Source organism: Podarcis tiliguerta (genome assembly GCF_965153285.1).
Source record: "Podarcis tiliguerta genome assembly, chromosome: 2".
NCBI lineage: Eukaryota > Metazoa > Chordata > Lepidosauria > Squamata > Lacertidae > Podarcis > Podarcis tiliguerta.
The window spans coordinates 45,480,925-46,509,372 of NC_139535.1; the positions used below are offsets into that span (position 1 = coordinate 45,480,925).

At 41.4% G+C, this 1,028,448-nt stretch overlaps 12 protein-coding genes and 7 long non-coding RNA genes across 71 annotated transcripts; 9 read left to right on the forward strand and 10 right to left on the reverse strand.

Annotated features, from left to right (window-relative positions):
• Positions 1–3,794: 3,794 nt before the first annotated feature.
• On the reverse strand, positions 3,795–125,808 carry FBLN2 (fibulin 2). The gene is given in 22 exon segments (XM_083420707.1): positions 3,795–7,115; positions 8,583–8,706; positions 11,718–11,846; positions 11,946–12,062; positions 14,746–14,871; positions 15,920–16,048; positions 19,629–19,772; positions 20,098–20,235; positions 22,455–22,589; positions 31,925–32,065; positions 39,824–39,925; positions 40,385–40,495; positions 43,752–43,958; positions 54,982–55,168; positions 60,620–60,749; positions 63,255–63,366; positions 104,422–105,794; positions 105,796–105,865; positions 105,868–105,903; positions 111,934–112,014; positions 113,793–113,826; positions 125,725–125,808. Coding segments are annotated over 20 exon segments (3,903 nt in total). The 5' UTR covers positions 111,968–112,014; positions 113,793–113,826; positions 125,725–125,808; the 3' UTR covers positions 3,795–6,757.
• A 138,823-nt stretch (positions 125,809–264,631) lies between these two features.
• NUP210 (nucleoporin 210) lies at positions 264,632–350,524 on the forward strand. The gene is made up of 40 exons (XM_083420569.1): positions 264,632–265,282; positions 272,778–272,914; positions 273,076–273,207; positions 276,850–276,946; positions 281,310–281,460; positions 287,738–287,870; positions 288,410–288,566; positions 291,709–291,779; positions 292,834–292,940; positions 293,466–293,606; positions 296,331–296,468; positions 298,779–298,934; positions 304,134–304,332; positions 305,087–305,232; positions 306,150–306,371; positions 307,871–308,044; positions 308,371–308,557; positions 308,854–308,960; positions 310,066–310,170; positions 310,257–310,358; positions 311,936–312,064; positions 313,431–313,558; positions 314,632–314,767; positions 315,821–315,883; positions 316,399–316,578; positions 321,306–321,386; positions 321,593–321,724; positions 322,771–322,929; positions 326,040–326,125; positions 328,744–328,918; positions 332,509–332,684; positions 334,305–334,522; positions 338,231–338,367; positions 339,201–339,324; positions 340,611–340,757; positions 341,540–341,787; positions 342,883–343,099; positions 343,822–343,917; positions 344,025–344,105; positions 347,328–350,524. The coding sequence occupies exons 1-40, from the start codon at positions 265,122–265,124 to the stop codon at positions 347,426–347,428; spliced, it is 5,637 nt and encodes a 1,878-aa protein (XP_083276695.1). The 5' UTR covers positions 264,632–265,121; the 3' UTR covers positions 347,429–350,524.
• Positions 350,464–407,977, reverse strand: LOC310668579. 2 transcript variants are annotated; one of them, XR_014506706.1, is made up of 5 exons: positions 407,535–407,977; positions 406,362–406,484; positions 360,832–361,136; positions 356,440–360,552; positions 350,464–355,831 (listed from the first exon to the last, which is right to left on the reverse strand). It is a non-coding gene; the product is annotated as an uncharacterized lncRNA (long non-coding RNA). The 2 variants fall into 2 exon arrangements; XR_014506707.1 differs by lacking the exon at positions 406,362–406,484 and having other exon boundaries at positions 407,535–407,857.
• On the forward strand, positions 407,682–713,682 carry IQSEC1 (IQ motif and Sec7 domain ArfGEF 1). 25 transcript variants are annotated; one of them, XM_083420786.1, is made up of 17 exons: positions 407,906–409,029; positions 464,497–464,526; positions 520,327–520,413; positions 549,428–549,472; positions 662,609–662,891; positions 666,791–668,052; positions 685,983–686,144; positions 688,865–688,987; positions 690,366–690,532; positions 692,086–692,225; positions 692,995–693,024; positions 695,825–695,950; positions 696,319–696,418; positions 699,134–699,295; positions 700,137–700,313; positions 707,782–707,831; positions 709,233–713,682. In XM_083420786.1, the coding sequence occupies exons 1-17, from the start codon at positions 408,752–408,754 to the stop codon at positions 709,821–709,823; spliced, it is 3,813 nt and encodes a 1,270-aa protein (XP_083276912.1). In that variant the 5' UTR covers positions 407,906–408,751; the 3' UTR covers positions 709,824–713,682. The 25 variants fall into 25 exon arrangements, with proteins under 25 accessions (XP_083276917.1, XP_083276912.1, XP_083276930.1 ...); XM_083420790.1 differs by having other exon boundaries at positions 407,969–409,029; positions 711,340–713,682; XM_083420791.1 differs by lacking the exon at positions 707,782–707,831 and having other exon boundaries at positions 407,682–409,029.
• LOC310668678 lies at positions 460,764–464,263 on the reverse strand. The gene is made up of 2 exons (XR_014506786.1): positions 464,023–464,263; positions 460,764–461,049 (listed from the first exon to the last, which is right to left on the reverse strand). It is a non-coding gene; the product is annotated as an uncharacterized lncRNA (long non-coding RNA).
• A 7,863-nt stretch (positions 713,683–721,545) lies between the features above and the next one.
• Positions 721,546–744,323, forward strand: ACAD9 (acyl-CoA dehydrogenase family member 9). Of its 3 annotated transcripts, XM_083421272.1 has the most exons (20): positions 721,549–721,709; positions 722,207–722,241; positions 722,741–722,822; positions 723,424–723,517; positions 724,114–724,215; positions 726,421–726,527; positions 727,580–727,680; positions 728,201–728,279; positions 728,668–728,842; positions 729,536–729,609; positions 730,543–730,618; positions 732,643–732,713; positions 733,004–733,123; positions 734,603–734,731; positions 738,374–738,453; positions 739,328–739,454; positions 740,899–740,976; positions 741,543–741,671; positions 742,954–743,026; positions 744,083–744,323. In XM_083421272.1, the coding sequence occupies exons 5-20, from the start codon at positions 724,194–724,196 to the stop codon at positions 744,181–744,183; spliced, it is 1,542 nt and encodes a 513-aa protein (XP_083277398.1). In that variant the 5' UTR covers positions 721,549–721,709; positions 722,207–722,241; positions 722,741–722,822; positions 723,424–723,517; positions 724,114–724,193; the 3' UTR covers positions 744,184–744,323. The 3 variants fall into 3 exon arrangements, with proteins under 3 accessions (XP_083277397.1, XP_083277398.1, XP_083277396.1); XM_083421271.1 differs by lacking the exon at positions 722,207–722,241 and having other exon boundaries at positions 721,546–721,709; XM_083421270.1 differs by lacking the exons at positions 722,207–722,241; positions 722,741–722,822 and having other exon boundaries at positions 721,550–721,709.
• LOC310668734 lies at positions 739,882–740,892 on the reverse strand. The gene is made up of 2 exons (XR_014506820.1): positions 740,599–740,892; positions 739,882–740,558 (listed from the first exon to the last, which is right to left on the reverse strand). It is a non-coding gene; the product is annotated as an uncharacterized lncRNA (long non-coding RNA).
• CFAP92 (cilia and flagella associated protein 92 (putative)) lies at positions 740,999–794,295 on the reverse strand. 9 transcript variants are annotated; one of them, XM_083420718.1, is made up of 20 exons: positions 794,190–794,280; positions 790,297–790,556; positions 789,171–789,364; positions 786,909–786,971; positions 784,442–784,649; positions 783,361–783,486; positions 782,001–782,103; positions 768,432–768,607; positions 764,438–764,602; positions 760,224–760,408; positions 758,197–759,080; positions 754,977–755,171; positions 753,456–753,738; positions 751,288–751,452; positions 750,136–750,348; positions 748,273–748,417; positions 747,186–747,343; positions 745,825–745,991; positions 745,000–745,100; positions 740,999–742,744 (listed from the first exon to the last, which is right to left on the reverse strand). In XM_083420718.1, exons 2-20 carry the CDS (start codon positions 790,553–790,555, stop codon positions 742,716–742,718), a joined length of 3,819 nt encoding a protein of 1,272 aa, XP_083276844.1. In that variant the 5' UTR covers position 790,556; positions 794,190–794,280; the 3' UTR covers positions 740,999–742,715. The 9 variants fall into 9 exon arrangements, 7 of the variants coding, with proteins under 7 accessions (XP_083276844.1, XP_083276843.1, XP_083276847.1 ...); XM_083420717.1 differs by having other exon boundaries at positions 794,094–794,256; XM_083420721.1 differs by having other exon boundaries at positions 790,293–790,556; positions 794,094–794,254.
• Positions 794,296–805,167: 10,872 nt separating this feature from the next.
• EFCC1 (EF-hand and coiled-coil domain containing 1) lies at positions 805,168–867,022 on the forward strand. Of its 8 annotated transcripts, none has more exons than XM_083421203.1 (9): positions 805,168–806,496; positions 809,117–809,526; positions 843,654–843,793; positions 850,542–850,677; positions 851,629–851,794; positions 858,157–858,315; positions 862,800–862,869; positions 864,501–864,550; positions 865,950–867,022. In XM_083421203.1, the coding sequence occupies exons 1-8, from the start codon at positions 805,681–805,683 to the stop codon at positions 864,512–864,514; spliced, it is 1,911 nt and encodes a 636-aa protein (XP_083277329.1). In that variant the 5' UTR covers positions 805,168–805,680; the 3' UTR covers positions 864,515–864,550; positions 865,950–867,022. The 8 variants fall into 8 exon arrangements, with proteins under 8 accessions (XP_083277329.1, XP_083277332.1, XP_083277331.1 ...); XM_083421206.1 differs by having other exon boundaries at positions 805,170–806,496; positions 858,157–858,246; XM_083421201.1 differs by lacking the exon at positions 864,501–864,550 and having other exon boundaries at positions 805,413–806,496.
• Positions 831,961–870,866, reverse strand: LOC310668633. The gene is made up of 5 exons (XR_014506731.1): positions 870,762–870,866; positions 870,551–870,657; positions 835,171–835,374; positions 833,296–833,403; positions 831,961–832,110 (listed from the first exon to the last, which is right to left on the reverse strand). It is a non-coding gene; the product is annotated as an uncharacterized lncRNA (long non-coding RNA).
• Positions 870,867–894,374: 23,508 nt separating this feature from the next.
• On the reverse strand, positions 894,375–927,561 carry LOC310668600. Of its 2 annotated transcripts, XR_014506711.1 has the most exons (6): positions 926,933–927,561; positions 926,654–926,752; positions 925,336–925,412; positions 902,513–903,265; positions 899,715–899,838; positions 894,375–894,522 (listed from the first exon to the last, which is right to left on the reverse strand). It is a non-coding gene; the product is annotated as an uncharacterized lncRNA (long non-coding RNA). The 2 variants fall into 2 exon arrangements; XR_014506712.1 differs by having other exon boundaries at positions 926,654–927,551.
• LOC310668446 (platelet glycoprotein IX-like) lies at positions 896,420–901,817 on the forward strand. 3 transcript variants are annotated; one of them, XM_083421755.1, is made up of 2 exons: positions 896,420–896,452; positions 899,437–901,817. In XM_083421755.1, exon 2 carries the CDS (start codon positions 899,445–899,447, stop codon positions 900,090–900,092), a length of 648 nt encoding a protein of 215 aa, XP_083277881.1. In that variant the 5' UTR covers positions 896,420–896,452; positions 899,437–899,444; the 3' UTR covers positions 900,093–901,817. The 3 variants fall into 3 exon arrangements, with proteins under 3 accessions (XP_083277881.1, XP_083277880.1, XP_083277882.1); XM_083421754.1 differs by lacking the exon at positions 896,420–896,452 and adding an exon at positions 896,463–896,584; XM_083421756.1 differs by lacking the exon at positions 896,420–896,452 and adding an exon at positions 898,166–898,172.
• Positions 903,270–906,684, forward strand: LOC310668473 (platelet glycoprotein IX-like). Its single transcript, XM_083421810.1, has 3 exons — positions 903,270–903,508; positions 905,179–905,302; positions 905,959–906,684. Exon 3 carries the CDS (start codon positions 905,960–905,962, stop codon positions 906,578–906,580), a length of 621 nt encoding a protein of 206 aa, XP_083277936.1. The 5' UTR covers positions 903,270–903,508; positions 905,179–905,302; position 905,959; the 3' UTR covers positions 906,581–906,684.
• A 15-nt stretch (positions 927,562–927,576) lies between the features above and the next one.
• RAB43 (RAB43, member RAS oncogene family) lies at positions 927,577–946,277 on the forward strand. The gene is made up of 3 exons (XM_083421798.1): positions 927,577–927,994; positions 935,952–936,135; positions 937,655–946,277. Exons 1-3 carry the CDS (start codon positions 927,779–927,781, stop codon positions 937,900–937,902), a joined length of 648 nt encoding a protein of 215 aa, XP_083277924.1. The 5' UTR covers positions 927,577–927,778; the 3' UTR covers positions 937,903–946,277.
• A 5,572-nt stretch (positions 946,278–951,849) lies between these two features.
• Positions 951,850–969,613, reverse strand: LOC310672241 (haloacid dehalogenase-like hydrolase domain-containing 5). Its single transcript, XM_083429075.1, has 8 exons — positions 969,291–969,613; positions 961,389–961,598; positions 960,724–960,836; positions 959,784–959,877; positions 958,136–958,169; positions 956,487–956,661; positions 955,128–955,316; positions 951,850–953,420 (listed from the first exon to the last, which is right to left on the reverse strand). The coding sequence occupies exons 1-8, from the start codon at positions 969,429–969,431 to the stop codon at positions 953,003–953,005; spliced, it is 1,374 nt and encodes a 457-aa protein (XP_083285201.1). The 5' UTR covers positions 969,432–969,613; the 3' UTR covers positions 951,850–953,002.
• Positions 969,614–971,795: 2,182 nt separating this feature from the next.
• On the reverse strand, positions 971,796–988,790 carry ISY1 (ISY1 splicing factor homolog). The gene is made up of 11 exons (XM_083429224.1): positions 988,581–988,790; positions 987,080–987,102; positions 986,671–986,722; positions 984,537–984,602; positions 983,626–983,668; positions 982,757–982,869; positions 981,915–982,032; positions 980,507–980,629; positions 974,500–974,612; positions 973,353–973,439; positions 971,796–972,542 (listed from the first exon to the last, which is right to left on the reverse strand). Exons 1-11 carry the CDS (start codon positions 988,773–988,775, stop codon positions 972,435–972,437), a joined length of 1,041 nt encoding a protein of 346 aa, XP_083285350.1. The 5' UTR covers positions 988,776–988,790; the 3' UTR covers positions 971,796–972,434.
• On the forward strand, positions 988,757–995,566 carry LOC310672296. Its single transcript, XR_014508502.1, has 4 exons — positions 988,757–988,829; positions 989,874–989,960; positions 991,531–991,624; positions 992,424–995,566. It is a non-coding gene; the product is annotated as an uncharacterized lncRNA (long non-coding RNA).
• Positions 995,557–1,002,427, reverse strand: CNBP (CCHC-type zinc finger nucleic acid binding protein). Of its 8 annotated transcripts, none has more exons than XM_083429257.1 (5): positions 1,002,121–1,002,427; positions 997,882–998,001; positions 997,309–997,401; positions 996,975–997,173; positions 995,557–996,527 (listed from the first exon to the last, which is right to left on the reverse strand). In XM_083429257.1, the coding sequence occupies exons 2-5, from the start codon at positions 997,982–997,984 to the stop codon at positions 996,410–996,412; spliced, it is 513 nt and encodes a 170-aa protein (XP_083285383.1). In that variant the 5' UTR covers positions 997,985–998,001; positions 1,002,121–1,002,427; the 3' UTR covers positions 995,557–996,409. The 8 variants fall into 8 exon arrangements, with proteins under 8 accessions (XP_083285383.1, XP_083285382.1, XP_083285384.1 ...); XM_083429256.1 differs by having other exon boundaries at positions 1,002,106–1,002,381; XM_083429258.1 differs by having other exon boundaries at positions 996,975–997,214; positions 1,002,106–1,002,329.
• Positions 1,002,428–1,002,531: 104 nt separating this feature from the next.
• LOC310672291 lies at positions 1,002,532–1,026,189 on the forward strand. Its single transcript, XR_014508496.1, has 5 exons — positions 1,002,532–1,003,194; positions 1,009,858–1,010,017; positions 1,017,529–1,017,643; positions 1,018,446–1,018,527; positions 1,021,439–1,026,189. It is a non-coding gene; the product is annotated as an uncharacterized lncRNA (long non-coding RNA).
• Positions 1,026,190–1,028,448: the final 2,259 nt, after the last annotated feature.

Here is a 1,028,448-nt window from a genome sequence, read left to right on the forward strand (position 1 = left end):
AAGCAGTTTAGTCATCCTGGCCACATGACCCGGAAAGCTGTCTCTGTGGACAAAAGCCAGCTCCCTCGGCCTGAAAACAAGATGAGTGCCATACCCTATAGTCACCTTTAACTGGACTTAACCGTCCAGGGGTCCCTTACCTTTACGTTTTACGTACATCAAGAAGCAACAACAAGCAACAAGACTCGAAGCAGCCAAAATAACTAGGATTGCTCAAAAAGCCCAAGGTGAACTATGTGCATAACTGAGACTATTTCCCAGAATCTTTTGCAACAAGAAGCAGTCTTGTGATAGATGCTGAGGGCTTACTTGGTAAATATGTCTATGTGGAGAATTTTCTTTTCTGAAGGTAAAAAGTTTGCAAGTTATTCTTCTAATTTATTTGGTGTTGCAGTAATTGTTCTGTATTTAAAACTAGGTTAAACTAGGTTAACTAGATTAATTTTAAAAACTAGGTTAAAACTAACATATATTTTTCTGCCTTGCTTTTGAACTGTACAGTCTCCCAAAGCATCTTAAATGAGATCAATAAAAATGTGAGGAAATGAAACAAAAAGAATTAAAGGAGGGGGGCTGCAGAGGGGGGAGGGAAGCAAACTCAGGCACCCTTTATTCCAGTCACAGGATTTTCATAATAACCAGCTGGGGTGGAAGCAGTTCAGGGGAAAGAGGAGCTACAAGGAGCTGGTGTTTCAGCAGAACTGGTAGAGTGGGCCTGCTTTCCTTAGCTTCTCTTCTCTCCCTCTGTTGCAATGGCACTAATATGATGCAAATAAAATATCATTTCCTTAGCTTTGAAGCTGCTTTCATCAAAAAGCCAACTGGTACACCTAGACAATATGAACCTGAGGTTTACTTTACTTTTGAGACCCATCAGCTACGCTCACCTGGTTTAGCCAGTCAGTCAAAGCTGCTTCCAGAATGTGGCTGCTGACACATGCTAACCAGCTTCTAGGAGTCACAAGTGAGAGCCGAGTGCAGGGTGGGGACCAAAAGTGAGCAAACTACCCCAGAAAGAGTATGATATGTCCCCCACCAGAGGTACTACCCATCTCCTAACACCTCATACCTCCAATATGTGGATATTGGAGGTGAGGACAGCTTCTTCAGCATCCTCAGTTTAAGCTCCCTCACATTCTTTTGAGCATTTGAATAGTTCTGAGAAGACGGATAGGGAAGTGAGCCTTAAACATTTTCTTAGGTTGTCCAAATTTATTAAAAGCTTTCATCATTGATGGAGTGCAACCATTGCCCGTTTATCACTTTGGCAGTAGCTTCCTTCAAAGCAACTTAATCTGGGATTATTTTAAGGTAAAGCTAAAGCCAATTTCAAACTTCCTTAAAGCTTTTGAGTATCTAGCAAGACTAGTGAGTCAAATTCACATTTACACTCTCATGTGGCTCTATGAAAGAGCTTTGAAATTGGCATAAATTACATTATACTGACTTCAAGGATACATCACACACCACCGTCAGAGGAACTGTCTAACTATAAAATGGCTGTCAGCTGCTGATAATCATTCATTCATTCATTCAGTTAATCAATTAAACCCATTTGGTTACAGCATAAAACAAAGGCTCCTAAAGTGAGCAAGATCCTCAGTTTGCAATCCTACATACAGTTCCTTGGATGTCAGACCTATAGAATTTACTTCAGTGTAGACATGTATAGGATTGCATTGTTAAGGTGGCTAGAGTAAAGACGCTTGATCCCTTTGTTAAACCAATGTTGACATTGGAATTTTAGCTGTAAAATAACATTTAAGCCGAACCATTCTGATCTGCCCACTGGGATATCAAGGTTACATTGTAATCTTGGGACTCTCTTCAGCCGACAACAGTAGCCATGTCTACAGAGATTCCTGTTCAATTAGAGGAGAAAATGCACTAGCATTTCAACCAAAGCTAAAATGTTGCTTTCAGTGTTGGGAAAAGGAGAGTGGGTATGTCAAAGAAATTCTTTGCAGAAGAGTCTGTTTGGGACCCCCCTCTCACACTGGACTTTATCAATTACCTCTGTTAGAAAATGAAGAGTCGTCATTGGAAACTGCCTGCCAGTGACTTAACAAAATGATTGACTGAGGTTGCTTCTAGTCAGCGGAAGGTCTCTACATTACAAATTGCTTGTCCATTATTTCTCTGACAGGACAGACCAGTGGAGCTTGAATGGCATTTATACTCAATCAAATGCTAATGTTGATTGAAAATGCTGGGTTTCATGGTTTCTTGATGTGCCCTGCCGGGGCAAGGAGAACTCCACCGCTCCATCATGTGTTTATTGCACAGAGCTTTTTAAAAAAGCTTTCAGGTCTCATAACTGCATACTGCCCTGCTCCTCTTCTCTGCAGAAAGATGTGCTTAATTGTACTGCATATGCCTTGGAGATGGGCAGACCATTCCACATTACTTATGGAATTCATGTCATAGTTTGGGACACTTGGCTTTTGGCTTTTAATTTACTGGACTCTGGGACCATAACTGAATCAAATAGGCTCCCAGTCTGTTCCAATGTGATTCCTTTGCAGTTGAAGCTACAGCCCTACCCTGCCATCTCTGGTGGAATTTGAGAACTTCTCTAGTAAACCTATTTCCAGCTGCTCTTTTATTGCTCATTTCTAAAGATGCTCTGTAGTAGGAAATGTGTAGTTGTTAGGTATGAGGCTGTTTATACCCAAGACACATTTTCTGTAGTTAATCTGCTTGTATCACATGATCTTCTGCAACTCTGCTATGATATATGATACAGTAGAATCTTGGTTTTCGAACGTAATCTGTTCCAGAAGACTGTTCGACTTCTGAAACGTTCAAAAACCAAAAACTGAAAGTGGAAGCTTCCATACCATAGCGAAACTGGAAACAGAAGCCATGTGGCATGTCCGGCTTACGAAAGTCGTTCAGAAACCAGAGCAGCTACTTCCGGGTTTTTGGCGTTCGAAAGCCGAAACGTTTGTCAACAGAGACATTTGAAAACCAAGGTTCAGCTGTATATGGATAGCCTTTGAGTGGTATAGTGAGGTGCCTTTCTGGGGGAAAGGCTGTAATTCAGTGGTAGAACATCTGTTTTACATGCAGAAGGGTTTCAGGTTCAACTCCTGGCATCTCCTGTGGTGCAGTGGTTAAGAGCGATAGACTTGTAATCTGGGGAACCGGGTTCACGTCTAGGCTCCTCTACATGCAGCTGCTGGGTGACCTTGGGCCAGTCACACTTCTTTGAAGTCTCTCAGACCCACTCACCTCACAGAGTGTTTGTTGTGGGGGAGGAAGGGAAAGGAAATTGTTAGCCGCTTTGAGACTCCTTTGTGTTGTGATAAAGCAGGATATCAAATCCAAACTCCTTCTCTAAGTAGGGCTGGGAGACACTCTGCCAGTCAGGGTGGACAATACTGAACTAGACGGATCAATGATCTGGCTCAGGATAATGCCAGCTTCCTATGTTCCTATACCCTTCTAAGTAAGGTTTCCTAGTTCCTAGTAATTAGAGTTCCTGGACACTCTCTCCTTCCCCATGTGTCCAGTGATCCCTTTCCTATTGCTCTGTGAAGGAAAAATCTAGTTTCAGGAACCAACAGGTGATTCACTGAGACAGATGGACGAAGAAATGACCAGAAAATTGTGGTGGGAGACATTCCTGCTGCATTTTCTCTTGTTGCCAATAAGCTATTTGGAGTGACAGCAAAAGTCTCCAGGTTAGTACCTAGTAATTCCACTTTCAGCTCTAAGAGTCTATTTATTAGAATGGAAGCAAATATGCACTAAGAGACCAAGAAAAGAGTTTATAGAAGCACAACTATGTATAACATTAGCTAAAACCATACTTATGCTTTACTATGGACTGAAATCTTGACAGAAATAGCAGGGAAGACAACATTCAATGAATCTGATGACAGCACATCTTTCCCCTCTTCCCTCGCTCCCGTTAAACATAAAAAGCATTTACATGTTTAATCCACAGTACAAATTAGTATTTTACATTTCATAATACTGCAGCATTTTATAATACTTTTTATACTATTGTATAAAAAGGCCCTAAGGCTTGGCTTCTTCCTTGTTTTATATACAAAATAAGATCGACTACAATATAAGGAAAGGATTAAACCATATCACAAAAAAATTATATGTTGCAGTTATGGTTTTGATCAACAACATATCATATGTTATTTATGTATAGCTGTGCTAAAAAAAGTAAGTAAAAGTTTTGCACTAGACTGTTCTATCTTTTTTAAAAAAAAAACACCACACCATATTTATTTTAAAATTCTGCTATTCACTTGCAAAAAAATTTAAAAACATTATTTTGATTAAACTACTCATCAGTACACATGGCTGCTTGATTTGGGCCTTATCCAGTTTTCTATAAAATAAGAGAACTTGAAAAGAATTTAAACCTTGCATTGTCCTATTAGTATAGTATATGGTTTATTCAAGCTGCCAAATTAACTAGATTCCTACTTCTGCCATGTCATTTAGGCCAGAAAAGCAGAAAATAAATCTGATCTATTTCAAGTTTTATCTTAACATTCTAATTGGATAGCCATGACATTCAATAAGGTGTTAACAACGGTTTTGCATCTTTGGTCTGTCATGCTTCATCTTTGGCATTTCCATAAAAAATATAATACATCTTGTATGTACCCCAAAAAGAATGGGCACCTTTGTACTGAATTTAAATACAAAACCAGGCAAGTAATGCAAACTGCAATGTCAATTTCAGCAAGAAAGCACAACACAGCCCTCTCTTCCATTGGATCTGAAAATTATTCAGCTTTGTTTAAGTATAAGCATGGATTAACTGCCACCCAAATTGTGTTCTTTCGTTATAAGGGATCTGTGTTTGCAGATAAGTAAACATAAATTATGAGGACAAAAAAGAAAAGACATCTAATAGTAAGTGACTAACAGCACTATGCATGTCTAATAAGACGTAAATCCCATTGATTCCAGGCAATTGTGGATATGATTTCAGCCTGAATGTTACCTAATATAGAAGTGTGGAATCCTTGGCCCTCCAGATGATGCTGAACTACAGCTCCCATGATCTCTGGCCACTGACAATGCTTGCTAGGGCTAATGGGAGCTGCAGCCCAGGAACATCTGGGAGGCCAGAGGTTCCCCACTCCTAGCACCACACTCTCTAGCACCACAGCTTGCACATTTAAAAACTGCCCCACATAGCAAACGTGATTGCTGCATATCCTCAGACATGTAAACACTGGCTCCAGGTTTCAGCGGGCAATCCCAGCAATCCCACATCCCAGCAATCCTGATGCAGCCAAGATCGCTATCCCCATGCTGTAAATAGCAGTGCAGCAACAGCAATCTTTTCTCCACTGCAGAGGCTGCTCACCTGTGGATTGAAAGGATGTCTCCCTTGCTGATTTGCTGTGGCTGTATGGCACGCAGGACCAAGGAGAAGAAAAATTCATACCCAGCCCAACGAAGAGGCAGAGATCAGAAGCAACAGGCCTGCAGCATTTGCCTGTGAATACAGTGTGCTGACACTGGCTATATGTATTTCCCATGATGGGTACAGTGGGTGGTATGCCCTCAGCAATTGCAATTCCCATGTAAAGTGTGACAATGATCTGGCACTACTGGTGTAGTACCTCGGATATACCAGAAGGTGTAATTCCATGGCACCATAAGAGAATGCATGTAAGCATTGCCTGGGAGCAATCCCCATTTAATTCAATAGGATTTATTTCTGAGTAGACGTGGTTACAATTTTGCTGGTTGTCACATTCAGCGCACATCCAATGAAATCAATGGACTTAGGGTTAAGTTCATTGATTTCAGTGGGTTATTCTGAGTATGATGAACATTGGATTTGACCCGGTCCCCCCTCCCCAAAAAAATTGTTCAAGCTTCCTGGACACTGGACAAGACCCAAGTGCCTAAGGAGGCTGGATTTCATCCAACCCTTTGGATTTCCACCTCTTGTCCTCCAAAGCTGAAAATACATGTAACTCTATAAGGAGAGCTTGCTGTGCTGTGCATTAGTTCTCATATTAACCTTTTGTCTTCCTCCTGCCTGGAGGAAGAGAACAAGGCAGCTAAAGTTACTGAGCAGGCAATTGCATAAGGAGGGGCGAGACTAACATGTCCCCATCTGATTTGCTGGCATGTCAGAACGCAGCATTTTTTTGCAAGGCAGTCCAAGCATAGTGAACTCTCTTTGTATATTACATGTAAATAAGTGTAAATATATTAAAGAGACTTTAAGGACTTCGGGTCTTTTTAAAAGCTGCACTGGAAGAAGCTCGGCAGGTGGAAAGAGATCACTTCCATCAGACATTGCCATGGGCAGGGACTGATGTCCTGCCTGCCAACCAGCCCAATCCAACGGTACTTAAGCACAAAGTCAAACTTATTTCAGTGGCCGCATGATTAATTCTCTGGGAAATCAACAGGACCTTTAAGTGCTTAAGTTTGGATAGATTGTCTCCCCCCAGCAACTCATTCTGAAGTTGTCACAATAGAATATACCAATAGAAGATTTTAGAGAATCATGTAAATACTGTACATATATATTTGCTTTAAACCACAATGCCTTCTTCTGCTCAGTTAAAAATCCAGAGTTACAAGAGAAACGGGTAATTTGTTTTAAGTTAATTTTACAAAAAACAAAGATGTTTTTAGAAAAATAATAAGGGAGGAAATGATTATTATTTTAGAAATCTATAACTAGGCATCATAATAAGCTTTGGTAGAAAACACAAAGGCGATAGCACCAATAAACTCCCATGAGAGTCCATATGCCTCAGTAGGCATGAGAAGAGATAAAGATGTAAATTTTAGCCAGGAAGGTTGTGTAGGTTCCTTGACGCCAAAGCTTCATTTCGACATCTAACAAAAAGTCTTTGGGTTCCTTCACTTGCCGCTGAAGGTAGACAATGCCTGTGTAGGAATTAAGCTTCCTGGTGCTGAAGTAGTTCTCTTCGTTTCCTTTGTTGATTGTGAGGATTATGTTGTCTCCAGCATAAGCAGGCGAGGGACCAATTCGGAAAATATGCGCTGGGATGACAATGTTAGTTTGGAAGTTAAGCTGATAGTAAGTAATTCGCAAAGGAGTGTTTTGGCAGTCCACATAGTTAAAGCAGTTGATACGCTCGCATCTCCTAGGAGAGAGGGGAGAAAAGGGAAATAGTTAGCGCTGCAGAAACTGTGATTCGAAAAGATACACATCTGGGCAATTTACAAAGTCCCAGAAAAACCTCTCTCATGTGTTAGGCAGATGCACCACAGAGCCGCAAACTTTGTGCAATTAACAGCTGCTCACTCTTCTTTTACAACACTCTTTACACTGATGCAATTGTCAGCATCACAGCCAAGTATCAAAAGATCATGAACCCTGAAAGCCCCCTCTGGAAGCACCACAATGAGCACATAGAGGAAAACAGACAAAATCGTACTGTGCCGTTTGCCTGCAAAAGGAATCTGTGAACCATCAAAGTGCAGTGCTCTGATCAGGCTATATACAAAATCCCAGAGAGTCATGCTTACAAAGGCAGCCCAGGAGTGCCTTTTCTGCTTTCATTTAAAACAGTACAGATCGAGGATAAAGAGCTGCCTTATGCTAAGTCACCTCAAATGTCCCAGGACCCACAAGCCTGACAGCTCTGCAAATTCTCAAGCAGAACCTCCAGATGACTGTAGTGGATGCACTTCTGCCAGGGAAACACCTTGACATTATGCTGCTGTTATGTCCTGCATTCAGGCTTCCCATAGGCATTGGGTTAGCCTCTGCAAGAACAGCATTCTGGACTAGATCTAACAGGCCTCTTCCTATATAGTTATGACATGGTTTTTGAACTCTGTGCTGTTGTAGAAAATCTAGTGGTGGCAGAGAGGGAGAGATCATGATTGCCCATTCTCCCTTCCGTTGCAGCACCCCCCACTCCAGAGAGATGAGGGACTAGGCCTGCCTTGATTGTCAGAGTTCATAATTTGGGTGTGGGGTATACGCTTTACTGTTTTTGGTGATTTTCATTTTTTGTTTTAATAATATTGGTATGTTCTGATGGATGTTTAATGCAATTTATGTTTGTATATTTTAGTGTTGTAAGCCACTTTGATGGTTTTTTTTGGGGGGGGGGAGAGAATTCAGGATATACAGTTTTTTTAAAAAAGAAACCAAACTACCAGCAAACCACTGAGCTGTTGAAAAAAATTGCAATTAAGAGAAATTGGTCCAGTAAAAACTAATTTTATTATCTTATTATCTGCAGTTAATGGTGATTTTCCTTTTGAAAGGAGGCTCTGGAATCCCCTTTTTAAAAAGTCATTACTTTCTTCTGTTTCCATTCTTGTGTCTACTAGTGCCAATTACCACACTTCTGCATGCTGTAAAAGTAATTAAAATTAAATTAGGTCAGGATGAAATGTTTGTAGGCAAACATTTTGGTATGAGAGCTTTCAAGAGGAGGGTCCAAAGTATACCCCAAACTCGCTCATTCATATCTTTTTGCATCTGTTTTATGCTTTTTGCCAGGGACAGTAAGGGTTCAACAAGCTCTCTAAGAGATAGCTACTGAGGATAACTTTATAAATATCATCTGATTTAATGGCTTTTTTATTGGACTTACATTTCAGACACTTTTCTGTAGTTCGCTGGGCACTCAAACAAAAGACACCGGAAGCTGCCCTGAACATTGTAGCAAGATTCGGTTGAGGAACAATTGTGGGTTCCCATTGCACATTCATCAATATCTGGGAATGAAGCACATAAGAAAGATCACATAACATATTCACAAAACAGTGTAGTTGCAGCCTTATTCCAAATCACAAGATGCAGCTTTATTCCAAAACTATGCAAGAAATATCACTCACATGAGCAGAGTAGGTATGGGAACTATTGCTGTGCTACTTTATACTAAGAGCAGCAGAGAGTGCATTAAATTTGCTTTGATGTAACCACTTTTAAGGTTCAAGTACATCTGCTTCTTTGGAAAATACTAACCGCCAGTAGGGAAACCTGTCATGCTTACAGAGAAGTCTAATTGATCTAAACAGGCTTGATCCCAAGTAATTGAGCATACAACTGCAGCTTTAGAGTGTTGACTCAGGCATCTGAATGCTGTGCATGTTTATAGTGGTAAGACCTCCTGAGATCAGTAAGGCTTAAGACCAAGTGAGCATGCACAGGACCTCAGCCTTAGACTCAAAGCTTTGCTTCTTCCACACAACAGTACAACAGTTATGGACAGTACAACAGTTATGTGGTGGGGAATCGATGCCAACCTCTCCACTTCTGCACACAAATAGCCTCCAGGGTGACACTCTGGGTGCTACACTTTTGTATGTTTTGCAATAGGAATATGAGAAAAGCCCAGTTGGATCACACAAAGCTTGGGTTCATCTAAAATCTAGCAACCTGATTCCAGCAGTGGCCAGCTGGAAGACCCCAGGGAGCTCACAAGCACAGCATGAAGCCAATAGCCCTCTCTCATTGGTTGGCCCTTAGCAAGGCTATGCAAATGGTGTGTGATAGTATTTCTCTATCACTCAGTAGGCATCTGCTCTGATACATATATTTAAGTTGATATTTGGCCTGTACACCTGTGTACTCTGTGTACTCTGCATACTCTGCAATAACAATGGAAAGAGAGAACCAATAATCAGTATTTTTTCATACAAGTAGGAAGATAAAATGTTAAATTAACATATGCAGATTTGAACTTGATTATCATCTTATTAGGACACGTTACTAAAAAAACAAAACCAGCAACAGAACCCTCTTCTGCACTTATAGTTGCATTAAGCTTAAAAAAAGATTGCAGACTTCCTGTATTTCCCCTGCATTCAGGGAAGTTTATTTCCACAAAATGTGCTTAAGATCAGAATGAAAGACTCCTTTTGTTACTGAGCACAATAACGGTTTTTTGAACAATAAGATGACAAAATGTTCAATTGCGGTTCCGAAGATATGGGATACCAGATGCGATGGATCCAGTTCAAGGAGGGAGGGGGGAAACTGGCTGAGGACTGTGTGTAGCCACACAGAAAACTCTCAGATGTCTAGACAGCATTCAGAGGTTTGCAAATAAAATAAATGTTAACAGACAAACCATGTGGCAAAATCCTGTGGTGAAATTTGCCCGTTGTCATGCAGGAGGCAGGCTCTTAAAGAAATACCATAGCCTTCCCGGAGGGTCAAAAATTGCTCTTGCGTGGAGTGTGGCTTGGTTTAAAAGCCCAAAGGGCAAAAATTTTAATAGGAAGTCAAAGAAAATTAAAGTAAATTAAGCCCCCTCCTCGCTGTTTCTTAAAACTAGGTGAAAAGGTTAAATTGTTTCCATATGGAACCCAATGTTGCAAAAAGATTTACTTCTCCATCTTGGCTGTCTGAAGCTTTACCACATAGCTTTAAAAACAATGATCCATAACATAAAACTCCAGCATGCCAGTTCAAACAGATCAGCTTGAATTCACTCAACTATAAAAAGGCCATGAATGAAATGGAAGGAAGGGGGGGTGGAATGACTCATAGGCGAATATGTCCCCGATACAAAAATATTTTTTTCCTACATTCTCCCCATGGTGTGGAAGTGAGCTCACCCATCTCATGTCTAAGATCTCTAGAGTCCACAACTGGGCTTATTGTTTAAATAGGCTTCCTGTGCTGAAAATCCAACATTGATAAATCATGTAGCCAGTATCTCCCCAAAATCTGGGAAGCAGCTACATGACTCAGGTTCATGACCATCGGGTGTCCTGCTCGGTTTTTATGCCCATGCATGGGCTTCAAAAGGCAGAATGATGATGATCTTACTCTGCCTTCAAAAGTAGGATAATTTGGGGTTAAGATATCATCCTGGTGACTGGGCCAGTAATCCATCCAAGGATCCTCAGCTAGGCTGCTTTCGACTTGTACCAGTTTTGTGCTGTAATCTCAAAAGCACTGATATGCTACCACTGTTATCAAATTGTATTAGGAAAATCAAATAAAAATGCTGGTGTTTCATTTCAGAGACAGCAGAATATTATTTACATGGCCTATGATATCACTCCTGGGACATGAGAATAAGGCCAGTGGTATGTGTCTATGCAACCATTAGGACTTGGTTACCACTGCTATTTTCTTATCACCTGTATAAATTCCTGTAATTCAAGATTACTGTGAAACAAAAAATAAACTAGCTGCTCATTCTATTCATTTATAAATACCAGCACTGTAGATCTACTAAGTCTATAGATTTCATAGTTCTATAGGCTGGGGCACTGCAGTTTGGATAATTAAACATGGTCGGCAGTCATCATGGGTGGAAGCCAAGCTTGGCTCATATTCGAAAGGGACACCAACTCTGAAATGGCTCTGGGAGCTTGGTGAGGAGGGTGGCGTGGTGGCCCAGGAGGAGTGGAAGTGGTGCTGGGCATGGCAGCAAACAGGGCAGCTATCCTATCCCACTATGAAGGCGTCCAAAATTATCTCTCCCCCCTGCCAAACTCTCTCTACCTGGTGGAGTATTGTGATGAGAGCCCTGCTTGCACTTGAAAAACAAGCAAAAGAGCCTTCTGCATTTTTGCCCCAAACAAACCACATAAGAGAAATAGAGCTTGCCCTTCAAATGCTATCTTTCCTTCCCCCTTGTGCAACCTCAGTAATAACTGGACTAACTGTGATTTTTATTGCAATCGTAATAACAGCAAACAGTGCGATAAGAATGTTTGACATGATGGCTGAGCAGGTAGAATCTGAAGCCCTTCCATCTCCTTCTTACCTCGACAAGTCCTTCCATTTGTTGCCATGGTATATCCTTGATCAGGACAAGCACACTGATAGCTTCCAGGCACATTCATGCAGCGGAAAGTACACAGAATACCTGCACTTTGTGCACATTCATCAATATCTGAGGAAAAAGAAGAATTTATAGACATGTGAGGACAACACAGTTGCTGTCCAGTAGGAACGTGCAATAGTAATCCCAATGGAAAGTTAAAAAACATACCTTTGCAAGAATGGCCGTCTTCTGCTAATTGATAGCCTTGCCTGCAGTAACACTGATAGGAACCATATATATTAGCACATTCTTGACTGCATGGATTGTTGTCACATTCATTGATATCTGTATAAGAAGTATAGAAATAATATTTAATCAGTCCAGCCACTGCCATGTCAGTCATTGTCTGTTATCAAATGAAGAACAGAAAGGTTAAAGAAAAGCCCCATTTTTGACAGTCATTGAATATGTATTGACTGTTGCAGAAATGTCTTTCTTGTGTCTTGAAGCATGATGATATATTTGATTCATCAGCTAAAATTTTTGTTGATTGAGCTGGTTGGAGTCTCTTTTTTTATATATTTCACTCACAATGACACGTAACAATGAGCACATGGAAATGCTTGATGAAAAAATGTTTCATAATTAACAAAACAAGGGAAAGTAAAGTCATATTGAGCTGACTGTGTCTAAAACAGTAGAAGTTGTTTCATTATGTATCTAGCTAAGAAGATCAACACATACATAATGCAACAAAATCACTTGCTTGATCAGCAGCACAAATAAAACCTAGATTTGGTTGCATATCTGAATGTATATCCAAGGGAGGATATAGAGTATTGCTTTGAATGGGATGCACTTTCAGATATACATTTGCATTGCCTTCATAGGTTTTTACACAACAAACTGCCTAACCTCCCCATTCAATATCAAGTTTGGTGTCATCAGTATTTGTTCATGCAACCATCTGCTCATCAACACAGATAAAAATAATTTATTAATCTCAGTCAAGAACATGTGAATCGGTGGATTTTTTTGTGGCTTCAGGACATACAAAACCTAGGCATGTTTAGATTTAGATGTTTAGCCAAATACCCCTGTGAATCCTCACATTATCATATATCAGGTATCCATGCCACCCATATTGGTTATTGTGGCCTTCTAGATCTAACACATCTGTGTTGGTTAGTGTTAGGGGTTTTCTAAATCATATAATTAGAAAGTCATTATATAAGATCTGGGCTAAATTTAAGGGAATTTTAGAGTCAAAAATAGCCCTGTGGACCTCACCCATAGAAGCCATGGCTGTTAAAAAAAAAGAAAATGGAAGGTGAATGGGCCACATATAGAATATTACTAGAGGAAAACCAAGACAAGACAATATGAGGAAATTAAAAAATATATGACAAGCTGGCTCCAATATTTTCAGATAAATCAAAGACTAAATTTGGATAGGAAAGAAGGTACAGTGGTACATCGGGTTACATACGCTTCAGGTTACAGACTCCGCTAACCCAGAAATAGTACCTCGGGTTAAGAACTTTGCTTCAGGATGAGAACAGAAATTGTGTTCCAGCGACGCGGCGGCAGCAGGAGGCCCCATTAGCTAAAGTGGTGCTTCAGGTTAAGAACAGACCTCCAGAACGAATTAAGTACTTAACCCGAGGTACCACTGTATTGCTAAAGAAACATCTATATTTGAAAGAGATCTAATTAAAAATAAATGAAAATATGTCTCACGAATATACAAATGGGAAGTGAAATAAGAGCAAGTTAAGTCAGTAATGGTGAGATGGGCGCAAGATCTTGGGTATAATAGTTATATGGAACAATGGGAACAATGGGAAAGACTATGGTGTGCTATAATCTCAGGGAAAATATTATGGTGGTTTTTTAAAAAATAAATTTTTATTAATTTCCAATACATTTGTACATTTTTAACCAAATTATAACAAAACATCTCTTTTGGAATTCCTTCAGCTTCTCTGGCAATCATCCATGTTAATATCTTAATTATGCATTTCCTTTATACATATTGCCATTTGTCTTCCCTCTCCCTTTTATTTCTTTTTTGACAATATTTCTCAGTTTTTTACAGCGCCTCTCGAAACCCCACTAACGTTGTTTGTATATCGCATACATTTTTCAGATACTCTACAAACTTTTCCTCAGGGAAAATATTATGAAGATGATATATAGATGGCACCTTACTCCAGCAAGATTGGAAAAAATGTACAAAAATAGATCACCTATCTGCCGGAGATGTAAAAAAGAAATAGGGTCTCATTTGCATATGTGGTGGAACTGCATAGTTATCTGAGACTTCTGGAACAATATTTATGAAGAACTTAAAAAGATATTTAAACTTAATTTTTAAAAAAGACCAGAAAACCTCCTTCTAGGCATATTGCCAATAGAAATAGGGAAAAAATATAAAAAATTGTTCATGTATCCAACAACTGCAGCCAGAATATTAGTGGCAAGAAATTGGAAAAATGAAGCAATACCTACAATAGCAGAGTGGAAAGCCCTAATGATAGAATATCTACAGCTAGCAAAGATGACAGGGAGAGTAAGAGATCAATCGAAACAGAATGTATATAAAGAATGGAGAATATTTAAAGAATATCTAAAAAAATATTGTAAGAATAAGAATCTCCTGGCAGAACTAGAGTGATTCTTGTAAATAAAAGGTGGAAATGATATTATGTTTGGAAGTACGAAAATAATTAAGTTAATTTGAGACTGTAAATTATAAAGGAAAGAATAGATATAGTAAATGAAAATATTTGGAAGCCTTTTTTAGCTATTTCATAGTAAATGTTTTTGTTCTTTTTTGTGAGTTTGTAAATAAATATGGCATTTACATATATGAAACTTATAGTATTATTTTTTCCCCTTCTCTTTTTTCTCTTTTTATTTTCTTTCTTCATTTTCTCGCTTTGTGTCTGTATTAAATGTCGTTGCGTTTTGATATTTTAAAATTCAAATTAATAAAGATTTAACAAATAGATGTTTAGCCCAATACCTTCACAATGCTTCCCATCATATGCCAAGCGAAAGCCAGTAGAACAGGAACAATGATAGGATCCAGGAGTATTTTCACATGAGTGCTGACAGAGTCGGCCAGGATAATTCCAGCATTCATTTATGTCTGCCACAAATGCACAGTAAACAAAAATATAAATCGAGAGAGAAAGAGAGAACAGGAAAAATGTTGAGGACTGCATTGATTAATTGCTTTGATCTCATTTTTTATTTTCCTAACTTTGTATGCTACTTTGTATTAACATATGATGTAAAAGAAGCTCTACATTTAAAGCAGTGTTATGTCACTTTAAACAATCATGACTTCCCTCAGAGAATCTTCATAACAGTAACTTGTTAAGAGTGCTGGGAATTATTAGGAGACTCCCCTATTCGCACCACAGAGCTACAGTTCTTGGAGTTTCTTGGGATTGATGGTTAGGAACTCTTCCAATATCAGAAGATATTGCACATTTGCACTTTCAAAATACTGTGCACAAGCTTTAGAGTATCCACTGTCCCCCTGCCCCCCTGACTAGCATGCACACATTTTCATATCCAGCTGCCAAACATTTTCCTCCCAATGAAAATTAAATTGGATAGAATTTGACATGAGGAGGGTCCAGAATATATACATGATATATTGTATTTTTGTATGTTATTTATGTGCACACTTAACCCCAGTATATTCATTTTTGTACTCCTCAATTGGCTGGAGAACTGCATTGCAAAATTCAGAGAAGTGCCAGAAGGATGGCTGTATTTCAGTTCATATGCTGTTTCAGAAAGTGTGACTTGAGTAGATTTCCTTTTAAATGGGAAATGAATAGAATTTCTCCTCCAACCACACTTGTGTCAGAAACTGAACTACTCTCTGGTCCACAATATATTTACAGCAGAAGGGTTTTTCACCTATGGAATCCTCCCGATTCAGTTCTTATCCAATCAATTGCTTATACTTGAAATAAAATTAGAACATATTCTCACTAGTGCTTCTGATTAAGAGACAAGCGGGTCACTGCGAGTGAAGGTGGTTTCAGAAGCAATTCTATTATCTTGTTTGAGTTCTAGTGCTATGGAATTAATAATTGTGCTGGAAACGGCAGCACTGCGCACTGGCCTGAGGTCCATGTTTCATCAATCAGCAATATCATCTCCTCCTGTGCCACACATACCAATGCAGGTCCTGCTGAATGAATCATACTGATATCCCGTCTTGCAATCACAGCGGTAAGCTCCAGGTAGATTGTGACAAATCTGTCCCTCGCCACAGCGGTGTACGCCGGTTTGACATTCATCAACATCTGCAGAAGCAAAAGGTAGCAATTACTCTCACCGCAGAGGGCCAAGCTGATGGTCATTCTCCAAATATCACAGTTTGCAGGCAGCTGTACTGAATGAAGAGGCTTGCATCATGAGAGTCAACCTGGAGCAGAAGCACGGTTAACTTTTCCCTGACACTGCAGGAAAAGTGATTAGCGATCAGCAATCCCCGTCTCCCAAAGCTGGTTTCATGCAGGTCTATGCTTCCAGAGGCCAGTGTTTCAAAATGAAAATGAAGATGCAGCTGGCAAGGTCTTAGAATGCACTCTGTGGTTGGTTCCAAACAAAAAGATTATCAAAATAAAAAGAGATGTGCCCTTGACATTGTAATAACATCTACATTTATCTGACATTCTCCTGTCTGGTTTGTGATGCTTTGATTCATTAAAACAGGATTTCCTGAGAATGGATGAGTTAGGCAAACAATAATAGTTTGACTTAATCACAATTGATATCTGGTTTCTCCCCTTCTCACCTATTAAAAAACAACAACACACAGGATTTGAGGATTTGATCGCACAGAGGGTTGTAGCCTTTTGATACAATCCACCGTAAATTTCCTATACTCACACATTTCCCATGATGTATGGAATCTACAAAGTGCTGGAGTCCCAACTCTGTAAGATGAGGGAGTGATGGTGGAATGGCACATGCATAGCTTTCCTATAAAATGGACTAAGGGATTTACCTGCAAACAAATATAGTTGGGTACAGTGGTACCTCGTTTTGAGTCCGCCCCCATTTAGGGTCCATTTCGTCCAACGTCCGGAGCAAACCCGGAAGTAGCAGAACGGGTTACTTCCGGGTTTGCCGCTCACGTACACGCAGAAGCATTGCTTCGCGCATGCGCAGAGCAGCTCTTTGTTGAGCGTCCCTTTCGTCGAGTGTCCGTGGCTCCGGAATGGATCCCGGATGCAAAAGGAGGTACGACTGTATATGGAAATCATAACCAGAGCATCAAATAACAACCCTCAGTGATAGACATCAGTCATGTACTTAGCACTCAGAATTAAGAAGCAACCAAGACCATCACATTTTAGTTGGAATCTCTGGTGAATGATAATTGTATATTAATGTTGACTGTAAGGCCTCACACTGTGAGGCCTTCTGTACCCAGAGGTCTGCCAGACTGCTTTCCTTCTTTAAGATTGTTTTCTAGTTTCCACACCCCCTTAACTTGGATGCTACACAGACATCTTTTTGGACCATTTATGCAGTGATAACTAATATCACATGCTTCTGGACAACTTACCATCTTTCCCCTTTCTTTTTTCCTCAGCTAAAATAGGTCCTTGTCCAATCACTGTTGTGCTAGGCATAAGTTTAGGCTTAGCCTCCCAGGCTGCATGAAACTTCCTGATCTAAAAAGCCCCAACTCATGATGTCTTTCCCTGGGTTTAAATTGAAATGCAGAAAGCCAGGGTAGCAGGTTCAAAACACATGAGATAGATGCAGAACCAGAGGTGGTTTTGAGAACCGCCGCCCCCCCCCCCATTGTTAAGACTGAATACAGGCCCTGCAATGTACTTTGGGAGATGGCACCTCTGCTGTTAGGCACACAATAGGAACTACCTAAGATGTCATGGGGTTTTCAGGAGGTGTTGCATCCAGAAAGGCTGGACATCACAGACCGTTGAAGAGATTATTTGGAGAATGAATGAAAGGATGCTCAGAAACACCCCTTGGCAACATCAAAAGAAGAAGAAGAAGAAGGAGGAGGAGGAGGAGGAGGAGGAGGAGGAGGAGGAGGAGGAGGAGAGTTTGGATTTGATATCCCGCCTTTCACTCCCTTTAAGGAGTCTCAAAGCGGCTAACATTTTCCTTTCCCTTCCCTTCTCCCACAACAAACACTCTGTGAGGTGAGTGGGGCTGAGAGACTTGACTAGCCCAAGGTCACCCAGCAGCTGCATGTGGAGGAACGGAGACACAAACCCGGTTCCCCAGATTACGAGACTACCACTCTTAACCACTACACCACACTGGCTCTCAGTAGGCAAGTACAACAAGAACCAGCAGGCCAGCTGAAAAAATTCTGATGTAAAATGGTTTTAAAAAATCCAGGACAAATTTTAGGCACAATAGCCACAATACCTATATGTCTTTTGTGCAAAGTTCACTAAAAGGCTTCATCTAATTTTGCATGGAAGCATGACTAGAAACTGTTCCAAATAATAAATGATATAAATAAAATATCTCTAGTGTAGAAATCCATAGGGAAACTTGGGTACAGTTAGAAATATTTCCTGTTTTATCCATTATCTAATCAGTTGTGTTTTAAATAAATATATGAATCAATATTGGAAAGGATGGATATTTTTCATTAAAGCACTGTCCCTTTGGTTCTGTCTTTGTATCGCAGCAAGCATGAAAAGTTAATTTTAATATAGATTTAAATCTGCAAATTAGCAACTTTAGTTGCCATTAATTCATTGGTCCAGCCCTTTGATTAGCTTCTGTGAAATTGTGTGTTCCAGTGCATTCAGCTTTAATTATGTCCAGAACATTATTCAGTCAGAAGTGCACCATATTTCACGATAGCTACAGTATTTTTCAATTAAATATAGGATAAAGGTGCTGCTAACCAATCTACTGAATTAGAGAGAACGAACATCACTGAGAAGATGAATTTTCTAAACAAAAGAAAGCGACCACACAGACTCAGTTTTGCTGCGGAGGCTTGTCCAGATGATCTATTTATATTACCATATGTTAATCCAATCTGAAAGCTAATTATCCAGAAAGATGCCTCTTATGAAAAAAGGAGAGAAAAGTCGAACCACAAAATCTCCTGGTTCTGTTGTTTATGCTCCTCCCTTTTAAAAAAAGAACACACAGTAGAACATTTAGACTCTAAGCAGAGGTGCATCACTTACCTGTCTCTAGAGAGAGGCGCAGTGCTTTCACTGAGTGTGCCACAAGGCTGACCTCTGTACTTGCCAAATTTCTAAAAGAATTGCAGTTGGGCAGAGGCAGGAAAGAACAGACACCACTGAGCAATAGTCTGGATTGACAGGATTGAGTAGCGTGCTTGGCAGTGGAGGTGGAAATGTCTACAAGAGCAATGTGCAGGGATGGCTTGCACATGAGGCAGAATGAGACAACTGCTGTAGGCAGTGAGTATGGCAAAACTGACACCCCCCAGGGCCTTTGCTTCATTATTGTTCAGTCCTCTTGCTGCTGCTGCACCAACAACAACCACCACCCAGCATGGCTACAGTCTCCACTGTTACTTCCACTTGCCTTGTTCTGAAGAAAGGCAAAGGAGGTTCTTCCTCAGAACAAGGCCTTGTGGGGAAAGTAGCCAGGAGAGAGCCTGCACCACCTCCGCGGTTTGGAGGGGGGAAATGGTTTAAACTTAAAAAAAGTGTTTAAATAAGTCATCACCAGCTTTAAACATTGTTTGCAACAAATGCTTCTATGTCTTATGGGAATCTGAGATGTGAATATGTATAGAAAACTGTCCAAAAAACCCCCAAACCCAACCCTATTTGAATGTAATTATTGACATTTAAGGATGGGGGATATCCAGCAAAATTAGCCAGGTTACTTAGTCTGTCTTACCAACACATCTGGCTCCATCTTCACTTGAATGATACCCTCTGCTACATATTAAGAGGTTCCTCTGACAAGTATAAGATCCAACAGTATTGATGCAGTTGAATCCAGCCTTACACGGCTCCGTAAGTGATGTACATTCATTAATATCTGTGGACGAGAATATACATTAAGCTTTCAGCTAGTAAATTAATCAGGGAGCCATCTTCCAGCTGTCATTTCTTTCCTATTCATTTGGTTTTGATTTATTATTCAAGAAATTCTAGGTTGCTGGAACTCTATGAAGCCAATGTTTATATATTTAACGCTATGGAAATCTAATCCTTTTTTAATAAAAAACATTTTAAAATAGTGAGATAGGTTTTAGGGGGAGAACAGTAAAATTTGAAAGACCATTAAACTTGAACAATTATGGGTAATATAACAGTATGTGGAGCTCATTCATCTACAACTCTATTGTTCGAGTTGAACTCACCAACACAATTACTCTCTGGATCTTGTAAAAATCCATCCATGCACCGCTGCTTTGATTCACAATAAAATGATCCTTTTGTATTTTGACATACAAAGTTTATCTTGCAGCTGTGAGTTCCTCGTTCACATTCATCAATGTCTTAAAGGAAATTAAAAAGTAAAAGTGGATTAATCTAGTGATAGCTTTCCTAATTTTGTTGCCTTGGCTTCTCTGATGTCTTCCATTTGTTCGTTAATGTAGATTAGCTCAAAAGAAGTTTTCAGAGGGTGACTCTACAATGCGAAGCTGCAATAATGTACAGCATCACAATTTAATCTAAGATCATTTATGGCATTCCTTTATTAACTAATCCAACTTAACCGGAGAATGTATTACTCTGTGTATTACGGACGTGTAACGGCAGAGCAAAATTCACACAGCCTATATGGTGGCTAACCTTTTCTTATTAAATATTCTAAAACACAACATGCATCTTCATTTCATGTCAGATAGGCCATCTGAAGAATATTTACGGAAAGAAAACCAACTCGGGCTGCCAACAATTCCAATCTGTAGCAAAATTCATGGATGAAGAAATCCAAAGACAGATGTCTCCTGCTGTTAAGTATCAGACTCATATGTTACACTCTTTCAAATGTTGCCCACATTGCCTAGTCATTCTGCCAAGAAAACAGGATGAAGCATCTTAAAAATAATAAAGATGCATCTACACCACATGCAAACGCATGGAAATGACAGCAAGTAATCAGGCATTACTTATTATAGGGGCACTTGAATTATAGGCCTAGAGGCCGGTCATCCATCTGAGGGCCACTTAGGCACCTGCTTTGTAATTTTTAATACATTAGCTTTCAAATGAACTAGCATATTAAATTTGGCATAAGATGCTACATAGACTATGTGTGGAGAGATGTTTCTCAGCAGGTCACACTGCAAGCCATTTCCCATGATGCAGCAGGTCCAGCCGCCTACCAAATTAAAGAAAATTTCACAGCCAAGTTCGTAATTAAAATTAATTTATTCATCACATCAATTTCCTGCTCAAGGTAGCATGTACAGGGGGTAGTCTTCCATGTCAGTCTTACTCAGAGTAGATCCATTGAAGTTAATGGACACGATTAACTTAAGATTCATTCATTTCAATGAGTCTACTCTGAGTAGGGCTTAGTTGAATGCAACTCAGTGTTCCTAGATTGTCTCCCATTCAATTTTATGGCAACAATTTCATGTATCAGTTTGCTAAAATCAGGGGCTTCACCCCACCCCTAACATTCTTAAATTCATAAGCATCTGTAAATGGTAATGATGACAAATATTTGAAACTAGCTAACATAAACTGGAGTGTCTGTAAGCAATTCAAAGTTAGAGAGTTTCCTTGACAATTATTATCATGCTCCCCTTCATGTATCCAATAAACGCATGGAGAGAAGAGAGATTGTAACTGCTGGACCCACAGTGTTCAACTGATGGTCCTGCTCCAGCCCTGAGCAGAATGTAAGTAAATCAGGGAAGTAAATTACTGCCTGGTGCTTGGATTTCTTCCATATGAACACCTTTTCTAGGCACTGGCAGGGCAATCAGAGCTGGTGTAGCGGGACTGGATTAGATCCAATGACACCAAGTGACAGCAATGAGCCTAATGTGGTATTAACACAGGCAACTGGGAAACACTGGCCTGCGAGTGCTCCAATTGGAGAACAGCCTTTACCAAAGGTGTCATGGGTTTTGAAGATGCCGGAACTCAGGATGGAAGGGTGAAATGCGCTAAGAGGAAGGCACGCTTGGCAAACCATCACCACGATCAACTCCCGCCCGGAAACCTATGTCCCCACTGTGGAAGGACGTGTGGATCCAGAATTGGCCTCCACAGTCACTTACAGACTCACTGTTAAAACCGTGTTTATGGAAGACAATCATACTTGGCCATGAGTGGTTACCAAACCAGCAGCAGCAGTGGATCCCATGCTAGCTCAGTCCATCCCTGCCCATAGAACACCCTGCACTTTCAGCAGGTAGAAGAGACCTTGTAACCTGATGGAATGGTGCTAGCACCACTTTATAGGCATCTGTTCTGGGCTGGGTGGCAGGAGATCTCTACCACATCCAATCCTTCCCCAGTGTAGCATATTTAAGATTTGAGTTGCACTCTGATTCATGTACTAGGTACATCTGCTTCTACTAGGAGGCTTTCTCCTTTTCTAAAGTATTAACTGCAACCCAAGATTCTTTTGGAATACCCATCTCATTGCACTTAGGTTGTTGTTATTAGTGTGTTGTGCTTATATTTATTTTGAAAATTAAAAATATACTACCCCCAGCACACAAATCACCACTCATACTAAAATAAGTAAACTCACCAACACATTCACCATCCTTCAGCTCATAACCTGATTCACAGTTGAGTTGCTGAAGACATGTAAAGGATCCAATTGTGTTAACACAGTGCTCCCCTCTCTTGCAGGTATGAGCGTCTGTTATACATTCATTAATATCTATGAGAGGAAACAGATGTCAGTATAGCACACACCAAAGAACTTACCTCTTTTAAGTTCACTACAGGAAACCAAACATCTTAAAAGATTTAGTAGAAGTTATTTTGTCCAAAAGGAAAGGTTTACATGGTGCTATTTCCAGAGTTTCCTGCCAAGGTAGAGGAGCTTAAAACACTTTCATTTTATAGGTAGAGTTATGAGACATATTCCTTCTTTTGATTTTGCACTGAATGATGCATTCATCAAGGTCACAGTGGAAAGAATTGATTAGACACAGAAGTTAGGAAGGCTTTGATGGGAGGCTTTACATCTCATGCGCAGGATGACCCCAGTTAAGACAGCACATATAATTTAGATTTCATGTTCATTAAAACATTTTCAGAGAGATTAAACCACTTAGGTGCAACAGGGCACAAAGGACAAACATGAGTAGAACAGCAATGCAACCAGGAGTAAGAACCACAAAGAAGGACAGGTATCTTTGCCAGCATTTAAGTAAGACTAGTTCATGCTATACAATAGGAGTTTGCTCTAGGGCTGTAAAGAGGACCTATGGTTGACAGTTGGGCTGTGGAGGTCCAAGGATTTAAGCCAGAAGCTGATTCTTGCCATTTCCAATTCAACTGTGACAGTAATACAGATATAGTCCGTAACAGATGTTGTGGTGGAGCTGTGTTCATCTGACCTCCCTCTGGCTGAGTTACTGCTGCAAATTAGGACAGAGAGGGGGAGGAGTGAGGAAGCAGCAGGGCTGGGGTACAGCAGATGTTCTGGCAAGAGCACTAGTTTGGTTCCACTGGTGCATTTGCACCATGCTGACCACAACACTAGTTCACTTCTTCTTTTCTTCATCCTGGTATGCAGCAGCATCTCAGCCAGAGGGAAGGCACTGTATGCTACTGGGTATAGTAATGGTGACAGGGACATACATAGCAAGAGGCTGTAGCAGAGTGAAATCCCTTCACTTGTTTTGTGAGAAGGTCCAGGAATTCCTAATATAGCCATATCCTCAATCAGTTGTATATCGACTTATTCACCAGATCTTACGGAAGGCAGTGTTCGCTAGGAGTGTTCACAGGTCCCAAGATTTCCTGTGTGGGTGTCCATGCTCTCTCCATTTTGATCTGTGATTCAGCTTCTGAGCTGAATTAAAATGAAGTTCTGTGTCCCCCATTTGCTATAATAGAGAATCTTAAAAATATGCATAGCTTTCTCCCTTTTTGGCCAAAGTGGATGAAATTTACAGGTACATGAGCCTCCCTCCTTCACAAATGAATTAAGCCTGCCCAGTGCAGGCTGAGTATATCTGGAGAGTTTCATGCAGGACACGTTTTTTAAAAAAATCTTTAAACAAAGGAAAATCTGTAACTTTTTTGTTTTCTATCCAAATTGGTGCAGTTTGCAGGCATGGCCATCCCTTCTGAGGCTGTCAAATTCAGAATGATAATTGCAGTGGTTCTCCCAGCAGCGAAGAACATTTTGGTGTGGATACAACAGAATTTGGGACAGGTGGGGTAGTATTGGTGGTGAGGAAAGAACATGGAAAGACTGGGATGGGGAAAATGTCACCACCCAGCTGGGACCCTGTTACTCCATGGTTTGGTGGTGGTGGGTGGTCTGCTGCCTCTCGTGGATTTTGGGAAATACAGCATCTTTTCCCTGGAAGAAATATAATTCCATATTTATTTCCACAGGAGAAGCAAGTGGTGAAAAAAATATTGCTGAATGTCTGGGGTGGGGAAATGTAACTCTAGCAGCATGGACCATTACCCCAGCTTGGTTTTGTTTCTCAGAAACAATATGGCCATGCATTCTTCAGACAGCTGAAGCCACAGATCCACCCAAAAGCTTAGGTGGTCCCTGATTTACCTTGAAATGTCTTGAAATGTCTGGCAACCCAGCCAGATTGGTGGGGTATAAATAATAAAATTGTTGTTGTTGTTGTTGTTGTTGTTAATGGCACAATCCAACTCAGAAATATGAGACCTTTCCCTGAATCACCCCAATTCACCTCATCGTTTGAGGTACACCCCACTAAATCCAGTCCTCTTGGGAAAAGAGCAACTACACTAGCAATGTGTTCAGATAAAATAAATCCTGAAATAAATAAATCCTCAACCAGACAGTCCATCCGTAATATACAGGCTTTATTTGATAGAAATACAACCAACAAGCCACTTATGTCTCATAAGCAAGAATGATGCATCTCAAGAATAAATCAGGGGATTTTTTTTTAAAATGTCAAAGGCAGAAAGGGTGTAGAAATCCTACTGGGAGGCACAGAATAAGCCAGGCTGACAGCCTTTATAAAAACAGACAAATACTGAGTCAGACCAATGGCCCATCTAGATTAAAATTGCCTTCACTGACTGGCAGTGGCTCTCTATGACATCAGGCAGGAGTCTCTTCTAGCTCTACCTGGAGATGCCAGGGATTGAACCCGGGGCCTTCTGCATACAAGACAGATGTTCTACAGTACATTGTATTACAGTAAAGTAATATAATGGAAGAATACCTGACTCGGCAGTACTGCATGTGAAAATGATCTGAGGATTGCAGTTAATCACTAGCTGAGGGATGAATCAACAGTGTGATGATGATAATGACCTGATCTAGAGGTTCTCAGACCCCCTTAGACAGTTTGGGGAAGGGCAAGGTGTGGGAGGAGAAGAGGGGGCAAAAGTACCGTTGAACTAACAGAAGACCTTGCATGGGCTTCTGCTACCAGGACTAAGTTAGCTGAATCCTGTCCAATGAAGTTGGTTGGTGGTATGGGAAATAAGTCATATGAGAGAAGTCTGAAGGTCCTGGGTTTGTTTAGTCTGGTGAAGAAAAGGCTGAGGGAGAATACCTGAAGGGCCTTCATATAGAAGAGGACAAAGACTCCAGACACTGTTCCAGCACTTTCACAACGTCTCCTGATGAAGATGGAAAGGAGAGGTCGAACTGAGTGTCGTCTGCACAGATGTGACACCACACTCCAACTCTCCAGATGACTCCTCAAGGAACAGGAAAGTGGATTTCAGCTGTACATTAGGAGAAACTTCTCAGTTATGAGAGCTGTTTTTCAACAAAACAAATTGCCTCTCTCTCACTATCAGGGACAGGAAGGGAGCCAAAGGGTGGGAAGAGGAACAGGAGGATGATCCAGGGGAAGGGGCCAGTGATTTGTGGGTTTCTACGCCACCCGTGAGGCAGGGTTCGGGTGGTCAGAGATGGGAGAAGAGGAGGCAGGAGAAGAAGTACAGGAATGCATAGAGGTGGAAGACATAGCCTCAAAGAGAACTGGGCTGTTAGAATTTCCTCTGTCCTCTCCCCTGCTGTCATCCAAAGATGAGGAGGGTTTAAAGCGACAGGAGCAGCTGGTGCTGCTGCACAGGAGAAGCCACCAGTTGCTTGCACACACTACATCAGAAGGTGGGGTTTAAATGTGCTGATGGAGGCATGATGCACATTTGCTCCAGGTCTGAAGAAGGAGATGCCTAGCTAGCTTTTTAACAGGAGCTGTGCATGTGATTCTTGCACCTTAGGAGCTGCTGTAATAGAGCGCTGTGCCTCTAAATTTCCAATCCCATGTCCTCACTGGGGCAAGGTGCTTGGGACACTCACTAAAGTTTCCAAGGTGAGGTTGGGAAGTCATCTGTTGGGAGAGGAGCAGGGTATGCTCTTACTCTCTCCATTTCCTGTATCAAGCAAAGGGGCTGAGAGAAGGTGTACAAGGCCTCTTCCAACTCTCGATGGTTCTCAAAAAGCTGCCAGAGATTAAAGATGGAAGGAAACAGAATGTAATTGGAATCCCTAAGTGACCTTGAACATTTAATTAAAACTAGAATGATATGGAAACATGAAAACAGAGAAGACTCCAATTATTTTCACCATCTCCAAGATGTATAAATAGCTCCCTCCCTGGAATTTATACCAGTGAAATAAATTTCACAGGTTTGACTTGCATGCTGATTGATTTCAGTTGAATGTGAAGACTTAGTTGAGAGAAGAAAATGCAATCTATATTCTTTGGGAAATACTGACCTGTCAGGAAGCAAACTGAATCACACTGCGAAACAAATATTTTCAACATTGTCTTATTTGTAATGTGAAATCATGAAATTTGATGAATGCCAACAAAAATTAAATAACTCACCGAGTCTATGAAAACATTCACAGAAAAGTTTACTTGTGGCCCAATTCTATTGATGTTTACTCTATGAGACTTACTTCCAAGTTAGCATATCTCAGAATACAAAGGCTGTAATCCTCAAGATACTTACTTGGGAGTGAGCCCAAAGAAACTCAATGGGGAGTGCTTCTGAATATATCTTCTGCATAGCATATCTTCAACACTCCTAAAATATGTGGCCGAAAAATCTCCTTGAAGTATCCTCCTAGTTATCACGGAAATGTTCAGCTGATCCTGCCTTTTGTTTGTTTTTTTTACAAGCAACAACGTTAACAAGTCCTCTCATGTTCAGTTCAGAGTCAGCTTTCTAAATATGTACAGCATATGGTTGCATTAATATACTGAAACCTGAGTGGGGATTTTAATGCAATCTTTCATGCTTTTTACATGAATTACTTTTCTAATATCTGCTACATTTCATTATTGCCTTCTGTGAATATTTGGGTAGCTTTAGAAAAAGTTGCTGCAATGACATGAGTCAAAGACTTTCTGAGAGCTTGCAAGACTCCCACTGTAAACTGCTTGCTTTTACTCTAATGGCCATCCTTCAAGGGGGGAACTCCTAGCCAGTCTATCCATCACAAAACGATTGTCTGCAGTCATTTCTTGGCAAGTATCCATGTACGCAAACTTGCAGAAGCGGCTTGGCAGATGGAGGTGGAGCCGCTATGGTAGTTTCCTGGCAGGCCGGCCACTGTTGCTTACCCAGAGAGAAAGGGAAGGGGTGAGACCACAGGAAGGTCAGTGCTGTGCAAACTCGTAAGCAGGAGCAATGGAATGGCAACACTAGCACCATGCCTACCTCCCCACCACCTTGCCTCTCTCCCTCCCGGCAAGTAATAGCTACCCACCTGCCAGGAAGCTAGCACGGTCACTCTGCCCCACCCAATGAGTCACTTCTGCACACTTGTGATGCGATGCATCAGCCTCTGCTGTTCCTGCCAGCTTCTCAGTCATTGGAGGCTCTGCAGAGCACAGAGCTGAGTACCGCCAGTAAACAAAGAGTAGTTTGGGGAGGGCCTGATATTCCTCAGGTGTTCATGACTGCACTCAGCATTCCCATCCAGGAACACAGGGAATCTGCCACCCCACACAAAAATACCCATGACACTAAAACTCAAGGTTGATTAATGAAACTGATCAGCGGTTAAGGAGTATAAAAGGGAAGTGTAGACCTGTATAGAAAAACAGGCTCAGTCACAACTAAGTCTGTAAGTTGAAACATTGCTGAGCCGAATGCTAAACACAGAGGTTTGCTAACCTTTGCAGTAAAGATCCCTTCCTGCGATCCCCTTTGGTAGAAGTCACCCCCTTTGGTGTAAGTCCTTCCTGCCTGAAACTACTACTAGGATGAGAGGTTTGCAAGCCACACTTGTAGCTGGGATCTTGCTTACACTTCCTCTTGGCTAAAGTGGCAGAGACCAAAAGGATCTACAGCAGCCTTTTTGCTGCCACCTGTTGGTTAAAAGAATTTGTAAGAACATAAACTGGTGGACAGTTTATGTTGCAACCTATTACATTTTTGCATCTTGATGTAGCACAAAAGGAACACCACCTTACCGGCTGCATCTTCAAATTAACTATAAGTACAGCCAAATGATTTTCATTAACACATCTAGACCTTGGGAGGAATTTGGGTTTTGTTTGCTACCAGTCTCTTGTTGCTGTTGCTCTTTAGCTTAAATAGATGCTGTTGTTTGGCCATATCCGAGGGTCGGGGGAGTCTTTGAAGGGTGCTACCTAAAGATTGCTGCCTAGACATCCAAACTGGGTCACCAGGTTTTCCTTGGGATAAAAATGCAGAGCTAAAGTTCCCAATGTTTGTAGAAGAACTGACTATTAAACCACTCTGAGAATTGTTGCTCTGTTAGGGAAATAGGGGTCTCCTAACAACTCTCAAATCAAACGCATCCATTCTTAAGGAAATTAGCCCTGAGTGCTCACTGGAAGGACATATCCTGAAGCTGAGGCTCCAATACTTTGGCCGCCTCATGAGAAGAGAAGACTCCCTGGAAAATAGCTTGATGTTGGGAAAGATGGAGGGCACAAGGAGAAGGGGACGACAGAGGACGAGATGGTTGGACAGTGTTCTTCACATCACATTGTTCAAATCACATTAATTCCAAATTATACAGCCAAATTTTAAAATTTTGGGGGGTACCCATACATCAAGCTCCGCACGAGTCCAAAATTCCAGATGACTCCAGACATCACTTATTTGCTGCTTTTATTAAACAGTTCCATCCAGTTCGATTCGGATAGATCTTTATTACTTTCTTTCTCTTCTTGTTGTTATCATTTATTCCTTTCTTTGCGATCTCTGATGATTTTCACAAACAGATTGAAGATTTGGCGTCTCTGTGTGGGTTTTGTGCTCTTCCAAGCTCATATTATTCAGGAACGACCTCTGTTAATCTTTGGTCGGTCCATTATTTTTCCTCAGGCTAGCCCAATAAATCAGACATTATCAGGGGCTCTGTCAGGTCAAACTTGCATTCCAACCTTCTTTCTTTTTCAAATAGTCCTGAATCTCCTCCCCCTCCTGTCTGTTCTCCTGCCAGCCTGTCTTGGCGAGACGCCATGTTTTTTTAACTGCGTCATAGGAATTTTCCTTCTTCTCGCCTTTCGATCTTCTCGTATTGTAATCATTTCCCCCACACAGTTTTAAAGTTCTGTTTATGTTTTTTTAAAACGCGACGATCTTATTTCTTTCTAGGGTGGAGGATTATTATAGTCATATCATGTAAAGGAAATAAAGAGAGTTTTTTTCCTCCACCCCCCCCCTTCGTTCCAGCCTTACATTCTCATGGTGGTAATTCATCAAGAGATTTACTTATCCATCCGTCACTCCCGATCACAGAGATGCATTAATCAGCAGTCCTTATCGTCGAGCCTCACTTGATATATGTGCTTCAGCCTTCTTCCGATCCGTTATTTCCAATTAGTTCCAATTATAATTCCAGGCTGAAGCAACCAGCACGCGCTGATTGGAATCGGCGTCGGGAAGATCTGATTCCATCGAGGGCTTTTGCCAAGTGTTCCACACCCCCGTCTCTCGGATCAGGGGGTGCATTATGAACACCGCTGGCAGGGCAGCCCCCCCCATACCCTTGGGGGGGGGGGTAGGAAGGCTGCCTACTTCCCATAGCAGCCCCTTAATACCTCGTATGGGTCAGAGAGATGTTATTGTCGGCCATCTTCCAACGCGCCACCTAGTGGCCCCCAGGTTGGACAGTGTTCTCGAAGCTACCAGCATGAGTTTGACCAAAGTGCGGGAGGCAGTGGAAGACAGGAGTGCCTGGCGTGCTCTGGTCCATGGGGTCACGAAGAGTCGGACACGACTAAATGACTAAACAACAACAACTCTCAGCACCTTTAACAAACTACAGTTTCCAGGATACTTTGGGTAAAGCCCAGAACCCCTTAAAGTGGTCTTCTACTATCGTATATGTATAGTGCAGCTAGGATGTATGGCTTTCCAGGATTGTGCAAATGTGCAGGACCTCAGAGGCAGGCTCACAGCTGCTTTGCTCTTCCCATCCTCTATATTCCAACTGCACAGTGAGCTAAAACAAAGTTTGGCTTAGTGTGTTGTCCAAACCTACGTTCACTCCTCACCACAAGTTGTGACCAAGGAGTGGGAATAAAAAATGCTGGAGAGAAGCTTACTGTGTTGTGTGAACTAGGGCAGTTTTGTGGTAAACATGAAACTTTTGGGAGAGAGAAAAATGCAGTTCTTATTCATGGAACAACACAGAAGAGGTGTCTCTATGCTGCATTAATAGACAGTGACTTTTACAGCATGTCTGACTATCAGGAATTCTGGAAACCCACTTAGGAATGCAGCTGGAATTTCAATCTTTCATTATTTAACTACAGGAAATTCAAGAGACAATATTCTTCTTAAGTGATCCATTTTGGAACCAGAGAAGATGGCTCCCTTACTGGTAAGTTTACACATACTGATGTTATTAACAACTTCAGACATTAGAAATGCATAATTTGCAGACATTAAGTTCAAAATCGTTTATATTTCCCCCCAAAATAGTTCAAGACGGAGCACGAAAGCAGTTGAGCTGGCCAAGGATTCTTTATGGTTCTTTCGAGGGACAGCAACTCAATAAATTAGAAACCATCCTATATCTGTGGTTTTCCCTGCCTCCTTAAAAAGTCAAGAAAATGTTAATAATGGCAAATGAGTACTCCGTGTACCACACGTACAGCAAAGTCAAATGCAAAGACAGGAAACACGTGCATATGGAATATGTGTCAGAAACAACATTTATCTAGAACCATTTGTGCTGCAGTATAGCTCAGACAAAACTTAACCAGGAGGGGCATGTCTCGTTGTGAAAGAACAGCCGCCTTTTGGTATGTGTTAAAAGTGTATGCATTACATCTCACACTAGTAAGGAATATTGGCATCAGTTACAACCAGTGCTATTTTTATATATAAAAAAGAGGTGCCAGAACTCACCATGAACGCCTATTATAATGGTATTATAATGGTAATGGCGCCCACCTTAGAGGTGTCGTAACTGAGTTCTGGCTGGAAAAAAGCTCTGGTTTCAACTGTGTTCAAATGTAGGCTTGGAGTGGAACCAGCTGAGGGTAACGGGGAATTTTCAGGATGCTATCAAAGTGGCATAAAGGACAGCAACGCAGCCCAGGTTTGGCAAATCCTTCCACTGGCTCACTGGCCCACCATGGACCATGCAGCTCCATGGCTTCCTATTAGGGATGGGTAAAATATAACCATTTCAGTTCCTCCCAGTTCCTTCTTCTCTCCCCACAGTCCTTCCTGGATGCACTGTCTTTCACTGTGGTCATGAGACAAATACATGAAGCTGATATAAGAAGACAAAAGCCACAGATGTTATGATGGTTCATACAAAGGTAGGTGATTGAAATGGTCACCTCTCCTCTACCAGAATGGAGCCATCACAGCTATGGATGTTTAGGACTATATAGAGATTTTGCTTGGGCAAAAGCCACGCAACAGAAAATGGACAATGTTAAACACAATCCAGATAACAGGACATGCCTTTTCGTAGACTTAAATACAGAGAGGGAAGGGGGGATTATAGCACCCAAGATATGAAGCTGAGCACATTGCGTAGCATGAAGAATTATGGTGCCACCTATCATATCCTCTTACCAACACATTTTCTATGCATGTTGAGTACAAAGCCCTCTGCACAGATAACACTGTGGTTGACACAGTAGAATGATCCCCATGTGTTCACACATAATTGTCTTCTGGAGCAACTGTGAATACCTGTAAGGCACTCATCCAGGTCTTTATCAACACATTGCAGTCAAAAGGGAGGGGAAAAACAAAATTGTATTAGAATTACTCCGGGGAGGAAATAACATTTGTTCCACACTGAAACTATCTAATTAACAATGTGCCTGAGTTATGGTGCTATAATTTCCTTGTGCTAAATTTTCAAGTCGTTGAACTCGTTCAAGAATTGAAGGTCTCTGGATCTTCAGCTGGGCCCTTTTGCGCTGTTGACTTCAATCTCTTTTTTTTTTTTTTTTTTTTTTTTTTAAATACTTTATTTTTTTCATTGCAAAATCATGACAAAAATTACGAACTTTGAATCCAAAAAAATACTATACAAACAAACAAAACGGAACATACAAAAAAAAACCAGAAAAAAGGGGAACAAAACAAAACCAAACAAAAACGAAAAAGCACACATTTACAAGAAAAAAAAAAAACATATCATTACATACATTTACACATATTGACTTCCTTTCTTTGTTCTAAAACCTCAGTAAATTTACTCTTACTGTATTGTTGTGTCTGGTTAAATTACTGTCATCTTTATACTATACATATACATATACATATATATATATATATATATATATATATTTGCTTTCGTAGATTTTCACGGGTACAGGAATGCAGGTTTTGGTGTCCTCGGGTGTCTTCCCGTGTAAAAGTTGGGGTGTCTAGGCGACGTTTCGACGAGGTCTCACTCGTCATCTTCAGGCTGGTGCTTTCGGCTTCTTGTTACTGGAACAGAGCAGGATCTCAGTGTTTGAGTTCCTATAAATACTGTTGAGGAGGTGTGGTGTATAGCCTCCAATGTTCTGGGCAGAGAGGAGGTTCCCAGGCTAGTGTGCCTTTTCTTCTTTTGTTCCTTAATTACTTGAGGGATATCTTGAGTGATTTCTTGAGTGATTTCCTGAATCCCACTTAGGTGGGTCATTAGGTGTGGATTAGTTTATATTAGTTTATATTAGTTTATATTAGTTTATATTAGTTTATATTAGTTTATATTAGTTGTGGATAAGGCTTTAGCAACTAATCCACACCTAATGACCCACCTAAGTGGGATTCAGGAAATCACTCAAGAAATCACTCAAGATATCCCTCAAGTAATTAAGGAACAAAAGAAGAAAAGGCACACTAGCCTGGGAACCTCCTCTCTGCCCAGAACATTGGAGGCTATACACCACACCTCCTCAACAGTATTTATAGGAACTCAAACACTGAGATCCTGCTCTGTTCCAGTAACAAGAAGCCGAAAGCACCAGCCTGAAGATGACGAGTGAGACCTCGTCGAAACGTCGCCTAGACACCCCAACTTTTACACGGGAAGACACCCGAGGACACCAAAACCTGCATATATATATATATGTATATATATACACCATTTTTTTTTCCCTTTAACCCTGTAAAGCATCATTCATTACATACCAATACACTTACTCCAGAACAATGTTTTTTCATATACTCTTTTGCACAACCCCATTCTTTTAATAATTTCTGGTCCGATTGTCCCCTTATAAATGCTGTGAGTCTTGCCAGATTTATGTATTCACAAAATTTAATTTGCCAATCTTTCACTGATGGAATTTTCCTCCCTTTCCAGTTTTTTGCTATAAGCATCCTGGCAGCTGTTGTTGCATAAAGGAATACTTTCCTTTGATTTTCGGGAATATCGTTTGTAATTAATCCTAAAAGGAATGCCTCTGGTTTTTTACTGAAAGATATTTTAAACATCTTTTTGAGTTCTTCGTAAATTTCGTTCCAGAATTGTTTAATAGGTCGGCATTCCCACCACATGTGAAACATTGTTCCTGTTTCGTTTTTGCATCTCCAACAGGTATTCGAATTTAGTTTATAAATTTTAGCCAGTTTTACCGGAGTTAAGTACCATTGGTACACCATTTTCATAAAGTTTTCTCTTATTGTGTAACATGCTGTGAACTTAATATCATATTTCCATAATTTCTCCCACTGTTCTAGCCGAATCGCATATCCTATATCCCATGCCCATTTGATCATAACTTCTTTTACTTCTTCATCCTTTAATTCCCATTCTAATAAAAAATTATACATTTTGGATATATTTTTTTTGGAGTTTTGTAATAATACTTTTTGTAAATTTGATTCATCTTTCTCAAATCCTATTATTTTATCCTGATTGAATATTTGTGCAATTTGGTGATATTGAAACCATGTAGTACAGTATTGGGTCACCTCTTCATATGGTCTTAATTTTATTTGACCCTGTTCTTCCTTTAGGAGTTGCTGGTATGTCGCCATTTTCCCTATAGTATTTTTCTTTTTAACAGATGTTACTTCTAATGGTGAGACCCACCATGGGGTTTTCGGTTCTAACAACCTTTTATATCTCACCCAGACCTTGTACAATGCATTTCTAATTACGTGGTTTAGGAAATCTTTATGTACTGCCACTTTGTTATAAATTAGATATGCATGCCAACCATATCTATTGTTCCATCCCTCCAAATCCAAAATGTCACTGTTATCCAATTTGATCCAATCCTTGATCCAAGTAAAGCATGCCGCATCGTGATATAGTCTCAGGTCTGGGAGTCCAAAACCTCCCCTATCTTTTATGTCGGTTAGTAATTTGTATTTGATCCGTGGCTTTTTGCCTTGCCATATAAACTTTGTTAGGTCCGTTTTCCATTTTTTGAAACAATCATCTTTACCTATTATGGGAATCATTTGAAAAAGGAACAAGAACTTTGGTAAAATATTCATTTTAATAGCCGAAATTCTACCCCAGAGTGTTAAATTCAATCTTGTCCAAGTTTCCATTTCTCTTTTTGTTTCTTCCCAGTTTTTTTTATAATTATCTTCAAACAAATTTATATTTTTCATTGTTATTTGTATCCCTAGATATTTCACTTTTTTTACAATTTGTAATCCAAATTTTTCTACCAGTTCCTTTTTCTCTTGATCTCCCATGTTTTTTACCATTAGTTTCGTTTTTTCTTTATTCAAAGCAAAACCTGAGACCCTTCCAAAGTTTCCCATTTTTTCTAGAGCTTTTGCTATGCTTTCCTTTGGGTTTTCCACCATTAAGACTAAATCATCTGCAAATGCCCTTATTTTGTATATTTTCTCTCCTAGGGATATTCCATTTATTTCTTGATCCAGTCTGATTTCTTGATTTAATATTTCCAAAACCAAAATGAATAATAACGGTGAGAGTGGGCACCCTTGTCTGGTGCCCTTCTGTATTTTAAAATAATCAGTTGTGTCATTATTTATTATTATATTTGCTTCTTGTTGTTCATAAATTGCTTTTAGCCCTCTTGTAATTTGGTCCCCCATGTCCATCTGGTCTAATAATATTTTTAGAAATTTCCATGATACTTTATCAAACGCCTTTTCCGCGTCCACAAAGACAAAGGCTACCTTCTTACTCGGTTTCATGTCTAAATACTCGATCATATCAATCACTGTTCTTATATTATCACTCATTTTCCTGCCTGGCAAGAACCCTGCCTGCTCTTTATTTATGCAATCCTGCAAAACTGTCTTTAATCTTGTTGCCAATATTTGTGCATAGATCTTATAATCATTATTTAGTAATGATATTGGTCTATAATTGGTTATAAACTCTTTATTTCGTCCTTGTTTTGGGATTACTACTATGTGAGCCTGTTTCCAGGTGTTGGGAATCTTCCCGTCTTCTAGTATTCTATTTAAGAGTGTCTTCATAGGTGATAATAATGGTTCCTCTAGTTTTTTGTAATGTATTGCGGTAAGACCATCTGGACCTGGGGATTTTCCCAGTTTCATCTTAATTATCGCTTGATGAAGCTCTGTCGTGGTTATTGGGGAGTTTAGATCTTGAATCTTTTCTTTCTTAATTTTAGGTATATCCTTTCCATATAAATACTCTTTTATTTCATCCTCTGTCTCATTTCCTGCTTTATATAGCTTGTTATAATATTTTATAAAGCACTTTTTGACTTCTTCAGGATTATCTAAAGTTCTCCCTTCTTCCACTATTTTATCAATCAGTTTTTCCTTTTGTCTTTTTTTCAATTGCCAGGCTAGCATCTTTCCGGGTTTATTTGCAAATTCGAACGACCTTTGTTTCATCCATTTAATATTATCCTCAATTTCACTATTTAATATTGCTGAAGCCTGGGTTTGTAATATTTTTAGTTTTTGGTTTATTAGTTCATTTTTTGGTTGTTTTGTTAATAATTTTTCATTTATTCCTATTTCTTTCCTTATTTGTTCTAGTTTTTGCTCTCTGATTCTTTTCCTTATTGCACTTTGTTGTATGTAAAAGCCTCTTATGAAAGCTTTACTTGCATCCCATATTGTCCTGATGTCTGTATCCTGTTCTTTATTTAATTCAAAAAATTCTTTCATTAGTTCTTGCGCTTTTTTCACAATCTTTTCATCATTTAATATTCTTTCATTAAGTCTCCATCTTTTATTAGTTTTCTTGTATTCCTTTAATTCTAATGTGACTGGGTTGTGGTCTGTAATAATTTTGGTCTGTATTTCTGCTTTTTTAATTTTAGTTGTTAAATTATTTGATACCCATATGCTGTCAATTCTGCCGGCTGATTTTTTAACTTCCGAGAAATGTGTATACTGTCTTTCTCCTGGGTTTTTATATCTCCATGTGTCAATCAAATTTAAGTTTTCTACCATCTGAAAGAAGGTATCTGGGAGTCTGCCTTTTTTTGATTTTCTTTCCCTCTCTGTCCTATCTAATTCTATTGATGTGACACCATTTAGGTCTCCCATCAGAATAATTTCCTCTTCTATAAATTCCAGTAAATTAGCTTCTACTTTCCTGAAGAATTCTGTTTTGTTACCATTCGGTGCATAAACTCCTACTATAATTAAATGTTCTTTACCCTTTGTTATTTTTACCCCTAATAATCTACCTTCATCATCCTTAAAGATTTTTTTTGCGTCTAGTTTAGGGTTCACATAGATCACAATTCCCCTTTTCTTTTTCACATCTGAGGATATAAATTCTTGACCCAATCTCTTGTTTTCTAAAACCCTTCTGTGATTTCTAGTCACATGGGTCTCCTGCAAGCATATGATATCCCATTGTTCTTTCCTCAATACATGTCCTATTTTATTTCTCTTCCTCTTATCATTTAAACCGTTAACATTCCAAGATATAATTTTTAGGTTCATTAATCTTTATTATCTACAAAGGTTTCATTGAGTAAATAAAAGAAAAGAAAAGAAAAAGAAAAAGACTCACAAATTTTTAGAATTTTGATATTATGTTTCTTCCAATCTCTCTCCCCCCCCCCGATATCCGCTTGACTCTCTATGCTTCTTATGGTGTCTGCGTTGCCTCCTCTCGGTCCAATGTCGGATCTCCAGTTAGTTCTTTTTTATACTTCCTCCAGAATTTTCCCAGCTCGTCTACTGATCTAAAAGTTTTTCTTCTGTCCTTGTATGTGAAGGTGATGCCCTCAGGGAATTCCCACCGGAATCTAATCGAATTCTTCTTGAGTGCTTCTGTTACTGTCTTATAATTCTGCCTTTTCTTCAAAATTCTTTTTGGAATTTCTTTGAATATTTTGATAGGCCTATCTTCTATTATTAACTTTGCTTGTCCTTTTTGATGTAATATTTTGTCCTTTAAAAGTCTTGAGTTGAAAAAGATTAAGCAATCTCCTGGCCCTTTATAAGTGTCCGATCTTTCTGATTTGATCCTGAAAATTTTATCAATATCCAATAGCATCTCTTCTACTTCTACTCCCAACCAGTTTGCAATCTCCTGTGATAGTTTCTCTTGAATTTGTTCATCGTAAGTTTGTGGTACGCCTCGGAAGCGGAGGACCATCTCCTTCTGGCGCATCTCCATCAATGATAAATCATCTAACAGCTCTTCATGAGCTCTCTTTAAGTCGTTAATTTCTTCCTTCGTTGATTCTTGTGACTTTTTAATGTCCTTATTTTCAATTTGCAATTTCTTCGTCATTTCCTCTTGTTTGGTGGATTTACTCTTAAGTTCTTGTACAGATTTATCCAGTTCTTTATTTTTAAGTGAGAGGTCACTTATTTGTGTTGTTAAGTCTATTATTAGCTTTGAGTTTTGTTGGATGTTACCAGCTAATATGTCCAGCTTATCATTCAGGCTTTTTTCCATCCCCATTATAAGATCTTTTATGTCAGCATTGGGGTCTGTTTCAGCTGTTGATTGTCTTCTCACTTGTAGACCCGACCCAGATGTCAGTATAGTTTGGTATTTTTTAGAAGCCATAATTGTCTTCTTCCTTTCGGCTCTGGTCTAGATGTCTTTATTTCAGTCAAGAATATATATATTCCTAAAACTTTGAAAATGCTCTGTTTATAGTCTATGATTTGGTCCTTTTATTCCATCTGTTGGGATTGAAAGTCAGTTAAGATTCCAGTGGTTTCCACTATATCATTACCAGTTCATCTCAAATATTTAAAAAAAAATCAAAAAAAAATAAAATATCAAAGTTTTAATATAAATTTAGTTAAATATTTTGTTTTATTTTAATTATTTTGGCAGTTGACTTCAATCTCTATGGATTGCTTCTGCAAACTTCTCCTTCAGCTTCCTTGGATTTAGTGGTGCTTTCTCTTACTTCTTACATGCCAAAGAGGCAGAAGGTGAAATACTGAAGTCATCAGGGTGAGGAAGGTCCTTCCCAACAGAAACATATTTGCTTCTGCTATTAGTTCTAGCAGACTAGTCACACAATACACATGTGAGGTCGCTTTGCACAATACTATCTTTGACATATTGAACTGAATGGCAAAGTCATTGCCCAAGAGGAGCACATATGACAGTCTTTAAGTGACTCTCATTGGCCCTCAGCCAGAGTGGTTTCCTATTCAGTTTGCCGTGAGAAACAGAACATTTTCTCCTTACTATCAAATCGCTCGCTCGCTCTCTTTTAGTTTGCGGTGGCATGAAGGAAATGCCCCAATTCCTGTGGTATGCTCTTGCTTAAGCAAGACCTTCTTGCGTACAAGAAGCAACCACAGGAGGCTTTCAATGCAGTTTTCACACTGTGGGTCATACACCAGCACTTAAGTAATGGGCAAAAATGAGAGCTTTGGTCTGATCATGAGGAAGGCAATGAAGGAGGTGCTTGACTCTTAATTGGCACTTAAATTAATTTATTTTCCACCCAGCGATATGTATCTCTAAGACAGAAAATTAACTTAGGTGCATGACAACATCAGTGGGAGTGCAGGCTTCATAGGGCACTGAAAATAATGAATGGCAGTTTTATACATCAGATTTTAAAGCAGGCCTGTGGCCTCACATATGGGGTTCACCCTAATTTCACAGAGGGGAGAAAAGGTGGGGAAAAGATGGCACAGAAAGAGAAAACTGGGGAGGGGAAAATACACACACATACACATTGTACTAACGTTTGGCCTTCAGCCCAGTCATGAGAAGCGTCAGCCCTGTTGACACGTGGCTCTCAACAGAAACCCCAGAAGGGAATGTGACCCTAGACACATTCTCCCTGTTTTTGAGACAGCAAATGCTGTTCAAGATCATCCACAACCCTTTACCCGACAGCTATTTAGCATGATGTATAAAACAGGCCATCCATGTTTGCGACTTGCCTCCAACAACATCAATGAACTGAGCAACTGGGCTGCCCAACACCTCTTGTGTCATGGCCTGCACCAGTTAGCTAATGTTCTCATGAACCACTCTTGCAAACAAGCTGCTAGGAAGCTTCCCTGATACATTTCCATGTATGAAATGGAGTAAATAGAATTTCAGCATTCACGTACCTTCACACGAAACCCCATCTGACATCAGAGCATATCCAGGTGAGCAAGAGCACACAACTGCCCCTTCCAAAGTATTACATATGTGCTTGCAGGGACCATTATCTAGGAAACACAGTGTTTGAAAAATGCATGAAATTCCTGTGCAAAACAAAATTCCTTCCAAGTTCCAAGAATTCCTTCCTCTAATTATAACCCCTGTCATTGCACCAGGATGTAAAATGTGGAAACAAACAATCTATTCTCGTAACCTTAATCACTATGTACAAGCCTTCTTTTATAGGCAAACACACCTGTGTCATTCATTCTCATCTGTGCATTTGAAATTACCATGTACAGCTGTGTTGCCTCAACAGCCCTAAATAGATAGCATGAAATAACCTTGAATTCAGAAGCTAACCTCGAATTACCTCAGCACGTTACCTTCTGAGATTCTGTCCGTCTCTCGCTCTCTTCAGGCTAATACTGGAGGCAAGCAATGTGTGGACGTGTGTTGAAATCAAAAAATGTATTGCAGACTTGTAAAAACCATCTCATGTCTCCGCCTTGCCTATTTAGACATACCTTTACACTTCTCTTCCTCTTCGTTGATGGTTGCGGGCTGGATATTCAAGGCTTCTGGAGCAATAGTGGCTTTGTCCTGTAAGGCAGTATTTGGTCCATCTTCTTCAAAATCTATACATTTATATTATACAAAAATGGAGGAAATCAACTTTAATTTGCTTCATATATCTCAGTAGCCACAGGGACATGAACAGTAACTAAACTATTATTTGTGGCTTCTAAGGAAACACAGAATGCTTCCAGACAGAGAGCTGATATCATAAACGGATTGTTTAGGTCCAATTTCGCTTTGTTTGGTATGTAAAGTCCCACACACTCCTGCTTTTTCAGTAATCATATTCACAGTTGTTCCATTGCTTGCAATCCACACCAGTGGGTGAAGCTTCAGCCGTTCCTCACCTGCTTATTGAAAATTGGCTAAAGACAACTACAGTCGTATTTGAGAAGAGAGGGATAAACAATTCTCTGTAAGGATACAAAGATAAAATGTAAGGATACACTTGTGACCGTGTAATGATATTTTGAAGATATTTGTCATTATGGATGCTGACAAATTTGTTTTCTGATCAAATGATGGGTATGGTCCATTCGAAGGGGAGCACTGGAAAGCCCCATTGAGTTATTTGGAGTTATCCAGGAAGTGTTTAAACCTCTTCCATTTACAACTGTGTTAATCAAGGTTCTTAACTTTGGGTGGATGCTACCCATGTTTTAGCATCTCAAAAGTGTATTTTTCTTCTATTTGAAAGCATACATATATATTAGACACAGATGAATATGAATGGCTAGTCATCACTAAGAGAAGGAAATACAGTGTAAGTCCACAAGAATAACTGATATGATTTTGTATAAATCAAGTTGTCCTATTTGATATTTAAAGGGCAGTTTACAAGTATGAAAACTGTATTTGATACATTGGATCTCTTGCTGCAATTTAGTTTTGTTTGCAAAACAGTAAGAACAGCATCTGCTTAAAAGATAACAAGAGGTGGTTGTGGGGCAGGGGTTGGATGAGTTTCATATTTTGATTTAGTTACTTCTGTTTCACTTTAAGTGTGTGTCTGGCTTCATACAGAATACGACTCTGCTCCCTGCTATAGATTTAAAGCTGTGACTTACTTCCATCCATGGATATGATCTATATGTCTGATTGTGAAAATGTGGGGCTGTCGTTACTATAAGAGGATTTTCAATCACGTTTGCCAAGTAGTTAAGAAGTCCCAAAGCTCTAGTGAGGATGAAGCACAATGAAAAGGAAGGATAACATGACTCAGTCCTAGCCAAAGAGAATGCCCACATCCCACAAGGAGGGAGAGAGGTTCATATAGTCATGGTTTCCTAATTAGGACTGTCTATACAAATTGAACAAATTGAAAGTTAATTGTACATCTCTGCCCAACCCCATTCTTATTTTTGGTGATGGGTGAGGAAATTACACACCGCAAACATTTGAATGAAAAAATTGTTTCCCAACAGTGGACAGAGTAAGCACAAAAATCCGAACCACCATGCTGCAACACATGTTTTTTATGAATGCAGCATCACTGCTGGAGGGACTGCACCTAAATCCTGCTGGTTATACTCCTGAAAAGCTAATGAAACATGATTTTTTTCTAAGAAAAATCACGACTTTTTTGTAGTGATTCTGTTGGAGTTTTCCAAAGGGAAAATAAGAAAGAGAAAGGGAGGGTGGAGAGGAAAACATAAAGGTTTTTTGGCAGGAAGAAAATAAATGACTGGAATAACTTTTGAAAAAGAAAATGTAAGGCTGGAAGCCGTACAAGTGAAAAGATTTTTGAATCAACCTGAGTTGTAATCAAGAACTGTTGTGGCACCAAGTATTCTAGAACCCTGGATGAGGAAATCTTATTGGCCTCCCATTCCCGCAGAAGCCCCTGGAGTTATGCTTGCCGAGGAATTTAATCCTCTGGAGCCTGGAGCACCTCCATGCATACTACTGCAGGTAAACAAGCCACCACCATTGCCAAATTCACACCGCCAATGAAGAAGCCTCTGATAAGGCCAAATATACCTCCAATGCATATTGGATGTCTCATGAGACCTTAGTCATTTGCCAACGATCCCTCCTCTCGAGTGATTCTCATGTGCCACCATACCCAAGGAAACCATACTCTCTTCAGCCAGCCCAAGAGCTGTTTGCTGTGCTGGATGAGCACCTTTTCTGTTGGGGTTGGAAGACACTGGATGTGCAGGGCATCCCCACACACCTTTCATGTGATGACCGGCACATGTGAAAGAGCCATCACATATCAGCCTGCACAGATAAAGGTTTCATAGTACCTCACACACAAGACTCTTTAATGGACGCATTTCATACATTTGGTTGAAGATCATCAAGTGATTACAGTAGGCCTCTTTCCACCTGCCTTACCCCACCCCCTGGCCCTGGGACTCCTCATAAGGAAGCTGTGCCTGGAGGAAGAACTGTGAGGGGAGAGACTTCATCAGGCAAGGCTTTCTTCCACCTGCCTTGCTCCACCCTCCAGTCTCTGCTTCTCAATTTCTATTGTATTATTTTATGTACTGTGGCTAGCTGTTGTTTTATTGATTATAGTTTAGAAATTATTTATTGTAACTGTTAAGGGTGAATTTCTGTTTAACTTTTATATGCTGATATTATTACTTTATACTATTCTAATGATTGTTGAATGTTACTTTTTTGATGTACGTTGCTTATTTTAAAGTTATGTTTTATTATCACATTTTTGTATTGCATTAGATTGTTATAAGATGTACATTTTTTGTTTCTTCAGCTTGCAAACCACCTTGAGTATTGAAAGATAGAAAGACGGTATATAAATTAAAAATGATGATGTTGTTATTGTTGATGATGATTAAAGTAACAGCTGATGCATATGTACACATGTGCTGGCAAATTAAAAGGTAAAGGACCCCTGGCAGTTAAATCTAATCGCAGACAACTCTGGGGTTGTGGCACTCATCTCACTTTACAGGCCGAGGGAGCCAGTGTTTGTCCGCAGACAGATTTTCCGAGTCATGTGGCCAGCATGACTAAGCCGCTTCTGGCGCAATGGAACATCGAAACCAGAGCAGCACACGGAAACACTGTTTACCTTCCTGCCGGAGTGGTACCTATTTATCTACTTGCACTTTTTTGGCGTGCTTTCGAACTGCTAGTTTGGCAGGAGCTGGGACCGAACAACAGGTATCACCCCATCATTGGGATTCAAGCCGCCGACCTTCTGACCGGCAAGCCCAAAAGGCTCAGTGGTTTAGACCACAGCACCACCCACATCCCAGCTGGCAAATTATGAGAGCTAAATATGAGATCAAACCTATTGTAGTCAGACCCAATACACAATTTCTCAGTGTTTCTTCTTCTCACCTGGATTGCAGCTGAGTCCATCATCCTGCAGAGTAAATCTTGGGAAACATGAGCACTTGTAGGATCCCACTGTGTTGATGCAAAGGTGTTGGCAGAGCTCTCCAGGATAGGCAAGACACTCGTCCAGGTCATCTCCAGGTAAACTGTTTGACAATTCAGCTTCATTACTGATCGACAAGGCTTCATGGTGATCCTCAAACTCTGAAACTGTCAACATGCCCAAGCCATTAGTAAGGAAAAGATGCATGTTCTTTATATGCAGATTACATGACTTTGAGCACTGCTATATATTAGTGAAAAACCCATCAGTCTGACAGGCTGTAACTGGGTGAGCAGGAATAGCTTTACTCCCATAGCTTGACTTGTCTCTGAATGACGGTGGTAGCAGTAATTCAACTGACAGGTAGACTTTGGGGGATGCATACCTCTTCGCCAGGGTTCCTTTCACTAAGTGCCATGGTGGCAGAAAGGGGACAATTTCTCCTGACAAGAGCCCTGTAGACACATCATAATAGGCTTCCTACGCTTTGATCACACAGAGCCTTCTAGTTAGCCCTGCAGATGTCAGGGAATGGTCTGAAGACAAGGCCTGGGGAATGCATTCTATGGCAGAACAGCTTCTTTCAGATGGAGAGCTGAAGGGGGAAGAGTCGCCCGCCTCCTTGTCCACAGCATGTTCAGAAGCAGAGAGAGAGAAGCTGAACAGCTTAGGGAGGAGTTACCCAGTTTTGAGATAATGACAAGAGAACCAGAAGGGAGGGGGCAGCTAGTTGAGAAGCTGCTTGAGAGTGTGGGGGACCTCCCCTCCCCACGGACTCAGAGGTCCAAACGTACCAGAGGGAGGAAGGAACTTCCCACTGGTGCCCAATATGCTGTCAGAAGGAAGGCTTAGAGTAGCCAACTGCCCTCCTTGCGGAGAGCTGTGTACTTGTGCTTGCAACATGATGCTGTAATAAAAAGCCTATAACTCTATCAACCACTCATTAATTCTTATCTGTGAAGTTACTGAAGGGAGGGGAGGACTCTCCACACCTGACAGTAGAGGACAGAAGGGTGCAGGCCTCTGGGAAGCCATATTTAAATGTGTAACGCTGCAGAAAAGTGCAAAGAGATGGAACGACACTAAGAAGAGTGGGGTATGGATGGAAATAAAAGTAATACATTTCCTGAGCTTCAGAGATTTTGTGAATGCACAGTACCGTCTTCAAGATGACAAGAGCGTACAGAAGCAGCAGATGGTGGCTTACAAAGGCTGAAGAAGGACATGTGCCCTGAACGAGGCAAATCCAGAGGATTTCCCTCATTCACAGTGCATGCATGCAAAGTCCACAGAATGAAGATGAGGAACATATTAAAACCCAGGAGAGGGGATCTGTTTTTAATGGTGAACATCTTGTTTCAAGTTCTATCTAGAGCCTTGCCTCTGGGCAAGCTCTAAGCATACTTCCACATTAGCATATTGGACAACTTAGCCCTCCTCCGCTCTGCTCTCCCTGCCACGAGGAGGAGGGGAGGAGGCTGGGCAGAAAGGAAGCCTAAAGGTTAAATGCAATTGATCACAAACCTGGGAGGAGGGAGAGCTCTGAGAGAGGGAGAATTGAACTTTAAAATGGCCATTGATTAAAAGGAATTGCTTTAGCTCTTAGTGCACAGCTCATTTGGTCAGCAAATGTGGAGGGCAAACAGAGGAAATAAAGGAAAACCTATTTGCCGGAGGTCATGCAGAATAGGCAGTGGCTGGTGTAAACTTTAGTTGTCTAGAGACAGATGCCATTGAGCTGTGCCATTTATCAAGAAATGGACTTTATAATGCATAACAGATGATGATGCAAAATGCAACCATTTCCAGAGGGTTAGCCATGTTGGTCTCTTGCAGCAAAAACAACAAAGAACCTTGTGGCACCTTAAAAACTAAAAAATCAATTTTGGCATGAGTTTGGATGAAATACGGTCCCCTTCGTCAGATGCCTGTGATTAACATATATTTATTCCACAGAGATCGTCAGCTTCTAGTACTACTAGTAGCATTGGGGAAGGAGGGGTGCTTTTTCCTTATGCTTCTGTATTGTTAGTGACTATGATCTAAGAGAATAATCCTGGAGCATGATGGATGTAGCCAGAGCTGATTAAATTCTGACCTGGTTCTTTGATCATTAAATAGGAAACGCCAAGTGAAAACGGATGACCAAAAAAGAATCACGATCATTCTACTGGTGTTCAAAAGTCATTCTTTTAGATTCATGACTAAAGTTTATATATCTATATCTATACAGTGCTTTTTTATGGGGGGACGCAGGGGTACGCAAACCCCTAAACATTTTGTGAATCTTTGTACTTTTGTCCATTTACTGTATTTATTTTCCCCGATTTGAACTATAAAATGGTGATTTTCTGGAGTCAAAATGAGAGTACCCCTAAGTTTAAGGGAGAGATAAGCAGAATACAAGATAATATAAAACTAACTTGGCACCCAGCTCACCTACTACCTTTGAGCAAGGTACAAAGTTCAACTGTTATGCTTGGCATATAAATAAATCTTCAAGATGCTCTAATAAAAACTTGTAAAAACCACCATCCCTATATTTGAGGTGGCAGATGAGTGGATGGAGGAGGCCCAACCAAAGGGGAGAGGACCTGGGGGAACATGAGGCCGGTCACCTGTGCAGGTAACCTTCAAAGATGGGTGCTTTGGGGGAGTGATTACTTTGCCCAGAAAGGGGGACGGGGTACAGTCTGGAAAGCTCTCCTCTTGGGATGCTGCTATCAAAACACAAGTCACTCCGTTCACATTTTAATCAGAAGCACAGGGTGGGCAAATATTTCCTTTGCACCACTTCTGCTGAAGTGCACAGCATCTGATCTCATTGTTCCTCTCCCCCTCTTCTTTCCCTTCTCTCCTTTGTCTAAATTTAGATTAGTTCCCCAGGCAGGGAATTGCCTTTCTTGCGTCATTCAGGGGAAGTGCCATGTACGCTGATGTTCCTTTATACACAAGAAATAAAACAACAACAACAGAGCTGGACTCACATCTGCCGTTCTATAAATCAGTGGTTTCTCTGGACCACACTTTCAGAATAAAAAATTACTCGCACCACACCATATATTTTTATGGATAAGAAATACATTGGAAAACACTCCTAGCAGTGATTGATTCATAACAGAGAACAAAACTACTTCATAATATGATCATGGGACACCCAGAAAATATAAAACAATGCAGCACCACAGGAACATGAACCATTCCCAAAATGTAATGTTGGGTGTCCTTTAATCTGCCTACAACACTTGCCATCCTCTCCTGCCACAGCCTTTGAGAACTACTGCTATAAATGGAAGGGCTCCTCCCATTCATGGAAGGGAGCTGGATCCAGCAGAGGTTCCTGCTCCACAAACTGGATGTTCTCATAGGTGGAACTTGCCAACTCTGCTTCTGGGGAGCCAGTGTGGTGTAGTGGTTAAGAGCGGTAGTCTCGTAATCTGGGGAACCGGGTTCGCGTCTCCGCTCCTCCACATGCAGCTGCTGGGTGACCTTGGGCCAGTCATACTTCTTTGAAGTCTCTCAGCCCCACTCACCTCACAGAGTGTTTGTTGTGGGGGAGGAAGGGAAAGGAGAATGTTAGCCGCTTTGAGACTCCTTAAAGGGAGTGAAAGGCGGGATATCAAATCCAAACTCTTCTTCTTCTTCTTCCCTAAAACCCCCAGCAATTCCTCCCTTGCTATTCCAGATGGCCCTTCAACTCCTGGAGAAGGCTTTCATGGACACGGGGTTAAGGAGGAGGAGGGATTGGAGAAAACTGCATCCCCGCTTCTACCAGTAGAAGCCTCCATTTCATGGAGTGCCACTGCACACAACTGAGGAGCCAAGCAATAATCTTCAACTTTACACTGCAATCTAAACCTCCCCAATGCTGGCTAAACTAGCCTCCCACCAGCCGTTACCATTAGAGCAATGCAAGTGCTACTCTATTGGCACTGCACTCCCCCTTTGGCCCACCATATGTGCAGTTGGGGTGGTGGTGGTGAGTTCCACTGGCAGGTTCCCTGCTGATGGGAGCCAACACAAAGCCCTGAAACAGGGCGGAGCTGAGCCAGCTCACGTCAGTCTCACTGCCTTCTCGTGTCAGCATCAGGCCTGATCATCCTGCACCCCACCTTCCACCACTTGGGTAGCAGGGTTACAGATGTCGTGATGTTCTCATTTCTTACCAAGTTTCCACTTGTGGTGGCACTGAGATTACGACTGCCCATTAGCTATTGAACACTAGTGAGAAGACTTTGACGTTCCCTAACATTTTACTGCATTTCCCATAAATATTTCAATGCATTTCTACGTGACTGGAGAGCCTTTCCTTTGCCACTGGTCCAGCAAAGAAGCACAGTAGCTCTTTCAAGCGTGAGTCACCTTCATGGTTTTGTTTTCAGTGCAATGTTTGAAAATCCATTAATATTTCTAAGTTTTTGAAAATGGCTTTTTAAAGGAAACAGACAGAAACAAGAAGCTAAGAACATGTTAATAAAGGAAAAAATGGGGGAGCAGTAACAACAGACATTGTACAAGTTGCTAATAATAAATAAATAAATATCAGCCTCTGAAGGGTAATGATATATTAGGCAGAAATTGTTCGCATTTCCCCAAAGCAGCTACAATCCAGGAGGGAGGAATGTGTTTGCTTCTGATAAGCTCAGCATTGCCAGTGTAAGTGGCTAATCAGTGTTTTGTTACCTTTTTCCTATTCAATTCTTTTTTGTGGCTTACCAGCGGTTTGAAGTTGAGCAGAGAAATAGCAAGAATAAAGAGGCAGGTATCAATTTACATTTTGACCTGGAGAGTTAAGGCAGGTCTCAGCTGATTTGAGATTTCTTTTATTCCTGTGGACTCTGCCTGAGTACAATGGACAAAAATGTTGTATTATAATAAAAGATGGGTCAGGCTGTGCAGCTGCACAAGAAGCATCTCTTTTAGAAAAAGCACGTAGCTCCATAACACACGGAAGTGTGTGAACATTAGCAAATAAAAAATATTGTTATCTGCTCAGGAAATGCCATCAGCTTACCAAATATCAGCTCTGCATTCACCTGCACCATCATTCATATAAATATAACCCACCCCAAAAAAGGTTTTAAAAATGCTTCCTTCTCTTCTCTTCCTACTCACAGTCTTTGTCTATAATTTTTTTGAGAATTTCTGGAGAACAGGTGAGGTCCCTGTAGACTAGAGGTGGGCAAATGTTGTCCCCATCTTCAACAAGGAGAAAAAAAGAATACCCAAGTAACTAACAGCTGGTGAACTTGACTCTAGGAAAGGTTCCAGAACAGATAATTAAAGTCAGTCTGTGAGCACTTGGGAAATGATGCTGTGATTCCAAAAACCAGCATGGGTTTTTCCACAAACAAGTCATGCCAGATGAATCTCTTTTCTTATTTTGATAAAGTTGAAAAGTTGGTAGATCAGGGGAATGCCGTGGACATAGTATATCAGTAATGTTGTTGACAAAGTTCCTTGTTCAGACCACACCTGAAATACTGTTTCCAGTTCTGGGCACCACAGTTTAAGAAAATTATTGATAAGCTGGAACATGTGCAGAGGAACATGCCACATGGAGGATGGAACAAGCATGTTTTGTCCTGTGGACCTCAACCAATGGATTCAAGTTACAAGAAATGAGTTTCTGGCTAAACACCAGGAAGAACTTTCTGATGGTAAAAGCTGATTGACAATAGAACAGATTCCCGCAAGAGATGGTAGACGCTCCTTCCTTGGAGGTTTTTACGCCATTACTTATATTATATCTTTTACCACCACATATCCAATTCAAATCTATTAGCTGGTTATCCTTTATATTCTATTTAGGTTATTCTCATTGTGCACTTTTATGTCAGTCCTGCTAATGATTTAAGGTGTTTACAAAAATTCTTCATATAATCTAAAAAATTTCCCTGTTCTACATTAAAACATCTCTCTTCTTGGTCTCTTAATCTTCTGGTAAGTTTCACCTTTTCTGCACACACCATCAGTTTTTGTTGCCAATCTTCCTTGATTGGAACTGTTTCTTCTTTCCATCTCTGTGAGTGGTCGTATTCTTGATAATCTCCCACTGCCAGCTTCTGGGATCATTTTTAAGATATCTGTTGATGCCCCTATGTATTGTTTCATATGGTTGTGGAAAATATTCCACAGACTTAAGCATTAGGAAGTTATTTGCTGCTATGATAGTTTTGAGTTCAGCATCGAAAAAGACCTGCATCTGCTTTGGTCAAAGAATGTGTGATTAAAATTCTGGGGGTTGCTGAAATGGAGAGCCGCAATTCACGGAAGAATTGGATTGATGCCATCAGGCAACTTCATTCCAATGGACTCCATTCATTTGTTATTGGCACCCACAAAGGAATTATAAGATGTTATAAAAGAATCTATTTTTGTAACTTTGACAGTATTTTTTCCAGAAAATTAAAAGAAGCAAGTAGCTTGTTTATCTCTTTTTTTGTATGTGTATACAATATAGCAGAAGACCCAATAATTGATGTCTCAAAGGCTATGTACAGCCCTCTAAAATCTTGATCTACATCACCTTATGGTGAAGCTATAAACCCTCAGTGGTGACCATAGAGGCACAACATCTCACTGAGAGTCAAGCAAAGCAACTGGCAAGAAATATTATTTTACATACAAATATTCATTCCACCCTCTAAAAGGTCCTATGAAAAACTTCACAGTTAAATGCAAATCAGATGCTTTTACTCCTGGCCAGTTAACTTAATCTCCATGGCCACTGAGATGAGGAATTGAGATTGACTGACTGGCGGTTAAAGGGCAAAAAGTCATTAGTTGCGGAAAATAATCAAGTATCCTGTTGCCCAACTCAGACCAATATACCAGCTGTGCACATTCCTGGTATGGTCAGTCCTGGCCATGATCTGACATGTATTATTTAGATCTCATAAAATCATAGAATTGTAGAGTCGGAAGGGACCCTGAGGGTAGTCCAAGACCCTGCAATGCAGGAATCTCAGCTAAAGCATCCATGGCAGATGGCCATCCAACCTCTGCTTAAAAACCTCCAAGGAAGGACAGTCCACAACCTCCCGAGGGAGTCCATTCCACTCTCGAACAGCTGAACTATTATCTTCGCTGGACTATTATCCTATGCTCTATAAGGGGTTGCTTTTGAAAACTTCAATCGGTGCCGATTACTGCTGCTAGACTCTTGATTAGGACCATGTGTTGGGATCATGTGACCCCTTTATTTTATCAGCTGACTGGCTGCTGGTTCATTTCTATGTGCAATTCAAGGTGCTGGCTGTATCCTTTGAAGCCCCAAATAGCTTAGGACCAAGTTTCCCAAAGAATGACCTCTTTCCATGTGAATCTGCTGGTCCTTTAAGATCAGTTGATGTGGCCCTCTTAAGCATGCCATTGGCTTCTGGTGGCAATTTGTGAGAGGGCTTTCTATGGAGCACCACTCCACATATGGAACTCCCTGAACCAGGAAGTCAGGCCAACCTTCATCTTTATCTGTGTCCTGTGGGCATCTGAAGACTCCCATCATCCCCAGCGAACATGAGCAATGGTAAGGGATCATGAGAGTTGTAGTTCTCCAGCATATGGAGGGCCACAGGTTCCCCACGCCCATTCTGTAAACCCATGTTTCCAAAATTGGGTCTCCAGCTGTATTGGACTACAGTTCCCATTATCTATGACCACTGGTCCTGCAACTAGGGATGGTGGGAGTTGTAGTCCCAAAATAACTGGCGACCCAAGTTTGGGAAACACTGTAGACTAATCTGCTTTTATTGAAGACTTATTTTCCCTAATAGGTGTGACTGCAATAAAACTGCATTACACACTTAAGAAAGGTTTTATTATGAATCTATGTGAGTTCCAATCTGCTAACCTCCCTCTCTTACAAAAAAAAAAAAGGTTCATTAAATATTATTCTCTCTTTACTGCATTCCTCCCTGACATGAATTTTGCTGTAATATATTACTGTGCTCTGTTTTATGTAAAACCTAATTAAACATCAAAAATAATAGTGTGCTGCATTAATTACTTTATGGTCTCCAAAAACATAATTTATGAAACATTAAAGCAAAATAATTCAGTTACACCCATAAAGTAACTGAATTTACACCCTGAAGGTAAAAAGAGCAGGAAAGGGAAAGGGTACAGAATCTCCATAGTGACAGCTGGAAAAATGGCATCTGCAAATGACTGGAGGAGACATAATTTCACCTGGGATGAAGAAACCTTTCAGCTCATCAACCCCAGGTTTTAACAAGGCCCAACCTACTCATAAGGCAAATCTCCTCTTGCCCTCCCGCCCTCCCCCCCACCCCAGGCACTGGGCACTTGGAAGGACCCATGCCACCAGCTGCCTTGTGCAAATGCTTCTGTTTCTCAGCTAGCTCTCTTGCTACTTCCAGCCAAGAATGAAATTGCTTACAATTACTAGCAATTACAGGGAGCACTCTCAACAGAAGTTGGAGAAGAAGAAAGGGGGTGCGTGCACACAGTCCAGGAGGATCTGCTCGAAATGATTGTTTGGGCAGATCAATGGACTAATTTCTTTTATAATAGCTTTTATGCTGTAACCAAGTAGCAAATGTTATTGATTTTGTGGAGTGCCTGTCATTTAGGCAGGCAGAGGATGGGAGCAAAGAGGGATTGCGGATCACAGAGTCCCTAAAAAAGGGCAGAAAGGAATAATGCAATTCTATGTGGGTGGTACACAGAGATGCAAATCCACCCCGCTCCCTGCGTCCACACAATAGGATCATTGTCCACAGAGGATGGGCTGTGTCCCAGAAGCATCCATCTTTCCCCTCTATCTGTGCCAAGGAGAGAATTGGAAAAACAACAACAATGAAAACTAGTGTTTATATGAATTCCTACATTTCACCAAGCCTTTTTTTGAGCTGTGAGATTATTTGGATTCAGGGTATTCTCCAGATACCTCTGAATTCCCCGGACACCCCCTTCCCTGACACCAGCTTGTTAGATGGAGCACTGTCACTTCATTAGTTCATGAAGCTCCATTTCTCTCCGCTCTTGATACTTCTTTTCTGGAATGAACAAGGCAAGAGTTCCAAATCCAACAGCTGCAATTCAGGTTCCCTCCCTACAATAATTCTGTTTGTGTTCCGAATGAAGTTGCCTTCCACCCGATCATGTGAAAAATTAATAAATATATCAGTTGAAGGACCGGAACTGCAGGACACATGAGAAGTAACTGGAGATGAATGAATTACACCCAAGAAGTTGATTAAATGAGTTGTGCAAAATTAACAATGAGAAAACAGGATGGATGTGATGCAGCTGATTTTAAAGCTTGATCTAATTATTATTATTTTCTTATTAAGTTTTATTTCTTATAATCGCCCCTTTCTCATACAGAGCCCAGGGTGGCTTACATCATCCAAAAAACCATAGGCTTAAACAACATAATTAAAACTATAACCTAAAAAAAAAAAAAAAAAAAGTAATCGAAGTGTAGAACAACCAGTGATACAGTTACAGCAAATGGGTCTCTCTTACTATGTCACAAAGGCCTGCAAAAATAAATAGATCTGGAAGTGATTCCTGAATGAAAATAGCAGGGAGACAACAGGAAGTTCCACAGAGGATGCCACCACTGAAAAGGCCTTGCGTTACATTCACCAGGGGATCCACATCCAGCACCAGCACCCCCACTATGGAACTCAAAACTTTGTTTGGCTGGTACTAGGGCAAGCTTGTTCAGGACTGTGCATGTTAGTACTAACAACTTGAAATGATCTAATAAAATGGTATTATCATGAAACATATTTTAGTTTCTGCATGTAGCCTGAATCCACATTTGCCAGGCGTGAAGCATCTCACCTCTCAGTCTTTACCTCCCAGGAAATTCGAATAAATCCCAATTTGAGCTCATTGCTAAGATTTTTGTCCAAGGGGTTGTTTTGTGTCCTTTCATCTGCTGCAGGAAGTAAGATTCCTTGGATGTGAATTTTGTATTTTGTCTAGAGGTTCCCTTGGCAACTCTTGCAACAATTTATTTTATCTTATTTCAACATTCATAGACCTCTGATTATCCACTTCTTCTGGGCATTTATCAAGCAACAGGGTTATCACTTGGTAACATTATTTCTCATGTATATGTGTAGTAATTGCATTGTAAGAAACATCTGTTGATATTAGCTAATCTTTGATAGCCATTTCCCACTCAAACAATGTAGTTTGATAACTGAAATTCCCATACCATATCATAAGTATGGTTGCATGATTGGTGCAGATTCTCTTACATCTGAGTATACAGTGGTACCTCGGGTTACATACGCTTCAGGTTACATACGCTTCAGGTTACATACACTGCTAACCCAGAAATAATACTTCAGGTTAAGAACTTTGCTTCAGGATGAGAACCGAAATCGTGCTCCGGCAGTGCAGCGGTAGCAGGAGGCCCCATTAGCTAAAGTGGTGCTTCAGGTTAAGAACAGTTTCAGTTTAAGAACAAACCTCCGGAACGAATTAAGTACTTAACCTGAGGTACCACTGGATTGGGGATAAATTTCATAGTGTCTTGTTTCATAATGGTAGCTTAATGTATCTTGTTCCAATATGTGTTTATTTTGTTGATGGTGTTTGTTTAATATTAAAGGCTGCTGATCGAGAAAGCAAGGGGAGGCAGACAGACAACAGACAGATCCTCAGCTATGCTTTTGAAGAACATAGACTCAAGGGATGGGAAAATACCAGGAAATACATATTATGTTATTGAAGCACACATTCCAAATGCCTCTCTAGTAGTTGTAAAATTATGTCCCATAGCACCTATATATTGATATGGTTTATGAAAACTTTGATTCCAGAAATGTACTACTGCAGCAAGGAGATTTCATGTCCTTCAATATGTGTGGATCGCATAAACTCTATGCTAATAACCTCCATCTCTGTAAGCTGGAAAAACAGGTATACATACATTCTCCTTAACAACCCCTTATAAAACCTGCTAGGCCTCATGGTAAAATGTGGCACTTCTCACAAATACTGCAACAAGCAATAAACAGAAGAGAGAGGAGCAGAACCAAGCATTGTGCAGAGGCAAGTAATTGCTATTACAGTTGAGAGTCACCTAAATTTCTTGGAAATGGTTTGCCAAGAGAATGCAAGTTACCTCCAGCTTGATGGTTTTTACGGAGTGTGAAGAAGATGCCTCACATATCTGCTTCCTGTAGCTAACAATGCAGCACTTACGTTTCTCTGGTGTCACTGTTGGCAGTGGTTCAGGGTGCCTCTTTAGCTCTGGAGGGATGAGGTGGTCTTCTCCTTCGCAGCAGGAAAGCATTACATGGCTGCAAGGGTAGCCAAGATTGGGGTTGGACTCGCAGCTTTGACCTTCACTTTTCACTCGTAGGCCCAACGCACAGCAATCGCAGCATTGCTGCAAGAGAAGGGGACCGTTAGCACGGCAACTGTGGCAGTGTCACCAAATAACTACTATATATTATTCTTATTTACTAATTTATATATCACTTCTATGCCAAAATGGCTTCTAGCATGATGATCGTCACTGGTGGGCAGAAATGTGAGAGGAATTCAGTTCAATTCATATTGAAAGTGAACTTACTAACTTCCCCCAATAATACATGAACTGAAGCATGGCCATCCTAAGAAATGTGTACTTCCTAGTGCTTTTTTTCCGGTCGGAGTGTGCCAGAGTGCAGTCCCAGCACCTCTCTGGTGGGCACCATTGCTGGTTGGCACTCCCCCCACACACACACACTTCTTGCCTTTATGTACTTCTGAGAAGCCCAAAACAAACAATGCATGTCAAAATGGAAGCTGCCCAGCGTGCGTGAGTCTACACTTTTTAAAGATCTATGACTCCACCCACCTTCTAGCTGCAGTTGGTCTAGCTAAGGGGTGGGGTAGTTCACATTTTCTTCAATCTGTCTCCCCTGTAGTGGCAGCAGGCTTTAAGCTTTCCAGCTAGGCCTCTACCATTGCACACACACACACTTGCACGAGGGCCCTTCTGAGCATAGCTGTCAACTTTCAGATTTGAAAATAAGGGATCAGCAGCCTTGAAAATAAGGGGTCAGCAGCCTCATCTATCCCAGGGACAGTCTACAGTATATCTAACAATCCGGGATAGCAGCAGGAAGCAGCAGAAACGGTGCCAAAATAAGGGAATTTTTTCCCGCAAAAAAAGGGAAGGTTGACAGCTATGCTTCTGAGCTGCCCTAGCCATCAGCCCGAATCTAAGAAAATTAGGGAGGCAGGGGTGCATTTGTTTCACCTGCACCAGAATCAGGGGCACTGGAATCTGTGCAGGGCTGCCCTGAGTCACCCAGTGACTAACTGTAACAAATTCATGTCATATTTAATATATCAGGCTCACGTGTGAACCAGCTTTTCAATATAGCTGCACAAGACCTATTGTGCTTGGGCTTCAGCAGCTAAAATGGCATCTTTATGGTGGACTTCATCATTCTGCAAATCCCTGTTTTCAGCACAAAGGTTTCAGGATCATATATCAGATTTTCCCCCCCAATATGTTTCTTTATGATTTGTGACAAAATTCACATTAACGAACACAACAGTCGATCCGTACCTACTAGTAAATGTTGCAATCACCCACAACAAGAAGTTTCAAAGCTGAAAATTCAAGTATAATAGACCTGTTCTTTCTTACTGAGAAACTTAATTTATCGCAGCAGGTAATTATAATTACCCCTACGGCATCCAATTTATGATTCCATTTTCAAACTGTTAAATCAAGCCACAACAAACAATAAAACTGCACATAATTTTCCAACAAACAAAAACAACTAAAAAGAGCTGGGTTTTCCACCCCACAGCTCTTTCTTTCCTAGGTGCAATACAGAGAAGACAACTGAAAGAGACATTTTAATGTGTTTTTATGTTAATTTAATGCTGTAACAAAGTGCTCATGTGTATTTTGAGCTGATGCCAAAATACCTCCCCCTATTCCTTCATTGGCAGGCTGGCTGATTGACAGTATAAGCAGCCAGTCACAAGAAATGTATTATTTTAATCTCAGGCCCATTTCTCTCTGGGCCTCATAATGTCTGCAGCAAAATTGGCCCCATAGCATATGAGGGAAGTGGTGAAGGGGATAGTGCTCCTGAGTTCAAAGAGGAAATAGCACCAAAGGCTAGGCATCTTCACAACTGCCCTGCAGAGTTCATACCCATTTTCTGAAAATTTCACTGGTTGCTGTTTTGATTACAGGCTGCTTTCAAGGTATCGATTTTTAACTTTAAAGCTGCAACCCTATAAGAATTTGCCTGGGAATAAATAAATCAGGTGCAAACTAAAAATAATCTATTTTCCAGGTAAAGTAACCCCCTCTGATTACAAGCCTGGCTTGTCAAGCACAATGGACCTTTTGCATTGCTTTCTCCCCACTGTGGTGTTTAGAGACAGTATTTTTGCTTTTAATAGATGCCTGTCTGAAGCATTTTTTAAAAATCTGGATTGCCTTGGAGCCATGAAGCACTTCAGAGGTGCTTCAACACACACTGCCTTGAAGATCTCTCAGTTCACCTTTGGCAAGCTCTAAACCTTTCAAAAGCAGTCTTCTTCAGCTTGGGATTTAGAATTTATCTGAATCTGATGCACACCTCTAATATATATGTCTCCGTGGAGCAAAGGTGATGTTTTATCAAACTTCTGAGATAAAATTAGCCTCTACCTGAAACATAGCAGGACCTGCACTGTGAGTTTGCTCCCTAAAGGTACTGACCAGACCCTTCCCACTGCGGTTTTTGTGAGATCTGTCAGGATGGCTTTATTCCACTGAGGCGTCTAAGAAGTAGGGCTACTTACTTTGACTTCTTAAGAAGAGAGGATTGGTTCATTTGTGTTTAAGAAGATGGAATATTGTTAACATCTTGCATCTGTGTTGTTCTTATGAACTGATTTTATAATGTTTTGCATTGTTGATGTTTTATTTTTCTTATAATCTGCTACTTTGAGGACCCTAGTCGTCAAAATGTAGTAAACAAATTCAAATGTACATAAATACATTTTATATTCCTCCTAGAGTCTTCCGTAGACTAGAGTGTCATTATGGACTAAACTTGGAATCTTTAATGAGCAGAGTGTCCTGCAGCATTTTTATGTTTTCCACGCCTGCTTTTATTCTTTTCTTCTAACTTCCTTCTTCTCTTACAGATGTCATCTTTATTGTACTTCCCTCCATCTGGGCTTGAGGTTTTATCTTTTCAGTGTGTCGGATGCTTTCATATTCATATCTCTGTAGCCTGCCACAGAATACTAAATGATGTTTAAGAGCACGCATGCTTTTAAACCAACATTAATTGGCTCAATAAAAGGAATCTGTTATTTTATTTCTTTTTTTATAGGTACACTACCCTTAATCAAAGGAATGAGAAGCAGAATTACAGAATTGTACGAAGCTTATCAAGCACAATTAAGGCTGTAAGGCTGATTGGGTTGTCTCAGAAAAAAACAGAATGCCCTCAGGACTAAGTGTTACACCAGTCTTAGTGACATTCACCACAACCCAATCCAGTAATACAGATATGATAATATGCTTCCCTTTCCCATTCATCTTGTTTGCTCATTCTTGCCAATACCCCACAGTGCACATTTGTAGTTGGGAAACCCAATCCCATTTTCTCTATGCCTCAAAAATACTCTTTGAAGTCTTATTATTAAATGTTCTTTTGAAGGCATCTTCCTTGAACCATCAGCCAGTGAAGGCTGGCCCATTAGGGCAAATTAAGCCCTGGACTGCCAACATCAGCCTGCCCCCCAGCTGGCCCCCAGGTGCCTGCCTTCTTAGTGACAACCAGCCCCAGTGCTGGCCCTGGCCCTCAACTTCCTCCTTCTCCTTAGTCTGACAGAGTTGTAGAGTTGGAAGGGACCACAAGAACCATCTACCTGAAGGAGCGTCTCCACCCCCATCGTTCAGTCCAGACACTGAGGTCCAGCACCGAGAGCCTTCTGGTGGTTCCCTCCATGCGAGAAGTGAGGTTACAGGGAACCAGGCAGAGGGCCTTCTCAGTAGTGGCACCCGCCCTGTGGAACGCCCTCCCATCAGATGTCAAGAAAATTAAAAACTATCTGACTTTTAGAAGACATCTGAAGGCAGCCCTGCTTAGGGAAGTTTTTAATGTTTAATGTTTTATCTTGTTTTTAATATTCTGTTGGGAGCCGCCCAGAGTGGCTGAGGAAACCCAGCCAGGTGGGCAGGGTATAAATATTAAATTATTATTATTATTATTATTATTATTATTATTATTATTACTACTACTACTACTACTACTACTACTACTGCAGTACAGGAATCTTTTGCTCAATGTGTGGCTAGAACCTACAACCCTGGAATTAAGAATCTCATGCTCTACTGATTGAGCTATCATCTCAATGCCACACTTGTTGAACAAAGCAAGCAGGAGGATGGGGACAAGTGATGTCATTGGCTTTACCTGCCATTGGCTCTGGCTCCACCTCCTCCACCCCCAGTCCCAATGGGCACTAGCCACCACTGCCAAGAGCAGGAGGCTGAATGCTAGCAAACACAGCATGCATTTCCTATTTCAAACAGCTCACCATTCAACATTATTTAATAGGTGACCAGGTGTAGTTGCACCAGTAACACCACCCTGACTTACAATGCTGCTTACAATGCAATTGGGTGCATCTCTTCTCATAAGCAAGTCCCATCAAACCTTTTTATGGGACTTGCTCCCAGGTAAGCATGCATGAAATCACAACCCCGTTCTCTGAAATAATGAGCATGGAACAAGACTTCACTGCACAAAGAAGTAATTCCCGAAATTTTGAGGCGTCCTTGACAAGCAGTTCTGCCTGTTCCCTCACTAGGAATTTTATGGCAACTGGGCTGTACAGTTTATATCATAGCAACATCCTTTGCAGATAAATGATCCATAACACAAATCTCAGCATAGCATTTTTACTCATTTTCAGAAATAATCAAATACTGTAATAATGTCCTGAAAATTAGATTATTCAGTAGGAATAATAAGCCTCACCAACCAATTAACCCCTGTGTTGCACCAAGAATGACCTTACATTTTTCATACTAACAGAAGTTATTCATAAGACACTTTGATATTACAAGACTTGGCAGGATTAATGCATTTCCTGCTGAGGCAATGGAAAATTACACTCGGGAGTATCAAACAACTTTGTAAATGGTGATCAATGTTTAATGAATTCTGAAACCTTCAGTTTGGCTACAATCTGGAAGAAAGGACATAATAAATAAGGAGTCAGATCCTAAGCAGGCAGAAACTGGCAAGGCTCCATTGTATGGGAATCAATGAGGTGAATGAAGCTGTGCAATATTTTTTTTTGCCAGGGCAAATCCCCCTCCCCCTCCCCCTAATTTAGCATCTGCATCAATCTTTATTTATGAGCTAAAGTTTCTGGAGTCAAACATTTCTTCCTCTAAGTCAAGTGTTCTGTTCAACTGCTCAGTTCAGCTTCAATCCAATAAGTGGTTAAGGGCTGATGTAATCTACTTCCCTATCTATAATATGATTTTTAAAAAGCAAGTAACATGCTGTTAAGTATAATACTGGAGATAGACTTCTTAAGCTATGCACTAATGAAATTCTTATCTATTAGATATATGGAAAAGCAAATTAAAATGAAGGCCCTGAAATTCAAGATTGTGCATCTGCTTGAAGCAGAGAAATAAATATGAGCAGTCAAAATGCTTAGCTAAGTGAAATTTTCATTCTTGGTCCATGATGCTTTGCAATTAAGGAGAGAGAGAGAGAGAGAGAACAAATGCCAAACCCTTAAAAGTGCCAAAGCTTAACCTGATTTGAATTAGTAATGGTACCACAAAGGTTTCAGCATTGTGCCTTGCCTTATAAAACGATCCTCCGCAGGTCTCACTTTCATCCGGGCCACACAATTCACCTTCTCTGGCAGCAATCATGCCAGCAATGCAGCTGTTTTCCTTTAAATACGAGACACAACACTGCTTCTGAGCAATTCTACAACAAATAAAACACATGTTGCTCACAAAAGGCAGGTTTCTACTTGCAAATGCCATTATTCAGTAAGAACTGACACCACTGGACACGCCAAAGAGATTGGCAGCACTATTTTGCAACTCAAAATGCTGAATCAAGAGGTCAGCAGGGGCAAAGGTGTGTGTGTGTGTGTGTGTGTGTGTGTGTGTGTGTGTAGAGGCAGGACTGTGTTTGCCGCAACAGGAAGGTTGTGGAATGATGTTAGTGGAGCTCTAGGTTCATGGCACTGTTGCCCTGCAGGGATCAATCCTGCAGGCTTCTTTGCCAGCATGTTTCCCACAGGATTGCACTTCTCCACTCAATCCTGCTGGCTGCAGGGGGCTGCTTTGTGCTGGCAAAGCAGCACCCAGCAGGTTTAAACCATCTGCTTGCCAGCTGGTTCAGTGCTGACGACTTTAGTGGTTTGCTTCACCACACCCAGCAGCACCAAACCCGGAGATTCCCCCCGTCCCTCCAGCACTTTACATTTGGCTTGGGAATGCATTGGCAACTAGCGCAACTGATGCAATCTTGGTCTTGCATGATCCAACTGCCTAGAGTTGACCGTGATTTTAGCAACCGTGATTCAGAAGGATCTAGGGGCCAAGTGGTGGGTCTCAAATTAGTTTCTCCATGTCCTTAAAATGCATCCATAACAACATGACTATTAGCACTGTCCATCTCGGGGGGGGGGTCTGCAAGATGCCCAGCAATCCACTGGATGCTTACTTGTGAGTAAGTCTCTGTTCTGAAATCCTGGAAAGTTCTGTTCTAGATGGACCAACAAGTCTGATTTAATATAAGGCACTTTCCTATGGTCCCTATGCAGGAACATACATTCCAGGTCTTGATCAACATAGAAATATTATATATTGCGGGGTGCCAACTTGAATAAAATATTGGGGGGCAGGTAAGCCATGCCCCAATGTAATAGATCACATGACACAGTGCGCACACACTCTTTGAATGGCAATGCTCATCAACCTTGGGAAGGACCAGCCCCCTCAAATATTTTATTCAGGGAGCCAAAGGGAACTTGGCCCCTAGAGGTTGGCTCCTATGTTATATTATCCTGCCAGAGACAAGCATTACCATTCCATCCATGGCAAACATGGATTCAGTTATTCTCATTCTTTATTTATTGGCTCAGTATGCATATATCCAGTCCACACCTTCCATTAGCTCAGGCCATGAGAAGAGGCGGAATTGTGCAGTTGCTATAAAAGCATAAAATGAGGTGGTTTGACAAGCTCCTCTTTGTATAAATACATACCAAATATCATGCTTCTATCACCAAGTGCACTTTTTTCTCCTCGCTAAGCTCCTGTACTCCACCAATATCAGATCTACTTTGGTTATTTGTAAACTTGCTATAGAAAGTTGCAGTGAAATGAGTATAATCTTTTGAGCAGGAGTTCAGTCTGATATTTACATATGGAATGAGAAGAAAGACCCATTAATTAAATTCTAAATCCCTTTGTAAGGAGCTCATTTACTTAAAATTTGATCTTTTTTATTTAGTTTCCATTTGTGCTAGACATTTCCCCCCACAAATGAGAGAGAAACTGACTCACATTTTCTTAATTGCAGTATTCCTGCTATTTTAGACCAAGAGTCTTGATTCCTTTATGTAACTATAATAGTGCACTTCTTAGCAAATGGGTCATATCCAATTCTGTGAGATTACGCTGGGGAAACAGACTTTGTAAAGGCCGAGATTCAGGTGGCAGTGACGGAAAGTAAGCATCCCATTAACTCAGTTCCATATGCACAGTCCTTTGCATAGTGCACTTTATGTGTGCCGTTTATGAGAAACAGACTTTTGCACTTAGCACAGATTCTCAGCAGGGAGCTTGATTTTTATCAGGCAAAATTAAAGGCCTTATCTTATTCATCTATAGCATTAAAAAAATCATCGTATGATCTGCGATAAGCCAAAATAATTGTTCTCCTGTAATTGGAGGAATGTGCATATTAAAAGGTTCAAGTTCATTAAGGCTCTATATTTTGGGAGAGAAATGTTCCTTATATATATGTCAGGCCGTCTTGCCACACTTCAGTAAGTTTATGCAGCATGTGCGCAGATGGGCTTATCCATATCTTTCTTCTGCACTTTCCATGCATGTTCCACAATTTAAAGCTCTGTGACTGGGTGCATCCCTCCTCCCACCCCTCCAGAGCTTTCCTGGTGAAAACTAGCTCTTTATAGCTCAATCAGAACAAACGTCAGTCTGCAGAAAACCTGAATTGATGTTTGGTCTGATTTAAGTTTTAAAGAACAGGTTTTTGTGAGAAAAGCTTGGGGCCAAAAAAGAGAGAAAAGGCACGCTTGGACATGGAGTGTTAAAGCATGGAGCTCTGGGTGGAAAGAGCAGGGCAAATGGTAAGTGTGGATAATCCCTGTATGTGTGTAACATGGATCATATGTCAGATTATAAAATGCAGGCTGTTTGTCATTTTTCAGCTTCTTAACTTTAGTTTACATACCTGCAAATATCGCCATCAGCTCCACTTACAGGGATTTCTGTGCATTCATTGTTGTCAATAGCCCACTGTTGTCCAGCAGCACAGCAAGTTTCAATTAAATCTTTTGTTGAACCTGAAAAATAGCAGATATACAACTATATAAAATACGCTTTGGGAAAACAGATTTTTGTATGCTAGGATGAGTTCTGCAACCTGGTCTCCTGATTTTGTACAAAGGGACACACCTGGGTATATCTGTGAAAATTCCATTGTGCAGAAGCTTACAATTACAGCACAGTCGTACCTTGGAAGTCGAATGGAATCCGTTCTGGAAGTCTGTCCGATTTCCAAAACATTCAGAAACCAAAGTACAGCTTCTGATTGTCTTCAGGAAGCCCCGTTGGACGTTCGGCTTACAAAAATAGTTCGCAAACCAGAACAGTTACTTCTGGGTTTGCAGCATTCAGGAGCCAAAATGTTCGAGAACTAAGCTGTTTGAAAACCAAGGTACAACTGTACTGCTTCTTACACTTCTGTCTACTTAGAAGTAAGCCCAACTGAGTCCAATGGGAGTTACTGCCAGGTAAGTGTACATGGGATTGCAGCCTTCAAGCTTCTCTTGGACAGATGCTTCAGCTGAGGGATACAGATCCTGTCCGAATATTTACTACTAACAACATATAAACCTATGAATAGCTTCACCCACCTTGTCTTCCATCCTATAAAGTGAGCTCATTGTCTTCATAATTGATCCTTATATAGCCAAATGACACCTTCCACAGACAAGGTGGATGTATCAGCAGGCTTAGGGGAATACCAAGGTTTTCAGAAGTACCAAAACGTTAAGGGGATTTTTAAAAAATATGCCCAAAATAGCCCTATGGGGACTGAGCATACTCCGTGGCCACAGAATGCTGGCTGATTATTGGAAGGGAGAGCAATGGAAAGCAAGGAAGGGGTGGGGGTGGGGTGGAATGGAGTATCCTGTAAAAGGGCATGGATGTCTGCCACACCTTACTGCAACATTTTTTATACAGGGACCACTTGCATTTTCAGTACTGCAATGCATTTTTCTTCAAGGTGGTTTCACAACACATCCCAGCAAGTGTTAGTTAAGATCAGTTAACCAGATTTTACTTCTCGAAAACGAGCCTGCTTCCCAAGAGCCCCTTCCAGCTTTTGAGGGCACAGGAACCCGTGCAACGCCATTGCTTCGAATACTACTTGGTATAATTGGAGAGCCAAGGTTGTATAGAAGGAGCTTTCTCTGCGGCTCCTACCACACCAGAGCAGAAGCAACACAATCATGGAAATGAGCTGTGGTGTGACTTCAACTCTCCAAGATGACAGAATGATGAGGAACAGCTTCCATACCACTAAAACCAATGCCAGAAGGTACCAAAACTCAGATATGCATTGGAAACTTAAATTCCAGAATTTGGTATTTTATCTTTCCTAGCAGCCATATGGATTATTTTCTTTTTGTTGTGTCACTCACAAAATACATGTTTGATTGTGGTGTTTCTACATAAAACCAATTTTGATTAATCTTCTATATTGCTGATGGCAGAAGCAACAATGTAGCATACAAGAGGAATAACTATCTAGCAAGGAGTTAACAAATGTTACTGGTTTTGATCAATATTCATGTGAGTAATATTGCATTAAAAGGCCATGTCTTTTATTGAATTATCATTAGTCAAGTATTGACCATATTCAGTGAAGAACAGACTCCTCAGGGCCTTAAGGCCTCCAAGAAAAAGAAGCTGAACTTTGCTTGTCGAGAGACCCTCAGTGCTCAGGTTCAGTACAGAAGGTCAATGGGATGACTCCAAAATGAGTGGTTTGTGGCCAGTAGCTTTAGGCATACTCAATTACCAGCCCAATTTACAAGACAGATGCAGCTGGCAAACCATTTAAGAATCCAGTGCTGTCAGCAAACAAGGCATATGACAGACAGGCTGAACACTATCCGCTTTCATTGGTCATGTATTTTTAAACTCTCACAGGTAATAGCTTGTTCCGCAAGCTAAAAGAAAGAAAGAAAACCAGTTTCTTCTGTTGTTCACAGTGCAGCTTCTGGAAACAATTGAATGTTACCTCAGGGTTGGGGTTGGAGGCAGAATGATGCTCATAGCCTAGGCAAGCAGAATAAGCATGCTTCCCATACTGTAGGATTTCAGGAATAGGGTTAGTAAATCCAAGGAATGGTGTCTGTCTAGGCATACACACTGGGGTGAGGACAAGCGTCAGTTCATCATCATCATCGTCATCATTTATACCCCGCCAATCTGGCTGGGTTTCCCCAGCCACTCTGGGCAGCTCCCAACAGAATATTAAAAACATGATAAAACATCAAACATTAAAAACTTCCCTAAACCAGGCTGCCTTCAGATGTCTTCTAAAAGTCAGATAGTTGTTTATTTCCTTGACATCTGGTGGGAGGGTATTTCACAGGGTGGGCGCTGCTACCATGAAGGCCCTCTGCCTGGTTCCCTGTAACCTAACTTCTCGAGGTGAGGAAACCACCAGAAGGCCCTCGGAGCTGGACCTCAGTGTCCAGGCTGAACAATGGGGGTAGAGACGCTCCTTCAGGTATACTGGGCCGAGGCCGTTTAGGGCTTTCAGGCTCAGCACCAACACTTTAAATTGTGTTCAGAAATGTACTGGGAGCCAACCCTGATGTCTCCCAGGCTGGGGACTGGGAAGGATAAATGCCCAATGCCTGAGCCAAGGTCTCCCTACATCTGAATAAAGTTGTGGCCAATTTTAATCCCATAGCACGTTGTCTTGAGTCATTATTCTGCTTGGGGGTCACCTGGGGTTGGGGGGACTCCGCCTGTCCACTGTTGCTCTTTGGGGGCAATATGGTATTTTTTCAGCCTCTATCTCAAGTGTAGGTTGCAAGCACATAGGCAATTATAGAAAATGTTTGGTCCTACATGCCCTTTGAACTTTTTTTCTGCAGGAATATCCAAAAGGGACTCAAAGATCAGCTATCACAGTGAAAATAATGGAAGAGTAAAAATACTTGCTGATGTTGGAAATATATATATATATATGGATGGTTTTAACATCTTTGCTTGATTTGGCTGGGCAGTGTTTGCAAATGAAGTAGCCAGATGAATTCTGATTTCACACAAATTACAGATAATTTGTGGTAATATGAACTTTTGCAGGAGGGTTTGAAGTTCAGGAGGAATTTTTTTGTAGGAAACTTATAAATCTCAGTGTCAGAAACAGCATCTAAATTACAGGAAATTTCTCATTTACTAGTACATATTATGAAAATATAAAACTGCAGCCCTTCTACCGCCACAGTGTGTATTTGGTATTGGAATTAGAGAAAGACCTGTGCTATGGAACATGTATTCTATAAGGTATAATCTAGCGGACACCAGATGACTCAGTCAAATTTGGAGGTGGATTACTGGTCCTTGCCTCAAGAATCCTACAACTTCAAGCTGGCCTCAGATGCAATCTAAGGAAGAGCACTACGCAGGAGACCAGAGTTAGAGGATTCATCACTTGGCTGTTCCCCAAACCCAGGAATTCTGACTTCAATCAAAGAATCAAATTCTCCAGTTTCTCATCATCTTCTTGCCCTCCCTCCTTCGTAAGCTCTAACAAGTAGCAGAGAACACGATGATAATGGAAGCTGCCTAGTTACCACGTTAATTGCTCAGTTAAGCTCAGACCCTTACCAAAGCTAATTCCATTGCTCCTGGGAGTTAACACAAAGGGTCAAGTTGCCTCCAAAATTGAGGGGGCCCTGCATGCAGCTCACATGTGTGACATCACATTTTCTGAAGGCTGAGCCCTCTGGAGCAGCCAGCCACTGAAACTGTGCTGCACTGAGCTCCACACTTGGCCTCCTCTGTTCCCTCCACATTGAGGAGGCCCTGCCTGCTTCCAACAAATATTAAGGGGGCCGAAGACACCTCTCCACCTTAGAGTAGGCACACCTGCTAGGGGCTATCCCAGATCCTGCCCTGCTTGAAGTGGCCTGCATCCTTTTTGGATCAGATTAGTGTCTAGATCAGTTCTGAGTAGCCTCTCCAGAAATATATGGACTACTAATACAGATCTACTTTTCTATCTAGACAAAAAACTCCAAGGACAGTAAGACAGTTGCATTAGTGAACTGAGGCTGTTAGTATCCTTGCCAACTCATAGTTTTTATCTGTATTATGTCTCATGTCAGCCTCCATGCAATCAAATGGAGGTTCTGAAACAGAATCAGGTAAAGTGGATTTCACCTACATACTGTATACATACACACAGAGAGACACGCACTTTCAGGCATTTGAAACTAAATATTTATATGCAGAACCAAGAAACTAAAATTATCAGGTTCTGACAATTTATTTGATTATGAACCTATCATAGTCCTGGAATTTTTCTAAATATACTGTACCTATATTTATATACTGTATCTGATTTCAGTGGATCAACTTTGTGTATCACTTAGTCAAAAATAATTACACCCAGAATAATTACAATGTTTCTAACATGAATTGGAATGACAGTAACACAAATTTGTTCCTCAGTATTGCATTAGTGCATATATATCCACACACAAACAGACAGACATACATACTGTGGTTGATATGACAAAGATGGTCAAAACACAAGAATAAAACAATATTGAAACACTAATAATAATACCATCATTCCATTGAACCCACTGTGAATATGGAATAATTATTTGATTTCAAATAATAATAGATTGAATTGTGAAGGAAACTATATTGTGTGGAAAGTGTAATAATGGAGATTAGGTGGCTGTTTCTGGGTGGAGTCAAGAGTTTCCCATTACTATCTATTTTTCTTTATTAGTGACAAGAAAGTTCTTGTCTAGCTTCTTGCCTTGTGTGTAATCTAAGGCTTGTAAAACAGAGGAAAACAAGTTCATTGCCTTAAACCAGAAGTCAGCAAACTTTTTCAGCAGGGGGCTGGTTCACTGTCCCTCAGACCTTGTGGGGGGCCCAACTATATTTTTTGTGGGGGGTGGGGGTGGGGGGAGAGTGAATTCCTATGCCCCACAAATAACCCAGAGATGCATTTTAAATAAAAGCACACATTCTACTCATGTAAAAACACGCTGGTTCCTGGACCGTCCGTGGGCCGGATTTAGAAGGCGATTAGGCCAGATCTGGCCCCTGGGCCTTAGTTTGCCTACCCATACCTTAAACTGTAAGGACAGCATTGTGAACAGTGTCTCATATTTCTGAATCACATAACTTGCATTACTAAGGCAGGCAAGTAATTTCTCTGTCCTGAGAGCACCTCTGCTCACGTATACAAAATTATCTATAAGATATCTTATATAGAGAAATGGTTTGTTTTTAAATTAATTTTTCCTTCTAAAGCTATTGCCATATCTGCTTCCAAAGTCATGCTTTCATAAATTGCTTGTTCATTTTTAATTTTTTTAAAATTTGGGTCTTTGATATGATTCCAATAATGCCCTCTTTGTTCATAGCTTACACTTTGCTGCATAAATGTTCTTTGGCTTGATTTCTCAGGTTAAAAATCCAGTTAGTCTGAAAAAAAGACAACTAGAAAAAGCAGATAAATAGAGCTATCTCCTCACCCCATGAGCATATGCACATAACCATAAGCCTGAATGATTTGGTTGACTTTGCTCCTAATGCAAATGAACAGGCAAGTTAATATTCCCTCTGGCCAGAGTGTAGGATAATCCTCCTACTTTGAACTTTGAACCATCTGAGACAGAGGTCAACTAATTTAGCATGCTTAATCTATAGCGTTTCCATGAAAGCATAATTTATTAGCTCCGGGTTTTCATGGGGAAAAGGTAAAGGCTCTCTTTTGATACTCTAAGATCCTTTAAACTTGAAAGTTCTATTCAAATAAATTACATCCTGTCTTCAGGATCAGTTCCTCAACTTGGTAGCTTAATATATCCATTACTACTTCACACAATACTAACAGTGGTGCCAGGAAAATAAGAGGCCCTTCTCTTGCTTCCACCATCCTCAAAGGCACACTTGATGGGGATGTGGGAGAGGATCTTCTTGGTGGCTGCTCTCAGACTTTGGAACTCCCTCCCTAGAGACGTTAGATTGGTTCACTCCTTGTTGTCCTTCCACTGCAGATGAATACTTTTTTATTCCAGCAGGCTTTGGGATCTGACTGTTTTGAATAAGGAGGCTGGCTGCCGAAAAAGTGAAATCTGGAGACAAAAGTTGTTGAGCTTTCTTTGGTCAAAGGTGTGTGTGTGCATTTGCAAAATCTCAAAAAACAAAGAAACCCCACAACCAATGAAGTTTTTGAGCTATTTTTAAGGATATTCACCAAAATTCACACATCCAACATGAGTTGCCATATGGTCGGATTTTCCCAAACATTAAAGCGTTTTCTGCCCAGGGTGATGTTTCCAACGGCCGAATCCCAGCTATGTCTGGGAAATTCCGGATGTATGGCTGCCCTAATACAGTTGGTCTCTAAGGTGCTACTGGACAATATATCGACTGCATCAGACCAACACAGAGTATATATATGATTGAGCAGTGCTTACTGCACACTGTGTAGAGAAAAATGAGGGCAGATGAGGCTCATCAACCTGGGAGAAGGAAACTCTAATCCTAAACCTACACTACCTTGCAGCTATGCTCATTCATGAGAAAGACTTCAGGACTAAACCCCAAGGAAAAATCCATACCTGTCCTGCTCTGTGGGACATCTTCTGGAGAAGAAAAGGCTATGGAGTAAATGGCACACAAATCTGGAGTGTTGTCCCTAAGAAGGTTGGGTGGCTCCTTGTACACCTCCTTCTGTCAACACCTGCAGCCAAGCTGGTGCCAAATGTATTGCTCTGCTTTCCTTTGGAACACAACAACGAGACCAAGAGTGGGGTCTTATTGTCTGGGCAACCCAGGACCTCCATAAACCCTACTCAAAAGCTTGTGACTCAGAGAGGTCACTTCAGTGCAGTTAATGCAGCAAAAACAACATAGGAGGCAGCAGTTATGAGTTAGCTGTCTCTGCAGCCAACAGATGGCATCCATTGGCTGCAGGCTTCTGTTGTTGGCATCCATCTGTCTCGAGAGATAGTGGAATGTGCCTCAGGGGGTGAAATCAAAATGTTGTATACTTTTGTAATATTTTGTTTTAAGTTATCTGTTGTTGCTTCTTTTTTGTACACCACTTAGATTTTTTTAATATAATAATAATCATCATCATCATCATCACCTCAAACTTTTTTCTTGGGCAGCAAAATGTTTGAGGCTGGCCATGCTAGGCAGCACAGTGGAAGAACCCAGGCTAGGAGCCCCCATTTTCCCTTGGCAACTGGACAAGGCTCAGTCACCTACTCCAGTGGATTGCAACTTCAGAGGCTGCATTACTTAGGACAGCACCAGTACATTGCTTAGATCTGCTCTCCTGCTGCCTCTCAGCATGGTGCTGGAGACTGCTTTGCATCAAGACAACAGGGCTCAGAGCAGGGCCACCACCAGCAGTCATCATGGCTGCCAAATGCTGGGGCGCATGAGGCCAGGTAGGCTCACCAAGGCTGACACCAGTTGTCAACATCCATTTTATCCCCTCTCCTCTGCCTTTAACCTGATTTTAGGTGAGGTGCAGGTACACTGCAAATCACCATCCAAGGCTGCCACCTCCTGCCACCTTTATCTGCCCAGAATGCCTTAGGGCATCAATGTAGATGAACAAGCAGAGCATGTGAAGGAATATGGCAGAAAGTGTAGCATCTTTTCTTGCTGCCTTGAAAATAGCCAAGGTGTGGGCAGGATCTGTGGGTTGCAATTTGGGCGCCCTATCTCAGCTGTCATGATCTGCACTGATGAGAGCCAGAGCCAAAGGCAAGATAATGTGGTGTTGTGAGTCGAGCATTTGCTTTCAAATCCCAAACACCTCAAAAGCCCAGTTCCTTCTAGATAAGAGAGGTTTTGACAGGGCGTTTGGCCAGAGGCCACTGGCTATTAATAGGAAGGAAATGCTTCAGATTCTCAATAGACATGAAGATGTCAAAACCTCTTTTTGGGGGTGGGGGGAGGGACACATGCTCAAAGGCTTAGGATAGACATCTACCAGTCTGTAGAACCATCTTTACAATTACAGATGATGGTGTATGCTTACTATGTGCTGGGCCAAAAAAACATAACATTTACAAAAGGTCAAGCACCGTTGCTCCTTATGGCTTCCTACCTTTGTCGCTTTATTAGCTGTCATAATCAGAGCTTGCAGAAGAATGTCAGCAGTTAAGATTGCAGTCCAAGGTATTTCCTGGATTAGGGAAAAAGTTGATAGTCCAAAGCTATGCCTTGATCCATTAAACTTGGCCAGCTCTGAAGTCCCTAGGAAATGCCTGCACTTGGAGCTATAATTGCTGTTAAAATTCATTGTGAGAGAGGTGGTCGGGAGAGATGGGATTAGTCAACATTCCCCTGCCTCCCAATATTGAAATACTTTTGTATGTGTTTGTAGGATGACTGGGAAATATCATCTGAAATGACTCTCTGCTTATGTTATGAGCAAGTCGAGGAAATCACCAGGAACTATCAGAACCATAGTCATAAATGTTATCTTTATATTCAGTCATGAACTTTGCATGATTGTGTAAGAAAAGCTGACTTTTCCAGTTTTAATCACCTAAGCATGATAGCTTCATGATTTCTGTTTTCCAACCCCCAAATGGTAAAGTCTGTTATTGCAGCAGAACCACTCCACCTATCTTTCAGGCTTCATTCCCACAGGAGAGACCATAGGAGCCAACTCCTAGGGGCCATGGGGGCTTCACCTCCCCAATAAAGCATTTGTGGGGGCTGAGCCCCCCAAAGTTGATGGGCACTGCCATTCAAATGGTGTGTGTTTACCGCGTCATGTGATTGATTATGCTGGGTGTGGGATGTCGGAAATCAAGCCTATATCGGGAGTAACTGGCAACACTCCCAGGCACCCGGCTTGGTCTCCTGTTGACCTCCCTGGCTGCATTCCCCAGCAAGATCCAGGCTAGGTCTCGATAGGCGATTCTTCTCAGCGTGGGAAGAACACACCCCTCCCTCCTGCACTCCCGGCAGGGAAAAGGAGATAGACAGAAACGTATTTACATGCTTTTATTCCTGTCTTTGCAGCATTACAGAAAACATGACTGCTCTCTTCAAGCTCCAGCAGTCAAGAGAAAAACACCTCCTGTACTTCCTGTACAGGAACAAGAAGAAGAGCTCATATTACACTCTGAGCTAATTCCGGTGCGTTGCCCTGTGAGCTGACTGTCCCTCTGTTTCCCACGGACAGTCACAACATTCCCATCATGTTTACTTTTCAAGCTAGCAGTTTGCAGCTGCATTGCTTCTATATCGTAACAGGGCATACCTCGGCCCCCACAATAATTTATTCAAATTGGCACCCCAGGAAAGACAACCACACCTGCCATCTGCATCTAATTCTAGCAGGTTTTTTTGTTTTGTTTTTCAGAAGAGAAAAGAGAGCTCAGATTGAACAATTTGAATCAGAATGACACAAAGTGGGTTGCAAACAGAAGGGGCTGCTTCCAAATTTTACAAAGGTGCATCTTGTGGTCACTTCCATGCCAGAACTCCTCCCTCCTGATCTCTAGAGCTAAACCGCTAGAGCACCCAGTTTGGGGGCTATCTTCAACATAAAACCACAGTTACTTTATTTCATGTGAATTGGCTAAGATATTCTTTTAATGCACCAAATCTCTTGTATTATTTTAAAAATTATCTTGAAGTGGTTTACTCACACAAGAGGGGATGCAGGAATTTTAAAGGGGGAAAGTTTGTTTTTGGACATATTTAAAACATGTGGGATATAGCAAAGATGTCTGGCTAAGTCATAAATATGTTTTCTTCCAAAATAACGACTGCTTTCCCTACAGTACACTTTGCAAAAATAAATTGGAATCGCTCCATATATGTAATTTGCAGTTCAAGAACACATCCCTAAAAATACCCAGTGTATATGCTGTGATTTCATAACAAAACCCTCCACCGAATGAGGTACTAGACACAGAATCTCAGCTTTTGAAAGTTTTTTCATACTTATGACTGCAAAGATACAAATTGTGTGGGCAATGCCTGGTAAAATATAATCATCCAGGGGAGCTGTCGGATAAATTGTGCAAAATAGTAACATTTCTGGCATGTAACATCTTGCCTCCAAAGCACTGATTCTAACATTGTTTACATTTCGGGAGCAGGGCCACCACAACACACAGTGTGACATGATGCTCAGTAGTAGACCTTAAGTCATTAAAATAAAATAAATTGGTGCTGCATAAGTATTTCCCCCTACAAAATAGTAATTTCCACATCATTAAAAACTAATGCGTTCTCAGAATGATCAACTCATGCCCTCTTTAGACACTGCTGGGAGTATTAAAAAGTGGACAGTAAAGGACACAATCAAATCACAATCAAGGACCCATTAAGTCCATTTTATTTCAATGGGAGAGAGTGATGGAGATGCTCAGTGCTGCAATTCTATACCCAAGGGATAGCTAAGGTGGCACATTTCAGTTGCTTTGGACTACAACTCCCAACATCCCCATTCAGCAAGGCCATTGGTCAGCACTGATGGGAGTTGTAGCTAAGCAACCTTTAGAAGGTGCCATGTTGGTGACCCCTGCTATAACCAATTACCTGTGAGTTCAATGAGTTCAATGGCAGTTACTTCTGAGTAGATATGGATATGACTGCACTGTTACTATCCATTAGGAAGTATTGGGAATTAAATGTTCTCAACTTTGGCTGGGTCATGTCCCAAATATTTGCAGCTGGATTTATGGTCCTTGCCTTCATTTTTTTAGAAAAGGATCGCCCCCAACCATAGCTGTCAACTTTCAGATTTGAAAATAAGGGATCAGCAGCCTCGAAAATAAGGGATCAGCAGCCTCACCTGTCCCGGGGACAGTCTACGGGATATCTAACAATCCGGGATAGCAGCTGGAAGCAGTGGGAAATGGTGCTGGAATAAGGGAATTTCCTGCAAAAAAAGGGAAGGTTGGCAGCTATGCCCCCAACCAGTAAGCGGATTGTGTCCAAAGGCACGGGGGGGAATTTAAAAGGAACCACACTAAGGAATGCTTATTTATGCTCCAGCTCTACACATCAAGAACTAAAAACATGTGGAGCGATAACTGATGGCAACGACTTACATATACTAACGCAAAGAGATTGTGGATGTCATGGTGGCATGCAATGCTAGTCCTACTCAGAACAGTTCATGAATTTCAGTGGTTCTACTCCAAGTAGGACTTGGCTGAATACTTACAAGTCACTTTAGAAAACACATTTCTCAGTGGTTTCTTTTTCTCATCCCCCAACCCTAGCAAAAGGAGGCCACTTTTTGTGTTTTCACTAGATATCCACCAACATGTTTTGTGGCGAACTGCTGCTTTCCCCCTACAATGTAGCAGTGCATTGCAAAGATGCAAAATGGCAGGCTGCCGACACAGTTGCCGCTGTAGCTGCTTGCAACGACAGCAGAAAACAAAACAAAATGAACACTTTAAAAAAGAAAAAGAAAAAGTGGGCCTCACTCCTGAGAAACCATTTCTCCCAGGGAAATTTGGTGAAGCATCATCATCATCATCATTTAATTATATCCCATCCATCTGGCTGGGTTTCCCCAGCCACTCTGGGTGGCTCCCAACAGAATATTAAAAACACGATCAAACATTAAATACTTCCCTAAGCACAGCTGCTTTCAGATGTCTTCTAAAAGTCAGCTAGTTGTTTATTTCCTTGACATCTGATGGAAAGGTGTTCCACAGGGCGGGCGCCACTACCAAGAAGGCCCTCTGCCTGGTTCCCTGTAACCTCACTTTTCGCAGCAAGGGAAATGCCAGAAGGCCCTCGGAGCTGTGTCCGGGCTGAATGATGGGGGTGGAGATGTTGTTTAGGGCTTTAAAGGTCAGCACCAACACTTTGAATTGTGCTTGGAAACGTACTGGGAGCCAATGTAGGTCTTTCTGGACTGGTGTTGTATGGTTTCAGTGGCAACTCCTAGTCTCCAGTCTAGCTGCAATATTTTGTTCTGTATACTCAGTAGTATGCTAGGGCTAATTTGCTGTTCTCGAAAAGTGGTGCCAGGAGAACTCCTTCAACTGGTGCCCTGTTAATTTCTCATTAGGGAAGTTTTGCCAGACTTTAATAACAGTGGAGCTTTCTTGCAGCAATCTGCTAAAAAGTAAGGATAGATATTATAGACCTTATTCATCCAAAATTTAAGCTCTTTTAAGCACTAATTATTTACAGCAGGAGAGTTGCTGCTGAACTTTCTCCATTTGAAATCCGTGACACTTCAGGTGTTTATCTTTGGGGAAATTCTGCCCTTAATTTGCAGAAATGGGTAAAGAAATAACGAACCAGATAGTTATCTAGAGAAACGTGGATCATAGTTGTACATCAAAGCAAGTAAAGAAGGGATAGGAAACTGGTGGCTCTTCAGATGTTTTTGGACTCCATCAACAGGGTCAACAGTCGGGGATAATGGAACTGCAGTCTAGGAACATCTGTAGAGCTACAGTTCTGTACTAAAGAAATACATCTAAGGCTGCAATTCTATATCCACTTACATAGTAGTAAGCCCTATTGAACTCAGTGGAACTTATTTCTAAGTGGGTGTGTATAAGATTGCACTAGTCAATCAAGTTTCTAGGTAAATATTGCAAAGGGAATCTTGGTAGACTCGCAGACCCTTCGTTCCTTGATTGTATGTATAATAAATACCAGACATCTGAAGTAATACAATAACCTAATGATTCATTTTTTTGGCCACATGAAGAGGAGGATATTTTAAAATTGTATTCCCCACAAGAGGCAAGCAATTGATGGTAACCACTTCAAATGACAAATTAGCCTGAGGATCAGCCATATCAAGAATTCCAAAACCCCAACCATAGTCTGCAAGACATAAAACAACACTTGGGAACATACTTAACATATAAAACACACCTCTGATTTACAGTTTAGTCTCAAATTTACTATTTGTGGAAAAACATAAAGATAATAGAAACACATAAAATTTATTTAAACAGTTGATGTTTAGCGCAACAGAGTCTGGGATCGAATCTACACACATAAAAAAAAAACATTGTGAAAATGCTTTTTAAAAAAGTTTTGAAAAATATATTGAATTTGCCATAGCTCACAACCGCCATCTAGTGCCACATTTGTATAATACACTTTACAGCACACTGAAAATGTTTTATTTGCAGCTCTATAGCTGAGTCCTCAATGTGTAATGGAAGTTGTGACATTTGGGAGGCACTGTAGCAGTGAGGGAACCTGAGGCACTGCATTCAGAAGCATTGCTGCCTCCTGGGTCCTAAGCGTATGAGAGAAGAAAAACTTATCCCCATCAGGTTTCATGACACCATGCATGATTTTCTACCCCTTTATTTTGTTCCCTCTTTACTTGCTTTTCTCCTAAGCTACAAAGCTTCAAACATTACAACCTTTCCTCATGGAAGTAGCTCCTGCCCACCAATTACTTTGGTTGCTCTCTTCTGCCCTTTCCCCATTTCTGAAATGCTGTACACATTATTCCAGGTGGAATAAATACAGAGATTTGTATAAAAGCCTTATGACAGTAGCAGTTTTATTTCTGATCCATTTCCTATTGACTAACATTTCCATGACTCCCCACCCCCACCCCCAGTTCATTTTCCTGGTCAGTCACTGCCAGTTGAGACCCAATTAGTGTGTATGAGAAGTGACTGTCCTAGGAAACCAATAATGTGCTAGATTTCTCTCTCTCTCTCAGAAGCAATTCTAAAGAATGACAGCTCCAAGTGGCTTCAAGTGGAATGACTATGAAGATAATCCTGTCCATTTCCCAAGGCTCTTTCATATAATCCTTGCCATCTTCTTCATGCTCCCCCCACCCCGCCTGTACAAATATATCACAGAGTTAGAATATATCACAGAATTAGAGGAGATCGAAACACCATCCAGCCTTGCCACAATTCTACTGCCACCCATTGATCAGCTTTCCACAAGTCCACCCACTCCAGCCAAACTACAATGCACTGCGAGCAAGAGAGCAGATGTACAGCGTCAAAGAAAGGGAAAGGAAACAGCTCCAGCTGATCCCAGAAAACAAGATAAAACGATTTTTATTTATTTCAAAAGTATTTCAAAACTGCTTCAAACGTCTAAGCAGGGTAGAAAAATGTAAATGATAACAGAACCTTGGTTCCTGAATGGCTTAGTTGTTGGACAAATCGGCTCCCAAACGCCGCAAACCCAGTGTTCCGGTTTGCGAACGTTTTTCAGAAGCTGAATGTCCGACGTGGCTTCCATGGCTTCTGCTTGAGTTCAGGAAGCTCCTGCAGCCCATTGGAAGCTGCATCTTGGTTTTTGAATGGTTTCGGGAGTCAAACAGACTCCTGGAATGGATTAAGTTTGAGAACCAAGGTACCACTGTACCATTAAAAAAACAGATAAAACCAGAAATCTAGTAGTAACAGAATCCAACCTTAAGAACATAAGAAGAGCCTGCTGGATCAATCCACTGGTAACCCATGTATTCTTAGCATCCTGTTCTCACAGTGGCCCACCAGCTGCCTGTGGGAAACCTGCAATCAGGATTCGAACACAAGAGCACTCTCCCCTCACGTGTTTTCCAGCAACTGGTTTTCAACTTCGGTGAGTGCAACAGGACTTCCCCTCCCTCTCTTCCTCCTTGCATGCCACCCTACACCATCCCCAAGTTTGCTGTGGGGAGTTGTGGGGAAACCTGGAGCAGATGCCAAGGAGTGTGGTGGAGTCTCCTTCCTTGGAGGTCTTTAAGCAGAGGCTTGACAAACATATGTCAGGAGTGCTCTGATGGTGTTTCCTGCTTGGCAGGGGGTTGGACTCGATGGCCCTTGTGGTCTCTTCCAACTCTATGATTCTATGATTCTATGATTCTATGAGATTGGGAAGGCGGAGAGAGTAATTATGTTGTGCTTGCCAAAGTCATTCCTCACACAAAATGATTTTGCCCACGTAACGATGGCAGCAATAGCCAATGGTGACAAAAGCAGAGATTGTTTTTTTTAAAAAATACAGTGGTACCTCGGGTTACATACGCTTCAGGTTACATATGCTTCAGGTTACAGACTCCGCTAACCCAGAAATACTGCTTCAGGTTAAGAACTTTGCTTCAGGATGAGAACAGAAATCGTGCTCCGGTGACGCGGCAGCAGCAGGAGGCCCCATTAGCTAAAGTGGTGCTTCAGGTTAAGGACAGTTTCAGGTTAAGTATGGACCTCCAGAATGAATTAAGTACTTAACCCGAGGTACCACTGTATCGTATATGACTTCAGAATGGGAACAAGTTTTGAGGAGGGAAATTGAAATGCAGGTTAGTTGGTTCTTTGTGATGTAGTCATTGCTGGAAAAGAGATTGGACCAAGTAACTGAAGCAACATGCTTAGCGGCTACTGTTCCCTTCTCTTCCCCCAAAGTGGGTCTTTTAACTGCTTGTTGAATTGCTTTCTTGCTTTCCTTGTTTGCTTTTGCTTTGAGTTTTTGTATTTGTATTATTCCTGCTTTCAAAAAAATCAATCAGTGGCAAGAGTTCTAGCCTGCTTTGTCCCCAAAGCCTTGGAATCACTGTGGGTTGTAGCCAATGCTGGTCCTACTCAGAGTAGACCCCTTGAAGTTATTGGGCATAGCTAACAGGTTTGTTAATCTCAACGGGTCTCCTCTGTGTAGGACAAACAGTGGTGACTCAGGTTAAGAACTTAATTCGTTCTGGAGGTCCGTTCTTAACCTGAAACTGTTCTTAACCTGAAGCACCACTTTAGCTAATGGGGCCTCCCGCTGCCATCGCACTGCCACCGTGTGATTTCTGTTCTCAGCCTGAAGCAAAGTTCTTAACCCAAGGTACTATTTCTGGGTTAGTGGAGTCTGTAACCTGAAGCGTCTGTAACCTGAAGAGTCTGTAAGCCGAAGTACACTGTAGTTGGATAAAACTGAGAATATTTATTATGACACAAATATTCCCACCTTTGCCAGCTTAACATGAGGCACCAAAAGCTAAGCCAAATAATAATAAAAAAACTTTATTTTGACATGTCTCAAGAAAAAGTCATTGGATCCAATGTAGTTTATGTAAACCAGATGGTTACAAAATGTACATAGTACACATTTTTGCCATAAAGGAGTCCCTTTGCTCTGAAATGCTATCCGTGATCCAGAGCAAGTTATTCCTACATCATATATTATTATTATTATTATTATTATTATTATTATTATTTTACAGATTTCATAGTTAGCTATGATTAGTTTGAGAGTCTACATTTCCCTGGTTTAAGGATGAGGTCTATTTACTTTGTGTAGACTCATAGAATTGGAAGGGACCTCATTGGTCATCTAGTCCAACCCCAGGAATCTCAGTTAAAGCATCCAGGACAGATGGCCATCCAACCTCTGCTTAAAGACCTCCAAGGAAGGAGACAACCTCCCAAGATTGTACTGCTGGTTAAACTTAACTACAAGACTTAGCCACAAGCTGTTAGCCAGGCGCTTTGCCCCAGTGACTCATCAGACAGAAACAAGTAAGCTGCTCCATCCATATTACTAAGGACTCAGCTTGATTGGGAAGGACAGATCGTGAAGCTGAGGCTCCAATACTTTGGCCACCTCATGAGAAGAGAAGACTCCCTGGAAAAGACCCTGATGTTGGGAAAGATGGAGGGCACAAGGAGAAGGGGATGACAGAGGATGAGATGGTTGGACAGTGTTCTCGAAGCTACAAACATGAATCTGACCAAACTGCAGGTGGCAGTGGAAGACAGGAGTGCCTGGCGTGCTCTGGTCCATGGGGTCACGAAGAGTCGGACACGACTGAACGACTAAACAACAACAGCTAGATTGACGAAAAAGTTTAATATTTGCATTATAACACTGTGACACCAGAGGGCGCTACGGAGTTCCATTTTTACCAACACAATTTCTCATACAAAAACACGTTGAACTGAAATGCTTCTTTGATGTGCCTAGATCCAGCCTAAGTGTACTTGGAGAACCAGGTACAGCATCCTAAGCTATTCGGAGAAGTAAATTTAAAAAAATTACATAAACATCCAGTCCCCAAATCTGAGAACAGCTGACTTTTTAACTTATTTATTGCATTTAGATCCCACATTTTTCTCCAAAGAGCTCAGGATGGTATACAGGTTTCTCCCCGTCTTATATAATCTCCACAACAACCCTGTGAGTTAGGTTAGGCTGAGAGAGAATGATTGGCCCAGTGAGCTTTAGGACCAAGGGCAGATTGGAGTCCTGGTCTCCTAGGTCCTAGTCTGACACTCTAACCACTATACCACACTGTCTCTGAAATGGTCAGGATATACCTTGCCTCTGCGCATCATAGTTTTTCCATTCCTAGCACCCAGGGCAAGCACATGCAGCAATGCACCCCCTGGCTGGCACTGCACACTAATTGTGGTAAGGAGAGAGCAAGGGAGACCTCTCACAGCTACACGCAGGAAACTGTATCATGTCAAAGATTTTTATTACCATAAAATTAGCAAGATATGCAGTCAAGTCTATTATTTGGAACGAAATTCCCTTTTTCTCAGTACAGTAGAAAAGATTGCTATCGTCTCATAAATACAAACTGTAATGTGGGCCTATGGAGACTCCAAATATATTCAACCACAGAGCACATTCCAGAAAGAGTCTGGTTCAGAAATGTAAACAATGTGAGGGGGTTGGTTGTCATTTGCAGCCTGCAACTAATTAAATGCCTATTCCATACCACCTACCAAGGGGCGGAGGGACTGGAAAGGAAATAAAACACAAAAGGCAGACTATACAATCCAAGGACCAGCCTTTTGACTTGTGTAAATTGGCAGAGCTACATCCACAGCAGCGAGAGACACTGAAATTCTGTTTTGACTTATGCCAGCTGAGAAACTGGCCACGGATTGTGAATGTGTGCAAAGATATATAGATTTAAAAATATTTACATCCTGCCTTTCCACTAGAATGTACCCATGATCGCCAACAGCATTATAGCTATGTGTGCTTAGTCAGAAGCAACACTCCCTGAATACCGTGGTCTCCATTCTGACCAAACCACACACACACACACACACACACAGTTTATCACAAAAGAGCAAACAATTAATGCTGATAAAGAATGCTGTCAGTCAACACAGATAGGTTCTATCCAACTAAAGAGTTGCCTGCCCAGAATCACTTCTGAGAGTGCGATGGAACTTCCTCTCCTTCTGCACTGTGTCCCCAAATCTCCTCTGGGTGCTCCCCCAAACCTCTGGAGCAGATTTGGGGTGTAAATGGGGGACATGACAGGAGAAGAGAAAGGGGAAGTTCCACTGTGTCTGCAGATGTCATTCCATCCTTGTAATGATTTAGAAGACAGGAGTGCCTGGCGTGCTTTGGTCCATGGGGTCAAGAAGAGTCGGACACGACTAAACGACTAAACAACGACAATGATTTAGCTGGATTCAACCCAGTGCCAGGAGAACAAAGAAACATTTGATCTCCTTTCTCCTTCAAAGTGGGTATTTCTTTCACTTATCATCTAAACAGGAGGGAGGTGGCCAAGAAGACTTTTCTGTGGAGGACATTCTAGGCCCCCCCATGTCTCTTTTGACAATTTGGTACACAGTACAAGGTCTCCAGTGATCAGGCAGCATACATGCATGTTGATTTTTTTAAAAAAATGGGGGCAGCACGGAAATCTTCTAAATAAATTTGAGATAAGGCAATTCAGATATCATGCTCAAAATCAATTTATAGTGTAGGGTTTCAAAGGGCACAGTCAGCAGCCTGAGTTGTGCTTGATGATATAAATCATATACAATCGAAGTTACTTAAATGACTGGTCTCAAATGCCTTGTGAGGATCAGAACATCAGCTGCCACACTTGGATGAGATCAGGCATAGGCCAACTCGGCCCTCCAGATGTTTTGGGACTACAACTCCCATCATCCCTAGCTAACAGGACCAGTGGTCAAGGATGATGGGAGTTGTAGTCCCAAAACATCTGGAGGGCCGAGTTGGCCTATGCCTGGATGAGATAAAGAAGAGAAACAGAGCTAAGTGCCATCAGCATGTTGATAGCACTTTTGTCTCAAACAAACAGGTGACTAAGTTAAATAGCAGGGGAAATCTTTAAGCACTCCATGTCATTGGGATACAGTGAACAAATAAACATAAATCCCAGCATTAGATTCTAGAACGTCCAGTGTGATGTCTCTAAATTCTTCTCCATACAGATTGCCAGAAAGAATACTCTCATTCAACAGTGAGGAACCAGCAGATCCTCCCCATTTGACGCATGAGGTCATTTTGGTCAAGCTACACCCACCTACTTACAAAGCCTCTTGCTCAGTGCTTTGCAAGCCTTGACAATCAGCTGATCAAAAGCAACCAAGGTGCCCAGAAGAATCAACATAGGCATATTCTCAGTCTATATAGATGCAAGCCAACATCATACTACATCCTCTGCAACAGACCCAATGCGGAAAAGCCATTACTTTGCTTTTCTCAGGATGAGCCAGAGATCACTGAGAATGTCATCATACCACAAAAGCATTCACATGTGAACGACTCAAAGCATATAGGGTAACAGTTGAATATTTCCAAGTCCCCAGAGCTAAATTCATTTGTGGCAACCAAAACTTTTGGAAAAGCTTCCCGCGCACAAAGCCAAACCATTTTCATGTTTTCTTTGCACATTCTGGAAGGGGATGAAGGCAAAGTTGGCATGATTTCTAACATTGGAAATATTCTTAAGGAAATAAATTATTTGAGAAGAATGCCTCTTTTCAGCATTAATAATCTAATGCCCTTTGGCTGAAAAAAAACACACCCTTTAAATCTGAGAGTCAGGGCCCCCACCCATTTTTTGTAAGGAAGCAGCACACCACAGGGATACTGGAGCTTGACAGACCTCCTGGGGTAAGAGACAAGAAAGCCCTTGAAGTGTGAAGATTATTGTTTTTTCTTTCTTTCCAGAGACTCTGCCAGTGTGAACTCTTTCTGCAGTAGCTGCAGAATGACATCAGCAAGCCTTATCTACTCTTTCCACAACAAAGCTGAATCCCTGACCGTGATAAAACAGGCTTCAGCATGACTTCATGCCTCCTGAGATGTCAATAATCTGGCTTGCAATATGTTTGAGAGCCCCATTCAGAATCCTGTTTTCACAATTTCTTTAAGATGGTGCATGTGTAACTCAAACACATAAAAGGTTGTGTGTGCTGCCATTAACACCTCTTTTATACTTTGAGCGCTGGGATCACTTTGTACCTTCTCTTCCTAATGGGACAAGGAATGTTGCTTTTTTTTTTGCACCTATATTAAAATACAAGGAAAGCTCTGCCTGTATTTAGCCAAGGCCTGAATAGTTCAGTTGGTTAGAGCATGGTGCTGATAATGCCAAGGTTGGAGGTTCAGTCTGACAGCTGCGCATTTCTGCATTGCTAGATGATCCTCAGAGTCCCTTTCAACTCTACAGTTCTATGATTCTATAATTCTATGAAGTTTTAATCTAGTCCATCCACTTTCCAACGATGGACCACCAGATGCCTTTGGAAACCCCCTCAGTTGGGGGTCAGAACTCCCCACTGATCTTTGCAACCTTCCAGAAACTTGAATCTGGAGGTTGCAATGACTTATCATGGCTAAAAACCACTAACTCCCTGGCCAATGATATTAGACTTCATTGGATTATTTTTAGTGCCTGCGAAGACTTTTTTTGTTGTTGTTGTTCCAGTAAGGCGTGTAATTTTAGTCACATGGTTATAGTATGTTTTAAAATTACTTATTTAATATTAGTAATTTCTTTAGTATTTATTTATTTCATAAAAGTTATTGTTAAAAAAAAACCAAACACCTCAGAACAGTTTACAGAGGATAAAACAGGAAAGTGACTACCATATAGTCATGCAAAACCTTTGCAGCAGGGACTTTACTGTCCTCTTGTAATTTAGAACTCTGCACAGCCAATGACTGCAGCAGACTCCTGTGAGGGTGGGAATTACATGTGAGAGAACAACTGAAAAGGACTTCTGTCATGGGATGTGTGAGAAATGCTCTGTTTTCCAAAGCAAAGTTTGGTTCATTAAATTCAGCCCGTGTTCGCACTCTGAAAGAGTGACCACAGGATTAATTTCTTGTCATTGCTTTATGCATCTTCATTTAAATTATTTCTGCCCAGAAGACAGAAATTCCCTTATGAAATTTGCAAAGCCAAGGTAAATAGCTACAGCAACATTTGAGAATAATTATTGTACATTTCTATGAGGTATGTTTTAAATAAATTAAGTATAAGGACTTGGAAGGCAGAATTTGATTATTTGATTGTGCTCTGTCTCGGATGTGCATATCTGAAGAAGTACAGTGGTACCTCTAGTTATGAACTTAATTCATTCTGGAGGTCCATTCTTAACCTGAAACTGTTCTTAACTAGAGGCATGCTTTCGCTAATGGGGCCTCCCGCTGCTGCCGCGCCACCGGAGCACAATTTCTGTTCTCATCCTGGGGCAAAGTTCTCAACTCAAGGTAACTCTTCCAGGTTAGTGGAGTTTGTAACCTGAATCATTTGTAACCTGAGGCGTTTGTAACTTGAGGCACCACTGTAAAAGCAACATCAGCAGCAACAGCATGAAATGGATGCTGAAGAGCAGAAGTTGGAGATCTCCTGGCTAGATGTCACACAGGCAGAAAGATGGGGAGCAGATTGTGATCACCAGAGACAAGGCAAGGGAACCAAGAAGCAAAGAGGTTTCTCTAGCAACAGCTGCAAGACAACTGAAGTATTGCAGCAAGCATTGCAACTATACACTGAGTCCACCATGTGACAAAATGCTTGGCACTTCAGGCCCAGGAACCAAATACAGCTCTCTAGGCATCTCTAGCCAGTCCTCAGGGCTTTACCCTCACTGGCTCTGTGCCACACAGCCCTTCAGTTCTTTTGTCGGGATGGAACTACAGTGGTGCCCCGCAAGACGAATGCCTCGCAAGACAGAAAACCCGCTAGACGAAAGGGTTTTCCGTTTTGGAGGTGCTTCGCAAAACGAATTTGCTATGGGCTTGCTTCGCAAGACGAAAATGTCTTGCGATTCCTGGGGTTTTTTTCCCCCTCCCCCCCTTTTTCCCAAGCCCCTAAGCCACTTAACAGCTGTTCGCTAAGCCGCTTAACAGCTGATCTAAGCCGCTTATCAGCTGATCTAAGCCGCTAATAGCCTTTTAGCAGCTAATCCGCTAATCCCTTAAGCCTTTAATAGCCGCTAATAGCCGCTAAACCGCTAATAGCGCTAATCCGCTAATGGGCTTGCTTCGCAAGATGAAAAAAACCGCAAGACGAAGAGACTCACGGAATGGATTCTTTTCGTCTTGCAAGGCACCACTGTATAATAATGCCTCTTGCTTGCCTAGATTGTAAGATGTACATGGTTTTGTACAGCTGGATATAGCCTCCTGTCAAAGATACGTCAAAGCCATCACCCTGTGGCCCTCAGAAGGGACTCCACTAGGGAATGCAGCCCTTGGACTCCAGAAGAGTCTCATTCTCTGTTCTAGACAGTTCACACAGCCATTTCCCCACTACGTAAGAGCAGCTAAGTCTCTCTTTCAGCAGGAACATGTGAGCATGTTCGTGCGACCCATGCTATGCATTAATATAGCTATTTCCTAAAATGCAGCCATGAGGAGTATAAGAGGGTCTGCAGATCTACTACACCTTCTTGTTTCCTGACATGATCAAGCTTCCCTGCTTGCATGCAGGGAAATGTAACTGTGGAAATTGCTCTGTTGATTGACCTATCCCACCTACATATCTGCTTATAGAGTAAACATGTCCTCTCAGAAACTGTTTGCTCTCAGAAACTGTTTGAGCACACCAGGACTTTAAGGCCAGCTTCAGAAACCAATCTCTTTCTGTCACTCACAGGACACGAAGGAACAAGAGAGAGTGATTTCTCAGTGGTGGTGCTGTGATTTATTTATTTAAATTATTTATATCCCACTTAATCACCAAAAATTTAAGCAGCAAACTCAATCCTGGTTATGATTCTCTTTCCATCCATAGACAGTTGGTAAAGTCTTTTTAATCCCATCTGGTTTTTAATCTGATCTACAGTACTTGCTTTACAATTTTAATCTTGTCATTTGGTAGAAGCTTTAGTTCTGCTCTCTTACTGATGTATTAAATTCTTGTTGTTTTACTGTTTCGATGGGTGGGGTATAAATAAGTTGTTGTTGTTGTTGTTGTTGTTGTTGTTGTTTAAATTGCCTTTACTTTATTTTTTAATATTGTAAGCAACTTTTATTATTGTAATAGAGAAAAGGGGACACAAATAATGAACTAAGTAAAGGTAAAGGGCCCCCTGACCATTAGGTCCAGTCACGGCCGACTCTGGGGTTGCGGTACTCATCTCGCTTTATTGGCCGAGGGAGCTGGCATACAGCTTCCGGGTCATGTGGCCAGCATGACTAAGCTGCTTCTGGCAAACCAGAGCAGCACACGGAAACACCGTTTACCTTCCCACCGGAGCAGTACCTATTTATCTACTTGCACTTTGACGTGCTTTCGAACTGCTAGGTTGGCAGGAGCAGGGACCAAGCAGTGGGAGCTCACCCCGTTGCAGGGATTTGAACCGCCGACCTTCTGACCAGCAAGTCCTAGGCTCTGTGGTTTAACCCACAACGCCACCCACGTCCCAATAATGAACTAAACTGAGTAACTAAAAACAACAACCCGGTCCTTATAAATGTGGCTTTATTGTGTACTAATAAATTTATTGCACTAAACATACCTTACAGGAGATGTTTGAACTAGCAAGAGATTGATACCTTTAGCCTCTACTTGAAGGTATGCTGATGAAATAATGGATCGTATCTCCCTGATTACGGTCCATGATAAATGACTGGATGATGAAGCCTTGATAATGTTGTCTTTAAATGAAAAATGAGCTTGTGAAACTGTTATTATAGACCAAGTACTGACCTGAACTAATCCACACTGATAACAGCATGTTCACTTGTTACTGTAATTGATGGCTTTAGAAACTTGGCAGTCTCCCACATCTGTAATGCCTCATTTTTAAAAAATAAAACTACCATAAATTGCATAAAGGGACTATTTCTAGGCTTTGATTCAGAACCAAGGAAAGAGCAAATGTTGTTATCTGCAGGATCGGGCATTACCTGCCATTCAAGTGATTTCAATGGGAAATCATTCCATATTGGGTACACAGTATCAACATTTTACAATAATAATCATCCATGGAGCTTTGATGTTTTTGAAACAGGAGGTGGAAGCCACTAAATATTTGGTCCAAGATGCAGTCTAAATAAGTTGGAAATGACTAAAGAACTGACAAAATCTGAAAGGCTCATTAACCTGGCTAAATTCACAGCAATGTGGCGCCTGAACTCTGATTGCAAAATTCAGTAATAAAGCTAAGTTTCCAATGAGAGAGCATTTGATAATTCACTCCGGTTGAGCAGATAGCCCACCTTACCTGTCACTCAGTATCATGCCTCAGCAAATAAAGATCTCAATTTCGATCTAGCATCTTAACCAAATAATGGGTTTAGACAGAGCTCTGTTCTTGATGTATCTGATTTGACTGAGAATCTAGAATTATAAGGAGCTTCTCTGATGACATCATTATGCCTTCTCTTAGACAGCATTTGCTTCTTGTTTCAATATTAAATTTAAGTGGATCAGGGTGCTCATACTCTTAATATGCTATATATTTCAGATTAACAAAGGTTTTCTTCTTCTTCCATTCAAAATTTCCAAAGCTCAATAAAGGTTGCTCTTTTTCTTACAACTTTAGTTCAAGATCTCCCCCAAAACAAGGGACAAATGTGGTGTGTTTCTAAATCAGCCCACTGATTCCACACGTGCTTAGCAAGCAAACAATGCTGGTTCACAGACATGGGAAGAATTAAAAATTACTTGATATGGAGATTGAAGAATGGAACTCAAGGGGCCCCAATGTGGTGCCTTCCAGATGATATTGGACTCCAACTCCCATCAGTCCAACATCATCCAACAGTCAAGAATGGTGGTAATTGGAGGACACAATGTTGACTACCACCACTCTAGTAATTAGACAAACTGAGCTTCAAGGAAACATTGCAGGAGCCCCCAACATTTCTATGTATCTCTAATACAATATCTCCTCCCATTTCTCAAACCTAAGAAGCATGCTCACCAACTCTGCAACAAACCCAGCTCTCTTATTCCTTGCCATTCCCAGCATCACATCCCAAAGCTGAGAAACTCAGTTCCCATGGTTTACTCACATCTGTTTTCTGCCTCTGTTTCAAAATATGACAGAGATAAAAGAGGACATGGATTCCTGGCTTTCAGAATCCTTGAGGAAATAAGGTTTTCCTACCTAGGGATGGCTCTGACATCTAAGGTTAAGAACATAACTGGATCAGACCAGTCCAGTGAGTTCAGCATCTGTTTCCCACAGCATACTGCTGGGAAGTCCACAAGCAGGAAATGAAGGCAACAGCCCTCTCCTGCTGCTGCTCCTTTCCAAGCAAAGACAAACCACTGGTAGCCCTATCCGTGGACTGTCCTATCCATCACACACATCAATACCCTTTTTTGTTATCTGAGATAGTGGGTATTAAGGTTGCCATACGTCTGGAATTTCCCAGACAAGCAGTGTCTGGGTAGAAATCGCTGAAATGTCCAAGAAAATCTGGACGTATGGCAACCCATGTCGGCAGTGTTGATAAATCTTGTGATAGCAAATTCCAGAATCTAACCCAGGTGTCTGGGGGGTAAACTTCCACACCACTGCACTTTTTGTTGCAGAATTTGCACAGAGGTAGACTTGCAACAAACTTTCAATGACATTGTCACCTGCACAGTAGGAAACATTATCTTCAGGGTTCAGCCATTTCCCATTGACAATTTTCTTTCTATACACAAAAAGTGTCTGGGGCACAAAATATCCCCAACTTAACTTTACAGGTAGGTGTGTTTTGCTTTTGACACCAGCCAAGGTAATGCATTTGGGGCTATTCCCCCTACACCAAATAAAAATGATCCAGTGATGCAATTTAAGTGATCAGAAAGTCTTTTCTGAAGAAATTTGTTTGTTTGTTGTTGTCTTTACCACTGGAGTGTCTGTTCGCCCAGCCAAAATATTAATATGATGAGATTTAAAGAATGCCGCAAGGCTTTTTGAGCCAAAAACTGGCCCAAGGAAGCCTACTTCTTCTGACACTACATCCTTGTGGTTTTACTACCACATTTTACTACCCCAAGAAACATCCAACTGCAGTTTGGTGGTTGCAATATAGCCACACCTGCTTTTCCAGGCCTGGGTTCCAAGAGGCTAACTCACTGCTGCCTACCCAGGCCCCAGCCTGACCACTAATCAGCTGCCTAGTCATGTGGTCAGGAGCCACTGGAGCACATGACAACCAGGAAGGGCAGCAGCTGCAACTTCAGTTTGCTCAAGGGATAAATGGTCTCCGGGATAGGGGCCCCACCCTCACTTCCCGGTGGGAGTCATCTTTCATCAATCATCCACTCCCTGGGGAGCTCTGCAGTACTCTGTACTGCTCCCCTGTCCACACACACCCTCCCTTCCCTTGTCGCTTGCCTTCGTCTGGCATGCCCAGAAATAGAGACAGCTTGCCACTGGAACTGGAAATGCCACTATGCAATGCTCTGACCTGCTGATGGGCTTGCTGCTGTTTTTGTGTGCCGCTTTTATTTGAAGAGACATATTATTGCAACAAGATCAAATGAGATGAGATGGTGATGTTGCTGGGAAATTAAAGGCTGTCTGCGGTGATTTATTAGCAATTTGGGCCAATGGAGAAGTGGGGAGAGGGTGGAATGTTGCTTGGCATTTTAAAGACTTGGGGGTGGGGAGCAGTGGAATTAATCTTATTGAATTTCTCATCTTTCATCCCCTCTGCACTCTTAGCAAAAATAATATGTGTCATGAGAAATAAACATTTTAAAGGAAGGGGGCTAGAAAGGAGGAAAGATGGCCTAAATACAGTTTAATATTTTGAGATGTTTTAACTGGGATCTGTTCAAGTGCATGGGTAAGATTATCCATTCCTCAACCTTTAGCCTTAATTTAGACTACAGCCACTTACCTGGGAGTGAGCCCCATTGAACTCAATGGGACTTACTTCTGATTTTATGCTAATGTGATACAAAATTGTGCCCTATAAGTTTGTGCCCATAGGAGCCAACTCCTAGAGGCTGACGGCCCCCCTATAAAATATTTGACATCCCCCAAGTTGATGAGCATTGTCATTCAAATGGTGTGCGTGCACTGCATCATGTGATCAATTATGCGGGAAGGGGCTTACCTGCCCCCCCCCTATTTCATTCAACTTGGCAACCCTGTTTTTGCCCCTTAGTATTTTAAGTACCTAGCAACAATCTTGGTGCGGCTTGTCTATACATGTGGGTGGTGTCTATAGAGGTTTAAATCACCAGTAGGGAATTTCAGATCCAGGGACCTCATATGGTCCTCCAGCCCTCTCAATCTGGCCCTTGGGACTCTCAACAGACCATAATAACTCTCAAACCACATCCATCACCAACCGGACCAAAACCCTCTAGGAGGACTTTTGCCTAGCCTAGAGTGTGTCTTAAAACTAAGATAATGCCTTTTGCCTGCCTGAATAGAGAGACTGGGATGTTCGTAGAAACCTCTAACATTCACATGGCTGGAATTTAGCCTACTGTGTAGAGGTACAGGCTACATCCATTGCTCTGCAAAACTTTGCCTGTGGCCCTTCCATCAATGGTCTATGGTCTCAGAAGACTATCTGCAAGCAAATGGGGCCCTAGAGATGAAAAAAAATATTCCCTATCACTGATTTAGATTAATGTATGGGGCTAGACACAGAGCCAACAGATATGACGCATCCCACCTCATTTTCCTAGATTACAACATGTAAAGTTTAAACTAGGAAACCAGACCCTATTCGAACAAGTCTGCACAATTTTATACATGACAATGGTTTATTAACATGGCACCCACACAAAGTCCTGGCCATTGTTCGTACAAAGAGTAACAGTCGCTTTTAATGTTGAAGGAGCCTCAAACCATCACTGGCTTCCACTTCAGAAACTCTCTTTTTTTTGGATCTTAAGGACTTCAAATTATCACTCTCAAATTAGCTTGCTGCACAAATTAAAGTAATTTACAAAAAAAAAAAAAAAAAGTTCCTAAGCATTATACAACTAAATATACCACTTAAAGTCATGCTTGGGGGCAGAAAGTTTCCCTCCAACCTAATTAAGTTTCAAGTTTCAATTTGAAAAAGAAAATAGGAAAAGCCTTAAAACATGGAAATTCTTTGTCATTCCTGTTTGTGGTTTCTGCAGTCACAATGCAAAATACACAGCCAAGTTTTAGCTCTTGAGTCTTTGCCATTTTATATGTAACATAATTCAATAACGAAAGGCTCAAAGCATTGCACTCCACAATCAACGATCAAAAAAATGCCCTACAAACAATGGTTCCTCGGGAGTTCTTGACAAAGGCAGGAAGGGGTCAACATGCTATAGAGGTTTGCTGTTTGGAATGATAACGTAATGACTTCTATCTCTCCAAAGAGCATTGGCTAAGCGCCATACGTGGCGACAACTCATCTTGGAGAAAGCAGACAGTCTGGTGATAGTCAATGAAATACAAAGCCTTTCCCCCACCTGAAAGCCTTTGTAAAACCATCAGATACTTTTGGCTTGCCATTTAAGAATCCCTCAAGAGGTAAGAGATATTGTCTGTGGCAAGATCCAGCCTATTTTGTTCAGGAATGAGCATGTGTTACACAGTTCCTGGCCTGAGCTATGTGCACTCAAATCTCATTTGTTCGATGAAACACAACCATGCATTATTGGCTACACAACTGCAGCTGTGGAACTGCATTTCCCAGTGTTTGGGGGAAGAAATAATAACAGGTCAGCTCTCTCCCAGTATGGGTTTAAAAGCTGAAGGTGCAGTCCTGCTATTGGTTTGGCACAATTCCACAAATTCCTAGGCACAGGATTTCAGCCTTGGTATAGATGTGGTGTGGCTTTTATCTACCACATGAATAAGCAGTGAATCGATTAAAAAAAAAAATCAAAACCACGCGGGAGTAAATATTTTACATAATGTCTTCCTGCCAGTATTATGTTTGGTTTTGCTGGAAGAATTTTTGACAGCGGGTGGTTAATTAAATTAAACATCTCCTTTACTGAGGGATTGTCTATGTTCCATCTCTAAATTGATTGCCATCCACAAACAAAACAAAAGGCACCCAGGAAGGCATTTTCCGCATTCATAGTATATTCTTTTCCCATATAGCCTATCCAAGTCTCATACTGAACATATTTCAGGAGTAATGGAAGACGTGTCTGTCGTGCTGTGTGGGTACTCTATACCAGCACAGGGAGTGGGATGGTCAGAGATATGCAAGGACTGCTTTTCAACTCTTGCAGGCATTTGTGGGAATCAATTTTTATTTTATTTTTCATTTTCACTCTTTCTGATACAGGGGAAATATACTGATGAAATGTGTGGATGAGCTCTGTGAACCATGGAACACATTCACGCATCCCAATATGCCTTACATACATGCACCATGGCTTTCTGTGAATGGACAGCATGCTAGTTAATGCTGGTGAATCAACTCCATCCTTTTGCTCCTGGAGCCAGTAGCAACTAACCACAGACTTTGGCTTACTGCAACATGCAAACCAGTGCTTGCACTTTGTTTGGTGATGGGGAAGAGTTTTGCTTTGCACTTTCAAAGTGCAGATTGGGATAAACAACAAGTCCTGGTTTGCACATCGAGGCTCTCAGTTTGTTGTGTGCAGCTCCAGAAAGGAAGGAGTAAAACAGGGGTGATTTAGCAGAGGTTTTGCATGCTGCTCATCCATGGTAGACCATTCCTTTATGGCTCACCATGATGTGCAAACAGTATTTTCTTCCATTGTCATGAATGCAATTCAAGCAAAATTAGTTGGTTGCTTTTAAGATTGCTCCAAGTACATGCAATCCTAAATTAAAGCAGCGTAACCAAGCAGAGTAAACAAGTTCTGCTGATCAAAACAAACAAACAAACAAACAAACACCCATTGTCTTGTGGGAAAACATATAGGAAATGATGGGAAAGCTGTAATAAAACTTGAGAACAATTCTTCTAAGCTGTTCTATCTTCTCAACTTTGTTCATGACTTTTTTAGGATGAAGAAAGAGGACATACTGCATGGCAATAACTACCCCTTTTTGTTACTCTTGTGACACTTACAAGGTTGGAGCAATATTAATGCACCAAGCAAGGAACTGAATAAAGCCAAAGTCAGTCTTGCCTCCCACCCGTTTGGTTGTAAAAGTGCTCAAGTAATTAATTTATGCCTTCTGAGCTGAGTAGCTACTTGTACTTCACTCTGAATGTTCCCAACAAATCCTCATGGAATGTACTAATTAGCACTTTTTCCTTCTGGGAACGGCAGAAAGGCTAATGTATTGCTGGGGTGGAAAGGATGGCTCTGAATATAGGCAAAACAGAAGTATTTAAAACGTTTCCACGAGTGATACAGCAACACAGACAAGAATTTGAAGAAAGAAAGAAAGAAAGAAAGAAAGAAAGAACGTTCTCTTAGAAGGTAGAGCAGTAGAAAACAAAATAATCAAACTGTCAGGATATATGATGGCAGCCCCATGCTCTAAGCAATGCCCTTTCTAGGTAGACATATCTTCCAGGAATGTAACACAGCAAAGCTCACCTGCCCAAACATGGCCACCAAGGCATGGAGGTGAAACTGGGCACAGCTTGGAAGAAAAGAGGGAGATGGAAATATTGGGAGGAGTAGAAATAAGATCAGCTGGAGGAAGCGGATGGAGTGTTTTGTTTTTTCCTTTGTTTTAAAAATTGTAGCATTGATGGGGAGCGTTCTTTCTAACCCAGGACTTTGGAGCTAAATGTGCCCCTCATGCACACATTGGTTTCCTTTCTACTTTTCCCATAAAAGTCAATGATCTTGTATTTACTGGATGGATCTGTATGGAGAAAGTGAGAGGGCCTGCCAATTACAAGGACCATAGCTATAGGAATTCATACCTACAACAAATCACACATGTTCTCTGCTTACATCTATGGCCATAGCTAAAGAAGATTTTGAAAACCTAGAGGTACACCATGTCATAAGGATCTGCAAGCAAAGAGTAGTTGATTTAAGCAATCTGCAAGGTTCATGTGAACCTGGCCAAATACCAATCCAAGAACACTACCAAATGGGGGGGAAAATATTTTGTTGGCAAATAGGTCAAAATCAACTAGATCCTTGGTTCTAAAAAGTCAATCCATTCACCTTCCTCAAGAACAAGACATAGTTTTCCTCATCTAACATTACTTTCTGTTTCTAGCTGTATGTTCATGTCCTTTTTACACTGAGAACTAGTGACAAAGTTTTGCAATAGTTAGGCTCCTAATATGAATGTTGTTGGTTTGCAAAGTTGGCCTTCAGTATAAGGGTGAGCAGTTCTGTCCTGAACCCAGTTCCTTTTTACCTAAGCCACAAAAGAACTCTCCACCTCTCTCCCACATAAAGGACTTTGTGTTGCTTTCTCTCTCTTGCTGTCTTTCTCACACCCTTCCTGGATGATACCCAGCTCTACCTCTCTTTCAAATCAGAACCAGTGAAGGCGGTGAAGGTCCTGTGTGAGTGCCTGGAGGCGGTTGGAGGATGGATGGCGGCTAATGGATTGAAGTTGAATCCTGACAAGACAGAAGTACTGTTTTGGGGGGACAGGGGGCGGGCTGGTGTGGAGGACTCCCTGGTCCTGAATAGGGTAACTGTGCCCCTGAAGGACCAGGTGCGCAGCCTGGGAGTCATTTTGGACTCACAGCTGTCCATGGAGGCGCAGGTCAATTCTGTATCCAGGGCAGCTGTCTACCAACTCCACCTGGTACACAGGCTGAGACCCTACCTGCCCGCGGACTGTCTCGCCAGAGTGGTGCATGCTCTGGTTATCTCCCGCTTGGACTACTGCAATGCGCTCTACGTGGGGCTACCTTTGAAGGTGACTCGGAAACTACAACTAATCCAGAATGCGGCAGCCAGACTGGTGACTGGGAGCGGCCGCCGAAACCATATAACACCGGTCTTGAAAGACCTACATTGGCTCCCAGTACGTTTCCGAGCACAATTCAAAGTGCTGGTGTTGACCTTTAAAGCCCTAAACGGCTTCGGCCCAGTATACCTGAAGGAGCGTCTCCACCCCCATCATTCTGCCCGGACGCTGAGGTCCAGTGCCGAGGGCCTTCTGGCAGTTCCCTCATTGCGAGAAGCAAAGCTACAGGGAACCAGGCAGAGGGCCTTCTCGGTAGTGGCGCCCGCCCTGTGGAACGCCCTCCCATCAGATGTCAAAGCGATAAATAACTACCTGACATTTAGAAGACATCTTAAGGCAGCCCTGTTCAGGGAAGTTTTTAATCTGTGATATTTTACTGTATTTTTGTTTCTATGGAAGCCGCCCAGAGTGGCTGGGGAGGCCCAGCCAGATGGGCGGGGTACAAATAATAATTTATTATTATTATTATTATTATTATTATTATTATTATTATTATTATTATCTTCTCATCCCTAGGGTGAGAAACATCATTAATGAAGAGATGCATGCTCTAGCAAATGTAGCTTTCACATGGTTCTTAAAATATGTCAGGCATCCTGCAAAGACCACATTTCCCAGAAAAGTACCACACCATCCTACTGGCGTTTAAAAAAAAATCACAGCAGTGGGATAGGGACTGAAACCTTTGCCCCTTAAGCTCAGGGGGGATAGGGAGATCAGGAGATGTATTGGGAGGAAAATGAAGAAGGGAGCTACAGGAAGCACTGAGCAGCCACCACTGGATGCTACTACCTACAGTTGCAGGGTAAGACAGTCGGGGTGGGCAGGATGGTTGGAGGAAAATGCATTCAAAACTCATGCAAAAGTAAAACAATTCAGGCATGTTGGAGTGCCTGCCTAACCACTCCCCCCCCCCCCTCCCGACTGACAGCCCTGGGAGGCAATACTTATTTTTAGACAGTCTTTATAAAGCCACTGTGGGGTGTCTCTTCTCAGCTCCTTAAGTCATGCCACAGGCTCTTGTCATCCTGCTTCCTTTTCTGACTTGCCTGCCTCCTAGAATAAGAGAGATCAGGTGTATTTGTTTTGGAGCAGCCAACTCCTTGAGATGAGGAGGTTTGTAGAGGTCACCAGGAAACTTTGCTGTCACTTATAATGTTGCCCAAATCTACTTTGCATGTGTATTTAAGAGTCTAAATGTATATTTTATGGAAAACAACCTTTGGTACTTTTTGTCATCTATGGGTTTTGGTGGGGCAGGATGTTATCTTTGGCTAATGTGTGAGTGTGACATAAAACATGAGTTTTATGTTGAGAACTTGCATTTCCTTTCATCGCTGGTACCTGGCCTAAGGGAAGAGTTGTAGCTCAGGGACAGAGCATCCACTTTGCAATCAGATGGTCCCTAGTTCAATCCCAGCCCCAAACCCTGGAGAACTATTGTCAGTCATACTGTATTGATAATACTGCACTAGATGGACCACTGATTTGACTCAGTAATAGGCAACCTCCAGGGCTCCTTTTTCCAAGGGCAAAGGGGCCATCCTTTGGCTAGGATGTGGCAGGTGGTCACCAGGTTCTTTCGCCAGTCCTTGCTACAAGCGTTGGCACTGATTCCATTGGGTGTCATCCATCAATGGCAGCTTTGCCACTGACTTCGCTGGAATGCAGATCATCCCCATTATCTTCAGAACTTCTTGCTTTGATTTGTCTCTATTGTCTCAGATCAGCCCACCTGAACAAACAAAGGGCAATTTGCATTCACTGGTTTCGGTGATTAGCTTCCTGCATTGCTTCAAAGTTTGCATTGTGTTTGCCTTTTCTGAGTGTTACTTCAATCATTATCTCTTAACTTATTCCGTGCCCATCAGTGTTATTCTTTCCAAAGAGATAATACAGTGTGCTTTTACCATACTAAAATACCAAATTAAAAGAAAAATGGAAATTGAGGAAACAAAAAGAGGGAGGGGAAACCCAAGCTACATTATGTTATGGTGTGACACTCTACAGGTTAAAAGCTCACATGATTCAGAAGATGAAAACTGAATACCAAGCGGAGACATTAAAAAAACCGAAAACTTAAGTAGTAAAGCCAGATGTTCAACCAAAGGCATGAAGGAATCAACCACATCTGAATTATTATTATCATTATTTGCCAGGAAACTTAATAATAAGAACAGAAAGATCAGCATTGCTTCCCACTTTAGGAGAAATATAATCATCTGTTTGAACCTTTGCAAAGTTTCTGCTGTGAAAAGAGTCTCCTCATGCATGCATACTTATAAAGCTTATCTTTATATATTTATGTAGATTAGCTCTTCTGTAAACTTTCAATACATGCATGGATTTTTCAAGCTCTATAAACAAGAATAAAATTACAGAGACAGATAAGTGTGTGCAGAGACCAGCCATGCAACATTTAAAACTCTGCCAAGGGCAATCCTAGCCATGTCTACTCAAAAGCAAGTCGTACTCCATTAAATAACCCTTAAAAGTGGTATACTGTATATGCATAACCAACACAACTTGATGTATACATGACAAATCATACTGGGTTGCACAGAACTGCAGCTAGGGCAAATGGCAGATCCTGATGTCCTCTCATAGAATCAAAAGCAGGAAGGGACCAGCAGGGTCATCTAGTCCAACCCCCACAATACAAGAGTCTTTTGCCCAATGTGGGGCTCAAATATGTGATCCTCTTAAGAATCTCAGACTCTACCGATTGAACTATCCCATACTGATACAGATTATACTCATGATATTCATAAGATTTAACAGAAGTTCAGTTATTAGGTGATTTAAATTTATATTTACATTCATACATCCTACCTTTTCTCCAAGGTGGCAGGCGTCCTTCTCTCTCACCTGCCCCACTCCAACCTCCATTTTACTTTCACAACAACCCTGTGAGATAGTTTAGGCTGAGAGACAGTGGGTGGATCCAGACATGTCAACGAAGCAATTCAGTTAAAAGCATTGTAAACTCATACAGGGAAATCCGGTAGAGAAAGATGGGACTCCACAGCGCTATCTGGTGTCACAGTGTTGTATCGCATATACAACACATATAAAATGCTTTTTCTTTACCAATCTAGCGGAGTCCAGTGACTGGCCCTAGGTCACCCAGTGAACTTCTTGTCTGAGTGGGGATATGACCCCTGATTTCTCAGAACCTTCTCTGACACTAATGACCACACCACACTGTGGTTGCTAATACATTTCCATCGCAAACCTTTGAGCTGAAAAATGTATTCACCCATTAAACGTCTGTGAACCTGAGAAATTTCAAAGCCCCCTGCATGGTTGTATTGTCATCAGAATTATTAAACAGACTACCTTTTTCACTGACTTTAGAAACCATTAATTTAGAAGTGGCTAATTAATTTCACCTTGCTTAAACCAACAGAGAGAAAGAGAGAGCTTAACAACTGCCCTCTTTAAAACAATTATTTCATTGCTTTTTGTCGGTGAGTAACTGTGGGTTTCTGGAAGGCACTGGAAGGCAATTCCAGCATCTGCACTAACTTTTGCATTAGATGTGGTCTTAACAATCCCATTTCCCCCCCATTCCCAGCTTGTCAATTTTCTTTCAAACTCTCCGCTCATACTAGCTCAAGGAGTTACCAAGGCAAAAACCCTCAACATGTGTGTTTAATCATGAAACACATATGGATGTACTCATATGAGTCACTACTACCCCCAATTAAAGTGACTATCATTACCAGGCAGTAATTTGGTCCCACTCCCAACAATGACAGAAGACATTCCTAATTATGAGATGCTTTTTTAGATCCTTTGCAATCTGCTTGTTTTAAAAGTGTGTAAATATCACCTATTTTCAAAATGGAAAACAAATGCCTTGATTCCTGTCATTTGTGCAGCTCTGATCATCGGTCTTTTGCAGCTGCTGCACTCGTTTCATGTCTATCTGAGTAAGAAGGGTTACATACAAAGTCTAGCCATAGCTATCCATGCTCTGCTAGTGGCCCATTTAGACTACGGTATGGGGCTGCCTTTGAAGATTGCCCAGAATTTTCAAGATTGCTGCTGTTGATACAATTTTAACTGGAATGGGATGGTGAGAGCATATCTCACCAGTTTTGCTGGCTGCTGGTTCACTACTAAGCATGGTTCAAAGTGCTGGTGTTCAAATATAACTGGTGTTCTCTGGCTAAAGGCCAAACCTGGATCCTGTATTCCATGGTTTTGAAGAAGTGTTGCCATATTTCAAAAAGTTGAGATTTTTAAAAAACAACCAAAAACCCCCACTGAATTCTGAAAATTCCGCCTCTACACTATTTTCAATGGGCGAATCCTGATATGTCTGGGAAATTCTGGATGTATGGCAGCCCTACACTTGTCTCCACACAGTACACTGTAGGTCAGCCAAACGTATAGGAATAAAGAAAGCTGCCTTATATCTAGGCCTCAGGTGGCACAATTGGCTTGTGCATCTGGCTGGTAGCCAGAAGGCTGGTGGTTCAAGCCCAACCAGGGAAGGCTGTGAGTAGGATTCCTTCATTCCAGGGGATTGGACTAGATGACCCTCAGTGTCCCTTCAAACTCTACAGTTCTATGATTCTAACCACCAGTCCATCTAGCTCAATATTATCTATTCCAATCCGAAATTCCAAGGATTTCAGACAGGGGACATTCCTAGCCCCAGGATTTGAACCTGGAGCCTTCTGTAAGCAAGGCTGATGTTCTACCACAAGCTTTTGTCCTCCTACCTTCGTTTACAAAACTTTAAAATGGGGTGATGGTCCTCCACTGTTGTGTTTTCAATATTCTATTTAGCTATCATGGCTGGCAAGACCCATGTAAGTAGAATACAGATGAAGGATAGCTTTATGACTAAGTTTGAGTGTATAGAACTGACAGAAAGCATGATAGCTTGATAGGTTAGGTGGGACTTACAGAACTCCCACTTTCTGAGGCACTGGCAACCTCCGCCTTCCTCTTAAAAAACATATGGTTCAAGTCTATGGTTTAGAAAATTTGCTGGTGCTGTCACAAAACCTATCCAGTCTGTGTCAGCAAAAGTAATATCCACAAAACATCACCAGATACTTTTCAAATGATGCCAAAATTAGTCATCGCGGCTACCTTGGAGCCATGATTGTAATATAATGGAGGAAACTGAAAGAGTTGAATGACTTAGTTCTAGCGCTCAGAGCTATTTCAAGATCCTGTAAATGTGAGAGTGGTAATGGATGTTTTCAGTGCCAGAAAGTGCATCCATTTCTTCCTAATGTACCAATTTATATTTCTCGGTGAACTTCAGATTCACTGAGATTTGCTAACACTTTATACCCAACTACATTTGCTGTTTTCCTTTCATGCTATCCAGAAAAATAACCATGTGTTTACCTTGGTTAATGCAGTCACTCCACTACTATGTCTAAGTGGAAAAGCCATGTGTGTATCTTACACCCACCATGAACGTCTATGAGACCCTCTATGACAGGGGTCTGCAACCTTTAAGACAAAAAGAGCCACTTGGACCCGTTTCCGAATAAAAAAAACTGGGAGCCGCAAAACCATTGCAACATTTAAAACAAATATAACACTGCATATATTGTTTCTTACCTTAATGTCCGATCTGACAGCGGGCGGGAAGGTGACGTCGGGACGGTGCGTGACTAACGCATGCACCGCCCCCATGCAATGTCACAGCCAGTACAGCGCCCGCCACAGTGGGGAGTGTCGGGGCGCCCAATGCGCCTCCTCCCCTCACTACTATCCGCCCCAGAGCCGCGGCAAAGGTGTAAAAGAGCCACATGTGGCTCCGGAGCCGCGGGTTGCAGACTCTATGAGATACCCATCAGGCAGAGGCCTAGTTCACATAAATCCCCCCACATTTTTGAGGGTCAAGAATAACATGAACCAGGCCCCTTGCACACTTTGCTATAGGTGACTGTAGGCAGGCTGCTTCACTTGGGGGGCTCTGTGGCAGCAGGGAGGGCTTTACACTGTTCATCACATGGCAGTGTTGCTTAAGATTGAGTATATACATACTGTGCGTATGAAAGAAACACCTTTTTAACATGCTGATGATGAAACAGTGCTGTAGCAGAAGTTTTCATGGTAAAGACTAAACAAAATTACCCCCAAAATTAAGTCAGATGCTGACATGCAGTTCTATACACAGCTGCCCTGTGTGGTGAGCCAGAAGGGTTACAGACCAGAGAGTGTTTCCCTGGAACAGGAGTAGCCAATTTGGTGCCCTCCAGTTGTCCATGGAGTACAGCTCCCATCATCCTTGACCATGTTGGCTGAGGTTGATGAGAGTTGCAGACCAACAAAACATCTGAAGGGCAGCAGGTTGGCTACACCTAGCCAAGGAGGAAGCATCTCAAGGTGCTGGAGTAACAGGCTTGCCACTGATTTCTTTGCCAGGAAGAGGCTATAAAGCAGGGGTCAGCAAACTTTTTCAGCAGGGGGCTGGTCCACTGTCCCTCAGACCTTGTGGGGGGCCGGACTATATATTTGGGGGGGGATGAACAAATTCCTATGCCCCACAAATAACCCAGAGATGCATTTTAAATAAAAGGACACATTCTACTCATGTAAAAACATGCTGATTCCCAGACCGCCCGCAGGCCAAATTTAGAAGGCGATTGGGCCAGATCCGGCCCCCGGGCCTTAGTTTGCCTACCCATGCTATAGAGACTTCCTGTTTAGCCTGGGGCTTTGTGTAGACAACAGTAGTCTATATTATGCCTGTCTAGTTCTGACTCTCAACTTGTTCTACTGCTCTGAATTCTCAGCTCTGATCTTCTGCTTGACTCTTGGTTCCTGACCTCTACTCAGTGGCCAACTATGCCTCAGCCCTGATGATTTCCTTCTCCGTGTCTCCTCCTGCTCCTCACCTCCCCTGGAAACATCAAAGTAATGTCTGACATGATGTCATCATGCTATACTCCATCCCTTCATGCTACATTGGATGCTGCTTGCAGGGGTAGGGACACTCACAGTGTTGTGGCATGCCATCATGTCTTTTATAATAGCACAGGTTCTTGAGGGGAATGAGAAGTACAGGACAAACAAGGCTGCTGGTTTGGTGGCAATACTATGTTCCAAACTATATCTAGTTCCAACCTTAGTTGGATACAAACCTGAATCTTTACTTTCCTTTATTTGCGTGTGTTGATTTCCAGTAAGTCATTAAGTGGCAACTTCCCAACTTTAACACCAGCCAGAAATACAGCCCATTTACTGTACAAATGAATGCATTTTATCTTTTTGGCACTAGGCTATTTGACCTAGTTCAGGATATTATTTTACCACAGTTTGGAATAAGGTCTCCGTCTGATTAGGGTGGCAATTGTGACTGATTAAGTCAGCATTGGCAACAAAACAAATGAGAAACACAAGCATGGGGACTCTCAGATTGGCAGGAAAGGGAGAGGCAGACGTCCCAATCTTTAGATCATGGATATGGTTTATTTTGGACAAGAGCCATTGTGATCTGATCTCAGTTCTCATCTTATCAGAGTGGGAACAGGAAGGGATCACTTTATGGCTTATTGTTACTGTGAAGAAATGCAACGCAAAGTCAAGCCTCCAAAATAATCAGGGCTTCCTGGACGTTTTTCAGATATTAAATGTGGGTACAAATAAACATGGTAGTGTGCTTATTAAGAAATACGTTAATGACATGATAAAGGTGACATAAAGTCTGACAGAAAATGAACCTGAACTGTGTCACATCTTGGTCACTATTCACATCAGTGGCCTCAGCTTTCACTACTCTAAGGAAAATTAGATGACCGTGGATTACCACTGATAAATTATTTTTGCAGTTCCACAAAGTATTCTAGAGGGTTCTGTCGCTGGTTTTATTTTTTTTAGTAACGTGTCCTAATAAGATGATAAAAAAGGTAAAGGTACCCCTGCCCATACGGGCCAGTCTTGACAGACTCTAGGGTTGTGCGCCCATCTCACTTAAGAGGCCGGGGGCCAGCGCTGTCCGGAGACACTTCCGGGTCACGTGGCCAGCGTGACAAAGCTGCATCTGGCGAGCCAGCGCAGCACATGGAAACGCCGTTTACCTTCCCGCCAGTAAGTGGTCCCTATTTATCTACTTGCACCCGGAGGTGCTTTCGAACTGCTAGGTTGGCAGGCGCTGGGACCGAGCAACGGGAGCGCACCCCGCCACGGGGATTCGAACCGCTGACCTTTCGATTGGCAAGCCCTAGGCGCTGAGGCTTTTACCCGCATCACCACCCGCGTCCCTCTGGGTGGAGGTTACCTACAGCCATATCAGTAACAGATTGTCATCAGTGCACAGTCATGTAGTAATAAGGGAACCTTTACCTCTTTTCTACTTTGCCACACTTCATATCGCTAACAAAAGGAAATACCCACCAGCTCATGGCTAGATGCTACAGATAACAGGGAGTTTTGTGTGTACTATGGTAAGGCACTACGGCAAATGGTCATTTTGATTGACACACTGTAGAGGCTAATCACAAAACATTGTAACCGCTTAGAATTGTAACCATTTAGCAAACATTAATTAACAAACAGCTCATGAACAGATCTGCATATCTGTCAGATAGATACTCCCTCTACACAGTTCATTAGACAATTGTGTTATATATTGAGAGGATATCCCATAATGCATAGAACTGTCACAACAGATAGTATGTTCCAAATTCAACAGTATGTGGAGATTGACTTAACTTTCTATAAGCATTGTGCTTGTCACTAGGTTTACTAGCAACATTATTTTAAAAAGGTCATCATTTAGCATTTTGACCAGATATTTATAACCAGGTGAATAGTTTCTCAGACTGAACATTTCTAATGAAGATGCATAACTATAGATAGCACTGGCCAGATTCCATACAACAGTATGGCTAACCTATGGCCCTACAGATGTTGGTGGCTCCAACTCCCATCTGGGACTGATGGGAGCATAAGCAGTGGTCAAGGGTAGATGGGACTTGTAGTCAAACCTCCAACCTCTGGAGGGCCACATACTAGCCACCTCTAGGGTAAGACATAAGCCATGGTTTACTGTACATCATGCCCAGGGACCAAATGTCCCTGGTTTTGAATACAAAATCTTACCTTCTGATAACTTGGGGGAAGTCTGAACAGAGTTGGGATCTATGTCCTCTTCAGATGTGTAATGATAAAGAGTCTGAGGCTGTTTTAAGGATATCCTATTGTTGTCTTCTTTCAGTGCAATGGGAGATGGTTGTGTTGGATTGAACTTGACCTTGGGGAACTTAATTTCCTCATTTTTCTCCTGCAAAGAGTTTAGCCCATGCGATTGAGTCATATTGGACTCTTGTAGGACCAACAACCTGTTTTCTTTCTGTTTGTTGTCTTTCTTCATGTTTAGCTTGATTTTGAAGCGGGCATTTTCTTCTTGCTCATTCCTCTCCCTGTTGGCTGGCTTTCTCCTCTCCACATCTGCCATATTTCTGGGCCTCTCAGTTGTAACCGCAGCTTGTTCCTTCCTAACGCTGTTAGCAATGGTTGTTCGATGATGCCTTTGCCGTGCTTTGGGGGTTGATACCGTGCTTGTCGTAGAAATCCTTTCCTCACTCTTTTCAGTGGCGCGACTAGTTTCAGGGTAGTGCAGAACACGAGCAACTGTGGTCGTGGGTGGCAGAGCTTCTGTCGTTGAAGCAGGGTGAGTTAATGACGGAGGAGTAACACTGCTGCTTGCAAGGTAATCATAATCCTCACTTTGCTCTTGGCCCATGCTCTCTTGCTCTGTATGAGCCGAATAACTGTAGAACTTCTTAGGTGGCTCTACCTGAGTGGTGTCTCCTTCTGGTGCCTCCTGGTCATAACTATAGGAATCATCATAGTGCCGTTCTGGTTCGGTGTCCCCGGTATCGGATGGGCTATGAGGGTTTAAAGTGGATTCATTACAGTCTGGGAGCATGTAGCACATGAGATCCCCTCCAGAATTGGGGCAGTGGCAAACCTTGCACGGAGGCATGTGGAACGTGTGTCCTGCTGCGTATTTCTGCTCTTCATGGAGGCAGCCGATTCTCCCGCACTGAGGGCACCCGTCCGCGGGCAGCACGGCATCGATGCAGTTGGGTGGAAGGTCTGGGCAGAGCATAAACTGGCAGCTGATTTTGCCGCCCCCTTTGGGACAGGAGCATTCTGTGCTTCCAAAGTCGACATAGTAAGACTGCCCTTCGGGGACCTTGCCGTTGATAAAACCGACATTCACACAGTCATAGTACTGATAGCCTTCACAGGTGCAGCCATGCTGGAGACAAGAGGCGCAGCACTCGTCCGGCTCAAGCACTTCCTCAATGCAATTTTCCAGCTGCTTACACTCCACACCTGTGCAATCCTTCTGAGCTTTGGAGATGCCAATCCAAATAAGCACCAAGAGGGCTGTGTTCAGCGAGCAGAAATGTAGCACTCGGTGCCTATCCATAATCTTCCAAAACAAGTGCGGCAAAAATCCAGCCTTTTATTGGGTTCGTTCTTTCTCTCTCGTGCGTTTCCCCCCTTTGGAATTTCTGCTCACTCAGCTCCTGGTCAGAAATATTTCCCTGGATTCTGTTTTGCAACTAGAGCCTAGGTTTATGAAAGAGAACTTTGTTAAAGGCTATACTCTGCACATATCCTGTTAGACATTAGAGATAGTTTTAAAATGGGATAAAATTCCAACATCTGGAAAGCTACATATAAAATTAATCATAATATCGTCCAAGCGCTATAGACACCCAACTCCAAGATGCATGTTTTTCATTTCTCTGTCTTTTGCCTCCCCTCTCTACCCCTTAAAAAAAAGAAACAAGAAAGTAGCCTTTTTATCTATTCATAAAATATACACATAGTAAAATAAAAAGCAATATTTTGAAAACATTTGGTATTTATTTATTTATTTATTTATTTATTTTAGAAGCCTTGGTTTTTAAAAGAATAATAGTTGGCAGACAAATACACAGTTCTTTCTTCTTCAGATTTAACTTTCTATATTTGATCATGGAATGTATTTATGGTGTCTGTAATTTTGCTTTTGTATATTGTATTTTACTTTGTGGAAACTGCCTTGTGTGTGAAGGCTTTTGCCCTGGAAGGCTGCCTGTGTGTGTGTGTGTGTGTGTGTATCAATTTGAAGCAGTTTCCCAAGTTGATACACATTAAATTTCAAATTAAACTTCAGATGAGGCATTAAACTTCAGGTGGGGGAGGGGTGAACATACTGTATTTTGATCCCTTTGGAATCTGAATTTGACAGTCAAAATGGTCTCAGTTTGGCAATTCTGGCATGAGTCCGTGATCCAAACAAACAAGATGGCAGCAACTCCTCACAACTAGACCTTCACTAGGCCCTAAATGCTGCAACAGACATGAACTAGAAGGCCCTAGGGACACCAGGAGGCACAGAAAATGTAGAGAATCTGGGAATCTGACCAGCCATTTCCCCATGATTTCCTGGGGCCCTGACCTCAACTGTGTACACCCCTCACGAACATAGTCCTTGTCCCCAATACTGTTATGATGGAAGAAAATATAGGAGGAGTCCCTCAGGCCCATCGTTCTTATATTAATTGACAACAAAGGCCTTAACAACTTGGGTTCCAGGATACCTTAAGTTCCCTATTAATAGCCACCCCACCCCCATGGCACAGACATGCAACTCATATCCACCAGGAACCATGCATTCAATATTATGGGTGCAGTGCTGAGGAACTTCTTCCTGGCTGAGTTAAGATAGACCACCTCTTAGTTGAAATTCTGCCACTTGGTGGAGACCTTTGTATTTCAAAAGGCACCTCAGGTAAGTTTTTATGGTTTATTTTAACTGATTTTATCTCTATTGCATCTTTTGCAAACTTACTGTATACTGCTTATAGAGTATGGAATTAAGCTGCATATTAACTGTTGAAATGAAATCAATACGGTAATAATTCTCCCAGTGGCATCACTGAGAGCACAGTGAACTCCAGTCCTAGAAAGGGATTATTGCAGTGTGTGAGGTGGGGTGCCACTGCTGCACTGGAGCTCAACAGGAAAGGTATTAAATAGAGAAATGCAGTAGCAAAGATGTGAAAGCATCTGCCACGACCCAGGAATAGTGCCCCACTTCCCATACCACAACTGTAATGGGCTCACCCCAAAAATGATGTTTTCCACCGTGAAAACTAATCATTTTTCTTGAGTCTATTCAGAATCTTACTGGGAGAGGTTTAGCAACCATACTTTGTGTTTATAAATATATTTGATATGAGTTCCTGCACTAATGGGAAAGGAAAGTAACTACAGCCCTTGAAATGAAACAACAGTGTCACAATGTGTTCCCAGAGCAGCTCAAAACAAGGAGAAACAAGGAGACGAGGGTTGTCCGTGCGGACTATGAATTCCAAACAAGAGCTCCTGGAGCTCACAACATCTGCAACTCAGCTACAAGAAAAGCCAGCCTCCTTTAGGTGTCACAGTCTCACCACAGACAGCAGAAGGAGGAGTTAACTGCACAACTGCTTCCTCCGATTCGCCATAAATGTTGAACTACTTCTTCAAGCAGTTTGCATGAGTCATTTATCTATTTATTTACCTTAAGAATACTGAATTCACCACATCAGTATTCATCATTCGACGAAATGTGCCCAGGTTGCATTAATCATTTCAAACCCTGCTCCATCTTATTGCCAGAAAGAGCTGTTGTCTTTTTCAGCAACTTGACCAGCAATACAACATTATGAAATAATGTTTCGGGCACACAATGCATTTAATAGAATCATAGAATTGTAGAGTTGGAAGGGTCATCTAGCCCAACTGCAGGAATCTCAACAAAAGCATCCACGGCAGTTGGCCATCCCGCCTCTGCTTTTAAACCTCCAAGAGGTGTTATGTGTTGCAAGTCTTGAGACCTGGGTGACCTCTTCTGGACGGGGTTGTACACCCAATGGAAAGGGCCAGTCTGTAGCTTGTAGGGTGCTCACGGGGTGTTTGGACATGGAGGTGAGTCAGGGTGGGAAGATTAGGAGTTGCCTGTATGCTGCTTCTTGCACATAATTCTTCTCTCTGCTATACACATCCCTCTATCTTTTTTAAACCATCCTGCTTCTCCCTACAGAATCCATGCAGCCTCTCCATCCTGGCCTGTGCCCTTCCCCAATCCTATCACACCACACACCCCAAAAGCCACCCATCCCTGCATCCTGTTTCCCAAAGTGCCTAGCCAGATCCCTCTGGGGAACTCCAGAAGACACATAGGCAAGAAGACGTAGAACGTAAGAACCATGCTGGTCTACAGGGCTGATTCCCCTCCCCCTGCTTTTCTTTCTTTTAATATGTGTTTCTAATCGGATTTTTATTTTTAATTAGCTGCAGATTTTTTGTATATATTCATTCTTTGGTTTTATTGTTACATTGTTTTCTTGTTAATTATATGTGGATTTTCTTGGTGTCAACCTCATCACTTTACAGAAAGGGTGGAGTAGGAATGTAATAAGTAGATCTGGAACTTATTCCAAGGGTTTGACTCAAATAAAACAAAGAAGAAAATAAAAATGGAAACGCCAAAACCTTGTAACAATACGTTGTAATTTTGCTATGAGCCATGTTTTCCACTATTGTATAGAAAGGCAACAGCTGAAAGTATGCTTGGAATTAAAATACAATGTGTTTGAGAAAGAAAGTAGGCACACTGACCACTTGGGCTGCCTCAACATGTTCATCCAACATCAGTGCAAAGAATGATGCTTCCCCTTTCACTATCAGTTTTTGCTTCTGTTTATCTGAACGTGCAAGATATCTTGGGGAAGGTCATTACTCCACTGCAACATTGGAGCCAGAACTGAACAGACTTACAAATTCTTACAGTATTTCCTGCTTTTCTCATTTTCAACAATCCATAATAGGAGTCAGTAATTCTGAATCTGATTTGTACAGACTCTTTTGTGCAAGTGCCCATATTCCAATGGCCATCTTATTTAATTATTCAAATGATACTGGTGAACAAAAACTGTTCCATGAAGCCTAAGGGCAAGAGGATTCCCCTCTTCATAAACATTTCCTGAGTTGTTGAATATAGGGTGATTATATGAAACATGTCTTTAGGATTTAAATGATGTCAATTTATGACTTCACACTATGCTTGCTATTCCTGTTTAGAATCTTCTGCTGTCTTTGGTTTCAGGAGTCTAATTCTGATCCATCTCAAGCAAGCAGTTTATCCTCTACATTATATAGGATAATTACTGCATAATTATTGCAGTTGCCAGTTGTTCGTTCATGTTCTGAAAAGCACTTCAGTTACCTCTGACAGTGTGGTTTGGTAAAAATGCCAAGAATATTCTCACACTAATTTTTGACGAGCTCACACATTTCCGGATTGTGAGGGTGTGAAAGGAAGCACTTATCTAATGGTAGGAACAGACTTTCTGAAGTTGTAGGTTATATATATTTTGAACATGATTCCCGTTACTTCTTTTTGTTCAAAACATGTTTTTAGACTGATCTGGCCCACCTCAATTCCCTTTGTGCTTTGAAATTTTGAGGTTGCTTTTTGTACCAAAGTCAAATGAAACTAGCAGGTTTTGGCAATTCTATGGTGGTAAAAACAGAGAATATAATACTTGTGCTATACACTATATATTTTTCAAATAATTATATGTTGTAGAACACTTTCTATTCTATGTATTTATTGACCTGGGTTCACACTTAACACTGAGATATTGTGAAGGTGTGATTTGTTTGAATATCTGAACCCTGTCTGACAGACAAACCACAGTTTGTTTCCAGCAATAAACCATGATGTGAAGCCATAGTTTCCTGTTGGCTCATGAACCATGGCTTATTTTAACTATGGTTCAGCATTACATCCCAACCCAGGAAGCTTGTTAACAATGGTCTGTTTGGGTACCCCACTGCACATACAGTGGTACCTCGGGTTAAGTACTTAGTTCGTTCCAGAGATCCGTTCTTAACCTGAAACTGTTCTTAACCTGAAGCACCACTTTAGCTAATGGGGTCTCCTGCTGCCGCCAGGCCGCCGGAGCACGATTTCTGTTCTCATCCTGAAGCAAAGTTCTTAAACTGAGGTACTATTTCTGGGTTGGCGGAGTCTGTAACCTGAAGCGTATGTAACCTGAAGTGTATGTAACCCGAGGTACCATTGTATTTGCAAATCTACAGAGGCATGAGGCAAGAACAGCTGGAAAACAAAGTAACTTTGAAGAAACAAACTATGGCTTGTTTGATCATCTGTGAGACAGTTCTGAGGTTTATTCAATAAACCATGAGTTAAACAAAACATGGCTTAGAACTATATGTGAACTCACTCATTATCTTGTCAGCCTAACTTTGTGACTATGCTAACAGTGAACAGAGACCTCTGTTTCCATGCCCACTTAAAAATTGTATAGCCCATCACAATAAAACAGAACATTCATAGTGATAAGGAAATCTGAAAAACAAAAGCAACCACCAGCTGTGGGGAAAACATTCTTTTGAAGCGAGGAACATTGATTGGTGAGCAAAACAGAAAAGTATAGCAATATAAAAGAAGGAGGGAAAGGAAGGCTGAAAAACAATGGAAGAAATTGGCATATGGGCTTGCTGTCCTAGACAGTAGAAACAAAACTGCTTTCATGGCAGTAATAATTTTTAAAGCACACACAATAGGGGCTGATTCTGCATCTTTTGTTTATGCGTCTGCTGTGATTATGTGGCTTACAAATATGTTCACTTTAATTTTATAATTGGGGTTTATACGAGAATGGTAAATAGGTGTTTGCTTGTCTAGATGGACATGCAAATTAATGTGAAAGAGTTTTAAGGAAGTATGCTGATAATCCTGTTAGGTTTCCAGTTTTCCAGAAATACACACACACACACACACACACACACACGTACGTTTGATATCAGGATATATACACAAACACACAACCCCCCCCCCCAGTGTTTCCATGTGCTCTGGCACTCATCATGGTGTTCCATGCACCAGAAGCAGTTATCATGCTGGCCACATGACCTAGAAAAGCTGTCTGTGGACAAACACCAGCCCCCTCAGCCTGAAAGCAGAGATGAGTGCCAGTGGCGTAGTGTGGGGGGTGTAGGGAGGGCCGGCCGCCCCAGGCGCAACATCTGGGGGGGGCGCTCGCACTCGCAGCTCTCTGCCCCTACCTGGCTCACTCACTCTCTCTCACTGCAGTGCTGGCTGTGTGAATCCAATCCGAGCCGCCGGGTCGCCGCCCACTGTGGAGGGGAGGGTGCCAGGCGTGCGGTGCAGAGAGAGAGCAAGGGACTATCTGGGGGAGGGACAGTGCAGCGGGACGGCGCAAATTACTTGCCTTGCCCCGGGTGCTGACAACCCACGCTACGCCACTGATGAGTGCTGCAGCCCATAGTCAAATTTGACTGGACTTAACTGTCCAGAGGTCCCTTTGCCTTTTACCTTTTTACCTGCATATATAGAAAAGATAAATATCATGGACAACTTGAATATGCAGGGGAGTATGAATGTGCTTAGTTCCAGTATTTCAGGCTTATGTGGCAAACTCAGAGTAGAAAAATGAAGCCATTTAGTAATTTTGACCTTAAAATAAAATGTTCATCTAATTTCATTATCCTCGTTATTTCTCCTTCAGGACTTACACGCCTGCTTGCTATCTGTGAACTTGCCTGCCATGCCTTCAGTTCAGAGTGCGGCCTACATTCTTTTTCTGCTGGGAACTTCTGAAGAGAATGGAAAACGTAAATGTAAAATAAATAGCATTCTTCTGCCACTAGAAATATTATCTTTAGAGCCGGCTTTTAAATAAATCTCCCCCCCCCTTTCTTTTAGTGCTTAACTTGGTAATATATTATTTGAATGTTACTCCAGCATCTATGAATAGCCAGTTGTTATACCAGGGTTGGTTGGGGGAATGTGTCACTGGAAAGATCATACACCTGGGCTATTCTCATGAGACCTTCCTTTTCCTCTCCCTTGCACTATTCTAATTAAACACATATTTTCAGCCACAGAAAAATCAAGTTTGTGTTTTGACTGGGCCTCTCGCACTCATGTGGACATGCTGTTATCCTTAGCACTGTTCTGTTAGGATTTTACCTGGTGGGTTCTTACTGAAATGAATAAAACTTCATGGAAGATAGATATAGCTATATAGATATTGATATAGATGCTATAGATATTCACTGCTAAGTTTTGAAAAGCCACAAATTAGTCAATGGATTGTGAAGGTAAGAGATGTAGAAACAGAAGGGCTGAGTTGTAGTCCTGCCAAACTGCATATAAATTTCCTTGTGCAGTGTGCAGGATACCCTACAACTGCAGATAATAAGACCTGGATTTCCAGTCTAAATCCAATATTTCATGGCATTCTCTCACTGGAAACAGACAAAATCTTGGATGTACAAATCTGGATTAAGAACAACTGTTAAACAGGCCCATTGAAACCTGCCATTTTCAAAGGAGCTTGCTCAGAATTTGACTTTTGAAGTAAAATATTTCTGTTTTTTCTTTCTGTTTCGATGTCAGCATTTCTAGTTGGTTCTAAAATGACATGCAGATCATGCCGGGGGGAGGAGGGGGAGACAGGTTATAGGGGTGGTGTTGAGGGACGATTCTGGAAAATGTTTTAGCTCACATAGCACAAAGCCATGGTTTAGAATTATGAGGATAAGGCTAGGCTAGCCTGAGGTGCCATGAATTTCCCTTTCTGCCTCTGGTACAGCCACAAAAAGGAGTATAGGAATTTCTGCATTGCATCAGAACCCTGAACAGTGGCTAATCAAGTTAACCATATTTTGGCTTTCTTTTAAGTTTTTGCCTAGCACCTTTGCCAATTCAAGGAGAACCTAGAGTCCTGTTTATAGAGGAACTTCCACCTATCAAGGAACAGCCAGTTCTTGAGTTGTTGGAGATGGGGACTCAACCATCATTAATCCTCTTTTTCGAATCAAGTTTTGCTTAAACCTGATTCCTGTATATTCCCTAAAGGACATTTTTGGATTCCACATTCCACATGGTGACCAAGTGCAAACTCAATGGCTTCAACACCAGCAGCCCTTCCATTGCTGTTTACCATCAGCCTGATCAAAAAACAAAACCTCTGGAACTAATGCTAATCCGTTACATTATTAGTTGCAAATGATGACGATATTAGTGATCAGTCAATGAGCCATGGGAAATCTCAGTTTCGATCCCAATTATCCTGGCTCCCCAAGCTGCCCAGGCTGAATGCTAGGAATATGTCAGAGCTGTAGGACGCCTCCCCCAAGCCTATCTGATCTCTTTAAACCACTTTTTTTTTTTTTTGTTACCAAGATTCCCCCTGGCCAGGACATGGCAAATTTCGATGGGGACGAATAAACAGAAGCCTTCATCATTATGAACTGAGGCCATGATGGATTACGAACTAATTAAAATTCCTTCAATATCCCGATTGTATATATTAGCATATCATATGCTGAAACAAATCAGCATACAGCCTGGGAACTTATTTACTTACTTAAAATCTCCAAGTTCATTATTCATCTTTGTAACTGAAACAAAAAACAAATTATGTAGTTCAGCATATTCCTGGTGCCCATAATTACATAAAAATACATCACATGCAACATTTAAAAGGGTGGGACAGAAAATTCTACAATATGCATAGGAAGATGCAGCCAGCATAGAGATCTCCATGCTCACAACTGGCACAATTTTTCAACAATTTTACATGCTGAACCAAGTAAAAAATTCGTGGGGCATAGGAATTTGTTCATTTTTCCCCCAAAATATCATCCGGCCCCCCACAAGGTCTGAGGGACAGTGGTCCGACCCCCTGCTGAAAAAGTTTGCTGACCTCTGTACTAGGGAATATTGGCTGGGAATAGGAGTAAGCGGGTTGGGCAGGGAGGGGACAAGAGTAGCAGGATAGAGGCTGTGGCAAGGACACGGGATTATATTTTGCTTGCATTTTCCTCCATTTTTGTCGGCTGTATATATTATATATGATGTTATCCACCTTTGGGATAAGACAGGCCACAAGCCAGAATGAATAAATGCATTCACATATACATACACTGACCTTCCCTTCTGCATGTATAAAAGGTTACTTGTGTCTTTTCCACAGGCTGCCTCTCATACTTTCCTTTCCCACTCTGTTCTCCAAGGCATACACAGGTTATCCCTCAGAAATACAAGAACTACCCAAAGTTTAATGTTTCTTTGCATGTTTTCCAAAGGGGCTTGGGTATTTAAAATATTAAGCAGAATGTGAATTTATGAAGGCTCAATTCACTGCAGGCAATTTTGCTGTTGAATTTTCCCCAGATAAATTGCAAGTATCTGTTGTAACCAAGCTCACACGTTACACAGAAACATGCATGCAAACACGTCACCACAGAGACATGTATTTCTCAAGATTTTGGTTCTAGAGTCATGGTATACCACAGAGATGTTGCCTTCCACTTCAGGTAAAAGTAGGAACATAGAAATATGTTTATCAGCTGTTTTCAGCAAGCCAAGACTGTTCCTGAAACTGTTGAATTTCATGCTGGAAAATATCAACATCAAAGCCCAGCATCCAGAAATCTTCCATAGTATGTCAGTCTTGGTAGTGCACCCTGAATTGTCAATTATACTTAGTGGTTTCACCTTCTGCTATAGCCATATCTCCAAAATAACAGATAAGATTTGGTTCAAGTCTGATAATGAACTCTGAAAAAATCATGGGCCATTTATATCACAATAAATCTCACTACAAGAGTATTTGCTATTTATTGTAATAAATTGTCCATCAAAGTTGTCTAGACAATGCCATTTCCATGATTAACAGTCAATTTTGATTGCAATATACAGTAACATGTTAATTGCACCATATTTTGCTTTCTCCATATCAATCTCCAGCATGTTTTGGTTGCAGCCTTTCTATGATTTTCCACACTCTGACAGCAAGAGACTGATTGCTGCAGATAAAACTGGAGTCTGTTAATGTGCTTATGCTTTGATCTTCAAAATACTAAGAACTCTGGTTCTCCAGAGGATAAGATGCCAGTCATACCATTTTTCTAGCCTGGCTGGTGGTCTTGTAATGTGGGCATATACACATCAGGCTTTTTTTTTTTACTTTTTTTTTTATAAAAAAAAATCTTTTTTGTGTTTCACAAAGAATGACCCCTGGTGCTTTTCAAATAACACTTTTCAGAGCAATTTAAATGTTTTAAACTGGTTCCTATTCTGTCCTGCACTCACATACCTGTTACACTTCCTTAGATAAAAGGTCGCATTTAACAACCAATTAACTACTCTCCTTGTGTAAAGTCATCCTTAAAAAGATGAAATCTTCAACCTGTTATTTCTTTTTAGAGAAAAGATGCATTTGCCTTCTGAATGACAAATATAGATATAGTACAACTCCTAGACTTCACATCTCTGCTTACCCTTATAGCTGGGACCTGCCCTACCACTGAGGCAGCCACCCCTAAGGCATCTGATTTGAGATGTCATGAAATAGTAAATTAAATAACCAGCGATTTGCTGCTAAGTGGAATGATCTGTCTCAGGAGCCAAAATGACTTGGCTGGCCTTGGGCATTATGCACCATGACTTGCAGATGGGGAGACTGTTGCTGCTCTGCTTCAAGGAGCAAGTAACTTGAGCTGCGCACCTTCCAGCCTACTTTCCTTGACAGTATCTGTTCTCCATTAGACAGCGAGCTCTGGCACTAAACATAGATACTGAGCCTTTACTTAATAACGCAAGAAGGATCCTTCGAAGTCCTGCATTCTAGTCTCACAGTAAGCAAGCAGGACACAACCGCAATAACCCTTTCCTACTCATGATCCCCAGCAACTGATGTTTCGAAGCATTCTGCCTCTGATACTGGAGGTAGCACAAAGTCATCATGGCTAGTAGCCACTGACAGTCTTATCCTCCATGAATTTATCTAATCTCCTTTTAAAGTGATCCAAGTTGGTGGCCATCTTGTGGAACCCAATACATAGTTAAATTCCACAGTTTAACTGCATTGGGTAAGTTGGCATAACAGCTGAATGGGTTAAATTGTTTCTTGGAAATTAAGATGTGGCATAAATGCATCTGGCTTTTCCACTCACACCAGCAGCTTGTTTAGTTTACTATGAAACTCAATTGACAAAACAAACTTTCCTAATAATAATATATAAATACCAATTAATGTCATTTAGCTGGAGGCGAAAAATTATTGTTTTAATGCAGGACAAGCTGAAGCACGTCTTTGAAATACTCAGACTGAAATGTTAATCACTACCACAGATTTCAAACAAATTGAATTCAGACAAATGTTTCAGGAAGAGGGGAGTTTTTAATGACACAAAACCCAAACATGCTGAGAAACAGTACTTTCTAGTTTTCCACCAGGAATGGAAGCAAAATCTTTGAAACTGAAGCTTAAATCTGTCATGCTGTTAATGAGTCTGCAACCATTAACCATCAGTCAAAAGCTTGTACAAAATCTCTCCATAAAAGATAATGAAATTAATTTGATTCGTTAAGATACATAGATGCATGCCTTTCTCTTTGATGTAAAATGCTGCCATTCAGAAATAACAATATCACCAGCTGTAGATTCTCCCATGTAACTCATGTTTGCTTTTCAGTGTGCTGTACTTTGAATAAAGAACTGTGTGAAGCTGTCATGAGGGATTTAAACTACGGTGTCAACAATATGCAAACATCTCCCAGTTCTCTTTCTCTTTTCCATCAGATGCCAATGAAACCTTAACAAGGGTTTAGAAGCTGAGGCGAGGGAGGCTGAATGCGGGCTAACAAATGAAGGTCTAAGTCCTGCTCAGAGTAGACCTACCATAATTAATAGACCCAAAATTAATGGCATACCTTCCATCACTGGAGTGAGGAAAATTGGGACACAACCTTGACGGGCATCCCTCCTCTCACTCTAGCTCCCTCCCTTGCATCTTTATGCACTGCCTTCAGCCACCACTGCCATGGTCACTGCCACCAGTGTAGCCAGTGTGGTGCTGGCTTCTGGAAGTATGTTGACTGGAAAGGCACGGTGGAAGGAGGAAGAACACTGGTGACGGGGGGGGATGGGCAGGGTAAGTTTTGCTTCTGTCTTTTGGTCCTGCACTCTGGTGTGAGCCAATTTACTTGCGCCACAGCACAGGGTGAAAAATGGGACACCTGGGATTGGGGTCAGAAGCCAGGGTGGCTTCTGTAAATCTGGAATGTCCCAATTTAAATGGGACAGTTGTGCAGTATGTGATGGGCCCAAGAAGGATTCTTTGCTACACTATCCATTCGTTACAGTAGAATCCTACACTACAATTCGGAAATTTCCCATTATGAGAACTGATCTGAATTCTAAACACTCTGGACTCTGCCCCTTTCATTTATTCTCCTCAATGTTTCTAATGTACATGGAGAATACCAGCTAGCTACATCCCAGACGTTTTATGCTGTGAACCACCTTGAGATCGTCAGATGAAGGGCAGTATACAAATTAAACAGAGGAGGAGAAGAAGAGGAAGAAGAAGAGGAGGAGAAGGAAGAAGAAGTTGTTGTTGTTACTATTGTTACTATTATTTGTGCTCTGGACATAGTCCCAGATATCGGCACATTTTGATGAATGTATGAAAAAGGCTGGCACACAGGGAACATCTGGAGAGAATCTTGTGAAATGGTCTTCTCTCCATGAAGTAATGGAAGTAGTATGGTGGGCACAACATTGTAATATTTATTCAGGAATTGTGGAGACATGTGTGACCACTGGGTCAATCTTTGTGGGTCTGTTGCTCTCCATTCTTCCCCACTTTGAAGATTCTTCCCAGTTCTTTAACAGACATTTTCTACCATAACAGAACAACTTTAGAAGTGCTTAAGGGTTTGGATATACCAAACAGGGTTTTTTAAAACAAACAAACAAACAAACTTTCCCCCTTTGAAGTGGGACTTTCTTCCTAATCATGTTTATTTAGCGATTGAAGGGTGCAGTTGTTTCTTCAACTTTTGTAGGGTGGAAACCTTCTACACAATCATGTTCACTTTTCTTTCCTTCATCTCACATGCTTTCTGAGGGTAAGACTGATGAAAGGAGTGCCTTAACTGAAGATATACAGGTAGAAAAGATCAAAATGTTATGTGCTTTCTAGTGGGAGTACCTCTCCTTGGAAAGCAACCAATTGAAGAACCTTTGGAAGCATTCTACAACTTACAACCATTCTACAACCAACTTGCTTCTGGGATGGGAAGTGCAGGGCAAGATTGAGTGGGCAGATCTTGGTGACAAAATTTATTTTTAAGCTGCTTAACTTTACTGGAATTTAAAATATTGTTTTCCCCCTATATTCAGGATCACCCAATCCAAAACATTTATAAATATACATGCTTTGGGGAAAGGGTTTTAATGGAAGTGTTAGAAACTCAGATATATAAGCTAATCACCAAATGGCTCCTTAAACCTAGGCTATGGTCGCCACAACAGAATGTCTAGGTGCCTTTTTCTGCTGTGGAATTTATTATTACTATTACTATTAATTTCATTTCTATACCACTTTGTATTCTAAAGAAAAAACCTAAAAGCGGTTTACAGCACATTAAATAAAATAAAGCAATAAATAAATAAATAAAGCAATAAACAAACAAAACCGTCCAGAATAAATCAAATTCAAGCTTCAAGGAAAATATATAGATCCTTCTCTAAGTAACATTTTTCTTTTCCTATATTTATTTACCTACAATGATAAAGCTGCCCCATAACAGATGTACTCTAGGAAGCCAGGGTGGTGTAGTGGTTAGAGCGTTGGCCTATGGCCTGGGAGATTGGGCTCAAATCCCCACTCAGTCATGAAGCTCACTGGGTGACCTTGAGCCGCTCATAGTCTCTTAAACTACCTCATAGGGTCATTCTAGGGATTAACTGAGGAGTGGGGCGAACCATGTACACCTTGGAGAAAAAGGTAGTATATTAAATACATTAAATAAGCTCTTCTGCTTACCTGCTTAAGAAAGCTGGAGGGCTCAGCCAGTTGGAGATGTCAGTCACCAATCTGGCATTCAGAGATCTCCAAGTAGTTGAAATTGGACCAGCACCAGCGACAAAATGAGAATTTATTGAAAATCTATGTTATGCACCAGGTCTATCTTACATGGGGCTATTGCAGACCAGGACACATGTTGGGAACTAGTATGCTATTTTAGATGGGCTTAGAGATGCCTAGGAGATTTACTATTCACAGAACATCAGGCTTCAATCACTTACAATAAACTGCTTTTGAAAGTTAGTCTTCAAAGCGGGGTGCCACGTGACACATGGGGGTAAGGAAGTAATGCTTGTGAATTACAAGCTACAAAATTGTGGGTTTGTCTGGTGGCTAAGACTGTAATTCTAACCCCAGTTTCCTGGGAGTAAGCCCCATTGACTTCAATAGGACTTACTTCTGGGTAGACAGGTTAGGTATGCATTGTAACTAACCTTTGGAAAAGAGCCAATATATATAGGTTGCTTCATTATCTTAATTCAATTTGCAAACCCTTGAGGTCTGCGTTTTTGTATACTACATGGAATCTATGCACAGTAATTGCAAAGGCCAGTCTTTCTGGGAATTTGGGGAAAATACTTACAGTCACATTATGCCCTTGATGTATTTGTGTGGTTCTCAGGATCTTAATGAGCTTGGAGCTTCATACCAGATTTCCCCCATAAACCAGAATCACATTAGAATATCTGTTTTGGTTTCTTTTGTAAATTATATATTATGTTCCCTTATTACCACAGGAAGTTATTGTGGTCTTTCCCATAAGTAACATGTGGCTTGCAAACCAGTCCTGTACCAAATGGGTTGTGCTGTACTTTATTAACAAATAAAAAGAAAAGGCTAAAGTGAAGGCCCTTGTCCATCAAATGTTGTATTACTGTGGCTAGTCTCATTGCCCCAAGTTGTATTATTTCCTGCTCAAACATAAATACCAGATGAAACAGACTGAAAGGAAGGAACGGGCACTTAAGCACAAGTCTGAGCATGGGTCCAAATGTTCTGTGCAATACCTATTTCTAGAACCTAACTGCAGAGCAATTCTTAAACATTTCACTACATGAAGAAATATGACTCATATCCAACACCCATTTCTTAATCACTTGGTCTGTACTGCCCAAAAAGCTTTACCTTCTATATTTATCCTTATTTCTTCTCTTGGAGCCAGAAAAGTGGTCCCAAGCACCCCCTAATATCACAAAATCTTTTTTAAGATGAAATTGGCTGTTTTAGGAATCTTGCACTATCTTGTATGCCCTTATAGCCAGGAATATTCTCATAGATGCCTTCCTTATCCTACTAAAATTGTCCAGTAGCACCTTAGAGACCAACTAAGTTTGTTCTGGATATAAGCTTTCATGTGCATGCACACTTCTTCAAGCTTATACCCAGAACAAACTTAGTTGGTCTCTACGGTGCTACTGGACAATTTTTTAAATTTTTAAATTTATTCCGACTGCGTCAAACCAACATGGCTACCTACCTGAATCGTTATCCTACAGTTGTTGCTTTTCTGGGGCAGGACCATTGTGCCTAAGTCCGCATCTAGCTTGACGCTTGTTGACTTTACGGATCCGAACAGTCCACAGAGAACTGTGTATCAAAAAGCCATCTTCCAACAACAGTTAGCTCCAACAGATTTTAATTCCTCACCAAGGAACCTTCATGTCATTTTGTCAAAGCTTAAACTCAAGGTTGGTCCTAAGTGACAGGCCTACACAGCAAATCCACAGCGGTAACATTCAACCAGGGGTCAGTTGGCCGAGATGAGCCTCACATACCTCAGTCAACTGTGGGTAGGCTGACCCATTAATATCATAGGGTTTGGGTGTGGTCAGGGGACAGAGATGGACAAGAGAGAAACTCCTGTGTAAAATCTGTCATGGGCCAGTAAGGTTTTCCAAGTCTGACTGCTAGCATCCATTCAGGATAGAAGGGAGATGCAGTTATTGGTCATTCCGAGGCCCTTTACTACACAGCTGCCAGGAAAGTTATGAGGCATACGAGCAACCTCCATACATGCATTTTACTGTCCTATTTAGTTACAGTCTCCTAGACAAGTACAAGCCCAAATGTATGATACAATATCCCTACCACTTGGCATAAATGGGTGAAGGCAAGTCATCTGAGCATGGTAGCCACTGCGTGAAATGTTCTACTTTTGTCAATTCTTCATTCCTTTGAAAACAAGCAACTTCTTATTCATTTTCCAGTAAAGGAAAATTATAAACGCAAGCGGGATTAAGCAAGGGAATATAACTCATTATTACAAGGAAGCAAGAAAATGAGCTAATGCTCAAGCAATCCACTCACGTTGCCCACAGTCCGTAGACAACAGATAACAGAGCCAGTAAAAATTAATGCAACAGAAGGAAACATGAAGAAACAACTGACATGAAAAGAAAGGCCTTCAAGAAGATGCAGTTTTCAATCTGATAGAAAGCACCATATGTTATCAATAAAATTAATACTCTATATATGTCTGCAACACATCTTCTTCCCCAGTGATAAGAATCAAACATTTGTTCTAGATTACATTTTGATTTATTAGAATCACAGTATAGACAATGATTACTGACAGGGAGGGAGGGAGCCCAGGGCGGGCCCAATATATATAACTCAGAGTTTGCTGCCCTTCCACATCACCTCAAAGCACTCTAGCTAATGGTAGCACAAGCCCTCTGAGGACCTGATGTAGCTCTTTAGTGGAAGTGGAAGGCCTAAGTGGACACTTTCACATATTACATAAATATATAAATTGTTTGATGGGGTCCATGCATAGCCTGGGGTACACAGACCCGGGGAGGGCGGGTCATGCTTGCCTATAAAATGTTAAATATTACATATTTTGAACCCTTAGCTGCACTACCATTCTTGCCCAATGTAGCATTTCTGGAATACAAATGTACAAAAAGCCGAAGACCAAATTGGGATAGACCTACTGACAAGCTGCTAACTAGATGTTGAGGAAATGTCAACACCCAGTAAGACCCTAGTTTATGAGCACCCACCAGGCAGCAGTAGCTCTCCCAATGAAGCTCTCCCAATGTGATTGGACTCCATCCCCCGCCAGCCTGGCCAGTGTTGAGGGAAAATGGGAGCTGTAGTTCAGTAACATCTGGAGGTCAGCTTCTACACAAGAGAGTAAACAGATGGCCCTTATTCCTATGTTTGAACAAACCAACCTCCTAAGTCTTTGGTCCAATCTAGTAGGGCACTTCTTATATTTTTGCATATTTTTAACTCAGCTGATATATATTGCGCTGGCTAAGGCTAAACTCTAGCCAGTTGGGTCAACAAATGCAACAATTAGCCTCATATACAGATGTATTTTTATAAATAAAGAACATCTGGTTTTTTGGCTGTTTGTAATAGATCATTAGTTTCTGAGCTTATTATCCTGGGCAGTGACCACTGTTCTCCACTGTTCTATGGGTTCTTGGTGTTTTGCGCCTTGCTGTTTGTGCCTATCTGACAAAAATAGCACATTTAAGTGTACATAATGCCTTTGGACTGGGTAATGCTTGAGGTACAGAACCACAAACAGCCCTTTTTCAAGACAGAATTTAAATTCTTTGAATTTATCTTGTTTACTTTACACAAACCCTGTTTCTTCCATACAGATGGATACGATCTGTCAAAGACTTGGAACATTTTATCCCATAGCAGAACTTGTTTAAACTACCATCTGTTCTTTCTAGATGGGCACAATAGGACCAGGAACTATTTACCATTCCATAAATTAAGAACAGAATTTGGACAGCTTCTTACAAAAATGAGGTAAGAATGAATCGGATGACTTCTGCTAGCACATCCTTCATAATAAACCAACATCAGGAGTTGTCTTTTTGTCTCTTGGTTAAGAATTCATATAAAGGTAAAGGTAAAGGTACCCCTGCCCGTACGGGCCAGTCTTGACAGACTCTAGGGTTGTGCGCCCATCTCACTCAAAGAGGCCGGGGGCCAGCGCTGTCCGAAGACACATCCGGGTCACGTGGCCAGCGTGACATCGCTGCTCTGGCGAGCCAGAGCCGCACACGGAAACGCCGTTTACCTTCCCGCTAGTAAGCGGTCCCTATTTATCTACTTGCACCCGAGAGTGCTTTCGAACTGCTAGGTTGACAGGCGCTGGGACCGAACAGCGGGAGCGCACCCCGCCGCGGGGATTCGAACCGCCGACCTTTCAGTCGGCAAGCCCTAGGCGCTGAGGCTTTAACCCACAGCGCCACCCGCGTCCCTAAGAATTCATATACTGTACTGCTTAAGATGCACAGGGATGGCTACTGTGACTTCAGTGGAGATACAAATTGGCCAGTTCTCTAGCTGACCCTCAATCTGTTATGCATTATGGTAGTATATTGTAGGTAGAGATTTATTAGTATGTAACACTACAGTTTAGATCAGCCTTCCTCAACCTTGGCCCTCCAGATGTTTTGAGACTACAATTCCCATCATTCCTGACCACTGGTCCTGGTAGCTAGGGATCATGGGAGTTGTAGGCCAAAAACATCTGGAGGGCTGAGGTTGAGGAACCCTGGTTTAGATCTTTGGTTAAATACTGGAGTCAAAGAGCTGAACACCTATTTAAGATCAGTATGTGAACTTTGGCCTGTCTCACCTTTTCTCATGAATTGGCTGCATAGTCCTATCTTCAGTGTCCATTCTCTTACAGATTTTCTCCCATCTGATTCGTCTAGCTCTGACCTTCTTTTTCCTCATTCTTTTATGTTTCTTAGCATCCCAACTATCTTATTCAACTCCATCCTGGATATGCTGCTTTATGAACCCACTGCCTCCTTCTTTCTTAGGGTCTCCTTTGAAACCCCCTTTCCCCAGACCCTGATTTCCTTTGCCCTTCTGTAGGATTAGGGCAGCTGCTGTCTGCCCAACACACATTTAATACAAGGACAGCTCAGGCAATTGCTGACAAAGCTTCACTTCCCCTATAAAACTCTTTAATGCCTTATAATATAGATGATTAATTCTCTTATATTCTGATGCATCTGTTATATTGTATGCAAGAAACACGTGTGAATGCACAAAAATTCTCCTTTTTCTGCTTCTCACTAGCATACACACACACACACACACACACACATCAATATCCTCCATTCACAATCGGCTCTAACATTGTCTCAGCTCCTGGAGGATTATGTGAAGTTTAACAGAAAAAAATGTGCTCAGACACATTGTATCAAGAGACCTCTTGCAAAACAATGTCTTTCATTTGTCTTCTACATAATGAAGACAATTACTCCATTCTAAAAAAGAAATATCAGATTGGAAGAGAATCTATTCATCAAAGGATTGCAAATACACACACTCTCTCTTTGCTAAAAAGCAAAAGGGAGGCAGCAAATCGATTCATTGTTATGGTCTTTTTAGGGACAACTGTTCATCAGAGTGAACATGCAATTTCTGTAAGCAGTGTTAATGAGAGTCGTGCGAGTTACATTTCATCACATGCCACAGTGAAAATGTAATCCTTATTAAGAGAAGACTGGTGCTTGGAGTATGCTGTGTCTCATAGCATGTTTCCTAATGCAGAAAAAAAAAAAACCTAAACATAGCTAATTTTGATTGATCTGAAGTGATTCAGCTATGATCATCAACTGAAAATACTACCCCTTGCTTACTCTGCACTCTTTGTAGCTGTTGTGATTCCTTAAGAATTCACATCACAAGAAATTCTGCAAAGAAATGACTGCTCCCAAGCATTTTTCATCACACGAGCCAATGGAATGAGGAAAGGAAAAAAGCTCTTGAAGCACTCAACACTGTCAGAATCTAAATTATTCTCTGATATTTTGTAACACAGGCAATCAGCTTTTATAAGGGCCTGACCCTGTCAGTCTCATATGGCTCACATTCAATCTGTCACACTGAATCACAACTCCTCCTTTTTGTACCAACAAAAGCAAACTTAACTTTCTCTAAGAATGTAAAGTTTAAAAGACATTGCTTAATTCAGCCCAAAGCCCAGACGTAGCATCTAAAGCAATTGCTTCTCATTAAAAAGAATGAATAAACCAATTTAAAATATAATTAATAATACAAATACTTCTTTCTGCATCTGAGATACCTTGCAGAAAAGTAGAATGCAAAGACTGTATGCAACCTTCACCATAGTTTTTACAGTCAATAGCTAAAAATACCCACTAAATCATTTTACATCTGCTAAAAGTTTTCAAACCTTGTCAGACAGAACAAACTTAACAATAACTTTAAATGCTGAGATGTAAATCTTAAGAACAAAGCCTAGGAATAAAGACGACAGCAATATATACTTTTAGAACCAGCAAATCACAATATGTAGCAAAACCAAAGCTAAACCAAGAGATTTTTAAAATTCTTATGCAATAATAAACCTAATAGATGCATTTAGTTAACTATTACAATGCACATGTGGGTAGATTTACAGACCTGTGGCTACAGTTACAGTTTCTTATAACCTTTTGTCTCCAGTCATATTACTGGTCCTCTGTTTCCAAGTGCTGCTTTCAACTCACATCCATTCCAAAGGAACTGCCTAGATTTTGTGGTGTAATCTGAGCAGGGAAGTACCATGTGCCTATGATACGGTTAATTCACTTTTTACCTCCCTCTGATGTGCAACGGGGTGAGGGGAGAGCATAAAAATGGAAATACTGTTTTTCTGTTCAGCAGGATTTAGAAATTAACAGCAGCATATTTATATGTGGCCATTTTGGATTTTTTTTGTGTTTTATTGTGCATTTAAATAGATTCACTGCCTTGAAATACCACCACTTGGCTTTCATGCAGACCAGCTCTAATCCTGCCTGCTTGGTACAGATCTTTTTGCTCACTTTTTCTAGAGGCTCTGAAGGGAGTTGAGAGGACTGAGGAGATCAATCATACTCAAAGTAACAGTCACACATTGTGCAGAAGCACAGACTTGCCAGCACCGCCTGTGCGAAGAATAGACTGAAAATATAATGGCTAGTTTCTCCTACAATTTAATCTTTACGACTGCATGCTAGTTGGGTTATGTGCTGCTTAAAGTCATCTGGAGATGTATGGAATTTATTTCTTCACTAAAAGTTCCTAATTGGCTATCAATGTAAGCAATAATAATGGGCATTCTGCCCTCATATCTTGATTTGCTTTTTCTTTTCTGAACCCTTTTCTTTCCCATGAACTCTCATCCGCATCATGGGATGCTGCAGATTCCCAACTCTTTGTGGCCCCCCCCCCGTTGCCCCCCATATCTACAGTTGAATCATAGAATCATAGAGTTGGAAGAGACCACAAGGGCCATCGAGTCCAACCCCCTGCCAAGCAGGAAACACCATCAGAGCACTCCTGACATATGGTTGTCAAGCCTCTGCTTAAAGACCTCCAAAGAAGGAGACTCCACCACACTCCTTGGCAGCAAATTCCACTGTCGAACAGCTCTTACTGTCAGGAAGTTCTTCCTAATGTTTAGGTGGAATCTTCTTTCTTGTACTTTGGATCCATTGTTCCGTGTCCACTTCTCTGGAGCAGCAGAAAACAACCTTTCTCCCTCCTCTATGTGACATCCTTTTATATATTTGAACATGGCTATCATATCATTCCAGTTGAGTCTGGAATGAAAATGTAAGTGAAACAGAATTTGATGAAGACACTTCCGTTGTCTTCCCAGATAGCCTAGAGAAACACCTGGAAGGGAAAGCGACACGACAAACAGCTGCAAGAGGAGATTAAAGATAAGCAACAGCAAGGCAATTCAGAATAAGAGGAAATAGATATAAAACTAGAGCACACAGGAAACACAAATAGTTTCGTTAAAATTCGTGTGCTTAGTTAAGCTGGACTCCTTAGAAGTAAGCAATTTTTCTTTAACTGGCTTGCGGAATGGGATATTTAAAGACATTGCACTTCTAGGTCATGCTAGAATTCATGGTTTCCCCCCCTACTTCTGTTATCGCAAGACAGCTGGAGTGAGACTCAATCAACCTTCTCCCACATAAACAGCACACATCCCTTCCGGTCCCTGTATTTTGAATGTGTGTTGTATTTTTTAAGAGTCCCGTAGACCTACCCCTGTCTGCTTCCCTCAGAGGATTTCCACTGAGTCATCATAATGTTTGTGTATATTCCATGACATTACAGCAGCTTGGCCAATAGCTAGGCAGACACAGGGTATGGGAACTCAGTTCTTAGTCCATTGTGAAGATTCATGGAAAATAAGGTTTAACGGATAAGTAATTGTGGAAGTGCAGACTCTGCTAATATATGTCCCGGATAAAAGAAATGGAAAGAGTCCATCCTTCCTTCCATAGCTCTCAACTTTTCCCTAACCCTAACCCTATTCAGAATAAGGGAATTTCCCTTAAAAAAAGGGAAAAGTTGCCAGCAATGCTTCCTTCACAGGTGTCCATGCTGTCTCCCCAACAGGATCATACAGTGGTACCTCTGGTTACGTACTTAATTCATTCCGGAGGTCCGTTCTTAACCTGAAACTGTTCTTAACCTGAAGCACCACTTTAGCTAATGGGGCCTCCCGCTGCTGCCACACGATTTCTGTTCTCATCCTGAAGCAAAGTTCTTAACCCAAGGTACTACTTCCGGGTTAGTCGCATCTGTAACCTGAAGCATATGTAACCAGAGGTACCACTGTACACAATTCTGAAAGGTCTTGAATTGAGTTAGCATCCTCCAAAGAGTTCAGCAGGGTTGTTTTTGAGCCCTCATTTCTTCTGGCGTTTTTTACTGAAATGTGGCTCTCTATGTGTATAGAGAGAAACAATCACTCTGCTAATCCATTTTTGTTTTTCAAACCTTCAGTCATTCAGTCTATACTAGCTAGGCCAGGCATAGGTAAACTCCAGCCCTCCAGATGTTTTGGGACTACAATTCCCTCATCCCTGACGACTGGTCCTGTTAGCTAGGGATAAGCACGTTCACATCCACAGAGCTCTGTTCTTGTGCTCTATATTATTTTATAAATATAAACTATTTCCCTTTTAAAAGAAAGAAAGGACAGTTTTCCTTTTCTTTTTAACCAGTGTGAAACTATTTATAAAAAAATAGTAGTCTTGACCTTGCTATGTTCCTTGGTTGGTCACTGTTGAGGGGCCTGGTAGGAATTTTTCCACTTGGCAAATTGGCACCAGCCACTTGGTTTTCGCCTACCTCGTAGCAAATCGTCACAACTTTCTTGGTATTGGCGGTTAGACATTGGTATTGTTCTGTAGTTGAAAGAGGGGAGGAAGCGCCATCACCTTCCCCGCTTATTGAAGGGTAGTCCGATAAAGAATTCCGGGGGGCGTGGCCCTGTCCGAAGCCTATGGAGGTGAGGGCCTAAGGCACACCCCCGAGCAGTGACCCCGGGGGCGGGTTCCTAGTTGATGTGCATCAACAGGACTCCCCCTAGTGGTGCTTAACCCTTCCCAGACGGGCTGAAGTTGGATATAGTCAGTTAGGACGAATGCCTAAGCCAATACCGCTCATCACCTGTAACCAATAAAGTTGTGGCCTTATTTAGCCCATTAACCTTAATAACTGTGTCATGTGTCTTTATTTCCACGGGGGGGGGGGGCATTCGCCACGCAACAGCAAGAAGCCAAGACTTTAGTGCCATCAGTGGAATATAGATTCAGCAGACACCTTCTGTTTCAACTTTCAAACACCTGCTTTTCTATTCCATCAGCTTTATTCAGGCAATTAAGAATACATCTTTCCATAACAGTTAATATATTTCTGACTAACATTTTTTGTGGTTTTTATAGTATAGTTTATTCTTGATTGTTGTGATTTATTTATTTTTAAGAATATAAATGCTCTGGTGTTTTTCTAAGAACATAAATATTGTTTAAATCAAATAAATAAAACTTAACTATTAATTGCATTATTTCTGACCAAAATATTTTATCTTATGGTACACCTTTCTTGAGCATTTAAAAGCACTGTGCAATTTGTAGACTACAGGCATCCTGATGAAATTAAAATAAACATTCCAGCCTATTAATCTAGTTCATAAATCCATTAATGGAGTGTTTCTGAAATTATTCCTTTAAACATTCTTGGTCCCAAATTGTTCCAATTAACCTCATGCTCCCGGACGCCAAGCTACAGAAGTATGTTAGCCAATTAGTAAGCCAGAGACTTCCAACTCAAATAGAACTGGTAGACTCGCTTCAGGAGGTACATAATGGGTGCAGCTCAATTCTATTGAAATAAATGGCAGAAAAATAATAATAAGCGGGATAAAAGCAGCATTATACCACCCCAATCCAAAGACCAAATGAGTCAAAGTGCTAGCAGATGGGCTAATGGATAATCTAGGTAAATTCTCTTCTGCCTACTTGCCTGCTTCAGAACTACACACCTAGCGCATCCTGGAAAAATAAAAGGAAGGACATCAGGAACAGCCACCCAAATGTGCTCTGTGGCTCCTCTGTCCCCAAATGAATGAGAGGTGGGCACACCTGGTACAAAATAACAAACTCATCCATTGGGATTCATTACTTGTGACATTAATTTCAGAACAAATAGAACTTGCACCAAGCAAGCTCCAATTGGTTAATTCTTATCATTCATTTTCAAATCAATTCAACCCCCACTCAGCTGTTAAAGGAAAGCTACCTACAGTATCGTGCATTTTTGGCAATGGCCCTATGTCTATTACTCACTACAGTGGTACCTTGGTTCTCAAACGCCTTGGTACTCAAACAACTTGGAACCTAAACACTGCAAACCCGGAAATAAGTGTTCCAGTTTGCGAACGTTTTCGGAAGCCGAACATGCTCTGTTTTGAGTGTTACACTTCTGATTTGAGTGCTACACTACTGTTTTGAGTGTTATGCTGAGTTCTGTCTGTTTTTGCTATTTATTTTGCGTTTTTGTTTTTGTGGCTCTTTTTGTTTTGTTTTTGTGACTGTGTGGAACCCAGTTCAGCTACTGATTGATTGTGTGACTGCAGTACATTGTTTATTGCTTTCATTTTATGGATCAATGGTCTCATTAGATAGTAAAATTCATGTTAAATTGCTGTTTTAGGGGTTGTTTTTAAAAGTTGGATTAATCCATTTTGCATTACTTTCTATGGGAAAGGGCACCTTGGTTTTGGAACGCTTTGGTTTTGGAACAGACTCCCGGTATGGATTAAGTTTGAGAACCAAGGTACCACTGTATTTGCAAAAGAGGTGAGGGGGGGTTACAAGCAAGATGTCCAAAGATACTTTCTTACCAAGGCAAACATAGTGACCAGTGTATCTTTTTGAAACTTTCTTCACTTCAGGTCCTCAGTGAACTAACTAACCTTTACCTTACAAATTATTCCAAACTTCACAAGAGGAAATCAGCAACCTTAGTGGAAATAACCCCTTTTTACATTGGTTAAGAAGAAAAGGGAAAGTAAAGGAAACAACATCCTTTGTTTTAAAGGGGAAATGGTAAAGAATAGGAAAAACCACTAAATGCTCAAACTAAACCTTTAAAATTTGATTTTCCATCTCTGTTGCCAGCAGTGAGAGATGTCTCTCTGCTCTCATATAATTTTCAACAGCCAGAAGAAAAGCAGGTTTTCCTAACTGTGGTTGCTCTTTCCATTCAAAATCCTTGATAACCAATGAAAGCTATAATAGCAATCTGCTTGTGAGAAAATATACATAATATAAAATGAATCTAGATAATTAATGTATAATGTTTTGGGGGAGCAGACTATGCATGCCCACTCATACCACAAAGAACTCATAACCCACCTACTCTCAGCAGCCAGAAACATCATAACCAGAACACTGGAAAGACCTGTCAAGAGAAAGCATGGACCAATGGTACCAAATAGTATGGGAAACAGCCTTACTAGTAAAATTAACCAATAAACTGAAACTAACATGAGGACAAATAGAAGAAGACGCCTTCACCCCGGTATGGCTCCCCTTTATCACATACACAGCCCAACAAGACACCGACAAGAATCCACCAACAACATATGAATCAATACAGCTAACCTGATACAAAAACACCCACCTACCCCACTCACACATGAAAACAAAGTTCACCACAGCCAACAACAAACAAACAACCACACCCTAGGCCAACCCCAACCTCTCTCACCACCAAAGCAACACAAGCAAATAGTAAAGAGAACCCGCACAAGCGACGCTGACACAAAACCCCACACATACACTAAGTAAAATAGAAACATCACCACCCGACCCTAGCCCCATTCACCATGCCCCCCTCCACCTCTTCCCCCCTTTTCTTCCTAATGTAACACTAATGTCTCAACACATGAAACTGATCTGTAGAAAATGTAACTTGAAAAAAGAAACATAGCACATACTTTTGTAAACCAAGAAATCTTTAATAATAAAAATTAAAGAATGTGAACTTTGAAAAACTGCTACAGAAAAGTTTGCATTTATTAATTTTAATAAAGTTGCATTTTTTTATTTACCAAGCTGATATCAGACATTCTACAGTGGGCACATGCATGCTCCAGTTGCTTCCGTAGAAAGTTTTAATATGTACAAAAGGCAGTTTTCTCTCTCTGACTCTCTCACACTTACTTGTCACTCATTCAGTGATGAGGAAGCAGCATAACCCCCCTTTGACCACAGCAAATGAACTGATTTCAGTGGCCATCCGTGATGCTTGTCCATTTTATGTTCCCTGAATGCCTCCGGGGCATTTACACTGGGGACAGCACAAAAGTGGAGAACACGCTTTTAATCCCCAGTATCTGCAGATGGAGCTTCTTGGGGAAATAAAGAATCGTGAAAGAGCTGCTGTTGAGATTGCTGTTTGAGGGGTCTCAAACAAAGATGTGCTCTCCCATGCCCACATTCCCAGCATGTTCAGACTCTTGTCTCAGCAATGTTTACACTGGCTTGGTCATGTACACAGAATGGAAGATGGCAGGATCCCCAAGGACATGCTCTATGGGGAGCTGGCTTCAGGCACCAGGCTTGTTGGTGGACCAACTCTGCATTATAAAGGTGTCTGCATATGTGACATGAAGGCTGACAACATTAATCCCACTGTGTGGGAATCCCTTGCAGATGACCCACAGTGCCTGGAGACAGTCAGTCAGGGTATATATCAGTGACCAGAGGAGAAATGACAACTGAGAGGAGTGCAGAGAGAAGAAACATCATGGTGCATCTATAATAATGAAACTGGATGCTTTCATCAGCCCCAGTTGCAATAAAACATGTCTGTCCCATATTGGCCTCTACTGCCACAGCAGGCGCTGTAACCTTCCAAAAGTTTGACTTCACCCCTGAAGGTGCACTCCTCCATTGTCTCCCAAGACAGAAGGATGCCAGTCAGGGAACCCCTTCCAACTTCCAACTCTATAGTTCTATGATTCTGAGTGTTGGTAACAGGTAAAGGACATCTGGTTGGTTAAGTCCAGTCAAAGGAAACTATGGGGTTGCGGCACTCATCTCGCTTTCAGGCCAAGGGATCCAGCGTTTGTCCATAGACAGCTTTCCAGGTCATGTGGCCAGAATGACAAAACCACTTCTGGCACAACAGAACCCATGACGGAAACCAGAGTGCACGGAAACGCCATTTACCTTCCTGCCACAGCAGTACCTATTTATTTACTTGAACTGGCGTGCTTTCAAACTGCTAGGTTGGCAGGAGCTGGGACAGAGGAATGGGAGCTCACTCCGTCATGGGGATTTGAACCACCAGCCTTCAGATCGGCAAGCCCAAGAGGCTCAGTGGTTTAGACCACAGCACCACCCGTATCCCTTCAGAGTGTGAGCCATACTGAGGTATATAGACCAATAGTCTACCTCAGTATAGGCTAGTTTCCCATGTCTCACTCATATAAAAGCACACACTAATCCACATTCACATTGACAGAAGAGGCAACTGGGTCCACATACGCAATGGGATGCATTCACAGAGTAGCCCTCATATTTATATTCAATTTTTCCACCAAGAAGCTCAAGGAGGCATCCATTGTTCTCTCCCATCTCCATTTAATCCTCACAACAGCAATGTGATGTAGCTTAGACTGGGAAAGAGGCACATGGGGAACAGAAGTCACGTACAGAGAACCCTCAAGTGTGTTCTCTACATCCAAGGTATAGGTGGGAACCATTTTGCGTGGGGGTTCCATTTCTGGCCCTCACATCCGTTGGTGGAGCGAGCAAAAGCTGCACATCAATTAGATGCACCTAAAATATTTTTAATATTTTTCAGTAGTCTCCATTCATCATTTGCCCAAATTAAATCTTAGTATGGTGGAAACCATGGCTTGAACTGCATAGCTAAACCTGGCAAGGAGAGCAAACAAATGCCTCTACCTGCTTGACTTTGCCAAGCAACTCTGAGGTTGCTTGGTATGCTGAGAACACTGTTATGGGTTTTGAATGGAAGGACAAAGCAGCAATACTTTTGAGATTCAATAAGAACACATTCCTATCTTGCCAGAAAACATTAGCACATCAATTCTGCTGATAACGTTGGATTGATCATCATAGGCAGGAAGCCTGTTCTGTATTTTCTGATACTTACATTAAACCAAAAACATACAAAGTAAAGAGCAGATAAAGAACATTAAAGGCAGAAAAGCCTATTTGGTATCAAATATAAAATCCCTTCCACATGCAAAAATAAGGAGAAAAGAAATCCCTGCAGATTTCAAAGGAAGTTACACAAGTAATCTGGAATGGGCGGCATTACATCTGAGAGCAGAGCAAAAGCAAAGCTTGTATCAATATTCTAAATATTCTGAAGCATAGTCATTTGTCATGCCTCTGCAAATAGACAAGATTCTTAAAGTATCAGAGCATTTCATCTTTTTAAAACACATCCAGTCATTTTTTTCTTATTTCTTAGCTGCACACCTTCAAATGCAGAGTATTTATTGCCATTCTTTAAATACATTTCTTTCCTGTGTTGCAACAACATAGTAGATGTTCCGTATTTATTATGTTTCACATAGATCCATATTGAATGCACTTAGGATATAAGGAAATGGCTCGGTTTATTGCCAGCCCTGTAAACTCAGCCTGGCATTTGAGGTGTGCCTTACACAAATGAGTGCAAAGTGCTTCCAGACTCTTCACAACCTCTTCAAAAAATACCTGTAGGCTTTGATCATTTGGTTTTCATGTAGAAATATACAGATTACATTTTGTTATAAGCAAAAGGCCATCACACAAGTCACATTGCCTCATTTGTCAGGTATACTTATATGCATATCAACACCCGCCAGTGAATTAGGCAAATACGCTACCAAGCTTATTCAGGCAATTAAGAAATACCCTACTAGAATCATTTATTTCTGATCTTAAGGATCTCTGGGCTCTTTGGGGAGAAGGCCAGGATAGATATTTAATAAATACTAAATATGTATGGAGAGAATCCATCAATAGGCTATAAGCCACAGTTTTCTAGGAAATGGTGGTTTAAATTCTGGGTGACTATCCCACAGTTCAGAGACCTGATCTGCACACAAGATCACAATGAATTTGGAACAAGCAGCAAAAAAAGGGGGCGTGAAATAGTGCTAGGATCAGTATAGTGCAGTGGCCTGATGGGGTTGAAAATTGCCCTCTTCCTGATTTTCAAACTGATCATTTGATGAGCAGATTGGCTGATGAGAGGAGAGAGTATGATAGGTGTCTCCACCCACTTTTGCTGGTGTGTGTGGTCCTAGGAGAGTTGGCCAAAGATTAATGCACCCATGGATAAAAAGACTAAGCCACCCCTCAGTTAAACTAACCATGGTTTTTGTAAGCTTGAGTTCCTGATTCTGGGGGGAAAGGCAGGGTATAGGATCATAGAAATGTAGAGTAGGAAGTGCCTGTGAGGGTCATCAATTCCAACCCTCTGCAATGCAGGAATCTTTTTGTCCAACTTGGGGCTCAAAACCATGACCCTGAGATTAAGAGTCTCATGCTCTATTGGCTGAGCTATCAAATACAATGATGATGGTGGTGGTTATAGAAGCGCCAAAGAGGAGGAGTGAGGGAGAAACACACAGGGCCCCTTGCTCATTCTTAATAAACTATGGTTTATTAATAAACATGGCTTTGTTAAATAAACTATGGTTTATGAAGTCAATGTTGTTACTTATGAGAGTGAATGAGAAAAAGGCAAGACAGAAATACTCAGATATCCTAAACACATGACTGCAACTTTCATGTATGGATATGGATACCTTGCTCTGACACCTAAACCTGAACCTGAACCAAAAGCACTGCAACGTCGCCTCCAACATTTCTCTAATGAAAATAGAGACTCCTATTCAATATAATAATAATAATTTTATTTATATGCCACCCATTAAACATTTAAACACATCCCTATATAGGGATGTCTTCAGATGTCTTCTAAAGGTTATATCGTTACTTATATTCTTGACTCAGGGGTTGCATAACTTCATACCCTCCAACAATTATTTGATGAAAATACAGACATCCTAAGGAAAAGCGGGACATTCTGTGATCAAATCAGAAACTGGAATGGCTTCTGTAACTCTGGGACTGTCCCTGAAAAAGAAAGAAACTTTGAGGGGCTGCTACAGAAAGCAACATGAATGACCAAGCACCGATTCATTTATATACTTTATGACACAAAATGTAACCACTTGGGGGGGAAATTGCAACCTCACATGGCAAGCCATTTGTATGAAGCTGTTTCACAGGCAGTTTGCTGTGATTTCAGTCATTCTGGGAGAACTGCTCCCCCTTCTTGCTACTCCGCTTTCCCCACTTCCCAGAAAAGAGGAAGGTGAACATGATGAAGAACAGTGAATGGGGACCTTCTTGCATCAACCTTCTTCCAGGGATCGCTTACCAATTGTGGGTTGTAGCAAAAGGTGTGGCCAGAAACACACTACTCTCCATCTTCCATCCAGGCAAGCAAGGTTACAGTGCAGGCAGGTAAGGTCACTAGAGGATGGTGCACAGCAGGGCCAGTGAGGGGTATGACCTGGGCAGGGTTCCAAAAGCCAGACACATTTGGTTGCCAGGCCAAAGGCTCCCCACTCCTCCTAAGAGTATGAATTATGTCTGGAGGCGCTTGGAGGATGGATGGCAGCTAACAGATTGAGGTTGAATCCTGACAAGACAGAAGTACTGTTTTTGGGGGACAGGAGGCGGGCAGGTGTGAATGGGGTAACTGTGCCCCTGAAGGACCAGGTACGCAGCCTGGGAGTCATTCTGGACTCACAGCTGCCCATGGAGGCGCAGGTCAATTCTGTGTCCAGGGCAGCTGCTTATCAGCTCCATCTGGTACACAGGCTGAGACCCTATCTGCTCGCGGACTGTCTTGCCAGAGTGGTGCATGCTCTGGTTATCTCTTGCTTGGACTACTGCAATGAGCTCTACGTGGGGCTACCTTTGAAGGTGACCCAGAAACTACAACTAATCCAGAATGCGGCAGCTAGACTGGTGACTGGGGGCGGCCGACGAGACCATATAACATCGGCCTTGAAAGACCTACACTCGCTCCCAGTACGTTTCCGAGCACAATTCAAAGTGTTGGTGCTGACCTTTAAAGCCCTAAATGACTTCGGTCCAGTATATCTGAAGGAGCGTCTCCACCCTCATCGTTCTGCCCGGACACTGCAGTCCAGCACCAAGGGCCTTCTGGCGGTTCCCTTGTGCGAGAAGCCAAGTTACAGGGAACTAGACAGAGGGTCTTCTCGGTAGTGACGCCTCAGAACTCACTGTGTTCATGGGGACAGGGACCCCTCTAGCTCTGGTGATGGGTCCTGCTGCTCTGGTTCCTGTGCACTGACCCCCACCCCCCTCAACATCCTCAGTCACCCTGTGAGTACTTCCTACACCAACATCACCTTCCCCAGCTATACCCCTTGCTGGGATCCTCTTCCTCCTCCTCCTCCTCCTGCCAGTTCATGACATATAAGAGAACAAAGGAGGCATTCATGGTGAGTTCTGGCAGCCTTTTTTCCAGAAAAATAACACTGATCCTGACCTATATTATGATTGCATCAAAAGGCATCTTGCTTCAACTTATGTGAAGTATTCTGAGCACCTGGGCAAAACTGAGATAAAAATACAATTATTATTATTATTAATTTATGTTCCTATGTACATTGGGTCGAACTTAAAGCTTAACAAAGCTTCAAAAGTAATTGGGTAGATTTGAATGACCTCTGTGTGGGTGTAATGACCATTCAAACTTTATGGCCATTGTGATCAAAGAGGGCTGAAAGAGTTAAAGGTTCTCCACAGGTTCAGGAGGTAATCAGCAAAAGAGCTGCCTGGGGCCTCACACAGTACAAGATGTCTCAAAAGCAACAGTACTTAATCCTGTGCAACTCAGCACTGGTGCACTTTGTCATCAAACTACAGGGACACCCGTCTCGTGATAGATTATTCTCATCTCGGCCAAAAGGAAAATATCAGCTCTTTTTCTCTGCTTGGTATTACTGCTGGGAGTTTTGGGCTATACGGTTGGTGTCTAGAACTCATTCAACCATCCATCTCAAGGTTACAGTTCAGTACATGTCCTTCTGTTACTTGCCACTAATGGGACCCGCACAGCTTCTGATACCTACTTTCATTCATAAAAATTAAAGTTTGTTCAGAAGTAGGGTGTTTCTTTGAACAATTCTTCCCAATATCAATTAAATTCTTCTAGTCACATTTCATCACTAGCAGCATGTAATCAGGGCTGTTTATATTTTCGCTGTGCTTCTGGATTCAATCCAGGAACAGCAATCATTAGCAAGCAGATTATTTTTTTTAAAAAAAGGAAATGTTCAAGCCCTCTAAAACAGGAGATTACTGTAAATTGGAACAGCTTCATGTTAGAGAACACAAAAGGCTGCATGTAACACAGGTAACCAAAGGATAAATACAACTCAGAAAAACATTTCTTCCTCCCAGCACCCTCAGCACAAGGCTAATGGATCAAGAAAAGGGCCATCGTCTCTTTCAAATTTTTATACTTTTGTATAAATTAGTTCATTGAGCAACCATCTCCTGAAAAACATAAATGCACTCACAATATAGTCTAGCCAAATATCTAGGTAAAGGTAAAGGGACCCCTGACCATTAGGTCCAGTCGTGGCCGACTCTGGGGTTGCGGTGGTCATCTCGCTTTACTGGCTGAGGGAGTACAGCTTCCGGGTCATGTGGCCAGCATGACTAAGCCACTTCTGGCGAATCAGAGCAGTGCACGGAAACGCCGTTTACCTTCCCGCCAGAGCGGTAGCTATTTATCTACTTGCACTTTGATGTGCTTTTGAACTACTAGGTTGGCAGGAGCAGGGACCGAGCAACGGGAGCTCACCCTGTCGCGGGGATTCGAACCGCCGACCTTCTGATCGGCAAGTCCTAGGCCACCCGCGTCCCTGTCAAATATCTAGTGTTGTGCAACTGAGCAGGCAGGCAATTCAGAAGATTATCAGTATCAGGGGAAAGAGGGAAGAAAATCATATTATAATATTTTGAACCAATTTTACATTAGATATCTGGCAACAGTTTGTTTATTTATTAAAAACTCATATGGACCCCTCAAAAGGTTCCTGCATACATAGCAGAGCGCTTGGCCTTTTCTCATTCTGAGCACAGATCCTCTTAGAGCCAACTTCCGGATGTGTCACAAGTCATCTGGTAGCACAGAAACTCTAAAATGATGTTCACTAACAATGTTCTTTGTACCGTGATCCTAGCTGGGGAAATGTAGTTTACAATACTGATAAGATATTAGTGGAGCTACACATATGCCCATAGCCTAGTGTTAATTAATTAAGCATATTTATAGCCTGCCTTTCTTTCATTAGGGATGCTTCAGTTATCTCCATCTTCAAATGAGATGAATTTTTAAAGATAAATATGCTCTTGATTCCTGATCACATTTCATTCTTCATTGCTCGCTCTCTCTTACACACACACACACACACACTAATTTCTTTTTAGCATTAAAATAACAAAAATATTATTTTTCCTTCTGTTTCTTTTAAATCGGCAAAGAGCCAAAGCTTAGTAGAATGTGTGCTTTAGATTCAGAAACTCCTCCCCCCCCCCTCTGGTTGTGGTTCCCTCTATAGCCAAATGCGAACCAATTGCATGCCAATCGCATACATCCTTCTGCACTTAGAATAAAATAGCCACACTTACAGACATTCATTTGGTTCAAATTAGGCCACAACTTTATTGATTATAAATGGGAGTGGATAAATGGGTACAACCATTATCAACCAACCCACTTGAAGCTCGGTTTTCTCAAGTGTCATCAAACACGTATTGAGGGAGTCTATAACATTCATCGCTCACTGGAAGGACAGATCCTGAAGCTGAGGCTCCAATACTTTGGTCACATCATGAAAAGAGAAGACTCCCTGGGAAAGACCCTGATGTTGGGAAAGATGGAGGGCACAAGGAGAAGGGGACAACAGAGGACGAGATGGTTGGACAGTGTTCTTGAAACTACTAACATGAGTTTGACCAAACTGCAGGGGGCAGTGGAAGACAGGAGTGCCTGGCGTGTTCTGGTCCATGGGGTCACGAAAAGCCGGACACGACTAAACAACAACATAACATACATCAAATAGGTGCAACCCCACAGAGATTGTCTTGAGGAGTGCTACAGCCCTAGCCACCACCTAGACATCCAGAGAGAAACACCTCCTCCTGGATCCCTTTAATGGGATACCCCAATCCTTGGAGGAGCAGGCAAGGCATACAACCTCCAGCCATGACAATGGCTTTTACCCAGTGCCACCAGCTGGGGCCTTAAGTCTTTCCTGTGTAGCAAATTCTGGCTGCTATGTTGAGTTGCTGTTCTGTTGCTTATCAATAAATGCAACTACTGCAATTCTCTCCACTCCTGTGGCTTCCTAGAATTAGGGAAGACTCCTTGCAATGCTTCTGCTAGATACTACACAGGGAGCCATAGTAATGTGAAGCAACGGGGAACCCCTTCACAATGAAGGGGAAGTTCTTCATAGGAACTGGCATTTATCTCTATCATCCAGTTTTGTCAACCCTGACTGGTAAGGGCTCTTCAGGGTTTCAGAGGGGGGCAAGCCCTACCTGGATGTAGCAGAATGAACCTAGGGCCTTTTACATACAAAGCATGTGCTCTACTGCTGAGCTGCAACCTTTCCCCCCTTCATTCTGCATATGTTCTCAGGATCCATGTCTACATATTGATGCTCGGTTTGTTGCACATTCACCAGACATAAGAAAAGCCTAGGAGAGGAAGGAGCACAAAGTACATTTCTGGTTCACAGGAACTAAAATTAGCACCAGCTAAAGACAAAAGAACCACACCAGGAGAATTGCAGTGGTTTTTATTACACTTGGTTATAATAAAATAAATTAAAGATACCTGGGGGAACTCTGGACCAGCAATTACTAGCTCCATTGTGTTCCAGGCCAGCCCAATTTGCAGTGGTTGGAAAGCTTCATAGATTTCTCAGCAAAATCTTAACTTTGGAGTATCTGATACAGTTCAAAGAAGTCCACTCTCATGAAATGGCTTTGAGTTTGCTCATTCGTTTTTATACCCCTAAATCGATGTGGGATCTATATATATGGGTGGGTGGGTACCATGTTCACAGCAGAGGTGGGACAGAAACACTACGACACAGAATGATCATGTTTGCACACCTAACATCATTAACCAGAGGAATGAAGATCACCAGCTGGGATGTGCAGGGAGATTAGGGGGTGAAGCCATGGAGGGCCGTGAAGGGAATCACATTAGTCTTAGAGTAGATGAGAAGCCAGTGTAGGGGCATCACATGATAAGAGTGATAAGAAAGGGTTTTATTTTGCCTGTATGAGGAGATGAGGCTGACCCTGCAGAGGACTAGAAAGGAAAATACTGTAGAGGTCTAGGTGAGAGATAACTAGAGCATGGTCCCGAAGAACAACAAGGAAAGGATATATTAAGGGCAAATGGCAACATTGTCAAAGAAAAAGCCAAGAATACATGAAGAAGGTGGCTTGAGAGGAAAGACCAGACATTTGATCTTTGACATATTGAGTATTCCAGCAATAAGATCAGAGAGGCACTTCAAGATGTGGGGTGAGGAGGGTGGTTCAGAGGGGGAGAGGGTTGATTGTCATCAGTGTTGTAGGGGTTTCTGGGATCTGATGAGGTCATCCAGGGACAGCGTGCAGAGAGAGAAGAGAATAACAGAGAGGGAAAGCAGAGAAAGAGTTTCCACCTGTGGAGACATTGAAAGAATGATTAGACAGGTAGGAGGAGAACCAGATAAGGACAGAGTCACAGACACCCAAAAGGAATCAAGTAGGAGAGAGTAGTTAACTATATCAAAGGCAGTGTAAAGGTCAGGAATGTGGGTCCAATACAGGCTTTCAGCAAGGAGGACATTGTCAATAATTTGTGACATACAGTACTGTACAATGCTAGTTTCAGTGTAACCAGCTCTTGATACACACACAAACTTTTGTATATAGCTGAATTTCTGTTATTTTCCCTTGCTCACCATGATCTGTTGTCTTTTTTTTATGGTTCTCATATTCACTCATCTTGGCTTTGGGGCGACTGTAACTTTTAAACAGACCATATAGCACCTCTCTTTAAATATTATGTGTGTTTGTGTATGCATTACAAGTGCTACTTACACCATGTTTGTCTTTTTCAATGACTGTCTTTCATGTCTCTGTGTTTGTTGTCAGCTTCTATCCTGTCTCCGAGGTGCACATCTAGAACCTAATGCCTAAGGGGTGACTCATCCCAACCCAGGGCTTTCTCAGCATCTGTTGGATTCCCCCAGGTGAATTCCTCAGCCCCAAATGCTAGGTAAGGTGTCTTTTGCGATGTATTATTTCAGGAAGGACTTCTGAGAAGTAGCAAGCTATATTGGCGGTAGAAGAAGTGGCCTTCTGTTAATTGGGCACTAGTCTCTTGCACATGGTTTGGAGAACCACTGCCTATACTGATTCTACCTGTGTATAGCAAAACACACACACTTGAACTATCACAACACCACCCTATTTTGAGGCAGAGCCAGCTCTATATCAAAGGCCAAAATGTAAGAATTGGCCAGAAAGTCAACAACTGAGATCAAACTGGTATCCTTTGCTTTCTCTCCTCAGATTTCCCTGATATGCCTGCCAGAAGAAGTTCTGGTTAAAAGAATACTTTTTATGACAGTAAGGGAGAGACAAGAAGCTTCTTGGAAGAGTAACAAAGCTAGAGGAAGGTAGAAAATATCATCTTTTTGTCTTCACAGTGGTCCATGCTCCTGTGTAATACTGCTACAGAGAATTACCTGGTGCTTCCTGGATATTATCTTGTAATCCTTACAACAACCCTGTTAGGTAGGCCAGTGGCATTATCACTTATATCACAAATGGGAGGGGTTATATCACAAAGTGGGATTCTCAAGCATACCTTTTGCCCTTGTCTTCCCTGCTCTGCTCAGAAGAATAGTAGGAAAAGATTATAGATTCATATCTCAACACACCTGACCTTGAGCTCCTTGCAGGAAAAGCAGAATATAAAGTAAGTAAGTAAGTAAGTAAGTAAAGAAAAGAGAGGTCATCTCCAGGGTCTCTGGGTCACTTCTGTGTTGGAGACCACTCACCAGTGACATGGATAGCACACAGTATACATTACAGGATGAGGAACCCTGCAGCTGACTGGTCGCCATGCCATTTTCCCCAGGTTCAGGGGTGAGTCCCCTTCCCCCTTTAGTTTTCCACCCTAACCTCTAATCAGGCTAGAAACAAAGAAGGGAGCTTTATTTTCCCCCCAACCCTGCCCTGCCCCCAGCTCTGAAGCATCGCTCGATTTACAAATACCATATCCACCAATCTGTCTCCACCCAGGGAATTGTTTGCAGCAAAGCAACAGCTCAGAAACATTTTGAAGTGCTCTTGTTTTGTTTTGTTTTGTTTCCTTCTTTCTCCCCGCCCTTTTCTTGTCCATGTATTTCCTAAATAACGTCAGGGAATATTGTTGCACATCCTCCCCTCCCCCGGTTTAGAACCCTCAAACAATCTTTTCCTGGCTCGTGTAATTTCATACATTCTGCCGCTCTGCAGCAGACTTTATACGTGCCAATGGGGTTTCCATCACTTCAGGGAGGGCCAATCGCTTTAACGGTGCTACAAGTTATGAGGCTCAGAGCCTTGGCTTGGGAGAGTTCAGAGCGTGCTATGTTAGGCACCTCTTTAAAGGGTTACAAAGGAGAGCCCAGTTTCGCACCCGAGGCGCCACAATGAGGATTTTTGGTGTTCCAATTCTGTTCGTTACACCTGGGTTGGGGAAAAAAATAAAACCAGTAACTTTACAGGGAGAAGCCGAGTAAAGGAGCTCTGAGACACAGTGCCAGGGAGTGTGTTTCCAGCCTGGGATAGGAGGCGGAGAGGAGGAATGGAGAACAGCAGGGCGATCAGGAGACATAGATTTGGGTCTGGAATTGATCTTTGCTCTAAAGCCTGCGCGGATCTGCAGAAGGTCCATCTGTCCCTCATCAGGGGCTCCCACCACCCTGGCCGCCCCCTCTCTCGTCAATTACACAAACTGGTCTCTCCCCACGCCCACCTCTTTGGTCGCTTAGCTGCTTCACGAAAAAAGACTTACCCCCCAATGCAGGCGCAATCGGCGTGTGCTGTTGCCGCCACCTCCACTGCCTTGTAAAAGGGGGATTTTTTGGAAACCAGGAGGAGGAGGAGGAGGGGAGGAGGAGGAGGAGGGACTTTTAACACCAAAAAAAAGAAAAAAAAAGTTACAGGGAAGTTGACCAACTGCACGAATTGTTTATTTAACCTGAAACCCGGAGGCAGTGGCCCATCAATCATCGGTAATTACACCCTGATGCCAAAGCCTTCGGAGACCCCTTGATCTCTCCACACACACCCCGCCCTCCTCCGCCCCATCACCTTTCCACGAAAAGCCAGCCTTGCTGTATTGGTTGAGTTATCAGGGGATAACGCCTCGCTCCTATTCTGTTTCGCTGGATAAGTTTTATGGGGACGGAGACGTACACAGGACTTATATATATGAACCCCCTGTCAATTTCCCCAGCAGACCGATTCCACCCACGCCCCCGCATTGATTGTTCGGCGGGGGGGGGGGGCGGTCAGAAAAGTGGGGAAAGTGAAAGCAAAGTGCGGGGGGGGGGGGCGCGGATCTGGAACTGTTTCAGTCTGGCATGAAAGGGAAAGAGGTGGGTCAGGTCTGTCGCTCTTTCCGCTCTCAGCCTGCATCTTCTCCCAAGAGAGGCTACAGCACCTTCCTCGCAAGGAACAGACCAGAAAGGCTCATTCCTTTCAGAGATGGGACGCACACACTGGAACAATAACACTGTTGTGCTTTGCAGTACTAAGAGAGCCGGCTGTGCTGAACATCCTAGTTGTTTTCTTAAAGGAGCCCAAGTTATTTGTTTATTATATGGTTTCTATCCTCCAAAGAGCTCAAGGTGACTGCCGTGGGTCTCTTCCTCCCTGTTTTATCGTCCCAGCAACCCTCCGAGGAAGGCTAGGCCTAAAGTGGCCCAGAGTTCACCCAGTGAGTTTTATGGCTGAGTGGGGACAAGAAACCTGGTCTCCCAGGTCCTAGTCTGACACACTAACCACTACACCACACTAGGAGGCTAACCATGCCATGCAAAAGTGCCTGGGTCAATTTGATTTAATTTTGATTTTTAAAATCATCATAATTAACCTGCCCTGCACCCCAACTATTGAAAAGACAATTGAAAAGGAAGGAAAGTAATACTATTGACAGGGAAGCTCTATTAGCGATACAGGAGAATTTATCACATTTGTGTGGCTGTTTGCTTGAGAGCCTGTTTATAGAAATTCCACTTGGTCATAACTGTTGTATGACTGCATATTATAGAGCTCAATCAATGTCCATAAGACTTTACACAAAGCAAGAGAACGGGCCCCTGCCCCTGGGAGCTTACAATCTAAAATTCAGCATGCTGAAAGGGAGGTGGGAGTGGAGGCAATAGTGAATGAGGATGAATATGCAGAGCTGGACATTGTACTTCAGGTGATGTCTGATGCTCCTCTAGTCAGTGTTTGGAGTGCTGTGTGCACATTTTCAGGAGGATACAAACCAGGTGTGGGCTAGGTCCTGAAGTCCCAAACGAGCAGAAAATACTATTTATGTACGCGGCCACGGTTGCACAGATGTTACTGGCCCAGAGATGGTAAGAAGGTAAAGTTCCTACCAGAGAAGAATGGCAGATGAAGTTAATGGACTATGGTGAAATGGTGAAAATGACCGGAAGAGTCAGAAATCAGGAAGACCAAAATTTAAATAAGGAATGGGGAAAATTTATAACTTATCTTAAATACCATTGTAAACAGTTAAAATCATTCGTAGGATTGGAATATCACCTGTAGTTTAAGGTTGAATTCTGGACATAATGGAAGAGGTAAAGGATTTGGATTATCATAAAAGTTGCGTGAGGAAACGATTAATAATAGGACCCACAAATGGGAGGATGGAAGTCCAGAAGTTTCATTGGAATCTTGTTTTTATTATTTATGTTTGATATATCTCTGTGAAATTTCAATTTGAAAAACCAAATAAATGAATTTTCAAAAAAATAAAACAAAATCAGGTGTGGGCAATCTGTCTGCAAAACATAACAGAGTAACTCCAAGTAAAGACAGCCCTTGACAGGGGTAGGTGGGGAGATTCTCCACTCCTGACATAGAAATTGGAACAGCAGTGTGGAAAGCACGTTCTATTAGGAAAGGTAGAAGGAACCAGGTGTCTTTAGCCTGGAGAAAGAAAAGACTCAGGGAGGAAATGAAAACAGCACTCTTCAAATTCCTGAAGGACTGTTATCTGGAAGATGACAAAGACTTCTTATCTGGTGCTCCAGACAGTAGGATTAGATTGAATGGGGTTAAATTACAAGAGGGTGGATTTTGGTTGAACATTAGCCATCTTGACCATAGGAGCATTTGCAACCAGTTGCCTCAAGGGATTTTCAGGAAGAACTTGGACAGCTGTCTCTTGTAGATGCTCTGCATCCAGGTTTTCTGCACTGAGCAGGGAGTTGAGCTACATGGCCTCTACAACCCTATGGCCCTGTTGTTGTTTTTCAGTTACAAGTTACACTACAGCTAGCCAGGCATTCATGCAAAGTAAGGCTTAAGCTACCAGCATGAGTTTGACCAAACTGCAGGAGGCAGTGGAAGACAGGGGTGCCTGGCATGCTCTGGTCCATGGGGTCACGAAGAGTCGGACACGACTAAACGACTAAACAACAACAAGGCTTAAGCAAATGACACAAAGTGGAGCAGAGCTGCGTCCTGTTAAGGAAATATATTTGAAAGCCATGTTCTTCCCACTCTTGGAAAAAAGACAGCTTGTAAGCCAATACCCATCTTCAGCTGACTTTACCCAAAAGAGGCTGTCTCCTGTGCTTCGTCTGTTGGTAATTACCGCTTTATTAAATAAGGCAGTGGTTTTAAGCAGAGCTTGAATAGTTTGTGAATGTGAATCCTCTGGCAGCAGAGCTCCGAGATGAAGGGAAATGTGGGAAGGAAGCCAAATAGAGTGACACATAATTTGTCACCTAGAGGGCTTTACAGGTGATGCCCAACAGCCAAGCATTAGGCTCTGCACTCACATAAGGAAGGATTTCGGGACAATTGCAATGATACACACTTACTACTGCCTTTGCCCCATGGGCTCACCAAGAGAGGAGAGGAGCCTGTGATGGAACTGCGAGAGTTACTTGAGAGAAATAATGTTGGTAACAAAATTCCCTTAGGGGGAAGTTCGCAGCTCAGCAGAAGACTATCCTCCTGGCATGCAGATGGTCCAAGCTCAGGTTCTGGAATCTCCAGATAGGGCTAAGAGAGATGCTAGTCTGAAATCTTGGACAGCTGCTGGCAGTTAGTGTAGGCAATACTGAGCTCAATGGACTAATGGTCTGACTCAGAATGACGCAGTCGCTACAAAGAGCAAACTGCACAGCACCTACTCAAACAATCCAGCTATCAATCACTCTGAATAAGCGGCACATCTCACCAGATTTTGAAAAATGCCCAGTAGCTCCCATTATTACCTTTTCTTGACAGCATTTCTGATGACCTTAGCCCTCCAGTATGTTGTCATTTGATAAACGGGCCCCAGCCATTGCTGAGCTCATAAGCAAAATGTGCATGCAATTATGAAAGACCAGAGATGTAAGAGTTTCCACATTTCAGTAATATTATATCCTCTTTCCCATGCTGTCAAGGCTATTTTAAAAAAACAACAACTATAAAATGTTACATTGTCATACAAATTTCACTCTTATTCCTCTGATCAACCTTTCTTTTGTCATGGTGCCCCCCCCCTCCTTAATTGTACAAGGCCACTGTAAAACTCTAATCTGAAGGAAATGATTGCTATCAGATGGAATTTTCCTGGGTGTAAAGGATTAAAAGCAGTTTGGTGTTTTTTTTTGGAGGGGGGATCAATTTTTGTAAGCTGAGGCATTTGAGGTGCATTCTGTTTAGAAAGCAACACAACCAAAGGTCAAATGAGAGTGCAGTATTTATCTCCTGCTAATCAGTAGTTTTATGGTGCAGCATTAAATGTTAAGTGTTGCAACTGTCTGTGCACATAATACAGAAGAAACAGCACAAAGAAAAAGGAAAGGAAAGAAAGCACACAGTGCTATCATGTCTGATGGGGGCAGAACGGCAAGATTGAAAACATTTGTTCTAGCATGTTACAGACTGCACAATGGGGGGGGGGGACAAAATAAACTGTCAGCAATTTGTAATAGCAAAAACCTCAGCCCTGCGATGAATTGCATTTTAACAAATAGGTGAGATGAAAGGAGGGCAGTTAGCCACTCAGATTTCTTGACCCCTGTGGTTATTTGAAGGAAAGGTACTTTCCAGACACAAACAGTAACTCAATCGTAATGCCAAATTAAAATACATCTGCAGTTCTATGCTTATATGAAAGTAAACTCAATAAGTCACCAAGATGCCCTTCAGAGAAAGTATGTTTAGGATCATAGACCTGTAGAGTTGGGACCATGAGGGTCATCCAGTCCAACCCCCTGCAATGCAGGAATCTTTTGCCCAACATGGAGCTCAAGCTCATGACCCTGAGGTTAAGAGGTTCCTGCTCTACCAGCTGAGCTATCCCCCATCTAGATGGAAGGGCTAATGTGAAACATATCATTATTTCTCTTTCAGAACCAACCTTGATCCGCCACTTCCTGAAATATAGCTTGTCCTCTGCCACCCTCCACTACATTTTTCTGGTACCACCACCCAACTAAATGGTGATTGAATTTGATGTTGTAACGCCTTTGGGGTGGGGGTGGGATTGATGCAACAACAATGGCACCTAATTCCCCTTTTCTTGTTGTGTTCTTCTGCAGCGTTGGGGGGGGGGGGGATGTCCCGCCATCACTACCTGCCCTCTTGCCCATCTACTGCAGTAAGAGCACAACATTCATCAATAGCAGGCAGGAGAGACATGTGGTTCCTGTCGCATAAGCACAACTACTCCATGTAATGTCCCATTAATCCAAACTGTTTTAAGAAATGGATGCGGTCTCTAGTTCAGGAAGTGAGGATCCTCTACACCTAACAGCTGGAAATAGTTAATAAAGCTGATGTTTAGCACACCTGAGTCTGGGGTGGAATCTACAAACATATTAAAAATGTTGTGAAAATGTTTTTTAAAAATAAAAAAGTTTTGAAAAATATATTTAATATGCCATAGCTCACTATCACCATCCAGTGTCACATTTGTATATTGCACTTTACAACACTTTTAAAACGTTTAATTTGCAGCTGTATAGCTGAGTCCATATGCACACACACACCTGCTAATCCTTTTAGATTTTGATGTTGGATATACAGAAGATGTTTGCCATCAATATTTGATACCCTGCAATATCCAGTAGCAATATTAGCAATCTGTAATGAGAATGAGAAGTAATTTAACATGATGTATATAGAAACATCAGATTTGTCATATGGTAATATATGTGAGCCCAATCATCAGTGTGCTAAAAGAGCTGGAGGTAAATAGAATGGCATAATCAATATTTATGTCCCTGAAAGCATTGTTTTGCAAGATGCTACCTTGGGTGGTATTTTATTTCTGAAGACAGCTGTGCACATGGCAGATAAGGATGCAGGTGCAATTCGTTTCAACTAACATTTAAAAGTGAAACTACCTAGTTTGCAGTTTCCAAAACAAGATGTGGAATGAAACACCATCATTCATTAAAATTCACATTTCTCTGAAATTTGCAATGCAGTTCCCCAAAATTTTATTACAAAAAATGCATGCATAAAATGCATATATTTGTTCAAATAGTATACAAAAATGCATTCAATTGGGAAAACTGCTTTGCAAAAATGTGCATATTAGGCAGAATTGCATACAAAATGTGTATACAATAAATGCTGGTGTGAACATTTTTTAAAAATGTGAACTGATACAGAAATGTGAGCTGCATTTAAGATTGGGGGAAAATGAGAAACAGTGAGAAATCACAATTGACATAATCCACTGTCACCTAGTGGTCCCATCCAACTCTACAATTCTATGATTATTAAAATATAGCATAGTTTAAAAAAATAAAATACAGTGGTACCTCGCATTACAGATGCTTCAGGTTACAGACGCTTCAGGTTACAGACTCCAGAAATAGTACCTCAGGTTAAGAACTTTGCTTTAGGATGAGAACAGAAATTGTGTTCTGGCAGTGTGGCGGCAGCGGGAGGCCCCATTAGCGAAAGTGGTACCTCAGGTTAAGAACAGTTTCAGGTTAAGAACGGACCTCCAGAACGAATTAAGTTCTTAACCTGAGGTACCACTGTAGTGTTTGCTAGTTACAAAAAAACCCTGACTCCTTGCAGTTCCTCACTGACACCTCAGTGCAGTTTAACACAGGTGATGTCCTTTCCACACATTACCGTGTGAGCCATTGAGCCTACATCTAAAACATAATGTGTGATGGCAACAAAAAAACTTGTTTCAAATGGGTGCCTTCCATGGAGAACTGTGATTGGCTCCCTGTAGACCATGTAAAGGTAAAGGTACCCCTGCCCATACGGGCCAGTCTTGACAGACTCTAGGGTTGTGCGCCCATCTCACTCAAAGAGGCCGGGGGCCAGCGCTGTCCGGAGACACTTCCGGGTCATGTGGCCAGCGTGACGAAGCTGCTCTGGCGAGCCAGAGCCGCACACGGAAACGCTGTTTACCTTCCCGCTAGTAAGCGGTCCCTATTTATCTACTTGCACCCGGGAGTGCTTTCGAACTGCTAGGTTGGCAGGCGCTGGGACCGAACAGCGGGAGCGCACCCCGCTGCGGGGATTCGAACCGCCAACCTTTTGATCGGCAAGCCCTAGGCACTGAGGCTTTAACCCACAGTGGCAAATGTGCTTTGTGTGAAAAACAGTCTTAAATCATCTCACAGAGCTACCTAAAGCATCTACCACATTTACATCCGTAATAGTGAAGATTAGAACCATAGAATTGTTGAGTTGGGGGGGGGTGACCCCGAGGGTTATTTCGTCCAACCCCCTGCAATGCAAGAATGTCAACACATGGTTTCTCCCCCCCCCCCAACTGTTTTGAAACCATACAGGACCCTCCTTAGCTTTGGAAATGTGCTAGCAGTTTTATTGCTGTTGTTTACTGGTAAATTAATTTGGTTCAGTGCTAGCCATTTCTTCTGTACTTTATGACTTTTTAATTTTATGATGTTTTAATGATTTATTGTACATCAGGGTTATGTATTTTAAATAAATAAATAAAAATTAACTGGTGGTTTATAAATGCCAGACACACATTTCTTAACCCCTTTGTTGGAAATAATTTTGTGACTAGAAATGTTGCCCTGGGTTTTCCATTGTCCTTTCTGGCAGAAGTCTCAGGTTTAGGTTCCTACTGCTTCATAGGGACAGATTCCAGTAGAGTAGCCCAGCCTGGTTCCTTAGGGGCAAATGGAACAAAAGCAAACTGGAGTTTACTGGCTGATTTGCCCATTTCCTTTGGCTTGACTAGAAGCTCAGGTTGGTTAAGTAAGCACCCCTTTTTGCAGGGCAAATGTCTAAGCAATGATTTCAGTTGAAACAAAGTATGGAATTCCATTTGTCAAATTATCTGTTTGATGTCAGGAAAAGGGGGTTATTGTGAAGTTTAAGAGTGCTGATCCTGCTGAGGTAATGATTCTTAGGAGGTCAGCAGTCTCCCTTTCACTTCCTTAATCTCATCTGCTGATGTTTCATGGCCCATCTGCAGGTAGCTTGCCTAATACTTAGCATCTGTGAACCAACTTTCCAAGGAAATGGCTCGCCTGGATGGGGTGCACATGTCAAATGTCAGTTGAGAAGAGGCTGCTCATTAGGGAACAGGCAGCTTAAACCTGACACTGATACAAATGGTCAGATGTTAGTTACAGTTTGATTTTTCCAGCAGCCCTGGCTTGGAATTTCCGCTCACCTCTTTGTAATCATATTCCCTCTCTCAGAGGAACCAGGATCTGTAAATTAGGTCAAGCGAAGTCAGATACAAAGCCTGAGCAATAAGCTACCTTTCTTTTTAGGCCTTCACAGTTGGCAGGGAGATGAAATTTTCTACTCTGGAGAAAAACTAAGCAAACCCTGAAAATCTGCTGTATGTTGAAAGGTAGGCAGACCCTAGCTCAGTGGCAGAGGATTTGGTCTGCACGTTTAGTCAAAATCTCCTTTCTTGCAACTTGAAGCCATTGGTTCGGGTCCTACCCTCCGGAGCAGGAGAAAACAAGTTGGCTTTGGTGAAGAAGATTCCACTTTACCAGATGCACAAAATGTCATTGTCAGATGGCAAAAATAAAAGAGTGGGGACCAATGGCAATGAAATTCAAGAAGCCCAGTCTGAGACAGCTTAACTCGATTAAAGATGACACTCCCCTCTCAATTCCATATACAGATGCCAGCTGGAATAGCAATTGAATCTCATTTCAAACTTGACAACAAATCACCATCCTCTTCTGCATGTCAAAGCAGAAAGCTAGCTTAGGTCAAGAACAGCACACACTATTCTGTCCTCCCAACACCTCAGCACTGCCTCCCATCCCAGGATCTGCTGCCTGAGTGATGGTAATGGTAGAGGTTTGACCATGTTCTTTAAAAAGAAAGTGTTACATTGTGGGTGAACATATCAGACGACACAGCAATTCTTCAAACAGCTCTTGTTTATTCATAGGCCGGAACAGAACTGAGCTAAAGGGTTCAGCCAGACTGCTTATATAGAGCTCCACTAGAACGCAACAGTATCCACTTTCTGTAACTATCCAATCACTGAACGTCACTTTCAATCCCTTATTTGCATATGTGGACCTGAGTGAAAACTATCTACAGTATCCCCCTGCTGGCCCAGGGTGAGAACTTCAGTACATAACAGAAAGAAAGAAAGAAAGAAAGAAAGAAAGAAAGAAAGAAAGAAAGAACAAGCCATTTCTACATTCTGCTCCATGTGAGGCTAGTTAAGAAACTGCAACACAGCACTATGATATTCAGTCATTCTCTGCTGCCTTTAGTACATTGATGTCTAGCATTAATTTACTAGGAAAGTCTTTCCCAATCATTGTATCTTCGCATTAAGCTCCAATTGACTTTTTTTTAAAAAAAAACTTGTCATGTTGCTGTTAAAATCACAGGAACCCTCCCAAACCAATCCTGCTTCTCATCCCAGATGTGTATGTGTGGCAGCTGGATGTGGTGTAGGAAAAACACTTTGCACATTTTAAGAAACATCCTCTAATCTTCTTTCTTTTAACTTCTGCCAGACTGAGGAGTACATGCACTATGCATTAATCCAATGTCTGCAGCTAGGTTGAGAGGAACCTTGTCATCACAGGGAGTAATAAAGTGCAGAAAGGCTGGTCTTTACAGACCAGTGCAAGGGAAGGCAGAAGAGCAGAAAGTTCGGCCACAGAAGGTATGGCGCTAGTTTCTGGAGAGCCCACCAGAGGCTGGTTGTTTGCATTGCTTTATCTTTTATTTTTAATTCTGGTATATTCAATAGTGACCCAGCGCTAGGAGAATGCAGGAAATTATAAAATCCTGAGTCAAGCTGGCTGGTGCAGGCGGGCTATATAATGCATCATTCTGATGCAGTAGAACAGACACTTAATAATATGGGCAGAGGCGCCATCTTGGACTGAAGATTGGAGGGGTCCAGAGGCACACTGGGCACCTGTGACATCACAAGCATGACGTGAGCACATCATTGGGAAGAGGCCTTGCCCAGCACCATGCAGCTTCAATTCAGCTTTACTAGCAACCTGGCGGTTAAACTAAGCCCTTTCCAGCCCCAGGAGGAGCGTGGGGAATGTTTGCATGACAGAGCTACACACTGTCGTGGCACACAGTTTGGAAAGCTCTGGTGTAGACAGGATTGAGCTAGATGGACCAATGTTCTGATTCAGCATAAGGCAGCTTCCTATCTTCCTAGGTTGATTGTTCCAACTAGACTGAAGCTCAGCTGCATAATATTGAAAGTAAACCCTTTACAGAAATGGCATCACTTGGGTTAAGTAAAGGAAACGGGTTCATTTTCAAGCCACCTATTGCTGCAGAAAGAATAAGGAGGCATATTTTAAATGAAATACAGTTGCAAAAATCTCACCCCACTCCACATGGTCCCCCTCCAAACTGAGAATAACTTTTGGGCTGGAATGCACTTCACCAGCAACCTATATGGAAATTCATCCCCCTGGTGCTGACATTTACGCCTAACCACATAAGGAAGTAGCATGGCTGTTACTCTTACGTTTCCTGGGTTGGATCCTACTTAAAAGCCAAGCGTGCAGAAACAGGTACCACTGCCCTGAACACAGTTCTCAGATTTCTGTAAAAGGGGATGCATGACCCTCACAAAAGAATAGTTTTTGAGGCAAGGCCTCCTTTGCAGCTGCCTGCAATTTTATTCCTACTGTTTGGGCAGATAGTTCCTTGTAGGTCCACATCACAAGCATACATGGAAATTGGGGGCTAGGGCAGAGGAAAAGTGAGAGGCAGAGCACATTCCATTTTCTTTGTAATGGCACTAGAGAAGACAAAAAGCAGCCCCATGTTTTATTGCTCTGTTAAAAACACCACTGTGAAGATTCCAATTACAGCAACGCAGCCTATTCATTCTTCAGCTCTTTGCTATTTTGCAGGGAGGTGGTAGGTTATAAGAAAGGAATGATAGTCCCTTACAAATGGCTATTTGTTCATAGGTGGCCTCCTACATTGTAAGTAATTGATTGATTGATTGATTGATTGATGGCTTGCTTTTCACATATATCTCAAGACAATCTACAGACATAACCATAAAACAGCTCAAGTTGTTTTAAAAACAGTGTAAAAAAATAAAAAATAAAGATAGAAAGCAACAGAAAATAAACACCTATGGCAGGAGTGAGGAGACTCAGGGCCAGGGGACAAATGTGACCCACACACTCAGGACTTCCCATCTGGCCCTTGGACCAATGAACAGCATGGTAGGTGGTGACTGTTGTTTTTTAAGAGCTGCAACTTGGTATTTTCTGAATAATAAAATAGCCCATGTTGGAAGAATCCCTGGAACTGTAGTGGGTTTGTGGGGATAGAAGCAGCATATGAGAAATCGAAGATCCCAAGAAAAGAGGGCGGAGAATTAATCATGAAAGAAACACATTGCATGTTGACCTTCAACATGACCTTTACTAGGTAGCAAAGCGTGAAAAGGCAGCATTAATTTTAAAAGTTTAATAAACATGCTGCACGTAATTAGCACATTCCACAAGGAGCCACAACACTTGAACTTTATTACAAGTTAGATTGCAATTTAAAATGTAATAGAAGCAAGGTTTTCAATTTAATGTGTGCACAGAGCAGATCTTAATTTACTGCATTTATATTCTCCAGTAAGGGCACTTCTAGCCACACACCTTTTGTGAATGACAGCAGGCATTTGATACCTGCACTCCAGGTGGGTACAGTGGTACCTCGGTTTTTGAACGCAATCCCTTCCGGAAGACCGTTCGACTTCCGAAACGTTCAAAAACTGAGGCGCAAAGGGCGGTCTGCAAATGCAATGGAGAAAATTTGGGGGGGGGGGGACTCAGTGGAAGCCGTTCGACCTCCAAGGCACGATTGAAAACGGAAGCATTTACTTCCAGGTTTTTGGCATTCGAAAACCAAAACGTTTGGCTTCTGAGATGTTCAAAAACTAAGGTACCACTGTATCAGTGATAGCAGCAGAGCAACTCTATGCATGAAAACAGAGAATAAAGTCATCTGCATTCAATGGGACGTACTCCTAGGTCAGCACACATCAGATTTCAATGTTGGTGCATGCCTATACTAAAAACCTTAACTGATTTCATACCAGTTTATCTGACATGGCCTCTTCTGCAAGAATCCTAAGGCTGCAATGCTGTTGGAAATTATGCCAGAGATATCTCTCTCACAAAATTATAACTCCCAGAGTTATCGAAAGGGAAGAACCAAGACAGATAAAGTGATAAAAATGTACCATAGAAACCCAGCTGAAATTCAAGCACTTTGGGTTAAACTTTGCAGAGCAAGTTTCAAGAATATCCAGTTTGGTGTGTGTGTGTGTGTGTGTGTGTGTTTAAAAAGCGGAAATCTTGGCTTTATGTAGATTTTATAATGGAGCTATTCAGTTCCATTTCCTTTACAGAAACAGTCTTTTATTGTGAGTCACAATCTTTCTGCAATTTGAAATGATTCTGGTAGTTATTTTACTCAAATCAATTTAGTTTCATTACTTTTGAGAATGTGCTCAAAGGCAGTAAGACATTCTCTCCCGCCAGATGCTTTACTTACAGGTGATTTACATGAGAAAAAAAGTGCAAGGAATAATCAACACTTACATTTTTAACATTATTTGAAGACGTCTGCTCATTCATTTTTTTCTTTCTTTTTTTCAATATATTTAGAAAGCTCATTTTGATTTTAGTATACGAACATATGAGTCTCATTAGCTTAATGATGTACTTAGTTATTCTTCATCAAAATGCTGGCATAGGAGTTTCTTTAACTTCAGCAAAAGGCTAGATGAACTGCTTTAAAACATATACACACACATGCAAAACTACTGGATTTGTAATTGACATAAGAAATGACCTTAAAAAATTAGATACCAATAACTGGATCTATAATTTTGTCCTCGATAGTTATTTCTCTTTTGGACCAAGGAACTGAAACTTCAGCAATAGGATGGTTAAAAACCATTTTTAAAATAGGCTGAGCCCAATCATCCGATATTTCTACAATATTTTATAATCCATTCTCATCCCACCTACTCACTCCCAGTAGCACCATGTGCTTGGCAGGTGTAAACCTAGAACACAGAATGGCTCCCATTCAAGAACAATCTTGGCTGTGAATCCTAGAAGACCTGTTCCTTGCCCTGTTCCTTGTCCTGGCCTGGGAGAGTGGGGGGGGGGTCTTACTGACTCTAACTTTGGCTCTGACTCTGGTTTTTTGTTTCTTCATTTTAGATCTTGTAATTTAGATCTTGAAAATTGTTCAGTTGGGTTGCAGTTGGGTGGTGGTAGGGCCAGCCCTGCAGACAAGTATTGCGTATGTAATGTCAAAGGGAATGCATGTGAGTTTGTAGGGGTATAGACCTAGATAATGTAATATGCACACAATGTCATTCCTTGCCCCAAAGCTGAAAAGTGCAATGCTAAAATTAACGGCTATCAAATATGACTCAGTAGCATACAGCATCTATATCCTATGATGGGGCAGTACATGAAATAAGTCTATTAGGAAGAGGATATGTAACAGGAAACACCTTGCTAGTCAGCGATACAGGAAATTTTAAGAGACTAATTGCTGTGTGTCAAATAGTACATTACCGTTTTGTGTATTTAACTCCATATACAGTATAGAAACAGGGAGCATATAATCCATGTGCTATACAGACACTATGAGACAATTTTGATGTCTCTGAGATTCTCAAAAACATACAGTGGTACCTCAGGTTAAGAACTTAATTCATTCTGGAGGTCTGTTCTTAACATGAAACTGTTCTTAACCTGAAGCACCACTTTAGCCTCCTGCTGCCGCTGCACGATTTCTGTTCTCATCCTGAAGCAAAGTTCATAACCCGAGGTAATATTTCTGGGTTAGCAGTGTATGTAACCTGAAGCATATGTAACCTGACGTGTATGTAACCCAAGGTACCACTGTACCAGAATTCATTCTCTCTCTCTCTCTCTCTCTCTCTCTCTCTCTCTCTGTGTGTGTGTGTGTGTGTGTGTTTTAAAATGTTTCGTTCTGATACTTGGAGGCCAGCTTAGGAAACCATAAGGCTTTCTGGGCTAATACACTCCTTCTTGAAGAATTGAAAGGAGGCTGGAGAAGAGGGCTGGGGGGGGGGGGACCTGTGACCACCCAGATGATGTTGTAGCCCAACTCCCATCACCTCCAACAGCATGGTCCATGGGGATTCTAGCTCAACAACATCTGACTTAAAGGCTTAGAATACCACAAGTAGCTAGTGTTTGGAATATGGGAACCACCTTAAGATAACTATCATTACTGCCTGAGCACAGTATGCTCCCCCCACCCCCACCGTCCTCAACCACCTTCATTACTGCTGCATCTGGTTTTTGTTTTTATTGACAAGGAGCAGTGAAGGAACTGGAGTAGAAATAGGGCAGATTAAGAGCTAGGTGCTTGAAAGCAAAGGGAAAGGGAAAGGTTTAAGAGGCAGAGCGTACAAGGTTGTTGCAAAGCTAGAGCGGCATGGTGGAATGTAGAAGACACAAAACAGAAGAAAGAAAACTATAAGGGTGACTGACCAGGGGTTGGGGAAAAGAGGAGGCCAGGCCATAGCCTATGCTGTAGGAGTAGCTGCATAAAAACACCGCCACTAGAAGGCAGCTCCTCATGGCAAATTATACACATGACCCAGGTTCCCCCACTGACTGATGAAAAAATGACCCATCCAAGACTGCACAGACATTACTCAAGACTGCTTGCATCCATTAAAATCACAACCTCACAATAAAATCACAACATCAGTAAAATACAATAGAGAAATGTATGGTAGGTTGTTTTTTTTACACACACACACTCTCAAATCTGGGCATTATGTACCTGAAAATAATAATAGTTTAATAATACTTTATTACTTGTACCCTGCCCATCTGACTGGCTTGCCCCAGCCACTTTGGGAGGCTTACAACAGAATATAAAACACTAGACATTAAAAGCTTCCTGATGCAAAGCTGCTTTCAAATGACAATGGAAGATCATATAATTGTTTTCTCTTTGTCAATTGACGGGAGGGCATTCCACAGGGCAGGTGCCACCACTGAGAAGGCCCTCTGCCTGGTTCCTTGTAGCTTCACTTCTTAGAGTGTGGGAACCGGCACAAGGCCCATGGAGGTGGCTGAACAATGGGGATGGAGGCGCGTAAAAGCCTGCTGGAACAGAAAAGTCTTCACTAGCCAATGGAAAACAGTGAGAGATGACTCACCAAAACCTTATAGTGCAAAGTGTTTGTATAATGTGGGTACAGTTTTAAATATCATTACCCCATAAACACAAACTACCCAAAAGAGTGACAATGAAAATCATGGCAGTGCACATGGTGAACACCACTCTCTTGGGCAGATGAATCACCCACTTATAGTATCTCCATCTTGCCTGGACTGAGCTTCAGTTTACTGGCTTCACTGAGTTCATTACTGTGGTCAGGCAATGACGTAGCACGTCTACCATTTCACCTTAATTTGACAGAAAGGAAAAGTTGGGTGCCACCTGTACACTGATGACATCTCACCCCAAGGCTCAGGAAGATTTCATGCAGTGATCTCATGCAAGTGTTAGATACCATGAGGAAAAGAACTGAAGCCCACAAGTCGCCCTAGCATAAATGCCAAGAAGTCAAGCAGTGGTCCCCTTGAACCCTTTCTGGAATCAGCCATTTGGGTGCTCCAGCTAACCAGGGCATGCACTGGAGCACTGCATTGCAGTGGTTGCATCAATGCTTGCCCCAGTCAGCTTATGCAGAAGAATACCATGGTTTATGGTACTGAAAGCCACTGAGAGGTCTAGGATAATCAACAAGATCACACTTGCCCTTCCTTTGCCCTGGCGTAGGCCATCCGTCAGAGCAGCCATAGCAGCCCCAGTGCCAAGATCAGTTGAAATAGATCTAGAAACTCAGTTTCATCTCAGAGTGCTTGGAATTGTATAGCAATTGCCTCCTTTTTGTATCCCCCTTTCTTTCATTAGTCATCCTTAAATATCTTGTTACTGGCACTGTGTGCAGAAGTCAATATTCCTGTTTACTTTTAGTCTGGGAAACTCATCTCATAGAGAACACTCATTAAGCATGTTAACAGAACCTTGTCTTGAATGTTACTTGAGACTGTTAGAGATTAAAGGCGACCAGTCATAATGGTCTGAAATCTTTCACTCTGCCAGCAGAAGCCAATCCTTCTGGGAAAAGGAGGTTTTGTGGATTCACTGGGATATGGATCAAACAAGGCATTTCCTGGAGGTAATTTACAGGTTTTGTTTTTTTAATACCAATGTATAAAAAGGTTTTAGTCGTCAGGTCAAAGTGAAGACCATAAACTTTTACATCTAACAGTGTCATACTTAAATAATGAAAGATAAATCATAAGACGAGAGCTTGTGCCCAATCATCCACTTTATTTTTTGCCTCACCTACACGTTTATGTGTCCATCCAAAAACCAAAAGGGAAGGGAGTCTGGAAAGATTTTTCTGAATACCCTTTTTTGCTAGGAACTGCATTTGAGAACACCTTTCTCCTGCTATGAGGAGGAAGTGCTTTTGTGGTATTAACAGACATTGTACAAATCTACTCTCCAATCTATTTGCACCAGATTCACTTGAATCCCATATCAAATCAGACCAGTTCAGCGGGATCAGGGCTTTGATCAAATTGGGCAGAGACAGCCCTGAATCACTGCAAGTTGGACTGGGCTGTGTGTGTCTGGCTCATATTGTTGCAGAAGGTGCCTTTTCAATGTTTGGTTGCTGCTGTCTTTCCATGTTTGTGAGATTTTTTTATTGTTTTTTTCAACATTCGCTTTCTGACACCTCCCTTCACATAGGAACAGAAATTTATTGCTGTCATCCCAGTGACTCGCCCTTTTAAGGCAAGGACCTTTCCCATCCCAAACAACTAGCTTGCTGCCTGACTCCCCTGTTGGATGGTTCCCTGCAAAAATGTTCATCCAATCGTAAAGCTCTTTGCTCTTTCTGTGCTCTCCCCTATACATATTTCTGGTACCAGCACTGTTTTTAAGTGCAAATATATACTAGCTTCACTGAAAACTAGCAGCTCGGCATTTGTACAAATAAGTGGGCATTTTGCACAGATTAAAAGTGCACTCATACATTTTGATTTGGAAGTGAAAAAAGAGAAACAAATAAAAAGTTAAGAAAAGCTTTAATACAGAATTGGCAGTTGAACTGTGTTTTATTGGTCCTTTGTGACTCACTGATTAAGATATTTCCTCTGCACTGGGAGCTGTGATTGAGATAAAGATCACCTGTTGCTGAGTAGGAGCATGGCCTTTCCTCTTCATTTGTTGACATTAGATAAACCAGAGAGAAGTGACCTGATGATAAGCTAGCCATTGTGCCTGCTCTCCTTTAAAAAATTGCTATTTGATATTCCTGAGACACCTACCGGGGCTCAAAATAGCTTCCCTTTTCCCTCAGAATGCCACTGAGTGAAAGCTTCCACACAATGATTGGATTAATTTCCTCTATATCTAATGAAATGTTAGAAAGAGCAAAACAAATTACCCAGTCTAACCTATTAAGATGATAACAAATAGAATCTCATTAGTATGTTTCAATGGTGATTTAAAAGCCCAAAATGAATTAAATGGCATTTAAGAATTAGACAGCAATTAGGTTCAATATCCTCCACATCTGTTTTATCACACATGTGGTGACACAGCACAATGAAATATTCATTCAAGTCACAGCTCTTTAGTTGATGGAGAATGGTAGCTATCATCATTTCAATATCTACTCCCAGGCTACTTCATTTGCAGCTAAGAGTCAGTGAGTTCTTCAGCGAATTGTGTCTTTTCCAGCTGTATGGAGATACGGTTGACAACTGATGAGAAACTATGTCACGCTATAGCATTTAATAATGGGTCTTCTCATATTCCATTGAGATGTAATGTGCCCTAGCGAAGGGTACAGAAGCTTCCAGCCATGCTTTGGCCTAGTCTTCTAGAACAAAGATGGGGAAGTTGTAGATCTCCCAAAGTTGCTGGCTGGGCCTAACAGGAGTCGAAGTCCAACATCTAGAGAGCTACAGATTCCTCACCCCTGTTCTGGAGGAACAGGCCACTGCTTCCTTCACAGATTCTGCACCCCTTCTACTTGTAGGTGGCAGCAGCACTCACTGCCACTTGGACTCTTCTCAAGGTGCTGGTGTTTCCCTTTGAACCCTTCCATGGTGTGCAACCGCCTGCACATCCTTAGGAATAGCAAGCCAGGTCCTGCTTACTGAAACTTACCTTGATCTTCAAGCAAGTACCAAATGACGCACAACTACACAGCCAAAAAATGCACTCTCCTGCCTCTAAGCCCACTGTGCTGCCTGCCCCTTTCAATTCCAGTTGTGTGGTTCCTGCAATTGTGGCCTTTCACAGTTTTGCCCATCACTGTTCCCCCCCCCCACACACACACCCTAATTGTCTTTATTTTTCTGAATATACTGTTGCAGTGTTTTGTGTTTGTATACTTTTTACTGAGTTGTTATTTTGTTGTTTTAGGAAGTTGTGGATATATGGAACTTTTTGAAAGCCCTCCTGGGATATGAATAGGCAAAATAAATAACAAACTTGTCTTTCCTGCACAAATCCTGGTTCCTTTCCATCTTACTCTGGCCATTTTTAATATCATCAACATCAACTTATTATTTATTCCCCAGCCACTCTGGGTGGCTTCCAACAAAAGATTAAAAATACATTAAAACATCAGTCATTAAAAACTTCCCTGAACAGGGCTGCCTTCAGATGTCTTCTAAACATCAGATAGTTGTTTATTTCTTTGACATCTCATGGGAGGGTGTTCCACAGGGCAGACGCCACTACCGAGAAGGCCCTCTACCTGGTTCCCTGTAACTTCACTTCTCGCAATGAGGGAACCGCCAGAAGGCCCTCGGAGCTGGACCTCAGGGTCCGGACTGAACGATGGGGGTGGAGATGCTCCTTCAGGTATACTGGACTGAGGCCGTTTAGAGCTTTAAAGGTCGGCACCAACACTTTGAATTGTGTCTGGAAACATACTGGGAGCCAACGTAGGTTTTTTAAGACCGGTGTTATGTGGTCTCAGCGGCCGCTCCCAATCACCAGTCTAGCTGCCGCATTCTGGATTAATACACTATTTCACTCCTATTGTTCCAAGTGACTGCAGTGGATTTCCTTTTATTATCACACATTCACATATATGTGTAGAACAGCCAGCTTTGCACAGTACCAAGCATCATAATAATAATAATAATAATAATAATAATAATAATAATAATAATAAAAAGATATTATTTATATTCTGCCCATCTGGGTATAAATTATACCCATTATGCTATATTTATACTTTCAAGTTATCTGCAATGACACCCATCAGTCTGCTTTTGTTATCTACAGTACACCTGTCTTGCACTGCAATCCTCTACCACTTACCACCAGGCAGTAAGCTCCATTGAATTCAGCTGAGCTAACTCCTGAGTAGAAATGTATAGGGTTGTATTGTTAACTACTCCCTTGGTGAAGGATTGGGAGTGAAAGGGGGCAACCTCTTAGATCTTATCTGTATTTCTTTTTTAGAGTTATTCTGAATCATCGGACTGCATGCAGTATAAATTATTCAGTACCATATTGTTCAGTGACAGATGAAGAATTAGTGAATCATTTATATGTGATCTAGAAACTGATTTAATAATAGAGACATTTGTTCAATTAATTGATTCAGCATAAATGGAGGAAATATTCATTGGATCCATTATTTGTCATTAGTATCAAAGTGTACCTAATTATTTTAATCCATGCTTTGGTATGGAAAGAACATAGCAAACTACCAAGTAGAGCTGCAGCTTTTTATTCAGGGCACACTGAATATCAAACCATCATCTTGAGAACAAACAAACAAAAATGCAGTTAGAACCAATACATCTTGATTTTTACATCGTCATCCCTCACCCCTTATTATGGTAGTCAAGAGAACTCAATGAAGAGGTTTGGAGGCTTTGACCAGTAGCAGTGCATGAGTGAAGCTCAGTGGTCATTGAAGTGTAGGTGGGTTCCCACAAGGCAAGACACAGTGAAAACAGCAAGAACCTTTATTGAACTGGACAACGGGGGCAAAGCAACTGCTTATACACATTTCTGAAGGCCTAGGCCACTCCCACTCCCAATGTTATTGGCTGTCTCAACTTCCAAGCTGCGAATCATGGCTCAGTGTTTAAGGGCCAATGGCAGAGGCCCAAATCCTGAAATGTTCTGTCATTGGATATCATGTATCAAATCAGAACACAGGGGCTCAGAATCCTTAGTCCAAACTCAAGCTCAGGCAAACACAGACTACTGAATACACAACAGTCACCAAACCACAGTTTCTCCAACAGTCCCCCAAGAAACAGGACTCAAAGGACGGAGCAGGCACACAATTTAAAGCATATTTATGGACTGCTATTGTCCATTCCTAGACAGCATCTTAAAAAGCAAAGACATCACCTTGCCAACAAAGGTCCGTATAGCTAAAGCTATGGTTTTCCCAGTAGTGATGTATGGAAGTGAGAGCTGGACCATAAAGAAGGTTGATCGCCAAAGAATTGATGCTTTTGAATTATGGTGCTGGAGGAGACTCTTGAGAGTCCCATGGACTGCAAGAAGATCAAACCTGTCCACTCTTAAGGAAATCAGCCCTGAGTGCTCACTGGAAGGACAGATCGTGAAGCTGAAGCTCCAATACTTTGGCCACCTCATGAGAAGAGAAGACTCCCTGGAAAAGACCCTGAGGTTGGGAAAGATGGGGGGCACAAGGAGAAGGGGATGACAGAGAACGAGATGGTTGGACAGTGTTCTCGAAGCTACCAGCATGAGTTTGACCAAACTGCGGGAGGCAGTGGTGCCTGGCATGCTCTGGTCCATGGGGTCACAAAGAGTCGGTCACGACTAAATGACTAAACAACAACAACAAATTGTCCATTCCGCAGTTACTCATGTTGATGATCCTTCCTTATACCTCCTCCATGAAGAACAGTGCCTGGAATCTGTGCATTGCTGTGCTATCAGCTGTGGAACACAGAAATGTAGGAGTGTTCATTATACTGTGTCAGGCCACTGGCTCATCTAGCTCAGTATTGTCTACATGGACTGGCAGCAGTTTTCTAGGATTTCGTACAGACCTTCTTAGTCTTACGTGGAGGTGCTGGGGGTTGAACCCAGGACCTTTTGCATGAAAGGCAGATGCTGTACCACTGAGATATATCCCTCCCCCATAAATATACTTACTGCAAGGCTGTGTATACATTACCAGTGTAAATCACAGCTAGGTAATTCCTTTTCACAATTTGAATCTAAGCTGGTTGGGGGTGGGGATGCATCGAAATGCAATATTTCATAAGGAATGACAGGAAAGTCCATGTGACTGGTAAGAGCCTCATTCTAGTCCTGCTGCCAACTCAGCCTACAGTCACATGGGATGGAGGTGAGTTAAAGATAATATATAAGTATACCAAGGAACTCTGCCAGCCTGAGCTTTTGCTTTCTCACAGATTGCACCATTTCCTTGGGCTCAAATCCTGAGAGCTTCTCTGGGTTTTGTCCTTTGTCAGTCCCTAGAGCCCTTTTTAAAAAGAAGCAGCCTTTGATGCTTGTGTACTTTAAATCCTCAGGAAAACTATCACCAACTTTTTGCAAGTTTTCTGTTATTTTTAAATATTTAACAGAGTGCACAAAAGTGTTTGGTTTTTTCCAAGACTGATTCTGCGGCATGTTAACATGCACTTTCTTCCTGAACGTACACTTCTTTTGAGATCTCTCACTCTGTGTGTGTGCATGTTTTAAACGACCTTTAAAAAGCATCTTCCTGCATTGGCTCATCAGAAATAAATGTTCCCTGGGCATTACAAAGCTTGGCCTGTGTGGTATACACAAAAATGAAAAGAACAGCAGAGTTCACCTTGCAAACTCTTTGTTGTTTGCAGGGGGACTTGAACGCAACCTGTGACCAGAGAAGAGTGTGTTTGCCCTTCCACAGTGTTCTTGACAAAACTAGACAAGGGTTAACTGTGCAAGCCACTCAGGATAAATGTAACAAATCAGGTGTAAGGGCCTGTGTCTCGAGGACCATCTCAATGCTCATTCTTCCACAATCTGCATTGGGTGGTCATAAAATCCTACTTACTATTTGGCAGGATGCTGCTGATGGCCAAGCTCCAAGGGAGCTTGCTTCCCTCTCCCTGCCATAAAGCATGCTCTGCTCCAACTGCCAGTTGCCCTGGGACACCAGAGCTAAGGGAATTTTGCTCTGGCTCCAGGCAAGGAAAGACTAACCAGGCCACATCTATCGGCCAGTGAAGGGACAGCTGCAAACAGCTTGCCCTGCTCCCCCAGAACACTTGGCTCCACTGCATGCTTTGCTCTCCCCTCCCTCATTCCCTTTTCCTTTTGTGTTCTGTCTATTAGGAGGAGGAAGAGGAAAGGCTTCAAAATGGCACTGTGAATGTACTTGTAAAATTATAATAGAATGTCCTTATAGTGAAATATCCAACTTGTTTCAGTAGGAGCTCGTCCACAGTCCCCTTGTCCTGTACCTAGAAAGCATGGGTCTGGCTGGTTTTCCGTGTGTTCCAGGCCTTCCAGACTGAGTGCCCGACTGCTTTCCCCCTGAAAAACCATTCTTTAGCACTAGGTTTTTCCCGGGTGTGGGGACACAATGGGTAAAGCAGAAGTATGGATGAGTCATCGTAGGCCATTATCGAGGGGCACTTTCCAAGGATACCATTTTCCTATTAAGGCAACATCTGAATAGGGTGTTGCCTGGAATGTATTTGTCAGAGCTGGCTCCTGGTCCCAGCTCACAGAGGACCAACGCTAGCCGGTAGTAATGTAACAAAGTCTTTATTGAAGTATAGTTTCCATTTCCAAGCCTCAGCGCCCCAGCTCTACGTCTAGGGTCTAGACCGGCGAAGCTCCATCTGAATCTCCGCCCCCTGTACACCAGTTTAAGACTCTAGCCTTACTCCACCTCTTCCGTCTCTCCTTTCTCCTCTGGGTCCTGCTACCCCCCGGGGTCCCTTCCTTCCTGGATTCCTCCGACGCAGACGTGGACCCCCCTGACTCCTCCCTCTCTCTTCGGCGGGCTTTAGGACCTGGCTCCCTATCCGGGCTGCCAACTGCTGCCCCCTCCTGTACATTTGAACTTGGCGCGCGCGCGCAGCCTTCCACCTTCCTCTCGACCGTTTCCTCGCTCTCCGATGGAGGCGTGGCCACTCCTGCCTCATGTCCTCCCGCTGTCAGCGCGCTGCCTGATCCCGATGCCTGGGACTCCTCCCCTCTACTCCACTCTGGTGTGGACGCTGGTCCAGATTTCCAACTGCTGCTCTCTGAGTCCCCCCTGGCCCCTTCTTCCTGGGGTGTCCCCCTCGGCACCCCCCTTGCCCTGACCATGGGGGCCTCTTTCTGTGAATCTTCCGATTCACTGGAAAGACTCAGAGACCTCGGATTGCTGTCATCGCTGACATTTCCTTCGGACTCCTCCCCCTCGCTCTCTATTTCCTCCCTCTCCTGTGCCTCTGCTCCTGAACCCCTGACAGTATTGTTTACTACAAATAGCAGCTACAGAATCAAAGAGGAGGTGGGGTTTCTTTTCATCAGGGAAACATTGTGGACAGGAAAAGTAAACCCCCTTGCCCCACATGGCACAGACCTGATCTGGATCAGAGCCCCAAGTAGCGGCTTTCTGTGGGGAAAGTGGCAAATATATTCCCTTCACCACATATTGGGGGGAGGGGAGAGGGAGAAGGAGAGGGAGAGAGGGAAAGAGGGAAAGAGAGAGAGAGAGAGAGAGAGAGAGAGAGAGAGAGAGAGAGTATCAGAGCATGGAATGCAGTTTAAACAATACAGAAATCCCAGCGTCTCAGTTCCTTCCACATTTTAGCAATACTTCCACCTGTCAAACCACCACTTGACATCTCTTTTAACTAGCCTCTTAACTGAAATGCTATTATACTCCAATTTAGTATTACTTTAGCAATTAAGATGTAAAAAGCAGCACAAATCCAGGTCACTGCTGCTAAGCCCATCTATACACCAAATGCCAAGGAAAGGGAAAATACCAGCGAGATTACTGAGAGAAAAATCCTTCAAAGTGCTTGAGGAAAAGGATTGTAATCTAAGGTCTGGACATTCTGCCAAAAAGCAACAACAATAACTCCAAAAAGAGCTGATTTCAGTGTGACTACACACCAGCTCTAAGATGGAATACAGAGATTCTGTTAACTTAAAATGCCACTTTTAAAATACATTTTGACATCATTGGGACCTTTCTATATTCTGTTCCAGACTCAGTTCTGTAAGTGCCCTTTCTAAAAGTAGCCACCGCCCCAAGAGGTTGGTATCAGCAGACTTGAGGCAACCCTGATGTTTGACGAAGTACAGAAGAATTTTTATGTTGTGAAGGGCCCTGTGATCTGTGGATGAAGAATGATATACAAATTTAATCAGTAACATTTATTATTAATAAAGAAGGAAACCTTTAGAACCCTCTTCCTCCACCACAAAAAAGGTAGCCCAACGTGTACTGAATTTGCTTCGTTAGTATGGGATGGTGGCTGATTTTGGGGGGCAGGAAATGGAGATGCTGGGAAAGGAGGTCAAAGGAAGGGACTTTTAGATTCATTCACTCTTGCCAGTGAGCACCCACCATTCCCTGGCTCTCTCAACAGCTGACACCCCTCCATTCACTCACCCTGGACAGATTCCTGCATGTAAAGGGAAAGTATTGAAGGAATCTCCCAAACACGCTTGCAACATTTTGTTGTGGGGCCCCACTTGTTGAATTATTATTACGAGAGAATTCCAAAGTTATCTAAGTTCTAGCAAGTCAGGATAGTGGAGCTTCCAGCAGTTGTCCATTGGAACTTGACCTTCATTCTACAAGCTGGGGAGGTAGGTGGGGGAATTCAAAAGAGAAATCCAGAGAGGCAGGGTTTGTGCTATAATATGGTTGCAGTGATGAATTAATGCACCATAGAGAATATTGTTCTAGGTGTTTGGGGAGGGGGCAGAGAGAAAAAAGAAATAATGATGATCACTTTAATGCTCATTTTTTCTTTGCAAAATTGCCTACAGGCTAATTCCATTATTAAACATGACTGAGTAGCTTTAATATGTTAATGATAGATTCATGTCACAGCAACCTATTTCAATAATTGGGTTTCTTTCAGCTCTCTATTGACTAATGGCACACTTATAGCAATTTTTAAAATCTGTCAGAGAAGGAGGGTAACGTTCTCTCACCTCCCCATTGTTCTGACCACGTCTCTCTGTTCCCAGCTCATTGCTTGCATCCGAATGGGAATGGAGCATAGTGCTTAGGAACAGAGGAAGCTGCCTTATACAGTGGTACCTCGGGTTACAGACGCTTCAGGTTACAGACGCTTCAGGTTACAGACTCCGCTAACCCAGAAATATTACCTCAGGTTAAGACCTTTGCTTCAGGATGAGAACAGAAATCGTGTGGCGGCAGCAAGGCAGCAGCAGGAGGCCCCATTAGCCAAAGTGGTGCTTCAGGTTAAGAACAGTTTCAGGTTAAGAATGGACCTCCGGAACGATTAAGTTCTTAAGCTGAGGTACCACTGTACAGAGTCAGACCATTGCTCCATCTACACTGACCAGCACGTGTGCTCTGCCTCAAATGTTCACACAATTCTTAAGTACAAAGTGAACATGGCTTAGATTTTCTAGTCAGGTTGAAGATAGCGTGATAAAAAATGCATCAAGCAGTAATATTTGTCAAGAAATTACATTCTTGATATGGATTGTGGCTAACGTCGTGTGAATGTGACTTTGAAAACTAGCAGTGGGAGCACACTGGATCCAGAGTAATGATATTGTGAACATACCCTTAATTAAACATCCTGGGGTGCTAATCCATTATTTAGATTTGAGCACTATAGACTGCCTGACTCCAAAGCAGAATGGCCAAAGTCATTAATCCTATTTCCTGTTTCTCATTCAGGGGAAATTGTCTATTGACTATGTCTTTTTGACAAGACAAAGCCCTGCTTTTCACTTAATTCCTATACTTCCTTTTTATAAGATCAGAAATGACAGTTACAAGTTGCAAGTGATAAACATCTCCAAGTTTCAGAGTATATATTGGAAACCGATAAGGCTATGAACTACTTAACTCCTATGAGCTACTTAATTGTTATCAGCATAAGTGTAGCAGAAGGCGATAGATATTAAGGTTGCAAACTGTAATTAATTTGATCAGTAGATCAATCAACTGGAGCCTGGATGTCAGATTAAAATTTGGTCCCCGTTTAATCAGTGGGGTTGAGATTAAAGGTCAGAGAGTCATTCAGGCTGCACAGTTGCACCAGCACCTCCTCCTCATAGTAAATTTGATTAAACAGAAGCATAAAAGCTAGATATGAAAGATAAAAAAATTCAGAAGAAGCAGAAAGGAAAACACTGAAAGTGGAATTGTACATATGGCTCGTTTGCTTTTTATAAAAGAGTTCGTTATTAAACCACTCTAGAAACTATAAACATGAATCTACAAACATGAATCTGACCAAACTGCGGGTGGCAGTGGAAGACAGAAGTGCCTGGCGTGCTCTGGTCCATGGGGTCACGAAGAGTCGGACACGACTGAACGAATAAACAACAAAGAAACTATAGCTCTGTCAACTCCTAACAACTCTCAGGACCCTTAACAAACTACATTTCCCATAATTCTTTGGGGGGAGCCATGGCTGTCAAAGTGGTGTAACAGGGCTTTAAATGTATGTTGTGGATGTGGTCCTAGCACTAACAACCACAGAAGTAGCTGAAGGTGACCATTTTCAGAATGGTGGCCATGTTAGTTTTTTTGCAGTAAAAATAACAGTCTTTCCTTGTGGCACCTTAACAAATACACTGTGCCATATGGAGAAGTGTTGCTTTTATGGTAAAGTTTTTATTGTAAGACTGTTACAAAGGTTTTGGTACTAAGTTGGATGCAAAGGGTTAACCCTAATGTAAAGTGATGTGGTGTCTGCTGGGAGCTATATGTGTCAGCAGGAGGCCAGAAGGTCACCTGAGTGACGGCTAAATTGACATTTGTAATAGTGTGTCAAATGCAAGTTGGCTGTGGGAGTGAGGTTTTATGTCTATATATATGGAAGTAATGCATTAAACTGTAATGAGTAGATGGACTGATGGCCAGCTTCCTACCATATACCTATGAAATGAATTTTTGAAATGCAAAGCATGTGTTACACCACTGAGTAATGGTCCTTGTCTGAGATGCTAATCGGGTTTCACATGTGAGCTTCATCTCGGATAGCTGCAGGATAGCTCTGTTGGTAGAGCATGAGTTGCTCTGTCCCAGCTCCTGCCAACCAAGCAGTTTGAAAGCACGCCAGTGCAAGTAGATAAATAGGTACCGCTGTGGCGGGAAGATAAATGGTGTTTCCGTGCGTTCTGGCTTCCGTCATGGCATTCCATTGTGCCAGAAGCGGTTTAGTCATGCTGGCCACATGACCCGGAAAGCTGTCTGTGGACAAACGCTGGCTCCCTTGGCCTGAAAGCAAGATGAGCGCTGCAACCCCATAGTTGCCTTTGACTGGACTTAACCGTCCAGAGGTCCTTTACCTTTTTTGCCATTAGAGCATGAGAATCTTTGTATTGGACAAAAAGATTCTTGCATTGCAGGGGATTGGACCCTAGTCATCCTTTTAAACTCTACAATTCTATGATTCTAATTCTATGATTCTAATATCTGAGCTCCAAATAGGCTGGCCAAAATTTAGGGACAGGTGATTTCTAGAGGCGTGTGTGTGTGTGTGTGTACACGCGCCTGTTTTTTTTATCATGAACCCTTTCTGTGAAGAGCCAAGTTTAGACAGGAAAATATCCTTTTATTGTGTCTAATGTTTATTTTTGTATTAGCACTCATTATTTTGTTAAACATTTTTTGGTCTCTTGGGTTAGCTGCTGAATAAAATATTATTAAGCAAAACAGGCTATGTTTTGGAACACAAGAGAATTTATTATTCAGAACATCTAAAATTACACTGCAGTTGTTTGCATAGTTATCTGAAATGAGCTTCTGTGGGGAAAAGGTCCTGTAGTCTGTGTAAAATTAATCTAAAATGAAGCATATTTAATATGAAAAGTATTCCCAGTTTGTTGTTTCCCATTATAAAAAATTAAGTTTTCAAAATAATATAATTGTATTTAAGATTATATCTAGCTGCAGAACACGTGAAACAATGAAAATTACCTGTATGAAAAGTTTTGTTGGAAGCAATTAATGGTAGCATTGGCATACGCTAAGATCAGGTTTAGGTCCAGTTATCTAATTGTCTTTATTTACAGCCATTAGAAATACTTCAAAACAAAGACTGAAGCCTTAGGAGTTGATGCACACATTATGACTTAGGTGTACACATAAGGTGACTTAGGCACAAGTCCTACGTGTCATAAATGTTTTCTTCAAAGTATTGGTATCTTGTGAATATAGAAAGCACAAGTATCAGAACAGCCACTATCATGACTGGTTGCAGCTCACATTTCAAGTGGAAAATCTCATTTGCCCTGAATTATATGCGCATATGTCCGAAGCCTTTGTTCTTTGAGAGAAGTTAGTCTGGCTCAAGTCTCTGTTTCAAATCCTGGACCACTTTTTTGTGTGGGGAGAAATTCCAAGAGCATAACAGTAAAAAGTCTGGTATTCCATAAGAATTACGGTAGCCCTTTTCACAGCTGCCATACCCTGGGTCAGCATCTTCACTGAGCTATCCACTTCAAGGTCTCATTTCACATATACATTCAGACCCCATGAAAGTATATGTGAAATTGGGATTGTTGTTGTTGTTTAGTCGGTTAGTCGTGTCCGACTCTTCGTGACCCCATTGACCAGAGCACGCCAGGCACTTCTGTCTTCCACTGCCTTCCGCAGTTTAGTCAAACTAATGCTGGTAGCTTTGAGAACACTACCCAGCTATCTCATCCTCTGTCGTCCCCTTCTCCTTGTGCCCTCCAGCTTTCCCAACATCAGGGTCTTTTCCAGGGAGTCTTCTCTTCTCATGAGGTGGCCAAAGTATTGGAGCCTCAGCTTCAGGATCTGTCCTTCCAGTGAGCACTCAGGGCTGATTTCCTTTAGAATGGATAGGTTTGATCTTCTTGCAGTCCATGGGACTCTCAAGAGTCTCCTCCAGCACCATAATTCAAAAGCATCTATTGTTCAGCAATCAGCCTCCTTTATGGTCCAGCTCTCACTTCCATACATCACTACTGGGAAAACCATAGCTTTAACTATACGGACCTTACTTTTGTTTAATGACTTAGGCTGTTTAATGCCTTAGGCTGGCCCGGGCACTCCATATGTAGTACTGGACAGGGGAGCAAAACTCAGTCCAAAGGCTCCCCTCTTCTGCAGCAAGTAATTGATGCTGATTATGGATTCAGCATGTTAAGGCATAAGAGAGGGAAAACCTGTGAACATACAGCACACAGGGTATAAACCAGATGACTACAAAGTAAACACAATATGCCATCAATAACAGAGTTGGATCCTGTTTCTGACTTAACATAAGGCTATGCAATGGATTGCCAAAGCACTGTAGGCCAGATATCTAATCAACTTCTGTAATGAATGATAAGATCATGACTGTACTAAAACGAAAAGCAAAATAAAAAGATGAAACAATTGGTGCAGGTCCATGAAGTAAAAAATATACAGTCATACCTTGGGTTACAGACGCTTCAGGTTGCGCATTTTCGGGTTGCACACCACTCTGAACCCAGAAGTACCGGAACGGGTTACATCCGGGTTTCAGTGCTCACGCATGTGCAGAACCACAAAATCACGACCCGCATGTGCGCAGACATGGTGCTGCGGGTTGTGAACGTTGCGGGTTGTGAACGTGCCTCCCACATGGATCACGTTCGCAACCTGAGCGCCAACTGTATATGGAAAAGCCAGCTATAGGAGACGAGAAACCTACAATTCCAGACATTTTGGATCCAAGAACACACTTCTGAGACTATCTGTTACTATATATCCCATTCTGTTTTCATTTTCACCACTTGCCAACTGGCAACAGTTAATTAAATGGGAGCTTATCCTGTCCTTTTATCTCCTTTTTCTGGCATTGGTTTGCAGGTGCTGCTCTTTCCCTAAATTGCAAACTCATCCCTGATATAATTCATTTCTTTCTGATACACACCCTGTTCTTTCCATTTCCTAGTAAGCAAATTAGTGCTTACAGTGGTTGAAATGCAATGCTGGGGTTGAAATGTGAATTGTCTCTAGGTCAACAGCTGTAATGACTGTTTGGAACTTCCTAGTAACTCGCTCCTTCGCTTCACCATGCTACACAGATAAAGTATTTCCCCTTTGCCCTTTCTCCTAAAGAAAACTTTGACTTCACTCTTCAGCCTGTGGCTACCTCTGGTGCTTCATCACTGCCGTGAAGAAGAAGAAGTCTGAACAGCAGCAGCAGCAGAACACCAAAACCATTCCTCCCTTTCCCTTGGGAGCAGGGTGAGTTAACAGAGTTGCAGTTAAAGATGATAAATGGCCAGGAAAAGCGTCTCTTCTAAATAAACAAATAGATACCTTCAAACCCTCCTCTTCCACGCATCTAAAATGGCTTGCAAAATATACTTATGGGAGCAGCAGTACCACAGATCGAATGTGCTAGAAACATAGGACGCGATCTCATGTGGAGTCAAACCATTGATCCCTCTAGCTCAGCACTGTCCATACTGATGGTCAAATCTGTCACTTGAACGAAAAGGGTTGTTAACAGTAGGAGCTCTTTTTATTTCCAGCTATTTTCTCTCGGGTATTTTCATAGGCTTTCCACACAAGTATACTGTATATCTCTGACTAATATTCCATTGAATGGGTTTAATCGTTTTTATGTTTCCTTATGGGAAAGACAAACACCACATGTGCAATGTACAGGCAAGCTGATTCAATTTATCTCGCTACCAATCAATACCTAGGGAGACACCACAGCTCATGCTCATTTGGCCTCATCCACTGATGCTTAGATACAATAAATCAGATAGCTGTACACCACATATTTATTCCATTAATACACAGTTCATGGTGACCAAGCCAGAAACCATCCATTGATTGATTTCAGGCTCTGCTGGATGTCACAACATATCTGCACACCTCATAAAAAGCCCTATAAAGCCATTGTATTAAAGTGGTACATTTCCATTGCCATAAAGCGATGTCATTTCTTCCTTAATAAAAAGAAAGGAAGAAACCCTAATTCAGCAGGTTATAACTCAGGTGTAAAAATTCTCTCTGGGCTAAAACTTGGCATGACATGATTTCAAGGAGAAAGCTGGGCATAAATTTTGAAATGTTCCATCTGTTGCATATAAGGTTCTGCTGCTGTTGTTCTTGTTGCACATCCTACTATCATAGTGGAACCAACCTCGGAAAGCTTTCGGCAAAGCTTTATTTTATTTTATTTTTTGTAGAACTGACTTTAGATTGGTGTTACTCTGTTGTAGCAAAAAAACACACAAAAACTAGCACACAGGGAGTCTTAAGATTAACCATAACACAGTAATTGTAGCATAGGTTTTCATGAACCACTTTATGAGATCCATGAAGTGTTATCCCAAACTGGCAGGTTTTCACATAGTTCAGAAGAAAGTGAAGTGGTGTGTGGTAAGAGGAATCCAAAAGAAAACAAGAATAAAAAGTGATAATGACATAAAAACAAAGATGTTACCGTGACAATTGACATGGCATTATTGGTGACAGCACTGACATCCTGCCACCGGTCAACTAATTAACACATACAATGTGATAAAAAATCATAATCACAATTTAAGTCACAGATGGTAGAACTGAATTTCCTGATAAAATGTAACTCAGCAGTTTTGTGCTGGACTCTCCCTTTGAGGTTCATTTGTTCAACAATAGCCACTGTAGAATCAGCAACAGCGTGTTCTGGAAAGTTGCAACTGGCTTCTGAATGTTGCCATTTCTGGTGACAGATTTGTGTCCATTTGTGAGCCCAAAAAAGAGACAAGCACAGGGTTGGGTTTAAATTACCCACAACTTTATTAAACAGTTAAATTTATTTAAAGGCAACCTTAATAAATCCAAACCAGTGATGGATGGAAGACCTAAAGTGCGAACAACCTGGAATCTGTCATGGCTTTCTTGGTATATGGTGTCCAGTTTTCAAGTCAGAGTTGAATGGCCATGAGGTTGGGAAGCCACCATCCCTAGTCAGGAGTGTCATTCCTCAGGTTGCCACATGACCAAATCATGGGACCAGCACCTCTCCCATGACCTAACCTGTTGACAGGTTACAGAAGTGTTCCTGTGCTTTCTAAAAGCTGTTGACCCTCTAGTTTAAACCCCAGACTCTGAACCCTTCACCACCAATTCACCGGCTGACTTGTGATAACAGGTACAAAATTATCAATGCACTCTTCTCCTCCACCACCCCAGCTTATATAGTTGCTGTATATAGTTTGCTTATATAGTTTGACAATTCTGCTTTGTCAATTGTCCTTGAAACTTCTTCACTTTTTATGTAATTAGCACTCTATCATTTTTTAACTTTGTTTCCTTTTGACCTTTTTATTCCCCAATGGCCAATTTAGTCTTTACACTTTATGCATCTAATGAAGTGGGATCTGGTTCATGAAAGTTTATGCCATATTAAGTGTATCAGAATGCCACAACACTCTTGGTTGTTTTTCCAAGAGCTACTTTCAAAAAAATATATTGAAAACTACATTAAAGTGTTAATAATTACCTCTCACAAATCAGACTTATTCTCTGAGTTCCTAAAATTTCAAAGTTTCATTATTTGAGGCACAAATGATTTGAGCCCAAAGAGCAATTTCTTGCTTTGTCCACTATAACTTATTATGCTAATACAATAGGTTCACAATGTTCCAGGTTTGGGGAAGTTTCCATTAAGTGCACTGGAAATTGTGACTCTTCTGAACTAAGTCTCACCCAGTTCTTCATATTATTCCGTTAACAGAATACAAACCACAAGTTAGCGTTTGTAGGGGCAGAGCTTCATATGATGCCTAAAGGGATCATTGGTTTGGTATACTTTGTAGAATAATATTATGGATGTTTCTTTATGAGCTTCACAGCCTGCAGAATATTTAACAAATGTGCCGAAACCAGCAGCCGCAACTTCGTATGTTGTGTTTTTGCTGAACATCCCCCAAATTTCACATTGCTATAAATCTAATGTCATTCTTCCTGCAGGTTGAAAATCCAAGTGTAGCCCCTGGGAGGTGAGTCATTTCCCCAAACTCTTCCACTCTGCTCCAGCTGCAACCCTCCCAACCTTTGGTTGCACTTAGTGAAAGAGAGAGATTCATTTAAACAGCTTTAATCACACTCTCCGGGTAATTGAAAAAAATGCAATATAGGAGAAGTTAAATATTCTTATTCAGTCTCATATGGCAGTTAAATAATGGCATTAGTGATGTAAATATTAATAGCTGGGGAGCAGCTTGAGCAATCTCTACTGCATAAATCGCTTAGGTTCGGAAACGGATCGCTATGACCTCTTTTAAGTGACAGAGAGGTAATTTAGAATCTCACCAATTAATCGCGCACTCATCTAAATAGTCTACCGCCATGCAAAATTTGCACCAATCCTGAGCACAGGACAAATTCCAGATGAATATTTCTTTCTTTTAAAAAGTTACATAAACGCGACATACATTTGTAACATGAGAAAGCAACCTCACATCTGCTGTGTTTATAACGAGCCAGCTTTCAAGTACTTCAGGGATGTGATTCATTATATTTTTTAAAAGGCACGCCCCTGTACTTTTACTACTGAAAGTCTGTATTCCAAGGAAGTTGATTTCCAAACTGGAAGGGCACAAAAGATAGATAGCTCAGAAACGTCATTACTCAATTATTCCATAAAAAGTCAGCGTCTTCTCAGCCTTGGTGAACCAAAGAGTACACTTGCTCCGAACTCAGTGACTGTGAATGTAGTGGTACAGTGGTATCTCAGGTGATATACGCTTCAGGTTACATACACTTCAGGTTACAAACTCTGCTAACCCAGAAATAGTGCTTCAGGTTCAGAACTTTGCTTCAGGATGAGAACAGAAATCGGGCTCCGGCAGTGCGGTGGCAGCAGGAGGCCCCATTAGCTAAAGTGGTGCTTCAGGTTAAGAACAGTTTTAGGTTAAGAACAGACCTCTGGAACGAATTAAGTACTTAACCCGAGGTACCACTGTATTTACTCCTGAGTGAACTAAACATAGGTTTGGATTTCAAGCAGTGCTCTTTTTCCAGAAAAAGAAGTTCTGGAACTCCTCATGAACACTCCCTTTGTTCTCTTAGAATGGCAATGGGACCTACCTGAGAGGTACTGGAACTGAGTTCTGGCAAGTTCCGGCTGAAAAAAAGCCCTGACTTCAAGTATGATGTTGTTATTATACCTAGTGATGAGGGGGAAATGAGAGGTTCAGTTTATTTGGGGCACCTTCAGAGGAAATAATTTGATTGTTACAGTACAGGAAAAGCTGTACATGTTTCCTTTTATTCTGCACATTCATAGAATAGGAATACGTATTCCATATTAAGCCACTGGCTTTGCTCTCTTGAACCATGATGCAAAAATCAAAATTGGTTCAGCGAAAAGGGCTGTGCATGCTATCCGTGTTTGCGTGTGACTGTGCTGTTCCAAATTCATATTGCTACACTGCCCAGCTGAAATAACATGCTGACCAGTGTGAACCAAATGTTCACAGTGGGCACATTTTTCCTCCTTCTGTTTGCAAATAAGAATCAAATGCAAATAGCAGCACCAGAATCCATCTCTGCCGAAAGGCAGCGTGAGAACATCAGCAAAGCCTTGACCAAGGTCGTGGATAAGCTTGCACTGAAATTATTATGGAGTGCAGCAAAAAACAAAAACAAAAAACCTTTGCACTTAAAAAAAGTTTACGTTTTCATGCACACTCTTCCAAGCAGATGAAGTCAGCATAACACTATTTTTTTATAAAACTTTATGGAGTTACAGCCAATAAATAATACATTGCATATCGTCTCAGCTTCAGTACATTATTATACATTTATTTTCACATAACTGTTTTGGGTCTTTGACTTCCCTGTTCTAAAATATTAACTCCAGGCATATACTGTATAAGTGATTGCTTTAAGACCCTGGGGATTAATCAGGCTAATATCAGCGTGAAGTTATGAGAATCTGAAATCACATTTCATACTACTGAATGTGTGTGTGTGTGTGTGTGTGTGTGCATGCTTGTTATTCATCTCAGAATTAGTTTATTTCTGGAGTGGGTTACTCTTTCTCCCAACTTGCCACAGCAAGGAAAATCTGTCACAGCTGATGTGTGCAGTGACTGTTTAAAATTGTGCTATTTATCATTGAGGAACAAACAGTATTATAAAACAAATAATTCTATTTAAACAAGCTTACTATTTGACTCTCTTGCCATTTCTCTATTCTTTCTTTGCTGCGTCACTTCCTGGTAGCTGGTCCCTTAATCTGTGCCTTCCTAATTGCTGGCCTAGTCCTCTTACTTAGTTCCACATATGATGATGCATCTTTCCTTTTATAACCAAAGAAATTACAGTTAACTATATTGTTTCAAAAGTCCATATACACTTGAATTTAGACAGTCTTTTAGGCAATGGAGTTTCTGCACTAGTCAACCTGCCCCGGGTCATAGGGTTGCCATACATCTGGGAAAACCCAGACATGTCCTCTTTTGTGGGGCCAACACGCCCATCCAGATGGATTTTTACATTTTAAAGGAAATGTCTAGGTTTCGTGGGGCTCAGGCTGCTCTGCACACCATGGAAGCTGCCAGCCCAAGCTGGGGAAAGAGGTATGCAGGCACACCAGTGGCAGCCTTATACTCCCAGACTCACATGCCTCTTTCCCCAGCTCAGGCTGGCAACAGCTAGGGCTGTCCTCTTTTTTGCTCTTCAAAATATGGCAAGCCAGAGGGCGAGCTCTCGTTTAACTGTGCAGGAGAAGCTGGGCATTCTCCAGGCTGTAGGTCTAAACTACTGCACTGGCATCTTCTGGCTCCTGAAATTGCCTCTCTTTTGTGAGTCCTACTAGTTGGTTGCTGCTCTGCAAATGTCTTCGATTCCTTCTCAGAACTTGGCCCTCTTGAGTTACCACCTCAAACAAGTGTATGCCCACTTGACTTTGGACCTGAGGACGCTGAGGTCCAGCTCCAAAGGCCTTCTGGCAGTTCCCTCACTGTGAGAATCAGACAGAGGGCCTTCTCAGTAGTGGCGCCTGCCCTGTGGAATGCCCTCCCATCAGATGTCAAAGAAATAAACAACTATGTGACTTTTAGAAGACATCTGAAGGCAGCCCTGTTTAGGGAAGTTTTTAAAGTTTGATGATTTATCGCCTTTTTATTACTATTAATATCAGGGACGCGGGTGGCGCTGTGGGTAAAACCTCAGTGCCTAGGACTTGCCGATCGTATGGTCGGCGGTTTGAATCCCCGTTGCGGGGTGAGCTCCCGTCTTTCGGTCCCAGCTCCTGCCCACCTAGCAGTTCGAAAGCACTCTTAAGTGCAAGTAGCTAAATAGGTACCGCTTTCTAGCAGGAAGGTAAACGGCGTTTCTGTGTGCTGCGCTGGTGCTGGCTCACCAGCTGCAGCTTCGTCACGCTGGCCACGTGACCTGGAAGTGTCTCTGGACAGCGCCGGCTCATGGCCTCTAGAGCGAGATGAGCACGCAACCCCAGAGTCGGACACGACTGGCCCGTACGGGCAGGGGTACCTTAACCTTTACCTTTATTACTATTAATATTCTGTTGGGAGCCGCCCAGAGTGGCTGGGGAAACCCAGGCAGGGTCTAAATAAATTATTATCATCATCATCATCATCATCATCATCTGAACCTCAGCTTTCTTCTACTTATTATTGTGTTACTCTGTTGTCTGTATCCAAACCTGCTGACCCGCATGTAGTATGTGGTCCTTCATTGGTAACACAATATTTGTCCTTCAACCCATCAATCCTTGTGCTGGGATTCCATCCACACTTTGTGAAGGTGTATTCCGCATCAGTCCCTGCTTTTCTGCCTTCCTCTTAGCCATTTTGACGGCTGATTCAGCTTTCCCGTTGCTCGGGGGATAGGCAGGTGAAGATGTTGGATGCTCAAATTCCCGCTGCCTTTGGAACGCTCTGAAATGTTCTGACACAAAATGCTCCATGCCTAGCGTGCAAAGAGATCTCTCGGATATTTAAATTGTTTGCCTTTGAGCATCGCCCTTCACAGCATTATGTCAATTGGTTGTTCTTTTCAATGCAGCAGGATCCTGCTCAAGATTTATGCTCTTTGCTGGGTTCCATTATAAACCTCTGAACCCAGGACACAAAAGTAGCCTTGACATTTTCCAAAATGTTCTCTTCCTGTCTCACGAGAGAGATCTATAAGGAGCAAGGCATGAGAAATTGCTTCCCCAACGTCTTCATTGATGAGGGAAGAAAAAGAGCACAAGGCAGATAGAGCAACAGTGAGGATGTGCAGTATATCTTCTCCCTTCTACAAAGCGGGGGGGGGGAGCTAACTCTGAGCTAGCACACAGGGGCATGCAAATGGAGTACAAAGAAAACCATCTGTTAGTAGGAGAGGAGGAAGGGCTGCATGCCCTCATGCGCCTCAGCTGCCAAGTGCCATTAAAGAGAGAGAGAGAGCGCAAATAGCATTGCAGTGGAATATTTCCCTTTTCATTAAAAAGACAGCAAGGTTGCAATCTGTTGCTTACATATATAAATGTCAGTACAGAGAAGGGTGAGTAAAATCATGGCAACAACAGCTCTCCAAACCTACATGCACAATAACCTTGGAAATCAGCAAGCGGCAATTGTGTAATGGGGGCAAGAGCTCTGCAGCAGGAACCTGAGTTTGGATAAGCAAACTTATCCAAGTTTTATAGTTGTACACTGTACTGTAGTTCAGGTGGTCCATGTGCTGTGCGCACAGTGCTGTGGAAAAGCTGTGACAACAAGTTATATGTATACAAGGTTCGCATACAGTGTCGGACACAGCTTTACATGAAGTTGTGCAGATACATGCAGTTCAATTTCCAGTTGCTAGTTTAGTATCTTGAGTTGACCAGCATGGTCACTTTCATGGTAGACATGCCAAATAAGGGAGCATATTATCATAAGGGAGCATTTATCGGCAGGGCCGTCTTTACCCGGGGGTGCAAGGGGTGCGGGGCACCCGGGCACAGAATTCTTGGGGGCACCAGGCACCCGCCGCTGAAGCCACCTAAGCTCTTAACTACCTATCTGTTATGAAATAATAAATAATTTTGATCAAGCTAGAAAAACAAAATACAAATATTCTTAGGTATTACCAAAATATATACCTACTGTTTCACTAAAGGACTTTCAACTTTCTGCGCTAATTTACCAAAGATGTGCCATGCCAGCAGTGGTGCTTGTCATTTGCAATGGTGGCGCTTGTCATTCTCAACGGCGCTGTGCACGCGGAATTAACTCTTACATCAAAATACGTGGTGTCTGACATAAGCATAATAAAAGTTAATTTGGGGGCTAAACTAAATTTGGGGGCGCTGGGCGGATCTTTGCACCCCGGCACCACATATGCTAAAGACTGCGCTGTTTATCAGAAATAAAGGTGGAATCGACACACATATAAAAAACGCTGTGAAAATGCTTTTTTAAAAAAACAAAAGTTTTGAAAAATACATCGAATTTGCCACGGCTCACTGTTGCCATCTAGTGTCAAATTTGTATATTGCACTTTATAACACACTTAGGACGTTTTATTTGCAGCTGTAGAGCTGAGTCCAAAGTCACACACCTTTCCATTATTCCTTCCTCACCCCCTTGTAGGAGGAAGGGAAAGAGGCATGGGCACCTAAGAGAATGCTTGAAAATACTCAGTAGATTAGGCTATGCACTTACAACCATCCACTACTTCAGGCAACTGTATCCACTCCGTAGCTAATGCTCAATTTGAGGGTAGGCAGGAGCTGAGTCCCTATTGGCTCAGCTGCACAGCTTGCAACTACCAGTGTAGTGGTCCCAAGTCTGTGGAACTTCCTCCCAACTGGGATTGGAGAGATACCCTCCTTGCTGAGGGAAGGTTGTATATAACTTAATACAATTAGCCCATGCAATATGTAGGCATTCAATGGGGGTGATATTTTCCACACCCAGCAACCTGTGCAAAAAGGTGCGCCTTTGAAATGTTGAAATGTATATAGTAACAAGGAGAGGTGTACCTTGGTGAGCAGAGCATTCCACAAACAAAGAAAAGATCCTCTCAAGTTCCACCACCCCACAAGCTTCCCCTGCAGGTCTATAATGGAAATCTACACGACTTGCAGATTCCAAACCTTCCTCAAAGGCAGCCTCACTCTTGTATCAAACACTGAAGCATTGCTGCTGTTTTTTGGCAGTGTCCCCATCCTCTGAGATGGTCAACTGAGACGGCTGTTCTTTGGGAGCTGTAGCCATTTGAAGTGCGGCAAGCAGAGCCGCAAGAGGCAAAGAGAGCCTTTTCAGTGGTGGCCCCTTGGCCTTCAAATACACCACCACCGCCAGGCCTATTGTTGTTTCCTGGCATCCTTATTACCAAGGCTGGCTCTACCATTAGGCAGAGAGAGGTGGGAGCCTCAGGCAGTTATTTTTGGGTATCAGCAAACATTTAGCTAGTTTATTTGTGACTGTATTTTTAGTGCCAAGGAGAGGGAGGGATGTTCTGACTCCATTGCCAAAATAACTTGGCTAGTCTTGGGTACGATGCACCTTGACTAGGTGAGGGAGGTGAGTGTGCCATTTGCCACTTCACTTCAGGCAGCAAAATGTTTCCTCCTATCATTTAAGCACCATGCAAAGGTACAGTGGTACCTCAGGTTAAGAACTTAATTCATTCTGGAGGTCCGTTCTTAACCTGAAACTGTTCTTAACCTGAGGTACCACTTTAGCTAATGGGGCCTCCCAATGCTGCCGCACGAGTTCTGTTCTCATCCTGAAGCAAAGTTCTTAACCCGAGGTACTATTTCTGGGTTAGCGGAGTCTGTAACCTGAAGCATCTGTAACCTGAAGCGCCTGTAACCCGAGGTACCACCGTATACCTATTTTCCCCCAGGCTTTTCAGAACTGCTACTGTTAGCATTTTTAAAACATATAGCACTTTTGATTTTATTACCTAAAGAGTCCGATGAGCTGTAGCTGTTTTTACTTTGCATGCTCTGTTGTATCATATGCCGTATTTATGGCACTTTTATTGCTTCTTCCTACTTTGCTAGCTGCTTTGGGAACACAAATTTATGTTGAAGGTGCGGGATATAAATTATGCAAATACATAAATAAGTTATCAATCCTGCAGTGCCTTCCGTGGCCTGATATTTAAACAAAATTCCATCAGCTGCCTTTTCTGAACGTCTAGACAGCCTTCTGTCATGAACTCATTGGAATGGATTGCTCTGATTTAAGATATTTTGTGAAAGTAGATCAGGCTTCCCCAACATGGTGCTCTCCTGTTGTTAAACTTCAGCTTCCACCACCCTTGACCATTGGCTATGCTAGCTGCAGATGATGAGAACTATAGGGTCAGATTGAGCTACCCTGCTAGTGGAAGCCAGCACAAAGACTCCTATTATTATTATTATTATTATTATTATTATTATTATTATTACTACTACTACCTCACCCATCTGGCTGGGTTGCCCCAGCCACTCTGGGTGGCTTCCAACACACATAAAAAGTAAAGGTAAAGGTACCCCTGCCCGTACGGGCCAGTCTTGACAGACTCTAGGGTTGTGCGCCCATCTCACTCAAGAGGCCGGGGGCCAGCGCTGTCCGGAGACACTTCCGGGTCACGTGGCCAGCGTGACATTGCTGCTCTGGCAAGCCAGAGCCGCACACGGAAACGCCGTTTACCTTCCCGCTAGTAAGCGGTCCCTATTTATCTACTTGCACCCGGGAGTGCTGGTGCTGGGACCGAACAACGGGAGTGCACCCCGCCGCGGGGATTCGAACCGCCGACCTTTCGATCAGCAAGCCCTAGGCGCTGAGGCTTTTACCCACAGCGCCACCTGCGTCCCTTAACACACATACAAATGCCATAAAACATCAAACATTAAAAACTTTGCCGTACAGGACTGCCTTCAGGTGTCTTCTAAAAGTTGTACTATATCTCCTTCACATCTGATGGCGTTCCACAGCAGTGTTGGATTTACGTATAAGCTAAGCAAGCGATAGCTTAGGGCCCCACTCTCTTGAGGGTCCCCCAAAAAATTAAAGGGGGGGGATTGGATGTACATTTCTGAAATATAGGATAAAAACAAATAAAATAAAACCTACATACAGTTAGAGCTTAATAATTTTTTCATGATTAATATACTTCTTAATTGTATTTCAGTTCAACAATTACTTTGATAAAATACATATTTTTTTATGTGCAAATCGCTTTAGATACCTAGTAGGTCCATCAATTACCATATAGCATATGTTCAACAAAAAACAGCGACAGTCTGTTGTTGACAAAGGACAGCTGGGCCCCATTACCTTTAGTAGCTTAGGGTCTCCTCAAACCTAAATCTGGCCCTGTCCCACAGGGAGGACACCACTGCCGAGAAGGCCCTCTGCCTGGTTCCCTGTAACCTCACTTCTTGCAGTGAGGGAACCACCAGAAGACCTCAGTGTTTGGGCTGAACATATACCGGTATGTGGAGACACTCCTTCAGGTGTACTGCAATGGGGATTCTGCCCACCAAATCCACTCTGGAGAATCAGGGGAATCCCTCTTCTCAGAACAGCATGCAGGGGGAGGAGAGAGGAGTTTGTTCCATCTGCTTGCCTGACTGAAGGATCTGCTTAGTGCTACATAGAATTCAACTCAGAGCCCAAAATGCTTGGAGGGTGCAGGGTTTGTAAGGTGTATCATTTCACATTTTGAAAGATTTATTCCTCCCTTTCTAACTCTGATTTGGGTAGTCTTATCTCTAAGAAATATGGCTTCTGTGCAATCCATAAATTCAGCTGCTCCCCATACAGCAGACTTCAGATACATCAAAACCAGACATGGTAGCATCGGCGTTGACAAAACCCAGGTTTTCACCACTTCCCCTTCTTTTAACAAGCTGTCTCACCCTTTTCTCTTAAAAAAAGAAATACAGAGCCATAATCCATGGGTTTTCCAAGTTATCTGCCTGGTACACCTCTGTTCTGTTCAGACTTGGAGCATATTTGTCTTTTTCGTGTAAAATCTGGCAGTGGATTTTTAATGCAAATGAAAAGAAAATGAACGGAATGTTTAATGTCTTTTTAAAGAGGTTGCTAGCTATATGACCCAGACATTAATCTATTACATTTACCAAGGACTTTTAAATACAGATATTAACTCTGAAATGCAGAATGAAATATGTTTCTTAAAAGATGACTATGCTGCTCACTAATGAACTGCAGATGGTAACATGAATTTCGAGAGACTTTGAAAAATATTAGAAAAATTTCTTAAATGCCACAGTGCATTGCTCTGTCTGAACTGGCATAGTATCAGTTACAAACATTTAATATTACATGTGTTGGTACTTTTGTTTAATTTGAGCTTAAAGTCTCAATGAGTTGATGCATGTATAATATAGACATAAATATTCGTCTTCCACAAAGCGTGTTCTCCAATAAATGAGAGCACGTGTTGCGGTGTGGGCCACCGGGCCAGGCCTCTTGTTGCCAGGCTGTTAATAGTTATTGCCTGGCATCTGTGATTGGATAACCGGGTTGCTGGGGCAAATTGTATGTTGCAAATTGAGTGGGTGGGACCATAGTCTTTAAATATTGGTGCACTCTGGTTTCTCTTTCTCTTTGCAGAGTGCATCGGATCAGGAGCAATCTTCTCATTGTCTGGTTACATTTCTTTATTTCCCCCCTTCTTTTTAATCCTCTCTAGTCCCTTAATTAATTTAATTCCCCTCTCTAGTCCCTTAATTAATTTAATTCCCCTTTTTTCCTGTTTGATTTCCCACCCCACCCCTTTCCCTGCCCTGTGGGAAGATTCTCCCTGTACCTGTGAGCACTGCCTGTGCATAATCCTCCTGGGCTTGCCTTTCCCAATAGGGAGAGAGCCCCCATTAGGGGCTTTCTTTGCAAAGAGGTTTCCCCCATTTGTGCCTGTTTAATTGTGGGGCTAGTCAGGGCTGTTCTCAGCCTAGCTAGAATCACTTCGTTTATAGTATCCCCAAAGGTTGGCTTTATTTTGGTTGCATGCAGTGCTGTTGGCCGAGTTTTAATTTAGCCTTGGGCAGGAGCACTATATTGAGTTCCTTTAATATTGCAATGAGACAAAAAAGGCAGAGAGCAGAAGCATGGAGGCCTTCACGGCCTTCTCGGCCTGCACATATCATTCAAGCCTAAGCCTGCTACAGTTAGCAGTACAGTAAATTCCCAGCTTACCTGGAATCACTTTTGTTTATAGTATCCTCATAGGTTGGCTTTATTTTGGGTGATTGCAGTGCTGTTGGCCGAGTTTTAATTTAGCCTTGGGCAGGAGCACTATATTGAGTTCCTTTAATATTGCAATGAGACAAAAAAGGCAGAGAGCAGAAGCATGGAGGCCTTCACGGCCTTCTCGGCCTGCACATATCATTCAAGCCTAAGCCTGCTACAGTTAGCAGTACAGCAATTGTTAGTCTCTGTGGCATGTGACTCACTTTCTCTATAAGAATTTATCTGTTTGCAGGCTCACTTGTGGCTAATGTATATCTTAGGCAGACAGAGTGGAGCCAGAGGCTCTCCATGCCTCCAGTGAGCACTCTGTGTATGCTCTTTAACTATGCTGTTTCTGAACAAGTTTATTTTCTTCAAGTTTGTTTGCCCTTATAGCGGCAACTGCCATTTTAGAGACGAGCCATTGTGGCTTAGTGGCTAGAGCGCAGGACTAGGACCTGGGAGACAGGGTTCATATGCCCCACTTAGCCATTCTTATCTCATAACATAACAAGCTGCTCCTTTTGGACTATTCTGTTGCTTGGTAGTTCGGCCCACTTGTGATATTGCTCCCAAAAAGAAGTTCGGGTTTCTTGAGGGCGTGCTTCCCTCTAAAGGGCAAGCAGGGGTACCTGGACAGGCGGTGGGCTGCCTCGAGTTTGTTAACTCATTGGAAACATTTATGTCTGGCCTAGCAGGTGATCTTAGGGCTTGGCCCGCTTGGCCCTAGAATTTGTTGGCCTCTGGCAGCGTTTCCGGCCTGAATAGCTTCCCCATGTGGTGCACAAAGCATTGGTTTCACCAGTTCCTCACATTTAGTTTTTTGCAGACTATGACAGAGCCTTTGCAGATGCCTCCAGAGATTGCTTCTCCTGCAGAGGTTGACTTGCTGATGCCCTAGGTGCCTTCTTCCAGAAGGAAGCGTCTTCAGAGGTGGCGATCCAGGAGCAGGGAAAAGGGGAGCAGGGATGATGCTTACACCTCCTTGCAGGTATGTCAAACCTGGGTCTCTAGGGACCATCCTGGATAGCTCAGCTGGTCAGTGTATGGTGCCGGTAATCCATTAGATGTCTACTACCAGACTTTTAGAAGACATCTAAGGCAGCCCTGTTTAGGGAAACCTTTAATGTTTGCTGCATTACTGTATTTTAATCTTTTGTTGGAAGCTGCCCAGAGTGGCTGAGCAAGCCCAGCCAGATGGGCGGGGTACAAATAGATAATCATCACCATTATTATTATTATTATTATTATTATTATTATTATTATTATTTTGTGGGAGAGTGGACTAGATCATCCTCAGGGTCCCTTCCACCCCACTATTCTTTAAGTTGCAATTCACTATGGGAACGTTAGATGCAGGGCTGCCATTATCCCCTCAGCTTGCTAGGATCGCAGGGACGGGGACATGTGGACCACTTGCGCAGCTCCACATTTCAAATGGAAATTCCCTGAGCAATAGAACCTTAAGCTGTATGCAGGAAGCTGGCCCGGCAGCAGCTTTGTTGGGACTTTTTAGGGTTTCTGGCTGGCGTTGGCCCTGTAAATCTACACATCATGGTGGCAACTTAAGGCAGGGCATTCTGCCCAAGTGGGGGCTGGCGACTAGCAAGCAATAACTCGATACCTCTCACCCATATTTCCATAAAAATATCTTCCTTGAAAGCCTGGCTAAAAGGTTATCTAGATGGGTCAGTGGTTTTGTTCTTGTGGGAAGGGTTTTCCCAAGGTTTGGGATTCCTCTGGCTTTTCAGCCAGTGGCTCAGAACACAGCAACTCTAAGCCAGTCAGAGAGCTACCTGTGGTAGCAAGTAAGAAGGTTGGAAGCAGCTTTCATTGGGACGCATGGAGGTATCCCCTTGATTCTCCTGCTATTCCTATTTTCATTTATCCCCTTTAGGGATCGTCCCTAAGAAAGCCCCATATAATCCCCCTTATAATTTATCGCATCCCATAGGCACCTCAGTGAATGACTCTCTGGAATTGTTCCGTGAAATATGCATCTTTGGATCAGGCAGTTGAGCTTACCAACAAATTGGATGAGGGCCTGGTTGACATTATGCGATATTGAATTGGCTGTTAGGCTGCTGCCAGTCCACCCTCTAGATTATAAGTAGTTGGGCTTTAATTGGATGGTCCTTACATTTATAAGGTGATGCCAATGGGTTGCGCTATAGGCTGTGCAGCACTCAAGTCCTTTAGCGTCTTTCTGGATTGAACATTGCGAGTCAAGACTCGTTTAACTGGGGGTACCATTATTTGGATTATCTTACTGGCTGGTTCATGTGACATCAGCCTCTGCTAAGGCTTACTGTACGCCCCTTTTATTTCCTGAGGAGCTGGGTGTGCCCAGTGGATAGGTCAGTGGCTCCACTGCCCCTTTAACGTATTTGGGGGCTAGCTGGATACCGTTGCTCATACCTCTGCTTGCCTGTGGAAAAGCTGTTTGCTGTGAAGGACGTTATTCTTGTAATACTTCCTCTGATAGCAAATGTTGCTTTGTCAGATTCTATCATTGCTAGGTCAGTTTAAAAAATAAAATAAAAAAAATAAAATTGGCATGCAGGGTGGTTGTTCCAGGCTGCCCCTTCCATTCCTGCTTGGCCGGGTGGTCTCATGGCCCAGGGTCCCTTCATCTTCCTGTACAGTGGCTCTGAGCCTGGCAGGGCAAGGCAATCACATGTGACCTAACTTTTCTTGAGTTTTCCCCATTGTAGTGTCAGCGCACATCTGGACTGAGGAGTACAGGGACCGTCAGGTCTGTCTTGGTCTGATAACCAGGCAGTGTGAGGGTCCTGGCAAAATGGTCCTCATGCTTCGGCAGTCTCCGCCCCCCTTTTATGTGCTTTCCAGCTGCACTGCTTAAGGTTTAATATTGTGTTTCTGCTCGTTTTATTACGGGATCATCTATTGTTCTCACTGTCACTGTATCCCGTTTTCAGTTGGAGAGCTTCAGATCCTGGGCTCTGGACGCCCAGCTATAGCCGGATTTTCTGGAGCTCCTGTGGCGCTTTGGCAACAATTGATAATTAAGAGGAGGAGTAGCTTACATTTCCCCTTCTGCTTTCAGGTCTTATGAGGAGGCCTGGACTGATTTCTTATCGTTTAGCTGGCAGTCCTCGGCCATTCAGAGGAACTTGCCTCCATTCTCTGAGCAGGACCTGCATAATTCGCCCACCTGCTGCAGATCGGATGCACTGTTAAAACTATCAGAATTCAGTCCGCTGCAATGCCTGCTGGAGTAAAGCTTTAATTTTTCAGAGACTCTTCTAAAAGTGTGTCGTGCGCAGGGTCTCGGAAGGTTGGTAAAGGCTCCAGCCTTCACAGGACTGCACTTTTCGTTCCCCTGGGGGCTGGCTCGATTCTAGAAGTTGCTGGTTCTCGTGGGTTGCTCCTTCGGAATATATGTGTTTCCCTTTGGGAGTTGAGACTTGTAGTGCGCAACTCCACAAACTGACCAGCTGGGTCGGGGGGAGGTTGTCCACCTCCCAGTGACTGGGGAGGTGGGCCCGTTCCCGGTCAAGGATGCAAGGAAGTACTTGGCCTTGAGACCTCCTGAGGACAGCCCCCTACTCATGCAATAAAATGGTCACCCTTTGGCGCGACACCAGTTCACATAAGTCATACGTAAGGCCATCTCTGCTTGTGGGATCTCGGCCTCTGGTTTCGCTCCTCATTCCTTTCGCATAGGTACAGCGACTATGGCAGCTCATTGGGGCTTCTCAGCCACCAGGATCAAGGATTTGGGGAGATGGAAATCGTATGCTTTCAAGGGTTATGTGCGAAACAAAATGCTGAGTTTGGTACTAATGCTTGTTGTTTCAACCCTTGTAGATCCCACGCTGGTCCGTGTCTGGATAGTGGGACACAGCATCGTTCATTGGGCTGGCAGCAGAGCGAGGCAGTCTGCAAGGGGAGCGTGTCTCGGCCTCCCACAGCACGTGCAAGTGTCATGGTTTTCCAGACGCGGAATGTCATGGGGAGAGTTTATGCCGATGATTGGTCACCGGCTGCTCTCAGACCTCCCCACCCTATGGCCATAGTGGTGCAGCTGGGGAAAAATGATGTGGCAACTATTGATTGCCTTGCTTTGCACACCTCAATCCAAAAGGGATTTGTAGGCATTGGCAGCCTTATTACCTTCAGTGAGAATAATTTGGTCTCACTGGTTGCAGAGGCAAACCTGGCGCGGTGTTCCCGCCCGGAGGCCGCTGAAAGGGCCAGGAAGCGCATTAACTCTGCTGTTTGCGTGAAGGTATTGGAGCTGGGTGGTTTGGTGATTTCGCACCCAGACATTAATTTTAAGGCTGAGGCCCTTTACCGGGCAGATATAGTGCACCTCTCCGATTTGGGGAATGATGTTTGGCTGGATGTGGTGGCTACTAAATTGGGTTCCTGGTTGGGTTTGTGAGTGGTTGGCGGCGAGCGTTAGAGCTCTTGTGGCGGTTAGGCATTGGTTATAATATGCTGGTGGTGGAGGGGGCTGAACAGGCGGTGCCTGCCCCTCCTATTGCGATGAAGGGAATTCCGTTAAAGGAATCCTGGGGCTTGCCTGATTTCGTCCAATCCCTGTTATGGGACCAGGGCCGCCCAATCCCTGTTATGGGAATCCCTGTTATGGGACCTAGGGCCGCCCAATCCCTGTTATGGGAATCCCTGTTATGGGACCAGGGCCGCCCAATCCCTGTTATGGGAATCCTTGTTATAGGACCGGGCAGGCAAGCTTTCGGGGAGCTGCTGGGGAGAGCGGCGTGGGTCCGACGCTTAGCTCAGGTGACCCCCCAGTTTGACTTTCACTTCTACTGGCTACCGATCGGACCTCGGGATGCCAGTTCTGTCCCAGGCGGGGGGACAGATAGTCATAACCAATGTCTAAACAACCACTCACTGATTTTGTATTTTAATAAAGTTGTGGCCAAAATAGTGCCCAAAAACCAAAACTAAATTACGTGTTATGTGTGAAGTTATTTGAGGGGTGGCCTGGGGACCTACACACGCAAAGCGTGTTCTCCAATAAATGAGAGCACGTGTTGCGGTGTGGGCCACCGGGCCAGGCCTCTTGTTGCCAGGCTGTTAATAGTTATTGCCTGGCATCTGTGATTGGATAACCGGGTTGCTGGGGCAAATTGTATGTTGCAAATTGAGTGGGTGGGACCATAGTCTTTAAATATTGGTGCACTCTGGTTTCTCTTTCTCTTTGCAGAGTGCATCGGATCACCCGCCCACCCGCCCTCTTTTCCGGTTGACCTTGCTTTGCCTGTCATGGGGGTCGTCTGCCTTGGCGCAGGGGCCTAGTAGGAATTTTGCCATTTGGTGATTGGCTGTGCCATTTGGTTTTTGCCTACTACTCTGCAATTCGTCACAACTTGTAAGGTTGCGGTTAGGCATTGGTTATAATATGCTGGTGGTGGAGGGGGCTGAACAGGCGGTGCCTGCCCCTCCTATTGCGATGAAGGGAATTCCGTTAAAGGAATCCTGGGGCTTGCCTGATTTCGTCCAATCCCTGTTATGGGACCAGGGCCGCCCAATCCCTGTTATGGGAATCCCTGTTATGGGACCTAGGGCCGCCCAATCCCTGTTATGGGAATCCCTGTTATGGGACCAGGGCCGCCCAATCCCTGTTATGGGAATCCTTGTTATAGGACCGGGCAGGCAAGCTTTCGGGGAGCTGCTGGGGAGAGCGGCGTGGGTCCGACGCTTAGCTCAGGTGACCCCCCAGTTTGACTTTCTCTTCTACTGGCTACCGATCGGACCTCGGGATGCCAGTTCTGTCCCAGGCGGGGGGACAGATAGTCATAACCAATGTCTAAACAACCACTCACTGATTTTGTATTTTAATAAAGTTGTGGCCAAAATAGTGCCCAAAAACCAAAACTAAATTACGTGTTATGTGTGAAGTTATTTGAGGGGTGGCCTGGGGACCTACACACGCAATACACACATGTCAGTAATAGTTAAGCTCTTCAGAGGACCAGGAAATCCCTGTCAGTGCAATTAGCCATATAAATAAGCAGGCCCTTTCAGAGGAAGAAATAACAAATCTGTTGTGATGTGAATCTTTTCTTCATTAAGATAATAATAATAAAAAAATATATACCAGGAGAAAAAAATACATTCTTATTAAACCAAGAAAGGCCAAAGGGTGTGTGAGGGTGTGGGTGTGGGTGTGTCTGTCTGACTTTCTATCTATCATCTGTCTATCTATCATCTACGTATCCATCTATCTATATCTATCTATCATCTATCTATCTATCTATCTATCTATCTATCTATCTATCATCTATCTATCTCTATCTATATCTATCTATCTATATATCTATCATCTATCATCTATCTATCTATCTATCATCTATCTATCTATCTAATCTACCTATCTATCTATGCTGCATAGAGTCTAGTATAGGTTTTTACATAATGTGACCTGGACAAGTCACTCCAGGGTTGTGCACTTCATAGAACCCAACAATCAGCAGATTGTCAGGTCTTGAGAAGCAATGGCTTTCTAGACACTGCTGATCAGCTGTTTGGCAATGCCTGAAGACTACTTCCAACTGATTCAGGTCTGATGCCATATATGCCATATATGATGTCGGGTGCAAGGAAGATAAACATGAGTTAGCCAAAATGGTCCTGCAGGCCAAATGGGGAGGTCAGGTAGCCTAATGAAACCTGTGGGCTGGAGGTTCCCTGCCCCTCTGCCTTCTTTTGCTCTCTGTCTCAACTGGCTTTGCTTTCCCTCAGCTATAGCATCACATAGTCCAAACTGCAACTATAACTTATGCCATTTTTATAAGATTGTTACCTGCCCCAAATGAATGGGCTGAGAAAATGAATGATGACACACACATCCAAAAAAACTTTACTTACTGCAAGTAAGGCTGATCATACTGAAGGACAATTTCCAGTTCATAAAGTAAAGCTCATCTGCTCATCTGACAGACCTTCTGGAATAAAGCCATAGATGTTAACAAGGAAAATCTGCTAGGTTTTGTGACTAGTGCATGCACAGTGTGAGGGATTAGTACCCGACAGGGAAAAAATGTAATTTTTTTGACAAACTGATCTTTTTACTCCCAGAACCAGACTGATGTTTGAAATGGTGTTTGGCACCTTCTGGGCACTGACATCAGAAAGTATCACTCAATATTCCAACATGAAGCACAGCAGAAAATATAATCCCATGCATGAAGCTGAACGGTGTGTGTGTGTGTGTGTGTGTACACTCGCGCACACAAGTGCGCATAGCCATTTGGTTCTCATTCATGAACTCTGTAGAGGAAAAATCCAAGAAGGAAACCTAACCCCACCCCCAGTTCTTTGTTCAATAGCTCTTGATTCATTTATACCCAGTCATGTGTAAGGCAGCAATGTTCCGATTTCTGAAATTCATTAAAATTAATGCTTGCTAGGGGGAAAATGTGAATCAAACCTCAGTGAAAAATGTGTGTCTTGAAAAGTTTCATGGGCATATTTCCTGTAGCTTTAACACAAAATGTCATGCTTCCATATAAACATACAACTTTTTATGAAATAAGTAACTATCACAGTTGCTGGAAATGGCAGGTTGGGGAGACTGCTGCTGACTCGGATTCTGCTTTTGGGGTTCCCATGGGCATCTGCTTGGCCACTGCAAGAACAGAGTGCTGAGCTATATGGAACCTGATCCTGCAAGGCTCTTTTTCATGTTCTTCTTTTTCCACACCTTTAATTTGTTGGTCCTTTTTGACATAGCGAGTCTGCCTTCTCCCTATCCTTCCTATACTGAGTTTGCATCCAGAGTTCCTGTTAAGCCCACTAAGACCAAGCCCACCCTTGGCTCAGTTTATTAACAAATAAACACTTACATATTGTGTATCCCACCACACACCCACGGCGCAGGTGTTTTACAGCGCTTTGGCCTCTTTGAATTGCCATTAAGTGCCACCGTGCTCTCGGTTCCTAGTTCTCCACTGCGCTCCACTTTCCACACTTTAATCCCTTGGATGGTAAGCTAAGCACAATGTCCTGTTGTTATATTACTTCAGCAGCAAGGAAGTCTGGGGCTAGACTCCTATGGCTGTCAGTTTAATATGGTACCTGGAACTACTGCCAGCAGCGATACCGCAGAAAAGAAAACGCGACCATAATGCAAGTGACCAAATTTCATTAAAAGACAGGAAGTAAGTTTGCAGATAGCCCCTTTGCTGGAGCTACCGACGTCTCAGCAATTGCAGTGTCAGCATACAGGGAAAGAGAATTTCAGAACCTGCTTTGAAATGGCCTTTATTACTAGCAGTAGTAGTTATTCTCCATGGAATGTTGCAGGTTTCGCTGAGAGAGGCTTAAGCAAATCAATGTAACACAAACCTGAATTATTCATCCACCGTTCGGTCAACTCTTCTACTCAGAGAACCGTTAGGGACTTCAACCTGTGTAAAAGGTAACTGTTCACATCAATGGATTCCAAAGGAATAATTGCTATGCTTGGAACTTGTCTATGTATATGACAGTGTGGTGTAGGGGTTAGAGTGTTGGGCTAGGACCTAGAGACCATACTACGAATCCCCACTCAGCCATGAAGCTCATGTGGGCCAGTCACCGTTGCCAACTTACCTGCTGTGAGAATTAAATGAGGAGGGGGAGAACCATGTGTGACACCTGAGGCCTTAGGCGAAAAAGGTGGGATATAAATGCAATACACAAATCAATAATATATAGTACAGCCGTTGACTTCAATGGCTACTAAGTATAGGAGCTCACTCTGCCCCCACCCCCAAAATAACTTGAAAGGTACTAAATGTAACAAAATCCACGGTTGCAAAATGTTAATAGAGAAGTTCACTGATCTGAAAAATGCTTAATAAAAGTTATGCATTTGGAATAAATTACTATTTCACTAGTCAGAGTTTTAATTACCCCAATTATTCATTAGTCAGCATTCCCATTCTTATGGCTGACTTCAGCAAATAATGGAAATGCAAAAGTTTTGGGGAAGCTCTAAAAGTAAATTTTGCATTTTAGGGGAATGATAGTACTACTATCCCAATGGCGGTGCATTATGCCAAATACTGTGACTTCATCCATTCAGCATTTCCACATATAGGACAGTTTCCAAAACATGCTCTGGCCTCTCTGGTTGTGAAGATAAGCCTTTGTATAGCTGGGCCTGTGGGGAGATCAGATTGCAATGATAAAGGTGATCAGGACGGTGATGCCAAAGAGCAGCACCAGGATCCTATGAGGAGAGTTCAATGCTCAGTGGCAGAGCATTTCCTTTTTGTACAAAGTACAATCCTGGCATCTCCAGATAGGGATGGAAACGACTCCTGTCTGAGCACCTGCCAGTCAGACAGACAATACTGAGCAAGAAGGACCAACATTCCAACTCGGATGATGCCTTCCTTGAGCAGATTACCAAGCATTCAAAAAGGAGAGATACAGGGAGGAACTGATCTGTGAAATGAAAGTACTCAGAAACTTGGGAGGAAGTGATCACGTCTTCCTGGGTTTTATGATACAGAGGCAAGGGAAACCTGAGTGCGCTCTGGACTTTAAGAAGGTCAATTTCAAAAAACTGAAGGAGCTACTGGGTGAGATCCCATGGTCAGAAATACTCAAAGAGAAGGGAGTTCAAGATGGATGGGGGTTTCTGAAAGGAGAAATATTGAAGACCCAAATGCAGACAATTCCAACAAGAAAGAAAAGTGAGAGGCATCTAAGGAAACCAGTGTAGTTTTCTGATCAAAAGTACTATTCACACTTCAAAATCAAATCCATGTGACATGGGGACAAATCACACACAAACAGAAAGACTCCACATAGTCACACTGGGAAAAGCAGACAAAATTCATATCTGGGCATTTTGTTTAATTTGGGGGTTTGGGGGGGTAATTTTTTTTGTAAATCCACTCACAGGCAATTCGGAACAAAGGAAAGCTATTAAAGCCACAAAATAATTGATAATTTATTACTCTGAGTCTAGTCAAGACAGGAGAAACATGATAAATCTCCCTGTGGTGAACATACCTTGGAAAAAATGCCTTGGATACGTACAAGCAAATTCCCTGTGCAGTCATAACGAATTATGGATATAGCACTTATTCGCACATTTGAAGATGCCAGCAATTCAGTTGTAGAAACATGAATATAAGAGAGCAGATTACACAGAAATACATTACTGCAAACAAACTCAGCATTTTGGCAAGGAGAGCAGAAAGTAATAATGGAAAAGATAGACTTTGTAAAATGTACCACCTATACGCCCTGGAATTTCAACGTAATGTGTTGGCTGCAATTCTCAGACTGCTTGTTCTAGAATAGTCCCACAGGGTTCAAAGATCACTTGCTCAAAGTGGCTTGAGGAATAGGTTCCCCAGGGGTGACAGCAGATGGGTAGAAGGGGCAATTGCCAGTCTCCTTGGGTCAGTTCTCAATGGCTGGCAGGAGACCTCACATCCTCTCCCACCAGCTGTGAGGATTTGAATTTGGCCCACCTGCAAATTAGCCAATCACTGGCAGGCCTGAAGGCAGGCTTTGGTGGGTCAGAGCTGACTGGGACTCCTGCTGGAGTAGAGCTCTACTCAGGTCCATTTCTTGGACTTAAATAAGGCCCGCCTCCAGCGGCAGAGCAAGCTGATTGGGCGCCTGGGGCGGTACACGTATCCTGCGCCCAGGGGCAGGGCCAGCCTCCCACAGGGTAGGGCGAGCCGGACAGGGCGTTCCACGGGGCCTCCGAGGAGTCTTCCTACCTCCTCCCACTCAGCCGCCCTACAGCTGAGGGGGAGGCGGCAGGTGGGCCATTTGGGGCAGCATGGAGGCTGCGGGCGTCCAAGCCACTGCATCACTCCCAGGAGAGATGCATGGCTCGGGCGCTCTGCAGACCCTGGGGTGAGTGCCGCCGTCCAATTTGTCACTCCCCTCAGTGGTGACACCCGCTGTGAACCCTGGCACCACAGTCGCCTTTGGATCTCTCAGCAACTGGTATTCAGAGGCATATTGTCTCTGGCAGGGCAGGTAGAACATAGATATCATGGAACTTCACATACATCCTAACCCCCTGCACCCCCCTTAAAAAAAAAAAAAAAAAAACCTAGGGAGAAATTCAGCATCACACTCTTCTAATTTTTCTGTCAGTGCAAGCATTTCAGCTTTGGAGAGAGCAACCTGTGATTCCCCTGAAATGGATTTCGTTCAGGGAAAGCTGTTAGCTGCACACAGCATGCAAAAAGTTCTACTTTCAAGCCATGACATCTCCAGGCAGAGCTAAGAAAGATTCCTGTCCCAGACCCTGGAAAGACACTGCCAGTCAGTGTAGACAATATGACGCTAGATGCAACAGGGCATCTGACTTCGTATAAAGCTTCTTCCTGTGTCCTTAAGTGAAAGTATGGCAAAGATATTTTAGGCTGTAGGGCTTTGCAGTTTAATGTAATTCTGATTCTAGTAAAAAAAATCTTTGCAGCACATGAATAGAACCTTATTTTTCCGCCCAAGGGCAAAGCTTTGATTAATCAGCCAATCATATAAATTAGAATTTCATGGTATATTCTTTTTGATAATTCCCTTTGGCAGGACTGTGGTGTTTTTCCTCCCCACACACCACAGTGTTACACATCCAATACTTTCCAAACACTGCGCTCCTCTTCCATTGTTTTGACCTTAGATACTGTAGCAGTGCCTCAAATCTCATGCATCTGTCTGTCAAAAATACGTTTCCCATCTGGATGTCTTTCAGTCAAGAGCAAACCTCCAGAGATCTCTGTATTAAATGACTCTCAATTGACAGAAGCGCTTTTTCATCTTTTGTAAGAATGGATCTCACCGTTATTGCACAAAAAAAGAAAAAGGTGACATTCTCACATATTGCTTCTTTAGCGCACTGCTCCCTAAATGGGGAGATCTTAGATTTAAACTCAAAGATGATACCTACCATATATTATCTTCAGAGCCAATTTACCTTCAAGGCATAACTTCTCTTGGCCGTTTTCCATTGAGATCATACTTTCTGGATTACATAAGTTCTTCTGTCTCGAGAGGACCTTATTGTTTTCCCTCCTTTGTCAAAATTTCAGACATTATTTGGCTATGGTTTGCAAGCACAGCCATAGCAGATTTTTCATATTAAATGGTTTTTCTTTCTTTAAAAAAAGAAATCACAGCACTGTATATTTTATGGCGAGCCAAGGGTATTCTGATTATTAAAGCTATATTCCAAGGGGAAGCTGCTGCACATCAACAGCGAAGGATGTTATAGAAAAACATAAAAGTACACTTGATGCAATGCACATGGCTGTCCCCATGCAAGGCAGGGGCTGCATCTGTACTGACGACCGAAACCCTTTGAGGGATTGTGTTTCCCCATGACCATACCATCACTTATTGGAGCTGGCTTCCATCCTAAATACCCTCTCGGCAACTCCCAAGGACTGAATAAAGGCCAGCTCTGTAATTCAGACCAGGGAATGGCCTGTTTCTGTCCAACAGTGTGCAGCAGACAGTATCAGTAGCCACCACTTTGGAGGAAAAAGAATGTGTGTGATTCATAACTAAGAAAAGGTTTCCAGCTCCTTTGGAGTTGTATATTACCGTATGATTAATTTGGGAGGTTTAAGTAAGTGGCTTTATGATTAGCAAGTCCAGTGTCTCTGGCTCGGAAGGTACTTGAGGGCCATACTGGGCAACACACTAAATCTATGCATGCATTTGCATGCACCTGGTTTTTATTTAAAATCCAGGTTTTGCATGTGGCATATCAAAATCACCTAGGATAGCTTGGTCAAGCTGTGGTAGAGCATGAGACTCTTGATCCCAGTGTGGTGGGGTCAAGCCCCGCATTGGGCAAAAGATTCATGCATTGCAGAAGGTTGTGGTCCCTTTCTAACTCTTCTGCTTACCCTTTTAACCAGAGACCCCAAGGGATTCAACCTGTGATCCTCTGTCACAAAGCTATGGGAACTCTGAGCTGAAGCTAAGCAGCTGCCTAAGAATGCCTTCAAACACAAGGTACACAGTTATGTGCCCTACCATACTAGCTCATTGGATCCCTCTTCATGCATTCTTCAAATGGATGGGCGTCACATGAGTGAAGGGGCTGTGGGGATATGCCTGTGACAGTGACACCCTCCCAATGATGCACAACTCCTCTCAGCCCTGTCCCCACCATCCATGCATTGGCATAGATCTCTTTGTTGGAAAAACTTATGCTTAAACCCTGCATTAATCAGGGTTCCAAAATCAAAGGACACCTGAATGCTTAGAGGGAAATCTACTTGCACATAGGCTTCCCTGCCTCCAGTGTCCATGGAAGATGGGACCAGAAGAAGTCATGAGCCACTGAGGGTAGGTCCAGAGGTTCAGACCTTGCATTCACACCAGTAATGCATTAAAGGGGTAAAATCAGTGCTTTTTTTTCTTGGAGGACACAGGGGGACGCATACCCCTAAACATTTTGTGAATCTAACAGGAGAAGAAACAATTTTTAAAAAAACAATTAGTTTCTTCTCTAGCACGGTGAATCACTTGTTCCGTTGCTACCCCAATGGCGGCCTCATTTCCTGCCACGGTGTTTCCTGACTCTCAGGCGGAGGTGAGCGTTTAATGTGTGAAGCAGTGTGGAATGTGGATATGCGGTGTTTTACTGATGAAGGTTTGGCCTTATTGAGGGGCAGCATTTCAACATGAATAGGAAGATGTTAGTGCTCACAACCTCATGCCAATGTGGAAGTTACTGTGAACTGTCAGCTGTGTAATATGAGGTAATGCATGTTCTTTGTCCATTTTTGTCCATTTACAGTATTTATTTTCCCCAATTTGAACTATAAAATGGTGGTTCGCTTGAGTCAAAATGAGAGTACCCCTATACATTTTTGGGGGGGGGGAGCACTGGATAAAATAGATCATAGTTTTTGAGCCATAATGCAAAAATCCTCTCTAACTATTATTAAGAACTAACCCACCCAGTCCAGCTGCTTGGCTACTTCACTTCCTTTGCCACAAGTCAAGAGCAGTTCTTAAGTAAAGGGTGAGATGTCTCACCTTGAACCAAAGACACAATTATCAACAGATGCTGAGCATCACGGCCCCAATCTAGAATGCTCTTTGAAAGACTGCCAAAAATGCACGTATATTCCCAGCTGCAGCTGTACTCTTTTCATACAGCGGCCCCTCACCCTGCACCACCACATCATAAAGGCTTTTGAAACCTTTCTGCTCCCCCCATGAGTGCCAAAGAAGATTGTCACGTGGTGTCAGAAGCTGTTCTTTCCAAGGGGAGCAAAACTTTCTCTTGTTTTTGTGATGCCTCCTAGCCCCGTGATTTTGCGAACATGCAAAACTATTTCAAGCAGAAGAACACAGTCAGCAACCATATTTTTATCATTTTATTAGTATCTTGAAAGCCTGTTGATTATAAACTTGTTGAAACCCAACACAGTCTGCAAATCAGCAAGCGCGCTCAGGCTAATAGGGGATAACAAAGAGTCTTGTGCTTCTTCCTGTGTGTGCTTCTGATACATCTTACAACTCCAGAATTTACCGCCATAGAACACCATGTTTCGTTGTCATCACAATTTATTATAAACTAATCAAATTGTTCAGCAGAATGCTTCAGCCAAGGGAACTGAATTCTCTCCCTGTTTTATTTCTGTGCAGGAGCTGCATTTTTAATACCTCCATCTCCACACTTACTTTAGTAATACTCCTTTCAGTTCCCATGCTTGACGTTAGTACAATAACTAAGAGGTTCACTTACTAGTTTCTAAATCACTTTACACCTTGTATTCTGTTTTTAGGTGGAGCCCACCTCTCTGGTTTTAAATCACTGAACTTCTCTTAACCAGCTACGCTGTAGTCCTTGAGCTTGAAATGAAATATCACATTTTTATTCTTCCCTGTGTAGACACAACAATCTGTTTTGTTTTTATTTAAAGGGGGGGCGGGAGAGAAACCATCAGGAAGTAAGAGTTGCCGTAAACTAAGGTCAAATATGCCTGAGTGACAATAAATCACAAGCAAACCTAAACTTGTTTCCGTTGTTATTGGTTGATAAACTCAAGGATTTTTCATAAGTCCCTTGTAAATAAACTGTTTCAAATTGTGCCAGATTATCAAACTCAGCCTAGGCTTAAAATAGGCAAGTCTTGGAGCTCAGATCTGCAGAGTTACTTCCAATATAGTTAATGAAGGAGAACTGAATTCCTTTAAATAAGTGGAGTCAGTCTCCACATGGTTAATGGTATTTTTTAAAAAAAGAAAAGAAAAGAAAGAAACACCCTTTAACACCGGAGGAAGCTCACAGCATGAAACTGGAGAAGGTGAAACTGGACCCAGTTCAATATTGTCTATACTCAGAATACCATATAACATATGTACTTGTAATTAATATTCTAACTCATTGTAAAATTGGTGGTTTTCCAAATTTTAATCAGTTTGCTGCACTGGAAACATATTACTGTGGAATTCGACAAGAGGCAATAGTCCAGAGATTTTATTTTATTTTATTTTTCAAACATGGTGGGAGTCCTGGAATTTTTCAGACCATGGCACATATTTCCACATCTCGACTTCAGCCAAAATCAGCAGGCTTAGTTCATTGTTAAATGGTTCTCTTGGGCATTTGCAGTGGAGACAGGAGTTCTAATCTCTTTTCAATTGCGCCAAATCTGCCTTCCAAATTCCACACAGATTCAAGAGAGCTTTCCTTCAGCACAAATACCAGTTTACAGGATCTCTAACACAGTTGTTTAGAAAGCACCATTTCAGTAAGGCCAGGATCAAAACATACCATTATATTGGCATCATGGGAAAGGATTCTGGGATTATCGGCTGCCAGAGCAAATGTTTGAGACATAAGAGATAACTTGAAGCTAGTGGGATTTATTATTGTCAGCATTCATTATGTTCCAGCAAATAATGCCACTCTGGGTCAAGGACAGCTGGCGGAGCATGGCGGAATATCAGCAAAATTCCACCATATGGTCTGAAGGCACATGAGGCTACCATGTTGCTGAAGCTAAGCAATTCTGGGGCTGGTCAGCACCTGGATGAGAACATCATGTATCCTGCTGTGGGTTCCAGGATGGAAAAAATGCAGAATGCAAATAACAAGAAACAAATAAAATTAACCCCACTCACGATTTCACTACTAGCCTTAGACAAGACACTTGTATCTCAAGGGCAGCACCCCCCCCCAGCTGCATTATGGGAAAAAGAATAGTGTCTACTTCGTAGGACTGAATGAGATTACAAATGCGAATTACTCAGAATATTTAAAATGCACTTAAAATTCACATTCCAACTGCACAGTGATGGCACAATCAGGGTTTTAACCATGGTACACATAGTCCTAATAAAAATCTCCCCTCAAAACAGCTGTTGGCTTCAGAGAACAACCTTCCATTAGCACCAGCAGAAGATTCCGTTCCAGAGATAATAGAAACTTCAGTGAGGACTGTGGGATGAAAGGGTTCGCTACATACTGTGGGTGTGATATCATTCATGACCCCCGGCAGCTTCCCTTTAAACTGAAAAAAGCAAGGGCATTAATTGCATGCACGCAAGTAATATACAGTAATGTAACATGTAGTTTGGTCCTAAGTCCCACTGATTTTACTGGCAATGTTATGTGTGCACTTAACTGTTTCCATCTGAAATCTACATGTCCACCAAATCCTTAGTTTTAACTGGATTGTGCCCATTGTGCTTTTGAATTGGACCAACCATCAAACATTTGCAACCCAAGAGTTAAAAACAAGCTTAACAATAAATGATTGAATTCTATTAAGTAATTTATTTGGTGATCTTTTGTGATTTTGATATTCTTGGAAAATATCTCTCTGTCTATATAAATTATGTAGATGCATTTGAAATGATATACAGGCACTGAAGGGATAGACTTTTCTTTGGTCTAATTTTCATAGTATGTGCTTGGAAATGCAATAGAAAAGAATCAGATTTCTCTCCTATTTTAGAAAATGAAAGTCAGCTGATTAAGAACTTGGAAGAGCTATAACAAAGGACCTTGTTGGCCTCCGTTTGACAAAGAAGTAACTGGCTAAGAACTGCAAACCCACAGCTAAGTAACTAAAACATTTCACAAAGAGATGTCCCAAAATGTCTAATCTTGCTCATCAAGGTCTCTGTGTTCTAGCATCTGTCCATAAGACATATTCAGCTATTGTATAATTCTCCTTCTACTCCAGTGATAAATTATCCAGAATTTTGTTGATGTTATTCTTTGGGTTCATTTTCTACCCAAACTCTGGATTATAAAAATTAGATGATATTATTATTATTATTATTATTATTATTATTATTATTATTATTATTATTATTATTATTATACCACCCTATACCTGGAGGCAAATACAATAAAAGCATACGTGTGCATTTAGACTGATGTTGTGACTGCTGAGTTCATGTAAAGGGAGTTCTTTCCCACATTATTCCATAATCCTATACCAGTTGAAAAACTAGATTGCTACAACTTGGTTGTAGCCGGGTAAGCAGAAGTAGAACAGGAGACAGCTAAGAGAGGTCAGGAGGATGGAAACATGAGAACGGGAAGAAGAAGAAGAAGAAGAAGAAGAAGAAGAAGAAGAAGAAGAAGAAGAAGAAGAAGAAGAAGAAGAAATAATGCCTGACTTTAGCAGCAAAACAAACTGTTGCAATTGGATTCAGGGAACAGTGTCTGCCTAATACAAGAACTGAGGTTTGAGATGACTGGAAGATGACCACCTTGCCATTTCTCAGGTCTCCATCAGTCATCTCTTCTGAGTCATTGAAGTTTCTGCAGTTGCAGTGCAATCATGGTTCCCTGTTCTGCCTGAACCAAAGCCATTGTGGTCATTTTCCAGCCCTGGTGAAAGCACAATGGAAGCTCAGTATGATGTTCCCTGAACAAAGCTACAATCCTGTGCATACTTAAAGGTATAGGTAAAGGGACCCCTGACCATTAGGTCCAGTTGTGACTGACTCTGGGCTTGCGGCGCTCATCTCGCTTTATTGGCCGAGGGAGCCGGTGTACAGCTTCCGGGTCATGTGGCCAGCATGACTAAAACGCTTCTGGCGAACCAGAGCAGTGCACGGAAACACGGTTTACCTTCCCACCAGAGCGGTACGTATTTATCTACTTGCACTTTGACCTGCTTTGAAACTGCTAGGTGGGCAGGAGCAGGGACCGAGCAACGGGAGCTCACCCCGTCGCGGGATTCGAACCGCTGACCTTCTGATCGGCAATTCCTAGGCTCTGTGGTTAGAGACATTGTCTTTTTACTGAATCTAGCGCTGCCAATCTGCACATGCAGTAAACCTATTGTTGGCTATTGAATGGAATCTAACCCCATGAGTTTGTGTGCCTATTTCTCCCAAAGACAAAGAATGCAGAGCATAGTGACAATCCTGCACAAAGTTTATGCTCTTGAGTCCAAGGGTTGTATCCATCTTTCAATATTGTTGTGTTAGAACAAAGGTGTCTGTCTGCACAAGGGGACTTCCTCTCCCTCTCCTGTTCCCATGCACCCCACCCAATCTGCTTTGCAGGGTTAGGGGGAAACCCAACAGAGATATTATGTTTTTTAAAATAATAATAATAATTTGTTATTGGTTTTTACACATATTTTCCAGCATATCATCCTTTTAAACATCATTTCAAATTTCTTTGGCTATCACAGCCCAAGACTTCCTTCAACCTTAACTGATGGTTTTCTAAAATCCTTTCTAATTATGCATTTAGTTACTACAGTTATTGCTATAAATTCAAATCTTAATGTTGTTGTTGTTGTTTAGTCGTTCAGTCGTGTCCGACTCTTCGTGACCCCATGGACCAGAGCACGCCAAGCACTCCTGTCTTCCACTGCCACCCGCAGTTTGGTCAGATTCATGTTTGTAGCTTCGAGAACACTGTCTAACCATCTCGTCCTCTGTCGTCCCCTTCTCCTTGTGCCCTCCATCTTTCCCAACATCAGGGTCTTTTCCAGGGAGTCTTCTCTTCTCATGAGGTGGCCAAAGTATTGGAGCCTCAGCTTCACGATCTGCCCTTCCAGTGAGCACTCAGGGCTGATTTCCTTCAGAATGGATGCGTTTGATCTTCTTGCAGTCCATGGGACTCTCAAGAGTCTCCTCCAGCACTCCTTACAAAACTTCTTTTAACCCTACAAGCGATGCCAATTGGTCAGAATAGATATTATGATTACACAACACTGAGTGATTTCAGCACAATACAATCAGCACACATCACAGACTTGCAGGTTAGAGTTTTTTGTATTCTGTTCACGTGCTTTGGGGTAGCATATACAGAGTTCTTTTGTTTGTTATTATGGTTGTAAAAGTATCCTAACCTGTGCCAGAATATACTGAGGTTACATGCATACTATACCTTTAAAGCACATTCAAAGCACATTTCCCCCCACAAAGAATTCTGGGCACTACAGTTTCTTAAGGAAATTGTAACTCTGTGAGGGATAAACCACAGTGCCAAGAATTCTTTGAGGGGTGAAATGCACTTCAAATGTTCTTTAAAGCTATAGCATGTACTCAGTCGGAGTCAAGCACAATGAATACTATCAGGATCTAGCTCCTGAATAAGGAGCAGAGACAAAACAGTTGTAAAACACTCACCACACTCTGGAACAAGGGCTTGCTTGATCTGCAAGCACCAATGATGAGCAATGCTGGCTATCGTGTCCTTTGACTAGCTAAACTTTCACATTAGATGACTGGAATGGAGAAGCATCTGTTTGCCCACAGATTTTCATATTGAAAAAATGTGAGATGCTAAAAGTAGACCAAATCCTGACATTAACTTTGATACATATTTTCTATTCTGGGGGTTATTTTAATCTATCTAATCTTCTCATTCATCCTTTATCCACCTCAGAGGAGTAAATCATAACATGAATGTATCATTTGGGTCAAGCAATATATTGCCATTTCCTCTTGGAAAATGGAAACACTAAATCATACATTTTTCCCTCTGCCAACATTTTGAAAGGTCTGCATTCTTTCTTGTTTCAGACTCAAGTCTTCCCACAGCTAAAAAGTTATTACGAAGCCATTCAGGTTCACAGGGCATTCCCGCTCTAGCTAGCCAATTAATCCCAACGCAAAGCTGTTTAACATGCAGACTCGGTAATAGCACACTTATCCAAAACAAATAACTGTGCCTTCTCACTTGAGATTTATTATCATAATGCACTTGGCTGCACCTTGGCCTTGGACTAGAGGTCTAGGGGTTCTTTAAAAAAGTGAAAGTGAAAAAAGGAAGATCCTAAAACCCCTAAAGTTACAAAATTCTATTAGGAAGCAGATGGCGAAGATAATTATCCTGCAGCTCAACCATACTACTAATTAGGTATACTCTTTGCATTACATTTGCTTTATGAGATTGCAAAAAGTGTGTGTGTGTGTGTGTGTGTGTGTGAACCTTAGCTCTTATGAACTGCTCAATAAGAGTCAGAAATTAAATTAAGCTTCTTGCAATCCAGTTTTTCTCTAGCATTTGTTCTCCTAAATGATACTAATAGGGCCACTTAAGAAGAAATCAGCCAAGAGGCATCAGCTGGTCCATAAGCAGAAGTGTGGTTTTATGTATTTGGGGCTTTTTGTTCATCAGGTTTGTGTAACACCTTTTGAAAAATGCCTGTGGCAATGAAAGCTCCTGTCTCATCCTCCATCAGTGCACCACCATGTGTACAAGACTGTGAAGGAGAAAGATTTGAGTTAGCAGACCCAGCTAGGAGCCGCAACAACTCATTTGAGTCATTGCCTTCATTTTCATTTTATAAATTAAAATCTAACTCCAGGGCTCATTCTCAGTGAGCTAGCAAATTGAAATATGGTATCTGGTGTAATAATTAAACCCATACAATTTTTGGAAATTGAACACTTAGTGATATACTGTTTGCCCGTGATACAACACACAAGTGCACGTATCAGCAGTCCATCATAAAAAAAAAAAATATGTGGCCTGATTCACACATAACATGATTTCTGCTCGTGGTCTGTTTGGAGAGAACCAAACCAAGTGTCTCAACAAGCAGTGTCCCAGCAGCATAGCAGCAGCAGAAGGGTGGTTTAGAGCAAATCAAGAACTTTTACCAACCTGATGCATGATGTTCACATACCAAAGTTTGTTCTTAACTATAGTTCAATCCAGGGGTCAGCAATTTTTTTTCAGCAGGGGGCCGGTCCACTGTCCCTCAGACCTTGTGGGGGGCTGGAATATATATTTGGGGGGGGGGGATGAACGAATTCCTATGCCCCACAAATAACCCAGAGATGCATTTTAAATAAAAGCACACATTCTACTCATGTAAAAACACGCTGATTCCCGGACCATCCACAGGCTGGATTTAGAAGGTGATGGGGCCGGATCCGGCCCCCAGGCCTTGGTTTGCCTACCTATGGTTTAATGTGACGTGTAAAACAGGCTGTGTGTGTTGAAATATGGAAAAAAACAGATACCGTAAAAGATGTGTTTGTCTTTCACAACTCACAATATTTGTATTTCATGACTCACATTTCCACAAATTGAAACTACATGGCAGGATCATTTTCTGCAATATTGCGTGAAGTGTTTGTATTCTAATCACCACCCAAACAGGCAAAAATATTCCTTCATTATTGCACCTTACGTTCCACCCAGGTTGATATTTTTACCTCTAAATCTCTAAGTGGCCTGGACTTTTCACATTTCTATATGTGCTCCTCAGTTTTCCACAGCAAAGCTGCACAAGCTGAGATCAAAAAGAGAAATGTTCTTCCTGGCACTTTACCAGCTTTAAAATGTCCTCCCAGGGCTTAAGCCTGACAATTCTGAAGCAATATTTGGCTTTTTTCTCTCAACAAGATTTACTTGGCTGAGGATATTTGAAGTATACTTATCATTAAGATAATTAAATACCTGTTCATAAATTGTTATATGTTCCTTAGCATAACATGAACTTAAGCTGTAACCCATGTGGCAAAGATCTTACTTACAAAGTTATCTCTTTCGGCCCCCGAAAAGCTTTTTACTGTTAACCTTCCAAATTACAAAATACATAAGAGATGCTGTAGGATATGGCTAGTGATGCCCACTAGTGTACAACGGTGTCGGTGTGGTTCTGCAATAATGCATTTGTTAGTTGCTTTTTGTATATTTTAGAAGTCTCAAAGCAACTTAACAGCAACTTTAACAAACAGTTAAAATCAATTAAGAGCCAAATTAAAAACAACATACCATCCAAAAATCCTAAAATGCTCCCCCAGCAAATTGTCTTGGCATATTTCCTACCAAATAAAGACATATGCCTTGGTTGGTATAACTATTCTGGATTTACCACAGATCCAGAACAGCCTTATTGCACATATCAATTATATTCTCCCTAGCGAGAGGCCAATGACTCAATTTCCAGGAAGGTAAATAACATCCACATTTGAAAACATGGTTCTTGCTGAAGACTTGTGCAATGAATCACTTACACTGCATTGGCAATACCTGTTAACAATGCTCATTAGGTGCCATGTTCTCCTTCAATCATTTTAGCAGCAATGCAATCTATTTTTTGAACTTTTGTAAGGTTTAAGTATTTGAAAAGGGCTTCGGTCCTCCCTGATTATCAATGGAAAACATCTCATTATATTCACACACACTGTAGGATCTACCAGTGAGGCCCTGTTGGAGATTCTGTCTTATGTGTAGATGAGAGTGGCCACCACAAGAAGAGGCCTTTTTCTGTTGCATCACCAGAACTCTAGAATGTCTTCTGCTGGAAATCATAGGAGGCTTCTTTTTGTCTATATTTCTGCTACCAAGTATGGTGTGCAGTCTTCTTCCATTCAGTAGAAAATCTGCTCAGGATGTTGCTGATTTGCTGTCTTATAACTATGTTGTTGTTGTTGATTTACCTTTTCATATTGTTTGGTTTTTACATTTCTACAGAGTTTTGAATGCTAAAGAGATACAGTTTTTAAAACTTACTTTTTTTAAGAATCTGGAAAAATAAAACTGACAATTCCTGAATTTTGTATTATTGTCATTTTCCTTAAAAACTGGCTGCCTGATCACAGAAATATAGAAACTGCATATTACAGGAAATACAGCATGGACTGCAATAAGGACCTAATACTTAAAAATAATAAGATTGTTCATGGTTGTGTGTCATGTCATAATATGGAGACCCAGAGTATGTGTGAGGGGGTCCACAGCCCCCGTGCATGACAGCAGGATGTTCAAATGAAAGCTACTCGTTTGCAGAGAGTGGAAGCAGGGTCATGCCTATCAATCTGGCTTCCTCCTACTCCTGCCAGTCATCACACACATGCACACGCATTAGCAGCAGATTTAGGGCTGTGCAATTGGTGCGCACGCATGATGTGCTGAGCTGAGAGGGTGCTATCTCAGAGCCCGGTGAGCTAGGCACTGAGCTTTGGAAAGGAGGTGTGCGGCTCTAACAGGGTCCTAGAGTCCTCACACCTCCTTCCCAAAGCCCAGCGTCTGCTTACCTGCCTTTGGGAAGGCAACGCGATGACTTGGGTGGGCACCAAATTTTGGCCTCTCACAGGGTGCCATAGTACCCAAATCTACCACTCCATGCACATGTGCGCACACAGAAGCATCCTAGTCACACTAACACCAGGTGTGTTTGGTAAGTGTGAGAAGAAACTCTATGCATGTACCAATGTACATGGAGTTTCTCCACACAAGAGGAATTCTGGCCCTATCAGGATCTCACTTGTGCAGAAATGAGCATCTGAGTAGAATCTATTTTCATGTTTGCATGGGGTTGTTGCTGGCACAAGAGCAGGAACAGGACCCTCCCAATGCATTTTCAATGGAACATTCTTACTGTCAGTATCTGTTAAAGGAATCATGGTTTTAAAGCCAAAATTCCCCCAAACTATTTATTTCTCCATAAAGCTCCTTTAGGCAAGATTTAATAGTAAAAATTCCCCAGGTTCTCATGCTACATCGCCAGTGTGTGTGTGTGTGTGTGTGTAGTATAGTAGTAGTAGATCTCTATATCAATTAAAATCTTTGTCAAGCAAAAATTAAACATATTCATACCAAAGGACAACAGCAAGACAGGTTATTGGATATTCTTCATCTAGACAACAGTGCTTTTTGCTAGCTATTCACACATCTCAAGTTTAGGCAGAAGCAAAGCAATTCATGAAAGGACTGCATAACACAGACTCAATCATGTTTTCAGCTGTTTCTGGTCCAAACCAGTATGAATGTAATGGGAAAGCTGCAAGTTGCAGCCCAAAACTTATTCTAGAAAAAAACGAACACAAGGGATATAGAATTATAATTACAAACTAAATTTATGTGCAGATTTATTCAGAATGCAACAAATTGAACACTGCTTCTTTCTTTACATATACTTCCCATTGGAATTCAGCACCAGCTGAAATGGGAGTTTGTAGCTGACAATGGATTTTATTCATTCATTTAAAAAAAATACATTTGATTTTATGACCTTTGAGATTAACCTTGTTGATACTAATATCTCTGTTGTTACAGTTATATGAAATTTGAAGTGTAACTATTTAATAGTCTCTCCAGCTCCAAGACAGAGGCACAGAAATAATAAGGCAAAGGAAAGGAAACTATTAATAATTGTTTCCTAAAGAGTGCCTAGTGTAGATAAATCAAATGAGCATATGGTTTCATAAACCTAAAGCTTTGCATTCCGACAATCAAACTGCGACCAAATATTAAAACTGGAAAGGTGATAAAATGATTTTAAGAAAAGTGTTGGCATGGTAGACAGACTGACAAAGTGTACGCAGTGACAAGAACTCACTTTAATTTGTATTTTACCATTTTGTTATTCAACTTCACTGATTGAACTGCCAGTGTGTCTAATATACATGAGTTGGACCATGTGAGTTGGGCTTATTTATAAAATGAATGAAAATAAAAATGAATGCACCCTCATTTGTTTCCATGGGAAACAAATGAAAATACAGAAATGAATGAGAAAACAAATGAATTTTAGTTTTGTTTCATTTCCCCCATTAATTTTTCATCAAAGAGATTCCTGACACTGTTAAGAGGCATTGCATTGCATGATAGAGATAGAGCATCCTTACATATACTGATATAGCCAGGGGACATTCTGTATGGAGCAGCAATCCTAAAAGTGGCCCCAAAGTGACAAGACATGAAAACAGTGCATTCTGAAGAATAAAACAGAGGGAAGCTTAAAGGATGACACTCCTTTAACTGCTTAGAACAGGGGTCAGCAAACTTTTTCAGCAGGGGGCCGGCCCACTGTCCCTCAGACCTTGGGGGGGGGAGGACTATATTTTGAAGGGGGGGAATGAATTCCTATGCCCCACAAATAACCCAGAGATGCATTTTTAATAAAAGAACACATTCTACTCATGTTAAAACACGCTGATTCCTGGACCGTCTGCAGGCCAGATTTAGAAGGCGATTAGGCTGGATCCGGCCCCCGGGCCTTAGTTTGCCTACCCATGGCTTAAAACATGGGATCTCCAACCTCTCCGACACTTGGCAGGGCCAATGTAGCAGGGAAGACCTCTAAAAATAAAAATCACGCCATTTGGATAAAAAACAATAGCATTATAACATTATAGATTTTTAAGTATTATTTAGAGAGAGAGGAGCATTCAGCTATAATATGAACCCCATGCCCAGTTTGAGGTGGTGTAGCTTAGACATAAGTTTCCCACCTCTATTATAACTAGGCCTTCAATGGTGAATGTTTACTGCACTTCTCAGATGTACTTACTTACTTACTGGAAGTACAACAGCAGAGATCATTCTATGATGGGTATTGATATGAAGATATATTACTGATATTTCAACACACCCACATATGTGGGTTAACGAACAAAACAAAAAAACACACCGGCTAGTGTCTGTTTTTAAAACCACAGGGCTCGCACATAAAAGCCTCAGTAGCATAGGTTATTAAACCTTCTTTTAACAGAAGACCAAAACCTATCTGGGTTTTTTTAATCCTCTCATTAGGTACTCTTTTAGTTCAGTTTACCCAGTAAAGTATTACTAGCTTATTTTCTGCTTATTATTTGTTACTCTGGTAACACTACTTAAATTGTGAATGTTTGGGGATCAGTGGATTCCATGTGGACTCAAATGTCAACAATATCTTTGTTTTCTATACAAGTTTATAGCAAAATGACTGCAGCTGGACTGAGATTTTAAAAAATACTGCTCAACTATTTTTGTTGCTGAGTATTGTTTGCTAATTTTGTGCTTATATTTTGCTGTTATCTTTTACTCCCTGATTCCTAGAGCAGCAACGGGGGGGGGGAGCCTTTTTGTGGCTCCTTTTTCTATGTCTTTGCTTTGGGGTTTACTGCCATATGTATGATCAGCTAAACGTCTTGTAAATTGATGGGGATAAGCTCTGGAATCCATCTCGGAGGAACCGCAGTATTTTTAGGGCAAGAACTGCCAAATACATTAATTTCTAAGACATCTGCAAAAACAGTTCACTGTCTACCAAAGCTTATTTGTTGGAATCATCTCCTCCCACTACCACCACCAAATAAAGATAAAAATGGATATTAATGCAAAAGTTATGCAGTGCACACTTGGAAGCACTGAATCCCATAGACATTCCTATCAAGATTTGCTCTGTAAAATTGCAGTGTGGAGTATTTAAGAGCATACAAACTCAGCCAGCGATTTATCTGCCCGTTTATGTGTGATAAGTCATGCGCTGGCAGGGAAACTGCTAGTTGCATCGCAGGCTCTGCAGGGGAGATGGTGCAAGATCAGTGCACAAGTGGCTTATCATAAGAAACAGAAACATATTACAGATACAGAATATAATAAGATGGTTTCTCCCACCACCAGAGGATTCAGTACAGTGCTGCATAAATATTTGCCTCACATACAGAATTGATCTCGTCATCCTCCTGGAGGTGTTTGCGCATTAGAAGATGCTGAAGGAATACCAGAAGAGCACTCCTGAGGCCCTTCCTATATGCACCTAGACATTCAGGGTGGCCCATAACTTACAAAATGTTATTGAAAATGGGTAGGTAGTAGGGATGTAGCAGGTATCAGAAACTAGATATTAATACATTCATGTAAATAAACCAGAATTTGGTATCTGAGAGTATCCTAGCATCTGTTTCTACTTCTAGGTGGAATGGCTTATTCAGCAAATACAGAAATATTGAAAGGAGGAAATGATTTTGTAGGAAGAACAAAAGGAAGAGAGAGGGTAGAGCGTGTGAGGTGTTGATGGAGACAAGGTGGTGGCCAAAAAGAAGCTATCGCAGAGCAAATATAATCTGATTGTAACATCTGCAATAGTCAGTTTCAGATCAGGAAAACATTAGAAGTTGCTGTGCAACAATTGTGGAGACACATCTCTAGGCCTACATGCATTAAATGTGTGAAATGACACAATTAATGCCCTACATCTGCATTGATGCTAATTAATAAAATGAAACAAGCAAAGAGTAAAATTCCTATGAAATGTATTTTCTATGGATTGCGAATTAGCTATGGACTATAATTCTAAAAGCAAATTATTATTATTATTGCACTTTCTGTATCATTATGAGGCATCTTAAATTTCCCACGAATCGTGATGCATTTGAAATAATTGTTGCAGTTTCATAGAAGTTGCAACCAACCCTATGCAGATCAGACACTTTACTGTATTTGCACTTGGGTGAAGAGTGGATTATAACTACTTTAAATAAATACTGATGGTGAGTGATAAACTGGATTGCACTAGAAATGACAGCCCTTGTGGAGGCCAGTAGGCACTCAACAATGACCACAATACCTCAAGGACCGCCTCTCCCCATAAGAACCTGGAACCATGTGATGATCATCTGAGACCCTTCTTTGTGTGCTTCCTCCACAAGAGGTCTGGAGAATGTCAACACAAGAACGTGCCTTTTCTGCAATGGCTCCCTGTTTGTGGAATGCTCTCCCCAGGAAGGCTTGCTTGGCACCTTCGTTAAGCAATTTTAGATGCCAGGCAAAAACATTCCTCTTCAACCAGGCCTTTGGTGATTAACATTCTATGTCCTTTTAAAGGTGTTTGTGGAGGAAGAGTTATGGGTTTGATTTTGTTCTTGTTGAGTATTTTGTGTTTCTATTGTATTTTTTTATGCTGTGAACCACCCTGAGATCTTCGGATGAAAGGCATTATACACATTTAATAAATAAACAAACAAACATAATTATGTGTCAGTGCAGATACAAAGACAAAATCACAGGCGGGATTTTGCTGAAGCAGTTGGATTTTCTGTAGGGACCTGCTGCCCATAGCAGACTAGATCACATCCAATTTGTTGGAATTCTTTGAGGGCAAGAATATACTTATTCATCTGGAGATTGTCAAAGATGCTTCAAGATTTTATTTCAGTTTGAGGTGATAGCTTGTGTTAATTGATCCTTTGCTAAGGTTTAACAGGTTGCCTTGAATGAAGTCTCTGAGCCTTACATAAGTTAATTCTGGTAGCTAGGTTTCATTATCACATTTGTCATTCAAGTGAGACAATAGAACAACTAATCGCAAGAAGCAGAAAATATTTGGTGCAGGGCTGCAGCGGAGGAGAAGTGGCATTGTCAAATGTCTACCACACTTTGGCACAAAGCCACAACATTATTTCCACTTGGTGCCTCAGATAGGAATTAAAGCATGCATGCACACAGAGAAACATCTCACACTTGCCTCCTTTCAGCACATCTTTGTTGCTATGGCATGTCTATGAAAGTCTTGAATCCAAACAAGAGCAGAGAAGTAAGAAACAGCAGTATCCATTCTCTAACACATTACCCTGGCAACTTCTGCCTCTGAACAGCTGCAAGAGTCTAAGCAGAGCCATTTGCTTTGTCCTACTTCATCCTATGCCAAGGCTCAAAGAGGAGTCCTTTCTCCTTTATGAACTTGACTGTACATGAGGCACGGATAGGACATCTATAAAGGAAGTTTTTCCAGTGAAAAAACCAACTGGAAAACAACTGTTTCCTGTCTATATCTTTTCCGCAACATGCCTGCCATATTACATATTATTTCAATAGACTAAAATAGAGGCCTTAACTGACAGTCATTGGGGTCTTTGTTTCCTTTCAGGACGTGGGTGGCGCTGTGGGTTAAACCACAGAGCCTAGGACTTGTGATCAGAAGGTCAGCGGTTCGAATCCCCGCAACGGGGTGAGCTCCCGTTGCTTGGTCCCAGCTCCTGCCCACCTAGCAGTTCGAAAGCACATCAAAGTGCAAGTAGATAAATAGGTACCGTTCCAGCGGGAAGGTAAACGGCGTTTCTGTGTGCTTCTCTGGTTCGCCAGAAGCGACTTAATCATGCTGGCCACATGACCCGGAAGCCGTATGCCGGCTCCCTCGGCCTGTAAAGCGAGATGAGTGCTGCAACCCCAGAGTCGGCCACGACTGGACCTAATGGTCAGGGGTCCCTTTACCTTTTTATGTTTCCTTTAACAATGTAACCTTGCAATCCTATACATGTCTGCTGAAAACTAGGTCCTATTGGGTTCAATAGTCCTGTTCCCAGTTAAAATAGGATTGTAGTTTAAGTGCCCCATGGCATGCTTCTTGTTTGGGAGTGCTAAATAGCATTAAAAACAGTTTTAAATAATTCTATAAGCCAGAGATGGAGGAACGCCCCATATGAACCAACCTGGACCCTGTGATAATAATCTGAAGCCTGAATAGATTTAGGATTATAAAACTAATCCTAAACATTAAGGCTAATAAAAAAGATGCAAGCTTCTAAAGATATCCTAAGCTTTTACGTTGGTCTAGTGGCAGTGCCAAAGACTGCTGTACAAATCCATCTGAAAATCTAGACTCTGACAATAGCTTCCGGTCCAGCAGGTTGCAATCCAATCTGGAAATTTGGAGCAGCCTCACCTTCAAGAAAAAGGGATTCCCACTTCAACTTGCTTTGTGACATGCTGAATATTTTTTTTAAAAAAAAATCTTCCCTTCATGGGATCACTTCTCCAAGTGCAAAGAATCTGCCCACAGGTCATGCACCTGGGCATTCTACTACCTGCAGATGAGCCAGGGAGGTGGCTAGTACAGGAGAAAGAACCTTAGATAGATGGAAGAGTGTGAAGGTTTTAGATGCAGGTAGGGTGCTTTCTTACGCTTCACCCCATCAAATTGCATGATAAATGATATGGCGATCTACGCATGAAATTGCTCCACAGTCTTGGTCTGCTGTTAGTTGAGGGGAAGGTCTCATGCAAGCAGGTTGCTGTGCCAGACCACTTTCTCCATCTCTGACAGCCAGGCAGAGCAACTCTGATGGGGGCCAGGAAAGATCAGATTGGCGGAGCCACCGTTGCATCTAAAGCCCTCTCTCATAATACCAGAATTCAGGGTCATTCAATGAAGAGAAAAGTTGAAAGGTTCAGGACAGGGAAAAGAAAGTACTGTACTTCTTAACACAGTGCATAGCTGCACTGTGGAATTCACTCTGACAGGATGCCATGACGAGCACCATCTTGGATCGCTTTAAAAGAGGACTGGACCAATTCGTGGAGAAAAAGGCTATGTTCTGCCTTTATTGTTGGAGGCAGTATGCCTCTAAATACTAGTTGCTGGGTGTAACAAGTGCAGAGATCACTGTTGAGCTCAGGGCCTGATTGTAGGCTTGCCATGAACATGTGAACATGTGAGAGGTCACTGTGAGAAGATGTGTTAGATGGACCTGTAGCCTGATCCAGCGGGGATTTTCTTATGCACTACTGGCAGTTGCTTTCTGCCTGACATGGTCCAGCTGAACTCCCAGAGAGGCATGCATGTGTCAGGGAGTGGACTAAGGAGGAATGGTGTAGACCACCTCCCGTTCCTCCTGAGGAAGACAGTATAGATTTACAATGGTGGTTTGCAGAAGGTCACGGCTCAGAGATAGAAGAGGGGCAAAGGTGGGAAATAATGGGAGAATGGAGAGGGGAGAAGCACAGCTGGAGCAGCTGGCTCACTAGAAAGCATTCCAGACCCCCTTCTACCAGAACCCAGCAAGCAGTGAAAGTAGGAGAGCAAAGAGCTAAGAGGCAATTGGCCTTAAGCAGCCCCCATAAGGGTGGTGGTGCTGTTGATGGCTGAGAAGGGAAGGGGGGGTGGAGATTACTCAGAGCAACGCCATTAGCCCAGGAGGCAGCATTTCTAAGCCTCTCTCTGTGAATATTGAATAAAAGACATTGGTAAGAGCTTCTTGCCTATCTATTACTGGCAGCCTGCGGGGGGGGGGGGGGCACAGATCAGATTCCCTGAAGTCTGACAGTATGCACCATCCTAGCCCACAAACAAGAGCAGGGTGGGGAGGTCAGAATTGTAGCCTAAGATGCAACTGTGTCAACTCAGCATGGCTTGCTTCTTCCTCCCTCAAATGCCTGGCACAAGGAGGTGGGATTCAGTCATTTGAAAACTCTGAACACATTTTTATGCTGTCATATTAGCTTCCCAAATTATGCAACTCAAGCTTCATAACAAAAGTTGTTCTGCCCTTTTTGTTTCGGTAATTACACCCAAAGTGTTAGAAGGTAAGCATAAATTTAAGATAATAGTGGCAGTGTATACTATAAACATCCTTGATGCATGGAGCGCTTGGGGTAGTACTGCAATATTAATCGAACTTAATTTTTTTAATAATAAAAAAAACCATTGATTTCCCACCACCTAATGACCCATTTTTCTTACTTTGCCGGTGACGACATTGCCTGAGTTATTATTATATTACAAAAATCTGTATTTAATAAAAGATGCATCAGTACTTATTGCACTGAAAAGAGACTCCGGCAGTCAAAAATGAACAAATTCTCTCAGTCAATTGCACTATTTTGGCCTCAAGCTGAATATTCACCATTAAACCTCCATATAGCCATTTGTTGCTATCTACAAAATGTTTCTCTTGAAATATGGAAGACCCTTTGGGAAGAGCCGATGCATGTCCATGATTCATAAAAGGCTCCTGAATACCAGTTGCTGGAAGCCACAGGAAGGGAAAGTGTTCCCATGCTCTGCTCCTGTTGCAAATCTCCCACAGGCATCTGGTTGGCCACTGGGAGAACAGAATGCATATAGCCATTGGCATCTTTGCACTAATAGAAAGCACCTCTGCTTGTACAAAGTGGTGCTCCCAATTTCCATACCCATAGCAGCCCCGTCCAAAAAAATCTGGATCTGGAGTTGCAGCTACATTACAGATCAGAGTGACTGGTGAGAATCAGGTGCCTTTCCTTACATGAGGTTTTCTTGGGATTTTCAGTTTTATTCCCATATAAATGTGCTCTGAGAATCCCAGAAAAACAGCAGTACTCAGACACTGTCTTTATATCAGTATTCAGGACCAGCCCACCCCTGAGGAATTGCCCACTGTTGCTGCCATTGCCAGAGGGGCAGTAATGGCTGTGGCCCACCCCATCTGTCTCTACAGCGGCCTTTTTGAAAAGAGGAAGCACTGCTGGTCTCCCCCTGCCCCCGGGAGGAAATGGTAAGGGCTGCCTTCTGGGATTTCCCAGGCTCTGCACCCTCCCAGCATGATTCAAAGCAGGACCCCCCCCCTGCACAACAGCCTTTGATTTCCACTTCAACCATTGGTTAAGGTTTATTTGATTCCACCCTTGTTCCCGATGTAGTTTTTCACTCTCCCCTTCTTCCCTGGTGGTGAGGAGGCATCACTTTGTGGTTCCCCTCAGGTTCCAAAATGTCTTGGACCAGCCTGGTATTCTTATCTAACCCAAGAAAAGCATTGGTTTTGAGCCATGGTTCAGAAGCATAATCTGCTTTGAATCTTATGGCTCAGTCACAGAAATATAGCCTCTGAGCATGGGCAAAGCACCTCTCTTGTACGTGCCAGCCCCCTTGGTCACACGTCTGCTCTGTCCATAAGCAACAAACAAAGAAAAAGTACAAAAGCACATAGGACAGAAGTACAGTGTCTAGTTCCATTCCTACACTCCTATCACAAAGGATTGTAAACAGTGGATCACGAGATCCAACAGCAATGGAGAATGAAAATACTGACATCTGTTTCATCACCGGATAACTATAGGACAAGTCACGCAGAAGAGCTCGGAGAGTGTCGAGACTGGACTAACAAAAAAGTGAGGCAAGACAAAGAAAGATGGCACACACGCACGCACACACACACACACACACACACACTCCCCAAAAAGAATGCTAGAGACTGTTCTAATCATTATTCATCAATTCTATATTTCCTTCACTAAAAAGTTTGCTGATCTTCTTTATATTCTCTAATCATCATTTCTACCTTCGGGTTTTCAGCTTCACCATCACATGAATGCTTTTTGTCAATAAGCCCTAGATTGTGCAAATTGAGAAGAGAATCTGCAATTATCCGTGCCTTCCTCTTCTGATCACCTCCAGATGTCGCCATCAAGATCAGGATGTATGTTTTCTAGCAGCTCCAAATACAATTTCATCTCTTTTTAAAAAGCAAAGCATCAGAAGAAACTGACATAATGTGAATATTGAATTTCATTGTAGTTTGTAAACCCTCAGTCTATAACTTGTATTTCATAAACTGGAGAAAAGAAAACCACATTTCTTTTGTTAAATGGAAATTAAAACAGGCATTAGCATAAAGCTTATAAAGTATCTACATGTTCCATGTTGAGCTTTTGATGAGCCTAAGTGTTACAAGACTAAGGCAATTAATATCTTATCCCTTATTCATTAGAATCAATGAAGTGGATGTCACTTTACCTTGGTACAAGGCTGGGTTACCTGTGTCACTAGGCATAGGAGGCAGCCTATCTATCACCAAGTCAGACCATTGGTCCATCTAGCTCAGAATTGTCTGGAAATAACTTTCCATGGTTTCAGGCAGGGGACATTCCTAGTCCCACCAGGAGATGCCAGAGTTTGAACCTGGGACTTTCTGCATGCTCATGTGCTCCACCACGGAGCTACAGCTCATCTTAGAAATCAGAAGCTGAGGCCGCCATCCTAAACACACTTTTTAGAAGGCAAGACTCATAAAACTCAGTGGGAGATACTCCTGAGTGAACCAGTTTAGAATTACTTGTCAGTCCTTCATCTGTAGCATACAGTGCCTCAGACAAGACCTCCCAAATGAAGCCACAGCACATGAAATCTGTAGTATACTGTTCTACAGTATGATGCTGTTCACTGGCGTTTTGCTCTAGGAGGCTTAGGTTGGTCCGAATCATGCTCATGTGCCTGCCTCTCTCTCCGCCAAGCGGTGGCAAGAGCCCATGGGGTCCCAGGCACACACACATAGAAGACATGGTGGAGACTGTCATGCTTTAAGAAATCTGGTTTATTTGCCTATTTACACCTTCAGTCTGTGTGGAGGGAGTTCAGATAGTTACGGCATAGTTATTCCACTAGGCAGCAGCATAAGTTGCCTGGATCTCAGTCCTCCTTCCTCCTTCTCTCTCCCAAAATCCCATGTTTGAAAACTTCCTTTTCCTGTTCCCTCTAACATACATCCCATCACCTTGATAACATTTCACCCCCTAAGGCCCATCAACACCTTTTGTCATGTTAGGTTTGCTCTTCACTAAGCCAGTCAGACTGGTTGAATAAAACAGCCTAGGAATTCCTTTGCAGCTTGCATTCTCCTTTCATATGACAAATAACCCAAACCCTAGCATTTATTAATTTCTAGGTTTACCCCATATCTATAACACCGTATGTATATCATGTTATGCATTAGTTAGACTTACAGATAAACCTAGGTTAATAGTTCTCATATGCAGGCATGTAAAATGTTCATTTTTATATGTTGAGATGCCCATTAAAAAACAAAACATGCATAGTTTTGTCTAAATGCATGCATAGTTTTGTTCTTGAAGCCATTTCCAATGTCTAAGGCTGTAACCCTAAGGACATTTTCCAGAGGTGGGGACAGGGAATCCATGACTTTGGATAGAGATACCTAGAATTGCTCTGTAAATGGGTAATTAACAATGCCTTCACAATTACAATTTAGCTCAGATGGACACTAAAGCCAAGTGAAAAGCCCTTCTTGGTATAAAACTGTCTAGAACAGAGTTGAAGAAACTCAGTCCCTATTGCAGCCTACCTGGCCTCACTATGTGGTCCCCAGGTTCCCCCCACCCAGCCAGCCAATGACACTTCCTTCTCAGTCATACCCCTGGTGCCATGTTCAAGTGAATGGCACCTTCCTCCTCTTTCAAGTGCCGTACTAGCAGAGCAGCTGCAAGTTAACAGGGGCAGACCCAGAATCAGAGTCTTACAACAGTCTGTTTAATCACAGGCTATGAAGACTAAATTCCCCACTCCCAGTTACCCCCAACCATTTAAGAGGGAGAAGACCCCAGGGAACATTAGAAAGAAAAGCTGGCTAGTGCGGAGGAGGAGTCAAGTAAGGAAGAGGAATTAAACATCCCCCTGTGTCACTTGTATTCATGGGTGCCTTAAAGCACAGAAATATAAAGCGCCTTCAACTTACATTTTAGTGTGCATTTATAATTGCAAATAAATATGTTCTCGAGGTCTATTTCCCCGCTCTGCTCCATCCTTGTTCTCATTCTACAGTGAAGACTCCAGGCTCAATGAGAAGAAATTTCCCTGTTTTGATTTTCAAAAGCTGGCAAGTATGATCATAATTATTTGCAATCAATCAAGTTAGCAAACATTATGCAAATACTTCCTCCAACAGTCTGCTGAATATTCCAACGCTCAAATGTTTGCTATGACCTTCAGAGTTTTCATCTGATGTTTAGATAGAACTTCAAATGACTGAATCTTTCTGGCAGAACTCAATTTTCTCCAAGGATCTGTATATTTCAGTCAGTTTAGGAATCTATCCATTTTTATTTCTTTCAGTTTCTCATTTCTCCAATTCTGAGTTCAGTTGTATGCATTTCCACAACAATCTATGAATTCTTTTTTAAAAAACTCACGAAAATTTATCAGCAGTTTAGGACAAATTTTCGCCAATATGCACACTTTTGTATGCAGCTTTGCCTTATATACATATTTCTGCAAGCAATTTCCCATTATATAGTGCCTTTTGTATGTTATATTATCCAATATATACACACTTTTCATGCGCACGCTACCCCAGTATGTGGATTTTTGTACACATTACTTGGCTGGAGAACTGCTTTGCAAAATTCAGAAAACTGAATTTTAATAGATTGCTGTGTTTCAGGAAGTGTGTATTAGGTACAGTTCACTTTAAATGCAAACTAAATCAAATTTCTCCCCACCCCCTAGCTATCATGCATTGCTGATGCAAAGTGCAGCTATAAACAGGGACATGCCAGGTCAGACATGACTTTTGTCAACACTGGCAGCCAGGAAGCAGACCTGTGGTTCAGTCAGCTCAGACAAAGCTTCAAGGCAGCCTGTAGCTAGAAAACAAATGAAACTGCTCAGGCTGCGTAGCTGGACCAGAGCCCATAGTTATATAGGGCCCTATGTGAATTCCTTAGCTTCTTAGCGGCCCTAATTCTGTCATACTGAAAGCTGCAGTACTCCTGCTGGCCATTTAGAGGATGGTGCTGCAGAGCAGCAAAACAGACCAGCAGTTCCCTCTACAAGCCATCTTAGTGGAACAGGAAGTAGATGGTGCCAGATTCCTGGTACAAGGCTCAGGGCACCTTACACTTTCTCTGTACCAATTAACCCCATTCACTGATCTTCATCAGAAGTTCTTTCTTAGCGGTGCCCATCATTTGAGGCAAGGCAGGTTTTAGCTGGAAAGAGAACTATTTCAGTAGTGATGGCCTGCTGATGGAATGCCCTCCCCAATGTTTCCTGACACCCATTCTGCTGTCATCCTAACAGCTGGCAAAGGCACTTTTTATTTTTCCTAACTTTAAAAAAAAACACCTTTTAAGCTGTTCTGTATCATAGAATCATAGAGTTGGAAGAGACCACAAGGGCCATCGAGTCCAACCCCCTGCCAAGCAGGAAACACCATCAGAGCACTCCTGACATATGGTTGTCAAGCCTCTGCGTAAAGACCTCCAAAGAAGGAGACTCCACCACTGACTTCTTGTTTCAGCTAATCATTCTGTTCCACATTGAGTTATTTTGAGTTCTTGCTATTATATTGTTGTTCTCTTCCGTTCTTCTTTGAATCTTTGCAGTTTGTCTAGAGATTGTGAACTGCCTTGGGAATGCCAATATGCGCTGAAGACGTGGAGAATAATTTATAAAAAATAAATAAATACATAAATGAACAAATAAACAAACAGATTCCCTTCACACGGCTATGCCCCTGGGGGGGGGGCACACAGTGATGTTAAGCAGCCGAGCAGAGTGATAGGGAAAATATAGTACAATATTCTCAAGAGCAATTTTTCAACAATGTGAATGGCAACACCATAATTAGGAAATGTGTTTTAAAGTCATTCTAAATGGCTTTACAAAGTCATATCAATTATAACATCATCTCCTAATGCTTAGCAATCCCATCTCCTAGATAGATATACCCGTTGTAAACATTTATAAATTACAGTCTTCTGTTCTCTATAAAAGTACTTTTAATGGTTATCCTCACCGTTATAAGAGAATTGCAACCATTTAACACAAACCCAAAGCATGTTACTGATGATCAACACAATGCATTGTTTCCTGTGAATATCGCTCCAAAGAATCCACAGGTTGCAACACTCATTGCAATGCAAAATTACAGTAGGTGAATATATTTACACATACACACTTTCTCTAGTGTATATTAAAGGGTCTTCTTTAACCACAATATTTGCACTTCTGAGAATATTCCAGTGAAATGTGCATCCAAATGAAACCTTTGAAATACAGATTGTTTTTCTTCGCTTTTGGTCCGGTGGGGGGGGGGGGGCAAGGGGAATAGAGAAACCAATTCTGACTATGGTACAAAATAAATCTGTGTGCATTCTAGAGCTGAAGTGATATGTCCTAAAATCTCCAGAACACTTTATCTATACTTCTCAGAAGTTTTCTATAATGGTGAATATTTCAAGCTTGGTCTGCGCTTTTCTCCTGTCCCAAAAATTCTGAAAGTGTAAATTTCCAGGAGGAAAGCAGGAAAATTGTGTGTTTCTGTTCCATTTGTAGTACTGAAAGCAAAATAGAAGAGTTGGATTAAAAATCCTATGTTAACATCATTTTGCATTGTAGGGGTTTTTTCATCATTGTAATGATTCATACATAGACTCACTTAGCCTACATAGTATAAGTTATTACACCTTTTAATCACAAACTATTAGGAAAGTATTTTAATTACAGATGATTTGATAACTTGTAAAAGGCAATCCTGTACCCAAGGCTCAAACAAAAAGCCTGAAAAACCACATTGATTCGTATGCTGTTGGTGGATTCTTGTCGTTATCTTGTTGGGCTGTGTATGTGATAAAGGGGAGCCATACCGGGGTGGAGGTGTCTTCTTCTATTTGTCCCTGTGTCAGTTTCAGTTTATTGGTTAATTTTTCTAGTAAGGCTAACACCTACCCACCCCACTCACACATGAAAACAAAGTTCACCACAACCAATCACAAACTAGCAACCACACCCTAGGCCAACCCCAACTTCTCTCACCACCAAAGAAACACAAGCGAATAGCAAAGAAAACTACACAAACAACGCTGACACAAAACCGCACACATACACATACATTAAGTAAAATAGAAACATCGCCACCTGACCCCACCCCCACCCACCATGGCTCCCTCCACCTCTTCCAGTATCAGCAATTAGTGACACGAGCTCCAGAAATAGCTTGCCACATTCCAGAGCCGATGCACACTCTATCAGCAGATAATGCACAGCAAAAGATGCACTCAGGAGAGCATTATTTACAAGTTTATTTCTGCGTTGATCAGAACAAAGAAAAACATGACTGCCTGCTTCAGTGTTCCGACACCGAGAGAGAGAAACGAAAGCAAAGACACAACAGAAACATCCTGTGAAACAGGAAATACGCAGGCTGTGACACAAACATCCTGCTCCCTTTTAAGGTGGAACGGAAATATCCTAACAGCACATACTTTTGTAAACCAAGAAATCTTTAATAAAAAGTACTTTTTTAAAAAAAAAGTCTGAAAAACCGGACTCAAAGCATATTTTTGAATTGCTTTTATTCCTTCAATGCTTTAATTTGTGCCTGAGAAATGGCATAGATTGGATGGTTTAACTTTTGTTTTTTTGCCAACTCTGTTTCATTTAAGCAATACAAATGCTTCAAAATAGTTTCATACAAAATAAATTTTCAAATAGCTAATTGAATCAGTGTATCTATTGGTTTCTTTTCCAAATCTTCTCTTTGAAAATAGAGCAGCAAAGAAAGCAATTATCCATCAATATGGCCAAATTAGACTTGTATAGCAAATTCACGCAGCACTCTTTCAACCCTTTTATAAAATTTAAATTTTTATTTGACATAATACATAATGAAAAGACAGAGTTGCTATTAATCCTTTAGCCCTGTGCCTGCTCTCTGGTTCCAGTACTGAAGGTCAAACTCATCCATTTTAGAAAATGCTGCAGTGATTATGCCTGGTGAGCTGATTATAATTCTGTTTAAGATCTTCCAGTGTCTTAGATTATACCAAGTAAGCCCAAAGAATTCATCTGTTTCTGTAGTAAATCAGAACACAGTTTTTACATTCCAGCCACACGATGGAGCCACAGATCAGACTAAATATATAGCACACAGTATTTTGTTTAATTAATTGCATCCCCACAGTCAAAGATCATCAAATGTGTCTCTCAAGATGAGGTTGAGTAATTAATAATCAAACCCAATAACTGATTATATGATGATTTTATATGACCAATTAATTATACGACTGTTTTAAGTTTTGTAGCAAACAAGCCTAGAAACATGAGGCTCAATTTATTTATTTTAGGCATATGAGAGCCCTACTGCACCAGAAGAAAGGTCTATCTGGCCTAGCATTCTGCACCCTGCGATGGCAAGAGTCCTCTCCTGCAATTGCTGCCCACAACTGATATTCAGAGGTATCTTGCCTCTGATGCAAGAGGCAGCATACAGTCATCGTGACAAGTAGCCACTGATACTGTCCTTGAATTTGTTTTTAAGCCACCTGTTTGGCTGCCAACACTACAATTTCTAGCAGTGAATTCTATAATTTAACTCTGTTCTGCATGAAAAGTAGCTCCTTTTGTCCGTCCTTGTGATGGCCTGGGACTCGGGCTCGGACTCGGAACCGGAGGAGTCTTGCTCCGCACCGGATCCTCTGCCTCAGGTGGCATCTGAACTGAGTCTGGGGCCTGATTCTGAAGAGCCCCAGTCTGCACAGGTGCCCCTGCAACAAGCACCAGCTGAGCCGAGTCAGGGGCCTGAGCCTGGCCTGGCTCCAGATGCAGGGATGAGCTCATTGCCATCTGCTGGGCAATCACATGCAGCTGCTCCACTACCAGTTGGGTCAGGAGAGGCTGAGGCGGCCCCTGGGTCTAGTAACCCACCGACATCTCCTGAGCTGCAGAGACTCAGGTCTGTCCTGAACTTCCCACTACGCACCCCAAATGCTGTAACCTTTCCTCAGTGTAGAACTGATGCAGCCCCCCCCCACACCTTTTGGCAGCCTTTTTCTGTGCTTTTCACCAGCTCTTACATTCTTTCTTTCACTTTCTTAGAAAGAGCCAGCGTGGTGTAGTGGTTAGTAAGACCTGGGAGACCAGGGTTTGAATTCCCATTCAGCCATGAATCCCACTGGGTGACTTTGGGCCAGACATTGTCTCTCAGTCTAGCCTACTTCAAAGGGTTTTTGTGGGGATAAAATGGAGGGGGGACAAGTGCATGGCACCTTGAGCTCTTTGAATAAAAGATGGGATCATAGAATCATATAAATGTAGAGTCCAAACTCATGAAGTGCAGGATTTTTTTGCCCAACCCATGACCCTGAGGTTGAGTCTCAGGCTCTACCTACTAACATAACAATAAATAAATTCTTTCCAGCTGCAATTGTCAGAACACAATATTCAAAGTGTGATCACCCCAGAGATTTGCATGAACGAATTATGATATTGGCAGTTATATTTTCGGTCCCTTTCCTAATGGTCCCTAGCATGGAATCTCCCATTTCCCCAGCTGTCTGACACTGGGTTGATGTCACCATGGGCCCAAGATCTCTTTTCTGGTCGGTCGCCACCAGTTGAGGCCCCCATCAGTGCATATGTTTTGCCCCACTGTGCGTTGATCCACACACTAACAGGGAACGGCATTTGCCATCCACCCATTTTGAAACTATCTTTTTTGGCAGGAGTGGCCTGCAGCAAGGGGTGCTGTTGCAACCCTGGTCTCCCAGCAGGAGCATTGATACAGAATACCAAGATGAGGTGGGTGGCAGGGCAATGACAAGGCTGGGGCAGTGGGGGCACACAGGCTGAGCTGTTTGAATACTCCTGCTACATTGGCAGGACTCCGGACTTCTGCTTTGAATTAAATTGCTTAATTCCCACACCTGATGCCCATCCAGATCTTTAACACATCCCTTCAGAAACACATTCTCTACTTTCAAATAAGAGCTGGAATAAGATTATTTTTTCTAAAAAAGTAAAGGTAAAAGACAGTTGGGGAAAGGTGTGAGCCATTTAAAATGTAATGTTTCATCCTTGCGTAGAAAATTCCATTTCTGAGTGAATTACAGTACATATAATTTGAAAACCTTTTTAATATCAGATAAAGTAAGTGCATTCATTTTGAAACAGTTTCCTTAGCTGGATGCTTGTTAAATCTGCATTAAGTTTTTTTTATACTAGATTATTCAAATGTACTTTCTTCCATCCATGAAACACAGACAATACAGATCTCAATGTATCCATTTATCACTTTTGTGATAAATTTTCAGTTATCCATACAGTGCCTATGTTTCCTGTACAGAGAATTGGCATCGCCACCCTCGTTCAAATCCCACCATCTTCTTAAAGAATATTGTTGTGGGTTTGGGGAGTCAAACTAGATGATGCCATGATGAGTCCCCTCCAAATCTTGGGATCCTACATCTATGGAGAGTAGAATGTATACAAGCAATTTTGTCAAACCAGTCCCTAAGTATTGGCTTCAGCTGACTGGTTAAGTACCACCATTAACATAACCAAAAGAGTTGCTCTGTGCCATAGGATACCTAATTGCTAGGTAGGAGAATCATTGCCAGGGGCGTGCGAGAGCTGAACTGGAAGTAGGCTAGAAAGAAGTTGGACACAGAGATATGTATGTGCTGGATACAAAGCTGTGAATACAGTGGTACCTCGGGTTAAGCACTTAATTCATTCTGGAGGTCTGTTCTTAACCTGAAACTGTTCTTAACCTGAAGCACCACTTTAGCTGATGGGGCCTCCCGCTGCCGCCACCGCGCGATTTCTGTTCTCATCCTGAAGCAAAGTTCTTAACCCAAAGTACTATTTCTGGGTTAGCGGAGTCTGCAACCTGAAGCGCATTCAACCTGAAGTGTATGTAACCCGAGGTACCACTGTAATGGAGAAGCAAGGTATTTTGGAGTGTTCATAGTGTGAGACCCTCCATCTTGTGCTCAGGTTGCATATATGCGTATATAAAACCAAACATCCTCAATCACTATTTCTGCTGACCTTCATTCTAAGAGAATTCTGGGCAAGTGCTGCAACCTCTTGAATCTTTCACCACTGGAAGGTTGGCATGGCTTATAGCAATATGGCTTTTATGGCAAAAATCAAACAGAAAAATCCCAGAATGTAGGGGAAGAAGTGATTGTATTACTACCCTTTAGGCAGCTATCAAGGAATCAAGAAGCCACAGTAATACCAGAAAAATGCTAATATAGATTGGACCCAGTTTGGTCTTTGGTATTGCCTAAATGGGTGTGTGCCTGGGAAGAGCTCAACAAAGTACTTGTGTTCTGACATTCAAATGCTTTGGCTTCATAGGTATCTCTGACTATGTTGGACTTGTGATAGGCATTATAATGTTGTACGGCCCTTTGATAATTTTGGCTGTAATTAAAACAGCTTTAGCAGACAGAGGGCCTTCTCGGTAGTGGCGCCCACCCTGTGGAACACCCTCCCTTCAGATGTGAAGGAAATAAGCAGTTATCCTATCTTTAGAAGACATCTGAAGGCAGCCCTGTTCAGGGAAGTTTTTAATATTTAATGCTGTACTGTTTTTAACATTTGATTGGGAGCTGCCCAGAGTGGCTGGGGAAACTCGTCCAGATGGGCGGGGTATAAATAATAAATTATTATTATTATTATTATTATTATTATTATTATTAGCATAGTCAGTTATTTTTCCTTAAGAGTATACACGGTAAAAACAAATCTAAATTAGTGGTTACCCATTAATTTTAATGGACCTTCTCTGAGAAAAAGCTAACAAATAACAAAAATAGTTGGGTAGGGCATCTGCACAACATCCTACACCTTTATCACTTGAAGAGAGTTGTTTTATTCTAATGATATCTGCCCTGGGTTAATATGAGAAAAGGCAGGCTAGACGTGATCTCAGAAATAAAACAGTGGTTAAAAAAAACAAAACACCTAAGGAAAAAAATGATATATTCAAATACATTTAGTTTAAATGCCAGCTGTTGTGGAAGATATCATTGTCACTATGAATATGAGGCTACTGAACAGATTGCTTCATCAGCCATGCTCCATTAGCCAGACCCATAATATCTTAATGAACAGAGTCTCTCGTTGTCTTTCTTGTATCCTATCACAGCAATGCTGCTCCTGAACATTCCTCATTCTTTACCCATCGAACCCAAAGAGGGCCCAGCTGTCACCAGGGTTAACCTCCACCTTTCAAAAAGGAAATATGGGGCATGCTAAGCCCAAGAAACGTCAACCCACATGCATAAAGAAAGCAGGGTAGCTACTGGAGTTAGGCTCCAGGGTTAAAAATCAAATTGGTTTCATTTCATTAATCAGCTTTAGATGTCACTGAAGAGCAGATGCAAACATGACCATCTTTGTTCATTATTTATTTTAAAATATTTTTAAATGCCTATTCATTCTTATGGGTATCCAGGTGGTATACAACTAGCCATACCAAAATAAAAAGCCATAATACAAGAGCAAGTGGACAAAGGGCAGCTAACGTATCAACCTTTAACAGTGCAATATGACACACATCTCAGGGAATTGAGTAAAGCAAGTGTAGGGAACCTTTGGCCCTTCAGAGGCTGCAAGAACTCCCATCAACCCTGGCCACTGGCCTTGCTTGCTGGGGCTGTTGGGAGTCGTAGTTCAGCAACATCTGGAGGGTAAAATATTCCCACACCTGATGTTAAGGAATGCAGCCTTAAATCAATGTTTTAATTGCCTAGATAACTCTAAGATTTTTAACATGGCCCAAAAGATTAGTGTATCTGCCATTTGTGCCCCTATAGAAAGGGTATTTCACAGTTGGGGTGCCACCACAGAAAAGATCCCGGCAAAGGTAGGCAAAGAAAAGATGCTCTGCCACAACTGCAGATCTCAAGGCAATGGCACCTTGGTATAGGGAGAAGTATATCAGGTCTTTGTTTCCTAAGCTTTTAGATCATTAATGGCAAGCACCAGCACCTTGACTAGTGAACCAACACAGCTGTTTTAGAAATGTAATGTAATTCCACCTGTCTGCACCAGTGAAAATTCAGGCATCTGGATTATGCAATAGTTGGAGCTTCCAAGTCATCTTCAAGGACTTCCAAGTCATCTTCAAGGACAGTCCTACAATGCAATGTGGTACAGTAGTCCAATTGGGCTGTTGCTAGAGCATGGAGGACCTATAGCATGGAGGACTGCACTACTGATATTCAGGAATGGTCATAACTGGTGAATGAGTGAGAGTGCTGGATCAAGGAATATCCCCAAGTTACATACCTGCTCTTTCAGGGGTAGTTCAACCCTCTTGCACACCCACTTGAACACATCTGATGCACCCCGGGGTTTGCAACTTATCTAGGTAAAGGTAAAGGGACCCCTGACCATTAGGACCAGTCGTGACCGACTCTGGGGTTGCGGCGCTCATCTCGCTTTACTGGCCGTGGGAGCCGGTGTACAGCTTCCGGGTCATGTGGCCAGCATGACTAAGCCGCTTCTGGCGAACCAGAGCAGCACACAGAAATGCTGTTTACCTTCCCGCTGGAGTGGTACTTATTTATCTACTTGCACTTTGACGTGCTTTCGAACTGCTAGGTTGGCGGGAGCAGGGACTGAGCAATGGGAGCTCACCCCGTCGCAGGGATTCGAACTGCCGACCTTCTGATCGGCAAGTCCTAGGCTCTGTGGTTTAACCCACAGCGCCACCCGCATCAGGTAACAAGATTCTTCTTCTTCACAACAACAACAACAACAAAGATATTCAATAACTGTTTCATTCTTATGCACCCCCAAACTTGTTGACACAGCTCTTTACTTCTAACTTTCCCATGTCATTTCTATAATAAGCCTGCAAGAGTTATTAGGAATTTATTTGTTTTTTGCATTGCTATATAAAAATTACTCCAAAACCACTAGTCCTCGAACATAATGAAATGCACCCCATTTTTCTTTTCAGTTGCGCAAGAAAAATGGTATGGAAGCATGTTGTAAGGGGGAAAAGATCCTGTATCATTTTATACGATCAGGCTAATCTCTTTAAAAGCATCATTTACGTGAATATTAAACATCAATAATGTACAGGTTGAAACACTCTGTATATCAAAATGAAAGCAATTTCCCCGAAGCTTTATGCTATTAATCCATAAAAGCTGAATGCTTCAGAAATGCTGCACAGAAGAGAAAATATTAAAAAGAAATCCTGAATTTGTTATTTCAGCTTCCTGCCTCAGTTTAAAGCAAAATCCAAAGAAGCTTTCGTAAAAGTGGTCAATAACTGTACACAGAGGCAAATCTTTCAAGGTTTCGCCATAGTAGTCATCACTATATGTTATCCCATAAAATCCCACAGTGCTCAGGATGGTAAAAATATAAAATGGGATTGCAAAGGATTATTGAGGGATCTGTCCAAACTGGTGAAAGGGAAATAAAATGATACATGTGGTTCGATGAAAGCAAGTGTGGTATATCGGGGCAAAAAGTCCGTACTAGCCCCCTATTGTTCTCATCCATCAGAAAGATCACTCCCACTTTGCACCAATGGTACATCACCCCATCACCCCAAGCGACATGTTGGACATGCCATGTCCCAAGGGTCGAAATTGTGCCTCCAGAGATGGATCCAAGCCCACAAATCCATAGCTGATTGGAGGACCCAGAGGCTATACGCCTCTAAAGACCAATGGCTGGGAATCCCCTGTTGTTGGGATTCTCAAATTGTTGCACTCAGATCCTGCTTTGGCATCTGGCTGGCCACTGTGAAAACAGGATGCTGAATGGCATTCACCTTTGGTCTAATCCAGTAGGATTGTCTTCCCCTGTCAAACCCCTCCCCTGATTCTTCAGGCTTAAAAATTGGGGTTGTGCACTATGAACATTTGTCATCTATTGAGCGCAATAGGTGATCCTTGCAAGTCAAGCCTGAGATTCCTTTCTAAGGCTGTGTTAAATTTTATTATTCAGAGATTCACGTGTAGTTGGAGGAAGAGGTTTATCCCCCTCATCCCCAACCCAAATCAAAGAAGCTGGTCTTGATGATTGTGTGCATTTGACAGCCTAAGGAGCTTCCCCCTCCACACCAGATGATGCTTTCATGCTACATGCTGTCACTCATGAGACATAAGAGAAAAATAGATCAAAATTGTTCAACAGTGACTGGTAGTTCTCCCGCTGGCCCCAGCCTGCCCTAAGAGAGGGATGGTGGAATGTGGCCCTGCTCATTCTCCTGGGCCATTCTCTCAGCCCCTCCCAATACCATCAACCACTGTCTCCATTCCGATAAGCTGAATAGATTGGGAACTGGGTGCTCTGTACTTTAATGATCCTGTTCCTGTTTGGAAGGCTGCTTCCAGAATGTAATACTGAATAATTATGCTGTATATCCACATCAAATGTAATGAGGTTATTAAATCATTCCTGATGCAGAGATGCAGTACTATTATTCAACTTCAAAAAAGGCATGCCCTGATGAGTGATTCTTACAGAGAGCACAGCACATGAGCTCCACAAGAGACAGGCAATTCTCACACCCACTCTAAAAGCAAACCTTGGGAGGGAGTGAAGCATGGCTCCAATTTTGATCCCGAAAAGAAGTGTGGTAGGAAACACTGCACATAACCTCCTTGGTGCAGAGACTTGGCTTTTTGCATACGTATTGTTACACACCATCCCAATCTCTGAGTGGTGCAAGTTTCCAAGAGGTCCAGGCACTTACCCAGGGTTCAGTTTCCTTGGAATTAAGGACAGTGGAGATGGTGGTTTATTTACACATATATAAATAAACCTAAGCCTGCGATGGAGGGCTCATAGCATTAACACCCCAGAAGGTCTTGTTTCTCCCATAGCCACAGCAATGAATTCCAACAGATATCAAACATTGCTCTTATTTTCTTGCATTTGCCTGCTTCTAGCCCAGCGCTCTATCTCACACACTCTGACTTTCCTTCTTCTCACAACAAGACTGGTGAGGGATGGAGCCCACTCATTTGCAGCTTCCTTTGTTACGCTAAGGCAGGCATAGGCAAACTCAGCCCTTCAGATGTTTTGGGACTTCAACTCCCATGATCCCTAGCTAACAGGACCAGTGGTCAGGGATGATGGGAATTGTAGTCCCAAAATATCTGAAGGGCCGAGTTTGCCTATGTCTGCACTAAGGAGCATACTTAGGCCCATGACCAAGAAGCTGGCCTGGCTACTTCAGCAATTCAATCCTCCATTAGATTTTAACCCTTGCTGGATACAGGGGATTAAAAGGGACTTAACCATAATTTTAGGGAAAGGATAGGAATGTATTGCTACTTACCAACATTAATTGTCCTCCCACTATCAGTGACCACTTTCCCTACTTAAAAAAAAAATGGAGTGGGGAGATTTTGCATGAATATTATGGGAGGTGTTCAGTATGTTCTCAATCTAGGTATTTCTATTTATCCTAAACTGTATCCAAAGCCCAATAAATGGAACCACTTAATACATAGCAAAGTAAAGTATAGCTTTTCAGCATAGTGCACGTGAAACCCTAACTGTAATTAATACACTTTGCATGTTTCAACCATAATTTGGTTATTTCACAATTAATATTAATTTTGCTATGTAAGGTGGAACACTGACCCCTAGTAGCCAAACTGAAAAATGCGTAATATATTGTCTTTAAAAGATCTGCAAACGGCTATTACAAGATTGTTTCAGTTCTTAAGGAATGTAACAAAGAATTCCTAACTTCCCCTACAGTATAATTTGTAGTGGAGGATTATTTCCTTTTCAACATCAGTGCAAATTATTTCTGTACTCTAAAAATTTACATAAACATCATTGACCATTTTGAAAGCAGAATTGAAGAGCAGTGATGGGTGATTACAATTATTTTAGTGTGATGTGTAGTTTAGTCAAGCTGCTGTGTCACTGGTCATCAGCAAAACTGTACAGTGACAAGGACAACACAACTAAGTTTCATCCATGGGTGGTTGGTGGTCATTGGGGTCAGCAGGGTGGAGGGCAGAACAGCCAACCAAGAGTCATCATTGGACAGAGCCAGAGCCAATGGTTGTTGTTTAGTCGTTTAGTCGTGCCCGACTCTTCGTGACCCCATGGACCAGAGCACGCCAGGCACTTCTGTCTTCCACTGCCTCCCGCAGTTTAGTCAAATTCATGCTGGTAGCTTCGAGAACACTGTCCAACCATCTTGTCCTCTGTCGTCCCCTTCTCCTTGTGCCCTCCATCTTTCCCAACATCAGGATCTTTTGCAGGGAGTCTTCTCTTCTCATGAGGTGGCCAAAGTATTGGAGCCTCAGCTTCACGATCTGTCCTTCCAGTGAGCACTCAGGGTTGATTTCCTTCAGAATGGAGAGGTTTGATCTTCTTGCAGTCCATGGGACTCTCAATGGTCTCCTTCAGCACCATAATTCAAAAGCATCTATTCTTCGGCGATCAGCCTTCTTTATGGTCCAGCTCTCACTTCCATACATCACTACTGGGAAAACCATAGCTTTAACTATATGGACCTTTGTTGGCAAGGTGATGTCTCTACTTTTTAAAATGCAGAGCCAATGGTAGATAGGACCAACTAATTCTGGTTTAATTCCCAGCCTCTTCCTTTGTGTTGACACTAAGATCACTTAAGCACTGCATTGCAATTCCTTGCTATCTTACTGAACGTAAGAATAGTAAGTTTGTTTGCTGTCATCTTTGAATCTCTCTACTTGCTTCTACCATGCTTGTTAATCTGGGTGCTTCTGTCTGCTTCTAGTTCCACAGTAGTTAAAGTGAAAGTTAGAACTACCTGACCTTTTCTTAATGTACCATACCTGAGCAAGTACAGCAACATAGGATAAAAAAGCATTTAAGGATAAGGGTGCAGTGCTTCTGAAAATGATGCTTAAACAGCAGCGGTGGCATAGACAGAATAGCTTCTTCTGAATTACAAACCAGCAGATCAATATGACTTTCCAATAACCCTTTCTCAGTTTCCAAATACAGGTAGAAAGCATCCAAATTCAGTTCTTAAAGGAATCGTCTTCTGCATTAATCCACAGTTGCATCAACAGATTTAATTTGCCATGTAATATTATATTTCAACAAGAATAAGCCTCTCCAATTAAAAGTATTCCGCTAATGTGCTGTGTGCAGCTTTAATATGGAGATCTATCAGCTGGTTTGTCAAGCTTTCAGATACAGATGGCGATGCAAGATTGTAATTAAGGCCTGACGCACCCTTGGGCACTCACTTTAGTCTTTCTGTTGTTTTGTATTCTGTTGCTGCTTGTGTGTCTTGAAGTATAAAGCCTCTCCTTTCAAGGCACAGGCACAAAGTAATCCCGAAACAAATGTCCTTCTAAAATTACATAAGAATTGCTTAATGGTTTCGGGTTTTTTATTTATAGAAAAGCATCATGGGACTATGTTCTATTTTTAAACCTATATTCTATATTCTCTTCCCCACTCCGACACACCACAACGCATCATCCTCACTGTAATCCTATGTTGCCAAGCCAAGACTTTAAAAGTTACCCATGGATAATAGAATCCTGAAGCTAGCGAGGAAATTTTCTGTACCGTAGACATTGCTGCTTGGTGCACTTAAATTTGCTGGAGGGAATCTCCCACCCTCTCTCTGCTCCTTTCTGAGAGGGAGAGATATATAAGAATAAGAATTTATTTATACCCTGTTCATCTGGCTGAGTTGCCCCAGCCACTCTGGGCAGCTTCCAACACACATAAAAATAATTTTTAAAAAACATTAATAGTAATAATCTGATGCAATATAAAAAAATCACAATAACTTTAAAATAAACAACTTTTATCAAATAAAGCAATATTCCAAAATCCATTAGAATCCAATAGTGAACAATAAAATTAAACATCAGCAAATAATCATTAATCTATAATCAATAAAAATAACAGCAAATCACAATGCATAAAAACATACAAAGCCATGTAAAAGGGTCAAATTGAGAAACAAGGACACACAATTTATAAAATTATTTTTAAAAAATATCCCCGAACTCCTCTCTTCCCGGCTGCTTCTACTGTCCTCAAAGTCATGGGCTGGGAGGGGCTGGAGGGTGGGGCAAGGCAGGTGGAGAAACCATTGCCTGCAGGAAGTCTCTCTCCCCTCCTACAATAAGGAGAAATATATGAGGCCTCTTTGAAAAGCAAAATATTTAACCAAGTCAAGTAGCATCTTGTGGGTACAAAGACACAGTCTTGAGACTGAGATATGTAATGTGAGAAGGATCCAGCAGGATCCAGGATGTTCCTGGATGTTATTCTGAAGGGTGGCAACCTATTTGCTCCTGGGCAGTTGCTTAATCCTTGCAAGCTCCATGAAAAACACTTGTGCGACAGGTGAAGGTATTGCTAACCTGAAGTTGGTTCTCTAGAAAACAATGCACCTGCTACCCTGCCACTATGTGAAGTACAGGGTGACCAATTGCCAAGTCTGCACACATAAACACACACACACACTTCCATGTACAGAACCTCTTCCATCCCAAAAGCTGTTCTACAAAGCAACTTTGCCACTTGTCTGTTGCTAGGGAATGGCCAATAGGGGGCACTCCCATGCTGTCACTATTTTGCAGGTGGGATTCAGTTGCAAGCTGGAAAACTCAGATCACACAATTAAAGTGTATTTGGCAACCTTGTGCAACCAATCTGCTTCAAACAAAAAGGATGAGGAAATGCACCGGGAAGTGGGAGATAAGAATTGCTTGGTAGTGCATCACCTGGCAAACAAATCAGAACGAATACTACAAACTTTTGTGCAAGCAAATCAGGATTAAGTAAACAGTGTATCTTGAGGACGGATGGAATCCCTGTTCCATAGCCTAGCTTGATTTGGCTTCAGGATGGGACACTGAAGTGGATAGGGGAGCTTGATGGACTCAAATTCCTTGAGGCAAGGAACACAAGAGGGATAAGTGCTGCTGCCGCAATCTATGAGGCAGTCAGTTAAAGTGGAAAGAAGGGAGAGGATTGAAAGAGGAATGTCAATGATGAAGGGGGAATGGGAGAGCTGAGAAATTATAATAATAATAATAATAATTTATTATTTATTTATCACCATTCAAGGATCACAGAGTACTTTACAATATAAAAACACAAAAATGCATAACATAGTAAAAAAACAGAAGGAATCTCCCCCCCCCCCCAAAAAATAAACAGCTTGTTTAATTATTCAAAGAAGTGAGAGACCTGGATTGTTCAATTACACCTCAGATATCCGAATGTATTTGTCAGAGTGTTTTGTATAGTGTAATCACAGATGAGCATTTTAGGAATTTTGTAGTGTACATCATTTAATTGTTGTTTTTAATTTGTATTTTATTTCATTTTTAAGACACTTTGAGACATTTATTTTGGTGTGAAGTGACTAACAAATGCAATTAATAGAGATGATAATGATAATAAAAATAAAAATATGGGATGGTGACCTGAATTTTGCATTTTTAAAGGGAAGGACAAGATCCACCGGTCCCACCCCCATTTCATGTACAGAAACTGACTGGACTGAGATTTAAAGCTTCCTTCATCAATGACAACAAGTGAGCATTTTCCACTGAGCACAGCCGGCTACTTTAGAGGGTGAATGTCAACCCATGTGGCACACAGAGGAGAATAGTAGGGACATCGGGAAGAACGGTGAGGAGGCTACTGCTACCACCTGCACACCTCAGAGCACCCACAGCCTGAGATAGCCACCTCAATCTGCATAATGGTTGGCTCAGCCCTGGTAGGTCCAAATCAGTCCTGGTAGGACATGTAGGTCCAAATCAGTGCTTGTCCTGATTCGGCCAGATATGCCTGAATGTTCCTCCCCTCTTTCCTATGGTTCGGTTGACCCCTGGTCAATATAAAATGTTTATCTGAAGTAGGAAGCCTGCATCACCTGTCCTTCTGCAACCTTTAGGGTGTTTTGTCTCCCCGTCAACCCAAGTCCCATATCCAGTGCTTGGGGGGGGGGCATATCCCTAAGCATTTTGTGAATCTTTGTACTTTTGTCCATTGACTGTATTTATTTTTCCCGATTTGAACTATAAAATGGTGATTTTCTTGAGTCAAAATGAGATTGCCCCTAAACATTTTTTTAAGGGAAAAAAGCACTGCCCATATCCCATGACATGTGTGCTTGATGTCTGCTGCTGTTGCTGAGTAGTTAGGAAGCCACTCTGTGGTGCTGGAAATGTGGATTCATGTCCCAGTTACCTTAGCTTGAGTCTTTCAAAAAAAAGAAAAAGAGATGGTGAATAGGGTTATTCTATAACTTTTTCTCCTGCTGGTCCTCCAACCTCTTGCCCCCAGTTTCCCAGCCATATATGCCATAGCCATTATTGGGAGTGATGCTACTGCAGTGTCACTGTGTCTGAGTATTATGTTGATGAAGCATAGCAACATTGTTGGCTGCCTCCTGTCTATACTTGTCATACGAGCACCATTTTGGCTCCATCTCTGATTGATGGACTGTTTCATAGTTTTGAGCTACACTGTGTCTACCAGATTTCCACAGTTTTTGTTCTTTCTTTTTGCAATGAGTGCTGAGTGGGCATAGGTAAAGGTAAAAAGTAAAGGATCCCTGGATCAAAGGCGACGATGGGGTTGCGGCGCTCATCTCGCTTTCAGACTCAGGGAGCTGGTGTTTGTCCAGACAGCTTTCCGTGTCATGTGGCCAGCAGGACTAAACCGCTTCTGGCCACAGCAGTACCTATTTATCTACTTGCACTGGTGCGTGTTCGAACTGCTAGGTAGCCAGGAGCTGGGAAAGAGCAACGGGAGCTCACCCCATCGCAGGGATTCGAACCTTCCGATCGGCAAGTCCAAGAGGCTCAGCTGTTTAGACCACAGTACCATACAAGGGATGTCCCACCAGGATAATGGTGGCATCTCTTCCTCTACACACTCCCTCAGCATATTTGCAACCATAGGATTACTTAGTAAAAGGCCTTCTTTTACTTTCTACAAATAAACTCACACAATTAAGTCCTTTGCAATTTCTTCGTCTTCTTAATTAAAGGAAGCGATTGAAATATGCAAATAAGATTCACCTTCCAATACTACAAATACCAGGGCTTTTATTTTCCTTTAAACATAACTGCATATTAAACAGATAGCTATAATATTTTATATGGGTACAAGGAAAGGTATCATATATGTCAATACTAAAAATGTTTATAAAATGTTATAAATGCTCCTTTTTGTACAATTCAAAGCAATATTATTAAATGTTAAAGAACAAAGAGAAGATATGAGGTTAGGGAAAGAAAAATATATCAAAGGGTATTTGTGTACCAAACACAAATAGCTAGAAGATTCAAGCCTCATTCCATTAATTATTTACCTCAGTTCTTTACTGTCCTTTCCTGGAAAATCCACAGCCAAGTATGAGTGTTTAATTCACTAAATCATTAGAGCAGAAAATGCCAAAATTCAAAGAACAATAATGACTTAGGGAGGTGTGATAATAAATGAACATTTAGGATTAATTGGAACATTTAGCATTGTCAACCCCCTATTGATATTTAATTTGCAAAAGCTGGGGCAAAACAACCCTCTAGCATAGTGCTTTTCAAACTTTTTTCTCTGGGCCACACTTTCAGAATAAAAATTTGCTAATGCCACACAATTTTTTTATTGATAAGAAATACATTGGAAAACAAAGAGAAGGAACTCCTAGCAGTGCTTGATTTATAACACAGAACACAACTACTTTAAAATGCCATCATGGACATCCAGTAAGTAATGAAACAATGCAGCTACATGAGAACATGATTCATTCCCAAAATATAATAAAAAATGTACAGCCTGCTACATATGTACCAGATATATACAAACTCAGTGTGGGTTTGCTTTTGCGTGGTATTCTCAGTTATAATAGGTCTAACTGGAGACAAACAAACTGTCATCTCCTCAACAACATAAAGAAGCTTTTCTCTTTTCTGATCTTTCATATTTGTCAAAGTTGAAAATCCCTGTTCGCAACAATAGATTGAGGAGAACTGTAGAACATGGGTAGGCAAACTAAGGCCCGGGGGTCAGATCCAGCCCAATCGCCTTCTAAATCCAGCCTGCGGACGGTCCGGGAATCAGCGTGTTTTTACATGAGTAGAATGTGTGCTTTTATTAAAAATGCATCTCTGGGTTATTTGTGGGGCATAGGAATTCATTCATCCCCCCCCCCCATAATAGTCCAGTCCCCCACAAGGTCTGAGGGACAGTGGACCGGCTCCCTGATGAAAAGGTTTGCTGACCCCTGTTGTAGAAGAATATCCAATGTGCTTGAAGCCCTCAGCCACTAAACAACAGGGGTGGGTAAGGGGCATGGGATGTATCGAGATGTATGGGGGAGGTACTGGATTCCAAATTCTTGCATTCCCTGAACACTGTCCCACCCACGCACCTACCCTGCCAAAGTGGAAAAAACTATGCCAGCCTTGAAACTGGTGTCATTCTTTTCCCTCCCATTGAAACCAAGGGAAGGAGATTTTTAACAGCAAAGGGGAAGGAAATGACCCTTAAACTTCTCTCCTGGCTGATGCAAGCCAAGCAGCGAATGGTAGATCCTCTTCCATGGACTCTTCCCTCCTCCTGCATCAGATTGCTCTGTCCACCATTGTTCTTATTTATTTCCTAAAATTTGTATGCTGCTTGATTGTAGAAAACCTGAAGGTGTTTTACAAAAAAAGGATAATGGTCACTAAATATTTTACAACCACAGTTGAAAACATACAGGAAGTTATGTGGTGTAGTGTGGTTAAGAGTGGTGTAGTGGTTAAGAGTGGTAGTCTTGTAATCTGGGGAACCGGGTTCACGTCTCTGCTCCTCCAAATGCAGCTGCTGGGTGACCTTGGGCCAGTCACACTTCTTTGAAGTCTCTCAGCCCCACTCACCTCACAGAGTGTTTGTTGTGGGGGAGGAAGGGAAAGGAGAATGTTAGCCGCTTTGAGACTCCTGAAGGGGAGTGAAAGGCGGGATATCAAATCCAAACTCCTCTTCTTCTTCTTCTTAAAAACACAATAGAAAAGACTGAAACAATTCAAAAAGTAAACAGACTTTCTAAACTTCTGGGTAGGCTTGTCTAAATAAAAATGTCTTCAGCAGGTACCAAAATGAATATAGTGAAGGTGATTGCCTGACATCAATAGGCAGGGGCTCCAAAGTGTTGGTGCCACCACGTTAAATGATGAAGTTCTTATAGCTGCATTATTGCAACTTCCACTATTTATAAACCGCTGTATAGCAATAATTTCCTTGGTGGCATACAAGCTAAAAACAATAAGAATGTTAGAAATCACATTTACATAGAATTTGAGTCAATCAAAACAGTTGTAAAATAAAAACATGAGCAAAAATAAAAACTCCCTAGCACTATGCAACTATTAGAACAGGAAGAAAAGAAGCACATCAAATCAGAGAGCTAAAACAAATAAAACCACACCATGTTAAAAGTTTAAAAGGCCAGGGAAAAGAAAGAGGTTTTTGCTGCAGCCAAAAAGACAGTGCCTGGCGGGCCTCTTTATTTTAGTAAAAGCAATTGGGACTACTTTTAATTAGAGAATTCTACTTTAAAAACAACAGGAAAATGGTCTGGGAAGAGGGGGAACGAGAGGCCCTGACTGTTGCAGGTCCCTCTTCAGTTCTGTGAGGAAGAGCAGTTATGGGGACTCGGTCTACAGATTTGTCTGGCAACGAGTTCCTGCTGCCAAGCACAGCTGTATATCAATTCTGCTTCATCCAAAATACCGTGGGTGTCAATACAACACAAATATAAAATGCAGCATCCGCCGTGGTTCACCCTCCCTAGAGTTAGCTTGATATATGAAACAACTGGATGGAACTGGGATTTGACAATTAACATTGTAATGGTCAATGCAAATGATTTCCTCTCACTGATGATTTAATGGAACAGTAGTCTGAAATGTGCAAGTACAATTAATAAACATTGTATCCCACAGCTGATACCTTCAGTTCTCCTGCAACGAAATATTTCTTTTCCTCTTGAGTTTAGCAGATTACCATATTCTGTTAATTACACTGGTGTAGTTAATTAACTCTTCTGCCAACCTAGCAATTTGAAAGCAAGTCAAAGTGCAAGTAGATAAATAGGTACCGCTCCGGCGGGGAGGTAAACGGCGTTTCCGTGCGCTGCTCTGGTTTGCCAGAAGCGACATAGTCATGCCGGCCACATGACCCGGAAGATGTACACCGGCTCCCTCGGCCAGTAAAGCGAGTTAAGCACCGCAACTCCAGAGTCGGTCACGACTGGACCTAATGGTCAGGGGTCCCTTTAGTTAATTAACTGCCATTCCTTTTGTTTATGATGGGGTCCTTAAACAGATCTCTGATTACTAGGTTTAAAATGTGACTTAGGGTGCTTTCAGATATCAGTGGTGGTGGGGGTATTCCCCCCAAAGTTATAGAAATGCCATGATTCCTTATACTTGATGCAGACTTTCTGCTATGTAAATGCAACTGGCATACTGGACTTTTGAGATTATCAAAGTGTTACAGTGAATACAGGGTAACTATTGTGCTGGCTTTTTGGACCACTGTTACTGATTCCACCTATTTGTCGGAACCGGGGATGGAAAGCCAGCTAGCTTGGCCGCAGCCGGAGTGTCTCCCTTCTCAGCCTTGCTGCTGCAGAGATCCATCAGTCATCCTCCTCTGATGTGCGTCCGCTACTCAAGCTGTTTAGCAGGAGCACACATTACTCAGCAGTGTAAACTGCACAACCAATCAGGCTTGAGGCGTGGATACTATCCTAATCTGTACATTTATTATACATAAATCAGGACAAAGAAAAACATGGCCTCTCTCCTTTCCGTTCTTCTCAGAGAGAGAGAAAACAAAAGCAACACGTAACGGATGTTACAAAGCTGCAACAATCTCTGCTGGAAAGTAAACAGACATGTGACATGCAATAATCCTGCACATCTGCAGCATGGGAGGAGTGTAATCCCAACACTATTGTCCCTTTGCTTCTTTCCGCAGCACCAGTGACCTAGGCTGGAAGTGTGTGCCGGCAAATAGTGCAATAGAGTATTAGGGGCTGACCATAAATGAGGACAACAGTTTGTATACTTCATCACTGAATTTTGGTTTTATTCCCCCCCCCCCCATGTAAATGAATTCATACAAAAGGAAGGGAAAAAATGAAGGTGAAACAAAGCCATTCTACAGTAGTTATCAGAATCTGTTGTTCCATAATGTTAACGTAATAAGTATAAGTAGTAAGGAAGGGAGAAATAGTAGTCTGCAAACATGCCTTTGTAGCAAAAATTGAAAACCTACTTATACACTTTTATGCAAAAAGCAAAAAGTGATCCACAGCAGTGTTCTACAATGGCATCAGAAAAACCAAATCCATCACCTCCACTCCAGCTGGAAGGGTTCTTTAAATGGATTGTGGAGAAAAGCGTTCAGTCCAGTGCTGATTTGTCTTGATCAATAGGATTGACAGTAGGGAAAACACCTGCTAAAGTGAAACCCTGGCTGGACCGAGCGGCTCTGTTGGAGCCCAGGCTTTGCTTTATTACATCCTAGGCAGAAAATAGACACATTACTGAAATAGCTCTCAGTATAGACTTATGGTTTCTTTTCAGTCTCACAGCTATTGGCAATCAAGTTGTAGTGCCTACTGCTAGGTCTTTCAAATAGTTGTCCTGAGCTCACAGGGAACATCTAATGCTTCTTGTTTTGCCAAATGTTCTTCGTTGTACACACCTTAGAGAAAGTAATCTCTTTTGAAACTTTCTTCCTCAATTTTTAAGAACACAGCTGTGGGGTTGTGACGTACTAAGTCATGCTCAGAGCAAACTGGAACCAATAGCCAGAATTTACCATTGCCTTTTGCATTCCAGAATATATAAATAAGACTATTGAAATGTTCTCCTTCTGTCTCTGGAGCAGTGATCTCATACTCTTCTGGCACAACATCTCAGATTGTTGAGATTTTGCCGTTTTCCATCAGATAGATCACAATGTTTTACATGTAGCAGAATTTTGATAATATCAAAGTCTCGGATTTCTCAATATATATCTGATATAGTTTTGAGAGGCCAGTGGGTATATCCTCAGACTTATTTGCAAAGTGAAAAAAAGAAATTTCCTTATTGAATAATCTTTTATGCTTCTACCAAGGCTATAAAGGTAAAGGGAACCCTAACCGTTAGGGCCAGTCTCAGACAACTCTGGGGTTGCGGCACTCATCTCACTTTACTGGCTGAGGGAGCTGGCGTACAGCTTCTGGGTCATGTGGCCAGCATGACTAAGCCGCTTCTAGTGAACCAGAGCAGTGCATGGAAACACCGTTTACCTTCCCACCTATTTATCTACTTGCACTTTGACGTGCTTTTGAACTGCTAGGTTGGCAGGAGCTGAGACTGAGCAACGGGAGCTCACCCCATTGTGGGGATTCAAACCTCCGACCTTCTGATCGGCAAGCCCTAAGCCAGGCATCCCCAAACTCGGCCCTCCATATGTTTTGGGAATACAACTCCCATCATCCCTAGCTGACAGGACCAGTGGTCAGGGATGATTGGAATTGCAGTCCCAAAACAGCTGGAGGGCCGAGTTTGGGGATGCCTGCCCTAGGTTTTGTGGTTTAGACCACAGCACCACCTGCATCCCTACCAAGGCTATAGAGAAGTGTTATCAAAGGCAGATGTCGACTTGCTGCCAAATAGCTGGTTAGCCAATTTACCTCCTCCAAATCAGATAAACTAGATCAGGGAAAACAAAAAATGAATGCCCTCCAGATATGGTTGGATTGCAGTTCCCATCAGCCAAGACAGTGTGACCAATTCTGAGGGAAGATGGACATTGTAATCCAACGTCATCTAGGGCACTACATTGGCTACCACTGAATCAGACAAAATATAAAGATAAATGGGGGCTCCAGTCTTTCAAATCTCTTTTGATTCTGACTGTGATAGTTCAACTAAACTATTAAGGTGTTATTGGTGCTTTTTTCTTTAAAAATGTTTAGGGGTACTCTCATTTTAACTCAAGAAAATCACCATTTTATAGTTCAAATCAGGAAAAATAAATACAGTGAATGGGCAAAAGTACAAAGATTCAGAAAATGTTTAAGGATATGCGTACCCCTGTGTAACCCCAGAAAAAAGCACAGGGTGTTATAAAATGTTTTATAAGCATTCCGTTGTTTAGAAATATAAAAACCAGTAAGCCCACTGGCCCTCAAGTCAGCACTCTCAGAGCCCTAGCTGACTTGGTGCCATACACAGAACTACTGCATATTTGCCAGAGCTCTCAGGTCTGACTGCGCCAGAACTTTGTAGAAAGAGGGCTAATTCCAGTTCCCCTCTTCTCTCCCAGCTTCTCTTATTTAAGAAATGGCCCTTACACTCGCTTCTCAGATTATTTATATCTGCCCATTGTGGTTTCGTTTGTCTCTGGGCTCACAGAATAATTTACTCTTCATGGACTTATCTTTCAGTTAGAATATAGAATGGTACATTTTGAAATATTAGAAAGCTGCAGCCAAGTATAGGATTATACTTAAATTGCCAATACAGCATTCTCTTATTCTTTACTTTAAAAGTGCCATGTAATGCTAGTGAAACCTTTAAAGAGCTACTACATCCCATTCTGCTGAAAGGTTAATCCCCCCCACTATAGAGTAGCTAGGATATGAAGTACTTCAGGATGATAGATGGTCCATATCTCCATGCAGAGGCGAGAGCTAATGTGGCTGTTACTTGGCCGTTTGCTGGCATCATTCACATTCTTCCGAAGGAGGCTGCATTCGCTGCTGATGGAGGGTGGAATCATGAACACAAGATATATAAACACTGATCTAGAGATACTCTGTTAATTATATCTAAATGTACTTACGTTCTGTCGTATTGGAGGGTCATATTTCATGATGAGCAATGATTTCACTTTTCAAACCTAAACACATTTATTTATGTTTCATTGGCTTCAATGAAGCTTGCATTCAGGTAAGAGTGCTTAATCTTAGCTAACTATGTACTTAACGTAGCTACAAGTTGTGACGGAAAAGTTTGTTTTTGCTGGGGCAAGTTGGGTCCCCAAGTATTTTCTTTTTCCCATGCCAGAAAAAGGGTTAATGTATGGCAGCCTCTGATTGGCCGAGGTTCCAGGAGGGGGATTTTAAAAGGAGAGGATTTGGAGAGACAGTGACACAGTTAAAGCTGATTTGGAGCCCTTTCACAACCCACTTCTCCAAAAGGCTAGAATTCCTGTGACAAAGAAAATGAAGGAGAAATGCAGTGGAAAGGGTGGGATAAAAGTAGCTTTGACACAACATCGCCAAAACTGCCCACAAACAAATCCTTGACACCCATAAATTTATTAACACTAGGGAGCACTAAAGCTATTGGGCAGGATGCAATGTTCTGTGAGTTGGGCAATGGGAGTTCACCTTCTTTTCTCTGTTCCCTAGCAGCCCTCCACATGCTCCTAAAATCTGCTCTAGACTGCCCTTCACCCAGTTGGCTAGAGCAGATTTTGAAGACCCAAAGGCTGTGTGGAATGCAAGTTCTTTCCACTCACACAAGGACAGCACTAGATGCAATTGTATATGCACTAGGCAACATTTGGTTAATGTGAAGAGTGCCTTGCACAGATATATTTATGGCATTCTGCTTATTTAGCTTTATTACAATGCCTTTTGAGTAACTCCTCCCTACCTTCCTTAAGGTGGGCAGTCTGATTATATTTCCAGAAGTACTTAGCAAGGTGCAAACATGTAAATTAGAGCTTTCCAATCTGTGTGTTGCAACACGTTAGTGTGTCAGCTTCAGTGTGTACCTGTGCCATGCGAACGCTCTTATAAGGGCTAGTTTAACCTCTGGTTTGCTAGTACAACTGAATTACTGTGTCGCGAAATGATGCATGTCTAAAAAGTGTGTCACCAACATGGGAAAGTTTGGAAAGCTCTGGTGTAAATAATGCTTTGAGTGCTATAAGAGCAGAGGCCTCTATGGAACGGTATGGTCCTCTGCACTCCATCTAATTGCCATCATGAACCTACTCAAGCATTAGGTGGTTCAAGCTGTTCTCCATTGCTCGCTGGGTTCCATTATTAGGCCTGCCAAGGGCTGGTGTCACCTTTTGTACTGACCCTGCAGAAATGAACAAGTGAAGCTTTAATGGTACGCCGATAAAGTGAGGTGGAAATCTTCAGTTGTTTGTTTTCCACATAAATAAACATCTTGTTAGCAGGTACATATATATATATATATATATATATATATATATATATATATATATAAAAGTAAAGGGACCCCAACCATTAGGTCCAGTTGTGACCGACTCTGGTGTTGCGGCGCTCATCTTGCTTTATTGGCCGAGGGAGCTGGCGTATAGCTTCCAGGTCATGTGGCCAGCATGACTAATCTGCTTCTGGAGAACCAGAGCAGCACATGGAAACGCTGTTTGCCTTCCTGCCAGAGTGTTACCTATTTATCTACTTGCACTTTGACATGCTTTCCAACTGCTAGGTTGGCGGGAGCTGGGACCGAGCAACGGGAGCTCACCCCATCGCGGGGATTCAAACTGCTGACCTTCTGATCGGCAAGCCCTAGGCTCTGTGGTTTAACCCACAGCACCACCCGCATCCCTCTAGTATATATCTACCAATGAATTTAAAGGAACAGATACACAGAGAAAATGATAGGTGCAAAACATAAAATTAGCTGCTTCACTATGAAATTCAAGACTTGATATTAGGATATTTACAACAGTTTCAAATAGCCACAGCTTTGATGCCTTAGAGGAGATTGTGGGAGATTAGCATCCCAAACTAACAACTGCATATTCTTGCTAGTTAGCATGAGAAGGAGCTAACTCCACAGAGCTGTATTGCTGATAGGCAGATATGCAGACAATAGAAATAGAATTGGTAGAGAGGGCTCTGTGTGATGTCATTTCCCCTCCTCTCATGGGAGGGAAGGAGCATATTTACCTTCCTGTTGCCTCCCCCCTTTCTTCAACCAGCCAGTTGCCTGAAGATGCCTGAAGCTGATTATACTGTAAATTTAAGCATTTTCTCTGCATAGATTTGCTGCTGCCTTTGCTGTGCACTAATACATGATTATAAAGTAAGCAAATCTTATTTTTAAAGTTACTTTACAAGTTGTTGTCTGATACTTTCTTAAGCGGGGTAAGAAGGGGGAAGTCAGATTACTTCATAGCTGGACTATGAAGGTTTTACAGCCTAATATTCCTATGCTTTTATTTTTGCTGCCAAGGATGGGATTATGAAACTCTCTTCAACCCACACGTGTGGGCGCCTGGAGAGGTAAATTGCAATTAATCTATCCTCTTCTACCTACCCATCTAAACTTATCCCACAGAGATGATCCAAAAAACAGGCAGCAAACTAGACTTTTATGACCAGCTGTCCTGTTCTCTACATCAGAACAATTGTATCAGGCATGACTGGATAACCATTATTTTTTTTATTTAATTATTAAAACATTTATATCCTGTGCTTCTGGTGCAAAAGCAGCACTAAGGGTGGTCTGTACAACATCTATAATTGCAGTTTCATTAAATGCTAACCAAGGAGGTTGTCCCTGTTATGTTGTGGGTGAACATATCAGACGACACAGCGATTCTTCAAACAGCTCTTCTTTATTCAGATGCCAGAACAGAACTGAGCTGAAGGCCTCAGTCAGCCTGCTTATATAGAGCTCCAGTACCTTGTTACTGTAACAACTTTCTAAAACTATCCAATCACTGAACGTCACTTTCGATCCTTCATTTGCATACAAACTATCCAATCACTGAATTTCACTTTCGATCCTTCATTTGCATAACTATCTACAGTACCCCCTACTGGCCCAGGGTGAGAACTTCAGTACATAACAGCCCCCTCACACTTGGAGGTTGTCAGGCATTGGCTGGATGATGAAGAGTGGTGGGCGGCTCCAGCTGAGGAATCTCCTCGGGAAGACACAGAGGAAGAAGGCTTAGACCCAGGGATGTGGTGGCGGGAGACAGAAAACAGATCAGAGGAGGGGAGAGGCTGGGAGGTGGAAGATACAGGAGGCTTGAGTGAACAAGAAGTGGCAAGAAGAGGCAGGGAGCCCTCCAAGGACAGGGCTAGATGTAATGGGACACACTTTGAGCTCAGGATCTGAAGGAGAGGACAGGGAGGGACCAGATGCTGGAACAGCTTCACAGCAGCTGCCTAGGCCCTCTGCCTTGAGCTCCCCTCCCCTTTGACTCCAAGGTCACTGAGCTTTACACATAGCTGAACAGAAAGCTTAAAAAAACCACAGGGGGCCCTCCTCCCCACTAGAGTTTAGGAGATTTAAAAGTGGGGTGAGGTGCCAAGAGCCAGTCTTGGCGACATCTTCACCGAGGCAGCTGTGCCTGAGTGATCTCTCTTGTATACTTTTCCTGAATAGAACAGTTGACTTTACTTTGAGTCTCTGAGTCTCCCTTCTGACTTGTTGATGTATCTGCTCCCCTGACAGCCCCGACAGTTTGAATATTAGATGGTTTGTTTTAGTTTGCTAGTTTGTTCGTATTTTGAAACTTTAAATGTATTTGTTTAACCCTATCCCTCATGTACTAAAGAAGAAACTTATCTTCTCCAAGCACAGCTAATCAATAAAAGTCTACCAGAAACAACTGTCAGTGACAGTATCCATCAAACCAGCGATTGGAAAGCTTTATCATTTTCTTTGAGAAATAGAAATAACGTCATGCCATGACAGCCCCAGATGAATGGTTTCCAATTTAAAACCCCTTTCTTTTGTGTTAATGTTTCGTTTTGATGGATGCCTGGACTTCACCTTGGCATTTATTTAACAATAGGGATGAATTTCTGACTATATTCTGTTCTTTTGACTCTATCTTTTAATAAACATGTCCTTTTATGGTGGCCTTTTATGCCAATATTTCAGATCAGTTGTTAATTGCTAATGACTGTCTTTTTACTGCTACTACTTAATTCTCTGTGCTAATTGGAGTTTAAAGTTATTTATTTTACTGTATGTAATTAATATGTGGCTGTTATTGCATAAGTATTATATCTATCTATCTATCATCTATCTATCTATGTTGTTGTTTTAATTCCCATTTGTTTCTGATTTTATTATTTTGGTTTTAAAGCACTTTCGCTTAATACAGTAATCATAGAATTGTATATTCACCTGAACCAGAGTCACTAACTACGTTAAACCAGCCTTGCTGGACCCTCTCCCTGCTTCCTGAACTTGGAGGACATTCCATTCGAGCCTCTGAAATGACAAGTTCTGGAGGCTTACTATCCAGGACTGCCACTTTCCCCCTGAATGGGCTCCCGTGCCTTTAACAACTGTGTGAGAGGCAAAAGTTCAGAGGCAAATAACCCTGTTACTGTCACTCTAGGAACTGCATCACCTGTTGAATACCTTCCTCTCAGGGAGCTGTGTTTTTAGCAACCTCAGTCCGTACAACCTCAGAAATTCTTGTCATCATATTTTCAAGCCTATCTCTGTTTAATAGGGGCTAGAAATGTACCCAAGCAAGTAAGCAAAAAAATAAGTACATAATTGGAGAGTGCAGGCCCATCCCTAATGTACACAATGTATCTAAGACAATTTTAAAAACTGAGATAATGGAAGTTAATGTGTTTCTCAAGGTCACTCAGCAAAATCATTGCAGTCGCAAATAAGATTTTCCTCTCTCATTCTTTAAACACTGTATGCTCTTATCTCACTGCACTGAGAGAGCTGCAATCATTTCGGAGCCTTTTATGTACATATAAACCACAGCCTTGTGTATGGAGGAACAGTTCAATATCTGGATAGTGAAAGCACTAGAGAGATGATGAATAGGGGGCACAATGCTGAGTGGGGTTGTGGCAAAATGCAGTCAGCAAAGGATCCAGATTCTACTGCCACAGATTCCTGCATTGTGCAATGCCAAGTCATGCACCTGAGAATTTATGAGAAATTTGAAGCAGCTTTGCATTGCATTGATGCATTATCAATTAAAGGTGATTCCAAGCATGTTTCTTCAATTGTTCAAGTTCACATTCCAGACAATAAGGCAGCACAGCATTTAAATAAACAGGCAGGATATGTCTTGGTGGTGTACAAAGAAATCTTCTTCCCCCTCTTTGTTGCCCTATAGAGCTTCATTACATGAATCTCTGAGGAATCTTTAATTACTACTTTTAGTGGAAAACATTTTGAGGACCTGTTCTGCTTAAATCTCTTTGATCCTCGGTGCCTTTATCGCTTACAAGGTGGCATGATTGAGATCAGAAACCCGTTTCCACAGTGTGCGGGAAATGTACAACTATTGATTTCTATAATCCAGCCGTGCAGAAAAAAGAGCTGTTCTTTTTATAGCACAGAAGCAGCTTTAGTTTTCATATCTTAGGGATGTTTCCAGATGCTGGGCATGCAAGGCTTAGATGCTTCCGGAATACATCATTTTGCCATTCTCACAGTCTCATTTTTAACCACATGTAGCTCAGGTTCACATCACTGGATTGTTGTTCCTGTTGCTGTTTGAAGTTCGTGTATCTAAAATTCACCTTTTAAAAAAGTATCAGTTTTATCTTCCATTTTCTTAAGGACTGAAAATAAGGCTTTGTTTGTTTGCTGCGTTTATATCCCACCTTTTCCTCCAAGGAGCTCAAGGTGGCATATTGTATATATTTTTTTCCTCAGTGAATTCCCACAACAACCCTAGAATCATGGAACTGTAGAGTTGGAAGGGACACCAAAGGTCATCTAGTGTCACATTCCTCCCTGTGAAATAGGTTAGGCTGAGAGGCAGTGACTGGCCAAAGGTCAGCCAGTGAGCTGAGTGGCTGAGTGGCTTTCTTCCTAAACCAACAGGTGTGTATTTATAAATCAACAGACATTACAAATCATTCCCTAGAGTTCTCTTTCTGCCATCTAAGGGAAGCTCAACCCTGTACACTTACTCCTGGTCTACTCCCCACTTAGGGAAATGAGAGAATTGTGTAACACTTACATACTGTTTCTACTGATTGAGAGAGACTGCTAAATATAGCTGCTTGTACTATAAAGGCTGTTAAAACTTCCCATTTTAATCCAGCCTTTGAGCCTTCCTGAGTGTTTCGGCTGCTGTGAGTTTTGTTGTGATTTCTTCCTATTGGCTTTACTGTTTTTAAGGTGCACTGATCTGATCCCCTTAGGAATGAAGAGTAGGACAGAAAGATTGCTTCCAGCCAATATTTGGTACCCCCAACAGCAGCAGGACAGAGCAATAGCCAGGTCTACTGCAAAGCTGGTAATTTTTTTTGTTACCATCTTCCAGCTCCCCTGAAGGGAGAGGAGAGATGCTGGACCCTCCCTGAGGACACTGGACCCACCCACCACAGGCCTGGACACCAGACCTCTCCGTGGAATGGGGAAAACATTGGTTTGATGTGAATGATTTTTGGACTAGAGGGAGGTTGAGGTTTTGTTTGTTTGCTAATTAGCGGTTCAGATTGTCACTTTGCTTATTCTTTGAGGTTCAATAATGTTGTTTGCTACTATTTATATGGCTGGCATTTGTTTTTTTTCCCCATGGATGCTATGTTAGATGAAATATTAATGTATTATATGATTTTTCCCCTTTCCCCCCCGATGGCATTATGTGCTGTATATTTTTCTTTGCTGTAAGTCACTTGGAGACCTTTTGGTGACAAGCAACTAACAAGTTTAATTAATAATAATAAATAATAATGTGAGAGATCGTAATGACTTTAGGAGAGCTGTATTCAGGAACTCACACAATAACTTCATGTTGAAAAGTTCGTGGACTTTACAGATTCGACTCCCCATTGTGGAGATGCATACCTAAGCACTTTAGGCTACAACTAAACGAGAAAGCGCAGAAAACTAACATGGACTAGTCTATGTTTGTTTAAATATTCTCAACAGGATCATCAAAATACTATGAAATCTCAGAGTGCAACCCTGCATGCCAGGAGGTGGTTGGGTCATTAAAGGGTTCTTAAAGGGAATAAGAAAACTTGGCTCATCTCTGAAGTAGCAATAAAACTGTTGTTTCCCCTAGATTTTTCTAATGACAGTGGCACATTCATTTCATCATTAACCCCTTCTTTCTAGACGCGAGCGCCCCCTTGTGCCAATAAATGTGCCCTGCAGTACTCTAGTGGCTGCTTTCTGTTCCTCTGGACAGCAAGGGCTGCCCGCTGGCTTGGTATGCTCAGAAGAGGATAGGCACCTTGTGCCAGTTCTTTCCTTCCTTGCTGCACTCTCCTCTCTCTCCTGCAGTTTGAATGGCAGCTAAGTGAGGGGAGGGGAATGCTGGGACACTGGCACTGACTGACCTCCCAGTTTTTCAGCCTGACCATGTTTATATCTGATCAATGTACAGCAGATGCCATTCTCAGCTACCACCCCAGCACTCCAGAGATACAACATTTTAATACTTGCTATGATTGCTAGCTTTCTTTAAGTTTATGTATAAAGATAGATGCAGAGCTATATACATTTGTGTTCAACTCAAAACTTCATAATTAGGAAGTAAAATTATACAGCTTAGGACATGCTACTGAATGTTTCATTCCTATATTTTGCTGCTGGACATTTATGTTAATTAGTTTTAGTCCAGAGGCAGAACAAATAATTTCTAAAAAAGAATCAAAGGCCCTTTGCTGTTGGAGCTGTGAATTATGAACAAAGTGACTCTGTCAATGAGAAACCTACATTTTTTTTCATAAACCTAAAATATTCCACAAAATCAGACCTATATAGAACACATTTTCCACTGGGAGCCCTCCACGTGGTTCCGTTTTACAAATGCAGAGCTAAAACTAGCATCTTGTAATTAATTTTGTGAAATTAATGCATAAAGGACATGAAGAAAAAAATCACAAAGAGAAACCACATGCTGCCAAGTAACTTTGAAACCTTATTCCCGCTCTCCATGAATTAGCATTTCAGATCTCCATTTATATAGAGCGACACTGCAATTATCTTTTAATCGGAATAATTTAAAATAAATTATATTGCTTGCCTAGCATGTGATTGGAATTGTTGTGGTAAACTGAGTAAAAAGGATGAAATTTACTTTTTGAATTATATAACATCAGGTGAAAATAGAAACGTTTAATTACAGATGCTCTGGCTTTTCTATAAATTGGAAAGCTTTGTTAAAACAATGGCAGGAGGAGCTAAGTAAATGTATTTGGGAAGTTGGGCTGTTCTGTAATTTAACTGCTCTATGATTAAAAATTTCCTTGTAACCTTGAGATCCACCAACCGAGGAGCTATGGGAATCGGCAGAAGTGCCACTATGCCAGCAGAACTCAAGATACAGAGATATGCTGGCAGAACTTTCTCCAAAAGCCAGGAGGACACTTGCCAGTGACGAACCAGCTGGAAGCATTGACTCTGATACATAGGCTTATCCTCATTGACAGCAAAACTTTACACAAACCCCAGATTAGTCTCAGAAATTTCTTCTATCTTTGCATGCTCCATGGCTAACCGATATGCAAGAACTAAAGGTGTTGCTAAAGATGGAGCTGGTGTCCTAAAAGCCACTGAGCCTGATACATTGCTGTCTATCAAACTACTGCCCAAGGCACAGGAGTCCTGTCGCCTAGTTGGCAAGTCCACACTTGTCATTCCCTTTAAGGATCTCCTCCATCCCAGATGCTGTTCAGTGAAGGCTTTGACATTGTCACCTGCATTGCTTCCTTGTTGCTAGGAAGTGATAGAAAAAGACCCGTTCTCCCAGCCTAGCATGATATGGCTTCAGCTAACAACAGCTGGTGGGACTCAGGGGGATAGAGAGCTTTGTGGGTGCCATGTTGTGTTGTGTGCTGCACTCCAAAATGGTGTTTTTGAGCAGTGTAAGGAGATGTAAACTTCTCGCAGTAGGAATGTGCACCAGTGTAGGCCATAGTGCACCATTGCTATCAGCTTTGAGGGAAATGTACACAAGATGTCCTCTTTTGGGGGGAAGGACACCACTTTCTCTCTCTGCCCACCATAACTCACCATTCTACCATCACTTACCACTGTCACTTACCATTCAGTCATCAGAAAGAAAACGAGACTTGTTCATTACACACTTACACACACACACTTACTTCTTACCAAGCAATGGGGAAAAGATCTTTCACCTTTTCTAACCTTTTTTCGAAACCTCTTCAGGAATGTGTCAGGAAGCTGCTTCCGACAAGCTCTGTATGAAGAATCCACCACTCTCTGGTCCCACATGACCAACCTCCCTAGCTCCATTTCACCAGCCACGATGAGGGGAGCACATAGTTGAATGCATCCTTGCAAGTCCACATCATCAGACCTGATAAACTGAAACTGATCCCACAAAGAGAATGTGTAGTAGCAGGCACCTCAGCTGGAACTGTAACCATAATGGCGGCATCTAAATCGCTATGTAATCAAGCTATTTTATCCTCAAAGCAATGGGCCAAATGGTCACTACAGGCCTCCATTGCCTCCAGAGAATCATTGCCTTCAAAGACCCATTGCCTCCAGAAACCCATCCCCACAGTGTGTGAGACCCGATTCCAGACAACTCAGAAAAGCTCTGCTAGACAATTACTTGCGGACACAGTAGATAACACCAAGTCATCTATCTCTACCCTTAGTGCTAGCATAATGCGCTCTCACCAGTGCTTGGTTGGTCTTGCAACATTTTGAAAGGGCATAGGATGTAGATGGGTACAACCAAAGGCCTGGTTAAAATGGAATGTTTTTGCCTGGCTCCTAAAGGCGTATAATGAAGGAGCCGGGTGAACTTTGCTGGTGAGAGCATTCCACAGACGCGGAGCCATTGCAGAGAAGGCCTGTTCTCATGTTGCCACCCTCTGGACCTCTTGAGGAGGAGGCACATGAAGGAGGGCCTCAGAAGATGATCTCAGGGACTGGGTAGGTTCGTATGGGAGGAGGCGGTCCTTGAGGTATTGCGGTCCTGAGCCGTTTACAGTATACAGTGCAGTATATAAAGGTAAAATGGGGTTGAAGAAACTGCTATTCTTTGGGGTACCATTGATGGCAGGGAGGGGTGCAGATCTGTGACCATGTGGTCTGGTCCTCGCAGTGTCCCTGGCCAAAGGGACTGATGGAGTAGGTGTGCTCTGGTGCCATTGTGTGTGCTGGAGGTGAGTTCATTGGCTGCCTTTGTGTGCAGTCATCCTGCAAACATTGTCCTCAATCGAGAGTTGCTGTGACCATTTCTGTCATTTCCTGCTGTTTGGGGATTTTATTCTTGTGTGTTTTCCCTCTCTTGGACTGAGCACAAATAGGATTTGGCAGCTGTTCCACCTGTGTGGTGGCGGCTGCGTATGTCCGGAGCCAGTGTAAGGTAAATAGAGGATTATTCAGCCTCAACCCAACCATTTACAAAAGACAAGGATGAAAATAAAATTAGAAGATTCACAGCGATGGTCCCTCAGTTGCAATAATAAAAGGATATTTATGGAGCGATGGTATCTTGCAGAGAGCTGAACGTTTTACTGATAACTCAGCAGAAATGCATCTGGGACCATATCAATAAATGGAATCAGGTATAAATAATAGAAGACAAGTTATAAGCCTCAATTTAAACATAATACAGAGAGAGGCGAGACATGAGGGTTTCAGACCAGAACAGTTTCCCCCTGAAGTGACATTACAACAGCAGATTACAACAGACTATAATAATCCAACATAAGAGAAATGGTTTAAGTAAAGCACTGGAAATAATAAAAACTATTGAATCATGAAAGTCCGTGTGGTTAATATAGCATTTCAAATGTCAATCTGATCATGAATCGCTCTCTTTCCCTGATGTAGTAGGATCAAAATGCTGCATTCAAATAAAATGGGCACCAGCAGTATATTAAAAAAGGAACTAACTTTTCAGACTTGATTGAACATAAGTAACAATAATTATTTCAGCAGCAGCTTTGTCTGGGGGAACCTGCAGCTATCCTAGTAATGAACAGAGAAATTATGTACCATACAAAGAATCTAAAATATTAATTTAAGATAATCAGTTTCTCCAATCCTTGCAAAGATGCTTGGGTGGATTTCACTGATCACAGAAGTAGCTCACCTGTGGTCCACCAATATTGCCAATGATCCAGGGATTATGTAAACTGTAGATCAACAAGGTGTGCAGGACCACTGGTTAGCCACTATCATCTATGGTTACTTATAAAAGAAGTTATTGGTTGGTTCACTTATATGTGGCCAGAGCCTAAGGGAAGTTGAAGAATCATGGAAAGAAACATGGGCCCCTTTCAATAAATACTAGGACAATTAATATGTCTGAACACGCCCAGATCTACAAATTCTGCTGTAGAGGGCAAGAGTCTGCACTATCACCTTCTTCTCCGTAAAGATAATTTAAAATGAACAAACAAACAGGCTTGAATTAAATTAGTGGGTGGCAAAGGGGGCTTTGAAAATGAGTGAGAAGTCCATTTTCTTTACACTTTCCCATTAGATTAAAATTTCCATTAAAGGCAAAATTTTAAAATCACTTTATAGCTTGGTAGCCAGAATACTGCACTGTATTGCAGGTTGGTGGTGAAGATAACCCAAGACCATTAAGTGCAGGAAATTAAGGCATATTCAACAACAACACCAAAAACACACACACATGTCTTCTTGGATGTATACAGTTGACAACATTCCTTACCTGTCCACCCATGTGGGTAACTAACTATAAAGCAAAGACAAGGTACAGAGTGTAGGGAAGCACCTGCAAGGGGGTTGTTCTCCCAGTTTGCTCTTCTCATTGCCCACCTGCCCACCTTGCCCAGTGCAGTGGCTCCTAGGAAGGAAGAGATGACAGCTGGCAAGTGAAGGAATCTGTGTTGGAGAGGCTTATCTGAGCCCTTCTTCCATAGTGGGCTGGGAACCTTGATGTCATTTGCAGAAAGCTGAATTTGGGGGGATGGGAAAGAGGAGGAGGAGCCTGATCCTGGTGCTGCTGTGAACACTAACCTGGGCATTTCCAGCAAGCAAGACTGGGGGTGTGGTACAGTGGTGGCTGTATTGGTGATGGAGAAGGAGATGAAGGAATGATGGAGATGTTGCCTGCACATTGGAAAAATGGCGCCTGGGCATTGGTAAGTCTGGGCAAGGCAGAAGAGGGCAAGAGAGGATTAGGCCAGTGGTCAGAACTGAGCTTTACAGCTGCTGTCACAACTGCTCCTGCACTGTCTGGGCCCTGCTTGCCTCGCTGCCACAAGCCCAAACTAGCATTGGAGCCAGCAACAGACTGAAATAAGAGTCTGCTTCCAGACCATTTGGCTGCTTTTAGAAATAGGATGTATGTTGAAGCAGGTAATTTTGCCACCCTCCTTAATTTGCCTCCTGGGACATAAGCCCCCTTACACACATGCACACTGACCCAGCACTATGTCAAAATATTTATTGTAGAATTACACAAAAGTAGCAGCCTACTATCGTCAGATACAAAAGGTCCCAAGATATTACACACACACACAAACACATATATTACACAGTCTATTTAAAAAGATCAAAATCTCCCTAAGATTGTATCAGACAAATTGGTCTGCTGAGTTAACGGTAACATTACCAGAACACAATGGCGAACCAATAATGTACTGTTTTATTGTAGCTGCGTTTGTAATATCAGCATTTCCCAGGAGCAGTATTGAAACTTGCATCTCCTGCTTCCCACAGAAGTTGTGTTACCCCACTGAGCTGTAGCCTCTTCTATATATGATATTGTTAATGCTGCAAAATTAAAAGAATGAGTTTAGGGGGGGGAATGATATTGTTCTTTCTATTGCACTAAAAAAGCAATATAGAATGGAATTGCTATCAAGTAGTACATATAAGTGTGTTTTACAGTGTTCCAGTTATCCTGTTGTTGTTAATATTTACTGTTATGGAAACCACATTGGGATAAGTATGGGAAAAAGTGGCATATAAAAACCTCATGATCACTATAATTTCTGGAGAGTTGCTTGCTCTTTGTGTGTTTGAACACTTCTTAAGACAGTGTAACTTAATACATCGTGGTTCCTCAGATCAAGGAGGTTTCATCTGTGTTCAGATATAATTGGACACCATTCTGAACCTTTCAAAACTGCACTGATTTTTTGTTTGTTTGTTTGTTTCTTAGAATCCCCAAGCAATGTTGGATAGGAGCCTTCTAGTAAGTAACTAAAAATACTATATCCATTATATCCATCTTATGTTGATTGTCATTTTGCTGCAAAACTAGCATCTCCATGATGTGGCTGCCTAAGCATAGTGTATTGAGGATACAACAGACAGGTGTTGGTGCTGCTATAAGTGGGCACTAGAATGCCTATCATGGGACTTTGAACTCATTTCCAAGTTCCTCATGCCTCTGTAACCACTGAAGGAACCAATGGGTTAGAATAGGCTATAGTTATTTGATGATGAGAGTAAGAAATGTTTCAAAGAACATTATAGGTGTTGCCCTTGGGTATCTGTTGGGTAAGGTACCTGGCCATTTGCCCCATTTGACACCTCAAAGCTACACAATTCCATTTCTTAAAATGTTAGATGAATTCCATCTATTTCCATTTGGCTTCTCTTTTATACAGCAAAAGTTTTCTTTGTGCTGTTTGCTTTATGTTTCCCAGTGAAGTATTAGAGTCCCTCGCCTGCAATCAGGTTCTGTAAAAGTCAATAGTTTGCTGTTCATTCTGCTGACACTTTTCAATGCTGATATAATGAAGCTTAAAGTTTTTAAAAACATCTGCAGTACACTTTTCTGAATTCTCAGGATGGGCATCACAAATGCAAACTTTGTCATGAGGCCCTCCTCCAGACTTCCTCACAGACCCAATAGATTGTGGTCATAAACTGGTAAAGGCTGAAACAGTCTGTGGAAGAACATAGGTAAAGTTAAAGGAACCCCTGACTGTTAGGTCCAGTCGCAGACGACTCTGGGGTTGAGGCGCTCATCTCGCTTTACTGGCATTTGTCCACAGACAGCTTCCGGGTCATGTGGCCAGCAGTACAAAGCTGCTTCTGGCGAACCAGAGCAGCGCACAGAAATCCCATTTACCTTCCTGCTGGAGCGGTACCTATTTATCCACTTGCATTTGACATGCTTTCAAACTGCTAGGCTGGCAGGAGCTGGGACTGAGCAATGGGAGCTCACCCCATCGCGGGGATTCGAACCGCCTACCTTCTGATAGACAAGCCCTAGGCTCTGTGGTTTAGACCACAGCGCCACCCACATCACATAAACTAGTAAAGGCTGAAACAGTCCATGGAAGAACATAGTGGTAACTTAACAACTTCCTCTCTACTCCAATGCCAACACTGATAAACAACAACAGCCCAGTGGTCAACAACATCTGCACCTCGTTTTCAAAGGTCTGTCTGTCTCCCTCCCAGCATAAAGATAACAAGGAGGGAGCCAATCTAACCTCTCTTGGGAGAGAATTCCACAATATGGAAGCAGCCAAGGAAAAGTATCTCTCTTATGTCACCACCAACCATACCTCTGATGTTAAGGGGACTGAGAGAAGGTGCTCAGCTGAAGATCTTAGCACCCAACCAGGTTCATAAAGGGAGATATGATCTTTCAGGTAACCTTTGAATTGTGCCTGGAAATGGACCAGTAGCCAGTGAAGTTGTTTTAACAGGGCAGCAACATGCTTCCTGTAAGCAGTATGGCCACAATATTCTTGACCAGCTGAAGCTTCTGAACATTTTTTTAAAGGCAATCCCACAGAGCATGCTACAGTAATACAATAGCACACATACCCCGCTTAGTGCTATGTTGGGATTCCACAGGATTGTATTCATCTAAGTCTTACTCAGAGTAGACCCCACTAAAATTAATGCGCCTAAGTTAGTTGTGCTGATTAACTTCAATGGGTCTTCTCCAAGTAGGACTAGCACTACCCATTGTTATCACTGACACAAGGTAACTTGCTCCACTTACATTGTAAAGGATGCATTTATAGGTAATAGAGGCAGGTGCCAATTTTACCAGTGACACTGATATTAATATCTTGAGGATCAGATAGCCAGACTTCACTAAATCCATAATGGCATGAATATGTGGTAGTTAAAGGTACATAAAGTAAAATTGTTTCTTTTCAATTACCACTTCATCATTTCAACAACTGATTTTCTGTCCATAAAAATTGTATGACTTCACCATCAGAATCTGGCTGCTGAACAGCCTCTATGTACATTATCTCAAGTTAACACATATTTCTCTGACGAACGAAGAGACTGATGGGAGCAATAAAACCAATACCTCCCCCACTCTCTCTGAATCTGCCTTCCTCTTCTAATATTTTCTACATATTTTAATATTAGTGATAGAGTAGAATCCGAGTTTAAAGCAGCAATCTTCAAGCCACTGAGGAGTTTGGTGCAAACCCACTCAAGAGTAAACAGAAAAGGAAAGGAAGAATAATGAAAAGTTTCTCATCAATACAGTTTTGTTATTAAATTCTTATAAACGTAGGAGTAAATATTACTATTTTCCAATAGGTATATAATACTACTACTAGTAACTTGTATAGTGTGGCCAAATATCCAGAGAACTTTACATAAGTACTTGTCCTTCAGTGTGACATGTTTGGGTGTACCCTTATTCAGACTAGGGTCCATTCTTACCTTATTTGTGTATGTGTTTTAGGGTCCATTCTTTCCTTGTGTTTTTAAATATGTTATCAGCATGCAGTGTAGCTATACTGGTTTCACTGGATTTTGAAGGGTCTTATAAGGAATGTAAACCACTAGCTTTAAAAAAAACCCAAAGGATTTGACATGTTTACAAAAAAGAGTTGTTCTGTTCTGCGGTGTCTGGATGAAAGTACAGCTCCTGCCGTCATTAATGTCCTGTTCCAATATTATCTTTTGCACTTCTATCCCTGGGCAAAGTGGTGTCACAACTGGAATGATAACTTCAATACCCAGTGAAATTTTTGTTTTCCATTTTACCCTGGGCACCCAGAGGCATTCGGAGTCTAATAAAGATAGTGGCAGCTGCTTCACACAACACTAGTCAGCCCACTGGGTAAAATGTAAAATAAATATATAAAGATATGATGCCATGATGTCCACATAGACATTTTCCTCGCCATGCCAGATACCGATGCCTGAAAGGCATCCTTGGTCATGGTTGTCACCTGAGCACTGAGGGTCAAAATCAGTTCTAGAAGAACCCCTAAAGTATGACCCTGTGTTTTCAAAGGAGTGCTATCCATCCAGCACAGGCTGGGCCCCTATTTCTAGAATGGCCATTCTACTAATTTCTGCTTGTCTGGATCAAGTTCCAATTAGTTGGTTGTCATCCACATTGTTACTGATTTCATACGCTATTACAGAACTTCCATGGAATGTGGTGGAAAGGAGACAGAACTGGGCATCATCTGCATATTGGGGGTACCAAACTCTGAAACCGCTATGATTTCTTTCAGCAGTTGCATACAGATAACAATGGTGCATATTCTTCATACAATTTAATATATTCATATATAACACACACCTGCAATTTAAAGTTTCAATGGTGAAGGCAGTTTTCATCCCATTACTACCACAAGAACTGCTGTGACTGAGAATTAAGCTATAGCATTAGCAACAAAGTATTCTGAGATCAACGGACACGGGTGGTGCTGTGGTCTAAACCACTGGCCCTCTTGGGCTTGCAGTTTAGAAGGTTGGCAGTTCGAATCCTCGTGATGGAGTGAGCTCTCGTTGCTCTGTCCCAGCTCGTGCCAACCTAGCAGTTTGAAAGTATACTGGCACAAGTAGATAAATAGGTACTGCTGTGGAGGGAAGGTAAAACAGCGTTTCCGTGCACTCCGGTTTCTGTCACGGTGTTCTGTTGTGTCAGAAACATTTTAGTCCTGCTGGCCACATGACCCGGAAAGCTGTCTGTGGACAAATGCCGTTTCCCTTGGCCTGAAAGTGAGATGAGCGCTACAACCCCATAGTCACCTTTGGCTGGACTTAACCATCCAGGCGTCCTTTACCTTTAACCTATTCTGAGATCTAAATGAGATGAACTAAAAGAGACAGTGGTGCATTTTTTTTTATTAGACCAATGCATGAAAAAGTGCCATGAGTTTTGACTAAGCCTATTACTGACATCTATTGCAAGATCTGCCGGACTCCGAGGCTGCCCTGTTACTTATAGTATGATAGCGGGCTCCAAACTCCTCCTTGTTAATTCGTGGTAGTGCCTTGGCATCAATTTGCCACCAAAACATCTGGCTAGGAGAAAGAGGCACGTGGAAGCAGGAAGGGGAAAGAGGGGCAGTAGCTCCTTCCTTCTACTTCCCTCGGGGATCAGGCCCCTGCGGAAGCGCCCTCGGCGGCGAGCCGCGCTGGAAACAAACAAACACCCCAGCTGCCTCCCCAGCGGGTCAGGAAGCAGCAGCCTGCAGTGTCCCCAGCGGCCAGCAGGTGAGAGCAGCCTGGCGGCACCTGCTGCCGCTTCTCTCTCCGCTGACGGCTCCAGGCCTTCCTTCCCCGCCTCCGGCGCCTGGCCCTCAGCGCGGGGTCTCTGCCTCGGCTTGGCCCGCTGCGCCGTGACGTCCCTCGAATAGCAGCTCGAGGCGGGCGATTCCTGTGAGGAGGTTGGTTCGAGACAGTGCTGCCGCCACCGCCGCAGAAGCAGCCGCTTCCTTTTCCCTTCGGCTCAGGAAGGGCTTCGAGCGGGTCAGCGGCAGGGCGCGCGCTCCCCCGAAGAAGAGCTTGCGGAGAGCAGCGGCGGCACCCATTTGGCTTGGCGGGAGGCGGCCACAAGTCCAGGCGCGATGGCACCCGCAACATCCCGTGCGCCGCTCGGGCTCCTTCTCCTCCTCCTCCCCGTCGCCGTGGTGCCTTCCAAGCTGAACATTCCCAAAGTGCTGCTGCCCTTCAGCCGAAGCAGCAGGATCAACTTCACTCTGGAGGCAAGCGAGGGCTGCTACCGCTGGTGAGTGAGCGCGCGCGAGAGAGAGAGGCGCAGGACGGGGTCGAGCGCGCGGGGCCCCGCCGAGTTGAGGCACATGGCGCACGTGTGGCGCTCAACTTTGCTGCTGAAACTGCAACACGTGAGGGTTGGGGAGCGAGAGAAGAGAGAACTGAGAGAAGTGAGGCTGCAGCTCCCCGCAAAGAAGCCTTTGCCTGCGACAGACAGTTTGAGTTAGCGAGGTATTATTCCTAGGGCGGGGAGCGTCTTAGCCGGGACCGTTTTACTCAACTCATAAAACTGCGCAGCTGTTGAGTCTCCAGGACGCTTGCGCCGCGCGAGGGGACTGCTTTTTAAAAAAAAGTTTACAAGAAACTTGAGTGTTGTGGAGAGTTTGGCGCAGTTTCATTGCAAAAGATCCGATCAGGCGGTTTTATGCACCTTCTCACCCTCCTTGGTTCTGAGACAGGGGAAACTACACATTTAAAAAAACCCACTGAAAATGTGTGTGTTTTTTAAAAAAAAGTTTTGAAAAATAAGTTGAATTTTGCCAAGCTCCCTGTCCCCATCTAGTGTCACATTTCTAGATTGCACTTTACAACACATTTAAAACGTTTTTATAGCTGACTCCCCAGTGTGCTTTCCAAGTGTCGCCGGGTGTGAGAGAGTCAGAAGTTTATCCATGCTGTCTGGGCTGACTTTGTCACCGTGAGGCATAGGCGACAGTGTGCCAAACCTAAGAAGCTTGAAGTGGTACAGTGATCGTGGCAGAAATCCAACCAGTACCAGAACAATACTGTGGATGCGTAAAAGCCCTGAAGTTTGGAATATAGTAGCAACATGAAGTTACAAACTGTTTCTCAAAATGAGAGCAGACATTTTAATGTGCTTTGTTAAGATAGGGCAGGGGCATGGCTATTGCCAAGGTTCAAGGACTGGCATCTGACCCCCCCCTTCCATGTATAATAGGTGGATGCTCAACAAGTTTTTAAGCATTTTAAAAGTGAACCTTTATCCAACACAGATACAGTGTAACAAAGAAAGCTTCTTTCAGTGACACATCATTTTTTCGATTGTAGCCTGCCTCAATGGTGGCAAAAGTAGAAGTGAGCAGTACTGTACTGTGTTTTTCATATGGTAGAAATTCTTTTAAAAAGTTAGCTCTATCTCACAACCTCTTTCCTGTACTGTCTTAACAGATTTCAGTATAGAAGAAAAGGGGAAATGGTTCTTTTTAAAGTCTGCATTGTGCATTGTGCACGTGGCAATAATCTACTATACTAAACAAGTATAAAGGAAAACATCTTTCAATATTGTAGACCAAAACTACTTGCTCATGAAAAATGAAGGAGTGTTTGATTTCCAAATAACTATGCTGTCCTATTCTAACCAAACAAACTATTAGGCTTGCTAATTATTGAGCTTTCCACAAAGCCATAAGAAAGAGAAGTAGAACATCTCTAGAGTGGCACTCCAAATGTCCTCACCCAGCACCTTCATATTGATGTTAAACAGATGCGACATCAACATCTGGGTTGCACAGAAATTCCCCAGTAGCATATTCTGAAGCTGGCTTTGTAGATAGGAGTGGACCCTGCATAACATCATGTCTCCAACCTTCAGTGCACATAGCTGGTCAAGTAAATACCATATCTGATAGTAGTATCAAAAGCCACTGATGGAGATCGAAGAGCAGCAACAAGATCACCCCCCCCCCCAGTTCCTCTCTTGCTACAGGTCTTGCAGGGCAACCAAGGTTGGTTCACTTCCAAAGCCAGACATGAATCCAAGCTGAAATGGGTCAAGATAATCTGCTTCCTGCAAGGTTATCTGCAGCTGCATGTCCACCAGCTTCTCAATACTTTTCAATGCCTGTGTGGCCACCACGCAATACCTTTATGAAGGGGTATTTGCAATTGAACAGCAGCTGTCATGAACCTCCTAGTACTTGGGTGGACTTTTTCCAGAAGTAGCCTCACCACTTCCTGTATGAGGGTGACAGGCACCACTCACTCTCACAGAGACCTACGCAGTCAGCCCATGTGTAGCTACAAAAAGCTAAAGAAAACAGGTAGTAGTCCAGGCAAATCTAATCATCTAGTGCACATCCTCAGGTTGTAAAAGAAAGTTGTAATTGAACCTCTAACACGTGGTAAGATATAGTTCTGGACACTCCCACAATAATGGAGGTCAATAATGTGTTTTGACCTTATAAGTAAGACCATAGCAAAGTGTGTAAAAAATAGATAATTTCCCTCCAAAAAGAGTCATCAACTGATCATGTTTAAAATGTACAGGAAACTGATGTTAAACTGGCCTAGCATGTGTATTTAACTGGGATCTCAGTTTTGATTACTGAGGGGAAGTTGTCATTCTAAAGTTTTCCCTTTGGACATTATTTTGATTTCTACATATATTAATTTTTTACATTTTATATCCCATCAACATAGTTCAGCAGAGCCTTCAGGATGCATTGCTCTAAGACATGGGAATAAATGGGGAAAATATCCAAATAACTACATTGACCTTGGTCCAACACCTGTTCAGACAATCTAATACCACTAATAGGTTTAAACATTTAACTACCCATGACTGACTGATGTTTGCTCAGCACAGCAATACTCATGAGATATTAACAATTATCTTTGTGTTAGAGCTTCCCTCTTTTAAACCTGCTGTACAGACAGCTTGTGACATGTGTTTGGGAGCAACTGTATGTAGCCCTGTCACCGATTTCTGGCATCCATCAGCCAAGAAGCACAAGTGACCACAGGCTTCTTTGCCATTCATTCTGAGTGTGTAGCTGGGCCTCACGCAATGAACATGCTTATATGACTTGACCAATTCCTTCTGAAAGACAACACAGTAGAATTTCTTATGAATTGTCCTTAACAGAACCATATACACATAGATCAAGGTATTTATGTTCATAAGTCTATAACACATAGACTTGACCAATTAGGAGGAATGAATATTAAATCTCATATATTAAGAGCAATTGTGATTTCTCATGATTCTTGATCCAGCCAGTGTTAAGTAGCCCGTTGATTCAACTGGCATGTACTTAACTCTCGCGGCATTCACCACATGATAACATTTAGTGAATGCAATAAGTATAATTAGTCCCAGCAAAACTAACAAACTCCTAAAATGTGGACAGATGTTAGTATTAATTCTGTCTGCCAGAATCTTCATAGCAGACAAATATTCCCTGTGTGTTTGTGAGGGGGGAGGTTAAATTTCTAATTTGTATAGCCATGAACAGATAATTTAAATATGTATGCAAATTCTACCCAGAAAGTCCTGAACTGAAAAGATTGTAATAAATTATGCAAATCATGTATGTTTATATGTATCTACTTCATTTGCTTGCCTTTCATCTGTCTCAGAATTTTGAGTTTTCTAAATTTTTTATAGATCCAGGGAGAAGGGCATGGGGTTTAAGGAGTACAAACAGGGTAAGGCATGTGGGAAGCAGAGGGATGGATGAAACTGGAGCTAATAAGTTTTATAGTCCATATATATATGGACTATACAGTTAAAGATATTGTTGAGTATGTGTTTCTGGAACTGAGTACAGTGGTACCTCAGGTTAACTACTAAATTTGTTCCGGAGGTCCGTACTTAACCTGAAACTGTTCTTAACCTGAAGCACCACTTTAGCTAATGGGGCCTCCTGCTGCTGCCTCACCGCCGGAGCCCGATTTCTGTTCTCATCCTGAAGCAAAGTTCTTAACCTGAAGCACTATTTCTGGGTTAGCGGAGTCTTTAACCTGAAGCATATGTAACCTGAAGCGTATGTAACCTGAGGTAACACTGTATATAAAGCACATTCCTACATATGTGCATTAGACCTTTTGATTTTTTACTGTCTTTATAGCAGTTCCTCAGTATTCCAAACTGTCTGTGAAAATAGGTTGGCTGGATCAAGAATTGTCATCCCATGAATGGAAAAGCTTCTTCCATTTGCAGTAAGGACTCAATCCCAGCAGAGGCTTTGACAAAAGAAAGCAGGAGGGCAGGGAGAGAGAATTTGCATGGATTCCTCCTTCCCTCCGTAGTCTCCAGCAGCAGTAGTCTGGAGGGTCACTCAACTGTCCAGACCAGATTTGGGGGGGGGGGTTGTTATAGGGGCAACGAGGGAAAAGGTGGCAGTGTCTTGTGAGCAGAGCTGTGCTGATCCAACCAGCTGTTGATATTTATGGCCGTTTCTGATTTGTCGTTTGAGTTATTAATGTTCTTTGGAAATGAAGGAAATAACCCAGAGGGATTTCATTTCCGCCTTGATATTTCTCTCTCTCTCCTTCATTTGGTATTTTGCTTATAACAGTAGGCCTGTGTTAAATGACTTTCCCCCTTTTTGCTGCACTTAAAAAAAAACAGGAAGTAGAGTTTCATCTAAAGTATGCTTATATTCTCTGTGTGGGCAACAAAACGGAAGTAAAATTTTATATGTGGTTTTAAAAGTAAAAAAATAAATAAATTGTTGATAGATGATATTTTACATTTTTACCTGGAGCTGTTAACTAGGAATTATTCATGGAGTATTTTTTAAAAATCATTAATGTTTTCTAGAATCTCACAACAATCTGTTTTGCTAATTGCTTGTGGGAGGATTTGCAGATGCATGACGGATATCATTGCACACACTATTCTTTTCCTCCCTATGCTGGTCCTGCAAAGGGGTATATGATCTTGAGGAGTAATGATTGCACAGGCTAGGCTTAAGCGGGTTGAACTCCAGTCACATAAATCTTAGTTAATGTATTTTCAGTGTTGCGTGGACAAATACAAGGTGAACCTTAGGCTGAAGTAACTGTGGGGCAAGAATGCAGAGGGACTGAGTGTGATTCTGCTTTCTCCCTGCATACACAATCTATACATGTTAAAGGTTGGAAGGTGCGCTCAATATCAGCCACTGAATAAAAATATTCACAATTATGCTGGATATTCACTAGAAAAGGGAAACTGACTGAATCAGGCACTACAGTTAGAGACCCTAACTCTAACTGTAGAGACATTAACCTGTAATGCTAGTAAGTGTTACAGTTTATCACCAAAATTTAGCAGTTAGGTTATGTAGATAGCTAGATTAGACAACAGCTGTTTAATACTTTTGCTTGCTTGTGCACAGCAATGGACCATATAACGTACTATAGCAGTCTAGAGATGTCTGTTGACCACAAGAATAATATAGAGGCAGTCTGAGCTGTGTTTGTGGTCAGAAGAGTCTAGATGGCATCACTGTCCACTAAAACCAGTAAATGCAACCAAGAGTGAGAAAAAGGCACATTTCCCCAAAGGTTAAATTGTGGTTGGCTCTTTATAATTTGTTTTGGCAAGCTGTTTATTCCACAATGTTTAAGAGAGTTGTAGTTATTAGTGGCACCACCACCATCAGCAGTGAGCCTATTTGCTTTATCTTTGTTTATTTAGCTCTTCAAATCAAGCTCATTTTAGCACTTTGAAGTTAAGTCTTTAGATGATTCTTTCAAACACAATATATGTATTCTTTTTCTGCTTTAGGGTTGCTCTCTACAGCACAACAGACAGGATGTGTGGGTGATATGCTATATTTGAAAGAATACGTGGAGGAAGTTGCAACACTAATAGTGAAATCCTTACTCAGAAGCACAGTATGTGCATACAGCGTTGTTGCCCAAGTCGATTTGCAAGACTACATTTTTTTAGTCCTACTTTTGACTAAAATATAAGATAAAATCAAGTTAATTTGGCAGTTTTGCAAATTAAGCTAGGGCATGAGTGAATCCTTCAGAGGATATCCTTCAAAGGATATAGATCATGGGTAAGCAACCTAAGGCCCAGGGGCCAGATGCTGCCCAATCGCATTCTCAATCCGGACCGCGGATTGTCCTGGAATCAGCTTGTTTTTACATGAGTAGAATGTGTCCTTTTATTTAAAACGCATCTCTGGGTTATTTTTGGGGCATAGGAATTCGTTCATATATTTTTTTCAAAATATAGTCCAGCCCACCACATGGTCTGAGGGACGGTGGACCAGCCCATGGCTGAAAAAGGTTGCTGACCCCTGATATTGTTGGTTAATGAATGAGTTCACATAAATACACAACAAACTTAAGCCTGTGCTGCTGCTGGTGGTGGTGCTACTGCTGCTGTTAGATTTATCTACCACCCTTCATCTGAAGATCTCAGGGCAATATGAAGCATTAAAATACAAGGTAAAAACAGAAAATGCATAATAACAAGAAGAACAAAACAACCCAATAACCCCACCCTACCCTTCCCATGAAGTTTAACTTCCAGGGGGCCAGACAGATGGATGCGGCAGTCTAGGGATTCCCTATTCCTGTCTTAAAGTGCAGTGAAAGCAATTTCAGCACACACTGTTGTATCAGAAGATCTTTTGTACCTGGGACAAAGACAGTGGATCTGTGTTCGCCTTATCTCCACACTTAGCTTTTTTTTTTTAAAAAAAGACACAGTAGTATTCTCTTTAAATTGCCAAATATAAAAGTGTTTTATATAGGATAGCAACCTCATTTTTCTCCAGTTTTGTCAGGAAGTAGAAAGCTGCAGCCTGCAGGGCAGTGAGCTCTTCAGGAATCCTGAATCTCTGGTTGTTGTCAGGCCCACCAATTAACTGGACAAAAATATTATTCTCTGATTAAAGGAGTAGCTGAACATTCTTCTACCAATTAGATAGAGCAGAGCTTGAAATCCAAACTTCTACATGCCGCCTTGGAGGTGGACAATAAGATTTCTGCTCTGTCTTGAATCCTCAGGGTTGCCATTCTTAGCCACCTTGAAAGAATTAGTACTAAGTCTGATTTTTGTTCAGTGGACTGCTTCAGTGAGTCGTAGAATTATTTGCTGTAATGGGAGCCCCCCACCCACCCACCATAGGCTTATTTTCTACTTGGCAGGGTAGCTAATCAAAAGAAACTAAAAGTGCTGCAAGATTCAACATAGAACCAATGTGTTTGTAATAAGTAATAAGTGAAGCCGTAATTTAAAAAATGATTGGCTTGAAGATGTATTAGTAGGTTTTTCATTTGAAACTGACATTGCTGAAAAGGCAAGAACTATTTATATATTATACATAACATGAATGAGAAAGTGAGAACAAAAGGTTTTCAATGGGTTTCTACATCTTCCAGACCTGCGGCAGAATTCAGCTGAGAATGTGAACAATAAATAATTTCAAACTAGTAAGTAAATGACAGTGGGTTGTCCTCCCCTCCCCTCCCCCCCCCCGGCCAAGCCATTAGGGGAAAGCTTTTCAGAACTTTATCTCCATAGAAAGAGGTAGAATGAGCTGGCCGTGATGCCATTGCTTTCTCTGAACACCTAGATGTATATTCAAATATACCTATACCGATTTTGCAGCCAGTTATACAGTACTTAAAACTGATAGGAACTGCTGGTAATACAAAGTTAAATAAAGCATGACTTTACTTAAATGGTAAAGAAAACTTTAATGGGCATCGACATTTATCAGTAAGTCTCACTCCAGTAATTTTTGTTTGTTTGTTTTAAGGTCTTCTACCAGACCAGAAGTTGCTAGCATAGAAGCTATAGAGCAAGACAACCAACAATGTTCACAGAAGGCTATTGTGCAGGCCCGTTCATCGCAGGTGACACGCCTTACAAGTATTATTTTGGCTGAAGATATTTGTAAGTAGAGCAATATTCTTCCCATCTTATTTGGAGATGTGTATGTTTTAGATGACTTTGTTGTAAGTTAATTCTACGCTATTCTTTGGTTGGAATGTGGTGTGGTGGTTTTTGAGGTTGAACCTATCTTGTAACTAGATATTTTCCTGTATCTCATCAAGTAACTGGCCAAGTCCTTCGCTGCGATGCCATAGTTGACCTTATTCATGATGTTCACATTGTGTCCACCACAAAAGAACTGTATCTAGAGGATTCACCATTGCAACTGAAAATTCAAGCTTTAGATTCTGAAGGTAAGACTGTATCTCTTTTTACATAAAATATTCATCCAGACAAAGAGCTCTTCTTGATGTTATGTTGGCCAGGGCCATACATTTTCCTTCCTAAATCTACTGCTGTGTATCAGTAGTCTCAGCTTGAAATTCCTATCTGCATAAATGGGCTTCTAAATTTGCATTTTAATCATATTGGTATTTCTCTTTAAATTCAAAAACCTCCATCAACAGGGGGGGAAATCACTGTCTCGGTCTAATTTTGCGGTCAAGTGTCTCCTAAGAAAGCCATACAGATAAAATACCTGGCAGAAGGTATAACACACCCTAACTCAATGCCATGCTGGATCATGTGCCTCCTGCTCCCTTCATAGGCTGGTGTGGTGTGATGTGAAGGTAGAGCCATCCTGTTTAGTGCACCAAAGAGCTGTCTCCAGGATACCCAATAAAACAGCTCTGTAGCTCACCTGGACCAAGTGAGGTTATTCTCTCTTTGCATCAGCCTATGGTGGGTGGCGATCCTGCTTAGCCCTAGGCTTGGGTTCTCTGAAGGGAGCTGTCTTGTGCACCCAAACTCAGCAGTAAGCAGCCTTGCTTCTCCCATCCCTGTCAAGTAGTGAGGAGGAGGGAAGCAAAGCTAACTTTTGCAAGTAGAAGCAGCAAACTGGAAATGTCCCGCTTGTTACTGTTGCTTGCAAACTCCAGCCTTGTTTCTCCCATCCCATCAGGTGTCAGGAAAGGGATAAGCAAATTGATGTTTTGCAAGCAAAAGCAGCCTGTCAATCATGTGGCATTATGAACATATCATGTTTGGGCAGCCCTGTGTCTTTGGCCCGTGGGCCTGATCCTGCTAAGGATGTGGCTCATGGAACCAAAAGGATTCCCCAGCCCTGCAGTCAAGCAGTATACTTGCAGAGATGTCATTGGGATCAACAATACCCAACAATATTGGGATAAATAATATAAAGTACATAAAACTGCAAGACCTACGTGTGGGGCCTAAACATAAAACAAAATACTGTGACAGTAACAGAACATATGAAATAACTATTACAGTTGTATTAGGACTGCGAAGGTCACGACTTGTGAATTACTTATAACAACAAATCATACAGGCCTTGCAATCATAGCTGACAGTATTTGAGTAGCCTTAGAACTGCTGCTGATATGCAGGTAAAATGTGGTGGGAGGCATTCCTTTCTGTATTCAGAAGCTCTAAAGATGAGAGTAAAAAAGAAATGAAGGAAGTATAGCATTTCCATGTCTAGTCAATAATATCAATATTTGCACTGGATAGCAGAGATTCTGTTTCATGAATTGGACTAATAGACATATGCTGGTATCAGTTCAAGTAAACCTAAATTTTTGAGGGGAGTTGAACTGTCTCCCGGGCCTATTGTGCTTGCAATACATGTACTGTAGGGGTGCTGTGGCCAATGTCACAGCAAGCATTTCTCATCTCTTAGTGTCTGCTGCAGATTTGCAGCTTCAGCACTGTTCCGTTTCTCCCTGCTAAAGAAAAAAGCACACTATTTTATTTGTTTTTACTTTACATTTCAGCAATATTGAGGGAAGATTTACCTTAGCTCCGCAAAGTTCAACCAAGTGTTATGAAAACAACCAATTATGATTGTACATCTTGTATAAAATACCCTTGGGCACTTAGAATTCTATTTTCTGTGGTAGATTGCCTTTTTTAAATAGAAATTTTAGGATGGAATGCCAACCCACAGCACTCTACTCTGTACTAGGAACCCATGATTGAAAGGTATTTGTAGTCTCTGATACACTCAGATGCACTTTGAGGTGGAGAATGGTCATAGAGTGCATGTGTGACTGCAACAACATTTTCTACTGATTTTGCAGTAAAATCACGCTATTGATTATGCACCGACAGTGAACACAACTGCAAATTCATTTTTAATTAATCAAAATAATTTGAAAATAGAGAGAAGTGAAGGATCAAGTCCCAGATTTGTCAGATTAACCTCTTAGGTTTCTGAATTTGTGTTATCCCTTAATTGTAAAAACAACCTTATTTAAGGCTTAGTTTTTGGTAAGGAAGGAAGGGTTGGTTATTTATTTATTTATTAAAATTGATATGTCACTTGATTGTAAAAGAAAACTCAGACTGGTTTGCAGAAAAAAGATGCAGGAATCGTTAAAATAGAAAAATAGAGAGAAATTAACAGAAAATCACTTCAGCTGCATCGGCCATAAAGTTTTTATTGTAGGACATTTCCATTCTTTTTAATTGCTTTAATTCTGGTCACATTGTTAGATAGACAACATTTGAGACATAGAATCTTTATTTATTTCCATTTCCAAATGATAGTTTGATAAGCTAAAAAAAATTGGCGCTTTTTTCTTTTTTAAAAAGAAAGTTAATTGCAGGTAAGCAAACAATAATTTTTATTAAAGTGATGTCTTTGAATTGATGCTATTGGGAGATGAAGACTGATATCATGACTGAGGAGTTAGCCTTGAATAATGATTTTAATTCCATTTCTTCATTGATGTAATAGCTTTTAATGAATGTGTATTCAATCGTAACAATATACCTGAAGCAGCGTCTCCTCCCCATTGTTCAGCCCGGACACTGAGGTCCAGCTCCGAGGGCCTTGCTTTTTTGTATACACAACTATGCAAATGTTCTGCTTGCTTGAGCAGTATGAAATTGAGCATGCATGTTTTTATTGTATGATATCTTATTTGTTTTAGATATCACATAAGTAGCTAGGAAAATGGGGTCATCTTGAAATATTTATAGCCTTATCTACCCACTTACCTATAGCAGGAATAATGCAAATTTTAAAATTTCAGACTGCATTTGCACATTATGCTTCTGTGGATTGTGGAACGCTTTGCACTGTTTAAGTAGCATTAAATTAAAAACAAACCGCTATTTGTGAAATAGTAAAGCTGCAACTCTGTGCCTGTGTTGTCAGAAGTAGAGACCCATTAAATTCAATGGGACTTGCTCTCACGTAACCATGAATAGGATTGCAGCCTGATTGGAATTTCATATCCTATAGTTATGAACTGATGACATTAACGAAGGCAGCCTTAATTTAGGCAGTTTCCACATTACTTCTAGTTTTCAGTAGTTGCCATTTGTATTAAACTTGCGTCCAACATGTATGTAATCTTGGCTTCACCGATCATAGAATGTTTTATACAAATTCCTTGTTTCTGTTTGATAAATGAATGGTGACTCAATCGCTTTCCCCCCATTACAAGAAACTTAATAATAAGAATAAAATTCTAAGCTTCTGAAATAGGTCTAATTCATGCCATATTGTTTTGTAATATATGATTCTGGTTCCTTTCATTTTCTTCTGCTGCTGCTTATTGTAATTTCCAAACATTTGGATTTCCGGGCAGAAAAGTTATTGATTGAGCTTTTTTTATTTTTACTAAAGTTGTTGAGCTTAAAAAATTGACATATTTGAGCTATTTTTAAGGAAAATCGGTGAAAACGACACTGCCATGCATCTGGGTTTTCCCGGACATATAGCCAATTGCCTTCCAGACACTGCTACCAACTGCAGTATTCTAGACGTACGGTAATCCTAGATGTAGTTTTATGGCTGATTACCAAAATGTGGAAAGATTCTATAGCTGTTCTCACATTTGATACTTATTTTCTTGAATTATTTTAAGGAAACACCTTTAGCACTTTGGCGGGACTTGCTTTCGAGTGGACAATTATGAAAGACCCAGAAACTAATGGATTCTCAGATTCCCACAATGCACTGCGGTAAGCATCGTTAAAATTGTTTCATTTGTTACTTTATGCATAAAGGACAATGGGCAGGGAAATAGCAAGCACCAGCTTTGATCTCCTGTTCCTGTTGGCATTGCCCCCCCCCTTGGGTCTTTATTTATTGTGTTATGAAGACTTTCTTGGGGGGGGGGAGTCAAGGCAACTCGTGATATAACATTTAAAGCAATAAACTAACAAAAAACATACAGTGGTAACTCGGCTTAGTACTTAATTCGTTCCGGAGGTCCGTTCTTAACCTGAAGCACCACTTTAGCTAATGGGGCCTCCCGCTGCCGCTACGCCGCTGGAGCACAATTTCTGTTCTCATCCTGAAGCAAAGTTCTTAACCTGAAGCACTATTTCTGGGTTAATGGAGTCTGTAACCTGAAGCGTATGTAACCTAAAGCGTATGTAACATGAGGTACCACTGTACTGAAAACGAAACATTTCTCAAAAAGTTAGAGATAGCAGATAAAGTTTCATAGAAAACATCATTGATAGGCCAACTGGCAGCAAAAGAGCATCAAAGGTGGCTCAGTTCAGGCTTCTTTAGGCAGTGGGGTCCACAACCAAGAATTCATAGAATTGGGGACCATGTGGTCCAACCTCCTGAAAAGGACATTTCATCCATGTTTTTAATAGAACAGTAAAAAAGAACTGCAGGAGTCTTTTGCCCAGCATGTGGCTTGAACCCATGACCCTGAGATTAAGAGTCTGAGCTATCCCAAAATCCCAACTCTCAAGGTCCATGGGATGGAGGCAGTACTCCCTCGGGTGAAAAATTGCTCTCTCACAGTATCCCTGCTCAACTCCTCCAACAAAGTAATCCAGAGGGGAGAGATGGAATTGCATGCAAAAATTATAGATAGATAGCCCAGGTCTAGTGCACCCGACCCACTGTGTTTTTCAGTCCTTGGCATGACACAAAATACAGGAAATTCATTGCATCTCTTGCTGCTGACTGGCTGTCTTCAACTTACTGTATCACAAGTTGTGCAGGCTTGAATGCTCATGTTCTTATAAGTACGTAGTCTTTTATCTTGCTGATTTGCAGTTAAAAACTGAACTGAACTAAAGTACTGAACGTGAGTTAATTAACTTAGATTTATAACAGTTGCATGTTCCAGTTGGTACTCTCAGCACACTCGTATGCCATTAAAAATTACTCATAATTAAAACAGAATCGGCTCAATAATACATGCTCCATGGATTTAATCCACAGAGTAGCAATAAACTAAGGATAATGGTTTGCCTCAAATTGTGCCCCCTTCCTCTGACAGAAGCCTCTTCAATCCAGCAGAGGATTCTGCCTGCTGAAAGGGGGACAGGTGGGATCTTCACAAATTCCGTTGTTCTTCTGCAGCCCCCCCTTCTGCCCCCCACCTGTTTCTAAGGACTCAGCGATAGATCTGCAAATAAAACGATTAAAGTATCGTTTTAAGTGCAGTATACACACTAGATGACAATGGTGAGCCTTAATAAAAATTCAATGTATTTTTAAAAACTCTTTTTTTAAAAAAAAAAAAAAGCATTTTCAGAACATTTTTTATATAGATTCCATCAAAGGGTCCCTTATTCCTCTGGAAAATGTCTGGGACATGAAGGGGGCTGCAGGGAGAAGAGGGGCAGTTGCTTTCAAAAATTCTTAACTTCCCGTAGCATAGAAAAAGACTACATGTTTGGTAAGTTAAAAATGGTTTACTCTTCAAAGGCTAGCTTCATGTGCTTTTCCATACAGCAGCAAGAAAATATAGCCAGTATAACTTAGGTTCCAAAATGGTAAGTGTTTTTAAATTATTTGTAAAGAAACACAAAGATGGCTTGCTTAGGCCATGCAGCTTGGAGCATCCATCTTAGACATCCTTACTGGTCATGTTCAGGTGGTAGAAAGAGAGAATTTAGTAACTCTTCCTCCCAAGATGAGGGGGAGTGACCTATCTAAGCCTTGCAGCACAACTTACTCTGTGGTCTTAACCCTTTCATGCATTAGATTTAAACATGTTGGCTATATGATACTACATACGCTGTGCAAAATTGTGGAAAGCAGTACACATATGTTGCATTTTTGCTTTCCCTAGTGTTTACAACACTTCATTGCTTTCAGACAGATCTTTTGAGTTTGAGTTTCCATTTTGGTTAAAATGCCTCAGTTTTAAATCCTATCCAAGAGCACTGTCTCTTTGGATATTTTTCATTTCATTCAATGTTGCAGTTCCGCTATTGATACTGACTCTTTGAAAATGGGTCTTCAATGAAGCTGAATCACTTTGTATATCCCAATTTGGTTACAATCCATCATAATAAATGAAACAACAGGCATTCCATTTGTTTAATTTTCTTGGAGCCTCCAAAGTACTTTTCTGTTATTTTGGAGTTTCTGACCATATTCAAGAAGTACGCAGAATACTAAATCAATTTTTCCTCATATAATTTTGCGTATTAGAGCCAAGTAGAACATTAAACTGATAATCAGCAGCAAAAGGAGCTGTAAATTTAAACTGCGGGTGGCGGGTGGCGCTGTGGGTAAAAGCCTCAGTGCCTAGGGCTTGCCGATCGAAAGGTCGGCGGTTCGAATCCCCGCGGCGGGGTGCGCTCCCGTTGTTCGGTCCCAGCGCCTGCCAACCTAGCAGTTCGAAAGCACTCTCAGGTGCAAGTAGATAAATAGGGACCGCTTACTAGCGGGAAGGTAAACGGCGTTCCATGTGCAGCTCTGGCTCGCCAGAGCAGCGATGTCACGCTGGCCACGTGACCCGGAAGTGTCTCCAGACAGCGCTGGCCCCCGGCCGCTTGAGTGAGATGGGCGCACAACCATAGAGTCTGTCAAGACTGGCCCGTACGGGCAGGGGTACCTTTACCTTTACCTTTAGAACATTAAACTGATAATCAGCAGCAAAAGGAGCTGTAAATTTAAACTGCACTTCAAGGCCCTAATTTTAAGGAGTGAGGCGCAACCACAATTAAATACCAAGGGTTGAATTCAGCATGGTGCTAAGGAGATTGTTCCTTTTGTTTGTTTGTTTGTTTGTTTGTTTTCTTGTCTAACAGAGCGATCTTCCTTTTCCTTCCCCCTGTGTGCTGTTCTAGGGTTTCTCCTGGCCCTCTAGAGAGGATCTGGAGGAGTCACAGGAGAAGCAGGGGAAGCCCCATTGCACTAATGGGATTCAGCTAATGGAACTGTGTAGTTGAATCCAACCCTAAGGTTAAAGATGTGCTGAACTCTCTTGCATTGAAATCATGACGACAACAAGAAACAACAACAACAATTAATAATAATAGTTTTATTCTGCACTTCCACCAAAGTTCAGTTTTCAGGATAGTTCATTAACAAGTATAGTATTTAAAAGAATAAAATAATATATGATTAATTACTAAAATAAATATGCAAATTTAAAAAGCAGTAGCTCTATTAAACTTCAGGGGGGAATGAAATGCATAGGCATTCACATCATATGCTACCAAAGCCTTGGGAGCATAAAAATGTTATCAGCTGGTGACGAAAGAATAGTAAATAAGGGAAAATATATACAGAATGGATTACTCTGTGACTGGGTGCCATAAGAGAAAAGGCTGTGTCTCTGGTAGCCAACCTGTAAGGAGCTAAAAGTGGTTGCCATTCTGTATGTTAGCTCTTTTATGGGCCACTTGAGAACAAGATTAAGAAAGCATCGTTCAAATATATGTCACAGCAACTTCATTGGAGCAAAAGAAATTATTGTCCTTTGCCAGCATGCAATACAGGAATTTATGGGGGATTAGCAATAAATGCAATGACTCCTGGGGCTAGCTCGTGCTTTTAAAAGAGGGGAAGGAAAGCTACCAGTCAGTATTCTATTATGAAATAAACGAATTAGAATAGGACTGATAGCATCTAATCAGCTGACTTGAAAAGAGAGAGTTAATACTGTATTATTTCTGTTTATCCAGATTGCTTCTTTGCTGTGTACAGAAGTGCCCCTTTTAGTAGGCAAGCATCAGTGCCTTGTGCTATCTTTCAATATAAAAATGTTCTATGGTCAGCGCAGTGGTTTCCATTTCTTAACTTGGCCACCATATTCTGAAAGAGTTAGGAAATTTTCAGATATGCATAATAGGCAGTCCCGTGAATAACACATGACTGAAGTTTAACCTGGACATTATCAAGGCAGCTGCTAAGTAATGGAAGATGGAACAACAGATGTCACTTGAGCATTCATAGGTCAGACTGGATCTGTAGACTTTATAACTAAGGAGGACCTGCAATCCCATCTAAAGTAAACCTAATACACTGCCAGTCCTTTGCATTTTTTAGGTGACATTCCCCCTTCTTCATAAAAAATACAGGTATATGAATATCTAAAGTTATTAACTCTTTTTACAGCATCCTGAAGTTCTCAGAATCAACGTATACACCGCCTTCCTATATATTAGAGATGGAAAAAGTTGCCAGACAAGGTGACATTGTTTTAGTATCGGGCATGAAAACAGGGAGTTCGAAATTAAAAGCAAGGATACAAGAAAGCGTTTATCAGGTAAGGTCCTTTTCTGCAGTACATTTATTATAGCAGTCTTCCAACAGGATGCTTTTTCTCCTCTTGCAGCTATTGCCCAGTGCTGGAAATAAGGTGATACTGATAAGCGAAACATATATACTGATCACAAAGCACAATTCAAAAAATGTTCTGCAGAACTAACAAATGTTACTGTGGCATAAGCTGCTGTAGGCAAGATACATGAAGCAGACAAATGCATGTATAATGTGGATGAAGGAATCTTTTACTGCTTTGTGTAGTGAGACTGAAAGGTGACATACCATTGAATGTTGACAGTCACCTAAATGGGTTTCTGCATTCATTTCATTCCGCATGTCCCAAAACTGCAAAAAAAATATACAACCTGTTTTCTGGTACTTTCAAAATTTACCTGGGATTTTTGTCAACATATACATATGAATGTCAACATTCACCAGATAATTGCTAGAAATTAGAACAGACATCTCATTATTCCTCTGCCCCTTCCCCCCTTTTTATTGTCATTGTTTGTATGGTTGTGAACAGTCCAGGTTTCTTTTCACTACTTCAGAAATGTCTGTACATAAACATTCGGGAGCTGCTGCTGATATATAATTTTATTAATCTAGATTTTCAAGATAGCCTACAAAAGAAAACCATAAAACAAATATAAAACATCAGAAACAAAAGCAATTATCGTAGCAACACTAAAAATACAAAAACCAACAACACAGTAGATAAAAAACAGTTAAAATCCTGGGCAGTCTTTTTTTTTTTTTAATGTCTAAAATGTGGTTATCTGGTTAACCCAGTCACATGGCGCCTTATAAATAATAGTAATTTTTATTAAGAAAGCCTACAGATGGCTTTTGAATGGTAAGAGCAGTTCAACAATGCAGCCAATTACATATAGAAGGAGCTATCCTCTGCTATAGATCTTCAAGCAGAGGATGCTGGAGAGGTTAGATTTCTGAAATCCCAGTATCAAGCAGGGACATAGCGTTTGATGGCTTGTAAGGTCTCTGCTGACTCTACTCGCCACTTATCATTGCTATAGGCTGCGAGAACTTTGGAAGTAGGGACTGACACACACCAGGACTGTTGAGCCTGTTGTTTTCCAGTATTCTTTGGGAGCTATTGCCAACATTATTTTGCTGGTTTTGCTCAGTAAATGATGTTGTAAGTGGAACATTGAAGAAGCAGTTAACAGGACTCCTAAGCCTCTGGGGGTTTTTTTTTCAGGGATTAAAAACTGCAAAATGATGCATTGTTTTCTGCATATTACAGTTCTTCAGGGTATTCAGATGCCTGACAGATAAAAATAGGTATCCATTACAAGTATGGATTTTGCAGCACCAACACCACTGTGGCAAAGTCAGCAAGATGCTACTCAGCAAGATTATTTTCATATCAGCAGAAATGTATGAGTTTAGGGTATATGCCATTTTAAAAATAAAGAAAATTAACTAGGACTCAAGTGGAAAAAATATGAAACACTTGGGTATTTGTATACCAATCTGAAAATACCTTTTGCTTTTCTTTTGCTTTTTCTTATTACTATTACTTTCTGCTGAAAATAGATTTAAAGGGAAAAAGCACAGACTCTGAAGCTCCCCCTCTTTTAGACCCTCACCGTGCTATCTGGGAATATCTAGACCAGTTTTTTGCACAATCAGCCACTTGATATTCAAAGGTTACAGTCTAAACCAAGTTGCTTAATGTGTTGCTGAATAATGTTCCGCCGTAGCCTTATATTTTTTATTAAGAAGGTAAAGACCTCTGTGCATCTCTTTCAAGGTGCCCACCCTTTAAAAAAAGTTTATGTATATGCATACAGTTGTACAAACAATATTCATTAAGTAGGTGGGAAAACTAAACTAATGGTGAATGGTTGTGTACAGGAAATACACGACAAGTGAGACACCATGTACTGGCAGTGTAGCCTGCATGTCCCATTCAGGATTCCAGATAGCTGTAAGCTAACCTAGCCTGCCACGCATCAGCCTGGGCTAGTGGCAAGATTTTAGTCTGAAAATTATTCACCTGTATTGCATCATTTTATGAGCATAAGCCAACAGGTGTTTAAAAAAATCTCATGAAAATGAATATATTCACTCATACTTCCATGTGTTACAGCCTCTACTATCCACATTTACTGTGCATTTTGTTGCAGTTGCAAAGCAAAGCAGTTTGGGAGTTGTTCTGTAATAAAATAGATTAAAGAGGAACCAGATATGACCTTTTATGAGACATTTAAAGTGTTGAGGTGTTCAACCATCAGGGTGGAAAAACTGGTGTGAGATCTGTACACAAGATGATATGGGAGTCCAGTGCTGTTATTTTAGTCTAAGACCAGTGGAATCTTCAAAGAGAAGGAAGTGGTGGAATGAAAATCACTTTCTGTTCACATTTTCCCAGTTTGTTTAATGGCCTATTTTAGCAGTTTTTCTTCAGAATGGCTAGTTCAGCGGGACAGTGCTGCAGAATTGCCCTCCTGACACACCAGTGTTGCTACTGATTACCTGGGGGTGGGATAGGGCAGAAATAAGATTGCGCTGTACAGGCCCACCAGTAGCAGTTCCCGATTGACCTGACCTCGCTCTCATTCTGTTTTGCACACTTGTGTCGAGAGAATAACTCTACAGCAGGCATAGGCAAACTCGGCCCCCCAGATGTTTTGGGACTACAACTCCCATCATCCCTAGCTAACAGGACCAGTGGTCAGGGATGGTGGGAGTTGTAGTCCCAAAACATCTGGAGGGACGAGTTTGCCTGTGCCTGCTCTATAGTATCATCCAGGCGTGGCGCACCCATAAGGCAAGGTGAGCCAACCGCCTCAGGCAGCAGGTTTCTCCTGATATAGTCTTGTCCCCTTGTTCCTGACCCCTTCTTTACTGACCCCTTCTTTACTGGCGGGGAGGAGGGTGCCATTTTGGAGTCTTGGGCCAGCCCTGATCTTAACAGATTCCATCATTTGCAGTTCCTTTTTCTTAGCTGTCCATAAGACCTCCAGTTAGGCTTGGCTTTTAAGTTTGCATTCCAGAATGAGAATTCTAGCTGAAAGAATGTGTCATATTAATTGCTTGCTTGTTAACACTGGATTTACCTCATTCACTGATTGCTTGAGTGCACATACATTTTCAGTGCTTGTAAAATTTAAAAGGCAATCATGCAGATTTGTGTATGGCAATATAACTAACCGTAGTATAACAGAATAAACAAACAGAATGTGATCTGATAAGGGCTTGACTGCTCTGTCAATACGTATTGATAGATGCTTACTACCACGCTAAGGTCCTTGTCTTAACTTTGTGCATAAATTAGCACAAAGAATATGTTCATTGCATGACGTTCCTATTTTCCAGTAATCCAGAGTATGGCCTTAGAAAACGTTAACACAACAAAGTCGTATTCATGTGAGAGTAGGCTGTCCTTCAGGTACCCACAACCCCAGCTGCTTAAGTCTTTAAAAATAAAACTCATTACTTTTGACATGTACCTTGAAAGAAACTAAAAGCCCCTGCAAATCTTTAAATGCTGGCAATGTTAAACCTGCTCCATAGGTCTCAATTAATTACCTGGCCATCACTGAACTAGTCAACGTTTCTGAATACTCCATGTTAGTTATCTCTGCAGTAGCACTGCCCCAGCGAAGATAAATGTAAAAAAACCTTCACTGGGGACATCAACCAAAAATATGCTTTTCCCTTCTGTGACCTCGCAAGGAAAGGACTGAAAAGACACATACACATAAAGGCTGTGTGCACATTCTGCCTTTAAAACTCATTCTTTCCCTCAAAGAATTTTGGGCAATGTTGTTTTTTAAGGGTCCTGGAAATTGTAACTCTGTGAGGAATAAGCTACAACTGCCAGAATTCTTTGAGGGAAAGAATGTGTTTAAAAGGTAGAATGTGTACACAGTCATTATGTGTGTGTCTTCTCAACCTTTTTTTTTCCAAAAAAAGGAAAATTAACTTTTGAAATTACATAAAATGTAATTTATCTTTTTTTGCAAATCAACTCTTTGTTGTCATTTAAAGTTGGCATGTATCTTTCTCTTTTTCAAATAATTCTCCAGCATTTTTCTCCACACTTCTTCCTCTGTTTTCCTGGCTGAGCTGACTTGAGCGAGTAGAACATTTGCACTAGAGATGTTAAGGAATCCCTTCTCACTGTGTTCTTTATAACCCACATGTGAGCTCAGAGAAAATTGAAAACCATACTTCATTCATCCACATGGCACTGCAGAATACCCACATGGCAGTACAAAATACAGTTGCTTAAGTTAACTTGCTGCATTCAGTTTTCTCTGACAAGTTGACATTCATTTCTTCCCCCCAAAGCACCAAGAAAATACTTTCAAGAAAAAGTAATTATAACCACAGAATTGAATAATGTACATCTATTCTCAAAGGCAAAAACTAGACTTGGTACAAGAGATTTTTTCAACAGTTCAGGTAGATAACTTTTTCTATTTTTTTAAAAAACTAATGTTTTAAAAGACCACTGTACTGGGAAAAACACCACAACATGCGGCGTCTCTGTTCCTCAGGCAGCAAGAAGTTCCTGGGGCAATGCTTACCCTGACTTGCCTTCCTTTGAAATGGAGATCAATGGAGACATAAGAGTTTATGTGCAAATATAGAAGTTGAGCAAAGGCGGAGACAGACAGCGAAGCACTTGTCTATAGCAACAGATCCCCCAAAGAGGGAGCTGTAGAAGTTGCTTTTCAGAACTCAAAACTGCACATGCTTCATTAGATTACATTATTCTTGGAGCGGGGGTGAGGGGGAGAGTTACCTGACTCCATCGGAACCCTCAAGGAAGATAAGACAGGTCAGCTATTCAGGCCCATTAGCCAAGCCATTTGCCTGAAAAAGGATGCAGCTGGCATACCTGTCCTCTGACTCTTGAGGATGTTAAGCCCTGTTAAAACTCCGCTGTCCAAACCCCCAAATTTAACGCCAAGACATATAATAGAGGGGTGCCCAACTATTGAAGTTTTTTAAAAAAACCAAGAGAACTTATTCTTCAGCAGACTCCAGTAGAAATTTATACATTTTGCTATCTATAGAGATTTTCTTATCTATAAATGACGAAATTATGTGCTTATGTGAGAAGATACTATAAGCTTTAAAAAAAAAGTTTGGGAGTAAGTTATTCTTACAAACAGGTCACATTCTGTATTTTACACAGTAGTGTATTGTACGGTCTTATGTTTCCTGGTATGCAATAAAAGGGACTTGTGGAAACTGGATTTTCTCAATTCTTACCAAGAACCTCAGTTAAGTTGGAACTTTGTGCTTGCTCCAAAGTGTGGGAGATGAGAAAAATAGATGATAGACAGATGATAGATAGATGATAGATAGATGATGATTAGATAGATAGATAGATAGATAGATAGATATCCTCTGCTCACCAAGAAGGTGGTATCCACACAGTGGAAGCAGCATGGATGGTTATTATTGCTTAATTCCACAACAAGCCAGGTAATATGTACATTTTGCAAGGCCAACTGGACTCAGATGTAGCCAGCTCCTGGGACCCCTGAAATCTTGCACCTTACAAGCATTGGCAGAGCTATTAATTTGGGGATCTTTACTGGAAACAATTGTGTGCTTGATCACAACGGGTTGTACCTAAGTCCTACTCAAGCAGACCCAATAAAACTCCTGAACCTGAATTGGCCTAGGGCTTGCCAATCAGAAGGTCGGCGATTCGAATCCGCATGACTGGGTGAGCTTCCGTTGCTCGGTCCCTGCTCCTGCCAACCTAGCAATTCAAAAGCATGTCAAAGTGCAAGTAGATAAATATGCAGGAAGGTAAACGGTGTTTCCGTGTCCTGCTCTGGTTCGCCAGAAGCAGCTTAGTCATGCTGGCCACATGACCCGGAAGCTGTACACCGGCTCCCTCAGTCAGTAAAGCGAGATGAGCGCTGCAACCCCAGAGTCACCCGCGACTGGACCTAACGGTCAGGGGTCTCTTTTCCTTTACCTTTATTAACTTCATAGGTCTACTCTAAGTAGCATTAGAAGGGTCTCTGCATACAGCCCACAAGCTCATAACACTACTTTAATTTGCTCATATCCCTTCTGAAAGGGCAATGCAACCAGCTGTTATTTCAAAACAAAATGAGTGCTTTTCTTGCTTTACATTTTCCAAGCTTGTTTTTCAGTGAATGAAATTAAAACTTTACCATGAACCTAACTGTTTCTTTGGAAATCCCATTTGTGTGAGAGTTTTTAAACCTATATTCTCTCCCCCCCCCCCCCGCCTCCTTTTCTTTTTTAACCTACAGAATGTACCTGCTGCTGAAGTCAGGTTGTTTATTTTGGAAAACATCATTCTGAATCCAGCGTATGATATCTACCTACTTGTAGGAATGTCAGTACAGTATAAAGTTCAGAAAATAAGACAGGGGAAGATTACAGGTTTGTCTTTTCGTTTTTTCAAATGTTGATATTTTGTATTCAGCCATTTTCTGAATGCAGATCTACCTGACAGAAATGATTACCACCTTTTATGTGTATCTATAGACCTGTACATATCCTCATTTAAGTCAAGAAGGTGAAACAGAGACTGAGTTGCAGTTCACTGAGCCAAATTTTGACACGTCATTTTAATATGCCATCTGGCAGACATTTCCTCCAAACTCTTGTGACAGGAAGGTTTCAGTTAGACCACATCATATCAACCTGAGTGTATTCCTACAAATACTATCCTCTGTGTGTGTCTATACAAAAGAACTCTCCTTAGTAGTATATGGATTTATACGTTTATCTGTTGTGTAAACCAGTTTTGTGAGTATAAGGTATTTCCTTCACTTGATTTGAGTTGCTGCTTCAATCCATTTTTCTTTTTATTTATCATAATAAATTTATTGATGACTCGATATTTTACACTGACAGGACTCCAAGGGTGACACCTTTATGCTCTCATTATTTCTTGTGTATTCTTCCTATATGTACAGAATTAATAATGCCTTCCGATCAGTATGAACTGCAGCTTCAGAACAAAACACTCAGCCCTGGGGGAGATCCAGCCTGGGCTGTTGCCAAGTTGGATCAGGCAACATCCAGAGTTACTGCATTGCAGCGGGGACAGATGAACGTTGTACTTTGCCACAAAAATATCCTTTTTGAGTAGCGTCCTACTTGTTAGCCTTAAAGCTTGATGAAATTATAGATTTTGGCTCATGCAGCAGTTGGAGAACTAGCCACTATGACCTAGTTCGCATGTCGCACTGGGTTAAACCTTGGATTAGCACGAATGCTGGAACATACAGGCTCCCAGATAGAAGCTCATAGCTGTGTCATGATGAACTAATTTAAGTTTTGGCTTAGTATGTGGTCTGAACCAAGGTTTGTGGCTAAGCAGTTTCCAGACTAACCACACTATAACCAAGGTTAGTTCAGTGTGGTGCCTTCCATAGTTACAGGTATCTGTAGAAGAAGAAGTATCTGAAGAAGTGTGCATGCACACAAAAGCTCATACCAATAACAAACTTAGTTGGTCTCTAAGGTGCTACTGGAAGGATTTTTTTTTTGTTTTGTTTTGTCAAGGTTAGTTCAAACATTGGCTTAGCTCAGTGCTTACAGCAGCATTTGGAATACATAGGGGGGTATCTTGTGCTTCTGTACAGTTGTGGCAGCTGCAGCTGCAATGGCCTAGAACCCTTTAAAAACATGGTAACTGAAACGGAAGCTGTGTGAGCTAGACTTTTTTTGGGGGGGGGATTTCATGCATTGGTTGCTTCAAGACTGGATTACTGCAATGCATTCTGTGTGGGATGTTCCTTGCACTTGATTTGGGTGCTGCAGTTGTGGAATTCTGTAGCACCATTGCTGTCAGAAGTGAGACCCTGATTTGTTACTGGGCCAAGTTCAAGATGTTACTGTTATTATATAAAGCCTTTAACAGCTTGGGACCAGTTTACTTGTGAGATTTCTTTTCTCTGTATATGCCTTCCTTACTGCTTCAATCTGCAAAACTGGCACTGTTACAGGTGGCATGTAATACTCGTTCTGCACTTGTAAGAAATTGATATTTTAATGTGGCAGCATTTCACTTTGGAATTCCTTGCCTGTTGACATCAGGCAGGTGCCTTCACTATACTCTTTTCGGCACCTCCTAAATCATTTTTGTTTAGGCAAGCCTATCCAGAAATGCAGAACGTTGACATATGCTTATCATTGATTATAATTTTTGAATGTTTTAAAAAGTAGCATTTTTAGTGATGATTTTATTTGTTTTATTACAATCAAGTGATATATATACCTTACAAAATAAATAAATCTTTTTTTTACAGTGGTTAGGCAAAATCCAACATAGTGTATGGAACCATACAATCTTAAGTTGTTGCAAGTTGAGTATCACAAGTCCCTCTCTGTTTGGTGTTTGTCCGCCTTAATTGCAGTTCATCTTGTGCCAAACATAAATATAATTATAAAAGGTATTAGTTTGATTCAGGTGGAACAGGAAACCATGATTTCTCATTACAAGAGGAAGGCATGTCAAGCATCAGGCTTCTGCACTCACCCGTCCCCCTACAGCAGCTGTGAGAAGCATCTACTTACGCTTTTGCCCATACTACAGTTGCCTGCTGCATCCAGACTCCAGGAACTGTTTATTAAAACTCTCGTTAGGAAGATTATACGAGTATCAAGTCACCGGCTGCAGTAACATATAATGCTAAATCATGGTTTAGTCTACAGGCATCCCCAACCTGCAGCCCTCCAAATGTTTTGGCATACAACTCCCATGATCCCTAGCTAACAGGACCAGTGATCAGGGATGATGGGAATTGTAGTCCAAAACATCTGGAGGGTCGAAGGTTGGGGGTGCCTGGTTTAGTACTTTGTGCATGTACTGTAGTGAGCTCATTTAAAGCACACAGAATGATTGAATTGCAGAGTTGGAAGCAACCCCAAGGGTCTTCTAGTCCAACCCCCTGCAATGCAAGAATCTTTTTGCCCAACATGGGGCTCGAACCCATGACCATGACATTAAGAGTTTCGTGTTCTACCAACTGAGCTATCCCATGAACTCCCTCTTCCTTCTCCTTGTCCTGTGCAGCCAGGAGGATTTCATTGAAGATTAGTTTCATTTTTATGCAGGACAGTATATCATGTTCTATGCAGTGCTTTTTTTCTGAAAAAAATAAAATGTTTAGGGGTACTCTCATTTTGACTCAAGAAAATTGCCATTTTATAGTACAAATTGGGGAAAACAAATACAGTAAATGGACAAAAGGCCACCACTGTGGGTAGCAAAAGAACTGACGATTCACCGTGCTAGAGAAGAAAAAAAAAATTTAAATTTCTTCTCCGTCAGAGTCACAAAATGTTTAGGGGTATGCAAACCCATGCGTCCCCCCTATAAAAAGCACTGGTTCTATGAACTAGGAAACTGGTAAATTGCAAAGCAAACTAACTTCATACTACGGGTTATGAAGCTGACTTGTTTATCTAATAAGAGTTTGACCCAGGAATCTGAGTTTACCACAAGGCATGGGTAGGCAAACTAAAGCCCAGGGGCCAGATCCAGCCTGATTGCCTTCTGGATCTGGCCCACAGACAGTCTGGGAATTGCTGCGTGGATCTGCTTCTGATCGTTCAGGCTGCACCATTCCCCCCCCACACACATACACCGCAGCAGCACCTCCTCCCTCCCTCCTTCTGGCTTCTCCCCGCCTTCCTAGAGGAGGAAGGGGGCTGGGCTTTGTTGGTGCCAGCCCCTCTCCAGAGCCCTTTCACATGCTGCTCATCATTCCTCCACCACCGCCACCAGCCCCTGTCACTCACAAGACACAGGAGCCACAGTTGGCTGAGCGCCCCTCTCAAATGGCCGCCATTTAAAGCAGCCCGACTCCGGAGCCCCTTTGCACGCCGCTCATCATCCCTTGTTCATTCCCCCCCACAAAATATAGTCCGGCCCCCCACAAGGTCTGAGGGACAGTGGACCGGCCCCCTGCTGAATAGAATTGCCAACCCCTACAACACGGCAACAAAGTGAAACTAAACTCCAACTAAATATTTTTCATGGCTGCCTAGGAGGAAGAAGGATTCCTGAGCCTGATGCTTTGTTCAGGCTCACTGCAGCTCATGCATGCAGCATTAGATCACTGTGTAGTGTCATATGCAAAGATAGCCCACTGTGAGTTCTTTATGATGGCATTATTCTCCTCATTGGTTCAGTTAAAGAAGAAAATGCTTGTAACTTACTGTGCTGCTAAACTGTATCAGAATCTCTTGACCTTGACCAGTTTCCAAGCATTTCTATGAAAGGTGCTTCCAAATTACCAAATGGCACCATTTACGTTGTAGACCCTGGATACTTAGGTTAGTACTAGATGTTCAATCAAATGAATCTGTCAGTTTTGTCTTGTTAACTTTGGGGGGAAATAAATAACTTCTTTCTTCTAGCTATAATAACTTAATGTGTCCATTTATATTACAGTATGTTGATGTGTTTTTAATATAATTCATATCTGTGGGTGACTGATGGGTGGCCTTTAAATTTGAATGGCCATAATTACAGCCTACTAGTTCAAATTTTCAAATATCTCATTTTCATTAGATTTGCAAATGTGTGAATGGTTAAACATTGTGCTTATCATATGCAAAGCCATGAGCTTACATGCCTCTTATTAATCTGTGGTTCTAAGCCCTTTCTCCACTTTCCTTCAAATGTTCATTTTCTTTTTCCAAGCATTTCTCTGGGCCACAGAAAGTACTCTTGCCTATTATCTTTGCTTGAAGCTCTTATGTTTCTAGCTATAATACACACACACACACACACACACACACGAGAGAGAGAGAGAGAGAGAGAGAGAGAGAGAGATTACAGTTACAGGGAACCAGGCAGAGGGCCTTCTAGTGGCACCCGCCCTGTGGAACGCTCTCCCACCAGATGTCAAAGAGAAAAACAACTACCAGACTTTTAGAAGACGTCTGAAGGCATCCCTGCTTAGGGAAGCTTTTAATGTTTAATAGGTTATTGTATTTTAGTGCTTTGTTGGAAGCCACCCAGAGTGGCTGGGGAAACCCGGCCAGATGGGCGGGGTATGTATGTATGTATGTATGTATGTATGAATGAATGAATGAATAAATAAATAAATAAATAAATAAATAAATATTAATAGATAGTTGCAGATCAGGGAGCCCTTTGGGACTGACAAGTAAAGTAATAAATATTTACTTAATTATTTTTCTACAGTCACAGAATGTGATTGTTGCTTAATTTTTATTGTGTCAAACTCTAGTGTCCTGGCTGAATATTAGAAGCCTCTTATCAACAAAATAAGAGTATTTTATTGAGAATATGATTCTGATAACCCTTTATCAAATATGTGTTTCTGTAAAGTATGATTTTCATTGCTTTTCTACTTTGTAGGATTTTCAATTCATCCTGCTGATAGGTGGGTCTTGGAAACAGAGAGGCTCTATGAAATCACTGTTGATGTGTATGATAAATCAAGTAATAAGGTGCACTTATCGGATGTAAGTGAAATATGGGCATACATTTTCTCTTAAATGTGTTTGAATACCTGAATAAGAATACGCACAGAGAGAGTGGGCTCATAGAGGTTAATGGCGAGGGCTAACTTAGGTCTCTTAATTTCATTGAGTCTACTTGTGAGTAGAATTTAGCTGAGTAGAACAAAATTGGAAATACCATATATTGGTTTGGATCTGGAAATTTCTTGCATAGGCAGAAAAACTCTTCAACTTTCACAAGATAACTCTAAGAAATTGCTCTGATTTCCCTGTCCTGCAGCTGCTGCTGCTGCTACTTCCCATGCCCCAGCCCACAGCATTGCCAGAGATCCCCAGGATTGTGCAGAGAGGGCACAGTGAGCTATAATCAGCCGAAGGTGTTAGGAAAGCCTTGCTTTGTGAATGAAGTTCAGCTCAATCTTTCCTAGATCTATTATAGTACTTCTATGTCATATATTCATTTGTGTTTTATTCAGAGTACATCCTCTTATGTCCAAGTAATTACACTCATCCTTTTTTAAATTTCAGAATCTCAGAATTGATATTTCCTGGCCAAAAGCATACTTCAAGGTTCTTCAGTCCTCTCCAAATGGTTCATATCATCATGTGAAAGCGATAAAGGAGGGACACACCATTATAAGTGCTTCTTTAACATCTGTTGTAGATCAGGTATGTCTGTTGAAAGAGGAACATTTTGTCTTGCATTTGTTTAAAGCTGAAGCCTTGAACCTGAAAGGTATCTTAAGAGCAAATATGATATGTTGAAGTTCAACAAAGTCAAGGGGGAGTGGGAATTAACTTGTTTTAATAGAAACAGAGGACTCCTTACAACTATAAGCACATCTGTTTGAAAATAAGTTCCATTGATTCCAGTAGAATTTCATTTCAAGTAATTGTCTTCACAATCGCAAACTAACTACATATCCCTAAATAAATTAATTTGAAGCAACTCAGTTGGACATTTTCGATCACTGGGGCTTTTTTCTAAGTAGTGTATTCAAGTAGTAAAGCTTTTTCTGAACTGTACTGTTTCATGCTATAGATATGAGTTAACCTGACTCTTTTGTACATGCTTGAAGTTAGGGGCTTTCCCTCTCCTACAGGGAGCATTCAAACCTCCTAGGCTGGACAGTCTGGTAAAACCTTTACCAAACAATTAAGGGATTGTTTAAATTGGGCTTCAATAATTTCCAAAACATGAGGATAAGCTGCAAAGCTAACTTCCTATAGACTGGCCCTAATTTGCAAGTTTTGAAGCCTTTCCTGGTGTCTTTTTGATTACTGAAGACAAATGGGGTAGGAAGGAACAGTCCTTCCTACTGTTGTTATATATATAACAATTTAAAATACTCATTTTACATCCTTACTATATCAACGACTTCGCTTCTTCTCTTTCCATGGTTCATTTTACATATCATAAATCCCTGCATATTTTACAAAAACTATACCATTCAGTATTCCATTATTGCATCCATCAAAACTTGTTTACACTGTTGGATTTATCTTAATGCTGCCAGCGTTTTCAGCTGCATACAATTATTTCCCATATATTCAATAAACGTTTTCCAGTCTTTTTTAAACATATGTTCTTCTTGTTCTCTTATTCTATATGTTAAGTCTGCAGGTTGTGCATATTCTGTCAACTTAAGTTGCCATTCTTCTTTAGTTGGGACATCACTCGTTTTCCATTTGGGGGCTAACAAAAGACAGGCTGCAGTGGTAGCATACATAGATAACCTTTTCTGACACCTGGGAATATCGGTCTGAATTATCCCCAACAGAAAGGACTCTGGGGTTTTTTTTGGGGGGGAATACTTTTAATCATTTTTTTTTTCAATAGTGTTGACAATTATTTCTTAACAATCTGGCACCTGTTGGGCCTGAAGCTGCTATACAGGCAAGAGGCTTTTGCAGTTACTCCTGGAATGAGGGAGGCCTGGCAAGTTTCTTCAGTGTTCAGTGCTTCGCTAGCACCAAGGAGAGGGCAGGGCTGTGAGGTTTTCTTCATACCTAGCCAACATGGGTATCAAAAGGAAATGTTATAATAATATACGGTAATTAAATCTGCAACATTCCTATAGACCACTGGTGACTGAGTCCCTGCTATCAGTCTGGATGTGCAAAGTACCCCAAGGATATAACACCATGCCAAAGTTTTGAGTGCCCCCATAACCAACACCATTGATTCCAGAATATCTTGTTAGCAACCTCCCACAGGAAATAAAGCAATGCTTCAGTGACTAATGAGAAGTTGCTGCTCAAGGCTGCAGATCTTGGCAGCCCTGGATAGTTGCAAGCTGATTTACTTGGGATAATTGTCCAGGGAATTGTTTCTTGACTTAGAATATAATTGCCGGTATGGAGTTCAGAAAAACCCATTAATGGGAACAGATAAACAGCTTCTATTTTGAAATATACTTCTTTCTGGTTTAAAGTTTAGTGGATGTGGTCTTATCCAAGCATGGAAAGTGATGCATAGTTTAATAAGGAGACTGACTTACTTTATAATGCTGTTGTAAGGATTACAACTAGGTCACATATGTGAATTTAAAAGTGCTATTGAAGTGTTTATACTAATGTAGTAGTAGTAGTAGTAGTAGTAGTAGTAGTAGTAGTGGTGGAAAATACTAAGTGGGTTTTTTAACAATTAACTTTATTGTGAGCAACGTGTCTTTGGTTAACAATAGTAATTGTTATATACTGTAGATTAGCCATTGCTTTTTGGGGTAACTATAGAGCATATCCAACTGAGTTAGACCCAATGTATTCAATGGATGCAAGATTCATTAATTTCACTGAATCCACTCTGAATATAACTAATGTTTTGATATTGGAAACAACCTAACATTACTTGCTTGGAGTTGAAATGAAGCCCCCAGAATGTAGTAGGACCTTTGGACCAGAACCCATATCTTCAGGTTATCAATATCATACATTTCTAATCCATATATGTTGACACAAATGTGCTCTGCAGCACAAATTAGAAGGCCACTCTCTGTGTCAGCTTCTTAGCCCATGTATGTATTTTTATTACTACTATTAAAAGACACTACAGTACACCTTTCAGTAATATTCTCGGGGCAACTATAGATTAAAACAGTAAAACTGCTTAGCAAAATAGTAATCAGCACACAGCCTTGAAAAGGGGAAAATAAAGAGGTCTTTGCCTGGTGCTGAAAGTACATTAAATTGAGTGCCAGCTGAGATGGCCACCTATGTAACTTCAGCGACATGGAGAAGTGTCTCCAGTGTATGTGATGATGCAGAAGTTCATGAACATGTCAGAGATAAAATAAGCACCCCTAAGTTCCCCCCGGCATTTCATCTTTTTAAGATTCAGACAGACTTTGTCAAATAAACAAAGTTTAATTAGTGCATAATTTATTTTAATAGGATGGAGGTGTTCACACACTACCTGTTCCTGTACAGAATCAGCAAGAAGTAGACATTTATGTTCCCATTGCTCTTTCACCAAGCATTTTGACGTTTCCATGGCAGCCGAAAGCTGGAGCCTATCAGTACACAATAAAGGTAAGTGCTGAAAGCCATCTAAATGCAGAAAACAGTCCGCCTCGCTATTGGGTACTTGATGACTCTATTGTACGTTATTAACTTTTGAGGCTGCAACCCTCTTTCTATTAGAAAATGGAATTTCGTTACTCTTCTGCTGCAATTTGACACCTGCTGCTTCCAGAACTGCATTTTGTTTTATGGCACACTCTTATGATTAAGGAGCCTTCCTTTTAAAGTAGGTATGATTGCAGAACATAACCTGTGGTGGTAGAAAATAACAAATGGAAAACAAATAAAAATTCTTATGGTTTGTGGCAGGTAGGTTCCATAAGTTAGGGGCTTTTTTGACTGCCGAGAAGATAGCCAGAGCAGCACTCGCACCGACATACTTCACTTCCTCTGTTTCATCCACCATTGCAATAACACTGCTGTTGGGAGGCAAAGGCCACAGCTTTATTTATAGTAGATCTTCCAACCATGACTCTTCTTCTGCACTTTTCATGCTTTCTCAGTTTCCAGCGAATAAGGTTAACCAGAAGCATCTTTTCTTTGAACTTTCCTGGGAAAAACAAATTCTGTTACGCAAGCTTTTTTTTTGGTTTTGTTTACAGGTAACTCAGTTAAGGGTGTCAGAGCTCTTCAGATCTCTCACAAAGATTTTCGTCCTCTTTGTATAAGAAATTGTTTAACTTGAAAAGAGGCATCTATGTGAAGCATACTTTAGGAATAAATGCCAAGCTGTGTGAGTTTCTGACATGTAAAAATACAGAAGTCTTAGCTAAGCAATCTGATTGGAGAGAATGAAATTTAAGTTATGGGGCTGAATCTAGATTTTTGCTTCCGCGGGGAGGAGCATCTGTTGAACAAAGCTCTACTCAGTGGATGCTCCTGCTGGTGTGCATGTGTGGTTTGTGCTTCTGTTAATTCAACCCCCTCCCCTCCGAATGTGAGAGGCGGTGCAGTGGGGACAGAATGTATTAGAACTCAATCCAACTCCAGAAGGGTATGGGAGATGTTGTGGTGGTGATCATCCCCTATTTAGAAATGTTTGATTATTTGGGCAGTTTGGCCTGTGAAAGTGAAATTATTTCCTGGGATTTTTAAATTTGTGTTTCTGCTTAGAATAATTCAAAACAAATTATTTATGATAATTTGAGAAACTCTCCTGCATGTGCAGCCTCTCTGCATGTGGAGAATAATCTGACCAGTGGAGAAGATGAGTGGGAAGGAATTCTGCATGTGGAAGAGTGTGGGTAATTTACAGTGCCCTTTTCTTTCCTCGTTGCCAGAATTTATAACGCATATCAGACTGCTATTGACGATATTCTACTTATGGCAGTGGGTTTTTTATAGAGCTGAAACAGATGGTATACATCTCTGATATGCATAGCATACAGAGCTACCCCGTTGCTTGATCTGTGAGGTCATACATCTCTCCATAGTTTACACGCTATAAAAACAGAGTACTGTAAATGCATCTTCTTGTTCAAGCCACAAACACAAAATGAAGATAAATGTGTGAAGATTTACCTAGCAGTTTTGATTTTAGGAAAGGACTTAGGGCTGATGACATGCATTTTACAGCTACTGAGTCCTTTGAAAGACTAAGGGTGTTGCAGGCCAAAATATTCAGACCTTTGTAAGAAGCATAGTGAAAACTGGCGCTCTTCATTGTTGTCAGCGGCTGACTTCTGATGAATTTCGGAAGCAATGTATATACACAGCTAACCTCCCCTTAAGACTAAAAATAAAGACATGATGACAGCAAGAAATCAATTTTCTGTGCCCCCTTTTGCCATTAATACTTTTCAGAAATTCCCATTGGTAGAAAAACACTTTCAGCAGTACACAGGTTAGCTGCACTGAGACTTGAAATCATTCAGTTGGCTGTCTCTGGCTTTCAGTAAAACGGAATTAATCGGAGTTCTTAAGAACGCAACAATGCTATATGCTGGGCCTCTTGTGTGCTGACTTGTGAAATGATATGCTGACTACTGGCACTATTAATCACTGAGGTATCTCTCGGTATCAAAAATTTTGCCGGCGATAGAGAACCAGAGGGAGAGAGGTGTCTGTGGCCATTATAACTATGAATGAAACATCTTTGTGTAAGGAAATAAGAGATTAAAATGCAGCAGAGTGTGGATCCCTGATGTTTCTTGTTTAGCGGAAGAGTGTTTCTCTCCATGAATGTCTGGCTAGCAGTTCTAGGCTAGGCTATTCTAATCTATTTGAGTAATTTGCAGAATGGGTAACTTAGAGGTATATATGAGAACAAGTAATAAAATGAATATATTTATTTTTTATGTTTCTTCATTTACTGTCTAGGCTCATGGTGGAAGTGGTAATTTTTCTTGGTCCTCATCTAACCAAAACGTTGCTACAGTAACAGTCAAGGGAGTAATGACCACTGGAAATGAAATTGGTGTCAGTATTATACGTGCCAGTGACGTTCAGAATTCATTGCATTATGGGGAAATGAAGGCAAGTAATACTTATTTTGCTTTTCCTTCCAAGAAGGGTCTTATCAGAATCTGCAGAGAAGGCACACTGTGCTATCAGTCATGAAGCAGAAGAGTTCATGTCTCTTTCTGTACCTAGGGAATTCTACTTGTGGGGTTTCAGAGCAGACAGGAAATGTTGAACATCCTTTCGCATCTCTCACAAGAGGGTTTCCCTAGATGAATTATTTATGTTTGTTAAATACTGCAGAAGCAGCTTTTCATACATATGGAGTACGAGACAAGTGGGGAAAACAGGATAAAATGCACAGGGTGACTGAGGCATGCCCCCTCTTACTACTGGCTAATTTTCTTATTTTTAAAGAAAACTCTAGCACTTGGAGATTTAGGGAAGCTAAACAGGAAAAAAGGTTTCCTTTTACAACAAAATTGGTAAAAGAAAAGATGTGCCAGGAGGTAGAATCATTTCAAGAAATTGTTAACTAATATTTATATAACAATTGAGTGGATGCTACAGATTTCCAAACAAGATGGTAAATACATACCATATTTTAATTCCTTAAACTACTTGCAGAAGTTTTGCAGCTGAGGTCTTAATCCTTGAGTCCTGAGACAAGGTGGTACTTTGTCAGTCTTATATAAATCTCATTCCTGAGGCTCTTCTACTAGTATAGCAGACCAGGGGAGCACCACACCCCTCCTAATGGGTTTGGAATTATTCCTCTCTCTTTCCAGAAGATCTGTTTCCTTCTTGCTGAAATGAGACCAAAGGAGAGTGTTTCCTCACAACTCCACTTCTCCTTTTTCAAATTCAGCTTCCCAGTTCTCACTTCTCTGTATACTCTTAAAAGACAGTTGTCACTATCTTTTAAGTTCAGAGACTTCTTTCTCTGGCTACAGATACTTTCCTCAGGGTGCATTTTACACAAAGCTATTCTCCTATCCAGCTGAACACCAACTCCCAGCTGCTTTTCTTTTTCTCTCACAAAGTGCTGTCTCCCCTCCCCTCTGGATAGCTGTACCTGCTGCCAACTCTGCAAGCTACACCACTCTGGGGAAATTTCACAGCACTGCATCACTAAATTCTGGTCTCCATGAGCTTTCCGTCACAATGACCAACATTTTAATTTTGGTTCCTTTTTAAATTGCTAAAGGTGAATAATGCTGTGCTTTATCCATTGTCATCTGGCTAAATGCTAACACCCTACAGATGTAGAGAACCACAGAAAGATTTGAAGACATGTGTTAAAACCTCCACTTCCTACAAACCTTGTAGAAAGGTTGCATTGGTAGAATTCAGGTTCCAAGACACAAAAATGACTTACCTGAAATAGTCTTTAGCCAGAAAAGGAAGAAGGAGGCTTCTAAATAAGTTTTCCAAATTATCTGTTCTCCTCCCAAAGTGAAATTGCAGACATTTAAAACTCCTGGAGAGACAATTTTCAGCTACAATTATATATAATGACTGATCCATAGTTCATGCAGATATCTGCACACTCACCTGTCAAACAGATGGTTAACCACACTTCTCACCTGTTGTGATTCTGGATTTAATTTCCCCTATTCCTCCTAGTTTTTCAAATAGATGATTGGCACCATCAGAGCTTACCATATTTAACAACTGTAAAGAGGTGCACGTGCAAACCTAATCTAGTATGAATAGGAATACATGCAGAGCCAGGTGCTGAATGTGTTGTATGTCTGGGAGGGGTAAATCTGAGTGATTGTGGACCCAGGCTAATAAGCAGACAGGAACTAATTAGCAGGTACCAGGCCAATTGTTTCAGTCACCAGAGAGAGAGAAACCAGAGAGAGAGAAAACTTTATACAGTATGAAGTTCCTAAAATTCTCATTCAAAAAGAGAGTAAGAAATGCCTGCCCCACCCTACAGAAAACTGAGCACCACAGTAGAGGCTAACTTAACCACCAGTAGCCTGGGTTAATCATGTCTTGGTCTGGTGCCCCCAAACTGACGGTGCCAGACACATATCCCTGCGGAGAGCATTCCGCAGATGGAGAGCCCCACTGAAAAAGCCAGTTGTTTTGTAGCCACCTTCCAGACCTCCCTAGGAAGACACACATGGAGAAGGTCCTCTGATGAAGATCTCTGAGTCTGGGCTGGTTCATGTGTGGTGTTCCTTGAGGCATCTTACCCACGTAAGATTTCATAGGTGAAACCAGCACTTTGAATTGAGCTCAGAAACTAAACAGTAGCCAGTGCTATTGGGCCAGAATTGGTGTAATATGTTCAGACCTTCTGGTCCCAGTCCGTAATCTCACAGCTGAATTCTGTACTAGCTGTAGTTTCTGAACTGGCTTCAAAGACATCCCCACATACACAATTGCACTGTCTCTAATAGCACAAGCAAAGCCTGAGTTCTAAGATCAGCCAGGTATTATATGTGCCCAGCCTGACTCTCTAGAGCCTGTGTACTTAAGAATATAGAGATACGTTTTCATTTGGACTACTGTGCTTATGTCAGATAGATGGTACCACCTGGACCAGTTATAATGCAACAACTAATAGAGAGGAATCTGGTTAAAGAGCCACTGCCTGCTATTTTAATCAAGAGCTATTGGAATCCTGCCAAGTTCACATTGCATGTTTGTTTTCTAAAAGCCCTTTTGCTAGGGTGCATTTTCCAGGAACATAGTGACTGTTCCAGAGTGAAAAGCCATTTACTAGACAGTCACTCTTGGCAGGAAAGTAATATGTGTTGCAGGAAATATATTTCTAAGCAAGTTTTGTTCAATAGAACTGTTCTGGAAGTTGCATCTGCAGTGCCTCTGGTATATGTAACCGCTTGTTTTCAATCTGTTTTAAGCAGTCAGAGACCTTTCAAAAATAATTTAAATTGACATTAAACATAGCAGTTTAAATATTAAGTTGCAGTGTTATCCTGCTTGCTAACCTACTACTAAAGTTAGATGGAGGTTTGTTATGCACTGTGTGTATGCACCACACAATATCTCTGTCCCCAAAATGTCATTTTCCAGGAAATGATAGCTGCCTACATGAGGCTCAGAAATGAGATGTTTAGTTAAACCTTTATTTTGAGATTCATGATTCAAAGCGCAGAGCAATATGAGTGCACTTCATCTCATTTGAACTTGCAAGAACGAGCATTAAATGAAACAAGTGCCTTCAGTTTAACATTTTAACTGTCTCTGCTCAAGCTTTGCATCTTGTGTTTGAAGCAAACATCTGCCTGCTGACCTTGCTTATCAGGTTATGCAAGTAGTCTATAGCTTTCATGAGGATTACATTTTTAACACCATCCCATATGGTCCACAATTTAACCTGAAGCATTAGACAGGTGGCTTAAAAAGTTAGACACACTGAATAAAAGCTTTGATCAAGCAGTTGTTATGAAATGTTGCTATCCATCTGTGATGATTTCTTGATGATAGCAAGGAATAAAATATAAACTTGGAATTTAAGCATCTGCTTCTCCCCACTTTTGAGATAGCATTTCCATGTGTATGTTATAGAAAATATGTGACAGAAGTGAGCTGTCAATAAACACAACAGTCACAGGCGTACTAAGCACGCGCCAAACCTGCTGTGCATTCACTCTGACTCAGTGTGATTTGCCACAGTCCTGTTTATATTTACATGTCTGTAAGCTCTGTTTATTGAAATGGACAGAGCCTGTTGTAATAACATGTGGACTATTAATGCAACACAGGCATACAAAGGAGAATAGAAGAGGCTCTCTGACCACCTCCTAAGTCCGTGCACAGATAAAATATAAGAAGTAGCATCTCTTTCTGAGTTCCCTTCTTTCCAAGTCATATTGAAGAAGGAGTAATGTCACCCCCCACAATCTAATACCTAAAGGTCCACTCCCAGGGGACATTCAATTTAGTCAACCTGTTTTGGCTTGGAGAGAAAAGCTTCACCTGCTACAAGGTCCTATGCTTCCCTGGGATTCCCTAGGCTTCTGATACACATTTTGAGAGCCATGGTATTGGATGCCCTTTCGGAAGAGAGAGGACTCCTTGAAGAAGTGAGGGGAATCAGAGTAATACAGTGACTGCAATGTTTATAGGTGCTAAATTCCTGTTCTACTATTATGCATTGACATCTGCACATTCACATTTGGACAAGATGATGTTTAAATTAGATGTTCAAATGCATTTCAGTTTATTATTGTTATCTCCACAAAAGGATCTCAGCTTATCTTTTACCAGTAGCGTTATCACTATCCCTTGTCCAATTCCTGAGCATTGAGCCAGAGATGAAGAAATTGAAATGAGTGGAAATTCCCCTTTTGGATGACAGGAATTCAGCTTGGTCACTTTCATTGTCATCATGTTCAAAAGAATAAGCCCCAAAGATTTAAATCTCCTTAGGAACAGTAGGCACTCAACAAAGGTTATATTAGCAAAGACATTGAGGTGTTTGGCCATATGGTCAATACATAGATTTTAAATTTTGAGAAAATATCAAACCTAGAGGTTCTTAAAGCTCATTGTGGTGAAACACCCACAATTGCAGAAATCTAGAGCATGACAACTCTAACAACAATGAATCTAGTCCTTAACTCAGATATAGCACCAAGTGCATTAGGGGAGAAAGGAAAGGTGGAATCAAGATCCTAAGGGGCTCTTTGCTTGCATTTAGATTTTCTAAGAAGAAACTACTGCCTCTGTTATTCTTGAATGAGGAATTAGATAAGTGTAGGTCCATTAGACATATATTATTGAACCTGAAAGGACTAAAGTGTACGGTAATTTATGGGAAGTTAACAAAGAATGTCATGTCTTCCCTAGCAATTCCATTGCCTTCTAAAGTCAGTTGCCACCATGCCTCCTTAATACATAAACAAAACCATATTGATGGGCTTTGCCCATGTCTGCCTTTGGATCTCTCCCTAGGTCTCACTTTTTTGACTGTGTGTGGGCATAAGGCATAAAGGGTGTAAGCTGTGTAATTGGGGGGAGGGGGCGGAGAGAGAGAGAGATCTCTAAGAGTCTCAGGAGCTCTGCAAGGTATTTGTGTCATGCTTTGTTCTGATTATAACAAAGTTATCTGTCTGCAAGTCATGTGTTTCAAATTAGAAGTTGGAAATTTTTGAGGTTAAAAGTGAAACTTTCAGATAGTTAAAAGTGGCTAAAAATAAGCAACTTCCTCTTGGCATTTAAAATTTTCCAGTTGAGGTTTTGTTCATTATCTCCATTCTGGCTGCTGTGTCTTACCTCATTATTGTCTCCTAGGTGTACGTGACAGAACCTAGTGGCATGGAGTTCACGCCATGTCGAGTTGAAGCACGTGTGGGTGAAATCCTGGAGCTGCCTCTGAAGATTAATGGCCTAATGAATGAAGAAACCAGTCAGATGGTCACCCTGAGTGACTGTTCACATTTTGATTTAGTTGTCGAGGTTGAGAACCATGGTGTATTCATTCCACTTCAAGGTGGCTTAAAAAGAATTACTTCGTTTCAGTTTTTAAGATAGAGGAACAAATATGTAATCCACTTACTGGCATGCTAGGATTCTTTTATCAATAGCAAATGCTTATGAACAACTAAGAGGTGTTATATAGATCAGGGGTTGAGAGCTTATTGCTTTCCCAGTTGTTACAATTCCCATCATTCCTCACCATTGGCTATGCTGTAAGGGGATGATGGGAGTTGGAAGTCAGCAACAGGTTCCCAGTCCACTTTTGTTTTGTTTCATCCAGTTGTAATAATAGTAAAAGTTTGTAAAAAACAACAACAACACAACTGGTTACGTAATAGGGATTGGTTGTACAGGTGGCGCCCATTTTAGGCTTGTCCAACTGGCATGCGATCACCAACGCATGGGTCCTTTTAGACCCAGAAGAAGGCAGAACAGGGGTGGGGGTGGGTCATGCTTGTACGTTCTCTGTCAATGCGCACTGGGGCAAAAATTGGAACTCCTGCGCAAAATGGTCACCGACCTTTCCTTCTCCCACCCTCCACCCCAAGACTTTCACAGTGCTAACAATACTGTTCTGATCTGCTGACTTTTCACTTCACTATTTGTATTACTTTGTATGTGTTCTTGTTCTTGTAAACTGCCCTGAAAAATATTTAGATTATTCAGGGTGGTTTACTTATAAAAACAACATGAATAAATTTGATTTTAAATTTACTTAAGTAATATACACATTGCACATTTTTACTCTCCTTTGATTTCCTTAACAGGAAGACTAAAGCCAACTTCTGACTACTGCAGTGGGGTCAGGGTAAAAGCTGAAGCCCAAGGATATACAGCACTTGTTGTTAGTTACACCCATGAACATATCCACCTCAGTGCCAGTATTACAATAGCTGCCCATCTGCCACTAAAAGTAAGCCTTTAGTTCCCCCTTTTTCTTAGTATTCGTAGCTTTTGATTCTTCAGTAAATACTTACTTGCAATACTGAGTGATTTGAGTGAAGTGTTATAGGATACAAGGGATTTCTATCAAAATCAAATAGCTTCATTCCCGTATGCTTGGATCTCTGATCCTTTCTACCTTGAATGATCCTTATAAACTGTTTACGGGTTTCAGGAACTACAAAACGTCCAACCACTTGTGGACATGTACCCTTGAGATGATAAGCCTGTTTCATTAATGATCCAGTGATAGCTAGATTGACTTAATCTAGAACTTTTTAGTATGTCTCAGTGGTCCAGAGCACTAGCTGTCACTTGCTTAAATATATATCACAATAGTTTTAAAAGCAGATTTTTTTGGGGGGGGGGGAGAGACACAATGGGGAAAAGAAGATTCAGAAAAGTCACTTGCATGGAGAAATTCCATATTTGTAATGAGCTACAACTTTAGGGGGGGGGGATTAAACCAGCACTATGCTCTGAAATATTATGCTTGTAAGCAAAGATAGTGAGGTAATACAGGTTTTGTTCCAATATTCCATTGGTTTCTAATGTCGCTTCATATTCAGACAGCACCCCAAAACAACTTCAAGCTATGCTTAAATCATATGATAAAAGATTCCTAAACTTGGTAGAAAGTAGTTCAGCATGAGAGATTATTTGATTTAGTTAGGTTAGGTTTATTTATACTTAGAGTTGCTGTTTTAATTTTTATAGTAATTTTGGATACAGTTTGGAGGCTTCAATATTTCAAGAATTCCAAGCAGAGTATATAAATCTCATAGGTTAAACAATGCGAGACAACAATATGATGTGCTATTATTATATTATTTTCAGTATTTTGTAGTTTTGTACCAAATTCTAATCAGGGTTCCTTTTTTCTTCTAGACTGTTGATCCCATTTCTGCTGCCCTAGTAACTTTGGGTTCCTCCAAAGATATAATATTTGAAGGGGGACCCAGACCATGGGTTCTAGAACCATCAAAGTTCTACAGGAACATCAGCGCTGAAGATTCAGACAATGTCGGTTTATCATTACTAGGGCCACCTACAACTAGGAATCCTTTCCAACATTGGGTTAGAGCATCTTGCAGAGCCCTGGGGGAACAAGTGAGTAAGACAGATGGAGATGATAAATTTTGTTTGACTTTGAGACCACAAAAATATATATTGAATGGCTATACTTGTTTACTTGATGTGTTGTGAGACACTTTGGGCACAGTTTTGTGGGAAAGTGGCATACAAATAAATTGAGGGGAACCTGAGGGAGACAATTTTAGCTGACAGCTAAGATAATAAGGCTTCATAGAGTTGCATTCCATAAAGCAGACACGTCCAACTCCCAAGAGACTGCGATCTACTCCCACTATAAAAAAAACCTGACAGTGATCTACCCATTCGATTGACCAGAGTTGTTGAGCTTTGTTGGGGAGGTGCCAAAGTTAATACAGTATAATACAAAACTTGAATGCATAAATTAGTTGCTGCTCTTTATATAGATTCTGATAAATCTAATGTCACTCTTGAGAACTAAGCATTTTAAAATTAGGTTAACATCACAAGTGCTTTTTCACAGAACCCTTTTATGTCACAGAATGTGTTAAAAGCTTCAACAGCTGAGTTCAGTTGCTGAGTACAAGACCACTGCTTTTTTTTCCAGAGGGCATTGAACAGTCATTGGTGTTTTTTCCTCCTTAAACTATTTTTGGAGGTTCTGCAGATATAAATGGAGAACTGTAAGAAAAGATAAGTGGCAAACTGTCTTGGGGTTATTGGACATCTGAACAATTTTCAGATATGTCATAAGTACAAATATGAGGGGAAAGAGCAAAACAAACACTTATGGTCACTGAGTCTCTCAGCAGTTCAATTTGCACTATTTGACTCTATTATCTTTCTTTGAGTGTGCTCAATTTCACAAGTGTCTTAAGACTTTGATGCATCCCATAAAAGGATCTGCATTTGCATGTTCATTTAGATGAAAGTCACCTACTGTCTATTATCAGGTACAGTCAGGTATGTTCATTAAAAATATTCCTGTTCAGGTCAAGACTAAGAGAGGAAAAAATTATAGAACCATCAACACTTAGAAAGTTGTTCTCATAGTGTTCATATAATCTACAATGACTTGAAATGTGCTGTCAGGTGATATTCTTATAGGGTAAGAATATTGCTTTTGTCAGGAAAGAAAATGAAAAAGCCTTGAGCATTAAGAAATAAACTAACAACTCTTAAACCAGCCTTTGGTATATGTACATACCAGTTACTTTGTACTTTCCTTTTCCTTGAAGAAAGAAAGCTCTGCCATCTGTTTCAAAATCTTAAAAGCTTGATTTTTGTTTTGCAGTGTTAAGCTTGGTATAATAGCAATAACCAGTGAGAAGTTGTGCTTTGATAATGGGCTGGAACTGTGTATGAAAATAAATGTCAAAATGATACATCTTTATCTGTCAGGAGTGCAGGTTATTACTGGAACATAAACTCATGTTGGCTTAATATTTCTTGCAAGAGAGAGAGAAATGAGTTTGCTTTAGATTGTGTGACAACAAAATGCCTGCCTAACACAGCATTCATATTTTCTTTTCATTCATTTTCTCATTTTTGTGCAGGTAATTTCCTTAATAATTGGAAACAAGCCCACAGTTACTAACCCCTTTCCAGCTGCTGAACCTGCTGTTCTGATGCTGATCTGTGCCAGCCCCTCCCGATTCACTTTGGCACCTATATATCCAGAACCTGAGATAGGTCTCACTTGTCCTTTTCTTCATCAGAACAAGCAAGGGGTAAGAATGATAGTAAAATACCTATCTTTAACTAGTATTTAAGTACCCTTTAGACATTTAAGAAATGGCATAGAAACTGTTTTTCTATGGTCTCATCCCAACATGCTGCTTAAATGTTTAAATTCCTACTAGCACACGGCTGGGGCCAATCATGTAGGCAACCTTTCAACACGCTTGAGAGACGACAGTTTCCCCTGTTTTTTCACAGAAATCTTCAAACTTTTATTCAGCTGAAAAATATGATCGACACCATGGCTTGTCTTTCAATTCTACACAATTCCAAGGATAATTTTTCCTGTTTATAAACAAAATGATTTCTCTTCCAGGTCCCTGTCTCGAAATATCGCAATCCAGTACTGGAGATGGAGGTTTATGATCAACAGGGACGTAAATTTGACAATTTTAGTTCCCTTAATATTATCTGGGAATCAACAAAATATTCACTGGCCAGCATAGAAGCCGATATGCCAATGGAGCTGAAAAATCATGGAAATGGTCAGAACAAAATGCATGGTACGACTCCAGGACATTATGTACCATTTGTTTGTGTAAACTGGTTGAACTTGGTGCCCTTAGTGCTAGATCTAAACACTTTGCTTTCTGTAGGGTGTTTTTTTCCTTCTTGGAATGGGTCTGATTTTTTCTTTTTGTTCACACTTTGATGAGAAAAATGCTATTTTAAAAAGTCTATTTTAAAGATACAATTGAAATGAGGGGAGGAAGGTCAGTTTCCTCCATGTTTCTGTATACTGTTGCTTAACCAGGTAGTAAATGCTCCTTTTCCAGTTTTGTCTTTCTTTTTTCCTTAGGATTGCAAACTGTTTTAGTTCACAATAAACCTGGAGCAGTGACTATATCTGCCACTGCGGCTGGATATCAACATCTTCATCTTGCTGCTGCAGAAGTGAATAAACCGGTAATGCAGTTTTATTCCAGCTTTACCTACTCTGCCCTAATGAGGTATATTTGCTATAGCCAGTTTTTTTTAGTGCATTTATATAGCATTTTAGTAGCTTTAAAATATATTCATCATAATGCAGACAGTTATGGGCCTGACAGAACCACTTAAATACATTTTCCCAGCACCAGAAGTGCCATTGCTCCCCTTTTTCGTTTAGTACTATAATCAAATACTATGGAGTTCTACATTTGTATACCTGATTTGATAACTGATTCTGCCTTGATGCAGAGCATTGAAGTCACTTATTACAGCTGCAGCTCTAAATGCCTCATCATATGTCCCACATGCTTTACTAATGCCTGGCTTGCACCCTAATCATCCTCTTCTAGATTAAGGGAGCATCCATTGTCAGCATCACTACATAGTACCAAGTAATCTCTAAGATCATACGGTATTAAGTTCCATCTCACAAAGAGAAGGAGTGGGAGTTAGGAGATTTGATTGAGAATGTAGAGCTAATGTGAGGAATTAATGAAGTCTAATTTTACTTCAGATCTCAAGTGGAAAACACAATTAGATGCCATTTCAAGGTACACCACTGAAGTAGCTGAAGAATAGGCTTATTTTGCCGAGGCTCACCAAAATACATTGGCATGTTATGCCAAGATAGAGAAATACAGGAATGATGAACTGGTTACTAGGCAGTAGTGACCGACAAGGTGGCATTTCTTACGGGGCATCCCACCTTGGAGGTGAATGCCAGTAACCAAGAGGGTGAGGTGATGGGAGGTTGGCGCTGGGCAGGTGCAGCAGCAGAGCCAATGAGATGCCCCTACAGCTGTACCTGTACTGTGCTGACCTAAAGCCAATAAGCAATGCTGTCAGGTCCAGACACTACCTGCTTCTGGGAAGCAGTCTTCCACAATCTATTTAACTATAATAAAACTCTGCACAATAAATAAATATTGTGTATGCCGCCATTTCTGTACTGCAATATCAATATATAGTGTGCAGTGATAAAGCATAATTACAAACTGTACAAAACAAAGTGTTTTTCGAAATGACATCACATCAGAAGTTTCATGTGGCACTTTTGGGTTGCCTTCCTTATCCCTTACAGTATGAAGCGCTTACACCGGTGTCCTCCAGCGTTGAGCTAATACTCGTGGATGATGTAAAAGTGAGCCCTAAAGAAGTGACTATCTATAATCACCAGGCTGTCAAGGTAAGGCATTCCCTTTACACATTATTAAGCGAACTGTGCAAAAATATAAGCTATGTAAATTATATAATATGTACTTTTCTTGGCAGACTGAACTGCTCATAAAGGAGGGCTCTGGATATTTTCTTGTTAATACCAGTGCTCTCAACATTGCAAAAGTGACTTATGAAGAAGCTCAAGGTGTTGCAGTGGTAAGTAGCATAATGCACTGCTTTTACTTTAGAGGGAAAACTCTTTAGTACACAATGATTTTTCTAAAGTAGAGTGGCAGGAGCCTGAAGTCATGCTCATTAGTTTCAATAAAGCAGCCTTAGAATTTCCAATGAGAACTCCTCTATGTTAGGGAAATGATGGGTACAGCCTCCCAGGAACATATCCCAAACAAATCTATTTGCAATGAATAGGAGTTAAACAAGGCCCTGTATTTAATCTTAGTGGGCTTCTGTGAGATATATTCCTGGTGTCCAGGGCTGCATACTGTAAACCATTTTAGGGTTTTTTCTTACAATCAAGTGGACTAGAGCCCAGGAACATGGTAAATCAAAACCTTGGATCTTCGTATATTGTATGCTTCATACTGCCTTGATATATACTTTTATGAAAGTGCAGGTTGTAAATACTTCAATAAATAATAAAGCTGGCTGACCACTATGAAGTTCTGGGAAATCAGGGAACTTTTCCATTTTACCCTGTAGTGACTAGGGCCTACCAAGACTCTTGGCTGACTCTCCTCTGAGTCCTGGATAAATTATTCCCTGGCTAATTCAGACTGTGTCATTAAATTCAGCAAAACAAAAAACCCTTCTGTGTATGACTTATTTTGTCATTTGCTGGGCAGATGTGTAGATAAAACAATGTAGAAATACAAGCATTAAAAAGTATTCTGTAGCCATAATAGTATAAAGAATTACTTTAACAAAACATCTTAAAACTTGGATTAATGCAATAATTTCTAATTCAGAGATTAGTTGGATCAGTTACTGTACCAGCAAGATTAGCCTAGCCTGAACTAACTGTAAATGCCTGTCTACAAGTCACCACTTCATGTTGGCCTTTTCAAACTGATTTCCTTCCTCTGCCATTTCCCTCCAGTCCCCTTTCCTTGTATGTCTTGTCCTTTTACTTACCAAGTTGAGGGGGGGACCTGCCTCTCATTTCTGTGTTGATGTGAGCCCCTTGGGGAGGCAATAGAAAAAAATTGGTTGTGATTAGTGCTATCTCAGGCTCGTTGATTTCAGTGGGTCTACTCTTGAGTAGGACTTGCTTGGCTTACAACCCATCAATTACATAAATAAATGCATCAGCAAATCAGATTTATGCATATTGCATCTGATGCCTTTTGTAGTAGTGAAATTAGGCTCAGCCATTCCAGAAAGTGTTGCACTTTAGCATGATAGATCCTGCTTTTCTCAAATTTTGTCTGTATTTTCTTTTTTAAGGTCCTTTAAAAAAGACATCTTCCTTTCTCTTCATGATTTGTGTTTTGTTTTTGTGTTACTGATGCCAGTGGGGAGAATACAGGTCTAGAGGTTACCCTCTGCATTAGGGTCTGTTAATGCAATTGCTACCTACAGGCCCTTTGCCTGTAGAAAGCTTAAATATATTTTACAGCTTTACTTGAAAGGGGTAGATTTTCCTTTAGAGGAAAAATGCCTTTTAAAGTAGTAGTGCATTTCTCTTTTATCCAGGATAGCAGTGTTCCATTTGTTGATTGCTGTAAGAAAATTCATTTTGTATGTTCTCCCTCCCACCCTTTCTTGCATTTTAGGTGTATCCTTTACATCCAGGGTCCCTGTCTATAATAATTCATGATCTGTGCCTTGCTTCTACTACTCTTGCCAAAGTGGAAGTGCATGTGTCTGATATACAAGTAGTATCTGTTGGAGTTGTTGACAAGGTTAGTATTCAGTTCTATGTGATTACTCAGGTACAGGGGAATAGCATGTTGGTTGCACTTTTAGCCCTGCCTCCAACTTTGTGTCGGCTTCCTTTGAAGAACCACTTGCAGTGGAAAAAAATGTAGGTGCTCTGGGTGATCGTACACCTGCACACCTAGGTATCTTGATCCCACAGCACCCTTACCTGCAAGCAGAAGCTTGTGCATCAAGGTTTCCTTACAGACAACCACAACTCAGTATGGGAACCAAATCTGCCAGCCCACTCAGCAGGAGCAGCATGAGACGAAATGGGAAGTGCTGTCTTGACTTGCCTGACTGCCATTGCCACCAACAACAACCTGCTCTGCCGCCACCATGCATTCTGCCACATCTGCTGGTGGCAAAGCGGCAGTGCCATCAGCGCTGATTTCAGGCAAAACCGTGCCAATTTGGGGTGTGATTTTGGGCAAGATATTGCCCAAAATGGATGCAATCGTGTCCAAAATTGGCACCAGTGGCAGTGGCGCTTCACCACTGAACAAAGGCAGCAAGACATTGGCAGGTGTGTTGTCTGGGGAGCGTTTGCCACCTGAGGCAGCAGCCTCACCCTGCCTAATGACTGGGCCAGCTCTACCACTCAGAAGTCAACACGGTATTTCCCTTTACATGCATCTAACATGTTAGCAGAACTTACACTGTTGGCTATAAGACATTCTACTCAAGTGGGCTTTTGGGGGCTCATTCATTCATTACAAGTGGTGACTTGTGGGCTTAATTAGGATATTGTATCTAAACTGCCCAGAGACCCCAAGGAGTCCTGAAACAGAATAAAAGAGAGCTAGTAAAACATACTGAAACAGAGTAATAGAGTAAACAGTCCTGAAACAGAGTAATAGAGAGCTAGTAAAACATAAAAAAGATACTGAAGTGAGAACTCACTAGGTGGCCTTTGACAAGTCACTATTTCTCAGCCTGCCCTGCAATATGAGGATAATAATACTGACCTACCTAAAGTTACTGAGATAAAGGTCTCATTTAAAAGTGATGCAATAACATAGCATTACCTCTGAACGAGACCAATGTATGCCAAGGGTTCTAACTCTCTAGTGTACTGTGTTCCCTGCCCCTGGCCACCACCCAAAAAGTCATCTCTAGCCCCTACAAATATCACAATAATAATAGTAGGCAAGGGTGGCTATTCCGAGTCTGAATAGACTGTCACTTCTGAAGAATAAAGAGAATGACTTCCCTTCTTTTGCTACCTTGCAGTAGCCTGATCCAGCACTGGTAGCTTAGCAACTTATCAGTATTAATCATAAAGGTGTTGACAATCTGGGAGAATTGCTTCAGAGAAAATGTGAACATCTGTAAACAAATGCATTGCAGGTAGAGATTGGCAAAAAAGTTACCGCTTACGTCAGAGTGCTGGATGCTTCCAAGAAATACTTTCCAGCTAAATACTTCGCCTTCATGGACTTAAATCTAAGGGCAGCATCTCCAATTATCTCATTAAAGTAAGTGCTATTTTAATTTGTGTTCACTTATAGGCAAAAGGAACAAAAGTAATACTGCAAGGTATTTGCAGAGAGGCTGTACTGAGAGTATGCATTCACAGAAGGGAAAAATAGAAATATATTATGATGGATGTGAAAGATTATGTTAAACATCACTGCATGGTTTAAAGTTATTATTTATATGTTTATAATCTTGCTTTTCTGTTACAAAACGTTCAAGATGACTTGCAAGCTGCTAAAATGAGCAACTCACAAAATGGAAGAACACTCTGTGGAGAAAGCCTATCTGTGCCCATGTTAAGGAGCACTATAAAAAGTATCAGCATCTTTATTTACCAGCAGAAACTATTCAGAGTGGGAGCAAGATGGGCCATGTTTGAAAGGGAGCTCCAAAACTGAAGTGCCACTGCTGAGGAAGCCGTGTCTTGCACTTCCACAGACCGGACTTACTTGGTTCTTCTGAAAAGTCTCATTTTGGCAGTTGGGGAAATGGCAAGGAGAACACAGTGTATTCTCTTCTAGCCCTAGTGTTCCGTAGCTGGGCTGCCAAGCTCACACATGTGTCTCTCTGACTGTTGTCTTCTCATGGCAGCAGCTGGATTGCTTTGGAGAGGTGAAGGAGGTTGTGGCAGATGGGAGGATTGCACAGCTGCCAAAGAAGGTGGCAGAGCTGAGGAGAGGGACAGAGCAGATGGAGTAGAGGCCACAAGCCAGAATGAAAGACTGTAAGGACTGGGAGCAATCCGGAGGCCTTCAGTTTCTCATTCCCTTCCACTCAAGGGGCTTTACATATAGATGCTGTTCCAAATAGATATTTTCCGTGCCTGTTGAGCACATTGGTATTGGCAGTGCTGCTTGCTGGGTTGTCAGTGCCTCATCCTTGACAAAAGCTACTTAAGATTCAGTCAGCATCTGTGCCATTTTGTTTTTAACTTGCCGCTGTTGTATATTGTTCTACTTAGGACTTCATCATTAGCAACATAGAGAGATGCAATTCTAGGCCCCGGTGCTGAATATTGTCTTCATTGCTTTATACGTGGTTTGTCCAATTAATGTATTTTCTTACATTTCAGGCCTCTCAGTGAAGCTTCTGATGAATACACTGCTGCTTTTCTAGTTCATGGACTGGCCATAGGTCAAACCAGTCTTACAGCGTTTGCCACTGACAGATATGGAGAAAGGATCAATTCAGTTCCACAGCAGATTGAAGTAAACCTTTTAACTCTTAACAGATAAGCTTTCTGGTTTCCTTAATATGAGGCTGCTTGGTTTCTCAAAGAACTACTCCTTTGATATGAATAAGATGTCTGAAATTAATAATAATAATAATAATAATAATAATAATAATGAAAGTATTGGTATCATTAAGCAAGAATATAAGCATGGTAATTCCTTCCATGTATTTAGCTTTCCAAAGCCAATAACTAGTTCCCTGTGCAATGGTAGTGGCTAACCAGTGGTGCTCCAGATGTTGCTGAACCATGACTCCCATTAGCGCCAACCAGCATGGCTGATAACAAGGGACAATTGGAATTGTGGTTCAGGAACATCTGAAGGGCTACAGGTTAGCCATCTCTGCTATATAGTTGTGTGTGTAGATACAGAAAGGCCCAAAAATGAAGGCTAGATGGGACTTGATTGGGGTGGGGGATAGTAATAATAGAGAAGGATAGCATAAATCACAGGAATATGTGATGAAGGTAAAAGCTCATGAAACAAGCACAGAATTTTATGGGACCTTCAATGAAAATACTGACTCATGAAAATTATAACAAAATGGAATTTGAAGGTAAGGTCAGCCAAACAATTAAAAAGAAGAAAAAGAGGGGAAGCCGGGCTGTAGATCTCATGGGCAAGAGCCACAATAAGTGACTAAAAACTACTAAATGGCATTTCAGAGATGTAAAATGTAAGGTAAGGGTGAAGGAAGGAGATTTGAAAATGACCTGTATCGGAGAAGAGGAGGCCCTCAGCACCATCTCATTCCTCACCACAGGGAAGAGTAAAAGAGGCATAATTAGGAGAATAAACCAAATGTCCACATAGATGGTAAGGCATAGAGGGAGGTGTTGCTTGTATAGTCATTACTGTTTTTTCCAGACATAGTAGCTGTTATTGATATAGAAGGAGGAGAGGACACATGAAAGAAAAGGAGGACAAGAGGAGGATTTGGATAAGCAGAAGAACTTCAAACTGAGATTTAAATGGATATGTAACCCTTGAAAAGTGGGCCTTTATTAATGCCTGCCCTTTCACTTCTAGGTCTTTCCTCCTTTTAGACTGATGCCAAGAAAAGTCACATTGCTCATAGGTGCAGTGATTCAGGTGAGTTATTTTTAAGATTATTGCACTGAATGATGAACAACTGTTACTTAGTAAACCATCTATAGGTCTCATCATCCCAGACCATTGGCCATACTGGTGGGGCTGCTGAGAGTGATAATAGAAAGAATCTGGAGGTCACCAGATTGGGCAAGACTGCTCTATCCTGCCATGAACTGTACAGTCAATGGAGATCAACTTCTTGAAGAGACCTCTGCAGTAAATTAGAACTAAAATGAGGTCCTCCTAATAATCTCTTCACAAGTCCCGGGCTGCATTATTTTCAGATGAAACAAATTCTGATCTTAAGATACAATCCAGTACTTTTTCCCCCTTTCACCTGACAAGCATTTAGTGACTTTCGAATCATCCTTGTAATTGATTTTTTTTTTTTAATGTTTTGGTTATGACTTAAGTTTTTGTTCCACTTTTGCAAGGTTCCTTGAATCTTCAAGGATATGAGCCCTGTTGTATGTAATTACTGTTAGTAATTAATTTTGTTTTTTCAACAAACACAGATTACCTCTGAGGGAGGACCACAGCCACAGTCCAACATAATATTATCCACCAGCAATGCCAATATTGCCTCCGTCAACAGCAGTGGCCTTGTAATAGGAGTGTCATTGGGCAACAGTACTATAACAGGGATGGTTCAAGCTGTTAATGCAGACACTGGTAAAGTTGTGGTTGTATCCCAGGTAAAGTTTAGATATATGCAAATATTGTAACCTTGAGCTAGATTTTTTATCTTACTTATTCTGCATTTTATTCTATAACCGAGGCTTATACTTCCACGTTGAGTACATTTACACATATAATAGACTGTGGTCTAGACATATTTTTTACATTGTGAATCTGTCAAGTGAGCTCAGAATCATTGTAGTTCACCAAAAGGTCCTACTTGACATAGCTGTTTGGAACAATTATCTGTTCCTTTACTTTTCTTTTATACAAAGGCAGAGGCTGATAAACAGTTCCATTAAAAGCTATAAATGGATTCTCAAATGAAACCAGTGAAGGAAAAGTGCCCAAGATGCAAATAAGAAACATGTTATTCTTGGCAAAGCAGAGGAGACTTCCTGTCAGGAAGCAGACTGTCTTGACTTGTACATAGTGATGGTTACTGAACTTTGAATCAAGACAGCTGCAGTTCAAATTTGTTGAAGCAAGCCCAATTCAATATGGCCGTCGTTCTGCACTACCAGCTTTCCAGTTCAAAAACCTTAGAACTTCACCCCCATTTTGAAGGAAAGTTCCCTAAGTGCAGATGCTGGCAAAGTTCATCTTTCCCTCAAAAGTTATTACATGACAGGCAACAGTGGAGGAGCACTTCCAACAATGTAGGCTTCAGACCTAAAGCTTGTTCCAAGTATATGCTGCAGCAGCCAGCTGGCAAATGAAGATAAGATCCTGGCCAGCTCAGTGGCAGCATCAAAATCAAAAAGCACCCTCTTCAGGGAAGATAGCTCAAAAACAAGCAGGGGAAAGTCCAGACCTCTATACCTACACCGCATTTCTTGGGACAGGTATCTTCAACCTTTTCAAACCCAGAACCCATTTTTAACCCTAACAGGCATTTAGGGACCCATTTCTTAATCTTTAACTACATATTTGTATGATGGAACTAGCGGGTCCCAACTCACCAACTGAAGACCAGTAGCCTAGAGCAAATGGAACTGATGGCTGAGACATATTGAAGTAAAATATCATACAGAGCATAAAGAAGGGGGGACAGCAAAAGAAATATAATAATGCATACCTCAGTGAGAGTTCTTGTGATTAAATATCACTTACATAAAATGCTAATTTTTGTCTTGTATTTATTTTTTGTAAATTATTTACTGCTTTCTGCCATCTAGGTCTAGAAGCTGCTTGCAGTGATAAAATATACAAAATTTAAAAGAGAAATTAATCCTCAAAAATTAAAAACATCAGTTTTAACTCATTTACTCCTTTCTTTTCTGAAGGGGTGTACTTTTGTTCATGTCCGTTTTCATCTGTACCATTCACTACTTCTTAGCCTAGATACATTAATGGAGATTTTTAAAGTCTGTGAGTAAGGACTGTAAATGATATGCATATGGTTTTACAGGCCTTATTTCATTCATCTCAAGAATAACCCTGTATTCTGATATGTATTTTGATATGCAAGATATATATTCCCATCAGCTGGATGAAGGAAAGAGATTGAATGAGTGGAATTTTAACAAGGTCATCCAGTGAATCCGTGGCTGTTCTAGGATTTTATCCAAGTCCAAAACTTGACATAAATGTTATGTTACTTCCAATTACGAATCCCTCTTCAATCTCTTTGCCTGCCCATCTTTTTGTCTCATAAATGCTGCTAGATTTTACTTTATGGTGAGCAATAATTAAATTATTGTATAAGCCTGTGGACCTGAACCTGATATCCAGCCTTAAAATGTCCTTTTATAACAAAGAACCTGAATCCTGTTCTGTTGATGTATTACTTTCCTTTCCTGGATTCTGATGTGTCATTTATGGACAAGCACTTCATAATAAGCTGACTTTGATCTGTCATTGAGTTTTTATGGTGTCCTGATTTATATATCACATCTGTAGTTTCATCTCTTCTGTCAGCATAGGCATACCTCAGTTAAACTTAAGTTTTCCCGAGACTTTGTTTACGGGTTTTTTTAACTCGGTGGGGAAGAAAAGCTTTTAAAAATAATGATACAATTCACAGCAAGATTATCTGATATTCTATTTAATCATAATTATATGAAAGTAGATGTTTATTAAAAACTTAGACCTCCTTCCTTTCTTCCAGTGGCCAGTTCAGGATCTGGCAGGTTTTATTTTTAAATTGAGACATCACATTTCCAAACAAAATAGAAGTGTGGATTATATACTTCAAGCCTCTGCCTGCCTAAACCTGTTAGTGGATATAGGGATTTTGTCAGGCTTTGGTCAGTTGAATGTTTTGTCTGTTGTTGTTTTCTGGGTTCCTTGCTTTTATTTGATATTATTATCTGCTGTTTCCCTCATATGCTAATTCTATGTATTTTTGTATTCACTTTTTGTTTTATTGATCATGCTGTGGGTTGCCTTGAGTGCCTTATTTGTTGCATTCCTACATCAAAATAAACCATGATTTATCTTCATGGCAATGAGTCTGTGGAAGCTTTGGGTTCATATACCCCTCCTCTCTCTTCGCCTGGCACAACTGCAAGGAGGGGTTTGTAAGATTCCCCTTCTATTTTTTGTTAACTGCCGCTTTTTGTCATCTGAACATGACAAACTGTAGTTAACATAAAATATGCTTTGTTTGAAACAAACCAGCTTCAACCATTGGGTTATGAAAGTAGCTAGTTTCAACAAACCATAGTTAAGATTAACTACAATTTAGGCTTTGGGCAAAACACTATACTATGGTTAATTGAATGCTTTCAATATTTTATTTATGTATTGGGGGGGAAATATCCCCTCCTTCATCACAAATGATGTCCGGGTGTGAGTCACAGTCAATAAACAAATGCACTCAATGAAATCCTTCAATAAAACATTAAAAGCACATAAACTTCCACTTGAGTTAACCTACTCTCTTTAATAGGCTCAGTATATGAATCCTCATCAAAGGCCTAGCAGAAGAGATGGGTTTTCAACTGGTGCCAGAAAATGAGCAATGTTGGTGCCAGCCAATCCTCAGGATGAAGAGCATTCCACATCTGGGGTGGAGCCAATGAACAGGCCCTATCCCATGCAAAAGGAGCCCCCTCACAGCTGCACCAGAGGGTGGGGAAGGGGAGGGGGACACAGAAATTTCTAAGGAACTTCGCAATGAGGAATGAGCATACTCACAGACCACAGAATGTTGACTGTTAATTGGGGGAAGGGAAGCAAAAAAAGGGGAGTGTTAGCCCTTTCTCTGTACATATCAGTGACCACAGGATGGGAATGTGAGCTCCCCATTGTGGATGAAGGCCAATTGCTACTTTCACTTCTTTTTGCTGCTGCTCCCTATATCAGATTTGATTTCAATTTGCCTTCACCATTGCAGATCTCTCTTCCAGCTCTCCTGTGCTTGTTGTGAATCATCTGGTTCAGGCTTGCACTTTTGTGTGTGTTTTCTTTGTGTGTTGTTTCTGGTCGAAGTTCTCTCGTCTCTTTTGTCCTGTTAGCTATTTTGTTTTTTCTCAGACTATTGTACTCTGATCAAATTTGCTAGTCCTTCCAGGTATATTTCTGCCTGGTATGTTGTTTGTTTGTTTGGTCTCCTGGCTAGAGCCATGGGCAGAAATCCCCTAGGGTAGATAAAGACACATGGCAATATATATATATATACACACACACACACACACACACACATATATATATATATATATATATATATATATATACTGGTGTGTGTGTGTGTGTGTGTGTATATCTCAAGTCTCACTTGTAACAATATATTTAAGAGAAACCATTTTCTTATTTTGAATTTCTTCTATCCAAAAAGTGACATCTCTTACCATGTTTATGTTTCAGGTAAACTGCATCCCTTGTAACAAAATTCTGATTCTAAAACCACATGTTTTCTGAGCAAAGTCTTGCAACCAGCATAGCTTACTCACCAATATTATGTGCCAGCATTAAAAAAAAATGTAGCTAAGTCATCTAATAACCTCTGCAATTTTTAGCATTTGAGATTAGTGTTGTTTGCTCAGAACAAGTCAAAGTTGCAGGTTTAGGAGAACTGCCTTTTCCCTAAAAGCCACCCAGTCAGCTAGCTTTACCCTCATGGAATATTCTGTTGGTGTACCCTCTTAATGACTCTCCGCCCCACTCCTTTAGGCAACTCCTTTCACCTTAAGACTCACCAAAGCCTGAATTTAAAATGTTCTCAGAACCACTGAAATACTTTTCCATTCTTGGCTAGCCCATGTTAGTCAGGGTTAAACTGTTAATGGTCATAAAAAAAAACCAAAACATTTTATTCTTTTTTTATTATTCTGGATGATTTATTGTTCTTGGTCTTGAGATCTAGGGATAAAGCAGCCTAGAATGTGAATACCGTATTTTTCGCTCTATAAGACGCACCAGACCACAAGACGCACTTAGTTTTTGGAGGTGGAAAACAATAAAAAAAATATTCTGAATCTCAGAAGCCAGAACAGCAAGAAGAATCGCTGCACAGTGAAAGCAGCGATCCCTCTTGCTGTTGTGGCTTCTGGGATAGCTGCACAGCCTGCATTCGCTCCATAAGACGCACACACATTTCCCCTTACTTTTTAGGAGGGAAAAAGTGAGTCTTATAGAGCAAAAAATACGGTAAATGAAGACAGCCAGGTATCCTAATGGTTTCTGCACTTATCTCTTCCAAGTGGAGCAATTCATTCAAAAGATACGGAAGTGAAATGAAAATCCACCTTTAAAGCACAATTAATTAAATTAATATTGGACTTTGTGTCTTTCCTTTTAGGATAAAGTGGAAGTTGAGGTAATTCAGCTTGAAGCTGTTAGAATTCATGCACCCATTACAAGAATGAAAACTGGCACTCAGGTGAGTTGAATGTAGACAGTTCTCGATTTCATTTTCTTTCATTCGGTTATGGTCAAATAAAATAGGGCCTGTTTTGACATAATATAATTGGTGACTTGATGCAACTGATTATTGCTACATATATCAACTTATTCTGTGTTTGTGACCTTAGCTTTGGAAAAATGCACTGGGTGATTTCTTTGTTAAAATGTGTGCTTTTCTTCCAGATGCCAGTGTATGTGATGGGCATCACCAGCAACCAAACTCCTTTTTCATTTGGCAATGCAGTGCCAGGGTTAACATTTCATTGGTCTGTCACAAAAAGGGATGTCCTGGATGTGAAAACAAGATTCAGTGAGGTAAACTTGTAGTTTAAAATTTAAACACAAAGTGAGTACCCACACACACACACTTGGTGTTTTTCAGCCACGGGTGCATTTACTTTGGTCTACATTCTCTAATAGCTTATCATGAAGGCAGCTACAGAAAGTTAATTGTGTTTGTATATCTTCTTCCTTCAAGTCCCCCCACCCCAATATTTTTTCTCCTGGTGCCAGAAATAATGGTTGCTTGGAGTTACAGGCATCCCTTCCTATGTACAACTGGGTTAACCAATTCTGCTACCTGATTTCAGTGCCATATCTGTTGCTTGGAATGCATCTGATGGGCACCTTCCACTTCATAACAGCCTCCCAGTATCAAATGATCACTAGGCATCATTCAACCTTAGAGCAATCTCATGGCAAGGTTTGCCTGGTGGACAGTCATGGGCTAGGACAGGTTTTGTGTCAAAATGGTAGCTATAGATCTAGCTAGAGGGGGTAGCACTGATCTTGATTTCACTGCGGTAGGTTGCCGCTTTCAGATACCTCTTGAGTGTAAATAGCAAGAGGCTCTGTGACATATGAGCTGAAGGTTCTGCATGTATGCAGTCATGCAGTATCATAAGATTTGTAGCTCCCATACTTTAATGAGTATTTAGGATGAGCCTTCCTGCTACTTCTGCTGCCATCAGAACTCATTTGGCAAGGGTTAACTGTACAGTGTGGCTTAGTCCACATGCTACATACTGTAGCCTGAATAGGGACCTGTAGATACTGGCATGCCCTGATACCAGTCTTCTCTGGTGCCCTCTGAACAGGCCCAGCCAACAGCAGATTCCTTGGGGGGGGGGGTCCTAGACCTACTGAGAATTATGTCCTACAATAATTCTGATTTTAAGTTCAGAGAAGAAATCTAGTAGCAACCAAAGTATACCTAAATTTACAGGATGGCTTCTAATGATAATTCTATTTAGCTCTGTTGTCAGAGGTGAGATCAGGAACCTAAAGAGTTTTGAAGTATATTAGAACCAATATATTAAATGAAATTCCTTCCTTACCTAGACTAATATTTTGTCTTTCAGGCTTCTCTTCAGCTTTCCCCACAATGCAACTTTGCAGTGGATGTTTATGGTAAAGGGAAAGGAAGAACAGGGTTGAAGCTTGTTGTCAAAGCCCTTGATCCTTCTGCTGGGCAATTTGGCCACATGGTAAAAGAATTGTCAGATGAAATCCAAATACAGGTATTATTATATTGCTATTCCTTACAGGGCCATTCTGTTGTGCTTAGTGAAAAACAAGTCTCAGGGCCAGTGCAGTACCACAAGGCCTGTATGTGTGTTTCACAGTTTCACTTATGCACATGGTGGGGAAATTGACAATGGCTGCATAATTGGCTGTGACCATGAGAACCCGAGTCTTGCTTGTTTTAATGCTGTGTCTGTGAAGATGAACTCATAGGCAATATCTGGTAGAACCTCTGGAGCCAGAAGAATGGCTGAGGATTAGTAACTTAAGTATCTCACAGCATCCTGTCCCAGTCCTTAACCAGGAGAAGCACAACGCATTACTCAAAGCAAGTGAATATATGCAAATTTGTTGACATTTGCATAAGCTTGTTGTTTCAGAATCCTGCTCTTCTAGTTACAGATTTTTTTATATAAATTGCTTTCATAGTATAGGGTACACACAATCCTGAAGTTAGTGCACTGTAGCATTGGATAAGTACATCAGAATTCTCAGGTCAGTTTAAATGTAGAATTTCAGCCATGCATCTCAAGGTCCTTACATTAGTAAGATGTGTAGTTATAGAGAAATAGGGCTATGAAAGAAGCACTGGTGTCAACAAGATAATGATGCATATCAAGATGAACTCAACTTCTACCAGTATTTCAGATCTCCACAGTGTTTGGATTTGTTTGTTTTGAATCTGATGTGTTTCATGATAACTTTTCTGGGGTTTAGCATTTATTTTGATGCTCTCTGATAGTTTAGATAGTACAATTATGCTCAACAGCTGAGGTCTGTCACTTCACTCTGAACACAATTACAACAGTGTAGGTCCCATTGATTTCATTGGCTCCTAATTTGAATAAAGTGTGCTTAGGATCACAGCGGAATTAATGAAGCTGAAATGGCATTTTCATGGAGCTAAATAAATTGAATTAATTAAAGCTGGCTAAAAAGGCCAACATACATTTATTAGGGTTAGTTTTTTAATTATGTACAGCAGTGGTGTTCAAATGAATCCAGCATGTTCATATTAAACTTCCAAACCTCCATAAGTATATATAATTTGGAATATATTTTTTTTAAGCTGGTTCAGGCTCCTTTAAATGTATACACAGATAAAGCCCTAAGTGTAAGACATTTGAAGCTGACATTTTTCATCTATATGCTGGTCCTGATCCAGTTATTGCATACAATGAAAAACCTCCATGACAACATCAAAACCTGCTCTCTTCTCCCTCCGTGTTCTCCTCACACTGCCCCCAAATCTGTTCCCAGAGGATTGGGAAACCCTCAGAGCAGATTTGGGTGGCAAGCTGGAGTTGGAATTCGGTTGCACTCACAAAAGTTGTTCCTTGAGTACAACAATGGATATATTATAAGGTATCAATATCAATTGGCAGAGAGCATCGATACAGCTGTCTTCTGCTTTTATATATCTTTGCCTAACTGTTGCACCTGCTTTTCCCAGATACTTTATTTTGCACTGTGTCAGCCAATAAACCAGTCACAGAAGTAATAGGGGGGCAAAACTATATATGGAATACAGACTTCACAAAAATATGCCTGGGCTGCCTCTTAATTTCAGAGAACCATAACACTTTGATGATACAAAAAACAAAGTCTACAGACAAGTCCTTAACACTTACATTGAGTTCTTTTGTCATAAATGCTTTGTTTAAGATTTGCTGCCCAAAATCCTGTGTGCCTGATTTCAATGATGTCAATTTGTGTTCTTCCTGATATAAATTTGGTTTCAGGATGCCATCATTAAGCCATAGATATTTAATAATCATCACTTTTAAAATGGCATTTTTAGGTCATCCTCATCCTGGTGCAGGAGAATAGTTAGTGCTCTCTTTCCACTGGTTAATGGCACTACAGCTTCATGAATCTGTAGAAGTTTAACAATATCCCTTGCTACTTAGTATTCTGTGCTAGCAGCACTCTGGATGAAAATACTTTGTTTCAGAGCCTACACATTGCAAAACAGTTGAATGGAATCTTAATTTTAAAAAAGTTACATTATTTAACAAATACGGAAATAGTAGCTATATGCATAGGGCTTTTAGCTAATCCCCCTGCTTCAAGTTTCCTGGATGGAAATAATAGTCAACAGAAATTGCTGTTTAAAGTGCAGCACGGAAGATTTTCTTCTTTTCAAATTCCTTTTGCTCTGGTGTGCTGCTCACTATAAGAAAGAAGTTGTAGGGAGCTAAGAATAAGATTTGATGGTGTGAAATGCCTTCGTGTTTGCAGCTTCTGTTATCCTTTATGACGTATCACATGACTCTTGAGATACAATTGCAGCTGGAGAATGTGTTCCTTATGTGTGCTGGTAGAAATGTTTTTGACTCTACTGCACACTGAAGTACACTGGATATCAAATTACAGATTATGGCCTACAGGTGTTCATACAAATTTCTTATAGGAACAGAATATACCAGACTGCTGCTAACCTGCCAGTCCCCTTGTTTTTTCTCCAACTTTTAAGTAACATTAAATGTCTGTCTGTCTGTTTGTTTTAAAAGCAAATATATTTGCTATGGAGCAGTCATCTGCTCACAGTTTTGAAGTTGTGTCTTTGTTAGCAGATAGGAAGCAGAGAGAATTCATGTCATACATTTAGAAAGATAAGAACAATAAATTGTTTGGTTCTTATGTACCATGATAGTTATACAACATCTGCGGTATTTATGGTTGCAGTAGCAATTGGGACTGGTTCCCATTCATTTTAGTAAAAGTACCCCACAAGTGGAATTCTTCTCTCTCAAATCTTATCACCCCATATCTTACATCTCTCTATTGTGAGAACTGTAAAAAATTAGTGAGACAGGACTTACCCTTGCAGAAATCATGCTGGTTCTGCTTCAGCAAGACTTGTTTTACTATATGCTTTGTAATTCTATCTTTAACAATGATTTCCACTGTTTTCCCACAACAGATGTTAAGTCAATTAGTCTGTAATTTCCAGGATCCCCCTTGGATGTCTTTATAAAGATGGTGTTACATAAGGACAAGTTACATATTTTTCTTAGGAGATCAGCGGTTTCATATTTGACTAGTACATGTATCTGTTTGCTACTTTTGTAAAAGCCTGAAAAAAAATTTCTTCATTTTTTAGGTATTTGAGAAACTAGTTATTCTGGGAGTAGAAGTAGGACAGATCCTAATGTCGCCAAACTCTTTTTTTAAAGTTCAGACAAACAGGTTAGTGGTTATGTTTTTCACATTTTGGTCTTATAAATGATTTGATATAAGAATAGTTTGACTATGGAACCAAAGCAAAATCATAGGGGGTGGAAAACCAGGAGGAAGCGGGGGGAAGTGTCTTGTGGCACTCTAAAGAATGTGTTTATTGTGGCATAAGTTTTCATGGACTAGATCTCCCTTCATAAAGGCATCTGACAAAGTGAGCTCTAGACCATGAAAGCCTATCTGTTAGTCTTTAAATTGCCATCTCGTGGTGGTGGTAGTGTTGCATCCAACTAACATGGTGGCCCCTCTAAAATTTCATAGAATCATAGCGCTGGAAAGGACCCTGGAGGTCTAGTCCAACCCACCCACCACCCACAATGCAGGAAACTCAGCTAAAGCATCATGACAGATGGCCATCCAACCTCTGCTTTAAAATATTCAAGGAAGGAGAATACTCCACTTCCTGAGGGAATCTGTTCCAACTACAGCGGTACCTCGGGTTACAAACTTAATTCAGAGGTCCGTTCTTAACCTGAAACTGTTCTTAACCTGAGGAACCACTTTAGCTAATGGGGACTCCTGTTGCTGCCACATGATTTCTGTTCTCATCCTGAAGCAAAGTTCTTAACCTGAGATACTATTTCTGGGTTAGCAGAGTCTGTAACCTGAAGCGTCTGTAACCCGAGGTACCACTGTAAGCATGTTTTCAAATGTTTCATTTTAGCTTTTTTCTAGAATTTGCTTTGTGTTTTTATATGTCACATGGAGCTAAGCTCTTTCATAGAAAGGTGACTAACAAATGTTAATAGCTAAAATAAATGAAAATGTGTTTTTGACAGATGACAATCTGTTGATAGTTCTCATTCTAGCTTCTGAAACAATGAACAAACTGGTTGTTTACTATGGGTAGTTAGTATTCAAGTACTCATCCTTACAAGTATTTTCAATTCAGCTATCTTTAGGAAAATGTAATTATTTTCAAATATAAAAGGAAAGTTGATATCCACTTTGCAGTGCAATCTTGTACTCAGGAAAAAAAGACCCATTGAGCCGAATGGGGCTTTCTTCTAGGTAAGTGTGTATAGGACAGTAAGAAGAAGCACTTGAAATGATGAATTACAAATAATTACGATATGATTTCAAATTACACTTCCTTAGAGATTCACACATACAGACAACTTAGGATAAATGGTCTCCCAAAGAAGTTTTAGTGTCCAGAAATCAGTTATTTGATTGCATTGTGCATGTATGCCTAAGGAATAGCTATTGAATTAAGCCATGCATGTTCAATCTAACTCAGTTGAAATTATTCCTTAAGGGTGCGCACATTAACGAATGCATATGCAGTAGTAGCAAAAACAAAGTCCTCCAGATATTGGGGAGGAACATCTCTAAGAACTTTTGGAGTGCTTTAATTTCAGTTTGCATGAAAAAAAGAAAATAATCAGGGAAAGAAAACCATTTCTTTCAGGACAGTAGCATCAATATAGATGAGTCAGTTTGGCATATTAAAACATGAAGGGGAAAGCTGCCATCGTTTCAAAGAAATGGCAAATGGCAGTTAGGCAATCTGTCCGGAGAAGCTGTTACAAGGGGGGGTGGACAGTGTAGTATGGAGTTTATGGAGACCAGAGAGAGAGAGAGAGAGAGACATACTGTCTCTGTTTCAAAGGGCATAAAAGGCCCATCATCTCCATAGATTTGTGCTGCTTTTGAAAATGGACACTGAGTGAGTCTGGCTTCGTAAACGAAACAAATCCTCCAACATGGCCTTATTGTGTCATCTTTGGCTGAATCATCTTTGTCGCCTTGACAAGATGAAGTTCAAGTTGATAGGGAAGATCTTCTAGATGCTGTGCATTTCTTTGGCTATGTTAAAAAACACACATAGTGATTTCTATTGAAATGGAAGTGCTTCTTAAAACAAATGTCTACTGAGCAAAAAGCTCTCTTTTGTGTGAATAAATCCCAACAGCTTCACACTTTCTGTTTGGGGACCAGATTATGTTTGCTGGCAGATATTTTAAGATACATACTGGTATTTTACTGTATTTGTTTATATAAAGCACCTATATTTTCAGTTGAATAAAACAGCTTGTACTGTCATGTGCTGCATAGAATATGTGTAAGTCATATTACTAGCCTTTGCACTATTTTTTATTATTATTAATACAGCAATGCCATGGAGAGACGTTTTTTAAAATCAATGTTGTGTACAAACAATTTCCAGGAAGTCCTGCTTAGTCATGTTCCTGTTGTGTATTTTTAATACCAGCTCTGAACCTGGCAGACTAATCATAGTCTGAAGCCTGTTTATAGGAAGGCAGGCAGCATCCTGGAGTCCTGTCCATTAGTATTCTGAATCAAGTTTACATCAGTGAATGATGACACTGCAGGGCAGCAAACAGCAAGTGGATTGTAATATATGCATAAGCACAGATAAGACGTCTTACAAGGATGCTTGAAATCAGAATCTGAACCCTTGAATCTTAGATAAAAATTCAACAGCAAATCAGTGGTGTGCTGACATATGGCAACATGGTTTATATAAAACCGGGTTGCAAACATTGAGGTTTGCATTTTAAGAGTCTTAAAGTGGTTCTATTTATTTTTCTCTTTGTTTTATCAAGGGACCGAGTTGCTGCTCTCATTTACCATGTCTTGGATGGTCAGGATAGAGTTCCTGTGGTGCAGATTGATGAGAGAGGCCTCCTTAATTCTGGATCCTTGATAGGACTGTCAACAGTACAAGTAATTTCACAAGAGCCATTTGGAATCAACCAGACCCTTACTGTCACTATCAAGGTAGTGTTTTTGTGTTCTTTTTCCCCCCTGTTCTCTTCAAGGAGATTAGAATGGCGACTGCTATTTGCCTCTGATTTAAAATTGTAATTTCCCATTATTCCAGCTGGAGACAGTAATTGTAACTTCAGCTTGGAAAGTGCAAAAGAGTAGCCATCAATTCTGTTTTAACAGAATGGCTAAGCACTTGTCCTGTTCTGCAATAAAACTTTTGACATTGCTTATTGGGAAAAGATTAAATGTAACAATGCTGACCAAAATTAATAAAACATGGGTACACATGACTAATATATGAACCTGTTTTGCTGGACATAGATATATTAAAAAATAGTTTATATATTGAAAAATAGATTGTAAAAATAAATGTGAAGCTTAAGCAACATTTTGTATAAGCTGTAAGAAGTAACTGTTCCCATGCCTGTAAAAACATTTGTTCTTGAAAGTTGCATATTCCTCGTGGTTGTGGGAAGAGCATGTGTGGGGTACTACCTGGTCCTGAATGGGGGTAACTAAGCCTCTAAAAGAAGATGAAGCTGAAATATTCCCACTAGAATTTAATTAATTAAAGGCTCATTGTGCCTCCATACACATCATTGCACTGGCCATAACTTATTCTGTTGGCATTCCATGGGCAAAGGGTAAGTCTGCTGTGTCCCTGCACACTGGCTCATTAAATGAGCTAGTTGCACCAATGGCAGAAATCCATTCAAAGAAATACAGATTTTTGAGACAAAAAGGCCTGCCAGGAAGTGGTTCACAGCTAAAAGAGCATAATATAGCTACTTAAAACATAAAAAGTGATATATATATATATATATTTAAAAATCAGCAACAGATATAAATTGTTGTTATTATTTATTTCAAAGCAGACTGGATCATCCAGTCCCTGTTAAAAACAGTAAAGGATAGAACCAAGTTCACATCCTGTGGAAGGCAGTTCCATAGTGGTGGGGCCACTGCTTAAAAGGTGGGTCTAATTGGTGTGACCTGTGGGAGTTAATAATCCAGCAACATCTAGCAGGCCACAGGTTTCCACCCCTGCTTCAAAGAGCACAGGCAAACCTACCTCCCCACAGAAGAATCTACCTGTCCAAAGGGGAATCTACTGGCCACAGCTCAGATCAGTAACCGGTGTGGAAGCAGCAGTTCACTTCTAGTTTTAATTCGGGAAATATGTCTCTCAGCATCAGAACTTTGGGAACTATTGGCATAGAACAATATTTAGAGGTACAGTGGTACCTCGCAAGACGAATGCCTCGGAAGACGAAAAACTCGCAAGACGAAAGAGTTTTTTGTTTTCCGAGTTGCTTCGCAAGACGGATTTCCCTATGGTCTTGCGCCTTTTTTTTAAAACCGCCAATGCATTCCTATGGGAAACCGTCAATACACAGCGGTGCTTCGCAAGACGAAAAAATTCACAAGACAAAAAAACTCGCAGAACGAATTAATTTCGTCTTGCGAGGCACCACTGTAATAGAAAGTGAGAACAAAATACTACGTTGGAGGTGGGAAAGAGGAAGGACTAAATGGTAAAGATCTTTCTTTTAGAAAAAAAAAAGTATACAGTGGTACCTCGGGTTAAGAACTTAATTCGTTCTGGAGATCTGTTCTTAACCTGAAACTGTTCTTAACCTGAGGTACCACATTAGCTAATGGGGCCTCCTGCGCCACTGCTGCACGATTTCTGTTCTCATCCTGAAGCAAAGTTCTTAACCCGACGTAATATTTCTGGGTTAGCGGAGTCTGTAACCTGAAGCGTATGTAACCTGAGGTACCACTGTAGTAGTATCAGACTTGTCAAGAGAGTTAAATGTAAAATCAATTTGAATGCATGCTTGAAAGGCAATGGTTGGACTTGGCTTGAAGCTAGCAGCATTTTAGAGGCAGCAAGACAGGGCTTAAAATATTGGTGTATACAGCTCTCTCTGCTATTATTGGATATTACAAACCAAACAACTATGATATATATCCTTTGCCCCAGATAGCTAGTAAAACACCATTTTAGAGTACGTGTACATTTTGTAGTAAAATGTAAAACTATGAGAGCCTCTTCAGGAAGAAAAAAGAGAAAGGCCTTTCTTTGCTACAAGGTAAACTAAGAGGAAGGGTTTCTCATAGGTGTGTGAGGGTGTTTCTTTGTTTCCTGCATTTATTTTCCAGAGCAGTATCAAAGAAAATCTTCTTTTTCCCCTTTCTCTCTTCTTGAAAGCTAACCTAAATAAGTCAGGCAGGTTTGCCTTCATTAATTAATAACAAAAATGCAGTCTCATAATAAATCCTTTGTAAATCCATTGACTTGACAGGTCCTTGCAAGTTAATACTGCTGCGTATCTATTTAGGCTGCAGTATTTGCACACTTCTGGGAGTGTGCCCTGTTAATCACACAGTGATGCTTGCTTCTGAATAAGCACACATAGGATTGTGCTTCTGAAGACCACATGGGGTGTATTATGGCCTACCAGGTTCCTTACTTTCCTTACTTTACACCTGTTTCTGCAATCCCAAGCAAGCAGCAAAAGCAGTGAATTAATGAGCCCATAGTGAGCCTTGTTCAGCTTGGTGACCACAAGTTGTACAGGCGTGTGAAAGAAGTTTGGTTGATACCATATTCACTATAGAATTTATTTACAAAAGGACCTGTTAATGATAGCAAGGTATATGAGTCCATGTACATTTAGTGGAACCTATCCTAATACATTTTTATTTTAAATCCTTTTTATTTTACAGCATATATATATATGTCTAATGAGGCATATAAGCCTTTTTCTTCTTACCCATGAGGTTTTGTGGATTGCTTAATTAGTTTGTACATCTACAGAGCTTAAGCTTTTTTAAAAAAATAAATCATCATATTCTCAGGTTCTGTTGGAGCTTGGGGCTCTCAAGGGGAAAGTAATAGTGATTACCAGAACCTATTAGAATTAAGCCAGGCAGCTCCCAGGAAGCCTTGCTGGGTGAGCGAAGGAAGATAATGTTTCAACAAAGGACCAGAGTCATCTGTCAGGGCCTTCTGTTTAAATGGCTCTGTCCCTTTGGGACAGCTTAGGCAATATTTAAGGTGCACACTGTTGATTCTGTGGTCACACACTCCTGAGTAACTGAGGAGCAGGACTGGCCTGGGGAAGTCATTCCCAGGAGTCTGGGAATTATGGACAAGCTACATCAGATGATATAGAATGGTGTTGAAGCCCCCTCATAGAGTGGGGTAACTGGGAATCATCCAAATCAGGGTAAAACTGGGACCTAGGTGCACAGAAAATGAAACACGTGACCTTTAGGATCTTTACATAATGATCTGGATCTGAAATTGCTCCTCCATTCACATATGTAGCCTCCTATATACACACACCTTATCCCACACTAAATTTAGAAAGCTAAAACAGCTTCGGAACTCCGGTGGCATAAGAATAATCCACCTTCCGTGCAGTGAGTAGGAGATACACACATGCACACACTCACTATTCCACAACCCTGAAGTGTTTATTAGGAGTACAATAAGGGTTAAAGATAAAAACATTAAAGGATGATGACTTATAAGCAATTTGGCCAGTAGGAAAAACAATCTCATACTCTGTTTTCCCCTATTTCCCTAGGTGGCTCCTATTTCCTACTTGAGAATATCCATGAACCCAATTTTCCATACACAAAACCATGAAGCATTATTAGCATTACCACTGGGCATGACGTTGACCTTGACCATCTACTTCCATGACAGCTTTGGAGATACTTTCCATTCACAAAATTCTGTGCTTAGCTTTGCAGTCAACAGGTACTTGTCTATACAATTAGCTTAATTTTACAGGAGATATAAATAGCTGAGTATGTGAGATGATTCAAGGTACTGATACCTCAGCAACTGACGACCCCCTTGGGTTAGCTGTTTAAACATGTTCAGTGAACAGATAAAAGAACTGAAAAGTGTGATTTAAAGCTGGTATACTGGTGCATTGATATGATATGATATGATCTGAACAAACCACCCGCCTGGAAAGTGATCAATGCACGTCTTCCATGGAATTACTCCAAGGCTTTGCATGTATAGGAAAAAAGAAAGGAGACTGCCGAAAAGTTATTTAAATAAAAATTTTTAAATCTGCTCATGCCAAATCAGTGCCTTGAAATCGTGTCTTTTCCTAGTTGGATTAAATAGTAATCCTAAACACATTTACTTGCCATAAATCCCACTTGTTCACAGAACTTTCAAGCCATTTTACTGAGCATCAAATACTAGTAATTTATAAAGTTTGCTGATCCTTTCAATTGCAGCCCAGTGTCTTTGCCTGGGGTCTTATTTTCCAGTTCCCCAACAGCTAGTGGGAGATATCATGTCCTCTCCCACTGGCCGTGGAGTTTGAATAAGGCCAGCCAGTGAATTTGGCCAATCACAGGTGGGCCTGAAGTTCGGTCCTAGGTGGGTGCACCTGACCAAGGACTCCTATGGGAGTCTTCACTCAGGTCAGCCCCTTACACATAAATTAAGACTGTCTATGGACCCAACAGCTCAGTCAGAACAGGATCTCCCACCCTGTCTACCCTTCTGCAGCATTAGAACTCCACCCAAAGGTGCATGAGTGTGTTGGGGGTATGACCTTGCTATGGAAGTATTGGAAATAATCATGACCAGGCAGTAATTTCTCCTCCAGCTGAATTGGGCCTGCCTAGGTTTTTTTGCTTACCTCATAGCAATCATCACAACTTGTGGTGGATAAGTCATTAGGTTGAATCCCTAGTCAAGGGCAGAGCGGGGTGGGTCGGAAGCCTACCCCTCCATAGAATCAGGGTATCCCACTAAAGGGGTCCTAGGGGAGGTTCTTTCTTCGGCCTGAACACCCAGACGGCCATAGCACTCTCCAAAATGGTGATGCTGATGGGTTGCACCTCTCTGCTGTATGTCATAGGGCAATCCTTACCCAGGATCAACTCCAAATAATAATCAACTAGCAGGTGGGCTAGATATTTCGGGACACACCCAATGCCTATGTCAAAGCCTACTTACATCAGTAATCAAGATGTGGCCTGTTTTGATCTCAAAATATAAAACTGTGGTTATAACTTCTGTCCACACACCCGGCCTCAGGGGCGGCAGACTCACTGTGTCTGGGCAAATGACTCTTATCAGTTGAAAATGATTATTTATAAGTGGCTGGTATCTGATACTATGTACATTTGCTTGGAAATACTGCAGAAGGAACTGTGTGTTGGAGTTCAATACCTTCCTAATGTTTAGCTTTTGGGAAATATAGATGTTAACACAACTTTCTGTAGCATGTGAGGGATGTGGCTATTTTGATCTGCTGTCTTTTGACTTCTCTTGATTCTGGGTTATAATAAAATGCTCTTATTTCCTTGGATACCACTTTTTAAATTATTCACTTCTTTTTGTCTATAGAGATGATTTTGTACAGGTAGGGAAAGGAGCCTCCAACAACACGTTAATAATCCGAACAATGAATGTCGGCCTAAGTTTGCTTAAAGTGTGGGATGCAGAAAACAGCATTATTGCCGATTATGTGCCTCTTCCTGTGCAACATGCCATCTACCCTGAGCTCAGAGATATTGTCAAAGGTGATGTCCTGTGCTTAACTTCCTCACTGGTAAACCAAGAAGGTAAGGAATCAGAATAAAAGTTGACACTAACTGAGAATTGTGACAGTAAAATAGGGTGTATGGCAACATTAAATTGCCATGGAAACGTCATACAGTTGTAGATGCAGCACATTTTCAAAACAACCAAATACATTATTCATTATGTTGTTCCACTATCAAATGTCAGGCCCTATCCCTGCTAAAGAGATGAACCAATTTAATCAGCTCCTCTGTCTTTAACTATATCAAATCAATACGTCATTTTGCTCTGACTGGTTGTCATTTCTATTGATCTTTAAAGGAGTAATATAATTGAATTTTGCTATACGTATATGGAAAAACTAGAGGGACCACTTTTTATGTGAAGTAGGTCATGAGGCAGGCAATAAGATTTGAAGGAACGCATGTCAGAGAGCCAAAGTGATGGCAGTCTGTTTTATATAATTTTGAAGAAGAAGAAAATTCATAGAGTGATATACAGATTTCAGAGGATGGGTTAAAACTAATATGGTGCTGGTGTTGGCATGAGCCTGCCAGGATGCTGATTAGGAGGACAGGCCACACAATGCATGGATGAGAATGTGGCCTTCTGAAATATGCTAAATAATTCCACTGTACTAGAAAAAAGGCACTTCAAAGAAAGCTAATACGCCATCCATAGGCAGTTTTTATGTAACCTAGGCTGGGATAAAGTCGGCAGACTGGTTAAGAAGCCCTGTTAAGTTTTCTATCAGTGCCTTTTTCCTCTTGCTCTGCCTGTGTGTGTGTGTGTGGTTGATGCAGTGGGAAGACCAGCTAGTTTACTCTAAACTTCTTACCTTGTTGCCTGCTGCTTCTTCTGTTTTGTTTTGTTTTGTTTTGTTTTAAATCCTGTTTACTGTTTATCTTCTGATGGTTGTATGTTACAACTTCTTTGTGAACAATTATAGTAGTCCCTTTGGGAGGGGGAATCCAATTACCCTAAATGAAATCAAATGAATATCGCTTGGGCCTATCATATCCCCACTTTTCAAAGCTGGTCCGGTTTGGAAGGCCCCTTTTTCTATCAGTGATGCTTTTGGCTTATAAATAGTGTTATGCTCTTAGAGGCAGCTATCACCTGGGAGTCATTTAAACTGCTCAACATGTAGGCTAGAGCTATGAGACAAGCCATTTGGGGCAGTTTTCTTCATTGGATCACAAACTGTGTTTTTCTCAGATGTTTGCACTTCCTTGGAAGAAAAACAAACACCTTCAGTACATGAGTAGTGTTACACCAGTTGCAGCGCCTGCATGCCAGTGTTTCCCAGTTATCAGTGCTTATACTATGGGGTTTTTTTAGATTTGCCTTGAGAGCGTCTTTAAACCTCTTTTGTTGTCCACTGGTATTTTGCTTTCCAATCTTAAGTTGGGAATAGAGTAGTTGCTTTGGAAGACAATAAGAAGCACAAACGCAGGGCGACAAGGAGAAACGAGCTAAGAGGAAGGCACGTTTGGCATACCCTCACCATGATCAACTTCCACATGTAAACCTATGTCCCCACTGTGGAAGGACGTGTGGATCCAGAATTAGCTTCCACAGTCACTTATGGACTCACTGTTAAGACCATGTTCATGGAAGACAATCTTACTCAGCTACGAGTGATCGCCAAAGAAGAAGAAGTGTTACACCATGTCGGTGCAATGGAGCAATTTTGATCAGGACTCATGTTGCACCCATAATAAGTAGAGCAGCATTAAGCTTAACTCTGAAGGACTTCTTCACCATTCTCTTTGTGGCCAGATAATCCCCCTGTCTGCTTCCTGGCTATGTGGCAGCAGTGACTAGTGCTGTGGCTTTTGCTAAGGCAGTTGCTGTGACTGAACCGGATGCTGAGCTTTAGGCAGGATGTAAGACAAAAGCGGAGAGTGAAGTCAAATGGGCCTTAGAAAGCATTACAAATAACAAGGCCAGTGGAAGTGATGATATTCCAGCTGAACTATTTAAAATTTTAAAAGATGATGCTGTTAAGGTGCTACACTCAATATGCCAGCAAATTTGGAAAACTCAGCAGTGGCCAGAGGATTGGAGAAGATCAGTCTACATCCCAATCCCAAAGAAGGGCAGTGCCAAAGAATGCTCCAACTACCGCACAATTGCACTCATTTCACACACTAGCAAGGTTATGCTTAAAATTCTACAAGGAAGGCTCAAGCAGTATGTGGACCGAGAACTCCCAGAAGTGCAAGCTGGATTTAGAAGAGGTAGAGGAACCAGAGACCAAATTGCAAACATGCGCTGGATTATGGAGAAAGCTAGAGAGTTCCAGAAAGACATCTACTTCTGCTTCATTGACTATGCAAAAGCCTTTGACTGTGTCGACCACAGCAAACTATGGCAAGTTCTTAAAGAAATGGGAGTGGCTGATCACCTCATCTGTCTCCTGAGAAATCTCTATGTGGGACAAGAAGTTAGAACTGGATATGGAACAACTGATTGGTTCAAAATTGGGAAAGGAGTACGGCAAGGCTGTATATTGTCCCCCTGCTTATTTAACTTATATGCAGAATTCATCATGCGAAAGGCTGGGCTGGATGAATCCCAAGCCGGAATTAAGATCGCCGGAAGAAATATCAACAACCTCAGATATGCAGATGACACAACATTGATGGCAGAAAGTGAGGAGGAATTAAAGAACCTTTTATTGAGGGTGAAAGAGGAGAGCGCAAAATATGGTTTGAAGCTCAACATAAAAAAAATGAAGATCATGGCCACTGGGCCCATCACCTCCTGGCAAATAGAAGGGGAAGAAATGGAGGCAGTGAGAGATTTTACTTTCCTGGGCTCCATGATTACTGCAGATGGTGACAGCAGTTATGAAATTAAAAGACACCTGCTCCTTGGGAGAAAGGCGATGGTAAACCTAGACAGCATCTTAAAAAGTAGAGACATCACCTTACCAACAAAGGTTCGTATGGTTAAAGCCATGGTTTTCCCAGTAGTGATGTATGGAAGTGAGAGCTGGACCATAAAGAAGGCTGATCGCTGAATAATTGATGCTTTTGAATTATGGTGCTGGAGGAAACTCTTGAGAGTCCCATGGACTGCAAGAAGATCAAACGTATCCATTCTGAAGGAAATCAGCCCTGAGTGCTCACTGGAAGGACAGATCGTGAAGCTGAGGCTCCAATACTTTGGCCACCTCATGAGAAGAGAAGACTCCCTGGAAAAGACCCTGATGCTGGGAAAGATGGAGGGCACAAGGAGAAGGGGACGACAGAGGACGAGATGGTTGGACAGTGTTCTCGAAGCTACAATCTTGAGTCTGACCAAATTGCAGGAGGCAGTGGAAGACAGGAGTGCCTGGCGTGCTCTGGTCCAGGGGGTCACAAAGAGTCGGACACGACTAAACAACTAAACAACAACAAAGACAAAAGCAGAAATCCGAGTAGGGTAGATGTAGCTCTTTTGCAGGCTGCTGCAAAAGATGAACAAATGCACCAGGCCAGACCTTCCCGTGTTTTTCCTTGAAAATCATTGTTCCTCACTAGATGGGTGTCTGCCCCTGTTTTCAAAAAAAGGTGATTACACACTCTGTATGCATGCACAGATTTTTCTTCAGTTTTTATCAGCCATGGCACATTTAACATTTAATTTTCAGAATCAGCATCAAGTTCCATGTTACATGTTGCAATAGGTGTTCTTCTTGAGTAAGACTAGTGAAATAACATGATGTAGCAATAGTTAATCTGATTATATATTTTTCACAGGTTTGGCAGGAACATGGAGTTCTTCTTCAAATAGTATTCTTCAGATTGATCCAAAGACAGGAGTAGCAGTAGCGAGGAATTCTGGAACTGTTACAATATATTATGAAGTCCATGGATTGCTTAAGACCTACCGGGAGGTGAGACACTTCTGAATTTCATTTGTCATGTTGCTCTGGGTGGAGACTTCCTGTGACTACGTAAAAGGAAGCATATGCAGCATCTGAGTGTCCTTTTCTCATCAGCTGTCTCCACATACCAAATTGCTTGGTAAATTTCTTCAAGTTTAAAAAGCGTCTTTGAGATTTGATCTGCAAACCGTTTAAAGGAAATGCCATGTTTTCAACAGTTCTGTGCACCAAGCTGCATTTTAAATTTTAGGAGAGTTGCTGAGAGGAAAACCTCTAATAAAATGCTTGTGGATATCCCATCTAGTCGTCATCCATGTCAAAAGCAGCCATGTCACCTAACGTTACGTTTGCATCCGTCTGTTATTCTTATATGACAAGTTTTGTCTGTGCCTGGCTAAAATGCTTCTAAATTCCAAATAGCTTTGACATATTAGTATTCTATACTTGACTAAGTGGTATGGGTGAATTAAACCACTGGTGAGATTAAGCTATACTACAATTTTGCTCTGAAAATGCTCTGTTTTCCAAGTACTGTGGGCAGGATTCTCCCAACGAGCCCTGCCAGTGGAAGCTCTGCACAAGGACTTCTGCTTGTACAATGGGGCTTTCTTCCCGCCTCCCTCCACATGCTCCCCAAAATTGGCTTGGTGTGGGGTTCAGAGAATCCCGAGAACAGCACATGGGGGAGGAGAGGTGGAGTTGCTTGCACAGACAGAACGTTCATCATTTAATTCAACTCTGCATAGCCGGATCTTTATGCACAGACGTAGGTTTCTTGTGGCTCAATGGGAATTGCATCCACATAAATAAGTGATAGTATGATCTCTTATTTTTCCTTCAAGGTGTCGATTTATGTACCTCAAAAGATTGTGGCAACACATGGAAGTGGAATGAAAACAAGTTTGCAGGGCACTTTAACTTCGAAAGTTGTAGTTAAAATTGGGCATGGAAGCAAAAATCTGAAAGGTACCATATTTATTAACTTTATGTTTGAGTGTGAAAACTTGGACCAAACAGGCAAGCTTTTCTATGTAACATTAATTTTATGTATAAATACTACACCATTTATTATCTCTGTGTACAGCTTGTTGAGTTTCATTATGGGAAGGCATCTAAATAATTATTTTAGGGCGTATGTAATTTTTCACTTAGCTGAATTAATGATGTTCAATATGTTTTAGTGGAGCACATACCTTTCATGGAAAAACAGCAAGGTTTCAGCCTCAACACAGACTTATATTTCATACATGCCCCATAATCCCCCTTAGGGTCTTTTAAATGAAGTAACCCATTTTGAAAGCTTTACTGGGAAGCAGAATATGACGTTAATAAATCAATAAACTGGGTGCTGCTGCACTTAAGCTAGTTTGGGTGGAAGCCCACCTTGCGTGATCCTTTCCTCTCGTTAAAGAACAGGAGAAGAAAATAAGAATCATGATTGTACACCCATGCTTATGTGCAGATATCCTGGCTCAATTATGCCTTTATATGATCAGCAGAGGGGAACACAATCATCTACTCCTTTCACCAAGAGTGACAATTTTTGAATGAGTGCATTTGACCAACCATCTGCCAAACTTGTGATCGTTCAATACTTTGATCTTTATTCCTTTTGAAGAACTTAATTTAGAGTTTGGGAGGGTGTTCTGAGAACATATACCTCTAAAATTACTTAGAAGTATTTCAGATGGGTGCATGTTGAAAGCATAAATAGTAATTTCTGTGCCATTTAACACACGTTTAATGATTAACAAGCAAGCATATTTTAACAATGCAATGCTGAGTACTCAGTACTTTCTGATATATTGAATACATGTCCAAGGGAACTAGTGCTTCATTTCAATCCAATAATAAATGACACAATTTATCTTCTTGACAACCTCTGGAAAACACATTAGTGAGACTTCCATAGTATACCAGGCCTGCTGGTTACAAGGCCTTGATCCAAAGTTTAAATGAAGTGAAATTACCTGTGGCTTAATATGACCTATCACCTGACAACACTTTATACCTCATTCACTCTCAATAATTATTGTTGTAAAGCTGTCGGTGTTAAATGCTTTCATGTCGTAGGTGAGAGAAGGCAGCTGTATAAGTCTTCCTGCTCTAGTAAATGTCTCTTGCTGTATATGCTTAATGGTATAAAGAAGATTACAGATGAAGATTAAATTTCTTACTACCAGGTTCTGCTATTTCTTTTTTAAAATGTTTGTTTTTCTTCTATTTTAATTCTTTTACACAATTTTCCTTAGGAGAATGTTCACCCGCCCAGATTGAAGTAATTGAAGAAATGAGGCCCCAGTCTAGTATCAATTGCCAACTTCATTTCAACAATGATATATTTGATTTTCCAGCCTCTGAAATTTTTGCAGCAGAACCTGGGTTTGATGTAGATTCAGGTAAGACAAAAAGAAGTCCCAAATCATACCAACCACTCTCCAGTCCGTCGTGCATGCTATGGTACTATATTTATCCTGTTAAGATAATACTGAGTAATGAGTTGAGGGAGCAAAAATAATAATCCAGTACATAAGTAATAAAGTAATAATGAGCAACATGGGAATATAGAGATACAAATGTGCCAAACAAGTTTAATGATGATTGGCTAGAACTGCAGTGTTAAATGAAGACAACACAGCAGGTGATAGCAAGCTGCTTTTCAGTGTTTGCAAACACCCTTGTTTCTCAGTGCTTCAAAACAGTGCAAAACATTGGACCTGAAAAGCTCTTTGATTATGTCAATTTCAGTTTGCAAGCACAGAACACTGTCTCTTATGTCAACTCAACATATGACGTTGACTGTGGTGTCTTCATGCTAAGGTTGCCCTGTTGACATTGAGCCTCTGAATAAACATGCTTAGGACTGGAGTGCAAAACACTCAACAGTAACACAGTGTAGAAAACTACAGTGGTACCTCGAGTTACAGACGCTTCAGGTTACAGACTCCACTAATGTGGAAGTAGTACCCCGGGTTAAGAACTTTGCTTCAGGATGAGAACCGAAATTGCATGGTGGCGCAGCAGCAGTGGGAGGCCCCATTAGCTAAAGTGGTACCTCAGGTTAAGTACAGTTTCAGGTTAAGAACGGACCTCCAGAACAAATTAAGTTCTTAACCCGAGGTACCAGTGTACACTGAGGGGGAACAAGCTATTATTATTCAAATTGTTCTTGGTTCTTTAGGACATTATACTTGTTCCATCACAATGCACAGACCTGCGGACAAGCAGCTAAAACAACTGAGTATGAGCAAAACGGCTGTTGTTGTAACAGCTTCAGTCCAAAGCAGCCATTTCTCAGAGTGGATCAGTGCCGAAGTGCCATTTAATCCGGGATTTTGCGCTAATCAGACTGAAATTGCCTTGAATAATCATTACACAAGTTCTGATGTGAAGATATTTGGAGCCACTGAAATTCTTGAAAATCTTGTGGTAAGTCATGACCAGTATTTTCAATTTGTTAATGTCGTGTTTCCATGAGCCAATGTGGATACCATGCACAGCAGTCCAATAAACAGCAACATTTGAGCTGCAATGAAAAATTCGAAGCAAATTGGATTTCAGGCAGTAACAGAAATTTGGGGTGTAAAGACAATATCCATCATATTGTCAATCTTTGTATGAAAAGTTAAAAATAAGTTTAAAACAGGTACTTTAAGATGTATTTTATTCACTGAAAGAGACCACTGAAAGGAAGTCAAAGGAGGCACAAACTTAGATCAGCTTGGGCTTTTATCTGTGCACTACACTATTCTGCACATATATTTCACATAGTTACTGTTTTGATTTCCTGTAATTAGGTGGGTGTTATCTAGGCCACCCAGTGCAAATTCTCCTTTAATTAGTTACATTAGTAAGCTAATAAAATTAGAAGTCAAATTAATTGAAGTTCATCTTTATGTGAATATACCCAAGGGTGTGAAGTAGAATTTAAGCAGTCATTAAAGGAAACAAATACTCATATTGGTATTCAGCTTCATAAGTTGAGTGGGGGGGAATACCATTTGCATTTTAGCTACCCTATTTTTAATACAGAAAGGTAGAGTTGGCAAGGGACTTGAACAAATGAAGACCAAAAATGATTTATGATACCATAGCACACCTTTGGGAATATCAGGAGAGAGAGAATAATGTTCTACATAGTACTCTGCTGCAGATGTTAAACTATAATCCATAGAGGCACCATTAGAAAGAGATACAAGAAATGCACAGCTGACGTGACTTGGAGAAAAGACTGTCCAGCTTGGTATGGCAGGTCGTCTTGAGCAGAGGGTGTTTATCAAATGGCTAGAGAGCATCTGTGAGAGCTCACTCTTCCAGGGGAAGGGTTCTCTTTAACAGAGAAGTGCATCAAAAGAGGGAAAGAAAATAACATTTTTAAAAAATCGAATAGATCTGTCTTGGTTGTGCATCTGACACAGGACTCAAGTGGCTCAAAGACAAATTAAGAGAGGGGATACTATCCCACAGTACAATTTTTCTCTATCTCTGAGTGTTGTCAATAAATAATATGTGTTTATCTTGTAGGTGAAATCTGGCTCGCCTCTGGTGGTGGCCTTTGAGAAGGAAAGGTCCTATGGCTTGCCTAGTTATGTAACATATACTGTCAGCTTATCAGATCCAAGACTTGCAAGCAAAGGGTCTCTGTCTACTACACTTACCATATCCAGCACAGGGACTGACCAATCTATCACAATCCCAGTGACAATGTTTTATGTATCTGACAGACCCTTATCAGTGAGACGTAAGTTTCTCGTTCTATATCTATACCTTCCATTGTAGTAGTCCCTTTTTAAAAAATATTAAATGTGTTACTGTAAACGTCAGCGTTTTTAGTGCTGGATTGGCCTAAGTTTTATCTCCAAAGCTATATGTAGGCAAATGTGGTAGTGTTGCATTGCTAGAACATAGATTTTATTGCATAAAGATCTTTCCTAATTTGAAAAAGTTCAGAAAATCAGTGCCAGTTTGGTATTCAATGCCTCTGTGTTCACCAACATCCCAGAACCTTTCTTTTCTATGGCAGGTCTTCGTGCTTCCAAAAAGCTCATACAAAAGGGAGGGAATCCAGAGAGTGGCATCAGATCTATGGCTTTAGTTGAAAGAGCAACCTGGGAAAGCACCAACTTCTGCATAATTATGTTTGGGTGCATGCATGGGAATTTTTGCTGTTTACTCACCATTGATCTCTCAGGAAGCACAGCATCATACTCTTAACTGATAATTCTTTAAAGCTATATTTTAACGATAATGGTATAACATTTTCAGGGGCTCTGGAAAGCAATTAATATTGACATTTAAATATATTTTTGAACTATCACAGGCATGCACATTCCAAATGTTACTTTGAAATAGTAAAATATTGTTATTTAAATAGATAGCATAATTGGATTCAAACCAGTTTAGGGTTTTAGGTCTATTTATAACACGGATACCCATATATCTTCTTTTCAATATGATCCTCAGATGAACCAAGCTTATTCCAACACTTCCTTGATTCCTATCAAGCCATGTTTTTCACACTTTTTGCACTACTAGCTGGGATGGCTGTTACAGTAATAGGTAAGTGTCAGGGGTCTGAAGCATTCCTCCCCGCCCCCCTTTAATTTTTTCAAAGTTTATGTGATTTCAAATTAATTTCTGCCAATTTGTTCTGCCATGTCTTTCAGTGCACTATGCTATTTTCTCACCAAAGGAACAGCTCACTCACCCAGCTTTTCTCCCAAGGACGAGTCCTGAGCATAGACAACGTAAGCAGATCTTAAACCATTTTAAATTGAAATAAACTTTTCTCGCTTAAACTACTGCATAAACATTGCAGCAAGGGAGAGTGTTCCCCTCAGAGTAGACTGCCTGAGCCAAGTGGCATAACTGTACTTTGCAGGATACTGAAACTTGCCAATTTTGACTCTTATCATCCCACACAGGATTTTTATTTAATTGTGGCTCCTCTGAGCCAATGGGAAGACTAATTTTAGTTCCATGCTTATGAAAGGAAACTACAAGAAGAGCTGCAATACTAAATCAAATCCTCTCTTCTTCTTAAAATGGCACAACTTTCAAAGAAAGTCAATCAACTCGTGATAAACCCCAAAGAGATGTTTTGCCCGTCTTTTTTTCTTATATCGCAGGATGGGGAACTTGTGGCTGTGGGTATTTTTGGATTCCAACTCCCATCAGCATGGCCATTGGTCAGGGATGATGGGAGTTGGAGCCCAACAGTGTCTGGAGGGTCAAAGGTTGCCCCTACCTGTTGCAGTGGTTCTCATTCACAGAAGACAACATTTGGAAATGGGAGAAGAAAGTTTTCATTTTCACTAAATCCGTGGACTTTCTTCAGCTGCTATCTGTATAGTGAAAAGCAGCCCCTGAGGCTGCAGTTGGGAGCAGAATAGGATGGAGGAAAAGTGTTGTTGATCCCTTTCCCCACCCACCATTTGTAGGTCCCCAGCTGCTTTTCTGCCTATTGTCAGCTTAAGGCTAGTTCCCAATGACCTGATAAAATGTGGCTGAGCTTTCCTACTTCAGATTGTCTACACATGTTCTTCCATAGAAAACAACTTCCCTCACCATGGAAACCTGGACAAGGACTCTAATCTAGCCTTTACCTGACATGCTAATGTTCCTGTATGGAGGAGTGTTGCTGGGGTTTTTTGTGGAGGAGTTTTCAGTCATGCGAGACCCCATCTGCAATCTGAAGTGTTATTTGTGAGAAATAGGTCTTAGCTGGTAGAACACCTATTCAGAATAGTTGGTTGACGTGGCATTTTGCCTGATTTGTTCTCAAGATTGTTATTTAATGTTCAGTCTTACAATGTTACATCCTGCCAGTAGTTCAAGGAAGATGTCCCTCAAGCCATCTCACATTATATTAAGGGAATTATTTTCAAAAGTCATAATGCAGTGGAACCTTGGTTCTTAAATGGCGTAGTTGACGAACAAATTGGCTCTCGAATGCCAAAAACCTGGAAGTAAGTGTTCCAGTTTTCGAACATTTTTTGAAATCCAAACATCTGATGCGGTTGTTGGCTATTGTTTCCAGGGTGCCTGCACCAATTGGAAGCTGCTCCTTAGTTTTCGAATGTTTCAGAAGTTGAACTGACTCCGGAACGAATTATGTTTGAGAACCAAGGTACCACTGTACTTGAAACAAAATCTACACAGCAGTAAGACAATAACAGCAAATGCTGATAATCTTGCATTCCTCCTTTAGAGATGATTTTAAATGAAAAATGGATACTTTTTTAAAAAAGTAATACTCAATTTTTGTGGCATTAAAACCATGCTGGCTACATATGACACTGAAGACCACAATGACCTCTGGCAATAACTTTCAAAATGCCCCCCACCTCCACTGTCTCCCAGTGTCCAATTTACTGAATTGAAAATTGCTTGATAAAAGTTTCATATATAAAGGGTAGGATTCAGCTAAGTTGTTGTGTGCACCTAATGAAGTTCATGTGTGCAATGGGATGTCTCCCACTTCTCCTTACCCCGCAACACCACCGAAAAAAAATCTGCTCCGGGGGATTGTGGGAACTCTGAGAACAAGTTTAGGGGCCACGTGGTAGGCGGAGAAAAGGGAGGAAGTCTGTGTAAGCAGACCTCGTTCTGTGCAAGCATACCGCACTTAGCACTACATCAGCAGGTGTTCGTTCATGAAAGATTCATATCATAAGACCTGCAGAGATTATAGGGTTGGGATGAGGGTGGCACTGTGGGTTAAACCACACTGGAAATTGTAGCTGTGGTGCTGTGGGTTAAACCACAGAGCCTAGGACTTGCCAATCAGAAGGTCGGCGGTTCGAATCCCCACGATGGGGTGAGCTCCTGTTGCTCGGTCCCTGCTCCTGCCAACCTAGCAGTTCGAAAGCACAAAGTCCAAGTAGATAAATAGGTACCACTCCAGCGGGAAGGTAAATGGCGTTTCTGTGTGCTGCTCTGGTTCGCCAGAAGCGGCTTAGTCATGCTGGCCACATGATCCGGAAGCTGTACACTGGCTCCATCGGACAACAAAGCGAGATGAGCGCCGCAACCCCAGAGTCGGCCGTGACTGGACCTAATGGTCAGGGGTCCCTTTACCTTTACCAGCTCATCCGGTTGCTGAAGCTCTCTTCTGCTTGCTGAATATAACAGAGCTATTCAAATAGCATGTCTTGGATGGGGAGGAGTACAGGATCTCCCACTGAGTTCTTTAGAGGCTTCCCCTCCAGTTGTACTGGTGAGCCCCAGTAGAAAGATAACATGTCCCTCTCTTTTAATATGCTGGAGGCTGAAATGTCCTCTCCTTATGAAGTCTCCACACTTCTAACCTATCACCTCCATGGCATGGATTGATACTGTTCCTCAAAGGTGTTTGCTAATGGATTGTAGGAGTAGTTTTTCTCTTCCGGCATATTTACATTTTCATTTAACTGAGTCTGAACTAGTTCTGTGCTGAGAACTGTCCTCCAGTTTCTCAAGTTTTCTTCATCTGTGAAGGTTTCTACTCTCTCTCTCACACACACACACCCATTCTCAGGACTCTTGGTAATTTTGTGTGAGTGTGAAGATTTGAACATTGAGGATTTATTGTCATGAGATGGCAAGGATGTTGGCATGTGTGCTTTTCTTTCTGGGAAGCATTTCCCCAGCACTCCGCAACCTGCTTGCCTACCTGTGCTTCCTCATTGTCCATGCTATGAGTTACTTCATGATGGGAGCTATTCAACATAGAGCTGTAGCAACCATTCCATTAGTGCAAGCTTTTTTGGCACTAATTTTTCTTTCCTTTCATAATGCTTGAATGCAATTGCTTTTCTCATTAAATGATGGAGAATGGAACAACAACAACAACACAGGAAATATTTTCAGAACAGCATTAGCTTGAATCATGTTTTTGTGACTCCATGAAGATCTTTAACACAAAACAATCTAGCAACATCCTTATCATATATATGAATAATAATTCTGCCTTTTGTTTATAAATGTAGGATTTCCTGCTCGATCTGCACCTTCCTTCCGTTCCACATCTTCAGGCAGCATTCACGGCTCTCCCACCAGACTGTGGAGTCCTGGTTATGCTTCACAGTAGACGGAGCTTTTTCCCCCTCTCAAAAGACTCTTGTTTGTATTTTAAAATACTAGTGCTTTTACTGGTAACTAATTGTCAAAGCTTAACTTTTTGCTTAGTTTACTGCGACTCTCTTTCTTTGACGAATGCAACAAAATTTCTGTATACCTTTATAATTCACCATGCCCATATTATTTAAGGGTAGTAGAATCTACTCTTCCACAATCTGTCATTATTAGCAGTACTATCTGGGTGTTGGGAGAGGAATTTATGGGTAATGCCCAGTATCTGTGTTGATCTAGCTTGCCTTTTCTTTCTTTCAGTTAATACTAGTTGTACCTCCTAATTGTCCGTATCAATGCAGTGCATATGTTTGTTTAATTCCTGTGGAAATTGTATTTTTATAGTTTCATAATGAGGCTTAATGCAAATAAGGAAGAGAGATACAAGGACATAAGCCAAAAACACAAAAGGGATATATGCTTCTAGAAGACTAAAGTTTTAGTTTGGTTACAGATTTTATTAATTTATTTTGAGACTCAGGAATGAAAGTGCACTATTACATTCTCACACCCTTTAGCCTTATAAATAATTTGAATCTTCCAGTTTAGAAAGTAGTTATGCTGTAATAACTATTAAATAGTTGTGCCTTTTTTGTGCAAGAATTGTAGTAGGGTCTCCTCTCACCTAAAAATAGTCAGCATACAGTTCACCAGTTGCTGCAAGTACCAAGACCCTCTGCTATTTACCTGTAAATGAAATTTTTATTTTAGTTATTATTTGACTATGCAGGGTGTTTTTTTAAGAATCAGGAACAGTTTTATTTTAATGAAGAGTTTATTTTAAGCTGAGTCTTTTTTTAAAGAAAATAATGTTGATATAAAGTGGCTGATTGTGTATTTTTTTAGTTCTTTGCAAAAGTTAAATACCTCAACAGAAACTGGCCACATTTGGGCATCATGCTAAATCAGCACTGGTGAAGGTCTTTAGCTCCATGGGCCAGATCCTTATCCAAATATGTCTCGTGGGTCAAATTTGGACAGGTAAGTGACCTACCTGTAAATCTCTTGGTGTTACAAATGACATTTCTATCCTTTGAAGTGCCAAACGTCTGGAAGGCAAGGCACTCCTAAAAGCAAGCTTTCCCCCTTTCTTTGCAGTGAAACAGCTTCTGAAATTAAGGGGAAAACTTGCTTTTAGCAGCACCTTACTGCTTGCTGCATACTTAGAAAATTAGCCAAATTGAGCAGGTAGGGGTGCACAACAGAGTTTCCTACAGGGAGCTCTCTTGCACACCCAGATCCAGCAAGGTTGCCCTTGCTGTGTTCCTGCTTTGTGCAGCGCTTCAGAGGCTCCCGACAATCAGTTTGTTATTAGATTCTTTGGAAGATGCACAAGGAGGCTTTGGCCAAGGGTGCCTTTTTGGCTGAGTCAAGCCCCGCCTTTACCTGTATGATGCCGTGTGTACGGAACACCCAAACCACCCTGGTGGGCCAAAATTGGCCATACAAAACAAGGAAGTGCAAAATTGGCCTGCAAGAGTAAGGTTCCTCACCTGAGTGCTAAAAAAATAGCTCCAAGGATGAGTCATCTGAATCCTAAACTGTAGCTAATGCTAATTAGAACATTCAGATTTATAACCTGTGGTTTTAAGTTGCCTTGTTTCAGTGCGCCAAAGCAACAAAAAATTCCAGTTTGTCGAGTCTGAAGAATATGGCAAGTTGTGGTGAATCTAAACTAGAAATGAAAGCTTCCACATTCCTCCTGGGTGCATTGGAGTGGGGCTCATACAAGCCCAAAGCCCACTGTGGTTTATTGGCCAAGGCTGCAGTGTGGCCAGTGAGTTTCAATGAGCATCTCTTGATCTGATACTGTGGCCTGGATTAGGACCCTTATACTTGAAGTGCTGCACGAGTGTCATGAAAATGTGAATACACAAAAGAGCAGCTCAGTCCTCACAAACTGACTTCCGCAACAGGAAATATTTTTATTTTTGTTGTGCTGTCTATACGGTTGCGACCTTCCCACGTGAACGTGTGCATGCCCTAGCTCTACTGAGGTCAGTGCAGTTACTGTTGACTTCAAGCAGAACAAAAATTTCCCCAAGGATTTAGCTGGTATAATTAATACTTTGTGTCGGCATGTAATCTACAATATGCACAGGTAGCCAAAAAAGTAACAACATACGGCACCACATATAGTATAAATTTGGACTGGAAACGTCACATGGTTTCTTGTGGACTTTTCTTCCTTCTTTCATACAATGGCTGCTGGGAAGTTCAGTGTCTACAACAACCAGCAGTGTGGTTCTTTGATGCCATAGCAGTAAAGAAATCAAAGATTGACCTGGAGTAATTGTTTCTAAATTCCAATTCACTAGCTCAAAGCTTCTCAAATGCCTGGCTGTTCAGTATTTACTGGGCCCAGAAGTAGGTCGCTGTGCAAATGCAGTGTTGCCAATCTGCCAGGAAACAAGACTGCCAATAAAATACAAAGGTGAAATTTTTGCAGAGGTTCAACAAAAAAGAATGTGATGTTTACCAAGTGAATATTCTCTAGGTCTGGTCTTTGGACTGTGGGTGACATCCAGCTGTGGCAGCCCACTTGTGCAACAGATTTCTGCTCAGGCAATAGGTGTTCCCTTTCTTTTCCTTCCTCCTACAATCCCCAACTGATCCAAAACTGCCATGAAGATTTGGAGAACCCTCGGGAATAGATCAGTGACATGGGGTGGGGGGGTTACAAGAGGCAGGAGAGCTGCGGGGTCCCATCACATTATCTGATATGACATTGGATATCACCCACTGCCTGGTGTTGGAATTGTATCTTAAACACCTTCTTTTCAACCCTAAGTGTTAATAATTAACATTTAACAGGGAGCAGTTTAGAACAAGAAATCTTAGTGCCTAATTCTAACACTGTGAGTGTATGTGACTGTGAACAATCCTTACTGTGATGCTTTAAAAAATGTCAATGCAGGGAATATTTCATGCAAAATTTGAAAGTCGTACAAAGATACTGTGACAAAGTTGTATTTGTATATTGAAAACACAAAGTTTTTGTTTGGTTTCCTACAGTTTATTTGCTTGAGAAATAAAGATACGCTTTAACACATAAGCATTGCCTGAGAATGATTAAATGTACACATTCAACCTTAGACATTTTTGTAATATAATCATGATGAGATGGATGTATAAATTGGTAACAAGGGAAAGGAAAACTTATAAATGCAATAAATAATAATAATAATAATAATAATAATAAATTAATAATAATAATCAAAAGGCTCTGGAAGAAGAGCAGGGGGGCGTTGACGTTAACTGTCTTTTCACAATGTCCATGTTTTTGTTTTCTCACCCAGCTGTCAAAGGAATAGCCTTTTACATCCGGGGATAGCATTTCCTTCTAATTCAAAGACAACTACTGAGTTCATTGGGAGACAACCGGAGGCTCACTGCTGCCCTAGGAATGTCTTTCAAGTAAAGTAGGCAGTGGCATCTGAGTTAAATTCTTATAAGCTCTGTTAAGCTCCCTAAATAAACTGTGTTTTATTTTGCTCTATGAACCCTTCTCTTTCTAGGTACCAAAATAGAGTGATAGGGGAATAGGAAAGGGAGGGAAGATATAAGACCTTTTTCTAACGATGATGGTTGCCCTGATTATTCCACCTAATATGTCTCTAGCTTTAAACACTCTAGTGCCATACAGGTGTTGCAGTTTTCTGTGAGAAACTGAAGCACCCCCAAATCTAGAGAGAGCTGAAAAGAAAGTGTGTTTGGGTTGTTAGCAGCTGATTATAGTTTTGTGGGTTTATTGGCATTTCTTTTTAATAGGAACCATGTGAGGGTCAACTCAAAGAGGTTGGTAAAAAACAACACACATTGCTTAAAATGTATAGGCACATAACATTTTGAAGGTTTCTAATTTTGTGCTCTTTCTGCTGAATTCAGTAGAGAATTGGATGTTAACTGCTCTTGAGCTGTGGTTGGCTGTAGTGCACATGTCCAAACACTGTTATTAAGAGAAGTGGCTCTGAAGAACCCTTGGGAAGTCTGAACCCTGAAGGCTCTCCAAGCTATTGGTTCCAGACAAAACACAGTCCAACCACAAGAGGAAGATACTGATGTGTCTAGACTGGCTGCCTTCCTTTTTAACATGGCCTGCCACAGAAAACAGCCTGTGAATGTTCTGTGACCTGTCACTGTTTTATCCCTCTTGCCTGATTTTCCCACACTTAAATTTCTATTTCTATAGCATCATATTATTTCCATAACTGGCTTAAACTTAATGATGTGTGATTAGAATTTGTTTCTTTTCCGTACTACTGGATCGGTCTTTTATTCTTCCCCTTCTGTGATGCTTGGAAGAGAGTGAGCAATTCAGAAGAAAGAGAACATGGAACAGGGAAGGGCGCATGCAGTGGTTGTGTCCAAGTGGCAGCCATGACACCTACCTACAACATTTCATAGATTCTTGTTATTACGAGCACAGTATCATTATATATTGTTGAAGGTGGAACCTGCTGTGTATGGTATTTATTTATTTGCTTACAGTGACTACATGACAGTGGGGTCCCAGGGTTAAATGTAGATTTTTTTATATTGGGACTGAGGAACTTGAGGTCCAGGAGCCAAATGCCAGAGGGTTCTCTATCTGAGCCTTAGATCTTTCCCCAGCCCACACCCTTCCCTGCTTCACACCACAACTGATTGCCTGGTTGGAATATGTCCTGGAACCCTTAGTGCCACTTGCCTATCTTGATGGAGTTAGGTGTGTGAATGTATGTAGAAACTAGCCTACTGTACAAAGATAAAGTTTATATTTCTCGCTCTGCCCACTTTTGCCTCTTGCCTTGCCCATCACTGGCAGGTGAGCCTCAGGTGGTTGCCCAGAAGGGAATGCAGTGCTTGGGCTGACTGAGGTTCACCATCCCTGTTCTAGTTGCTCAGATATTGCGTCATTGTTATGTATCTGGTCTACAGAATCTGCAAGGTATGTGTTAAATTCAAATTAATCTGGAAAAGCATTGAGGGTACAGTGAATGCAATTCCCTACTTAAGATTCATCTAGATTTTAGAGTGATTCTTCAACATTTTTTCTTCAACAACACTGGCATAAATATTTAATCTTGATGTTCTTATGTCCACATGGGTCTTTTCACTGCATGGACAAATTTCCATTGTGGACAGTGTTCTTTTGAAACCAAATTCATAAATTATTGGCTCTGACTTACCAGGTCCAGTGGAAGACTGAAGCCAAGGCCTTGTTCTTGTTGTCGTTTAGTTGTGTCTGACTCTTCATGACCGCATGGACCAGAGCACGCCAGGCACTCCTGTCTTCAGGCCCTTATTAATAGCTGCTAAAGTTTTTTCTGTATTTGGCCAGTCATCCTGTCCCTTGTTGCAATGTCTCCAACAATGAGAAGTCATGCTGATCTTCTTAAATTGATCTAAATACATACCCTCTAAGTGTCTGAAATACACACTGAGTTTTAAATGTGTACGCACTCCTGTTGTTTGTGTAGGGTGTCCTCAAGTATCACAGGGCCTTTCCTACTCCCAGAATGGTAGGACTCCAGCTGGAAAGTACATTTGGCACAAACAAACCATAGTGTATTACATATTAATAAATAGGTTTCTTCCCCTACCAGGTAATGTATTCCAAACTCATCCCCATACACTACTTCTTTTCTTTTTCTTTTTTAGATGCTCAAGTATGAAAGTCACAGCGTGTATAAGAACAACCCTTCTGCGTTCAGGGTATTTGCTCAGTGCTTAGCATTAGTAAGGATTACAAAACAGACACTGGCATGGATCATCTTGAAATAAGTCTGCTAAAATCACAGTTAAATTGTGTCATCAGCTGTTGAATGAACTCATTCCTCCAAGGGATGGAAATGTCATGGTAATAAAGCTGAAGATATTTACTGAGTGGTAGCTGGCACAGAGTCAAGAACAGGGCTAGATCAGAAATAATGAATACTCCTCAAAAACAACACCAGCACAGGTGATTACAGAAGAATTACCTAAGATAAATTAACATACTAGAGATCTTTCTCCACCTCTTCCCAATTTAAACTTGCATTAGGATTAGTAGTTTTCCCGATTCCCTATTTTGCCCAATTAAAGTTACCCTCAGGTTTTCTATGCTTTTCATGTGCAGACCATGCCAGAATCAGAGTATAGGATTTCATTCCAACCCGTTAGCAAAATGGCTCAGATCTGTCGCAAAGGATTTATAGCCTGAACTAAATGATGAGGCCACTTTCTTCAGGCAATGTGCAGTTGCTAAAATGTGCATTAAGCTGAGGAACTGCCGGGTGCGGTTTCTTTTCCTTTTAATAGTTAACGGCATTTCCCTGCACTGTCTCATGCCCAGAACTATAAATTGGACAGCAAATGTCCTGAAGTAGAATCAATGATATCTAGTCCCTAAAAACCAGATTAGATTTATGAAATGTGCCTTTCCTCCTGAGAACCATGCTGCCTGTGATGCCACAGTCCTGCTCTGACTGAAGATGAGCAGAGACATATGGTTCCATTCTGTGAAGTTTTGAAGAACCAGGAATACAGCCATTCACTTGCCTGAACTCTGGAATTAAATTTGGAAGCTGGCATGCACCAAAGGTTTAGTGTAGTAGTGGAAATAGGGAATGGGAGGGTAGCCATGTTCTCCAGTCACTGCTGCATACTAAGTAGTCCCATTAGAACTGACAGTTTTGTTGTTCTTGTAGAAAGGAGTAGCCTGGCAGTGCCTTCATGGGTACTTGTCCCAAGCAGAATGAAACCAACCTTGAACTGACAGTTGGGAAAGTGAGGAGAGGTCAAGGGGAAGAAAAAGAGCCTTTGGATTCTGATGCAGCTGGAATGTCAATCTGGAGGAGGGGTTGGGCGAGGGTTTGTGGTCACTGCTAGTTCCACTCCCAGTTGGATACTTAATCTTTGCACAACTAGGGTGGTCATACACCCAGAATTTCCCAGACATATCTGGAATACCGCATCCATCAACAGCTTCCGGGCAGAAATTGGACAAATGTTTTGGAAAATCTGGATGTATGGCACACCATGTCAGCAGTGCTGATTTTGCCTTAAAATAGCTCAAAATGGCAAAAAAGCTCAACAACTTTTCTGTCTTTTCACTGTTTGAAATATGGCAACCCTATTAACAAGTCACATGTATTCTATTTCTCCAGGGCTAAGTTGTTTAAAGCAGTTATGTGGGGAGCCCCAGATCTGTCTGTCTGGCCCTCAGAAGTCTCCCCACTCTTCCAAGGTTGCACCCCTCACTGCTCTCATTCATACATGCATTCTACATACTATGAGCTTGCTGGAATGTGTCCTTCAAGTTTAATAGATGGATAGAGAGGGGTGCAGGAATACCTGCAGAAACTAGTATACTGTACAAAGGTAACATTTACACCATTTTGTCCCGGACCCCATCTACCACTGCCATGCAGTCCTCAGAAAGTTGCCCAGAAGGGAATTTGGCCTATCTATGCAGTAAGTGAAGAGTGTCCTTCTTTCTCATTTGACTCCCAGCTTTTGTCTGTGAAACTAGAGGTTCACTAACACAGGATAATCAGGTTTTTTAGGCAATAGTAGATCTGCAGGTAATTATTGTAATTTTAAGTTAGTCCTTTTACACCACCTGCCCTCTTGAAGGGTAGTTTATGATATATGTGCACAGCATATTTTGCAATGGAAAGAATTTCATTTAAATTTGTGACAGGCAGATAAATATTTAGTATCACATTATTGTATATTGAATGAGGCCCATTATTACTCTCTGCTACAAGTGTGTACCATCATTACTCAGCTCTGGAGTTTATGACTATGCTTTATAGGATGCATATTGAACATTCATCTTCACTTAGCCTCTGGCACTTATGAAAAATACCTTGTGCAGTAAGCTGACTCCCCCACCCCACCCTCAAGAGCCTGCTTCTCTGAATGAAGTTTAGAGTTGACTTTATGGGTGCAGGGTTTGTTGTTGTCACTGCTTTTTATATAAATGGTCAGAAAACTAGCTCCTGTTACTCATGGCTGTAGGAGCAGGATTCTGGGATATTTGCATATTGGCTACACTGATTTGTGTATACGGTTGTATTTCATAGGCAGCAAACTAAAACCTAATTCTACTTCCTGCATTTTGTGAAAATTACGCATTGAAGGGTTGGTGCAGAGGTTAATATTAACAGCACAATCCTATGTCCACTTGTCTGGGAGTAAGCACCATTGAATACCAGGGAACATACTACTAGGTAAGCATGGGCTGTAATCCTGTAAAAAGACTATGTTCATCCTAGTAATTTTGGAGCGCTCTATTACCTCCTGCCTTGCCCGTCCCACCCCCATCATTCTTACCTCTCGAGGGGCTTTTCAATGTTTAGCAGGGGATGCACAGCTGTCTGGACTGGGGGCAGGGCTGTGGAGCAGATGGAGGTGGCATTTTCAGTCTTGTCTGGAGTAGCAAAACATCCTGAATATTAACAGCAACCTAATCCAGAGGTGGGGGTCCTGTTGCTCTCTAGGTGTTCCTATATTAACAGCTCCCATCAGCCCTAACCACTGACCATACTGACTGGGGTTTATGGGAGTTGGGGTCCAACAATATCTGAAGGATGAGGTTCCAAAGTGTTACTTACCACAGACTGTAAAGCAGGGTGGTTATATGCCCCAGTGAGGAGACACTGCCACCAGTAGATACTGTTACATTATTGAATCATAGAATCATAGAGTTGGAAGAGACCACAAGGGCCATCGAGTCCAACCCCCTGCCAAGCAGGAAACACCATCAGAGCACTCCTGACATAGAATCATAGAATCATAGAGTTGGAAGAGACCACAAGGGCCTGATAAGTTACACTGTTTTTTAAATCTTGCTTCTGCTGAACAATTCAGGTTCATTTATGGAAGAAAACGTGGACAACATGGGTTTGCGGACTTTAAGTTGGAAGTTTCCACCCATTCTTACAGAAGAGTGTCACATTATAAAAATGTAGCTACCCATTTCCTTCAAATTAAAGGAAGCACCGTCTTGTTAATCCTGTGAGCATATTCTGTGCAGCTAGGATCAGTTGTGTCTGTTAGAACTTGAGCAGAACAGTTCTCTTGCCTAACTGAACACCGAGGAGCTATATTAAATTAAGACAAAACATAACAAACAAATGTCAAGATACTGATTTATAATAACAGTTAAAAATAATACTCTTAAATGACAAAGTGAGGAATTGATAGTTCAAGTCTGGCTCATGTTCTGCAGCTATAAATATACATTCTCTACTCATCTTGCTTTAAATGGATTTTATTTTTATCCCATAATTTACCTAGGTTTGACATGGTTTTCGAGCAGAGTGTTTGTTCGCAGTATAATTAGCAATCAGACCTAAAGATCCACGCAAAGTGAACTTCACTGCACAAGAATCACTTTTTCCTTATGATAAAGTCGGACAAGATGGCACAGCCATACAGTCTCTGTAGTTTACCTTCTCACAATCTTCACAGACAATTTCAAATACTAAGCCTGCCTTTTTTATTTTTGTAGGCACTCATTTGCTTACCTTCTGTTCCTGGCTCTATGAAAAGGAACAAAAACATAATTAACTTGATATCTAAAATTATCATAAAATTAAACATTCCAATCACTGCAAAGATTTTAATGCCTGGATTAAGGTGTTTTGCGAGTGTTTGGGTTGCAGTGGGCACTATTCACCTTCAGTGCAAAATTCTGGTTGTACTGTTTATGTTCTACACTTGTGGCTGGGGAAACCCAGGCAGATGGCTGGGGTATAAATAATAAATTATTATTATATTATTGTTGTTGTTTAAACTGCAGTAAGGCTACAATCCTAACACTTGTTAGCTGGAAGTAAGCCCTATTGAATTCAATTAGATTTGCCTCTGAGTAGACACCATTAGGATTGCTTTCTAGGTGTCCCGTTATGCCAGAAGCTGTCTGTGAACAAACGCCAGCCTGAAAGCGAGATGAGCGCTGCAACCCCATAGTCGCCTTTGACTGGACTTAACCACCCAGGGGTCCTTTACCTTTACCTTTTACCTGTCTAGTTATGTAGCTAAAACCAAGCACAACTGGACATATACATTAATCCTGGATATGAATGCCATTCTCTTCCTGTGATTGGCCGCTAGTATTGGCCAGACCTGATGTAAGTAATTGGAACCTGGACTTCTGATCTTGCCTGCTCGACAGCAGGTCAAGTCTCCACTTTCAGTAATGAAAGGAAACCTTCATAACAGTCTCTGTCTAGGTGTAACTACATGTGACCACAACATAACAAACCTAATAATATTTGAGAATTATGGCTCTCTGTTTTTGATTAGGGAATGGAGATTGGAATGTTTGATAACCCAAATAAAAGCGATGAACACTGAAAGGGAGACTTATGGGGTGGACTGTCTTGGAAATATCACGCCAGGTACTTGGATTGTTTTGACTGTGATCACTTTGGAAACAGAAATGTGTCGGGGGGGGGGGGATGCTGAGTATAAGAGATAGAGGAGGCTATATAGCCATGAAGTAAATGCATGAAGTACATCTCTAGGAATCTCACTGCCATCTTAGTCCCCCCTCAACTTCCTTGTACCCAGCATGGACTGTCTTTGAAAACATTTAGTCTCAAGCTGGTTAAGAATATTTCCATCCTCAAGGGAAGTGGCTTTGGTGTTTTGTTTTCTTCTTACCATCAAGAAATATTGACTACCTAACTCTTGTGGTTCCAACACAACCAGAAATGTGAGTTAGATTCTAAATTTGCTCCTTCCAACCCAAGTGTTTCTAAACTGCTGCCCATATTAGGTAGCCTACTTTGTTTACCAACACTATCCAAACCAATGGTTTATTTTTTTACCATTGGCGTATGGCTAGAACAAAAACTGATGCCACACAATTTGATGTGTGCAGGACAGAACAGGAAGCTGGAGAATCAAACACTCCCACCACAGTGGGAGGCGGTGCTCATGGTTCAAGACAATGCCTCTTACAAGAGAAATTGCTATATAGGACATATGAGTCCCCGTTGTGATTATGAAAAATAGTCTCTCCTCCTCTAACTGCTGGTGCCTTGATACCGAAGGACACTTGGTAAATATTATCTGGTACTGTGCTGTTGCTACACAATTGTAAACAGATCTAAGATTTATGGACAAAAAAGCATTGATGGGATACCTCCCTAAAGTATTGTGCCTTACCCCAAGACAGTGGAAATGGATCAGTTGCATGAACTAGCTGCATACTATGCATCTTTTTTCCCCCATATCAGTACTTATTTACAGGATTTATTTGTTGACCATTTGTGTTTTATGGTGTTTTAATGAATTTAGTCACATTTTTAATGAGATTGTTTAAAAACAGTCTTATGAATAAGTAAATAGTGTATATTACAGACATTAGATGCCTGCCAAACTATAGGACAAACCTGCAGCAAATTCAGTGCTTGCTGCATACAAATGTATTTTATGACAGCTCCATAAATAGAAAATGAGAAAAACCTAAGAGTTCTGACCCAGCTCCTCTTCTCTTTCCCACCTTCCTTCCTCCGCCAACCAGCATTCTGTTTTACTTTAGTTTTCTTTTTATTGTTATTGTTATGGTTGTGTTTGTAGTGTTGATATAAACTGAAAACAAAATTCAGTGAAAATACTATTACTATACAAAATAAAAAAGAAAGCATCCTCCTTTATTGTTGACTAAAGCTGCTGCAGAGACCTCCATTCTGAGAGCTTCACTGCCTCAGGTTTTCAGGCAAAGCTGAAGTTCTTCTATGATCCTTTCAATTGCAAAGGGCTCTGGCCCAACCCATAATCTTGGAAGAATGCCTGTGCTCACTTCAGTTTTCCCATGTTAGGAACCCACTCTTTCTCCTGGGTGGCATCTCATCTTTGTGAAAGATGAGGAGGCTCACTAGGCTAGTTTCCTCGTTGCCTTTTATGAGTTAATCAAAGCATCCTTATTTTGAAAGACTTTTGAAGAAGCTGGCTAATAAAATTTTATTGCTGCTGATTCTGCATTTTTATAGATTTTTAGCTTTCTGTTTGTTGTGGTTTCTTTATTATATTTTTACTTCTTTGGGCTTTGAATTGTATTTGGAGTGATTTTTATGTGAACCTCCTGAGTACAAAAGACACACATATATATATATATATATATATATATGTCACATACATTCTTATAACCTATTTAACTTAATTTCCCACAACTGATAAGTTCAAATTTCCTTCTTGTGAAAATGTTTTGGTTGAGATTATTTTGGGGTGCAGAGGGGTAAAAAAAAATAATGTGCAACGCAAGGATACACACAATTCATCTTTAAGAAGCAATAAGAAAAAATGTGCTGGTCAACGTTTTAAAGATTACAGATGAACAGAGAGGCTCTATGTCAAGGTGACATACTGTCATGAATTCATTGCACTGGCACAACAACAATGCATACCACTGGCATTACAGCACGTGAGGATAGGAGGCCTCAGTTCAAGAACAGCCCTGAAGCCACTGGAGCTGAGTGGAACCCACTCAGTTAAGAGGTTTCACTGAGGCCTGTTCAGTCAGAGATTCAAAAAGGAAGGTTGAAGGTGAATGGTCACTTGCGGCCTTGTCCAGAGTGAAATCAAGTGAATCTGTCCATGTTTATGCAGTCTTTATCGACAGTCATTCAAAAATTTGTTTATTCTTAATGGAACAAAGCCTAAGCCTTTGTGGAGGACAGTCAACAAGAAATCGGGTATTGCAGGCTCCCGTTTCATGAGGGAGGTCTGCAGTTACACGTCCTCACAGTGCAATGGTAGAAAGTTCCACTGCTGTCACTGTTCTACTGGTGGTCCTCTGTATGTGAAGAAACCACAAACAAGGCATTCTGGGGGCAGGTTGGGTAAGGCCATGGATTTGCAGGATCCAGAGCCTTAATATTCCTTGGACATGTCTCTCTCTCCCCTCCCCCTGCATGCCATATGCCAGTCCAAAGCTGGTGTATGCATTTTGCTCCTACTGTGGTCAATGGAACATAAAATGTAAAAGGAATAAAAACACAGGTCAAAAAGTTGCCTCCCACTATCCAACGCAATACAGCTAGGTTCTCCCCGCAGCAGTGGCTGTGCCACAGCTCTCTCCCCATTCAGGAAGGCAAGATTACTCTGTAAATAAAGGTAACATATTGGTAATGACCTTAACCCCCCCCCCCAAATATATTAGAAAATGTAAGTTTAGGAATGGGGAGTGAGGTATCTGTGTGTGGTGTTGGAGTGGTTAAGAAATGCTAATCACATACCTTATTTCTATCAAGCTGGCAAATAAATATATGGAATCCCACATGCTGCAACAAGTGAATCTTGCCAAGCTAATATCTAATTTCGTCACTACCTGAAGCATCCATTCCTGGTATATCATGCCAAATGGACATTTTATATACGTACCTTTACAGAAGGGACAGTGCTGTCCTGTTCACTTTTGATATGACTGCTGACAGCAGTGCTTTTCCCTTTGCATTAGCTGACAATGTCAGTTTGCTTAATTATACAGAGCACCTGACTTTCGACCTTGAAAACTCTGATGCATTGCAACTTCCTGGCAAAAATCCAGCCTGAATCATCATCTCCAAATCCAGGCTTGGTGGCTTTGTCTCTGCAGTCATGGTCCATCTCTTCAAATCCCTCTGCTGTTTTGTTCATTCAGTCCATTGCCAAGGCAAGAAAACGGTCCAACACATCCACTGCCTCACCTGCAGATATAAAGGAGAAATGGAGCTGTGTGTTACCAGCATATTGCTGACAACATATACCCAAAATCCAGATGACCCCCCCAGTTTCAGGTAGATGTTAAACAGCATGGGAGATAAAATCAGACCCTGCAGAACCCCACATTGAAGACTCCACAGGGCCAAAGAACACTCCCCAAACATCACCCTCTGGAAACATCCATCCAAGTAGGACCAGAACCACCACAAAGCAGTGCCACCCATTCCCAGCTCGTACAACCGCTCCAGAAGGCTACCATGACACTGAGAGGTCAAGGAGAATTAACAGGGAGAACTAATAACTAACTAACTAAATATAAAATAAAATACATTTGTTACTCCAGCTAATGAGATGTGAGTATACAAACAAGCTTCTGTACCTTTATCATTTCCTAGAATAGAAAATGTTACACATTTAGCAGCCTTTGCTGATAAAGTGGGCAGGGTCAATGGTCCAGCACAGGCACCTTATAAGCTCAAGTCCAATAGTGTTTTCCTTTTAAGAATCCAAAAGTGGGACGGGGGAGCACTTCATTATAAGCACATTTGTAACACATCATGACTTTCAGCTGGGAACCAATGAATGTTTTGTCTCACCTATAAAGTCACATTTTCAGCTTCTAAACTAAACTAAACTGATCTCATGAGATGCAAAACCAGAATGCTAATATTAAAAACAACAGCATGCTAATATAGGATAGAAATGCATTATTATGTATAACAACAGGAAGAAAGAAAAATATACAGTATGTTTCATTAAATCCCCAATAGTAATGGAAAAGAACTTCTACTCTTCTGAAATAATGCAAATTGTATTTTGTGTGTGACAAGAACCAGGAAGCATCATAAATTATCCAGCATTTGGATAGGTATTTATTATAGTGGTGGTTGTCGCCCACAGACCTTAAAAAGCACTGTCTTAACCATCACTGTTTCCCTTTTTGTTTTCTCAGTTGCGCCGTCCTTTCCAGGTGAATCTCATCTCTATTTTTTTTGAAGGAAGCAAGTGGTTGTGCTTTTGTTGAGACAGCACAAGTCATTTTGCTGCCTGAAGGTAAGGGCAAATTAGCACTCCTGTCCACCCACCCATCCCCACTGCTGTTGTTCCATGTACCAGAAGAGCAGTTGAAACTTCTTCCAACAGTGGCAATGAGACAACATCTTCCCCTGCAGCTGAGGGCTACAGGCTATCTTAGTTGACTTGGGGAATTGTGGGAGTCTCCTGCCACCCTCAGCAGTTGCTGTCTGAGGGCGCTGCTTCGCTCTGCCTAATTGTAGAGCAGTTCCAGTGTCTTTGTGTAAAACCGTCTAATGATATGGCAAGAAATTGGTGATTGTAGCCAAGCAGCACAAAGCCCACCACTCTCAGGGCCCTCACCCTCAAGCGGTGTTGCTGCCATCTCAAAAAAGTTGAATTCAAAACTCAACTTGAGAGGCACAGAGCGAAAGGGCTGGAGTCGCATTTGTCCCCCAGGCCTGAGGTTCCCTACACCTGAAGTAATGCAATTATTATTTCCATGACAGAATATAAGAGTGAGGTGTTTTAGTTAGTATTGTTAGATGGGGGTCAGAGGAATCACTCCATATGAGACAAGCACCCAAACCACAACTAATTTTCAGTCCAGTAGTCTGGCTAAGGCAAGGGTCGACAAACTAAGGCCCAGGAGCTGGATGTGGCCCACCCAGCTCGTAAATCCGGTCCATGGGGCCTGCTTCCCACTCGGTCAGTCCCCACGCTAAACTGGCGTGGCGCGGAGTTCTCGGTGTGTGGGGACTGACTGCCGCGATACTGGCATGGCTTCCTGCAGCCAATCCGAAGCCACGGACACCTCTGGGCGATGCCCCTTCCTTCCCAGTGAGGCGGCTGCATATGGCCAAGAGCCGAGCGGGAGGAAGTGGCGGCAGGGAGGCTGCCTCTGCCGCCGAGGCCAGCAGCATGGGCTCTGCGCCCCGCGGACCCTGGCTGAGGCAGAGGACGACGACGATGCTGCCAAAGACGAGGTGGCAGCGGCAGTGTACTTTTGGGAGAGGGGGGCCTTTCAGGAGAGGTCTGAGGGACAGTGGACCAGCCCCCTCTTGAAAAAAGTTTGCTGACCCCTGGGCTAAGGGTTAGTCTGGCAGAAGCAGGCCCATTCGTTAAATTTTCCAGATTCTGATTACTGCACAGCTTGCCAAGTGAACAAAAAACACAATGCAAATATATACATGACTATTCTGGCGTAATTCCTGTTGAGTTCAATGGGGCTTACTCCCAGGTAAGCAGGTATAGAACTACACCCTCTTGTGTCCTTGTCGGACCAAAGCCTTGCCAGTTCTCTCTTTGAAGCAACCAAATGGCTTCAGGCAGCCTTCAATGCATATTTAAACTTAAAGAGCTCTCTGTTTCAGAAAGTGGGGGTGGGGGAAAGCAATCTAGTCTCTGAAGAGTAATGAAGGTACAAAACAAATGCTCAAAAGCAAGGCTTTCTTCATATTTTATAGTCATGCCCAAAAATCAAATTATATTGGGATAAAATATTAATAGAAGAACTTGCAGGCTATGATCAACCAAGGGACCCTTTAATAATATTACTTGGCTCTGCTAAAGAGGTGCTACTTTAGAAGGACCAAGAAATGATAATTCATCTGTTAACTGCCATTTGAATGACCATATGCCAGGAGTGGGGTGGCAGTGGGGGATGGACCAAAACATCCTGGATTTAAAAAATTGGCTGAGTAAGGTCTAGGACTTAGCACAGATGATAAAATTAACAAACATAATCAGGGTCAAGGACAGCAGGACCACAGATTTATCCGAAAGCTAAATCTGTTCCTATCTTATTGGAACAAGAAAATGTAAAATAGAATAAAGAAATATTATGTTATTGGTGAGACATAGACATAAGAAAGTTGAAGGTATATTTTTAAATAGAATATTTGTTTGATTGCATTTTGGGGGATCAATGATCTTAAATTATATTTTATTGCAGTATCAAATATTATCTAAATCCTACCATTTATTAATTCCTAATATTCACTAACAGACTCTAGTGCCCTGGCTATAGCAATACATTCATATTCTGGGTTTTTCATTCCTCCCATTCCTACCTCATTTGAAATTAAACTATCACACCTCCACTCCACTGGAGAGAGACAGTTCTCTTTTGGATGCGCCAGGGAACTGGAAGTGTGCACAAGGACATTTTCTGTTTGCCCCATTGAATTCTTGGAGTGAAATACCTTCTGTTCTGTTCTTTCATAGTATTTCAGTTTCACCTTTTAATCATTCCGTGATTATTTTCCTCTGGAATGACATTTTATACGTGCACACACAAATTACATAAGAGAAGTATTGGATGAAAGAGAGTTGGCCTCCAGAAAAACATTACCAGAGGCTCCTAGAGGGCCCAGGAATTCAAAACAAGCTTTGGAAATTATGTAATGCAGTACCTTTGAACTCATCTGCTATGATTTTAAGAACGAATGTGGTGTGTGTGTGTGTGTGTGTGTGTGAGAGAGAGAGAGAGAGAGAGAGAGTCCTCCCTCCCCATTTGACTTAAAACTATTTAGACATCAGAACAAGGATGAATCAGTATAGCAATTTGACATAGTGACAGCACACTGGTTCACATCAGCTTGATATCAGTTGACTGTAGTGGCTGTAATATAAACTGTGCAATGGCATAAGTCTCAGATAAGAGACTTGTTTTGTTAATCATAAGTTCATAAATGAAACCAGTGCACTCAGAGGCACCATTGGCAATTCTGGCAACCAAGTACAAAGGGGTAAATAAAGCAGCATCAATAATCAAAGCTGTAATTATACATTTGTTTTTGAACAGGGACCTCTGGAAATATTACATGAAATAGTGAAAACCTGTATTTTTTTATTTTCATCTGAGCTGCTTTTTGAGCAGGACCCCTCTGCATCTCTCAGGCTGCCTTCGACTGCAGAAGGGGAAGCACTGCTTAATTTGCTGACATTTTCCAGCACCTGTGTGTGCACTTTTCACAATAGGACTCAACCTGTCCAACTGGGAATACACAAAATGAAATCTCAGTTTGGTAAGATATTACTTTATTAAATTTATATCCTGCCCTTTCTCCCAAAGGCGCTTAGATATTACCATTCCCTAAATGTTCAAGGGAACATTACAATGAAGTACAGTGTTTAGTTTATGGTGAATTCTTTTTATAAACACTCTGGACCGCTGGATTCAATTTTTTTAAAAAGGGTTCTCTTTGGATTATGCCCAACCCTTGCTCAGCAAGTGTAATCCTGCTGCTGCTATCCCTGGAGAAGGAGGTCTCATTTCTGTTCCTCCCATTTCTATATGAATGATACTACCCAGATCCACAGGTGGAGATAATTGCCACATTTTTTTCCTCCTCCAAACCCCAGTCACGTGTCCTCAACACTGGTGAAAGTTAATAAATTCCAAAGGATTTTGTGCTATACCCTTTTGGAGGCCAAACATGCAGCAGATTTTAGTCTCAGCTTCCAGATCCCATCCAGAAAAGCAGAGAGAAGCATATCAGGAGGGACCACAGTAGTTTTTTTTCCTTGCTACATTTCAAAATGCTTTCTGAATCAAATTTTAAAGCTAAGAATCCCATCAGCAGAATACTGTGGAAATCCACTGCTAGGTTCCCAACAAAATAAGAGGTAAAAAACAACACCACAAAAAGCCTCCTGGTAGAAACTATCATTCATATTTAACCAGTGCTATGCTCTGGCAACTATCTGATGTGGGAATTATGGGCCTTTTCAGCAGTGTTCCCCTTCCATGGAATGCTATCCCCAGGGAAGCTTACCTGGAGCCAACACTGACATATTTTTAGCGAAAGATTGTCTTTTCTCTCAGGCATTTGTGTGTTAGTCTTTTCTTTGCAGAAAAAAATGGGTTGCAGCTCTCTGTGACCATTAGACTTATGTGAAGGGTTGGAGCAATTGGTTTTATGGTTTGTTTACCTTGAATACTGCTTAACATTTAAATAATCTTGCTTTTCATATGTTGCATTGTGTATTTTCCTAGTACACATAAGTCACTTTGAGACAATTGTGTAAAGCAACTGAGCGTAATGATATTGTCTGTCCATTTTTATATATGTAGATACAGAGACACTTGGCCTGGAACAGCAAAAGCTGCAATCCATACCTGCGACTAAGCCCCACTGAATTCAGTAGTAGTAGTAGTAGTAGTAGTAATAATAATAATAATACTTTATTATTTATACCCCACCCATCTGGCTGGGTTTCCCCAGCCACTCTGGGCAGCTTCCGACAAAACACCAAAATACAATAACCTATTAAACATTAAAAGCTTACCTATGAGTAGACATGGTTAGGATTGTAGCCATTGTAGACTTTATCCTGCTTGGTCACAAGTAAACAATAACTACAACCCTCTATACCATTTTAGAAGGATGTGACATGAATTGGGACAAACAAACAAAACCGCAGATCAGAAACTAGTGCAGTGGTTCTCAAAGGCTGTGGTGTGCATCTCGGCAGGAGAGGATGGCAAGTGTGGTGGGAAGATTCAAGGACAAAGCAAAATATCAACATTTCAGTATGGTATAGTATTATTTTTTTGGATATTTTGGGAATGATTCATGTTCTTATGTAGCTGCACTGTTTTATACTTTCTGGATGATATTATCATAAAGGTAAAGGGACCCCTGACCATTAGGTCCAGTCGTGGCCGACTCTGGGGTTGCGGCGCTCCCCGTGATATTATAATGCACGTATGTCCTATGTTATTAATCAAGCACTGCTGGGAGTTGTTTCTTTTTGTTTCCACTGTATTTCTTATATCAATTAACAATTCAGTGTTGTGTGAGCAGATTTTTATTCTGAAAGTGTGACCCTGCGTGGGGCAGGGGGGGGGGGGAGAGGAAGAGAGAGAGAGAGAGAGAGAGAGAGAGAGAGAGAGAGAGAGAGAGCCATTGCTCTTGTGGCACATCACTATATAAAACCTGGCTTGTTTCCCCATCAACAGCAAACTGCAGACTCCTGAATCCTACTGCTCATGGGAAATGGTTAAAAACCAGCTAAGTTTTTAAGGTGAAATTAACATGCAGCTCAGTTTTAAGAATTCATGCACATTCTTTGCAAGGGCTACCTGTGAAATATGATGTCTAAAATTAGTCAAAGGGACTTGTATAGAGAATGCAACTAGAGAGACAAAAGGGCAACGGCACATAGCAGAATTTCAGCTTTATTGCTACGTAATGCTGCACATGATTAGAATTTTATTATACCACTTAGACTTCAGTGCGTCTCAGCTGGATGAAATTCAATATGGCTGTGAGGTGCAATAAGGCTGGGGATTTCAGGCTGTGTGGATAATTTAAATGACCAGAAGCTATAAATAAATCCAGCTGTCAAGAACACACTCTTTTCGTTTTGCTTTATTCTAACATGGTGTTTCTAATTCAGAAGTAGTAATTCCTCTGAAGTCTATTAAAACAGGACTTTCCACAAAAACAAGAGGCTTGCTGCTTCTTTGAAGAATATGCCCCTCCTGCCCTTTAGCAGGGGTGAATTTGCCATACTACCCCTTTTTTAGGAGAAGATGCAAGTTGGTCTCTCATATGAGGAGAGTGCCTTCGGCATCACATGGACAGGCGTGCCCAATAGGAGGGGAGCAATCAAGCTGTTATTGAAGTCATGGCCACTTTCAAGGTAGTGTGGCTGGCACTACCTTCACTACCACATCCGTCTTTGTGAAATAGCAGGAGGCTTTGGGCTGGAAAATGTAGGCCATCCTTAATTGAATTCTCCAATAGAACATGTAGAACTACTTGCTTCATGGAGTACATAAAAAACGTAAGAGGAGCCTGAAAGATCAGGCCAGCCCATTTAGCCCGGCATCCTGTTTCACAGTAGCAACCAGATGCCCATGGCAGTGTGCAAGCACTCTGAGAGCCAGTGTGGTGTAGTGGTTAAGAGCGGTAGTCTCGTAATCTGGGGAACTGGGTTTGCTTCCCCACTCCTCCACCTGCAGCTGCTGGGTGACCTTGGGCTAGTCACACTTCTCTGAAGTCTCTCAGCCTGACTCACCTCACAGAGTGTTTGTTGTGGGGGAGGAATGGAAAGGAGATTGTTAGCTGCTTTGAGGCTCCTTCGGGTAGTGATAAAGTGGGATATCAAATCCAAACTACTACTACTCCTCCTCCTCCTCTCCCAACTTGTGATTCCTAGGAACTGGCATTCAGAGACACACTGCATCCAATGGTAGAGGTGGACCACTCACAGTAACCACTCATGGCTTTATATTTCATGACTTTGGTGGCTATTCCTACGTTTTTATGGAAGAAGTACATCCATCGTGCCTCCATTCATTGTGACACCATTCAATGATCCTGGCAATTATGGTACAGATATACTACAGAGTGTTCTCTGTGGCAAGTACTTCTAACGATTAGGATAGTAGTGGATAGCCTGTCATGGAACACTGCTTTCGGTGACATCTCTATGGTGAACATAAGCTATGATACAGCCCTTGAAAAGCAATGTTATGGGCATGCCAACACCAGAATTAGTGCAAATCCCAATAAGAACTCCCCAATTCTTAGAGAACATACTTATTTGCAGGGGAAGGAGTGAAGACACTGTTCAAAAGAGTTTTGAATTTATTTTTTTAAGAACAATCCTGCCTCAAGGATCTTGAGTTATATTGACCAAGGACTAAATTATTGTCCCATAATAAAAATATTTAAGGTTGCTCTGACGTCTATTCGTTTGAATAAAACTTAGCCATGGATAACTTTAGTTAGATTGGGCTAGTGCAACCTTCACCAACTTACAGGTGTTTGGCATGGTAACCCACATCAGTCTTGGACAAGACATCTGTCCAAAACATTTATAGGGCACCAGGTTGTCAAAGGCTAGGCTAGTGTCTGTAACACAAAGAAGTAATATACTGGAGAGAGAACCATATGCAGAGCCAGAGATTTGCTTGTTATTTCCATTTTAGCAGATCCCACCACTTGAAAAGAGAAGGGAAAGGCAGTTTGTTTTTCTGCTCTGGAAATTACGATTGGACAGGTTGAGTCCCAATGAAAGAATCAAAGTTTTGAAGTACAACCTTATGAGAACAAATGTTAATTCAAAGTCTTATGGAGCAACATGACCAAAAAGGTCACCTAGATTATGTTGAAGAAGAACACACCAGCCAAAAGTATCTTTAAAAGGTTAACTATATAAAAGTACAGTCATTCATGATCAAACTAAATTGCAGAGCCCTACAATTACTTAGTAATGAAGTTCTGTATTTACTTTTCCCCTTGATCCATGTCATATGCTAAAGAGATTGATTTTGAATTTTTAATTTTATGATGAGAGAAAAAAACGTAAGTGACATTTTTCTTAATGGCAAAGCTTGAATGGCTTGTAGGAGACATGGGAACAGCGCTAGGTGGAAATCATGCATACTCTGTTCTTTCAGGTATGATAAAGCAAGTTCTTGGCCCTGTATTAAGAAATGTCAGATACATTATTCAAATGTGCTAGCTCTTGTCTTCTTCTTTTTGGAACCTATCATTTATAAAGCTAGGATATGCACAATAAATAAACGTTAGTAACAAAGCTGTGCGTGGCACCAACCTTACAACGAACAACCACAGACCCATTTCCTCATTTTGAAAGACTGAACTAAAATAGATATTTTTAATCAGGAATGCAAAGTGAAGAAAAATCTACTAAGGAAAGCCATTATTTAATCCTCACGTATAAAAAGTGCCCCGCCTCCTCTTTCTTCACTTTCATATAAATTGATGGAGTCTTTTCCACAAAGCAATGAAACCAATTTATCTTGATAAATGACAGGAAATATATAACTTTTCCCCCTCAAACCCTTTTGGAAACACTTTGTTAGCATCAGAAACACTCTGGTGAAGCCAGCCATGTCAAATGCTGACAGAAGTTTGCATAAATAAGAAAAATTAAGCAGGAATGAATATTTTGGCCAAGAAAGGGAGTAGGTGCAAATGTTAATCTTCAACTCTGACTGTGAAACTGTTCAGATGTTTACAGATTGCCACTGTTACTCATGGGAACTGGGCATGTTTTGGTAGCGAGGCAGTGTGGTGTAATGGTTACAGTGCTGGACTAGCCTTGGGAGACCAGAGTTCGAATCCCTTGGGCCAGTCATTGTCTCTGAGCTTGACCAACCTTCCAGGGTTATTGTGAGGTCAAAAGGGGAAGGACAAAAACCATGTACACCATTATTGAGCTTCTTAGAGGAAAGGTGGGATATAAACATAATAAATTTATCTACTCACTAATATGGCAAAAGAGCCAGAATTAGCATGTTATTCTAAATGTGCTTATGTATAGTGTCATTATATATTTTAGTCACTAGGTGGCACTGGATTTAGTGGCATCTGGGTAGAATCAGAAGCTCCCTATAGCTTTTCTTTGAGACAGTAAGGTTATTGCCATACTTCTTCATGCAGGTGGTGTCATAAAGCCTGCTGTGGCAATCCTTAATTAGATTTTAGTTTCTCTGGTTTACACACAGATGGTCTTAGGACAACATCCTTCTAATTCATTGTACCTTTTCTGTAGTCTTGTATAGAACCTGGACTCTGAAACGTTACCACATCAAAGAACTAGGAAGTTGATCCTGCTGGTCCCTAGTACCATCAATCAATAAAACAGGCAGGGAATTATTTAGTAGTCATGGTGCACTAAAATACGAAATGGTGTGCAAGTCTTTATTTAGACAAAGTGCTCCGTAATTTTTTTTAATTAATTTGCAGTTTTTTTATTTCAAAACTAAATTACATGGGGGCTAGCAGTTAAACATATGGAAGCATAATGCCCAAAGTACATAAATAAGCTGATGAAATAATAAACAAGCAAACTTCAAACAAAAATAATTTCTAACAACACCCCCACCCCCCAAGTGCTGAGGACTTCCCATTAAAGCTGAGACTCTGGCCTGTGTACTGACCAACCTCTGATATTTCACTATGGTTTACTATTATTGTTTTAAGTATTTATTGATGCGGCACATCATGGGGTCTGGGGGCAGCTGGTAACATTTTGACTTGGTAGGGCTGCAATTTTATCCTTGCTGCCTTCATCACAATGAGACCCGTACAGGAAATGTGCCGTTATAAATGTGCTGAGTGCCATTATCTCCTCATTAAAAGACATCAATTATTCTTTGCACATCTGTGGACAGGAATTTTTTTAAAAAATGTACTTTGCCCCCAGTAGCCCTCGTGCAAGAGCCTCCACGGTCTGGGGTCTTCTGACAAATTTTAAAGTTACAGAGTCATTGGGTTTTCCCAGTTCCAGTAAAAAAAGCATTACCATTTTCCTGCTACGATGTACTGCCTTAGAAGGCCCAGCCTTCTTTTTTATGGCAGTCCTTCCTTAAGAACCTATGCCAAGAAAATGGTCATTGTTCGTATCTTAAAGAGTCCAGCAAGTTGTCCATCAGACTCTCCAGACAACATCAGAGACAACAATGGCTAGGGCTTAGATGCCAACTCAGTGCCCCTAGTGGTCAAATGGACACTTGTTCCTGAAAGTCTGGTTGAGATCAGCTTTCCCGGGCCTGTCATCTTCAAAGGGCTTATGCTTGTTTCACACTTAAATCAATAATTAATTTTAGATGAGAAATCCATGTGGAGAAAAGCTCTAAGAAACACACACACACACACACACACACAAAGACACTACAAGGCCCCTGCATTATGTTTTGTGGACACAAATTGGCCCAGCAAAGACTGCCCCAGGCCACTACTCCTCAACCAGTTTTTACCAAAGCTTTATCTGTTCTGAGGCACAGTCCCACAAGGCACTTAAGCACATGTTTAATTTTGCAACTATAATAGTTGCCCTGAGACTGCAGAAAACAATGGCATTTGGACACTTTGCCACATCAACACTTTGAGGAATAAAGCAGCATTAATCACCACCCATCTGTGACTTTCCCCCCTCAGGTTAAGTTAAAATTATCCCACACCTGTACCTTGCAGGAAGTACCAAACTGCTGGACTTCTTACAACAGAACTTCTCACATCAGCAAAGCTCACACATCTGGACTCTTTAGGGAACCCTTTAAGGATATGTGGTGCTATCACTAACATGAGAAGGCTCATTCATTTTTTTTTTCTAGACAGAGATAAACTTGGCATAGTGAGAAAACACTACTTACACAAACACACACACACTTATCACAGGAATGATAATTGCACAAGTGTTTTGTTTACCATAGTTACACTTTTGGAAGCTGCAGGATGCGAAAACAAAACCTGACAATACTTAAACAGCTGCTATGTTGATTCAGCTCCTAATCATCTGACCACTATTGTCTCACTTCCGTTTGTTACCCTGATTGACTGTCATTTTCACACAGTATCTTTTGCATTTTGATAGCATTTAAAAAAAATAAAAATAATAATACATGAACTACCGTACTTTTCCATGTAGAAGATGAGGTTTTTTTCACTCTAAAATAATGTTCAAAATCAGGTGTTGTCTTATACACGGATAGTGCAGAGGGGGAACGGGCGATTGGTTGCAGCCGCAAGCGGGAGCTTGTCAGCAGCAATTGGGTAGGTGAATGGTGGCTGCGGCAAGGGTTGTTGTGGATTGGCTGCCGCTGCAACAATTGTTCCTGCGATTGTCGTCCACTAGTTGTGAACTGGCAGGCGCTTGGCAGTTTTGGCTTCGCGTGTGATTGACAGCGTTTGTCAGTCGGGTGAGTGTTTTTTTGCAATCCCCCCCCCCATAAAAGCTCAACAACTCTGAGCCATCTCCTCCCATTTTCTTAAATTGGATTCCCAAAAAATAGGGGTTGTCTTATACATGGGTGCGTGTTATACATGGAAAAATACTCTGTGTGTGTTTGTGTGTGTGTATGCAAACATTAAGAAGAAATAACGGAATAACTGTCTTCCCTGCATCTGTGGTGCCAGCCTTTTTGGCAAATAGCAAACAAAAGAAAAAGTTGTAACACTAATTTTTGCTGCACCACAGTGATGGGGTGGCAGGAAAAAGAGAGAGTTGCAGTTGACAGGATTTTTAAAGTGGCAGTATCAGACACCTCAGACTTGGCCCAAGAAGCAGCGGCCAAGAAGTTTGGTCACCACTGGCCCACTTAATAGTTCTGTTCCAAGTCATAAACTAGAAAGGGTCTGTGTCCTTTCAGAATAATATAGCTGCTTATGGTACTACTTAGCATTGCTTAGCTCTTAGATCATCGCCAGGAGATGGCCAAAGCCAGTTTCCTGTACATAAGAGAAGGTGATAATGGGTCAGTAGGATGAGGTGTCCTTGTTGCACCACACTTGTCTGTAAGCAAAGAGAATGTAGGGATTTTAACTTGCTGTAGCTGTAAGGCTGATTCATTCTGTGTAATTTTGTTTATGGTTACTGAATATTACTAAATAACAGCCTGATGATGGTAAGCAGACCAGTAGTGGTGGCTGAGTGGGGGAACTGTCAAAGCTGGAATTTTTGTTTGTTTATGCAAAAGCAACATATTTTTTTTTCAAAGTAGGAAGGAAGTTTAATTCAAGGGAGTTACTTTTGAGTAAAACATACCAAAGCCAGACAATTGTGTTTTATCACTTTTCCACTGTCTCCTGAAACAGATGGAGGTCAACCAACCAATGTAAAGACAGCACACTTGGAGAATAAATGAAATAATCTGGACACAAAGGAAAATGCTGAAGCAAACACACCCCAGTATCCTCCTCAATCCAGCATCAGGCTAGCAGCAAAGAGCCTCTCCTTTTGCTGCTCCGGGATGGCTCCCTACCAAGTCCCAGGTGGAAGTGGTCAACAGTTCTTCCCTGATCACCTAGCAGCAGCGATTAAGTCACTGAGCATCCTTAGAAAGTGTGCTGCCTACCTCTGCTTTTGGTGCTCTAACTTTCTTCAGAAATGTCCTATGGACTTACTTAATAATATCCCTTCTACTCACCCACCCCATTGGAGCCCTGCAAAGGGTTATGGATGTTTGTTGTCTATGTTGAGACTCAAGCCAGCAACAAATGTGGTGTGGGGAAGGGGGTCAATCAGAGTAAATGGTTTTGAATTGATATTAGTATTAATATTAACATCTTTTATTTATACCCTGCCCATCTGACTGGGTTTCCCCAGCCACTCTGGGCGGCTCCCAACAGAATATTAAAAACATGATAAAACATAAAACATTAAAAACGTCCTTAAACAGGATTTTCTTCAGATGTCTTCTAAAAGTAAGATAGTTGTTTATTTCCTTGACATCTGATGGGAGGGCATTCCACAGGGCAGGTGCCACTACTGAGAAGGCCCTCTGCCTGGTTCCCTGTAACCTCACTTCTTGCAGTGAGGGAACTGCCAGAAGACCCTCGGCGCTATACCTCAATGTCTGGGCTGAACGATGGGGGGTGGAGACACTCCTTCAGGTATACTGGGCCGAGGCCATTTAGGCTCTAAAGGTCAGCGCTAACACTTTGAATTGTGCTCGGAAATGTACTGGTAGCCAATGTTTCAGGACCAGTGTTATATGATCTCAGCAGCCACTCCCAGACAACAGTCTAGCTGCCGCATTCTGGATTAATTGTAGTTTCCGGGTCACCTTCAAAGGTAGTCCCATATAGAGTGCATTACAGTAGTCCATGGTGTTTCCATATTTCTTTTTCTCAGCGGAATTGTGCTAAAACAAATTAATATAGCGTTAGAATCATTAAAAGCAGGATTCTTTGCTCCATTCAGCTAATTATCTGGTTGTAGATTTAGAAGGCAGCCACTGAATGTTCCTGTTATGGTAGAAAGCATCATAAAACGCAATGTGGGAAGGGAATCTATAGCAATATAATAGGGGTTTTCTTTCTTCTAACCACCACCGTCATAAGATTTTGTATAATTTGATGGCTTTAGCATGTCTTCTGCAGAATAACATAGCAGTGAAGAATAAGGCAGCTAGCAGCTAATGAGGAAACATGCCAGCTTTTCATACACACTGAGGGGGGAAATGTGCCTGGTCACATTATCCTCCTCCTCTAATGGCTTGAGACTATTGTTGGAGAACTGAAATAAGACCAGGGTTGGGTTTTTAAAAAATCTTTTGCATATTCCTTCTTGGAAAGTTATATGCTAATCCCATTTTAAATTTTCTCTTGTACTTCACACATAAGCAGAATAAATAATTCTGCCTTTCTCTCTTCTTCTCTCTTTTTAGGAAGATGCTCTCAGACTGCCAGTCTCCAAAATAATCAGATGCTATATTCGGCATTCAAAAGCACTTCATGATCTATGAGCCTCAAGTCCTAAGCTTTTGCTCAGCTGCTTAGCTTTTGCCAGTTGTTCACTTAATTTCAAAATGTATCTCTTTTTTTAAGGACAACTGCAATGATGAAAGCTTGAAGTTTCAAATGGCTGCCGAAATGTGAGAAAAAGTGTACAACAGCTTCATCACAGTGCGCGTGCATGCACGCACGCACACACACACACATACACACGTTGGTAACATGTATACCGTATCCATCTTTGTTCAGCCAAAAAAGGCTCATTTACAGTGGAAGCTCCTCGTACAGAACTAGGATAAATTCTCTAAATACAGCTATCTGTTGGTCCCATTTTTTATACATTATACATGTCCACAGATAACCCAGAATTAATCAATCACATAAATCATATCTACTCCTGTCCTTAACCCAATTACAAGACTTGCATAGCTGAGCACATATGGTAATGCAAGTTTCCTGAGTAGAACCTTTCAACAGCAATTGCAAGAACAGAAAAACCTAGAACAGAAAGAGGGCTCTGGAGATTTGATCCATTGCAGCCCATTATAATAGTAGGCCCTTATTTACTTATATTTATATATTCTGCCTTTTTTGTGTGTCACGGAACAAAAGGTAGAGGTTCTATCCAGTGTGAACAGAGACAGGGTATTTGGAAGGTTGCCAGGGTAACTGGGCATGATGTCACAGAAAGAGTTTGAGGCCTTTGGCACCAGGCTTGAAATAGCTAAAAATGAGAGAGAGAATAATTTTGGCAGGCTGGGAAAAATGCCTTGGACTCCAGTGGGGAACAAGCTCCTGTTGAGATGACCATGCTGTAATATGCTACAGCTGGCAGAGATTGGGGGTGGTGTAAACTTTTGTAACACTACATTCATTTAGGGTGCATCTGCAGAAGTATTTCAGCTTGCCAGATCAATGATCCCCTCTCTCCTTCCCCCATGTGTTGTTTTAGGGGTTCCAGCCCTGAGTGCTCACTAGAAGGACAAATTGTGAAGCTGAGGCTCCAATACTTTGGCCACCTCATGAGAAGAGAAGACTCCCTGGAAAAGACCCTGATGTTGGGAAAGATGGAGGGCACAAGGAGAAGGGGATGGCAGAGGATGAGATGGTTGGACAGTGTTCTCAAAGCTACCAGCATGAGTTTGACCAAACTGCGGGAGGCCTGGTGTGCTCTGGTCCATGGGGTCACAAAGAGTCAGACACAACTAAACGACTAAACAACGAACAACAACTTATGGTGGAGGAAGTGCTTAACCCCTCCCCCAATCACTAATTTTCCTTGCAAATACTTTTAACTTGGTCACTTTTAACTGTTTGATATCAGTCTGGACTGAATTTTCAGTGGGGGGCTGGGGGACACAGAGAGAGATAAGCATACTCCAGCAAATGGTCCATCTTCTCTGAAACTGAATTATCTTTGCAAAGGTGAGTTTGGGAACATGTCATTGCTGAGGTAAAGTATGATTCAGGGCCAAACTAGACACAACTCTAAAGTGATGGCTGTTACCATAAACAGCATTTTTATCTTTCCCCTCCTCCAAGTAAGTTTTGAGTGAGTCCTGACATGACAGCATCCCTGCCTCCACTTGTGGCAGCTAACAATGTGGAACAGGAAGTGGGAAAAGTGAGGTTATTATGACAGAACCATGTCAGGTAAGTGCCATTAGATATTCAAGAGGGGGGAGCCAAACTTGTCCTTGTCACTTTTGACATCTTCTGAACAACTGGTGTAAGATCTTGAATGTTCCTGAAAGGAGCCATGTATGACAGATTATTTGTCATTATTTTTGTATAAAGAGCAATATTCTTATGGGGTGGGGATTTCTTGCTCAAATGCAACCCACCTAAGGCAGAATTGTTTACTTTGCCATCAACTTTTCAAGTCTCCCTTGTCATATTTGCTAGCTACTGAACGTATCTGTGTGGCACTTGTCACCTTTCATCCAACAATCATTTCTTTATAGGTAACGAAGCTCTGTAACAGTCAGCACCAGATGGTAAATGGGAGAAAGTGTGCTTTTCAGCAAAGAACGTTGCATACATTAATTAAGATACAAGCTGAACATTTTATAGATAGTGGTGAGGCTAATACTCAGACAGAGAGAAGAGAAGAGTGCTCAGCAAAAAGTTGGTGGCAGAAAAGGAAACAAACCTGCAAAGTTCCCCTTAGGAGAACTTGCTGACATCTCTAAACCAAGCATCATTACAACTAAAGAGCTCAAGGGAGAGGGCTGTGTACTGCCCAATGTCCTTCTTACAAGACCAGAGACACTTGCTCCTGGAAAGCTGGTGGGTAGATTTGTAGATACATGGCCCCCTCCCTCATCAATGTTCAGAAGCTCTGAAAGCAGTTTTACAGTCTACTACTGAGATTTTATTTCCAGTACAAGAAAATGTAGAGCTAGGCACAGGTGTGACTTCATTGTTCTGCAGCCTGGCTCCAGATAAGCATGGATTCCTAGAACTGTAGAGCTGGAAGGGTCCCTCAGGTCAAACAGCTCTTACAAGTCAGAAAGTTCTTCCCGGTAGTCTTCCAGAGAAGGAGAAAACAAGCTTGCTCTATCTTCCCTGTGACAGCCCTTTAGATATTTGAATATGGCCAACATAGGCCTGAATGTGCCAGTTATGTCATTGCACCGTTATGTCCTAGCACTAACTTAATACCTAGTTCTAGTATTTTGAGCTACTATGTCCACAAAAGCAGCTGATTGGATTTGGCCATAATTAAAGGTTAGCTTGTACCACTCCAGACATTCAGCATCTTCCTCTTTAAAAGGTAAGGTTCCCATGACTGAAATTCTGTCTTTTGTTGACATCATTTTACTAGAGTCAGAAAAGGAGAAGAAAAACTAGAAAAGAGAAAATTGTTGCCTGCAGATATTTCTGCTGCAGAAGGAATTAAGGGAGAGGGATATGAAAGACAACAATCCCAAATCCAATAAAAAGAAGAAGGCTGGTATAATTATAACAGGAATATGTGGTGATTGTTGTTTCCTTTAATATCTGTTTCCTCAAGACTTATTATATTAACAGCACTGCCTGGAAGTATGTTAGGCCTATGAGTTGAAATAAAGTCCAGGAAACTATGTGCATAATGGAGGGATGGGGGCCTCTCCCAACAGCATGCAATGGGGTGGGGTGTGAGTGCTGTGATAAATCACCCAAAATTGGACAGAGGCAACTTCTGTGAGTGAACTGTCTTGTGCAAGATGACTCTGCTCGATTCTGGATGATTTTCTCCACTCCTTTCCAGCAGTCCCCTCACACACAACTATATAGGTGGGTCCCCCCATTTCCTGGAGCTTTTTTTAAAAAGTGAAACAGGCGTACAACTAAATGCAAGAAGGTGAAGAGGGGTGGAAAGTTGCCTTCAATTAGTCTCTTTCCATTCACAACTCTTACAAATCAAGACAGTATCTCAATGAATAAATGTATTACTAACATAAGTTTAAATGTCTTTTTAAAAACAAATAATTGCAATACATTTTAATACTACCTTTATTATTTATTAAAGTTATTTACCGGCTTTATTTCTGTTACTCATTGTTCTGTACACATTTCCCTACACGAGCAGGTGCCAAAGTTTCCAACGCTACCCTAATTTCAAGTCCGTTCTGTTCCTTCTGTATAGGAAACAAACATACTTGACAAATAGTGATGTTGATGTTTGGGAAAACAGCAGAAAACAAATGTTTGAGTGACAGAAAAGTGTGTATGCACTGCCACTGCCGCCCCCAACAATGCTCTATTAGGTCCTTTTAGACAGAACTCATTACAAAATAACGACAGCGATGACAATTGAAATGTCCTCATAGTTGAATGCAATCTGTTCTTTTTCACCAAGAAGAAAATTGTAATTCTGTGTTGCTTTCCTTCCTTTTTGTGCTCAGAGGAGACAAAAGCAAGTAAAAACACGAGAATTGTGGCACACTCCACTGCTATGCTGAGTAGTGTATTATATTACAATTATGATAATCTTTTTCTCTCACGTTAGAAATTTGCTTTGGGGCGGGGGAAACCATCTGTTTCTTGGGCATCTTTGGCTGACTGGAGCAAATCAAACTTTTACTGAAAACAAATTATGGGAAACAGAATGAAAATATCATGGCTATATGCTTCAGAGCACAGCTAGAACAGCTCTGCTGAACTGAGATGGACAGAAGCAACTTTAAGATCCAATAGATTAAAGTTCACCTGTAATGTCATTTCAAAATGCGAATGGCCATTACAGAAATGATGATAATACTTGTAGCCTTAGAAGGTATGAAATGACGAACCTTTCTGCAAACAATCATGACATATGTGGCTAAAATCAGTTCTGCAGACAGTGCTGGAATGTTTACTAACCAAACCTAGAATAAAAATGTAATAAAAGCCCTGTTGGATCATGCCTAAAGCCCATTCCCTGTGGCTGGTACAGAGATGCATACTACCAATGATAGTGGAGGTAGAACACAGGCATAGTAACTAGTAACCATTGATAGCTTTATCCTCCATCAATTCTCAAATTCTATTCTAAGCCACGCACCTTTGTGGCCATCACTACATATTTTTGGAGCAGTACCTTCAACACTAAGCACAAGTGAAGCCCCACACAGAGGATGTTGGAATGATCTAATTTTGAGGTTACAGACCCCTGAAGCACAGTAGCCAAGCTATTCCAGTCCATAAATTGGACTGCAGTTGCCTTATCAAAGTTTACAGAAAGTCCTCCTAGCCACTAGTAAAAAAGATGTGGTTCAGGAGCAGCCCCAGGCTGTAAACCAGAGGGAGTGGAGCCCCTTTCTGGAAATGGCAATTTGCCAATCTCCCGTCCATGCGGGAGCTCTTTTGGATTCAAAGGCAATCACAACACAATTTTTGTTCAATGCTTTTATTAAACTGCAGGCTTAAATACAGCACCAAAAAGCAGTGAAACTGTCTTTAAGCAAACTAACAGAAAATACTTTTCCATTCAATTATTGGGAGGTCCAAAGATTAATAACTGAAAGACTCCAGCTGACTAAGACTCAGCACCAACTCGGTCAGGGTCTACATCAAAGCTCTGGGGGACAGACCCTATCTAAAAGGTTTATATACTCTGAACCCTTAGCGGCTATGTGCTGGCTAGCCTAATACCTAAATTCATTTCCCCTGTTAAGCTAGGCCAATATACAAGGGCCAGCATGGTTAAGCAACTCTGCAGCTGCTCTACTGCCTGCAGGAACTCATCCTACAGCTGGCCCACCAGTGGATCTTCCCACATCCTGCTGCCACTTATCCCTGGAGCACAAACAGTAAATCAAAACAATAAAGCAAACCAAAAACCCTTGCAATTACCAAAGGTGCCAATAAGTAGGGAAGATTCGTACAATCCAATCAACCTATAATACAAATGTATTCCACAGTAGGTTTCCCCTACACATGGTACCCACTCACTCACTCACTCACTCTCATTGTGCCTCCATAGGATTCAAGCTTAGTATATTGGCCCTCATCAATGCACTGGGGCACTGGTTCAGGGCTTGCACAGCCTCACTTGTAATAGAGAAGTAGAGCTGAGTGTCGTATTAGAAATGCCCTAGGACAGAAAATAGGTACCTTAAATATCTTATGATTTTCTTTGATATCATGTTTTATTGCAACTCTGCATTGCATCTTCCATCTGAAACCCTGGAGACCTCCTGCCAGTAACTATATAGACAATAACGACCTAGATAGATCAATTGTTTGCTTCAGTACAAGGCAGCTTCCTATGTTGGTACTATACATTTTCTGTTTTCTTTTTTTTTGCGACTAACTGAGATGAAATTTATCAGATGATCTTTTTCTGATTAAACTTTGTAGATTCCCACCCCACCTTACACTCTAGATACTATAGTTTTATTTCTGCTCCCTGGCTATAATTTTTCACCCTCCACAATGCCCTAGAAGACCTAACATAATTCCAGGACAATGGAACTGTCACCATTTCCTCCTCCATTGCTCTAGAATTATGCTAGGTCTTCTAGGGCAGTGTTTCCCAAGCTTTTTCTGACCATAGCCCCCTTCTGAACTTGTTTCCTTCCTGTGCCCCCCCCCGTGGGTGTAGCCAAGGGGGGCAGGGGGTAGCTGACCCTCAATAAGTAAAAATCAATACAAATCTGAGGTTCTGCCCCCCTCTAACAAAAGCCTGCCCCCCTAACAAAAATGTGGAGGATGAAAAATGGCAGCCAGAGAGCAAAAATAAAACTTAGGGTGGAAAGAAAAACAGTACTACTGGAACTGCTAATGGTAAGCCAAATCCCCAAGAAGCCTGGATAATTTTGAAGGTATTGAAAGCACAACTATTTAGACCATTGGTAGGCAAACTAAGGCCCAGGGGCTGGATCTGGCCCAATCACCTTCTCAATCCAGCCCATGGACGGTCCATGAATCAGCGTGTTTTTACATGAGTAGAATGTGTCCTTTTATTTAAAATGCATCTCTGGGTTATTTGTGGAGCCTGCCTGGTGTTTTTACATGAGTAGAATGTGTGCTTTTATTTAAAATGCATCTCTGGGTTAGTTGTGAGGCATAGGAATTTGTTCAATTCCCCCCCCCCCCAAAAAAATATAGTCTGGCCCCTCACAAGTTCTGAGGGACAGTGGACCAGTCCCCTGCTGAAAAAGTTTGCTAGCCCCTGATTTAGACAAATATTCCTGACCTCTTGACTGAACCTCCAGCTTTGTTTTAACTGCTGGTATAACTGGTATGCTATTTAAATCACTTTGTTTATTGTATGTCTTAATTATGAATGTTTGAAGGTTGGATTAAATTATTATATTGTGTTTTTTCATTATCCATGGCCATATTTTTATAACTGGTTTTATACATGTAAACTGCCTAGAATTCATTTTGGCAAGCAAGTGATGTATAAATTAATAAATGCAGTATTATTATTATTATTATTATTATTCCACTCGCCCCCAACAACTTCTCTGCCACAAATAGGGTTGGAATTTTGAGAAGGCATGTATACAGCTCTAATTGCTTTTAGTTAAGAGATTAGCAGGGGAATTCCTAGTAGGAAATAAACAACCATGTTTATGCCTGACCTTTTTGTGTACTAGTCTTTGAGTCAGAGAAACTGCGATGTAGACTTAATTGTGCTACTTATTACCATGTCTTTGATCCACCACCTGGAAGATTAAAGTTTATGTAACTCCTAAATTATCTACCTGGCTGCCTTCAGTTTGTCATAACTGGGTCAACTGAACATACATTTTGGGTCATTGGTCTCTACAGCTTGTGTAACCTAACTACACTTCTCCAGCAGGTGTCAAACTTAAAATTTGCTCTCCAAGGCTACAAGAGTCATTGTATCTAGAGAAAGTAATTTAGTCCAGAGTTTGGACCCTGTTTCTTTTCTTTATTCATGTTACTTTTTATAAAAAACAAACAAACCTGATTTTGCCTTCTCATATTAAGTAAGTTTTGCACGGTAGGCAAACAGTCTTTCCCTGCTTGGTAGTCGGGGCAGAGGGGAGGAACATAATTTCTAAGCACTAGATCCCTTGTCAGGAAAGTATGCCAGTACCTATTCCTTCCTCAGATCTGGATTCCAACAAGCTTTTATTCTGTTCTGCACCTGGCATATGGAGGCACCTTGCTATCTCAGAGGTCCTTTGTTTTGCCTAGCCTGGCACTCCAGTGTTGGGGAAATGGGTTATGATCCAATTTTAAAAAAGAAAGGAAAGAAAAGAAAAGCACCTGCTGTTGCATCTGGTGTAGTTGGAGAATATGCAAACTTGCGACAGCCAGGCCATTAATTTCTGCGCCAAGGATTTTATGAAAAGGGACACTGCTAAAATGTGAAATAACATAAAATAAACACGGGTAAGAATTACCACATTCTACATGGCTACATCCTGTCATAACACTTATTCCAGTTCCCAATCCTGAACAAGCAACATAGAAAACATTTGAAGTCAAAGGTTCCCAGAAACATCATTTCCCAGATGTCATCCATTTAACAGAAATGGGCACTGGGTCCGCAATTAATATACCTGGACAAAACTGGAGCTTTAATTTATTTTAATCTGGTAATATAATTATTTTCACCCTATGTGTTAGCATTTACAACTTTTAAAACAGCAACCAATATAATTGTTGAGAAGCCTTGCATATTAAAAACAATCCTTTGTTCCGTTTGTAGTCAAGATACAGGCAGTATGGGGCAGATTTTATTTCAAAATAACCTAGAGAGAAGTTGCAGTCCACTGCTTCCCTTTGTTTTAGTAATTTTTGTCACACGTGCTGTGCTTTAACAGAAATTTAGCTTTCTACTATAGTGCTGACAATAAAGCTGAGATTCTATTTACACTTTGGGATTAAGTCCCCCTGAACTCTGTGGGACTTACTTCCAAGTAAGCATGGATAAGATTGGTCTCCACATTTCCCATAGTGATGCGGTTGAAAAATAGATAACATTATTTTATTTTCTCATGTCGTGACTCTGACACATGGAATAATGAAGATGTGTCACCAAGAAAAAGGAATAACACAGATGTGTTTTGCAGATTCCACAAGTTTCATGCGTCACCCCTGTTCTGTGACAAATAATAATTGCCAGAATGGCCTTTAGCTTCTCAACTCCCTTTATCAATATGAAACTTGACTTAAATGCACATGCAGGTAAAAAGTAAACATCTATATTTTAAGCTGCTTATACATGGTGCTGTTAATTTTCATAGTATACAGATGATAACCAGTAAAAGGGAAATGTGTGCTTTAACATTCTGGCAAAACAATTTTAACAAGCCCACTGTGACGGAGTAGATGTGCATTATCTTCATTAGAAGACTGACATGAATTTCCAGAATGTTTGTGGTCTGTAATTGCAGAACCTTCCTATTTCCACTCTCAACTTCCTCCAATTGTTACCAAAGAAAGGTCATTTAACTGCTGGTTACAATCAGATCACTGAAGAAGCCGGAGACCAATTTAGAAATATGAACAGGTGGAAGTAAACTGATGGTAGCAGATGTTCAACACTGCTAATTACACTGGGTCAAACCATTTGACAAGATTAACTTATACCTCAAACTAAGCCCTACTCATTAATTCTAACTAATTTCCAGCAATGCTGCATTATAAACACCCCTCTCCAGAAAAGTTGGAAAACAAATTGTGCTCTAAATCACAAACTGTTTAATTCATCTGTTCATTGTCTTATTTTTGCCTGTTGATTGGCTAACAAAGTTTGAAAACAGGCACAACAAAGGAGGGATAAATTCTCCCTCTGGGTATTCTTTTTTTCTGTATTTTTGGAAAGAAAACACACGTATCTTTATCAGTTTGGTTGCTATGGAGATGATTATGCTGACCCAGATGATTGCAGTTTCAGAGGATGAATAAGCAGTGAAGGAGATGGTATACTTTAAAGAAATAAACATTTCAGTCTCGCTTTTCTATATATGGATAATTGTATGAGAAATAACAAGATAAACCTGAAATGCCCTGAAGTGGGAAGGAGTTATGTTAGTTTTAGATAAAATGATTTACTGGCTTTGGGTGGGAAAGGAGTTCTTGCAAATCCCATCGACTGAATTTTGTCCTTTAAGTGGAAAAGCACACAGTTTACAGAGTATTTGTAACAGTAATGAAAGTAACAATAATGTGTCATCATTCCTCTTATTTCAGTGTTTAGGAGTGAGTGCTGGTGTTTCAGTATCTAAAGTTATACAACCTACACACAAGAGCAAAGTACCAAGAGGCTCAAGAAAGCAAAAAGGATTTGAAGTACCAAAAACAGTTAGGAAAAAAGAAGCAAAGGACTAAGTGCACTGACTGTTTTGGGAGTGGGAATTAGGGTTAGGAATGGGTAGGAAATGTAATGGGAGTATCTTGGAATGCTGAATAGGAACACTCTGCACTGCTGCATGGTTTGCAGGTCCCACTTGTTAAACTGAAGCACACTTTCTTAGCCTAATTATACTGTATTTTTCCGTGTATAACACATCCCTGTGTATAAGACGACAGCTATTTTTTAGGACCCCAAATTAAGGAAATAGGGGGAGATTGCCCAGAGTTGTTGAGCTTTGGAGGGGGGGGGATTGCCCAGAGTTTTTGATTGCCAACAAATGCTCAACTGCCTAACCACCACTGCCAATCGCCCGCCCAATTGCCGCAGCAGCAATCGCCAGCACACCTTGATGCAACCACCAATCACATGCCCAATCGCTGCTGACAATCTCCTGCTCGCGGATGCCACCAATTGCCCATCCAAAATCTGCACTATCCATGTATAAGACAACCCCCAATTTTGAATATATATATTTTTAATAATAAAGGGAACAATCATGCACAGTCCTAAGCTCGGAGCTCCTTGAAAGAAGGGTGGGGTAACAATGTAGAAATAAAACAATTATAACTTCCAGGCTGGTTCTCTACTGTTGAAAATTTGCTGAATGAGCTAAACAAACTCACACCTGACTACAGTGTCATCCTACAGCATCCTACTCAAATGTGTGATTCCTGGACATGTGTCATAGAAGAAACACTCCTTTTCAAAGAGAGAGACAGAGAGGAGTGTTTAGATGAAGAATTATGCTTTGGGGTGCTCAATCAAGTGGAGGAGCTGGAGCTTAATATAATGTGAAAAACTCTTGTGTAGTTTCCTAAGGGTGCTGGGAATTGTAGCTCTGTGAGGTGGAACTAAAGTTTCCAAGATTCTTCGGGGGAAGTCATGTGCTTTAAATGTGCACTGAATGTACGTACTTTAAATTTATGGTGTGGATATGCATGTCAGTGATGTGGGACCATGAGAGGAGGAAACGGTAAAATTCTCCCTCCCCATCATATCTGATGGTTCTCATGCTGCTCAGGCTCCCTTGCAGCTCTGTATTAAAAAATGTGCACTTTAATTACACTCATGCACTTAAAGGCATTTATAGTCTGGCGCTTAGATGGGCAAAGCTGTGTAACTTATCAGGTGAGTAGGAAGTGTTTCAGGACAAAAGGAGGCAATAGGTCTGAGGAACCCTTTCACACTCACACTATTTCCCGAAAGACACTAGTGAACATGCAAGCTTAATTTGACGGTGTATCTTAAAAGGTGAGGGTGGTGGCCATCACAGATGGTAAGATCAGGAATTTAGGTCAAGTTAGAAGAGACTATAGGCGTCATTAAGTATTCGTGAACTAGGGAAGGAAGTTTACATTGGCAGCAACCTATCCTGAGGTGAAGGACAAAGAAGTCAGTTTGCAGTGCAGTAGGACAAAAAAAATACATAATCAGTAGAGGTGGCTTTGCTCAAATGAAGGTTAAGTGCAACAGAAATATTCCTGCTGCAGCTTTTCCTGTGGAAGTAACTAAGTTAAGAAAACATACTACAACAAAAGATAACAAGAGCTGGAAAAATATCAGCAGCTCTAGCATAATAATGTGTGACAAATGAAATCTGAATAAAGAGTCAGAGTCATTGAAGTTTTTATGCTTTGGCAAAATATGTATTAAATCCAGTGGCAATAACCTTTGGAAATATTGTCCACAGCCAGTTGTTTTTTGCCATATCATCAGCTATATGTAAACTCTGAAAAATGTGTAATGGGTAATTAAATCTGCCTACTGCACTAGGTTTATCAAGTGCTCATATAGAATAAGCTGTAGAAGGGCTCAGCCTGATACAGTGGTACCTCAGGTTACAGATGCTTCAGGTTACATACGCTTCAGGTTACAGACTCCGCTAACCCAGAAATAGTACCTCGGGTTAAGTACTTTGCTTCAGGATGAGAACAGAAATTGTGCTCCGGCGGCGCGGCAGCAGCAGGAGGCCCCATTAGATAAGTGGTGCTTCAGGTTAAACACAGTTTCAGGTTAAGAACGGACCTCCAGAACGAATTAAGTACTTAACCCGAGGCACCACTGTACCTGAATTGTGATCAGACCATTTACCCCTGAAAGTCACAGATTAATCTGCCTTACAGCATTCCCATTTGGCAACTGCTTTCCAAATATTTTATTAAGGCATTCTTCTGTTTCCGCTGATTTTGCCTGAAAAGTTAATAAAAATACTTCCAGACATTCAAGTCACATTCTCTTTGCACGCTGTTGACATGATGGGGTGGTGGTGGTATGATATTAGGTAGCAACCGAGCACCTGGCAACTTTACTGTCAGTGGTGAGATTGGCACTCTGCTGGTACAGGACTGGTGCCACACAGGCATGGTCACAGGTCAAAGGAGAGGGCTGCCTGCCATCCGGCTGTGCACTTATGAAATACTGACTTCACTGCCTTAGTCTCCAGTGTAACTTTCTCTGGGGTGTGGGTATGAAGCAACCGTAGCATTGTGAAAAGAAATTTAAACGTAATAACGTTGTCCTACGATAATTCAAGTGCCCAGGCAGAGAACTATCAAATGCGTCAATCTGCAGAGCATGCACTTTTTAAAGGGCCATGTAATATTCGTTCTGCATCTGCAAAGACTTGATTTTTTAGTGTGGCAGCACTCATGTCCTGGACTTCCTGCCTCAGGCAGCAGCCTTCACTATAGACGCCTGCTGAAAAAAGGTTTTAGTTCAGCAAGCCTATCCAAGCATGTAATTTTATTATGTATACTTGCATTTCAGTACTGTTGATTTTATCTATATTTTTTAATAATTATTTTTCACCGTCAAATGAGTAAGAGGTTGTTTGTTTTTTTACTAAGTGACCTGTAAAAACTCTTAAATAAAATAAGCAAGCAAACAAAGAGAAATTTGCTTCCTGATATTTATATGGTGGTCACTGAAGCACACAAATATTTTACAACCAATCTGTAACCTATTAACTGATAAGTTCACCTTAAGTTCTTATAGGCTTCAATGGGCATAAATCTTCACCTAATGATGGCTCTTGAAACCCGTAAGAATAAACTGATCTAAGCCCAAGTACTTTGACATAATTGGTTATGGATCAGGCCGCTAAGGTGCCATTTTCATCCATCAAACCACTTTGTGATTGTCACTGGGATAAGAGGCATATGGAGCTAGCCTTGCTAGGTGTTTATTCTAGAGCTGACCCAGCACAGAATTTAAGTAAGAGTCTTAAATGCAATCTAGGGATGAAGCTTAATGTATTCTTATAGCTCTCTGCATGATAGCTCAGGGCTAGGCAGCTAGCCACTCAACCTTCACAATTTAAGTCCAAGCTTAAAAAGCACTCCAAAAGCATGTAACCATTCCAGTTATTCCAATCATACGTGCATGTATGTTTTGATACAACCAAAATATGTTATTACCCTCTAACAACTTGGAAAGATTTGCTCCTAATAATGCAGGTCTGCACAACTCTAATCATGCTGACTGTGGTAACATATCAGGAGCTTGAAAAACTTCTACGTTTTGCTGCTTGTCCAAGGCTGCAAGAGCAAGTGATTTGTCAAGCACCTGGAAGGGGACAATATATGACTGTTGGACTATATTTAGCTTACGTTGTGCTGATCTGTAAGAGTAATTTTTGCTCTGCATTATGTTTCATCACCAAGGGACGCGGGTGGCGCTGTGGGTTAAACCACAGAGCCTAGGACTTGCCGATCAGAAGGTCGGCGGTTCAAATCCCCGCGACAGGGTGAGCTCCCATTGCTTGGTCCCTGCTCCTGCCAACCTAGCAGTTCGAAAGCACGTCAAAGTGCGAGTAGATAAATAGGTACTGCTCCGGCGGGAAGGTAAACGGCATTTCCGTGCGCTGCTCTGGTTTGCCAGAAGCGGCTTAGTCATGCTGGCCACATGACCCGGAAGCTGTACGCTGGCTCCCTCGGCCAATAAAGCGAGATGAGCGCCGCAACCCCAGAGTCGGTCACAACTGGACCTAATGGTCAGGGGTCCCTTTACCCTTTACCTTTATGTTTCATCTGACAACCAAATGAAAAGGTAAGAAGACTGAGTTTATTGCTCTTTCTTCTGAGAAGTTGCCTAAAGCTTCAATACAAAATTACATTTTTTTAGAGACCAGCCTTACAAACAACCAGTGGGATATAATATGCAACATCTTTCCTATAAAGAGAGGTTGAATTCACATTTGAAAAATCATATCTATATTATGATTACTCAAGATTATCTTTTAAAGTCCCAAAAATTGACATGAAAAAGGATGTCATTGTTAGAACATTTTTTCTTCATCAATATTAACATTTTTTGGCACACAAAACCTGTAATAGTTGCACTACCACAAGGCCCTCAGACACCTTATTTCATGCCTGCCAAGTCTCTCTGCCCCTCCCATTTCTTTTTTAAAAAATTAAACAGGCATTATGTGGTTCTCACACCAAATTTAGATTTCCAAACATGCCTCCAAGCCCCAAAATTGTTCAGAAATTAAGACCTAGTTTTAAAAAGTCCTTTAAAGTCTTTGAAAACTGTTTTAAGGGGGAACAACTGGGCATTATTATATAAAATTGAACAATACAGCAAGCTCTTCTGCTGTCACTGCACATTTTATTCAGGTGCAGAACTGAAATGGATCCAATTACATTCATAGAAAGAGCATTTTAATGAATTGCAAAATACTGCATTTTTTTTTAGTTTGCATAAAGCACTTGAACTGCATTTTCCCTCTTCTGAGTCCTTTAGTGTTTACTGCAGGTGGAAGAGTTGTGGTGCAGTAAACAAAAGTATATCACAACTGTAGGCTTATAAATAATTTAGAATACTGAGCAGAATTAATTAGAAATAAAGTCATTGTGCACCATAAATCAATAAAAGCAGGGAATTTGGGGGAAGCAAGGAGGTTGCAGTAATGTTTTTTTAAGCATTATAGAGGAATGAGCTTGTTCCTTAATAAACTGATACCCTTTTTCTTATTAATATTTCTGAAATAGGAGTGATGCATGAAACAGTCAGAAATAATGGCAAACCTGTAGCTACTCAAGTTAGTAAAACTTTCTGCCATTGCACTAAGAATAAACCTATCCATTCTTAAGGAAATCAGCCCTGAGTGCTCACTGGAAGGACAGATCGTGAAGCTGAGGCTCCAATACTCTGTCCACCTCATGAGAAGAGAAGACTCCCTGGAAAAGACCCTGATGTTGGGAAAGATGGAGGGCACAAGGAGAAGGGATGTCAGAGGATGAGATGGTTGGATAGTGTTATCGAAGCTACCAGCATGAGTTTGACTAAACTGCGAGAGGCAGTGGAAGACAGAAGTGCCTGGCGTGCTCTGGTCCATTGGGTCATGAAGGGTCGGACACGACTAAACGACTAAACAACAACAACTGATTGAGGAGGCACACACAAACAGCTATGTTTTAACAAAATAGGAAGTTGCCTTACACCAAGTTGGAAAATTGGTCAAACAAGCACAGTATTGTCTACCTTGCCTGACAGGCATCTCCAGGGTTGTAGACAGGGGCCTTTCCCAGACCTACATGGTGATGCTAGAGACTGAACCTGAAGCTTATGAATGCAAAGCAGATGCTCTATGACTGAGCTACAGCACATATGTCACAAATGAACATGAGCGGTTGTCTCTTCACAGCAGCAGTGACAGACACATCTTTCCCAGCCCAACCCTAACCAAGTTTAACTCAAACTTCCCACTGAATTCAATTCACACATAATGTTGCAGCCTAAATCTCAGATGACCCAAAATGAGAGATGCCTCAAGAATCATTGTGGGTGGTGGAACAGTTATTGCTGTTAATGATATTAGATTTTTTGTATCATTATTTTAGATGTTATGATTCATTATTATTGTTATTATTTTCTTATTTGTATCCCGCCCATCTTGCTGGGTTTCCCCAGGCACTCTGGGCAGCTCCCAAAAGAACACTAAAAACAGAATAAAACTTCAAACATTAAAAACTTCCCTAAACAGGGAAGGTTTTGTGGAAATTGTTTAGATTTGATTTTTTTTATTGTTTATGACTACTTTGTTATTTTTGTAATAATACATTGTAAGCTGCCTCGAGCATGTTTTGAACTGCGTTAAGGTGGCATACACATAAAAATCTGTATGTATGCATTTACACAATACAAAAACAAATAGGCTTTAAATGACAGAAACTGCTCTACATATCTGTAATCTTGAAATTGTTTTCCTTCTGCAGCCAAGCAGTCTTGAGACTCCAGACTCAGAACAGGAATATTCTACGTCATCCACATTGTAAGAGTTCAGCAGGCCTTCAAACACGTTTCCTCATTCTATCCATTTAATCAGCTGAACAGCAAATTTCCACCTGTGTTTATGCTGGCCCATCCCTCTCCTCCTAATCCTTTTTCCTTTGGCAGAACTGTTCAAAATACCAGGAAATCAACGTAAGGAGAGGCTTGCTGGATCAGTCCAAAGCCCTATCTAGTCCAACATTCTGTTTCCCACAGTATCCTACCAGGACATGAAAGTGATAGCCCTGTTTCCCTGTTGTTCCCTAACAACTTGTATTCATGAGGCACAGGCAGCCTCCCTGAATCTATGTAATCCTGCTTTAAAGTTAAGATGGTGGCCATGGTGCTGTGTGAAGAACTTCCTTTCCTTCGTTCTGAATCTCCCACAATTTGCTGAACCTAGCAGTTCGAAAGCACGTCAAAGTGCAAGTAGATAAATAGGTACCGCTCCGGCGGGAAGGTAAACGGCGTTTCCGTGTGCTGCTCTGGTTTGCCAGAAGCAACTTAGTCATGCTGGCCACATGAACCGGAAGCTGTATGCCGGCTCCCTCGGCCAATAAAGCGAGATGAGCGCCGCAACCACAGAGTCCGCGACTGGACCTAACAGTCAGGTGTCCCTTTACCTTTACTATGAACCTGTTCATAGTACTGTGAAAGAAGAAAAACTATCTCCTTTTTCCACGTCATACCTGACTTCGTAAATGTTTGTCATGTCTCCCCCTACCCCGCTTACTCAACTATTTCCAAGCTTAAAAGCCCCAAATACTGTAACGTTTCCTCATAAGGGTAATTTGCTTTTCAAACTGAACAGTCTACAGTATCATTTTCAGATGTAGCAACCAGAGGTCTGCACAGCATTGTGAGTGTGGTTGCAATAATGATTTGCATAAAGGCCAATGGTGCAGCTAGGTAATTTTAGACATTTTCTCCGCCACCTGCTTTGGACAGCCATGTGTATTACTTTTGGAAAAAATTAACATTCCCCCCCCCTTCCTACCACACTCCATTCCATGCTTTGCAACTGCTTTTAAATTCCTAAAGTTGGAGCAAAAAAAATATCCAAAGTTTGCTAATCCTTTTTTTTAAAAAAAAAACCATACCGTGAGCATGTGCAGATTTTAAACTCACATAACTTACAGCATAAACAAAACTACAGGAGTAAAATAGGGTGTGCTACTAATGTCCAGATGCTAAGTACATTTACTTGAGAGAAGCAGCCTTTTATTGTAGAAAAGGATAATATCTTGAGTCTGAGGTTGTGCTATATGGGTTTTTTTTTGGGGGGGGGGGACCTGCCTGTGAATTTATAGCTGTAAAATGGGATTCCTGCAGAAAAGGTGCTATAAAACAGACAGACTTGCTTCTTTGTTAGGTAAATAGCCTGTGAGGTAAATAGGTCTGTTAAGTATCTGGTTTGTTATGTAAGCTTGGGGCAAAAGATGTTGCCATGGAAACCAAGTAGCTGAAAATCTTTCTGTAAAGGGACATGTTATCCTTCCTCTTCCCTTTGCTGGCTGGAGGTGATGTAATCAAGGCTGTGTATAAGAAAAGGACTAAAAGAAACAGGCAAACTTGGTACTACAAAGAAAGAAAGAAAAACAGAGACCTGACTTGCTATTTCTGCTGAATCCAAAGTTACTGTTTAGTTCCCTTCTTCCTAAACCCAACAGGGGAGCAGGATGCATTGGAGTGTTAATACGTACTGTGAGCTTACCATCTTATGCCTGGTGCTGAAGTGACTTCAAAGCAATCTATTACAATCTACTGCAGCCTAACAGGATGGTCCCTCTGGAATTTGTCTCTCTCTCTCTCTCTCTCTCTCTCTCTCACACACACACACACACACACACACTTGTAAATCTGTCTGTTTGGCTACCCAGAGCTTAAATACATGACCTTTCACCCAGCCTTTCAAACACATACATTTGGAGAGGATGGATCCCTAAAGAAAGAGAAAGAGAGAGAGAGAGAGAGAGAGAGAGAGAGAGAAAGGACATGAAATACAGGACAAAACAGGACATAGCATTTTACATTGAAATACGGGACAATACAGGACAGGTGGCAACACTAAGTGCTTTGGGCCCAAGTTTGCCGAAGAAGGGCAAGGATAAACACATTTGGGGTACCCCTCCATTGAAGACTCCAAGTGTAAATATGTGTAAAATAAACCACATTTCTCAAAGTCACTAGTCTCTATTGTGCCTCAATTTTCCCAACAGGAACACAATCCCAGGCAAGCGCCTGAAATCCCCTGGAATCTTGCTACTGCTTAGGAGAGACTGGGATGGCACCTTTGTAATAATATTTTCTCTTTTAAACACATGCCTTTCTCTCTCTTTTTGGTGGCAACAGGCTTGAATTCAGACATTAAGGCACAACTGCCCTGGAAAGGTGTCACACTAACACTAGATAGCACCTAACACCATGGACAACTTCAGCATAATTCGAACAATTTCAATGTATTTTGGCACATATCTGTACATGTAGAATTACAACCAATTTCCATTTTATTTTGCATTCCCACTTGTCTGCCAATACTGCTTCTGATGCAGGATAGAGCCCACACCATTGCAACAGTGCACCCTTCCAAGCCCAGCTTTTCTCCACTTGGGCCATCTGTCTCCCAACTGCATATGGTCATGCTTCACCATGCTCATTTGTGCTGAAGGAAGGGCAGCCAGGTGAAATAGATCTTCACCTAGTCTTCCTCATTTTGCAGATACAGTGATGCCTCACAAGACGAAAAGAATCCATTCCGTGAGTCTCTTCGTCTTGCAGTTTTTTCGTCTTGCGAAGCAAGCCCATTAGCGGCTTAGCGGCTTAGCGCTATTAGCGGCTATTAAAGGCTTAAGGGATTAGCGGATTAGCTGCTTAAAGGCTATTAGCAGCTTAGTGCCTTAGGAAAAAGGGGGTGGGGAGCGGAGCGAGAAAAAACCCCCAGGAATCGCAATACATTTTCGTCTTGCGAAGCAAGCCCATAGAGAAATTTGTCCTGCGAAGCACCTCCAAAACGGAAAACCCTTTCGTCTAGCGGGTTTTCCGTCTTGCGAGGCATTCGTCTTGCGGGGCACCACTGTATAACCTATTCCATAGGGCTGTGCTTTTCAAAACATTTTGCACTAGAGCTGTCCTTGAAAGCTTACCGTCCGTTAAGCAAATGCTATGTCTGAGAGTCTCCACATGCTCTTCTTGCTGCATGTGGTAAGGACATAAAAAGAGCCCTGTTGCATCTGAACAAAAGGCCGTATAGTCCAGCACCCTACTTGCAACAGCAGCCACTAGATCAGCCAGATAAATGGATCTAACTGAACATCCCTGCCTTAATTTTTTTTGTATTCCATTTTTGGAATGCCATTTGTATTCCATCTTTCTCTCCAGGGAGCTCAAGGTCACCTAGTGAGGCTGGTCTGTGTGGGGATTCGGATGCAGGTCTTCCCAGTTCTAGGATTCTTTGGAGGAATCCGTGAACTTCAAATGTATGGTGTGGATGTGACCCTAAACCAAAAACCCAATCTACTTTACCACACTGACTCTCTACTGTCACCATCCTTTCCCCTGGCATAGCACTCTACAACATGAAGACATAAGCAGGAACTTGTAATGTTCTGCAGCATAAGGAAACCAAATTAAAGAAACAAGTTTTGTGACTGCACACTGGCACCATGTATATTGCTTTTTAGAATGCATGTATTTGCCTGCCTCTGTGCCTTCCAACTAGTTGAACCATTTAACTAACTCAGAAGTGCCAAATCAAAATGGATTTAAATGAGCCATGTGCCTAGCAGTGCCAACACACTTCTCTGTTAGTCAAAAAACCTCCTCCGTGGCAACACTGTCACACTGATGCCATGTGTCCTTTTTGCTTGACAATACGTGCTGACACAATTGCAGCATGAATGAATCACAGGAGAAAAGTATTCTCCTGCCTTGACTTTATCACTATGCACCCCAACTGTGTGTATTCTGCATATGGAGATTGTGGTGGGCGTACAATAGGGTGATTCACAGATTTGTATAAAAGGCAATTGTTGGGCTCTATTGAAGTGTATGGCATGATCTCATGCCTCGGTGGTACTGGCACAGTAGACGGCGATTTCATCTAGCATGGCCTTCTCATAGCCAGAGCTTAGTAAATCACTTTTATGTTTGATACTGCTACATGCCACCCCAATCTCCATGAGCAGTGTGAGATTCCAGGGTTCCCATACACTAACCTAGGGTGTGTGTTTCCTTTTGGGAATAAGGCACAGCAAAGACTGTGGTGTCTTTATGATATATGGTTTTATTTACACATGTATACAACTTGCACCAAGATGGTGGGGGGACTGGACTGCAGAGCATTCACATCCTATGTCGGTCTGCCTTCCCTCATAAGGGCAGCACTGGATTCCAAGGAAAGCAAAAAGTCACCCTCTGTGTCTCTTTGTTCAACCTGCCATCCCCAGCTCACTTGGAGTTCTGCCACCCTTCACCTTTTCATCGCTAACCAGCTCCAAGGATTCCACCGCCCCCCCCCCAGCCTATGTCATTCAAGCTGAAACACTAAACCTGGCCTTTGTCTCTGCCCACTAAGACCCAGGAAAGAAGGGCTCCCACTCCTCTTTGTCAGGTAGTCTTGCCCTCTTGGTGGTTTCCTTGATGGGTTATCATTAGCTTTTGTTCCCTGCTTATGGCCCATCCAGGTAGCTCTACCCAGCTGGCTTGGCTCCTTAGCATTACCAAATCCAGAAAGTTTCTGTGTTTGGCAAAGTTTAACCCAACTTTGATTATTTCTTTTACTAAATTATAACTAATTCAGCCCCCCCCCACCAGGCACAAGCTCATAACAATACAATATCAATCTTCAGAATGAAAACCACAGCACAACCTTCTGGTGAGTTGCATTTAGCTCACAATCTCCTGTATTAGTTTTCTAAGGTGGTACAGACACGGAATCATAATTTTATGCTATGGAAATGAGTATGGAATATACATGGTGCCAACAGGAGCAATTGCTCCAGGTCTATTTCCTTGTGGTTGGAATCCTAAGCTTTTCAGTCCCATAGTCTATACAGCTTTGAGAGAAGAAAGTGTTAAATCTTACTCACTGAATCCTCTTCACTTACTCCTGCCAACAGTGATCAAGCATGGAGAGCAGCTTCAACAATGGCTGCTCTCACTTTCATTCCTTCTTTAAACTACTACTGTAAACTACTGTAGTACACACCACTTTTCTTATGGTAGAACAGGAAAAACCTGTGGGGAACTTGTGGAAAAACTGCATCTGGAAAACTAGCAATTCTTATGAGCTGCTGCCCACCATTTTAGGGAAAGGGAGCTATGTTGTTGCTCCTGGCTCTCCAATTATCTTAATCAGGTGGTGCCTACCACAAATGGTCACAGGTTAACCAATGCAACATGATGGTTTCCATGGGCTGTATTATTCTGAGATACACCTTGGGCATTCACTTCAGATAGCAGAGTTTTACTTCCCCACCCCCTTTCCCAAGGCTGCCTTATACATATTGTATATCGAAAGAAGAATTCACCAAATTACCATCACAGGAACCTTTTGACCATCTTTTTAGAAAGTCAGTAAAATATTAATCACTGGGCATTAATTTCAGGTGCAGTTAAGGAAAAATTGAATCAAGACACAAGCTGTACTGTTACAGTAGTTAATCAGCAGAAAATTACATTGGAAAAATCCACACGGGGCCTTGTGACTCTCCCTTATGCAGCACAATAACTATGAGTAAATAAATCTGTGAGAGGAGGGGGGACTACGACAGCACTTTTTACTCAACATCTGAACTGCAGATGGTCAGAGAATGTCAATGGGAACAGATCTGTGGATTCAGGGCAATAGTTATCAAAATGGCAGAGAATAGAAATACATTTGCACACACAAGCTGAAGAAATATGGCACACAATTCTTTAATAATGATGATATGATTTTAAACCTACTTTAAGAACATCTGTTTAATTTGTGGTTCTTTATAGTCCAACCTACTGTCAGGGCTAACTTTGAGTATCTGCTAAGACCCCTTGAAAGTGCCCTCTAGCGCCACACTTTCAGGAGATAGAGCAGATAGTCACACCAGCTGTGACATAAAATAATGACTGGTAAAATTTCCCAGGAGTTCCAGGTTTGAGGTGGTCCAGGCAGAGCCTGAAAATTTCTAAACAGCTTCTCCAACTACTTCAAATACTAAAGGGCACAATTCAAAACACCAGGAAGTACTTGTTGGGTCAAACCAAGGCCCACATAATTCAGTATTGCTATCCCAAGACTAGCCAGTCAGACATCTTTGGACAATCAGGGCATGAAGGTGATTGGCCATCCACATAATTTCGTATTCAGAGGAACACTGCTTTGTACATGGAAGTTTCTACTTGTGTCTGCCAAGCATCCCACACTGACGGAGCAATATGAGGCATACTGAAAGGAGGAAGTAAAAATACGCAGAGGGAATAAGGGTGGCAGAAGCTGTGTCAGCTTTGGACAGGCAAATTCATGTATACATGCACTTTCCTGGAATAGGAGATAAACCCGTGAGCAGCATGTGTGTTGGTGGGGAAGGAGGATTTGCTAAGGAGTTCAGAAAGCAGTTCAGTTACAGTCCGAACTTATTGCAGTGTCTGATAGTAGGATATTTCCTGGTGCATCATGGAGTATTAGTATGCTGGACAACTTAGCAGCAGGCACTGAGCCATAGCTCGGCATGTTATAACTGACACCGTAAGAACTGAACAGGGCATTCTTGACACATTTCCCATAACACTACTTTGATTGTAGCTCTTTTCACAACAATTCATACAATAAAACTAGTAGAAGTGTGAATTAGGCTCACAATCTTATTTATCATACAATTCACTTTAGCATGCTCAATGATAAGGAACCTCTGTGTTTACATGTGCAAGCATGAGAGAATACAAACTCTGGCTTTGAGAGAATTATCCTATGTTATGTTAGAATACCCTTACCTCCAAGGAATTCTCATCTGAACAAGCTTATTTTGGTGAGGCTAGGTAATGAACTCCAGTGGGACCAATTATGTAGCCTAAAAAAACAGGAAGTGAAGCATATTTCCTCTTACTTCGTAGTGGTGAGACTGAGCACCGTAATGGTTTCAATAAATGGATCAAATGTATTTTGTTCCCATTTGCCCTTGAATAATGACCATTTAAATGGAAAGGACATTTAAACCTAGTTCATGAGCAGTCACCAGCACTTGTGTTATGCTTTTTAACTGAAAAGAACTGAGTTATTCAGAAAGTGAGCTGAATAAAATGCTGAGTTGTTTGGGGCTTGTGGTTACAAAACTAGAATCAGAGGAATAAATTTTCCATGCGTTATTGGAAAGGTTTAGCTATAGCAGCACTATTACTCTTAATAGAGTCACATGGTTAAATCCCTGTGCATTATGCTAGAAGCCTACTGCATCACATTACTTTAATACACATTCTTTGGTGATTTAATTTACTTCTACCACCAGGAGGGGGCATTTTCATTGGATTTATTACATTCAAAAATATCTTCTCCTCACTCCTCTAAGGCAATACATTAAATTCGATTAAGGAGTAGTACACTGTTTACATACATGGTTTTCATATAAAGAGCCATGGCTCTCCCTTTTCCTCTTTGGCTTAAGTTCTTACCAAATGCACTTTTAGAAATAAACCTGTCTGAGAAGCATTTTTATCTATCTGTCTATCATCCATCCATCCCTCTATGATTAAACATGTAGATTATATTTTTTATTGCTGGCTATCATGCAATTAAGAGCCCTAGTGCAACTGTTATTTCATCGTTACTCTGCAACCCTTTATGACTTAATCTGAACAAAAAAAGTTGTGGTATTTATTAACAGTATTTTCAAAGGAACTAAGTCAACATACAGAATTTAAAGTGCTCAGTAAAAAAAAAACAACCACCCATGTAACAATTTACTGTTCCACAATCAATAAAAATTAGCTGCATAAATATAACAAAAAAAAAATTACTCAGTTTTACCCCTAGAGACACAACCAAATTTATACTAGTTATCACCACCAAAACTTTTAATGCCCCAAATCTTTCAATTATATTTCATGATTAACAAGGAGCAATTTTAAGTCTCACTTTATACCAAAGCAGCTTGTTCGGACTTAATGCTAGGCCATCTTCCCAGATCCACCACCCTGAACAAGGTAAATGAAAAAGCAAGTTGCTGCTTGAAGCATAACTCCATCAACTTTTTCCCAATGTTGCTACTTTCAGAACTATCTCCTCACAAAGAAGCAGAAGTCAGCTCTACCTCCAAAGGCAGTCATGAACATTTACCCTCCATTTGTACTTTAAAAAAGAAGCACGCAACACAAGAACACAAGAGAACCGAAGTTAATATGTATTACTGCCTCTGAAAAGGTATGAATTTATTTGGGATTAGGTATGACCAAGTGTTGCAAAACCCCTTCTGTTTCTTAAAAGTATTAATGAATATTAATTCTTACTACACAATACTTCTGTAAATGGAGCTGATGCATTATCATAAGCCATAGCATAGATAGGGCTTCTCAGATTGCCACTGTAATCACCATAACTGTAGAAGGAAACTGCTCTATGCACAGATTAATTCCTTTCCTCTTAAACTGTAACAACACAAGGAAACAAAGAAAAAGGAATTTCAGAATACCTATGCAGACCAACACACGCTTTCAGTGGGAAAACATATTGTACTGCAAATCAAATTTAAGAGCATGAAGCCCAACATTGCAAATGATGGCAGAGTTTCTTGAAGTAAAAAATGAAAGTGTGTGTGTGTGTGTGTGTGTGTGTGTGTGGAGTAGCTACAGTGGTAAGGTAAAGGTAAAGGTACCCCTGCCCGTACGGGCCAGTCTTGACAGACTCTAGGGTTGTGCTCCCATCTCACTTAAGAGGCCGGGGGCCAGCGCTGTCCGGAGACACTTCCGGGTCATGTGGCCAGCATGACAAAGCCGCATCTGGAGAGCCAGCGCAGCACACGGAAATGCCGTCAGCAAGCGGTCCCTATTTATCTACTTGCACCCGGAGGTGCTTTCGAACTGCTAGGTATGCAGGCGCTGGGACCGAGCAATGGGAGCGCACCCCGCCGCCGGGATTCGAACCGCCGACCTTTCGATCGGCAAGCCCTAGGCACTGAGGCTTTTACCCACAGCGCCACCCGCGTCCCCAGCTACAGTAGTACCTCGGGTTAAATACTTAATTCGTTCCAGAGGTCCGTATGTAACCCGAGGTATCACTGCATTTTACAAAGCACAGATTAACTGGCAGAAAAGAAACACCAAGAGTACTACAGACCATATAATACTGTAGTAATGTTTATTGACAGAACTACACATTAGCAAAGGAGCAGCACATTTCCTCAAAATGCCTATATTTAATTATGTGGCAGACAATTACGCCTTAAGATGAAAACTGTTGTGTGTGAAGAAAATGGAGGGGACCCAAAATATATCTTGCTTTCAAGCTGGGGACTTGCTTTCTACCTCTTCCAATTCTTAATAAATAAAGGCACTCACAAATTGAAAACCAGTTTTTCCCTTTAACCTCTAGCCGTGCCTTATAAACTGGACAGAAGAGAGTCATTTGAGATATAAGAAGACACTGAATTCAATTTCAGCTGCACAATATCGGTTTCCTTTGACATGGGTTCAAGTACCATTAACTGGAATTGCAATTTAGCCCCTCCATTCTACAGCTTCTTGAACGAAATTCTAGTCATGGCTTTCAGAGATTATGACTAGAAGGCAGATTGGCCAGAAAGGAAGGAGTCAATCCTGATGGTACAAGGCAGCTCATCACACAGCAATGGCTAACCATTTGGATACTTCAAAGAGCGGCAGCAAAATGGTTTTCCATGCTATGTGTTGCTACTGATATTACTTCCGGAAAATAATGTTTATCAAGGTCTTTTTATGCCTCCTTTCTGTCTTGTAATAGGACAACCCCACCCCAAACAAATAGAAAGGAGAAACAAGGGGTGAATCTACCAAAATTAATAAAAGTGTGTTAGTTTGTTGACATAAGATTGTTGTTGACATTAACTTATTTTATACAACAAAGGAAATTATAATAGTGCAACGTATCTTCTGTCATGTAAACCCAATCATCAGCATCATTTTATTATTTCTATGCTGCCCAACTGTCTGGGTTGCTCCAGCAACTCTTGAGCGACTCCTAACAAAATATTAAAAACACAATAAAATATCAAACATTAAAAACTTCTCTATGCAGGGCTGTCTTCAGAAATTTTATACAAGTCAAATAGTTGTTTATTTGTTTGACTTTTGATGGGAGGTCGTTCCACTGGGCAGGTTTCAATAATATGCATATCTACTCAGAAGTAAATTCCCTTAAATTCAGAAAGACTCACTCCCAAGTAAGAGCATATATGATTGCATCACAACTGTATGAAAAATATGGCATCTCTGTAGAGATGCAGACCTATTGGTGACAGTGAAAAAGGCAAGCCTCAGTAGATTTTCACCACATTGTCCTTGGCCCCATCTGGTTCTGCCACAGTTGGATTTTAAAAACAACAACCCACAGGCACTCTTAACCATCCTGTTAACTCACAGAATGGACCCAGACACATTTCACAATTAAATTATGTCCTTCTAAGGAAGGGAGCTTGTTATACCAAATGTTGAGACTCGCCTTTCTTAAGACCTAGCTTGAGACCTTTACCCACTTTGGATTACCTGACTTTATCTGAGCTGTGCTCTCTCTAATTTAGAGGTGGGCAGCCTTTGGCCCTCCAGATGATTGTGGCACTACAGCTACCATCATCCCCGACCACAGCATGCTGGCTGGAGCTAATGGGAGTTGGGTTTCAACCAGCAGTGTGCTGTCAGTGGACTAGGGAGTGAGTTAAAGTGCCTTTCCTACAAACAAACAACAAAGCAGCTAGAGATGTTTAGCTTATGGGAGAAAGAAGATGAATATAAAACACTCAGGACAAATGGGGCATGGCCAACAGCTTCCCAAGGCATCAAGTTGGCTGCTGATGGAAACAGAATAATGAATCTTTGAGAAAATAATCATTGCCTGGCTAGATCAGATTAAAATGCACATGGTTCCTTCCCAAGGAAAAGTGGTCAATCATTAAATAAGAACAAGAGATTTTCCGACTTTTCCCTCAGCCCACCTGTTCCATCAAATGAATTCTTAAGAGCTTTGCACCTTTTTGTGTTTTGCACGGTAAAGCTTCCATTCCTTAAAAGCTTTAACTAACTACTAATACATGGGACATGGGTGGAGCTGTGGGTTAAACCACAGAGCCTAGGGCTTGCCGATCAGAAGGTCGGCAGTTCGAATCCCCATGCCGGGGTGAGCCCCCATTGCTCGGTCCCTGCTCTTGCCAACCTAGTAGTTCAAAGCACGTCAAAGTGCAAGTAGATAAATAGGTACCGCTCCAGTGGGATGGTAAATGGCATTTCCATGCACTGTTCTGGTTCGCCAGAAGCGGCTTAGTCATGCTGGCCACATGACCCGGAAGCTGTACACTGGCTCCCTCGGCCAATAAAGCGAGATGAGCACCACAACCCCAGAGTCATCTGCAACTGGACCTAATGGTCAGGGATCCCTTTACCTTTACCAAATACATGGGCATAGCCAGGGGGTGCAGCTGCCCCACCCAAATCAAGTAAATAAATAAAAATACTTAACTGACTGACCACTGTGTTGTGGATAACTTGGTTCTGCCCCCCCCTAACATAACGCCTGCCCTCCCCCTAAAATAAATCCTCGCTACACCCATGCTACTAAAGTAGTGTTAAGGATAAGAATTCTAAAGATTACTAAAAAAATTGCCCAAAGTTATCCCGGGGCGGGGGGGGGGGGGGAGAGAGAGATACAACATATTCTAAGTAATCCAAAAGACCTAGATTTCTGAGAACTGCCTTATGTAAGGATGAATCTCTTCTGCTCATTGTCAGGGAATTGACAAGGCTACAGCCATAAGTATGCCTTACTGCAAGTAATCAAAAACAACATTTTAAGATTTCTTATTTAATCAGGTTTGATTTGAAATTTCCTGTTTGTCTAACTGGCCAGAGTCAATTCCCTGCATCTTCATTCACAGGCAGCTTGCAATTGGCTTTTGTGCGAACAGAACTTGAATGCGATACTGATGCTATAAATATGCTCTTTCTCCCTCCTAGTTGGCAAGCTTTCTTAATTCATCTGGTGCAATGAAGTGAATAGGCTGTTTAAAGCTCCTGGGAAGAATTGTGATTTCTCTCTAAACACTGCAGGCAGGAACCCAGCAGCATCCAGCAAACCAGAGGCTGTTCTTAGAGAACCTCTAAGCCAGTTTACACAATGCTTTATTTTTCCTGTTTCTTAAGAGAGGCGTTTTGAGGTGATTCTGTCCAGCCAAGGGAAAGTAGCTATCCTTGAGTGACAAGTTAACCTAATTAACCTGTTAATGAACTCTGCTCTGTAGATGCTATTCCTGATATCCCCAGAGAGTAGAAAGTGGGGGAAGTTCTTAACAGGCAGATGGAAGATATCTAAGAGAGATGTTTATTATGGTCTGTGTTGGATGCTCCTAAAAGAAAACAAATAACATGACTTTGAAAAGTAAAGGGGTTTGGTTTGAATATTCAAATAAGGACCCAGTTCCTGGGAAAATAAAATGTTTCTTGTGATTAAGCAAGATAGTTAAAGGCACAGAATACTTACCAAAGAGAGAGAGAGAGAGAGGCAGCAACTCTAAAAGACATTGCCCCATCAATACTGATTCCCTATCTTTATAGGAAACCTTTTAACCACAAGACCTCCCAAGCCAGTTTATAATAAAAACAAACTAAAATAATTCAAGTCAAAAAGGAAATATAAAAAATCCTAATAGTCTTAACTCAAATATTCTCCTTATGCTGGTAAGCATCACATGACCAAAGCAAGCAGAACAGCTGCAAAAATAACTTGGTTATTTCTCCGCTCTAAAGAAAGGAACTGTGCCTGCTGAACCCCTATTGGGGAAGCATTCCAAAGAACAATAGGGTGGTATCCAATATTTACCATAGTACACCCACTGAAATGAGTGCATTTAAGTCTTTTTATTCCAACTGATCTATTAAAATACTGTCGTTAAAAAAAATAATATTCTAATTTATATAGCACCATCAATGACTATTTCACATTAGAGTAACCTAAGCCCAAAATTGTAGGAGCATATAAACCAAGGGTAGTATTCAACAAAGTCATCCCATTAGTGCAAGGACTTCTGCACACTAGCTACAATGGCTATATCCTCTATTGTCAGAGGCAGCATGCCTCTTTATGACAGATGCTGGGATGACAAGTAAGGAAAGTGCTGTTGCACTCAGGTTCTGCTATTGGGCTTTCCGTGGGCATCTGGCTGGTTCCTATGAGAACAGGATGATGGACTAGATGAGCTACTAGCCTGATCCAGCAACCTCTTCTTATGTCTGTCTTCAAAATGAGCCTTCCTCTCCCTGCATGCCCCTGCATCTACTCTGAGGGTTACTCCTACACTCCAGAGCAGATTGGAGGGGCCCCAATGGCATGCAGAGACAGGAAGTCTCATCACACAGGCAAAGCTCCTTGTGCTAATGGAATGACTTTGCTGGATACAAACATGTAAAACTCACTCCATGGAGTCTGCAAAAAGAAAAATTAAAATATCCCAGCGGTGATAAAGGGGGGGGGGGAGTAGAACAAGAAATCTTGTGGTACTTTAACACATAAATGGATTATGGTACAAGCTTTTTCGATGCATGAAGTGTTTTCCAGAAAGGTCAGGACACGAATTGTAGAAAAATATAAACATTATCATCAGTGGGGTTATTCACAAAAAACAGTTGTTGTTAACACAGATATTCTGGCATATCATTTACTTCTGACCTCAGTTTTGACAATTTCCTTTCCTCACTCTGCAACCAGAAACTCAGGATAAAATTTCACGTATTTGACGCAAACCATTGGTCTTCATCTTGTAGGTTGGGACCCAGTACCTGGTAAGATTCTGATCTAAGGTGGGTTGAAACAGCAGCACTGCCACCATACAATTATATGCTAAAAAAGAGAGGATCTTAACATGTTTGGTTAAAGGAGGGTCTCAGATCAGAAAAAGTGAAAGATTTTGATGCAGTTATGAGGCATGTTCAGAATATGAAGCCTCATTCTAATGACAACTTGTCAACAGGAGTAAGCCCCACTGAACTCATGCCCAGATTCACACTGTAAGTGTTGGAAGGATACTTGCCCAGCTAGAATACAAGGTCAGTAATTATTTCAGGTAAGTCAAACCCAATTATGCACACCTGATAAGGCTATTTCAACAAAACCTAAGGACTGAAGAAGCAAAACTTTCATCCTTTAATTATTGCAAATGTCCACTGAAGAGCACAGGACATGAAATATGTTGGGATTTGATATTTTCTATCAAAATCTTGACATCACCCAGTGAATAATTTTAGGCAGCATATTTATCCTTTTGGCTTGCACCCTGTTAAGTTGGAGGCTACATATATCCCCTAGGAGGACAGATACAGCAGATATCATAGTTCTGTTTACAACATCCTTTGGTTAAGAAACCCATGTTCATGTTAAAACGTGTTGATAACCTTTGGAAGTTAAAAGTATGATTACAGAAAAATTCTATAGCTCAATACTGTTGTTGTTTTTTAGCTTAGTTTCCTTTTATACAACAGTGAAGTGAAAGGGGCAATTTGAAATGCTAGATATACTTTCATGAGACATTCACAGATTATATATTTTTCTAAAGATAATTTTGAAGGCAGCTATTTACAGCCCATTTGCTCCAGAGCAACCACATGAAAGTCGATGGGCCTGCGGTGGAAGGAGTGTTCTGGAGGTGTGTGAATGTTGTGGGGATGGGGAGAGGGGAGGAAGTCCTTACCTCTGCTCGCTCTGCTATCAGCTGCCCTCAGGTCACCTCCGGTGCTGAATCACTCTCTTCAGTCAAGCTGCCTATTCTGTCAAGTGTTAGCAAGAATTGCAGCCCAGGTTCCAGAGGAGCTGACTTTGCAGAAGAGGGGGCAGTGAAATTAGCGAAGCGGCAAAAGCTACTGCGGCATTTGAGTATCAGTAAAAATTAAGAAACTTAGGGGAAGTGATTGTGAAGAAGAGAAGGGTGAAGGAGATTAGGAAGAGGAAAGGAACGAAGAAAACAATCAAGGGGTCGCACTTCCTGCCTGTCAGCTCCCTTCGGCTAACATACTTCCTCACTCTTTTTTTCAACTCCCCAAGCCAGCTTGTTTTCGATAACCTCTTCAGTCAGAGCGCTGGGCCGCTGCCAAAAGATTCCCCACATGAGCTCCTCTCTCTCTCTCTCTCCCTCCAATCTGATGCAGCCTCGGCTGAGGATGCAGCGTTCCCACTACGAGGGTGCAAGTGTTGGTGCTTGTGCGTGGAGGGGAGTATTCCCACTCCGAGGCGAGGCCGGTTGCTGCTTTGCTAGCCAGCAGTTGCCAACCAGAGGAAGCGTCACTCCAGGCATATGGCTAGAGAGCCGCCGCCTGGAGCGCCGGGTGGCGATGTTTTCAAAACAGCCTCGGCTCTTGGCAGCAGCAGCCTTCTGTCAGCCCATCGCTCTCCATAACATCCCCGCTTCTCTCTCTCTCTCTCTCCTCCCGGGGGAAGGAGAGGAGCGGGGCGGGCGGAGGGGGAGAAGAGCGCGCGCCCGCTGAGGCATTAGCAATCGGTTTCTCCCTCATGCCATCGCACCCCTCCCTCCTTTCCTCAGAAATTCAATATTCTCTTATGAAATCCAGGAGCAGCAGCAGGGCAAGTTCAGCGCTACCAGAGGAGGAGAAATTGAGAGAGAGAAACAGGAGCATGGTGGTCGGCAAGCTGCCTGCAGACGTGGTTGATTTGGCGGGCGGGAGAGCACAAAAACCAAACTCCCGTCGCTGCTGGGATTTGTGGTCGGCCAGCTCGGTGGGGGTTCCGAGCAAGACGGGGACTAAAACATTTTTTTAAGGAAGGGAAAGAACTCGCCCCTCGTATCCCAAACACACTTCGCTTTCTGCACACGCGTGCGCGCGCAGTAACCTCCCGCCACCCCGCTTACCTGAGGGGGCTTCTGCCTGGCTGGGCTGCCCGTCAGTTTCGCAGAGATGCCGCCCAGTTCGGAGCGGGGCGCGAGGTGGGGAAGGAGCGGGGCGCTGCCCTCTCTCCAGCCCACCTGCCCGCCCGCGAAGGTGCCGCTCCACGGGGCTCCTCGCGCGTTCCCGCCAAAACAGGAGTAGCTCTGAGGCGACCCGCCGCTGGCTCGCTCGCTTCCCCCCGAGGGCGCCGCTCCCCCGGGGGATATCTCCACCCCTCCCAGGCGCACAGGCCCCCGCTGTCGCAGCCCGTCCTGCAGCTATCACCAGCCGTCCCTCCTCCTCCTCCTCCCTCGCCCTCTGGAGCCTGCTTCTCAGCCGTTCCGGGGCGTGTATGTGTTTGTGTGTGGGAGAGAGAAGGGGAAAGAGAGAGGGAGAGAAGCGCTCTGACTGACTCGCCGGCCCGGCGAGGAGGACGCCGCGGCGGTAGCGGCTCAATCAGTTAGTCAGCAGGAGGCAGCGGGGCGCTGCGAGGAGCCGCTCGCCAAGACCAGCTCCTCCCCAGAGTCCGCGAAGCCGCGCGACGCCCAGTCAGGGAGCGGCGGCACTTTGCAAACTCTACGCAGGACCCCGCGCACTGGCGCGCGTAGGGAAGCGGCTGTTGCTGCTTAAGAAGAGCAGCGACGGGAGAAGCGGAGAAAGCGCCTGCGTGAGCGGAAGACCGGGAGGGGGTGGCAAGCAAGAGGGGAGAGAGAGACCGACCGACCAGGAGGAGTTAACGAGGGAAGCGGCGGAGGTGAAGGAAACTAGCCTCGAGCGAACCACGGGGTTGTCCGCGGAGACTTTTCCTGGGGTTTTGTTGGCGAGGAGGAGCAGGAAGCGAGCCGGCGGCGGTTGCCTTAAGTGGAGAAGCGGAAGCCCCGCGCGCCACAGCCGCGCAATAGCCGGACCCTCTGGGTGTAGGCGCAGCAAGAGCAGCGAGCCCGGCCGGGAGCCGTAGGAGGGCCCGTGGGCAATGGCGGCTCGAAGTACGAGCAGCTGCGTCGGCGCTCCCTAGCCGAGAAGCGGACTTGCGACTGGGCGGGAAAAGGTGTAGCCGGACTGGTGCCTTGGCTTGGCTTGGCTTGTTCGCGCAGCCGAGCTGAGCGTCCGGGCGCCGCCGCCGCCGCCGGCCCTCTCGGCGCTTTGGCCGGCCCCCGGGGCCCGCCGAGGTGCGTGGCGGGCAGCCGGGCTGGCCGGGGCCATGGAGACCCCGGCGGAGAACCCGAGCAAGGCGGCGGAGTACCTCAAGGAGCTCAACAAGATCATCGAGACGCAGCAGGAGCTGCTGGAGAAGCAGAAGCTCCGGATAGACGAGCTCGAGCAGCAAGTGGCCAAGCTGTATCACGAGAACGCCCGCCTGCAGGACGAGCACCAGCGGCACCTGGCCACATGCAGGCTGCTGCTCCTGCAACAGCAGCACGCGGCCCTGCCCGCCTTGCCGCCGCCGGGGGACCTCCAGGAGAACGCCAAGGATGAGAAGTAAGGAAGCGGGGGCTTTCAGGGGACGCCTTGGGGACGCGGGGTGGTGGCAGCAGCAGAGTGTACAAACCCGTCCGCTGGCCGGCTTTGCCAAACGTACAAGCGCATCTTGGAGCAACTGTGGTGCGGTATAGCCAGGAAATGTTTGCAGTGGGTGAGAGGTTGGAGGTCCGAGGTAGGTACCCAAGGGAGTTTGGTTACCTACGGCGCTACTGAAGGGTACTTGGCCTCCGTTCTCTCTGCCCCGAGGGTCGTGGGACAAACGCAAGGAGTGAGGCAGGTTGTGCGGCTACGACTTCTGCGGAATCGACCCCCCCCCCCCGACACGCACACCCGGTTCCTTTTGTGCTTAGGTAGCTGCTTTTACTTGGTTGGTCCTTGTTCTTGACTTCTGATAGATGCGAGCAGAACTAGGAGGCAAAGCAGCGCGCAGTTCTCTGGCATCCACCCAGTCTTATTTCGCTTCAGCAGCAAGACTGGCGGAAAGCTGCAGCCTCCGACTAAATTCAGATTTGTTGCCCACCAGGGCCGACGGGATTACTCTGGAGTTAGAGCCTCGAGTCTTGCGGAGCTTGCCTGCAGGGGAAAACAAAACTGCCCTAGCGCTGGTCATATGTTCCTGGATCTAGGGGGCTTCCGAGAGGAAGAGATGTTTGGGAAAGGGATGTGCAGAATCCCGCCGGTGCTTCCTAGTTCAGGAGAAGGGGTTGTGCCTCTAGTCCAGAACGAGGCAGTGTGCTTAGTGGCGTTTGGTTGGTGACTCGGGAGGTGGAGTGAGGAAGAGCTGCTGATCCTGAAACTGACAGAATGACGGTCAGTAAACATTGGCAGGTGGCCACCCCCTTCCAAACTGTGACTAGTTCAAATCTAAACTTGTTGATCTTTGGAAACCTGTTTGCTCTCAATCCTGAGTCTATTTACAGAGTGCTTTAATCTTTAATTAATCATGTACTGCTCACTGTGCATGGGGACCTGCTTAAATGCATTACTGCTTAAAGTAAGGCCAATTCAGTAGTAGTTAAAGAACTACACATGCCCAACTCTCTCTCTTTACCTGCTTAAAATAGAATTTAAGTAGGAATGGAAAAGCCCATTTCTTACTTACCTTCACAGATTGAAATGTTTAAGACATTGGGTATCAGGCTTGGCTTTTATGGTTCATGATAAACTTTTGGAAGCTCTTAAAAAAAAAAACCTTCCTCATCAAACTTTTATAGCTAGCTGCTTGGTTAGTTGCAGTATAGTAAGGAAGAAAGTAGATTTGGAGAAGAATATTTCTGCTTTCTGGGTCTGCATTGGTTCATTGATTTACCCCATAATGAGGACCTGGGAACAGATGTCTTCCAAGTTGTGGTTGGCTTCCAGCTTTCATCAACACTGGCCATTGGCTCCCGGCTGGTTGCTGCAGCTGATGGAAGTTTTTTTTTGGGGGGGAGGGAGTCCAACAACATCTGGAAGGACACAAGTTCCCCATTCCTGAGGTAAATTGAATTAAAACCTTGTGACTGATAAATGGTGTCTTCACAATTGATTTTAGGTCATATATCTAATTAACTATTTGTGTTAAAGTGTGTGTTGTAATGGTGGTGACCAAAGTTTGATGGCATCTTAAAAAGAGGCATCCCCTTCAGAGTGAGAAGGCAGAAAGTGCCTTCTGATATGACACCTGTTGTGTGACACACGTGCACATAATTTAAAACTAATCACTGTATGTTATCCTTTAGAATGTATGCTCAATGCCACAATTGTTTTTAACTTGGGTAGAATTACACGATAAATTGATGTAAACTAATAATTGACTAAGAGGGCTCTTTGGTATGTAGTTAGAACCTTGCAAAGAAAGTGAAGGCTTTCTTGTACTAAGGTTTATATACACAGAGTGTGATGTTCCAAATGTCCTGTAGAGACAGCAATCCGCATTTATCAAGGACAGATCATCAAGTAGTTATTTACATTCCTGCAGCATACAAAAGCTTTTGGTTAAACTACTTGGTTGCATGGATATATTACTAAAATTATACATTACTTACACAGGTCATAATCTTTGTGTTTGTGTGCAGATACCATTTTAAAAGAATGAACTCAAAGGGATAGTGTCAATTGCTTATGTGCAGAGCTGATTTCAACCAGGGAGTTAGGTTATAGTGGATTATCTAAAACGACACTCTGCTCTTGTTACCATGTGTTATTCGGTCCCCACAGCTCAGCTCTGTTTGGCAGGCTGTGTGTTTAAACTGCACAGTGTAGAAATGTGTTTAAGAGACTTCTTGTTCATATTTTGAATCCTGTCAATGCTCGTATCCAATTCCCCCCATGATAATGACCCCCCCCCCGCCCAATTAGATAGGGTGACATGCTTTCTTTAATTATGCAGGGCAGTGCTATTCAATTTAGAAAATACAACTTCGAAGAAAGTGTGTTACCAGTAGCTTTGAAACGAATGGACCAGAAATGATAAAATGGTTTGAAACATACAAAATAATAATAATAATAATGGAATATGCCAATGGGTGTGTCAGGGCAGCTCCTTCATCAGTTGAAAGGGCATGTGCCTGCTGGCAGGGAAGAAAATCTCTTGCTTTCATAACAAGAGGACTGTTTTCAAAACTAAATTTAAATGAAATCCTTCTAATCTAGCAGCTGAGAGTTCCTTGTATAAAAAGACTGGGTTGGAGACCTTGAGATGGGCTCAGATAGCCCCCCTCCACACCCCAGGTTCCCTCTTGCCAAGTGACATGCTAGAAATCATTTACTACGATTTGATAAGGTATTTCTCTTGACTTGCTAAGGGAGCAGCCTCTGAGCTATGGCCTTGACGACTCGGTCTTTTTAAGTCTCTTAAGTGGATTTGATGTTGGGATCAGAATTAATCTGGGATATTTATGGAATAGTTATAATCGTTCTGAGGTATAGTCTGAAGAGCTCAATGGGAAAGTCCAGATTGCCAGGCTTCTGCAGTCCTGTCCAACACGTAGAAACTCGGGGGGGGGGGGGATGGATAGGGATGCCTGATACAGTGCAAAGGCATCATGGTAAGATTGCTAAGTTTTGGGAAGGAAAAACTGGTTCTCTTCTGGGTCTCAACAAGCCATCAACTGCCTTGTTGAGCAATCTTAAACTTGTAGGAGCTTCCTGCTTTCAGTGTCAGCTGTTAGAAGCTCACATAAAATGAGAGTGCCCCACCATCTGATGCGTTCTGCATATTCCATCTAGGGCAGGAATGGGAACTCCTCACTGCATTTAGCTGGCTCTCAGGATTCCCTCCTTCCCCTCTTCTCAGTGGGGAGGAGCTAAATGGGAAATGATTTTGATGTTGTGCAAACTGTATAACTGTAGCCCCTTCCCCTGGAAGAAGATCAAAGCAAAGGGAATGCTTACCGGTATATTAGAAAAGAAGTAGACTTGTGTTTCTTGCAAATATGCTGCAATGTCTATATGCTTTTCAGGCGCATACGTGCATTTTCAGGATGCAATTGCATTTTGAAGTTTGATGCTTTCAATAACTATGATTCAGGACTTGCAGGTCACCTGTTCGTTAATGTTAACTTGCAGGCTTTTTATGAGCTTTCAGACAGAAAAGGTGCTGGAGGTCTTTGGTGAAAATTTTGAAAAATTATGTGGTGAAAATGGACAGAGGAACTTAAGTGGAGTTGTTAAAGAATTAAATGTATGGGGAATATCTTTCTGTGTGTGTGTTGACCTTCCTACTTTTGGGTCCAGCCCTATCCACTACTGGAATGTGGTCTTCAACGCTGGAGAAATTTGGTCCATGGTCCCTTAAAAAAGCTGGTTATCCCAGATACAGGGTATAAGGATGGTAGCAACTGTTGCCCCAACAATATTGGCTGCTTTTACAGTTGCTTCCCAAGTTGATTCTTCTGTGTATTGGCTTTACCCTGAGTCACGCGTCTACTGTCTTAATATTCCGCCCCCATGGAAGAATTCCTGATATTAATATTTGAACTGGTGTACCTTTTTCATGCCTCAGATTCCCTTTCCTTTCACTTATTCCCCACCTTCAGAAAATGCATGCACAAGAGACATACATAAATATATTACAGCATGTGGGTACATGTGGGTAGGCAAGAATTTATTTATTTATTTTACTTATTTTACAACATTTTTGCTTTGTCTTTCTACCAAAGCATTTAAGGCATTTTAGAAAATTTGCCATTTAGAAGATGATTTAAGAGAAGGAATGGGCAGATTTTGGTATCAACTCTTCCATAGTGTTTCATAATGAAATTACATAATGGCTTGATTCAAGAGGCAGTTCTGGGAAGAGACAAGTCAAATGGGAGGTGGTCTCAGCAGGAAGCATCTTGCTCTGATGCATCAAAGTGGAAAAACTGTTGGTGGAAACAACAGCATTGGTTCCATTCATTAAAAATGTGGTCCCTAGTTAGATCACGGGTTCTTATGAGGCATGTGTACATTGTTCCCAGTTCATTTAAAAGAGCCAGGGTGGTGTAATGGTTAGAGTGTTGGACTAGGATCTGGAAGAGCAGGGTTTGAATCCCCACTCAGCCATAAAGCTTGCTGGGTGACCTTGAGCCAGTCACCATCGTTTAGCCTAACCTACCTCACAGGGTTGTTGTGAGGATTAAATGGGGAGGAGGAGAAGCATGTGACCACCTTGAGATCCTTGGAAAATTAAGGTAGTGTATAAATGTAATAAATAAATAAAATAAAAGCAGGAAATTCTGAAAACGAGAACGAACTTATGGACATATCTTACAAAGAAATGTATTGTGCTTTTGGAGGCAAAGAGGATTTTATAGTCGCTAGAAAAACAATAAGGTCCTGCAAGATTTTTCAGAACTAGCAATTTGCATGTCCAAAGGACTTCGTGTGTGTAGTGGTGGGGGAGAGATAGGCAAGCAATTAAATGAGCATGTTTCCATAGTCTCATTTTAAAAAATAATAAAAAGCAGGGAATACTTCAGTACACTGATACAACATTCATCCTCATTCCATGCACTGACTGCTTGAGCAGAGTTGAGTAATCTCAAGTGTGATGGGGCAAGAGGATTATTTTCTCAACTATAGAAAACTAGTGCTCCCCCCCCCCCCCAGGCCTCACCACCAGCCCTTTGCAACTAGGTCCAGGGCCTTTCTCTCAAAAGCAATACTGCCATCATGCCTTGTAAGCTAGCAGGAAGCACTTTACAGTCATACCTCTTGTTGCGTTTGCTTCACATTGCGGCTTTTCGGGTTGCGAACCAGGCAAACCCGGAAGTGTATACTTCCGGGTTTCGCTGCATGCGCAGAAGCGTTCTGCGCGCTTCGCACATGCGCAGAATCACTCTATTCCGCTCCGCGCTTGCGCAGAAGCAGCGCTCTAGTTGTGGACTTTACGGGGTGCGAACGACACCCTGGAACAGATTGTGTCCACAACTAGAGGTACCACTGTACTATATTCTAAGACAAGAAAGGTTCTGTTGTTGGAACCTGTAACAACATGGGAATTTTCTTTTTGACTGAACTTTTCTAGGCTGGAGTCAGTGCAGTAGGGAGAGTGCTGTTATACTCTTTCTTGGCATTTAAATTGATTCTAGCTATAATAGTCCCTCATAATTCCCACTGAGGTATAAGGCAGTCTCTGAGTGGAAAGGAATGGACAAGAATTCTCCATCCCAATATATCATAAAGGAAATAAAGAGTAATACTACTGACTTCCCATTATTGGGACTCCGGAGAGAAGGAAAGTGTTGTTTTATGTTTACATGTTACTGTGACACAGTAAATAAAAAGGATACTATGCCTTCCTGCCATAAATTGTGAAAAGAGAATCCTATTCTTGCCAGAGATGTTCAACAGATATATGGTGAATGAATGTAGAAGGTTTGGGTTCAGTCTGCAGCATCTTCAGTTAAAATGATCTTGGTTGACAGGTGGTGTCCACTGGTCTTTAGTTTGGGAACTTTAGCCTTATTTCTATTCTGATACGGCCCCCAATAAACGTACGTGTGGAAGTCCAATTGCTTGTAATTGTGGATGTTAGTTCAAAAAGTTGCTTGAAGTTGCAGACTTGAAGGGTAGAGTTGATCAGCGCAAACTATTTCTTCCAAATGGCCCTAAAGCAATTTAGGAGATGAAACGGTAGGACGTCAGATAAATTATTATTACTGCTTAAGACTCTTCATAGCTGCATTTCATGGTTCCCTAGCTAAATACTAGCTGGTTTGCCAAAAGTGAGTGTCTTCTGGCTCCCTTTATGCTTGGCAGGAGATTCTCGGCATGCTTCGAAGTACTTGCTCAGCTTAAATGCCAGAATGGAGCCGAACACTTCTGAAAAGCTGATTGCACATTGCTGATTAGCACAGGGGGCTGATCCATTAGAGCAAGTGCAGTGCTGCCCCACCAATATCAGCCCGTCCCCAGCTGGTTCATGCATGCATATTCATTACTTGATTAACACAACTTCTGATAATGATTTGTTTGTGTGACTGAGACATCACAGATCTTAATACTTGCAGATCACCCAATGTTACATCAGATGCAATTATTTTTTGAGGAAATCAGTTCACTTGTTTTGCCCTTTTTGTGGTCTACAGACTAACATAGCTGCTTCTCTGAAACTTGAGACTGATAGTGAGTTTTCTCTTGGTTTATGTCATAAAAAGGATAGTTTCACATAAGGAAACTCAGCATGACCTTTGCTTCAGACATTATTTTGAATGCAAACCCAGCATGAACCAAAATGCTCCTATCTCATTGCATATGCCTCTCTGGTATCTACATTAACCATACAACATTCACTTAAATAGTGGGCAAGAGAGGTTTAAAAACATTCCCTGGTGTCTTTAGCTGGGGTTTCATATAAGTACAGGAAGGTGGGTGTAGGTAGCCCATGGTGTACCTAGGAGTTTAAAAAGAAAAAGAAAGAGCATAAAACTTTTTCTTCTAAAGAAATCAGTGCAGAAATGGTTCCTTGAAAATTAAGAGGCGCTTTACTTAAAAAACAAATTATTTGAGTGTATTGCATCCAGCACCCTTGGCTTCCTGTGCTTGAACTAAAAGTTAGGGGAAGACTTCGTGAAGAAAGCCTTCCATGGGGCTTTTCCAGACCAGGAAATGCAAGTGGCTGAGGAGTCTGCAGAATTTTGGATAAATGTTTACTAGAGAGAAAAGCACATGTACCACTCATTACCACCTCAAAATGATAAGGTAAGCTGAATCACATAGCCACTGAGTTTCTAAAGTGATTTGAAGCACCTTGCAAAAGAGGGAGGAAAATGGAAGCCTCAAAACTTTTGAGAACTCCACCCCCCAATAAAAATAATTATGAGCTAAAAGTGGACCTTATCTTAGGGCTGCCATATTTCTAAAAGTAAAAACCACTTTCCCCTTCTTCTTCTTCTTTACAAAAATTTTTACATTGACTTGCCTACGCTCCAAGACAAAGCGCCTCTTTTCGGAAATTCCCCCAGCTGTCAATTCCACCTTTGAAATCCTGATAATGTCCTACCTTATCTACATTTTTAATAAATGTAAGCTTGGAGTAGAGTGGGGAGGAACAAAGTAGAATATTTTATCTAAAATTTGGTAGGGGAATTGGCATCCCCAAATAGACTTCAATCTACCTCACTTCAAATTCTTTGCTTCCTATTTTTAAATTCCAGTTTTTGAAAATATTTGATGGAAGAGACCAGCTGCTTGACCCAACTGAAGGCAGTTACTTTACTTTTCTGTGTATGACTAGGTTTTTTTCTTTAAAAGTCATGCAAAAAAATGGGGGTCGTCTCATACATGGGTAGTGCATAGGGTGGACATTTGATGGGTTTCTGCCACGGCTGTTAGCAGCTATTGTTCATGTTATTGGTTGCTGCATCAATGGGTGGTGTTGATTGGCTGATGCGGTGGCAATTGGACGGGTGATTGGCAGCTTGTGCCGGCGTGGGGACTGATGAGAGGTGGGTGAGCGATTTTTGGCAATCCCCCCTTTAAAAATCTCAACAACTCTGTGCCATCTCCCCCCATTTTCTTAAATTTGAGTCCCCCCAAATACAAGGAAAAGTATGGTTATGGTTATACAAGGAAAAGTATGTATAGTTACAATTTTTTGCTCTCTTGGGGAAGTTTCAGTAGGCAGACAATATCCCAAACAACTTTCAGTCCTGCTTCACTTTGTTCAAATGTAGTAAGTAAATGGCTATAAAACTAACTTCACAATAAACAAAGGGAGATGCTGATGGACTAGCTGATTGTAAACCTTCATTAGGAGTAATGATCTAATATAGAGCAATAACAGTAGAGACTCCTCGGGAGCTGAAGCATAATTTTCGGTCAATCTAGTTTACCTAGAACTGGGGAAATTAGATTACAGCAAAGCATTTGACAATCTACAACTTCTTTAATGGTATAACATACTGAATATTGATTGGAAAATAAGGCTTGTTTTGTATTGAATTGGACCTATTCTCTTAATGCCACAATATATTTTACAAATGTTTGGGGAAAAGGTTAAGACTCTGTAGTTAGTCTTATTATGAAACTGTGTTGCAAGTTTTAACGTACAAATTCAAGCACTGTTGGTGACTTGATAGGTTTCTGCAAGATGAAAAGGTCTATTTCTTCAAGAAACTCCTTCTGGTAACTTTGTCGGATTTCACGTGGAGAGAATTCAGATCAACACACACAAATTGGTTCTAAGGCTTTTTACTAAAAGAAACTGATAATTTTCCTTCACTTTTTACCACTCCATTTCTTCCTGCCTCTTCTAAATAAAAAGAGACGGCTTGATCACGTTTGGAGCAAATAACACATTTATAATACGTAGAAATGGAAGCTTTGACACTGTATATATGGCACTGCGTATGACTGAGGCGTGCAGTGTGAAGCACAAAGATTGGTGTTGTCTGACTCAACTGACGCTTATGAATCAGTACCTTTAAAATTAATTTAATGACATCCTCGTCTAAAGAATGCCTCGAGGCTTATAAAATTAGTTTGTGGTTCACATCTCGCCATTAGTACTAAGTGCTAGTATTACTGACAGTCTGAGAGGCCTCGCACTACATTAACAGTGAGATGGCATAGCAGGCTGAGGAAATGAATGTTACTTTCCACTGTGTGCGTATATGCTTAAAAATGAATGAATCAAACTTTCTAGCAATAGCATTACTACAACTCAAGTCATATTGTGTCTTCTCTCCTAAGAGGTGAAGCCAGGTCTGTCCCCTGTGTAGGGTAGGGGACATTTAAAAGATGCCAGAAACCTATTGGGTTCTGCTCATGGGATGCTATGCTGCAAAAGGCAATTTTCACAAACTCTGTCATCATCCCAGGAAACCCCTGAAAATTTCATCAAGAAAGTTGGAGGACCCTCCAGTATAGTGGGGTGGCACTGGAGAAAGGGGGAGTTCATGAAAATTGCCTCTTACTTCTGCAGTCACCTCAGCTGTGTGATAGTCCACAAATGTAAGGAACCATTTTTGTTTGCAGAATGGCATGTCCAGATCAAATCCATTGATTCAGAAAGTAATCTAAAGGTCAATATTGATATTAAAAACCTGACAAAATTATAAAAAACAATGTTATCAGTTATAACTTAATTGTGAAATATTCAAAATTTAGCTCAACATGCTGAGCACAATTGAGGCAAAAGAAAGTATATGCAAGTCCTGTTTTTGAGGGATAATTAAATATGTACTTAAGTCTTTTTCTCCCTTTAAAATCAACAGAACTTACAAGTGCTTATCAATACCATCTGTATTGATTTATTATTTCAGTTGAATGCCAGTGGTTCCTCATCCCAATGAGAGAGGATCACCTAAGATCTACCATAGGACAAGAAAGTATTATTATTGTGCTTTTGACAGAAAGTAAGATTGCTAGGTAGTCTCTACTAACAATTATTATAATAATAGGTTCACTGAAATGAAAGGAAGGAAGAAGTAACTCAGTAGGCTACCTGTTTTGGGTAAGAGATGCTTCATTAATTGTTGTAATAAAGGGTGCTTTGTTTAAATTATGCAGATGTTTTATAATTTCTGCTCTTAATGTTAGTAACTGTAAATCACATTTATAGTTACTACAATGACTTGTAATAATGTCCTGAAGCAAGGTATTTCTTTTGCATTTCAGTAAAGTGGGTTAGGTAAAGTAGATAAATTTATTTTATCTTCCTCTGTGCCTGCCAGATGGTTAGAGCTCCTTGAATGCTGATTCACTACATAAGCAAACCGGCTGTTAATGAATTTATCTTCATTAGTATGCCTTATTAAAGTGCAATTTACATTATTAAAATGTAGTACATTTATTATGTCAATATTTCATGCACCTAAATATGTTGTCCAAAATGTCATGAGGTAGCACATGGGTCTACAGGATGAGAGCCCTAAAATACATGGAATCTGGTAGTTCCAAAGGAAGTGCAGTTACAGTTAATGTCACTAGTTGATGCAAGTAATAATAGAATTATGTAAGATGTACGTATTAAACAAAGCAAAGTGTTATTTGTTCACTCAGCAATCAAGAGCCTGTTCTGTTCCTTCATACACGATACCCACAACAGAACGAGCCTGAAGATTATGTTTCCACCTGGACTCTTGGTAGCCCTGCTTTTATCATAAGTCTTTTTATTCCCTCTTGTGATTTTTTCATATGACATGGTTTTCAAAGAAAACACACCCATTTAACATGGATAGAGTATGTTCTGGCAAATTACCCTGTTTGAGTATTAATATTATATCACCTGAGTGACATTGAAAAGTATGTTTGACTAAGTAGTTAGGCAAATTTTTAGAGTGAGAACTTGAAGAATCCTGTAGGACTAATTAATTCAACATGTGTTGCATATCTGCAGTGTTCAGCTAATGTTTAAGTTAATGTACAATGTGGGTTACTGATGCCAGTATACGTAAGAAGCTGATAAAGGGAAAACTATACTTCAGAAAACAATTCAGCAGAATGACCCTTGTTAAAAGATACTGAAAGCTATATCTTTTTGTTTGTTTGTTGCAATACCCTTTCTTCCAGTATGAACATCCATTTGTCCTTCAGTGCTGAGTAGAGCAACTCCTACAAATCAAACTGATTTAACTGAGTGGCAAGATAGAAAATGTGGTATCTTTTAATTGATCTGCTTTAACTTTTTGTGATATGCTATTACTCTACAATGTACTTCAAATATGGGGAAAGTAGGCTAGAAACCAGTGCAAAACAATACTTTCCCTGGAATGAATACACAGCGAGACTTTTAATAAAAGCAAATTGATCCATGCTGCCAGTGATTCCAGTATTTTGATACTTTTGAACTTGCTTTCCTAGATCCAATATGTACACTACCTTCTGCATTGTGGTTGCCCCTCAATTACTTGCTCCTATATATTAAATCATAAGGTGCGTATCATGTGGATATTTGGCATGCAAGCTCTCATCCTCTGTTGGGACTACTGATGCGTTGCAGGTAACCACATGATCTGGCTTGTGCATATGATGCAAACATTCCTTATTACTGGTGATGCATAGGAGCCAGCTATAGGAGAGCAAGTTTGTACAGTGGTACCTCTGGATGCAAACGGGATCCCTTCCAGAGCCCCATTCGCATCCTGAAGCGAACGTAACACGCACATGCGCGGGTCACATTTCTCCTCTTCCGTGCATGCGCGTGATGGCATTTTGAGCGTCTGCACGAGTGGCGAAACCCGGAGGTAATGCGTTCTGTTACTTCCGGGTCGCCGTGGAGCGCAACCCGAAAATGCTCAACCTGAAGCGTATTCATCCCGAGATATGACTGTAATGGCAACCCATGTTAGAGGAGTTGCAAATGAACTGGACTCCAGATTTGCAAATGATTGACTGTCAGATGTAGTGATTAAATCAAATAAAGTGTTTCTCTTTAAGAGAACAACTAAAGCTGTGGAATCTCACAGGCCGGATCTCTTGATTTTAATAGCTGAGTGTAATTGGCATTCCTGTTCAGAGATGCAGACCTCCCAAAGCCATTTGGGATGAAGTATTTTAGTAAAAACAAGCTCAGGCTTGTTTCTGAAAACTCTGTAGTCAGATCAACAAAACATGTCTGACTCTAAGGAACCTATCTTTAGGGAACAAATTCTTTTAATGGCAGATGGTGAATGCAGTGCAGAGAGTGAGAGATCTCAAACTACTTTTTTAAATGGATGCTGCCAAGGGAAGTAAATTATTAAATTTAAAATGTGATGAATTATTAAATTCTTGTTGCAATCCAGCAGTACAAAAAAAAAGTGGTCTTAATAGATGCTATTTGAAACCAGGAAGGCTTTAGTCATTTAATGGCCAAATTGGTTTACATTGTTGGCCATTGAACTATATTCAGTACAAGCAAGGGTCATGGCAGGGATCCCAAGGGGCAGGAAAAAACATTCCTAGAAGGATTACAACAGCATGTGTAGTAGTAATGGGAAAGTAAGCTTGCCAGAAAGTCTTGTGTAGGCTGGAGTAATGGGCACAGTTCATAGCCAATAACTTGTAATGGACTGAAATCCACAAGCCAATTATTTAAATCCCAGTTGAAGTCAATGGGATCTAAGCAGTCTAACAGTGTTGAGGATTACAGCTGGGGTGCCTATCTGAGCCTTCTATGGAAACAATACTCTTACAGTCTTTATGCAGTAGAGCACAGCAATAAGATTGAAAACCTAGTGTATAGTGTCTCATTAAAGCATGCATAGGAGAGCATTTTCCCCTGCTTCCTGTCCAAAATTTCTCATTGATAAGAGACCTTGGTCTATTATCTTGCTCTACAGTTTTGTTTAGAAAACAGTGCCCATCAGTTTTTCTTATCAAAAAGGAAAGAAAGCTGGCTTGGCATAGGGTTTTGTAGAAATAACTTGAATAATACAAGCACAAAGATGTTCTCATAACAGTCGGTCAAGTGATAATCAGAACTCTTGTATGTTCTGGCTTCAATCTAAATGGCAGTAAAATGGAGTTTGCCAGTGTCAAATCTCGGATAATGCACGCTGTGTTTTAAATTGTGTATTCTATGGAGAGTTTTCAAAATGTGAACTAATTGGCATTTTAGGCTGCAATCCTGTGCTCGGTTGCACAGGGTTAGATTCTATTGAAATAACTCAGATTTGTATGTATAACCAATTGCTGGGCTGCAGTTCAATTTGTTACTGGTAAATTTTTAGTTCAATATGTATACAACTATAGTTAGTAATACAGCACTTGCTGTATTATTTTTATGAATCACTGATTCATGCTCCCTCTGCTGGTTTCACCAGCAATATTCCATCATTTTGAACTGATTTTATTATAATACGTTATAAATTGTAATGTGAGTGGGTGATTCTGTTTTAGGTTTCATTTTGCATGGTGTAGCCTACTGAGGTGCTTTAGATAATAGGTTGAGAATATTTTCTTTCTTTTCCAAGCCTATTTTAAATATTGCTAACTCAGATTAGGATATGGGGGGGGAGAGAGAAAGTGTTATTAAGTTCAGTTCAGTAATTTGAAAGGTAAGTCAGCATGATGTAAGACCAGCTTTTCTAACTATGCTTTATTTACAGTTGGCTTAAAGGATACGTTTTCTAATGGTATTTTCTGATGAGCTCATAAAGTACATCTTTACGTTAAGTTGTGGGTGAACATATCAGACAACACAGCGATTCTTTAACAGCTCTTGTTTATTCACAGGCCAGAACAGAACTGAACTTAAGGGTTCAGCCAGCCTGCTTATATAGAGCTCCAGTACAAAGTAACTGTAACAACTTTCTGTAACTATCCAATCACTGAACGTCACTTTCGATCCCTTATTTGCATATGTGGACATGAGTATAAACTATCTACAGTATCCCCCTGCTGGCCCAGGGTGAGAAATTCAGTACATAACACTCTGTGATGTAGGTTAAAGTGGAGATTGTGACTAGTTCAAGGCCACATAATGTTCTTTATAAAAGTGTGAAGCTGGGCTTCCCACATGCAAGCTTAACACTCAGGTCACAATTGAAGTGTGTTGTCACTGCCATTGTAGGTTGCAGAAGAGAAGTAGATCTTGGAGGTTAAAGTCAATGTCTCTTTTTACCACTGCTTTTTCACTAGGTAAGGAAAGGATTAAAGTCCTGCCATCTTTAGAAAATTAATTCTCTGTCACTCTGATTGTATGAAAATCTTAAGCAGTCTCCTCTAGAACTGTTCTCCAGCATTGACATTCTAGGAATATGCATTTGCTGCCATTTATAACCTATTTGGAACACATTCTGAAGCATGTAGCATGTTGTTTAGTGGACTAACAATGGAATAAGTGTTAATAAAGAGCTGGAGTGGCTAGCCTATGGTCCTCTAGGTGTTAGATTCCAATTTGCATCAGCCCTAGCTGATAGTCATGTGTGATGTAAGGTCACAAGTTAGCTATCCATGCTCTAGAGCAGGGATGTCGAAGTGGTTGACCGCGATCAACAGGTCGATCCCCGGTGGGGGGGGGGAGAGCATCAGCATCCGCCCCACCCCCTCACTCTGTCCTTCATTCACGCACGATTGCAAAGACGGAGTTATCGCTGCTGTGTTTACTAGTCAGAAAATGATGTATGTCACGCTCTCCCCCCAAAAGCAGTTGAAGTATGGCACCCCCCTAAAAAAGCTCAAAAACATTAGGCTCACCGCCCCTAAAAAAAGAGCTCAGCAACTTTGGGTTCACCCCCCCCCCCGAAAAAATGGGTAGATCTCTGCTGCTCCCCCCCCCCCCGGAGTAGATCACAGTCTCTTCGGAGTTGGACGTCCCTGCTTTAGAGGGTGATCCATAACTAAAAGAACTGAGGATGACAGTCTGTGCTAGATTGACTGAGTCAAGGAAAACTATAGGATACTGTTTAATTGGATAACACACACAAAATGGAGGCTGTTCCTCTTCCCTTCCTCCACTGTTTTTCCCTGAACCACCATGATAATCCTAAATTCTAGTTGTAAGAAAGAATTATAGTAACATAGAATTGGCAGCCTTCACTTAAATTGGTCTTGACATTTATGCCTGATCTATATGGAAATGAACTATTTACTGAACATAGTGAATATAGTGAACATATTTCTTATAGACTTCAATTTTGTATGGCTACCTCTCTGGACCTTTGGAGGGCATACCTTGCATATTTACATAAAGATTCATGTACTGTTAGTTATTGCATTCAGATTGGGAACTGATGTTGTTTTTGTTGTTATGTATATATTATTGCCTGCCACCCTAATCTCCAAGCAGTGCAAGATTCCAGGGGTTCCAAGCTCTTACCCAGAGTACCGTATTTTTTGCACCATAACACTCACCTTTTTCCTCCTAGAAAGTAAGGGGAAATGTCTGTGCGTGTTATGGAGGGAATGCCTACGGGTGGCATGCCCACAGATTTTCCTCCTCTAAAAACTACGTGCGTGTTATGGTCGGGTGCGTGTTATAGAGCGAAAAATACGGTATTTGTTTCATTCAGAATGAGGCACAGTGGACACTTATGATATATGTCTTATTTACATGTATATACAACCTGAGCCAACAATGGAGGGGTTCACAGCATTGAACACCCCAAGGGGGTCTTGCTTCCCCCATCGCTACATCCTTGGTTTCAAGCAGAAATAAGGCATGGCCCTGACCCTGTGTCTTCCCAGCCTGCTGCCTCTCTTCCAGCTTTTAGCACACATAACTCAACTCTTGCCTTTGTCTTTTTAACTACCAGCCAGTCGAGGGAGGTGGGGGCATCCATTTGCCATATAGCACAGAGCCATTCCCTTTGTTTCCTTAATGGCCCTTTATCCCCTCTGGAAGCTAGCCTGGCTATTCCAGGAATTAGAAGGGCCTTGGGCATATAGCCTACTCCCCTGCCAAACTCATAACAATACTGTTTTTTATTTATTGCCCATGAGCAATTAATAAAAAATAATGTCACCTCAGTTACACACGTGGATGCTTCTTTAACCTTAGTTAGATTACTGCTATATATGGAACTGCCTTAGACAGTTAAAAAAACTTTAGCTAATGCTAAATTGCTAACTAGAACTAAGCATTATGACCTTGTAAAACCCATGTTACGCCGAATGTGTTTGGCACATTCTTAAATTTAATAATGAAGCTTTTGCATTCAGTATTTCACCCAGGACTTCATCGTCCCATTTTGTTGCTTTGCTTTGCATAGTCAAATGTAGGTCTGAGAGCAAGCCCCGGGTGCTAAATAACACTATTCTGGAAGGCTTCCTGCTCAAGCTGTCTTAGTGCTGTTGCAACTGGACAGATAAACTTGCATTCACAATGACGCAGAGAAGATAAAGTATCATAAATTTAATCTTTTGTAAGATCCAAGGAAGGAAAGGAAGGAAGATTCTTATTGCAGCAATAAATGTGGAACTCTTTTGCAACTTGGCAGGAAAATAAAACAAATCTAAGCAGCCTACCAGAATGTAAGCCTTATAAATTACTTAAAGGAAATGAAGACTTTGCATGTGATGGTTTTTATCTGTTGGATTTAATCTCCATAGATTACTCTTTAATCTTAATTCCCTTAAATCTTTCAAAGAGAAACAAAGTTACATTTTGTATGAGATTTTAAGGCACTTTACTTGGGAGTATAAGATGTTAATATTGGTTTGTTTAATTATTTGTAAGATTTCTTACCCACCCCATCACCATAAACTCCCAGGGCAGGCTGCAGCAATATAATACCCAGGTACAATTATGAAAAGAAGTAGAGCAGTTCAACAGTATAAATTCAGCAAAAGAGGTGGGGCACACAAACTCACAAAAAGTGCCTTAACAGTCAAATCCGGGGGTAGAAAGGTATGTTTTCAACAAAGATGAACGTAAGCGCTTGCTGGATCAGTCTAATGGCAAATTTAGTCCAGCATCCTCTTCTCACTAGATGTCTGCGGGAAATCTGCAAGCAGGACTGGAACACAACTACACTCTGCTTTCCTGTGGTTCCCATCAACTGGTATTTAGAAGCATGCTGTTTCTAATCATAGTAGCAGTGTATAGCCATCATAGCTAACAGCCACCGATAGCTTTATTCCACATGAATTTATGTAATCCTCTTTTAAAGCCCATCTAGGTTGGTGGTCATCACTATCTCTTGTGGGAGCGAGTTCCATAGTTTTAGCTATGCACTGTGTGAAGAAGTGCTTTTCTTTTATTTTTTCTGAATCATTCAGTATTCAGCTTCAATAGATGTGTATGACTTCTAGTTCTATGAGAGAGAGAGATTTCCCCCCCTCTCACCACTTTCACCATGCCATGCATAATTTTATACACTCCTGTCATGTCGCCTGTTGCTCACCTTTCCCCTAAATTAACAAGTCTTTAACACTGCAATCAACCATGGTTGTGAATAAAATTTCTTCCCAGCCCATTAACCAGTAGCCAACTTTCTTCCGTAGCTAGGACAAAATTATAGCAGGAGGCTGGATGGATGGAGATGTCTTCCTTCAGATGTGTGTCCCATGTTCTACCTACCAAGTCAGCTGAACACTCTGTTTGGCCCTCAAGCTCAGAGCAAGCCTGGGCCTCCAGCACAGCAACACCATCCCAGTTGCAAGAATAAGGCTGTTCCCTGCCAACCACCTTGGACCTGCTACAGAAGACAGTGAGTTGGTGAGTGTGTAAGTCCGCTCACCTCTCTTGGTGCGTTGGCATTGCTGGATGGAAGAGGCTTCACTGGGGCCCCCACGGTGGAATTCAAATGGCAGTGCCCTTCCTGATAGGTGGCTGGGCTTAAGCCCGCACCCTGAATTGGTGAATGGGGATGCAGGCTGGGACATGGGCTGTGCCAGGGAGTGGAGCCAATGGAGCCGATGGTGGGCTTCCCGCAGATCCACCCCCTGCCCATTTAAGCAGCCCACACCTGGGGCACAGCCTGTTGTTCCTGTGCTGGGTTTCCCCATCCCTCCCACCCACATTTTACACTGATAGGCAATGACTTTGCTGTGGCTACGATGGTTCTTTATGGAGCTGGGTAGGAATTTGCCCACTGGGATAATTGACTCTTACCCGGTGGTTTTGCCTACCTCATAGCAATTCGTCACAACTGGTTGAGCATTGGGGCAATCCCTTGTTTTGGATGGAGGGGAGGTTGTAGTCCCCCCTACCCCTCCAAACGCTGGGGTATCCCGTTTAAGGGATTCGGGATGAGTGGCCATGTCCATGTGCCCAGGGGGGACAAGGCCGAAGGCACACCCCCAGATGGCAGTCCCTGTGGGGGGTCACCCTGTTTGATGTAAGTCTTAGGAACCCCTACCTAGATTAACCACACGTCAGTTCCAGCTGGTGGGCCAGAAGTATTTATGTTGCCCCATGCCCAAGCCAAACCTCTTTCATCTGTATTCAATAAAGTTGTGGCCTGTTTTTACTCCAACCCAGTCTTACTGGCCTCTTATTTATATGGGTTGGGGTATGGGAAGTCCATTGCCTTGTCCTGCAGGTTTATTGCATTTCATTGACTACACTATTTATTAAGTTTGCCAAAGGCAGTAGACTGATTTAGGAGACAAGAAGCCTCATTCCAATTCTAACACTTCAGCAAAACTAAATGGAAGGCATTTTCAGTTTGTTTGTTTGTTTGTTTGTTTGTTTTAATGTATTCAATTTGCCTATGGCAATTATTTTCTAAACATCACAACATAAGATTATTATTTTTAAAATGATGCTCTTTAATTTGTAATGCCAAGGTAATATTTTACCATGAGCAATAACTGCTAGCGGGTGAGCATTAAATGGTTCTTTGACATTATCGAACTACTGTGTTTATCTACCATCTGGCCGTTTAATCTCTGTCACACTGGTCAAGTCTAAGATAAATTATTTGAGCTGCAATTCACACCCTTGTACTGATGGGTATAGTCCATTGGAACTTGTCTAACCCCAAAATGGAAAGGAAACTATGTCTTTGTATCAGTGTTATTCTTTACTGCGGCAATATCTTCTGTTTCAAAATGAATGCTTAAAAAAACCCCAAAAAACCACTTTCCACTTATGGTCTTGGCATCTTGATAGAAATATATTTCAAAGAAGGCACTAGAAATCATTTAATTGTGTCAGATTGGTACTGTTCTAAATGGTAAAGGTAAAGGGACCCCTGACCATTAGGTCCAGTCGTGGCCGATTCTGGGGTTGCGGCGCTCATCTTGCTTTATTGGCTGAGGGAGCCGGCGTACAGCTTCTGGGCCATGTGGCCAGCATAACTAAGCCGCTTTTGGCGAACCAGAGCAGTGCACGGAAACGCCATTTACCTTCCCGCCGGAGCGCTACCTATTTATCTACTTGCACTTTGATGTGCTTTCAAACTGCTAGGTTGGCAGGAGCAGGGACCGAACAACGGGAGCTCACCCCGTCGCGGGGATTCAAACCGCCAACCTTCTGATCGGCAAGTCCTAGGCTCTGTGGTTTAACCCACAGCGCCACCCACGTCCCTCATTATATATGGTATCTTATAGCAAATGGGGGGAAACTTTTCTGGTCATACTTCATGAAGAGTTTCTCCCTCTGTTAATCAGAGATGGAAGTTCTACTTGTCTGTTAGAAAGCATAAAATGCCCTTTTTCAATATGTAAAATGTTTCTATATATGCTTGTCAGACGTTTTTGAGTCTTAACCATTAAGTACAAATTCCCAACAAAGTATTTATGTCTTAGCCCTTGTGTTGTTCCTTTCTCTAATTAAATCAATAAGAGGAGTATTGAGCAAATTACTTCTAGCCCTCACGGTCGGTTGAATCAGAGAAAGTCAAAATAATGTGGAGGCTATTCAGGCCAATAATTGCTATGCTGAAACTCACAACCCACTCCCTAGCCAATCAAATAGCCCAACAAAATGTGTCTCTGCTAATAATCATCTTTGTCCCAATGCAGTAGATCCCAATATTTATTGCAACTTTATTTTAAAATGAATCTTACTCATAACATAATTATTAACACTTGCATTAATAGACTGTGTTCCCACAATAATAGTTCATAAATCCTATTCCTCTGATTTGCTGAGTTCTTCTCACATTATTTTGAAACTAAAGTATTTTTCTACATTCTGTTCCATACCTTCAGGGCTCCTTTTTGTGTGTTTTGATTAGCTTACATTTGCAACTCATGCTCTTTTCAAAACTCCATGGTGTGCATTAGATTTTCAAAACTCTGGAGATGTGTGTTAATATGTCTAGTTGGTTGATGCTGTAGCATTCCCACTAAACAAGTGCTCAAGGGTTTCATATACTTTTTAAAATCCTGTAATTCTTTGAATATTTTATGTAGTTGGATTATTAGGAAAAAAAATTGTTCATGTTTGTGCTGTTTTAAGGTGTATGTTGAATAAAAACAGCCATATATTTCTATTTTTGGTAGGGACGGGCCAGAAGATAGATAATCCTGGTTAACATTGGAAAGGTTAAAAATTAATCCAATCAATTTTCCCCAAAATTTGGGAAATAGTTCAGCTCCCTTCCTAGAAAGTTTAAATTTGAAATAACTACCTGCTGTGCAGAGTGGGAACAAAGTAAAGAAGAGCTTAGCCCTTTCTCCTCCCTTAGTTCTAATCAGTCTCCCCCTCCACCTCAAACCCTGTCCATTCTGCTGTATAAATTGAAAGGAAAGGCCCCACTGGACCTAGTGGTAGCTTTCATTACAATGAAAACAGCAGCATGAAATGTTGGCATCTGTCTATCTCAAAAGGCAATGGTAAGCGCCTCTGGGAGTGAAACGAACCAATGGAGAATCACAGCGCCTGCTGTCATTTCAGAGACTGGTAACTCATAATTGCTGCCTCCTGCATTGTTTTTGGTGCATTAGCGGCACTGAAGTGGGCTCTCAGGGGTGTAAACCTGGGCAGCCCAGACGACAAAACTGCCCTCTCAGCCTCGCAGAGCAATACATTTGGCACCAGCTTGGCTGCAAGAGTTCCTGGAAGGAGGCATACAAGACACCATCCAGCCATTTTAGGGGCTCCACTCTGGAATTGTGTAGGGTCCCACAAGGCAGAAGGTACAGAGTGTTCCTTTCAGCAAGGAAGAAAGGATCAAACTTCACCTCATCCTCCTGAACATGCCATCATGATCATGCTTGGGAATTCCTTGTGGCAGTTATTTCCATTAAAAACACATGTTGGGCAGTCCAACTTTTCATACCAGCTGAGCCACAACAGTACTTCAACATGGAATCCCTCAGCAACATTGGACACTCCTACCCCAGCCCTCACACTGCCTTCCCAAAATCAGGTAAGTGTGGTACATGGCTTTGGAAAGGAAGTGTGAGGCTCTGGCAGGGTCCTAGAACCCACATACCGCCTTCCCAAAGCTGGGAAAGCACTAGCTAGGCTTTGGGAAGGAGGTGGGAGACTCTAGGACCCTGTCAGAGCCCTCACGCCTCCTTCCCAAAGCCCAGCACTCTAGGAACCTGTCAGAGCCCTCACGCCTCCTTCCCAAAGCCCAGCACCTCATTTATGTGGCTTTGGGAAGGCACCGTGAGGGCCGTTGTGAGAGTGTCAAATGTTTCTGAGGGCCACCCAAAGAGGCCTTGAGCCATGTGTTAAATGTAACTGTTTTCAATTCAATTAGTTACATTTATCAGCTTGTTTTCCGTTTCCTTTAAAATTTGATAGCCATGGGACTTGATAGCTGTTTCTAAGTAAACTGCTGAAGAGGAAGATAAAAAGGATGATGCTGTAATAATTTGGTTTATTTGCTCAGCATTTCTATTTTAAGCTGTTACATAAGTTTTTTGTTTTTTTTAAAGGAACAACTTGGTTGTATCTAATGCTGTCTGTCTCCTTTCACAAAGGCCTTTCCACTAATGTTGGTCAATATAGTGCAACCGAGAAATCAGGTGTAACTGGTCCACTGGCAGAACTGTTGTGCAAGAGATTGTGCTAGATGAAGTGTTGCAAAACTACCATTTGTTTTTCTGTGCTCTACAAATTGTCCATACACAACCAGGTTGATGGCTTGTGGAAGCTATTGAAAAAGTAGATTGGTTTGTATGTGATGACTTGCCAGCAGAACAAATTCAGCATTAACTCTCTTTAACTTTGTGCTACATTGAATGCAGCCCATTGTAAATTAGGGATGGATAACCTGTGGCTCTCCAGATGTTGTTAGACTCAACTCCCATCAGTCCCAGTTAGCATAGCAAATTATCAGAGTTGTGATGGGAATTGGTTCAACAACATATGTAGGGTCACAGGTTCATCGCTGTTGCAATAAACTAGCAATGTTCAAATGATTATTGGGTGGCCAGTCTCCTTGCTTTCATGCACACATCTTTGTCACTTTCTGGGTTAAGTGTATTTATTTAAAACTTTCTCTTTGTATAAGGTAATTTCAAGAAAGGATGTAACTCAGTGGGGCCTACTTTTGGTAAATATGTCTAAGGTTGCATTGTTGTAGAAGCAAAATGTGTTGTAGCTAAGTTTTTTTAAAAAAAAGTGGATTCAAATAACTTGGCTAGCAAATGATGACATATTTAAGCACTGCATGGTGTAACCACGTGGAATCGTCACACTTCACTATCAACATATGGAAGAGATTGTAAGGACTTGAAAAAGATAATATTTTATCAGAGGTACCTCTGTGTACAAAGGCCTTTTCATATAATTATTTACTGATGACTTTAGATTACTATATTCTACCTTTTGATAATATTGGAACAACAAGGCTTAGCTAGCATTCAACTTTAGCTAGTTAAATAACCAATTGCAGTTGCAATTGCAGTCGACTATTGCAGTGATTGTCACTACAATTATCTCTATCTAAAAGAGTTACTTTTGGTAAAGGTTTTCTAATATTAAGTGGATGAACTACTGATAAAGCCCATGAGGGACTCTTGATATGATGGTTCTGTTAAATTTTGTATTCACTGCTACGAGTATTAAAAAATTATCTTAAAAAGTGGATTATGAAATCTTTGAAATAAAATACCCCTTTATCATCTCCTACATAAAATTAATAATAAGCTTTTTTTTTAAAAAAAAAAAAGGGGGAAGCATCTGTTGTTGACATTCCCATAATTGTTCTTGAAAATTGTTCTTGTTCTGATTCATATTTTCTGAATTTGCTTGCTGTAGTACTGAATTTCCAGAGACTGTGAACATGTAGTGCTCCTATGTTTTTATTCCTTTTGGCTTTCCCCCTTTTTGTTAAATGCTGTCAATATGGCAAACTTGTCTATTAAATTTACTCAAGGTAACAGTGGAAGTGTTCTCAGTTTGGGGTATATTGCTTAAACTTTCCACATATTTCAAAGTCAAAGAGTCAAAGAATGCAGAGTTGGAAGGGGCCACAAGGATTCTAGTCCAAAGCCCTGCAATGCAGGAATCTTTTGCCCAGTGTAGGACACGAACCCATGACCCTGAGATTAAGAGCCTCATTTTCCACCAATAGAGCTTATCCCATACTGAAATTTGATCAAATACTCTATATTCCAATTAGCTTGCATGAAACCAGCATTCACAATGTGTGGGTTAAATAACACTTATATGCATAACTGTGAAAGTAGCAGTAACTAACAGCAATGATTGGATCCAGATCCCACTTCCACAGGCAGTAATTCTGCTCAGAGGATGCTCCCACAGGTGGAAGATGAGACAGTCCCCCAGGACAATGTGAGAACTGGTGCTGCAGTTTGCATGAATGGGAAATCAGAAAAGGTAACCTACCTGCCTTTCCACCAGCCGGATCCCCCAGTGAACCTAAACTTTCCCCTGAAGTGAAGGACCCTCTCTGTCCATTGAAGGTGAAGTCTGTATCCAATGCAATCTTTTCAGGGGAACGACCAGGGCATGCTGGGGAGTGCTCTTCGGCCCTGTGGAACCTTCAATGTGGGGTTCCTCAGCATGGGATTTTATTTCCCATGCTGTTTAACATCTACGTGAAACTGTTGACTGGTGTTATCCAGAGTTTTGGAGTCTGTTGTCCGTGTTATGCTGCTGGCACACCTTTCTACTTCTCCTTTACATCTGCTGGTGAGGCAGTGAATGCGCTGGACTGGTGTCTTGCCTCAGTAGTGGGACTTGGTGAGAGCCAACAAACTGAAGCTCCATCCAGATAAGACTGAGGCACTGTTAGTGGATGGTTCCCTAGACTGGATGGATGGGAGGTTGCCTGCTTTTGATGGGGTTACACTCCGTCTGAAGGAGCAGGTACACAGCTTGAGGGTACTTATGGATCCAGTCCTGTTAACTTGAGGCTCAAGTGGCCTCTGTGGTGAGGAGTGCCTTACAATATATACTCTGGTTTCTCTTCAGATCATATAAATCTTTCGCCTTTTTCTACAATATATACTTATAAGAAACTTCCGTGGCTTCAGTTAGTCAGGTATATTGCCCTCTCAGCAACTGCTACAACCTCTGCAACTCATTGTTGTGTCTACCAAGAACTACAATATGAATGAGCCAATTACCTGGTTTATAGAATTGGATGGAAGAGCTGTTATGATTGTATATCATTTATCTAATTTATTCATGGATCTTTTTAAAACTGCAAATCTGGTACTGACAGTAACTGCTTGCTGCTTTTGTATTAGGTCAGTGTCAGTGTATCAAACGTAATCCTTTATTTTGTGTCTTGTTGTTGTTGTTGTTTAGTCGTTCAGTCGTGTCCTACTCTTCGTGACCCCATGGAGCAGAACACGCCAGGCACTTCTGTCTTCCACTGCCACCCGCAGTTTGGTCAGATTCATGTTTGTAGCTTCGAGAACACTGTCCAACCATCTAGTCCTCTGTCCCCTTCTCCTTGTGCCCTCCATCTTTCCGAGCATCAGGGTCTTTTCCAGGGAGTCTTCTCTTCTCATGAGGTGGCCAAAGTATTGGAGCCTCAGCTTCACGATCTGTCCTTCCAGTGAGCACTCAGGGCTGATTTCCTTAAGAATGGATGCATTTGATCTTCTTGCAGTCCATGGGACTCTCAAGAGTCTCCTCCAGCACCATAAGTCAAAAGCGTCAATTCTTCGGCGATCAGCCTTCTTTATGGTCCAGCTCTCACTTCCATACATCACTACTGGGAAAACCATAGCTTTTACTATATGGACCTTTGTTGGTAAGGTGATGTCTCTACTTTTTAAAATGCTGTCTAGGTTTGTCATTGCTTTCCTCCCAAGAAGCAGGTGTCTCTTAATTTCGTGGCTGCTGTCACCATCTGCAGTGATCATGGAGCCCAAGAAAGTAAAATCTCTCACTGCCTCCATTTCCTCCCCTTCTATTTGCCAGGAGGTGATGGGACCAGTGGCCATTATCTTCGTTTTTTTGATGTTGAGCTTCAGACCATATATTGAGCTCTCCTCTTTCACCCTCAATAAAAGGTTTTTTAATTCCTCCTCACTTTCTGCCATCAAGGTTGTGTCATCTGCATATCTGAGGTTGTTGATATTTCTTCCAGCAATCTTAATTCCGGCTAGGGATTCATCCAGCCCAGCCTTTCGCATGATGAATTCTGCATATAAGTTAAATAAGTAGGGAGACAAAATACAGCCCTGTCGTACTCCTTTCCCAATTTTGAACCAATCAGTTGTTCCATATCCAGTTCTAACTGTAGCTTCTTGTCCCACATAGAGATTTCTCAGGAGACAGATGAGGTGATCAGGCACTCCCATTTGTTTAAGAACTTGCCATAGTTTGCTGTGGTCGACAAAGGCATAGTCAATGAAGCAGAAGTAGATGTCTTTCTGGAACTCTCTAGCTTTCTCCATAATCCAGCGCATGTTTGCAATTTGGTCTCTGGTTCCTCTGCCTCTTCTAAATCCAGCTTGCACTTCTGGAAGTTCTCGGTCCACATACTGCTTGAGCCTTCCTTGAAGAATTTTAAGCATAACCTTGCTAGCGTGTGAAATGAGTGCAATTGTGCGGTAGTTGGAGCATTCTTTAGCACTGCCCTTCTTTGGGATTGGGATGTAGACTGACCTTCTCCAATCCTCTGGCCACTGCTGAGTTTTCCAAACTTGCTGGCATATTGAGTGTAGCACCTTAACAGCATCATCTTTTTTTAAAAAATTATTATTATTTTTTTAAAAATTGTGTCTTAGTTATTGTTAACTTTGAATACTTATAGCAACTTCTTTATGTATAACAACTTTTTCATTGCACTAGCTGTTCAATTAGGCAAATGGTTAAGGTTTCTTAGTCTTAGATCATCATTATACAATTTCAAAGCTAAGCCACAAACTCCTCTTTGACTGTCATCCATATGCCAAGTTGTCTACTGAGAACATGCAGCGTTTTTTATGGTTGCTCCACAGTTATGAGCCTGAATTTTAACGGTCGCCAAAGCTTGAGCAATTTTCAAAAGTCCTGCTAAAACATCTGGATTATTTGCCATTAAGTCACTATCTAGTATATTTGTGTAGTAGATTATGCTTGTATTTAAAATAGTTACTTCCTCAGAGCCTTGAAGGTGAGGCAAGCTTGAAACACAAATAAATTGGTAAAATCTCTACCAATAATACTTTTGAGAATTTGAGCACTGTTTAGTCTAACCCACTGCAGTCATTCAGAGTAATGACAGGCTAGTTTGTGCCAAGTGCTTGGCAGTAATGACTGCTGATTTCAAACTAATAATGGTGAACAACAGCAGCAAACTGGCAAAGCTTCCAGCCTCAGCAGTTGCAAACAGCTTATAGCTTTCTTTATGACAGACAGTTTAAATGTGTAATGTATATCCTGGGATGTAATGCGATTTGAAATCCTGTGCAGATGAAAGGACAAATGTTGTTGTAGTATAAAGCAGCTATTTAAATACTATTGGGCACAACGCATCATTTGCTAGTAGGTGGGGAGACCTCAGGAGTGATGTCTGATTAGCTAAGAACAATAAAATTCTTATTTCTTCTGGCAAGAGCTGCAGGTAGGGAATGTTTGAATTGCTCATTCAGAAATAAAACCCATTTCTTCTTGGAATTGGACCAGATTGTTAAATACCATAGTTAGTACACTTTGTCATTCTACTTTTTTATTTTAAAAATGCATAGAGGAAAACCAAGCAATACCTATTATCTTCTAGAAAATGACTGATTTTGAAGTATGTTAATGAACCACACAGCCTGGTAGGCGTAGGCTCCTACCTAGTCACAGTAGTTTTGGACTCACCTGTATAAACTTCGCAATAGTCTGTGCCAATGTATATGCATGTGAAGAAATATTTCCCATAGCAGGATTCCCCCCCCCCCCCAGTGGTGACCTGTAGATCTTACTTTCTTTCCTTCAAAAGAGGATTTTCACGGTATGTTGGATAGCTGTGGATAATGGATTCAATATCTGTACAATTTAAACTGTGTGAAAGTGCTGGGCAGTCAGGGTATTGCCTAGCAGCTACTTTTATTTAAATTATCTGTAAAATAGTAGAACCTCATTTATCAAACTCTGGAAATACTTTCATATAAAGTCCCCGATTCTTGCTTTCTTTTATTCCTGCTTAAGTGGCCAGTGACCACCTTAGGAAGTCTTTGGGGTGCCTGTGGACACTTGGAGTGTGGTGTTGCTTAAGGGTATTTTTGTTGGGGTGAATATTTAATTTCAGATATGTTAATTTTGCTGTTATTGCTGTTGGTTTTTTGTATATTTATTTTTAGATCTCATTATGACACATGTGGGGGTGGTTTAATTTTGTCCTGTTCGTTCTGGTATGTTTTTGTTTCTTGCTGAGGTCTGCTCTTGTTGTATTTTTGCAACTACACAAATCTTTTCCTGCTGTACGTAGCCTTGAGCGGGGTTTTAACTTTGGAGAGATTTCACGAGAGGAGCAAAAGACTTCTTTATGGCTTTTGTGAGCCAGTGTGGTGTAGTGGTTAAGAGTGGTAGTCACGTAATCTGGGTAATCGGGTTCGCGTCTCCGCTCCTCCACATGCAGCTGCTGGGTGACCTTGGGCCAGTCACACTTCTCTGAAGTCTCTCAGCCCCACTCACCTCACAGAGTGTTTGTTGTGGGGGAGGAAGGGAAAGGAGAATGTTAGCCGCTTTGAGACTCCTTAAAGGGAGTGAAAGGCGGGATATCAAATCCAAACTCCTCTTCTTCTTCTTCTTTTGGAGAAGTCCAGCCAAGGAAGGTGGCACTTGGCACTGAGTTTGGGCAGACGCTGCCCAGAAGGACTTGCAGGTAGAAGCAACAAGGTGCACTCCTGAGGACGTTCTGTACAGGCAGATCCAGCCCTGTGGTGCTCCTGCTGATCTCCCCAAATGGGCATCATAATGTCCTCCCATGCCCTTTGAAGCTGCCCTTAAATCTGGGAGGAGCATCTCATGCCTTTTCAGTATGAACAAAAAGGGGGCAAAGCGTTCACCCCACCTGGCAGCATCCAAATCTCCATCCATGCCTCTTTTCTGCACATGAAATTGCCTTCCGTTGCTCTGCTTTTGGCTTCCTGGACTTTGGGAAGGAGGTACACAAGGCCTCTGACAGGATCCTGCAGCCCTCCTGCCTCCTTCCTCAAGTTGGGCAAGCTTAAGTGTTTCAAGGCCCTGGTTGTAGTTTTCACAGCTGGGAAGACTTCAGGAATGCTTATCTTGCAAAATAAGTTACTAAACATAAACAAAACTGTAATTATCTTATTCTATATTAGGGGAAAAAATTAGAGTTGAATGAAGGAATAGCCATTCCAAACTTCAACTCCAAGAGGATAATACCACTGCAGAATTATAGGCAGATGAGTAGAAGACACTGGATATAAACAACTCTAAATTGTGACAATCAAACATTAAGCAGGTTTGTGTATACTTTACATTGCATAGGCATGGAATGTTTCTAGGGTTGGGGAAGTATAAAAATAATAATATTAATATTAATAATGGCAGTAGTAGTAGTAGTTGCATCTAAATAAATCACGCTGCAGGTTCTGGCTGAAGCTTGTGTAATTGTGGAGAGAAGCCAGGATATGTTCAGTGGAGAGGCAGAACCAGCTGTTAGGACTACAGCGTAATCTTGGCAGCTGAATGAAACAGTCTGCTTAATTGCAATGCAGCACATTCTATAAAAGTTGTCATTGTTTTTGTTGACTTTGTCTGCTGCTCTTTGCATGCAGTTCTTTCTTTTGAAATAGAAACATTTAATAGAAGCTTCAATATAAAATATCTTTTCCTGGCAGGTTTTAAGCTGAGGAGCTGGTCTGGTGTGGGGAGAAATTAAACAACAGAAAGAATTAAAGGTGAAGACAAACATTCGAAAGCTGCTGTAGCCAGCATGGTGCTATCATCCCTAGTCAGCATGGCCTGTGGGTCAGGATGATGGCGGTTGTGGTCCTGCAACATCTGGAGAGCACCACATTGGCCATCCCAGTAGGGAAAGTGGTTGGAGTACATTTGTTTCAGTGGCAGAGTGTGTCCCACTTGCACCACATTTTAGATCTGTCTTCACCTTTCCTCAACAATCAAACTTGGAAGTACCCAAGTTTTGGGAGTTTGAAACATATGTTGGCTACAAGCTGTATTTGTACAAACATTTGGATTCCATATAGTCTGTGCTAGTCTTAGTGTGTGTTGAGTTTGGGTTTTTTTTAAAACATTTTCCATGAAGACAGAAGCTTGTGTCTTCACCACCAAGACCTTTGAATGCAGGATTAGATGGCACTATGTCCTGAAAATAAAAATTAAATCAGAGGAACATAGAAAGATAGTTCTGAATTCAGCAAGTGGTGTACTAAAAGTTTAATATGTTGGCTCGAAACCCATTCCCAAAGCTACATAGCCACTGGTTGAAGCAGCTAGAAATAAGCTGCTTCAACTTTGTAGTTCTGCTGCTAGGAGGTAAAAACTTCCTTGTTCCAAGAGGCTTTTGGGAATTGACTGTTTTTAAATATCAGTATTTAATTGTATTTTAATGACTGATCTTCCCATCAGGAGAAAAGGAGGGGTATAAATAAATATCACAATTATAATTACTCCATGATTTCTGTGCAACAGATGGTGTCTTTTGCAGCAAAGAAGATGCCCCACAAGGGCCTCCTTTTTGGTCAGGATAGGATACTTCTGCCACCTGTTTCTCTAGTTTCTTCCCAAGGTAAAGGGAAGTAGGTGGCAGCAGTCAGCATCAGACCAAGGTCAAATGGAACTTGACCCAATTCAGATTGGAACAGACTTATTCAAGCAGGGGGAGTTTGGTTCCCACCTGGACTATTTAGAAACCTACACAGACTAGCTGTTTGGCTTGGAAGTAGCCTCAAATTCTTAATCATTGTGTTGGATGTAGCCCTGTACTTTCAAAAAAGGTAAGACAAACTAAGCATTTTCAAAAGAAGGCCATGTTTCTACCACACAGAACTTGACACAATCTGGAAGCTGAAGTAGCTGCCATCTACTTCTATGTACTACCTTTGTCGGCAGTAAAAGCCTCTCATTCCAGTCTGCTGAGGTCTCAGTGGTGACCTCAGGAGACATGCAGATTATGTGTAATTGTAATCTAAGGATTTGTAAGGTCAAGTAATGGATCTCCTGTAGTAGGATATTTGATTCATAGTGTTGGCGCAAAGTATTGGGCAAATAGTTTTGAGCTGATTTTTTTTTATTAAAAAAAATAATTATTGGATCATGTAACTGTACAGGAAGAATTTATGTTGTTTTTATGGATAAAGTTAGTGAATCAAAAAGCAAGCAATGGTTCTAAAAGCTCTGAGTAGCAATTTAAAATGGCTAATAGTATTGAAGTTTCTCATCATACAGTATTGTAAAATATGAACAGCATTTCATTAATATACCAGTCTTTTGATGGCTAGTCTGTTGGAATAGCTTGAATTCATTGAGACTGGGGGCTTTCAGTGCACATACAGCTGTAGGAAATTGTACAACATTCCTGAATTGGGAGGTCTGACGTGCTCCAGGTAAAATGGTAATTCTCGTTAACAGCACTGCTTTGGAACTTGTCCATTCCAATAAAAACAGACAACCGTTTATATCAGTCTTGCAATATAGATTGTTACAAGTAGCACTTGTATAGCATAAGTTTTCACATTATTCTAAATTGTGATTTAGCGATCTGCTAACAAGCCTTGACTGCTCCTGGGCTTGCTCAGTCCCCAAACCCTCTCTTCCTCTCATGCATCGGGGAGGAGTTCAGAAGCTTTTGCTTTCTCTCAAATGTGGCATATCATTTTGTCTGAACTGAGGAATGTGGTTAAACAGCAACTTCATATCGTGGCTAATGAGGTTGGCTTGTTCAAAACAGCCAACATGGTCCCTAGTTTGAACAAAAGGGCATGCCAAACTTTTAAGGGAAGGCAGAAGCTTCTGAATGCCTCCTTCCAGTTTTGTTGAAGGAGGGTGAGAGGGAAAGTCCAACCCCAGAAGGAGGCCAAGTTCATTCACATAGCAGTAAGACACTGTTCAGAGTTATATTCAAATACAGCCACTGTAGCATAAAGTATATGCTTGCCTTTTCAGTCTTATGTCAGCAGTCTTCAGCCGTTTCAGACCTTGACCCACCTTTATCACAAGCATGCATTTGGAGACTCAGTTCTTAATTTTTTAAAAACCATATATTTGTATGACAATACTGCAGCTGTTCTGACATTCGTTGGATTAGACTGTGACTCAGTAGTGGTTCCCAACTTGCCAGCTGAAGACCAGTGGTCTAAGTGATACTGCATAAAAAGTGTTAAGGACTCCAGAATTTCAGGGCTTGAATATGGAAAAAGAAGTTATGTTGGGTCTGCAATTTTTAATTTTTAATTTTTTTAAATTTAGCTTGCCCAATACCACTAATTGCATTTTTATAATGTCTAATATATCAGCAATTAAGCATGCAGTTTGAAATGATACAAGTAATGCATATCCAGGATAAGTTCCATATTTTTCCTGGTATAAGACCAGGTTTTTTTCCTTAAAAAGAATGTCAAAAATTAGGGGGCGTCTTATACTCTGGGCCATCTCCCCCATTTTCTTAAAACTGAGTCCCCCAAAACAGGGGGTGTCTTATAGATGGAAAAAACATGGTATTTCAGAGGCTACTTCTTGAACATTGATGCCATGATGCCATGATGTGGTATAACCACAAGGAGTGCACAGATTGCAATATGATGCATTTGTTTCTCTTGCCTGACTGCAACCAGAATGTTCATGGTCTCTGTTATATATGTATTGTACGATATATGGGACAATGGGACAAAAATTGAGGCTGTGTACAGAAAGTAGTAATGAATCTTCTGGTGGTGGTGGCAATAACAGCTCTTGAGTACTTAAAGCATGTACTGTACAAAGCACATGGGAAGACAGACCCTTCTCAAATAACCTTGCAGTTGAACACAACCAAGTCTTCTGTGCTTACATTTTTTTTTTGTCTAATACTTTCTTCTCTTCCCATTGAGAAAAATAGGAAATGTGTTGTCTTTCTCTGGATTTATTTCTAGGACAAATGTTCATTCATTCTAATTTGTACTGAAGATGCTGCCAATTTGCTGTAGGCTGTTCTGCCAATTCTATAAACCATGTGTGGAACACTATAAACATAGCTCAACGCCCCCAGCCAACTATATTAACAAATTTGAATGTTCTTTCTATGAAATCAGTTTCTTGGCACTGATCTGTGTGCCTTTGCACTACTTTTCTCCAGCCTGCTTCTTAAAAAATAAATAAAATACAAGTGCATTTCTAGGATTCACTTGAATAAGAGAAAGTATGCCACTAGGCTCATGTAAAGGTAGGGAGGAGACACTTGCCATCAGAAAAAGAATGTGCCAATGGTGTGATACCAGCAGCACATTGAGAATTACCATGTGTTACTTAGGGGGAAAGCAGTATACCACTTGTGAAGCTTGCACAATGGCATACTAATAAATTGCTTGACTACAAAGCAATGCAGGTGCAGTCATTTATTATATAGAGATGGCTGGCTATGATATGAAAAGCTAGGAAAAGCTAGAAAAGCTAGGAAAAATATGTGCTATGTTTCTGATTGAGTTAAGGGGGTTGAAACTTTCAGATGAATTAACTTGTCTAAAAATTGTATTTGTATCCAGTCTTCCAATATCACTCGTCACATCCTACTCCCGTATCTCATGCATATCCACAAACACACCATCTACCCAGTGACTACAGTATCACCTTGTCAATCAACAAGTCACTATAAAGATTTTAGATCCTCCCTGAGTGTTGATGCTTGGAAATAGTTGTATGAAAATTCAGTTCACATAGGCATGGGTCAGTACACTTTTCCCAAACATGATGCAAGTATGAGAATATCCCTTTTCTCTATCCTTACTTGTGTTGTCTTCAAGGCCCTCTGAGTGCAAGAGTAATACCTTTTTAAGATAGCATACACAGTAAAATGCATTGTGCATTGTGCATTATAATTGCAATCAGTACCCCATCTTGGATTTTTATGCATATATACCTGGTTAAAATGTTCTTGTGTGTAACTTCCAGTGGCCTTGCACCTTGGATAGTGCATTGAATTGGGGGGGGGGGGGAATGGAAAGTATGCTGTCATTTCCCCACTATGAATAGAATTTTTGAAGTTAGTTGCCAGATTTGGCCTCTAGAAAGCTAGTACGTTATTATAATTAATCAGTAATAATAATAAATTAGAGAGCTAAGAAGAAGAGTTTGGATTTGATGTCCCGCTTTATCACTACCCGAAGGAGCCTCAAAGCAGCTAACATTCTCCTTTCCCTTCCCCCCCCACAACAAACACTCTGTGGGGTGAATGGGGCTGAGAGACTTCAGAGAAGTGTGACTAGCCCAAGGTCACCCAGCAGCTGCATGTGGAGGAGTGGAGACATGAACCCGGTTCACCAGATTATGAGTCCACCACTCTTAACCACTGCACCACACTGGAATCCTTCTTCCTGACAAAGTAGCTTTCTACAAACTAGAGGTTTTAATGCGGGAGAATATTTGATAATGAAACACCCCCTGCCCCCCCCCCAAATCCCTATATCATGCTTCAACTGGAGCCAAACGTCAGTGCCATATACTCCACAATGTTTCTGGAAGTTTTAATGTATGTTTTTTAGCATCTTCATATGTTGTCAGTGATACAATTAATCATACGCCAAATGCTTCTGTAAAACACAAGATAAAAAACTGCCATTGGATACTTCCCTGTATACACAATAACCTGTGAAGATGGTTGTGTTTAATGAAGTATTTTTCCTATTCTTCTGGGATATGTAAAAGCTTACCTAATGCAGTTAGTTAGCAATCCTTTTGTTTTCAGTGTGGAGTAAAAAACAAAATACTGATAGAGGTTTGTGAAGTGGTTCTTAGAAATTTAATGAGAATAGTTTGTCAGTAAAAGAATATTTTTAAAACAAAATCTAGAAAAACATATTTTCAGTTAATGAGGTTTAGAATTTCTACTGGACTGTAGGGGAAGACAATGTTTATTATAGAGCTGTCAGCTGAGAAGTGTAGTGATCTGTGTCACTTCCAATTTCAATCCCCCCCCCCCTTAATCATGTAGTGAAAGGATTTTGGTTTTTTTGCAAACTCATTAAGACCAGAAAGTATTTGAAATGATAAACTTTTCATGCCTAAAATTAAATGTTAACAGAAACTGTGTGGTGAGGAATAGGGATTTAAAGTCAGATTTCAATTTTATTAACGATTGCTTTTATTGAAAAGCTGCAAGAGAAAAACTGTTCAGGAAAATTGTTTCTATTTAGTACTGTAAAGTGCAATTGCAAAAGCCAGGTCACTGAACAGTGATATTTTCATATGGGAGGCGGGACGGGAGAAGGAAATGGTCTCTTGGCTTGTAGCTTAGACGTATTTGGGAGTAATTGCTTGAGGTTATAAATTGGTGTCACATGACGTCTGCCTAAACTGAGGAAAGCAAGTGTATCAAATGTAGATTATCTAGTGATAAACAGCAACTCAGCTTTATCCTCATTAGGGATGTTAGGTTTGTTGATAACTTACCTAAAATTACCATAATTTTTTTTTTTAGCATACAGTATTCTTTCAAAGTAATTTCGTATTAAGAGGAATTCATTCTACTTTAATTGCCTTAGTAGGAAAACTGTTCTCTCCATTATTTGTTTTTAAAATACACTTTTATTAGCTGGCATCTGTCTGTCTCAGGAACACAGTGAGTAAAACAGATGAAGTAGACATTCACTTCTTATAAGTATTTTCCTTTAAATCACATGTGCAAAGCACACATGGTATTAACTCCAGGTTTCTTACTCATCTACTGTGATTGATACCTTTTCTCATTATCTCTGCCATTTTACTCTATGCAGTCAAGGAAGCCTGCCAGCTGTAGCTATCCATCTGGATTAGGCACCTGCTATTTTTCTTCTTCTTTCTATGCCTTTGTTGGCATTGTTTCTGGTAAATCCTGGCATGACAAAGGCAAGCAGAAGTGGTGAAGGGCATAGAAGCAGGCAGAGCTGAAGATGAGCAGGATAGATGATCAGAAGCAGTGGAGGAGGCTACATGTTTATTCCTGATCTAACTTGACCTCAGCTAGAGGAATTAAGGGTGCTCTTGCAATCTGCCACCATTTTGATGGTTCAGGGTGAACAAGCTATTTCTGTGAATGATTGCCCATTTGAAAAAAAACATTTTAAAAATATTTTCAGTTGCCGCAGAAATACAATACCAACAATCTGTCTGCACCGTGCTTTCTAGGCATGCACAATCACTCCCCCACCATTTTATGATGAAAATGATGTAGCCCTTGCTTTTATGTCAACCCAAAAGCATGACCCAAAAGGAACATCAACAACAATTGACCCTGATGCCTGTTGATGCTGTCTGTCTTGTTTTGTGGCATCCATTTGTGGTAAAAACGGAAACTAGCTTCTCAGTCTTCTAGCCGCACACCTTTGGCTGCAAGCTGCGGACAAAGGGTTGTGTGTCTGCCAAGACACTAGCTTCATATTGTTGCATGGTGGGGAGGAGAAAACATTTCAGTCTAGAGTTTTTGGTGTTACAGTACCTCTTCTCAACCAGCTCCACTCCCATATAAACTATCTCCATCTATGTAAAGAAATAGGTAATTGTCGGCTTATTTTGTTAGTTACTGTGAAACCTCTACCGAGGCTCTCCTTGTTGGAAGGTGGAGAGGCGATTTTCACTGATTTCTCCATCCCCCTATGTATCTCTGGAAAGCTACAGTGGAGGGTTGTGAGGCTCCCTGGAATAGTGTGGGAGATGGTGCTGTGAGGGAAGGAGCAATGAATTGAATCTATATCATTTGGGTATTCATTGCATAAGGTAATAAAGCTGAAGTATAGGCTAAGTTGGAGTTCTGTTTACTTAAGCTTGTGAAAGAATATTATTTTGGTGGGGAGGGGGTTAGGGGAGCAACTTAAATGAATTTCCCAAATGAAGAATGCTTGAGAAAATAGCAGCATAGAAGTGTTAATGTACACTTTTTTGAAAGGAGAAATGATACACGGCAAGGATGTCATAAAGTACTTTACTTTGGAATTGACTGGAGTAGGGAAAGGTGAGCAATTCTTGGAAGGGAGGACGAGAAACAATAACCAGATTGTGCATTATGAAATAAAGGAAATAATAGGTGGCATCACTTGGCTGGCTGTCAAATTCCTCCTGGCTTGCAAAGCCATATAGTACGTAAGCAGGAGTTGTCATTGTTCGTTGAATCCACAGAGAGACTCCCCCCCCCCCTTTTTTTTTTTTAGGAACACAAATGTGTTGCTAAAAGTTCTAGGCCTCTGTGCTTTGTGCTGCCTGTCAGTATATGATATTAGGTCTTCTTTGAAGCCCACAGTTCCTCTTTACATGTTCCAGTTCATAGATGGAGGAAAGTTGGTCAGCCCAGTACTTCCTGTCAAAATACCATAGCTCTCTGTAACAAATGTATTGGGAAATACATTTCCCAACACTGTATTGGGAAATACAGTGCTGCTTGATTTGATTAAGAATTACATGAAGGTCTGACATTAAGTCGTAGTGTAGTTCATACTGTTTTCTTCACAAATATATTTGTGCTTAAAGCCATCCACAGAAAATAAGCAGTTTAGAATAATGACCCATAATCATACTACATAAAATACATTATAATTTCAATGCACTGTTGTACTAACTGTTGAAGAATTCGTATCAAAAGTAAGCATAAAGTCGATGAATAGTCAGTTTAACTATATCCAGTATTTTCACATTTCAAAGTAACTCCAAGGTTGGTGGTACTAGTGGTTAGCAACCCTCCATCCCCATTTAACTTTTAATACATGGCTTGATCCAAAAGGGCAGAAAGCCCCCTTACAGTTACTCTGGCAGCTGCATGAAGGATCCTAGTGTTGGGTAGTGGGCCAAGACAGGTATAAACATCCACCCCCTTGATGAGACACATAGAGCTACCATATTGAGAGTATAGACACTCCCTTGCCTATTTCAATAGATGTTTTCAGCATGGCCTTAAAGAGCACTTTGCCCCAGTTTACAAGAGCTTTACGAGCTTCCAGACAAAATGTAGCCTTCTGAACCAAGGTACTGGGGAGCTGTGGTGGGGAGCGCATGCACAGTGGTGTCACAGCTTTTAGTGACTTTTTGGAGTACCTCTGTTACAGTTGCTGAAATGGACTACATCAGCCTGTGGCAAAATGTCAGCCACTACAGCCAATATGCATGCCTCTACCATGTGTAGAATTCGGCATGGAACATGCTGTGTGTGAAAAGCTGGAATGTGAATATTTTGGTATTACAGGCAGGGTAGGCCAATGCAGCTGGAAGGTGGTATAGAGTGAAGATGGTTGTGTGAATAGGAATAATGTAGGCTCCAATAGTATGCACATTTATTTACATTGTTACACAGTGAGTAAAAATGCTTGAACTGTAAGCAGAAACATTATAGTTAGTCCTTATGTAGCAAGAACCTAATGTCTTCAAAACTAATTTTTGACTGCATACTTGCTTTGACCTCTTAATCAGAATTTTTGATCTCTTAATCCTCTTAACTACCCCTTAGATAGGAAAAAAATGATTGAATGAATTGTGAATGTTAGTTTTCCGATTATATCTGTATGTTTTAACATTGCAACATCATGCACTTCTGTTTTCTGATTATCTATTTTAAACAGCCTCCTGCAATAATTATGAATGGCTTTCACAAAAAATCTTAACTAGAAAGAATGATTATGAAAGACTTCATAGTACATGAAAAATACAGTGCCCAGAGAGGATTTCTCCTAATCTATAAAGCGTATTAGTATAAAAATAAACTATTTAATATGGTATGGTAAATATCTGACCTTAGTGGGTATTTGCCGTTGCTGGCAAAGCATATTGTAGCTTTTAAACACAGAGCAGTGAAATTCTTAACAATGGCTAGGAGGTGGGGGGAGGGGAAAGTTAGTTCCACATTCCCATGGCAGCTAAATTTCTCAAACAGTTTTATTTCCTTCTCAAACACACCCATGCATGTCACATGGCAACCTGCTTAGAAAATGGGTATGAGTTTCAAAAGCAGTTTTAATCGTCATGGGGATTTCAACGTTCAAAGCAAGGGATATAAATCAAAATTCTCTCTGCTTAAAGTAGTTATTTGGATCCTGACCAATCTAAGAGGTAAACCACCTATATTTTGTTAACACAATAAGTCACTACTTTGGCAATGTACTCAGTGTTAAGTATCTTACACTCTGCAGCTGTAAATGAAGACAATATGCCATCTTATCAGTAAATGTATCAGTTTATTTAGACATCTTTAGTGCCCAGCAAATTATGGAAAGTTCAACTATAGTTTATATCTCTGGTTAGCAGCCATTTGCTTTGGTACAGAATATGTATTGTTAATACCAATGAACAAGTTATTTTTTTTAATGGAAAACATTGTTTTATGTTCACTGATAAAGATACTCCAGCATTGCTCTTCAGCCATGGAAAACTATTGAGTAAGTAATTGTTAACTTAGTAACACTTGTTAGGTTGCTAAGATTTCCTCCAGTTCACATTCAGGCTTCCCTCCTTAATTAGCATGCTTTTCACTTTGTCCTTTAAGGTATGCTCTTTCCATATTTTCAAAAAAGAAACAATCGAAGGAAGTGAGATACAGAGATCCTTCCTGTTGCTCTAACTCTGAGCATATTCATGATGAGATTCTGCTGAGCTCCATTAAAAACCCCCACAGAATTTTATTACTCTTTCTTTGACTTGCAGTTACTTATGAGACTCATTTAGACAGTATTTTGGGTGGGATTCAACTAACAGCTACTGCTAATGGAAGTATGTGCAAGCGTACAAGTATGTACTAGCGTAGTAGGACATTTCCTTCTCTCCACATCAGACCCCAAAATTGGCTTGAGATGGGGGTGTTGGGAGAACCCCCAAGACTGAAGGAAAGGGGAGTCACCCTGTCTGGCAAGCTGAAATGCTTAAGCTGATGGAATCATTGCCACAGCATTAGATTGAAATTTTCACATGGTCTGATCTGGTCATTTTATGACTCCTCAATTAAATATTATCTGTGTGGGCTGAGAAACACTGTGGTCTAGTTAGATCTTTAAAAGTCAAGAATACAGGGTATATATTCAGCCTTTTTTGAAATTCTAGGTGCGTATTGAACAGTGTCATGGCAGAACACAAATTGGGAAGTAGTTCTGTGAATCCATTGCTTACTAAGTATCTAGATAATGTATTATATTTTTAAACACACAGTATATCTGAATGTTTAATTTAAGAGAGCTCATGTCGCATACCATGGTGCAAAGGGAACATTTTGTTTTTCTAGTTAGGATGGGATCAGTGGCATAAACAGAAAATTTGTATCCAGAGCAACTTGTTTACCTTCTGACTTCTCAGTCCATCAAAAGATAATTACTTTCTTCCTGTTGTGTTCATGGTTTATTATAGCAATGAGTGCCAAATTGAGCATTTCCTGATTGGCACTGATTGGCTGAATTTGGTGTCTATGGCTGCAGCCCAGGCTTTCAAGTCCTGAAGCTGGTCATTAATAAATAGCAAAGGGCAAATCAGAGGTGCACAATTTAAATGAGTACATGGGTTGCTAATGAGTTTTCATCATGAATTCCCAAAACACAATTTGAAGCTGTGCAGGATAGCAGTACACATGCATGACACTGCAGATCTAAGACATTTCCGCTTAGGGAAAATGTAAACTGACAAATGCATTATCCGGGCAGGACAACCAAGTGATTAATTCAGGGGTTATCAAGTTGTATTATGGCTGCAGGTGGTAAGATGCATTCAGTGGCCACCAGTAATTTATTTGCAGTTTGCTTAGGTAAAAATGTTTGAATCTGCTTCAGTTTTGGGACACTGCATTAAGTTTAGTACTATTGGATAGTGAAGGGTGGTCCACTAGAGTGACTGGGGCACAACCCTCCCAGTGAGAATACCAAGCAAATTTTAAATATTTCCTCCTTCATAATCTCAAAGCCACACACAATTTATACTTATATTTGAACTCAGAGAAAATCTGCAAACATTACAGTCTATCTCTTGTTCTTGTGCATCCTGACCAGCACAGCCACCAATGGGAGAAGTTGGGACTGCTTCAAAAACTGTGCTAGTCTTTATCAGAGCATACTCAGTGCTCAAGGCTATACCTATGCAACCAAGCCCTTAGGTGTGTGTGTGTCCCTAAGCAGCCTTGCTGTTTCCTTCATTTCATTTTGCTACCTTTTTGAGTAAACAAGCAGCACTGAACTCAGTTTTTTGTTTGGGGGGAAAAATGCCTATTTGCAAACATAATTTTTGTTTTGTGGATGGGGATATTGGAAGGATATAAATTATTTTAAAAAGTGTTTCTCAATCCTGCAGCAGGAAAAACAGAGAAGGGGAGAGAGATTTTTAGCCTGTCGCATGTTGAAAGTGTGGGTTCTTTGAAGCAGACATGAAACCTTTATTTTTTAAAAGCCCTCCAGCCCACTGTGCTGGATTGTTTCATGGGGGGGGGGCAAGAAACTTGAGCATGGGATGGCAACCCACCTCCAAGCTTCCTTGGACCAGTTATCTGGGTCCTTTTCAGTCCTGTTTCTGGATTTTAGCACTGAAATTGTGTTGGTCACCTTGATCAGTGCCGGGAGATGGATAGAGGGATTCCTTTGTGGTACTGCTGGACCTCTTTGGAGTTTTTTATACAATTGACCAAAGCAATAGCTGATTTTGGTCACTAAATTGCCAATCCTAGAGACTGCACGTGCCCCCCCAAAACCAGGTTTGTATGTTGTGGTGTTCCTGGACCAATAAGTGCTGCTGGATGTGCAGGTGGTGGCTTGGAGTAGGTTAAAAATGCTTCTGCTAAAGTCCTGACTAGGGCCGGTTTCCTGTAACATGCAGGAATTATGCTCTTACAGTTGCTACTAATTTGTTCCCATGCTCAATTCAAAGTGTTGCTTATTGCCTTTTATGGGCCTAGGTGGTTTGAAACCAAGGTACCTAAAGGACTGTCTTCTCTCTGTCTCTCCCATTAAAATTGGCTGGGGCGACACATTCTCACACATCCTGTCTGCATCCTGGCAGAAATGTAGGGGAGAGCTCCCTTTCTAGCCATGCTCAACCCACGGAACACCCAGTCTCAGGAATACTGCATGACCTTGTTTTTGATGATACTTTGAATTTTAAAAAATCTGGCTAATTTTATTTGGTATCTGATGTGCCATTCCTGTTCTGTGCCTGTTTTAAAATTTTATTTCTGATTGTATTTGATATTGATAAGATGTTTTAATTCTGTGCTGCTTTGTCACCTTGGATGTCACTGAATGAAAAAGTGGGGTATCAGTTGACTGAAAGCCAAATAAATAAATCAGGTAGATAATATTGGGTTACAAACATCAGGATGATTTGCCTTGTTCTATGCAAAGGATCCTGAAAGTGATCTTGATCTAATGTTTCTGTCCTTACCTAAAACTTCCGTAAGGGGAAGTGCACCAAGTCTGGCAGGGTAGGTGGGCTAAAAGTATGTTTGGTAGTAGAAGCTGCAGAACAAATTAATAATGTTTCTCTGGGGGCCCTCTTCTCTCTGCTTCTTGGCTGATGGTGGGGGTGGGGGGTGGGGGGGGTGCATGTTGTGAGCCATGTAAGTAGGCCAGAAGCCATGTGGGGAGTCCAGATAGCACACTTCTGAACAAGAAGTAGAAAAAAAGGGCGTGTTTCTTGGATATTATGAATACTGACCAGAGAAGGTGCATATTTCCCAGACAAAAATCTAGTTGAGATATGTACATTCCCCAGTGCCTGTTGGAGATTATGCATAATGGCTGGAGAATGTACAAAATTCAGCCACTATGCAGATTCCAAGGCCCATTGGGGATTATATATATTGACCGGAAAACGTGCATGATCCTGTCTTTATGGAAAGATAAGTGTGGAGCTAGGGATGAATGAATCTCTGATTTTGGTCCTGTTTACTTTTACATCTCCCCCCCCTGTATATCCATTTCATTTCATTATGAAACTGAATATATTTTAAACTTAGGTTCTCAAAATTAATTTTTTTGTACACATTTATTTTGGGAGAATTGTGAAATTCAGTAAGTTGCTAAATTCCAATCCACACAATAGTCTGAATTGCGAGGACCAGGTCAGTTCTGGTCAGGTCAGACTTGATTAACAAAGATCAAAATTATCAAGCACCCCCAGTCTGAAGCCCAAGTGTGGATCTCTTTTGTCACCAAAGCAATGATTTTGTTGCAGTAAACTATTAGCAGCCAAAGCCTTTAAGGCAGTGGACTAGGTGGCTCCAAAATACAGTATATTGCAACTCAGTAGTTCTTTAAAATGCTGAAACGCAGAGGTTTTATCACAAAGGATGCAGATGTCATTTTGCTCTTCCGAATCTAATAGTTGTAACAAGTTGTTTCACTCCCTGCTGCGAAAAAGATACTGCTGGCAGCCTGAGTGAAAAGGAAGTTGAGGAGGAAAGCTGTCAAGCGTTGTTCTTTGTACTTTAAGGAAGACAAAAATGACAAGAAAACAAAAAGTAGTCTACATACAGAAAGCTTCTATGGAGTATTTAGCTTTATTTTATTTCCCAGTAGGGAATTATTTAAAGCTTCATGTGTAACTTACATAAATACATGTTGTGATTGTGTAGTTTGGAAAAGTCTGTCCACATGGAATGACTACGATACTTCAGTTTATATTGTCATGAAAGTAGTTGCAACATATATTTATTGGAACTTAGTTCTATATATTTTCTAGCTGTAACAAAAAATTATAATGCATGTGCAAACTGGTCTATAATGCTTGTTGAGCATAATAAAATGAAATTCTCTACATGCTACAACTTTTCATAATCTAAGAGAGTTTAAAGTATAAAATATGGCTATTGCAGAAGGCAGGGTTTTTCAAAAGACACAAACATATCCCAACAAGTAAATCCATAGTGTACTTAGTGTCTTGCAGACGCTGCCACTGGGAAAGGTTTACTTGTAAACTGCCCAGAGAGCTTTTTATTATTGTGCTGTATATAAATATTAAATGAATTAAGGGGATATGTGACCAGATGTTCTTTTATTATTGAATTTTAGAACCTGCTCAATGGGAAAATTAGAAGCAGTTGTTGGGGAATGGGGCAGAGAATTGCCACCCATTTAGACAAAAGGTCTGGGTTATATCTAGAGGCAACTGGGACAGAGCAGAAAGGGGTGATGTACGGTAAATTTTCTTAAATGTTCAGGAGAAAGTGTCTTTTGATGTTTAAAGCCAAGTTTCCTGAAGGTCAGACTAGAAAGTGGATTGCAGTGTTGATAAAAACTGAAGAGCACTGCATACCACAGACCTTTGCAAGAGAGTTTTTTTCTTTGTTACATTTAATACAGATGCTGTTGAAATTAGAAGGCTGTATGTCAAAGAACTTGGCAAGACTTGGAAACACAATTATTTGTGAGATAAAGTAAAGTGTAAACATTGAAGGTACAGACCAAAGTATTAATGCGTATGAAAATATGGTTTAGAAATTGAATGAATGAGTGATATGATGATGATGATGATTTAACAGTTTTGTGCCAGAGTGCAGGCTAAGTTTCCTACACTATGAACAAGATAATCTTGGCATACAAGCAAGGATGGCTGGACTGGCCAGCAGTCAGGCTGCCCCCAGATTGAATTCTTGCCCTGTACTATGGCAAACTGTGGTTATTTTTAACTCATCTCATTTTGGTTGTTGTTATTGCTCCATTGCTTTGCCTTCAATCCTCGCTGCTAACACAGTAAAACATGGCTCCAAACCATGCCTTTCATTTGCAAATATTTGCCATAATTAGCTAAAATTTGCAGAATTTGCAGTGTCTTCTAAACTAAAGGCTGAAAGCATGCATTTGGTTTGAGTTGAGGAAGTGAATCATATCTCTGGAATTTAATGGAACAATACTCATTCATTCATTCATTCATTATACCCCACCTTTTTCCCTGACGCGACTCAAGGCTGCTCACAGGTAAGAACAAGAACTGTTAAAAACATAGAAATTGAATAATTAAAAAACAATTAAGCACTAACAGAATTAAAACCATGTACATATATAAACTCTTATTTAAAACATACCAATAATTACAATAAAAATAGCATGGAACCAGCACTTTAACTAAAAGCAGTCAGTGTGGTGTAGTGGTTAAGAGCGGTAGTCACGTAATCTGGGGAACCGGGTTTGTGTCTCCGCTCCTCCACATGCAGCTGCTGGGTTACCTAGGGCCAGTCACACTTCTTTGAAGTCTCTCAGCCCCACTCACCTCACAGAGTGTTTGCTGTGGGGGAGGAAGGGAAAGGAGAATGTTAGCCGCTTTGAGACTCCTGAAGGGGAGTGAAAGGCGGGTTATCAAATCCAAGCTCTTCTTCTTCACCAAAGCCTGTTGGAACAAGAAAGTCTTCAGCTGCTGGTGGAAGGACAGCAAGGAGAGAGAAAGTCTATCTTTCCCAGGAAAGCACTTCCACAGCCTGGGAGCAGCCACCAATATGGTGCTGGTAGTTGCCCTGGAATCACACAATAGGGCTTGGGTTAATATCGGAGCTAGAGCATATAAAGAAAATTAATAATTTTTAAATTTGTATTCAAACAGTATTATACTTCAGTTGCTGGGATCCATTTATCTCAGGAGACAATGAGGAGTAGGCCTTTGGGGTGGGCCTTTGGGGGTGAGGTCAAGCTGTTGGAAGGTTGCAGCAGCTGAGCAGACCTCCGTTCCCACTGCCTTGCGGGGCATCTTTGGGAGAAGAAAAGGCTAAAGAGTAAACCCAACACAAATTCTAAGTAGAGTCCCTAAGGCGATTGGATAGCATCTTGTATACTTCAGTATTCATTTTATAAAATGCCAATTGTTGTTTGCTTGCATGCAATTTGCAACTCCCACAGAATTTAAAATACATTTTACTTATTTTGGTTATCTTGCCTTTCTTCTGTTGATCCAAATACATTGTACAGAGTTTCTAAGGCGGTTTACCATCCAGACACTGGCCAGACCCAAACTTAATTATTTTCAGCAGGTTTGCTATCTCATATGCTTTCATGTAATGCCTGGTTTCTGAAGACAAAACAAGATGTGACAGCAGGGGCAAGTTGTAGCTTTGTAAGGATTTTTCTTTGAGGCAGGGAATGACACAAGGGGAGGAGTTAAACCCAGCTTCAATTAATGTTGAGGCCTCAGTTGATTTGATCCCATCTCCTAAATCTGATATTAAACATCTAAGGAGAGAAGAGATGGAAGAGGATCAAACTCAGTTCGACCTATTAAAAGCCCAGAGACCAGGACACCAGTTACGTATTTTAGATCTTGCTTAAACAAGTGAGCAAAAGTTGAGTGCCCTTGACCAGAACCAGCAGAGCTTTTCTACATTATCTTGTCATATTATTGCAACAATAACAACGCTTTACAAGCAGTATTTTTCATTAAGCTTTCACCTTGGAACGGTTTCTTGGCTAGAGGAATAATACAATTAGCTGCTTGCACGCCATATATCTGTATCTTTATCATCTATCTATCTATCTATCTATCTATCTGTGGTACATTATGGATGACATCCAAACTAGTGTGCCATCTAAACTTGCCCTCTAGTCCCTTCCTCTGTGAAAGAGACTTTGATTTTTCTGCTTCTTTCTTGGGGCTTTTTGTTTCCCCCTTTGTTTCCGGGTCATGGTATCACCCGGAAAGAACCCACTTAGGTTCAGAAAACTTCCTCAGTGACAGTCCATGAGATGCTGCCAAAAGAAGTATAGAAGTAGTGTGTGTTGGTAAACCGGGGGTATGGAGGCAGATGTGGCACTGGGTATATGAAATTAGGAGAGCATCAGGGAGATTATTATTCAGCAGGAGGCTGGAAGTTGTACATTTACCATGCTGTTTTCCTAAATTGGAAGATTGAGCATTTCTTTTTTTGTAGCATGTATTGCCTGCATTTTCCTTTCGAAAACGGCTGGCAAAAATGTACAAAAACAAAACAAATCCTTATTTCTCCTTCCTCCCCCTAATGCTCATTCACCATTTAAGTTTTAAGAAGCTAAACTGTATACACTGGAGAATATTGTCATTGCTGCCACTGACAAAACATTCGTATTATTATAGACTGTACTTACAGTGAAGAAAGCACCACTCTTCCTAAGCAGAGATATAGTTTCATGCTGAGCCACTGGCTCTCAAGGATCCTTTCTGCGAATGTAGCACTGGCATGTTTATTTCTTGAAAATATTACTGATTGTAGCTAGAATGCCATAAACACTGTGTGAAATGCAGTTACCCCCAAAATGCAATTTCTATCCCAGTTAGTACTGTGTGGTGTTTTATTTGTAGTCTTGCATAGTTTTTCTGGACTACCCAGTTATCTTGGATAGCTGGATATGTATAACTGAGATGGTTTAATAAAGTCCAGTATATAGTAGCCTCTCCCAATTTTGTGACCTTCAGATGTTTTGGGCCGCAATTCACAGCCAGTTGTTGCTGGCTACAACTGATGCGCATTGTGCCCCCCTCAAAAAATTGTAAAAGTACTGTTACTACTTTAGCAAAAGCTATATTAGCAACTGAGCATATCCCTTTTTCATGTATTGCATTCTGATAAGAAAATGACTTCTTAATTTGGAATTGTGGTTTCTACTGGAGCTCCTCCATATGTTTCTCTTTCATCAATCCTGGTTGTGCATCCATAGGTTGCCCAGATCATTTAAATATTGTAATACTGATTTTGATGTTAGTGGCGAGTACGGGCCAAGTAGTTGTTTTCCAAGAAGTGGTGCCAAAGCCATATGCTTGGCAGCTGGTTCATCATCTTCTGGGAAGAATGAACTCATTGCAAAAATCAGCCCGAGAGAGAGAGAGAGATGGATATGTGCCATGAGTAACATGAAATGTGAAGTATGATGTATGGTAAGGAAACTATTTTTAAAACACTTCCTAAATTTGGCATAATTCTTTCATTATGACCACACCAAGGGACAGATAGGATTATCCATGTTCTCTATTACAGAAAATACTTTCCTAAATATTAAGACAATGTTAGACACTAATTGTGTCCAAGCAGCATTATAAATTACCTAAACAGCACTTTGTTTAGTGTTTTTCAGACTGTGTTGGACTCATACATAATAGACCTAATACAACAGAACCTACCTGCAATATCAGGCTTCTTCATGGCTATTTCTGACTTTTAAACAGCTGTTCCAGTAGCTGAGACTGCATACTTACTAATTTTCCCAGTTATCAGGGCTCATCCAGACTTCTTTTTGCACCATGCTTTCCAGGCACAGGTCTGTGCTTTAAAGCTTTAAAGTTCCATGTCCTGGCCTGTTGTTGTCCCAGTGCTTTCCCTGGGAAAACCGCTGAATCAAAGCAAAGCGTAATTCGCTGAAAACTCAGTTACTGTTTGCCCCAGTTCAGTGGTAAAATGTGGTTTTTACTGTGGAAGTTGCCAGAGCAAAACAACAACAAAACCACCCAGACCTGTGCTTAGAAACGTGGCACAAAACAAAATCTGGATGAGCTCTGAGATTACCAGTCTAGGAGGGAAGGATTGGTAGGATAGTTGAATTCAGCTTCCCTCTTCCATTTAGCATGCCTGCCTCCTTGAATGGATTATGAGAGCTATTGCCAGTAATCACACAGTGATTATGTGGATACAGTCCTGGCTGATCAAGCTTTTAACTGTTAGGAATTCATTTGCAGCCCCTCATCCAGGTAGGAATACTTTTGTGGAGGTCTGTTTCTGCACACATGTGCCCTAGATGAATTGAAGTGACTATCCAGGACTATCAGAATTTAACAAGGACAACTCTTCTAATAAACATTGGAAATGTGGCTTTGTACATACCCAATTCCTACAGATTTTGTTGTAGTCTTGTTATGTTATATAGGTATAGGTTAGATTATATAGGTAGGCACCTAAGGAGCTATCTGAACAAATTACAAATGTTACTGGGGGTGGGGAGGGGAGAGAATTGGGTTTTAAATGGAAACAGCAACTTCTACAGATTGCAGCTACCACCCACAGCGACTGGCCGTTAATCTCCAATATAGGGTTAAAATGGATAAACTAGCTAACTTGGTTAAATGCTAAGTAATTAAGAAAATCTTATAAAGAGTCCCTGTCACAGTGTTGTGGTTATATATATATATATATATATATATATATATATATATATTCTCTACTCCTGTTATCTCGATGGATCAAAAGAACTATCACACACAATTATTGGCTGCTTTCTGAAAAAATATCTTCAGTATTATGAATCTTTGATTATGAGAGTGTTAAAAACAGGGTTATTGTTGATGTTAATGGTAAATTACCAAAGGGAACGTGATAATTCATCCATTCTTTCACTGAACAATGCTTGAATGCTAAGGCAGTTGATTTGACTATCTTCTCCCCAGCTGCATATTGATACCTGCTGTCAGAAAGAACTAGGCTACAGTTATAAAGGCATATCCAAAGGGTTGGGCATCCAAACAAGACTGAGTTAAAGTTCTTTATTTGTCTCAACGTTCTTATTGGGGTGGGAAAGAGTTGGTCTGTCCTGTCCCACTTTTTAGGAATTTTAACACTGCATGCCAGCTAAGAAACATTGACTTCATTTGCCCATAACATCCTAACCGTGACTTAGCACAACCTTGGCTTACACAGATGAGCAAAATTTGTGCAATTTTGCTCATCTAGGAAGGGATTGGGGCCACTTTGCTCCTCTGGTCATTCTGCTACTGTACTAAACTATGCTAAATCATAGCTTGGATTAGCATGTCATCTAAACCTTGGCTGGTGGTTTATCTCTTTCTTCACAAATCTTGGATATAGCTTATGGTTTGTCTGGAGAGAGCTAAACCGTGAGACCATGTTAGGATGATATGGTAAGTCAAAACATGGTTTTTCACGGTATAGCAAGAGAACAACCAGTGGTGGAGCAAAGTAGCCACAATCTCCGCTCCATGAGCTCACATATTACTCATACATGTTAAAATATGCTTGTGTTACATGCAGAAAGCATCATAGTGTTTATAGAAGTACTCCACTGGGAAAATATTGACTGGATTTTGAGCAGGTATGAAAATATCCCCATAGCACTAGTCATAATGTTGATGCTGACTGTTTAAGCTACATGCATATGATAGTATATTTCACTTTACTGGGTCCAGCAAGGGCCTTAAAGAAACCCCAGGAAAGGTTTGAGGGTCTATTTATAGCCCATGCTCCATAGGTTAGGCCAGGCATAACGAGGCAAACTTGACCCTTCAGATGTTTTGGGACTACAACTCCCATCATCCCTAGCTAACAGGACCAGTGGTCAGGGATGATGGGAGCTGTAGTCCCAAAACATCTGGAGGGCCGAGTTTGCCTATGCCTGGGTTAGGCACCCCTGCAATACAGTATCACAAGCTAGCCAAATATAGCATCATGTAACAGAGCTAATTCTTTGGTTGGTTGTTTCAGTTGGTTGGTGTATAAATTCCCACATATAGTAAATAAACTCTATATTCTGCCCAGGAGTATTTCTTTTTAAGTAACCAACCAGCTGGACTGATGGGGTGTTTAATCCCCTCTTTCAGCACTCCTGAATTGGCTATAGTTACTTAGGTTATTGGGTTTTTTCTGGTTTTCGCTTGCCATGTGTCTCCATATGTTATGGCATGTTTTTTTTTTATAAAGTTCAAGTAAGATTTCCTGTTCAATCGTTCTTATTTTCCATTTCAGATAGTTAAGTTTATACTTTGGTTTTGCATGTTGAACGTTCCTCTTCACTTCAGTAATCCCTGTGGTAATTTCTTTTGGCAAAATAATTTGCTGATTGTTTTAAGCCTAAAAGCTCTTTGACACTTAAGAGATTTGGGGCATGGATTATAAAGTGCTGTTTAATCTTCACCTACGGATCCATTGTCTATGGATTATTGATGCAGTTAAGTCATTATGTCTAAGTCTGAACCTTTTAAATTTTCAGACCTGAGACTGAGAGTATAAATTAAACCTACAAATTGAAATATAGAAGGCTCCCTTCCAAGGTTCTTGTCGCACTTCTTAAAGTCTTAATTCCTTTATTTGTCTGCTCGGACAGTCTTGAGATAAACAATGCAGATCATGATGCAGTTTAATTGTGCAAACTAATAATTGTTTGGACGTTTTGAAGGGGCCCTTCTGCCTATCATATAAACTACATTGTACAAGTAAAACCTTCCACATCCCCCCCCTTTTTTTTAATTCTGAGATCTCTTTCAATGCTAATCATAGTCTATTTGATCATAGGTGTGGTCATTTTAGAACACCAGCACCCTGTGGACTAGAACGTTGTCAACCTGTCAAAAGCATATTGACACAGATTACACAAGAATATAAAGTGACAATTCATTTTCTTAGTATATTAAGATTTTAAAAGAAACCTAAAGGAGGCATGCAGCATAGACAGATGAGCCAATGTCTAGTTTCTTCTGACTTCAGCAGAGAAAATACATATCATAGTTGCAATCTAGGGTGAAAATGATAACAGCACACAGAAGGTGGTTTCATTCAATGGAGGCTTCCAGTAGATGGATAGAATATTTGCAAATTAGTCCCTTTCTCTTGCAGCACCTCATGCCACTTTCCACACTGTTTGCGAGAGGCTGCTAGTCATACGGAACACATTGGGGGATGCAGGTGGTTGCAGAGAGAAGGGGAAATTGTTTAAAATTGCCACCCACCCCAGAATACTCCATTGAGTACACAGGACACTGCCCAAGGAAATTTCATTTCTGACTCTTAAATGCATATTCTGTTATTTGGAGAAAAAAAGTTATGTTGCTTGATTGTGATCTTAGCATCTTCTTAGTATTAAATAGATTGAATAATTCGCTATTAGTAATATCTTAAATTATTCTGAAAATGCAAATGCTAGTATTTAAGTGCCAAAAGGAAACCACAACTTCCTGTTCAATCTCCGATTGAAAGCAACTACTGCACATTAGCAACAAAATTAGTGTTGCATAATGCCATCAGATTTACTTCCTACTCTACAGATATGTTTAAGCGTGACCCTCTAGAGGGCAAAGCTTGGTTAAGCAATCCATATATTGAGTCAGAAACAAATGCAACTGTAGTTATTAGCCTTAGGCAGTGCCACTCACTGAACACTATTTAAATGCTAAATTCAGTTCCTAACAATAGCTAAATAAAACATTTAGGCTTGACTATAGTGAAATCATAGCCATGTTAATATTTATTGAACAAGCATTGTCATTGTGCTTGTCAGATAACACGTGATTCCAAGCATATGGGGCAGCAAGAGAAGTGTCATTCAAGGGAGCAGACACCTTTGGACATTGGGTGGTGGAGCTGTGGGAATCAAGATCATGGGCAGAAGGCCAGGGCTTTGGCAGAAGGACAAGGTTCCTGTGAATGTCACATGAGAGACATAAGGTGAATATTTTTTGCAGTAGCATGCTAGACAGATATGAGAGGGCTGAGATGAGATAATGGAATACCAGGGATAAGAAAGTTGCAGTAGTAAAATCAAGAGAAGTTTATTTTATTTATGATGCAAAATTGTAGAAAAGGTAAATGTTCTGGAAGATAAATTAGCTGTAATTGAATTGTTCCTGTTCCTATTTGTTCTTGAACAATTTGGGGGGAAGATCGTGGTATATGCAGTTTTTTGCTTCATTCTTTCTTCAAGCGACTTCAGGCAATTTTAATTTTAGTTTCAAGGTTGTCTGCTTCATAGTTGGGTACAATTGTTTTTATTCTGTTTTCGTTCTGTGTTTGAGACATCTCGTCTTGAAATGGGCTAAAATCCCTGCTAGGAGAAAAATGATAGCTTTATAGTTGCTTTAACCATAATATTATATCATGTTGCAAACTTGGTTATAGTCCAACTGAGTAAACTTGATTTTGTTACATATGGCTTTGTTGCTGAAAAATAACTCCAGAACATTAAGCTCTGTTCAAAGGAATACTAAGCTCTGAAAATATTGACCAGAAGAAAGGAAATAGATAATAGTGTGTACTGAAATGAACAGCTAAAAACTGCAGCCATGAACATAAAATGGATTGCTCAGAAAGCGAGATGCAGAATAGCTGGAGTTCAGTTGGAAGCAGTTTCTACAGGACCATGGACAGCTCTGAGCAAGCCGATGGTTGACCTTCAACAGAGCTAAGGCTCAAAGCTTACATTATGCAATTTGTGTGCAAGAGTTTTCTTACACAAATAGCCAGCATAGGGGAAGGGGGGTGATACAGATTGGCACCCTGGCATTGGGATAGGGGGTGCTAAGTATTTGCCCCCTGTGGTTCCAATCCAGATTGAGCTTCCTGTGCCTGCTATTAGCACAAGAAAGAAAAACATCTCTTATTCAGTTCAATGGGAGATATTTTCCACCATGCCAATAGCAGCTGCAGAGGGGCCAACTCAGATAAGAATCACAGAGGGATGCAAATGGTTCAGGACCCCTACACTGCTAGTGCCCTGATCTCTTAGTGAAAGAATAATCTTGCACTCAAGCAAGAACCATGCTAGCAACATGTTTAGTTCTGCTCTAGGACCAAATATTCTGGTGCAGGTCTTGATGTGCCAACTTCCCCTTAGAGCAGGATCAACTGGAATCAAAAGTAGTATGCATAGGGCTTTCAGCCTAGAGCCGCTTAGATAGCAGTGTGTTTCAAGAACAGTCTGGTTTTCAATAATTGTTCCAAAGTATCATTGCATCTTGAAACCCTTGTTTTTGATACATATGGTGCTCTGCACAAAGAGATTTTATGAGATAGTCTTCCCCTTAAGATGCTTATCATTTAGTCCACAAGGCCATTTGGCAGGAAGATAATCTTAGGGATACAAAATCCATTACTCTTTGAAGAGGTGCAGAAATGTATCGTTTGTACCCACAGCAAAACCAGATAGATAGATTAGATAGATAGATAGATAGATAGATAGATGATAGATAGATAGATAGATGATAGATAGATATCCCAGTAACTGATCTCTCATATATCACATTCTCCATCCTCAAGCTTGCATTTTTAATTTGCCTATTCCTCCCACTTGTACACTTTGCTGTGGCATCCAGTTCTACTGCCCTGGGAATCCTGATTGTCCTTTGCAGGGTAGGATATAAACTTAGAAATAAAATAAACTGGTTTGAGCAGTTGCTGCAGTCAAAGATTGCAAACCAGAATTGTAGTGTGTGTTGACTCCAAGACAATAGTAGGGAAAGGAGCTTTATGCGACTGGTGTGAAATACTAAGTATATTTCCTAAGGAGGAAAAATAGAACATCCTTTCCTCCTAATATTCTGAAGAGTATGCTGACTAAAAATTGTTTGTTTGTTTGTTAAAAAATTTAAATCCATGTATTTTTTTTCTTTATATGCAATATCATTTTGCTACCAAATCTCATTTTTAAAGGCTGATACTTCTGAAAAGAAAAAAGTAGAAACGAAAAAATAAAAATCAATATATGTTTATCATCCTATCTTCAAAAGTCTGAAGGCACAGATACATGCCTGTGACTCTAGTAATGTATACAGTTTTAATATTTCATGAATGAGATGAGCATCCAGTGGAGAATATATAAGATCATTTGCCTGAATCTGTCAAAAGTCTACATCAGTGTTCTCTTTTTACTTAGTAACATTGAATTTTGTGTGTGTATGAATGACATTAATCTCCACATTCTTTTAAAAAACTCATGAACATAAGAGGGGAAAGGAGATTATGTGATTCAGAAGCATCCAAAAGCATCCTTCATCTCCCCCTGCATCACTTTTTAATTGAGATTCACATGCAACATAGGAAGCTCAAAAGCTCTCTTCACATGTACAGAACCTGGTCAGTCTTTAGGGATTCTTCTTCGGATTGCACCCTAGCTATTTAATATCCTTTTATTTTTCTTGATGGAAATACCATTATATCGGCTTTCCCTTGGATTTTATTGTATCCATCACTGTTCATTCAGTAAAAACCACTACTCTACTTCAGCTTTGACATTGTCGGCACAAAATGCATTTGATCATATTTGATTCTACAGTGTGTGGTGTTTTTTAAAAACACCATTTAATACTAAAACCGAGAATAGGAAACAAATGTGTATAGTATAATGTGCTGCTAGTATTCTTTGTCTGGAATTGTGGGGGGGATGTTAGCTAACTACTATATGATGTGGATATATCAATTCTAAATACAACAAAAGGCATCTTATGAAAGGTCAGGAGTTGTGTGAGCATCACATAATAGAGGTCAATGTTATTTAGTGGGCTTCTGGCCACATAATATTCTCTGGACTAGAAGCAGCAAGTATAAATCAGACACAAACTACACATGATGCTTGGAATATAGTTTACTCCAGCCTGCAAGATTGTTCTTTAATTTGGAGGGCAAGGTATATTGGCACCATGGTGTGCAAGGCAGAGGGAATTTAACCTTTTGCCCTCACTGCAGTCATGATCAGTATTGAGAGCACAAGTGGCAGGCATTTGTGAAGCTAATTTGTGATGGCAAACCATATGCATATCCCCGCACACATACACGCACACACATATGAACACATTGGCTCTTTCTAAAAAAGGGGTGGTGGTGAACACTCCCCCAGTTGTGATCCTTCTCCCTTGTCCACATCTCTCACTGGCTGTGCTCCACAACCTCCACAAGTGTTTTTTGTTTTACTGAAATGTGTTCTTGGACTGCAATGATTTCCCTTTCTTTTCTGGATGGAGAGGGATGTCTGCAGAAACCTTTTGCTAGATTGTAACCTACTCTACAAAGGAAGAGTAGCACCTACTACCTTGCCTGTTTTGTCTCTGGACCTGACAGTTTCTGTTATGTGGTCCCCATAAGGTTACTCATGAGGTAATTTGGCTCTGAATTTCAGAAAGGTACTCCAGCCCTGTAATCAAAGTGAAATATTGCATTCCAGGAAAAACTGCCACTCATTTGTTCCTCAGATGAGCGCCTAAAGGTTCATTCAGTCGTGTGGATACTGGCAGTCTACACTGCATTGGTTTTAATTGGTTACAAATGTACATCCCATTCCAACTGGTCTTTCTAGACCACACATAAGACCATTGTTATTTTTCCCTTCCTTGCTACTGTAGTGAAGGTAGCTTTACATCTGTCATTAGTAACAGCTTCAGGGTCAAAATGTACTAGTGAATAAATATGGTCAAGATCTGCTAGTGAATAAATATAGTGATAGACACCAGCTTCTGCTGGGGAGTTCAAATTGGTAATTTAATTTTTACAATTTATTTTACAGGTCTGAAGGTGAAAGTTCAAGAAGCATCAGGTATGTATCTGTACAGTGGTTTTTGAACCATTTTTTTTATTACAACCACATGTCCTGCCTTTTGGCTTGATACTGAACCATCATGGATAAAACAATTCTTTTAAAAAAGCTGTACTTTACAGTATCAAACCTTTTTCTTTTACACTTTAATGCTTTAATTGTAAAATTAGACACCTCTGTTTTAATTAAACATGCCAAAGTTTTCTTTTTTAAAGTTAGGAATAACTAAAATAATACATAACATCGCATGTAAAGGAGGTTTTCTGTACTTGAAGGAAGCCAAAATTCTGCAATTTTCTAAGATCTCTTTGGTTTAGGGACAACATCCACAGACAGGTGTGCTTCACATGCAATTACATGTAATTTAAAAAAAAAATTAAAATAGAATTTTTACTGGAATAATTCAACATTGATACATTTATACATATTACAGATATACAGACAGACATACATTTCATACAATCCTTAAAAATATTCATACATACCCACATTCAATCCCGCACATACTTCCTTTTCCCATGTAAAATTAATTTCCTATTTTTACATGTAAAACTAATTTCCTATTAGATTAGATTTGAATTGCCTGCTGCCTTAAAAAAACACCATTAGCTTTTTAGAAAGTATTATCCAGATTACATACGCTTGAGAGATTTGAACGCTTTCATTTCCAGCTAAAGATATGTTGTTGGTGTGTTGCCACAACTGTAAATCTTTTCACCTTTGGCTCTCTTCTAGAGGCCACCTTGTTCTTCAAACTGTAAGAATTGTAACCTGATACCAACTTGTTTTTCCATGCATCCAGTTAGGTACTTTTGTATCTGCTTCTCCCTTATAGATTCTTTTGTTTCCAATGAGACTATAATTAGCTCTTTTATTCTTGCAGTTTGTGGTAGATGCAGTCTGAACTTGGTTGTTCCAGTATGTGACTTTATCTATGATTAATTCTTGCTTTGACCTTTTTCACATTTAACAAATCTTACCTATGTGTTGGCTGGCAATTTCAATATTTTGAATGGTCCCAGGTTTTCTTGAATTGCAGGAAAATAGTCCAACATTACTTGAGTTTCAAAACATGCATACACCATTTCCATGGGTTAGTTACATTTTTATATTAAAATTGTTTTGTAAAAGCAATAATCATATGCTTACCTGTTGGAGCAGGTGTGTAGTCTCAGTGAAACATTTATGGTATTAATTTATTTTATATTGGTTTATCATTACTCTAAGAATATTCTGTAGATAGGCTGAATTACTTACATAGGTTATCGGATAAGGAGTAATGGAAATTTATATTAACTCAATTTCAGGGGGGCGGGAATTAAATTGGTTGTTGTTGATTTAAACTTGTAGTTGGACATTATGAAAATATATTAATATGATTAGCAAATTGTCTGAGGCTATGGATATTTATTTAGAAATGAGCCCCACTAAGTTCAAATCAACATGCTTAAAATGGCAGACTTAGGATATTTTTCTTACTATAGACTTAATAATGCAAACTTCAGGTTGTTTTACACCAGAGAATGTGTTTTCTGTGTTCTGCAACAGATATCCCAATTTAAAATTTATCAGTAAGATCTTTAAAAAGAATCTAAATGTCCATGAGTGTGAGAGGCATATTATTATTTCAATTTCTATATATCACGCAGATACTTAATATTCATAGTCTCTTCTGCTGCATTGTATATTTGCCATCATTCATTGCTTTCCTCTCACATCACAGTCATTAACAGTGTGAGATTTTATTAGGGGTATTTAATAAGTATGCAGTTTAGCAGAGTGATAATTAAGTTGCTTATTAAGGGCAAAGATCATGTTGCTGCTTCTGAGCAAAGGCAGGACAATACAGAAGGCTTGATTGCAGGCCATTTTATTTAGCTTGTGGCTAACGTGATATAAACTCCTCTAAAGGAAGTAGAAAACTAATGGCCCTGAACCAATGTAGAGTAGAAAAGAGATGCAAAGTACTGTAAGAATAGCTTTTATATCAGTTGAATAACTGGTAACCCTCTAATTAAAAGGGGAGGAGAAAGAGCCCCCCACAGATCTTAAGTGTGGCTTCTTTGCGGTTTGCTAGCTGCCAAATATTAACTAATAAAATAATTACTAGAGTGAAAGTAATAGAGTTAAGATACGTTTTCAAATGTTACTACTGAGGGCTTTTATTCAGTAATATAAAAGCTATATCTAACCTAGTCCACTATTCCAACATCCAAACACTATAGGTGTCTTAAGGTGCCTTGCACTAGGACATATAAGATATATATGTCCTAGTGCAAGGGGAGAACAGCAGCAAGGCTTGGATTGCTCAGGTACACTGGCAGAACCAACCCAGCGCTTCCACTGGTATGCTTGTGAACTTGCCACCACACTACCTTGCATCATCTCAGCAACTGGCAACACTGCTGTCGAGAGACCAGTGCTGCCCCATGTTGCTGGCTCCTCCTGCCTATGAGAGTCCCCTGGGCTGCCAAGTTGATGAGGTAGATATACTCATGAGGGACTGACTATGCTACTAGAAAGGTATGCATAGCAACTTCAGCTGAACCAACAAGCCTGCCACAATGAGCAGCATGTGAGTCTATCTGCAAGTAATTTGCCAATTTTCCTATGTGTCACAGTGACTCTTCATGACCCCATGGACCAGAGCATGCCAGGCACTCCTGTCTTCCACTGCCTCCTGCAGTTTGGTCAAACTCATGTTCGTAGCTTCGAGAACACTGTCCAGCCATTTCGTCCTCTGCCATCCCCTTTTCCTTGTGCCCGCAATCTTTCCCAACATCAGGGTCTTTTCCAGGGAGTCTACTCTTCTCATGAGGTGGCCAAAGTATTGGAGCCTCAGTACCAGCCCAGATTAATGGACAAGCTGTGGAGGGCAAGATACATTTTATCACATCAGGCGGACTTGCCCAGGGGTTTATAAAGTTTGGAATAAGGTTTTCAATTGATTACAGGAGAGATGTTGGCACGAGAGCCACTTATGGCACTGTTGTCCATTATCAATGATGGAGACAAAAAGATACTTTACAGGAGTTAATGTTTTCCATTTTTATTGGGGTCCATATGGTGGTAGTCTGAAATTCGAAATTTGTAACAGCTAATTTGCTTGGAGGGGTGATATTCTCAGATTTCGTTGGCATTTATGAAAAAATAACTTGTCAGTTGAATAAAGAAAGGATTCAAGGGGGGAAAGGTTTTATTTGAAATGGTTTTGTTCTATTAAATATGGGTCTGTCAGAAAGCATGATGGGCTTTCTTCATCAAACCATGTGGCTTTATGGAGTGATATTAGAGGCGGATTGAATTAATTTTTCTTCCTCTTTACGCTTGGCTAGTTGATTACTTCTGTGATGTTTTCCTGAATGCTTCACTTAGTGCTTATTTGTTCACGTGTTATGAATTGTATATTTAAGGGAGATTTTGTTAGTTACCTGTTTTGCTACCTGTTTTGTTCCTATATTTGCTGCAACAAAACATATAGGTATATATGCTTTGAGTCTTTTTTATTTCTTTGCTTGTTTTTCTTTGATATGGAAAGTCTTAATAACCTGTTCTTAATGCCCCGATAAATTAAATAAATAAATCAAGTAAATAATTTGTGCTACAATAAACTTCAACACGAAGAAGAGATGTGAAAGATGTTCCTGGTTTCACTAGTAAATTTGGGTTTCTTGGTACCCTTAATTAGTAGTACAGTACAGTGGAACCTCGGGTTACGTACCATCCGCCTTACAAACGCTTCAGGTAACAAGCTCCACTAACCCGGAAGTAGGTGTTCCTGGTAGCGAACTTTGCCCTGGGATGCGAGCCAAAGTTGTGTGGCGGCGGCAGCAGGAGGCCCCATTAACAAAAGCACGCCTCAGGTTAAGAACGGTTTCGGGTTAAGAACGGACCGAATTAAGTTCATAAATGGAGGTACCACTGCAGTAATACTAGTAGTAGTCATCTGTGTGTGTGTGTGTGTGTGTGTGTGTGTGTGTGTGTGTGTGTGTAACTTCTAGCCAAATCATTGCTGTTTTATTTTGACCTTGAATTTTCAACCATGTTTTTGTTAACATATTTCAGTAGATTAAATACTTGCATGCACACCTGAAGAGATGAGTAGGCATTTTCACTTCTTTGGCATGCGAATCAAAAATGTGAAGGCACCTTCATGCTGCTTGAGAATCTGGTCATTCATGTGTGAAATAAACATCAGTATCGCATAACCGAGATATGAGTTGAATTTTGGGGGATACTATTATTAGAGAATTCACTTGAGAGCGGGAGATATGCAAGGTCATGCACTTTACGTAAAACATTTATTAATATTAATAACCCTGTAGTGGAAGACTCAAGTTATCCCCCTAGGTAATTTCACACAGGGCTATCTGAGTAGACATTCGTCAAAATATCTATATCAAAGTGTTAACAAGCTAATGATAAAAAGACGTGCTTTGGTTCCACAGAACTGACCCCGTACAAAATGCTTCGTAAGCAACCATCTTTGTACTTTGTAGAACAGAAAGAATGTGAAACGAGTGGTCTTTCAGCTGAATAGATGCTTTATTAAGCATAAAATCAGTACATACAAAATAGCTTCCAAAAGTATATTCTTATTCTGAACTTTGTACTAAAATGTATAAAACTATGTTTTAAGCATTCAAGTAAATTATACCAACAATCTTGATTTGTAATTTCTAACAACAGTGATGTCACAATACAATTAAGGTGAAATATTTTTAAATCACTTGGCTTTCAATGGGAGATTTAAATGTGATTAGTTTACTTCCACTGTCTCATTCTGTGACACATTCCCTCATGTGACACATGAAGATGGGAACGGAGCAACATGACTGAGTCTGGGGTGATTTAACCCTGGCCTCCCCTCTCAACAACAACCAAGAATTCAGGGTTCTCTATATGTGGTGGCATATAATATAAACCCACAGCAAGGACTGTTGATAGTAGGCTTCATTTGACAACTTGTTCCCTGAACTAGATATATTTTAAAGCGAGGGCACAATGAAAATGGCAAACATTCAAAGAGGGATAAAGCTTGACCGTTTTACTAGTAAAGGCACAGCACTTATTTTATTTCAGAAACACTTGTTTCAGGTTTAAAAAAGAACTTCTAATTCTCCACAATAGAACTGTTTCTATTAAAACATTTTCTTCCTAGAATGGCTTTCTGCTTTTTACTCCTTCTACAAAACACCTGTAGCCCCATTCTACATCCTTTTCCTCCACCTGGGAAAATTAAAGAGGTTTATCCTGCCTGACAAACTCCTAAGTACACCTAGCTACTTCTGTAGCTGGGCCCCGACTGCCAGTTAAATGGTTAGGTTTTCTCCTGCCTGGCTGTCTCTCCTCCCCTGCCATGATTGGCCAAGGGTCTCCAGGATGATAACTCCATAGTCTAGAGGTTTTCAACCTTTTTGAGTCCATGGCTCCCTTGGCCAACTACATTTCTACTGCTCCCCTGTGGGGAAATGCTCCCTGAGCCTCAAAAGCCCAGTGCTATCACCCTTGCCTGCAGAGCCAGCAGCCCCTCACCTGTTTTTGAACACCCTCCCTTGTGAAGTCTTCCCTCAGGTTCCTCTTCCCTTTCCTTGGGAGTACTCTGGGCAGCCGCCACCATCACTCCTGGTCCCTGAGACACCAGCCCCACTCCAAAGAGAGGTGCCTCCTCATGGCACCCCTCAGGGCCTGGGAAGAGGATGCCCCAGCCCCCAGAGACTGGCCAAAGGTGAATGTGAGGCCAGCACCTTACTCACCTTGGGAGGCAGCAGTGGGCACTGCCAGGCCTGCGTGGTGAAAAGGCTCCCCTTTGATGCTGGGCACTCAGCTCCCAGGCAGGTCTTGCACACAGCAAGCACAAGAAAAGCCAGGGCGGTGCCTGCCTGCCCAGCCTTCCACTTGTCTGTCTTTTCCAAACAGCAAAGGCTGGCAGACTAACTGGCCAGGCTTCCTTACCCACTTGCTTGCTTGCTTGCTTGCTCAGCTCCTGGCAACCAGTAGCCCCTGGCTAGCCCCAGAGGCACCACTTGCCTCCGGAGCTTGTAGCTGGGACTGCTGCAACAAACAGCTATGCAAGCCTTTGGGAGGCAGAGACATGAGCGGGCATCAGAGGAGGGAGGGAAGGAAAGAGGGACAGAGACCAGTGTTGCCCGCGGCACCCCTGACCATCATTCAAGGCACCCCAGGGAGCCACAGCACACTGGTTGAAAACCACTGCAATAGTCTGTCTCACATACCTCTAATGATTAAAAGTGGAACAAATGGGAAATGGCATGACAGAGTTTTCTATTATAAATAGGGACAAAGTAAAGTAATGTTATAGGTCTGTCCACTCTGGAATAACCTCCTCACTGTGATTTGGAAGATACTGGCTGACTGTTTCTTAAAACTCACCTGATTGCTTAGGTTTTTGCTGACCTTTAGCACTGACCTAATTAACCTATATTGTTGGCATTTAGCAGTGTTTTATTGTATTGCTTTGTGTTAATGTGTTTTCATACTTTTATCCCTATAAACTACCTCAATAGTATTTATTAATGGCAAATGGTATATGAATATTATTAAATAAATATTTTTCTTACTCTTGTTAATTTATTATCTTGGCCAACATAATTTTTCAAAAATTCATTTTCAGGAGTATATGATGGTCCCAATACATTCTGAAACATGTGAATTTATGTCTTATAACATAGATGCAAAGAGCTAAAATTTGTTTTAGACTCTCAAATGTCCATTTTCAGATATTCAAATGCTCGGTTTCTTGCGTATTCTCTGAATAGGCATTGTCTGTGTTTGGTGCCCAATTATTTTTTATTTCAATATTTATATGACAGCTGACATTTTGTGGTGTTTTAATAATTGGCACACAAAGATATTTAGCATTTGACAGTATAGATAGCTGATAGATTATGGGAGGCTTCCAAACTTGCGCCTTCAGAAAGGAGTCTGCATTTCTGCCATCCAAGCCCCTGTATGCTACAGAAGATTCTTTCAGGGAGTATTGGACATAACACCTAGTATTCCCTTGTGGCTGTGTATTTGTAGAGGAAGCCTAGTAGTCTTTGATCCATTATTTAATAGAGTATTCCCTGAGCTACTAAAGAACCTGGGGATCCATGGAAGATATATCAGTAGTTTTCAACTGTCATATTTGGCAGGTTTTTATCATGGTTGGCATGCAAGTGTATTCAACATTTGGCAGTTGATATGTAACAATATTCTTTATAAAGCTTTTGATCACACACAGTGCTATTTAGTATTGGACAGCCTGTGATAGCATGCAATGCTAATTAGGGTTTGACAGTTAAAAATTTCTAGCCTGCCAAAAACAAAAAAACTCTAAAGTATTCAAATTCTGAGCTTAAAAAGTTAGCATTCAAAAAGTGGGTGTGGATTCTGCTTTGTAATTTATTATTCAAATTTTTATTTTTTATTTATTTATCTATTTTTAAAAAAGATTTTTATTGATACAACAAGAAAAAAAACACAAATACCAAATTACACAAAGAATAACCATAGACACATAATTTTCTTAGAAAACAATAAAACATATATTGGTCTTAACACTAAAGACCCAACCTCCCGTCTATTCCATATTTCAATTTCATATTACTTATTGCCAATACACACTATTATTCAAATTTTTCAATGAGAATGATGGAATTTTGCTTCTATGCATTTTTGTCCCAATTTAATGTTATATCCATTGTAACCATTAGAGGCAGTATCTGTCGTAACGTTCTGATGCTGTTGAGCGTAACAACAAAAAACTCAAAACTAGAACTGCATTTTGCCTACAATAAAATTTGAGGTGAATATGGATAGTTCTGCTTGCCTAAGTGAAATTGTGTAAAGTGGGGAGCACCCCTGCTCTTCAGTACTCTCTCCTGTTCTCTCTCCAAACCAGACCAGAATACCTAGAGTTAAACCTAAGCTCTGAGGCTGGCTGGAGGATGCGAGGGAAAGTGGTGGCTTCTGCTGCTGTTGTGCTACTCCACATGCCAGCTGTTAGATGGGGAGGCTGAGCAGCCTAAGCAAAACCCTGCTGCAACCTGGGTCTCTTTGGGGCTTCCTCTTCTCTCATTGACATCCTCTTCAGGCTCTGGGGAGGATCTCATTGCGAGTCACAAGGACTCTCCAGCAGTCTCCCACTATTTCCAAATACGATTCTATCATCTATCTATCTATCTATCATCTCCCAGTGCTGTGCATATATGTGAATACGTGTAAAGGGGGGAGTGCCTGTAATATATTTTTAATGCTGAGCTAAGAATTTTATTGATAACTTTGAGCACAAAATGTTGGGGTGTAGGAGAGAAAGGAGTGGCCAGCTCCCTGGCAAATAGGGAGAGATTTGTCATGGGAAAACTCATTTCCTGCCTGCCTGGGATGCAAGCAATTTCCACTCCTTATGGATTGAAACACACACACACACACACACAGACGATTTTGCTGCCTATAAATTGGGCAGTAAAGCTGGAGATTATTTCAGGGTCACCCTAGATATGTTTGTAAGTTATTCAAATAAAATTTCTACTGCTTGTATTCTATGAAGAGCTGTGATATATCGCTCTCTCCTGTATCCTTATACTAAATAATAAATATGAAAGCATGTGTCTGAGAAAGTCTATTTACATTTTGTTATTGCAGAAATATATTCTAAAGCATACAAGACCAAACTCCATTAAATTTATTATGGGAATGCATAGTGAAAGCAGAGACTTGCCCAGCTCATTAAACACATTTTATTGCTTCAAATAAAACGTGACATATGAAAGTGATTGTGTATAGATCAATTTACCTGTATTCTATGAACTTTTAAGATCATATTCTTACTCATAAGAGACTCCTGCGGAGCGTATCGCCATGTTGGTGGGGAAGGGCTTCAGCTTCCTATGCAATGCAAAACTGACCACTTCTGAGGCTCTTCCAAAATATGCTGTCACAGCCTGAGATCCTCTGATAGGTCCAGTTACCTTCTAACCACATGTTTTTATATCTGCCTTCCCCTATTTTTATAACTGATGCTTGCTTTAATTTGTTGCGATTATCCAACTAGTCACTCCCCAGTATTTTACTTTGTTGATGGTCCGTCATCTACACTGGAAAAATTCAGTTATTATTATCAACACCATCCAGGTGCTCTTAAGACGTTGTTGCTGCCTGGCACAACATACATCTGATCTGTAACAGATCTGTGCTCTTATAGCAGCATATAAATACATGAATGAGTGATCATATCAGCACTTTAAAATGCTGCTTTTCTGTTTAAAAGTCAAGGTGCATTCTTCTCCCATTACAAGTGCCACATAATGTTCCACATTTGTAAGATATCAATCTTCCAGTGTGGCAACACCAACACTTTGCAGCTCCCTGCCTATGGACATCAGGCAGATTCCTTGACTCTTTTCAGTGTCTGCTAAAAACCTGTTTGTTTAGGCAAGCCCAGACACGTAAACCTTTGGTGTATGTTTTAACCTTTCCCCCCAGTTTATAAGGCATCTTGCTGTGTCATGGGAGTTCTTCCAAGCTTAAACCCTGGGAGTCGGATGAGAGTTAATGGGAGGTAAATCCTGCATTTCCTCTCCTCACTTGCAACAAGATCCAGTTGCTTGTAGGAAGCTCTGCTTCTTACCTGCTGTCTCTGCTCCATCACTTTATGAACCTTTGTCTCTCACTCAGTGCCAGCCAAAACACTCAAGCCTTCCCTTCCCTTGCCAGGAGCAGTGACAGAATGGGAAGGGAGGGGTTTTCCCCTCTTTCCACCTGTTTCTTTATATGAATTCTGTAATTTAATTTAAATAACAAAATAACATTTCAAAGATCACAAGGTAAGAGAATTTAGAGAACTTCAATAACTTAATAATGAATAAATAATGTCTTTCGTGATGGTAACAGCGGCTGATGTTATGTGAAAGCAGAAAATTAGCTGCTGATATTTAATTGTTCCCTTCTTCTTGTGGAAGGTTCTGGCAGAACAAGAGTTCTCAAACCTGAAAAATTGTTTCCCAACGCTTGGAACTACATTTGTAATGTTTCAAAAGGACGGCACTTTTCTCTCTTAGCCACCTAATAAGCCTTAGTAAACAGAGTGGAGTCTTAATAATGGGGAAGTTATACTCTTTTCTATTAGACCTTTCTCACTGCAGCACCCTCACTATTGTATTCTTTATTTATTAAATGTATTTATATCCTGCCCTCACACTTCATCAGAAGCACTCATATGGGCTTACAACAGTTCAGTTTGAGAAGGAATTTATTTCTTTTAAAACAAACAAATGGCATCAGCCAGAAAATACTGGACCAGGTCAAGCACCTTTTAGGATAAGATATGCTAACCACGGGTTGAAAAGTCAGAAGTGTGGCCACAAGTGGTAAATTTGCCCCTTAAAATTTGTGTAAAGACTCTCCCATCCTCAGAGGCCAGCAACTGCTACTGCTCTGGCCAGTTTCACTTCTCAAGGGTTTGAGCTATTGCTAAGTCAAAGTATTGCCAATGGTAACCTTCAGGATAAATGGAAGGGTTGTGTTAAAGTGCCCTCCCACCCTGGGGGCCCTACAACTGTGTCTTTTTAATTTGCTGCTTCTGTAGTTGATTGCAAAGTGCACCATTCACCCTGGTGAATGCAGCATAGCCTATAGAGATACTGTTTGCCACCAAAAGCTAAACCCACAAGTCTAGGGCAACACATAACATGATGTCACACTGTGATTTTCCCCACTGGAAAACCCCACCACCACCCTCCATAGCACAGTGGTAGAAACAATTGTTTTGTATTCAAAATGCTATAGGTTCATTTTTTGGCATCTTTGGTTAAGTTGATCTGAGATGGTAAGGGTGTAAAACCTCTGCCTGACCTTACAGAACTTCTCCCTGTCAACGTATCTCATTATTTTATATCTACATTTGTATTCTACCTTTCTTCCATGATGTAACTCAACACCACAGGTTAGCCAGAGAGGTCTTGCACCTTGGCAACTGGCTATATTTAGGACTCAGCTAGATTGGTAAAGAAAAAGTGATTTTATATGCGTTGTACATGCGATATAACATTGTGCCACCAGATGATGCTGTGGAGTCCCATTTTTCTCTACCTGTTTTCCCTGTTTAAATATACAATGTGTTTAACTGAAATGCTTCTTTGATGTGTCTAGATCCAGCCTTATACTTGCTTTAGTTCAGTGAAATTCCTTTTTCAAACTATTGGCTACAGAGTAAACAGTAGTGGCCTAGATGGATCAATGGTTTAACACAGCATAAGTCAACTTAATTTATCTATATGTCCTCCACCCCCAGTGCACATTATTGGATGCAGCTGGGAGGAGGCAGTGAAATGTGACAGCATTTCTCTGAAGAGATAAACACAGGAGAAGGGTGACTTATACAAGGGGCTCCCATTTTTGGTGCTGAGGTGTACATTTGAGTAATAGATATGTCATTGTGATGTAAGCTGTGTGCTGAGGTTAATGCTGTTAAGAGTACTATGAGTTGCTCATGTAGACAGTAGCTGGAATAAGAGAGAAAACATGGGCTTCCCAGAGGCATCTGCTTGGCCACCGTGGGAACAAGGATGCTCAACTAGATGAGCATTTTGGCCTGATCCAGCCCAGTTCTTATATTCTTAAACGTAAATTAGGGTAATAAATTACTTCGATGCAACAAAAGGCGTGTATTTATTCATAGGTGTAAATTAGTTCATTTCTTGTTAATAATTCAACTGAAAAATTCTGCAACACAAATAAGTTGTGAAATAGAAGCAAGCACTTGGGGCAGAGGGAAGGTGACTACAGTATATCTGTATAGCTTTCCTGCCTGTAGAGTTTTCTCTCTTACAGCAAATTGATATTTCATGATATGGAAACTGGAAAGGCGAGAGGGAATGAGTTACTTAGTGGTAGATACCCAAAGTATGCAAAAAGGTCTAGAGTTTTAGGGTGGGTGTCTGCTCACCTCCACCCACTTGCAGGACTGAGGACTGCACATGAAATTTGTGTGCAGCTTGTCAAAGGTTCTCCCCGCATTGGCCTTCTTCTCACGCTTCAGTAAGAATATGGCACCCCTCCCTCTTAACTGCTGCTAAGGAAGCACTGGTCTCCTTAATTCCTGTTCCATACTTCACTAATGGCGTCTATTTTAAAGCCAAAATAGCCTCTGGATTGCTGATATGGAAAGCCTGCTGATGTAATGATATTTGTGGAAATGGAGAAATGAGTCTTCAGGAGGAGCAGGAGAAATAAAAATGTCTGCCCTATAATGTACCCAAAAGGCATATAGTGACCCTTTTAGCCTGTTATAATAAATATATGGATGAAGGAAAGAGGGCACAATAAAGGGCATGTTCTCTGTGGCATATTTTAGAATATATGCATTCCATTCATTCAGAGGGAAAATTTTGATGCATGAGTGCTAACACACAAGGAACAAGCCTAGGATCTTCTTTGGGATACAGTCCTAGTTTCTCAGCTGTGTCAATAGAGATGTTCTTCAAAGCCTTTCAACAGCATTTTCCCCTTTGTAAACACTGTTGTGTTGCTCACTGGTTATATGGCAGGACTGTAACTTGAGACCAAAGGATGTGTTACCAAAGCAAATCCTTCTGAGTGATGACTATTGATCTACTGCTCAGGAACAGAAAGTTGCTTCAATAATCTCTGTAGAGTTTTCTATCTTTGTACGGTGGGGTGCTTTGCTAAGAATGGCTTTTTCATTCTGTGTCCTGAGATCTGGGAATAAAGTGCCAATTACAGCTGTTCAGAATCTGATATAAGGACTGCACCAGCTGTGCTATACCCAGTTGGATGGCATTTAACAGGTTTACTGAAATTCAATTCAGAGTGTTCATTGGAACAATATCTGCTTCCTCCCCAATTTATTGACTAGGATGAGGAAAACTTGTAATGTGGATAAATGTATACATAAATGTTCTAGAACCATACAAAAATATATATATATATTTGAAAGCCTTCTTTAGAAATTCTTTGCTTCATTCTGCAGTTCTGCCTAAGGCAAAATTCATGTTCAGTTCAGATGTTTAGCCAGTTTGTTTCCTTTGCTCTCACATGTGTGCACATGTGCTCAACACTAAATTACTGAAGAAAGCTGTGCTTCTTTTAGGGAAATGATTATTTATATATTTGCTATTGTGAATTAGCATGGAAGTTATTTTCTTTTCATATATATATATATATGCGCAAGTCCATATGTGCAAGTCCAACATTTCTAGATTGATGTGAATGGGAATTTTTTTTGTAGAAGCCAGACACCATTATGAGACTTAATTGATTTTTAGCAATTTTTAAGCAGTGACCTTTTAATCACATATATAATAGAATCAACTCACATAGAAGTCAGCTATAGATTTAATATAAAATATTATAGAATACTAATGATGGTATTCAACTAAGTTTTACTCAGATCAGATCTATTTAAATTAATGGGTCTAATTTTGCCATGAATTTCATTGGACCCACTCACAAAAAAATTGTGATAATTTGTTCATTGCTCACAGTTTCTGAGTAACAGGCATATATTATCACACAGGTAACACTCCTTGTTGTACTGCTCTGTAAGCCACTGTTTCTAATGCATGTTTGTAACTAGCTAGAACATTTCTATACTTGTTTATATTGATGTTGTGAGACACATACATATGCTAAAGTATTCAGATGCTGCCTGATTAATTCTCGATTAAGTTTCGTTCAGTGCTCCAGTACCTAGCAAGCATGTTGTGTTGTTGTATCAAGTAATCAAAATACTTCATTTTGCAGTAAGGTTTATCCACAAAGTACTTTGATTGTCCTCATGTTGCTAGAATGCCACCATAGTGTGTTAATCACCCAAACAGTTTCTGCTGTGTGCATAGAGAATTAAAATATACATCTCAGAAACATAGTTTCATTAGATTGTTATTTCTGCTGGACAGATATACTAGGCATTGGGCCAAAGTCTAAACATACTGTATAATATACTAATTTGCCATCTGCTGTAAGCACCATTGAACATAGTGATGAGTTTCCAGTACCAAAGCCACCAGAATACAGTGGTACCTCGGGTTACAGACGCTTCAGGTTACAGACTCCGCTAACCCAGAAATAGTACCTCGGGTTAGGAACTTTGCTTCAGAACAGAAATTGCGCGGCGGCGCAGGCGCAGCGGGAAGCCCCATTAGCTAAAGTGGTACCTTAGGTTAAGAACAGTTTCAGGTTAAGAACGGACCTCCAGAACGAATTAAGTTCTTAACCCGAGGTGCCACTGTATTGGGATTTTACTGAGGCTGACACTGAACGTGAAAGTCTCGTATCTGATGAGGAAGCTCAATGTGGAGAACAATATGACAACTTTCCCTTATTTGAAGGACCTGGTTCTTCGACTGAACCCCATTTGATACCTCAGGCTGAACTGAATGACCTTTTTGTTATCTTAATCTGTCAATAGCTCAATCGGCACTTTTAGCATCTCAATTACAAGGATGGACACTCCTGCAGCGTGGCACAAAAACACCTTCTTTTAGGGAATGGTTTTCCCAGGAGGGTGACCTTGTATATCACAACAATGTGAGCAACCTAATTGAAGCATTGGGAGAACAACATAACCTGGACAATTGATGTTTGTTCATCGATTCCTCCAGACTCAGTTTGAAAGCTGTGTTGCTGCACATCAGCAACAAATACTCTTCTGATCCGCTAGCTTATGCTGTCCATATGAAGGAATTGCTTGACAACATGCAATTATTCTAGAAGACATTCATTGTAATAACTTTGCTTGGCATATCTGTGGTGATGCATCAAATACACAAAATACTGTTGTTTTATTTGTATGTTCGTGGAACAGTTGACCCTGGGCCAACTCTAGCATGCTTGTTGATTACTACTGGACGTTAGTAAAGGATGCTCCAGAAGCAAAACTTAGACAAAGAACATCAGCAGTAATTTAAGTGTGCTCATAATTTAATAAAGACTCCTGTTCACAATTTCTTTTTGCCTTCTTACTTTAAAAATAAATTATGTAGCACATTAGAGGTGGGTGAAATGTGTGTGTGTGTGTGTGTGTGTGTGTGTGCGTGTTGTAGAAAATAGAGTGCTGAATTTGGAAATGATTTGAATTTTGTCTGCCACAAACTTTTGTGTTTTTGGTCACATAGCGTATTTGAAAAAAGTGAATGAATTGCATCTCAATTTCGTTAAAAGATTGTATGGTTCCGGGGGGTGGGGGGTGGAGTGGTCTTGAGGCCATGAAGATATAAGCTAACCAGAGTCAGTTGTTGGACGCAAACGTAGACTAAGATCTGGAAATTCCTCCCAGCAACAAAGACTTAATTCGGGGTGGGGGAACCTCAAGCCCAAGGATCAAATGTGGCCCTCCATGTTTCTCAGTCTAAACCTGGGGACCAACCCCAGGCCCCAGCCCTGCCCTGCCCTTGAATTATGAGAGTGCCTTTTGCTTGTCTGTATGGAGCATGGTGTGTGTGTAGTAACATGGTTGCATGGTTGGAATGTAACCTGTACAAATGTAAGAGTTGCTTCATCCACTTTTATGACTCTTACCCTGCCTACCACTGGCATGCATCTCCAACATTTCCCAATGAGAGAATGTAACCCTTTGTGCCACTGGCTTACGATAGAGCAAAAGCACTTATGAAAATTTCGGTGCTGTTTTGGTTTCTAGGTATTCTAACTATAATTGGCTTTTGGAAACAGAAATCTGAAAATTAAATATGTTAATCACAAATATGCATAGTATAGAAAAGTCACTGTGACCCAGAACGTCTTAAAAAGAATAGTAAAAGGGAAACATAGCGGAATCTTCATGTTGTTCACAAAATGGATTTATGCTCTGTAAAATGGGACCCTTAGGGCCTGCCTTGTAAATTAATAGTGATATAATTCACTCTCCGTTGCTAAATATAAATGTGAAGAGAACATGGGGATATTAGCTGCCTGTCCATGCATATAAAGTTAATGATTCTTAGAATGCAGTGTCTGAATTGCAAATGCTTGCTATCCAGTTGAAAAAAGACTGAAGTAACCAAGCAGTTATTTTTATGCAGTACTAATTGTCGCTTCTTCACTCCCAGGGGCCTGAATATGTTCTGGGTGCCATTTGTGCTCAGCTCAAGTCAGAGTCTCTTGTAAACAGCCATATGAGGAAGTCTTGAGCAAGGTTAAACAGGAAACAAAATAAGGTGTCTAATCCCATCTCCCAATAGGGTGGTGGCTTCTTCTTCTTCTTCTTCTTCTTCTTCTTCTTCTTCTTCTTCTTCTTCTTGTTTAGTCATGTCCGACTCTTCGTGACCCCATGGACCAGAGCATGCCAGGCACTCCTGTCTTCCACTGCCTCCCACAGTTTGGTCAAACTCATGTTCGTAGCTTCGAGAGCACTGTCCAACCATCTCGTCCTCTGTCGTCCCCTTCTCCTTGTGCCCTCAATCTTTCCCAACATCAGGATTTTTTCCAGGGAGTCTTCTCATGAGGTGGCCAAAGTATTGGAGCCTCAGCTTCAGGATCTGTCCTTCCAGTGAGCACGCAGAGCTGATTGGCTGATTTCCTTCAGGGTGGCCACTTACATATTGCCAATAAAAAGAAATGCATGACCAAATTTATGTGTAGAGATGAAAATGTAGGGTACTAGAATTTTAAATAGAAGTACATCTCACTATAGGGGGAAAGTGGTGGTTAGACGACCCATATTCCTACTCAGACTTTATTCAACATAAAGGGTTCCTGAGGTGGGGATGTGGGTCTATGTGACTTTGACATGACTCTGCCCATTTTTTTTTTAGTATAGATTTTGCTGCCACTTGAGATATCACCAAAATCAGCACAAGAGTTCCTGGGTGGGGTGGCAGTGGTTCTCTCCACTGTTTGAATGTTGAATGCCATTTTAAATCAAGATAGACGACTGAAACATCACGTTGTTCATGGGTTTGGTGATATATTGTTGCCAAACTCTGCATGGGGGTTCTTGAGGTGGCGGTCTTTGTTACCATTTGGATATCAGATGCCATTTTTAATCAAGATGGCAGTCTAAGATGTAACATTGGTGTGACCTCACCCACTTTTTGACATAATGGGTCCAAATTCACAAATTATATTATCAATTTTAATATGTAGGGCTGTTCGTAAACAAGGTACCACTTATGTGGATGAGATGAAGCACATAACAAACTCACTCTGGAGGTACAGGTCCCTTTGATTCCAACCAACAGCAGTGTTTCATTAAAAATTTTATAACATAAAAGCAAAATATGTCCAAACGCAAATAATTCCCTCTATAATATCCCCTACTCACAGAGAATATTTTATATTACTCACTAAGAAATTATTTTAACCTTAACATATGGAACAACCTGCAATACAGAGTTTTGTGTAAATTTATTTATAATCATTAGACAAGCGACCATAAGATCATAAGATCATAAGATAAGATCATAAGATTAAGAAAATAGAATAAAAATGCATGGAAAAACTGAAGGATGACTTAGAATCATAGAATCATAGAGTTGGAAAAGACCACAAGGGCCATCGAGTCCAACCCCCTGCCAAGCAGGAAACACCATCAGAGCACTCCTGACATATGGTTGTCAAGCCTCTGCTTAAAGACCTCCAAAGAAGGAGACTCCACCACACTCCTTGGCAGCAAATTCCACTGTCGAACAGCTCTTACTGTCAGGAAGTTCTTCCTAATGTTTAGGTGGAATCTTCTTTCTTGTAGTTTGGATCCATTGCTCCGTGTCCGCTTCTCTGGAGCAGCAGAAAACAACCTTTCTCCCTCCTCCATGTGACATCCCTTCATATATTTGAACATGGCTATCATATCACCCCTTAACCTCCTCTTCTCCAGGCTAAACATGCCCAGCTCCCTTAGCCATTCCTCATAAGGCATCGTTTCCAGGCCTTTGACCATTTTGGTTGCCCTCCTCTGGACACTTTCCAGTTTGTCAGTGTCCTTCTTGAACTGTGGTGCCCAGAACTGGACACAGTACTCCAGGTGAGGTCTGACCAGAGCAGAATATTGAGATTTATTGAGATTTATTTATTTATTTATTGAGACTTAAGATTTTGTTGAAGCTTTAGAACACGGGGGGGGGGGGGTTATTTATTTATTTATTGAGACTTATTGAGATTTAAGATTTTGTTGAAGCTTTAGAACACGGGGGGGGGGGGGGCCTAGCCCAGGGATCATATCTGCCTCCCTTGCAATATTTTTGTGGTACCCAGGACCCCCCCCCCACATATGTTTGTGTTTTGTTTTATTTCATTGACTGAGTCTGTGGATGCCCTGCTGTGATTCTGTGATTTTCCCAAAGTGTGCCCTTTTAAATACACATACATACACAGTTATATATATATATTTACTGAATGTTCTGGTGAATTTTAAGGGAAAGTGTTTATTAGAGATCAGTTGGCTTGCTTGCTATTAATAAACTGCCCAGCTCTTCTTTGTTGCAAAAAAAAGGTGTGAAGTAGCTTTTCCTTATCATGTACCGATCACCAATTTTGTAAATTTTGTCATTGAATTCAAGTGAAGCACTTTTGAGTAGAAAAATAGCTTTTCAGCCATCTCCTGGACTTTGCTCTAGTTACAGTATTGTATGGAGAACTGTTCCTGATTATCTTTTAGATGATTCTTATAACCCGTATCACATATGAATGTCAAGGACAACTTGGCAAGGTAAACCATCTTCAAATAACTGAAGTATTACTTATTAGTGCCAGCATGGATTAAAGTAGATAACAAAGCCATCAGTCTGAGTGGATCAGAGATGATACGCTGTGGAAGGATTATATAATAAAATCATTCCAAGTGCAGCAAGGAAGCTTTTCGTTGCAGTATTAAAGGGTTTTATGTTTCTTGACCATGTGAGGCAACCCTTTTGTGGATCCGAAACAGTAGACGTTTTAAAATACAGTGGTACCTCGGGTTACATACGCTTCAGGTTACATACGCTTCAGGTTACAGACTCCGCTAACCCAGAAATATTACCTCGGGTTAAGAACTTTACTTCAGGATTAGAACAGAAATTGTGCTCTGGTGGCGCGGCAGCAGCAGCAGGCCCCATTATCTAAAGTGGTGCTTCAGGTTAAGAACAGTTTCAGGTTAAGTACGGACTTCTGTAAGGAATTAAGTACTTAACCCAAGGTGCCACTGTATGTAAGTTTCAGGCAGGCAGAGACTTCAAACTTCAGCAGTGCATTTGGAAGAAGACGCTCTCATGATCAGTATTCCTGATTAGAGCTCTTGTGTCATCTTCTTATGCCTGTGATGCTTTGCACCAGAGAGCTGAATCCATTCTGTGGCATAATAAGGCGTTCTTCCTTTTTTCTTTCCTTTTGGCAACTTTGATTCTAAGAATTCAGACTGCAAAGAGAAACATGAAAGTTATCTTGTTTGGGTTTATAGCCTCAAACTAAACTCTCTTGGGATCTGACTTACAAGAGGCATTGCTTTAGCATTCCTGACAGGGTTTCATGTTTGGCCATGTAGGGATTTCCAAAACGACAAAAATCCAGCCTCCACTTTTTGAATAAAATAGTTGTTTGAACCTTTTTAGGTAGTTACACTTGCACATCTACATGCTACACACTTTAGTTTACCGTATATGCTCGAGTATAAGCCGACTTTTTCAGCACATTTTAATGCTGAAAAGGCCCCCCTCAGCTTATACTCGAGTGAGGGTCCTTTTGGGCTGCTTGTTCTTCCTCTGCCGCTGCCGCCACCAGCCTCTGCCTCAGCAGCTCCCTAGATAGGCCGGGGGATGGGAAGGCCTAGGGGGGGGGGAGAGAGAAGCCCCCTCTGCCGTGTGTGCATGTGCACGCACACACATGCACTCCGACCCACCAGGAGGTTTGCGGTGTGGTGAACCGGCTTATACTCGAGTCAATAAGTTTTCCCAGTTTTTTGTGGTAAAATTAGGTTCCTCGGCTTATATTTGGGTCGGCTTATACTTGAGTATATATGGTATTTGTCAAATTATTTCTATACTGCAGTATCATAAAGTATATCAAGGTGGAACGCACCATAATATATCATTTAAAAGAGATAAATACAGATAATCAAGTCAGCTGACTAACTAATGAAACATTAAGCAGCTGCAAAGGCCTGTCAGCATTCGGAAGATGTTGGGCCTTTTCTGCGGTGGCTCCTCATTTGTGTTATGCTCAGCTGGTGCCTTCATTACAGATACTTAGGTGCCAGGTGGAAACATTGCTCTTTTTTCAAGCCTTTGGGCCAGTTAAACAATCTGTGGCCTTTTAAACTGGGAGGGTGGGGGCAGTTATTGTTTTGTTAGTTATTACATGTCTTAATATTGTAAACCACCCGGTGATCCTCAGACGAAGGGCTGTATAGAAATTTAATAAATAAATAAAATAAAATAAATTACAGAGTTTAAACAATAGTTTGGATTATGATATGTCATTTACCATAACGTGGTAAGCAATATGAACGGATGTGTTTCATGCGCACTGTGTTACATTCTTTTATATGAATCAAGTGAATTGCTTGATCCAAGAAGGTTGTGTTTTCCTACAAGTTCTTATTTCTACTCATCAGCATTATTTATTGGAAGCACAGCACATTTTTGCCTTGCACAAAAGTGCTAATGTAATCGGTTCTTGCTGTTGAAGTGATGACTGCCTTCACCATGTTTTCATTCTCCCATGAAGGAACTGAAATGCCAAATAATCTTAATATTTTATCTTAGTTTCATGATATATTCCAATCTCATAAAATGCCAGTGCTATGCAAACTTACTAGTGGGGCTTGCTGCTGAGTAAATATGTATTTTTTATGCTGTTAAACTTGATTTTCTGGAGCCAATCATATATCCTAATTCAGGAATATCTATTTTCTCTTCTTTTTAAAGTCCTTTAAATAGGGGTGCCATCTGGTCCTCAGTTACTTTTGATTTATTGAGTATCTCAATTTATAGAGCTTATTTCAATTCTTCCTCGACGCACAAATCAAACTAAACTTTTAATGTGAACATTTTATTCCAAGTAATTGTTTATATAATGGATGGAATGGTATAAACCATGGATAGGCAAACCAAGGCCCAGGGGCTGGATCCCGCCCATTTTTACATGAGTAGAATGTGTGCTTTTATTTAAAATGCATCTCTGGGTTACTTGTGGGGCATAGGAATTCGTTCTTTTTTTTTCTTTCCAAAATATAGTCTGCCCCTCCACAAGGTCTGAGGGAAAATGGACTGGCTGCCTGCTGGAAAAGTTTGCTGACCCCTGGTATAAACATATGTATGAAAGGCTGTATTAAAGTATTAGAATAACTGAACAAAAGTTTATGTGGGCAATTCTGACCCATAGTCTCTTAAATTTACTTGAAATAATTTAAATGGATATTCTCTCAGCTTGAACCTTTACAACAATTCTAATAAAGACTTTTTGTATTTCTATATTGCCTCAATGAATGTTCTATTATATTTTGTTTTTGTATTTTATTCTTGTGAATTGCCTTGTGAAGACTCTTGGTTGCATGAAGTGATAAAGAAATCTTTAAAAAAACAACCCTAAACTAATACAAATATGACTAGAAACAGTATTGTTTTGGTATTAACAGTACTACTTGTATAATATGCCAAGAGAAACAGCATCCAAAACAACCTAAAGATCAATTTGAGATTTATGAGAGCAGATTATGTTTGTCTAAGGTAAGGGAACACAGTGATTCATATTCAAACAACTTAGGTTATGACACAATCCTAGGGACAATGAGAGAAATAAAGAAAAAATGGCCTCTTTTGAGCCACCTGAGAGAGATACAGTTCATGATGGAACATTATTTCCCTTTTCTGCAACTTGTTTTGAATGTAGGTAGTGCATTTAATAACATTTAAATGGCTATTAATTTTGTTCTAGATTAGACTTTGTTCTGCTAGTTTAGTACTTTTGGTTGCATATCTGTACAGCCAAAAGATAAAACTGTGACTATTTGTATCAAAACTCCCTATTTTTTACTACTACTGCTCTTCAGTGTCTTATTATGGGCAAGTCTCTTTTAAGCACTGCTGTAAGCTGGCTTATGGGCATAACATGAATTTTATTAACATGGGTGCTACTTACAGAATTTAAGGGAAAGAAAATTGCTAAAGGCCATTAACAGGATCAAAAACATGTTCTCATCTCAAAATCTTTTTGAATTTCAGCAAGTGTGCTGCAGATTTGTATTAATGAGTATGCAATTAAAGGTCTTTTGCAAGTATTACAGAATTTTCATTTATGAGGCATGAATTATTTGAAATTTCTTGCCACTTTTCAATTGAGTGTTGTTAATATAGATAAGAATCCAGGCATTTGTAATGTGGATGAACATGTTGGCTAATGTAATTTCCCCCCAATAGTATTACAAATGAACTCAAGTTAGGTCCAGTTCAGACATTCCTGGTTTCCAAAGAGGCCTAATCCTTCCCTCTGCGGTGTGTTGCATTTTGAATACGTCTTACATTAATTAACCATAGTTTCCCAGTTTGGACCTATGATTCTGAACAAACTGGAATCTGAAAGCAAGGTTGAGAAAGCCATACCCATACAGAAGCAGATAGTCTTCACAGTGCTGGGAGAAACTTAATAAATTGCTTCAGTTGATTTTGATTTTGACCATTAAGAGGGAAAGTCTGCTGCACATGAGCAGAACAACCAAATGATGGAGCAGGAGGGAAAATATTTCCCAAAACATAAACTCTCTGCTGTTGTCAGCCTGGCCAGAGTGGTAGGCTACTGGTGAGCAGCTGGAGAGGGGAAAGATCTGTCAGTTCTAGGGCTAGCATACTTGTTCTGGAAGCATGTCAGGGGAACAGGCTGATTCACTCCCAGAATGCCCCCTTTCTGACCCTCTCTGCTGTCAGAACACAGATGGAGAGAGGGAACAGCAGTGGTCTTTTCTGTGCTGGTTGGAAGAGAGCTTCTCATGGTTGAACTCCCTCTCCAGTGTGTTGTAGTGGTCAAGAGCGACTTGTAATCTGGTGAACCACGTTCGCGTCTCCACTCCTCCACATGCAGCTGCTGGGTGACCTTGGGCTAGTCACACTTCTCTGACGTCTCTCAGCCCCACTCACCTCACAGAGTGTTTGTTGTGGGGGAGGAAGGGAAAGGAGAATGTTAGCCGGTTTGAGACTTCTTCAGGTAGTGATAAAGCGGGATATCAAATCCAAACTCCTCCTCCTCTTCTTCCACCCACAAGGAAGGATATCCACAAAATGTTCCTCCGATGGACTATAGGATTTTTACTTAAATATATAATCCAGAGCAGGGGTAAAGACTGAGTGTGGTTACCTCCACATGCTGGCTGGGAATGATGGGGGTTGTAGTCCAACAACATCTAGGAACCCAAAGTTGAGAAAGTCTGATCTAGATGCTGAATGCAAAAACACTGATTACATCTAATCTTTAAAATGTAAGCCTTACATTTTTAATCACGTTCTAGGCTCTCTTTCTTTCTAGGTTGCCTTGTTCAACTATATTTTATTTCTAGCTGTAAAGCCAAATGGTTCTCTAGTTTTGCAAAGCGTTCTAACAGATATTGCACTGTGGTAGCATGAGAGTTGATTGCACATTCTCCCATGTAATCAGCTGTTTGTTTGTGCTTTTACATCTGTAATTTTTATGCAAATTGCTGATATAAATATACCATATCTCTAGACATTTAGTTATAAAAGTTACAGAGTTGATTCTTTAAAGGCACATGATTGCCTTAACTACTCTAGTTTGAAAACTATGCACACATTTTTGGAGTTGCAAAAATAGCATACATAAAATGATCACATTAAATTGTAATTGTTTACATAATGCTAAGTATGGTTAGTGCCACTGTGGCAATAGTGTTTATTTTGTTTCTGATTAAATTGCACTTAGGTGCCTTAAGAGGAAAATAAGTTAATTAACTGCCACTTGGTTATTGCGAAAGTTTGCGTTGTCCCATAGATTGATGTGTGTATGTGAGCAGACGATGCTTTCTTTCACCTTTTGGATACAGCCCAAATTCACATATATTTTCCCCCTTACCATTTGCTCAAAAAGTGCTTAAGCAAATTGCATTGCCTGCACAGTGCATTTATCTCCAGCATTCTGTTTTGAAGCATAAATAGGGAGCCTCATCCTACACACTGAAAAGAAAATCTCTGAAAGATGATCAGGTTTCCCCTGGGCTCAAAATCTTTGCATTCAGTAGAGCAAGCTACAAGAGATCTTTTCTGAAAAGGAAGTGTACATCGTCTATTTTTAATAGTGTGTAGAGGTTTTAAATAGGTTAGTAGAGGGTCTGGAAGGCGTAAGGCCAGTGCTTTTGATTCTTCCTGTCAAAAGAGAACATGGATCACACATACACCGTTTAAAGAGAGTGAAAGAAGGATAGGCCACAGCAGCTAGTCTCTGTTTGAGGGAAGAAGTGTAGAAAGGTTGAGGTTGCTGAAAGGAGGGCAGGGAGGTGGAGAAAAGTCTTCCATATGAAAACCAATGAAATGTGAGAAGGGCTGGGACAGTTCTAGGGTGGCTGCTTTAATGTCACTAAAAAAGATGAGCAGACAATAGGCCCTAAGAGGAAAAACAAAACAAAAACAAAGCATGTGTTCATGGAATAAACATTTCACACCGTATCATCTACTCTGTAGCCCCCTGTGCCCCCTAAAAGTCTCCCCTGAACAATGTGGACTGGGCTGTCATGCAAAAGTCCCACCCTACATTGTTCGTGAGGGGCCCAAAAATCTCCAAATAAGCTTTTATGGGGACACGAGAATCTTTAGGGAGAAGGGTGGGCAGAAATATTTCCTGCCATTCACTTTATATTATGATCAAAGCTATGGTGTGTAATTAAGTTGTAAATCAGCTGCCATTACATTTAAAGTATAGATGGCTTGAAAAAGATGTGCTGGATAAATGAAATACGTGCAAGATGGACCCATCAGTCATAATAACAAGGGATGAATATTACCATCATGGCCTTTCCATGAACTTCTGAGTCTGTGGATGTAAAGGAGGAAGTATACTCAATCATTTCATACCTCATGATTGACCTTAAATGCATGACGCCTCCCCCCTCCAATTTATTAAAATGCAAGGATTAAAACAGGTCTATGGATTCTTGCTTCAAGAAATTATTCATGTGGGTCAAACTGTAGTTCATCTTGAGACCTTGGAAAAGTACACAGCTTGCTAAAATATGTTCAGATCCTTTTTTGGTCCAATACGTTCTGCAGTTTTCTAGAACAGGAACTGTTTAATGGGCAAGTGGTAGAATGGTCTCTACATATCAGTTCACAGGTCAGGCAAAGCGGATATTGGTGCATGGTGAAGCAATGAGTTCACAGCTGTCTTGCCCCCAAGCCCACTTCCATGTGATGGCATAATGCTTAACTGGAGAATTTAGACCTATAAGCAGCCCTATGTATAATGATTGACCATGCTGGCTGCCACTGACGGAATTTGGAGTCCAGCACCAAAAGCCACTGGGTCTCAAACGAAAAATGCTGTGCTAAGTTGTCTTATGTGGCAATCCACTAGAATAGCTTGACCCTTTGTAGCACTTCTTGACACTTTTGTCACAACTGCTGTGCCAGAGCCCTGGCATGCAAAATTACACAATACATCCGTCACTTGAAGTGAGGCAGGTCAGAAAATGAGTGAGTTGACACAATTCTGCTATCCTACCTCCCTTGCTTTCAGTTTTTCATGCTGCTTATTTCTAACCTGTCTCCTCTTAATTGCTAGACATTATTAGCAATGTCACTGGACAACTCTGTCATGAACCCTTTCCTTCCAAATGTCTGAAATAGATCCACAAGGAGCTTACTGTTTTTCTGAAAGGCAGTAGTATGAGATACACTTTGAGGCAAGGCATTGATTTTTAATTGGCTTCAATTTGTGTGGAACAGCCAACTAAATTGCAAGTACTTAGATCTTGACTTTGGTATTTGATATATTCAGATCATGCTAATGCCTCTGAATTATGTTTTGTGTTAAGCATTGTACTAATACAGATCATTTTATTTAGAATGTAAGGATTTTGCGATATATTGGAAGAAAATAATGGGCGGGGGAAAGAAATGCAATGATGTAGTTTCCCTTTACAATGAACATTTCCTGCATAGTGTTGTAAATGCTAACTGCTTGTTATTTCTGCTTGTTTGCATTTAGCTTATTGTAAAATATGTGACTAAACACTTCTGATGCTTTCCACAGGAAATCACTGCCCTCATGTGGATGTTGGGTGCATTTCCTTTTTTAAAAAAATGTATTTTCTTTCTAAGATGCCGTACAGCTGCATAAAGGAAGTCAGGCCCCTTCTTCCTCCTCCACCTCCTCCTCTTCCTCCTCCTCTTCTTCAATGTATCTACACATTGAAGTGAATAGTTTAAAATCCATACCTATTGCTAACAATTTTATTTTGAAAATTATATCCCGCCATTCTTGCCAAAGCAACTCATGGCACCAGTCAGACAGCCAAACAATAAAAATACCACAAGACATAACAGCAAAAATAAAACCATATCATAACAAAAGCAAGAATGACATACTACAAACCCATTACAATCAGTAGAACAAAATGAACAAGAAACAAGAATTAAGTTGGAGCCCATTGCATCCGCCCTCAATTTGGTCCCAATACCTTACAATACCACCAAGTTTCAGCTTGTTCCCTGAATCTATAAGGTCTGAACCTAATATGCCTCTCTGAGGATGCCGTTCCACAAAGTTGCTACAATTTAAAAAGGCTTAACTCCACCTAGTGGACATCCATTGTATGTCAGTAATGCACCCAAACACTGGCATCACACAATGACCTTGCAGGTCCCAAACTGTTTAGAGTTTTATAATAAAACCCAGAACATTGAATTGTTCCCAGAAACAAACAGGTAACCAATGTAAATTAAAGTATGTCAGAGTAACATGTTCCAAGTGACCAAGTTTAATCAGCAAATTGACAGTGGCAAGTTTTAGTTTCCAAAGGTCAGATCCAGATGGTGTACATTATAATAATCAAGCCTGCAGGCTTAACAAATCAATTGGAGCAAATCTGACAAGGAATTATTAATTTAGCTATGTCCACTACCATAAATTTGGTATCATGCAGTACGTTTCCTAACTACTCCAATCCTATAAAGTATTATTCCTTAAAACCATGGGTAGGCAAACTAAGGCCCGGGGGCCGGATCCATCCCAATCACCTTCTAAATCTGGCCCGTGGACGGTCCGGGAATCAGTGTGTTTTTACATGAGTAGAATGTGTGCTTTTATTTAAAATGCATCTCTGAGTTATTTGTGGGGCGTAGGAATTCTTTCATTCCCCCCCCCTGCAAAATACAGTCCGGCCCCCCCACAAGGTCTAAGGGACAGTGGACCGGCCCCCTGCTGAAAAAGTTTGCTGACCCCTGCTTAAAACAAACCTATATTATAGGTCAGTGTTAGTATTCTTACTACCAGTAACACAGAGGCGTCTATGACTGAGATACAGACTCAATTAAGGTATCATGGCAGGTAACTGCCAGGAAGAGGGATTACATGAACATGCACAATGATCCTGATCACAAATTAGTTGCTTATCACATTTGAGCCAAGCCACAGTTGACTGCCTGAGCTTAACCAGTAAATTTGCTGAGAGCTGAGCCTGAGGATTTGCAGCTATAACTGCATGCTCCACTGGTACACTAACTCATATTATAAAACCTCTGACTACTTGGGTTTTTATTACTATTAGTAGTATACTACCCTTGAGCTGAAGATCCTAGGGTGGTTCACAACAGAAAAATATGAAATGAGGATACAAAATATATAATAAAACAAAACAAAACCAGTTACCCCCTCTAGCAAACATTTAAGAGCCATATGATGTTAATCAGCTGAATGCCTGGTTGAAGAGAAACGTTTTCACCTAGCTCTTAAAGATATGTATTGAAGGCACCAGGTGAGCCTCCTTGAGGAGAACATTCCACAAATGAGGAGCCACCACAGAAAAGGCCCAGTCTCGTGTTGCCACCCTCTGGACCTCTTGTGAAGGAGGCGCATGAAGATTGTAGTGTCCAGGTTGGTTCATATGGGGAGAAACAATCCTTGAGCTATTGTGGTCCTGAGACATTTCGGGCATTATAGGTCAAAACTAGCACTTTGAATTGGGCCTGGGAACTAATTGGCAGCCAGTGCAGTGAGCAACCTGACCACCAAATATTGCACCTGCTGAAGTTTCTGAACCGTCTTAAGAGGCAGCCCTGCATATAATGCACTGTAGTAATCTAAACTAGAGGTTACCAGATCATAGAGGACTGAGGCTAGGCTGTGCCTGTCCAGATAGGGGCACAGCTGGGCCACCAGCTGAAGCTGACAGAAGGTATTCCATGCCACCAAGGCCACTTGAGCCTCAAGCAACAACAAAAGATCCAGAAGGACCCCCAAGCTATGTACCTGGCTCCTTAAGAGGCAATCATATAGGGTGACCAAAGCAGCTTCTGTGCCAAAATCAGGCCAAACCCCAACTGAAATGCATCTAGAAAATCAGTTTCCTCCAAGAGTCCCTAGATCTGGTCTGTGACCACCCACTCAGGAACCTTGCCCCCAGATGCGGAGATCGGCAATTGAACAGTAGTTATTTAGATTTTTGAATCCAGGTAGGGTTTCTTGAGGAGTGGTTTTTCCACTGCCACCCTTCAAGCAGGCATGCAGGGACCGCCCCCTCTCTCAAGGAGGCTTTAATCACCTCCCTGGCCCAGCCAGCTGTTACCTCTCTGCTAGTTTTCATCAGCTGAGAGGGGCAAGGGTCCAGACCATAAGTGGTCACCTTGACTGATCCAAGCACCTTGTCCACATCCTCTAGACCGGGGTAGTCAAGCTTTTATACCTACTGCCCACTAATGCATCTTTCTTGATGGTAAAATTTCCTTACCACCCACCAGTGCTCAATGGAAGGAAGATTCAGCTTGTGCTGTAGAACCCCCTACCTAGAATCCTGAAACGCGCACTAGTGGGCGGTAGGGACCAGGTTGACAACCTTTGCTCTAGACTTACCAACAGAAACTCATATAACGCAACAGACAGTGCACTGGACACCCCTAGAGATTCATCTGCTGCAATAGAGGAGTTAAGATCCTAGAGGATGCAAGTGATTTTGTCCTAAAAGTGCTTTGCAAACAAGTCACAGTGAGCTACCATTGGTTCTACCACCACCTTCAGACCAGATTGTAAGAGGCCCCACACTACCCAAAAAAGCTCTGCTAGGCAGCATAAATGCCCAGTGTCTCAGAAATCAAGAGTAGCAAGTGGAACTTGCAACACTCATGGTGGAGTGGTTCAGTTAGGGTTCAAGGCATCAGCTAGCCACTTTTGAATATTCAGAATTTTTAAACTTTATAAAATATGAATAGGAAGCCAGCTGGTTCCAGGTATTTCAGCAACTGGTTGTCTTTGCAAAGTCATTAATCAAGGGAAGTTTGGTGGGACAGTTTAGCTTTCATATGTCACTAATAATTGACATCTCCAGCTTTGTTCTTTCGTAGTAGAAATGTGACGATTCACTTTTATCTCATAACACAGACATTTTGCTGGAGGTGGGAGGGGAGGGATTACCAAATTTCTTGACAGACAGATTGAGAGTTGGCAGATACATAAAACAATTTAAACACCACAAGGAAATGCAGCAAAAAAGGGAAACAGTTGCTTGATTTTGTTTATTTTGTGATAAAATTACATCGACTACTGCTGTATTAGGCCCAGAATTCTGAGCCTTGACTCTCCTAAGTGTGAGGTGAATCAAGGAGTGGTAACAATGTGATAAATCAAATCTATTTTTCCACTTCAAACTACCATAATATTTCAAAGTGCCTCTCAAGCACTTAGAAGCTGTGCCTGAAGAAATCAGCAAGGATTCTTAATTTAATTAACAGCCATTTAGCAATAACTCACAGAAGCTTCCCTATTTGAAATGAACATCTGTAACACTTTATCTTTTATAGACACATCACTGAGACACATCACTGAGATTCAATGAATTTTTAAAAATTGAATCATCAGCTGTAGCTTATGCTGAGCTGCATATAACAAATCAGGCAGTGTTCTGTGATCTTTGCAGTGGAATAGTTCATAGAGAAACATTCTTAAGTTTTCTGCATCTCCTATTGGCCATTGCAATGCAATTTTATTGGAAAACAAGGGAGGTCACAGTATTACAACACAAGCCAGTGTAGCAGTACAGATATGGTGTTATTCTATATATTCAGGAAAAGTTTATCCTGCAGCTTGGCCAGAATACATGTAGCATAATAATATGATGGTGTTCTCCCCCTTACAAAAACTGGCAAATCTGAAGTCCTGCATGAATATTTGTTTCCTCTTCACATGATTATTGCCTTTGGCTGGAAGCACAGCAAAATATACTTGAGAGGCCTGCACCATGTACCCTCATGGCAGCACAACTTACTGCTTTTGCTGATGTAAATCAACCTCTTCCATATGATTGGGCCCTTACAATTTACCATGTTGGCAAAATAGAAATGATTGCTAGAAACATCCGGTTTTTCAGAAGAGAACAAAGCTAGTCTCTTAGCAGCCTGTGCTCATTATTGCCAGGAAATAGAATGCCAGAGCAAAGAAACAGTATCCTATTACTTCATACTGTCACGGTTGTACAATCTGACTTGACAATAGCTGAAGAGTTCTGTCATCCTCAACAGAGGAAGCGCTGCTAAAAGTGACGATTCCTCTCTCTGGTCTTTCCCGGAAATACAATTTAGCTGATAATGTTCAGTTTGCTTTTTCAAACCAGATTGAGGGAGAGAGGCTTTTCATAGGAAAGCACATATAGCTTTGCATATGCGCCAGTATCTGATGAATAATCCAGTGCCATGTTTTAAATTAAAATTGCTGAACAGATCAATGAGTCATCATAATTATGCCTGCAAATGCAAGGCTTCCCAAGTGTCCTTGGAATACACACAGAGAGAGCGAGAGAGCAGGGTGATTTGTGCACTTTTCCCCTAGCTAATTTTTTATCCTTTCAGGAATGCAGCAATATTAGTCAGTGACTCAGATCTCTATAAATAAATGCTAAATATAGGCAGTCTACTGCCATCTTATATCAATGTCTCAATAAAGACTCAAAGTGAGACTCTTAGCAGCAAGGCAAGTTAGAAAGTGAGCTGTATCATCCCCAGTGTATAGTGTCACACTTGATGAAGAATTTAAGGTATTGTGATATTTTAAATCTTGTGAGATGCAAACTGAACAGTAATCAGTAACAATGATCATTGAACTATCAAGACTTGTGATAATTCCAGCAAAGCTTCTTCCTTTGCCATCCTCCTGGGAGAAACCTCACCACGTTCTCCTATTAAAGAAAAAGCTTATTAGTATATCAAGGCTAAACAGTTTTCTTTAACCTATTACTGCTTTTCTTTAGGGATTTCTCTTTATAACACTATACAATTTTGAATAATTATTAGAGTCTTAATGGTAAAATAATAAAAATAGTTGGGTTGTCTGTAGGGATGGGCAAATTTATTTATTTTGGTTTCTTGTTCTCCAATCTTAAGTTCTCCACATTTTCATATCAGTTTGTGATTTGTTAAAAACTAATGAAAATTCATCGACATTTTAATGTGAATTTCTCTTAATACAAATATGCTTTTGATAATGTGATATTCTACAACATTTTCGCAAGGCAATTTCCCCTAAAATATATTTTGTATGTTATATTTCACTAATAAATCCACTTTATGGGCCATTGGGACTACTGGATCACAGGCCTCCCAGTGAAGATGTAGAGCATTTATTTTTTTCAAAAACTTAAAGCCACACACTTTTCCCCGTCCCCTACACATTTTATACTTCCGTAATTCCTGTACTCTGGCTAGTCAGTTCTCTACACCCCTCAGCCAATACTAATTCAGAAATATAGCTATGGCAATGAGGTCCCTCCCATGCATCTCTAAATAGAAAAAAACATGTGACTGATTGGGCTGCTGGAAAGTCAGCATGAGCTGAAAGCTTTTATACCATCTGTTGTTATGAGCCTTGTCCAGCATAGCAGATATCGGAGGGGTCAGGATTGCCTTAAAACTTTTTCCAGCTCTACAATATCATTTTTGAGAACTTTACATAGTATTCCAAATGTGGTCACACCATAGATTTGTATAACAGCATTATGATACCAGCAGTTTTATCTTCAATTCCTTTCCTAATGATCTCTAGCATGGAATTTGCCTTTTTCACAGCTGCTGCAACCTGGGTCGACACCTTCATTGAGCTTTGCACTATGACCCCAAGGTTTCATTCCTAGTCAGTCACCAGTCAGACCCCATTTTTTGCCCTGACACTTTTTTACATTGAATTGCACTTGCCATTTTGCCACCCAGCTCAGCGAGGTCCTTTTGAGCATCAGCAAACTTGGCCAACTCATTTATGAACAAGTTAAAAATGAAGACCCCAATACCAATCCTTGGGTGCACTCCACTTTCTACATATTTCCATTCTGAGATCTGTCTATTTACTGTATTCCTATTACTGCTTCATGCTAGTTAAGCAATTCCTGATTCACAAGAGCACCTCTCCTTTCATTCCATGACTTCTAAGCTTACATGGGAGGTTTTTTTGAAAATCAATGTACATTGTGTCTACCAGATTACTTTTATTTATATGGTTGCTGACACACTCAAATAACTCAAATAGGATCTTGAGTCAGGACTTTCCCTTGCAGAAGCCATGCTGGCTCTGCTTCAGCAGGACTTGTTCTTCTATATGCTATATGGTTATTTTATCCTTATCAGAGCTTGAGACAAGTGTCTTACCGCCTTTTGTATAAGAGATTCGTGTGTGTGTGTGTGTGAGAGAGAGAGAGAGAGAGAGAGACTTCCCCCCAACAGCATGACCTTCCTATTCCTACTAGAGTGTGCTCTAGTCTGTCTAGCTGCTTGGAGAATTTCTAGACCCTACCGCCAGGACTCATCATTTCATAAAAGGTCACAAAACTTTAAAAAACCTTGTGAAACAGTCATAGAACACAAGGGCTAGCTTTAGTCTGTAACATAAGGGAAGATTCTAAAATGGAGCCTTCTCCATTGAACATTATCAACAGATAAAGAATTTTATTTGGGTAAAGGAGAGGAAAAATGGAATGCAACAGTCACAGTTTTCTTGTGTTTTCTAATCATTTGGGGAATTCCAAAATTCTGTGGTTGGGAAAGCATTAGAAAATTTATTATAGGAATCAATGGAAATTGTCAAATCATTATGCAAATACTCGCCTAACAAACCATTTCCTGACACAGCACATTGTGTTCAGATAGTAAATCCTGCATGTATAATCAATAAAGTCAGTCTGAGTTAGCTTAGTTGCATGTTATCTGTTTGAGCAAAGTTTTGGGGATCAGAGCTTAAATAGAGTTCATTGCAGATGTGAGGTTCTGTGAGAGAGCAGATTAGGGCTCCTGAGTTTAAAGGGAAACAAGACTGTAAGTGAAGGTGTGTGTGTGAGAGAGCATCTGAGAATAGTAAGAAATCTAACAAATCTAAATATAAAATTAATAAATCCCTCAAAACTAATGTCAGCTAAATTACCACATCCTCATTCATTTGGTGGTGATAAAATGTTATTTGCCCCAGTCTTGTAATCTGCTCCACTTCTGATGTCTTTGATCTTGGTCTCTGTAGCCAGCTAGAAGTTTACTTAGAGACCAGTGCTACCTTCTAAACCTCTTCGTTCTTACATATGGAAAGAGGTAGCAAGTTCTGAGCAGTTAGCTTTTCAGTGAAACTGATTAACTTGAGAATGCATATTCAAAAACAAAACAGTGGATAGACATATTATTTGAGTTCACTGTGGAAGGCAGGCAAACTCAGACACCCTATATGGTGCTGTTGAGCTACAATGCAATTACTTTCTTACTTTATAGATTTATTAAATTTGTATACCACCCTTCATCCAAACATCCACAGCATAAAAATACAGAATAAAACCACAAAGTACATAATAAAAACAGAAACAAAGCAAAACAATTACCCTGCCACCCACAAAGACATTTAAAAGGACATAGAATGCCAAAGGCCCGGTTGAAGAGGAATGTTTTATAAAGGGGTTATTTGTGCACAGTGATGCACACAATGGCAAGCCGGTTAGGTTAATTCCAGGTAGATTGATAGAAAACATTCTTAAAGGGAACCCTTGTGTTCACACAAGTCACGAACCACAGTTTTAGAGTTCTTCAAGAATATAAACAAGCATGTGCTAGGCCATCAACTACTCCTCAATAGCAGGCATGGAATAAGATAATAGATTGTCCTAATCAATCAAGTAGAATGGGCCATGGGATAAACTGTCTATGCCATATACAGCCTCCATCCCAGTGTTACAATGGGTTAAATCAACTTAATAGAACTAACGATTCTACTGAAATATGTGACTTTGTACGTGTGTTTAGGGTCTTAACCCTAAAGGCTATTAATATAAAAAATAAATACTGTGTTTGGTTGTTTAATTGAACCAGAGTTTAAACAGATTTGCTTTCATTTCAAAAGCACTACAATTTATTTTGAAATGGATCCAAAGGTTTGTCCAGTGTTTTTTGAGCTGCCAAAGAATCCCCATTAATCTGTGTTTGCCTGCATAGGTTTCAACAATAAAAATTGAAAATTGTTTTTAAGCATAAACAAGAAAAAAGTCAATATTGGAACAGAATAATATTTAGCCACAGGAAATGCATATTCAAAGCGAGGGATCCAAGCAGTGTGGACTTGGCCTGATTTCTTTCGTGTCATTTGAAGCATTTTTGTTTGCACAGTAATGAATTCCTGACACTGGAGATCTTGCTTGTGTACTCGGTGAACTCCTTTGGTGTAATGGACGTGCTGGGTGAGCTGCTCTAGCAGTTCATGTTGAGGACTCACACTTTTGTTGTTATGTGTGATTTAAATCTTGGCCTCAAAAGGGCCCTTTTGGATGCAGTAATCCCAGTTTGCTAAGCGATGGTTTTGCAAGCAGCAACCAACCACCCCTGCGCAATACCTTTGTGTAGCAACTTTGGCACTTTAATCCTGTTCAGCTTAAATCTGTTATATTGGCTTACCAACCAGGATGCTAAACCATTCAAAAAACCAAAAACACCTAACATTAAACTAGAGTCCCTACTTTAGACCTAACAGAGAACTGGTTTAAACAGATCAGGTTTTTTTAAGCACCAAAGTCAAAGAGCAAAGAAAGAAGCAGCATGTGGTCCCAATGCCCATGGTTGCTAAACCATGGAAAAAATATGCTAGGAGTTTGACTGTGAGAAATTAGACAGATAGCATTAACAGGTCTCCTGAAATGTAACATGACTGCTCATTCGAACATCTAATGAGCAAGAAAAGATTCCTGCAAGAGGTTTCTCAGAGACTTACAATATAGGACATTCTTGTCAAAAACTAGGTAATGAACAAGGAAAATAGAGTGGTGTTTAATTATCTACTGCCAGAATGTGCAAATGCTTTATCAATCCAGCTTCTGAATTGTATTACTGCAATGCTTGTAAGACTTGGTGTAACAGCTTGCTACTTTTCCTTGTATACTGAAATGCTAGAATGATTGCATTCTTCAGTTGCTGTCTACGTTGTTGCATTCTACCATTAAAGGGTAGTGTTGAATTCTTTTTCCTATGACTTTGTGCTGAAAAGCAATAAGGAAGTTATTCGTTGTGGTGCTGTATCTACTAGGTTGGAGGCAATCTTTTGACTATTTGTAATGCACTCTGTCATAGTTTCCAGCAACCATTCCATCTGAAATCTAAAGGTGTACTCAAGGCTGTCACTTTAGTGGGACGAGGTGAAGCAATTTGCCTCAGGTGGCAGTTCTGACTCTTTGTTTCTCTGCTGCCAGCCACTCCACGGCTTTGCCTACACCACCACTGCTTAATACTGCACCGTCAGCATGGCAGCAGCACAAGGGCAGCCATGGGCAAGGGTGCACTTGTGGTGGCAAGGCCGGCAACAGGGATGAGGGCCAGAAGGGGGCATTTTGCCTACAACTGCCAAATATCCTGAGCAACCCCTGGGTGTATTTTACCTGATGTACGAAGGTTTTCTTTTTTTAAAAAAAAAAAGCAGCTGGTGATACTTATATCTGCATGTTCTTTGAGAACTCTGAAGTTATTTTTTTTTATATCCATAAATATGTTGTTGTTCTTTAGTTGTTTAGTCGTGTCCAACGCTTTCTGACCCCATGGACCAGAGCACGCCAGGCACTCCTGTCTTCCACTGCAGTTTGGTCAAACTCATGTTAGTAGTTTCAAGAACATTGTCCACCCATCTCGTCCTCTGTCGTCCCCTTCTCCTTGTGCCCTCAATATTTCCCAACATCAGGGTATTTTCCAGGAAGTCTTTTCATGAGGTGGCCAAAGTATTGGAGCCTGAGCTTCAGGATCTGTCCTTCCAGTGAGCACTCAGGGCTGATTTCCTTAAGAGTGGACAGGTTTGATCTTCTTGCAGTCCATGAGACTCTCAAGAGTCTCCTCCAGCACCATAATTCAAAAGCATCAATTCTTCGGCGATCAGCCTTCTTTATGGTCCAGCTCTCACTTCCATACATAACTACTGGGAAAACCATAGCTTTAACTATACGGACCTCTGTCGGCAAGGTGATGTCTCTGCTTTTTAAGATGCTGTCTAGGTTTGTCATTGCTTTTCTCCCAAGAAGCAGGCGTCTCTTAATTTCGTGGCTGCTGTCACCATCTGCAGTGATCATGGAGACCAAGAAAGTAAAATCTCTCACTGCCTCGTTTCTTCCCCTTCTATTTGCGAATTTATTTATCACTATAGCATTGTGTTTGTATGAAAGTGTTAACTTCCCTTTTAGTGTCAGTTGTATAGAACCTATAAGTAAACTGTAGTAGCGGTAAAACAGGAGTGAAGGGGGAGCATGTAATGAAACAAAATTATGCACTTTTTGGACTAAACATTTCAGTTTTTATGTTAATAATTTTCATGTACATGTTGGATCATAACACTCACCCTTGTGAGTTAACAGCACATGAGGAAAGTGGTCCATTATTTGCATTATGTGTAGTAACACATTCTCTGAATCAGAAGGAATGGTGCAATTCATCAAGCTGACAAGTTGTGATTTCAAGACTCCTTGCTAGGTGTTTTGCTTGAGCTTGCTTCAATTGTTTATAAGAACAGTAACAATTACAAGAAGTGTTTAAACAGGATGTGAATGCAGAGTGGTGTCTTGAAGAAAGCACTTTTAAGCAATAATTGTTTCTCCCAAAACATGTTTAGCAAATGTGTTTGTTAAAACTGTCTGTCTGGGATGGCCTGGGTCACTGCTGCTCTGACTATGGAGTCACCTGCCAGGGTGTCTTTTACATCAGACACAGGCAAACTTGGCCCTCCAGATGTTTTGGGATTACAACTCCCATCATCTCTGCATCCCTGACCACTGGTCCTGTTAGCTAGGGATGATGGGAGTTGTAGTCCCAAAACATCTGGAGGGCCGAGTTTGCCTATGCCTGTTTTATATTGTAAGTGGGCTACTGCAGTCAACCAGAATCCATCTGTTTGTCTGTTCAGCACCTGCCTAACCAACCCACTTCTTTTTTCCCCCTTAAGCAACTTACAGTGGAATTGTAACACCAGTTTGCATTTGTTTGGGCTTCTGTTTCGCTTGCAGCTGGTCTCAGCCTTGCTTTAGAGATCCCATTGAGCAAAGGCACGCCTCTGCTATCCTGGCCCCTGCCTAAAACACGCAGGCAGACACTCTTACTTGTAAGAAAGAAATTTTATTCAGGCAGGTAAGAGTACAGCCTCAACAGCAGACACAGAGCTCTGGGGTCGTGGTTTAGGGAGTTCAGGAGCAGGGCAAGAAGTTCAGAACCAGACAGAAGTGATGAAGATGTCCCAACAGGTTTTACTGCCCCTCTTGCCAAGTTTTAAAAGATGAGGCGTGGCACACTCACTTTTGTGACTCTTTCCCCTTGTGGGAATGTTAAGCTTGTAAGTGCGCTTTCTGTCATGGGGTGGGGGGAGGTCCTGCTCAAATCTGTGAAGGTGGTGTCTGGTTGTAAATAACAAGACTGACACTTACACCTTTGGTTCAGCCTCACCCCTCAGTTGGTCAGAGCTTTCCCCAGCCCCACTAAGGCTGCAGGAGGGTCAAAGTGGAGAGATGGATTCCATGGTCACCTCTCCAAAGTAGCTGAAGGTGAGGCATAAAGGGGAGTTCCCCCTCCCCCAACCCATTCAGCCCTTAATCTTCGTCTGACCCTGTCAATGCAAGCCTGAATCTTATCAGACTAGGGGTGGGAGGGTGGCCCCATGACTCCTGCATTCCCGTTTCTACTTTACAATTTGCTCATCACTGCTTAGATGGGGAGCACAATCTTCTCCCCATTTCCCACAAACCACTGGAGGTCCTGAAGCATGTTAGCAGGAACAATGCCCCATGGTGCCCCATAAGGCTACAGTTTTGTTGCTCTTTGTGGCAATAGGCCACTTAATTTAAGAAAGATCAAGAAAGCAAGAAAGCAACACCAGTGTCGAGATTTTACAATTCCATGCCTTGAATTAATCAAACTCTGTGTGGAATAATTACCATAAATATATTATTCTTTGAATGTTTTGTTCACTATCAAATCATTCCCCTTATATGTAAAGTTATTGGGAAGGACATGTGAGATATGCAGGGAAGCAATTCCTTTAAAGAGCATAGGGCAGGGAAGCCATTACAAAAGGAAAGTTGTGTGACTTTGGTGTATTTTGTCAATGGAACAGGGGAGATGGGATTTTTGTCATTTACCACTTCCCCTGTGCCCCCGCTTTCTGCTCCAGAGGGTTGGGGAACCCTTCAAAACAGTGTGGAAGGTGGCATGGAGGAGTGCTGAAGGACAGACTGGCAAAATTTGCCTCCTTCTCTATTCTTGGAGCCTCAGCTTGATCAACGAACCTCCTGACTCTTCCCTAAAACACCCTGTAGTGATGGGAACCAAGGGATGCACTTAATGTGCTGCCCTCGTGCTGGCAGCAGAGCAGCATTGCATATTTGTGAAGCATCACCTGCCAGAGCTGAATTGGGCTCAAAAATTTCACACAGAAATCATTTAAATATTGTTGGAAATGTGTGAAGATTTGCCACTTTACAGATTGACGGATTGGGAGCTAGGTAGAAATTGTCCTTCAATAATATATTTCTTCATGTCTGTTTTCACAACCAAATTACCCCTCCCCATAGTATCTTGTTAACTGTGAAGTTGAGTATCCTCTGCTGCTTAAAGAACTGTATCTGATGTGCATACTTTGGAAGTCCAAGTAAATAATGTTTACTAGATAACTTGCATCCACATGTCTATTAATATCCTCTAAAATGTTGTGGAGGCAGGACTTACTTTTGCAGAAGCTATGCTGAGTCTTCTTCAGCAAGACTTGTCCTTCTATATGCTTAGTAACGTTATCTTACATAATACTTTCCACCAATTTACCCAGAGCAGTTATTCAGCTAACTTGCCTGTTATTTTCTGCATCTTTTTTTTTTTTTTAATTATTCATTGGCCACTTTCCAGTCTTTTATTGCTTAGATCAATCTCAGGGGCATGTTGCAGCTTCTGTTAAAAAAGTCCACATTTGAGTTATTTAAGAAGTTTTGTATGGATATAATCTGGACTCAGTTATTTGTCTGTTTTCAACTTGTAAATAAAGTCAAGAACCTTACCACTTGTCACCACTGCTTCCCTTGGTTTCTCAGACTCCCTTTCTGAAAATGTTAGTTCAGGCATCGATATCTGCTCTCCATCTTCTGCAGTGAAGACATATACAATCTTCTTATGATCCTTTAGCACACTCTTGCCCCACCCTCTTTCATCCCAACCTTCCTACCCAGCTGAAATACTTTTTTAAAAAGTTGGTCTTGATGTTTTCCGTGATACGCTTCTCAAAGTTCTTTTTTTTTTGTTTGTGTTGCTATTGCCTACATGTAGTTATTTTGTACAAGTTTGTCCTCCTTCCCCCCCTCCATTTGAACAAGACTTCTATTTTCTGAACAAATCATTCCCCCCCGTTAATAGTTTCCTTGATGCTGCTTGTTAATCGCACTCATGACCTTTTGTACTTGGTGGTAACTTTCCTGACCTGTGGTATGCATTCAAGTTAAGCTTCTAATAGTGTGGGTTTGAGTAATCCCCATATGTTCTGGAAAAGTATGACCTTCTTGACTTTCCCTTTCAATTTCTTTTATGCCAGTCACTTCTCATTTTGGAGAAGTTTCCTCTATTGAACTCATAGGTGTTGGACTCGCTTGGCAATTGTCCAGTTACATAGATGTTGAATTTGATAGCATTGTAGCCGCTGTTTCCAAATAGTTCAGTGATGTTTAGATCTCTCACTAAGTCCTGGGCACCACTTACTGTTTTATTGAGAGTCACTTCCCCTGGAGTTTATTCCAGTGTTTTAGGGCACAGTCATTTAGTGTAGTAGTCATTTGCTGTGACCAGAGCATTCCTTTATCTGGTCTATGTAAGGGAATTGAATACACCCATTACTATGACACTTTCTTCTTTGGGTGCCCCTCTGATTTCATTATCATCCTGAGTATTTTGGTCAGGGAGTGGTGGAATATCCCCCAGTACTAAATTACTTTTGGGGCCTCATATTGCCATACAGTTATTTCTGTTGGAACCCTGGAAGCCAAGACCCAAGTTGGGGCCAAGTACACTTTGGTGAGAAAACCCTAGCAGAGATTTAACATCACAAAATATACAAGAAAGAAAAGAATGGGAATATAGGCTGTAAAACAGTAAAAATGTGCCCTTTCAGTAAAGCCCAGAATGTCACTTTTTAAAAGCTATTTCCAAGCTATCCCACTTCCCTAACATTGAGGTGGACCACACATTTGGTAGGTCATAAAATACTTACAAAACTCTTCAAAGGTCAGATTCAGGTGCTTTCCCATAAAGCAGTCAGAAAAGATGCACAGGCAGTTGAAATGTTGCTTAGTTACAAAAGGTAAAAGTTTCTAAACTACTAGTAGAGAAAGCTACTAGTTTCAGACTCCATTCTGGTCTGAAACAAAAGAGGCTGGTTAAAGCCATGTGGTTGAGCTCCTTACATGCTGAAATCCACTTGGAGAGTGAGAGATAAGGCTTGGTGATCCACTTCGTCTCAAGGTGAGGATATAGACCAAACCTGGCAGGACAGCTTATGGTAACTCCTTCATGCACTAATTAGATTCAAATTACTAGAGTTATATTCGCCTTTATCCTACAATTTTGTAGTCCAGTGACCTAGAGTGTTTGAAGAATAACATGGGTGATGGGCATTGGTAAAAGTAAAGCTGAACATTGTTTTTAGTAGATTTGAATTATTTCTGATACTGTGGTACCTCGGGTTACAGATGCTTCAGGTTACAGACTCCGCTAACCCAGAAATAATACCTCAGGTTAAGAACTTTGCTTCAGGATGAGAACAGAAATCGTGTTCCGGCAGTTTGGCGGCAGTGGGAGGCCCCATTAGCTAAAGTGGTGATTCAGGTTAAGAACGGACCTCCAGAATGAAATAAGTTCTTAACTCGAGGTACCACTGTAATCTAGTGAAAGGATTGCTATAATGAGGGACTTTTCTATCCCTATGGTGGGAGAGGATTAAGCATACAAAAATGCAAATAAACAGTGCACACTTAAGCTGCATAGGAAGATAGGACATAAATGCTTAGAAAACAGCACATCCTTGCAGACAAGAGGCTTCAGTTTAATTTTACATCGTTGCCATGATTATTCTTTTCAAAATATTTTAACATGAATTTTTTAAAAAACTGTGCTAGATTGCTGCTGCCATTCTCTTTCCCTCTCCCTCCTTCTTTCTCATATATAACAATCAATTAATAATACAAAGGCTTTTCTGCAACTCTGATTAATTTTTAAATGCATGGCCATCTTAAGTGAAATTAGGCACTATTATTTAAATGAACTGTCATTTTAGTAACAAATCTACTTAGATAACTAGTGACAATGTTACTTTATAAAAGATTTCCCATACGATCCATTTATTTGGAAGATACTCAGTTTAGTTACCTTTCACTTTGCTCCAGAGAAGGCTTAGTTGCAAACTAGTTTGTTGAAATGTTGGGACAGATGCCCATAATCCATTGCTTCCTTGTATGTGTGTGCCAAATGATAACCTTAATTCAAAGTGAAGGCAAATTGAGATATAAGATACGAAGATCCACCTAATGTTGAAACGTTGGGCAGTTGCAGATGTGCATGCCAAATGTTACAAACACAGCTATAAAATATGTTTCCCTTATTTACTTTATCTTCTTTAAATTATTAAGCATGTCACCATTCACAAAATCCCATGTACCTCTGCTACTTAATAATCTTATTAGACCTTGTGGTGATGATCAACATTGGTCTGACAACTTTCTCTTCTAGGTAGCTGAAACATTTCCAGGCTGTATGATAGCTTTTTGTTCATACCTTAGGCTTATCCATGAATATACATTGTCCTTGTAATATATTTTACTTACTAATGGGAGCAGATGGGCATCATAATGACTCATCTGCCAAAAGAGACAGATTGGCTATCTTAATTATGTTGAAAGAATGCTGAATCACTCTAGAATTTAGGTGAGTTTCCCTTCTTCACTATGGCAGTCAGTAAGATTGTTATGAGTGAATTGCTTCCTTGGGTCCCTGACTAGATTCTATCACCTTAGAGGAAATGTTGCTCAGGGGTCTTTATTCAAAGAAAGCATAGCATGAGGCTTCTTTCTATTCTAGCGGAGCTTTTAGTGAAATGGTTCAGTAGTAAGAGTGCCACTCCCCATTCCATTTTTATTTTGTATAGACATTTTGGTAAATGGGCCTTGGAAGGGAGAAACATCATGAAAAGGCAACAGTTGAAGAAAGTGGGGAAGGAGAGGGTTGTTGTTTTTTTAATAAAATCAAACATTTTGTAATGCAAGTTTTCTTTATATGATTAGATTTCAGATAATTTAAAAGATGTGTGGAAATTAGGTGCAATATTCTTATATTTAATGTGTTTTATGTGTACACTGATTGTCAAGACATGGTGTGCATATTTTTAATCAAAGAGGCATGTGTATAGCTTCCTCAAATACCTATACTGGAAGCAGCAGACGAACTATGATGCTCAAAGAGTAAGACTTCTAGTGCAGACTGAAGGAAGGAATATCATGTAAAACAAAAATGCCCCTTTACATCTAAATATTGCTATAAAGCAGTTGTTCTGAAACAAATTACCAAAATGTATTCTCATTCACCTGTTTTTCTTCCATCTTCTGCTTTGTCAGTTAGCAGCATCGTGTATCACTATATATTGACTCTGCAGTAAAGAAGGGTGTAGAATTTGCCTCCACAGATGCTGCTGTTACCATGGAGATAAAAGGACCAATGGCCTTTTTCTAGTTTGGACTGTACTACACTGTTCATAAAAAGATGGTGAATTCTAAAACTGCATCATCTGATTTTTTAAAAAATATGAAACAGTAAGATAGGAGAATGCAATTGTGGTTCTATTTTAAATACAATAATCTCATTATAAATTGAAGATTTCTCATGAGACAGAGAGCGTAAATGTGAGTCCCGTACTCGTGGCTTGCACACTGCCAATCCTCCTCCTCCTTCTCCTCAGAAAAAGCTTTTCCTTTTGCAAAATATAGCCCCTTAGAGCCCTTGGGTTCATCTGATGCAGCATTTGATGCTGGTTACATCACAGGTTCCCTTATCTGTGGTATTCCTCTTTGAGAGTGAATGAGTCTGTGAAAGCTGTGAATGTGAATTTTGATTCCTGGAGGAGAGACGTGTTCTACCTTAGAAGAAGAAAAGAAACAAAGAGTCTTCTCAAAAAATCAAGGATGGCTTGCAGAAGGTGTAATTTGTAAGTATTCTCCTCTTTGTTATCCATTAGCATCCATATTATTGAAGATGGGAATAAGAATAGCAATTCATTCATAGTACAGCAGCTTTCTCTTCACGAACCATTTTATGGGTGTTACCTTCCAGCACCACATTGATGTGCATGTTGAAATTCTGTAGCTGAATGGCTTCAGGGCTGCAAATGTTGAAATAATTCAGCATCGTAGGAAATAAAGAGAGACCTGTTAGTGATTTGGTCAAACCTGGCTATTTTAAACATGGGATTTTTCAGCAAAAGAGTGATTGAAAGAGATTGTGTTTAGGAGTATTTCTCAATGATAAATACCTTCCATTTTGTATAAATGCTTTTGTTCATTGCTTATTTAGAAAATGGTTTTAGATATATATGTCCTTGATGCTGCTTGTGACACAGCAATATATAATTTCATTCTGCTTGGCACGGTATTAATGTACTAGATAAGCCATTGTTCATAATATTAACACTGCAGGGATTTAGTTTTCAGAGCAATGTGTGTGCTTTTGGGGTTTTTCTTAATGATTGATATTATAGTTTCCACAATCCTGGTGGGAAATTGCAGTCATAAGGAGACTGTATGAGGTGAATATATTGGAAGAACACCATAGACTTTGATTCATGAACCTGCAGTCATAAAGTCAATTATACTAGTGTGCCTATCACTTTAAGCAGATTTAGACAAAAAATAGATGAACGCCTGATAGTATATTTCACTGTATTATGCTAATTCCACCATTTTGTCTGAAGCACAGAATTCAAAAGATTCAATATTTCAAATATGTCTTGATTTTATTGCAATCGTATTGTGCATTGTTAATGTCAATAGAAGTACCAGAATGTGATTAGTGTTCAAATCTATTACTGTAATGCGTAAGTTTGCATTTTTTGACCCGCCAGTTCCCAGTAAGCTTATCCCCACAAATAGACTTCCTGAAAACCAGCCACGTACGAGAGAGGTGCTATGCAGCACAGACCTTGCCATAATTCACCTTAATTGAAGTCTGATTTGTACAACTCAGCTGAAGTTAAATTTAAACCCAGTATTCCATTTTAAGAAGCAAAACTTCTATATTCACAGGTAACTATTGCTTGGATGAAAGGTTTCAGTGGGAATAAACTGGCTTTAATCCAAAAGGTTGACTTTGCTTGCTTTTGGATCGAGATTTCAAACCACAGCCCATTGCCATTAACTTTAATAAAGTAGTTCTGGAGGAATTATTGTGGGAGGAAAGCCTTGGAACAACTTATTCCAGAGTATTGGTTATTGAGATGGGTACATTTGAGGATTGCAGCTTTGGGCTGAAAGTAAGAAGTATCTCTTTGACTATCTGGATGATTGCTGATATTTTATGCCAGTTTTCTGTGCTTGGATTCAGACAGTAACTTAATCTACATTCTGTACTCTAAATGGTGAACAACCCAATGTCTTAGTGCTGTTTTGTCCGATGGAAAAAAATCTACTATACTAGACTTCACTTGTATTAGTTAGCAGAGGTTCTGATTTTTGGGTTGGGGTTAGCAAACATTACATCGACTTTGTATAATCCGTGCAGGAAAACATAATATGTTGTCCAGTATAGAACTATAATGATAATATATTACGTTCATATAACAACATTAATTGTTTTCTCGAGCAATATGTGATCACGAATGCCACCGTTATAAAGACCTGTAAGGTGGCAAGGATGATCCATGACTTCTGCTCACTGTTTAGTTCCTTAGCACATTACTTGTCTGTCCTGATGAGGAAGGGTTTCCTTGTGGATCTAATTATTTGAGTTATTTAGAGATTACTTCCAGTGCTTTATTTTAAAAATCAAATAGCAATGTCTCCTTTCCATGTGTAACAGAGCCAGGACCATGTGAGAACATGTATTGTAGAATGTAAGGCTTTGTCTCCTTTCATTTCAAGTTTTATATTGTAGTTTGATTGAAAAAAAACAGTATTTGTTTTCTTTAAGGGTATATATAAAGGTAAAGTCATATCTGGCAAGAAGTATAGATCAAACGAAGACTGCACAGATTGTATCTTGATGTTTCAAATAATGCCTTTAAATATTTTCATGGTGTCTGGATATTTAAGAGCTTTTCTTTAAAACACACACAGACACACTGATACCATGAACAGATACTTTGAGCTGTTAAGAGTGTTCAAAATCTTGTCTTCAGCCCTTTACCAGAAACATAGATGGGTTCTATTATTTTAGCAGAAGAGATTTTACATGGATGAAACATTGGGTAACAAACTTTGCTTTACCATAAATGATTTCCTTTCACCATCTCAATATTTTTATTTTTCTATTTAGCTACTGCCATGTTGTTTCCACATAGTATTGTTTTTAAAATGAGCTTTCCGATGTATCTGTCTTAAGTATTTGATGGGTGATATCTGATATCTGATGTTAGTCATACTCAAACTCATTGAAATCTATGGACCTGAAGTCCATTTGTTTCAATCAGTCTACTCTGAGTCTGACTTAGTTAGATATCACCCAATTGAATTGCTGTATAGTAAAAAAAAATCATGAGAAAATTATCAATTATCATGAATGTATTGTGTGCTGTTCTTTTAAAATTTCTCTGCTACTTCAGCTTCTTCTATTAACAATTTATTAATAATTCACCATTAGGAATGTTAACTAAGTTGATTATAATCTACAGCATGCATATTACGCTGGCATCTCTTGCTGAGTACTGATGAAAATAAATTGGTTACTTAGGGGTAACAGAAAGGAACAGTATGTTTTATGTAGCTAACATTGCATTGTTAAAATAGCCATGAAGTGTTGTAGATGTTTAGAAACAGCATTAGAAGAGAAATATAATAGGTAAGGTGATATCTGTTGTTGAACCAGTTTGTGATTGACTGATTTTCTGATATAAACACACCACCTTATTTTGTTTGAAACCAAGGAATGCATATCATTTTGGAATTTTTACTTGGCTGTTGGTGAAGGTTTGGAAAGAGTTATGACCTATTTAAAACTCATAGCTAAAAATAACCTCTGAAAATATGACTCATAAAGATATGAGACCAAAGCGGAAATCTCTAGAAAGGCTAGTTGTTTTATGCCTGTTGGTGACCGCATAAACAAACAAATCTCCTTTTTATGGCATGTTTTATTTGGGTGGAGTATATTCTTTTAAAAATGGGCTTATCTCCATTCTGAAAAAGGCAATACAGCACCTCACATTTGGAAAACCCTAGATTCTTTTAAGATTCATGATGGAATTTAGAAGTTGCATTAAGAAGCTCTGGAAGCTCTGCTGTGTAGGTTAGCAATAAATATCTGCAAAGAACTTCATATATTTCAGCAAAGAAATGGATTAGCTTGGGCTTTTTTCTTTACCATGCTAATAAGCAAGTCTGTGACAGAATCTAATAGGAGTCTTCTCATAAGGGAAGCCAAGTGAGTTTTGCAAATTAGCCACATTTCATTTTCTTTCATGTTTGGTGGGTATCTTTTGCTTTTACTTAAGCACACTTCATGCTATAGCCGTGAGTCATAATGTATGCCAATTCTATTGAATAAGAATTGTCAAGGTGTTGTATCACAGGATTCTAATATCCATTATGGTTGTATAGAATTGGGGAGTGATTTCCAAATCAGTCATCAATTTAAAATGAACAGTTCATCTGATTAGTTTATGTGGACACATGATTTCATATACCTTTACTACTACTACTACTACTACTACTACTACTACTATATTACACTTACATTGTGCCTTTCTTGCAAGGAGCTCCAGGTAGCGTACCATGGTTTTCTCTCCCCCCCCCCCATTTTATCCTCACAACCCTGTGAAGGAGGGCTAGGCTTAGAGAAAGTGACTGGCCCAATGTCACCCATGGAGCTCATTGGCTGAGGGGGGATTTTAACCAAGAATTCAACAGTCTGACCACTATGCCACACAGGACATACAGGTTTATAGCAAAAGCTTAGGGCGTACTTCAGTTTCTTATCTACGGGCAAATGCAGCAAAGTCACACCATAGTCCCAACATCAACACAGCCCATGAAGGACAATCCCTCCCAGAGGTTTTTTCGTTCTTTTCACACAGATCTATGTACAGGCAATGCACATTGGCTGTACCCTCCAATGTCCCTATGTTGCTTTGAAACAGAATTTACGTGCATAGGCTCTGCATACACAAAGCCATATTAACAGACAGAGATTGCAGTGGGGCCAGCAAGCATAATCCTACTCTCCCTTCCATGCACTGATAGCATGTCTAATTGTTGAGAGAGAAGAAAGCTTGTGTCTAGATCAAATCTATATGGTTCCCTGAGTTTCAGACCGGGAAGGAATGCGTAGAATGAGTTGCAGTGGCTACCCAAATCCAGAATTCAGTGTCTTGTTTATAAGAGTCAGTGAGCCACTGCACAAAGAATCTATTCAATCCTGCTGACTGCTAAATCCAGAATTCTCAGTTGATATTGAAATGTGCTCTCTCAATATAGTTTCCACATATGCACACTTCCTGTATCTGCTCACCAGAGTGAGCCAGATCCTCCATTTTCAGAAGTAATATTCCTTTGAAGATCAGATGCTAGTGACAGTAGAGAGACATCGTCTCCCTGCTCTGCTTGAAAGCTTCCAAAGACATATGGCAGGCTGCTATCAGAATGCTGTACTAGATATTTTGATTTGGTCCCAGAAGATGATTTTTTTTTATTTTGTCTTCTATGCATTCCAAGCACTAGCAGTCTACCTGCAAATACACAGGCAGCTTGATGCTGATGGGAGGAGAGGATGCCCATACCCCATCATGTTAAGTTGGGCATGGCATTGGTGTGGCACCTGGGAAGTCTGGGTACAATTTATTTTGAAGCTTCTTCACTGGTGCAGATGAGTGCGAGTGTTCCTTATACTGTATCTCTGAATTCTCATGCTGGGACTGGATCATGCTAATTGTTTCTAAATTCTCAATTGAAATGTAGATCACCAAATATCTAGACATAGTAATAATAATTACTATGATTGTGATGTGTGTTCTTTTGGGGGGGTGGTTGGCTGCATTTAGAGGCAATCTTCTTTTCAACCGATGATCTTCATTAAGTTTATCTATGAAATGAACTTTCAGTAGCACTGCTCCTTGGGCTGATAATCTCAACTTTTAACATTGTGCATATGAAAATAAAATGAGGAGTTTTCTACAACCACATAGCTGTCTGTTGGTGGGGACCGTGCAAACATCAATGCAAATGTAACTAGTTTCAGACCATATGTTTTCAGTTCTAAGTGTACATGTATTTTAACGAGGATTTGTATGATTCAAACTGTATGGGCTGGTTACCATGGTTAAGAGATTGGAAAGAGGATGAAGGTTCAGCTCTTCCTTTCGGATTTTGCCAGCGTTCCTTGAGAATGCCTAAGGTTGGTACAGATGTAAGCTTTAATCATACTTAATGGTCAGCGGAGCCAAAATCCCCAGTAGCTTTCACCATGGTCAAGGTCTGTGCCTAGTTAAGACTTGATCATAGTTATGGCTATTAAAAGCATGGACCGCTTTAAATTCGTTAACTATGATGAAAAAGCCAGGACTTGATCTTGCTGCAGAAGCTCTCTCAAAATGGTACTGTTGCAGCCTGAAGTCTCACACTGGGGGTGGGGGAGCAATCTCTAGGTCATAGTTCTATCAGAAAAGAAAAATAAGCCAATGTTTTGAAGTTGGGAGTTCCAGTGAATAACCTGTGCAAATAGGATGCAGGATACATGGTGTGTCCCACTGATTCCAGGGAAATTTATATGAGCAAATAGGGGCAGGAATGCATTCTAAAACTTTTAATTTATAGTAAGTGTAAGGAAGCTGCCTTATACCGAACCAAACCATTAGTCCATCTATATCAGTGCTGTCTACATTGGCTGGCTACGGCTCTCCAGGGTTTCAGGCAAAGAGTCTTTCCCAGTAGCCTGCATGCAAGCTGATTCTCTACCACTGAACTGCACCCCTCCCCTAGAATATTTATCATCTTTCCCCCCCTCTTTCCTGTTGATGATGTTTTAATAACATAGATGATGCCACTCATTTTTATCAGGTTGTTGGAATTTCCACTCCAATGCAGATTTGCAATTTGCTTCTTTAATAGTCGTTTAAAAAATGTCATTCTAGAATTCCACTAAGAGCTTCACAAACCAAGAAAGTCATATGTTGTTTTTAAGTGCGCGATTAAAATGTTTCAGTCGAAGGCAAATACACTGTGGAAAATCACCAAAAGAAGCTAAATGTATATAGAGAATAAATTTATATTTAATTTGTTCTGCTTCTTCTGCCTTTGTTTTAGCATTAGAGTGGTTTGATCTTATTATGGGTTTCATCTTGGATGATCCAAACAATTTTAATGCTCTACGGTATGTCACACATGGGAAATGTTATCTGATTTAGTTAGTAAATTTTAATATGCACTTGATTTGGCATGTAGTATTGTAGAAATGCTGGCAGATAACAAATGGGTGCCATCAGCTTAATGTTGTTAAATAAGGGCCATTATAACTAGTGCTTGGGCAAACTTTCACAGTGGGTTTTTTCTAGTCCTTTGAGGGGATGGGGTGGGGGTAAAGCGAACATGGTTCTGAAAAGGTCAGGTAGTGAGATATAAAATTTATAGAACAAAATTGATAGCACGAAAGCAGGTGACATTACATGCTTACATGGTCATACCAGGAAATCCATTTGCAGGTGTGGGAATATCTCCCTAAACCTTTCAGGGGAAAGAGAGACAGGCTGGACCACTTGGTAAATGTTACCCCAACATGTAGCCTTTGATTTAAAAAAAAATAGTGCAGTTTTTTTCACTAAGCAGGTAGGAAAGGAGCACCAGTTTCACGGGAAGCAAGGATTTTTCTGTCTTGGGTTCAGTAATTACAGCTGAAGGTTGTTGCTGGTTGTTTTCTTTAAACTACACACAGAGGCATTTTAGTGTAATTGTAAAAGTACAATTCACCCTAAACTTAAGCTGCATTTTTCAAAAAGTTGCGCAGTCTTTCAGTCTCAATTTTTCACCTATTGAGCAGCCATAATCTCCCATTCTCACAGCAATTCAAACTGTAGTGTTTGTTTACAGGAACTGTTTGGTTTTCATACACATTTCCATACCCTTTAACATTTCATAGATGAAAATAGTAACACTTCTGTCCATGAGGTGATGGGCAGACTCCAACAGCCAACAAGCAGAAAGTGGGAATTATAAGTACATGTAAGCAGATAGCTACGGATGACAAATGTGATGAGGCAAACCAGAAATTGCAAGGCAAATAAAATGATTGTAATACACATATGTGTACTATATAACTGTTTTGCAACTGAGCCATAGCCAGAAGTGACAAGTGATTCAAGATCTGTGAATCCATGACAGATGATAATAACACCTTTCTCATTACCAATGAGCAATTATAGCATCAATCTTTTCCAGAGCTTTCCAAGTGATGGCCTGTATGTACAGTGGCGTAGTGTGGGTTGTCAGCAGCCGGGGCAAGGCAAGTAATTTGCGCCCCCCGCTGCACTGTCCCTCCCCCAGATAGTCCCTCGCTCTCTCTCTGCACCGCACATCTGGCACCCCCCCCCCTCCACAGTGGGCGGCGACCTGGCGGCTCGGATCGGATTCGCACAGCCAGCATTGCAGTGAGAGAGAGTGAGCGAGCCAGGTAGGGGCAGAGAGCTGCGAGTGCGAGGGCGCCCCCCCAGATGTTGCGCCCAGTGCGGCCGGCCCCCCTGCACCCCCCACGCTACGCCACTGTGTATGTACATTGAAGCATTACCACCTCTCTCTTCAGAAGTTAAAAATTGGCATTCACTTTAGATAACATGTGTCTGCTGTCCTTCTCCCAAACAATCCACACCTAGTTTTCTCTTTTCACTTTCTTTTCAGCATCTTCCTGTAAATCAATCAATCAATCAATCATCTTTCTTGTGATAACCAAGATTCCCCCATGTAACTATTAATGGGTTGTCCTTCCATTGGCCAACTGCAGTCTCCTCTTTCTCTACACCCTTAGAATTGGGGACCAGGCTATATTGAATTCCGGAATAGCATGGCAACTTACACATTGCCAAAAGAGGGAGTGAATGCACCACCAGAAAAGAGAGCACAAATACACTTTAAACGTGCATGTGTTAGTTTATATGTGTAGATTTTTTTTTTAATAATAAATTTATATCTCACCAGGAGAATACTGTACCTTCTCGGTTTGCTGTCCAGGTATTAACTGTTGCAGGACAATTTCACAGGCCCTTTTCTCCCTTCATAGAATCATAGAGTTGTAATGTTGGAAAGACCCTGAGACTCAATCCCCAGCAATGCAGGAACCAGCTTATAGTTGTGCTGCACAGCCATTTAAATAGATGGCACTTTCAAAGAGACGGTTATCCTATGTAAAGTAGGTCTCATGACACACCCTACTCCAGAAACCCAATTTACAAAAATATAGATTACCACAACCACCCCTGTTTTTAAAGCAACAAGTACAGTGGCATTCATTCATGTTTCATTTTTACTTACGTGATTTGCCAGTAAATCATGGGAGTGGTGATCCTTTCCTTTCCCAGATGGCTTCTGACTGCGCATCATATTCCCATCCTTGAAAATCGGAGATGCACTTCCAACAGCCTTTCCTTTTATGTTAACAGCCACCCAATCAGTCACTCTCATTCTCTGTTCTCTACCTCTTCCTTGTTCTTCACCTGACCCTTCCACCCACCAAAGCTCTCAAAGAGGTGCACAATAAGATAAAATGAGGGGAAATGCAATAAATAATTACTCTAAAATGAATTTTGCTACAATTACTGCATGCAACCAGTAGTAATCACTAGATCACACTGCAGGGGAAAGCCTTCTTACACAAAAATGTATTTAGTAGCGAAAGTATCTGAACTTAAAAATAATACAATTTATGTCAGTTTCTTTGCTTACTTGAGGAAGAGAGGGAGGTGAGAGACAAAGGAACTGAATGTGGTTTCCTCTTTGGAACGTGGCTCTGAGTTCCGAACTGCACATTAAACTGGAGGTTGGTGTGTGGAGCTGATAGATTCCCTCTCCTGTTTACACAAAGAAAACTATCTTCCATCGCTTGCTGCTGTCTCAATTCAGATTGCCCCACCCCCAATTTAAACCTGCTTTTTTTATTTCTATGCCGATTAGCCAGATGGTGCATTTGTATTGGGACAGAGATGCAGCCAGAAAGGATTTGACAACTGATGAACATGGTTGCAGAAGATGCTATTCATTTGCTAATGTTTTATTAAACAAATACTAGCTTTCAGAATTTTGTCTGTTAGACAAGAGGAATACATCGTTTGTTTACAGTAGGAAATACAGTCTACAGATAGAAACTGGTCCACAAATTATACTTTGAATTTATAGTGACTGGGAAATAACAAGGGACCATTGTGCGAAGTGATTGTATGGGGAAATATGGCTTTAGATTTTTTTAATTGCAGACTTATTTCTAATACGAAATTCTGCTTATAATAAAAAGGTACTAATGATGACATGGTGGCACTGGTAAGTCATGTTATAAGCATACAGTTCTTCGGGTGATAGCCAAAGCCCCAGATCCCAAAATACTGTATTCAGCTTTTTGAACAAGGACTGATTTACAGTATTACTGTTTACGGTACTTAGAAATTAGAGGCATTTAATGGCTGTTCAAGAAAAAATAAAACAACTTGGGAATTAAAGGATGCTTGAAAGAAATTGTTTTGTTTGGAAAACAAAACAAAACTTTGCAGCATATCTTCAGTAGGAAGACTTTAAAAAATTAAAATTATTTGCAAAACAGCCCATCAAACTCTTTTGGGTTTTATTGCTGCCCAAAAGATGTTTCAAGATTTTCAAACACCTCCCACTGTTTCTGGTTAAGTATAACAATCAGTCTTCTTAGCTTTGAACATTTTGGATAAACAATATGATTCATGTTTAATCAGATATATTTCTCCTTGCTATCATAGATAATTTTTCTTATTTAACAAAATCTGTATACCGTTTAACTATAAATAAAAGCTCTTAGCAGTTTACAAAGAATATAAAATACATGGTAACATTGTCAATAAAAATAAATGTTAAGACAAGTTTATAAAAAGCAAAATGAGCAAAATAAAAACTTTACATGTGGATCATGTCGGGATCAAAAATGAGATAATACAACATTCCTAAACCATCTCAGTAAAACATTTCAACTGTAATGCCAAACCATGGTTTGGCCATGCTTGGGCTAAGTTGCTGCCCTGTCCCTTTTTCCCTTGTGAATTGTTCCAGTTTCCTTCTAGGCTTCTTGATTTCGACAAACTATTTGGCCTGCCATTATATCTGAATCAGCCAACTACTGCTTCTCCCCCAAATCACAGTTAGAAACCATAGTTTTAAGTGGATTTTTCATTTTTCGTTGGAGGGACAAACACAAACCATAGTTTGCCAATTCCTCCGCAGTGGCAAACTGTACGCCTTGTTCCAAACCTGCAAGTCAGATAGGGAAGCAGAATGCATAAGGGGATGTGGATAGGGCAGAGCCGAAGCTCACAAGTGGGCAAACTATGGTTTGGTATTACATTTGAACTCACTGTAGTAGGAAAAACCTGACTGTAAGTCATCACACATTACAACCCAAGAGGAAAGTGTGACCATCTGTTTTCAACTTTATAGTAGAATATAGTAAGTAGACTATTCTCACTTGCTAATGATGCTTCTGATCTAAGTCTTAGCAGCAAGAGTCAGAGCAACCTGACCTTCATTTTTAAAAGATTAGTGCTTGACTCCCTCCTCTTTCTGGAGACAGACAGCATGACATATTTCTGCTTAACTCGTCTTTTTGATCTTTTAAGAGGATGACCTCATAGGACTCTGACTTTAATCACCTGAAACTAAAAATACACTGTGCTTATTGAAGCTCCCGGGAAACTGCCATGAGCAAAAGAAGCGAAGAGAGCCAAGTGGAGTACTTTTAATACACATTATTATAATCTTTTCATGAATAGTCTCAAGTTTTATTTTGCAGAATGGATTGCAGCTAGTGAATACCAGTTATATCAGATCATTGGTATTGGTTTTCATCTTCACCATCTTATCCAGATTGCTTTATTCAGGAAATTTGATTTTGCGGTTTCATCACACAATATTTTCTGTACTGAACCAAGCTTGAAATGTTCATAACACATGTCAGCCATGAAGCATACTACTACTATGTATCTCACATATTGTTTTATTTGTTGTATCGTTTTGTGTCATCTTATGCATTGGCATTATTTTTCCAATATTTTGTTTGACTGGTTTAATTGCAGGTGCATACTGAGAAATAATTCTTAAGATGTAACATTTATATATTTTTTTCATGCTAAAAAGGGCTTACTGAACATACATTGGTGCTTGGTTCCATGGAATCAAAAGGAAAATAGGATTTTGCATCATTACATAAATAGTTCATTATCTTAAGAAATTACACCACAAGCTTATTAAAATATTATATTTATTTGAGTATCTGATTATTTTCCTAGTGCCTGAAAGCATAACAGAATTTGGAGTAGTTTAAAATAACAGCTAGACTGGTGCAGAGTGTTCCGCATATCTTGCTTCATATTTCTGCAGAAATCCTAACCAACCCTTAACTTATATCTTTGCTATTACTGTACAGAATATAGCAAAGACATCCATTTAAAAAACTTGTTATACATTTAGGGGGTCCTTCCCACCCCAACAACATTTTAACTCTTCATTGCAATCACCCATCATACTCATTTCTGATGTATGCATACATTTGTATGGGGATTATTCCCCTTTATTTTCCAGTAATTGGAGTTTGAGAGTTTTAATATATTTATTTTATTTTTTTATAAAGTGGAAAAAACTCATTGAAACATTTCAGATATAACCATTAGCACCTACCTTTCCATTAGAAAGCCCCTTAATAGACACTCAGTGTGTTGACTTTGTTTTTCCTTGTGTCGTAGGTCTATAAATACTCTGCACCAGTTTTGCTGTCCAGCTCCATTGTACCATACCCAGCTCACTGTCCCTGCCACACACTCAGAGTACAGGTAAGAGTAGTTATGGTCCACCCACTTTTTCCTTTCATAGACAGGCCTGACCATTTATTATATTTATTTTTGGTACCTCTATATGATAATATTATTTTTTTTACTTTAAAAAGCACATTTTAAAACATTTAAGCACACACTCTTTTATAGTACAGGTCTATGTAGAATTTCCACAGAGAATCAGTATAGCGTTTCCAGTTCCCCCCAGTTTATATGTTCACTAAATAAACAAATGCCATGACATTTAAACAATTAGCGTCCACATACATCAATGAGGGCGCTTTCAAGCAAACACATAGAAAGCCCTCAAGACCTTGAGACCATGCTCTGCTGCTCCCTTCCACTCCTCCTTTGCCTGCCCAAGATAAATAAACCTCAGGCAAAACAGTGCCCATAAGCAGGTCTGTGTTTGCTGTGATTTTGCTCATGAGCATGCAAGGAGGGTGCGCCACCTATTTGAGAAGCTCTTTCCAGTGCTCATGTTCAACTCATAACATACACATCTATGAAGTCCTGAGGTCTTACTTCCTGAGACAAAGGGCCGATTCCAAATTATTATCGGTAATCACTTTTTTCCAGGAAAGAAGATTCAAAGCGACTTGCGAAAGAAGTGTGAGTCAAAGCTCACTCATTAACACCGTTCTGTGAACTATAGTCTCTAAAGCAGGAATATAGTTTCACTTGGGATCACATTCTTGGGGGGGGGTGCTCCCCTGCACAGACCACCTCTCTTCCTCAGCCCACCCCATTTAGCCTCAATCAGTGTAGCCTCTGATGCAACCGTGAAATCTCCCTTACCTTGTCTTTGGCCTAGTGCTGCTATCATTGCAACAATAGGAGAAGAGGTGCTACCAGGCATGTTAGAACATAGGAAGTTGCCTTATACAGAGTCAGACCATCAATTTTGTTCAGTTCTATCTACACTAACTGGCAGTGGCTCTCCGGGATTTCATGCAGTATTTCAGACAGGAAGCAACGGATTGAACCTGGAAAGCAGATGCTCTCTCAGTGGACTATGACACTTCCCCATAGAGTTTGGATGCCAAACTATAGATTGTGGCTCCTACAGTGTTCTAGCCATAGCGTTCTGTTGTTGGATCTCAGATAACACATGTACAAGACCTGTGTGCCTTGTGGCAACAATGGTGCTTGATCAGAGACAAGGTATGAGAGATGCTGGAGGCCATGGACTGAGGCAACAGGCCACATGCAGTCCACAGGCTGCAGGTTGTTCTGTCCCAAAGGCTGGAGCACCAAGTTCTCCTTTGCAAAGCACGTCCTAATGGCTGGGCTGCAAGCGGTTTCCCATAACAGTGCTTTGCAATGCAGAGCTGTATGAGCCCTACCTATTAGGGCTTGCTTTGTCAATTGATACACAGGATGGAATCCAGAGGAAAGTGGGTAACTACATTGTGCCAAATGATCACACTAGCATGCACTCAACTGGCATTCTGGTGGGAAGAACAAGGCAGCATAAAGAGCTCTGCATTTCCCTGTTCACCCAATCCAATGGCTTCAAGTTACAAGCAAGGAGATTCCGAAGAACTTTCTGACGGTAAGAGCTGTTTGACAGTGGAACGGGCTCACACAGAAGGTGGTAGCCTCTCCTTCTTTGGAGGTTTTTAAGCAGAGGTAGGATGGCCATCTGTCACAGATGCTTTAGTTGAGATTCCTGCAGAGCAGGTTGTTGGACTAGATGGTCCTCAGGGTTTCTTCCAACTCTACGAGCCAACTTGACAATGCAAATAAATGGGGGGGGGGATAGGAGGAGGAAAGACCATTTGCTACTACAGCATGTTGATTCTTTTTAAATTAAAAAAGAGCAGGATAAATGGTCTTTTCTTTACCCTTTTCTGAAACAATTCATGCTTTGCTCTGCACCATGAAACCCACCAAAATGCCTCCCACAGTTTGAACCTGCAAAGTAGGGTGGGGAATTTTTGACTCCGCTCTGGATTAGACTAGATTAGAACAGTCAGCAGTGTGTTTGGTCCTCTGGCTGCTTCAGTCTTTAAGTAGGTGTGCAAGGTTTGTTTGAGGGCAGGCAGGTTTCCACTTAAAGCTATGTGCTCCAAATCCCTCCCTTCCTCTGCAAAAGCCCCATATATACTGATCTTTTCAAACCCCTAGATGTTCCCCTATTCCTGATGCAAAGTAGGCACACAAAAGCTAGAGCCCACCAGCCTTTGGTTGAGCAGTAAATTAACGTCCTTCTATTTTCCTTTCTAAATCCATTACATATAAAAACCATATCAGTTGGTGGCTTTCATCACACAGGCATCTGGATAAGTGTTTGGAGATGCTTGTATCCCACATAGATTTTGCAGTTCCTCATGACCAACTTTATATGGGATATTTACACAGTACAAGATAAAATACATATTTAGGGCTGTTAAAAATGGACACCTAATTTTTCATTATTTCATCAGTAAAAGTGAGTTAAATTATTTATAATTTGCCAGCTCATGGATAACATTTGTGTAAAATATTGTAAATATGGGGCTGAAAAAGGGTTGTGCTCACCTTGTGCTAGTAAAAAAAGATAATCAGCAGTGAAACCTAAGTCTGTAAATGGATATGCATAAGTTTGTTGCTTTCATAATTGTGTGTTTCCCACATAGTTCATGTATCGCATATTTCTTTTCCATCATTTAAGCATTTTTCCTTTGTTTTGCCTTATGTTTGGTTTTCTTCCATCATAAATATAAGCATTTTGGAATCAGTGAATGTGCTATCCACTTGTATGTGCTCCCAGTATTGTTAATCCAGCTTGCCCAAGCCAATGACACATGAAATAGGTTTTCCCCATTTGTTTTCAAGTATATATTAATTTTTGCTATAGAATGCGTGTGCAGGTCTTGTGACCTTCCAAGTCAATGGCATCCTTCCAGTTCTATAAGGCAGTCTACTACTACTAGGAGCTCAATAAATGTCCAAGTTCTGCTGTTTGCATGGGCAAAAAAAAAAAAAAAGGTTGTAAACACTGGTGGTCTGCTTTCACCTTAACGGGTCACAAGATGCAGGACTGCTGTAGCCAAATAGTGGTATTGCAGTAGCTGAGAAAACTTGTTTAGCTGGAACAATTTAAAAACACCCTTAAATGACCTTTTGCAGTGCTTTGCTGAGCTGGGCTTCAGTGCATACAATACAGTTCAGAATCACTTTAGGATTGCAGCATTGCAGTTCCACGATCCTTTAAAAGTTAATTTCTTATGAAATTAACTAATTCGTTAATGAACTTATTAACACATATAATAAATATGTAACAAATAATGGTGACAAAAAGCCTTTTGTCTATAGGTAGTTTAAGCAAAGATCTTCAGGGTGTGTGAACAATGCCGGCATTGTTTTCACTACAACAAATCCTGAAAAACATACAGTCACTTTTTTATTATTCCATTCTGTCCTCCTATAAATTATATTGGATTGAGTTATACTGAGTTCATCCATGCTCACTTGGTGCTCATTTTGATCCTTAAAAGTACTCCTTTAATTTTTTCAAGGAGCTTTCCAAAGTACTCTTTCAAAGTATAAAATCCTTTCTTCCTAACCCTCTATGACTACGCAGCCAAAATGGTAGTTTCTGTATTGGAAATTCAGTCCTTTATTCTCCATCATAATTTGTACAGTCCTCAAGCTTGTCTTTATGTTTTTCTTTCTTCAAATAGTTAACATAACGTGCTTTTAGATTTGATAGCTTCTCATAATATAGGAGTGGACAGACTTCTGGGCCCCTTGCAAGTGGATGGGGCAGCAGGTGATGTGCCTCTCATTTTGTACAGTCCCACCACACAAGTCATATGCTGCTGCATGTGCATCTCTCTACGCAGGCAAGCAGGAGGCATTATTCCATTTCAAGAACTCATACCAGCCAGGGGGGAATAACAGGAGGGTGTGGAGTAGGGCCATTGAGGGGTGTGTCCTGTGGAGAGTTCCAAGGGTCAGATAGAGAGGCCTGGAAAACTGCATTGACACACACACTGTGGCCTGAGGTTCTCCACCCATGTCATCTGCAACTCTTCAGTACCAGCAGCAATATCTCAAGGCATATTGTGTGACACTGTTGCACACGTCTTTTCCAGTTAAGTGTCTGTTTGGCAACTTACCAAAAGCCATCCCTAGTCTTGAAATTAGTACTCACATGCCTTCATTTATAGTTTATTTTTAGATTGATGCCTGTGGGTTATTTTCCATATAAATCTTGAAATCTAATACAAAGCATCAATTCATGGCTTTTGTTCTATTTTTGTAGTCCCTAATAGGTACAAATAAATGTACGGCATTGTGTTATTCCTACTGGGATATATGCACATAGAAAGCCACTAAAACTTCCCCTTCTTGAATATACTGATGCTGCAGATAGCTAATTGATGGACGTTTCAGTCACTGCTTCACTTTCCCCCTAGCAGGCAGATTATGCATCATTTTTAAATAATAAGGAATGAATGTGTGTTTGTAACATAAAAGAAAACCCAAACACTTTCCTTACTTACTTCTACACTGGTCAAACTATACTGGGGAGAGAAGGGCCTGGTCAAGGGCAAGTAGCCAACATAATGCCCTCCAGATGTTGCTATCCAGCACAGGCAATAGTCAAGAATGATGTGTGCATTTTTATTATGCGTCATATGTTTTAACGTGTATGTGTAAAATAAGGAAGTGATGGAATTTGGGATCCAGCAACATCTGTAGGGCACCGTGTTGACTTCCCAGGTCTAGGGCTGCATGATGTGGTCCCATTGCTGAAGCTAAGCAAGTGTGAGCCTGGTCCGTGCTTGAATGGAAGTCTACCAGGCAGCCCCATGTGCACTAATTTTAAAACCCGTGATGGAAAGAAGACAGAATATAGATAAATAACTTTCATTGCAAAATCAATGTATTTTTGTAAACTGCTTTGAGGGTTGTTGTTTTTTTACAATCAAGTGGTGCATAAATTTTTTGAAATAAATAAAATAAATCAGTGCAATTATCTCAATATAATAATGTGCCATGTAGCAACAAGCCATCCTTGTTGTTTATCTCCTCATTCTAAGTGTTATGTTTCTTCTTCCACCATATGTTTGGGATGAGTTCCAAAGACTGTGCCAGCAGAAGGCTGCTCATGCAAACAACCTTTCATCTCCCCTTGAGAAACATCTCCAGACAGTCAAAGGCCTTCCTAAATAGAGCAGTTTGTGTTGTGGAAGAATGCCTGAACTGAGGCAATTCCCCACTCCCCACTGTAACTTCCTAGGACACAGCCCACACTGTTCAGGGAGGCAGCTGCCCTCTGTAAAGGCTTTGGAGAATGGAGTACACAGAGGAAGGAAGGTTGCATATAATCAAAACATACAAATAGAAGACATTCACTTTTATGCCATTAGACATCTTATAAATAAATAAACTTCCCCAAATCCTTGTTTTGTTTGACATGATATCATATTTAGTATATGTGGATTTATTTCAATTTTGATGTGCATGGAATGATTTGACAGCTTCCATCCTCATCATGCCAAGCATTCCTTGTTTACATCACTGATCCTTCTGAATTCTCATGTCCATTTCTCAACACGTTACCTGAGCATCTTGAAACTGGAGACTTTCTCTCTTCTTTTCCCCCCAGTGATGCCTGTGAAAGCAAAAAGATATTGCAAAGGATGTTATAGTACCAAAGAAATCCCTTCATTTTCTTGCAGTACCTACCTGCATAATGTTTGTTCAACACCTCTATGAGGTAAAATCATTATTCTGACACTTTTTTTTTTCTTATTTTGAAATTAATTGCAATTTTTTGTTTTGTTTTCACAAATCATGGTGAGTAGCATTTTAGCAAAGTTCTTTTTTCAAAGCAGCAGCAGCAGCAAAAAAATAAATAAATGTTATTTGGTCAACCATATTGCTTATCCTCATGGCAAGCAATGTTGTTCAGCATTTATATTCACCTTTTCAATATTAGTAGGCAGAGTCCTGCATTACTGTGGTGGATTACTGGGACCACTGGGGAAAAATACCTGTGACCATATTTAGTTCTGCACTCAATCGGATTTGTGCACAACCTGATTATAACCAAGGGATCTGAAATTACTAGGAGGGAACAAGTGCTATTGATGGGTTATCTGTAGGACCAAAGAACCTATAGATGATGGGCAATGATCTAAGCTTGTTCAGTGCATTTTTTCAAAATCTATTCTCAAAGCTGCATGGGCATGATTATCCTTTTCCTACTCACCCTACCCTGCATATTTTTATTCTCATTCCTGCTTTCTCACAATAATATGCATTCCCATGGACAGTCAGCTGTTCTTCTACGATATATTTGCAGGATGGAAGATACAATGGTAAGAATGAAACTTTGAAAGGATCATGAATATGAACAACTTCTGATGGAATTGGGTTGACATTTGGGTTGTTTAGGCCTTGACTTGGAGAGGATAGACTAAATCCTAAGTTTCCCCCTATATGTTAGAGCAAAAAATATACGGATTATAATTATTTTATTCTATTATGCATATACATTCACCATTTTTATAAGTCTATAATCTGACTAGAATTTGCAGTGAATGGGTAAGCAAGGATACATTGGTTTAGTGTGATGGAATAATGTGCAGGATCCCAGAGAGGAGATTGTAGTGGCCTTTGTTCATTCCCAGGCATTTTGCTGATGTGCTACACTGAACCATGGTTTGACTAGTTTGTCATCCAAACCCAGACTCATTGTTTAGCTCTCTCCAGACAAGCCACAAGTTGTAATCTATAGGACAAACTTTGGTTACAGTTTGTAGTTTGTCTAGAGAGAGCTAAACTATAGCTTCACCTAGCGTCGTATCCAAAAACAAAGAAAGACCAAAGCAGCCACAGTTTCCTCTCCAGAAACTTGCGTTTTTGTTCATTTGCACTAAGCCAAGTTAGGAAGCTGCATGGATGGGTCTGAGGTACCCAGTTAGACTTTTCACTCTCAAACAGCAAACATCCCATTGCCAAAGCTGTGCAGCAAACCATGTTTTAAAGCAAATTTTTATGTCTATGATCCAGAGAGGGGGAAAAACTTAAATCTATCCATTTGCAACACATTTGGTATTATATAGCAATACCTGGCAAATACAATGAGTGATTGTGTTTGGCTTTAGATTTTTGTATTTTCTTTCTCTTTCCTATTACTTTCCGTTATTCTTCTTTAGCTAGCTATTTAATTAAAGGAGATGGCCACTGTTGGTCATACTGATGATGAAGGTACTTCCTTCAGCTTCCTCCCACCATAGGTTAAAAGTGTAGCTTTACAGATGGAGGTATTCCACATTGCTTTTGCAATTTGAGTGTTAGACCTGGTTTGTAGCATTATTCATGATGCTGGCAATTCAGGAGACTTTGGAAGCAGAGTTATTACCTGTGTGGGGGATTTTTTTAAGAGAGTACAGCCATATTTGTAAGTAGTAATTCTTGATGGAACATAGTCCTGTAGGTGTACTTGGAAAAGTCCTAAATGAAATTTCTTTTTTGAACTTATTAAGCAAAAGTCTTTTAAAGCGGGGGCAAAATAAGTAAAGCATGTTTCCAGTAAAAGGTGCAGTTGCTAACACTGACACTGTCTAGGAATCCAAATGAAATGAGGCTGAAATTTCCTTTCTGTATTGTTTACAAAAGGGCTGTATTATTCTTAATTACTTTGTTCTCCTAACAATATCCCTTTATGATTCTGTCCCTCTATCTCTTTTTTCCCCTCCTTGGCAGGGAAGATAATGTTCTACACCAGTTCTGTTGTCCACCTTCTGGGTCTAGTAGTCCATCTTCAAGATAACAGAGGAGTTCTGAGTCGCTAAACTGTGCAGTCAGAGTTCCACATCTGTACATTCCACTCCCTCTTCTTTCTCTGGCTGGTGTGTATGGAACTGAAACTTGCATGGATACACTAAAGGTTCTGGTTTGCAGCGAATTCAAATATGTTCAGAAGGGTATATGGCTGCCTAATCATTTCCACCCAGCATTTTCTACTACACGTTTTCACAACCCTCTTTATATGTTCTTATGTTATTTTGAACGGCCATAGAATGTAAACCAATTTTTAAAAACTAAAATAAAAAGTACCATAAACCTGACTTTTGTACAGTTTTGTTGCATACAGTCCCAATGACTTCCTTCAGTTTATGTTCTAATGATAATTAGTAAGCCTTTAAATAAATCTCATTCTCTCTCTCTCTCTCTCTCTCTCTCTCTCTCGGCCTCCCTCCCTCCCAGCATTTCAGAACATTCTTGTTCTGGGCTTTTGCAATACTGTCCAATCTGCAATTTAGAAACGAGCCTGAATTTTTCAATTTTGGGATCTGGGGCTACTATTTATCTTACCTTGGTTTTTAAACATCAGATTTTATAAGATTTCAATTGTATCTGTGAGAACCATATTTCCTCAGTGTTTAAGAGCACTTTCGTGCCTTTGACTGTTAGCTGAATATCTGTTAAGTGTGTTTCTGAGGGAATATACATTGTGTGTATATGACACTGATGGACCCACACTATTTCAATGGGAAGATCAAACCTGACATCGTTGGGATAAAATAATTACATTTCTGTGTTGTGTGGAAGCCCACATGGGTACTTGACGAATGTGGAAATTGCTTTCAAGGTCAATGTAAGGTACGATCCACATGGGAGAAAAAATCATCCAATGCAGCCAAACTGACTGGTTGCATTTTATTATGCTAAGCATTTGCTAACCTTTTATATTTTTAACTCCTTTCTTTTTATCTAATATAATGCTGTCCTTTATCTTATACTCCCTTTTTGGTATTCCTTGGCATTAATCCAGTAGTATCTTTCATACTAAGGGAGGCAGTTTTAAGAGCAAAAAAGCAAAATGTATATATGTGTTTTGCATGCCCTGTCAATCCACAAATATTAAGTGCAATGTTCATGTGATTCCATCCGTTTAATATTCTTTTAATATAAGATGTTGAGCAATAAGACGGGATGAAGCAATATAAGTTCTGATAAGGGTAATGCAGTATCATTGTGTAAATGTCTGGATTTTGCTGGAATTATTAGCCTTTTACTTTATTTAGGAAGGAATACCTCACAGAGGGTGAGAATTTATGTTGTTGTGACTTGCTTTTCTTTTTCACAAACAAAAACAATAATTACCCCTGCCCTCAGTGTAGTGATGTATAGCACTGTAATTACTCCTTTTCTCACCCACTGAGATGTCTGGAATCTTTTAATCTAATTATAATTTTGTTTGTGCCTGTAAAGGCAAAAATAGAAGGGCCTATTCTATGTAACGAAGTTCAAAGCATTCATTTTGGGTGCCAGTTTGCAAGATTAATAAAAAGGATGCTGATTAGCCTGGCCATCGTTACAATTAAGTTTGAGGTTTTTTCCTCTCTCTCTCTTTTTTTTTTTTTTTTTTTTTTTTGCGAAGGGCAGCACAAGTCGGATCTTCGCTACCAGCTGTGGCTGTGGTTGGTTCTGTTCCTTTTTAAGCTTTCCAATTAAGAAGGCAGCCTTTGGACTTGTACGCTCTTGGTGTGTGAAATCCTTTGCATCCATAAGGTCTTTGAAACAACATTTTTGTGTGTCAGAAAAGCTGACGTTCAGTACTACAGTGGAAGCCGGATATTCCATTTTCCTTTTGAAACATACTTGTATATCTTGTTCTTCTTCAGCACTGGAGCAGGCAGATTTATCCCCTCATTAACATGTTGAGATGTAAGCAGGCAAAGGAATTACTTTATAAAATAGAATAGAAAAGCACTGCTGGGGAGAGGGGGAGCCATCCTGTCCACTGAACTTGTTTAAACTTCCATATCTGGCAGCACAGGGTGTATTTTCTACTGTGCGTGAATGGATCTTTCAACAAACGTACTTAACATGCACATTTTAAAAAAAAGAAAGTTGGGAGGATGAAAATAATGTTCCTTTTGCCAATCTCAATCATGTGTAGCTCCTGCAAAATAAGTTTATAATAACTTTGAGAGAATGGCTTGAACAAAAGGACTCAATTTGGCACTTTACCACTGGGAAAGCTTGGAAATCTGGCCACATACTTCTAGCGGGATACAGCTCTGCAATGTGGGTCAGCCCCAGGACATGTGAACTTTAGCTTTTGCCAAAATGTTTTATAATCATTTACTTCCTGGAGATACTTACCAATAGCTCAAAATTTCATGACCTATAATAATGGATGTTTTACTTCCCATTCAACAGAACAGAAAGCAGTTCAAAACCTACAGTTTTACATAAATTGTAATAATAATAATAATAATAATCAGAATAAGTGCATGTTCCCAGATAGACTTTTGACAAAATAATGAAAGCTGTTTTTCAAATGAAATAAGCATATGCTAGTGAAAATGTCAACATAAAGATGGTTGGTGGTTTTTTTTTGGTTTTTTTTTTTACTGTAGTCTTAAATTGAGTATATTTATTTTGCATTATTTTCTAAGTCCTTGCTGAGGAAATGTAACAAAACATGAAATGAATTGCAGAAACATATTTGTTTCAAGTAAATGTAGATTAATTTTGGTCTTGGAGTATACAGCTGTCTTTTTCCCCTTTCGCCTTCCTTACATGGTGAGGTGCTGTGCTGGCAAGGGCATTAATTCCAGTCTTGGCTCTTTTATTCCCTGAACCTGGGCACCATGCCTTATCATTTGCTCAGCTGGGACATGTCTGCGCTGGAGTGACCTACTTCCGTTACCGTGCTTTGTGGGCATACACCCTTCTCATCACTTCCTGCAATCACTATTTAATAATAATATATATACAGGCTGCAGAATCTTTAAGGGATGCAAAAGTGACTTCAACATGCAACCTGATTGGGAACCTGTTATTCAAATAGGCAGAAAGATTACAGTGAAAAGACTGCAACTCAGATGCAGGATGGCATGAATCTGTGGAGCCCTGCGAAATGTTTGCTCTTAAGCTCTCCTGGACCTGGAGAAAGGGCAGTATGTGAGAAGAAGTAGTTGAGAGGTAAGGAAGCAAGAGACATGAGAGACTAATGAAAGGCCTGTAACTAGTAGCAGAAGTAAAACAGCTGAGTTTCTTCAATCTATAGCACGTTCACCTGGAAGGTGCATGTTACAGAAGGCAAGGAAGATCCCTTGAGCTTGTTCTGGCTGACTGGTGTTAAGATTTGCTAATCTGGCTGGCTACTCTTCTGTTCCCCCCTTTATCCTTTAGCCTGCATGGTACACAGGCTCAGTCCTTGCCTGACAACCTCAGGACTTGCTGTAGGCTTGGGACTGTCTGCTGCACAAGTGAGTTTGCCACTTGTTTTAGCTTTGATTCCACAAAGCTGCAGCTGGAGTCGGTGGTTCATAATGTGGCTTTTGCATTTCCAGAATGTAGGCTGTTGTGCATTTTGTTTCATTCACTGTTGGCTTTTTTAATTAAAAAGATAGTGCTGCCTACACACCAAACTTATGATTAATGCATGGTGAGTCATAATACATTCTTGCTTTTAACAAACAGCAGTGTTTAGCATTTAGCATTCAATCTTGTCAGCCTTGTCAAAACTATAAAAATGCAACAGTATGTGAGTCATAGTAATTCAAAATGCGCCTCTTTCTGCAATCGGATTTGAAACAGCTATAAATAGGCTAATCAAGAACAACTTCCATTCTAAAAAATAATGCAACTTGCATTCCACAAGGATACCTGCGTATGGAAGCTAGAGGGCGCTCTGATGCTACAAGTTCCAAAACATCCACAGAGTTGTTCAGCATTTCTGGTTGAGATTGTCATTTCTGTTGTGTGTTTGCAAGTCTCTAAAATGCAAAAAAGCTACCATTAGTCTTACCTGTTATTGCTCTGTTCTCTTTTAAAAAAAATAGTCCCAGTAACACTGAATATAGTTAGAATAGAATAGATTTTTTTTTCTTCAGAGCCATGACAGTTCCTCTAGTCTAGTGAATGCTTCATCATCTGTTACAATTTATGAAAATTACAGACCTGTTTTAGATATGTTAACTGTTTTCATTGTTATTGAGTCTAGTGTTGATCTTACACCAAAACTTAACCTGGAGGTATGAATGGAAAATTTAAGGAATGGCAGACTTTCATATGTTGGGTCACTGCTGTATCTGCAAACAGGCAGAGATTATGCACACTTTAAATTTACAGAAGCTACTGTGAGGTCATAGTACCAGACTTTATATGTAAGCAACACAGGTATGAGAAACTATGGGGAAATAATTTTGACCCAGTAAAAATGTTTGTTGAGTCATTAGAGCAGTGATAGCCCATGTGGGGCTCTCCATGTATTTAGGATTACATCTCCCATTAGCCAGAATGGTCAGTGGTCAGAGATCATGGGAGTTGTAGTCTGGAACATCTGAAGGCACCACATTTGCTATTCCTTCTCATGCCTATACCACAAATCTTGAGCTAAATTCATTTCATATTTTTAGACAAGGTTAAATAAATTAAGCCTGTGTAAGAGTTTTGGGTTTGTTTTTTTAATTTATTAGATAGGCTTGGATTAAACAGAGACAAAAACCCATACACAATCAACCAGTTCTGTGTCTCTGAAGAATGAAGGTACTACAGGTTGTTTTTGTGATTTTTGGTGACAGCGGGCCATTCTCATGCTATGTGGCAGTGTGCTTTTGAAACAGAAGAATTTCAAAAGCACTTCGTAATGTAAAATGTGGGTCACAGCAACTGCTGTTCAAAGAAAAGCATTCAGAAATGCTTCTGGGTATGCATAAGCCCTTGGGTATACTGAAATGGCTCTTTGAATCCTGGCCTTTAATTTCCTGCATAATACAGTAGAATGTATTCACTAGTTAAGAAAACAGCAACACATTTTTTTGTGAGGTACTTTGCAGCAGACAGTATTGACAAATCAGTAGGGCACCGGAGTTCAGGGACACAACAGCTACGTTCAGATTTGGTGGAGACATTAGTGGAGAAAGCAGTTTCTCTGTCAGGCGGACTTTGGTCTTTCAGATTTCAGCAGCACCCTGTGCAAGGCCAAAATTTAGTGCTCCTCCACCTCTTGCCTTCCATTCTGTTCAGTTCACTATGTCATAGCTGCAACACCACCTAGGCTCAGCGCCCAGTGTGGCAGAACTGGGCACACTAAACCCTCCTCTTTCTCTGTTAGCTAAATATAGCCTCTTCACTGATTATTTCAATTATATTATATATGTCACTTGAGGGTGTTTTGGGTTTTTGGGGTGTGGTGGTTTGTTTTTTGTTTTTGCACAATTTGAGAAAAAACTAGTATCTCTGAAAATAATTGCACCTTGGTAAATATGTCAATCACTGAAGAGATGCTAAAAGCAAACTGAAAGTGTGTCCATATAAAATCAGAGATATAGGTAATCATAGTTTCTAGTTGGCTTTAAGGATTGCTTCCATTAGGGTTAATGAAAGTTGGAGACAAAAATGCAAATAGGTTGTTCTTGCCAATTTTCATGTTTAGTTCATCATTTTAAGTTTTTGTCTGAAAATCACACTTCTGTGCTAGATTGAAGAACATGAAGCCATATGCAACATTTTCTCCCGTTCCTGTTCTGAGTGGCAGGATAAACACACCTTCACAATGGTTATTTCCATTTCCCAAGATGACAAAGTCCACTTATATAACACTTTGCTACTTAAATGAATCTATAATTTCTTCCCTTCACACAAACCTCTGTGCAAGGCTTTGAACAAGCAAGTCTCAAAACGTTTTTATGAGCAACTCAACTATTTGCCTTATTCACCCTGTTTATCATACTGTAAAGTAACTCCTGATACACTGTAGTCCTGCACTGCAAAGGCTGCTAACGCTTCCTCAAGAGTTCACAGAACATTTTATCCTTCCACTTATACAGTGTTACCTCGGGTTAAGAACTTAATTCATTCTGGAGGTCTGTTCTTAACCTGAAACTGTTCTTAACCTGAGGTACCACTTTAGCTAATGGGGCCTCCTGCTGCCACTGAGCCGCCACCGCACGGTTTCTGTTCTTATCCTGAAGCAAAGTTCTTAACCCGAGGTACTAGTTCTGGGTTAGCAGAGTCTTTAACCTGAAGCGTCTGTAACCTGAACCGTCTGTAACCCGAGGTACCACTGTATTGCAAAACTTCACTTATGTAAGTGGACCTATGTGCTCCCCTGAAAACTGGTTGTTTTGGGGGATCCTTTGTAAAGGAGAGAGGGAAACAATACAAACTGCCTGCCTCCTTTCACTGGTGGAAATCTCAACTAGATCAGAAGTCCTGAAAATGGAAGGCGTCTTTCCACTGATGGAAGGGATGCTTAGGATTCAAGAAAAAAAGAAAAAGTTTCACCTTACCTGCTTCTTTATTCCTGACACATTTTCAATTCCATCTGCTGATTTAATTCCTGACTTTTCTGAATAGGAGTTTGTTGCTTTTCTCTTTTGTCCAGTGCTTAGGACCTGGTTTTTCTTTTTTGCATTTAGAACTTGTTCTTAATGTTTCATTTTATTGCTTATTCCATTTTTTTACTTTCACTCTTCATTCAAAGAGCTCAGGGTGTGGCACATAGGTCTAATTTCCCTTCCTCATTTTATTCTCAAAGCAGTTGTGACCGTACTAAGATCACTCAGTGAGCTTTGTGACAGAGTGGAGATTTGAACCTGTGTCTCCTCTGTACTAACCTACTGTGGCAACCTAGTAGTTGAAATGCATACCAGCACAATTGGATAAATGGGTATCGCTGTGGCAGGATGGTAAACAGCATTTCCATGCTCTCTGGCATGTGTTACAGTGCTCCGTGCGCCAGAAGTGGTTTAGTCATGCTGACCACATGACCCGGAAAAGCTGTCTGCAAATGAACACCAGCTCCCTCAGCCTGAAAGCGGACATGAGCACAACATCTCATAGTTGATTTCGACTGAACTTAACCGTCCAGGGGTTCTTTACCTACTAACCTACTAGCTAATATCCATCCATAATGATTTCTCAAGTACTTTCTTACAATATCCTGTCAGAAATGGCAAATAGAATGATCTTTCATCGTTTTCAGAACTGGGTTCCAACTTTAGCCTCAGCCTGCAACATAACTAAACATGTTTTTTGTCATATTTGTCTGTCTTCCTGTGAGTATCTCCATCTTCCTTCTCCCTCTTTTTTTTAATAATACAAGTTAAATTGATTGGATGCTGCAAGGGCACGCACTTTGCGCCAGGTGACAACCCAGTTGTGGGTGCCTAGATACAAACTGGAAACCAAATACATCATTTTGTGCCTGAAACAAACCATAACCTTGATCAGATATAGCAAATGACCTTCCATAACAACAGATTTCTTGTAATAGCTCCTTGTTTTATATTAAGTAAAGCAATTTTGTATCGTTCCATTCTGGTTGTACATGAACTTTGCATTCTGTGTTCATAATAAGGTGTCATGTACTTTTGATTTTGTGAGCATGGGTAACACAGTTGCTGAGGACTTTTCCTAAATGTGGCAGATGTTTCTGACAAGTTTGTTTGGTAGCTAGGCATGAAGAGTCTGATTAAAGCAATTTTAATCTTCTTTGTTCTTAGTTAATCAGTGAGCTGTCAGCCGAGTCCTATCAATGCCAGCTGTCCATGAAATTGACAAGATTGCTACTCTGCTACTTTTTCTTCCCCTTACACCACCACCCAATCCTCTCACCTTATTCAAACACAAACAAAATTGTCTCGGAGCTACAGAATATCAAAAATTAGGTTTGCCCATTTTATAAAGTAAAAACCAGTAGACTAGATCAGTTGACTGTGTGTGTGTGTGTGTACTGGTGCAAAGAAACATCTTGGTGAACAGTTTTAGCTCTTCATCCTCCTTGTTATGAACTGTGAGTTCATAATGCCTGCAGACATCATGTATTCCAGCAAAAACAAAGCAAAACTGGTATATATAATGTGCATTATTAAAAATATTTGAAGAAAGTGAGTAAAATAGGAAGTGCAGGCACTAGGGATGTTCCAAGTCACCGCACAAGCAAGCCATGGCTGTGAAAACAGAACCAGCATTACTTTCCAGCTAGTAAAAGTGGAAAACATAGTCCCGGTGTAGTCCACAGCAGAAAAGTAAGCTCTAAGGCAGGGGTCAGCAATTTTTTCAGCAGGGGGGCGGTCCACTGTCCCTCAGACCTTGTGGGGGTCCAGACTATGTTTTGAAAAGAAAAAAGTACGAATTCCTATGCCCTACAAATAACCCGAGATGCATTTTAAATAAAAGGACACATCCTACTCATTTAAAAACACGCTGATTCCCGGACTGTCCGCAGGCTGGATTTAGAAGTTGATTGGGCCAGATCTGGCCCCCAGGCCTTAGTTTGCCTACCCATGCTCTAAGGCCGTCAACACTGTCACATCCTCCTACTTCCTCCTTGAGGACCGAGAGGAGGAGGCATCTGGAGGGGCTTGAGCCTTTGCAAATGCTCCATGCAAGCGTGCCCAAAATCTGCACAGGCATTCAATCTCTTTCATGGAAAGCTGGTCATTTGCTCCAATTCCACCTTTCATTACTTTTGAAAAGATATGATACGATACAATAATCTTTATTGTCATTGTCCCATACAGAACAAAGAAATTGAAAAAATCTACATAATACATTCAAAAACCAACAAGCCTGCTATCCCAATCTGGTTAGCCCCCTAAAAACTCTGATACCCCATCTTTAAATACAATATACTCCCATAGAGATTCCTTACACTGCGTCTTTATAACCCTGTACCTTCTTCCAGATGGACACGGGTGGCGCTGTGGGTTAAACCACAGAGCCTAGGACTTGCTGATCAGAAGGTTGGCGGTTCAAATCCCCGTGACGGAGTGAGCTCCCGTTGCTTGGTCCCTGCTCCTGCCAACCTAGCAGTTCGAAAGCACGTCAAAGTGCAAGTAGATAAATAGGTACCGCTCCGGTGGGAAGGTGAACGGTGTTTCTGTGCGCTGCTCTGGTTCGCCAGAAGCGGCTTAGTCATGCTGGCCACATGACCCAGAAGCTGTACGTCGGCTCCCTCGGCCAATAAAGCAAGATGAGTGCCACAACCCCAGAGTCAGCCACGACTGGACCTAATGGTCAGGGGTCCCTTTACCTTTACCTTTCCTTCTTCCAGAAGGCAGAAGCTGAAAGAGATCATTTCCGGGGTGCACACTATCCTGCGCTATCTCTGCAGCTTTCCTATGGCACCTGGAAACATAGATTTGATCGAAGGTAGGAAGAGTGCACCCAGTTATTCTCTCCGCAGTCTTTACAACCCTGGACAGCATTGTTTCGTCCCTGACCATGCAGCTCCCAAAGCACACACAGAGACCATAAGATAATGCATTCTCAACAGTACAATGGTAAAATGTCATCAACAGGTCCTTTGAGAGATTGTTTTTCCGGAGGATTCTCAGAAAATATAACCTCTGCTGTGCTCTCTTCATCAGGTCTTTGCTGTTTTCTCCCCAGGTTAGGTCATCTCTTAACTCCATTCCCAGAAATCGAAACACCAAGACCTGTTCCACACACTTCCCCTCAATAATAAGTGACATTTCCTAAAGTCCACAGTAATCTCTTTTGTTTTCTTTAAGTTAAGGAGTAAGTTGTTTTTCCTGCACCACTCCCCCAACTGCTCAACTTCCTTCCTATAGGCCGCCTCCCCCTCTCCAGGCTTGATTAAACCAACCACCGTTGTACCATCTGCAAACTTAATGATCTTATTACTGGGATATGGTCTTTGTTCCAATTAATTGTACAATTGTACAAAATTGTTCCCCTGATTTTGGTGTAGAACTGGGGTGTGTGGTGGTGGTGACTTAAAGAATTCCATGATGCAAATATTCTGTGTAAGCAAGCCGCTTTGTTAAAATAATTAAAAAATGTGCTTATTTAAGCCATTTACTTCCAGACAATTTAGGGTGCCTTATTGAAAGGCAGAAGGTGGGCACTGATGTGGTAACTACAGCTGGAAAAAAGCTACTTTCTACTTGCCAGCTGAGCTCTTTCCACCTCTATCACCTGCTTCTTCATCATCATCATTATTATTATTATTATTATGGCGCTTCACTTTCACATATCAAGAATTTAAAGGCTTCACAGAGAAAGCCTGAATCAAACACTGTCTGGGCCTTTTTGGCTGCATTTCTTGTGTTTGAAGATAAGAGCCTTTCCAACCAATTTCACTACTTAAATATAATTATCTTTGTCCCATTTCCCCCTGTTTGAAATAGGAATAAGAGGAGAAAAGATTCCCCATTGTGAATGTGTTCCAAAACCTATAGATTGTCAACTGCAGGGAGCCTTTGACCCTCTCTGTTGGACAGCTTCATGTCCTGCTACTCATGTTCTTTTTCTTGCTCTTTAAGTGCAAGCGGTTTTTTTATTTAAAAAAAATGGAATATACCAAACCCATTCTGTATCTGAACTGTAATATAGAATTCTTATAATTTCAGGACGAACAGAACTATAATCAGACTTACTTAATTTCAGAACTGATTAAGCAGTCTCCCCCCGCCCCCTGCCAACTTCCTATGTAATGGAGTTGGGCAATCAAATCAGCTGGATGGCTGTGAAAATCTCAGGTGCCATGTATATAATCATTCTCAATTATTGTTTGCTTTAAAATAAAAGGCAATTTCTCTTCACTAGGTAGTGCTTACTGTATGGTTTTCTTCACAGAGGGAAAGATACTGACCAATGTGGTACCTTTTGCCTTTATTTCCATTCTAAGCTTAGCATGTGGTTTGCTAGCTTTATAACTATTTTTAAACCTTTGTTTAACAGGGCAATATGATGGTACTATGTGTTTGCTTTTTCTGGCAACAATTCAAAAGTTGAATGATTTTGTAGTTAGTTAATCTTCCTTGTTAATGCTTTTAGCAAAATTGTAATCCTTTTTTAGTCTGTTGTAGCCACACACACACACACAAAATTAACGTGTTCATGTTTCATAAGCTTCTTCAATCTAGCATTTCAAGGAGGTGTTTTTTGCTAGAGCTTTGATAAAGCAGCAGTCAGTATTATTTGTTACAGAATCAAACTTTGTGTCTTTGGGGAGGATATTATTACACATATTTTACATTATTAGATCTGGTATGACCCCTAAAGTGTACAACTATGGTTTTATATACATTTCTGCTAATATTTGCCTAAAACAAGTTGTCATTTTGTGCACACAACATTCAAGCATTACAAGTTCATGGAGGTTCATGCCAAAATATAACACAAAGGATGCAGTAACTGAAGAATGTGACTTATAAATCGGACCTTGGTGTAATAATTCCCTAAAATGTTGAAAGGTAGCCCTATGAGTTACTGAACAAGATTATTTCAATTATCCAGAACACTTAAATCATGGATGATGAAACACAGTTCTAGAAGGCTCCAAAAGATGAAAGTCCATTCTTTGAGTGGGTTTTGTTTATCCCATCATTATAAAGCTGCCATAAAGCTGAAAAATTAGCTGGAAGTGTGATAGGGATAGGTGAAGAGGAGGATGCTGAAGCTTTACAAGTCTGCTTTATTCATTGGCTTCTGTTACTGGAATGAATGAACAATTGCAAGTGGATCTACTTGAAATAGCTAAAATTCCTGGGGTATAGCTTTGATCATCAGAGGGCACATTATGAAATACAGCAGTGAAGCCGAGTGTGATGGGGTGGTAATGATACTATATACCTGCATCCTTGTACCTACAGTTGGCTCCCAAAATAGTTAAATGATTGGGCAACTCATTCAAAAGTTTGGGCAATATGGGATGATGGGTGTGGCAGAATGCTTAATTTGTATGGGCATGCAAGAGTCAAGCCATCTGACATGTTTGTGCTTAGCTATGTTTATATCCATTTTTTTTTCCAAATGCTTCCGCTTGAAATAAAGGAAATGAGAGCCGGAAAACAGCAGACATGAAGAGAAAGATATACTTGAGACAAGCAGTATTCACATATTTTTCTAGGCATTTCTCAGGGAGTAGAGCTGGAAAATGCTATACCTACCATATGCACAAGGCACAGGCTGAACATTCTAGTTTTGTGTGCGTGTGTGTGTAACATCAATGGCAAGTTTCAAATGGCCTGTCCTTAGATGTGTTTGAGATTTGTAGCTCAGTTATATGCATGCTTACTCAGAAACAAACACCACAGGATTCAGTGAGAATTCAGAGTAGAATGTTGAGATTTGGACAACGAAAACTGAAATTCCCATTCAGCCAAGAAGTGAGTTGCACGCAGTTCACCTAAGCTCTTCCAGTCTGCTTTAACTGATGCTGGTTTTATATTGTATATTGCATATATCTTACTAATAATTTATTTTGATTTGGAATATTTTAATGATATTGTTTTAGTTGATATTTTACTGTTTCGTGGTGTGTGTTTTTATTTTGTAAAACATCTTGAGAAGGTTTCACCTTTAAAAGCAATAAAATGATAATAAAATAAACTTCATAGGGTATTATAAAGGTGAAATGGAATATACCCCTGCATATGCATGGAGTAAGGACTTGGTTAAAGCATGTTAAATAAATGTTTCTTCCAAGAAATTATGTATAGAATTACGACTTAAGTCATGAACTGTGAAGGTACCTTTGCTTCTAGTTCTAGCTGCTGCTTGTGCCATCAATTCACAGGACAAATAATTGTCCTTAACTTGGGACTGGGCTATGTCTTTCCCTTATATTTTCATATCTGGGGCATGGCCCTAGCAGATGTCCTAAAGCTAGTCCATTCCTAGAAAAACAATCATCCTAAAACCTAGAATAAACCTGTGCCCATAGGGAAGGCAAGTGAAGACGAGTATCATCATTTTCCTACAGGGGTATAATTATTTAGAACACCTAGTTTTCTCCTCTGGTTTTGGAAATAACATGTGCTATTTTTAATGCATTTGTACACAAGCTGTTTTGTATGTGTACTCTAATTCCCTCGAGGTCACAAAAATGCTTAGTGTCACTCAGCACAATCAAGGTTCTACAGAGGCGATCAGCTAATCAGTGCAGCTAAGTGTCTCTTTAGCATATCTTCACTTTGTACAACAAATTGTCACTCCTCGAAGAGGCTGAGAGGATGTTTAAATGTTCTAGTAACAATATTCTTAAGACAGTTTTTTTATAAAAATATTATGTGGAAGTCAAGACACAGCCATATTCAAAATCGGCTGACACTTTCATGTGAAGGCTATATTAAACGAAACTTAATTACAAGTAAATTAAGTTCACCCTTGAGAATTGTCACATTAACAAAGAGAGGCAAGAAGACATATAGAGAGAAGCCTCCTTAAAATTCATCACTATTCCCTTCTTCTGGACTGGGCTGAAAGCAAACAAAGGGAACAGGGAGCGAAGCAACACTTTTAAAAAATTATACATGCTGTGACTTACAGGACTGTGTCCTATCTAGAAGATATATACAGTTTTATAAGTGAATTTATAGTTCGGGGAGAAACTGATCAGTATAGTTACTTCAAAATCTTTAGTAAAAGGCGAAAGATTTATACGATCTGAAGAGAAACCAGAGTATTATGTGTCAATATATGTGTCCAGTATCGTTTGATACTGTTTATAAATTGGAGTGGGAATTGTCTTTTCAGTAGGCATCTAGAGCACAGTTCAAAGCTTTGGCCAGCAGTGGTAGGTACTTGATCCAGATATGTGTCGACCACCATACCCACAGCCCCACAGAAGGTGGGGGTGAAGAGGCCAGAGGCATGGAGCAGACTGTTGACATCACATGACAGTGATTGGGCTGATTCAGGATCCAGCTGATCCTGTGATGGCTCAAATTTGTTCCTGAAATGTCCAATTTTGGAAGTTTGCACTTACTACTGATGGCAGGGGTACTGGTAGCAGTGGCTTCTGCCATCATTGGGCAGGTACCTTGGGATGCTGCTTGCTGGTGGAACCTCATCCCTCTGCCTCCTCAGAATCCTCACCAGCATGACAGATCAAAGGTTAGAATTGCTCTTTTAGTATAGAATTGCTTTCCTTCATTTTCACTTTTTACATGGAATCTATATGACACCATTGCTAACCCACTCACTATATTCCAGGTTTTTTCCTGTGCTGTTTGGGTGGGAGGATGTTTGGTTGCTGTCAACAGTTTTTCATTTAAAATGCAGTGGAACACATGACTATCCTGTATAAGGCCACTGTTTCTTTATTTAGAAGCTTATTGTCCCTGTGATTGCTTCCTAAACAACAGACACATTGCTGTATTGTGCCTGAATTAGAAAGCTGGGCGGACCATAGCTCAGTGGTAGAAAATCTGCTTTGTATACAGAAGGTGTGTCAGAGTATGGTCTCAATCAGAGGATTGGGGGATGCATTCTCAGGCAGATAGCTCCTCTCTGAAGTGGAGGGGGAGAAATCCCCCCCCCCATTTCCAGCAGTTTCAGGAGCAGAGGGAGACACAGACACTGAGCAGTTTCGGCAGGAGTTGCCTAGTTACGAGATAATGGGAAGAAAGACAGAAGGGAGGGAACAGCCATCAGAGACGTCATTAGAGAGTGTAGGGGACCCTCCCTCTCCAAGAACTAGGAGGTCTGTCCATATTATAGAACAAAGAATGTGGAGAGGAGGAATTTCCTGATAGTGCCCAGGATGTTGCTAGGGACAGAAGGGGGAGGATTTAGAGTAGCCAACTGCTCTCCTTGTGGAGAGATGTGGATTTTTTCCTTGTAACCAGATGTCCGAATAAAAAGAACTATAAAATATAAACTCGTTAATTCTTGTCTGTGAAGTTACTGAAGGGAGGGGAGGACTCTCCATGCCTGACAAGGTGCCAGGTTCAATACCTGGCATCTCAGGAAGGGCTGGAAGAGATCCATGTCTGAAACCCTGGAAAGCCACTACCAGTCAGAGTAAATAATACTGAACAAATGCTCTGACTTGGAATAAGGCAACTTCCTGTGCCCCCAACTTCCTGATTACTGTTCTTCTTCTTTGGCGATCACTCGTAGCCGAGTAAGATTGTCTTACTGTACTATAGTGTAGGTGCTTTAATTACTGGTTTACCACCTTTTTTTAAAAATGAAAAAATAGTTAAATGGCACCATAAATTAAAATTCCTTTGCGTAGGATGCAGGTACTGACTAATGAAGTGGCAGCTATCATTGATGCCAAACAAAAGCAAGTGAGAGAGCTTTTTAAAAAATGAAAATTTAAAGGGCTTTCACTAAATGGGATTTCAGCATAAGCATAGTAAAAGGATCTTGTTTCTGAGGACGATCATTACCAGATAATATAGTACTACTTAAAATGCTTTGAGGAACCACTTTTTGAATTTTGCCTCCAAGTGTTTATGGGAAAAGGATACTTCAGCAACTCTAATGGATGCTTGTGCAGGGGTAAAAGCTTACTTGTCAAAAGATTGAAATTGTGTAGGTTGACTTAAATGGTATCTGGGAAATGACAGTTTTATTTTGTAACAGTAAATCGTGTTGTGCTTTTTTAACTGCCTGTGTATAAACAGAGAAGCCCACATTATGCATTATGATGAAGTATCCATTTGCAAACTGAAATTCATCATGGGAATTTTGTGTATGAAACAGCTGTATGTAATGGTGTGGTGGTTTCACCATGTAAGAGCAACTTACCTTTGCGTTATGATTGTATTAAAAAAGAAGGCCACAAAAGAAGGCACTCACAATTTCATTTATGACCCATTGCTCGGTTGATTCTATTTTCAACTGTCAACTAAATAACTTTGCAAAGTATGAGCCACCCTCAGTTTCAGGATTTCAAACATGTTTCTAAAAATCCAATGAAACACAGTCTCAGTTGCACAAATCAGTTGCAATAAATTGTGAAAGACTTTCAATATGAATGTTTATCATCTAAAGTGTGGATCTGTTTTTACCTTAGAGAAAGAAACAGAATAACGGGTTTTCGTCTCTTTATTTTTTATTTTCAAAAAAGCTTCTTAAGCACATGTTTTATTAAAATTTTAAAAGACCAACGTAATATTATTTTTAGCAGCGTACTCTGAGTCCTAGATTTCCCATTCAAATAGAGTAAGCCTGCAGCATTACAGCAGCAAAGGTAAATTGGTTACCTAATTCTACCAGCCGTTTGAAAAGAGCTGAGAAATAAAATATCAAGGCTTTCCCTGTGAGCAATTTTTTCTCTTGTATTTCTTTATGCCTTTTCTCCTGGAGAGCCTTGTATTTAATGAAATGCTCTTAAAAGAATTGTGTGTGTTTCCTGATTCTATACAACCATTATTCTTCATAGTAAGTATGTATATATATATTAAAGATGAAAGGGACAATTTCCCCATGTGTGTGTAAATCACAGTGATCCCAGTTAACACCCATATTTGATACAATCAATTAATTCACATTGTGTTCCTGTCTGTGGCCTTTCTCTCTTTTGAACTCCATGGGGATTATTGCACATGGAGCAATTTACAGAATTGAGACTACTTATGCTAGTAAGGGTTGCACATGCAGGCAGATTATGAAAGCATTATTTTTGCTTTTAATTTTTGCAGACAGTCTGTCTAGGTCAAGAATAAGTTCCAAACTCAAGTCGGTAATCTCTGTAGCTATTTCTGGTTTCTCTGATATGCCAGGAATAGCAACTGTGTAATACAGGTTTTCTACACAATGTCTTTCTGTGTCTTGTATTAGCAGTGGAAAATGAATCCTGATTTCTTTCTGAGGAAAGAGCCACATTAAATAGATATTCAATTTTCTCCTAGTAAAAATTACATTTGCACATACCAGTATGGCCTCTTTCAAATCTTGAAGGCTATTATAAAATGCCTGGAGGGAGCTCATATTTTAACTGCCAGTGATTCCAAGTGAAGAGCCCTATGCTCATCTTTCATTTCCTGCCTTGGATACCATTTTACTACTGCAGTGGACATCTTTTCCCCCAACCACTGCAGACAAATATCTTTACTGTTTCCATCTGGGGAAGCAACACGCTGTGTGTGGCATGCTAGACCAGATAAAGCAAAACATCAGCACCCGCATCAGGATGTCAGCCCTCAAAGGCACCATCGGAGGCCATGCTGAACAGCCACTTCAAAGGGCCTTTGATGTTTTCCTTTGCATGGAACCAGAGGAGGGCAGATTTCATCTGGTTCTTAATCTCTTGTCATTTTCCTTGCCTATAAATTCGTTTGAATCATACCATTTCTTATAATGTTTTTATCCCATAGGGTAATTGGAGAAATGGAGAGGTAAGGCCAAAGGTGCCACAGGTTAAGGTGGTCTGAGAAATTTTCTGGGCTTGATTTAATTATTTGTTACATTTCTATGCTGTCCACCAGTGGATTCCTCTGAGCGGTTGAGTCATAAGGCGGGCAGTCAGGCCTGGCTCTAGGACAAATATACAGCACCTTGGGCAAGGAGTGCCTTCAACACAACAGGGCCACCCAGAGGGTTTATGGGGCCTGGTTCAGATGTGATGCTGTGGGCCCTGCTGCTGCCCACCTGTGAGGACCCATGCATGTGTGTACAAAGCTGGGGTCACATGTGAAAATTACTGCATGCACTGACCACAAATTCTCACCTGCAGTTCCTCCTTGCAGTGGAAACCAGCACAATGATAGATGTGCTTCATTTTTTTCTTATATGGGGTTAAGGGAATAGGGTTGTACTTCTCCTGAGTACCACCTCCAAATTCAAACACTCTTCGGGCAGAGTTTACTGGGGCTCTGTCCAAAGGACTTCTGGTTGTGGCCTTCTGATGGTCTTCTCCATTACTCAGGAAGCAAAGAGTCCTCCTCTGGTCACTGCTGTGGACACAAGACCTGACTGACTGTCTCCAGGCACTATAATCATCAGCAGTCAGCAGTGACCAGAGAAGGAATGATTGCTGGGAGGAGTGCAGAGAGAAGAAATGGCATGGTGTATCTGCAGCAGCGCTAGCGGACACCTTCATCTGCTCCAGCCGCAACGAAACATGCCTCTCCCATAGTGGTCTCTATAGCCACAACAGGCGCTGTAACTCTCCAACGGTTTGACTTTGCCCCCAAAGGGGCACTCCTCCTGAGACAGATGGTTGCCAACAAACCAAGATCCCTTCAAGCCTGGCCCCACATGACTCCTACACCTTTTCTTATGGTGACACAGAAAATTACTCTCCAGTAGCACCCTGTCAGGAAATTGTAGCTGGAATTTACTCACTATTTCCTCAATTTTGGAACTCTTGCTGAAGACACTGATGAAAAAGCAACATCAACATTAAAGACTGCTGCGGACAAGGTTTTAATAATGGTGCCAGTGTGAAGGGACAGAAAAAGGTGCCCAGGCAAGACTACTTAATACTGAACCGATTAGCTTCATTCTTACCCTATGGCTGTCATTTCTCTTAGTCTGGTAGTTTCAGGTGCAGTCTCATCAGCGGAGGAATCTACCCCTTTTGCCATGCTACAGTGTGCCTTTGTGCTGTTCTCTGTGTCTGCTCAATAGTGATAGATACTAAAAGACGACGTGTCCAACCTCACCACTGGGAAAGTTGCATAGACAGTGGGAAACATACTGCATATCAAACAAAAGAAGTATATGATGCTCTAATGGAAGTAGTAGAGTTGCCTCAAGCAGATGCAAATCTTCGCCCTGAATCACAGTGCCTAGCAGACCTACTAATGAGCTTCAAGATATCAGTCATAGCATGGTATGGCCTTCTGTTCCATGTTAATATTGCAAGTAAGTCTGTGCAGTACTTTACCATGGGAATTGTAACTACAGGCTAGAACTGGGGGGGGGGGGGGAGTTCACAGAGACAGTTAGCACATCAAAAGAGCTCACAAAAGCCCCACGTAAGCACCACCGCAAGAAAGAGGCAGTTTGAATATGAAGGTCAGAATCACAATGAGGAGTGCAATAGTCCAGAAGAAATGTTCAAACAGGAGTTACTTTACACTCTTGTTAGCACCACTTAAGCTTCACCTAAGGAGCAATCTCACAGGAATATAATCAGATTCTTGTACAACCTTGAAAAGCTACCAGAAGAGATTTAGAGAGACACTCTACACAGAGCTCTCACTGATGACAACCACTCTGACATTGATGGTGCAGATCTTTGTGTTGAGTTGGGCCAGCTCCATCACTTTCTACTTCCTGGAAATGGCTCACCATAAGATGCCCTACAGTAAATCCATGACACTAAAATGTGATGTAGCAAAAAGTCTGGGTAGTAGTACAAATTTCCCTAACAGCTCCAGTTCCAGATGCCAGTAGCAAGTGGATTGAAATTGAAGCTCATCAAAATGTATTTACATTCTGTCATGGCACATGAGAGGCTCACGTCACTTCCTACCCTATCCCTCAGTTGCTCGAAACTTTGATCTCTCAGCCACTGTTCTACAGTTTGCACAAACCAAACCTGAAAAGCTCCATCCTGAGCAGTGGAAGTTCATGATATCACACAGCAGGACCATCACAGGTTTAACTTTTAATGTTTTGTTTTGTTTTGTATCTTGTCCTATCTTTTGGCAAGCATTGTTTTAGAACATCCTTTTTATCTTAAAAAAAATAAAACATTATAATTGAAAAAGTATGCAGCCTGATCTCTTACAGCTTATGGGTTTATTTTAGTATCATTTATATAATGCTTAGAGTCCTTATAGTATTTGAAGTGCTAAGTGGTCTCTAATGTTGCCTCAAAGTAAAGCTGTGTTCCACTTACTTTTATCTGACACAAAAAAATGGTGTGTGGGTGTGGGAGGGTGTGTTTGCATACTTTACAGCTAATTAATGCTCTGATGGTGTTTCCTGCTTGGCAGGGGGTTGGACTCGATGGCCCTTGTGGTCTCTTCCAACTCTATGATTCTATGATTCTAATACCCCAATACTCTGTATAACTTTTTTTAAAAGTTGCAGATACTTGTTTTTGCCACCTTGGCTCACTGCACATAGTACATGTAGATAAAAACAGCCAATGAGCTCAGCTTGGTACCTGAGGAAACCACCCAGCTCATACATATCTAAGGCTGGCCCTGCTAGCAGTAGTCTCATTTGATACTCAATCCTAGGCACAAATGCATTTCAATTAGAAGTGGTCATTTCTTATGAAAAAAGCTACTGAAATGTGATGTTTATGGTCTCATTTGGGGGGAGGGGAATGAAAGGATTGATTGGAGTTGATTTTTTAGCATTTACTAGCAAATGGGTTTTAATTTAATTCCAACGGTGAGTGAGAGCATGATGTTAAGAAGGCCCCTGGCTCTACTGCAATTACATGCCTCCATGTATGTGTGTTGGTCAAATCTCTCCATAATCCAAAGACTTTGGGGAACCTAAGCTTGACAGTTATGCAGATCTGTCTGGTCCAATTTCTTTCTAAGTCATGGAAGCTCTACCACATCGCAGCTGGGGTTCCTGGTTCCAGGCTAGTTGATTTTAGATCTCTGTAAGAACTCTTCCCAACCTACAAATACAATCCCTCATAGCAGTTTACAAAACATACGATCCCTCAAAGCAGTTTACAAAACATTAAAAAAAAACCCCAATGCAGAATAAAACATTACTGAAGATTAACAACAGTCCTGTTAGGGAGGTTATGCTGAGAGGCAACTCTAAGACGTCTTTAGCTGTGTGATTTTTAGTTCATGGTTTTGGTGTTCTGAATTTGTTTACAGTTCTTTTTATTGGGTTGATATGCTGTGTGGTTTTTTTTACTGCAATAGCACTTCTTTTTTTAATAGTGGGGATGGCAGGTAAACAAAAGCCATTTCAAAGTTGTACTGAAACCATCAGCACAAAAATTGAAGCTTTCTTAATCTCTCAAGCAGAATCTATAAAAATATGACAGTAGACTATTCATACACAGTTAAACATAACATTTGTAAGCTGATGTAGCAGACTAGAAACTGATATAATAATTAATATTTACACTGTAGATACTTATAGCAAATTACACTAAAATTGTGTTCTCTAAAACGTTACTTTGGCATGTGAAAATCTTTATGCATATGACATTCAGCTAAAAAATTGTTTTTCAAAGCTAATTGGCAGGCTTTAAATCCAAGTTAATATCACATTATTCAGTGTATTCTAATATGCAGCTTAAAAAAATCTTTAAATGTTAAACAACTTATTTTGGTATGGGACTTTCTTTGTGCGCTTGTCAAAATCTGTGTTTAATATTTTTAATTTTATTCTTTTGCAATTATCTCAGGACTTCCTTGGAAACACGAAGCAGCCTTTCAACTGATCCACTCAGGTATTGTAAAACTACACTGCATATTTTTTAAAAAAACATAAATAGAAGGGTTAACTTCAGTGTGACTACACTATTTTTGATTTTGATTTACTAGGCGCTGCCTCCTCTACTTGCACTGCTCACCAGCCCCGCCTACCTGCCACTCCCCTCATTTTCACCTTGTCCCAACCCCCACCTCCTCACAGCTCCTTCAACCAACCCCATCCCCACAGTTTTCCTAAAACTCCTACAGTAACTAATGGTGGCAGCAACAGAAAGAGCCAGAAGGCTTGCAAAGCGCACCCTGCACTGATCCACCTGCCTGCCTGCAGTTACATCTTCCAAGGGCACTCATTGCCACAGGAGTTCTCCACAACTCTCCTGTTTTGTTGCTGCTTTCTTCTTCCTCAGCTTCTGATGCAGCTGAGGCGGCAACATACATGTTGTGTAACATCACTGGAGCAGGGTTGTTGCTGGGGAACTGCCCCAGATTGTCCTCGCCGTTCCTTTGCGGCTCACTAGTGGCTCGATCTTTTTCAACGTGAAGTACAAGGAAAGAAATGATTACCTTTCACACAAAACTTAAGATACTTGTGAAAGTGTATTTCTGATGGGGCTACTAAGAAGTCATGGGGTGTGGCCAGTGAAAGGTCACAAAGATTTGCCAAAGTTCTGGTATTTTCCGCATCCTCCTCCTCTGCAAAGACATTGTGGGCACTTGAGTACTGATGTTCTACAAATAGCTAGCACCCAGCTAAACTGAAAAATGTCTTGCTTTGCTTCAGAAGAGGTCTGTGCTGTTGCAGTTCTCTGCTGGGAGAAAAGTTTCTTGACTGCCACCTGCTCTGGCTCTCTCTCTGTCTTCCTCCTATGCAATGGAACATTGCAGTTTCATGCATACTTAGCATTTAAGTGGCTGAGAAGTGGTCCCTGCTCTCATGATTTCTAGTGTGAATTCATGCCACAATAATTGTACATTACTCAGAAGTGAGCAGGACTGAATTCCATGGGGATTGCTCCCTGGTATGTAAAGGGTTGCAGCCTGAATTGGTAAATGTTAAAAGCACAACACTGGACTGTTAATAAGGGACCCTATACATTTCCAGACCTGATTGGTTGGTTGGCATCCGTCTCTGTTGGAAGATAATGGAAGAGTGCGCCTTTGGAGGTGTAGTCAAACTGTTGGAGAGTTACGGTGCCTGCTGTGGCTGTAGAGACTGATACAGGAGATTCATGTTTTGTTGCAAGTGGGGCAGATGAAGGCATCTGCAGATGCACCATGGCATTACGCTGCTGCAGATGCACCATGGCATTTCTTCTTTCTGAACTCCTCCCAGAAGTCATTACTCCTCTGGTCACTGCTGTGGATACATGACCTGACTGTCTCTAGGCGATGTGGTTGTCTGCAAGATATTCCCACACAAGGGGGGTTAATGTTGCCAGCCTTCATGTCACATTTGAAGACATCTTTGTAACTCAGAGTTGGTCTGCCAGTGGGCCTGGTGCCTGAAGCATGTTCTTGGGGATCCTGCTATCTTCCATTCTTTGGACATGACCATGCCAGCGTAGATGTCACTGAGACAGGAGTGCAAACATGCCAGGAATATGGGCTTGGGAGAGCACATCTTTCTTTGAGACTCTGTCCTGCCTTATGATGCCCAAATTCTTCCTGACACAGTGATGCAGAAGGCATCAGTCCTGGTGGGTGCAAGTTGCCCACGTCTCATTACCATAAAGCAGCGTGCTCAACACACAAGCCTGGTAGACCTTCATTTTGGTATTGGTCATCAGCATCATATTATCCCACACCCTTTTAGAGAAGCGAGCAATTGTTGTAGCTATCTTGCCAATACACTTGTCCAGTTCAGTGTCGATGGAGAGGTTGCTGGTTATGGTGGAGCCCAGATAGACAAAATTGTCTATCACCTCAAGTGTGGTGGTCACCAATGCAGATGCATGAAATGCTGGCAGTGTCCTGACACAGGATGTTGCTCTTCATCAGGCTGATGGTAAGGCTGAACATCATGATATCTTGGACAAAATGGTATTTGAGACTCCGTAGAGCTTCCTTGGAGTGACCTATCAAGGCTGTGTCATCTGCAAACAACATGTCTCAGATAAGGACCCACCACACTTTTGTCTTTGCGTGGAGGCATGCCAAGTTGAACAGACTCCCTGTTTCTCCTTGAATGGATGTACACACCACCTTCAGTTGAGCTGAAGGCAAATGAAAGAAAGTAAAGGTAAAGGGATCCCTGACCATTTGGTCCAGTCGTGTCTGACTCTGGGGTTGTGGCGCTCATCTCGCTTTACTGGCCGAGGGAGCCGGCATACAGCTTTTGGGTCATGTGGCCAGCATGACTAAGCCGCTTCTGGCGAACCAGAGCAGCGCATGGAAACGCTGTTTACCTTACCGCCTATTTATCTATTTGCACTTTGATGTGCTTTCGAACAAAAGGGACTAATAAATGATGGTGGCGTGATGATGATTCCTTTTGTGAGTTGCCTGAATGAGGTTGACCTGGGGACCTCATATTACATTGCCCAACTAGTTGCCTATCGGGACCATAAATATTCCTTAGGAGAATTTGTAAACTTTTCCATAGAGGGTGGCCTGAACGCCTCTAGAGGTTGGAGGCGCACTGTAATAGCAATGACTTGCTCAGAGCACCAAAAATACAGCCCCTGTCTGTTTGCATGAATGTAGTAACATGATTGTCAGCTGCTGCACTTGAAGTCCTGGGAGGCAGAAGATGTATACAACATCTCAGTCCTGGGTTAAATATTACTTCCTTGATGCAACTGTATCATAGAGCTGCATTGTATAAGAATGTATAAAAATTGTATGGGAAAAATTGTAGGAATCACACAGAAAAATTGCTTCAAAGTCCCCGTCTGCTTAAAGATTTGTTCGGGTTGAAATAACATTTGCTATAGTGTCTGCCAGCGATGACTACTTCCCTCTGAATGTGTCAAACTGGAACACATGATGCTATAAGCCAAAATAGTAAGCAGCAGTTGGGGAAAATGTGACGATGCTCATTTTGAATGAGTGTGCACTCTGGAAAACCAACCAAAGCTTAAAAAAAATCTCAACACAACCAGAGATAGAGGAATATCAAGTTCTTGGTAGTATGGTATGGTTAGTTTTTTAGTGCAGATCAGTCTGGGTAGGGGATTTTCACAAACATTTTAGTCTCTTCAAAACTTCTTTTATTGTGGTTTTTGCCCTCCTTCCTTGACAAAAGGATGGTGAGCTTTTCATAAGTGGGTAGATGGGACACATCCACACCAGCAGGGCCAGGGGGCTGTTGCTACCTTATCCTTATACAGTCGTGCAAGTCACTGTGTAGTGATGTACACAGAATTTCAGGAGGCGCAAGGCTTAAAGTTTTTTAGTCCATAGTTCTATACAAACTTACCTGGGGAAAAGTCCGATTGAACTTATTTCTGAGTAGAAATGCATAGGATTATGCTTGGAGTGGTCAGTGGACATGCCATGGAAGACCAAAGCTGGTTTCCCACATCCCTGCAAGTGTAAACTTTATGCTTTTATTTTATTTTAGAAGCCTTGAGATTGGGTTTTGGAAGATGTATGTCTTGGGTTTTGTAAGATGTATGTAGAGTCCCAGAGAATTTGATACAGCTAGCAGCTCAAACACAGATGCTTACCCTTCTTTCCAATTACTGCTTCTGTCTTTAACTTTCCCCTTTTTAACTTTAACTAGTTAGAATGTTTATGCATCATGCTACAAGAGTAACAATGGTTGTGGTTTCTTGAAAGGTTCTATGGCAATTCACCGAGACACCTCTAAGCAAATTGCACAAAATCATTGTACCCTTGGGGCAAGAATATATATATTTCACCTGTCTTCATTATTATTTTTCAAGAGCATTTCATTGCAATGTAGGCCAGAATCTGAACTTATGCTGCAGTTAGTTCATATTCTCTCACCGATGCCTTTTTAACTAAAGGCTTGCTTCTGCATGCATCACTGATTGCTAAGGCAACCATTCTTCAAGAGGAGGTGTACTATATTTTTTCAGCTTATTCACCATAGCTTCTTCTTAATGGCCTCTTAGAGTACTCTCCTTTCGTTTGCTGCCGTCCACTGAGTTCCATAAATGAATATACAACAGCTGAACGCAGCTCACTGAACATCACAATGCGGAAGCTGCACTACGTCCAAAAGTTACTATGCTGTTTAAGCCTGTGAATCTGAAGACAAAGAAAGGAGCAGAAAAATGCCCTTTCAAAGAACCGGCTTTATATTCAGGCTGAGCGTGAGATGAAACTTAATGCATTTTTACTTGTTTGTTTTCCAAGGGAAAGAGAGGAAAGATGGAGAGCATGGGTGTTGAGATTGTTGCGCCTTTCATTCACAAAAGTCCCCATTAGCATTTGCTTTAAGCACAGTACAGTATACTCAGTATTAGAAGCTGTCAAAGTGTCTGGGCGAGTATTTTTTTTAAACCACTAAGCACCTACATTTTGAATGCAGAGAGTGACAAACTTATTTTTTCTTCATCGAAAAGCAGGAAGAGGTCTCAGAAAAGGTCTGAACCTTCTACCACAAAATGCTTTTGATAGTGCCCTGCTGTTTCTGCAGTGATTAACTTTCTCCCTTCCTTGTTTCTCCTGATGAATAATTTAATTTGAGCATATTTGCTTCAGATTGTGTGCATGCATGTGCAGTTGTGTGTAGATAATATAAAGATAGAATAGAACCCGTAGCCAAATAATGGAAGAGTAAAGTGGATTTACAAGAAATCCTTTCGTAATAAATCTGTTTTATTTAGGTACTGCTAACAACTGCCTGTGTGTGTGTGTGTTAGATGAGGGGGGTGGTTTGTGTAAAGAATTTGGCCTACTATTTGCTTTAGGTGGTAGTGGAGAAACTCACGTGCCCCGTTCTGCAGCCTAAAGTCTGAATTTTGAATAGCTTACAGGCCTGGTGTCACCACGGTCTCCTGCCATGCCCAAAGAGCACTGGGGTAACCTACTCCTGACTCCTGCCACTTATTCCATACATTAAAGTAGTTGCAGAATTGTAGTTGCTCATGTGACACATTTGCTTCAGAACTACTGGTGTGCTCGAGCAGATCTGAATGTGTGCTACGAATGTCTTGTTGTTAGTTGATTTCTCAGTTGTGTACTACTGCCTACCTCTTGAGATGAAAGTTGTGAGAGGCCATCTGTTACAGAAACAGACTTATATTTAGTGTCACAATTATAAGCTGCTAAGAACAATGCCCATCTTTGGATGTGGGCAGTAGCTGTCTCTAGAATTCATCCTACTAAAAGCAAAATGGGCAGCAGGAGTTAATATTATTAGTGTTAGCTTCCTATCATGCAGGGAAGCAGGGAATGGCCAAGCTTCCTAACTCCCCAATGAGGGCTTAAAGCTTTCTGATCTAATGGAGCATAGTTGATCTCTGTAGGGCTTAAATTTCTGGAAGCAAAACAAGGCTACGGCCCATTCTCACCCACCAGATACTACATGAGAAATCACAGCTCCAGTCCCAAAGGCTGAAGTGTCAACGCCAATGAGATTTCTACCGTGGGTTATAATGCGTTAACATTTACTCTGAAGTGGGAAGCCTTTTCACCTCTAGAATGGTTCTTTTACATTGCCCAGCCCATTCCCAGTGTCATCTTTCATAGCAAACACTTCAGTATTCATGCACAACTTTTCTGTGAATACTTTACAAGCCAATTGAATGGATGAACATGCAATATATTAACCACGTGAGGTGCTTTCTGAAATTATGTGCAGTAAAATTTCTTGCAAATGTGCTCTGGATAATCCTCTTCACTGCATTCTGAAAGAATAGTGCTATATGGGGCATATCTAAAGCCTGGGATACATTGGGAGTATCTAGTTTATGCCAGAACCCAGATGTAGATACCACTCTACTACCTCCAAAGTGGAGATAAGATGTTTGAGATGTAGGTGTAACTGCTGTCTCATAAAAGTGTAACTGCTGTCTCATAAAGCTTTCCTGCCCTAAAATGTACACTTGAATAAAACAAGCATTATACTAATGATACACATTAAAGGGGGGGAAACTCATCCCACTGGAATCAAGCACAGTGGAAATGGAAGACTTACATTGCTCTACCTAGTTGCAATGTTAGCAGTTATTTTTGCTCAGGGTAATGCATTTAATTTATTTTATTTCATAAAATAAGCCGCTTGATTGGAAAAAAAATATTTACGGGGAACAACAGTAAAAAGTTATACAGGCACCTCCCCATTTACACAGGGGTTACATTGAGGGCTTTTTAAGGGAAACCGGCCCAAACGACACTGCCAACATGGGTTGCCATACGTTCGGATTTTCCCGGACATTTTTGCCGATTTCTGCCTGGACACTGCTTCCGACTATGTCCAGGAAATTTCAGACACATGGCAACCCTAGCAAACACCCCATTCTGCCCCTATCTAGGTCTTCAGCATACCACCATATCAGTCATTACTTGCATTTACCACCTCGTCGTTGTCCTTGTTCTATCCATATGCACACAGGGAAGTTACCTCAGTGTTGTTAGAAAAGGCTACCATTTTAAAAATCAAAATATTTATACATAAATCTTCCTTTTAAAATCTTGTTTTGCTTGATGCTTTTCAAGAAATTACATTAGCATAAGATGAGTGGTCAGAAGGCAGATTAACATATTTCCTAAGAGTAATTTAGTTTCCACAAACGTGTTCTTTTAATATGCGCTTGTCGTTAATTTTTTGAATACTTCATTATAGCTAGCAAGAATGTTTGCAGAGGAAATCACTACATTTTAAAAAATAACATAAAATGCAGAATTGAATACTATAGTGTCTCTCTTTAAAAGATAAGAGACCTAAATGGATTGAGGTTTCAGAGGGTGATAAATGAAAGCTGCTTTTATCATTCCTATTTCACCCAAAGGATTTAAATAGAAAATGCTTCTAATTTTAAAACTCCTTTTCTCAAAGCATATCCTTGCTAATTGCTTATGTGCTCCCATTAGAATAAAAATGGTCTGCCTTTCCACTGTAACTATATGAGGACTAGCTGCTGTTTCACACTGCTGTTAATTAGCCAAGTCCCAAATTCATCCTCTGCTGATGAGATTGCTCTAATAGTGCCTGCGCATTGCTTGTTACAGACACATTAGATCCGTGTGAGCCAATGGAAAGCTGTCATCGTGCTTCCATTTTAGATTTTATCAATGTGTTCCCGTTACCATGGCAACTGGAATCAACCTATCTTTGGGGGGGGCTGCTTTATCTTGCTGGCTTTTATAGCTGGGAGCGTGCCCCACTGTGCACCATGTGGTTCAGATGATTAGTTTTTTTTCTTCACAGAGACCTTAACTGGCAAAGTGTGTTGGGATTAAGATAAGCATAATTTATTTTGCGAGTGGGGAGGGGTCTGCACTTAGGCTTGTCACTTCCCACCTCCCTTCCACTCCCAGTCATAAGGAAACCAACATTTTTCATAGGTGGCTTGGCAGACAATGAAGCAGATGTGATTCACACCAGAGGAGCCGGCTTTTTTATATATATATATATATAAAAGTTGTATCCAGCGTAGTTACAGGACTGAGGAGTTTCCATATGATGCTGTCTCAAATCTTCTGGGATCACAGGACGTTTCTACTCAGCAGAGTGTGATATTTGCTTGTCTTTTCCCTAGGAATTTGTGAGCTCTAGGGGTGCTTTCTGAGCGGCCCCTAAGAATCCTGACCGGAATATATGCTAATGATTTATTATCAAAGAGCTTTTGGAATGGCTGGAAGTAGCACTATTATTATTTTTTCCTCCTTTTGTTTGTGTGTAATAGCAACTACTGGCTGTGTGGATGAACTCAGGGAAGATTAGCTGAAATGAGGAGCAACTAACAAAGTAAATGAATTTGTAGCCTTTGTGCTACTGTCTCTTTGTATTAAAGTAGTTCATGCACTGTAGCTATGCAGGTGCGGTGCCATGTGGATAAAGAGCTTGCATATATTGGTGGCAACTAGAAAATACACGGCTGTCTGCCTAGAAAAGGGGAGGGGTATTGTATGCAATACCGTTTGGTCTCTCTCTTTTTTCTCCTGCAAAAAGTAGGACATTGTGTGTGTGTGTGGTGTTTTTTTAAAAAATAAAAAGCGAAAAAGATTCCACTTGCTGCAGTTGAACTGTTTTAAAATGCTGAAGTTAAAGGCCTTCTGCTTGGATTACTGGCAGTTTCTATGTCTCCAGCCTCTTCATGGCTTCTATAAAAGGTAAGGAAATATGAAATCTAAAATGCTTTTCAGTAGTAAATGGCTGCAGGCTGCTGCATTCACTTGCTGTAAGGCACATTTGCATGGTGTGGAAAGGGGTGTGGTGGGGAAATTAATGCAGACTTATTACAAAGGGTGTAAATCTGCTTGTTCCTTTTAACTATAGTAGCCGTTGCTACTTCTTCTCTGCCTGGATGATGCTATGCTGTGGATACCATTTAATTTGAAGCAAATAAGCTAAAACAGCCCTTGTTTATTTTAATTCACTCTGATTTTCTCACACACACACAAGAAGAACAGCTGTTAATGCTAAGTTTTTACAATACGGAATTGGTGCTTGGGTATTGTTTTGGAATGTCTTGGATTTTTATGTAATGTAGATTAATGTTCCTACAAGGAAAAAAGTTTTAATAGAACAGTTTGTTTCATATGGTATGAAATCAATTGCACACCGCAGCAGCTCTGACAGAAAACTGAAATGATAGATGGTGACCGATGGTCAGAAGTAATGGGACTGGGTGCCGGATGCATTGTTCTTGCCAAAGTAATGGAATAACAACATAAGCAATTTAATTTGACATGTGTGGTGCACTTATCCTGATGTTTTTATCTAATCTTCAGAGGTCTCAGTATTCAGAATAGCTTATTAATGAAGAAAACATGTATAAGTAGTTCAGTATTCACAGCAAAACATGAACGCTGTGTTATTCTACCCCCCCACCCCCCATAAAATCATAAAGTCCATTTTAAACACAGAAGGTGTTTTTTATGAATGATATAATTGCAGGTTTATTTACTGTATGAAGATAGGGGTGAAAGGGAAACTCTTCCAGTCATTTTCAATGAATTATGCCCTTTTAAATCATGATATCTAAGTAGACAAACATAGTTGGGACCCTTTGCTTTCCAACATCGTGGGAGAAGCGTGTAAACTCCTTTTTAAAGTTAAGTTTCCAAACTTAGCAAAATCATGGTGCAGAAGATTGAACTTCTCTCTTAAAGGATGGACAGTTCATTCTTATATTTACTGTTCCAGTTAGATATATTAGTTCTTAAAATGTTGGGTGTTTTCCTTCAACTCTGTAATGTAATACAATTAAACTATAGAACATATTTTTCAACCCTGCTAACACATGCCTAGTTAGTACTGTTTCATATTAACTGGAATAAATTCTAATTTATTCCCTTACAAATACCTCCTTATCCATCTATCTGTATTTAGAGTTTACCCTGCAACTGAAAAAGTCTGGATTTACATACAAGAGTATACATGCAATGCAAAAATAAATAAATAAATTATGGCATTGAAAGCTGTGACTGTTTTTAAATGGGTCACAAAGGACATTCAGAAGATATTTAAAGAAAAAAAAATTCCTGCCTTAAAGGTGACAAAAAGGTGTGTGAAAACAGGATTGCACATAATGCATGATGAATGTAAAAATATACTACCCAGTTTCTAGTTCTTCATTAGAGGTTTATGTCTTGTTCTTAATGTTCTTGGGAAAATGCCAGAAGGCCAATAAGAAAAGCGTGGGCATGTGGAGAAAGTGTGAAGGTGTGGGTGGATGTGCAAGAATGAGCGTGTTTTACAAGACCTGAAATAAAAATCTGAATTTGATTAATACTTTGTTCAGCAGGTGTTCTGTGTGTAGACGTTAGACCGTGCCATTCAGATTTTTATCATTCTTTCATGCTAAAGCTACATAAAGGGAGAAAGGATTTTGCAAATGCAGCTAAAAGAAAAATGTTATCACTGGTTTCCAAGCTATTAAAAATAACACAAGACAGTCAAGACACTCTGCATCCAATATCATGCACCCACTCCTTGAACAATGTGAGAGACCTGAGGTTGAAAAGGATATAACTGGCAATGATGCACTGAAATATTGCATAAACATTTAATCTGTTTCTTGAATCAAACTATTTTACATACTTTCAAGTCAAAAACTGTAGCACCGTCTTTTATAGGTGCAATGCTATTGCTACTGCTGCAGTAAAATCTAGTTTATTTTCAGAGTAACATGCATAAAGAAATTATTGGAAGGTACAAAATGGCCTTGGGTGACCCCCTAGGCCTTGTCGTTTCTGAGGAATGAAAAACGTGAGACCACCTCGGCTGTGAGTCTGGGGGACTTGCTCCCTGCCTGTATTTTGTGTTTTTTTCTCTCTTGTATTTTTATGTTGGGGACCACCCTGAAATCTATGGGTGAAGGACAGTATACAAATTTAAATAATCATAATAATTAATATGCAGGAATCAGCAATGTCTGTCTTGTTTCTCCTGTCAATCCAGGACAACAGCTCATGTACTGTGTATATTGTAAATACATATTAAAAAATGCAATGCATGTTATCTCTAGTGGCTGGAGTTCTTTGTTGTAGGGCAACTCAGATCCTGTTCATGGCCACAAGAGAGTCTTTCTGTCAAGTCCATGGGTATTTCAATATGTATAGGCCAATTCTGTACTGTAATTCAGATGTAGCCTCTTCATTTCCCCCATGCTTTCAAAGGTTCAAGTGTCCATTTAATCTGTGACAATCTGTTATACAATCATATGACATTAGTGCAGGTTATGCAAAGAATGACTAAGTCAAGTGTTCTGTTTCTATAATGCAGCAAGTGAGAAGTAAAGTAAAGTAAAATGGTAAACACTGAATCACTAACATTCTTCGAAGGTCAGTTGCTTCAATCCTTCACACTTGGTCAGAAGTAATATCTGGAGAAAATCGTTCTCACAGGGATGTTGCTGAAAAGGACCTCTACATGGCAACAATCCAGTTGTAACATAGAAGTAGTTGCTATGGGGAATTGTGTCATTGTGTTAAAGCCCACACCCCACCCAACAAATATGCCAGGAATATGGTACTGGTGTGTGGAGACTTATAACATCATGGACAACTGTCTAGGCACTTAGCATTCTACAGACAATGGCTGGAACAGGGACCGCTCTCATTGTTCTCTACAACTTCTCCATGGGACACGCAGTGTGCATTCCATCCTTAAGCTGAGTGCTTCATTGCATTTTTGTATGTTGAATGGATTATGTTAACCAGAATGCTGACAAAACATGGACAATGGTCTGAAGGTTCACAAACTATGCTTTATGAAACCCAGAACAGGCATTGGGACTGAGCTATTCTGCCTGGCCCCGTATCTCCTCCCATTGTTTGCCAGATTCCTGTAAAGATCCTGGCTTGTATTAAACCAAATTTCCCCATTATATCCAAACTGGAGATTTCTGGCTTCGTGTCAGTTAACAAGCCGGGGAAAATAAGACTAGGTTACATCCTCCCTGTTGCCCCCTTGAGCTCCTCCCCTTGCTCTGGTGCTTGTTCACTGGCGAGAGCCAGTGTGGTGTGGTTAAGAGCAGTAGTCTCGTAATCTGGGGAACTGGGTTCGCGTCTCCGCTCCTCCACATGCAGCTGCTGGGTGACCTTGGGCCAGTCACACTTCTTTGAAGTCTCTCAGCCTCACTCACCTCACAGAGTGTTTGTTGTGGGGGAGGAAGGGAAAGGAGAATGTTAGCCGCTTTGAGACTCCTGAAGGGGAGTGAAAGGCGGGATATCAAATCCAAACTCTTCTTCTTCTTCTTCTTCTTTAGCCTTAATGCATATTCAAATTGAGCCACTCAGACACTTAGGAGCTGTTTCTCTCCCAATATTCTTATCCAAGACCCTTAAGGCCTACATTATTTTCCTGTCTACCTTCATCATGTTTACACTGTATTTGCACAATAGAGGCCACTAAGGGAGTCATTAGCCTTAATTTACATGCAATTTGAAAGGAAGGCACAGATGTTGTAGATCATGTGTGTCATTATGGTCATCTGTTTTCGCTTTTGTTTAGGCCCCTGTTTTGTTGTATCAGTGGCAGGCAGTGGCATTATGAGATTAATCAGTTTTAACTAGAGTACATGGTTTGTACTTTCAGTATAGTGATAGGATACAGTTATATTACATTGTCAATCATAAGGGTTTTTTGGAACACCAGTGGTTTCAGAAGTGACAGCTTCTATGGTCAAAATTGCCTAATCCTTCCTGTCCTCACATTTACTTTTGAGAAGGGGGCTTGCACATGCAGGGAAATGAATCCACTTCTGAACCCCTAATTCGTTCGTTACTGAAGCATGTCTGCCTATTCTAAATCTTACTCTGCCTTTTTTTCTTTTTTCTTTTGTTCTTCTGTTTCTGAGAGGACTGTACCATGTGCTTAGAACTTCAGTTTCATCAGTTTGGAGATAAAAGGCAACATTAATATTAAAATAAGTTGCTTTTACATAGCTTCTTCGAAGAAATAAAAGCTGTTGTACATCATTCATACTATGTAATAATGAAGTGAGAAGAATTGCTTATACATTTGTTTGGAGGGGGAACAGTATGCAGGAAAAAGAGTTAATGCAATTTGAGCTATTATGTGTATTTATAGTCCCTGAGATAGAGGCCAGTTTCCTCCTATCTTGCAGCCTAGGTAAAGGGACCCCTGACCATTAGGTACAGTCGTGACCGACTCTGGGGTTGCGGCGCTCATCTCGCTTTATTGGCTGAGGGAGCCAGCGTGCAGCTTTCCAGGTCATGTGGCCAGCATGACTAAGCTGCTTCTGGCGAACCAGAGCAGCGCACGGAAACGCCGTTCACCTTCCCACCGGAGCGGTACCTTTTTATCTACTTGCACTTTGACATGCTTTCGAACTGCTAGGTTGGTAGGAGCTGGGACCAAGCAACGGGAGCTCACCCCGTCACGGGGATTCAAACCGCCGACCTTCTGATCGGCAAGTCCTAGGCTCTGTGGTTTAACTCACAGCGCCACCCGCGTCCCTCATCTTGCAACCTAGTCCTGTGCATACTGTTAAAGGTTGCTGGGAGAAGGGGCTAAACCCTTGAAACCATTAAATACTACAGTTTTGACTATTTGGTATATGAAGGAAGAAATACAAGCTGCAAAGGAATTCCTGGGCTAGCCTGTGCAAAAGGACCTCTGTCCAAGTTTAGGACCATTAAGAAACAATACAGGGCCATTGGCAGTGCAAGAGAACTGTCCTCCCCCCCCCCGCCCTAAAGTGAGAACAGAGACAGGGGATTTGGAAGGTGGCCAAGGTAACTGGGCATGATGTCACAGGAAGAGTTTGGGGCCTTTGGCAGGAGGCTTGGGATAGCTGAGAAAAGCCCAGAACCATTTTTGGCAGGCTGGCTGAAGGCAGGTTGAGAGAGATGCCTTGGACTCCACTGCTGCACTGCTGTGGAGAACAAGCCCCTCTTGAGATGATCCTGTGGTAAGATCTGGACTCCCTCCATCTCGATTCAGGTGTAAATATGTGAATAAATCATATTTTTTAAAGCCACAACTACCTCTGTCATGTCTTTAGTTCTCCAAAGAACCACAGACCCTGGTTGAAGGCCAAGACCCCTGGAATCCCGTACCCAGCTTGGCAGAGATTGGGGTGGCCTGTAACATTATATACCAGGGGGTAAATCCCACTGAGTTTAATGGGACTTGCTTCCAAGTAAGTATGCTTAGGATTGGATCACTATCTATATTGCCTCATAAATAAGTCCTGCTCCTTGAGGACCCTGCATATCACGAGGAAGACAATAGCAGTAAGCTGGAAATCGGGGGGGGGGGGGGATGAATAGAGAGACCTGTTCTGAACTTGTATGCAGAGTTCACGATTGTAGTTGTTGCTAAGAACAAATGCTTTGCTTTCATTTGACAGTGACTTCACCCAGAGCTGGCCTGTGAGTCATAGTGCCTGCAGTACAGCTCTCCAAAGAAGCTTGTGTTGGAGAAATTTGCTGCAACTGCAAAGCAGCTGAATGTGTATATCCTCCTTTCCCTCCTCTCTAGCATACACTCTCATTCCATATAATTTTTACAGCATGTGCTGTGCATTCTGCAGAGAGTCTGCTTCATAATAAAATGATGGGAGACAGCCAACCAAAGCAAACTTCCAAATGACATGCACGGAGCAAATGCATAAATAATGTAAAAGCTTTCAGCATCTTTCCATGCAAAACAGTTAGTACATGCAGTCCTTGCATTTGTGACCCTTTGCTTAGCTCTCAGGTTATGTAAATGGAAAAACACCATTGTCTGTCCTATGATAAAAGGCACTTCATATGCTTGCAATCCTAACACATGTGGTCTGAAGTTGGAAAGAACTGCTACTTATTGTGGATTCTCTAGGAATCTCATGGCACCTTTCCTGGTAATATATTTTGCCTTGGGAAACTAGTATCTGAAGAGATCTGTGTCTAATTCTTCTTCATATTATCACAGTGTATGCCTTCCTTTCAGGTGGATTTGCACAGCACATTTTTGGTCCCCAAGGGCAAGTACTAAGTTGCAATTTCTGTCACTTTCTAGTATGATGCTTACAGATACCATATATCAGAAAAGCAGCCAAAGCAAAGGGCAACAGTGAGTGTAAAATCAGACATTTTCCCTTCAACTATGTGGTTAAGTGTGCAGGAGGGAGTGCTATATACAGGAAGCTGCTAAAGGTATTGGTAATATGCACCTGGGTTTGTTTGTTTTACTTCTTGTTGCTGGAATTCACAAACTGTTTGAGTGGAGATTTTGTTCATTTCAACAGCATTTATATACTTAATCATCAGAGTCTATAAGCTGATCATCATCATCATCACTACCATTATTTTGATTTTGCTCCCAGCGCAGGTATTCTGGGAATGAGAACAGTTCCTCCCCACAGGGCACCGAGCCAAGGGAACTCAAAACTATGATGTAGCATACTTGAGAACATGCACAGAACAGAAGGCGAGAGGGGGAGGTCGCCAAATTTTGTCCTAGCTCAGGGTACCATATTATGAAAGTCTACCCCATTGTTCCAAGTCCAGAATCCTGTTTTCACCCACATGTTTCCTGACAGCTCACATTCAAGGCTACTGGTTATGATGGCTCTTGCTACCATTGGGCACTGGAGGCACTGTGCCACTTGAATACCAGCTGCTGGAGGGCAAACAACAGGAGAGGGCTATTGTCAGTGTGTTCTGCTGTGTATTTCCCTTAGGCATCTGCTTGGCCACTGTGGGAACAGAATGCTGGACAACATGGTCCTTTGCTCTTAATACAGCAATGCTCTTCCTACATTCTTATTCTTAAATACTATATATCATCAGCATATGGTCGGAGGTGCAGAGCTAATTACGGTAAATTTCACCAAGGGAAATAAAAAAACAGTTTTAATGGCTAGTGGGGCAAAGAAGCAACATTGGGTGCTCTCCCTCTCAAATCTATTTAAAGAGCCAGACATTATAGATGAGCAAGGAAGTTACAATATTCAGGTGTTAGGGCACATGGTGTATTGTTGAGCAGATAAAGCTGAAAATGTAGTTGTTTTTCTTGATTGTTAGGGTAAGTGTCCCTCAGATGTAAGGCACTTGTTTAGGTGGAGGCTATAGACTGTAAGAAAAGTCCTCCTGGATCAGACTCAGGGTCCATCCACTGAAGTGTCCTGTTTTCAACAATGGCCATCAGATGCTTCTTAGAAACTTGTAACCAGGGCATGAAGCCAACAGCCACACCTTTGCCTCCATCTCCCACACAGAAACTAGTGATGCCTCTGCATCTTCAGGTTCCTTTAGCTCTCATGCCTAATAGCAATTGATAGGGTTAATCCCCCTTTAAAGCTACCTAAGACAAGGGCTGCTGTCACACCAAATAAATAAATTACTTTCTTTTTCTGTTCTGAAGTTACTGCTAATCAATTTCATTGGATGACCCCGAGTTCTAATATTAGGAAAGGGGGAAGGAACCACACTTTGTCTTTCACTCTATTTTTGTTGAGCATTCATTCAGTTTGGAATAGATGCTATTGGAGTCCTTTATTGTCTGCTTCAGTTTTCACCATCCTACATAAATGGAACCCAAGAGGTGAAAGTAAGCATAAGGCATGTGGAGGCCAGACTTTTGCAGATTAGACGCTTCAAAACTCGAATGTGGGTTGTAGCCCAACCAATGCTAAAGTAGACCCATTGAAATTACTAAACCTATGTCAGTCATATCTGTTCATTTCAATGGGCCTACGAGGCCTAGTATTAGATACATCTCTATAACTTTATATTATAGTGGTGGAGGTAAGGCAGTCAAGAGAATTCAAGGATTCTGTTTAAAAGGAGGCATTCTGATACCCTCAAGTGAGCAGGTTCTTCATACAAATGACAAGCCAATGTTCAGTGAAACTGTATTGGATGAGACATGAATTTTCAGGTGGGGAGTTGGACAGCTATTTAAGTGTTCATGGAAGACAATCTTACTCGGCTACGAGTGATTGTCAAAGAAGGAGAAGATATCCAGGACTGGAGACGCACAAAGTCTCATTAGTGGAAATGAAGTGCACAACATTGCTTCTTCCATCAGGGAAGCTGAAATTTGTAGTTCTTGTCAAGTCTCCTAGCTTCACATTGAGTTCATGGTATTGTTTACCAGTAAAGCAAGGCAGAAGACCTAGCGAGATTTTTATGAATGAAAGAGACTAAGATAAGTATTTGAATACTGCAGCGCTGGGAAACAAAAAGACCAATGCAGGCCACTTGCAGAACAATGATGCTTTTATCCTTTTAATCCTTGTTTTGTTTATCTGCTAAACAAAGCCCTATAGATTGAGGGAGGCTTTTTATATTAACTTGTTTATTGTGAAGACAACTTTTATTCCAATTTATATTTATAACATTCTTAATATAATTATACTTGGGGCCCTATACAATGATTTCCCAGCCTTAACACACCCACACACCCCACATCTTCAAGCTAATTCTAAGACAGATTGTTTGTTTGTTTGTTTGCAATTTAAAGTTTACATACTAGAAAATGCATTCATCTGTTAAAACCCATTTCAAGATGGCAGACTTAGGAAAATCCTGTGCAAACATTTTTGAGAAGTTATGTCCAATTGATTTCAATGGGTCTATTCTAAAGATGTCTAAATTCAGATTCCTAATTTCCATAGCACATTCTGTGCTCTCAAATAAACTGTGATACTGGTCACTTCCATTTTTCGTAAGTTAAACCAAGTATGCTGATGATGAGTCAAAAGCCACTCAAAAAAGAGATACTCCCCATCTTTTATTTCACTCATGCTCCAAAACTTTATGTTCATTTTAACTATGTTTTTAAAGTTCTCCATTCCAATTTCCACTGTAGTTACAGCAAAATAAACATGTTAATTTCTTGTGCTTTACATTTGGTTTTCTTGAGATCAAACTACATATTACATTAAATACCTAGTATGATGCTCTATGTGGTTGTGTGTGTGTGTTTACACTGGAGGGCCAATCCAGATCAAGAGCACATGGAGAAGTTTAACCCCTCCCATCCGTGCAGAATGCTGAAATCAAGAGAAAAAGAAACAGAGACAGCCCCAATGCCATATAGTAAAAGATGGGGGTAAAGGCTTCCACTGGCACCAATGGGTCCTTTCCCTCTTTTGTCACTTAGTGAGTTAGGAAGGGTAGAGGTTGGGGGGGGGCAATGCAGTGGGAGGGAAAAGATTTAGCATCTACCCACCCTGTACCCTGTGGTCCTGATCTCGATTGTCCTGGATTTTATTATAGTAAAAAGCACACAGACACAAAGCTACAGATTACAAATTTAACATAGCATGTCGTTTGTTCATTTTAAATCATTTATAACCTGAGTTTACACCTGCAACTCAGCACCTCTTCCTTTACTTTATCACTGCATTCCAGTTTTCCTTGAGCCTGGCTCCAGCATCAGGAGTTGGGCAGGAAGAGGATTGCAGCAATGCCAACCCAGATGTATGAATTAAATTAATTCCATGCCCCTAAACTAACAACTGGTGGCCTGTTGCCCTGTTAGGAAAAAGATGCAGAGCAGGGATGCCTTGCGGAGAAGGATTTATGTTCAATGGCTTACAGAGATTTATGTCCAATGGCTTACACAGAAGGATTTATGTCCACTGGTGATGGCCTTAGCAAAAGGATCCATCAAGGTTAAATTATTCCCATCAGCACAGCAAATCAAAAGATGGATATCATTTTATTCCAGATGTGTGGTGAGCAAAAAGTAATGCTTAACCTGCATACAGTAACTATGGAAAATTTATTAGTGGTATATTATCAGTAACTTTAACTGCGTAGCCATATAAAATCAACTAACTTCCATACAAGGTGCGACCCTCATGCAGCTTATTACTGTTTCACTGAAACATTTACATTTCAGCTACTGAAGTATAACTGAGTGTCCTAGCTGACTGATACATTATATATAATAAGAGGTTTAGATATTCATTCCTACAGTGTGTGTTCATGCCCAGCATTGGAAAATGACTCATTACTTCTTTTGGCGCTAGACAAGTTTTTAAAAATCCAACTGCTGGCTGTTCATACAGACTACACTGTATGATTTAAGTGCATTTTGTAAGCGTACTGTCCTAGCAAATGCTATTTTGGATCCCTGCAGATGAGAGTTTTTAAAAGCAGTAAAGCCTATCTGCTCTCTTGCTATTTTTTTTTTAACTTGATCATCCGAAACAGTGACATGTTACTTTTCAAGCAGCCCTGAATGATCCTAGTTAGTGAATAATGTAAACAATTCTTGTAGATTGTAAAGAAAGCAGTAATTTGAGACCTCTGGTGGGAAAGCTGGCTTCCCTCTGTGAATTGCTCAGTTCACGTCAGTGGAGCTTGGAGGAATCGTTTTGAGTTCATGAATCAGAGCCTAGCTGTCTCCTGAAACTTGGCTAACTTTTGCTCTGCACCTTCTAAATGTACTACTTCTCTGGATTCTTCAGAATAAGTGTGTGTTTTTCAACACTGCAGAGGAGGTCATGAAGGGAGATGGCAGCGCAATGTGGAATCTGATGTGGAAATACTGCATTTCAGTCAGGACAATCAGGTACCTTTTGAAACTTGTGTGCCTGCCCCCGTGGGCTTAGGTTGTTAGCAGTTTGCCCTTAGCTATGTTTCTGATGTCTTCTGACAACTATAGAGGTCTTTCATAATGGCAAGTGCTGGTTTATGAGGAATATTTATCTTTCCTAACTGCTTGATTTCAACCGACATTGTAATCCCCAAATGTGTTTGTTACTTTGCAAAATTCTTTTGTGTAGAGTTGAATGTTAGGGGCTATAAAAAATATCTTTATGAATATTTCTGCATTTACTTTTGCTTCTTTTGAGTCACAGATGTTGTGAGTGAACTTTGAACGATACAACTAAAAACAGCAAAAGGAACTGCTGGATCTAAATGTGCCCTTCTGTTGTATTCTCAGCCTTACTTGTATATCGTTTAAAGGACCCTCTGTTTCAGTACAAGGACAGACTGTACAACAAGCTGGTCAGCTCATATTTGGACAATTCGTATCTGGTGTGCTGAATGTTTTTCCAAGCTCTGATACTGTAGGCTCTAGGGAAACATGTTTGGGGAGTGGCACCATTAAGCAAGTTAATAGTGTTTACTTGCAGCGACGTAGAGGGTTCCTTCCTTATTCCTCTCATGCTATGACTTCTCTATGTGGCTGAGCTGTATATTTTGAATGGGGTGTTTTGTGTTCTTCAAGGAAATGCGTAATCTAAATAATCACAGTATTTCACACTATGTAATTATTCACTGTGCTAAAAGGAACAGTCTAGTCTGGATTTCTGCATGAACTTCCAACAACCAGTTCTGTTGTTGTTTTTAATGGAACTTAGCATTTACCATAGATTTTTCTTTCTAAAATCTTAAGAGTAAAAACTCTGAGGAAGCAGTGGGTCCCGAGGGGGGTCCATATGATGACAAAGAGATACTCATTATAGAAAGTGGGATTGATTACTTGAGCTTCTTCACAAAATGCAAATAATGGTTTGGGGTCAGATGAGGGGCACTAGAAAAGTGACTTCCTGGTGTTAATTTATATAGAAGTGGTTTCTCTTATCTTATGAATATTCATCCTGACCTTAAAGACATTAGAAAGTAACCCTCAGGATGTATCCTCAAAAGGTAAATGCTTGTATGCAAAAAGTGTGTTGCATGAAAGACAAAAACAAACACACATAGACCCAAACACTGAGTATATTGAGCATCTCAGACGATTGCATTAGTCAGATTTGCCAACAATTTTCTGGGTTCTCAGCATCTTCGTGCCCAGCAACATCACAAGGAGATAAATCTTATAATCCATATTACAGTTTTTGTGGGTATAGCCCTATAGGCAAACATTGCACTGCTAGAACACCACCTAGCACCTTAAAAGAACATACATCTATTGATCATGTTTTTACTGTTTGCTAAATATTTTGCTTTTATTCCAAGCCTTTCCAAATACATCTGTTGTTTCCAAAATATTTTAATATTATTTTGACATCTGTATTATATTTGACGTTCTACTTCTGTGCACCATCCAGGTATTCTCTTAATGTAGAGTGGTTTATGAATTTTGAAATGAGCTCGTTTATTCATTAAACAGCCCTTGGCAATGGTCACCATCCGAGAAATACTAGACTTAAACCACATTGGACATTATCAGTCAAATCGGCAATTGTAACTGGGCCTAGAAACCAGTCAGGAACCTCTCTAGCTAATTTAGTATTGGAGATAGATGCTCCTTCCTATCTGGGCTCAGATCATGAAGTGAGCAGCCATATTATCTACAATCTAATGTTAGAAGATAGTCCAAAGTAGAGTACCTTTCACTAATGCAATGAAGAGGTTAGAAAAATGTGGATGTTTGTTTGTTTGTTTGTTTGTTTATTATACTTATTATACATTTTTTATTATACAACACCATTAAAAGCGTTGCAAATAATCGTTAAAGTGAAAGACTAACCAAGAATGTTTTAAATAGCTGCATAGGCTTGGTGGCATTAGAATGATATCTGAAAGTCAAAAGTAGGGATCCTTCTTTTTGCCAGAACACCCTGCTAAAAACTTTTTCCCTGTCACCTCATGCCCAGTTACCCTGGCAACCTTCCAAACTCTAGTCTCTGTTCACACCTCCTGGCCAGGGGAAGAATAGTTCACTTGCATTGGCAATAGTTCTCAATGGCCCTGTCTTGTTTCTTAATGGCCAGTTTGGCCAGGTCATTTTGCATAGGCCCAGGAATTCCTTGCCTAGTGCAGTTCTGCAGCTTGTACTTTCATCTATATTCCAATCAATAAAAACCCTATCATTTATTAATTTCTAGGGTTCCCTCCCCCCATCGTATGACAGTATATTGGACCCAATTCATTCAACACAAGAGCCATGGACCTCCCCTGCCAGCATATGGACAGCCAGTTCAGATGTGTTAGCAGAGGTGTCCCATGCTTATGGCCATCTGCCCCCATCAGCAGTCTACATTCTTCACCAACTGGAGCTTCTGTATCAGGCCCAGGGCAGCCCTGGGCACGCAGAAGCACCGGGCTTGCAGATTTACTCAAAGGGAGGTCTGGATTTTGTATCCAGTAGTGGGTGAACTTCAGTCACAGGGTTGTGATTATTCTGGTTGCCAACATGCACAAAATAATGAAAACTCAGTACAAATAAAAAGCAGGACTACATAAATCGGTGCAAATATTAATACTTTGCTTTAATGGTTGCAACCCAGCTTTGTTGTAATGAAAGGGAGTCTTACCATTCACTTACCATTAGGTGAATTGCACAATAGGTCTATTGTATGCCCTTACTGTGCTGGACAAATCCATAGCTGCACAGCTATACAAGTACAAAAGCATAATAACATACGCCGCACAAGGGCGGGAATAAAATAAATTAGGTATTGAATTACCAATGTTTTTAATAGCATGGCTTGAAGTAGTATATTCCCAAGATTTGGTTTAGTGGTTATAAAAGCAGACTGGAACAGTCTGAGTCAGCAAATCCACAACCCACAGGGAATAAATTGCAGGGTTTACAAGAGAGTAATACATAGCTTTATGCTTGCATCTTAAAGTTCCATTTGCCAGGAATGGAAGAAAAGAGTCAATGGTTTGCTTTCAGTGATCCACACATCTGGAAAAAGTAAAACATTTGTTCCTTCAATATGTGAGTTGTCATGGGGTGTTTTTTCTCCTCTGCTAAATTTTTCCATTTTGTTTAGGGTCCTTCCTTTATAGTCATTATATTGCATTTGTGGCAAAATATTTTATTTGGATACAAACAGTACACCAGTATGTTTAATAGTAGTACTAGGTGCTAGTTGTGTCACCTAAGAACAGCATGAAGGCAAAACTTTAGTGATTTTTCTTTTTCTTTTCTCTTTTTTAAGGAAGTGGCTCTACAACTAGGGATAGGAGAAAGTGACCAGTTCTGCTCTGTGGCATTTTGGCAGACAGTGGAATGAAGTCATCCCATAATGGCTTCTACAATTCACTCGATACTCTGTACATGCTTGAGCCCAGGGTTCAATAAAAACACTATGCCTTTGCTAAATCGGAGAGGTTTCACAGTCGTTTCCAAAAGCATGCCAAAGATACCCCTGAGATATCCATGGTTTCACAACCATATGAGTACAAAAGCAGAGTAACATAAACTGCCAGGGCGAGGACACAAACAGTTAGCTTTTGAATTACAAATGGACTCTACAACGCAATGCAATGCTCTCTTGATTCATTGAGGGAGTTGTATTGCTACTGACCCCTTGCTTTATCAGTTATGAATGAATGAATGCAGAGTGTATAATGCCTCAGGAACATCTTTGAGATGGGGTGGCCATCCCTTTCATAGATTTGTAGAATTGTAAGGGACCCCTAGGGTCATCTAGTCCAACCCCCTGCAATGCAATCTCAACTAAAGCATTCCGTGGCAGATAGCCACCCACCATCTGCTTAGAAAACCTCCAAGGAAGGAGAGTCCACCACCTTCTGAGGGAGTCTGCTCCACTGTTAAACAGCTCTTGCTGTTAAAAAGTACTTCCTGGTGTTTAGTTGGAATCTCCTTTCTTGTAACTTCAATCCATTGGTCCGGGTTCTACTTCCTGCTACTTCTTCCATGTGACAGCCCTTCAGATATTTGAAGATGGCTATCATATTTCCTCCCTCTTCCTGGCTAAGCATACCCAACTCCTTCAACCGTTCCTCATAAGGCTTGGTTTTCAGACCCTTTGATCATGTTGTTTGCACTCCTTTGTACATGTCGCAGCTTGTCAACAAGTGAATTTATTATTTCAGTCACAGACCAGTTCCAGCCCACATACAATATCAAGGAAGTCATAAAACACGATAGGGATACATCTGAATTTGCAATTAGGTATAACAGGGACAATACAGATATAGCAACAGTTTAAAAATATATAAATTAAAACTTAATCACTAAAATATAACCTAAAATTATCATTTAAGGCCTTAATCATTATGACAGCACCCAGCTTGTCCATATCCTTCTTAAATCGTGGTTCCCAGAACAGCACACAGTACTCCAAGTGTGGGCTGACCAAGGCAAACTAGAGCAGTACTGTTACTTCCCTTAATTTGGACACTATACTTCAGTTGATGCAGCCTACAATAGCATCAGCTTTTTGGGAGTATATGAGGAGGACATCCTCATATATGGGGCATTGCTGGACTGTTCTGTTCCCCTCCAAGACACAGAGGGGAAAGTAAAGATTTGTAGGTGGGGAAGGAATGCTTTAGAGACAGATGGAAACATACAACTTTCAGTGGAGTTGGACAAGTTAAAACTAGAATACTAAAACGTCTTTAAAAGACTAAATGTCTTGCATCAGTTTCACTTCCTAAAAATGAATGACATAATTTAGCCAAACTGACACATTTGCTTCCCCCATTTATTTTTACCATTGTATTACACATGTTTCAGTATTCTCTTACTGAAAACAGAATGTTCAGAGGTGTTTAACTCTAGCTAGATCATGCCGAAACTGAGTTGAACTGAATAGCAAAATTTACTGAACATGGCTTTATTCTCAAAAAGGGTATGCAAACATGTTTACGTTTCACTGAACTAGATTCATGTGTTTTTTATCAGCTGAACTTTTAGTCAACACCACTAGCCTTTGGTCTTAAGCTATGCTGAAGTTCTGCACTTTCATGGAACAGAGAACTGGCAGTATGCCGTGAAACCCTAGACATGAGAAACCCAATCTAGTCTGGCTAGAGAAGTTACAGAAACAGTTCTATTATTTATTTACACAACACGTTTGCAAAGAGCTTCTTGAGGCAGAAGCCTTGGTACCACTGGACTGATAGAACTGTTTACTTGAGACACAAGAGTTATTTTGATGAAATTTGGTGAGTTAATATTCAGTCTGCTGTTTACAGCACAGGATAGTTATATGTTCCATCATGCAGCAGCAACTGAGAACAGAGGTTCTGTTAGCGTTGAATGTTTCACTAATTTTCTGCTTTGTAACTACTTCAGTTCCTCCAAAATATGTGTGTCAGGAGCACTTGTCTTGATAAAAGACTGGAACTGACTTGCTGGTGCCACTGTATGCTGCTGCTATGTTTTTGAGCATGTACTTAATCAGATATAGGAAGTCATAATTTTAAAAATATTTTGTTATGGATCTCCATTATAGTTTACAGTGATAAATTATAGATCTTGCAAAATATCTTTGATTCAATCAAAAGCAGTAGAATTTATGAAGTTGAAATTCAAGTGTTGCAAATCCATATTTTTAGACTTCTTGATCAGGCGGCATTCTTGAGTAAATTGGTTTTTTAATATCTGGTGAGTATATGTGTGTCTATATTTTTATATTATATAATAATATAAAAATAATTTCTGAAAAGCATATTGTGCATAATCTCTTATACTTTATAGACCTTATAGACATTATAGGTATTTTTAATCCAGTAGGATCAGATATTACACACACACAACATGCAATCAGAATACAATTGTACATAACAACCTCTATTTTTAACAGACTGGCACACCAAGATTTTTACAAGAAAGTTGTTTTTACTATTGAATAACCTGAAGGAAAATGTCTAACAAATTATGCTGCTTTTTTCAATGCAACACAGTATTTGATATTTAAATTGTATAATAATGCTTTAAGTGCTTCACAATTGCTTGCCTGTGTAGAATTAGAAAGCTTCAGGTCTACTATTGCTTGGTTTGGAGTTTGTGCTAGAAATGTTACCATTATACTCTTTAAGAATTTTTGTGCTATGAACTTCTGAATTAAATATAGGCTTGAGTTAATTACACTTCAATCTTCCATGCGCCTTAATAGTGCTGTATCCTGAAATTTTATGCTGTTATATAGTGGCAATGAGTAGTATTCTTTCATAGCGTATCAGTATCTTCATCTTCTTACAAGGATCCTCTTCTCCATCTAAAGAAATAGCATTTCCCTAAATATGCAGAAGAGACTGTTCTAATATGACATGTCTGGTTCAATTTCTCTGGGAAGCTTAGGATGCAGTCTCGTTTTCTGGGAATTAGTTCCACTGAACTCAGAGATACTTACTTCTGAATAAACACAGTTGGATTGTTGCAGAAATGCTGTCAGAGAGGTGCAGACACCTAAGTTTGCATTTAGAGCATTGTTCACCTTTCCTAAAATTCGCTCAGTTAAATCCCTTAAAAGATAGTAATAGTTTTACCAGAAATTAAATGGTTGAAAAATGCTTTTTTTATTGTTGTGGTTTGAAGTTAAAGAGTACATAACAACAACCAAGTTATATTGGTGCCAGAAAGATATAAACATGGGTGCTAGTTGAAACTACATTGGGAGGTTGTTCCAGAGGTAGGGCAACATAACTGAGAAGGTCATCTCCCCAGTTGCCTGTTACCCATCTTGCCTCAGATGACAGGGGAAGCTGGGGCAGCCTTTCATATTAGTGCAAAGGCATGTTGATGTGGGAGAAAGTATTCCGAATTTTTCTTGAAAATGGACCAGTAGTCCATGGAGCTCTTCATAATAATATTATTAATAATAATAATTTATCATTTATACCCCATGCATTTGGCTGGGTTTCCCCAGCCACTCTGGGCGGCTTCCAACAAAAGATTAAAATACAATAGTCTGTTAAACATTAAAAGCTTCCCTAAACAGGACTGCCTTCAAATGTCTTGTAGTTGATTTTCTCGTTGACATCTGGTGGGAGGGCGTTCCACAGGGCGGGTGCCACTACCAAAAAGGCCCTCTGCCTGGTTCCCTGTAACCTTACTTCTCGCAGTGAAGGAACTGCCAGAAGGCCCTTGGCGCTTGACCTCAGTGTCCAGGCAGAACGATAGGGGTGGAGACGCTCCTTTAGGTATACTGGACCGAGGCCGTTTAGGGCTTTAAAGGTCAGCACCAACACTTTGAATTGTGCTCGGAAACGTACTGGGAGCCAGTGTAGATCTTTCAAGACTGGTGAAGACCCGGTATCAACCCACCAGGGATCTGTGGCTCAGGTGACACTACTCTGGTATTCTAACGCTGAATATGTAGAACACCGTGATATAATGCACGCTGATTTAAAAATATAATGCTTTCTGAATGGATGCCTTATGTATATTTGTATGTTATTATGTGCAGGTGCTAAGGTCGCCTTTGTTACTGTACTCAGGCTCAGGCAGAAGTCATAAATTGTTCCCCTCTTATTTATACAGTCATACCTCGGGTTACACACGCTTCGGAGGTTGCGGACGCTGTGGGTTGCGTCCACTGTAGTTGATAATTTTAAAAAAAAAAAAATGGAATGTATTTCCACTCTTAAAACTGATGGTTTGGAAACCTCCAAGCAACTGCTGATTGTCATAGAGTTTCAAAGTTAATATGTCAACAAACCAGTATTCTCTGGCAGTTTCCCCCTCTAGACCGTAAATCATATTAACCTAAGCAGACCTTGGGACCATATTGACAGCTTGTCTGACTATATTATTAAACAATATTCTGAAGGCCAATCTGTTTATATAAAACAAGCCTTCTTTAAATTACATGAATTGCCAATTTAAGCACAAATAGTGCTTGGTATTTTCTCAATTCTAGTTGTGCTGACAAAATTTTTTCTAACTGTAATAAATTACCCAGAATTTTCCTCTTGGTATTAGAATGTACAAATATTTGCTCAAGCCATTATTTTTCTGCTGAGTGAGTTTGATATCAGGGGAATTTGCTGGTGATGGGTATTCCGAACCAATGCATCTCAATGGCTTGGAAAGACTTGGTATAATCAAGTCCTAGATCCAGTTCATTTACATCCCACGATAGGTTGCTTGTTTAGTTCTTGAAAGTAAAAAAAAGAAAGAATAAAACACATGGGAAAGGTCTCTCACATTAGAGCTTGCCTTTTCTTTGGGTTTCCTTTTTTAGTATTCCTTCTCCTTTGAAGCATAGATCTTGCTAATTAAACAATTAGGACAACAAACACTATCCGGCCACGGGTCAGGTAGAAAGTTCAAACCCCAGATGGTCCCTATCTACGCATGGCCCATCTACCAGATGAGTCCCCATCACATTGAGTCCCGCCCCCCCCATGTTAAGCCAATTTGTTATAGTCTTAATCAAATATTTATGAGTCTTAGAGCTTTCACTAGGAAAAAAAATCAGCTAGTGCTTCACTGGCAGACATTTGCTGTATGTGTGAAGCTGAATGATGCTGCTTGTAGGCAGAATTAAGTGGTGCTGGGGAAATGTTTGTGCACTCATAAAGTGTGTGTGTGTGTGTGCGCGCGCGCGCGCGCGCCTGAGCAGCAGCATTCAAGCAACGTTCATAGCACAAAGCATACCATTGTTCAGCCACAACACCTTGGAGAACCAAGGTCAACTAAACCTAAGCCATGATACTGAAGCCAGGCATAATTATTCATGCTATTTCCTCATGCATATATGCATGTAAAGTATGAAGAGGAGTCTATTTTGTACAAGGTGTCGGCTGTATAGATGTATAGGGTACACCTGTACAGAGAGGAGTAAAAATCAGCCACGCCTTAACATATTGCTGTATTCCTTTGATTTAAGCAATTTTCTTCTAGCTCATTTGAGAGCAGTGAGCCACACTGTGAAGAACAATGCCCGAAGCAAAGAAGCCCAGGAGTGAGGGGGGAGGCAAGGTTTAGCTCTGTTCACCTCACAGTCATTTTACCATAATGGACTCTCTCCTGTCCCCCATTCACCCCACTTTGCAAAATTCACAGGGCTTCTAATTACATCTGGGTTGTCCTAAAGTTTTTAGCCTACTGAGTGCAGCATGGAATTTGCTGAAAGGGACTCTTGTCAGATAGCTAGTTCAACCAGCAGCCTTAAGTTTGATACCTTTCCCTACCCTACCAGTATTGACTAATTATAAAGATATTTGTAAACTCTCAACTCATAAAAAAATATTGATGTGGTATACAATATATTAAAGCATCCTGAAGCTATAAAATATGGGACAAATGACCAACAGCTCTCCAAAAATGCTTGGAAAAACAAAGAGGTTTTCAGCATGGAGCAAAATAAGAGGATAGTAGGTCCCTGTCTGGTATTATTATTATTATTATTATTATTATTATTATTATTATTACTGATGTCACTGCATTAATATTATTGGTTTAGTTAGAAACGAAACAAATAAGAGACAACCGTGGGATACTCAGTGCACTAAGATGATCACACAAGTATCCCCAGAAATTCCCTTTCTAGCTCTTCTTTTAAAAATTCCAAGGTGGGGGATTTCCCAGTTTTTATAGGCAGCATGCCCTCCTGCTGAAAAGTGTTCTCTCTCTCTCTCTCTCTCTCTCTCACACACACACACACACACTCACTCTTCACCCACACTAGTTTCCAAGATAACCCTATAATCCTTTGAATTACTGAAAGTTGCAAAGAACTGGCAGAAAACTTTTACTATAGTTGTATTAAAGCTTTTATTGGAAAAGGTTATTGTAAATTAAATGCAGTGTCAGTACTGATCCGAAACCTGTGCTCCAAATCTAATATTCCAGTAATATATTTAAGATAGGAATTTAAGGCATACGTAGCTGAACATATTTGACATCATTATAATGTATTCAGTAACACATATTCCAATGAAAGTGAGGATGGATGGCTAGATGATAGATAGATAGATAGATAGATAGATAGATAGATAGATATAGAATATTGCTGCAGAGAAGTATCAATTTAAAATGTATTAAATACTGTAGAAGCGTAGTATTTATTTGGATTGTGAGATATTTAGAGTAGGTGTTGACAGTATCCTTAGGAAGTAGCATCCACTGAAATGAAAGGATGAACATGTTTAGGGTTTGGGTGAACTGGAAATTTAAGTCTGCTGTAACAAATGGTGTGATGTGCCTCTGGGCAGTTTGATCTGAAATATTCATTAAGTAGGATCTGATAACAGAGCTTCCTCCATAATAAGCTGCTTAAGATAGAGCTTTCTTCTGCTACCCTTATGCCTAGTAGTAATCATGATGGTTAAAAGAATAAACTGAACAAGTCTTGACAAGCTACTTTTCCATTTTTAATTTCTCATTGGTTATTGTATACAATATTGTGACATTATAATGTTGGTGCCCAAAGAGCTTGCCGAATTCAAGAAGCTGATACACGCTGGAAGCTAATTAAAAATAAGCTTCTAAATTAATTTTAGAAGCAGCGTTGAATTAAAAACAAAAGCAAATGTCTCCTTTTGAATGTTACCTTTAGGTTGTAATCATGTGCATACCTACCTGAGAGTAAGCCCCATTAAGCGAAGTGGGACTTGTGCCTGAGTAGAAATGTATAGAATTTAACTGTAAATCTTTAGACCTTTGAATTAAGGCACTGAATAGGATTTTAGCGTTCATCATGCAGATGCTACTTATTCTTAAATATATAATCCGTATGTTCACAGTATTCCAATATTTTATGAGAACTTTTCTTATCAGGTAAAGCTTCGAGACCAAGAAAAGCAGTGAGTTCCAATAAATCATGTTGGTGGAGATGAAATGGTAAAATCACCATGGCAATGGTGATCCCCGTGGCAAATGTAATGTCTAGACCAGTTCCAAATTTCAGTGAAGGAGAGGAAAATCAGTTTGGTTAGAAAAACCTCACACAGACGGAGACCAACTAAGAGTAGTTTTGCATGTGTACTTAAGCCTGATATGCCTCTAACAACCACTAGCAGTATTGTTGGAAATAAATTCAACATATAATATGTAAGACAGCTTGTGTCAGGGTATGATATTAGCTTATTTTGCTTGATATGACACTAGATAAAATGACTCCAAATAGGTTTTGAATTCCTTGGTCCCCAATACTGTCTTACTCTTTCCTTTCTATTGTGGTTTCTTAGATTATAGGAGCACTCCTCTGTGACCTGAAACCTCCACGCACCCTTACAAAACTAGTATATGAAGAGCAGTATTAGACCCCCTCAATTTATAAGCCCCCTTTCAATGAAGACGTGTGAAAAATGTAGGTGTGAATCTTTTCCTGTAAGCATAATAAGCCCTGTTTATTTGGGGTGGGGGAGAAGAGTCTATTTTTGTTGTCAAGTTTAATCCTGAGCTAAGGGGTGTGGGCTACTGATTTTGCAATACAGAACTTTATTCTTGTTTTTATATTTGTTTGTTCAAAAATGATTCTTAGAAGTTCTCTCCTTTTGAAACATAGTATGCCAGACAAACAGATAAAAGGGCAAATAAATTGCAATGTACATGGAAATAATCAAATAGCATAAAATGATCCTGTACAAAGACAAATCAGAATAAAAGTATGGCTTTTCTATGCATGATTATTTAGAAGAAAACATTCATAAGTAAGACCATAGATTGCACTATATATGTAAGTATTTATATACCACTATTTTAAAAAAAAAATCGGCAATACAACAGTAGTACAGTGGTACCTTGGTTTAAGAACAGCCCTGTTCATGAACTATTTGGTTTACGAACTCTGCAAAACCGGAAGTAGTGTTCCGGTTAGCAAACTTTACCTCAGTCTATGAACGGAATCTGAATGGTGGAAGGGCACCGATGGCAGGAGGCCTCATTAGGGAAAGCACGCCTCGGTTTAAGAATGGTTTTGGTTTAAGAACGGACTTCCAGAATGGATTAAGTTCATAAACTGAGGTACCACTGAATATAAAACCATAGAAATAAAACCATTTTTTTAAAATGTAAAATCAGAAATCAGTTGATTTTTTAAAATATCCGGTTCCCACACTTCTTCTCAGACAAAAACATGCCTAAAACTAGAATTGGACATATCTAGATATTTTGTTCACTTTGTAATAAGAAACAGCAATTTGCTGCGATGTATCTACACACACACACATTGAGATACATAGAGTAAATTCTTGACCTGACATTTTTTATTTACTTAATGCTGTTCTATTATCCAAATTTTACCGTAATATATTTCATTACATGCCCATTTTAGTTCTTACTAGAAAGATGTTAACTGATGCAACCTATGTTTCAATTAAATGCCAAATTCCGAAAATGATAATCTGTTGTAATTACACCTAACATGTTAATTTGAATATCATGCTTACTGGCTATCCTAGAGGTGATTATCTTATATTACATTAGCCCCAGATACATTGCAAATGAAGGGGGAGGGAGCTGCAAGCCAAATTCAAAGCCATCCAATAAGAAAATTACAGAACAAAAGAACTCATGCTCAGTGGTTTTTATTAAGCTTTTTTAGCCAGCTAGCAAAGATGTTGACTGAAGGAACCTAGGTTTAACAGCTCTGGTTTTTGTATCTGTTTTAATGACTTAATTAGATGCTTTAAGGCCAGTTGACCCTGTTAACAGCTGAAGACTGATGTATTTGTTCAGTTAATATCACTTCCAAATTGTATTGTACTGAATCTGATCAACTAATTTTTTCTTGCAATTAAGCATTCTCCCTTTCTTTTTTTCTTTTTTGCATAAAAGCTAAAGTCCAGCCAACCACATGTTTAATTCTGATTGGTATCATAGGACCAGAGGGGACTATCAAGCTGACTAGGCAGCTGGTAGGCCCACTTATTCATTCATAGAGGCTATGTCCCACTCCCCCGGTCAGTGGTCCCCATACAGCAATCTGTCTTCTAGGACTAAATTAAAAGCGGTTTTAGCATATAATTAGCTGTATAGTGAAACCAGGCAAGGCGTATGCAGATCAAAGCACACTGGGAGGCAGAAGGATACACACAGCCTATTATTTTGCATTCCATGATTCACAAAGAAACAATGCATTTTCTTTTTTAAAAATGTACTGGATACAAAGGAACAATATTCCATTTTGAGGTTAATCACTTTTGAGCAACAAAATATAATCAACATTGCAAGCCTGCCAGACTCATTGAACTCTTCTCAGGCTTGGGTACAGGAACACATTTTCAGAGATTTTGATTCTGTAAAATAACGTAAGCTGGAAGCACAATGTTCTGTTTAAAAAAAGATCAATAAAACTCAATTTTATTCCTGTGGCCATGATATGAAAAATTTGAAGGGGTAAAAATCACATGCTAAGCATATCAAGTTATTTATTTAAATAGTTGAAACCCATGAAGTCCATGGTTTAAAATAAATGTACCTAGTTGCACTACTGCATATTACATTAGATTTGATCCACAATTAATGTAGATAAAATATTTATTACTAGATTTATATTCTTGTCCATCTACACATGTTCCCAGGATGACTTACACAAGAAACAATAAAATGTTTCTAGATTCTGCCATTTCTTTAATTTATAGCTAGAACTTCTATTGCCACCGCATTAAGTAGAGACCATAGAGGGCAGCCCTGTTTAGTTCCTCTATTAATAACAAAGCTATCTGAATCCACTCCATTAATTGTGATTCTTGCCAATGATTCTGTATAAATTTGATTTATCAGTTGGAGGCATTTATCACGGAACTGCATCTTTGTAAGAGCTTTTTCCATTCCACACAGTCAAATGCTTTAAAAGCAATACAAAGAGAGTATCGTAACAAGTGATTTAGTACAATGGGAATAATAAACTATGTTAAGATGTCTATGTATAGCATTGGTATGTTTCTGTTGAAGATAAACTGTCTGATCTGGGGCTATATAATTGTCTATAAAAGTATTAAGTCTAGGAACCATTTACCAAGGAAAGTAATTAACATCTACATTAGAGCTATAGGGTGGTGTGACCCCACCCCACAGAATCAGTATTCAGTTTTGGCAGTAGCAAATATTTCGATGAGGGTGGGATGACACCCCTTTCAAAACATTGTTAAATAGTAAAGTCAAATAGGGTAATAAATCATCACAAAAAAATATTCTGCATTGAGTGTGAACAGAATAGCACACTTAATTAGCTGAGAAACTATATTAAGCTTAAATTTTCTTTGAACACATACATAACTAGTAGTTAGCTATCTCCAGCACTGATGGGGACATTTAAGTTTATTACATGCTTCTACATGCCTAAGAGTTAAAAAGTAAGTAAATAAATAGTTTGCCAATCTTGGTTAAAAATAAATACTCTGAGCATGTGCAGTTTCACTTTTAAATTCACTTAAATCATCGCACCATTTTGGTATAAAATGGGGCTTTGCTTCTGCTGCCTTGATACTAAACACTTGGGGATAAGGGGCATTTTGTTGTAGAAAAGAATAATACACATTTTAAAATAAAAAATAATTAAATGGACACCTGTAACTATGAACTTGCCCAGCTGGAAATATGAGGTACTGCCACTACCAGCAGCAGCTGACATGAGACCTGACTGCTACTACCCCCATCATCTGCTGCTTTCTGAGTGCTGCTTTGGGGTCCTCTGGACTGTGGGGTCATAGACTTCAGATCTAAGGTCCAACCCAAACTACATCACTGAGCCAAGGACGAATTCTCAAAAAGCCTCCTGTTCCTTCAGATACAATCTACTGTGTCCTGCTTTGCATTTAATACACACTAGAGCAAAGCTGATTAAATCAAGCAGTCCTGTTTTTCCATCAGGTACTAACTTGGATATTTTTGTTTCTGTAGTTCTAAATGAGAATCATATTACATAGTGTTTTTGTTGTTGGCTGCCAAAGTGGAACAGATAGAATCTACTTTCACTTTGGGGTTTGTATAACAAAGTATGGGAAGTATTTGCCATGGAGAGATGCCTACTCAGCTAAAAGCAATATCCAACCCTAAATATATTTACTGTTATGAGGGAAAGAGATTTCCTTTATTATCCAAAGTAGACCCTACGGAATGGAAATACAAATGACCAGATAGATTTTTGTTGATCCTCCTCTACTAATGCATTATTTGGGACTCAACTTGTTTTATGAAAAACATTTTTTTTTAAATGTTGATTTAATGCTAAACCCATTTCATATGCGAGTTGCATCTATTGTCCACCCTTATTTTTCCCCTGTGATGAAAGATAGACAACACAGGCTTTTTTTTATGCAGTTGTAACTTTATACAGTGGTACCTCAGGTTGACTACTTAATTCATTCCGGAGGTCCGTTCTTAACCTGAAACTGTTCTTAACCTGAAGCACCACTTTAGCTAATAGGGCCTCCTGCTGTCGCCCCGCCGCCAGAGGACGATTTCTGTTCTCATCCCGAAGCAAAGTTCTTAACCTGAAGCACGATTTCTGGGTTAGCGGAGTCTGTAACCTGAAGCGCCTGTAACCTGAAGCGTATGTAACCCGGGGTACCACTGTACTCATTCAACTGAACAGCAACGTAATTTCCCACAAACCCACTTAAAGGTTTCTTCCTATTTTTTTGGCAAACTGCATCAAATTTATCGATATGTGTGCTTGGGAGCACAGGTGCGTTTTGTGCATGTGGCATTTATTACAAAAATAAATTTAAAACCTGAGCAAACACCAGCAATACAAGCTTCTCTTGATGCATCCTATATCAGACAAACATTAATGGCAAACTGGAGAAACTAAAGTCTATATGACTTCAAATAAAAATTATGCATACTTAACAAAGGTATAATTTTAAATGACTCCTCCAGAAGGCTTAGTGCTTATTTTGGTTATTTGGCAGTGCTATTCCCCACCCCCTTGGCAGTATGCCAGGAGCAAACCAGCAGTAAATGACACGGAGCAAGTTTAAGCTCTTTATTAGAAAAACAGAATCTGCACAGGGATGCCAGGCCTAATGAGCACAGCAACTCTTCTTCGGTAGGTCTTTCCCCTATGAGACAGTTGCAGAAAGTGAAGTTCTCCACTTTCCACAGCTGCCTAAGTCCCCTCTCCAGGATTTCCCCCAAGCAATATGAGACTACGCTGGCATGCCCGCCTTTGCTCTTCCCGCTTCATTCCTCTCCTGGTCCTGGGAGATCAGGGGGAAGGGAGCTTGTCACAGCAGGATGGAGAGACACCCGTGCCTCTTTACCAGCCTGACTCCTCTCTGCCTCTTAGCCTCCCTCATCCCCTTATCCTGCTTCCACTTCCACTTCTGGATTGCTCTCTGCCATAGACCCTCCCCACTCACTAAGTCCTGCTACTTTTTCAGCTTCTGACACCTTCTCCTCACAGTATTCTCCCTCTGACCGCTTATTATTGTCCCACCACTAATCGCTGGGCTCTGAGCCTTCTTCCCTTGGGGGTTCCCTAGCTGGTTCCTTCACCATTCATCTGTGTCCAATCAGTCCATGACACAGTATAACATCAGAAAGGGAGATTCAAAAATGATTAGAACTACTCTCAAATTCCTTTTCTAAAATGGATCAGTATTGAACTGTGAGGTTGCAAAATATGTAAAAAAAAACACACAGAGGAAAGGCATACATACTCAGATTGCAAACTGTGTGATGAGAACATTTCATGCGATACTTTCTCCATACATATTTTTAAAGTAGCAGCTTTTGTATTAAATCAATTCACTATTTGTACTTTAAGAAAAATGCTGGTTCATTGTACATTTCCATTTTGATCCTTTTCATATAATCTGCATGATGAGCATAAGCTCCTTATATCCAACCTGGCAGGCTTGTACAAACAACTAGAGCAGAGGTTATTGGTTCACTTGCAGATAATTAATTAGGACCTTCTCCATCCTTGTTATAATAGATGGCATCCTTCCTGATTAAGCCCCATGTTTCCATTTGCTTCTTGCTGTTCCCGGGCAGCCAATATTCTAGTGGGCTGTTCCAATATGGGCTTGTCCAGCACGCAGTTGTCGCACAGCTGTGTTAGCTTTATGCTGGGAATGCACCTCTCTATTTTATTGATGAAGCCTCAGCTTTTTGGCGCTTATGCATTACTATGCATAGGCATTAGTATAGTGCTTTCACTGCCTTATCTGAATTAGATTAAGAAGAGAAATAGAGCTCAGTGTCATCTACATGTTGATGGTAAGGTAAAAAGGTAAAGGTACCCCTGTCCGTACGGGCCAGTCATGTCCAACTCTAAGGTTGTGCGCCCATCTCACTTAAGAGGCCGGGGGCCAGCGCTGTCTGGAGACACTTCCGGGTCACGTGGCCAGCGTGACGAAGCTGCTCTGGTGAGCCAGCACCAGCGCAGCACACGGAAACGCCATTTACCTTCCCGCTATAAAGCGGTACCTATTTATCTACTTGCACTTAGGCGTGCTTTCGAACTGCTGGGTGGGCAGGAGCTGGGACCGAAAGACAGGAGCTCACCCCGCCATGGGGATTCGAACTTCCGACCATGCGATCGGCAAGCCCTAGGCACTGAGGTTTTACCCACAGCGCCACCCGCATCCCATATGTTGATGGTACCTGAAGCCTAATCTCTATATGACCTTCCTCATCTGTTTCGTGTACAGTGGTACCTCGGGTTACAGACGCTTCATGTTACAGACTCCACTAACCCAGAAATAATACCTCGGGTTAAGAACTTTGCTTCAAGATGAGAACAGAAATCATGCAGTGGCAGCAGGAGGCCCCATTAGCTAAAGTGGTACCTAAGGTTAATAACACTTTTCAGGTTAAGAACGGACCTCCAGAACGAATTAAGTTCTTAACCCGAGGTACCACTATACAGGCATACCTTGGAGATATTGTGGGTTCAGTTCCAGACCACCAGCACAAAGCAAATATCACAGCAAAGCAAATACCACAAACAAACAAAAAATGTTTACTAGTACATATAAAAGTTAAGTTTACATTATCCTGTAGTCTATTAAGCCAGGCTTCTCTGACTGCAAGGACAGCAAGGGATGTTCCTACCAAAATGCTGTAAAAATAGTTAGACATTTCGCCTAACACATTATTATTTTTATTTAGATGTACACCCCATTTCAACAGGGTAGTGCCTTACAAAAATTTAAGGGCAATCCTAATGCACTGTTTCCTGGAAGTTCTTACCTGGGATTAAACTCCACTCAACACAGTTGGCTTACTCACTTCTGAGTAAACATTTACAGAAGGCTTCCCCAAGATGGAGCCAAACAACAGCTCTAATCAGCCCCAGCCAGAATGGCCAATGGTCAGGATTATTATTGGTGGTTTTTTATTAAAGGAGGGGGAACCCAGCTCCAGCCCTAGACAACTCCAGTCCCATGGCCAGAAGAGGGGTGGTGGCAGCAGCAGCGGGGGACTTCCTTCCTCTGGAAGCAGTCAGACTACCTGCAGCTGCACCTGCATCCTCATAAGGAGCAAAATCTGCAAAGCACAATAAAACAAGGTATGCCTGTACATGTTTGAAAGCATAGGGACAAGACCAAACCCTACTGCGAAAGTGCCAGGCAGTGGTTTCATGGAGCATCCCACTTCCAGTCCAGACTGCCTATCCAATATGGTACACCTTAAACATGGCATCCAGTTGTTATAGGTTCAAAGAAGTCTTCATTTGTGCGAAGCTGAAGCAGTGTTTCAATTTATGCTATTTGATCATGGCTTATAACTCATTATAATCAGCATATATTTGTTCATCAAGAGTAATATTTTGAAAGTTACTGATTTTAGAATATTATTTTAAGAATGATGAAATGAGAAGTCAACATCTTTCCCCCACCCCCACCCCCACCCCCAATAACTATCTCTCTCCTCAGAACTTCCTGCTGTCTTTTCAATGTTGGCCAACATAGTTAATGAGATCCCCTGAGATGGATGAAGAATGGCATTGTGGTGCTGCAATTGTTTTGTCAATTAAAAGCATAATGGGAGGCTGTCGGTGGTTGTCTCAAAGTCCAGATGTGATACCATTTATCGGCTTCTCTTTGACTTTTAATGATCATATATTGAATGTAGGGTGTCTGCGGAGGATCAGCTTGTTACTGGCACTCTCAACAATTATAAACCAATGCGTTTCTAGAAAACAGTTTCAAATGTCAGCTACATTTGGAACAAACCTGTTTGTGGAAAACTTTGTTTAAACCTAAAAAAGGGAGATACAATTACTGTTATGCTGCGGGAGGGGGGATAGGATGTAGGGGGGAATAGAATGCAACTATCCTTTGTATTTGTTGGTGTTTTTTTCTTTGGACTAAGAATACTTCTGGCTTATAAAGTTACGTGGAAAGAAATATAATTAGCTTTGCTTTTCCTTGTTCCCCCTTGCCCTTTCTCAGAAAAGGTGGTTGGAAGCAGACAATTTGTCCAGTCTAGGGTGGCTGCCTCAGTCACTTGAGTGAAGAAATCTGGAAGCTTGGCCCAGGCATAAGGTCAGACTTGGCACTCCCCCATTGCTGTCTGCTGGCCCACAAGATGCCTAGGATATTACTTTTATCTCAAAGTAGTGTTCAGCCATGTTGCTGACTTACCATTTCCAGTTAAGCATCTGGGCAAATGACGCAAGGGGAAACTTTTTTCTACAGGCTTCCAATGCAGCCAGCAAATCCAGGATGGAAAAAAAAGTACATGCTAGTATTTATCTGCCCTGCTTGAGCAACATGGTCCTGGTTTCTATATTATTTATTTTCCTTTCAGCATTTTATTTTATATACTGCCTCTTTAGAATTCCAGAGGTTTGTGCTTCTTCACAACAGGCATGTGAGATAGGCTAGTCAGAAAGTTAATATTGTACCCAAGACCAGCAGGGATTTTATTTGAATCCAGTTCTCTACCAAGTATACCACACTATCTTTTTACATGATTATTTATTCTGAATATGAGAATTCCCATTAATATTCAAAAAAGTTTAAGTTAAAAATGGTTGCACAACACTTTGATCCTATACATCCCTCAGAAGCCATCATATTGCATATGATGACCAAAATGATACTTGCATTATTTTGCATGTGTTCTTTTGTACATATTAATGCCCATGAACAGCAATATAACATGAAAAATTGGTATTTAGCACAAAAGTGGATTTCAGCTATAGCTGTAAGAGGCCCTGCATTGGGACTGTGGTATTTGAGAGGAGGGTTTAACCCCTTGATCCCTGCAATTTCCTGCCAAAAATTGCTCCCTGGTGCCATCTTCCTTGAAGGTGGTGCTTAGTGCAAATAACAGCTTTGGGGGCAAACATCAGTAAGATGGGCAATATGTGTCAGAAAAATGTGAAAGAGACCAGTTCTGGATCTCGGGGTCTGTGCAGCTGCCTTTTCTCAAAAAAGGAACTGGTCAGTGGTAAGCATGCTTTAAAACTGTAGACTTAACAGATGCTATATTAGATCATGAAAACCACTGCTGGGAACGCTGTTGCATGTCATATATAGTCCCGTCACACCTCTTTTCTTCATCATGAGAATAATGAACAGCCGAAATCAGGCAGGCAGCGTTGCTTTTGCTGTTACTTGTTGTGCCTAATGAAGTGTTGTTTTCAATGGCAATTCTGAGTTCTTTCAAGATATGCCCAGAGATCAACAATTAATCAGCAAGACAACTCTTAAAGGAAATTACTGATGACAGCAAAGGGGGAGCAGAGCATGAAAGTCCTACATGAAGTTAACAGCAAGTAAATTATATGATAAACAGGAATGGGTCCTGGGAGATCTTTAATATTGAATGTTTCCTAATGTTAGGTGTTGAATGCTTTCAGGCAAATGAGTATTTAAATCAGAAGCATTTAAGATGGAAACACTTTCAGAGCACTGCAAGATGGTGCATTTTGTGGAGCTTGGTCACAAACCCCATATCTCAAAGGAAAATTGAAGGTGGTCTTTGAATTTAAACCGTGACACGGTATTTTATAAATATAGTCAAACAAATGCGAAAGGAGGAAAGTAAATCAAAGTAATCTAATGTAGTTGGGTCCATATTATCTTCCTAGGGAACAATAAAGGTAAAGGACCCCTGACAGTTAAGTCCAGTCGTAGATGACTCTGGGGTTGCGGCACTCATCTCCCTTTACAGGCTGAGGGAGCAGGCGTTTGTCCACAGTTTTTTCCGGGTCATGTGGCCAACATGACTAAGCCGCTTCTGGCGAAACCAGAGCAGTGCACAGAAATGCCATTTTCCTTCCCGCCGGAGTGGTACCTATTTATCTACTTTGACATGCTTTCGAACTGCTAGGTTGGCAGGAGAAGGGACCGAGCAACAGGAGCTCACCCTGCCGCGGGGATTCAAACCGCCAACCTTCTGTAGGAGCTGGTTATTTATGTCATGTTTTTGTATTACCTGTGGCTGTCAGCCAACAGTGAAACTGGGCTGTACCTTACCCACTGCCCTCCCTCACCTGTAGATTCTGAAAGGGCCAGCCCACAACCATCACAACTTGCTTGAGCCCTATAAAACGGAAGTAGGGAAAACCCTGATTCCCAGCAGAAACTTTTCTCAGTGCTCACCAGCTAAAAGACACCCAGGCGATTTGGTATGTAGTAGAAAGCTCCTGTAAAGAAGCATTGTCATATAGGTATGGCTACCTGAAGTTCAGGTACAGCTGCATGGATGAAGAAGAGTTTATTGCTATAACTGAAGTTCGATGAGGTCACTGAGATGAATTATTCTGTGCAATTTCCGAGAGGTTGTGGGATTCTCCATTCAAAGCTTGTTTCTGCTAGTCCTGTATACTGACCTTGAGAAAGTAATTTTTTAATAGTTTCTAATAAAACTAAATAAAAATAAAACAGTTTCTAAAACTGTGTTCATGCAACTACAAATTCATGGTTCTGGAAGAAAAAGAAGGTAACGAGACAGTGTTGAATGCTTTCGGAATAGAATGCAGTCAGTTACAGTGGTACCTCTAGTTACGAACTTAATTCGTTCTGGAGGTCCATTCTGAACCTGAAACTGTTCTCAACTAGAGGCGTGCCTTCGCTAATGGGGCATCTTGCTACCCCTGCGCTGCCGGCACACAATTTCGTTCTCCTCCTGGGTCAAAGTTCTCAACTCGAGGTACCTCTTCCAGGTTAGCAGAGTTTGTAACCGGAAGCGTTTCTAACCTGAGACATTTGTAACTCGAGGTACAACTGTATTAGTATTTTGGCAGAGTTTTCTATAGGGTAAGTTCCGCATTGAAGAAATTGTAGTGAGTACATTTCCCCCCATGTATTTGCCCAGAGGATGCATATGTATGCGTTTGTATAACACATTAAGTGTGAGCAGAAGCTAACCGTCTTTATCAATAAAAGTGATGAAAAGTGAGCATGCCTGTGCCTGCTTGTATAGGAGTTGGTAGACTTGACCATGTCGGAGGCAACCTGTCTGGGATTACCAGACACTGGGGTTAGAGAATGGGATATCATGGCCTATTAGTCAGAGCAAGGACATCCACCAGACCACATCTGGAAATATGTGGACCAGATATTCCTGTAACAAGCTAATTCTTTTCTTCTGACACTATCCAAATATAATCCATAGCAAAAAGAAAAAGGTTTAGTCTATAATACCACAATACACTTTTTTCTGCATTAACATTAATCTGACAGAATAATTATATATCTCTAGTCACTCAGTAGGATGGCCATAAAACTAATATTAAATCATATTATAGTAATAATAGTAATAATAATTTTGTTATTTATGCTCCACCCATCTGGCTGGGTTTTCCCAGCCACTCTGGGCGGCTCCCAGCAGAATATTAAAAACGCGATAAACCATCAGACATTAAAAACTTCCCTAAACAGGGCTGCCTTTAGTTGTCTTCTAAAAGTCAGATAGTTTATTTTCTTGACATCTGAAGAGAGGGTGTTCCACAGGGCAGGCACCACTACCAAGAAGGCTCTCAGCCTGGTTCCCTATAACCTCACTTCTCACAGTGAGGGAACTGCCAGAAGGCCCTCGGTGCTGGACCTCAGTGTCCAGGCTGAACAATAGGGATGGAGAGGCTCCTTCAGCAGAACAGAGGTTTCCTATGTTTAAAATAAATATCTTGACTCAACTGCCTACATCTTGGTACAGTTTTTTTTCTTCTTTTAAAATACGTGATTATGCAATATGGAAGAGGAGCCTCTGGGACAATTGCCGAGCCATGTTATTTCAAGCTTATAATTCTCTATAACTTGCTTTAGTTTATATGTTCATCCTGTCCGATTTTAATTGTTACTTTAGAGTAAGAGTTGCCAATGCCTCAAGAATTGTAACTATGGAGCTATACAGTTAGTGTTCATAGTTGTGTGGTGTTCATCTTCAAAATTTCATGGCCAGTCAACATTCTGTAGTAATTTAGTAACTTGTAAATTAAGAGATATAAGAGGTGGAGCCCTGATCCACCATGCTGGAGAGGGTTTGGATGGAGTTGAGGTATCATTCCAGCTGAGCTCCTCTAGCTCTGCTAGTGGGGGCGCTCTGCCCAATAGATGCACCGCTATGCCCCTGCCAAACAGTATCCCCGCTGGAGCACCCCGCTAGATACTAAGCCAGTGCTAGTGCTACTGCTATCATGAGAGAGCAATGTGCCTGGTCTCTGCCTCTTCACTGTACCATTTTCTGTTTCCCCCACCACACCTTCCATCATTGCCAGCATAAGCTGCCAGCCAGGGGTTAGAATTGCAGCCTAATTCCAATAAAGATAAATCTTAGAAAAATCATCTAGCCAGTATAATAATAATAATAATAATAATAATAATCTAAAAGCAAATACCTTCTTTGTCATCTTTCACCAGAAAAAAGCTGCTACTCAAGGTGACTCTGTCAATAATAAAATCTATTGAACTGTTCAAAAACAACCGAAGGAAATTGAAGGTTGTTTGCAGCTGAAGATGAGAAATAAGAGTGTGGTGCCCGTCTGCCTTAGGGAAATGTCAAGGATACAGCCTGTGAGAGGAGAAAGAAAAACAAGTGTGTAACAATTGCAGTACAATTTCTACTGGGATTGAAGTTACCCTTGTCAGTCTAGCCTAAAAGGCATATATTAAAGGAGGTGTGTGTGAGAGAGAGAGAGAATATGGATGAATCCTTTCACCTTGTGCCATTTTCCTAATCTAACTCTGTACCCACCTTCCTTGGTTTGAATTGGTGCATTAAGAAAGAAAATACTTAGCAGCCTACAACATAAAATGAATAAACAACAAATATTTGTTATGTATGCATGGACACGGGTGGTGCTGTGGTCTAAACCACTGAGCCTCTTGGGCCTGCCAGTGTTCGGAAGTCGGAAGTTCAAATCCATGTGATGGGTTGAGCTCTCATTGCTCTGTCCCAGCTCCTGCCAACTTAGCAGTTCGAAAGCATACCGGTGTGAGTAGATAGTTTCCACTGCTCCTGGAAGGTAAATGGTGTTTTCATGTGCTCTGACTTCCGTCACAGTGTCCTGTTGCACAATAAGCACATGACCCGGAAAAGCTGTCTGCGGACAAACGCCAGTTCCGTCAGCCTGAAAGCGGAGATTAGCGTTGTACCCCATAGTCAAATTTGACTGTACTTAACTGTCCAGGGGTCTTTTACCTTTACCTTTACCAATAGGTATACAATTTTTCTCGCTGTAAACTCCATTTCATTTTCAATGGCCTGATGTGACTGATAGTTTTAGAAAATCAGCTGCAGATCTAATTAAGTTGAGTAAAAAAATATTTCTGCCTGGTTATGAGTTTGCTTACTATAGGGACTATTGTTGCATGGTAGTATGATTTTTCTGTGTAATCAACGAAAATCAAAATATGCTTAATGAAAATCTTTTTCTGTAATGCGAATTTAACATGCTCATTCCTGCATCTTATGTTTTATCATGTAACCCAATTCTTATCTTGAAGCCACCCTGAGACCTAAAAGACCTAAACTGTCAGAATAGGTTTTACACAAACATGCAAATACATCATATCAGGTAGCTCACCTGAATCACAGTGGCTTCTCACACCTCCTTCACCTCTTGGACAGAGATATGTGGGCTGCCCTTGGATCCAATCTGGAAGCTCCAGTTGATGTACAATGCTGCAGGTACATGCTCAAGGGCAACTTTGAATCTAAGCCAATGATTAGCTAGTTATGTTGTATCACAGCTTTAATTATGCATTCCATCTTTGGTTTAATGAGCTAATCTTTTGTGTAGGGCCAATTCAGTAGCCCCATTAAGGACTGCACAGGGGCCTCTTCTGGACTCGCATTCTAGCCAGAATTGTGCGGAGATGCTATTTATTATAACCTGAAGCTCCACCTCCAGGGTGACCACTAAAATGTGTGTGATCATTGCAGCTCTTTGTGACATTAATCAGTTGCTACCATCATCATTATCATTTTTAATTGGTATACCGTCTTTCTATCTTACAATACTCAAGGCAGTTTACAAGCTGTAGAAACAAAAATGGACATCTTATAACAATCTAATGCAACACAAAAGTGTGATAATAAAACATAACTTTAAAATAGGAAACCTACATCAAAAAAGTAACATTCAACAATCATCAGAATAGTATAAAATAATAATATCAGCATATAAAAGTTAAAGAGAAATCCACTCAACAGTTACAATAAATAATATCTAAAATATAATCAATAAAACAATGGCAAGCCACAGTACATAAAACAATACAATGTACATTGAGAAGCAGAGACTAGAGGGTAGAGCAAGGCAGGTGGAAAGAGGCCTTGCCTGAGTGGAAGACGTATGGCATCGAGAAAGTGAATAGAGAAAAGTTTCTCACAAGCTCTCATGGCACTGGAACTCATGGGCATCTAATGCAGCAAAATATTGGAAGATTTAGGGCAGATTAAAGAAAGTTCTTCCTCTTGCAGCACATAGTTAAATAATGGAACTTGTAATGGCCACCATCTTCAATGGCTTTTAAAAAAGGATTGTGCAAATTCATGGAGGACAAGGCGATCATATGGCCATTAACTATGGCGGCTACATTTTACCTCTACTGTCAGAGACACTATGACTCTGAGTACCAGTTGCTGGGAATCCCAAGTGGGTATTGCTGTTGTGTTCATGTCCTGCTTGCAGGTTGCCCACAAGCATCTGGTTGGCCACTGAGAGAACAGGATGTTGGACTAGATGGGCCCAAAGACCAGCTGCATTGCATTATTTAATCAGAAGATCTACCCTGATAAGAGCTCCAAGTTGAAAAAAACTCAGTTATTCCTGTTATAAATACAGTGGTACCTCGGGTTAAGTACTTAATTCGTTCCAGAGGTTCGTTCTTAACCTGAAACTGTTCTTAACCTGAAGCACCACTTTAGTTAATGGGGCCTACCGCTGCCACCGCGCCACCGGAGCATGATTTCTGTTCTTATCCTGAAGCAAAGTTCTTAACTTGAAGCACTATTTCTGGGTTAGCGGAGTCTGTAACCTGAAGTGTATGTAACCTGAAGCGTATGTAACCCGAGGTACCACTGTACAAATCTCAGTGTCATTTTAAACATTTAATTATTCCTTTATTATACAGCACTTTAAAATTTCAAGTTCAAGAAGCTTGAATGGATATGTGTTATGAGAGGTTCTTGTTACCTATACTTTTACCCTGCAGAGACACATTTTATCATTTCAGTATACTTGAACTATTGGTATTGGACAATTGGTTAACAGGAGGGTTCATAGTCTAAATTAGAGTAACAGAACTGCTGTTATCATTTAAATTGAGGCTCTGCTTGGGTTTCTATTAAAATATTTTGCTTTGGGGGTTATTATTAAGTACTTAAGTTCCCCTGTGGCTATGTTGGTTTTCTCAAGACACATCTGTCTAATCTCCAATGTCTGTGTGCTACTGTATGAAATCAATGTGGAAATTATTTTTCACCTGAAGGTCAAAATCCCCCTTGTGACAAGTGATAGATGTGGAGTTGATTAATGTCATGGGGTGCGAAGTATAGGGAGCTTCAAGAGGAACAATAAGCAGCAGGAACAAATGAACATTTATGAAATGATTGTGTTTTTCTCAGTGGCAAAGGACAAACGTTCCAGGACATTTATGAACAAGATAGAATTGTGAAGTTCCAGTGTTACATACATAGTCCATTGTTCTCGTCTCCTGCTTGTAAAGAGGCCACAACTACTGTGTGCGTGAAAGGATGCACATATACACACACATTCACACGGCATTGGTAGTTGCATTGATTTCTTCCCTACTTTGATTCTTCACTTCTTGCTGATAACCATGTTAGTTCAAGGTAATACAGTGGTACCTCAGGTTATGTACTTAATTCGTTCCGGAGGTCCGTTCTTAACCTGAAACTGTTCACCTGAAGCACCACTTTAGCTAATGGGGCCTCCTGCTGCTGCTGCGCCGCCAGAGCACGATTTCTGTTCTCATCCTGAAGCAAAGTTCTTAACCTGAAGCACGATTTCTGCGTTAGCGGAGTCTGTAACCTGAAGCGTATGTAACCCGAGGTGCCACTGTATTTGGGATTAGTTCAGATTCATGAGGCATCTGTTCCTCCTGCCCACCTCAATATACTGTGCTTGTCTCCATATCATATAGTTATCCTGAAACAGCTTTTCTTGAGTGAGTTTATCAGAAATAAATTATCCATTCCAATTAAATCATTTACATTCCGTAATATGCTCTAATTTTCATTCAGAATAATTGGATTTCAGGGAGTATATGTGTCATTTAATCCAGCTCCCAGCCCTGTCCCAAGGCAGGATTTTTCTGTTCCTAAAACATTTCTGGAATGTGCCAGCCCAGCATGTCCTTTTAAACTTAAAGCAGAGGTTCTACAATCTCTCTAGGCAAAATGATATGCTGAACTTCTTCATACAGTACATCACTTCATAAAAACCACCTGTAATATATAAGATAAGCATAGTATAGGATTTACCATAACATATTATGGCCTGTTCTGCTTGTCCTGTCCTCATTAGCTAGGGAAGAAAGTTGCTTATGTTCTGTTCTCAGTGACAGTCTTTTAAACAACTATCTGAATATGCTTCTCCAAAATAAGTTTTTCTGGCTTCCTCACACTAGCATGTCCCCTCATACTTTCCAGTTTGTCAACATCCTCCTTGAATTCTTGAGACTAGAGTGGAATTTATTTCAAATGAGCAAAGGGAACATTGCTACAGTTAGCCTTTCTCTTGTTTTTCCAGTAGCTGCCCAGGCTACTACAAATAGGCTGCTGGTGTCTTAGAAACCCCTAAAAGCAAGAGCTTTAAATGAAGAGCATAATAATATAATTGAAGTAGTATAATTGAAGTAGTATTTTTAGCCTCTACATATAGGCCCAGTGATTATTATCATGTGCACTGTATATATATTCATCCTTACAACAAAGAATTATTATTCACAGATGTGTTGTACTAAAAGTGCTACCTTATGTCTGTTAATTATGAAGTAAGTCCCAGTAAATTACTCAAAAGTTGCTTTCGATTCTAAAACAGAACCCTGTGCCTCATTTACCAACAAATTCAGTATTGGGGTAAACAGTGACATTAGGGCATCTATTCTGCTGATGCCCCAAATTGTAAGGGAGCTAAACCGCTTGAGGAACCTTTAAAAGTAAAACACTTCCATGTGGGTTTGAGTATTTCTGTGGTCAGCTGAACTGTTAATTCTTTGGGTACCACCAAACGTATTTCAGAAGCTGATTTATCTATCTATTTCTATTAGCAGAATTCCTGTTCATATTTGGTGATCTGTCAAGCCAGCCATTGTCTCTCCAGTGTATTAGTAACTCTCTCTGCAGTCTTGGGCTTAATTCTCAGAAATGGCAAGTCCACAGTCTAGATCTAATTCTGAGAACTGGAAGATCGGTAAAGGTATATCTGGACTATGCAGCTTTAGGTTACAGGTGGGTGGACTACATGATTTATTGTTTCTCCATACACATAGAGAGCTGACCTTCGGTGAAGTAGCTATCTTGGAATTGTTCTCCCTGATCTTTTGGTAACAGGGGATATTAAATTATGTGAACCCTCCCTCTTGCAATATTGCCAGAAGCAATAAAGTCCAGAAACAAGTACATACAGGCATACCTCGGAAATATTGTGGATTCAGTTCCAGACCACCACAGTAAAGTGAATATTGCAATAAAGTGAATATTGCAATAAAGCAAGTCACACAATTTTTTTTGTTTTTGTTTCCTCATGCATATAAAAGTTTTGTTTGCACAATACTGTAGTCTATTAGGTGTGAAATAGCATTTTGGGTTTTTTAAAATGTGCATACCTTAATTAAAAAATACTTTATTGCTTTAAAAAAAGTGCTAACCATTACCTGAGCCTTCAGCAAATTGTCATCTTTTTGCTAATGTTGATGGCTGCTGACTGATCAGGGTGCTGGTTGCTGAAGGCTGGGATGGCTGTGGCAGATCCTTAAAATAAGCCAGCAATTAAGTTTGCTGCATCAATTGACACTTCCTTTCACAAAATATTTCTCTGTAGCATCTGAGGCATTTTACTTTCAAAATCTCAGTCCTCTCAAACCCTGCTGCTACTTTATCAACTAAGTTTATGTAATATTCTAAATCCTTTGTTGTCATTTCAACAATGTTAACATCTTCACCAGGCGTTGGTTCCATCTCAAGAAACTGCTTGCTTTGCTCATCCGAAAGAAGCAACTCCTCATCAATTAAAATTTTATTATGAAATTGCAGTAGTTCATTCACATTTTCAGGTTCCATTTCTAATTATAATTCTCTTGCTGTTTCCACCACACCTGCAGTTACTTCCTTCACTGAAGTCTTGAACCACTTAACCCTCATCTGGGAGGGTTGGAATCAAATTCTTCCAAACTCCTGTTAATCTTGATATTTTGACCTCCTCCCATGAAACACAAATGTTCTTAATGGCATCTAGAATGGTGAATCCTTTCTAGAAGGTTTTCAATCCAGCATGAGGCATTATTATTCAATTTACTTCACCCAGCACCTACCAGAGGAATCACTATCTATGGCAGCTATAGCCTTACGAAATGCATTTCTTAAATAATAAGTCTTGAAAGTTGAAATTATGCCTTGATCCATGGTCTGCAGAATGGATGTAGAGTCAGCTGGCATGAAAACAACATTAATCTCATTATACAATTCCATCAGAGTTCTAGAGTGACCAGGTGCATTGTCAATGAGCAGTAATATTTTGAGCATCAGGTACCAACAGTAGGTTTAAAATATTCAGTAAACCATGTTGTAAACAGATGTGCTGCCATCTAAGAGGCTTGTTGTTCCATTTATAGAGCACGGGCAGAGTAGATTTAGCATAATTCTTAGGGCCATAGGATTTTCGGAATGGTAAATGAGCAGCGGTCATAGCCCTTATCGTACAGATATGACCTAAACCATGCCAGAGTTTGAAGCTCAATTATAAACTTGCCTGCATTTATATTACATACATGACACATGGTACTCATCGTAAAAGGCTGTGTGTGTGAAATATTAATTTATTTGTTTATCAGGATACAGGGCAAGTTACTGGTACAAATGCATAATTTAAAATCACTGTGTAATTTTGTTGATGACATCTCAGTAACCTGTTAATTCAAAATATAACCACAAAGCACACTGATTTACGTCTAAAACTACAGTGTTGGTGCCAGCCTAACCTGCAGAGAGAGTGCATTCAACAGCCAGGATGCTATTGCTGAGAAGGCTCTCCCCAAATGCCATTGAATTCTGTATTTGAACACCTGAATTCCCACAAGAGATTGGACATGAAAATGGCAGCTGTTTTGTATAGTGTTTGCTGTTGCTTATGTCTCTGGAATTTGATGGGGGGGGGTCCCAAATAAACAAACATAATTGCACAGCAGGGACTCACAGTTTTTGAAATCATGTGGCTTAAGTTGGTTATATTTAAATCTATCTGTTAAATCATTGTAAAACCTACGTAGAGAAGAAAGTGACATCTGATGTTCTACATTTTATTAATCAAACACATCACAAACAGTGTGAAATGTGTCAAACATGCTTTTCGGTGTCATATGAAAAGAGGCATATTCTTGTTGTAGCCTTTGTTGTTGCGTCCTGGTCTATTTTGAATTTCTGGTATTTTGGGGGGAGGGCGCCGAGGCAGCTGGAGAATAGGAGACTATATGGGGAAACAAGTAAAATTAAAAAAAAAAAATGTTGTACTAACAATGTTACCTTTTGCTTACACTGTATAGGTGTATGCAATCCTAGCTTCCATTAACATGTTGAGTGTGAGGAATTCACATGCTTTTGCTCGTCTGCAATGAAGCACATATATTCTGAGTTTACTAGTTCAGTACTGCATGTATATGTGCACACAGATACATTCATGTGCTTGCACACATGTGCCCTCACACAGTCACTCACATCCACATTCTTCCTCTTAAGCTGCAAAGGGCTATTGACCTTCCGATGGGATTGTTCTGACAGTCAGAAGCATTGTAGAGATTAGGTATTACTTGGGTTACAGTGGCTTTGAAAGCTGCTGAGCAGAGACAGAAGAGGTCCAGCACATCCTAACAGTGTTAGGTAAATTTGCTGATCAGTACAGAGCATCTATCGGCAAAGAGCCCTGCACTCTGCTCCACAACGAGGCACTGACCCAGCTTCATCCTCCAATGAGAACTAGTAGAGGGTTTGTTTTTTCTCGTCTACTGTTGTTCTTCCGTATCCACTGCAAAGGGAAACTATGACACAGCTCCACCTGGATGTTTGATTCTTTTTTTTCATGGCCTGTGGAACAATGAAGTCAGAGGTAAGTGAATGATGCAGTGCAGGAAGTTACTGCAGCAGTAGCATTTGCTAGGGATATAATTTAAAGAACCAGCATAGCAGAGAAATCTTGTTAGAATTCTGTTTGTTTTGCATGCATTGGACAGAAGCAGAATAATAGCTGCTTTCTATATTTTAACATCTCCCTCCCCCTCCCCCCAACCCGGCCGGCAAATGTCCTTCTGTTATGATCAGCATAGTACTGGAGAAAACAGACTTCATTTTTTTTCCTGAAGGGAAGAGAAAGCTGTATTTTCTAGAGCACTGTACTTCTCAGCACTACAGATTAACAGGATTTTACAGCTTGTTTCACTATGTTGTAATAAGCTCCTTTCTAGAAATAAACATGCCTGTCGTTGCAGCTGGTGCAGTTTATTTAGATTGCTCCCATTGATTCTGAGCTCATGTTCATGCTTCTTATTTGCATTTAGTCAATTAAGTATATATGCTCATTCTGAGTCACTTCTGGTGAGTTTCCTTTTACTTGGTTGATTTAAAAGACGTAGGATAATTTATATTTCTTCCCAAACTATATTTATTCTTTAAACCCCAACCAATTAATATGAGAAAGCAAAACACTTTTATTTTCTAAAATATTATACCTGCCCATTTTCCAGGAGGAGGTTCTTTTCTAGGTCAGGATCCTGCTTTTTCTGTGAATGGATTCGCTTTATCCCCAAGTCATGTTGGTAGAAGAGGAAGCACCCCCTTATAACATAGTTTTCAAGTGCATTGCAGCTACTGATTAAAATGTAAATAGAGAGATAGAGAAAGAGAGAGCTATGTGATGTATTAGAGGCTATATGTGAGGCAGGAAGGTAATAATTATACATTATTTTTTTACAAAATGAATGCTATAAATCAAGTTTGCATTTATATGGCTGTAAGATGAGGTGCCTTGCTAGTGTCTAAACTACGTCTTTGATATGGGTTAGTCTACTGTATTAATACATATATAATTTTCTAGTAAAACTAAACATTTAATGCTTGGTTAGAGTGTGTTCATGGAAATCATCCTCCCACCCCCACCCCAACTGCTGTTTTTCACAGTATAGCAAAACAGAATGTAAGACAGCTGCTTGTTAAATTAATTGAGAAGTCATTGAGATAATGTATGAAAATTATCAAGACAAGAGAAAACCATATTAATGCCTGGGTTTTATTTTTCACAGCTTTTTAATACTTTAAGGCTGCAATCTGACAAACATTTACTAGGGAGTAGTCCCATTTAGCACATTGGGATATTTCCAAGTAAACAAGCTTTGGATTGCACTGTAAGTATAACAAAAATTGAAAGGGTGACTGTGTTTAAAGGTTCTGACACAACCTTAGTTAAAATTCATGACCAGGTAAAAGTTTTATGAGAAACTCCGTAAACAGGGTGAAATATGGCCTGTGTTGTCATAAGACTCTCTGACAAAAATGTCAAATATTTATTAGCTACAACATGATTTTAGTGAATTGGAAATGTAAAGTCTATTCCTATCTGGCATTCTATTTCAGACTTTTCAACTAATTAAGTGTATCTTGTTTAAAATTTTCTTCAGATTGTATAATACTGCTATTTCCCCTGAGCTCTTGGAATGATATATGTGTACATACAGCAAACAGGAGAAAGGTGGTGGAAGAATATTGTTTAAAGAGTTAAAAGTTTATCTTTTCAGAAGTTCATGGAGAGACAGTAACGTGCACTGCTACTCTTCCACATTTTTCTCTTTGAATTGTCTGTGCTATAAAAGAGCCCAAATAGTCTTTTTTCCTTTTCCCTTTTTTTGACATTTCTGTCTTTCTCATTTAGTTCAGTGTGTTGCATATTACCCATCACTGAGCAGGTTGGTCTTTATGAAATATTAAGTAGTCATTTATCTCAGGAAGTCAACAGTCTGTGTTCATGGGGTTGGCAAGCAATTAAACTGTTTAGGGTATTTTCCTCTCTTTCATAAAGCATTTTACCATAAAACCACAACGTATTATATAGTTTGCATACACCTAGCAGTATGTATGTGTTTATGGATTTGTGGGGGGGGGGGAGAGTATTCACAGTGATAGCCACTAAAATAAGAAGAGTTCTATGTTTTAAATTGGTAGCAATTTGCCATTGCAATGCATGTGAACTTATTTATTGAATTTTAAGTCACCCTTGATTCATAGAATGATTTATAGAATCCTAGGGTAGTGTGCAAGATATATAAAAACAATCCAACAATATTGCACCACAAACGTACAATGAAATCTCTATAAAAATTGTTTTTAAAAATACAGGACATCTGTAGCAGTCATAAAATACTGATTCTAAAATTTAAGCTCTCCCCCCCCCCAAAAAAAACCTGCCTGGATATTTATTAATAGTGTAATACTCTTGTTGACTTTAGCAGCTTCACTCAACTCTTTATAACACTGTATGTAGCTACCCAGAGGGCCTTTGGAGCTGCCTTTGCAATACAGTAGCACAATGCAGATGCTAATCAAAACTTGCTCTAGAGTTTTTGTGCCCATTTGGAAGATGGAATGGGAATTTACAAAGTTCTTCTCCAATAATTGAAAGGGCACGTGGGAATTCAACTTGAGAAAGTAGTTATGTTTTATTACTTTTGAAGTTATGCCTTTTTGCTAAAAAAACTCTTGTAAAGGCTGAATATCTCCCCAAGCTGAAAAGTCACAAACTAATAAAATCTTTAATATCCATATGTTCAGCTTTGGATTTGAATAAATACTTTTAATACCACAGAAAAGCTAACTGTGTACTGGCAAAACAAGTGTCTATACTTGAATGTGTTGGTCCAGACAGCACACATAGTATGTAAATTTTTAGACACACCTTTATTTTAATAAAATGTAGGTGATGAGGCTGCAATTTGAAGAGTAGGATAAAGCACAGGGGAGCTTAACATTTTACCCTATACCATTTTCCTGCTAAAGATCACATTTCCCCAAGCTGCTTTCCTACTTGAGGGGGAGAGGGGGTCCCCTCAGCAGTGAAAAGCTTAAGCAGTGCATTTTTCACAGAGGAAAGGATTTAAAAACAGGCCCCCCCTTCCAATGTCAGTTTTCCTCTTCAAATTGCAGAGTTGGTCACCTTCATTGTATAAAAGAGAAAAGCATCTCCTAAAATAGTCATTCTAAAGTTCCATCCTAAAGTTCCCAAGGTGGCTGGTGATTATGTATGCATTTATGCAATCACTTTTGAATAATGTATCCCACAATTCTGCTTGGAATTCGGAACTCAGCTCTACTGAGTTCCTGTCAAGCGTATTGATGGGAGATTATGACTGTGGAAAATCATGGCTCTGGGGCAACTTGGGAGAGCTTGAGAAAAGAGGACTGATAACAGTTTCAGCAGTACAGAAGAAAACAAATAGAAGTTGCTTGTATTGGGTACAACATAGAGCTTATCAACACTTACCTTTCCAAGTCCAGTCCGTGCTTTAAAGCTCCATATCCAAGTGCCCTTTTTTTTGCTCCAGAGCTTTCCCCACAAAACCCGCTCTCTAGTACTCAGTCCGAACAAACACCAATCCACAGAAAGCCTGAAATGATGTTTGCTCCGATTGAGCACTAAAGAGTGGGTTTTGGTGGGACAAGCTCGGGGGGATGGGACAAAACCACTTGGACATGAATCTTTCAAGCTCAGACATGTACCTGGAAAGAATAGGGCAAGAGGTAATGCTCTTGACACGAATAAGACATAAAAATACAGTAATCCAGTGCTTTATTTCCTAGTAGCTGAACACTTGAGCCACAGTTAAAGTGGACTCAGACTGGGTCTTGTATGTTAATCCAAGTTGCAGTCAGATACAGTTGCTTGCTAAATTAACCTGAGGGTTCTCTTCAGTGCCAGTAAGCTGCTGCTGATGGTGATGATGATGATAAAGTAAAACAAAAAGAGTTCAGAACTATTTTGTTATATAGATTATAATAATCTCCATACAAGGCATTTGGAGCCTGGGGATTTTCAGCTTTCATCCCCCCACCCTCTGCCAAATTTAAATGAAATGATGCTGTTATCTACAAAAGACAGAAGTTGTACTTTTTCTCCACATACAAAATTCACGTATGGAATTCATAATGGGCTTCTTATCATACAGTTTGCTGCAAGATTACTTTAGAGATACAGCTCATCCCAAGTGGTCTGCAGGGGGATTGGGCAGGAAACTGCATACATACTCATCTATGTACATTGTAAGCAAGCATTCTCAGTGCAATTTTCATAGAGCATTTAGTATTACATCAGTGAAGAAGAAATGAGAATAATGGGGCTGAATAAAGCTTTGAATGGTTCAGGCTTGGACTTTAGGATGCAGGGTGAAGCCAGGCGCATAGGTGATTGTGGGCTGGAAGGTGTTTTCTAACACTAGCATCTGGTTCTCCCTGCAAATGAGTGAACAAAGTACTCAAGAGAATAGCTTGGGTGGGTGGGTACCAACAACTATGGCTTGCTGCTGGGTCACCACCCTACTGGTGGAGTAGGAGTGGCGATGGCACACCCAAATTCAGTGCATTGTATGGCTGACTAAGTATGCTTAAGAGCAATAAAAGCATTCATCTTTTATAAATGGATATAACAGTTTCCCTCGTATAAGTTAGAAATGTTGTGGTTCATTGTTGTTCAAGTGTCAGTGGTTTTCATGGACTGGCTGGATGCAGAGGAGTGGTGGGAAGCACCAGATGGGGGAACCCTCAAGGGAAAAAAAGGTTCAAAGCTCAGGGATTGGTGGTGGAGTGAAGAGGGAGCAGACTGGGAGGAGGAAGTGTCAGAAGCTGAAGATGATTTAGTGAGCAGGAAGAAGCTGGGCCAGAAAGCTACCCTGATTCAGAGGCTGGAGAGGAGGGGGGGCCAGGAGACAGAGAGGTGGCAGGCTGCTGAAGAATCCAGGGAGTCTTTCCCCTCCTGCACTGACCAGCTTCCCTACCCCCGGTCTCCCAGAACATACAGAGAAATGAAAAGAGCAGAGGAGAGATTGGTTGCGCACAGACTCAGTCTCCAGTTGCTTTGGAAAAACCCTGGAGAGGAGATGACTTAAGCAGCTGTGGGAAGGTGGGGACCTTCAGTCCTCATAACTGCCTCATTGGGACAAGACTTACTGGGAAGAATTGCTGGCATCACTAGGCCTGTGCTGTTTTGGTTTATTCGAATAAAGAACCTGGTCATTCCTTTCTTCTTTCTGTCCCACTCAGGATGCTGTTTTGCTGCCCCTCTAACCTGCTGCCTAGAGTACGTGCTTCCTCTCGCCTGCCCCTCTTGATCTTGATATCTTGAATATCTTGATATCTTGAATCACTAACATTTAAATTGCACTTATTTGAGGAGCTTGTAAAAGATTGTTTTTAATCTACAGTATAATTTTCAGTTTTAAATTACTGCTTTTGATTTCTACTTGCTGTGCTAATTCAGAAGTCTACTGGAACGATAAGGACAGTTGTTCAACGGTGGATGATGTGTTCACTTGCTGTATACAATCAGCCAATTTTATTTTTTATTTTTTTAGGGATGGAAGCAATACAGATGATGACCTATTCTGTCTCCAAGTTGGGTGCTTAATATTGATGTTATGCATTCCAGCTGTATTTTCCTGCAATTTAAGCTCTAAATAGTTTGACTTATACAGTCCTCAAGACAGCAATCAGCAGGGATCAAAAGAGGCCCTTTTTTGAGAAATGGCCCATCATAATACTATGACTTTATTATGTTACTCAGAGAAAGCACAGTAGAGGGTGTTAGTTCAGCTGCAAACTCTAGCCCCATTTTGTTTCATCTAGAGATTCTTACAAGACCCTCTGTTAGACAAGGAAAACATAACATTGTTTTTGAGACATTGCTTGCTTTCTCCCTTTCTGGCAACGATTCCTAGCATGAGTTCAAGTCACATATGTTCGTTTCCAGTGCCAGAAATGGGGGAAAAACATTTCCTGTTAGCTAGCGGGTAGCGGGCAAAGCATTATCACAAAGGTAGGTTGGAAATGTTTGTGTAACAGAAATGGTATAGCAAAGTTTTTCGGTAACTCAACTTTGTCATGCTAATCAAATGAGCTAATGGACAAAATATTTCCTACTGGGTTTTTTTTTTAGGAAAAAATAGCCTTTTATTAGACTAATTGGTAACCAGACTAATTTTATTAGACTAATTAGTATGTGAGTTTTTGCATGAAATGACACTCTTCTTTACATCAGATGCTCAAAAAAATAAGGTGGGAGGAACTATCTGAACATAGCGTTGCACCCAACGCTGCTGTTCTCATCATGCAAGAAATGTCAAATTGTGCAATGGAACTTCCCCCTCATCTCCATTCCCCTGCATCCCACCATGCACCCTCAAAATCTACTCCAGAGGGTTGGGGCTTGCTTACACTTACCTACAGTTGTTTTTATTTTCATAGTCCTTCAAATGGATTAGACTAGAGGAAAGTATTTAGGGCAATCTAAACAGAAACCATTTCACGCACTAGGTCCCTTCCCCCCATCCCCCCGATTTTTTAATTGAAGCTTTTTTGATACAACAGATAAAAGGCAAGGGGGAAAAGGAAGGAAGGAAAAGAAAGAAAGAGAGAAAATGAAAAGGACTTCAAATTTGCTGGCTAACAGTTAAATAAATTATTCAAAACATTCACTCCACTACAACATACAACTATTCCATTTCCCATAAAGTAGTATTTTCCCATCTTCAAGCCCAAATACTACACTAGGTGTTCAAGTTACGTCAGCTCATAAACAATATTAAGAATCTCTCCTCCTCACTCACCTATATCAGTGTCAGAATAAACATGATAAAAAGATCCAATTTAATGACGCACTTGATTTAATGAGCCTCAATACCAGGTCAGAGTTTACCAGCATTTTCAGTTCATAAATCAGTATCATACAAGCATTTGTGAAAACATCCCTGCACATTTGGGATAGCCAACACTGGATCCCTGAAACCAGAAAAGAGTGATTTGGGAGAAGCAGGCCAATAAGAATAATTAAGCCCAGGGCTGACCCACCCATGAGGTGGGGTGCAGCCGCCACCACTCACCCTGCCTCTGCTGACAGAAAAGCATCACTGGCATCAGGCTTCCAGTCCCCTCCCCACCAGTTTAGTCTAAGGGTCCCAGTGCAGTTGGTTTAAATGCTGCGGCAGTGGACTGGACTGAACCCTGGCTCTGTCAGATCCATTACCAGTCCCATGCCCCCATGCAAATGGCTGTGATTGGCCAATTCAAAAATTAAATTTGGCAGGAAATCTCTTTGACCCCCATGGCCGGCTGAGGAACCCCATATAGGAACCCCCGCCACCCTTATCCCCTGCTGCCATGTAATGGCACTACTGTAATGTAGGCCAAACAGTGTGTTCAACCACTGTTAAATTCAAATGTTATGGCCAAACAAGGCAAAGTCTGCTTAACCTTATTAACAGTGGTTGAACACACTGTTTGGCCTACATTACAGTAGTGTTACACTGTGTTGATATACTTTTCTTAAAGTAGCACATCCTGATTAAACTGTTCAGCAGTGTGGAAACTTTGATGGCAACACTTCCTCCCACAAAATAAAACTGTGTTTTATAAGCATGCTTGCCAATCAGATATGTCCTGCCCTCCTTTCCGGCATGGGAAAGGAGCAGAGGAAATAAAGGAAAAACTTGATCACCATGAGGTGTAGATTTTAGCAACTGTCCCAAAATGTTATGATTTATTTTTTTAAGATGTGATGATTTATTTTTTTAAGATGTGGCATATTAATGTATTGAGAATGCTATTTATTTTTCCTTTCCTTCCTGCTATCTTTTTTCAAAGTATAGGAGAAAGGCAACTGTAGTAGCAAGCAGACAGTTCAGTGGTGTTTCATCACGTTTTCATTTTCTCTCTCTCTTTCTCTCTCTCTGTGTGTATGAGAGAGAGAGCATTAGGAAAGTTAAAAAAACAAAAACAGAAGACGTATCACCATCTTAGTTCTCATTTAATTATATCTGTGGTTGATAGAAATCTATTTAATGTATTTATACGGTCTTTCAGGGTGCAAACACTAGCAAAATGGCTTACACAGAAGTATATACCAAACCATTAATTTAACACAATTAATATCACCAGGAAGTAATTCTTATAATAATGTTTTATTCACTGAAAGAAGAGGTTGTTTTATTTCATTGATCCTGCTGTTACCTAATCAGTATGACCTGTAACTTAATATTGTTGACTTTGATAGCAAGGACCTGTCCTGTACCTATGAAGATCTAAAATGTTGCAAACAAGCAGGGTTAAATGGACTGAGTACATTTCTACTTTGTAGTAAAATTGAGTCTTGCTATCAGAGCATTTTCCAATTTCATAAAAACACAGAGATTTATTAGAGAGAAAATAAGTTGACAGTGTAATATTTTTCCCAGATGTGGAACAGTTGACAAACCTGAGACCAGGGGGAAATCCACAAAACCTTAGTCATGACTGTTGTGGGGTGTTTTTAATATATTTTAATTCATTGTAAAATCATAAATGCCAAAAAATTGTTCTACAAAATGGGGGGGGGGGTGCCTCAACATTCTTTTGGGTAATTTTGTGTACCATTAAAATTATTTAGCACTCTATAAAAAAATTAGGCATTATCCCACTCCCCAGCTGTAACCATAGTAAGATTGGAAACAGGCCTCATATTCACATATTCTGTTTCCGTTTTCATCATGGAGAGAACATACCAAGTGAAACAGGAACATCATACATTTATTGAAACAGGATTTCCTTGACAGGGAAAAAGGATCAAGGGAGTTACATATTCCAGGGCAGATCTAATCCCAACATTCACTGCAAGATCCAGAGGCAATGGGTGTTAACTGAATTCATTACTCAGTAAGTGGAAACTGCAAACCAATACCTGTTTTACAGATCATCCTAAGTGTAAAGTGAGAAGGATGGTGGGATCCCACCCATGATTCTTCTTAGATACACAATATGCCAATGTGGATATGTGGCAATACTCTTTAAATATGTGGTAATACTCTTTTCCAGCAGCTCTTTAAAAAACAACACAAACCATTCCATGGAAAGTTAAGTCAAAGAGCTACTCTTCTTATAGGGAGATGTGCCTGCTCCAAATATGGAGACAACCCATGATAGCAGAGCTAAACATTTCCTTCCTCTTCATGTTCAGCCAGTGTGGTGTAGTGGTTAAGAGTGGTGGACTCGTAATCTGGTGAACCGGGTTCGATTCCCTGCTCCTCCACATGCAGCTGCTGGGTGACCTTGGGCTAGTCACACTTCTCTGAAGTCTCTCAGCCTCACTCACCTCACAAAGTGTTTGTTGTGGAGGAGGAAGGGAAAGGAGAATGTTAGCTGCTTTGAAACTCCTTCGGGTAGTGATAAAGCGGGATATCAAATCCAAACTACTGTTCTTCTTCTTCCAGAAGTGCCAAAAGAAGCAGCCCTGTTTGCTCACACTCCCTCATCAGTTCTTTTCAGTAACATGCAAAGCCATCCTTGGTCTGTCTTCTAAGAGTTCCCTCTTTTAAATCCTAAGCAGAAGTACTGTATTTGGATCAATAAACAGAAGTACTGTTTTGGGGGGACAGGGGGTGGGCTGGTGTGGAGGACTCCCTAGTCCTGAATAGGGTAACTGTGCCCCTGAAGGACCAGGTGTGCAGCCTGGGAGTCATTTTGGACTCCCAGCTGCCCATGGAGGTGCAGGTCAATTCTGTGTCCAGGGCAGCTGTCTACCAGCTCCATCTGGTACGCAGGCTGAGACCCTACCTGCCCGCGGACTGTCTCGCCAGAGTCGTGCATGCTCTAGTTATTTCCCGCTTGGACTACTGCAATGCGCTCTACGTGGGGCTACCTTTGATGTTGACCCAGAAACTACAACTAATTCAGAATGCGGCAGCTAGACTGGTGACTGGGGGCGGCCGCCGAGACCACATAACACCAGTCTTGAAAGACCTACATTGGCTCCCAGTACGTTTCTGAGCACAATTCAAAGTGTTGGTGTTGACCTTTAAAGCCCTAAACGGCCTCGGCCCAGTATACCTGAAGGAGCATCTCCACCCCCATTGTTCTGCCCGGATGCTGAGGCCCAGCTCTGAGGGCCTTCTGGCGGTTCCCTCGTTGCGAGAAGCAAAGCTACAGGGAACCAGGCAGAGGGCTTTCTTGGTAGTGGCGCCCGCACTGTGGAACGCCCTCCCATCAGATGTCAAAGAGATAAACAACTACCTGACCTTCAGAAGACACCTTAAGGCAGCCCTGTTCAGGGAAGTTTTTAATGTATGACATATTAGTGTATTTTTGGTCTTTGTGGAAGCCGCCCAGAGTGGTTGGGGAAACCCAGCTAGATGGGCGGGGTACAAATAATAAATTATTATTATTAGCAGCAGCAGCAGCAGCAGCACAACTTTAGCAGGTTCTGAGTATCTCAAGGCTCAACCATTAGCTGTTGTGAGGAAGTTAACATTTATTTAAAGAGTAATCTTACCTATTCTGCAATTTTAAAAAAATAAAAAAGATAAAGGGACCGCTGACCATTAGGTCCAGTCGTGACCAACTCTGGGATTGCGGTCCTCATCTCGCTTTATTGGCCGAGGGAGCTGGCGTACAGCTTCCGGGTCATGTGGCCAGGATGACTAAACAGCTTCTGGCAAACCAGAGCAGCACACGGAAATGCCGTTTATCTTCCCGCCGGAGCAGTACCTATTTACTCGCACTTTGACGTGCTTTCGAACTGCTAGGTTGGCAGGAGCAGGGACCGAGCAACAGGCGCTCACCCTGTCTTTGGGATTCGAACCGCCGACCTTCTGATCAGCAAGTCCTAGGCTCTGTGGTTTAACCCACAGCACCACCTGCGTCCCCTACTGCAGAATTAAAAACACACACAAAAAAAAAAACCCAGACATGGGGATGTGTAATGGTTCTAGGGGTTGCTCGTGCAAACACCTGGCTGGATTGCCTGAGTGAACCTTTTCTGTCCGGACAGCCACTCACCCGTGGCTGTCTCAATCGCTGGCAGAATCCGTCAGTGGGCGTTTCTTAAACTTCTTCCAGCAAAGAAGCTCTTTGACGCCTAGTCTTCTCCTACTCTCTCTGCGTGAAAGCCTTCTGCGCAAGGAGGGCGTAGGCAGCGGAGGACCTCTACTCTCCCCGCTGGTCCCCGGCAAGGAGTCATGGGACCGCCTCGCCTCTTCCCCCATCTGCCCCCCTTCTCCACTGGTGCTACGCTGATTCTCTTCCCCAGAAGATGGGCTGCCTCTCCCAATCCCGGGACGCTCTCCGGAATCCCTCTGGATTTTACTCTCTCCCTCCAGCACTGATGGCAGTTCCCTGACAGGATGTTAGCTGTGGAATACTTATTTTAGAAAGTGTATCAACATTAATTATTGATTAAAGCAAGCATTGACTTAGCTTATTGCCAAATTAACATTACAGAAAGCATTTGAAAAATATACAAAAAGGGACTTTCCAAAATAACCTTAAACTCAGGTTCATGCAATGTGTGGTATTCAGACCTAACCAGCTTTTTGTAATAGTATCAAATTAAAGTCCGCACATTGTGTCATGAATACACTTAGTGTTCTGCACAACAAAAAACAAAAATGTTCTGCTTATAAAGACACTGTGTGAGCAAGCAGCAAGGTTCCAGAATGTGATAAAATATGTCTATTCAGAAAGTTTACATATTTGGTTGACTTTTGGCTGTATGTCTTTCCTCTTGGCAAACCTGAGGAATGTCTACCACATGCTGAAGCCTGGCACAGATTATGCTCAGAGTGTCCAACAGAAAAAGTCTAATCTTCAGAAGGAAACTGAGTGAACTATTTATGGATCTCTCTGTTGCATAACACGTTCAGACTTTCCTGGACTGAGGATTCCTTTCAAAATATTTTTCAGAAAGCTGCCTTTCTAACAGGCTGCTGAAAGCACTGAATGAGCCCTTCAGCTAGTTAAAGTCATTTTGAAATGCTAGTGTGCCTAATTTTAATTGGCAGCAGTGATATAAATGTGTCCCAGTGTTTATGTTTATTGTTTTACTCTGCCTAGTCCTGATTTACTTAGAATATTCATTTTAAACTGATATGTGGTAAGAAGAAAAATGATACTGGAATTTTGGTTCTTAAAAAGTGAACTCCCTAGCCCACAGGTTTTCAAACTTTTTGGGTCCACATCTCCCTTGACCAACTACATTCTTTCTGTGGCACCCCTGGGGGACTCAGGAGCCCAGTTATGTCACCCCTTGCCTGCAGAGCTGGCAGCCTCTCAGCCTTTTTTAAACACCCTCCCTTGTGGAGTGTTCCCTCAGCCTCCTCTCCTCTCCACTCTCCTTGGGAGTCCCCTGGGCAGCAGCTGCTGCTGTCCCTGGTCTCTGATCTGCCCCTGTCCCAAAGAGAGGTGCCTCTCAGAGGCCCCATTCGCCTGCAAAACTTATAGCCAAGTCTGCTGCAATAAACAGCTGTGCAAGCCTTTGGGAGGCAGAGACGTGAGAGTGCATCAAAGAAAGAAGGGAAAGGAAGAGGGGCAGGGGCCAGTGTTGCGTGAGGCACCCCTGAGCATCATTCAAGGCACCCTAGGGTGCCACAACACACTGGTTGAAAACCACGGCCCAGCCACATGGCATGTTGGATATTCCCATTTTATAGTATAAATGTATAAGTAAAGCGCCTGAAATAAAGGCATCAATTAAAAGGTGCTTGTTAACTCTTGCATTGGAACACTTAGGGCTAGTGCTTAGGGCTGAGGGAAGTGGGTCCTCAGTTTATACAGCAACTGAGATCTCTTAATTTTGAACTGATAAGGCTCATTAGATTCTACAAGATTTGAAGGCTCATGATACATGAATTATGTGGGATCTGGAGGCCTCGTGGCATCTGTAATTTCTCATAAAATTTGTTTGTAGAGAAGATGCAGCCTTACTTGGGAACAGTAAAGTTAAAAAAAAAAAAAGCAAGTGGATCATGTTGTGTCCTCCAGTTTTTCCCTGTGTGTCTAACAATGGAAAAAAAAACCCACAGTGATTTTTGTTTTTGGTATATAGTTCTATTCTCAAGGCCTGTAATTATAGGGATCTGGATGGAAACATGTCTAGGAATCTGTGTGGCCATGATAATTCCATGGAGTACAGTTGGGCCCTTTTGTTATGGAATCAGGATAGATGTGCGTTTTTTATTATTGAGAAAAGGTTTTGCCCAAATGGCAAGATGCCTAGGTGACTAAAATACATGGAAGTTCTGGCTGACACATAGACTCTTTCTGTGTTTACTCAAATCCAGCATACTACCACTGCTAGTTTTGGAAGGGGTATACACCCCAATGTTAGCCACAATTCATGTCTATTCCTATGGAATATTGCATTTTGATGGGTTTTTCCCCAAACCAGCTTTGATCAAAATTGAGAAAAAGAATAACCTAGCTGCATTTTAAGCCAGTAATATGTGCACAGCTTAGTGCAAATCTGCAGGTTGCTTCAGCATTGGAATTGTACTGGTATGCAGCTGTCCTAGTAATCAGTTCTGTGCCAAGGATTGGTTTAACACTGGATTAGCAATGCAGTGCACACAGGTATAATTATGATATATATAGTGTGTGAAATGGAGAGTGTTGGACCTGTGGAAATATTTTAAACAGCGATTATTCACTGAAATCTGTTTTCGTTGCAGAATCTAAATTCTGCAACTTCAGTAGGCAGAATGAAATAGGCTGCCGCCCCAAAGTGGCTACTTGTGAACAAACTTTATCCTGCTGCTAAAGATCCCCTTTGGCCCACTGCGAAGTTTTTTGACTACTCACAAAGAATCTTCACAAATTTTCAATGTCTTTGAGGTGAACAGATGAGTGGTTGTTCGTACCTAGGAAGAAATGGACAATTATTCTGTAAATTGCCCAGTGCAATGTAAAACAACTGGGCCATTTAGCATGTGCCAACAACAGCATCTGGCCTTGAGAGATGAATGCCAGAAATGGTTACACAAATTTGGAACATCACAATTTAACTGTGAGTAGGTTGTGAGTATTTAAGGTTAGGGTGCTTGACCCGGGACAAAATGGATACTGCAAGCAAGTAAAACTTGCTTTATGGGCATAATATTCTAGATTATCTGACTGCATTAAAAGTTTCCTTCTATGATACCATGCTTTTAATGCCTATTGCCTAAAATGATTAGATGGCGCGTAAATGGCATCTGTGCCAGTTTATTTTTTATCAGTAAACCCAGAAGAGCTTTTTAATAAAGTGTAGTGTTCAACAACATTTGTTGCAAACAATACAGCATGCTGCATTATGTCCATATAATTCATCTTCTCATTTAGAATGCCCATGCCCTTGGATTTATGGAGTTTGCATTTTACAAATAAGTTTATATAAATGTCTGCTTAAGCTTTCTTCAAGATTCAGTACTCCCGATGCAAGAAGACTGTCTTTCAGCCCTTTGTCCCCGTTCCCTTCCAAAGACACACAAATCCTTTAATACCCTGGATTAGAACGAATATGGCTCTCCTTAGGTGACCTCGAAGTGAGTCAGCAAAAATAACTGTGCTGCTATGCAGGACCCATCACCTGATGGTGAGAAGTTTTGCTGAAGAGTGTTTCGCTCCTTTTTATGTCCAGGGTTTGCTACGTGATCCTAGCAGCAGTGGCGTAGCGTGGGTTGTCAGCACCCGGGGCAAGGCAAGTAATTTGTGCCCCCTAACCCGTGGATTTTAGTAGGGGCAGAGAGCTGCGAGCGCGCCACCCCCTGATGTTGCGCCCGGTGCGGCCGGCCCCCCCTGCACCCCCCATGCTACGCCAGTGCCTAGCAGTGAAACCTTTCTGACAAGTTTTCTGGAATTGTCAATATAGATATTAAGGAACTCTTCTAATAAACCTTGGGTGTCTAACACTTTTAAGTTAGCAGAACATCTGAATAGTTGCAGCTAATATTGCCCATAACAGTTCTGTATTAAAAATGAGCTTGCGCATTTGAGCCTTCCAAAAACATTGCTAGTTAGTGGGCATTTTTTTTTATTTGCAGAGGTCTAGATTAATGAGATTTGCTAAATGAGCAAGTGTCAGACTTATTTTAGCAATATGGCAACACTGGAAGGATTTATTAGATTTATTTTAGTAACACTTTTTATACTAATTATGATACTTTATACAATTTTTGCTCAGATAGCATTTGCAGCCTGTAAAAATGTAATTATTCCAACAGTTTTACAGTAACTTGATCAGTGGACCCTTTCTGCACTGGGTTGCATAGAAATCACCCCGTCATGGAACCCTGGACATTGTAAGGGATCCTGGAAAACTAGGGTGCACTTTTAAGTTCACATAAAATGCTAATGAAGCTTGTGGGTCTCTCTGTTCTCTCCTGTAACTGGATCCAGGAAGTGTTAACATTTAAGCAAGGATTCAAATTCCAGGCCAGCCTCCTGGTGAGGTGATAGCCTAAGTAATGGACCATTAAGGGAACAATGGAAGTGTATCTGTGCTAGATAGCAAATGGGTGGCCCCTCTCCCCCCAACTGGCTAACTTATGTCCATTCATTTCAATGGGTCTACTTTGAGTAGAACTTATTGGATACAACCCTAGATCTATATCACAAGCTCTGTATTTTAGCACACTAATTATTAGAAGACTATAGCTATGGCTTGTTCCATTTCAGCTGTTCATTTGGCTTTGATTTGGCTTGAAGTTTGGGTTGAAGTTGCTTCAGGTTGGCCATTTTCGGGTTGCGCTCCGCGGCGACCTGGAAGTAACAGAATGCATTACTTCCAGGTTTCGCTGCTCACGCATGTGTAGACGCTCAAAATAATGTCATGCGCAGAAGCAGTGAATCATGGCACGCACAGGATGCGAACGGGGCTGCGGAACGGATCCCATTCGCATCCAGAGGTACCACTGTATTGCTTTCATTGTATCGCAAAACTCCTTCAGTTCAAGTTGGAGTGGAATTGAGAAATGAGAAGGGAGAGTAGGATGAGGGTTTACATGAGTCTGAGTTCCACATGTTTCACATAAGTGTCAGCAAAATATGTGTCTAAACAGCAGCTAGGATGCACCTACCTGATGAAAAATGTATTTCTTTGAAAGACGAAAACATTATAGGTCCTTGATTGTTTCACCGTACATGTATTAATATATTTGCCCAGAATTGAACAATGATGTTCCAGAATTGTCACAATGAGAAACCTTAAAGGTCAATAATAAAACTGGAAGCATTTTATTTAGCATCCTTTGTCTTTCATAATTGAATTGGAGAAAGGGAAAAGAGCTAATTAAGGATGTTGTGTAACATTTTCTGCGTATAATGAAGTCATTTTTAACTTTAAACATTTATTAGCACATTGTGATAGTCATCATTCAATTGTCAACATGTATTTGACAATCGCTGCTCAAAGTCTTTATTCACTCTTTAGCTTGTTTTGCTAGGAAATGTGTGAACTAATAAATTATGAAGCCACAATGACAGTGTAATTATAGCTGTCAATTATATTGCTGTTTCATACTGGTGATGTGCCAGAAACACCATCCAATGTAAAAAAAAAAGGGGGGGGGAGACAGTTTTATTGCATGGAAAGATATATTTTATTCTCATTTCTTACTAAACATGCTTTGTTAAGTTTCAGTGTCACAAGTTTGACTTCCTTGCCAATTCTCATCCTCCATATTCTAAAAACGCTAGTGCTATTTTCGAGACCTCTGTAGATATTAGCACGTGGGGTAGTTTGCTTGGTTTTTTTAAATTTGAGTCCTTTTCTTATTAGGCATTTAATTAAGTGCATAATGTGAAATATATTATGTTTATTAGTTAAGCTAGAGATGCAAATTATTTGCTTCTTAGAATAAAATCATTCTGGGTAATGTAGACCTCAGAATTCTTACTACACAGGTTCCACCTAAAGATGCTGTCTGTACCAACAAGCCAGCAATCAAAACCCAAAAATGATAGTGTATTAGCCTGATAAACAGGTACTTTCGATTATTATGTGTCTAATAAAATAATTCCAGTATAGTATTTCTTGAGTGTTCAAATCTCCAACCAGTTTGCTTGTTCGTTGATTTATTTATAAACCCATTAATTACAAAAAAACCTCTTAGTGGTGTACATAAAAGCAGTATAAAATATCGATAATATACAAATAACAGCAAAAAAATCAAGTGTGTTTAAATGATTGATTATATGTCCTGGATGCTATATAGGTGTGTATATTGCACTCCTATAGCTATAAAGATTATAAAGCCTGGAAAGTTTACTTAAACAAGCAAGCAAATTGTATTAGACAAGTACTTGCCTAATATTAATTGTCAGGGAGTCTTAAAGCCCAGATACTGTCATACTGAAGCCTTGATGCTTCACAAATGTGGCGTGGATATCGTATTGTACTTGTAAGTATAAATAAATAAATAAAGTTACTCCTTTATTTGTCTAGTGCAAAGTACAGCAGCTGGCAAAAAGAATAATTTCAGAAAAAATGTGCTTTGTCTGATGTGGGTGTTTCCCCCCCAGCCCCACCTTAAATGAAAAGCCAAGCACCTCAACTGATTTAAAATTCTCTCAGATGTTGAAAATAGCAGCTTAATCAAACGAAGAGCATAAGGAGAAACTGCTAAGGACATATGAAGTGCCAAAACGTTGAAGCCAGGAAAGCTCTGAGCATTCTTCCTTTGACTCCTGAGGCAGACAGGCCCATATGCTCTTTTAACAGTGTCACATAAGATAGTATTTAGTCTACACTAGACTAATATGTTGATCTTGAAGTGGAAAAAACAACAGCACATTGCAAGAATATGAAAAGAGAGCAGCAAAGATGAAAACATTTCCCGAAGCCAAATTTGCTTTCGCTTACATCAAGCAAAGCTTCCACAACAGCATTAGTATTGATGGAAAGTTTAAGTAAGAACTTGCTATAAATATTATACTGTCTGGGTAAGGACTTTTAAAGGACCCATCTTTTTTCTTCTACGTGTTACTTTGATCATAAAAGAGAAATATTTCGGTTCCTGGAAGATAAACAGTGTTTATCTCTGCTTTTAGAAGGCAGAACAAAGCATTTTCTGAAGCTGTGTCATAAAGAGTTGTATTTTTTCAGAGTACTTTGTTTAAGTGCCTGGTTCAGGCTGCAGTCCCAACCCCATTTACCTAGGAGTGAGCCCCATTGAATTCAATAGGATTTACTTCTAAGTAAACATGGTTAGCAATAGCAGACTTTGGACTGTCAAATTTCAGTGGTGCCCTATACAACACTAAAATTTGGTGCACCCCCCCACACCTCTCATTCTACAGCATCATTGTGGCGCCCCCTGCAGCATGGTGCCCAGTACAGCTGAACTGGTTGCGCTACCATGAAACTACCTCTGTCATTAGTCTTTTTCTGTTAATTAGCTAAATATCCCCCCCCCCCTTTTTTAACAGAAAACCTAAATTTGACTGTTTGCTTCTTTCGTTTACATTGGAGAAATACGGCCAATAATTGATTGAATAATTGATTGTTTCTTATGCTCCAGTTCTATGAGACTGGCTTTAGTTGCCATAGCAGGAAAGCAGAAACTGCTCAGTGACAACCTAAATACCATTCATTACTTGGCAACACCAATGAGCTGTAAGTTATTATGTATCCATGTAATGCCAATTTTAGGGCAAAACAGGAACATGCCATATTGCTACCACAGAGCCTAGGGCTTGCCGATCAGGAGGTCGGCAGTTCGAATCCCCGCAACGGGGTGAGCTCCCATTGCTTGGTCCCTGCTCCTGCCAACCTAACAGTTCGAAAGCACGTTAAGTGCAAGTAGATAAATAGGTACCGCTCCGACGGGAAGGTAAACGGAGTTTCCGTGCACTGCTCTGGTTTGCCAGAAGTGGCTTAGTCATGCTGGCCACATGACCTGGAAGCTGTACGCCGGCTCCCTCAGCCGTACAGCGAGATGAGCGCTGCAACCCCAGAGTCATCCACGACTGCACCTAATGGTCAGGTGTCCCTTTACCTTCATTTCACTTGAGTTTTTCATTTAGGGTAGAACTAGAGTAAATCAAGCTCAGACCTAGTTTCTGCACAGGAACTGCTGTGGCCACCCTGTCAGATGACTTCTGTTGGGGGAGAGTGCAGCCCTATTGTTCTCCTTGATCTCTCAGCATCTTTCAGTACCATCAGCCATTGCATCCTCCTGGAGAACCTGTCTGAATTGGGACCAAGTAGCACTGCTTTGCTGCGGTTCCAGTTCTATTTGGGTGGCTGCCTCCAGAGCTTGGTGCTTGTAGGGTGCTGCTTGGCCTTTGAAGGCTTCAAAATGGGGTTACACAGGTGTCAAAATGTATCTCCCATGCTATTTATCATCTATGTGAAACGTCTGAGTGGGGTCACTGGGAGATTCGGAATGCATCATCATCAACATACTGGTGACACACAGCTCTATTTCCCTTTTACATCTGCAGATGTGGGGGCAGATGTGCTGAATCAGTGTCTAGCTTCAGTAATTGACTGGATGAGATCTAATAAGCTAATAATCCAAATAAGTTTAAGGCACTGTGAGTGGGCACATCACTAGACATAGTAGGTGACATTCAACCAGTTCTGGAAGTGATTGTCATTGTAAGGATCAGGTGCACAGTTTGGGAGTGCTTCTGAATCACTGCTGCTGCTGAAAGTACAAGTGGCCTCAGTGGCATGGAGTGCTTTCAGTTAGCTTTGACTGGTGGCCCAGCCGTGACCATATCTGGACTAGGATAAAATGGTTTCAGTTGTCTATGCTCTGGCAACTTCTAGGTTAGATTATTGCAATGTGTGGAGCTGCCCCTGAAGGCATTTCAGAAACCTTTCAGCCAAACTAGTAACTGGGACCAGAAGGTCTGATTCTGATACACCAGTTCTGGTCTGGCTGCACTGCCTTACTCATTAGTTTCTGGGCAGAATTAAAGTTTCTGGTTTTGCCTTATAACAGCATATGTGGCTCATTTACTCAATCCCCAAAGACCACCTCTACCCTCATGAATCAGCCTTGACCCTGCAGGCTTCATCAGAGGCCTTTCTCCGTAAGCCTCATCCCAGGGAGGTGCAAAGGCTGGCTACCAAAGAATGGGCTTTTTCAGTGGTGGCTCTCCATCTGTGCAATGCTCACCCTATGCTTGGCACCATTATTCTCAGTTTTTTGACATGAGCTTAAGGCAAATTTATTTACCCAGGATTCTGGTGGCTAGGTTAGCCTCCACTGCAGCGATAATCTTTTAAAGGGGTGGGGCAGGACTTGTTTTTCTTATTGCATTGCTTTCTGAGGCTATCAGGAATGTAGCTGTATATCATTTCAAATTGGATTTTAATTGATTTTATATGTTGTATTTTGTTAATCGGCTTTGATACATTTCTTGTATAAAGTGACTAAAAATACAATCATTATCTTAGATGTGTCACTACCAAAGGCATTTTTCGATGATACTGATTTACTTGGATTCATTCCAGTCTAAATCAGGCCCAGTTATGCTGAATGCTTCTCAGAAGGCCCCAAGGACCTACTTTTTCAGTTTTCCTTCCAGGCATGTTGTTATTTATCTGATTAAATTATGTTCTTTCCAGCTCTGTCTGGGCACAATGCATGTCTGGTCAAGCTTCATGCAGGTCAGAAGCCACACAACTGTTATCTAGACAGTAGAATATATTGTCTCATTTCCCCATTGCCATCCCATTTCTACGCTCTGACAGACTGGAATGATCAACTATCCTTCCTTGAAAGGTTTATGCAAGAGCATGATTTTGCCAAGGAATTATATGAGGCACAGTGGAACTATTTTGTGACCTTTCTATCTTTGAATTATTTTAAAATCAGAACAGATGATAGTTCCAAGATAGAGGTGCTTGCTTATCTGTAACTAAATCTTCAAATGATTGCTATAAGGTATGTAATCATTTCAACTATGTGCAGTCCACAATTTAAACAAAAGGTGGCATAACATTGAATAGACTATAGTTCCTGAATGGAGATGCTTATCTGCAACTATACATCTTGAAATGCTTGCTATATTTTAAAGAAGCATTTCAACTGTGTGCAGTTCACAATTTAAACAAAAGGTGGCAGAATAGTCAAACCTAACTAGACCAGCAATACATTCAGAAGGGTTTTGTTTTGTTTTGTTTACTATTCACATCACTCTCCTCAAAATAGGCAGATCCCATCATTGGATGACAGATTCCTCAGATACTGAGGAACCTATTGTCTCTTGCTTGGGAAAAGAGACCTTTTTTGGAATTATTTTGAACATCATATATTTTATCAAGCTATACGAAGGTTTTAGGAATCTAGCTGCTACCTATTCTTTCTCTCACACACATACACAAAGAGAAAATGTCTTACTTTGAGAGAAGGGGACAGGGTACCATCTGGTGTAGGATTCTAAAATTTAGTGGAGGATCCCAGATTGTTTCCCTACAGCTGTTAGTGTACTTTAGTGACACAGCCAGCTTGCATCAGTCTTGGAGCAGCTTCACTTTCTGCTTGTTTAGCTACCATGCATAGTTCGGGGGGGGGGGTGTTGCTGGCATTTAAAGACTTTAACAACTTGCAACCAGGATACTTAGTGGCCTTGGCCCCAGTACAGGCCAAGCCAATCTGTAAGGTCGTCCAAGGGGAACCTGCAGATCCTTCCATGACCACTTAGTAGCAAGGCAAAAGTGTGCCTTCTCTGTGTACACATCACCCTCCAGACTGCCTCTCCTCAGGCAGTTTGTGAGGCGGAGGCAGTGAATTGATCTTTAAGTGCTTCTTAGAAAACCTACACGTTTACACAACTTTTCTTGAATCCTGACTCTTAATTTTTAATTTTCTGTTTTGTACACTGCTCAGCTTTATCTCTGATCTATACCGGGCCTCATCAGCAGAAACCCTGTGCAAGGACTTCTGCTTTCACAACGGGGTTCCCCCCTTCTCTTCCCCTAAGCACCCCCCATGACTCTGACATTTGCTCGGGTGGAGGAGGAATTCCCCACAGGGGAGATTATTCCATCTGCCAAGCTGAAAGGCTTGGATGGAACGTTCGTCATAGCACCACATTGAATTCCACCTATAGTTTTGTTCTGTTTTTAATTAGTTTTACCTTTGTGTTTTTGTGTGCGTTTAGTCGTGTTCGACTCTTCATGACCCCATGGACCAGAGCACGCCAGGCACTCCTGTCTTCCACTGCCTCCCGCAGTTTGGTCAAACTCATGCTGGTAGCTTCGAGAACACTGTCCAACCATCTCGTCCTCTGTCGTCCCCTTCTCCTTGTGCCCTCCATCTTTCCCAACATCAGGGTCTTTTCCAGGGAGTCTTCTCTTCTCATGAGGTGGCCAAAGTATTGGAGCCTCAGCTTCACGATCTGTCCTTCCAGTGAGCACTCAGCGCTGATTTCCTTAAGAATGGATGCGTTTGATCTTCTTGCAGTCCATGGGACTCTCAAGCGTCTCCTCCAGCACCATAATTCAAAAGCATCAATTCTTTGGCGATCAGCCTTCTTTATGGTCCAGCTCTCACTTCCATTTTGTGCTTTTACAGTTTTTATTTAAACTCCTTACAGCACAGGTGGCGAACTTGCGGCCCTTCACGTGTTGTTTGGCTAAAACTCCCATTATCACCGACCATTTGCCATGCTGGGTGGGGTGGAGAGGTCTGGAGTGCAACAACATCTGGAGTCTCCAGGTTCCCCATGGCTTAGAGGTTTACATTATAGTAAGTGGTGTGAATTTTAAAATGAATGAAAAGAAGCTGCTGGGAGTCAAAAGTTAACCCCAGCAAGGGAAGGCTCCTCCTCCAAGTTTTGAACTAATATATCAGGGTTTTTTTGCCTGAGGCTTCTAGTTGGCCTATGCCTTCCTGAGTCTGCTTTGCTGTATGTTTGAACAGTTAAATGTGTAGCCCCTTTATCTTCTGGCCTCTCTGTTCAACCTATGCTATTCTGGTGAATCTTCTTAGTTAACAGAGAAACATACTGCCCTCATAAACCGGCATCTGTGCCCTGGTTTACTTTTCTGTATGAGATATTTGTCCTTTTGATCCTTTTAAATCTCTTCCATGTGAAAATAACAGTACTGTCCAAGCCATATAGAAGGTTTCAGATCAATTTCTAACCATTTCAATAACCTTGACACCTTGATGATTTTCATAAATATTATTGCAGGAAACAAAGTGAATTCCTCATGAAACCTGCTCATAGCAGGTCTCTGCCTTTTAATATTCCTTTTGAAATTACATTCCTCAGCAGATTTCAAGCACATGTATAGCAGTCACTCTAATTAGGCGAGAAAACCCTTTTCAACCCTTTTCATTGTGCAAAAAAAAGGTCTTTCCTCTTCACCCCACATTTATTACCCTACCCCCATATGTTAGCATATGGTTAGTGTAGGTGAGGTGGCTAGAGACTGTCAAGAATTAACCCTTAGCACACTCACCAAATCACAGTACCCTAGCATCTCTCAGAGCAGTCCTATACATGTTTAAAGGTAAAGGGACCGACTCTGGGGTTGCGGCGCTCATCTCGCCTTATTGACCGAGGGAGCCGGCGTACAGCTTCTGGGTCATGTGGCCAGCATGACTAAGCCGCTTCTGGCGAACCAGAGCAGCGCACAGAAACGCTGTTTACCTTCCCGCCAGAGCGGTACCTATTTATCTACTTGTACTTTGGCGTGCTTTCGAACTGCTAGGTTGGCAGGAGCAGGGACCGAGCAACGGGAGCTCACCCCGTTGCGGGGATTCGAACCGCCGACCTTCTGATCGGCAAGTCCTAGGCTCTGTGGTTTAACCCACAGCGCCACCCGCGTCCCTCCTATACATGTTTATTCCCAAGCAAATCCCTTTGCGTCCAATAGAGCTTGGCCCTAGGCAGGTGTGTGTGGGATTGGAGCATTAATGAATGAAGGAATAACAATTAAACTGGCATGAAACTGATATGCGGTCTTAATGCAAGATATATCCCCAACAGCTATAAATACTGGAGTTTTAGAAGTAAGGAACAGCAGGAAAGTCAACCCATTGCCATAAAGTGATGCCTTGGTGCCTGCTTTTTAAAGCAGCCCCCCCCCCCCAGTGTTTGAGGATACTTGTGACCCTACTCTTTATTTTTAAGTGATAGATAACTTGTCTCCTGTACCAAAGTACTTGCCAGCAAATTAGTCAGAGTTAGTGTGAGAGTACAGTCTAGGCCCAAGATACAATATGCCTATCAGCCTACAATAAAAGAGCCATTGTTGGAACTAAATAATAATAATAATAATAATAATAATAATAATAATAATAATAATAAATTTTACTTGTATCCTGCTCTCCCCAGCCAAAGCCAGGCTCAGAGCGGCTAACATCTTATAAATAAGACAATATGCATAATACAATATACAACATGCAAATAAAATAACATTCAACATTCATTAAAATAATTTAGAATAATATTAAATATCAGCATTTCAAAATTAAACAGAAATCCACTCAGCAGTTACAATAAGTAATTTCTAAACTCCAATCAATAAAACAACAGCAAACCACAGTGCACAACATAATACAATACAAAATGAGAAGCAGAGACTGGAGGGTGGAGCAAGGCAGGTGGAAAGAGGCCTTGCCTGATGGAGTCTCTCCCCTCACAGTTCTTCCTCCAGGCACAGCTTCCTCAGGGCATTCACAACAGATCCCAGGCATGCCCACACCCATTCCAATTTTGACTGGGAACTGTTCAGATCTAGTATGGCAGGGCTACATTCTGGTTCTGGGATTTTTCCAGTTTGGTTGTTTGCTCAGGTCCTGAAAGGGAATATGCCAGCCCAGCAAAACACTGGTTGCAGGTTGACAATCATGCAATAAATGGGAATGTGCCATAGATTTATATTATTTACTTTTACTGGCTGGTATTCAATGAAGTTTTACTCAGAGTAGATCCATTGAAATTAATGACCAGGGCTAAATTACAGTGTACAGCCTTGCCAATTCCTGCTGTCCAAGACAACAGGGATCTGTTTTGTGGCACCAGCTCCAGTCCAGCGTAGAAGAGTGGATCATGTCAGGGCCTCCCTCCAGGGAATGGATTGGCTTTAGATCTAGTGTATCCATCACTAGCTCTACTCCACCTCTGCCTCCATAATGCTCTGTTTTGGAGCCTTATGCCAGCTACAGCTGGTAGGAATACCGTGAGCAGTACTGCTTCTGCTGTACTTTTCATTGCTGCAGAAGGCAAATTTATATATATTTATAGCTATATAAATAAAATTTATAAAATCAATTGGTTGTTTATATTCTTTTAAATACTGCATGCAGAGTCCTTTTAAAAACGAATTAGCTACATAATGTATTAATTATAGACGATAAGGCTGATGTAATGCAGTCACCTGATATGTTTACTCTTGAGTGCAGGATCTATTACCATATAAAGAATAACAGCAATTTTGCTTTCCTCTATTTCATTAGTCTTCATTGAAAGTTAATCATTCAGGAAAATGACAACTAGTGTTTCTTCTTCAAATGGATTAAGAAAAGGTCTGGTGCATTCAGGGCAGTTCTTGACTATACTGTAGAGTCTACATGGAAAAACACATGTTCACTGTGCAATCCCAGATAAAACCGCCAGAAACTCTTAAAATTTCTTCAGTGCCCTTCAAAAAAAAATAATGAGAAAGCAATTTGTAAGCCTCAGAAGAACCTTTAATGTTTATTGGAATGTGGCTGCTATTTTATACTTTATGCTTTTGTGTTTTTTATTTTTGTCTATTTTATATGCTTGACTTGCCCACTCTTCTTGGGAATTGCTGAGGACTTACATGACTCCTCAAGATTAAGTCTAATTTTCTGCTTAGCACTATTTCTCTAAGATTTATTTATCTTGCATTTGCAGTGGACGTGATTTGAGGATGGGCATTCTCAGGAAAGTCAGCTGTATCACAGCCGATAAAGCTGCTTATTTCTTTATATTTCATATAAAGTGATTACGAGTTTTACTACTACTACTACATTTGAAAGTGAACACATTCATGCAAAGAACAGCTCTGTCTACTATTCCTTACCAACCACCAAATATTTGTGAATAAGCAGTACTGAGTTATTCCAAATAACTCAGTATATTTGGGCTTTGAAGTAGGATTTGGACTGAATATCATTCTTACTAGCTTACCAACATTTGAAAATCTTAATTCTTTCTTCAGTTCAGTATGTGGCAGTGGGCTAAATATAGCCCACAGATAATAGAATCTATTTCAGTTAGATATGCCTGGACTAACAACTTAATTAAAGCTTAACTGCATGGAAAGAGTTTAAAACATTGTCTAGTGGCATTAAAGGAAAATAGTCATATGGCCATTAAGTCCAGCAGACATACACCCCAAGACAAAACACTTTTGTCAGCCTTCTTCTAGTCAATAACCAGAATTTGGTGTGCTACAGAAAAAGATAGAAAAGAGACAGCCACTTCAGTAAACCTAAGCAGCTGTGGATATTTTGCATGTAACTGGCATGAAACATTCAGCAATAAACACAAAAGATGTATTGTTTGTGTCTAACTTATACATATAAGAAGCATGTAGTTTTAATTAAGATCAATGGGACCTCTGTATATAACAGCACACTGCATTGCCTAACAAGCCTCATACTCAGTAGTAAGTCCCATTGTCTGCAACGAGCCTTCCTTCCAGGTAAGTGTTTATTAGGATTCCAGCTTTAAGGAAGTTTAATGAAATGAAAAGGTTTCCTGCTTAATAGCCAGCACATCTTATTGGAAATAAAGCTGCCCAAGTTTGCCTCACTCGCCTCTGTAATCCTAGCACTTCATATATTTTAAACCATCTGTTCTTATGGGTGAAATATCTGAATCACTGTTACTGCTGTTTCTCATGCATGCTCAAATTGGCTCATGGCAGTATCTGATGAATTCTACACATCATTTCAGGTTGCTGTAAATAATAGCTGTGAATAATGGTAGTTAAGGGCATTGTGTTACTCAAATAAGATTTTTCTGATCTTGGACAAAAGCAGTTATGCTGAAGTTAATTTAATCTGTTTGTTAATTTTTTTCCAGAGTGTTTTTATTAGGTTTTCAGACATATAAAGTTACAAAAAAGAAACACAGCAAAAGTATTACAAGGAAATTAAAATTGTCACAGCCTAGGGAACAATTTAATCACTTTTTTCAGGTTTTAGACAAGGGAGGAAGCAACCCTGTTGTTTTTAACCAAGCATTTTCTACTGCTAAGAGCACTTGCAAGCATAATTCAATACTTTCAAAAGAGGATGGTTAAAATAGTTTCACAAGAGGATTTTAAAAAAACAACCGTATAAGGCAAATGATCACCTATGTGCTTGTCAGTCAAATGTCAGCACATGCCTTAAATCAAAGTTGCACATTTCCAAATTGAGTCAATTAATGATAGTGTACATTCACTATTTTTCCACCACAATAAAACAACATAGTGGTAATCTAAAGATGCTGTGTTTCCAGGAAGCTGATGAACTTGGGAGCGGATTGCATGATCCAACCATTAAAGTAATGGATCATGCCTTAAGGTGATGGTAAAGAGTTGCTACATAGAAGGAGGGCACTGCTTAATCATTCATAGATGGGCAACATGATTTGTGTGCTTTCCATCTGTGTGTCTCTGGCAAAGTGGCAAAGAACAAAACAGGAACTGGACGGCCAGCACCTCTGTGTTTGCATCTACTGCACCAAGGAATGAGCCCCGTCATCAGTTCTTATAGATTAGGGTGAGGAATCTGTGGCCCTCCAGTAGTTGTAGGACTGCAGTTCCCTTCAATCTTGACCAATGGTCCTGCTGGCTAGAGCTGATGGAAAATATAATCCTTCTCTTATCAGTACTAAGTTACTGTATCCTGTTAATTATGATACCATTCGCTCAGGTTCTCAGTGTGAGGAAAAAAACAACAAAGAAACTTGTATCTGATGAAGTTTGCTCTAGTCCGCAAATGCTTATGTCATATTGTTTAGTCATTAAGGTGCCACAGGACTCTCTGTTATATTTGCTACAAAAGGCTAACATGCCACCATCTGGAAACAGTAAGGAAAGGATAATACAGACTTGTGACCTTACACTATGAGTGTATAATGGAAAAGGTAGCTGTGGTTTAAATATTTTTATGGCTGGTTTCATCTACAAGTAATGAGTCACTGTTGCACAGTTCTGTCACTCAAATAATTTGAAATATTTAGAACATATGATTTCAAGTTTTGGGATGGGGACATCAGTAGTTTACTTCTTATCATGATTCCATCATGTTCCTGTTTTCCCCCAATGAGATGCATGTAGAGGTGACACAAAAATAAGCTTAGGATAGGAACGTCATGATTTAGAATGGGTGCACATTCTTGAGGCTTGTAGGAACTACTTTGTTATTTACTGGAACGCCCAAATCCGCCATGTACAAACTTAGAATTAAAGAATTCCTTGGGTTGTTTAGCAGTTGCCACCAAATGCTTGCTTGCTAGATATGTTTGGGCTAGTTATAAGATGAGTCTGCAGAACAAGTTGAGGGAGCAGAGCAGCTACCAAGAGCCCTAGGCATTGTAATCTCCTGCACATATTATATGGTTCGATACATATGAGTATGTGCATTTTTACTATGAATATATGAGAGAGTGTCTTCTCCCATTATAGCCTGCCCCTTCATTTCAATCAGACAGTGAAGCTATCATGGTAGGCCCTGCTTTGAATGAGGTGTGTAGTATGTAGTTTGTAGTATGGGGACCAAGGCAAAGTTTTTTTCTGTGGTAACTGCACAGCTGTAGAATGATCCAAGGTGCCACTTGCCTCTACAGTGGTACCTCAGGTTAAGTACTTAATTCGTTCTGGAGGTTCGTTCTTAACCTGAAACTGTTCTTAACCTGAAGCCCCACTAATGGGGCCTCCTGCTGTTGCTGCGCTGCCGGAGCCCGATTTCTGTTCTTATCCTGAAGCAAAGTTCTTAACCAGAAGCACTATTTCTGGATTAGCAGTGTGTGTAACCTGAAGCGTATGTAACCTGAAGCATATGTAACCTGAAGCGTATGTAACCCAAGGTACCACTGTACAATATATTTGTTTTGTCAGCAGGTGAGAACTTGCCTCTTTTGTCAGGCTTTTAGAGGTAGAGAGGCATGATGGGTGAAGTAAATTCTAAATATGACTATATATCTGTAAGTAGTTATATATGTAACTTATTTTAATGATTTTATTTTTGTTGTGTTTTGTTGTTCACTGTGGCAGATTTGGTGAAGGGCAGTAAAAAATTATTTAATAAATAAAAGTTAAAATTAAGTATCTGTCTTTAAAGATTTGTTTTTAGGACCGTGTATGGAAAGTGCTCCTTTTGCCTTGTTACTATGATATTCCTGTTAAGAATTTGAACTTCACATGTGAGACTTAACTTGGAGCCCTTCCTGAATTGCACTGGTATAAATATTTTACCAGTAAGATGCGGAGTAGAAAGAAGCATGTAAATTGTACATATTTTCTTGAAAGTACCATAAATGCATTCCATTCCTAGAGGGATTTTGGTTCAACTTAAGTATCTAAGAAACACAGCCAAATTAAAATATATCTCAGATATACTGAAATCTAATGTCAAAAGAGCCATTTTTGTCAACTCTAAAAGTGTATTAAGGCCCCATACATATAAAGAAGACCACAATTAGATTTTGGTTCATTCAGCATTTTGTATAAATCACTGTAATTTAACGTGTTAATAGCCAAGATATCAATGTTTATAAATCCCCTGGAGTGCAACAAATGCAATTTGTAATTACAAGCACACAGCAATTTGTACTACATGTCATCTAAATCAGCAGTAATTGTTACCCTGGCTAAGAATAATTCCAAAGTTAATCACACTGAATACACTGGAATTCAGCGCACCCCTAAAAGTGTGAAATATATATTTAAACAGATCTTGAATTCCTTAGGAAAAGGATAGGAGGCCATTAAAAAGACAAACATAATAGAAAGAGGCCGGATTATCCCTAAGAATTAAATTTACTATCTTTAAAAAAAAAAGTGGTCACACATGATTAATAAATTACATGAGAAACATAAAAACACATTGTGTTGGATAGCATTTCATTTTTATTTCTATAACTACAGAGGTGCCTCGCAAGACGAAAAGAATCCGTTCCGCGAGTCTTTTCGTCTTGCGTTTTTTTCGTCTTGCGAAGAAGCCCATTGGCGGATTAGCGCTATTGACAATTTAAGGACTAAAAACAGCTTTTTAAGGCTTAAGGGATTAGCGGTTTTGCTGCTAAAATGCTTTTAGCAGCTTAGTGCTTCAGAAAAAGGGGTTTTGGAGTTGGAAAAAAATTCAAAATTTTTCGTCAATTTTCGTCTTGCGAAGCAAGCCCATAGGGAAATTCGTCTTGCGAAGCGCCTCTGCAAACGGAAAACCCTTTCGTCTTGCGGGTTTTCCGTCTTGCGAGGCATTCGTCTTGCGGGGCACCACTGTACATCCAAATTTCACTCTTGCGGGTAGATACATCCCCTAACCAGAGTTCTCTGCCTAGGAAATGCTATGATTATGTAAGGAGGCATGGGCCATCTCTATTGGAAAAGCTACAGGTGTGTGTGGGGGGGGGAGCAAGGTGCTGAAGGTTTGAACAGCCATGTAAGTGGCACAGCTATGAGAGATCTTATGCTTCTTCCCTCTTCCAGTTTCTCCCTTATCATGGGGGGGCGGGGGGGAGAGAGTACAAGTGTGGCAGCTCACTCCCATAGGAGGCAGCGATGGCCTTTGACTTGGATGACTCCGAAAAAGGATGTGCCAAATTCATGGAGGATAGGAGTATCAATGGCTACTAGCTATGATAGCTATTCTATTGCCTCAGTGGTTGGAGGCAGTAACGCTTCTGACTACCAGTTGTTGGAAACCACGGTGTGCTCTGTGCTCAGGTCCTGCTTGTGGGTTTCTGAGGGGCATATTTTTGGGCCACTGTGATAACAGAATGCTAGACACGTCTTATAAGGGCCTTTGCAACAGTCGTCTCCTGCTTACAGAATACTCTCCCCAGTGAGTCCCACCTTGTGCCTCCTTGAATATACTTACAGTGCCAGGCGAAGACTTGTTTCCCCATGTATTTCAAATTTAATTAAAAAAAAATATTCTCTACTCTCTTTGATCTGGTTTTTATCTTAAGTTTTAAAAAATGCTTCACTTCATCTTACTGTATTTTTATTGTGCTGCTTTTACCACATTTTTATTTTGTGAGCTTCTTTTTGTTTTAGGGCAGCTTATAAATCAGGGTTGGGGGAACTTTTTGGGCAGCAAGCCATGTTTGACCTGTGGACAGAGCCTCCCACCTGTCAGTCACCTGATATTAATATGGTGTCAGGTGATGCTGGGCTTTGAAGCTCCAGTTGTTGGAACTTCAAAGTGCAGCAGAAAGATGAGAGGAAGGGAAAGTCCGGTTGTGTGAGTGGAACTGCACACACAGTGTTGGCTACAATCCTATGTAATTTTGCCTAATACATACTGTACACATTTTTGCAAGCAATTTCCCCAGGCATTTTCTTCATGTTATTTTGCATTTTAATGTACACAGTACAAACCAAAATGTCTGGATTAAAAAACAACAACATACAATTTATATACTCCTTGATGAGGTGAGCCCTAAAAGCAGTTTTTGCCTCCCCACTCCAGCTGAGAGGCAGGCAGTGGCTATTTGACCACATGGAGCTGCTGAACAACTGGAAGGTAGCTCTAACAGGGATACCTTATGGGAAACAAGGACTGAGAAAATATGTAGAAAATCCCTTAAATATTAATAGGCACAAAAAATGACTTCAAGGCTGTAACTTTCTGGTGTTCAGTTCTGGAGACCACACTTTCAAAAGGATATCACAAATTAGAACAGGATTGAGAAAGAGGGCAGCAAAGGTGGTCAGCAGCAAGGAAAGCAAATCCCATGAGGGAAGTTTGAAGGAACTGGGTATGTTTCGCCTGGAGAAGAGTGAGAGAAGACATGACAGCTCTCTTCACATAACCCTGAAAGGCTGTCATGGGCTTAAACTACAGTAGGTTAGGCTTTGGTTGAAGATCAGAAGACACTTCTTGTCAGCAAGAGCAGTTCGACAATAGAACCAATTACCTAGAGGCTGTTAGAATCTCCCTCGCCAAAAGTCTTTATGTGAAGGCTGGGCAGCCATTTATTAGGAGTGCTCTACCTAGGGGTGGGGGTGGGGGGTCTTATATGCTATCATTCTGTGAAATCCATGGAATTTAGCAGCACTTGACTATCAAGATTGTGCCCTGCCATAGAATAGCAAACAAGCACATAAGCTTCCATGAAACAATGGTGCGACCACTGTGTAACAACTAGCAAAATATTATTTTTAAACAAGTAGGAAAGAGGGTTGTTGTGGTGTCTTAATATAAGGCTGTGTGTTGAGTCTAATCAGTGACACAACAATTTGAAGCAGTACAAGACATCTCATGCTTAGATTTTATGTACAAAAATTCAGTTTGGTGTTTTTTTCCTGGTTGTATGGGGCCTGTGGATGAGATATATAACCTCCTGTCTTTCTTCGTTAAAAAAAAATAGGTTAATCTGCATATATATGTGTAATTTATTTTTAAGGTCAGAGAGCAATAAAAACAATAAGCTGTGTTTGCCACATACAATATGGATTTGCCTCAGAAAATTCTTTGGATTGAAATCCCATAAAATCCCCACCCATTAATATTCACATCAATGGATTATAAATGTAATGGAGAGATTTATCGCATCAAGAGACAGAATGTGTTGAAAAGGACTACACATGACTAAAAAGAAAACCCGACGCCTTTTGACTCTGCTATTACATAAATAGCTATCTGCAAACCTAGTCTGAATGAATCTGATCTAGTTTTCTCATAGATATTTAAATATAGATGAGGATAAATTTACACTTGGGATATTTGGAGGATTTTTCTATTTATACCATGTGTTGTGTTTCAGTAGCAAGCAGCTCATTAAATTCCAGCAAAGCACATGTTTAAATATCTCCTTGAAATGAGGGCTCTTTCTTCTGTTAGGCAGAACCACCATCAACACTAAATAGTCAAGATAACAGGATAAAAACATGGGCATGGTTGATTTAGGCCACAGTCCTATGATCTGTGGCAGGACAATCCAGGGGTCAAAGGATGTTCAGCTCTCCCTCTCCAAGCAAGGCTAGTGTAGAAGGTTTGCATAGTCAGCTCCTGTTGTTGTTGTTTAGTCGTTTAGTCGTGTCCAACTCTTCGTGACCCCATGGACCAGAGCACGCCAGGCACTCCTGTCTTCCACTGCCTCCCGCAGTTTGGTCAGACTCATGCTGGTAGCTTCGAGAACACTGTCCAACAATCTCATCCTCTGCCGTCCCCTTCTCCTTGTGCCCTCCATCTTTCCCAACATCAGGGTCTTTTCCAGGGAGTCTTCTCTTCTCATGAGGTGGCCAAAGTAGTGGAGCCTCAGCTTCAGGATCTGTCCTTCCAGTGAGCATTTCCTTAAGAATGGATAGGTTTGATCTTCCTGCAGTCCGTGGGACTCTCAAGAGTCTCCTCCAGCACCATAATTCAAAAGCATAAATTCTTGGACCTGCCAAGGCCCAAATGCCAGCAGGCACCTGCACCAGGTATAGGGGGTGCTAGCGGCTCCACCCCCCTCAATATTTTGAATCAGGGCGCCCAGCTCCCCTCAATATTGAGGGGGCTAACATCCACCGCCAGGCACCCTCCGAGCGTCTCATCCCCCACCCAGGAGCAGGTTCGGACGAGCAAGGGCGAAGATCGCCCTCCGCGCATCTTACCCCCTTGCACAAGCTGCAGGGAGGACGGTATGTCACACTGGGCGAGACACATCATGTGATGCACCCTCCCCCAATGCGAGGGGCAAGTTGGACCCTTGCCAGTAGGGGACCTACTGACTAGAGTCATCTAGGCCCGTTCCTCCTCTTCAGTATTGGATCCTGCTACTTCACCTTCCTCTCACTCTGGCCCAGGGATGAGAAAGCAAACAAGAATGGTGGTGGTGAGGAGGAGGAACTACCATTGCCTGCTTGTTAGTTGGCTTTGTTTGATGACAATGATGAGCCAGAGACGGAGCTGTAGGTGGCAACAGTGGCAGTGAAGGGGTAGATTCATTGAGGAAGTGGAGGAGCACTGAGGATGTTTTGCCCAAGTGCCCTCCGAAACCTTGAACCAACATTGTTTTCCAACGTGGAAAGAGTAGTCCGTCCCCAGAGAGAGATCCAGCCTCATAAGACCACCTCCTCCCGACACCGGAGAGATCTCCACAGCCCTTGGATTAGCAAGTTTAGGGGCAGATCAGGGGAAGGTATGGATCTCATTCCTCTGACGCTATCTGAAATGGTGGTGTTGTGCATATGTATTCTGTCTCCTATTGGAAACCACCACCACTACTGAAAACAGAGCTACAGGGGGGATGGAGAGCCAGTTTTTTTGCCCCAGGTGAAGCCTCCAGAGGGGTGCCATTGAGGCTCCCAACCTGTGTATGTGTATGTACACGTACATGTACGTGGGTGGGTGTGCCAAACTGGGTCTTTAAAGGAGGCAGGAGGAAAAGCAGCATTTCATCCTCCCTTCCAACCACATTCCTGACAGGGCTCTAGATATGGCATGTTGTCCATCTTTGGTTCTCCGTCACCCCCTTTGGATTGCTGTGTTTTAAACCATTTTTACTTTAAACAGCAGCCCCAAGTCGCATCCCACGCTAAGCAGCAAACTTATGGGGATCTACTTTGATCCTCAGGGTTTTGTTTTGTTTGCCTCACAATGACTAAAAGTGCATATTCTTACTCGTCATGGTAGTAACATTTGGATACAGCAAAAACTCTTGGGGAAAATGACTCTACTGTGGGGTGTGTTTTTTTACCGTGTACATAAAATCTAGCAATGCCGTGAATAATTATTTGGAACTTCAACAGGGTTATTTTTAGTGCTACTATTCTAGCCAAATCATAATTTTAAAGCCACGTGCCTGGAACAAATGTGTGGAGGTTGAGAGCAATTTTTGTTACAAGTCTTGGTGCAATAGCTGACACAGATGAATTTATTTTTGTGAGCAACTTTTTCCTCTCAATGTTTTTTTTTTTTAAGTGGGCAGGGGGGACTCAGGTTTGTTTCCTTACTTTTATGCATGAGGAACACTTAGTAATAGTAGAAGTTTGTAGTCTGAAGCTCATTTACTCTATTTTCAAAAAAAAAGCTCAAAGGAGTTCAAAAGAATGCTGTGTGCATTGATTTTTTAAAGCAGTGAAAAGCAAAAAATGTAAAGAAGTATTTAATCTGCCTAAGTTTAAAGGGGAAATGTCAAAAGACTGAAGAGAATGTATAAATATGTCACCTTACCTTATACTGTAAGTTTTTAGTTTTTGATATACAGCAATATACAGGGTCGTATACTTTGAGTAAGCCTCATTGAGAAGCTAAACAGAAGTGCTGTTCTGATTCACATAAACAATTATTTCACTGTGGTGGCAAAAGCAACATAAAAAGAAGTTTCCTTGTGGTGCATGCGTGGGTGTACTTTGATTCAAAAATCACATCTTTACTGTCTTGCCATAACCCCCACCCGTTAAAGTTTTACTGGCTTAAAAACAAAACCATCTCAAAGCTGCGAGATGGGCACAGTCCAAAGGTACAAGGCCTTACACACCCCAATGTTCATTTCGTAGTCATTCATCTCTGTGCAAGCAGCTCTTAAACTGCTCCAGCTGCAGGCGCTTGGGAGTTGTTAGCTTGCCGTTTATAATAAAGAGTTCCGCAGTCCTTTTATCTTAAGATTTTAGTTTTAATTAACTCTAGGAGCAATTACGTCCGAAAGACGCCCTTCCCAAAGATAAGAAGAAGGCATGCATCGCTTATATTGCAAAGCATCCCAGCTGAAGAAAAACCGGGGAAACCAAAATGGGGCGGGGGCACAGAGAGAGAGGAGGAAAGAATGAGGGTCTCCGAAAGCAGCTCCAGGCGCTTTTCAAGCCAACGCAAACATTTGTTGCTACCCAAGCCAAGTGTGTGCCTGCCTGGGGGAGCAGCAGCTTCCAGTGACAGCGAAGCTGCTGAATAGCAATGAAGCCTGCCTTTCCCAGTCTGAATGCAGCTATTAATAGCGCTGCCAGAGCCCCCGCTCTTTCCGTCACGTGAAGAGAAGCGGGGAGTCAAGCGGGCGAGCGGGAGGCGGCTGCTCCTGCCTTCTCCTCCTCCTTGTCACATTCCTGCAGTGCCAAGAGGACAAGGAGAGCGGGACACAAACACACACACACACACACACCCCTTCCTGTGGCGGTCCCTACCGCCCCCCCCTTTGCCTCTCCTCTTCCACCCGCGCCCCCCTCGCCCCGTCCTGGAAACCAGCCTCGGCTTAATAAGATCAATGTTACCCCTCCCAGCTCTGGCATTTGTATTCCCAGCTCGCGCTTCTAGCGGAATGGATGTGTAAGCGTGTGTGAGTGGAGGGGCGGGAGCGCGCGCGCGAGAGAGGGAGAGCCTCCCTGTGTGCGCGCGCGCCGGAGCTTGTGAGAGGGTGGACCTCGCGAGTGCACGCGCCTTTCCCGGACCCCCTCCTGAGCTGCTCCCTCCTCTCGCCCACGGAGACGAGTTGGGGGCGCTCCTCGGTGCCGTGCCCCCAGCCCCAGTTGCCTCTCTCGGCTGCCTCAGCGCGGGCCCGGAGGTGTTAGGGGAGCCCCCGGGGAAGGATATGCTGGCAGCTCGGGGGCCCCTCCTTGTGACTTCTCTCTCCAGCCATGTGGTGCTTGCATTGTAACTCGGAGAGGACTCAGTCACTGCTGGAGCTGGAGCTTGACAGCTGGTAAGCCATTACCCTCTATTGGAAGCAGCAGCGTGGGTTTCCTAAAGCAAAAAGAGTCGAGCTTGGAGGGGAAGGAATTTCTCTCTCTCTCTCTCTCTCTCCCCCTTTTTCTTTTTGGTTGCTTTGTGTTTCAGTTCCAGCCTCGGAACAGCTTTGTTTAAAATTAGTTCCGAACACTGGTTTAGTGTGTTGGTGGAAGGGAGAGAGGACCGAGCGTGTGTTTAAGCAAGCAGGCGAGCAAAACGATCGGCTGCTGCACATACATACAATACTAATCCCGTGACACAAAGGGTTTTATAGTGCTCAATCTCGCGTACTTTTTCTTCCTTTTCCTTCCACTGTGAAAGCTAAATCATTTTCTACAGAATTTTATTCTAGCTAGTATCCCAAATGCCAATGTAGAAATGACAGCTGTTGGTCACATAAATATGCATTCAGTTTTACTTACAAAAACTGAATGCATATTTAAAAATGCCACAGTGTGTACCTTCCTGATTTTTTTCTGCACCATTGTATGCACGCAAAGGGTTCAGTTTGCATATTGCAGGATGTAATAAACCCTGTTGCAAAGTTTTAAATGTTTTGCAAATGTGTCTTGATTACAGCCAACTGTAGCTTTGTTTCCAGTGTATGTTGTCATTTTAGGAGCCTTTATATTCCATAGCTCATTTATTTGACTTTCAAAAACAAAAAAAAATCTTACTGCAATGCCATCTGTCCTTCACAGAATTCAAATTAACATCTTATTCATTTGAATATGGAATTTAAAGTTGTTTAACTCCTTAACCACACAGCTCTTACTTACAATATGAAACTGGCAGCAGAATCATTTAAAAGACATTACTTGTTCCACATATTTGCAGCATCTCAATGCCTCCTCCATTTTTCCCTCACACAATACCTTTCTTATGCATTTTCATTATTCATTTAACAAAAACCCAGGCATTATGAAGATAAATGTCTGTCTTTGCATCAATAATTGCAGTTCTAAACACACTTTAAAAATGTATTTTCTACTGTTAGAGCTTGCCTTTCTTCAAGAAGCTGAAGGTGGTATACATTGCTTTCCCCTTTACCTTTGCAACAACCCTGTGAGGTAGATTAGACCAAGATAGTGACTGGCCCAAAATTGCCCCATGACTTTTGGGGCTGAATGGGGATGAAAACCTGAGTCTCCAGCCCCAGTCTGACTCTATAACCACTACACCACTGAAATCAGTGGGGCTTGCTTCTGAGCAAACATGGGCACGATTATTTTGTGCTGCTCTATATTTTGTCACATTCATGGGATGTTAAAGAGAACATAAATCAGTGACTTCAGCTATACATTGAGTTACAAATGTTGAGGGCCATTGGCTTCAGCTGAATTAAGCCTATGTTCAGAGTTGAAAATCACTACAGAGTTAAAAATGCTCAGCCACTCTCACAGGGCCATTCATCTCCCACAAAAGGGGTGCATTTTTGGAAATATTCCAGGTGAGTGTTGAAAGAAATTATATGTTTCTGGGAGTGGTCTTTATCTATCATGGTAATGTGGCAAGGGGTTGCTATCTTTGTTTTCCTGGAAATGTTTGTGATGGTTACAATCGGGAGCAGCAGCCTGTTGGTGTTCCTTAGTGAGAATGTGCCAATGAGCATGACACTACTTCACAGTGATATGGTATGATGGTTTAAGATAGCTTATACCTCCTTGATTACATGCTTTTGTGAGAGAGGTGAGGACAAGAATAGGACACTAAATAGTGACAGATCACTGGAGGTTGTGTGGATTCTACCACACCTTCATGTGAGTCCGAAACTGTGTTCACAAAAACACACACTTGAGTGGCATAGTTATTGTGAGTTTGGTGATTGTTTTGAAGCTGTTCTAGGTAGCATGTATGCATCTTCCAGCACACGGAACACTGTACGGTTATGTTCTGTTTAACCAATGTAGTATATAGTGGGTGATTTACAAATATCAGTAAAATACAATTCATTAAAAAACCCACATTGACATAAAATCCACTTAATAATGCAACATTCAACCAGTTTCAGAGCATGTGAAGGTGTCAGGTGTGCCAACTCAAGGAGACTGAAGGCACCTCAGCCCCCTCAATAGTTGTTTTAAGGGGGCTGGGCCATCTTAATGTTGAGGTGACCCTGCACTCGTGTGCATGTGATGTCATGCGCCATCTGGTCCAGTGGCCGGCTCCTCCAGAGTGCTTGGCCGCCTCCATTGCAATGTGTAACGCATGTGACACCACACACATGCTGTGCACAACACATGTGCCGGGCCCCCTCAATCTTGGGAGCAACCTGGTGCATGTGAAAGGTGTTAACAGGCTTGGTAAAAACAAGGTTTCAACTGGTACCAAAAATACCAGTTGAAGTAACTACTACACAAGAGCATTCCATAACCATGGTGCCACTGTTGGGAAGGCCACGCCTCTTATGGCAAGGGCATCCAGATAAAGCTCATCCCTCCAGAGCTGGTTGCCTGCATTTACTGATCGGAAAAGATTCATAGGATGAGTTATTTCATGACTTATTTTGTTAAAAATTACTTTACTATTAATTTAAGAGGAGAAAGATTTAGGGAGCTTGCCTTGGGGAGTATGCTAAGTGTCTTGGGTGAATATTTCTTCTTGGCAGAACTGCTCTCTTCTACCAGATCATTTTTGTAATTGACATATTTTATGTTCCTTTCAGGAAGACCTGATTATATGTGGTGCTTGAAACAAAATGCATCATGAAGGATTTAGTTTATTGTCATTTGTTTTCAGGGAATCTTCTTCACTCGGAATGTCAAATTCCAATAACTTTAAAGCTTATATATAAATATATTTAAAGATGTTTCAGATTTCAACTTTTACTATTTCAAAAGGTTTCACAGTATGGCAGATACCGCAGACTTCCTTCGATACAGTGGTACATGGCACCTGTGTTTTGAAATTGTTTGAATTTGCAGGAATAAAGAGAAGCTAGTAAATTTCATTTCCAGTTACTTAGGCAGGTCATACAGGGCTTGCCTTAGTGATCTTGCCTTAGTGATCATCAAGCTTGTATTTTCTCTTCTCTCTTTGCATTCATGCCAGAATTGGGGTCTTCTAAGTTTATGAAATCATTTCCCTCTACATTCCAACCAGGGAATTGTGTTTTAATCTGGGCGTACTAGCCATAATATAAAATCGGATAAAAACTATGGTGTAATAAATCCTGGAAATTTTTAGTTCCAGTAACAGAGTGAAGGAGGCGGGAGTGCCTGGCCCAACTCTCAGCTTAATAAACTATGGTTTATTTAGTTGAGCTTGCTCCATCTGAACCAGCCCACAGTCTCCTAGATGAACTGCTAACGGCACTGGCTATTAGGCTGCTGGAAATGAAGAACCTTTAATAGTTCAGTTGCAAATCCCTTAATTCTGTAGTCTCTGAAGCACTATATCCTTCTAACCCAGGGGTTGGCAAGGTTTACATTGCCTGGGCCGGTTCACCCCAGTGGAGATCCCTCTGTAGGCTGGATTGCGCATGCGCCTGAGTGCCCACAATTTCTGGCATCCACACAGACACGACTTCCAGCGCCGTGGAAGCGAGTCCCTGTGCCGCGCTGTGCCGGTTTAGCGCAGCATGTGGGGACTTGCCAAGCAGGCAGCTCAGTTCAGGGGCAACTCGTGGGCCGGTTAAATGACCCCCATGGGCTGCTTGTGGCCCATGGGCCTTAGGTTGCCTACCCCTGTTCTAACCTTTAATTGGTTTTTCCTTCTTCAGAAGATGAATGTATGAAAATATGCAACAGAAAATGAGGAAGAATGTATGAACAATCAGTTTTACATACACAAATTTGCATGTGCACACCCCTTGGTAGCAACAATCCGTGAGGTAGGAGAAGATCAGCCAAGTGAGGTGTAGCCATCCAGGCACATCCTCCATCTCTGTTTTTGTCTTTAGTGGATCACAAGCTGATGCTGTGTGAACCGTGTGTATTACTTGAAAAACAAATTTTTAAAAGCACTGTTGACAGTGTGTATTTTTAGTAAGAATAGTGGTTTATTTCCTTCTTCAGACCATCCTGTTGTAGATGTTGAAGTTCACCTATGGGCTCGGTTAGGCTTGCTAACTATCCTTTTCTCCAGACAGAAATCTTGCCAGCTGGAGACTTGGATTTTTTGGGTTATCTCAAATAAATTTATCTTTTTTAGTAGAGTATCTTCATCTAGAGCTGTGTTTCACAACCGGCAGCCATATAGCCCCCTGGGGGGGAGGGTTTTGTTAGGGGCGACAGACTTCTGTTAAGGGGGTCTGAACCTCAGATTTGTATTTTACTTATTGGAGGGGCAGCTGCCCCCTGCCCCCCCAGCTACACGCATGGGGGGCCCACAGGAAGGAAACAAGATCAGAAGGGGGCCATGGTCAGGAAAAGGTTGGGAAACACTGATCTAGAACAATGTGCAAGATGAATCCTTGTGGTGAAAGATATGTACTCTCAACTTGTTTTTTATGCGAGTTCTTTAAAGAAGCAAAGGCCAGAGCTAAGCTAGTTTAGAAGTGGCCAGATTCCAGAAATTCACACCTGATATAAGGTCTCATAAAAGGGTATATAAAACCACATCTAAACCTTTGGGAAATTTCATGTGCATATTTGGGTCTGCGATTTGTAACTCTGAGTAATCGCTTTAGAGAAGCATTCGGAAGTTGTCCTAAAGGGTGCTGAAGAGTATAGTCTGTAGCTGTAGTTGCCAGGCTGTGATGATCCTGCAAGTTAAGCAGGGTCATGCTAGGTCATTACACATGTACAGGAGTATTCTGAGACAAAGCTGCCGGAAGTAATGCAGTGATTCAGTTAGCAGCACTCTTCCCTTCTGACTTTAAAGTGAGTTGAACTAGGAACGTCTCTGCTTCCTCTTGGAAGGATCTACCATTCATGTTGTTACTGATCATCTGTTGCTCCTAAAGATTCAAGAGCTTTTCCTGTAAAGGTATGAAATCTTAATCTGGGATCCTAATCAAATGTCAGCTCATGTAATTACTTTCCAGTTCTTTCACTATCTTGTGGTGTTGTGTGATAGCATTAAAGAACTGTAGTACTGCTTATAAACAGAGCATATACGTTACCTTTGGTAGTATTGCAAGTTGCAAAAAGTCTTGACTGGGGCAGATTTGCCAGGTTACTAGTTTTGCATCGTGGTTGTGTTGTCCTGGCCTTTCCTCTTAGTTGGGAAACACCATAGTTGTGAAACAGTGTGACATCAGTTTTAGAGGATGTTTTTTTCCAGTTGTAATAGCACTTGACAAGAGAGTGCTTGAGCAATCAGCCATTTGATTTTACATTATACCAAGAGAAAACATTATCTGTGATTTTCAACATGAGCGAAATGCTTCTAGCTGCTAAAAACTAACCACCGCCTCTTTGTGTTTTCTCCGATAATTGGTCATGGAAACAGTTTCTCTGAATAGGTAAGAACAAGAAAAAAGAAATAAAATACAGTAAGGCACTGTGTGTGCAGATTCCTATTAACTGTGAGGTATCTGTTGGTTAATTCATTTTAAATGGATAGCTCTTATGTTCTGGTATTTGCTATGGGTATCAAGATTCCTAAAGGCACTGAAACAGATGTTCAGGTGTTTGGTTTTTTGTTGTTGTTCTGAAGAACATGTATGCGAACATTCACTTGTGGCTCTTAACTTAATTAGTTTAACTTGTGTGTTTATCGGTGACACTCAGAACGCTTTTGGGTGTTGCATCGCCTGTTTTCTGACCACAAATTGGGGCTGTGATAAAGAAGCAGGTTTGATTCTTAGTGACTTTCATTGAGTTCTCTGGGATAAAGTAAATTCATAGCAACCTCCTTTTTACTCAGGATGTTTGTTCTACGGTCAGGAACAAGTTTTGCTCTTTCCAAAGTAGTTTCCCGAATTCATTCCTCTTATTTTAGGGAAGTATGGTATCCATTCAGTTTTATGGGGATAAAGTAAATAGTTTTTCAGGACAATAAGGGAATCCTACACGGGACTGCAATAGATCTGTATTTACAGAACATATGAGAATTGCACATACAGCCCACTTGAGGTCCATCAACAACTGTTCCAGCTTAGAACTCATTTCTTTCACAAATGACCTTGTGGAAACTGCTGGGTTAGTTGATAAAACTTGCTTTACATTGTTTCATGGTAAAACTGTCCCTGTTCCCTGACTTGTTCATACTGGAATACTAGTGTGCCATACACGATAGGTCAGTTGACCGGTCAAGAAAAAAGAGGGGGAGGGAAATGGATAGTTGTCTGATCAAATAATGCCAAATGTTAAAAGGAACAACTATGGAATAAATCTCAATTAGAACTCAATAAAATGCTTTACAAATAGTATAACACTGCTACATGTGCCCAGCCAGATTATAGAATTAATCATAAAACTTCCAACCTTTGCTGGTGGGAATGCCATTTACCCGGCTCTCTTGTACACATGTGGTGGTTTTATCAAAAAATTATTCCCTTTTATAGAAGAAAGTTTTTCAAAATAATAATCTAATAATAATAATGATAATAATAATAATAATAAATAAATAAATATTTTCTTTATTTATATCCCGCCCCCCCAGCCAGAATCGGCTTATGATGGTGCAATCACTATAACCAGACCCAAATTAACCTTAGTATCATATTTTACTCCTCAGATTAAGAACATAACCAATAAAGACCTCACCCTCCATTTATTAACCTCAGCTAGATTAGTGCTTTCAGCAAAATGGAGAACTTTAAATGCAAATCTTTTTGAAGCCTGGATTTCTCAAGTATCATGCTTATGGACATGCTTATAGGCTCACACCTTCTGTACAACATGGCATTCTTTTATTGGCTTGGTTAAGACAATTGAGCACATTTACACCCTCCATTGACTCATGGAACCTTTTAGAGAGACAGTTTTTTGGGTTGCCTTTCTTGGAATGTCTAAAACTACAACCATCCACCGCTATTTTTCTTTCTTTCTTTTCTGTACTACTACTAAGCGCTGCTTTCCTTGTATGGGTATGTTTTCTTACTTAATTTTTTTTTTTTTTTTAAGTGAAATGGTCAAGTATTTTTTTTCTTTGCAAACATTAACTTTGTTAGAACAACATTTTTATTGTTCAGTGGGGGGGGCATTTAGTAGAACAGAAACATTCTTCAATGATCAGTTGGTTTGATGCATATGCTGATTACAAAACAAATCAGTTCAGCTATTGTGAAACTGTGGGCAGCATTCAGTGATGTCTGCCTGTTTGCGCAATGGGAATCTGCAGGCGTTGCAGGACTTCCAGTTTCTCTTCTCGCTCCTCCAGCTCCACCATGTCCCCTCAAAATCTGCTCTATAGGGCTTCCATGTAGCTATTGTAGGGGGAGAGGAGGAATAACCTCTGTTTCATGAGCAGGTATCTGCTTATGCTACATTGGTTCTCACACTATGAAATAAGCTTTTGTTTTTCTAAAACAACAACAACATGGAATTCTTAAATGTAACATTTAACATGATGTAAAGTTTCTGCATATGTGAAATATTCAGAGCTTATTTTTAAGGAAATTTTTAAAAAGAAACAAAATTAAGTAACGGCAGTGTTGAAGAAGCCTAAGTCGGTTCACATGAATTTGTGCAAAAGAGGTAGCAGGCCAGTCTTTCAAGCCTCACCAGCTTGAATTCCCTTGTTTTTGCATCTGGCAAGACACAGTCACAGGCAACCCTTCCTAGGCAGCGACCTTTGCCTCTTACCACTGAGTGTATTCCTGTTGGGAAATTCCCACAGAGCTAACAGGCAGCCAGTAAGAGAGCTGTGCTGTGCCAGTAGTTGTGCACCTAATTGCTGCGGGCCTAGAGGGCAAGCAGCCTTTGCCCCTTCCTTAATGAAATAAAAAGAGATAAGCTGCCACCTACACATTGCCATTCTTGGCTTCAAATAATAGCTGACAAGCCCGTTGGCAGCTTTCGACCGATATAGCGACCAGTATGTCAAACCCTACTAGTGCACCTTACTTCTTTTTAAGAAGTGTGTGCAAAGTAAACTGTTGCTTTATTTCCCAAAAAGGACTGAAGAACATGCTGTATGTGAGTGTGTGCAACCTGGATTACCATTTGTAGGCAAAGTGCTTTTGTGAGAAGGACATTTGTATGGAGAAGCTGCTAGGAAGTTCTTAACCTTCCCTTTGCCCACTGCTTTCTTCCTGTAACTCCCTTCCCAAGCTGATTTTCTTCCTATCAGATCCATACAATGCACATACAAACACTCAGTCTGAAAGCACGCAGCTTGCATACCCCCCCCCTCAATGGTTCCGGTTACCTGGTTTTTTTTGTGAGAGAGAGAGCATGGTGGCCATTTTTGGTGCCTCAATTTTTCCACAGAAAAATACACTTGGGGTGGGGCTATGATTTTGTGCAGGTCATGTGATTCGCATGGCGGGTCGAACCTGGAAGACGCACATCCCGGGTTTACACCTCAACCTGCTGGAGGGAATGAGCTTGAGGTTGGGGAAGTAACAATGAAAAGCAGCACACTAATACATCTAGGAACTCTTCTTATTGTATATTGCCTCCTCTCAATATCGCTTCACTTAGCAGTAATATTTGTATATGTATTGATGTGTTACATGGTGTCGAGCCCCAACTTCCATGGGAGAAAGCAAAACGTTTTACTCCAGGGCACTTATTAGAATGAGGACCTGTGGTATATATTACGTAGGTCTTCTATCACTGCTAAAATGCACATTTTGCTATTTTACATAAAAATCTGTGGGGGCTTTAATAGGATAAAATGGGTTTTCTTCCACATGCATGTGATTAACAACCTTCTCTGAATTTATCATTTGCCAGAGAATTAAAAGACCTTAAAAGCAGTCAAAGAAGAATCTAAAGTTTCAGCTAATTGTAAAGTATTATAAATTCATGAGTTGGATTGTGTTGAAGTGACAATTTACCATACAGTGGCTTGTGAATATGAACATACATTTTTAATAGAAAAAATTATGTTTTGTCCAACCTTTAAGTTTTTTTGAACAGTGTACATAAAAGTCTGCAGTCTTGTACACATGTATTTGGGAGTAAGTCACATTGAACTTGTTTGGATTGACAGTCATAGGAGCAGGCTGCCTCTGCTGTTTCCACAGAGTTTTACTGAGCTGTACGACTGTTGTTTGAGGCTGCTTGTATGCTGTTTGTTTGCTGATTTCCTACTTCCAGTTCTCTTGGCCTATGAATACAGCGACACATAGCTTGGTCAAAACATTCCCACTAGCACTGTATCTTATAGGCATTCATTTTAGGCAGCAGAGAAGAAATTACTGTCAGAATGAACCTAGAAGCAGAATTTACTAACTTTATTTCATTTATATCCTGGTATAATTGCATTGTCTGGATGGTATATTTCAACACATGAAACATTAAATGCAGTTTAATTAAAGCTTAAAAATGAGTTCTCAAAAGTACGCAATCTGTGTCAACTAGGAAAAGGATGTTGCTGTGAAGAACTGAAAAGGGTCACAGAGCTGAAAGCTTATGCTGAGCTTCCTACAGATCCTAAATACCAGCAAATTGAATGTTCTGTAGACAAGGATGTCATCCAGTGTTGCCTCCCACACTGACTGGCTCAACATAGCAGCTGAGTCCACAGTCAAGTGGAAATACAGTGTTGGCTGGTATGAAGGAAAGGATTATTTCACTGTGGAAAATTCACTCTCAGCTGTGTGTGCAGGTTACCATCTCTTTTTTGACTTCAGAGAAGCCAAATAATTCTCCTTAATTTTCAGAGTACACTTACCACAAAGATATTCAATGCAATGCATTTAGTTCAAATTGCCAGCTTAAATAACTAGAGGTTGTTTTAATAATATCACAGACCGGGTTAGTTTTAGAGCACAAATAAGCTATACATGGCAGAATTATGCCTGAAATAGTTGAAAGTGGCATAGTGACTTAGAGACTGAACTGTGAGTCCCCATTTTCAAATCTCTTCTCTGCTGTGATGCCGTTCTCTCTCAATCAGTCCTTTCCATCTGCAATAAGTGGGATAATACAGGCTTACATTACAGTGTTGCTATAAGGATTACAACCAGATAATTCATGTGAAATGCTTTGGACACTCGAAGTTGCTATCAAATTATTGTTATTGTTATTGCTGAGTTAAAACTTAAATTATGGACTTGCAAAGCATGTTTCGGTTTTTAAACCTACGATTTGTTTATTTTGTTGATTTGTTTAGCATTGTGGATTTAATTTTAATGGGAATCATTTCTTGCTTTTAAAACTAAAATTACCTGTGGATTTTTTCCTTGCTCTTCTGTGTTGTGAGGTCAGTGCTTCTAGATAGCTGTGTGTGACAGATGTGATTAATTCAAACACCACACTTGCACTAAAAATACGCTATTTAATTCTGTGGGTGTGATACTTAGCGCATACTTATTTGCTACAAGATACTGTTGACGTAAATGGTACCCCCTCCCCTTCTATTAGGGCTGGGAAGTGTTACCCAGCTTTAGTTGTTTCAATGCAAATAGTAGCCTGGGCTGTAAATGCTGCAGTTGCATGCTGTGTATGGCAAATGGGGCAGACACATCTTTTAGATAATGGTGTCTCTGTGGCAGGCAAATGGTCCAATAACAGCTTACAGGCTGTTATTAGCTCCTCAACCATTCTACCCATACCCAATCCCTGCTCCACAAAAGGCTGTGCTACAGCTGTCCTTGGATGGGCAGGCTTCATATGGTAAGAAATGGCTTGCTGGGTTAAGCCATCACTTCTCCACCACTGATGAGTCAGATGCTATGTGAAATTCTAAAGCAGATCATTCTGGAGAAAACTATCCCTTATTATCTGGACACTAGAGTTGTGCTGCCTTGGTTGACCATTCGCAGAGAATAGCTACTGCAACACCTATACTCTGTGAAACTGTCCAACCTTTTTTAAAGAAGCCATCTAAACAAGCAACCATTGAAACCACACTCTGCAATTATTCTGAAAGTTACGGTAATTGTGCCAGCCACTATATCACAGCAGCTCAAGATTTCTGGTTTCTGAAGTCACCCTTTATAAAACTTTATTCTGTTTTTATGTATTTTCAACAATATTATTTATTTAGGGTCTCTGGAGGCACTAGCAACAAAGGACTGATGCAAAGACATGTACGATGCATACATCAAGCAATATCCTGTCTTAAGGCTTATCCACACTTGCCTCCCCCCACCCCCACCCCGGCTTTCCAAGCACAGGCCTGCGCTTTAAAGCTCTATTTCCAAGTGCTCACTTTTTTGCCCCAGAGCTTTCCCTTTGAAAACTCATTCTTTAAAGCTGAAGCACAACAAACAACAATTCAGGGTTTCTGTGGATTGTTGTTTGCTCCGATTCAGCTTGAAAGATTGAGGCTTCACAGGGAAAGCTCCAGTGGGGGAGGGTGGAGCTCTTTGACACAGAATTTTAAAATGTGGACTGTGCCTGGAAAGCACAGAGGCAAGGTAAGAGTTCATTATAAATTCTGTATTTTTGTCGTTTAGTCGTGCCCGACACTATAAATACCTTGATAAAATAAACATTAGATTACTGGCCACTAAGGTTCTTTCTTCCAGACTGTTGCCATGAAATCTCTTTTACTTGCTTCATACTCAATTCCAAAAGTTCTCTTTTGCAGTTTGGTCTTTAAGCTTTAAGCTCTTCTTGCTAGCCACAAAAAGGAAAAGCTATCTTGTAATCCCAAAGTGGTATTCTCCATATGGCTGCTAATAGCTCCAGAAAGGAAAGGGAAACTGCCAAACCCTGATCCTAGGGTTTCAGGACTTTACAGAAAGGAGGTAGCTAGGTGTGCCTCTTGTCTAACCACTGGTTCCTAATTCTACTGAGGATGAAATCATATTTCTTTCTCACTATAGACTCCCTGCTCCATACAGGAGCTCTCCACACTTCACTTCGCTACTGAGCATGTGCATAATTCTTAAAGGAGCATATGCATGTGGGATACACTTCTTCAAGTGCACCTAAGGTTAATGAGGCTTTTTTTTACCCTCTTTTCAGAGATGCCAGGCTCACTGGAATCAAGCCCTGATACAAGTTTTGAGCGCGCATAATACCATTGTAGGAGCCATTGGAATAACTTTCTCGAGCACTACTTTTGCCTTATCTACTGGCATGCCAGCATCTTTTCCTGTGCCAGAGCTCTGCTGCTGCCCCACCTTGATATGCATTGTTTAAAAGGTAGAGACAGTAAATGAACAGGATTAGAAGAGCTGGATAGGTAGAAAGAAGATTATGGATGATGGATTGGTGCAAAAAAAAAAAAAAGGTTTTAAAAGTCTATTTTTGTGAAATAGCTTATGTTCTGAGCCAGTCAGGTGTGAAAAGTCACCGTTGCTATTCTTTTCTGTTGAACAGCACATCCCTTTGCCATATCATGAACTGCTTTTGAAAATCACCAATTCAAAAGTGATTTGCCATGTGGTATCAGAGGCTGCTATTTAAGAAGCATATGTTTAAAGTCATGCAGAAATAGTTGTGTGTTTCTTTGGATAGTGGCCAATATTTTTATCCCTGCATAAGTATCCAAAATACACAATCTTTGGATTATACATTTGTGGCCTTTCTATCTTTATGCCTTTCAGCAATATAAATAATTCTCTCTCTTTTTTGCAATGCTTTTACTGACCTTTGATAGCTATACCAAACATAACCTTTGCAATTTGACAGAAAGATCCCCTACTCCACAAGTTTCTTTTCAAGTACAATGTGTATTCATATAGTACTTCTTTAGTTAATTCTTGGTAACATGGAGGAGAAAATCAATTTGCAGCTGAAGCAAATTTCATAGTATTGGTTAACATACTTTATTATCACTTAACATACTGTCTAGTTAAAGTACAGAGACTGCGTAATTCCTTACTTTATTGCAGGAAAACAAATATTGTAACTATGACATATGATACTTAAAGAAAAATTGAATACCTCTGAGAATTATTACTTATTATTATACAGAATGTTGTTTTGTAAAGGCCACTAAACACATAAGCCTGACTTGGACAGTTTGGGATAGATGAAGGCAGTTACAAGTTGTTTAACCTTCACTGCCTCACCTGGAATCTGAGGGTAATCTCAACTAAGCTCTTTTTAGATGAGTATTTTTAGTTCTTAAACCTAAGAACCCACACATTTTCATCTAAAAATGAAAAGTTATGAAGAGAGGCGTTTCCACCCCCCAGCCTAATCTCTACATGCTCCCAGTTATAAACTATATTTTATTCATAGGTGCCTTAAGTTGAATGATTGCTTACTAAAGTCGAAGTCCAGTTGAAAATGTTGCTGTATATATCTGTTTGCTAAAAGTGCTTTGCAGTCCACATGACATTATTCTGAAATTCTGGTCTCTCTTTTTAGGAAGAGATTCATGTGCTTACTGATGGGGGAAATGGGGAATCTCAACTGAGTGCAACCATACGGATATCAGATGTAACATTTACCATAAACTCATCTGGCATCCAATAACCTTCCTTTCTGTTTCATCTCTTAGAAGAGCCGTATCTTGGTGGGATTTGGCTTTAAACAATTCTCAATTAAAACTCTAGCTGATATATGGTCTTACTGTGATGTGGCTTTCATGGTTTCCTTTCTTTGGCTTTGGCACAAACAGCTGATCTTGTGCATTTGTAAGGAAAAGAAGCTGGCCAATGTTTTTCTTGCTGATCTAAGCCTTTTAGATAATGCATAGAAGTGGCATTTCATCTGCCTATGGACTCTGAACTCAGTGCCCTCACAAGCAGATTAATTTACTGATAAAACTGTTGCAGCCTTTGAACAAAATAAGCAAAAACCGTTTTCCTGTTTATTCAACCTCTGTCTGCTAAATCAAGAGTGGGCAACCTTTTTTTTCTGCTGAGGGTGCATAGGAGAAGCCAGAGTCTTTTTGTTACTTTGCCCTCCTTGCCATCCACATTAAATTGGGCCAAGAGGTTGCCCAGTCCACCCTGACATAAACCATGCTTAAGATACTAATGAGAGTATGTCATATCAATGTTGCTTGCAATCTTTTTTTAGCTCATATGGGCAAGATAGACTGGGATCTACCAGTAGATAGCTGGGTATTTTGAAGTATAGTGTCCTCCTCCCTTAATTGTACCGCTGAAATGAAGAAATTGAGCAGGTGCAGTAAACTGGAGTGGAAGGACTGTGAGCTCTGCTTAGTTCTGGCCTGCAAATTCCTGAACTCTGGATTGTTTTGCTCTAAGTGTATGCCTTGCACACCTGATTCTGGCTGGTGGGTAAAAGAGTAGAACCTGCAAGAGTAGATCCTGAAAGCTAGAAGTCTGCCTCTGACAGTCTCTGCCCTCTTTGGTCAAAGAAGTTGGTCAACTAATGTGGAGAACGTATGTATCACAGGTTTCAAGCAAAAGTTCTCCTCTGAGAAAGTTGGAATGCATGAACAGTACTCATGCTTACCGTATTTTTCGCCCTATAGGACGCACCGTCCCATAAGGCGCACCTAGTTTTTTGGGGGGGAAATAAAGGAAAAAAATTATTTCCCCCCCAGGCGCGGGGTTGGGGAAGCCCGAGCTTCCCCCGACCCCAGCCCCCAAACAGGCAGCTCTCTGCAAGCCGTGGGAGCCCAGTGCTGGCTCCCGCTGCTAGCGGAGAGGTCCGCGAAGCCTGGACGCGCTGAGCTCAGCCCGCGCAGGCTCCACCATGCAGGCACCCCTCCGCCAGCAGCGGGAGCGCTCCCGCTGCTGGCGGAGAGGTACGCGAAGCCTGGACGCGCTGAGCTCAGCGCGCGCAGGCTCCAGCATGCAGGCACCCCTCCGCCAGCAGCGGGAGCGCTCCCGCTGCTAGCGGAGAGGTCCGCGAAGCCTGGACGCGCTGAGCTCAGCACGCGCAGGCTCCAGCATGCAGGCACCCCTCCGCCAGCAGCGGGAGCGCTCCCGCTGCTAGCGGAGAGGTCCGCGAAGCCTGGACGCGCTGAGCTCAGCACGCGCAGGCTTCAGCATGCAGGCACCCCTCCGCCAGCAGCGGGAGCGCTCCCGCTGCTGGCGGAGAGGTCCGCGAAGCCTGGACGCGCTGAGCTCAGCGCGCGCAGGCTTCAGCATGCAGGCACCCCTCCGCCAGCAGCGGGAGCGCTCCCGCTGCTGGCGGAGAGGTCCGCGAAGCCTGGACGCGCTGAGCTCAGCGCGCGCAGGCTTCAGCATGCAGGCACCCCTCCGCCAGCAGCGGGAGCGCTCCCGCTGCTGGCGGAGAGGTCCGCGAAGCCTGGACGCGCTGAGCTCAGCGCGCGCAGGCTCCAGCATGCAGGCACCCCTCCGCCAGCAGCGGGAGCGCTCCCGCTGCTGGCGGAGAGGTCCGCGAAGCCTGGACGCGCTGAGCTCAGCGCGCGCAGGCTTCAGCATGCAGGCACCCCTCCTCCAGCAGCGGGAGCGCTCCCGCTGCTGGCGGAGAGGTCCGCGAAGCCTGGACGCGCTGAGCTCAGCGCGCGCAGGCTTCAGCATGCAGGCACCCCTCCGCCAGCAGCGGGAGCGCTCCCGCTGCTGGCGGAGAGGTCCGCGAAGCCTGGATGCGCTGAGCTCAGCGCGCGCAGGCTTCAGCATGCAGGCACCCCTCCGCCAGCAGCGGGAGCGCTCCCGCTGCTGGCGGAGAGGTCCGCGATGCCTGCATTCGCCCCATAGGACGCACCCAGATTTCCCCTTCATTTTTGGAGGGGAAAAAGTGCGTCTTATAGGGCGAAAAATACGGTAAGTATTGCAGTGCATGCTTAAGTATCCTCCTGGGCCGTGTTCAGAAAGTGGTGGGGGGAATGAGTGTTCAGACCCCTGGGCCCTCACTTGTGGGGTGCCTCAGGGTTCCATCCTCTCCCCCATGCTTTTTAACATCTATACAAAGCCGCTGGGAGAGATCATCAGGGGGTTTGGACTGGTGTCCATCAATATGCAGATGATACCCAGCCTTACCTCTCTTTCAAATCAGAACCAGTGAAGGCGGTGAAGGTCCTGTGTGAGTGCCTGGAGGCAGTTGGAGGATGGATGGCAGCTAATGGATTGAAGTTGAATCCTGACAAGACAGAAGTACTGTTTTTGGGGGACAGGGGGCGGGCTGGTGTGGAGGACTCCCTGGTCCTGAATAGGGTAACTGTGCGCAGCCTGGGAGTCATTTTGGACTCACAGCTGTCCATGGAGGAGCAGGTCAATTCTGTATCCAGGGCAGCTGTCTACCAACTCCACCTGGTACGCAGGCTGAGACCCTACCTGCCCGCGGACTGTCTCACCAGAATGGTGCATGCTCTAGTTATCTCCCGCTTGGACTACAATGCGCTCTACGTGGGGCTACCTTTGAAGGTGACTCGGAAACTTTAACTAATCCAGAATGCGGCAGCTAGACTGGTGACTGGGGGCGGCCGCCAAGACCACATAACACCGGTCTTGAAAGACCTACATTGGCTCCAGTACGTTTCCGAGCACAATTCAAAGTGCTGGTGTTGACCTTTAAAGCCCTAAACGGCCTAGGCCCAGTATACCTGAAGGAGTGTCTCCACCCCCATCGTTCTGCCCGGACGCTGAGGTCCAGCGCCAAGGGCCTTCTGGCGGTTCCCTCATTGCGACAAGCAAAGCTACAGGGAACTAGGCAGAGGGCCTTCTCGGTAATGGCGCCCACCCTGTGGAACGCCCTCCCAGCAGATGTCAAAGCGATAAATAACTACCTGATATTCAGAAGACATATTAAGGCAGCTCTGTTCAGGGAAGTTTTTAATCTGTGATATTTTAGTGTATTTTTGGTTTCTATGGAAGCCGCCCAGAGTGGCTGGGGAAACCCAGCCAGATGGGCGGGGTACAAATAATAAATTATTATTAATGTTGTTGTTGTTGTTGAAAGTAGTCAACTGCATTTAAAAGGAGGTCTTTCCTCCAGCCTGTCAGAAATTTGATAGGTTTGCTTCCTACTTGGTGAAATCTGTTGGGAATGCTGGACAAGAAGACTCATTGAATGACTCACATGGTTTACCCAGAGCTCCCATCTCTCATCTGCCTCAGTTCACGGAAAGCACAATTAATACAATTCCATGTGCTCCGTAGGCTGGGTGACTACTGCAGAGTGTCTAGCTTGATGCCTGCATCAAGCTGAGTTAGTGTCAAATCATGAATGGAAATCATATGTTTCATTTATGCTGGTTTCTGTTTGCTTCTGCTGCTCAAGTGTTTCCTCTCCTTCCTCTCCACTTCCCAAGTTCTGCTATCTCAGAAGTTTCTAAGTATAACAGCTGCTTCCATGGCTGCCATGCTTTTTGTTTCTAGCCACGTTAAGAGAGCTTCATTTCTGGTCACTGACACTACAGTAGTTTCCTACAATTTTACCAGCCAAGAGGTCTTAAACCTATTATAAAATCATTGTTAGAAGCAGTAGGACATTTTGAGGCGAGTAGAAAGCTGTTCAGAATCTTCTAGCATTTGTGTATGTCAGCCTAAACACTTGGTTCTGGGCATTGTAGCAGTTTTGGGCCATAATCGCAGGGAAATATACCAGAGCAAACATTTGGGATGGGTTTGATTAATCAAGCACAGTCTTTGACCCGGAAGTTTGTTTGAACGGACAGTGACTTTTTTGTTCATAGGTTTATGGTTTCCACACAGTGCATTGTTGCACAATGTGTGCATGATCATACAGAAAAGAACCTTGGCTTCCTTCGTGACATTTCTAGTAAACTTAAATGACCTGATGTTACCCTACATAAGGGGTTTTTACTTTTTAATAAAGCCTTTACCTATGGGGTTACTTTAGGAACCTGATCTTAAAATTCCTAGATCCTTTAAATGCTGAATGCTTTGAAATGCCTGTATTAAGGAATATTACAGTGGCTGGAACACTGAGACTGAAAAGGATTGTTTATGATGCTCTGAAACTATATTTTCTATGATAGGCTACATTATGATGGTGGATTGGATAGACTTAAGGAGGAAAAAGACAGTATGGCAGGAGCAATGGTGTTGTTAAAAAAGGATTTACATAGTCAAATGGTCTTTTGCCAAAAACGGAAAACAGACCACACACTTAGACTTTAATACTTTTCACATTTTGAGAGTAACTGATACTGAGCTTGGTGGTACTTGGTTCATACATAGCACTCGGTTATTAGGCATTTACAGCACCACAAGATTATTCTGAGCAACAGGTTATCTGGATCAGTAGCAAAACAGGGATAAAGAAATTCTACCATGTTTATCTTCTGTGGCCTACATTTATTATAATGCTGCATTTATTATAAATTTGGATCATTGAGACCAGCCCTAAAGCTCATTGCTCCAGCACAGAAGTGTGTATACCCTATCCTAAAATTGGCTGCTCTACTGAGATGCCCGAAAGACTTAATCATTGCGTTACATTGCAAATATGCAAGCATAAGTGTTTAGCAGGTATTTTGACTTAATATAGCCAATATTTGATAGAAAATTTGTTCATCTGTGTAGAAACCTTAAACATAAAAATAAGGTTTGTGTTATTCTAAGCAAGATCTGTGGGAATCCATAATGCGACATCCATAATAGGAATCCTATTAGAAGAGGTTTGTGCAGAACAACAGAGAAACATATAAAAGCAGACGTTTCAAAACCAGCCTCTTGAGATTTTGACTGGTCCTCAAGAGTATTAATCAGTTACTAAAACATACAAGCAGACACAAAGATTTTTAACCACTTTTTTCTTTTAGTTTTTCTCCTACAATGTTAACGCAACTCTTAATAGCTTGATGAAGGCCCTTACTGATTTCAACTGACTGTACAACAGCTGTCTGCAAAGTATGAGAATTCTGGATCAATGATTGAAGGTAGTAATTGAGAAGAGTGCACACACTTCATCTGTCAATTTAAAGGGGAAGAGAGTCTCTGGTGATTTGATGAGCTTCATTAGTTGGCAGACATAGCAGACAGTAAATTTGTAATTGATTGTAGATTATTTTGCTGGTTAGGTTAGGTTTGCTTAGATTTCCTTTCAAAATATTTTCGTTCTATCATGGGATGTCCAAGAACAATGTTTGTTCAAACTCATGGAAATGTTTCCCCCATGCAACAGGATCGTATTGGGGAAAATACAAAATGTTTTAGAGAGCAATCAACTTGGGCACTTAAATGATTCAGTAGGATTTGTGTTTTTTATTTGCACACTACATGGAGACTTTACTCCTATTTTTGGCAAGTAAGCCATACTTTTAAAATGATCCAATTCCTATGGGGCAGAATGTGAATACAGTGGTACCTCGGGTTAAGAACTTAATTCATTCTGGAGGTCCGTTCTTAACCTGAAACTATTCTTAACCCGAGGTACCACTTTAGTTAAATGGGGCCTCCTGCTGCCGCCGCCACGCGATTTCTGTTCTCATCCTGATGCAAAGTTCTTAACCCGAGGTACTATTTCTGGGTTAGCCGAGTCTGTAACCTGAAGTGTCTGTAACCTGAGGTACCACTGTATTGCCATAGACAAAATGGGCAAAGCTTTACCATCTGAATGCATTATTAGACATTTCTGTTTTTAGTATCTTCCAAGGGCTTTGACACATCTTTCAGCTAGAATACATGTCATTTATTTACACTATGTCTTTTATCAAAATTCTCAAGTGCTGTTTCAGCAGCTGCAGTGGAAGCAGAAGCTTGACTCACTGTAGGTAAAACAGTATAATATGCTAGGAACCATTCTGCTTGACCACACTTGTTCATTTTCACTGTACCTATCCCTCCCATTGATGCTAAAATCTAAAATGATGCATTGGCATGGCAAGCCCATTCCAGTGTTGTGGCTACTGATACACAGCCTTGATACTGATAACAAAACACGTATCAATTTTCATACATTAGGTTAAAAATGTAATTCTGTTTTTTATTGTTGAAAAGCCAACAGGCAAGAGCATGCAAAGAGAATGAGCACCATGTTAGCCCCTTACTGGTAAACCTGAAATAAATAACCTTTGTAAAAGGCCTTCTCTCTCTTTATGGAAACATTGTGTATGGCTCCTTCACATAAGCAGGTTACTACTGCTGTTGTTGGCTGTTTTAATATAAACAGGCCCCAGAGTAGGTACAGTCATACCTCGGGTTGAATGTGCTTCGCGTTGAGCGTGTTCGAGTTGGACCCACCCACAACCAAGAGGTCAGTCTCCAGATCTCACTGCAACACGTGCCCTCTTTTAGGGAGGACACGATTCACAATATCTGTAAAGAAAAATAATCCTTTTACCTGACTCCACTATTCTTTCCAACTGCCAGCCTGAAATTTAACTGCTACTTTGTCTTATGTCAGTTATATGCACCCATATAATCCGTTGTGATGAATTTCATAGGCTCAGCTGTATTACCTACTTTTGGGCCACCCTGTATACACATAGTGTTATTGTCTCTGGTGGCGACTAGCTTAAGTTGCAACCATTTTGTGGTGGATGACCCACCAGTCAAAGACCAGTTGATCCCCCACTTGTAATTATCTGGTCACCTGTGATAAGAAATGCTTCCACATAATTGGACACTTCAGAAATTGGACACTTTTTAGAACACAGATGGCTAACAGTGATGTGCTGAGATCTAATCAAATATGTATGGGTTTATAAATTTGCGTCACTTTTGCAGGCCTGTGCACATTTAGTTGGTTTTAAGGCTGATTAGTATGCAGTTTGTATGTTTTATTCCAGTTGTGTATTTGTGTTTTAAAATGGATGTCTATTTATGCTTTTAATAACAACAATTTTATTGTTGTTTTATAAGAAACAAGGATAATATTAGTTAGTATAAACTGATACATATGACATTTCGAAATGGCTGCTCTCCTTTGCTTCTGAAAAGTGCTTTTGGTTATATTACATTTTTTAACTCCGTAGAAGCCAGAAAGTCAGCTATAGGTTCTCCTGATATGAAGAAAATGAGTTGGAAGTTATGAACACCTTGTTTTACATCTTTACATAGAACCATTTAATCAGCAACAAATATGAAACTATTGTTAGAAGAAATTAATTAAATTTCTTTTATCTCATGTGAAACAGGTGGTTCAACTCTGGTAGCTTAGATACACAGTGTGCATATCCTGAGTCCACAAGCTAAAATACAAGACAGGCTTTATTTTTCATCAGCTGCTGTCTGCATGTTGGTAGTTTTGTTTGATCAGAATAGAGCAGTTTTCTTTGTCCTCTCTGGCATTCAGAATTCAACATCCCCCATTAGTTAGATGACCATTGACTGACTTTTTGATGAGGCCAACAGATGACCTTGTTTTGACATGTGTTTCTTCAGTTGATGTGCTACAGTTTAGAGGGGAATAATGGATAGAGAATTTGTAAGTCATGTATTCAAATAATGCAGAAGAAAACCTAGGCTTTGATAATGAGGACTTGATTGAGGTTATAAAGCTTCTGCATCCTTTTTTATATTTGATTTTTTAATTAAAATCAAGGTTCCTGATTCAGAGAAAAGGCAATGTTTCAACATACATATTTTCTCTAAAATAGATGTGTATGAGCTTTTGTAAAATAACAACAACAATTTATTTATACCTCGCTCTTCTGGCTGGGTTTCCCCAAGCACTCTGGGTAGCTCCTAACCGAATGTTAAAAACACAATACAGCATTAAACATTAAACAGGGCTGCCTTCAGATGTCTTTTAAAAGTAAGATAGTTGCTTATTTCCTTGACATATGCTGGGACGGCATTCCATAGGGCAGACACCACTACTGAGAAGGCCCTTTGCCTGGTTCCCTGTAACCTCACTTCTCACAGTGAGGGGACCACCAGAAGGCCCTCAGTGCAGGATGGTCCAGACAGAACGATGTGGGTGGAGACACTCCTTCAGGTATACAGGACAGAGGCTGTTTAGGCCTTTAAAGGTCAGCGCCAATACTTTGAATTGTGCTTGGAAACGTACTGGGAGCCAATACAGGTCTCTCAGGACCGGTGTTATATGGTCTTTGCAGCCACTCCCAGTCACCAATCTAGCTGCTGCATTCTGCATTAATTACAGTTTCTAAGTCACCTTCAAAGGTAGCCCCACGTAAAACACATTGCAGTAGTCCAAGCAGGAGATAACTAGAGCATGCACTCTGGCAAGACAGTCTGCGGGCATGTAAGGTCTCAGCCTGTATACCAGATGGAGCTGGTAGACAGCTGCCCTGGACACAGAATTGACCTGCTCCTCCATGGACAGCTGTGAGTCCAAAATGACTCCCAGACTGCGCACCTGGTCCTTCAGGGGCACAGTTGCCCCATTCAGGACCAGGGAGTCCTCCACACCAACCTGCCCCCTGTCTCCCAAGAACAGTACTTCTGTCTTGTCAGGATACAACCTCAATCTGTTAGCTTCCATCCTCTAACCGCCTCCAGACACTCATACACGACCTTCACTGCCCTCATTGAAGTATTTCCCCCCAACGATTTCCCCCTGTCTTTCTTATTTCTTGTTACTTCCATAGTAAGAATCACCATAACCAGTGCTGCTTATAAGCAGATAGATTTGTCTTCGGCTTCTCAGATCAGGGCTCATACTTAGCCTATACATGCAATGCATGAGCCATCTTACTACTACTGTTGTTTAGCATATGTACGTATGGTGGTATTGTCTCTAGTGGTGATTACCTTAGGCTGCAACCAAGGGGATGACCCACCAGTTAAATACCGGTGAATTAGACAGTTTTTTAAGAATGTGCTACAATTTTTTAAGTCTCTGCAGACTTCTTGTCACTGTCAGCTACGGTTGTAGTTCTGATACAGGCAGCTGTAACAGCTTGCTTTCAAAACACTGGAATTGCTGCAGAGGAATAGGATTGTGATTGAAATACTACAGATTCCTTCCTTTACTTACTTCCTGGGACCAAAATACTTCTTTAGAACTCATACAGGCTTTTCCAAAATCTTATTTCAGAAAAGCAGCATGATGAGTTTTCTTAAGGTTCACCTGACATTAGCTTTCTGAGCTATAGCTGGCTGGTTTGTTCATTCATCTCTACAGGATTTGGCAGGAATTGCATCCTGGTCTTATGAGTTTGGCATATTACTAAATCCTATCTTCACGTTGAAGCATCTCAGTGCTATTGAACTGTATCTCTTAACAGTGGAAAGATAATGCATATTCTAAGTTTATGAAGTTGCTGGGGAACGTCTGGCAGCAGAGTGGAAGTGAAAAGACAATTTCAAATGACAGGAGAAGGCATGCAGTTGTCCCTCTTTCTATACCATAATTGCCTGCCAGCTCCTGTGACTATGCATACATTCTCCCGTGGCTCTTCAGAAGGAGATTCCTTCCCCCCACCACACCCACCCACCCACACCCACACACTGATATTCTCACTGTAGAGATAGTTGAAATATGGGTCAGGGTGAACCTACCTTCTTTATTCACGGTCACCTACTTAATATACAGTTCATATTTCTTCAGTTTTAGCATTGCTTATCTGTGAAACTCACCTTCAGACTTTATTTTATTGGCATCACAAAAATATTAGATTCGTTTAATTTCTGCCTGAGGGGAAAAATGAAATTCTGCATACCTATAGTACTATTGGTGTTTTAACAGATTTTACATGGCCATGTAAATATTCTCACTGATTATGGTAATCGTGATAGCTTTACAAGTAGTAATTACTGTGATCTGATCAGACGACCATTGCCTTTACTGTGACAGCTGTGCCAATTCGTTGACTGATTATTATTGTGGGCCTGTATGTTCTGTGCTTATCCTAGTGCCACAAGCATCCTCTTACACTTGCTTGTACTATAGCCACTTCAGAGATGCAATGTGTCACGTCCTGTCAAGCGTCTCTAAAAAAATATATCAGAATGGGTATGACTGCCCATGTATGCAGCCAAGATTTTCTTTGTAGCACCCTGAATCCCTATATCTCTCTTAAACTTCATAGTATGAGTTTGCAAATAGTAGATACTCCATTAAAAGTGCTGAGCAGAGTTGTTATACCTGTCCATCATGGAGGAAGCACGTCCAAAACACAAATTGTTATCATTTTTTTAAAGTGCTGACTGAAATCTCAGTCTACCTGATCAAACTGTTCTACCACTGTAAAAATTCACCCCATGACAAAATCCAGTAGTTTCATTTTAATGCAGCACATATAATTTAAACATTACGCCACATATACAATCTTAGTGCCTTGTTTGAGGGAAGATGGGGAGAGAATGGCGGCTTATAGATGCTGAGGAAATGCTATAGAGGTTTTGCCTTGCCTTGCCTTGCCTTGCCTTAGATGTATTTTCTGCCCACCCAATCTCAGCTGGGGACCTCAAAATGAGCAGTGTTTTTAACGCAAGACATTTCCTGAAGGATGTTGCACCACAGGGAACTTCCCCTTTATTCTTCACAGGATGAAAATCAAATTATGAAAACTGGCATTACAAGGATGGAATGTCTTTGTTAATGATAAAAATGTGGTTGTTACAAGAAGATGAAAGTTCCTAGTTTCAAACCAGTATCTATAATCAGTAATAGAAGAAACAACTGTGCTTTTATAATACAGCATTATACAGGATGGGTCGAGGAAAATGCAGTTTACGCATATACAAGCATTTTTTCCATTCTAGCCGTGATACTTCTAAGTTTTCACTCTGTGTTTGAAGCTCTGTGTGATAGTTAAGGATAAATCTTGTATAAAATCTTGTCAAAATATGCATTGATTAGCTTTTTCTGTTCTTATTTAAAAAATGTAATACATTCATTTTTGGAAACATTTTGGTATTCTTACTTGCATGGCATTGCACTAGAGCAGGGGTGGCTAAAGTAGTGCCTTCCATATGTTGTTGGATTACAGTTCTCACCATACCTGACCTTTGACCTTGCTGCCTAGGATTAATGGGAGCTGCAGTCCAATGATTTCAGGAATGCAGCACTAGAGAATTATCCGGTTTTTATAGAAACTTGCATCAGTAGGTGTTAAATATGATAATCTATAGAAGGAATAGATGTCAGAACTGCCAGCAGCCTTGAATTGCGGCGCTCAGGAGAGATAGCAGTCCAGGAACTCAGCCATAATTTGCACTCTTTATTGCTTCTTGGCGTATTTACAAGCAGTTCAAAAAAGGCGATCCGGTCATCATGGAGAGTTGTTCCGTCTGACGTCTTTTTTCTTGGGGTGGGGCCAGCACAACCACCTTCCCAGCCCCCTCCCTCCTTCCTCTGTGACGAGAGGCACTAGCTCTCGGAAGTACCCCCTCCCTCTCAGAATCGCTCCCCTCTGATCCCCCTTCTTCTTCTTCTTCCCTTTCCTCTGAAGAAAAAAGCTACTAATCAAAGGAGATTTCTCCCGATAACCTCCCATCCTTTCCTCCCTCGCTGTCTGTAGTTCCCTGACAATAGGTAACCTGTGACCCTCCAAACTTTGTGGGACTCTAGTTTCCATGAGTTCCAACCAGCATGGCCAGTTTTCAGGAATGATGAGAACTGTAGGCTAACAACACCAGGAAGGCTACAAGTTTCCTACTCCTGATCTGCAGCTTTCCAATACAAATGACAGCAACTGAATTATTATAGATATGCATTGATTGTATATGAAGTTTTACTTGAAACAAGCTACTGGGATCTTAATCTTAATTGCCTTTTCTATTTCTTCTTTTTGTTTAGTGTTGAGGGTGAAGCTCCTGGAAGTGAAACAGGCACATCATTGGACAGTCCCTCTACCTATCATCAAGGAGCTATTACTCACAGTTCAGCTCTAAGCCCAGACCATTACGACCATTCTCCATACGGGCTGTATTCTGTCTCCCCAGGGCAGCAAAGGCCCCGGAGGCCAAAGCTTCAACACTCAACATCCATACTCAGAAAACAAGCAGAGGAAGAAGCTATTAAAAGGTCGAGGTCACTTTCAGAGAGCTATGAACTCTCATCGGACTTGCAGGATAAGCAGGTACTTGAACTGTGCAGTTCTATGAATCAAGCTAAAGTGTCATGGAAAGGTTATTCAGCCATTCCTGGAAAATAACAGGATATTATTTTTTTTGCGAGTCTGTTCCATAATTTGGCATATCTGAATAATATTAATGTTTCCTTCTTCTGTCTTTTTCCATGACTTGCTAAAGAATCAGCTGATATTAATGCTTAGCGAAATGACTTCCAAGAAAATGCCTCCCTGTATTTGTGCTATGATTTTGCATATGTGGCTCATTGCTTAACTTGTGGAGCTGTGCCAATTTTTTTACTAGAGACTGTGCCGTTTAAAACCAGAAGGACTTGGTTAGTATATAAACAAACTCTTTGCCTGGCCTCTGTATTAACAAAGTCCCCATGCTTTCAGTCAATCAGTGCTTCTTTTAAGCTTTCTTTTAAGACTATGAACCAGGGTTTTTGCAGTTCTAGGCAAGATTGGCTTAATGGTTTTTTTCTGCCCTACCTCTGACTCTACCAAATCCATATTACCAAGACTACAACTTTACGTGGCAAAGCCCACATTATCACACATTTCTGGTATTTCTTTTTCGAGAGGACAGAAGGTTTACTTTTAAAATTAAGAAATGAACAGATGCTCATTAGAAAGCAGGCTACCAGTTAAATTATTTTACTTACCCATAAAGTTGTGAATACTACAATACTTATCAATTTAGGATCTCATTTGAAGTATTTTCATTTGTATCACATCATTTGTGCTGTTTACACAGTTTAGAATGTTGAAATCTAAGATGAATATTGTAACTAGTAATCAGGACATGCTTGGTATAGGCAGAGGGCCTTCTGGGCAGTGGCAACCTCCCTGTGGAATGCCCTCCCATCAGATGTCAGGGAGATAAAGAATTTCACAACTTAAAAAAAACATCTGAAGACAGCCCTGTTCATGGAAGTTTTTAATGTCTAACATTTTATTACTTTTTATATTTTGCTGGAAGCCACCCAGAGTGGCTGGGAAAACCCAGCCGGATGGGCAGGGTATAAACAACAAAATTAGTAGTAGTAGCAGTAGTAAGCGATCATGAAGAATTTAATAAAGATAGAATATTATTATTTTGACAATTCATTAAGGGCCTACAAATTTTGAAGTGCTGGATAAAGATAAAATGATTCAAACATGATAATTTCTTCATTCCTCCTTTTGCCCTTATTCATCTCTCTCATCATAAGCTTCCCAGGAGCACTGAGTTCACTGCTGTTGGAGACATACTGTTGAACCAGATTGACCCCTCCTTTATGTTCTTATTTTGAATAAAGGGAATTTCTTTATGGTCTGCCTGCTGTGGCCAGGTGCAGACATAATATTCCCAATTGACTAGATTGTTTGTCCTCTGACCTTTGTGAATACTTCCCCTCTTCCTTGGTTTCACCTTAACCATTACATTTGCATCGGTACTAACTATGGTTCATGCTAATCAGCATTGCCCTCATAATCATGAACTTGAAGTGGGTTTGCACCTAGTTATGAGGGTATCTAGTGAATGTTAATAAATGCAGATAGAACATTGTTGCATAACTAAAGCAAACAGATGCCATGAAGGAGCAGTGGCGCTTACCTGACCTCCTAATAGCTGAGTCGCTGCTGCATACCAGAAGGGAGAGAGGACAGCCAGTGGCGTAGCGTGGGGGGTGCAGGGGGGCCCGGCCGCACCGGGCGCAACATCTGGGGTTAGGGTTAGGGGCGCAAATCCACGGCTTAGGGGGCGCAAATCCACGGCTTAGGGGGCGCAAATTACTTGCCTTGCCCCGGATGCTGACAACCCACGCTACGCCACTGAGAACAGCCAAGTCGCTGCCAGCGTTTTTTCACTACATTGACCTGTCCCATTACACAGTAGTGATTCAGCTGTCAGGAGGGCACGTAAGTGCTGCCACCCCACCATGTCATCCTGTACAAAAGCAAACCATGGAACAACAGCAGCAGCAGCAACAATTTATTTATACCCCGCCCAACTGGCTGGGTTTGCCCAGCCACTCTGGGTGGCTCCCAACAGAATATTAATAACAATAATAATAAAGCGATAAAACATAAAACATTAAGCATTAAGCATTAATGGAAGGTAAATAAGGATTCGTTTAGGGCAGGGGAATACAGATGCCTGCAACATGTTCCTGGTATTCTCACTGTGAATTTGGAAGCAGAATCATTTGAAAGCAAATAAAGCATGCCTGTCCAATAGTTTAGTACCGTAAAATGACTTGTGATATTGAGGCTATTAACTGATCTTTTTTTTAAAAAAAATGCTTGAGGTGAAAAACCTCAACTTTTTTTTATTAAAAGTAATCACTGCAAGCAGTTCTATAATGTGAACTTCAGCTTAATTCAAATTTTAACATCCTATTTTTTTACTACTTTGCCTCTTTTAAAAATACACCACTGCAGTGATGAGAATCATTGGCAGTGTATCATATCAACGTAGCCAAGGATTTTCATAATTGCAAATGCACACAAAATTCTTGGTGGAAAGAATATAAAATAGATTAACATGGATCGTAATAACTCTTGTTAAATCTCCTGCGGGTATCTGTGAAGCAGACAAGTTTTCTCCCAATTCATACAAGGAAAGCCTGAGGGAGGAAGTTTAAGTGTGAAATGTCATCAGTAAAATTGTTCATAACTGTTGAAAGGAAAATCTGACAAGGAATTGATTCAATTATACTCCAAAGGCACAGAGAATGCAATTTCTTGCTTTGTTAAAATTTCATGTATGCAGCATATACAGTGGTACTTCGTAAGTTGAACAGAATCTGTTCTGGAAGTCCGCCTGACTTCCAAAACATTCAGAAACTAAGGCTGCAGCCAATCGGAAGCCACATTGAATGTTCAGGTTCCAAAGAACGTTCGCAAACCGGAACACTCACTTCCAGGTTTGCAACAATCAGGAACCCAAACACAAGGCGTTTGGGATCGAAGATACGACTGTATTGGAACATAGGAAGCTGCCTTATATGAAGTCATACCACTGGTGCATTTAACTCAGCATTGCCTGCACTGACTGGTAAGCAGCTCTCCAGAGTTTCAGACAACGGACACTTCCAGTCCTGTCTGGGGATGCTAGGAATTGAACCTGGGATTTCTGTGTGCAAAGCAGATCCTGAGCTATGGCCTTTTCCATGGTGTGGCCACTCTAAACATAATTTAAGCTTAGGAAATGCAAGGGTCAGTAACTGGTATCATTAGTTCTATAACGGAGCAATGCAACGTGACCATAGGAAACTCTTCACTTTTCTTTTAATGTAGGTTAGTTGCAGACCTAAAAAAATACTTCTTCAAGTTCAGTTACAAAAACCGTTTGCATTTAATGTGGTTGAGTAAATAACTATTTTTGCCAAATTCTTTTCATAAAGAATACCAGTTGTTCTATTTAATTCTTATCTAACTTCTAACTGCTTGTATCAACATTTAAAAAACACACACACACCTCTTTATTTTATTTATTTTGAGGTTTCTATCCCATACTTCTAGTATCTAAGCACTACTCATGGAAGCATACAATTTAAAATCACAACGCCATGTGCAATTTAAATTGTTGCACTTGTTTTATGTGAAAGTAAGTTTTGCAGAGGTAAGTGTCATATCTTTCTGTGTTAATAAAATATACTTGTGAGACAGTTATGAAAAGTATCTTCTTGGCGGATCATTTTACGTGCACTTGTACAGGTAATTTTCTATTGTCACAAGGTGGCCTTTACTTACTGAGCATATTTCCATCTCACAAATCTTTTTAGATCGTAAGTTTCCTAGGAGATACATTTTTCTGAGCTAATTTTGAAACACTTATTGCCTCAGTACTGTATTAGAGAGCCATGCAGTAAGCACTCTTAGTGCATGAGTATTATCAAATATTTATATTTTCTTTTTAGGTTGAAATGCTAGAACGGAAATATGGAGGCCGTCTCATAACTAGACATGCCGCTCGTACAATACAGACTGCTTTCCGCCAGTATCAGATGAACAAAAACTTTGAGCGGCTTAGAAGTTCTATGTCTGAAAATCGTATGTCAAGACGCATTGTTCTATCCAATATGAGAATGCAGTTTTCGTTTGAAGGACCTGAGAAAGTCCACAGTTCCTACTTCGAGGGGAAGCAAGTTTCTGTTACAAATGATGGGTCAAAACTAGGAGCCCTTGTCCAATCTGAATGTAGTGACCTTGGTGAATCGGCTACAATGAAATCTCCAGCAGCGTCCACTGACTTTGCTGATGCCATAACGGAACTGGAGGATGCTTTTTCGAGACAAGTAAAATCTCTTGCCGAGTCCATTGACGATGCATTAAATTGTCGTAGCATGCACTCTGATGAGGTACAGATACCTGATCAAGTCAGAAGTCGGGAAATAGAGAGGGACAGTTGTCAAACTAAACCAACAAGCCATAATGTGGACCACAGGAAACTTGATGAAATGACTGCATCTTATAGTGACGTTACATTGTATATTGATGAAGAAGAACTATCCCCACCACTTCCTCTTTCCCAATCAGTAGATAGGCCATCTAGCACAGAATCTGACCTAAGACTTCGGTCAATGAACCCATCTCAAGAGTACTGGTCTATGACACACAAGGATCATAAGATAGATACTGACACGAGCTGCAGAAGTACCCCTTCACTAGAATCCCAGGAACAAAGAATGAGAATGGATCATTTGCCTTTGCTAACTATAGAACCACCTAGTGACAGTTCAGTGGACTTAAGTGATCGCTCAGAGAGGGGATCATTAAAGAGACAGAATGCATATGATCGAGGAATTACTAGTACGCAAGGTAGTCCCAAGCATATCTCACATGGCATCCCTACCAAGATAATTTCCCGAGAGGACCAGGAGACTAGACATAGACCAAGGCCTATTGATAGCCACTTAGCCATTAATGGCACAGCAAACAGGCAAAGCAAATCTGAGTCTGATTATTCTGATGGAGACAATGATAGCATTAATAGCACTTCTAATTCCAATGATACAATAAACTGCAGCTCAGAGTCTTCTTCTCGAGACAGCTTAAGGGAACAAACACTGAGCAAGCAAACGTACCATAAAGAGACTCGCAATAGCTGGGATTCTCCTGCCTTCAGTAATGACATCATCAGGAAACGTCACTATAGGATTGGATTGAACCTTTTTAATAAGTGAGTACAATGCATTTTTTACATAGAAAAGAAATTTATCACCAAATCGCAGGATGATTAGATATTTCTGCAGTTCCATTGTGAAGGTTAACATGATCTCCAACAATGGCTGTCTTTGGGTGTCATGCTAAACCAGGGTTGGGGTTGGACTGCAACTCCTATCATCCCTGATTATTAATAATGCTTTCTGGGGCTGATAGGAGTTGAAGCCAAATATGGAAGACCACAGGTTCACTATCCATGTGTTAAGCTATGGTTTAGCAAAGTGTGGGTGAGCCCAGCCTCCTCCTAAACATGCAGCCAGAAGGATGAGTTCAGAAATTTATGGTTTGTTGTGTCATTCGGACCAACAAATGGTGGTTAGTTTCATGCATCCAACATCGAACCATGGTTTCTGAAGTAGTTTGTTTGAACTAGCCATAGTTCACCATAGCTTCATGTTCTGATGATATAGCAAGCTGTGGTTAACAGATAGCGGAAGCAAATTCTTTCAAATTCCTCCTGTGAGCATGTTCATGTGTCACCAGACCATAGTTTCGAGTCATGTCTGATGCAGCCCTTTTGTGTGCACACTTGTCTTTCCCCTGTTTTCAGCATGTTTACTTTCTTCTCTCTTCCCACCCTTCAGTTGCCAATTTACTGCTTTAAATGCCAATTATTATTTATTTGTATTTATTTATTTATTTATTTATACATACATACATACATACATACCCCGCCCATCTGGCCGGGTTTCCCCAGCCACTCTGGGCGGCTTCCAACAAAACACTAAAATACAATAACCTATTAAACATTAAAATCTTCCCTATACAGGGCTGCCTTTAGATGTCTTCTAAAAGTTTAGTAGTTTTTCCCCTCTTTGACATCTGAAGGGAGGGCGTTCCATAGGGCGGGTGCCACTACCGAGAAGGCCCTCTGCCTGGTTCCCTGTAACTTGGCTTCTCACAGCGAGGGAACCGCCAGAAGGCCCTCGGCACTGGACCTCAGTGTCTGGGCAGAACGATGGAGGTGGAGACGCTCCTTCAGGTATACTGGACCGAGGCCGTTTAGGGCTTTAAAGGTCAGCACCAACGCTTTGAATTGTGCTCGGAAACGTACTGGGAGCCAGTGTAGGTCTTTCAAGACCGGTGTTATATGGTCTTGGCGGCCGCTCCCAGTCACTAGTCTAGCTGCCACATTCTGGATTAGTTGTGGTTTCCGGGTCACCTTCAAAGACAGGCCCATCTGCTGCATCCAACCAAGTTCTGTTACACATGCCAGGTCAAGTCCTCCATCCATGATCAAGTCATGGATGGCAGTGGTCTTATGAATCATTGACCTGGCATTGCACAGCAGCACCTTCAGGTCATGTGGGTATCCCTTGCTGATTCTAGTATCCGTCCGGTCAGGACCAGACCCAATGTGCGTATCTTGGACAAGTAGTATTTAAAACACACACACACAGAGAGAGAGAGAGAGCCCTTTTGTTGTCCTTCATATAAGAAACATTTTCTTTTAAGCAACGTTAAAAGGACAAAAAAGTTTTTTCCATCTCATCCATTACTGTTTTAATCCAGTGCCATCAGAAAACAGTCATATTGGGGTGAAATCCAGTGTTAAACCCACTCAGAGTAGACCCACTGAAATCAAGGCAATAGGTCTACTCTTATGGCTTAGTTGGATAGGACCCATTTTTTATAAATAATTAACAAAGCTATTTGCTCTGGCCAGAGTGTGCAATAGGGTTAAAAATTATTTGTTTTTCCAAAGGGCTTCCTTACTTTCCTTAAGCATATATGCTTTTTGACGTAACTGGCAGTGCTTTCCTTCCTGATTTCTTCATATCTAAATATTATAAAACAGGCTGTCTACATATTCTTGTAATAGATTTAATACTGAGCATGGAGTTTAATTTATTCAGTACCATATGGGTTAAGTTAGTATTGCCGATAGTGTAGTGGCTGATTGTCAAAATATTTTTTCACACACTACATATACTTTATTTTCCATGTAATACAATGTATAAAAATTGCATATTTTAAATTTATAATTTCTTTTCTTGAGACAGCATGGAACTAATACAGATGGCAGAAGGTAATAAATAGTGATTTTTAAAAATCAATGTATTGTTAGCCTTACAGTAGCCTAGTGGAAGAGTTAGATCTAATTAAATTAGTGTAATCTGATTATTCTATTCATTGGCATAGTCCTGCTTACCTTTGATTGCTCCCAATATGTTCCATAAAGGCCTTTGTACACTGTTGGGGCTAAAGAAAGGTATAATCTACCATTCTGCTGTTCCATGCACAACTGGAGGGGCGTACACTGACTGCTCAGAGCCTCAACAAATATGGGTACACAGGGCTAGGAGACTTTATTGACCCAGCAGGCATGCAATAATTCATGTTGTTGTGATTGCCAGGCGCATTGACAGCAGCTCCTCCTCTGAAGCACAAGCTGTGTCGCCCTGTTACTTGGCAAGGAGCTGTTGCAGCTGCTTATGCAGTCACAATTATTGTTGCACAGCTGGAGATAGGACAGAGGTTTACTGGAGCCATACTGCCTGTACAGGTGGAAGAAAGAATCAGCGCAGCTGCTGAGGCTCAAGCTGCAAGCGTTTAGGATAATACTGTAGTAAATTTTGCCATCATTAAAGGGGCATATTTATAGCACTAAGTTTTTGTGAAATACATACACAACTGGCTTGTGCTGAACACCATGACTTGGCATTGAATGCGTGAGCTTTGGGGTCATTTGCCTCCTCCTCCTGTTGTAGGAATGCCAAGGTCTGGTGTGCCATTTGAATTGGCAAGCTACTGTAGGTTTTTGCCTTCCAAACCAGAACTGGAAAAATGTCCTTTACATTGGTTTTTTTTCTTCCTGTTTGGAGGGCAGTTTGGAGTTAACTTGTTTGGCTGTAATGGCAAATTATGGTTTGCTTGAAACCAGAAGTCAGAGAGAGAATTGAAGCATTCGTAGAAAGGCTGGCATGTATGAGCTGAGACTTGCTTGTGTAATGCAAAAATATGAGAAGCAGCTCAATACTTTTTTAAGGCAGACAGTTTGTTATATCCTACCTAGCTAAACATAGTTTGCTGCGCATGGTTTAAACAAAACCTTGAAAGAATCATTATTTTTACCTAGGTGCACTGTCAATTTTATTTAGGAAGTAACCCAGCTGTGACATTTTAAATATTTAAAATCTTTAATAACTTCACTCTTATTTATCTTTCTTAATATATTTATATTCCACTTTAACTCCAAGGAATTCGAGATGGTATATATTGTTTTCCTCTTCCCATTTTATCCAGGCAACAACCCTCTAAGGTAAATAAGGTTGAGGAGAATGGTTGGCTGAATTCCTAGTCTGACCTCTCTAAGCACTTTACTGCACTGGCTCTTCCCATTAAAGAGATGAACAAAAGAGCCACATCATATAAGTACTGTGCCTTTAAAGTGCATGGTTTTCCGCAAAGAATCCTGGATCCCGTAGTTAGTTACGGGTGAAACTACAGTTCCAAGGTTATTTACGCAGCCTTATGATTTAAATGTGTGTTTAATCTGCTCCCTGTCTTTAACAGTAAAGAAATAATGTTTTGTTGTTGTTGTTTAGTCGTGTCCGACTCTTCATGACCCCATGGACCAGATCATACCAGGCACTCCTGTCTTCCACTGCCTCCAGCAGTTTGGTCAAACTCATGTTAGTAGCTTCGAGAACACTGTCCTCTGTCATCCCCTTCTCCTTGTGCCCTCCATCTTTCCCAACATCAAGCTATTTTCCAGGGAGTCTTCTCTTCTCATGAGGTGGCCAAAGTATCGGAGCCTCAGCTTCAGGATCTGTCCTTCCAGTGAGCACTCAGGGCTGATTTCCTTTAGAATGGATAGGTTTGATCTTCTTGCAGTCCATGGGACTCTGCACAGCATAGCTCACAGCTTCTCTGAGTTATTCAAGCCCCTTTGCCACGACAAGGCAGTGATCCATGAAGGAGAAATAATGTTTTAATTAAAGCCAAAAAGAAAATGTGGTTTGGAAACATTTTTTTAAGTTTTAATGCTTTTAAACCATTCAGTTTGGTTTTAAGTTTGAAATTCTATGATGCTGGTTTGGACAAACCTGATACCAAGAATTCCTCTCTCTCCCCTTCAGTTAGCTTATTGATCTATGTTGTTGTTAGCTGCTGATCCATCTTGCTGTGATGCAGGCACACCCCTTTTGAGGTCTCACAAGAACTGTGAAGATTATCACTCCATGGAATTATCAGGTGCCTCCTGTCATTTTTGACTTTTCAAAGTACTCTGAGGCTGTTGCTGAAAAACTAATCCCAATACAGTATTCCATGTGGGAGAGACCATAAGATGTTTTAAATGGTTTCGCTATACTGATTGGTGTCAATGCAGAATAAATGCCTGCTTTTTCTTGATGATGTGGTAGATTTCAAAAAGCCAGACTAGGAGTGCTATACAGACTAGAAACATTACACAATAATCTTATTTTAGCTTGCTGTATGAGTTTTGTTAGTTGTTTGCTTTTTCCAGTTCAGCTTTCTTGTCTAGTTGGTTTCCGTGTTCTTCAGACACATGTTGAATCATCCATATTCCAGGAATAAAGGACTTTATGAGTTACGTACATGCAGTTTGCTTAGTGTTGTGAATCACATCAAACAGCTTGAGCATCACACAGTTCCTACCTCTGTTACTGTGAAGCATTTTTAAGGAGGAGCACTGAGAAAGCATAGCCATGTGCAGGTCCTCTTATTCCCAGTCATGTGAACATGCAGTGAACCATTAAATTAGGTAATGTGTGATGTAAGGTTTTACAACGGATGAGGGGTGTAAAATAATTTTTTGTTGCATTGGCCTGTAAGTGATTTGACATAATTAGAAGATCAAATAGTTTTTGGCTAAAGGCCAAATGCAATTTCCCCATTGCCTGCTGTGTTTGTTTGTTTGTTTGTTTGAAGATGACAGTCAAAGCGCTGCTGAGCACTAGCATAGATTGCAAGCCCCCTTCCACCTCTGACCTCATAGGTTCCGTACCTGGTGCATTTTAGTATACAGATAGGTCCTCCCCCCCCAAGTTTACATGCATTCAGTATGTGTGTGGCTGTGTATATGTGCATCGCGTTGAACCCAGAAGTGACCTGGAAACATCATAAAGATTTAACTGAAACATCACTAAAAGGGCGGGGCTGAACAGGGTGTTTGCCGTCTTTTTCAGTGGGTTTCAAATATACATGATTTCACTGACTAGGAACGTAACCCCCACGTTTAAATGGGGGGTTGCCTGTATTATTTGGGCAGCTGCAGGTTTTACTGTTTTCTGTCACTTGCTTACTTTTTATATTGTTTTTATATTGTTTTACTGTTTATTGTAAATTGCTCTGGTTTCATTAGAGCAGAAGGCTGGAGTGTGAATCATTTCAAATAAATAAAAGTTATTTTTTTAAAAAAAAACCTGGGTTACTAATACAGACAGATACAGGGAGAGAGTTCACAGGGTGTCCCTCAACTTGTGGGTTAGTTTCTTTGTTTGTTTACTTACTTAATTACTTATTTAAGAAAGGACACTTCAATAACATACAAGAATGAATAAATAAACTGAAAAATGAAAACGTACAGACAAAATGAATTTGTGGATTTAATGGTAGCTCTTTTCTTTTCCCATTTGTGACATGAACTGGCTGCCTTCTAAATATTTATTTGTTAAAAGTAGCAGATGAATGCTGATGAATTTATTTGTTTATTCATTCCCTATTCATTTATTTGAAGGAAACACTATTTTAAAGAGCAAATCTGCTCCAGGAAGCAGTTTCTTGTGTGTAGGACGTTTCTTGATGACATGGGCAGAGTGACATTCCGGCATCGTGCACAGCCAACTTTTGCATCACGTTTGCAGAAATTTCTTCTTCTAAAAATCAGCTGTGAAGAGAACCATAGTGAGGACTCAGCCAAAAAACACTATAATTTCATGCACCTTATATGCAAGTAGGATTGCTTCCAAAGAAAGATGCACCTTTAACATACAGGTGAATTTAAACAAGCTTTGCAAACTCTTGGTGTAAAGTTGCATCTAAGCAGGCTACAGTCCATTTTGCTTCCAACCTTTTTACAAGTTATCTCATAGTGCTACCGCAATACAACTGCTGTCACATTTGCAAAGCTAAGCAAATGTTTCAAATTGGACACAGGACTCAGGGGTTGGACTAGATGACCCTCGGGGTACCTTCTCGCTCTACAATCCTATTGTAGCCTTTTTAATCCACGGGTAGGAATAATTGTTGCACCCGAGCAGAGACAAAAGGAGCCAAACGACACCAAGGGGTTAATCCAGAGAAAGAGCGTTTTATTCTGCCATCCGGAGGGGCAGAGGCACCTGTGTGATTCAGTTCACAAAAGACAGGCCGCACCGAAAACATTTTACAAGCAGGTTTTATCCTTTTTTCAAAACCCCTTTTTCCCTCTCCCCCTTCACAGATTCCTACATAGAATGTTGCTTTTTTCGTTCCCTGGTTCTGTTCCCGGAAGTATGTTGCAAATCAATGTACCAGGACAAGGTTGCTTAGATCTGGGAACCGAAAGGTTTTCTGTTCTCAGCTCTGGGTTTGTTACAGCGTTTTTGTTACAAAGAGGACTGCTTAGCTTGTGCTTTTTGTCTTAGAGGAAATTGCAGTTTTTAAAATGCGTACGCCGAGGCCTGGCTGGGGGGGGGGGAATTCACAAACAGTTTTTAGGGCTTTCTGGGGTAACCCTAACTGTACCCCTTCATTCCATACCTCTCAATTTTGGACAGCCTTTTTCTCAAAAAGGCTCGTCCCAGGAAGGCACAGGCTGATATTCTCGGGTCAGAGCTATAATCTGGGGGCGAAGCATGCGAGAAATCATATTGCGTGTCATTGTATGCAAGCATTGCAGCAAGCAAGGTACAGAAAAGCAAAAAATTAGCAAAATGAAAAGTGGGCCAAGCAGCAGCAAAAACAGGCCTTTTACCCATCCTAGTTTTGGCAACCAGTCAAGCCATGACATGTCCCATCCCTCCCAAGTTTGGGTAGGAATATGGGCCACTGTTTCAAGTCCTGCTGCCAAATTGCGAATGGCCTCACCATGATCAGAGATGTTAAAGCAACAGGCCCCACCTGTGAGATTTAACGCTGCACAAAAGCCGCCATGTTGCGCCAGGAGAAAGTCCAACGCTAATCGGACTGAGAGAAACGCATTGCGTGTCTCATCCAATTGCGTGGCAATTAGCCTAAGGGCCGTGGCTGTCGTGTTAGCAACAATCTCTACCACTGCCTGGAGTCTGATTATGCGGTTCAAGTTATAGATTGGCCCCCTTGTCCCAGAGATTTTCTCTCCCCGATTCCAGGAAGCTGGCGCATAATGGGCCAGTATCCTTTCCGGAGGCCACTGATTTTGGCCCCAATCCTGGGAGCTGCCACCTGCAAGTGTTGCCAGGTCAGCCGAACGCCTCCTTCTAGGGGGTACAGAGGGTATTTGGTCAGGAATCCACATGGGGGGTATTAAGTAGGCTGGAAAACAGACCCCATACCATCCTCTTGGGAGGGCATGATAGGCCTTTCTGCCACACACCCAGTAAACGTCCTGACCATGGGCAGATATGGTGCCTGTCAGCAAGCGGGCCAGGCATGCAGTCAATTTGGAACCAGAAAAAGTTCCTGTCTTGGACTCAGGCATGTCAGTTGGGGCTGGGAAGGTACGATCACAGTGGGAAGTGCCCACATAGGTCTGAGTGTCACTGGCGTCATTTGATTTGTTGACACAAAGGCAGCCAGTGATCCTGTGAACCTGGAAAGGGACGGAATGATTCCATAAAGAAGAATGGTTGCCCAGAGGCTGGAAGGCAACAAGTGGAGTTGTAACCAAGGATTCATTCCAAGGCACAGGGAGGAGTGGCATTCCTCCCAGAGCATCTACAGGGGCCAGAGTGCAAACGGCACAATTGGTCCAATTTGCAGAGAACGCAACCATCTCAGCAACCTGAATCCACTTATTATATGTGTGGTGGGCCCCCCACGATTGCAGCAGTTGTCTGGTCACTGTGAGTGGTATTGGCATATCAAAGATCAAAGGCAGCAGAAATACCAGCACGGGGACCCACAGTCGTATTTGAGCCATTGTATGCAAGTGGAGGGGCTTAGGTAAGTGCTAGAGAGTGGGCTGGGGTGTAATTAAGCTGAAAGAAAAGACCCACTAGACACCCTCCTCTGCAGGGGTGGTGTAAAGCAAACCAGGCACAGGTACCTTCAATAAAGTTCAGTTATGCAAAAGGAAAGAAAATAAAATGTGAAAATGTCCTCTTTCAATCCATGCTGGATTCTTGAGCCGTGCAAAACGTCAGCTTCTGGAGTGACGTGAGCAAGGCGGTAGTCTGGTGGGCGTTCAGTCGTCTGGTGGGCGTTGGACATCTTGGGTCTCTTCCAACAAGGCTGGAGCGATGTCTGGGCGTCTGGGGTGAGTCGAAGGGGCCAGTGCAGATCAGGTGTCACAGATGCTGGTGACTTTAACAGCTGTAGAGAAACAGGACAGCCTCTGGCCGGTTTACCTGTCAAGAGAAGAGAAAAAGAAACACACGGCAGAACGACTGTACATTGACAGATAGCATTTGCACCTAAGGTATAGGCCTAGCAAACATTAATTCAAAAGGGTATGCTTGGCAGGAAACTTCGCAAGGGGTTAACAGTTCTGTTCCTTGGGTTTAGTTTTGCCAGCTGAGATTTTTTTTTTTTTTTTAAAGTCTCATTCGTGTGCTCTAAATTTCAGAGCTCTCGTGGCCTGTAAGCCATGTTGCAAATTTCAGTTTATTTGCCAAAGACTGCCAGTCTCTGTAGAAAGAACAATGCGCTCCTTGCTTCTGGCAAAGTTTCAAAGTTTCAAAATTCCTATGTTATGCTGCGGCTCCTTTTTCAGAGTAAAATTGCACCTTAAAAAGAAAAACTTGACAAAGTTCACAGAAAGCATTCACTTGCTTTTAAGAAAGTCACTTTCCTCAGGTTAGTGCTTGGGGCAAGGGGGTGGGTAACCCTTGGCCTTCTGGGTTTTTTTTGGCTGAACCGTAAATCCAGAGAGTGTGGGGTTCAGGGTAGCTGGTTGGTGAGAATGCAGCATTTTCCTCTTGGGATAGCAGCCAAGAGATAACGCTCTGAAGCTACCTCCAAGCGCCTGGTGCAAGGAGAAAAAAAAAAAAAAAAAAAAAAGCTGATGTCCTGTTACTTGCTTCTAGCTGCAACAGTCTTTTAGCAAGAACAGAGATGAGAAGAAATCATTTTTGAGAAATCTTATTGTTCCCAGCCTGTGGGGGTGGGGTGTGTCGGGCGTGGGGCCTATGGGCATTCCATTTCCCAATGACCCTCTTGCCTGCAGATGGTGCACTGGTTTCTTCCCTAGGCGTCTTCTTTCCCTCCCGTGGACACCCTCTTGCATTTTTGGCTTTCTGGCTGCTTGAAGACAAACCCCTAATTATTTTGGCCGGGTCCTCTTCGAAAGAAGGATTCTGATTTAAAGTGCTTGGAGGTCTGTGGTCCTGTACCAGGGGGTCCACAGGGGGTCGTACAGTCAGTGGGTGGGCCATCAAAGTGGAGTTTTAGCTACCCCAATTGCAACATCAGTATTGTCCGCTGCCCTGAGGGCATGTATCTTGCGGATTTTCTCAATGGTCAGTATTGTAATCCTAGGGCTTTTAATCCCTTGGTTTTAATTGTCTCTTTTTTAAAAGTTCTGTCCTATGCGACTCTCAAAGCCTTCTGCTCTGTTTCTTTCTGTCTGCCAATTCACATCCTTGCATTGTGCTGCTTCTAGAACCAAGAAGCCACATCCAGCTCACTCTTTTAAACGGTTCTACATACTGGAACACTCTGTCAGACTGCTTACTAGTCCATCTCTTTATCTAGAGTTCTTCTGAAGTCATCATCATCACCATCATCATCACCTTCCTCTTCACCTTCCTTGCCTGCATCAAAAGGGGGTTGGGTAAGGGGAACCTCATTTAGCCCTGGTGCAGTTGCTGCATAGGGTGGAGGGGGGCTAATTATTCCTCCTTCCTCTTCTTCTGGGACTGTTCTTCTGGGACTGGCAAAACTGGTGGCTTTTTAACTTGTAATTGTACTGAACACAGTTTGACTTGGGCAGTCACAATTCTATTTTTCCGAAGCCATGAGGGATTTTGATCCACATTGGCTTTCCAGATAGAAATATAGGGAATCTGGTCTGTGTGGGCTTTGAAAATGTTACTCCATAAAATGTTGACCAAGTTTGGATCAAAGGATCCTCCAGGAGGCTATTCTGGTAAATACGAAGGCCAGTCAACTTCACATAAATGTTGGAGTCTGCTTTTTTTGAGTTTACATCCCCACTCTTCTGCTTTCATGGCACTTTTCCAGTTTTCCAGAAAGCTCTGTAGTGGTGTCTCAAGAATTGTTTTACTGCTTTTATTTCCCATGACTCTGGGATCCTGGGGACACTGGGACACTCAGCCCTCCTAACGTTATTTTCTCTCACGCAGTCACAGGCCAGACGTTGCTTTCAACGTCTCACACACTCAAAACATTCACTGGAGTGTCCCCACACGCACATTCAGAAAAAAAAAGAACCCATGCACCTCCTCCAATCCCCTTTCCCTCCCAAAAAAATAACCACAACCGGCAGCGTTTAGACTTCGACCGGGGCCCAAGAGCACTCTACTGCTTCTTTTGGACACAAAAAGAACCATAACCGGCAGCACTTAGACTTCGACCGGGGCCCAAGAGCACTCTACTGCTTCTTTTGGACACAAAAAGAACCATAACCGGCAGCGCTTAGACTTCGACCGGGGCCCAAGAGCACTCTACTGCTTCTTCTGGGCACAAAAAGAACCCTAACCGGCAGCGCTTAGACTTCGACCGGGGCCCAAGAGCACTCTACTGCTTCTTCTGGGCACAAAACCAACCATAACCGGCAGCGCTTAGACTTCGACCGGCGCCCTGCAGCACCCTTTTTGCTGCTTTTCTGGGCAATACCAAAACCAGTGGCACTTCTTCTACCCTGCTGGCGGAGTTGATCAGACTCTCTTATTGCTCCCACCTATCCCTGTGGAGCTTACCTTGTTCCTCGAGGTACCTTCTTTCTGCACGGCCGTTGCTCTTTCTCTCCGTCACTTGTCGCGTGTCCACTCAGGAACGGGTGGCCAGTCCCTCCCACGAAGATGGCAGGATGCGCGCTGGAACTGTTGACCCAGGATCCTGAGCTGCTCGCCTTGCAGTGACGCCCTGGACCTCTTTGTCCCTCGATCTCGGGGAACGTGCTTATTCCCGGCCGATGCACCAGAAATATGTAGCCTTTTTAATCCACGGGTAGGAATAATTGTTGCACCCGAGCAGAGACAAAAGGAGCCAAACGACACCAAGGGGTTAATCCAGAGAAAGAGCGTTTTATTCTGCCATCCGGAGGGGCAGAGGCACCTGTGTGATTCAGTTCACAAAAGACAGGCCGCACCGAAAACATTTTACAAGCAGGTTTTATCCTTTTTTCAAAACCCCTTTTTCCCTCTCCCCCTTCACAGATTCCTACATAGAATGTTGCTTTTTTCGTTCCCTGGTTCTGTTCCCGGAAGTATGTTGCAAATCAATGTACCAGGACAAGGTTGCTTAGATCTGGGAACCGAAAGGTTTTCTGTTCTCAGCTCTGGGTTTGTTACAGCGTTTTTGTTACAAAGAGGACTGCTTAGCTTGTGCTTTTTGTCTTAGAGGAAATTGCAGTTTTTAAAATGCGTACGCCGAGGCCTGGCTGGGGGGGGGGGAATTCACAAACAGTTTTTAGGGCTTTCTGGGGTAACCCTAACTGTACCCCTTCACTATGATTCTATTACATATGAGAAATGTCTGTTAAAGGTCTTCATGAAAGTGAATGCCAGCCTATTGGGAGTTTAGTATAAAAGAGTGTCTTTACAACACCTGGAGTGTAGATTACTCCGTAATAGCAACAGAAAGACTTTTTATGACTTTTCTCTTTTAAATAAATACCTAGTAATATGCATAGAGAGGAAAAGGCTCATAGCATGAATCAGTTCAGGCTATAGTTTAGTGAAATGCTGGCTGCATTAAAAAATGTAGGGAGGGGATCCTTTATAGTCATTTACAGAGAATAATATCCCTAATATTGAAAATCCAGCCTTCAAAAGGCTATGGAGTCCATTATTAGCAGCTTGGAATAGCCTCAGAAACTGGAATGGAGTCATTACATCACTCCTATCCAATCAGGTCCATCTCATATTAAACATTCCAAGCACACAATTTGCTATAACAGAGCTCCGTGCTAGGATTAAGCAGAATTCTCTTGCCACAATACCTAGAGAGCTGATGGGAATATAATTTTGTTGTGAAGTGCCCACTATAAAAAGGGAAGGCCAAGCATATGTCTGATTGTAATTATGGAGGTCAGAATTTGCCAGTTCATTTACTGTTCCCTGGAATTCAGGCTGGTTAGATTATCCAAGTGAAAAGCAGAGGCAGCTGCCTTTTCAGCTATTTAGGGAATGAAAATTTATTAGTAGTGAATGCATTGCAAGAAGGAAGAGAGGGACTGCAGCATGTGAGGATTTGGGACAATATGGCTAAAGAACGGAAGCATCAGAAATGGGGAGGGGGGAAACAAGCAACAATATATTTAAAAATGGTATTTGGGTAAGCAGTTGATTTCCACAAGTAGTTCTCCATCATGCATCAGATTGCTGTAGCCTCCCTAGTTTCTGGCAGTCAGTCCTAATGTAAGGTTACCAGACGTCCCCGTTTCGACAAAATCCATTGAAGTTGAAAAGTGTCCCTGGATTCATTGGAAAAAATCTGGTAACCTTATCCTAAGGCCTGTTTAGAGAATTGGAGTGGGGCTGTCCTTATTGTTTCTTTGTCCCAGGGTTTCTCTGCACAACTGGAAATAGTTATTCACCTAGCAGGACATGCCAACACACCTTCTGCGCTCCATTTTAAGCCTATTACAAACCAAAGGCTTTGGGGCTTTTCTTACCTTCTTCTTCCCTGCTGTTTTGTTTAATTTCCAGCTTGTAGAAGAGTTCTGGAGAATTCAAAAACTTGCTTGCTACTTGTGACATTTTAAACAGTCCTCATAAAGACCTTCTGTGGGTCTTTGATAATCTCCTAATGGTCAACAAAGTCTATACCTTGTAGACAGGTCTGGTGCCAGGATCTGGCCCACCCAGACAGCTGCTGGAGTTGCATTGCCGGGCAGCTGGGTGTGGGGAGCTCACATTAACAATGTCACACAAGTAGCACTGGCTTAGTGTGAACATAAGAGCTCATGCGGGCTCCTGGCGAAGTGATTGTGGCTGCTTTGCTTTCTCACTGGTAATTTAGCTTGCAGTGAGCATGAGGCATAGTTTGGCTTGGTTGCCATCTGAACCCAGCCATAGTGTCTGGGACATTGAGAATGGAAATTGAGAATGGCTGCTTCCCAGCCAGCCACAACTATTGCCATGTAACAAGTGCAGGGGTGCGACGGAAAGCTCAGCAAGACCAGAGTTTGGTGATGCAGTGCTTTGGAATTCCACCAGAGTGCTGAGCTGTAGGTTCACCTGATTGGCTGTAGATACAGCAAGCACTTTGGGAGGGGGAAAAGAAAAGGGGACTGAGAGTTGGGAGTTGGGTGTTCTTGGTGTTCAGCTGGGTAGAAGTATAGCTCCTGAGCTGTGTGTGAGAGATCCACTCTGAGGAAAATATCTGCAGCCAGAGAAGGAAGTCTCTGAGCTTAGTTTGAAATACAGCAATTAGTGTCCTTTTTCAGGAGTATACAGACAAGAGAAAAATTGGGAAGCTGAATTGGGAACAGGAGAAGTAGAGATATTAGTGAACACTCTACTTGGGTCTCCATTCAGTAAGAAAGGGATAGAACGTCTTGAGAAAGAGAACCAGTTAGGAGGCGTTTGGTGATCCCCTGGGTCTATTATACTGCTAGAGGAGCCTCAGGGGTGTGATTAACAGAAGGTTAGGAAACTGACAGAAAGTACCACCTTGTTTTAGAACCCAAGTATTAAGAACTAAGTTATACAATTAAGCTTAAGAAACTGAAGTGGGGAAAACTGAAAAGAAGTTTTAAATCTGAAGAAAGAGGTTTACATGCTTTTCTGCTCTTGAATTATTTGATCGTGTAGTGTAGTGTTCCCTTCACTTCTACCAAAGAATGGAGTGACCAAGTAAATATAAACTGCCCTTAATTCAAGTAGTAACTAGCTACAGTGTGCATGGAACCACTACTTTAGCTAGTCTTCTATATTTTCCTGCTCTGTGATTTCTCTGCTTTCCTAGATATTGGCTCAGATGCATACTGTAAGTGGCTCTTGTTACTCATCTGCAACACAATATGGGTTAGTGTCTCACCAAGTGGCTCTCTGCATATATTAGCAGACTATCAATCAATAAATGGTTGTCCGTATTTACCCCCTCTGTCCATAGAAAAACTAGCACCTTTAGAATAACACTGGAATCAGAGTTGGCACCCAGTGAAAAAGGCATGCAGGAACAGCATAGAATTTTGAAACCTCTCACATACTACTTTAAAGTGTGTGATCCTGTGCAGAAGACACTCACTTTAAAAATGTACCAACCCTTTTGCCTTTGTTATTTTTATTTTATTTTATTTTATTTATTATTACTTTTATATTGCTCCTTTTCTCCAAAGAGCTCAAGGCAGCACACATACTTCTCCCTTTCCCCATTATATCCTTACAAAATCAGTGAGTGGCAATTTGAACCCTGGCCAGCACTCTTAACCACTTTCTACATTGGCTCACATGGCTGCAGTCAGTTACATGAGCAAATACATTACTGGCCAGGTCAACAATCCATGTTATGGTGTGTGTTTTCTGTAGCATTTTCCACATGGAAATAATTCTACATCATAACATATTCTCCATTCTTTTGCATTACTGTAATGATATTCTGCAAAAATACATTTTTATATGTTCATTATGCCCAGTCATCTTTGAACGACTAAAAATAGCACAAATAAAAATCCCCTTTTCTAATTTGATATTTGCCTTTTGCCTTCTTTCCATCTGACCATCTATTTCTTTCCCGAAAGTCCAGCGTTAAAACAGCCTTCTTCAGAACCATTAATCTTTCTTTCTAGAGAATAATTAAAGTACAGTACTTCAGAACATGAATGGTATTGGTAAAGCATTGTCTTGCATATTTTTGACTAGTAGGTTCAGTTGCCTCAAAACCTGAAAGAATATTATGGTGTGTTCCCAAAAGAAAAGATTGAGATGTACTGTACAAGCAAGTTGTACATCTTTATTCAGCCAAAGGAACAAAGCTTGTTGTAATGTATAGATCTCACCTTGCTCCACTTTGTACAGAACCAATGAGTTCAGATGGAGAAAAGAATTCTGATTCAGAATCCTAAGCATGTTTTGTTGTTGTTGTTGTTGTTTAGTCGTTTAGTCGTGTCCGACTCTTCGTGACCCCATGGACCTACTTGAAGTGAATCCCACTGACCTCAATGTAGCTTACTCAATAGTATGTGTGTTTAGGATTGTAGCTTTAGTTTCTTCTGTTTGCTCAGAGGAAAAAAATATTTTGAATAAAGGAAATATTATCTTAGCTTGCCCTTGTGGGAATAACAGCACATATTCTTTTTGTTTCAGATGTAAACTTTCAGGCAGGCAGATTTTAAGACATGATGATGAGGCAGTTTTTCTATGGTACTCATATGAGGATAAAAGTCTGATTGTTTCTTTTACTTACCAGATATCAAATTTTTACTAGTAAAGTCCAGCAGAGTAAGCATGTTAGAAGATTTGGTAATGTTATTGACAATAACCTACATGAGGAAAGATGTGGTTACATGACCATCTTGGTATAAAAATAGCAGGGTCACCTTGTTCTTGGAAATTGATTTCACATGTCTGAGCAGAAAGCTGCATCCTCCATCTGCAAAGTTGGAAATCCATTTGCATTTTCAGATATTTGTAATACCTTAGAAAATGGAGAACACAATGAAAATATTGAATTGTGGTTGGTCACTGTTGCAGTACACAAACCTTTTGATGTTTACATAGCAGCAGATAAATGCATAATCTCTGTCTGCCTTGACTACTTCAGTCTCAATCTTGCATTTAGCATTCAGTGCATTCAGATACCATATTGCTTGTTCAAAGCATGGTTTGGAGGATTGGGGGAAAGCTCTTTATGTACATTCTCCCTCTCTCTACTTTTCAATCCTTCCCTCACACTCCTGGCTTAATAAAATACCAACTTGTTTCAGAAACCTCAGTTTGCTCTGATGTCAGAACTTGCACACTATGGTTTGAGTGATTAGCCCAAATCAAGATTGCAAACCACAGGTTTTTATTTCTTTTTCCAATGCTGATTTGGAGGGATGTATCAAACTACAGCTTTCTGGTTGGATAGCATAGCATAGCTCAGGGCCAAACTAGGCCCTATCCAAATTAGGGAGTAATGTGAAAGGGAGTAAAATGGCAGGAGTGCTATAAGGAGGAGCTGGATCCTGCCCCGTCCCCAGATTGCCTCCCTCTTCCCCACCCCATGATGCTCCCTTGCAACAATTGAGTTACTGAATTCAGTACTATAAGGAGTGGCAATGACTATTGAAAAGGAATAGAAAAAATAATGCAATAGCTGTTCAACATATGGAAGAACAGTACCCATAGTTTAAAGCACAATCTGGCATGCATTAAGTGCAATTTTTAATTTCTCCCCTCCTCCCCTTTCCTATAAATTCTAATTGTTATTGTTACTGAAGGAAATACATTTTGTTTATGGTCACCAATCAAAGCAATACACATTACTATACATCATTTCATTTCTGTAATAATCATAATAATTTTGTTATATACACTTTGACACAACTTTGTTGATATATGTAGAAACGTTTATTTGAGTGTTCATTGTTGGTTTATTTTTTATTTTAATTTTATGCAATTGCTGCATGTGCTCCATTGTAAACAAAGATATATCTTGATGCAACCATGTTAAACAGTTTAAATATGAAAATAATTTTTTAAAAAACCAATGTTATATTTTAAAAAGCTGTCCACTACAGTAGCTAAATTGGATCTTAGAATTTAAAGGCTATATCCGCTCCAGACGCTGGGAAAAACAAGGAAGGGCTACTGACTCCATGCCACAGCTTGTCTGCTTTCCAGGAGCATTTGTTTAATACAGTATACTGTTTGTGGTAGAAGCAGGACCAGAGGGTTACTTGGTATTGTTCATCAGTGCTTCTCACATAGGGGTGGGAGGGGGTGCTGTTGAGAGAAAGGTCTGTGCAAAGCAAGAACTGTGAGTCTGCTAAGAGTTGCAGAAATAAATGGCAGGTGTAAGTTTTAAAGAGCACTATGTTAAAGATGTGATGCACATACTTTTTCATAGCTGCTGCAGTATTGTTACTCCCCACTGGTAATAACAGTAAAATTTGTCCTCAAATGATTTAAGTTGTACAGTTATATCTCTGAAGTGGAACGGAACCTGTTCCAGAAGTCCGTTCGACTTCCAAAACATTCGGAAACCAAGACGCGGCTTCCGATTGGCTGCAGGATGCTCCTGCAGCCAATCGGAAGCCACGGAAGCTGTGTCGGACGTTTGGGTTCCAAAGAACGTTCGCAAACTGGAACACTCACTTCCAGGTTTGTGGCATTCGGGAGCCAAAAGGTTCAACTCGCAAGGCGTTTGACTTCCGAAGTACGACTGTATACCTCTGCCTTAGAAATTAAAAGATACTTGTGTTGATTGTGGAAGAGCCCTAAGACAACCCTAATCTTTATTTTATTTATTTTAAATTTATTTCTGAAAATATTTATATAGCACAATCGAAGTGGTATACAGCAACACATATTATACACGCACACACACAATAAAAATACATATGCCCCTGATTATGTTGTGGTGAAAGCGGCTAATGGGAGATTTGGGATTTTTTTCTTCTTGTAGAAAACCTGAAAAAGGAATCCAGTACCTAATTGAGAGAGGCTTTGTGCCAGATACGCCTGTTGGAGTTGCTCATTTCCTTCTGCAGAGAAAAGGACTCAGCAGACAGATGATTGGAGAATTCCTCGGAAATCGACAAAAGCAGTTTAACCGGGATGTGTTGGAGTAAGTAGCAGATATGAAGCATCTGTTGCATATTTAAGTGTACACTATGTTGATTTTAAAGAAAGGGAAGTTCGCCAATTGTTTTGTGCATAAGCTAAGTGCAGTTTCAGAGAAAAAGAAAAACCTGGAAAAAATCATTTCCCCATATATATTTACAGCTATGGCCGCATCAGAAAGACTGTTCCAGAAGGAGGTTCTTAGCTATTTATCTACTATACTATATTATTATTTTAATTGCCTAGGATATGCTCATCCAGAAGGAAAGTGTCTATTGATTATAAGTCCTTTATTATTCCTTTAAGTATTACTCAATTCATTGTCTAAAATAAAATGACATGACAAAATGTGGAAGACTACTACTATCCAGAAAGCAAGTGCCACAATATTTTCATTTTTGATGTGCTGTACTGTGTACTGCATGCCAGCTCATGACATATTGGCCCAAATTTATAGAATTATGTATACATTACTTTGATGAAGAATTGCTGTTGAATGCTAAGGTTCCTGTTGATTAGTGGTACACCTTAATCAGCAGAATGCACTCATATAAATATGCTTTAATGAAGCATTCTATACTTGGCAAGTGGGTTGTCTTATTCCTGGACCCACTTGTTCTATATATTTCCTTACTACAAAAGAACAGTGAAGCAGGGCCTTCTTCTAGGGGGGGCGGGGAGGGGGGCGGAAATCTGTCAGCTCATGGTTCTTCCTTGAAAAATCAACACAGATTTTAAATTCCAAAGTGGTGTTTTCTAAAAACAGTCCAGTAGATGAGAACGTTATTTTGGCATCTTGCCTAACTCTGTTAAAGAGAGGCTTTTGTCCTGGGAGTTGCACCACGTGAAAATGTTATTGATGCCTATTTGACACAATGCCAAAACATATGATCTACAAATAGGCTAGGAAATTTAACCCTGATGACCTCCTCTTCATGTTTGCTTCATTGACTGAAATCTTATAAATTAAACATTGGATCTTTTTTGTTTACCTGTTATTATGTTTTAAAGGCCATTCAGTGCACTTAACTGAGCACTGGAATGCAGCCAAAGGAATTAAATATGCAATTGCAATGTTCAGTTAAAAGAAGCAACCTTAGGAGTACAGAAGCTTCCCATGTTAGCTTGTGTCAGGTACCAAGATGGCATTTATTTCTGTGTTGCATCGGGTTATGAAATATGTCAAGTTTTCCTGCATTATACAGCTAACCAAGGTACTAAAAAGACCTGGCTTTATTTGTTGACCGTTTGCTGTTTTATGGATATGTGACATAGCGAATTAGATTACAGTATGAGGAAAATTTCATTGTCCATCCCAGGATCACCCTGGGCGTTTTGGTCAGGAGGATGCTACAATATGCTCAGTAGTAAGCTACTCTTGGGGACCTGGTACTGCCATCCACAGTAATTTTGTGGAAGACTCAGCCCTTTTGAGAAATTGTAGCTTTTGGGACTGTATGCCTCTTTGATGTACAGAGTGATGCCACCTCCGACACACCCTTCCCTGTCCTGTAGAGTTTGTATCCAGAAATAACCAATGCCCACTGGTTCTCTCCATCCCAGCAGGTTTCCATTATGCTCCTTGTATCTATGCTAACATTTAAAACAAAGTACAACAGCTCACACAACTTGAATCAGTGGCTTCCAGTATTAGCTTTTAAACTCCTGTGCATGGTGTGTCTATGCGAATGTCTCTGGCACGTATGTTTTATCCAAAGTATCCTCTTTGAATTGATACCTGTCCCTCTGCATTTTAATTGCCTGGTTCTGCCCCTCTCTCATTTGAACAATCATAAACATTTTTACCCTGATGCCATATGGCAGTGAATTTTAATAAAAAGCCTTTTAGCATGGGTCATACGTTCTTACCGTGGCACCTGCATTAGTCTATTGTACTTTGCAGAGATTGATCTTTCGTTGTGTATAGCCTCAAAAGCCTAATAAAAAGGGAAGAAACCTCCAGATTCTATTTTATTTTATTGGCAAGTAGACCTCACAGGCAGCAGAAAAGGCAATTAGATCATGGTTTCACAAATCATGGTTTTGCATCAGCCTTTTAAATCAGCCCTGTCCACCTGAGTGCCTTTTCTCCCTCTCTGCTTTCCCCTCTCCACTGTCTGCTACACAATTCGTCTCTCTTTTCCCTTCCAGTTATTGAAAAGAGTACTGGGGTGTTATTATGCACAACACTTTAAGGGGGGAAATGGTGTGTGGTAACTGGTACCCCTTCTGTCGGAGAAGGAAAGGTATATTGCTTTCCCCTTCTGCTATCCACTCAAAGGTATGCAGGAAGGAAAGTAAAAGAACACAGGGTCTTCTTGCTGCCACCCTCCCTTCCCACATTCATAGGATAGGCAAGGGGGGACTGGTGTCTGTTGCTCCGTGCCCTACTGCTCAGTAAAGTAGTAAATTAAAGTAATGTTTGGTTGTTTTCTAATGGAGCTACTGACTGGGGGAAATTGCTTTTTGAAGAACATAAAAGTGATTATTATTTCTGCCAGAGAGATGTCTTTGAAAAATCATGACCCGCTTACATAAGCTTCTTTAATTGATATATAGTGCTCATAATTCTCTCTTTGCCCTTTAATCATTGCATGCTTCATCTGACTGAATACTATACTAAGTACAGCAGTTGGTATTTTATTGAAGGCAGGGTGGATTGATGGGGGGGGGGAATATGCTGGAGGGTGGCAAAATCAAAACTCTTCTTCTTCTTTGTCCTAGCTGTGTTGTGGATGAAATGGACTTCTCAGCTATGGAACTAGATGAAGCACTCAGGAAATTCCAAGCTCATATCCGTGTTCAAGGGGAAGCTCAAAAAGTAGAACGACTCATTGAAGCTTTTAGGTATGGACATAAACAGATAGCTATCACAAGGTTTAGTCACATACGTAGTAGGTTTGAGTGTACTCAGGCTGAAGTAGTTAAATATTATCTTGATCTAAAATTCTGTTTTCACGATATTATATATTGTAGACCAGCCTTCTGGAGTTGATGAGAGATGTACTTAGAAACCTCCAGAGGCCACTAGGTTGGGAAAAGGCGGCTATAGATTCTGGCAGCTTTGTTTGTTGTATCTTATGTTATCAAGTCTAAATGTGAACAAAGAAATGTTTACTGTCGGATTAAACATTTTAAAGGAAATTAAGGTCACAATCCTATACCCACTTACCCTGGTGTAAGGCCTATTGAACGCAGTGGGACTTACTTCTGTAAGGTAAAGGATTGTGCTGTAAATATTCTATGTTCTCATCTTGTTGAAATGGAAGCATTTATCCTTTATAACATTTTGCAATGTACTCTGCTGACCTTTTAATTAAGCAGTTTAGCTTAGCTGAGCAAAGAGCATTAACTTATTAAAGCCGAGACAAATGTTCTTTATCCATGGTGGGGACGTGGGGAGAAATGTGAAGAATCTTCCAATATGCTAAAAATAAAGAGGCCTATCCTCAGAGGGTGCCACAGATCTGTTGAAGCCATTGGTCAGAGTCATTAGGCATGAAATGTGTACAAATGGCATATTAGCATAGATATAAATTATGGATCAAAGTTGCATCAGATATTGTTGCATAGTTTGACTTTGTGCTGGCATTTTTGGGCTATAGCTACATGGTTAGAAGGAGGAAGTGCTTGCCTGAGTCAGTGGTGCACTTCATTTGGACTGTGATGTTCAACCCAAGAAAATTTGGCCTTTCCATTGCATATTTTGGCCTACAAATATAAGCTGTTTTACACCTGCAGTAGTCTTATATTACCCTACTTTGCCATGAATAAAGTATGTATAATTGTCACCACTATCCTATTTCTGATGAATTGTGCAAATCTGGGTAATTTTTATCCTCTTTGATCCACTAGGTATGGTTTGCAGTCTGCAGTGATAAATATGTATATGTATATTTTATGTATATTTCTATACAACAAGTGAATATTGCAGGAAACTGAGGGCACTTACTGTAATGGAGTTAGACTAGCCTTAACCACCGGAATATCTAGATCAGCAAATAGTAATTTGGTTACAAAGAGTGGGTATAATAATGCATCATCTGCATTAAAGATGCTATTATTAGCTGAGATAATGTGATGGAATGGTAATTAATATTCAAGAATTAAATGTATATGTCAGGAGTATAATTCCAGTATCAATGAAACAGTTTATTGGTTTGTTCTAAAAGGCTTATCGACTCATCCTTGAATCTGACCACTCTTATTTCGGTGTCTTTTGTAGCCAGAGATACTGCATCTGCAATCCAGGTGTTGTGAGACAGTTTAGAAATCCTGATACCATCTTCATCCTAGCTTTTGCAATCATATTATTAAACACAGATATGTATAGTCCAAATGTGAAACCAGAACGCAAAATGAAGCTTGAAGATTTTGTCAAGAATCTAAGAGGTATGCATAATTCAAAAATTTGCCAGGGTCTAAAGGCTGGGTTTGTTTCATTTCCTCCAGTCTTGAACAGAAAATGTCAAAAGCCGCATTTTTCTTTATTAAAAAAACATCCAAGAGGCTAGCCTGCCATTTGTACAATAATTTGTTACCAGGCCAGGAGAAGATTGGAAAGGGTTTTTGGGAAAGGACAACAGTCTGATTACTAACAATGCGACAGCACCCGTTTCTAAATAGATTGTTTCTTAAATACTAAAGAGGTAGAAAAGTCTGCCACATGGCTTTGGAAGCACATTGTTGTAAAAACTGCAGCAATAAGTTGCAATTCTATGCACACTTACATGGAAGAAAATCATTGAACACAGTAAGACTTACTTATGAGTAAACATGCATAGACATTTGCCATTATGGTCTACACCACAAAAACCGCAAAAGAATACAGTAATTAGATTCTGTTCCATATTACGCAGTTGTATGACTATACCCTGCAAAAGTGTTTTAGAACTCTGAGGAGGCTGAAGAAACCGAGATCGAAGTTCTGGAGAGAAAGGAAATGTTTTATAGCTGAAAGACCAATGTGGGGGTGCTTGTAATTTTGATTGCCTCTTGTATTTCTGCACTGCAAACCATCCCTCTCCAGGTCTATGGGCCAACTTCATTCACTAAGCATTTCACAGCAGAAAGTCTTTATTAATGTTTTTAAAGCAACTAGGTTGAGAATGTGCTTTTATCTTCCACGAATGGTGCTTCAAGACTGCAATATTTTTAACTAACACTGAGTTTTATTATTGCTCGGACATTTAACATCAAGTGTGTGTGTGTGTGTGTGTGTGTGTGTGTGTGTTAACAAACTGCTATCTGTTACCTAATTGTATTGATACTCCACAGTACTCTTGGTTACTGTTGTATCAATAACTAAAAATAGGGCAAATGTGTATTTTGCAGAAATCTTTTAAGTAAATTAATATCATACTGATTTTAAAAGAGCATAACTGGAGACCAATTCAGTGTAAATGGCTTGGAACCCAAATACTCAAAAGAGTGCCTCTTCCCATATTAACCTACTTGTCTGTTAAGATCTTCTGCCGAGGCCCCTCTTCAAACGCCATTATCAGAGATATAATACATGAGAGCAAAGTGTTTATCGAAAGCTCTCCCTATGCAGGTTCTTCTGGCACCAGTTGCAATCTTTTCTGCACCAGAACACCTTTTTCGTTATCTGGGCATTTTAATCTTATGTATATTTTAAATACTGTTTTCTTCGTTCTTATGATGTTTTATGATTACTCTCACTGATTGTATACTACCCTGGAATTCTAAACAAGAATGAGGGGCGATATTTATATATCCAGATGTCATTGATTGAAATTCACTTCTTTAATTGTTAAATGGCAGGTTCTTCGGAGATGCTGATCATGACATGCAGAGATTTAGTATCAGTGATGTTAGTGTAAAAACCAGTAGCTAGATCACATTCTTTACAAGGCAGAAGTGTCATCAAGTTGTAGAGGTATTGCAGTTTTTGAGCTGGTAACAATGATGTTTGGGTTCTGCAGGTGTAGATGATGGTGAAGATATTCCACGGGAGATGCTTATTGGGATCTACGAAAGAATCCGAAAGCGGGAGCTCAAGACAAACGAGGATCATGTGTCACAGGTCCAAAAGGTTGAAAAACTCATAGTGGGAAAGAAACCGGTAAGTTATATTTTGCATTTGCAAGTTACATGTGCAAAAGTTCACATTCACTGAACCATTTCCTACTGAGCCATATCCAGCTTTGGGGGCATAAATGACTGCTCAGAAAGTCTCTCCTGAGTTACTGGATCTATTTTATATAGTTTCTTTAGTTTTCTAAGTATTTATATCCTACCCACTCTAAAGCATAGAGGTTTTTATTCCTCTATATTAAACATGAAAATATTCCAACATCTTTTTATCCCTGCGTGCCAGCTTAATGCAAACAACCCAAAGTCATCACCAGTAAAGAAATCATATTGCACCTTAGGAATATGGCAAGAGTCCAAAGAAACAGAATTCCAAAGTTGTGGGGCAGCTGTTGTGTGTATATGGGAAGGTGGGCACATTCATTGCATCTTTGTATGCTTACAGATAATGGCTTTTCCAAATTGAAGAGAGAGAGTTATACAACTTTCATTGCCTTACAGACTGGAAAGTGGAATTTTGAAAGCTGCAGAACTACACTGTAGAATTTAAGCTTTGTGAGAAAGCAATTCAAATGATTAAATAAAGTCATTAGGATTAAATTAGCGTTCCTTGTGCTCATTCCTGCTTAGTTACAGCGTAACTGTGCAAAAGGGGGTTTGAAAATAAATGCCCATCATTATTTATAGGCATGTTTGCTTTTATAGGAGTTTAGTGATAGTAAGACCAAGAAGTCTTTGCTTGATATGATATGTATTTCTCTGAAATTAAATGAACTTGTATGTGTCTTTTTCTGCTGTAGATTGGATCTCTACACCATGGACTTGGTTGTGTAGGTATTTCCTTTCATATTCATTTCTGTTCTGTAAGCGAAGCTCATCAGAATGGCCCTAACATGTTTAAATCCTTTGTTGTTACTCAGATTTTGGCAGTTCATTGCTTTTTCATCCTAAATATTTAAAAGTGTCAATTGTTGACCTAAGTAAACATTCCATTTTGTGCTTTCTCTGTGGGGTTCAGTATCACACAGATAGAGCTTGGTACAACAATGAAATATAAAAGTGAATTACGGTAATTAGGAAGCATAAGTGAAACTGGGGGCAGCTTTGTTTATAAACCTGGCTGAGGTCAGTTGTGGTGAGCTGCTCTTAGACATATTTCCTAACAATTTTAAGATTAAAAACAATTTGCCTCTCCCCTCAAAGGTGTGCATGGCCTCTGATTTGCAGATATTTAAACGTACATCTCTCACTTTCTTCTGCATTATTTTAATGTCAGAACATTTCATAAATGTGCTTTGCTTTCATTGTTTTTAGTGTTTAATCAGCTTAATCAATCAGTGTGGAAACTTAGCACAAGATTATGCAGTAGAGGAATGTGGGGCTGAGACATTCCTTTAGGATCTTTCACACACACAAGCTGCAAAACGGAGAACATTGAGCATTGGGTGTGCCCTTGCATGTCTTCCGTTTATCTGTTATATATAGGGATTAGGGGACAGGTATAGATGAAGGTCTTCACATATTGTCACATAATAAATGTTGGAATACTGCTGTTGGTGACTATTGTGGGACATTTGACAGCAAGTATCCAGGCTTCCAGATATCAAGGAAACCTCATTGCCATATTAAGTTAAATAGAATATGCTTAGTAATGTTATTCAAGTACCTCAAGAATTCTAGCATTACCTCTAGAAGAAAAAAATAAAACTAAAATAAAAGTTAAACAGTAAACATAAGAATTTTCTTTGGAGCAAACCATAATTCCTCAGTAATTTTTGTACTAATTGATAAGATGAATTTCTGGCTTTGACCTTTTAGAACTTGACATTTTAGAACAACTAGGTTTGGGTCTTAACTTGCTCCTCCAGTCACTAACTCCTGCCATACCACATCCCAATTTCCAAATGTCCACAACCTACACGATCCAATTGTTAAGTTGGTGGGGAAACTGTTCAGTGAACTCTGCTCCATTCACAGAAGGGCAGTCAAGATTCATGCCCTAAACCAGGAGAGGCTAACATTTTCCACCACCCCTTACTACTGGCCGTGGTAGCTGGAGCTGATGGGAGTTGGAGTTCAACAACATTTAGTGAGCCACTCTTTATTCTGCTGTTAATCAGGAAACACAGATTTGCTATAGTTGCCCCATGTATTGAATAGAATTGGGCAACTGATCTGCAAGAGCTCAGAAGCACACTGAATATGAGAAATGTTTTCTTGCTGACTTTGTGTTATACTCTGAGACACTTCATTAAAACATTTGTATGAATATGAAGTATATATTATATTCCTCATATGGAAGGAATTTTAAATTGTGCATGCTGCATCAATCATTGTAAAAGTGGGTAATGTGTGGCAGGGCACTTTGCTGATCAGGATTCCCCCCCCCCCCCCGTAAGTTTGGCATCTTTCCTTAGATGTCATGGATGCCAAATTAAAATTTTTGGCTCAGGAACTGAGATTCAGTTCCTCTGCACTGGGGCTAAGAAGAACTTAGAATCTAAGAAGTTAGACTCTAATAAAAATCCATTGCAATTAAAACTTATTGTTAGCAGCCTTCTGGTTGTCCATGTATAAACAGGCTAGCATCTCGTGGAAAAGGCAGTGGAAAATCTGTATTAACCTTGAAGTAAAGGAACCTTAGTCCCTATACTGTATCAGATACAATACATGCATTGGCATGGAGCTAGGGGAAATTATTTTCACCTATTCCCCCTATTGTGGAAAATCGGGATACTGTTGAAAAGTTAATGATAGTAAAGGTAAAGGGACCCCGACAGTTAAGTCCAGTCGCAAATGATTCGGGGGTTGCGGTGCTCATCTCGCTTTAAAGGCCGAGGGAGCTGGCATTTTCCTCTTCCGCAGACAGTTTTTCCAGGTCACATGGCCAGCATGATTAAGCTGCTTCTGGCGAAACCAGAGCAGCACACGGAAACGCTGTTTACCTTCCCGCCGGAGCAGTACCTATTTATCTACTTGCACTTTGATGTGCTTTCGAACTGCTAGGTTGACAGGAGGTGGGACTGGACAACAGGAGCTCACCCGTCACAGGGATTCAAACCGCCAACCTTTCAATCGGCAAGCTCAAGCGGCACAGTGACTTAACCCACAGCGCTGTGTTAATGATAGTAGCATTGGACAACAGGCTTCATGAAATAACATATGAGTTCACCACCAATATATAAATATGATGACAAAAAAGGGAAAATCCAAAATGGTGCAAAGAGAGGCTAATGAAAAGCTTTTCCTTAAATGTTTTTTATTTTCACCATTTTCAGCTATTCAGAGCCAGTGTGGTGTAGTGGTTAAGAGCGGTAGATTCATAATCTGGGGAACCGGGTTTGCGTCTCTGCTCCTCCGCATGCAGCTGCTGGGTGACCTTGGGCCAGTCACACTTCTCTGAAGTCTCTCAGCCCCACTCACCTCACAGAGTGTTTGTTGTGGGGGAGGAGGGGAAAGGAGAATGTTAGCCGCTTTGAGACTCCTTAAAGGGAGTGAAAGGCGGAATATCAAATCCAAACTCTTCTTCTTCTTCTATTTCCTCCTTCACCGTTGTGGAAAAGACTTCACCTAAATAATACTGAACTCCTTTTTAATTGACTAAAGTCAGCATTGTACTATATCCCACAGGTCCTTTCTCTTCCACATCGGAGACTAGTTTGCTACTGCAGGCTCTTTGAAGTTCCAGATCCAAATAAACCACAGAAGCTTGGATTACACCAGCGGGAAATATTTTTATTTAATGATCTGCTTGTGGTATGTATCTGACAGGCATATTTTTATAACACACTATATTAATGCAGAGACTCCATTAAGTAAAGGGGCTTACTTAAATGCAGAATCCATGTAGGGGCACTATGTGGGTTTCTGCATGGATTGTTATTCATATGTGGATGAAGAGCTGTATGTACAACTACAGTTGTATGCAGTGCTCAGGATCAGCTAGGAAAGTTGTGCAGGGAAGCCAAAAGGCTAGTAAATGGAAATGGTATTTTAGGCAGAGTTTGTCATCAGGGTGCTTACTGGTGTAATATTTTAAAGGTTTATTGTCCATACATTTCAGTATTTTTAACTAACCGAATACTTTCTCCAACATTGATTTTTATGCATGTTGATATTTTTAGGTCACTAAGATCTTCCAAAAGAAGAAGAATTCAGTCACATACAGTTTTCGACAGTCCTTTTCCCTCTATGGAATGCAGGTGCTCCTTTTTGAGAATCAGTGTAAGTGTTTTTAGCCTCTCATATGAGTTAAGGGTAAATTGGTGCACCTCATTTCTTAAGAATAACTATAACTTGAGAAAGCAAGGTATCTAGTGGTTTTCCCCATTTTTTATAAAAGATATTGCAGAAATGCAATGAAAACCTATTGTTAATATTGACATGATAGTGTGATTTTGCTTTGTTACAACATTTATTTAAATGTTTATGAAACAGAATAAGAATAGCATTCAAAGACTTTTAAAAATAAAGTATGAAATCTTGATTCTCTGAAAAATGTGAGCTGTAATGGTTTAGTATATGTACACATACGGGATATTTGGGAGAAAGATCAGTCTGGTTCAACACAGCCTGACACTCTCCTCCAGATTTCTCCCCCTTCAGCATTTTTCTTTAAGCAATGCATAGCCATTATTGTAGCTGAAGGCAGCAAGCTACAAATATCCCACCCAGCCTATCTGCATGTTGCAGCTGTCAGATTCAACTTGTTCTCAAGGAATGGAATTCATATACCTTCTGAGAATTCTGTCAATTAAAGCAAAGGCAGTGAAAAGCATTCCATTTAGAAGCTGGCAAGGTGATGGGAATGATTGGCAACGGGGAGTGGAAGATAAGGGTAAAATGTATTTTGAGGAATCAGTTAATTCTTTGAAAGGAAATAAAGTATTTATCTCCACATTTGTAGGTCATGAGGGAAAGACAAAATAGATACTTCCACTTTTTCCAGAACAAACCTTCATTTTAAAAACATGAAGGTTTGCAGTTTCTTTTCACTAGAGACCACGTAACAGTGAAAATATATTCACCAACTGCCTTCCTCCTGCCAATTCTAACCTTTAAAAAGTCTTCAGAAGATATTTTCATACCCCTTTCTGAGAATTTATCTAAGTGAACATTTGTGTATCCAGCTGTATATGTACTATTTTTGTACAAAATATGCATTGTTTTATATATCCTCTTTTGATGGTGGACAAATCCATTTTATACAGTTTTAAAACATTTCTTGCCTTATTCAATTTCATTTGCTTTATTTATTTATTTATCCTCAGAAAGTTGCATATTAGTGTTTCTTCTACAGTTCACATTACAGTTATGATTTAAGATTAATGATTATAAATCTTAAATATTTCTTTTATATGTATGGCTAAAAATTCTATATAATATAATTTCTAATGTCTGTCTGTGGCCCAATAAATCACTGTGTGTTAATGTTTTTTTACTTAGTACTTTTCTTAAAAGTAATTAAAAGTACTAACATGCTTTATTTAGTACTTTTAGTACTTTTCTATTTAGAAGCCCTTTTGGCTCAAAAGTGTAAGGATTGGGGCAGATGATGGGAGGGGAACCCCACTTATATTTGATTGCCATAGCTGTCAATCTTGTGATGATATTTATCTATTTACAATTTTATAAGATGCACTTTCATTTAAAAAGTACAACAAGGCAGAATACAACATATAAACACAAATTAAAGATATTCATTTTAAAAATACTGATTGACTTAACAAGTAAATTCATGTTGCAAAGGCCTTTCTGAACAATGAAGTTTTCAAGTGACATATGAATGAAGGAGGGATAGTTCCCACCAAACCACTGCTGCGAGGGAGTTCCACAGGGCAGGGTCTGGAGGGTGTGAGGAACCACCAGAAGTGCCCTGTCAGGTAGACTGATCATTCAGTCTACCACTGCATCAAGTCTGTGGTATATGGCGGAAATCCTTGAGTGAGTGGTGACTGTTGTTTTCCCTCAAACGTCCCTCATCATGTATGATGACACATTTGATTCACCCAGGAGACCTATGTGGCTGAAAAAATGACAGCAAGTAGCCGTCTACAAGATAAACCATAGGTTCACCCCCATAAAATGCCCTCTTTGAAGACTTCCCATAGGCATCTAGTCAGCCACTGTAAGAACAGGATGCTGTTCTAGATGGGACTTCCAACTAATCCAACAGCATTCTTGGTTCTAAGAAAGTTGTTTCCCATTTTTCAGCCTGCAAATGGTGGGATTTTGCCAAGTTTATAGTTTTGTAGTAATCTTTGAATGGCTGTTCAGAAAGGTCTTGTGTTGATTCGGACCCTCCATGTTATTCCTGGAGGTAGTCGGTGACAGAGAGGACACAGTTTCTGCTGGAAACTGTAAAGAATGTGACAGACCTGTAGGCATCTTGGACCACCTGAAATAACACCAGAAACACAGAGAGGCCTAGAAGCCCTGAGACTCCAATACATAGCTCCCTCAGGGTAAGTTGCCTGGTCTACAGTGGGAGGAGCACAATAGACACAGATGCTTCCAGGCCTGCTTCATCCTATCAGTTGCACATGGTTACCAAGAAATGTTAATGTGGTAATGGAAATCTTTGATGTGCTGGGATGTTACAGTGGTACCTTGGTTTACGAACTTAATCTGTTCCAGAAGTCCGTTCTTAAATTAAAGCGTTCTTAAACCAAGGTGTGCTTTCCCATAGCAGCGGGGGACTCAGTTTACAAATGGAACACACTCAACAGGAAGTGAAACATGTTCTTATTCCAAGGCAAAGTTCACAAACCAAAACATCTATTTCCAGGTTTGCAGCGTTCTTAATCCAAGTTGTTCATAAACTAAGCTGTTCTTAAACCAAGGTACCACTGTATCTTTTTCACATTTGGAGATGCAAATAGAGAACAGAAAACCCTTGAAAGAAATTAATATACATATATCCCTTTTACCACTTCCTAGATTATCCTAATGGCATACGGCTCACATCAGCTGTTCCGGGAGCAGATATAAAAGTTTTGATAAATTTCAATGCGCCAAATCCCCAGGACAGAAAGAAATTTACGGATGATCTGAGGGAGTCTGTTGCAGAGGTACAAGAAATGGAAAAGCACAGAATAGAGTGTAAGTACAAAGGTACATATAGTAGAGCATTTAAAATTAATTATGTTAGGTGAATCTATTTTGGCATATTTACAAAAAGATTTCTTTATAAAGTTAAAATTTGCTCAGAAAGTGTGGCTGAAATACGAGAACGTTTTACTAAGTGCTGATATATTTCATTTTCCTCAGGAGACTTACAGTGATCCAAGGGCATCCATTTCAGCTGGTGGGCTCTGACCACACTTTTAAACTCCATGACTGACTGTTACCACATGGTTATGTGCCACTGCCATCTGGAGTCTGGCAGAAGAATTGGTATGCTGTTGTGATACAATTATGCACACAGACTACCAAGGTGCAGTGACACTCAACCAAATGAAGACATGGCAAATTTGCTAGCATCGCTTTGTTCATTGCTACCTAATGATAGATAGATAGATAGATAGATAGATAGATAGATAGATAGATGATAGATGATAGATAGATAGATAGATAGATAGATGAAAGATATTTATTTACGTTGTGTGAGGTACTGTTTCTGAGCATTTCTGGTGCCAAAGGAGAAGGGATGGGCAAAAGGCTTAGGTACATGAAATATTCCCCAACACTGAAATTAATAGAAATGCACCTTCTCACACAGAGCTTTCTGTTGTTGAAGCCCTCCGGTGTGTGGCCCAGCTTCTGGAATGCTGTGCCTTTTGCAGACGGAGCAAGCTTTATTTGTCCAGGTGCCAATTTTTAGAAGCATTGCGTTTGGGGTTATTGAAATTATTAACGAGCCAGCAATGAGTCCATACCTTTTTTTTTCAGCGCTACAATCTGAAAGAGCCAATAGAGTAATTGGCTTCTGCTCTCTTTTCAGCTGAACTTGAAAAGCAGAAAGGTGTAGTACGACCAAGCATGTCTCAGTGCTCTAGCCTGAAAAAAGAGTCTGGCAATGGGACATTGAACCGTGCCTGCCTTGATGACAGTTACGCCACTGGGGAGGGTCTCAAAAGGAGTGCCCTTAGCAGCTCTCTTAGAGACCTCTCTGAAGCAGGTATGCATTTCTTCCTTCTTTGATAAATATATTCATTGAACCTTAATATATGTGTGTGTGTGAGTGTGTTCAAAGAATACACTAACAAATATGAAAATGTAAAAATGTAATCCTGAGAAAGTTTATTATGTCTTATTGTTAGTAGTGTGGTTTTTTTTCTGTTTCCCCCTCTGCTTATTCAAAAATTCCATTTGAAAATATTAAACTGTTGTAGCTTTCTATGTATACTTTAAAAGGAGAAAGAAGACAGAGAAAAATTGTAAGTTTATAATAAAATAATGGTTAATTAAATGCTAGGTATGCTAGGAGTAAACTGTTTAGTTTTGCGTCCCTTTTTGTTATTTTCTTCCTTATATTTCATTAGGGGGGGAAACCCACCCAAATCATTGTGTATTGGCTGCTTCTTGTGCATTTTGTGCTTATGTGTATCCATGTAGTATATTGATGAATGAAATTGAGTGAAGCCCTGCTAAATTCTATCTAGAGAAACATAAATCGGATATAGTTGTGTGACTGGTGCTACTTTATCGTATTGCTCAAAACGTAGACTCTAGATCTTGCTGAAACTGTGGCTTGTGTATATACTACACTACTGTTGCCAGCATAATGGGGAAGGAACCATTTTGGCAAAGTAGTAATTTCACCACTGCTTTTGGGCCTAAAGTTTGAACTGATCTGGATGGTGATGGAAGTTTAAAATATATTTTAAATTATAGATGTTATACCTGGTTTTGGAATGTATGCATTTTAATCATTACATTTCACCCATGTGTGCAGAACGTAGAAAAATGCCACTACGATTATGACTGGAAATCAATGCCCTGGTGTATTTTGAATGTCAGGCACTACATTTCAGCTATGTGTGCAAAAGAACAGGCACGTTATTGGTTCCTGCTGTTGCTAGTAGAATTGCTCTGCCTGTTAACACCATGTACACTATGCTAAATTATAATATACCACTAGCAAATAGATTTAAATTTTTGCTTACTTTTCATCCTATATATTATTTTGACCTCTATATAAAAGTGAAGTATACCTTTCTCTTTAAAATATCATGTGTAAGCTTCTACTGTGCTACAGTCATCAATACTAATCTTAAGTATGTGCTATGTGTAATTATGTGCACATGCCTATTTGTGCATCAAAATATACACATACTAATATCTGCATCTTTATTTTTACCAAACGGGTTTACTTTCTATTTAGCCACAATTATTTATCCATAGTAATTATTATATATTACTTTACTTTGGGGACAATTCAGTGACAACCATGAATCCATTGCATGGAACAACACCAGTGCAAAGGTCCACTGAATTAACGCTTTTTAGAATTTTATTTAAAAATGTGCACTTGAGTAGACTTTGGATGAGGCCTCAGTCGTTATTATTTAGTTTCATGTAAGAATGGTTTCATTTTTCTGTTTTTCATTGAGAATGACAACATTCATTTTTAGAAACAGGATTTTCACTAATGTACCTATTACTTGACATGATTCCCAGTTAACACTTTTCATCCTACTAGGAGCTTTCAAACATTTACTTCAGACATTGTCATGTAGCTAGCTTCATTTGGAGGATTCTTTACCATAAACAAGATGAATTTTTCATAAGCATGAAACATCCCATATGTCAACAACATATGCCTTCTGTTGGCATATACTCATCGCTGACAAGTTATTTTCTGTAGTTGAATATAGGCGTCAGACTGAAGGGTTTAAGCAGTGACTATGTTAAACCCAGCTAAACTTAATTTTAACATTTTTATCGAGTCATAATTTATGGAGAGTTTATGTTTGGACTTGTGCAGTGCAATTAATTTAAGAAACACACACATACAGTCAGGTATTGGTTAGGATAACCTAGGTGTTCTTTTCATTCATTATGTTACCTATTGCCAAGAACCAACTAGAAACAGGTGCAGTTCTATAGAAGTTGGCCTTTGGAGTGATTTCCATGGGTTCAAATATGGTGCCCCCACAGAAAGTTTTATCCATGCAGTTTCAAATCATAGAGGTAAAATGCTTTGCATGGTAACACATTCTGTGTAAATTATAGGCTGATACTGATTGTCAGGGAACTGCCATCAGAGCGGGAGGCGGAGAGGAGGCTCCCGGACGATGGTGGAGAAGGTCCTAGTAGGAGGAGGGATAGCCCATCCGCTGGGGAAGGTAATCAGCGCAACACCAGAAGGGGAGGAGATAGAGGAATCAGAGAGGTGGCTCCCGGACTCTTCGCAGGAGACCAGCGGAGAGGGCACTAGCACTCCGTTGCCCACACCCACCTTGCGCAGAAAACTTTCGCGCAGGCAACGGGGGAGGAGACTGGGCGTCAAACAGCTTCTATGTTGGAAGCGGTTTAAGAAACAGCCACTGACGGATTCTGCCAGCGACTGAGGCAGCCACGGATCTTGAGGCTGTCCTGACAGAAAGGGTTCAACCATGCAACCTAGCCAGGTGTAAAGGCAACTTATGCACGAGCAACCCCTAGAACCATTACACTGATGATCCTTTGATTTCATGAAAAATGAACAAGATGTGTAGATAACATCTTTTACTACTTTTTTAAATGTGTGTATCTATAGGGTTCATGTTAAATATGATCTTCAAAGATACATGTTTGAACTGGCCCTCACTGCGATGAGATTCTGAAGTGTTTAGCTTAAACAACACTGTCATTTTATGCCATCACTCCCCTCCAATAGAAAGAGTGAGCATGTAGCTAAAAATCATGTAGTGTTGCTTTGCTACAGAACGCAGGAGGAGGCTGATGAAGTAGATTATGTGTATGTTATGTAGGTAGAAACATGCTTTTTTCAAAAGGTTACCTTGTTTTTCTAAAAAAAAATTATAACAATTTTACCACTCAAACAGTGGCAATAACTGCTTTATAATTTTTATTTCAGAGATTGTGTAAATATGTAATAATGTTGTTTTTGGAGACTATGATGTATGTAAAACTTGGATATTTAATGTTTTTCTTTTTAAAAGAAAAATATGTCAAAAATGTTAAGGCAAAGCATCTTTTAGTTCAGGGCCAGGGAACCTGTGGCCCTCTACACATTTGTGGACTACAACACTCATCATTCCTGACCATTGGTCATACTGGCTGGGGCTGATGGGAGTTGTAGTCCAACAACATATGAAGGACTCTCCACCCTGCATGTTGGATTTTTTAAGGTCTATATTATTCTCACCACCTGAATTAGGTTTTCCAGGTCTCCAGCATTAAATATGTCCTTTAACACTTCTCCAATTTATTAAAGTATAATTTATTTAAAATAATAAATGGCTAGCTTTTAAAGGCTGCTTGTTCAGTTTGACAAAGTTGGGTTTACTTGTTTGTGTCTCATGCAGCCCAAACAGCTTCCACAAGTTGTTTCATTGTGTGATAAAGAATAAATAGGTCCAAATGAAATATCTTTAAGCTGAAGTGCATATTTGCAATTTGTACTGTGACCTCCGGAATAGACCCTTGGTAGCTGACTAGCCATTTGCTGCATGACGTTAGAGAAAAACTTGAGCCAGGGTTTGGATTGTTTTGGAAATACGACCAGATGGTGGTGTAAGAGTAGGATTGATTTTGAGTCAGAAACCTACCTCAGATGAGTCTGAGCATTTTAAGATGACAAGAAGCAGTTTAAGATGATGAGATACAGTTGCTTAAATTAAAACCTACAAACATTGTGGTCCCTTATACTCAAGGTATATGAAGCTTGTACTAATTTCCTGAAATTTGGAAAATATGTATCCAGGTTGCCTTCTCAAGGCAATGTCATTCCATAATTGCAGTGCCACACCAGAGAAGGCCCTGCTTCAGGCAGCTATAGATATGACTGTACAGAATTGTAAAATTATTTATTTACTTATTTAAAACATTTTTACTGCCCTTCACTGAAAGTATGTCAGAGAACATATGCCTGTCGAAATAAAATAAAACAACATCAATAAAAGACAACTCTGAAATAAAAAAGAAATGGGGGCATTATATCTTAATACATCTTAAAATGTCTGCATAAATAATCATTTATTAAGCTGGCATCTAAAAGCTTGTAAAGTAGACACCAGGCACATCTTATTAGACAGATATTCCAAAACTGGGGGACCACCACTAAAAAAACCCTTCATTGTAGATATAGTAGATTTGTTTATCTGTATCTAGTTATCAGGTTATCACAAGATAAAAGTATGAAAGTAACACAGCTAACCAATGAACTTACCTCAGACCCAAATAGTCGAAGGAAGTGATGGGCAGCTGGGGCTTGTCAACTTGGGAAGGTAGCCTATCTAGAAGAAGAAGGAAAATTCTGCTGCCTTAACGGGATATCTTCAAGAGAAGACAGGGCCAAGGAGTAAATCCTACACAAATCCAGAGTGGAGTCCTTGTCCCTAAGACGGTTGGATGGTGCCTTGTATGCCTCCTTCTGGCAACTCCTGCAGCCAGGCTGGTGCCAGATGCATTGCTTTGCTTTCCTTTGGGCCATATAAGTGACATCGAAAGGGAGGGTCGTGTTGCCTGGGCAGCTCAGGCCCTCCATACACAGCACAGGCCCTCCTTGTGCTCTGGGGAGGTCACTTCACCCCCAGAGGCACACTCCATTGTCTCTTGAGACAGAAGGATACCAACAAGAACAAATTATTATTATTATTATTATTATTATTATTATTATTATTATTATACTGCCCTGCATCTGAAAATCAGGGGGCAGTTCACAACATAAAAATACAAAATAACACAAATTACATAATAAAACAGAAACAAACCGATAAACCCCCTCCCTCCAACACATTTAAAAGGCCATAGAATGTTAATCAGCCCAAGGCCTGGTTATAGAGAAGGGAGCCACATCAATCTGCAGCTCTGGGTAAAAAGAAAAAAGGAAGATAAGTGAAATTAAGTTGCTTCTTAGAGTTGTGTGTTGAAAAAATTCACAGGCTTGGTTGCTCATTTTTGTAGAAGTCTGGAGAGATGATGAATTGTGCCCACTCCCCTACAGAAGAGGGCTTGCAATCATGTTTACCCTAGCACTCAGCTGCTTTCCTCTGATCAAAAGAGATGTTTGCCCTCTGTCCCTTTTTGGGGGAGGCTGGTAGAGAATACTTTGTACATATGTATTATTAAATGTAGAGCCTAAGATGTTTACACACCTTCTTGGCATATGAAATGTTCAGTGCAGTGCTGTATCTTTTCTGGCAGCCTTTAAGCATAGTTTGGAAAACATTACTCCCATAAAATGTGTTAAGCGCTTAGAAAAGGCAAGCAACTCTACAAAACCTGATAAGAAAGGGACTATAGAAACAAGTTGCTGTCATGAAGCTGTGTTGTTTATTTCACCATGGAAAAAGAGAGCTTTTCATATTGTTAGAGCATTGAGGGAATTGTGTGACTTTTGTGAGGAAACTAAGAAACTCTTTATACCTTGAAAATATGTAAAGAACTCAAGTCTCCATTAAGAAATGGGCTTCATCATTAAACTCTAGTTACTAAAATTATGATTAATTTACTCTGGGGCTACTTTATTTTATCTGGACTGTTCTGGAGCCCAAAAATGATCAAAGGGTTGGAGCAACTTGCCTGAGGAGAAAAGTTACAACATTTGGGCTTACTGTTGAAAAGGCAAGGAAAGAGGGCACCATGATAGAGGTGTATAAAATTATGCATTGAGTTGATAGGCTTCTCTCATACTACTGGAAATTGGGGCCATCCAACGAAGCTGAATGTTGGAACAAGTATTCTTTCAGACAAAAGAATACTTCTTTACACATAGTTACATGGAATTCTCTCCCACAAAATGTAATGATGGTACCTGGTGTGGATGTCTTTAAACAGATTAGACACATTCATAGAAGGCTATCAGGGGCTGCTAGCCATGCTTGGCCATGCTCTGTCGGAAACAGAATGTACTCAGGTCTTGCTTGTTGGCTTCATCCAGTAGGCATCTGGTTGGCCACTGAAAAATGGATGGTGGATTATATGGGCCTTTGGCCTGATCCAGCAGTGATGGCTTGTTACTAGAACAGAAAAAAATTATACTTGCTTAGTCTATAAGTTAACATTAAACAAACATACCAACCATACTTGCTTTTATTTCAGTGTACATTCTCAAAAGGTGCATCAAGTAGTAAGTTTTAGAAATCAGAGTACAGTGGTGCCTCGCAAGACGAAAAGAATCCGTTCCGTGAGTCTCTTCGTCTAGCGGTTTTTTCGTCTTGCAAAGCAAGCCCATTAGCGGATTAGCGCTATTAGCGGTTTAGCGGCTATTAGCGGCTATTAAAGGTTTAAGGGATTAGCGGATTAGCTGCTAAAAGGCTATTAGCAGCTTAGTGCCTTAGAAAAAGGGGGTGGGGAGCAAAAAAAAAACCCCCAGGAATCGCAAGACATTTTCGTCTTGCGAAGCAAGCCCATAGAGAAATTCGTCCTGCGAAGCACCTCCAAAACGGAAAACCCTTTCATCTAGCGGGTTTTCCGTCTTGCGAGGCATTCGTCTTGCGGGGCACCACTGTACTTTGTTCTGTCTTTGGCCAGTCATGCTGTCATTTTGATGCCAAAATAAGTTATTTAGGAATATGAATCACCAAGTTAGGGGCCTGCATGTAAGATCTGGCATCTGATCTGAGCGCACATGTTTATAAAAACAAAGCCATAAACAGTAGGCAATTGTGGCTATATCTTAAATGTGTAAGCACTGCACAGTTGACAAACACAATCTCACCATAAGTATGGCACTGCAGTTTAAATTTTCTACATAAAATTAAGTTTAGTTTTACCATGGAAGAATGTTATATGAAATCCACGATTGTATCTTAATAATTATAATTTCAAGTACTAAAACTTTGAAATGCGGACAAAATGCCTATCCCATCCTTGGAGACGTTAAGACTGCAGTAGTTTAACTCAGTGCAACTTCTGAATAATCACTCTTAGGACTGCACTGCAACAGTGCCTGAAATATTTTTATACGGTATTTAAGAAATACTTGATACATATAAAAACAGTTATTAAAATCCTACCCACTGAAGGCCATTATAATACAAGTATTGTACAGTATATCATCTACTGAGTGCATTAAGGATTCTCAGACACAAGCATTCCCCCCATAAACTACAGTGGAGAAAGACATGTAATTAAATGAGAATATTTAAATTTCAATGGTTCCATCCATTAAAATAAGTGGGAGCTTCCCCTCTGACGTCAGTGGGATGTGAATTGCATCCTAAGGCTAGAATCCTAAGCACACTTACTTAAGAGCAAGCTCCGCCAAACAGAGTGGGGACTTTCTTCTGAGTAATCATGTACAGGATTGTGCTTTAAATGTTTACTAGTATAGTTTCAGTTCCTGTCCTATCACAACATGCAAAGTTAATCTCCAGACCCCACTAGAGGATCCTACAATGCATCAGCGAAGGCGGCTGTTGATCACCCAGGTCTTGTCTCAGTCTCTAATCTATGGTATTGCATGTCCTGGGCAGGCAAGCGTGGGCGTCGCAGCAGTGCAGGATCGCTAGACAGCAATATGGAAGTAAGTAGGAAGTTACTGATGTCTAGCTGGATGTGATGTGCATTTCAAACCTTTCTTTTATATACATTTTTTGCTCTTTTTTCTTCTAACATACAACCTGCCTGCCTCAAATAAAAATGCATGCCAAGGCTACTCACTTCGTATTTTTAGATTTTTATTTATTTTATTTTTTTAAGAAAACAGCAACACTACTACTACTTCTGGCTTGTTTTTAGATCAAGTACCATTTTATTATTATTATTATTATTTCAGCTAACCTCGTCCCCTTCTGTTCCTGCAAGCATGGTTAAATGAATATGATGTGCCCTCTTGCCACCATTACAGTCTGGTCCCTGCTTAAAGGCCCAGTGGTTATTTGTTACACAGTACACCGTTGGTGCTGTTTGATATTTAACTTAGCTACTGACGTCATGCTCAGCCATTCACATTGCTTATTTTTCGAGTTAAATTGCGAAATGTATGCAGTCGTGACACCATGGAATTGCATAGATAGGGCATGGGGAAAGAAAACAAATAAGACGGATGAATTCAATGTGGATTTCATGAGATTTCATTCATCTTCAAACCATTTATATACTGTTCATGTCTTTGAATTCAACCTGCAGATTTTTGTGTGTATGTGCGCGTGCGCACGTGTGTGTGTGTACGTGTGTGTGATGTCTGTGTGTGTTTGAATTAGGTAGACTATAGTCTACATATAGCACACGATGCCTCACCATTGCTATGTCCCTATAGCTGTCCATAAAGAAAATAAAGTGTCCACAGACTAACTAGATAGTCAACGGCTAAATAGCAGGAAATATTGGGCCATAGGTCAGGAGATATGGGAACAAAGCACAAAACCTACCGATAAAGAGAAACAAGCATAGTCTCAGTCTAACACTATTAGTGATAGCTCACTTACTTTCTACATCTCAAAATAGAAGCAGTCTACTTTAAAGTTAATGTTAGAGGAAGACGCAGCACAAAATCTGAATGTTAACAGTGTGCTAATTATTTCAGTTTAATTCATTGTAACTGTAGACATGTATATATTTGTTCTTGAAGGGAGAAATAAATCACATGACTATAATATCTTAATAAGAAAAAATGTAGATTTAAAATCAGATCAAAAGGTTTTAATCACTGATTAGTGATTTTTTTAAAAAAGAAAAATCACTTCTTTCTATAATTGGGTCATATCTAGCATCACCTCACCTGTACCTTAAAGGAAGAAATTGGCAGAAAGACAGACAGACATCTCCTCTAGGTCATAGACAGACAGACAGACATCTCCTCTAGGTCATACAGCAATTTATCCCTATGAGCTTTCAACGAAAACATGATGGTCGCTGTGAACTTTTTTCTTTTACACATATTTTAAGGTTTTTTTAATTTTTATTTCTATTAATTTCTTTTTAGGGGTCCATCATTAGCAGTCCTCATATGCGCCGAAGAGCTACATCAACCCGAGAGTGTCCATCTCGCCCTCACCACCAGACTATGCCTAATTCTTCCTCACTACTAGGGTCCTTATTTGGTAGTAAAAGGGGAAAGCCTTCCCAAGGCCACCTAGCAACTGGCCCGTCACAGCACCCACCTCACCCTCCTATACTTTCACATCAGCAGCATTCGCAGCACTCTTCTTCCGCCCTGCACCACGCGGGGCCAGCGGAGGGGCAGACCCAGGCACAAGTGCACACCCACCATTCTCAGTACTGCCACATGCAGAACCCGCCTCCCTACCATCACCACCACCACTACCACCCACCCCAGCATATCCAGCACCCACACCAGTACCACCACGTGCCGCACTCGCAGCATGTAGCGCATTCGCAGCATTCTTACATACCGCATTCCCACTCGCAACATTCTCATGCCCCCCATCCTCCATTACCCGCTCCTCACCCCGTACACTCTTCCCACGCGCCACATCACCACGGCCAGCCGGTGCCCCCTTCTAGTTCAGCCAGCACTAAGCCCAAACATAGCGGCATCAGCACAATAGTCTAGAACCAAACTCCTCTGCCAGTAATTGTAGCTCTAGACAGGCACTTACAGGAAGCAGAAGCAGCCTATAAAACTGGAATGGTTTGTTTGTTTTTTTAATAATAATAAATAAATAAAAATGAAACACAAGCCAGAAACAACTTAATTGACTCCTTTGCCTTAAGGATTCAATAGAACAACTCACGTTAGCTTGATCAGTTCTGGTCTTACAACTGAACTCAGTGGTGATCTTCTCCCTCCTTTTCTCCAGTAGCCTTGAAAATATGCTGCTTGCTGAAAACATTTATGCTACCTTTCGTTTCACCCACCCCCCATGACAATTTTTAATGCATAATGAAAACATAACCTCAAAATAAAAGGAAAAAAACATGAAATAGAACCAAGTGTTGCATTCTTGCTCCTTAATTGTCAATGGGCAAAAAAAGTAGACCTCATATGGTTGATGAAAGTACGTAAGTAAACTTTATATAATATAAATATATAAATATATACATATATATATATACTGTATAGTTAACATTTATGCTTACAACAAAACTTTTGCAGTCCACAAAGCTAGCAATATATACTTTACCAGGAATTCCATTTACTGATAGAAGGGCAGTACAGTAGTTGAACAGCGTAATGAAAGTGTAGACCAAAAAACTAGGAACAAATTCCAGGCATTTCAGTGTTCTCATTAAAAGTTCTCTGGACTTTGAAAAATATCTCTAAGCAATCATTGCAAAGTGTGCCAAGTAACATAGCATTTAGCTGTTGTAGTCAAATATTGCTTTGTACAAATCCTTATTTTATTAGCAAGATAATATACTTAATCAGTATTATAACTGTTCTACTATTTCAGGTAAGCAAACTAGTTAAGATGCAGTAACTATACAGTAGCAACATGAGACCCCCTTTGTTAAGGGCTGTCTCTACCTTTTGGTTACTCCGATTCTTAGACACTTTAAAGGCTGTGATAACTGTGAACTTACACAATCCATAGTTCTTCTTTTATATTCATATATGTTTTAATAAACTCACATGAAGATTTAAATGGAAGGTACTTGCGTACACGGCATAAACATTCATCTCAGACCTTAAAACAAGAAGCATCCATCCCTTTCCAGACACATTGCCACTTTACCATAACTTACTCAGTTTATCTCAGTTAAAATAGACTGCGGTTCAGGCTTGCCTTTCCATATGAAAGTGATCTGAAACTTGAAGGCTTATTTTAGTACAGATTTTTTATAACTGTAATTCCATGTAGCCATGTGCTGGCAGCAGGACTCTCTCACCATTTCTTCATCACATTTGTTAGTTTATCCCAGCACTCAGCAGGCTGAGTCTTTGCTCGAACTGTCATGGTCCAGTTAAGTCGCAAGACATCTCGTAAGAGCCAACTGTGCTGTTGTTGCTTATGTGTTGTAACGAGTCATTCGCAAACCCGTATGCGATTTTTTTGTACCCCCTAAATCCTATTTTTTTAAATTTAAAAAAAAAAAGAAAGAAATCATACATGGAGAATACTTTGTAGTTTCAGCATTTTGAGCCACCCCAGTCACAAGGACTGTACATCTAACTGGCAGAAACAAAAGGAACTGCAGAACTACACCAGCAGAATTGTGAATGTGGTTTAAAAGAAGAGGAAGGAAAAGTTCCAGTGAGAGATGGGTAAAACAAAAAAACACAAAAACGGTGTTGCTTCGGAATGTAGAAGTGATACATGAAGATGACTCTTATGTATTGGTGATTCCCGATGTCTCCAGTTTGTTTTGTTTTTTTCTCTCCCTCTCCTTCTTGCTATGGATTATATCATGATTACCAGCAAAACTAAAAACCAATTACTTCTGTTAACTTCCACTCAGCAAAAACAACCACCTAGAGTTTAGTCTGCTGTTTAAATTTGTCTGTTATTTTCTATGCGTGCAATACTTCCTGTTTTGTCCCCCCCCCCCCCATAAATTAACTACATATGAAATGAAAGTAATAAAAGTCAAATTGATGGTCATCCAGGCAGATTACCGAAGAGGGTTCATCTCAGCAGCCCCCTGAGGCTCGTTGTTCCTTGCAGTTTAAGCATTGTTTGTCCTTATGAGGGATAATAGAACTGTCTGCATGTCATCTAATGTTAATAGTATTAAAGCTACACTCTACATATTGTATATTTGCAAAATATATCAGTGTTACTGTTTATATTAGTTGAAGTAAAGTAATGACATATTTAAATATGTAGACTTTTCTTCAGACCTTTGTACCAATAGTAGAGTCTAACTGTAATTTATAAGTTGTTCCAGAAAAGATAAGTAGCTGGTGGGATACTTTCCCCCCGTGTTGTCGCTCATTGCATATTCTGCATGTATCAGACTCAAAAACACATTCACTGGACAACCACGTTGCTTTGCATTTGACGGATTAATATTGGCCACGCACAAAAGTACTTTAGTGTTGCCCATCTATTTATACAATTTGGATGCCCTAGGGAACCCCATGTAAGGTTTTAAACTCCCATACTGTTGCTTGTTTTAAGTTCACATACAAACATCCTTATATGATTCATATGAATTCCGTAAAATGAAGGTTATATATTATTATTTATTTTATTTTCTTGCCATATGCATATGGAACATATAAGTAGAGTGAATTCGTTAGAAACATGAAGTGCATGAATCTCAACGTTCCATGAATACCGAAGGAGGTTCATTCCCCCCCCCCCATAAGTATTTTCGATAAGAACATCCTGTAACCAGCATTACTTTTCCACACTTCACTTATTTTTAGAGGAGCAGTCTAAGGTGCCAGAATCCCTTTTATAGACCAAGAGTACAGAACCGTTTCTCTTAGATTGGGAAAATGACAGCAATCATCATTAGCTTCTATGTGCAGTTAGAGGAAATAAATTTTATAGCATGCAGCAGGGGGAAAGCAGTTACCGGAAAGCTTTTCTTAGTTTTTCCGTATTGATTAAAATCCATACAAAACACTATTGAACCATGTGTCTTTATTCCCATGAATAGTATGGCTAGGTAAAAGCAACAATTTGAAGTTAAAAGAAAAACTAAATAACCTTGCAAAAATATCTTTTCTGGGACAACGTAAAAAATGTATTTGTTTTAATCCTTTTAAGTTAAGAATGAAATGTACAACAATGTAAAAAAAAAAGTAATCCTAATATAATGTACGTCTTGTATTGCTAAAAAGAAGTCTTCAAGCATAACATTGTAGAATGATTTTCCCATCAAGCACTGCATGCAGCAGAAGCCTCTTGTTTCTTGATTTTAAAATGAGCTGAAAGACAGTCAGCAGCTATTTAAACAATGACTCTCTACATGTTGACTTGCTGTTCCATATAAAGCTGTGTGTTTACTGCAGTTAAGCATGCATTTTGCTGTTTCCGTTGTAAAATATCATCACATCTTGCCTGCAAAAATGAGTAATTGTGTATATAGTTAAAGAAAAAAAACTTGACCAATAATAAGATAAAATTTTGAGGGAGGGAAAGGATAGCGAAGCAGGACCAAGTAGGGAGAATAGCTAATTCTCTAAATTGTACATAGTGTGTAAATTAGTATTAATATAAGTCTGCAGTCACTTTCAGGTTGCATACAGTACCTGTCTCCTGCTAGGAACTTTAATCCCAGCCTTGCGTTGTATTAAACTGTTGGAATTAGGTCTTGAATGCAGACTGTTAAAAGACCTCAAGAAACATCATGCTCATGAAAAGCTTCTGTTATGGGAGGCTTCAGACCATTTTGTAACTGTTGGGAAGGAAGGAGTGCTTTCATTTTAATATGCATTGTTTGTAAGTAGTATCAGACCTTATCGTTGTAAAACTATAACTGTGATTATGTGGGAAATCAAATAAATCACTTTGAACTCACTCAGTTTCTCATCCTTTGTAGAACTGCAAGCACTTATATTTTTCATATTAAATGAATAAAATTACTATGCCACTTCAGTTCTTGGAAATCTCATTTTGTGTTGTTTAAAACAAAAACAAAAAAACCACCACTGCAGTATCGCATGCAAAAGGTAGAAACAAATAGCCCTGTTTTGCGAGACATTGGGCTCAAATTGGGACTGTTTATGTCTCAGCTGGAGAGGACAGACAAATCAATGGTTTCCTATGGGGCGGCTAACCTGTGACCTCTAGCCATTGTTGGATCGCCTTCTGCTGCAATCGGCATGGCTGATGATCAGGGATGATATGTCAGCCATGTTGCCAGAGGCAGATGGGAGTCTCGAAGGTCACAGGCTAGCCGCCTCTCATTTAGAATGTAGTTTTACACAATCCATAGGATACAAGCGGTAAAACAAAAAATATACTCCAGGTAAGAAACTTGTGGCCCTCCCAGTGCTGTTGGGCTCCAATGAGCCCCAGCCACTGTGGCCAAAGATCAGTGATGATGGGAGTTTTTTAGTCCAACCACACCTGAAAGGCCACAGGTTCCTTACCCTAAGTTTAAGGAGTTGGCTTGTACAACAAACCTTATCAAATGCTGTCAGGGACATGTCATTACTGGAGAAGGGAGGGGAAATTATTGTTTCAGGTAACCTGGTCCAGAGTTGTTTTGGGCTTTTACACACAAGTAACAAGACCTTAAAGCTGACTTGGCTAACAGCAGCTTGTGCAGATCCCTCAGCACTTTGGCTACAGCATTCTGCACTAGTTGCAGCATCCAGACCAGACATAAGGGAAGCCCCACACAGAATGCATGGCAGTAGTCAAAACTACTCCCCGCCCACGCGACAGTACTTCTGTTTTGTCCAGATGAAGCCTCTGCTTATTCTGCTCCATCCAAATCTACCCCATCCTTAGCCAACCATTATCTCTGATTTAAGACAACCTTTTGGTGCAAAAGTCCTGTCCCCTAGAAACCAATTTCTGTACACGCAGTATTGGAGCACGTTTGGCATTGCATTTCCTCATTATATAGCAAGTAAGTTAACAGAATACAAATGCCAGATCAAAACCAGGTCTGCCATTGTGTTAACAGCATGAAGCTTCCTAATGAGTGTGAGCTTAAATTGTAAGGAAACACTCCTCTGGCCTCTCACTGCTGTAATAAAACAACAAACACTGGCTAAAATTAATTGAGCCTTGGAGTGTAAATTGCAGGAAATCAAGTAAGATGCTTGGAAAAGAAAACAATGTACATTCCTGACTTTGCTGAGAATATAAACACAACAGTCCAGGTATCAGACTGTGTTAAAATGAATAAGGCAATTACATAATAAAAACCCCTCTTCAATAAAAACCCCATTTGTTTCCATTTCTGTAGGGATAGCCATGCTGGTCTATTTGAGGAAAAAGAACTGATGAAGTGGACTGTGGTCCACAAAAACTTACTCCATCATAAATCTGTTAGTACAGTGGTACCTCAGGTTACAGACGCTTCAGGTTACAGACTCCGCTAATCCAGAAATAGTACCTTGGGTTAAGAACTTTGCTTCAGGATGAGAACAGAAATGGCGGTGCAGCGGGAGGCCCCATTAGCTAAAGTGGTACCTCAGGTTAAGAACAGTTTCACCTCCAGAACGAATTATGTTCTTAACCCGAGGTACCACTGTACTGTATTAAAGGTGGCAGAAGACACTTAGTAGTTTTAATTTGCTTCAGTGGGTTCTGTTTGTGCATATCAGAGCATCTTCACAACTTAAATAATTCCATGACCATGTACATTCAGCATGGAATTATGGATTGAAGACACTGAAAATATTGATCTTGCTTAGAACAAAACTGCATTGTTGGATGGTGATAATAAATTATTATTTATATGCCACCCATCTGACTGTGTTTCCCCAGCCACTCTTGACGGCTTCCAACAAATTATAAAACCACAGTAACACATCACACATTAAAAACTTCCCTATCCAGGACTGCCTTCAGATGTCTTCTATAAGTCAGTTGTTCATTTCCTTGACAATTGACAGGAGTGTTCCACATGGTGTATACGACTACCAAGATTGTTTAAGAAGATACTGAGGAAGACAAAGAACCTCTGCAAACCAATGCGTACATTCATGCATATGTAGGCATTCACACACAACCAGAAGAGAATCTTGAGAGGAAAACAACACCTCCAAAGAGGAGGCCAGGAAGTCTTCAAAACACTCAGTGAAAGCCACCAAGCCTTTTATTGCTGACAACGATGGTGAGGCGAGCTATCAATAAATCTGTCTAGTACATTCAGATTCTTATAGTACACTTTTCTGGTTTTCCACTTGTTTTAAATTGTTTTTAGCTGTTAACGTTAATGCTTGTTTTACCTCCATTGTGTCATTGTTTCATAATTGGTTTTAGAGTTTGTTATGTAAGTTATATGGATTGGACTTTGCATTTTCAATGTTTACACAAACCACTCAGTGAACTTAGTTATAAGGGTGTTATACAAAACTAAACCTGCCATAGAGTTAGAGGTAGATGTAAATACTGTAAGTTTACTCCTGTTAATGCCATTATTTCGTTGAAGGAAGCCATGAGCTTTAAACGTATGCCATGGGTGTGACCATAGGCATGTGACTTCCCCCAATGAATCCTTTATGGAACTACAATTCCCAGAACCCTTAACAAACTATAGATCCCAGGATTCTTTGGGGGAAACCATATGCTTGAAATATATGGTGTGGATCTCTCTATCTCTAAAGGCTGGACCAGAACTGGCAGGATTCCTCACATTACACTTCCATCCCAGAGTCGTAGGAAACAGGTCACTTAAGTCAGGAGGCAGTCTCTAGGAAAATAATGCAGTAATTATTTGTAGAGGATGAACTGGAGTGGTTGTATTATTGCATATTTTCTCCTTCACCTTGTGTGTGTCTGTTTTGAATTTGAACTGCTGAACAAATATTGCATGAAGTGTCTCAAATAATTGTTCCAGCCTTTCAGAGGTTGTGCTAAGCTCTGTCTGGAGCACCAAGATAATTGCATTGTTGTAACACTTGAACTATTTAATTTAACTTATAGTAACAAGCACTCATTATCTTGCTGAAAAAGCTTTGCATTTTGTAAATACACAGTGCGCTTTTTGAACCGAAAAAAATGTCATCGTGATCTTTTAGAAGCTTTGAGCATTTTGTGAAACAACTTCATAGACTCATTTGGCTCTTCATCTGGAAAATATTAGTGTGTCTTATAATTACATCAATATCTTCAGAAACTGCAATGAAATCATTTCATTTCCTTTTCCTGTGAATGAGGCTGTATTTTTTCCAAGTTACGTTACAGCCACAGGAGACAAATATTAATTCAGCTTGCATTCCTACCCACTTTTTTTTTTAATTACGTGTTCCTACAAATATTTTAAAATTATTTCCTTTTTCTCATACTCAACCAATGTGAGAGGCTGTGTGTGGGTGTAGAGCGAGAGGTGGTTCTTTGGTCATCATCCTACAAAGATGCTGGCAACCTATTTTTATTCCAAATCACAATGTTGGAGGGCACTGATGAAGTTGGCCCAGTCCTCCAAAGGGAAAAAAGTTCATCTTGACAACAGAGTGTTGTTGGACTTTTGTTGTTTAGTCGTTTAGTCGTGTCTGACTCTTCGTGACCCCATGGACCAGAGCACGCCAGGCACTCCTGTCTTCCACTGCCTCCCGCAGTTTAATCAAACTCATGCTGGTAGCTTCGAGAACACTGTCCAACCATCTTGTCCTCTGTCGTCCCCTTCTCCTTGTGCCCTCCATCTTTCCCAACATTAGGGTCTTTTCCAGGGAGTCTTCTCTTCTCATGAGGTGGCCAAAGTATTGGAGCCTCAGCTTCAGGATCTGTCCTTCCAGTGAGCACTCAGGGCTGATTTCCGTAAGAATGGATAGGTTTCATCTTCTTGCAGTCCATGGGACTCTCAACAGTCTCCTCCAGCACCATAGCTACAGAAATCTGCCATATAGGTACATATCATTAAACACTGCATCAAGTTCCGCTCAACCTCTTCAAAAAGGTCGAGTAGTTTAACTTCTGTCGCGGGTATTTTTAAGCACAACAATGCAGAGTTCAGAGCAAAGTCAGCATTTATTAACAACTCTTGTACCAACAAAGCCCTTTACCTCCCTCCTCTGCACCCTCCCATTTTCTCAGGGCATTAGGAGATCATGGCTGTACTTAAGGGCTTACTTACACTTCTTTCCCCTTTGTGGGGCAAAGGCGGGGAATTGTTCTGTACCATAAATAAAAAATAATTAGAAGAAGCCCGCAGCATGTTATGGGCACAATTGCACCCTCCTATGCAGATTCCCCAGTAACTGATAATTTAAATGCAGACTAAATATCAGTTGTGCACACAGGCTGGAAAAGGATACACACTCAGAAATAAGGCACCAAACATGTTTCTGTCTTGTAACAGGCATATGCACACATTTTAATCTTCACTGCACTTTCATGTTCATCTATCATGGGTAGGCAAACTAAGGTCTGGGGATCGGATCCGGCCCAATCACCTTCTAAATCCGGCCTGCGGATGGTCCTGGAATCAGTGTGTTTTTACATGAGTAGAATGTGTCCTTTTATTTAAAATGCATCTCTGGGTTATTTGTGGGGCACAGGAATTTGTTCATTCCCCTCCCCCCACCAAAAAAAATATAGTCTGGCCCCCCACAAGGTCTGAGGGACAGTGGACCACTCCCTGCTGAAAAAAATTGCTGACCCCTCTAAGTCATTTATAAAGATGTTTAACAACAATGGACCCAGGACAGAACCCTGCAGCGCCCTGCTTGTCACTTTTTTTCCAGGATGATAATTAACCATTAGTGAGCACTCTTTGGGTTCCGTCAGTCAACCAGCTACAAATCCACCTAAGCAGGCCTCATTTTACCACCTAGTACAGGGCGTAGCCAGTCCTTCAGATCCCAACCTCTCAAAGCTGCTCAGGGTGGGCGGCATGAGAAGCACCCCAGCCTCGCAAAGGCAGGGCTGGGATCAAAGGGTTTGTGGATGTTGCATCCTCCTCATGTGCCCTCTCCAAGTTGCTTTGCAAGGAGCGTTTACATGGCGGGGCACGCAGGGTGAATGGAGCCCACTGCGCCAGTCTGTCACCCTGGAGCATTTTTCCATGCAAGGGACCTACTACTTGCTTGTTCCTCCTCTTGCTTCAAACATAGCCAAAGAAACCTTATTTATTATTTTTAACCTCTCTTCCAAGCTTGAGATCATTCTTAGCTTTGGCCTGCCTTACCTTCTTGCAGCTGTTGGCTACTCATGTATACTCTTCCTTTATCATTTCTCTTCTTCCATTTCTTATACAGGCCCTTCTTACATCTCTCACATTTTGTCATCAACACATAGATTCTTGCAGCAAAATACAATTACTGTGGATTAGGTCTGGCTCATTCTTAATTTATCTCGGTATTTCTCATTCTCCTTTTTATCTTATCATATATTTTTAAACTTTTCAGCCTATTAGATAAAATAAAGAAGTAGTTTCATAAATCATAGAAGACCTGAATGTGTGTGAAAGGGTGAAGAGATTAGATAAAATAAAGAAGTAGTTTCATAAATCATAGAAGACCTGAATGTGTGTGAAAGGGTGAAGAGACATATATTCAAAAGTTCAAAGGAGATTTGGGGAAAGATAACTGCCCAGGTAGGAAAAGTGATCAACGTTTTCCAACATTACACCATTAAGTTGGGTTTGTGGTGCTGCAGAGGGGTTGTTTTGTGCTTCTTGGTGCGGCACTTTGGTTTTTTGGATATTGAGCGATAAGCCAAGCTTTCTGTAAGCTTTTGTAAAGATATTTGGGGTGGTTTGGAGGTCGTCCTCTGAGTGTGCACACACTATGTTGTCATCAGCATACTGAAGCTCTATGATGGAAGTTATGGTAATTTTACTCTTTGCTTTCAGCCTACTCAGATTAAGAAGCTTTCCATCTCTTTGATATATGATTTCTATCCCGGTGGAGAGTTTCCCTTCGGCAGTGTGTTGGATCGTGGCAATGAAGATAATAGAGTTGGGGCGATAACACATCCCTGTTTAACACCTGGTCCCACTGTGAATGGTTCACTTTTAGAGCCGTGTAACGGGGGGCAGAGAGTAGGAATAAATGGGGCAGTTCTCAGAATGGAGAGGTGTGGGATCAGTATGGGGGCCCTGAGATTGTGAAGAACTCTGAAAGGACCTCTTGAAACGATTAATTAATGGGTAGCAAAATGGCAAATGCCCATTCAGTGTAAACAAGGGTGAAGTGATACTTATTGGGGCAAAATATATTAATTTCACATATACTGTATGTTCATGGAGTGTAGACTAGCAGGGAGTGTGACCAGGAATGAGAGGTCATGAATAGCTCCATGTCAACCCAGTGTGCAGCAGCTGTGAAAAAGGTGTATCAAAACTTAGTCAATAGGTTGGAAGAGATAGCACACGCCACCAGCAACTCATGGCTCTCTTTAAAAATAATAGAGAAGAATGCGCTCTATCCAGGGCCATAGCTAGGGGGTGGCAAGGAAGGCCCCACCAGGGGCGCAGGAAGGGAGGGGGCGCAAAATCTGCTAAAAATATTTCCATAAATAAAAATGTCAATTATTGCCTCATAAGAAAAGGTTTTAAATAGAGGGTTTTTTATATGATATGTGGAGGCCCTGTTTTTCTGTTTTTTTTCTGTGCCACATTGCCTAGGGGGTGCAATCTGGATGGTTCTGCCAGGGGTGCAAGATCACCTAGCTATGGCTCTGGCTCCATCACAACTATTCAAAATCCAACATATGAACCCATTTCATTGAACATGCACACATGAAATACGGAGGAGGGGGGGCAATGGGAATTTACATTAATATTTTTACATTCTTGTACTTCTGTACTCTGCACTGGAAGACCAGAAAAGAACTCTTCCATTTTCTTTTATCTCATGTGGAAAAATATTAAGTTATTGAGAGTCGTATACTGTAGTTGGGCCAACAACAACTGATTAAGTCTTGATTAGTTGCTTATTACTAAAGTTCGGGAAATCATGAAGGCATCGATCGATCCGGTGCACCCTCGCTTTTGCACAAAGCCGCATTGAAGGCAGCAGCGCTTACAAGCGTCAAACGCGTGTCCATGGACGCAGAAGTGGCTGCTCCTTGGAAATAAGGAAGAAATCCAGGATTTTAGTTCGGGAAGCAACGTGCCCACCCAAACCCCAAAGGGGGCAACATGGTCACGTGCGAAAATTCAGATTTGTTGTTCGAAAATGCGCTCTGCCAATGTAAATATAGTCCACTTGTACCCCACTCCCCGCCTCCCCACGTTGCTGGTTGGAGGGATAGTGGCAGAGAAAGAAAGGTTTAGGACAATCTTCCAATGTGAGTCCCTTATTATTGTAGGAATGTAGCTCTCAGTCCCAAGTTCCCCATGCAAGCATTGACTGGTTTTCCAACGCACAGTGCGTTTTGAAGTTTTTTTTAAACATTTAAAAACATATATGTTATTTGGCATGGAAAACATTTGTTGCTTTTTATTTTTATTCCTCCCCCCCCCCAAAAAAAAGTAGCAAACATTTTCCACACCATATAGCATAGTAAGAAGTGGCGCTCCTGTCTTTTGTTTGCGTTGGACTACTCTTAAAATCCTGGATTTGCCCACCTTTTCCCACCTATGGGCTTTTTCGCTGTTTCCATTTCTTCAACGGAGCAAAAAAAAAAGTTAACCCGCAAGGTGTGCCCTGCGTATGAGTCTGTTCAGAAGTCTATGGAGAAACTACGCGACACAAAAAAAAGTTGGGCGGCGGGGCGGGGCCGCGTGAGAAACGAGCCGGTTGCTCCGGCAATTGCGTCATCGGCGCGCGACGAGGCAGTGGCCGCGGAGAGACATGAGCGGGCTGGGCGTCCTTTTCCGTGCGGCTCGCGCCGCTCTCCCCGCCGGGGTCCGGCAGCTCCGTACCGGCCTCCCTCGGCCTGCATTCGCCAAAGAGCTTTTCCTGGGGACGCTGCGAAAGGTGAGTCCCGTAGCTGCCGCAGCCCGCAGCGCCTCCGAGGCTCCTGCGTGTTTTCTCACAGACTCGGGAGCCTCCCACCCCAGGCACCCTCTCCCCGAAAGCCAGTGGGCGCCTGGCATCTTTCCACCCCTGCCGCCCTCTCTGAGGCTGCCAAGAACAACTGCAGCTGCTGCGGCTGCTTTTCTCTTGGAAAATGCACACTTTCCCCGCCGCCCCACACGCACTGCACCCTCTGGAAATCGCAGCCTGGACTTCAGCATGGCATGTGTTTCAGTACAAAAACTTGCTACTTCAAAGGTTGGGAAAGTTTGACGGGAAGTTCCCTTTCCATTAAGGCTTTGCACTTTCTCCGTTTGTGTTCGATCGGAGAGCTGGGGGTTTTTTGTGTATGCTTGGTGGGAAGGTTTGGGGTAGGTTATGCTCTGTTAAGCTTTTTTTTTAAAAAAAAAAAAAAAAGTCTGAACAGAAAATGCATTTTCTACCCTTATGATTTGTAGCACCCATTCTGCACAACAGCTTCTTAAAGTTGTGGGTAAGTATTTCTCTCCCACACCCCTTTAATTGGACTACAGTATTTTATCATGCGAGACAATACTCTTTTTGAGGTTTTAGGCAGCTAGTGTATGGAACCAGCAAATTCTTTTTGGAGCTGCCTGAAAGGGGGGGGGGGGGGGAGAGAGAGACTTCTGGTAACCACAGTTGGTGGGATCAGTCTAAAGAACTTCTTATCAAATTCATTTCACTTCAGCCAGCAAACCCAACTACGTAAAGCTAAATAAAAATATCGGAGCTCCTAGAACATCCTTGGGATTTGGAAGATACATTTCATATAATTAGCCATAATTACTACTATATCTTGGAGCCTCATAACTGAAAGTGAATACATTACACTGCAAATCAAAAAGTATAGAGCATATTCTGCCATATCATTGCTAAGTAATGATTTGGATATTTTTTCTGGATGTAAAGAGCAAATTCAGAGTGCCCTTTCTTAGCAGTGTTTATGGTTTCTATATTTTTGGCAACCACAGCTGTCATCCTGAACATACCTTTAAGCAATATCCATTGACTCCGTGGACTTCCAAAACAAACCTGTTTAGCATTGTAGTAAAGGTATGTTTAAAAGCTTAATGGAGAATTGTGATGCCATTAGAGTGTTGTCTTCACCTTGTTCAGCAGTTTTCCAGCTGGGAAGAGAACAGGTCTTTCTGGATTCCAAAAAAGTGTCTGTATTCATACTACAGCTAAGGTCCTTGTTCCAGCATGGGGGAAAGGGAGGCAGGATTTCCTCTTCCTTCGCAGCTGCCTGCACAGAACTCCCAAACACTTCAAATTCCCCAAATTTGGAAGACACAAGAACAGTTCATATGGAAACTTGTGGGGAGGGGATAATGCACACAACCACTTTTTAAGATGCTGTGGAGGCGAATTCCAAAATTGCGTTTGAGTGCTGGTGTTCACTGACCTGTCAAAGTTCTGGGGGTTGAGCATCACAGAAGGAGAAACTGAAGAAAACTCAAATGCACTTCTGAATTGTTGACATAAAGGCCCATAAGTGACCATTCTACTAATTAAAATGTATGTGTAATGTCTGCAAAGGTTAACTGGCATCTGTCCCCATAAGGAGCAATGTTAAGTCCAGTTTTTGAGGCTTCTCTCTTTTTAACTTGTTTTAATATAAAAAGAAAAATCCTGTCAAAATCTGTTATTCTAGGAAGACGTTTTCCCATTTCCTGAGATTAGCAATGAAGAATTGGAAGAAATCAACCAATTTGTGGGGCCGGTAGAAAAATTCTTCAATGAAGATGGTAAACTCCTCCCCGCTTCATTAAGTCTTTATCTGTTAAGGTTTTTCATAACAAACCTTCTGTGAGGTTTTTCTTATAGTGCTAACAAAAAAGCACTGAGAAATACATGGTGTTGCTTACCCATATATACTTTCCACATACGAGGAAATCAGCATGTATTTTGAAACAGAGATATTGTACTACTGATTTAAACAGCTACCTTATTTTAAAATATTTTCTTGTCCACTGCTATGTTGTTGAGAATTCTCTGGCTGTAATGGAGGGAGATTATGCACCACATTATCTTGATGTGATACAGCTGGTTGTGAAAATAATTTGAAAAACCTGCTCAAATTGGGTGGTCTGGCAAAAGTGATCTCTCAGCTTTGTTGTTGGATATATAGCTAGCCCCTCTCTCTCAGTGGAAGAGCAGAAAAAACTGACCTGTGGGAAGCTTAAGTTCTTGCAAGAAAAAAATAATAGACAGTATGCCTTAAACGTCTCATTTGTGGTTGTTGGTATTCACACTGATCTAACTCCATAAATAAGCTTTCACTAAATGAGCTGGCCACACCTGAACTTTCTGTAATCCATTATATAAAATTACTGCATTTCAGTGGATTCTAAGAAAATTGACCAAGATGCTAAAATTCCACAAGAAACGCTTAATGAACTGAAGAACCTGGGGCTCTTTGGCATGCAGATTCCGGAGGAATATGGTAAGAAAAAATGTACAGAAAATTGAGACTTTGCTCCTTGTTCTTTTAATATGAGAGAACCCTTGAAAATTTTCTTCTGCTTGCTTTATTAGTGTTACTGGACTTGATACATTATAAGACACACACTCATCCTCTGCACTTTAAAGCAGGGCAGTACCTGGATGGCTGAACCTCCTGGTATCCTTTCTCTTCCTTCTTGAAGCATTATAAAATTCATAATAAAGCCAACCCTAACTAATTTCTGTGATGGCATGATTTCCTTGCACACTCAAACATATAGTATAAGCATGTTCTAGCAAAGGTATTGCATTACCAACCTTGTTTTTTTAAGATTTATTTTTTCAAAACAAATCATGAATCCTATATGTTGCAAATCTCTGAATGCTATTACTGTGAAGTAAAGTATTTTCATTTGAAGAAAACAGTGTTGTTTTTTGCCTTTAGTTAGTTATACATCATAGGCTCTTCTATTTGCTCTTTCTTCTTGCATAATGAAGCAGTGGCTGATAACATCAGCCTAGTCTTATGAGCTGATAACTTAAGCAGCTGATTGCAGGATGTGGGGCTGGCGTCCCCTCAGAAGATTCATGAAATGCATAGTCATAAACACAGTTGGTCTGCACTGCTGCTATAGAATGAGTGTGAGTCTTATAAGTACTTTAACAAAACACAACAGAGCAACATTTTGACAAAAGCTGACCATGGTGTTTCTCTGCTGTGACCTTTGCAAGAAATGTGATTCAGTACATTTTATAAATAAATGCTATAAGAAACTCTAACCAGGGATCAGACCCTTGACTTTTCCTTTATATTTATAAACACCCAGTTTTCTAGTTCAAAGCAGCCAAAGCTGTTATACCTGTGTACACCTGGCAGTGTAAGTTAAAGCTGTATACACCTTACTATTTCAGTGTTGTGCTTTTATGAACAATCATCAGTTGCTGAAGGCTACCCTGATGCTGACTGGTAGCCCATGCTGGCAACAAGTTTGATATTGTTGCATGTCACCCCAATCTCTGAATGGTGTGAGATTCCAGGGGTCCGTGTTTCCTTTTGGAAATGAGTCACAGTGGAGACTGTAGTGTTTTTATGATATGTGGTTTATTTACACAGATATACAACCTGAGCCTGCAATGGAGGGGTTCACAGCATTAACACCCCAAAAGGGTCTTGTTTCTCCCATAGCCACAGCCTTAGATTCGAGCAGAGATCCAGCATCTCTCTCTCTCTCTCCTTGCCACTTTGATTCACATCACTGCCCACTCAGTTCTCAGCCCTGAGTTGTTGTTGTTGTTGTTTTTGAGGAGGGAGCTCCACCCATTTGCCATCTTGCACAAATGCCCTTAATCCCTCATGACATCACCAGGAACCTTGTTTGGCTATTTCCTGAAATTAGAAGCCTTGAATAGCTTTTAACAGTTGCTGGGGCCAGGGATTAGGGAAGTCCGGCACACAGCTTAACACCACAAACTTATAATAGGCTCCAAGTCAGAAAAGTGCTTTTTATATGGGAAAGTTGCAGTTTCCAACCAGCCCTTCCCAGAGCTTTCCCCCAAACATTTCCCCCCAAAATTCTAATACTTAAACTAATAAAGGTAAAGGTACCCCTGCCCGTATGGGCCAGTCTTGACAGACTCTAGGGTTGTGCGCCCATCTCACTTAAGAGGCCGGGGGCCAGCGCTGTCTGCAGACACTTCCGGGTCACGTGGCCAGCGTAACGAAGCTGCTCTGGCGAACCGGCACCAGAGCAGCACACGGAAACGCCGTTTACCTTCCCGCTATAAAGCGGTACCTATTTATCTACTTGCACTTAAGGGTGCTTTCGAACTGCTAGGTGGGCAGGAGCTGGGACCGAGCGACGGGAGCTCACCCGCCGTGGGGATTCGAACCGCCGACCATGCGATCGGCAAGTCCTAGGCGCTGAGGTTTTACCCACAGCACCACCCGCGTCCCACTTAAACTAATAGATATTAAGAATTTCAGGGAGCTTTGGAGAAAGGGCTGTAGTTCAGTGGTAGAGCAGGTGCTTTGCATGCAGAAGAATCTAGGTTCATTCTCCAGCATCTCCAGTAGAAACACCTGCCTGAAACCCTGGAGGGTCACTGCCAGTCAGTGATGACAGTACTGATCTAGATGGACTATTTGTTACAAGAAAAGTGTTTAAGTAAAATATTGTTTGGTTTGACTGAAAATATTTTTCTATAGGTGGCCTTGGTCTTTCGAATACAATGTATGCTCGTTTAGGAGAAATTACTTCTCAGGATGGAGCTATTGCAGTAACCTTGGCAGCTCACCAAGCTATAGGACTGAAGGTAACATTGCCTTTATTATTGGATTTTGATCCTAAGACACTGCAGTTTTGACATTTCATTGCTAATTCGGCATTTCCCCCCAGCATGTACAAATAATGTCTCTCCTGTCACGGCAGGGAGACGATGAAGAAGTACAAAATAAGATTTATGGCTAAGATACCTTTAAGTGAAACATTTGTGAAGGATGAGTAATAAAGAACAGGATTGTTAGTTCAATTTTAGAACCATTCAGAGGAGTTTGTGTAAATATATGCTGGAGTTGAAAGTTGTGGAACTACAACAAAAGCAAATAGATAGGCTCAGTTCTGTTGGACTACATTTAAGATGAGATATCTGAAAAATGGATTAACTGTTCTAGCTACTTGGGAAATTCAAGTTTCTGTTAGTGTGAATTTGGTTGTGATTAATAAGTCTGGCTAAATAATGGTCTATAACATCTATGACCTTCTTTGTGGCCAGTCATGGATGGCCCATCCCCCTCTTACCAAAACTAGTCCCATGCTAACAATTCTGATGGCTAGTCCTCCTCATGTATCTTCCTCCCCATATAAGTTGCATTTGCTGCAGCCCACCAAAAAGCTGAAGGGGGGACTGATTTTCCAGCACCAATCAATGGGGAAATGTGTGATGGGATTGCAAAGATCTCATTGTGCACCTCCCCACTTCTGTCTCTAGTGGGGCAAGGAGGGATAGTGTGCAGCCCACCATCAGATGTGGTCTTCAGGGCCAAAAAGTTCATATACCCCTGTTTTAAACAAATAAACGGCTTGGTTTCAAGAATTAATTAGCAGTCTGCTTGTGTGTGTGTGTAGAGCCAGTGTGGTGGGGTGGTTAAGTGCAGTTGACTCGTAATCTGGTGAACTGGGTTTGATTCCCTTCTCCACATGCAGCTAGTCACACTTCTTTGAAGTCTCTCAGCCTCACTCACCTTACAGAGTTTTGTTGTGGGGGAGGAAGGGAAAAGAAGATTGTTAGCCACTTTAAGACTCCTTAGAGTAGTGATAAAGGGGGGTATCAAATCCAAGCTGCTCTTCTTCTTCTTCTTATGGCAGGGAATCCTAATTGCAGGCACTGAAGAACAGAAGAAAAAATATCTGCCTAAACTGGCTTCAGGGGAGCACATTGCAGCATTTTGTCTGACTGAACCTGGAAGGTAGTATTTTTGCCTTTTTAAAAATGAAAATATTTTAAGAGATGGTGCCGTGAAGCCACTGAGAAATTGAATTAGGAATTGGCAAAACTCTGGTTTAGAATTTCTCTCGCCTTCTGCCATAAATTTACATGATGGCTGTCAAGCCATTCTTGGCTCATGATCTTCATTATGGGATTAACACTGACTTGCTTTACAGGATTCTTGTAAGGATTACAGCAAAAAAGTGTGTGTGAAGTTGTGAAAGGTCTGAAGCACTATATAAATGCTAAGTGTTACTCGAAACAAGATCTGTTTTCGCTTTGTACTGTCATATACCAGCTTGCTTAACTTAATTACATTCGTGGAGCTTGACATCAAATGATACCCAACTGTTGCCCTGTGCAGCTGTTGTTTCCAGAGGCAATTTAACAGTGTTGAGGAAGTCGGAATGATGGGAATATTTCTATCTTTCAGGTGTAAGGACTACAGAGTCTTGCTCAGTGCACCTGCTAAATTCCCATTTCATCTGTTTATATTTCAGTGGTAGTGATGCTGCATCCATCCAGAGCAGAGCTACTTTGAGCGAAGATGGAAAAAGTTTCATATTAAATGGTTCAAAGGTATTCATCCAAAGAAATTACTGCTTTTATGTTTTCTGTGTATCGGCGTTGCCAACTATCTTTGTTGTTTCCCTGCCTTATTTACTTGTGTGCAAAGTGAAAGTTAGCTGAACAAGATTCATAGGCAATGAAAACTGGTCTAGCTGTGATAATAATTGGATTGTCTTGAACCTTAAGTTAACCTGAAGTCTTTTTTCCCCCAGCTCTGTGTTGAACCTTAGCTGACAATTCCAAAGTGGACAGATCCAAAATCAAGGGATATGTCTTAAAATGGACAGTAATACTTGTCAAGAAAAGGGTGGCTGTGTCAGCCGATTATACTTCATGAAATCAGTATCATTTCTTTCAAAGCAGAGCAAACAATACTCATTTCTTTTTTCAATTGCAGATATGGATATCAAACGGTGGTATTGCAGATATCTTTACTGTGTTCGCAAGGACTGAGATCGTTGACAAAGATGGTGCAGTAAAAGACAAAATCACTGCCTTCATTGTAGAAAGAGCTTTCGGTGGAGTCACTCATGGAAAGCCAGAGGATAAACTAGGCATTCGAGGATCTAACAGTAAGAACTAGTAAATGTTGGTTTGGAAAGATGTAGGATTCATATTCCTCTTGGATCAAGAGGAATCCAGATTTTTATATCATCTGCATTATCTTAAGTATCTGGGATAAGCTACATTTTAGTTGTTGACCAGATAAAATGTATGTTCACTGATCATTAAGTATTTGTGGGCGTGGATCTTATGTTGATGCCACTCTGTATATCAAAGATGACGTGGGTTCCAAGAAGTTAGAAATCCTCAAATGGACAGGCTCCTCCATGTGGGTAGTAGCACCAGACCCCAAGAGGCATTTGGAAATCAGGGACAGACTGTCCCAAAATGCCTAGGGCAGTCTTGAGCTGAAAAACGAAATCAGGAGACATCCACAGGATGGGTGACTTAGATTTCCTTCACATAGGGTGCGTAAACATGTGTTACAACTGGTGGTGTGCAGCAGATTTTTTTCTGATGCAAACTGATAATTTTCCTTTGCAAATTTCCCTGTAGTCTAATTAGAATAGGATTCTCCCCTCAAGAAATTTTCCCAATCAGAATTTTTCAGAAAACCAACATCACTGATAACAACAAAGAGGCAAAATGTCTTGACATGCTAAATGATTGTTCTAGAACAGTTGGCCATGGAATTGGCTAGAGGGGAGGAAACCCTAGACTTCTAAAATAGTGCAATAGTAGTTTAATGCTCTGTCTTTCAGCGTGTGAAGTCCATTTTGAAAATACAAAAATTCCTATAGAGAATGTCATTGGAGAAGTTGGAGGGGGATTTAAGGTAAGATGCAGGGAATTACTATTTTCCCTGCCATAAAATTCATTTTCTGTATCATTTTTTTAAAATGTATTTTATTGATTTTCAGTTACAAATGAATTGGTTATAAAAAGAGAGAGAAAATATCAGCAATAATAACAACAGGTAGCAGTACAGAGCTATCACAAAAAAGTACAGAGCTATCACAAAAAATGGGAAATATAACCGAAGCAATAAATAATAATAATAATTCACAGTACTGTAATAAATAATAATTCACAATAAAATAAATAATAATTCACAATTCACAGTACTGTATTGACTTCTGACCTAATTAATTTCTGCTGGAACACCAGTGGATCAAGGAACTGAAGCCAGTTGGAGGTGTTGTCAGGCTGTAATTCAACAGCTCTTTACTCTCCATTGTTTTTGGAGAAATTCTAATGTACAGTTATTAGGGTTATTTATTGTAGTTAAAGTTTACAGATCCAAAAAACCCCACAGTGTCCTTGAAAGCCCCATGTTAGTTTTACAAGAGGGTTTGTTTATTCAGTTAGCCATGGACTGTTAATAAGGAATGGTGTTTATCCATGCATCAGGTTGAAGCTGTAAAACTACGAAGAGAGACCTTGCCAGTAGCTTCTTTCAGCTTTGTGGCACAGGCTTGCCAGAGCCTAAGCCTGTTTTGGAAGAATCAGGACTAAATTAGCTTTGCATTTCAGCATTTCTCATGTTTTACCTGTTTTAAGTCGATGTCAAACGAAGGGCGATGCTCCAAGGTTAGGGCAGTGATTGCACAGGGAGGTATCCTTCTAAGATACTGTGATATGCTCTATATAGCAGGGGCAGACATCCAGCTAAAAGGGCAGGGTCTCGAGTAAAGGTAAACTTCGTTTGTGGAGGAAAGACATTTTAATTACAGTTTCCCTGAACAAGGGTTACTTATATTCACTGTAGGTTGCTATGAATATTCTCAACAGCGGAAGATTTAGCATGGGCAGCGGAGCTGCTGGAATGCTGAAGAAACTGATTGGTAAGACTACACTTGCTGCCTTGCTGGGCAGGATCAATTTCTGCATTAGTTCTACTCCTGAAGAAGATACTTAGATTCTGTGCCGGCCATTTCATTTTTATAAACATTAGGTTCAGTTACTAAATCGTTGCCTTGAGATACAATGAAAGCCTGTTGATCCACAGTATTTTCTTTTTTCTAGTAGATACTACATGCTGATTTTAGTGCAACCCCAAGTTCAGATCTCCCCACAGCCATGAAACTCGTTAGGGACCCCTTTGACCTCACTGGGTTGCTGGAGATAAAGTCAGTGTTGTGAGGAAAAAGCTTATGTATGCTGCTGAAAAAGCAATAAATGAAAGCGTGCAAATTTATGCTTGGTTATGTCACCTTTGTTACAACGTTCCAGGCCTTGCTAGCCTGCAGAAAGTTTGACTTGCCTGCTTTTTATTCATGAAAGGACCCTGTTATAAATAAAATGCAGTCGAGTAAAAAAATAAATTAGAGTAGAAGGAAGGCCATTTCCACCATAGGACTTTATCCTCCTCCCCGCCCCCCCCCCCGCCCCTGCAACAGCTAGCAGCCTAAGAAGGCTCCCTTTTCTTCCTTTTGTTATTGCTGTGCCCAAGCCAGCTCTAGCATATCTCCCCAGGTGCTACTGGATCTGCCTTGGACAATGCTTGCAGGAAACCTGATTGACTGGGTTGACAATTTAGGGATAGAGGGCTGCGATTGACAATCAGGTTCACTGTTCCTAAATGTTATCTATGGGGAGTAAGGACCTGTCAGATTTACAATCTGATTTACAATTTACAAGCAATTATGCTGTGTATATGTTGATGTTTCCATAAGTGAATGCTAAAATATGAAACTGATTAAAATTTGTAATCATGTGATAGGCACATACCAGGGGAAATGAATTGGCGGCTGCTTCCTGGTGTGTACCACTGTATGTTACAAAAACACATCTCTCCTTTGAATTTTGTAGTGCTTGTGGTGGCAAACACCAGTATATGTACATACTCACTTGCCATAGAATCTGTATCTGATTGATCTTTACTTCCTATAGGTGAATACTTAGGAATAGATTATACTCTCTTCCTGCCAAGGCAGGAGTCGGGAACAGGTCAGGAATAACTCACAAAGTGTCAGTGAAGTTAATTCAGGCCTAGTTAGCACAGAAACTCTTCCTGGTAGATCTTGCCCCAGTGAGGCAGTTGCAAGGACTGAAGATTCCTGCCTTCCCACAGCTCCCTAAGTCTCCTCCTCCTCCTCCAAGTCTTTCCTAAGCATCCTGAGACTTCTTCGCTTTGTCTGTCTTTGCTTTGCCCTCTTCATACCTCTGTGGGTTCTGGAAGATTGGGGGGGAGAGCTGGTCGCAGCAAGATGGGGAGACCCCCTGGCTTCTTCAGCAGCCTATCTCAACTCTGCTTCTTGGCCAGCCTCTGGTCCTGCCTCTGATTATGGACTGCTCTCTGCCACAGCCTCTTCCTGCTCACTAAACATCTTCAGCTTCTGACACCTCCTTCTCCCAGTCTGTTCCCTCTGACCGCTCATTGTTGTCCCACCACCAATCCCCTGGCTCTGAGCCTTCTTCCCTTGGGGTTCCCCAGTTGGTGCCTCCCACCAGTCCTGCATCCAGCCAATCCATGACACTTCCTACTTCTGAATATTCCTCCTTTCCCTTAGAAGTGCATTATAAATGCTAACAGTGTAGCACAAGACAAAACTGACTGCAGCTTCAGAGCTGATGGTGTTTTACTCGACCCAAGGAAATGTTTTCGCCTAGTAGTAAGAGCTGCTACGCCAAGTACAGGATTACAAAATATCTCGATGATGGTGTAACACCGCCAAGGGTAGATGGAATGGCCGTTATCGTTATCTGATGTAGTAGGACTTGTCCATTTTAATAATTAAAATAATGGTAAAGGGCCTTGTCCCATTCTGAAGATAAATATTTCAGCAACTGTTACATTTTTCAGAAGCAGTCGTAATATTTTGCCGCCCGATTAACTGCCTCTTCCTCTCGCTTTTTTTTTTTTAAGAAATGACAGCAGAGTATGCTTGTACAAGGAAACAGTTTAATAAGAAGCTGAGTGAATTCGGATTAATTCAGGTAACTGAAACACATTAAGGGTTTGAGGAATTCATGGGGAAAGTTTGATCTTTTTAAAAAACTGAATGGAAAGCTTTCCACCTTCTGGAGTGCCAATTTTAAATGATGTAGCCTATGCACTTGGTGAGTCATGAATTTAGAAAGAATAATGTGCCGGTTGCCAAATGTATTAAACTTAATGGGACTAAATGGTGATTAACCTTCTTGATTGCACTGTTGCATATTTGTAGTTTCCCTTTCTCTGTGATAGGTAAGTATGGACAGCATGTCTTTGTTGCCCTTTCTTTCAGGAAAAATTTGCCCTGATGGCTCGGAAAGCATATGTGATGGAAAGCATGGCCTACCTCACTGCAGGGATGATGGACAGGCCAGGGGTCCCAGACTGCTCAGTTGAAGCAGCCATCGTGAAAGTAAGCTTTACTGGAATGCTGAGTTAAAGCTATGGGTATTAGGGCTCCTTTGGGAGGAAGGGTGGGATATAAGCATTTATTAATGTTCAAAGAAAAATAGGTTACTGAGATCCTCAGATTGTAGAAGCCATGTGGATGTTCATATGCAACCTTTCTCCATCTTCATTGTGAGACTGATCTAGTTAATTGCATGGCAGTTCAATACAAATTATATTAAATCACTCTTGAATGGCATATCGTTGAATGGCAGATCTCTCTGAAGATATCTCACTGAAGCAAAAGTGTGAGATCAGGAATTTCAAATGTCCCAGGGGGAGAGGCACTGATGGAAGTAGAAAGCCACCAATCAAGAAGGCAATTCTGTGTGCATATGTTCAGTCTCTGGGCTGATTTCAGTGTCCCTTATGAGAGGTATTATATGTGCTAATAGCAAACTTGGTACTTCCAAGTGCTGCTCCTTATGTATGCAAAACAGAACCATCCATGCATAGATGGTACAGGCAGACTTGAGGGAAACCAAAAAAGATCATTGAGGGTTGAGCATTCTCTCTTGACATGAAATACCATTATGTGTGTGTTGGGGCAGGGTAGTGGTAGAAAGCAGTTGTGGCAGGTGATACAACTGAGTGTTCTGGAAAGAAGGCATGGCTTGCTAGCTGGCACCCTGAACATTTTGCTGCAGGTCCCTACTCTTTTTATATAGCCTCACAAGGGCTCAAAACTGGGTGGTATAAGGTATTTACCGTAATTTTTGCTCCAAAATACGCACTTTTTTGCTCCTAGAAAGTAAGGGGAAATGCCTGTGCGTGTTACGGAGTGAATGCACTGGACCGGAGCCATGCCTGCCGTCAGTCAAGCAAACCGGGAGCCACTTACACGCTCTACGAGGCTCTCTCCTTCTCCACCCACCCCACGCATGCTCCTTGTCCCTTGAGTGCTTTTCCTTCCCTCCCCACTTAAAACATGATTACAAAGCACGGATCCACATGGATCCTCAGGATTTTTGCACTGGGTCACCCCAAATTCACCATCAGATCACATAGCATGTCCATGGCTACAGCCTGCACCAAAAAACACACACACACACACACTGTTTCACGGGGCCGCAATGGCGCAAAAACGTGGTTACAAAGCATGGATCCACATGGATCCTCAGGATTTTTGCATTGGGCTACCCCAAATTCACTGTCAGATCACATGTCTGTGGCCACAGCATGAACCATAAAAATCATACATCCACTGTTTCGTTCAGAATATTTTTTTCTTCTTTTCCTCCTCTAAAAACTATGTGCGTGTTATGGTCAGATGCGTGTTATAGAGCGAAAAATACGGTACATTTTCTTTCAGAGAACTTGGGCTTCATTTCTTGGTCACGCTACAGTGTGACAGCCATTGAGGTCGACCAATGAACTGGCTTTTTATATTGCTAAGTTTAGAAATAAAATAACATCATTTGATAATTTCAATGGTTGTTGGCAGGTGTTTAGTTCGGAAGGCGCATGGGTTTGTGTGAGTGAAGCTTTACAAATTCTTGGAGGTCTCGGCTACATGAAAGATTTTCCGTATGAACGCTATCTCCGGGATAGCAGGATACTTCTGATTTTCGAGGTAAATATGAGTTCTTCTATCAGTTGCATGCAATCTCAAACCACTAGTATAAAACTAGGGACAAGTAGATGGCATTCTGAGGGCCATCTGAGTGGCTTTGAAGCATTGCCTCAAATAGTCACAGTTCTTTGCATCACTACCTTTATGATATGTGGACTGCCTAGTGATATATTTTAGATAAATGTGGAAAGGAGGATATTCCTATTCTATATGCATTAATGTTAGAAGTAACTGTTTTTAAAATCTGTTTAATGGCACATTATTATTTTTTATACTGATTGCAATAAATAGAATACAGTTGTACCTTAGAAGTCGAAAGGAATGCATTCCGGAAGTCCATTCGACTACCAAAACGTTCGGAAACCAAAGCGCAGCTTCTGATTGGCTGCAGGAAGCTTCTGCAGCCAATCGGAAGCCCCGTCGGACATTCGGGTTCCAAAGAACAGTCACTTCTGGGCTTGCGCCATTTGGGAGCCAAAGCGTCCGAGTACCAAGGGATCCAAGCTACGACTGTAGTCCATTACATTGGAAATGTCAGTCTTGGCTGGGTAAATTTTATACATTTGTTGAACTTGTCCTGTAGTAAAGTGCAAAAGTGTTGGACTGATACTGCAGTACAAACGAATTGGGGTGCTGCTCTATGAAGGGGACTGTCAACACATACCAGAAATAATGAACACACAACAGAAAGGAAACCCCATTATTACATGATCATGCAATAATCCTGCTTGGAGGCTTCCTGTAGCCTTTGGTTGGCCACTGAGAACAGGCTCCTGGACTAGGTGGGCTTTTAGTCTGAACCTTCATGGCTGCTATGGCAACTGCAGTATTATCCACCTTTTTAAAATGTAAAATAAAAATAAGGGGACTTGGCCTAGCAAGTAGAGATTGCTCCACCTCACTGGCCATGCGTAGTGTGGCAATGGAACAATTGTGTGTGTACTTATGTGTGAGATATAAACCAGTGCTTGCTTTGCCGCAGCAGTCGGAGCACGCTATTTGGCGTTGATGTGCCTCACATTTTGAATTGGCATGTGTGCATTTCCCTCCAGTCATCTAGGCTGACCTGGTCACTTTGAAAACATTCTGCTTTGCTTGTCAGAACAAATATAAGTAAGCCTGCCAAGGGAAATTTCTGTTTAAAATGTGTTTGCTTTTTACAGATTCATTTAGATAAGTAGATAACAGAATGAATAGTGTAAAGTTGGGGGTAACCCTCCCACTGTTGTGTGACTGCAGCTCACGTCAACCCCAAGCAGCATGGTCGGTGGTCAGGGATTATGGGAATTATAGTCCCAACATGGAGGGCACCATGTTGGCTACCGCTGGCATGGAAAATGAGCACTATGCCACACCCAACGGCCAGAAGTTGTTGTTTTTCTGCCTCTTGTGGGCCAAAAACATTTCTCTGTCCACCACTTTCTCCATGCCATGAATGATTTTGTGAATTTTGATCATGTTACCTCTTAGCTGTTATCTGAACTAAAAAATTCCCGTATGCTACAGACTTTCCTCAAAGGGAAATTGCTCCATCCCCTGTATCATTTTGGTTGCCTTTTTCAACTAAGGTGGGGTGACTAGAATTGTACAAAGTATTCTAAATGCAGTTGCACCATAGATTTGCATAATGGCATTATGATGTCGGCAGTTTTATTTTCAATTCCTTTCCTGCAGATCTCTGGAATGGAAGGTGCCTTTTTTCCCAGCAGCTGTGCACACTGGGCCAATATCTTGATTGAGCTAGCCACTGTGACCCCAGGGTCTCATTCCTGGGCGGTCACTGCTCATTCAGATCCCATGAGTGTGTTAAGATTAAGAAATTGATAATTTTTTGCCCTGACTTTGCATTTGTTTACACTGAATTGCGTTTGCCGTTTTACCACCTATTCAGTCAGTTTGGAGAGGATCTTTTGAAGCGCTTCACTTTGTTTTGTTTTGTTTTAACTACCCCGAATTGTTGAGTATCATCAGCAAGCTTGGCCATCTCACTGCTCATCTCTAACACTTGATCGTTTATGAACAAGTGGAAAAGCACAGGTCCCAACACCAAGCCTTGAGGGACTCCACTAAATTTCATTTTGTTAGTCTTGACCTGGTTATCCTTTCTATCATGATGGTTTTGAATTTTATCCTTGTCTTCTAAAGTGTTTGTTTTTCTCCCAGTTTGTCACCTGCACATTTGATTCCTTCCAGTCCTTTATCAAAGTTATTGATAAAAATGTTGAAGGGCATCAGGCCCAGGACAAAACCATGTGTCCAACTCAAAACCTTCCTCCAGTGGTGGACCTAGATATAAGACTATACTGGTTTACATAGAAATATTTTTCATTAAATAAGGTGAAAGAATGCTCTAAAGTACGTTGATAATACATTCTGATTTGGAGACGGCTAGCACCTCTGCTCATTCTCTACTCTCTGCTACAGCAGTAAGGTGAACCTGCAGATTCTCCTATTGTTGATGATCCACTTTAAAAGGTCATTTTTTGCCATTCACTTATCTAGTTCTGAATGCCAGTAAGCTCCACTTGCTGCCGAAGAGTGATCCATAAAGAATGGTGTTTATAATTAAAACGAAGTATTCAACATTCATGCATTTAATTTAGCATCCCCAGTCAATGTATGCAGTGATTTTAATTAGCTTGTTGTTTAGCCATCTGTTCATTCTGAAAGCTTTAATTGCTAAGCAGCACCTGCTTAAAAGCGCAGCGACTAGTCTTAGTCCATCAGCATTTTTTTATCTTTTAAAATCAAGCACTTCTAAAATGTAGGTGCTTTGCTTTCAGCTGTGCAGATGTCGGATTTTTCTTTCAGCCTCCAAAGAGAGCGGTGGAACACTTCAGGTTCACTTTTCTGCATGTAAATTGCAATTCATGATACGCATTACTGAGAGAGGAGCCTGTTCTTGAAACTTTTCAAAACTACAGTTTTCATCTTGTTTGCTAAATAGTTTGGGCATTTGTTGTAACTAGTTTGTAAACTTTACTAAGGCCATTACATCAAATGGCATTTAGCTAATGTTCAGGAGCTGAAAGGAGTTTTCCCCACCTCAGCTTAATACTGGTCAGTGTGGCTAGGAAACCTATTAAGGCTATTTCTGTTACTACGTACGAGGTGCAAAGGCTTACAGAATGTGTGTTGTGGGAGGAGTTTGCAGCGCTGTGCAAGCTAGCCCTATTCCTGATGTCTCCAACATATACGCACTCTGCTGTTCATGCATTTGGTGTGCGTGAGAAGTGGCCATACACACATACCAGAGCATGCAGAGATTTTGGTTCAGTCAGGAACCTTCTTCACATGAAAGTACTCTATGTGTGTACATTGGTATTGGTGTAGAGCCCTTTATTGGGTGTCCAAGGTGCAAACCTTTCCAGCCCTATGTTCCTCCTGTAGTCCTTAACATTTTGGGGCTGGTGGATGATGACTTTATTAAAGCTTTCAGGTGAATTAATAGTGCAGCTATAGAGATATTCCTAGAATTTTATAATGACAATGGAATTTTCATTCTTGAAGATGAAATAAATATGCCTCCACCTTAAGCTTTGATAGGAAACTTAACACTTGCATATAGAAAAAAAGAAAGGTGTCTGTCTGGCCAATCCATGTTTAAGTAGCCTAAAGTAATCTTTTTCTTTTCTGTTTCAGGGAACAAATGAAGTTCTGCGAATGTATATTGCTTTGACAGGCATGCAGTATGCCGGCAAGATCTTAACTGAGAAAATAAAGTATGTGCTTTTTTGGAAATAGCCATTTTTGATAAATGATTACTGAATACAGATTGAAAAGTTGTAAAGGGGAACAGCATAGAAAGGGGATAGCAAGATGAAATTTTCTTGAAAGTTTCAACATGAGCAGAAATAAGGCATTTCTTTCTTTAAAATGCTGATACAGTGGTACTTCAGGTTAAGTACTTTTCGTTCCGGAGGTCCGTTCTTAACCTGAAACTGTTCTTAACCTGAAGCACCACTTTAGCTAATGGGGCCTCCTGCTGCCACCGGAGCACGATTTCTGTTCTCATCCTGAAGCAAAGTTCTTAACCCGAGGTACTATTTCTGGGTTGGCGGGAGTCTGTAACCTGAAGCGTATGTAACCCGAGGTACCACTGTATATTGTGTAGATCTTAACTGTGCTTTTAAAAACCAAAACACTGAGGTTATTTTAGTATGTTCTCATCTTTCATTTACTATGTGGTGATGATACCTACTTAAACTTTATTAAAAACACTTCCGAATTGGTGTTTGGTCAATTAATCACTGCTGCTCTGTGAACTCCATTCATTTCAATGGGGGGGGGAGGAGTATGCAAGCTACATTTAAAATCAAGGCAAGTTAATTATTCTGCAGTCTTTCAGGTTGTTGGTCATACTTTGACAGCTATCACTAATCACATCATTGGTAGCTGTTAATGTAGCTCTTTCCACTCCCTGTAGTAACACAGCATCAGAAAATTACAAAGAAAATAAGCATAATTTTTAGGGGGGAAATATTTAGAAGTTCAGCTACTGTCTCTGGGGCGGATGGGGAGTTGACTTGTTGGGGCATTAAGTAATATTGGATAAATGGCCTAGTACTAAGGCAGCCTATGTATCTAATCTCACAGGGAAATCAAGAAAGGAAACGTAGGTCTGGCCTTGAATGTGTTTATGAACAAGTTCCGTGACAGCGTGGGCCGAACAGTAGATTTAGGATTAGTTGGTCAAGATGGAGTGGTGCATCCTAGTCTAGAGGTAAGTACTCAGTGCAGATGCTGTAACACTTTCAGCCATGCTTGGAAGATTTGCTTGTGTTGCATTATAAAAGTGGGGTTTCTTTAGGCTTCTTGGTCCTGGTCCAATGTCAAATCTTTTCCGTGTAGAAACATAGGAAAAAACCTTGTACGATGTCGGACTACTGATCCATTGAGCTCAGTACGGAGTATGTTGACTGGTTCTGTAGGGTTTCACACAACACTCTTTACCAGCTGTACATGCACGTGCAGAAAGCTGAACCTGGAATCTTCTGCATGAAAAGCGTGTGGACTACCAGAGAGTTATGACTCATCACACACAACTGCTCTCAGAAATGCTAGCGTGAGCTGCGCTGTATTGCTCACAATACTGCATTTGTGTGGGATTGTATACCTACACCTATACAAGGAGAAATTTTACACTGCGGTCCTTTTTTGAGTTTTATGCATGTCACCCAAATAACTGCTTAAACTTTGAAAGTATCAGTATTCACTAAACCAAAACTTTTTGGATTTCATGGTTTAAGGAAAACCTGAAGCAAGCCCTGCAAGAACCCAAGTGGAATGCCATTTAGGTTGCTCTGTTAAACTGTACCTTGCAATGCCCCTGTTGCCTCGGTCACGCTTGCTTCTGACGCAGTATGCACTAATCCTTATTATGCACACTATAATCTGTAACGGCATGGGACTTAGTATGGGAAACAATTTGGATCTTTCAAATGCTGTGGTTGGGAAAGGGTACAAGGGGAAGTATCCAATGTTGCATAAGTGGACTTTCCCTTGGATACGGCTCAAGGGTTACAGAAATTAGGGCTGAACTGGCTGCAATTCTAAAGCTGATGATGCACATGTGAAATGCTTGCCTTGCCAACTCTCCCAGTTGTTGAACCTGTATGTACAAGTGTGTGTGTACATGCATCTTCAGTGCCAGTTAAATAATATGAGGAACTGTCTCTTGGAAAAGGCTTTGACACTTTGCGTTTGTCTTCCTTCCAAAGAATGCCAAATTCATTATCTAACGCCTATTTTTGTTTGTGTTCTCTACTTTTTTCTCTTTTAGAAAATCACCATAAAGCACAGTGTGGGCATTTTTGTTTTGTTCAGTCTCCCTTAATTAGTTCAGTCATGGTGCTAATTCATTAAACCTGTATCAGGTGGAATCTGAATATTTAGGACTGAACTTGACTGCCCATCTACTTTGTGAATTCTAGTATATAATGTAATCTGGGATAAATTACCAAGTCATTTGTTGGACTCGGCAACTGGGAGCTCCAAAGTGAAACCCAGTTCCTCAAGAACTACCAGCTGGCTCCACAGTTGCAACACATTTAAAGACTGTGTGTGCATATATTATTTCTACATAGAGGGAGAGATTAATGAATTGTTTGTGCAGAATTGACAAGTCTAAACCTGTAGTGCCCTAAATATATATTTTTTCATTGCAGGAAAGTGCCAAGAAACTTGAACAAAATATATATTATTTTGGTGTTGCTGTAGAAGGCTTGTTGAGAAGATTTGGCAAGGTAGCTAGAACTTTCTAATAGATTCTCTGCCCTTCCTTCCTTAGAGCCTAATCAAAGTGAGTGTTTGAAACCAAACTCATTTCTAGCCTAGAAATTTTCTTCAAGATGTATACTGAGGAGCTGTCAGGGAAGATAAATATTTAAAGATCATGTAGAAGCAGATGAAATGCACTGTGAGTATCTTTTCTTCCCCCAGTAACCTGAAAGACACACTGCAGGTTCTGAGACTCTCTAAATAAAAAGACACAGTCAAATGCTTTGATTTAGTACAGAGCTTTCCAAACTTTTCATGTTGGTGACATACTTTTTAGACATGCATCATTTTGTGACACAGTAATTCAGTTTTACTAGCACACCAGGTTAAACTAACCCCTTTCCAGCCCCTGGAGGAGCATGGGGAGTGTTCACGCAAGTCGTGACACACGAGTTTGGAAAACTGTTTTAGTACATGTGTGAATACTGCCAACTAAGGGCAGCTGTCTTCATCTGTTGAAACATGTTTTAGATTGATCAGGCAGTTCAGGATAAATCACTAAACTATTTGTGTGTTCTTTGTTTGGCATTAGACTATTGTGGATGAGCAGATGGTTCTCAAAAGGGTAGCAGACATCCTCATCAATCTCTATGCAATGACAGCAGTTCTTTCCAGAGCTAGCCGATCAATCAGTATTGGTTTGCGCAATCATGATCATGAGGTGAGTACCTAGAGGTTTTATGCAATTTTAATTAATGTTGTAATCATGAATTAAAATCAGTATTAAGCAGACTGGTCAAGAAAGGGGGAAAACAGAATTGCTTTTGAGAGTATTATGATACTTTTGGATTCTGACAAGGGATATTTGGACTTGCAATTGTATAGTTTCTTATGTATGAAAATGTATTTTGTGTCAAAAGGAACCTGGAAAACCTGTGCTCCAGGGGGGGGGGGGGATTTGACATAGTAAATCCATGGTGATGCCATTGGCTTTTTAGAAACCATTAGATGTATTCATGATGAATGTCCATTTTCAAAGCTATTGGGTACATCCACTGTGTTGTGTCAAAGGGTGAGGACAAATAAGGCAGGTTTTACTAGCATGCCCTTTTTCTAAGTGTTCTGGGTGCTAGGGCTAAGCAATGTCAGCTTTTCAACTTTGCAATGTATCACCAGCCAAACATGGCGATACATCACAATGGTGAAACGGGGGGGGGGGTGCAACAGACCGTTAGGAGAGGGGAGAAGGATGAATGCCACCTCCCTGCTTTGCATTGCTCGCTAGCCTCTCCAGTGCCACAGTCCTTTCCTTTCAGGGCAGCTGATTTCCCCTCTTGACTCCTGTCTGATTTTAAGCACCCTTCACCCATCCACCCAGTCTCAAGGCTGGGGCCACCTGCTCCTGCCACCAGGCTTGGAGGTGGTTTCACTTGCAGTATACTGCCGGTTGAAGCTGCCATTTCACCTTGGCCCTCATCAGTACATCGCCCAAGCCTACTGGGTGCAGCAGGAGATAGAATGTTGTTAGCCTTCTAGTCTGAACCACCCTGCCAATGTAAGTACCTAGGCACACGCTGTAAACTGCTGGGCTATGTGTATTGCAACATATTTCACAACAGCCAGGTATCGAACAAGTTTTGTATAGTATAAAGCTGTTTATGCTACAACTGTAAAATGTTAGAGGAGGTTCTTTAGAAAGTGTGCAATCATGATCAGGTTCCAGCTATTCTGGTGCCAATGGTAGAAAAGTCCCTTTTGTTAAACTTCAGCCATTCAGCTCGGGGGCAGCCGTTACTGTGAAAAAACAGAGGGAGGAGAAAGGATTATTAACTTCTACTTAAAGTCTTTTGCTGAGTAAGTATGTAGAACAGTAGCTGGGTGGTTTTTATTTCCATGAATTTATAACACTGAAATAAACGATAGTACATGGAGTTCAATTCCAGTGGTCTATTTTAAATACAGGCCTATTTTCCAATTTGCTAATGATTTAACTGACTTCCTAGGTGCTGCTTACAAACATTTTCTGCACTGAAGCTGGCTTCCAGAATAATTATGCTCTGGCAGAATTAGAAAAAAGTAAGTGTTGCTGTCAGAGCTGGCTCCAGGTCCCAGCTCACAGAGGACCAACGCTAGCCAGTAGTAATGTACAAAAGTCTTTATTGAAGTACAGTTTCCATTTTCAAGCCGTAGCGCCCCAGCTCTACGTCTAGGGGTTAGACCGGCGAAGCTCCATCTGAATCTCCGCCCCCTGTACACCAGTTTAAGATTCTAGCCTTACTCCACCTCTTCCGTCTCTCCTTTCTCCTCTGGGTCCTGCTACCCCCCGGGGTTCCTTCCTTCCTGGATTCTTCTGACGCTGACGTTGACCCCCCTGACTCCTCCCGCTCTCTTCGGCGGGCTTTAGGACCTGGCTCCCTATCCGGGCTGCCAACTGCTGCACCCTCCTGTACATTTGAACTTGGCGCGTGCGCCCAGCCTTCAACCTTCCTCTCGACCGTTTCCTCGCTCTCCGATGGAGGCGTGGCCAATCCTGGCTCATGTCCTCCCGTTGGTAGTGCGCCGCCTGATCCCGATGCCTGGGACTCCTCCCCCCTACTGCACTCTGGTGTGGACGCTGGTCCTGATTTCCAACTGCTGCTCTCTGAGTCCCCTCTGGCCCCTTCTTCCTGGGGTGTCCCCCTAGGCACCCCCCTTGCCCTGACCATGGGAGCCCCTTTCTGTGAATCTTCCGATTCGCTGGAAAGACTCAGAGACCTCGGACCGCTGTCATCGCTAACATTTCCTTCGGACTCCTCCCCCTCGCTCTCTACTCCTGAACCCCTGACAGTTGCACTCGAGTCAAATGTTAACATATTGCCCGCCTTGATACCAAATAAAAACTTGCTTTAGCAAAGGCACAGGAAACCCACAGTTTGTTCATAGGCTACACCTTCAGTTTGTGCTAAGAATCTAGATGCCAAGGCAAGCCTCGATAGTCCCATGGTTTGCTTGTTCCTATAATTAGTGATAATGTGGCAGATGCTCCTAGTAGCTCAACAGCTTGTGTTTAGTGTCTTGGATCTGAAAAAGTCTGTTGCTCTCATTTAGATGGGACGCTAAAGGAATTGTTACTTCCGTTTCCATTATTCCTAGATGCTCCTGAAAACATGGATGACAGCATTAAAAAAGTGGCAAAGCAGGTGCTGGAAAAGAGAGCATATATCTGTTCCCATCCACTGGAAAGAACATTTTGAAAGTTGGGAAATGGTGACTGACCTGCTGTGAAGCAAGTGAACTTTGGGGCAGAATGTGCGACTGGCAACCTGCTAACAAACCATATTATTTTCCTCAACGGATGTGTTGTTTTTATAAAATAAAATCTCTTTGATTTTATGTACCTGAATGCACGTGAAAATCCCAAGACAAAATCCAGGCATATGGCTCAAGGAGAAGTGCACAATCAACCTACTTTCTAGTCTTATATTTCATTTTAGAAACCCTATGCTGCATAATGAAAACGAGGCTGCAATAGCAAAAAGAGGTTTCTACCCCTAACTAGGGGCCTCTCTGCTTCCCTACACTTAAAAGATTCAGTAGAGAGCCCTGCCACTTGTGCCAGGGTAGCCAGTTGAAGTGCCCACAAACAGTTGGCACCCATCATTTGGGTGCTTCTCACAAGCAGAGGGACACCTTACCACAGCAGATTGGACCTCTGACACTACAGCGTAAATTTTGCTGTGGTAAGCCAAGCATAGAAATAGCTCTGGAGGAACTGAAAACGCAGAATAAGAACTTGCACTGCCTCATTTACGAGTAATCTTTCCCCCCTAGATTACTTTGAAAGGCAATGCTTTGCTTCAAACAACTGACCAGACAGATCAATTCTTTTGTTTCCCATAGCAATATTTCCAAGTGCTAAAGTTTAATGCTATGTACCCTAGCTCTTCTTCAAATTAACTTCAGCGTTGCACACAGAAAAGCAGAGTGACTATCACTCCTTAGCAAGACACAGGAAAAAAATCACTGGTTTGTGTACCACACTGTAATCAGTGCTTAATTCTCCTCATTACCTGCAGCCTGTGTATCCTCTGCTATTTGGATTTCTTCCTTAAAGACCAATTTCTGCAGAGGCGGCCCCCTGTACCGAAATGAACGCTTACGACAAATCAATCTGCAAAACAGAATAGACTTTTAAAAATGGGTGAAAATTTATGCTTTAGAGTAGCTACATTGCTGTGCTTTCATATTTATGTACTAAGTTTTTATTTAAACATTCACGGTACAAAATATGCATAAAATCATGGCCTGACCCTACTGAAAGAGAAATGTCAAGCTTTGCACTGTAACAGATTAAAGCTCACTCTCCTACTCTTCCAATATATTAACTTAATTTACACACGTTTTTAGCAAGGTGGAGTATCTGGGTTATTCAGGTCTCAGAATGCATAACCAACTCCAGGGATGAGAGACCTCTGGCCCGCCAGCTGCTGAACTACATCTCCCATCATCCTTCACTGCTGACCATGCTTGCTGGGGTGGCAGGAGTTGGGAGTTTAACAACATCTGGAGAGCAACAGGTTAGCTACCCCAGCTTACTCTGTCCAAAGCTAAAGAGAGAACTCTGGATGACAGCTCAGAATTTCTGCTGCAATTTCCAATGGCTAATGCCTTTCTATGATTCGATCTGCAATCCTGCACAACAGGGCTGGGAAACCTGTGGGGCTTCACATGTTATTGGCAGCATGGCCATGGCCAGAAATTGTAGCATAGTAATACCTGGTGGGCTACATGATCTTTACCTTTGCTGTACATACATCCTAAGTACACGTGCCAGTAAACTACCTGTAACATCATCTTGCCATGCCAGTGTGTGGTACAGCAGCTAGATGACTTACCGGAAATCTTCTCCCTTCAGTGTTTTAAATGTATCATGTTGCCTGTCATAGCATGGAATTATATTGTCATTCCTCTTCAGGCTGAGGAGTGGTTCAGCGCCAGGAACAAATCCTTTGCAGATCCTGTTCTCTTCTATTGGGTCTGCCATTCCAGCAACTGGGGTAGGCTAGTGGAACAGGAATAGCAGGTTTCAGAACATTGCTTCTAAATATACAGCTCCATGTGTGCGTTCCCAACACTAGGAATCAGAAATACAATTCAGATCAAAGCTGCATTGAAGACACTGCAAGGTCATGTCCATAAGCTGGTATAGTGACCTGAAACAGCACTGAAATGAATAAATTCAGGACTGGTGTGTCTTTGAAGTATATTCAAAGAGTAAGAGCAAGTAAGTGTGTGTGTGTAGTCTTTTTTTATATACTTATGCATCATACAAACAAGCATTAAATTAAATTAATACCAAAACAGGGGGAAATACAAAAGCAAAAATACAAGGATATAATCATAACATAAACTACAATAAAAATATAAAAATTATATTCTCCTAAAAAATAAAAATAAAAAAGAAGAAAATTAGAAAAAAGAAAAAAAAGTGACTTCCAACTAACTCCATGCAGATCTTTCTTTCTCATATCACTGGTTATCTGTAATGATTACATTTTTGGATAGATATCCTAATTACCTGTGAGGTTTTTATTCTAAGCTAAACAAAGTATGAATCTGGCAAATATATTGATGCCTTAGCAAATATGTTGATGATTGGGGGGGGGGGGGATGCAAAGCATATCACTTTAATATGAACTCCGTATGTGCTACAACAAGGATATGGACTGGATTCAGCTGGCTGGCCAGATCCTGGGTTCTCAAACCTTTGGGCCATTATGCAGGTGGATGGGGCCAATCACCAAATGTCACACCGTCCGGTGACCCATTTTCCTTCGTAGTGTGGAAAGCCCAAGTGGGGCTTGAAGTTACTGCCCTTCAGCTGACAGGCATCGACTTAAACCTCCTTTCTGCTGTGCTAACATCTTCCCCTCAATGGCACAGCTGTTCCCAACCTGCTTGCTCTCACTGCCTATCAGCTGATGGGCAGCGACATCAAGCCTCCCTTGCCAGTGCACAGGTAGAAACACACCTTATGGTACCAGATTGTGCACTAGCAGCAGCATTTTCCTTTGTTCCAGACCTGCCATCACATTTGATGATGTGTGTGGTTTGGGGAAACCAAACCTTGACAGCCAAGTTGGGAGCCATGCCAGGTCTAACTAGGCATGTAAACTGGCGGTTCACCATGACTTTGGTAGAAAAGCTGACCCCTTTAGGACTACCGGGTTTAGGATTTCTAAAAAGTCAATGTTACCAGCATTCTTAGGGACAGCTTGGCTGGTGCATCTTTCAGAAGTCCCTGGAGCCGGGCTAGCTGGCAGCTGGCTTTGGGTCCACTTGCAGTGAGCTCTGTTGATGGGCAGCATCGATGAACTTTCAGTCCAGTGTTGCATCGTATCTCTTTTGGAGGCTCTTTTGTTCAGAAACATGTCAGTTGAAAAATGATAAAAAAGAACTATATTATGACATATTTAGATCCTTAACCCACTTCTAATTACTAGCTGTTAACGACTTTTGCCTCATCCGTTCTGGTAATGCATCTCCAAATCATAAGCGTAGATTCTTTAGATTACATGTTTAGGGACTTCCGCTCTGCCATGGACCACAAAGGAGCATGGGTTCAGGGAAAGCCCGAGCTTTGTAGAGAAAACAAGGTCACACAAAGGTGCTGTGGACCTCAAAAAACCTGAAAGTGTTAATTTCAGGTGCAGGGGGATCTGGCTGTGCCATTAGTGATCTCTCTTGTCTTCCAGATCACTCCGAAAGGAGCGGAGAAGAAAGGTGAGATTGAGGTCTGGGCACTTGGATTCATATTTTATCTCTGCAAAAGCGAAGGCTCTGGCTGCTTGTGGATTATAGCAATAGAGTCTCCGTGATTTAAAAACGGTAAAGGTAAAGGGACCCCTGACCATTAGGTCCAGTCGTGACCGACTCTGGGGTTGCAGCGCTCATCTCGCTTTATTGGCCGAGGGAGCCAGTGTACAGCTTCCGGGTCATGTGGCCAGCATGACTAAGCCGCTTCTGGCAAAGCAGAGCAGCGCATGGAAACGCCGTTTACCTTCCCGCCGGAGCGGTACCTATTTATCTACTTGCATTTTGACGTGCTTTCAAACTGCTAGGTGGGCAGGAGCAGGGACCAGGCAATGGGATTTGAACCGCCGACCTTCTGATCGGCAAGTCCTAGGCTCTGTGGTTTAACCCACAGCGCACCCACGTCCCACTGATTTTAAAAAAAACAAATCCTTAAAAAGAACTTGGAATCAATTGGATAATATTTGTTTTGGAACGATTTGGTTAGCCGCAGGGTCAAAAAAAGAGGTCCATCCCAAGCTAGTATGTACCTTCTCTCTGAGTGTCAAGAAGCACGTGGGCACATGGAGGGTTCTTTTTGTAAAGCTCAAAATCTGCATGTCTCTTGTCCCAAGGCCATCTGTCCCGGTCCGGAATTGTCGTCATGTTACTGGCTTTCGAGTGCTCCTGCCATGTCTAAATGAACATTGCAAATCTTTTAGCACAAAAGCTGTCTTCCTGGAACTTCCAGGACAGTATAAACTTCAAATCACACAGCAATATATGAATATGTCAAATATACCATATTGACAGAGGACAAACGTAACTTCCGTTAAGCAATTTCCTTAAGATGAAAAAGCTAGCACACAGATACTAATATTTTGTATGCTGAGATAACACCTCAAGACAGCCTGTGATCTGTTAGTTCTTAGGGTCCACTTGATCTTGTTTCTCAAACAGCAGGTCCCCATGCCAGATGGCAAATGTCTTTTGAACCTGAGGGGACTTTCCAAAGCAGTTTGCAAAATAGCATGGGTGACAGCTAGTCAAAGCAAATGGTGTCTTTTAAAAACACACACCAAAAGCCCACATATTTGATTATCGCAGCTGCTGTTGTTTTTTAAATTTATTACCCACCTTTCGGTCCAAGGGTTACAATAATGTAAAATGCAGTTTAAAATCTTAAGAATTAAAAAATACAGTTTTAACGGTGGATCCCAGTCAGTTTCAGTGGTAGATAACACCACTGAATACAGGCTTTAGCTGATTAATCAGCAAGGACAAATTTTAATTACTCGACCTCAGTTTTGAAGATGCATGACTAGGCAAAAAAAAATCTCAATTTCACGAATATACTCATGGGATCTTCTGACAAGCTACCAGCAGGATGCAGAAATGCATGTGCAGTTTCTTTTCACAACCAAACAACCAAAGCTGTTTTCTAACCCGCCTTTCCACTATATAAAAGTCTTCAAACCAGCTTAGAATAAAAATGGGCAGAGCAATTCTACTGGATCTGGGCAGGAGCACTATGGCAAATCCAGAGCCCTGTAAGTGTTTTCCCTTTTGCCAGCATCTTTTAGTCTTTGGCTCTCTGTTTCTTCTTCAGTGGTCTTTAGTGTTTATTCTTCTGCTGCTTATCTCCCTCCGTTCTGGGAGAGTGTTGAAGGTATAGGAGGGATATGGATTCAGCAGATCCAAAGCCGGGTCTCCCCTTTACCTCTGGTACACAGCCTACCTACTGCTTACCCCAACTTTTGCCCTCTCTGCCAGGAGAGACTAATTGTAAAGAAGTGATGGCAGCCGACCTTTTTATTGTGGCTGGATAAGATTCCAGGGGCAGATCTCTCTTGAGCTCACTCTCTCTGCCTGTGGAGAGGGAGAATCTACAAAATGCTATAGTCCCTTGGACAACCTCCCAGGACCACAGGACTGCACCAAAAAGTCACAAAAATAAAAAAAGATATTGAGGGTACAATCCTGCGCATACTTATCTGGACGTAAACCCCATTAAACATAGCTTTAAAGTAAACATGCACAGGGTTGTGCTGTAAATCTACCAATAAACACAGCAGTACTGTTTAAAACACAGCATATACTTGGGAGAATAAAAGCAGTAAGTTCACACTGTTCAAGGACACACAGAATGTTGTCTGCCTTGTGCCTAAATGATCACAGAATCATAGGGTGGTAGAGCTGGAAGAGACCCTGATAATAATAAGATGTACGGGAGTGGAGAGTGAATACTGGGCCTTGATCAGAGGGACGAGCATCAAATTTGCATTTGCCATAAAACTCACTGGATGGCCTGCAAGAAGACCCTGTCTCTTAAATCCTCCTCACAGGGTTGTTGTGAAGATAAAATGCCACACTGTAGATTACAGATGTGGCAGGAATTTAAAATGCGCCATTACCTCACGCAGTTCCCTCACTCGTGCTTCGTCAGGCTTACGAGGATGCCGGTTGCATTCCATGCTGCTCTTATATCCAGGATACACAAACCCTCCTGGTGAGAGCCACATCATCTCCGATTGGTGCATGGACTCCTTTAGTTCACTGTCTTCATCTACTGGGTCAAACATGGCTGACAGATATTCATGATTGTAAGCAAACCTGTTGCCTGGATTCTAAGAAAGAAAGACAAATGTTTCCCTCAGAAAGAACTCTCATCCTCTATGTTTCTCCACAGAGAAACAAGTTTTGCTAAAAAGAGCAAAGCCTGAACTTTACAACAAAATTCTGTACATGTTCCTAACACAGCAATGATCACTGGGTTGGATTTAGAGTGTATAGAAAACACTTAAGAAACTTGGATGTCTAGAAATTCCATAGATACTTAAATTCACTTCAGAAGATAAAGCAATATTATTATGAATTCAGCGACAAAAAATGCAGCCCTCCAAGTAAGACATGAGGGATGCAATCCCTTAAAATGCAAAAAGGTGAAATTCTGGAGTATTTATAGATATCTATATGTAAAGGTAAAGGTACCCCTGCCCGTACGGGCCAGTCGTGACTGACGCTGGGGTTGCGCGCATATCTCGCTTAAGAGGCCGGGGGCCAGCGCTGTCCGGAGACACTTCCGGGTCACATGGCCAGCGTGACGAAGCTGCTCTGGCAAGCCAGAGCCGCACACGGAAACGCCGTTTACCTTCCCGCTAGTAAGCGGTACCTATTTATCTACTTAAACTTAAGAGTGCTTTCGAACTGCTAGGTAGGCAGGAGCTGGGACCGAACGATGGGAGCTCACCCCGCCGCAGGGATTCGAACTGCCGACCATACGATCGGCAAGTCCTAGGCACTGAGGTTTTACCTACAGCGCCACCCGCGTCCCATATATATATATATCACTCCAGAATTTCACCTTTTTGAATTTTAAGGATTGCATCCCTCATGTCTTACACATATACACACAAAACACTATGAATCTGAACCACTGGACTCCCAAAATCTTCACAAAATTCCCAGGAAAAAATAAAATTCCAAAATTTTACCAGACATACCAGAAATCATTAGATCAATCTTTTACTCTAGCAGAAATCCAAAATGGGATGTACTAATCTCACCTCTGCCATCTCTTGACGAAGCAACTTCTTTGCAATTTCTGCAGAATTTAACGTCTGACAACTGTAATTAAAGATGGACTTGCCATCAGAAGGGAAAGCCCTGATGATTTTGCTGCCTTCCTTTTTCACCATCTTGCTGAGCAGATGTATATTCTCAATATTAGACTGGAAGAAAAGTTAACACGTGTAATTATTCTGGTCTTGTTAAGACAAAAAGAAATGTACTTTTGAAAATAGACACAGGACTTCTGCCACGGAAAAAGTCGGTAGCTGGACTGGCAGGTAAGTCAAATCAGTAAGCTGTCGCCAAGTCTCTCCAACTCAGCCCACTGTCAGGTCTTCTAAACCAGCCTTTCTCAACCATGGCTCCTTTCACCCCTGGTGTCAGCTAACCAGCTGCATCGCGTTGCTGCTCTCAGCAGAGAAAGCACTCCAGGCAACCAGCCATAAATTCCATTCTTTATTTCCTCCTGACACAATTACAGGCAGAATAAACAAAGCGATCCGTCTTTCATGACGCGTTGCTTCGACTGGCTTCTTTTTTCCCTCGCTCCCCCCAGCATAGCCATCGGCCCAACCCCTTCCGTTTTTCCCTGTGATGTGGAGCACCCCCTCTCGGAAGTCGCCCCTCCTGATCAGACTCACTCTCCTCTTCTCTTTCCTCTGAGGACGAACAAGTGCTAATCAGAGGGGATCGTTCTCTGTATCCTCCCTTTCTTTCCTCCCAGCGTGGTGTAGTGGTTAAGAGCAGTGGACTGACTCGTAATCTGGTGAACCGGGTTCGCGTCTCCTCTCCTCCACATGCAGCTGCTGGGTGACCTTGGGCTAGTCACACTTCTTTGAAGTCTCTCAGCCCCACTCACCTCACAGAGTGTTTGTTGTGGGGGAGGAAGGGAAAGGAGATTGTTAGCCGCTTTGAGACTCCTTAGGGTAGTGATAAAGCGGGATATCAAGTCCAAACTCCTCCTCCTCCTCCTCCCTCGCAGCCGGCAGTTCCCTGACACCTGACCACCAGTCCTGTTAGCTAGGGATGATGGGAGTTGTAGCCCAGCAACAGCCGGGGACCTAAGGTTGAGAAAGGCTGCTCTAAACAGTCACCAGGCAGCACATAACTGAAGGCAAAGATGTAAATGGAGTTGGAGCTCTAGCTGTGGGGTCCCATGTTGTCCTATCCTTGCTGCCAGCTGCCAACCACTTTTCTTAGGAGACATTCAGCTTCCTATTTTCCACTATCAACCAAGCTAATTTAGTCACTGTAATAACGTTCATATTTTAGAAGTAAATACTTGGAACTTTAAGAAAACATATGGGGCACTAAAGACCATCACCTGCACATCTTTCACAGAGGCTCTAAAACCCAGCTGCTTGCTTAGTCTTTGTTGCCCTAAAGGTGTCAGAAACCATAAAGGGCTCCTTCCCCTTAGAAGCTGGCTTTTTAATGAACCCTCAGGCCTAATATCATAGGGCTCACACAAGTCCAAATAACAACTTCTCCTTTTTGGGGGGCGGGAGATCCTTGTATCCATTTTGTTCTTTTTCCTTGTTAAATTTGCTAAATAAATAAATCCTCTATGCCAGTGACCTGGGTTGTGGTTCCTAAGGTGTGAGTCCCACTTGATTCACAGGGACTTTAACCAGCTTATGATTTCTGACAGGGAACAATGCAGGGATGGGGAACCTGCTGGCTGTCCCATTGTCCCAGACCACTGACTATGCTGGCTGGGGCTGATGGAAGTTGGGAGCCCAACAAAAAATGGATGGCTGAAGATTCCCCATCCCTGATATGTGTATATGTGAATCACAGGACGACAGAAGACCTCTTCACATGAGCAAACTGTGAGAAGCATCAGGAGCTTGCACCAAAAATAAATGCGGCAGGTGGGGAATTTGAGCATTTTCTCACTTTCAAACTAAAAACCCCTCATGTGCATGCTATAATATCACAACTCCATTAAGAAGGCACTTTGTGAGACATAGACATATCTGAACAATCTCTTTAGATAGGAATAGGCAATCTGTAGCACTCCAGATATTGCTGGACTACAACTCCCATCATCCTTGGCCACGCTGGCTAGGGCTGATGGAAGCTGTAGTCTGACAGCATGTGGAGGGCTACTGTTTCCCCTTTCCTGTCTTAAGGCAACCTTTCATTGCTGCAGCACACACACCTGGATAAAGTCTTCTGGTGTCTGACTTTCCATTTCCCTTTTTCTGAGTATGTACTCTTCGTTGTGGTTATCTAGAGGAAAACGTCTATATTTTCTCACATATGAATACTTTGGTGGAATATCAAACATCCCTGAGATCTCTGGGTGTTGCTGGATGAACAAGTCATCCTTTTTCAATGGGATCCCAAACTCTTGGCTCAACACTGTGATCATTTCTGCAGATGGCAAGAGATCGTGATGGACCACATCTCTTAACCTCATACTGCGGCAGATAGAATCAAGCCTGAAGAACAAGGCAAAGAGAGAGAGAGAGAGAACATAAGCATGTGGATAAGGGTGACCCAGCAGATACTGTGTACTTGACTTTTAAAAAGCTTTTGATAGACTCCCTCTCCAATGATGATAATGATGATGATTTACTGAATTTATATACCACCCTATCCCCTGGGGTCTCAGGGAGGTTCACAGAATAAAATCAAGATATAAAACCACAAAATACATAATAAAAATAAAAACGACAGTAACACCCACAGTAACACCCACCCACCCAAAAAAACAACATTCATGAGTATGCTTAGAAGACATGGGGTAGGAGGTCCTCTTATGGATCAGTAATAGTCTAAATAACAGGAAGCAGGGAGTAAGAATAAATGGACAGATCTCACAATGGAAGAATATAATTAATTATAAAATAAAATAATAAAATAATATTTTTTTAAAAAAATACAGTATTCCAAGCATAGTTGACTCGTATAATGGCACCATGTTATTGGAAAGTTTTTTCCCCTCAATCCCTTTCCTCATGATCCCCAATATGGATCAACAATGGGTCAACATCCATCATGAACTCAAGAATCCTTTCCCAGTCACAGCCAGTTCAGGTCCTATTAAGATGTAAGTGGACTTGTGCATTGCTTTACAGTTGTTTACACTGAACCACATGTGCCCTTTTAAGGCCCATTCACCCAATTTGGAGAAATCTTTCTCGATTTCCTTACACTCAGCATGTGATCAGGGACCCCAATACAGCAGGAGCCCTGATTACGTGAAGTAGTTCAAGGGAATGAATGGAAGTAGAAGCCCCCTGCAGACCTTCCCCATGCAACACAGGGAAGCCTGGGGACTCGGGTATCTGCTATGGGCACAACGACATTGGGTGAAGGCCCTGTACACCTGCTCTTCCCCCATTTGCATATTCAGATGACTTCCTGAACATACCCTGAAAGGAAATGATGAAGCACATTGCCAGAGGAAAGGATCTCAAAACTGAGCCGAATCCAATTATTAAGGCAGCATAGTGTGATGAGACTACGGAGAATCAGATGATTTCACACACACCCTCTACATGTTACCTTCTCTTCAGCTGAGATGAGATAGGAAAAGATAATCAAAAGTGCTATGAAAATTCTCTCCAAAGGGTCTAGTGGAGGTTCCTCCTCTCCTCCACAACCAACAAAGGTATATACACCAAACTCTAAATATATATAGAACAGTAAGTCAGAAATCCAAGAACAATCAAACCTGATCAGAGCTTCAAAACACGGAAGGGGAACCATATCCCTGATATATAACAAAGGCTGATTCACAATATTAGATAGTGGCTTGCAGAGACGGATATGAAGAAGGATGGCTTCAAGGTCTACATACAGGCGCTGATGAAAAGAGAAGTGTGAGTTATAGAATATTTGTAATCGTCCAATTTTAGATTCACGCAACCTATAAGAGAGAAGAAATAGGACAGCATTGACCAAATACATCATAATCTTGTGTTTCCTGACATTTCATAGCACCTTTCCCCTTTCTTAGTCAAGGGTTTTTTATTTTTAAGTATTATAAAGCTCAGATTAAAACCCTGTATGATAAAGAAGAGAAGCAGGTATCATCATATCAAGAGCAACTAATGCAAGAAAACTTGCATTGTTCTTAGATACATACATGCATTGCAAGAGGAATCATTTTAAAGGAGGCATTTCCTCCTATGGGAGAGATAAAAGGAATCTCTAAGACGGTGTTTATGAGAACTTGTATTTAAAAAAACAAAACAAAACCTTAAAAGTGCTAACTTGAATCAAGCACATCTCGAGTCAAGCAAAAGTTTTTTTAAAAATTCATGAATACTGCTCCAATAACATATCCCAGTCCTGGAAAGTTGACCCTTCCATATCACCAGTAGGGTCAAATTAACCAGTCTCACAATGATCTTAATTCCTATCTTTCCTATGTGTTAATTTTAATAGTACTTTAGTTGCAAACCTATAGAAGACTCATTTGGAGTAAGTCTCACTGAACTCAATGGAACTCCCATCTCTGTAGGATTGCACTACCAAGCATATTTAAGAGCTCCATGTCAAAAGGCAGTCCTAAACATTTTCTTATTCAATTCTGGTTATGCTTGGCATAAACACAGATGACGACTTCTGGAAAAACGTGAGTGACTCCAGCTTTGCTGTTTTGGTAGCGCTAGTCCTGTGCTGTATAGAAATCTCATGGGGTAGGGAACCTGTTTGCTCTATTTCCCTCTTTCCTAATTTGCAGCAGCATCCATAGTCCCATGAGTTTCAAAGGAGATGTGAGACTGACGACACCAGACTACAAAAGGGCTTCGATTTATTTTGTCAGTGCACACTTCTCTAAGACCTAGCCCTTTCTGAAAAACAGCTAGTGAGGTATACAATATCTGGCATCTCCAGGTTGGGTTGGGAGCGTCCCCTGTCTGAAAGTCTGGAAAATCACTGCAAGCCAGGGAGGGCGATACTGAGGTCGAAGGACCAATGGCTTGATGCAGTATCAGGCAGCTTCCTATGTTCCTATATGTGGAAAGGCACTCATCTGTCCACAGACAAAGGACGGGAAAATGTTTGGAGAAGGGGTAATGTGCTACTAATCCAAAAGGCATCCTTAGCACTCCCACCTGTATTTCTGGGGATTTTCTAGGATGTAGCTTGTAGTGCTCTGAAAAACTCCAAAACCAGCCTGAAGCAACAAGCATAAATTAACACATGCGTAGGCAAACAATGGCCCAGGGTCTGGATCCGGCCCAATCGTCTTCTAAATCCGGCCCGTGGATGGTCCAGGAATCAGCGTGTTTTTACACGAGCAGAATGTGTGCTTTTATTTAAAATGCATCTCTGGGTTATTTGTGGGGCATAGGAATTGGTTTATCTCCCCGCCCCCCACAAGGTCTGAGGGACAGTGGACCGGCCCTCTGTTGAAAAAGTTTGCTGACCCCTGAATTAACATATGAGCCTGATAATGAAACCTGTTCTCATTCTGCCTCCAAGTGAATAAAATGACTTTCACACAGCCTCGGCCTTCTAAATTCTTTTCCTCCATCTTGCATTCCGTCAAGCGACTCCTTTAAAAGTGACTGGCACTGTAACATGTTAACATTTGTACATTATGACGCTTGCAAGGAAGAATGAAATTAAAAGTGCTCCACAACTTCTTAGTATTGTCTGCGAACACCGATTATTTGATTTAGGAAAGATTGTTGGAAGTGAAAGAGAAATAAACCAGTACATTACTGTAAATACAGTTATAAAACAAAATTAACATTAAAGGAAACAGTTTGATTACTGTAGCAGTCCATTACAAACAGCTCAACTGGCTGTAAAGCCCTTAAGGGCCAAACTAGGTACCATTAGAAACTGCATGGCTGGCATTTTAAAAGTAAGGAGAAAGACCCGGTGCAGATCAGAATCCCCCTGGTGGCTGAGGGGAGTTAATTATTTGCCCCGCAGTGTGGTCCCAGGCCCCATCAAGTCCCCGACACCTGCAATTTACATCAGACATATACCCCAGGTTGCTGCAACCTGTTGAAGTCCATCTTGCAGCAACCTGGAGGATGCTCTTTTCTGCAGTGGTACTGCAGTGCTTGCTAAAAACGTTCCTGTTCACCCAGCATTTCCTAGCCATTGAAACTCGGGTTGTGGCAATTGTTATGCATTTTTGCTTTTAATGTTGTTTTTATCAGATTCTTTTATATTATTGTGGCAAGCCACCTTTGAATTTATTTTAAATGAACGGTGGCAGATTTTTTATTTATAGAAAGAAAGAAAGAAAGAAAGAAAGAAAGAAAGAAAGAAAGAAAGATTCATTCCATTAGTATGAAAGGGAATTCTTTCAGTGCAAAATAGGAGGCCTGCAGGAACTCTGCCATGAGGGGAAAGCGTTAATGCCTTCCTACAAACACACGCACCACCTGCTATTTACTTTATAAAGATATCCACAGCAACTGCTAACTGCATAAATTACCATCTAATCTACTTTCTCCCTAGGAAGCAGGAACTGTAGCTCAACATCAGACGTTAAGGTGTGCGCCTCTTCAGTGCCAAGACAGCATTGCACTAGCGAACTTCTAATGGGCAAAATGGGAACGAGGAAAACCAAGTGCTGCATTAGACTAGTCTCATTATTTTCATAATTTGACTGGTGCATTTTTATTAAAACACAGTGAAACAACCAAAGTACCCCAAAATCCTGGCGCTGAAATTTTGGGCTAACTTTCAATTTTGAAAGCATCCTTGAACAGATCCTGAAAGTCCTGTCTTCTATCCCTACATGAACTAGTCTGATCACGGCAGACCAGAAGCACGTTGTAAGAAAGAAGAAGCAAATAAACAAATGCTTCTCTATATACAAAACAGTTATTAAAAATAGGAGGTTGAGTCTGACAAATCACCTTTTTAAAAAGATCAGAGCAGAGGAAAATAGGCTTTAATTGCAAAACGCTTCTGGTTACCTGTCTATTCGCTTATTCCATAACCTCTTAAGGGCTTTGTTCTTTAAGCCTTCCACGATAAGAAGGTGAATGGATCCGTCCAGAATATGAAACCCAGTAAGAACGTCCAGCTGAGAAATCTCCTCGTAAGTCATCCTGCTATTCAGTTTTAACGCATTAAGAGATTTATGAATGATGCGCAGAGGGTACGAATCCAGTTCTAGAGCCTCTGCGTTGATTTTTGTAATCTCCTGCAGCAAGTAACCTATGAGAGAAGTGTTTTTGAAGTCGAAAACATAGATGATACAGCCATAGGGGCAATAATCATCTTTAGTGTCCTCTGCTTCATCTTCCGGAGTTAACGGTACAGCTATTTCAACTCTGACTTTAAGAAAGGCCCCTGAGCACACATAATGCCCCACTGGCATCTGGGCCACCGGAGAGCCGTCGGCAGCCTTAGCCTTCCGAGTGGCACTCGTATCCTGAACGGAGCAGTTGTGAATTGGCGCACAAAAGTTCAAGGCCTTTTCACCTAGCAGTAGTTCAGCCAAGCGGATTTTGGCTACCCCATATGGGTGCCACACTTCCTCCATGCCTTTCATGGGATTCTGGGCCACGTATTTCGAAGTGACCGAGCTCAGATGGCTGAGCCTGCGGTCTCCTGGCTCCTCTCCAAACAAGGAAGGCTTTACATCAACATCCTGCCATTTCTTGTCCCGATCGTGAACCTCGATTTCCAAGGGTGGTCCTCTTAGATACTCATTCAGTTCATCACATCTTATTGTTCCTGCAAGAATCACGTTGGTATCTTTAAAGAAGACATGAGAGCCGTGATCCCGGTCTTGCGTTCGATGTGGCTCCATATTATGGAATTTGTACTTGCAGTAAATAGGAAGGCATGAACGCTATCGAAAAGAAAGAGCAGACAAGGAAGGTTGGAGGGGGCTGTTTCGGTCTCCTTTATCTCTCAGAAAATATATATACACCTTATTTCAGTAAAATTAATCAAGTATGAAATAAAAATGCACCTTTGATTGAGGTCAGTTTAGGCTAGCCCAGTATATTTTGCTGCCCAAGACACAGCAGCATAGCATCAATTGCTGGTGCCCAGGGCAGGCAGGGGCAGATAGGGGGCGCCACCTCAGCCCTCACCACCGACAACGATGGAGCAACCCCACCCCCACCAAAGCAAAGTGGGGTTGCACTAAGCTGCCTGCCCACCCACACAGGGGGGAGTTGGCTGGCACAGCCCTTGGCGGGTGGAGAGAAGCAGCAGGCCAGGCCATCCTGGAGGAGCCTGGTTCACGCCCCCTCTGTGTGCCGGGGCCATGGCCCCCGGCACCCCCATGCTACACCATTGCCAAGGCCAAGCAGCAAATGACCCACCCCACCCTATCATGGGTACCCAAGGCTGATGAAAACTATTTTGGTACTCAGGGCAGGAAAATCCCACAAGCATCTCTTCTCTTCCCTGGCAGTAAAAACACAATAACAAATTATCAATTTGCTGTCTTTTCATGTTGCCCAACTAAGTTCTGCCTGAGGCACCCACCTCATTCTGCCTAGTGGTAGGGCTGTCCCAGCCATGTAGCATAGTCCAAGGCAGACTGGTGTCCGGGATAGGCAATCTGCAAGCAGCAGCAACAACCTGGTGGTCAATGGCAGTGGCAGCAAAAAGGTGAGAGTGGCTGCCCTCACTCTTCTGTTTCCCCAGTCCACTGCCTGCACTTGCATACTCAGGGAAGGGCCTGCCTTGAGGCGAGTGGGCAAACATGCTCCCTCAATGATTCTATGTGTATATAGAAAGTGCAAACAAGAGTTCTGGATGGGGGAACTTAAATGTGCTAGGTTTTCCACCACCACGTGTTACATAAATGCAGCGATCCAATATGGCCACAAGTTCACTTCAGATCGTCTTTAGATTATAACTGTTTTGCAAATAAGAAATGGGGAAATTACAAATGTAAGAAGCAGGAGCTTTTCAGAATTCAATTGTTTCCCCCAGAATGTCACATGTAGTTATTTGAGAGAAGAATGCTCTGATTTACCTGTAGCACTTGAATTGGAACGGGGGTGTCTGGTAAGCACCTTGCGGAGTTAATCTTAATAATCAGTGGATTTAATTCATGTTTCTGTTTCTCACTCATCAGAGTCCCTTCAACAGAAAAGCTAAGGTATGCGTCCCAAAGTTTAGGGGATTTCTCTCCTAGCTGACTGACCACGCAGCGTTGTCCTGGAAATGGAATTACATTATTTATATAATCATTATAGCAGCAGTACTAAAGAAGCAATATGCTCTATGTCATTGCTTGATAGGCTTATTAAACAACTGAGCCTCTTGGGCTGGCTAATCAGAAGGTCAGCAGTTCAAATCCCTGCAATAGGGTGAGCTCCCGTTGCTCTGTCCCAGCTTCTGCCAACCCAGCAGTTCGAAAGCACACCAGTGCAAGTAGATAAATAGATACCACTGTGGCAGGAAGGTAAATGACGTCTCCGTGCGCTCTGGCTTCCATTGCGGCAGAAGCGATTTAATCATGTTGGCCACATGACCCAGAAAGCTGTTTGTGGACAAACACTGGCTCCCCTTGGCCTGAAAGCAAGATGAGCACCGCACCCCATAGTCACCTTTGACTGGACTTAACCATCCAGGGGTCCTTTACCTTTTTAAGGCTTATTCTCTGGAGAAACCACACCACATCATTTGGTCATTTGTGCCACTTTAACAAATGCAAGAACCTGCAGAGAAAGGAGCAAAGACTAGGGCAACCTAGCAGTGCGTTCTTTTCTAGCCAACCCCTGTCACAATTGCAAAGGAAGCAGGGAGCTCCTTTGGGGAAGGGCCACAGCTCAGTGAGAGAGCATTTCCTGAGCATGCAGGAGATCCTTGCTTCAATCCCCTGCTTCTCCAGGCTAGAGAGCTACTGCCAGTCAGTGTAGACCATACAAAAATGATGGACTCATGGTCCTCTTGTCTCAGTATAAGGCAACTTCCTATGTAGGAATACGACCACCACGTATGACCATGAGTGGGACCCATGGTCTTTTTTTTAAAGGTTTCCTTGGCCTAGACTAGACCTGCTCCCTCCCTTTATTGCTCATGTGTGCCCAACTCTCTAAAAATGCTTCCAATCATTGCAGTCCTGCAATGGAACATGTGAAATCAACAAGCAGCATCAAAGAGCATCTCTCCCCACTCTCCCCCATTACTACCTCCTTTCCAGCTCTCCTGCTGCCAACACTTTTAATACTGAATTTTAAATTGATGTAACCTGCTTTGACACCTGCTGGTGAAGGGCGGGCAGTAATTTTAATAATGGTGGTGGTTGTGTTAGTATATGATAAAAACAAACTACTTAGGGGAAAATGACACATAAAACTAAATTGCTTCCATTTTATAAGCGTGATCTTCCCCCCTGCCCCGTTGCTCTTAACCTTCTGACTGCAGCATTTCTTACTCATCTGCAGTTTGTAATTTTGTCTTCCATTCCCCTGCTCCAGCTTGCTTATTTATACCTCTCCAAAGTTAGTCCCTAATTCTTCTCTCCGTTATGTCAGCTACTGGCTTAAAAAGAACCCAACTGTCCATTAGCATCGGTCTCTCTTTCGCTCTCACACTCATTGCCCCTGTCACATATTTTCAGCCATCTCCTCGCAGTCAATGAATGGACAGGCCTTGAACTCAATAGGGAATCCTATTTCTCAAGGGTCATTTTTAGAAATTGTCATTGGACTTAGAAGTGCTGCAGATCACCAGCAGGGGGAAGGGAAGGTAAAGGACCCCTGGACGGTTAAGTCCATTCAAAGGCGACTCTGGGGTTGCGGCGCTCATCTCGCTTTCAGGCCGAGGGAACCGGCGTTTGTCCACAGACAGCTTTCCAGGTCCTGTGGCCAGCAGGACTAAAGCACTTCTGGCGCAACAGAACACCGTGACACAAACCAGAGCGCACAGAAACACCATTTACCTTCCCATCACCTATTTATCTACGTGCACTGGCATGCTTTCGAACTGCTAGTTTGGCAGGAGCTGGGACAGAGCAACAGGCTCTCACCCCATTGCAGGGGCCAGCAGGGGGAGCCCACAAGCCAGCAGCAGAACTTCATATTGCACATGAAAACAGGGTGCCGGAAGAGGGAGCCCTCCAAAGGACAAATAGAAGGCAAAGGCTTTGCAAACCTCACTTGCAACCACAAGGCATGGAATACTTTTAGCATTCATTGTACTACATCTGTTACAAGTATGCACTAATCTGAACAGCACTGAAGGGAAACAGCCTGTATCAGTAGTAGTGCAGATTTGCTGAACAAAATTACAAAGCGCAAGAGAAACTGAGAGGAGCTCTGAATGTGCCAGAGTGCCGTCCAATTAATGCATCAATGCCCTTGAAGCCTCAGCTTCAATTAAAAGCAAAACGTCCGGAAGCATGCAGCAAAAAGATAATTTGTATGTAAGCTGTCAGCTAAACCAGCAAAGCAGCATGCAGTCTCAGGGGGTTGCTGCTATGTACCTTGCATTCCTAATAGAAGTGAAATCACCATGAGCTTTTTACCTTTCAGGCTTTTGTAGTTTGGGCAGCAGTGATGTCAAAAAAGAAAGTGCACATCTCTGCAAATTGTATTAGCTGAACCGTACAACAGCACAGCAGGCAGGCAGGCAGAATGTTCCTATCACCCAACATGCAACATTTTAAAGCCTTATTGAGGCCGTATTTCCTGTAAGCTGCTATATTTTTCCTACATGGAAATATACAGCAGTAGCTATATTGCATGCACACTGGCTGCAGGAAGAAGAAAAAAACCTTGTGCTCTGTGTGTGTGTTTTTCTATACAAAGATTTGTTTAGTGGGGGACGTATGAAGCAGCTCTAAAATTAACCTGCACTGATCTGAAAGAAAAAAAAAATTCTTGAACTGCAGCCTTTTAACTATATTTAAAAATTTAAAACCCCACAGACAATGAAACCTTTTCCTGACACTTTGACAGTTACCAGACTGTTTTTGCAAGAAGAGTTATGTTTGCAAACACTAAGAAAAACCAAAAGGAGAAATCTCAGTAATTTTAATGTCTTTCTTAATTTGCAATGCAACAAACCCTTAATGAGGGCCAGTCAATTCACAAAACCACAATCCCTGTTACTGGCTGAGTCCAGACAGGAAAATGTACATTAGGAAGTGGCAATCTGAATCCTTTGATCATAGATCTCCCACGCCTGTTATCCTTCTAACCAATACAGCAGCTCTGCCTGTACCTCTCTGCCTTAACCTTCTCATTTGGAGCCTCTGAGCATACACGATTCCACTTCTGTACAGAGCCTGGCAAACTGCCAGCACTAATTAAATACTGACAGGAGTAACATGTTCAACATCATTCATAAGCAGTATCACAAAGGCAGGGGTAGATGATAACTTAGGAAAGGTGTCACTCAATTGTCTACAGCAGCCTTCCCCAATCTTGGAGTCCACAGATGATGTCAAAGAGCACTCCCCCCCCCCATCTCCACTCAGCCTGGCCAACCGTCAGATATGATGGGAGTTGTAGTCCAATGATATCTGAGGGCTCAAGGTTAAGGAAATCTTGTCTACATGAGGCAATATTTCCACCCCCAAGCCTCACTCACCTTTTGACTCCCCGCCCCCCTCCTCCAGCTCTTTTAAATTTTGAAAACTTTGTCCTTCCTTTGCCTTATGGGGGTCAATTACTAACCTAAGATGGGCTGGTAAGTCAGTTAACGCTTGTGGATTTGTTTACAAGGCTGGTCTACTTCAAATACACAGAAGCTTTCAGAAATCACTAGATTTTCAGCACAACAAGATGTCATCCCCTTTTCTACTCACAGATATATACATGTTATGTTCTGACTTTACAGACAGGATATACTGCTTCGGGCTATCTGAATTTCTCCATTTTGCACACTCTCTTGGCAGAGCCAGTATTTGTCCCAGCACTTACAATGCAGCTTCTTACAATAAAACAAGCCACCCCCTCATTCACCTCTGTGACAAGCTGCTCGAGCATTTGACAATACCAAACTACATAACATCTAACCCAGGCTTCCTCAACCTCGGCCCTCCAGGTATTTTGAGACTACAATTCCCATCATCCCTTACCACTGGTCCCGCTAGCTAGGGATTATGCGAGTTGTAGCCCCAAAACATCTGGAGGGCCGAGGTTGAGGAAGCCTGATCTAACCACTTCGCCCTGCAACCTTAATCCCCCCTCCCCAAAAAAGTACTGGGGCGGTGGGGGTGTGAGGGTGGGGAAATACCTGACAAGAGGGGCATGAGGTTCAGCTCTAAAAAAGCTACTCCAAACTTTTTTGTCAGAGATGTTGAACCTGCGGTTTCTTTAGTAGTTGATTTCTGGGTGCTCGATGCAGATCTTTTTTCTAAAACTCGTGAGGGTTTCTTTTTTTCTGGTAACTGGTGGTGCCCTGAAAGAGAACAATGGTCAAGTGTCTGATAGAGAACAGAATTTTATCTGATACCATCCACCAACATTAAACAGTACTGGCTTGATATATTTAAGAGAGCAACTGCTTGACCCGAAAAAGGCTGGGAAATTAATGCCTAGGCCCATTAGCCAGGTTCAGCTATAGGTGACATAGTCACACAGAGTCACCTGCACTGAACACCTTGCAGCGCTTGGGTCCAGTCTGTGACCAATTTCCATGCAGTTGCAGCCTTACCCACTGCCCTTGCTTCGCAGGTGACCAGCGTGTGCCGCCATGCACACTCTTTTCCTTTCAGCAAGGAGGAAAGAGAATGATCTCAACACACAACTTGATTTGTGTATCTCTGGATTCAGCTGAATGTGTTGTGAACAGGTGTATGGATCTGAACTTATTTCTATGGTTTATCTCCGTAGATCATTGCGTAAGGGTAAAGGTTGACATAACTTAAATATGCCATGAGATTCTCTGTTATGAAACTTGCTTGACCTTGGTAGAAACCTAACACCTCATCTCAAAATGTGCCGCCACCTTGTAAAGATCAGCACATGCAAATTTAGTTGCCAAGCACAGCCTATTCAAGCTCCTGAATGAGGGCCATCAAGACAAGGGTAAGGCAGAGAGCACACAAAAAGATGGCCAGGTCCTGTCTGGTTCATTTCTCTCTAGGATATTAAGAGTTCTTTCAAACTCTTAAATGTGCAAGATGGGCAAGATGAGAAATGGGCAGGGGGGGGGGGGAGACAGGAATGAGTCACCTCAAAGCCCCTCCCTCCCTTCCCTACTAAGAGGCATTAGCTAAAAACCCCAGATTTTCAATAGTTAGCTGGCTATCATAGCTGTCCCTAGCTCCAATGAGAAACTCTCTTTTTCTCTGTGCTCTCAGGGAACAGCACGTGCCCACTTCACTTTAAGGACAGGTATACTCTTCCCTTTCCATTTCTTACTCTTAGTGTGGGCGCTGCTGGCAAAACTGTCTCACCCACATTTCTGCAAATAACTTCACTCCTTAGATAAAGGGGTGTGGGTGGGTGTATTGTAGGGGTTGTTGCTTGCTTAAATTGCAATTTTGCTTTCTGAAGTAGCATTTATTTTTTCTATTTCATATAATAAACCAATCTTTCTTTATTCCTTTGGTGTGAAATGTTCTTGCAGGCATAAGGTTAAGGGTTATTCATAACAAGCGTATGTTGTAATTCCAGCAAAGGACCTTAAATTTCTCTTTAGCGTATGCGTACTTGCACACACATGTAGGTTCAGACGCATACTGTTGAAGTGGTAATTTACAGGAAGGAAATAAACTTTGAAGAAAGCTACAAAACTTTGCACCTGTAGCTGTCTGACATTTGTAGTTAAAGTTAAAAGATTTTGCTCTCTACATTTTCACATTAGTTTGAATTTTACTTTATTTTATTTACACAAGAGTCCTCGTGAGAATTCATCAGCATTTTAGTGCGAATTTTTCCTGACATGCGTATATTTATATGTAATCTTGCCCCACAGACAAATTTTTGGAAGGAAATTATCCAGAGCACAATGGATTTTTGTACACCATTTTCACTAATATATGACTCTATATGCATCCTTTACCCATTATATACAATTTCCACACATTAATTGGTTGAAAACCCGCATTGTAAGTTTCAGAGAAGTGTGCCTTTCAAAGCATGGGTGTGCTTCAGTTCACATATTGTTTCAGAAAGTCCAAATTAAGCACGTTCTCCTTTAAATATGAACTGAACTGAATTTCTTCCCCATCCCTACCCTACGATTCAGATGAAGAACCGTGATGTAAATTATTATTGTATCTTTTTTTAAAAAAAAAACCTGAAAACTTGGGGGAAATAACTACAGCATGGTAAGCAACTCTGGGAGAGAACCGTCCAATCATGTCTCAGCAGGCTTGAATATAACAAGCAAGCAAAACTCCCCAGAAAAGTGTGTAAATGCTTATCAAAAGTGTATAGAAGAAAAGGCTCCAACTGCCTTCGATGTAAAGGAAATAGCAGCTTGAAGATTAAGACACAATGTGTGGAACTGATCTCATAAGTCACGGGTCCCTGGAGTCATGGGAAAGAGGGACTTAAACAGAGCCACAAAACAAACAAGGCAGACATGGCGAAGGGCTGAGCTTCTCAAGCAGAGACGCCTGCTGCAAATCTGCATGCATGAGAGCAGGCTACAAAATGCTCTCTATTCTCTTTGCTTTTGCGTCAAGATAAAGGAAGTGTCTGACGCGCAGATATACTGAGTTCTCCAGCGTTAGCAAGCTTCAACACTGACTCTCGGGTCAGGAATCAGAGCAGGGAAAGTGTCACTGAGAAACAGAAAATTGCAGGGAGATCCCACACACAACCCCCCCCCCCAAAAAAAAAAACAGTTGCATAGAATGGGCTATTTGACAGGATCACCGCAAGAACAGATTTCTAGATTATTCAGGGAATGCAGTAACCACTCACAAAAGTGTGTGCCGATTTGTCAGATTGCAATATAAATAACTTGCACCATAATAAGCTGTCAGACTATTTGTCCAATTAGCCCTGTATCATCTTCTCTGACTGGCTGTCCAGGGTTTCAGGGAAAAGTCTTTTATATCATCTGATCATTTTGAATGGAGATTCCAGGTATTAGACCTGGGGCTTTATGCAGGCAAAGAACATGATACATCACTTTAGCTACTAGCCTCCATGCACGAGATCTAGGGGCAAATTCTGCAAGTGGATGAAGATTCCAAGGTCAAGAGTCTATGGTGTCACAGCTGGGGATTCCTAATCAGTGGTCTCGGAGTTACAACAAGCCCTGGATAAGGTTCAGTATTGGGGCAAGGAACCAGGAGCCTTAGAGGAGGCTGAGGACGAGCTGTAGGCACCATGAGTGGGTATGGCCTCTGATGCCAAGGCTGAATGAATCCTGAGCCCAAGGGAGAGATGGCACCTCAAATGCCAGACAGAAACCCACCCTATCAGAAGGCAAGGACGCCATGGAAGTAATATCCTCCTATTAAGCAGACCTCCAGATGAAGACAACTGGCAGGAGTCAGCTGGATCTACTGTGTTGTTCCAGCAACTCCAGCTCAAAAAAGCCCAGTGCCTGGCTGGAACAGGAGCTGGAACAAATGTTTTTTCAGCAGCACTGTGACCAATCTGACTGGTTAGATTGCATCTGACCTTGGACTGCCCAGGACCTGGTCACTGCCTATGCTCTCAACTGTTCACAGACCAACTTGAACATGACTTTGACTGCCCTGACCTTGCCTCTCACCTCAACTCTTGTTTTGGACTCTGATGACTTGGGCTCTGACTCCAGACCAGCCCTGGATACCACTTCTGCACAGCACAGTCACACTTGAGCTTTTAGTACAGCTCTTCAAATCCTACTCATTATCCCCATTTCTACACCGCAATATGACTAATTTAGTTGAACTAATGTTAATTCCTATGGTGTAGGGGGCAGGGAACAGACCTAAAATATTTTTCTTTTTTACGTCCTGCCACCCAAATGAAGGCATGTAACACAAACAATTTAAGAATATTTCAGCAGGTGTTAGCTTGTGCGGGAATGTATTGTTTTGAGGATTTACATTATTTGTTGAATACCCCTTAATAAATGACCCAGTGTCTACCTATTGCATAAAACATTTGTCACCCATTACAGGCAAACTTTCCTCCACCGCTACCCTATTATCTTAAGTGGTTTGCTATTTCGCCTAAAGCTACAATCCTATATACAGGGTTTTGGGAATAAGCCCCAATGAACTCAGTGGGACTTTAAACATTCATAGGATTCCACTTCACATCCTTTCTGCACTCACCTCCATCTGGTGTCTCCTTCCTTTCTGAATGCTCCATCGTTTTTCCTATATTAGTTTTCGTAACTGCCGAGGCTTTAGCATGAGGTTTCGAATGCAATTTCTGCTTTATAGCTTTGGCTTCCTGTAGAGTTCTTTCTTTCAGGGAAGAGGGTATGCTCCCAGAAATACTGACTGCACTTGAAGAAAAATAATTGTTTTTTGAAGGAAAAAAAAACCTCAGAGGCATTTGGAAGATTAAAAAAATATACACAGCAACAATAGAAAAATGAAATTAAACTCAACACAGCAAATTGTACAACCAAGGGAAACATCACAAACTTTTAATTATTTTAAAAGATGTAGCTGCCGTTATAAAACTATGTACATTGTAAACCAGGGATGGGGAAACATACACATGAGATACTACAGCTTTTGTCTGCTTTAGGATGGGCGCATATGAGATGCATATGAGATGGCTGCCAGTTGGCTTTCAAGTTCTCTCCTTCATGCAGCAAACCATCTGCATACAGTGTTGTGCCAAGAGGATTCCTTCTATACAGTGGTGCCTCGCAAGACGAAAAGAATCCGTTCCGCAAGTCTCTTCATCTTGCGGTTTTTTTCGTCTTGCAAAGCAAGCCCATTAGCGGATTAGCGCTATTAGCGGCTTAGCGGGCTTAGCGGATCAGCTGATAAGCCGCTTAGCGGATCAGCTGTTAAGCGGCTTAGCGGCTTGGGGAAAAGGGGGGGGGGAACCCGCAGGAACTCGCAAGACATTTTCGTCTTGCGAAGCAAGCCCATAGGAAATTCGTTTTGCGAAGCACCTCCAAAATGGAAAACCCTTTCGTCTAGCGGGTTTTCCGTCTTGCGAGGCATTCGTCTTGCGGGGCACCACTGTATACCGTTTCAGTCTTCCAACAGAAAGCTTTTCTGGTGCCACAGAGGGGAAACATCCGACCTTCCCTTTGGGAGGCACTGCACACAGACAGCTTGCCATATAAAGACAGCCATGATGGGGATGGCTTAGCGCCCTCTCAGTTGAACGCATGATGCCTCACTGAGCACAGGACAGAGCTCTTAGGTTCTAGATCTAGATTCTTCAAACATCTCCAGTAATCTGTCCTATCCTACACAGGGTTGTGGTGTCATCATGTATCAATGGTACTTCTTTCACAAGGAAATGTTTTGCACTAGCAGGGTGTGATGCGCTTTGCTTACAGAACAGACCCAACTTTTTGTATAAACCCCGCAACTCTTTGCTGGAGGATGACACACTTGGATCTTTAACGTGGACTAGGAATATCCATGGGCTTTTCAAGCACTAGTTTATACTTAGAAAGCGAAGTCATCTACAATGCTATTTTCTGTGCCTTTTCTACATGCCTAATCTTCTATATTCCTAGTTACAGGTAGGTAGCCGTGTTGGTCTGCCGTAGTCAAAACAAAATAATAATAAAAATTCCTTCCAGCAGCACCTTAGAGACCAACTAAGTTCGTTATTGGAGCTTTCGTGTGTACCTGAAGTGTGAATGCACACGAAAGCTACTATCAATAACAAACGTAGCCCTTAAGGGGCTACTGGAAGGAATTTTTTTAAATTATTTTGTTTCTATATTCCATTTTCCTAAATAAATTATTTTTTGCTTAACTGGCTTCTTCTGGGTGGGTGGGGAAAGGGGGGGGGGAGGCACCTCCTCCATTCTGCCACTGGGAGCATTTTGTGAATGGAGCTTTGGTCACAAGGCCCTCTCACCAACAACTAGAACCTCAGGTTCCAAGCCATAATTTTGCCAATAATAATCTTCAAGGCTAGACAGTTGGGAGTATAAAAAGCCACTGGATAAGCAATTTCTACATTGCTCCTCTGACACCCTTGGAAGAAACTCCTTTGGGAGAAAGGATACACAAGGCATGGCGATCTGTTGCTCTAACAGAAGAAGGCTGACATTCTGTTTAATGTTAAGAATTCAAAAAACAACACCACTACCTCAGAACATTCTACTTCCCTTTTTGAAAGCAGGTATATTGTCAGGATATAATGAGACAATGAATAAGGTGTGTGCTATTAAAATGTTGGATTCTTAATTAACCCATTAAAATAATTATACCTGCCAAGGGAGGTCTCAGTTTTAGATATTGCTTTACAATATTTTGGAACACTGATGGCACAGGATGGTTAAAAAGATTCTGATAAAAAGCTCACTAAGAGCTATATTTTTATTGGCGAGAATTAATTATGTAATTAATCATCACATGACATTAAGTAGACTACTCGTATAATGTAGATGAAATATGACCAGTGTTATGAGATTTTGCAGAAACTGACACACCAAATAATCAAGTGAAAATTGATTTATGCTAATGCTAGTCAAGCAAATAATTATGCCAGGCAATGTGTGGAATAGCCAACGTGAATGGAGAATAACCTATCAGGCTGGCTAACAGCGACCCAATGCCAAAACCCAGCAAATTGTTCCTTCAAAATGTCTAAGCAATCATCAGACCAGTCAAATTTTAGATTCGTATTCAGGCTTTGATGATAAAGAGACATACCGTATGTCTAATGCAATTGAAGGCTCAACTAGCTGAAAAATTGAACAATTATTGAAATTCTTTCTGAAGCACAAAACCTAACTAGCATAGTTAAGGGGGAAAGAATGGTTAATGGCCAATATTTTTAATACTGACCTCTAAGACCTCTAAAACATATGCTTTGGGAGACAGCTGTGCTGGCTGGGGTTGGTGGAAGGGCTAGACCAAAAGCATATGGAGGGCACCAAGTTGGCAAAGTCTGCATTAAAATGTGCCTCTCCTAAAATCCCCTGTCATTCTACATCCATTCAATTAGGGTTGCCACCTTTGTTCTGGCAAAATACAGGACAGGGCAGGGTAGGGAAGTTGGGGGGCATTTCCCCCTCATCTGGCACTGATGTGAAAGCAATCCATTCTGATCTATTGCAGTCTTACAGGATGCCCCCTCTGGAATTTCACACACACAAATGTCTAAATCTGTCTGCTCTTGGCTACCTAGAGCTTAAATATGGCTCAATTAGTAGAGCATGAGACTCTTAGGCTGGATCTAGACACATCAAAGAAGTGATTCAGTTAAGCACGTTGTAAACTTCATACAGGGAAATCCCGTTGGCGAAAAACGGGATTCCAAAGTGCCATCTGGTGTCACAGTGTTATAACGCACATAAAGCACTTTATCTTTATGAATGTAGCAGAGTTCTTAACCTCAGGGCGATGAGTTCAAGCCCCACGTTGGGCAGAAGGTTCCTGCACTGCAGGGGATTGGGCCAACGGACTCTCAAGGTCCCTTCCAACTCTACAATCCTATGGTTCCTATAACCGTTTACACACCCCTTCAAACACATGCATTTGGAGAGGATTCCTAACGTGGGATACAGACAGAGAGAGAGAGAGAGAGAGAGAGAGTTGAAATACAGAAAAAAAACTGTATCAATACAGGTCGTAGCATTTTACACTGAAAAATGGGACAATCCTGTATTATACGGGACAGGTGACAACCTTACATTCAATGAATATGTATCAAGGGTGAGGCACTAATGCAGGCATCCCCAAATTCGGCCCTCCAGATGTTTTGGGACTACAATTCCCATCATCCCTGACCACCGGTCCTGTTAGCTAGGGATGATGGGAGTTGTAGCCCCAAAACATCAGGAGGGCCGAGTTTGGGGATGCCTGCACTAATGCATGATACATTCCCTCCCACCTGACCTTCACTGTATGGCCGAAAAAGCCCCACTTCCTGCACATACAAGCAGAGGGCTCCCTCTGAGTTTGGAAACCTGTAATACCAGTGCTCCCAACACAAGAGAACTTGTTATATGCACAGGGACCTCTGTGAGAGAACTGCAGCGTGCACAGCCAGGACCAATCTAAGCTACACAGAGCAGCACTCTTTTACACATACAGGGAACAATGCAGATACAAGATACCACAAGAAGCAATTCTGTAAGTGGAGCTCAATTTAAAAGGGCATGCTTGAATTCAGCATTATCCCTGCATGCTAAGTACTGTCAGTGACTAAGAGGAACTTTCACATTCTCTGGCAGGCTAACCAACCACAATCCTACATGGTTGGTGTGTGTGTCCTCAGTTAAAAAAGGCAAAGGTATAGGACCCCTGACGGTTAAGTCCAGTCGCAGACAACTCTGGGGTTGTGGCGCTCATTTCGCTTTATAGGCCGAGGGAGCCGGCGTTTGTCTGCAGTTTTTCTGGGTCATGTGGCCAGCATGACTAAGCCACTTCTGGCGCAACGGAACACTGAAACCAGAGCAGCGCACGGAAACGCCGTTTACCTTCCCGCCTATTTATCTACGTGCACTTTTTGGCGTGCTTTCGAACTGCTAGGTTGGCAGGAGCTGGGACCGAACAACGGGGGCTCACCCCATCATGGGGATTCGAACCGCCAACCTTCTGATCAGCAAGCCCAAGAGGCTCAGACCACAGCGCCACCCGCATCCCTTGTGTCCTCAGTTACTTATGCATTAATTACACCCAGCTTGAACTACTGCAATGCTCTCTACGGGGCTAGCTTTAAAAACAGTTCAGAAACTGCAACTAGAAGAAAATAACACAGCTGCCAGAATCTTCTAGGTGTATGGTAGTTGGAACCTATTACACAAATCCGTTTCAATTTAAAGTGTTGTGTTAACCTTTAAAACTCTTGAGTTGCCTGTGGGTAGCTTAATTTAAGGATCACCTGCCGACGTGAACCTGTCAAAGCCCTGAAATAAGCATGAGAGGCTCTGCACTCTAGCCTTTTAAATAACCCGTTGGTGAATACTAGGAACAGGGCCTTCTTAGAGTGGCAATTCTGGAATTGTTTCCCTTGGGAGGTCTGTTAAGCAGGACTCTTCCTGTTTTTAAACAGGTGCATTTTCTTTTCTTTATTTTAAATTGTTTTTTTGTTTTCAAGCAGGTAAATTTTAACGCTGATTTCCCATTACAGTGGTACCTTAGGTTAAGTACTTAATTTGTTCCAGAGGTCTGTACTTAACCTAAAACTGTTCTTAACCTGAAGCACCACTTTAGCTAATGGGGCCTCTGCTGCTGCCACGCCGCCGGAGCCCGATTTCTGTTCTCATCCTGAAGCAAAGTTCTTAACCTGAAGCACTATTTCTGGGTTAGCGGAGTCTGTAACCTAAGCGTATGTAACCTGAAGTGTATGTAACCCAAGGTACCACTGTATTTTCGTGCTGTCTCCTTTAGCCCTAATGCTTCTTTGTTCTGTACCATTTTATTTAAATTGATTTTTAATCTTTATTTTACTGTAGTCAGAGGCTGGGGTTTTTTCTGGCAAATCACTTGGGGGGGACGGACTAAGTGGGGTATACAACAAAATAACCCTTTAAAGGTCCACAACAGTAGAAGGGACAATGCCTCAAAATAAGCAAAATGTTGAATTGGCTCCCAGCACTGTGTGTCAACTTAATGTGTGCAGTCATACAAATTGTTCAAGTCGTGAAAATAATGCTACCATAATGGGGTTCAGAACAAATCTCTGAACAAATGCAGGATTCCTCTGCACCCTAATCTTGTTTCACAACACGTGGCTATCTTCCGGTGGATGAATTTAGGATTATAACAACACGCCACAAGTGCAGAAATTAACAAGGTGCTCTATTTCACAGTACAATTCCAGAAATCTGCATTTTTAGTATGCCCTGAAATCAATGAACAAGAGATTATATTTTATTAAAGGACTAGCACAACTTGAATGTTTTATTTCTAAAGGCACAACTCCCTCATAAATTTACAGCTCAGACATTCTGACTTAAATCACCTGGGAGAAAAGCTGTTTGCTTTTTTTAAAGGATTCAAATGTCATATTTGAAAGCCATAATCTGTCTAATTTATAACCATATCATGAAGAATTCTTTTTCATCACAAAGCTTACTTTCAAGTCAGATCCAGTAGTTAACACTTTAATTATATGAGGCACAATTTATAACCACATAATGAAGTATTCTCATTCACACCCCAAGTGATAGCATGTTACTTTATTTACAGGCAACAACAACAAAAAGAGACTAGCATTCAAGACCACAGGACCATTCAGCTACTCACAACCTATACCATGGGCTGCATCTAACAATATCATCTGATTTATTGAAGGACTTCTGCTTGTGCAAAAGAACTACTCCTCACCCTGCATACTTCTCAGATATGTTCTGGGTGTCCTCTGCCATTCTCCAGAAGAGATTTGAGAGGCGTGCAGGGGCGGAGAGGAAGGGGGAGTTCTGCCAAGCAGAAGTGGAAATGGAACAACTGTTGGATACAACCCTAAATCACCAATATCAGAAAATATATGCAGGCAGACGAGATGAAATTAATTAAAATTAATCTCTTCTTATTGAAGCCAATTGTGGAGCCACACCCATGCACTTAGGACTTCCATTAAATTCATCAAAGCACCAGTGTGGTTTAGTGGTTAGAGTGATGGACTAGCACCTGGGAGACCAGGGTTCAAATTCTGACGCAGCCATGGAGCTCCCGGAGTGACCATGGGCCAGTCACTGCCTCTGAGCTAACCTACTTCACAGGGTTGTTGGTGGATAAAATGGGGAGGGGGGAAACCATGTGTGCTACCTTGAGCTCCCCTCGTGGGAAAGGTTGGGTACAAATCTGAATAAATAACTTTCCCCCTTTCTACACACATGTATGCATGCGTGCAAATGCAGGCAGTGCTACAGGACCATTATGGGAAGCAGGGAGCCTGGGTGTGCTTTCCACACTAACAGGTAAAAAGGTAAAGCAGCCCTGGACGGTTAAGTCCAGTCAAAGGCAACTATGGGGTTGTAGCGTTCATCTCACTTTCAGGCTGAGGGAGCCAGCATTTGTCCATAGACAGCTTTCCGGGTCATGTGGCCGGTATGACTAAAGCGCTTCTGGCGCAACGAAATACTGTGACAGAAACCAGAGCGCACAGAAACGCTGTTTACCTTCCCACAGCAGCGGCACCTATCCATCTATTTGCACTGGCATGCTTTTGAACTGCTAGGTTGGCAGGAACTGGGACAGAACAATGGGAGCTCACTCCATCGCGGGGATTTGAACCACCAACCTTCTGATCGGCAAGCCCAAGAGGCTCAGTGGTTTAGACCACAGCGCTACCTGCTTGTTGCACTGCTATGTGTGTGCTTGCAGAGGAAGGAAGAAGAGTCTGTTGAACTTATGTGAATCCTCCTGGTATGGGTGCTATAGCAATGGTTAATCCAAACACATTTGATAAGAGGGACTGCAGTATTATGATGGCTTTTGCATATGGTACCTCGAAACCTTGCCCTGAGACTTCCAGTTACTTCCATTACTAGTGGGAGCAGAGAAGATTGAGCTGGGGTTACAAGTGTTGCAAAATCAGAATGAAGCGTCAGAAACAGGCTGCAACTTAAGAAACTATATTTGATATGCTAGAAATGGCCAAGGGTTGACCAGTGTAGAACTTCCCCCTATTATGCCATTATAAAAACAAATTATTTTCGTGTGAAATATTGCAGCAAATACTTTAGCATCTCCACTTGGCAAGAGAAAGCCAAGTCTACCCCCTTGTGGCCCACACAGTTCTCATATAGAAGGTGTTTGAATAATTCAAATGTGTACCACAATTAGGCATTAGTCAAAACAATGGTAAAATCAGTTCTATGCCTCAAGAGCGCCCTAAATATAAAATAAAACCTACATTTACTGGTGGATATAAACTATTACACAGGTAGGAAATAGGAAACATTACAGTTCAAAGCTGAAATAACTATGGTGGTTTCATTTGCATTAGTGGCAAGAATGAATCCTTCTTATAGCACAGTGTTAGAAACTGAGGTATGAAAGCTAGGAGCTAAATGGCACCTTAAACCTAAGTTATGGGTGCAACAACAGAATGGGTGCACTTTTTTATAACAAAAACACAAAGCTGAAAATGAATGAACTGTAACTAAAATCTGATGTTCATTTTTCACATGACCCAGTCCTCATCTGAAGCCTTCAAAAAACAAAGCCATGCTTCCCCTGCCTGCCTGCCTTGTACTCTTAAGAGGCTTCCTTCTGCAGTCTTCAGAGAGTAGTTGCAAGTGGGGAGGCAGAAAAAGGTCCTCCTTTCCTTCCATTTTACAGACAAGACCTGGATTCTCCCTACACCCCATTTGCTTCATGTAAACAAATCTTTTTGGCACCACAATTAATGCATATTAAAGGCCTATACAACTGATGGCACAGACACCCATCTTGAGTGTCCAGTTCACAATCCTAAGACTTAAGTGTTCTTCAATGATCCCACTCCGAAATTTGTTTTGATTTTAAGCATCACTGTAACTAACTGGCTAATGTATTTCAAATTAAAGTACATCATACATTAAAAGTACATGAAACAAGGCAACGCAAACCTAAACAAAACATGTTGTGTTTAAAAGAAAAGAAAGTTTTCAGGTCCCCAATCCACGCACGTTTTACTTGGGAGGAAACCCCACAGAACTTGGTTGGAATTTAATCTGAAATCTTAGGAGCAGAGCTCAGAAACTGCTCACGTTTATGAAATTCCCTGTCGCAAAATGCACCTAGAACAATGGGAATTTCAAACGCTGCTGCAACAGGCAATACTTCTGAGATGACCAATAATAAATAAGAATCTCCAGGTGTTGCAATTAAAGCAAGAAGCTAATAGGTACATGGTATGTGTTACAACTGTCACAATTAAGGATTTATTGCTGGGCTTCTTAGAAACAAATTCTCACCTGCCCATTACAGGCAGAACACTACAGAGGTTGCAATACCATCTGTGGGAGTTTACAATCCCACTAAGATTTTTTTGCTGGAGCTGAAAGGGGAGGAAAAACCCTGAAATACTGTGGTTGAAATGTTCTTCATCCCCCACGCACACCAAGACTGTATGCTAAGACAAAAATAGCATTTCTGTCCAGGAATGTATGTTGTTCGCCAGATGTGATATTTGCAAGACTTTTTTGTGACAGTAATCACCAGTACAGAGTAGCAGATTTTTTTCTGCTGGCACTCAAAGCACTTTTATCAATTTAAGAGTACTGGCAACTCATATTTTACCGCCCCACCAAAAAAAACCTACTGAATGTATGTAACAAAATTGTGGGTGTGATAGGGCTGCAGCTCTGACTTTTGGAAGACCATATGTTCGTGATCTTTAGCATGTCACACATTGCAAAAAAATTATTTGTTATCACCAATTATATCAATTGCAGTACAATGTCAATATTCTTTTTTAGCTGACTTTCCCCCATGACAAACTTAAAAAGGTACCCCACCTATGAGACATCATGGCGGACATTATGGTACTTGACTTCATGGCTCACAGGGATTTGTTGCTACTTGTCCTATTAGGGTGTTGCCCACAAGCCACTGGTCTTGCAGTTTTACTGTGGAAGCAGCAGGCTGTGTGCTATGTCCTCCTTAAGATAATTATTTGGGCAACAGCAGACCAAGTCAGATCAGATGCTTCCCATGTGCACAAATTCCTAGAAGAAAACGGTGGACAACAGCTGTGTTGACACGGCACAGTAAGCCATAGTTAATAGGAGGGTGAGGCTTGTTTCATTTCAAACAAACATGATGTGAAGCAAACCACAATCCCCACTTCAGGCATAACACTAAGGTAGGCATGATAGTTTATTGTTCCCACTAGTACTAGGGGAGAACTGAAACTGGGAACCATCCCAGCATTCACAATAAACTATTAACTATGACAGCACCATAGTTACTGTGTCATGCAAACTGGGCCAGAGTGCGCCTCCAATGGCAATGGCCCCCTTGCTATACATTTTCAACTGCCCACACTTAGTTACTGGTGACACATCAATGGCCAGGCAGAAAAAGGCTTTTAGCATTCTCCATTTCAAAAAAGTGTCCCTGCCCAATTGCCTAGTGTTATTTCTTCCTAACTATGTCTACCTACACAAGAAGGTATTATAAGCCTCACTTAAAATGTACCCATGCATTTTATGTCAACCAACTTGTTTTCCAGAACAAGACATAAATGGTAAGTGGCTTAGGGAAACCCAACCAGATGGGCAGGGTATAAACAATAAAACTATTATTATTATGAATAAGTCCCACTTCTGCTCTACTTTCCCTCCATCCTAGAAACATCTAGCAATAAAAAATTTGCAAATGATGCTTCTCTCCACTGTGAATTGCCCTATCACATATGCAGAGCTAATGATGTGAAGTACAGACAAGGAAACCTGCAGTGTTTTGCATTATCACATTTTACCAAGTAAGGATCCAGATTTATTAGCTACTGCCCATTAGCTTTTCTTCGGAAGGTTTAATTCAGTTTCTTGTTTTGTTCAGCGGAGGATGCTCTTACCTAAGACCATATCCCACACTTAGTGAAACTGAAATGTCATGTCTGGCATGCCTTACCCTACAAACTGCCAAGAATAATGGTTCTTGGAATATGTTAGCCAGATGAGAGGAATTAGACATATACAGCAACTTGGATCAACTTGTACCAAGCCACTTGTGATTTATGTCAATGCCAACCATCTGCCACCATCCTCCAATTATAGAATCAGGGTGTCCTGCAGTGCAAAGCATCATTACTAGTCAAAGAACTATTAAATGAACTTTAAATAGGATTTTAGTTTCTGGCGCTCTATCCGAACATTTGTGCCAGCAAAACTGTTTGCAATGACAGGGGAACATTCCTGTGATGTCCAGTATAGCATAATGTGTGATGTTGCCCTGATAAATACAACATTTTGTTTGGCTGCAAACCTTATGTCTGTAAGGTTTTTGGAGATGCCAAATCTACCACACCCAAATTATCTGGCAATAAAATGGTGTAACTCCATTTTCTAAGTACCAGTCAAAAATAATGTAACTTGTATTTTTAAAATGTCTACAAAAAAATGGACTCTTGGGCTTTTCTTAATATGCTTATTATCATCCTGTGAGACTGTTTTCCTACTGGGAAAATAAGAAGAGAAAATTATTGAATTGGCATGGACTTCAAACGACAAGACCAGGAAATGGGTATTTAGTCTACAAAGCAGGAACTAAGTACTGTTGAAGAAAGGAGACGCAGCAATTCAAGAAATCTTAAAATAGCAGCAGGAGGAGATTAAGCACACCGTACAATTTTCTCAAAAATCAAAATAAGCTTAACCCCATGCAACAAACATTTATATTACCCAGTGGCTTAAAGTAGTATTTTACATCAACACCTCTGTCCTATGAACATTATTCGACTGTTTACTAGGAATCGCTTTCCAAGTTGCAACAGATAGCAGCAATCCATGGTCCTATGCACTCACCGGAGCTTCCTCACATCTTTCCGATTCAGAAGCCCCTTCCCCTGCCAAACTGCATTCAAGCTTCCTTTCACCTAATAAAAGCCACTCTGTGGTTCAGGGGGAGAACTGCTAACGCAAAGGATTTACAAGGCACCAGATGCACATGCAAAACCTGCCTGAATGTCTATTAGCAGCTTCTCCAACAACGCAGCCAATATACATTGAGATAGGCTGGCAAGATAGTATGGGTGGGGGAAAAACATTTTTATGCTAAAGATCTCTCTCAACTCTCATAAAACATCTCTTGAAATAAAACTAGTCATGTTACTTGCATACACTCCTACACTGTGCCCGTCATTAAGCTGTATTTTACAGCACCCTATCAGCTGGGTGGCTGACAAGGAGAATAGCACTACAATAAATCTGAAGTACAGGAATGTGCCTGAAATGAAGAACATTTTCAAAAGTTCAATTTCCCCCTATTTTTCCAAGAAATTAAAGGTCATCTGAAAATGTCAAAGGAAGAAAGCAACAAACGATAGCCAGCTCTGTAATCTATCCCAAGATGCAATGATTAAAAAGTGAGCATGTTATGGCTGCTGCCTCTTGTCTCTTCATCTAGCTACCAACAGAGTACTTAGACCGAGTGCAACCCAGCCTCTCCCGGCTTCCTTCCCTCTTGCTTTTTTCCAGATACCAGGCCCTGGCCAAGCTTGGAGTCAGGCTGCCACTTGCCCATCCTGGTACAAGCAGACTGAGATCCGAAGGGCCAGAGGTAGATAACATAGCCAAGGAAAGACAAAGGTCATGTTCCACATCACATAAACCAGGGATGTCCAACAAGGTTGATCGGGATCGACGGGTCGATTCCCGGGAGGTTCTGGTCGATCGCAGGCTCCTTTTCCTTTGCCTAAGAGCATCTGCCCCCGCTCCCTCGCCCCGCCCTCCGTTTCCACATAATCGCTTGAACGGGAGATGTAGTTTTGGCTATGAGGCAGATTGTTTCCATAGCGATCTTTTGGTGAGTGACTAAACCCCTTTTCCCTTTACTGTAGTCTGACATTTCCCTCCCTAAAAAAACCTCAGCAACTTTGGCCTGAACCGCCCCCCCCCCCAAAAGGGGGTAGATCACTGTCAGTATTTTTTTCCTGTGAGTAGATTGCCATCTCTTGGGAGTTGGACGTCCCTGACATAAACCAATAGCAAGGGCTGGATGCAGGTCACAGACAGGCTGGTGGTACCATAAACACACTGGACGGATGAGGCAAGCACAGGCAAGAGAAGCCTGCATAGCTATTGAGCACAACATGTTGCTCAGACTCAAACAAGTGATACAGAGTCAAACATGCACCCATTGATTCCTTAAGCCATCTGGCTTGGCCACAATGATGAGCTGCATTATCATTTTGAGACATTACCAGGTAGTGTCAAGAAACTACTTCAGTCTCCAGAAGCTACTTTAGTGGCACTGGGAATATAAAGCACTTGGGCCCTGCTGCCAAGAGCCCTCAGCAGTTTGAGTCCCACACTGGCTTACAAAAATTGTGGAGAAGCACATGAAAGCAGCCACTAAGTTTTGCACTATGGAGAAATGGCACAGAGTTGGTGGCAGCAAGCAGTCCTGGCCCCCCTTTGTACCTCCTGGATTAAAGTACCAGAGACAAGAAGAGATCCATAAATAGGGTATGTGTTGTGACCCACCACTGGAAATTTTGCAGTTTGGCTGAGGACTTGGATGAGGATAAGTTTTGTGCGGTTTCCTCGAGGGAAGAACCACCGGTACCTTACTTTGGGTCCTCCCAGCTAGAGAAGACAGGCTTGCCACGATCCTCTGCCTCAGAAAATGAGGCACTACCTCTGTCTGCCCAGACTTGTAGAAGCTAAAGGCTTCTTTTTAAACCAACAAACTTAACTAAGTCTAGTGCTTTGGCAGCTTGCCAAAGGGGAAATGTTGCAAATTAAGACGGTAAACAAGAAAACAAGAGTTTAGTAGTGACAAAAGCTGTTGACTCAATTTATATATTTAAAAAGAGACAAATTTGCTTGTTGCAAAATACGTCGCTATTGGTCTTGCATTTTAAAGCTATAAGTACTTTGCAATCTTAAACAAGTTCTATAGATGTCAATGTCTAAGTAAAAATTACAGCCCCAGGTTCTTTTGGGAGTATATAAGTCAAATCAATATATAAATGACATGACATGACATCTGGAAAAAAACAGCTGACTTCAGTTTTCTTTAAAGAAGTATGTGCATGCCCCAGTAGAAACAGAAATTGTTCCAATAGCCCTATGCCCTGGAGAGATTTACCTCAGCGAGTGAGCTGGGGCACCTACAATAGATTTACGGGAAGTTTTTTGTTCAATGAAAGAGTCGTCATCCAGAGGCTTGCTTGCAGCCGAACCAGGAGAACCTGTAACATACACAATACTAATTAGGGCTGCACTGTTCAATTAACTGGTCATAGGTTAATTAATTTAAAAAGCACTTAACTGACTAAAAGTAAAAGTTTTTATTTTATTTATTAAAGTTCTACACCACCCTTCATCTGAGGATCACAGGGCAACTTACAATATAAAAACACAAAGATAACAAACAAAAAAAGAACCACTAATTAATATGGAAGACATTTTTAATGATGACGATGATATAATAATAATAGTACATCTAAAACCAGGAGTTGGAAAACACCATTGTAAAGAGGCATTCTTATGGAAGGCCCATAGTTCAGTGGCAGAGCATGTGTACTGATGAAGAAAGTCCCTGGTATTTTCAGGTAGGCCTGGGAAAGACTCTTGTCTGAAATTCTGGAGAGCCGCTGCCAGTCAGCATGATGATACTGAACTAGATGAACCAATGGTCCTCTCTTAAATAGGAGAGAATGTATTTTCTAAGATGTTGCCTGCTATGAGACAGGGCGCATTTTCTCTTTGAAACTAGAATTATCCCCTTTTATATTTTCAAATTTCTCAACTGAGAGTTAAATAATGTCTTTTCTTCGTGAGTTACCTTTAGAAAACTCAAGGTACACAAAATTTATCTGAACAGTTCTTGAGTCATCTCCAACCAACTGAGCCCTTGTGTCCCAGCCCAATCACTGGGATCATCTTGAAGATCACCGCGAGTTGCATATTACATATTACAAAGGCCCAACTGGCCTCAGCCAGAAGTCAGGCATTTAGTCCCTGGCTGTGGAACACTATTCCAGAAGTCATTCAGCAAGCATCCTCACTTGTGACTTTCAGACTTTTGAAGACTTTAATGACTACAGGCCTCTGCAGTTGTTTACAATTTTCTTGAACAGCCCACTGTTGCTAAATACAGTGGTACCTCTTGCTACGAACGCTTCTTGTTACGAACGCTTCAGGTTACGAGCTCCGCTAGCCCAGAGGTAGCTGCTCCTGGTTGCAAACTTTGCCCCAGGATGCAAACGGAAATTGCGTGCCAGAGGCGCACGCACAGCAGGAGGCCCCATTAGCAAAAGCACGCCTCAGGATAAGAACGGTTTCAGCTTGAGAACAGACCTCCAGAATGAATTCAGTTCATAAGCAGAGGTACCACTGTAACATGTTATACAAGTTCAAGCAACAATGAAGGCTGAAACAGTGAGATGGCTCATAGTTTCTGTAGAATAGTCACATAATGTAGCATCACACTCATACTACTGTACCTGCTATAGTGCCAATTGCTGACTTCTCTGATATGGGGGACACTTCTGGTGGTTTAATTTTTGTGTAACTGGCTTTGGGTTGACATTGTTCCAGGAAGTTTCTTTGAAGCGAAATCATTTGCTTTACTGTACATTGAGGGGAGGAAAGGTAAGAAGAAATTACATTCAGGACTCATGAGTTTGTTAATATGTGGTTACCTTGTCATGTTCTCATTCATTTATTAGGCCATAGTCAAAAATAAAACTATGGCTTACTATGAATGAGAAGTTTGCTGGTTTGTTCCTATCTTACTACTCAGAGATGCTGTGTGTGTGTTGGGGGGGAGGGGGCACAAGCCCTGGTTCACTCATAATGCTAAGCCAAGCCTTCTGGTTGTTTCTTCCAAACAGGAGAGCAAAAGCAACTGTACCATGTTTTATTTCTGAATATGGATTAATGTTATGTGTGAAGAAGGCCCAGTATCCAGTTTTTCTGATTCACCATACAAAGCAATCATCCCTGAAGCCTACCAGGCTATGTTCCCAACAAAACCCTAAATAAGAACAGAAGCTTTCTGGGGGGGGGGGGGGGGTTCTGCAAAGTAAAATATGTCTCTACTAGCAAAGGCTCAAGAGTTCACCAACAGATATTTGCATGGGAGGCAAGTATATTGGGTATTCAGGAGTAGGATGGAGGAGTAATCCATTTTAAAACTGATTTTACACATGGAATCTGGCAGTTCCGAATTCTGCAACTTGCAACAGACCATCAGTGCCTGTGGAGGAATCTCTTTTCTCATAAGGTTTTAGAAGAAAATTGGACAAAATCTGATGGGAATCTTTCAACTGATTTGGATGGGGCTTCAATATAGTCTTGCATCTTGGCAGTGACTAAACTGAGACCAGCTCAGGGTTAACCACAGCAGCCTGTGCCCTCCAAGGACATTCTTCAGTTATCATAAAAACAACAAACAACAAACCCATGCAAAATGGGAGGAAAACCCGAATGTATTACTGCACTGAGTTGGAAAACCAAACTGCTAATTCCTTTATCTGCACATAGCGTTTATAAAGTATTTTGTGACTTAAATACTCTGCTTACCTTCAAGAGATCCTTGATCCGATGGTGGTGCAGCAGCCTTTGCTTTACTATACTTGGCTTTTGAACAAACCTTATCCTTGGTGTCCCATAATCTCAGCTTTATACTATGATCTCTTAGCTTCATTAGGAAGTCGGTGGTAACATTAATTTCAACACTATGATTCCATGACACCCATATCTGGTCGTGTTCAAGCCATGGTCTCACAACCTAATTTTTTTTATTTGTTTAAAAAACAAACACACAGAGATTGTTTAAAAATAAATAAATTAGGGGCCGCAATTATTCTTTCTGCATTTCAAAAGAAACTTAAGATGTATAAACTGAGCAACTTACAGGGGTTGCCGAGAACTGCTGTCCCTTCTTTAGTACCCACCAAAGCCCTCCTGGGCATCCTGGTTTTTGGTGCTTTTTTATTTTATTTTACCCTCCAATTGCTCCACTCTATTCCCCATTTTCCCACATTATGTCTCTGGGCTCCATGTGACACAGAAGCACACAAAGGAAGGGAGAGTGATCAGAGTTGCCAAAGGCCTGGCCTTTGCTTTCCTGCATGAGGGCAGCCCAATTTACCTTTTTTTTAAAAAGGGGGGGCTGGGACAAAAAGGGACTTCAGCATCATAAGCAGGGAGTTGTTGTGGGTCAGTGGAGGGTGGCAGAAGAAAACCTGTAGCAGGGGGGAGTAACAGAAGCCAAGAAGCATTTTTACCTATTGTCAGCATCAGTATCCTAGAGCTTTGCCTCCATTGCAGGCCTGAATTTGACTTGGCCCACCTTGCATTGCAAAAAGAGGTCTTACTGAACCAAACGGGTCCTTTTCTATATTGTAAATTGCAGGTTTGGGAAGGGAGCCAGTTTGGATTGAGACCGTAGTGGGAGGCCAGAAAGTTAAAGGCCTTTTACTCCCCATGTCCTAACCCAAATCAGTCCTCAATTTTTGAAAATTTACTTTCCAAAAAAAAGAAAAGAAAAGGGCCCTATTTGATTCAATGGGCTATCACCATCAGGAGCATGTGAGTGAGTGAAAGATCCCTGATTTTCCAGGTGCGGGGGAGGAGGAGGACAGTGCAGAGTAATGGAGGATTTTATCTTGTATATGGTTGCAACGTGGTGTGGCTTGTAGTTCTGCAGGAATGTGATTGCTGGAGTGTGGGGTGGGTATGATCTTTATGTGAGGAGCATTCCATTGTCCTTTTCAGGGTCAAAAAGTAGTTTGGGCCTTGGACTCAACCTCTACCTTGTTTTATAGGAAAGCCATTTCACCTTTGTGACTGGGCAATAGCCTTTTGCAACTTGTAATCATTTTGTGGTGGCGCCCACAATAGTTTTTCCAAACATGCTTACAAGCCACAAAAGCCGGACAACTTTACTGGAGCTTGAAAATATATTGTATGAAACACCAAAACATTAACGAGAAGAAATAATGAATTTTTAAAAGCATTAGTTATTCCTCCCCTTGCCACCAACTGGAAAGACATAAAACTGCAATATTCTTAACTATTAAAATCCACATTAAGATTGAGCAGGGCTAAAAAAATTGAATTCTCTCAAAATATTGAGTCATATCTTACTATGAAGGTTGTGTTCTGGTGACTTGCCTTCACCCAAAACTATGATTCATAGCCATCTGAAGCTGCCTTATACCTATGAGAAATCCCACTTTTCCTGCTGTGCTCAGATCCTGTGAATTTTATGTTTGCAAAACTAAAGCTGAAGTTCATGGGATCATAATGAGGAAAAGGTACTGGTTTGGATATGCAGGAGAGAGAAAATATATTCTAAGGGGTAGGAGTAAAATACGGTAGAGTCCAAAGTCCAATAGCATTTGCCATCTTATTCCACAATTTTACCATTTTCTTGCTATATTTGGAGATCAGCTGTAGCAAATGAACAAAGAGACAACATCTTGTTGGAGGGAAGTAGGGAAGCGAAGCATTTTTCAACAGTTCCCTCTGCAGCCTTCTATCCTAATTCCCATGCTATTCCAGACGATACTCCAACCCTCTGGAGCAGCCTCTCAGGAGCGCAAGAGGAAGGGGAAATCGGCAAGTCAACTTTGCTCCCCACTTTCCTCCAGGGAATAGTCCTATATAGTACACAGTGATATCATTATGATTTCATTATTGCCTGACGAGAGCCTTTGGCAATAGGTATTGTGAGATGTCATAACAAAATGCTATCGTTAAGAAAGCAATGTTCGTTAAGAGAAACTACGGCGCTCTCTAGTCTCACTGCCAATAGCCAAATATAATCAGCAATTTCTTGGAATGGAACATGGCACTGGCCACATCTTTCTAGTTCAGCATCAATGGAACAGTCGTGATTAAATGGCGCCACCACATAAGAGAGTGTTCTGCCACCATCCTTGAGTACAGGCCAACAGGATAGCAAGCTCCTGCATTCTCCACCTCATATTTAGCAGGCAAAAACTTATTTCTAGAGCTGTCTTACAATCTTATACGCACTCACTGAAATATGCAGCGCGGATGCCTTTTTCGACTTGGGCCGCTCACTGTCTTTTGGAGTCCCTGGCTGATATAGTGAATAGGAAGAAAGAAGCAAGAGCAAAGGAAAGGAAGAGACAGGGGAAATGTAAAAATGTAAAGAGGTACAGCAGCATGTTTCAGTTATGCATCTCATACAAACTACACTACAAGAGCTTTCCCTTCCCAACAACACCCCTCCAAAGCATTCACCACTCTAATCTTTCCCAAAACCTATATGGCCTGTACGGATTCTCCCAAAGCCTCCCAGAGTGGCTGGAGCTGCTCAGAGTGGCTGGGGAATCCCAGTAGGATGGGTGGGGTATTATTATTATTATTATTATTATTATTATTATTATTATTATCCCAATTTCTTGTGCCAACTGTTTCCCACCATCCAGACTACTACCCCCCACTTCACAATCCCTGTTCCCCCCTCTTCTCTGTTCTCTCCCTCCCCTACTCAGGCTCTTTCCAAGCTCTCTTTATTACAATATAATTTGGGGAAGGGAGGGGAGGAGAGAGAGGAAGGACAGCACAGCACAATCATTACTGTATCCCCGGCACAGGAACTATTGTGACACATGCATGCAGAATTAAAAGAAGCAGCTGCTACTAATTTTGATTGTTTTCTTAAACTGCACCTGAATGGATTAGGAAAGTGGTGTTTCTCTCACAATCAGGTTTGCAAACCACCGAAAAGGCAGAGTCAATAGCAGTGATTTACAAACCCAATTATGAGAGGAAAGCTTTACTTTTGTTCTGATTTTAAACATCAAGAATGCCAGGAGTTAAAATTGGATAGGAGGTGTGAGAATCCCACAGGAAAATGGGTTTCAGAAATCTCTTGAGGTCTTTTATCAAAGCTTTAAAACAGCTTTGAGGGGAGAAAACTGTAGTATGAGAATGCACTGAAGACGAGGGTGCCCCCTGAAGCTGCTTTTAGCAATGGGGGACGGGCAGGTACCACACAAAGTGCACATCTCTCTTCCACAGCAGCACTCATAGCAGCCAAAGGAGGGATATCAACTGCGGAAACACCATGGCGGGAAAACGTCAAGCTTTCAATACTGCAGTCCGTCAGGCCTCTACACTGACCTGCAGCCACTTTTAGTTTGTTCTCATTGGTCAAGGAAACCTATCCAACCAGACTGCCTTGGACAATCCAGGAAATGGATAGGAACGCTGTGTCAGGTGTTGCCTGACTCCTGTCAGCCTCAGTTGGCATGATCAGTGCCCAGGGATAATGGGAGTGATAGTCTAGCAACATTTGTATCAGTGTGGGAAAGCATTATTTGAAATTAATGGCTATTATTTCTAAAGCTGCTTGAATTGCTATGTTGGTATCTAACTTCTTCAGGATCCACAGATTACTTGCACATGTTCCAGCTGAAAAGCAGGACTTAAAACTAGAGAACAGGCCAGGAAGTGGCCTGTGAAGGCTGTGTCAGGTTTCTGCCTGTTCAGGGGCTGAGTGATTCTGACATAAGACGCCCTAAGCTTCCTGAAGGAGGAGTAGGAAAGATGTGTAACAAACAAACACAGCTGAACTTTTCAAGAAACAAATCATAATCTCCTCTCGCTGCATATCAACAGTAACACAGGACGCTGTCTGATGCCAGGAGCAAATATTTGTCTATGTAGCCTATCTAGCCCAGGGAGTGGAAACCTGTGGTCTCTAGATGTTGCTGGAATTCAGCCCTTACCACTGGCTGCTATGCAAGCTAGGTCTGCTGGGAATTTGAGTCAACAACATGTGGAGGGTCACAGGTGGCTTTCCAGGGTCTCAAGTAAAGATACCAGGGAAACTACTTTCTGCATGCAGATCATGTGCTTTACCACTAGGCCAAGTTTCTGAAACTAGCTGAAATCTAGTCAACAATAAGTGACCTGGATCTACTGAACCCCCTGAAGTTAGTGGGAAACAGATTCAGAAGAGACACGTGGGAACAGATGCTAGGTTCACCTGATAAGATATAGTCCAGGTAATTGTCATATGTATTGAAGCTGGAGACGAAGAAAATAACTTTTGGAATATCTACTGACAATCAGGGCAGTATTTTGTACATAAATGTTTGTTATAAGTTGTTTTATAGAAACCTCAGAAGAACACAGAATAAGTATTTCAAAAATCCTTTGAAACCAGTCTAGAATCCAAGGAGACCAACCATATAGGATTAAATTGCTATGCAGTAGCCCCTTTCCTCAGATTTCAGTAATATTAGTAAATGTTGCTTGTTCTTCTTACCTTAGATTCTGATTCCAGAAACAGTTTAGCCACTGGACCAAATAGCACCAAATCTAATTTTCGGGGTTCAACATCATCGGGCAGAAGAAAATATTCAATATGATAAAAACGATGCATTTTTGGAATATATGTGTCTCTCATTTTAGATGCTGTTCTTGAAATATCTTGTCTAGAGGCCACCACAGGCTTATTTGCTAGAAAAATATCCCAACAGAAATTGGAAGTGGGAAGAGAATCCAACTGTTACAAAATATCATTTTCCACATTTTATGTAAACAAATCTTTCCAAGAATCTTATTTTTCTCACACACATTTGAACACACACATCTTCTGCAGAGCTGCTGGGGTCCCTGCTAGGATCTGGCCTTCATATCTAGTGGAAGTTGTACATTCAATTTAGCTCCCTGGCAAAAACCAGTAACTCTCTTCCCAAAATCCTTTCTCAAAGGTAGTTTCCAAGCTGAGCAGGAGCATTAGTTCCTAAATTCTGTAGGCATGATGCACGATAATCTTTCCCAATTCTTCAAACTTCAAGAGTTAGCAAAAACCATTCCAATATAAAGTATTTATCTACACCAGCCACAAGCCTAACCTTTTTCCTTTCCAGAGGGAAAACATGTTAAGCATGTTGCTGGAAAACAACAGTATTGTGGTACTATGACTGTGAGAATGTGCAAGGAAGCCCACACTATTGGAAGATGCTAAAGGAACAAGAGAGTAGCAGCTACAAAGGGCCAAATCAGGCCCAGGAAGGTGTTAACAGAGCATGATGCTCCGTAATGGAGGGATCCACACCTTAAACTATTAAGACAAGAGAACACATGAACTAAAAATTATGCCAGGTTCAGGCTCACAAATATACAAGACCTGGGACAATTAGCCCAGTCACACAATATGCCAACATGTGAGCACTGACAAGAACTCAAAAATAGTTGGTACTCTGCATCACTACCAACTGTGAGACAACCAGAGATGTAACCACTGGGCAATGCAGAATAAGGCTTTTGCATAACTATTGGGGGGGATGAAACAGGTTTTTTTTGGTGGGGGGCAATGTTCTCCTTAATATTTTGGGACAACATCTTCTGAAAGTAATGAAAAGGACTGATAAATTCAATTTACCTACTTGGAGCTACAAGTGGAACAGCCAGCGAGACTGAGAATGTGCAGTTAATCCGGTGCTCAGAATCAAGCGCTTCACTTCTCATGGATTGAGAGCATGTTGTGCTTTCATCTTCAGGCGTAGGGTGACCACCCTCACCTGCCTCTGGGCTTTCAGTTCCAAAGGTGCTGTCCGAACGCACGGTGTTATCTGACCCTTTTGACTCAACTGGCTCACACTCATCCTCATCTTGCTCCTCAACATCTGGCAGTCTACTTGCCATCCTGTGATAGAATTAAAATTATTAGTTCTTTGGACTTCCAATTCCTTCTGTTCTGTTTTAGTTCCCAGAATTGAGTGTTCCGGTTTGCAAACATTTTTGGAAGCAGAATGTCAGATACTGCTTCTAATTGAGTGCAGGAAGCTTCTGCAGCCAATCGGAAGCTGCGCCTTGGTTTCTGAATGTTTTCGGAAGTCGAATGGACTTCTGGAATGAATTACGTTCAAGAACCAAGGTACGATTGTAATTTATACAGTGCTTTTATTAAGCACTTCAAATACTTCAGATACATTATGAAAGGGCAAATTCACATATGCATAATCATCACTTGATAGCCACAACATCAAGTGATGAGTTGCACACCTGAAATTGCCAAATCTAACAAGACTACCTCAGGCACATTGTTATTTCTGTGCTCACACATTCAGCTGGGGCTCAAGAGATTATAACCAACTGAGTGATGAGATGAGAAACCAATTAGCATGTGATTCAGCCACAAGTTAGTTATCCTTAAACTTGTAAAGTAGAATTCTAAATAGCCACTCATCTGGTCACCTGTGGCAAGCAACAATTGCCTCCTGGCAGCCAAAAAGCAAAGCATTTGTAATTTGGTAGATAATTATTTTCTTCTCCAAGGCTATAAACATACCAGAAATGGTCAATATTTATAGGTGGGCATTCTGGCCATCTAGCAAACATTTATGTGGGCTAGAATGGAAATGTTGCAGTAAGATACACCAGAGTTAGTTCCACAGATCCAAGGGCAACCCTTCTGAAGCTATGCTGGTCTGGGCCTGATCTTGAGAGATCACCTGAGAATCCTATGAACACCACCACCTTGAGTTCCAGGAAGGAAGGAGCAGAAACGTAACTAACAGTAAACAAAATATTGCTCACGGAACACTAAAGCTAAGAGAGGGAGTTTGCTTAAGGCTGCTTTCAGAATGAGCTGAGATTTGACACTAGGACTTCATGCCTCACAGCTTACAATTAATCACTATGCTACTCCACCCTCTCTAATGTTGACTGAGCAATGTGCCAATCTGATGAAGACTTATCACTTCTCCCACAAGATCTGTGGAAGTTGAATTGAAGGGGAAAGGGGTGGGTGGGAAAACGAACACCCAGGCAGCCACAGGCAAGGGAAGTAACATGGAATAACCAATGGCTGAGCACCCCAAACCAATGATGGAAATGTGCATATAAAAGCAAGCTTCCTTTCACATTCACCACTACACCCAAAAGGGTGTCATGTACATGATTCCCATGGCTGTATCGTACTTAGCTTTCCCACCATGTGCATTCAACACACAATAAACACATTGCCTAATTTAAAACCGAAACCATCACGCTCCCAATATGCAAACTAGGCAAATAACACTGCCTAGTTAGATGGAAGAATTAGTACCACATTAAATGTATGGGGCGGGGAGAGCACAGACATCTGCTCAGCTTTGCCATTTTGAAGACTGATTTAGGTGCTACCCCCATCTGTAGCTTTGTCTCCTGTTGACGCTACAAGTGGTGAATGCAATATCAAAAAGCTCTTTATCAGACGTACAGCCACTAGCCTGTAAAGCAGCATCTGCCTTGCAACCTTGCATACCACCTGTTGTTGGCAGGGGCGATGGCAGGCAAATGCTACATGTGTTCAAAGCTGAAAAAGCACATCCCCAACTGAGAAGAATCTGTACATCTGCAACAACAACAAAAAGCTTGACTGGAATTGAGGTTTCCAAAGTACAGTGGTGCCTCGCAAGACGAAAAGAATCCGTTCCGCCAGTCTCTTCGTCTTGCGGTTTTTTTCGTCTTGTGAAGCAAGCCCATTAGCGGATTAGCGCTATTAGCGGTTTAGCGGCTATTAGCGGCTATTAAAGGCTTAAGGGATTAGCGGATTAGCTGCTAAAAGGCTATTAGCGGCTTAGCTAACAGCTGTTAAGCGGCTTAGGGGCTTGGGAAAAAGGGGGGGAGGGGAAAAAAACCCCAGGAATCGCAAGACATTTTCGTCTTGCGAAGCAAGCCCATAGCAAATTCGTTTTGCGAAGCACCTCCAAAACGGTAAACCCTTTCGTCTAGCAGGTTTTCCGTCTTGCGAGGCATTCGTCTTGCGGGGCACCACTGTAGAAAAATATTTCCGGTCAAGCCATTTCTTGGTTGTTAGTACAGTGGTACCTCGGGTTACAGACGCTTCAGGTTACAGACTCCGCTAAGCCAGAAATAGTACCTCGGGTTAAGAACTTTGCTTCAGGATGAGAACAGAAATTGTGTGGTGGCGCGGCAGCAGCGGGAGGCCCAATTAGCTAAAGTGGTGCTTCAGGTTAAGAACAGTTTCAGGTTAAGAACGGACCTCCAGAACGAATTAAGTTCTTAACCTGAGGTACCACTGTATGTATGTGTGAACCACCACCATGTCCACATATAAACCAAGAGTAGCCAACATGGTGCCCTTCAGACCAAGGTAGGCAGACCCTGAAGTTTTGGATTACAACACCTATCCCCCCCCCCCAATCACTGACTATGCTGGTGGGAGCTGGTGGGAGTTGCAGTACAACACCTTTGCAGGGCACTACATTGGCTACCTCCCCCAATATAGGTTGGTTGTCATCTACGGTAATCACGCGTAAGTGTGAATATCAGCTGATGCCTGTTGCACTACAATATGGAGATTCATACCTTAACAAAAAGGTGCACTTTCAGGGAACCTGAATGCATGTGTTGGCCATCCAGCCACTACCTCACAGATAAACTAGAGAACCCAGAGTACTGGGCCTGTCTCAACAAATCATATGATTTCAGCTTCGCACTCATTAGTGTGGCCATCGAAGATGAGGGTTAAAGCACAACACATCATCAATACACTCAAATTCAGAAACACACCCTTTCTCTCCTTCAAGAAATGACACTACGTGCACAATCAAGTTTCTCTTGTTTCCAGGCCCTCTGCAGGGGAACTTATCCTCAAACTCCATAAAGAGGTGTTTTTAAAACCCTAAATACTAAAAATAAAAAAGCACTCTGCACATGGTCTGCGCCTTCCCCCTTTTGACCCCTAGGATTAGGTCCACTAAAAAACAGAGGCAGCCAAGATGTAACAGTATATATACAGAGAGAGAATGGAGAGCATCTAACCTTCATTCAGACACACACCTGTGCTAATGGTGCGATCCCTACTTACCTGAGAGTAAGACCCACTAAATTCAATAAGGCTTAATTCTGAGCAGGGATTTAAGTTGGGTGGGAAGGAGCAACGGAGTCCAGAGGCCTGTTCAGAAACCCAGGTAGAGAAAGGCAAAAAGTGCTTCAATAACCACAAAAATGTCAGATGAAGTTTTCTATTGGGCAGTTTACAGGGCAAACCTATTCGGGTCTACTCGAAAGTAAGTCCCAGCGAGCTAAACTGGGCAGAGGTCTAGCAGCTTTCGTCCCCTTGCAAAGCCAACCAAGCTACAAGAATTATTTCACTTCACAGCAAATGGGGAGGAAAATATAGAGGCGCGGGAGGTTGCTCAGCGCCTCTGAACACAAGAGTCCCCGCGTTTACCTCGCCCGACCAGTGTCCCGCGCCATCCCGCCAACCTCGGTAGGAAACTCGCTCTAGCTTGGAGGCGCGCGGCAACACCAACAAAACTAAACGCGCCTTAGGCGTGGGCGTTCTCCATTCCATCTCCATCCGCCACTCTGAAAAGAAGTCCCACTCCCGCCCCTTCCAGCGCTGCAATAGAGCTGCTCGGCGTAGGGATCCCGAGAGAAGCACGAGTTTGCTCGACCGCAAGAGGCTTTGCCCGAGAGCCCGCTGTTTGCAGAGGCAGCGGCTGTGGGTAAACGCCGAGGGAAGCCGAGTAAGTCGTGCAGACGCCAGCGAGGAAGGAGCGCTGGGAGCCCAAGGAGGGTCCCGAGGAAAGGGGCGCAAAACGGCGGGAGGCAGGCCGCAGGCAACACGAAAAGCACGGCCTCAAGCAGCGGCCTGGGATGTTGCATAAAAGGCTGCCCTGCGGAGTTCCACGTGCAACGGACGCATTCCAAACGACGCTCATGAATGTGCAAGACTGCTGAGAGAACACTAGGAAGCCCCACAGAACTGGGACATACAGATGCTTATGATGTGAAAGCATGTTACTTGGTGGAGCTGCCAATGACACCATAGCAACACAATGTCTCTCATATATATATATATATATATATATATATATATATGAGATGCCACTTCCCACAAATTTCAGTGGCAGGGCCATGCACACTGCATTGCACCCACAGCCATCCATGTTCACAGGGTCAAGCTGGCAGTCCTGCATAGTGTCATCAGTTTGTGGGTGCCAAACCTTTTAACCCCTGGGTGCAGCAAATCTTAAACTATAAACCATTTTAGATTATAAGCCAGTGTGTGACAGACGGGGGTTGGGGGGGTGGGGAGAGGAGGGCATCTCCCATCATGAGTACTGCTTTATAGGGAATATAGAAGGCTTGGAAAGGGCCACAATCCAAGAAAGGTAAAATGGCTGCAAAGATAATGGTGTTAAGCCTCCTGGGTGACTTGCTTTGATAGGCTCATTGCTGGGTAATAGGCATAGGAGATGGTTTCTTGATTGCCAGACATCCTTCTTGGCTGTTTGATATTATATATGCATCAGAATTTGGAATCGGTGGCCCCCCTGCAGCTTGAGGGAGGGACAGGGAGAGATGAACATTTCTGCCTGGCCTTAGTTTGAAATGGTATGCCTTTGGTGGAGGTTACACAAGTTGTCTGGGGATCTGCTGCCTGCTGACAGCATGCTCTGCTTGCATACTTGTAAGTAAATACAGTGGCACCTCTGGTTACGTACTTAATTCGTTCCAGAGGTCCGTTCTTAGCCTGAAACTGTTCTTAACCTGAAGCACCACTTTAGCTAATGGGGACTCCTGCTGTCTCCGCACTGCCGGAGCACGATTTCTGTTCTCATCCTGAAGCAAAGTTTTTAACCCAAGGTACTATTTCTGGGTTAGCGGGTCTGTAACCTGAAGCGGATGTAACCTGAAGCGGATGTAACCCGAGGTACCACTGTATTGCAAAGATGCCAGTCTCCAACGTACTCTAAAAGGAAACCAAACACTGAAGTATTATTCCACTTATCACTCATAAGAGAAAAGTGCATATCAATATCTTTATCTATCACAAGCTATCTTATTATATATGTAACATTTCAAACATTAACCTGACTTTTTCTTTTGCTTCTATTTGTTTTGCTAAAATCAGCCTTGGTGTAGTAATTAAACTCTTTTAACTCACTGTGTTGAACTTTTTGAACACTTACATACAGGCCTGGCTAGAACATTGTCTCGACTATGAGCCAGAGAGTACAGTCAACACCCATCATACGCACCCCTTTTGATTCTCTCACGTTATTCCCATCTGGATACAAAATCTGCCAAATCCTGCGTAAGGGGTTATGAGATTGGAGAAGAATCCCAGCTGTGAATGGTATGATGAACACCAGTTCTTTTTGGTATCTAGTGCATGGAAAATGAGTCATACAATGGGAAGGCTTTGCTCTTGCATTAAAATCTTGAAAGAAGGGCTACTGAGTTATGCATATTACTTAAGAAACATAACAGAGAGTGGGATTCACCTAACATAATCCATCAGTGAAAGCCCTGCAGAAGGACTTCTGCTTGCAAAAAGGACTTTCCTCCTTCACTCCTTACCCCTGCCCCCAGGCCTCAAAAACATCAGCCTTCCAACAGCATCTTTGGCTGAATTAAGGGGAAATGAGAAGGAGCCATGGGCGTGGTCAGGATTTTTGTTAAGGGGGACAGAACCTCAGCTGTGTATTTTGATTGATTTAGGGGGGCAGCTGCCCCCTCCCTGCCACCCCTTGGCTACGCCCATGGAAGGAGCTATGAAAGTAGCCGGTGACCCTTCTTATGTGGCTTTTCCATAATACAAGCATTGCCAATCACAAACAGCTTAGCAATTCCATAAACTGTTGTTCAAAGGACTTGAAAGAAACAAACATGGCCACGCAAACCTATAATAAAGACAACATGGTGGCCGGTTCTCAGAGACTGAATGACATTACTACTGGATTACGACATACAGTACAGCCCTGGTTTATGTCTTCTTGTGTAAACAAGATACTGTGGTCCTTGATGCTGACAGACCACCATGTAAATCCACTGAGATCTATGGTTTGACTGTAGATAGGAGACAAAACGGTGCTACGTTGCACAATGTCCCAGCAAATTGGCAAGGGGGTAAATAAGCAGATCAAGAGGCTCAAAGTCTCTTTATTTGCTCTTTGTGGATAGGAATCCCAGATGCTCTTGATTACTGTGAACTCAAGAGTGGTGGATGAAAGACAATGCAGAGAATCTGAAGCAAAATGAACAAAGTGACCCTGGACAAAGGAACAAACAATGTAGGAAATACTATTTAGCCAGCGACTAACGCAAGCTCCAGTAGAGTTGCCTACATTGCAGTCTCCTTTTGTATCCCCCCCCCCCTCCCATCAGCGTATCAGTTTCTAGGGAAAAAGACATAAGAAGAGTTTGGATTTTATATCCCGCTTTATCACTACCCGAAGGAGTCTCAAAGCGGCTAACATTCTCCTTTCCCTTCCTCCCCCACAACAAACACTCTGTGAGGTGAGTGAGGCTGAGAGACTTCAGAGAAGTGTGACTGGCCCAAGGTCACCCAGTAGCTGCATGTGGAGGAGCGGGGAAGCGAACCCGGTTCCCCATATTACGAGACTACTGCTCTTAACCACTACACCACACTGGCTCTACACCTGGAAACAACAGGTTGGTGGAGAGACCTTTTTATGGAACCCATCTGTTACTAAGAAGGTACAGAAACCCTGAAAGCCTAGCTTGCTGGTGTGGTATAGTGGTTAGAATATTGGAGATGGACAGGGGAGACCCAGATTCAAATCCCCCCCCCCCTCAGCCAAAAAGGTCACTGGATGTTCTTGATCTGTTCACTCTCAGTCTACCCTACCTCATAAGTTTGCTGTGAGGACACAGTTGGTGGGACAACTGTGTGCATAGCCCTCAGCTCCTTGGAAGAGGAGTTTAAGGAGTCAGATTCCCTTCCTGATATCAAGCAGCCTGTCTGTTGGGAAGCGTTTGTATATTATAGCTATAGATTAGTTAAAGCCATAAATAATGGACTTTAACTTTCAGTGTGTCTGTCTTTCAACCGTATTGGTGATTTAAAGAGCTTAGTAGTATTTGTGTGGCTAAGTCACTGATGGTAAAATCTGAATCCTATTGATGGAGAAAAGGAATCCATTGTCTCCTGTAGCTACTGGTCTTGAAGCCACATCTTATTTCTGCTGCACATCAGGCAGAATCCGTCTTTTAAAAACAAGCCTGGTAACAGCCAGATTTATTTAATTCAAGTTCTTTAATGTCAAGATTTTCAGCTACAGCTTCCTAGATGCAGCTTCTTAATCCCTTAGAATACAGTTCTTTTCATTTGTTTCCACATAAGCAGATTGTTTATCTGCAGTTGCTTTTACAACATTCTAGTATCATCACATTGTTTGGCACCAGCTGTCATCTTGTAATAATTATTGCAAAACATTTCCACAGCAGAGAAGTGGCACTCTAGCAGAAACCTTCACAGCAGCTAAATGGTGTTGATGAACTGTTGGTATTTTACCTTTGTGTTGCTCAGTCCTGCTCTCAACAGGTCTGTGGGGAGTCACATGGCTTGGCCACCTTTCTACACAATAATACTGCAGTCTTGTCCCCACTTACCTGGGAGTAAACCCTATTAAACTTACTTATCAGTAAACAAGTAAAGGACTGCAGCACAAGAAAGGCACAAAAGCCCATAACTATGTGATTCTGTGTGGTTAATGTGTCTTTAAATTGTTCAGGAAAGGGGATTTGATGCAGCTAATATGTGCTGGGACAATTGTTATTATTTATTAGTCCTCTACTCACAAATGTGACTCAAAGCAGAATACTACACAGTATAAACACTAAAACTATTTACAACAAACAAACCAATAACCCCCCCCAAAAAAAACCCCACCTCCATACAAATAAAAGACAGGCTTTACAGAACCTGCCCCATCAAAAGAGATACCTTGGTTCTCAGAATTAATCCATTCCGGAAGTCCGTTCCAAAACCAAAGCATTCCAAAACCAAGGCACACTTAACCATAGAAAATAATGCAAAATATATTAATCCATTCCAGACTTTTAAAAACAACCCCTAAAACAGTAATTTAAGAAAAATTTTACTATCTAACAAGACCACTGGGAAAGCAATAATAAATCTACTGTGCTATAAAATAAATAAGACAGTATTGTAGATGAGAAATTTTTAAATAATTTTTTTTTCTTACCTGCACTGATGGTAGTCAATGTTTGGATGCTTTTATCCATTTCTGCAGTCACACAGTCAATCAATCAGTAGCTGAACTGGGTTCCACACAGTCAGAAAAACAATTTAACTGAAAAAGCCTCAAAAACAAAAACGCAAAACAAACAGCAAAAGCAAAAGTGCCAAACAATCCATTCTGGAAGTCCGTTTGACTTCCCAAATGTTCAAAAACCAAGGTGCAGGTTCTGATTGGTGCAGGCGTCCCGGAAACAATAGCCAACAACTGCATCGGACGTCCGGCTTCCGAAAAATGCTCTGAAACCAGAACACTTACTTCTGGGTTTTCTGCGTTTGGGAACCAAGGTGTTTGAGAACCAAGGTACCACTGTAATGGATCTAGAAGTACTCGCAACGCTATGTAGCTTTAAGTAGCCACAGTGGTACCTCGGGTTACATCCGCTTCAGGTTACATCCGCTTCAGGTTACAGACTCTGCTAACCCAGAAACATTACCTCGGGTTAAGAACTTTGCTTCAGGATGAGAACAGAAATCGTGCTCCGGCGGCGCAACGGCAGCGGGCGGCCCCATTAGCTAAAGTGGTGCTTCAGGTTAAGAACAGTTTCAGGTTAAGAACGGACCTCCGGAACGAATTAAGTACTTAACCCAAGGTACCACTGTATATGTAAATACAGTACATGTCAATAAGTAGATATAAGCATTGATGCTGGACTTGGATTCTTAAATCTCACCTCAACTAGCTATCACTGGGTAGATTTCAGCAGGCTGGCATCTCTACACATAGGTCAGTGTTATATGAGGTGGCTTGCTTCCCATGCTTTTTGGCACATCCTCCTCCTTGCAGATAGTTGTGCTAGCATGATTCTTTAAATCATCTGAACCATGTGGAGTCGAGAGACCAGCTTCACATATGAAGGAACAGCATGCACACAGCATCAATTGCAAGTGACCACCATGGCATCGGCCTTCATTTGGCTACACGAACAAACACATCAAGTGGTGATTTGCCACCTGTAAAATTAGTGTAGACTATACCAATACTGCTGTCCAAATTCTGAAAGTCACAGTGTGGGTTCTCTGACCAATGGGTTACATGCTTTGAGGAATCCGCATTGAAATCAATGAGACTGAAGGTGACTAACACTGATTTCAGTTGATATACTCTCAGCAGGATGCAATCCTAAACCTGGGAGTAAGTCCTATTTAATTAAATGGGTCTAACTTCTGAGCAGACATAGCCAAAATTGCACTGCTAAACAATTGTCTGATGTTGTTGTCGTTTAGTCGTGTCCGACTCTTCATGACCCCATGGACCAGAGCACGCCAGGCACTCCTGTCTTCCACTGCCTCCCGCAGTTTGGTCAAACTCATGTTCTCCAGTGTTGGAGAACACTGTCCAACCATCTCGTCCTCTGTCGTCCCCTTCTCCTTGTGCCCTCCATCTTTCCCAACATCAGGGTCTTTTCCAGGGAGTCTTCTCTTCTCATGAGGTGGCCAAAGTATTGGAGCCTCAGCTTCAGGATCTGTCCTTTCAGTGAGCACTCAGGGCTGATTTCCTTCAGAATGGACAGGTTTGATCTTCTTGCAGTCCATGGGACTCTCAAGCGTCTCCTCCAGCACCATAATTCAAAAGCATCAATTCTTCGGCGATCAGCCTTCTTTATGGTCCAGCTCTCACTTCCATACATCACTACTGGGAAAACCATGGCTTTAACTATACAGACCTTTGTTGGCAAGGTGATGTCTCTGATTTTTAAGATGCTGTCTAGGTTTGTCATTGCTGTGGTAAAATTTGCTGTCATTGTCTGATACTTTACAGCAAATGGTTCTTGATAAGAGAGGTTAACCCTAGAAGTGTTGTATCATCATTTCAGGTACTGCATGATCTAGTAATGGTTTCTTAGGAAAACGTCAACTAGACATTCCAGTTTTGTTGGAGCAGTGACCTGTGTGCTATGCAGTTATATTGTCTGCATTGTGCTGAATCATTTCAATTACAGAATAATCGTGTTATGGAATGGAATCTCATGCCCTAGAAATAAGGGGAAAGAAGGACAGAGAATGTATTGTATCTCAAAAGGCTGTATCAGTTTATTTAATTATGGATTGTCATCATGTTGACCTACACTTTTCCTTTTTATCACACTGAATAAAAAGTAAAAGATTTACCTTCAAATTATTCATCCTTTATTCTTTTAAATCAAAAGACCAGCAGATGGGCAGTTAGCAGTTCAACAAAGGCCCAGTGTCCTTCAACACCATTTTAATGCCTTTGTTCCAGTGAGAGAAGCGACCAAGAATCTCAATCACCACTCATGTGGAAACTGCAGGTGTTGTGGTAAAATTTACGCTGACACTTTTATCGCCTGGTAAAGATTTTGTTAGTCTTTAAATCAATTATCTCCACTTGGGGACATTTTACTATTTAAAATAGCTGAGACAAACCAAATGTAATTGTTTCAACATCTGCCCCCCCAGGATCCTTCTGCTGTAGTTCTTGCCTGAGAGCCATTTAGTCGACAAAGGCAGAAAAACAGATGTAACTTTACACAGAATTTGGTGGAAAAATTAAAATCAGCGAGGCTTTTCTACTTATTTTTCCTTTTTATATTTAATTATTAATCAAAGGAATATATTTGACTCAACCTAAAAATGTTGTACAAATCAAGTCAATACAAAAAAGATGTACAGCCCCGTTAGAGAATTGTTCAGTGTGACATGGATTTTTGTCAGTACAGCCTATTTCCATTTCCTTCCCTGTATCTGCCAACCCAGCCTTTGCAGTTTTCATGGAGAGTCCTTCTCACGGACCCATCAATGGGTAGGGCCCATTAGTCCTTAGGGTCTTTTGGCGGTTCAGTTGCTTCCCTCCGAGTCTCCTTCACTTTTCTGCATCAGTTTAAGACACATCTCTTTTATCTCCATTGCTTATTTTCTTTATTACTGGATATTGTGGTTTTAATAGTGTTGAGAATGGGATCCTATAGAACAAAAAGCGCTTTAAAATATAATACATACATACATACATACATGAAGATGGTGGCTGCTGCAGAATAAATTAGTGTAATCGGCCTCCCAATCTCTGTTGAGCATTTTGGGATTCCAGGGGTCTTGGGTTGTGTTTCCGTCAGAAATTGGGCACGGTGGAGACAACAGTGTCTTTCAGCTATATGGTTCTAATTACACATACATACAATTGAGTCTACTGTGAGGAGACTTCAGAGCATTTACATCTCAGAGGGACTTGCTTCCTGTTGATGTGAGGCAATATTATCTTTTTCAGAGTCTGACCACAATAGATAATAATGGGTGCAAAAAGGGGACCCAAGCTTCCCACTTACTGAGCTATGCAATAGGCAAACAGACAATGGGCCCATTTTCCAGATGGATAGACACATAGCTGGCCCAACCATTAGACAGAGTGAAGCAATCACTTCAGGCAGCTGATTCTTGGTGTCCTGAAAGGGCAACAGACTGTTGGTTATTACAGTATTTTGTTATGGTATTTTCACTGCCAGGGATGGGAAGAGAGACACTTTTGATGTTTTCTACCTTAGGTGTCAAAGCAGCTTGACCTGTATTGGGGTGGGATGAGGTAGAAGGCATCATTTACTGCCTTTCCTTGTACACCAAAACGTATTGGGCCAACCCTGACTGGAAGGATAGATAGGCCATATAACCCAGAACTGAGAAGACCTTTGCTTCAGGCTGTAGTTCACTAGAAGAACATAGGCTTAAAATAGTTCAAGTGCTCAATCACTGGCTTTTGCACCACAGGCAAAAAAGCCAGCTAGCCTTGAACCAGTACCTTGGCTTTGATCCTAAGAGAAAGTTTATAATGTACCACCAGCAATTAATTATTGTTGTCTACAAGCAAAAGATGGTCATGCCTCTATGCCTAATCTAGCTCCCAAGGTTGCTGTGGGGATTAAATAAGGAGGGTGAAGAACCAGGTGTATCACCTTAAACTCCCTGGAGAAACAGGTGAAGTATAAATGCAATAGAATAAATAAATCTCCAGTTCAGAGCGATGTCACCCTATCAAGCACACCCTGAATGGGTATGGGATACTTGCTAACCTGGTCCCCTTTACCACTACATCATCATTCCATCCTTCACTAGACCTTCATGCACCGGCACATGGTTCTGGCATTGTGTTCCCGCACTGCATAAAATTAGTGATATAGTAACACACTGCTGCCATAAATCCACTACATGTTTGGTTGTTCCCTTGTCATCAGGGATTTAGTAGTCCCATTTCCACTCAGTGAATGTAATATGCAGATAGAAATCTGTTAGGAAGATGTTACTAACATATCCCTTCAGTTTATGGTCCTGTCAGCCTACAGGACTCAAGTGTGTATGGGAACACAAGGCATTACTCCTGCCATTTTGAGCTGCTGGAGGACTAATGGAGTGGGAGAGCCTAAAAAGTGCTTATGTTATGAATGTTCACATTTCATCATATGAATAGCCAGAAATCTGAACTTTATTGAAGCAGACAAGTCAATGGGCTCCTTTGTTCCTCGGAAACAGTTTGCTGTGGATGTTCCCAGACAGATGAAATTAAGTAACTATCCTCGAGTCGCTGTGAAAGGACAGTCATTTTAATCAGCAAACATTTATTATAGCATTAGCTGCCTGTCCTAATTGGGACAGGAAGCTCAATTTATTGCAGCTACTCATGTGAAAGAAAGGGGACAGTTTTAAAATCTGTACAAGCACAACACACATGCTTTCAACCACTTTATGCTTTGCCAAACATTTTGTAGGGTTAAGGGGCAAGTTACTTCATCAGTGAAATATTTCTGCCTTCACAGCTTTTTCAAAAACATGTTGATTTGAAGCAAGGTACTTTTAATTATATGTTGTGGCGGAGCAAATAAACATCTTTTAGAAGTTATAACCAGCAAATCGTAAGATGCATAATTATTTTTAACCAGAAGCCCTTGAAATCCACAGCACAATGCAGAAGAACTGCAGCAAGAAACAACAGTGTGACAGCAAGGTGTTTTAAAGTGTTTGGCTACGTGTAAACATCTGAAAGCCTGTCTCCATCCCTACCAACCTTCGGGTACTGATATTTCCTGGGGTGGGGGCTCTCTTGGTAGTTTCACCACCCTCAGAAGTGCAGGGAAGTACCTGGAGAGCACTTTCCCTGTGGCTGCCCCTAAATTGCTGAACTCTCTTTCCAAAGAGGTGTGTTTAGCATCTTCCTTGCAAAGCTGAAGATGCATTTATTTACCCCGGCCTGTGACAGTTGAAGTAATTTGTTTAGTTGCAGCCACCCCTTTTATACGTTTCTGTTCCATCTGGCACTCTTTTACATGTTTTATTATGGCAACGGTGTCACCAGTTTTTATAATTATATAGTCTGTTGTTGAATCCTGTCTGGGACCTTATGGTGAAGAGCAGGTAACAAATAAATAAATGCCCAAGTAGTTTCATTGTCTTCCGGGAGTCAGTTCAGCTTTGCGAAATGTTAAACATACAGTGCAATCCTATGCATGTCTGCTCCAAAGCAAGTCCCCTTAGGTCCACTGGGGTTGACTGCCATGTAGGTGATTATATGACTGTTGCCTTATGTGCCTTGAAAAATGGGCCCGTAACATTTCTGATCCTAGTGACAGCTTAATTATTGAAACTTTATGAAGTTAGAAATGAACACTGAGACCAGCGCAAATGCAGTAAAATAATAACTAAATAATGAGCTATTTGCTGACAAAACCCAGGAATGAAGAAGCTGAGTCATTTACTTTCATCCTTCAGCAAAAACATAGTTGAATTTATTACTGTCGCTCTTGAGTGGTGCTACTATAACAAAAGTTCTGTAAACACTCCCATTTTAAAGTCCTGTTTCTGAAGATTAATTCTACTGAAACAAATTGCTTCAGGCTGACAATAGTGGGAATGTTTTCAGAATGAATAGACTATTTTAAAGGCTCAGCTAATTAGGAGACTGAGATTTACCAGTTTCAAGGGCATTTTTAAATTGCCTGATCACTATTTATTTTTCCAATTGCATTTGGCTGGCCTTGGTGTTAATTTCTAACTTCACCCCCCCCCCCAAAAAAATTAAGAATTAAGGGGGAGGTATTTCACACGCAAGTACAGATGTGGGAAGATCCGAAAACTGCTGTCAGTCTCATGTGCAAAAAGTTCGCAGAGTTTATTGATCTGAATCAGGTGCACTGCAAGCTTCTATGCCTGAAAGTTTAGAGTTATGTAGTAGATACTGCTTTTTAATAATCACAACTTTTTTTTTATTATTTGAAAGAAAAACAAACGTTCGGCCAGAAGTATGAAGGGCTCGGCTTTCGTAATCAAGTTGTATACAGTACTGCTAAATACCCGCATTCTGTGCTCCGGGGGGCGGGGCAGGTACTTGACTGTAGGAGAAAAAAGTGGTGGGGAGATCCGCAGCTCTTAAATCCAAATTTTGCTGCCCCAACGTGCCTTCTGATATCTGATCCCCAAAGTTTCTCGAGGCTGCTGTTGCTCATGTGACGTTAGTTGCTCCCCGCCCCCCTTTTGCTTTGCTTTGATGCCTAGCGGTTTTTATCATGCCTAGAGCCCTTTAGCAGGCCGGCAGGCGTGGTGCTGGTTGCTATTATAAACATCTAGCGAACCCGGAGGGAGGCGCCTTCTCGTTCAGCAGGGCAGGGGCGGAGCGAGGCAGGAGGCGTGGCCCGGGGAGCTCTGCCCGTCCCGAGCCGGGGAACTCGATTGCAAGCGGGAAGCATGGTCGGAGGGAGCGGCGAGCAGAGTTGCGAGGAGGCGGCGGCGGCGGCGGCGCGCCAGGATGGAGCCGTCTGATGGTTGGGATCCCTACGGCCGCCCGGCGCGCCGGACCCAGTGGCTGGTCAGCGCCCTGGCATACCACTACGGGCTGGACCGGGGCGTGGAGAACGAAATCGTGGTGCTGGCCACGGGCTTGGACCAGTACTTGCAAGAGATTTTCCACCACCTGGACTGCGAGGCCGAAGGCAGGATCCCCGGCGAGGACTTCCGCACCCTGTGCGAGGTGCTGGGGCTGCAGGCGGACGGCGGCGGCGACGAGGCGGCCGCCGACCCGGAGGAATGCGCTGGCCTCTACGAGGACGTCGCCCCGGAGCTGACTTTCCGCCAGTTCCACGCCAAGCTGTGCGGCTACTTCAGCGCCAAGGCCGGCTGCCCCGCGACGGGCCGGGGCGTCGCGGGGGTGGCGCGGCTGCCGGCCGGCAAGGAGAACGAGCACATCGAGACCCAGATCCGGCTCCGCAGCCCGCTGCGGCGCCGCCGGGAGAAGGAGGCGGGGGCCGGGCGCGGGCCGTCGAACAAGAGAGAGGGCGGCCGTCGGAGCAGCAGCAGCAGCAGCAGCAACGCCAGGGGGTCTGCTTCCACCTCGTCGTCGTCCTCGTCGTCCTCTCCGCCACCTTCTCCCCCCGGGCCCGGCTCGGATCGCCGGCTGGTGCCGTCGGGCTCGTGCTCCCGGGAGTGCTACGAGGAGATCGTGGCCTTGGAGCAGGCGGAGGACCGCATCGTCAAGCTCGAGGACGAGAACGCCAGCCTGCGCGAGCTGGTGGAGGACATGAGGGCGGCTCTGCAAAGCAGCGACGCCCGGTGCTTGGCGCTGCAGGTGAGGGGGTCGGAGGGGGGGAGGCTGTCCAAGCGTGGGCTCACTTCGTTGGAATTCAGGCAGAAAAGAGGTCACAGGAAAGACGGGAGTGCCTGTGGGCACGTGCAAAAAAAGGGCCTTTCTCGCAGCACCCTGTAAAGTTTCATCAAATAGTTTTCAGGTAGTTTAAGGACTGTTACATAGACAGCGCGGGGCTCTCTGGGCGTGGGAAATCTCCCCAGGCCACGCCTCCTCCATAGACACGCCCACTCAAGGCCACGCCCTAAAGCAGTGTCAAATTCCACCTTCTACTCTGACTTTTCTTCAGATCTTATAGATCACCTTTTACTAGTTCCCCTTTTTCTTGAGTGTTTTTACCTGAATGAAATGTGTCCTTGATTCTGAATAATGGGCTCTCTTGGTTGCTTGGAGGAAGGAAAGAGACATGGATATGGGGGTGGGTGTAGAAACTAGCCCAACAAACAGAAGTAAACTTTTCATTTCTTGCTTCATGCACTTGGGTCTCTGGTCCTGCCCAGCACTATCATGTGGCTGCCAGAAGGTTGTCTATATGGGAAGGAGCCCCTTGATGTGAATGGAGTTCAGAGTTTTGGCACAGGTGGTGGAGCAAATTTGTGTTTTTTTTGCTGCCCAGAGGGCGGGACCTGGAGGGAAAGGCCACCAACTAAAAGAAAATGGATTTTGTCTAAACATAAGGAACAACTTTCAATCTCTAGCACTTGTTGCTGCTGTCACTCCCCACAAGTTTTCCTCATCTTCTCCTTCCCCTGCTGAGGAGATGGGTGGTCATAAATACTAACCAAAGTTACTACGAAATCTGACTCTATGCATCAGGTCCCTCACCTGCAGACATCTCTGAGAAGGTGTAATCCCACTCTGTGATAACACAAGGCCTTATTAGTGGGAGCCCCCACTTTGTGGAGCTTCCTACCCAGGGAGGCCCCTCTGGCGTCCATGTTTCCTCCTCTTTTTCATATCAAAATTCTCCCGTTTCAAAAACATTGTTGTGTGCGTGTGTGAGCACACTTTGTAATTTGCTTTAAAAAAGACACACTGTGCTATTTTTGTTGTTGTTTTATTTATAAGTGATGATAGGTTGGAGCAACTCTTTTGAAAATGGAATATAACTCTTTTAAATAACATTTAAGACTCCTGCCAGTGCAACATGACTTCCTCTTCCTCTCTCCCACCTCCCCACATGCACACCCAGCTCTGTTCTGGGGGGGGGGGGGTCCTTCAACTCCCTGGAGCAGATTGTGAGGAGTTCCACTGCACAGGCCAAAGCCTATTCTCATGCATGGACACCACTGGATACAACCTAATAAAAATAAATAGTCATAAAAGCAGCTTTACCCTGTACTGATGTGTGGGTATATTTACCTTGCAGGTAAACATAAATACAGATTCAAAAGAACTTAAGTTTGTGTTCATAGTGATGATACAGTCTGCACTTCTACATTTGGTGCAACAGATCATAGTATCAGGCTGTGATACTTCTGATGCACTTCTGAATTTCTGGCAAGCTATTACATCATAGTGTTTGTGACTTTGTGAGAATCAAAGATACACAGAATACACTCTCAATTGTGTGTTCTGCACGTTTGTTATTGTATGGCTTCTAATGTGTTCATTGCTTAGCATGCCTCATAATGACCAACCTCAAAAATTGGTTTTAGTACCATTCTCCTAAGAGCCTATGACCCTCCTGTTCACGGGTGTATGCCTTGACCAGTTCTTGTATTACGAGGAAGCCGCCCCATGTATTGGAATGGAGCTGGGGAGGGGAAATTTGAGTACAGTAAGCCCACAACTTACACACTTAACTACAGGACAGCTTTGCACACTTGGCTCTTTTTTGTAATTTGTTTAAAAATAATAACAACTGGGGGCAGGCGTCTGGGGAAAAAAAAGAATTTGGCAATCCCACCCACCACCGAACCCAACATTTTTTGACCATATGTGATTTTGGCTTTAGGTGCGATCCCCGAAATGTGACCCTGTGTAAGTTGCGGGCTGACTGTATTCATATTAATGTAAGAAAACGTAATGTATGATAGTCATAGGTTTGTGCATGGGTGGCTATAGGAAGGAATGTAAAATGGCAGCAGTTTGCTTTCCAGCCTGTAACCATCACAAAGCAGCACTGTTTCTGTTCCACTGCAGTTTGGTTTCCACCAAATACTAGGTTATTTGTCTGACTGCCCACTATTTTAATGCTACTTTTTGATGTAAGCTATATAACATACATTGTTTTTACATTTCATTTACATTAGAAATCAATATTAAAAGAATCCATTAATTATGTGTCGTTTGAGGACTTAAAGCAAGAGTGATGTTAGCAAATATAGGTCATATTTGCTGACTGATTTCCATTCATGACCATAGACTAAGATGCAAACTATAGCAATTTTATTTCCTTTTCTTGTTTTCATTGGAAATTTCTGACATCTATAGGTCTATGGTTCAGTCTTTGTGGTACTTTAGCCTTGTTTGAGACCTATATGATCTGGACTTTCTAAAACATCATAGACCAAAAGTGAATTTGAAACAAATCTGCTTGATTAAAGTGTAGCTTCTTTCTTTCTAATTTATATTTCTACCTCTGCCCTGTTGATTGTAGGTAGGATTGTGGAAGAGCCATGCTAACCATAAGAATAATGGGACCTGTTTTATAAGCAACCGGAGACAATTAGCTAATGGTCAGTCCCAGACTTCCAAGTGCCTTCAAAGTGTTCTAAAAGAGGTTGAATTAATCCGAAGTTCTAGGGATGGACAAATTGAAGAAGCAATTAGGTTCAACCAAGAACTGGAAAAAGAACTGAGGAATTCTCACGAAGCTCTGGTCGCCCTGGAAGACTGCAACCGCAGTCTAAAGAGAGAGCAAGCGGAAATGAGGAAAAAGGTTGAAGAAGCACGGTATGCTGTCCTTAACAGCCTTGGAAAAGTAAAGGAACTCGAAGCTAAAGCCCATAAAATGCCACAGCTGCAGATATATATTCAGCAGCTAGAATCAGAGCTACAATATTATAGGTAAGCCTGAAATCGCCAAAAATAAATATCAGATGCAGCGTATATGTGTGGTTTGCAAACTCAGTTGTAAACGTCTTCTGAAATGCGGTGGGTAAAGAATTGGCCTCTACCTAGTTATTTTCTTAGTAGGGACTCTCAGCAAAGCGTCACTTATCTCCCTTCTAGTTAAGGCCACAGCAAGCATGATTTAGTGGGAACAGGAAAGGCTATCAAAGAAAAGCCCAACAGGCCATTGACAAAAATCAGCAGATGTTAACAATCTAATTTAGGAGACATTAGGTCTTGTGGGAGTTGATGCTTAGAAAGGGCAACATGTAATCTAATGGGAGAGGCTGGGGGGGGGGCTGGAACCCACCAGCTGGTTATCATTAAGGGCATTGGTTGCAGGCTGCATTTTAGCTTTATGTGAATATTTGTACAGCGCTACCCATTGGGATTTCTCATGTTTTGGCACTTCATAACTTCTCTTTATGCTGTTATACCAAATATTTTGGGCCACGCTTGAAGAAATTTTCTCCAGGAAGTTAAGCATGGTCATTTGTATTGCTGTTTTTTAGGTTAGGCAACAGCTGCTTTGTCAGGATGATCGTCTAAAGTGAATTGCATTTGTGGGTTTGTCCATTTAAAACTAGTTTAAAAACTTGAAACTTAGTTATCAATATATTCACTAAACAAAACGGCAGTACGATGTGATATGTGCTAGCATCTCGTTTTGTATATAGTTGTGAGCAATTATTCCCGTTTCCCCAGTCATGATGAAAAGAGCTAAGTGATCCTGAGAAAGGGGATCATAACACTACATGGATGTACTATGGAAGCTTATTAACGTGCAATGCTATATTTATGCCTAGTCAGAAGGAAGTCCCATTCAGTTTACTGGGACTTGTTTTGCAGGTAAGTGCATATAGGATTCTTGCTTTAATGACTTGACTTTACTTTCTTTGCCTTGCAGAGGTGGGGTGAAAATTTAACAAGCAGTGAGCCACCTCTGCTTGAATGGTCGAAGGGCTGTGGCTCAGTGGTAGAACGTCTGCTCTGCATGTGGAAGGTCCCAGGTTCAATCCCTGGAATCTCTAGGATGCTTAAGAAAGATACCGGCTCCAAACCCTGGAGAGTTGCTGGATGTTAGCATTCGTAGACAGTGTAGTGATAGATGGACCAATAATTTGATAAGGCAGATTCCAGTGTTCCTAAGTAATTTGACATACTAGTATCAAGAGAGCCAGTGTGGTGTAGTGGTTAAGAGCGGTAGACTCGCAATCTAGTGAACCGGGTTCGCGTCTCCTCTCCTCCACATGCAGCTGCTGGGTGACCTTGGGTTAGTCACACTTCTCTGAAGTCTCTCAGCCCCACTCACCTCACAGAGTGTTTGTTGTGGGGGAGGAAGGGAAAGGAGAATGTTAGCCGCTTTGAGACTCCTTTGGGTAGTGATAAAGTTGGATATCAAATCCAAACTCTTCCTCTCTTCTTAAGTCCTAAAGATCTGCAGTGGTGCATCTACTTGTATTTGCTGTGCAGTGCCCTTCCAACATAACTATAAAGAGCTTTGAAATTTATTTATGCATGCAGGTACACATTTATTTATGCACACATGCATGCACATACATTGGGGCTGTGTTTGGCACACTTTTTTGCAGGTGCAGTACATTTTTTAGGACTGGACTCTAAGTGCCATTAGTAGGCTATAAATGTCTGCTTATGGTCCTTTTTAAAGGATCAATCTTTTCTCATGGTTAAGCTCAGTGCATTGATAAGCACCCTTAGGCTCCATAGATTCTGGAGAGGCAAGCATCCATAGATATGTGTAGAATTATGGCTAGTGTTTACTCCTGTAAAGAAGGCATTTTGCTGCTTTGTTCTGTTCTCCACGGGTAAACCAGATGATGACCCTCCAAGACAAAATGAGCCAGGGGTCATAGCTCTCATTATTGCTGACATAGTACACTTGGCTCTCCAAGCAAACTTAATAGTGACACCAATTGTGGATAGTACCGATTCTATGCCTGGTAGCCACTAAATAGGCTTTCACTCAAGACGGACTAAATCAGACACCAAAGCCAGAAGCAATTGAATAGACAGCTTTGCATTTTTTAATATACCTGGGAGCTCACTTTACCGTTTTTCTTAATAATGAGAACAATTACAGCATTAATTTGTATGGGGTATATCTGACCAAGCATATTGTACTGAAATGTCATACAGCCCTAATGTAAAGAGGGTTGAGGGGGGTTGTGGGCCAAAGATCTTTTAGTTGGGAAATAACACTGGTTATTTTTATAGAAGAGCAAGTCCCAGAATTCACCATAAACACCTCCCTCGTTCTCTTAGAATGGCAGTGGCACCCCGTTGAGAAGTGCTGGAATTGAGTTCCGGCTGAAAAAAAGCCCTGGTTATTTCCAAAGTGGCCTAAAGTGCATTATGTGCTTAGACCACTCAAACATACTATATATGTGCTAGGTGCATTTATACAAGTTATTCAAAAGCAGAGATTCTGAAATCTCTGAGCAACTACAATAGCCATTTCCCTCTGTAACCTGACATTTCCTCTCAGTCGGCTTACAAGAGTTCCAACTGAGTTATATGGGGAATCAAAGCTATTGTGTCCTGTAATTGTGAGGTAAAAGAAGTTTTAAAAATAGTCCAGTGCCATTTTTATAAACATTGTATACATTCTCATCTAGGGGTCTGCAGTAATGAAACAGTTTGTTAAATGTTTGGGGTTTTGCTTTTTTAAGTTAATCAAAGCTTTTGTCATTGGCAAGTGGATTCTTTGGAGTTTCATCCCAATTTTAAGCACATTTCTTAAAAATTTGTTCCATTAATTTTAGTGGTGGACAGTTCCCAGTGCTGTGTAGAATTGGGGCACTGTACAATTGTCAGAAGTGGGTGTTGACCAAGAATGCCCTTTGCATCATTGTTGGGAGAAAAAAGGCTTGCAGGTAGGTATGTACTGGCCTCGGTATTGAGGGCTGAAGCTCAGCTCTAGAATCTTGCTAAGTTGTTTTTCCATAGTTTAATGGTGCATGAAATTCATCTTTTAAGAAAAGGGAGATTAACTGGTTACAGATCAATGGGAAATGAAGCCTGGGCTTGCCCAGGGAACACTTCAGAGAGCTACAGCAATATGACAATCTATGGCTGGAGTGTTTTATGTGTGCAGCATGTGAGCAAAGGTGTGTTCCTTGTAATAAATGATCAGCTTATCTCAGGCTTGGTTGGAGGAAAATGTGAAAGCGTCGGATTTGGGAAATTCAGAATATGGCTTCCAATGCACAGTGTAGCAGGGCCCATAGAAACTTGGAGTCTTTACTTCAAAAGAAAGAGGAAGTTTATGTGTAATTTAATAAACTGTAGAATTGTGGAAGAAACTGTAGGAACCAGAATACTGTATGTGCTTACCTCTGTATCTAGCTAGGGCAGGTGTGGCTCAGATCTCTATTCACACTTTATTATTTGATGAGACAACTCTTCCCCCTCCCTTCTTTCTTTTTTATTTTTGGAAGCCCCTTTAGAAGCTTCAGAATTTAATGGCAGAAGAGGGGAAAGGAAAGAGGATACACAAGAGCAGGCCACGCTTCCTATCCTGCGTGCTGCTTTGTTGTGATGCCAAAAGTGAAGAGAGGTGTTAAGCTTGTTTTGTATTAACAGCTTGCACATTTTACCACTGTTGGAGTTTCAAAGTTTATGTTTTCAGCTGTTCTTTTGGCCATTTTAAAGACTTGCAGAAAGCAGATGCGATTGACGCAGAGTCACCTCAAAGCCCAGACCTGTGCTTCCAGCCTATAGTTGAAAACATTCTGTTTGTTTTAGCTTTTGCTGTTTCTTAGAAGGCCATCAGTCACTGTTTGCAGCTAATCCTTTGATTATTAGATTGTCTGCTGGAACTTCAGCCTGGGAGTGAATTACCCTTGTATTGGCTGGAGGCTGCATTAACCTGAGCTGGATAGGACATAGTGAGAGCTATATAAAAGGAAGCACTCCGTGTTTCAGGGGTTGGGATCATGTTTCTCTGAAGTGGGCCCAGGGGCTGATAACCTTGTTTATTTAGTGCTGAGAAACCAGGTGAAACTGGTAAACACTAGCCATAATTCTACACATATCTAGGACTTGCTGATCAGAAGGTTGGCGGTTCGAATCCCCGCGACGGGGTGAGCTCCCGTTGCTCAGTCCCTGCTCCTGCTGAAGGAATGGGTTTCTGTGCCAACCTAGCAGTTCGAAACCACGTCAAAGTGCAAGTAGATAAATAGGTACCACTCTAGCGGGAATGTAAACGGCGTTACCGTGCGCTGCTCTGGTTTGCCAGAAGCGGCTTAGTCATGCTGGCCACATGACCCAGAAGCTGTACACCAGCTCTCTCGGCCAATAAAGTGAGATGAGCGCCACAACCCCAGAGTTGGTCACGACTGGACCTAACGGTCAGGGGTCCCTTTACATTTAAGTATTGCCTTGCCATCCACAGAGACAATTCTCTCGAGTACTTTACCTGTTTAAAGTTTCATGTTGGAAGTGGTCACAAACAGCAGTAGGATTAAGAAGGGTTTGAGGGAGTCCTCAACCAATATTCCAATTTAATTAATTTAAAGCCAGAGGTGGGCAGAATAGTTGGGAATCTACTGGTGGATATCTGGGTGATTTGTGCAGTCTTATCAAGGATTTCTGACTTAATTGTTCAGCAACAGCAGCAACTTCACCATCCCAATTTAGGTTGCTGCAATTAAAAAAGCTTTTTTGGGGGGAAGGAATGGATTTTTGTGAGAAAGGATAGTGAGCTCACTTCTGGCACAGCAGGACAGTGAGCACACTAATTTGCATTTGGCTTCTGTTGGTGAACCTGTGAGTTCTAGGGGGAAAGCAAAGTAGATCTTGCTAGCTTGGAAGCATGTAGACGTTACTAGCTTAAAACACAGCAAGCTCCATTACATCGCCTCTGAGGTCATGAACTCCACCTCCTTGATCCAAGAACCAAGATCCGCAAGTTTTCTCTCTGATCCTTAAGGGCTCTCAGTTGTGCCATTCCTTCCATTGTATTAAGAGAATAGTCTGCTGAGTTCCTCTGGTGGCTAGCTGCCATTTTGGAAGCACCTAGAAGAAGAGGAGTTTGGACTTGATAATCCCGCCTTTCACTCCCCTTAATGAATCTCAAAGTGGCTAACAATCTCCTTTCCCTTCCTCCCCCACAACAACACTCTGTGAGGTGAGTGAGGCTGAGATACTTCAGAGAAGTGTGACTAGCCCAAGGTCACCCAGCAGCTGCATGTGGAGGAGTGGGGAAGCGAACCCGGTTCGCCAGATTACGAGTCCACTGCTCTTAACCCCTACACCACACTGGCTCTCAGCAGCTACAGCAGATGGAGACCTCTGGGAGGCGTTTTAATATTTTAGTCTAAAAAAGTCAATAAGATAGGAAACTTTACCTTTGGCTACTTCTGTCATCACAACATACCCAAAGCCGCTGTTTATAGCCAAATCGGCATACGCAGGTCTTTGTTGTGGGCCAGAATCGGTCAAAATTTTGAGGAGCTCCAGCACTGCATGTCCTTTGACAAGTTCTGCCTTCTCCACAAATTTCATTCCTTAAATTTCTTTTCAGTGAATATATTCAAGGAGGCGTCAAATTTTGTCTTTTCTTAGAACAATTTCATCTTACTCAAGTGGGACCTTAAACAAGATTGAAGTGTGGAGTACTCCTGTCCAGGATACTCTGCAGAGCTGGACGTTTAATGAGGAACACTGAGACACTTAGGCGGTAGATCACAAAGAGTGGTGGATTATGCCCATCCTATTTGCCACCCATAGACCTGCCCTGACTCCCTGCTGCTGCCACCAGCTCTGTGACTAGCTGCTACCTGCCCCCCCCCCCATGGCTGTTAGTGCCATGGCAGCTGCCACCACCCCCACTAATAATCTCCCTCTTGGACAGGCACCCCAAACTCGGCCCTCCAGATGTTTTTGGGCTACAGTTCCCATCATCCCTAGCTAGCAGGACCAGTGGTCAGGGATGATGGGAATTGTAGTCCCAAAACATCTGGAGGGCCGAGTTTGGGGTTTCCTGCTCTTGAATGTGGCTGGATGCCATATTGGCTGCATAAGGATCTATACTTGGAAAGAGTTGGCTATTGGTTTATATTATTTACTGATAAATTGACAATGGTGCTGTGGGCACGGACGTTTTGATTGCTGTATTTAAAGCTGAAAGAGAAATGTGGAACTGGGAAATGAATATATGAATACTTAAGAACAGCTGACGCGGCTACTGTAAATACAATCACTTTCAAGGTTAATGAGAAAACACACTGAATGGGTGTTGAACTAAGCACAGACTTCTCGTTTTTAGTTTGACATTTCAGCTATTTACAACAAACCTCCAGCCTTTTCTAGTTGATTGCACCTCCCTTCTTTTTTTCTTGCCACCCTCATCCCCTCCATTGTTCCCATGGTCTGAGTGTAGTTTATAATTAATTTGCATGCTGAACATCAAAAAAGAAAAAGTGATTTCATGATACGTGAGTGCATTTTCTGGTCTGTTAACTTCAGTTACAATGCTGAGCTGTAAAGAGTATCCATTATGCTAAGTTATCTAGAATAAGGGATAAGAGTGTATTATGTGTTAACTAATCACATTTTCAATATGCCAGCCTTATCTATTGTTGTCCTTATCTGTTTAACATGACAACTGGACAAAGCAAAATCAAGCCTTTTCAGTTTTGGAAATTTTATGGAAGTTGCATTTTGTTACACAGCATGTATTTTTAGGTAAGATTGCTAGACTTCTAATTAAATCTCCCATTTTCTCATTTGTTCTTTGTAAAAAAAAAAAAAAAGCTGGGGGGGGCATTGACTTACTTGGGTTGGAGCAGAAGAAAGCTGGGGGGGGCATTGACTTACTTGGGTTGGAGCAATTCCATGGAAGCACAATATAGTGTCACCCACTGTTCACTCAATCAGTTCTACATTTGCACAGTCTGAGAGATTCCATAAGCCTGTGTGGGAGCTGTTCATTGCACATATTGTAACTGTCACTTAGCAACCTGCATTGTGATGCACACCTTCTCTGTGCTAAATACTAAGGCTGTGGAGCACGAATGGAATGGAAAACGGGGACAAAAAAACCTTGCAGGCCAAAGGATCAAGGGAATTTTGTCACAGTGTGTGTGGTACATTCTTCACCATAACAAAGAACCTTACAAGGTTCTGCCTTAACAAAAAAAGAGAAAAGAATAAAGTATGCATATATCAAGAATTAGAATGCACACCATGTATATTTCTTTCTTTTTCTTTTGTTTTCTGAAAGCCATTTTCAGTTTATTTGCTTTTATAACTGTTGTACTTTGTTTCGTTTAGTATTTTACGCTAAGTTCTATTTTGCGATTAATCATGCACTACCAGTGCATTGGGTTGTATACGATGTTAGTTGGAATAGTCCCATTTAAATGAATGGAGGTTACTAACTTTGGTTCATCAATTTCAGTGGGTCTTCTCTGAGTAGAACTTAGCTGGAATACAATTGCCTGAAGATTATAAGTAACGAGTTCCAGTTATGTTTCTCTGTTGACTCTATGGCTTGTTGTATTTTTCTTCAGGAAGCAATCTTATTTATGCAGCTGATGTTTCCCATCTTACATGTGTGAACTGGAACAAACAGTGATACAGCATCAGAAACCTAAATTTCCATGTTCTTAGCATAAAACAAACACATACTTCACTTCTACTAGGAATGTTCCAGTTGCCAGGTTCATCGTATGCGGTTCTGAACGTTTGTGGTTTAGCAACAGAGTGCAACTCCTGGTTTGTGATATAAGAATATAAGTAAAACAATAAAAGCCTTTTCAGGCTTTAAGCATTTTCATGATACCAACTGTAACATGGTGAATGCACTTGAATAGTATCAAACTACAAACATATGGCAAGTTGATGAAGATTACAAATGAGTGGAGCAATTGCAGTTGCCACATTGCATTGTATAATACCAGCTCTGCAAAACCTGCATCCCTCCTTTTAGGCAACTACTACCTTCTTGTTTAATAACCAAGGAATTTAAGCACTCGCATCTCAATACCCATAGTCACTGAAAGTTTGGACATTCCCTGTAACATCTAATCTACGTGTCCCTATTTGTGCATCTGAAAATGATCCAATAATGGCTTTTAGCCCTGATTAAACTTTGAGAAGTCTCTGATAAGTTAATGCTCAAGAGACCGGGAACACACGCAGTAGATGTGCATGCTATTGATGGAGTTGCTCGTGAGTTTCCTGGGTGTACAGAATGCTGGACCTTGGGCCAAATGCATAAAAGTGATCCATATGGTCTTGTGACTGAATGGTCCTTTGAAAATGCATGTTCCTGCATGAAATAAAATTGGTTTACTGAAAGCAGCCTCCTTAGAACCTACTGAATGCTTTTATGTGTCTGTGACAAGCTATGGAAAGTTCCCACTTTCCAGGTACTAGCTGACAGCCCCTATCATTGACATGGATGATAGAGGTGCTAAGTACCAGGTAGCAGGTGGCTTTGGAAAACCTCCAGAGATTCTTTTTCTTTTTTTTGCCACAGAACAAGATGAAGGTTGAGTGCTCTGTTGTGATGGAGTGTTTGTTTTCATAGTGCAGTGATTTAGTAGCGACTCATGATGTCACATTAGTCATAACACAGAGAAATTGGCACACAGTGCGTATCTGCTGTTTTTTACTCTCTACACTTGTCATGACCCCCAACCCAGTATACTTGGCAGTTGTTCATATAACACACTGGAGCTATTTAGTAAAGCATGTTGTGAGGTTGGCCAACTTTTAAGGTCTGGGAGATTTGAGTTTAGCTACTGGTTGCTTGAGTTAAGAATAATTGAAAATTCTTCACAGCAACCCAGTAGGTCTAGCATTGTGTTTAATGTCAGACTTGAAAGAAGCTGTTGAAGATGAAAACCAGCCTTTGGCCACCTGGTGCCAGCCAGATGTTTTGGAAAGCTGATGTAAACAATCCAGCTTCATGTAAAGCAAAGGCATCAGCTTATGCCATTCTGGATTGTCAATAAGAGACTTACTTATAGTACTTGACAATGAAACTTGCTGGAGAATTAGGTGGAGGAAGTTGAACTCAAGACCCTACGCATGCTGACAGCACTATATAAGCAACGAAAGCAATATTGGGATTTTGAAAAGGAACAGGACCAACTTCCGCACTGGAGCAAAGAAGATGCCTTTGGCAACTTCTACCCAAGAAGCCCAAAACAAGATCTAAAGAGGTTGGTCTTTCTCACAAACATTTGCATACACACAAGCCAGGCTGCACATGCAAATGTTGGCATCTGTCTGGCTCAAGAGACAATGCAGTGCTCTTCTGGGGGTGAAGCCAAACTGCTGCGTTAGCACCGAAGTGACCTTCCCGGGGTGCAAGGCTGGGCAGTGTGTATGGAGGTCCTAGGCTGTCCAGACAACAATTCTCTAAAAATTGTAAGGTGACTTTTCATAAAAGGAAAGTGAGTTGCTGGGAAAGGGATGGTGCCAAAGTTCATTCTCTTCCTCAAAATACTCAATAGCAAAGTCCAGATTCTGGGTTTTTCACCTGCTTTTAAATAAGCGTGATAGCCCGGTTTGCATGTTTATCTCTACAGTGGTACCTCAGGTTAAGTACTTAATTCGTTCTGGAGGTCCATTCTTAACCTGAAACTGTTCTTAACCTGAAGCACCACTTTAGCTAATGGGGCCTCCTGCTGTCACTGCGCCACTGGAGCACGATTTCTGTTCTCATCCTGAAGCAAAGTTCTTAATCTGAGGTTAGCGGAGTCTGTAACCTGAAGTGTATGTAACCCGAGGTACCACTGTATTCTGGTAGCAGGAAGTATACATCCCCTCTATCCTCTCCCAACCCCTCAATTCCTGTTTTCAATTTAAGCAGGTGAACTTGAGGGTGCAACATTAACGAATTTGTGAATCAGGCGGGTCTATACAGGCTGCTACTTTTATTATTATGTGAGTTAATTCAATTTCTTCTCTTTTCCACTCAAGAAACTCTTAGCTGGCTACTTGCACCCTGATTCTGGCTTCATTTCTGCCCCTCAGTGGAGCTGGAGTACTTTATGATATCCCTATGACTATACTGTTTCTTCCTTCCTTTGAATGCTTTATTTCTTTTCTCTCATTTCTTTTAACGTAAAAAGAACATGAAAAAAGACAAATCCAGAAATAGCAGGGCAGCATCTTCAAAAAGGGACATGGTGTAGAATTTCATATAAATAAAACACTACGTTTTGCAAGAAGATGGATTGTGCAGGGATTCAAATCTCCCAGGATGTAGAGTAGTATTAATCATTGGCGAAGTGTTCATGAGTGGACAAACCGCATGTGAACAAATCATTGCAGTGAATCCTTATGGGATGATACCTATCAGAAAAGCTATTATGAATGTGCACAGATAGAGGTCATGCATTGGGAAATGGTACTGGAAGCAGAAGAAACCACATTTGCTATTTGCTCCATTCTTATTCTAGTAGCTTGTGTGCATGTGTGTTAGTTAATGTTTGGTCGGATCTGGTAGCAGCACACAGCAGAGGTCATGCACTGGAGAGCCCATGTGGAGTGGTGGTTGGAACTAGGACCTGAGAGGCGAGAGTTGAAATCCCAACTCAACCATGAAGCTTGAGGGGTGACTTTGAGTCAGTCAGTCTGTCCCTCAGCCTAATCCAGGCATAGGCAAACTCGGCCCTCCAGATGTTTTGGGACTACAACTCCCATCATCCCTAGCTAACGGGACCAGTGGTCAGGGATGATGGGAATTGTAGTCTCAAAACATCTGGAGGACTGAGTTTGCCTATGCCTGGCCTAACCAATCTCATAGTTGCTATAAGGATAAAATGGGGGGGCCCTCTCCCACCACCAGCAATTAGGTAAACTTGGCTCTGCTGGGAGGAGGAGCCCCTTGCTTCTGGGTGGGAGGTCTAGCAAGCTGTCTTTGATCACAGCCCTCTGAAACCTGGTGCCTGTGCTGACAAATATCAAAACACAAACAGCTGTTAAATTAAATGGGCAGTTGCTAGGAAAACAGAGAACTTTTCTGTGACCAGGCCCAATATTGTCTTACACACTGCCCTCTTCCAATATGTACCAAACAAAATTCTGCTTATTCAGTCTCTTTCTGTTGCTCTCTAGTTGAGAACTCTCACATTTTCTTATCTTAGAAACCTTGGGCATTTTCTTTTTTTAACTTGGAAGCTTATCACGATCAGGCTTGAGAAGCCGTATTGTAGACAAATCATGACAAAAAGTATATAATTGATTCTGAAGTGAAATTGGAGCAGACCTAGTGAGCAAAGACACATTTCCCCCCCCAAATTGGAACAGTTTCCTTAAAACAACTTAATTCAGAATATTGATTTTGCCAAAGACTCTAAGAGGTTGTAGACCCACTTGCAGCGTGCCCCATAGGCAGAGTCATGAAGTGATAACGGGTGGAATAAACTTGACACAACTTTCTGGAGTTAAGACTCGGCCACAACTTTATTGATTACAGATTTAGGTAGGCTTTGGCTTAGGCATTGGGTGTGTATCCTATATCAGCCTTCTGTGGGAAGGCTGAAGTTTGGACAGGGTCATGCCTGGGTTATGGACCACCTCAAGAATAAGCTGGTCCTCCCCAGGCTGATTCCAGAAGTTCTATGGCACCTCTACACCCGCTTGGCTTCAGGACAGAAACTTCAACTCAGACCCCTTTACTAGGGTACCCTGAGATTGGTTATAGATGCAATAGCACCTGATATTGGACTGAAAAAAATCTGTGTTTTGCTTTTGTAAAGCAAAGAACACACAAAGCATCCGATTCTACAAAGATTGCCTCCTGTCTTCCTATCCTTTGCATGTAAATCTGATTTTTAAAATATGGATTAAAGTCTTACTGATTCTGGAGATATAGCAGTTAACCTTTTAGATCATTTAACAGATCTGAATGTCCTGTTTGCCAATGTAAAGAAACTTTGTTTTTGATGAGAGCCAAAGTCATTGGTGTACAGCCTGCACGCTTTCTGACTGCGAGGTACCCTGATGAAACTTTAATGCCATTTGTCAACAGATATCCTTTTATTGTATACAGGAAACAAGCAAGAGTTAGATAAGCTAAAAATAATCCTCGGGCTCAGCAGGGGCTCCATTGGAGAAGCCCACATGTGGAGGCACAGAACATTATATGTGGAAGAGACTTCTGAGCTGATCCCCCAACCTGTCCCTCTGTCCCCTCGGGGTTCCTTTATAGAGGAAGAAAAGACGATAGTAAAAGGCCGGCGGGGAGAAGAGAGTGCAGTTTGGTTCATTACTGTGAAAAAGAAGCTGTCAATGTGTCACTTTCTTTCATTCTTCCTCCCTTGCCAGGCCTTTCTTGATCCAGGGAATGGAGACTTAAATCAAACAGTCAGGATGAATGATGAAACCGCACAGTGTGTGTAAAACAAAACAAAGAAGAAGAAGAAGAAGAGGGCAACCAAGAGCGGGGCTGGATGTGGGGCACCATCTGGAGGCAGTGGAGAACAGTCCGCTGATTGTTTCCTTTATTTCGCTGAGGGCAGAGTCTGGTAGTTGAAAGGCCCTGGTGGGGAGGCATTCCCTTGTCTCTGTGTAACAAACAATAGCCAGGCCTTGTAAAGCCCCGGCATCTTCGAAGCATAGGTACTGTTTTTTTATGGTACGATAAGACCAGAGGAGCAAAGAAGTAGCATTGCCTATCAGCCTTCTAGGTTGGAGGGACAATGCCTTCAGTTTTTAAAATGGAGCCTGATAGGTCCTTCTGTGTTTCTATTTACAGTCGTACCTCCATTTACATAAGTCTCTGGTTACGTAAACTTTGGGATGTGTGCGCGGCAAACCCGGAAGTATTTTACCGGGTTTTGACGCATGCGCAGAAGCGGTCCTCAGGTTGTGGAAACCTTGGGATCCGACCGGACCTCTGGAAAGGATCCCGTCCGCAACCAGAGGTACCACTGTGTTTATTTTGCAAAGACATCGGTTCTACTGGTCAGATGACAGACGTGCAGCACCAACAGGTTTCTTGCAGCATATGCAACCTGGTGCAGAAGCACATTTAAGGGAGTGCGGCCCATTTGCCCACACTGGGCACCGAGTTGAGAGGGTGCAGCAGGAGGCACTGCAACAATGTCTAATGACGGGGTGGCCACCAAATTTTGGCATCTCAGGGCGCCGCTGAAATTTTGATGCCCAAAGTCTGCCATTTCCTGGTGCCCTCCTTGTTCAACTTCTACATTTCCTTTTAGTCCAAAACATGTGGAAGGCACCAGGCTGGCAAAAATTGGTATATGCTATAAAGATTGCTTTATGGAGATGTTGCAAAATATAGTCTCTTTGCAAAGTCCTTTGCAAGTGCAATGTATGTTCTAAATTGCCAGTGGTACTAATCATAATGTTTCCAAATAAATAAATAAGCACTGAAACCTCCTTGAGAAAATGGGGTTGGGAGTCTGGGCCTCGCAACAGAAGAGGCCCCATCTCCAGTAGCCACCCACTTAGCCTTTGAAGGTGCCTGAAGCTAGGCCTCAAATAGGCAGGTTCATACAAGCAGCCCTCCCTCAGTTTGCAAAGTAGTTCATCAGGAGTGTGTCACTTCCAGACGTAAGAAACACTAAGATTAGAAGCCTGTTGGTGAAGGTGCCAGAATCTCTTTTGTGTTGTTTGGAGATCAGGACTGTTAATTTACATTTGTTTATTTTTATTGTTTTCTGACTGTTTTTAATATATTTTTCTGGATGTTTGGGGTTTTTGAAGTTTTATGGGTTTGTTTTTTTTAAAAAGTAAGTTGCTGAGCTACTTGGAATGCTTCTGTGGAAAGGCACACTATAAATGTGATAAATTTAACAGTGTATTTTTTACCTCTTTTTAATGCATCTGTTGATACCACAATGAACTGTGTCATTACGCAAATATGGCAGTTCTGTGGCTCATCGTTTCCTCAGCTGTGTGCGGTCTAAACTCCCCTCATTATTGTTCACAGCCTGCCTCCACTGAGCAACCAGCAGAAGGACTTTTCCTGTGTTTACATTCAGCTTCCACAAATCCTAGCTTGTCATTACTTAGCAACAACTGTCATTTAAAACAAACTTGTAAGTTTCCAGCCAAGCTATTTCCAAACCATGGCTTATGAAGCTGGCTTGTTCAACTAATCCAAGTTTGATTTAAACCACAAGCCCTGGTTTGTACATAATAACAAACCAGGTTTAGTGGATATTGAAAGTAAACACAGTAGTAGGATCCTCCCTTTCTCTCCCCCCCCCCCCGCCTCGTGTGTGTGTGTGTGTGTGTGTGTACATGATCCCAAGTTTTGGTCAGACTTAGTCTGGCTCACACATGTAGCACTAACCTATGGTTTAGTGTTTTGTACAAAACAGCCCATTGATTTGAGTACTGCATTTTGTTTTCTGTTTTCAGCTTTTTTATTAAAAAAATAAAATAAAGGCCACTTAAAAAGTAGCAGGTTATATTTAACTTCCCTGTGTTTTATTCTTTTTCAAGATTTGAGAAACTCATTTAAATTATTTCTTGCTTAGATTAAAGGCTCCATGGTTAGTACTGTTAAAAGGATGAAAGAACAAACATTTGCAATGTATTCTTTTACTCATCTCAGAAAATAACTGGAAAAAATTATATGCACCAGAGCTTTCCATTGTGTTGTTGGGTTTATAGTTTCCTGTTCTCTTTCTGTGCATGTCCCTCTCTGTGTGTGAACGAGTCATACACACACACACACACACACACACATATATATTCATATAACAGATGTATGCATACATACACGAAATATTTGTGTGTGTGTGTGTGTGTGTGTACACATTCTGTAGACAGATGAAATATGGTCCACTGGCAATTTATTCTGCATAATTTTGGCTGTGTTCTTTGCAGCATATTTATTAATTTATATCTGCTAGAAAAAGCTCTGATATTCCATATATCAATCAATATGTTGTAATGGACATTGGCTAGCCCCCCCCCTCAATGGCATGCATAGTTTTCTGCCTCTAAACAGGTTTAAAGATCAGGTTCAACTTTCCTTTAGGAGACAAAATGATAATTTCTAAATGTAAAAATGAAATTCCTTATTATTTTAAGGTACTCATTCTTGAGATCCATGTTGGTGTGCATATATATATATATATATATATATATATATATGCACCAAGATCCCTGTTTAGGGCAAGTCTTCTTTGATGAGAGAACCACAGTAAAGATTTAAAATCACAAAATATGCAGCAAAGTAAAGCGTGGAAATATAGGTTGTTGAACCTTTAAAATACGCTCCTCCAAGTGAATTGCAAAATGTCCCCTTAAAAAATTTCTTTCCAAAGTTTTCTAATCCCTCAGCATAGGAAAAAGACCACATGCTTGGTATGTTAAAAATTGGTTTACTTACAAACTCTTCAAAGGTCAGTATAATGTGCTGCAGAAAAAGTTGCCCAGGCAGTAGCTAGCTTAGCTAGAAGTGGTAAAAGGTCCTAGTTTATTGGTATGGGAACTCAAGAGAGGCTTGTTAAAACTATGTGGCTGGAAGGAGCAGCTCAGAGCTCACACACTGAAGTTCACATGTAGACTGGAGGAGAATAAAGCTTGATTATCTAGCTCCTCCAAAGGTGAGGGGAAGTGGACATAGCTAAGCCTGGCAGCTTACTTTATTGTATTAACTCTGTCACGTGTGACAGGTCATACGAGTCTGGTTATCCCACAATCCAGAGATACGGTTAAGTTAAAAATACATATTTTTAATATATACGCGTAAACACACACAGAAATAATGGTCTGGAAAGAATAAAAAAATCTAGAGTGAGTCTGGAATCCAGGTAATGTGCAAAGATATCAACTGCTACCTTTGTATTAAATGGCAAGAAGCAATAGAACTGAATTCCAGCCACCATTTTGCTAGTGCCTCACTCCAAATAAGCTAGCTCAGTTCATGTAGATACAGTGGTACCTCGGTTTGCAAACACTTCGGGTTACAAACACTTCAGGTTACAAACTCTACTAACCTGGAAGTAGTTGCTCCGGGTTGCGAACTTTGCCCCAGGATGAGAACGGAAATCACGTGCCAGCGGCATGGTGGCAATGGGAGGCCCCATTAGCAAAAGCCCGCCTCAGGTTAAGAATGGTTTTGGTTAGGAACGGACCTCCGGAACGAATTAAGTTTGTAACCCTATGTACCGCTATATTAAAAAACAAAATGGGGGACAAGCCAAAACCCTGTGGGACACCATAGTGCAAAGGCTATGGCATCAAACCATAGCCCCCCCCCCCCCCCGACCAGACAGGCGCGGAACCACTGCAATACACAGTGCCTGAAAGGCTCCACCCAACCAGGCAGAATAATTTAACAATCTATGGTATTTAAAGCAGCTGAGAGGCCTTATAGGTCATAAGAACATCAGAAGAGCCTACAGGATCAGGCCAGTGGTCATCTAGTCGAGCATCCTGTTCTCACAGTGACCAACTAGATGCCTATGGCAAGCCCCAAAGCAGGAACTGAGCGCAACAACACTTCTATCCTATGGTTACCACCAACTGGTATTCAAAGACAGACAAGCTCCAACAATGGAGTTAGATTTTAGCTAATCAGCCACAGCGGTCTTAGTCCCATATCCCGGCCAAAAGCCCAATGGAAATAGGCCTAGATATTCATTAACTGTGATGTGTCCGGAGTTGTGAGACCACCACCATATATTTCGCCTTAGATTATGTGATCCTAATCACACTTCTATGAAAGCTCTGAACTTCCTAGAATATCACCTGCAGGTGATGTTTTGATTTCTTCGGAACGATTTGCTTTGGCCATCCTTACAGTATGGTCATGTTCAGTCGTGGTATCTTCTTGTTTCCCATCTTTAGAAGGCGGCTGCCTCTCTATTTCTTAGATATGTATAGCATACCACTCTTCTCAACTGTGAATAAATGTTCCATTGCTATTTCTGGGTGAAGCCTTTCTTACCCATCTTCTAGCAATCCTAATTTATTGCTGTTTTCAATTATGTTACTTAAAATCTGGAGTTGTCTTTAAAGTTGTTTTGTTTTTGGAATTTGTATTGCATTTCTTGCGTTGTTTCCTTTTAGTTAGGAAATGTAAATTGCTTTGAGATTTCTGTTGAAATGCAAAGCGGTATGTAAAATTAAATAAATATTATTTCTAAAACTGACGCCTGCTTTCACTTCCTCAATCAGAGGCTGAAAGTTATATACAGGCAACTCCCCATTCACGTGCATTCAATATGTGTGTGACTGCACATACATGCATTGTGCCCAGCCCCGAAGTGACTCAAAAATATCACAAAAACATCACAGAAAGGAGTGGGGAGGGCGGAACGGAGTGTTTGCACACTTTTTCAAATATACGTGTTTTCACTTAAACGCATGTGGTGCCTAGAACCCCCACATAAATTTGGAGTTGCCTGCATGCATATGAAGCTCATTTGCTAAATTCATACCATCTAACATTTTGAGGCCAATCTTGCACTGCACATTGCTCTTTGTGTGCCACAACAATCTATTGATTGCACAGAGTGAGATGCATGGGGAAGGTTTAATGTTATAATTCAATGTTGTGTAAAAGTATTGCAACCTTTAGAAGTTTGGGATAAGGTTTCACTCTTATGTGAATGGGGCTAAGTTCTTCCATGCCCTAGTTAGATGGATCGTCACCTGTGGTGCCTTAAGAACAAAAGGTTACAAAGGCTGTTGATATAATTAAAAGTTCATTTAGTCCTGCCCTGAGGAAGTAGATAGATGTGTGGCTCTTAAAATTGGATTTCCACAAGAGAATGCAACCCCACACTGGTTGCAGCCCAAACCTCAGCAGGGTGTGTGCATTTGCTGCTGTGTTCACTGGAGTTGTTAGTCTGGAGCAGTTCTGAATTCCTATGCCTTCAGAATCACAATGCGAACTTGCATACAATGGCTTCCATATGGAGGAATCTCTCCTTGGCAGCTGTTACCACACTGTGCCCAGTTCATGTGCAGCAATTTGCCACATGGATCAAGCAGTCTTCATCCCTTCAAACATCCAGAAAGGAAGATTGTATGAGCATTGCCAAATCTGTATGTTGAGCCACTGTACACAAATGATTTCAAGTGCCATATACATTTTGGTTATTGTATGCAAACCAGGCCTTAGAGTCTGCCTTTAGACATCTTGAAACAAGTTTATATACAGTCATTTCCCCCCATGTTAAACTCTTGGCAGTGATGGCAGAACCCTGCAAATAATATCTGGGTGGAGTGGTGATGGAGAGGGGTTATATTTTGTGGGAGAGGGATATTTAATGCTTATTGTGAACATTCAAGATGAGCTGCTTATGAAGTATTGCTTATGTGATGCTCCATTGACTGTGCTTGCAACACAGAACAGGACTTAAGTAAAGATCTATTATTTCATGGCAGGTGAGTTGAGCATTCCAAATGAATGCATGCCCCACATTATATTTAGGAGAAGTCTATTGATTTCAGTGGAAGCACATTGAAGAAACCAGTTTCACCTACAGCTGGGTGTAGTATATGGTAAGTCCTTTATGAATTGAGAGACACGGTCAGCAATAATGTTTTGGGGAAAAGTTATATACTATGGGGTAGCTATCCTAAACATTTCCAGTACATAATCTATGAACCACTACATCAGCATGCATTATTGTGTATAATGGTCTCCCAAAGTCTGATGAGAGCTACTAGTGAGTCAGTTTGTCCAGTCTCTGTGAATAAATAAATACAAATCTTTAATGTAAGTATAACTCTTATTATTCAGTGGGACCATGAAAACAAAGAAACAGCCTGGAAGCTCTATAATATATAGTTTCTTTTTTTAAAAAAATTGCCTTTGGGTCCCTCCAGCCCCATGTATAAGATCACAGTCTGGGTTTATTATGATACTGTAAACAGAGGAAGTGGTCTGTCTATTCAGCTAATAACTACGAACAGCTGGCTGTCTAGTGTCCCCTGATGCAAGTAAAGCTGGAAACAAAAAATAACTAACTTATGTCCGATTTCCATCCTGTATGGGGCCACCATTTTGTACGTTCCCATCCACCGCCATTAAACTTTATGTGTCCTTGTAGTGTTGTATCATGCTGGCTAGAACAGCTGTAATAGGAAGATTCCATGAACTTGCGAAATTGCTTTCTGATCAGCCTTTAACACAGATCACAACGCTCAAACTATTAACTTGATAATATATCAGCAGCTCTTCACCAACATCATAGACTGATACATGGCTTCCTTTAATTTAGCTCTTTTGGTAATTTCATTTGTTGTTCTTATTATTATCCCTACTGTATCTTTTCTCCAACATAATTGCCTCACTGTGGGTCTTCCTTATTCTGTAGCCTCCTTTCTTACTTGTTCTGTAGATGAAGAATATGCCGTTTTTTCAAAAGTTGGAGTTTATTTGGGGCAAAACAACCTCTCAAATAATTAGCAGGAGATGCAGATGCAAGGATACTTTTGTCTTGGAATCCTATTAACGTTAACATTAGAATTCTAAAGTAAAGTGTGAGGGGAAAGTGAAGCTTCTGTTGTGCTGTCCAACCCCCACTACCGACAACATCTTTGACTTTAGAAGAAACTAAACGGCAAAACTGACACTTCCCTCACCATCTAGAATATTATTGCTTGGTATGGAGAACCACTGCTGTGTGTGTTCTCTGAGCAAGGTGTAGAACAGGCAATGTTATGCACCAAATAAAGTGCCTTTTTATTTGATCTTACTTGAGCCTGCTGATTTTCTCATTGTTGTACATTCCTGCTGTGTGGTGTATATATATATTTTTAATCTTGATTGTTGTTTCTATTTTTATCACTCTGTGAATTGTACAAGCCACCCGGAAAGCTAGGGTGAGCCCTATGTAAGTAAAGACAGCTCGTTTTCAAACAAAATTCAATCTGCCAAACCCCAAAGAAGGGCACATTTGATGTACTGGTTAGAGTGACAGACCCTTGTTGATATTCCTCCTCAGCAATTGGGAGTAGAACCAGGCAGTGTTTGCTTCTGTGTGTAGCTTCCCCATGTGGTGAACTGCTAGAACTCAACTGAGAACATCTTCCTGGTAGTGAAGTATTTCTCATAGTCTACATTGCCCCCCACCCCACCCAGCATGGCACTGGACCCTCCTGGAGAGGGTAATAAAAGGTGTGTTGTTTTTTTAATTGTGGCAGGGCAAGTCTTCTTGACTTTGATGTGTTTCCATGGATTCCTTGAATGTGACTCACTGGTTCAGCTCCTGACCTGAAAGATGGTTATGGGTTCAGTCTTGACAGCCATGAAGCTCACTGGGTGGGCCAGTCTCTCAGTCTCCCTAATCTACTTCCTGGTGCAGTTTGTGAGGGAGGGAGGGAGGGAGCTGCTCTAACCTACACCCCCCCCCCTGCAGACTGCCATTCGCCAACAGTGAAAAATATATGGATACTAATATCTGTTGCTGATTTAGATTGGAAAAATGAGGAGGAGGGAAGGGGCAAAGTTTTCCTTTCTCCTATGTACATATAAAAGCAGCTAGGAGATCTGTGGCTTACTTATTTTTCATCATTTGTCGGATTTTTTTGCAAATTCATTCAGCGTGAATATATGTTATAGGGTATTCAGATTTGCCACCACATATTAGTTTATAGACTGGAGAGAAGGCAAGAGTAACCAAATTGTGGCACACACGGTACTATAACCTTTTCTCCCTCTGTAGATTTAAGAAATACTTGCATCCCATTAAATGTAGCAGTTCAGGTTTTTTATAATTGTAAAGGGAATCGGTTTAGACAAATGCTGTAGTTTTGATCATAATATGCCCTTTAGAAAATGGGAGCTGATAAATGACTTCAGAATGATATATGATATCTGGTAAAGCCATTTGAAAAGGGAACAGTGGCAATGAATCACACTTTTCAGCGGTGTGGTTGCAAATATTGAATGTAAAGCGGCGCATTTTCCCTCGCATTCAGAATCAGTGTCCTTTGCTGGATTTTCCTTCCCTGTTTGTTTCATTATTTCATTTTTATTTCAAGAGAATGGTTGTCTGTTTTCTGTAGCAGTTGTTGCTGAGCTCCATAGCTTACTTAAACAGACTGCCTACCAATTATATTTTGCTTAGAGAAATTTATCTGAGGTGACTTAACACGTGTAAACTTGGAGGGGTGCACCTCACATGGATATATATGGGTACCATATTGTGGATGGAATTATAAATACAGATAACTCTCTCTCTCTCTCTCTCTCTCTCTCTCTCTCTCTCTAAAATATGGCAGACTTTGGTCATTTTCACAAATGGTCTGTATTTACCGTATTTTTCGCCCCATAGGAAGCACCACCCCATAGGACGCACCTCGGGTTTTTTTTGGGGGGGGGGAATAAAGAAAAAAAAATTTATTGCCCCCCGAGGTGCGGGGCTGGTGCAGGGGAAGACCGAGCTTCCCCCGATCCCAGCCCCGAGAACAGCCTGCTATCCACAAGCCTAGGGAGCCCGGCGGGAAGTCGCACCTGTCTCCCCAGGCTTGCGGAGAGCTGCGCGAAGCCCAGGCGCACTCTTCAGCGCGCCCCAGGCTTCAGAATGCAGGCAGCTCTGCGCAGGGAAGTCACGCCGGGCTCCCGAGGGCTGCACGAAGCCCGGGACTGCAGGCAGCCGGTCTTCGCGCCGGTCTCCCGAGGGTTGCGCAGAGCTTCCTGAAGCCTGGAGAGCGAGAGGGGTCGGTGCGCACCGACCCCTCTCGCTCTCCAGGCTTCAGCGAAAGCCTGCATTCGCCCCATAGGACGCACACACATTTCCCCTTCATTTTTGGAGGGGGAAAAGTGCGTCCTATAGGGCGAAAAATACGGTAAGTATACAAGATGGGGCTCCAAGCAGTCAGAATAATTTTGTCTCCTGAAAAGAAACCATTTTCTCTAGAAAACACAGATTCCCTAGCTTGAGCTTTGACCTTTAGGTCTGGGCAGGAGAGCAGTGAAGTATAGAAGAGGAATGTGACCCTGGGCCAGCCCCACCTACCCAGACTGCCTTTGGTTCTTTGGATTCTGGTCACTGTTTCTCTGAGTCCTTGGGATTGTCAGTGCATCAAATAAATAATTTTGTGTGCAGAATCTTTGTTATTCTTGCCATGTAATTGCTTCCTTTTCACAGAATTTGTGGGTTTGATACACAAAGACAGAGCAGCCTTTGTACTAAGGTACTCCCTGGTATACTGGGTATGGCCTAGCTTTTAGTGTTTTTGTTTTCTCTAAGTCTGAGGGGGGAAAACCTATTGCCAATCTGTTGTTGGTGTTTAACAGTAATGATACCCTTTGAGCTATCCTTTGATCCAGCCTAACTTTTCAAAGACCTCGAGTAAACATGCAGATGTTTTGAGTACTCATGTTTTAGCTATAGCTTTGCACTCCAGTAATGTTCTTTTCTACCATTATTTCATTTTTAAAAATGTGCATTGAAAAATAATGTGGGATTCGGCAGGTGACTCACTGCAGTCTGTACTGTGCTCCTGTTTTCTTGTTGCCAACAGTGTTTGAAATGAAGCAGTTGCAATCCAAATGCAAGGGGTTTTCAGAGGAGATTGGGGCAGACTTGTATGTGGGTGGCGCCTTCACTTACTCTGCCAATAATTAAACACTTCAATTAGAATTTTACAGTCAAAAACCTGCATACCTCACAACTAAACAAACAAACAAAATCCTGCAAACAAAGTTTCCATTAATTTACAAGGCATGTCAATCTATAACTAAGACAGTTCTTAATGGAAGTTAAAATTCAATGTCAGCTAGTAGTTCCCCCTTAGATTTGAACTGGGATCAGTTATAGAATGATGTGCTCATTCTGGTGTTTCCTAATTTTGGACAGGACAAACATTAAACGCCCTCCCTCCGACCCTCCTGATGGAATCCAGATTTCTGAATGCTTATGGGATGGCATCATTAATCCCTTAAGGAAATGAATTTACAGCTGGCTTCAGTTACAGACAGCAGTTTCCCTCCTCAGAAGCATAATTTCTTGTGAAATATTTGTATTTACATAATATCCTATTCAACTTGCTTACTTGTAAATCATGTTATATGGGCAGTCATCACTATTAGCCCATAGTTCCTAAAGGAGGAAGTCCAATAAAATAAAACTTTTTATTTTACAGCTTATTTAGGTTGCAGTCCTGTCCACATTTACTTGGAAGAAAGCACCACTGAACTTGATGGGACTTACTACTGAGCAGGCATGCATAAGAGCCATCCCATCTACATACATTAAACTATGTGATCTCCCCTGTGTACCCCTGCCCCTCTCTAGTGGCCCCGGTCTTCTGTATGTGGACCCAGGAGATTATTGGGATTTGTAATTGTTGAGAGTATGTGAGTGAGTACTGTGACTACCTTAACCAGAAAGCATAGACTCAAAATGTCAACATACAGGGTTGTATCCAATAAAGTCATTACAGTGGAACATCCCCTTCCTCTCCCGCTCCCCCCCCCCCCCATGTAACTCCTGAATTCTAAAATCTGCTTTGTGGGGTTAGGGAAAACCCCCAGGGATGATTGGGAGGGCAGAAAGGGGGGAGAGAAAGGAGGGTGTTCCATTGCGGAAGCAGAAGTTGTTTCACTCAAGCAATGACTTTGTTGCATGCAACAACACATTTGTTTTGAGAATGCTCACATTCATTTTTCCATAGTTAAAAATGAAAGGAAATGCAATATTCAGAAAAGATAAGATATATCACATTGGGAGAAAAAGTAGTTCTCTCCTTTCTGTATTGTGATGTAGCTTTATCGGTTGCTTTTGCATCAAATGTTACCTGTGATTTGTAGCTTCAATTGCATTTATTTCAGGTTTTCCTCCTATCACTGTGGCTTCCCTTTTCCGAGTGTTGTTCTTCTGTTTCCATCCATGTTTCCTTCTTTTCCTGTGGATATCCATTGAGGAAATTACCAAAAAACAGGAAAAAGCTGTGTCTGGGAACTTGCAGGGTTGTCAAAATGTATTTTTAAAAATAATTTCCTAAATCCATGGTGATCCTACCATTTTGAGCTCAAACTCAAATCAGGGGAAGTTGTGATTTCCACATATTTGCAAAAGATGGATTAGAACTCTGCAGGACGGGCACCATTTCAGATTTTATTGATGGGGGTGAGGAGAGCAAAAAATATCCAGGGACAGGAATATTCTCAACAAGGATTAAAGGCTGAATCTTGGTTGCGTTGAACAGTAGGCTTCAAAAAGCAGTGTTTTTTTAAAAGCATGTCTTATGGCTGATACATAGCGATGTTATCAGCACTGTGATTTGTGCACTTGGCATGCGCACCTGGCACATGGATCCATTCCATTGTTATGGTAATAGTTGCTCAGTGTATAAATTCAGAGAATTGGCTAGAAATCTTGGCGCCCCTGGAGAATAATTTAATGGGATTCTGAAGCCTGGGAGAAGGGCCTCCTCCTTTCTCTCACTCCCACTTTCAGCAGTGGATTGTGTGAGTGGACTCCTCAATGCTGTCAGTGCATGAGAGACCGTTTCCTCTTCCTCCTCAATTCCTCTTTGAATTAGCTCACCCTCTGCTTTACTGACTGCTCCCATAGGTATTCCAATGTGACCCTGTGATGCTGAAAGATATATACTGTCACTTGCAGTGGGGTACCTAGAGGATGGTTAGGTTGGTCCCTGCCAAGGGCCCAGGTCCATGGGGGGGGGGCACGGAAACTGCACCTCTGCACTGGCTTGGAGTGACTAGAAGTCTGTCCGCCTGCTCTGTGGGCTGCTCCCCTGCTGCTCTGGGCACCTGGTGTGCTGGTTCCTCTGGGCGCCTAGACAAAAGAATCTGGTTGCTGTTGTAGGCCGTCGCAGCAGCCCTGCTGGGCCCCCTCCCCAATTGACCAGTGGTGCTATTAGAAGTGTGAGTGGAGCATCAGGAGGGGCTTAGAGGGAAGAGAGAGAGAGAGAGGAGGAAAATGGAAGGGAGGGAGAAAGGAAGCAGAAGGGATAGCAGTAGATAGAGGCAGAAAGGCAGGCAGGCAGACGACAGAGGAGGGGGGCAGACCCAACCCAATGGCCGCAGAGGAAATCACTGGTGGAAAGCAAAAGGCGATGAAAGCAAACTTTCTGAGTTTCTGGTCATGGTCTCTCCTGGTTTTGGAGACACCAATACATCTTGTCTAGGCATGCCTCTGGTCAAGTGTCAATTACTGTGATTCCAAAAAGTTTTTGCAACTTGCTCCGCCTCTTCTTTTGCGCTCTTCATTCAAAAAAGAAAAAGCCTATATCCACATTTGTGATTTGCCCATGCCTTCTTCGGCCACATCTGCTTTCATGTGCTGCCATAAACCCTGCAAATGTTGCTCATGGGTCAATGTGGCAGCAATGTATAGTTGATTGATTCGTTAGAGTGATGCATTAAATATTTCTGATCAACTAAAAAAGGTGCCATCAATTGGGCAGTACTATTTAATGCAAGTACATGTACGTACCAATACGTGTGAGAAAAGGGGGAATTCCTCTTCTCAGATGATGCCTCTTGTACTTGTGTGCATCATGAAAAAGTATGCATTTTTCTTTCTTTAGGACAGTTGTAAAAAACAGTGTTTGACAGATTAATAGTGTTATATAATGGTCAGAGCAGAGACCGGGAACCTGTGGCTCTCCAGGTGTCGCTAGAGTACAGCGGTCATAATCACTTACCGTTGGCCATGCTGGCTGATGGGAGCTCAACTCCAACTACGTATGGAGGGCCACAGGTTCCCCATTGCTGAGTTAGACATGGTCTGGGTTTGAGTCTCCAGGTTTGAGTCTCCACTCAGTCATGAGCATCTCTCAGCCGAAGCTTCAGGGCTGTTCTGATGGTGAAGCAGAAGGAGAAGAACCATGTGTGCTGCCCTAGGTTCACTGGAGGAAAGGCAGAGAATATAAATGTTGCAATGAAATAATTAAGTTGTTATCTGTTTAATCTGATGACTACCTTAGTGATATTGCCTATAGTTCTGCAGCTGACTTCCTTGGCCTATTTCAGTTTCTATGCTGGCCTGTATTAGGTTACAGGGACCAAACATAGTAATTACAGATAAGCAAGATATACCCTGGATTAGATAATGTTTACTTTTTGGTTAAAAGACACAGAATTGAGAGCAAGTGGGCTGGTTGGCAGACATGTCTCCTCAGCTCCTGACCTTTGTGAACATGACAAATGTTTAAAAATCACATGTGATTTCAGTACAGCTCAGCCTACTTAATGGCTCTAGCCTGAAATGAGTTCTTATACGAAATCTCTTGACTGTGTGACAGTGGCTATTCACAAGGAATGCTAACCCTTATGAATATTATTATAGGGCGACTGTTGTTGGAGAGAACAGAACAGGCTATTTTCATGTTTTCAAAACTGATATAATGGGGCAAAATTTCACAAACAGTAGCTAATGATGCACTGAATGAATTGAAATGAATGAGTTTAAACGAATCCGAACAAATCCTATACCTAAATTTTTCAACTAGATTTAATTTATTCTGCCTGTCCAATATATTTAAAGTGCCAGTAAAATTGGAAGTACTTTGAGTGTACTCACTCCCCATTATAACTGAATTCTCTCCCCCCCCCACCCCCTTTAGGTTAGTCTCTAGTTCTGCTTCCGACTTCTCTGTTTCCAAACTCCGGAGCAGCAGCAACAAAAAAAAACCTAAATAAACAAACAAAATCCTGGGACAAGATATTGGTACATAATTTACCATCTGTTTCTGGTTTCTGACAGTCTGCTAGGCTCCACAGAATCTGGATGAAATGTACTCCTGAAAGGATTTGTATTTTAGCTGGAGATGAGGATTTTTCAAAACCAAGTTGAAAGCAGTCAGCATAAGCACCCTTCCATCACAGCCCGATCTCCAAGTCAAATTCTCTTTCATCTTTTTTTGAGCACTAACTCACCTATCCCCAGTTAGATCATACCAAAAATACATTAGACCAATGAAATAGAGGCCATTAATTTAATTATTTATTAAGGAATTTCTACATTGCTTTGGCCAAAAATTGGCCAAGACTTGCCCTGAAAAATAACAAATGGCTCCAGGTAGGTTTCATCACCACTACATGGTCTGTAAGGTACATGTTTCTAATTTGGTTCCATCCTTGACAGATAATGAAATATAAGAAGACTCCATTTAATAATGAAGCAAAGCCAGATGGGTGGGAGAAAAATGAACGCGAAAGCAATAGTAAGCTTTATTTACAAAGCCGTTCATTAATTGCTCAGAGCAGTTGTCTCTTTTGTCTAAGTAGAATTTCAGACCCAAACCCCATTCTTATGGGTATTCTATTAGAAGAAGCAAGGGAGAGAATGTCAGTGGTTTGTTACTTCCTCATGCAAGACCGCAGCAGCCATTTTGTGGCATAGCTAAGGCATAATCACTTAAAGATTTATAAGCAGTACTTAAGTATGCCAGTCTCCAAGAGTAGTCTTCTGGATGAATATAGATTGAACCCCGGGTTTAGACAGAAGTATATGTGTATCTATTAGGCACTGAAACACTTCCCCAGATTTCTCTTACTCACCAGTTTGTGTAGTAGTGCATTAGCTGTAATAGGATAACTCACTGAACTGTAACACGTACCTTAATCGAAGTAAAGGCTTCGACAATAAATTGTACGCAATGCATTAATTAGCAAAATGGATTGGACTTACTTTGAAGGCATTGGAACAAAAATCCTGGCTTCCCTGTTATTATTAATTGTTGTCTGAATGATATGCTTAGCAGCAGACACATTGGCTGAGCCAGGCAAGTGCTGTTTGGAGAGAGGATGCTTGATTTTAAATATTAGCTTTAGATTGTGGTTTCTAAGAAGAATGTGCTCATGAATAGTTGTGTTGAGATTAGAGAAAGCTAATTTGTATACGGCTACACTATATGGTATATGGGACGCGGGTGGCGCTGTGGGTTAAAGCCTCAGTGCCTAGGGCTTGCCGATCGAAAGGTCAGCAGTTCGAATCCCCGCGGCGGGGTGCACTCCCGCTGTTCGGTCCCAGTGCCTGCCAACCTAGCAGTTCGAAAGCACCCCTGGGTGCAAGTAGATAAATAGGGACCGCTTACTAGCGGGAAGGTAAACGGCGTTTCCGTGTGCTGCGCTGGCTCGCCAGAGCAGCAATGTCACGCTGGCCATGTGACCCGGAAGTGTCTTTGGACAGCGCTGGCCCTTGGCCTCTTTGAGTGAGATGGGCGCACAACCCTAGAGTCTGTCAAGACTGGCCCGTACGGGCAGGGGTACCTTTACCTTTACCTTACACTATATGGTGACAAATTTCTCAGGCCCCTCGCTATGATGAGATGTTTCTCCTGTTCCTAAATTTTATTTTATTTAGACCCATTTATCAGGATATTTCAAAACCTCTGAAGCAATTTATCACAATGTAATCAAAGTAATATCAGAGTGACGCCTAGAGGAGAATGAAATAACACCATGCTCTCTTCTGGCTACATAACACAAAAAATGGTGGACTTCTCAGACTTCTAAGGAAATAAGGATAGGATCCAGCCAAATAGCTTCAAACTTTGCTAGCTGCTAATTTGTTAGGTTCCCTCTCCCCAGACAGTTTTGGAAACTGGCCCTTGAGACAGTCAGAAAGCTGCTTCTCTTTCCCTGGGTCTAAACAGCTTTTCATGCAGGGGAAAAAATGAATTGGCTTAAGACGTGCCAACTAGCCAGGTGTCAGGGACGAGGGAGGGAATAACCAGAAAGTCAATCCTGGATCCAGTCAAGCATGGGTGGTGTTACAGAAGCAATGGGTGGAGAGAGGAATGGAGCCTCCTAAATTTATGAAAACCCCGTGGGGTTCTAAAAGCAGGAGTTACCATGAAATAGACAAGAGCCCCTTGTAGTATTAGCACCTGTGTTTCATTGTAGAACAGATGTCTGTAAGGAGGAGGTCTTTGCCCATATAGCTGTATGCCCAAAAGGTTTCCACATCCCATTGTTCAGTGCATGTCAGGGGACAAGCAGAACACCAGTATAGTGCTTGGTAGAGGCAACAGCAGCAACAACAACACAACAACATGGGAGTTAGAGGCATCTGAAGGGGGCTCTTGTTGCTTCATGTATGTAAGAGTTGCTTTATTTTATTGTATTTATTTCCTTTGTATCCCACACTTGTCTCCAAGGAGCCTAAGGTGCCATATGTGGTCCTTCCCCTCCTTGCTCAAGCCCCACAACAGCCCTGTGAGGTAGGTTAGGCTGGGAGGCAGTGACTGGCCCAAGGTCACCCAGTGAGCTTCAAGGTCCAGTAGGGATTTGAACCCTGATCTCCCAGGACTCTAACCACTACACCACACACAGTAGGATTTAATAATGGAGTATTCTATGCAATTTACGTGCCAACAAGCCCCACTCAACACAGCAGGACTTACTTCGGAGTAAATGAGCATAGGATGTTAGCCTCGCAAGGCATTATAATGTATGTGTGAGAATCATATAGTGCTCTAGAGATCTGCGCAGGTTATATAACAAATGATTCTGTTGTGGAAGAAAGCTGAAGTCAATACGGTCATTTTTGTCAGAGAATAATGCTTTCAAAGAGCAGGAAGTATGCCTCAGAGTATTATTACTATAGAAGGCAATATAATTCCAGCAGGTCGAGTCAGTTTAAATAAATCCATTAGGCTCAAGTGCTCTGCATTTAATTTGCTGCGAAAAAGCACTATTTAACTCTATTTTAAGATGCTGGATAGAAAGGCTGAAAATTTAAAATGTTTTTATTTCTAGAGGAAATGCTAGTCAGTCCGCCTGCTTGTCTGCCTCTCACTCACTCACAAAAAGGACCTAAGGGCAGACTTCCCCAACCTGATGCCCTCCTGATTTTTTGGACTACACATCCCATCAACCGAGTCAATGTGGCCAATGCTGGCCAGAGCTGATGGGAATTAAGTTTGATGCATCTGGAGGAAACCAAGTTGGGGAAGGCTGACCTATGGAAATCACAGCAATGCAAGAACATTGTGATGTTGACGTGATGAAGCCTTGAAGAATGTTTACACCAGTTGTGGTTGGTTTGCAGAAGATAAATTATTTTACCTTCTGCTGGAGAGATGTTCTTAGAGAAGGGAGATCTTGGTAGACACAAGCACCCCTCAAGCTTCATTATGAAACCAATCTACCAACTATTTTGAAGTGATATCATTAAGCAAGTAATTGTTTAGTTGAGCAGTTTTTCATTAGAGAAGAACTGCTAAACCGATATCCTCAGATTTAATGACTGGAGGAAAACTATCATTGGATTGTGCCATTATTTAAATTTAATTCACATCACCTACTGGCTTTGGCATGATCACACCAAAGGTCCAGGTAGTTCAGCTTTCTGTCTTCAACAGCCAAATGCTTTAAGAGGCCATAAGCAGAGCATGTTGGAAAAACTGGGCCTCTTTATTCAGAGGTTGCTACTCAAATTACAAGATGCTGGAGGCAAACAACCCAGGGCAGTGGTATAGTGGACAGGGAATATAGGGAACGCAACTCTGGTACTTCTTTCACAACAAAAACAATGATGTCATCTGCTGAAGTGGTGTTTGGCCACACCCACACCATAAATTTAATGCACATTTAAGTATTGGGAACTGCAGTCTGTTAAGCATGCTGGGAATTGTAGCCCTGTGAGGGTAAATTATAGTTCCTAGGAATCTTTGGGGAAGCCACATGCTTTAAATGTATTGTATGGATGTGACCATTCTCGGTGTAGGAAACTTGCGCAATTAGAGGACAGGCCTGACTTGGCACACAGTCCCTTTTTTAGGTTGCCTAGGCTCAATTAATGATTGATCCCTGAACAAAGGCTGTTCAGGGATCTGATCATAGCTGACGAGGGATCTGAAGTCTTGTCTTCATAAACAAAGTCCAGCAGGCTAACCAATACACCACCCTTTGCCAGTTCACTCTATGGGATAGATGGATAGATAGATAGATAGATAGATAGACAGAGCTGCCTGCAAGCAACCCTTTGGGACATTGTTATAGAATTCTTGGGCTATGAGGACCCCCATGATATCAGCTTCTGTGTTGCAACATTTCCCACAACACCACTGCCCAGCCACTGATAGTCCTGTCCTCTTTAAACACATAAGCATATATAGAAATGTACTTTTTACCCAGTTGGGCTAACAAGCCAAACTAATCTCAGTTTTTACGCTAGTAGCAGCTGCCTCGAGTTGCAGCTAAACGTTTCACTGATAGTGGAATAGCCTTAATTAAAAGCCAATTAGTCATGGACATTACTTTGAGGTCCAACAATATGCAGTCTTCTCTGCTTCTAGATATTCCCTCTTTCATGCTTCTCATTATCTTCAACACAAAAGCCTGAAAATGAATGTGGTCTATTTGGCTGTCTCTATGGAAACCTTGCTGTACTGCATGGTACACACGCACTTCCCAGAGCCAACCTCTCCTATGATCTTTGCTCCGCACAGACATGCTGCTTATTCACTCTTCTTCGACGTTTATGAGATGTTTTATGAATGCTAATGAAAAAGAGCCAAGCCCAGATTTGGGGGAAGGGGGGAATGACAGAGGTTCGATGAGATTTATAGTGCTTGCCTTAGACATTTTTACATCTAAAGCTGTTCATTAAGAACACACACACACACACACACACACACACACTTGTGGAATGAGAATTTGTATGCAAAAAACAGACAGCGCTTTTTGAAATTTACCACCTAGATTGTTTCTTCCCCTCACTTTGTGGTGAAGCAGGTCTTGGAAATTTGACTGGTACAGACATTCAGGCCTATGCCTGACCTAGCATATGACACATCTGAAAGTCTCTCTTTTGGGAAGGGGAAAGATCACGTATTTGGCAACCCAGCCAGATGGGTGGGGTTTAAAGGTAAAGGTAAAGGGACCCCTGACCATTAGGACCAGTCATGACTGACTCTGGGGTTGCGGTGTTCATCTCGCTTTATTGGCCGAGGGAGCCGGCGTACAGCTTCCGGGTCATGTGGCCAGTATGACTAAGCTGCTTCTGGCGAACCAGAGCAGCGCACGGAAACGCCGTTTACCTTCCCACCGGAGCAGTACCTATTTATCTACTTGCACTTTGATGTGCTTTTGAACTGCTAGGTTGGCAGGAGCAGGGACCGAGCAACGGCAGCTCGCCCCGTCACGGGGATTCAAACCACCGACCTTCTGATCGGCAAGTCCTAGGCTCTGTGGTTTAACCCACAGCACCACCCGTGTCCTTTGGGTGGAGTATAAATTTATTATTATTATTATTATTATTATTATTAGCTATCTTATGCTATATCCAGCTTCTGCAAGATACTGAATTTAATGCTGCAAAATATATTAGGCAAAAACAACAAAACCAGTAAAATAAGGGCTCCTTGGTGCATGTGCTCTAATAGAGAGAGGGAAAGAATGAGAGTTAGCTAGCTAAAGCAAATAAGGCACTGTGGGTAAGTGAAAAAAAAGTAAATATCTAACTTAATGCATCCAAAACCTCGTTTTCCCCTAGAGCAGGGTTGTAACTGGGAGAGGGGGCTTAGAGGTCTAGGTCTCTTAGGGGTATTCCAGGGCCTTGCCTAGAATTTTCAGCTTTCTATAAGGGTGGCGGAGAGTGGTTCTAGCCTTTTCACTTATTGTGGCATCAGAAAAAAGCATGTAGGCAATATCCACCCACATCTGGTTGGGTGCCCATTGGGAATGGCAGGGCAGAAATAAGGAAGGACAACAATAATTGGAGTCATGATAGACGGAGCCAGTGAATTCTAGTTTTGTCCCCATCCTCCCAGCTGAGTTCTACAAGGGCAAAACTGAGACTGAGGAGCTAGGAGGAAGCTGACAGCCAGAGCCACTGCCTGGACTTAGTTGTAAGTAATAAGGCAGGCAAGGTGGGAGGCTGGCTGATGGCCAAGTGAGATTGGTGGGACGGTGCCCCACTTGCCCTGATGAACCAACCTCCGCTGCCCTCATGAATACTGACATTTGGACCTTCTCTTTGTAGCTGGCCTGGACATCATTTAACTCTTCAAGGTGAGCATAACTCAACAGCCATGTATAGCAGCTAGACTTTAGGAGCTTGGAATGTCCTGTTTTTGCTGTCTGCCTGTGACTGCAAAAACAAGTGAGTTGCCAAGCACCTCGAAGGATACAGTACTATCTCCAGACTTGGATGATGTCAGAAGAAGGTACCTTCTCCAACCTAAGGTCTTCTGAACAAGGCGATAATTGTTCACACTGAATCACTTCATACTGTCTGATACAAGTTCACAATATTTTTATTATTTCTAAAATATATTTCATTGATTTTTCAAAATAACATGGAATAAAACTTTAGGATAATATTCAGCTTGCATTTATTTATTTATTTATTTATTTATTTATTAATTATCAATCTGGAACTCCACCACCCAATGGCAGTCAGTACGGTCAAATCCTAAAAAGGTTAACTACATATGGTGAGAAGGGTTATTTTTCATTACGACATTGAATGCATGGATAGCGTTCAACTCAATTATAGCCAGAATCCCCAGTGTGAGAAACCAGAATGAGCAGCAGGAACCATTAAACTGTGAAATGTTCAAATACATCTGTTAAAAAAGATTTTCACTCTGGCATGTGATGCTCAGTGCTAAACTTCAATTTGTGGGGTTTTCTTTGCATGCCCAAACAGTGTTTAGAAACTGTTACAAATGCCTCATTTTTGTTCCAGCTTTGAAAATTCCAGATGAAATACAAATGTACTACCTTCACTCCATAATAACCATACTATTTTGTTTATTTCATTGCAGGGGCAGAATTAGTTGTTGTTAGTGTTTTCGGCAGGGGTCTCTTTTTGATGCACTTCTAATTCTGCTGGACCGTACAATTGCTGAAGAACATCACATGTGTGACATTGACACCCCACCCCACCCCAATTGCCTTTACAGGCTGGCGCCTCCGGGTCCAAGAGTCTGTGACACGGCCCTGACTAGCAAATTGTGGCTTTCCCATAATGTCCGAACTGGACCACAACTAAAACGAACTGCACAAGCTGCTGTCAGCATATACAGAGCAAATTGTTCCAACATCTGCCAGTGCAAACATATTCTTAGTGAAGCTGCTTGGGTGTTATGGAGCATCCTGCCATGCAAAGTGTTTATTGGCTTTCTCTTCATTTGGCTTATTTTGTCTGTTTACCTTTGTGTGTTTTTTTCAGGTTGGAAGTCCTGAAGCACCAGCTTCCTTCGCAAGGCAGCTCGGACCAGAAGACAGCAGTGGCTGGTGGCCAATATGCCTCATCGGTTGCGCAGCGAGATAGAAGTTCGCCCACTGGAGGTGCAGGGATGTCAGAGAATGGTATGGAAACTCAGTGTGCATGTGGTACAATGGCCACCAGCTTGGATGGCTTAAAAATAGGTTTAGACAAATTCATGGAGAAGGCTATCCATGGACCAGCCATGCTCTGCCTCCATGATCAGAGCCACTAATGTTTCTGAATACCAGTTGCTGGAAACATGAGTAAGGGAGAGGGTTCTTGTGCTTGGGTCCTGCTTGCAGGTTTCTAGTTGGCCACTGCGAGAACAGGATGCTCAACTAGATGGGCCATTGTCCTGACCCTGCAAGCTCTTTTTATCTTCTTAAAGGAGTACACCATATAGATCGAGCCATCTTTTTGAGCGGCCATTTTGTGAGGGGATCATTTTGTGTGGTGATCTTCTGTATTAGCTCACGAGGAGGCAGCCATCCCAAGGAGCAACATAATGTTTCCTCCCAAACAGGTGGCAGTTTCATTTGCACCGTCTTTCTTAGGCTAGATAGAATTCTCTTTTCACCAGAACTAGCTGGGGCAACCTAATTCTAGTGGGTTTCTTCTAGCTTGCAAGCATGATGTGCTGCTTCTTGCTTTCAGATTCTGGCCATGAACTTCAGGCACTGTCTGCTTCAAGAAAGCATTTTTGCAGTCCTTTTCCGAATGGAAAACACATTTAGCACGTTATTCATCCACCACAAACTGGAACGTGTCCAGAGGAGGGCAACCAAAATGGTCAAAGGCCTGGAAACGATGCCTTATGAGGAACGGCTAAGGGAGCTGGGCATGTTTAGCCTGGAGAAGAGGAGGTTAAGGGGTGATATGATAGCCATGTTCAAATATATGAAGGGATGTCACATGGAGGAGGGAGAAAGGTTGCTTTCTGCTGCTCCAGAGAAGCGGACACGGAGCAATGGATCCAAACTACAAGAAAGAAGATTCCACCTAAACATTAGGAAGAACTTCCTGACAGTAAGAGCTGTTCGACAGTGGAATTTGCGGCCAAGGAGTGTGGTGGAGTCTCCTTCTTTGGAGGTCTTTAAGCAGAGGCTTGACAACCATATGTCAGGAGTGCTCTGATGGTGTTTCCTGCTTGGCAGGGGGTTGGACTCGATGGCCCTTGTGGTCTCTTCCAACTCTATGATTCTATGATTCTATAAAGAGAGTGCTCTGTGTTTGTGAGTCTTTGCCTATTATCTGACAGGCGATACAGAGTTCTTACTCATGTCTGCAGGTTCACCAGAACTGCCTCGTTAATATTTTTACAAAGCAGTGCTAGAGAGAAAAACACGCTTGCAGTATTCCACTGCCACCCCTTTTCCAATTTGTTCCCCATTCCTGCTTTGAAATGCATTGGAGGGTTTCATGTGAGTTTATGCCACTGCAGCAAAGTGGCCATGGCGCAAGAGCTCCTAGAGGCTCCCAGGACGATCTCACATCACAGTGCCTCACTCTGAAGAAAGACCTTAGGTCATTTTCTCAGAGAGTCATTTGTCATCAGCACTTCACTGTAGTGGCTTATGCTGTTTAAAGTTTAAAAAAATGACTTGGAAAACTTTTAAACAGTTGGCAGCAACCATTCTAGTCAGCAACAGACTGCTCCATGGCCAGCAGGCATATCCTACCCCAGCTGTCTCTGCTGAGCAGAGGACAGGCCACTGACGCAGGGCAGGGAGAGCAGATTGGCTGGTGGAAGCAGCAGATGGATGCCAACCAGTAACAGGCAGCCCTGTGACCAGCTGACAGCTGTGTGTGTGTGTGTGTGTGTGTGTTGTGAGGAAGGGCGATGTTGCCATCCACCACCCTTCCCAATCCACTAAGAGGGTTTCCTGAATCAGATTATAGTTCACCACTTTCTGGGAAAGCTAGAAGAGTCTAAGCTGAGTCCCATTTCTCTACGTTAAAGCAGTGCTTTAACAGTTATTGGCAGCCCCTTCAGCAGCTGACCACATTCGTGCAGAAGTGAGGAGTATCTCCTTGAGTAGTAGGTGGCAGACAGGATGAAGCACAGAGGGCAAGACTGTTAATAGGGCAAGACTGGAGCATGATGAGAAATGTGTATGTTATAAAACCGATTACATGTGCTCAGTTTTATATGGGAATCCCAGACAAGCTGAAATCTCAAGTTGATACAGCTCAGTGAGTGGGATTTTACTTCTTTCCCTGTCTTTGTTCCCCCATTGCTAACATAAGCTTAGTAATCTCACTGCCAGCAACAAGAGCAACATTTGAGGAACTTCCAGACAGTGTATTTACCATTTTCAATAGTTATGATTCAAGCTGGTGTTTTGGTTTTAGAAAAAGTGAGGCCCTGTGCAGGAAAAATGACAGCAACAACGCTATCATCCATTATCTGCCTCAGTTCTTTCTACTGAATGTAAACCTTGGTAGGGAACCATTTCAGGAACCATGCCTTGCCTTGTTCCCAATAAAAGGAAATTGCTTCAGTGACAATTACTTTGAAGCCATTTCCTTTTGCTGGCAGCAAACCTGTGTAAATTAGGGGTTGTACACTCGTTGCATGTTGCATGTGAATAACCGTACAGACGTACAGCTTAACGACTTGTGTACATGGGAACACAGATTGTACACTCTTTGAATGTAACATGGGAACACCCTTCCAGCTATTTGCATAAGAAGAATCTTCAGACTGTGCTTCTGGCTGAGATGATGTAGCCTAAAACTAAGCTGAAAGTTTGGTGTGCTTTGACTAGCTCCAGAGCACAAACATGAAAGTAAGGAAACTTTCCCCAGTCTTGCGGGATGAACTACATTTTACCACAGTGCAAATCCCACCGTGCTTGCCTCTTTTGGTATTCCCTTTAGCTGCTGTTAATTCTTGCAGTCAGACAGAAGCGGTGTCAGTCAGATTAAGAACTAATCAGGAGTGACAAGGTACTGTATCTGAAGGAGAGGCTTGAAATCTAAACGTTCAGCTTCAAGGTCATGCCATGTCAAACTAAGTGAAAAGCGTCGGCATAAACAACTGTTTGGTAAATGGAAGATTTGCAAATGAGAAATAATAATACTGGATCATGTCTTTTAGCGTACTGTGGGCTAATGTGGTCAGCAATTTGCAGAACAAACCCATGCAGAAAATATATTTCCATTCTTGGGCAGGGGGGAGGGACAAGAATGATTGTTTAGCTGTGCAGGCAGGAAGGCTGCTTATAAGTTCATGCCTCCTGCGTGTTTGTAAAGAGCTAATCTGGGTGTCTACTGTACCCCCGTGACTCCTAAAACAAAAATGTAATCTTGGAGGTCAGCCTCATCATTGGCTTGTGGGTCAGTCTTCTCTGCTTGATCCGCCATTGACCATTCTTCTTTGAACTCTTATTACCAAGAAATGTAGACTGCTGCCTGGAGCATTTTAAACTGATCTATCGCCAGGGTGAGCTGGCAGATGATGGGGATGGGGCAGCAAGGTGCTGGGTGGACAGAGTCGTGAATGCCACGTAGTCTGCCCTGCCCTTCCCAACCTCGCTTACTACCCTCCAGTGCAAATGAAGATGCTGCAAGTACTGAAATAAGATTAAACTGCAAGTCTGGTTGGCAGCTGTACATGGAATTGGGGTGGGAGCAGGGGAGAGCTTGCCCTTTGCCTCAGGCAGCAAAATGTCTTGAGCCAGCCCTGTTTATCACAGCTAGAAGAGCAGTGAGGATTTGTGTAGTACCAAAAAAGAGAGGATTTATGAGGGAAAGGGGGGGGGGAATTTGCATCCATAGCAATAAGGATGCAGGCTTGTAGTACAGTGTTCTCACTCTGCTCTTTTCTGTTGTTATCCTGCAGCCCTGCAGTCAGTTATTTTGTTAAGCTCCTGCTACCATGTTTCTGTGTTTGCTATTAATGAAGAGTTGGGAGTTACATTGAAATGGAAGTCTGTATTTCTTCAGAATGACCCCCCCCCCCCGCTTTACGCTTTGTGCTATGTCACAGAACAGAGGGCGTGTTCTGTCAAATGATGTCTTTCCCCTGTACCACCTACTTTCTCCTCCTGTCTGAGTTTCTGACTCTCTCACTTAGTTTCGCACACTTAGCCTGTGTGTGTGTGTGTGTGTGTGTTGTTGCAGTAGAAGAGGAGGAAAGTTTACATGACACAACAACTTCCATTCTGCTAAACTGGTCAAACTGTATTGGCTTCTTGTTCATTTGTTTGTTTTACAACAGTGCCCTCTCCTGGGCAGCATGAAAATTGTTCAGCATGTCTTGTCGCTGGCAGCAAAATATGCATAGGAAGATATTAGAAGTCACCCCCTCCCCTCCCTACCTCCCACTACCACTCTATTCTGCTTTCTCTGTCAGCCCAGCCTTGTGCCATCTCTTTTAAATGCCGGTTAAACAATTGGTACAAAACAACAAGCATGTGACATGATCCAAGAGGCTTCATTTCAAAATATCGTAGCTGAACATCTCTCACTGCCCACAACACTAGTCATTTATTTATTGTATTTGTAGCCTAAACCTTTCACCAGGAGGCCTTATGGCAGCATCTGCTATAAAAGGGAGTGAAATTGCAAGAACTGTACAAAACAGCAAAATGAGAATGGCCAATAAAACAACAGGAAAATAGATAAAAGCAGCAAATAAAGCTGTTAAACTGGGTCATGGATATCACTTAAAGCAACAAAAGAACTAGGTGGAATTTGGCACCTCAAAGTTAGCAAAGGCAATGCCAGGCCAACATATTTAAGGAAGGAGACAATTTCATCACTGCCACACACACAAAAAGACTCTCCTCCAGCTGGTCAACTAACCTCTGAGGTCAGGAACACCCAGAGAAGGGGCTCTGATATGGTCTTTATTATGCTGGAAGTGAGACCTTACTGTTGTCAATTGACATTGTCCATCTGCTGTTGTCAACCCAGCCCTTGCAGACACAGTTCTACTTTAGATTCTCATTATTTCATTGGGTTCCTAACACTTTGCCTTTCCAGTTGGGAGCCTTATATTCTCTGTGGTTTCAGTGTCTTTCTGCAGATGGATCAAACTAGCACATTTTTGAACCTGAAATGTAGAAAGATGCCACGAATATACATGCACATCAAATTCCACAGCTCTGTCTTAATGTTAAAGAGAGGCATCAAGTGTCAAACCGACATAGAAAAAGGAAAAAAACACCAAACAGGCTCGTTAAAGCAGAAGCCCCGTCTTGCTCAGCCAAGTACTGAGCAGCGGCAATGCAGGTGACGGCTGATGGAACTCATTCTTTCAGCATATGTGGCAGAGATTCATCTCTCAAGAAGAAGGCTGTTTGTATTTCCCTAGCGACACGTACTGTGATTAACGGAAAAACCTAGCACTCCAGTTTGCAAAACAGCTACTTGCGATGAATGTGTGAGTAATGGCCAGCAGCACTCTTCCAACTCCAGTCTGTAAGGAAATCCATGTCTATAAAGCAGGCAATTATCTTAATCCCTCAGCCTATTTCCTTCTCCCTTGTGAATACACCCACATAGCTGGAATTGGAGTGACGCTACCTAAAAGCTGCAAGCCTCTCCTCCTTTGCGAGCTTCTGTAACTTGACAGCATTGCAAAAATACGGTCCTTCCTCTGTGTCCCCACTGTGAGAGCTCGGCTTCACATCCTGCTCACCACTTGCTGGCCCCCCTGCTGCACTAACTTTTCTGCCTGATCTTCCATTGCCTCACCTTAATCCTCTTACCTCTGTTCAGCATTCTGCTGCTACAGAACATAGGAAGCTTCACTGTACTGAGTCAAAGCCATCGGTCCATTTGTTTCACATTGTCTACCTTGACTGGCAGCAACACTCTAAGGTTTCAAACAGTAGCATTTCCCAGGCCCTACTGAGAGATTCAGGGATTGAATCTGGGACATTCTGCATGCATGCAAAACAGACACTGTACCACTGAGCTTCCAACATAATTCCCTTCTCTCATCACTCTGACTATATCACTTCATAAACCCCTATGCCGGCTCCTTATCCTGCACAAGCTTCTTGTTCTTATCTTTAAAATTCTCCATGGCCTTGCCCCACTCCTTATTGTTATTTTATCTGTTTGTTCTTATATGCTGACTTTCATTGCATTTAGAGGGCACTTCCGGACATTTCATTTCCTATTCATTTTTGTGCTTTACATGGCCTTTCACATACTGCAAAAGCAACCTTTGGAAATCTAGTGGACGTTTAGTCCTCGTTTTTGTGTTAATTCATGTGCTTTTTCGGAGGGCTAGTTTTACAGTATGTTTCGGATCTGGTTTATATGAAAAACTGAGAAATATTATATATATATATATATATGAGAGCATGGGGACAAGATGTGATGGCCGTGGGCAGGGTCATGGATAGTATTTGGTCCTATACTGGAACAGGGCTGAGCGGGGATCCATTCACAACCAGGAAGCCTTCTCAGACTCTTTTTGGCTTGCTACTAGTAGACTCTGATGCAGAAGTTGACATTGTATTTCACTTCCTCCTGAGCAAACTCCACTGTAATGAATGGGAATGGTACTTTAGTGTGCCTTCCATTCATTTGCAAAGGGCTTAGAGGCAGTTTCAGACATATTGAGCCAACTGTTCTTAATTAAGAAAGTGACAGGAGCTTGGGGTGTATTATTTTTTTAAAAATGTAACAGAGTCATCATTTTGGCTAAGTCTTCCCAAGGGGAAGTTCTCTTCTATCTAGTAATGAAACTTTTAGCGTTTCTGCCAATTATTCATTTAAGATTACCCACTTGATCTTGCTTAAATTGAATCTCATTTGAAACTACTGTTTGAAGAAGGCGTTACGGTGAGTGCCGCTAGATTTTAGGAAGAGGTTCTTCTTTGTTTCCAGGGGAAGAACAAATGTTTCGTTCTGTGGAAGGCCAGGCTGCTTCTGATGAAGAAGAGGAGAAATGGTCAGGGGAACAGCAATCCCAGGTGGCCGAAGTGAAGAAACTCCTCGCCAGACTTCCCTGTTGCAGTAGTGGGTATGTCCCAACGAGAGCTTTTGTAGGACACGTCTTCATTGTCTGAGAAAGCTACTGGGGGCAATTAATGATGTATCGCAGGTACAGTTGCATTTGAAGCAGAACATGCAATATGGTTGTATCAAATCAAAAGGTTGGTAGTACACTGAGTACATCAGTGATTATCCCCTGTAGTTGTAGAACATATGTTAATTAAATCCATCCGATTCAAGTAGATGTTAGGGATGAGAACGGAGCTTCCCACACAGCTTTCCCTGGCATCTACAAGGTTCAGATGGTAAATGAAATTAATCTGATTCAACGCCAGAGAGTAATGCCAAGCCCTATAATAATAGACAGCATAGCAGCGCGTTCGGGGAGAACTGTGCATGCAAGCCAAGGTGTCTCTGCAGCTTCCACTGTAGTCACTCACGCAACTCGACAGGCAAGCTGACCTTAGACACGAAAACCAGCTTGCCTGTGAAACCCTGTGAGCTGCTGCTGCAGAGAAACTTCAAAGATATCTCCAGCTGCATGCCCCATCCCCCATTGTCTAAGCACATAATTTTCTGGGATTGCAACCACAACTGCAATCCACAATTAGGTGAAGAAATTCTTTTAAATACAAACAATTTCTTATTAGTTCTAATTGCCACATTTCATTAGCAGAATTCTTTCTCATGGCCTATTTTTCATGATTTCAAATGGTGGAGATTTCACAAGTAATTATTATTATTATTATTATTATTATTTATTAAATTTGTTAGTTGCTTTATCTTGACCAGGGCAACCCAAAGGCATGCTTTCATTTCTTGACTATGCAGTTGAATCCTGTTTTGTTTCAGAAAGGGATTTTGTTCCCAGGGGTGCACAGTTCAAATATTTTATGCTGTGCAACGAAGGGCATTCATTTCTAACTTTATGAAGCTACAGTGGAGAAACACACAGTCACTGGAGTCTTTCTGCCCACAGGTGTGATGACACAATTCTGAAGAAGCTGATGGCCTCCTTTGGGAACATCAGAAAGGACGACCGTGAGAACACCATTGTGGAACTAGTTAAGCGACTCTCAAAGTTAACGGAACAGCTTGAGATGAAAGGGCAAGAAGTGAAAACACTGGGAACAAATATGGAAGAGGTAGATGTGTGTGTATTATGCCTTTTGGTGGGGGGGGGGAGCAAATGCAGTGTGTCACTGAAGACTGGCTGAGATCCAATAGAGTGCATGAATATTGCTGATCTCCTTGTTTTGTCTCTGATCACAGCTTTTGTCAGAAGCGACCTCCAAAAACCCTTCACATTTCAGGAGTTTTTTGTCAAACAAGTGGTTTCAGCTGGAGGTGCTCAAGCTCTGCTGTGCATGTTCACTTTTTGCACAGTATCGGGAGCAGCTGGCAGAAAGGGACACCAGGGCCACACCTGGCTTCCCAAGTACCATTGCGGCTTACCAGGAGGGGTGAGGTGGCGGGGAGTTCGGTGAACTGGTGGAGCCATGCATTGTGCCAATCTCCCAGCCATCCCTTCCATCACCTCTCGCCTTTGCCCCCTAGTAAACCACAGTGATGCCAGTGGTAGGAGGACAGGCGGATGCCACTCTCTCTCTGCTGGCCGCTGCACAGCCCTCTGGATCACAGCCAATGCTAATCTCTATTTCTGTCTCTTTCTCAACAAGACTCTGAAATGCGTAGGGCACTATCTAGTGAATTAGATCAGCCAGCGCAAGGACAGAATTTGCCCTCCCTCTCTTCTCCAAGAGAAATTCTCTCTGCACACATACCCTCCCAAATCTGTTTCCCCAACTCTTTTGGAATAGATTTGGGGAGGGCACAGGGTGTGGAGGGGAGAGAAGAGGGAGGGGAACATCCATTGCACAAGCAGAAATCCTTGCACTAGTGTAACTGTCTTGCTGGATATCACCTACGTTCTCTTACGACATCCTCCAAAGCTTGCTGGCAGAGAGTTGTTGCGTGACACTGTCCTGCCACTGTGGAGTGACACAGTATATATTGGGAATGTATATTTGTATGTAGATACAGTACATGTAAATAATAGCTTCAGCAAGAATGCAATATGAGGCTGCTTCAGGCATGTGTAGGTTGAAGTCCCAAAGCCCAGTAGTCTGTCCAATCTATGCTGATTACTGGTAAGAGGCAGATTCCATGCCTCAAAAATTAGATGGAATGATTCAGTTCTCAGAATTTTCAAATGATCTGTGCATCTTGGACTACGTATAATTTTGTAGGGTATAATGTGTATAATTTTGTAGGGTAACAATTATGATATCCCCCCCATCAGTAAATATCAAGCATCTCTGAACCTGGAATAAAATCTAAGAGTGGGCTGAAATAGCCTCCTACTCAATTATACATAAAGCTTTTAAGTTAATATAGGAATTACTGCCAGACTGTCACTTTCTGTAGGCAGTTTGCTAAAACTGTACCTAAATGGCATGGTGTGCTCTTATTTATGCGTTCAAAACCGTACCTTTAAAGGCCGTTCAAACAAATGAAGCACAACAAAATTCCCTTCAGCTGCAGGCCGGCCAAGAGTAACAGCCACACGTATGGATCAATAATTGATCCAATCTAAAAGTACAAAGGCCAGGAGATGAAAAAGGTTGTTAACTTTGATTCCTTTTTAAGTATGCTCCAGTATGTAGCAGCAGTAAATTCAAAGAGCTGTCCTCCAAAGAAAGAGCTTAATGAAGGTGTCAGGTCATAAATGATAGATTGAAGAAAACATTAGTAAATTTTGAAGATAAGTTGATGCTTTACCAAGCCGAAAGTGATAAAATATTGCCAGTGGCATAGAGACTAATACGTGGCTTTTGCTAGACAAATGAATCAAAAAGTGGAGTTGATTTCATCCACCAAGAAGATGTCTAATCTTTATATAGGCAAAAGCAATTGGGCATAAAAGCTGCTCATACACAAACACTATCTTTGCATGGAGGAACCATGGTCATGTAATAATGCCAAACCATGGTTTGGTGGTGTGTGAATGGACCCAGTACTCATATGTGCACATCCTCCTCCCTCCACCCACCACACTCTCATTCCCTTCCTCAGTTCCAATCTTGCATTAAACCATAGTTTGATGTGGCATCCACAGTGCGCAATCATGGCCAAATCAAAGTGAAAGAGGGGGCTAGAGCGGGAGAGGGAATTAAATGGACTGGGGCTTTGATCATGTAGCACCAAACTAGGGTTCCATTATGTCAGAACCAATCTGTTGTCTTTATTTCAAAATGACCTTAAAGGTAAAGGGTAAAGGGACCCCTGACCATTAGGTCCAGTCGTGGCTGACTCTGGGGTTGCGATGCTCATCTCGCTTTATTGGCCGAGGGAGCTGGCGTACAGCTTCCAGGTCATGTGGCCAGCATGACTAAGCCGCTTCTGGTGAACCAGAGCAGCACACGGAAACGCCGTTTACCTTCCCACCGGAGCGGTACCTATTTATCTACTTGCACTTTGATGTGCTTTCGAACTGCTAGGTTGGCAGGAGCAGGGACCGAGCAACGGGAGCTCGCCCCGTCGCGGGGATTCGAACCGCCGACCTTCTGATCAGCAAGTCCTAGGCTCTGTGGTTTAACCCACAGTGCCACCCGCGTCCCATGGATGGACCTTATGCAACATCAATTCCATATTCAACCATATTGTAGAGCTGCAATCCAGAAAACCAATTTTTAAAAACTGTGTGCCTCCAATGGCTGTTGGAGGGAATGTGCTTTTGGTATTTGGGAGGAAATGGGAGTGCGGTAGTAGTCTAAATAGCCCTTTCTAAGCCTTGCATAAACCTAAAGGTGATAATCTGGATTGTGCTTCAAAACTCTCTGTTTTCCAGTGGCAATTGTGATGTAATAGTGGCTTTCAGAGGTGCCCATTACCAGCGTATGTGGATCCTGGCCAATTCCAATTGCACTTTTGCCACCAGGACCTTTAAAAATCTGTAGCAGCAACCATGATTAAAAGGATGAGAAGCATTACCATCTACATCCAGCCTGTAGTGTTACATAAACTTCAAAGAAAATTATGAACTTGTGGCTGCAGCACAGTTTGTACAATAATTACAGCACCATTCAATAGCATTGATCAAGGAGAAAACAAGCTGTGTGTGTCCAACATGATAAAGACCCCGAGTTGCTTTGTGGAATTTCTTCATTGGTTCTGAAAAGGCAGGTAGCAATTAGCTTCTTGATAAGCTGAGGACTAGTGGATACTTGCAAGAGAGCTCGTAATTGCCTTTGTTTATCTGTTCCAAACAAGGAGAAACAGGCGGAGAATAGAGAACACTGTGGAATGTTCACACAGTCAAAGTAAACATGCGTCGAATTGAAGCTCAAGAGATCCGACAGCGTGGCTAAAGAGGGACACAGTTTTTGAGGGTCTTGGTATGTTGTCCTGTTAATTGCTTCACGTGAAGCAAATGCAGTCCTCCTGGCCTCTCTGGCTGGCATTTGGGACTCTGTCCAGGCCAGATCCTTCTACAGACCACTCCTGTGGTTCCACCCTATCTGCCTCTCCTTGCTGGGGACAGGAGAGAGATTCAGTTTGAATCAAATCTATTGGATTTGTACTCTCTGAAACAATACGCAAACCAAACCAAAACAATCCATCAAAATTCACGCATATCCAGGTTTTGCAGTTCTCCAACCAATGGGGTGTGTGTGTGTGGGTGTGTGTGTGTGGGAACATTAGTGCACAGGAATGAATATATTACTTTAAAAACTTAGAAACATGCATCGTATTAGGAGTGATTGCTTGCAGAAATGCGTACGTTAGTAAAAAATGTGTTTATTAGGATAAATATGCACAAATGCCGTGGAATTTTCATGAGAGGTTTTTTTTTTGTTTTGTTTTAAATGAAAATTTCCTGCAGAAATGTGGAGAACTGATTTTAAGATTTGAAAAATGAGAAGCGAGAGAACCAAAACAGGCAGTCTTGCATCCCTAGTCCCTGCCTACCATTGTGGGCCCCAGGAGATGGTCCATAAATGTGAGAACGCATCCTTTGGTCTGAAAAAGGTTCCTTACTACTGGTTTAATGGATAGAGGGAAATATAGACTTTGAAATGGATTCTGGATTTGGGGACACCTCTCTTGTAATGTGTCAGTAGTGAATAGGAAAATAACCTTGCTAGACCAAGTTGGGGGGGGGGGAGTGCCGTGAAAGTAATCTACCGCAGAGTCACACTGTTATTGGGAATCATAGCTACTTCCCTGGAGGCGAATCTGATACAGACGAACGCTGAGGGCAACTATTTGTTTATGTGTTTCGATGCCTTGGAAATGCATGTGGAAATGGGAGTGCAGAAATGACTGTTTGGCAGATGTCCTCTACCCATGCTGCAGATTGACAGAGGAGCTGAGAAGGAGCATTTGCCCTAGGCTAAGACGTGGTTTAACAACCTTGGGGGGGGGCTGTGAGGCACATTTGACCTGTCACAAAGTTGATTTGGAGCTCTTGTGCAACCAACATGGTTCCCCTCCCCACCTCACTCTAAATTGGCCTTTTTGCAAGAAGGGAAGTGATGAGGAAATGCATTGGAAAGCCTGGAACAACAGTTGCTTGATGCAATGTTGTCTAATCTTCCTGCAAACATACCTGTGGGTGGGATTCAACTGATGAGCCCCACTAGTGGAAGCCCACACAAGGATTTATGGTAGTGCAAGGGGGCATACCCCCTCTCTTTCCCCTGTGCTCCTATGTTGCACAAATTGGCTCCACAAGGGTCAGGAGAGCCCCTAAAACAACACAGGGGAGTGGGGAGATCATTCCATCTGGCAAGCTTAAATGCTTGTGCTGCTTGAATTATTACCACGGCACTATGTTGGATACCTCCCCATATAAATGCTGAATAAACCCCTTGTCTGGAAGTGTCCTCATTAAATAGGCAAGCTGTCACAGTTTTGGGGAACATATTTCTCCTTTAAAAATAATAATGACAGTATTGCTTAAATAGAGCACGAACTGGTCCATGTTCAAGAGCATTGCCCCATGATTAGCTGTTAAACTGAATGGACCTTGTGACCACACAGAAGATTCAAGATGAAGCTTGTGTGTTGAATTACAGTGGTACCTCGGGTTACAGACACTTCAGGTTACAGACACTTCAGGTTACAGACTCCGCTAACCCAGAAATAGTACCTCGGGTTAAGAACTTTGCTTCAGGGTGAGAACAGAAATCACACGGTGGTGGCGTGGTGGCAGCGGGAGGCCCCATTAGCAAAAATGGTACCTCAGGTTAAGAACAGTTTCAGGTTAAGAATGGACCTCCGAAACGAATTAAGTACTTAACCTGAGGTACCACTGTATTCAGCACAGGCGCCAAGATTCAGTGGCTCTGCTTCCTGCATTGTAACATTAACACTGCCAACTGCACTTACCTGGAAATAAGCCCCATTGAATTCACTAGGACTTACTTATGAGTAGGCATGGTTAGGCATGTGCGCGTGTGAAGGAAATGAATATTTTGGTGACAAAGATGTTTACTTATACCCAGCTGGGTGGAAGTGGGTATTGACATGACCTTCAATTCAATGAAGCCCTTGACTATGTTCTTAAAAGAAAGAGGCAACCAATTCTAAAGTGCATGTTTAACTTGATCACACAGGTGGTCCCCCTGAAGTTAATGTATATGCCAATATTTTCTCTCCTGCTAAATGGTTCATACACTTAAACTTTAAGCAATCAAAAGTGTTTCACAGGAGTGCAGTGAAGCATGTGTTTAGTTAAGTAAGGGCTTTGCAAAATACTAATGGCTCAAGGAGAATGAAAAACACCAGCTGAGATCTTGATTTTATTTCTGCTACAGCGGAACCACCAGGCATACAGGTGCAATAAAAGCCATGGGACAGAATTGGTGGTGGGAAGAGGTCAATCCTATCTGTATTGCTTCCTTTTGAAAATATATGTGAACCTACAAGGCACACTCAGAAAACCTGAAATCCCCAGATGATCTTGGCTATGTTAAACAGCCCATGAAATTCCCATTTTTATTTATTTATTCATTCATTCATTCATTCATTCATTCAATGTGTATACCACCCTTTATCAAAAAATCCCAGGGCGGTAGACAACATTAAAAACACGTTGCAGAACATCCATGATAAAAACACAATAAAAAGCATACTGACAGGCAGCCTAATAATAAGATAGTCATAATAACAACAGTCCTCTCCCAAATACTTTTACAGGCCATAGATTATTTAATAGCCTGGGTAAAGAGGAATGTTTTTGCCTGGTGCCTAAAGACATATAATGATGGTGCCAGGTGAGTCTTTCTGGGGAGAGCATTCCACAATCAGGAAGCCACCACAGCAAAGGCCCAGAATGCGGATCTTTGCCTTTACTTCCTACTCACTATATCCTTTAGTGACACTTTCCACTTGGCAAAATTAAGTTCATGTTCACAATGGGCATTTACCGCTGATTAAAGAGTTGGGGAATACATTTAATGCTTGTGCTCCAGTACTTTTCATGTCATCTATCGTTGTCCAGATGAAAGGCCCATTGCTAGGGGAACTGCAGCAGAAGTTGGAGGAGACTGAATTGCTGAAGATGGAGATGCAGATGTTGGAGACAGAGAGAGTAAGGCTGTCCCTGGTGGAAGAAAAGCTCTTGGATGTTTTGCAGCTGCTTCAGCAACTTCGGGACCTGGTATGGCAAGAAAATAGTGGGAGGTAGCTGAGAGTCTGGACCCTGACCCTCCGTAGGGATACACAACCTTGTATCTTTCCATGAGCTTTCCATTAGGTGGCCACATCCAGTGTCATTTTGAGTTTGCTGCAGGAAAGCTTGGCAGCGCATGGCTGCATTAGGAAATGACAGCCCAAACATCCAGATGAATAGCTTTCCCATCAGAGATATTCATCCTCTCTCTCTCCTAAGGAAGGTTTAGGTCTGAGATTGCTTCAGACTGATCTAAAATAACTGTTAATCTGCTTCCCCATTCAGAGCAGTTGATACCAGGGCTTGAGAGTATTTGATTGGTGTGTCTGTGCAGAGGAAAAGCTTCTTGCGAGTAGCTTTCTTAACAAGGCTACTTCATGTGAACTGCCGTAGCATCGCAGTTAAAAGACTGAGTTGCAAATCAGGAAGCCCTTGGTTTGAATCTCACCTCTGCCATGAATTCGCTAGGTGGCCTTAGGCACTCTTTCTCAGCCCCCACATATAATAATACTGTCTGACTTTGTTGTAAAGATTGCAACTAGTTAACCCATGCGAAGTGCTCTGAACACTTAAAGCTGCTATGCAAATGTTTAGTGTGAGTGGGGCAAAACTATACATTTGGAGAAGACCCAAGTCTGGGAAAGTGGGAAAGTGAACATCCGTAGAGGGGAGGAACTTCTCATTGCCTTTGAACCACAGGGTTGTAGAGCTGGAAGGAATCACAAGGGTCATCTAGTCCAACCCCATGCAATGCAAGGATATTTTGTCAATGTGGGGCTCAAACCTATGACTCTGAGATTAAGAGTTTCGTAGTTTGCCAACTGAGATATTGCTGGCCTAAGTTATTATGTGATGTAGATGGAAGGAGCAATAGACAGGGAGGGAGTTCTAAATCTTCTACCCCTGCTCTCCCTTCCCCCCCATCATTGTTCTCCCACCCACTGCAAGCACATAAGGAGGAGTGCAGGGAAGAAGCAATTGAAAGGGGATTGCACACCCCTTTGATACCCTGCACCGAAATCAGCATTGTGAGAATCACAACTTCTCCAACGCTGCTTTTAAAAAAAGCAATGATAGTGGTGGCAGCTTCATCAGTAGCACAACCATGGAAGTGCTAGACCTGATCCAGCATCAATGCTGTACAAACATGCAGAAAATGGGGGTTACAATGAGGGAAAGTCTGCTCACTTTCCTGTTTTAGTCTTTTACATGTCTATATTAAAAGGTGGGTAATTGGCTTGATCAGGTTGTAAGCAGCTACCATTCTCGTTAATGTTATTCCTAAAGATTTTTTTTTAAGAGAAAGAGAGAGATTGATTTATGTGCTAGACAGAAGCTGTGCATATCATTTTTTTAAAGTGTTTTAAAGAATATTGGAAATATCTACCCAAGCAAGGAAGGGAGCCTTCACACAAGGTTGTATGAATGCTCATGTGAATGCATGAATTATGATATACTTGAGGGTAGGGGTAGGAAATCAATAAAACTTTTTAAAAATTATCCAGGCAGGCAGGCAAGTGAGTGGGTGATCTCATGGGATAATCTGTGCTTGGGATAATTTGCATGTAGAAAGTCCCAGATTCAATCCCAGGCAGTTTTGACATTTTGCAAGCTATTTTACCTAATGTAGCACAGTTGGTATGTTAGTTGCACTACTACATTCATTTTTTATGCACACTTACTTGCAATGTGCGTATTTTTTATAAGCATTGGTTGGAGATCTGTGTCACAAAATATGGAATTTTGAAGGATGATTGTGTTTCAGTTCTCATAATTGTTTCAGGAAGTGCAAATATAACAGATACGCCTCTAAATTCAAGCTGAATCGAACTTCTCCCCATCCCTTCTCTGTGCACAATTGTTCCATCTGGCAGGCTGAAATTGCTTGTGCTGACAGAACAGTAGACACGGCATGGCATGGATTTCCTCCTTTAGTGGAACGGAAGACACATGTATTTACCTGAAAGCATCCTAGGGCATTTAGTGATCAGATGATTTTGGTTTCACCTGTTAGCACAGCAAACATATAACAAGCTGTACAAATATTATATATACAACAAGATGTTGAGAGTAGATCATTTTAAAAAGTTGCTCTCATTGATTCGTAGGACTGGAGTCATGGTGACTGTGAGAAGCAAGGTCTTTCAAAACCATTTGAACAAAGCAAATGGACCTGCTCTGGATCTGCATCTGGAGTTCACGCCTCTTGCTTTTAAATGCATGCAAATCTGTTGTTTATTGTGAATGTGATTGACTTGATGATTGCTTTATCATGCTTGAAATATGCCTCCATGCTTCTGGAGGCTCTCCAGAGTAAGTGTAGCTTTTTTCTATTATGTTAACTCGCTGCCCGGCTCGGCCGAGCCTTCATATCCTGAGTGTGGCAGTGCTTGCTCTTTGGATCAATAACAATCCCACAAAGGATACGCTATTAAAGCGCCATGACTGATTATGATTGGCAGAAAGCATTGCTGCGTTCTGTGTCAGGATTCTGTGACATGTCCCTCATTGACCGGCAGTCTCACTGAAAGTCATCTCGGCTTAGCAGACAATCCATCAAACAGTGTGTCACACCACTCTGAGAACAGTGTCATGAGTCCTGTATGCTGTCATATATTGTAGCTCTAGATGGTGATAAGATCTGTCAATGAATAGGGTGAATTACAGCACCCTGGGGGGAATGCACAGAATGCCCCCACATTGTTAGGGTCTTGGGAATCGGTAAGGCTATTGTTCTCTCACATGAAACTGAATGGCACTCTTCTAACCCTGCGGGAGAACGGTTTCATTTCTTGCTTTCACTGATGGATAGGAATATTTGAAGATGAGGGGGGCTGGGGGGTTTTCTAGACATCAAAGCTGCCTTCGAGAGGACTTCTGCGTCCTGAAAAATTCCTCACTCTCATGAGGTCCAGTCCTTGCTTCTGCGCCTCAGAGTATCTGTTGCTGCCTATGACTCATGTATTTCTGCTTTTCACTCCTCTGTTATCTCGGTGCCAGCCAAAATACAGTGGTACCTCGGGTTACAGACACTTCAGGTTACAGACGCTTCAGGTTACAGACTCTGCTAACCCAGAATTAGTACCTCGGGTTAAGAACTTTGCTTCAGGATGAGAACAGAAATTGCGCAGTAGCGGCAGCGGGAGGCCCCATTAGCTAAAGTGGTGCTTCAGGTTAAGAACAGTTTCAGGTTAAGAACGGACCTCCAGAACGAATTAAGTTCTTAACCCGAGGTACCACTGTAATACAGTTTGATCACATATGGATAAGCTGTGTTCAGATATCCATTGTTTCCATCCATCTGTCTCGAGAGACAATGGAAGAGTGCGCCATCGGGGGTAAAGTCAAACTGTTGGAGAGTTACAGTGCCTGCTGTGGCTGTAGAGACCAAATGGGAGAGACATGTTTTATTGCAGGTGGGACAGATGAAGGTGTCTGGTTTCACTGTTACAGATGCACCATGGTGTTTCTTCTCTCTGCACTCCTCTCAGCTGTCATTTCTCCTCTGGGCACTGCTGTGGATACACAACCTGACTGTCTGTCTCCAGGCACTCCAGTCGTCTGCAAGGGATACCCACACAGTGGGGTTGATGTTCCAGCCTCCATGTCACATTTGTAGACATCTTTGTAATGCAGAGTTGGTCTGCCAACAGGCCTGGCGCCTGAAGCCAGCTCCCCATAGAGCATGTCCTTGGGGATCCTGCTATCTTCCATTCTGTGTACAAAACCAAGTCAGCATAGATGTCGCTGAGACACAAGTGCAAACGTGCTGGGAATGTGGGCTTGGGAGAGCACCTCTTTGTTTGAGACTCTGTTCTGCCATGTAGTGCCCCCAAAACAGGTAGCAGGTTCACATGAGAGGCCTCCTTATATATACTTTACAAGTTTTACAAGTGATGTGGTAGGCTAAACCCTCATGTGCACAAAACTCATGTGCTGAGGCCATATGTGAACTGGACTCACTTATTCCATTGCAAATTGATATGCTATCCACTTACACATTTGCTTAAACTGCCATTAGTATTATGCATTAGCCCACAATCACTTTGAATGCTGTTTTTATTCCATATCCTCTGCTTGCATTCTTTGATGTGTACAACCATGCACCCAGGTGTTTCCATGCATCATTGCATAGGTACTACTCTCTGAAACTGCACTCTAGAATTTATCTCTTGGTCAAAACATGACAAAGAATAAAAGAATGCTAAAAATAAATCATGTTTCTGCCAGTTTATAGTTAGCAGTCTTTAGCTTTTTGTAAGGAAAAGGCACAGTACAGATCTTTTAAATAAACAAAAAAATGAATATGAGGTGGGGTCTTTTTTGTTAGATATTGTATTGAGTTTCCTTTTTTGTTTAGGGAGACCAAGTTTCCTTTTTTGTTTAGGGATTACTAATGTGCTTTCTCTTTAGAAGTGTGCCTATAAGCCTCTGTTGAAGCTAAATGTTCCCTAATATTTTGTGTTTTGAAGAACATATCTAAGCGCGCCTTGGGGAAAATCTTACTGAGCACTTTGGAATCCTGCTGTGACCCAGAACATGGTAAGCAAGTAAAGCCATGCATGGAGAGCCTTGCCATTAGGTGTCACTGTCCATAGAGAGGCTGCCTAGAGCAGCAATTTGGAGGGGAACATGATTTTGCTATTGCAGTGGATGGAAGAGACTTTTCATTCCAACACTGCCTGGTACATTCTTTTGATACCCAGAAATGGCTAGGGAAGGTATGGGGAAGCTGTAGCCATCTGGATGTTGTTGGACTCACAACTCCCATCATAGCTAGCCAACATGGCCAATGGCCAGAAATGGTGGGAGTTGGGAGTACAAGAATATCAGAAGGACCATAATTTCCCCATCCCTGAGATAAAGAGAAGATGTTACACTCCTGAGAGTCAGGGATAGGTCCAGTTAAGGAAATTCATCTAAGCACCTGCTGATAAGCAAGGTTTTCTATGAGCTCAGGCATTGGTCAAAGGATAGAGCTAATAAAGACCCCCATGACCGTTCTCTGATAGTTGGGCAAGAGAAAAGATGAGATGGGTGAGCAGCAATTAGGGCTGTAGGAAGGCAAATGAGGTAGCAACCTTGATAGAGAAGGCACCACTTCCTGTTTTTGTTTAGAGGGTCAGCATGTCTAATTGCTGTCCTGACATAAAGCAAGTTGCAGGGGAGATGCTTTTTGTCACTTGACACTTTTGGTGAGAAATAAATAAAATCTTAATTTCACCATTGCTGTGCTTTGAGAGACGGGGAATTGTTATTTGACGACATCTATTAAATCGAAGGTCTTCTCATCTTTGAAATTACATGGAAATGGAAACATAACTAGATTCTGCCATTAGCATGAACTTTGTGCATAACTGGAGACACCTCCCTCTCACTCAGTCTTTTTATCATTGACTGTAAGCTTTGCCCAAATCCATATTCAACCTATTCCTTTTCATTGGGGTTGTACAGATATGTGAGAAAATAGAACACACCCTCTAGGCTAATTTTTCTTCACTGCATAAAAGTTCCTTTCCTCCCTACAGTGTAACAAAAGAGAATATAGCGGAAAGTAGCATCCTTTAGTGAAGGAAGTGGGTCAGATCATCTCTGTAATAACCTTTCATGTTCATATGCAAAGCCTAAATCTGCTGAGTCCTCTCCTCAGGCGGTAGCCCCACTGTGCATAAGCTGTTGTTGCGAGAACCTTTATGACCTGATGGATTTTATTTGATTACTTGGTTTCTAATTGCAAAGTTTTTGCATTGACCTCCTTGAGAGGGAACTGGCATGTTGCACATGGACAGTCTGCAGGGAAAGGCAGAGCTTTTCATAGAGCAAAATGGGTTGAAGAATGGATGAAAATATAGGAGATAACGATTCGAAATTTAGTCTGAATGATCTAAATGCAAGTAATGGGAGGGAATTAAGGCATACAGAAGGGGGGTTTTTTTGTTTTGTTTTTCATTATCTCTTTGTCTCCAGCAGGGATTCCTTGTCCCTCAGTGCTAGGCATTTGGATATTTGAGCCCTTCAATACGAGTCCTTCAATAAATGGCAAATAAACTAAGGTTGTGCCAAAATCCCCTCCCTACTCTAAAAATATCCTGCCCCCTACAAAAGTGAGGCCTGGTTTTCTGTTGTTTTCTTGAGGGAGTGGCATGGAAGAGAAATTTCTTTGAATTTTTTAGGAGACTTAAGCTGAGAAGACGCTATGGGAAGAGTTCAACATGATGCTAAGGTGATTGTTAGGCCAAGCATTTCCCCAGGCAGAATGACCACCCTCCTGTGTGCTGCTCTAGGGGTTCTTCCATCCTGCCCCATTTAGGCAATTTAGGGGGCCTGCAGGGGGGAGAGAACAGGAAAAGGCCCACTGCACAAGTGGAAGTCCCTTTGCAGGGCTTATGCTGATGGGGCTCCTTAATTAAATCCTGCCCTGTACCTTTAAAGCACATTCAGAACACATTTTACACTCAAAGAATTCTGGGCACTGTTGCTGGTTGCTGGGAATTGTAACATTGGCCCTGTCTGCACTATACATTTCAATCTGTATCATACCACTTTAAACAGACATGGCTTCCCCCAAAGAATCCTGGGGACTGTGGTTTGTTAAGGCTGAGAAGTGTCAGGAGACCCCTATACACTTCACAGAGCTACAATCCTTGGAGCTGTCTGACGATCAGTCCACATTTCCCGGGAAATCTGGGAATTGTAGCTTTGTGAGGAGCATGCATGCACCTTGAATTTCTTGGAGGTCTACTGCTTTTGTCAACAGTCCTCTGTGGAGCTTACAGTGCACTTCCCTCCTTACTTCCCATTTCTTCCCTTACGTCCCTCTCCTCCCCGCTTCTTTCCCCAACAGATAGAATTCTCTGCATCACAAATGAAAAGAAACTCAACCCACAGGCATTCTATTTTAAGTCTGCTTCATTTGCAACATCAACTTTCTTTGTACTCACTACTGCACAAATTGCATCCCGAAATCTTCGTGTGAAGCATCTGCAGGACATCGCTGGCATTAAAATTCCAGCCCATATTTCCCCCCATTTTATCTGGACTTACCCATTCCATGGAAAACTAGATAAGCTATCTATCAAAAAAAACCATGTTGCCAATGACTGGGTTGCAAAATCTGATTAACCCGTTTGCAATATTCAGCACCCGACTGGAAGCACCCACAATCAAACGTTACCAGGTGGATTTGGTTAGCAATTTTCTCTCATTGTAGTGGGAACTCAACTTTGATTTAGGCATGAGATTAATTTTACAGCCCAAAGGCTTTATCTGTGGCTATTTATTTGTGACTACAGCTTCAGGGGGTTTAGCCTTACAGCACACTGCCAACATACAGAGACAGACACATTTCAAAACTCATCTTTGTGTGTTCAAGGATGTGGATTAACTGACCACAGTGTGTGAAGCAGAAGGAGCAACCAAGATAACTGAAGATTGCTCCACTCTGCTTCACTTTGATATGAACAAGAATGTGTTCACAATGCAGTCCTTCAAAAAGTCTGCATTAAATTTTGGCAATTATGCCTACGTTTTGTAAGAAAGGACATGTTATTGATATTCATACTGCTTTGTCTTTGGTTTGTTAACCTTCCAATTCACTATTTGCATTTTTTTCTGTTTTAAAGGAAAACCACATATCATTGAAGTCTTAGATACCCTCTACCATGAACTGACTGCCTGTGAACTCATTCAAAGCAAACCGCATGAGAAAACTCCAGGTCACCAATCCTTGGCTAACTCTTTGGTTATCTCCTGTTGAGCAACAGGCCACCCACAATGCATTGTGACTGTTACCACCCAGAGGGCTTAAAAGCTACAACACCAAAGCACAAAGTTCTCCACAGTCCAGAAATGTGTAAAAAGCTGGAAGAATAAAAGACAATTGAAGATATGAGGAGCCATTACAGAGCCCATGCACTGTCAGCAGTGACTTGCAGTGGGTCTTGAACACATCTCTGGGGTCTGTGTCTTTCTCAGACCATGAGCCCTGCTCCACAGGAAATTCCAGAAATTCAAACTTGAGACCTTATCTGTATACAACCTGTGTTCTGCCACTTGTTCATTCTCTTACTTTGAATTGTGAAATTGGGTATGATACTTCTGGGAAGTTTTGTAATCTCTCATCTAATTTCTAAGCAAGCCTTATCCAGGAGACAGCTCCTTGCTCCCAAGGATAAGTGGCACCTAAAGCCTTCATGTTATTGGTACCAGAAATATTCTGATCCGTTGTATTAAAATTATCCTGTTACTAACCCTGTAGAGCTTTAGCTTCCTGGTTATAATAAGAGAGATTAATGTTATCTGCTACATTTCAGTAGTTTGTCTTCCCTGGAGCATCTAACAGGTGTGTGTGACAGGGAGCCTTCGTAATGTACAAAGGGAAAATGAGTGTATAATGAAAACACACCAAGGTCGCTTAAACTTGAGGTAGCTATTGGTTGCTATCACTACCTATAGTCATGAAGGGACTATGTGTCCTGCAAAGGGCATACATTTGTATGGTGTCAGTATGCATGCTTGTAAACACAGACCTTATTTAATTCTTATACTTATGTCTGCATTTCTGTCCAGCCAGATACTTTATTTAAAATGGTAGCCACTCTACAAATGTAGTTTTGCTTTGATAGTAGCTTTTTCACTACTGTCGTATTGCAAATTTTAGATTGCTATATTAAATGCTACCTTTATCCTTTTGAAATGATGGGAGTGAATCTTTTTTTTAAAAAATGGGTTTTTTCTATATTACATCACAATGCAAATATACCAAAGCCATCCCCACATCCTCCCCATCCCCACATAGATTTGTCATTTAAATCATCAATCAAACGAAGCATTCTTTTGTCCCTCCCCCCGCTTCATCTTTTATTTCTTATACATTGCACTCTATTGTTTTGCAATTTGCATTCTGCAAAATTCAAATTGCAATACAATAAAATAAAACAAAACACCAAGAAGTTATAAAAATACAATTAAAACCCACAATGAGTATTTAATGTGCACATGCCGTGGTCCAGCTAATGAAGCATACAAACCACTGGTGGCCCAGGAACCACAGTTTGGGAACTCCTGATCTAAACTGTTGGCTGTACTGGTTTGATCCATGTTCAGTTATGCCTTTGTAGTAACTACCGTATTTTTCGCTCTATAACACGCACCCAACCATAACACACACATAGTTTTTAGAGGAGGAAAATCCATAGGCATGCCACCCGTAGGCATTCCCTCCATAACACGCACAGACATTTCCTCTTACTTTTTAGGAGGAAAAAACTGAGTGTTATGGTGCAAAAAAATACGGTAAATTGTTAGTACATGACCTTGGCCTACATCCAGTGCACCTGATTGGGAAATTGCTTTCCATAGCAGGTGCTGCTATACCACACCAAGAACAGATTCTCTCCTGCGTGCATATCACTCAGGAACACACTTGATGCTTTTGCAGCTGAATGCTTGAACCAACTCCACTGAAAATGGTTGTGTCTTGGGCACTCCCTCCAGCACCACAGTCCAGAATTGTTGGAATCCCTGCAAAAGTTTCAGCCAAGTCATTGGAACAATGCATGGACCTAAATGCAGCCATTCTTCAAAGTTTTCTGAATTTTGCAATGCAGTTCTCCAGGCAAGTAATGTGTACAAATATACACAGCCCAGGGCAGATGAGCATAAAAATGCACATTGTAGTGAAAGTAACATACAAAAATGCATTTTATTGTGGAAAATTGATTTGCAAGCTGATGTGGAAATGTGGAAAACTGAATTTCAGACGGGAAAAAATTAGAAGCCAAAAACAATGGATGTGCCCATCCCTATTCTTACCCCATTGTTCTTGAGCAAAGAAGAAATAAAAGTCAGGATGCCTTATCTTATTTATGAAATAATGTGCAATTTTAATTAGGCACTTTCCCAGTCCTTAATGGAATAAGATTTTGGATTTGGCTGCAATAGACAATTCAGGATGCAGAGGAACATCTAATTCAAAATTAAGCCAAATGTTCCCCGGGGGAAATAGCTAAAGTCACAGACTCATTTTGAATGTGATTTTTTTCATAAATTAGTGATGTTTTGTTTTCACACCACAGAGCAATTACTGTATAAAATACATCCTCAGCTACAAAATAGTATGCAAAACTATGACATGTGCTGACAATACTATGAGGTTGGTATGCAGATAGCAAAAGCAAGGTCATGGTCTGAATATATTTTCACTATTGTTCCTGTAACTGATGCATGTATAAACAGAGTGATATTTTGCTCAGTTGTGCATAGATAACAGACAACACAGAAAGCCTCAAGAGAAGAAGTCATTACAGAAACAAGGGAACTGGATCTCTCACAAAAGAGAAATATAAGTGTGTGCGACCAAATTAAGAGACCATATATTTCCCTTCCTGCTTCATGATAATATCTTCTGAAGACCAGACAGTTCCCATACCAGAAGCAGCTGAGAAAATAAGAGAACAGCAAAATGCAGCATTCAGCCCATGGAATCTGAATGCCACATCATCATACATGCTCCAAGAGCGACCCACCATGCATTCCAGATGCAAGCCACCATTAATATACGATTCCTATATAAGCCTCACCGGGGAAAAACCAGAGGTGTATTCTACTGCCTATGCTTTTCATAAAGAAGCAGAGAGGGGAAGTAATAGCAGGGAAATATATGACATACCTGACAAGGTATATTGTCCCAAAGGATGGCTGTGCCCTCAGGTCATTTACATGTGGATTCTGGATGTATTTTTCCTTCCCTTCGGGATATCCACTACATTAAGCAGTCATTTCTCCTAATGAGAAGCTGGGGAGCTATGTAACCCAGATGCCCTATAGCCCAGACAAAACACCAATTACGGTGTAACCAGAGAAAGGAAAAAAACTGTCACTGAACACAGGTGGTTGCTGCTGTGAAGAGCAGAGTAATGAGCAGGTGCTGAGAGAAGATTCTGCTAATAAATTATACTGGAATAAGCTCGATGAAGGAACAGAGTCTGTTCTTGTGGAGCCAATTGCGAAGGGCCAAACTAGATGTGATGGGGATCAATGAACAGGATAGTCCACATTTCCCCCCCAAAAGTGTCAAGAGCAGCTGTGAGGAAAGGATGATTTGAGCAGGGCCAAAGCACTGGCAGAAGCAGGGGCGAACCCTTTTTCGCCACGCATGCCATTTCGTCACATTTTCCTTAAGGCGGTTCAAGCTGCCCACTCTTGCCAAAACACACAGGTCATCAATCACACAGGTGCCTGCAGGGTTTGCCCTGTGAGGTAAATAGCACAGAGCATAGGAGAAAATATTAGCTGCTCCCTCCAGCACCACCACACTGTATGAGGCCTCCCGTGCAGCTGCTTTAAAAAACAGTTTCACAGTTTTCCCCATGCCATGTCCTGTTTGGCTCTGTACTGTGAGGCTTTTCATTGTGACGACAAAATTAATAGAGCATACTTGGGCACTTTCACATCCTACATTTGAAGCCCTACGATACCACACTGAACAGTCATGGCCTCCCCACAAATAATTTGCCAAGGGTGCTGAGAGTCATTAGGTGACTTCATTCTATTCACAGAGCTCCAATTTCCAATCCCTCTTCATAAGCAACTTTTGGAATCGCACCTCCATGAGAGGACTAGGGGGTCTCCCAACAACTCTCAGCCCTCTTAACAAACGACAGCTCCCATAGTTCTTTGTGGGGGAGCCATGGTTCTTTAAAGCGGTTTCCACCGTGCTTTGAACATACATTGTGAATGTGGCTTTAGAAAGATAGTCAAGAGGGTTTTATTGAACATGTCCAAGATGTCTAAGTAAAATACTTGGGAGAGAGAAACATGGAGAAATATTTTTTTTAAAAAATCCAGACACATCCCATGTAACAACCATATTGAAAAATAGAAAGCCAACTATTCTACATGGAATAAAGACAATCCTTTTATAATAGGTATCTTCCTTTTTCTGGAGTGAGTTGCCCACAAAATTGCTTTTTACTGCCTGCAAACACTATCTGTCTCTAACTGACTGTTAGAGGTAAATGAGAGAATTAAGAGATTCCTCCCATACCACCATTATGTATTCATTCTCATTTGAGTTGGAAGGAAGAATCGTAATTTATATCAGAAGTATATGCACTCCATGTGCCCCAAAAATCTTCCAGTAGTTCTCCACAACCCCCCATAGCCGATTTAAGGGAAGCACAGGGCACTGAATAGGGGTGCTAGATCTCCAAAATATCCCTACCTTCCCATTCCTCTGATAGATTCTTTCCTCCAGGAAACCATCACTGTTGGATACCACCCTTAGTCATTAAGGTGCTTCAAGACTCTCTTGTTATTTAGTCCTTGTCACTGCAAATAAATTTGTAATGGAATGACTAATGAGTTTCCAAAATGGAAATGCATCTTGACACAGGAAAGTCACAGCACATTAATTGAATAGATTAGACATATACCTAGATCTGTGCCTTTTAGCAATGTGACTTCAGAAAGGAATTAACTTAAACTATATTGATAAGATGCTGTGAAATCCAAATTGGTTTCCGGCATGACAAGAGGTGTTTGCACTTAGTTCGTTGTTAAAATTTCTTTCCCCATTGATATGAAGTGGTGTGCACCCAAGCATCAACATATTCTGCAACTGGGTGGTTTCTCCAGAGGTTTTTCCAGTTTGTGTCATTATGGAGTGGGGGGCTTTGTCTGAGTTCAGACTTAAAAAATGCTGATCTTCTATTTGTGGCCACTCCGGAAGAGGAGAATGGACATGAGAGCATTTTTTCACACAACACTAAGCCATTGTTGCTATGCATGTGCCAAGTCAGGAGATCAGGTTTAAATAGTTTCTTAACCTTTTTAAAAAACCAAAACAAAACACCATTTGATTTTAAAATCAATAAATGAAGGTAGATTTAGAATCTTCTTTCAACCTTCCTCTGTATTTGTTTCACTTGTGAGCAGGTGCATTGCTTTGGAAGCACTTTTAGTGCTCCACCCACTATTTTTGGAGTTGGTTCTATACATTTAAATGTTACGATTAACCTCCACATTTTAATCTCAATTGTATGAAAGTATGGAGGGGAAGCCCTTTCATTTGCAGTATCCCTCTCCCCATCTCCACTGAAACTCACAATTGAGAGAAGGACTCCTCTCTATTCGTGAAACTGACACAGTAAATCGGTTTCTCAGATGATTCCTATCATTTTCCCAGATGCTGGAATAACTTTGCGTATCCATCCTTTCCCCCAGTTACAGCGGCTGCTCCATGGAAAACAAATGGAGTTTTGGGGAGGAAGCACCCTCACAAGGCATTTATGGACCAGCAGTTCCTAAAGGGTTCCCTAGAGCTCAACACCCTTAACAAACTAAAGTTTCCAGGATTCTTTGGGGGAAGCACTTTAAATGTAATAATAATAATAATAATTTATTATTTATACCCCGCCCATCTGGCTGAGTTTCCCCAGCCACTCTAGGTGGCTCCCAATCAAGTGTTAAAAACAGTACAGTGTTACATATTAAAAACTTCCCTGAACAGGGCTGCCTTAAGATGTCTTCTGAATGTCAGGTAATTGTTTATCTCTTTGACATCTGATGGGAGGGCGTTCCACAGGGCGGGCCCCACTACCGAGAAGGCCCTCTGTCTGGTTCCCTGTAGCCTCACTTCTCGCAATGAGGGAACCGCCAGAAGGCCCTCAGCACTGGATCTCAGTGTCTGGGCTGAACAATGGGGGTGGAGACGCTCCTTCAGGTATACAGGACCGAGGCCGTTTAGGGCTTTAAAGGTCAGCACCAACACTTTGAATCGTGCTCGGAAACGTACTGGGAGCCAATGCAGATCTCTCAGAACCGGTGTTATGTGGTCCTGGCGGCCACTCCCAGTCACCAGTCTAGCTGCAGCATTCTGGATTAACTGCAGTTTCCGGGTCACCTTCAAAGGTAGCCCCACATAGAGTGTGTTGCAGTAGTCCAAGCAGGAGATAACTAGAGCATGCACCACTCTGGCGAGACAGTTCGCGGGCACGTAGGGTCTTAGCCTGCGTACCAGGTGGAGCTGGTAGATAGCTGCCCTGGACACAGAATTAACCTGCGCCTCCATGGACAGCTGTGAGTCCAAAATGACTCCCAGGCTGCGCACCTGGTCCTTCAGGGGCACAGTTACCCCATTCAAGACCAGGGAATCCCCCACACCCACCCGCTCCCTGTCCCCCCAAAACAGTACTTCTGTCGTGTCAGGATTCAACCTCAATCTGTTAGCTGCCATCCATCCTCCAACTGCCTCCAGGCACTCACATAGGACCTTCACCGCCTTCACTGGTTCTGATTTAAAGGAGAGGTATGGTGTATGGTGTGGATGTGACCTATGGCCCTATCAAGTCAAAATATATGTTCAACAACAACAGAGAAGCCCACCTAAGCACACCATACTCTTGCTTACCCTCATTAATCTGCTTCCACTTGCCTCCCAATCCCTGATTTTTTAATACTCATGTCTGGTAATTCTTCCTGAATTCCTTTTCCTGATTGTTCTCTCCTAACCTCTTGCACATTGAATTATGCAGAATTTTAGGCTATGAAGGTGGCAATAGTTCAACATAACTAATAATCTTTGCAGGATTGCATGGGGGGGGGATCCTTTTTTATTCCCCCTCCCCTATTTTTTCAATTTCAGAGTAATCATCCTTCCAATGAACATTGAGAAAAAGCCTTCCTATTGAGGGTAAGCATGGGAATGAAATGACTCAGCTAGACAGCTGGCGGCCTGCTCTTCTGCTTATTACTTCAATCACAATACTCTGTTATTTTGGGCTCCTACCCTCTGCACGTCAAGTCAACCTGCTGTCTTGGATTGCCAGCTCGCCCTAGCGCACATTTAGACCTTAATATAAATGTACATGCATGAGAGACCCATTGACATAATGGCTGTTAGCTCACTTACGGCTGGTGCTTTTGTCATTGACTTCAAAAGTATTAGCCTTGCAGGTAAAGACTGGCACCGATAAGGACATCTCAGGTGCATGTTAATTATCCACTCCATCTGGCACCAGAAACTGCCTGCAAGTGCAAAAATAAAGACCATTTCCTGAAGCAAGAGAGTGACTTTGTATCACAGACACATTCTATTTTAAAAAGAATGATGTGGAGAAATATCTCATTTTGGAGGTTAAGTACTAGCTGTGCTATAAATGTCACAATAAGTCATGTATTATATTTCTTACTTATGGGGATGGCTGTTGAACCAAGGAATGAGCAAATCATCACTTGTGTTTGAAGCCGTGTCATAGCAGCCTGCATCTTGGCAGGATCATCTGTGGCAGTGATGGGAAACCTCTAGCTGTCCAGTGGGACTACAGCTCCCATAATCTCTGAGCATTGGCCACATGGGCTGCAGTTGATAGAATTTATAGTCAACCTCCAGATGGCCCAAGGTGGGTGGCCTTGATCTCTTATGACCTTGAGTCACCTAAGCTCTACATTTCCTTGAGTTCTCAGATCATGACTATAAACCACCAGCATTTGTTTTCCATTACATGGAGAAACCCTATTTTGCTTTGTAACTAATGACCATCGCTTCTGAAAAGTTATGGACACGTAAGTTCAGTCCTGCATATGCTTACTCAGAAATAAGTTCCACTTTTGTTCAATTTCCAAATAAGTGCAGAGAGCAGGGCAATTTTAGCCTTCAAGTAAACAGTCTTGCTTAATATCCTTAATATGCATATAGAAAAAGCAAAAAAATGTATTTTATATCTACTTAGATGTAATTTTGGAATGCATGTTGGCTACATGACCTCAACTTTTGGAATGTGCTTGTTTTTAAAAGCCTCTGTTTGGGGTCAACCTGCATGTAACGCTTAGCCTTGTGGAGCTTCTGACATTTTCTGTTTATACCAACTTAATCTGTGAAAACAGCTGAGGTGAAGACTGGCATTGAAACGGCATTCTGAATGTTGGAGAATTCGGGACAGACGAAAGGAAGTACCATATTTTTCGCTCTATAAGATGCACCAGACCTAAGGCGCACCTAGTTTTTGGAAGAGGAAAATAAGAGGGGGGGAAATCTGAATCGCAGAAGCCAGGACAGCAAACGGGGTCGCTGCGCTGCCCTAGCTTATGGGATAGCAGTGTGCAGCCTCTCCTAGGCAAGGGAAGCCTTCATCCCCTGCCCGGGAGAGGCTGCGCGGCTAAGCCAGAAACCAGGACAGCCAACGGGATTGCAGCGCTGCGATCCCACTGGCTGTCCTGGCTTCTGGCTTAGCCTGTCCCCAGCAATGGGAGCCAGTGGGTACTTCTTTAATGTTGTGCAGAATTGAATTCTGACACAAGAGGCAGGGATGGCCATCAACTTGGATGGCTTTAAAAGAGGATTTGACAAATGAATGGAAGTAAAGGCTATCAGCTACAATGATGGCTATCCTCTGGCTCCATGGTTGGAAGGATACCAGTTACTGAAAAACACTGGAGGACAGAGTCCTCTTGTGCTCGGGTCCTGCTTGCTGGCTTCCCTTAGGCATCTGGTTGGCCACTGTGTGAAAAGGATGCTCAACTAGATGAGCATGCTCTTCTTATGTTCCTTCCCTTTCTTTCTGCTAAAAATTGCATCCCCAGCTGCATTCCCTCCTACAGGTCTTTCCGCCTGTAATAAGAAGAGCAGCTTTAGGGGTATTTTAACAGAAGAAAAGTACTAGGGGTGGGGGGAGGTTTAAGAAAGCTCATTCTCTTTGTGGTTCCACACAGGCACATGTGTGCATACACACAGGCCTTCCACTTTAGACTGTGGTCTCATGGTTACATTTTTTTAATAGAAAAAGAGAGAAGGCAGGGGAAAGCCTGGAGAAGACAAGCATCAGGTACAGTTTGGCTCTAAGCTGCAAACAAATATGCCATAGCAACTTGTAATCCATGTCTTCTAAGAAAATATGTGAATTTAGAAACAGGAGACTTGGTTTAAATCAACAATTACAACCGGCATTTGCTTCCTTTGTGATTTAAATAAAATCCATCCATCCTCTGTGTTGATCCATCATGCAATGTGTTTAAATTATGGAAATTATTTTGCAAGTGCACATTTTGATTTCATCGTTTGTGGGGAGGGGGGAAGCATTATTTTACAATAGAATTCCTTTGCAAATCCACATGACAATAAGACTCCCAGGATTTGTAAGTGACAAATCATATTACCACACAAAAGGCTATCTTTAAGAAGAGTAATTTCATGGAGGTTTAATACATAACCCTTAATTTTTACCTTGGCATACTTGTTGAAAAAGCTACCCATAACTCTGCATAATGCCAGATTATTACAAGTGGAGTCTTAGCATGAAATTTAATTGAGCACCACTTTTCTTTCTGAAGCATTTGGATTTACAATGATGGCTTCTGTACATTTACGGCTCCAATCTTATCCATCTCCAGCATGGTTATTTTTCTTCATTTTATGTGTAGGGCAGCATGGTGTGTGTGAGGCCAAAAGAACAAATCTCTGTTTCTGGATGCAATTAATTCTTGTGCCTTTTGAAAGAAACATAGAAAAGACTGACGTGGATGAAAGGAAAAGCAAACAACAGCCTCCCCTCCCCCAGCTCCACCCAAGAAAATTAGACAATTGGGGTGGGTGGGGAAGAAGCATCAAAGAAGATAGTGCAGATCAAAAGTATGAAAGGAGGAAAAACAAGCCCAGATGCAGACAGAGAACAGATGCTGAAGACAACTTAAAAATATATCTGAAGCACAAAAGGAGTTTTTTTCCCCAAGTGAGGAATGAAAAAAAGAAAAATAGAAAACTATATTCCCTCTAGTAAAAACAATTTCAAAAACCTGAAGAATTAGTATAGGTGGCAATGGCATATAAGGTTAAACTACAGGCATATAATCAATGCAGCATTTTAAGACCCCTCTGAAACCCCTTGCTGAAGGTTTTTGTTCTATGCTGCATTTTGTTTCGCTTTTACCATATTTTGTAAGCCTCACTGTGTTACTATGTAAAAAAAGGGAGGAATACAAATAAAATAATAAGATTAATTTGATTTTGAGGATAAGCAGCAGGTGGGAAAAGATCTGAGGTGATAGAATGGCTTGTAGTACTTCAAAGACTAAATGGATAGGACCAAATTTTAAATGCTGTCCTATATAAACGCTTGATGCAAGAACAGTACAGCCTGAACTTACGAAATAAAAAATTGATAAACTCTTAACTTGAAGTGGTTGTTATGTGGGAAAATATTGAAAAATACCCCACCCCACCTCCTGAGTGACACTGGTTTTCTGGATCCATTTCAAACCGGCTTTTGGTACAGAAACAGATTTGGTCATCTGAATGGATAACCTATACTGGCAGAAGAATGGGGACAACTGCAACGCCATTATTCTTCTGGACTTCTCGGCAGCTTTGATACTGTTGACCGTGGTATTCTTTTGGTTTGCCTGAATAAGGTAGGAATTGAGATTGGGTACAATGTCCTTCAGTTATTCCCATCTGAATGTCCAATTAAGGAAGGTGGCACTAGGGGACTCCTTCTTGCCCCACGGTGGTTGGCAGGCTTGTGTTTTCTTCCCCATTCTGTTGAAACCACTGTGAGGTCATCCAGGGACTCCTGCTAACCTAAAAACTTCAGCTTTTTGAAATTTTCATATTTTGAAAATTAATAAGTAAAACAGGAACATTATGGAAACTTCTGTCATGTTCAAAATACATAATCTAAACAGTATTTTTCCATTAGAAAAAAGGGGAAATGGAGAAAGAACCCTGGGGCAAACTCCAGCTATCATAGCTGGCACTTAAACATAACCAGTCAAGTTAGAAATCAAATTCACAGCATGCTCAGTTTACTCCCTGCTAGCATGGAGAAAAGCTGTCTTTTTGTCTCAAGAAATTCACTACGGAATGGGCAGGTTGTCAGGCTGTGTAGACAAATGACTATTTAAATAGCTAACAAAACAAGGAGACAACTCTGTGAAACCTGTCAAGCACAAACCCACCACAGATAGCTATTTTATTTTCAAAGGTTTCCCCCGCCCTTTCTAATAGCCCAAGAGATCAACAAACCTCACACATTTTAAATTAACAGGATTTTAATTTCACATTATACAAGCTGTTTCATACATTTCACACTTTCCATTTCAGAAGGGGAATAGTCTCATTTGAAAAGATGGTAATTTGCATTTTAGAAAATATTAATCAGAACCATAAATTAAAGGGACTGTTTTCAAAAGGAACTATAGCAATGGATGCACTGATTCTAGGGAAACTGAAATGAAAGCTCACGCCGCAGAAGCATGGCCAATACTCAGGGATGATGGGAGTTGTAGTTCAAGGGCATCTGAAAGGCCACCGGTTCCCCATCCCCGCTGCATAACAAAATAAAGAGTAGAAGGATGTTTGAACTGCTCTCGAGGAGGAGGAAGAGCAGGTGCTCCAAACAGTTCCATTGGTAAGTCCCTTCCAGAGTTGCCATTTTTCAACCAGGCAGATTATGGAAACTCCATATATTAGTTGCACTGAGGGGGCAAAATCCAACTAGGGTCTCAGTTGCTTAAGTGAAAAATGATAATGTCTCTGGAAATCTAGTCACAGTAGTTTAATTATGACTTCCAGGGCTGCAGAACAGGCCAAGAATGTCTACTAGTTATTTGGACCTGAGACACTGTACCCTTTCCTAGACAAAAAAGGATACAGCTACAGTTGTTCATACTTCAGTGAGGTCCATAATAAAAAGCTCGTTGTAGAACTGTCTTTGAAAAGTGTTTGCATATTACAACCAGGAATTCAAAGAATTCAAAATAGGAATGGGGAACCTTTTTTTTTTTTTAAGCTCAAGGATGCATTTCTCCTGTGTTACATCACAAGGAATGTCAGCAAACCTTTTCAGGAGGGGGCCAGACTATATGGGGGGGGGAATGAACGAATTCCTATTCCCCACAAATAACCCAGAGATGCATTTTAAATAAAAGCACACATTCTACTCATGTAAAAACACCAGGCAGGCCCCACAAATAACCCAGAGATGCATTTTAAATAAAGGACACATTCTACTCATGTAAAAACACGCTGGTTCCCGGACCATCCGCAGGCTGGATTTAGAAGGCGATGGGGCCGGATCCGGCCCCTGGGCCTTACATTATGTGTTACATTATGGAGGCCACTTGTCAATGGTGGGTAGAATGGAAGGATTTGTCCATTTGGTTTTCTCAATTTCTCATTTCCTCAGTCTTAAATTGAGTTCTCCACATTATTTAGCAATTGGCAGATTAAGTAGAACAAAACATTTCATGTAAAATTCATCAACATTTTAGTGCAAGTTTTCCCAATAAACATATTTTATATGCCATTTTAACTAATATCCACAGTTTTGAAAGCAATTCCCCCTAATATAATGTATTTTTGTATGTTAATTTTCAGCAATATCTTCATGGAGGGAGGGACACTTTGGTTGGATTACTGCATTGCAAAATTCAGAGAAGTGTAAATTTCAAAGAGAGCAGAGTTTTTGTTTGCATGTTGTTTTGGAAAGTGCAAAGCTGATAGATTCAGCTTTAAATGTGTACTGAATCAAATTTATCCTCCATCCCTAGCAGAGCCAGAAGCAAAAGTGGGCAAGGCAATAAATGCAACTCTTACTGGTGGTCCTCAACAATAAATGAAAAATAAAATTATGGAACTCCCTTCCTATGGAAATTCACCTTGCTGACATTCAGGTGTCATTTTTAGAAAACTCTCTTCCAGAGGCCTTTTGCAGTTTAGGAAAGCCTTGCCATTGCTAGTAGTCATTTTATGCTTTATGATTATTATAGCCCTTTCCTGTCTCAGGGCACTGGATTAGTAGCAGCTCTCAACTGTTGCAAAGCAGTCCTTAAGGTTGGTCAGGTTTGATGGCACAAGATCTGTGTACTTCAGCATCAGCACAGAAAAAGGCACTACAAAACATCTCTTACACAGCCATGTTCCAAGGCTTACCATCACAGTTTGCAGAAGAGTGCCCTCCATTCCAATGACTTTTTCCCTTTCTGAATATGAAGACACTTTTTGTGCATGACTCAAACGATGTAACTGTTTGGGTCAACGGAAGGTTTTAGCAAGTATAATGAAGCATTGGATGGAGGCAGCTATACTTACGACAGAAAGGAAAACACAGCTGGAGATGCTTTTTCGTAGCTGACATAACCTAAGAATAAATAGATCTGGCTGAGCCATGAATTTGCGTCATAAAATCAGAGTGAAAGAGACCACTCAGCTGAATAATAGCATATTCAATAGCATACGAGAGGAGCCATTTCAAACAAAAAAATTAGTTTTTATCACATAGCTTCTTTCCTTCTCCTTTTTCTCTACCGTGTGCTTCAGCACAATTAACTCTCCAAGACGAGGAGACATATATTTTTGGCATTCTGACTAAATTTTTATGAATGCTAAGCTACTGCAGGCACGTGACGCAGAAATCCCTTGTCTAAAATTCAAACATTTACAACTCGTAAGACTAGGAGCAGATTTGAGAAGTGGGCCTGACTACAGAATGTTGCAGTGGGGTGAGGAACCTGAGGCCCAGGGACCCCAGTTCTCTTCATGTGGCCCTTGGGAATCCACCCAGGTCAGAGCCACAGTGACCCTGCTCTGCACTTTCCTCTAATGATTTTACTTGGCTGGAATTTTTCCTTGAACTGTCACAATTCCATTTGCTTGCTTGGGTGAGCAGTGGTGCATGTCTGGCCACACCCATCACTGGTATGCTGCCCCCAGAAGATTATTCACAAGGGAACGTGGTCGAGGGGCTAAAAGAGGGTTCCCACCCCTACCAGGAGACTTTGTCTCAAGGGTTTCTCCCAGCTAGCCAGGCAGAAATGCCCCCCTCCATTTTCCTTTCCTGACAGTCAACATTCTGTTACTGCTGAGTATGCTCAGTCCTCACTGGGCTATTTTTGTTTAAAGGAAGAGTTACCCACTAAGGATTTTATTATTAGTATTGTACTTCTGCAAACCTCGAGGTTCTCCTGAGGAGACTGATACCTGTCTCTTGTTCCATTTCTGCCAGGAACCAGCATCTGAGTTTGCTCTGTTTGAAGGAATTATATCTGCAGCCTCACATCCGTGGTCCTAACTTGGGCATCTTGATAGTGTTCCTCCTCTATATGAGCTCTGGGCTAAGAAGAAAAGAACAAATGGGAATTGCATTTCAAATGCTTTGCTAATATGAAATTGCCTAAGCACAGCAATAATAAGATATTTCACTCTACAAAATCCACTGTCTCTAAAGGAGGTTTATATAGGTAATTGGAAGAGATATATAATTACTTCACGCTTGAAGGGCAAACTGAGGAGGAAGTCATTTTGTTTAAATGCTTTGCGTCCTAGGAACTAGATTGCACATATTAAAAATTACTGATTTTTGAGAAGTTGGATTTTACTTCTGCAGCTTGAAGACAGAGGAAATGTCTACATAAATCGTGATACTGATGGATAAAGGTAAAGGTAAAGGTACCCCTGCCCGTACGGGCCAGTCTTGACAGACTCTAGGGTTGTGCGCCCATCTCACTCAAAGAGGCCGGGGGCCAGCACTGTCCGAAGACACTTCCGGGTCACGTGGCCAGCGTGACATCGCTGCTCTGGCGAGCCAGAGCTGCACACGGAAACGCCGTTTACCTTCCCGCTAGTAAGCGGTCCCTGTTTATCTACTTGCACCCGGGAGTGCTTTCGAACTGCTAGGTTGGCAGGCGCTGGGACCGAACAACGGGAGCGCACCCCGCCACGGGGATTCGAACCGCCGACCTTTCGATCGGCAAGCCCTAGGCGCTGAGGCTTTAACCCACAGCGCCACCCGCGTCCCTGATACTGATGGATAGGAATACCCAAATAGGGATTCAGTGACTTTTAAGAACTTTAGAGGAGCCCTGCTGGATCTGACCAAAAGCCCATCTAATCCAGCATCCTGTTCTCACAGTGACTGACCAGATGCCTATGGGAAGTCAAAAATCTGGACCTGAGTACAGTAATACTTTTCTCACTTGTGATTATAAGCAACTAATATTCCATTATTCTACTATGTTATCATTAAGTTGCATAGTATAGAGCATTAGTTATTGTCCAAGTTCAATCATTAGCTGAGGAAATGAACAAGATAATATAGACACATAAACTTCCTAAATGAGGCAAATATAGTATTGGCCACGATGTCTATGCTCTGTCTCTAGGGTCAGAAATAAATAGTAGTAGTAGTAGTAGTAGTAGTAGTAGTAGTAGTATATTTATACCCTGCTCATCTGGCTGGGCTTCCCCAGCCACTCTGGGCAGCTCCCAGCAGAATATTAAAAACACAATAAAACATCAGACATTAAAAACTTCCCTAAACAGAGCTGCCTTCAGTTGTCTCCTAAAAGTCAGCTAGTTGTTTATCTCTTTGACATCTGATGGGAGGGCATTTCACAGGGTGGGCGTCGCTACCGTGAAGGCCCTCTGCCTGGTTCCCTGTAACCTCACTTCTCGCAATGAGGGAACCGCCAGAAGGCCCTCGGCGCTGGGCCTCAGTGTCCAGGCTGAACGGTTGGGGGTGGAGACGCTCCTTCAGGTATACTGGGCTGAGGCCATTTAGGGCTTTAAAGGTCAGCACCAACACTTTGAATTGTGCTCGGAAACGTACTGAGAGAAGCAGTAACGCTTCTGAATACCAGTTGCTAGAAACTACAGGAGGCTAGAGGGCTCTTGGGTCCTGCTTATGAGTTTTCCACAAGCATCTGGTTGGCCACTATGAGAACAGGATGCTGGACTAGATGGGCCATTGTCATGATCCAGAAGGCTCTTCTTATGAAGAAAAACCCCTTATACTAGTAACCCTTTCTCTATCTTCTCTAAAGTGAACTAAATGTGCAAATGTTGTATTCCATACTCAAGGTCTGCTTCTACATTTCCCTATTTATTTGCCACTTCTTTTTCAGCTGGTATTATAAATTTAATGTAATTGTTTCTAGCAGAAATACGAACAATGATAACACCTGTGCTGCTCAACTAGATAGGCCACTGATCTGATGCATCAGGCTGTTCGTTCTTATGTTCACAACTTGTATCAGACCATAGATAATCAATAAAGCAGAAGGTGCCTGGCTGCATTAGAGAGAAAAATATTTTAAAAATCACCCCACGGAATGCATCTGTTCTGTGGAATGAGTGCTAGCTGGTAATGACCACTAAGCACATCACTATGGTAATGAGAATTACTCAGCGGGTATGCGGCACACTAAGGATTCTGGGAAATCAATGAATAGGCTGCCTGTGACAGTGGATGATTCCAATGGCTGACCTTTAAACAACTTCGTACAGCGCAAGTAAATAAATAAAAGAGGGAGATGTAATGGAACAGATATGGTCAATAAAGTGTCTCCAGTGCCCCTACTAATGAAGAGGACTCTCAAAGCACTTTGCTAGAATAAGCAGCAATAATTAAGTTCTCATATGTTCACAGTGTGGGCTGGGTCTGCCTAATAAAACAGAGCTGTCAGCTGTTGAATAGCAACGCAGCACATGGTAGGATGGCGGGGCAAACCCCCCTACCAAAATGGCAACTTGGCACTCAGATATTTGTCCTGCCTGCTTCAACTGCTTCATACAGCAAATATTTTTGAGGAACTTTAACAGTAAAGGTGACCAGAACCAAAGCAAACTGTGGGGAACTGTAGGGAAATAGGGGTCTCCTAAAAACTCCCAACTCCCTTAACAAACTACAGTTCCCATGATCCTTTGGGGGAAGCCCCAACTGTTATTGTAGTAGAATAGTGCTTTAAATGTATGGTTCGGATATGACCACTGTTTTGACTTGCCAAAATAATCTAGCTTATCACTGTTGTGGGCCTCATGACTCACCACTCTTGTCCTCTGTCTCAGTCTCTTTCTGTGTGTGTCTCTCATTTCAGTTTGTATTTCTCATTTCATCTTATCCCCCCAATACTGTGTCCCTACATCTCTGTTTATGTCCATCTACTAGCTTTTGTGACTGAGAGAACAAAGTTAAGTGTAGAATATACATTGAACAAAGGTACTTCAGAGACAAACCGTAGTATGAAATTGCTGAATTTACACTTATGAAGAAGTTCAGTTCCATCACTACCTGTGACCTGAATGAAAATAATGTTTTTTGTCTATTACATGTGTTTATTAGCTCATCATGAGCGATGCTACCCTGTAATCATTTTTACACACATTTAAGAACAACATTCCAGATATCTGATAAAGAAAAGCTTATGTCACAATATATTTAAAGCTCCTGCTAAACTGTTGTTTTGCTGCAACAAATTAACATGGTTACCCGCCCCCCCAAAAAATGTATAGTTATAGAGGACACTTATCTCCACCACTTATAAATGTTGGTAACTATGGTATATAAATAGTTGAAAGAAATAAAATAAATGAATATATCTACGAAGAACTGCCAGTAAGTTCTGGAGCTTACTCACAAGTGAGTGTACACAGGATTGGAACTTTAAAGGACCATGAAAATTATCTGTATCTATATCCATATTCTCTAAACCACTGTATATACATATTTATTCTTAAATTCTATTGATCTGTCCTGCAATTTGAAAAAAAAAAACCATTTTTCTTTGTACGCTGGCAAACTTGAACAGTGTTTAAGTGGAGACCATCTCTAGGCTGAAAAATTTTTACGTCACAGATGTAACTAGACTAGAGAGAAAAATACATGTCTGAGTTCTCAAGAGTCAATTTGAGCTGCTTGTGTCAATGCAGCTTAAAATATGCTGTGCTGCCCCACTGTCAAGTCTGTTCTGCAGAACACACAGTGCAATGTTTGTGCTCCTCTATGTTGACCATCACATGTGTTTGCTAAACTCACAATGTGCAGAGGAGGTTCCATTTTGCTATTTAGTTTACCTGCCAAGTTGATTATATTATTAATTCCCTTTCTGACCCCACACTGTTACTTCAGAACATCAGTCAGATAATAAAAGCTTTTTCAGAACTCATTGCCGGTTGACGTCTCCATGTACTAGTTTTAAAAACAAGCAATTTATTAGAAATATAAGAACAGAATGTATCTGAAGTCAGTCTAGTCTGCAAAGAGACACAATTCAGGAGACCAGTTTGGTCAATCACTGCAAATTTTTACTTATTTGCCCAACTTCTCACCTTGCAGTACGAATCTGGGGGAAGAACTTACCAGGAGCAAGAAGCCTGGCCAAGGATAGGAAGGGATTGATTCATCTAACCCAGCTTCTGCAATGTCACAGGCATGTGAGAATTAACTTTTGAGACCTGCCTTTTGGGTGGGGCTTCTAATAGAATATACTTAAGCTGGTCCTGGGCCATCTTATGATATGAAGGCTACCAATAAAATCCGCTTGGGCTAGGTACAATAACACATAGGACCAACCAGTTGCAAGGGATCCAACACTTCCTCTTCATCTTGCTATGATTGGAATAGTTCAGTTGGCTCATGGCCAGTTTAAACATGACCGCCACCATGCTGACTCTGACATAAGGCCCTTCCCCATGGTAACAGCAGGTGTGGTATTTAAGATTCATTGACAAGGGTTAGCAGAAATGAGCAGATGCTGCATATAGTTGGGGAGATTTGAGTAGGTAAGATCTTTTAATCCTAATAAAGGCCACCTTGTGGGCTGGCATCATTGGGAAGAGCTTTACTGACCTCTATATGGGAGACGCATAATGGTGCGCTAAGGAGGTCGTTCCGTCAGCACCGCTCTGCTTGCCAGATGGAACAATTTCCCTTCTCCTCCCCTCATGCATGGTTCTGGGTGAGCTATTGACCCTCCCAAGATTTGGGAAGGGCATGCCGGGGTGTGTGTAGGGGGAGCAGAGGAGGAAGTCTCATTACACTGACTTCTGCTTGAGAAACAACTTAGCTGAATCTGACCTATAATGCTTAAATCACAGTATTAAAGAAAGTGCTGATATTCTCTAGTGCAGTAATAATCTTGATTTATCCCAAATGCCCTTTAAGTGTGGCGTTGGTAACAGATGCCTGAACAAGACGATGGTTAGGGGAGGATAGAATTTCCCTCCCTAAAGACTGATGTGCACCAGACTATGTGTATCTCTCTCCCATTCTTTCCAATCTGCATAGCTGTGATGGCACATAGATCGTGTCATGTCATGCTTCCCATCACCTCTATGACAAGCTGTTTATTACTATGTACTAACTGAGCACATAGGTTAACGTTGGTAGAAATGTCTCTGTAAGTAGCTTTGGATGCTCAAATCTGCAAGGTAGGAGAATTGCAGGATTGCATTTGGCCTCTGGGCCCAATGACGTGTCCCCCCCCCCCCCAATGATTTAAACATTGGTTTCATTTTATTTCAGGCAGTCCCACTGTGTGCCTCAATGCATTTGCAGAGGACAGAAAATATCTGAAAAGAACATATTATACCTTTTATAAACTCAGCACAGATGTCCGTGCAGCTCTAGCAATGGGCATTGCTGCCATGGCTAGAATTGCAGCAGGCATCCAGCCAGGCCAGATGCAAGACTAATGCTGATTGATTTCAGATTCATCCAAGGGCCGTGGTGTTGACTGAAGGAGACAGAGTGCTCTCCTTCAGTTCCAAGCTCCTATTTTTTCCAATTAGAATGCTAGTTACTATTGGGGGTTCTGTGTCTGACAGACAAGAGAGAGACAATGACATGACAAACGACATTGCAGAGCAGCCTCCAGCAATCTGAAGTCATCAGCACTGACATGGCTACTATCATAAATAACCTCTAAATAAGAAAGCCACTTTCACTGAGTTCCAACCAGCATCATTTCATTTGGACATGAGGAAGGACAAAGGCAGGCACAAGGAAAGCAAAAGCAGGCACCAGCAGCATTCTCAATGACTTAGAATAGCCACCAGAGGGAAAACCCTACTCTATCATTATAACACAATGCTGGCATGTGCAGCAAAATAGCCACAGCTTAAGATCTCTGAAGGACACTGTCTCCCACCCAGATTTCAAGTTCACATTTCCAGAGCCAATGCATTTTATATTCTCACTGGCATGGGATGTTTCCTTACTAATTCTCTGGAATTGCCATCCTTGTCTATTCACTTTAACGGAGCATCCAGACTATGTCCTTATCAGCCCATTGCATTCAAGGTTTGTCTCTCTGTGTCTTTTCAGAACTGATTGCTTGCAATGTTTTTATAAGAAAATGCAGTTGCGACACCAGCCTAGCTTACATAAGTAAAGCACTATTTACATTGAACTTCTATGCACATTTTCCTGAGAATAAGTCTCACTGAACTCTATGAGGCCTACTTCTGGGTAAACATGCATAGGACTACATTCATAGATTCTTCAGGACTCCTTTGCCTTTAATTAAATACTTCCTGTTTGCAGGTTCATCTCATTTTGTTTCTTCCTGATGAGTGGGTGGAAGAGCAGTAATGAATAGTTTCTTTATTGCTCTGATGCCAGTTTTTGTTTCTGAGTGTGGAGATTTTAATAGCAGTTTTTCTTCAATATTATTATTTTTACAGCAAAATAATGATATTTATTAAAAATGAAAGGGAATTGTTAACTAAACCAGCCACTTTACAAGCTTTAAAAATATGTTGGACCTGAATGGAAAATGACCTATCCCATAAACCCTACAACTGCAAAACTTTTGTGATGGTGATAGTCAGTGCTTTTCTTTCTGGGGGGACACGCAGGAGGACACATACCCCTAAACATTTTGTGAATCTAAGTTTGGCCTCATTGAGGGCCAGTATTTCAATATGAGTAGGAAAATGAGTACCCCTAAACAATTTTTTAGGAAAAAAATCATTGGTAATAGTTCTGATAGTCACTGAGAATGTACACAATATATACATATGTCTGATTCAAACTCTGAAAGCATCAGTGTTTCTGTACACTATCAGAATAGCTGCTTGTAATACTTATTCAGGAGGAATTTTGAAGAGTCTCTTTAAATAAAAATCAAAATGTTTATATATATATATATATATATATATATATATATATATATATAGTCAAATTAGCTTCTTCTAAGAGAAAAGGGTGGGTGTATGAGAAGGCAAGTGGAGATGGTTTTTTTAAAATTACTTAATCACAGCCGCGCAGCAGAGGTCTGATGTGGAGGTCACTCTGCTTGGCTTTTCTCCCTCTCCCTCTTTTGCATCAGCCACAAATTCATTCCTAATTGCTGCTGAGGAAAACAAACTGTCAGCGTGATGGTAAAGCGCAACACACAGCCCTTGCACTTATTGCTCATCAGGCAGAAAATGTCAGCACTTGCGCAGTGCTGGGGGCAAAGCCTCTGTTTTGTGCCAAGTTCTTTTAATGAAAAACAAAAACAAACTGTTCCAAGTGCTCTTTAATCTTATTGCATCTTTTATGATCCTGTCAGCGTTATTATGCAGTGGGTGGGAAAAGTCAATTACACATCTTTGGCACCCCTTGCTCTTCTCCACTCTCAGATATACTGACTGGCTTGAGGACAGGCTTACATTTTCAATCAAGCCAACTAATCTTAGACTAGCTAAGTGTTGGTGCGTGGAGCATGATGCTTACTTTCTTAATAATGCCATTTGATTAAAAGGGGATTCTCTACTTCCCACCCCCACCTCCCAATCATAACCATTCTCTGGATTAACATTTCAATTTGAACAAGCTTTAATTTAATTATCTGATTCCTGGGGAAAAGATCTGTCTTGATGTTTGATTATTAAAACGCCTATCATTATGGGGTGTGGGTGGGTGTAGAGTGGGCATATAAATGACAAGGATTCTGGAGGATGCAGAGACACAGTCCTCCTCCCAGGACCTCCTCTCACAGTTCTCAAGATGGTCATTTCCCCCTTTCCTTGCAGGAGTTAATAGTAGTCATTTGCTTATCTGGAAGAAGGTAAAGGAATACAGACAGGGACACCATCCTGCTAAGGATGGAGGAGAAAATAGATCCATTTTGCATCTCAAGGTGAACTTTCCCAATTACGGTAGCCTTTCTGAAACAGCACATGAAACGAAACACAACATCATTTGAAATTTGCACTTCTCTGAAATTTGCAATGCAGTTCTCCAGCCAAGTATTGAGTACAAAAATGCACATGCATGGGTGAAGTGTGCAGAAACAGGCATATACTGATTAAAATGGCATACAAAAAATGCATTATATTAAGGAACATTGCTTAGCAAAAATGTGTGTATTAGACAAAACTGTTATTAAGGGAAATTCCTCTCACACTTCTGACACTTGAGGTGGTGCTCTTCAGCCCCTGCAATGGGTGGGCCAGCTCTGATCAGCACTGTAATCCACACCCCATAGCTCCAAAATGCTTGTACATCACTCAGAACATGTGTGTATCATGTCTAATGCAAGGGAAAGACCACAGCTCAGTAGTACAGCATCTGCATTGAATGCAGAAGGTCTTAAGTTCAACCCCTGGCATCTTCAACTAGGGCTGGAAATGTCCCCTGCCTGAAGCTCTGGACATCCACTGCTAGTTGGTGCAGACAAAACAGAGCTAAATTGATTATTGGTGCGACTTGGTATAAGGCAGCTCCCATAGCCTGCTCTGTAAGCCAGTGGACAGCCGGCACTGGTTATGTAAACCCCAGCACTAAACCGGGGAGGATCGTTATCAGGACCTGTTGTCGGCAAGAAGCAAAATGGAATTGGCAGTTTCTTTTCAACACAATCCGTCAATGCTTCTCAGCAGGGCCCTGACTGACAACACTCTCAGCTACTGGAGCACGTGGCGGGAGCATTAAAATTATTGACTTCTTCTCTCAAGATTATCGACTGCTATCCAAGAGCTGTGAAAGCTGAATCTGATTAATTCTAAAAGGGGCACAAGGATGAAGGAAGATTAGTGCTATTAGCCTTAAAAAAAAAAAAAGGCATGCTTGGGGGGTCAGACCAAGAGACCAGCTGCTTGACCGTTCTCCAAGGGCAAACTCTGAAACATGGAACAGCTCGAAAGGGGAAAGTTTGCACTGAGTCTCAGACCACAAACAAGCAGAAAAGGCAAAACAGCATCTGACACTGGCTGAGAGGAGCAGTCCAAAATTTGAGTGGAAGCACTATGTCTTCCAGAGAACAATAAGCTCAAAGGAAGAGAGAATTCACACTATCTTACCTGCAGGCCTTTTTGCACTGCTACTGCTTTCATCTTCGACCTTTGGACATGCTACCTGGTGCTGATGGGAATTGTAGTCCAGTAGCCTCTGGAGGTCCCTAGGTTAGCCACTCCTGCTTTAGAGGCAATTCTTCTTCTACCCTCAACAGGATATAAAGGAAGTGGAAAGTCCCACAACAGTGTAATGTGTCCAACTGTTGAAATGCCACTAAGCAACAATAGTTGTGGTCTTTTGAAAGAAAAGTCTTATGCAAGCACAATGTTGTGACCACTTATATATATATGGTTACAGTAGGTCTAATTCCTGGAAAGGTCTACTGTATCTGTACTAACAATGTACACGTATATCTTACAATGTACACATATATCTAAATGTTTCTTCTTCTTTTTTTATAATATTTTTATTAAGATTTTTACATAGGAAAAAAAAGAAAGGAAAAATACAAGAATACAAAAACAAGAAGAAAAACAAATAAAAACAATTCCATTTTCATAATATTCCTTGCATTTACTTATTTCCCAGACTTCCCCACACCTCCCTTCACTGTATTCCAGTTCAAATATTTAATCAGCAAATCCCTTCCCTCTATCTTATCTTAATCCTTATCTTAATATCTTAATGCATCTTAATCTTTATCTTAATATCTTCATATATTAAACCTTTAATTTTACATCTTTTAACCTTCAAATTTTCCATACTCCTTCACCGCATTATTGCTAATAACCTTTTAACAGATCAATGACGTTATAACTGGATGACAAATAAGATCTATGTGAGCTGGAGTTTGCTCATGAAGAACAACATGAAGCTAAACTCAGCATGATTTTTTTTTCTCTCCCTCTAGTTTTTATTTGTTTGTTTTAATATAAAAAATAAGGCATTTCCTACACAGAGAAAACTTAAAGGTAGGCTAAAGTGTGCAAACCCTCTATAGACTGTTGCAAATGAAAATTCTGCACACATCTACTTCACAGAATATAGGAGCACTGAAACACTACAGCATCCCTACACATGACACGCTGTCACGCTTACACATGACAAACAACTGACACCCTTCTTCCTATGAAAAATTTGCTTCTCATGTTACAAAACTGAAGCAGACCTAAGCCATTTCATTGCATACATTCTTTCCACATACGTGCCACTATGAACAAAACTACTTCAGCGACCCCTGCTGGGAGAAAGTTGAACACCCTAGGGTTTTTTTTCTTTCTTAAATCTCACTGAAATTCCTTTAATGCAAGGGTTCAGGTTTAATTTATAAGCTGATCAAATAACAGCATTAGGGAGGGAATCTGCATTTTCAAATAAAACAGAAACTTAAGATGTATATTGAGTGACAGCATTTCAAACCCAACATACCAACATTGACCTTTATGACGCTATCTACACACAGAACATTTAAATTAAAACTGCTGATGGAGCCACAGTGAATTTAGTGTTAGTCTTTCATCTTAAGCTTAACTAGGCTTTAAAACGCCCCCCCCCCCACACACAATGGTTTGACAGCTAAAATAGTTTACGAAATGCATCCATCTATTTCAAGGGTTAAGCTAAGAAAAAGTGTTAAACACTTCTCCCCTGGCCTCACTTCCCCAAGCAGGCCCCATGATGTGGCTGCTAATTAGTTAAAAGAAGCATCCAGGGGAGTTCCAAATAATGCATCTCCTGTGTGTTTATTATCTACGTCCCCAGTATGTTATTCTATAGTAATCCAATTACAGAAGGGTGTGTTTCAACAGAGGTGTATTATCTGAGGCAATAGTCCTAGCTGTTTGGTGTTTAATTAGAATAATAAAATCACCAGGCAACTGAAGTGAAGAAGCAGGTAAGAAGACTGAGAATTGTAAAAGTCCAGGAATGAAAAGGTACAGTGGTACCTCAGGTTACATACGCTTCAGGTTACATACGCTTCAGGTTACAGACTCTGCTAACCTAGAAATAATACCTCACGTTAATAACTTTGCTTCAGGATGAAAACAGAAATCGTACTCCAGTGGCGCGGCAGCAGCAGGAGGCCCCATTAGCTAAAGTGATGCTTCAGGTTAAGAACGCACCTCCGGAACAAATTAAGTACTTAACCCGAGGTACCACTGTATTTGCCTTAACAGCATAAATCACTCACCACAATGAAAGAGACCACAGTGCATTCTTTCCTTAATGAGAGGTCAGTAGTTTGTTCTCTGTAAGTATACTTTACACAGGTTGACCTGAGCAGACCAGTTACGGACTTCATCTAGGCATTTAATCCAGGTGTCCTGAACCCCAACTCCTGAAGAACAGCAAGAGCTCAAACACACTGCCATTTGTATGCATGAATCTCCCTGCAAGTAAATACAAGCTGTGATCACACTGCTGATGGAATAATAAATCCCCAAAAGAAAACACTCTCTTGGAAGGAAGCTTTGTGGACACAAGAGGGTAGAAAATTTGCTAATGTCTGCTACATCCTAGCTCTCCCATGGCCTGAGGGGAAAACCCCAGGTGTCCTACAGAAAGGTCACAATCTCCAGGCTTTATTTGCCATTACATACACTTAGTCTACGCACACAGGACACTTTCTTCTTGAATCGGTGGAGACTGAGTACTTATTTTGTCTATATAATCTATGCACAATCTAGCTCTACTTCATCTTTGTTCCTGAAAAGCACTTCCTGAGCAACTTGTTTCATTCTTAAAATAGAAGCTCATTCCTTCTGCATTACCATCTGCATGTCCACCTGAAAACAGGTGTAGGCAGTCCTGGGAATGGGGAAGGGAGAGGGATATATTCACACCTGCCCAATAATGTTGTGAGTGGGTGCATACCAAGATCACAACCACCACTTCCTTCTTCATTCACCTGGAGCCTGTGCCAGGGAGGAAAAGGCATGAATAACCTAATCAATAACCTAATCAAATAAATAACCTAATAAATAACCTAATCAAATGGCTTTCAAATGTATATAATAAATAACCTAATAAAATAAATAAATAACCTAATCAAAGGCTTTCAAATGTATATCAAGTAGCAACACCCACGCTTGTGGACAGCAGAATTTAGTCTAGATTGACAGCAGCATGTTGAGGATAAGAATGAATGATTCCAGGTTGAGAAAAAAGAAAAATACATTTTTCTGCTACATGCAAGTTAGTGTGTACACAACTGGAGAATCCAGCATCTTAAAGTCCTCCCCAAGCCTGGTAGATGAGCTAGATGTGATTTTAAAAAGTTGGCACTGTGGATGTATAAATGAAAAGGGTTGTGTGGTGCTTAGCAAGAGGTTTGTTTCTATATATAGCAGACTTTAACTTTGAGGAGGCCTGGAGTGTTGCTTCACCTTATACATAGGACCAAGAGACAAGGATGGAAGCTGCTGAAGTGACCTGTAACACCTGTACCATATCTGTTCTGCTCACCAAGTTCTGATGATGCGAACAGAAGCTGCTAAGAACCAGTAGCAGGTTTTATAAATATAGAACGCTTCACAAATTTGCGTGTCATCCTTGCGCAGGGGCTATGCTCATCTTCTCTGCATTGTTCCAATTTTAGTATATGTGCTGCTGAAGCGAGCGCAGTAGCAGGACTTTTAAGCTACATTGAATGGATCTTCCCTGCTCAACCACTCCATTTAACAGTCTCTTCAGAAACAGTTTGTTGCTTTGTAGTTGACAGTGAGGCAGCCTACTCATTTTAATGGGTTGCTGTTGTTTGTTGCCTCATTTTCTCTCGTGATTATTATTCTAAAGATATTCGATGCCTTTTTTTATTCTTCTGCTTGTAGCTCTGTTTCAGGATGCTCTTAAATGTTAGGAAACAAATGTGTGCCATAAATCATATTTTAAGGGAAGATTACCAACTAATCTTAGGTGCTGGGTAGTAAGAGTTGGGGTCCCTTCAGGCCAGTTTTAGAAAGTAAATAATAATTAAACAAAATCTCAGACAGGTTGTGGAGTATGGCAGAATTTTAAAAGTCAAGAGCTTGTCTTGCCTCCTCATTTTTCTTACAAAACAACAGTTTATCATCATCAAGAGGCAGGGTGCTCAGGTTGAAGACATGCAAAATTAGGGTTGGCAGACCCCCCAGGCCTGACCCGAAGTCTCCAAGTTTGCCTGGCTGGCCCCAGGTGGCAGAGGGAGGGTTTGAATTTCCAGGTGGGTGACAGCCCCTATTTTAAAAAGTTAACAAACTGATTGTGTGAGCGGCTTGCAAATTTCAGCCTGGTGGGAGCTGACTGCAAATTATTGCATAGACTCTAGTCTAGGCAGAGGTGGGGGGGCGTTGTTATTTTTAATGCTAAACAAGCACACAAATAAATCACTGCTGTGGTACACCCACAGTTGTGATTCCCAATATTATGATTATGTATCCCCACCTGTTGCCATTGGCTGCAGCCTACCTGTGACATCATGAACGTACATGGCAGCTGAGTGGACATAAAGGTGGGTCTTTTCCTTTTCTCCAACAGAACACAGTGTGCAACAGCTGTGACATTCAGTTTTGCCTTGTTTTCTTCCACTTGTAGGAGGAGAATTGGCAGATGGGCGGATGTGATCATCTGGTTGTGAGATGCTATGGAGTGATAATAAGGCAAGGTCACTTGCTGAGCAGGACTGCAGCTTGAAGACAGCCAATACCCACAGCTGGAAAATGGCTGATGTCTAGTGATGGACTTAATGGAAGCTGGCAGGTGTTGGTGGGTGGAAAGTGATAAAGATCATATTCAGAAGCCAGTGGCTGGAGCTGGCTGGTGTTCATGGGTATAAGCTGCTTGGATTTCACCTTTGGAAGCTAGTCAACAGAAGCTGGTGGATATTTGTGAGTTGAAGCCAGGGCATGAATATGAACTGGTGGAGAGTGAAAAATGTATGAACATTTTTTGCTGGTGTTTTTCATGGATGTAGGCTGGTGTATGCTTGTGTGTATGAATGGCCCCTATAAAAATGGGAGGTTTCAGTTGCGGTCAGGAGAAATGAAGTGTGTATGTGTACGAATGGTGGATATGGAAGATGGCAGGCTGAAGTCAGCAGAAGAAGTTGCCAGGTAGAAGTCACTCGAGGTGTCTGGATGCTTTCAGGTGGTAGCCATCCCTTTCACTTGTCTCTCTGGTTCCCCCACTTTCAGGGATATCTGAAGCCAGTGAAGCTTTCTTGAGACTATAGATGAGAGCAATGAAGAGATGTCATAGGGTGGTCTGAAGCTGGCAAGGCTTTCTCAAGAGCTCCCTGCTCCACCCCCTGTGAAAGCAAAGAAGGGAACTGCAGAGCTTAAATGCCAGCCAGTGTATATACCTAAAGAAATGTGTGTGTGTGTGTTTGTGTGTAATACACACAAACACACACACACACACACACACACACACACACACACACCTACCTGTAGTGCCCACTCTTTTTCTTCAAAGACAGATAACAGAAGGTCAAACACCTGAGCTTATGGTGTGCCCACCCCCACCCTCTGTATCCGTACACATGAAGGCTGAGTGTAAATATTTTTAATGATAAACCCATAAACCAGGCAACTTTAAGCCAAATCTGGTCTCATGGGCAACTAAATGGCCCACTTCTCTTTCCTGACCTTTAAGTACAGGGAAAAGAGTCTTTAAGCCAAACAAAGCTTCATTGCAGCTGGCTTCAACTGAGTGAAGAAATATTCTCCTTTACAGATGACAATATTCTGTTTGAGGGACTTTCAAAGCACAGTCCTCTATTGGGAGGGCTGTCTGACCCAAGTTTCGCCATGAACAGTTTGCTGGTCAGTTTTCCCCACTATGCTAAAATGTAAATTATAGTAATTATTTGCACATTTGCCTTTCTCCACATTAGTTAGCATATTCAATTTTTATGCAAATCTCTTCCTTTTTTTGTAATTAGTTTTCTCATTTTGGGCAATACGTAAGGGACAACTCTATGGGAGACTGCCACATGGGCTACATATTTCTTGCAGGGTGTATCTTCCACCTGGCTCAGAAATCTAGTTTATCTACTTTAAGAATACAGTTGTGTTAACTAAGGGGATGAGGAAGAAGAAGAGGAGTTTGGATTTGATATCCCGCCTTTCACTCCCTTTAAGGAGTCTCAAAGCGGCTAACATTCTCCTTTCCCTTCCTCCCCCACAACAAACACTCTGTGAGGTGAGTGGGGCTGAGAGACTTCAGAGAAGTGTGACTGGCCCAAGGTCACCCAGCAGCTGCATGTGGAGGAGCGGAGACGCAAACCCGGTCCCCCAGATTACGAGACTACCGCTCTTAACCACTACACCACACTGGAGAAAGGACTTAAGTCCTTGTCTTTCTAGTTGGCCAAGTACCTTCTTCTAGTTTGGATGATACCATGACCTTCAGCAGCAAGAAATGTAACAATCTCATCCCATTCCAACACAAACCAAGGCATTCTATGAAGCTGCCTGAAAGTAACTTATGTTGGTCAACCTAATCTAGTTTCATCCACTCTGACTGGCAGCAGTGAATGCAGCAGATCTTATCAACTCTGCAGAATCAGATGAACATTTGGAAGTGCTGGTGCTCTGATTAATGGATTACTATGTCAATCGCTCTCAGTTACTCATAGGTCTTACACTTCCTGGCTAAGCAAAAGGGGCAGCTCAGCATATTATTAGATTTGCTGTTTTATTGAAAGATGGCTAAGGCAGGGTGCATCTTTGCTTACCTCTGCACAATAATCTGTATGGGGAATAAGATATGGTAAATTATTCCTCGGTGCAGGATATAGACTAGATGGCCTCGGGGCTCATTGTAGCTCTTCGGTTACAATTCCACTAGCTCCCAAAGCTTATATAGCCTAAATTGAGTAATTTACTTTAAGAAGTATAAATAAAATTTGATGCTGATGAAAAAGTACATAGGGCCAAGGATGAGAAACAAAGAATTTCATCTTACTAAAACCTTTTGTTGTCTTTTAGGGAGCAAACAAAATATATTCCACAAGTACTGGGAATTATTTTTTTCTTGCTTGCTGAACCCAATATAGAAGAAAACAAAAGAATAACTCACTTAGGAGGCTGGCATTGTGCATTTGTAAAGGCAAGCGCTTTCAAACAGATAATGAAGAAGGCTTGGCTTATGTGGTGAGTTCTTTATAAACTCATTTCCTTCCTGGAGTTCAGGAATTATTCTACTTTGGCCATTGCTGCAAGACTGGAAGAAGCTTCAGTGGGAAGACACCAGCATTTATTTTCTTTCTTTTTTTAAGAAATAAGGTAAGGTGTGCAATTCAACCATCTTTCAGTTTATAGTTCTATGAGAAAACTTGGCATTACTTAAGTTTCTTATTAAATCACACAGGATACTCTGCTGCATAGCATTTGTTGCTACTTCTATTTGGCAGTTGGAAGCTCTCTTTTCATTTTCCACTAGATTTCATTTCAAGTTCTCTCCTTGGATAGATTCACACACACAAATTACTGTTGTTTTTTTGTGAGCTATCAGTATTCCAGGAGAAAACCACTGCAGTGGTATCTTGGGTGTAGCCAGGATTTTTGTTAGGGTGGGCAGAACTGACGTGATTGGTCACTTAGTTAAGTATTTCTATTGTTTTACTTGATCTAGGGGGGCAGCTGCCCCCTGCCTCCCCCAGCTATGCCCATAAGTGGGATGGAGTGTATGATTAGTTCACTGTTATGGCTACATAGCTCAATGAGGTGGCATGGCCCTCTGACCAGACTGGGGCCACAATGGGAGACCAAGGGTTAAAGCCCACTAATGCCTGTGCCCGGGTCTTAATCTGGGCTGGGTCCCTGTGCTAGCTATTTTTGAAAGAAAATTCATGTGCTTAAGGACATGATTAACATATTGCCAAGTTTGACCCTTACTGGGCTTTACTAAGCTTGTAACTCTTGTTCTCACCAATATAAAATTAAGCTCTGGAGTAAATGTGGTGATGCCGATCTGGTGAATTGCCCACTTTTAGAGATAAAAGCCGGTTATTTCCTTAAATATGTGGCTTTCAGCACATTTAAAGCATTTCATTTCAGAAGTGTGTGCTGTAAACTTCTTTTCTTCAACTTAAATATATGTAATAATAAAACTTGTGGCTCAGGAAACATGACCTATATTTTTCACAATGATAGAGATGAACTTTAAAAGACCCTTCTATACCAGAGTAGATAACTTTCATTACACCTTCAGTATGTACGCTCCCCCAACGACTTTTAAAAGGCTGGAAATAATACTCTATCAGGCTGGGGAAAGCTGTCCTAAACATAATGGTCAAAAACTGACGTTTCTGTTGGATCTTCCTCTTTTACCCTGATCCAACTCATTGTGCTTAAAAATGTATTTATATATGTGACTATTCTGTTGAAAGATGCTTAGAGACAATTTACATTATTGAGCTGGCAAGGTGATAATGTAAGCTGAATTATATTCCCTAAGTTCTGCTTGTTGTGAAGTAATTATGTCATTATTTCAACAGTACCATGCACTGTCTCTCTGTGTGTCTCTTACACACATGCACGCACACAAACACACACACACAATTCCACATTTACCCTGCCAAAATTAGACTCATTGCATTTTGTGTGACATCTATAAGAAACAACCACTATATACAAATGCCCCCATCCAGCTAAGGAGATAGATCCATGCATATAAGCAGGCTTAAGCATGCGTATATGTTAGTGGATCAGGAACCATAGATGTAATTCCAATGCATATCAGAATAAAAATTTAGCAAACACCATCTATCTGGACTACAGTGCTTTCAATGGGTTGGCAATCTTCATTCTGGCACAACTAGTCAAACACTTTTTTTTTTTTTAGCACAACAAGATGGACCAGGGTGTTCAGGTAATGTAAAGTGCTATTTGTTAATAAAAAGGAAGGATGGGCACAAGAGAAATGGCATAGAACTCCAGGATTGTTTTGCATATTCTTGTGAACACTTGATAATTCAGCACTTCAGCTCAGCGTGTTGACTTCATTGGAAAGCTGTGCATTTAAAGTACCATCAATCAGGTGCTATGGAATTTCTATCTATACTTGATCTGTGATGCATCCATTCATACTTGAAAATCACTATGGTGCTACTGCAGTCATATGGTGAGCACGCATGTGTGAGTCGGCCCTCAGAGACAGAACAGAGAAAGATGAGGCGAAAGGAAAATAGGGTAATTTGGAGAGAAGTAGATAAATACAAACAACCACTTTAACCTACATCTCCATCTAATGCATGGTAAAACTAAAATCCTCATCACATGATAATATGATACAGAAAGATACCCTGCAGTGAGTCTTTCTTCATAGTTTGGCATGTTCAGGAAACTAGTTCAATAAGTCATTATATGCATATTGTAGGAAGATCTGAAGTTTCAACCCTATATAAAACCAGCTTCTTCTAAACATGAAGTATCTTTTTAAAAGGTTTTTTTTTTTTTTTTGGCAAATGGCCACAAATGAGAACACTGAAGCTTCTGACTGCCCAGCAACTGATCCGAATAAAATGAGGAATCTGAACAGTGCAAAGAAATTATCCTAGCACTTCTGAACATATGGAAAGGCAAGAATCAGTGGCTGGTACACCAGACACTGATCATCTTCTATCCTCTGTTACCTTGATATTTCAATGAAAAATCAAGTTCCTGAACCAAAACCACTGACCAGATGAGTTGCTATTCCAATATTCTCCCCCCCCCCCATATTTAGCCATGTACTCTGGGCAACGCCATTTTCTAAAATAATGGGTTAAACGAGAGGGAGTCAATGTAGTGCCCTCCAGATGTTGCTGAACTACAACTCCCATGAACCCCAGACAGCATAATCAATGGTCAGGGATAATGGGAACTGTAGCCCATGAAGATCTGGAATACTTGGGGTAACCCTGAACATTACACAAAAGCAACAGGAGTCTCTTCTACATCTCTTGTTGCCACTTTTCCATATCATTTGAGGATGCTGAATGCCATATATTGTATAGGAGCAATTTGTGCAGCATATTTAAAAGAAATTCTAGAATATCTATTGGTAGAATCCAGTGGGCAAAATTTTGCATTATTATTTTTTTGCTGTAAAAGACAGAGCAACAAATTGCATTGTTCATATTCTTGTCCCACAGCTGCGATCATGAACAAAGTAAAGATCTCCTCCAATGCTGGGATACTGGTCATGCTACTGTTATTAAGCACAGCTCAACCCAAGCCCTGCCCTCCCTGTTTGTGTGAGCAGCAGGAAGACCTAAGGGGTTGGATATTAGACTGCAGCTCTATGGGGCTGAAGGAAATGCCTCCCCTGTCATCAGAATTATGTCACTCGTGCCATACCATCAACATTCTTCATCTGCAAAACAACAGTTTAACGACGGTTCCTCTTGGTGCACTGGACAACTTAATTTACCTGAAAGAAGTTGATTTCTCCAACAACCCTTGGCACTGTGACTGCTCTATTTTATATTTCAAGCAGTGGCTGGAAGACTTCAGTAACGCTTCTCTTGCCAACCTTCAATGTGCATCTCCGGCTTCTGTAAAATCGAGAGCCTTGAGTCAGCTGACTGGGAATGAACTGGAAGGATGTAGGAAGCCTCAACCAATCAAATGCCTTGATTTCTTTTGGAGAGACTTTGCTCTTATTTTTGTGGCAATTATTGTCTTAATTTTAGCAAGGTGCATTCTACAATACTCAAAAAAATTAACTTCCCAAGCTGCCAGGAAGCTACATCCTTTTGAAGTCCCACTGCTGCAGATTCATGACCTGGAAAAACAGAAATCAAAATGATCTGCTGCAGTGACTAATAGCTCTTCAGTAAGATTACCAAAGTCATCTGTTTAAAAGGTTGTGTTTGTTCAGGCTCCAAGCGCATACAGAGCCATGACTAAATGTCCCTTAGGCTAAAGAAATAGCACCAGTTATATTCTGTTTGTTCTTGCTGATTACGTAAGAACTTGTTCAGTGTATGTAGTTACTTTACGTTTTCCCAAATGGCAATACCCACACTCTACCCTTGATGTTTCTGTGAGCCACTGGGGTGAAACCAAGGATAACCAAATTCTGTTAGCTGTGTAAATAATTATGTAGTAATTATTACTACATGTGCGAATACCATAGCATGGGGTAATGGATATGTGCTCTCATGCACCATGGCTTCTGCTGCTGTGGCACTCAACCGTATAAACATTCCCAAAGATAATTAATAATATCACTGCTATGCACACAGAGCTATGCATATGAAAAAATAGAGTTTAAGTTAATCTCAAACTAAATTAGGTACCAGGCCAAAAAATTTAGAACCTTAAACTCACACTCTAGCCTAAAACGGATCTGGATTAGAGAGCTCAGTTTGCTGTTATATCTCTTTTATGTTGCATCATTTATTAATGTCCTATAGCAAACTATTCTAGAGCCCAACCAAAAGCCTGCTGTGATATCAAATGATTATTTGGGATAGAATTTATGGTGTGTATTAATGTATCATATACCCCACGAATATATTCTGAATAGAGAACACCAGTTCTAAAAGTATTTGTCTTTTAAGAACGTCTGTCTTCAGGAAATGGATGACTGAATTTCATGGCTTTGTCACTGAAACTTTAGTACTCTTTACTAAAGAGTACATCCATTGCATACTGTTGCTAACCACTAAGCCCATTAGTGACTTTGCTTGTAATAATGTTAGTTATGAGTTTACAGTTGTAACGGTCTGCACACCCCCTGCTTCAAGACACCATGCTGGCTTTATTAGGATGCACCAGGATGCCTTTTGTTATCTAAGAGGGCATAAATCCTCAAAAACGAGCAAGGTGTTTGTTGGTTTAAATAAAGCATGCTGGTAGCTCACGCTCAGCAAGTTCTGTGGCATGTTTCCACAGCTATTCTTTTTCCAGTTTCATTACTTAAACACACACAGAGAGGGGGGGGGATTGCTGAGTTCTCACTTAATGCCCAATATATTTCAAAGCAAGGATGGGGAACCTCCCAGATGTTGCTGGATTACAACTCCCATCACCCCGACCATTGGCCATGCTGGCTGGGGCTGGCTGGAGTTGGAGTCCTAAATACATCTGGAGGGCCACAGGTTCCCCTCCTCTGGTTTCAGAGGATGCTATGGCAGTGACCCATATTATTTCACAACAGCTCTTATGAGGATGGCATAATACCTGAATTTAAGAAAAGGGTATTGGGTGAAGAAGTGAGTGGCTGCTCCATGAGTAGGGATTCTGTCCACCATTTCTGAAGTAGGAACTATCTCTTATCAACAGCAGGGGTGCTTCCAGATTGGGTCTTTTAATACTACCTAGTCATTGCTCTTCCATGGTAAGCTACATGTGGAATTGAAAACGGCTATGGCCACCAAAATGTGGAAAGTCAATGTATGTGCATCATGCAAGGTTCTGTCCATGCTAGTAGGCATCATATAGGGAGGGTCAATGTGCCTGAACACACCATTTTGGTGAAATGATTATTTTAAATTTTGAACTGAAATACATTTTTTTTAAAGTGCCATTGTGTTTTAAAGTGCTATAATGTTTTTAAGGCAGACAGAACAGAAAGCCAAAAATCTAAAAATGAAAAAGTCAAAATGTCACCACTGCTGATTGTTGGGTGATCATCAGATTTTTTTCTAGCAGTTGTCAGCTGAAATCCAATTCAGGAAGTAAAAAAAACGGCAGAGGCAGGGACACCGGATCAGAATCAAGGATCCAAAAGTCTGGAAACCTTGATATCTGTTTGCAGCGTGGATGAAATACTGAACCTACATCTGTGCCAATTTCTGTAATAATTAGGGCTCTCTAAGAATCTTTAATTTAATTCTGGTTTGCCAGAAGTGGCTTAGTCATGCTGGCTACATGACCCGGAAGCTGTATGCTGGCTCCCTCAGCCAGTAAAGCGAGATGAGCACAGAAACCCAGAGTCATCCGCGACTGGACCTAACGGTCAGGGGTCCCTTTACCTTTAAGACTCTTTAAACAACTGACAGCACAGTCATACACATGTCAACTGAGAAGTAAGTCCTACTAATGTCCTGCAATTATTGCCAAATAATTGAGTATAGAATCGTATTCTTTGGAGCCTAGCTGCATTTGGATAAACACACAGCTCCTAAAATATATATAATTGGTTGACATCCATCTGTCTTGTGAGACAATGGAGGAGTGCGCCTTTGGGGGTGAAGTCAAACCATTGAAAGGTTACAGCACCTGCTGTGGCTATAGAAGCCAATACAGGTGTTTTGTTGGAGTGGGGGGCAGATGAAGGTTTTGCTGCTACAGGTGCACCATGGGATTTCTTCTCTCTGTGCTCCTCCCAGCAGTCATTCCTCCTCCTCTGCTGTGGGTACAAAACCTGTCTGTCTGTCTCCAGGCACTGTGGTCATCTGCAATGGATTCCCACCCATGGCCAGGTTAAATTTGCCAGCCTTCATGTCCCGTTTGCAGACACCTTTGTAATACAGAGTTGGTCTGCCAAGAGCCCTGGTGCCTGAAGGCAGCTCCCCAAAGAGCACGTTCTTGGGGATCCTGCCATCTTCCATGGCTGTGATGATACTTCAGAGAGCTCATGTCAACTTAAAATGGACTAGCCCAGGAACGAATGAGAAGACTTCTGTGTTTGGAAGCTGTTGAAAGGCCAGAAATGAATATGGTGCAGAATGGTGAATGTGACAGTATTTCTTTGGAAACAAGTCTTCTTATGAAAGTCTTAGCAGAAGTCATTGTGGAGCAGCAGTCTTTCCAGTAAGCAGAATTCTTCTTATCAGGTGGGAACCACTGTGCCTTTATCTGGGGGAATCCTTCCAGAGCAGGAGCTAACAGGCTCCGAAAGAGGATGGAGGGAGCGTCACCAGCTTATCTTGCCCAGCCACTTCTTTCAGGAGCACTGGGCCACTTCCCACGCAGCCAATCAACTCCAGCTGCACAGTGCATGCTGTTGATTACAGTCCTTGCTGCCACAACCTGCAGAAAGGCAAGAAATTACTATGGCATAGATATAAAATGGAACATACAGAAAAAGACTTCTCCAAGGGATTTGCGAAAAGCCCCTCAAGTAGTCTGCTGACCAACTCTACCTTCTCGTACGCACTGAAGAGTGTGCAGTGAATCCTGCTGTCTAAATCAACATAAATACTCTAAAAAACCAAAAATAAAAGAATGCAGAGCTGTAAACAGATTGATCTCCTCATGTGTTTTGGACTTGAGGTAAGTGCCATTATCTCTATGCATCTTTTCTCTCTGCAGTAGCCGCACTCATGCTCTCTGTGCTGTCCATGACATGGTGTCCAAATGAACCCTATGGTATATCCACACATAGCAGAAATAATGAGAGAAAAGCACAAGAAGTTTAGTTTATTTTTTTTAAAGGGACCTGCATTCCCACAGTAGCAAAGAAAAAGTTTGAATATTTTAAGCGGTTTTCCCTTTCTTGATCTTTTTTTCTGTTTTTTTAAAGACGGTGTTCTTCATTGTATACTGTAAGGCATCTCAGTATTTTAAAAGGCTTTGCATTTGGTTGTTAACTAACAAAATTAATGGCCCAGAGTAATATAGAAGGATAACCTGAAATTATTATTCAAATCAAGTACTGTTCCTTTAGCAACCCATTGATTTGGGTAACTGACAGTTTAAATGCTACTGTGTAAAGTACTTTGGTTTCACTTGGATAAAAGTACCTAGGTTTTTTCCAGTGAAAATAAACAAACTGATCTCCTTTATAAAACGAACCAACCACAATCAACATGTTTGGAGCATGCATAAATCATAACACAGGGGGTAATTTAACATTAATGGCTTTAATTTGCTTTAACGTTTTCATTCACGATATGGTACATAATTAGATCTTATGAAAGGTTTGTTCTATGCATTTCATGCATCACAAGGTTTTCCTGCTCATTTGCTACAGATAAGCCTTTAGCTCTCTTTGGAGAACACAGCAGGAACTTCTGCTGCATCAAAAAGTGAAAGAACACAAGAAATTAAAGGATGTTCTCAAAAGTGGGGTGGGTGGTGCTCAAAGTTTGTTAGCAGGGTGCTGAGCTCCTCTCTGATACCCTCCTTCCTTAGAACCAGGAACAATCTGTGACTGTTTCTTCATCCTGTTCTGTTTACCATCTATTAACCTGGGTAGGGAAAACCATGCTAGGACCACCACTTGGCCTTAGCAGAATGCTTCTCAAAATTTCTGTTTGTTGCCTGCCTCCGTACCCAGAACTCCCCATCAGTTCCATGAGTAAGCATGTGGGTCTATGTGTGCAGCTCACTGCCATGTGCTAAGTGATGTAGACAGGATAGTTTTCCAACATTGTCATTACAAAAACAACGGAACAGGGCAGCTTTGCTTTTGTCTTATGCAGGAAAATACAATTGGGCACAAAGCTGCAATTTATCCTAAGGTAGGCTGTACTGGCCATAGGATCCTCTCCCTAGCTAAATCTTCATGCCTCCCATGTGTCCCTCCTCCAACCCCATAGGACACCCTTCCATCATTTGAAAAACTAGCCCACAGGGCATTATTGTATGTGAGGCTTTGTTGTATTTAGGTCAGTCCCACATGTCCTGCAAACATGGTGTGGGATTTTCTGTTTATACCCAAGGAAACTCAGTCTTTTGAATTAAAAGAAGTTTACTGGACAAAAGTTAAAAACTCTCTCTTCTAAGATGTTAATCTATCTGGTCCAAACACTGCAGTGAAGCTTGCAGCCATCAACAAATCTGTAAGCAGGCACATCTATTTAGTGCATGGAGAAGAGGGATGCTAGTTTGAACTGCCATCTTGACTCATTTCCTGCACTCACTGTTCTTCGAAATGTGTAAGATGGTGGTGCTTACATATGAAATGTGTGATATATAAAATTATTATCAATTGTCTACAGAAAGCTTCAGGTTCGCCACCTCTGAATAGCAAGCTCCACCAACGCCCTGAAATCTGCTTTCTTCAGACAAGATTCTCGAGTCTAATCCCACATTTGGAGAAGGACTCTTCTTGTCCCTTCAGAGGTTAGTATTTAGTTATAAAAGAGATAGCCCATAAGGAACAGGAAGTGGAGATGTAGTTCAGAGTAAGGAATGCTTTTCCCCTTCCCCTTCTCTCTCCCCCACTCTGGCAGTGGTCTCCTTGGATATGCCCACCAGAGATAATTCCAAAACGTTCCATAGAGGAAAACATTAAATCAAAAGTTAAACTGATCCTCAATCTGATGTTTCAGCGATGGCCTGGTAAAACAAACAATAAATTATTCCCTCCAAAGTAATCTTCCCCTTCCCCATGGATGCCCACATGCTATAGACTTCCTACATGGGAGATGAAACTGCAATTGAAGTGTGCAAAACCTATGTGTAGACTATAATGAGTGGCAAGAGAGTATACAATGGCATGCACCCATGTCACTTCGTGTTGAATACAGAAGACTATGTATATGCAAGTTTCATGCTGTTTTGATAGGAAAGTGTAGGAAATCTATGTCAGCCACTACTGGAGCCTCCCTTTATAGGAGAAGGGAACAACTGATTCAGCTGCAAAAGTATAGAACGGGGAGGGGAGAGGCATTATTTCCTGTTAAAGTAAAATCTTTGAAATACTATACATTAGTACAACATTCATGAATGTGCTGTGACTTATTTCTTTGCGCTGATGCCATGATTTCAACTTTCAGAATGGTCACAAGTCAAGGAATAGGATTACTGATACTTCTGTTCCTTGAAGCCACGTCTGCAAACTCCTGTCCGCACCCTTGTACATGCTCTCCACCTGATCACAACCCACTGAAAGTGGACTGTGGCTTCAGAGAGCTGGCAACTCTTCCACTTCTACCCAGTTCAGCCCAAGAACTGTACCTCCAGAACAACAATCTGGAAACAATACCTGCAGGAGCGTTTGATAATCTTCAGGCACTGCGTATCATCAATTTATCTAGCAATCCGTGGCATTGCGACTGTGGAATTATGTACTTGAAGAACTGGTTAGAAGACCAAACAGGGGACACGTTGATTAGCGACATTAGATGCTTCACTCCACCTTCACTTCACAAAAAAGCAATATCTGAACTAAGAAGGAGTGAGCTTCCTTCTTGTTCCACACCCCGAAGATTCTGTTCCGATTTCTTGTTTGGCGACACATTCCTCTTCCTCTTCATTTTTGTGCTCTTTCTCTTCCTGTGGGTTTTGATTACAAAAAGGCCTAAATTTAAAGTAGAGATTTGCAACGACAGCATGGAGATCCCAAACACATTACCTTCAACTTCTTATCAGCTGAAAAGAAGAACAGCAAGAGTCTAGAGTAATTTATCACTGCTAGCGATTGCTGCGTGTTAGATTGCCAAGTGAGAAGAAAGGTCAAGCAAATGATTTCTGTTTATCATTAAAACTGAAAAGAATTGTTATTATTGGCTTTTCATTTTAAGGGATGGGAATTCAATTCATCAAGAATGTGCTCACTGCACGAAAACCGTCATACGCAACTTTAAAAGACTTTAGCGTCCTTATTTTAATCATTGTGTTTCTGATTTATGATGCCTTCATGCTGCTGGTAAAAGCACATCCTGCAATTAGAGGTGCAACTTGGCTCTGAGATCTGGACCGTTATTACAGTTTTAGGCTAATAGGTCAGTGCATAGGGCTTGCTGGCTCTGGCTGAGCTGAGTTGTTTCCTGGTTGTGATCATCACCATATTGATAACCCATCAGCCCAAGCCTAGAGGTTGATGTGGCTTGTACATTTTGTACAAGCCAATGGGGAAATACAGTGTTCACGCTCTGGTAACCCTCTGTTTATGCGACTCCTTGCATGTCAGAGAATTATCAATAACTACACAATGTGTTCTACATGGAGCTGCCCTTGAAGATGGGCCAAAGATTGCAGTTAGTGCATAATACAGGGGGACGAATTCCAACCAGTGCTACTCAACACGTGCTGCAATGTTGACAGACAGACCCTTCACTCCGGTCATATGCCAATGCTTTCCATGGGAACTTTAGTGGAGGGTGGCCCAGGGCCATTGGGTTCGGCCCCAGATCTTGTGTTCTTCTCACTCCACCCTTTAAAAGAAAACTTAATTTAAACATTTTGCCTACAGGGAGGCTGAGCACCCGGCAAAGCACAGTGCCAATGAGGCCCAACTACTTGTGCCTTACTTTGCCCACAGGTGCATGCAGTAGTTGGTTGCGATGGAGAAGCAGGGATATGAGGGTGGGGAAGGGGCATGTTAGATGTTGAACAAGACTTTTTTTAGCTTTAATATGTCCATTAAAAACCACTTGTTGCAGATAAGATTGTGGACAAAGTTGAGGGCCCAGTCTACATAACGGTGTATGGGACCCAGAAAATACTGCTGGCACCCAATAGCTCAGAGTAAGCCATAACAACAAGAGCCAGAGTTCCTCCTCCCCCTCTGAAAACTGGCCTAAACCACCAACCATACCTATAAATATGCAATTTTTACGTAAATTTGTGCAATCTCAGACACATGTGCATGTATGCACAACACATTTTCCTATCTCAAATATACTTTAGCTACACTGAAGTCTATAAACAAAACCCATTAATTTGATTCTTAGAATCATAGAATCATAGAATCATAGAGTTGGAAGAGACCACAAGGGCCATCGAGTCCAACCCCCTGCCAAGCAGGAAACACCATCAGAGCACTCCTGACATATGGTTGTCAAGCCTCTGCTTAAAGACCTCCAAAGAAGGAGACTCCACCACACTCCTTGGCAGCAAATTCCACTGTCGAACAGCTCTTACTGTCAGGAAGTTCTTCCTAATGTTTAGGTGGAATCTTCTTTCTTGTAGTTTGGATCCATTGCTCCGTGTCCGCTTCTCTGGAGCAGCAGAAAACAACCTTTCTCCCTCCTCTATGTGACATCCTTTTATATATTTGAACATGGCTATCATATCACCCCTTAACCTCCTCTTCTCCAGGCTAAACATGCCCAGCTCCCTTAGCCGTTCCTCATAAGGCATCGTTTCCAGGCCTTTGACCATTTTGGTTGCCCTCCTCTGGACACGTTCCAGTTTGTCAGTGTCCTTCTTGAACTGTGGTGCCCAGAACTGGACACAGTACTCCAGGTGAGGTCTGACCAGAGCAGAATACAGTGGCACTATAACTTCCCTTGATCTAGATGCTATACTCCTATTGATGCAGCCCAGAATTGCATTGGCTTTTTTAGCTGCCGCGTCACACTGTTGGCTCATGTCAAGTTTGTGGTCAACCAAGACTCCTAGATCCTTTTCACATGTACTGCTCTCAAGCCAGGTGTCACCCATCTTGTATTTGTGCCTCTCATTTTTTTTGCCCAAGTGCAATACTTTACATTTCTCCCTGTTAAAATTCATCTTGTTTGTTTTGGCCCAGTTCTCTAATCTGTCAAGGTCATTTTGAAGTGTGATCCTGTCCTCTGGGGTGTTAGCCACCCCTCCCAGTTTGGTGTCATCTGCAAATTTGATCAGGATGCCCTTGAGTCCATCATCCAAGTCGTTGATAAAGATGTTGAATAAGACCGGCCCCAAGACAGAACCCTGTGGCACCCCACTAGTCACTCTTCTCCAGGATGAAGAGGAACCATTGATGAGCACCCTTTGGGTCCGGTCAGTCAGCCAGTTACAAATCCATTGAGTGGTAGCAGAGTCAAGACCGCATTTTACCAGCTTCTTTACAAGAATATCATGGGGCACCTTGTCAAATGCCTTGCTGAAATCAAGGTAGACTACATCCACTGCGTTCCCTTCATCTACCAGGCTTGTAATTCTGTCAAAAAATGAGATCAGGTTCGTCTGACATGACTTATTTTTCAGAAATCCATGCTGACTATTGGTGATCACAGCATTCCTTTCTAGGTGCTCACAGACTGTTCGCTTAATGATCTGCTCCAGAATCTTCCCTGGTATTGATGTCAGACTGACTGGGCGGTAATTATTTGGGTCCTCTCTTTTCCCCTTTTTGAAAATAGGGACAACATTTGCCCTCCTCCAGTCTGCTTCTTACACCAACTTGATTTTTTCTGATACCCATCTCTCACATGTGAAAACAGCTAGAAATGTCTTTGTTATGGTACATAAAACAGACAACTATTTAAAGAAGGAGCTAAATGTCCATCGTTATGACAGATGGAAGGTGAAGAAGGGAGTTTGTATTGCAAGGAATATCAGGGGAGCAGAACAGGACAGTTCACAAACTACAGTGCTCTTGCAGGACAACCCCTAATATAGCTCTCTAAGTCATAATAGTTAATGTGGTAGCATGTACACATTCTTCCACCTAGTAAGAAAAATTCCAGATGGGTTGAAAACTCAAGTTACTAGCTCTCAGGGAGGAGAATTTCCCCCTTTCCCATCCTTTTATCCTTCATGATAAATGAATTACATCTACCTGCCAGGTCCCACCACCAGATGTCATATGGGGAGCTGCTGGATAAACCATCTTCATAGAATTGTAGAACTGGAAGGGACCCTGAGGATCATCTAGTCCAACTACCAGCAATGCAGGAATATGCAACTTTTCCATATGGGCATAGTACCTGTAAACTTGGTGTTATCAGCACCGTGCTCTAACCAACTCTGCTATTGGCTCCACACTTTCCCAGCTCTTAAATTCAAATGCTTCCATGGGATGCCTACTCCCTGGGCAGAGATCTATTATTTAGAATCCCATAGAGCTATCAACAAACTAAAACAAAGACTAGCTTTCTCCGTTTCTTTCCTGGTAATAAAGAATCTGAGCAGACGTTTTTCCAGTTCAGCAGAAATCACTCATCCAAAGCCCAAGCATGGGTAGGAACGAAAGCGCAAAGCAAAAGAATTACAAAGTACAAAGCATTTTTCTTTCTTGGATTACCTGTGGAGTGAAAAGCATTTTACCAAGGTTAATAAGAACTCGACATACACTTCAAGCTAAGGAATGCTCATTTGAAAACACCACACTATTTCTCTCTGTGTTTTATTAGTACTAGTGAAAGGGTAAGACAGTTAAAATGGCTGCATGCTATAGAACAGGTCTCATTAGTATTCTGTAAGAAAAGTGGCCGATTTTTCTCTCTCACACAAGACCAGATTATGTTCACATGCCTGGGCTGCTAATGCTTAGCAGCCAATCTTAATGAGAATCTTGCAAAATCAATCAAACCCTATCAAATATCTCATGGATGTCATGGTAAAAACAGAATGACTATAGTATATAACATCTGCATGCTAACAAAGAATGTGTGTTAACTGGATATATTCTTAGCTATTTTAAACATTTGAATGGATTTATCCAAAATCCATTGCATATCTTTTGCATTGCATTAATTGGCACCCAAGACCTGGGGCGAGATGTAAGTGTTGTCAAACCAATCCTGGGAACTGTACTTTGTTTAGGGGTGCTGGGAATTGTAGCTCTGTGAGGAGTAAACATCAGTCTCCATGATGCTTTGGAGGGGGGGGGGAGCTATGTGCTTTAAATGTATGGTGTGAAGACAACCTAAGTAAAAATAACTGAAACAGGATAATCAGTACAATTAACCATGTGGTGGGGCAACATACAACATTCTGAACAACAAAATGCTTGAGAAAACAACCACTTTTTAAGATGGAACTGGAATGAGGGGATATGGCGCCAGTCACACCTCAGAGGGGGATGCACTCCAGAAGTGGGACACCACCATGAGGAAGGTCCTTTACCGTATTGTTGGTGGAGGAAGCCCGCAGCACGTAGAGACACAGTAAAGAGAGGCTGCACATAATGTGCAACTCTGAGAAATGTGGCACTAAGAAGGGGCTCCTTAGGAGAACTTAAAGCTTGGCAGGCAGGACAGTAGAAACACAAGTTAGCACCTTTTTCATGGAAAAAAAAAATCATTTACATGAAGTAGTTTCTATATAGTGTCTGTTTCAGAGGTGTTGTTTCCAAATACAAAAATCCCTAGGTAACCTACCTAATATGATTTGAAGAGAAAATCAAAAAGTACTCACTATTTGGCTATATAGTACTGTATCAATCTGAAACCATTAACTGTATCTGTCAATCTCAAATAATGCACACTACATGAACCTTCACACTTGTTTCGGTTGCCCATTCTCTGGTAACCTTTAGGTTCAATTGTTGCACTTTTTTATATCTGGACTGCCTCTGAAGACATTTCTCCAGCAAGGGCATAATTCAGAGGCTAGATTACTAACTGGGACTAGAAGACTTATAACAACCAATTCTGGCCTAACTGCACTTGCTACTGATTGGTTTCCAGGCTCAGACTGCTGGTTTTGACCTATAAATATAAAGCCTTATGTGGTTCAAGAACTCAATATCTCAAGGGCCACCTCTTGCCACTAGCCCAGAGCCTGCAGTCCTCATCAGAGGCCCTTCTCCTTCTGCCCCATCCAAAGGAAGTGTGGTGGCTAGTTAAACAAGAACGGGCTTTTCCCTGTGGTGACACCCCATCTGTAGAATGGTCATTGTTAAGTTGTGGGCAAACATGTCAGACGACACAGCAATTCTTTAAACAGCTCTTCTTTATTGATGGGGGCGACATGTGGATCAAGGCTAAAGGAGATGGGCGTACCTGTATATTGCCCCAAAGTGCCTTCAAAAACCTCAGCAAAGTCTTTGACCAGACCCTCAGTCTCTGCATTAGAGATGCAGTTAATGCCGGTGACTTCCAGGCCGAGGGCATCAAAACAGTCTAGCCCTAGGAGGCTTGGCGGCTGACCTTCGACCACCACCAGTTGGAGCAGGCCCGAAAAATCCTTGAAGGTGATCCGGAACCGGCCAACGCCTACCACGGGAATGTCGTTTCCCTAGTAGTCTCTCAGGTGTACGCAGTGAGAGTCGAGTTGCCTTTTGGACACTCTGGGTACCAGTCTTTTGATGGTGCTCCAAGACACGATGGACAGGGCAGACCCAGTGTCGATCTCCATGTCACATGGAGCTCCTTCAATGAGCACCGTGACATTCAGCTTGCATCACGTAGATGAGTCGGTTTGGCCAATCGTGGTTCCAGACGGGCAGCGGCAGTTGGTGAGAGCGAAACAGCTTTCCTTGGCAGACTGGAGTGAAGACTTGGACTTACGAGTCAGTGAAGGGGGGATGTCAGATGGAGCCGATCGGCAGACCTTAGCGATGTGGCCCCTTTTGGAACACGTCCGACAGATGGCGTCTCTGAATCGACACTTGTTTGTTTCTTAACTAGACCTTCCTCTTAGACAACTGCTTACATGGGCAACATTTTGTAATAGAAAATTGTTCAAAAGTGCAGTGCTGATAGCGGGAGGAGGTGAATTGCTTATATTACAAAGGCACTGGAATCTTTTACTGAAGGACCAGCTATTTTGGGTAGAACTGTTGAAAAGTAGACAGCTATGGGCAACCTTGCTTAAAGCAGCGGATACCATTTTCCTGTCCTTAATCTCCACATAGAATGTGGACCAGCTGGCTGAGCTGGAGATTCACCAACATCCCAGTGGGTCTTGGGTCTGGATAGTCCCCTTAGCCAACTACCATCTTTTAGGATACCCCAATCCTTCACTACCCAGTTTTCCATTCTACCATCCAGGCTTTTTTTTTTTTTTAGTTACTTCCACAAAGCTTTGGATTCTACAGGGCTTGCTGACACCTCTATCCTTTGCGGGAAAGGTGCTGTTTTGATTATTTATTTATTTATTTTTAAAATTTATATACCATCCTTCATCTGAAGTGCACAGGGTGGTTTTCAGTATAAAAACGTAACACATTACATAAAAACCCAGTGCTCTATTTTGACAAGGGGCAGCGGCAGATGCCAGTACTCAAGTCTTGATAAAAATGCTGTGGGTACCAGCGCAACATGGCTGCTATGAGTAGCAAAACAGAGGGGATGGTAAAGATTCATACTCTGAGAACTGATTTGGCTACATAGCATGAAATAGTTCTGTTGGCATTACACATGCACTCACTTCCACTGGGTCTGACAGGTTCCCATCTGCTAATTGTGTACATTTTTCATTCTGTTCAATAACAATTTAAAAAGCATCATTTCTGCCAACCATACTATTTAAAACATTGAAGTATTTTGAGTGGCTAATCTGAAAATGGCAGATCTGTAATCAGCAGCAGAATGGACACTTACTCTGTTGCTATCCTATGGCAAGACATGTCTACCTGGAAGTAAGTTATGCTGAGGACTGAAGTCTCACTGTTTTTAATATAATGTAATATGTAGAATTCACACTTGGGGGAAATGTCCCTCTACAGCTAATTTAGATCTAACATCTTCAGAGCAGTCAGTCTGGTTCTCTTAATGTTTAGAATGGTACGAATATATAGATCTATGCTTTTTAATCATTATTGACTGGCCTGAAAAAGCTGCACAATTAGTAGATTGCAGCCTTGTGGCATGCTATTTTAAAAGCTATTTATACTCCCCCCCGCCCACAATTTTTAAGGCAAGCCTTCCAAAGCAGTCTACATTAACCTGACGAACACAAATACCATTTAAAACATCCTATCATTTAAAATATCACACTGAAGTTAGTATATGTGGAATTGTACATTCACCATCACGAAGCACCACAACAAATGCTTCATATTTTCCTATTAACCATCATAATGCAGGCAACTCAGCCACGGAGGAAAAGCTTGTAAGAATAAATCATTTTTAGTCGCCAGCTCTAGAGCTCTCTCATCTCAACTGATGGAGGGAAATCTCACTTTCTAAAAATTGCCAACAATCCTGCATTGCACTGTCTAATTAAGCTAAGTGTTCTCGGTCAAACAGAATAGCTTTGGAGCATTAATGGAGTCAAACTCTGACATGATTACTCTGGCTGAGAAATGTGCTCTTGCATTTCTAATCGTGCCCCTGTTTGAAATCTGGGCCCTGGGGACTGGCATTTGAAAAGTTAGCTATTCTCATCAGAGTATTGCAGTGTCACTTTCTCAATAAAAGCAGCAGGGATGAAATCACACATTTTCCAAACTCGGTTTTTCCCTGGAAAGCTTTTCCACCCAAAAAGGCAGAAGCTAGAAAACAGGGAAGTTCTAAGGCGCACTGGGGAACTGCTAAGGTTCTGTGAGGGGAAGGGAACACACACCAAGAGAGAATATTGTTACGCGTTTGCAGGGAGCAAGAATTGTCACACTGTACCATGTTCTCCCCTTACTGTACTTTCTAAAATTAGTAAGTGTAGGGCTGGATCAATGGATTTAGCAAGGCCTAAAAAAACAAATCACGCCAGCTTCTTCAAGGTCAGAGCCATGGTTGATTTCTGCTGGCATCCAAGACTGTAGCCATGGGAAAAACAAGACCCTTTTGGAATGATAATGCTATGAACCCCTCCATTATAGGCTCAGGTTGTATATATGTGTAAATAAACCATATATCCATAGTCTCCACTGTGCCTTATTCAGAAAAGAAAAGACAAGCCATGGGTAGGCATTGGAACCCCTGGGATCTTAGATTGGGGTGGAGTGCAACAGTATTACAAATTGTAATAGGGATCAGTTCATGCTTCACTAGGTTTATATTTAAAAGAAAATAAAAACAGATAGCGTAAGATTGAAAACACGACACATTACTAATTAGACACTAGTTTAAGACAATATACATTTTCTGCAATGCTTTACTGATCCCTGGAATGATCATTTTAGTACTCCATGTAGACTCTGCATAGATTGTTACCTACTTAAATGATTTAAAAAAGACATTTCAAAAGCATTTTCTCAACTAATATTCTGTCCTGAACACTGCATAGACAAGGAAATTACACTATATTGGGTAATTAATACAACAAACAAACAAACAAACAAACAAACAGGAAGACAGTTTAATTAGAGTGGCATTAGATTACTCGGGCCAGTAGTCAGCAGATTTTAGTCAATCAAATTCAGCCTAGTGTGGGAATGATCAAAAGCAGCTCCCAATTGATGCTCAATTAAAATTTATGTGGGGCTCTCCCTTCTGTTTAGAGACCTGACCAGCTATTAATCTAATAAATATTACAAGTAAAAATATGAATTTGGCCAAATGGCAATAGAAGAAACATGGATGATGTGGCACGAAGCCCTACAAGTGCGGAAGCTACCCAATCACCATCAAAAAGTGAAAAACAGCAGCATATGTTTGTGCCTGAGCAGCCAGCCTCAGGCTCCTGATAGCACAGCAAGGAAAGAGACAGCTTTTAACTGCTGGATGCGCACCAGTGAGTTGTCAGATTGTTGAAAAAAGCAACCTGGGATAATTTTAGCCCAAATGTTGAAGGGAAAGCAATCTGTTCCTAGGACTCTAACGCTGCCCCACCACTTGCCTCACCACCATTTCCCAAGCTGCACTTGCGCACATCATTTACCAGCCTAATTAAGATGTGATTATTTTAACGTGGAGCAAAACGGAGAATGGGCGAGAATTGTGCAAGAGAATTGTACTGCAGAGCAACCTTGAGTATCATTCTGTCGGCAGCATTTCCCTTCCTCTGTGAATTAACGCGTCCAGAAATCAGTCCTAATTATCTCTTCTGTGTGGCAATTTGACAACCAATTTGTGCTACCTGACACTATACCAACCAGCCCGCCAGGACATCATTCTAGCAGTGCCCATGGCTCAGGGCAGATTACAACCACACCTAGCATCCAAATTCAGTTGTCGTGCAATTGCTATTTATTGCAATGCACCCACATACTTGGGTGTGGGTTATGAAGCAGCACTTTATTGTTTGGGGGATGTACAGAAGCATCTACATGAATGGGTGAGAGATCCACACAAAAGTGCTAACTGTGCAGAAGTGACCAGAGAGACCAGCTCCTTTCCTTTCCCATGTCTTGCCCTGCACTTCCTTCCTCTAGCTCCTTCTCCCAGATGTACAAGCAGCCCACCCAGTTTGAGCACATGCTCTACCTGTGGGGGGATGAGAGACTATCACCCTTCTATTTTGTCTTGAGCAGAAAGCTTAGGGATCTCAACTGTGCCATAGGGCTGCAAGAAAGGCCTTTCCAACTGCAACTCTATCGCCCCCCCCAAAAAAAATTCTTAATTCTTTCAAAATGCTGTTGAAAAATTATCAGTACTTGCAGGCAGTGAATTTTGTACCATTCTACATGTATAAAATGCTGATTTATTGGAAAGGAATAACATCCTTTAGAAAAGCTGGAAGGAAAAAGCAGCTGGAATTCCCCAGAGCAGACAAAACATGGATAATTAAACATGGAGACCTTAAAGTGCTTTCTTCGAGTTTAGTATTTGTTCCGTTAGCAATGGATGGCTCGTAAGCTGGATCAACATTGTCACCTAGTGGCCACTGATGTCCTTGGAAAACAGGAAAACTCACATTTTTGCACTAGTGCAGTACTGTGACACACAGCTACATTTATCGTTGCCATTGCATCGCAAACCTGATGTTTTCCCCACCAGGAGATGAATCTAGTCTAGCCCTGACCTAAAGTCCTAGCCAATTAGAGCAAGGGGCAGGGGTCATTTGCCCCTCACATATGTGTAAGCCTTGGGTCAGCATCTAGGTTTGGGTTCAGTATCTAAGGGATATTTTTATATTAAGTTCTGGCTCAAGCCTCCACTTAGGAAACTTGGGAGTCCAGTTTAGTAGCCTTCCCACAACACACACACATACATACACACTCCTGAGGTACAGTGGTACCTCGGGTTACATACGCTTCAGGTTACAGACTCTGCTAACCCAGAAATAGTACCTCGGGTTAAGAACTTTGCTTCAGGATGAGCACAGAAATCGCGCAGCAGCGGCGTGGCGGCAGCAGGAGGCCCCATTAGCTAAAGTGGTGCTTCAGGTTAAGAACAGTTTCAGGTTAAGAACGGACCTCCAGAATGAATTAAGTTCTTAACCCGAGGTACCACTGTATGTGCAAACAATGATATGTATTCAACAAACAAACAATGGTGGATCAACAAGAGATTAACATTGTAGAGAAGTCTGTGCCCTTAGGCCTTACTCACAGTGAGTTTGGGGATGCAACCAATAAGCAGGGTTCTTCTGAATTTGAGAAAGTTGCAATTAAGAGACTCCAGGCAAAAATGAAATCTTACACAACAGTATCTAAAGAATTACAGAAATGCATAGGTTGGAGAAATCCTCAAGAGTATCCTCAAGAAGATACATGTACACAGGGAAGAGAATTCTGCATGAAGCTAGAACTTTGTCTGCCATTTTCATTTGCAGTTCTCACCACTCTTGTAGGAACAAGTCACTGTTAAACTGAATAAGCTGCTTATCTCTTTGGCAACCTTGAAGAATCAGAAATATTTTCCTCCAATGCCATTTTGTCAGGTCATTGCAATCCTGTTCAAACTTTATTCAGAGTATGCATAGAGAGAGGAGCGAGATTGTGACCATTTGCAGCAGCTGCTGGCTCCAGCCCTGCCCCCTATATTTGCTTAGTAGAAGTTGTGAAAGGGTCTACATGTCTACAAACTGTTAATGCATAGGCTCTGTCCCCACGGTAACAGATCCTTGGTTAGGCCGTGATTGCTGAGACAAAGCCTACAGACATGCACTTTACACTTCATAGGCCCTTTCAGATCCTTCCTCCAAATGGTGGGGCCAGAGGCTGTGAGTGGACATGATTCCTCTTCCTCCCATATGCATGTTCAGAAGAAGAACACCTGAATAGGGCTGCAGTCTCTATTATATTATTTTAAAATGTATTGACCTAGTCAGTACAATGCAAGAATTAAAAATGCAGTATCTGTATACAGTGGAACCTCGGTTTAAGTACTTAATTCGTTCCGGAGATCCATTCTTAACCTAAAACTGTTCTTACCCTGAAGCACCACTTTAGCTAATGGGGCCTACTGCTGCCGCTGCGCCGCCGGAGCACGATTTCTGTTCTCATCCTGAAGGAAAGTTCTTAACCCGAGGTACTATTTCTGGGTTAGCAGAGTCTATAACCTGAAGCGTATGTAACCTGAAGCATATGTAACCCGAGGTACCCCTGTATATTATTTAATCTGGCTTTGTTAAGTATGTAACAAGGGTGGTCATTTCCACACTGCCATGAACACACACTTTTCTTTGGCAACACATCTGTTTCTAACAAGCTGGCCTTCTTAATATTGGCAAGTTCCTCTACTTTTCCCTGCCAATGCTACATTTCCAAGTAACTCAGAATCCAACAGCACTTTGGATGAAAAGGCTCCCCTTTTATTCACTCTTATAACCACATAAACCACAATAATTTTCCTTATGGGTCTTCTCCAATAACCCTGCTGATTAAAGAGGTGCCTGTGCTGTGTGTTCTTTGCTCAGTTCAGTGTAGATCACATCTAGAAGTTTGGAGAACCGTGCAATGTGTTGAGTCCCCTTCCTTGAAAGAAGCCATGCAGTGTGTATCTTGCCTGGGGCAAGTAGCAATTGCCCTTAGGTGAGCAGGTAGGATGCAAGCTGGACCTGTCTGCTCTCCTTCTGCTGCCCTTGCTGTGCTTCCCAGGTCAGGTAAACACAGCACAGTATCTGGACTCATCCTCTCCCTCATCCTTTCATCACCGAAGACAAGGAGTGACAACCACAATCACAGGGGCCATAGCTATGCACTGCAGCAGCTACACTCCCCAGTGGTTGGAAGGGAGAGAGTAAGGCTGTCAGCTGTCACAGAACTGCTGTGCTTCTTCTGGGAAACGAAGAATAGTGCTGTGACAACTATGTGCTTTTTTCTTTCTTTTCCCCAAGGCATAATGTGAGGGGGGAAAGGGGCTGCACTGATGAGGGGGTGTTGTAGGAATGGGATTTCCTGAATTGGCAAGTGGGTAAACGAATGGCCACCAACACTAGGATTCTATTTCAATGGGGGGATAGCACAAAGAAACAAAAAAAATCAGAAGTTGGAAAAGGAACAAAAAAATAGTGGAAGCAGAGTAATACAAATGGCAGGCAGAACAGAAAAAAAATTCTTTCAAAACACTGGACCCTTCCCTGTATAATTTTGATGCTTTCCTCTGGTGTCTCCAAAAGCTGTTTATTCCCTGCCACAGTTGAATGACTGTATTTGTTTTTAAGGCACAAAATTACAGGCAGGATTGAGGGACCACACACTGGTGAGAAGCCCACAGCAACACCATTTATTGATCTTTTCTTTTATCATCACTATGAAGGTGGGCAAGGCCTCCTTCCCTGCTACTCCCCAGTCATGCTGATTCATTGCCATGGTGGCAGCTCTGCTGAAGTGGGGTGAGATAAGGCAACTGGGCATACAGGAAGCTGTCTGGTACAAAGTCAAGCTATTGGTCCAGCCGGCTTAATATTGTTTACAAGATATGAGGGTGATCTGGCTCTGACTATGTCACCCCATTGATCTCCAAGATTGATTCGGCTGATCTGGTTGGCTAGGCGGGTGTCCCCTTCCTCCCTCACCGCTCCACGTGGTTCCCTCCCAAAGCTGACACTAAAGCACTGGTTGAAGAGGGGTTCACTGGTTGAAGAGTGAACCCTGGGACCTTTTCTGTGCAAAGCAGGTGCTCTACTACTGCGAATGTACTTTCAAGGAAGTGCATTAAGGGCCTTCACATAAATGGATAGCTCTGGTTCTTAGGAGCAGGTTCTTACACCATTTTGTAACAGGAGGTGGATATTTCAGCAGAACAGTGGAGAACTGTAGCACTGAAGAAGGGATACACCTCATTTTTCACTTTTGATTCTATCTTTGGTCAAGGCCAATGGAAAATTGATTGGAATCTGTTGGGAAAATTACCCTTGTTTGCAGAAAATATTGAGATATCGGTCTACTTGTACAAATTGTTGTGAGGGACTTTACACATTCCTTAAATTATGTTCTCTGTTTATCAGATCAAGAAAAGCATGCAGGAGAGGAAAACATTGGCAGCTAATTCTTATGAATTATAAGGCTCTCAAAGTAAGGTGCCCCCATATAACTTTACTTTGCAGGTTCGAACAGGTTCTCAACTTTTCCCCTTTGAGTGAGGCTTATAAAACATTGTTTATTTTCATTCACAAGTATATAATAGCTTTCCAGTTTGCACAATACATTTAATGTACACAGGGAATGGGCAGGTATAAAGCAAAATAATGGCCTGAAAGCAGATAATGCTGTTGCACCATTATAGCTAAGCAGTTCTTGGCCTTCTCAGTGTTTGGATGGAATGTTTATGATCATAATACTGCAACAACTCAGCCTGCAAACTCCATATAGGTCATTCCAAGTTTTCTGAATGAAGAGAGGACAAAAGGGCAATAAATAAAACCAAATAAAACCAAAAGCTTGCCAGGCTTCTGTAGATGCACTGCCCTTAACCTATGAAAAAACAAAAATGGTAACTGAAAAGGGGAGGCCACATTATCTGACTCTGGATCTTTTATTTCCTTGTGCTTCTGACAGTAAAATATAATTGAACAGTCATAACATGGATGAAGTAATATGGAAATGTAGATGATCAGTTTTGTGTATCTAATTTTATGGCCTCCCTGTGACTCATGTTATATACTACATCTCCCAGAAACCACTTGAGTGGACCTCCACCTGACGGCTTATCTCAGACACTGTAATATGTACAATGTTTTCCCATATCATACCGAGTGTCTCCATAACAGCTTCTGACAGCGTAGCACTGGAGTAGCAAAGTAGTAGCATGAAGATACTGCACATTATACAGAATAATGTTGTGGTGTTGACAAATTCTATTGTAGGAATAGCAGTAGAAGAATGTTCTTGTGTCATGTGGAGGCCATTCCAACCATTCTCCAAATGATTATTGGTCCCTGCTCAAGGTCAAAATCATGGGAAAGCCAGAGAAAGAATCACAAAGTCATTCCTTGTGCTTTTCAAACCCTTAAGCATTGCATTGGGGTAAATGATGCCAGCTGACACAACGATTCCCAATTTGAAGTTGTGTTTGAACTGATAATATTATGATCCAGGCTAATATATTGTTTACTAGCTGATTCTTCTACCAAAAAACAACAACTCAGAATTCAACTGCTATGCCAGTTCGATTTTAAAAACAACAACACTTCTCTGAAGATTTAATATTTATAATATATATTCATTTTGGTTAAAAGCCAATTTTCATTCTACAGCATGAAGAGAATAGAAATATATACAAATCTCTGCCCAATACACTTCTATATAATGGAGCGCTGAACACCATATAAGTGCTTAACTTGCCAAATTCATCCATAAAGAGTCTGGCAATATCTACAAAAACATTGGTTAATATTTTCCACTTGAAATTAAAAGCACAACTGTTCCACCTAAAAGTTATTAGATTGTAATAGAAAAACAACAAAACAAAACAAAACAAAAGATACTTTTGTAGATTTCCCAAATCCTACTGAAGCACAGCACTCAAGAATGTGCTCAGTTTTAAGTACATGATAGATTGTCATTTAATTTTCATGAAAAAGTACTGTGGAGAGTGTTTGGCACAGAGTCTTGCACTTAGGGCCAAACTAGATCAGATATCATTCATACGAATCAATTGTGTGAATGGCTTTGTAAAAGTAAATAGCAGGCCTTCAGATCTGCACTGGTACCCTGGCAGAGGCTGGGGGCTTTAACTCTTTGTCCCAATCTGAGGTCCCAATCTGAAGCAGGGATCCGTGTGCTTGCTATTTGCATGGGAAGAAAAGCTCTTACTTGCACTATCTGAAGACTTTCTTCCAACGCAAATAGCAAGCACAGGGACCGCAAACCAGAGTGGGACAACAGTGAGGTTGCAAAGGGTAGAGCCCACCCCCCACCAACAATCCCAGTATGGATTAGGAGTCCCAGACCTACAAATTACCAAATTGGGGGGGGGGGGAGGGACTTTACCATAACTGCTAGTTATGTGAGTGACATCTCATCTTGTTTGTCCCTTAAACTCCTCTGGGATTTTTAGCCCTGTCCATATCAAGTTAATTAAGGCTTCTGCCTTAATTAGTAAGAAAAGAGACAAGGACGTGGAACAATCACACTTTTTAAGAGGTAAAATTTGGTGAGGGAATACTTTTCTTGGGATGAATGTTTGCAGTAGGCATATGTACACTTAAGAGTTACTACTGATATTTCATTATGATGAATAAATCTACATAAAAATACCGGTAGTAATAAGGGGTGTTTCAAGGTTCATATAATGTGTCAGTTGAATAAACCTAACTATAATAACGTCTCTAAAACATCTGTTTGAGCCTCCTAAGATTTATGAGTATTTCTTCATTGATTCAAAATACCTATACCCCATGGCTAAGAAAAGCGTATTATTATATTGGGCAAAAAAAAAAAAAAAAAAAAATACACAGGGAAGGCATCAAACAAACTTGGCCAGAAAGATTTTTTTTAAAAAAAGGAAAAAAATTATGCTTCTCCTAGTAGCTATCCATTTGTCAAAAGGCTCACACTCCCTTTTTCACTTGCTTAAACACAATAGCACTTTTAGCTTTGCATATATAGTATGGTCAGTGGTGCTATTGTTCTGGAAAAAGAGGTCCTGGATCTTGCTATGATCACCTCCCTCATTCTCTAAACATAGCAATGGTGCTTACTTGAGAGGTGCCGGAACTGAGTTTTAGCAAGTTTTGGCTGCAAAAAAGCCCTGAGTATGGTACAGCTCCCTCGGCCAATAAAGCGAGATGAGCGCCGCAACCCCAGAGTCGGTCACGACTGGACCTAATGGTAAGGGGTCCCTTTACCTTTATGGTACATACAAATCATAGCTTTGTGCTCAAGCTAGTTTCTTACAAAGCTATATAGCTGCTTACATAGCTTTCTTGCACGTGCAAATCAGAGGTACACAAACACAGAAAAGAACATAACCCACAAAAACAGATACACAAATCCACAGCGATGCTTACTTATCAAAAACTTTGTTTTTGATACCTCCCAGCTGGCAACACCACTTTGAATGAAACTATGGCAAAGTTGTCAATTCTAACACATTCTAAAGCAGCTGCTCGCTGAATGTATATTGTAGAGATACACTCTGTGCGCTTTTAGAGCAGGGGTGTGGGGGATCTTATTACGTCACTCACTGAAATAGAACAATTGAGAGAAGGCATAGAAAATTAACTGCAAATGTTATTTTCAAGAAATCTGTTATTAATATATGCCATGTGGTATTATCTAAACACCATAGCAACAGTGCAAAATTTTAAACCAAAGAACTTTGATTCACAGCAGATCCCAAAATTACAGATAAATTCTTTTATTTATAGCATTCTTCACAGCTAACGAATTGTGGGTGATCTCTGTGCTAAAACTACAATTTTACATTGGCATGCTTCAGTGTCATTTGACCAGCTGCAGAATTTAATTTGTGCCAAGGCTCAGCTTCACAACCTATTTCTTTATGAAACAAAGAATACACAGGTTATGAGAAGGCCATCTTAGCATGTGCTGAACATATTCCCATCACTGAGTAACCAGAGCCAGCTCCAGTCACTGTTGTAAGTAAATATGGTTTGAAATATGGAAAATCATTGGGACTGAATAATCTTAAAAGTGAGTATTTGGAATACAGTGGTGCCTCGCAAGACGAAAAGAATCCGTTCCGTGAGTCTCTTCGTCTAGCGGTTTTTTCGTCTTGCGAAGCAACCCCATTAGCGGATTAGTGCTATTAGCGGTTTAGCGGCTATTAGCAGCTATTAAAGGCTTAAGGGATTAGCGGATTAGCTGCTAAAAGGCTATTAGCAGCTTAGTGCCTTAGAAAAAGGGGGTGGGGAGCGGGGGGAAAACGCAGCAACTCGCAAGACATTTTCGTCTTGCGAAGCAAGTCCACAGGAAATTCGTTTTGCGAAGCACCTCCTAAACGGAAAACCCTTTCGTCTAGCGGGTTTTCCGTCTTGCGAGGCATTCGTCTTGCGGGGCACCACTGTAGTATGCTATCAGAACTCAAGATTCTGCAATACCATTGCTGAGAACAACGAGAGTAAGGCAGGAATTGTCCATCTCTTAGCTAAGAAAATGCTAGCCTTGCTAATTCCAATCCCCAGTCAGAAGCTCAGGAGAGAGGAAATTTAACTCACTCTGATATCTGCTGCCTCCCCCTTACCTCCGTACTTATATAATGAGTCATACTAATCGAAGTAAAATAGGAGAGATTTGTGTGCATTTACCTCTTTCTGCTTGTGCATCTGGATCAAGACAACTATTGTTTTAATATGCCTTATCTGAGTGGAAATTTGAACCCTGGTTTCCCATGTTCCAGTCCAACCCTCTAACCACAATACCACACTGTCTCTTATATGTCACTGTTTCACAGTGGACCTCCCAAAGGAGTTTGAAACAGAGGGGAATTTTAAAAAACATCATTATATGTTATGGTGGTGAATTGCTTTCAAAGAACAAGTAATAACAAAATCCCCACTGCTCACCTACAAATAACCATATCAGCTACTTAGGCAGATGCTAACATGAAATTGAATTCATGCTTGGGAAATAAGGGGCAGTATCCAACAAAGTAGTTTTGTTAGCACAGAGTGTTGTATTTATGCAACAGAACTTTTCATTCCTCTCCTCTCCTCCATCCCCCCTCCTGCCCTCCCCAGATCTGCACCAGAGGGTTGGGGTAACCCCAAGAACAGATTGGGTGAGGTAGGAAGAGGAGAGGGAAGGGCAAGTCCCCTTTTGCAGCCTTAGGTCCTTGTGCTAAATGGAACTACTTGGTTGGGTACAGCCCAAGCACATTTTTTGACAATGTTTGTAATCCTGCAGATAATTGCTAAGGAGTGAATCAAAATCCGATGATTGCATTCTGTATTAGCACTATATTAGCACATATTGCTGTACCTTAGCTGTGTTTACTTTCAGAGGAAACTGCAGCACATTTATTATGAACAACAGCAGAAGCTGTTAATGCTAGGGGAAAGCTGCAAACCTTTGTTTTGATCCACAAGTAGTGATTAATGCAGTCCATAGTTCTAAAATCACTGACATTAAAGCAATCTATTTAGTTTTCCAATGAACTACATCATGTTGTTACCTAAAAGAAAAAGATTGGCAGCCCTAGTAGCATTGTATCATAGGTTAGGACATTGATCATTTTATCAGCAAAATGCAAACTAACAGCACAATTTACTACATATCACTATTAGTATTTTATTTCCTCATTAACAAACTTATTTTCTTGACTCACCAGTGTGTTTTGTAGCTGGCTTTTTAACCAAGCTTGAAGATCTGCTGGATAAAGTAGACAGATATTGGGAACAGGACCTATAACACAGGGAATTTAAACAACATGAAACCATGTGCCTTTCACCAAAGAATCCTGCATTGTAGTTTGTTAAGGGTGTTGGGAATTGTAGCTCTGTGAGACTTAAGCTACAGTTTCCAGGATTTTTTGGGAGGGAAGTTATGTAATTTAAATGTATCATGTGTATGCAGTTTTATCACAAAAATGTACCTTTCCTTAATCCAGAATCATTCATGCTTGCTCTCAACATGCTTTAGATTTATTTTAGATGCCACCATCCACAAAGATAGGTGTGGTTATTTGAAACACCTTCATTAGGTTATCCATGCCTTTTTCCCTGCCCATGCCCCAGGTGAAAGAAGAAGGAAGTAGTGATTGCAACCTTGGTATATGTACAAACATATGTAACTGGGCAGATACAGTTACACCCCTCCATTGCTAGGAACAACACCTACACCCAGAACTTATTCTCAGAGGGAACTCACCAGAACTCAGTCTGGCACCTCAGGTGGGTTCCAGAACCTCTCAGATGAGTTCCAACACCTCTCGGGTGGGTGCCATTGCCATTCTAAGAAAAAGAAATAGGCATTCATGGTGAGTTCTGGCACTTCTTTTTCTAGAAAAATAGCACTGCCTACACCTGTTTTTAAATGGACATACTGCAGAAGAATGCAGAATCAATCTCAATGAGCTTTTATTTTCTTAATGAAACCAGTTTCTCATAAAGTGCTTTTCAGGAGCAAAAAATATGCACTTGTGTGGACTGCATAGAAAAAAAACAAGTACTGTTTCCACTGATTCCATAATAAAATATCATGTGTACACACCAGCATCTGGGGCTGGTGAGGAGTAGCATGGCATACTCATTTGAGTGTTCAGGAATACTAAATGAAGCTGGGTGATGTGGAATAGTATTAGGCTGCCACAAACTATGGGTTGCCTTAGGCTATAACAGTACAAGTAGTGATTTTATTATGAGGGGAAAAGATACAGCCTAAGGTAGCATATTTGGGTGGTATTTTATACAGTTTATTCTCCAGCACAAGAATGAATAAAGCAGGGAAAATGAACCCACTCCACAAACATGGGATATATCCCAGGGCACAATTCTTACTGCCATAGAAAGGGCTAACTTCTTTTCTCAAAAACAATGTACAGAGTCCTGGAATATCACCCTATGACTTCACTGAACTTTACAGTGGAAAAGATGTGCCCCCCCCTCAAATGGGACTACTTAACATCAGAAGGAAGGCATACTTACCTAAATAGCCCTCACAAAATATTCTACCATTCTGCGTACATGGCAAGTCAAGAGACCGTCTCCAGCTATCATAGTTGATTCCCTCCTGCCTTTCCTTCTCTGTTTTGACAAGGCCAGCAATGAGGAAGATGGAAATTGGCCTCGTGTTGTTTTCTACAACCAATTATTTCTGAGATCAAAAGTGCAAACCTATACCAATGGGACTTAACCTCTAAGCAAATTATTGGATTTCAGCCTAAATCTGCATCCCTATGTAACATAGGCTATGTATACTTGTACCTGGGAATAATCAGTGGGTCTTCAGAGGAAACATCAACAGGACTGCCTTATTCGGGGAAACTTTTTAAAAGAGCTTGTTCACACGTGGCTATCCAAAGGACTAAGGAGGCTGCAAAGCAAAGGAAGCAAAGCACAAGGAAGGTGGATCTGGGCTTGTTTGTTTTTAATTTAAAAAAGAACCTGGTAGAGCCCATTCATTCCACTGGGATCTCTTCCTCCAGTGTTCTGCTTGCAGACATTGCAAGACCTTACACAATTTCGGCCAAAATTCACGGAGTACCGCCTAAGGCAGCAGCCTCACCCTGCCCAATGGCTGGGCGGCTCTGCTAAGCACATACACGTGTTCTTAAGGTTCCGTACACGTGGTAGGCAGATCCTCCCGCCCGCTCTCAATATAAGGGAAGCGTATTCCTTTTCCTAAAATTTGAGGCGCGACCCCTCTCGGGCGGCTGCTTCCCCTGGCTTCGGGCTGGGATATCCCTGCACTGCCTGCGCCGGCCCTCAGCGCGAAGTGTGAAGGCAGGTCGGAGTTTCCCCGCCCCTCGTCCCGCCTGCCGCCACCTGAGGCGACGCTTCCCTCCTTCTCGCCCGCCCTTCCTGGCAAATGCATGAGGAAGAGCTTGCGGCTCCCACTGCGCATGCCCAGTCACCCGGTCTGGCGGGGCCGGGGACGATGCTGAGGCGGTCGCAGTCGCGGCCCAGACAGGCGCTCAAGGGGCGGCGAGCTCAGCGCTAGGCCGGGCCCGGCGCCGCGGAGCTCCCCGCCGCTGTGGAGCTGAGGAGGCCAAAGGAAGCAGCGGCAAGAGGTGCCCCAGCGCCAGTGCCGCCGCCTCCGCCGCTGCCGCCATGCCCGGTCCCCCCGTGGCAGGAGCGCCCCCCGGGCCGGACCCGGAGGAGCGCTACGACTTCCTCTTCAAGCTGGTGCTGATCGGCGACGCCAGCGTGGGCAAGACGTGCCTGGTGCAGCGCTTCAAGACCGGGGCCTTCGCCGAGAGGCAGGGCAGCACCATCGGCGTGGACTTCACCATGAAGAGCCTGGAGATCCAGGGCAAGCGGGTCAAGGTGGGGGTTGGACCGAGTGTGAGAGGAGGGAGGGTGACAAGCAAGAGAGGGGGCTGGCTGGCTGGCCTGCCTCTCGCCACGACCCCCCCCCCGCCCCAGTTTGCAAGGGAAGGGGCTTCTTGCTCCTCCCACCCCCACTAGCCAGGCAGGTAACAGGTGTGGGGGAAGGTGGGCTTAGGTGGCACCAGACCTCTCTGTCCTCCTCCTGACATCCACAGAGGTGCACTGAATTCATTGCCAACAGACTTTGCTGAAGGGTTTGTGCTAGAACTTTACCCTAAACACACTATACTAATTTCAAACAAACAAACTTTGCCCCCCCCCCCCCCGACCAACAGGTAAGGGCATCAGGTGTGGTAGCTGAGAAAGTTTGGACCGTGTGCACTTCGTGCGATAACACACATACAGTGGTACCTTGGTTCTTGAACCTAATCCGTTCCAGAAGTCCATTTGACTTCTGAAATGTTCAAAAACCTTCTGATTGGTGCAGGCGCCCCGGAAACAAAAACTGACAACTGCATCAGACGTTCGGCTTCCGAAAAATGTTTGAAAAGCAGGACACTTCCGGGTTTTCAGTGTTGGGAACCAAGACATTTGAGTACCAATGCGTTTGAGAACTAAGGTACCACTGTACAGAGTTGGATGCACAATGTCTTCCCTGGCCCACACTGCTGGTTGATCTAAAAAGCATACTGCAGGAATGGTTTTAATCCATTTTGTGTCAAGGATGCGCTTCTCAGGTGCTTGCTGCTGTCATATATATATAGTGAATTTTCTTAGGCCACTTCCTATTGTGGCAGAGGGATGTAGAGAACATTGATGCACACCACTTGGGAAACTGCCTATCTGGATGTGCTGCTAGTGCAGATAGTAACTCCTGTTTTGTGCAAAGTCTGATTATTTCAAAATATTTATAGATCAGTTGATTGTACGAAATCCTTAGAGCAGTTTACAACAACAATAAAATCATCAGTAAAAATCAGTTAAAAACAAGTATTTAAAACTTTTTTAAAAAAAATCAACAATAAGATATTAAAACACATGTCAACCTTCTTATGTCTGTATTGGCTTGCCTATATAAAAATGTTTGTAGGAAGCCCCGGAAAGAGTATAGTGAAGGCACCTGCCTCGTGTGAGTAGGCAGGGAGCTCCAAGTGTGGGTGGCTACCACAATGAAAGATCAACTTCTTACAAGTGTTGAACAAGGATTATGTGGCACTTGTAACAGTGCCAGTTCCTCAGAGTGAAGCAATTGAGTGGGCATATAATATTGTAAAAAGGGATATACAATTGGAAAGTGCTATGTACAAAAGTGCTCTGCAAAAAAATGTTCCCTGTGCATTTCAAACCTTATTTGTATACATAACATTGTATGGAAATCCCTTTGGGAATGTTATATACCTTTCTGCAATTGCTTGTGAATTGGAAATACTTCCAAGGTTATTTATGAGGAAGCTCCAGGATAACCTCAGTTGGAGCATACCTAAAGGAAACTTCAAAAGAATGTTACATAAACTGTTCAAAATCACCATCACATCAGTGGCGATAATAAAATGTACAGGATATGGTACACAGTGCTCTAATTGTCAGGGTGTGTTCTGTTATCACCTAGTTAACTTGGTTTTAAGCCATAAAGCTCCCAACAGTCCACGTCACACATCTGTTGAGTCCTGCTAACTACAAAGGCTTGTGCTGTAATACTGTAAGCTTTTTCTTTTCTTTCTTTTTTTCTGTTGCTGCACACAGACTTAGGATCCATAGCCTATGTGTTTGCTGTGTTTACGTACTAATGCTGCACACACAGGGACTGGCAAGTCAGTTTAAACGTGATTTCAGCCTCATGCAACCCTAAGGTTTTGTTTTTGCCTGTCTAATGTCCTTTTAAAATCATGCTAACACAGTACCTTTCTAAAAAATTGACATATCTTTAGGCTATTTGTGCCTCTTATGTTGTTAGACCTCACAGCAAATGCCATTTCCCCCTTTTTGACTGAGAAATGGAAGCTAAAGGATCACACTAAAAACCATTTTTGAATCTCCCTGTCCACAATGTGACATGCACAGTACCTAGAATGCACAGTGCATATAAGTAATAGGAGAGAGCCTCAAATATGTTTGGTGTTATGACTGTATTCTTTTCTTCAGCATCACACCAGGATTTTCTAAGCTGGTTTGGAAAAGTGCTTCAGACGGTGCTAAACAGGTTTAAGAATAGGCTTGCAACAAATGTCAACAGACTTGTCGCGCAACTGCTTTATCATATGACTCATCTTTCTAAAGTGGCTTAGAAAACTGTCCAAAGTACTAGCAAAGTAAATAGAATGCTTTTCCAGATGCCATCTTGGTTTCGAAACAAATAGCAGAGCAATAGTGTTTTCCCAAGGGCAAAAGCTCATTACCATAAACATCACTATGACTGTGCAGTGCAGAGTGCGTTCATACCAGGATTAGAACTCAAGACACTCTTTGCACTCTCAGTACAACTTTATCAGATACAACCTTGGAATATTAACTAACATTGTCAGGCTATAGCGCAGGGATGGGGAAGCTGTGGCCCTTTAGATGTTACTTGACTCCAACTCCTTTCAACCCCAGCCAGTGTGATCAGTAGTCAGGGATTATGGGAAGTGGAACCCACCAACATTTCGAGGGCCACAGCTTCCCTTCTGTGCTGTAGTATGTGTGTGTGTGAGAGAGAGACCTACATGATTTCCTGTGTGGTAGATGTATCTACTTTTAAATATAGGCTGTGTAAGCTGCTGGGGTGGGGGTGAATGAAAAATGTTAATAAACATGGTAGTTTTACTTTACCTTATGTGTTGGAAGAGGATTCCATTAATTAACGCCCCCAAGGTTTATTTTTATTTTTATCTAAATATACATTTATATTTTTAGTCTCTTTTTTCCTTTTCCCCCAGCAAAAAGGCTGTTGAGACATTTTTCCTCTGAGACTGAAGCTTGGTCAAGTTTATATGCCAAACACACACATGAATTGCAAATATTTTCCTTCCTGGGACTCCACCTAGTACCAGGTGTCTCTCTGAAGGGCTCTTGGAGTAGAGCAGTGCCAACTGAAAAGCTAAAGAAGGCTTCTTACATGTGGCATAAAATAAAAATAAATTTCCTGTGATTGGCAGTTACACATTACCGTAGAAGAAACTAGATACACATAGTCTGCTTTTAGATCCCACTAGTAGATGGTACACAGGTTTTTTTGGTATTTTGAACTAATTTTGGATAGTCTTACATTTGAGAAATTCAAATGACATTTCAGACTTCCTTAGCGGTGTTCAGTACTTGGCTTGGTTTAAATGAGCTTTCCCATATGTGGAGCTTTGACCCTCATGTTTCAGGAAGATAAAATGGGACCAATGTCTTATCTGTGTGACTGCTCCTCTCATAAAACCATTGTCAAATGGGAAATTTTTTACAAGTTTGAAAACCTTCCATAAGCTTGAATTTGTGTTCTGAGAAAAATACTGCACGCTGCATTTGCATTCTTGATTACAGGGGTACCATAGTTTTATTTTGTTCAGTAAAAACTAAAGGTATTTATTTTAAGAGGTAAATCAGGATAGTGTTTTTAATTGCAGAAGACTGTGGGGATAGTTGATGTGTTAATTAACCACAATGCATTTCACTCTCACTGAATACATGACACATATAGCACCCCCCAACCTTCCAGAACAGAATGAGGGTGGGAAGTGAATGTGAGAGAGGGAATTGGCAAAATAGTTTGTAGAGTAAAGAAAATAACAAGGAGCAATCCATCCACCTCCCTGTTCTCCCAGGCATCACAGTGATGAGCAGTGCCCCCATTTGCTTTGCAACTACCCCTGAAACCTCCCTGCCTTCCTCCTTCCCACGGCTGTTATCACTAGTATGTTTAAGCTTTGGGGTTACTGCATGGGAAGGGCAGGTTAACGTCCCACTTCATATAGTATTAATCAGGATGGGAGTCATTTCTGTTGTCTTCTCCCACCCCATAATTGCTTTGGTGGGCAAGAGCCTGAAGTGCCTCTCTCCTGTGAGTCACTTTGGAATTCTGACTTGCCAACTTCTATTAGCTGTGCTGGATCATCCAGCTAATGTCTCAAGACTGAGTTTGTGTATGAAACAAAAGAACTGACAAGGGATTTATCCACCTTTTGTCTGGAGACTGGCCAGTGTTGGTTCCCATTTTAGTTTCCTCTTCAGACGTTGAGTGCTAGTGGTTAGGTTCAGGATATGGTTTGGGCATGCGGGAAGAAGGATTTATATTGCTTGCCCAGCAATGTTACAGTCATTATCCAGAAGTGTGGCTGGCACTTATATTATCATGTTCTAGGCAGCAAACCAAATTACTGTGGCCTACTAGCTGTGGAAAGACCTGCATCTTTACAGCAGTAACTTTGTGCTTTGAACTGGGAAAGTGCAGTGTCATCATGAGAAGTACTTCCTTGAGGCAAGTTGAGAGAATACTGTACAAGACTTCTCTGCATCCTCGAAGTCTTTGTTTTATCAACAGATAACTGCAAAAAGCTGTTACTGTGGTAGGAAGGTCAAGGAAGAAGGAGATAGCATTTGCGGATCATTGCAGCTAGTTATCAGATTGCTCCATGTTGACACTTAACTCTCATTCTATTTCACATGCATCTGGCAGGATTTCCTGATCTTGAATGCTAAAATAGATATTTTCGTTCTACCCATGCAAATGCCTGAAGCAATACCCTGACAAGGTTGATTAGTTTGTGGCTTGACACTGGAAAGCTGTGTTCTTATGAACAGCAAATCATGCTGTAGTACAGGCATAGGCAAACTCGGCCCTCCAGATGTTTTGAGACTACAATTCCCATCATCCCTGACCACTGGTCCTGTTAGTGAGGGATGGTGGGAGTTGTAGTCCCAAAACAGTTGGAGGGCCGAGTTTGCCTATGCCTGCTGTAGTAGGTCTATGAAAGCAAACTACAGGGGCTGCTAGTACAATCCCAGATGGTATACAAGATTTGCCCATCAAAGTCAAGTGTGAGCTTGGGGCATCTTTAGTTTTTGTTACTTGACCCTGAAGAGATGTCTGTTCATAAATCTACCACAAATTAGCTATATTAATTGGGAAGAAATTGAATACTTTTCAAATTAGTGTGTACTTTAGTAACTTGCTCACCTTGGCTCAGCACTTGATTTTACAACAAGGAATTTTGAAAAATCCCATGTGGCGCTTATGCAAATATTTTGTAAGGACATTGATTTCTTAATTATTTTATTAAATGAACCTTCTGTAGGGCTATCTGATAATTTGTTTTGTTAAATCTAATCTTTTGTAATGTCCCTAATGCTTTTAATGTCTAAATGAAGCTGTTGGCAGTGGTCATTGGGAGATTTGGGGTGCGGTGTCATCAGTTCACTGATGATACCCATCTCTACTTCTCTGTAACATTTGAATCATTTGAACTATGCAACTATGCAAGCCCAGGATCAGTGGCTGGACCAAGTGGTGGGCTGGAGGAGGGCCAATATTGACAGTAATTGATACTATTAATTGACTGTTTGATAGTAAGATGGAGACAATACACTGTGGGTATTGTGTTATTTGGATAGGGTTGTAGTCCCCCCGAAGCAACAGTTTTGCAGCTGGGGATGCAATCTATCTGTGTCACTAGAGGCCCAGTCCCTCAGTGGCTAGGAGTACCTTTTACCAGCTTCAGTTGGTAAGACAGCCACATCCGTTTCAGAACCAGGGTACCTTGACCACTGTCATTCATTTGCTGGCAACCTCCAGATTGGATTACTGCAATGTGCTCTATATGGGGCTGCCTTCAAGGCTTGTCAAGAAGCTGCAGCTTGTGCAAAGTGAGACAACTTCACTGCTCACTGGGACAGAATATTCCCATCCTATTGCTCTACTCTTGAAGAAATTGTATTAGGTTGCAATTAGCTACCAGCCTAAGCTCAAGGTACTAGTACTGGTGTACAAAAACCCATATAGCTTGTAAGCAGGTTACCTAAAATATTGTTACAAGAAAGGAGATTCCAACTAGACTTCAGGAATAAGATTTTGACAGTAAGAGCTGTTTGACAGTGCAATGGATTTGCTCAGGAGGTGGCGGACTCTCCTTTATTGGACGATTTTAAGCAGAGGTTGGATGGGCATCTGTCATGGATGTGTTAGTTGAGATTCCTGTATTGCAGGGGGGTTGGACTAGATGACCCTGAGGATCCCTTCCAACTCTGCAACTCTAATCTGCAGCTGTTTGAATAGAATGACAGCCCATATGTGTGCAGAGTTTGAAAACACAGTGGCAGATTGAAATGAGATTTCTGATCTGTAGACATGGTCCACATATACCCATTTCTCATCTCATGTTTAAAAATATTATTAAAACAAATTCTCTGCAGGGACATTTCATATGAAATACTTGAAAGTTTCCTATATAGGACATGGTCCACTAATGATGATGATGATAATAATAATAATAATAATAATAATAATAATAATAATAATATTTATACCCCACCCATCTGGCTGGGTTTCCCCAGCAACTCTGGGCGGCTTCCAACAGCATATTAAAATATAATAGTCTATTAAACATTAAAAGCTTCCCTAAACAGGGCTGCCTTCAGATGTCTTCTAAAAGTCTGGTAGTTATTTTTCTCTTGGATATCTGGTGAGAGGGCATTCCACAGGGCGGGTGCCACTACCGAGAAAGCCCTCTGCCTTGTTCCCTGTAACTTGGCTTCTTGCAGCAAGGGAACTGCCAGAAGGCCCTCGGCACCGGACATTAGTATCTGGGCAGAACAATGGGGGTGGAGACGCTCCTTCAGGTATACAGGACCGAGGCCATTTAGGGCTTTAAAGGTCAGCACCAACACTTTGAATTGTGCATGGAAACGTACTGGGAGCCAATGTAGGTCTTTCAATACTGGTGTTATGTGGTCTCGGCGGCCGCTCCCAATCACCAGTCTAGCTGCCGCATTCTGTATTAGTTGTAGTTTCCTGGTCACCATCAAAGGTAGCCCCACGTAGAGCGCATTGCAGTAGTCCAAGCGAGAGATAACTAGAGCATGCACCACTGTGGCGGGACAGTCTGCGGGCAGATAGGGTCTCAGCCTGTGTACCGGATGGAGCTGGTAGACAGCTGCTCTGGACACAGAATTGGCCTGCGCCTCCTTGGACAGCTGTGAGTCCAAAATGACTCTCAGGCTGCGCACCTGGTCCTTCAGGGGCACAGTTACCCCATTCAGGACCAGGGAGTCCTCCATACCTGCCCACCTCCTGTCCCCCCAAAAAGTAATTCTGTCTTGTCAGGATTCAACCTCAATCTGTTAGCCGCCATTCATCCTCCAACCACCTCCAGACACTCACACAGGACCTTCACGGCCTTCACTGGTTCTGATTTGAAAGAGAGGTAGAGCTGGGTATCATCCGCATACTGAAGAACACCCAGTCCAAACCCCCTGATGATCTCTCCCAGCAGCTGCATGTAGATGTTGAAAAGCATAGGGGAGAGGACAGAACCCTGAGACACCCCGCAAGTGACAGCCCGGGGGTCTGAACACTCATCCCCCCCCCACCACTTTCTGAACACTGTCCAGGAGGAAGGAGCAGAACCACTGCATAACAGTTCACCCAGCTCCCAGCCCCTCTAGACGGTCCAGAAGGATGTTATGGTCAGTGTTGTCAAAAACCGCTGAGATATCCAGCGGAACTAGGAAGCAGCTCTCACCATTGTCCCTAGCCCGCCAGAGATCATCAACCAGTGCGACCAAGGCAGTTTCAGTCCCTTGATGAGGCCTGAATCCCGACTGGAAGGGATCCAAACCCATTTCTCTCTCTCTTTAAATTTTCTATTAAAACAAAAAAAACCTGTACACTTCTGTAGTAAATATCTCCCCCCACCCCCATGTTGAGATAAGGCATATCGCCTGAGAAATACAACCAATATCTTGTAAGACCTAACAACTTCTTTATTTTTTTTAGTTGCAGATTTGGGACACAGCTGGTCAAGAACGGTTTCGGACCATCACCCAGAGTTACTATCGAAGTGCCAATGGAGCTATTCTAGCCTATGACATCAGCAAGAGAGGCTCTTTCCAGTCTATTCCTCGCTGGATCGAGGATGTCAGGAAATATGCAGGTTCCAACATAGTACAATTGCTGATTGGTGAGTGTGGGGTATATTTTGGAATGAGCTAGAAATACAAATTGCTATACCTCTACTTAATAGGACCAATAGCAGCCAGTGCAGAGACATTTTCTTTATTTCCTGGATATCTTGGAGATGAAGAGACATATATTTTCAAAGTTTGGAAAGCTTTGGCTTTTGGTTCTTACTGCAGTTCACATTTCCACATCATGCATTTTTGTTTGCTCTTGGGAAAAGCTGGTTTAGGATTCTATAGCCTTTATTCTTTTTCAGATTCAAAAATACATTTTAAAATACTAGGAATTATTTGAGCAAAGCACTATTGAGCCTTCGAGTCCTCTGGGATTTGACTCTTATAGTTTATAATATATGGTAAAGCTCCAACATACTTTAAGCCAGTTCTGTTTTTCTAGAAAAAGAGGAACTCACCATGAATGCCTCCTTTGTTCTCTTATAATGGCAATGACACCCACCTGAGAGGTGCTGGAACTGAGTTCTGCCTGAAAGAAAGCCCTGCTTTAAACTGAATTGCACAAACAACTATAGCTTTTGTCCAATATGCCAAATGTATTTTGTTACAGATATATTTTACTCTTCATTGCAGTTTATATATACAATGTTTGTCTAGAACTGGCACTGTAGGTAGACATTCAGAATCATATTACTTCCAGAGATGAAAGCTGTATTTTAACCACAGTTTAATGTTACATCCTTGGTGGTGAATCTCAACTACAGATTGTTTGAAAAAGCCAGTTTCATGGTTTGAAACTGGCTTGTTTCCACCTTCTCCAGTTAAGCTTTACCACCGTTAGCTGGCTTTGGATGACATGATAAGCTGCAGTTAATAAAAAATGGAAGCGAAAGCTTTCAGTCTTATCCTTGTGGCTGCACCAGAGGAGGGGGTGTTGGGATTTCCATTCCACCCTTGCTGCAGGCATGTGACATGTAACAATCCCACATATCTGCAGCAAGGGTGGAATGGAATTCCCAACACGGAGCAGGAATCCTAACAGGGGATTGGGGAATGCATGAGCCTGGGTGGAGGTTAGACTCATTCTAATCAAGACAAACCATGGTTTATTGTGATGTCCAAACACCGCCAATGAAATACAGAACAAGGAAAATGAACGTTAGTATAGGAATTTATAGTATTTGGGCTACACAAAACCTTTAATTAGACAAAGTAACTATGTTGAAGGTGAATGCTTTCTAAGCATCAAAACAGGATGAAATTTTAAATCCACAATCCAGAGTGCAAAATGTTATAAACCTATAGTGGCTCGGATTTCTTCGTCCTTCCTCCACAGACTTTCTATCAGCTTCTACTTTCACCTGCTCTTTCTCATCTCCAAGATAAGTGGCATCTCACCTCCAGCCTACTTCCTTCACCTGTGCGATTCTGCTGCTTTCCAAGCACCCTTCCACAAGTCACTGCTCTTGTGTCTCTCCCCTCCCTCCCATGGCTGAACACTTTCCCTGACCGTAGGAGATGCATTTACAAAATTAATCTGTAAACAATTCCACTTTCTCCTGCCAGGAAACAAGTCTGACCTAAGTGACCGTCGGGAGGTTCAGCTAGAGGAAGCTCAGAGTCTGGCTGAGCACTATGACATCACCTGTGCCATAGAGACTTCTGCAAAGGACTCCAGCAACGTGGAGGAGGCTTTTGTAAAGATGGCAACAGAGTTAATGATGAGGCACGGAGGCCCCATGTTCAGTGAGCAAAACACAGACAGCATCAAACTTGACAGCAAGGATGTGGAAGGATGGGGGTGTGGTTGCTGATGCAGGTTATGTTATCTCTAACTCTTACTGGAATTACGAGGGTCCCTTATAATTACACACACACACACACACACACACACACACACCGTGCTGCATAACAAAGCAGCAGTATCCTTTTCCTGCAAGCCCAATATTTTTGTAGGTTAGACATTAACTTTTGCAGGATAATTTTCAATATGAAGGGGCTTTCTTTTGTAGATCTAAAAGTTAGCCTTCCATGGCCGTTACTCTGTAGCAGTTTCTACCACCTTCTTTTCAGAGGAACTTGTGCAATTTGAAAGTTAAGTTGCACAGAAGGAAGCCACTGGGATCTCTTTGTATGAAATTGTCTGAACAAGAAATTACTGGGTTACCTGTTGTAAATCCCTGTACATGGGAAGAAGACACTTCTGCTTTTATGTCAGTGAGTCTTAACACTGCCTCTGTTTTTAAACTCTCAGCATTCCAAGAATCAAAGAATCAGAAACCACACAGTGTCATTCAATTTCTCTGCAGGGACGTTTCAAGTATGAAATACTTGAAAGTTTCCTATATAGGACAAATCAGCTAACATTTGTTCAATATGAGGAACCTCCATAGAAGATAGGTTTTTCTAGACATTAAATGTAGCATGTGGCGAGGGTTGATTAATGCTGTGGGTGCAAAGCTAGCTGGACAGATTTTTGGCTCACATTTTTCAGGCAAAGAGAGAAACCAGTATGAGCAGAACTGAACTGAACACATGGGTCACTAATTTATTTTCTTTATTTCCATCTTGGAAGACTTGATCCTAAAAACATTTCATTGAATGGAAGTCCTACTGATTTCAACAGAACCTTCTTGGAACGTAAATGCATTTGAAAATTCATCAGGCTCTCACTTCCAAGTAAATAGGCTTAGGATTGTAATGTCAATATTAAGGTTTGTTCATCATTTATTTTGCACATTTTTATAGCCCCCTTCTTGGAGATAACATTGTGTACCTCTAATATTCAGTGTTATTAATTTCATTTAAAATTCATATTCAGTACCTATGAAAAGATGATGTTTTTGTTTTTTTACCATTTGCTTCTTTAATTGCTGCAGTGCATCAAATCATTTTTATTGAAGCTTAGTTTCAGTTACATATGCTGATCATTAATGTTGCTGCTGGAGTATTTTTTCCATAGGATGTCATCCAGCTAGAGCTTCTTCCTATTTAACTTTAGATATCAAATTTGTGGAGGAAATTGCAAGTCATAAATTATTTAAGGTTGTTTTATTTTTTGTGCCATGAAATCAGCTCCTCGTGAAGTTTGTCTGGGCCAGTTTTGTTAAGAAATTAATAAGTGTCTGTAAACTACACAGTCAGGTATAGGTGATCCCTGCTAATTTTCCTTAAATGTCCACCCATGTTATGGAGCCCCTATAAATCATGAAGCAATTGCTCTCATGTCAGAAATTGGCGCAGGAGCTCCCAACGTGGGACACATTTTGTGAGTTGTAGGATAGCCCTTTTAAATCATTGAGCCTGTTCTCTTGTGGATCCCCCTGCCCCTGCCACTATTAGTCAGTGCCACAGCACGTTCTTTCAAATGGTATCTTTTCGTTTCTGTAAGAGAAGAAAAATCTTCTTCTTTTTTGTAGGTCTGCAATGTATTAATGAAACTATGTGACTCTTTCTGCTCAGCACATTTAACATAAGGAGAGTTTATGTTCGTCTCAGGTTAAAGTTGTGCCTGCAGTTAAGATGTGCAGATGTTGCCCACATTTTTTTCCTCTTTTTAGCACCTTAAAACTGAAATAGGTTGAATAAAGGATTGAAACCAGAGAAAAAAATGCATCAACGGAGGCTAAAGGAAGCTGACTTTCCCACTTGCAGAAGCTGTCTCCACCTGATTTTCAGGGATCTCCTCTTTCCTCTCAGTTTTCTCCCCCCACCCCCGTGATACATCCCACTCCATACAACAGGGACTCGGGCCCGGGCTGTCAGAAGAAAGAGGGGGTGGAAAGTAAACTTTCGGTGCACTTTTCTTTGGATTCAACTCCAAAGTATCTGCAAGCTGTTAAGCCAGCTTTTCAGTGCTTAATGTATTGTACCTATTAAAAGGCCTTCAATTCAGAGCAAAGGACAAAGTCTCTGAAAAGCAGGTCCCTGCACCTGGACACTCAGAGGTCCCTGATTGTGTTAGGAAAATGCATATTGTAAATTCAGATTATAATTCAAAAACATCAATTTATGATTATTTCAATTAGCATTAAAGAGAGAAGACCTGGATAAGTTTGGTATCTTGGATCATTTTTGGAAATTGATATGATTAATCAGAAAATCCACCCATAGCTATAAAAAATATGGCACCTTCTGTCTGTTTTGGTTTTTGTCATACAAAGTAACTGACCGTAAAATTTGTTTAATTAAAAAACTCATCCCACTGTTTCAGATCAAAGATGGACCCAAAATGGGTTCTGTTGTGTTTTTGCTTGCAGTTTTGAGAGCAGTGGCTTTGATTTCAAGTGTGTTAGATATAATAAATAAAGAGGCCTTACTTTCTGTTAGGGATAGTTTTCACAACTACGTTTTACATATCAATGCAGTGTGAGGTGTGACAAAGAAGTTTTGCTTCTAAATAGGACTTCATACCAGGAGACGTCAGGTCCACTGCATCCAGAAATTAAAAAAGCACTGATTGCCCAGCAGTAACTGATCACTGTATTTGGGAGTTACAGAAAACTCCAGTGATTACCTTAACTAATGGTTGGTATCAAACAAATGTTTCTACACTGTGAGTACAGTCCTCTAGGCACTTCGGTTGCATAATTTAAACGAATGGAAGCTGATTAGCAACTGTGCCTAGTGGGCTTGGATCCATCCCCTTTAGGCCAAGCCCTAAACTGATGTGCCTGTGTTGCGCAGGAAAGTTTACATCATAGCCAGGTCTCAAATCAACTGAGTATTGTAAGGGTCTTCTCCAGCTAACTCTTTGATGCTGCCATTACATCTTTAGGATCACTTTGGATGGATTCTGACATGATGGTGCTCCCATGATGATGACGGTGGTGATTTTAGAAATTGATCCTTAAATCTACATTCTGGGTGTGATCTATATAAGATTTCCAGGGTTTAAGTGAACAGGATCCTGTTGGACTCTGTTCACAAGATTGTAGTCACAAGCTCCCAGTTCAAGACATTATTCTGGGACCACCAAATGTTTCAGAATCGACCTGCTGCCTCCGATCTATGCACATTTTATAGCAAGTATGCTGAGAATACACAGAACTCAGCTGTTAATGTTGTCTTGACATTCTGCATTCTGATGTCGCCTGAGAGTGAATGAACAGAATGCAATGGCTCTTTTCCCAGATTGGGTTCCTTGTGAGCCTACTCTTGTAGCCCTTGAATAGCCCTGAATTTGCTACAAGTTGAGTTCTTTCTCCAGGCCAGTCATACAGATAAGATTGTACTGTACTGTAGCTCACCAAACATTGTGAAGGGACTGGCTTTTGTTACAAACAAATGCTTGTTGCTTCTTCACTAACATAGGTAAATCTGAGACCTAACTTTAAAGAGTAATATGAACCTATCTCGTATTTACAGGGTGTTCTGACACCCTTTGGAGCCAGTGCCTAGTAAAAGGGCATGAGCTGTTAACGGAATAGTGCAAGCAACTGGCAGCTGCCAAAGCCACCTGTATCACTGTGGATCTGTGTGTGCTTGCAAGTGTTTTATTGAAAAAGTGGTAATGAGGTTGCAGCAGATGGGGTGGCTAAGGAGCTACTCTGTGTGTGTGGTCCCTCCCTTCCTAGAGTACTTAAACCTGATGCCCTACCAGGAGTTGGTGGAGTTGGTGGCAATGATTACTTGGGAATTGGTGAATGTGTAATAGAGGCTTATCTGTGGTTGGGAAGGCGGGAACAGATATGCATCCATATACAGAGACAACAGTGACCTTGTCTTTTCTCAAGTGGCATGCTAGTTGTCCTAGGGATATCTCCTATGGAAGATGGCAGAATGTACTGCAGGGTAGAATTCAGGATTGTAACCCTAGACTATTGGGTCTGGTTTTTTAATGGGGGAACTTGGTGAGAAAACATTCAAAGCAGTCTCTTATCACTGGAAAGAAACTAAGCACTTTGTTTTTCCTCAGTCTTTTTAGTACAACCAATTGCTGGTTCCCACAAGTTTATTGTGTAGGAAATCTTTTAATCAGATGGAAAATGTATCTCTCAAAAGAAGCTTCCCAGTACAATATAGAAAGAATCACCCATCTTGGACACTGGGAAACAATCAATCTTTGCTACAAATAAATGCATTTTTCTGCCTAGGATTTCTTTTCTTTCCCTCAAGACTCAGGGCTAAGTCACATTTTACTTTAGCAGTGGCAGCGCAGGAGCAGTCTTCTGGTTGTTTTGCCGCTGGCCCAGATCATGTGCATTGGCCCTCAGCTACCATGCAGATGATCTGTGGAGTCTGCCTGGTTCAGTCAGAGGTTACATAAAAATAAGTTGCAAATTGCTTTGCCCTAAATCCAGTTTGTTCTTTCAAAATATTGTACAACTTCCTTAGACGAATGAAGTTGTCTTGTATCATTCAACATTGCTAGATCAGAATAAAACACACTTGCATGCTAAAGACACAAAACAATAGAAGAGGGAAATGCATTTGCCAAAATCAGTTTAGCATAGAATGTAGATGCATAGGCAGATTTCACAGATATCGCTAGAAGCAGCACATAGAGCACACGCAAGATTCTGATGCTGATACTAAATAGATAATCATTTGTACTAAAGACAGTTCTCAATTAGGGTTTGGGTGCTTCAGATGTGCCACATTTGTTACATAGAAAGCATGTTTTGTGGCATATTTTCTGCACAAAAAATGCTGTTACTAAACCTGCCTGGCCAGTTAAGCACATAGGTACCTTTCACAATTGATGGCACCAGACATGCTTTTTACCATTTATAATTGGATTCTTTTTGTAGCAGAGCAAAGTACAAACACTTACTAAAATAGAGTTCTATCTGTGTCCAAATTAACCTGGAAGTCTTTCATTAGAAGGGAGTACATTAAATGTGTGATTATGTAGCCTGTGAGGAGAGTTTATGGCCTAAATCTTTGAAAACTATTTCCTGGTAGTTGGAACATAATCTAGACTTTTAAAGAGTAGCTCATAGTTTTGAAAACTTTTCTGTTTATAGCAATAGCTATCCGCCTTAAAATATTATTATTTGTAGTTGTTCTGCCCCCTCCTTCCTTTACTGGCTTGCAAGATTAAATATAAATTTTGCTATACAACATGGAAAATAAAGTTTATAAGTACTGTGGATTTCACCATTTTTATAAGCATAGTACTTGTCCACAAAAATATTTTCCAAATGTCATAGCTTTTTTTTTTTTAGATGCCCGCCTTACTAACCTATTGGCAATTTCCATCTTAATGCATAATCTATGCAAATATTTGTTAATCGAATATGTGAATTTAGTACAGTGCCTTCCTTTTGTGTTTTTTCAAAACATCTGAGATTAGGTGATGTTGGACATATATATAGATATTTGCACCTAGTTATGTTTATCATTGACCCAGTACGAGATTGGATTATACTTTATTAGACACAAAGGTCTCCAAGTGACTTACAATACATTTAAAAGCAAAAGGCTAGATTCAACTAACTGGTCCCACCAGTGGAAGCCCACAAAAGGGCTTTCCCCTGCCTCCTCCCTGTGCCCTCTCAGTTTGCCCTGTGGGGGTTGGGAGAACCCCCAGGACGGTGTCTGGGGAGAGAAGAGGGGAAATTGTTCCACTGGGCAAGCAGAAATGCTTGTGCTGACAAACATTTGTACCGGCGCGCTAACAGAATGTACGTGGCAGCAAATATCGGTCACCATAGTAGGTAATACATCACACATACAATCAATCATCCAGCCAGAGTGACTTCGTATATTACCTAAAAGTGTAGGAAGAGACGTCACACTTTTTGCTCTTTTCACTAACTCTGTAATGTTGAAGGAGGAACTCGCACACATTTCTCATAGAAAGAGGAGGTGGAGGAATTGGCAGAGCTGTTCCTACTTTCTCTTCTATTCTCTTCTCTTTTTCAAATGTGCGAAGTCACCCTAGTGGTCTAAATAAATACAATCTTTGCTTCAAAACAAAACGGTGAGTCATACTAGATAAAGCTCCAGTTTCTCTGAATCCTCTTTCCCTACTTTTAAAACCGATCATCCAGGCAGCGACAGCAGAAGTAAATGCCTTCTGCCTTGCTCTCACATCTGTGTTTGCTTTCCTTTCCATCCCTCTTCCTGCTCCTCCCTGACGTTTTTCTGGCCCTGTTACGGTCATGGCTCTGCTTTGTGCTTTTATTCTCAACTTTTAAAATAAACAGGGAGGTGGCAGCATCAGAATTAAGGACTTGGTGACGGCAACTTTTGAATTGCTCAGATGGGCAGAGCTGTCAGAAGTGTGGAAAACCTGGAACTTGAGAAGTGTAAGGAAAACATGTGGGGTATTATGGGTGTGATTTAGTGGATGAAAACTTCCCCCTTGGTCCCAAATTTGGGTGCCAGGAAATAGCATGGAATGGGACCTCTCTGTATTTAGGACCAGTGTGTAAGCTCTCTACCTCACTGCACGGCGATCCCGAATCCCTTCTAATTTGTACAACTGGGAAATAAATTTACAGGGTATAGTAAATAGACAATCTGGAATGGTTTGATACTATGGTTGCCTATGGTGCTTATACACTATCTTATCTGCTTTGATTGTATTTTGAGAAAATAAAAAGTGCATGAGCGAGACACGTGCATGCTCTTAATATATTGCTGTTGGTCACAGTCCTCTTATTGTGATGCTAATAATTTTGCAGTTTATGAAATCTGGTTGCTTGTACTGTGGTATACAAAACTGTAGGGAAGTTTTTGTTTTTAAGCTCTCTGCCTGGGGCGGGGAGCGGGGAGCGGACGTTTGAGAGATTCTGAAGCTTTAGAGAACTATTCCCTACCTTCCCAAAATTTTAGATCTCACAAGAAAGACATGCATGCATGTCCAGCCTTCCATACACAGTTTTACTTCCTTGGGACCCACCTGCAAATTAGCTCTATTTGTGCAGCTGCATTGTGATGTGTGTTCTCCTGTCCCCATCCATAGTGATACAAGAGATGTAATAGAAGAACATAGTGCCCCAATCTGCCTAAGATTACAATCCTACACATGTGTACTGGGGGAGTAAGTACCATAGAAATCAATTGACCCTACTAAGTACACATGATTGGGATTGTTTTTTATAGCCAGGGGGAAATAAGTGATATGTATTGGGCCACAGCTCTTTAAGTCCTGCTGAGATTAATGGAATTTAAGGACAACTTCTTCTATACTGAAATTGCATATCTTTATGAGAGCAGGTTAATCCAAATACTATTTCTAGTTTAGTTTATATACACCGACTAAAATAACTTACAATGATTTGGGCAGTAGTAGGGAAGGACAAGTTAAACCTTTTCTTTCTCCCATCTCTGCTCAGAAGCATGCCATTCCTGCAGCTGTTTGCCCATCCATGGGGGCAGATACAGAGGTGTGTCAATACCTATTAAGTGCAGCGAAATTTGTCTTGTGTGCGTGTGTCTATCACACTTAGTTGCTGTTGGCAACTAAGCCTGACCATCAGGTCATAGTCTAATGGTAGAATCTGTAGAAAGATAGCACAAGGCTATAAATTCAGGTATTGGGGGTGGGGGTGGAAATGCAAGTCTGCAATTGTGGTGTTGGCACAGTCTGGAATGTGACAGAGATAATGCCTGCACTACTTTTGAAAGTGGTTTTTAGGGAAATATTTAGTGATGAATACTGACACGGTCTTTGGAGGTTCCTCATGTGCTCTGTGTTGTCAGTGGCATTTCCTCTTCTGTAATAGTGCCTCAGATGTTGGTGTGTGGTTAAAAAAAATAAATCTCATGTCCCAGGGACATGCAGCTTCCACTAGCCATAAAAAAGGCCTGGCTTACATTCATAGTGGGGAGAAAGTTCTGATTCATATTGAATTCATTCACTTCATTCCAAAAACGACTTTAAAAGGTTTGAAGAACTCCGGTGTAAACTGAAGTGTTCTGCATTTTTTAATAAGTTTTATTGCTTGTAATAATCAAGGTTTCTGGGAACAGGCCTAGAGCCCATCTTTCTGATCACCGGCAACTGTCTTGCTTTTCCTAGCACAGTGTTTACCAGGTGGGGTGGAATGCAAGATGGCAAGGGAACAAAGCTTGCATACAATAGTCAATTTTGACGTTTTACTGTCACCTATTTATGAATTTATAAGAAAAAGAAGTTTATTTTTAAAAACTATGAAACCTACTTTTTTTGTAAATTTTAGCAAAGTCTGTAGCAAATGCATTGTAATGTGTATAATAAAAATGAGCGTTTGGCTAATTTGTGTGTGTGTGTTTTTCATTAACTGCATATAACCACAGTGTCACTATTCACTCAGCACCTAAAGCAAAATAGGTATTGAACAGAAACAGCAGATTTGCTCCCCCTCCCCCAGAAAAGTAGTTTTCTCAATTTTCACCCCAACTTTAAGCTCACCAGAAGGAGCTTAAATGGAGATCTTGTAAACGCAGTGCAGCTGCTGACACTTCTGTACCTCTTTGGCACACAGGGTTCAAGCTTCATTGAACTGACATGTTCTCTTCCCATTTGCTTGGCTGAATATTCCAACGACTTAACCCTATTTTACATCTGTAACAGAGAAGTGGAAATGAGATGGTAGAGAGGACTGTACTTTTTCATTGTAAGGAACTGTTTGTATTTTTAAGACTTAAGAACCTTCTCCTCAAGGTGCTACATTTTGGAAGGGGGACACCCCACAATTGTAACCTGAGTGCTGAGTGCTCATTCTTCAGCAGGTGTAGATCAGATCTTAAGGGCAATTGGGAAAAGGAGTGAATAAAATAAGTGTATTGGTCAGAATGTGACTGAGTGATATGCATATGTATGTATAGCTGTTCAAAAGTCCACTTGGGCCTTACAAAGTTGGCTGGACTCAAGAATCTAGAAAAGCAGGAGAGTCATAGGTGTGGGTTTTGTATTTTTATAAATCAACCAACCAACCAACCAACCATGCAAGGTCCAAGTAGAATTTTGAACAAATGGGGCAGTTATACTGTTGAGATTGAGAAGTCAGTATCCTGAGATGCTAAAGCAGCAACTTTTAAAATCTGAGAAGTTGGCCTGTCCACAGCTGCTGAAACCTAAACGTGTGTACCTACAGTTGGATATATATTCACATGGCTTGGCATTTGATTTGTGCTATTTTTTTGGAGCAGAGCCCATTTTTGTAGATCTGCAGGAAATTATTATTGGAAACAATGTGATTCCCAGAGTCCAAATGTTCCTGCATCTGAAGCTAGATTGCTATAGCTACAGTGGAAGCAGGCTTCACTATGGCTCAGCTGTTTGTCACGTTCATAGAGTCAGCTGCCACCTCCAAGCGTAGATTAAGCAGATGGTTATCAGTGTACTCAGAACTGGTCAACAGCAAGATTCTCTCAATTTCATTGTTCAAAAAAACAGCAATTAAGCATCCAAAATATGCTAAAGAATAGAAGGTCTAGGAACTTCCATTATCTACTATATATTTTGGAAAGTGGTTTGTCCATTTGTTTTCTATACAGCCGGAAACCTCTTGAAATATCATAACCAAACTCGACACAAGGATTCCCAAGGTGGGGATGGCAGTCCTTGTCAGAATTTAGATGCTGGATGTCATTTTGAATCAAGACAGTGTACCAAAACATTACTTTGGTGTGACTTTGCCCATTTTTTAGCATGAGTTTGGCTACCTCATGAGCTAATATGGCGCAAGGGTTCCTGGCATGGGGATCTATGTCGATGGTTGGCTGCCAGGCACCATTTTGAATCAAGATGGCAGACTGAAATGTGACTTGGGGTTAGCTATGCCTGTTTATTGGCCATCTCCTGAGATATTATCACCAAACATGGCATGAAGGTTCTCAAGGTCCTCATTATTGTTTGGGTGCCGATATCATTTTGATTCAAGATGGTGGACCATCTTTTGATTCAAGATGTGACTTCGCCTGATTTTTGACATGACTCACAAATTACACTATCCATTTTAAAATCATGATTTTTTTTATTTCCAAAAATTCCCAGACATTGCTGTGCACTCCCTTCTAGTAATCTCATAATGAAAGTTCTGCTGCCTCAGACCAAGAATCCATCTAGACAAGCATTTTGCTTCCGACAGAGGCTCCCCCAAACAGCCTGATGGCATTAGTACGTTCTCACCCTTCAGCAACTGGTATTTACTGGCCTGCTACATCTGAATCTGAAAGGTCAGTCTTGTCTTTGCAGGTTTCATTTGTCAATAGTGATTAATCACAAACAGAATGTTACAGTGTGGAATTTCCTTGTCCAGAGTGCCAGCTACCAATGCCCTTTTCTAGGACACACATTCTCTCCCCTGCCCCTTCATTTTTTTATTTCCCTCAACGGATTTGGCATTCTGTCAGCACTGAGCTATTTGTATTTCTCTAAACCCGGGGTCGCTACCCTTTAGAGACATCTGCTTATAGTTACAAATGAGAAACTCACAGGCAACACAAAAACACACCTTGCAACCATTGGGCAAAGTTCAGCTTGGGGGAGTCAGAAGCCTTCTGGTGCCAGGGAAGGCCCATGGGCACCATGTTGGTGACACCTATTCTAAACCTTGGAATTCTTGACCATATCAATATATCCTTGTTTCTCCGTTTGGGTACAGTCCTGTTGACACCCAACTCAGTTTGCTGTTCAACAGTGAAACAGTCTCCCTCAGGAGGTTGTAGACTCTCCTTGGAGGTTTTTAAGCAGATGTTAGATGGACATCTGTCATGGATGCTTTAGTTGAGATTCCTGCATTGCAGGGGGTTGGACTAGATGACCCTCAGGTCCCTTCCAACTCTGATTCTATGATGTGTTTCATCATATTTTAAAGCCATCTAAGCTAGGGGCATCATGTGACAGTACCCCCAGATTAAGGCTCCCAAGATTTCCCAAACTGCTATATTCAATCATATATACTCCCAAGTACTCAACAAAAAACCCATTGAAACAAAGCCCACCATCAGCTTCTCATGAACTTGCGGGCACTGGACTCTTTCAGTTTGGAATAAATGCAACAGAATGTGGGCATTAGGAAATAGCTGCATCTTTCATTCAATATACCTCTAATCTGTGTGATGCTTACATCTGGTGAGAGAAGGGGATGCCATGAATCAGTTGGGTGTCACCCTATGAAGGGCAGAGTGTAATGAAGGGAGAATGATTTGGAGAACATGGCTGATTTCTGCCAGCAATTGCTGGGCCGACTGTGAAACTTCCTAGTCCTTCTGGGGCCATATTGCCCTTCTGTTGCTTCAACCTTCCACTCACTGAGCTGAATATGAATGACACTGGTTAATAAATCAGTTCTGGGTGTTCTTCTGTCGGTGCTGTTGTTCATATTTTGTCATGCCCTCGGTGGAGCATGGTACTAAAAGCCAAATGAAACATACAATACAGTGCAGCTCTATACTAGCAGAACCAAAGAGTAAGTGTTAATTAAATACTGCATAAAATTCTGTTTGCTTGTAGTTTGAACAGCTGTTAGACAAGCTGTTTTGCTCTACTGCCCTCTAATGGATAATGGAGGGAATACTAGCAAATTTGTCTCTTCCACTCACAAGCTCTTAAATGTTTTTCAGTCACAGCACAGCTGGTTCACACTTAACGCGAATCCATGGTCGGACCGTGCCTTTGGGTCATGTGTTAACCTTGCCCAGTACCTTAAAAATCTGAAGCCATGGTTTGTTGTTGGCTTACAAATCTTGATTTATTTTAACTATGACATGGAGTTATGAGCAAACCCAGTACCTGTCTTTAACCATGGCCACACCTACGCAGATTTTATTGAGCTACAAAGGTATATGATAAGAACATCTAGAAAAATAAAACAAACTTTGCAGAAACAAGGCATGGTTTGTCTGATCATGGTCCATTCCTGTGCTGTTTTTAAAAAGCAAGGGCTTAGGCCTGTGTTCAAACCAAGCCAATGGGGGGGGGGGGGGGGAGAGAAGAACTCTGACTGTTTTGGAATTGACAGCAGTGTACCAAAAATTTCCTGCTCCACTTTCAGCCAATATATTAGGAACAATTAGGAAACAATATTGTGCAATTTGCTTTTTGAACACCACATTCTCCAATGCTTTCAATTAAATGCTGCTTTTTAAGTGCTTCAAGCTCTGTGGTAGTTAAGGAATATTCACTCTTTGTGATGGAATGGGTCTGGACTCAGAATCTGGCAGCAGAACTTTGCTCATGGGATGCTTCCACAGGAAAAATGGACAGGAGACAATGTGATTTCTGCTGATTCCTCCTGCAAAGCTGGAAGCTGCAGTGGGGAAAGGGAATTGGGAAAAGCCTGTTTCTCCAGTGAGAATCTCCAAGTAGAATGAATGCTTCAGTCCACAGAAAGCACCTTCTGGTTCCAACCCATAGGGGGGAAATTGGGAAAGACCAAAGTGAAATACCTTTGTGGTTTAGATGCTGAACTCTACCACAGCTCTCATGGTCTCCTTTCTTTCATCACCATCTTGGTGGGGTGGCTGTTCCTGTAACTCTGCCACTATACAGGCTTACATTACATTACATTACATTACATTACATTACATTACATTAGGCTCCACTATGTGAAGTTTAAAGGGGGGAAAGTGAGTTTTCATATATATATATATATGTGTGTGTGTGTGTGTGTGTGTGTGTGTGTACGTGTACATATATTTTGGGGAAACAACCTTATTCTCCCCACACTCTGCAGCATTCCTGCAACCATTTCTTTCAATCTCTCATTCTCTGGCCAAACAGCTCTTTGTACGGCTAAGCTCACCCCAAGCATCCTTCCAAGGGAGAGCAACCCCATTCCCCAACCTACCTCCTGAAGGTGGGGAACATCCACCCCAAGAGCCTTCTTCCTGGGATTGAAGCACAGTTTATTGGCCCACCTAAACACCTAATGTTTAGGGGAGTTTTTAATGTGTGACCTTTTAATGTATTTTTAATCTTTGTTGGAAGCCGCTCAGAGTGGCTGGGGAGACCCAGCCAGATGGGCGGGGTACAAGTAATACTATATATTGTTGTTGTTGTTATTATTATTATTATTATTATTAATGACTGCTCCCAAAAGCTTCACATACAGGGGAGTCTTTAGCATGTGCTGCCGGAGTGCAAAGATCTGCCTAGCGCCCCCAAGTCTGACAAGTGCCGCCGTTGTGAATGACAAGCGCCACCACTAGCACGGCATGTCTTTGGTAAATGAGCGCACAAAGTCCTTTAGTGAAACAGAAGGTATACATTTCGATAATACCTAGGTATATATGTATTTTCTTTTTCTAGCTTGATCATAATTATTTATTATTTCATAACAGGTAGATAGTTAAGAGCTTCAGTGGCGGGCGCCTGGCACCATCCAGAATTTGAGGCCTGGGTGCCCTGCACCCCTTGCCCCCCCCCCCGGTAAAGACGGCCCTGTTTGTATAAATGTTCAATAGCACTGGGCAGAGGATAATACTCTGCAGAACCCCACAGGGGTCTGAGGAACACTTACCCAGTGCTACTCTATAGTCACAACCCTGAGGATACAAACAGAACCACTGTAAGACAGTGCCTCTAATACTCATTTCACTATATCAGTCCAGGAGGATACCATGGTCAATGTATTGAAAACCATGGAGAGATCAAGCAGACGTAACGGGGTCACACTCCTGCCCCCTCTCACAATAAAGGTTGATCAAGCCTGATTCAGTTCCCATACCAGATCTGAACTCAGATTGTGGTGGATCTAGATAATCTCATCCAGGAATACCTGCAGTAGCTCCACAATCACCCTCTCCGCCATCTTCAATAATTAAGGGGTCAGACGTATGACATATATAGAAAGCACAAAGAAAGAAAGATCCGTAGGCAGTTTTAAATAGAAAATACTTTACTGGGCAGGGGTTTTTTTTTAGTTAAACACAATGCTTTATAAAACTGGTAATGTAAGAAATAAGTTATTATTTAAAACTTTACATCCATGAGATACATGGCCATTAAAGACCAGATACATGATACTTCGCAGAGGGAAGAAACCTCACTAGCATGTTCAACATCGCCACTGTGGTTTGGAGTTTCAGGTTTAAGAAAGTAGCTCAAACAGCTATTGTGCATTCTGCAGTTCAGTGCAGGAGAAACACCGTGATTAATAATAAAACTTGAGTGTATTTAAGAGTTTAATGATAAATCCAGACAGATAAGGGATAAAGCCTACCAGGAACTTCTAGCTCTTTAGAACGGAATTTGAGCAAAATATTATACTGCTGAAATCCCATTCAGCCCATTGGTGTTTGCACAAACTTACGGCTTGTGCCATAATTTTAGTCAATTGAGCTTGAGCTGAAATCCAAAGAAAAGCACTGAACACAACGTTTCCCCTGAAGTGCAGATTCTATTTTCCATAAAGGAAACAGAGAAAAGAGTACAATGAGTCAGTGATTTTTTTTGGATGGAATTCGTAGCAAAAGAAAGCAAGATGTTATGGAGGGGAACACTATAATCCCTTAGGAATAAACATATAAATCAGGGTTGGCTAACCTATGGCTCTTCAAACATTATTGGACTACAACTCCCACCAATTCTCACCATAAGCTGTGCTGGCTGGAGTTCATGGGAACTGGAGTACAGCAGGATCTGGGAGGATAGCCACCCCTGCTTTAAACTCGGAACTGCATAGAGTTCATTACACACTATCTAAAACAGACTTGCCTTGACTGCTGAACACAGCTGATGTTCTTCCTCACGGTTCAGAGCATTAGATTTAACTCTGTGGCTAAATAGTGAAGCCAGCATGCAGAAAACAATTCATATAAAAAGCACAGTGGGTATTGGACGCAAAGGGATATCAGAGCACAGAAACCAAAGAAGTTAGATATCAAAGGAAGGTGCTGTTAGAACAAGCAGGAGTGTATTAGAAGTGTTACATATAAAAATATAAACATGTTAGGAAGGATATGCCACTAAGTGCTTCCGTTTGGTTTTTCAGGAAGAAAAAGTACACAGAACATACAATGTTAAGAAAGTCATTAAGGAGTCCTGTAATTTCCATTTGGTGCAAAGTTCTCTAGCTGGAAGATTAAGTCGACAGCAGCTTCAACATCTGGAACAATGTGGTTTGGTTCTACTAAAGCAGGATCAAACCTAAAATCCCTGTGCCCATGAAACACAGTCTCAGTTATGCACTCCCTCGTGTCAGAGGGCACCTCTGTGTGAGGGTTGTAAACTCCGGTGCAAACAAGGACAGACCTACAGCTTGTGGCAGTCGCAGATGCTAATTCACTTTCCCAAGTGTTTTCGAGTTCTTCTTCCTGAGAGACTGTGGCAGATCTTGAGCCCCCAGCAGCTTTGGCCTGGATAAGTGCCTTGGAACCTCGTCTCGAGTTCTTTTCTTGAAGGTAGCGGTTGTAAAGATTAGCACCATAAATGTCTGTCATTAGGTTATCCCTAGGGAGTCAATAAAGTTACATCAGCACAAACATATTTCGGGTATATGCGCAATGCACCTGCTGATAGAGCTTGCTATTTCCATTATTACAGTGCACAGACTCTCTTCTGCATACTGCAGTCTATGGGCTTTACGACTGCACACATCTAAGCTCCCTTTCTGGACATCTCACCCCTGGTCTAGCAGCTCTGTGGATCTAAAGCCCAATGAACTGTGTCTCAGAGGGTTTCTCCTTGCCTTTGGGAAAATAAACTTCGCCCTGGTTCATAGAATCTTTTGTACATCCAAACAAGTCGAGAGGAATGATGTGAAAACCAACAAATACTATAATATTAGTGAAATATGCACATGTTACAGGTTCACACATTTTACCACATTTAAGCCATTCATAATAATAATAATAATAATAATAATAATAATAATAATAATAAATTTTATTTATATCCCGCCCTCCCCAGCTGAAGCCGGGCTCAGGGCGGCTAACAACAATAAAACAGTACAAAAGTACAGCACAAACAACACTCTAAAATCATTCATTATAAAATTAATTAATTCAAGCCACTGGCAACCATTGGGCCAGAGCTCCGCAAAGATTGCCGAGGGAGGGAGTCAGGCTGTGCCCTGGCCAAAGGCCTGGTGGAACAGGTCTGTCTTGCAGGCCCTGCGGAAAGATGTCAAGTCCCGCAAGGCCCTGGTCTCTTGTGACAGAGTGTTCCACCAGATCGGAGCCACGGCCGAAAACTTTTCGCACACATACCCACACTGAACCAGTATAGCCAAGGCTGCATATATTTTACCAGATGGCAACAGAAGTCAAGAAGCTGACATCTCGAAATCTTAACGTTTTTAAGGTGTCCCCCCCCCCACCAAAAAAACTTATCACAGGAGTGAAGACTGAAAAGCATGAGCAGGATGTGAGGAAAAGAGAGGCTGACAGTGACTGAGAGCAGAGCTTCAGTGTCCTCCAGAGCTCTCTACAGCAGCAGAGTTCTCCTCTGATGGGCGTCTTTCACTCCACTGCAAGCCAATATATTCTCAGCGCAGAGTGGATGCAATTAGACTTCATTAACAGAAAGCAAAATGAAGCTCAAAACCACCTCAAATCTGAATAAGTATCCCAGCATAAGTGATTAACCAAAAAGGCATAACCGAAAGTGATTGTGATGCAGTCTTCCCAAGGTGAAATCAGCATGATTTGGCCCATGATCTTTCAACACCACGTGAACTAAAAGACAAGCTTATGCAGATAATTAGGATCAAGTCCCACTGAACCCAGTGAGACTTTCTTCTGAGAAAACATGCAGAGAAGTAGGCTGTAACTGCTTAAGCAGACATAAGCAGGTGACTTTATTTGCTACTGACCACTGATGAAAAGATCTGAAAAAGGAGGTTTCAGATTCACCAGGAGCCAGACATTGTAGAACTATATAGCAGATTCTTTCACTTATTTACTGCCTGGCTAAAATTGAAAGAGGAAGGGTGGTTTTGACAATCTGCAATGTCACTGGATATGTTTTAAACAGGTTTTCAGGGGAGAATCACATTTATTCCAGTCCCTAACCACTTTTAAACTCGTAACAATAGCCTACCTAAAACATTCCCCTTCTCAACTGACTGGCAAATCATGAGTTTTGACTCATTCATTTTAACAAGTTTTACGAGTTGCTGTTTGCAACAGGAATGTTTTACGATGAGAAACATCTTACCCAATGGCATAGAGGGTTTGAATAGGCTTCTTCCATTGTTTTGCAGTTGCTTGTGTCCTGATCAGGTATTCTGCATAGTGATAGGTCAGTTCACTAGGCTTTCCCATCAAAGCCTCATATTTCAGCTCTTTGCCAGTGATCTTTTTGTAAATGTTTTCCAAACAAACCATGAATGTTCCATGCCCAAACCTAAAATATACAGAAAATAAAGCTTAGCGAGAATGAATGGTTAGCCAGGATAAAAACAAAATATCACATAAAAAGAGATATTTTTCCAACTTCTATTGAGGTAGATTGTGAAGGCTGAATTAATTCCATCCAGTTTTACATAAATAGGCAGGTGAGTAGCTAACACACATACACTACACTATCCATTTTTTAAAAGCAGTATTTGTTGGTCTCTAAAACAGGGGTAGGCAACCTACGGCCCGGGGGCCGGATGCGGCTCAATCGCCTTCTCAATCCGTCCCGCAGATGGTCCTGGAATCAGCATGTTTTTACATGAGTAGAATGAGTCCTTTTATTTAAAATGCATCTCTGGGTTATTTGTGGGGCATAGGGATTTGTTCATTTTTATTTTTTTTCCAAAATATAGTCCAGCCCACTACATGGTCTGAGGGACGGTGGACCGGCCCACGGCTGAAAAAGGTTGCTGACCCCTGCTCTAAAGAATCCCAGGCAGCGCTGGGAATATCCACTAGTTGCATATATTTTGTACTGATGGGAACCCCCACCCCCACCCATGAACATGGCAAATTAAACTATACCCCTAAAGCAGAAAATAGTAGTTAATTCCAAGCACAATTACAAATCAAAATGGGTCCTGTTCCCTATAACATTACTGGGAATGAAGAAGCACAACCCTCCTCAAACCCCCTTCCCTGGAAACAGTAGCTGTGCTAGTGAGAAATCTCCATTTCATCCTCCCTACCCTACCCCCTGCAACCTGCAATGCTCCTATGACAGGGACACAAGCACTGGGTGTTTGACGGGCATCATCAGGAGTGTGAAAGGGATTGTTTTCGGTTCTTAATTAGTCTTGGACTTCCCACTGACAGAGAAACAGCCAGGTAAGTGCACAGACAGATGGGATAGGATAAATTCTCCTCTGGCTCAGATTTTAATCCAAACTGAGGTATTCCCAGAAGTCATAATGCTTGCCTCATAAGTAAGTTGAGGATTATGGATCAGTGAGGCCCACTCTTCGAATCAAGGAATTATGAATGTTTGTGACATTGATGGTACATTTTCAGTGTTGTATGCTGATGAGCTCGGTGAACTCTTCAGATACCAAGAGTTCTCCCTTGCTGTTTGTACAGATCTTGAAAAATCTGCCAATACTCACTGCCCTTGCCCTACCTTGGAGACTGGGCTTCAGCCATCCACATTAGATCCATGTTGCAAGCCAGTACAGGAATATGTGGGTGAGTTGCCTGAGCATATGGATTCCCAGGATAGCCACTTGTCAAAAGAACATCTATGATCAACTGCAGGTTCGTTTCCCATCTCACTGGCTCACCAAATAGAACAATCGCTACAAGGCAATCAACAGGGACACAAATTAGGTACACAGTTCTACACAGCTACCACAGTGTAACAATTCTGTCCTCGTTACGCTCCATGAGATGGTACAAAGCCCGAAATAAATAGAGCAGAATTCAACTGAGTAGTAACTTATTTGCAGCTATATTGTCTTCAATCAACTTTCGTCTTCAGAAATTCATGAAACAACTCCAGGGTCCATTGTTACCTTCATTCCATTCTTTCACTAATGCTTGATCAGTGTCTGTCTGAAGTGGGCTGCTTCTACACACACACACACACACACACACACACACACACAGACGTTTCAACATACAGGATTTTCTCCACAAAGATGGCAGCCCTGTATGCGCATGGAATCTGCCCCCTTCAGATTGACACCAACCACATATTTCCTGGAGATATGGCTGACAGGTGTGTCAATTATCAATGGGACAGGGCTAGAACTATGCATTCCCACAGGCCCATCTATGTGTTGGGTACCCACACGTACTGAATGCCTGAACAGGGCTAGACTATTGTACAAAGGTGCAGCAAGAATTTACATCTTTGATGTAAAGTAAACACCCCCCTAGGGTGGCGCTGTGGGTTAAACCACAGAGCCTAGGGCTTGCCGATCAGGAGGTCGGCGGTTAGAATCCCCGCGACGGGGTGAGCTTCTGTTGCTCAGTCCCTGCTCCTGCCAACCTAGCAGTTCGAAAGCATGTCAAAGTGCAAGTAGATAAATAGGTACCGCTCCAGCGGGAAGGCAAACGACGTCTCCGTGTGCTGCTCTGGTTCGCCAGAAGCGGCTCAGTCATGCTGACCACATGACCTGGAAACTGTACACCGGCTCCCTCAGCCAGTAAAGCGAGATAAGCGCCGCAACCCCAGAGTCGGCCACGACTGGACCTAATGGTCAGGGGTCCCTTTACCTTTAAACACCCCCCTAGCTAAGATTTTGTCAATTGCTTCAGAATGCGACGTTGCAAGTGCTTCATAAATGAAATTAATAATGGCGATGGTAATTTATGTAGTATGGAATATGGTTTTGGAAGATTTGTTTACGTATGTAGGTTGTTTTATACAGCAGTTTTTAGCAACCGTCTTTTTTTCTGGCCAGGGAGTGGGTGGGCGTTTAGTAAGCTAATGCCTAGTCAACTAGTGACACAATCAGCACAGGTCATAGGGTCTACCTCCTTGCTTTCAAGTTCTAATTTGGAATAGGGATTGTAAAGCTAAGACTTAGATAGCACTGACAGCATCATGGCTTAGCCTAGAATGGCAGCGTTACAAGAGAACTTACTGAAAAGAGACAAACAGGTAAGTTAGTGTTAAAGAGCAAGGGAATATAAACTCTTCATGCTATGCGCCTACCAGTCAGGTTCATCACAACCGGCCCTTGAGGCCATCAAAGTAGTATGTTTTTTGAAAGCCACTATGAATTCTACTTCACTTAGAAATCATGGGCTGCAGGACATACTGACCCTCAATCTTGGGAAGTTCCACTTCAGGTGGATGCTGCAAAGGAAAAAAAAAACAAGCTATCATTACTAAGAAAAGCATCCTGGGGTTTTTCTTTGACTCTGACAGGGACACAAGTCCTGTTCAGATGTACAGTGGTACCTCGCAAGGCGAATGCCTCGGAAGATGAAAAACTCGCAAGACGAAAGAGTTTTCCGTTTTCTGAGTTGCTTCGCAAGACGGATTTCCCTATGGGCTTGCTTCGCAAGATGGAACGTCTTGCGCCTTTTTTTTTTTAAGCCGCCAATGCATTCCTATGGGAAACCGTCAATACACAGTGGTGCTTTGCAAGACGAAAAAACTCGTATAATGAAAAAACTCGCAGAACGAATTAATTTCGTCTTGCTAGGCACCACTGTAATTCTTCGCATGCCCATATACATTTCTAAGAAATAAATGTATACCTATTATAGCAACGAGGAACTGGAAGGGCATCTCTGTTGTTGAAAAGTACTTGCTGCTGGTTGTTGCTTTGGCTTTGTGTCATGCTTCCATACCAGCTGAAACAATTGCTTGAGCCCCTTCACTCACTAATGCAACCCCCTGCTATGTGTTTTAGGGGGGCAAAATTGCCTCAAAATGAACACTTCACTCCTCTGGTCTAGTGCAGCATTGCCTTGCATGCTCAGGACATTTGTATATTACCATTGCGCCCAAATGGATTTTACCTTTTGCACAATACTCAGCAACACAATATCCTAAGTGTAAGGATGAGATAGCACTGGGGAATGGAAGATGCCATTGTGCATTTCATTCTCTTCTCTATTTAAAAAAACATATTTTAATAACAATCAAATTCGTTTTGTTGTCAACAGAAACAAAAATCTTGCACTTCCTTCACAGTTAAAATTCACAATTTTCATGATGGGATTCAAGCATACAACAGACACTTTTCAACTGATTATTCCTTGCAGGCTTGTGATACCACCCTCAAAACAGGCCAGACAAATTAACTTATTATAGGAACCCCATGAAATTTGATCATCCTCTTCCATTTCCTTTCCTTCCTCCAAAACGAACTTAGATGTGTGCACATGCGCACTCCAGCATAAGGAAGAAAGGACATTCACCTAAGAAAAAGTGACCTAAGAAAAAGCTTCACAAGGTAATGCAGCTACACATGGCTACTTTCCACAAAGGAAACGAGGAAGTACAGGTAATTAAAGTGCTGGTCAGTGTCCCAGCCCCTTCCTCCTGAACTCATCTGGTTCAGTCCAACTCTCCTGTCCTCTTCAACCTGACACGATACTTGGGCAATGCTTTCATTAGTTCTTGGAAACATTTCCTGCTCTTTTCATTGCAGCCTAATCTATTGTGAGATCAGTCAATATTGGGTAACCTTCAGAACAAACTGTACAACCTTTTAAATGCTGTGGACAATATACAGGCAATTAAATTTGTCTTTCATTTGTCTATATAGCAACTGCTTGGAAATAGATTTTGAGGAGTTAAGCTAGTAGAACATCCTATATTTATGAGCACATAAAGAGCGGTCAGAGAGACTTCAAGGGCCAAACCAGGCTGTTAGGTAGGACATTTTTTGTTAAGGACAATACAAAGCTCTCAAATCAATCATTAAGAGAAATGATCTGTAGTAAACAATATACTCACTGAAACTTTAGGTCTTCTGTCATGGTCAACCATGTCCAATAAGGGAAAGTTTTCTCGCAGCCTGTCGATTGTAATAGGCTGACAAAATCCAACACTAGCAATGTATTTGGTTATGGATAACAATACAATTTTATTGCAACATTTTTCTGGAATGTACATTTCTGCTTTATGAAACAAGCAATAAATTTGATTTGGCAGTAACTTCTTTTTTTCCAAGCCACACAACCAAGAATTACTACTACTACTACTACTACTACTACTACTACTACTACTACTATTTTAGGATCCACTCCTGCTGTATTCATTCCCTACAGCCAAGACAAGAACCCACAATGGCTTCAGAACGAGCTTGCAGTCTCCCTTTCACACAAACACACAGCATAACCACAACAGTGACTGGACAGCTGTTAGCGGCAGCCTCTCTGTGTAAGCCAGATACGGCCTGCTCAAAGAGAGCAAGAAACTGAGGCAGCAACCAGGAGCTGGAAAGGTTAATAAAGAAAATTGGAAATGTTTCCTCTTCTTTGCCTGCCCCTCATTTCCCTTGCTGCGTTATATATTTCAAGACCACACTTAAGAGCTGACTGATTTCATCAGAGTTCATTGACAGCATAAACTACAAGATGCACCTATTAATCACTGTACGAAAAAACCGAAAGCTTTTTCCATATACAGTGGTACCTCTGGTTACGTAATTAATTCGTTCTGGAGGTCCGTTCTTAACCTGAAACTGTTCTTAACCTGAAGCACCACTTTAGCTAATGGGGCCTCCCACTGCTGCCACTGCGCAATTTCTGTTCTCATCCTGAAGCAAAGTTCTTAACCCGAGGTACTAATTCTGGGTTAGCGGAGTCTGTAACCTGAAGCATATGTAACTTGAAGCGTATGTAACCCAAGGTACCACTGTAACCTGGAATAAGCTACATCTTCCAAAGGATACTGCTTAGCAATATCAAGAAGAGGCCCTTGTCCAGACACAAGAACACATTTGTCATGGTAACGTCTGAACATTCGCAAAGGACTGTGGGACATCATGACTTGGTCTTGGGAAATCTGTGAGAGAAAGAATGGGAGATCAGTTCCTTAATTAATATGCTCTCTTTTACCTCGGACATCTTTGCTCATAAAAATAGTCCTGAAAAATTAATTCAGATCAGATTTCTGTTTTCACAGCACACAACCAGTGCTTAAAATAGTTCTTGCCTCAGTCTCTCTCCACACCCAGCATCTGATTCTTGTTTCAGAGGTAAGGTTTAAATTAAGCCATATACAGATTCTGAAGCAAAACAATAATGAGAAAACAGCTTACAATTCATGAGGTTAATGTTACTTGGATAGAAGTACACACAATTTGCCCTGTAAAACATGAAGCTGATAAGCATTTTAATCCCCTAAGAGAAACCCTTGAAATGATTCGGAACATATTGCATCTATTTTAAAAGACACCTGTAAGATTTGGGACTGAGGTTTAAAGTTGTTGTCTTTATGAAGGCAAGACAAGAACTACTGAACTAAGTAGACTATTTATAAAACAGAAATATTCCTTCATTATTCATGTGATTTAAAAACACACACACACATACAAAAGGCATTAAAATTACTCACTGGCACTCCAAGAATATGAGACAACTGGTCTGCTTTCTTCTGACGAAGACAGTTTCCAGCATTTGTGACAAATACTACAGGAACCGAAAACTCTCCCTGAGAATTAAGTAGTTTTTGAAAGGCTTTTCTTGCGCCTGGAATTGGTGTCTTTCCTCGTACCAATACTCCATCAATGTCAAACAGAAAGCCAAAGGTAGGTTGTATGTTGAGCTGAAATAAAAGAAAGCTTGTATTCATGATACAGTCATACCTCAGGTTACAGACGCTTCAGGTTGTGCGTTTTCAGGATACGGACGCGCCGAAACCCGGAAGTACCAGAACAGGAAGTACCAGAACATCGCACTTTGCACATGTGCAGAAGCGCCGGATCGCAACCCGCGCATGCGCAGCGCTGCAGGTTGCAGATGCTGCGGGTTGCGGACGTGCCTCCTGCACGGATCACGTTCGCAACCCGAGCGTCCACTGAACTATTTATTTGTTTGTTATATATCTCCTGCCTTTCCTCCATGTGTGGTTCTCCCTACCACCACCACCACCGTAAATCCCACATTGGTGTAACTTCTAAGGTTTAGCAATAACATTCTTTGGCCATGAAAAGCCATTTTGTTAGACAACATTTTAAGACATGTTTGAAGAATGAAACGGATGCGTATCAGATAAAGAACAATTAAGCTGGGGTCAATGGCAGAGGCCAAATGCTATATGAGCTATAAATATTTCCAGTTAAATTAATTATGTGATCTGCTTCATCTCAACCTACACTCAAATAATATATTATTCCTTCTAAACCAGTTTGTAATGTTAGAAAGGGCACAGTTGGCAAGAAATTAACAACAACAACAAAATATTTATTTAGGTCAGTCAGCAAATCTTCCACTAATGGCTTACAGGACTAAGGAAGCACCAAACACTAAGATGTTGCGAAGGCCAAGCAGTATGTGGACTTGCACAAGTTTAAAAAGCAGCTCCAGAGTCGGTGTTCGGAAAACTGCTCCTTGGAAATGGATAATACGTAATTACATGTGCTGCTTGCGTATTCTCACATGCATAAAGGAAATTACCAGCTCAGTGATATTGCCCCTCTTTGGGATCTCCTTGCAAAAATATACTTTTGTTTTCCTAGGATAGTGAGAAATGCTCTCCCTCTATAAAAACATGTCTTGGCCTCATCTTTAAAATCAACCTTTTTCCAGTGTTAAGGGGGTGAGTGTGCAGTTGCTTACAAAGCCAAAATGGCATCACCCACAAAAAAGAGGTGCAGATATGGGGGGGGGGGAGAGATCCTGAGATTTTGACAGGTATAAAAAGTTTTTTAAAAAGGGCTAGAAAGCCCAAAACACAGGAGAATTCATTCTGGTGTGCTTGTGAGTAGATTGGAGAAGGGGGGCGGGGAGAGGAGATGATTCAGCTGCTATGCGAAAGGAAGAGTGTTATATTATTGGGACTAAAGGAGAATCAAAAGGCACTGGTGGAAGAAGGTGGGTGTGGTGGGGGTGCAGCACCCCAAGTGTCATCCTGGGGGTGGGGTGACATTTGGCGTGCCGCCCACCCATGACTCGGACTCCCACGCCTACCGTGAGCAAAGCGGTGAGAGCCGTCGGGGGAAGCGGGAGGTGCTGTGTCGTTTTGCCACTTTGCTCACGGTAGGCGTGGGAGTCTGAGTCACAGGCAGGCGGCGCACTGAATGTCACCCCCCTTTGCACCAGTGGCAAAGCAGCTCCCCGCTTCCCCCGGCGGCTCACGGTAGGCGTGGCAGTTGCAGGAGGGCACCCTCCACGCCCTGTCCCCCTTGGGAGCGCGCCCGCCCTGGCCAGCACAGGCATATACTCCGCCACTGTCAAAAGGTAAAATTTTCGGTCTCCATTTCTTCCATATGGTCAAATCTGATTCTAGAAAATGTCTTCTTGTGTCTTGTTGTCCATTTTCTAATAAGGGAGTAAATGCATAAAGTCTTGGAACAGTTTTTAATGAGATTCTAGGCTGGATTAACTTCTACTGGGAATATAGTCAGCAAGCAACACAATCTGCAGATCTTACGGATTTAGTCTCTCTTTCCTCAGAATAGTGTAATCAAAATGGAAAGAAAATTAAGTTTAACTTTTCTGGCAGCATAAGCCGATTTTCCTCTGTCACGAAAAGCTTAGAAGGAGAATCACTACATTTCAACTAGAATAGACAAGTACAAACACAGTGTACACATTAAAACTTTATTTAAAACATCTGATCAAGGAAGTATTCAAATTAAAATCTGGTTATTTTTAAAGGTGATACTTTCCCTGACAACAAGGTACAGACATGTTTCATTAGACCCAACTGCCGCTAGAATAAATATATTTTAAAATTGTCCAGTAGCACCTTAGAGACCAACTAAGTTTGTTCTTGGTGTAAGCTTTGGTATGCATGCATGTGTGCATCTGAAGAAGTGTGCATGCACATGAAAGCTTATACTAAGAACGAACTTAGTTGGTCTCTAAGGTGCTACTAAGGTCCGTATAGTTAAAGCTATGGTTTTCCCAGTAGTGATGTATGGAAGTGAGAGCTGGACCATAAAGAAGGCTGATCGCCGAAGAATTGATGCTTTTGAATTATGGTGCTGGAGGAGACTCTTGAGAGTCCCATGGACTGCAAGAAGATCAAACGTATCCATTCTTAAGGAAATCAGCCCTGAGTGCTCCCTGGAATGACAGATCCTGAAGCTGAGACTCCAATACTTTGGCCACCTCATGAGAAGAGAAGACTCCCTGGAAAAGACCCTGATGTTGGGAAAGATGGAGGGCACAAGGAGAAGGGAACGACAGAGGACGAGATGGTTGGAGAGTTTTCGCGAAGCTACCAGCATGAGTTTGACCAAACTGAGGGAGGCAGTGGAAGACAGGAGTGCCTGGCGTGCTCTGGTCCATGGGATCACGAAGAGTTGGACACGACTAAACAACTAAAAAACAAAGGTGCTACTGGGACATTTTTTAAAAAAAATTAAAATATATTTTGTCTGCGTCAGACCAATACGGCTACCTACCTGAATCTGCCACTAGAATAATTCAGTAAATTACCATCTGTTCATGCAAAGCTTTCAATGCTTCATCAATAGCTCTGAGTTTGTCACAATATTCTCAAAAATATTTTGTCCCTGTCTGACATTACAACATCAAGCTATGGAAGGTGGAAACATTCACAGTTGTAAACACCGCTGTGTCCTTACTGCAATCTGCCACTCACAGCAACAAAGGAAACTCCTCCAGGATCTGTCTGCTCCATCCCTTTTCAAGTTTAATGCCACAGTGCTTGTGGCTGTGCTACACAGATGCACAAAGGAGACAAGAGTTCAGTTCACAAGGGTGGCTGAATTTAAGTAGCTGTGGGTTTTTTTAGTAACATTTGAAATTATAAGTGTTTCAATGGTTACCCATCCACCCTCAAGGAAGGTAAATACTACAAATGTAAACAAATAAAGCTAATGCCCGATATGAATATTTGTCATTTGATTGAAATACCTTTTTGCTTTCAATAAAAATAGGAGTTGAAAGAATCCCAAGAAGTGTGAGTACATAATGCCTTTCCTGTTGGGAGTCTATGACCCCCTGATGTGTCTACTTTGCAATTCATGATACAGGCTTATATGAAATAAGGTAGGACCCTACCCTGTCGCCCAACATCTATCACAAATTTCACAAATGAAACATCTCAACACACCATCAATCTACACACTTTATACAGTGGTGCCTCGCAAGACGAAAAGAATCCGTTCCGTGAGTCTCTTCGTCTAGCGGTTTTTTCGTCTTGCGAAGCAAGCCCATTAGCGGATTAGCGCTATTAGCGGTTTAGCGGCTATTAGCGGCTATTAAAGGCTTAAGGGATTAGCGGATTAGCTGCTAAAAGGCTATTAGCAGTTTAGTGCCTTAGAAAAAGGGGGTGGGGAGCGGAAAAAAAAACCCCAGGAATCGCAAGACATTGCGAAGCAAGCCCATAGAGAAATTCGTCCTGCGAAGCACCTCCAAAACGGAAAACCCTTTCGTCTAGCGGGTTTTCCGTCTTGCGAGGCATTCGTCTTGCGGGGCACCACTGTATTTCTTAAGTTTCTTGTTTACAGGCAGCGACCATTTTAGGCATGTCCAATTGACGCATGAACACCGGTGTGTGGGTCCTCTTGGACCCAGAAGAAGGCAGAATGGGGGCAGAAACAGGTGTGGGGCAGGGCGGTGGAAGACTCTGCTAACACACACAGGGGCCAGAAACAGAGCCCTCGCATGAAATGGTTGCTGCCTGTAATTCTTTAGATCTGAACTTAGACTTCAAACAAATTAGCATTCAGATTGCTTCTTTATTTGAACTCTTTATATGTTACCCTTCATAATATTTATTCCACATTGATTTACACTGTACTTTTTTTAATCCCACAGACAGCTTTCCTGGTTATGTGGCCAGCATTACTAAACCGCTTCTGGTGCAACAGAACACCGTGACGGAAACTGCAGCAGTACCTATTTATCTACTTGCACTGGTGTGCTTTCGAACTTCTAGGTTGGCAGAAACTGGGACAGAGCAACGGGAGCTCACCTCGTCGTGGGGATTCGAACTGTCGACCTTTCGATCCGCAAACTCAAGAGGCTCAGTGGTTTAGACCACAGTGCTATCCGCTCCCTCCTTACCTTTTACCCTGCATATACAGCCAAGCAGAGGTTTTCAGGAACCATCCCACATGTAGAATGGTGATGCTAATTTGGGGTCAGAGTCTGAGTGAGAAGCAGTTAACCTAAACAAAGAATCCTTTCTCAAACTTATTTACTCACACAACACATCTCAATCTCATATAGCCAGTCATCATGTTTCAACTTCCTATTGCCAAGAAAGAAAAAAATAACTGCTGCTGCACTGTGTGCATTTGCTATAATGTTGATTTATGTTAAATGAACTTTTTAATCGTTGATTTTTTCAGTGTTATGTTGTAGGGATATTATATTTTTTATAATGTTTCATTATCAAACTTGTGCATTTACACTGTTTTTCTGTGAACTGCTTTGAACAAAGATTTATTTGTAGGAAATGCAGTATATAAATAATATGGCCATCAGTTCTTGCAAGGTATACAAGAGAGGCAGGGAACCTATGGTCCTCCAGACATTGTTGGCAACCAAGCCCATTCAAGCTGGGCATTTAAACCGGAGCTATTCCAGAGCCTTTGAAAATCCCAGGAGTCTGCAGTTCAAATGCCCAGCTTACATAACAAAACTAAAGCAATCACTGCAGGTGCAAACATATCCCAAATTTGCTTTTCCCTTCAGGATTACTCCATGCATATGTAAATAAAACTGAAACAAGCTAAGGGAATGTTTATTAAAATTATTAAATTATTAAAATTAACCTGTTGCATAAGCAAGCCTCTTCAGCTGCTGGGGATTGCTTTGACATTAATGTTAGTCTGTGATTCTGTGCTATACTCTAGAGAAACAGCATGACAGGGAAAATAGCTGTTCTTGGTGATGGAAAAGGCAGCACATACTCAAATACCATTATTTTGTTTTATTTACACTGGAATCACTTTATTTTTTAAAGCATTTATTTATAATCTTTTTTTTTTTAAAAAAAGGAGATAACTTCCTTTTAAAAAACACCTGAATGTAATGCAAACATATTAAAGATTTCACTCGTGTCCTCTCAAATACAAGACCAGGACCCTCCAGCAACCATTGGGTGTTAAAAGCCTGCTGTTCTATGTAAAATAAACAAATTAAAGGAAACAGTGTATGACTACTGAGGTCAAGCATTATTAGAATGACACATCTAGGTCATGTATTCTAATGTTGTATCTAGACTGTCAACCAAGTAGCATGGGCACTTAATTTCCTTGTCATACATTTGACAAGGAAACTCCATTGGGAAATGACTGTAGCTTAGTGGCACAGCATGTGCTTTGCACGCAGAGGTCCCACATTCAGCCCCATTGTATGTCCACATAGGACTGGAAGAGACTCCTGCCTGAAAATATGGAAAGCTCCTGCAGGTCAGTGGGTAGTCAAAACTAGGTTTGGTGACCTCTTAGCCATTATACTGACAGCTGTCCATATGGAGATATAGTCAGATGTTGGGAAACTGGCATTGAGCTGAACATGGATTCTTGGTATACCAGAGTAAGGTCAATAACACTGGCTGAGAAACATACAGCCCTGTGCCTGTTTATTCAGAAGTTAAATACTATGTAGCTACTACTAAGCAAGTGTTTTACACATTTTTTAAGTTTTATTTTTTAAGTATGTGGTCATGCTCAGCGTCCTTAAGTAGAGGGCAGGCCGCACCAACCACAAATTCTTAATTTCCCATTTGTTCTGCAAAGCAAAAGTGCTCCATGACCAAAGAGTCTGGATTATGCTTCTGCGCAGCAAGAACACTGTGTTGTAACTGCCAAGAGTTACATATTAATTGCTATGGCAACCTATTAGTATACATACTCATACAGAAAATCTACCAACAAGACAGGAATTGGAACCAGCCCTTTTTCTACCAGGTCTCTTTCTCATTCCAGAATTGAGAAGTACTAACAAGAAAAAGAACATGTTCCAGGGGGTTGAGTCCTCATTCCTTCACATGGTTAAGACCAGTCTTGACACCACAGGTGAAGAGAAGAGTAAATTTTAAAAAAAGAAGCCAGAGAAGTGGGAAAAGTAGGCTGGTGTGCACCACTAGGCAACTACGAAGGCTCTAGCACATTGTGAGAACTCACCATTGCAGCAGCGATTACCAAATGGAAGTGATTGCTTCTCAGCAGGCAGGCAAGCAAGCAATGTTGAAGATGACCAGGACAGCCTCCATTCACCAACTAGATCTAAGCAGCACAGGGGGATTCAAACCCAACCACTGCCTGCCCAAAGATTGTGTAGAGTTGGCAGATGGCTTTGTACTTGTCCCTGATGCTAAGCCAGGTGAGCAAGTAGCAGAGGTGGGTTCAAGGACCCCACCACACACTTTCTGCTCCCCCATCTGCTCCCTCTGGCTGCTGCCCATGCTTGTCTGACAGACCCAACACAGAAGCACAGAAGACTTCTGTTGAATCTGCCACCCCTAGAAGGAAGATTTGCACCCAAAAGTGTGCAGCAGCAGCAGCAGCAGCAGCAGCAGCAGCAGCATCCCATCTCAAGGATGGACATTTTCTTATATGAAAAAAAGGAAACAGAAGCAATGCTGGGAGGGAGGGAAGGTGAAACGAGATCCTAGTGGTGCAGCAATAAAGCTGCTATCACATTTGCAAAGCTAAGTAAGGTTAAGTATGGTTTCAAACTGGATGGTGAATGGGCGTTTTGAGATTCCAGCATTGCAGGGGGTTGGACTAGATGACCCCAGGGTCCCTCCCAACTCTGTGATTCTATGATGAAAGAAAGAAAGAAAGAAAGAAAGAAAGATGGAGATAGGAAGGGGAAAGAGGCAAAAAGAAGAGGCAGGTAGCTTGAAAAGAATGAACGGTTAATGAAATGTCCTGCCCCACAACAACAAAAATTTCAAGCCCGTTAATTCACATAAAAGGTGCCTTTCAGTGGCCAATCAGCATTCCCAAGGAACTTACGAAAGAGGAGGAGGAGGAGGAGGAGGAGGAGAGGGAGCAGACTAAGAGCACAAAACAAACAAAGCAGCAGCTCAAGTTAAAAGTTAATACAGCACTACGCTAAGACCGTGAAGCCTCAGAGGAAGGAAACAAGACCCCTTTCCTCTTCCCCCTTCTCGTTTCCCTCCCCCTCCCTCATCAGCTCCTTTCGTTTTTCTTTCCTTTTTGTTTAAGAAACAGTCCAGCCCCTCCATCAACCGCTCCAAAAAGAAGCTGAGAGAGGGAGGCCGCCCCATCCCATGCGCGCTGCCCGAAGCCCAGGAGCAGCCCCAGCCCTGCGCCCCCGACCCCCACTCAGTGCAGCGAGGTACCTGCGAGCCCGCCTTGCTCTTCCCCGGGGCCGGGGCGGCAGGAGCAGCCGAGGCGGCGGCGCTGGCGCTGCAAAGCCTTCTCAGCCCCGGAGGTGGCAGAGGGCGGCGGAGGAGCGGCGGCAGCAGCAGCATTCCCCTCATGGCGGACCCTTCGCGGAGACGGAGCTCTCAGCCCGGCGGCGGCGGCCCCTCCGTCGGGTCTTGCTCCTGCCAGTGTCCAGTCGGGCGCCGGCGCCGCGCCGGGCAGCAGCGACAGCCGACACCGGCTTCGCCTCATTCCCCGCAGGCTCCTCCTCCTGCCTACGCTGCAGCCTCGCGGGGTGGAGCCTGCTCGACGGCTCCGACTTGCCCCGCGGGGCTTCCTCGCCGCCTCCGCGTTTCGCCAGCCAGGCCGCGTCTTCTCCAGCGCCGCCCTCTCTTAAAAAAAGTTCCAAGTGTAAGGCAGTGTGTTTTCTCCCCCCCCCGCGTTTCTTCCTATTTATTTATTACATTTCTATACCACCTTTTTCTTCCAAGGAGCTCAAGGTGGTGGACAGGGTTCCATAGCTCCTCCCAACAACCCTGTGATGGAGGCAAGGCTACGAGATGGTGAGCGGCCCAAGGTCACCCAGTGAGCTTCATGACTCAGTGGGGATTGAAACTCTGGCCTCCCCCAGGTCAGTCTAACGCTCTAACCATTAGGTCATGCTGGCTCTTCCCCCCCCTTTTTTTTTGCTGCAGGGGGTTACTGGCTTATATGGATTATGCCTGGTTATCCTCTGCCTCTAGCTCCCCACACTAATGCACATTGTTGGCACAAAGGAGTAGGAAGGCAGATGACAGAGGGAGAAATGGGAGTAATGGCAACATGCAGCAGCAAGGCAAGGACCTCCCTGGTCCAAGACCATGCAAATCTACATTTCAAGCCCAATCTTATGTATGTACAGTATACCAGGAATCATCAACGTATCCAGGCCCAGGGCCCACATTTAACCCAAACACGCATTTGGGGGCCCTTTTCTTAATCCTTTCCTTTATATCTGCAAGGTTGTAGTCCTCCTGTTGCAACCAACCTTAGATCCGGGCCCCACCACTTGAAGACCAGCGATGTATTTCTTTTAAAAAAACAAAAACCCGGTGTTCAATAACAATTTGTTTCCAGGCAGGTGTATAAAGATTATAGCCTTGCAGTAATCCTATAGGATTACAGAATACATTACTCCTCTACACCCACACGACTGTTTTCTAAACTTCTGGTATTTCCTTCAAGGATTTTTAGTGTATCATTTTTTAAATTTTATTTACTATAATGTTGTAAGCAAGCACAAATTGCCTGAATGAAAAGGGACCAGTGGCATAGCTTCCATACCAAACTGCTACAGTGGTACCTCGGGTTAAGTACTTAATTTGTTCCAGAGGTCCGTTGTTAACCTGAAACTGTTCTTAATGTGAAGCACCACTTTAGCTAATGGGGCCTCCCGCTGCCACCGCACCAATTTCTGTTCTCATCCTGAAGCAAAGTTCTTAACCCGAGGAACTATTTCTGGGTTAGCGGAGTCTGTAACCTGAAGCGTCTGTAACCTGAAGCGTATGTAACCCGAGGTACTACTGTACTTGTAACAAATCAAACACTGTGACCCAAGGGACTGAAGCAGTATAAGGCAACTATTAATGAGTAGGATTAATGTTAAATTCATTACAACCAAGAATAGGATAAATACATGTAGGATAAATGCATGTAGAAAACAGAGAGACTTCACTACCAAAAGTTATGGAGCATTATAGCAGTGACTAAGATGTTTGGGACACCATTCATTCAATTTCAAATGCTATTTTTCTTACTGTATGCTTTGTGTTTTGGAATGAAGCTATACTAAACAATCCCCTGAGCAAGTTTGATGATTTCTAGATCACAAGCCTATAGAGCAAACGGAAGACATTGGAATTAAGAGTTCTGAAAATAACACTGGGGATTCATTTTATACAAATGGTCTTCTAGGTGCTGGTAGCTGCCAAATCACTAGAATTCAGGGATAACCAACCCATGCTTTTCCTTGGTTGACTTTTCCTTGTTCAACTCCCTTTCACAGCCACAATAAGCACACAAAGGACACATGAGTACTAGTGGCCACACAAGCTTACATAATTTTTTGGTTTGTAAAAGCTATTTTAGGAAAGTAGGTCATGATAAATCCCATGCTTTACCTGTGAACTGGACTAATACAAGACAAACACACACAGTGACCGCACTGTAATATTCCTTTGGGGAAATGGCCCATAAAAATGTGTACCAGCTTCACCTGCAATATTACATCTTTCAAATGGTTTCCATGCACATACATTTCAGATAATGATCTTATTGCTATTGATTTATGGAGTCCTAACATTTCTTGATTCTAAGTTTATTGAAACCTCCCTCGCTCATGTGATAAAGCAGATTCTGGCAGCTAAGAGGCTTTAGTCTCATGACTTTCCCATAAAGAAATAGACGTATTTTCAAGCCACAGTGAAAACTGAACAAACGTGTCTACATAAAAATTGTTTTACTGAAAAGATCCGAGTGATATTACAAAGGTGAAACAGTATTTACAATATTAGTTGCTGAAATATCCAGCATTTCAGAAATCCAACCAAGTGGGTGTTCACATCGAGCTTTGAGCATGCTACATAAAGCTGTATTAGTTGTGCAGAGCGCTTCAGTTCTGCTGTGAAGTCAAACATTAAAAAAACAACACCACACTGCAACAACTGCCTTCAATTCTCTTCCAAATTTGTAGGCAATTAGGGTGAGCAGCTAAATATGGCTTTATCTAAATGCTGTTGTATTTTACTGAGACTGGAGAAGCATACTGGAATGCTAATTTCTAATTTAAGAGCAACTGAAAATGCCAGAAATTAAGCAAAAAGGAAAGCAGCTAGAAAAGGACAACTCAAAGGCAAGCTGGCTAGTTGTTTTGAGTTTTGACTACTGAAGCTGAAAACAAAAAATTGTACAGAATAGGGCAGAGTAAAATGCTTGCAGTGAAATATGCTTAGGGAAAGAAATCACCCTTCGTTTCCAGCATCTGTAAAGTGTACATTATTTTTGCAGAACCAACATGCTTTAAGCAACTGCTCCCAGGATGCTTTAGGATGGATTATAAAACAGAACTGTCTCAACACACGCTACAGTCCTAGAAGTCTCTTAGCCTCTTCACTTTGAGCCATAAGAGCTTCACTGGCATACTTCTGAAGAAGTTCCATCTTCTTTCTTCGGACAAGAGCTTCCTCAATCTGCAGATTAAAAACATTCAGCCTTAAAGTAAAGTACTAAAATTTCACAGATTGCAAATGATTTAGTAAAAATAGCTTATCCGTACATGCTGGCAATGAAAAGGAACTACCTAATGAAAGCTTTGAAGAGAGGTGCCAAAAGATTATTGCTGCGGCCAAAGTCTGATGTTCCTTGACCTAAGTTGCCAGTGACTTTTAGGATGCTGTATCACCACTTTTCCAGAACTGATACAAACTCTCTTTGCAAAGATGCAGAGGTATAGGGGTGCATTCAACTAACCGGATGTGCTGGTGGAAGCCAGGGCAAGAACTCTCACTAGTGCAGCAGCACTATACTTTCCTTTTCAGTGCACATTATGCTCAGAACCTTCTGAATTGGGGCTGAGTTTACCGTTTCATTGCAACAGGCACATTATGGTTTGCTGCAGCCCAGAAACAGAAGTTCTAATTTACTGAGTGGAAGGAGCAATGGAATCCCAAGGCTCATTCTTGCAATACTTAAGCACTGTTTTGCATGGTTATGTCTAAACAACCCCTTTATAGTTATCAAAGTACAAAATGATTCTCTTCTGAGATACAAACACATTCTGAACCTTAGTCTGGCTTTATTTTTCAGCTAAACTGTATATGTTTGCTTAAGTTACATCACATAAATTTGCAAAATGCACTAATGAAGTCAGGAATGACAGAGAAAACACAGTAGCTGCAAAAAGGTGCCACAAAACTTTTTTTCCTGGAGTAGGCCAATGTAGCTTTTCCTCTGGAAGTTCAATGTACCTGTACAACTTTCATTTTCTATTTGTTCCTTACCTCTTGTTGTGATGGCACTGGGACATGAGCAATAAACTTCTGCTGACTGTCCTCTCCTTCTTTTTCCTTTCCGCTTTCTTCATCAGACTGCAATACATTTAGAACATTCCGTTTATGCAACCACACGCATCATGCCAGTGAAGAAAAAGTCAACACCAGGCGCCTGATTTTGTTCTAGCTAGACTGTCCACACTCCTGCCACAAAGCCAGTGAGCATCAACTGTCCTGTAGGAAAGAATATCAGGTGCTGGGCAGTAGATAGGAGTGCATCTTACTCAGAGAAAGGGAAGCAGTTTCAATTCAGTGGGAACTGCTTCTTGCTCCCTGTGCTGTTCTTTGAGGTCACCTCCAACACAGGGATCACAAAGCCCTTTGCAATCTTCCCCATGCTCTCCTTTATACCTCCAATGTCAAGGTGCAAAGGAGAACGGAATACATCACAGAGGGCTTTGAAAGCCTCCCCTCATTTCTCCTTTCCAGCCCTGATGCTGGAGGTGATAAGGTGAAGTGCATGCATGGAAGAAGTTAAAGAAAGAAGTCAGGAATAACAGAGAAAACATTCTCCCCTTCATTCCCCACTCCCACTTTGAGAAGCGCTGGGTGGGGGGAGTCTACATCTTCCTGCTGCACCCATTTTATACAAATTCAGACAACACGCATTGGGCTGAGCTGCTTTAAAAGTCAGATTTCTCCAAAGTTGGAAAGGGGAAAATAGGTGAGGTTTTTTGTTAATTACATTTCCTAACGGTCAAATGCAAACTGACTAGCTTTCAAGTTCTATTATAAAAAGCCAAAGTGTTTTTTTTAAACCACACAAACACACAAACATAAGTCCACAGCAGGCTTCATGCATGCTCTGTGTGTAACCAGTACACAGCAGGAAGTACAGCCTAAATTAAGACTTGATTCATCTTGATGTTTCATTCCAAATTCAGAAACACACCCCAGCATCTGACAGTCACATTTTATCCACATAGAAAAGAAATTGCACTTATCACATACATAAAGACACCGAAATGCACAGACACTGAAACGGGCAGGCCTATCCAAGTTTGCTAACGTTTATGCCACTCTGCCTTTTACTGTTAATGAATTCTTCTACATTCATGGCATGCTGTTATTAGCAGAACTGAAACCAGCACAATACCTCATCATCATTTACTGCATAGATGTTTATTTCCTCCTCCTCTTCTTCTTTATCACCTCTTGCAAGCCGTGCTTCTCTCTCTGCTTTCCATTTTTCCACTGCTTCTGCAATAACTGGGCAAGTAAAAAAAGTAGTACTTTATATTTGGATTTTAAGAGGTTGACCAAATTCAATTCAAAAAGCACCAGCTCTTTCAGAGTCAATTATAAGAGTCAGCTTTTGGTGAATCCACAAACGTATTTATCAGTTTTTACTTGCACTGTTTGAACTTTGCTTCCTTGAGAATGGAACAGTAGCATTGGAGAAGGCATTTAGAAGGGTACAATTAGCAGAAACTTATGATAATCCTACAAAGAGTTATGGGCAGGGTTTTCTGATGTTATAGTTACAACAGATTGGGCTAGAAATAGGGGTGGTGTGTATCCAAAAGTGTCACTCAGTTGATAGCCTTCTGTCAGCTGAACAGTAACGGAAGCATCCCTCCTGCCCGGCACCTGTCCCCCATTTTGATTCAAGTCTGCAGCACACATTACTCAACTTTATCCAGATAGAAACTGACAATGTCTCCCTCTAAACCTTGTTTACCTTTTACCCAGTGCTACGATAAGTTCTGAGAAAGCCTGAACTTTATTATACTTGAAAATGGTTTACTATACTTTAAAATGGTTTGCCTTTCCTGTACTGCATACATAAAGAATTCTTTCAAGTTTATGAAGTGTGACTCCTGTTTACAAAAGCTAGGCTGACTTCGCTAGCATACATTTGTATGTGCTCAGTTTTTAATACTATTTTTAACAACTCTTAAGGAAGAAGTAACCTCTATCTTAGATTACGGCAATGGGACTGCCTCTGAAGATGGTTTGGAAACATCAGCTAGTGCAGAATTCAGCAGCCAGGTTGCTCACTGGGGCAAGGTGGTCTGAGAATATTACATTGATCCTGGCACGCCTGCACTGGCTACCAATGAGTTCCCAAGCCCACAGTGCTGGTTTTGACCTACAAAGCCTTAAATGGCTCAGAACCACAATACCTCAAGGAGTGCCTCTTCCCATATGAACCAACCCTGACCCCGTAATCATCATCTGAGGCCCTTCTTCATGTGCCGCCTCTGCAAGAGGTCCACAGTGTGCCAATTTGAATACGGGCCTTTTCTGCAGTGGCTCCCCACTTGTGAGATGCTCTCCCTAGGGAGGCCTGCCTGGCACCTGCCTTACATAACTTTAGGTGCCAAGAAAAAACATTCCTCTGCTCCCAGGCCTTTGGCTAACTGGGGGTATTTTTGTTTGTTTGTAACTATGTTATGTCTTTTTGTATTTTTATATTGTAAGGCACTCTGTGATCCTCAGATGAAGGGCAGTATAGAAATGTAATAAATAAGTTAGATGCACTATATTTGAATTAACCTTTTAGAAGCTGAGGTGTAGCCATTTCTTTCCACTGAGCTATAATCCATCAGAGCTGGTAAACATCTGCCTTGGATGCAGAAGTTTCCAGCTTCAATCCCCAGCATCTCCAGGTAGAACTGTGAATGTTCCCAGTCTAAAGCCCTGGGAAGCTGAAGTCGGTTGGGCTTACTGCCAGGTCAAAACAATGTAGCCTTACTGTGATGTGAGCTTTTCATAAGTTTCAGTCTTTTTTATCAAATGTATGAAGTGGCCTGGAAACTTGACACACTTTTATACAGTAGGAGAAACAGGGTTCAGTGTCCCACCAATGGTGATAAAAAACCCCTTCAAATTAGGAAACTGACTGGAAGTCAGGTTGCCTACTTCCCATGATCTGCTCAAAGGAATAATAAAATTAAGGAATGTAGGTTCCTTATACTGGTACAGTGGTGCCCCGCAAGACGAATGCCTCGCAAGACGGAAAACCAGCAAGACGAAAGGGTTTTCCGTCTGCAGAGGCGCTTTGCAAGACGAATTTCCCTATGGGCTTGCTTTCGCTCCAAAACCCCTTTTCCTGAAGCGCTAAGCTGCTAAAAGCATTTTAGCAGGAAAACCGCTAATCCCCCACCCCTTAAAAAGCCCTTAAAGTGCCAATAGCGCTAATAGCGCTAATCCGTCAATGGGCTTGCTTCGCAAGACGAAAAAACCGCAAGACGAAAAGACCCGCGGAACGGATTCTTTTCGTCTTGCGAGGCACCACTGTATATATTACAACTGAGAACTAGGTATCAACAAGAGATGTTCTGTCCCTTTCTCTGCTGAGTCTGCCCTCAAGTAGGTCACTGTAGGATATCACTTCAACCCATTTCATAACTTCACTGGGTGGGTACTATAGGCTTAACAATACCAATTGTGACTCCCTTCAGGGGTCTCTTCCTCCTCCACGGACTGGAGCAAAAGTGCTTAGCATTTGTAGCCCTTTGCATTTGAAGATGAACTTGTCTAACAAGCATTCTTTTCACCAAATATTACACTTCAAGAGAATGTATATGAGAATGCTCCATAAAAGCTGAACATCTTCAGCTTCTGTGGCACTGCTTCTTGTCTTACTGATTCCACCTTCCTGGTTCCCTCAAGCAGTTGAGAGAGAGTAACACAGTAGGTTGGGGAATCTCTGGAACTATTTCTAGCAGTGGAGATTCTATCAGGGAGTGATTGTTCAAGATGGAAAATACTTTGCTGCAGGAAGGTTCAACCTCCCTGCTTCCTGCATTTATAGCACCATCTACTGTAGGCCAGGAATCAGGCAACAAGCAAGCTTGAGACCATTGTTGGAACACCATGGCAGAGTAAAAGGCAGAGAAAAACTAGAAATCAGTGCTGTGGAAAACAAGCTACCAAAAGCCAGCCCCTGCATATTTAAGAGTCTTTTCCAGCTTGCCAAATTTTGCTATATAGCTCCAGAACTGGGTGTTCCAGAACTTGCTGCCAAATCTAGCTTTTCAGAACTGCCTAAAAGAGACCTGTTCAAACATGTCACAATTCACTGTTCCCTCCTTTAGCTGAAGTAAAATGTTCATACTTTCTGGATCATCATTTCTCCCTTTGGCAAAATAAATATTTCAAGCAAACTATACAAAGACACTTCAAAACCAGGGACCATAGTTAGAAAGGAGAAATAGAATAATATAAGTATCTTAAAATTTATGTATGTAATTAAAAAAAAACACTTGAACCACACCTGTTGTTCTATATGCCTTCTGTACAAACAATGCAAGCGTCTAGAAAAAAAGTGAAGAAGTTACTGGAAAGCACAATGGGTTTACTAATACCAAATTGTAGTTCACAAACATATGCAAATTAACTTGGAGGTAAGTGTCATTGGGACCAATGGAACTTACTTCCGAGTAAATATTCATAAGTACAGACAGCTTGTATCATCATTTGATACAGTAACAGGCTGAAATGAGAGGAGTACAGCAAGACTCAAAATTGTGAAATGAGAATGATACTTAGCTGAACACTAGGGCTTAGTCTCAGGAAATGAAAGGAAGGTTGATACAGCCATGGTGCAGGATCAAAGCACACTTGGGAAAGGCATGAACTTACTGTGGAGAACTGATGAATGCTACTTTCAGAACCATGTGCTACTTATATGCCAGTTTGTCATTAGTTGAACAGGTGTTGAATTTTCTACTCTTAGATATGTAACAGTAATTCAAGAAGTTCTGCTAATTTCTGTAGAGATGTACAGCTCTTCCCCACAATAAGGTCTACAGAGCATAGCAAGCCAGAGTCTCATAATGTACAGCCTTCAAACCTCAACCCCAGGTAATGTAGTACAGTGGTGCCTCGCTAGACGAAAAGAATCCGTTCCGTGAGTCTCTTCGTCTAGCGGTTTTTTCGTCTTGTGAAGCAACCCTATTAGCGGATTAGCGCTATTAGCAGTTTAGCGGCTATTAAAGGCTTAAGGGATTAGCGGATTAGCTGCTAAAAGGCTATTAGCAGCTTAGTGCCTTAGAAAAAGGGGGTGGGGTGCGGAAAAAAATCGCAGCAACTCGCAAGACATTTTCGTCTTGCGAAGCAAGCCCATAGGAAATTTGTTTTGCGAAGCACCTCCAAAACAGAAAACCCTTTCGTCTAGCGGGTTTTCCGTCTTGCGAGGCATTCGTCTTGCGGGGCACCACTGTATGTAAATGAAATGCTTCTGATAAAACAATCTAAGTAAAATTACTAGCGTCTTCATTTTTCAAAAGGCAATAACCAATCTTCTGAACTCAATAAGCAAAACAGCAGAAGATTTATCTTACTTAAAAGTACCAAAATGGTGGCAAGAAGGCAACTCTGTTGGGGGATAGTTCATGTCAACTTATAATGCTTTGACATAATCAACAGCAGCAGCTTAGTTATTTCCTTCTAGTAGCTCATCTAATTTTCTTGAGGCTGATTTCTTTCCAAAAGACTTGAATTAATTTCCTCTGTCCCCATGTGATTATCATCAGCATAACCGGAGATCTATTTATTGGAGTGAATTGCCAAGGAAGCAGATCCAGATGAGGGCACAGATAAATTTCAGATGTATTTTCTGAATAAAACAAGACCAATATCACTAGTACGGACATCTGACTGCCTTTTAGGAGGAAAAAAAACTGCAGTTCTGTAGCAGAAAAGCTCCAATACTGATTAACTCATATTTTTTTATTTAATAATTTATATACCGCTTTATGCAAAAAAACAAAAGCCCTCAAAGCGGTTTACAAAAGATAAAACTGTGAAATCAAGGGGGGAGGAATCACAACCCTGTTTTAAAACATACAAGAGTTAAAACAGAAAAACAGATTAAAATTACCTCAGCTTTCTAAGCACCTGCGCAGGCTTGTCTAAACAGGAATGTTGTTAGCAAGCGCCAAAAAAATTAGTTGAATTGTCAGACAAAATTTGTAAAATAATAGCATCTGGCATTTGACTTTAGGGCAATATAAAGGTCATATCAAAAGCTTACTACAGGTTATTTTATCCAGTATAAAAAAGTGGATAACGTGAACAACAAGTAAACACAAGCTTGATTAAAACTGGCTTATAAATTGATCTGCAAATATTCAGTCAACAGATATTAACAGAATCTTAATTTGGGGAAGGGGACATACTTTAGTAACACATGCAGAAGGTCACACAGTCATAGATCCCTGGCATCTAATTATTATTTTTCTAAGGGTGGGGAGGGGATGAAATCAAGTAGCACGTGATGGAAAAGACTGTGCCTCAGACCCTGCCATTCAGAGCAGTCAGTACAGGGCAAGACAGACAAACAGCCACACTCCTGTGATGTAAGAATCCACATGGAGAGACAGAAGCAACACTACTGAAGTATTTAATACACAGCATATGCCAAAATGGAAGATGTGTCCTCAACGACATGCCCGCTACCGTTTCTTAAATAAGAAGCAGAAATAAGATCCTTTGAAAAGAACTGAACTGTTTTATAGTGGTACCTTGGTTCTCAAACTTAATCTGTTATGGAAGTCAGTTCCAAAACCAAGGCGCGCTTTCCCATAGAAAGTAATGCAAAAATGGATTAATCCGTTACAGACTTTTAAAAACAACCACTAAAACAGCAAATTAATGTGAATTTTACCATCTAACAAGACCACTGATCCATAAAATGAAAGCAATAATCAATGTACTGTAGTATAAAATAAATAAGACAGTATTGAAGATTATTAGAAAAAAAAATTCTTACCTGCACTGATGATAGTCATTTATCTATTTCCACAGTCACACAATCAATCAATCAATCAATCAGTAGCTGGATTGGGTTCCACACAGTCACAAAAACAAAAGTGCCAAACTTAATCCGTTCCAGAAGTCTGACTGACTTTCTGAAATGTTCAAAACCAAGGCGCAGCTTCTGATTGGTGAAGGTGCCCTGGAAACGATAGCTGACAACCGCACTGGATGTTTGGCTTCCGGAAAACGTTAAAAAACCAGAACACTTCTGGGTTTTTGGCGTCTGAGAACCAAGGTACCACTGTACTTCTTTGTCTTACAGGTAACTAGAAGTAGGGTCTCCTGTAAAAGACACTAAGCAAAGCAACAGCTGATCCGAGGTTGACCATGCATACCTTTCCTTTCATGTTCCTGCTCCAACGGTTCCAAGACACCATCATCCTCATCTCTGTAGCCATAGTATTCTGCATCAATAGCCTTCATGAGTTCAGCTCGTGTCTTCCTGGGAGGAGGAAGGGCTGAAGGAACAAATGCAAAGTCACTCTCCACCCAAGTAAGAGAAAATGGAAGCACACAGCTTTACCTGCTATGACTAGCTAGTCATTGAGATTCAACCAAATAGCCAAGGACACCTACAGTATATTCAAACCACTGGGTAAAACATCCATAGAAAACATGCCAGCAATGACTGTAAGAAAGAGGAAATTCCAGCCCTACCTGGAGATGCCAGGGGCTATTCCATCAATGTTTCTAAATTAATACAGTAAATCTTAAATAAAAAATAAACAGTAGCAATTGCACTGCAATAATTGAGCAGGGCAATCAGTTGCATATGTATTTTCCCCTCCTCTTACCATTTGCATTAAACTGAGGGGAAACTACAGGAAAATAACTCCCAACACGTCTTATGGGAAAACGTGTCCTACTCTGTAAAATTTTATACTAGATTTAATTTCTCTATTCATAATATATAATGAATTGGAAATGATGTTTAAAATAACCTTTGTAAAAAACAACAACCCAGAAGCTTTTCTTGTGGGAATTATAGGGACAGAACTACCTAAATTGTATAGAAATTTATTTATGTATGTGACTATAGCAGCAAGAATGCTACTCGCCCCAAAATGGAAATAAGCAGAAGTCCCAGCAAAGGAAGAATGGATACAAAAACTTATGGAATATGCAGAAATGGCTAAACTTACCAGAAGAGTAAGAAATCAAGATAACAAACTTTTTATAAAAGAATGGAAATGGTTTATTGAATATTAACAGATAAAAACATTGGCAGGAGTATTGTAATAACCTGCAGTTTCATAAGAGTATACAGTGGTACCTCTAGATATGAACGGGATCCGTTCCGGAGCCCCGTTCGCATCTAGAAGTAAACGTAACTAGCGACAGCGCATCTGCGCACGCACGCGTCGCTTTTCGCCGCTTCTGTGCATGTGCGTGATGTCATTTTGAGCGTCTGCGCATGCACAAGCAGTAAAACCCGGAAGTAACGCGCTCCGTTACTTCCAGGTTGCCGAGGAGCGCAACTTGAGTGCGCTCAACTCAAAGCATATTTAACCCGAGGTATGACTGTATATTTAAAGTAGATAATTAAATGAGCAAATTAAATGAATTTGGATATGCAGAAGATATTAAAAAATAAATTTAAGGAACCACAGAAAGAGGGGGAAGGAAGTCAGACTTTGAAATGTTAAAATGATTGTAAAATTAATGAAATGTATAAATTTGAAAAGTATATATAAAAAGATTTAATTTCTCGAATGCGTATGCCACATGCACAAAAATACTTACGTTCTTTTTCGAAAAGCTCTCTGACCCCAGGCAAATCTTTAGCAGCTCCAAAATATTTGTAACCCCTGTTTCCTGGAACTTCTTTCCCTTCATGATCAAGCATTTTGGGACCAATTCTCTTGAGGGGAAGAAAGGGGTAAAAGCCACAATGCTTAGTATTTCCTCTTGTGTGGCTAATTAGACAGAACTTGTGAGTACAGGCAGAGTTTCATCTAGTTTGGGCAGACCGAGATTGGCATGGTCAAATCTGGAGAACTTCACACAAACTATTTATAACATGGAAGACCCAACAATACATTTGAATTATTGAGTTACCTATTGAGTTACCACTTACACATGTCTTGGAATAACTGGGTAAATTTCCTTCATGAGTGTAAATCACCCGATGATGAGCTAATCACAAGGTCAGCCAACGTAGTTGCTATGGTAATGGCCCAGTGCTCAGACTATATCTGTGATTAATATGTCAGCTCAGTAGTCTGTTACTCTGTAGTTTATCTGTCTGTTAGTCAAGTTACTTGTTCAGTGAATTGCTGAACTTATTTAAAGCAACAGAGATACCTTGTACTTGTAGGTATCTGTAACTGGAAAAGCCCACAAGCTGTATCTATCCATGTCCAGAACTGTTTTACTGAGCCTTATCTTCTGCAACAGTATACTATCTGAACCCTTCTCTGCTTCCGTGTGGTGAATGGTATTGAGAGCCACTGTGTGGGTATCTCACCTGAGATTCCCAATGATAAGAACCAGGCAGTGGTTATTATTTATCAAATTATAACAGATAAATTTGTATGGTGTTTGCACTTTCCTACATACGGATCTAATAATTTTTATATACTTACTGCATAATCGGGTCCTCCCAGCTCCTTTATCCGGACTTCCCAGTGCCCCTTTTCTCTTAGGAGTTTGTTAATTTCATCATTCAAGTCACGAATTCTGAATTCACCTAAGCCAGCTTTTTTAAAGGAAATGGGGGGGGGGGGGATAGCTGTTTTAGTCATTTATATACATTCTCTATTCTGAATTTTTCCAGGTACTGTAGGACAGTGTTTTTCAAACTATCTGATGTGGTAGACTGGCAATTTCTTTCCACCCCGCAATGTGCTAGGCAGGGGGCAGGGCCATATTTGATCCCTGAAGTGTCCTATCCAACCTGGATTGAGGTGGAGTTGCTGCAGAGTAACAGCTGATGGCTCATGAACCAGCACCGATCCATGGACCATCACTTTGAGTAGCACTGCTGTAGAATACTGCTCATTCATCTTGCTTTATTTCTCTCTGTCACATGAAGACATCAGTCCCTCTGCTTTTAGACAACTTTTATAGCAGGCTTCTTATTAAAGTAATTTTTAATGTGTGGATATCAAAAGAACCAGAGCCAGTTATTATTCCAAAGACTCAAAGCACATCAGGATCAAGAAGGTTGACCCAAGACTAGCTTGGCTAGATAGGCTTGTTGAATACCAGATTCACAATTCAGATATCACAGCATCCTTTCCAACAAAAGCAGACTCCAGAGCAGTAGCTCCTTTTATCAGTTCACTATCACAAGCCTAGACCTCAGAGCAGTGGCAGCTCTTCAGCGTCAGAGATAAAAAGAAGTCTCAAGTGTAAGAAATGCTAGTGAAAAGTACAATCTGCAGGCTCATAAGGATATTAACCCTGCCCCTCCATTAGGAATATTAACACCACCCCTGCATTAGGAACTTACCATTTTGAATTTGTGCCACTTTCTTGGAAATTTCACCAATAATCTGTTTAAAAAGAGACATTATATGACAATTACTTTTTTCCTCAAACTAATCAGCAGCGTCTATTTTAGAGGCTGTATGACGCAACACCTTTTAAAAGTTTTTGTTTAATGAATAATAATTTTAAAGCTCTTTGTTTGAGGTACTGCATCATGCAATCATTATTCAAAAAGAGCATTTCCAACATTTTCTCTCCCATGACCTAGAAACGGTTTCACAGACAACCAATTTTGACAATTCAAAATTGATTTAAAACTTTGGAACTGTTTTGTTAAACTACAACAGCTGGTTTGTAGTTTAACACAATGATGCCATGGTGTGCATAGGCCTAGCCCTGCCACTAGCCAAAGTGAGCCCCTTGCCTTCGGTGGCAGACTGGGAGGAGGAACAGAGCATGCTCCTCCTTGCCACAGCTCCCCACCCACCTGTTGCTGCTATCAGCATGTGCAGACCAATTCCTGCAGGCCTGTCCACTATTGCATCTTTTTCATTTACCATCTCCTCATCCGTGACAGAGCAGAGAAATACATGAGCACAGTCGTACCTTCCAAGTCAAACAGAATCCGTTCCGGAAGTCCGTTCGCCTTCCAAAACGTTTGGAAAGCAAAGCACAGCTTCTGATTGGCTACAGGAAGCTCCTGCAGCCAATCAGAAGCCCCGTTGAATGTTCGCCTTCCAAAAGAACATTCAAAAACCAGAATGCTCCCTTCTGGGTTTTGATCATTCAGGAGGTGATTTGTTCGGGAGCCAGGGCATTTGAGATCCAAGGTACAACTGTCTTTCAATAAATGGACAGAAGTTGGAACTATGTTATCAGGGGTTTGTTTATATACTTAGAGGATTGTTATTCAGAATCCACAACAGCAAATACCTGCCGCCTCCATTTCTCAGCTTTTGGCAGTTCATTACATTCTGAAGCAAGAAAAGGCCTTCGCTCCTGTTTGAAACAAAGAAATATAATATGATTATGGTATCTTCAGATTTGTGTACTTTTTGTATTTACACTGTCTGCACATACAGCCAATGCAACTCTCAACATTTCATTCCTGATACTTTCCACATCTCTGTAATAGTTCCAAGTATGCACAAAGTAAGAGTCTAATTTCCTTTGCCTCACACTGCCATTAGAATATTGGATCCTCCTTTTGCGCACTACATACAAACAACCTGGACACAGTGCGGCACTACCAGTGGCTGCTCTGGATTTCTGAAATTAATTTCCTTTTGCGAGTCAAAGCTTTCAGGAATACTGGAAACCCTTTTCTGGTCAAGCTGCTGTTGACCAAATATAAGGTAGCAAACATCTCTTAGATACAGGGCAAGTCTTAAATAAGACTGCTTTAGGGTCCAACAACATTTTGGGGGCGCTTACTCCAAATATCTCTCTTGGGATTAAAGCTTCTCTCCCTCCTCTTTCAACCCCAAGGGTGGGGGACAGATAATTCCATGTTCTCACACTCAGACTCTGGAAGCCACCTTGACTTTCTAGCTGTTATTTTGAAAATTAAAGAATACATAAGTTTTTGGTTTCACACTGCTTTCCCACAAAAATCTGCTCCCTAAGCAGTTTGCATGGGTTTTTGGTTTTTAAAAAAATCATAATTCTTGAAATTGCTGGCATTAGCGGCAGTTACATTTTTTTACAAGTTGTTTCATGAGCTTTAACATGAAGTAAAACCTTTCCTATGTGATATCCAACTATTACAAGTATGATTAACACTTTACACTATCCCTAGCTTACAGGTTTAATGTAGGCTAACAAAATATCAGACAGTGAGTTCTTGGGTCAAAAGTATTTACCCCTTTCCCCACTATAATCATGTCTGCCCTTCTGTCGCAATAGAGGCACCCATTAATTTTGTACTGCTGCTATTACCTTAATACTTTCTCTGGTCAGAACAGATGCCAAAGGCTGCTTTATAGATAAGGTGCCACCACTGCTACCCTGTAGTTTTTGTCTGGACAACCAAACTCCAGACGCCATTGGGGACATTTGACAGTTGAACAAGTATTTAATATTTAGGTGGAACTGGACTGTCTTGCCTGCAGTGGAACTCTGCTAACTGGACACTTCTGCAAGTACAAGTGGAAGAAGCAATTCTGGGCAGCTCTCCTTCCTCCCCATACCCTTCCCTGCCCCCAAAATGCTCCAGACAATTGGACTCCCCAGAACAGTGGGGGAAGATGGCAAAGGGAGCTTGCAGGGTGAAGGAGAGGTGGAAATTACCAATAATCACCTCTTCCCCTTTCCTCTAACTGGTTTGATGTCTATTGGAGAAGAGAGGAGCCTTTCCATTCATGGAATAGACATTCTGGATCCACCTCAATGAGAATGGGACAGGGAAGGGAATCACTGTTTTAAAATCTAAAGGGGGAAAAACAGGGCTACAGAAGATGAATGAATCTTCCTTACAGATTTTGGTAGAGGATTACACTCATGTTTTCCTGCCTTTCCTAAAGTTAACCTTCCTTTGCCCCATCACTCCCTTTGTCACTTTTAGCAGGACAGGTTGTTATTTTTTATATTTGTTTTATGCCGCAACTTGTCCTCAGCTTGTGAGTGCAACAATACACAAACATAAAACAAAATGTAACAGCTCTATTATTTTACAAGATAGAAAAGGCATTGATTTGTAAAAATTAAAATGAAACATCACATGGCTGTCCATTGGTACAGCATGGTATCATGTGGAAGACTCGAGTTCATAATCACGCCAAGAACAAAATGCTCAATAGTTGATTCTCTAGTAAGACAATTATCAAGGAGGCAAAAGTTTGGAGACTCACTTCCAGTTTCCTTTGCGGAATAATGAAAGATAAGCAGAAACATATGACCAGGTCAACAGTCATGTATTAATGCATCCGTTCCAATGTTTTAGAAAAGTTTGCCTGCTATGGTTGCATATGACTTTCAGTGGTCTGAGAAACTCTGATCTACCCCTACATTATTAGAAACTGCTCCATAAACCTTCCTCCTCAGAAGCCCAACTGGTTTTCTGGCTTACCTTAACTTTTCCTTCTTCCAGCTGAGCTTGGCGAAATCTCGCCAAGGCCGTCCTAAAAGGAAGAAAGTTCCACGTCAAACAGAAAATATGAAATCATAATACTCATAACTTATGTGTCATACATTTATAAGATTTAGCATGGGAAGAACCAAACATAAGCCTTATAAAGAAATAGAGAAAATATTAAAATTGTGTCTTTTAGGAATACTTTGTCACAGTCTGAAACACCATGTCCAAAATGTAACTAACAAGCACAGGCAGAGAATACCAAGATTAACATATTGTAAGCTGTAGAATTGCAAAGTAACGTTTCTTAAATGGTTATGGATCAAAGGCAGAAGGCAGTTTAACTGTTAGAATATGCTGAAAATATTCTCAGTGACAAAATATCAATATTCAGACTACTTACATGGCCTTTTCTGCATTTCGAGCCTAAAATGAGAGAGTGGGAGAATAGGCTTTATTTGAGAATTGAATACCAGTAAAACATAAGTCTAGAGAATATTATTCAAAGATAACTATAGAAACCTGGCCGATCAAGATGGTAAAAGGGTCAGATTTCTCATAGAGCCTAATTATTACATATAAACTTTATAGTGCAGCAGCATCTAAGCCACATTGATGAACTATAGCTAATAGATCACTGTGAATGTTTCTAAAAGGAATAATTTGCTCCTTCTCACTTGCACTGGGAGAAACAACTGCCATCTCTGGCTTTTTATTACATCTGAACCAGGGACCAAGGCTGGTTTCATTCTCAACAAATCCCAACTCATAGCCAGAATTTGCTTGTGAGACGTGAATGGGACCATGTTACCATTCACTTGAGGGGGAGGACTTTTTTTGCATCAGTAACCAAGTCCCAGCAGCTGCCAAGGTCTTCAAAAAGAAAAAAAGAGCCAGTCAACTGTTTGGGAATATAAAATAATGAGGAGGTATTAATGTTTCCACCATATATGAAGCTGAGACACAGGGTAGAAATTGTTTGACCATTAAAGTTAATTAAGCTGTTGAAGAATATGGACATTTATGCATTTCCCACTATAAAACATGTTGCTCGCAAGTTGAATACAGTGGTACCTCTGGTTACATACTTAATTCGTTCCGGAGGCCTGTTCTTAACCTGAAACTGTTCCTAACCTGAAGCGCCACCTTAGCTAATGGGGCCTCCTGTTACTGCTGTGCCACTAGAGCATGATTTCTGTTTTCATCCTGAAGCAAAGTTCTTAACCCGAGCTACTATTTCTGGGTTAGCGGAGTCTGTAACCTGAAGCATCTGTAACCCGAGATACCACTGTACAGATACCACCCTCAATTTTTAGCCACACCAGTACAACCCTGCTGTCTGTTGCTTCTGAAGAACTCGTTTGGTCATGATGGGTTTGAATGTCACTATAGAGAGGAATGAAGCAGAATTGATGGTGTGAAGTTACCCAGAGCCAAGAGAGGACAGCTATGGGGAAATATAAAAGAGACTGCTGTGTGCGTTTATTTATGTATGCAACGTGTTTAGCCGTTTTAACATTCCAAAACAAGCAGTACAGCAAATACTCAGGAGAGGCAGAAATTCAACAGGTTCAGCATCATTTCCAGGGGCAAGAAGCTATGAAATGGTCTTACAGCAATTTTTGTCTATTGAAAATGTTGATATCCCACCCTTGCACTGTATTTGTAGCGCTCAGGCCAGCTTGCAGCAGTTTTTTTTTTTTAAAAACCCCCAACAACACCGAAATAATGCAGCAAAAAAAAGGAGGACATGACAAGCTGCTGTTGTGAAATAAGTAAAGAGAAATAGAGGAAATGGGAATGAAGCCCACGGAGGATGCCCAGAAAAGCACCGACTTGGCTGAGGCGCCGGGGGAGGGCGCGCGCGAATAAAAACACGAGAGCGCGCCCGCCCATTCACTCACCATGGCGGAAGATCCGCAGAAACGTAAAGCTACGCCGATCGCGGGGTCGGAGGCGGAAACGGCTCCTTGGCGGCAACGCGGTGCAGGCGCACGCGCGCAGGGGACACCGCCCCGGAAGAGGCTGGCCTTAAAGCGAGCGCGGGGGCGGCTGCAATCGCAGCAACTTCCGGCTCTAGGTCCCAGCGTGCTTTTCATGCGGGGCAAGAAGCGATGGGAGAAATTAAGGAGGCAACAGCTAAGCGGGAAACGGTGCAAGAAAGTTCACAGTGCTTATTGAATTTGTATACCGCCTTTTGCAGTTTCTGCTGCAAAAGCGCTTGATTCCCCACCCCGCAGCAGAGCTTTTAATGCTGCTTGATTTTGACTTCTGTTTGCTCTCCTAGCAGCAGCGGACCCAGGCAGACCCTGAGCCCCAATCGCAGCCAGCCCTCGCGAGGGAAAACACGGGCCAGGGAAGACCGAGCTTGCTCGGTGTGTCATGGAAGAGCACTGAAAAGGAGCGACTTTTTGTTACGTGCCCCCCTTGTAATCAGAGGACGTTCAGCCGATGGAGATGCAGAGATGAGAAACGGCGCTTTGTTGAATTTGACCTTTCGTCTACGTCAGGCTTCCTCAACCTCAGACCTCCAGATGTTTTTTTTTTTTTTTTTTTTGGCCTACAACTCCCATGATCCCTAGCTAGCAGGACCAGTGGTCAGGGATGATGGGAATTGTAGTCTCAAAACAGCTGGAGGGCCGAGGTTGAGGAAGCCTGGACGTCTTTCTTTTTTTAAAGCACATAGAGAGTAAAGTCCTAGTTGCAGTGCTTTGAAAAGCACCGTGGCTGCTCTCCACAATTGCAAAACCAAGCCGCTGAGGCATAATTATTTGGCACAACGAGGGTGAGGAGAGGTTCTGTGTTGCCAAAGCCTATGTGACAAGCAGATATTCAGCAGGCACACCTACTGCCCAGCCCATGCACCTACATAGAAAACATTCCGTTCTTCTGACAGGGAGGTGTCAAATGTGCACCTTCTTCTATTGATATTAAAAGACTGCTTAGTTAGCAGCCCTTCTCTGGCCCAGTATATGCTAGTCCAAGCGTTGCTAATCTGGTGCCTATGAGCACAATGACACTTGCAAAGTTAGTCCCCCCAGGCAGAGGGCCCAATCTCTGAGCTTTCTTTAAAGTCAGTCTCAAGCCCCCCTAGAAACAATGTTATGAAGCAAAATTGGCAGGTACCCACCTAAGTGATTTCTTTGAAATGAGCCAGCCTGACTGCTCCCGTCACTTGTTGTTGTTTAGTCGTTTAGTCGTGTCCAACTCTTTGTGACCCCATGGACCAGAGCACGCCAGGCTCCCGTCACTGTTTTTAGCTAGTGAATGATGTCAGATGATTGGTAAGTGATTTGTTTGAACACCAGGGAATTCCTGTGGCCCTAAAGAGTTGTTCTCCTCTTGTCTGCTTCTGTCTTTTGTTCTAGTCTTTGGAATCCATGTAGTTTGCCCTTCCTCTCTCACTAGCAATCAGGATGCATCTTTCCTATGGTAGGTTTGTCTGAGATCACACTAGAAGTTATGCAAATATACAGTAAGTATGGGCGGATATTAAAGATTTCAGCCTCCCCACAAAAGGCAAATGTGAAAATTTTGCCTGTCCTGCTCTGGATAAAATATTGCAGCTTTACCTTCACATGCAATGTCTTCAATGACATTCAACTATCAGCCTAATTATAAACATATTTTACTCTGAATAAAGACCAGTACTAAGCTTGAGACTGAATTGCATAGACACCAGTAACAATAGGAACATAGTTTCCATCCACAATTGAAATTAGGAGTCTCAGATTGTTGTCGCGTCCATAAAATCCAAATGTAAGTGTCAGCAGTACACTTGGAGTTGCGGAAAGAACAAAAGTAGAATATATATTGAGCCAGGGATTCACTGGAGGACCTTGAGATAACTTCATTTTCCAGATTCAGTCATCAGCATCCCCTTCCTCTGCAATACAGAGGTAGGAATAGAGGCCTATGACATTATACAATTGTAACAATTACCAATATATTTGTTCTTTGAACACCTAAAACAAACTGCTATATAGTTAAGTGAATTTTAATGTTAATCCAAGCATGATAAGCTCAATAGGCTGGGGGTCCTGGTGTTTCTTGCCTCCCTCCCCTAAAACCACAGAGAGAACTTATTTACTATTGTTTTAAGTTCAAAGGTGCTAGAAGTTATTTTGCTATTCACAAACTCAAAAAGCATTTACTTCTGCCATCTGATGGATGCATGCTATAACTACAGGTCTGGGAGAGGACAAATCCTTCTGTTTAATGAGGCATTTTTACAGCATGATCCTAAAGATGTTAATAAACATCTAGCATTCTAGCAATACTGCCTGGTCCTGTGGTGTTATGTATACCTATGTCCATTTAAACACGTGTTCTTAAATGTACCTAACTCTGCACAGTATCAAAGCTTTAATTGTATTGTTGTTGACATCTGTCTGTCTCAAGAGACGTAGTGTGCCTCCCGGGGTGAAGTCAAACTGCTGCATTAGCAGCACTGAAGTGACCTCCTCAGGGTGCAAGCCTGGGCAGTGTGTATGGTGGTCCCGGACTGCCCAGATGACAAGATCCTCCTTTCGATTTCACTGATGTGGATCAAAGTGAAGCAGAGCAATACATTTGGGACCAGCTGGGCTGCAGGAATTGCTGGAAGGAGGCATACAAGGCGCCATCCAGTCTTCTTAGGGACTCCACTTCGAATCTGTGTAGGGTTTACTCCTTAGTCTTCTAATCCCCTGAAATATCCTGCGAGGCAGTGGAGGTTTGGGATCAGTTTTCCTTCTCCCAGGTGGTCTACCTTTCCAGGTTGATGAGCTCCATCTGCTCCTCGCTTCCCTCTACATCATGTGCAGAAACCATTTTCTTAATCGTTGGCCCCACTATTGGTCTCTTTGCATGCAGGGAAGACACATTGGCTGCCCTCACCTGATTTAGCCGGCCAGTCAAAGCCATTCCTTGACTGCTGTCACACACCAACAGCTTTTAGGAGTCACAGGTGAGAGCTGGGTGCAGGGTGGGGACCAAAGGTGGACAACTACCCCAGAAGCACAGCATGTCCCCCACCAGAAGTACTACCTCTCCCCTAACACTCCATACACCCCAACTATGTAAGCATCAGTAATCTTTACTGCTTCTGATGGTCTAACACGTTGTATCTAGAGCTGAGATTCTGGCTAGCTTATGACTGGACATGTGATTTCCTACCTATAAATTACCCTCTCCATCCTCTTAAACACTGTGAAACCAAAGGATGATAAATGTGAATGGCAGCCAATGTAGTGCTACTTGTTCTGTGTGGAGATATTCCATGCTAAAGGTTCATGGAGAACAGAAAGGTTCTGATGGCTCAAGTTCAATAAACCATAGGAAACAACAAATCTCTACTAATTCTACCATTTTTCCTGATCACAAATTACTCTGAAGGAGTTAATTCCTCATCCAAATTCAATCTTTCTACCAACGCATTATAATTTTCAAGTAAATTATGATGGATCATAGGAAAAGTTTAACATCAATGAAAACCATACACATAAATGAGTAGAAGCAAAACCATGTAAGAACAATGCTAGCTTTCGTAGCAGTGTTTAACTTGCAAGCACTGTGAAATACCATTCAATAAACACAGTATCTGAAAGCACTGAATGGGTGTCATGATGGATGAGATAAGTCATTGTTTACGGCATACTAAGTCAATCACAGTACTTTCTACATGGCGCTTTTAACAGTAATGTACTGTTTGCACTGCCACACAGTGAGGTATAAGCTATAATTATTCCTCCCTGTTTTATCTGCAGAATGAGAAGCAGTAGATTCCCCATAGGCCCATGCAATACATGCAGAAGGATGGAGGATTAAGAAAGGGGGCAAGTTATATAAGAGGATATGACATGTTACAGCAGTAGTCCTCAACCTCTGGGACCCATGTCTGAGGTTTTAGTGGCACATGTGTGACCCACCTTAGGTGAGGTATGGGTCCTGGCCCCACCAATTCCTGAACCAACTTGCTCAAGAACTTCCGTAAGTAAATTAAGACCATACTATTGGTCAAGTGCATACAATGCTAGGAGCATATCAATGTGAACTCATCCTTAGGTTCACATTTTATAGTCAAGCTGGTATACGTAATTGAAAATGAGGGGAAATCATTTTGAGACATGTTAGCGTACTATACATTTCTGTGAGAAATGTTACACAAGAACCGAGAATAACCCGCTGTAACAGTATGCTGCTAGTGTATAGCAGCAAGCATAATGAATTGGCAGCTATATTGCTTGGGAAAGTAAGTTTTCTAACAAAGGAATTAAGGCTGAAGGGTAATTCCCAAGGATAAAATTATTACTGACGTTAAAAGGCATAAGCCCAAATCTGTTTACTATGCAATGTTATCTCATGGTGCTCAATGGCACTTATTTCCAGGCATAAATATGCAGCTCCAGTGTCAGGGAATTGCAGCAAGCATACAAATGTTTACCCAACTAGAAATCTTAGGATATTTGTAGTACAGAAATACTAACCTACCATGAACAGTTCAGCAAGGTTGTATACAAAGCTGTCTTTTCTGTGATTGCACAGGAACAAAACACATTGAGAAAGAGTATCCTTAGAAACTTCGCATTCACTAACGATGTAGGCAATGCCTGGCCAAAAAACCCAGGAGGAAGATGGTATGGAGAATTTCTCCTCATGAAGCCTTCAATACCCTCTCACACAAGCCCTACCCTTCATTGGAGCATTTGGCCCCAGATGGTAATGTGATGTAATGTCTGAAAAAGGTTCCCCATGTCAGCTCTATGACAGGCATGTACACAGAACTATACAAAGCCGATAACAAAGTTCTTCATGCAAGTTGTAAATGTGAACTTTCTTCGTCCAACAGCGATGTGAATCTTTGCTCCTGAATTACTTTGACCTGAATGTAGTGCTATGCATCTTGAGCTGTAAAACCAAGGTTGTAACTCTCTTCTTAGTATGAAGGGAGGTTGGGTGAGTGAACAGAAGGGACACCTTCTATATCCCTTTTTGTTATCCAGGTTTTTTGAATATTTTTACTGGATTGTCAGAAATTCCAGCTTTTGTAAAATCATGTCCTAGGCCTAGCTCAACAGCATTTCAAAACTAGGGGCCATATCAAATGAAATCCAGCCCTTAGTACACCCACTGAAATTAATGGATAAGTTCACTTTTTCTGAGTTTCTAGTCGGACTAACACTGGCTATCACCCAGTTAAGGTTATTAGTATGCTATATTAATTCTACGTAAGACTGAAATCACAAACTTCTTTTGAAGGTTTTGTCATTTGAGCATTACCCTACCTGTGCATTCAGTATCAAAATGTGTGTGCCAACCAATTTTTATGGCAAAAGAAATCTGTATTCAGAGAACACATCAGACCTGCATTACTCATTCAGCTAATGATTGTGTTATATTGGAACTGAAAAAAAATACTTTGCTAGGCTCTTTCCACTGTATTGCACCAAAGAAAAACAAAATTAATGGGACGTTGGTTAAGAGGGTCTCACACGTATGGTACTTTGCTTGTTTATAGCAGACCATTTTTTGTATTTGTCACAGAATACTATTGGCCATGCAGAATCTTCCTTTTCCCAGTGCTGTATGTTCAACTCTTAGGGTGCACTGACCAAATTTTACCAAGTCTCATTAGCCTCCACATAGCTGAAATCCAGTTGACGTTTCAGAGCTGAAATGACTTCCAAGAAGTTGTCATTGGCAGAGACCTGATTCTAGCAATAAGCTTTAAGGGATATAGATCAAGCAGTCTTGTTACCAGATATTTTGCTGTTTGAATATCCATGCATCTTCTCCCCAGCAGGCAAGAAGAGAATCTACTTCTATCTTTAGTCAACCCCAACTACAGCCTACATTCTTGTCTCCCTTACTAGTAACATGGTCTCGAATAACATGCCAGTTAAGTGAATTTTTCTAATATAAAGGCTGAAGAATTGCATAATTTTTTTCTCCCAAGTTAGTGGAAACTTTTAATGTGATGGGTAATTGGATAGAATAAAGACTTAACATAAACATCAATTGCTAGTTAAATCATTTAACCAGAGCATGGGTCCCTTTCAACTTCCTACTAGGTCACTTTCCAGCAGTAAAGCATCAAGTACCTGCAAAATCAGGGGGTGAAGGTGCACATACTTACTTCCCTCTCCTCCTAGTTCACACTGACAATGGCCAAAGATAGGCTCCTTCTTGCTCCATTTTTCTTCCAAGGAAGAGCTGGTCACACAAGGAGCAGTTTTCCACGTGATGAAATTTCCACATGATGAAATTTTATTCCTCTTATTTTAGATGTCATTGTCTCAATACATATTATTAGACATGCTTTCTAGCACTAATTGCTGCTGTTGGGAGTATTTAGAAATTCCATGCAGGCCTGTTTGACTGCAATATCAGCTGACAGCATTTATTGGTTTGATATAAGCCACCTTTGGTACCACAGGTAAATGCGAGGGTGGGGCACACACCTACAGGTTTGTCCCTTCACTGCTAGTTCCATGTGATTATTTGAATGAAATGTACTCTTCACATACTTCTTTCTCCACCACAAAATGTACTTTGTCCATAATGTAGTTTTCCTAATGTGAAATTTGAAAGACTACAGGATTTTAACACAAGATATATAATTGTGTTCTTGGATAGTATCTTTAGGAATACTATATATAAAATAATTTTCCTAATGACTGGTCATTCTGCGGTTTGTCAATCCATGCAGAGAAAAAAGAATGCAAATATTGCTGCTGAAGTGATGTATTTGACAATTCTACAGTTTAAATGATACAGCAATTAACTTTGTATAATACAGTTGTGGTACAATAGTCAACGTTCAGCTTTTATTCTTCCACATTTGCCTCTGTAATGTTAATTTGTACTATGTATCTGAAAAATAAACCCCAAACAAAAAACTTCAGCCAAACTCCCCTTCCTCCTCCAGCTTTATTGATAGTTTAAAATTACATTTCTATATTCTAGGACTTCAATTGCTTTTACCATCTGACTTTAAAAACTGATTACAAGCAAATGAAACTCAACAGTTGTCTAAGTGATATAGTATACAAAAATAACATCTTGATTTCTGTGAAAATGCATTTCTTTGCAAGTCCTGAATAGCTCCAAATTGTGTATGCTCTAAAGCACTGATGTTCTGGGTTTGATTTAATTTGAAATATTTAATGTTTCCCATTACCTTGTTATCTCATATTAGACATTCACTTATTGTATTACTGTTACTTCAGTTCTCGATTTCTCCCTCACTCTCGTGGCCATTAACAGGCATGTGCATTGTTTTGTTTATCCCACTTAGCTATACGCTCTAGGTAAGGCCTGATACAGATACTCGGTGTTATAACAGTTATTGAGGTCAGATAATCCAAGGCCATTATTGTAATTAGTTACTGTGGAAGTTCAGACACTTCCAGTTTGTTTTCCTCCTGCATACGATCACTTCCATGGAACCCAGGGAGGCTTTGCTGGTCTGACTTAACTCTTTCCACTCATCCATCCCTATTCACCAGTGGCACGGAAAGGGGGTTCTTTAACAAAGCATTATACATAACACCTCTACCAAACTAAACATAAACATTTTTGTAGTTAAATGCAGAAAGTCGATTTTTCCACCCCTTTCCTCCTTTTACACGGCAAGTAAAGCTCACTGGCCTGGGAATAGCCTCTATCTGCCAACCTTTGGCCAGTGAAGAGGATTCAGAGAAAAATAATACAACCATCAATCAGAAAAAGGAGGGGCGACAAAGGAAAACAGTTAAGCTGTAGCCTCAATTGTGCATTCCCGTGCAAGGTGTCCTGACTCGCCACAACGATAGCAGTTGACTTCGCTAGTCTTGCTGCAGTTGATGGCTACATGGCCAGTTTCACCACACCTGCAATCAGACAGGACAGAACTTCAGTCCCACACACAAAGTACATCCATAGAAACACTACTGTATAGTATTTGGGACATTGCAGACATGATTCCTATGTCCCATGTTTTCAGCTTCTTCACAAAATAAACTCATTCTACACTTGTACAGTCATACCCTTACTGAAACCTAGTTGACCCTAAAAGTTTTGGAGTTTACCCAAGTGAGCAATGAGGTATTGGCAACTTGAGAAGTTACAAATCACGAGTTCTATGGTAAGAGCACAAAATAATTTAATGGGACACAGAAAGAAAATCAATAAACAAATTTTATTACGGTAGAAACCGTTGCAAAAAAAATAATCCAAATGTTAACTAACCCCATATATTTTATTGTAAATACACAATTTGTTTATAAGAGACCTAAAGGTCAGCATAATGGGATTAATATTCACATTTGTTGATTTACCTATAGCATTTCACTTTGGTGCAGTCCTTTTGGATGTGTCCAAATTCCCCACAAGAATAGCACTTCTGCTCATCTGCATGGTCACAGTCGCGAGCCAAGTGGCCAGGTTTGCCACAGTTGTAGCAGCACTGCTCTCTCTCTCTCTTGGGCTCTTTGCAGTCCTTAGCAATATGGCCACCTCTACCGCAGTTATAGCAGGCTTCCACAATAAGAAAAAGGAGACAAACAAGACTATAAAACCTGGAGAGAGTTGCAGAATATGTGCTTAACATTGTGTTACGTCCCATAATTAACTGGCAATGTTTCTCCCCATCCAAACTTTAGAAATACTTACCATCCTCCTGAAGATCACAATCCTTGGCAAGATGACCAGATTCACCACAGCGATAACAGATGTCTGGGAGTGATGATGACATAAACTGGAAGCCTATTTAGAAAGATAAAGCCATTTAACAATTCAGTGGTGGTACTACATGTACCATAGTTAAACCACATAATGGGACAAAAAAGAGCATACCAATTTATTTTTGCTCACTCTATTGCACTGTAAATAGGAACAATATTAAAGCAGCTGTGTAAATAAGCCCACAAAAAAAACCAGTCAGTCAGTAAAAAAAGCAAACCAAACCAATCATGACATCTCCCAGAGATACTGGCAGAGAAGGAATGACTCTGCTCGCCCCTTCCACTGCATTTCCGCTATTGTGTTGGAGGAAAACTTTTCTTCCTCTGTGGCTCTTTTCAAAACCTAAAGGACTAGGTGATCAGTCCCTCCCTCCACATACCTACTTATTCACCTACATTTAATTCCTAGCAGCTGTGGCTAGGCTACCAAATGAGTTGTTAAAAGAGACTAACTAATGTTTACTTTCAATTTGTACAATATGCTTTGGGGGTGGGAAAATACCTCTGCCACGGCTTCGCATTCCACGCCCGCGACCCATTCCAGTAGGGCACTCCCGAGCCCAATGGCCAGTACGCCCACATTTGAAGCACTCGTTGCTGCTCATTGCTGCAATTAGGTTTCCTGAGAAAGAGGGGAAATGTAGTTAGAATAATGTACTTATATAATAACATTTACAAGAGCTGAAGTGCTTGATGCCACCTTGTAAACTACCTATAAATACTGTTCTAATGTAAACTGCTTTCATTTTTCACAGTATTGACACAACTTAACCCAAAATTTCTAATAATACAGCATATTAAGTCCAATGGCTATACTCTAAACCTAACATGGAGGATAACATCCAACTCTACCTGTTACAAATTACTGTTTGTTTCATTATTTACATTTACATACCCTCATTCTTTTGGCATTATCTCATCTTCCATACAAGGAGTCCAAGCAATGTAACAGTTCTCCACCCTTCCCTTTATTCCCAAGAGCTCAGGAGATGTAGCTGGTTCTTCTCCACCCAATAAGATCTTTATCTGCTACCATTGTGAGCAGCATGTGAACAGGGTTGAATAGCCAATACAATTCATATGAATAAAAAACTAGCACCTAAGCCCTTCCTGTCACATTTTAAGAGTCAGCTCATTTCTATTAAGTTATTTGGCACATTCTTGCTGGAACTCAGGGGTACAGATGTCCATCTTTCAGCAGGCATCCTGTGTAGGCTGCTGTCAGCACCAACTAGTGTCTCTTCCCCACTCTATACTGGCTCTGACTTATCTTTTGTCTCCTTTGTTCCTCTTCCACCAGTTCTCCTCTCAAGCCACAATTCTTCCCACATACTGCCTCATTTGGCCTTTCGCATAAACCTCTTCCTATACCTTCTTATCCTTTCATTCATTCTAGTTCATTCATCTTCCCTCTGCTCCATTTAGGTATAGTCCATCCCCATGACTATTTTTCCAACACATAACCCCCCCTCCAGGAACCACATGAGGTAAAAATCTCTAGTGCGTTATGTCACTTCCTTCCAAGTATATCCTATTACTTTTTCTTCTCTCTACTTTCAAGATAAATCTCCCCTTCCTGAACCATTTCAATGACTCCAGAGAAGGCAAACAGGTGCACAGTACAATAATATAGACACCCATCTCTGTGTTAGAAAAAGCTTATATCCATGAACTATTAATAGCAGATAAATTTTGTGCCTTGTAAAACTACTGCCTGTTGCTAAATAAGAAATAACTCAGTACAGTATAGCACTTGGGCAGTTCATGAGTCATGTCCCACATGCAGCCCTCACAAACCTACAATGTGATCCATCAGAGGCAATGTTTGAAATCATCAGGCGCATTTTGCACCTGGTTATCAGCCACTTGCGACCATGTGAAGATGCCCAGGCACTCAAGTTGCATGCCTGGGGATCCTTGGATCTTTGTTTTCACACACCAGCAACACATGCTGTAGAATTCTATATAAAATATATCTGCAGAATCAGAATGAATTTCAGGAACCAAATGCTGTATTTAAAAACATGACTTTAGAGCAGTCTGGCCCCAAAATGGTAACTAGGAATTCCGTTTTGGCAACTGTAACCATAATTTAAGGAGCCATTTGGCACATAGGTTACACATCTGAGTTTCTAACAATGATCACAGGTGCCCAAGGCACCTGCCCCCAACATTTCCTGATCACCATCAAATTTTGCTGCCTTGGAGTAAGCTCAGTTGTGATGGGAAGCATCGTCTTCATGTGCCTTCTACTCCTTGTAAATGGCAGAGAGCACTAGTAGGAAATGGAAGACGCCTTTCTCCCCATCACAATCAAGAAATAGTGAAGTGTATGATGACAGCCCAGCCCTACACTGCGTTTGGCTATATCCAATGGCAAGTGGCTTAACTGTTCACCAACCACCCATGCAGCCCTTAGGTGAACTACGCCTACATTATAGGAATATGCTCAAGTTCTCTAATACTCAGGGATAACATGGGAAATAGATAGGATCAGATTTCCAACTCGCACTAGAGTGAGAGGCACTCAGAATGCTTCTGAAATGCAGTGTGAAGGCAATGAAGAGAAATTTACCAGAAAATGATTATAAACACAATTTGATACCTTTCTGATGAAATCTTTATTGTCACTATGAAGCAATTATTTTCCACCTTTTGTCCCACATTTATCACAGTAGACTTTGCCCAGATTTTTCAGTTCTGTAAGTTAATAGCTGCCACTGAAAAGACCAAGACCCAGCACAGCTTAGGACAGGCATGTCCAAAGTGTGTTTAGGGGACCTAATCCGGCCCGCCAGTCGGTTTAATCCGGCCCCTGTGGCAGTTTATTTCCTGGGGTAAAATCCTTAAAAAAGCTCAACAACTTTGGTTGGCCCTCCACTTCATCAAATCTGGCCCTCTTTGGAAAAGGTTTGGCCACCACTGGCTTAGGAGCTCAGACAAGTATATTTATTTAATAGTTAGCTTTAACAGTTCAGCCAAAGGGACACTCCAACTAGGCAAGGCTTTTAAATAAATTATGTAGCTTGGGCATCTGTTTTTAAATATGTTTTAGTTTTGGGGGTGCAATAACTTGTTATATTTACATTGTCTTTGATTTCATGATTCTATGCCTTATTTGTATACAACTCTTCTCTTATTTAAGCAATTTAAGTCACCCAGATAACTTTTCTATGAGGCAGCATAAAAATGCTTTAAATGACAAAGTAAACATATGTTAAATTCCTAAAGGGCAACAGTATGAACCTGCTACAAACACTTAATAATCCTAGAACATTTTAAATGCAAATGAAATCATAGTAGCATAAGCAACTGAGACCTGCATTAATATAAACTTCCTTGAGCACTATAAAGCGACCAGATCAGGACATAACACAAGTATGCCACTGCCTTACTTTCAGAGGACCTGCAGTTACCAAGTAGTGAAGAGCATCTGTTACACAAAATTCACAATCCCAGGATTCAACTGGGAATTTGGTATTTAGTTATGATTTGCCCCAAAAGTAGCAACAGAATCAACAACGTGCAAGATTTCCATGTACTTTAGAAGTAGTTCTGGTTAATAATGCTCTGGTGCCACTTTTTAAGTCACCTGCTTTTTCAGGCTTCCTCCTCTCAGATTGTTCCTTAGTAACTGACCTCTCCATCAGAACACAGACTGCTTGGCTCATTTGAACTCTTCCTCAGCCTATTCCTTTAAATAGTACTCAAGTGATACAGAATACTACAATTAAGTCCTTGGCTGTCTCCACTGGATTTTACACTGTCAAGTCCTCCAAGCACAGTGCTTGTCCCCCGTGTTACTTAAAGCACCTAGCAGTGCATCACACTTTCGCAGAATGATCAGCGGTTCACACACGTCTCAAGGCTGCAAGCACACCCGCCTTGCTTGAGATCAAGTCCCACTGGAGCCAGCGGGGCTTGTTTCCCAACTGAGGGTCGGGCGCGCCGCCTTTCCCCGACCGAGGAGCGCGCCACACTCACCAATGGGCGGACAGCAGCACACGCCATCTTCGAGCGTCACAGACACGGCCGTGAATTACAATGGATCGGCTAACTAGCTGGCTCCTCTTGCGAGTTACTCAGCCGAACACGTGGAGGACGCGCGGGGAAGGCGGCCGCGGCGGCGACGCCATCGGAGACGAGCACCTTTCCCGAACTAGCAAGAGGGCGGCCCCAGGCGGAACGCCTCGCTTTGAGGTCCCGAGCCTCCCCACGAGGACACATTCCCACGACGACACTGTTATGGGGAGCTGCCGTGAGGGTGGGGGAGAAGAGAGAGCAGCCTCGCGTGCTGAGCGAAGGCCTCTTCTCCCTCCGCCTCATGATGTGTCCGTGTCCAACTCCAACCCTCGCGGCCCGTTTGAAATCTCACGCGCAGGCGCGCAGGGCCTGAACAGGGCCCAGACCAAACGAATGCTTCTCGTGACGGGCAGGACCCGCCCGTCCCGTCTCCCCCGTCTCCTTCCCGGCCCAGAAGGCGGGAACGAGGAGCCCACCTACCTGCAACCGCCTCAGCCCTCCCGCAAGGGGGTCGACCACAGAGCGCCCTCAGCGAGCCCTTCTTCCCGTCTTCCTCAGAAACAACCGCGGCCGAGTACGGTGGTTTTTTTCTTTTCCCGCGCACTAGGCCGGAACGAGCCAGCGCCCTCCTTCCCTCACCCCGCCCAGAGCTTTTCTCCTCACTCAATCCCCCCCTCAAACTACGCCAACCCCGTCGGCCTACCTCGCCGAGGGTTACCTCTCTCTCGATTTTCGGTTCTGTCGTCGGTTGAAGCCGGACCTCCCCCGCGCGGCGATGGACTCTCCCCGCTCCTGCTCTCCTGCCCCCCCTCTCCGCTGCTCCGCGTGCGCGCGACTTGACTTGGCCCCTCTCTCTCTCTTCCACCCGCTGCCGTTGAGTCCCTGCTGGCTGCGCCACACGCGGTTTGCACACGACCCCGCGCACCCTCCCTGCTGATGTGCGCACGGCTCCCTAATTCCGATCACCCCGGCCAATGGCCGCCCGCCGATTCTTCCGCGTGGCCTATCGACGACAGGGCTGGAAGGGGCCAATCAGCACCGTGGAAAGGGGGGAGGAGTCCGCCTACCGGAATCTCCTACGTTCATTCTCCTAGCGTGAGCTGAGGGGAGGGACGAAGAAAGGGAGTGGGCGGGAGAGGAGGGCGCGAGGAGAGGCGCTTTTCCCGCTCGCTGCCTTTCTCGGCCTCTCGGCTTTTCCGCGGGAGGCGCTTGCTCGCTTGTTCGCCGGCAGCCCTGTTGTCGCACCTGAATTGGGAAAGGCGGCGCCTCGCCGTCTTAGTGCGGCGTCGCACTTCTGAGGGCTGCGGCAGGCGTTCCACGGGGTTGTTGAAAAATGTCGCAGCGTACAAAAATACACCAGGAGCGGCATCCATAGTTTTCCGCGTTACTTTTAAATTCCCCCTCAGGATGCCTGAAGGCTACATTCCTGCACACATTTTATCGGCAGGGAAGCCTAGTGGGCCTTAGTGAACCGCCCTAGATCGGTAGGTGAAGGGCGGTATACAATTTTTAATAACAAAATATAGAAAAGGCAAAGGATTGGGTTCCACAGTGTAACGTGCGAATGTCGCCAGCTCGCGTTCGCAAACAGCATCGTGAAATTAATTTCACCAGTGCGAAACTGCAACTGGCTGAGACTCCCACGTCCAGTGAAAACTTGTTGACAAAGCCAAGATCTTCTGCCAGATAATATATGAAACAGCAGTTAGGCAATGTCTTCTTAGCTTTGCCACTACAGCTTATCATCTCGTATTTCCTTTTTTTGGAAAGGCATGTGGACTGAGTGGAACAAGTGAGTAACATTTGTAACACTTTTAGGCTGCAATCCTAGACTATCCTGTGGATGGATATGGGAGAATCTTAAGAGCAGCCAGCAGAGTTTGGGATATTTTTGCAGCAGCCAATCAACCAGCTGAACTGGAGAGTGGTTTCAGATAGAGGCGAGGGCTTGTCAATTCTATTGGCTACAGCAAAAACTTGCACACAACCAGAAGTACAGTACATGTATTTCACAACCCCTTGCATGTGAATAGGGTTGCCAATGATTCTGGCTTTGCTGTGCAGATAAGTGCAGAAAGGACACAAGTTTGGGGGATGACAACACATGGGGTATGTTTCAGCAAATTCTTAGGAAAGCAAAAATGTGGCTCAGGAGCAGCAGCTAATCAGCACTTTAGGGTTCCCTTATTGCCCTAGTGATTCTCTGAAAGTGCAGAAAGATTTAAAGCATTTTGTAAAGGATAGTGTTGGGTTTGGTTGTTTTTTTTAAAGCCCTCTTCAGTGCAATTATACTTATCTGTTGAATTCTATATAAGGATAGTATGCAGTTTTAGGGAGTGAGTCATGTGGATGACATTTGGGCAGACAAATGATACCACTATAAGAAAGATTTACTCAAATAGATTATCAATAAATAAATTAGTTAAACCTCATGTTACTAAATTTCCACATACATTTGAATAAAAATATAAAGACAATTTAGCTCCATCAGCGTAGCTGAGGAGTTGTAGTGCTTTGCATACTTTTATATACTAAAAATAGTCCTGGTCTCATTTTAGGAGCATGAGAAATCACAAGCAGAGGGTTAGTAGCAGAATCAGAAAAGGGTGCATAGCTGGGAGTTTTAAAAAGTAGAGGTCTCTAGAAGTGAGTAGTGGATTAAAAAGTTAAGTGAATATTATCTATAGTTTGGGTTAGAAGAACTCTAATTACATAATATTTATTTCAAACCTTGTTTTTGTATTTTAAAATGTACCATTTTTCAAATACATACTGGGAAAAGTCAATAAATTTTTTAAAATCTAAAAATAACAATAAAATTAACTACCGGCGCTCTAGCCATTTCAACGATTGTTTCATTGCCCTCAGCTCCAGGGAAAACCACAGGGCTGTCCAGACTCCATGCAATTGGAGAGGGCGCTTCGGAGCCAGACAGTCGATAGCCCTGGTTAACTCTGCATTCCAGCGGATCACCAGGGAATCAGCTGAAAGGCCATCAACATGGGGTAAAATATCTCCTACCACTCTCTGGAAACCATTTGGGTCCATTAAGTAGCGGGGGCATACCATCTGAATCAGTCTCACCTCCCTGCAGAGGGAAGGGTCGTGGAGAAGTCCAGTCTATGCTCTGGTAACCTCTAGATTGGATTAATGCACTTTGTTATACCTTAGCTGCCTTCAAAGATGGTTTAGAAACTGCAGCAGGTGCAGAATTTGGTAGCCAGATTGTTGATCGGGACAGGGCAGTCTGAACATAGAATTCAAATTCTGGCACAACTGAAAGAGCTGCCAATTTTTCGCCTGGCTCAATTCAAAGTGTTAAGTTGACCTGTAACGTCTTATGCCTGCTCAGGACCCCAATGCCTCATGGACAGCCTCTTCTCACAAGAACAGTAGAGCAGTACTGTCCAGTCCCTTAGTCCCCTTTCCAGGTGACCACCATCTCTCCAACCTCAGCAACTTTTTTGCCTCTGTGCCAACCAGATTGGAGCCAAAGCAGGACCACTTGAGTCTAGGGCTTTTGGCATTATAATCAATCTGGGGCATAAATGTCGTTCCATATTACAAATATGATATGTTCAATCATGTGAAAGTATTTTACCCCACATACTTGATGAATAAGTATGGAGATGGGATCCAGAGTCAACAAAACAGATCAGAAGCAAAGGAAGCTGAGCATTAATGACCTCTGAAAGAACCTGTTACTATGCAGCTAAGGTACAGAGGTTCCTGAAGGACTTTTATAATCACTGCCTCTACCAGGTTCTCTGCTGGGTCACTGTCTGCAACAGGGTGACAGCTGGTCATAAAGCTCTCAAACATCAAACAATACTGTAGTACTTTAATAAGGATTTTACATAAATGATACAATTTACATAAATAGTATGAAATTAATAGAACTCAGCACTGCCCTCCCAAAATTCTGTCTTTCCGGTTGTGTCACCACAAAACCCTTTTTCTGAGCTTGGTCTTAATGCTGGCTGGAGGGGTTCGCACTCAGAAGCTAAAACTATCAGTCCTTCATAACATAAAGAACATCAACAAACAAGGAACCTGTTTTCAAGAATTCACAGCTTAACAAAAAGCAAACAACAAGCATCAAACTGTTCTGAGGTAATGCACTAGTCCATAATGGTGGCCTCTCCCACTGCACATGTGTAGCCTTCTTAATGCAGTATACAGCAGTGGGTTACATATGCAGTTTAAGCACATGCAGTGGTGGTCTTTAAGAGATCCAGCAAAAGTTTGTATTCTGTGATGCACAACAGGTTAATCTCTAATTTAGATCAGATTTAAATGAAATATGGAGCTCAAAAATAAATTTCAGCTAGCATGTTGGAGGTCAGCTTTACATAATACAAAGTTTTCCTTAGGATCTTTGCCTAAAGTTAATAGAGCAAAATGTTTTGCAGAAGGTTAATTGGATGTTGGCATGGTCTAAGCATGTGGGCATTCAAACCAATGATAGGTGCTGGAGGTGTGAGATTTAATTCATTTGCTTTGGCAAAGCCCAGACAAAAACTTTGTCAGTTTTTGGAAAGTGGTTCAAACTAGAATGCAGTAAGTTTAGTTTTGACTGCGTCTTTAGAAATTACTGGTGTAAATGCAATAGCTGTCTATGTATAAAATAAATGGGGAGTGGCAGAGGGAATTATTTAGCTAAAAGAAGAATCTTGAGGCACTGAAAATTTAGAGTGGCACCAAGTATTGTAGTATGATCTCCTGCAGCTGGTTGCTCATAAAAGGGTCCCATCTGGTAAAATGCAGAAGGATGGCCACTTCAATTACATAATTCTAGATATATATATCATTGTATGCATGGGACACAGAGAAATATTTCTGTTGCTATTATTAATAGTATTTTTAATTTTCCATTTCTATTTTTGTTTCTTTAAGGAAGAAGGGTGGGTTATGTTTTGATGGGTGAGGAGGAGCAGGAAGTTTGCTGGAGTATTGCTGTGAGATGCATTGTTTGCTGTATGAGAAACTGTCAACAAACCATTAACAAACCCAAGTTCATATTTATTTTTGGAGGCTTAACTACGCATTGCATATAAGTGCGTGTAACAGACAACTTTAGGAGGTGGTGATATGTAGCAGAGAAGCAGTGGGGAAAGGGTTGGGTGTATCTTGCCTCCATTTTTCTGATAGAATTCCCTTCCTGTATTCCCTACTCCCCCCAATGAGGGGGAAAGCAACTGAGAGGGACAATTTGCACTTGAAATGTTTTTATGCTTTTGGATCTAGTGCTTTGGAAAATAGTCATACCTGGCCCTTTATGGTCAGAATAGTGTTCTCTGAGAAGGTCCAGGGTGTTGTGGTTTCTCAGACATTTTGCATGACTGTATGGAGAAAAATGACGTGGCAGCTAAAAAAGCCAATGCAATTCTGGGAGTATAGCATCTAGATCAAGGGAAGTAATAGTGGCACTGTATTCTGCTCTGGTCAGACCTCACCTGGAGTACTGTGTCCAGTTCTGGGCACCACAGTTCAAGAAGGACACTGACAAACTGGAACGTGTCCAGAGGAGGGCAACCAAAATGGTCAAAGGCCTGGAAACGATGCCTTATGAGGAACGGCTAAGGGAGCTGGGCATGTTTAGCCTGGAGAAGAGGAGGTTAAGGGGTGATATGATAGCCATGTTCAAATATATAAAAGGATGTCACATAGAGGAGGGAGAAAGGTTGTTTTCTGCTGCTGCAGAGAAGTGGACACGGAGCAATGGATCCAAACTACAAGAAAGAAGATTCCACCTAAACATTAGGAAGAACTTCCTGACAGTAAGAGCTGTTCGACAGTGGAATTTGCTGCCAAGGAGTGTAGTGGAGTCTCCTTCTTTGGAGGTCTTTAAGCAGAGGCTTGACAACCATATGTCAGGAGTGCTCTGATGGTGTTTCCTGCTTGGCAGGGGGTGGGACTCGATGGCCCTTGTGGTCTTTTCCAACTCTATGATTCTATGAAATAATGCTAGATGGCATTGGCACATTCAGTCAGTGTGAAGTGTTTGCATGTCCACTGTTTCTTAAGGGCGCATGCTCTAAAAGTTTATATACTCTGTCAGGGACTAGCCACTTTGAAGGCAACACCAAGAGAGAGAGAAGCAGTAAGGCCCCTTGTATTAGTGATCTTGATTTCCCCCCCCAGTCAAAAAGGAAAGGTATAATACAGAAGGGCTGTAGCTCAGTGATAGAGCATCTGCTTTGTATATAGAAGGTCCCAGGATCAGTCCTTGTCATATCCAGATAGGACTGGGAGAGAGCCCTGCCTGAAACCCTGAAACAACAGAGAGGCTTGCCAGCTAGTAAGACAGCTTCCTATGTTCCTAAATACTTTGATATTAAATAAATAAGGCAAAGGATTAATGCTAATATGCATTGTTTTAGCAGTGGAGCCACTTAAGAAACATATTAGGTTCATTCACATTCCCCATCCCATGGCTGAACTCAGGGAATACCAGTCCTGCCAGTTTGCAGCAGAAGTCAGCTGTGCACAAGACTTAATAGGTTTGTGATGCCACAAGAACCAGCCATTCTCTCCCTCCAATTTTGGAGTTGTTTTGCAACCCTTTGAAAATGTATTCCCCCCTCTCTTTTTAAACCCACATACCAATGTTTAATGAATATACTTCATGCTACACTTTACAAAATAAACAAGTTAAAGGGCCTGCCTGATGATTTGGTGACAGAAGATAGATGACTAAGATCAGCATTCAATAAGATGATAAATACGTGTGTTGAGAAGGCAGGAAAAGCTGGTTCGCTCCATAGGAAAAGAAAAGAAAACATGTTGAATCCTGTACATCTGTACACAAACAAAAACTACCGAGAGGAAACTGAATGGACCCCACTGAAATATTAAACTAGGCCAGTTTGCCTGTCATAATTTGTTCTTAATTAGCACATGTCATGTGTGGTTGGGTGCATAGCTTGTGCTGGAATTGGAAAAAATGATTAAGATGCATGGCTGCCGACATATGATGGTACAAATTAAGTGCAAAATAAAAGGGCTGAAATAAAGGACAAGTGGTGAAACAACAGACAGCTTGGGAGCTGCAAACATACTTGTGACCCATGGTCACAGGATCCCATAGTCCTTGTATTTTCCCAGGTAAAAGCGCTTCTAAAAGGGTGGATTTTGAGCCAAGAAGTAGGGGGAGGTACTACTGCTTCTTTGTTCCAACCCTGCCTGCAACCCAGCCTGCTGCTTTTACTCCTGTTGGATTTTAAAAGCACATTTATGATAGCAAACAAAGGGTGGAAAGTAGTTTGGGGCATTTAGAGTAGAGAATTGGATAAAGCCATAAACACCCCAACCATTTTCTCCTATGCTGCTCTATAAACCACCTACTCACAAAGTAGTTTTTAAGAAATAAAATAGGAGAATAAGGCTGCTGCAGTTTGATTATATGCTTTCTGCCTATGAAATTGTACCACAGAATATGTCAAAAATCTTAGGAGTGATTTACATAAAAACCATCAAAATAAAACAATAGCATTTGGGGTGGGAAACTTTAAGCATTCATCTCTTATGACATTAATCACAACTAAGTTGTCCAAGACAAGATATCGAATGAAACTAAAATGGGAAGGTACGCATCTGTCTTTGCATACGCCACACAGCTGCTGATACAGCTGTTCCAATTACACAAGCATGGGAAGGTACCTTAAGCTTCTCCACCCTACAATTAAAGCCATTCCTTATGACAAAGCTGGCAACAGACACTTTTCCTCTGTGCTTCTTTATGACAAAGCGGTGAAATTGCAGGAAGGGATGTAAGAGAAATGAGAATTTAGATGTAAGTTCAGATCTACCAGTGCTGATCCAGCATTGTTCATGCGGACTAATTTCTTTGGTGGCTGCTTAAAACATTTTTGTTTAGGAAAGTCTATCCAGACATGTACATGTCAATGTGTTTTAAATGTTCTTACTGTTCATTCCAGTTATTTTTAATTTTAAACAATTTTTATTGATATTTTAAATATTTATTGTAAACTACTTAGAGGTTTTAAAACAATTAAGTGGTATATAAATTTTGATAAATAGAACAATATATATAAACCTGTCACAGATCTCGAGTGACTTTCTTGCTTAATGTCTGAATTCCTGACCTGGACATTTGCCCAAAGTGACAAACTACAGAAAGTACAGAAAGTTCAAAATACCTACCAGCTTGTCCAAATAATATTGTGTATGTTTTTAAATCCACTTCTGCCAAAAGTTCTTCCAATTTCCTTTCTCCCCACCTGGCACTCATATTCACAGACTGTCAGTTAATAAAGAGGTGTGGGCTAGCCAGACACTGTACAACACAGAGCAAAACAGTAAAAAAGGAAAGGGTTTGTTTTTGTCTAAACAGGATTGTCAGGATGAACAAGAAGAAATGTGTTCTTCCAACAAAATCAGTTGATTTTGCAGAAGCTACTATCACTGAACCGCCTGACCTGTTTCTTTTCAGGTTCCAGCATTCACTTTCTGAGCAAGTGAGCAAAAGTAATTTGGGAACCAACTAGCCATAAGTCTCATGAGATTAGAAAGCAGAAGCCAAGAGGTAGAAAGTCAGCAAGTATTGAAGACTCTACAACTGTAGCAAATCTTGCCTGTTCCCTTCTGTTCTGGTGGGTGATGGCAAATGGGCTCCTTGGGAGGGGGACTAGGAGCCACTGCCTTGTTCTTAAAACAGAAAAGATGATACTTGAATCAGACTGTCTGACCTCAGCAATTATTATTACAAGGAATGCTGTCAATAGAAGGTCAGGAAGCCAGGGATTATGAGATCAGTTCCGTAAGTAGGTCACCAGCTATGCAGAGTTGGGGTTATGGAATTAGGGGTCACACCCTCCATGAGTAATAATCCAGGAGGCATCAGCTTTGTTGAGTCAGCCCTGATGAAAGGTAGAAATGTAGAAACTTGATAAGCATATGGCATGGGTGGGAAACCTCAGGCTCGGGACAAATGGAGCTCTCCATAGGTCTCCGTCCATAGGCCCTCAAAATGGCCCAGGCCACACCCCTCAACGCCCCTGTTCTCTGCCCTTCTGCAATATTTTACCTTGCTGAAATGTCTGGTTGAACTGTAATTAAGTTTGTTTGCCTAGATGGACAGTGGTGTCTGTCCGGTTACTTTTGCTACACCCACTACTCGCATGTGGCCCCTGGAACGTTGCTTATGTAAGAATGTGGCTCTCAGAGTGAGAAAGGTTCTCACCCCTATACTAGAGCTTTGGGGGCATTACTGGATCAAATCACACAACTGTGAGTAACAATGGCCTCTTTTATTTTTATTATAATTAAGGAATAGGCTCTTTAGGAGGGAGCAATTCTGAGCAAAGATGGGGTGAGGAAGTAGGTGCTTAATTCTTCTCTTGCAAGCATTTTCCCACTCAAAATTGCTTCCTCCCCCAAGGTTCCTGATGCATGTTTACCCTTGCATGTTTACACATTTTGAAGGAAAGAATTAAGCACTTTCCGCTACTGGCACTTCTCCACCCCAAATGTTCCACTTCCCAAACTGCTATTCTTTACAAAAAGTGGCTGCTGTTGGGGCTTTAAATGGATGCAGCTTCCAATGTGTACTTTGCCCCCCTTCCCCTGCTGTACACTCTCAGGAAATCTTATAGAAAAGAGCCCAACGGGAATCACAAGGGGTGTCTTACAGGGAATGTGTGGTGTGATGTAAAGCTATTTGGGTACAGAGTTCTGCCTCTATTAGCAGCTTAAATCAGACCCTGCCAAGCATATTTAATGCAAGCCATTTAAAGACAACCAATCCAATGGGTTTAGTAAACCTCTGAGCATGGACATATATTGACTCCTTCCTTTCACCCCTCCCCTACAAACAAACAATAAATTAAGTTTTAGAACCAGCATTTTTTGAAGTAGCGCAAATCATGTAAACAGTCTGTAGTGAAAACAGAATGCTGCGTTACTTTAATGTGAAAGATGGCCAATTAAGAACTAATGTTTCCGTGCACTTCCACTCTGAATCGTATTGACATTACTCAGCATTTTCTCTCGAAGTTCCCAGTGGATCAGACAAGTGGAGTGCAAAGGGGTGCACATCCCACCTTGAAGCTGAACACTGCCCAACAGCTTATCAACTTGGAAGAACAGAACTTCATGCTATATCTGCCAGCATCAGCTATAAAATTAAGATGTCACATATCTCAGGTGGAATGCAAAGGGTAGTCAGCATTTCAAAAGGACATGTTGTTGCACGTTGTAGCTCACTTGCCATATTTTTTATAAAGGGTAGTGATGCAGAGCAAATCAGTGTCCCAGGTAACAGCAAACTTGTCCTTTCAGTGTCTCTCAAGCATGCCTCACATATGCCCCTCCTTTTCTGGAGCTTTGTCATTTGCATGACTTTTGTCACAATTAATAACAACAAGATCACGAATAATTTTATTATTTATACCCCACCCATCTGGTTGGGCTTCCCCAGCCACTCTGGGTGCCTTACAGCACATATAAACAACGTAGTAAAACATTAAAAACTTCCCGATACAGGACTGCCTTCAGTTGTCTTCTAAAAGTTGTGTAATTCTTTATCTCCTTGGCATCTGATGGGAGGGCGTTCCACAGAGAGGGCGCCATTGCTGTGAAGGCAGTGTATATAAACTGTGAATACTATGCTTCATACACTGCAACAGAACATACTTTCAGGTATGGGTGTAACCTTTAAACTGCAATGAGAAATACAGCCTTTACATTAGCAGAGGAATACCAAGGCTCTCTTGTGCACTTGCCAAGAAGGTGTATTGGTGCCCCCTGTTACTTGTGACAGCCCACACCAGTGACAGGATTCCTCCACCGAGGCACCAGAGGAGCGTGTGCACCTTGCCCAGTTGGTGGGCTCATAGCCACTCCAAGCCAGAGTGGAGAGGCATGATTTTGTCGCCTCCCCCCAAACCAGCCTGTGCCCTTGGCAGGGGCCAACCTAGCCAACTCCTAGGTACACCCCTGTACCTCAGGATTAGGGAACCTATAGCGCTCCCAATGTTGGACTACAATTCCATAATCCTTGACCATTGGACATTTGCCTGGGGCCAATGGAGTTGGAATTCAACAATTGCAGGCAGGGCCTCTGTGGCAAACCACAGAATGCTGCTCCCCCCACCAGGGAAGCTCTATTCAGTCACATCCCACCAAAGTCAGCCTGCACAATGGAAGCTGATTCTGAGCTCTTGCAAAACAAACCTGCTTCCCTAAAAGATCAGACTTCTTGCAATAAGGAAAGTGATGAGAAAATGCACTGGAATGTGTGGGCTTGGCAGAAGGTTGTTTCACCACCCCACAAACAAATAGGATGAATGCTCATTAAATAGATGACAGCCGTGTAATCTCTCCACAAACAACTCAGTCCAAATGCTCATCAAACAGGCAGTCCGGAAGCAAGATAGAATCCCTTTGAGTTGACTCAAATCCTGTTGCAGTCTTAAGCCCACTTACCTGAAATAATCATTGAAATTACAGTAATTGACTGACCTTTGCTTAAACATGGCTATAGAGCTGTAAACTTGGCTTTGTATAGCAATGCTGTATCTAAATAAGGACTTATGAGATGCATTTTGCTCAGCCCATAACCTGGGACTGGGAAAGGCTTTAAAACAATAGCTGTACCTTTAATGCCTAGTTCCTCTTTTCTAGTGTGTAGTTTGGTGGTACATGTGAATTCATAAAGGAGCAGGCCTCTGTGAGACGAAGAGTAGAATAGGCATTTACCATACAAGCAAATGAAGCACAATAGCATGCTTATACAAAAGGTTTTCAGGGTGCTCCTTCAACCGACACTTATACTTCAAGATCAAAGCATGGATGGTAATATTCTTGATTAAAATGCATGGTCATATTCCTCATGCACACCCTCTGCTTGGAAGCCTAGAAAGCTATAGGACCATTGATTAACACTTTAGTTTAGAAAGACATGCAGCTACTTCTCAGTGGCTATTTCCCCTTTCTCTTTGCATTGTTTTGCAAAGGTTATAAGAGAGAAACCAGGGCCAGCCCAATACACTTGAGGCAGATTCGCAAATCATGCCCCCTCCCCACCAGGGAAGAGGGTTGGTCTGCATCAGGAAGAATGGGGAAGAAACATCAACATTGGGATCTGCTGCTCCTAGTGGATCTTGCCACCTGACGTGGTCCCCTTACCTTGCCTCACGCCTTGCCCTGAGAGAAACACATCATTTTCTGCTTTATATACCCCATTCCCTTTTGCTGTTGTGTTTCTCTGCAATACCAAGGATAAACTTTGGGCTCAGCCATACATTGAGTCAGTGCCTTTTTTCTGGGGGGTACACTGTGGTACGCATACCCCTAAACATTTTGTGAATCTTTGTACTTTTGTCCATTTACTGTATTTATTTTTCCTGATTTGAACTATAAAATGGTGGTTTTCTTGAGTCAAAATGAGAGTACTCCTAAACATTTTTTTTAAAGAAAAAAGCATTGCATTGAGTTAATGTGAACAGCAAATTACCTCTACCTCAATTATCTGCAGGTTTCCTCCAAATCACTGCCTTCTCATACTTCCTTCTCCCTCAATCCATATTACTCATACCCCTCCTGTTGGAGGTATCCCTGGTACGAGAAAATCTGGACTGAGGAAGGGGAAAGTGTGGGAAGGCAATGATTTGAAGGAGAATGACATATGGAAATTTAAGAGTTAATGGTGGTACGGGAAGCTTGCCATCCACATTAAATGACAGTGTGGATGAGCCCTTTAACTCAGGCTACTGACTGCAGCTTTCTTGCGTTACAATTTAAAAAGCAGGAGCTGACTCCAGTGAGTCACTCGTGTGTGTGTGTGTGTGTGTGTGTGGTATATTTGAGGCAAATGTAAATATATATCTATGACTTAGAATGACAAAGGTGACTGCCTTCCCATGGGATGCATGGACTGAATAGAACTGGAGGTCAATAGTCCACTTGCAGATACCACAGCTAATTCTTTCAGGATACCTTGCATATCCTTTCAAGAGAAAGGGGAGCTTTAAAAACTTGACATTAAACAGTAATGTGAGAAGCAGCCCTAAGATAAAGAGACAGCACTGTCTAGCTAGGCTAGTTTCTAATCTCTGCATCTAGTACAATGTTTTCATATATTTCTTTTTTAAAAAAAAAATGAAGCAAAATAGTCACCTTTACTTTGAGATTCTGGTTGCTCAACAGCATCAGGCTTTCTGTATTACGTTCAAAAATGTTGGATGCTTTGGCATGAGCAATGATTTTGGACATTGTGCTTCCAAGGACGGTCACTTACAGAGCTGCCACTGTTCTATATCTGAACAATTACAAGGCTGAGCCATATGGGAATGACGGGACTGTGGCTCAGTGTAGTATGAAATACAGAATGCACAAGGTCCGCCTTAGAAGTTTCCCCTGACGTGTGGGATAGGATGGGTGACATTCCTGCAGATCTGATTACAAGTTAATACTATTTCAGCTTCTGGCGTTCATGTCTGTTGCACTGCCATTGGTCTCTGCTAAGTCAGTTGTGGCAGGCGGCCTGTAGGTATGTATCAGTAACTCTGGAGATTGTCCTAGAAATGACCATGAGTTTGTTTATTAATATTTATTAAACTGGAATCCTATCCTTGTTCCAAGAAGCCCTTGCTGGTGTACATCGAGTAATCCAGTGAGAGAGAATACTTGCCAGAGTCACCCAATGAGCTTTGTAACTGAGCAGGGATTTACTATATTCACCTTTTCTGCGTCCATGTCTAAGAGACTGATCACAATTTGGATTCTAGGACAGTTTTCCTGGGAAAGCCTGATGCCATTGCACTAGATTCCAAGTGAAGAGGCAGGTTAGGCATGGTGCAGATGTAAATGCTGTTGCCTGATCTCCAAACCATGGTTAGGTAATCAGGAACACCCTGCAGTGCAAAGCTTGAGGTTTTCCTCCACCCTCCTCTCAGGATAGTATCCTCCCCTTTTTGGTTTTGCAGCTAATTACAGTTCTGTTTGAAGTGTACCAGCATTTTTGTTAAACGTAGTTGGCACCAAACCTGTTTGCAGGCATGGGTGCAAGCAGCTTTGCAAACCTAGGCTAGTGACACCTTGATGCAGGTGTGACACACCAAAATTGAAAGGGAAGGGCCAGGGAAGAAGTGTGTAAACCTAAATACGCTCCTGACTGGGGCAGTTTTATGTTTCCAAAATGTCAGAATGTTCCAGCTGCAAGGGTGAGAGAATGGGAAAGGGTTTACTTTCCAGCTATGTCTGAGGTGGCATTGCAGGAATATTGGATACACTGTCTGAGGAAAGGCTCATTGTTGATGGAGGGCTGTGCAAAAATAAGCACCACAGGGAAAATGCAGGGAAGTATCACTGGTTTTAGAAGCTTATTTCCTCTTTGCTCGGTATTTTAAAATGGGGCTTATGTGGATAAAATTGGCCTCAGAATTAATACAATCTGTTCTAAAGCACCCTTGAACTGTCCACTAATAATGGGCAGTCTTGACGCTTTCCACTTTAGTACTGGGAGAGAAAATTGGATAAAACACATGAAATTAAGGTTTCAATCCTGTGTCTGTTTACCCGGGAGTAAGACCCATTGAACTCAGTGGGACTTGGTTCTGAGATGGCAGGCATAAGGCTATACTATAAATGTTCCCCTCACCTGTTTGGCCTCCATGACAGTAAGAAATAGAAACCAAAACATTTACATCAATGCAGTTCTCTTCTTTGGGTAAAGAATGAGCAGTTAGTACTCATACACATATTAGAGACCTCATGCTATTAGTGTGAATGGATGCGTTACATCTCTTATTCATGACCTGTTAGGATGAATCAAGCATAAGGCTATCTTTGGTTTGGACATGTGTTTTTCAGTGAGTGCTATTCTAAGAGTCACTGCAGAACAGGGAATAGTGAGGATGAACATGGGAGTCTCCCCTTTGAAACTTCTGTTGTCCCGTTAATGTCTCCAAGTGGCTTTTCAAATGCCATTTATCTTTTAGCCTAAACTACCTCATAGAGTGCTTGCAGACAAGTGCTTCAGTGGCTGAACCATATATATCACAAAGTAAAAGGTGCTGGAGAACAGCCTGCCTTGAGGGATTTTTCCTGGCATAGAATTCTCCCCGCCTCCCGCCAGGAAGAGGCCATGAACTTCTGGACAAGTTTTTCCTTAAAAGCTGAGAGTGTGCTTTGGCCACAAGAGGGAGCCAGCAACATGTTGTAGTAATAGACCTTAAATCTTTTTCCTAGTGCTAAGTTTTTGTGACATCTCTAAGGTTTGATTTATAAGAGAAGGCAGTGCAAAGAAATGAAGAGAAAGCAGACAAAAAATAAATTGACACCCTAACTTTTCAGACAGACAGATAAATACAAAATATTTATTGTGAGCAATCTTTTGAATTTTCATCTTGAATTGTGCCCGGAATCCTTCTGCAAGCTGTGAAGTAATGGAGAAAATGTGCTTCCAGAAATCCAGCCACATCTGCACCAAATGTTTAAAGCACATGGCTTCTGCCAAAGAATCCCAGGCAGTGTAGCTTATCTCTCACAGACTCAACGCCCTTAACAAACTACAATTCCCAGGATTGGCGGGGGAGTCACATGCTTCAGGTCTTCGCATGATCCCATTCAGGGGGTGCAAAATTGATGGCTGTGGAACCCCCAAAAGGAGTATTCCAAAAACAATTTGATTACCTATCATCCTTATGCATTAAGATAATTAAGACAGCACATAACAATCATTATCAAAATGGCGCAGAATATCAAAAAGGAAAAAATAGATTCCCTGCTCCAGAGAGTTTACCATGTATAATGGGCAAAAAGGCAAGGGGAATGTGGGGACTACCTTTGCTTTAGGTGTCTGTCTTTAAAATCTGTGGGACTTCACTAAGGCTTGATTTTGTCGGGTGTGTGCCCAATGTAGCTATGATTTACTGAGGAAAGAAGAATGTAAATCTGCCCTCTGTCTTGAAATTGCCCATTCCACCTTTTCCTCTGTCAAAATATACATGGTAAACTCTCTGGAGAAGGGAATTTAGCTTGAGGCCAACTAGGTTTAAATTTTTTTGGAAAGGAAGGAGGGCATTATTTTCTAAACAGGTTTGAACAGAAGATGCACATATTGGAATTAATAAGTTTACATTCCACTGGTTTTTTTTTTCAGGCAGGCATTGCAAGGAAAGGCCACATTGGTGCCCAGCACCAATTCTTATTTCCCAAGGCTACTGCTTTATTTAACACACAAAAAGTGATATAGTGAATGCCTATGAAAAACTGAAGTAACTTTGAGTGTTATATAGCCAAAGTAATATAACTTTAACATCCGGAAAGCTCCAGACAGTAATAACTGATCTTCATATAGTATGTTCTATCTGCAGCAAGTCTTTCCCCTAATTTCAAATCTAGACAATTAGCTTGCTGAGCTGAGCTTGAGGCAAGATTAGAGACCCTAACCTGTTTTGCTGCTAAATCTAGAGATTACTCTGCATACTATCTAGCTTCTTAAAAATGGTTTGCTCCATCCAAAATGAGCAGGAGCTCATTCCATCACTCAGGGACATGGTACAGGACTGTACCACTTCAAAAGGAAGGGGGGGTTGTAACTAGTTTAAATTACTTTATACAACCAAACCACATTTTGAAGGCTTTCCCTGAGGTGATGAGCTGATCCCTTGCCAGACATCAGAGATGAGAGATAGGTTGGGTGTAGAATGCATTTCCTTGCAGGCACAGCTCAGTGCATTATTGTTAATTGCTATTAGGAAAGAAAGGTACATTTCAAATCTCTCCAGCGCTGCAGCTCTAGAAGAAAATGGTGGACACATATTTTATTTTCCCCACAGACAGTTCTTCAGTCCTCCTTCTGCAGTGCCTGCCTAGTTTGAGAAATACACAGATTAGCACAGGGTGCCAGAAAGAAAGAGAGAGGTTCATATGAAATGGAACCAAATGTAAATTGTAGCTTAAGTGCTGCTGCTGCACCAGTACTGAGTCAGCACTGCACGCTTGGCCCTGTTACAGGCAGGCCAAAGGAGCAGCAGAGTATGCAAACTAGCTTGGCTTGTTTTACTTTGTATGCAGATACTGAGTTACATAAGAGAGAGAGAGAGAGACCTGCCGTCAAGAACTTAGATTCCTTCTGAAAATAGCCGAAAATATGAAGGTAACGTCAATGAATCATTTATATTTGTTCTGGAAAGGGGCCATCAAATCACCTCATGTAGCTTTCTCCACTGACTCAATTAATTCCCTGTCTTTTAAAATACCTGACTGTGCCCTTAAAGAAAACTGACATCCACTTAACCTCCCTGGAATGCCATGTCAGATAAATTGAGACTGTGCTGAACAATGGATAATGGAATGAGAAACCTGCCAAACGCTTGAAATTTAAATGAGGGATTTCCCAAGTGCCCTTTAGGTAAAAAAAGAAAGAAAGAAAAAAGCTACAGCTAGGGACTTTCCTAATGACCCAAAAGGCCAGTTTTTTTGTGCTACGGTTGTGTTTGGGCTGACAATGCCTGCAGAGAAGCGGGTGGGTAATGTTAAGAATGTAGGAAGCTGCCCAGCACACTGAGGCCAAACATTGGTCCATCTAGCTCAGTATTGTCCATGTTGATCTGCAGTGACTGCGGGGTTTCAGCCAGGGCCCCCCCTGGAGAGGCCAAGGGCTGCAAAGGAGTAGGGCTCTTATTCACTGCTTAAAATAATAATCAAAGGAAATGTGTGCTGTATTGCGGTGCCAGAGAAGGGAGGCCCACACTCTTCAGAGAATAACTACTTCTGTAACCACTTCTGCAACTGTACTTCCCTTCACAATGAACGTGAAGGAAAGTGTGTGTTTTCTCAGGGTCGAAATACTACAGGGTCAAGTACTGAGGAAAATAATTTACCTCATAGCAAAATGGTGCCTTGAGGAATGATAGTTTGAGTCACCCACAGCAAATATAACAAGCTCACATTTATTGCCTTATAATTAGTGTAATGAATCCTGATTGAAGATGTCACATGAGTATATTTTATGAAGGCAGGAGTGGGTTGATAATGCAGAGATCATAGTGCTCATCAGTTGCTATCATGGCCTTGGCAAAATTAGGCCCTGAGCTGATTTTTTTAATTATTATTATTCTCCATGAAGAAATTCAGCATTACTATTTATGTATTTATTTCTCCCCACGCCTTCACCATAACATTCCAGGGTGCGTGATCTCAGAGGGTAGGGGAAAAGATTGAACGAATATTATGCAGTACAATAAAGCCAGTGTAGAATCTGAATATGGGATGCTCCATACAGTTCTGAAATCAAAGTACAAATATGTATGTGTAAAAGGTGGCAACAAATATACTGAGAAATGGGGCCCACCACACTTCCTTTTCTCCCACATTTGTAGGCATGGGTCTGGGCTTTCCAGGTCCATGTCTTAGTGGGAAAGCGCTGGACCCCCCCCCCAAAACAAAACAAAACAAAACAAAACACCACCGCTTGGACACAGACCTGGAAAGCCCAGTCCTGGCCCTAGAAAGTGTGAAGCAAATGTAAGTGTGGATGAGACCATGGTCTTCATTAATTTCTGGAAGTCTTACATTTAAAAAACTCTTTTTGGTGAAAAACAGACGTTGTTGGCATAGGTGTGCATATATTGCCAAAAAGCTGAGAGGCAGGGGACAATAAGGGATATGTCTTTAGGAAACCTTTAACCAAGAACTGAATAGTGCAGTGGTTACCAATTAGCTAAGTACTGCAGACGCCCTGCTTTTCCAAAGCCAAGCTATGGACTTTTGAAATTTTTGATAGATTTTGTTATGTGAAGGGTGCCACGGAATCCGCGTACCACCACTTGGGAACCACTGGCATAGAACAATGTCAGTGCACTGGGAAGTCATCAGTCTTGATCACACTGGTAGCACTTAGACAAATCCACATCTCAGGCATGCTTAGCATTTATTTATTTGTTTGTTTGTTTGCTTGCTTGCTTGCCATATTTAGGCCCAGATGCAAAAGGCCTTGGTACAGCCGGCAGGTTCAGGAGGAACAGCCAGGAGCCACAGACATTTCCTCAAAATATCTGACGTCTGAGGAGATTCCCTCACTCTATCTAATGACCGAACTGGCCCTTTCCTATTGAAACTCTGGGGAGACTCTGCTAGTCAGTTTAGACTAGACAATATATGCACATGAAACGTATGACTGCAATATAGCAAGGGTAGCTGATCATTTCCCCTGCAAGGGCTGCATGTACCCTTTGAAAACTCTCCAGGGGCGGCGTGCCAAAAGTGGGTGTGTTGCCATCAACACGTGTTTCTTAACAGCTCAGCACTTAACTAGCCTGGCGAAGCTCGTTTGCATGAGCCAGCTCAGGGATTCCTTGTTGGGCACAATTCTGTAGCTTGCATTTCCCCTTCATATCCCAAATATTAGTTAGATTCTGACATTCGTTAATTTATTGGGTTTAGGGAAGATCTCCCCACCAAACATATAGCAGTATTTTGCCAGCACATGCTTGTAGTGGATGAAGTGTTCTTGCATGCCATAGCTGTGAGCAAGACTGTAGCCATAGGCACTTACAGAAAATCATTAAGACTGTTAAAAGTAGAAGGTGGGTTTTTTTAAGTGTAAGAGGTATTTACAGTCCTCATAATCCCCTGGAGTTTCAGATGTAATATACTATAATTAATATGGGCTTTATGTTGCTATCATTATCTGAGAGCCACATGCTTATAAGCTATATATAGAGAATGAAACCTAAAATCTTTGGAGTTGAACAAAACCATTCACTAGATGCTCTTTTTAGCCTTCAAACAACACACTGCATTAGCTCTTTGTCTAGCCCACATATGAATGTGTGGTATAATCAGGATCTCATGGGCAAGTTAAGCAGTGACAAGGAAGCAAAACAATCAGCCAGCTAATCTACAGAACAGCTTTAAAAAAGTTATTTTTACTGATGGACTCATTCAGCTAACAATTCAAAGTTCAATGCAAACTTTTCAAATTATTGATCACTGCTGGGGGGACCTTATGCACCAAATGAATAGCCATATAGTGCAAAAAATAAATCAATCAACACTTTCAACAGGAATTGAAATTGGAATTCGAATTGGAAGGATGTGGACTCCAGATATTACACTTCCAAACAGAAGTAGAGGTATCATGTAGCACACAGGGAGAGGAATAGCAAAAGATGAAAAGTGATGTGTTGATGGATGGAACTGAGGGAACCAGGAAGTAGTGGGGAACATAAATTATGTAAGCTTGGTGTCATTGCTCAAGGTCTTCTATCAGCTTGGTGCTAATGACTTGGAATTGTAGTTTCCCTATCTTTAACTAAACCATAGGTGCACATCAGATAAACTAAGCTGCTTTTTTTCTTGCAGAGGTGGAAGTATTGGTAAACATTTGACATTAATTGGGGCTTTTAGCACCTTTTTGGATTGATACATTTCCCAGAAATCTGGAGGAACTCAACTGTTTAAGTGGTATAAAATGTATGGTATAGATGTGGCCCTAAAGAGTTGTCCTAGGAATTCATCATTACAGACTCCCCCTGCCATTGGGCTATCTATGCTGCCCTCCCCCTTTCTTAATCATCTAAAATGATATAGGGCCACAACAGTTAGTCAATTAATCCGACTGATTCATCAGTTAAATACCTTTGTGTTGTTAAAATGCTGCTATTCAATGCTTTGCACCAACATGGAGGTAAAAAATCATGAGGGTCCGCCTCCTTATTAGATCTGGTTGAGAGATGCATAACTTGTGGATCTCTAGTGACAGATTTTCCTACTGTACTTGTATTTCTGATATCCAGAGTAAAAAATTCTGATAGGAAGTCAGCACAGCTGGGCTGCACTTGATGCAGTGTTACTATTACCATTGCACATACATCCTATTGTGCAACAGGATATGTATTTCTCCCTCCCCCACATTTCTTCTTGGTGCTGTTGCATGTGCCCTTCATCTCAAGCTGACAGCAAGAGCCTAGAGCTTGTTGACAAAAGCACCCCTAGACAGCTCCTTGCCCCCTTGCCCTCCTCATTGCTAGTGCTTGTTCATCATCACTCTTGCTAAGGCACAGGTCCAACCCCCCCAGCCTCTCCCAAATGTCAACACTGGGATGTTGAGATAGCCCCCACCCCTAATATTCCTAGTGCTATTGTGCATGTGTCTCAACTCATGTTAAAACAAGAGAGTCCTCTTGTCTCTTCCTGGCAGTGACATGCATGCACCTTGGCAGAGAAATCCAATACCACCACTGACTTGCCAGATTTGCTCTCTGCCCTGTGCCCAGCTGGCATACATTCTCAACCCAGACCCAGACAGTGGGACCCCCACGCTCTTCATAATATTGCCTTGCTGAGCTGGAGAGTTCTGGCTAGGGAAGACTCAAGGAGTCCCAAGTGCTGCCACAAGAAAGGTCATACGACAAGGGCTTTGAGCTGTGCGTGTGATTCTGACTGAGTAGGTCTGTTGTCCTTTCCGCATATTAAATACACATAAAGAGGGGGCGTTGAAAATCTTTTCCCGGTTTTAAAACACATGTGTTGATGTTTCGTTTAATACTTAAATATAACTTTAATACTGTAATTGTACAGATTAATCGGCTGAAGATAAAGAAAGCATGTTCCCATTAAAATTATTGGTTTTATGCATAAATGCCAGTTTAATACATGAATTACTCTGTAAGTCACGTACAGTTTCTTTAACTGAATAACAGCCCTACTACTGATAGGCACACAGCAATGCTGAAGTGCTTTAGTTCTAGCTCAGGAAGACAGTTACACCATTCTCATGGTGTAATCTAAACTTGGACTTAGAAGGCAAAACATCCACTTATCCCTTAGTACCATGGTCTGTAAATCAGATTAGATTCAATTTCTCCTTGCTCATTTTCAATAAACCCAGAAAGAACAAACAAGGCAGACTTGTTTCATTTTCACTTAAAGCAGGGCTCCCCAGATGTTGTGGGACTCTGTCAGCCCCAGCCAGCAATGCTAATGGTCAATGATAGTGGGATTTAGATTCTAACATGTGGAGGACCACAGGTCCCCCCCCCCTCACACCTGATTTAGAGCATCTCAACACATTGAAAGTTGCATGGCATCCATGCAGATAAAATATCAGTGGGTTATCTGTCCATATTGGTGACATAAAGATTTACTAGCCATGCACAAGGGATACTGTCCACATTGAGGGAAGGAGCGTATCGTCCCTGCACTATATTCCTACTCTTTTCCTAGTCACTGCATCTTCTTTTATTGTGCCCTTGACAATATTGTGCTATTGACCTTACAGCTCAATCCTAGAACTTGCCCACTGAGAAATAAGTTCCACTGAGTTCACAGGGCTGCCACTTACATTTTGTTTTGTGCCTGGATGTACTCCAACCCCTACTCGTCCCTTGTTTGAAATGAGCAAACTACCTCATGCTAGCTTTGTGCAATGAGGCAGAAGGATGAAGACAATTTGTACTGTGCCAGAGGGTGGAGGATAACAAGGAAAGTGCACTGATTAAGGAGAGTGTCAGGAAAAGATCACGAAAGAGATGAATGTCAGTAGATGGGAATGCTGCATGTAGACCCCTGGTATTATTGTAGTAAACAGCTCTTTGCATATATCGTCCTCTTGCTGATCACCAAACCAGTTGGAATTGTTTAGCAGATGCTGTTCATTTTCTTTCAGTTGTGTAATTTCATATAAGGAAGTACAAAGTGTACCTATGGCATTTAAACAAAAACCTGTCAGCAAGTGACAAAGCTGCAATAAATGTCCCACCAGATTATCAACGGTGCTTGTGATGATAGATTTCCCAAGGAGAAACCATCTCATCTTAGGCAAAAAGTGCTGTTTGGTATTCCTCAAAAGGCTCAGAACAACACAACTAATGTACACACCCACAACGGAAAGCTTATAGTATGTCAGCAATAATTCTAATTTTACATAAATTGCTCATGGACCTGAGTTTTCCCACATCAACCCTATGTGAGCAACTGCATGGCTCCAGGCTTGCAGGGCCCTTTATGACGTCAGAGCAGCTGAGCCAAAGGCAAACAGCTAGTAAATCCACTTTCAGGAGTAACACAGGCCCATATTTTAGTGATGATACGTAGGTGTCTAGAAGTATATTTCATCAACTTCATCTGGCAAGAAGGTTGTGGCCTCTTTTGACATTACAGACCTGGCAAAATGATTCATGCTTTTATAACCTCAAAACAGACAAGTGTAATGGCCTCTACACAAGTTGCTCAGAAGCTTCACTGAGGACAGAATGGAGCAACCTGCCTCCTGATGAGGATGGGCTACCAAGAACACGTCATACTAGCAATGCTCCAGCATTTGCACTGGTTTTCTGGGCATGACTCATGGTCCTTGTTTTGACCTATCAAATGTTAAACAACTTAAGCCATACAGTACTTACTTCAGGAACAGTAATGTCCACTAAATTCTTGGTAATTGCACTCAGGCTGTGCAACTCCTTTCCCCTGGAGGCAATGATGACCCCATCCTTGACGGCCTTCCTTCACCAAATTAAGACATTCTTGTTCTCCCAGGTCACTGGAGGTGCTGGTTAAATTAGCTCTGTTCTTAGTGTTGTTGTCAGCTGCTGTTTTATTTAAGCTGTTTTTAAAAGTGTGCTTAATTCTTAAAAAGCACATTTTCAAAAAATGTATTGTAGTATTGGTATTGTTTAATTGGGCTAGAAAATTATTTGGGACCACTATTGGCATAAAAAGCCATATAGAAGCAATAATATAGAAATAAATTCTGTCAAAACATTTAAGAAGTACCTTTTTGACTCATCTGTTGGGTTTGATTAGTGAGGGAACCTGTTATTATAATGGATTAAGTGCCACCTGAATACATGGTACTTTATAAGTAACGTAAGCAAAGGAAAGGATCACTCCCCAAGAATCCTGCAATTTACATTTAGAGTGAGACAGAGGTGGGTGAATTTATTGTTATTATTTACTTATTTATTGGATTTCTATACTGCCCTATACCCGCAGGTCTCAGGGCAGTTCACAGAATCAAATCAAATCAAAATCAAAGTAAAATAAAATGCAAGCCACAGATCCACACCATATGTTTCAAGTACATTCCACACACATATGACTTCCCGCAAAGAGTCTTGAGAACTATAGTTTGCTAAGGATGCTAGGAATTGTAGGTCTGGGGAGAAACTATAGTTCCCAGGATTCTTTGGGGGAAGTCATGGACTGATTTAGATGTCCGATGTAGATCTGCCCCACATGGATAGGTTTAATTAGGCTTAGTTTCTGATGGGGACCAACAGCAGATCTAATCATGACATGCAAACACACTTTAGGCCCCGACACACTTTTGTTGTTCAGGTATGTGTGCATTCCGCAACATGTCATTGACGCAATAATGATGCCTTAGTTGTGAATTTATACCGCTGTCCACACATCAATCCGCTTTATTTTTCTGCAACGCTTCCTCAATGTACAGTAATTGCATTAAGTATTTATTTCTGGGGGCACTCTAGCCCTTTAGGCCAGCAAAAGCAGGATCAGAAATAAACTGAAACATTTGTGGTATAAAAAGTTTCAGAACTGGTCAGAAAGTTATGATGCATGCATGGATTGGAAACAAAGCAGTGTGCGTGCCCCAAAACTTTTGCAGGCACAGATAAAAGCAGGATTGCATATAATTGTCCCAGTACCAGGAATGTGAGCAAAGCTGCTTCTGTGCTTGTTCTTTTGGCAACCTTAGGGTTGGGAAAAGCAGATGCCCTGAGTTTCCTTACTCTTTGACACTCATCTGCACCTCTACCTTACTTGCTGCTTATAGTCTGCAGAAGGATGTCCACATTTGGAATAAGATGTGCGTTATCTAGTGCGTTAGAATCATAGAATCATAGAGTTGGAAGAGACCACAAGGGCCATCGAGTCCAACCCCCTGCCAAGCAGGAAACACCATCAGAGCACTCCTGACATATGGTTGTCAAGCCTCTGCTTAAAGACCTCCAAAGAAGGAGACTCCACCACACTCCTTGGCAGCAAATTCCACTGTTGAACAGCTCTTACTGTTAGCTAGTGCGTTATCAGTGCTGAAAGCTCTTTGCCCTAAATCCTTACAACAGCCCTTTATTATTATCTCTATAGAACACAAATTGACAGGTCAGACTGAGAAAGTGCGGCTTGCTTAAGGCTACCAAGCAAAATTTGAACCAAAGGCTTCTCGGCCTACGGCTCACAGTGGCTACACTGAATTACATGCCCATGGTCCAAAATAAGACCTGTAGTCCTTTGAATGTAGTACAGACCCACTAAGCCATGGGTAGGCAAACTAAGGCCTGGGGGCCGGATCCGGCCCAATCACCTTCTAAATCCAGCCCACGGACAGTCTGGGAATCAACGTGTTTTTACATGAGCAGAATGTGTCCTTTTATTTAAAATGCATCTCTGGGTTATTTGTGGGGCATAGGAATTTGTTCATTTCCCCCAAAAAATATAGTCCACCCCCCACCAAGGTCTGAGGTCCCCTGCTGAAAAAGTTTGCTGACCCCTGCATGACTAAGCTCTGTGGAATGGACTTCTGTGTAAGCATGCATTGGATTGGACTACACTGCAAGAAAAAATGCAACCTGTAGGCTGTGGCTTGAGAGCCATTCTGATTTAGGCAGACAGAGATGCTCAAGCTTACCTAGCAGTTCTCGCTCATGTACCTCATGAGGCTCTGGTTGCTGGAAAAAGCTGTCTGAACCTGAATAATAAGTTCTCAGGGTTCTTAGAGGCAAGCCATGTCCGTTTAAAGTGGTATGATACTTGTTTCAATGTATAGTGCAGATGCCCTTTGTGACCTTTGAAAAGGGCTGTAGTTATTCTTGGTGGCTTTTGTAGACTGGTAGTGGGGGTTTTCTGCATTACTATGTTTCAGTTACTGAGCTGGATTATTTTGTTCTAATGTTCTAATTGCTTATTGTTTTAAAGATAGCTCTACATGTTACTGTGTTTTTATGTAAACTGTCTTGAACCTGAAAAGGCAGAATACAAATATTATAAATAAATAAGAATATGCATTCTTAACCACTGTGTCAGACTGCATTTATGTGAAACTATATCTAGATTGGAGCCTGCGAGTCTAGCCGTTAAACGGAGAAGGGATAAAGCATCTCGGATGACAGCTTTTAAAATAGGAGAGATCTCTCCAACGTGAAAGCTCGCCCTGCCCTGTCCTCTTCTACCAACACAGCCACCCTAATCAAAGGTATAACCTGGGTCACGTTTCCTATGTGTTTTTCACTGAGGCTATCCAGCCAACACTCTTGTCATCCTAATAATGATTTCACTTTTACCTAAAAACATCTAATTCCCATTTCTTACTTTTAGCACTGCCCACAGAGGAGCACAGTCATTATGGGGAAAACTTTGCATCTGTTTACAAATGTAGGAGAGTTGACAGTGTGGGAAACAATCTTTCACAGAGATTAGTTGCAAGGCACTGTTTATTGGAAGAGATAACACAGCCCATAGAAATGGGGGCCTTAAAGAAAACACACTTGTACTTTGCCATATAGCAGTAGAGCTGGTGTTTACACCAGTGAGCAAGATTCACTATAATTATAAATATTTACATATCCAGTGTTTACAGGCTTTGTGGGTGTCCGCTTCACTCATCAATTTACCACACTGTGATATTTATGAGCAGAGGTGTAATGAATCGTTCATTTTAGAAGTCATATTTTGGCTGCGTACACACTAACCCATTTGTAGCAAAAAATGTAGTTTTTCTCAGTCTGGAATCATTTGTGCTTGTCCTCAGCACGCTGCTTTCAATCTAGATTCATCCACAAGGGTGAGTGTAGTTACTTGATAACACATTTGAAAACCTTTCCCTTGATGAGGTTATCCATGCCTTTTGCCTCCTGGCACATGTCACAAGTGAATTAAGAAGGAAGTGGTGATTGTAGTCTTGGTCTACGGCCACCCACAATGTCATTGGGCAGGTGTGGACTCCTCCCTGCCCCCCCATTTCTGGGACCACCTACATCTGTTTTAAGATGGACACACACATAGAATCATCGAGTTGGAAGGGACACCAAGGGCCATCTAATCCAGCCCCTTG

Excerpts from the sequence above, each read along its gene's own strand:
- ISY1 (XM_083429224.1), bottom strand. The coding sequence starts at position 988,775 with ATGAAAAGCACGCTGGGACCTAGAGCCGGAAGTTGCTGCGATTGCAGC. Across the intron at positions 986,723-987,079 it reads CGAAATGCAGAAAAGGCCAT|GACGGCCTTGGCGAGATTTC; the intron begins GTAAGTAGTCTG and ends TCTTCCTTTTAG. Across the intron at positions 972,543-973,352 it reads CAGTGCCATCACAACAAGAG|ATTGAGGAAGCTCTTGTCCG; the intron begins GTAAGGAACAAA and ends TTTAATCTGCAG.
- NUP210 (XM_083420569.1), top strand. The coding sequence starts at position 265,122 with ATGGCACCCGCAACATCCCGTGCGCCGCTCGGGCTCCTTCTCCTCCTC. Across the intron at positions 312,065-313,430 it reads CTGTTGGAGTTGTTGACAAG|GTAGAGATTGGCAAAAAAGT; the intron begins GTTAGTATTCAG and ends AATGCATTGCAG. Across the intron at positions 326,126-328,743 it reads TTTAAAGTTCAGACAAACAG|GGACCGAGTTGCTGCTCTCA; the intron begins GTTAGTGGTTAT and ends TGTTTTATCAAG.
- LOC310668446 (XM_083421755.1), top strand. The coding sequence starts at position 899,445 with ATGAACAAAGTAAAGATCTCCTCCAATGCTGGGATACTGGTCATGCTA.
- CFAP92 (XM_083420717.1), bottom strand. The coding sequence starts at position 794,119 with ATGGCGCGGGACACTGGTCGGGCGAG. Across the intron at positions 768,608-782,000 it reads GCCCCAGCTCACTCGCTGAG|TGCAGTCAGTATTTCTGGGA; the intron begins GTAAATCTCTCC and ends TTTTTCTTCAAG. Across the intron at positions 759,081-760,223 it reads TTCCAATTCAAGTGCTACAG|CGTTCATGCCTTCCTATTTA; the intron begins GTAAATCAGAGC and ends TCTTTTCGATAG.
- IQSEC1 (XM_083420786.1), top strand. The coding sequence starts at position 408,752 with ATGGAGACCCCGGCGGAGAACCCGAGCAAGGCGGCGGAGTACCTCAAG. Across the intron at positions 686,145-688,864 it reads TTTAACCGGGATGTGTTGGA|CTGTGTTGTGGATGAAATGG; the intron begins GTAAGTAGCAGA and ends TCTTTGTCCTAG. Across the intron at positions 695,951-696,318 it reads TATTTAATGATCTGCTTGTG|GTCACTAAGATCTTCCAAAA; the intron begins GTATGTATCTGA and ends TGATATTTTTAG.
- RAB43 (XM_083421798.1), top strand. The coding sequence starts at position 927,779 with ATGCCCGGTCCCCCCGTGGCAGGAGCGCCCCCCGGGCCGGACCCGGAG. Across the intron at positions 927,995-935,951 it reads TCCAGGGCAAGCGGGTCAAG|TTGCAGATTTGGGACACAGC; the intron begins GTGGGGGTTGGA and ends TATTTTTTTTAG. Across the intron at positions 936,136-937,654 it reads CATAGTACAATTGCTGATTG|GAAACAAGTCTGACCTAAGT; the intron begins GTGAGTGTGGGG and ends TTCTCCTGCCAG.
- LOC310672241 (XM_083429075.1), bottom strand. The coding sequence starts at position 969,431 with ATGAGGGGAATGCTGCTGCTGCCGCCGCTCCTCCGCCGCCCTCTGCCA. Across the intron at positions 958,170-959,783 it reads ACAGAAGACCTAAAGTTTCA|CATCCACCTGAAGTGGAACT; the intron begins GTGAGTATATTG and ends TTTCCTTTGCAG. Across the intron at positions 953,421-955,127 it reads CAAACCCTCTATGCCATTGG|GGATAACCTAATGACAGACA; the intron begins GTAAGATGTTTC and ends TTGACTCCCTAG.
- LOC310668473 (XM_083421810.1), top strand. The coding sequence starts at position 905,960 with ATGGTCACAAGTCAAGGAATAGGATTACTGATACTTCTGTTCCTTGAA.
- EFCC1 (XM_083421201.1), top strand. The coding sequence starts at position 805,681 with ATGGAGCCGTCTGATGGTTGGGATCCCTACGGCCGCCCGGCGCGCCGG. Across the intron at positions 809,527-843,653 it reads TCAGAGCTACAATATTATAG|GTTGGAAGTCCTGAAGCACC; the intron begins GTAAGCCTGAAA and ends TGTTTTTTTCAG. Across the intron at positions 850,678-851,628 it reads CTTCCCTGTTGCAGTAGTGG|GTGTGATGACACAATTCTGA; the intron begins GTATGTCCCAAC and ends TTCTGCCCACAG.
- CNBP (XM_083429261.1), bottom strand. The coding sequence starts at position 997,984 with ATGAGCAGCAACGAGTGCTTCAAATGTGGGCGTACTGGCCATTGGGCT. Across the intron at positions 997,402-997,881 it reads AATGCGAAGCCGTGGCAGAG|GCTTCCAGTTTATGTCATCA; the intron begins GTATTTTCCCAC and ends CTTTCTAAATAG. Across the intron at positions 996,528-996,974 it reads ACCAAAGTGAAATGCTATAG|GTGTGGTGAAACTGGCCATG; the intron begins GTAAATCAACAA and ends GTCTGATTGCAG.
- ACAD9 (XM_083421270.1), top strand. The coding sequence starts at position 721,584 with ATGAGCGGGCTGGGCGTCCTTTTCCGTGCGGCTCGCGCCGCTCTCCCC. Across the intron at positions 733,124-734,602 it reads TTGAAGCAGCCATCGTGAAA|GTGTTTAGTTCGGAAGGCGC; the intron begins GTAAGCTTTACT and ends GGTTGTTGGCAG. Across the intron at positions 741,672-742,953 it reads TGCGCAATCATGATCATGAG|GTGCTGCTTACAAACATTTT; the intron begins GTGAGTACCTAG and ends CTGACTTCCTAG.